Source organism: Oncorhynchus clarkii, chromosome 30 (genome assembly GCF_045791955.1).
Source record: "Oncorhynchus clarkii lewisi isolate Uvic-CL-2024 chromosome 30, UVic_Ocla_1.0, whole genome shotgun sequence".
NCBI lineage: Eukaryota > Metazoa > Chordata > Actinopteri > Salmoniformes > Salmonidae > Oncorhynchus > Oncorhynchus clarkii.
In genome coordinates, this window is record NC_092176.1 from 1308691 (window position 1) to 2263584 (window position 954894).

The 954894-nt window shown below is 42.8% G+C and overlaps 9 protein-coding genes and 1 pseudogene across 22 annotated transcripts; 9 read left to right on the plus strand and 1 right to left on the minus strand.

The window, feature by feature from the left end:
- Nucleotides 1–4566: 4566 nt before the first annotated feature.
- On the plus strand, nt 4567–11347 carry LOC139390195 (geranylgeranyl transferase type-1 subunit beta-like; annotated as a pseudogene).
- Nucleotides 11348–13697: 2350 nt separating this feature from the next.
- LOC139390059 (E3 ubiquitin-protein ligase TRIM36-like) lies at nt 13698–37315 on the plus strand. Of its 4 annotated transcripts, none has more exons than XM_071137173.1 (11): nt 13799–13996; nt 21094–21334; nt 25419–25451; nt 27624–27967; nt 28351–28497; nt 29072–29167; nt 29543–29796; nt 30454–30575; nt 32232–32540; nt 34174–34471; nt 34745–35181. In XM_071137173.1, the coding sequence occupies exons 1-11, from the start codon at nt 13910–13912 to the stop codon at nt 35100–35102; spliced, it is 2289 nt and encodes a 762-aa protein (XP_070993274.1). In that variant the 5' UTR covers nt 13799–13909; the 3' UTR covers nt 35103–35181. The 4 variants fall into 4 exon arrangements, with proteins under 4 accessions (XP_070993275.1, XP_070993274.1, XP_070993276.1 ...); XM_071137175.1 differs by lacking the exon at nt 13799–13996 and adding an exon at nt 15732–15951 and having other exon boundaries at nt 34745–37315; XM_071137174.1 differs by lacking the exon at nt 25419–25451 and having other exon boundaries at nt 13698–13996; nt 34745–37315.
- Nucleotides 37316–40312: 2997 nt separating this feature from the next.
- LOC139389857 (coiled-coil serine-rich protein 1) lies at nt 40313–148854 on the plus strand. 5 transcript variants are annotated; one of them, XR_011629440.1, is made up of 12 exons: nt 40333–40516; nt 48820–50086; nt 51678–51871; nt 57695–57785; nt 60847–60967; nt 77190–77346; nt 79643–79720; nt 82412–82489; nt 83419–83575; nt 84283–84360; nt 101780–101815; nt 144398–148854. XR_011629440.1 is itself a non-coding variant. In XM_071136846.1 (12 exons), the coding sequence occupies exons 2-11, from the start codon at nt 48841–48843 to the stop codon at nt 101794–101796; spliced, it is 2106 nt and encodes a 701-aa protein (XP_070992947.1). In that variant the 5' UTR covers nt 40333–40516; nt 48820–48840; the 3' UTR covers nt 101797–101815; nt 144398–148854. The 5 variants fall into 5 exon arrangements, 4 of the variants coding, with proteins under 4 accessions (XP_070992948.1, XP_070992947.1, XP_070992945.1 ...); XM_071136846.1 differs by lacking the exon at nt 83419–83575 and adding an exon at nt 90977–91022; XM_071136847.1 differs by lacking the exon at nt 83419–83575 and having other exon boundaries at nt 40313–40516.
- A 40408-nt stretch (nt 148855–189262) lies between these two features.
- LOC139390005 (glutamate receptor, ionotropic, delta 2) lies at nt 189263–755228 on the plus strand. 2 transcript variants are annotated; one of them, XM_071137092.1, is made up of 16 exons: nt 189263–190112; nt 264528–264683; nt 505361–505648; nt 515658–515863; nt 556282–556335; nt 559063–559236; nt 563541–563702; nt 568106–568225; nt 617383–617484; nt 622038–622235; nt 626232–626544; nt 669989–670127; nt 685439–685634; nt 727351–727517; nt 742230–742470; nt 749085–749194. In XM_071137092.1, the coding sequence occupies exons 1-16, from the start codon at nt 190025–190027 to the stop codon at nt 749118–749120; spliced, it is 2640 nt and encodes an 879-aa protein (XP_070993193.1). In that variant the 5' UTR covers nt 189263–190024; the 3' UTR covers nt 749121–749194. The 2 variants fall into 2 exon arrangements, with proteins under 2 accessions (XP_070993193.1, XP_070993191.1); XM_071137090.1 differs by lacking the exon at nt 749085–749194 and adding an exon at nt 752785–755228 and having other exon boundaries at nt 189672–190112.
- Nucleotides 755229–760130: 4902 nt separating this feature from the next.
- On the plus strand, nt 760131–761033 carry LOC139390111 (transcription factor ATOH1-like). The gene has a single exon (XM_071137269.1). The coding sequence runs from the start codon at nt 760131–760133 to the stop codon at nt 761031–761033; it is 903 nt and encodes a 300-aa protein (XP_070993370.1).
- Nucleotides 761034–797896: 36863 nt separating this feature from the next.
- On the plus strand, nt 797897–822555 carry LOC139389818 (SWI/SNF-related matrix-associated actin-dependent regulator of chromatin subfamily A containing DEAD/H box 1A-like). 3 transcript variants are annotated; one of them, XM_071136781.1, is made up of 23 exons: nt 797897–798149; nt 799391–799517; nt 799634–799781; nt 799897–799960; nt 800232–800323; nt 800494–800589; nt 800725–800803; nt 800911–801470; nt 814104–814300; nt 814846–814936; nt 816812–816911; nt 817161–817220; nt 817819–817894; nt 818517–818652; nt 818910–819041; nt 819197–819292; nt 819425–819542; nt 819888–820003; nt 820194–820382; nt 820718–820836; nt 821036–821218; nt 821517–821626; nt 821825–822555. In XM_071136781.1, exons 1-23 carry the CDS (start codon nt 798038–798040, stop codon nt 821884–821886), a joined length of 3063 nt encoding a protein of 1020 aa, XP_070992882.1. In that variant the 5' UTR covers nt 797897–798037; the 3' UTR covers nt 821887–822555. The 3 variants fall into 3 exon arrangements, with proteins under 3 accessions (XP_070992882.1, XP_070992883.1, XP_070992885.1); XM_071136782.1 differs by having other exon boundaries at nt 797901–798149; nt 800232–800374; XM_071136784.1 differs by lacking the exons at nt 797897–798149; nt 799391–799517; nt 799634–799781; nt 799897–799960 and having other exon boundaries at nt 800193–800374.
- Nucleotides 822556–833789: 11234 nt separating this feature from the next.
- On the plus strand, nt 833790–842174 carry LOC139390152 (tetraspanin 36). The gene is made up of 7 exons (XM_071137358.1): nt 833790–833984; nt 835962–836153; nt 836554–836628; nt 836771–836866; nt 838088–838237; nt 839958–840041; nt 840334–842174. Exons 1-7 carry the CDS (start codon nt 833925–833927, stop codon nt 840406–840408), a joined length of 732 nt encoding a protein of 243 aa, XP_070993459.1. The 5' UTR covers nt 833790–833924; the 3' UTR covers nt 840409–842174.
- Nucleotides 842175–852282: 10108 nt separating this feature from the next.
- LOC139390151 (mitogen-activated protein kinase 4) lies at nt 852283–875880 on the plus strand. The gene is made up of 5 exons (XM_071137357.1): nt 852283–852863; nt 869633–869777; nt 870731–870898; nt 871124–871337; nt 874971–875880. Exons 1-5 carry the CDS (start codon nt 852321–852323, stop codon nt 875878–875880), a joined length of 1980 nt encoding a protein of 659 aa, XP_070993458.1. The 5' UTR covers nt 852283–852320.
- Nucleotides 875881–886515: 10635 nt separating this feature from the next.
- LOC139390187 (G kinase-anchoring protein 1-like) lies at nt 886516–907606 on the minus strand. 3 transcript variants are annotated; one of them, XM_071137439.1, is made up of 12 exons: nt 907485–907606; nt 896126–896358; nt 895849–896007; nt 895578–895655; nt 893252–893396; nt 892090–892118; nt 891744–891890; nt 891508–891594; nt 891329–891392; nt 891152–891222; nt 890984–891064; nt 886516–886888 (listed from the first exon to the last, which is right to left on the minus strand). In XM_071137439.1, exons 2-12 carry the CDS (start codon nt 896348–896350, stop codon nt 886847–886849), a joined length of 1128 nt encoding a protein of 375 aa, XP_070993540.1. In that variant the 5' UTR covers nt 896351–896358; nt 907485–907606; the 3' UTR covers nt 886516–886846. The 3 variants fall into 3 exon arrangements, with proteins under 3 accessions (XP_070993540.1, XP_070993541.1, XP_070993543.1); XM_071137440.1 differs by having other exon boundaries at nt 907479–907554; XM_071137442.1 differs by lacking the exon at nt 907485–907606 and adding an exon at nt 906660–906797.
- A 6749-nt stretch (nt 907607–914355) lies between these two features.
- Nucleotides 914356–922669, plus strand: LOC139390188 (arrestin domain-containing protein 3). Of its 2 annotated transcripts, none has more exons than XM_071137444.1 (7): nt 914356–914901; nt 917288–917369; nt 917551–917698; nt 918443–918545; nt 918705–918961; nt 919434–919736; nt 919860–922669. In XM_071137444.1, exons 1-7 carry the CDS (start codon nt 914622–914624, stop codon nt 919926–919928), a joined length of 1242 nt encoding a protein of 413 aa, XP_070993545.1. In that variant the 5' UTR covers nt 914356–914621; the 3' UTR covers nt 919929–922669. The 2 variants fall into 2 exon arrangements, with proteins under 2 accessions (XP_070993545.1, XP_070993544.1); XM_071137443.1 differs by having other exon boundaries at nt 914372–914901; nt 917246–917369.
- Nucleotides 922670–954894: the final 32225 nt, after the last annotated feature.

Below are 954894 nucleotides of genomic sequence, written 5' to 3' on the forward strand. Positions count from 1 at the left end.
ATATTATACTTTAGTAATCCACACTTTACCTGCTGATGTAAAAGTCTAATCATGATGTATTCTTCCATAATTCTACGATACCTTGTAACGATTGCCTACAGTTAAGATGTAGGGCACTGCAAGGTTGGGTGAATAGGGCCACCTGGGACTGCCTCCTGGAGGAATTCAGGTGTGTGAAGGCTAACTGTGCTGTCCTGCATAACTTCATGAGAATGGACACGTGGACCAGGAGGGGATCTGCAGCTCGCCGCTGTGTGCCAGAGGAGATGTCTACTGCTCTGCAGGATGTTTCAAGGATGGGGTCCAACAACGCAGCAAGAGGCAATCCGTGTGCGGGAGATCTTCACCTCCTACTTCTTCGAAGAGGGTGCTGTTCCTTGGCAACACTATAGACTACACTATGCACAACCAAAGGCTCTTTTAAGAGCCATCCACATTACAATAAGAGTATTCTTCCATTTACTTAGCGATGTCAACTGCAGTTATTACATTCCCAGTTTCTCTCCCTTTGATTTCTACTTCTCAGGTGTGGATGCTGTTTAGGTAAGGGTGTAATGCCAAAACAAAAAAAAAGGCTATTTTAAGTCACCCATATTGAAAAAAATTAGAACAATTAGACACCCTATAACCCACACCTACACACTCATGTATCAATCTGATTGATGGATTGTGTTGTGCAGTAAGCAGGCTCAGGTGTATACCTGGCTCCTTCCACCTTCAAATAATAGGTAAGAGAGCCAACCATGGAGAATAGTAAGACACTTCCTTATTTCTATAACTACGCAATATTGTTTGTCCTCGTGTGTCTGTGTGTAACAGTATAGCTTCCCATCCCTCTCCTCGCCCCCAACCTGGGCTCAAACCAGGGACCCTCTGCACACATCAACAGTCACCCTCGAAGCATCGTTACCCATCGCTTCACAAAAGCCGCGGCCCTTGTAGAGCAAAGGGAACCACTACTTCAAGGTCTCAGAGCAAGTGATGTCACCGATTGAAACGCTATTAGCGCGCACCACCGCTAACTAGCTAGCCATTTCACATCGGTTACATGTGCATGTTTTTCAGCATAAAGTACTCTGCAGCCACTTAGTGTGGACACCTGGTGAGGCCTCACACACAGATTCCTGTTGAACGCTGTCTCTTTAACTACCTTATTTTCTCAATAAGTCTTTCCCCTTCACTTCATCCCTCTCTCCCCCTTCTCCCTAAATCCTCTAAGTGATATCAGCTGTGTCTGTGAACCCTTCCCGCATCTGAATTGGCTACACAGAAGGCACAGCATGATCAGAGTTGAGGTCACTTGGTCGGGTCAACAGGAACTATTATTAAAGAGATGCTTTACATTGAAATAGAGATGTAGTAGTCCCAGAATTAATGATCCAAGGTATGTTTTGCAATTCACCTCCAGATGATTATGATGACTGCCAGTAAGAATACATTTAAAAAACACAAGGCTTAAACATGCAAGCTGTCTGTCTCATCTGCAGTTATGTTTTGATGTGAAAGAGGATGCCAACCCCCAGTCCTGTCATCACTGCTGGCTTGCTTCTGAAGCTAAACAGCGTTGGGTCCTGGTCAGTTCCTGGATGGGAGACCAGATGCTGCTGGAAATGGTGTTCGAGGGCCAGTAGGAGGCACACTTTCCTCTGGTCTAAAGAATATCCCAATGCCCCAGGGTGCCATCTTTCGGATGGGAGCCCAAGGCTGGTTAGGAGACACCACTGGAGACACTATTGTGTAATTGTGATGAACTGGGAGAATATTAGGGTAGCACAGTGATTCATTAATCATATGCTGTCTTCTCTGTTCTTACCCCTTTCCCTTTCTGTCTTTTACACGTCTACGTCTAGACGTTTTTATTATTATACAATAGTTTCGTCCAGTGTAGGCCGTCATTGTAAATAAGAATTTGTTCTTAACTGACTTGCCTAGTCAAAAATAAATGGTTTCAGCTGCTGATTTTCAGTTCTGTTTAAGTAGTCAGGGACACTCCCATTCTGACAAAGCTAACCACTAGATGGCAGCATTGCAACCTGTTGAGTTGCCTGACAGCAATGGATAATGTCTTGGCTTGTGTTTATATAGGCTAGACCAGGGGTAGGCAACCCTGGGCCCAGATTCACAAAACACTTCTTACGCAAAAACTTAAGCTGCTTATTAAGAAAAGAAAAAAAGTTAATGAGTGCAATTCCTCAACAATATCTTAAGATTTTATGTCCTCAAATATCCATCTTCTCAAATCATCCTAAAATGTTTGTTGCTAGGCAATCGATTTAGATAGCTATCTAGCTAGCAATGGCAATCATGTTTGTATATTTCCTACTGAGATTACGGTTCTAAAACATGTTCTTGGGTTTAAAATAGTCAATACTTAAACATGTTCAATTGCTTCCATGAGCTTATTCTCTCACTGCCCAGAGTTTAATTTGTAAACTTGGAAAAGAGAGAACAACCTCATATAACCAAGTGTTGATTTTGCTGGCACGCACAACTCATTCAGTAGAGCAGCAATGATGGCCTATACACATACATGAGGGAACTGTTGAGGATATATGTATTTTTGACCAGTGTTTCCTACTCATTTCAAGTATACTTAATTGTCCTCTCTTTTGTAGCTATGTTCTTGTTTTTACTGGTCACACCTCTTAACTTTTTACCAAGTCTGTTGACTGAGAACACATTTTCATTTACAGCAACAACCTGGGGAGAGGGGGATGAATGAGTCAATTATAAACTGTGGATTATGGTATGAGTGACAGCTTGGGAATTTAGACAGGACACCAGGGTTAACACCCCTACAATAAGTGCCATGTGATCTGTAGTGACCACAGAGAGTTAGGACACACATTTAACATCCGATCGGGACAACAGCACCCTACACAGGGGTATTTTTTTTTAGACTTGAGGAAAGCGTGCCTCCTACTGGCCCACCAACACCACTTCCAGCAGCATCTAGCCTCCCATCCAGGGACCAACCCTGCTTAGCTTCAGAAGCAAGCCAGCAGTGGGATGCAGGGTGGTATGCTGCTGGCTATCAATCTCTGAAACCAGCACCTATATTTAAGCCTTGCAATTTTTATTTCATGGTACAGCATTTTTATAAATGTGTTACTGAACAAAAGTATAAATGTAACAATTTAATTTGATTTTACTGGAGTTCCAGTTCATTTTACTGAGTTACAGTTCATTCCTACCGGTGTGTGTATGACGTTGGTAGGATTGTTTGATAAATCAGACTATTACTATGCATACGACCATTCTAAATTCCGTTTGGAAGTAGTATTTTAAAATAATTTCTACTCAATATTTATAAATGAGGCCTCCGGTGATTAGAATTTAGGCAATCACTGAACTGATCAGTTGGTCTGGTGTGGTGCCTATTTGGAACAAAATCCTGCAGTACCTGCGGCACTCCAGGGACAGGGTGGCCTATCCCTGGGCTACACTCTTATTATATTATAGTCTCAAAGTAGTACTGATCTATGATCAGTTTTGTCACTTTAAATCATAATCAATAAGAGTAGGGATCTGATCCTAGATCAGCACGCCAACTGAGATGTTTTATGAATACGAGCCCTGAACTGAGGACTGTACACAGAGAACTACACTACATGACCAAAAGTATGTGGATGTCGAACATCTCATTCCAAAATCATCGGCATTAATATGGAATTGGCCCCCCCTTGCTGCGTTAACAGACTTTCCACTAGATGTTGGAACATTGCTGCGGGGACTTGCTTCCATTCAGTCACGAGCATTAGTGAGGTTGGGCTATTAGGCCTGAATGACAGTCGGTGTTCCAATTCATCCCAAAGGTTTTTGATGGAGTTGAGATCAGTGCTCTGTGCAGGCCAGTCAAGTTCTTCCACACATGTTCTTGATAAATCATTTTTTATGTCATGCTGAAACAGGAAAGGGCCTTCCCCAAACTTTTGCCACAAAGTTGGAAGCTCAGAATAGTCTAGAATTTCATTGTATGCTGTAGCATAAAGATTTTCCTTCACTGGAACTAATGGGCCCAGCCCAAACCACTTTCAAAGTCACAGAGCTCTTCAGTAAGGCCATTCTACTGCCATTGTTTGTCTATGGAGATTGCATGGCTGTGCTCGAGTTTTATACATCTGTCAGCAATAGCCAAATCCACTAATTTGAAGTGGTGTCCACATACTTTTGTATATATAGTGTATGTAAGCATTAAATGTGAATGTAAAGTTTTTAATTTCCTTCTACATATCCCTTTATGGCTGTGGCCATTACGTACATTTCACATACCAGCCTAGAATCCAATTTAGGACGTTGTGGGTTTCGCGGGCCATCACACATCGGACTTCCATACAACACTTTAAAGCTATTGACCTAATTTCATACCTCGACACATTGGATACACATCCTTGTTAAACATAATTATTAACTGCCTGCTTATAAGTGTCTATAAGCCAGCTGAATCAGTTGGGGATTTAAAAAAAAAAATAGTCATGGAGTCAGACGTCATATTGCAGTCCTATTCAGAATGCATTGGATTGCCTCCTCAGGACCTAGGAGTATCCCACCTGTATGACAGTGGCCATGTCGTACACTGGCCTGGCCTGCCTGGTCATACTGGGCGACGACCTGAGTCGTGTCAATAAGGAGGCCTGTCTAATGAGCCTGAAAGCCCTGCAGCTAGAGGACGGGAGGTGAACACCTAGTCACTCTCCACTGCAGTTCATTTACCAGCTGTACTTACAATCAGTTACTGTTACGTTCTATGGTAGTGCCTTGAGCAAAGCACTAAACCATCTACACTTGTTACTGGGCCGCTGCACTGCGGCTGACCCATTTGCTTCCAATCCCTCGGGGGAGTCGGGTTGTGAGCATAAAGACATGTTTCCGTTGTCTTTAGGTTGATGGACAATAAAGTATTATTTTCTTCTAATGTTAGTGTTTGGTACTTTATAGTTTTTTTGTGCTTTATGTGAAGGGAAACCTGTTTAACAATGTCAGCGTTGAGACCACTGTCAGAGATCACTGCGTCCTGATTTAACCAGTAAAACCCTTTGACACAGCAAACCTCGTCCTTACACGTACAAAAAAGGCCTTTAATGTCTGCTTTAAGTTTCTATGCCATGGCAAGCTGACAAGGTACAAATCTGTCGTTCTGTCCCTGAACAGGCAGTTAACCCACTGTTCCTAGGCCGTCATTGAAAATAATATTTTTTTCTTAACTGACTTGCCTAATTAAATAAAGGTAAAATAAATAAAAAATCCAATGCACCTTCAAAAGAAGGCCACCACTGACACAGATGCTTGATATAGGTCTATCTCTATGACGTGTTGACTACAACAGAAATAAACACTGGGTTAAACCAATGTTGGTTTAAACCCCAGTTTTACACTCTAGCAAGTAGTGGTTGAGGGCTGAACCCTTGTAGAAAAGACTGGAAGGGAAAATGACTTGAGGTTTGTGTACTGCGCAGCATGCATCTGCTACATGCTCGATGACTGGTCGGGCATGGACATCAAGAAGGCCATCGACTACATCAAGAGAAGTATGGTAAATTTGTTGTTTTACTTTGTCTCTTTCATTAAGCAGCCTGTTGCACTGAGCCTCCTCAGTCTTTTCTACAAGGGCCTTCAGAGAGAAACGGTTTACACAAGTCCTGAGTTTTATTACATTCTCACTTTATCCTCTCCTCCAAGTCACAAGGGGATGGTGAGATGGAGGTGAAGAGACCAGGCACCATTGTGTCCTGCTGGGCCTCATAATAGTGATTGTTTCCTCTGTGATATCCCCTGCTTTCCCATCTCTGTAATCTAACAAAAACATATATATAGTACAGTCTGGAGGACAGGCAGCGGTATTCCTGTCTGGATGGCTGTAATGGATTACATTGAGCTGTGTGTGTGTTTTGGGGCCATGCAGTTGGCTGGTGTGACATGGAGACACGGAGGCAGTCAAGAAGCCCATGCAGCGCTGGTCCTAAGCTCTGGGGATTTTCTCAGACGCCTATAAATCGAGGATATGATCCAGACGGGAGGGAAGGCCTCTAATCCTCTTGCTGCCAAATTTGGTGGGCTTTGAACCCCCTGGGGCGGGGCACTACAGTAAACATTACTACTTTCAACATTGTTACTTCTCATTGTTATTGTCGCCAATTTTGGTCTGCCTCATCAAGCGTGTGTATGAAGTGTGGTTTAGTATAGTTAGCAAGCAGCACTGCGGACACGTGGCCGTGGATTGCTCCACGTGGGCATTGATTGAGCAGCTTGTGTTCCGATCTCGCCTTTCCTCATAGATCACATATGTCACCCCATCTTCAAGTTATTATACGGTTTCAGTGATGGGTATCTATCCCTCACATGGTCCTATGTTTGCCTAATAATCTGAATGTTGTTTTTGCTTCCTCAGTCATATGACAATGGCATTGGCCAGGAGGCTGGATTGGAATCGCATGGCGAGTATGGCAGGCAGCACCCGGGATTGATTGATATTATGGGTCTAGAGCGGGATTAGCCATTAGCCCAAAACCTTACTAGAACAAATATCCTCTTAATTCCTTCCAATTAAGCCCTTATTATTCCAGGGAATCCCCCGGGGTTAGCTAAACTACTGCATAGAGAGATTTGTGTAATGAAACCATGGGACGTTACACAAAGCATTTATATTCAAGTTAAGATAAAAATGTGGAAATTATAACCTTTATTTAACCCTTGGGGGGGGGGGGGGGGCTTGATTATTAATATTATCTCAAATAGGTAGGTACATACACCTAACTATCTGCCGAGTGCAAGGTTCTCCCTCATTGTTAGCGGCCTCCACACAGAGCTGCTGCCGTGGCAGATTTATACGCCACCTCCTCATCTTCCCCCACAAGTACACCTCTGCAGTTGGGAAGTGATCCAAAAGCTCTGATGCTAATGTTGGGACAGTTGAAAAGGAAAACTGGTGATTGATAGTGGTGCTGTGCCGGTGGCTGATAACCCCTGTCATTAAGCAGTCTGTCTGTCTGTCTGTCTGTCTGTCTGTCTGTCTGTCTGTCTGTCAGGTGGGTCCACATTCTGTGCCGTCGCCGCCCTGTGTCTGATGGGCAAATTAGAGGAGATGTTCAGCAAGAGTGAGCTGAACAGGATATGCCGCTGGTGCATGAGACAGCAGAACGGCTTCCACGGCCGCCCCAACAAGCCCATCGACACGTGCTACTCCTTCTGGGTGGGCGCCACACTCTAGGTAACGGGAACTGGGCTGGAACCTCCGCGGATATTTCAGCGTACACTCACTTTATGGTTCATTAATGCTGCTTTATTTGCGAAAGGTCCAGTAAATGAATCAAATATGTTCGTAGTATGCATTGACTTTCATTTAGCAGGCCATACTTCCCCAGGCCGTACTTCAACCCATTACACTTATACCGAAGCCCAGCCCCCCAAAGAGCAAGCAATGCAAATGTAGTAGCAAAGTAGCTAGAAAATACTCTGTAGAAAGGCAGAAACCTAGGAAGAAACCTTGGTTCCTAGAGAGGAAGTTGTAAGTTGGCTTTTCATAGCCAAACATTCAGAGGTCGAGACAGCAGGTATGAGAGGGAGGGAGATGAAGACAGCGAAAGAGCAGGTCAGGGACAAGGTAGCACGTCCTGTGAACAGGTCAGAGAATGCGTGATCAGTGCGTTAACAGAGTGGGGACAGCCTGATTGGCTGAAGCTGGGAGTGATCGATAACTCTCACGTGAGGGGGAGAACTAGACTAGGTGGCGCCAGCCAGACATAAACAAACACACACTCTGGAAAATAGTCCTACAGCGCCTTCGGCAGGGAAATTCATAACACTGTGCATTTAATGGGACTGGGTGGCATGATCTTACGGTATAGGAGCTCTTACTAAAGGGGTTTGTAATCGAGATGGTAACCTTTGCTGCCTGACCACTCATGTTTAGCCAACTGCACAGCGGTCACTGTGCAATGGAGATTATGGAACCGGAGAATATACAGGAGTCTTGAGAATTGATCCCTAGATACACAAGTGGATATTGATAGCGTTATATGAACGAACGCTTCCAGACTGTCCATTGTAAAATTGTCTTTCTAGGTCCATGTGTTAGTGTAATGGTTAGTTACCACCTGTGCATCTGAAGATTGCGGGTTTGCCTCAGAGGACACATTTTGACATTTTTTGTTTGTTTATACTTTTGTCAGCCCCCTCGCAACAGACACTTATTTTCATTTATTAGGTGGTTTTTAAAATAGCCTTAGGGTTCGTGGAGAAGCAGGCAAGTGGCATTGAGTGTGGTGTGTAGCTCCTGTGTAGCTCAGTTGGTAGAGTATGGCACTTGCTAAGCCAGGGTTGTGGGTTCGATTCCCATGGGGGACAGTAGCAAAGTATGTATGTATGTAAATGTATGTCCTCACTACTGTAAGTTGCTCTGTAGAAGAGTGACTGCTAAATGACCCCAAAACATGTTACTACTGCGTGTGTTGCTAGAGGAGAGATTAGACACTCAAGGAAAGGGTTGTTGGTCTCATCTGTGAGATGCATGCCCTATGGTATTTTGGGCATGTTCCTGTCATGGAGAAATGCAAACAGCAGCTGGTTGACAGAGTGCTGGACCATGAAACATAAGCTTATGATGGTTTTTAACGATGCATCGTTTCTAAAACGGCTGAAGAATTCAGAGTGGTGTTTCCCAAAACACCACGTAGGGAGAGCTTTAAATAAGTGCTTCGTTAGAGCATGTGTCGATACTGATGGGATCGAAAGAACGGCATTAAAATCTTACCTTAACATTAGGTACTGACGACAAATCAGCTCCTAGAGAGACATTATCACCTATGGCTACAAATATTGAGGCGGCTTATTCTAATGCTTAGGCTATGTACATTTATATTTACATTTTAATGCAGTCATCTCGGTTTTCATTTGAAGCATATTTTTACCCTTTGCTTGTTTATAACGATGGCAAAGACATTGGCAACTTTGTATTGTAGTCAACTTTGTTCTGAATTTATCGGCGGTCACAGATGCAGATCAGCAACTTGATTCTATGTTTCGCTGAGATCTTCTGTGTATAAAGCGCAAAAAGCATTTAACGACCCAGTTAGCGTTCTACGAGGGGTCTGAGGCAGTCGGTGAATGACAAGTGTTTTCAAGTGTAACTGTAGTGACGATGGTTTTGGGAAACAGCTCAGAGATTAACGATGCGCCTATGAATGTTCTGACGATAAACTTTGCCTTAAGATCAGTGCTCAACTTGGGCCGGAGCTGTCCGGCGAGCCCTGTCCGGAGAGCCCACTTCAAATTTTCAAGGAACTGCATTGCAGCTCCTCCACAAAACAAAGTGACCTATTATCAGCCCGGATTCACACAGTGTCGAGAAAAGGTTGATCAAAGCGGAATGAAGGCGGGATTTGCATTCATAGGCTGTTTGAAAATGTTTGAATCCTAAGCATCCTGCATACACATTGTTTGAAGTACAATAGACCAACATAGCTGTAGTAGGTCAAAGCTGTGCGCTGGAAAACCTTGGTAGAGCATGGGTGGTGTAGGCATTGCGGCGCTCTTGAATTTCTTTATTTTTCGGTTTCAGACCAACCCCTCCTCCTCACTTAAAACTTTTTTTATTTAGTCAAAGCTGGTGTGCTCTAGCTCTAAGGTGTCACAGTGATTTCACCCCCTCCCCTCCCCTTCCTCCCTCCCTCCTGGCCTAATTCTAACCTCTCCTATTTTCAGCTCCTAGACGTCTTTCGGTATACTAATTTTGAGATGAACCTGGAACTACATCCTGTCCACTCAGGGCCATTTGGTGGGCGGCTTCACTAAATGACCAGACAGTCATCCAGGTAAAGTTACTCTGGCTCTGTACAGGTGTAGATGGGGTGGGAGGGAGTGTTGGCCTTTGTCAATGGAAAACGCCCAGTAAGCCAACAGCCAGGGGCAGGGATGTCTAATTTATGAGGACACAGGGGAAGGAACAGGCCTCACGTTAATGGAACTGTTTGGTTGAATTGGTTCTCAGGTCATTTAGATGGAGGGGAATGAGAATAAAGAAGGAACAATATGAGAGAACTATCACACAAAAGTATTGTTAGAGTGCATGCAGTGAAGTGTAATAGTTGTTTTAAAATTATTTTGTGTAATATTTCAGTTAAATATTGCAGTTAAAAGAATGTATGTCATCATGGAAGACATGCACTGAATGTACAAAACATTATGAACGACTGTTCTTTCCATGACAGACTGACCGGGTGAAAGCTATGATCCCTTATTGATGTCACTTGTGAAATCCACTTTAATCAGTGTCGATGAAGGAGAGGCGACAGGAAGGATTTTTAAGCCTTGAAACTGTGTGTGTGTGTGTGTGCCGTTCAGAGGGTGAATGGGCAAGACAAAAGATTTAACTGGCTCTGAACAGTGTATGGTAGTAGGTGTCAAGAACTGTAACGCAGCTGGGTTTTTCATACTCAACAGTTTTCTGTGTGTTTCAAGAATGGTCCACCACAGTCCATGCCTACAACAAATTGGGGGGGGGGGGGGGGAAGACAAGACAAAACAAATGGAAAGTGAAAGGTGGATCGGCGATGGCTAGAAGACCGGTGACGTCGACTTCCCAACCGGAACAAGGAGAGGGACCGACTTCGGTGGAAGTCGTGACATTTATTCATAACAAGTGGTCCATAGTGACAGTTATTGATGCATGCAATTTAATCCTGTTTTGGCAGCACCTTAGAGTTGCTCTCTCTTAAAACCATATCTTAGTTATTTCATTATATTTTTGGGGGAACTGTACAGCCATCAGGTGGAGCCACTAATTCATGTCGGGCAAATGTGAGGTTGTTAAAGGAGCTGTGAACCTTGTCTTCTATATGATTTTTAAAAGTCCCCTAGTCACATTTCAGTCTGACTACATTGCAGACACCTGCTAGATCTCACAAAGGTGTTAAAACTGACGAAGATCCGTTTGGGATCGAAGCATTGTCAAAGCGGTGAATTTGGAGCATAAACAGTGTGCGGGCCTTCCTGTTATTTACAAACATACAGCTAACCACATCTTATGCTATAGCAATCGGACGCCTGACTGCGCAGTTGATGACATAGCGTCCAACCATTAGTTGATTTAAAGCAACGTCAGCAATGCAATCGAACGTGGAATGTGACCGAAGCCACAGTGCCCTTTCAGTGTGGGTGCTGGGGCATGTCACTTGGCTGACCTACCTTCCTCTCTCTTCTGGTCCTCGTCTCTGTTCCAGACCCGCTGCACGCCTACTTTGGGATCTGCGGCCTGTCGTTGATAGGGGAGGCCAACCTGCAGCAAGTTCACACCGCCCTGAACGTGAGCGAGTATCTGCAGCATCTGCACCAGACGTGGAGAGACGCCTGAAGCTGACAGCAGCAGGCCTCCCACAACCACACCCGAGCCTCCAAGTACTGCCACCATACTCCCTAAGCCATGTGCAGCAGTTCTGTTACCTTAGAAATAGAAACGATAGTGGGTCTCACTGAAACAGGGGGGAAAGGTGAATAAATCATTTATTGGGCCCATCAATAATTGAGCGCAAACTGGCGGAGTAGATGCTCAGGCCGGGCGAGCGCTAATTCTGCTTAGTGTCTTTCGAGACAGATTCAGTGTTACAATGAAATGCTTTGTAGATACTGTATTTATTTCCGTTCCTCTGAGACACATGCTCTTTAAAAGACTGAAATTCTAGCTGCTAGAAACACTGTAGGTTCTCTGCTACATTCTCAAAAGATCTTTAAGACTTTTTGCCTTGTATTGGGTGTTGTTGTTTTTTGGTCAAAATGTTTTTGTCAGAAACCAACATGGTCACTACACCGATCAAGCCTCTTGTGTTTGTCCAGGATAAGTTGTTTTTTAGTATCTGTGTATTTTGTTAACCTGTGTAGCTGGCTCCAGTAATATTTTGGGGCTATGGCAGTTTTCTGTACTCCTAGGCTGACAAGTCATGAGACCACTCCCTCAAACTTCATTCCTTTCTCTGAAATGTTCTTCACACAGCAAAAACTGGGCTCTCTAACCTGAGGGGCCTTTACAGTATGGATTTGCCTGTCGCTGCAGATGTGTTATTGGGTCAAAAGACACATGAATGTTTGTCTTGACATGAACTATACAGAAAAAAGTTACATTGAAATAATTTTGTTTATACATTATAGAAATATTGAGTGTAGATATTATGTAAATGTCACCTTTATCATGCAAGTGCTCAATCATATCACTGCTATTTCAGTGAGGTAGGTGGATTTGATATGCAATGTTATGTGAAATAAATAATAGCATATTCTCTGTATCATGTCAAATCAACTAAACTTGTGCTAAAACTGTCTTGGAAGTGCATATTTATGTGAAACATGCCTGCCTTTTCATTTGTGCAGAGTGCGAGTTAGAAAGAAGCCTGTTTATGTTTCAGTTTAAAGAAACAGTAAATTGTCATCAGAGGTTGTTTAGTCTTGGATCTAATCAAGGAGATTGTCCTTGGGGTCTGCAGTTTGCTGGTTTGCCAGTCATCAGTTAGTTTATCCACTCACCACTTTAATCAGCATCTCATGAAATCCAGCATCCCTCCCCTATCTTGATTTTTACTGCAAAGTGAAGGTGTGCCAACAAAATCAGCACGATGACAGAGTATAAAACAGAAGTACTTTATCAGTAGTACAACATTGCCCTGGTCTCAGCTATGCACTCTTAATTAAGGCTGCAGTCCTTATGAAGACTAAGGAAAATGTCATTTTCTCTGATACAAATAAAAAGTATACAGCATCTGACCTTGCATGTGACATGACACGCCATCTCGAAGCCAAGGACGAATTTACCTAAAAGTTACATAATTGTACGAGTAACGCATTTCTTAAGCCCTTTTAAACCAGTAGGTAAATAATGACTCAATAATTGAATGACTCAATCACACAAGCCAGTGCCGCGTGGGGTCCATTATGTGGCTTTATATGGTGCACTGATATTGGTTGTAAGACGTGACATGGGCTTTCAAAGACCTCCGCTTGTTTTTTGTTGTTGTTTTTTGTTGTTGTTTTTTTTAACCATCCGCCTGAAGCAGCCATCTGGTGACGCCGTCGCGTTGCGTGGAACTAGTGGCATCGCAGCAGTTATGCCCAATTTAATCCTCTCAATCGCTGACCTATTCAAAATAATTAACAGGTTTATCATAAATTGCTGACCTATTCAATATAATTAACAGGTTTATCATAAAACGCTAGTCTTAAATTGTTGTTTTCGTTACAGCAGGAAATCATTTATTTGAAGGGATATGCTGGGAAGACCACAATAGGCTTTAGCCTCTAAAGACTATTGTTGCTAAAATTGTTAAACAAATTGAACAAAAGAACGCGTAAACCATTAGGCAAACAGGCTAGCCTATGTGTTTTCAGATTGTAATGAACTAACATGCCGGCTAAACAACTCTTTATAGGCCTATCATGCATACATGAACGCCCTGTTGAATGCATAATCAGGTGACTCCAATTTAATTCCTTTAATTTTATCTCAGTAAAATCCATTATATTCGCAAACATCATGATATTTATCTGTAATTTCAAAATAGCCATAGTCTTCATTTGTTGGGTGAAATACAAAGGGCTCAGTTGAAGACATCGCCGATGATGCTGCTGATGTCTAACTGTGCGGGTAAATGCACGCCTGAGATGTACAGTGAGGGCGGGGTTACGCGTCAAAGATTATTTCTCTTGATAAATCTTGCAAAATGTTCTCCTCAAGCAGCTGGGGAATGAATTGTATGCTACTTAGGCTGCTCGATGTATTGAGGATGAAGATACAACCATATTTCTCCGAATGTTACGTTCTCTCTTTGGGAAGCCAATCGATTTTTACAGTATTTGTTAGGCTATTTATTTGTTATTGACCAATTTTGTTAATTATAATCCCTGCATTTTGTCGACATTATACATCATTATGTCGGATACTGCGGATACCGAAGAAAATCAGGGTATGTTACCGAGTTTGGTCGACCAGATAGTCCAGCGAATAACAGCCGGAGAGGTAAGTGAATATGATTTATGGAAATGAAACATCTGTAGCCTATTGAAGCCACGCTGACATTTTCAGTATGGTATCAACTAGATCAAGGTGTGTAATCTAGGTGGAGAGGAAGGATGCTCAAGGTTTTGTGTCGTCCTTGGAACGGGATCAGGGACATAAAGATGTAAAATAAATGTTTTATCTACGCTATCTGAAAGTGTGATTTGAGCAGTTCGTGTGGGGAGATTCACAAATGTGTTTTTTTCTCTCCATGTAATCTTCATGAAGTCCTATATTTTAGTGTATCCCCTTTATAGGCTGCAAACAAATGCCCTGATCTCTTATAGTAAGATTATGTAACTCATAAATCAAGATATTGAATTTAAATATATTAATTAGGCTTTGCAGGATACCAAGGGGTTGCATAAAGAATAGAATGCAAAAGCATGCTAAATTGCAGTCATTACAAATATTGTAGCCTTTTGAACAAGATGAGTAGGGGAATAGACCAGGCCTATGAACATACATTATTAATGACTATAATTTATGTAAACAGCCTACTCCTACCCATGTAATATTTGCATTTGGGGAGAACTTTATTTGGATGCACCATCCATGTGCAAACATCTTGTGCAAACATGTTTCACTGCTAAACTGGTAGGGTAAGCTTTAGGCTATTTACACAAATTAGCTTATGCCTACTGTTCAAGCCACTCATAGTCCATGAAGTGCCATATTAATTCTCTAAAAATAGTAGTGCTATGACTGAATGCACAATCTACACAGATGTCTCAAGTTTTGAGGAAGTGTTCAATTGGCAATGTCCACCAGAGCTGTTGCTAAATAACTGAATGTTTATTTCTCTACCATAAGCCGTAAAACAACGTCGTTTTAGAGAATTTGGCAGTATGTCCAACTGGCCTCACCACCACGTGTATGGTGTCGTGTGGACAAGCTGTTTGCTGTTTTGAACAGAGTGGGAAGGCATAAGCTACTGAGAATGAACACAATTGAGTTTTTATCAATGTTAAATTTGAACGCACGGAGATACCGTAATGAGATCTTGATGCCCATTCATCCTCCACCATAACCTTCTGTTTCAACATGATCATGCATGTCGCAAGGATCTCTACACAATTCGTGGAAACTGAAAATGTCCCTACATACTCACCAGACATGTCACCCATTGAGCATGTTTAGAATGCTCTGGATTTGCGTATGACAGCGTGTTACAGTTCCAGCCAATATCCAGCAACTTTGCATAGTCATTGAAGGGGAGTAGGACAACATCCCACAGGCCACAACCAACAGCCTGATCAACTCTATGCAAAGTTGGCAAATAGTGGTCAATCCAGATACGGACAGGTTTTCTGATCCACGCCCCTACCTTTTTTTAAGATATCTGTGACCAACAGATGCATATCTGTATTCCCAGTCATGTGAAATCCATAGATTAGGGCCGATGAAATTATTTAAAATTGACCAATTTCCTTTTATATGAACTATAAACTCAGAAAAATCTTTGATAATGTTGCATGTATAATTTTGTTCAGTATACAAATAGTAGGCCTAACAGTAACAATTGTGGGAGTGCAATAATCTAACGACTCTCACTGCAAGCTTCGAGTTTTGGTCCAGTGAAACCTGATCCTGCTGCCCTCCCGGTCTTTTGAATACTCTGGGCTGCCGCATTGTTACTATGGTGATTTCAGTGTCTCCACCCCGCCCCACACAGTTTTGCTGTCCGTCAGTACTTGAAATGCAGCAGCCTTTAGACTGTTGCTGATTCACGACACTCGGTCCCATCCATAGCGTCTTTTCACGGTGTTAGAATTCATTGTCGACTCGACAACGTGATTGCAGGAGTCGGCAACTTCAACATACGCTGGATAAGTTCTAACAAGCTAAACGACGCTAAAAAATATATATATTAATTCATCATGTCTGCAGTCTCGCGACGTAACTCAATTTTGCCGGTAAGTGACAAGTCTGTGTACTAGTTTTAATAATACAAAAATATATGAAATGTCCTCGTGGAACGTTAATGATTCATCATTGCCTTTCCCATTTCAAATGGCGTTGTCGAAATTATATAGGCTAATTTTACAGTAATAATTAACTATAAAATAAGGCATTTGAAGTTTCTGTGCTGCCTATTTTTGAGGGAGAGGCTATACCGACTGGTGCACACATTGATGAAGTATGTCGCGCAGCAAAGAGTTGAGTGGAGACGAATGGATTCGTTTGTCATTCATCCTGATGAGCCCTTCCCAGCAAGCTAGTTTGGCCATGAGGCTGAGAATGTTTCTTTTGTTTTAAGCTAAAATATAGGTGTTGACTGTGATAAGGGCACTGGATTATGAGCTGTCTTGTTAAATCAAATCAATTTATATAGCCCTTCGTACATCAGCTGATATCTCAAAGTGCTGTACAGAAACCCAGCCTAAAACCCCAAACAGCAAGCAATGCAGGTGTCGAAGCACGGTGGCTAGGAAAAACTCCCTAGAAAGGCCAAAACCTAAATGACCAAATGAAGTAGGCAGTGGCATTGTACACATAGCCATAGAAGCACAGAGACATACAGTGCACTCGGAAAGTTTATGACCCCCTTCCCCTTTTCCACATTTTGTTAAGTTACAGCCTTATTCTAAAATTGCTTAAATATTTTAGTTTTTATCAATCTACACACAATACCCCATAATGACAAAGCGAAAAGAGGTTTTTTGAAATATTTTTGCCAAAAAAAAATTTAAACCAAAAATACCTTATTTACATAAGTATTCAGACCCTTTGCTGTGATACTCGAAGTTGAGCTCAAGTGCATCCTGTTTCTATTGATCATCCTTGAGATGTTTCTACAACTTGATTGGAGTTCACCTGTGGTAAATTCCATTGATTGGACATGATTTGGAAAGGCACACACCTGTGCCTAAGGTCCCACTGTTGACAGTGCATGTCAGAGCAAAAACCAAGCCATGAGGTCGAAGGAATTGTCCATAGAGCTCCAAGATTGTTTGGAATCACCAAGACTCTTCCTAGAGCTGGCTATCTGGCCAAACTTAGCAAAATGGGGGAGAAGGGCCAGGGTCAGGGAGGTGACCAAGAACCCAATGGTCACTCTGAAAGAGTTCCAGAGTTCCTCTTTGGAGGTGGAAGAACCTTCCAGAAGGAGCACTCCACCAATCAAGCCTTTCTGGTAGAGTGGCCAGACGGAGCATGTTGGTGGCAGCATCTTACTGTAGGGATGTTTTTCAGCGGCAGAGACTGTGAGACTAGTCCGGATCGAGGGAAAGATGAACGAAGCAAAGTACAGAGAGATCCTTGATGAAAACCTGCTCCAGAGTGCTCGGGACCTTAGACTGGGGTGACGGTTCACCTTCCAACAGGAAAACGACCCTAAACACACAGCCAAGACAATGCAGGAGTGGTTTCGGGACAAGTCTCTGAATGTCCTTGAGTGGCCCAGCCAGAGCGCGGACATGAACCCGATCGAACATCTCTGGAGAGACCTGAAAATAGCTGTGCAGCAACGCTCCCCATCCAACCTGACAAACTCCCCAAATACAGGTGTGCCAAGCTTGTCATACATAAAATGGCTTGAGGCTGTAAACGCTGCCAAAGGTGCATCAAGAAAGTACAGAGTAAAGGGTCTGAATACTTATGTAAATTATATTAAAGTTTGTATTTTAAAATAGATTTGCAAAAAAAAACAAACGTATTGCTTTGTCATTATGGGGTATTGTGTGTAGATTGAGGGGGGGGGCGACGACAATTGAATCCATTTTAGAAAAAGGCTGTTAACGAAATGTGGAAAAAGTCAAAGGGTCTGAATACTTTCCAAAGGGAGTGTGGCTTTCAAGTAGTTATTTTTGGCCACCCATCCCATGAGTGAATGTCATTCCACTTCAACTGAATGTCATTCCAGTGCACTGCTAGCTATGAATTGTATCTGGTGTTTGAGTGTTTAGGTAAAAAAAAACATTTATTAGGTAAATAGTGTCCCATTTGGAACACTGACAAGTAGAGCATTACTCTATATATATATATATATATATCTCTATATCTCAGCTAAAAAATAAACATATACCTTTCTCAGGACCTTGTCTTTCAAAGATAATTAATACAAATCCAAATAACTAAACAGATCTTCATTGTAAAGGGTTTAAACACTGTTTCCCATGCTTGTTCAATGAACCATAAACAATTAATGAACATGCACCTGTGGAAAGGTCGTTAAGACACTAACAGCTTACAGACAGTAGGCAATTAAGGTCACAGTTACCAAAACTTAGGACAAGAAAGAGGATGTTCTACTGACTCTGAAAAACACCAAAAGAAAGATGCCCAGGGTCCCTGCTCATCTGTGTGAATGTGCCTTAGGCATGCTGCAAGGAGGCATGAGGACTGCAGATGTGGCCAGGGCAATAAACTGCAATGTCCGTACTGTGAGACGCATAAGACAGCGCTACAAGTAGACAGGACGGACAGCTGATCGTCCTCGCAGTGGCAGACCACGTGTAACAACACCTGCACAGTGTCGGTACATCTGAACATCACACTTGCGGGACAGGTACAGGATGGCAACAACAACTGCCTGAGTTACACCAGGAGCGCACAATCCCTTCATCAGTGCTCAGACTGCCCGCAATAGGCTGAGAGAGGCTGGACTGAGGGCTTGTAGGCCTGTTGTAAGGCAGGTCCTCACCAGACATCACCAGCAACAATGTCGCCTATGGGCACAAACCCACTGTCGCTGGACCAGACAGGACTGGCAAAAAGTGCTCTTCACTGACGAGTCGCGGTTGTGTCTCTCCAGGGGTGATAGTCGGATTCGCGTTTATTGTCGAAGGAATGAGTGTTACACCGAGGCCTGTACTCTGGAGCGGGATCGATTTTGGAGGTGGAGGTTCCGTCATGGTCTGGGGCGGTGTGTCACAGCATAATTTGGACTGAGGCTTGTTGTCATTGCAGGCAATCTCAATGCTGTGCATTACAGGGAAGACATCCTCCTCCCTCATGTGGTACCCTTCCTGCAGACTCATCCTGACATGACCCTCCAGCATGACAATGCCACCAGCTATACTGCTCGTTCTGTGTGTGATTTCCTGCAAGACAGGAATGCCAATGTTATGCCATGGCCAGTGAGGAGCCCGGATCTCAATCTCATTCCCCCCAGAAATGTCTGGGAACTTGCAGGTGCCTTGGTGGAAGAGTGGGGTAACATCTTACAGCAACAACTGGCAAATCTGGTGTAGTCCATGAGGAGGAGATGCACTGCAGTACTTAATGCAGCTGGTGACCAGATACTTACTGACTTATGATTTGGACAAATTATTCCATTTGTTAGTCACATGTCTGTGGAACTTGTTCATTTTGTGTCTCAGTTGTTGAATTTTATGTTCATACATGCATGTTAAGTTTTCCGAAAACAAACGCTGTTGACAGTGAGAGGACGTTTATTTTTTTGCCTAGTTATATATATCTATAAATGTTTTGCTCATCCCACTTGATTTTTATTTAGAGAAGGATAACAGCCTACACAATAAATCACTTTTAATATTGGTATTTGGTACCAGTAACCATCTAGGTCCTCTACTAGTCTATGCTAGGTAAAGCTCTGCCTTATCTCAGCTCACTGGTCACGATAACAACACCCACCTGTAGTACGCGCTCCAGCAGGTATATCTCACTGGTCATCCCCAAAGCCAACACCTTTGGCTGCCTTTCCTTCCAGTTCTCTGCTGCCAGTGACTGGAATGAATTGCAAAAATCGCTGGATAATTACATTTCCCTCACAAACTTTAAACATCAGTTATCTGAGCAGCTAACGGATCGCTGCAGCTGTACATAGTCCATTTGTAAATAGCCCACCCAATCTACCTACCTCATCCCCATATTGTTTTTATTTACCTTGCTGCTCTTTTGCACACCAGTATCACTACTTATACACCATCATCTGCTCATCTATCAATCCAGTGTTAACCTGCTAAATTGCAATTACTTTGCTACTATGGCCTATTTATTGCCTACCTCATGCCATTTACACACACTGTATGTAGACTTTCTTTTTTTCTATTGTGTTATTGACTGTATGCTTGTTTATTCCATGTGTAACTCTTGTTTGTGTCACACTGCTTTGCTTTATCTTGGCCAGGTCGCAGTTGTAAATGAGAACTTGTTCTCAACTAGCCTACCTGGTTAAATAAAGGTGAAATAAAATGTAAAAAATAATTGTCACCGTGATACAGTTTACTGCTCAATGGAGGAGAGTTTGCGCTGCAAGCTGGCTTGCAACAGTAAAGTGAGGGAAGTAGCTTGATAGTGTAGCCAATATCAGGCCAGGAAGACATCTACAGCACATTTATTATAGTGATTTCCACCAAAAATATACAACTAATGTCCACATTTTTATTTAAAAAAAACAATAACTCCAATTTAAAATAATTTCTGAATATGCTCCCAAGGCCCAACTTCGTCAGACACGTTCCTAATTCTCTCGAAGTTTCTAGCCACATCTATAAACTAGATAGCTGGGAAGGGCTCATCAGGATGACCGAAACCGACTCCGTTCTTCTCCACTCAACTCTCGCTGCGCAACATACGTCATCATTTTGGGCACCAGATGTGTCCATATAGCTTTCCCCTTTAAGGAATTGCTTGCTCTAACCATTTTTGCCTCAGCTAACCAACAAGCTGATGCATGAACTTTAACTATGCGCATGGCCTACCAGGGTAGAGCTTACATTTACAAATGTTACGTGTATGCCCAGTCTCGGTATCAAAACTGGCCTCTTTCAAATGAAATGTTTAAAAAGTGTTTACCTAAGCCTAAGTATGTTACTGTTGACCAGCGTTTCCCAAACTCTGTCCCGGGGACACAAAGGGGTGCACATTTCAAATTTGTCCTTTAGCAATACACAGCTGACTCAAAAAAAATAAACTCCTCATCAAACCAAACTGTGTACCCCTTGGAGTCCCCAGGACCGAGTTTGGAAAACGCTGTTTTTGCTAGTCTCGTCTACCAGCTGGATCCATCTCTGTTGAACTGGTATGCGGAAGCAATTAGCCTGGGGATAAGTTTACTGTAGACCTAATATTAATGTTTGTGTCCACACCAGGTCCCTATCAAGAATATTGAGCGCGAACTAATTTGTCCGATCTGCAAGGAGCTGTTTACACACCCCCTCATCTTGCCCTGTCAGCACAGCGTTTGTCACAAGTGTGTCCGAGAGCTGCTGCTATTGAACCATGAGGATTCTTTCGATGCAGGCTCGGAGTGTTCCCTCCCTGGGAGCCCAGGGCCCCGATCCAGAGTGCCCTCGCCAAGCATGGAGAGGCTGGATAGGCTTGCAAGATCAGGTGCGTTTGGGTTTGGCCATTCTTCATCAAGCCTAAATTGTGACAAGTGAGGCAAATCTGGCAACATTACATGCAATTTGGAGTAAAGTTTTATGGACATGCCATACCCAGTTTAATCTGTATTTTCCTAGTTATTCTCTGGGTTGTAGAATGAAAGACGACACCACTGACCCCACCCTGTTTAAAATCATAATGTTGGCTGTTCATACTATTTCCTTTAATCTCATAAAGTTTTGAGATGGGTCTTAAGTTTCTTGAACAGAGTATAGAGACTCGACAAGCTTATTCAATTCATCACTTTTGTTCTGTCAAGTTCCATGCCCTTAAAGCATGCACTTCCCAAAAACGTTAAATGATAGGTGTATTGTGGCTATTTTGATTTTGTAATGCCAAGCAATTTCTTAACACGGAATGCCTATCATTTACACCACCTTGATAGGATGACAGGCTTGATTTATGAACACATGTCGAAACAAAGCACGACTGTCCCACTAAAGCATTTAAAACGCTTATGAAATAACTTGATGGTGGGAGGGGGGAGGTTGTCACATTCTTTATTTTGGGGGAAGCTAAGGGAAGCTGAGAGGTCAATGTCTAAATCCAAGGCGCAAACAGCATAGAGTGAGACAAGGCAGTCTTTTACTTAATCATGAACTAGTCCCTGGACACTCCAAAAACACAGCTGCGGAACCCACAGCCCAACCAATTCACATTTGCCCGAACCTGAATGTGGCCATTCTTCATATCCAGGTCCGCATCTATTAACACAGTGGAAACATTCAATGCTGTTTAGAAAAATATTTAGAACTGGTAATAAACTAATATATCCTTAGTCATCTTAAGCATCATGTACTTAATTTAAATCCCTTTGGCATTAGTAACCATGGTACTTTTGCAGCTGATTTAGTAAACAGTTTTCTTATAAGTACATTTGAAGAAATCTTAAAGGACATTATTAACATACTTTCAGTAAAAGTCTTAAATCTCTGACAGCATTTCACTAAAGGTTTCACCTCTGCTGAATGGATGTCAGACCAGTGGTGATCATGGTGACAACCTGCCTGCGGGGAATGAATGAGGGATTAAATGAACTGAGCCCAGGGCTATATTTATCAGTCAAGTGCTGTAAAAGCTAACAGGTTTTGTGGAAACTCCTCAATGTTTTCTTGTTTTATTAGGATTTGGACTAGACACATTTTTGTTGTTTTAGAATGTTATACTCTGTACAGTACCAGTCAAGTTTGGACACACTTACTAATTCAAGTGTTTTTCTTTATTTTTACTATGTTCTATGTTGTAGAATAATAGTGAAGACATCAAAACTATGAAATAACACTTATGGAATCATGTAGTAAGCAAAAAAGTGTTAAAGAAATCAAAATATAATTTATATTTGTGATTCTTCAAAGTAGCCACCCTTTGCCTTGATGACAGCTTTGCTCACTCTTGGCATTCCCTCAACCAGCTTCATGAGGAAATCCACTGGAAAGCATTTCACCTTTGAACAGGTGTGCCTTGTTCAAAGTAAATTTGTGGAATTTCTTTCCTTCTTAATGCGTTTGAACCAATCAGTTGTGTTGTGACAAGGTAGGGGTGGTATACAGAAGATAGCCCTCTTTGGTAAAAGACCATGTCCATATGATGGCAAGAACAGCTCAAATAAGCAAAGAGAAACAACAGTCCATCATTACTTTAAAACATGAAGGTCAGTCAATCTGGAAAATTTCAAGCACTTTGAAAGTTTCTTCAAGTGGAGTTGCAAAAACTAGGAACGCACAATATATCGGTGAGCATATCGGAATCGGCCAACATTAGCTACAAATGCCAGCATCGGCCCGATGTCTAGTTTAACGCAGATGTGCAAAACCGATGTCAAAGCTGACGTGCATACCTATATAACGTAAGTAGATGACATGATGAAGCCACGAAAAACACAGCGCTACACAGAACAAAAGCCGAAAAATACTAAACATGTAAAAGTCGAGCAGTCATTTTGAAAGAATAAGAACATTTCAGCGAGACAACTCAGCGAGACAACTCCAAGGCGAAATCTCTTAACGCCAAGATAATGGAATTCATTGCCCTTGACAATCAACTGTGCTCTGTCGTGGATGATGTTGGTTTTTGCCGACTGATCGAGCCCCGGTACACACGATTTTTCAGATGTTGCCCTACCGGAGTTACACAGTATTGTTGAAACTCACATCCATGAGCTTCACAACTGACATTTGGACCTGCAATGTCAGCCCCATAACCATTATGAGTGTGACAGCACAGTGGGTCGACAAGGATTTCGTACTAAGGAAAGCCATATTACATGCTCAAAAATGTAATGTCCTGACACATACCGCTGCTGCCATTTCAATGGCATTGGCATATGAAACAGGAACACTCCTAGCTCCATTCGAACAACTGACTCGGAAAAATAAGCTCAACTGCGTCTGCAGCAGACATGATACACTGTCATGGCAATGAAACGGCTGCTCAACAAAACTGCCGACCGATCGTGGGGTTAAAACTTACAAAAGTACTCAAGACTTTGAACAAGCACTACGGTGGCTTTCTCTCTGAGCCTCTTTACTGTGTCGCCACCATGCTTGATGCTAGGTACAAGGACCGCTACTTCGGCGCAGACAAACAGGGTTTACGTGGAATGTTACATGCATAGCTGGACAAGATGTAAACGGACACAGTGACCGTGCACACCGAGGAAGAGAGGCCACGGATAGACAGAGCTGAAACTTCACTGCTTGACATGCATAATGAAATCCTGGTTGAGAATGAAACGACTGAACGACTGAACAAATGAACAATGAAACAGCACAGGAAGTAAGTGTAAGAAATATAGGTTTTGATTATGTTTTACTGGTAATGGGGACATGCGTAAATGCCAACAAAATAGCTTTTTGGTCAGGTGTGTGTGTGTGTGTGAGAGACCTTTTTATTTAACTAGGCAAGTCAGTTAAGAACAAATTCTTCTTTACAATGACGGCCTACCCCGGCCAAACCCGGACGACACTGGGCCAATTGTGCGCTGCGCTATGGGACTCCCAGTCACGGCCTGATGTGATTACAGCCTGGATTCGAACCAGGGACTGTAGTGATGCCTCTTGCACTGAAATGCAGTGCCTTGGACCACTGTATCCGTGTGTGTGTGTAAACTATTTAACTGTACTAGAATGCTTAAAAGGCTGCTAAAATTTGAAATATTGTTATCAGGTTTTTTTTGGGCAAGGAAAATATTGGTATCGGACAAAAAATGTAATATCGGTAGAAACCATCAAGCACTATGATGAAACTGGCTCTCATGAGGACCAGAAATTGCAGCCCAAATAAATGCTTCAGAGTTCAAGTAACAGACACATCTCATCTCACTGTTCAAAGGAGACTGCATGAATCAGGCCTTCATTGTTGAATTACTGCAAAAAAAAACACTACTGAAGGACACCAATAAGAGACTTGCTTGGGCCAAGAAACATGAGCAATGGACATTAGACCGGTGGAAATTTGTCCTTTGATTTGATAAGTCCAAATTTGAGGTCTTTGGTTCCAACTGCCGTGTCTTTGTGAGACGCAGAGTAGGTGAACGGATGATCTCCACATGTGTAGTTCCCACCATGAAGCATGGAGGTGTGGTGCTGCTTTGCTTGTGACACTGTCTGTGATTTATTTTGAATTCAAGGCACACTTAGCCATGCTGGTTATCACAGTATTCTGCAGCATTTGTTTTCCACTGTTTTTGGTTACTACATGATTCCATATGTGTTATTTCTTAGTTGTGATGTCTTCACTAATTATACTACAATATAGAAAATAGTAATAAAAAAATAAAAAAACTCTTGAATGAGTAGGTGTGTCCAAACTTGACTGGTGCTGTACATATATACGTTTTGAAATCTGTGAATTCACATATGTTTCCACCAAAACCTTTTTCAAGAAGGCCATTTCTTTTAAGCGCCATGTTATTGTGTGTTAGCACTTGTCCACTGTAATTGGTTGTGCATCAGGTTTAACTCCACTTCTGTTAACATACTGTACATGTTAATTGTTGGTCTCACTTCACTTCTTTGTCCATTGCTTGCAGCCACACTGCAGAGAAGGTCGTTTGGGAGGAGAGGTAGACACTCGTTCCATTTTTTGAATAGCTGTAGTAGTGAGTACAGTGTTACTAGATCCCCGACTTAACTGTTACTCTACTGTATGTAACCACACAACTGACAATAGGCCCCTGTTGCCTTTATGTAGCCGATTTGGTAGACGTGGCATTCTAGCTTTTTAAAAAGTCTACTGAGCAAAGTCGCAAATGTATAGTATGTCCCACCAATTTATGTCTGCATTTGGTGTTTTGTTCCATTTTTCAAGCCTGGTGCTTTCAGGCTTTTGTGCTCTGCTTTCAACACGTGCATGTCTTACAAAGTAGGTTGGAGAATGAGTGTGTGAGCTACAGCTCTGGGCGGGATGTGAGTCAGAGAGTGGAGAGGAGAGAAATTAAATGGCTCAGGAAGTTACCTAGGAGTTGGGTTTAAAGTGGAATTTCTTAATGCCTGGACAAATGAATAGCCTCCCTGTAGCCTCGGAAATATCCAGTACCTTGTGGAGAAGTACCTTGTCGGGGCGGCAGGTAGCCTAGTTGGGCCAGTAAAAATCTGTCGTTCTGCCCCTGAACAAGGTAGTTAACCACTGTTCCTAGGCCATCATTGTAAATAAGAATTTGTTCTTTACTGACTTGCCTAGTTAAATAATAATAAAGAAATAAAAAATGTACTTTTAGAAGAGGCAGGGAACCTATTTCTATGTTACAAAACAAAATATTATATTTTGTTTAGACATTCCAAGATTGTCTAGACTATACTGCCTCAAACTTCAGTCTCACTCCTACTGACAGGCTTGCTCCAGAAACATTTTTTGCACCACATTTCAGTTATAGAAAATGCTTTAGACGCGCATGTGTTTGTAGAGAATGCTCATGGCGCACATGCCAATGTTCTTATCATTTGATGGGAGAAGACCATAGAGCACAATGCTTTAGCAGACATTTATTTATTTATTTATTTATTTTACATTGAAGTGCTCAGTAGATGTTTGAAAAAATGGTATGCCATGATAATTATGTATCTGAACAACTCCTTAAAATGGCACCAGAATTATTTAAGTCGGGATACAAAACAGTTGTGTCCCTTTCGTAGAGGTCAAGTCTTGCACCCTAAGGCTTTCAGTCTAAAAGCCATTAATCTTGACAGTATATTTTTCAAGTAAAAAGATAAAGGAGTTAAAAACGTGTTGGGAAGATTTAACTCCACTCTTTAAATGTATATTCTTACCTTGTACAGCATTTGGTTTATTCACATACTCCTGGCAAGATAGCCTGCATCCATTTTTTAATGCAGTCCTGGTTATGGCGATTGGGCTGTGTCGCATTGTGATGACTCAAACCATGTTGTTAATGATGTGGTTCTGTAGGAAGCGTACCCCCTGCCAGAATGGCCTTGCGATGACTTGTCAGTTTCTGCCCTGAGCTCTTTCCACTGCAGCAGCAGGCAACGTGCCTCAGCCTGCTACCGTACACCTTGCTGCAGACACGCTGCAACACCCACCTAGCCTAAGTACACTGTCCTTTTTAATCCCTGACCTCTCCCATCCGCTTCAGGCCTGGACACTTGGCCCCCACCTCATCAACTTCCATCCCAAGACCGTCCAAAACGCCAAGCCTGCTCACTCACTACTCCATCAGCACCCTCAGTCTCCCATCGCTATATGCCGTCACACACATTGACAGACATGTTTGTCACACACGCTTGCTTTGTGCCCACCGCATGTCTGTGTGCTTGCCATTTTCCTACATTCAGTGCACAATGTTCTGCTGCTTGCCTCCATCGTGTGTGTTTGTGAGAGTGTTAGGATATATTGAACTGGACAAATCATTAAAAAAAAATATTTCCTCTGCAGGTAGCCATTTTGCTGGAAATAGATATTACTCTCTCTTACCCTTAAGTTGATTTGAGTTGATATTTCGGTTCCATTAGTAGGTTTCCCACCTTTTACTTTGCACCTGATTTGAAATTAATTTAACGTGAATCTGTTATGTGTCCAGGTCACTGTAAACACGCTCTTCCTATCTCTTGTGTTATCCATCCATATTGTGTGAGAGACCAAGTAGTATGAGCTTTCCGAGAAGGACCCGTGATTTTTTCTGTAGGACACTGTGTGTGTGTGTGTGTGCTTGTCTGTGCAGGCCCACCCTTAGTTTGTGTGATTAGCACTCTAATGGCCGTTCTGTCTGTTGTATCAGGCTCTATGTCCTCACCAGGATGGAGGCGTGGCTCTGTGACCCCCCGCATCACCACTTTCCCATGCCCGGGTTGCCAACACGACGTGGACCTGGGCGAGCGGGGCATGAGCATGCTCTTCCGGAACTTCACCCTGGAGAGCATCGTGGAGCGCTACCGGCAGGCGGCCCGCGCTGCTGTTGCGATCATGTGCAACATGTGCAAGCCGCCCCAGCAGGAGGCTACCAAGAGCTGCATGGATTGCAAGGCCAGCTACTGCAATGAGTGCTTCAAGTTCCACCACCCCTGGGGCACCCCCAAAGCCCAGCACGAATACGTGGGTCCCACCATGAACTTTAGGCCCAAGGTAGACACAATTTACCACCTCGGGGGGGGGGGGGGGGGGGTTCATTGTGTTGTTGATCTCGACCATGTTGCTCTGCTGTTGATTTTAGATTGCAGGGATCAGCTCATGTCATTGATGGTGTTGATTGCGTTAATGATGCTGCCTTCAGAGATGTTGGTTTAATTACCTCTGCTTTTCTTTGTGCTTCTGCAATCCAGTGAAACTTGCTGGTTGTGGGAGATACCTGTTCAGTGCTAATAAATAGAAAGAGGATTGAAAGAGAGAGAATGTATTGACAAACTTTTTTTTGGGGCTACCCCTTTGTGACATTTTGCATATGTGGTGTGACGAGTTTGCGATTTTTAAAATGACCACTAATCCAATGTGTGCTCATGGCCATCCAGGTGCTGATGTGTCCGGAGCATGAGATGGAGAAGGTCAACATGTACTGCGAGGTGTGCCGGCGTCCAGTCTGTCACCTGTGCAAGCTGGGAGGCTCCCACGCCAACCACAAAGTCACAACCATGAGCAGCGCCTACAAGATCCTCAAGGTACTTTTTGACAATAACGATGTCTCCAACCATTCACTTGACCTGAGCAGAACAATCTGATGTATTTACCAGGAAGCAAACGGGGAGTGAACTACCTGAATTTGTCCCAAAAAATACATTTGTTTTTCCACTGCAAAATGTTTTCTGTTGCAAAATGTTTTGCTACGGTGTGTACTAATGAATACAACCCAGGACAAAAAGAGTGTTATAGTTTGGAAGTTGTTTACCCAACTGGCCAGTGACGCCGTTGTTTCTCAGCCCCCTAATGAAATATTGATCAGTTACCTGTACTAAGTGGCACGCGTCCACATGATCAGTTTTCCTTTGTGAGCAGTATAATCGACACGTGTGGTCATCCACAACAAGCGAACCTTGTCTACCCCGCCGAGACCGAGGTCAATCAGCCACTGAAAGCATAGGGACAGAGGACTCCGTGTCCTCTGGCTGTAATCTAACAGGCATGTGGACACAGGCACCGGGCCAGACTCATCCATATTTAATGCAATCATTTGTATCTTATGTTCTATCTATTGAGCATTTCTGCTAATCTTCTTTGTTGTTATTATACCAACAGGAGAAGCTATCAAAGGCTATCCATTACTTAATCAGCAAAGAGGACCAAGTGAAGACTCAGATTTCCCACCTGGAGGTGTTGATCAATGAAACCGAGGCAAGTAGCTGTGCTGACAGAGTTAAACTAGTCCTGTGTTGTCTGTTATGTCCAATAACAAAGGGACATTCTGTCTGCCCTGAGAAGGAAGGTCACTTATTCAAATGCATATAAAGGCATAAACAAAGGAACGTATACTAATTCACATGAATTCCACTGCAGAAGCGTTTGCTCATCTGTACTGTGTTATGTCTTTTGTCCCTGTCTTGTCTTCATTTAACTTGTCCCAGATCCGTTTGTGCTATTACAACTCCTTGTCATGTCAAACTCTTCGGCATGATGTGCCATGATTGCACAAACACTGGTCCATAGGCTACTTCTATGCAGTTGTAGGTTTCAATTAATTGTCGTGCAACATTTCTCTTACTTTTACAGGAGAAAGGCCAGTTGGCGGAGCGTCGGACCGACGAGAACTTTGAGCGACTGTTCGAGACCCTCCAGGAGAGGAAGTTTGAGATGCTGCGGTCCATCGAGCAGTCGAGGACGCGGCGTCTGGACCAGCTTCGGGGCCAGGTGGACGAGTACCAGGGCATGTTGGAGAACAGCGGCCTGGTGGGTTATGCCCAGGAGGTTCTCAAGGAGACGGACCAGTCCTGCTTTGTTCAGACTGCCAAGCAGCTGCACACCAGGTCAGCCTCTCTCCAGCTGTGTCTGCCACTCCCAGTCCCAGCACATTTCCCTCTTTTCTGGATAGTATACAGTAGACACTGTCACCCAAAGGTTCCCGTCATCAGTTGTGGGTAAAGGCTATTGTCTAATGGTGATATAATACCATTGTTTATAAAAGGGAAGTAATTCGATTGGCCTCCATTCTTAATAAACAAAGGGCCCATTTTCAACCTTTTTATTACAGGCCATAACGGCTATTTGATCATGGTGACTATTGCCATGGTCATTTCCCTGTGGCAACTCTGGACCTCTAGGTTTGTGATGGGGATTTGGCCCCTGTTATTTTAGTGCTGGAGAATTCAATCAGCTTATGTGGGTGTGGTGAGTGTGCCAGAGATCCGGTCAGCCATTGGTGTGGCTGGCCAGGTACCTTTTCCAAGTGAGAGATTGGAACGACAAAGCCTTGTTTACTTTCCCCATGTCCCGCTCTAGCTCTATAATCCTGCTTATTGATCTCCATTAGTCAAAAAGCAGCTTGAGGACTTTATTCACGCTTTTACTTTTAGGAACGCTGTTACATTAATACACACACATGTTTCCCACACTTGATTATCCATTCTGCTCTGATGGAATGGCTTCTTGGTAGTGTTCACCATTTTGTGTCCTTTCACTCCCAGGATTGCGAAATCCACCGAGTCTCTGAGGACATTCCACCCTGTGGCCGACCCCTCCTTTGATGAGTTTGTGCTGGACACTTCCAGAGAGGAGACCCTGCTGAAGGAGCTTTGTTTTGGTGGAGGTAAGACACCCCCCCATAACAATGTAATGAACTCCTAAAACTCAATTTGTTGACACAATCCTCATCTGTCCCACACTTAGTCACCTCAACCTGTTGGTCACATACACCTCCGTCTGAGCTCTGCTCTCTGTTTAGATGCCGGCCACCAGAAGCCCTTTAATTGAATAAGCCAGTTACACTCCTGATATACACGCAGGGATTTTGGCACTGAGAGCATTGCAGGGCTTTTTCTGGTCCACTGCTTTGCATACTCTCACGTCCCTTTGCCCCGATTTAAAGAAAAGGGCACTGTGAGGCGGGCTGGATGTAATTGTCTGCCATGAAAAGGAACTGATTTGATTTTCTGCATATTAAGTAGGAGTGTAACCCAGGAAGTAAGCAGAAGGGTATTCATAGACTGTCATCTACCTGTGGCTGTGTCCTTAGAATGAGCTCCAGCCATTCTCCCTCCTGCTAGAAGTATTACTGACCATAAAGGGCTCTGCTCTGTCGAGCCATAGTGGGTCATGAAAGGGTCATATGAAACAACTATGTTGCTTACATATTAGAAATGCGTCCAAGTAATACATTTTCCCTCTCTTGCGGGGAAAGCTGCTTGAAAGCCCTTGAAAGGAAGGCCATTGATTGATGTGGTTAATCTAAATGGCAGGGGAGGGACAGGAGGGTAATGATGCACTCTGTCTGAGAGGAGGAAGCTCTAAGAATTGATGCCCAGCAGTAATTGAATTGACGGTAGACATGAAAAGAGCAGAGGATGCAAAACTGTCTCCCATTTAACAAATGTCTGGCAGTCCTCATCAACAAGGTTCACAGTGCCTGTAGGGTGGGGATCTGAGGATGGGACAGTGACAACCAAGGACACCTCCCACAAATATCCCCCCAAGAGTCGATGTGTAATTTCAACCCTGCTCATCAAGTTGTCATTATAATGCATTCTGGAGTCTTCTACGCTCACAATGGCTCCATATTTGAATGTGTCCCACTAGTTGAACCATAAAGACATTGTGTTGTGTGCGTTCTCCCTTACTAAACCAGCCCCTCCAGAGACTGCAGTATGGTCTGAACTCACAGTTGACGTCTCTGTTTAGTCTGTCTCTCCCTCCCGTCCCGGCTGTAGCCTGAAAAATAGGTTGTTTCTCTGAGAATAGCTGCGCTCTCGGGCTGGGTTTGCAGGCTGCCCAGTTCCATCTGCGACACCCTCCTCAGCCCTGATCCGATTCTATGGGACCCTAGCTGGATCCGGCTGCTACTGTTTGTGACGGGAAGCTATCCGCAGTGAGCGAGGGGGAGAGCGAGCGAGAGAGGGTTTTGCAAAGTGCTTTTCCTGGCAATGTCTGTGCATTAATGAAATTTTTTTAAGAGCTTCTCTTATTCTTCCTATCCATTGTCTGTCTATATTCTGTACTGTCTGTCTATGAGTTCAGTCTCATCGCTGGTTGACTCCATGCCCTTAAATAAACTTATGCTATTACATAAACCAATGTGTTGAATCAAGTTTAGGGTTCTTATCATTTTATTTTTCTATATTTCCTGAATAACCAATACATAGTAGTTTGTCGATTAGAGAAAAACATATGAATTGGCTGCAGATAAATTACACTTTAAACTGACCCCGCCCTCTGCCATTTACCTTTTTCTCCTCCCCTCGCTCTCCAGTCCCTGACCCTCCCATCATCGATCTGTCCCGCAGTCGCGTCTACAACGAAGGCCTGGTGTGCTGGCAGTTGGCTGAGGATACCCTGGCCACAGACCACCAGGTGCTTGAGTACAGGAAGCTGGGTGTTGAGCAGGACGAGGAGGAGGGCGGCAGCCGCTGGCGCCCCACAGTCCCGGTGTACGGCCCCAGCACAGTAGTGTGCGACCTGGAGGCCAACAGCCTCTACTCGTTCAGAGTACGCAGCTGCCGCAACTCCGTCTACAGCCCCTACAGCCCAGAAGTCACCTTCCACACACCACCTGCTCCAGGTAGGCACCAGGCACTGATGTCATACACACACCAAACACTGATTATGATGATGTCATATGTGTATGGTTGGCACTGATGAAGAGAGAGGTGGCCCTAGGCCCTTAACCAAAACAGTGACAGACTAATCATTTCAAGCTCTACTGGAGTAAATTCTCTGCAATAATTTAACAATGATTCAATTCCATTTTTCAAATGTAGGAACTGGGAAAAACTAGTATACTGTACTGGGCTCTATAGCAATAATCTCTACTAGGCAGCCCTGAAAGTTGCATGCTAATTATCCTAATTACAAAGAAATACGTCTTATTTTCAGTCTTACGTTGGCATCCCGCCTGTGTTGGGCTTCGGGGCTGAAGTTAAGCTTCTTTTTTTTTCTGTCGGTATTTATCAGTCGGATCCACGGAAGATTACAAATTGACAGACGCTCGACTGTTTCAAAGTGAACTGTGTGGATAAAATACAGTTGACTCTTAGGAGGAGACGGTGGGTCGGTCAGTCATTTATCATTTCTGCGACCCATCTCCTTTTGTTGAATCGCAGAAACACTTGCCTTTTTGAAATCGTTTTTTTTTTTTTTCTTCAGACCGACTGGGCAGAGTTGAGATACAGCTGAGGTCCAGAGTTACAGTTCATCTGTTTACAATATTCAAAGCCTCTGTTTCTGACTCCGATGGTTCTAAGCACTCTGAATAGCAATCACATGCCATCTGTAGAGCACTCTAGGGGTCGATATCACTTTAATTCCTCAACAGTCTACTGAATTGGAGGAGCCCCCATGCATATAGACAATGGCTGATCCATTAGGATTTCATTGAGTGTTTATCCTCCCCTGGCTCATTAGTTTGCCGTAAACTGAGGCTGGGCCCACTGTAGATGGAAGTCCAGTGATGGGACTGGGAGCCCACATTCCTTTGCCCGGACTGTGGGCACATGTAGCAGTGGGATGCACAGTGCGTTAGTAATGAGATGGAATTCTGGGTCAACGCTGGCCTCAGACAGACATTACAGTAGCTTCAACACGCCTCCTATCACAACAACAGTCAGTGTAGGCGTAGACTTGAATCATTGCTGTATGACCATACATTTGTCATTTTTCTTATCCTTTTTAATTAAGCTTATCTTTAGGATGACTCCATTCAATTAAGTTTGTGCCGTTCACACAACAAAGGCTAAAGGGGTAAATCGGCTAGTATTTTTGCCCTTGTTTTTAAGGGATCGTCATGAATTAATGCAAATTAAGTCATCTCATACCATGGAGACAAAATGCAATGGTTCAATGCACAGGCATAATTATTTTACTTAAGTTTATAGTAATTATTGCCTTTGGCGTTGTAACTATTTTTGGAATATTTTTATGTTCAGCAGCAGATGTGGCCTAGAAAATAATTTATATAGACCTTATTTGAGAAATAAGAAACCAAGCATTGTGTATATCTTCACATCTGAAAATTTATCGTTTTGGAAATTTGTTAAATTCCTTAAGTTTGTTTCATTACTTGAACATCTTTATAATGGCGCCCCCATGTGACACTTTATGAAAGCCCACCTTTTCCCTGGCATCCAAAGATGATGTGAAATCCTATCTGCGGCTGATGCTGTTCCTTTTGTATCATTGCTCTCTCTCACCTGTAGTGTTTGGCTTCCTGTTCAATGACAAGTGCGGCTTCAGCTCGGAGCGGCTGACATTGAGTAAGCTGCGTGACTCGGTGGAGAGTGCGGCCGGCATGGCCTTCCTGCTGGCTGCTGAGCGCGTGCAGACAGGCAGCTACATGGGCCTGGACTACATCATCGGTGACACAGGCATCTCTCAGGGCAGACACTACTGGGCCTTCCGCGTGGAGCCCCACTCCTACTTAGTCAAGGTGGGCGTGGCCTCTGATTCCAAGCTGCTGGAGTGGATCCACAACCCCCGGGACACTAGTAGCCCCAGGTAAACCCCACTTCCTCAGTCTTACTCTATTACTCACTAAGGATCAGGCCTGAGTAACAAAGAAGCCTGTGCTGTAAAAAGCATTAACCTGTTAAGGGCTAACTCACGGACCAGGCCTTAGTTTTTCAACAATTCATAAAAATATTTATTACCTACTTTGTGGGTTTACTATTATGTATATTTTAACAGGCTTCCAGATAATGATGGTGCGTCAGAGTATAGTTGAATGTGTTGCAATTGTAGGCTGATTTCTCTTATCTCTTCCAACTCCAGGTACGACCATGACAGTGGGCACGACAGTGGCAGCGAGGACACGTGCTACGACCTGTCCCAGCCCTTCACCCTGCTCACCGTGGGCATGGGCAAAGTGTTCATCCCCAAAGCATCCATCTCCTCCGCCACCGCCGGCAATGACCACGGCAACCGGGTGCTGCCCATGCCCCAGCGCATTGGCGTGTACCTGGACTACGAGGCGGGCCGTGTCTACTTCTACGATGCAAACACCATGAGATGCCTTTACGAGCGGCAGGTGGACTGCACCGGTACCATGTATCCCGCGTTTGGCCTCATGGGTAGTGGCAAGGTCCAGCTAGAGGAGTTCATCGCAGCAAAGCGACTGTCGTATATGTGAGATGTTGGGCCTTCCACACACTAAAGTCTCTCTCGCACTCTCAACACTTGCCTTTGAGCTCATGTTTCTCTCTCTCTGCTTTCAGCCAGGTATATTTTTGTAGTGATTTTGTTTGTGTGTGTATGTACACACTATTTCAGTTGATTATCATCATGCCATTTCTTTGTTTTAATGAACAGCTATTTATATTGTACTACTAAGTCCAGTAAAATGTAGCCAAGTGAAACCCGAAGAGCCTTGCAGCTAGTCCCACTCCTGTGCCTTTCATGATAAATAGGTAATCTAGCAAATGCTGTAATTTGTCTAATAATAACTGTGCAAAACAGGCTAGGTTAGTCATCAGTTACAAAGGTGAGAGAGTGTATCTAAGTTGCAAGGACCCCTCGGTTGAGAAACATCCCTACCAAAAACTGAGACAAAACGTATACCTAATCTATGTCCTTTGACAAGACTCACGGTCAACACCAGTTGGGTAGACCGCATTTGAATTTGGACACATTCTCACAGGTGTTTATTTAAAAGACTACCGCACCGTTCACATATTCTCTCACAACCTACTGACTACTTCAAAGCAGAGCACATTTATCTGAATTGTAAACACTAGGCATTCACATGCAGGGTTGAATTCAAACTTGAGTTCTGCGTGTGCAACTCAGACTTCCCATGTAAATCATGGTGTTTACTTTTGGAATTGTGAGTTGACACAGGCCGATTTCAAGTTAAAATTACAGCCAGTTGTTACACAAGTTGTTGATTTGGTTCTTGAGAATCAAGAGGGTGCAGCGTTTCAGAACATTTAGATAGAAAATATATTATGCAAATGGACCAAATTCTCTGTCCTCTAGAAAAGGGTGTCATTTTGACTCTATACATTACTTTTATCTCGTTTCACCGTACTGAATACACCCCTGGTCAGCTCTGGCTTTCCTACATGGGTTTCTGGACAGGACTATCTGTAGATCGTCATGTTTGTGTTTTGTTGAGGGTAAGGGTAATCGGTTTGTGTTTTCTCAGGTTTGTGGCCTGTGGGCCTTATGCTACCTACCTCCTATCGGCCCTGGAAATCCCTTTAAAACTCTACCTTCCTACTCGGAACAGGACTAAACTTTCCTTTGCAGCTTCCATAAATACATTACAATTGTATTATACCGTAATATATCAGCCTTTAAGATTGTTCATATCCAATAATAAACTGGAATTAACATTTTTTTTCTTAATTTTAACATCCATGTACATATCTAGTGTGACATTTTCTGTCAAATAAAACCTAGATCTGCAATCTGTATCTGCTGTGACGTTTCTCAAGGCTTAATAGAAACTTGAGACATTTGGGCAGTTGGTGGAAAATTGTAATTGGACCGAGATGTAATCACGCCTGACTGAATTTGTGAAGTGAGCAATTTAAAACTGAACATACACATCCCCCTTTCTGTGTTTTGATGTGTTTAGGTCCATTTGAGTGTACCGTTTCCTAGAATATGTGGTGTTATTTTGTTGCTTATCTGAATCCTATAAGGTCATGTTGCGTAACAACATAATCTGTAGTTTTAAACTGAATTCCTATTTACTTTAGAATTGGTGTGCATCATTTAGAGTAATTCTCTACCATTCCTTTTAGGGCTGTTCCTTTTGGAATGACTGAAACACCTTTAAAAAGTCTATGCACTTAATTAACAGGTTCAGGGTTGTTTATTCATCACAGAATGCATTATTATATACAGAACAAACTGAATGTCTCTTAGATTAGGTGTTTGTTAATTTGCTTATCTTGAGTCAAGTCACTGGTGGCCACAGCAGCTGTGTCTTTCAGGGTTGATGTATGGTAGAAGTTTACTATATAGTGTGCATATTTTAGCGACATATCACGGCTAATTTTAGAAAAGGGAATCGTATGGCTTTCAGTAGTACGTTAGACCAAATATTCTGCAGACTCTCAATCAAATGGTTCAAGCTAGCACTTTAAACTGTCGCATGTATGCCTCGGCTGTGCAGGTCTGTATGAATTGGTGTGCAATATTACGTAGAATGCAGGAAATAGGCCTATTGTTTTCTCCTGTAAGTAATGGGATGTGATGTTTGCTTTCTGTGAGTATAATGCTTTAATGAACATGAAGCTTTGTTGGTCATCAAATTCTTGAAATACTACGCTTTTTTTAATTTTAAATTTGCTGTTTGTGGATTTGTATGAAATAAACTAGTGTGTTTTAAAACAATTGTTTTCTATTTGTAGGTGTGTGTGTGTGTGTGTGTGTGTGTGTGTGTGTGTATTTATACCTAATTGTTTTCACTTTGAATATGGTTTTGCAAACAGAAAATGCCAAATGCTGATAATCCATCACTACTGGGAATTGGGATAGCAGGGCATGGAAAACTGGAAAATTTTAAGAAATACATACACACAGACTCTTCCCAAAGCCATGTACCTTTTCTCCTCCCCTCAGACCACGATCCACCCATCATCATTAGACAGCAAGTGACGCTACTGCCTCTACAGATAAGGTAAGATTATCTACCCTTGCAAAAAAGTCCTAAAGACTTACACAGTTACTAAACAAAGGCAACAATTCCTGCAGGAATCCTGTATAATTGAATAAATTATTTGATAGGACACCTGCTTAATTGGCCTTATCCTGCAGGAATTTAAAAGATCCTGCACATCCTGGCCCCAAAAATTACATGATATTCCCACAGAATCAGCTTAATTCTTTCAGAATTGTACAAATGGAGATGTCTAACAGTGTTTTGAGTAATGTTGTCGTTGAAAACAGTAGTTGGTACCAGAAGACTGCAGCAGAGGACCCATTTCCCCAGACTGCAACAGAGGAGAGGACTGAGAAGGCGTCAACCCTTCATCTCTGTAAGGCAAGGGAAGATTCTCAATTGGGAAAAGTCAGTCCTCAACTCCTCCGTCGTCTTCTCCTCCATGACCCGGAAACGAGAAGTGGTCGAGTGCTCCAGGTGAGTATCAATTCGTTAGTAGATGAACAGAGGAGCCTGTTCACCACCTCCATTTCCTGATGATCAAGAGTATCCTTATGACATCTAGCACGGAAGTTTAAAAAAAATCCGCCACAGCTTTTTTCTCGAAGGAAAAAAACATGCACATATTTCAAAACAACATATTACTTTAGCGTTTTAGCTACTTATTATTTTATCTATAAAATGTCTTGCACAACTAGCTAAATGTAGTTTTTATCGCTTTGCACATTTTATTTTGGGATTCCACTGCTGTAAAAGTAATTTGCCTGGTGAGTGGGAATGGAGGAGTCTCATTTCATACAAGCATGTTTCCTCTATTACCTTTTTCAAAGCAGGAGAGAGGCGATATGAGTCGAGCAAAACCAATTGAGCTTCTCCCTAGGTCGCCTTGGTGAGGTGGCCTGATGTTGAAAGACCCGAAACACAGAATGACCCCAAGTTACATCACTGTGTCCAAGAGCATTGTCAGATGTATCCAATCAATAGTACAGATAATAGTAATGGTAGCAAACTAAACTTAATACAGCATGGGGAAAATGCAACACAGCAAAAAAAGCCTATGCAATTATACACAATGCGCACAGTAGGCTAATCATATTCTATGAATATGCTCTTCCATGAGAGCCTATGTTTGGTTTCCTGACAGGGCAACGGGGTGATTGAATGGCGGCACACCTGCAATTATGGTAAGCTACAGAACAGATGTCATTAAACAGCCTGTAACTTACTGTTCAACTGTTGTAGCTATGTTATTGCATTTTGATCAATACACAAGGTCAAATTCCATTTGACAAAGAAGTTGAATTTTTGTAAGTGGCCATACTGTTACTTGCCAGCATCATCAGGCCAGCAATTGGTCCAGCGCATCACCTGCTTCATGAGGATGCTGCTCAGTCGTCAGGGAAGAAGGGGTGCACGCCACGCATGCTCGTGGGCTGTGTAATGCGGAAGGGGGAAGCAAAGAGATTACATTAGCGTCAAGCGAGCAACATTAGCGTCCTGGCAGCAACATTAAGATTTCCGGTTTTTCGATTGTGGCTTCAAAGTAAAAGTGTGGTACAACGCTATGATATGAAATCAATAATTTTGCAGCTTTGCATAGTGACTAATGTTAAAATTAGGTTACAAAAGTATAACTACGTTGGTGAAAAAACTAAAAATAATTACTACTTTACATAAGATAAATAATATAAAGGGGAGCACATTGAGAAATGGTTGGATCTTCAATAAATTAATGTAAGAACATAATATTCTAACAACCTATTGATCTAGCACTAGAGTCTATATATGGTGTTATTTCCTGTCTACATTTCAAACAGCACTTTCTACTCCACATATTCCATTGGTCCCAATGCAATACAGTGTAGTGTAGGCCTATAAATTACATATTGGCTTATTAAGAAAAACTATTATGAGCTGATGCAAAAGTGTGGTGGGGAATACTCTAGGGTCTGTAGAATCTATATATGGTGTTATTTCACGAGGGACTGAGATCTTGCATTGGGACCAATTGAATGGGTGGAGTAGAAAGTGTTGCTGGATATTTAGACCTCAATCCCCCATGAAATAACACAATATATAGATTCTACCGACCCTAGTGAGTAATCCAAACTCTACTTTTACTTCGGCACCTAGAATAGTTTGCTCTATATAAGCCAATATGTATTTAAAGTGGCAATCAGTAGCTAATACAATAACAAAGCTGCACCCCACCATTGTTTAGGGAAAAAGCAGAGGTGTGGGCCTGGAGAAATTGAACTATTCTTAAATTCATAGACATGCATGGATTTGACTGTCAATGATATACAAAGTATAGTGTTAACCATGTTATAAAGCTACATTTACTTTGTTTATAAACATTTAGAGTAAAACAAGCTTATACGATGGGGTTTGATGGGGTACAACCATTGAACTAAACTCATGAGGCATTTATAAGTTAGTCTTCAATAATCAATGGGTACATATCAAGCATTTTTAAGTCCAAATATGGTTGCAGCAACTGCTTATTGCCTCTTTTATTATACAGTGTATTGCATTGGGGGCATTTATTTTACCTTGAATGTGTTTTAAAACCCACATTTAATGCACGTGTCATAAAATATGAGTCATTGTTAATGTTTAGACAATTATGTTTTTATATTTCATGAATCAATACAGGTTGACACTTTTCTACTATTACGTGGTGACTTTTATTTATTTTTTTATCCAAAATTCCGTGACCCGGAAGTACTAATTTAGTGTAGCTGGTAGAGATTATACGTCATTGAGGTGCATTTGTGCGATAGATTATTAAATTAACCATGCTATGCACCCACATGAAAATCTTACAGATATAGCAAAACTAGCAATATTCAATCAATAGAGGTTTAAATATATTCAGACGAGCTTCGTCTGTCATTGGAAGGAGCAGCGTGGACATTGGAATTCAGCTGAAGGTAACACATTTCTGCTATCTTGACTAGCTAACTGCGGCTTCTTCGCCGGGGCTCGCTCACACATGCATCTTTCTTTTCAGCCAAAAACAGCGAGATTTGAGTCGTCTGTAGTTTTCGTATTATGGCAGTATTTGGTCCAAATTACTTGCCCGGACCATGATTTCCCCGTTCCACAAATAACATTGAGATTATGTTTGGACATTGGCACTTACAGCGTTGACGTTTGACAGCTCAAGCTGCTGTCCTGCATTCAAATATGGAAGCTAGCGAATGTAAGGAGGTAAAATTAGTTTTATATTGGATATTCGGTTCACTGGTCAATGGCTATTAAATCAAGCATGCCATGACTATGAAGATGGTATATTCTGAATCAATTTAGATGTTCTTTTTTTTTTGGTAGGTGTCTTTCAATCTTCAGTAGCTCTTAGACAAAGCATGCCATGACTATGACAAATTATATATTCTAAATCACGGGAGGATGGACAAAAAATCACTTTATATTTATTTACATTGCTTAGTTTTTCTTGTTGTTTTTGGTAACATTGTCATAGTCATGGCATGATTTGTGTAAGGGCGATTGATGATTGAAAAATGTAAATTAAGAGATTTCCAAAATAAGAGCAGTTTTTTTTTCACATCCTCTCCTGATTCTGAATAGTCATGGCACACTTTGTCTAAGAGCTATTGATGAGCGAGAACCAAATATCCACTGAATATCCAATATATATATAGATTTTTTTACCTCTGTAGCTAATGTTAGCTAGCTGGCTAAATTCATAGCAAGGAGACAATTTACTAGCTACCTCATGATGTTACTCCAGATTACATCTAGTGAGTTATCAAGATACCCACGTTAACATTTTAATAGCAATGTAAACAGCAGCTGTAGTTTGCTACATCATGTACACCAGTGCAACAACTGTCAGTGTTTCTCAACAGTGAATTAGCTAGCTAGCTAGGCTAGTAGTCATATTGCTCCATGACCTTTTTTGGAAGGGATTTTTGTGGCATGATTGATAACATTACCTAGCTAGTGCATTGCATTCAACTTTAGACCTAGGTAGTCTTTTAAAGATAAAATAAGATGATTTGCCTATAGCCATGTTATAACTCCAACAACGATGAGGCTTTTTACACATTTTGAATTATTTATAAAGGCATTATAAAGAATACAAATTGGTAAAAAGCCATATTTTGAGTCATCATGGCTAATGTGCCTAGTGAGAAAATAGCATTTATAGTACAGAATCTGATTGTTTGTATTGTTACGTGTTTTTTTTTTTTTTTTTTTTTTTTTTTTTCACCTTTATTTAACCAGGTAGGCTAGTTGAGAACAAGTTCTCATTTGCAACTGCGACCTGGCCAAGATAAGGCATAGCAGTGTGAACAGACAACACAGAGTTACACATGGAGTAAACAATTAACAAGTCAATAACACAGTAGAAAAAAGGGGAGTCTATATATACATTGTGTGCAAAAGGCATGAGAAGGTAGGCAAATAATTACAATTATGCAGATTAACACTGGAGTGATAAATGATCAGATGGTTATGTAAAGGTAGAGATAGAGATATTGGTGTGCAAAAGAGCAGAAAAATAAATAAATAAAAACAGTATGGGGATGAGGTAGGTGAAAATGGGTGGGCTATTTACCAATAGACTATGTACAGCTGCAGCGATCGGTTAGCTGCTCAGATAGCAGATGTTTGAAGTTGGTGAGGGAGATAAAAGTCTCCAACTTCAGCGATTTTTGCAATTCGTTCCAATCACAGGCAGCAGAGAACTGGAACGAAAGGCGGCCAAATGAGGTGTTGGCTTTAGGGATGATCAGTGAGATACACCTGCTGGAGCGCGTGCTACGGATGGGTGTTGCCATCGTAACCAGTGAACTGAGATAAGGCGGAGCTTTACCTAGCATGGACTTGTAGATGACCTGGAGCCAGTGGGTCTGGCGACGAATATGTAGCGAGGGCCAGCCGACTAGAGCATACAAGTCGCAGTGGTGGGTGGTATAAGGTGCTTTAGTGACAAAACGGATGGCACTGTGATAAACTGCATCCAGTTTGCTGAGTAGAGTGTTGGAAGCAATTTTGTAGATGACATCGCCGAAGTCGAGGATCGGTAGGATAGTCAGTTTTACTAGGGTAAGTTTGGCGGCGTGAGTGAAGGAGGCTTTGTTGCGGAATAGAAAGCCGACTCTTGATTTGATTTTCGATTGGAGATGTTTGATATGGGTCTGGAAGGAGAGTTTAGAGTCTAGCCAGACACCTAGGTACTTATAGATGTCCACATATTCAAGGTCGGAACCATCCAGGGTGGTGATGCTGGTCAGGCGTGCGGGTGCAGGCAGCGAACGGTTGAAAAGCATGCATTTGGTTTTACTAGCGTTTAAGAGCAGTTGGAGGCCACGGAAGGAGTGCTGTATGGCATTGAAGCTCGTTTGGAGGTTAGATAGCACAGTGTCCAAGGACGGGCCGGAAGTATATAGAATGGTGTCGTCTGCGTAGAGGTGGATCAGGGAATCGCCCGCAGCATGAGAAACATCATTGATATATACAGAGAAAAGAGTCGGCCCGAGAATTGAACCCTGTGGCACCCCCATAGAGACTGCCAAAGGACCGGACAGCATGCCCTCCGATTTGACACACTGAACTCTGTCTGCAAAGTAATTGGTGAACCAGGCAAGGCAGTCATCCGAAAAACCGAGGCTACTGAGTCTGCCGATAAGAATACGGTGATTGACAGAGTCGAAAGCCTTGGCAAGGTCTATGAAGACGGCTGCACAGTACTGTCTTTTATCGATGGCGGTTATGATATCGTTTAGTACCTTGAGCGTGGCTGAGGTACACCCGTGACCGGCTCGGAAACCAGATTGCACAGCGGAGAAGGTACGGTGGGATTCAAGATGGTCAGTGATCTGTTTGTTGACTTGGCTTTCGAAGACCTTAGATAGGCAGGGCAGGATGGATATTGGTCTGTAACAGTTTGGGTCCAGGGTGTCGCCCCCTTTGAAGAGGGGGATGACTGCGGCAGCTTTCCAATCCTTGGGGATCTCAGACGATATGAAAGAGAGGTTGAACAGGCTGGTAATAGGGGTTGCGACAATGGCGGCGGATAGTTTCAGGAATAGAGGGTCCAGATTGTCAAGCCCAGCTGATTTGTACGGGTCCAGGTTTTGCAGCTCTTTCAGAACATCTGCTATCTGGATTTGGGTAAAGGAGAACCTGGAGAGGCTTGGGCGAGTAGCTGCGGGGGGGGGGGGAGCTGTTGGACGAGGTTGGAGTAGCCAGGCGGAAGGCATGGCCAGCCGTTGAGAAATGCTTGTTGAAGTTTTCGATAATCATGGATTTATCGGTGGTGACCGTGTTACCTAGCCTCAGTGCAGTGGGCAGCTGGGAGGAGGTGCTCTTGTTCTCCATGGACTTCACAGTGTCCCAGAACTTTTTGGAGTTGGAGCTACAGGATGCAAACTTCTGCCTGAAGAAGTTGGCTTTAGCTTTCCTGACTGACTGTGTGTATTGGTTCCTGACTTCCCTGAACAGTTGCATATCGCGGGGACTGTTCGATGTTAGTGCAGTCCGCCACAGGATGTTTTTGTGCTGGTCGAGGGCAGTCAGGTCTGGAGTGAACCAGGGGCTATATCTGTTCTTAGTTCTGCATTTTTTGAACGGAGCATGCTTATCTAAAATGGTGAGGAAGTTACTTTTAAAGAAAGACCAGGCATCCTCAACTGACGGGATGAGGTCAATGTCCTTCCAGGATACCCGGGCCAGGTCGATTAGAAAGGCCTGCTCACAGAAGTGTTTTAGGGAGCGTTTGACAGTGATGAGGGGTGGTCGTTTGACTGCGGCTCCATAGCGGATACAGGCAATGAGGCAGTGATCGCTGAGATCCTGGTTGAAGACAGCGGAGGTGTATTTGGAGGGCCAGTTGGTCAGGATGATGTCAATGAGGGTGCCCTTGTTTACAGAGTTAGGGTTGTACCTGGTGGGTTCCTTGATGATTTGAGTGAGATTGAGGGCATCTAGCTTAGATTGTAGGACTGCCGGGGTGTTAAGCATATCCCAGTTTAGGTCACCTAACAGAACAAACTCTGAAGCTAGATGGGGGGCAATCAATTCACAAATGGTGTCCAGGGCACAGCTGGGAGCTGAGGGGGGTCGGTAGCAGGCGGCAACAGTGAGAGACTTATTTCTGGAGAGAGTAATTTTCAAAATTAGTAGTTCGAACTGTTTGGGTATGGACCTGGAAAGTATGACATTACTTTGCAGGCTATCTCTGCAGTAGACTGCAACTCCTCCTCCTTTGGCAGTTCTATCTTGACGGAAGATGTTATAGTTGGGTATGGAAATCTCAGAATTTTTGGTGGCCTTCCTGAGCCAGGATTCAGACACGGCAAGGACATCAGGGTTAGCAGAGTGTGCTAGAGCAGTGAGTAAGACAAACTTAGGGAGGAGGCTTCTGATGTTGACATGCATGAAACCAAGGCTTTTTCGATCACAGAAGTCAACAAATGAGGGTGCCTGGGGACATGCAGGGCCTGGGTTTACCTCCACATCACCCGCGGAACAGAGAAGGAGTAGTATGAGGGTGCGGCTGAAGGCTATCAAAACTGGTCGCCTAGGGCGTTGGGGACAGAGAATAAGAGGAGCAGGTTTCTGGGCATGGTAGAATATATTCAGGGCATAATGCGCAAACAGGGGTATGGTGGGGTGCGGGTACAGCGGAGGTAAGCCCAGGCACTGGGTGATGATGAGAGAGGTTGTATCTCTGGACATGCTGGTTGTAATGGGTGAGGTCACCGCATGTGTGGGGGGTGGGACAAAGGAGGTAACAGGGGTATAAAGAGTGGAACTAGGGGCTCCATTGTAAACTAAAACAATGATAACTAACCTGCACAACAGTACGTGTTGTTACGTGTTACGTGTTTTAGTTTTATATTTAACTAGCAAGTCAGTCAGGTGAAAATGTGTATTTACAAACCTATCCGGCCAAACCTGGATGACGCTGGGGCAATTGTGCGCTGCCCTGTGGGACTCCCAATCACGGCCGGATGTGATACAGCCTGGATTCGAACCAGGGACTGTAGTGATGCCTCTTGCACTGAGATGCAGTGCCTTAGACCACTGCGCCACTCGGGAGACCGAGTGTTATCAGGAAACTCCTGTCACATTCGGGTTGTTCCATTTGAGTTCAACAAAGATTTTCTATTATATCAACAAGATAGTCAAGTACCCGCTCTAACAATGGAAATTAATGTCCTCAAAGATGGAAGGGAGGTGAGATCAGATGGGACTCTTCTAGGCAATGAGAGCAAAAATATTTTTTTTATGACCATGGTTCCACATATTCCCATGACAAGGGAAAACTATTATTTGTATTGTATTCTGTTATATTCCATTATAATGTTACTATAAAATACAGTGGGGCAAAAAAGTATTTAGTCAGCCACCAATTGTGCAAGTTCTCCCACTTAAAAAGATGAGAGGCCTGTAATTTTCATCATAGATACACTTCAACTATGACAGACAAAATGAGGGGGAAAAAATCCTGAAAATCACATTGTAGGATTTTTAATGAATTTATTTGCAAATTATGGTGGAAAATAAGTATTTGGTTAATAACAAAAGTTTATCTCAATACTTTGTTATATACCCTTTGTTGGCAATGACAGAGGTCAAACATTTTCTGAAAGTCTTCACAAGGTTTTCACACATTGTTGCTGGTATTTTGGCCCATTCCTCCATGCAGATCTCCTCTAGAGCAGTGATGGTTTGGGGCTGTTGCTGGGCAACACGGACTTTCAACTCCCTCCAAAGATTTTCTATGGGGTTGAGATCTGGAGACTGGCTAGGCCACTCCAGGACCTTGAAATGATTCTTATGAAGCCACTCCTTCGTTGCCCGGGCGGTGTGTTTGGGATCATTGTCATGCTGAAAGACCCAGCCACGTTTCATCTTCAATGCCCTTGCTGATGGAAGGAGGTTTACACTCAAAATCTCACGATACATGGCCCCATTCATTCTTTCCTTCACACGGATCAGTCGTCCTGGTCCCTTTGCAGAAAAACAGCCCCAAAGCATGATGTTTCCACACCCATGCTTCACAGTAGGTATGGTGTTCTTTGGATGCAACTCAGCATTCTTTGTCCTCCAAACACGACGAGTTGAGTTTTTACCAAAAGGTTCTCTTTTGGTTTCATCTGACCATATGACATTCTCCAAATCTTCTTCTGGATCATCCAAATGCTCTCTAGCAAACTTCAGATGGGCCTGGACATGTACTGGCTTAAGCAGGGGGACACGTCTGGCACTGCAGAATTTGAGTCCCTGGCGGCGTAGTGTGTTACTGATGGTAGGCTTTGTTACTTTGGTCCCAGCTCTCTGCAGGTCATTCACTAGGTCCCCCCGTGTGGTTATGGGATTTTTGCTCACCGTTCTTGTGATCATTTTGACCCCACGGGGTGAGATCTTGCGTGGAGCCCCAGATCGAGGGAGATTATCAGTGGTCTTGTATGTCTTCCATTTCCTAATAATTGCTCCCACAGTTGATTTCTTCAAACCAAGCTGCTTACCTATTGCAGATTCAGTCTTCCCAGCCTGGTGCAGGTCTACAATTTTGTTTCTGGTGTCCTTTGACAGCTCTTTGGTCTTAGCCATAGTGGAGTTTGGAGTGTGACTGTTTGAGGTTGTGGACAGGTGTCTTTTATACTGATAACAACTTCAAACAGGTGCCATTAATACAGGTAACGAGTGGAGGACAGAGGAGCCTCTTAAAGAAGAAGTTACAGGTCTGTGAGAGCCAGAAATCTTGCTTGTTTGTAGGTGACCAAATACTTATTTTCCACCATAATTTGCAAATAAATTTATTAAAAATCCTACAATGTGATTTTCTGGATTTTCTCATTTTGTCTGTCATAGTTGAAGTGTACCTATGATGAAAATTACAGGCCTCATCTTTTTAAGTGGGAGAACTTGCACAATTGGTGGCTGACTAAATAGTTTTTTGCCCCACTGTATGTGTGTTCCAATTTTGTTCCAATCAAAAGGGGTGCTGTCAAAGTGATTAAAATCAGATTGAACCACCCATCCTTTTGCACACCTTGGTTCTTCCATTAATTGAGAGCTGTCGAAAGATTTTTCATGCCAAGACATTACATTACTTGCCTAGTAGGACACGTGATACACAGTAGCATTAAAAGTAGAGCTCTATAAAGGGATTAGGGTTCCATTTGGGATGCTATCTATGGCATGTTTATGTTGGTTTAATTTTGGAATCAGAAATACCTCTGTCCAAAAAAAAAAAAAAAAAAACACTGGTTGTTATTCACCAGCACTGTCGAGTATGGGAATGACAGAGTATTAATTGCTTGTGTGATTTATTAACATTGTTTGCCAAGTAGCTTATTATAATAAAATGTATTTGAGATGTTACTAATGTCAGGCTGATAATATCGATGGCCTCCTAGTTCTAAGACTCTTCTGTAGCTTTTGTACTGTGTACGCAACCTTTCTAGTTACACTTAGCCTGACTTGTGTTGAAATTGACTAGGCTTATTAGACATTCATATTGAATCTACAACTCCAAGTGAAAATAGACCTAACTATCTCTGTTTTTTCTCTGTGGGACTTTGCTCCATCCATGCAATCAGTAACGCGTTGGAGGTAGCCTATCTCTGTATTTTTCATAGAACTTCTAAGTTTGATAAAACCCCCGTGGGCCATTTCTAGCCGGGATATGTAAAACATTCCATTTGAATGGTCCAAGATAAGGCTATAGTGAAGTTAGTAATTGTTTTATATGAGGTATTGTGTAGTTGTATAAATGTTGTGTGATCCATCACGTCTAATGGCTTATTCCAATGAATGTATAGCCTACTCTTAATTATAGGTTTCCGGGAAAATGTTTCCTCAGTTTTAAATTGAAATGTGTGACTGAGGACAATACTGTAGGCTGCTATATAGGCTAGATTTGTTGCATTGAAATGACTACTTGGCCTATTTCCTCTTTTGTCACTCTAGACAATACCATGTCTATCTATCTTACAGAGAGTATAAATGTTGTACACTATATTCACACAACCTTTTTTTTTGTAGATTACATTACAGTTGTAGCCTAATAGTTTCAGTAGTTTGTCAAATGGCACTTTTGCACACAAGGAAATGGACAGTGCATCTTCAGACTGATGGGTTGTGGTGTTGAGGTTGTGTGGTTCATCCCTTGATGGGACCTTTTTTAAACCAACCCGAAGCCCTGATTTCTTTCACTGTGCGTCTCTCTGACTGTGTCATGTCTGTTTTGCAGAGTGACTGCCGCTGAACCTTGATGTGCGAATCAGGGTCGCGCCGCTCCACGCTCGTCTCCAGGCTGCCCATCTTCAGGCGGAGCGTAAGTAAGAGGCAGGACTCGTTGCCCTCCTCCCCATCCTCGGCCGGCGTGGGCAATGGCGTTCACACCTCGTCCCCCTCCAGCACCAACTCCAGCAACAGCAGCACGGGCAAGCGCCGCAGCCTTTTCCGCACGCCCTCCATCAGCTTCAGCAGCAAGAGGAACAGTGAGCCGCCACGCATCCAGACCCCTCCTCTGGACCCAGCCCAGGACACCAACAGCAGCCAGAACAACCCTCCGCTGGGCTTCCAAGATGGCGCTGTGCTTCCACGGGCCAAGACGCGCCACTCCTTTGGCTTTGGGGGCCACCGGCAGAAAAAGCTCACCCGCTCGCAGACTGAAGACTTTGAGAAGGTGACCTCCACGGTCAATAGGAACGTGTTCATCAACTGCATCAGCTCAGGTACCAACGAGGGCGATGACTCGGGGTATCTGGATGACTTCAGCGGCGAAAGCAAGCGCTCGTACAGGCAGAAGAAATCGCTGCTGCCCAAGTCCTTCTCTGCCCACCACCGCTTCTCCAAGAACTCTGAGCAGTGCAAGCCCCCAGTGGTGAGTGTAGTGCCCCTGACGTCAGAGGGTACCCCGGGCTCGTGGCCAGGCGAGCTGTTGGGGGAGAGCTCCCTGCAGTCGCCCATGTTGTCTGAGGACCGCACCACGGCCCTCACCCCCTCTGAGTTTAATGTCCCCATCACAGAGGACTCTGTGTCCGAGGTGGATGTGCTGCTTGCCCCCAGCCTCGCCGCCACGCCAGATAACTTCAGCCACGTCGTCTCTACCTCCCAGGTGTTCTTCATGCCTGCCCAAGCTGCCACAGACAAGCCCCTTCTGCCAGACACCAGCACCGCAAACACCACAGAGTGTGAGACTGCAGTCCCTGTCACAGAACCAGCAACAGCTGCAACACCACCAATGTCACCGGAACAACAAACACAATCGCAGGAAGAGAAGGAAGAAGAGGAAGAGAAGAAGGAGGATGTTATGATGGTGGAGGAGGTCAGACCAGCGCAGACAGAGACTAGTGAAAGCGAGGCAGGCCCAGTGCGTAGTAAAGGCTACCATTCCAATCCAGAGCAGTCTGAGAGGAGGTCCAGGAACACAGTGTTCATCCAGGAACCAGGCAAGGGAGTGTGCTGCGGTAGACATGAACCCAGGTCATGCCACCTGAGGAAACCCCACACAGGTAAAAACTGAACAATTAATTGAATAACATGCGGAGTACTGATTGATCTCTATGTGATTGACTCATTGATAATAGAAAGGAGGTGCATTGCTCTTGTGAAAAGCTAATTGTAAATTACTGACAAGTATACTGAACAAAAATATAAACGCAACATGTAAGGTGTTGGTTCCAAATTTCAAGAGCTGAAATAAAAGATCCCAGAAATATTCCATATGCACAAAAAGCACACATTTGTTCACGTTCCTCTTAGTGAGCCTTTCTAATTTGCAAAGATGTGGCGTGGCATATCAAGAAACTGATTAAACAGCATGATAATTACACAGGTGCACCTTGTGCTGGGGGTAATAAAAGGCCACTCTAAAATGTGGACTTTTGTCACACAATGCCTATGCCCTCCAAGGCCCACCCATGGCTGCGCATCTGTCCAGTCATGTGAAATCCATAGATTAGAGCCTAATGAATTTATTTCAATTGACTGATTTCCTTATATGAACTGTAACTCGGTAAAATCGTAAAAATGATTGGGTTTTATATTTTTGTTCAGTACATTTTGGCCAAAGTGTTTGCACACAGTATTGCCTACCACCGTTTGAGACTGACTTTGTGTTTTCGATCACCGACAAATAGACATTTTCTGTTCAAAGTGGTTGAACTTTACACTGCTTTCACATTCAGAAGGCAGAGGTATGGTCTACAATGTAGGCTATATTTTATGTACCCTTTGGTTGGATGATGTTGAAAGTACCAAAATCAGAACGACAAGACTGATTAGGGGGTTGAGCAGCACTATTTTAGGCCCATGTGCCTGTTCTCAGTACAGTGGGAACTATTTCCTCTTAAAGGTATATTTATTAACCAATGGACAGCGGTTTCCTAAGACATTGTAGGCTGTAGTCACACCTGGATAACACCTCCTGTACAAATTCCTACCCTTTGGCTATGTCTTTCTGAAACGGCCCACTAGACTCCACCGTTCACCTACCAAACTTGAAACAGTGTGGCACTGCTTGTAACATCCTTATATCTGAATAGTTTTTGTAAGACAACTGTTTGTGAACTGCATTGGTTAGTCTACTGGTTTTGGGCAGTGTTAGGCTATCCATAATGATTAACACATCACTGTTATTGTTCATTTCTGATGTAAGCTTATTTCTTGTCTGTCTGTTGCTTAGGTTACTTTGTATTGGTGATAACACGTAAGTAGTTATACTTGCACCTAAAAAGTGTGCTCTGTGATGATGTAGATCTATAACCTAAATTCAATCAATTAGTAAAAGTAGCCTTATTCCCTCACTATATTGGAAAAGTGCCTTTACATTAGTGCAAAGGTTCACCTAAAATAATTTATTTCCATAAAATCACTGAAGCTGTTGTTGCAAAACACTGGATCGCTTCCAGCCCCAAGGCTTGCGATAGCCAATTGATTGTTTGCTTGTTTTTAAGTTTTCCCCCCCAACGTGTAGTCTGCAGTTGTTTGTCTGTGTCGCATTCGACAGTCTGTCTACTTGTCTGTTCGCCACTTTTTTGCCTAGCTTCCTGCCTCCACGTCAGCAAAAATATTATCATGTGTCTTGTGCTCTGCCCTCCACAGTGTCCATGTGCAGCAGCAGCGCCAGCCCCTACCACGAGGTGATGCGCATGGAGCGCCGGCTACGTTCCTCCTCGGAGGGTGCCGGGGGGCCACGGGGGCTCCACCTCAACCTCAAAGATCCCCATTGCACTGCCGAGGGGCGCGTGCTGCTGAAACAGAGGACCAACTCGTCGTCCTCCAAGCTTGGCAGCCTCGTACGTGTTTACACTACACTACACTTCAGTACAGCACAGTTACACTAGGATTACAGTAGAGGACAGTCCAGCAGGGGAGCTGGCAATGGTGCTAGCGGCTCCTCACTGTTGCTGCAGACTAAATAGCTTAGTCCATGGCCGCATCCTTCTCTGGATTACACTCTCACACGGGGATAACAGCCCGCCCTAAATTAAACAGACTAATCATCTAACTAACTGTGCTGCAGATCAGTGCAACAGGACAGCAACTTGTCACTCAAGGGATTGCCTGCATAAACCGCCACCGAGCAGAGCAAAATTCAGTTGGTGGTACAGTAACCAAAAAAGCTTGGGAACCACTGCTGTAGTGCACCACATTTTTCAGGCTTATACTTAGATCTATTTCATTTTCGAGGTGGCTCGACAACCCTCATCTTCCATACCTAGAAAGGAAAGCACATGTGAAATACATGTTGGGCTAAATCTGTGGTCGATAACACATCTAAGTGGCGGCCGACTCTACCGTCTTGTTTTTTTGCTCTGGTGGAGAATCACAAAGTGTGGCTGTAGGAGTGTATTACCAATTTAGTCTCTTTTTACCAGCTTCTTTTTTAACTTTGGGTGAAAAAAAGAAGGCAATCCAGTACGACGAGTAGAGCTTCAGTGAAACGCTAAAGTGTTTTCCATTGTCTGTTGAGTAGGTTTGTGGTTTCATGAGCAGTCAAGTGTGATGCAGAGGTGGACTAAAGTAGTTTTCTGGACAAGTACAAGGCAATACTGGGAAGATAATCCCTCCCTTCTCTGTCATAATTACAATACACTCAACAGCCAACAGGATATGCCTGCTCTGTCTTACACTTTGGGTACAAGATATACATACAATCATTCTAAACTGGCAAAAGTGCCTAAACTGTTTTTAAGTGAACTTGTATTATGTTCGGTACATGTATTCACGTCATAAGACGTGCTTAGAGAACCGTGTGGATGTTGAAGGAACTGGTATTTTTACCATCATACTGTACATCAAGAGATTGTTAACCAACCCATTTTTCAAAATATGTAGGAATTGTAGTCTCCCCTGGCCTGTAGTAGACTGGTAAGGAAAAGTTTGAGAACTTATTTGATTTGAGTGACACACTTTGACGCAAATCATTTGTGTGAAGGGTTACAAACTAAGTCCATTATTATCTATATGAATAGCCCCTCCTTAACTCTCAGGAGGGGTGTAATTCACTAGGCTCCAAATGGACCAGGGAGGGGACCTATTTGAATTTGTCCTGTAGGAAACGGTTGTTTTATTACTGTGCCAAATGTTTTGCTATGGTGTGCGCTAATTAGGACGGACCCTATTTAGTTGACTGGTCGATTGTTTGGTCGATAGGCTGTTGGTTGACAATATCTTTTTTTTCTTTTTCTTGAGCAGTGTAAAATATATTTAAAATCATGGCACTCGAGACACCTGTCAGATTCATGCCTGTCTGAGTGGACATTGCAAATGGCACACCAGTATCACCGGTAGTATATTTGCTGTTAATTACCATAATTTCTAATCGACGATATTTATTTGGTTATGGTAATTTCTGTTAATGCATTCAATATATTATTATTACTGTCTTGTCTTTGTAGGAGTGGACACGTTGTTTGCAGAGCGCACAACCTAGGCTATACTTATGATAAAAAAAGTTGTGGGTTATTTCATTCCATTATCCAGTTGTCAATTTATTCATTAAGGATGTGCACCTGATTACGCATAGAAGTAGGCCTAGGTGACCTGGCCTGTGTGCAAATGTAGGCCTATAAATGTGCCCATTTGGGGATCTGATACTATTTCTGATTGACTTAACTCACCATCACTGTGGAACTTCTCAAAGTAATGTTTTCTTCGCCTCAAACAGCGAGTCAACAAAGTCTGTTTTTACATCCATTGATAATGACAATAGTTCCTCAACATAGCCTATTTGAAAAGTCTTTAGAGCTCTCTCCCTTTCCATAACCACTCAGCATGAAAGGGGAAGAAAATGTCATGCTCTGATCTGGTGGAAACATCATAAAATAGGCCTACCTGATTACTTCTTATCCCTTGTGTAAATAGCTTACAGCTGTGTCTGTCCTGAGCTCACTGGCGTGGGAAACTCTAAGGGCCCGGGAATATTCTATACAATGTCGCAAGTTTGCTAGCACGAGCATCTGGCCGGACCAAGTTAATAGTTGACACAATGCCTCTCGGGTCAACCAATACACCCCTGGAGTCTGGACCTCTGCAACGGCACATTTTTCTCTATTGGTCCTCTTGAATTAACTCCACAGGCACAAAATGTATAATATCTACTGACCCAAAGTCTTTCTATGTGCAGAATAAGAGACACCTGCTTATTCTGAATGTTTTCCATATTACTGAGGTTGGCATTGATGAAATAGATCCTTGTTTTAACGAGCCACTGTTTTTTAATCTCTATTAGCATAAAGTTACTCACTCAAACATTATTGCACTGTAAAAAAGGTCAGAGCTTGCACAGTGAAGGAGTTTTAATACACATCTATTACTGGGGGATGACATTAACATGCTAATTTAGCTCCAAATGATGTATATAATAGATGTCATTTTACAACAGTGGGTGAGGACTGACACCCTGTTCCAATCACTATTACTTGAGGAACACCTTAGTTGAGCATTAAGGGCTATATTACCTCTTCATAAGTGGAGGCTAATCATTTCCTTCAAAAGGTATTATACTTTATGCAGATAACTCTTACACTTGACTTGAGCTTGACATTTAGGGTCAGTTTCCCAGGCACAGATTAAACCTTTAATTGATCATCTCTATTGAGGATGCTTCTTAGACCAATAATATTATTAAAGGAATACTGGCAATTAAGAACGGTGTGACAGTGGACAACAGGAGCTTTGTTTGGACACAATGACACTGCCTGGTTCTGATTCACATTGATGTACCCAACTTTAAAGGGATACTGTAGAGATTCTGGCAACCGTTTATTCTACTTACCCTAAGTCGGATGTACTCGTGGATACCAATTGTATGTCTGTGTGCAGTATGGTGATGACACCACTGATAAGTAATTACAAGATGAGTAAAATAGGTTTCCTTGCCCATGAACATATTTTGTTGGAAATGTGGTACACTACAGTGACATTTTTAGCTAGTTAGTAGTACACATCCATCTTATTGGAATTGTGTGATTCACCAATGAAAGCTGCATCACATTTACCTCTTAATGTTATCCAAATTATATGAAATCTTTTTTATTTTTTACCCAACCTTTAACCTTGTCCATAACAATCCCTTAGATGTTTTGTATGTAATTCATATTTTCTAGCTTCTGCATTTCCTGTGCACCTTCTGATATTTTCTTCAAATTTTTACCAACAGACCAGACGTGGTAACCATTTTTCTGTGTATCACCACAAGATGGCAGTGTATCCCTTTGAAACATGACAAAAGGAGAAGGGGTCATCATGTACATGATTCCTCAACCACTGCTTAGAAGTGGATGTCTTTGAAAGTGTCATCAAAGTTGACTGGGTCAATGGCTTCAAAATCTCAATGGATAAAATCATTGATTATGAGATTAAGAGATTGGATTTTAATAACCTTTGCTTTGGTGACCCGTTATGGATCCAGTACAGCCATGAATGAACCCTTAAAATACATACAGTACCAGTCAAAGTTTTGGACACACCTACTTATTCAAAGATGTTTTTATTTTAATTTTTTTACTGTTATCTACATTGAAGAAGAATAATAGTGAATACATCAAAACTATGAAATAACATGTAGTAACCAGAAAAGTGCTAAACAAATCTAAATATATTTGAGATTCTTCAAAGCCACCCTTTGCCTTGATGACAGCTTTGTACACTCTTGGCATTATCGCTACCAGCTTCATGAGGAATGTCCACAGTCTTGTTCCCATATATGCTGAGCACTTGTTGGCTGGTTTTCCTTCACTCTGCGGTCCAACTCATCCCAAACCATTTCAATCACTCTCCTTCTTGGTCAAATAGCCCTTACACAGCCTGGAGGTGTGTTTTGGGTCATTGTCCTGTTGAAAAACGAATGATAGTCCCAGTAAGTGCAAACCAGATGGGATGGCGTATTGCTGCAGAATGCTGTGGTAGCCATGCTGGTTAAGTGTGCCTTGAATTCTAAATAAATCACAGACAGCAACGCACCATCTCACCTCCACCTCCATGCTTCACTGTGGGAACCACACATGCAGAGATAATCCGTTCACCTACTCTGCGTCTCACAAAGACACTGCGGTTGGAACCAAAAATCAGACCAAAGGACAGATTTCCACCGATCTAATGTCCATTGCTCATGTTTCTTGGCCGAATCAAATTTCTTCTTCTTATTGGAGTCCTTTAGCAGCAATTTGACCATGAAGGCCTGATTCACACAGTGTTCCCTGAACAGTTAATGTTGTGATGTGTCTGTTACTTGAACTCTGTGAAGCATTTATTTGGTCAGCAATCTGAGGTGCAGTTAACTCTAATGAATGTATCCTCTGCAGTATTGGTAACTCAGTCTTCCTTTCCTGTGGTGGTCCTCATGAAAGCCAATTTCATCATAGCACTTGATGGTTTTTGCGACTGTACTTGAATAAATTTTCAAAGTTCTTGACATTTTTGAAATTGACTGACCTATATGTCTTAGTTTAGCTGTTCTTGCCATAATATGGACTTGGCCTTTTACCAAATAGGGCTATCTTCTGTATACCACCCCTACCTTGTCACAACACAACTGATTGGCTCAAACACATTAAGAAGGAATTAAGTTCCACAAATGTACTTTTAACAAGACACACTTGTTAATTGAAATGCATTTCAGGTCACTCCCTCATTAAGCTGGTTGAGAGAATGCCAAGAGTGTGCAAAGCTGTCATCAATGCAAAGGGTGTCTACTTTGAAATATATTTGGATTTGTTAAACACTGTTTTGGTTACAACATGATTCCATATGTGTTTCATAGTTTTGATGTCTTCACTATTATTCTACAATGTATAAAATAGTCAAAATAAAGAAAAAACCCTTGAATGAGTAGGTGTGTCAACTTTTGACTGGTACTGTACAACATGTCAATGCAAACAGTGACCTATAACGAAGCATTTAGGAAGTCCTCGTTATGTTTAAGTTGGTCTCTAAATCTCTAGTGAATCCATAGTCAACTGCCAAAATAATGGAAACACTTGAGTTAATGAGGGATACAAAGTATATTGAAAGCAGGTGCTTCCACACAGGTGTGGTTCCTGAGTTAATTAAGCAATTTAAAAATTCTGGGCAGGCCTTTATTTTGGCTACCATGGCTTTGCCCCCATCCACAGGGCACAAGTGGTCACTGAAGGGTTTGATGAGCATGAAAACGATGTAAACCATATGCCACGGCCGTCTGTCACAAGATCTCAACTCAATTTAACATTAATGGGAGATTCTAGAGCGGCGCCTGAGACAGTGTTTTACACCACCATCAACAAAACACCCAATTATGGAATTTCTCATGGAATAGTGTCGCATCCCTCCAATTGAGTTCCAGACACTTATAGAATCTATGCCAACGTGCATTTAAGCTGTTCTGGCTCGTGGTGGCCCATCGCCCTATTAAGACACTATGTTGGTGTTTCCTTTATTTTGGCAGTTACCTGTATATGTCTGTATAGTGCCAGATCCCCCCCCCCCCCCCCACCTAACCTTACAAGTAAACACACTGGGCTCTAGTTATAGTCAACTTCTGACCCTACTCCGAAAGTAAAGTGGCATGCATCAAGCTTGTTGTTAAACTGTGTCCAGCGCACCGAGTCATACAGATGTCTCCATTGTGTCCTCAGGATGTACTGAACAATCTGGGCTCGTCTGAGCTGGATGAGGATGACCTGATGTTGGACCTGGACCTCTCTGATGACCAACGCCAGCGTCACGGTATGGACACTCCCAATCCATTCAACAGCAAATCCACCGGCTTCGTTCCGAATGGCTCTCTATTCCTTACATTGCACTTATTTTTACCCATCGGGCTCTGGTCAGAAGTAGAGCACTATATAGGGTGTCGTTGGGGACGCAGCCACCCTCTCTGCTCCTCTACTTCAGCCACTTGTCCAAGGAAATTTGGAGATTCTAGAATGACCTCTAAACGTATCCAGGGACACACCCAAGTTTAAGCAGGACTAACTTGTTTGCTCAGATATTTAGGAAGTTTAGAATAGTTCTACTACATCTAAACCAAATACACTTGCTAGGACCTTTTTAAGCCAGTTCAGATGGTTTGTTCCCCCAGCGTTGCTATCATTAGTTCCTTGATATTCTCATAACACTTAGCAACAGAAATGGTTGATTCTCAATGCTTTTGATATTTTTTGAATCATTGTTTAAATCATATTTCCCAGCAGCAGAAGACTGATTAAAACAAGTTTTGAGTGCGTCATAGGGAAGTGTTTTTGTAAGGATTTGTTTTTATTTTCTTGCATTCACTAACTTTGTGACATAACCTCATTGGTTCTTATGTATCCTAAAGATATATTATGCATTACGTAAAGAATTGCAAAACCGAAATGACTGAGAAACAATTAATTGCCCTTGTATGAATGCAAGATGAACGCAAAGATGTAGCCTATTATTAGGAGCAGGATGTGTTTGGTGACTTGAGTGGAGACAACAGGCCAGATATGCCCCTTAGTCGACTCTTATCTAACGGGAGGTCTGAGTCAGTTCAACTAAACTTTCATATCTCTAGGCATGCAACATCTACGCAGGCTTGGATAATTACCTTCAATCTTAATTCTCTTAACACCCCTCTCTTTTTGGAGGTTGCATCAGAACACGCAAAAGTACCAGTAAACATGTACTGAGGGCAAAGCCTCTAGACAGAGATCTTCCCAGGATGTCATCGCTAATACACACAAAAAAATAATAATTTTGCATGGTACGTTTTTTTTCTTTATACAGTGCATTCGGAAAGTATTCGGACCCCTTGACTTGTTCTACATTTTGTTACGTTACAGCCTTTATTTTAAAATTGATGAAATAGTTTTTTTCCCTCATCAATCTACACACATCACCACAAAGCAAAAACGGTTCTTAGAAATGATTGCTAAATAAAGAAAAACTCTTCTTGGCTACAAGCTTGGCACAACTGTATTTGGGGAGTTTCTCTCATTCTTCTCTGCAGATCCTCTCAAGCTCTTTCAGGTTGGATGGGGAGTGTTGCTGCACAGCTTTTTTCAGATATCTCCAGAGATGTTTGATCGAGTTCAAGTAAGGGCTCTGACTGGGCCACTCAAGGACATTCAGAGATTTCTCCCAAAGCCACTCCTGCGTTATCTTGGCTGTGTGCTTAGGGTCGTTGTCCTGTTGGAAGGTGAACCGTCACCCAAGTCTGAGGTCCTGAGCGCTCTGGAGCAGGTTTTGATGAAGGATCTTGCTCTGTTCATCTTTCCCTCGATCCTAAATAGTCTCACAGTCGCTGCCGCTGAAAACATCCCCACAGCATGATGCTGCCACCACCATGCTTCACTGTAGGGATGGTGCCAGGTTTCCTCCAGACGTGACGCTTGGCATTCAGGCCAAAGAGCTCAAGCTTGGTATTATCAGACCAAGAGAGTCCTTTAGGTGCCTTTTGGCAAACTAAGCAGGCTGTCATGTGCCTTTTACTGTGGAGTGGCTTCCATCTGGCTACTCAACCATAAAGGCCTGATTTGGTGTAATGCTGCAGAGATGGTTGTCCTTCTGGAAGGTTCTCCCATCTCCACAGAGGAACTCTGGAGCTTTGTCAGAGTGACCATCGGGTTCTTGGTCACCTCCCAGACCAAGGCCCTTCTCCCCCGATTGCTCAGTTTGGCCGGGTGGCCATCTTAGGAAGAGTGTTGGTGCTTCCAAACTAATTCCATTTAAGAATGATGGAGGCCATTGTGTTCTTGGGGACCTTCAATGCTGCAGAATTGTTTTGCTACCTTTCCCCAGATCTGTGCCTTCGACACAATCCTGTCTCGGAGCTCCACGGACAATTCCTTCGACCTCATGGCTTCGTTTTTCACTCTGACATGCACTGTCAACTGTGGGACCTTTATTAGAGAGGTGTATGCCTTTCCAAATCATGTCCAATCAATTGACTCAATCAAGATGTAGAAACCTTTCAAGGATGATCAATGGAAACAGGATGCTCCTGAGCTCAATTTTGAGTCTTATAGCAAAGGGTCTGAATACTTACTGAATACTTATGTAAATACATTTTTTTTTTTAACTGTTTTCGCTTTGTCATTATGAGGTATTGTGTGTAGATTGAGAATTGTTTTAGAATTGTACATAAAAAAAAAAATAAATAAATGTTATAATAAGGCTGTAACCTAACAAAATATGGACAGTCTGAATACTTTAAGAATACACTGTATACTAGCCTAAATGGTTCAGACTGTGCTGTGAAATCCCTGCAAAGAATTGATAAATCGCACACTTAAACTGAAGTGACGATGTGACTTACTGAAGAAGAGAATTAAGTGGAAAGTCTCTCACACTAACTCAAATTAAGGCACACCAGACATGCCCACACACACACACACACACAAATGCATGGATGCTCCTGTTTTAGTGCTCTCAGGTGGCTGCTTGGCATTTTTATTAAGAACCAGGCAGTTTCACAGCAATTTATGGGCTGCTGAGCTGAGCCACATTCAGTTTTACCTTGAAACTGAGCCATCCACATCCCTTTTTTAAAGATCTGGTTATTTCTGATTGTCAAAACTGTTTTCTTAGTAGTTTCTGCATGAATGAAACGTTAAAACAGATGCCATTGTGTATTTTACTCTGCACTCAGAATGTAAAGGAAATATTTGATTTCTGTAGTATAGTGTTCGCTTTTAAATACTAACAACACTCTTTATAGCATATTGTCCAGGATGGACTACTCTAAGCATGTTGTCAACTCTGTAAACGCAAGCCTATTGTGCCACACGACATTGACTCAATGGTTTTGTTTGTGTGTGTGTAGTATTCCGAGAGGACTCCAGCCAGTCCCTAGCCTCCTGCCTGAACCTGATGCACTCCCCACTGGAGCCCAATGTCGACAGGATCCCTGGCAGGGAGCCCAGAGACACCACCACCATCCACAGGTGAGAGAGCCCTGCATCTATACCTAGTACATCATACTACAGCTCTCACTACACCTATAACGCTCACTACAGCTCTACACCTACATTACACTTAGACTTACACCGATAACACTCACTACAGCTATCACTCGTCCTTCACACATTCCCAACAGTGAGCAGTCACTGTATTTCCATGCAGAAAGGAAGGAAGGCTCATTACAACTCCTTAACAGAATTAACAGAAAGTCCCATTGCTCTTTATAGGAAGCCGTTATCACACAAAGCCATTAGCGCCAAACACTTCCTTCCAGGGGTGGAACTGATTAGGTAGAACAATGAGAGCCACGAACAGGCATGGATAAAATTCTCATTGCAACTAAAGCATTGCTATCTTAATTGTTTTTTATTAGAGAAGCCTTTTGATGTGGCCTAGCAGGAAACACTGATGGAGATTATTGCGATTAATGTGTAACACGTTTTATGTGTAACCCATGGAGATGAATGTAACGTTCTGACTATAACTATTGTTCCCTGAAGGAGGGAAACAAGGTACAACATACTATGGGGAGTTGCACTTTCACGTCTTCGGTTGTAATCATGCCTGACAAGGCCAATGAAATCCGTGTCTCACTGGAAGCCCCATCTTCCACAGGTGATAAGTGTGAGGCTTGGTTTCATTCCTTCAATTTAATACCGCTCTTCACAGAGCCCAGGAACTTGGGCCAAATGGGTGTTGTACAGTGTTTGCTCCACTAAAAGTTTTGTGATTATGCTGCAGGACTTAGAGGTAATTTGTGGTTTAGTACGGTACCCTGCGTCACAATTTCATTGCTCCAGACCAGCGCAAGGGGGAGTTAGAGCACTGATTATGCTTTTGGGTCCTACTGTGTTTCTGACAATGAATGTGCGACATACACAAATAAAATGACTAGTGTCATGCACAAAGTAGATTTCCTAACTGACTTGTCAAAACTATCATTTGTGTAGGTAAACTTCCGACTTCAACTGTATGTGCATACAGCCCTCGTGGAGGGCGCCCTTGCAGACTGAACGGTAGCGATGACATTCGGAGGTAAACCTCTAGCCATTAGATTGGCCCTCTCATGGACAGGCCCATAGGAACCAAATCTCTGGCCTCACATGCCAAACCTGCCTGTGAGCCCTGGGACAACAGGTTCGCTTTAAAGGTGAATGGTTTTCGTCAACCAAGGCTGCCTGGTCCAACGGGAAACCACAAGAATCAATGATAAACCCTCCCAGCCACAATAATGAATTATCAGCCCTCCCTATGAGATAGAAGATCTGCACCCGAGTTGAGGCAACCGGGAACATGCATCACCAAAAGTGACAGCAAATGCGCACTGCCCCACCTGTTGAGTATGCAACTGTCGTCATCTTGTTGGATCTGACCAGCACATGCCGGCCCAAAAAACATGGGAGGAGGTGCCTGAGCGCCATGTACATCATCAGAAGTTCCAGGTAATTGATATGCCGGGCACTCTGACACTGAAGTGAGTAACCCTTGCACAATTCTCCCCACCCTTGGTGTGATGTGTCGGTCGTGATCATATTGCAGAACAACGCCTGGCCCCTGAGAACCGCTTGTGACAGTAGCCAGGGATCCCTCCACTGGGCCAGTGCTGAAGGCATGTTGTGGGCAACTGAATCAACCGGTCTAGGTGGCGAGGTGCATCCAAGCGCATGGTTAACGTTCAGCACTGGAACAGCCACATCAATAGTAATCCCAGGGGAATGACCACTTTCATAGAAGCCATCATCCCCAGTAGGCACATGGACTGGCAAAAACATACTGTGCACCTCACCTGAATTTGGGCTATGCAGAGCAGGAACCTGGACACCCTCTCCGTGGATAGAAAAAAGCAAAGGGGTCGGGACTTTATGCCCCGTTCTAGACTTGTCCTCAGCAAGCATCTCAGAATTCGCACTTTCAAAATGCTCTCAAAACAGCGGCTGTCACAGTCTGTGCACTTCAGCAATTGGATTACCACCATCAACCTAAAGGATGCGTACTTTTATGTGCCCTTGTGCCCCAATCACAGACATTTTCTGTAGTTTCATTACAAGGCGATAGCCTACGAGTTTTTAGTCCTCCCATTCAGCTTGTCCCTCTCACCTCGCATCTTTTCAAAGGTGATGGAGCAGAGTCAAGGCTGATAGCAGCAGAGTCAAGGGAACAAGCAGTGTTGCACACATCCACACAGTGTTACACACACACTTGTTCCTGTACCCAAGAAAGGAAAGGTAACTGAACTAAATGACTATTGCCCTGTAGCACTCACATCAGTCATCATGAAGTGCTTTGAGAGACAAGGTAGAGGTGATATGATCCTTATCTGACACCCTAGACAGATAAGGATCGCCCCAGTAAATAGATACCGCCCCAATAGGTCTGATCCAGGCTGATGTCCCATTTTCAGTGTCTAGGTTTTACTTAAAAGAAAAAGAAACGCACACCTATTAAGACGAGGTGCTGGCTAGCGGAGTGGAAACTTGAAAATAAAATAAAAGAGAGCTGCACACTCTTGGAGCTCAGATGCAAAAATGTAATACCAACGTTTCGACAGCCAAGCTGTCTTCTTCAGGGTATAATCACAAACACTGCGGGATGACTCGTTTATATAGTGTCAAAAGACACAGGTGTCTGTAATCATGGCCAGGAGTGGCCTAATATCATTGGTTAATAATCAAATATTAAAATGTCATACAAAGAACAGCATACAAACAAATGGATAGCATACGATCATAGATTAATTTGACTATACAAGTTTACACACAATTACAATGGCAAGGTCACAATAATCACAAGAATAGGTTTTATTTAAACCAGAAAAAGAGCTGAACTAAGCACCTCATAGGGACTAGTGAGCTGCAGGCAGGAATTAGCAATGAATCCTAATAATGAGCCACCTATGCAGGAGTAGTGCCCTCTTGTGGACAGAGAGCGACTCACCCAACTTATTACTCTCAATCCTTGAACACCATTGAACGCGCTTCCAAACTAAGTTGTGCTTCCATGAGACCCTGGATGAAGCCCAGCCCCTTATGGACTCAAGGGGCTCCAGCAATGGTTGACATAGCACACCGTTTGGCCGTAACCAAACGTGGTGGCACTGTTTTTGTGGAGGGACTCACCGGTCGGAGGCTGTTTCCTCATCAGAAGTACCCACAAGCCCCTCTCCCTCGAACTCCAAAATTGGAAATAGGAATGTGATTGGCATAATGTTGGGTGAAATCTGGTAAGCTTCATTCACCTGAAGTTATGCATGCTAGCTGACGTTAGCCATGATGAAGCTTCTAGTCTAGCCTCTTTGACCACAGCACGGGACATTTTTTGAATAAACAAGAAAATTAAAGCTAGCTACATATACTAAACAAGACCACTACCCAAGCAAGTCCAACATTAGGAAGTCAGAATATCTTGTAGTAGCTAGCACACTATGCAGTGTTTGTTTAGTTAGCCTGGTCTCGATAGTCTACATAGGACCGGATCACCGAAGTGGGACCTGGACGCTTTTGGGAAGAGAGGCAGGAGGTGCCTAACCAAGGCAGACAGGAGGCGGGGGGATACCCACAGAACCTGGTCACCCTCTCTCTTTGAGTAGCCTCCCGTAACCGGCGACAGAGGGCACAGGAGCCGGTGAGACAATCGACCCGACCAACGACCCAATACATCTCTGCATCCCACATCGGAAACACCAAGCCACCTAGAGCAGGGGTCATCAACTTGATTCAGCCGCGGGCTGGCTGATTTATTCTTGAGGGAATGGTCGGGGGGCGGAACATAATTACAAATAATTAGTAGACTGCAAATAGACCGCAAGAAGCCCAAATGGATATAATATTTGATTAAAACATAATCGTTTCAAACCTTGCATACATTTGTATATGATCACGTAGTATGCGTGGGAATACTTGGGAACAGATTCCCGAAATTAAAATCACATGGAGCTGATATCATTGTGTTTTTACAGTCTTATGTTCAACAATAATAATTCAGAAAATGTAAAATGTGACAGAAGTGTGACTCCATGACTTCTAGCTTAAGCTAGAAGGGGCAATCGTTCTCCTAAAAGAGAAAACAGAATCACTTAAATTATCCCGTAAATTCAATGTGTGGGTTATAGGACATGAAATTGTCATGGAAGCGGGCAATCCCACTTCTTTCATGAGCAATCTTTTCTATGAACTGTTCGGGCAGGAGAAGCTGGGTCCCATGCTGCTAATTAACATTGAGCACGGCACGGGTCCTCTCCAGAATGTCTCTTGTTGTATGATTTATACAATTCCACAGTTGAAGTCAAACAGTGAATTGTTTGCCATGCAGTGGAATCGGGGGCTCTGATCTATGCATAGAATAGGATCAGCATCCTGAGTGCCTACACTAAAACAGAGGGGGTGACCTACAACGAGGTAAGATCCCAGCTACACAAGCTAAATCTGAGATGGGGCTTCATCCACCCGGCAAAACTCATCTTGACCTTCCAGAACACAACACACACATTCTCCACTGCCAAGGAAGCTCAAGACTTCAAGAATCACATCAAACCCAACACACAAGGGGATGAGTCAGATGGAACCCGATCATGACTGGCTCAACAGGAGAATATTAACCCAGTGACACTGCCAATTAATGAACAATGGACAATCTATTGATGTGCCACACGGACTGGGGCTGCTTCCCTCTGGGGCTTTTGGGGCATTTAATCCTTACATGGGCAAAATATGGCTATATACACTATGTGGCCAGTTTATTGGGTACACCGAGTACTGGGTCGTACCCCCCTTTGTCTCCAGAACAGCCTGAATTCTTAGGGGTATGGATTCTTCAAGGTGTAGCATTCAATCGTTGCTCAATTGCTATCAAGGGACCTAACCTGGTCCGGAAAAACATTTGCCACATCATTACACCACTGCCACCAGCCTGTACCGTTGACCCAAGGCAGGATGGGCCAGTGGATTCATGCTGCTTACGCCAAATCCTGACTCTGTCATCAGCATGACGCAACAGGAACCGGGATTCGTCGGATTAATTTGTCAGACTCCTCAATTGTCCGGTGTTGGTGATCGCGTGCACACTGTAGCTGATTCTTGTTTTTAGCTGATAGGAGTGGAACCCGGTGTGGCTGCAATAGCCCATCCGTGACAAGGACCTATGAATTATGCGTTCCAAGTGGCCGTTCTGCACACTACTGTTGTACTGTGCCGTTATTTGCCTGTTTGTGGCCCGCCTGTTAGCTTGCACGATTCTTGCCATTTTTTTATCGATCTTCTCTTGTCAATAAACTGTTTCCGCCCACAGGATTGCTGCTGACTGTTGTGCGTGAAAAGCCCAGGAGGACATCAGTTTCTGAGATACTGGAACAGGCATGCCTGACGCACTGACGATCATACCACGCTCAAAGTCGCTTAGGTCAAATGCTTTGCCTCAAACGTTCAATCGAACAGTGACTGAATGGCTGTCTGCCTGCTTTATATAGCAAGCCACAGCCATGTGACTCACTGTCTTTAGGAGCGAGCCATTTTTGTGAACGGGATGGTGTACCTAATAAACTGACCACCGAGTGTAAGTTGGAAATTATTCCCCTGAATTTTTTTTTGCTACTGCTAATGAGTCCCTCAATTTTTTTTAAATAAATATATTATTGGTGTCCCCATACATTTCGGGCAGGCCATGATGAATTATTGTTTAGACTGCATTTCTTGCACCCATATCCTCTTTTTACATAGTATGTAGCACTTAAATGCTTAATAAAAATGGAGGGCAAATATATGTTTGTCATATAAACCATATTGCTAATAATAGATGACAATGGATTAAGAACTATTGCTCCTACAGCCACTGTATCCTATTTGACGGTTTAGGCTTGCATATCTGTTATTTACTTTTCTTCATTACCCACCGTAACTTATGAAGTTTGCTAACGATACTGTAAAGGTCTGAAAATTGTTACCTATTTTGTTTTACTTTGTAAAAAATGTTTTATACCTAAAGACGAAAAAAGATGCTCCTAAGAGACTCCATGTGTAAGGCTGCCACTCTCTGTTATGCTACAGCCCTGTAATGATAGTGGGGGAGTGGAGGGGGCGGGGGAATGGTTTACAGGGAGGTTTTCTGGGTGGGGAAGAACCAATGGGTGAGTTTCCCTGTGGGTCCTGCTTTTTGTTACACATCGATTGGCTTATAACACTAATGATCACAATTATATCATCAATATAAGCTTCCAATGCTAGCTTTTCTCTTTTGGAATTTGGAAGGCCTAAATTGTCCTATCAACTGTTCCAGCTGTCTTGATATCCTAGCAAGAAACCATATTGATATAACAAGAAACACACCTGCTTCATAAAGACGCACATAGAGTGCAGAACCATTTCTACAATCTGGCTGCTTTTTCATCAGCCTCAAACAAACGGTGTAATCATAATGAAACTAAAAATCACCATCTTGGGTAAAGGCGAAGACCAAGAAGGCAGAATCAGTCCAAATTCATATGATCCAAAGTTTTTTGATTCTCTGAACAGCATATTGTTGGAATTAACTGAATTCCATTTGGTTGTTGGGACAGACATGAATGCCATTTTGGACATGGGGTACAAATATAATAAGACCAACTACAATCCATATGAAACCAAACACATAATCCAGAAGCAAACAAGTACACTTTCTACTTAAACAGGCGTAAAACATTTTCTAAAATAATATAAAATCTATCTACACTCCTATTTTCTAAAATCAGGAAAATAGAAACTAGACATAGTGTGGCAAAAAAGTATTTAGTCAGCCACCAATTGTGCAAGTTCTCCCACTTAAAAAGATGAGAGGCCTGTAATTTTCATCATAGGTACACTTCAACTATGACAGACAAAATGAGAAAAAAAATCCAGAAAATCACATTGTAGGATTTTAAAATGCATTTATTTGCAAATTGTGGTGGAAAATAAGTATTTACAAACAAGCAAGATTTCTGGCTCTCACAGACCTGTAACTTCTTCTTTAAGAGGCTCCTCTGTCCTCCACTCGTTACCTGTATTAATGGCACCTGTTTGAACTTGTTATCAGTATAAAAGACCCCTGTCCACAACCTCAAACAGTCACACTCCAAACTCCACTATGGCTAAGACCAAAGAGCTGTCAAAGGACACCAGAAACAAAATTGTAGACCTGCACCAGGCTGGGAAGACTGAATCTGCAAAAGGTAAGCAGCTTGGTTTGAAGAAATCAACTGTGGGAGCAAATATTAGGAAATGGAAGACATACAAGACCACTGATAATCTCCCTCGATCTGGGGCTCCACGCAAGATCTCACCCCGTGGGGTCAAAATGATCACAAGAACGGTGAGCAAAAATCCCAGAACCACACGGGGGGACCTAGTGAATGACCTGCAGAGAGCTGGGACCAAAGTAACAAAGCCTACCATCAGTAACACACTACGCCGCCAGGGACTCAAATTCTGCAGTGCCAGATGTGTCCCCCTGCTTAAGCCAGTACATGTCCAGGCCTATCTGAAGTTTGCTAGAGAGCATTTGGATGATCCAGAAGAAGATTTGGAGAATGTCATATGGTCAGATGAAACCAAAATATAACTTTTTGGTAAAAACTCAACTCGTCGTGTTTGGAGGACAAAGAATGCTGAGTTGCATCCAAAGAACACCATACCTACTGTGAAGCATGGGGGTGGAAACATCATGCTTTGGGGCTGTTTTTCTGCAAAGGGACCAGGACGACTGATCCGTGTAAAGGAAAGAATGAATGGGGCCATGTATCGTGAGATTTTGAGTGAAAACCAGAAAATGTTTGACCTCTGTCATTGCCAACAAAGGGTATATAACAAAGTATTGAGAAACTTTTGTTTATTTACCAAATACTTATTTTTTTTTCTCATTTTGTCTGTCATAGTTGAAGTGTACCTATGATGAAAATTACAGGCCTCTCATCTTTTTAAGTGGGAGAACTTGCACAATTGGTGGCTAACTAAATACTTTTTTGCCCCACTGAATGAGCTTGTCCAATTATCACGCCTACTACTGCCAATTACAAATGTCAGAATCTCCTAAAAGAACCACATGATGGCGTTTCAACGTTTCATTACTACATTCTGTCATCAATTTTAAATTGAACTCAATTAATTCATAATGATCCATATCATTTCAATCAATGACTCCTGGATTCTCTTGTATGCCACCAAATGTTTTATAAAAAATAATGCAACTGCATTTGTGTCTGGGTTGAATAAATCACAATTATGGAAGATATCAGAATTGGAAATATTAACAACAACAATTCAAACAGACCAAGTAATTATTACTCTTTCCAAAGTCAAGACCGAATTTAATTTATTGATAAGACAGAGAGCCGAATTTGCCATCCATTGAGTTGGACTCAACTATGGTAATCGTCCCAGTTGTTTACTGCCCAACAAGCTAAGCAGTAATGACCAATTAGCTGATATAGCAACTATTGAATCTGAAACAGGGGAATTACTATCAGAACCCAAATTAATCAAATATTCTCCTGCTTTTTATAATTCTCTGATTGTAAATCCGCAGAGCATGTGAGTGGAGTTGAGCGATCGACAATCCTGCTCATCGCTCACCACTCTAGCGCTTGTGCACTGCTCCGACGCTTCGTGTCCTTAACAACCATTCCACTAAAAACAGCTTCTCGCTCACAAGAAGAAGAAAAAAATGCTGATCCAAATTCGCTCCAAATTTGTTAAAATCACAATTTAACCAACACCCATGTATTTTTGTGACTATCTGGACCTACCATTTGGTTTCAATGTATTGATTTTGATTTTAAATTAAAGGTATTTTTAATAAACAACATGAAAAGGTGAAAGTAAAGTGCTCATCATTGCAAATAGGCAATCTAATAGGCTACCTATTAAACAGCATACAAATAGGTCAGGAGCCAGACATGTAGCCGAAGAAGGAATTAATTATTTAGGCTACTATTATTTATTTATGTCAAGGCTATATCTACAAATAAATACAATGTGAATAATTTGCAAGTGTGACACAGTAGGCTGGCATGAACATTAAGCGCTCCGCATTTAAACAACATTTTGTTGTATTCAATTATAATAGTCTATACATTGCATATACAGTGCCTTCGGAAAGTATTCAGACCCCTTGACTTTTTCCACATTTTGTTAGATTACAGCCTTACATCAATCTGCATATACTACCCCATAATGACAAAGCAAAAACAGGATTTTAGAAATGTTTGCTATTTAAATATAAAAAACGGAAATATAAAATGTACCTAAGTATTCAGACCCCTTACTCAGTACTTTGTTGAAGCACCCTTTGGCAGCGATTACAGCCTCAAGTCTTCTTGGGTATGACGCTACAAGCTTGGCCCACCTGTATTTGGGGAGTTTCTCCCATTCTTCTCTGTAGAGCCTCTCAAGCTATGTCAGGTTGGATGGGGAGCGTGCTGCACAGCTATTTTCAGGTCTCTCCAGAGATGTTCAATCGGGTTCAAGTCCGGGCTCTGGCTGGCCCACTCAAGGACATTCAGAGACTTGTCCCGAAGCCACTCCTGCGTTGTTGGCTATGTGCTTAGGGTCGTTGTCTTGTTGGAAGGTGAACCTTCGCCCCAGTCTGAGGTCCTGAGCGCTCTGGAGCAGGTTTTTATCAAGGATCTCTCTGTACTTTGCTCCGTTCATTTTTGCCTCGATCCTGACTAGTCTCCCAGTCCCTGCTGCTAAAAAACATCCCCACCGCATGATTCTGCCACCACAATGCTTCACCGTAGGGATGGTGCCAGGTTTCCTCCAGAAGTGACAACTTGGAGTTCAGACCAGAGAATCTTGAAATAATAGCCTTGAAATACTAGGCTAATAATAATTTAGCATAAATAATTCATTTTCATTCCTTCTTAGGCTACATGTCTGGCTCCTGAGTTATTTAGAGTGTTCTTGCTCACCTCCCTCACCAAGGCCCTTCTCCCCAGATTTCATCAGTCCAACAGAAAAAGAGAACCTGCCCCGCCGTCCCCTAGTCTCGCACACAAACCGATTCGAGCGAGGGCGGCCTGAGCATGCGCCGAGACATACAAGACAACAAACGGATCGTTTAATTCATTGGGGCATGTCTCAAACCCAAACCCGGCTTGTTAGCTTTCGTTGTTTTGTTCGCTTTAGACATTTTACTTAGTAGCATGAATCGTTCCTGTTCACACCGAGGTGAAGAGCAGAATAATTGAAGGAATGAATCTGAGCCTCACGCATATCACTTGTGGAAGGCGGGGCTAGTACCGAAGTTGACTGACTGAAAGGGAACCAGCATAACAGGGACATATTGATAGAATATATTTTGTGCACTTTTCCCTCTGTAGTAGATATCTGCTAAAACAACACCTGCCATTATTGTGTATATGTGCACCGTGGCAGATTTAGCAATATTATTGATTTGGCCGCACACTTGGAGGATAGGCTTATTTGAGCTTATGGAGTCTGCAATAAAGATTTGCAGTGTAGTTTGTTATTGCCCTCATTATTTTCTGCCTGACAAGTGTTGGATGCAGATTATTACTTTGTCTCGCTGTACTTTCATGTGGTTGACTTTTATTCGCAACTGCTGTGTTACCACATAGTTTCTGTGTTGGAGGTGTTGCCTCTTCCACGAAACGGGGATGTACAATCTGAAGTCCAATGAAAAATGATCGTCTTTGTTTTTGTTTCCAAAACGTTTTAAAACATGTGTGCCCTAATGAACGCAACCCTGGAGACGACCTGGAAAGAGAGACCTTTTTTTTCTTCCAATCAGAGCTTGGAATGATTTGGCACTGTGTACTGTCAGTGACAGGGACCTCAGAGCAAGGTCGCACAGCTCCAGAACTGGAGTGCCTCAGAAGCAGCAAAGTTCCCCTCATTTCAGACACATTTGTTTTACCCTCCTTTAGAATTTATGCTTACGAAAAAAGATTGCAGTCACAGTGAAGTATAACTGCAGTACACCGCGTCTAAAATACTTTTTTCTGCAATTGTTGCGTCCAAATTATTGCAATTATTCTGCAATTACTGCGTCCAAAATACCACAGTCGACTGCCATATTTGAAATCAAATTTCCACCCTTTCAATTTGCTTGTTGCCATGTGAACTCTCAGGCTTTTCGTTACGCTTTTTTACTATTCAGAAGACATATTGACCAAGTGAAGGGCTCGCAAACATTTGATGGTGTCCAGATCAATCCATAAGGCAAAACCAGTGGCTGTTTGACAGCAGCATAAGTATTCAGCCATATGTTAATTAAGTCCATTTGAAGGCTTATTTTAGTTGCTTGACAAAAAACTCTTGTTTAATTGCTTTATTTCTCTGATTTGTTCTTTACTCACGCTTACTCTATCACTTGAGACGATTGCACTGAGTTATGGCGGCATATGTGGCGATGATGTCCTGAACTGGTCGATCTTGCCAGATGTAGTGTTTTAAAGATGATGCCGGTGGTGGAATCCCAGGCGTACCCTGATGGCAAGCTCCTAATGTTGATGCCCTGTGACAGGGGAGAGTGGTGCCACACATGGGAGCATGCACATGTTTACACTGCAGTCTCGTGTGTAAGCAGCTAATTACTGTAGGAGGAGGAAGTCGTGGCCTGAAACCTGGCCTAGATACGAGATTCATCATCCTCTGTCCTTTCACCACCAACCAACCGGTGATACATAGACATGGTACATTTGTTGTGATGACCTTGGTCCTTTCTAAACAGCATTTATGTCTTCCATCAGTCTTCCACCACCTTGGTTTCTCATTGTTTGTATGCACACATTGCATTGTGACGGAGGCATGGAGAGGCGATAGTTGCAAGTTCTTTGGGTGACTCTGTACAGTGCATGTCAAGACTAGTAGGCAAATGCCCTCACTAATTTTACAAAGCTTTTGGTTTTGTAAATGGTTAACAGGCCCCAACATCTTAGAATAAACAAATCAACATAAATGGCTTGGAGCACAAACACATCAGGCCCTAATTCGGAGAGTTTTAAATCCTTGCAGTTCATCCCGTGCCAGGAGCTCATGTGTCCCAGCCATCACATGTTGCCCATCATACCCACAAGCACGCACATACACACAGTCCAAGTCCAATTAGGCCTATCAGGAAAATGTTCTGGTTTGTTCTGTGGGAGAATACTTTACAGCTGATTGGAGGACTTTACATGTAGCCCTAGTCAAAGATTTAGAAGAATACAAACATAACTACAATTAGGAAATACAACAACTACAAATACCACAAGTCTGTGAACTTTTCACAATCCTGGCTAGATGGAGGTACTACTGTATTTTAGGGTAATACTGGACAAAATCGATAATTGGTCATGACTACTTTCCCTTAAACCGTCTAACTGGGGCAACGACATTCATTTTTGGGGAAATGGCTAATTCCTGGAAAGCACAACAACATTATAGATGGTTTACCACCAATCCTGTGGAGCATTGAATTATGTGGCCTGCTGTGTTTCTGGCTGGGAGAATAGGCAATACAATCACCGTAGTGTTGGTACAGAATGCTTATGTTGAGAGACGAAAGCTACCTCTGAAAAGCAGCCCAGGACACTGCCTTTGGTCGACAGTCTCAATGTTAATTGACTCTGTGTTGTGAGGACAATGCAGCCTGGTGAGTGACAAGGATTTATTCATATTTATTGCAGTCCCAGCTAATGCTTTTTAGGCAGCCATAATTCATTTGACTACATGTAATTATTTGTCAGTTGGCCTTCTCTGGAAATGGAAAGCATTTACAAAGAGAGAAACGTGTTGCTCTGAGCACAATAAATCATTTTCTGCGGGAGTTCAGTCCAAAATATTTAAACTCATAAAGTTAATTGGATTTTTCAGAATAGTGAAATGGATCACGTTGAATGTTTCTGCAAAGAAAGCTTTGTATTGTAGCGTTGGTAAGTTGACAGCCAGTCACATCCTGTAGTAGTCCTAGTGTCTGCAGGTGCCTGGCTTGGTCTGCTCTATGCCTGCTCTGTTCATCCACTACAGGCCTACAGTACTGAGTAGAGTACAAGCATCCAGAGACAGACCAGAGGACACTGGCTATCAGCCCTAATCCACAGCATTGACGAAGTGACAAGATTGATCGTCCTAAGGAGAGAAATCACCCCTCCTGTAGGTTATTCATCATCTTGCTGAGTAGACTGTCTGCAGCCGCATACATACTTTTGTATATATAGTGTATGTGGACACCCCTTCAAATTAGTGGATTTGGCTATTTCAGCCACATCCGTTGCTGACAGGTATATTAAATTGAGCACACAGCCATGCAATCTCCATAAACAAACATTGGTAGTAGAATGGCCTTACTGAAGAGCTCAGTGACTTTCAACGTGGCACTGTCAGAAGATGCCACCTTTCCAACAAGTCTGTTTTTTAAATTTCTGCCCTGCTAGAGCTGCCCCGGTCAACTGTAAGTGCTGTTATTATGAAGTGGAAACGTTTAGGAGCAACAACGGCTCAACCGCAAGTTGGTAGGCCACACAAGCACACAGAACGGGACATCCGAATTCTGGTGTAAAAATCGTTGTAACACTCACTACCAAGTTCCAAACTGCCTCTGGAAGCAAAGCCAGCACAATAACTGTTCGTTGGGAGCTTCGTGAAAATGGGTTTCCATGGCCGGGCAGCCACACAAGCCTGATCGCAATGCTGGAGTGTTGTAAAGGTCGGCACCATTTGACTCTGGAGCAGTGTAAATGCGTTCTCGGACAGACAAATCTGGGTTTGGTAGATGCCAGGAGAAAGCTACCTGCTCAAATGCATAGTGCCAACTGTAAAGTTTGGTGGAGAAGGAATAACGGTCTGGGGCTGTTTTTCATGGTTCGGGCTAGGCCCCTTAGTTCCATTGAAGGGAAATATTAACGCTACAGCATACAATGACATTCTAGATGATTCTGTACTTCCAACTTTGTGGCAACAGTTTGGGGAAAGCCCTTTCCTGTTTTAGCATGACAATGCCCCCGTGCACAAAGCGAGGTTCATACAGAAATGGTTTATCGAGATCGGTGTGGAAGAACTTGACTGGCCTGCACAGAGCCTGACCTCAACTCCATCTCCACCTTTGGGATGAATTGGAACGCAGACTGCGAGCCAAGCCTAATCACCCAACATCAGTGCTGAGATGTGAGTCCTCCATGGCTCCAACACACATAGAACCAGCCACTGCACACTCACCTCATTAGAGCAAACCAATTAATCTGTGGCATCATGTAGAGTAAGCATTGATGACTGAAATATTTCAGACCACATTCACCCACCTCCGCATCCCCTTGAGCAATTTATGCTCAATGTTAATCTGTTAAAAGAAGACTTTCATCTTGACTTTCTTCTTTCTGAAATCTATAGTTTCTGTGTTTGTTTTGGCAGGGAGAGGCTCCATCTGGTCAGATTGGTCTACAGGCAGGAAATCAGAGGACGCCTGTGTGATGGATCATGTCTTTAGTCAGGTGCTCTGTGTAGACTCTCTCTCTCATCACTACCTTTAGAACACATGTCAATGCAAGTGCTTCAGGGGAACATTTGAACGCTTGACTATGTATTAATTGTTGCTACTTGCGAACGAGAGTATTATGACGAGATGTTTTTGCTACTAGTTTTCCCAACAAAACGCTCGTCTTGGATGGTCTTTTGTGCCAATAAAGCATTAGTGAAGCGAAGGCATCTCAATGTCAGTGCTAAAAGTCCCCCGGTCTAGGTGTTATGGATGCTGTTTATAATAAGCTAGAGCCTCCTGATTTTGTTTGTTTCTTGTTGCTTGCAGCCCGCTTGCTCTCTTTGTTGTCCTTAACATTTTTAGAAGACGCTTTGATATTTTTGTACTCAACTTTTGAAAATGTCATGAAGCAGTCTTGCAGTCGCACAACACAGTAGTGTAAAAAAATGTCAACAGTATGAAAAATAAATGTCAGTGTAAAGCTGATGTTATTTATTATCAAACTTCAGATTAATTGATCAAGGCATATTTTATTAGATGTCGATGACAAACAGAATTTATGCCATACTCTAAGGACTCAAGCCTTCCTTTCAATGACGGTATGTTCTGTATCGCTCAGATATCCAACTCACTCATGGTCTTCTTCCATACAATGGCCTGCGTAGGAAGAAAATCAACTGGAGCGAATTTGGGGCCGCAGTCAATTTTGTTTGCAATTAAAACATCCCAATCCCCACATCTCCATTTTGCGGAGGAGGGTAAGGAAGTGAAATGAAGTCTTCATCTGTTGATAAAGTTATCTGGACACCATTAATCTCTCATTGCTCAAACTCTGGTCAGGTGGAACTCTAATGCAATGTCTCGAACACAGTTGAGCATGTTTTACGAGGAACACTCAGATTCATTTTTACACCTAATATCTGCGATGGTAATCGCTCATATGAAATAATTCATCACGGCTCCTGTCCTCCTGGGAATGAAGTGTTATCTCAAACAAGGAAGTGGATCCAATTGATATTTGCGGACATGGTTCATTTTCTCGGCTGCCCATTTGGAGCAACTCTGAAGTGACACCTGGACCTTTTTGGCTGCATGATGAGGGGGGTTTTAGCATCAGACGGAGCAACTCTTTTAAGCGGAGTTCACACAGGCCATCAGAGAAAATCTAGACTCATCTCAACTGTTTTGATTTTCTGTGCGAACAGGTTCCAGTGTTCTACACTCTGAACACAACTGGCAAAATCTCAACCAGTCCATTTGAGATGAGTCTAGATTCTGTTTGAATTAGACACGTTTAGAGAATGACACGTTTAGAGAACGTGTCATTAAAGAAAGTGCCTTCTGTCTTTTAAAATGTTATCTTCAGCCCACAATACATTTAAGATGCTGTAGGCCTATTTGTAAAGGATGTTGTAAAGGGACTCTTTAGGTGAGTCCTAATCAACGAACAAACAGTGTAGGACATACTACTTTATTTTCAATGATTTGAATTGTGTATTTAAGCAAAAAGGAGTTGTGGTAAATGGCCAGTATACCACGGCTAAGGGAATATATATATATGTATGTGTGTATGTGTGTATGTGTGTGTGTGTGTGTACTATATATATATATATACCATGGCTTTCAGCCAATGGACTCAAACCACCCAGTTTATAATAGTGAATAAATAGGATATTTATTCTCCTTTGCAACTGTAGTATTTCAAATTAGGAGCTATCTGTGAATATGCCCCCCCCTTCTGTGCATGTTTGTTTCCGTGAAGGTGACTCTGTGCTTGTGTTCCAGGGAGCCTTGCCGGCCGACCACCCTGCTGCCGGCTGACTGGTGCCTGGGCCGAGAGGACGAGGCCCCGGGGCTGGAGGCACTACCCCTCAGGCTGATGCAGCAGGACTGCACTTCCGTCAAGACCCTGCTGCTGCGCCTCCGGAGGACCCTGCAGGAGGTAGACTGCAGTAGTACCACCTGTCACACCTTACACCAGGGGTATTCAAATCAGAGCCTGGATGTCCAGGGTACTGCTGGTTTGCTGTTCTACCTGATAATTAGTTGCACACACTTGGTTTCCCAGCCAGGTTTAAATCAGTCTTTGATTAGAGGGAAGAATGAAAATCAGCAGTGGAACTGGCTTTGAGGTCCAGATTTAAATTTACACTCTCCACAGTAAGCAAGCAAGCAAGGGAGGGGGGGGTGGAGGAATGGGGTAAACATGGCTCCTCCCCCTGCAAGTTAATTCATAACCACATAGTAGTCGATAGAAACTGTCATAGCCATGGATTACAAAGGTCCTAGATAATGTCATTGGTAACTCAATCATCCATTTGATAGCAACACATGATGTAGCCTACATCAGAATGGTGGTTGCCCCAGCAGCACAGCAGTCCCAATAGCAGCCAGTCTCTACCAGTATTCTGCTCTATCAGCTCTGAACATGGTATATTTCAACCTCAAAAACAAGTGCTGGAAGTAATTTCCATTTGTTCATTTAAATAGCTGTGTGCTTTTGGCGTTGTCACACAGTGAAGCCTGGAGCTTGTTAAAGCCTCAGCCTGACGCCGTGCACTCCGCAGCTTTCTAAATGCCTTTGTGTATTTAATGGGGGTTTTAATTCTGGGAATGGATAGTATCTGGAGTGGCTAGGGAAACGCAATCAAATTACATCCCACTATTATACATGTGATTAGCTATTTGTGTAATGGCTAATTAACTGAGAAATCACACAGCAGACTCCATGGTGTTTGGTTAACATTTAATTCTTGGAATCCATTCTACAATAACTGTGGACCAGAACCAGTCCTACAGTACCAAGCGTGGCTGCTCTGGTAGGAAAACAATGCCTCTAACAGTAGCAGCATGATTCTATTCCTTGGTGACAAGACATTAGGCACTGCTGGCCAAGCTGGAATTCACAACATCCTATGTTGCTTTGAAGGTCATCTCCCCCCTAGTAGCACCTGCCTGCTGCTGTGTTTAACCTGAGATCCAAGCCAACACAAAAAGATCACAATGCGAGTCGAATGATGCATTGTCTGATTCTCTCTGTTATTTGTTCATATTTTTGCGTTGTCTCAAAAAGACCCATCGGCCAGATAAAATAAGTCTACATGAACAATTAGAGGCTGTACAGGAGAAGGGCCAGAGAGGAGCACACAACAGAAGAACTTGAATATTAAAGAGGAAATAGTTTGCCCTCTCTGCTGACTCCGTACTCTCATTAACTTGCAAATGTGCTGCCCCACATCACCGTATGTAAACCGCTCAGTAACAAGAATAAGAATGACTTGTTTATTTGCTTTGCGTTTTATTTGCTTGACCTCGTGATATTGAGACCTGGCGGTGGTTCTTCTCCGCTCCCCCTCTGTGGTGGTTCTTCCCCTCCACATCCAGAATAAAACGCTCTAATATTGGATGAAACACAGCGGCGCGGGGCATCTCTGCTCAGCCAAAAGAGTCTTATTGCACCGCGTGCTTTTCAGAGGCTCCTAATACCTATGAAAGCCAAGTTTAAAGGGGGGGGGTAAAAAGCCTTTAGTTATTTGAAGCATTTACATTTCCTAATTTGAATATGATGATTAAATACTCTATCGAAGTGGGCTGAGGGCCATGTTATTAATATATAATCTCTGGTCACTGAGCTCTGGCACCTCAAATAAGGAGAAAAGCCATTACTATGAATGCTTTCAGGCAGTGCCATGCCGAAATTGAACCTTATTTAATTGTTCAGACATTTCCACGCAAGCCTGTAGAAAAATGTTGACCTTAAACCTGCATGTGGGATACACATTGATGAAAGTTGACACAATCGGGCCGGACTAGTCTGACTACATTGCACCTTTAAGTGTACATAGGACTGCTTCTCTGAAAGGGGGCATTCAAACGCATAAAATTATGAAGATTATTACCCAGATTGGACATTCTATGTATGGAGGTATGTTAATAGGTAAGTGTACAACTCAACCTACGTGTGTCAGAATAGTCACTGTACAATCATCTTGATGTCACTGTAAATGGCAAGAAGGCAGCAAAATGACAAGTTATTTTAAGAGCTCATGTTTCAACTACCCATTGCTGTATATTTAGTCACGTTCCTATCTCTGGTGACATATTTTATCCTCTCACCTCAAAATAATATGGTAACATTTCGAAATTGTGAATTTTTGTGTGACATACTAATGGTCTTATAATGATGTTTTTTTTTCTTCAGTTTCTATCTAAATCTCACCACCTCTCTCCCTCCTCAGAGCACTGACACAAGTCCTGCAGGCAGCCTTCATTCTCTCCCCATCAGCCCCTGTAGTGAGAAGACGCTGCCCCTAAAGGTAACTGTTTTTACAGCTAACAACTCACTTTTGCAAGGCTCAACCACGACTGGTACCTATCTATGCCATGCTGTATAATGTACCATTAGTGCTTTTTCGAGCCTCAACACATTTAGAAGTGTATTCTACCTCCTGCAGAGTTCTTTAAAAGGGGATTTGTTTGTGAGTTAGATCTTCTTTCATGCCTGCTTTCTCTCGGCATGCCCAGGAACATTTTCCAGTCCTTCTGCTTCTTAAAGTGCCACAGAAACTTGACGGGGCTGAGTCTTTCTCAGCCATAGCATCAGTGGAATTTGATCTCAATGAGATGATCTCATTAATCCCTTTGGGAAAGTCTTGGGGTGGCAGGGGAGGTTTATCAAATGGGCTTTTGTCAGGGTTTCTGAGGAAAGGGGATTTAGTTTGGTGGCGGGCGGCAGAGTTTTTGTTGCGCTTTTGGGGCGGAGAGCACAGGAGTGGAAAATAGGTCTGTGTGTGTGTGTCTATCTCTGTGTGTGTGTCCTCCTTACTGACCTACATGGAACTATGGCACCAAGCAAGAGCAGCAACACTGCACAGGCAGAGCGCTGTGTGACGCTCTGGTCCATTCCTACCTTCTCTTCGCATGGAGAGGGAGGGGAGGGAGCTGAGAATAGGAGCCCATGCATCTGACGTTGTGTTGGATGACAGGGGAGACGGATGGGTCTCGTCCTGACGTTCCAGAAAAATCTGAGTTTAAAAATAAAGCCCCGCAACCCACCTGAGACGAAACCATGTCACTGCTTGTCCTACTTTGAGCAAAAACTTCCTTTAGGGAACATTTGTTATCCCTGCCTTTTTATAATTAGCGCCCTCGGAAAGCGGCTCCCGTGGAGAGCACAGCTTTTTTTCACTGCTCCTCCTCGGGTGGAGGCGATCTCATTGAAATGCCAAGCTCATCAATTGCCTGATGTGTTTCCGCATAACCTTTTCCCCAAACACTACACTTTTATGTTGTTTCTGTACAAACAGGTGGCAGGACAGGCAGCCCTTTCTGACAGTCTGTCCAGAGGCCAGATGAGCCTGCAGATAAACCTGAACTTTTAGAAAACTTTGGCAGCCTGCCTGTCTCCTTGAGATGCTCCTAAGGTGTGTTTGTGTGTGTATGCCAACTGCTGTTTCTTGTCATGGCCCGGCCACATGTGCTGTAAACATTCAACCCTCCATGAGAAAAAGGATAGGGTCACTAAACAGACCATGGTTAGGTCAATTCTTGTTTAATTCAGTCAATTCAGGAAGTACATTGAAATGACAATTTTCCTCAATGGATCGCTGATGAAAATATTTCTAATTGGAATTGAGCCCAACCCTGATACAGACGTTGAGCCCAACTCTGTTAACCTTGGGTGGTCAGGATAATTGTGAGGATGGAGAGATGCTGCATACTTATTGTTCTGTTTATTCATAGGGGTGACGGAGGGTAGGGTGCTGCTGTGCTCCCCTGCGAGTCTGTGGACTGGGACCCACTCTCCCTCTCTCACCCACCCCCCAGAGGTCCTAGCTATGGTAATGTGGAGATAAAGTGCCTCTCATTGAACTTCTCTAATGGAGACAGAATTAAGGATTCCCCTCAGGCGAAGGTTTAGAGGATGTTTCATTTCCTTGTTTACTCTGTGACCTCCCCGGGACGTGACCCCACCGAAGGGGTACAAAAACACAGGCTTTCATGGCATTATCTGGCTAATAATATTGACATTTAGTTTGAATATGTCATAGCAAGGTCTATTTCAGAAAGAAACAAACTGTTAAGGAGGATATCACAGTAACAGTGGGCCAGCAAACAGTGACTGACAGAGACGTTTGAGGTTGTGTGAGAAACCCAAAGAAAATAAATAACAGGCATAAAGTAGCAGAAGGCACTAAGCCAATTCAAGTTTGCAACATGGGGTTACTTAGAACACATGGTATGATAGTTTGGTGACATACTAATGGTCTTATAATGTTGTTGCCCATCCACTGCCTTGAGCTTACCTTTCTTTTGAAGGGATCTGCCAGGGCTCTCATTATAGCAGAACATCAGTAAGGGCAACTCATCCAAAGTGCACATTGCGCAATCGGTACAGATTTCAGAAACAACATGGCCGTCTGAGAAAGTGCAGCAAGGGTCGAGGACCTTTCCACAAAGTATCTGCCGGAGGTTCTGGGCAAGAGATTGAATGGCTTCAACTTGCCTTATGTAACTCACAGCCATATTGTTCTAGTTTGTCTGCAGCCGTGCCATACGCCATTATCTTGGCTCCGTGTTGGTGGACTTTTGTTTCACTCGCTCTTGCTCGCTCTCTCTCGACCAGTACGTTTTGAAGTGGGCCATCTTGGTTGTGTGAGTGGGTGTATGGTTCCTCATTGCTGCCATGGTCTCTCCTGCCTAGGGCCTGCTCCATCCTCTCCTGTCTTTTGGAAGTGCCTCCCTCCCCTATCTATAATTGCTGCGGTCATAGTTTGCCTTAAGTTTACCAGAGGAGTCCTTGCATGTACTGTCCACACACTTTTCAGTCCTCTCTCCGCCTCCCTGTTCACTTGTAACATAATACAGTGGTCTGTGTTCTCAATCCACATTCTAGCCATCACCAACTCTACGGTAGTGCTGTGGTGGCTCAACGCTCAGTGTTCAGCTCCCCTAACTTATTCCCTTTCTGAAGTACTGTGTGTGACTTGGTTTGTACTCCTTTCCAGGAGCCGGGGAGGGAAGAGGCTCTGCTGCTGCAGCTGAGGGAGAAGGATGAGCTGATCTTCCGACTGCAGGCTGAACTGGTGAGAGACGTACCGTAGCACTACCACAATGTTTGAGAAGACGGTCTGAACATTTGAATTTGTGTGTCGTCTTCCATTAGAAATTCAGATCACTTCGATACAATAGAGTACAATTAAATACAAAATGGGATACGGGATGCAAAAAGGGCTGTCTTTTAAAAGTTGCCTGTGCAAAACAGAAACAACTTGGTTGCTTTTGGGTATGGAACACCTCAGCACGGTGCACACAGACAGCATCTCTGCTTGTAGGAGTTCCTCTTGAGTGTCCTGGACTGGCTGCTCTGAGAGACAAACACACAGACTGTGGATAATACATGGTTAGGAGCTAGATACAGGGAGAACAAACAAATATTAGCTACTCACCACTAGTGTGGAGGAGGATGATGATGACGAGCGAGTGAAGTGGGGGAGTCCATGACAACAGCAGAGGGCACTGAGGAGACTCTTCTAATAGTAGTACCCCCCCCCCCCCCACCCATTTTGTTTCCTTGTTTCTGACTTTCTCCAGCCTATCACATGCAGCATTGCTCTCTCCTCTCCCTGTCGTTAATATAAATTAAAGACAAATATGAAGGGAAAAGTACAGTGTTGTTGAATGCTAATTTTAATCCGCTTTGACCAAATTTAGAAAGCTAAACAAATAAATCATGTTTGGAATGTTGGAATCGGATCAAAACCCCAAATACTTTAAATGCAAGACTGGAATGTCAAGTATTTTGGGAGGGTTTGTAGCGCCGTTGTCAAGTTGATATATTGCACTGAGAGAGAATATAATTTGATACGTTGCTCCCGAGGCTTCATACATCGTCTCTTCTATGTCACATGCCTGGTGCCGACAGTATGCTCCATAGAGTCGGTTCCCATTTGACATCTGTGTATTTGCACATTCTGGTTCTAGGTACCGATTGCTCCTCTCTCCTTCTCCTCAGACTACCATATGGTCCATAGGAAAACACAGACTGTTCAATGTGTTGTTGGCCCAGCTCAGATAAGGATGGCCCAATCAATCAGGTTCCTCATGATTTGAGGATCTCAGCCAAAGACGAGGGATGTTGGAAGCCCCCGTACTGTTTGAAATCTGGCGCGGTTGGTGTGACGATACTCACTCTCCGGCAGATTGCATGCTGCACACACCAGCCATGTCTGCTGCGACAGCATACCTCACTTAAATTCATGACATATGCCTCAGATTTCTGAACCCTAATTGGTAGAATTGATATTAACAGAACGTAACACTCACCAGCAGCATTGCAGCGGAATCGTAAGCAGCCCCCCCCTCCCCCCCAAAAAAGGGCTGTAATTTACAAGGAAACGGCAGCTCTTAGCCAAACCTGCTGAAATCTGTCCGCTGAGAAGCGTTAATTTTGCCCGAGTAAGACCTTGCAGCACATTGGCCAGCACTCCCCTGTCAGTTGATATGACTTCTTTTTTTGGTGCACTTTGCGAGGTAACGTGGTTCAATATTTGCTGATGAAATCCTCCCTGCATGTCTTTCAACTTTCCTGCCCCAGTGATTTTAGGGGGGTTTTGTCGGCTGGAATGTAATATTTTCTGTGGCGCTTGTTTTGGCATGTGGTGTTCTTAAACCGCGTGCATTAAAAAGGTACTAATAATACTACTTGGTCCTGGGATTTTTCATAGTCAAGCCACACGGTCAGGACAAAACTCCTGGCCCTAACTATGACGTAATGTAGGCTGGGAGTTGTTCCTGACCGCAAGACCTGACCAGGAAGAACTCCGAGCCGCAGTATGAGTGACTGTCTCTGACGTTGGTCTGTGTGTTCTGCGTGCAGGAGTGTGCCAAAGCTGCCCTGAAGCCCACCTGCCAAAAACCTGACCGAACTACACAGACTGACCCTCCTGGACCAGAGGTGAGTCCACGGATCACTCTGCTACAACAGAGATCCAAATGGAACTGTCGAGGCACCCTTGCCGTTTTAGCATCTGTCTTTTTTTTCTCCAAATGGAATTATGGCCCTCCACTTAGATCTTCCCTTTTGGAGATGTCTTAGACATTCAGCAGCCTCTGTGTTATCTCACTGCCATTGTGAAGTGCTGTCTATTCTATGAGAGCTATGGGTCCGGCCCAGTGTTCTGTTCAGCTTGCTTGGCCGAGGGTGTTGGGACCGTTTGGGAACACGGGACTTGACAGATGACTGCCTAAAATGAAGCATCTCTGTAATAGCAACAAAAAAAGCATAGTGAGTTTACATCTCTCTTGTTGTCTCTGGAAACATTCCCCACTGCGCATGCACACAATGACAATGGATATGGTTCTTAACTAAGCTGCATACTCCTTTACACACACAGTGCACATCAACAGACAATAGCACATGTTGTGTTCACATTTTCCTCACGATATTAAGTATGGCTTACTTTTTGTAAATTTTCCAGAACACATCTGGAAACGACACGATGTGACTGACTAAATGTCCGTGGCTATGTGTGCTCCTGTGTTCTTTCATTTCATGTGCCTAACGATTAAGGTTAAATTTCAGAGTTACTCGTACAAAAAAGGTTTGTCTGTACAGTGTTGCGAAGCACATATGGACCGAAATGTTCACTTAATCATTTAGTTAAGCCTGTAATGGGCTAGTCTTGGTGGAGGGGTTCTGTTATCGCTCATTTATATGGCTGGCATCACACAATGTTTGCCTACAGCTAAGCAGTGGAAAAAGCACAGAGTGGGGTTCATCATCGCAATCATTAATTTTCTATCACTCCGACATGGGTTTTAGTGGGCGATGCATTCCTCTGCCCATACAAAGATAGGCTCGTGTATATATTTTTCTCATTAAATGTCTCTAGTCTTTGTTTGCTGTTCTTACTAATGTGCTTCCATAATGTACATTCAAATGGCCCCCTGTAATTGCCTCCACTGGTTCAGGGCCTAATGCAACACAAATGTGTCAGCACCCCATTATACTTGGCCTTGAGTGTCATCGCTGAAAGGAACACGGGCGAATTGGAGATTTGTGCCGATGAAGAAAGCTTGCATATATTATGTTATTGCGTAAGTCTTAAGGACTGCTTTTCTGAAGTTTTCCCTCTCTTTGCTTGGGGTAATGGAGTTGAGAAGTGGTGTATCATGAAGATACGTGTGTATCGTCTCATGTACTGTAGCGTTCCACATCACCACGTTCTTTACCTCTCCCAAGGTTTTACAGGTTATTTTACTCAGCAACAGCAGTAGTAGCAGCAGCAGATGAGTTGCCATCTTCAGGCTCCTGTGCGTATATACTGCAAACCTTTATCGGTTACAACATCGAGGACAGGCAGTTATCTAAAGTGTGTCTACAAGTGGGTCAGCTATTTCGAAGGCTGGTGTGACTTCAGGAGGACGTCTTATTTTTTTGGAGCACGTTCTCCCTCTCTCCATTGGAGCTAATTCGCTGACAGGGAGAGGCAGATCAAGCACTGTACTCTCTCTGTTCAGCCCCATACCACCACCAGAGACTTCCCTGTGTCCGCTCTGTTTTGGTCATCAGTCCTGTCCACCCACTCCAAAAGAACCAAGGCTCTGGAGCAAAGACTTCTCAAAGGCCTGGAAAAGTTGTTGGGCCAAGCACCCACGCGTCATGCAGCCGGAAGTGCATGTTCCTAGGTGAAGTGTATGTTCATAGGTGAACCAATGAAGAGAGGAAGAATTGAGTTTGAAAATACGCTCTACAAGTGTCGATAGCAAATGCATGAGCAAGGCAGTCGAATGACTCAACAGAATGAATAGATGCCGTGTGAAGCCTCTCACGTCTTCAGATAGTATTTTAAGGATTTCCAGCACTGAGAGAGAGGGAGAAATAAAAAATAGTAGAGCGAATGTGTTGCCAGAAGGAGAGGCTATTTGATGTCCTGCAGAGACTTAACAGCTCTAGGTACAGGGTATTTGAAAAAGTTTTTTCAGGGGCTTGAATCGATTGAGATTGCGCATTAAATTGGCTTGGAGAAGTAAGCATTCTTAAGAGGGACATTTTATAGGGAATCAAAAGTACTTGATGTGCAGCACTCTTCCCTCTCTCTTCCTTTTTCTCTGTGCCCCTCTCCAGTCTCCTTGTGGTCACTGTTGTTGCTACTTAAAAGGATGAAGGGAGCCGCTAAAAGCCCGGGAATTTATAGTGTTGCCTGTAAGCTGTTATAGACAGTCATTTAAATGGAAAAACACTTAAGCGAACATTTAGTCCCCCTCTAAAGGGGAGATAAGATGTTAAATGGATTGCCTTTCTTCCCGAAGATTCCTCTTGCAGTCATAAATCTGTTTTTAGTGGAATGACAGCACTTATTAAAGAGGCTCCATGAACATGGAGCAGACTGGCATCCCTGTGCCATGCGCCAGCCAGATGCCAGCAGGGATTCTGTGCTGGGAGCAGGCCACCAAGCCCTGGCAATGCAATCCTCCTGCTCTCCACTGCTCTGTAAACACCTGTGCAAAGGTACATGGCGACCATTTCAACTCGGGCATCAAACTTCACCCTGCTGGGCTCTCTCATCTCTCCTCGGCCCTGAACTCCATTCGCAACACTTTCAGCATTCCGAGAGGCGCCTGCGGAGCATTCTACGCTTTCCTAATCTCTGATCCCAGCAGGAAAGATGGGAGCGCACCAGGGGTATAAGAAGAGGCTTCCACTGCAAAGCACTTCCCACAACAAACCCCCCCTCCCCCCATTCAGTTTCTCGGTTTTGATTGTGTTTTTATCAGTTTCCGTTTTATTCTCGGTACAGTCATATTGTGTCTTTGAACAAGGAGCCAGGGTTGAGGACATGAGCTTCAGGGGGAGCTGTGAATGAGGGTCAGGAATGATCAATGATTGTGCTATTGACAGACACTGTGTTGACAACTAGATGCTAGTTGACAACTACACTGAATGAAAATATAAACTCAATCATTTTAATGTTTTTACTATGTTACAGTTCATAGAAGGAAATCAGTCAATTGAAATAAATTCATTATGCCCTAATCTATGGATTTCACACGACTGGTGCAGGTGCGCAGCCATGGGTGGGCCTGGGAGGGCATAGGCCCACCCACTTGCACGACAGGCCGACCCACTGTGGAGATAGACCCAGCCAATCAGAATTAGTTTTCCCCACAAAAGGTCCCGTTTCCTCAGCTGTCCGGGTGGCTGGTCTCAGTCTATCCCGCAGGTGAAGAAGCTGGATGTAGAGGTCCGGGGCTTGCGTGGTTACACGTGGTCTGTGGTTGTGATGCCAGTTCAACATACTTCCAAATTCTCTAAAACAACGTTGGAAGCAGCTTATGGTAGATAACTGAACATTTAATTCTCTGGCAGCAGCTCTGGTTGACATTCCTGCAATTGCATGCTCCCTCAACTTGAGATATCTGTGGTATTGTGTTGCGTGACAAAACTGCACATTTTAGTGGCCTTTTATTGTCCCCAGCACAAAGTGCACCTGTGTAATGATCATGCTGTTTAATCAGCTTCTTGATATGCCACACCTGTCAAGTGGATGGATTATCTAGGAAAAGGAGAAATACTCACTAACATGATGTAAACAAATTTGTACTCAAAATTTGAGAGAAATAAGCTTTTTGTGAGTTATGAAACATTTCTGGGATCTTTTATTTCAGCTCATAAAACACTCTACATGTTACGTTTATATTTTTGTTCAGTATAGATGGGCCTGGCTCTTTCTACGTGAGATGGATATGTACTGAGAGTTGAGATCGAAACTGAGGAAAAGTGGGGCGATGATGTCTACGGGAATTGTAAAGGAAGAGATTTCGAAGTGTTTTTAAGGCACAATTTGCCTGTTTAATATGTATTTAATCTTTATTTAACTTGGCAAGTCAGTTAAGAACAAATTCTTATTTACATTGATGGCCAAATGCTTGAATGGGACACATTTTTATCAAAGGTATATGAATCTAAACTCAGCAAGAAAGAAATGTCCCCTTTTCAGGACCCTGTCTTTCAAAGATAATTCGTAAAAATTCAAATAACTTCAGAGATCTTTATTATAAAGGTTTTAAACACTGTTTCCCATGCTTGTTCAATGAAACATAACATAAACAATTAATGAACGTGCACCTGTGGAACGGTCGTTAAGACATTAACAGCTTACAGACGTTAGGCAATTAAGGTCACAGTTATGAAAACTGAGGACACTAAAGAGGTCTTTCTACTGACTCTGAAAAACACCACAAGAAAGATGCCCAGGGTCCCTGCTCATCAGTGTAAATGTGCCTTAGGCATGCTGCAAGGAGGCATGAGGACTGCAGATGTGGCCAGGGCAATAAATTGCAATCTCTGTACTGTGAGACACCTAAGACAGCGCTACAGGGAGACAGGACAGACAGCTGATCGTCCTCGCACTGGCAGACCACGTATAACAACACCTGCACAGGATTGGTACATCCGAACATCACACCTGCCAGACAGGTACAGGATGGCAACAACAACTGCCTGAGTTACACCAGAAACGCACAATCCCTCCAGTGCTCAGACTGCCCGCAATAGGCTGAGAGAAGCTGGACTGAGAGCTTGTAGGCATGTTGTAAGGCAGATCCTCACCAGACATCACGCCTATGGGCACAAACCCACCGTTGCTGGACCAGACAGGACTGGCAAAAAGTGCTCTTCACTGACGAGTCGCGGTTTTGTCTCACTAGGGGTGATGGTCGGATTTGCGTTTATTGTCGAAGGAATGAGTGTTACACCGAGGCCTGTACTCTGGAGCGGGATCGATTTGGAGGTGGAGGGTCTATCATGGTCTGGGGCGGTGTGTCACAGCATCATCGGACTGAACTTGTTGTCATTGCAGGCAATCTCAACGCTGTGCGTTACAGGGAAGACATCCTCCTCCCTCATGTGGTACCCTTCCTGCAGGCTCATCCTGACATGACCCTCCAGCATGACAATGCCACCAGCCATACTGCTCGTTCTGTGTGTGATTTCCTGCAAGACAGGTATGTCAGTGTTCTGCCATATGCAATGAAGACCCCGGATCTCAATCCCTTTGAGCACAACTGGGACCTGTTGAAATGGAGGGTAAGGGCTAGGGCCACCCCCCCCCCCCAGAAATTTCCTGGAACTTCCAGGTGCCTTGGTGGAAGAGTGGGGTAACATCTCACAGCAAGAACAGGCAAATCTGGTGCATCTCGATCAGTTTCTCTCAGTTGTTATGTTATGTTCATACAAATATTGAAACTTTAAGTTTGCTGAAAATAAATGCAGTTGACAGTGAGAGGATGTTGGTTTTTGTTTTTTTGCAGAGTTTAGTAGAATTTATCAATATGGTCGGTATTTTTAGGCCTAGAAGTTTGCTTGAGGGACGCAATGTTTTGAGATTTAAGGTATGCAATTCAAGATTGAAAACTGCATACTCAACTCTCATGTTAAGCCACGATTGTTCCTTCTCTGTCCAGATCTACAACCAGCTAAATTAGGTCTCTGTCTCGTCCCCAATTCCAGATCTACCTCTACCTCTGACTAATGGTAAAGCACTGCAGAAAGTAATCTTTCTGCCCTACTTACTCTCCCCTCTTTTTAAATGTCTTCCTACTTCCTCCTCTTTCAGCTGTCCCTCCATCTGTATATCCTTCCTCATCTTTATGGTGCTGGCCTGTCCTCTTTAGACCTCCCTCCCCTTTCCCCTCTTTTTGTAATTTCTCCTCCCTTTTTTTATTTTCATTTTCCTCCCCGTTTCTTCTCCCTCCACCTCTTTCTGCTGTCCCTCCATCTGTATATCCCAGCTCAGCTTTATGGTTTTGGGTCTGTCCTACTTCTCCCAGAGTGTATGCGAAGGTGATAAAATGAGTTCTCGCCTGTGCCCAGACCACGGCTCCTTAACCGTAACTCCTTTTGGGCTCCTGACACTGAGTGGGGAGGGGACGAGGATCATACACACCATTAAGCCTGATGTAATGTGTGGGGTGGGCCCCTGTGGCGTCTGCCCGATCTGCATGTTCATGTGCGGTCTGGACGGAGGCAGGGTTATTAGGGCCCTGAAAAGGGAAATAGTGTTTTTACGGTGATTTTTACTATGACCATCAACTTTTACTGGCAGAGGTGTCCCTCTATCAGCCTGCTGTGGTGCTGCAGCAGCTGCCCCTTACTGCAGGAGGACCCTCCTCCAACGTCCAGGACCTTGTAAACACAGGAGGGCGCTAAGTATGGCAGGTGGAACTTAGAGGGAGACGTGCAGGCCTGCAGCCAGGGCATTGGTACTCATCCATACTGGATCAGATGAAGGTTATGTGAAGGAAGCCAGAACTTTCTTCTTGTCCTTGTCAACCGATCAGGAGGCCATCATGCTCAGGACTAACTCCTGGTCCTACATCAACAGGACTAACTCCTGGCCCTACATCAATAATATCTACCAGAAGGATGCACAGTTTTTAAAATATTTTTTAACATTTGGTATCTAGTGCACTATGCAGGTTGTTAAGCTGCCATGTTATCCACCCCTGATTCCCCCCTATTCCAGGTTTGCTGACATTGATCCCAAGATATTGGTGTGTTTTGTTTACAGGGCAGAGCTTGCGGGAGCACGGTCATGTTGTCACGCAGGCCTCTAAGTGAGTGGTGTTTGATCTGGACTTGTGTGTGTGTGTTGTTGTGTTTCCTGCTTTGTGGACTACTGGAGAATGCTCCCTGCATTATACTATACAGTACCGTACCGTAGAGAATGTCCCCTGCACCTGAAGCATGGCATGCCAGTTAGGCCCTGGCGTTAGGGCACTACTTAACCCCCCAGTCACTGCACCTCCTGAACCCTGCTTTTCACCCTTGACCCTGATCTGTCAGCCTTTGCCTCCCCCCTCCTTGTCCTGTCAGCTGAGCCACAGAGGTTATGCACTAGCTGACCTCTCCAGTCTGATCTAGGTGCACTATGCTCTAACAAAGCCACGTACATCTCTGCTAGTTGCACCGATTGCATTAGGAATGGTAGTATGAATCGCTCACTTTCCCTATGGTTCATATTGTGGCCCTTGTCTTCCATGATTGGTTTACCCAGGTTCTGCTATTGTTTCGCGTTGAGTTCTGCGATCGTGGTTTGTTACTAAACAGCCTCCTTGTGTCCACTAACAGCGCGTGCGTGCGTATACCAGGTGGAATTGTGAGAGGAATGAACAGACTGCCTTGTAGAGTGTACCCATAGGGCAGTAGCAGACAGGGATGGATGAAAGCTCCTGTTGGTATGTGCATATGCAGTGCTCCAACACCCTGGACCAGAGCTGTAATATGTCACTAGCTCTGGTCCAGGGCATAGCTAGTATATCTAGCTCTGGTCCACAATAGCTCTGGTCCAGGGTGTAGCTAGTAGCTATCTAGCTCTGTTCCGCACTAACTCTGCTCTAGGGTGTAGCTAGCTAGCTCTGGTCCGCACTAACTTCTAGCTACGCCCTGGATCAGAGCTAATTATTGCGGACCAGAGCTAGTGCGGACCAGAGCTAGCTAGCTAATAGGTACGCCCTGGAACAGAAGCAAGCACATGCTCTTTGAGGGTCACAGACCAGGTGGCCACCACGTGCATAATCTGGATGCTTTTCATTGTTTGTGGTTGGTTGGGGTACCTGTCTGGGGTGATTACTAGGACCGTATGTGTGTGGATATAATTCCTTGATCCTCATTGGTTTCCCACGAACGTACATCTTTTTGCCTGGTTCAGACTTGCAACCATACACAGGCAAGTACGGGGATACAAACAACCTCTGAAATACCCCCAAACCTTTGGAATACAAGCACTTCTGAGGTTGGTGAATTGTTGTATCTGAAAACATTGCTTTTCATATTGATGTCTCTAGGTTGTAGTATGTGCACACCAGGATTTCGTTAGGAAAATGTGGTGCTGAACAATTTGAGAAATTGACCGGACCCATGTGCATTGGGTGAGTAAACTGATTAAGGCGTCCATCCGCGGTGCTCAGAATGACAAATCACATTTAGATTACGGTAATCTTTTTTTTTTTAACAGCAAGTCGAGGATGCAAGGATTCTTACTGAATTCTGATGTGCACTTTGAAGATGCTGGAATAACTGTTCACATTTACTTTTCCTCGCCCAACAAGACGAGGAACGAACAGCAAAATCACTAGCCTATGTCACTCTACTATCCCCCATAGTAGAAAAGTTGACCTATTTTATTGGTCAGCTTGACAAGGAAGAAATACCCTATTTCAAACAGACTCTGGGACAGTTGTGGGACGATAGATCCCACATTTATGCAACCAGTAGGCCTAGGCAACATTTTAAAAAATTAAAAAGAAATGAGTCTGATGCAACAGATCAGAATAATTATATTAAAATGTTGATGAACTATTATTTCTTCACATTATAAGTGCAGCAACGCACTCAAGGCAGTAGGCTACGTGCAAATGTTTGTTCCATAATGCAATTAGTGGGAAAAAACAGTCTAAAGCACATGTGACAGAGAGGAAAATATCCTAGAAATTTAGAAAGAGGGGGAGATCTGATAGGCAACAAGTAGCATGGGCTGCTTATATGACTAGGATTGTGCCTTTGGCTAATACCCTCCGATTATGGGTCTGATTTTTGCTATGCTACTTTGAAGCAAGGTAAAGACATGCCTCCATAATATGTAATAAAACGTTCAGGTTTCAAACAATTAAGTAAACTGTATGTTTCCAAAATGCATACTGCCTCCAGCTCATTTCAAAGTGGTGTGTGACGTGTTGATGAAGCCTGCCTTCCGTTGTCTATGCATTTGCTGTTTGAGATGCCGTAGCAGCAGCTCTCGCACTGACAGATTTTCCGCTCAAAGGCTCCTGTATCTGTATGCTGTACGCTTGTGATGAATAAGATGCATGTTTTTTTGATGTATCCGTTTGTTTGTTTCTGGTTGTTGTGTGTGTCATGCGCATTAGCGTTTGTGCGTGTGTCCACATTTGTGTGTGCATGTGTGCATGCGCTTTTGTCTGTGTTGTGAGAGAAGAGTGCCTCTGCCCATAATTAAGAGGTGCTCTGTGCTGCATCATTGTGCAGGATTAGATCGAGATAAGTGCGCTGGCTCCTGGCCAGGCTGGCGTGGGACAACCTGAATGACTCGTGTGTTCCCCATTCAGCATAATGGCATGTCATCCTAAAGGAGGACGGCCTAGGCTCTCTTAGCATCTCTCTGCTCTTCTTCTGGTAGCCACTTCCTGTAGAGTCCAATAAGTATTAAACCCTTTTGTTATGTTAAGCCTAAATAAAATTGTGCTTAACAAGTCACAGTAAGTTGAATGGACTCACTCTGTGTGAATTTCAAGCACGGATTCAACCACAAAGACCAGGGAGCTTATCTAATGGTTCGCAAAGAAGGGAACAAATTGGTCTATGGGTTAAAAAAAGCAGACATTGAATATCCCTTAAGGCATGGTACATTACTAATTACACTTTGGATGGTGAGTCAATACACCCAGACACTACAAACATACAGGCACCCAACAATGTAGTAACTCCACAATACTAACCTAAATGACAGAGTGAAAAAAAGGAAGCCAGTACAGAATAAAATATTCCAAAACATGCATCCTGTTTGCAATAAGGCACTAAAGTAATACCGCCCCCCAAAAATGTTACCCCCTTTTTCTCCCCAATTTCGATTTTGTCTCATCGCTGCGTCCTCCGAAACATGACCCGTCAAACCGGGCTTAATAACATCCGCCCGCTTAACCCGGATGCCAGCTGCACCAATGTGTCGGAGGAAACCATGTTCAACTGATGACCGAGGTCAGCCTACAGCCGCCCGGCCTGCCACAAGGAATTGCTAGAGTGCGATGAGCCCAAGTAATGCTCCCCCGGCTAAACCCTCCGCTAACCCGGACAACGCTGGGCCAATTGTGCTCCGCCCTATGGGACTTCCGATCACGGCCGGTTGTGATACAGCCCGGGATCGAACTCTCATCTGTAGCGATGCTTCTAGCAGTGCAATGCAGTGACAGAACGCTGCACCACTCGGGAGGCCAGAAATTCACTTTTTGTCCTGAATACAAAGCGTTATATTTGGGGCAAACATAACACATCATTGAGTACCACTCTTCATATTTTAAAGCGTGGTGGTGGCTACATCATGTTGTGAGTATGCTTGTCATCATCAAGGACTAGGGAGTTTTTTTCAACAAAAATGTACGGAATAGAGCTGAACACAGGCAAAATTCAAGAGGAAAACTTAATTCTGCATTCCAACAGACACTGGGAGACAAATTCACCTTTCAGCGATACAATAACCTAAAAATCAAGGCCAAATACACTGGAGTTGCATTTTTTTTTAACTTAAATCAGCATGAAAATCGGTCAAGTCTTGAAAATGTCTGTCTAGCAATGATCAACTTGCCAGAGCTTGAATAATTGTTTAAAGAATATAATAGCCTAATATTGTACAATCCAGATGTGCAAAGCACTTAGAGACTCACCCAGACAGAATCACTGCTGTAATCGTGGCCAAAGGTGATTCTAGCATGTATTGACTCGGGGTTGAATACTTATCTAATCAGCATATACAGTACTAGTCAAAAGTTGTCACACCTACTCATTTCTGGGTTTTTCTTTATTTGTGCTTTTTTCTACATTGTAGAATAATAGTGAAGACATCACAACTATTAAATAACACATGGAATAATGTAGTAACCAAAAAAGTGTTACAATACAAATTAAAATATGATCCACCTTTTTGCCTTGATGACAGCTTTGCATATTCTTGGCATTCTCTCAACCAGCTTCATGAGGTAGTCACCTGGAATAAATTTAAATTAACAGGTGTGCCTTAAGTTAATTTGTGGAATTTCTCTCCTTATTAATGCGTTTGAGCCCATCAGTTGTGTTGTGACAAGGTAGGGTTGGTATACAGAAGATAGCCTTATTTGGTAAAAGACCAAGTCCATATTATGGCAAGAACAGCCCCAAATACGCAAAGAGAAATGGCAGTCCATCATTACTTTAAGACATGAAGGTCAGTCAATCTGGAAAATGTCAAGAACTTTGAGTGCAGTACAAAAACCATCAAGCGCTATGATGAAACTGGCTTTCATGAGGACCGCCACAGGAAAGGAAGACCCAAAGTTACCTCTGCTGCAGAGGATAAGTACATTTAGAGTTACCAGCCTCAGAAATTGCAGCCCAAATAAATGCTTCAGAGTTCAAGTAACAGACACATCTCAACATCAACTGTTCAGAGGAGAATCGCTGCAAAGAAACAACTACTAAAGGACACCAACAAGAAGAAGAGACTTGCTTGGTCCAATAAACACGAGAAATGGACATTAGACCGGTGGACATCTGACATCAACATTTTTGGTTCCACCCACTGTGTGTTTGTGAGACGCAGAGTAGGTGAACGGATGATCTGGCTCCCACCGTGAAACATGGAGGAGGAGATGTAGGGGTGATTTATTTAGAATTCAAGGCACAGTTAACCAGCATGGCTACCAAAACATTCTGCAGCAATACGCCATCCCATCTGCTTTGTGCTTAGTGGGACCATCATTCAGAGTGAAGGAAAAGCAGCCAACAAGTGTTCAGCATATGTAAGAACTCCTTCAAGAGTTGGGGCGAAGCTTCAGCTTCCAACAGGACAATGACCCTAAGCACACAGACAAGACAGCGCAGGAGGTGCTTCGGGACAAGTCTTTGAATGTCTTTGAGTGGCCCAGCCAGAGCCCAGACTGGAACTTGATCAAACATCTCTGGAGAGACCTGAAAAAAGCTGTGTAGCGACGCTGCCCATCCAACCTGACAGAGCTTGAGAGGATCTGCAGAGAAGAATGGGAGAAACTACAAGTGTGCCAAGCTTGTAGCGTCATACCCAAGAAGACTGAAGGCTGTAATCACTGCCAAACAAAGGTGCTTCAAAAAATTACTGAGTAAAGGGTCTGAATACTAATGTAAATGTGATATTTTTTTAACATCTTTTTTTTTTTTTTGCAAAAATGTCTTAACCTGTTTTTGGATTGTCATAATGGGTTATTGTTTGGGGAAAAGTAAAAATTTACTTATTGTGATACATGGTCGTCTCACCTTGATGACAGCTTTGCACGTTCTTGGCATTCTCTCAGCCAGCTTCACCTGGAATGCTTTTCCAACAATCTTGAAGGAGTTCCCACATATGCTGAGCACTTGTTGGCTGCTTTTCCTTCACTCTGCAGTCCAACTCATCCCAAACCATCTCAATTGGGTTTTGAGGTCAGGTGATTGTGGAGGCCAGGTCATCAGATGCAAAACTCCATCACACTCCTTCTTGGTAATGTACACTTTTTATCAGTGAATTCATCTCTGGGTAAGTAGAAAACTTCTTAATTGCCAGAGTCTCGCACTATCCCTTTAATGTAGCTTGGTGAGAGAACCACATATCACAGTCATAGTAAGTACATTTTTACTCAAAGTAGCAATCAGTAAAGTTGGTGCTAGTAAGAAAAGAAAAGTTTGAGTGTAACTGCAAGAAAAGCAAGGGTGTTAGTTAGTTAGTTAGTCATTAACTGGATACCACTGCTAAAGTAACAGCTAGGTGGGGATATAATGACAAACTCAACAAACAACCCTAATGTTATATCCAGATGACATGGACATATTTGGTCAGTCACTCCCTCTCAGGCAGTTCGTAGGCCTATGCAAGTTGTCTAAGTATAATTTTTGCGGCTCTCTATATCTATTGGTTATGACTTTGCACCAGTGAGCAGGCTGAACTTGGTGTCCGGGATAAGTTTGTCAAGGTAACCACAGCGGTCTAAAGTGCTGACAGAAGGCCCAGTGCCCGCTGAGCCGCTGCCCCTGTACCCGGTGCATGGTGCGCGGTTGGGGGTGGGTGGCCGTCAGCAGAAGGTGAATCGTACTCTAGCAGTCCCCTTCTCCCCTGCGGCCAGGGGAACAGAACGAGGAGGCAGCACCTCGCTGGGGACAGATGGCCCGACAGACAGCAACAGCTAGGCATAATGAACAACTTAATAAATAATTATCTCAACAATGACACTCGCTACAGGAGGAGGAGGACGACAAAACAGGCAAGCAAGCAGCCCACATAAACCATACACAGGAAGGCCAGTTAAATGCTGGAACCAGGCAGGCTTTTAGTAAAGGAGTGGGTGCACTGAGGACAACCCACACTAACCCTTTTATAGATGATCCTGGAGTCTTGTCACCTTGTTACTGGGAGAAAATTGTTCATTTACAAGAATACTCCCACACTGAGTTAATTAGTCATTTTTCTTACATGTACTGTATCAATCAGCTACACTACAGGTGCTATATATAACATGACAGGCAGGGCAATGTGTCTTGGGTGGGCTGTGAACTGTAGATGTTGAGTGGCCACAGCCCTGGCGTGTTTTTCTGGAACTGGCCTATTACTCTTCTTATCAGTAGAGTAGGATGTTATGCCTCTTGGCTCATGGCACTGAACTTCTTCCATCTGCCCCTAACGGCTCACTTCAAATGGTTCAGTGTAAATATTAATTGACTGGGGAAGCAGGTTAATCTAATTACTGTCATACCGCTGGATGCCAGTTGGGAAGACAGGGAGCGATATGATTCATAGTCTCACTCTCTCACACCAGCCACATTATTTTTTATTTTTTTGTATATTACCCCCTTTTTCTCGCCAATTGTGATCTTGTCTCATCGCTGCAACTCACCAACGGGCTCGGGAGGAGAAGGTCAAGTCATGCTCCGAAACATGACCCATCAAACCGCGCTTCTTAACACCCGCCTGCTTAACCCGGAAGCCAGCCTCACCAATGTGTCGGAGGAAACACTGTTCAACAACTGACAACTGAGGTCAGCCTGCAGGCGCCCGGCCTGCCACAAGGAGTCGCTAGAGCACGATGAGCCAAGTAAAGTCCCCCCGGCCAAACCCTGCCCTAACCCGGACGACACTATGGGACTCGGACGACCCTATGGGACTTCCGATCACGGCCAGTTGTGGTACTGCCCGGGATCAAACCCAGGTCTGTAGTGACGCCTCTAGCACTGCGATGCAGTGCCTTATACTGCTGCGCCTGATTACCATTTTTACAGAGCTGTCTAAATTCCCTTGATACTTCGTCTACTCCACTCTATCTACAGTGGTTCCTCTTTTAAAAGTTGTGAGCTTACACCGCGGGACTAAGAGGTACCCAGCTTCATGGCTTCATTGCTCCAGACCACCACAAGAGGGAGTTAGATCACTCATTATGCATTTGGGTCCCAAGGTTTTTATATGACCAATCATATCGTGTGGTTCCAATTACGAATTTGACGCGAGATACACGTCCCTGGTGAATTTCAACAGAAAAGATGGCTGACAAAACATTACGGGGAAGCCAATGTAAGTAATTATAACATAACGAGTCAAGCAAAAAATGTACAATTGAGAGGAATATGTTCGTTAATGTAGAGATTACCAATTGTGCATATTTTGTCATAAAGTTAATTTACGATAATCGCTATTTAGCAAGTTAGCTGACTAGCTAACATTAGCCAGCCAGTTAGCTGGTGTAATGACGTGAGTGTGACATTGTAATTTGTGTTGTTTAATGTATTAGGTACTCCTGAGAAAAGCAGCAAACCAGGCTGTCGTCTTAGGAAACAGTGGATGTAAAGAATCTAGTTAGGTAAAGCATTTACTGCAAATTGAATGTACAATTGTGTAAGCTTGCCTTGCTGTGCAATGCAGCTGAAGTAACATAGCTAGCTAACTATTTACTTGCTTATTGTGTAGAGGATAAAAATGACTGTATGCCTATGGATGTGTAGCTAGCTGCAGTATGTAGCCGATCTGTGTATGGACCCTAAAATGTTAGGTTCTGAACTAATATTAATACCAATCTATGAACCTCAGCTATCATAGTTGTTGTATCATCTTCAAGTCTGAATGGCATTAATGAAGCCTATGGATTGAGTAGAATATAATAACTTTATTGTGCCAAGGATAGAAAGCAAGGATGCTTTTGAGTTACCACGAAAGAAAGTTAGATTAAGTCAACTGAAAATGGCGAGAAAAGGCGTTCGTAGCTAAATGCGTTTGGTTAGCTTTAGAATAATAATTGCATGATTTATCATTTATCATTCATTTATCATTTATCATTCTATCATTCTATCTATGTAATATAGTACAATGTTATGGACCGACACTGAATCGCAGGAGCTATGTAAAAAGTTGTACGGAAGAAAGCACAGTGCTTCTTACCGGAGATGCCATCATCACGCAGTCATCCTTCCTTTGTGTCGGAAAGAAAGGCTGAACAGTATTGGTTGTAGCCAAACTGACACTCAAAAAATTGCCAAAATGGAGGGTGGTTGATAACAAAATGAAATTGAAATTTTGTTTTCAAATAAAAAATGTGGTTCTCAAAATATTTTTATGGAATAAAATGCATAAAGTTTTGCGCTCTATAACAAAATATTTGATTGCAATTTTTTTTTTTACTTTGAAGCCTCGTTTTTGCTTCCAGAACAATTATTTTTGATTGAAAATAAAGTTTTGCTCTCGACAAAAAGACATCCATTTGTTGCAAGTTTTTTACAAATCCTTTCCCAGAACACCACCACCAGTGTTTCCTCAATATTCATTTAGCAGCGCATCCCTGCCGAGATGCGCTTTCAAATTGATAGTCGTTAGCTCAATGGCTGGAAGTCTATGGGAACATCTAGCAATGCATGTCCCCTCTCTTTCTGACTATACAGGACTTTTCTGTTTCTTTTCTCTCTCTCACCATCACTCATTTATAACCCATTCTGCATCCCTTCTCTGTTCTTAGGCCTACATCCCTATCCCCCTCTTTATTTATTCCCCTTCTACTCCACGTTCTTCCTCTTTTCTTCATGTCCTTTGTCCCCTTTTCAGATTCCCCCCATTGCTTGCTCTTCTTTTACTCCCTCCTATTCTTTCCCTTGATCAAATTCTTCTCCTCCGATACCTTATTCTCCGGCTTCACTACCGTGGGTTGCATGTAGTTTCATTAGAATGCTAATTCCCACCATGATTCACTTTCCTTCTCCACATCTGTGGGACCAGGACCACAACATCATTTTATGTCCTCTCCATGTTACCGCCCAACAAACATCAAAAACATAATTCCAAGTGTCCAGTATTTTTTCATTTATAACTTTCTCCAAAAAACTATGTTGTCTGAATTAGGGACTTTATGGTGGGTGGTTTTATTTGTGACTATTTCAAGATTACTGCTCATATATACTGGAACGGATGTTTAAACTGTCCACGACCTCATTTCATTCTCATATGAAGAGCTGTGATAGTTGTCTCTTAAAATGTTCAGCTTTGCACACTCTTTGCATTCCCTCAACCAGCTTCATGAGGTCACCTGGAATGCATTTCAATTAACAGGTGTGGTGGTCAAGTAACAGACACATTTCAACATCAATTCTTCAGAGGAGACTGTGTGAATCAGGCCTTCACGGTCGAATTGCTGCAAAGAAACCACTACTAAAGGACACCAACAAGAAGAAGAGACTTGCTTGGGCCAAGAAACACGAGCAATGGACATTAGACCGGTGGAAATTTTGTCCAAATCTGAGATTTTTGGTTCCATCAGCCGTGTCTTTGTGAGATGCAATGTGGGTGAACGGATGATCTCCGCATGTGTATTTCCCACCGTAAAGCATGGAGGAGGAGGTGTTATGATGTGATGGTGCTTTGCAGGTGACACTCTGTGATTTATTTAGAATTCAAGGCACACTTAACGAGCATGGCTACCACAGCATTCTGCAGCGATATGCCAGTCCCACTAAGCCCAAACCAGATGGGATATCATTTGTTTTTCAACTGGACAATGACCCAACACACCTCCAGGTTGTGTAAGGGCTATTTGACCAAGGAGAGTGATGGAGTGCTGCATCAGATGACCTGGCCTCCGCATTCCCCCGACCTCAACCACATTGAGATGTTTTGGGGTGAGTCGGACTGCAGAGTGAAGGAAAAGCAGCCAACAAGTGCTCAGCATATGTGGGAACCCCTTCAAGGCTGTCGGAAAAGCATTCCAGGTGTGCAAAGCTGTCATCAATGGAAAGGGTGGCTATTCGAAGAATCTCCAATAAAAAATATATTTGGATATGTTTAACACTTTTTTGCTTACTACATGATTCCATATGTGTTATTTCATAGTTTTGATGTCTTTACTATTATTCTACAATGTAGAAAATTGTAAGAAATAGAGAAAATCCCTTGAATGAGTAGGTGTTCTGAAACTTTTGACCGTGTGTATGTGTGTGTGTGTATGTGAGAGAGAGGGCAGGGCTGGGCTACATGTTGTGTGTATTCATGTGTTTGTCTCTGCCATGCTCATCTCATCTCTCCATGTTGTTTTGTTCTTTTGTTTTCCCGTCCTCCACCTTGGCTTCGCAGTAACCAGCATCACATGACCGAGGAGGCACTGTGCAGGTAAGGGGTCCCTCTCTCTGTGCTGCATCCACCCAGCCTGCCTGCCTGTGCCATTATGTCTCTAATCAAGGCAGGTTGGCACTCCTGCCCCTACAAACCCTCTCTCTAAACACCAAACACAGGAAACATTGTAATAAGGTCATCCAAAATAAATCAAACTCAAATTCCAAATCTAGAAAATAACGTTTGGTGTTCCTAAAAAAACATATATCTTTGATTGGCATGCTCCCCGTCTTGATTGGTGGCAAATCACGTTAAACCACTGTCCCTATAGGTGGCCTGTCTTTCTTTTTGATCACTGTCTGTCGGTGAGCATTCACTCTCGTTTCCACCAGGTCATTGGTCATCCTATGGCCGATTTCTGCCCATTTGGATTTTTACCCGGTAACGGTAATACCGAGTAATAGCTTGAATATGAAAGTAGTATAGTGTTGTATATAGTATAGTGTATACATTGTCTTTGTTGTATCAGTCACTACTCTTGTGTGCGTACAGTTATTCAGTAGTGAAGTCTCTGCTCCTGGTAGAAAGCAAGGGGTTTGGTGATTATATTGTATAATGCGTCCTGCTTTAAATGACATTTAGCTTATAAAGCCTTCATAACCACTTTATAAATGTGTTACAAAGCATCTATGCCAGTTTGTCATACTTTATAAATGGTTCATACATGTGGCATATCCGTGTGACATAATCACTAATGTCAATGTGGCATAACCAATTTATGTGTAATATGATATAAACGTGCTTTATAAAGGGTGACATGTTGCGATAAAGGATGGAACACGCTCTAAAGTCTGTTAGTCACATTATACCTAATCTCATTCCCAGACACTTCTGCCCAAATGCGCAAAAGGTCTGGTGGACCAATGCATCAAACCTTTCCTTCGTTTATTTAGGATTAGGTTTAAAATCAAATTTTAACAGAAATTGTGGAAATGGGAAGGGTTTAGTCATAATTAGGACTTTGTAAATCAGACTTTTATAAATCAGCAGAATGTTAATAATATTGACACAAAAGTGTAAATATTAGTGTCCTGTAGTGTCCTGTAATACTTAGTTTGAAGTGAGATACCTTCGGTCATTCATAACACTTCCATAAAGACACTATATCGCATGACGCTGTACTTACATTAAAGTCAGACCCCTTTGTTCATTCATAACACACGCACACACACACACAGGTTTAATGATGCAAACACAAGTTAAGTGCATTCCTACCAAGTGTCTTGAAAGTAAGTGGAATATGTAGAAAAACATGCAGCATCTTCCCTTTGCTAACTGTAGCGCACAGTAATTACGTGTGTAAGAGAGGGAGTGGCTCATTTAGTGCATGTAAAGCATCTGTTTGCACTCTCTCACACTCTCTCTCGTCTCTTTCTCTCTTGCGTTCTCACTCTCGCTCTCTCCATTCTTTCATTAATTAATTCATTAATTCATTCATTACAACTCCAGACCTGGACTTATTAATGAAAGGACATCTGTTTCATTAATGCTGAAAGGGGCCCCGGAGTGCGGCGTGCAGGCTGGGCAGACCTCTCACTTAAGGTTGCCAAGATTCACCTTCCATTGATCCAGTGGAGGTGGCCCTTCTGTGCATGTCCAGCCAGCACAATGCCCAGCCCAGAGAATCAGTAATGACTGCTCTGAAGGGCACGAATAATGGAGTTTAATTAATCATAGCCCAGGCAGGGGTTTTGGTCTGTTGTGTTATAGAAAGGCATCATTGGGGCGGCAGGTAGCCTAGTGGTTAGAGCGTTGGACTACTAACCGAAACGTTGCAAGATCGAATCCCACAGCTGAGCTGACAAAGTAAAAATCTGCCCCTGAACAAGGCAGTTAACCCACTGTTCCTAGGCCATCATTGAAAATAAGAATTTGTTCTTAACTGACTTGCCTAGTTAAATAAGGGTAAAATAAAAAACTTACGCACTATGAAAATGGAGGCCTTGCTCTGGCTGGCGTCATGGACTAAAAAAGCAAGGGTAAAGCATCCTTACAAACAAACAGTGAGTCTCTTTCCTGTATGTGTGTGTGTCTCTGTGTCAGTGTGAGTGTGCGTGCATGTGGCTCCGTTTGACAGTTTGCGCTGTGCTCTTTGGTAAACAAGTAACTAATTGATGTGGCCATTGTAAACAGGGCCAGAGAGGAAGGGGGTGAGAGAGCTGCTGTCTGTCGATGTGCTGTGTCAAGAGAGAACTCTGCGGTGTGGGAACGTGTGGATCAGTTGCAGCTCTCTGGTGGATTGTCGTCAAGGTCAGGTGCTGCAAGGAGGGATCACAATTCCACCGGGGGTCAGGCTAATTGTGACCCAGCTAATTACGCTAATTAGCTGAACAAAATCCTCATCAGAATGGCAAATGTTCAGGCATAAATGCACGATTAAAGACTGTGGCACGGATTTAACTGAGGTTATCTGACCGTTATGATAACCGTTTGACTTTAAACGATGATACCGCACAGTGAATAGCGTTTTATTTTGTGGCTTTGTTTTTGTGTAAAGAGAGCCTTGTTTTGCAGAATTGGGGGAATAATAGGTTTGTAGTCAAAATAAGGAGAGAATTGTAACTAACTTGATTTGAAAATATAAAATATAATGGTTGATTATATCATGCATGAAGTCGAGTCCCATCACTCCATTCCTCCCCCAGTCTAGTCAGGTTCACCTTTAATTGATTGCTGATTAGAGGCTTTTACTGTTAAGTCAGGCCATTCAACCACTATTGGAGTGATGCAACGCTGCTAACATTCAAGTGACTCCTTGAATTAGGATGACATATACAGTGCCTTCTGAAAGTATTCAGACCCCTTGACTTTTGCCGCATATTTCATTTTTTCATATTTTTTTATAAATGAGATGTTTTTGCTTTGTCGTTATGGAGTATTGTGTGTAGATTGATGGGGGAAAACAAACGATTTAATACATTTTTGAAAAAGGTTGTAACCTAACAATGTGGGAAAAGGTCAAGGGGTCTGAATACTTACCGAAGGCACAGTATAGCTACCCCAAGGTTCAGTTTTATTGAAGTGCAAGAAACGGTGTGAACTTGAGAGGTTTAAAGACTACTTGAAGGGTGGTCTAGGTTGTAGAGAACTGAGATTGAGTTCAACAGAAAGACATAACCATGTTTTTATTGAAATTGGTTGAAATGGTCGCTGATAGGTGAGCAGCGATTCTATTTGTGTTATACTATCATGGTTATTATCCCCCAGCTTCATAGTAAATTGTCACATTCACGCCTAACCGGTCTCCAAACAATGTGATAGCCAAGATGGTGTTAACCAGAGCCATGTTTATTTTTATGCTCTGACATGACTCTACCAAATTCTATGTCAGCCATGTTCCCCATTAACATTACATGGGGAACATAAGCTGTATGTACCATTTTTTTTTCTCTTTCCATGACATAGACTAACCAGGTGAAAGCTACTCTTTCTGGGGTCCACACAAAACAGGACTTGCTTTTTAGAGCGTGGGATTATATTTTTATTACAGACCTCTCCCCATCTTTACAACCATTGAATCTATGTTTTTACAGTTTACATTCTAAGGTAACGCCAAATAATTGAGTCTCCTCAACTTGTTCAACAGCCACACCGTTCATTACCAGATTCAGCTGAGGTCTACAACTTATGGAATGATTTGTACCAAATACAATGCTCTTAGTTTTAGAGATGTTTAGGACCAGTTTATTACTGGCCACCCATTACAAAACAGACTGCAACCCTTTGTTAAGGGTTTCATTGACTTCATTAGCTGTGGTTGCTGATGCGTATACAATTGAATCATCAGCATACATGGACACACTTGCTTTGTTTAATGCCAGTGGCAGGTCATTGGTAAAAATAGAAAAGAGTAGATGGCCTAGAGAGCTGCCCTGCGGGACACCACACTTTACGTCCTTGACATTAGAGAAGCTTCCATTAAAGAAAACCCTTTGAGTTCTGATAGATATCTCTGAATCCACTATAGGGCGGAGGTTGAAAAGCCATAACACACACATTTTTTTAAACAACAGGTTATAGTCAATAATATTAAAGGCTGCACTGAGGTCTAACATATCTCCCACTATCTTCTTATCAATTTCTTTCAACCAATCATCAGTCATTTGTGTCAGTGCAGTACATGTTGAGTGCCCTTCTCTATAAGTGTGCTGAAAGTCTATTGTTAATTTGTTTACAGAGAAATAGCATTGTATTTGGTCAAACACATTTTTTTCCAAAAGTTTGCTAAGAGCTGGCAGCAAGCTGATAGGTCTGCTGTTAGAACCAGTAAAGGCCGCTTTACCACTCTTGGCTAGTGGAATTACTTTGGTTTCTCTCCAGGCCTGAGGCCAAATACTTTACTCTGCTCAGATGAAAGATATGCCCGATAGGAGTGGCTATAGTCAGCTACCATCCTCAGTAGCTTTCCATCTAAATTGTCAATGTCATTATTGATCGACAGCAATCATTTTCCCACCTCTCCGACACTAACTTTACAAAGTTCAAACTTGCAATGCTTTTCTTTCATTATGATTGTTATTTTTTCCATGAATACGATGGCATTTCCTGCCTAAGTTTGCCCACTTTGCCAATAAAGTAATCATCAAATGGTTTTGTGATGAATAAGCCATCTGAGTTGAATTTGCCCATAATTTATTTTAAAGTACTCCGTTTTTTCCATCATTCTTTATATCATTGATCTTGGCTTCATAATACAGCTTCTTCTTTTTGTTGAGTTTATTCACATAATTCTCAATTTGCAGAAAGATATGCAGCCAAACTTATTAGGCACTCCTTTTAACCCAGCTCTTTCAGTTTTACAGTTTTTCACCAATCCATGGAGCCTTAACAGTTCTAATAGTCAGTTTCTTAACAGGTGCATGTTTATCAATAATTGAAACAAGAAATTTCATAAATGCATCAAGTGCAGCATTTGGATGCTCCTTATTAATCACATCAGACCAATACATATTTTACATCATCCCAAATACAGTACCAGTCAAAAGTTTGGACACCTACTCATTCCAGGGCTTTTCTTTATTTGACTATTTTCTACATTGTAGAATAATGTAGTAACCCAAACAGTGTTAATCAAATCAAAATGTATTTTATATTTGAGATTCTTCAAAGTAGCCACCCTTTTCCTTGATGACAGCTTTGAACACTCTTGGCATTTTCTCAACCAGCTCCATGAGGTAGTCAGTCACCTGGAATGCATTTCAATTAACTGGTGTGCCTTGTTAACTTCTCTCGGGTAGGGGGCAGCATTTGGAATTTTGGATGAAAAGCATGCCCAAATTAAACTGCCTTCTACTCAGGCCCCATAAGATAGGATATGCATATAATTAGTCAATTTGGATAGAAAACACTCTAAAGTTTCCAAAACTGTTAAAATAATGTCTGTGCGTATAACAGAACTGATTTATCAGGCAAAAACCAGAGGAAAATCCATTCAAGAAGTAGGATTTTTTTTCCCCCTATTCAATGCCATTACAGTATCCATTGACTTAGGACTCAAACAACAGTCTTTAGAAACTGTTTCAAGCTTATATTCTGAAAAATGATGGAGTAAGAGCAGTCTGAATGAGTGGACCCTTCCATGTCACAGAGCTTTTTCATGCGCGAGAGAGTGCCTTTCTTGTTTACCTTTTATATTGTCCGGTTGAAATATTATCAATTATTTAGGCTAAAAACAACCTGAGGATTGAATATAAACATCGTTTGACATGTTTCTATGAACTTTACGGATACAATTTGGATTTTTCTGTCTGCCTTTTGTGACTGCGTTTGAGCCTGTGGAAAACGCGCAAACAAAACTGAGGTTTTCAGATGTAAAGAGAGACAAACAAAAGGAACATTTATTGAATAAATGAATGTCTGCTGAGTGCAAACATATGAAGATCATCAAAGGTAAGTGATTAATTTTATCTCTATTTCTGACTTGTGTAACTCTTTTACTTGGCTGGTTACTGTTTGTAATGATTTGTCTGCTGGGCTATGTTCTCAAATAATTGTAAGGAATGCTTTCACCGTAATTCAGAAGAATTTCACAAGAATTTCAAACCTATGTAAAATAGTTGTATCTTTTCTGAATTTTTATAATGAGTATTTCTGTATTTGAATTTGGCGCTCTGTAATCTCACTGGATGATAGCCAGGTGTGACGCTAGCGACCCGCATACCCTAGAGAAGTTAATTTCTGGTATTTAATTCCATTTTAACCTTTCTAGCGCAGGCGTTCCGCTAGCGGAACCCCTCGACAACAATTCCGCTGAAAAGGCAGCGTGCGAAATTCAAAAATATTTTTTAGAAATATGTAACTTTCACACATTAACAAGTCCAATTCAGCAAATGAAAGATAAACTTCATGTTAATCTACCCATCGTGTCCGATTTCAAAAATGCTTTAAAGCGAAAGCACAACATATTATTGTTAGATCCCTGCCAAGTCAAAAAAAACACACAGCCAAGATAGCAGTCACAAAATCAGAAATATAAATACAATTAACCACTAACCTTTAATGATCTTCATCAGATGACACTCATAGGACATCATGTTACACAATACATGTATGTTTTGTTCGATAATGTGCATATTTATATCCAAAAATCTCAGTTTACATTGGCGCATTACGTGCAGTAATGTTTTGATCCCAAAACATCTGGTGATTTTGCAGAAATACTCATAATAAACATTGATAAATGATACAAGGGTTATTCACAGAATTAAAGATAGACGTCTTCTTAATGCAACCGCAGTGTCAGATTTCAAAAGATCTTTACGGAAAAAGCATAATCTGAGAACGGGGCTCAGAGCCCGATCCAGCCAGAGAAATATCCGCCATTTTGAAGTCAACAGAAGTTAGAAATAACACTAAATATTCGCTTACTTTTGATTATCTTTATCAGAAGGCACTCCCAGGAATCCCAGTTCTACAATAAATGACTGATTTGTTCCATAAAGTCCATAATTTATGTCCAAATGTTCAGCCCAGTAATCCATCTTCAGTAATCCATCTTCCAACCGGAGAATTCCTATGTCTGAAGAAAAGCACTGGAACGAGAGCTAACTCTGTCGGGAGCGCGCGTCACAAGCCTGAGACCCTCTGCCAGACCACTGACTCAAACAGGTCTCATGAGCCCCTTTTTTATAGTTGAATCCTCATTCAAGTTTCTGAAGACGGTTGACATCTAGTGGAAGCCGTAGGAAGTGCATCTTGACTCCATAGACACCGTGTATTCGGTAGGCCAAGCTTTGAAAAACTACAAACTACAATCTTTCTCAGGTTTTCGCCCGCCATATGAGTTCTGTTATACTCACAGACATCATTCAAACAGTTTTAGAAACTTCAGAGTGTTTTCTATCCAATACTAATAATAATATGCATATGTTAGCATCTGGGACAGAGTAGGTGGCAGTTCACTCTGGGCACGCTATTCATCCAAAAGTGAAAATGCTGCCCCCTATCCCAAAAAGGTTAATGCTTTTGAGCCAATCAGTTGTGTTGTGACAAGGTAGGGGTGGTATACAGAAGATAACCCTATTTGGTAAAAGACCAAGTCCATATTATGGCAATAACAGCTCAAATAAGCAAAGAGAAATGACAGTCCGTCATTACTTTAAAACATGAAGGTCAGTTCAAGGACTTTGAAAGTTTCTTCAAGTGCAGTTGCAAAACCCGTCAAGCGCTATGATGAAACTGGCTCTCATGAGGACTGCCACAGGAAAGGAAGACCCAGAGCTACCTCTGCTGCAGAGAATAAGTTAATTTAGAGTTACCAGCCTCAGAAATTGCAGCCCAAATAAATGCTTCACAGAGGTCAAGTAACAGACACATTTCAACATGAACTGTTCAGAGGAGACTGTGAATCAGGCCTTCATGGTTGAATTGCTGCAAAGAAACCACTACTAAAGGACATCAATAATAATAAGAAAAGACTTGCTTGGGCCAAGAAACACGAGCAATGGACATTATACCGGTGGAAATCTATCCTTTGGTCTGATGAGTCCAATGTGAGATTTGTTGTTCCAACCGCCGTGTCTGTGAGACGCAGAGTAGGTGACTGGATGATCTCCGCATGTGTATTTTTCCACCGTGAAGCATGGAGGAGGATGTATTATGGTGTAGGGGTGCTTTGCTGGTGACACTGTCCGTGATTTATTTAGAATTCAAGGCACACTTAACCAGCATGGCTACCACAGCATTGTTACGCCATCCCATCTGGTTTGCGCGACTATCATTTGTTTTTCAACAGGACAATGAGCCAACACACCCCCAGGCTATGTAAGGGCTATTTGACCAAGGAGAGTGATGGAGTGCTGCATCAGATGACCTGGCCTCCCCTACACCCAACCTCAACCCAATTCAGATGGTTTGGGATGAGTTGGACCGCAGAGTGAAGGAAAAGCAGCCAACAAGTGCTCAGCATATGTAGGATCTCCTTCAAGACTGTTGGAAAAGCCTTCCTGGTGTAGCTGGTTGAGAGAATGCCAAGAGTGCAAAGCTGTCATCAAGGCAAAGGGTGGCTACTTTGAAGAAATCTCAAATATTAAATATATTTTATTTATTTAACACTTTTTTGCTTACTACATGATTCCGTATGTGTTATTTCATAGTTGTAATGTCTTCATTATTATTCTACAATGTAGAAAAACGTTTGACTGGTACTGTATTTTCATTCAGTAGTCCATTAAAACCTCTTACTTCTACCCCCTCCTTTTTTGAAAATTCTGTTAAAAATCGCGCAACTTTTCAGCGTCCTGCTACTCATGCCAGGAATATAGTATATGCATATGATTAGTATGTGTGGATAGAAAACACTCTGAAGTTTATAAAACTGGTTAAATCACGGCTGTGACTATAACAGATCGTGTGTTTCATTGAAAAACGCAAGAAAAACTGCTCTCTGAAAGCAAAAAATAATTTCCATAAGTCACTTCCACCAGTTGTTAAAAGAGAACAGAATTTAATGGGAATCTGCCTGCAATTCATACAAATGTACTAATTTGTACTAATTTTCAATTGAATTAATTGTTGGAAAATACATCTATCTGACCTCCATTTTCCCAGTCTTCACCCGGATGCAGTTGAGGGAGAGATCAGATGGCATTGTTTTTGAAGTGAGGACCTATTGAAGAGACATCGCCCTGTAATCATTTTGATAGATTATAAACGTTTACTAATACCTAAAGTTGGATTACAAAAGGATTTCGAAGTGTTTTGTGAAAGTTTATCGTCGACTTTTTTAATTTAAAAAAATGACGCAGCGTTTAAAAACGATGATTTTTTCTGAATGACACAACTTCCATACAAAGCTATTTTGGGTATATATGGACCGATTTAAACGAAAAAAAGACCCAATAGTGATGTTTATGGGGCATATAGGAGTGCCAAGAAAGAAGCTCGTCTAAGGTAATGAATGTTTTATATTTTATTTCTGCGTTTTGGGTAGCGCCGGCTATCGCAAAATCTGTTGTTTACGTGTCGAGCTGGCATTTTGGGGGGTGCATGCTATCAGATAATAGCTTCTGATGCTTTCGCCGAAAAGCATTTTAAAAATCTGACTTGCTGGCTAGGTTCACAACGAGTGTAGCTTTAATTCAATACCCTGCTTGTGAATTTTGATCAAAGATTGAGTTGTAACGAGTACATTTAGCATTTAGCGTAGCGCATTTGCATTTCCAGGGGCATACTTGGGACGTCTGCGTGTCAAGTATTCTCAAGAAGTTAATAAATTGGTGTGTCTGTGCAGTGGGGTTGAAGCAACGAAACCTATAGGCTTGAGGCTGCTCTGAGGGCAAAGGGGTTCATAATGTTTTGTACAATAAAGTCTAACATCTCAAATTAGCTTTATTATGCCTTTACATTACACTTCAAAATTATATGGCATCCATGTTAGTGCCCAATTAACATTACATGGAGAATATTTAATTACGTGATAATGCCCGAGAAGCCGGTGTTTGGAGGATATATTGGCACAGGTGTTGTTAACCGTGCCAATGTATCCCCCAAACACCGGCTTCGAGGGCATTTACTCCTTTATACAACAGGTTAACAATATATTCAAATAATGATTGACATATTTTCATAAATGTTATTTTAATTAATTTATTCATTCTATTCCATCTTTCAAACCATTTATGTATGGACCTCACTTTGTGCATGGGCGCATTGTCATGCTGAAACAGGAAAAGGCCTTCCCCAAACTGTTGCCACAAAGTTAGAACCACAGAATCATCTAGAATGTCACTGTGTGCTGTAGCATTAATATTTCCCTTCAATGGAACTAAGGGGCCTAGCCCGAACCATGAAAAACAGCCCCAGACCATTATTCCTTCTCCACCAAACTTTACAGTTGGCACTATGCATTTGGACAGGTAGCGTGCTCCTGGTGTCCGCCAAACCCAGATTTGTCCATCGGACTGCTAGATGGTGAAGTGTGATTCATCACTCCAGAGAACACGTTTCCACTGCTCCGGAGTCCAATGGCGGCACTCTTTACAACACTCCAGCCAACACTTGACATTGAAAACAGTGATCTCAGGCTAGTGTGCGGCTGCTCAGCCATGGAAACTAATTTCATGAAGCTCCCAACGAACTGTTCTTGTGCTGACGTTACTTCCAGAGGCATTTTGGAACTCGGTAGTCAGTGTTGCAACCAAGGACAGATTTTTACGAGCCTCAGCGGTCCCGTTCTGTGAGCTTGTGTGACCTACCACTTCGCGGCTCAGCCGTAGTTGCGCCTAGACGTTTCCACTTCACAATAACAGCACTTACCGTTGACCGGGGCAGCTCTAGCGAGGCAGAAATTTGACAAGCTGACTGAAAGATTGAAAGTCACTGAGCTTTTAAGTACGTTCCATTCTACTACCAATGTGTGTCTATGGAGATTGCTTTACTGTGTGCTCGATTTCATACATCTGTCAGCAATGGAAATATTGATACACCATCTAAAGTGTAATTAATAACTGCATCATGCTCAAAGGGGTATTCAATGTCTTTTTCATCTACCGATAGGCGTCCTTCTTTGCGAAGCATTGGAAGACCTCACTGGTCTTTGTGGTTGAATCTGTGCTTGAAATTCCCTGCTCGACTAAGGGACCTTACACATAATTGTGGGGTCAGAGATGGAGTAGTCATTTTAAAATAATTTTAAACACTTATTATTGCACACGGGGTGAGTCCATCCAACTTATGTGACTTGTTATGCAAATGTTTATTATCTTATTTTGGCTTTCCATAACAAAAGGGTTGAATACTTATTGAATACTTGGATATTATGGGGTATTGTGTGTAAATCAGTGACGCAAAATCTCAATTTAATCAATTTTAAATTCAGACTGTAACACTACAAAATATGGAATAAGTCAAGGGGTGTGAATACTTTCTGAAGGCACTGTATATGTGATTGTATACAAATCTAAGCAAGGTTTTAAATTATTTTTTTTGTCAAATGTTTGAACTCTTGCGGTCAATTTGAAATTATGTTTCGGCCCCCTGACTGACCATCCACTCAAGAAAAAAACGTCATGCAGCTGAATCTAGTTGACCATTTCTGGTGTAAATAATTCCCTATATAATGTAAAACACTAAGACCTTGTGGAAAGTGCTATTTATATTCAGGTAATTTCATGCCATTATAGTTTTTTTTCAGAGCTTTTCCAATATGTATGTACATCTAGTAGAAGGAACCATTTGAAAGCTAGCCTCCTGCACTTAATAGAGAAGTGTGTGTGTGTGTGTGTAAATTTCTCTCCATCACTCAGCCCTGCAGCGTTTTCATACCAGCCGATCCAGTCTCTGTTAACTTAATCCTACTGTATGAGTTTTCTTATTGTTGCTACAGGTGGGGGTGCTCTAGTTGAATAGAACCCTAAGTGACAGGCAGAGGGATGTATTATTAAGACTGCTTTAGGGCACGGTCTATTCCTGGAGCCTTTAGCTCAAACTTGTAACACTATGTCCTCTTAGTGAACAATGCAGACATACACAGCCATCCCTGTTGGACTGAAAATTGGGCATTTCAACACTGAACCCTGGAAAAAAGGCCTCCTTTTTTTCTTGTTTTTTTTTCTGTACCAGAGCAGGACATGAAAGTGGAGGCATTCATTATTCAACAGACACCCTTACAAGTCATTTATTTGATGTTGAGTTGGTTCCCATCACTCCTGCACAATCCAGTGAGAAAGGTGTGGAAAAGTCTTAGCTTTCAGTCATGACCTGGAGCATAAAAAGTAATCTGCTTATTTTGGGATCTTTCAGTCTCTGTTCCCCTGAAGGGTTCAGCCCAAAGGGTGATGGCAAGTCTAAGGCCAAACCGTTTTTAGCAAAGCCCTCCTCTCGACATTACCAGAATGATTGTTCCACAATGGCTGACATTCAGCCGTGATACTCATATCTTTTACAGGTGCCAGATATGGGCTATTTTGAAGCTGGCTATTGTGAAATGTTTTTTTCTAGTATTAAAATAGTATTACATTTAATTAGTGCAACTAACATGATTGGTTTTAATAGTTGTGTTAAAGGGCCCTGATTAATCAAGTGCTACTCAACTAAGCTACAATGGGTTTCTCATCCCTGATTAAACATTTAAAAAATACTGAACCTACTTTGTTTTGCATGTTGCTCTGTTTTATCCATTCAGTGTTTAGGGAGTCAATGTGTTATTGGCATCTGGACTGATACATCATTGACTCCCATTCAGACTTTGTGTTATGTTCTACTCTTTAATATCCCTCTATGGCTCGCCCATGAGCCTAGTTTGGTTGAAGTGTAGGTAATGAACACACACTGTGCTGGCTACCTGTGTCCATATGGGTCCCAGGAAAGACCCAGGAAAGACCGACTGTCTGTAGCTTCACTGCATTGGCCAGTGGCAAAATCTTTCGCCTCGGCTTCTTTCCTGATTGGCTAGTTTAATGGCTGCTTAATTCAATCTTTTTAATTCATCCTGAAGCTTTTGGGGTTTTCTCTTGAATCATCATGTAAACAAAACCAAAGTTCTAGCCAGGACCCAGTTGTAAGCTAAAAGGAGACTATATCAGAATGATAGTCCCCTGGTTAGCATGCAACCTAGTATTGTTTACCCCCGACTGGTCAAAGATTTTGTCTACACGAGTGAGTAAACAATGGTTTTTGTAGTGTTCTTCATACTGTATAAACGCATGACAAAAGCAGAGGTAAGAAAGCCAAAAAAGGCCTAGTTTTTTACTGGAAATTAAACTCATCTTGATCGTCCTCTTCTCTTTCAGTGTCGATCTAAGCATGTAACTGTGACAGTCATTTATCAAAAAGCAATTTTTCATGCTGAACAACCCAGGCAATATTAGTAGTCTAGTCAAACTGCGCAATGCTCTGCTTCGCGTTGGTTGGTCAGTGCTGTTGAAAATAGTTTTTTTTCTGGAATAAAGTACACTAAGCAATCGCCTGAGACATCACTCATCTGGCTATACAGTGCATTTGGAAAGTGTTCAGACCCCTTGACTTTTTCCACATTTTGTTATGTAACAACCTTATTCTAAAATTGATTAAAAAAGCATTTTCCCTCATCAATCTACACACAATACCCCATAATGACAAAGCAAAAACAGTGCCTTATTTACATAAGTATTTTGACCCTTTGCTATGAGACTCGAAATTGCAATGTAATGAAGTTACCTCACACGTTATGTTGGCTGACAATTTGTTTGCTAAGCTATCCTTAAGAACCGCATAGCTTATCATTACAGCAGTATGTACCAATGTTACCTAGCTACCTAACGTTAGTTGGCTACTAATACATCGAACTTGCCAGTATATTAACTATACAGTGAGGGGATAAAATATTTGATCCCCTGCTGATTTTGTACATTTGCCCACTGACAAAGAAATGATCAGTCTATAATTTTAATGGTAGGTTTATTTGAACAGTGAGAGACAGAATAACAACAAAGAAATCCAGAAAAACGCACTGCGTTGAGGGAAATATGTTTTGCAGAGGGGTCAAATACTTGACTTAGTACTTGGTGGCAAAACCCTTGTTGGCAATCAGAGGTCAGACGTTTTTCGTAGTTGGCCACCAGGTTTGCACACATCTCAGGAGGGATTTTGTCCCACTCCTCTTTGCAGATCTTCTCCAAGTCATTAAGGTTTCAAGGCTGACGTTTGGCAACTCGAACCTTCAGCTCCCTCCACACATTTTCTATGGGATTAAGTTCTGGAGACTGGCTAGGCCACTCCAGGACCTTAATGTGCTTCTTCTTGAGCCACTCCTTTGTTGCCTTGTTTTGGGACATTGTCATGCTGGAATACCCATCCACGACCCATTTCAATGCCCTGACTGAGGGAAGGGGGTTCTCACCCAAGATTTGACGGTACATGGCCCCGTCCATCGTCCCTTTGATGCGGTGAAGTTGTCCTGTCCCCTTAGCAGAAAAACACCCCCAAAGCATGATGTTTCCACCTCCATGTTTGACGGTGGGGATGGTGTTCTTGGGGTCATAGGCAGCATTCCTCTTCCTCCAAACACGGCGAGTTGAGTTGATGCCAAAGAGCTCCATTTTGGTCTCATCTGACCACAACACTTTCACCCAGTTGTCCTCTCAGATGTTCATTGGCAAACTTCAGACGGGCATGTATATGTGCTTTCTTGAGCAAGGGGACCTTGCGGGCGCTACAGGATTTCAGTCCTTCACGGCGTAGTGTGTTACCAATTGTTTTCTTGGTGACTATGGTCCCAGCTGCCTTGAGATCATTGACAAGATCCTCCCGTGTAGTTCTGAGCTGTTTCCTCACCTTTCTCATGATCATTGCAGCTCCACGAGGTATGATCTTGCATGGAGCCCCAGGCCGAGGGAGATTGACAGTAATTTTGTGTTTCTTCCATTTGCAAATAATCGCACCAACTGTTGTCACCTTCTCACCAAGCTGCTTGGCGATGGTCTTGTAGCCCATTCCAGCCTTGTGTAGGTCTACAATCTGACATCCTTGGAGAGCTCTTTGGTCTTGGCCATGGTGGAGAGTGGAATCTGATTGATTGATTGCGTCTGTGGACAGGTGTCTTTTATACAGGTAACAAACTGAGATTAGGAGCACTGTCTTTAAGAGTGTGCTCCTAATCTCAGCTTGTTACCTGTATAAAAGACACCTGGGAGCCAGAAATCTTTCTGATTGAGAGGTGGTCAAATACTTATTTCCCTCATTAAACTGCAAATCAATTTAGAACATTTTTGACATGCATTTTTCTGGATTTTGTTGTTGTTATTCTGTCTCTCACTGTTCAAATAAACCTACCATTAAAATTATAGACTGATCATTTCTTTGTCAGTGGGCAAACGTACAAAATCAGCAGGGGATCAAATACTTTTTTCCCTCACTGTATGCTATCTAACTAACTACCCAACGTTTATTCACTTAATTATTCCCGTCAAATTCACTCTGGCGATCTACTCAGATTTCAGATCACTCTCGTCTGAATGTACCTGAGCCAGAGCGCAGAATTACTGATTAATTTACGAACGCTCAACACCAGTTGAATATGGCTGGTGTCCGTAAGCGTAATTAAATTGTTGCAAGCTGCACAGTTACAGTCACCAATTCTCTGGATAACATGAAAATAGCCTAACCAGCTCTGCTAGGGCAAGTAAAATGACCGGAGTGAGGTGTTCTCTCATTTGTGTCTGGAAGTAGCTAACAAGCTAGCCAATGTTAGCCAGCTAGCTTGGGTGCTTGATTGCCGTTGTGAGGTCAGAACGTTCGACTCAACCCTACTCCTCGACCAGAGCATCCAGTGTGCGCTCTGCAAGATGGTCGCCAACAGAGATGTTCACCTCGTTTCACATCCTTAGGAAACTATGCAGTAATTTTTTTTTTACATATTACTTCCTACATTGTTAGCCCAGAAAATCTGAAGTTTTATTACATATAGCCGGGAAGAACTATTGGATATAAGAGCAACATCAACTTACCAACATTACGACTGGGAATATGACTTTCCCGAAGCAGATCCTTTGTTCGGACTTGACCCTTCACCCTGGACATTGGTTCTAATCCCAGAGCCCGCCCCAAACCAACGTTTTAGCCGCAGGAGAGGCAGACAGAGCGGCCTCCTGGTCAGACTTAGAAGGCGAGCACAACATCCACTGCTTCCGAGCATATTACTCGCCAATGTCCAGTCTCTGTTTCACGGAAACATGGCTCACTCGGGATATGTTGTCAGAGTCGGTACAGCCACCGGGTTTCTTCACGCGTCACGCCGACAGAAACAAACAGCTGTTTATATCCCCCCCCAAGCAGATACCTCGACGGCCGTGAAAGAACTTCAGTGGACTCAATGTAAACTGGAAACCATATATCCTGAGGCTGCATTTAGTGTAGCTGGGGATTTTAACAAAGCTAATTTGAGAACAAGGTTACCTAAATTCTACCAACACATTGATTGTTGCACCCGCTCGAGCAAAACACTGGACCACTGCTACTCTAACTTCCGCGATGCATACAAGGCCCTCCCCCATCCTCCCTTCAGCAAATCTGACCATGGCTTGTTGCTAAAACGTAAATAGGTCACGCCCGTGCTTAGGTCTATCCAACGCTGGTCAAACCAATCAGATTCCACGCTTCAAGATTGCTTCGATCATGTGGACTGAGATGTTCCCGTGTAGCCTCAGACGATAACATCGACATATACGCTGACTCTGTGAGTGAGTTTATTAGGAAGTGCATTGGAGATGTTTTACGCACTGTGACTATTAAAACCTTTCCTAACCAGAAACCACGGATTGATGGCAGCATTCGTGCAAAACTGAAAGCACGAACCATCGCATTTAATCATGGCAAGGCGACTGGAAACATGACAGAATACAAACAGTGTAGCTATTCCCTCCACAAGGCAATCAAACAAGTTCAACGACTCAAACGCGAGACGTATGTGGCAGGGTCTACAGACAGTCACGGATTACAAAAAGAAAACCAGCCCCGTTGCGGACATCATCGTCTCATTCCCAGACAAATTAAACAACTTCTTTGCACACTTTGAGGACAATACAGTGCCACCGACATGGACCCTCTACCAAAGACTGTGGGCTCTCCTTCAACATGGCCGACGTTTAACATTTAATTAAACGTGTTAACCTTCGCAAGGCTGCCAGCCCAGACGGCATCCCTAGCCGCATCCTCGGAGCCTGCACAAACCAGCTGGCTGGTGTGTTTACGGACATATTCAATCAATCCCAGTCTGCTGTCCCCACATGTTTTAAGACAGCCACCATTGTTCCTGTTCTCAAGAAAGCTAAGGTAACTGAACTAAATGACTATCGCCCCCGTAGCACTCACTTCTGTCATTATGAAGTGCTTTGAGAGACTAGTCAAAGATCATATCACCTCCAGCCTACCTGATACCTGAGAACCACTCCAATTGGCCTACTGCCCCAATAGGTCCACAGATAATACAATCGCCATCACACTGCACACTGCCCTATCCCATCTGAACAAGAGGAATACCAATGCAAGAATGCTGTTCATTGACTACAGCTCAGCATTCAACACCATAGTACCTTCCAAACTCATCATTAAGCTTCAGACCCTGGGTCTCGACCCCGTCCTGGACTTTTTTGACAGGCCGCCCCCAGGTGCTAGGAAACAACATCTCCACTCCGCTGATCCTCAACACTGGGGCCCCACAAGGGGGGGGGGGGGGGGGTTTCTCAGCCCTCTCCTGTAGTCCCTGTTCACCCATGACTGTGTGGCCATGCACGCCTCCAACTCAATCATCAAGTTTGCAGATGACACTACAATGGTAGGCTTGATTACCAACAACGACGAGACAGCCTACAGGGAGGAGGTGAGGGCCCTCAGAGTGTGGTGTCAAGAAAATAACCGCTCACTCAACGTCAACAAAACAAAAGAGATGATCGTGGACATTCAGGAAACAGCAGAAGGAGCACCCCCCCTATCCACATCGACGGGACAGTAATGGAGAAGGTTGAAAGCTTCAAGTTCCTTGGCGTACACATCACGGACAAACTGAAATGGTCCACCCACACAGACAGCGTGGTGAAGAAGGCGCAACAGCGCCTTTTCAACATTAGGAGGCTGAAGAAATTTGGCTAATCACCTAAAACCCTCACTAACTTCTATAGATGCACAATCGAGAGCATCCTGTCAGGTTGTATCACCGCCTGGTACAGCAACTGCACCGCCCTCAACCGCAAGGCTCACCAGAGGGTAGTGCGGTCTGCTCAATGCATCACCGGGGGCAAACTACCTGCCCTCCAGAACACATTCAGCACCCAATGTCACAGGAAGGCCAAAAAGATCATCAAGGACAACATCCACCCGAGCCACTGCCTGTTCACCCCTCTATCATCCAGAAGGAGTGGTCAGTACAGGTGCATCAAAGCTGGGATCGTGAGACTGAAAAACAGCTTCTATCTTAAGGCCATCAGGCTGTTAAACAGCCATCACTAACATAGAGAGGCTGCTGCCAACATACAGACTCAAATCACTGGCCACTTTAATAAATGGATTTAATAATGATATCACTAGTCACTTTAAATAATGCCACTTTAATAATGTTTACATATCCTACATTACTCATCTCATATGTATATAGTGTATTTTATACAATCTATTGCATCTTGCCTATGCCACATCCATATATTTATATGTGCATATTCTTTTTCCATCCCCTTACATTGTGTGTTTAAGGTAGTTGTTGTGACTGTTTGATTATTTGTTAGATATTACTGCACTGTCGGACTAGAAGCACAAGCATTTCGCTACACTTGCATTAACATCTAATAACAATGTTTATGCGTATAAAATACAATTTAATATGATTTGATTGAACTCTCTGAGAGCGAAACACAGAGTGCGCTCTTAACACACCTGAAGTCGTAAAATGTCTAGCTAGTAATTTGTTATGCTAAAAAGCTAGCAAGAGGTAGCATAGCAACAGCATCAACTTCTGGTAAACAGGCGAAGTGCTAGTACCCTCGAATGAAAGGGTACCATTTGTTTACAGTATACTAAAATAAACTAATATTATGTAATATATACTCAAGTATGTAGTATACCTTATGTTAGTATGGGTATTTGAAAATAGCTAGTGTCCTTTGCTCCCACTTACCAAACACCTTCCCTCACCGTTAACAGAACTGCCGGAAAAAAAGTGCCCGAAAGGTGTGGGCAAAGGACACTGTCTACCGGTGCCGCCTCCTGCTAGCTAGTAAGGAGGACTCCGGTACACAGCAGGCGGGGGGCAACACTGTCGCTCCACTTCAGCTTGCCGTGTACCGAGTTCTCCGTAAGACTAGCTAACTAGCACACAGTGTCCTTCGCTCCCGCCTGCCAAATACCTGCCCTCGCCGTTAACAGAACTGCGGGAAAACCATGCCCGACAGGCGAGGAACGAACACTTTCTACTGTTGTCGCCATTGCCTCTTCTGTATCGCTGGTTGGCATCCAACATTATGGTACTTACTGTACTGGAGCTCCCCCACCTCCCGCCTTTCCTAGCTTAAAAATGACAAATAATAGTATAAAGGGTTTCACTTGCAACACACAGTTAAATGCACTAAAGAGGAACTATGGGTACATATGGAAGATGCGCATGCTCATTCCCAAAATCTTTTAATGTTTATTTTCAAATGATAAAGCTAACAGTAACAACTTCATAGTTAAGAACACTATAACAATATGGAAGAAAATTAAATAGAATAACCAAGATCATGCCCTAAAACACAACTCTAAGCAACAATCCTTGGATAGCGTTTCAGAATTCATTGATTGATTGGCCCACATGGAAAACTAGAGGCAAATGTATATGTATTTCCATGACAGAATTAAAAATACATTTTGGACTGAAAATATAAATGCAACATTCAACAAGATGTTACTGAGTTGCAGTTCATATAAGGAGATCAGTCAATTGAAGTAAATTCATTAAGCCCTAATCTACAGGTTTCACATGACTGGGAATACAGATATGCATCTGTTACTCACAGATACCTTAAAAAATTAAAGGGTTGAGGCGTGGATCAGAAAACCAGTCAGTATCTGGTGTCATCGCTATTTGCCTCCAAGGTATCGTTGTGCATTCCAATTGCTATCTATAAAATGCAATTATGTCCGTAACTTGTGTTTCCTCATACCATGACGCCACCCCCACCATGGGGCACTCTGTTCACAACGTTGACATCAGTAAACCGCTCGCCCACACGACGCTGTCTGCCACCTTCCGATACAAACCGGGATTCATCCATGAAGAGCACATTTCTCCATCGTGCAGTGGCCATCGAAGGTGAGCATTTGCCCACTGAAGTCAGTTATGACACCAAACTGCAGTCAGCTCAAGACCCTGGTGAGGATGACGAGCACACAGATGAGCTGACAGTTTGTACAGAAATTATTCGCTTGTGCAAACCCACAGCTTCATCAGCTCTCCGGGTGGCTGGTCTCAAGACGATCCCACAGATGATGAAGCCGGTTGTTGGGGTCCTGGTCTGTGTGGTTACACGTTATGAGGCCAGTTGGACGTACTGCCAAATTCTCTGAAACGACGGAGGCTGCTTATGGTAGAGAAAATAACATACAATTCTCTGGCATCAGCTCTGGTGGACATTCCTGCAGTCAGCATGCCAATTGCACGCTCCCTCAATACTTTAGACATCTGTGGCATTGTGTTGTGAGACAAAACTGCACATTTTAGTGGCCTTTTATTGTCCCCAGCACAAGGTCCACCGGTGTAATGATCATGCTGTTTAATCAGCTTCAGCTCATGAAACATGGGATCAAAACTTTACATATTTTTGTTCACTATAGATATTTTCAAATACATGCAACTTAAATATTTTCTCATGTAATTTCGATTTGAAATCATCAGAGCAATCATGAGGGAATTCTAATTTAGTCTGAAACGGAAATTCATATGCTAGGTAAGATATACAAAACCTTGCAGAGATCCTATTCAACTGACAATCTCTTACAAAAAATATAAACTATTGGAACTTAAAAACAACTGATATTGGCACAAGATGGAATGTTGGAATGTAACTAACGAAATTAGGGTTAATGAAAATGTGCGCTTAACCCAGTTTAAACGAATGTATGGAATTTATTATACAGAAGACGAAATTCACAAATTGTAAAGCACAACGGCAGAGTCATGTCTTAAGTGTAAAACCAACAATGACTCAATAATCCATGCATATGAGGGTGCAGTGAGATCTGATGGGTTGGCGATACTTTTCTAGGCAATCATCTTGAAATAACATTATACTTAAAATTCTGGAAATCAACCAATCCTCCATCGTTAACACAATGCTTTATTATCTAAATGTTGAAAGTGTGTGGGCAACATAGACATGTTGCAGTTTGAGGCCATGTGACGGAGACATTCAGGCGGTGGAGATGGGGGTGTGAGCAGGTGGGTCTGGGCAGGTGTGATGTCGCTGGATGTTTGTAGACCCAGAGTCTCTTTTTCAAGGGAGGGAGATCTGGCCAAGAAGGCAGCAACAATCAATACATTACATAATTAAAACATACAACAACATGATGCAGCCTTAAAAAAGCATTCATTCTTTTAAAAAAATAATTCAGTGGTACTAACATATCTAGATGAAGCATGGACAATGTGCAATGGTGGGTGAGTAACTTGGCATTTGTAATAAAGCGCAAGGATGCAAAGTCCAGTTTCAAAGTCCAGTTTCTTTAAGACAGAGAAGGTTGCATGCATATACAAGTCCCCATAATCAATTGCAGAGAGAAAAGTGGCCTGAACAAGCTTCTTTCTAACCATACGCGGAAAGCAAGCCTTATTAGGAAAATAAAAAACCCAATTTCAATTTAAGCTTTGTCACAAGATTATCCACATGAGTTTACAGATGTCTTAGCCAGATTTCTTAGCCGTGTCTGAATCCTGATTTAGGAAGACCACCAATAACTTCTGAAATCTCCATCCCTAACTACAACATTATCAGGCAAGATAGAACGGCCAAAGGCGACGGTGTTGAGTTCTGTCCTACTATCCAGGTCTGTTCCCAAACAATTTGAACTTCTACTTTTAAAAATCCACCTCTCTAAATACAAGTCTCTCACAATTGCCGCCTACTATAGACCACCCTCTGCACCCAGTTGTGCTCTGGATACCATATGTGAACTGATTGCCCCCCATCTATCTTCAGAGCTCGTGCTGCTAGGTGACCTAAACTGTGACATGCTCAACACCCTGGCCATCCTACAATCTAAGCTTGATGCCCTCAATCTCACACAAATGATCAATGAACCTACCAGGTACAACCCCAAAGCCGTAAACACGGGCACCCTCATATCATCCTAACCAACTTGCCCTCTAAATACACCTCTGCTGTTTTCAACCAAGATCTCAGCGATCACTGCCCTATTGCCTGCATCCGTAATGGGTCAGTGGTCAAACGACGTCCACTCATCACTATCAAACGCTCCCTGAAACACTTCAGCAAGCAGGCCTTTCTAATCGACCTGGCCCGGGTATCCTGAAAGGATATCGACCTCATCCCGTCAGTAGAGGAAGCCTGGTTATTTTTTTTGAAATGCCTTCCTCACCATCTTAAATAAGCATGCCCCATTCAATAAATTTAGAACCAGGAACAGATATAGCCCTTGGATCTCTCCAGACCTGACTGCCCTTAAGCAACTCAAAAACATCCTGTGGCGTTCTGCTTTAGCATCGAACAGTCCCCGTGAAATTGAACTTTTTAGGGAAGTTAGAAACCAATATACACAGGCAGTTAAAAAAGCCAAGGCTAGCTTTTTCAAGCAGAAATGTGCTTCCTGCAACACAAACTCAAAAAAGTTCTGGGATGTTGTAAAGTCCAGAATAAGTGCACCTCCTCCCAGCTGCCCACTGCACTGAGGATAGGAAACTGTCACCACTGGTAAATCCACTATAATTGAGAATTTCAATAAGCATTTTTCGACGGCTGGCCATGCTTTCCAACTGGCCACCCCTAACCCGGTCAACAGCACTGCACCCCCCCACAGCAACTTGTCCAAGCCTTCCCCATTTCTCCTTCTCCCAAATCCAGTCAGCTGATGTTCTGAAAGAGCTGCAAAATCTGAACCCCCACAAATCAGCCGGGCTATACAATCTGGACCCTTTCTTTCTAAAAGGATCTGCCTAAATTGTTGCAACCCCTATTACTAGCCTGTTCAACCTCTCTTTCGTGTCGTCTGAGATTCCCAAAGATTGGAAATCAGCTGCGGTCATCCCCCTCTTCAAAGGGGGGGACACTCTTGACCCAAACTGCTACAGACCTATATCTATCCTACCCTGCCTTTCTAAGCTCTTCGAAAGCCAAGATAACAAACTGATCACCGACCATTTCAGATCCCACCGTACCTTCTCCGCTATGCAATCTGGTTTCAGAGCTGGTCATGGGTGCACCTCAGCCAAGGTTCTAAACGATATCTTAACCGCCATCGATAAGAAACAATGCTGTGCAGCCGTATTTATTGACCTGGCCAAGGCTTTCGACTCTGTCAATCACCACATCCTCATCGGCAGACTCAACAGCCTTGGTTTCTCAAATGATTGCCTCGCCTGGTTCACCAACTACTTCTCGGAGGGCCTGTTGTCCTGGCCTCTGGCAGTATCTATGGGGGTGCCACAGGGTTCAATTATTGGGCCGACTCTCTTCTCTGTATATATCAATGATGTCGCTCTTGCTGCTGGTGAGTCTCTGATCCACCTATACGCAGACGACACCATTCTGTATGCTTCTGGCCCTTCTTTGGACACTGTGTTAACAACCCTCCAGATGAGCTTCAATGCCATACAACTCTCCTTCCGTGGCCTCCAACTGCTCTTAAATACAAGTAAAACTAAATGCATGCTCTTCAACCGATCGCTGCCTGCACCGGCTCGCCCGTCCAGCATCACTACTCTGGACGGTTCTGACATAGAATATGTAGACAACTACAAATACCTAGGTGTCTGGTTAGACTGTAATACCCTCGTAAAACTGACCATCTTACCGATCCTCGACTTTGTCGATGTAATTTACAAAATAGCCTCCAACACCCTACTCAACAAATTGGATGCAGTCTATCACAGTGCCATTCGTTTTGTCACCAAAGCGACATATACTACCCACCACTGCGACCTGTATGCTCTTGTTGGCTGGCCCTCGCTTCATACTTGTCGCCAAACCCACTGGCTCCAGGTCATCTACAAGACCCTGCTAGGTAAAGTCCCGCCTTATCTCTGCTTGCTGGTCACCATAGCTGCACCCACCCGTAGCTCGCGTTCCAGCAGATATATCTCATTTGTCACCCCCAAAGCCAATTCCTCCTTTGGCTGCCTCTCCTTCCAGTTCTCTGCTGCCAATGACTGGAATGAACTACAAAAATCTCTGAAACTGGAAACACTTATCTCCCTCACTAGCTTTAAGCACCAGCTGTCAGAGCAGCTCACAGATCACTGCACCTGTACATAGCCCATCTATACATAGCCCAAACAGCTACCTTTTCCCCTAATGTATTTATTTATTTTGCTCCTTTTCACCCCAGTATTTCTACTTTGCACACTCATCTACTGTCAAATCTACCATTCCAGTGTTTAATTTGCTATATTGTATTTTCTTCGCCACCATGGCCTATTTAAAAAAAAAAAAAAAAAAAAAAGGTGAAATAAAATCAAATAAAAATCCACAAACAGCACAATGTTGCTTTTTATCAAGTCCATTAATCATGTCGTTTGCCACTGCCATAGCTGCAGTTGTAATGCTGTGCCCCCCATCTAAAGCCAGACTGAACCCCGCTCAATATGATATTTTCAATTAAGAAGTTTTTTGTGAATTCTCTAGGGATTTATAGACTTTGGCCAGGATAGGGAGTTTAGAGAGAGGACGATATTTATTAGCCTCTGAGGGATCTCCTCCCTCTAGCAGTGGGAGGACATAAGCTGATTTCCAAATGCTGGGTATGGTATAGGTCAAGAGACTCAAGTTGAAAATGTGAGCCACAGGTTCAGTAATACCAGCTGCTATCTTTAAGAGGTAGGGGTTCAGGTTGTTTGGACCTGCAGACATTTAGTGTCTATTGCCTTTAGTGCTTTATAGACCTCAGTATAAGTAACAGGCTCAAAGTTAAAATGGTTCACATGAGGTCCTATATCATAGTTGACTGTAACAGAGCTAGCATTAGAGGCCTGAGCCCCACCATTATCAAAAACTGAACCAGCAGATATGAAGTGCTTGTTAAAACCTGTACAATATGGGCTTTATCCTTCACTTCATTAGAATCCATCATTAAATGGTCAGAAAGGTCAGAGGATACATTAGAACCTGACACTGATTTGATTAGCTTCCAGAACTTGGAAGGGTTGTTTAGGTTCTCTGCGACTGCATTTAAATAGTAATCTGATTTGGACTTCCTGATCAATCCTGTGCATTTGTTTCTTAGCACTCTGAAGGAGGCCCAGTCAACAGGAGCATTTGTATGTCTAGCTTGAGCCCAAGAGATATTTATATTTTATTATGCTGATGAAGCTCATGAGCTGGGCCTTTCTGAGCTGGATCTGTCTGATTGCACACTACTCACACTGCATGTTCAATCAATCAAATTATTTCAATCAAATGTATTTGTAAAGCCCTTTTTACATATGCCGGTGTCACAAAGAGATATACAGAAACCCAGCCTAAAACCCCAAACAGCAAGCAATGCAGATGTGGGAGAAGTAGGGTGAAATCCAACGTTGTGCTATATATTCATTGGCTATGTCAAAGCCCATTTTTTAAAAGATAAATATTGATACATTACTAGCTCAAACACTTTGAATCTGCAAAAATGACATGAATTAATGGGTGATGGGGATTTCATATCAGAAGTTGGTGGATAAAAAGCAAACATTGCCTCCCTTATCTGATAGTAGGGTGGTAGATACACGGTTTCCATTATGGCTCAGCTCAGCTGCCTTCATCCACCATAGACATATACATGTACATCATTTACACACACACACACACACACTATCTTAAAATGTATTTCCATTTAAAATCCTATTTTTCCTTACCTTAACACGTAAACCAAACCATAACCATAACTTTAATTGAAACCCTAAACCTAACCCCTAAATGTCCCCACAAAATGTTTTTCTTGTTTTACTATCCTTGTGGGGATTTTAGGTCTCCACAAGGATAGAAAAGCCAACCTACGCACACATTCAGAGAGAGAGTAATCAGCTCAGACCGATCCAGCTCAGAAAGGCCCATCTCATGCGCCTCATCAGCATAATAATTGAATTTAGAATGGAAAATGAATGTGTTTATGCAACAAATAAACAGATCGATCCGTTCCTCTAATCAAACCGAATCTCTAACAAACTAAAAACAAACATATCAGAGCCCATGTATCTCCTTATATGAATTGTAATTAAGTCAAATTGTCTTGAAAGGGACATCCCTAATAAATAGTTATGGTTGACGCTTCTTTCTTTTTTTTACACCCCGTTTTCTCCCCAATTTCATGGTATCCAATTGTTGCTACAACTCCCCTACGGGCTCGGGAGAGACGAAGGTTGAAAGTCATGCGTCCGTCCTCCGATACACAACCCGACCAAGCCGCACTGCTTCTTAACACAGCACGCATCCAACCCGGAAGCCAGCCGCACCAATTTTTGGAGGAAACACCGTGCACCTGGCAACCTTGCGCCCGGCCCGCCACAGGAGTCGCTGGTGCGCGATGAGACAAGGATATCCCTACCGGCCAACCCCTCCCTAACCCGGACAACGCTAGGCCAATTGTGCGTCGCCCCACGGACCTCCAGGTCACGGCCGGTTACAACAGAGCCTGGGCGCGAACCCAGAGTCTTTGGTGGCACTGCAGTACAGCGCCCTTAACCACTGCGCCACCCGGGAGGCCAGTGACGCTTCTGCAAGGCTGCCTCTTGTGGCAGTGGAACAAGACAAACTCACTAGTTGTTGGTAAGTTCTTTTTGGCTAACGTAGATCTCTATTTCTCTTTCAGATGTGGATATTCTACAGATGGACTTAAGTATATTAATGAGTATTATTGTTCAATAATAGAGCATTTAAGATTTAAAAGGTGAGATTCATTGCGGTTATATTGGCATTGCCAAAAGAGGAATGTATTATGTACAGTTGAAGTCGGAAATTTACATACACCTTAGCCAAATACATTTAAACTCAGTTTTTCACAGTTCCTGACATTTAATCCTAGTAAAAATTCCCTGTCTTAGATCAGTTAGGATCACCACTTTATTTTAAGAATGTGAAATGTCAGAATATTAGTAGAAAGAATGATTTATTTCAGCTTTTATTTTTTTTTCATCACATTCCCAGTGGGTCAGAAGTTTACATACACTTAGTTAGTATTCAGTAGCATTGCCTTTAAATTGTTTAACTTGAGTCAAATGTTTATGGTAGCCTTCCACAAGCTCCCCACAATAAGTTGGGTGAATTTTGTCCCAATCCTCCTGAGAGCTGGTATAACTGAGTCAGGTTTGTAGGCCTCCTTGCTCGTTCACGCTTTTTCAGTTCTGCCCACAAATTTTCTATGGGATTGAGGTCAGGACTTTGTGATGGCCACTCCAATACCTTGACTTTGTTGTCCTTAAGCCATTTTGCAACAACTTTGGAAGTATGCTTGGGGTCATTGTCCATTTGGAAGACCCATTTGCGACCAAGCTTTAACTTCCTGACTGATATCTTGAGATGTAGCTTCAAGTATATCCACATAATTTTCCTACCTCATGATGCCATCTATTTTGTGAAGTGCACCAGTCCCTCCTGCAGCAAAGCACCCCCACAACATGATGCTGCCACCAACGTGCTTCACGGTTGGAATGGTGTTCTTCTGCTTGCAAGCCTCCCCCTTTTTCCTCCTCCGATGGTCATTATGGCCAAACAGTTCTATTTTTGCTTCATCAGACCAGAGGACATTTCTCCAAAAGGTACGATCTTTGTCCCCCATGTGCAGTTGCAAACCGTAGGCTGGCTTTTTAATGCGGTTTTGGAGCAGTAGCTTCTTCCTTGCTTAGCGGCCTTTCAGGTTATGTCGATATAGGACTTGTTTTACTGTGGATATAGATTATTTTGTACCTGTTTCCTCCAGCATCTTCACACGGTCGTTTGCTGTTGTTCTGGGATTGATTTGCACTTTTTCCACCAAAGTATCTTCATCTCTAGGAGACAGAACATGTCCCCTTCCTGAGCTGTATGATGGCTGCGTGGTCCCATGGTGTTTATACTTGCCTACTATTGTTTGTACAGATGAACGTGGTACCTTCAGGATTTTGCAAATTTCTCCCAAGGATGAACCAAACTTATGGAGGTCTACAATATTTTTTTCTGAAGACTTTGCTGATTTCCTTTGATTTGCCCATGATGTCAAGCAAAGAGGGACTGAGTTTGAAGGTAGGCCTTGAAATAAATCAAATCAAATCAAATCAAATTTTATTTGGTACACGAGTGTAGCTGCTTGTGCTTCTAACAATTAATAACCAACAAGTACTCAAATTATGTAACAGTTAGTCTATATATGAATGAGTGATGGTACAAAGGCTTCTAAAGCCATGACATAATTTTGTGGAATTTTGCAAGCTGTTTAAAGACACAGTCAACATAGTATATGTAAACTTTTGACCCACAGGAATTGTGATACAGTGATTTATAAGTGAAATAATCTGTCTGTAAACAATTGTTGGAAAAATTGCTTGTGTTATGCACAAAGTAGATACCCTAACCGACTTGCCAAAACTATAGTTTGTTAACTAGAAATTTGTGGAGTGGTTCAAAAACGAGTTTTAATGACTCCAACCTAAGTGTATGTAAACTTCCCACTTCAACTGTATGTGGTTTTGCCACATTATATTTGAATGTTTATTACTACAAAGTTCAAATTAACACTCCCTTTAATAATAAACACGCCCTTTAATAGAAAAAGTCCCTTTAATAGTTTTACATCATTAAAGAAATTCAATGCATTTTCAGCTATGGTTTTGCGCTAACCTTTCAATTGAACTTCTCTATTTATCAATGAAAGATGCACAACCAAGCTTTTCAGCAGTTTTTACAATGATACATCGCCGACCCAGAATACAATGGGTTTTTAACATCTTAATTGAAAACTAATGCAATCAGCATGTTCTTCAAAAGGGAAAATTAGGATGGTCATTTATGGGAATGGATTCTGAAATTAATTAGCTCTTCTAATTCTCTGGACAGCAGACGGCACAGTGTGAGTGGAACAAGGGGGGACAGCACCAGTGGATGAACCCATGTGAGCACGGGGAAGAGAGACTGGGAGAAACAGTTGCCATGGTCTCTCAGATAGCAACTCGGAGGCCTCTGTAGTGCAAGCGTTCTCGTTAAATTTTACAATGCACTTAACCTTATTGTCTCTAGATAGTACCAAGCTGTAGAAAATTATTTTAAATGAGATTGCGGCCAGCTAAGTGGTTTACAAATATATAAATTTTTCCAAGGCCTAAGGAATACAACAGCCTCAAAGGTCCTTCGCGTTGTAGGCAGCAAGGTCTTTTTTACGTGCAGAGAATGCAGGATTTTTTTGTCTTTGACGACCCTTTACCACAGAAAACGTGTGTCTTCTGCGTATGTGTGTGTGTTTGCATACGTGTGCAAGGATTGACGTGCGTCTTTAGTGGCCTGCTATTTTGGTCTGTTCTAGCCAGCCAGCCCCCTGCCTATCTTACTGTATGTGGGCCAGTCAACCATGGTGGTTCAAGGAGATGGAGAGACTGACAAGAGCGGTGACAGAGCAGCAAATTAAGAAAGGCACCATTGTGGCAGAGCTTTAAAAGCACATCATAAAATGATTGGGTGAAAAGCTGGACAGACTCCCCAGATAGCCTCTCTTAAGAAAGTGGAGCGGGTTGGAGAGAGAGAATAAAAGTAGCAGGAATCTATCATGTCTTGTCCAAATGTTAGTCTGCGCCGCCTGCCCGCTGCCTCCCATTGGACTGAGGAGAGGGGCAAGGTTATTTTTTGCAACTCCCTGAACTTGCCAGAACATATACAGCTTTGACTGTCTGTCTGTACCAAGAGAACGCCGTCTCTGAGGAATATTAGATTAATCTGTCACTGTATGCCTCTGCTCTGATTTAGATGACTTGGCTCACAGAGCGCATGAATTCCATGTCTCTCTATACTGTAGTAACAGACTCTTTGTACGTTTGTCTTATGCTAATATAATTCCTTACATGTGTAACAGGTAATCTTCATACATGATAATTACTAGCCAGACATTGCAAACAGAAAAATAAAGGGAGCGATCAAACACTTAGTTCAAAGCCAAACCTGTACAGGCAAGGTGTTACACAGTACTTAAAACTATCCAAAACTCAAAAGTATTACCTTCATTGAAACTAACCTCCAATACACCATTAGCGGTAATAACATCAGTATACAGTGCATTCGGAAAGTATCCAGATCCCTTGCCCTTTGCCACATATTGTTACATTACAGCCTTATTCTAAAATATACTAAATAAAAAAATCTTCACTTGACATACAATACCGCATAATGACAAAGCAAAATTATTCTAATTTAAAAACAGAACCTTATTTACATACGTATTCAGACCCTTGGCTATGAGACTCGAAAATTGAGCTCAGGTGTGTCCTGTTTCCATTGACCATCTTCCAGATGTTTCTACACCTTCATTGGAGTCAACCTGTGGTACATTAAATTGATTGGACATGATTTGGAAAGGCACACAACTGTCTATGTAATGTCCCACAGTTGACCGTGCATGTCAAAGCAAAAGCCAAGCCATGAGGTCGAAGCAATTATCCTTAGAGACACGATTGTGTCGATGCACAGATCTGGGGAAGGGTACCAAAAAAAAAAAAATGTCTGCAGCATTGAAGGTCCCCAAGAACACAGTGGCCTCCATCATTCTTAAATGGAAGCTTTGTAGACCCATCAAGAGTCTTCCTAGAGCTGGCCTCCCGGCCAAACTGAGCAATCGGGGGAGAAGGGCCTTGGTCGGGGTAGGGACCAAGAACCCGATGGTCACTCTGACAGAGCTCTAGAGTTCCTCTGTGAAGATGGGAGAACCTTCCAGATAGATGGTAGAGTGGCCATACGGAAGCCACGCCTCAAGTAAAAGGCACATGACAGCCTGCTTGGAGTTTGACAAAAAAACACCTAAAGACTCTGACCATGAGAAACAAGATTCTCTGATCTGATGAAACCTTGATTGAACTCTTTGGCCTGAATGCCTGGGAAGAAACCTGGCACCATCCCAACTGTGAAGCATGGTGGTGGCAGTATCATGCTGTGGGGATGTTTTTCAGCGGCAAGGACTTTGAGACTAGTCAGGATTGAGGGAAAGATGAACAAAGCAAAGTACAGAGAGATCCTTGATGAAAACCTGCTCCAGAGCACTCAGGACCTCCAGACTAGGGTGAAGGTTCACCTTCTAACAGGACAGCGACCCTAAGCACACAGCCAAGACAACTCAGGATTGGCCCAGCCAGAGCCCGGACTTGAATAGCTGTGCAGCAACACTCCCCATCAAACCTGACAGCTTGAGAGGATCTGCGGAGACGAGTGGGCAAAACTCCCCAAATACAGGTGTGCCACGCTTGTAGAGTCATACCCAAGAAGACTCAAGGCTGTAATCACTGTCAAAGTTGTAAAGGGTAAAGGGTCTGAATACTTATGTAAATGTGGTGGTGCTTTTTTAAAAACATTTGCAAACATTTCTAAAAACCTGTTTTTGCTTTGTCATTATGGGGTATTGTGTGTGTGTGTGTGTGTGTGTGTGTGTGTGTGTGTGTGTGTAGATTAATTAATTTAAAAAAAACAATTTTAATACATTTTAGAATAAGGCTGTAACGTAACAAACATTTTATGGAGTAAGTCAAGGGGTCTGAAATCTTTCCCAATGCACTGTATATGCAGCAACTAACACAGCTATAATTCAGGAACGTAACGTTACATTTGCTAGACCGTGATCTCAACAATTAAGAGTTTGAAGCAAACCCCGGATCAGCAAACGCCAGGGGAGTATCACATAAGGAGGGCTGAGAGAAACAAGGACAGAAGGCAGAAGAGTGAAGCTGTTAGAGAGATGAGAAATCAAACATAAGCCTAATTTACTTCTACTCTCTATATGTCTGCGTGCGTGCGCAGGAATACCTCCTAGGATGGGGGCAGCGAGAATAGAATAGATTGTGTGGACTAGATGTACTACACATGAAGAATTACAACGCAGAAGATTATATAAGACAAATATCCCCGTTATTGCTCCAGATTCAAAATGTTGGAAGATTGTCTTGTGTTCTCGTTTATCGGACTTGGAATTGCGGTCTACCGTAATTCAGAATGCTCTGGATCCTTAATCAGACTGGTAGCTGGTCAAGACCTGCTCCTTCAGGGACCATGTTTAACCCACACCGTAAATCTGTATCCTAAATGGCACCCTATTCCCTTTTATAGTGCACTACTAATTAAAACATCATAAATGATCTATAAATACATATTCTCTGGGATGGAACACAAGGGAGAAGTATGACTCTTATTGTAAGGCCATTTAAATGACTTCACATTCATATGTATGTGTATAGTATAGAGCTCATGAGAATAAAATGGATTCTTCTCATTTACTCTTTAAGCCGGAGTGTTTCATGCCAAGGGAGCCATGGGGAGACGTATTAGTCTACATGCTGTAGGAGGGGAGCTTAAGTTAAATAGGATCGTGAGAATTTGTGTAAATATGTACAGGATTAGGCTAACGCTCATGTTAGCATCAAAAACACACCAAGCATTACCTTGACTGAGAAGTAATTTAGAACTAACTTCCAAGACACCATTAGCGATAATAACAACATCACCGAACAGATATGCAACAATTAACAGGGCTATAATTCAGGAACGTGATGTTACATTAGTTAGACTACGATCTCGACCAAAGAGAAAATACATTTGTAGTCGTAGACTTGTAATGGTACCAGAAACATCTCTTTGCAGGGTCATGTAGCCTACATTGTTCTAACCTTCAACCAGACCACAATGCCTCAGTATGGTTGTTACTATGTATTTTTTCCCTTATGCAAAGTCTCACATCCCAAGATGGCTAATGTACGCCAATGCTATTTTTTGCTTTTTCCATCTGTAGCCTGAGGCAAGGACGCATTTCTCTCATCATTGGTCAGAGGATGATGAAGTGTTAATTGATGCATGGTCTCGCCATGCGGTACCTGGACCAGAGAGAGGGTGCCCACTGGCAGGGGCTGTCGTTCAGCACAGCACCAAGAGACATGCATCCCTCACACGTGCGCACGCACGTGTAATGCATACAATCAATCAATCACTCACACACACACGCATGTATGTAATGCGTACACTCTCTCACACACACCACACACACACACACGCCGCACACACACCCTCTGTTGTGGGGTGGGCCAACTCATGCCCCTGCAGCTGGACAGATTCAGGACACCTCCGGTTCATTAGTCAAAGCAAAGTAGGGTAGGTGCTGCATGAGAACAACTCCCTCCGCCTGGATCCTCTCCTCTGCCAGTGCAGAATCCCCGGGCCTATGCTCTCTAGCTACACTCCTCTCCTATCGGCCTGCTGTTCATGCTTCTCCAGTTAGACTGGGGAGAGCGACAGCAGATTGGCGTTTTCCATGTTACCACATGCACGTCTGGTTTAATATTCCAGTTTATGGATGCAGAGACGGAGCCTCTGAGTTTGATCTAAAACAATTTACTCCCAACATTAATGAAAGCAGAGAAACATGCATATTGATGAGGGTATTCTTTGGAATCTGCACATTCCGGATATCCTTGAGGCACATAGTACGAATATTCTGTCGACAAATATGGCAGATGAATATTCAGTGCTAACATGAAATCTGATAAGCATAAATTGGCTGTGTTCTTTCTTCATGTGGTCTTCTGAGCGAGGCGGGCCACCCACACACACACACACACACTCTTGTTTCGGTTGTATGTGCGTGCCAGACTCGAAGCAAAGAGACCTGAGCTTCTGTCTCAGAACAGCGCATGTTGTGTGAGATCTTGCTTCGTGCCCTTAAAGAAGCCGGTCAACCATGAGAATTGTTTTACTTGAATGTTCTCAGAAACTGGTCTTTTTTATTTGTCAAATAATATGACGTTAGCCTGGTCCCAGATCTGTTTGTACCTTAATGCCACTTCTCGTCACACCAAACATAATGGCACAAAAAGGCTGGTACCCAGGCCCATCAGTTGGCCTTCAGTGTGGTAGTATCTGTCAAACCTGAGGGTATATTCCACCCCTTGTGTCAGGCAGCACTCCCATGTCCAAACATCAACGGTGTTGTCTGTCAGTGCTATGATGACAATGTATCCGTTTCTGCCATGTTGTCCTCTCAGTATCAGTCACCAGAATGCCCTCGGAAAATGGCTGACAGAGATGGCCATTAAAGCTGTGTGTGTGCGTGCGTACCCTGAGAGACTGAGATGGGACTTTGGAACAGCCAGCCTCTCCCTCAGCCCCTGTGCAGGCTGTCAGAGGATACAATGGGAGTAATTAACGAGAGCCTCAGTCTCCTCCCTCATCCCTCGCCCCTCGCCCCTCTAGCCTTCAATGGGACTGACACAAGACTGGCAGTGCTGGCCCGAGCTGTCAAGGCCCCCAAGGTGAGGGAGACATGAGACAGGCAGGCATCTGTCCGTCGGGGCAGCAGCCCTCACTCCAACCACCGTTCCCAGAAGTGGCATGTGACAGCTCCACTCCAGAGGCCCATAAAGGACTTGACCACTTCTCCTCTCCTCCTCCTCTCTCTCTCTCTCTCCTTGAGCACATGGTGGACTCTCATCAAACATACATAATTACCAAAACATGGTGCAAGTTTTACCCTATCCATCTACAAAGACAGAGAGAAAGTTCTGGTCTGACTGAATCTTGCAATATAAAAATGTGACATCCAGAGAGAATGTATAGCGAGTGCTATGTTGTAAAATGTAGGCTAATAAAGTCTAACTTAGGCTTTTTTTTATACAAAAGATGAAATTATTCTGAATAAAATTACTTAAAACATTAGAGAAGCAACTTTTGCAAACTCATTTTTCTTAACACTCATTTGGAAAGCTTCTGGTTTAAGGGCTATATCTGAATTTATTTATTTTTTATTCCACCTTTATTTAACCAGGTAAGCTAGTTGAGAACAAGTTATCAATTACAACTGCGACCTGGCCAAGATAAAGCAAAGCAGTGCGACACAAACAACAACAGAGTTCCACATGGAATGAACAAGCGTAAAGTCAATAACACAATAGAAAAAATAAAGTCTATATACAGTGTGTGCAAATGGTATGAGGAGGTAGGCAATAAATAGGCCATTGTAGCGAAGTAATTACAGTTTAGCAAATTAACACTGGAGTGATAGATGAGCAGATGGTGATGTGCAAGTAGAAATATTGGTGTGCAAAAGAGCAGAAAAGTAAATAAAAAGAGTATGGGGATGAGGTAGGTAGATTGGGTGGGCTATTTACAGATGGGCTATGTACAGCTGCAGCGATCAGTTAGCAGCTCAGATAGCTGATGCTTAAAGTTAGTGAGGGAAATAAAACTCTCCAGCTTCAGTTATTTTTGCAATTTCGTTCCAGTCCAGAATTAGGTTCTGGAGGTGGTTGTTTTTTACCCTGGTACTTTTTGACCATGTACACAGGTACAAGATCTGCGTTTGCATGTCTGTACTCAAAGGTTCCGCAGGTGTGGTGAGCTTAGCTGTGTTTTATCCTACATACTCCACAACACCTGCACTTCTAGTGTTAACTGTTCCATTTTGTGGAGCTTGATGCTTGGGTCCATTGTGGACATGAACAACCCTTCCTGACAATATCAGGGTGTAGGGTGAAGTTGCCTCTAGACCCTGATCTTGGGTCTTTTTCATTTATTTTTATTTAACCTTTTATTTAACTAGACAAGTCAGTTAAGAACAAATTCTTATTTACAATGACGGCCTACTCCGGCAAACCCGGGCAACGTAGTGCCTATCACGGCCGGATGTGATACAGCCTGGATTCGAACCAGGTACTATAGTGACACCTCGGGAGCCCAACGTTTGTCATATTCCTCACTAATGGTTCAGGTTAGGATTGGGGAAGGGGAAGCAGTATGGTTGGTGTGATCATCGACTGAGGAGTTTGTCATTGTGCAGTTTCACACCTGCCAGAAAAACAACCAGCCAATGGGTTGAGTAGTAGGTCAATGCACTGATCTGGGTGCAGCCCTAAGCGAAGCACTGCCATGACACCAATAGGAAAATTACAGTTTGCTCAACAAGTCTAATAGCTCATAGCTCATAGCTCTTGTCCAGGGATTTAGCGTGTTTTCTTTACTAACCTCTACTTAGAGTAACATGCTAAGGCCCTGGACCAGAGCTACTGTTCTCACAAACCACCATCCTGTGGCTTTTTACAACTTTGTATTTTATTATCATCGGTGACCATTCTATTTATTTCTCAAAATGGTACAGCAAACTTGCCAACCTTTTGTCTGTCTTCTATCTAAAATGTATAGGCTATGTCTCACTGTTACAGGTTGTGTGTGTGTGTGTGTGTGTGTGTGGTACAATATATTCTGTTGGAACTCTTGTCAACACAGTGTCGTGTACATCCAGTCAGTCTTTTTTGACACATGAGTGGGTAGCTAGCTAGCTGCACTCCCTCTCTCCTCTCGCTGGCTGTTTTTGAACAGGAGTAAAGAGCAGTCAAGCATCGCAGCTGCTTTCTGGATGTGACACGTTGGCAGCTGCAACATTGTTATCAGACTCCAAAGACATCTGCCATACTATTTGATGGAAATTCCATTTATGAGTGGCTTTTCTTCTCCTCGCCTCCTTTTTTTTTTCTCCTCTTGATATTTTTCCTTATTGTTTATCCAGGTCCTGTGCTGTCGGGGAGAACAAGATGGGCCCAGTAAAGTATCTTATCGGCTGCAGAGCTGACAGCTGCGTGAGGGGTGCTGCAGTAGGTGCCGGGTAGCTTTGATGTACATGGAGCTTTGCCTCCCATCATCTTTGCGCTCCATCAGTCCTCATCATTGTGCTACCGGCTCCATGCACTCCTACTGCTCCAACTTCCAGACCTCTCTCTCTTTCTGCCTCACTTCTAAACACGTGATGTCACCAACTGGAGGAACCTTCCTCTTCTCGCTTCCTCTTGTAAACGCTGCTCTCCTTACAGTCCTAGGGCTCAATTAAATCAAGTCCGCATTACGTTACTGTATTCACGCAGTAGCTCTCCTCCATCCTTTAGTGTCCACCCTGAGATTGGAAGGTTGGGGTTTGATCGCCGGCAAAGTCATACCATAAACTCTTTAAATGGGACCCGAAGCCTCTCTTATTGGCAGGCAGCATTAAGGAAATGGACTAGGGTTAAGGCCCTGCGATAGACAAGCATCGTTGTACATCAACCTGCAAAGAAAATAAATAAACTTGGTACTGTAAAACTCTACTGCTACCATGTAGTCTCCTGTAGAAGTGACACTGCTGAAGACATGGTGGACCAGTGACGGACAGTGAGGTGGCATAGGGCAGGCTGCAAGCCGCCTCTGTCAGGACCAATGATCGTCTGTTTCTCCCCTGGCTGTCACACCTTATTCTACTCTGTCTACACTTGTGTCTGGGAACGCTTAGTTGCGTAATTACTACAGAGATCAAGGACACTGATTGTACCGCAGCTGGCTCAAGCCTCTGCACCGTGAGTTCTCTCTTCATTTGTTGTACAATACCGAGAGACAGGCACGACAAAAGCCAGAACTGTCGACAGTCCTTTAATACAATGTTTTCAGTTTGTTTTGCTAGTTCATTGTGTGTTGATCTGGAAAACTGCTTTTAGTTGTGGGTGGAAAGGGGGCAGTTCATGTCCATCCATTTTGCAGGGTTTTTCAAGCGAGAGGGGGGGGGGGGGGCGTCAAAAGTGACTCCTCATTTTTTTGAGCTTCTCACTGTCTTTTCTGCTCTTTGTCGCAGAGTGTCCCATGTGGTGTGTCCCAATGCACAAGCCTTAAGATATCTGGTTTTAGGGAACACATGAATGACTGCTGGGCCCAGCTGGTCTGTGGCATCAGTGTTTTCCACTTCATAAATTGCCTACACTTGTTTAAATTGAAAGAGTATGGAACATTAACAAATATTTCTCCAGAGGCGCACACGTTGAATATGCTAGAACTTACTCTTCCTCTGCCAACAAAATGAGTAACAAACAGAAAATCAGACAACCCCATAGTAGAATAGTTTACGTATTTACCTAGTCAGCTTGTTGTGCAAGATAAATATTCCTCTCGAGGCACATTCAAGTTACGAGTGCCAATAGGGGAGAAACGGTCATTCTGAAAAGTAGTCAATGCACACCCATTCTTAATGCAATCGTGGGGAAAACACTTTTGACAGCAGATTTGATGGCATTTGTTAAGAGGGGGATCCCAGCTTTCCAGTGCTACCGTGTTCATTTCAAGCATGGTTTGGGCGCAGCTGCGCAGCAGAGCTCTTAAAGGGGCGATGTTGTTTTTAAAGGGCAATGACTTACTTTTCTCGATCAAATAATTCCTAATTATCATTTTTTAATCATTATTAATACATAATTAAACAGATTGAAGGTTCTAAACTCTAATGATACTTATATGGTTTTATTACAGATACTTATATAGGCCTACTGATTTGATTGGAGTGTCGACAATGGAGTAATCAACTGCTGATTTACTGTGTAGCAAAGCCCATGTTTAACACCTGCTTCATTCTTCATGCCTAACTAAAGGGAGCTGGTGGAAGTTAGACTCTTGCAGGATTCTTCAAAAAGAAATCTGTAGGTCAGTTGCTAAACAAGTATTTTATAAATAAATGACACTGCAATTTACAACGAGTTGCAAACACTTGTTAAAATTTCCTTCAGTAATTTAATTGTCAACAATAATGTTTTCAAGTACACTGATCAAAAATATGAACGCATCATGTAAAGTGTTGGTTTCATGAGCTGAATTAAAAGATCCTAGAAATGTTCAATATGCTCAAAAAACGTATTTATCAAAAATGTTGTACACACTTTTGTTTACATACCTGTTAGTGAGCATTTCTCCTTTGCCCAGATAATCCATCTACCTGACAGGTGTGGCATATCAAGAAGCTGATTAAACTGCATGATCATTACACAGGTGTACTTTGTGCCGGGGACAATAAAAGGCCACTCTAAAATGTGCAATTTTGTCTCACAACACAATGCCAGAGATGTCTCAAGTTTTGAGGAAACATGCAATTGACATGCTGACTGCAGGGATGTCCACCAGAGCTTAGAGAATTTGGCAGTACGTCGAACTGGCCTCACAACCGCAGACCACGTGTAACCACACCAGCCCAAGTTCTCCACATCCGGCTTTTTCACCTGCGGGATCATCTGAGACCAGCCACCCAGAAAGCTGATGAAACTGTGGGTTTGCACAAACTAAGAATTTCTGCACAAACTGTCAGAAACCGTCTCAGGGAAGCTCATCTGCGTGCTCGTCATCCTCACCAGGGTCTTGACCTGACTGCAGTTTGGCAGTCAGTGGGCAAATGCTCACCTAAGATGGCCACTGACACGCTGCAGAAGTGTGCTCTTCACAGATGAATCCCGGTTTCAACTGTACCGGGCAGATTGCAGACAGCGTGTATGGCGTTGTGTGGGCTAGTGGTTTGCTGAGGTCAACATTGTGAACAGAGTGCCCCGTGGTGGTGGTGGGGTTATGGTATGGTGGCTGCATCATGTTTTGAGTATGCTTGTAATTTTTAAGGACTGGGGAGTTTTTCAGGATACAAAATAAACGGAATAGAGCTAAGCACAGGCAACACTCTAGAGGAAAACCCGGTTCAGTCTGCTTTACACCAGACACCGGGTGCCTCAGTCGAGTAGTGAATTTCAAGCACAGATTCAACCACAAAGACCTGGGAGACAAATTCACCTTTCAGCAGGACAATAACCCAAAACACAAGGTCAAATATACACTGGAGTTGCTTACCAAGACGACATTGAATATTCCTGAGTGGCCTAACTTGAAAATGGCTGTCTATCAATGATCAACAACCAACTTGACAGAGCTTGAAGAATTAAAAAAAATAATAATATGCAAATATTGTACAATCCAGGTGTGCAAAGCTCTTAGAGACTTACTCAGAAATACTTACAGCTGTAATCGCTGCCAAAGGTGATTCTAACATGTATTGACTCAGGGGTGTGAATACTCATGTACATGAGATATTTATGTATTTAGTTTTCAATAAATCTGCAAAAAAAATCTAAAAACATGTTTTTACTTGCCATTATGGTTTATTGTGTGTAAAATCTATTTAATCCGTTTTGACATCAGGCTGTAACACAGCAAAATGTAGATGGAATACGTCAAGGTGTATGAATACTTTCTGAACGCACAAGCATTTCGCTACACTCGCATTAACATCTGCTAACTATGTGTATGTGACAAATAAAATTTGATTTGATTTAGGTCTAGGCATAGACGATATCCTAAACAACAATACATTTAATTCATACATTTTCAGTCATTTTAATTGTAAAATCATGTCTTTATACTCAATACCACAACTAGTTTGGTGAAAATAGGTAAACCTATAGATTCGATGGTTGTAAAGATGGGGAGAGGTCTGGCCGTAATAAAGAGATGCGCTGCTTTTTTGACACCACACTTTAAAAAGCAAGTTCTGCAGGCTCTAGTTTTGTCTTCTGTTGATTAGTGTCCAGTCGTGTGGTCCAGTGCTGCAAAGAAAGTCCTAGTTAAGCTGCAGCTGGCCCAGATCAGAGCAGCATGTTCTGCTCTTCATTGTAATCAGAGGGCTGATATAAATACTATGCGTGCCAGTCTCTCTTAGCTAGGAGTTGAGGAAAGACTGACTGCATCACTTCTTTTTTATAAGAAACATTAATGTGTTGAAAATCCCAAATTGTTTGCATAGTCAACTTACATACAGCTCTGATACACACACTTACCCCACCAGACATGCCACCAGGGGTCTTTTCACAGTCCCCAAATCCAGAACAATTTTAAGAAAGCGTATAGTATTATATAGAGCCCTTATTGCATATTAATGTTCTGTATTGTGTCATTCTGTGTTATGTTTCATGTTCTGTGTGGACCCCAGGAAGAGTAGCTGCTGCTTTTGCAACAGCTAATGGGGATCCTAATTAAATGCCAAAATACCAAACTCATTAAAGTATTCAAGAATTTAGCTGTGTATTTTTTAGCTGTGTATTTATAGTGATGAAATTGTGTTGCGTCTCCACTTCTGCATATAATCAGCTGGAGAGATTTTAGCAACCCCCCCCCCCCCCCCCCCCGCCATTTGCAGGTTAGCGTTTTTCTGTCATGAATCTTGTTCTGGAGGCAGCTCTGCAGAGTGGTAACTAACTGGCACAGCCAGAAAGTCATCAAATCAGGCTTTAAACCTAACCTTAACCACACTGCAAACCCTAATGCCTAACCAAAACCTTAAAGTAAGACCAAAAAGGTCATTTTTGTTTTCCAAAATGTGTTCAATATAGCCAATCTTGACTTTGCAGCTGGCCTGTCAAAGAAGAAATCGCTCAGTTCTGCCTCCCGGACAAGACACATGACAAAAAACATCAACCTGCTCCACTCTTTGGCTACACCTGCACTCCTCTGCTCTCTACCATCCCTGTCCAAACAACATGCCTGGAGAAACACACAGTCACATACACACAACCCTTTTTACTCAACTGAATTTGTATTTTCAACATCAGTTCAAACATCTCACAATATCTGCAGGAATGATTGTACAAATTATTATTTTGTAAGTAGATGTAGCTGGCAATTTGAATGTCAGGATAAAGAAATGGTTATTTCGCCTCTTATTTTTGTGTCCATTTTATGTGGAGATGAAATGATACAGTGCTACTTCTGCCTAACTAATGATGTGAACAAACATGAAGCGTTAACGCTCCATTCCTCCATCCCGATAAGCCTGTTCTGTTTCCCTGGTATTACATTGTGCGATATTACACTGTGCGAGCGAGCATGTTGGATTCAATTTCCATTTGCACCTCGAAAGTTATTGCATTAGCTTTGCTCCTTGTAATTATATTGCCCTGCTCATAGATTTGTTTCAAACATTGCAAGTCATTTTCTTTACTTTTTGGCTGTCGACTCGGTTCATTTCCTATGTACCCTCCCGTCGACTCAGATTGGGTGTATTTAGTCAAACATTTTCCGGAGTGTCTGTTTTGGATTTGTCAATGCCAACCGCGTTCATGCGTTTCCTTGTTGCGTGGTTATAGTGTAGCGTTGTGTAGTGAAGTAACAGAGCCGGGTAGCATGAGAGGCTGTGTTGTGTGACCAGGAACAGGTGTCTTTCTCCTTGGTGCCATGCTTGAGTTGTGTGCCACCTCCCCACACTGTGCTGGAGAGACTGAGTTTGCTTCTTGTTCTCCTTCTTTACAGAGCAAGGTTCCAGTTGATCAAGAAACAATTAGACAAAGCTCCGGGAACAACGCCTTGTCAAAATGTCCCTGCAGTTCACCAGCTACGTTAGTGTTTGTATTTTGTTCACTTTTGTCTTTCTCTCTCTCTCCCTTTTTCTCTTGCTCTTTCTCTCATTTCGCAGACCATCCATCCAAGCCGAGCAACAAGCCAAAACAGTACCAGCACAAGAGACAGAAGGGTGGCCCGGTCTCTCAACGTGGACCAATATAGCCGTGAGGTGGCTGAGCGCTCAACTACCAGTGACGTGCGCCACTGCCCAACCCAAACCCCGCCCCCACCCCTTTCCTCCAGTGGGCCCGTGGGAGGCAGGGACCCTTCAGGGGCCCCCAGGAGACCAGAAGAGGCTCTGTCCTCATCATCAGAGGCAGGGGCTCTCAGGAAAAGTGAATACCCAAACAGCCAGATCCCCCGGGCGATGGGGGTGGGGGGCAGCAGCTCCAGCCTTCAGAGTCGAGACAGCCCCTGCCGAAGCTGCCTCTCCTCAGACAGCGAGAGAGCCCCCGTGCCGAGCCCCTGCCAGCCTCCTCCTCCCTCCTCCACCACCACCACCTCTTCCTCCTTCACGGGCCGCCTAGGCCAGCCCCCCAGAGGGCCCTTGTCCCTGCACATGTACAGCCGCAAGAACGTCTTCCTGCAGCACTCGCTCCACACTGCTGAACTGCAGGCCTTGGTCCAGCATAACGGCTGAGGCGCAGGCCGCACACACACAAACACACACACGCACCTTTCACTTTTCCCATATACCCTAAACATATCATTGAATGGACACATCACATCACCGTCTGTATCATGGAAGTGAAGGTAATCTCTGGAATTTATACAACAATCAGTGTCATAACTCCCAAGCATCTTCCCTTCACCTCAAATCCAACCCATTTATTTCATCTCATTCTCTCAAACCTAGCTCCTCCTGATCAGAGTTTGCTATGACAGACACTTTAAAACTATCTAGATCACATAATTGGGACATTTGCTTCTCTTCTTAAACACGTATTTTGTGTTACACTGTCATTCAACCAGACCTCCAAACAGTACCTCGGTAGGTACATGTCTATATGCGTTTCTTTGGTTCTGTGCATTTGACCATTTTTACATTTTATATTACTGTAGAAGGCTGATAGATGTGCTCACTTGAACACACACCAGTCAGTCAGCCTGCCTGCTAGCATTAACAAGGCACTCGTCCATCTATCACATTAGATTAGCACTGAATGTTGAGCGTTTGCTTAGAGGTGCTAATGTCCACACATGCGTGAAAACACACACGCGCGCCATAGGGAATTAACTAATGTGAGAGTTGTAGTTACATTAGCAAAGCTGAACATGACCAAACCATGCTGCTCATTGCACTGACAATGTGACCAACATAAACTACATGCCCAAAAGTATGTGGACACCTGCTAGTCGAATATCTAATTTCAAAATCATTGGCATCAATATGGAGTTGGTCCCCCTTTTGATGCTATAACAGCCTCCACTATTCTGGGAAGCTTTCCACTAGATGTTGGAACATTGCTGCGCAAACTTGCTTCCATTCAGCCGCGAGTATTAGTGAGGTCAGGCTCTGATTTTGGGCGATTAGGCCTGGCTCGCAGTCGTTGTTCCAATTTATCACAAAGGTGTTCGACTGGGTTTAGGTCGGGCTCTTTGCTGGCCTGTCAAGTTCTTCCACACCGATCTCGACATACCATTCTGTATGGACCTTGCGTTGTGCCCGAGGGCAATGGCTGAAACAGGAAATGGCCTTCCCAAAACTGCTGCCACAAAGTTGGAAGCACATAATCATTAAGATTTCCCTTCGCTTTAACCCTAGCCCGAAACATTAGAAGCAGCCCCAGAACATTATACCTCTTCCACCAAACTTTACAGTTGGCACTATGCTTTGGGGCAGGTAGCGTTCTCCTGGCATCCACCAAACACAGATTCGTCCATCGGACTTACAGAGGGTGAGGAGTTTATCCAACATTCATCACTCCAGAGAACAAGTTTCCACTGCTCCATCTAGCAACCTTTCGGTTACTGGTCCAACGCTCTAACCACTAGGCTCCCTGCCACCCCAACACTCCTGCCGGTGCTTGGCATTGCACATGGTGATTTTGTAGGCTTGTATGCGGCTGCTTGGCCATGGAAACCCATTTCACAAAGTTCCAGACGAAAAGGCCGTTTGGCACTCCGTAGTGAGTGTTGCAACCGAGTACAGACGATTTTTACGCACTACGCGCTTCAGCACTACTCCGGTCCCATTCTGTGAGCTTGTGTGCCATACCACTTCGCAGCTGAGCCGTTGTTGCTCTTAGACGTTTCCACTTCACAACAACAGCACTTACAGTTGACAGGGGCAGCTCTAGCAGGGCAGACATTTGACACACTGACTTGTTGGAAAGGTGGCGTCCTATTACGATGAAAGTCACAGAGCGTTGAAAGTCACTGAGCTCTTCAGTGAGGCCATTCTTCTGCCAAAGTTTGTCCACATACTTTTGTATATATCATGTAAGTGCATCCTCTTTGTATCGCCAAATCCTGCAGTCAAAGATCCCAACTCAGATTTTTACACACACAGACAAGACCATTTTAGGGAGTTTCATTCATTACAGGCCCAATGCAGCTGTTTTTATTTCAATATCAAATCATTTCTGGGTAACAATTAAGTACCTTGTTGTATGCAATTAAAATGGTCAAAATTAAACGAAAATGGCTTAGCAAAGAGCAATTTCTCAAGCTACGTCTGAGTTGGGAGGTGAAAACTAGCTGTTATTGGCAGAGATGTTTGTAACTTTTTTTTATTGGTCTATTAACTAATTTACCGCCTGGTGATGTCACCAGGTAGATCAAAACTCCATCCCACCCAAAACAGGCAGAAATTTCAGGCAGTGTTTTCAAACAGCTCTTACACTGAAAGGGCATTATCATCTTTTTCACTATTTCCCAGTATTATTCCAGCCTCGTAGTGTGGAAATGTATATAAAATACAGGAAAACACGTTTTTAACTTTCACGGGGCCTTTAACCTTTTAGTAATTGCATGCTTTTTATCATTGTAGACACATATTTTGTACAGTGAAATTGTGTGGGTCAAAAATGTATTTTACAGTCTTTAATAAGAACAGACATGTCTGTCTGCATTTGACACTTTTTATAAGTGGATATCAGAAACTGGTTGTTGCATCAGGGCCTGTATTCATAAAGTGTCTCAGAATAGGTCTGATCTAGGATTTGTTTTGTCTTTAAGAACCTCATGAATATGAAGACTTGGATAGGAGGTTCCGCATTTACAACGGAGTATTGTATGAGAATAGAACCCTATCCTTGTACTGTCACTAATTTAAGTTAATGGGTATTGTTCAAGGCACAGCATTTAATAAGTAAGTAATCATGTTTGTAGAACACCATCATGATAGCAATGTTGACGATACATGAGGATACTTGTCTTTCGAGATGCGTTTACAAAAACGGTGAGCTGTAATGGTAAAGTATATAGTAGTATACAGTTGTCAGTAGAGTCTTGCGGGAGAAAGCCTGTCTGTCGTCACTGTAAGCAACAGAAAGTGGTACAGAATGCGCCATTATAGTTGGAGTGGAAGCAAGGACTCGTAGAGGTGAAGGAAACCCTGAAGAAACGCAGCTTTACCCCCCGCGGTCCAGCTCTACTCCCTCAGGTCTACTGCTCCACTTTATTTCCCTCCTTTTCTCGCTCTCTGTTTCTTTCTCCTTCACTCTCGTCCTCTGCTCTCCCTCTCTCAGCCTACATACACGAGCCCTGAATTCTCACACCCAGAGAGCGCGGCATGGAGGAGGGCGTGTATTCAGTGTGCTATCTATCCGGTCATTAGCGGGGCTCGTTGTATCACATGACTACAACGAGGGCTAGTGGAAGAAGCCAGCTGCCCTTACCCATGATGACGTCTTGCCAAACAGCCAGCACACCAGCTTTTATCCCCCAAGCGTTTGACCCCCGATTCAACTGTATATGTTTGATACGGACCTTCTCACCTTCTTTATTGCAATTTTGCGATATATCAACATACTGTTCTTAGAACAAAGATTGGGATTAAAAAGGGGAATTCGTATTATAAGGGCATAGTTAAAAGAATAAAGTTGCGTGTTTGAGTTTTGAACAATCGTGTAAGCAATTGAACAAGGATGTATTCTTGTAGTGGACAGAACAAGAGTCTCATTAACTCACGATTCTTAACTGACCATACAGTAGAGGACACTTCGTTCACTTTTAGCTCACCTATTTGTTAGCTTTATTTGATGTTTTGTGAGATTGGATCACAAAGATTTATGTCACCATTTTTATGAAGAACATGACTGTGATTATGCACTGGTGATGTGACGTTATATACTGTATATTGTACATAGATACGACCTTTCAATATTAATTTAAGTCGATTTTAGGGTTATTTAAAATATATATATATACAGGGTTCACAATGTAGAGAAATTTGAGATTTAAAAAACTGTTAAGTGTTATAAAATCAAACTGGAATTTCTCTCAACCACAATCGTTATTTGATTACATGTTTTACCGACTAATTTTCATTGTATTATTTGCTCCTATTAAAACATAAGAAGTGTGCGGTGTTGTCTTTGGTGGTATTGAACCAACCTTCTTCAATTTGTTTCATTTGGGTGTTGGGTTATTACTAATTATGCTTGGATAACTTTGTTCCCGCATGGTTGACTGCTACTGTTTTCATTATTTTCATTCCATTATATTTCTCCATTAGCTCTGGAGATGTCTACCTGGCTATGACAGAGGAGTGGAGGAGAACGCCTTCATAAAACACCTCAACCAATCAATCTGTTGATTAACACTGTGTTCATACAGTGAATGTCGCAGAACTCCTTAAAAATAATTCCATGAAGAGCCAACGTGATTCCTGTAAGAGAGGCATGCTGGTTCTACATAGCACATTTCAATCTGAACGTTGAGAACGTTTCACCACTGAATGTGACCCAGGTTTGTCTGGTAGTTTATCAACATTTACATACAGTCGGGTCAAAAATAGTTGGCACCCATGATAAAGATGAGTAAAAAGATTCAAATAATACTTCTACTGAGCAATGTCATGTGTGTAGAATGACACAATTTCATGTGTATATCTAAAGACCTGCATCACTACACTGAGTGATTTGCTGTTTCGACAAGGATGTATTTAGGTGTTTTTGGAGCTTTTGTTTGTGTTTTTTCAGGGCCCCATACGACATAATGATGAGGATGTCATTTGCTGTTTGGGGTAAGTTTATAAAAAAGGTGTCTGGACCGTTATATAAAGTTCCATTTACATACAAAACTAAAAGATTTGCAACATAAAAATACTGTTACATTTACATTGTGTAATGTATTGACAGTCCAAAACTGTCTCCAGAGATAGGCTATCCAAAGTCAAAGCATCTTTGCCACGGTAGTGTACCAGCTGGCTGAAGCTAATTGGTGAAATAATTTGGCTGACGCTTCCCCCATGCGGACACCCGCATCAAACCACACCCTGAAACTCACGTTTGAATTCCGTCATGGCTTATAGCATTTCTTAATGAACCAAACCTGAAACGGGGCCAAGTGCAGTCACCCTTTACCAAAGGAAGCAAAACAGCCCCATAACATCAAAGACCAACAACCATAAATTACATCAGTTGAGGTTCATTTCTGCAAATGCATCCTCCTTTGACCCCAACCCCACCACTGTTGTGCGTGGCCAAAGATCTCTATTTTCATGTCACCAGACCATACCACCAGCTCCAATCCAAGTGCCTATGTCGTTTAGCAAACTCCAGGCTTTTACATTTCTTGGTTGCTCTCAATAAAGGCTTTATTTCTGGCAAACCTTTCAAAGAGCCTATTGACATGGTGGTGGCCTCTAATTGTAGAATTGGATACGATGCGGCCAAGTTCTGTAATTCTCAAGTTTTGTCCCTTGGATTTTACAGTGAACAAAAATATAAATGGAGCACGAGGTTGTACATATCGATCCAGAGCATCCCAACCATGCTCAATGGGTTACATGTCTGGTGAATATACAGGCCATTGAAGAACTGGGACATTTTCAGCTTCCAGGAATTGTGTACAGATCCTTGTGACATCGGGCTGTGCATTATCATGCTGAAACATGAGGTGATGGCGGCGAATGAATGTCACGACAATGGGCCTCAGGATCTCGCTACAGTTGAAACCTGGAGTTGAAACTAGGAGTCCTCTGTGAAGAGCACACTTCTCCAGCGTACCAGTGACCATCGACGGTGAGCCATTGTCCGTTACGATGCCAAACTGCAGTCAGTTCAAGACCCTGGTGAGGACGAGGAGCACACAGATCAGCTTTTCTAACAGTTTAAGCAGAAATTCTTCGGTTTTGCAAACCCAAAGTTTCATCAGCTGTCCGGGTGGCTGGCCTTGGACGATCCCGCAGGTGAAGAAGCCGGATGTGGGGGTCCTGGGCTGGGGTGATTACACTTGGTCTGCAGTTGTGAGGCTGGTTGGACATACTACAAAGTTCTCTAAAACAACGTTGGAAGCAGCTTATGTTAGAGAAATTAGCATTAAATTATCTGGCAACAGCTCTGGTGGACATTCCTGCAGTCAGCATACAAATTGCACTCTCCTTCAAAACTTGAGACATCTGTGGCATTATGTTGTGTGACAAAACTGCACAAGGTGCACCTGTGTCATGAGAATGCTTTTTAATCAACTTTTTGATATGTCACACTTGTCAGATAGATAGATTGTCTTGACAAAGGAGAAATTCTCACTAACAGGGATGTAAACAAATTTGTGCACAAAATTTGAGAGAAATAAGCTTTTTGTGCGTTATGGAACATTTTGGGGAGCTTTTATTTCAGCTCATGAAATATGGGATCAACACTTTACATGTTGGCGTTTTTATATTTTTGTTCACTGTACTTTGCCTCCCGAACTGTCTTCCTTACTGTGCGTGGGGACAACATTAATTTGCATTCCATAAAAGGCAAGTTTACCATTGTTCCAGTGGTAGTAAACTTCTTAATCTTAGGGATAGGGGGCAGTATTCGAGAAAGTTTGGATGACTGAGGTGCCAAAAGTAAACTACCTGTTACTCAGGCCCAGAAGTTAGGATATGGATATTTATGGAAATAATGTAGTATTGGATAGAAAACACTCTAAAGTTTCTAAAAACTGTTAAAATAATGTCTGTGAGTTTAACAGAACTGATATGGCAGGCTAAAATCCGAGGAGAATCCATCCAGATTGTTATGTTGTTGTTGAGGTCACCACTCATTGAAATGGCTGTCTATGGGAAAATCGAAGGCATACCTCCCAGATTGCAGTTCCTAGGGCTTCCACTAGTTGTCAACCGTCTTTATAAAGAATTTCAGGGTTGTTTTTTGATAAATGAGCTAGAATTTGTAGTTTTTCAAAGTGGCTCCCGTTTTGACCGTAGTATTGTGGCGCTTGGATGAGAGCGCGCACTTCGTTATTTATCTCCGGTAATGAACATACTATACTCCGTCTTAAATTCGATTGTTTATTTACATATTAGGGTTCCTGGGGATTGATTAGAAACATTGTTTGACTTGTTTAGACAAAGTTTATTGGTAACTTTTGGGATTCCTTTGTCTGCATGTTGAACAACTGGAACGGGTGGATGACTGAATGAAGCGCACCAACTAAACTGACTTTTTTGGGATCTAAAGAAGGACTTTATCGAACAAAACGGCCATTTGTTATGTAGCTGGGACTCTTGGGATTGCAAACAGAGGAAGATCGTCAAAGGTAAGTGATTTATTTTATCGCTATTTCTGACTTTTGTGACCCCTCTGCTTGTTTGGAAAATGTTTGTAATGCTTTTGTATGCGGGGCGTTGTCCTCAGATAATCACATGGTATGCTTTCGCATAAAGCCTTTTTGAAATCTGACAAAGCGGCCGGATCAACAAGAAGTTAAGCTTTTAAGCGATGTATGACACTTGTATTTTCATGAATGTTTAATATTACGTATTTTGAATTTTGCGCACTGCAATTTCACCCGATGTTGTCGAGGTAGGGCGCTAGCGGCACGCCTAGCCCAAATAGGTTTTTATTGTTGCCCTAATAGTGGTAAGTGGTCTATTTCATATTTCAGCTATTTTTTTGTACCCATTGCCTGATTTATGACGATCAACAATTTAAAATCAAATCAAACTTTATTTGTCACATGCGCCGAATACAACAAGTTTATGCTTACTTAGAAGCCCTTAACCAACAGTGCAGTTCAAGAAGAGTTAAGAAAATATTTACGAAATAAACTAAACTAAAAAATAATAAAAAGTAACACAATAACAATAACGAGGCTACATACAGGGGGTACCGGTACTGAGTCAGTGTGCAGGGGTACAGGTTAGTTGAGGTAATTTGTACATGTAGGTAGGGGTGAAGTGACTATGCATAGATAATAAACAGCAAGTAGCAGCAGTGTATTAAACAAATGGAGGGGTGGAATGTCAATGTAAATAGTCCGGTGGCCATTTGATTCATTGTTCAGCAGTCTTATGGCTTGGGGCTAGAAGCTGTTAAGGAGCCTTTTGGTCCTAGACTTGGCGCTTCGGTACCTCTTGCCATGCGGTAGCAGAGAAAACAGTCTTGGGTGACTGGAGTCTCTGACAATTTTATGGGCTTTCCTCTGACACCACCTATTATATAGGTCCTGGATGGCAGGAAGCTTGGCCCGATTTATGTAATGGAACGTAAACACTACCCTCTATATAGCGCCTTATGGTCAGACGCCGAGCAGTTTCCATACCAGGCGGTGATGCAACCGGTCAGGATGCTCTCGATTTTGTCTCTTTGATTGTGAGCTCTTTGAAAAAGACAATGTTTATGGATGACAAAGTGATTCTACTTGCGTGTTACCCCATTTTTATACCCCAGTGAAACAGGAAGCCATGGAAGGCATAATACAGTGACTTGCGAAAGTATTCACCCCCTTGGCATTTTTCCTATTTTATTGCCTTACAACCTAGAATTAAGATAGATTTTGGGGGGGTTTGTATCATTTGATTTACACAACATGCCTACCACTTTGAAGATGCAAAATATGTTTTATTGTGAAACAAACAAGAAGTAAGACAAAAAAAAATGAAAACTTGAGTGTGTGTAACTATTCACCCCCCCCCCCCCCCAATACTTTGTAGAGACACCTTTTGCAGCAATTACAGTTGCAAGTCTCTAAGGGGATGGCTCTATAAGCTTGGCACATCTAGCCACTGGGATTTTTGCCCATTCTTCAAGGCAAAACTGCTCCAGCTCCTTCAAGTTGGATGGGTTCCTCTGGTGTACAGCAATCTTTAAGTCATACCACAGATTCTCAATTGGATTGAGGTCTGGGATTTGACTAGGCCATTCCAAGACATTTAAATGTTTCCCCTTGAACCACTCGAGTGTTGCTTTAGCAGTATGCTTAGGGTCATTGTCCTGCTGGAAGGTGAACCTCCGTCCCAGTCTCACATTTCTGGAAGACTGAAACAGGTTTCCCTCAATTTCCCTGTGTTTGGCGCCATCATTCCTTCAATTCTGACCAGTTTCCCAGTCCCTGCCAATGAAAATGTCCCCACAGCATGTTCTTGGGGCGATGAGAGGTGTTGGATTTGCGCCAGACATAGTGTTTTCCTTGATGGACAAAAAGCTACATTTTAGTCTCATCTGACCAGAGTATCTTCTCCCATATGTTTGTGGAATCTCCCACATGCCTTTTGGCGAACATCAAATGTGTTGTCTTATTTTTTTCTTTAAGCAATGGATTTCTTTCTGGCCACTCTTCCATAAAGCCCAGCTCTGTGGAGTGTACAGCTTAAAGTGGTCCTATGGACAGATACTCCATTATTCACTGTGGAGCTTTGCAGTTCCTTCAGGGTTGTCTTTGGTCTCTTTGTTGCCGCTCTGATTAATGCCCTCCTTGCCTGGTCTGTAAGTTTTGGTGGGTGGCCCTCTCTTGGCAGGTTTGTTGTGGTGCCATGTTCTTTCAATTTTTTTATAATTGATTTAATGGTGCTCTGTGGGACGTTCAAAGTTTTGAATATTTTTTTTATAACCCAACCTTGGTCTGTACTTCTTCAGAGCTTTGTCCCTGACCTGTTTGGAGAGCTCCTTGGTCTTCATGGTGCCACTTGCTTGGCGCTGCCCCTTGCTTAGTGGTGTTGCAGGCTTTGGGGCCTTTCAGAACAGGTGTATACTAAGATCATGTAACAGATCATGTGACACTTAGGCTATGCAGTGGGCATTGCTATGAAAAAATGAAAATGGCGGACGGAAGACAAGGTGGTGCGGCAGGTGCCGCTTCTCATTCGAATGCTGTAATTTTATCTAAACCATCAGGTGTACACCGATCCCAGCTAAGTAACTCATGCAAAGAGTTAAAGCGCAATTATGTGTTTTATCTCCAGTACTCTGCCATGATTGTCAGTTATGTAGCTGCTCTACTGATAATCTCAGTGCGTCCTTGCTGGGATGACACAATCAGTCTACTACCGGAGAATATCAACACCAAACACATTGGTTCACCGTTCCACGGGAGCGGACAGTACACAGCATACCATAATGTTCTGAATAATGGCCAAGTCTACCTCGCTCCTTATTCTACTGAACCGCTTAGGCGTAACAAACACAAGTCCAACATTTATCGGAAACTGTTAAACTACCTGTTCACTACCCTCCTGCTTTCCGGGGATGTACAACTCAATCCTGGGCCCAATATCACCGAGCCAGTGATACGCACAGGAGTGGAGAGCGGTGGATGGCCAGGATAGATTTTGACTCTTCAAACATACCAGAGTCGCTATATGCGATCCCTGACTCTGTTTCTGGTACGCAAGCTATTTTAATTAGTTCCCCGCATCCAGTGCAGGCGGGAGGGATTGTTAATTGCACTACCGAACTGCCCCTAATCAAAACGAAACAAAACGGCCTAAACCCAGCCGTCAGAAAACACAGAAAATGTAACTTTTTTCAATGTGTCAATCACTCTCGAGTCATCTGGGACCCACGAGCTAAGCCCAAGGGACTACTAGGGGGGCACTTGAACATTCGTAGTGTCATTCCAAAAAGTGATCAAATTCAACATCTACTCACGGACTCCAACCTTGACTTTCTCTGCCTCTCAGAGACATGGCTCCATAAACACTCTCCATATGCTGCTTTGATTGTGCCTGGCTACAATGTTTTCAGGAGAGACAGGATTGAAGGAAGAGGAGGGGGTGTGATGATTTACATTAAAGAACATATCCGATGTAAACAAATTGAGTGGTCATGTGATAATGAACTAGAATGTATCGGCCTGAACGTTACACTGTCTCCCCAAATGTCTTTTACCCTCATTGGAATGTATAGGCCACCTTCCACCAAAAGTGTGTTTTTTGATCAGTTTAATACCATGCTTAGGGAATGTGATTTTGGGAAAGAGGTCATCTTAATGGGAGATTTTAACATTAATTATGAAGACAAATGTTGTAGGAAAACCCTCAAACGGATCACTAATACCTTTGACCTTACACAGCTAGTTAAAGGGCCAACCAGGGTGACTTGTTGCTCTAAAACACAGATTGATTTGGTGTTCAGTAATAAACCAGAGAGAGTGACTAAATCATTCAATATGGTTACTGGGCTGTCTGATCATAATCTGACACTTATAGCCAGAAAGCTGTCTAAGAGCAGGTTTAACCTCTCTACTGTTAGAAAGCCAGATCAACTCAGAATACCTAAGAGTGAATTAAACTATTTTGAAAAAGCAATTAAGGGAATAAACTGGAATGATCTCTTGTCCTATACAGACGTGGAAGCTGATAGTCAGGTTTTTCTATCCACAATCCAGACTACAATAAATAGCTTCCTAAAGAAAATCAAATCCAAACCTGGCCAAAAGAGCACTCTTCCTTGGCTAAATGGAGAAATCTGGAAATTGATGAAAGAACGAGATTATGCTCTAAAAATAGCCCTAAAATCTAAATTAGAGCATGACAGACGTAGGTTTACCATGTTGAGAAATAAGGTGATGAAAGAAATCAGACAGGCCAAGGCAAACTTTTTTATTAACATAATTGGTGAAGCAAAGGGAAATTCTAAATTGATATGGGAGAATCTAAAAAAGTTAACAGGGAAAGACCATAGTAACACTGCAAAAAGACTAGAAATCATGGTGAATAACAATCTAACACAGGATGCAGTCGAAATAGCAATAGCCTTCAATTCCTACTTTATTGACTCTGTCAGGGTACTGACACAGAACCCCTTCACTTGTTTTTTGGGCTCAGTGCTAGTGAATGACACTCAACCTGTCTTCATCATAAGGGAGGTTTCTGAGTCAAAGGTGAACAAGGTGATTAGCTCACTAAAGAACTCTAAAGCCAAAGATGTGTTTGGGATGGACTCTACCTTTCTTAAAAACTACAAAGAGTCACTCATTGGCCCCATTACTAAGGTCACCAACACATCTATTGGTCTCGGTGTGTTTCCAAGGGTATAGAAGTCGGCCATAATAACGGCCATCTTTAAATCAGGCGACCCTGCTGACGTGAGTAACTACAGGCCCATTAGTATACTACCTGTGGTGTCAAAGGTTGTTGAAAAGTGTGTAGCAGAACAACTGATTGCCCACCTCAACAACAGCCCCTTCACATTACACTCCATGCAGTTTGGCTTCAGAGCGAAACACTCCACAGAAACGGCCAACTGCTTTCTTCTGGAAAATGTGAAGTCCAAGATGGACAAAGGGGGTGCTGTTGGGGCTGTGTTTCTGGACCTAAGGAAGGCTTTTGATACTGTTAACCATGAGATTCTCATCACAAAATTGTCCAAGTTCAACTTTTCCCCTGATGCCTTGAGATGGATGAAATCATACCTTGAAGGCAGAACTCAGTGTGTCAGAGTGAGCAATGAGCTGTCGCCCACTCGTAGCTATGATGTGGGCGTGCCCCAAGGGTCAATACTGGGGCCCCTCCTGTTCAGCCTGTACATTAATGATCTGCCTTCTGTCTGTACTGGGTCTGAAGTTCAAATGTATGCAGATGATACAGTGATATATGTGCATGCAAAGAGCAAACAACAAGCTGCACAAGAACTCACTACTGTAATGGTCCAGGTTACAAAGTGGCTCAGTGACTCGTGTTTGCATCTCAATGTGAAAAAAACTGTTTGCATGTTCTTCACAAAGAGGGCAACAGATGCTACTGAGCCAGATGTCTATGTGTCAGGGGAGAAGCTCCAGGTGGTATCCGATTTTAAGTACCTTGGCATCATACTTGATTCCAACCTCTCTTTTAAAAAGCATGTGAAAAAGGTAATTCAAATAACCAAATTCAACCTAGCTAATTTCCGATTTATACGAAATTGTTTGACTACAGAGGTAGCAAAACTGTACTTCAAATCTATGATACTCCCCCACTTAACATACTGCTTGACTAGTTGGGCCCAAGCTTGCTGTACAACATTAAAACCTATTCAGTCTGTCTACAAACAGGCTCTCAAAGTGCTTGATAGGAAGCCCAATAGCCATCATCATTGTCACATCCTTAGAAAGCATGAGCTCTTGAGTTGGGAAAATCTTGTGCAATACACCGACGCATGTCTTGTATTCAAGATCCTTAATGGCCTGGCTCCCCCTCCACTCAATATTTTTGTTAAACAGAAAACCCAGACATATGGCAGCAGATCCACAAGGTCTGCCATGAGAGGTGACTGTATAGTTCCCCTAAGGAAAAGCACCTTTAGTAAATCTGCATTCTCTGTGAGAGCTTCCCATGTCTGGAATACACTGCCATCAGACACACATAACTGCACCACATATCACACTTTCACAAAATGCTTGAAGACATGGCTAATCAGATTTGTGAACATAGTCCCTAGCTGTGTGTTGCTGCTTTCCATGTTGTCTGTTGTCTGTAGCTTGTGAGGTGTGGAAACACTTTGTTGCTTTTATGAATTTTGTCTTGCTGCTTTTTGTTTTATGTTGCTCTGTCTGTATGCTACGTCTTGCTTGTCCTATGTTGCTCTGTCTGTATGCTATGTCTTGCTTGTCCTATGTTGCTATGTCTTGCTTGTTCTATGCTGCTATTGTCTATATTGTAATTGTTTTTAATAACCTGCCCAGGGACTGCGGTTGAAAATTAGCCGGCTGGCTAAAACCGGCACTTTTACTGAAACGTTGATTAATGTGCACTGTCCCTGTAAAAATAAAAATAAACATCAAACATCAAACATCAGATTGCACACAGGTGGACTTCTGAAGGTAATTGGTTTCCCAGATCATATTTAGGGGCTTCTTGGCAAAGGGGGTGAGTACATATTCGCGCACCACTTTTCCGTTTTTAGGTTTTTTGAAACAAGTAATTTTTTTCATTTCACTTCACCGATTTGGACTATTTGGTGTATGTCCATTACATTAAATCCAAATAAAAATTTAAATTACAGGTTGTAATGCAACAAAATAGGAAAAACGCCAAGGAGATAGATACTTTTGCAAGGCACTGTACACTTCCATAAACTGGGATTAACTTAAAAAGGTAGAATGTTAATGCAGGTTTAATTTTGTTTGATTTTATTTCTAAGAATCTTTAGGGTTGCCAATCATTTTGACACTTAGCTTTTTTAGAAATAGAAATATGACTTTGATCTTTCTCTGAGCAATTGTATTAGTGTAACAGTATAACTTTAGACCTTCCCCTCGCCCATACCCGAGCGCGAACCAGGGACCCTCTGCACATATCAACAACAGTCACCGACGAAGCATCGTTACCCATCGCTCCACAAAAGCCGAGCAAGAGCAAGAGGAACCACTACTTCAAGGTCTCAGTGCAAGTGACGTCACCGATTGAAACACTATTTAGCGAGCACCACCGCTAACTAGCTAGCCGTTTCACATCCGTTACACTCACCCCCCTTTTGACCTCCTCCTTTTGCGGAGCAACCAGTGATCCGGGTCAACAGCATCAATGTAACAGTATAACTTTAGACCGTCCCCTCCTCACCGATTGAAACGCTATTTAGCACGCACCACCGCTAACTAGCTAGCCGTTTCACATCCGTTACATTAGTATAAAATAAAACAATTCAATTGTTGCATACAATATTTCAATTTTAATTATTAAATTAATGTTATACATTTTTGCTTGTCTTTCGTCATCAAATCAAGCTTTATTTAAACAGCACATTTCAGACATGGACATGTCCGACATGTGCATCACTGGAAAAAACTAATTAAAACTATGAAAATAAAAACACAAATATACTACACAAATATACTACACAACAAACATAAAAGGACAAAAAGAATAATAAAAATTGAACGACTAAAATAAGTAAAAGCAAAGCTAAAAATATGTTTTATAATCTCTTCTAAATATGTCCACAGTTTCGGCCCCCCTCAAGTTATCTGGCAGGCAATTCCTGAGGCAGTGTTCATAATAACTCAAGGCTGCCTCTCCGTGCCTCTTGGTCCTAGGCTTTGGGATAGTTAAAAGGCCAGTGCCAGAGGACCTGAGGGACCTACTGGGTACATAACTTAAAAGCATGTCTGACATGTATTGGGGTGCACAATCATGGATTCATTTAAAAACCAATAGAATCATTTTAAAATAAATTTGAAAACTCACAGGCAGCCAGTGCAGAGACCTTAAAACCAGTGTAATGTGTGCTCTCCGTCTGGTCTTGGTCAGTACCCGTGCTGCAGCATTCTGTATGTTTTGCAGTTGACCAATGACTTTCTTGGGTAGACCAGACAGGAGCGTATTACAGTAGTCAAGCCTGCTTTTATAATCAAAGCATGGATGAAATTGAGTTCAGAATCTAAAATAACACCTAGGTATTTTTTTTAAGGGTGTCAATAATTGTGGACTTGTCAGTATAGATAAGGACAACAGTTGGGCTTTTGAGCTCCCTTTATCACTGTTGAGTGTCAGTACAGTGTACGGACCCTCCCTGGCTTACAGCCATTTCTGACCCATTGATCGATGTCACTAACATGTTTTGAAGCCCAGCCGCTGAATATCTCTGTCACGCTGTCGTTTGTCACAATCAGAGTGGACGTGGATCTATCTCTCTGCTCTATCCTGCCTGTCACCCCTTCTTATTGCATTGCCACTTGTTTATTACTAACAGCTCAGATGCCTGTAAGTGAACCACAGTGTCTTCCCTACTCTGTAAGCCTCTCAAAGTTATCTCTCTCTTTCTCTCTCTCTCTCTCTCAAGGCTCCCTGGCATGCTTTTCACTTCTCTCATCTCCTTTTCATCCTTAACTAGTTTTAGGCCTAAAAGGAGGCCAGGGCTAAACTTGAAAACGCCACACAGGGAATTAAGAGTTCCTTGTGAATAAAGGCAGCAAAGGCACCGCAAAGATAAATGGGAATGTTGACTTTGATGGAGGCGGCCATTGAAATAAAGAAACCTTTTGTTGATGCTCATCTCTGCCACTGTGAAATTGTATCTGTTATGTGTGACACTTTGGTATGTATCTCACCGACGCTCTGAAGTCTGGGTTTGGGTTGTGCTGTTTCTGGTAGGCGAATCTGTATGGTTCGTGCTGTCAGAGTAGCAGCTTTTTGATTGTATTTCAATGAAGCGCTGTCAACATTGAATCTGTCATCCTTCCTACGTCTTATTGGAAAAGGAACATAATAATTCAATCAAACCTGGTTGCATCCCAAGGTTCTCTCTGTAAGAAAATATATATTTATATATATATATGTTTAAGTATTCTATAATAATTTATTCTATAATCATTTGATCCAGTTATTCATCCTACATATCAACATAAATATTATATTCACCTGCTCAGTAGATGCCTTAACACAGGGTACCATACTGTTTTCAAATTACATTAAATTCATAGCATATCCCTCTTGTCATTACTGTGTTAGCAACCTGGGGTAGACGTAACATAGTAAATGTAAATCCGGGACACTCAAATTAGTATGATATGTTACTTTTGGTATGGTATTCTTTTTTTTTGTGGATCTCCATCATCCATTTCGTATGATGTTACAAATTGCAATTCGTACAATTTTTTTTAACATACAGTGCCTTGCGAAAGTATTCGGCCCCCTTGAACTTTGCGACCTTTTGCCACATTTCAGGTTTCAAACATAAAGATATAAAACTGTATTTTTTTGTGAAGAATCAACAACAAGTGGGACACAATCATGAAGTGGAACGACATTTATTGGATATTTCAAACTTTTTTAACAAATCAAAAACTGAAAAATTGGGCGTGCAAAATTATTCAGCCCCTTTACTTTCAGTGCAGCAAACTCTCTCTAGAAGTTCAGTGAGGATCTCTGAATGATCCAATGTTGACCTAAATGACTAATGATGATAAATACAATCCACCTGTGTGTAATCAAGTCTCCGTATAAATGCACCTGCACTGTGATAGTCTCAGAGGTCCGTTAAAAGCGCAGAGAGCATCATGAAGAACAAGGAACACACCAGGCAGGTCCGAGATACTGTTGTGAAGAAGTTTAAAGCCGGATTTGGATACAAAAATATTTCCCAAGCTTTAAACATCCCAAGGAGCACTGTGCAAGCGATAATATTAAAATGGAAGGAGTATCAGACCACTGCAAATCTACCAAGACCTGGTCGTCCCTCTAAACTTTCAGCTCATACAAGGAGAAGACTGATCAGAGATGCAGCCAAGAGGCCCATAATCACTCTGGATGAACTGCAGAGATCTACAGCTGAGGTGGGAGACTCTGTCCATAGGACAACAATCAGTCGTATATTGCACAAATCTGGCCTTTATGGACGAGTGGCAAGAAAGCCATTTCTTAAAGATATCCATAAAAAGTGTAGTTTAAAGTTTGCCACAAGCCACCTGGGAGACACACCAAACATGTGGAAGAAGGTGCTCTGGTCAGATGAAACCAAAATTGAACTTTTTGGCAACAATGCAAAACGTTATGTTTGGCGTAAAAGCAACACAGCTGAACACACCATCCCCACTGTCAAACATGGTGGTGGCAGCATCATGGTTTGGGCCTGCTTTTCTTCAGCAGGGACAGGGAAGATGGTTAAAATTGATGGGAAGATGGATGGAGCCAAATACAGGACCATTCTGGAAGAAAACCTGATGGAGTCTGCGAAAGACCTGAGACTGGGACGGAGATTTGTCTTCCAACAAGACAATGATCCAAAACATAAAGCAAAATCTACAATGGAATGGTTCAAAAATAAACATATCCAGGTGTTAGAATGGCCAAGTCAAAGTCCAGACCTGAATCCAATCGAGAATCTGTGGAAAGAACTGAAAACTGCTGTTCACAAATGCTCTCCATCCAACCTCACTGAGCTCGAGCTGTTTTGCAAGGAGGAATGGGAAAAAATGTGTCTCGATGTGAAAAACTGATAGAGACATACCCCAAGCAACTTACAGCTGTAATTGCAGCAAAAGGTGACGCTACAAAGTATTAACTTAAGGGGGCTGAATAATTTTGCACGCCCAATTTTTCAGTTTTTGATTTGTTAAAAAAGTTTGAAATATCCAATAAATGTCGTTCCACTTCATGATTGTGTCCCACTTGTTGTTGATTCTTCACAAAAAAATACAGTTTTATATCTTTATGTTTGAAGCCTGAAATGTGGCAAAAGGTCGCAAAGTTCAAGGGGGCCGAATACTTTCACAAGGCACTGTATATCTCACTACTTCCAATTTGTTAATGGCTAAGGTTAGCTAAGGGGCTAATGTTAGCTAGGTTAGGGGTTAAGGTTAAGGGAAGGGTTATCTAGCATGCTAAGTGGTTGCAAAGTAGCTAAAAGGCTAAAGTTGTCCGTAATGAGTTTCGAACACGCAACCTTTGGGTTGTTAGATGGTCTCAAAAAGTTGCTAATTAGCTAAATGGTAAAGGTGTCCGTGATTCGAACACACAACCTATCCCACCCATCCACCCCAACCATCTACCCTACTTTTGTTTTTGGCTTATTAAGTAACCTTCTGTCTTATGTAACCATACCAAACCTAACATATCATACTTATTTGACTGTCCCGGTTTTACTATGTTACGTCTAGTTAGAGGTTTCTGATATACAATAATCAGTGGAGAAGCCGCAGTTTTCAGAAGACAATCAGCCCTAGCCCATCCAGTGGTAGTGGTCCTCTGTGGCTCAGTTGGTAGAACATGGCGCTTGGATTGTGGGTTCGATTCTGGTTGGGTCCACGCATATGAAAAGTATATGTACACATGACTGATTGTAAGTCACTTTGGATAGAAGCATCTGTTAAGTGGCATACTGTATATTACATATATATTATATTAGATGTGGCAGTAGTTTCACATATCCATAAGAAGAGAGATGTGACACACTTTGAGAAGATGTCTTCCAGACACATGTAGCCTTAGCATTAGATCCTAGTTTTAATCTCACTATCCAGGAACCGTGCCCACTGGTGTGCTTTAGTATGAGCCACCCTCAGAGCTTCAGGCCACAGTTATCAGGGCGACAGGCTGTGCCAACGCCCCTCAAACCAAGGGACGGTCAGTGTGTGCCAAGTGACCATGGCCCGACACTCCCCTTGCCACCCTGTGGAGATGTCTGTCTCTCAGCTGGCCAACAGTGATGCCCTCTAGAGTCACCCCCAGAGAGACACGCTGGCACATGGAGATACCAGTGCCTGCCAAGGGGAGAGAGGCTTACACAGACTTAATGCAGACCACTGTGAAGGGAGAGGAAGAAGAAAGATAATTGGCAAACAAATGGGTAGGTGTCGTTTTACATAAAGCAGTATAATGGTTATAAACACTAGTGGTATAAACCAAGAGACTGCGTAATTGTGTACTGTCATATAACATAGTATGAATCGCTGCCCTAAAGGGCCGCCAGTGTCAGGGTTTGAGAATACTCCCAGCCTCTCTTCCCTGCTTTTATTATTATTGTCATCCAAAGGGACTTATACTGCAGTAGCCCTGGCCATTTTTACAGTGCTGTGTGTGTAGTGTGTTTGCATGGAGGAGGGCAAACAGTCTTGTTGATCTAACAACATCAGATTGGAGTATCTTATTCCTCTGAGGCAATTCCCCAGAGATGAGTTTTGTGCCTCATGCACACCGGTTGCGTCAAACTGCATGCGTTCCAGCAGAAGAACAAGATGAGTCACAGCAGTGCAGATTGCCTCCCAATGAAATTAACAGACTTCTGCCGGAACGCATACAGTTTGATGCAACCAGTGTGTGCAAGTCTTGAGGCTGCCTGCCGCAGCTCTCGGGTGTAATATCCTTATCTCCCAGACTTCCATTCACACAGCCCTCTGCTACAGCAAAAGAAAGGGCACTACTTGTAATCGCAAATGAATACCCTTGTTATTCAAAGAGAAGAGAGAGCGAAAGCCCATTACCCCTTACGATTCCTTAAGAAAACAAAGATGTTCATATACTCGATGCACAATAATAACGACGGCGGATCTTTATATGATAGCATGTTTCTGGAATTTAAATAAAATCCTAGCGATTGGGCGAGTGATGTGGATTGCAGCGCTGAGGCGGCTACAATTCCGTTAAGGGAGTACGTGGGTGACAGCAGGCTAATTTGCTCTGTGATTATTGTTGGGGTCTTTTTAGGGTGTGAGGGGAGGGGAAAGCCTGTTCCTGTCACCCTGCTCCTTGATTAAGCCAATTATACAGGCCAGAAGCATGGAGGCTGCTCTGTTTCAATCTGTCTTTGATATTGAATAATTCCCAAATGGCACCCTATTCCCTAAATAGTGCACTACTTTTGAACAGAGCGCTATGGGCCCTCCTCATTATCAAAACCAGACCTAAACACACTGGACATATTATATAACACATTACAGTATATTTTAATCTAACTAGATCAGTTAAGAACAAATTCTTATTTACAATGATGGCCTAGGAACAGTGGGTTAACTGCCTTGTTCAGGGGCAGAACAACAGATTTGTACCTTGTCAGCTTGGGGATTCGATCTAGCAACTTTTCAGTTACTGGCCCAATGCTCTAACCACAAGGCTACCTGCCGCCCTTATATGCACATGCCCTATCAACTGCATTGATAGGATGTTGCAGTCCCAGATTTTTACATCAAAACGTAATGCATTATACCTGCTGACTTCTGTGTTACATGTTTTTGGATGGGGGTGCCGTCGACAGGTAAGGGGTACTCCAGAGTATTTTTCTCTGCTGGTACAGGAGTCTTTTTTATTTTATTTATATTGTGGCAGGTGGCAGGGAGAGGTGATGGGAGTGGTGATTGAAGGAAGATATCTTGCAGCCTGCTGGCTCCACCCCCGAGCCTTATATGGACTTCCTGCCCCAACGAGCCAGTGGATTATTGAGCCATTGAGTACTTGGGGATAAAAGAGGAAGCGGGCTGCACAAAGAGGACCGAGAGGGAAACGCGTTTTATGGAGAGTGAGAGAAGCGGGATAATTATCTGCAGATTACCCGTTGTGAACTGGTTGCTGGAATCCCCCCCTTTCCCACTGTGTGCAAATATCCCTAATAAATTCCCCATTTGCATTCTAGTTGTGCTCCCTGTGCGTATTTGGTTATTGAACTTGGTGACGTGGAAACCCCACACCCTTGAGCCTGCTACATATGGTGGAGAATGCGGGCAAAGCAAACCAAGCTCAATAACTAAACAGACTTGGAGCATAATGGAAGCATTGGTGAAACAGCTGGTGGAGGCGAACATAGCAACAGGCTATGTATCGGGAGCTGCTGGAGGAACAGCGTCAGCAGACTGCTCTCCTGCGAGCTGAACTCAGCCAGCTGACAGCCGCCCATGCCGGCGTGGCTGCAGGCGCAGCAGTCTCTCGTCTCAAACCCAGTATGTTTATACTGAAACTGACAGAGGCTGACGACATCGAGGCTTACCTCCAAGCCTTCGAGAGGATGGCGGCTAGGGAGAAATGGCCCCATGAGCAATGAGCCAGCCTGCATTAAAAGGGGAAATTCTGCGCCGGTATGATTACACCCTGATTAGTAGGGCGCAAAGATTCCATGATTGGGCGTATGATGCCACAGCGCCCCCCTCCCCCCGGATGACAAATTCATGATCTGATTAGGCTGGCCAAGAGCTGGCTAACTGCTGAACCACTGACGATCACGCCCATCTAGAAAGTGGTCATAGATACATTTCTACGCTCTTTCCCATTCTAAGCTAAAAAGTTAGCAAGTCAAGCTAACCCGCAGAGCACGGATCAGCTGGTGGAACTGGTAGAAGGTCAGCAGGTGGCTTTGGAGGTCCTGCACAGTGGACAACCACGGAAGGCTGAACCCTCCACTCGCCCGAAGGAGTGAAAAAGGATGGAGGACCCTGCCTAGACCCCGGCCAAGGATGGAGGGACACCAAAAGCCAGCTCCCTGAGTAGACGCCCCGCCCCGTCCTGAACCTGAACAGCAAGATGTGCTACGAATGTGGCGAGACGGGACACATCGCCTGGAACTGTCCAAACTGTGATGTCCCGATGCCTTCGGCCTCAGCCAGGGGTAGCCACCGGGCATCCCTGTGGCTTGCTGGTGACATGCTGGGTTAAGGAGAGTGGTCCTTCCCCTGTCACCCCGATAAGAGCCAAAGGAAAGGACACCACAACACTTTTTGTCTCCGGGAGTATGGTGACCCTGATCCGATCTGACTTCACGCAGTCCCCAAACCTGACTGACACAGTGGCCATCATGTACATACACAGTGATACCAAGGACTACCCTACCACACTACTCCACCTACAGACCACAAAGGGACAACACAGGGGGCCAGTGGGAGTCGTCCCAAACCTGCCAGGGCCTGTCCTTATCTGGAGGGATTTCCCGATGTTCCGCCAATTGTGGACCAGTATGTCCGGAGCTGTGGGGAACCGAGGGAACCAGGAGGGAGGATGAAGCTGGAGAAGCGGAAGGGATGCCAGAAGGAGTGATGCCCGGATGTGTGGATTCCAGGAAGTGGACCCCCAGGCATCATTAGAACATCTCTCTTTATCCCCCACTTTGCCTCCCTAGCCAGCCCCCTGACAGATCTGACCAGGAGCGGATGGCAGGTAGAGGTGAGGGGAGTGGTGATTGAAGGAAGATATCTTTTAGCTCGCTGGCTCCACCCCCAAGTCTTATATGGACTTCCTGCCACAACGAGGCAAGCCTTTGGATTATTGAGCCTTTGAGAACTTGGGGATAAAAGAGGAAGCGGACTGCAAAAAGAGGGAGAGGACCGAGAGGGAGCATTTTATGGAGAGTGTGAGAATTATCTGTACGATTACCCGTTGTGAACTGGTTGCTGGATTCCCCTCCTTTCCCAGCGTGTGCAAATATCCCTTATAAATTCTCCATTTGCATTCTAGTTGTGCTCCCTGTGCGTGTTTGGTTATTGAACTTGGTGACGTGTAAAACCCACACCCTTGAGCCTGCTACAATATACAGTGGGGCAAAAAAATATTTAGTCAGGTTTGTAGGCCTCTTTGCTCTCACACGCTTTTTCAGTTCTGCTCACAAATTTTCTATGGGATTGAGGTCAGGGCTTTGTGATGGCCACTCCAATACCTTGACTTTGTTGTCCTTAAGCCATTATGCCACAACTTTGGAAGTATGCTTGGGGATGCAAATGGAAGACCCATTTGCGAACAAGCTTTAACTTCCTGACTGATGTTTCTTTACTATATCCACAACATTTTCCTGCCTCATGATGTCATCTATTTTGTGAAGTGCACCAGTCCCTCCTGCAGCAAAGCACCCCCCCAACATGATGCTGCCACCACTGTGCTTCACGGTTGGAATGGTGTTCTTAGGCTTGCAAGCCTCCACCTTTTTCTCCAAACACAATGATGGTCATTATGGCCAAACAGTTCCATTTTTGTTTCATCAGACCAGAGGACATTTCTTCAAAAAGTACAATCTTTGTCCCCATGTGCAGTTGCAAACCGTAGACTGGCTTTTTTATGGCGGTTTTTGAGCAGTGGCTTCTTCCTTGCTGAGCGGCCTTTCAGGTTACGTCAAAGTAGGACTCATTTTACTCTGGATATAGATACTTTTGTACCTGTTTCCTCCAGCATCTTCACAAGGTCCTTTGCTGTTGTTCTGAGATTGATTAGCACTTTTCACACCAAAGTACGTTCATCTCTAGGAGACAGAACGCGTCTCCTTTCTGAGCGGTGTGACGGCTGCGTGGTCCCATGGTGTTTATACTTGCGTACTATTGTTTGTACAGATGAACGTGGTCCCTTCAGCCATTTGGAAATTGCTCCCAATGATGAACAAGACTTGTGGAGGTCTGCACATTTTTTATGAGGTCTTTGCTGATTTCTTTTGATTTTCCCATGATGTCAAGCAAAGAGGCACTAGGTTTGAGGGTAGGCCTTGAAATACATCCACAGGTACACCTCCAATTGACTCAAATGATGTCAATTAGCCTATCAGACGCTTCTAAAGCCATGACACCATTATCTGGAATTCTACAAGCTGTTTAAAGGCACAGTCAACTTAGTGTATGTAAACTTCTGACCCACTGGAATTGTGATACTGTGAATTGTAAGTGAAATAATCTGTCTCTAAACAATTGTTGGAAAAATGACTTGTGTCATGCACAAAGTAGATGTCCTATCCAACTTGCCAAAACTATGGTTTTTTAACAATACACAGGGGCACCCTCAGCAGCCCTAACTCCCATGTCTATGCATGTACTTCTATTTTATTGTCCCTATGCAGCCTACATAAGTGTGTTTTATGAGCAATAGAGTTGTGGATATTTAGTGTGTATTTCAGGCCAGAGAGGAGCGTAAATCTATATGACAGAAAGTGGTGGTTCTCAGATGAAGGACTCACAAGACACAGCCTGGAGCTACAGTACAGTCGAACAATGATGGATGACAATCCTCAACATGTGCGCCACTTTAGCCTATTACATTCACACCAAACTTTAGTGACTGCAGGCCCTTCTATTTCTGTGAAATGGGTGCTCTCTACATTGTGTGCCCATCGTTGTTCCACATGCACATTAACAGCCCATTATCAACATCTATGCAGGCCCACACTTCCTGGAACTCGCCAGGATTTCCACTCTGAGAGAGACTATATATCCTGTTCCGTTTTGGATTCCACCACAGCTGCTCCCATACACTGATACACACCCCAGTTTAATTTCAACTGGAGTCTACACGTTCTACAGCCGAGGCTAGAGAATATTCATTTATCAGGCTTTACGGCACCCAAGATATATTGCAGCAGTGAGCAGTCATGCATCTTGGTGATAATGATGACCCACCGACTCTGTGATTGCATTAAATCTGTGTCGCTGCGACTGGAAGAGTAAATGCTGGCACGTGGGCTCTCACTTTGGTTCCTACCTGCTTCAATTAAGTTCCTGCTGTTCTTCATTTGGAGCATGTGGCTTCTTTAACCTCCTCCTCAACTTGTTTTCCTCTATTAAACAACCAAACAAAATCTACCTCCACTCCTGCTCTCGTCACGGGGCTGAAGGCCCGCAGAGAGACTCAGAGACTTCCTTCAATCTCAGCAGCGGTGAAAGAGGATGTTCTCATCTCACGGCTCGGCTCCTCTGCTACTCGCCTATATGTGTGAGTGGCCATTTTGTCCATGCAAATTTCTCTCATTTTCTCCTGGCAGTGTCTCAGGGTGGCCGCAGCCCAGACAGTCCACCTCATTTAATCTCAACTCGCTTTCTCCTGCTTTCAGGGTGTCAGCTACAAAGCCAATCAGACCATCCCTTTTAACACCTGTATGTGTACATGTGTGTGGGGCCATTGGTGATACAGAGGCAAACGTCTTCCTTTTGAGACCCTGAAAGTCCTTAATAGAGCACACCTAGTGAACAGCTGTTTTGAAGTGCACCTTTTGCCGAGGGTAATCAGACCAAACTAGACAAGTGCAAGGGCAAGTCATTTCCAGATGAAATACTGAAACTCAGATTGAGGCACTGAAACACAATTCCAAAAGTGCATGGTGTTCTATCGGAACAAATTGTAAATCATAAAATGAATGACCCAATTTCTCCCTCCACAAAATAATCCTGCTCTGCGCAGAAGAGCTCTTGTGCAAATAAAAGGAAACACAATGGCGGGCCACAATGCGACTACAAATTTAGAAAACAGATCACCAAAACACCAGCTTTCTCACAAATCGCGGTGCATGGAGGATCTTTGGAACTTATATCCATGCCTGAATTGACAATTATTCGGAAGATGAAATTGGAATTGGGTCGTAGATGTGCCAGAGATCTATTTCAATAAAGCAATGCAAATATTGAATAATTTACATCAGGAGTTGATGCACTGTCTGCCTCATATAGTTGGTGATTTAATAGGCTAGTTTGACTGTAATTCATAGGGGTGATGAGAGAGAGGGAGCAAGAAGGAGAGCTAGCTGTGGGTGATAGGCTACACTCCATCTCTGTTCCCCTGAAGTCCCTCCTCTTCCCTGCCTCTCCTCTCCCAATGCATCCCGCTACTTTAATGGTTAGGGTATTGGGCCAGTAACCCGAAAGGTTGCTGGATCGAATCCCCGAGCTGACAAGGTAATCTGTCGTTCTGCCCCTGAGCAAGGCAGTTAACCCACTGTTCCCCGGGCGCCGAAGACGTAAATGTCGATTAAGGCAGCCCCACGCACCTCTCTGATTCAGAGGGGTTGGGTTAAATGCGGAAGACACATATCAGTTGAAGGCATTCAGTTGTACAACTGACTAGGTATCTCCCTTTCCCTTTCCCTTACTTCAGGCTACAAGCAGCAGTAGATATTGTTACCAGTCTGCAAGGTGATCCATTAACCATGCAAAGCCAATGCAGAGACTAAGGAGATCACCCAAATGGCACCCTATTCCCTACATAGTACACTACTTTTGAAGGGAGCGCTTTGCGTCCTCTTAAAAGTGGTGCACTATATAGGGAATAGGATGTCATTTGGGAAGCAAACCTAAGGACATTTCCCAGGAAGTCCAACGCTTCCACTGCCCCCGTCAACATGTCTGCTTGTCTCCAGGGAGGCAACTCTGCACCTCTTCAACATTTATTACAACCAGTGGCGATTTTAGCATGTAAATCTTGGTGGGGCATGCAGGACGGACGTAGTCGATATAACTATTTGTTTAGCACTTTTGAAATGTACAGTGACAGAATTCAGAACAAGGGCCGTTCTTACAGTGTTCTCCCTGTCCACCAAGTCAGAACCGTAGGATAAATAAAGGGGGCATATAAGCAGACAATGAAAGCTACAATATTCAGAGACCATGTTTGTATGCGGCTTCATTAACTCAATAATATATTTTTTTTACATTGTTTGCAAACTGATATGTGACACGCATTAATGCCAAAATAACATGCAAAACAGGCAAGCCCCACCTGAATGATGGGTTGTCACTGATTACAACTGTCCATGTCCTTGAAAATATGGGCTGTATATGAGATAAGTCACCCCAAAACAACCTAATGCAGGCAAACATATACATTTTAGTTACCAGGGGGTAGGACTTTCACATATGAGTTAGAAACACATATTGCCTCCCCTGTGTGTGGATCTGTCAATATCCCTATGAAGTGAGCTGAGAACTGTGTGTGTCCATGCGTGCGTGCATTAATTTGTGTGTGTGTTTGTTTCTTGCCACCATGCACAGTGATATGTTGCAGGTGTGTGTTGTTTTGATGCTGTGTCCTTGTTCTTTGGACCGGTCTGTAGGTGATAGCTCCTCTCTAAGGACAGAGACCGATTGAGTTAAGCACTGTCCGATTCACCTGATACCCAACTGTAAATAATCTACAGCTCATCATTATTGAGTCTCTTCTGCAGGGATAGTGACCCTAGTACACACAGAGTCACACACACACACACACACACAGTTACAGTCACAGTCACACAGTCAAGATTGTGGAAACCCAGAAAGTTCACACACACACTAAAAGAGAGATGACTCCAAGGTTTACTCTGCATTAGCCTTAGATAGTAAAAAAAAGTAGGGAGTTGTGCCAGAGCCCAGGAACATCTCTTGGTTACATCAAAGGATACATTTATATGCACAAATATTCCAGATACTGATCTGTTACTTGCTGTAGTTTGTTTCTCTGTGAACTTAGCAAGCGGATAGATGATATATGGCATCTGTATCATCAAGCTGAAGTTTTGCATTTTGACATTTTTTTACCTGGTGTCAAATGTCTTGTGCATTCAACCTAATCTGCCAGGCAGTTCAAATGGAGGGGAGACCTCTGCTGTTTAGTTCTGGTACTCCAGACATCATGATTTGAAATAACAAAAAAAAACACTATTGAAAAAGGAACACAATGTTCGTGATTAATGATCGCCTGTATTTCGCAGTGTATTATATTCACTTTAGTTAGTACAGTCAAATATTGCTTTCGTGTGATTGATTATATACCATGTCCAGGTCAGCTCCAATGATGAGGATGGTGTTGAAGACGTTCAAGTGGGCGGCAGCTGTTTTATAGCAGGGCATACAGCCTGAGCAGACAGCTCTACACGGTGAATAGCTCCTTCTCCTAGCACTGAGAGACTGGCAGGGATTGTGTTGGAGCAGATCCTTGTTTTAGCACCGGCTTAGTGGACAGCTCCACTGTTCTAAGCTGGAGCGTGGGAAATGTCTTGTGCCTCATTTCCTCTTGACATTTCCAACAATCCTTGACTCTCACCTTATGTCGAGAGTTACTACTGTATCATTACCCCTGAGCCGCTCCTCTCCATGACTCAGTTCAATACCCCGCCTGAGGGGCTAGCTAGGGTTCTCTCAAGGTAGAGAGAGAAGAAAGAGGAAAAAGCATCTTGGACAGCACAGTTGAAACATTTGACAGCCGAGAGAATGTTGTGAAAGACAAGTCTATCATGTAGAGCTTGTTTGTTGAGGAGCGCATCAAGTACAACATGCTATTGATCAGGACAGCAGGAGTTCAACACTGTAAACACTGTTGCCACCAATCACACTCATACTCTGTTAATATACGGTCCTAGTTCAGTATCAATATGTCTTTACCTCCAGGGTCTTGGTTTATTCTTTGATCAGTTGTCACCCATATCTTTCCATCAAAATATAATATGCATATTTTGTTACACTCCGGGGTGAAGTTTCCGCTAGGTGCAGATCTAGGATCAGCCCCCCCCCCCCCTTATCCTAACCTTAACCATTAGTGAGAAAAATGATAAACTGACCCAAGATCAACTTTTCTAGTGGCAACTTCTCCCTACACCTCTCTGTACTCCTGAGAACCACACTTCAATCCCTTCAGACAACCCATTTATTACCCGTTACTCGATTTTATATAGTATACAGTATCTATCTACCATATGGGAATGAATCTTATAGCAGAGCAGTCTGATTGGTTACCAAAGAATCCTCTCAGGCTCGATTATCTAGGACGTGTCTGGAATGGCACCCTATTCCCTATAGAGGGCACTACTTTTGACCAGGGCCCATAGGGCTCTGCACCACCGATAGGGCTCTGGTCAAAAGTAGTGCCCTCTATAGAGAATAGGGGGGCATTTCAGATGCGCCTCTATGCAAAAAGATCTCTTACTGACTCTTACATAGACGCCATGATGTCAATCACTGCATGCACCACACAAGAAGTCTCGCCACTTCATAAAGCTTCTATTTACACGGGATAAAGTGGGAGACGCTGGTAACTCCTGAATCAACTCTATTGCTTTTTCCCGCTCCAATGTCGAGAAGGCAGCACTTTGATTGTGTTTGTTTGTTGCTATCAATTATTCACAGAGTGCAGATCACAATGTTTGGGTCTCTTAATTTCAGCTGCAGATTTAGTGCAAGAGAATAGGGAGTGATATAATGGTGCTTATAGTGGAGCGCTAACAAAACCATTATACAGTGAGCTCCAAAAGTACTTCAGGAGCTCACTGTATTTCTCTCTGTCTCATTAAGCGTTACTAAGTAGGAATTAAAAAAGGAGCATAGGCACATAGCACTTCAGAAATAACCTAGGGAGATAAACAAAAGACAAAACAAGGTAAGGAAGCTGGTATAGGAAACAGTGGTCATTCTTCAGGGCTGTGTGGAATCAATAGGATACCCAGGGAGAAGCCAACTCATGAACAGAGTGTCTTTGTCTGTGTTTGTACCTCTGAACTAAACCAACTTTACTCTAATGGCTTTTCAGCTATCTGAGTGTGGTTACGTGTCTTCCTCCCAGTGAAACAGAAAGGTTAATAAACGTCTGCCATTCGGTTAATGAAAGGAATCACGAGTTGAAATAATAACTGCAAGGCTTGTGGTCACCATCCACTTCAATGGTCTTCAGTCCAACAGACAGACATGCAGGCTGGCAGACAGACAGACAGACAGACAAGACAGACTCTGCTCTCTGGTCTAGTGATGTAGCAGCATCTCTCCAACACAGAAGTGTCCTTGAGGCAGCATACTATGTCACTCATCACACACCTGAATTGCTCTTTTTATCTCTGTGATGCTGGGTCTCACAAGCTGCTGTAAGCTAATCACAAACATTCATACACACCCCCTGATTAGATCTAAAGCCACACTCCACCCCCCTCACCAAGGTGACATTCTCCCAATGTGCTTTATACACAACCTGATGGTGAACCCGCACGTCTTGGAATAGAAACATCCCTGCTGTGCTTTAGTCAACATTATGTCTACAGTACACATGTACTGTTGCTGCCTCACACTTCGTTTCAGGGAATGGTGTCACATGTTTTTACTTGTTTAAGTTATGTGCCTGACTTTGCGATGTCCGTCTGCTTGTCTGTCTGTCTGCTTGCCTGCGGTAAAAAGGGCCCATGAGCACCAACGTGACGTTCACAGCAGCGTGTCAAATTGAGTGTGAAATTAAATCTGAGAGTCCAGTTGAAGTCGGAAGTTTACGTACACCTTAGCTGAATACATTTAAACTCAGTTTTTCACAGTTCCTGACATTTAATCCTAGTAAAAATTCCCTGTCTTATGTCAGTTAGGATCACCACTTTATTTTAAGAACGTGAAATGTCAGAATAATAGTAGAGAGAATGGTTTATTTCAGCTTTTATTTCTTTCATCACATTCCCAGTGGGTCAGAAGTTTACATACGCTCAATTAGTATTTGGTAGCATTGCCTTTAAATGGTTTAACTTGGGTCAAATGTTTCGGTTAGCCTTCCACAAGCTTCCCAGAATAAGTTGGGTGAATTTTGGCCCATTCCTCCTGACAGTGCTGGTGTAACTGAGTCAGGTTTGTAAGGCCTCCTTGCTCGCACACGCTTTTTCAATTCTGCCCACAAATGTTCTATATGACTGAGGTCAGGGCTTTGTGATGGCCACTCCAATACCTTGACTTTGTGGTCCTTAAGCCATTTTGCTTGGGGTCATTGTCCATTTGGAGGACCCATTTGCGACCAAGCTTTAACTTCCTGACTGATGTTGTGAGATGTTGCTTCAATTTTGCTTCAATATATCCACATAATTGTCTGCCTCATGATGCCATCTTTTTTGTGAAGTGCACCAGTCCCTCCTGCAGCAAAGCACCCCCACAACATGATGCTGCCACCCCTGTGCTTCACGGTTGGGATGGTGTTCTTCGGCTTGCAAGCCTCCCCCTTTTTCCTCCGAACATAACGATGGTCATTATGGCCAAACGATTCTATTTTTGTTTCATCAGACCAGAGGACATTTCTCCAAAATGTACGATCTTTGTCCCCATGTGCAGTTGCAAACCGTAGTCTGGCTTTTTTATGGGGGTTTTGGAGCAGTGGCTTCTTCCTTGCTGAGCGGCCTTTCAGGTTATGTCAATATAGGACTCGTTTTACTGTGGATATGTCACGTTCTGACCTTAGTTCCTTTATTATATATTTGTGTTAGTTTGGTCAGGGTGTGAGTTGGGGTGGGTAGTCTATGTTCTTTTTTCTATGTAGTATTTATGTGTTTGGCCTGATATGGTTCTCAATCAGAGTCAGGTGTCGTTCGTTGTCTCTGATTGAGAATCATACTTAGGTAGTCTGTTTTCCCCATTTTAGTTGTGGGTGATTGTTTTCTGTCTCTGTGTCTTCACCAGACAGAACTGTTTCGTTTTCGTTCATTCTCCTTGTTATTTTGTTTTTTTGTGTTCAGAGTTAATAAATATCAACATGGACACGTACCACGCTGCATATTGGTCCGATCCTTCATACTCCTCGTCAGAGGAAGACGAATCTCGTTACAGGATATAGATACTTTTGTACCTGTGTCCTTCAGCATCTTCACAAGGTTGATTTGAACTTTTCACACCAAAGTACGTTCATCTCTAGGAGACAGAACACGTCTCCTTCCTGAGTGTTATGACGGCTGCGTGGTCCCATGGTGTTTATACTTGCGTACTATTGTTTGTACAGATGAACGTGGTCCCTTCAGGCATTTGGAAATTGCTGCCAAGGATGAACCAGACTTGTGGAGGTCTACAATTTGTTTTCTGTCAAGCAAAGAGGCACAGAGTTTAAAGGTAGGCCTTGAAATACATCCACAGCTACACCTCCAATTAACTCAAATTATGTCAATTCGCCTATCAGAAGCTTCCACATCCATTACATAATTTTGTTGAGTTTTCCAAGCTGTTTAAAGGCACAGTCAACTTAGTGCATGTAAACCTCTGACCCACTGGAATTGTGATACAGTGAAATAATCTGTCTGTAAACAATTGTTAGAAAAAATACTTGTGTTATACTCAAAGTAGATGTCCTAACCGACTTGGCAAAACTATAGTTTGTTGACAAAAAATTTGTGGAGTGGTTGAAAAACGAGCTCTAATGACTCCAACCTAAGTGTATTTAAACTTCCGACTTCAACTGTAGATATTTTTTTAGGTATATACATTTGAACCATGTTCCATCCTAACAATTTGGAATGAGCAAAGTTTTTGATTTCTTAATGTAAAAGGAAATGGCCTCATAGAAGACATCTACCAGAAAAAGGTATTTGAAGGTATTAGAAATACATAAACACAATAATAATAATAATAAAGTAAAGACCCCTGCCAACTAATATTTTTTTCTTTCTTCTGTAAGTTTAAAAAAGATTACTTTGTGCCTTGAAATTCCATTACCAAAACCCCATATATTTTAGATATTTTCTCATTTCTCTCCTTCATGAGGGAGGATAATGAAAGTTCAGTTACAAGTAAAGGTAGACCTACCAATTAGTGTTTTTACTGATTGATCAATTTTGTTTATGAATGAAGTGATTAAAACTCGACATCCTGTTATTAAATCGGTAACAGACTTTCAGAACAAGCGGTAATGGAATTTCTGCAATTGATTTGGCTACAATAGGAAATCATAGTAGTCACAAACCACAGTTGGGTCCCTGCTACTGTCCTCCCTTCCACTGGCATACTGTAATGTTCAGCTGAGAACTGGTGGTCAAAGCAAGAGCGTGAAAAGTCTGGACAACCCATCTCTCTCTCTCTCTCTCTCTCTTTCCTCTCTCTCTCCAATTAATGTCACCTCTCCCGGCTCTTTCAACCCATTCTTTCTACAGACATCTTTGAATCTTAATTCGGAGCAGATATTTAAGAGTTTTTCTAAAACATGGTCACATAAAAACGGAGGGAAATTTTACCGAAATTCTGTTCTTCCAGTAAATGTGTTCTTGTACAATTTTCAGCGTAAATTGTTAAAAGTAGTTGCTGTGCATAGAATGGTATGGTTCGTTAACCTTTTGTAATCAATGTTTTTTATTTGGCATACATTTTAAGTGAAGCGTCTGAGTGGAATTTCCCCTGCCTGTCTGACTGCCCCCCTATCTATCTGCCCGTTAATCTGTCTGTCTGCCTCTGTCCCTCTGTCCACTCTTAAACAGCCGACCTGTCGTTATTAATGACCCCTGCATTATTAATCCCAGCATGCATTAACATGCTGCACCTTACCTTTTCTTTATCACACACCTCATCCAATCACTGTAGTTAATGGGGTCGCACTGGCTCATTCAGTCTTCTCAATACAGCGTGACAGCAGCTACTGTATTCTCCACTCCCATGAGCCTCTCTGGTTCCGCCGGGTCACTCTGCTCGCTCTTCAAATCTGGCCTATCCATAACAACCAAGGCATACGGACATAAAATTATACGTGTGCAAAACCCATATTGACAGTGTGAGTAGCCTACTACAGTAAATGTTTTTTTTTGAGATAGTGGTGATTTTAGCACATGCACAAACAATAGTGTTAAAAGACAATAGTGTCACAAGGTTGTAATCTCTTATTGATAGATGTGCTGGGTGTCTCGAGATTGCATAGGCTCTAATTACCTTCCTGTGAATGCACACTTCAACATTTCCACTCGCTGTTGATACTAGCACTTGCCCCCAAAAGGTGTACAATCTGGGTTACAGTGTGGCAAAAAAGTATTTAGTCAGCCACCAATTGTGCAAGTTCTCCCACTTAAGAAGATGAGAGGCCTGTAATTTTCATCATAGGTACACTTCAACTATGACAGACAAAATGAGAAAAAAAATCCAGAAAATCACATTGTATGATTTTTTTAATGAATTTATTTGCAAATGATGGTGGAAAATAAGTATTTGGTCAATAAGTTTATCTCAATACTTTGTTATATACCCTTTTTTGGCAATGACAGAGGTCAAACGTTTTCTGTATGTCTTCACAAGGTTTTCACACATTGTTGCTGGTATTTTGGCCCATTCCTCCATGCAGTTCTCCTCTAGAGCAGTGACGTTTTGGAGCGGTTGCTGGGCAACACAGACTTTCAACTCCCTCCAAAGATTTTCTATGGGGTTGAGATCTGGAGACTGGCTAGGCCACTCCAGGACCTTGAAATGCTTCTTATGAAGCCAGTCCTTCATTGCCCGGGAGTTGTGTTTGGGATCATTGTCATGCTGAAAGACCCAGCCAGGTTTCATCTTCAATGCCCTTGCTGATGGAAGGAGGTTTTCACTCAAAATCTCACGATACATGGCCCCATTCATTCTTTTCTTTACATGGATCAGTCGTCCTGGTCCCTTTGCAGAAAACAGCCCCAAATCATGATGTTTCCACCACCATGCTTCACAGTAGGTATGGTGTTCTTTTGGATGCAAGTCAGCATTCTTTGTCCTCCAAACACGACGAGTTGAGTTTTTACCCAAAAGTTATATTTTGGTTTCATCTGACTATATGACATTCTCCCAATCTTCTTCTGGATCATCCAAATGCTCTCTAGCAAACTTCAGATGGCCATGGACATGCACTGGCTTAAGCAGGGGGACACGTCTGGCACTGCAGGATTTGAGTCCCTGGCGGCGTAGTGTGTTACTGATGGTAGGCTTTGTTACTTTGGTCCCAGCTCTCTGCAGGTCATTCACTAGGTCCCCCCGTGTGGTTCTGGGATTTTTGCTCACCGTTCTTGTGATCATTTTGACCCCACTGGGTGAGATCTTGCGTGGAGCCCCAGATCGAGGGAGATTATCAGTGGTCTTGTATGTCTTCCATTTCCTAATAATTGCTCCCACAGTTGATTTCTTCAAACCAAGCTGCTTACCTATTGCAGATTCAGTCTTCCCAGCCTAGTGCAGGTCTATAATTTTGTTTCTGGTGTCCTTTGACAGCTCTTTGGTCTTGGCCATAGTGGAGTTTGGAGTGTGACTGTTTGAGGTTGTGGACAGGTGTCTTTTATACTGATAACAAGTTCAAACAGGTGCCATTAATACAGGTAACGAGTGGAGGACAGAGGAGCCTCTTAAAGAAGAAGTTACAGGTCTGTGAGAGCGAGAAATCTTGCTTGTTTGTAGGTGACCAAATACTTATTTTCCACCATAATTTGCAAATAAATTCATTAAAAATCTTACAATGTGATTTTCTGGATTTTCTCATTTTGTCTGTCATAGTTGAAGTGTACCTATGATGAAAATTACAGGTCTCATATTTTTAAGTGGGAGAACTTGCACAATTGGTGGCTGACTAAATACTTTTTAGCCCCACTGTAAGTTTACAAAAACAAATAAAGTGAGAGGATAAACCACGGAGAAAATGTAAATGTAATTAGGTGTTACACCAACACAATCTCACGCTCAATTCCTGCAAAATGTACAAAAAGTATTTCAGCATATTTCATGCGTTTTTGTGCATTTTCTGTGTGTAGCTTAAGTCATGTGAAAAGACACATTTGGGTGTGAGAAATGAAGGCTATTCCATGCGAGAAATTGCCAAGAAACTGAAGATCTCGTACAACGCTGTGTACTACTCCCTTCACAGAACAGCACAAACGGGCTCTAACCAGAATAGAAAGAGGAGTGAGAGCTAACTAAGTTAGCTAGTGTTTAGTTACATTGAAAAGGAACTAAGATCCTTCGATTGTCATAAAAAAATGTGACAGAGGAGGAATTTGTATACAAAACAAATGTGACTATGTGAATGAATGTTGCCGACAACTATCTAAAGGTGACTTCTGTCACAAACTGAATCATGACCCTCTCCTAGAATTTCAGCATAATATCACATCCACATTGGAAAGCTATTAGGAATCAGGACAAATCACCAAAACAGTATGTGCATTTCTATGTGTGAAATTTCATAAGATACCAACTTTTTATTTTCATGATGAAAATATCTCAAAAACCAAGAGAGGAATTGCAAAAAACTAAGAAAAACAACGCAACTGTGTTTTGCACTAAGTAGACCAAGTGTTCGGTGAAAATGAAGCAATCCTGAAAAAGCACTGGCATATTTTGCAATCAGACAAAAAAATTGCACACCTCTTCAAGAAACCCCCAATTGTGGTCTATAAGCGTGGTCGCAATATTGTGGATATAGTTAATCTATCTCATCACCTTTGCATGTGGAAAGCCTACTGGTTATCCTATCTAAAAACATTGACTTAGGGGTCTGAATATTGATCTCAGGCCCTTCTTATGACCAAATATATTTTCTGTGAACAGGTCTTGTAAACTAATGTATTATTTTTACAATTTATCAGTGTACACCCAATATGTCCCTCCTGTTAATGATGCTTATTATGCATTATAGTTTAACCAAAAGATTACATGTAATCATTTTTAAAATTCAATTGGAAATATTTAAATATATACAGTATCAGTCAAAGGTTTGGACACACCTACTCATTCCAGGGTTTTTCTTTATTTTTGACTTTTTTTCTACATTGTAGAATAATAGTGAAGACATCACAACTATGAAATAACACGATCTTTAAGTGATACCACAGATTCTCAAATGGATTGAGGTCTGGGATTTCACTAGGCCATTCCAAGACATTTAAATGTTTCCCCTTAAACCACTCAAGTGTTGCTTTAGCAGTATGCTTAGGGTCATTGTCCTGCTGGAAGGGGAACCTCCGTCTCAAATCAGTCTCAAGTCTCAAATCTCTGGAAGACTGAAACAGGTTTCCCTCAATGATTTTCCTGAATTTAGCGCCATCCATCTTGGTGCCATCCATTTAGCCCCATCCATCTTGGCAGGTATGTTGTGGTGCCATATTCTTTACATTTTTTAATAATGGATTTAATGGTGCTCTGGGGATGTTCAAAGTTTCGAATCTTTTTTTATAACCCAACCCTGATCTGTACTTCTCCACAACTTTGTCCCTGACCTGTTTGGAGAGCTCATTGGTCTTCATGGTGCCGCTTGCTTGGTGGTGCCCCTTGCTTAGTGGTGTTGCAGACTCTGGGGCCTTTCAGGACAGGTGTATATACTGAGATCATGTGACAGATCATGTGATTTTACACAGGTGGACTTTATTTAACTAATTGACTGCTGAAGGTAATATTTAGGGGCTTCATGGCAAAGGGGGTGAATATGTATGCACACACCACTTTTCAGTTTTTTTTTTAAATAATTATTTTAAACAAGTAAATTTTTTCATTTCACTTCACCAATTTGGACTATTTAGTGTATGTCCATGACATGAAATCCACATAAAAATCAATTTAAATTACAGTAAGGGGGATGAATACTTTTGCAAGGCACTGTATATTCAATATGCTGTGGGCTATTGTCTTTTAACAGTTTCGCTCAATTTATTCTGACCAACCTAGCAATTACGTCACACCCCTCACTATTGTCATTGGTTGCACTAATTGCACTGTTTGTCTACAATACCTGTTTCAAGCATTCATGACATAACCCAAACGTTGGTGTTTTTTACCCAATAAATTACAGGGAGGTTATACATAATGGAGTGTGAAACTCTTTGTTTTCATAGCTTACAGTTTATTTACCGTTTGTCAGCACTTCTACACTAAATCATTTTCTCAGGTGTGCGCAAGCTCATGCTTTTTATTAGACTCATATTGTGTTTACACAAGTAACTAGCTAGCTAACGTTAACATGCTGCGTGTGTCTCACGTAATACCCTGAGAACAAGGTTCAGGCAAGATAAGACCAAAAATGGAGCAATGAAACAGATATTTCACCGGATGTATAATTGTGAAGCATCCGGTTGGCGTTTCCACTTACTACCAAATATGGTGATGAAAGGAAGCCCAGCGGCCGGCAGTGGGAAAAGATGGAGCGAGATGGATTTTGGATGACATTCTGCTAATTTTGTCATCAATGAAACATTTGATCTCCATACAGTCTCCAAAGTTTCCAAAAATTGCGTTGTTTAGGAGGAGCGCAAGGGTGAATTGAGTTATTGCACACACGCACTTCACAGAGTAGGCGAAAATATGCAAATAAATGCTAGAACGCGCCAACAGGATCTCACTAGCTCGTGCTTGGCTCTACCCACCTCCTTGCTTGTTGAGTCCACTATGATTAATTTTCTCCCATTGGAAACAACAGGCTCTGGTCTATTTTGGGTTAGTTATATAAATTGTTGCTAAGACCATCAACCCCAGCTAATGTTAACTAGTTGGCCAGCAAGTAGCGACCATTGCATAGCTATTTGCCAGGTTTAGGTAGCTAGCTAGTAAAGGTGAGAAAATTAGCTAGCTCGACAGATTGCATGGCATGTCTATTCTGTAGATGCTAGCTAGTTAGTTGGTAGTCCTAACAAAAGCACCAGAGAAGCTAATGTTAGCTAGCTACAGTTAACTATACTAAATAATTAAATCATCCAGCAAAATTGATGTATACAAAAAAAGCTAAACAAATTGCATGGAAAAAGTACTTTCTATCTCCTGTGTTGACGTTATTGTCTTGTCTCCAACACTCCAACACAATTTCATGTCTGGATTTTCTTCTTCTTTGGTATCATGGCGTTCGCACATTTTGTTTGTGCTTGCCGCCACCTACTGTGCGGTAGTGTGTGTTCAATCACGTTCCATTTGTTACACAAAAAATAACAAGGAAAGGAGGAGAAAAAAAATGTCCACCACCAACCAACCCTACACCAATAAATCACTATGTCATAAAAGTTTAAATCTCTAATCAATTCAATTCAAGGGACTTTATTGGCGTGGAAAACATATGTTAACATTACCAAAGCAAGTGAAGTAGATAATATACAAAAGTGAAATAAACAATAAAAATTAACAGTAAACATTACACTCAGAGGTTCCAAAAGAATAAAGACATTACAAATGTCATTATGTGTATATATACAGTGTTGTAACAATGTACAAATGGTTAAAGTACAAAAGGAAAAATAAATAAGCATAAATATGGGTTGTATTTACAATGGTTTTTGTTCTTCACTGGTTGAACTTTTCTTGTGGCAACAGGTCACAAATCTTGCTACTGTGATGGCACACTGTGGTATTTCACCCAGTAGATATGGGAGTTTATCAAAATCGGGTTTGTTTTCGATTTCTTTGTGGATCTGTGTAATCTGAGGGAAATATGTGTCTCTAATATGGTCATACATTGGGCAGGAGGTTAGGAAGTGCAGCTCAGTTTCCACCTCATTTTGTGGGCAGTGTGCACATGGTCTGTCTTCTCTTGAGAGCCAGGTCTGCCTACGGCAGCCTTTCTCAATAGCAAGGCTATGCTCACTGAGTCTGTACATAGTCAAAGCTTTCCTTAAGTTTGGGTCAGTCACAGTGGTCAGGTATCCTGTTTAGGGCCAAATAGCAGTCTAGTTTGCTCTGTTTTTTGTAAATTTTTTCCAATGTGTCAAGTAATTATCTTTTTGTTTTCTCATGATTTGGTTGGGTCTAATTGTGTTGCTGTCCTGGGGCTCTGTGGGGTGTGTTTGTGTTTGTGAACAGAGCCCCAGGATTAAGTTGCTTAGAGGATAAGGGACTCTTCTTCAGCTTCATCTGTCTGTAGGTGATGGCTTTGTTATGGAAGGTTTGGGAATCGCTTCCTTTTAGGTGGTTGTAGAATTTAACGTCTCTTTTCTGGATTTTGATAATTAGCAGGTATCGGTTTAATTCTGCTCTGCATACATTATTTGGTGTTCTACGTTGTACACGGAGGATATAATTGTAGAATTCTGCATGCAGAGTCTCAATTTGGTGTTTGTCCAATTTTGTGAATTCTTGGTTGGTGAGCGGACCCCAGACCTCACAACCATAAAGGGCAGTGGGTTCTATAACTGATTCAAACATTTTTAGCCAGATCCTAATTGGTATGTTGAATTTTATGTTCCTTTTTTTTCCTGTTTCAAATATGTTTTATTAAACACACACAAGAATGGTGTATAGGTATACAAGACAGGTATACAATTCTTCTCTAAACATAAAAGAGCATACAGGAACAACAAGACCCAGAGTTCTGGGTGCAGAACAAATAATACAAAACACGACATACAAAACAAGGACACGTAGAAAGAAAGAGGGAAGATGTCCCCCCCCCTCCCAACTGCTCGGGTGGCAGGGCCAGCACATGCTGCCCAAAGGTAGATTAAAATATTACAGTTGAGAGTGCGTTAATAAGTACAAATTCACAGCGCCGACTCGTCCAAGTAGGAGAGGAAAGGCTGCCAGATTTGATCAAATATTGATAATTTATTGTTCAGAATATATCTAATTCTTTCTAAGTGTACCGTGTTTGCCAATTCACTGAGCCATAATTTGGTAGAGGGCGCTTCCCTCCTTTTCCAAAACAACAAGATTAGTTTTTTTGAATTTTATGTTCCTTTTGATGGCATAGAATGCCCTTCTTGCCTTGTCTCTCATATCATTCACAGTTTTGTGGAAGTTACCTGTCGCGCTGATGTTTAGGCCAAAGTATGTATAGTTTTTTGTGTGCTCTAGGGCAACGGTGTCTAGATGGAATTTGTATTTGTGGTCTGGCAACTGGACCTTTTTTGGAACACCATTATTTTGGTCTTACTGAGATTTACTGTCAGGGCCCAGGTCTTGCAGAATCTGTGCAGAAGTACTAGGTACTGCTGTAGGCCCTCCTTGGTTGGTGACAGAAGCAGCAGATCATCAGTAGACATTTGACTTCAGATTCTAGTAGGGTGAGGCTGGGTGCTGCAGACTTTTCTAGTGCCCTTGCCAATTCGTTGATATATATGTTGAAGAGGGTGGGGATTAAGCTGCATCCCTGTCTCACCCCACGGCCCTGGGGGAAGAAATGTATGTGTTTTTGCCTATTTTAACTGCACACTTGTTGTTTGTGTACATGGATTTTATAATATCATATGTTTTTCCCCCAACACAACTTTCAATCAATTTGTACAGCAGACCCTCATGCCAAATTGAGTTGAAGACTTTTTTGAAATCAACAAAGCATGATAAGACTTTGCTTTTGTTTTGTTTGTTTGTCAATTAGGGTGTGCAGGGTGAATATGTGGTCTGTTGTACGATAATTTGGTAAAAAGCCAATTTGACATTTGCTCAGTACATTGTTTCACTGAGGAAATGTATGAGTCGGCTGTTAATAATGATGCAGAGGATTTTCCCAAGGTTACTGTTGACACATCCCACGGTAGTTATTGGGGTCAAATTTGTCTCCACTTTTGTGGATTGGGGTGATCACTCCTTGGTTCCAAATATTGGGGAAGATTCCAGAGGTAAGGATGATGTTAAAGAGTTGTTGTCTGTATATTTGATCATTTCATTGAGGGTACCATCAACACCACAGGCCTTTTTGGTTTGGAGGGTTTTTATTTTGTCCTGTAGTTCATTCAAGGTAATTGGAGAATCCAGTGTGTTCTGGTAGTCTTTAATAGTTGATTCTAAGATTTGTATTTGATCATGTATATGTTTTTGTTGTTTGTTCTTTGTTATAGAGCCAAAAGGATTGGAGAAGTGTTTTACCCATACATCTCCATTTTGGATAGATCATTCTTCGTGGTGTTGTTTGTTTAGTGTTTTCCAATTTTCCCAGAAGTGGTTAGAGTCTATCGATTCTTCTATTACATTGAGCTGATTTCTGACGTGCTGTTCCTTATTTTTCCTTAGTGTATTTCTGTATTGTTTTTGTGATCCATAGTGAAGGCGTAGACTCAGGTTTTCCGGGTCTCTATGTTTTTGGTTGGACAAGTTTCTCAATTTCCTTCTTAGATTTTTGCATTCTTCATCAAACCATTTGCCATTGTTGTTCATTTTCATCAGTTTTCTATTAGAGATTTTTAGATTTGATAGGGAAGCTGAGAGGTCAAATATACTGTTAAGATTTTCTACTGCCAAGTTTACACCTTCACTATTACAGTGGAACGTTTTGTCCAGGAAGTTGTCTAAATGGAATGTAATTTGTTGTTGCCTAATTTTTTGGGGTAGGTTTTCGGACTACATTCCTTCCATCTATAGCATTTTTTAATATTAGTTCCTTGTGCTTTGATGCCTCATGATTGAGTATTGCTCTGTTCAAGTAGACTGTGATTTTGCTGTGGTCTGATAGGGGTGTCAGTGTGCTGACTGTGAACGCTCTGAGAGACTCTGGGTTGAGGTCAGTGACAAAGTAGTCTACAGTACTACTGCCAAGAGATGAGCTAATGTGGTACCTACCATAGGAGTCCCCTCAAAGCCTACCATACATACCCAGCGTGCGACAGAGCTGCAGGAGTTACCCGTTTTTGTTGGCTATGTTGTCATAGTTGTGCCTAGGGGGGCATATGGGGGTGTTTGTCCCCCTGTATGCTGAGGGTGTCAAGTTCTTATCCGGTTCTGGCATTTAGGTCACCACAGACTAGCACATGTCCCTGGGAATAAGGAATAAGAGTTTGTTTTATGAAAATGTCAAGTCCATTGATAAACCATTATTCAACCAAGCTTAATAGGCCTACAATTTGGCAAGCACAAATGACTAGCTCACAATTTTAACCATAACTGTTTTTATGTGTCTGAAATTGTTTGTTGCCATTTGGCCTGGGCATCAGACTCCAGAGGCCTTTATTGCAGAATTGTGTCAATTGGCTAACACTTATTACATGGTTTGTGCAGCCTGAAATATGGTGCTTTTGGATATATAGTTGGGATTCTATCAGCTACTTTAACATTTTTAACAAGCATGGTAACACGCATTCATTGTTACACCTCTGTAATTACAGACTGCAATTACCACCAGTTGCATGTTGGTATTGTAGTGTAACTATGTATAACTACAATCAATTACAATACTTGTTAGTGTAATTACATATGCAATTGCTCTCTAATAATTACCCCGTAAAATGAAGTGTTACTGACGTGTACTTTCATTGCTCTTGAGTTTAAAAATCCAACTTCGAATTTGACCTCACTTTCAATAACATAGGTAGATTAAGCTTTCAACTGCTCAAATTCTTATCGTGTTTTATAGTTTAAACATTTGAGTTTTAAAATTGTGCTCTATATGAAAATCTACAGATCAATGTTACAGAATATGATATTGCATTTTATTAATGTGATCCATGAATTGGTAATATTGAGCTCATCAAAGGTTTGCTTGAATAAGATTGTATGTATGTTGGAAATTTACACATATACAGAATTGTAGTTTAGTTGGAAGGTTGAATACTGTAGCCTATTTAAAAGGCATATACCATGGAACGAGTTGGATGTAGGATTCTCCAGTGACGGCTTCCTCTGGTGTATTAGGGTGGAGACGTATCAATTTGTGTGATTCCTTTTGTAATTGGTGTAGGCTATGTCCAGTGTCCACTCTACTGCACTCCCATTGGTCTTCTCTAGCTAATGACTACCCATGTTGTGTGAAAGTTCTGTGACAAGACAATATGAACAGTTTCCTTCACACAATCTGAAATGGTCCACCGACACAGACAGTGTGGTGAAGAAGGCGCAACGGCGCCTCTTTAAACTCAGGAGGCTGACGAAATTTGGCTTGGCCCCTAAGATCCTCAGAAACTTTTGCAGATGCATCGTTGAGAGGATCCTGTCGGGCTGTATCGCCGCCTGGTATGGCAACTGCACCGCCCGCAACCGCAGGGCTCTCCAGAGGGTGGTGCAGTCTGCCCAACGCTTCACCGGGGGCACACTGCCTGCCCTCCAGGACACCTACAGCACCCGATGTCACAGGAAGGCCAAAAAGATAATCGATGACATTAACCCCCCGAGCCATGGCCTGTTCACTCTGCTATCATCCAGAAGGTGAGGTCAGTACAGGTGCATCAAAGCTGGGGCCGAGAGACTGAAAAACAGCCTCTATCTCGAGGCCATCAGACTGTTAAATAACCATCAGTAGCCAGCTACCACCCGGTTAGTCAACGCTGCACCTTAGAGGCTGCTGCACTATACACATGGAATTACTGGCCACTTTAATAATGGAACACCAGTCATATTAATAATGTTTACATACTGCTTTACTCATCTCATGTATATACTGTATTCTAATGTATTTTTGTCAATGCCACTCCGACATTGCTCGTGCTCATATTTATATATTTCTTAATTCCATTATTGTACTTTTCAATTTGTGTATTGTTTACAATTGTTAGATAATACTGCACTGTTGGAGCTAGGAACACAAGCATTTCGCTACACCCGCAGTAACATCTAAGTATGTGACCAATACTATGTAATTTGATTGAAAATATGTATAAGTGGATCACTTGACACCTATCAAAAGTGATCCAAAGTGTTTTCCTACTGAGTCTTTAATAGACGATTGTCAACAGATTTAAGATTAGCCTATGCCCAGTGTCCCCCAGTCTATGAGGAGCATAGAGATGCCCACCGCTGAACCAGGGCGGAGCTAGAGCCTGGCCAGATTGCCTCTCTCGGTTCATGTGAGAAATCCCCGCCCTCTGTGCATATCATCCTCTCTCTGCCTCCGTCAGTCTCCCTTCCAGGTAATTCTGTTCCAGAAAATGCGCGGCTGGCAACTGCTGCTGCTGTCCCTGTAGTTGGCTCTCTCTACCGGGCCTCCTTCCACTCAGTATAGCTCACCCACCGACTGCTAGAGAGAATCCGCATGCGGAGCCTCATCGAGCGCACCGTGGTGAATTTACACTTGATTTTCTTTCGCAGAAGAGTGGTATCTAGCAGAAGAGTGGTACCTACGCTTGCCAGATTCTTGAATATGGAGGTCCTTGTGAAATATACATTTGATAGTTTTTTTTGTTTTATGTCTTAAATATCAGTGATGGATCCAGTCTTTGAAACCGCATGAAAATGCAAGTTTTGCAGTTTATTTTCATTCGTTCAAGCTGAGCAAATGCGTCGTGTCTGAGGCAGAATCTACGGTCTCCTCCAAATCAGCCCAGGATTTGCGTATGAGAAACGCAAACCACAGCGTTCCTATTGATCGAACATTGCGTTTGGCTTGCCTTTATCCCCAGTTTCGGATTGATCGGATGCACCGGCGTTGGATGCGACTGTGGAGAACTCCATAGCTTTCAGCATGATTTGATGTAAAGGGTTTTTCAATAGGGTAACTGGACGTCTACCTTTCTGAAAACAGCTACATTCAAGTCAAGTGCGAAAGCCATCGATAGATCATCCCTATATGGACTAAACCTTGGCTCCTTGGGATTTTAAAACTAGCAGGTCACACTCATCTTGGTTTTGGCGCTTCTTGGGAAAATTGCCTTAAACTGCGGGAGCCATGAAAGTTGTTTCAGCAGTGTTGTTCCTTGCCATATTTTGGAGTCAGGAGTGGGAGCCCGTGAATTCTGATTCAATCATACACATCGGTAAGTGCGCCTTCTCCCAAAATCAGTACGCTAATAAGGGTGCCATCCCTCTGCATGGATTTGCCTCGGCATATATTTGGGTAGCCTATCTGTAATTGGCAAATCATTTGTGCCACCACACACCTCTAACAATATGGACATTGTCAGTTCCGAAGCATGATATTGGTACGGGATACATTATTGTTCAATAATACAATTCATTTTTACCTCATACTGCAAAGAAATTTTTGATCTAACCTCTCATGCGCAATTATACATAATGACTATTGAAGTTGCATATAATTATGGTGTATGTTTTAGTTAGGGAATTGCATTAATCATAATGTTTTTATATTCAATAATCTAAAGATGGGAAATGTGAATACATGTTTTATACCATAGGCTAACATGTAATATTAACTTACTGTATAGAATGGGTCTCCTGTTCATTGCGTCAATTCTCCTGCTGCCTGAAAACAGGTGGTTTGAGAATTGCCTGGTGTCTGCGGATTAGGAAGGAATATGCTGATATTCTATTTCTTTAAACAATATCTCCACAATTACATGTTAGCTACATGCAATTCACCTGGAATAGCCTCAATAATATAGGAATGGGACCACTGTAGCAGAGGAGGCTGGTGGGAGGAGCTGTAGGAGGATGGGCTCATTGTAATGGCTGGAATGGAATATAGTCAAACATGTGGTTTCCATACGTTTGATGTGTTTGATTCTATTCCATTCTAGCCATTACAATGAGCCCATCCTCCTATAGCTCCTCCCACTAGCCTTCTCTGCACTATAGACAGTGAGGCAATGTTGAGTGTGCAGATTGAAATGGGGTGTAGGAAAAATGTGCTTAGATGTAGGCAATGAGAGGAGGGTCGGCTGAGAGATAGTGTATACGCTCATGCATGTCTTGCTTGTGTGCGCGATAGGTTAATATTTGAATGGACACACATTGTGACCTCATAGAGCTTGCCAACTCGTAGTCCTTAAAACCAGACATGAGTTACCTATGGTTCGTTCAGCCATTCCTGGGGAAAATGAATGGGGGAATCAAAAATAAGGTTGACACAGGCTTCAGCGATCTTATACATTTTGTTCTATGAGATAATATCAGTCAGTTAACATGACCTGTATGAAATATGAAGACTTGCCTAGTTAAAAAAAAATGTAAGCCTAAAAAAATGTGCTGTTATCTGCTTGTTTTGATTACATAAATGCTTAAATTCACAAAAAGTGACGTTAGCTGATGAAGATTACCTCATAGAACAAAACGTTTAAGATCTCCTAAGCCTGTGTTTATCCCAGCCCATATTTTCAGTGTTTATCCCCCCCAAAAAAACATGAATTTCCCAATAGGCTTTCCTTTGGTCAATGAGCCATGGTGGAGTTGGCCTCCGTTAGTGCCTAAAAAAATATGATCATTATTGCTCTCTATGGGGGATGGAGAGAAAAAGAGAGAGAGAGAGATGCACACCAATTTAGGCTCTCAACAATGGTACATCGCAACACACTGATGGATAAAATGTTATAAGCAAGATAAACCTGATAGTGTTAGGTGCACTTAACACAAAACGCTTTACCTCATCTTGAACCACCCTCTCTATATAGCTGTCAATCTGTCAAGTAAATTGGCCTTATTTTTCGGATCATTTCAATCCCCAATACTTTATGATAGCCTATTGTGAGGCCATTGTTCGTGCAATGCATTTTTTTTGTTTGTCGCACACCTGACAAAATGCATCAAAGTCAATTTAATGCATCAGACAAATTGTCAGTGTGAAACAAGGTAGGTGTAGGTGATTTTGTAGCCTGTTTGTAGCTGTAGCTATTTGGGAAGATCAGGGACTTGGTTTATGGATGGTCTTTGGACAAGCTGCTTCTCCAGTGAAAAACTGGGAATATTCAGCCTCCAGTATTAGTTATGTCCTATTATGTGTCTATTTCATTTTTCTCCATCCAGTTGTAATGTGATTTTAATGTCATTATTTTTTCTGATGAATGACAACAAGCCTCTGTTTGTTCATTTTTCCTCGATGAACAACCTTTGGTGGTGCTTTCGAGTCATTATTTTCTTCCCCACCCTCAATCGATAGCTCATTTCCCTTGCTAGACGTTCCTATTTTGAATCACCAGGCCTACATGAAAGGTTACCCTTACGATTCCCCTCCCTGGTGGAAATGGCAGATTAGGCCACTTATTGGTTGTGATATTTCCTCGCATGTCACTGTCAAGTGAGAAAAGGACAGCATAAAACAAAAGGACCGGCTTAGTTATAGGCCTAATTATTAAGGAACAAAATTGTGTTTCATCGGAAATAATTAGGCCTACGTTGTCTCCCAAAACAAGTGAGTGGTCAGAAGAATGAAAAGCTACGTTAAGCCTAACTTTGACGATGTCAGAAGGAATACCTTTCTAGTTTATTTGTTGCGGTTAAAGAAAGAAGGAAAGGGGAAAACCTGAAATCAACAGAGTGCTATAGCCTAGTTGGCCTAGCTTATAGCCTACTGCATCATCCTTTCCTGTGACGCTAGAATTTGAGGGAGGCATTTTCATATCACACGCATTACTTGATTGCCGAGGAGCCTTCTAATGATCTGCATGCTGAAGGGACAGGCTATGCGCCGTGCACGGCATCGCGATGGCGTGCCACTTTATGAGGCTATTCAGAAAGTCAATTTGATTTATGTTGCTGGAAAGCCCCAAAGTCCCTCGTATTATCCAAGCTGCCTGGCATCGTCCTCACACAGCACATCCACCCTCTCACCATACACTAATGTAGAGGAGCCAAACATTCCAACATGACAGTCCCACTTCAGGCTACTTTGTTCCTTCCGCAGAAGAACAAAGATTCCCTGTTTAAAGCAGATGCCCTCTGTTTATGTTTCGCACCTAGCCAATTGAAATACAAAGTGCCCAAATCGAAATGCAGGAGGATATGCTTATTATATACCCCGCCCCCCCTAGTGGTCGTATTCCCCGGCCCTTCTAGTGGCCCCACTAGTGGTCGAGTCTTTTAAAGCTTTTCAAGCTGTAATGTTGTATTAATTTTCAATACTCCTGAGGGGGGAAAATCTCATCTTTATCATGATTTTTTATTATGTAATTGTTACATGATGTATTATGGAAGTGACCTTAATAATACATCATCTTTAGCTGTAATATGACAGGAGAACACTTCTGTTTTTGTCTTTGCCATGGTAGTGGGATTCAAAATATATGGGTTTATACATTTGGGTGTTCCTGGTGTTTTGCTAACCCCTTTCGCAGCTGTCGAGGCTACGTCCTTTTAAACGAGGAGCTGCACGTTTGTAGGAAGTGCTTCCTATCTATCCACCCATCGAGTTATGTATCTACGAGCTCTGACAGATCTGCTGCTCCATATTTATTTCAGCAGATTATACGCCTCAGATTTCCCCTGTGTTTGGACATCTGACTGAGTACTGGAAGTGACATCGACATATAGTGTGCATGTTGGTGAGGCACTCATCCAGTAGCAAGGGTGTAACTTTGTGTTGGATATTGGGGGGGGGGTCAATGTGTTCCAGTGTGAAATGGGTAGCTGTGAAATGGTTGTTTCTGGTGAATTTTGAAGGGAAATATATTTTTTTCAATCCTGATCATTTGGGTGGTATTCCCCAATCACAACTGAAATATCAATATTTTTTCGATATTACTTTAAACTGTGTTCTTACTTTTAACAGTTAAGAAAGTCACCACCATGCCCCTTCTTTAACTACATTTAAATGTCAAAACACCTTTATTCTATTTGTGTACCCTTCACCAATCTTGGCTAGTACATGGTCTTGAATAACACATTTCTTATACCCACTTAAAAGGAGTTGAAGCAATTTGAGTCTATACCCTTCTTACTTGGTTACACAATTTAATTGTACTATTAATTAATTAAATTATTCAGTGACAGTGAGAATATACAGTAAATCTTCAATATACAATAAAAGGTCCTTTGCTGTTGTTCTGAGATTGATTTGCACTTTTCGAACCAAAGTACGTTCATCTCTAGGAGACAGCACATGTCTCCTTCCTGAGCGGTATGATGGCTGCGTGGTCCCATGGTGTTTATACTTGCGTACTATTGTTTGTACAGATGAACGTGGTACCTTCAAGCGTTTGCAAACTGCTCCCAGGGATGAACCAGACTTGTGGAGGTCTCCAATTTGATTTCTGTGGTCTTGGCTGATTTCTTTAGATTTCCCTATGATGTCAAGCAAAGAGGCACTGAGTTAGAAGGTAGGCCTTGAAATATATTCATAGATCCAGCTCCAATTGACTCAAACCTACGTGTATGTTAACATCCGACTTCAACTGTACATTTATGAAATGTTGATGAACTTTTACTCGGTTCAAACTTTCAAAACATTTATATATTGAAGTGTTCGTGGATATAGCTTAGAGAGAGAGAGGGAGAGAGAGAGAGAGATCTGCTACTGCAGACCAAAACAGTACATTGCATAAGGGAAAGAAATCATAACGCCAGTAGCTGCCTGGCACTTTACAGCTACGCCTGTTGGACCAGTTGTGTAGAGAGAGAGAGGGATTTAAAATGTATGCCAAACACAATTTACTAGAAGAACTGTGGCGACGCAAAGGTTGGTAACAGATTTACTGTAAAATCTCCCTTAGATTCAAAGATGTCTGCAGAAAAGAGGGCAGAAAAAAAATCTGTTTTGGTTATTGAACTACAGTAAGGAAAGGGATTTACACCCGGTAACAAAATTACATCATGGGTCCCTGATCTGTACTACATTGAAATGCATAATTCTGGATTTGAATGTCTTCCTCTTCATGGTGATGTATCCTGAATAGGTACACAAAGGTAGAAATATGCAATATCATCCTTTGCATATATAGTCATTATTCTACACACTGGCTATTATTCTAATGAATAATACATTTGGTTGGTTCGGACCAAATCTGAACCAATCATAGACGTCTGTTTCACAAGTTTGGACATCACAGTAGAGCACAGTACAGTAAAGTATAGTACGGTAGAGTAAAGTATAATTCAGTAGAGTACAATATACTGTACTCTACTTTAGTGTGCTCTACTGTACTGAACTGTATTGTACTGAACTGAACTATACTCTACTCTTCCTTACTGCTCTTTACTCTACTGTGCTTCACTGTGCTGTGCTGTCCAAACTTGTGAAACATAGACGTATATGGTTTTCCGTTAATTCTGTTACAGACTGGGTAACCAACTTTGAATCACTTGATAATTCATAAACAAAAATTGATATCAGTAAAAACACTAACTAAGTCTACCGTTACTTGTTACTTCTGTGAATCTTCATTATCCTCCCTCCTGATGAGGGTGTGAAATGAGAAAATACTGTATCTTAAAGATATGTGGGTTTTGGTAATGGAATTACAAGGCACAAGGAGATGTTTCTGAAACGTACAGAAGGCAAATCATTTATCCGAAACAAACTATATGTTGATATTAGTTGGCAGGGGTCTTTAATTCAACATTATTGTGTTTTGATGTATTTATAATACCTTTCAAGACTTTTTCTGGAAGATGTTTTCTAAGACCCATTTCCCATCTGCTTGACCAGAAATCAAAGCCATTACTGAATTTATAAGATAGACAATTGTCGAAAAATATGTATCTATGACTTAATTTCCAAAAAATATAAACTCTTTGCTTTCATTTTGACACCCAATTTGATATGTTCCTGTGAACTTCACATGTTGGTGCTCATGGGTCCTTTTACCGTATGAAAATAAGGCTACTGCAAAGAGGTTTTAAGATCTACGTGAAACAAGCTACGTATAAATGCAATTTATTACATGAATTCTCTCCTCTACTTTTTGTCTCCATCTTTATTATTACAACGTGTATGTTGGAATCTAAGGCCGACTAACATCCTTGTAAACAGTCAGCAGGTAGGGTAGGCCAGATGGACTGGACCATTTCAAACGTGCTATTTTTGGAGAACAACAGAGGCCCTTATCCCAGGAACATACTGATAATGAGGAGTGTGTGTGTGTGCATGAAGACTGACTGCCATGTAAAGGTTTTGGCTTAATCCCTTCCTAGCCCCCCGGGTATCCCCAGCAGGCCTCTGCCTCCAGATGTGGGTGTGTGTGTGTGAGTGAGTGGACGGAAGGCCAACATGCGCCAATAATCTCGCCAGGGCCGGAGTTATGAACGAACCTTAGGGGGCCTGGCCCGCCCTGCAGTACCTCCTTGCCCATCTAAATAAATAATTGAAAATGTATCATTTATTTGACCGAGACGCGCTCTGACGGAAAGACGCATTACTCACATTATTTTCAAAATTCTTCAAGCTCTGTCAAATATGTTGTTGATCATTGCTAGACAACCATGTTCAGGTCTTGCCATAGATTTACAAGATTTAAGTCAAAACTGTAACATTTACTATCTTTTTGGCAAGCAACCTCGTTGTAGATTCGGCGTTGTGTTGTCCTGCTGAAAAGTGAATTTATCTCCTAGACTAAGTACAGGATTTTGCCTGTGTTTAGCTCCATTCCATTTAGTTTTTATCCTGAAAAACTCCCCATTCCTTAACAATTACAAGCATACCCATAACATGATGCAGGCACCACTATGCTTGAAAATATGGAGAGTGGTACTCAGTTAATGTGTTGGATTTCCCCCAAACATAACAATTTGTATTCAGGACAAAAAGTGAATTGCTTTGCCACATCTTTTGCAGTATTACTTTAGAGCCTTGTTGCAAACAGGATGCATCTTTTCACACCGTCAAGTAGGTTAGTATTGTGGAGTAACTACAATGTTGTTGCTTCATCCTCAGATTTGTCCTATAACCGCCATTAAACTCTAACTATTTTAATCTCACCATTGGCCTCATGGTGAAACGCCTGAACGGTTTCCTTCCTCTCTGGCAACTTAGTTCTGAAGGACGCCTGTATCTTTGTAGTGATTGAGTTAAGGTTAGTCTAATGAATAACTTCACCATTCTCAAAGGGATATTCAATGTCTGCTTTTTTATTTTTACCCATCTACCAATAGGTTCCCCTTTTTGCGAAGCATTGGCAAACCTCCCTGGTCTTTGTGGTTGAGTCTGTGTTTGAAATTCACTGCTTGACTGAGGGTCCTTACAGATAATTGTATATGTGGGGTACAGAGATGAGGCAGTCATTCAAAAATCATGTTAAACACTATTATTGCACACAGAGTCCATGCAACTTATTAAGCAAATGTTTTACTCCTGAACGTATTTAGGCTTGCCATAACAAAGGGGTTGAATTTTTAGATTTTTCAGCTTTTCAATTTTATTTAAATTTGAAAAAAAATGAAAAACATAATTCCACTTTGACATTATGGGGTACTGTGTAGGACAGTGACAAAACAAATCTAAATTTAATCAATTTTAAATTCAGGCTTTAAAACAACAAAATGTGGAAAGAGTCAAGGGGTGTGAATACTTTCTGCAGGTACTTGTATCTGATGCTGTCTGGACAAAAATACTATGCCATTTCACACTATTTCTGTCCAGACAGCATCAGATACGTGGGTTACATATAGTAAGATGGAGGTACGCGTTTTCACTCACTCTGATGTTTTCTCCAGTGAGATAGTTTCAGCAGAGAGGAAGATTAGATTAGATTTTTATTTAGTCACATGCAGGTTGGTTACATTCATTTCTGTTAATGCATGTATTAATTACAGTCATTTACCGTTCTCATTCTCGGAGTGGAAACATTGTTTGCAGAGTTCACAACCTGCTTCTCTTGTGAGACATTTTTTTTTATTGTCTTTTGTTTAGAGTGTTCAATGTGAGCAATGAGCATGTCTCTGCCCATTTGTGGATGTCTGATTTCTGACTGTCTTAACTCACCACGTCCACCACTAATATGCTGAGCTTCTCAGTAATTTTTTCTTCGCTGTTGAGAATAATACGATTAAAAAAAAAATCTTTCCAACACTCTCCCATCCGTGATAATCATCGAGCTTGATTCATGCAAAATAGCATGATCTGATGATTCCATATATCCAGTAGAAGAAAAAATAACAGCCGTCTGTCCCCGAGCTCAATGGCACAGGAAGCTGAGGGCCTGGAATAGGCTAGTTGACACAACGTTGCAAGATTGCTAGCGATAGCTTCCGGACGGATCCAGTTGATTGATTTGATAGCCTACAATGTTGCACACCACTGGTGATATCTCAAGTCAAGACAGAAAGAAAGGGGGGCAGACAGGCGGAGTAGAGAGATTCATGCGATAGAAATAACCTGAACTTTCATCAGGATATTTTCTACTGTTTTTGTCAGCTTTAGGCCTATGTATTTTACTTAGTTGATGATGGCAGTTATAGGCCTACTGCTGCATTTGGCCTATAGGCTGTCTCTGAGTTCCATGTACTCAGTTATTTAGCTGCCAATGGATCACAGTATATTAATGTGTCCGTATGGCAGAGGCTGGTGATCTTGCATTCGTGGAATTTTTTCAGATTTGAATGATTAACCACATGAAAATGATTTTGATAAACGAAAACGTTATTATTGAAATGAAACTGTTCCACAAAAATGCTCATATAAAATAATAATCACTGTCACGCAGAGCGGTAGAAATGGTAGGAGAAATTGTGAGCTTCCACAAACTTGAAACTCAAGAGTTACTACCTAACACCTCCATTAGAGAGCAGTTATTCGTGTTTTCAGAGTGTAGAGAGTCGACAGGAAATTCACAGCACTATAAAACAGCCCTTATTATAAAGGCAAATGGCAACACCAATGCCATATATTTCTAATTGTCTGAACAAGTTGCCACGGCTGACCTGAGCTTCAGTCCACTAATGTCACGTCCTGACCTAAGTTCCTTTTTTATGTCTCTATTTGGTTTGGTCAGGGCGTGAGTTGGGGTGGGCATTCTATGTTTTGTATTTCTGTGTTTGGCCTGGAATGGTTCCCAATCAGAGGCAGCTGTCTATCCTTGTCTCTGATTGAGAACCATACTTAGGTAGCCTTTTCCCACCTGTGTGGTGTGGGTAGTTATTTTCTGTTTGGTGTGTTTTGCACCTGACGGAGTTGTTTTGGTTGTTCTCTTTTGTTGTTTTGGTTGTTCTCTTTTGTTGTTTTGTTAATCAGTGTTCAGTTCCATTAATAAAATGACGAACACGTACCACGCTGCGCTTTGGTCCTCACCTTCTTCCACCAACGTCCGTTACTACTGAGTTCACTGGACCCCTGCAACTGCAACTGCCCCTCACTGAAACTTCATCCAGAAATCTCTGTTCATTTTTTAGTAAGCCAGTCTCGGGACATGACAAAAAAAAGTGTTTAATGTGCCTATAAACTATCGAGCAAGCTGTATACAGATATAGCCAACCTAATTATTTTTTTTTAACAAGACTCACCACAGTCAAAGCGTTGAGTAGAGAAGGGTGTAAGATATATGATAGAGCAGAGAATTAAAGAACATGGAGAGAGGCAGAGAGAAAACGAAACCCTATCATGTGTTTTACCAGTCCTCTTACTTTAGACCTGCGGACTATGCTTTGTATGACATACAGTATGGTCCTGTATGTGTGGTCCTGTGCTCACTTGGCGCTTGCAACATCAGGGTTGTGGGTTCGAGTCCCACTGGGGCCACCCCTACGAAAATATACGCATGCACTACTGCATATTGCTTTGCATAAAAGCATTTGCTTATTGGTATATATGATAAATTATATTAGTATACTGTACATGGGTTAGCTGTACATATTTCTCAATTATTCACAGGGTGCATAACAGAGAACATTTCTCAGTTGCATTGTCTTTTCAAAGTCATGTTGAGAACAGGAGTAATGTTCTCTGTGTTTAGTGAACAAGGTCTCAGTTGACTGCAGCACCGCAGTATACTGAGCACGCCAATCAAGGCTCGCGCAGCAGGCATTATTTGCCTGGTACATGATTATGATTATAATACACCATCTTGAATGGAAAATGTCAAGCATCGTTAATTGTCCACCCGGGTTTTATTCACTCCTCGACTGACCGAATTGACTGTGGATAACAAAGGTTTCACCTAGTTTGTCTGATTCCTCCTCAGTTTCCGTTGGGCAGTAACAAAATCTATAGACCATTAAAAAAACATGTTGAAATATGAATAGAATTCATTTAAATCCCCAGGAAGACTTCTTCAATGGGAAGTAGATATTTGTTTTCATTTTGAAATAATTCATCATTTGCTTTTATGCACCAACTGAAGACACGGAGCCAACAAGTGAGCCTGGGTGGTATTCATTTAAAAGATTCCCAGTTTCCCCTAAAATGATTCATGTCAATTAGCTGAATAATGGTTGTTAACTGACCCTGTTTATTTAATAGTCAATAAATCAACCAGACATGGTTGCAAATGCTTGAACAACACTGTTGTATGATTCACCATGACTCTTTGTTGCTCAACTCATCTTTTCACGCCAGTGGTTACAGTTTACCTCAGCATTCATCTTGATCCTGGCTCTCTTACACATAGCACAGAACAACCAGGCTCACAGACGCAAGCATTCATTGTTGGTATGACAGTATTAAATACAGTATCAAAAAAGTTGGATTTTCAGCACGAATCGGGACTATACACAACTCAACCAGCGTACCTTTTTAATGGGTCTTTTTAATGTGGGTTTGTTTGTTTAATTGATATGCTGTTTATTAGTTGAATGTATCACTTGTAGTCAGGTCACTGTTATTGTGTCATTGCTGTTGGACTATTTAGCTCTGACTGGTGAGAAACAAAAAATGCTAAATAAGAGTCATTCTCGACATAACAGTGAGAGACAAATGTCTGGCATGACCAAGCGCTGCATTACCCTCTCCATTCCACTAACAACTGATGCTGGGAAGAGAGAGCTGGAGCTGAGCCTCCTCGGGAGAGGCTGTGTCGGTGGTCATCATTACCCTCTCTGCTTTAGAGAGCCCTTTTGCCCTCTGTTTTCTTCTGTTCTCTCCAACCCCCCCCCCACCCTCCCCCCCACCCCCCTTCTCTTGGGTTAAGAAGATCTTAGATCTAAAGTGCTGAAAAGTGCTCTCCTCTCTTTCTCCCCTTCTATATTTCTAACCCCATCTTCCCTCTTCTCTATAAGCGTAAGGAAATTAATTGTTTTTGTATGTGATTCCTCTTTTAGGTGCAATCTGAAATGGTTACTGCTGTGCAGTGTTCACGTTGAGCTCATTTGACCCCATTTACTTGTCATCCTCAATTCCAAGGAATTGATGGGAGGATGATAAGAATATATTTACAGAACATGCTTGATCATTATACCACCAAGGCTCACCTAATACCTTGTTTGCACTATTGGTTAGAGCCTGTAAGTAAGCATTTCACTGTAAGGTCTACACCTGTTGTATTCGGTGCACGTGTCAAATTAACTTTGATTTGATTTGTTGTAAAACAATGTCTAGATGTCTTTGTCGGGGAAAATGACCGAATTACCATCATCTCTACGTTCTGACCTTAGTTCTTTTGTTATGTCTTTGTTTTAGGTTGGTCAGGGCGTGAGTTGGGGTGGGTTGTCTATGTTCGTTTTTCTATGTTGTGTTTTGCATTTGGCCTGGTATGGTTCTCAATCAGAGGCAGGTGTCGTTAGTTGTCTCTGATTGAGAATCATACTTAGGTAGCCTTTTCCCACCTGTGTTTCGTGGGTGATTGTTTTCTGTCTTTGTGTATGTCACCAGAGAGGACTGTTTCGTTTCGTGTCTTTCTCTTTGTTATTTTTGTTTTAGTGTTCTGTGTTTAATAAATTCATCATGAACACTTACCACGCTGCGCATTGGTCCTCCGATCGTTCATACTCCTCAGACGAGGACGACGAACGTTACACATGTCAAAGCATGCAAGGTTGCCTATTTGGACAGTTTTACTTGACAGAAATATGTGTTTGTCGTATTAAATAAAACGAATTATAACTCATGCGATAATACTTGTGCAAATGCCTTATTCAATTACTGCCTGTCTTGAGCATAAGTCTTGTAAGTCTTAGAAAGTTAAGCTCTAAATCCTCTTTAGAAGAAGCCCAGTCTAATCGTGTGGATATTGTTGTTTTTGCCCCAGTAATTCATTTGATTTCATGTGACCCTGAAATGGGACATGACTCTGTGCTCTCAGGAAAGGTCAAACACTGACTCATGTCATGACTCGCCCTCCACCTCATCATTTAGACCCCCCGCTGTATCTGATACAAGTGGAGCAACACACTGTAGTGATAGAGCTTATAGGACCACACGTCATACAATAGCACATAGACATCATCATTGAGGAGAAGGAAAGTTGTAGGCGGGGTGGGGTGATTGAGGTGGATTTACAGTAACTCTAAGGCTAGCAGAGGAGGCTTGCTGACGTCCACAGAAGTACAGTGCCCATTTACTATTTACAGCATAGAGAAAATAAAACATTGTAAATGCTGTCTGCAGGGAGGAAACGTGTGAGAAACATAGGACATAGAACAGTGGAGAAGCTCAGCAGAATAAAAAATATCAAATTCATTTTTTGGCCTAGAGATACATTTGCCCAATGTGTGTGTGTGCGCTTCTGCGTGTATCTCGGTAGATTTTATTTTTATTTATTTTACCTTTATTTAACCAGGTAGGCAAGTTGAGAACAAGTTCTCATTTACAATTGCGACCTGGCCAAGATAAAGCAAAGCAGTTTGACAGATACAACGACACAGAGTTACACATGGAGTAAAACAAACATACAGTCAATAATACAGTATAAACAAGTCTATATACAATGTGAGCAAATGAGGTGAGAAGGGAGGTAAAGGCAAAAAAGGCCATGGTGGCAAAGTAAATACAATATAGCAAGTAAAACACTGGAATGGTAGTTTTGCAATGGAAGAATGTGCAAAGTAGAAATACAAATAATGGGGTGCAAAGGAGCAAAATAAATAAATAAATAAAATACAGTTGGGAAAGATGTAGTTGTTTGGGCTAAATTATAGGTGGGCTATGTAGATACATGTGTAGGTTGGAGGTGTGAAGCTCCCAGGTCAAGGAGAAGTAGATCCTGGTTGATGTTGGATAATAGGGCCTGGGTTGGTTCCCCAGGGGTAGCGCTGTGGCATACACATCAACGCACCCCGGGAGTTGTGATTAGGCACCTGGCCAAAGCAGTGCTACGTTAAGGCTGTCTGTTGGAGCTACTGTACCAGAGGGTGTATTGTCATACTAGGTGTGTAATCTCACAGGATGTGGGGTAAAAATAGGACATGACAGGAGTTCTGACATTACTGTAATTGGGATTCATCCTGTGAGCTGGAAACTTTGCTGGCCAATAGTGCTTGTTTACTCTGTGGCAGACATTACATATTATTCTCACATTTATGCTACTGTAGTGTAGATGCTTGGGTGTACAGTACCCATATGAGGATGATGATGGCTTTAGTTGTATCCACTAGTAAATTCTTTGTGTGTCATACGCCACGCCTGTATACAGATATTCACCTCGATAGATGCACAGTATCTCATTTCAGATGCCAAATGTTTTTCTCTTCCTGGGAGGTATTCCTTTGCTGGCTTTAGTTTGTGGAGTTAAACCGGCTCTTAAATCGTTCACACAATATGCTGTTACTACACCCATGCCACAGCACCACCCCCACCCCTCAGCTGCAGCTGTCCCCAAGGTACGGCCGAGTCAACACAATGATTTACTTGGTAAAGCCGTGCTCCCTGTTGAGGCACTAATACTGGTCACCACATTATACCTTTCCCGGCTGTGGTCATATCAAGCTGTTCTCTGGAGATTCCAAGCTGAGGGCTCACTTATCACTCCTTACCCTTAACCCCTGCTATCCACCACCTGTATGTGGTTTTTGTGTCCTCCCTGCGGTGGTCTAAATTCATAGCCACAAACCTCCCCTTTGACCCTTCTCATCATCCCTGGCTGTCGTGATTGTGATAGGCCTTGGCCAAGGCTCTCATTGACAGACTTAATGCAGCATAACCAAACAGGTGGAGAGGTTAGCAGACCTCAAAGCCTTCTGGCCCGGCTCCCTCTTAACCCTTCTTGACTCTGTGATGATGGGGTCACTTCAAGGGCTGTCGTCGGTCACCTGTACTTCCCTCAAAGCTGTGGCTGATCACACCTTACACCAGTGGCTTTGTTGTGGGTCAGCATCCTTATAAATCGATGCAACAGTACCGGCCCCTTTGACAGAAAGGTTTCTACGTGAAAGCAAAAGCTGAAAGACCTCAACGGTCCTCAAAATCTTGTCTTTAAGGCACCAGCATACTAGATTCGGCTTGCCCCTAGCAGAACTCGGCTAGGCGACATGAACGTCTGTGCCTCACATACTCCCTTAAAAAAACCTTCTCTTGAAAAAAGAGAAAAAAGCGGCAATATTACTGTTTGTCCATCTTGAGACACCATAGCAACGAGGGATGACTCCATTTAGTCAACTGGTCAATTGTTTGGTTGATAGGCTGTTGGTCGACCAAGAAATCTTTAGTCGAGCAGTAGCAACAAAAAGTATATATACATATATATATATTTATCATGGTGTACAAGACACCTGTCTGATTTGCACCTGTCTGAGTGGACCAATCCATCGTGGAGGCCGTGGGGATGGCACAGTCCATCACTAAGACATGTGCTACATAAATTGTATATGGCTATATTACAGTACGTAACAACAATGGTGCAACACTAATAAAAATTATATTATTTTATAACATGCGCTTTCTTCAGCGTTGGGATAGTGGTTGCTGTCCGTGGTTCTGAAACAGATCAGTGCACTTTTGAATTGGCACCTTTTCCTAGACCATGTTGCTATGTGCATAATAGCAAAGTTAACCAGCATGTTGGTGTTGAGAATAATGTGGTGGAAGTAGCAGTGGAGTTAGGAAACAGCCCTTGCCTTATTGTCTAAGAAAAGTGAGGAGAGCGGAAACCGCAACTTAAGATCTATAATCAATATCCTAACCATGAAATTTGTAATTCCACACATCTGAGCTCCCCTTTAACTCATGAGCAACCAGTAAACATTCCCCGTTTCGAGTTGATTTGTCACGTCCTCTGCATACATTTTGTTGTTATGGTGTTTGGAGTTTGTTCTAACACATTTTTTGACGCGATTATGATATCCTATAGGTTAGGCCCTATAGGTCACGTCCATGCGATGCATACGTGTCACGTAATGAGAGGAAGTGTTAAGGGAATAGGGAATGTTTTTCCTAAACAAATGAGGGATTTCGGTAACAGAATTTTTTGGGGGCTGTAATTATGTTTAGCTTGAGCAACATGGACAGCGCGATAAACAATTTTATGTTTTGCGCTGCAGCAGGGAGGAGAGAAATACAACGGGTGCTAGTCACACAGTCACTCGCTGTAATTTTTTTTAACACAACACACAAGTCTGAGCCCGGCCCGGCACAATCAAATCAATTGCTGGTCAGACTCCCTCAAGTAATTTGTGCGTCTTAATGTGTTTTAAAGCGTCAGACAAGCTCAGTGAATATAGCTGATTTGATTAAAACACATAAGATGTGTCTATACAGTGCCTTCGGAAAGTATTCAGACCCCTTGACTTTTTCCAAATGTTGTTTTACGTTAGTCTTATTCAAAAATAGATAAAATAAAATAAAAATCCTCAGCAATCTACACACGATACCCCATAATGACAAAGTGAAAACAGTTTAGCTCAGGTGCATCATGTTTCCATTGATCATCTTTGAGATGTTTCTACAACTTCATTGGAGTCCACCTGTGGTAAATTCAATTGATTGGACATGGTTTGATTGGACATGATTTGTCTATATAAGGTCTCACAGTTGACAGTGCATGTCAGAGCAAAAACCAAGCCATGAGGCCGAAGGATTGTCCATAGAGCGCCAAGACAGGATAGTGTTGAGGCACAGATCTGGGGAAGGGTACCAAAAAATGTCTGCAGCATTGAAGGTCCAAGAGCACAGTGGCCTCCATCATTCTTAAATGGAAGAAGTTTGGAACCACCAAGACTCTTCCTAGAGCTGGCCGCCCAGCCAAACTGAGCAATCCGGGGAGAAGGGCCTTGGTCAGGGTGGTGACCAAGAACCTGATGGCCACTCTGACAGAGCTCTAGAGTTCCTCTGTGGAGATGGGAGAACCTTCCAGAAAGACAACCATCTCTGCATCAGGCCTTATGGTAGAGTTGTCACGTCCGTCGTTAAATGAAGAACAAGGCGCAGGGTGCGTTGAGTTCCACATAATTTTAATAAACCGAAACTCACTGAACAAAACAACAAACAACCAACAAAACGAAATGTGAAGCTACTGTTGTGCACTAAGGCAACTTACTGTAGACAAGATCCCACGAATACCAATGGGGAAATGGCTACCTAAATATGATTCCCAATCAGAGACAACGATAAACAGCTTCCTCTGATTGGGAACCATATCAGGCCACCATAGAAATACAAAAACACCTAGATGACACACCCTAGTCACTATCACGCCCCAACCAACATGGAGAATAAACAGCTTTCTATGGTCAAGGCGTGACAAGAGTGAAGCCACACCTCAGTAAAAGGCACATGACAACCCACTTGGAGTTTACCAAAAGGCACTGAAAGACTCTTAGACCATGAGGAACAAGATTCTCTGGTCTGATGACACCAAGATTGAACTCTTTGGCCTGAATGCCAAGCGTCATATCTGGGGGAAACCTGACACCATGCCTATGGTGAAGCATGGTGGTGGCAGCATCATGTTGTGGGGATGTTTTCCAGCGGCAGAGATGAACAGAGCAAAATACAGAGAGATCCTTGATGAAAACCTTTCCCAGTGCGCTCAGGACCTCAGATTGGGGCAAAGGTTCACCTTCCAACAGGACAACGACCCTAATCACACAGCCAAGACAATGCAGTCTCTGAATGTCCTTGAGCGGCCCAGCCAGAGCCTGGACTTGAACCTGATCTAACATCTCTGGAAAGACCGGAACATACCTGTACAGCAACGCTCCCCATTCATCCTGACAAAGCTTGAGAGGATCTGCAGAGAAGAATGGGAGAAACTCCCCAAATACAGATGTTCCAAGCTTGTAGCGTCATACCCAAGATGACTCGAGGCTGTAATCGCTGCCAAAGGTGCTTCAAGAAAGTACTGAGTAAAGGGACTGAATAATTATGTAAATTTAGTTTGAATACATTTGCAAAAATGTCTAAACTGTTTTTGTTTTGTCATGATGGGGTATTGTGTGTAGAGTGATATTTTGTGTGAAACTATTTGATACATTTTAGAATAAGGCTGTAACATTATAAAATGTGGAAAAGGTCAAGGGGTCTGAATACTTTTCGAATGCACTGCATATGGAAAAATACACATTTGAAAATGTTGACCAAACAATTGGTCGAAAGAACAGACAAGTGATGTTACTCTGACCTGTGTTTGGTTGTTAACATTTTGTATTGCCAAAGGCCACAATGGGTCACTATCACTCCGATCAGTTTGCAAAGAGTTCCTAAAGGCCAGAGGGTCAGCTTCTGCGAAACTGATACAGGTCAAGAATTGGAACATATCATCACGTCTAACTTTAGATTATTCTGTCACAGCCGGCCACGACTGGGGCAGCGCACAATTGGCCTAGCGTCGTCTGGGTTAGGGGAGGGTTTGGCCGGCAGGGATGTCCTTGTCCCATCGTTCACTAGGGACTCCTGTGGCGGGCCGGGCGCAGTGCACGCTGACACGGTTGCCATGTGCAGTGTTTCCTCAGACACGTTTGTGTGACTGGCTTCCGGGTTAAGTTTGTATTGTGTCAAGAAGCAGTGCGGCTTGGTTGGGTTGTGTTTCTGAGGATGCACGGCTGTCGACCTTCGCCTCTCCCGAGTCCATACGGGAGTTGCAGCGATGAGACAAGACTGTAACTACCAATTGAACACAATGAAAAAAAGCGTAAAAGTAACAACAAAAAATAAATACAATTCTAAAATTCAAAGTCACCCTTGATATTGATGTTCCAGTTTTTCTGAGCTCGATTTGACCAGGAACATGTTTTTTTCTTTAGTTCTGTACTAACAGTGATAAGAAAAGGTATACTATATTTTAACTTTCAACTGCTACTTTTTTTTTATCCCACATGTGTACACATGCTCTAGAATGGCACATATTATCTGAAAAAATAGTGTGAAAAGGGGTTGAGAGGTTTACATTAAAGGTTGAGAGGGTTTTGTGGGAAAGGCTGAATGGGGAAAAGAATGCGAGACGAGAGATGGGTGGAGAGGAGAGGTTGGGCAGCCCTGCATTCGCTGTGTTTTGTCGTGTGTTTGATCTGCCAGTGCTGCCCTGTCAGCCTGTCACCCAGTCAATCCACTATGGAATTCAGCTCAGCGCTGAGAGCAGCCGTCTAGCCACATAGCTCATTTAGCCCGCTTCCCCATTTCATATGAGCCGAGTTGCACACATTCATGTTATCTGACGGGGAAATTGCCTTTCTTGTTATCGGATCTCGCTCTTTACACAAAGCCAGAATAGGTGCCGTTTCATTTTTTATTTATTTGCTAAAGCCCTTTCATTCCGCTCCAATGTGTTTATCATAACTGGCTGGGAGATTACACAGTGTGTATTAGACCTGTTTGTTATAATTAGAATGGCCAGAGGCTACGCGGAGCTCTCTCCCCCATCATGTTGTAAATGGCTTTGGGCTGCTGAGGGCGAGGAGTGGGAGATGCAGCTGCAGTGCTGCTGATGGCCATTTCATGTGGCAGTTTACGTTACTGTCATGAACACCGTCTAGAGCAAGAGCGAGATGATGATGATGTAAAAAGAAGTCCGCTCACCAATGAGATGCATTTTCAAGCATTTCAAAGAGCTGTTTTATGTTTACAGATGTGTAACGCCTTCGAGGCGGCTTACACCATATTACGTGGTTTGGAAATGAAATCACTTTTCGAGGTTTTAACCTGTCAACAGTAACACAAACCTCAGGTGTGTGTGTGTGTGTGTGTGTTGGAGAGAGCAAGTTGCAATGTGGAGATTTTACACAATGAGGGATCACAGGGAAACACCAGTAGCTGTGGTCACTGTTCCCCCTGGCCATTGTTGCCCTTTCCAAACCACTGGCATTTCTATGGTCAGCTCTGTCCCCGGCTTCATCTGCTCACTCCAATCTGTGTAGCGCTTGTTTGTATTTTAGGGTTTTGTCCCTGGACTAAACACGGCATGCAATTCCTCAAAGGCATGCTACTGTGTGTCCACCACACATTGAACTGTCCATGTTTAGCAACTGCCCGATCAGTCTTCAGCAGTACTGTATGATGGTTGGACTGGATAACATTGCAGTTATGCGTTACATTTGTGTTTCTCCCCAGTTATTCTTTGCTCATGTACGATAGATGTAAAGTCCCTTCCATCTTGCTCTTCAGATGCTCATATCTTGTAGATTCAGGCGGACTGGTGCTGTGCTTCATTTTGCATGATTGTGCAGCAGACCCACATCCAACTGAGCTGTTCGCTAGTTTAGCATAATTCCCCCTGTCCGTTTCCATCCACCACTCCTTCACATAAATGGACCTCTTTCCTTCCTCCACCCTTCCCCTGTCTCTTTCCCTCTCTCTTTCCTCCGCCTTCCTCTCCTTGGCCCACAGATAATTGGAGCCTGGACACATTCCAGAGATTTTCTGCTTAACATCGCTTGCTACATGGAGACATGGGATTTCAATCCTCTTCAATATTGAATTGCTACGGCTGTGCAAGGCCATTAAACATTTATACAATAAAATGTTTTTAATATGTCGAACTTTATATACGCATCGGAGCTGAAACAGAATCCATAACCGTGTCTGGAACTTCTCCAGTCTTATCTGAGCTCTGTCTTCACCGTGGGGTTTATTTAACGCAGCTATAGCACTTGCTGCTCCCAAGCTACCCGCCCTTTAGCTTTGGATCTTTGAGCTGTCAGTGATCCAGTTTTAGCCCTCATAAATACAGGATGACGTCTGAGGAGCGAGAGGAGAGCACAACACCGCTGCACACAGTGGGTCTGTGCTCATTTGAACTCTCCCTCAATGAAGCGCAGAACAAGTCAACTCATAAACCGCCCACACTTGTTTAAACACCGCCGACTGAAACAGGCATCTTGATACAAACATCGACGCGTTTTTATATTAACGGACTGGATCATCCGACAGCAACAAACCGTCAGCGTCCATAGGACCTTAGTCAGGTTGTGACCCTCAGGTGGTCCCGCTAGCACCGGCTTCACACATCGCTCATTAGTAGACCCCGTAGCACCTGACAATAATGTAATAGCTGCTAATAATGTAATAACTTTTGCATTTATAAAGTAATAAATGCTATAATGTAATACATTGCCAATAATGTAATAAAGTTATTATGGTTGACTGTTACATTGTGAAGTGGGTAACATTTCTTTCATCGATATGTAATAACCTAAAATCCCTCTCTTTCTTTAATGACATGCATATTAAGTGACACACACTTGAGGAAAACTTTGCATTTGCACCCATTGCCAAAACAGACTTTCATTCTGACCTTGCAACATCAACAAAAAAAACACTCCTCAATTTGAAGACACTACTTTGTCATGTGATAAGCCAACTTCTAGTTATCATAAAAATATTAAATCAATTTCACTCCCCCTTATCCCAGGATTGACCAGGCTATTTTGCGTACTGTGTACTGTGTACATCTGTGTACATCTTCCGTCTCCACACATTAGGGAGAAGTAGTTATTTGGCAGCCAAGGGGCACCCATTAGAGGGTGCACAAAGTACATGAGGATGGAGGGGGGGTGGTCCGGACAGGGGCTGCTTGCCCCTCCGAAAGTTGGAGAAGTTCACAATTTTCAAACACCTGAAATAGCTTTTTCCTTAAATCTAGAGTCATAAATCAAACATTGTGTATTTGCAAAATACCGCTGACAGATCTTTTATATATAATTGTGATAAAACGTGGGCTTAAAAAGGAAGTTTAGTAATTCATTTAACATCTGATTTTTAAAAAAAAGGACAAATCTGAGGGGGTACGTGCCTTTGTGCCCCCTATGGGCTTGATGCTACTGCGACCACACCAACACCACCCCAATGACCGTCAGAGAAGGGTATGTTTCAATTCACTCAGCAACTCGGTTATATCTATAAAAACATTGCCTATCTGTTGAGATTTTAGTAGTATTTTTTACATTATCACTAAGCTTACAGACCCCATTGGCACATCGTTGTCTACTTAAGGTTGCCAACCAGCCTTGTGGCACTCTCCTGGTCCCTACCTCCTACCTAGCCCCTTTTCTTTCTGGCCTCGCTTTGCAATGAACTGAGTGCTGCATGTGAGGAAAGCTGAGAAGAGACTCCAAAAACAATCTCTCGGCAGCAGGGGGATCCTATGATTGGCTCTTAAGGCCCCACTATGCCTATTCAGGTTTTCACGTCAACTCGTCACTCAACGATGGACTGTTTGGTCCATCTTTAGCTGGAGCTGATGTCCCATCTCTTGGACATGCTGTCCACGATAGCCATGTCATCCTGTCATGATCTCCCATTGTCACTTCTGTCACCATCCAAGAGCTACAAAGAGCCCGTCTGTCAGTGAGCTGATGTCATATCTACATTAACGTGATCTTGGAATCGATTGAACATGACTCCATTTGAACAAACCCCACCTACGAAGACCCTCACTGTCTTGAAGACCAGTAATGGAGCCTCCATAGATGATTTGTTTACTTAGACTGTCGTATTGTCTTACTATGTGTTACTCTCTGCTCAGTGTTTCCCAGTGCTATTAATGAAAGCCAGTCAGTCAGTCCCTTTACTGTCAGGCAAAGGGAAGATAGTTGGCAGCTTCTCCATCATATTATAGTGCTGCTTATCTCCCATTTACACTAAATGGGAGAGACGTTGTACAAATGTTTTGCAGACAAAAGCATATCAAATGCCAATGACGGCTAAATGGCATTATGACAAACTGCCTCAATCATCTGCTCTTCTTTGCTTCCAGAGTTTGCTTGTTTCCAGCAAAATAGGAGTTTTTGTGTATCAGAAAATTGTCAAAGACTCCAGTCACCCAAGTCATAGACTGTTCTCTCTGCTACCGCACGGCAAGCGGTACTGGAGCGCCAAGTCTAGGTCCAAAAGGTTCCTAAAACAGCTTCTATCCCCAAGCCATTACACTGCTGAACAATTAATCAAATGGCCACTTGGACTATTTACATTAACCCCTTTTGTTTTTACACTGCTGCTACTCACTGTTTATTATCTATGCATAGTCACTTTGCAAATTACCTCGACTAAGCTGCACATTGACTCGGTACCCCCTGTATATAGACTCGTTATTGTTATGTATTTTTCTCGTGTAACTTTTTTTAAATTCCATTTTTATTACTTTAGTTTATTTATTAAATATTTTCTTAACTCTATTTCTTGAACTGCAATGTTGGTGTAGGGCTTGTAAGTAAGCATTTCACTGTAAGGTTGTATTCGGCACGTGTGACAAATACAATTTGATTTGATTTGATTACCAGAACTCTATGACAAGCTTTCACATCAAGGCTGTGCTCGATGTTAATTAATGATTGTGCTGGGAGCTTTTAGGTTCCCAGCTATTTCAGAACAAAGATTATATTTTCCTTTTACAAATCGTTGCATTATCAATTGGAAGGGAGTGGGGAAATGATTCCTATACAAGCTTGCAAGTAGTTTCGGTTCGTTTATCCAATACACATATGCGTAATATAATTATTTGGAGAACTAGACATGCCTCTCTCAAGGTTCACGGCTGATGTTTATTTCAAAAGTATCGATTGAGTTGTAACTGCAGCGGCGAGGCATCCATTTTGCCTGTGTGAATTCCACAGCACGTCTTCAGCCGAGGAAGAGCGGGTCTTTCCTTCAGTCTCCAACCAGTATACAGGGATTGATCTCCTGTAGAGAAATGCTTAACCTGAGCCATACGGGAACACAAGTAAACCAGTGTCTTCCTGCTACATACCAATGTTTACCCAGGCCTGAGAATGAGAGGAGACCGAAAACAGAGTAGGGGTGGAAAGCCTGTGTGTCAGGAGAGAGATTGGCTAAGAGAGGAGCTTGGCTGTGTGGTGCGGTAGTGGTGGTAAGGAATCTGTGTGCAGTGTTTTTACCATCTCTTTGCCCAGAGAAACACACCCCTGTTGATTAAGCACACAGCTGTGGCCCCTGTGGCTCTCCTTCTCCCCTTCCTCGCGGAACAGGAAGTCCCAGCATGCACTGCTCTGATGTTGAGGGTCAGAGTTTAGCCTACGGTTGTGGGCTGTACATATGAGATGTAGGGCCAGGGGCTTTACCTGACCACGTGACCTGACCAGGACAAACATGGGGCCTAGTTTCTACAGCTTATAATGACAGGGTCCAACGCTTTTTCTGGTCAAGTCACATGGTGTCTCAGCGGTGACGCCATGAGTCACCCCACTGTCTTTGTCCCATCCTCTAGCAGTCATTTTAGTAGATTAGATTAGAAAAAATGTGATGTCCTCAATGAGGGAATACATTTTGCAGGATACACAATAAACACACAGACAAAATCACAGATTATATATATATATTTTTTTACAGATAAGCAAAGTATATTTACAAGCAAAATTAAGGCAGGTTAAAATGCAAACGCTAAATTGCCATTTAGGGGCGGCAGATAGCCTAGTGGTTAGAGCGTTGGACTAGTAACCGAAAGGTTTGAAGATCGAATCCCCGAGCTGACAAGGTAAAAATCTGTCGTTCTGCCCCTGAACAAGGCAGTTAACCCACTGCTCCTAAGCCGTCATTGAAAATAAGAATTTGTTCTTAACTGACTTGCCTAGTAAAATAATACACATTGGTCTATACTCAATTGTTTTGTGGTTAGGAAATGCTATACTGCACACACAATATATTTCTCATATTAATTTAACAGTGGTGTTGGCTGTGAGATCTGATCACTCTGTGCTGTAGGGACCTGAGGCAGACATTTGACAACTTTGGAAGTTGAAAGGGGAAACCACACTGTGCTATTATGGTAGATTACTCATTCATAAATCAAGTGTTACCATGTTAACCAGCCCAAATTAAATCCCGGGCCATTTTAATGCTGCATGATTTCCTCGGCTGATTGGGCTCCTCCGTGTAAGGGACATTGTGAGTAGGAACATTTTCTCAGGGTTTGTGTTGCATTGTACGGCTGCTGTTCCAGGGTATGAGGAAATTGTTCCATATTTAGGGGGTGATGTGTTGAGTGGGGATATAGCCGACGTTGAGACGACTCTGTTCAGCCCAAGGCTCCCTCAGGGTAGAACAGCAGCCCCTTTTTCTTTTTATTAATACACAGAGGACAATGCTACCGTCTATGTCTTTGTGATGTTAATGTTGTGTCGGTTTGGGGTCTGAAATACAGTGCCTTCGGAAAGTATTCAGACCCCATGACTTTTTCCACATTTTGTTATGTTACAGCCTTATTAAAGCATTTATTACATGTATTTTTTCTCATCAATCTACTCGCAATACCCCATAATGACAAAGCAGAAACAAGTTTTTTGATATTTTAGCAAATTTATATATATAAAAAAAGAAGAAATATCACATTTACAAGTATTCAGACCCTTTACTCAGTACTTTGTTAATGCACCTTGCAGCGATTACAGCCTCAAGTCTTCTTGTGGATGACACTACAAGCATGGCACACCTGTATTTGTGGAGTTTCTCCAATTCTTCTCTGCAGATCCTCTCATACTCTGTCAGGTTGGATGGGGAGCGTTGCTGCACAACTATTTTCAGGTCTCTCCAGAGATGTTTGATCGGGTTCATGTCTGGGCTCTGGCTGGGCCACTCAAGGACATTCAGAGACTTGTCCCGAAGCCACTCCAGTGTTGTCTTGGCTGTGTGCTTAGGGTCGTTGTCTTGTTGGAAGGTGAACCTTCGCCCCAGTCTGAGGTCCTGAGTGCTCTGGACCAGGTTTTCATCAAGGATCTCTCTGTACTTTGCTCCGTTCATCTTTGCCTCGATCCTGATTGGTGTCCCAGTCCCTGCCGCTGCAAAAGACGCCCCCAGCATGATGCTGCCACCACCATGCTTCACTATAGGGATGGTGCCAGGTTTCCTCCAGATGTGACTCTTGGCATTCAGGCCAAAGAGTTGAATCTTGGTGTCATCAGACCAGATAATCTTGTTTCTCATGGTCTGAGAGTCTCTTTAGATACCTTTTTGGCAAATTCCAAGTGGGCTGTCATGTGCTTTTTACAAAGGAGTGGCTTCTGTCTGGCCACTTTACCATAAAGGTCTGATTTGTGGAATGCTGCAGAGATGGTTGTCCTTCTGGAAGGTTCTCCCATCTCCACAGAGGAACTCTAGAGCTCTGTTGGAGTGACCATCGGGTTCTTGCTCACCTCCCTGACCAAGGCCCTTCTCCCCCAATTGCTCAGTTTGGCTGGGCGGCCAGCTCTAGGAAGAGTCTTGGTGGTTCCAAACTTCTTTCATTTAAGAATGATGGAGGCCACTGTGTTCTTGGACCTTCAATGCTGCAGAAATGTTTTGGTACCCTTCCCCAGATCTGTGCCTCGACACAATCCTGTCTCGGAGCTCTACAGACAATTCCTTTGACTGTGGGACCTTATATAGACAGGTGTGTGCCTTTCCAAATCATGTCCAGTCAATTGAAGTGGACTCTAATCAAGTTGTAGAAACATCTCAAGGATGATCAATGGAAACAGGATGCACCTGAGCTAAATTTAGAGTCTCATAGCAAAGGGTCTGAATACTTATTTATCAATTTACCTGTTTTTTTTCTTTGTTTTGTCATTATGGGGTATTGTGTGTAGATTGCTGAGGATGTTTTATTAATTTAATCCATTTTAGAATAATGCTGTAACGGAGCAAAATATGGAAAAGTCAAGGGGTCTGAATGCTTTCCGAAGGCACCGTATATGCAGTGTTCAAATGTCCTTCAGCGCCTTCAATGCGCACGAGACATCCATTATGAGCGAGCTTGTGCCTAGCATGAGTTCAATTTGAATGACTTTTGAAATGTCATTGTGTTTCCCAGATGCATCTTCTCATATGGTCACAAATGAGCTACCGTCCTGTAGGTCTTTCGCTCCAACCCTAATCTAGTGCACCTGATTCTAATAATTAGCTGGTTGACAAGCTGGATCAGGTTAGTTGAAACTTGGGTTGGAGAAAAACCTATAGAAGAGTAGCTCTCCAGGAACAGGGTTGGAGACGTACGGACACACCATACGAACTGGGGAGCAATGCCACTGCTGTATTGCGGGAGCAGTCACAAGACATCCTTCTCTGTCGGTAGGCCTATTTGCCGCCTTTCTGTTTTGGTTTGCGGTGCCATCACTGAATTATGGAATGATTATGATCTTTATTGGTTTTGAGCAGTATTGAGGTTAATAGCATTAATGCCCACTCATTTCCAATGTAGTTTTTCATTTAACCAGGAGTTGTAAAACTACAATCAGCTTCCCTGTGTTATAAATCTAATAACATAAATGGTTGACTACGGGCCCTTATTGGTTTGTCACTGTGGCACTTCAATTTGTAAGGCGTATTCCCTAATCACCTGCCAACATTTCACTGTAATTGCCCTGCTAGCACGATGAAGGGAATATTTACTGGTCTTATTCAGTGGTGTGGTATGAATGAGCCCTTACAAGCTTCAGCCAGTGTCCACCAACCATGCGGCAGTATATTAAGAGCATGAAACGTAGTTAAACACCAAGGGGCAGCTGTCGTAAAGTTTAATGTGTACTTTAAGAAGATGGCAAGGTCACAGGAAATGTTATGAAATATCTTGAGACTTTACAATGGGCAATATGAACTTATATTCGCCGTAGTCGATAAGCCTTTGTTCTGCTTCGAGCGCATTAAAGTAATGGGTTATTCATGTTAGCCTCTTAAAAGGTTTATCACTCAATTTGAAATATATGTTCTCAGTCTTTACACTGGGACTATGGATATGCCCTCTTGAGTCCCTCGGTGGAAAGGCTGACATGGTTCTGCCCTCATGAATATCAGTCGCTCGCTTCCTCCACCTAATTGCCAGTACAAGCTCAACATTTGCCAGCACTTTGAGGCCTCAAGTTGTGGAGGAGCAATGCCCCCTGAAAGTACAAGTCTGGAGCATTTTTTTCTGTCTTTCATGCGATCGATCGCATCAGGAACGGGTGACTCACACTGTGCAGACATTAAAGGGGGGAGGGGTATTCAAAGGCTACTAGTGTGTAAGGCTCTGTAGTTGAGAGAGCCATGGAGAGCAAAACTCATTGGACATGGGTGGGTGTGGAGACGCCACTGTGTCCCTGTGGAAGAGGGATACCCTGCCCACCCACCCTCGCCTCCACACAGCACACACTATCCCTGTTCCTCAGTCCACATGGTCAAGAGCCTATCCTTCATTTACATAGTGTTAGGTTGTAAACTCTGGTTTAATAATCCAGACCCAATACCAAAGATGTATTCACCACCCTGGGTGTTGTACTGTATCTTCCAAAACAAGATACAACATAACAAGCACATACTGTATACTTAGAACCTCCGACTGGAACCCCTTCCCAAACAGACCCCCTTTATGTGTCTATGGTGAACAATCAATCTCCGTGGTTGCAGTAGTATCTTCCTATTAAGAGTATATAATGGTGTAAAACAGTAAAGATATATATGACAATGTTATAGAACAGGAATTATTATTATCTATCAGCTCTAACTCCAGACACTTGGCTCCTATTGAGTTCTTATGGAGTCATTCTTTCCCTCAGAGACAGGGCCCCCTGGGTACTTTCCCTGGGCCCAAATACAATGTACATGGAATAATATCTATCTAACCATAGCAGAATGATTACTACTGCTAAGGCTACGAATAGAATGATATTAAAACCGGCTCAAATCAAAATGCATTGGTCACATAAACATATTTAGCAGGTGTAGCGAAATGCTTGTGTTCCTAGCTCCAACAGTGCAGTAATATCTGACAATACACACAAATCTAAGAATGGAATGAAGAAATATAGAAATATTAGGATGAGCCATGTCAGAGTTCGGAGTATAAATATATATATGTATGTATGTGATGGGCTGTATATCCAACAATAGCATGGCCAAGATTGGCTCCCCTTATAGAAAACATATAAAGAAGATTGAGTACTGAGTACTAAATCTCGTAAAGCAATCTCACAAGAGCAGATGAATGATAGAGGATGGGCTGGTGTTCAATGTTTGGAGTATTTAGGATGACAATAGCAACTCAATGCAAAGTATGAGTAGACTTAATCAATTAAACAGGTTCCATGTGAAGTGCAACCCCATTTCAAAGGTAGCAATTTAGTAGCTCACCCTTGAAATGTGCTTTTATCAAAAGGAGTCTCATAATCAAATGCACATGCTGTATAAGGTCGCCATTATGAATTGTTAAATTCATAATCAAATGTGATGTCACAGATTTCATGGTTTCAATGTTTTTTTTCATGGATTATCACTAGTAGCTTTGAGAACAGCAATGATCTTGGCTGTTACTGCACCTTAATTCCAGCAAATCCTGGACCTTTAATTGGTGCCAAAAACTGTTACAGCTATCCCATATAATTTGGCTTCGACACACTGTTATAAAAATGCCTACCTGAATTCTTAACTTGTTTTTTGATCATTTTGACCAAGATGACATAATTGTGTGCCAGAGTTCACACCACACAGTCTGCTAAAGACCTATCATTGATGCAGCCAGATGTTTTTTTTTATTATGCCCCCAGACCACAAAAGATAACCCTCATCTCAACCTAATTTCACCTCCAGTGGGCTTTGTTTAATCAGGCAGCCCAATTCTGATACTTTTTTTCACTAATTAGTCTTTTGATCAATAAGATCAGCTCTGAAAATGATCTGATGTGAAAAGATCTGATGTGAATGGTCAAATAACCAATTGGTGGGGAAAAGATCAGAATTGGTCTGGCTTTGTGAACGCAGACAACGAGATTGTTATATTTTTGCGGACCTTATTAAAGCTGCAATATGTAACTTTTGGGGCGACTTGACCAAATTCACATAGAAATGTGAGTTCTAGATCTGTCATTCTCATTGAAAGCATGTCTAAGAAGCGGTAGATCTGTTTTATGTGCACTATTTTTATCCTTCCCGTTTTTAAATTCAGCTTTTGCGTCTTTTACCTTCAGTTTTGTACATCAGCTGAAAATACAATATTTGTGGTTATTGAAAATATATTTCACCGTGGTTTACATGTTACAATGATTCTCTACACTATACATTACTTGTTTTGTCACATTAACTGAAATTAGGCAAACTATTCCATTTCTGCATATTGCACCTTTAACAGATTGTAATATCACCTACAAAAAAAGTAATCTGAAAACTTGGCTATGCATTACTTTTCCCTCAGGGACTATCTTGATATTGCATGTTTTCCCTACTCACATCTCACTGTGTTGGTTGTGCATCCCAAGCCATGATGAATGGAAGAAATCATTTAATGGCATCGCATCCAGTGCAGGTTGCTCTCCATGGCTCTGCCAGAGATGTGCAGGCGAGGTCAGAGAGGTGAGCTTTCCTGTTTCCCCCCTCATAAACAATCGGCCATGACAGTTGGCACAGCATGGCTTGTGCTCTAGACAGTAGGTGAACAACACCATAGAGAACAGTACACATTTTTTATCTTATGTTCTCTCTGTGTAAAACTAACATTAACAAAATATAGGGCACACTCTTGACTTCAGGCCTCAGAAGCCCTTACATGTTAAGGGTTTGAATTAGTGTCTCGTTTTGCATCTCATTGGTCTTTTGCTGACGCCAAAGAAAAGGCCACTTCTGATTTCCTCCTCTTCATTTCTGTCTAGTTCGGCACCTTGAAGCTTTCTGAGCAGCAATGTTTACATATAGTTTGACTTTAACCATTACGTACGAGAGAAACCTATGTCATAGGTAATTTACTTTCTAAACAGCAAGCCTGATAAAAAGACTAGGTTGTGGACGGCAGATTGGGTCAAAAGCAAGCTTGACCTGAGCTCGTTTGGAAGTCCACTGATTGAATGTAGATTTTAGTTAATTACTTTATTCTTCAGGTAGTGTATAGACAAGGGGGGGGGGGGGGGGCAATCATTTTGGCTCATGGGCGACATCGGGAATTATTCTGAAAATGTTTTTACTTAAAAATCCCCCTGGCCGAATTGAATGATTTTGAGCGTTGAAAAGGAGCAGTAGGGTGAGAGTTCTCCAGTGAAAGCGGAGCTGGTGGTTTCTAAGCATACATCTCCTCCTCTGAAGCTGGGCGAGTGAGGAGAGGAGAGGAAAAGGGAGACCGGGAACTCTCTCCTCATTTCTCGGCTTACATAATGCATGATGTGAGATTTTGCGAGTAAACGGTTGGTGAATTTTTCATAGGTTCAAGTTGACCAAGTTTTGTCATCTGAGGAGAAACAAAAGATGGTGAAAGTGGACATCTGAATAACAGAAAGAGATGTATTGTGGGGAAAAAAGGCTTGCTCTAAAGCTATATTATTTAAGGTATGTTTGAGCTCTAGGATGATATTGCTAAACTGTGTGTGGATGGCTGGATGCCGGTCCTGTTCTTGAAGCTTGTGTAGCCTACCACTTCGCTGCTGAGCCGTTGTTGCTCCTACATGTTTCCAATTCACAATAACAGCACTTACAGTTGACCGGGGCCGCTCTAGCAGGGCACACATTTTGAAGAACTGAGTTGTTAACAGTGCCATGTTGAAAGTCACTGAGCTCTTCAGTATGTGCCGTTCTACTGCCAATGTTTGTCTATGGAGATTGCGTGGCTTTGTGCTCAATTTGATACGCCTGTCAGCAACGGGTGTGGCTGAAATAGCCAAATCCACTCATTTGATGGGGTGTCCACATATTTTTGGCAATGTAGTGTGCCTTGTCCATATTGTAAAAGGTCTCTGGGATTTTCAATACTTTTGTAGCTTGCATTTGGAATTTGTTGTTAAAAATTATTACATAATCAAAATGTGTTGTAGACAAAATAACACAATGGGCTCTCTGGTATCCTCAGTAAATAGACAAAGATTTGTAGTTGAACAAGTCATTGCCTGTAGTCCCGTTCTACTTGGGATTCAAAACAAAATTTAGTTTGTATACAGGGGCGGCCTTTAGGGTGCCAGGTGAGAATTTGTCGGCGAGTGAGTAAACCACCCTCTGTATTACTGGCCATCGTGCCAATAATAAAAACAAACTGGACGATCTACGATTAAGAATATCCTACCAATGCAACATTAAAAACTGTAATATCTTATGTTTCATTGAGACTTGGCTGAATGGCGACACGGATTATATAGATCTGACTGGCTTCTCCGTTTTTCGGCAGGACAGAGCAGCTACGTCTGGTAAGACGAGGGGCGGGGGTGTGTGTCTATTTGTCAATAACTTGTGGTGCGCAATGTCTAATATTAAAGAAGTCTTGAGGTATTGCTCGCCTGAGGTAGAATACCTCATGATAAGATGTAGACCACACTATCTACCAAGAGAGTTCACATCTATATTATTCATATCCGTCTATTTACCCCCACAAACCTGCCATAAGCAAACAAGAAAATGCTCATCCAGAAGAGGTGCTCCTAGTGGCCGGGGACTTTAATGCAGGCAAACTTAAATCTGTTTTGCCTCATTTTTTACCAGCATGTCACCATGTGCAACCAGAGGGGAAAAAAACTCTAGACCACCTTCACACCACACACAGAGACGCATAGAAAGCTCTCCCTCGCCCTCCATTTTGCAATTCTGACCATAATTCAATCCTTCTGATTCCTGCTTACAAGCAAAAACTAAAGTAGGAAGTACCAGTGACTTGCTCAATGCAGAAGTGGTCAGATGACGCGGATGCTACGCTACAGGACTGTCGGATGTGGCAGGGCTTGAAAACTATTAAGGACTATAAACGGCTGCTAGTAACCCAGCCGTGAGCTGCCCAGTGACACAAGCCTACCAGACAAGCGAAATGCCTTTTATACTCGCTTTGAGGCAAGAAACACTGAAGCATGTATGAGAGCACCAGCTGTTCTGGACGACTGTGTGATCACGCTCTCGGTAACCGATATGAGCAATAACTTTAAACATTCATAATGCTGAGGGGTCAGACGGATTACTAGGACATGTAGTCAAAGCATGCGGACCAACTGGCAAGTGTCTTCACTGACATTTTAAACCTCTCCCTGGCCGAGCCTGTAATACATTTCAAACAGACCACCATAGTCCCTGTGCCCTAGATAGCGAAGGTAACCTGCATAAATTATTTATCGCCCCGTAGCACTCATGTCGGTAGCCATGAAGTGCTTTGAAAGGCTGGTCATGGCTCACATCAACTCCATCATGCCAGAAACCCTATACCCAATTTGCATACCACCCCAACAGATGCATAGAAGTCAAGGACCAAAAGTCTCCTAAACAGCTTCTACCCCCAAGCCATAAGACTCCTGAACAACTAAACTAATCAAATGGCCACCCGGACTACTAGCATTTGTTTTTACACTGCTGCCACTCGCTGTTTATTATCTATGCATAGTCACTTTACAAATGACCTCGATTAACCTGTATCCCCCGCACATCGACTCTGTACCAGTACTCCCTGTAAATAGCCTCATTATTGTTATGTACATTTCTTGTGTTACCTTGTGATTGATTACATTTGTTTAACTTCCATTTATTTAGTCAATATTTTATTAACTATTTTTTGATCTGCATTGTTGGTTAAGGGCTTGTAAGTAAGCGTTTCACGGTAAGGTTGATTTGACTCGACTTGGACCTTGCGACTTGAGACTTGCTTGACTCGAATAATAGTAACTTGGTTCTACCTCTGCATGACACCCTCTCATATTTAGGCAGTGTGATCTAAAATTAGGTCAAACGGAGGGGGGGAAATAGCATTATCACTATATAACTCAAATTTGATTCCTCTTCCCACTATTTTTTTCTCACTCGAATTTGCTGTAAAGTATTATCTCCCTACTGCAGTGAAGTAATCTAAGATTAAGTATGAGCGATCCTTCTAACTCCCTATTTGACTCTTTCTTGCTTAAATAAAGGCAAATAAATATCAATACATTGCATAGATTACAACATACAACAACATGCTGCATATTGATGTGTGTGGAATGTTAAAGCACTGCTTTGACGTGAACTATAAAAATAGCTAAAAGCCATGAAGTCTGTACTATATCGTATTATTTCACCAGCTTCACCAGGCTTCCATTTTACTGCCGTCAGATTTAATAACGTTCTCTTTGAAGTCGAGCTATTTGAAAATGAATATGAAAGGTTGATTGTCACCGGATTCACTCTCGACTCAATTACGTAACATTTTATTATGTAGAGTTGGGAACGTTTCATCTTTACTGGACAGAATAAAATGTTCGGCTCAGCCAGGCTTGCACCGTGGCATGGCGGGCTCGATAAAAGTTGTGCAAATATATAAGCCTACATGCTCGGATAATGTCAGGAAGTGAGTGGGCAGGCAGCACAGCACAGCATGCAGCCACTGAGACCACAATATAGTGTGCATGAAATTCTCCTTTAATAAGAAGAACCTTTTTTTTCGCTCACTGCCGATTTCCTATGCGGTGATGCAGTGCGGAGAGTTCAGAGTAAGATATTTGAGGGACAGGTGAAGTGAAGAGAGGAGCATGACCCCATGATGAAACATATCTTCTTCTCTAACCACAGCCACTCTAACCTGAACTCTTCTTTGCTCTAACTTTTTTTTCTCATTTGGCAAGGATCGACTAGAGGCCATGAGTAACTTGGTAAAAAAAAAAATTTGGCCTATAGGGGGAGCTTTTAGAAGCAATCTCACTTGGACCCTACTATCCGCCGCCCCGTTTGACCAAGAGACTTGAAACCTTCTATGTAGGTGACTTTCCTAATGCTGAGCACATTTGCCTCAAGGAGCCATAAGGTCTGACAGGATAGATTTTTCTCCATCTAAGCTAAGGGATTGGTTAAGTGGTGGCAGAGTTTTTGATAAATCAGAACATCTGATTGTACGTGTCCATTTAACACTAGAACCGGTAAAGCAGTCATTCTGCTCATGAATAAAAATAAAAAAATGTATTACTCTGACATTTTTTAAAGTCATGTCCCCCTCCATCCATGACTTTTCCTAAATAAGTCTATATACACACTGCCGTTGTTAGAATCTTAATATGAGGGCATGTCATTTTTTGATGGTTTTCCCCGTTGCCCCTCCTTTTTCCACAGTAGGACCTGCTCCACTCCTTCTCCCGACACTGGAATGTGCTGTGCCCAGTTGATAATCACCCTAATAATTGCCTCGCAACTGAACCTAAACTATACCGAAACAAATCTCACACATACAGTGCCTTTGGAAAGTATTCAGACCTCTTGCCTTTTTCCACATCTTGTTATGTTACAGCCTTATTCTAAAATTGATTAAATATATATTTTTTACACACAATACCACATAATGACAAAGCGAAAACAGGTTTTTAGAATTTTTTGCAAATGTATTAAAAATAAAAAACAACTTTTAACGTAAGTATTCAAACCCTTTGCTATGAGACGTTCCAACCTGACATAGCTTCATAGGATCTGAAGAGAAGAATGGGAGAAATTCCCCAAATACAGGTGTGCCAAACTTGTAGCGTCATACCCAAGAAGACCCAATGAGGTAATCGCTCAACAAAGTACTGAGTAAAGGGTCTGAAAATTGTAAATTAGCAAATATTTCTAAAAACCTATTTGCTTGGTCATTATGGTGTATTATGTGTAGATTGATGAGGATAAAAAACAATTTAATACATTTTAGAATAAGGTTGTAATGGAACAAAATGTGGAAAAAGTCAAGGGGTCTGAATACTTTCCGAAGGCACTGTATAAAAACTAATAATTGAAGTAAAGTACAGTAGGATGGGGGAGAATGGGTGAGTTGATGAACGATGCATAATTATGTCATCACCAATTTTGAATGAAGAGAAGACGGGCCATTCTATTGTATTGGTATATTCAAATTATAAACTGAACATGGTATGTACCCAGTATCACTCCACCAAATCCAAGCAGTTCTATCAGTCCACTCTGGCCTACTTGGAGTACACAGTGAAAGTGTGCGTAATTGACAAGGGCAAGAAGACAAAGAAGAATGGATGCTGTCACGTCCTGACCTTAGTTCCTTTTTTATGTCTCTATTTTAGTTTGGTCAGGGCGTGAGTTGGGGTGGGCATTCTATGTTTTGTGTTCTATGTTTTCTATCTCTATGTGTTTGGCCTGGTATGGTTCCCAATCAGAGGCAGCTGGCAATCGTTGTCTCTGATTGAGAACCATACTTAGGTAGCCTGTTTTCCAATTTTGAGTGGTGGGTGATTATTTTCTGTGTCTGTGTTTTCCATTCAGAACTATTTCGGTTTTTCATTTATTTCTCTTGTTCTTTTGTATTCTGTGTTCAGTTTATTAAATATATTATGGACACTTTCCACGCTGCGCATTGGTCCGATATTTCATACTCCTCGTCAGAGGAGGAAGAAAACCATTACAGATGCATCTGATTGTACGTGTCCATTTATACACATGAAATGTATTAATTATACTGTTAAATTGTTGCGTTAGTGCTGCTACAAGATCTGAACAAAAACGACTTAGATGTCACGGAAGAAGTTAATCATGACATATCTGATGATTATTCTTCTGATTCTGAGCCTCAGCCTGAATAACCTACACCCCCGAACCCTACGCGCAAAAAAGCAAGAACGGTGTACACTGAGCGCACCACTACCAAATTAAATGGTGAGACAGGAGAGCAGAAGGGAAGGCACCATTTAGATGGAACAAGCCAGGGACAATGCTACGGGCAGATTATCTGCACAAAATGTCATCACTGAGAAAGCAGGCCCTAGATCTCAAGCAAAAAACATCAGCAATGCTCTAACCAGCTTTCATTGTTTATGTGTCATGGACGTGCTACAACATTCAGGTACTGAGGCTAACATGCTGACCACTCAGCCCACGTAGCATGCACGAGAGTTGCAAAATAAATATACACATACATGTTATTCAATCATTGTACCCACACTGCTCGAGCAAGTCAACGTGCGTCTCTGTAGCCAGGCGCTAAAATATTACTTTTATTTGTGACGCTTATAAGTCCCGCCTCTCCCATCTCCTCATTGGATTTTAGGAGCATATACCACATGGGTGATTGAAAGATGAACTGAGGTCCACACTCCAGTCCAGTTGGTGGTTGTAATGCACCTTAAAGTTGGTTGCCAACCGCCATATAAAGTCCAAAGTAGAAGAAGAAGCCCAACGGAGGAGAGATTACTATCTGTGGATTAATTGTCAGAGTAGAGGACCTTGTGCATTTCAGGTAAAATAACAACACAATGTTTATATCCCAGGAGAAATTAGTTAGCAGCAGCAAGTTAGCTAGCTAAATTGCCATAAATGTTTAATGCTTTTCGATCTGTCCCCAAATTAATATAGTTGGTTCAGAGTTTGTTTTGATATTTCAACCTGCGTGTCCTGATCGAGTCTTCTGTGGGTGGACAAAATCAACATTCGTGGGAGCAGTGTGGTCAGCATGGAAGGCACACTCGTAGCAAGGAAACACTGCCTGGGATATGTCTGTTGATGAGCTGGAAGCCTTCATTTCAATCCTGTATGTTTGTGGAGCATTCAGTGGAAAGAGTGTGCATATGGAGAGCTTCTGGTCAGACATGGATGGGACACTTTTCTTTGGAGAAACCATGTAACGGGATCGCATTTGGATGACAAAGAAACAGAGAAATTCACCATGGTATCAGACGTATAAATAATTGACTATCCTTGACTGTCATATCGACACTTACAGTGCCTTGCGAAAGTATTCGGCCCCCTTGAACTTTGCGACCTGTTGCCACATTTCAGGCTTCAAACATAAAGATATAAAACTGTATTTTTTTGTGAAGAATCAACAACAAGTGGGACACAATCATGAAGTGGAACGACATTTATTGGATATTTAAAACTTTTTTAACAAATCAAAAACTGAAAAATTGGGCGTGCAAAATTATTCAGCCCCTTCACTTTCAGTGCAGCAAACTCTCTCCAGAAGTTCAGTGAGGATCTCTGAATGATCCAATGTTGACCTAAATGACTAATGATGATAATACTTTGTAGCGCCACCTTTTGCTGCGATTACAGCTGTAAGTCGCTTGGGGTATGTCTCTATCAGTTTTGCACATCGAGAGACTGACATTTTTTCCCATTCCTCCTTGCATAACAGCTCGAGCTCAGTGAGGTTGGATGGAGAGCATTTGTGAACAGCAGTTTTCAGTTCTTTCCACAGATTCTCGATTGGATTCAGGTCTGGACTTTGACTTGGCCATTCTAACACCTGGATATGTTTATTTTTGAACCATTCCATTGTAGATTTTGCTTTATGTTTTGGATGATTGTCTTGTTGGAAGACAAATCTCCGTCCCAGTCTCAGGTCTTTTGCAGACTCCATCAGGTTTTCTTCCAGAATGGTCCTGTATTTGGCTCCATCCATCTTCCCATCAATTTTAACCATCTTCCCTGTCCCTGCTGAAGAAAAGCAGGCCCAAACCATGATGTTGCCACCACCATGTTTGACAGTGGGTATGGTGTGTTCAGGGTGATGAGCTGTGTTGCTTTTACGCCAAACATAACGTTTTGCATTGTTGCCAAAAAGTTCAATTTTGGTTTCATCTGACCAGAGCACCTTCTTCCACATGTTTGGTGTGTCTCCCAGGTGGCTTGTGGCAAACTTTAAACGCCACTTTTTATGGATATCTTTAAGAAATGGCTTTCTTCTTGCCACTCTTCCATAAAGGCCAGATTTGTGCAATATACGACTGATTGTTGTCCTATGGACAGAGTCTCCCACCTCAGCTGTAGATCTCTGCAGTTCATCCAGAGTGATCATGGGCCTCTTGGCTGCATCTCTGATCAGTCTTCTCCTTGTATGAGCTGAAAGTTTAGAGGGACGGCCAGGTCTTGGTAGATTTGCAGTGGTCTGATACTCCTTCCATTTCAATATTATCGCTTGCACAGTGCTCCTTGGGATGTTTAAAGCTTGGGAAATCTTTTTGTATCCAAATCCGGCTTTAAACTTCTTCACAACAGTATCTCGGACCTGCCTGGTGTGTTCCATGTTCTTCATGATGCTCTCTGGGCTTTTAACGGACCTCTGAGACTATCACAGTGCAAGTGCATTTATACGGAGACTTGATTACACACAGGTGGATTGTATTTATCATCATTAGTCATTTAGGTCAACATTGGATCATTCAGAGATCCTCACTGAACTTCTGGAGAGAGTTTGCTGCACTGAAAGTAAAGGGGCTGAATAATTTTGCACGCCCAATTTTTCAGTTTTTGATTTGTTAAAAAAGCTTGAAATATCCAATAAATGTCGTTCCACTTCATGATTGTGTCCCACTTGTTGTTGATTCTTCACAAAAAAATACAGTTTTATATCTTTATGTTTGAAGCCTGAAATGTGGCAACAGGTCGAAAAGTTCAAGGGGGCCGAATACTTTCGCAAGGCACTGTATATTCATTATAATGCCATTATTACTTTTGTTGTGATTTTCACTATTTGTCACGCACACTTGGTGATTATAATGATATTTTGGCTACTGATGTTTTCATAATTTGACTGTGCGTCTTGTGTCTTGCATCATGGTGGTTGGGTTATTTTGGGCAATAGTTTAAATTTTGTTATAAAAAGATGCTGTTACCTTGTTCCACACATACACGTTCTGTTTAATAGTTGTAAAAAGGACACTCCGCGAATAAAATACACTTTTTTTTATTTATTATTCTTTAGTTTTTTTATATACATATAGCCTACAGCAACAAACTAATGAAAATGCTATTGTGTTAATAAAAAAAGTATTCTAATGTTATCTTAGACCTTGCTAAACACAACCAAGAGATTGTTTTATGATAGCATACATGAAATGTATTAATTAAACTGTTAAATTGTTGCAGTCAAAATAACTGCTCAATAGCTTGAAGGGGGGTCCCTCGAGGCCCAGCAGTTTTAGTGTTAAATCCTTTGTAAATACACTCCATAATGGACTATCAACTTCAAAAACGTTTGAGGGTCATCAAAGACATTACCATGATGTACCAAATTAAGCTCGGCATTGATATTTAAAAAAATGATTAAACTATTAACAATTCACTTTTTTGAATATGTAATGCTTAAAATAATCATAACAAATCTTCTTCTCAAAACTCAGATTCACAAAAATGGGGGGCCCATTTTACATGTCTTGACTTAGTTTGAGAAAAGTTAAGGGATTGGTCAAAGAGTTATTGATAAATCAAAAATCGGAATTCACATGTCCATTTAAGCCACTGTAAATCCACGCCACAGTGGCCTATCAACTTGAAACTGTTATATCAAATCAAATGTTATTTGTCACGTGCCAAATACAACAGGTGGAGGAGACCTTACAGTGAAATTCTTACTTGCAAGCACTTAATCAAGGATGCAGTTTAAAGAAAATGTAACTGTTAAGTAAAAAAATATATAGGAAAAAATAAATAAATAACAGTAACAAATAATTAAAGAGCAACAGTAAAATAACAATAGCGAGGCTATACACAATGGGGTATCGGTACAGAGTCGATGTGCAGGGTAATATGTACATGTAGGTAAAGGTAAAGTGACTATACATAGATAATAAAGAGAGTAGCAGCAGCGTAAGGGGGGGGGGGGGGACAATGCAAATAGTCTGGGTAGCCATTTGATTAGCTGTTCAGGAGTCTTATGGCTTGGGGTTAGAATCTTTTGAGAAGTCTTTTGGACCTAGACTTGGCGCTCCGGTACCGCTTGCCGTGCGGTAGCAGAGAGACGAGTCTATGACTAGGGTGGCTAGAGTCTTTTGACAATTTTTAGGTCCTTCCTCTGACACCGCCTGGTATAGAGGTACTGGAAGGCAGGAAGCTTGGCCCCAGTGATGTACTGTGCCATGCGCACTACCCTCTGTAGTGCCTTGCGGTCGGAGGCCGAGCAGTTGCCATGCAATGCCAGTCAGGATGCTCTCAATGGTGCAGCTGTAGAAGTGATTGAGGATCTGAGGACCCATGCCAAATCTTTTCAGTCTCCTGATGGGGAATAGGTTTTGTCGTGCCCTCTTCACGACTATCTTGGTGTGTTTTGGACCATGTTAGTTTGTTGGTGATGTGGACACCAAGGAACTTGAAGCTCTCAACCTGCTCCACTACAGCCCTGTTCATGAGAATGGGGGCTTGCTCAGTCTACCCTTTTCCTGTAGTCCACAATCATCTCCTTTGTCTTGATCACGTTGAGGGAGAAGTTGTTGTCCTGGCACCACATGGACAGGTCTCTGACCTCCCTATAGGCTATCTCATCGTTGTCGGTGTTGTGTCATCGGTAAACTTAATGATGGTGTTAGAGTCGTGCCTGGCCATGCAGTCATGAATGTACAGGGAGTACATAAGAAGACTGAGCACGCACCCCTGAGAGGCACCCGTGTTGAGGATCAGCGTGAAGGATGTGTTGGTACCTACCCTTACCACCTTGGGGCGGCCCGTCAGGAAGTCCAGGATCCAGTTGCAGAGGGAGGTGTTTAGTCCCAGGGTCCTTAGCTTATTGATGAGCTTTGAGGTTACTATGGTGTTGAACGCTGAGCTGTAGTCAATGAATAGCATTCTCATGTAGGTGTTCCTTTTGTCCAGGTGGGAAAGGGCAGTGTTGGGTGCAATAGAGATTGCATCATCTGTGGATCTGTTGGGGCGGTATGCAAATGTTTAGGGCCTAGGGTTTCTGGGATAATGGTGTTGATGTGAGCCATGACCAGCCTTTCACAGCCTTTTCACAGAGTGCTACGGGTCGGTAGTCATTTAGGCAGGTTACCTTAGTGCTCTTGGGCACAGGAACTGTGTTGGTCTGCTTGAAACATGTTGGTATTATAGACTCAGTCAAGGACAGGTTGAAAATGTCAGTGAAGACACTTGGTCCGCGCATGCTCGGAGTACACATCCTGGTAATCCATCTGGCCCTGCGGCCTGGTGAATGTTGACCTGTTACTTACTCAAGTCTTACTCACATCGGCAATGGAGAGTGTGATGACACAGTTGTCCAGAACAACTGATGCTCTCATGCATGTTTCAGTGTTATTTGCCTTGAAGCGAGCATAAAGTCATTTAACTCGTCTGGTAGGCTCGTGTCACTGGGCAGCTCGCAGATGTGCTTTCTTTTGTAATATGTAATAGTTTGCAAGCCCTGCCACATCTGACGCTCCTTGAAAGCGGCAGCTCTACCCTTTAGCTCAGTGTGGAGGTTGCCTGTAATCCATGGCTTCTGGTTGGGGTATGCACGTACGTTCACTGTGGGGACGACGTCATCGATGCACTTATTGATGAAGCCTGTGACTGATATGATGTACTCCTCAATGCCATCGGAAGAATCCCAGAACATATTCCAGTCTGTGCTAGCAAAACAGTCCTGTAGCTTAGCATCTGCTTCATCTGACCACTTTTTTATTGACTGAGTCACTGGTGCTTCCTGCTTTAGTTTTAGCTTGTAAACACGAATCAGGACGATATAATTATGGTCAGATTTGCCAAATGGAGGGCGAGGGAGAGTTTTGTACGCGTTTCTGTGTCAGGAGTAAAGGTAGTCTAGAGTTTTTTCCCCTCTGGTTTAGAGGTCGACCGATTAATCGGAATGGCCGATTTAATTAGGGCCGATTTCAAGTTTTCATAACAATCAGAAATCTGTATTTTTGGACCCCGATCTTTTTCTTCGTTTTTTTTACACCTTTATTTAATCTTTATTTAACTAGGCAAGTCAGTTAAGAACACATTCTTATATTTAATGACGGCCTAGGAAGGGTGGGTTAACTGCCTTGTTCGGTGGCAGAGCGACAGATTTTTACCTTGTCAGCTCGGGGGATCCAATCTTGCAACCTTACAGTTAACTAGTCCTTGTGCACTCCACAAATAGTGCACAAGGATGCGAATGCAGTAAGCCAAGGTAAGTTGCTAGCTAGCATTAAACTTATCTTATAAAAACAATCAGTCAATCATAATCACTACTTAAAACCTCTTCATCCTTTTTCGAACATTCTGTTAAAAATCGCGCAACATTTCAGCGTCCTGCTACTCATGCCAGGAATATAGTATATGCATATGATTAGTATGTGTGGATAGAAAACACTCTGAAGTTTCTAAAACTGGTTAAATCACGGCTGTGACTATAACAGAGTGTGTGTTTCATCGAAAAGCGCAAGAAAAACTGGTCACTGAAAGCTGAAAAAAGTATCCATGCGCCCCTTTCATGGATTGTTTAAAGGAAACCAAATTTAATATGGACACGGATGCAATTCCTACAGCTTCCACACGATGTCGCCAAAGAATTTCATTTTCATTGACAAAAATCCTTTGAGACATTACCAATAGATCCGTCATTCCATCCAGCCTACCTCAATCGATTTTGGAAGATTGAAAAATGGACATTGTTTTCTTGAGTAGCTGCTATTGAATACAGATCGCCCAGTGATCAATTTGATCGCTTATTAACGTTTACAAATACCTAAAGTTGGGTTACAAAAGTAGGTTGAAGTGTTTTGTCAAAGAATATAGGCAACTTATATCATTTTTAAAAATGACGTTGCGTGTTGGAAGAGAGCTTTTTTCCTGAAGCAGACAGGCTATACAAATGGATATTTTGGGCATTCATGGACGGATTTAATCGGGAAAAAGACCCATTTGTGATGTTTATGGGACATATAGGAGTGCCAACAAAGAATATCATCAAAGGTAATGAATGTTTTTATTTTATTTCTGCGTTTTTGTGTAGCGCCGGCTACGCTAATTCTTTTGTTTACGTCGCCTTCAGGCATTTTGGGGTGTTGCATGCTATCAGATAATAGCTTCTCATGCTTTCGCCGAAAAGCATTTTAAAAATCTGACTTGTTGGCTAGATTCACAACGAGTGTAGCTTTAATTCAATACCCTGCATGTGTATTTTAATGAACGTTTGAGTTTTAACGAGTACATTTAGCGTAGCGCATTTGCATTTCCAGGTGCCTACTTGAGACGTCTGCGTCTCAAGTAGGATCAAGAAGTTAACTACACATGGTTGATGATATTACCAGCTTTATCTAGCGTGTCCTGCATTGCATATAATCTGACTGAGCATACAAGCATACAAGTATCTAAGTATCTGACTGAGCGGTGGTGCGTAAACATTCATTCAAACAGCACTTTCATGCCTTTTGCCAGCAGCTCTTCATTGTGCGTCAAGCATTGCGCTGTTTATTACTGTATTATATTAAGTTAAAATAAGTGTTCATTCAGTATTGTTGTAATTGTCATTATTACAAATAAATAAAATAAATTGTCCGATTAATCGGCATCGGCTTTTTTGGTCCTCCAATAAATGGTATCGGTATCGGCGCTGAAAAATCATAATCGGTCGACCTCTACTCTGGTTGCACATGTGACATGTAGAAATTTGGTAAAACGGATTTAAGTTTACCTGCATTAATGTCCCCGATATAAACTCAATAATTAAATAAGGATTTTAAGAATGATTACCTACCTACAGCACTAGACTAAGCTTCATTTGCATAATTATTGTGGTATTGAAAGACATGGTAATGCTTTCACTGATTACAAAGGAAGATATCCTACGAGATATCCTACAATATATCCTACATGTCATTCTGTGAACCCCGTTCATTGCTGCTCGCAGCTATTTTTATCAATGTTTTTCACCTTTAAGGTGTTTGCTAAAAAAATATACTATTAGCCTGCCAATAAATATTCATAGCTTAGATAAATGAATAATAATTCACATATTTTGGGAGCTTGCAGTCTGTTTTTTACCATTAAAGCCTCCATTTTTGAGAGTTGTACCTTCAACTGTAGATTAATCTTGCTTAACAAAATCTTTACTCAACAAAAGTACCTATAGCTTTCAGAATATTTCAGAATATTTCTCCAGTATGTTGGTGTTTATTTAAAATGGTCTTGCTTGACCAGGCCAAGAATAACTCATAGACAGTGAAGCAACACATAAGGGCGATTCCACGCCAGCGAGAGCAGAATTATTTTTTTTGTGTCTCAGATTGTTTTAGCAATACTCACATAGAAACTTAATTGTTTGATTTGCCTTTTTAAGTTTGTGTTGGGGATGCTCATAAAATTAATCAGGAGCCAACTCTGGAAATTGGATGTACTTGTAGAGTATATTATTCCCAACAATATGTCTTGAAATGAACAAAATCAAAAATGAGTTTTGAGATATTCATATAAATGTTTATAATGTTGAATAAATGATATGTGTATTTCAGAATCTAGACATACTCCATATGTTAGTGCACACTATAAGGACTGTTATGACACCAATATGTTGTCTGTATTATGTACAGTTTCTCAAAAATGGTTTGTGATACAAATGTAAAAAGCATGTCAAACATCCTTCGTTCTATTGAAGTTCCTATGTGAGAATTGCTAAAACAATCTGAGTAACCAAAAAAATGTTCTGCTCCCGCTGGCGTGGAATCGCCCATAAAGAGAAGAGAAGTAATTATCTTAGAGGGGGCCGATGGGAACGGTAGGGAGCCTGTTGTGGCTGGTGCAAGCTGACCTTCACTCACAGTGTAGGAGTCAGGCTGCCAATGAGAAGAACACAATTTTGTGATGGAGGAAGAGGAGTAGGAGATGGAGGGAGGGAGTAATGGATGGAGTGAGGGAGGAGAGGGGGAGTTGAAGGGTTTTGCAGCGGGGTGCCATTGAGTTTGAGGTCTTGAATAAAGAATTGGTAAGAATCAGTGCTTCACTCAACAGGCAGTTCTAGAGAAATCCTGCTCCCTTTGTTACTCTGCAGACGGTCTGAAAAAAACAACCTTGCTCAGACCAATGGAAAGCCTTGGTGCTATCCTAGAGAGCTGACAAAAACACCTCTCTTTATCCCGTTTACAGTTCCCATGATGAAGCATGACAGTTTGGCATGCTATGCCCCATGAAGCCTCCATTAATGTGGGCTTCTGAGTGTCACCGTGATGTAGATCTGCCATGTGTGCCTTAACACCATACAGAGACAAGAACAGGGGATAAAATGCAGGTCCCAAGGACAACTGGTCACCAGAGACAATAAGTTATACCATTTAGTTAATGTACTCGTGTCAGGCTGCCTGCTTTGCTAACCTTTTACTGCAGGCTAAATCAGGGTCACACAGAGTGTTTCTTGGAAGTCTTTAAAAAAATCTACTTTGAAACAAAAGTATCCACCTCACAAACATGGGTACAGGCTTAAAAAAAGAAGACACCTGCACAATGTCAGACATAGAGTTGAAATGTATTACATTTTTAGTTTGCATCCCAATGTTACACTTTATATACTCTATAGTGCATTTGGAAAGTGTCCCTCATCAATCTACACTCCATAATGACAAAGCGAAAACAGTTTTTTCGACATTTTTGCAAATGTATTAAAAATAAAAACAGCCCACTTGGAGTTTGCCAAAAGGCACCTAAAGGACTCTTAGAACATGACAAACAAGATTCTCTGGTCTGATGGAACCAAGATTGAACTCTTTAACCTGAATGCCAAGTTCATGTCTGGAGGAAACCTGGCACCATCCCTACGGCGACGCATGGTGGTGGCAGCATCATGCTGTGGGAATGTTTTCTAGCGGCAGGGACGACTGGGAGACTAGTCAGGATCGAGGCAAAGATGAACGGAGCAAAGTACAGAGAGATCCTTGATGAAAACCTGCTCCAGAGCACTCAGGACCTCAGACTTCCAACAGGACAATGACCCTAAGCACACAGCCAAGACGACGCAGGAGTGGCTTTGGGACGAGTCTCTGAGATTCCTTGAGTGGCCCAGCCACAGCCCGGACTTGAACCCGATCAAACGTCTCTGGAGAGACCTGAAAATAGCTGTGCAACCTGACATAGCTTGAGAGGATCTGCAGAGAAGAATGGGAGAAACACACCAAATACCGCTGTGCCAAGCTTGTAGCATCATACCCAAGAAGACTCGAGGCTGTAATCGCTGCCAAAGGTGCTTCAACAAAGTCCTGAGTGAAGGGTCTGAATACATTTGTTAAAGTGATATTTCAGTTTTTTTATATATATTTGCAAAAATGTTTTAAAAAAACTGTTTTTGCTTTGTCATTATGGGTATTGTGTGTAGATTGATGAGGGGGAAAACTATTTAATCAATTTTAGAATAAGGCTATGATGTAACAAAATGTGGAAAAAGTCAAGGAGTCTGAATACTTTCCGAATGCACAGTGCATCACAGAAGACTAAAATATAACAAAACCGCTTGAAATAGAAGCAATTATGAGAAATATTAATAACATTCAACCCATGAGGCCACTAGGTCATTTGACTGCAGGCAAGGGTTATGAGACCTCTGATTAATACTTCTCAAGATAGCACATACTGTAGTAGTAGTAGTCAGTGACAAATATCGGAGCTAAGGGCTGGGCTTGGTTAAAACCCTGGATAGGAGACCAAATTAAAAGCTGTAGATTGATCAAATCAAATCAAATGTTATTTGTCACATACACATGGTTAGCAGATGTTAATGCGAGTGTAGCGAAATGCTTGTGCTTCTAGTTCCGACAATGCAGTAATAACCAACAACTCCAGTAGGAGGTATTGCCCAGTCTATAGTTTTTTCCTGATAATGAATATAACTATCAGATCTGACATTGTTTCCAAGGTACAAATTCAATATATTAGAAAATGTATCTATGTTGAAAATTGGTTTCAATGATTACATAATTCTGTGGTAAAAATGTTACAGTTAATTTGATTTATTTCTTTCAAATGTAATGTTTTTTCCGGTTTTGTTAGATTCTACGTCACAATACGTTGACAATTTACGTTGAAATAACATGGATACAACCAGTTTGTTCCCAGTGGATGTAACTTGCTTAATGGAGATCCCTCATACCTATTTAGGGGAGACTTGAAAGGAGGAATGAGCTGTGACTGTTCTGTAGAAGACAAGCCTTTGGTCTATAAATTATCCAAATGGTCATGTGTAAGAGGTTTCGATTCCCAAACATTCATCTTCCAATCACAGTGCCCCACGAGGGGAAAGACGATCCAAACTTTTTGGGGGGAGATCCTCTAGCGCTGTAACCCACATGTTAAAGATGTTTTAAAGAAGCCAATTCATTTTTAACCTATTGCACCATGGAGACTATGACCTAGTTAGGAAATGTAAATAGGGATTTGATTTGAAGGGGCATATTAATTGGAACAGATGCCTTCTCCATTATTAACATCTCTCACAGTGTACTTGCGTGAGCTGCATTTACCCCCCGTGTCTGTCCTCCCGCTGAATGCTTCAGCCGTGGTCTTAATCAGGGGCCAATAAAAACTTTCTGAGGAAGGTCCTTTCTGAAGATAGACTGAATAGAGATAGACTGGATGGCCACGGTCATGGCCATCCACGGGGGTCCTATAAATCAGTCACCAGGCTCCACTTCCTGGTCTAATGAACACACACTCTGACACTATCACCCAGGGGGCTTCAGACAAGTCATGCTGACCCTAGGGACAGCCTGTTTAAGAGACATACATTGACTTGCGAAAGTATTCACCCCCCTTGGCATTTTTCCCATTTTGTTGGCTTAAAAACCTGGAATTAAAATAGATTTTTTGGGGGGTTTGTATCATTTGATTTACACAACATGCCTACCACTTTGAAGATGCAAAATCTTTTTTGTGTGAAACAAACAAGAAATAACACAAATAAATAACTATTCAGCCCCCCAAAGTCAATACTTTGTAGAGACACCTTTTGCAGCAATTACAGCTGCATGTCTCTTTGGTTATGTCTCTATAAGCTTGGCACATCTAGCCACTGGGATTTTTGCCCATTCTTCAAGGCAAAACTGCTTAATCTCCTTCAAGTTGGATGGGTTCCGCTGGTGTACAGCAATCTTTAAGTCATACCACAGATTCTCAGTTGGATTGAGATCTGGGCTTTGACTTGGCCATTCCAAGACATTCAAATGTTTCGCCTTTAACCACTCAAGTGTTGCTTTAGCAGTATGCGTAGGGTCATTGTCCTGCTGGAAGGTGAACCTCTGTCCCAGTCTCAAATCTCTGGAAGACTGTAACAGGTTTCCCTCAAGAAATTCCCTGTATTTCGCGCCATCCATCATTCCTTCTCTTCTGACTAGTTTCCCAGTCCCTGCCGATGAAAAACATCCCTACAGCATGATGCTGCCACCACCATGCTTCACTGTGGGGATAGGATTCTCGGGGTGATGAGAGGTGTTGGGTTTGCGCCAGACATAAGGTTTTTCTTGATGGCCAAAAAGCTCAATTGTAGTCTCATCTGACCAGAATACCTTCTTCAATATGTTGGGGGAGTCTCCCAGATACCTTTTGGCAAATACCAAACGTTTGCTTATTTTTTCTTTAAGCAATGTCTTTTTTCTTTTTTCTGGACACACTTCCATAAAGCCCAGCCCTGTGGCGTGTACGGCTTAAAGTGGTCCTATGGACAGATACTCCAATCTCCGCTGTGGAGCTTTGCAGCTCCTTCAGGGTTATCTTTGGTCTCTTTGTTGCCTCTGATTAATGCCCTCCTTGCCTGGTCTGTGAGTTTTGGCGGGTGGCCCTGTCTTGACAGGTTTGTTGTGGTGCCATATTCTTAAACATTTTTAATAAGGGATTTAATGGTGCTCCATGGGATGTTCAAAGTTTCAGATTTTTTTTATAACCCAACCCTGATCTGTACTTCTCCACAACTTTGTCCCTGACCTGTTTGGAGAGCTCCTGTAACGATCGTCTGTGGTGGAAGAAGGTGAGGACCAAGGTGCAGCGTGGTAAGGGTTCATGATTTTTAATAATAATCAAAACTGAACACTGAATAACAAAACAACAAAGAAACAACCTAAACAGTTCTGTCTGGTGCAAACACACAAAGACTGAAAACAAACACCCACGAAACCCAGGTGGAAAAAGGCTACATAAGTATGATTCTCAATCAGAGACAACTAACGACACCTGCCTCTCATTGAGAACCATACCAGGCCAAACTCAAAACCCAACATAGAAAAACAAACAGACTTCCCACCCCAACTCACGCCCTGACCATACTAAAACAAAGACCAAACAAAGCAACTAAGGTCAGAACGAGACAGCTCCTTGGTCTTCATGTTGCAGACTCTGGGACTCTTTCAAAACAGGTGTATATATACTGAGACCATTTGACACTTAGATTGCACACAGGTGGACTTTATTTAACTAATTATGTGACTTCTGAAGGTAATTTATTGCACCAGATCTTATTTAGGGGCTTCATAGCAAAGGGGGTGAATAAATATGCGCACACCACTTTTCTGTTTTTTTATTTTGAAGAATGAAAAAAAATAGCAATTTTTTAAATTTCACTTCACCAATTTGGACTATTTTGTGTATGTCCATTTCATGAAATCCAATATAATAGGAAAAACGCCAGGGAGATGAATACTTTTGCAAGGCACTGTAGTCACGACACACTGAATTATATTTTATGAACTGCGTCAATGTATTTCTGCATCACGCCAAAGCCTTCAAAGTAGGGGTTGAGAGACAGGCTTTTATGGTCATTATTCCAATATTTTACTGATTAATTTGAGGAGAGTGCAAATTTTCTTTTAGGGATTAAAGATTATTCCACTATGCAGATTCCCCCTTTCATACTAATGATTGAAAGGTGACTTGTCCAAGCAGGTCCAAGTGTCTGTAATTTAATGGTAATTTATAATCAGTTCAGTCTGCAACGTTCATTACGAGCAACTTTTACCCTACCTGGGTTTGCTGCAAGCATATCAGTTTGTGCAACAGAAGCCACAAGCTGCCATCAGGGACCAGCACTGGCATTTACAGTCTATAGATCCACAACCAGATCAGTCCAGATCAAGCTACTTTGCAGCTTATCTGACTTCCCTCTTCTTGCTACCACAGCTTTGTTGCTTTACAGCATCTTCAATTCTCCCTGCGAAGGCAAAAAGCCTGTAAAATACACACCATCCAATTTACTAGACCGGAGTGGGAGTGTTATTTTTTATCAAATACTTTGTTCTCTGTGTTCTTGCTCCTCTGTATTTGCTATATCATATTTTCAAAGGTTTTTATTTTATCTTATTATTCCTATAAGCAATAGTATGTACTTTTCTTTATCTCAATTGTCTATTTGAAATTTTAAAAATTGCATTGATACAGTAGTTGGGGACTGTTTGTAAAGATATCATGTTTGAGACATTTTGATGCAAGAATGTAAGGGGAACAATATAAAATGACCTCCCAGCTCCAGGGACATAAATCAGCCATCAGGGAACACTGTCATGAGTAAATTGAATTCTGTGCCTTTATGATTTCATATTGTTTATCCATTAGATTTGATGTTCCAGGTTGAAACGGGGAACCTGGATGAAATGAAAGTCACTCACTCCAAGTACTGTATGCGGCAAGAGAGTTCTGCACAGTCCATGAAGCACCAAGCAGTCCAAAGCACAAGGTCGCAGAAATCTAGGGCTGTCCCTCCTCCGGCTCTCTCTGTCCACCACTTTACTATCACCTGGTTTTCTCCCCCTCAAGACCTTGACACTTCACCCTCCCCTGCTGTCCATTTCTTTCCCCCTCCCCCTCCCTGCTTGGCATGATGGATGTCCATGATCCCTTGCTTTTGGGTGGATTATTAACGCTCTGCAGCGGGTTGGACGGCGCGCCATAAATTTCCTTTATGTTGTCATTACTTACGCTGAAGTGCCCGACAATAATGGCTGCACCAGTTGCATGTGCCTTACAGCCTCAGATCAAACTCCATGACTTCTCTGCCGAAGGAAAATAGCAACATTAATGGCATGTTAATAACTGAATATATTCACTGTTGTTATCCAAATCATTCCAAAGGGTAGGTTTAACAAAGCAAATAAAATGTAACCATACCTTTTATAAGTCATATATCATATCATCAGTGATACTATTTAGGCCTATATATTATTTGCAAAGTCGTGAACAGTTATTGTTTCAATTCAACCCAGGGTTCAACTAAAAATAGGCAATACATATAGGACTAGGGTTTCAAGCTTTGGTTGATTTCACATGTAATCTTCAAGTTAAAGGTAGACTCAGCAAAATGACGTTGCCACGGCCAGCTCCGCAGATATGGAGATGAGCGAGATGTTCACAGGTTTTCTTCACTGCGTGGTAGCCAGGTCGTCAAAACAGCTGAGAAGTTGAGCCTCGCGATTTAGTCCAATTCTTTAACTTGTCATGCAACCAAATATTGACATTTGAAGGAGATGTATACTCTGCTTGGATAGTTCCATCTGTGCCACCGACTTAGTTAGTCTGGGTTTAAAGGGGAACTGCACCTGCTGATTTTGGCTTGCTCTTCAAGAAATGCTGGCGGCCATGACAGAAGTGAAATGTGAGTTGACTTGGGGGTGTGGCTTGATGTGGGTGTTTCTTGGGTGTGTCCTTGCCACCACCAAAATACACTCTTCTGTCAGAACCTTGCCCGCAGCTGTTTCCCCCCACTCAATCACAACAAATAAACCTCCTGCAGGTGGAGTTCAATAGCAAGAGGCAGAAGTATGCTCAGTAGCCTATAGAATATTATGAGAAGAATGCAATTGCTGAATTTAGGTGGATATTCTAAACTAAGTGTTTTGATAACTTTCAAATGTAGTAACATTGTCATTCCCAGCTGTGACAGATACTTTGCCTATCGGCGTCTTTGTCTGCTGGTTATGGGGCTACCTTGGCAAACATGTCAGAGTGGTCATACCTTCTTGTGTGGTGTCCCGTATACAACAGGAGTTCCCAGATCCTGGTGCAGAATACACAGGGTTTCTCCCTCCCCATACTGACTGATACCATTCAAGTCAATAATTTAAAAAAGACAATACAAGTAAAGGTTGTGGCTAGTAACATTTTAATGCCGAGTGCCAGGTCTCTCTCCATTCAGAGACATCAGTATTAAGCCTGTCGGGACTTCATCACATAATCTTGCAAGTGCTGGCACCATAGATGCATTTGTGAACCCTCACATGCTGACCAGACCGGACACGTCGCGTGTGCGAGCGTTGCAAAATACATTTAGAAATCCATGTTATTCAATTATTGCACCCACACTGTTCGCGTCCGCCAAGGAGCGTCTGCGTTGCCAAGGGTTAAAATAGAAGTCATTCCTATTTCTGACGCAGATCGCGCTGCAAGTCCTGCCTCTCCCATCTCCTCATTGGTTTATAGAAGCAGGTACCCACGTGCCATCTCCTCATTGGTTATACCCACGTGGGTGATTGAAAGACGAACTGTTTTGACGATCGTTGTGGTAATACTATGAAAGTTTAGCTGCCAATCACCATGTAAGTTCAAAGATGAAAAAGCCTGGAAGGAGGAGAGATGACTAGAAACGATTCGGTTGACCGTTTTATGTGTGGATTAATTGTCGGAGTAGAGGACCTTGTGCATTTCAGGTAAAATAACAACTCAATGTTTATATCCCAGGACAAATTAGCTAGCAACAGCAAGCTAGCTAAATAGGACACATTAACTAGCATGTGCAAGCTAGCTAGCTAAATTGCCATACATGTTTAATGCTTTTCGACATGTCCCCAAAGTAATGTAATTGGTTCAGAGTTTGTTTTGATATTTTAACTTACATGTCATGATCGCGTTTGGTGTGGGGGGACAAAATAAATGTATGCACGATGGCGCACGCGCGCAGCCGTTTTGGGTTCCGTGTTACACACTCACTGTTCTATTACCAATGGCAGTTAGTATATGTTTGTGGGTCAGATATCATCTATCCTATGTTGAAGTTTGAACCAGTCGGACTAAACCTACCTAATTCTGGTCTCCCTATCAATGACCATTGGTGAGCAGGCAAGAGGTGAAGCTGGAGGTAAGGTCTTTGCCAGCTCTCCATTGATGGGCATGGCAGCGTAGATCAGCTCCTGGCCTCTCATCAAAGATACTGGTTGATCACACACAACCACACACAGAGCACTGATTACGTCAATGGTAGTTATGATTAGCCTGGTGGAATCAAATCAAATTGTCACATGCGCCGAATACAACCTTACAGTGAAATGCTTACTTACGAGCCCCTAACCAACAATGCAGCTTCAAAAAAATATGTATTAGAATAAGAGATAAAAGTAACAAGTAATAAAAGAGCAGCAGTGAAATAACAATAGCGAGACTATATGCAGGGGGGTACCGATACAGAGTCAATGTGCAGGGGCACCAGTTAGTTGAGGTAGTATGTACAAGTAGGTAGAGTGATTAAAGTGACTATGCCAAGATGACAACAGAGTAGCAGAGTAGTAGTGTAAAGGGGGAGGGGGGGCAATGCAAATAGTCTAGATTGCCATTTGACTAGATGTTCAGGAGTCTTATGGCTTGGGGGTAGAAGCTATTAAGAACCCTCTTTGACCTAGACTTGGTGCTCCGGTACCGCTTGCCATGCAGTAGCAAAGATAATAGTCTATGACTAGGGTGACTGGAGTCTTTGACAATTTTTAGGGCCTTCCTCTGACACCACCTGGTATAGAGATTCTGGATGGCAGGAAGCTTGGCCCCAGTGATGTACTTGCGGTCTCAGGCCAAGCAGTTGCAATAACAGGCAGTGATCCAAACAGTCAGGACTTTTTGAGGATCTGAGGACTCATGCCAAATCTTTTCAGTTTCTTGAGGGGGAATAGATTTTGTCATGCCCTCTTCACGGCTGTCTTGGTGTGCAGGGACCATGTTAGTTTGTTGGTGATGTGGACACCAAGGAACTTGAAGCTCTCAACCTGCTCCACTGCAGCCCCGGGTGTGTGCTCGGTTCTCTTTTTCCTGTAGTCCACAATCATCTTCTTTGTCTTGATCATGTTGAGAGAGAGGTTGTTGTCCTGACACCACACTGCCAGGTCTCTGACCTCCTCCTTATAGGCTGTCTCGTCGTTGTCGGTAATCAGGCCTACCACTGTTGTGTCATCGACAAATGTAATTATGGTGTTGGAGTCATGCCTGGCTTTACAGTCATGAGTGAACAGGGAGTACAGGAAAGGACTGAGCACGCACCACTGAGGGGCCTCTTTGTTGAGGATCAGCGTGGCAGATGTGTTGGTACCTACCCTTACCACCTGGGGGCGGCCCGTCAGGAAGTCCAGGATCCAGTTGCAGAGGGAGGTGTTTAGTCCCAGGTTCCTTAGCTTATTTATGAGCTTTGAGGTTACTATGGTGTTGAACGCTGAGCTGTAGTCAATGAATAGCATTCTCATGTAGGTGTTCCTTTTGTCCAGGTGGGAAAGGGCAGTGTGGAGTGCAATAGAGATTGCATCATCTGTGGATCTGTTGGGGCGGTATGCAAATTGGAGTGGGTCTAGGGTTTCTGGGATCAGGGTGTTGATGTGAGCCATGACCAGCCTTTCAAAGCACTTCATGGCTACAGATGTGAGTGCTACGGGTTGGTAGTAATTTAGGCAGGTTACCTTAGTGTTCTTGGGCACAGGCACTATGGTGGTTTGCTTAAAACATGTTGGTATTACAGACTTTGACAGGGAGAGGTTGAAAATGTCAGTGAAGACACTTGCCAGTTGGTCAGCGCATGCTCCTAGTATACGTCCTGGTAATCCGTCTGGCCCTGCGGCCTTGTGAATGTTGACTTGTTTAAAGGTCTGCGGAGAGCGTGATCACACAGTCTTCCAGATCAGATGGTGCTCTCATGCATGTTTCAGTGTTATTTGCCTCGAAATGAGCATAGAAGTAGTTTAGCTCATTTGGTAGGATTGTGTCACTGGCTAGCGCTCGGCTGTGCTTCCCTTTGTGGTCTGTAATGGTTTGCAAGCCCTGCCACATCCGACGAGCGTCAGAGCTGCTGTTGTACGATTCGATCTTAGTCCTATATTGATGCTTTGCCTGTTTGATGGTTCATCAGAGGGCATAGCGGGATTTCTCATAAGCTTTCCGGTTTAGAGTCCCGTTCCTTGAAAGTGGCAGCTCTAGCCTTTAGCTCAGTGCGGATGCTGCCTGTAATCCATGGCTTTTGGTTTGGGTATGTACAGTGGCTTGCGAAAGTGTCCACCCCTTTATTTATTAATATTTTTCCTATTTTGTTGCCTTACAACCTGGGATTAAAATGGATTTTTGGGGGTTAATATCATTTGATTTACACTACATGCCTACCACTTTGAAGATGCAATATGTTTTTTATTGTGAAAGAAACAAGAAGTAAGACAAAAAAAACAGAACTTGAGCTTGCATAACTATTCACACCCCTAAAGTCAATACTTTGTAGAGACACCTTTTCAGCAATTACTGCTGCATGTCTCTATAAGCTTGGCACATCTAGCCACTGGAATTTTTGCCCATTCTTCAAGGCAAAACTGCTACAGCTCCTTCGAGTTGGATGGGTTCTGCTGGTGTACAGCAATCTTTATGTCATACCACAGAATCTTAATTGGATTGAGGTCTGGGCTTTGACTTGGCCATTCCAAGACATTCAAATGTTTCCCCTTTAACCACTTGCGTGTTGCTTTAGCAGTATGCTTAGGGTCATTGTCCTGCCGGAAGGTGAACCTCTGTCCCAGTCTCAAATTTCTGGAAGACTGAAACAGGTTTCCCTCAAGAAGTTCCCTGTATTTCGCGCCATCCATCATTCCTTCTATTCTGACTAGTTTCCCAGTCCTTGCCGATGAAAAAGATGCCCATAAATGACGCTGCCACGACCGGGCTTCACTGTCGGGATGTGTTCTCGGGGTGATGAGAGTTTTTCATAGGGTTTTCCTTGATGGCTAAAAAGCTCAATTTTAGTCTCATATGACCAGAGTACCTTTTTCAATATGTTTGGGGAGTCTCCCAGATGCCTTTTGGCAAACACCAAACGTGTTTGCTTATTTTCTTCTTGAAGCAATGTCTTTTTTTCTGGACACACTTCCATAAAGCCCAGCTCTGTGTACGGCTTAAAGTGGTCCTATGGACAGATACTCCAATCTCCGCTGTGGAGCTTTGCAGCTCCTTCAGGTTTATCTTTGGTCTCTTTGTTGCCTCTGATTAAAACCCTCCTTGCTTGGTCCATGAGTTTTGGTGGGCGGCCCTCTCTTGGCAGGTTTGTTGTGTTGCCATGCTCTTTCCATTTTTTATAATGGATTTAATGATGCTCCATGGGATGTTCAAAGTTTCAGATATTTTTTTAGAACCCAACCCTGACCTGTATCTTTCCACAACTTTGTCCCTGACCTGTTTGTAAAGCTCCTTGGTCTTAATTGTACCGCTTGCTTGGTGGTGCCCCTTTCTTAGTGGTGTTGCAGACACTGGGGCATTTCAGAACAGATGTATATATACATACAGTGCCTTGCGAAAGTATTCGGCCCCCTTGAACTTTGCGACCTTTTGCCACATTTCAGGCTTCAAACATAAAGATATAAAACTGTATTTTTTTGTGAAGAATCAACAACAAGTGGGACACAATCATGAAGTGGAACGACATTTATTGGATATTTCAAACTTTTTTAACAAATCAAAAACTGAAAAATTGGGCGTGCAAAATTATTCAGCCCCCTTAAGTTAATACTTTGTAGCGCCACCTTTTGCTGTGATTACAGCTGTAAGTCGCTTGGGGTATGTCTCTATCAGTTTTGCACATCGAGAGACTGACATTTTTTCCCATTCCTCCTTACAAAACAGCTCGAGCTCAGTGAGGTTGGATGGAGAGCATTTGTGAACAGCAGTTTTCAGTTCTTTCCACAGATTCTCGATTGGATTTAGGTCTGGACTTTGACTTGGCCATTCTAACACCTGGATATGTTTATTTTTGAACCATTCCATTGTAGATTTTGCTTTATGTTTTGGATCATTGTCTTGTTGGAAGACAAATCTCCGTCCCAGTCTCAGGTCTTTTGCAGACTCCATCAGGTTTTCTTCCAGAATGGTCCTGTATTTGGCTCCATCCATCTTCCCCTCAATTTTAACCATCTTCCCTGTCCCTGCTGAAGAAAAGCAGGCCCAAACCATGATGCTGCCACCACCATGTTTGACAGTGGGGATGGTGTGTTCAGCTGTGTTGCTTTTACGCCAAACATAACGTTTTGCATTGTTGCCAAAAAGTTCAATTTTGGTTTCATCTGACCAGAGCACCTTCTTCCACATGTTTGGTGTGTCTCCCAGGTGGCTTGTGGCAAACTTTAAACAACACTTTTTATGGATATCTTTAAGAAATGGCTTTCTTCTTGCCACTCTTCCATAAAGGCCAGATTTGTGCAATATACGACTGATTGTTGTCCTATGGACAGAGTCTCCCACCTCAGCTGTAGATCTCTGCAGTTCATCCAGAGTGATCATGGGCCTCTTGGCTGCATCTCTGATCAGTCTTCTCCTTGTATGAGCTGAAAGTTTAGAGGGACGGCCAGGTCTTGGTAGATTTGCAGTGGTCTGATACTCCTTCCATTTCAATATTATCGCTTGCACAGTGCTCCTTGGGATGTTTAAAGCTTGGGAAATCTTTTTGTATCCAAATCCGGCTTTAAACTTCTTCACAACAGTATCTCGGACCTGCCTGGTGTGTTCCTTGTTCTTCATGATGCTCTCTGCGCTTTTAACAGACCTCTGAGACTATCACAGTGCAGGTGCATTTATACAGAGACTTGATTACACACAGGTGGATTGTATTTATCATCATTAGTCATTTAGGTCAACATTGGATAATTCAGAGATCCTCACTGAACTTCTGGAGAGAGTTTGCTGCACTGAAAGTGAAGGGGCTGAATAATTTTGCACGCCCAATTTTTCAGTTTTTGATTTGTTAAAAAAGTTTGAAATATCCAATAAATGTCGTTCCACTTCATGATTGTGTCCCACTTGTTGTTGATTCTTCACAAAAAAATACAGTTTTATATCTTTATGTTTGAAGCCTGAAATGTGGCAAAAGGTCGCAAAGTTCAAGGGGGCCGAATACTTTCGCAAGGCACTGTATATATCATGTGACACTTTAACTACTTATGTGACTTCTGAAGGTAATTGATTGCACCAGATCTTATTTAGGGGCTTCATAGCAAAGAGGGTGAATAAATATGCACGCAGCCCTTTTCAGTTTTTTTAATATATATATTTTTAACAAGTAATTTTTTTCATTTCATTTCACCAATTTGGACTATTTTGTGTATGTCCATTTCATGAAATCCAAATAACAATACATTTAAATGACAGGTTGTAATGCAACAAAATAGGAAAAACACCAAGGGGGATGAATACTTTTGCAAGGCACTGTACGTATGGCCACTGTAGGGGCGACTTCATCGATGCACTTTTTGATGAAGCCAATGACTGATGTGGTGTACTCCTGAGTGCCATCGGAGGAATCCCGGAATATATTCCAGTCGGTGCTAGCAAAACAGTCCTGTAGCTTAGCATCTGCTTCATCTGACCACTTTTTTATTGATCTAGTTACTGGTGCTTCCTGCTTTAATTTTTGCTTGTAAGCAGGAGTCAGGAGGATGGAATTATGGTCAGATTTGCCAAAAGGAGGGTGAGAGAGAGCTTTGTATGCGTCTCTGTGTGTGAAGTATAGGTGGTCCAGAGTTATTTGTCCTCTGGTTGCACTTTTAACATACTGATAGAAATTTGGTAAAACGGATGTAAGTTTCCTTGCATTAAAGTCCCTGGTTGAGCGTTTTCCTGTTTGCTAATGGCGGAATACAGCTCATTCAATGCTGTCTTAGTGCCAGCCTCTGACTGTGGTGGTATGGCTGGGGCCACTTAAAACGTCTGCCTTCTTCTCCGGCGCGATCTTACCAAACCTGATCACCTGATTGCTCCACCAGGCTAGGTTATGAAGGTGAATTGGGACGAAACTCTAAACTTTTTTTTACCTTTGACCATGTCAAATGTCACCAACCTGACTCAAGTGTCCTCCCTGTTCCATTATTAGGAACGCTAACAACAAGTGCATGTCTGTGTGATGCTGAGGGTCCCCATGCTGGTGTTCTCTATGTTGCACATTCGGTTGCAAACTGGACATCTCTCAAACAACTGCAGAAGACAATTCTCATAAACAATGTACTTCCTCATCTTATGAGGTGGTGTTGACTGGGAGGGCATCTGACAGGGTTATACAATAGACAACCAAGTGGTACATTGCATTTTGTTATAAGGAAAGGACTTAGCTTTTTGATAATGCACTTCACAACCAAAATGACTACTACTTGTATCTGCTTGGCTGGGGAATTAACCTACTAGTTTATCAAACCGGATATTTTTTAATACAACTTTTCACATAAAACACATTACTGTTAGTGTTGAAGCCGTTTGTGTCAACAGGGTCTTGGGTCAAGCTAATTCTAGGTCGTCAGCCACAAAGTCATAAAGGCCCGAGTAACAGGCTTTTATTTTTTATATATTTTTTTAACCTTTATTTAACTAGGCAAGTCAGTTAAAAACAAATTCTTATTTTCAATGATGGCCTAGCGGGGAACAGTGGATTAATTGCCTTGTTCAGGGGCAGAATGACAGATGACAGACCTTGTCAGCTCAGGAATTCGATGCAGCAACCTTTCGGTTACTGGCCCAACACTAACCACTAGGCTACCTGCCATCTACATTTTACTGGCTACTCGTTTCAGTTTATTTCCCCATCTTTGGGATTGAACTGCAGAGGGTAAACAGTGTGGTATTTGGTGGGAGAGAATAGCTCTATGGCCCATGACATAGTGTTTCCAGGCTTGTGCTGCAAAAAGTCCTGACAGATAAATAGTGCACACTCGTCTCTCTCTTTCTATCCATCCTGGTATTCCATCATTCTGTATTCTCTCCTCTGGCCTATTTCCTCTCTATCGTCCTGAGAGAAAAAGCTCTTATTTCCTGTACGCAACCTTGAACCTGCCCACTGATTTGTTGTAACTAGCACGTAGGTACACATTTTCCATTCTCTGGCATCCTGCTTAAGTAAACCAGATGTGTGGGTGGGTGTATGTCTGTGTGTGTGTGTCTGTGTGAGTTTGTGCGTGTTTGAAGAACTGTCGAGTGTAAATCCCTTAAATCAGACAGATTAAAGTAGGGGCAGAATATGTATATCGTGTCGTGGCCTAGGGGTTGCAAGGTAAAACACACTACGAAAAGGAAAGAACACAGAAATAGTCACGTCAATGACAATGCAATTTAGTGCAGTAGTAACACACAGGAGATTGCTTTGTTTATGAAGGTCATATGGCTTAGGTATCGTTTGAATAGCTCGCCGTGGCTGAGTGATTTTTTAAATCATATTTTGAGAATAATCCAATATACAGTATGTTCCTTTGCTGAAAACACAGTTGAGAGATTACCACAGGGGAGGGAGAAAACTGCTCTACGTTCTACGGCATTGTTTTTCAGTCCTGGCCCTTGGGATCCACAGGGTGTGCAGGGTTTTGTACCAGCCCAGTCACACCGGATTCAACTTGTCAAAGACTTGACTAGTTACATAAGGTGTGTTAATTAATGATCGGCTGAAACAAAAGCCTGCACACCCCGTGGGGTCTGCAGGACCAGAACTGAAGGACATTGCTATAAGGGCTTTTTAGAATCTCTTCATAGAGAATCGTACTGGATTCGTCTTTCTCACTGCCATGTCAGATGGGTTGAGAAAGAAACACTCGGGTAATACGTTTCAAGGTATTCCATGTATGCTGTCGGTTTTGGAAAGAGTCTAGGCCAGGGGTGGGCCATCATTTTTTGCTTAAGGGCCGGCCACATCAGGATTTCAATTTCTTTTCGGAAAGATTTGTTCCTCAAATGCAATCTTCGGGGCAGAAAAAGGGCAGTTATTTGAAAAACGTATCGGTCCATTGTAATTTCTACATACTTTCTATCTAGTTTCAGACGTTCAATCGTGGCCTGGAGTGTTTTTTTAACCCAAAATGATGAAACACTTTTTTTTTTTTTACTGAAACCTCACGCGGGCCAGATTGAATGGGCTGTTATCTCTCTCCTGTCTTCCATACGAAATGATGGGATGGTACCATAGCTGGCATGAATAGATGATCTGTACAATGTGTTTTCCACAAATGTGCCTCTCAGTCATGTGATCCTTTGAGAAACATTTGAAGAGTTGCATTCATTAGGATATTTCAGAAATACTGCAGTTCAGTGTTCTCACTTGGAAGTCGATAAGACAAAGAAAAGGTTAACTATGTGGGCCTGTGTCTTCACGGGCACATGGCAGGGGTGTTTCATGACAGAACTAGCCCCCGTATGAAAGTGCGCTATGATCTGACTTGCAGCTCTGTAGTATCTCCAGACATCATAAGGTTTTGTTCTTAGATCCCCCCCACCCACCCTCAGATGTGATGGTCCAAATAGAGCACAGTGTCCTCAGTAAACCAGGGTGGCACAGAAGAGCTTGTGGGCCGCATGGCAAGGCTTTGAAAGCATCGCTAAGCCCAACACGCTCATTATAGCCCGTCTGATCACTGTTTTGAAGCCAAATATACACACATGCCGTCCTTTGCTGCTTTTGGTGAAGCTAGACTAAGCTAGACAAAGTCAGTGCTTGATCAATACAGTATCTACAGTGAAAACACTGGAACTATTGATATGGCAGGTCAGTTAGGACATCTACTTTGTGCATGACAAGTCATTTTTATTTTTATGTTTAACTTATAATTCACTGTATCACAATTCCAGTGGGTCAGAAGTTTACATACACTCAGTTGACTGTGCCTTTAAACAGCTTGGAAAATTCCATAAAAATTATGTCATGGTTTAGAAGCTTCTGATAGGCTAATTGACATAATTTGAGGCAATTGGAGGTGTACCTGTGGATGTATTTCAAGGCCTACCTTAAACTCTTTGCTTGACATCATGGGAAAATCAAAAGAAATCAGCCAAGACCTCAGAAAAGAAAATGTAGACCTCCACAAGTCTGGTTCATCCTCGGAAGCAATTTCCAAATGCCTGAAGGTACCATGTTCATCTGTACAAACAATAGTACGCAAGTATAAACACCATGGGACCACACAGCCGTCATACTGCTCAGGAAAGAGATGCGTTCTGTCTCCTAGAGATGAACGTACTTTGGTGCGAAAAGTGCAAATCAATCCCAGAACAACAGCAAAGGACCTTGTGAAGATGCTGGAGGAAACAGGTACAAGTATCTATATCCACAGTAAAACGAGTCCTATATCGACATAACCTGAAAGGCCGCTCAGCAAGGAAGAAGCCACTGCTCCAAAACCGCCATAAAATGCCATACTACGGTTTGCAACTGCACATGGGGTCAAAGATAGCACTTTTTGGAGAAATGTCCTCTGGTCTGATGAAACAAAAATAGAACTGTTTGGTCATAATGACCATCGTTATGTTTGGAGGAAAAAGGGGGAGGCTTGCAAGCAGATGAACACCATCCCAACCGTGAAGCACGGGGGTGGCAGCATCATGTTGTGGAGGTGCTTTGCTGCAAGAGGGACTGGTGCACTTCACAATAAAGATGGCATCATGAGGAGGGAAAATTATGTGGATATATTGAAGCTACATCTCAAGACATCAATCAGGAAGTTAAAGCTTGGTCACAAATGGGTCTTCCAAATGGACAATGACCAGAAGCATACTTCCAAAGTTGTGGCAAAATGGCTTAAGGACATCAAAGTCAAGGTATTGGAGTGGCCATCACAAAGCCCTGACCTCAATCCTATAGATAATTTGTGGGCAGAACTGAAAAAGCGTGTGTGAGCAAGGAGGCCTAAAAACCTGACTCAGTTACACCAGCTCTGTGTAACGGCTGATGGTGGAAGGAGATGAGGACCAAGGTGCAGCGTGCTACGTGTTCATATTATTTATTTGAAACTGAACACTAAATACAAAAATAACAAAAGGAATAACCGAAACAGTTCTGAAAGGTGAAACAAACACTAAGCAGAAATTAACTACCCACAAAACCCATGTGGGAAAAAGCTACCTAAGAATGGTTCTCAATCAGAGACAACGATAGACAGCTGCCTCTGATTGAGAACCACATCCGGCCAAACAAAGAAATACAAAACGTAGAACAATGAACATAGAATGCCCACCCTAGTCACACCTGGCCTAAAAACCAAAATAGAGAATAAAACCCTCTCTATGACCTGTGCGTGACACTCTGTCACGAATGGGCCAAAATTGGGCCAAAATGGGCCAATATTCACCCAACTTATTGTGGGAAGCTTGTGGAATGCCACCCAAAACGTTTGACCCAAGTTAAACAATTTAAAGGCAATGCTACCAAATACTAATGGAGTGTATGTAAACTTCTGACCCACTGGGAATGTGATGAAATAAATAAAAGCTGAAATAAATCATTCTCTCTACTATTATTCTGACCTTTCACATTCTTAAAATAAAGTGGTGATCCTAACTGACCTAAGAGAGGGAAGTTTTACTAGGATTAAATGTCAGGCATTGTGAAAAACTGAGTTTAAATGTATTTGGCTAAGGTGTATGTAAACTTCCGGCTTCAACTGTAATTGCTACAGGCAGATGGTCCATTAAAGGATTCTCAATGCAGATTTTCCTGTGTTTGAGCAAACTGCAGTCTTTTTGTGAGGTCCGGTGTGTCGGCTGAGGAACCTGTACAGGGAGAGCATCCAATTGTCTTGCAATGTCACTGCTCGAGATGAGAGTGGAGTACTTATCCAGGCTCTTACAATCGTTTCACCCCATTAATGTATTTCAAATGGAATACTCTCCACTGGATTTTAATCATTCAAGTATCATTCCCTCTTCAAAGGAAAAACATGTATACATTTGCACAAAAGTTATTCCGGATGTCTGATTGGTACACAAGATTTTCACAGCATCTTTTGTCTCACATCTCTGCATTAAGCTGCGTAACCAGCTGTATGAGCCAGAGTCATGGAACACAATTCTTGGTCATCATGGGATGTCCTTTGCTGTCCTTCATAAGACATTCAGACCATTTTTGTAATGAATAATTTAACACATTCGTAGTTGATGTGATTGGCCTGAAGCTTGAAGATGTTACCCTTTAGCATGACCTTTAATATTTGTTCTAGTAAACTGTTGCAAGTATTCAGCAATGCTTTAGTCTATAGAAAGGTAATATGTTCAACCCACAAGGCTTACAAGGCTTAGACAAGATGGATCAGTTTTGGCATTGCTAAGTAAGGACTCTTTAAAGATGACCAGTATGGGGAGAGACAGAAACAGTTTGTCCGAGAGACATGGCAGCGATCCTTGGTACTCCATCAGACAAAAGACTAGAGTATCCGTTTAGTTTTCTAATTAAATGTTTGATTTGAGCGGTTCAGTTTCCTTAATCCTCGTTAATTACCTAATTAGAGTGACTCTGTTTAGGGAGCCAAGAGAGCACAGAGAAAATTAATTTATGTTGTGATGTTTGTTCTCCTTCTCAAAAGGTATGCAAAAACAACGACAAGACCGAACAAGGAACCATTTGTTTTCCTTGGAGAACAGGGTTTTGGGAACTTGGCACCAAGTTCAGCAGGCTCTGGGGTCCTTTGCAATTGAGCAGAGAGGGACCAAGTCCTGAGGAAAGGAGATTCGTAGTGGACAGTACCCAGTGGGACCATGAGCGTGATGTGCTTTCTGCACAATTAGTGAAATGACTTCTGCTGTCCAATATTTGGGGAAAATGTTGGAAAATATAAATGTGTGTATCTTTCTCTCAGTAACAAATAGGCACAAGCGTGGACAGAGGAAGGATTGCTTGGGGATTTGTGAGTCATTTGTCTTTGAAGTGGAGAGGATATTCAGCCACTGTTGGAGGACAATGGAAGATGATAGAGAAGCATTTTTATAATCCAAGTTCCATTGTCCTCCAAGAGTGGCTGCGTCCTCTCCAAGATTCCCCTCAAGATTCTTGCAACAGGTGTAGGTTTGTGTGTTTGATAAAACTACAGAATTGAATGTACATTTGTAACACAATGACTTCACCCCACATCAAACTCTTCTCATTTAACTGAAAAGTGTTGGTTGGGGAATATCAAAGCGAACCAAAAAAGAGCTAACCGAAATGACAGTGAGGGCTGAACAGATTGCTAAAACAGATTGGAATTTTATATGCAATTTTCCAGCTCATATGTGTAGATGACTGCTCTTGAAATCCTCTGAAATGAGGAAATAAATACTGTATCTGGTTATTTTTATGTGTGCTTATCCACATCGTATCATTATCCCATAAATTATTAAAGGGGAATTTAAGAGAACACATTCCATTCTCCCCAATGTGGCTTTGTGTAATGCTTATTAATCTATATTAAGTTTTCTCTGGAAAATGATCTGAAGGCTGGCTTATGCTAGGAATGGTAATGCGAGGCTTCTGTGTGGTTTTTGTCACTGACTTGAAATGTCAGTGGGGGTTGGGGGTTATAATAGTCTAATAGTAGTTTAATTTCTGTGTCTGTATCTGTAGAATAGGTCCACTTACCGCACAACCTCTGTCTAAAAAAACGTCCTTAGGTCGTAGGGCACAGTAGGTCTGACATACAAAAATTGCTTAATTAAGTTAACCCACAAAGACACCATATACACAGTATTCTCTAAGCAAGCAAAGAGTGTATAATTGAGACTCATAGGCCTACATACAGTAGCGCTTGGCTCCGTCCTCCAGGCCACCAAGTTTGCTGCAGTGATGAATAAAACAACAGGCTTGGTTTGTTATGTTCTGCTGAGTCGCAGGGTTTTAAAGGAACTAGCTGCTAGCAGACATCTGGGTTGCCACCGCTCCAGACACTCCCAGCTCAGCTCTGTCTCGGCCTGGGTGGGAGCTAGCTAGTCCCCATCTCTGTAAGGTCAGACTGCTCTTGGACGGCCTGCTCCCTGAAAGGCCTCCAGTGCTGAGGGAGCACCCTGAGGAATAGATTGCCTGCCTGTGAGGAAATGGCTAGAGCTTGTCTACATCAGGTCAGAAAATGACCGGAGTACACCAAGTGGCTGTGTCTAAGTAGGTTTTGAGGCATGGATTTTTAAAATCTCTTACTTTACCCATGTTTTATTGACATGGAGTCGGCACCCTCTACTTGGTGTATGGAGGAATTGCTATTTGGGGTATGGGGTAGCATAAAAATACTACTAGAGGGATATGTTGACTACACTTTTGTAACCTAACCTTTGATTGTCATAGTGAGAGTTTGATATTAGCATAATCTTTCATTTAGACTGCATTGTGGTTATTATTACAGGCATTGTGCATCCTATCTGTGTACTGCTCTCTCTCTCTCCCATTCTCATGCTGTGTGACAACCCCCAGTGATGAGGGCCACGTTGTGTGTTAGCCTTCACAATTGGCTCAGCATTCCATTAGTGTCAAGCACCATAACACTCTGCACTAATTCCCTTCCCACACTCCACTCAGCCGGATGAGCGCGAAACATCTGGAAATATTGACATCGCCATTATCATTGGCGCTCATTAATGATGCTTTCTACACACACTGACCTCTGGAAAGGTGTTAATGGCTATTCAAATAGAGATATTAATTACAGAGTTATGGGTTTTCAACTGACTTCAAGCCCAGTGATTCTAACCCAGCTGACACATTTGGTTCCTTGAAAGTTGTGGGAACGTACATTTTTGGTTTCCCATTGGTTCTTGGAACAAAGCCATAAGTTTCCTGTCTGAGAACGGAATTGAAAATGTTCTGGGCTTGAAAGTTTTCCTGGGAGGTATTGTTAAGACTCTGAGAACAGAAATGATAGATTATTTAAGGTAATCAAATAACTTTCTGAGAGCATGTTTTAGTAACACTGCTAGCTTAGGTTAACTGTGTTCAACTCCAAGCACAGATAGGACACATGGAAATTAATTTGCTTAGGCATTAATCATGCAAACACATTTTGTTATTTCTTTATTGTAGCACAGCCTCAATGAGACTATGATCTTCTGCCTCTCTATCCATGGAATTAGTCCACTGCGCCACCAGGATGGAGATAGCATGTCATGTTTTTTTTAAAACTTATACAAAGCTGTTCATTTTAGTCTATTCAAACAGACCCCATTTCAAAGGAAACAAGCACTCATTAAGATCAGATGTGGCCAATTAGTGGATGTGGCCAACACACCTGAACACACTTAACAAGATAGAGGGATAGAGAGAGTTTTGTTGATGCTGAGAATGGAATGTATATGTTTTTTAACCTGTGGAATATATGATGCTGAAGGACTGAAATTCCCACAGAACAACATTGTTTCTTAAAGTTCTCTAAACAATTTGAGAAAATGACTTTTTTCTACAGGTTATGCTGAAGTACTGAAATTCCAACCTAAGAAACATATGGTTCTCAGACCGTTATGTGCCAGCTGGGTATCCTGCACCCCTTCCCAGTACTTTTAATTTTAATTTGATTTAACCTTTATTTAAGATTTGGGAAGGTTGTATGCAAAACAACCACAGGACAACCACGCTCTCACCAAGCTCTAAGAAACATGGTTCTCAAAATGTTATGTGCTAGCTTAAGTTATATATTAACTTTGAGCCTACTGTGCTGTTTTAGGCAGATTTTAACCAAACACCCCAACACCATCTGAAATGGCATGAAAGCGGTGTGTGTATATGTGTGTGCGTGTCCACGTTCGTGTGTGTGTGTGTGTGTGTGGCAAGGGGTACACTCCACATGACGCCTGTACCCACCCATATTGTAAAAATCCAGCAAAACCCCAAGCATCTGTGTCTTGATTGATGCTTTGATTGATGTGACATTATCTGTCATTTACTTATTTGATTTGTTGAAATGTGAAATTGTAAATTGATAGTGTCGTTTTGAGACTGATTATGTTGATTTATTGTTCCCAAGGGCACCTTGAAAATGAGAACCTGGACCCTGGGTTTTCCTGGTTAAATAAAGGTTAAATATTAAAGGAACCCAATCTAATGGGGAACTCGCCTTCCCAGGCCCCATACGTCTGAGGCATCCAGCAGCCCCATTTAAGCCCACTTTTATTACATGTCAGGGAGAAGGTGTCCCCACAGCCGGGGAAGGTGAGGAACAGCCATGGAGAGGCTTTAGATTGGCTCAGCAAAGGCAGTGAGCTGGCTGGCAGCTTTTCTGCCGCGTTAATGATGAAGCCATTTATTTCCATGATAATAATGAAAGTGTGTATTCAGCCAGCAGGAGAAGGGAAAATGGCACATGTGGATTTCACAGTACAAACCATGTCCTCGGGATCATTTCAATTTTACACAAAGGCGGTAATAGATTTCGCAGAAGCAGATTGCTGATACCCACGTACACGTGGATATTTTTGTCACTTAGTCCTACCGTAAGATTTAGTCTCCTTCCTGCTGTATGAGAATTGACATGCCTCCTCCTTAGTCTATTTCAGGAACACATAGTTCCCTACGACAGTGGCTGCTGTGAACTCACTCACCACTGCCCACACACCATTATATTCCTGCTAGCACAGAGTCACACATAGTGGAGCTCTGTGACAAGCTCTGTGACTCTGCCTGCCTGGTGCAGGGGTGGACACCTAGCCAGTCTCATCAGAGGTAGAAATGGAAGAGGGCTCTGTGTTTGTATGCGGCGGAGCAGTGATGATGAGAGGTGGCTGGGGCCCACCAATGAGACGTGGAGTTATTACTGTGCGTGGCCACGGCTGCCATACGGCGTGATAAACATGGCGGTGTGTTGCCGTTTTCTATCACATTATATCAAGACGATTACTGCTCTCCCCTGGGCCTCCCAGAGCCAATTAATCGCCCTTGTCTCCCAGGTGTCAGCTGCCACGTCCTTCTTCCAGACAAGGCATGGGCCGTAAATCTGACCGCCCTCACATGTGCACTCACAGGCCTCCCCTAAACACCACCCCTCCATCCACTCCATCCACTCCCCCCAGCAAAAGCATACTAATTCATCCTCATCATCACCCACGCCGTCTCAATCTTGCTTTCATCATAACAGATCATCATCATGATCCTTCAATTGCTATCAAGGTGGGCGGTTCCATCCCCTCTGTCACTGTCATTGTGATCAACGTGGAAAGGCTCTTCCATTATCATTATTATAGCCAGAACCGCCATGGGGCTGCTTCGTCACAATCAGCCCATACTAGGCTGTGGAGACCAGTGTTAGGGAGTGGTATTCCTCTGTATCTCAGTGGGGTATTGCAAGTTGGGTTCAGAGAGAAAGAGAGAGATTGATTCAGTATACAGGTATAGCCTATAAAGGAATGATGTGCAATTAGAGCTAATAACTCTCCTTCTTCTCTGCCACCACTTAAATAACCTTCTGAATCCTGCCTCTGCTTGGACAGCCTGAGAGACGTGTCTTTTCCTATCCAACTGCACAGCTGCCCTAGTAGTCATCTTCTAACTGGTCTGGACACTACAAGGCTGACAAGTCTGTTTCCAAGTCTAACCCTGTCAGGAGAGAACAAGCTTCCTTCACACTTCCTCAATTCTTATTGTAAGTGAAGTCATTCCCGTCCAGACAATTGCTCATTAATGCTAAATGATTTAGTCTAAACACACAGGCTAATTATGCGAGCTCTATTGACGTTGCGAAATAATAGTGCTGGAAATTGGAAAAAAGCCTCTATTCTGTTGGGTGATTTGCTGTAGTTAAAAGGGAACTCATGTTGATTCTCTCAGTGTGTATTTAACAATGTGTGCTTTTCATTCAACCGAATAAAGGCCAAACGATAAGTGTCGTTTCATAAAAGGGAAGTCAGCAGGAACCTCCTACTGGAGACGTTATAGGACTAACTGACAAACTGGATATTCTTCAGGAAACCATAGTAAACAGCAGCAATATCAGATACATTTTTAAAGCACCCAGGAGTCAATAGCATTTCTCAAATGAATGTATTCTGCCTCCAATCCAAATAGCTGTTGTGGAAATAGCAATGATCGCATATTGTGCATTTGAGCCCTGTTGCCCTTGGAGCATCGGTATAAAGCTAGATGCAATGCCTTTATCGTCTCCTCTGATATATGTTGTGACGTTTGCTTTTTCCTCACAATCCAGTTGTCCAAGAGCTGGAGGAGCCATGCTGGAGAAGAGTTTAGAGCAGGAGGAAGGCTGCTTGTAAATCAGCAGTGCTGCCATCCACATCATACCAGTGCAGTCCGCCAGGCCTGCGTCCACACACACACACACACACACACACACACACACACACACACACACACACACACACACACACACACACACACGTGCACACAAAAAAAAATTATAATCTTCACTTTTTCTCCACTAGAGAGAGCTTGGAGACATTAATCAATGTGACAATGGCCATAATGTGCACAGTGGGGCCTTGACCTTCTACTGTCTTTTGCTATGTGCTATGTGTGAGTTTGCAGCTGCTGGCAGGTGCCAGTGTGCACAGACTAGTATGGTCTACCATCCCTTGATAAAGTATCTGGTCTCAGCTCTGAGATCAGATGTAGAATCACTCATTATTTCCCAGCTGGGGAACATTAGGAGACAAATATCATCATTTAACAAGCTCAGTGATTTAAGTTGTGATTGAAGGTCAGTAGAAAGTAAACAAGTTGTTATTATTTCTTTCTTTTAAATTCAGTGGATTCCAATGCCGACCTTCAAAAGCACATTTGTATGTTTTTGAGACTCTGTCCGTTGATTACTCATACTATTTTGATGAATCATATTTGATGAATATATATGGATGAGCTCATTCCTAATTCATGTTTCTATGGGTATAAAGGCTCGATGCACTTAATCATCATCAATGGATCATGAATCACTCACCGAAATTAAAACGAATCACAGGTGGAAAGGCCTTAAAATCAACCTCCACCTGTAATTTATTTCCATTAAGATGTTTGAATTATTCTACCATTTAAATATCTGATGGTTTCAGTTAAGGGAATAAAACAGAGCGAGGCGGCCACTTTAGAGGGACATTGAGGGAAAATATTGTCCCCCCCTCTATAGCATTTCACACCGCCACGGGTGCGATATGCAGCTTTAAAGCGTGTTTTGAAGTCTCCACCTTGAGTTTTGTTTCTATGGCAACTCCATTCTGGGGCCCAGATAAAAGAGCTATTCTTTTTTTGCGGAGGATTGGAGACAAAGTGAGTACGTTGCTGCTGGTTGGGAGGGAGATTTGTCTTGTCTGACAGAGTTCTTGCAGGGCTTTGAAAGCATTGTCTTTACCAGGCGATTTCACAAGCGACCACCAGCTCACATTTGATAGTATATTTAATAGTATATTTACCATACTACTGTACAACCAGTCAGACATAACACCCCCATAACAGAGGGCTCAATCACATCCTGTAAGGTATCGGCCTATGCCCCACTCTCTCAAAGGGATAGGTATTCTATTCTTTGATCTGTTTCAATCAGACCTCTTTGTGGGCTATGTTTCTTTCCATTCACCCTGAACCACATTTGAGTCGCATCAATAATGCAGCTTAATTAAATAGATGAAGGAATGCGTCTTTTATTTGACCATTTATTCATGCGGCACTGTGTTTTTGTTAGTCTTTTCTCATTCACATTGCATGGCGTTTAAGACCAGGCAAGGAAAACAAGACAACACACCGAACAGTCATACAGTGGATGTATTTTTTTTTAGGACAGACTGTCGCTTGATGTTTGTAAGATAGTGGACTCTACGGTCTTTTCAGGGGTGCCAAGCGTCAGCAGTCAGGTGGACTTCAGGTGCAAAATGGTGGTATTTATTTACAGGTGCAGAGAAGGTCAATAAAGCTGGAATCATTCATATAATTGACATGATGCGTTGGCAAACATTTGACTGACAAAAGTATCAAACATAAACTAAATGGCTGATACACCGAAGCTGCTGGCTTCTAGCTACCGTTTTCAAACTAGTCAGACCTATAACTTTGTGTCAATATTTCCTCGCACAGCTGAGTTAGAGAGCCCTGGGACAACACTCACTCTAGCCCAATAAGCTCTCAGGAAATGGGCAATCTGAACAGGTTAAAAGCCCAACTTCTAACACTGGAATAATCCAAAATGCCCCATAACAGGTATTTCATCAATGAACATATATAATCAATAGTTCTGATTTAGGCCAATGGCCACTACACAATTCATTTCAACATATCAGGACACGATCTCATAACACTCAACAAATATTGGGAAAACACCCTTCAACATGGAGCATTACGATTACTGGGCACGTGAACCTGTTGGTTAACAACGCATGGGGTCGAAAGTTTTAGTACAGCTACTCATTGAAGGGTTTTTCTTTATTTGTACTATTTTCTACGTTGTAGAATAATAGGGAAGACATCAAAACTATGAAATAACACATATGGAATCATGTAGTAACCCAAAAGGTGTTCAACAAATCAAAATATATTTTATATTTGAGATTCTTCAAATAGCCTTGTTGACAGCTTTGCACACGTTTGGCATTCTCTCAACTTCATGAGGTGTGGAATGCATTTCAATTAGTAGGTGTGCCTTGTGGAATTTCTTTCCTTCTTAATGCGTTTGAGCCAATTGGTTGTGTTGTGACAAGGTAGGGGGTTATACAGAAGATAGCCCTATTTGGTAAAAGACCAAGTCCATATTATGGCAAGAACAGCTCAAATAAGCAAAGAGAAACACAAAGACATGAAGGTCAGTCAATACGGAACATTTCAAGAACTTTGAAAGTTTCTTCAAGTCCAGTCGCAAAAACCATCAAGCACTTTGATGAAACGGGCTCTCATGAGGACCACCACAGGAATGGAAGACCCTGAGTTACCTCTGCTGCAGAGGATAAGTTCATTAGAGATACCAGCCTCAGAAATTGCAGCTCAAATAAATGCTTCACAGAGTTCAAGTAACAGACACATCTCAACATCAACTGTTCAGAGGAGACTGAGTGAATCAGGCCTTCATGGTTGAATTGCTGCAAAGAAACCATTACAAAAGGACACCAATAAGAAGAAGAGACTTGCTTGGGCCGAGCAATGGACATTAGACCGGTGAAAATGTGTTATTTGTTCTGCAGCGAAATGCCATCTCATCTGGTTTGGGCTTAGTGGGACTGTCATTTGTTTTCAACAGGACAATGACCCAACACATGTCCAGGCTGTGTAAGGTCTATTTGACCAAGAATGAGAATGATGGAGTGCTGCATCAGATGACCTGGCCTCCACAATCACCCGACCTCAACCTAATTTAGATGGTTTGGGATGAGTTGGACCGCAGAGTGAAGGAAAAGCAGCCAACAAGTGCTCAGCGTATGTGGAAACTCCTTCAAGACTGTTGGAAAAGCATTCCAGGTGAAGCTGGTTGAGAAAATACCAAGAGTGTGCAAAGCTGTCATCAAGGCAAAGGGTGGCTATTTGAAGAATCTCCAATATAAAACATTTTTTGATTATTTCATGATTCCATATGTGTTATTTCCTAGTTTTGATATCTTCAATATTATTCTAGAATGTAGAAAATGGTAAAAATAAAGAAAAACCCTTGAATTAGTAGTAGATGTGTCTAAAAGTTTGACCGGTAGTGTATGTGGATGTCACAGGCGTGTTCGTTCTCCAAACTAGTCCACAAACATCATGCGGTTGTGAGTAGGCCTACAGGCTGGCGATACAATGTGCCTTCAATTCTAAATAACCAAAGTTAAAGGTCCAATGCAGTCATTTTTATCTCAATATCAAATCAATTCTGGGTAACAATTAAGTGGGCTACCTTACTGTGACTGGTTTAAATAAAAATGGTAAAAGGAAACAGAAATAGCTTCTTGGCAATTTCTCAAGCAAGAATTTTGCTAGGACAGTCTGGGAGTGGTCTGAGTGGAAAAACTGAGCGAGAAGTATGCAATTGAGATTCTTCCAATGTACTTCAAATGATAAATTAACAATCTTAACCTGCGTGTGATTGGACATATCTAGCAGTAGGACGCTTGAAAATGCCAGTAACAATGAACACACATGATGAAACGTTTACAAAGTGTTTTTTTTGCTAAATGAGGGGATGGCAATGGGAGTGGAATGTCTAACTTGACGGGTACTCTCCAGTGCACACGGTCCCAAGGACTGACTTTGTCACTTGACGTGGTTCATAGCATAGGCTACTACAATCCTCAGGATGTTACCTTGCTGTAATTTTTGTGAAGGTCTATGAAGAGGGTGACCAAAAATCACACTGCCCCGCAAATGGCCCCAAAATGTGAGTTTAGCTCCGAATTGGTGAGATTACTGTATGAATCACCAGTCTGCATCATACACACAATCTATTTCTAAATGATGACTATTTGCAGGTCAGCAAAATGCATTTAGCATTGCTTCAGTGAGCAGGTTTAAACAATTACTAGCTCATTTGCTGCAGGCAACAAGCAGAGAGGAAATGCAAGGCCAAAAGTAGAGATGCTGTCTCTATTTGGATTCCTGCAGGATGTAGGTGGAATGTTCCTGTATTGTATACACCCATTGACTGTGGCATACCTTACTTATTTCCCAGCAAATGGATTGTTGCTCTATTGATGTTTAGGCCCACGTACAGAATAAGGCCCAAGAGACTTTCCTTAGACACGATGATCACTTATCATTCCCCCCCCCCCTCCTCTTGCTCTCTCCTTTGCTCTCCCTCCCTTCTTTCTCTCTTTCCCGAAGGGGCCATCTTTGACGAGTCTGCCAGGAAGGATGACGAGGTGTTCCGCATGGCCGTGGCGGACCTCAACCTCAACAACGAGATCCTGGAGACGGAGAAGATCACCATCTCTGTGGAGTTTGTGGACGGGAACAACCCTTTCCAGGCGGTCCAGGAAGGTAAGGCCTTGCCCTGCCCTCACCCTGCAGTCACCACAACCACCACCAGCAGTCTACATCTCGCACTCAGCGAGGCCAGAGGAGTGGCTGACAAAGTCCTTTATCCCCCCCCCCCCGACCACTCTGCATGGTTTTTCTGTGGATATGCTTCAGCCATCCATCTGAAAATCCCTCAATTTTCAGACCGAAACCTTGATCAATGACACACTGAACTGAATAGCACTATATTAGGTTTTGAAGGTGTTCCCCAGAAAATGAAGAAAAGGTTTGGGTTTTGGAAATCTCTTTTACTGTTACAGTAGTTGCACCCTTCTGAAAATGGTGTCTGTTGGATTCCTGTACTTTACCAGTGATACTCTCGGTCACTGTTGATATGCACTCTAGGATTGGGAAGATTGTCATTTTTTATTAAAAGGCTCGTCATTTTTGGTTGATATTCTTCCAATATTTCTGAAATGTGTTTCAATACTGCCATTACCTGAAACGCTGCTAACAATTAATTAAGCTGGTAACGTCGATGGCATTTGTCTCCGGAGATATCTGATAAAAATGCAGAGACGTGTGGCACAAAATATAAATGAACTCCTCTAGCATAATTCCATGATTTAATTAACTGATAATTGATAACAAAAAATACAATTCAGACCAAAACCTGTGTTCGACTGAACAGAACTCAACTAAAAGAGTCATATTTCCCTGGGTTTTAAATAGGTCCTTTCGGTTCCTTCTGACATCAAAGAACCCCTACGATAACAAGCTCCTAGCATCATGTCATATTGTCGCTGGTAGCTACTCTGCCCTTTTAGATCCCTAGCCTGGGAAGTCTGAACACAAGGAGAAGTCTGGTTGGAACCTGTTTAGCTAATGGACACTGGTTATTTGTGGATGGTGGCAGATGTACAGTCTAGTGCAGTCTAAGAGCCTAATAGTTATTCCCACTGGTGCTTTTGTTAAGCCTCTCTGGAGCATCTATACCTGAGATGCTCTCTTGTCTTTGAAGTCTCATTGTGAGTAGTGCTATTAATGAATACATTACATGTGTTCTGGCTGAATGATGGTGGTGGGTCTGCTGGAAGCATCTTTTGTTACTTGTTTCGAAACACCTTTTAATCTGTTGCTCTTTGAACAACAACAATAAAATCCAATTGGCTTTTGTTAATTAAAAAGGGTTCTTAATTCATTCCTGAGTGATATATTATTATAGTGATTGTATTTAGTGATATATTATCAGAACACACTTTTTTGGGGTCGATGCATTGATGTGAAGAAAACATATTACAGGACTATGCTCGGTCTTAATTTAGAATAATTGTTCTCCACCTCTGCTCATTCATAAACAAATACCTGTGCCCAGAAAATAACAATGCATGATTCATGTTGGTGTTATAATACATAATATAGAATATAAACTCAGCAAAAAAAGAAACGTCCCTTTTTCAGGACCCTGTCTTTCAACGATAATTCGTGAAAATCCAAATAACTTCACAGATCTTCATTGTAAAGGGCTTAAACACTGTTTCCCATGCTTGTTCAATGAATCATAAACAATTAATAAACATGAACCTGTGGAACGGTCGTTAAGAAACTAACAGCTTACAGACTGTAGGCAATTAAGGTCACAGTTATGAAAACTTAGGACACTAAAGAGGACTTTCTACTGACTCTGCAGATGTGGCCAGGGCAATAAATTGCAATGTGTGTACTGTGAGACGCCTAAGACAGCGCTACAGGGAGACAGGACGGACAGCTGATCGTCCTCACAGTGGCAGACCACGTGTAACAACACATGCACAGGATCGGTACATCCGAACATCACACCTGCGGGACAGGTACAGGATGGTAACAACAACTGCCCGAGTTACACCAGGAACGCCAGAATCCCTCCATCAGTGCTCAGAATGTCCGCAGTAGGCTCAGAGAGGCTGCACTGAGGGCTTGTAGGCCTGTTGTAAGGCAGGTCCTCACCAGACATCACCGGCAACAACGTTGCCTATGGGCACAAACCCACCGTCGCTGGAACAGACAGTACTGGCAAAAAGTGCTCTTCACTGACGAGTCGTTGTTTTGTCTCACCAGAAGTGATGGTCGGATTCGCGTTTATCGTCGAAGGAATGAGCGTTACACCGAGGCCTGTACTCTGGAGCGGTATCGATTTGGAGGTGGGGGGGTCCATGATGGTCTGGGGCGGTGTGTCACAGCATCATCGGACTGAGCTTGTTGTCATCGCAGGAAATGTCAACACTGTGCGTTACAGGGAAGACATCCTCCTCCCTCATGTGGTACCCTTCCTGCAGGCTCATCCTGACATGACCCTCCAGCATAACAATGCCACCAGCTATACTGCTCGTTCTGTGCATGATTTCCTGCAAGACAGGAATGTCAGTGTTCTACCATGGCCAGCAAAGAGCCCCGATCTCAATCCCATTGAGCACGTCTGGGACCTGTTGGATCGGAGGGTGAGGGCTAGGGCCATTCCCCCCAGAAATGTCCGGGAACTTGCAGGTGCCTTGGTGGAAGAGTGGGGTAACATCTTACAGCAAGAACTGGCAAATCTGGTGGGGTCCACGAGGAGAAGATGGACTGCAGTACTTTATGCAGCTGATGGCCACACCAGATACTGCCTGTCACTTTTGAATTTGACCCCCCTTTGTTCAGGGACACATTATTCCATTTCTGTTAGTCACATGTCTGTGGAACTTGTTCAGTTTGTCTCAGTTGTTGAGTTATGTTCTTACAAATATTTACACATTTGCTGAAAATAAACGCAGTTGACAGTGAGGATGTTTATTTTTTTGCTGAGTTTGTAATACATATAGTATATGCATACATCCATGTAAACATAGGCACGTACACTACTTTGGTGAATCTGATACTATTTACACATAGGTCTTAGCATGGCTCTTAGCAGTGACTTACCGCTAATGCTCAGCACTTGCCTTTTTACACACCGGCAGAACTTGTTGCTAAACAATGGCATAACATTATGAAGGAGTGTTTATTCCAACCCTGGGACTTAGCCTCTCCCATCTGCCTTGGTTTACCCAGTGTCTCCACAACAATGCTCCCCGTACGTCTAACACGTCCTGTAATAGGCTTGGCGCTGGATTTGAATGGGATGGAAGAAAGGGAGCCCTGTCGCCTTGTTGTCATCTCAAACAGCAAAGACGGAACAAAGGCAACGAGACGCGCCTGTCCAAGTTTTCTCCATTTGGGGGGTGTTATGTCGTCACTGAGCATCTTTTTGTCTTACACACGTGGACACACACACACACACAAACCCCCCCCCACACACACACACACATATACATACACACACTGTGTCGGTGTTGGGTTGCCAGACGACATCCAATATGGTGGGCTTTTTCACCGTTTGTGTGTGTGTGTGTGTGTGTGTATGTGTGTGTGTGTGTGTGTGTGTGTGTGTGTGTGTGTGTGTGTGTGTGTGTGTGGTGAAAGCAGCTGGGTGTCTGCAAACTCAACAGGCCTGTTTGTATTTGTATTTATGATGGATGCCCATTAGCTGCTGCCAAGGTGTTTTTTTAATCTGTTTTTTTAAATTCGATTTTACTGCTTATGTGGAATAGAGTTCCATGTAGTCATGCCTCTATGTAGCACTGTGCGCCTCCCATAGTGTGTTCTGGACTTGGGGACTGTAAAAAGACCTCTGATGGCATGTCTTGTGGGGTATGCATGGGTGTCTGAGCTGTGTGCTAGTAGTTTAAACAGACAGCATGTCACTTCTCACAAATACAAGTAGTGAAGAAGTCAATCTATACTCTACTTTGAGCCAGGAGAGATTGACATGCATATTATTAATGTTAGCTCTCCATGTACATTTAAGGGCTAGCTGTTCTGCCCTGTCCTGGGCCATTTGTAATTTTCCTAAGTCCCTCTTTGTGGCACCTGACCACACGACTGGACAGCAGTCCAGGTACAAGCAACAAAAGCAGGGCCTGTAGGACCTGCCTTGTTGATAGCATTGTTAAGAAGGCAGAGCAGCGCTTTATTATGGATAGACATGTCTCCATCTTAGCTACTGTTGCATCAATATATTTTGACCATGACAGTTTACAATCCAGGGTTACACCAAGCAGTTTAGTTTCCTCAACTTGCTCAATTTCCACATTATTCAATATAATATTTAGTTGGGGTTTAGTGAATGATTTTTCCCAAATGCTTAGCTTTTTTGTTTTTGAAATATTTAGGACTAACTTATTTCTTGCCACCCATTCTGAAATTGACTGCAGCTCTTTGTTAAGTGTCACAGTGATTTAAGTTGTTGTGGTAGCTGACGTGTATAGTGTTGAGTCATCAGCATACATAGACACACAGGCTTTACTCAGAGCCAGTGGCAGGTTATTAGTAAAGATGGAAAAAAGTAAGGGGCCTAGACAACTTTCATGGGAATGCCTGACTCTACCTGGATTAGGTTGTAGAGGTTTCCGTTAAAGAACTCCCTCTGTGTTCTGTTAGACAGGTAACTCTCGATCCACAATATACCAGGGAATGTAAAGCCACAACACATATGTTTTTCCAGCAGCAAATGATGATCGATAATGTCAAAAGCTGCACGGAAGGCTAACAAAGCAGCTTTTTATTGTCAATTTCTCTCAGCCAATCATCAGTCATTTGTGTAAGTGCTGTACACGTTGAATGCCCTTCCCTATAAGCATGCTGAAATATTTTGTTCATTTTTTACTGTGAAAAAGCATTGTATCTGATCAAACACAATTTTTTCCAAAAGTTTACTACGGGTGGTAACATACTGATTGGTTGGCTGTTTGAGCCAGTAAAGGGTGCTTTGCTATTCTTGGCAAGTGGAATGACTTTTGCTTCCCTCCAGGCCTGAGTGCACACACTTTCCTGTAGGCTTAAATTGAAAATATGGCAAATAGGAGTGGCAATATCATCCACTATCATCCTCTGTAATTTTCTATCCAAGTTGTCAGACCCAGGTGACTTGTCATTGTTGATAGACAACAATCATTTTTTCAACTCTTCCACAATCACTCCAAGGAATTCAAAATGACAATGCTTGTCTTTCATAATTTGGTCAGTTATGCAAGGATGTGTAGGTTCAGAATTAGTTGTTGGCATATCACGTCTACGTTTTCTAATCTTGCCAGTGAAAAAAATCATTAAAGTAGTTGGCAATATCAGTGGGTTTTGTGTTGAATGAGCCATCTGATCCAATGAAGGATGGAGCCGATTTCAAACAAAGTTAGCCTGACCACGACAGGCCCCTGAACTCCAATCCCACCATGAACAAGGAATCTATAACGCTACGTATAAGCACACTTTGTTTTGTCCTCTACAAGGGGATTCTTGCAGGCACTACCCATTACTGTTCACATTAATAAGGACAAACACACAAGAGAGGACTTCTTTAAGCCAGATATGTATTATTATCTAGATTGCAGGGATGATTTGCCAGGATCGTACACAGGGATTTCAAGGCGATGTTCTCAACATCAACATCAGTCCTCTTTAAACCATCCCTGCTGCTGGAGCCCGAGCCGCCCGGGAGCTTGTAGAGATGTTCCTTCTCACCCATCTCTGTGTAGTACCGCTTCAGCTTTGGAAGTTGTTTTTTTTGAGCATTTTGCATCTGGTTCTAAACTTCTATGGAGAGCGGGTGTGTGCTAAAGTAACCAGGCACGGCCTGTTCTCATTGCTTTGCATGTGAAACACGGTTAATTGTGAAAGGTATAATGCTGCCACTTATGTTTAGACACTACGCTATATCTCATCATCACCCGCCATAACCAGATGAATTAGTGAACAGGTAGATGTGCGTGCGTTCACGGCTCATATTGATTAAAGCAGTAAAGGGGACTGTAATTGGATAACAGCGCAAGGGGTGTTTGGAAGGGGAGCTTTTCGCTCACGGAGGCTGCTTGTGAGTTCTAGTCTTCTTGTCTTCTGCTCTCAGATGTAGCGATAAGTAACGATTCCCACTCCGTGTCTCCACAGTAACACACCAAGCTGACAGCACACGGCGCTGTGGCTGAGACTGAGGTGGATAGGGCTTAGCAAGGCAAGTCTACAAAGTCTTCTTGGGACTTTTGAGGAAAAGAAGTGTGAAATGGTGTATGACTGACAGACAGGTAAAATAATCTAGTTTAATGACATGCTGCTCTGTAGCAAAGTTGTGAAAGTGTCAAGAATATTGAAAGACTGATGCAAAGGTGATAATGAGGCGAGAGTAGGGTTGCAAAGCTACCGGTAATTTACCAAAGTTACTGGAATCTTCGGTAATTTTTGTAACAGATAATCTATGGCAATCTGGTAATTTTGGTAATTTATGCTTGAATAACAAAACAAATCTGTATTCATTTATAGTATAATTTGTTTTATATCTGTGTCCATATATCGTCCATGCGTTTCTAGTGGATAGACCATATGGTTCAATAGAAAATAGCTTAATTAATGAAAAAGCACAATGGAATTATTTTCAATGAACTCTGCAAAACCTCCAACTATTGGCTTTTTACACGACAGCCACCAGTTTGGCGCCAAAACATTTACAACAAAGACATATTGACATAGTAAAATATTTTTATTTATTTTACTATGTCAAGGAAACCCTCATGTTAGCCCTTACACTCATGGGAATTGGCCTATATGGATAGAGCTACATTGAAATGTTTCTTACAGAAGAAATATGGAAAGCATATGCAGCAATCAAAAGGGAACAGTTTGGAGATTATGGGAAAATTATTAGACTGAATCCAAACATTACACAGTTGATTTTATGTGCATTTGATATTTACTGTACTTTTTGCCTTATTTGTTGATAACAAAATCTGACAATACTCAGTATTTGGGGAATGTGCAACATAAGACAAAAAAGGGTTTGAGTGAGAGGTATAACGTCTGCAAGTGGCCACAATTCCTACGCAATTTCAATGCATGTTTTTGACTCAAAGAAGAGTCTTCAACTTTAAGGTGCTATTTTGAGCTCTCCTAGATGTGCTGTTGAGGAACTAGATCAAGCAGACTTATAGTTGTTTTTGGAACACAGCCCTGCATCCCGCCCATCACATAATTACTGTTGTTGTTTACACTTTCCAAAAACGGCCCATTGACACAATCTGGTCAGGTGGGCATCATTGGAAAGCTTGTTCTGTTGCTGACATGGCTGGCTAAGTTACAAAATATGATCTTACAGTTTTAGGCTTTCACAAGTAAATTCAGAGAAGCAGATTGTAATTTTGGTGTGCATAGAATAGAGTCATGAGTGCATTCACAATACGACAAACATCCCAGCTAGCACAGTGGAGCTGAGCCGATTCCGGCTGAGAGTCGGAGCACTCGGCTGAGAGTCAAACTCGGCCGCCGTCAGTATTACTTATGGCTATGAAGCAGGGATTGAGCTCGGGCCGATTCCGGTGTGAGTTATCTAGCCCAAATGTTTTACTTGAGGCTCGGGCCGATTGGGGCCGATTGGGGCTACTCTCTGGCAGATGATAACACAGGCTGCTTTCTATAATTAAACTTTCATTATTTATTTATTTTTCCATATTTTCTCATTGTTTCTGTGATCAAAAAATAACATTAACAGTTAAATGAAATTATTTAAGAGTCTTGTTTAAGTATTATTTTAGTATTTTGATACTTTGTGCAAGGCAATTGATAAGCATTGATAATGCATTGATAAGCATTGGGGCGGCAGGGTAGCCTAGTGTTTAAAGCGTTGGACTAGTAACCGGAAGGTTGCCAGTTCAAACCCCTGAGCTGACAAGGTACAAAGCTGTCGTTCTGCCCCTGAACAGGCAGTTAACCCACTGTTCCTAGGCCGTCATTGAAAATAAGAATTTGTTCTTAACTGACTTGCCTGGTTAAATAAAGGTAAAAAATATATAAAAAATAAAAGGGCATTGATAAGCATTGATAAAACTTCTCCCAAGTGGTGCAGTGGTCTAAGTGTAAACTGTGTTGCTACATATACTGGTTCGATACCCGTGCTGGCCGCAACAAGGAGACCCATGAGGTGACGCACAATTGGCCCAGCGTCGTCTGGGTTAGGGGAGGGTTTGGCCGGCCGTGATGTCCTTGTCCCATCGCTCTGTGGCGGGCCAGGCGCATGCATGCTGACACGGTCACCAGGTGTACGGTGTTTCCTACAACACATTGGTGCTCTCGACCTTTACATCTCCTGAGGCCGTACGGGATTGCAGTGATGGGACAAGACAAAAGGGGGTAAAAAAAATGTGGATGGGTATAATTTGTTTGTATAAAATGTATAATAGTAATATTTAAAATTACTAAATCTGGAAATGTTGTATACATTTATTTAAAATTGCATCGGGACGCTTCTGGGGGGATTCTGGTAGGATGTTGGCTGAATTCCGGTAGACGGGTACTTGGGCCTATTCTGGGCAGTCATTCATTTTGATTCCGGGCCGAGTCCAACACCCGATTCCAGGCCAATTCAACCAGTTCCGGCCCCCCGGAAGAGGGACGCTTCTGGGCCGATTCCTCATTGCTAGCAGGGATAGGGTATGACACCATGTCATCTTGTACATCAAACATAGTGATCATAAACGTCAACACTGAATATTACAGGGGTGTTATGATTTGGAAATGTGAAGTAATGGGTGTTTGTCTTGCTTGTATGACATGAAAGCCGTAGTTATTATAATCCTCAACATCTCACCCTTCGAAATACATAGAGTCCACTTTATTTACAGGATTTCCCTCACTCAGACTAGAAAAAATGTAAACATGTTGCCCAGTTAGCGGGAGGCAACTTTTTTATCGCTCGCAGTGTTCAAGTTCAGAACCGCTGTCAGTCAAAGCCAATATTGCGCTGTGAAGCAGAGACTTTGAACTCTGACATCATGTATAGCATGTTACTGTACAGCCACTGCATTCCAATTTAGGCGTTTATCAGTGTCCAAATCTGCCATTTTGAACCCCTATATGGGTACGAGTGTAAAACCCTAAACACTAATGGTACTGACTAAATTGATGGTTTATATTTAGGATGTTTTACACTTTGTCATTACATTTTTTTCTTAAAAAATAATCTTTATTTTTATTTTTTATATATATATTTTACATGGGCCAGAGATAATTATAGACACCTATAGACAATCTCAAGTACCCAAAAGGGCTACGAGATGCCTTGTGATAAATTACATCAAATCCTTGTTACCAACATTCTGGTAGTTTACTGGAAAACTTTGAATGTTTCCCGTAATATACACTTGATTGCAACCCTAGGCGAGACAGACATCATAGAAATTAAATAAATGGAGTGAGATGAATATCTTCATGTTTGAGCTTTTTTTGTAGTGAACAGCCAGGATGGAGAGGATTGTGATTTTGATTGGAATACAATGGGACAGGAAGCAGCAGTATACACTTAGAGCAATCAATGAGTCTGTGTGTTCTCATATTTGGTTATACGATAAAAAGCCTCTGCAGATATCCACATGTCTCATTCTCCAGCCTCTCCTCTCGGATTCTCAGAAAACAACGAGTTTTTGACCAGTGCAGGCATATTTAATGACATCAATATTTTAGTGCTCGATGAAGCCACTCTGAGTTATGAAAGATACAGAGTTCACAGTTGGTTAGGATTGTGTTTTTGTTTGTTTTCGTGGCTGGGGGGGGGGATCACGGGAAGGGAACATGTCAGTGATTCATTCCCAGGTTAAGACAACAGATGTTTGCTCTATACAGCCCATTTATATAATTGACTAGGGACATGGGCTATACCCAACAGGGTTAGCTATCTGATGAGGTGAGGCACCATCAGGCTTCTCACCTGTTCCACGTATGCATGCAAACACACACACACACACAGTTCAGATCATTAAAATGCAAATGTTGTACCAGATGGTCAGTGATATTGTAACCTTTTTATTTAGTAATTATGTTGTGACCCCCTCAAAGGAATCTACAGTACAGTCTCAGCTTACTAAGCAATGTAATGCATAAGAGCATTTCATGTGAGTCATCTTTCTCCCATCCCTCCATCACCTATCCTCCCTCACATCCTCTGGCTGTGCCTCGGTCAGCCTGATATCCTAAAAGGATTCCTTCTAAATGCCAGCATTCAGCTTTATCGCCACAATCCAATTATCCAGACTCTAATCAATGGGGGGCATTTCCAGCGGTGAGGCTGTCATTTGTTATAAAGTGGCAATATGATAGCATTCTGCAGCTGACAGCTGGGTGAAACCCTTCTGCTGGGGCCCGTTGGCTCCTCAGAGGGACTTGGCCCCCAGAATGGCATATCTGGCAACCCCTCAATGTGAACCTGGCAAGTTTTCCCAGAAATGATGGACAAAAGCTCCTTTAGTTATGAATGTTTGCGAGGCAGCGTGCCGCAGTAGGCAACATCTCTATTGAGCGCAGTGGTTTCCTGCTCCCTCCGTGTGGTGTTATGGCTTCTACTGTGGTGTTGTCTGCAGGATTTAGCCTGGCAGATCTTCCCCCTAACCATAAAGACCCTCCTTTATTTGTTCCAGGCAAAGCTGCAGAGCCCAATATGATGACATAATCATAAACAAACATAATCATCAATGATGACAATACAAACATACAGTATACATTCAAATTATAAACATATGCCTCCGGAGTGGCGCAGTGGTCTAAGACACTGCATCGCAGTGCTAGCTGTGCCTGGTTCGAGTCCAGGCTCTGTCGCATCCGGCCGCCATGGGGTGGTGCACAATTGGCCCAGCAGGGATGTCCTTGTCCCATTGTGCACTAGTGACTCCTGTGGTGGGCTGGACGCAGTGCACCCTGGCATGGTCGCCAGGTGTACAGTGTTTCCTTTGACACATTGGTGCAGCTGGCTTCTCGGCATTGTATCAAGAAGCAATGCAGCTTGGTTGTGTTGTGTTTCGGAGGACGCACAGCTCTCGACCTTCGCCTCTCCTGAGTCCTTATGGGAGTTGCAGCGACGTGACAAAACTGTAACTACCAATTGGGGAGAAAAAGGGGCACATACACAGTAAGCAGATTTTGTTTGTTCACTTTCCCCATTAACCTCTACGGAATCGGTGTCCCTAAATCGGGATGGTTGTTGCTCATTATGTGATAATGTGACTAGAAAACGTTGTATACGACAGACAACTTTCCGGGACATTGACATGTTTTATATGGGCAGAAAGCTTAAATTCTTGTTAATCTAACTGCAGTACTCCGATTTACAGTAGCTATTACAGAAAAAAATACCATGCTATTGTTTGAGGATAGTGCAAACCACTTTTTTCACGGCAACTAGTTTGATACATTCACCACTGAAGATAAATAATGTAAACTCAGCAAAACAAGAAACATCGTCTCACTATCAACTGCGTTTATTTTCAGCAAATGTGTAAATATTTGTATGAACATAAGATTCAACAACTGAGACATAAACTGAACAAGTTCCCCAGACATGTGACTAACATAAATTGAATAATGTGTCCCTGAACAAAGGGGAGTCAGAATCAAAAGTAACAGTCACTATCTGGTGTGGCCAACAGCTGCATTAAGTACTGCAGTGCTTCTCCTCTTCATGGACTGCACCAGATTTGCCAGTTATTGCTGTGAGATGTTACCCCACTCTTCCACCAAGGCACCTGCAAGTTCCCAAACATTTCTGGGGGGAATGGCCTTAGCCCTCACCCTCCGATCAAACAGGTCCCAGACATGCTCAATGGGATTGAGATCCGGTGTCTTTCCTGGCCATGGCAGAACGCTGACATACCTGTCTTCCAGGAAATTACGCACAGAACGAGTATTATGGCTGGTGGCATTGTCATGCTGTGGAGGGTCATGTCAGGATGAGCCTGCAGGAAGGGTACCACATGAGGGAGGAGGATGTCTTCCCTGTAATGCACAGCCTTGAGATTGCCTGCAATGACAACAAGCTCAGTCCAATGATGCTGTGACACACCGCCCCAGACCATGACGGACCCTCCACCTCCAAATCGATCCCGCTCCAGAGTACAGGCCTCGGTGTAACGTTCATTCCTTCAACGATAAACGCGAATCCGACCATCACACCTGGTGAGACAAAACAACGACTCGTCAGTGAAAAGCACTTTTTGTCAGTACTGTCTGTTCCAGCGACGGTGGGTTTGTGCCCATATGCAACGTTGTTGCCGGTGTCTGGTGAGGACCTGCCTTACAACAGGCCTACAAGCCCTCAGTCCAGCCTCTGAGCACTGATGGAGGGATTGTGCGTTGCTGGTGTAACTCGGGCAGTTGTTGTTGCCATCTTGTACCTGTCCTGCAGGTGTTGTTACACGTGGCCTGCCTTTGCGAGGACGATCAGCTGTCCGTCCTGTCTCCCTATAGCGCTGTCTTAGGCGTCTCACAGTACGGACATTGCAATTTATTGCCCTGGCCACATCTGTAGTCCTCATGCCTCCTTGCAGCATGCCTAAGGCACTTTCAAGTAGATGAGCAGGGACCCTGGGCATCTTTCTTTTGGTGTTTTTCAGATTCAGTAGAAAGCCCTCGTTAGTGTCCTAAGGTTTCATAACTGTGACCTTAATTGCCTACCGTCTATAAGCTGTTAGTGTCTTAACGACCGTTCCACAGGTGCACATTCATGAATTGTTTGTGGTTCATTGAACAAGCATGGGAAACAGTGCTGAATTTACTTACATTCAGTAATCTTGCTCTGATTTGTCACCCTGAGGGTCCCAGAAAAAAATATATTGTATAGTTCTGTTTGAAAAAATCTATTTTTATATTCAAATGTAGGAACTGGGTTCTCCAGTTTGACCCCACTGTTGTCTCTAATTGCATAATAACACAAGGCTACAACAACAATAAATATACGTTTTCCAGCTCCAGGTAGGCTAAACAGGTGGCACAAGTTGATTTGCAATGACTCCATTGATATCATCATTTCAGCATATTTATTGTATAAAATAAAGAAAAACCCTTGAATGAGTAGGTGTGTCCAACCTTTTGACTGGTACTATATATTTAAGAAATTGCCATGGTGGCCGCGGTAGCCAAAACCTGCAACCCGGGACTAATACATTTTTACCTGCGACATTGAATTTTCAAAGTAGCCCAATTTGTCTATAAAACTATAGACACTGAAACTCTGGTAATGGGTCACATACAGAGTATATGGTCTACACTTGGCATGTAGGTTTTTCACTTACAGTGGCACAAATTGGGATATGGGGGAGGGGATTTATTTACTGTAGTGTTTTTGCGGACTGTTGTGTTTTTGCAGACATTTCTGTAGTATTTACTACAGTGGTTTTTAGGTGGGATAATACTGTAGTATTTACTATAGTATTCCACAGTGTACTACAAAATTCTATACTAATGTTAGCAGTTGATGTTACTCTTCAATAACACAGACTCAAATGCAAATCAGGGGGAGGAACATTTGTTTATTCAAAGAGGACAAATCATGCTTGGAAGTAGATGGTAGATGGTCATTTCTTCACTGTCCTCAGTGAATCTCTCCAGTGAATCTCTCCAGTGAATCTCTCCAGCGATTCTCTCCACAGAACAAAGTGACCCGGATGTAGTTTTATAACCCAGCCCCAGCCTGTGGTTGACAAATTAGAATTCCTTGCAATAAAACAGTATCCTATTTCAGGTTCAATGTATAAACAATTTGGACCAATGAGAACTTGCCATGTAGCTATGAGTACCGGACTGAAATTCCTCCCATGTCTCTGACCCATTGATATTGCAGAAAAAAACACTATTTCCATTGATCGTTAGTACTCTATTGCCCTCTCATCCTCTGCATTGTGTATTTATCTTTGAAATATTCTTACACTAAGTACTGCACATGTTCGAGCGTTTAGTATAATATTCTACGGTATACTACAGTTTACTACAGCATTCTATAGTAAGTACTGTAGTATTCTATAGTAAACTGTAGTATTTTTTTATGTGGGATGTCCAGGATTGATGTGTCTTACCAGCCACTTTAATGATTCATACTTTACACAGACTGCTGTTGTGACATTATGATCCTCTGCCAAGCACTGCAGCATCCCACCTCTCATTCATTAAAGAAATAAACTGCAAATAATCCACCCATCTAACTCTTTTGTTGGAAGAGGGAAATTTGACAGGCCAAATTGGTCAATAAATGAATAAGCTGCCCAGAAACAATGAGACCGAGGCAAGCTAAAAAAAAAAGCCAGTACTTTATTACTTGTGTTTTATAGTCTCTATATAATATGGTGCAAGGACTGGCCAAAAAAGCTTTCCCTGTTTTAATGTTTTGGTTGACATCAGAAACTCCCTTAACTGGTCCGTACAGCTCGGTAAGCATTCAGCATGCCAAGATGAAAAGACTTTAGAACACAGATTTTTTCTAAACTATATTTAAAGCCTGAACATTAATACATAATCTGATAATCAAACCACACTTTCTCTATCTCCCGTCTTTCCTGTCTTCGTGTGTGTGTGTGTGTGTGTGTGTGTGTGTGTGTGTGTGTGTGTGTGTGTGTGTGTGTGTGTGTGTGTGTGTGTGTGTGTGTGTGTGTGTGTGTGTGTGTGTGTGTGTGGTACTCTCTACCTCCTCTGTGGTAATTGTCCGAAGCACAGACACAGCTTTCAGTCCTCTGAAAGGAAGAGCTTGGCCTCTTGTCCTGAAAATGCCTTCCCACAATGCACAGCCAGAGTAGTAATAATCACTTTAATTTATTTAACATATTTCCTCTTTAACCTCAGTCTTGGTCTTTCAGAATCACCCCAATGCAACCTGTCACCATAATGACACTTTTCGGTCCTGATCTTCCCGAGCCGCTGTGAGCGGGAGAATGAGTTGCTCCTGACCAGCCAACCAGACCTTTTCCTCAGAGGGAACCTGATTGTGCTAAGCGGCACTGGGCCCCCACCTCCTCCGCGTAGACGCGGAATACAAATCAGCCTACTGCTACTCCCATCATATTGATTTCAATCACATTCAGGATGGTAATGTTTTCGGCCTTCCTCTTTTTGAAAAGTACCCTCACCGATTCTCACACAGACATATTTGTATGTATTTTCTTCAATGGCAGCGCCTGGGTGCGATGACTTCCTTTCTCCAGACATTGAGTGTGTTTGGAGCTGGCCCACACAGACAGCCACAGACAGGCTTTACTGGAGGTGTGAAAGCCCCTCTTCCCCAGGGCACCTGGCTGGGGAGGGGAGGATGCTACTTCCAGGTCCCATGTTGGCCTTGATCAGTCCAATCTGCACCGACCGCAGTGGTCGGAAGGGGCGGGTCCAGGAATGAGAACCTCAACAATGATCCACGCCAAACATTCTTCTTCTCCCTATTGATCATTGTGTAAAAAATATTCTAGGAGAGGTAGTGAGTGCAATGGTGGATTCTCAGTGCCAGACCACCCCTTCCTCCCCCAACACAGTTACCAATAGGTTGGAGAGTTGGACTCTATTCATTCGTGACCTCTGTTGAAGTGATTGGAAGGCCTCTTTGGTTATGTGAATGTTGATTCATGGTTAATATTTGAATTGTGTTATTCTGTCCTTGTGTCTATGGCAAACACCCACCGTTCTTCTTTGTTCTCTGTTGAATGGAGGACATGTCTCCCCACCTCCTCCCCTCATTTCCCCCCCCCCCCCTTTTCAGATCTCTCATCCCCTTAGTGACAACTAACTGGTGATCATCCATCACCATGGCAGCGATTAGAACCCCCAGGTGTTGACGTCTGGGACGGCCTGTCAGTCAGCGGCCTGAGTTAACGCTGTGATCTCACTGACACCGGGGCTGTAAATTACACCTGAATAGATGATAAAAAGAAGAATCCCTGTAAGTTTGCACTCGTTATCTGACATTCACTTCTCCTCTGTTCCTCTGGGCCCTGGGAGGGTCAGCGGGTGAGCAGGGAGAGAGGTGTGATGAGGTATAATGAAAACCTTCAACTGCCAAGTAATAGGAATGAAAGAAAAAAAAATGAAAAAAAGTAATAGGAATGAACCTCAGTTGCCCTTCATATGGCATGAGGTTTTCTGAGCAGGGAATATGTCAGACAAAGAGGGTTTGATCATTGAACTTGTACGAATAACACACTGTACTTGAGATGGCCTTAAAAAATGTGAATACCCCAGAGAGAATTTCACCCAGATTACGTCAAGCATGCTTGTTTTTGATGATCTGACCTTACACATGACGAGAGAAGAAGTATGAAACGTTTCCCTCTTCAATGATAAGTTTGACAGTTTCTTGCAACTAGAAAACCCTCTCCTCCCTCTGTCAATGTATATATTTTGCCCGAATAAAATAAATGGCTTGGTAATACATTTTTGAGTTGTTCAAACTTTTCACATGTCTCTGTTGTAGGGCGAAACCGCGCTAGAACAAAATGGCCCCATGTGCCCATGTTTTCGTATAACCCCGTCATCCCACTGGCGAACCACCATTAGGCCCTCGCCATCCGCCCAGTGAAGCGGCAACACTCCCGCTATTCCTGAAGAGTTTTCTTGTAACCAAAGATCTTGACAGGCCTTTTTTTTAAAACTCATTCTCCCGTCTAGCTTGGCATTGTTTTTGGACAGTACAGACCAATTTGCTCCCTTTTTACGGCTTTTAGCAGGAACCCTCAAGAGGGAGGTGGAGCGAGGTGAGAAGGGGATTGGGGTCAGGGATAAGGACCAGGGAGAGGAGGGTTGGATCAGAGAGGCAGAAGAGCAGCTTGGGAATGGCGTGTGGGACTATACTGCTTTCATTGAGAACCAGTAAAAGTGCTCTCTATTCCTCTGTTTGACACTCTTTTTGGAGATGTCGGCTGAAATAATATGTTCCTGTGAATAAAGTATAGTCTATACTATCTGTTGGGGATCTATAAAGGGTATTACAATAAAGTAGATGACAGACACTGAGTGTACAAAACATTAAAACAGACTGACCAGGTGAATCCAGGTGAAAGCTACGATCCTTTATTGAAGTCACTTGTTAAATCCACTTCAATCAGTATACATGAAGGGGAGGAGACCGGTTAAAGAAGGATTTTTTTAAGCCTTGAGACAATTGAGAAATGGCTTGTGAATGTGTGCCATTCAGAGGGTGAATGGGCAAGACAAAATATTTAAGTGCCTTTGAACTGGGTATGGTAGTAGGTGCCAGGCGCATCGGTTTCAAGAACTACTGCTGGATCATTTCCCATGTGTATCAAGAATGGTCCTCCACCCGAAGGACATCCAGCTAACTTGACACAAATGTGGGAAGCATTGGAGTCAACATGGGCCAGCATCCCTGTGAAACGCTTTCGACACCAAGTAAGGTCCATGCCCCGACGAACTGAGGATGTTCTGAGTGCAAAAGGGGAGGTGCAACTCAATATTAGGAAGGTGTTCCTAATGTTTGGTATACTCAGTGCCTTCAGAAAGTATTCTCACCCCTTGACTTTTTCCAAATGTTGTTGTGTTACGGCCTGAATTTAAAATGGATTACGTTTAGATTTTGTGTCTCTGATCTACACACCATACCCCATAATGTCAAAGTGGAATTATGTTTTTAGAAATGTCTATAAATTAATAAAAAAGCTGAAATCTCTTGGGTCAATAAGTTTTCAACCCTTTTGTTATGGCAAGCCTGAATAAGTTCAGGAGTAAAAATGTGCTTAACAAATCACATAAGTTGCATGGACTCATTCTGTGTGCAATAATAGTGTTTAACATGATTTTTAAATGACTCTGTACCCCACACATACAATGAGCTGTAAGGTCCCTCAGTCGAGCAGTACATTTCAAGCACAGAGTCAACCACTAAGACATGGGGGGTTTTCCAATGTCTCGCAAATAAGGGCACATATTGGTAGATGGGTAAAAACTAGCAATTACCTCAGCCAATCACGGCTAGTGGAAAGGTTGCCTCTTTTTCCATGGCTAAACCAACTAGGCTCATAATTTAACAATTTTATTCGTATTTACAGATAGCATACACGTTTGTTATTAAGGCACATGAAAGGTCACATGTTCCAGAAGGCATTTCTGTCAAAACAACGTTCAGATTTACTTTAAAATGGCTCTCCTGTGAAGTAGTGACGCGCGACATATGCCTAGTTTCCTGAAACGAGTCACATATTTTCAAAAATGGTGGTGGCTGCACCATGTTATGGGTATGCTCGTCATCAGCAAGGACTAGGGAGTTTTGGGGGGGATAAAAAGGAATGGAATAGAGCTAAGCACAGGCAAAATCCTAGAGAAAAACTTGGTTTAGTCTGCTTTCCAACAGACACTGGGAGACAAATTCACCTTTCAGCAGAACAATTAGCTAAAACACAAGGCTAAATATATTGTACACTGGAGTTGGTTACCAAGATGACATTGAATGTCCCTGAGTGGCCTAGTTACAGTTTTGACTTAAATCGTCTTGAAAATCAATGGCAAGACTTGAAAATGGCTGTGTAGCAATGATCAACAACCAAGTAATAGTAATGGACAAATATTAATGGACAAATATTGTACAATCCAGGTGTACAATCCAATTAGAGAGTTACCCAGAAAGACTCACAGACTCACATCGCTGCCAAAGGCGATTCTAACATGTATTGACAGGGGTTTGAATACTTATCTATTCAAGATTTATTTGTGTTTTATTTTCCATAAAATAAAAAAAATGGTGTTCCACTTCGACATTACAGAGAAGTTTGTGTAGAAGTCAAGAGGTGTGAATACTTTCTGAAGGAACTGTACCTTTGTGGTTGAATTACCTATTTACATTCTCACCGGTGTATTCCTACCATGCACTTTGAGTCTTCCAGCTGTACACTCTCACTGTAGAGAACCCGGTCTCTCTGGCCCAGGGGAGACAAACTTTGTATCCTGTACTGCTAAAGTAGGCTACCATCCCCCCGCCTCAGCCCTGACACCTTTGCCCAGCGGCATAGGGCACTTCACACCTCTTGTTGTAAGGATCCGGTTGCCAGGGTTACCTGACTTGGTCAGCCAATCAGTAGATTTAGCCTGGGGTTGGAGATTCCCACTCTTCAGTTGCATCCAGGGGCCCAGGTTAACCAGAGCTCTATAAACCCATGGGCTTCCTACCAACTCACCAGCTAGACCTTTGCACATTGACAAGCCTTCACCCTGGACTTTCTAACGTGTGTTAGTGTATGAATGACCAGAAAGTCACAATTAATTTTCTCTAGTCCACTGCCTGTCTTGAGCATTGTGATAAACATGCATTCTGAACACCTGTCTCCTACTGGTCATTTCCTTGGGACGTTGGGACAGTTTTATATTTGAGTCATTTAGCAGACGCTCTTATCCAGAGCAGCTTACAGGAGCAATTAGGGTTAAATGCCTTGTTCAAGGGCACATCAACCGATTGTTTACCTAGTCGTCTCAGGGATTCGAACCAGCAACCTTTTAGTTACTGGCCCAACGCACTTAACTGCTAGGCTACCTGCCGCCCATTTTACCTTTCTAAACCAGGGATGAGCAACTAGCCCTTTTGAAGGCCCTCGGATACATTTTAGGAACTCAGTCAGGGTCTCAACTTACTGTTGCAAGTTAGAATAGTAGAATACACAAGGTGCAATTCCAAAATGTGGTTGTGCATCAGCAGTTTTTCTCTTGTAATATCAGTCACTGACAGTCAGTCAATTTGCCATGTCAGCCTTTTATTTTTTTTAGCTACCGTAGAACATCAAATAATAGCCCAGGAGTTTATTGGCTTAAATCACTGGACGAGACAGGGTTTTGTTTGAGCCAGGTGTCTATTTCTTTAATGCACACAACTTTTTCTTATTTGCATAGTTAATTGTTTAATTCCAGCATTAACTTCCAGCATTCTAATCAATTTCTTAATTTCCGCACTAATATTATCATTTACACACTGTGTTCCGTTTCTTTTGTCTTAGTATGCCTCTATTTCGAAAAAATGACTTCCTTGACAGAATAATTATTCTCCTGTTAGACTGTGCATTTTCGGCAGTTCTTACATTTGCCAACAGAGGGCAATCAGCCAATTTCTTGGGGTCTGTACTCCTGAAGTTGTTGACTGTTTTTCCACTTGCCAGTTAGCTAGCAGTATTCAGCTGTTAGCAGCCAATGGCTAGCAGTTTCTTACTGCTGATAAAAATGGATGATTTCCATAATTACTGAATTATGTAATGTAACGAATCAAACCTTAAACCTTGTAAATAATTAATGGTAATTCATGGTAACCTCGTAAACAATTGTCACGTTCTGACCTCTATTTCCTTTGTTTTTGTATTTATTTAGTATGGTCAGGGCGTGAGTTGGGTGGGCAGTCTATGTTTGTTTTTCTATGTTTTGGGGCAGTTCTATGTTTTCGGCCTAGTATGGTTCTCAATCAGAGGCAGGTGTCATTAGTTGTCTCTGATTGAGAATCATACTTAGGTAGCCTGGGTTTCACTGTGTGTTTGTGGGTGATTGTTCCTGTTTTTGTGTTTGCACCAGACAGGGCTGTTTTGAGTTCTCACGTTTCTTGTTTTTTTTCGTTAGTTTGTTCATGTATAGTTTCGTAAATAAAATACAATGAACAACCACCACGCTGCGCTTTGGTCCGCCTCTACTTCACAAGAAGAGAATCGTTACAGAATCACCCACCACAACAGGACCAAGCGGTGTGGTAATGGGCAACGGAGAAAGCAGCAGCAGGAGCAGCGCGAGGAGGTATGGACATGGGAGGACGTTATGGACAGCAATGGCATGGGTTATACTACTTGGGAGGAGATCGACAGGTGGGCGGCGGACCCAGGGAGAGTGCCGGAGCCCGCCTGGGATTCGATGGAGCAGTGCGCTGAAGGCTATCAGAGAATGGAGTTGGCGAAGCAGGCACGGCGGCGCGGAAGGAAGCCCGAGAGGCAGCCCCAAAAATTTCTTGGGGGGGGGCTAACAGGGAGTATGGCTACGCCAGGTAGGAGACCTGGGCAGACTCCCTGTGCTTACCGGGGGGCTAGAGAGACCGGACAGGCACCGTGTTATGCAGTGGTGCGCACGGTGTCTCCAGTGCGGGTGCATAGCCCGGTGCGGTATATTCCAGCTCCGCGTGTCGGCCGGGCTAGATTGAGCGTCGAGCCTAATGCCATGAAGCCGGCTCTACGCAGCTGGTCCCCAGTGCGTCTCCTTGGGCCGGCTTACATGGCACCAGCCTTGCGCTCGGTGTCTCCGGTTCGCCTGCATAGCCCAGTGCGGGCTATTCCACCACGCCGCACTGGCAGGGCGACCGTGAGCATTCAACCAGGTAAGGTTGGGCAGGCTCGGTGCTCAAGAGCTCCAGTGCGCCTGCACGGTCCGGTCTTTCCAGTACCACCTCCACACCCCAGCCCTCCGGTAGCAGCTCCCCGCACAAGGCTTCCTGTGCGTGTCCTCGGCCCAGTACCACCAGTGCCAGCACCACGCATCAGGCCTACAGTGCGCCTCGCCTGTCCAGCACTACCAGAGCCTTCCTCCTCTCCAGCGCTGCCGGAGTCTCCCGCCTGTTCGGCGCTAGGAGAGCTACTCAGCCCAGCGCCGCCAGCGCCGCCCGTCTGCCCAGCGCCATCTGAGCCGCCCGTCTGCCCAGCGCCGCCAGTGCCGCCCGTCTACCCAGCGCCGCCAGTGCCGCCCGTCTGCCCAGCGCCGCCAGTGCCGCCCGTCTGCCCAGCGCCGCCAGTGCCGCCCGTCTGCCCAGCGCCGCCAGTGCCGCCCGTCTGCCCAGCGCCGCCAGTGCCGCCCGTCTGCCCAGCGCCGCCAGTGCCGCCCGTCTGCCAGGAGCCGCCAATGCCGCCCGTCAGCCAGGAGCCGCCAGTGCCGCCCGTCAGCCAGGGGCCGCCAGTGCCGCCCGTCAGCCAGGGGCCGCCAGTGCCGCCCGTCAGCCAGGGGCCGCCGGTGCCGCCAGTCAACCAGGGGCCGCCAGTGCCGCCCGTCAGCCAGGGGCCGCCAGTGCCGCCAGTCAGCCAGGGGCCGCCAGTGCCGCCAGTCAACCAGGGGCCGCCAGTGCCGCCAGTCAGCCAGGGGCCGCCAGTGCCGCCAGTCAGCCAGGGGCCGCTAGAGCCCCTCTGTCCCGAGCAGCTGTCCCTCTGTCCCGAGCAGCTGCCCCTTTGTCCCCAGCTGCTGCCGCCCCTCTGTCCCCAGCTGCTGCCGCCCCTCTGTCCCGAGCTGCTGCCGCCCCTCCGTCCTGAGCAGCTGCCCCTCTGTCCCGAGCTGCTGCCGCCCCTCTGTCCCGAGCTGCTGCCGCCCCTCTGTCCCGAGCAGCTGCCGCCCCTCTGTCCCGAGCAGCTGCTTCACCTCTGTCCCGAGCGGCCCCTCTGTCCCAAGCAGCCCCTCTGTCCAGTGGGGTCATTGAGAGGGGTGGGCATGGTGAGTAAGCCACGGAGGCGGACAATAAGGCGGACTGAGACAATGGCGAAGTGGGGTCCGCGTCCCGCGCCAGAGCCGCCACCGCGGACAGACGCCCACCCAGACCCTCCCCTATAGGTCAAGGTTTTGCGGCCGGAGTCCGCACCTTTGGGGGGGGGTACTGTCACGTTCTGACCTCTATTTCCTTTGTTTTTGTATTTATTTAGTATGGTCAGGGCGTGAGTTGGGTGGGCAGTCTATGTTTGTTTTTCTATGTTTTGGGGCAGTTCTATGTTTTCGGCCTAGTATGGTTCTCAATCAGAGGCAGGTGTCATTAGTTGTCTCTGATTGAGAATCATACTTAGGTAGCCTGGGTTTCACTGTGTGTTTGTGGGTGATTGTTCCTGTTTTTGTGTTTGCACCAGACAGGGCTGTTTTGAGTTCTCACGTTTCTTGTTTTTTTTCGTTAGTTTGTTCATGTATAGTTTCGTAAATAAAATACAATGAACAACCACCACGCTGCGCTTTGGTCCGCCTCTACTTCACAAGAAGAGAATCGTTACAACAATTCAATTAGTGTGCCGTTGCCCAGGTATTACAAGGGACAGGCAGCCATTTGAAACTGCGTTTAATTGAAGTTTTACGTTAAGTTAGTTTTATGGCCAGCTATTGTTAATATGGTCGAATTACCAGTGGTGCCTCCCCCATATAAACTGCAAACATTTCTCTCCACCCTATGGCAAAATGCATAGAATTGCATGAAATTAGCTATAAAATTGCAAAATCTTCTGGTATGTACGCAGACCCACATCCACATACATGACGAGCAAAGTTGCCTGTCCCTGTACTAATTTGTTATTTAGCCTATATTTAACCAGGTTACCTAGTTGAGTACAAGTTCTCATTTACAACTGTAACCTGGCCAAGATAAAGTAAAGCAGTGCGACACAAACAACTACACAGAGTTACACATGGAATAAACAAACATACAGTCAATAATGCAATATATGAAGTCTATATACAGTGTGTGCAAATGAGGTAGGATAAGGGAGGTAAAGGCAATAAATAGGCCATGGTGGCAAAATAATTACAATTTAGCAATTAAACACTGGAGTGATAGATGTGCAGAAGATGAGTGTGCAAGTGGAGATACTGGGGTGCAAAGGAGCAAAATAAATAACAGTATGGGGATGAGGTAGTTGGATAGGCAATTTACAGATGGGCTATGTACAGGTGCAGTGATCTGTGAGCTGCTCTGACAGGTGGTGCTTAAAGTTAGTGAGGGAGATATGAGTCTCCAGCTTCATTGACTTTTGCAGTTTGTTCCAATGATTGGCAGCAGAGAACTGTAAGGAAAGGCGGCCAAAGAGGAATTGGCTTTGGAGGTAACCAGTGAAATATACCTGCTGGAGCACGTGCTACGGGTGGGTGCCGCTATGATGACCAGTGAGCTGAGATAAGGCGGGGCTTTACCTATCAAATACTTATTAATGACCTGGAGCCAGTGGGTTTGGCGACGAATATGAAGCGAGGGCCAGCCAACGAGAGCGTACAGGTCACAGTGGTCGGTAATATATGGGGCTTTGGTGACAAAACGGATGGCACTGTGATAGACTGCATCCAATTTGCTGAGTAGAGTGTTGGAGGCTATTTTGTAAATGACATCGCCCAAGTCAAGGATCGGTACATACCCTCAGTTTTACGAGGGTATGTTTGGCAGCATGAGTGAAGGATGCTTTGTTGCGAAATCGGAAGCCGATTCTAGATTTAATTTTGTATTGGGGATGCTTAATGTGAGTCTGGAAGGAGAGTTTACAGACTAACCAGACACCTAGGTATTTGTAGTTGTCCACATATTCAAAGTCCGAACCGTCCAGAGTAGTGATGCTGGACGGGCGGGCAGGTGTGGGCAGCAATCGGTTGAAGAGCATGCATTTAGTTTTACTTGCATTTAAGAGCAGTTGGAGGCAACGGAAAGAGAGTTGTAATGGCATCTCAACCGTCACTCTACCTCTACTCTCAAACAGAAACAAAGCACCCCATCCGTTACAGTATCTTACTAAATGTGACTGATTTTACTTGCCAGGCAGTTACCGATGAGTAATGGCAGTCTTCACGTCGAGCTGAATCTCCCATATTTCTGGGCTTCTGATCTCTCCTGACTCTGTACTCCATCTCGCCCTCTTATTGTGGAACAATTCCCCCCTCTGTCTACTCAGCGCATACACACACGCGTGCACACATAAATACACAAACACACTTGTCACACTCACAGACACCTTCTGCCCAAAATAATAACACACACACACACAACCTCCTTCTGCCCCAAATAATGAGGTGACTTTTTTTAAACATAGCATACCAGTTTATGTAATTAAAACCAGCCGCACATTTTTCAAGCCACTGCCACAGAATGCTTTAAATGCCAATACACTTGTACTGTTTAGCGTGAAGGAGAGAGACCCACTCTGGAAGGAGCTGATTGCGTTGTGAGTTTTAATGTCAGGGAGCCTTTCATGTGGGACTTGTAGTTCAAACCCCTACCTACTTTAGTTGGAGGACGATGAAGGATTTCACTGCCGCACCATAACAACAGCCACAACTCCCCTCCTCGTAATTGAATGAAGTCCTCTGTATGGTATTTGTGACAGACAGGCTAATGATATCGCCGCAGAGTGAATATAGAAACAGCGGAATATGTGTGCTGGGATTTATCCAAGGGATTAGAGCCCTATACCTTGAGTGGAGGCGAGGCAAGCCTCAGGTACACAGACGAAAACAGCCGCCTTGTGGAAACAGAATTCCAAAGGTGGGAGGTTTTAACACAGCCTTTTGTCTCGTGTTTGGGGATGGATACCGTGGAGTAATCCAGCCCTGTTCACTTGGCAGCTGGCAACCATGCTGGAGTATTACTGGGCTGCCTTGGCTGTGCTGGCGGCTCCATAACACTGGGTATTAATCAGAAGGTTCATAATCACAGCTTTCACCGCATAGCAGTCAGTCCGTCAGTCCACCCTGAGACACACAAACACCAGAGCCATGTCACCATGGCAATGTCATCATCGTTGTGTCAGTGTCTCCCGGCAGGGACTGTTCTGTGCTCGCTGTGATTAGGGCCTCAGTTGATAGGTGTTGTATGTATTATACTTAGAAGCGGGAGAGTGTGGCTTGGTATAAGATACGCTTCTGGGTGGTTCCATGCCAGCGTGACTCAAATATTTTTGGTATCAGATTGTTTTGGTAATTTTTTACATAGGAACTTCATTGGTAGGAAGCATGTTTGATAGGCTTTTCACATTTGTATCATTTTTTGTTGTTGTTGAAAATGATGATGAAAGTGGCCATTTTAGGTCCTTTTTAGACGCTAAGATATGTGAACCGTACATGATACAGACAACATCTTGGTGTCATTAAACCCCTTATAGTTTGCTCTCAAATATGGAGTATATTTTAGATTCAGTAAAAAATAAATTAAAAAACATTAATTTATTCAACATTAAAACTGTTAATATGAATGTCTCAAAACGACCCTTTTTGATTTAGTTAATTTTAAACAATGTACGTACATCAAACATAGCCTTATACAGAAGTATGCCTGTTCTACGAAATATATTCCCAAATAAATGTATTTTCATTGTTAACACTGTGTGCACTGAAATGACATGCATAATTGTTGCTGACACTCCGGTTTTCAGATGAAGGGATATAAATAGTCTATAATGCCCACCACCGCAGCGCTCAACTCAAACAGTGGTGTGTAGCCTGCTGTAGCTGCTGGCAAAGTAATTCAAACAGTGCCGTTTAAGACGAGGGAGGACAAACAAACAAAAAATCCCATGAGCATGGCCTTATTTCTATTGCAGCTTTTGGATGACTCTCATTCATATTCCATTCACCCAGTTCAATGTAACAGCAATAGGTTTAGGCTACTACGTGATACTCAAATTCTCTCTACATTCAATACTGCCTTGCACACTATTGCCTGAATCTAGCTGATCTAGGGTATAATATTAGTCTAACAGTTGCAAATGAGAGTTTCTATTGGACAAATTCAGGTTTGTTAATCACTGTTTCGTTCTGTTTGCTTCCGTTTAAGAAACGTTTTTCAACAGAATTGGTGGAATGAATACACCCCTGATCACGCATAAACACAGTTCACTTTCATAACAGCGCTCTGCTCCTCTCACCTTTTCCCTTACCTTGTGGACTTCAATGCACAACACATCAGCTGTATGTGACAAGGCAAAAAAAACTTTCCAAGCCAAATATATCATAACCGCTGCACACACTGCCTACATCGTTGTCACCATATTATCTAAAGTAACGTCATAGTCAACATAGCTAATGTGACTAACGCATTAGTAAACCTGCTACAATCATGCAGTAATGTTACAGTGCACAGTCAGTAAGCAGTTTAGCACTTACATCGGCGGGCCCCGGTGTCAATAAATTATTAAAACCAAAAGCTTACCTTGATTTGGAAGACTTCCAGTGTTGTGTTGGATAGTCGTCATAGACAGCTAGCTAACATAACATCCCTCAGTTTGAGCAGGGTGTTTGAGTAGGCTAAACTAGTTAGCTGCATTTGCTAGCTAAGTAAGTGAAGCTGAAAGTGAAAAAAACAATGATTAAATCTCTCTCTATCGCTCTCTTGCTTCTCCTTCATTTTGGAATAATGAATTTGTTCAAAACTGTTCAACTATTGTCTTTCTCTCTCTTTGAGTCAACTACTCACCACATTTTATGTACTGCAGTGCTAGCTAGCTGTAGCTTATGCTTTCAGTACTAGATTCATTATTTGATCCTTTGATTGGGTGGCCAACATGTCAGTTCATGCTGCTAGAGCTCTGAAATGGTTGGAGGATGTCCTCCGGAAGTTGTCATAATTACTGTGTAAGTCTATGGAAAGGGGTGAGAACCATGAGCCTCCTAGGTTCTGTATTGAAGTCAATGTACCCAGAGGAGGGCGGAAGCTAGCTGTCCTCTGGCTACACCATGGTGCTACCCTACAGTTGAGGCTACTGTAGACCTTCATTGCGAAACAGTGTATTTTAATCATTTATTTGGTGACGTGAATATATTTAGTATAGTTTTATCTAAAAAGGCTCACTTTTGAAATGTTTTACAATTTGTATTTTTATGAAATTCACTGAGGAGGATGGTCCTCCCCTTCCTCGTCTGAGGAGCCTCCACTGAATTCAATGTCTATACTTTATCACTCAGTATAAAACGTTCTAGTGCTAATATTTTTTCCATGTAATGTTGTTATTATAACAAAATCAGACAACCCCAAAGTAGAATAGTTGACCTATTTTCCTAGTCAGCTTGTTGTGTGTTCTATGCCAGATAAATATTATCCTCGAGGTGCATTCAAGTTGCGAGAGCCAATGCACAACTGCTTCTTAATGCAATCGCGGAGAAACACTTTTGAAAACAGTTTAGGCCTTTGTTAAAAAAGAGGGGGATCCCAATTTTCCATTGCTACCATGTTTATTTCTCTACTCCCTCAATTGCGAGAGTGGCATCGTTTCACAAATTCAGTTACAACCGGAGTTTGAAGAATGGTCTAGGTGCAACAGTAGTGATGGGTCATTTGCAAACAAATGGCTCTTTTAGAGCGGCTCTATTTTGTGAACCTCGGGAAGGGAACGCATCTGTGAAAGAGCCATTCATTTGGCTCCCTGATTTGCATACTGTTACTACTGCTATTTGAGCTCCAGAGATCGATTATCTGCAGATAAATTATAAAACCATTATCATCTTAAGATGGTAATTCTTAAGTGCGGGAACAATAAAGTGAGGAGATAGCCTCATTCTGGTCATCACAAATGTTTTCAATGAGTCCAATGGGTTAAATGCAGATGGACAAATCCCAAGCCTATGTACATTTATAGCTACTATGCTGCATCAGTTGGGCTACAGATGGTAATGCTTATTGCTAATAGCACATCTGATAATACAGATCATCATGCATAGGCTATATGTATGATCCAAAATGTAAAAAATAATTTTACATCATTTTTACAAATACATTATTGGGCTCATTTCTGGAGGTGGAAATGATAAAAAGTCACCAGAACTGAGCTTCTCAGTCCTTAAAAATAAAAATGATCCCAGGGAGGACCCCGGGTTAACTTGGCCCCAGAAAATCGATCTGAGATTGACTCAAGTTTCAGTCATAGGATTTTGTTTTGCACTCTGGAAGTGTAATGTACCTGTGTCTAAAAATGAACAAAATCAAAAATAGTAGTTTTGAGATATTAATATTAATAGTTTTAATGTTTGAATAAATGAACGTGAAATATTTTATTTCAGAATCTGGACATACTCCATATTTAAGAGCACACTTTAAAGTATGATAACACAAATTCAGATATCTGTATCAGAACAGTTCACAGATCATAAGGTCTCACAGGAGGCATGTTTAGGTCTAAAAAAAGGCCTAAAATGGCCACTTTCATCATGAATAAAAAGAAAATGGTCTGAGATACAAATATAAAAAGCATATCAAACATCCTCCCAATGAAGTTTCAATGTGACCGATGCCAGAATAATCTGCAATGCTGGCGTGGATTGGCAGTCCTTTGTTTGGTATTGGTGTTTGTGTGTGCAGTTGTACTTGTTTATGGGGACCGTTAATGTTGCAGACATTTTTTGGTAGCCTTCCCCAGATCTGTGACTCGACACAATCCTATATCGTAGGACAATTCCTTCGACCTCATGGCTTGGTTTCTGCTCTGACATGCACTGTCAACTGTGGGACCTTATATAGATAGGTGTGTGCTTTTGCAAATCATGTCCAATCAATTGAATTTACCACAGGTAAACTTCAAGGATGATCAATGGAAACAGGATTGTACCTGAGCTCAATTTAGAGTCATAGCAAAGGGTCTGAATACTTACTGTATGTAAATAAGGTATTTCTGTTTTTTATATTACATTTACAAAAATGTCTAAAAACCTGTTTTCTCTTTCTCATCAAGGGTAGATTGATGGGGGAAAAAAAATATATAATTCTATCCATTTTAGAATAAGGCTGTAACGTAAGAAAATGTGGAAAAAGTCAAGATGTTCGAATACTTTCCGAATGCACTGTAAGTCGCCTTCTGGAGTGGGTCACGAATCAGCCTCTGCACGCTCTTCACTCACCCGCCATCTGTGGCCCCGGCCCCCCGACTCCCCAATGCCGTTACCTCTGCTCGAGTTTCTCCCTGTCTATCTGGCTCATTTCTCCACACCTTTGTGTCTACGATAGCTATAAATATTTCAAAGGCCAATTGCAGTTGAGAAAACAGTCCCAGCAGACTGAATAATAAGCCTAAATCAAATAAGAAAAGAATTTGATGAAATGTAAGTGGTGAGGTGTTATAAAAGGGACTGTTGCTGATCACATTACACAGCAATGCCACGCTCTCTCTTCTCCCTTTTGACTTTCCGTCTTTATTTCTCTCTCTACCCCACTCTCCTGTTTTTGATGGAGCCCACTTCCCCTCTCTCCCTCTCCCCCCCTTCTCTCCACTCCTCTCCCCCTGTTCCACCTCTCAGCTCCAAGAGTGCTGCCGCTTCGCACCATAATGAAAGAGACTCTGCTCTCCCAAGCCTCTGAAAACGGGGGCCATTAAAGTGTATTAAAACACAATAAGATTTGTGTCTTTGTATGCCAGGGAGGAAAAGTTGCTACTGCCTCTCAGGACTGAGGCTGATCTCTGTCAGTCGCCACACTGAACCTGCCTGACAAAAAAAAAAAAGATTAATATTCCGGGGATGTTGTTTTGATTTATGAATCATATCTTGTTTACCGTCACAAAAGAGGACAAAATAAATCAGTAAATCCCTGGATTACGAAGCATGACTTCCTATCTCAGCAATGTGCCTTTCAAACGTCGAGATCTGAAACCCTACAGACATACACACAAAGAAGGGAACTATAAGGAAATGACAACAGATGCTAGGGTTTACTATTTTGTTTTGTGTTTCTGACATATAGTTGTTTTATGACATACAGTGCTAGTCAAAAGATTAGACACCTACTCATTCCATGGTTTTCTTTATTTTTACTATTTTCTACATTGATGAATAATAGTGAAGACTTCACAACTATGAAATAACACATACCGTTGAAGTCAGAAGCTTACAGAAGCTTACATACACTTACATACATCTCTTTCTTCAACCACTCCACAAATTTCTTGTTAACACACTATAGTTTTGGCAAGTCAGTTAGGACATCTACTTTGTGCATGACACAAGTCATTTTTCCAGCAATTGTTTAGACAGATTATTTCACTTATAATTCACTGTATCACAATTCCAGTGGGTCAGACGTTTACATACACTCAGTTGACTGTGCCTTTAAACAGCTTGGAAAATTCCAGGAAATTATGTCATGGCTTTAGAAGCTAATTTATATAATTTGATTCAATTGGAGGTGTATCTGTGGATGTATTTCAAGGCCTACCTTCAAACTCAGTGCCTCTTTGTTTGACATCGTGGGAAAATCTAAAGAAATCAGCCAAGACCTCAGAAAAAAAAGTAGACCTCCACAAGTCTGGTTCATCCTTGGGAGCAATTTCCAAACACCTGAATGTACCACGTTCATCTGTACAAACAATAGCAGGCAAGTATAAACACCATGGGACCACACAGCCATCATACCGCTCAGGAAGAAGGCGCGTTCTGTCTCCTAGAGATGAACGTACTTTGGTGCGAAAAGTGCAAATCAATCCCAGAACAACAGTAAAGGACCTTGTGATGATACTGGACAAAACAGGTACAAAAGTATCTATATCCACAGTAAAACGAGTCCTATATCGACATAACCTGAAAGGTCGCTCAGCAAGGAAGAAGTCACTGCTCCAAAATCACCATAAAAAAGCCAGACTACGGTTTGCAACTGCACATGGGGACAAAGATCGTACTTTTTGGAGAAATGTCCTCTGGTCTGATGAAACAAAAATAGAACTGTTTGGTCATAATGACCATCGTTATGTTTGGAGGAAAAAGGGGGAGGCTTGCAAGCCGATGAATACCATCCCAACCGTGAAGCACGGGGGTGGCAGCATCATGTTGTGGGGTTGTTTTGCAGCAGGAGGGGCTGGTACACTTCACAAAATAGATAGCATCATGACAAAGGAAAATCATGTGGATATATTGAAGCAACATCTCAAGACATCAGTCAGGACGTTAAAGCTTGGTTGCAAATGGGTCTTCCAAATGGACAATGACCCCAAGCATACTTCCAAAGTTGTGGCAAAATGGCTTAAGGACAACAAAGTCAAGGTATTGGAGTGGCCATCACAAAGCCCTGACCTCAATCCTATAGAAAAGTTGTGGGCAGAACTGAAAAAGCGTGTGCAAGCAAGGAGGCCTACGAACCTGACTCAGTTACACCAGCTCTGTCAGGAGGAATGGGCCAAAATTCACCCAACTTATTGTGGGAAACTTGTGGAAGGCTACCCAAAATGTTTGACCCAAGTTAAACAATTTAAAGGCAATGGTACCAAATACTAATTGAGTGGATGTAAACTTCTGACCTACTAGGAATGTAATGAAAGAAATAAAATCCGAAATAAATCACTCTACTATTATTCTGACATTTCACATACTTAAAATAAAGTGGTGATCCTAACTGACCTAAAACACGGAATTTTTACTAGGATTAAATGTCAGGAATTGTGAAAAACTGAGTTTAAATGTATTTTGCTAAAGTGTATGTAAACTTCGGACTTCAACTGTATGGAATCATGTAGTAACCCAAAAAGTGTTCAACAAATCAAATATATTTTATATTTGAGATTCTTCAAAGTAGCCAACCTTTGCCTTGATGACAGCTTTGCATACTCTTGGCACTCTCTCGACCAGCTTCATGAGGTAGTTTCCTGGAATGCATTTCAATTAACAGGTGTGCCTTCTTAAAAGTTCATTTGTGGAATTTCTTTCCTTCTTAATGCGTTTGAGCCAAACAGTTATGTTGTGACAAGGTAGGGTTGGTATACAGAAGATAACCCTATTTGGTAAAATAAGTCCATATTATGGCAAGAACAGCTCAAAATAAGCAAAGAGAAACGACAGTCCATCATTACTTTAAAACATGAATGTCAGTCAATCCGGAAAATTTCAAGAACTTTGGAAGTTTCTTCAAGTGCAGTTGTAAAAACCATCAAGCTCTATGATGAAATTGGCTCTCATGAGGACCGCCACAGGAAAGGAAGACCCAGAGCTACCTCTGCTGCAGGGGATAAGTTCATTAGAGTTAACTGCACCTCAAATTGCAGCTCAAATAAATGATTCATGGAGTTCAAGTAACAGACACATCTCAACATCAACTTTTCAGAGAAGACTGCGTTGCGTGAATCAGGCCTTCATGGTCGGATTGCTGCAAAGAAACCACTAGTTAAGGACACCAATAATAAGAGACTTGCTTGGGCCAAGAAACACGAGCAATGGACATTAGACCGGTGGAAATTATTTAGAATTCAAGGCACACTTAATTAGCATGGCTACCACAGCATTCTGCAGCGAAACGCCATCCCATCTGGTTTGCGCTTAGTGGGACTATCATTTGTTTTTCAACAGGACAATGACCCAACACACCTCCAGGCTGTGTAAGGGCTATTTGACCAAGAAGGGGAGTGATGGAATGCTGCATCAGATAACCTGGTCTCCACAATCACCCGACCTGAACCCAATTGAGAGAGTTTGGAATGAGTTGGACCGCAGAGTGAAGGAAAAGCAGCCAACAAGTGCTCAGCATATGTGGGAACTCCTTCAAGACTGTTGGAAAAGCATTCCAGGTGAGCTGGTTGAGAGAATGCCAAGAGTGTGCAAAGCTGTCATCAAGGCAAAGTGTGGCTATTTGAAGAAATCTCAAATATATTTTGATTTGTTGAACACTTTTTTGTGTTACTACATTATTCCATATGTGTTATTTCATAGTTGTGATGTCTTCACTATTATTCTGCAATGTAGAAAATAGTAAACATAAAGAAAAACCCTTGAATGACTGTGTGTCCAAACTTGACTGGTAGTGTAGGTATTCATCAGTATTTATTTCTAAGCATTGAGATACAAGCGTTGCCTTTTCGTACTTGTGGTTAATGTCACAAACACTGTATGGAAATGTAAATGCTGCTTTGGTTTTTACGTTGTTGACATTGACACGTCGGGGGAATAAAATGTCACACCTCATTGCAAACATTTTTGTCACCTCGTTCACATAACATGTACATCAATTCCTCTTTAAATGCTTTTGCCTTCTGGAAGGTGAGCCTTAGCTAGTTTCTCTCATCTCGGGGCACTGTTGCTTTTCACTTCCAGGTGGCCTTCATGTCTTTGGGTGTGGTGAATTGAGTTGTAGTCGCATATCCTTTCTTATTGGCACCCAGAAGGGTGAGCTGCAGACATAATAACTGCACTTACTGTAGATATGGAGATAGAGACGTGTCTAGCTGGCTCCCAGACTGCAGGTGGAGCGTCTCTGAGCTCCTGGCGTGACGGATGGCAAACCGCTGACCTTCAGCTCCACGGGGGGCACCTTCTGAACATGGAGCAATCATCTCTAGCTTAGGGACCCTGGAGTCTTTTTCTCTAAGGCAATAACATATGTGACCTTCTCTCCCAACGTCACAATCAGAATCCCCCAATTCTCATAAGCTTAAGAGGTGAGAGAGGGGTTTGTGTGTGTGTGTGTGTGTGTGTGTGTGTGTGTGTGTGTGTGTGTGTGTTGGGAGATTTTGATGGGGGGGGTGTATTTAGATTTTGTATCAAGAACTGATACAAAATTCCCCCACCATTGTCCCTCCTGCCCTTCAAGATTCCAGCTTTATATTCCGGCAATCCCCCATCTCCCTGGTGATCGAGGGTCGAGGAAGAATTCTAAAGCAGGCTGAGAAAAAAAAACAGACAAAGAAAGAGAGGGAGATATGATGATTTGTTGTTCCATTGAAAATAGTTTTAAAGGTGACTTTTGAATACTGCAGTTTTTCAGTCTTTTGCTGCATGGCTGCCAGGAGATGCAGGGTTGGCAGGCGTAAGGGGACTTGGTTGAAGATGAGGACCCGTCAATGCATCAGCCACATTGTCCTCTCTCTGTTGACCCTGCTTTATTGATCTCTCACACACACACACACACACACACACACACACACACACACACACACACACACACACACACACACACACACACACACAGTGAAACTGGCTATTTTCTTATATCACCTAATTAGTGGAGAGATGTGTGTTTTCTCAGACTCTTTAGATTCCAACAGTATTGACCGCCGGCATCTTAGCTAGCCTCCTAACGGCACTATAATGTCCAGCAACAATTTCTCTTTCAACCATTGTTGGTGATGAGCCTGAGAATGAAGGCAAGGCTAACATTCAGCTCTGTTGATTGACACACGGAGCCACTTTAGAATGACCCCCGGAGGGACTCAATGGCCTCTCAGTTAAAACGGAAACGGTGGCTCTGCGAGGTGCGGGTTCTCAGCATTGAAACCGCAATGTCTTCTTGCTCGTCACCTCCACGTGGCTCATGGCAACTGCATGCATTCAGCAAGGCCTGGGAACATGACACGTGTTGCATTGGTGACAAGAGCCACTCCCATCAGTTATCCTTGATGGACTTCACATGTTCTCTTTGATCATGAGGCTGGAGTTTGCAGGGAGCTTTAGAAAGACCATGTGCATCATGCAGCCCTTAATGCAGCATGATGTTCAGGCCACATGAGGCTTCATCCACTCTATGCACTTCCCCTTTCATGGCCACATCCTCGCTCTCGCTCTCCTTCTCTCTCTTCCCCTCAGTTTGAAGGAAGGGGATAGAGAGTGAATGCTGATGTAATGGGGGACTCTGGTTACACGCAGTCAGTCACTCATCAGAGCAGTCTTGCTCAGACCAAAGTTGAAAGGATCAGATCATTAGAGCTCCTAAACCTCTCCCTGGTATTCCCAGATGCAGCGGGGCGAAGCCTCATTCCCTCTGTCTGCGTTCTTTCCCCCACGGGCAAACAATGTTCCTCTTCACTCCGAGTGCGCTGGGCCACTAGTGGCCAAGTCTCTGGGATATACAGCTGTTCTCATTATTTTGAGTCACTCTGACATTAGGGCCATGTGTCTCTTTGAAATATGATCCGATTATTCTCAACATTTTCATTTCCACTCAGAAGCTTCTTTTTTAGTGTCATAATTATAGGCTATTTCTTTGTCACCTTACTGCCTCCCCACATTGTCTTGGTGTGTGTTGCTGCTATATTGGAATACTGGCTCGTCATTATTAATTAATTGATTGCTTGTTTTCATCAGGGTGTCAGGTATGAACACAATGAACCTTAGTATTAATGAGCTCATGCCAGAATGAACTTTGCATTAATTTGTTTTCAGGGTTCGGTCGGTTTCAATGACAAAGCAACATTTTGAGTGCCAGGTGAGTTACCACAGTAACGGCAGTCGGAGGATCTGTGAGTGCTGTCTTGTTGGTATGCGGAATCCAGGAGATTTGTGAACGGTTTACGTGGGTGCCTAGTGGATGTAAGTGGATGTCCGTCCAGCTGCGGGAGGAGCACCTGGCGTCTGCTGCCTCTCCTGTCAGAGTAGAGAAGCCCCAGGAGAGGAGTGAAGAAAGAGGGGAGGAGATGTAGAGGAGAGGAGTGTAGAGGAGTAGGGAAGACATTGGGGAAGAGAGGAGAGGAAAGGGGAGGAGTGGGGAGAGCAGGAAAGGAAAGGTAGAGGAGGAGAGGAAGAGGAGAGTTGGGAGGCGTGGGTGGGAGCTGAGGACTGGGATGAGCCTGCAGTCGTCAGGTAGCAGCTACCTCCACTCCCTGGGATGATGTCACTGGTACAGGCAGGTAGGAATTCTGCCGAGTCAACTTTGCAACAGGACAAACAGGATTCCAGCCGGCTGGTCAGATCCTCGGGAAATGGGAACATTAGTGCCAGATAAGTGGGCGTCTTCAATCAGCACCGGCACCCACTCGGCTTGCAATTATTTACATCTCAGGAAACGGGCTGTATTTATCTAGATCTCTCTGCCATCACTGCTCTCCGTCCCCGGCCCGCCACTGGGCCCAAGCAGAATGGGACTCTGTCTCCCTCTCACCACCACCTCAATGATTGATGACACCCCACACAGCCATAAAACAGACATCACAATATCCAGAAATCTGAAAAGAAAAAAAATGTGATGCACACGCAGCCTCAAGCATTGTTTGTGGAGTCCTCAATTTATTTTTGTGAAGTTTCACAACAAAGTGACATTGATGCTGTCAAGGTCCAGGAGATGTTTGTGTGTGAATCCTTCTGGGGATACTTGGTGTGGTGTGTGTGTGTGTGTGTGTGTACGTGTACGTGTACGCATTTAACTATACTTGTGGGGATCAGAAGTCCCCAAAAGAACAGTCAACAGACAACGAACAGAAATGTGACTGGGGAGATTTTGTTAGTCCCCACAAGGTCAAATGCTTTTTCTAAGGGGTTTAGGGTTAAGGTTAGAATTAGTGTTATGGTTAGAATTAGGTTTAGGGTTAGGAGCTAGGGGTTATGGTTAAGGTTAAGTGTTGGGGTTAATGTTAGGTTTAGGATTGTGGTCAGATTTAGGGTTAGGGCAAATAAGATTTTGAATGGGACTGAATTGTGCCCCCCCCCGACAAGGTTAGTTATACAAGACTGTGTGTGTGTGTGTGTGTGTGTGTGTGTGTGTGTGTGTGTGTGTGTGTGTGCCTATGTGTTCATTGAATGATGCTTATATGATTCGGTGGGTTTACTGTACATAACTGTCAATGGTTAAAAATGGGTAACTCATAAAAAATGTAGAGTCTAACAGTCTGTGCAGATTGAAGCACAGTAGATGTCTAAACTTATCAAGTATTCCCATACTGTATGCCCTGCTAGGTCACATGCAGACTCAGAGGTCAAGCAGTGTAGTGCAGGAAGTGCATGTACGACAAGCACAGTGCCACACACCACTGATCTCATTGAATAAGCCACATTCTCTTTGGATTGTGTGCAGTAATGCACACGGTTTATCTCTGCTTGCAGAATCCAATGTAATGAACTCCTTGTTCAAAACTTCACAAAGATATATCACGGATTTTCTAAAGCAGTTTTTCACGTCAGAATCTTTCCTTATATTTTGCGGCTTACAATGCGTCTTGGAAACAATTATAGACTGCAGAGGCTGAAAGTATTGCACATTTTGAAGTTGAGTGCTCACAAACTAACTTGACATGCTAAACTGGAAGTGCACAGCCTTGTAGTGCTTTTTGAATTATAGGGTGTCATGAGCGTGAGGCTCATTCTAGCCCCAGGCTTGGTCCAGATCCACGCTGCCTGCCTCGGAGGGGCAATGGGCGTTTTTTTGACAAGGTTGAGGTTTTCAGAACCGTAACTTGTTTGTTTTCCATTATGAGTTGTGCAATTGGATCATTCACTTGCCTGGGGTCAGGATAGGGGAAAGTTTCTGAACCAAGAATACAAAGAGCACCTTAGTGGACCCAAGTGTCCTATTAGAGCAATCCATGGCTAGCCTGAACTACAACCTTTTCTCAGGTGGCGATTAGGCGGGAAACGGAATGAGAGGGAAACAAACAAACATATACAGTGGAGCAAAAAAGTATTGATTTCTTCAAACCAAGCTGCTTACCTATTGCAGATTCAGTCTTCCCAGCCTGGTGCAGGTCTACAATTTTGTTTCTGGTGTCCTTTGACAGCTCTTTGGTCTTAGCCATAGTGGAGTTTGGAGTGTGACTGTTTGAGGTTGTGGACAGGTGTCTTTTATACTGATAACAAGTTCAAACAGGTGCCATTAATACAGGTAACGAGTGGAGGACAGGGGAGCCTCTTAAAGAAGAAGTCACAGGTCTGTGAGAGCCAGAAATCTTGCTTGTTTGTAGGTGACCAAATACTTATTTTCCACCATAATTTGCAAATAAATTCATTAAAAATCCTACAATGTGATTTTCTGGATTTTTTTCTCATTTTGTCTGTCATAGTTGAAGTGTACCTATGATGAAAATTACAGGCCTCTCTCATCTTTTTAAGTGGGAGAACTTAAACAATTGGTGGCTGACTAAATACTTTTTTTGCCCCACTGTATGTACAGGTAACTGCCAAAATAAAGGAAACACCAACATAGTGTCTTAGTAGGGCGGTGGGCCACCGTAAGCTGCCAGAACAGTTTCAATGCACCGTAGCATAGATTCTACAAGTGTCTGGAACTATATTGGAGGGATGCAAGACCATTCTTCCACAATACTTTTTTTTCTGATGGTTTTTGTTGATGGTGGAGGAAAATGCTGTCAATCAGTGGAGGCTCCACAGAGGAGGAAGGGGAGGACCATACTCCTCAGTGAATTTCATAAAAATAGAAATTGTAAAACATTTAAAAATGTATATATTATTTTATAAAACTACTAAATATAATCAAATAATTGATTAAAAAACAGTAGGTCATGAAAAAAAAAACATCCTCCCTCATCTTAAACGGCACCTACCACTGTGTCAATTGGGTTGATAATATAATGAAGAAATAAGGCCTGAGAGGGTGTGGTATATGGCCAATATACCACGACTTGGCTAAATGTCCTTTGGGTAGTAGACCATTCTTGATACACATGGGAAACTGTTGAGCGTGAAAAACCCAGCAGCGTTGCAGTTCATGACACAAAGCGGTGCACCTGGCACTTTAACAAAAGACATCAATAAGGGATCATAGCTTTCACCTGGATTCACCTGGTCAGTCTATGTCATGGAAATAGCAGGTGTCCTTAATGTTTCGTACACTCATTGTGTGTGTGTGTGTGTGTGTGTGTATGTATATATAATAAAATACAGTATGTCATTAGCGCACACACACACACACACACACACACGCCCTTTAAACCCCCTATGCTGGACATTTTTATATATGACCTTAAGCACGATTGGGTTTTGATTGCTTAATTAACTCAGGAACCACTCCTGTGTGGAAGCACCTGCTTTCAATATCCTTTGTATCCCTTATTTACTCAAGTGTTTCCTTTATTTTGGAAGTTACCTGTATGTTTGTAAGGAACAGTTTTGGGACTATCCGGCAGAAAGCGATTCTTTGATCTAATAGACTCTCATATAGAAGTCTCCTTAAGATGATGAAGGTGGTCTTTGAATCCTACGTATCGATGTTTAAATTCAGATGCTGCCTAGAGTTTAGCTATTGTCTGGCCTTCAAGGCCTCTACCTCTCTAGGACTGGATGCAGAGATGAGATATCTCTTTCACATCAGAAACATCATGGTCGCTCCACTAGCTTGCTCTCTTACAGGCTGAAGACGGTCTGTTTTGGGATATTTCACACAAGTAATAATTGATCGTTTTATGATTTTGCCAGAGTAAATATCAACAAAATCCCTGTTGGTTCAGCATCAACTTACTGAATGAATAATATTAGACCGCTGTTCCCTTCGCTGCTTCCAAACTGATTCCAGCCTCATCAAACATGTCAGATGTGCTCTGCGTTGCCCTAGAGTATCAATGTATCAGTAAGCGATGTCACAGCGATGTGGCTGTCTGATGACTAAAGGCTACTGTTCTCCTTGATAATGAGGTTGGGTTAAGGTAGGATAGCATGGCCTGTATCCTCCTATGGGGCATGTGTGAGCCATATAATGAAATGGCCGGACAGAGAGCTTGGTTTGTTCAGCTCTCTCCTGGGGTAACACAGCAACCTGTCTGTCATTATGGCTGCCCCGGCCACATGCACGCTGACATGGTCGCCAGGTGTACAGTGTTTTCTCCGACACATTGGTGCGGCCGGGTTAAGTGGGCATTGTGTCAAGAAGCAGTGTGACTTCGCTGCACAGCTCTCGACCTTTGCATCTCCAGAGTCCGTACGGGAGTTGCAGCGATGGGACAAGACTAACTACCAATTGAATACCACGAAATTGGGGAGAAAAAGGGATTAAAAATATATAAAAATATATATTCCAAAACATGCATCCTGTTTGCAAAAAGGCACTTCCATAATACTGCAAAAAATGTATTAAAGCATTTAACTTTTTGTCCTGAATAGAAAATGTTATGTTTGGAGAAAATCCAATACAACACATTACTGAGTACCACACATATTTTCAAGAATAGTGGTGGCTGAGTCATTTTAGAATCGTTAAGGACTGGGGAGTTTTTCAGGATAAAAAAAATGAACATAATGGAGCTAAGCACAGGAAAAATCCTAGATGAAAACCTGGTTCATTCTGCTTCCCATCAGACATTGGGAGATGGATTCACCTTTCAGCAGGACAATAACCTAAAAAACAAGGCCAAATCTACACTGGAGTTTCTTACCAAGAAGTGTTCCTGCGTGGCAAAGTTACAGTTTTGACTTAAATCTACTTGAAAATCTATCGAAGACCTGAAAATGGTTGTCTAGCATTGATCAACAACTAATTTGACAGAGCTTGAAGAATTTTGAAAAGAATAATGGGCAAATGCTGCACAATCCAGATGTGGAAAGCTCTTAGAGACACCCAGAATGACTCAGTGGTCTCAGAAAGACTCAGCGGAGACAAAGTATTGACTCAGCGGTGGGAATACTTATGTAAATGAGATATTTCTGTATTTAATTTTTATTTTACCCCCTTTTCCCCCCCAATTTCGTGATATCCAATTGCAATCTAATTACGATCTTGTCTCATCGCTGCAACTCCCCAACGGGCTCGGGAGAGGCGAAGGTTGAGTCATGTGTCCTCCGAAACATGACCCGCCAAACCGTGCTTCTTAACACCCGCTCGCTTAACCTGGAAGCCAGCTGCACAAATGTGTTGGAGGAAACACTGTTCAACTGATGACCGAAGTCAGCCTGCAGGTGCCCGGCCCGCCACGAGGAGTAGCTAGAGCGCAATGAGCCAGGTAAAGCCTCTCCGGCCAAACCCTCCCCTAACCCAGACGACGCTGGGCCAATTGTGCACCACTCTATGGGACTCGCAGTCTATGGGACCCTGGATCGAACCCCAGGCTGTAGTGACGCCACAACGCTGTGATGCAGTCATTATGTGGTATTGTGTGTAAATGGATGAGAAAAAACATCTATTTAATCAATTTTGAATTCATGCTGTCAACACAACAAAATGTGGAATAAGTCGAGGGTTATGAATACTTTCTGAAGGCACTGTATTTACTAGGATTGATTGATGCCTGACAGCTACATTACCCTCTCTGATGGATTCTGCTGCGACTTGAAACGCATTAGCTAATTCAGAAATAAATGTCAATTAAAAGACCTCATTTTCACACTTCCCCCTTCGCTCCTCCCTGGTGACGCAACTCGGGGAGAGGGCGGAGCCTGATGAACCTGGGTGTCGATCATTATCCCACATTCAAAATGGACAACTTTCAAATCGCTTTGAAGTTATCCAAGTGTCCCCCCACCCTCTCTTTCATTTGCATATTTTAATGAGCTGAGGGCAGTGGAGCATGTTAGGATTAGGCCTGGTGGAGAAACAATACATCTGATAGTGATCCCCACAGCTTACCAAATGAACTTTTCTGACTGACCGCCAGTCACGTAACCAACCATAGCTCATAGCACACTGCACACAGCCAATGCATCCGTTTACACAGTAGAATGTCAAGCCATTTTGTCACAGATAGCCGAGTTGACAAAGACGCTTGTGGTAATTACCAACACATATGTGTCTCATCTCTAAGGTCACATGCATGATTGGGACATGGCTCGTAACACTGTGTCATCCAACTGCTTGTTAGCGCAGTGATCGCCCTCGTCCCATTATGACACATCACGTGATTGGCCTTCATGGCTGCTGTAGAAGAGGGTGAGGATGGGAGGGGTGAGGAGAGAAGCGGATAAGGAAGTGAGAAACCCTTACCAAAATTAATTTTTTGCTGGAAACGAAATAGTGTGCCACAAAATGCTGCTAGAAGTTTGCAAATGTTTGCCATTAGTGGTGAATTTGCAGCAAAACTTTGGCAACAATAATCACATTTATGTATTAATATTTGTAATTTATTTTCCTGGCAAACAATTCTCTCGAGATTCTATTTTAATCTGTGCCAACAATATTTATTGTCACTAGTAGCAAACAGTTTATCAGAAGTAGTTTTTGGTGAACACATGAGTTCCAAGAACAGTAACCATTGATGACCAGTCTGGGGGAGAAGTAAAATGTGTAGCAAATGAAAACCAAGCGATCTAGCTACCTATCCAAAGTTGTCCGGTGAGTGTCTAACCTATTACTTCAACTTCCTAATAAAGGTTCAAATGTGTTAGCTAATTGTTTAGCAATGTCATGTTTTATGGGATAGAGTGAAACACATGTTGTTGCTATATCAGTTTCAACCTGTCAGTGCCACTGACTGGCTAGCTAGTGACTAGCACATAGCACGCTATCATATTTTGCTAGCTTACTAATGATTTGCCTTATATTTTAAACACATATTTTTAGGTGAAGACTTTGCTGTCTTTTAATACCTATTTACATGTCAATATGCTAGTGTCACTGTTCAGTAGCATGTTAGCTAGCACAACAGCTAACGTAGCAACAATTTCAGCAAATTTGACATCAATGCGAAACATAACTTTTGCAGATGGATACTCTTCCCCTACCCAACATCAATCAGTCAAATCAATTTAGATTGGTCACATACATGTGATTAGCAGATGTTATTGTGGGTGTAGCGAAATGCTTGTGCTTCAAGCTCTGACTGTGCAGTCATATCTAACAAGTAATATCTAACAAATTACACAACATATACCCAATTCACACAAATCTAAGTAGGAATGAATTATGACTATATACATATATGGACGAGCGATGTCAGAGCGGAACGGACTAAGATACAGTAGAATAGTATAGAATACAGTATATACATATGAGATGAGTAATGCAAGATATGTTAACATTATTAGGTGACTAAGATACCGTAGAATAGTATAGAAAACAGTATATACATATGAGATGAGTAATGCAAGATAGGTAAACATTATTGACTAAGGTACCGTAGAAAAGCATAGAATACAGTATATACATATGAGATGAGTAATGCAAGATGTGTAAACATTATTAAGTGACTAAGATACCGTAGAATAGTATAGAAAACAGTATATACATATGAGATGAGTAATGCAAGATATGTAAATATTATTAAGTGACTAAGAAACCGTAGAATAGTATAGAAAACAGTATATACATATGAGATGAGTAATGCCAGATATGTAAACATTATTAAAGTGACTAGTGTTCCATCCGTTCCACACTAGTGTTCCATTCCTTAAAGTGGCCATACAGTGTATACATATGAGATGAGTAATGCAAGATATGTAAACATTATTGACTAAGGTACCGTAGAAAAGCATAGAATACAGTATATACATATGAGATGAGTAATGCAAGATGTGTAAACATTATTAAGTGACTAAGATACCGTAGAATAGTATAGAAAACAGTATATACATATGAGATGAGTAATGCAAGATATGTAAACATTATTGACTAAGGTACCGTAGAAAAGCATAGAATACAGTATATACATATGAGATGAGTAATGCAAGATGTGTAAACATTATTAAGTGACTAAGATACCGTAGAATAGTATAGAAAACAGTATATACATATGAGATGAGTAATGCAAGATATGTAAATATTATTATGTGACTAAGAAACCGTAGAATAGTATAGAAAACAGTATATACATATGAGATGAGTAATGCCAGAAATGTAAACATTATTAATGTGACTAGTGTTCCATTCCTTAAAGTGGCCAGTGACTCCTAGTCTATGCCTATAGGCAGCAGCCTCTAAAGTGCTAGTGATGGCTGTTTAACAGTCTGATGGCCTTGAGATAGAAGCTGTTTTTCAGTCTCTCGGTCCCAGCATTGATGCACCTGTACTGACCTCGCTTTCTGGGTGATAGCGGGGTGAACAGGCAGTGGCTCAGGGGGTTGATGTCCTTGCCTTCCTGTGACATCGGTGCTGTAGGTGTCCTGGAGGGTGGGTAGTTTTCCCCCGGGAATGCGGGGACACATCTGGAGAGCCTTACGGGAGCGGGCGGTGCAGTTGCCGTACCAGGCAGTGATACAGCCCGACAGGATGCGTTCAATTGTGCATCTGTAAAGGTTTGTGAGTGTTTTAGGTGACATTTCAAATTTCTTTAGCCTCCTGAAGTTGAAGAGGCTCTGTTGCGCCTTCTTCACCACACTGTCGGTGTTGGTGGTTCCCCCATTTCAGTTTGTCAGTGATGTGTATGCCAAGGAACTTGAAGCTTTCCACCTTCTCCACTGCAGTCCCATTTATGTAAATAGGGGGGTGCACCCTCTGCTGTTTCCTGAAGTCCACAATCATCTCCTTTGTTTTGTTGACGTTGAGAGTCAGAGGTTGTTTTCCAGGCACCACACTCCCAGAGCCCTCACCTCCCTGTAGGCTGTCTCTTCATCGTTGGTAAACAAGCCTACTGCTGTTGTGTCATCTGCAAACTTGATGATTGAGTTGGAGGTGTGCTTGGCCACGCAGTCATAGGTGAACAGGGAGTACAGGAGGGGGCTGAGCACACACCATTGTGGTGCCCCAGTGTTGAGGATCAGCGGAGTGGAGGTGATGTTTCCTACCTTCACCACCTGGGGGCGGCCCATCAGGAAGTCAAGGACCCAGTTACACAGGGCGGGTTTCAGACCCAGGGCCTCAAGCTTAATGATGAGCTTGGAAGGTACTATGGTGTTGAATGCTGAGCTGTAGTCAATAAACAGCATTCTTACATAGGTATTCATCTTGTCCAGATGGGAAAGGGAAGTGTGCAGAGTGATAGCGATTGCGTCATCTGTGGATCTATTGGGGAGGTAAGCAAATTTAAGTGAGTCTAGGGTGGCAGGTAAGGTAGAGGTGATATGATCCTTGACTAGTCTCTCAAAGCACTTCATGATGACAGAGGTGAGTGCTACGGGTGATAGTCATTAAGTTCAGGTATTTTTGCCTTACAGGAACACTGTGGTGGCCATCTTGAAGCATGTAGGGACAGCAGACTAGGATAGGGAGAGATTGAATATGTCCGTAAACACACCAGCCAGCTGGTCTGAGCATGCTCTGAGGACGCGGCTAGGGATGCCGTCTGGGCCGGCAGCCTAGCGAGGGTTAGCACGTTTAAATGTTTTACTCATGAGAACCCACAGTCCTTGGTAGCGGGCCACGTCAGTGGCACTATGTTATCCTCACAGCGTGCAATGAATGTGTTTAGCCTGTCCGGAAGCAAGACGTCAGTCTCGGCGACGTGGCTGGTTTTCCTTTTGTAGTCCGTGATTGTCTGTAGTCCCTGCCACATACGTCTCGTATCTGAGCCGTTGAGTTGCAACTCAACTTTATCTCTACTGACGTTTAGCTTGTTTGATTGCCTTGCAGAGTGAATAACTACACTCTTTATATTCTGCCATATTCCCAGTCACCTTGCCATGGTTAAATGCGGTGGTTTGCGTGGTGTTGGAAGAGGCTGCTTGGGGAAGAGGATGCGTCACCTTGGAAAGATGGAAAGATGTTTGTGTTGCACTCACTTATAACGCGTTCTTTTATTGATAAATTAGTGTGTCATCTTCAATCTTGATAAGGTCAGTACAGGGGCATCAAAGCTGGGACCAAGAGACTGTAAAACAGATTCTATCTCAAGGCCATCAGACTGTTAAATAGCCATCACGAGCTGGCCTCCACCCAGTACCATGCCCTGAACTTAGTCACTGTCACTAGCAGGCAACCAACCGGTTACTCAACCCTGCACCTTAGAGGCTCTTGCCCTACGTACATAGACATGGAATTACTGGTCACATTAATAATGTTTACAAACTGTTTTACTCAATTCATATGTATATACTGTATTCTAGTCAATACCATCCTTTTCAGCTATTGCTGTATATATACACTATTCTATCCTACGTATTCTACAGATATACTATATTCTATCCACATACTGTCCATAATGTCAATACATCCCATCACATGTACAGTACTAGTCAAAAGTTTGGACACACCTACTCATTCGAGGGTTTTTCTTAATTTTGACTATTTTATACATTGTAGAATAATAGTGGACATCACAACTATGAAATAACACATATGGAATCATGTAGTAACCAAAAAAGTGTTCAACAAATCTAAATATATTTTATATTTGAGATTCTTCAAAGTAGCCACCCTTTGCCTTGATGACAGCTTTGCACACTCTTGGCATTCTCTCAACCAGCTTCATCTGGAATGCTTTTCCAACAGTCTTGAAGGAGTTCCCACATATGCTGAGCACTTGTTGGCTGCTTTTACTTCACACTGTGGTCCAATTCATCCCAAACCATCTCAAATTGGGTTGAGGTTGGGTGATTGTGGAGGCCAGGTTATCTGATGCATCACTCCATCACTCCCCTTCTTGGTCAAATAGCCTGGAGGCGTGTTTGGTCATTGTTCTGTTGAAAAACAAATGATAGTCCCACCAAGCGCAAACCAGATGGGATGGGATATCGCTGCAGAATGCTGTGGTAGCCATTCTGGTTAAGTGTGCCTTGAATTCTAAATAAATCACAGACAGTGTCACCAACAAAGCACCATCACACCTCCTCTTCCTTGCTGTTGCCCCTTTAAACATCCTAAGGTTAACATCCCCATAGTGTTCACATTTTTCTTGTGGGAACCACACATGCGGAGATCATCCGTTTACTTACTCTGCATCTCACGAAGACAACGCTGTTGGAACCAAACATCTCCAATTTGGACTCATCAGACCAAAGGACAAATGTCCACAGGTGTAATGTCCATTGCTCGCAAGTAAGTCCCTTCTTCTTATTTGTGTCCTTTAGTAGTGGTTTCTTTGCAGCAATTCAAACACGAAGGCCTGATTACACGCAGTCTCCTCTGAACAGATGATGTTGATGGGTCTGCATTTATTTGGGCTGCAATTTCTGATGCTGGTAACTCTAATAAATTTATCCTCTGCAGCAGAGGTAACTCTGGGTCTTCCTTTCTTGTGGTGGTCCTCATAAGAGCCAGTTTCATCATAGCGCTTGTTAGTTTTTGAAACTGCAGTTGAAGAGACTTTCAAAGTTCTTGAACTTTTCCGGATTTACTGACCTTCATGTGTTAAAGTAATGATGGACTGTTGTTCTATTTGCTTATTTGAGCTGTTCTTGCCATAATATGGACTTGGCCTTTTACCAAATAGGGTTATCTTCTGTATACCAACCCTACCTTGTAACAACAATAACGTATTAAAAAGGAAAGACATTTCACTATTTAACTTTTAACAAGGCACACCTTTTAATTCAAATGCATTCCAGGTGACTACCTCATGAAGCTGGTTGAGTTAATGCTTAGAGTGTGCAAAGCTGTCATCTCGGCAAAGGGTGGCTATTTTGAAAATATAAAATACATTTGGGTTACTACATGATTCCATGTGTTATGTCATAGTTTTGATGTCTTCACTATTATTCTACAATGTAGAAAATAGTAAAAAAATAAAGAAAACCCCTGGAATGAGTAGGTGTGTCAACTTTTGACTGGTACTGTATATATACTCCGGGCTCCGACATTGCTCATCCTAATATTTATAGATTCTTTAATTCCATTATTTTACTTTTTAGATGTGTGTGTTGTGGTGAATTGTTAGATATTACTGCACTGTTGGAGCTAGGAACACAAGCATTTCGCTGCACCCGCAATAACATTTGCTGAATATGTGGACACCAAGCGTTTCGCTACACTCGCATTAACATCTGCTAACCATGTGTATGTGACAAATACATTTGATTTGATTTGAATATGTGGATGCGACCAATCAAATTTGATTTGAAGGTAAGCAAATGCATGTATAATTCTCATACATTTAGTCAATTCAATCATTATTTGTAACAATGAGATCTTTCATTGCTTTAAACTAATGGTTACTGTAGCTCAGTAAAAAGAGTGATTGAGGCCTTCAATCGAACTGAGGACATGTATGTGCACTTGATTAAGACTTCTTGCATGCATGGCCTTGAGGTGTAATTTAACAAGAAGTCATTTTGGAAATATAATATTAATTGCCATTATTAGGCATAACTCAACATAGTTTGATGTTGCTTTTCTTCCACCCAAGCCTTATACACCTGAGTCAGGAAGAAGAGACAACTAGTAGAAAACTGTTTCATAATGTTGAAGTCCCCAGTCTAGATTGAATATCATAATTAGTTGATTAGTTTGAATCAGTTGCGTTGAGGATTGGCTGGAGAAACATCTTGCATACAGTGGCTCTAGGTACAGTTGGCCTCCCATTTAAAGGTAGATTTAGTAGGCCTAAATCCCAGTTCATGCTAGCTACATTGTTTGTTTATATAGGATTTATACAGCTTTGTAACAGCCGACCCCGCTTTTCCAACGCCAAACCTTCCCATTAGCCGCCGTCTACCTTTTGAGATGCTAAAAAAAGAACATGTTTTCAGTTTTTGTGTTTTCTGATTGTTTCAGTGCATACGTTCAACAAGCTTTGGACGAAGGACTTCCACAGGGCCGCCATTTCCAAAGTTCACTCAAAAAGGCAATAGTTCTAAACTGGGTTTGATTTTGTTTTGTTGATTTATTATTTAAACGTTGTTCATTCTCTTTTAAATGTCCATTGGTTAAAAGCTCATTGCTCAGTTATTACTTGGCTCATGTAAATTATGTAGTTGCCCCTTTAAACATCCTAAGGTTAACATCCCTATAGTGTTCACATTTTTCTCATGTAAATGTTGTAGAAAAGAAGCTATTTATATTCGGTCTTGGCTCTTTTTTCCATTAGCATGCTGATGATTTCAAGATTACTATTGTGTTACTTACTTACTGACTTTATTGTCCCCATGGGGAAATTTTGTTGCAGTGTCATGCACACATTTAAAGTGGTGTTTTAAATAGAACGCCACACCAAACGTCACACGCTGCAGGTCGCAACAGAGCCGCGCCCCTGTTAGACAGCATATTAACACCGTGCTTGTGGCACTTGGCATAATGTTTTCAGTGTGATAAAGACAAGAAAGCTGTATTGGATTTATTTTGATCTGTTAAGACATTACAAACATGTTGTTTAGTATATTTTGTAAATGTAGTATGTTTTGTTTAGTTCTCTGTGAGATGCAAGTTCATTTAAAGTTACATGGGATTTGGTTTAAGTAGATAAGCCATTTCAATGTTGTTATACACAAAGTAACTTTAAGCCTGATCTAATTTGCATGTTCATAATGGTGAATGTTCGCCACAAGTTTCCCACAATTGTTTGCCAGAAGTTGCCGCAAATTTGCCAAAACCATTTGTCACAAAACTCATTTGCATGAGAAAATACAGTATAAGCCTACCGCAAATTTGCCAAAGATTTGCCACAACAGTTTGCCAGAAGCCTGTTTTTTTCGGTAAGGAAAGGCATGTTGCCAAGCACCGCGAGACACCTTGGCAACAACAACTGCCCAGTGGGTCTGATGTGGTGCCCTGCTAGTTGGAACGTGTCTGAACCCAAGGTTGCCATGGTGTACTGTTGGCGCTCAGTGTGGCCATTTCTGCTCTGTGAGGTGAATGGATACGGGGCCGTAGACATGTCTGGTGGTCTGGCCTGCTCTGTGAGAGACAGTTAGGCTCAACGACAGCAGGAAGAGAATAAGAGGGAGCAGAGGGAGAAGAGCAAAGGCACAAAGGACGTTCAGATGACTCATTCCATTCACCATATTTGACTCTCTCAGAACATAAAACAAAGAAACTTGGAAGAATATGCCATGGGAACTGTGAATTTTATAGAGGCTAGAGCCACTCGTCTAAAGAGTCTATCAACATGAAGATGACATCACCTTAAAAAAGATAAAAGGAAAACGTGTTCAGGATTTGCTGTTTAGAGTTGGATAAGCTCTATAATGGTTGATAGACAGCAAAGACAAAAGTTGCAGTCTATACAATAATGTTGTGAGAGAACTTTTAAAACCTTAATTTTCCTTTGTAAGAGCTCATTTTGTTGAGTTGCCAAATGGTGGAATGTGAGTAAAATGGAACTTATTTGTTGGTAAGATGGCACCGTAATTGATGGGTCAACCATGAGCAATCTTTGTTTGTTTGTCACCGCACACACACGCGCCCATAAACACCGGTCAAAGGTTTTAGGACATTCAAGGGTTTTTGTATATATATATGTACAGTGGGGCAAAAAAGTATTTAGTCAGCCACCAATTGTGCAAGTTCTCCTACATAAAAAGATGAGAGAGGCCTGTAATTTTCATCATAGGTACACTTAAACTTTGACAGACAAAATGAGAAACAAAAATCCAGAAAATAACATTGTAGGATTTTTTATTTATTTATTTGCAAATTATGGTGGAAAATAAGTACAGTGCCTTGCGAAAGTATTCGGCCCCCTTGAACTTTGCGACCTTTTGCCACATTTCAGGCTTCAAACATAGAGATATAAAACTGTATTTTTTTGTGAAGAATCAACAACAAGTGGGACACAATCATGAAGTGGAACGACATTTATTGGATATTTCAAACTTTTTTAACAAATCAAAAACTGAAAAATTGGGCGTGCAAAATTATTCAGCCCCCTTAAGTTAATACTTTGTAGCGCCACCTTTTGCTGCGATTACAGCTGTAAGTTGCTTGGGGTATGTCTCTATCAGTTTTGCACATCGAGAGACTGACATTTTTTCCCATTCCTCCTTGCAAAACAGCTCGAGCTCAGTGAGGTTGGATGGAGAGCATTTGTGAACAGCAGTTTTCAGTTCTTTCCACAGATTCTCGATTGGATTCAGGTCTGGACTTTGACTTGGCCATTCTAAAACCTGGATATGTTTATTTTTGAACCATTCCATTGTAGATTTTGCTTTATGTTTTGGATCATTGTCTTGTTGGAAGACAAATCTCCGTCCCAGTCTCAGGTCTTTTGCAGACTCCATCAGGTTTTCTTCCAGAATGGTCCTGTATTTGGCTCCATCCATCTTCCCATCAATTTGAACCATCTTCCCTGTCCCTGCTGAAGAAAAGCAGGCCCAAACCATGATGCTGCCACCACCATGTTTGACAGTGGGGATGGTGTGTTCAGCTGTGTTTCTTTTACGCCAAACATAACGTTTTGCATTGTTGCCAAAAAGTTCAATTTTGGTTTAATCTGACCAGAGCACCTTCTTCCACATGTTTGGTGTGTCTCCCAGGTGGCTTGTGGCAAACTTTAAACGACACTTTTTATGGATATCTTTAAGAAATGGCTTTCTTCTTGCCACTCTTCCATAAAGGCCAGATTTGTGCAATATACGACTGATTGTTGTCCTATGGACAGAGTCTCCCACCTCAGCTGTAGATCTCTGCAGTTCATCCAGAGTGATCATGGGCCTCTTGGCTGCATCTCTGATCAGTCTTCTCCTTGTATGAGCTGAAAGTTTAGAGGGACGGCCAGGTCTTGGTAGATTTGCAGTGGTCTGATACTCCTTCCATTTCAATATTATCGCTTGCACAGTGCTCCTTGGGATGTTTAAAGCTTGGGAAATATTTTTGTATCCAAATCCGGCTTTAAACTTCTTCACAACAGTATCTCAGACCTGCCTGGTGTGTTCCTTGTTCTTCATGATGCTCTCTGCGCTTTTAACAGACCTCTGAGACTATCACAGTGCAGGTGCATTTATACGGAGACTTGATTACACACAGGTGGATTGTATTTATCATCATTAGTCATTTAGGCCAACATTGGATCATTCAGAGATCCTCACTGAACTTCTGGAGAGAGTTTGCTGCACTGAAAGTAAAAGGGCTGAATAATTTTGCACGCCCAATTTTTCAGTTTTTGATTTGTTAAAAAAGTTTGAAATATCCAATAAATGTCGTTCCACTTCATGATTGTGTCCCACTTGTTGTTGATTCTTCACAAAAAAATACAGTTTTATATCTTTATGTTTGAAGCCTGAAATGTGGCAAAAGGTCGCAAAGTTCAAGGGGGCCGAATACTTTCGCAAGGCACTGTATTTGGTCAATAACAAAAGTTTATCTCAAATCAATACTTTGTTATATACCCTTTGTTGGCAATGCCAGAGGTCAAACGTTTTCTGTAAGTCTTCACAAGGTTTTCACACACTGTTGCTGGTATTTTGGCCCATTCCTCCATGCAGATCTCCTCTAGAGCAGTGATGTTTTGGGGCTGTTGCTGGGCAACACAGACTTTCAACTCCCTCCAAAGATTTTCTATGGGGTTGAGATCTGGAGACTGGCTAGGCCACTCCAGGACCTTGAAATGCTTCTTACGAAGCAAAAAACCCGGGCGGTGTGTTTGGGATCATTGTCATGCTGAAAGACCCAGCCACGTTCCATCTTCAATGCCCTTGCTGATGGAAGGAGGTTTTCACTCAAAATCTCACGATACATAGCCCCATTCATTCTTTCCTTTCCTTCAGTCGTCCTGGTCCCTTTGCAGAAAAACAGCCCCAAAGCATATTTCCACCCCCATGCTTCACAGTAGATATGGTGTTCTTTGGATGCAACTCAGCATTCTTTGTCCTCCAAACACGACGAGTTGAGTTTTTACCAAAAAGTTATATTTTGGTTTCATCTGACCATATGACATTCTCCCAATCTTCTTCTAGATCATCAAAATGCTCTCTAGCAAACTTCAGACGGGCCTGGACATGCACTGGCTTAAGCAGGGGGACACGTCTGGCACTGCAGGATTTTAGTCCCTGGCGGCGTAGTGTGTTACTGATGGTAGGCTTTGTTACTTTGGTCCCAGCTCTCTGCAGGTCATTCACTAGGTCCCCCCGTGTGGTTCTGGGATTTTTGCTCACCGTTCTTGTGATCATTTTGACCCCACGGGGTGAGATCTTGCGTGGAGCCCCAGATCGAGGGAGATTATCAGTGGTCTTGTATGTCTTCCATTTCCTAATAATTGCTCCCACAGTTGATTTCTTCAAACCAAGCTGCTTACCTATTGCAGATTCAGTCTTCCCAGCCTGGTGCAGGTCTACAATTTTGTTTCTGGTGTCCTTTGACAGCTCTTTGGTCTTGGTCATAGTAGAGTTTGACTGTTTGAGGTTGTGGACAGGAGTCTTTTATACTGATAAAAAGTTCAAACAGGTGCCATTAATACAGGTAACGAGTGGAGGACAGAGGAGCCTCTTAAAGAAGAAGTTACAGGTCTGTGAGAGCCAGAAATGTTGCTTGTTTGTAGGTGACTAAATACTTATTTTCTACCATAATTTGCAAATAAATTCATAAAAAATCCTACAATGTGATTTTTTTTTTCATTTTGTCTGTCATGGTTGAAGTGTACCTATGATGAAAATTACAGGCCTCTCTCATCTTTTTAAGTTGGAGAACCTCCACAATTGGTGGCTGACTAATTACCTTTTTACCCCACTGTATATATATATTTTTTTTGTGTATATGTGTGTGTATATATATATATATATATACACACACACACACACATACTACCGGTCAAAGGTTTTAGGTTTTATGACACCTACTCATTCAAGGGTTTTTCTTTTCTTTTTTTTTTACATTGTAGAATAATTGTGAAGCCATCAAAACTATTAAATAACACATATGGAATCATGTAGTAACCACAAACCAAAAAGTGTTCAACAAATCAAAAATAGATTTTATATTTGAGATTCTTCAAAAAGTTACCCTTTGCCTTGATTACAGATTTGCACACTCTTGGCATTTTCTCAACCAGCTTCATGAGGGCGGTGGAATGCGTTTCAATGTTTTTTTAAACTTTTTTTTTAGTTAACCTTTATTTAACTAGGCAAGTCAGTTAAGAACATATTCTTATTTATACCAATTCATACCAATTCTATATTATAGCAAGAACAGCTCAAATAAGCAAAGAGAAATGACAGTCCATCATTTAAGACAATATGATGAAACTGGCTCTCATGAGGACCATCATAGGAATGGAAGCCCCTGAGTTTCCTCTGCAGCAAAGGATAAGTTCATTAGAGTTACCAGTCTCAGAAATTGCAGCCCAAATAAATGCTTCAGAGTTCAAGTAACAGACACATCTCAACATCAACTGTTCAGAGAAGACTGCGTGAATCAGGCCTTTATGTTCGAATTGCTGCAAAGAAACCACTACTAAAGGACACCAATAAGAAGAAGAGACTTGCTTGGGCCAAGAAACAGGATGCAATGGACTTTAGACAGGTGGAAAGGTGTCCAAATTTGAGATTTTTGGTTCCAACCGCCGTATCTTTGTGTTACGCTGTGTGGCTGAACGGATGATCTCTCCATGTGTATTTCCCACCTTAAGCATGGAGGAGGTGGTGTTATGGTGTTGGGGTGCTTGGCTGGTAACGCTATCTGTGATTTATTTACAATTCAAGGCACACTTAACCAGCATGGCTACCACAGCATTCTGCATTGATACTCCATCCCATCTGGTTTGGGCTTAGTGGAACTATCATTTGTATTTCAACAGGACAATGACCCAATACACCAACAGGCTGTGTACGGGCTATTTGACCAATAAGGAAATTGATGGAGGGCTGCTTCAGATGACCTGGCCTCCACAATCCTCCGACCTCATCCAAACTGAGATGGTTTGGGATGAGTCGGACAGCTGAGTGAAGGAAAAGCAGCCAACAAGTGCTCAGCATATGTGGGAACTCCTTCAAGACTGTTGGAAAAGCATTCCAGGTGAAGCTGTATGCCAAGAGTGCGCAAAGCTGTCAACAAGGCAAAGGGTGGCTATTTGAAGAATCTCCAATATAAAATATATTTAGATTTGTTTAACACTTTTTTTGGTTACTACATGATTCCTTATGTGTTATTTCATAGTTCTGATATCTTCACTGTTATTCGACGATGTAGAAAATAGCAAAAATAAAGAAAAACCCTTGAATGATTAGGTGTTCTAAAACTTTTGTATACCTGTATAGCCTCGTTATTGTTATTTTATTGTTGCTCTTTTATTTAGTAAATATTTTTTTGTAAACTCTGATTTCTCTTGAAACAGCATTGTTTGTTAAGGGCTTGTAAGTAAGTATTTAGTTGTATTCGGCACATGTGACAAATAAAATTTGACTTTGATTCGATACGGGCTATTTTCTAATATCAATTAAATACTGGAGAGATGTGTGCTTGTGAAGTGTCAGAATGATGAAGTGCTTACATTCTTCCCTTCCACTGGAGTAAATGAAGGTCCATGTGAGTGACGACCATCACAGCTTATGCAGCTTTTTAAGTGAGGTAGTAGTGCATTGCGGAGTGGCTAGTGGCTATGGATGTTAAGGAAGCGGTCGACAGATGAGCCTGCTACTGTGCTATGCTCTGTTGTCTTTTAAGACAGCTGGAATTGATTGTTTGGCTGTCTTTAAGTCCAGCTGCTCTAACTGCTGTCACTGGAAGTTCCCTGGCTGCACTAGGGATGAGGGAGCGAAGCAACCAAGGCCATAAGGTGGCATTTTCATGCACTGTATGTCTTTGGCTGATGCAACTCCTCTGAGGCACTTTGTTGGAAAGAGACAAGCTTACTCAGGATGTAATGAATGATGCGATAATTGTCCGTCATAAGCTATGGCTTACTTCTTTTTTTTTGCCCCAATACTTTTTTGCATCTGTGTCTGAGCCTTGAGGCTCCACAGTGTGAGTCTGCTATGTTCCTCTTATTGATATGTTATTGGATCACCCATGACACCCTCATTTCATTGTCACTTTTTCTTAGATGTGGTTTATCTCTTGGAACCTCAATACAAGCGGACTCATTTAAAAAAATATATATTTTAGGCTATCATAGTGGAAGCAGCGAGGTGCTGATTGCTAGGTGCTGTGTGTCACAATCAATTCAAAGTTTCTTAACCCCCAAGCAAAAAAATGATTGAGTCAACATAGTGTCGTCCTCAGCCATTTTATCTTACTTAATCAACGTAATCACTTAGTAGCTTAGTTGGTTGAATTTGCAAAATGGCGTCAAAGTACACAGGTTTTGATCAAACAATGTTGAATTCACCTTTGTTTGCAACTCGGTCAACTATTAACCAAAACCAGTTGGACTGACGTCTTTGTCCAGCAGTGTGAATCCACTATTTTCCCTACAACCATGAACATGTTTTTTCTTTTTCATTTGACTTGTGACAATAACAAACAATCATGTGTTTGCCCAAACGTGTTTAATTCAAGACTAGTCATTGTGTTGTGCCTCATTACCTAGGAATACATTGGTGTTTTCAAAAGAATGCAGCAAAGTACTAGCAGGGGTCATCCAGCTTGGCCCAGGGCTAGCCTCCTTAGCGGTTACTTTAGTCTCAGGCCTGGCCTAGCCGAAATGCAGATGTTATTACCTGCGTTCTCCTACTCTGAAATGAATTGTCATCTTTCAATTGGTCTTTCAATTGGTGTTTCATTCAAGGAACTAAGAGTTTTTAGCGATGTCGTGAGGTGCTGGAAAAACCTTGATAGTTGTGCTTGAATTTTTCTATCTATTTTATGTAACCTTTTATTTAACTAGGCAAGCCAGTTAAGAACAAATTCTTATTTACAATGACGGCCTACCCCGGCCAAACTCTAACCCAGTGACACTGGGCCAATTGTGCGCCGCCCTATGGGACTCCCAACCACTGCCAGTTGTGAAACAGTCTGGAATCAAACCAGGGTCTGTAGTGACACCTCTAGCACTGAGATGCAGTGCCTTAGACCACTGCGCCACTCGGGAGCCCAATTCTGTAAAAAGTGTAAGAACCCTGATGTGTGTTATTATGTGTGATATCCTGTGTTTGGAGAACAATGGATCAAACTTGGCAGGCAGAGGTGGAGGTGGGGGTAGAGGTGGAGGTAGAGGTAGAAGTGGAGGAAGACCAAGAACAAGGAGAGTAATCTCTGATGAAATTCGGGAGACTGTGTGGTCAACCATGGTTTGACCTTGAGAGAGGCTGGGCAGAGGGTGCAGCCCAATCTGAGTCGCTTCACCATAGCATCCGTCATTCGGACGTTCAAAAATGAGAATAGGTATGTACTGCAGACATTGATATCTACTACTTCTACGACTTGACAATAGTACAACATGAAAGCACAATAAATACTGTTGATTCAAATACATACTGAAACAAAGTAAATGTTTAATGTATTACTGTATGTATGAAATTGGGAGCTATACTACTTTCAAACATGTTTATCTTGTATACACTGAATTACCGTAGTTTACTGTACTGTATGCTATTTTGTTTTTGTAATACTGGAAGGCGACCACCACGTGGTGTTAGAACGCGTTTATTTACAGACTAACAGGAGGCTGCCATTGCGCAAATGGTAGGTGAAAATAATGCCATAAGACTGCAGGAAATCCAACAACAGATGATTGAAAACCCTGCCATCTTCCATAATATCAGCGTGAGCTTATCAACCATAGCCCGCATCCTTAAGAAACACCATCCCCAGATTAAGGAAATCTACAAAGTCCCATTTGAAAGGAATTCCCAGAATGAAGGATAAACGGTATGAATATGTGCAACTAGGTCATTTACTCTTGAAACATTTGAGACTCACTGATGTCGCCAGTGACCTTTACTATACAGCAATTACAGTATTTACTGTCATTTCAGAGAATCATGGAGTTGGATGCAAGTCCCATCACCCAGGAACATATTCATAGATGATGCTGGATTAAATTTAGCGAAGATGAGGAGGAGAGGAAGGAACATCATTTGTCAACTTGCCATCATTGAGGTACCTGGCCCCGCGGGGGAAATGTCACCATATGCGCATCTATGAACCACAATGGGGTCTTCCACCGCCATGCCACCCTTGGACTACACAACACTGCCCATCTCCTTAATTTCCTGAACACCTTACATGAATATTTTTCAGCCAGAGCAGAGAGGGCCAGGTGGTCCTAAGCAGCAAATGTATGTTCTAATTTGGGACGTGAGTTTCCATCGGGCTGCTCAGGTCCGCAACTGGTCCCATGACCATCCCAGGTTTACAATTCTATATCTCCCACCATATTCCCCATTTCTCAACCACATTGATGAGTTGTTTTCAGCATGGCGGTTAAAGGTGTATGATCACAAACCCCATGAACATATGGCCCTTCTCCAGGCAAAAGAGGAGGCCTGTGGTGACATTCCAGCAGAGTCCTGTCGGGTGGATGTGTCATGCCAGAATATATTTCCCCCCCCTGTCTGGCCAAGGAGTATCGCCTGTGATGTTGATGAAAATCTGTGGCTGGACCATTTTGTCTTCGTAATAGAGTATTTGTTTCTTGATTTAGGATTTAGATTTTACTGTATTTTGACAGTGTTTCATGTATTCCGTACAATTGATCTAACGTACAGTAGTACAAATATTTCTTCCTTTGCATATGCTAAATATATTTACTGTATGTTTGTATTTTTACTTTGTGTGCTTACACTATTCTGTTTGGCATGTAGAGTCATGCTGAAATATAAAACTTACATCTTTGCATTTGTGTTACTTTCTTGTTTGAGTACACACAAACAATAGAGTATAACAAAATATACAATGAAATAGGTTCAGAAAGTAGTGTTTTGAATGTCACAGTGTTATCTCGGGTTGTCACTAGGTTAGATTTGTTTGTGTGTGTCTCATTTGCATGGAGAGTTTCATTTTTAGCAGGGAGTACATGCCTTTGATTGCTGTGTTTCATTTTGCAAGATGGCTGTGGGGTTTGGGGAAATCGGGTAACTGTTTTGAGTACCTGAGATGTAGTTTCAATAAACGTGTGTAACAATTGGGAAAAACTGTAATAATAACACAAATAATTTATTCATTAATTCCTTATTCACTGTAATGAATGAATGAGTTTAATAATTTGTGTTTTTAATATACTAGTGACAGCCACTAAGGCAAGCTAGCAATGACTACCATTAGCATTCAGTGTGGTGAATAAGAATGCGCAAAAGTGAGCAAGTGCACGGCCATTTAATGACAATTATGGAAGCAATGTGGGCGGACATGGACGGAGACATATTGCTACTGAGTGGATGGACGTTTCTGGTCATTTCTGGGGATTTTCTGAATTGTTTCCGGACATATACACGTCTGCGTACAAAAGTGGTCCATTTGAGATTTATGGGACATGTGCAGGGCCGAACACTGCTGGACACACACATTTCCAGAAATTGTGAATTTTCGGACTGGAGTGTTTGACTCGTAAATGTGCCTTTTCATGCAGTGAAAGGGAAAGGGGGTAGGGAGTCAACGACCAACTCGACACAACATACCATTCGGGAAGTAGAGTCGTGGAATTAAACTTTATTTGAAAGGAAATGAGAGGCGAGAGAGAGAGGGAGAGAAAGAGAGAAAAAAAATCTAATTCAATACACTTCATATTCAAGATGACCTCAACACTCACCTCTGCTTTTCACATGGGAGCCATTGAGAAGAGCTGGCAGAATAAAAGACCTTGCAAGGGTTGGAACGGTTCGGGGAACAAAACCAAAAACCGTAAAAGAACAAAATGATTTGAGGAACAAAACCCAAACCGGAAAAGTTCCGGAACAGAACCGTTATTTTAAAAGCATGGGAACCGGTTAATAACTGCAACAAAGCACCTACACAAACCTCTTACTCCATAACTCAGAATCTTATTCCAGTGTCTGCCTGCCAGCTGAAAAACTTTTCCAGTGGGTGTGTGTAGGCTACCTGCTCCTCCCCTCTGAAACATAGGTTACTGTAGCATACTGACAACGTTACAAGCATAAATCAGAAATTAGGGAGAGATGAACTTTTTCAATGCTAGTTAACGATACTAATGATAGTTATCAGGTTTCACATTAGATTTCTTAACGACAAAAAACACAAGACATGTTTTTAATGGCAGTGCTGCTCTGCACACACACACGTTTGTTAGCTAGCTAGCTAACGTTAGCTAACATTTACTCTGGTCCAATGTTAAGCCAACTCGGAAGTTCAAAGACATTCAAAGTTTATCCGTAGAAGACGCTCCTCCGTAGGTATAATTCTGTGGGCCTAATTCAGACAGTGCATGTCATCACGTGATGCCCAGCGCTTCAAGGCAAGCTTTCTCCTTCCTCTCTCGCCCTCACCGCACCTGCAAAATGTCAGTTGCATCTCCCACCCTACACTGTTACTGGCAGCACAATGTGTGTGTATGTCTTTCATTATGACTAAACCATGCTGTTATGGCAAAATACAATTTGATCTTAACAACTTTCCTATAAAAATTAAATCGCTTACCCACTCCACAGAAAGCTGCTCTATCCACACTGATTGGGGAAGTAATTAAATGTGGAGATAAATGTAAAAAAAATATATAATTATTTTAGAGGTTTAAAAAAGAACAAAAAGTAACGGTATAAACTGGTACTTTTTTTTGGTTCGAACCGGTTCAGAGCTTTATCTAGTGCCTACCCAGACTTTTGCATTGCCCCCACCCCCCACGCTGCTGCTACTCTGTTATTATCTATGCATAGCCACTTTAATAACTCTACCTACATGTACATAATTACCTCAATACCGGTGCCCCATCACATTGACACTCTACTGGTACCCCCTGTATACAGCCTCACTATAGTTATTTACTGATGCTCTTTAATGATTTGTTATTGGTTAAGGGCTTGGAAGTAAGCATTTCATTGTAATACACATGTTGTATTTGGCACATGTGACAAATACATTTTGATTTGTTCGTCGGAACGAAATTATGGTTCTGTTCAGAACAAAACGAGTGGAAAATAATTTTGGTTTAAATCCCTGGTTTGATTTTGAGCCTTTACCTCCGCTGTATTACTTTTCCTGAACTGTTCTAATGACTTACAGTTAAAACGCAATTACAGAGCCAGGCTGAAGGGGGGAATCAATGCCGCAAGGACTGACGACTCCTCCCAGAAACACAAAGGTATTATTAATAGTTTTTTCTTCTTGTTTGTCTACTAGTTTGGGAAGGTTCTATTGAAGTGAGGGTTTCTCTCGCTTCGGCTGAGTAGTCTTAATAAAGACAACTTTCTTTCTCAGATCTACTGTGTCTTTCTTTCCCTCGAATGATTCCATCATTGTGTCCATCATGATGGTTCCCTAACGGTTTGATCGGTTTCCATCTTGGCCTAGAACAGAGGATAACAGAGTATAACCGTCTCCCAATAAACCATTTTGGTAATACGGCTGGATCAGTATCTTTCACGAGGGTTTGGGACCTGGAGACTTACCTGGCACAGTTCACTTTGCATTACTACAATTTACAGTTTGAGGGGTTAGTAAAATTGATTAAAGAAATAGCTGTCATTTTTATGAAGTTATAAAAATCAATGAGGCAGTTACTCCTCAGTCGTGCAAAATGGCAAGGAAATTAATCCACTAGTGTATTCAAGGCTGTCTTGCCCTGGTGAGTTTTCTTTAAGGGAATTTTAGATTTCCATTACTCTTGTTTCTGCCAAATAACGAACCCATTTACTCACCCACGGGAGCAGGTTGTTTGATGTGCTTTTTCTTTTATTTGTTGTTTTCACATCGTTCATTTGAGAAATATTAAACATTCTCTCTATGAAACACTATCCCCATTACATTCACAAGCGTCATATCCAAGAAGACACAAGGCTGTAATTGCTGCTAAAGGTGCTTCAACAAAGTACTGAGTAAAGGGTCTGAATACTTATGTAAATCTGATATTTCATTTTTTTTAATGATACATTTGCTAAAATTTCTGCAAACCTGTTTTTGCTTTGCCATTATGGGGTATTGTGTGTAGATTGATGAGAAAAAAACAAGGGGTCTAAAGGGGTCTGAATACTTTCCGAATGCACTGAAAAGAAGGTATTTCTGTTTTTTCATTTGTCATTTAATTTGCAAACATTTCTAAAAACCTGTTTTTGCTTTGTCATTAAGGGGTATTGTGTGTAGATTGATGAGAATGTTTTATTTATTTAATCAATTTTAGAATAAGGCTGTAACATAACAAAATGTGGAAAATGGGAAGGGGTCTGAATACTTTCTGAATGCACTACATCTATTGACGACACTAACTTTGCTCATTACTTTCCTGTGTAAACTTTTCAGGTTTCGCCCATTTAACCAGATGACGCTACTTTAACATTGTGCCAAAACTGTAATACAATTAGGCCAATATCGCCAAGTATAGCCCAGTACTGCAGACTTTTTAAGGTAAAACCTAGGGGATAATATTACTTTGCCGTCTAAAACTTGGGTTTCCTTGTTTTTCAACCTTTCTTGGGCTCTATTCACATCGTATTCTGGCAAGATTTGTATTGATATGAATGACAGTATTTATAGTACATTCTCAGTACTATGACAATTAAAAGTCCTTGTTCCATGTGTCCTACCATCCTGTACTTTGAGTTGTCATGGCAACCACTGCCTGTCACATTCCATGCGAGTGGCACCTGTGACCTTAGTTACAGGGAAGCAGAGCACCCAAAGCTCTGAGAGTTGATAGACAAAATACGTCTCTGGAATTCAATAAAACCAGGCACGTCTCTTTTTTAAAGTCTTGACTAAAGGAGATTATTTTGATCTGTGTGCAATCTCTCCGGCTATTCCGATTGAGGTCAGAGCAGTTGCTGTCACCAACATGCTGTCAGAATGCTTATTTTCAAACAGCTGGACCAGGGCACTTGAGTGTATATGCATATTATTTAATATGGTGACATATTGCATGGAATTCTACCGGAATGTAGCGGTTAAGAAGCCACAGTGGCCCTAGGCTATCGCATGGGCTACGGTCACTGATGGGACTGATTTATCCCTCTAATATGGACATATATCCATTGGTCAAGACAGCAACCATGCAGTCAGCCAAGTGCAAAAGTTCTGGCTCCTGCTCGCTGTGAATTCTAGATCAGCTCGATAATAAGATTTGGTACACTGTGATATTTCAATCAAGTAATGCCCCCAGAGCTAGATGTGAACATGTCATGAATATGAACTGCTACTTATGACGCTTCAGAGTTCTGCTTTGAATTTAAAAGCACTATACCCACAGAGGCAGTCTCTCCTCAGAGCAGGTTTAGTAACTGTGTGATTCAACAGACAAGAAGGACGTGTGTAGCCAGATTGATGAATTTAATTGAATTCATCCCCTGTGTTGTGGAGTGTGTGAGTCAGGGGAACTTGGCCGCAGTCAGAGGAACTCTCCGTTTTACCTGTCAGTGTAGCAGGGCCTCAGTGCCTGGCTGTGAGTACAGCACATCGGCCATTTCACAGATCCTTAAGCATGATTTGTATTAAATTCGGCTTCATATCCTGGGTTTCCTCTAAGATCTGTGTCGGGAAAGAAAAGTCATATTCTTGTTTCAAAGTATCCGACAACTGACATTAAGACAAAATTATTTATGGGGGAGGAAAATATGGTAGCCGGGCAAACATTGTCTTCAGATAGCAGAGTGCTCTCACGGAGGTAAGTCACCAGATCAGATGTCATGGCCTACAGTCTTTCATCCTCAGGCAGGGAGGGAGGGCTGAGAGAGGGAGAGAAAAAACGGGATGCTGTTTTCCTTCTCATGTCAAATACCAGTGTGGGTATTGTCAGAATGCTAGTCTAGAATACTGAAAAAAGACAGATATTAATGTAATGTAAAGTTCACCATGTTCAGATCATGTACCAGTCCTGTCTGGATAACAGAACAAACTAGTCAATTACAGATCAACTAAACCACATAAGTTATACTGGCAGGATAGTGTGAATGTGCACATGAATCTACAGCTTCCTTGCCTGCCTGGCTGGTAGGTATGCTGCTTTTATTGTTGTGCTACTGATCCCTGGGGTCAGCCACACTGCTGGCTAGTGTCATTAAGAGGCTGTTGACCTTTGTGCGTTCCCCTGCCAGACTGCCACTCTGATCATTAAAAACTTCTTAGGGATAGGTGTCCCGTCAACGGAGCGCCGTGTGACACGATTGCAGATTTTAGGGAAACAACAAATGTCGGTACATATACAGTGTATCACAAAAGTGAGTACACCCCTCACATTTTTGTAAATATTTGAGTATATCTTTTCACGTGACAACACTGAAGAAATGACACTTTGCTACAATGTAAAGTAGTGAGTGTACAGCTTGAATAACAGTGTAAATTTGCTGTCCCCTCAAAATAAATCAACACACAGCCATTAATGTCTAAACCGCTGGCAGCAAAAGTGAGTACACCCCTAGGTGAAAATGTACAAATTGGGCCCAATTGGGCCCAAAGTCTCAGGTGTGAATGGGGAGCAGGTGTGTTAAATTTGGTGTCATCGCTCTCACACTCCCTCATGGTCACTGGTAGTTCAACATGGCACCTCATGGCAAATAACTCTGAGGATCTGAAAAAAAAATTGTTGCTCTACATAAAGATGGCCTGGGCTATAAGAAGATTGCCAAGACCCTGAAACTGAGCTGCAGCACGGTGGCCAAGACCATACAGCGGTTTAACTGGATAGGTTCCACTCAGAGCAGGCCTCGCCATGGTCGACCAAAGAAGTTGAGTGCATGTGCTCAGCGTCATATCCAGAGGTTGTCTTTGGGAAATAGATGTATGAGTGCTGCCAGCATTGCTGCAGAGGTTGAAGGGGTTGAAGTGGTGGGGGGTCAGCCTGTCAGTGCTCATACATTCCACAAACCTCAAAGTGTTTCCTTTTAATGGTACAAAGAATATGTATACCCTTGCTGAGCTACAGGCAGTTAGATTTGGGTATGTCATTTCAGGTGAAAATAGAAAGAAGAGGGCTAATACGTTTTTTAACTACTTCTGCCTGCTGCATTGGGCAGCACACAGCCTCTAACAGAGAGAAAATTAGTAAAATAGGTAGTGGTATATATGCTACACCCTGAATGATATCAATCGGGCCTTTCAACATACACCTTCTCAGAAAATGTCTCACTGTTTCCCCGAGGGGCAGAGAGATGCTCAAGTCAAGTCACATTGGATTTGTCACGTACACATGGTTAGCAGTTGTTAATGCGAGTGTAGCGAAATGCTTGTGCTTCTAGTTCCGACCGTGCAGTAATATCTAACAAGTAATCTAACCTAACAATTTCACAACAACTACCTTATACACACACAAGTGTAAAGGAATAAATAAGAATATGTACATACAAAAATATGAATGATGGCCGAACGGCATAGGCAAGATGCAGTAGATGTTATAGAGTACAGTATGTACATATGAGATGAGTAATGTAGGGTATGCTTACACTATATAAAGTGGTTTAAAGTAGTTAGTGATACATTTATTACATCAATTTTTCCATTATTAAAGTGACTAGAGTTGGGTCTGTGTGTTGGCAGCAGCCACTCAATGTTAGTGAAGGCTGTTTAACAGTCTGATGGCCTTGAGATAGAAGCTGTTTTTCAGTCTCTCGGTCCCCGCTTTGATGCACCTGTACTGACCTCGCTTTCTGGATGATAGCGGGGTGAACAGGCAGTGGCTCGGGTGGTTGTTGTCCTTGATGATCTTTTTGGCCTTCCTGTGACATCAGGTGTAGGTGTCCTGGAGGGCAGGTAGTTTGCCCCCGGTGATGCGTTGTGCAGACCTCACTACCCTTTAGAGCCTTATTGTTATGGGCGGAGCAGTTGCCATACCAAGCGGTGATACAGCCCGACAGGATGCTCTCAATTGTGCATCTGTAAAAGTTTGTGAGTGTTTTTGGTGACAAGCCAAATTTCTTCAGCCTCCTGAGGTTGAAGAGGCGCTGCTGCACCTTCTTCACCATGCAGTCTGTGTGGGTGGACCATTTCAGTTTGTCAGTGATGTGTACGCCGAGGAACTTAACACTTTCCACCCTTAATGACGAGTTTAGAGGGTACTATGGTGTTAAATGCTGAGCTGTAGTCGATGAACAGCATTCTTACATAGGATCGCATGTGTTGTTGTGTTTTACATATGCACAACAGTATCATGCAGATACACATTCAGGAAATCCTATTCAAGAGCACTGCACTGTTTAGATGTTGCTGCACTCAAAAGCTGTGCTGTGCTTCAGCTTTGAATGCATATTCATTTCATGACATGCTTATGCAGTCATTCCAAATTATAGGCGCAGAATGAGGTGAGGATCATTTTGAATACAGTCTTATTATAGTGGTATTTTAAATATTCAGGCTGATTTGCCAAGATTAGGAGGAGCAATTACTGCAATGATAAATCTTGGGTTATAATAGAAAGAATTGCTCTGCCAATTGTAAAATAAGCACTCAAGTACCCATGCAGGCAGTGGTCATATGACGCCATTTACAGTAGAGTGTACTGAAAACAGCATTATAGAAGCTATATAAACTAAACTAAAGCGGGAAGAACCAGTGACTCGCTCGATACGGAAGTGGTCAGATGACGCGGATGCTACACTACAGGACTGTTTTGCTAGCACAGACTGGAATGTGTTCCGGGATTCATCCAATGGCATTGAGGAGTACTCCACCTCAGTCAAAATCGAATAAAATCAAATTTCATTTGTCACATACACATGGTTAGCAGATGTTAATGTGAGTGTAGCGAAATGCTTGTGCTTCTAGTTCCGACAATGCAGTAATAACCAACGAGTAATCTAACCTAACATTTCCACAACTACTACCTTATGCACACAAGTGTAAAGGGATAAAGAATATGTACATAAAGATATAAGAATGAGTGATGGTACAGAACGGCATAGGCAAGATGCAGTAGATGGTATAGAGTACAGTATAAACATATGAGATGAGTAATGTAGGGTATATAAACATAAAGTGGCATAGTTTAACTTGTTATGGCTGCAATCCCGTTAACAGGATAATTGTCATCAACAACCGCTGAATAGCATAGCGCTACATTCAATGAATATTACTAAAAATATTTATATTCATGAAATCACAAGTGCAATATAGGAATACAGAGCTTAGCCTTTTGTTAATTCACCTGTCGTGTCAGATTTTGAAAATATGCTTTACAGGGAACGCAATCCAAGCGTTTGTGTAAGTTTATCAATCGCTCGACAAAACATCAAGTACACTTAGCATCAAGTAGCTTGGTCACGAAAATAAGAAAAGCAATCAAATTAATCATTTACCTTTGATGATCTTCGGATGTTTTCACTCACGAGACTCCCAGTTACACAATAAATGTTGTTTGGCGCGTTATGTTCAGAAATCCACAGGAAAGAGCGGTCACGACAACGCAGACAAATTCCAAATAGTTTCCGTAATGTCCACAGAAACATGTCAAACGTTTTTTATAATCAATCCTCAGGTTGTTTTTTAAATTATAAAATCGATAATATATCAACCGCAAATGTCTTTATCAGTAGGAGAGGGAAAAGCAATGGCTGTCCAAACTCTGTTGTGTGAGCAAAACATTGCGTCAAGTGGTCGCATGAGTTATCTTTCTTGACTAATTTTTCAAAATAAAAGCCTGAAACTATGTCTGAAGACTTGACACCTTGAGGAAGCAATAGGAAAAGGAATCTGGTTGATATCCCTTTAAATGGAGCAAAGGGAGGCTATGGAAAATTGAGTTTTCAAAATAGAAGCCACTTCCTGGTTGGATTTTCCTCAGGGTTTCGCCTGCAATCAAATCAAATCAAAAATCAAATCAAATTTTATTTGTCACATACACATGGTTAGCAGATGTTAATGCGAGTGTAGCGAAATGCTTGTGCTTCTAGTTCCGACAATGCAGTAATAACCAACGAGTAATCTAGCTAACAATTCCAAAACTACTACCTTATGCACACAAGTGTAAAGGGATAAAGAATATGTACATAAAGATATATGAATGAGTGATGGTACAGAGCGGCATAGGCAAGATGCAGTAGATGGTATCGAGTACAGTATATACATATGAGATGAGTATGTAAACAAAGTGGCATAGTTTAAAGTGGCTAGTGATACATGTATTACATAAAGATGCAGTAGATGATATAGAGTACAGTATATACGTATACATATGAGATAAATAATGTAGGGTATGTAAACATTATATTAAGTAGCGTTGTTTAAAGTGGCTAGTGATATATTTTACATCAATTCCCATCAATTCCCATTACTAAAGTGGCTGGAGTTGAGTCAGTGTGTTGGCAGCAGTCACTTAATGTTAGTGGTGGCTGTTTAACAGTCTGATGGCCTTGAGATAGAAGCTGTTTTTCAGTCTCTCGGTCCCAGCTTTGATGCACCTGTACTGACCTCACCTTCTGGATGATAGCGGGCAGGCAGTGGCTCAGGTGGTTGTTGTCCTTGATGATCTTTATGGCCTTCCTGTGACATCGGGTGGTGTAGGTGTCCTGGAGGGCAGGTAGTTTGCCCCCGGTGATGCGTTGTGCAGACCTCACTACCCTCTGGAGAGCCTTACGGTTGAGGGCGGTGCAGTTGCCATACCAGGCGGTGATACAGCCCGCAAGGATGCTCTCGATTGTGCATCTGTAGAAGTTTGTGAGTGCTTTTGGTGACAAGCCGAATTTCTTTAGCCTCCTGAGGTTGAAGAGGCGCTGCTGCGCCTTCTTCACGATGCTGTCTGTGTGGGTGGACCAATTCAGGTTGTCTGTGATGTGTACGCCGAGGAACTTAAAACTTACTACCCTCTCCACTACTGTTCCATCGATGTGGATAGGGGGGTGTTCCCTCTGCTGTTTCCTGAAGTCCACAATCATCTCCTTAGTTTTGTTGACATTGAGTGTGAGGTTATTTTCCTGACACCACACTCCGAGGGCCCTCACCTCCTCCCTGTAGGCCGTCTCATCGTTGTTGGTAATCAAGCCTACCACTGTTGTGTCGTCCGCAAACTTGATGATTGAATTGGAGGCGTGCGTGGCCACGCAGTCGTGGGTGAACAGGGAGTACAGGAGAGGGCTCAGAACGCACCCTTGTGGGGCCCCAGTGTTGAGGATCAGCGGGGTGGAGATGTTGTTACCTACCCTCACCACCTGAGGGCGGCCCGTCAGGAAGTCCAGTACCCAGTTGCACAGGACGGGGTCGAGACCCAGGGTCTCGAGCTTGATGACGAGTTTGGAGGGTTATACTCACAGACAATATTTTGACAGTTTTGGAAACTTTAGAGTGTTTTCTATCCAATACTAATAATAATATGCATATATTAGCAACTGAGACTGGCCGTTTACAATGGGCACCTTTTCATCCAAGCTACTCAATACTGCCCCTGCAACCATAAGAAGTTAAAGTGGCTAGTGATGCATGTATTACATAAAGATGGCAAGATGCAGTAGATGATATAGAGTACAGTATATACATATACATATGAGATGAGTAATGTAGGGTATGTAAACATATTAAGTGGTATTGTTTAAAGTGGCTAGTGATACATTTTTACATATATTTCCATAAATTTCCATTATTAAAGTAGCTAGAGTTGAGTCAGTATGTTGGCAGCAGCCACTCAATGTTAGTGGTGGCTGTTTAATAGTCTGATGGCCTTGAGATAGAAGCTGTTTTTCAGTCTCTCGGTCCCTGCTTTGATGCACCTGTACTGACCTCGCCTTCTGGATGATAGCGGGGTGAACAGGCAGTGGCTCGGGTGGTTGTTGTCCTTGATGAACTTTATGGCCTTCCTGTGACATCGGGTGGTGTAGGTGTCCTGGAGGGCAGGTAGTTTGCCGTTGGTGATGCGTTGTGCAGTCATCGGCTTCATCAATAAGTGCATCGTCAACGTCGTCCCCACAGTGACTGCGTACATATCCCAACCAGAAACCATGGATTACAGGCTACATCCGCATCGAGCTAAAGGCTAGTGCTGCCGCTTTCAAGGAGCGGGAGACTTATCCGGACGGTTATAATCAATCCCACTATGCCCTCAGACGAACCATCAAATAAGCAAAGTGTCAATACAGGATTAAGATTGAATTCTACTACACCGGCTCTGACGCTTGCCGGATGTGGCAGGGATTGAAAACTATTACGTATTACAAAGGGAAACCCAGATGCAAGCTGCCCAGTAACGCGAGCCTACCAGATGAGCTAAACGCCTTTTATGCTCGCTTCGAGGCAAGCAACACTGAAGCATGAACGAGAGCACCAGCTGTTCTGGATGACTGTGTGATAACTCTCTCGGTAGCCGATGTGAACAAAACCTTTAAACAGATCAACATTCACAAAGCCGCTGGGCCAGACGGATTACCAGGACGTGTACTCAAAGCATGCGCATTCACTGACATTTTCAACCTCTCCTTGACCGAGTCTGTAATACCTACATGTTTCAAGCAGACCGCCATAGTCCCTGTGCCCAATGAAGCGAAGGTAACCTGCCTAAATGTTTACCGCCCTAGGGCCATGAAGTACTTTGAAAGGCTGGTCATGGCTCTCATCAACAGCATCTTCCCGGACACCCTAGACCCACTCCAATTCGCATAACGCCCCAACAGATCCACAGATGATGCAATCGCACTCCACACTGCCCTTTCTCACCTTGACAAAAGGAACACCTATGTGAGAATGCTGTTCATTGACTACAGCTCAGCGTACAACACCATAGTGCCCATGAAGCTCATCACTAATCTAAGGACTATGGGACTAAACACCTACCTCCCCAACTGGATCCTGGGCTTCCTGACGGGCCGCCCACAGGTGGAAAGAGTAGATAACAACACGTCTGCCACACTGATCCTTAACACTGGGGCTCCTCAGCGGTGTGTACTCAGTACCCTCCTGTATCCGACTCCAACACGATCAATAAGTTTGCCGACGACAACAGTGGTAGGCCTGATCACCGACAACGATGAGACGGCCTATAGGGAGGTGGTCAGAGAACTGGCTGTGTGATGCCAGGAAAACAACCTCTCCCTCAATGTGAGCAAGACAAAGAAGCTGATAGTGGACTACAGGAAAAGGCAGGCTGAACAGGCCCCCATTAACATCGACAGGGCTGTAGTGGAGCGGGACGAGAGTTTCAAGTTCCTTGGTGTCCACATCACCAACGAACTGTCATGGTCCAAACATACCAAGACAGTCATGAAGAGGGCATATGACAAAACCTTTTCTCCCTCAGGAGACTTAAAAGATTTGGCATGGGTCCCCAGATCCTAAAAACCATAGAGAGCATTCTGACTGGGTTGCATCACCGCCTGGTATGGCAACTGCTCGGCATCTGACCATAAGGCGCTACAGAGGGTAGTGCGAACGGCCCGGTATATCACTGGCGACAGGATTCCTGCCATCCAGGACCTATACAATAGGCGGTGTCAGAGGAAAGCCCATAAAATTGTCAGAGACTCCAGTCACCCAAGTTATAGACTGTTCTCTCTGCTACCGCACTGCAAGCGGTACCGGAGCGCCAAGTCTAGAACCAAAAGGCTTCTCAACAGCTTTTACCCCCAAGCCATAAGACTGCTGAACAATTAATAAAATCGCCACCGGACAATTTACATTGACCCCTCCCTTTAGTAAACTGCTGCTACTCGCTGTTTATTATCTAGCCACTTCATGTACAAATTACCTCAACTAACCTGTACCCCCGCATACTGACTCGGTACCGGTGCCCCCTGTATGTCGCCTCATTATTGTTATTCTTATTGTGTAACTTTTTATTATAACTTTTTATTTTAGTCTACTTGGTAAATATTTTCTTAACTCTTCTTGAACTACACTGATGGTTAAGAGCTTGTAAGTAAGCGCTTCACGGTAAAGTCTACACTCGTATTCGGCGCATGTGACAAATAAAGTTTGATTTGATTTTGATATATGGTAAATGGCTTCTTTTTTATATGATAAAGCTTGTCATGCAGGGATATTAGTATAACTTACTGTCAGACTGTAGTAGACCATGATGGGTTGTGTCTCAAATAGCATTCTATTATCTTTATTGTTCCCTACTTTTGACTAGGGCTCTGGTCAAAAGTAGTGAAATACGTAGGGAATAGGGCACCATTTGGGACATGACCATGGTTTCCAAAGCTTAAGAGCAATACATGTAGGCTATCCAAAAGGTATAGTAGCTAAGAAAGGCAGAGCTACCCTCTGAAGCCTTGGTTGATGAACCACACCACAAATAATCACAGGCTTGACAGCGGGCTGCCCGAATCACTTATTGAGTGAGGCAGTCAAAATCACTCAGGTCGACATGAGCGGTAGGCCCCGAACAGTTGTTCTGCCAGTGAGCCCCTTTAACTACTGTAATAAATGTTTTGGGGCAGCAGGGGCAATTGAACTTAAAAGATTAAAGCAAATATTAAATTAGAAAATGTGCCGGTGGAATATGATTTAATGGCGAGGCAGCCAGGAGCCGAGAAGACTTGGATGGATGTGGGAGAGAGGGAGGGAGAGGGACAGAGTGGAGGAAAGAGGTCACCGCTACCACTGAGCACATCCATTTCACAGTGTTTTCCCTTCTCTCCCTCCGGACAGCAGCCTGCCTCCTCCTCCCTTCACATCCACCCACCATAGTATAAATATAGCAGAGAAACTGACTTTAGACATCTACAGTACCGCCAGCCAAAGGTTGTAGCCGAAATCGACGGAAGCGATATAATTTATGCCATTGAAATTGTATTAATACAATCGTCTATTTGTATTGTGAAATATGTGTAACTATCCTGATGGGTAACGATTTGGAATTTTTTCCAGACCAGAAACTTCCCGCCTCTCTTCCCCCCTGCACAGCCGGCCCAGCCACTCCGCAGGCAATATCGATTTGTCTCAAGTGACCAATCCATTTAAGGTCCAGCAGCTCATTAGACCTCCAAGCAACAACAAACTAATGATTAGTTTAACCCTGTGTGCTACTGCTTGGGGATACGATGAGTTACGCTATTATATGACGTGTGTGTGCGTGCATGAGTAAGTGAGTGAGTGAGGGTATGGAGCATCTTGGTAGGTGATCTCACCAGGGATCCCCCAACCTTTCTCCCCTCCAGTATGTGCAGGCTTGATGAAGGGAGGGAGGGAAGGAAAGACCAAGGTGAGTTCACTCAGACTCTCACTGAATAAAACATGACTTGCCCATGTGTGTTCTCAGGGGATGAGATTATCTCTTCAGCTTGTCTCCCTGGTCCTGGAAATGGGACTTGCTGTTTAGATGCCTGTGTTCACAAGCTGCAGAGATAACCAGCAGAATGACGTAGTGACCTGACTGTACAGTCCTTTAGAAAACTTTGAGATGTGTCCGCAGTAAGAGGACTATGTATTCTACTGTTATATATAAAAGTGTGAAGATGTTATGCAGCCTCAGACTTGTATTCGTAGAACACCTGGACAGAGAAAGAACACAGCAGTAGAGACCTTGCATAGCTTGGCACCGAGTTTATCCTTGCTGTATATCACTTGTTCAATAAACACATGAACAAACTAATAAAAACCAATAGTGATAAATAGTACTACAAGCCAGACTACAGTCAATCTGATGCCAAAGAGCATTCTGCATACCGATGTGAACACCGGGGAGGCAAATCAACCTAGCAGAAGGAACGATCAGCTGAAATAACTCCAGCACATGTCAGGAAGTCAAGAGTGTCAAGGGGCATGCATCTCAACTCCTCTGCTTCTCTCAACCCAGGCGGTGTAAACCAGCTTGTACCTCCTACATGGCCTGTCCGTCACGCACTGTAACCTATCGTCAGACGGCTTCTCCATATTCCGAATGGAGCGAATGGCAGCTTCTGGTAAGGGTCAAGGGGGAAGGGTATGCTTCCTCAAACAATTCCTGGTGTACTGAAGTTGAAAAAATTGAGCTCCTGTTCACCTGACCTGGAGTTTCTGATGCTAAAATGCCGACCCCACTATATGCCGAGGGAATTCACGTATTATCACACCGGTGTACATACCGCAAACACCAAAGCGGCACTCAACGAACTGTACAAGACCATTAGCCAGCAATAATCCTCTCACCCAGAAGCAGTCTTTATTGTTGTGGGTGACTATAACCGAGCCCGTCTATCACCAACATCTATTCTGCCCCACAAGAGGATCCAGCGTGCTTGACCATCTATACGCAAACATCTGTGTCATGTACAAAACCATCCCCCACCCCCATATCGGCCAATCAGATCACATACCTCTGTTCCTACTCCCCTGATTGGAATATGTTCAAAGGTTATTTCGCCCCATACTCATTCATCAACATTGAGGAATATACAGTACCTATCAAGGCACAAGGTGAGACCCAAATGCAGACACAGGAGGCAGATGGTTGGAGTCTTACAATGTTTATTAATCCAAAGGGGTAAGCAAGAGAATGGTGGTGGACAGGCAAAAAGGGTCCAGGAGGTACAGAGTGGCAGACAGGCACGTGGTCAAGGCAGGCAAAATGGTCAGGCAGGCGGGTACAAAGTCCAGAAACAGGCAAGGGTCAAAACCAGGAGGATTAGAAAAAGGAGAATACAAAAAGCAGGAGAACGGGAAAACCGCTGGTTGACTTGGAAATATGCATGACGAACTGACACAGAGAGACAGGAAACACAGGGATAAATACACTGGGGAAAGTAAGCGGCACCCGGAGGGGGTGGAGACAATCACAAGGGCAGGTGAAACTGATCAGGGCATGACAGTACCAGTCAAAAGTTTGGACACACCTACTCATTCAGAGAATAATAGAATAATAGTGAAGACATCAAACTATGAAATAACACATATGGAATCATGTAAATGGCACTGGAGAAGAAGGAAGATGTTTTACGTGCCCCCAACCGATTGGGTTTTTTGTTAGTTTATTTGCATTGTTTGTAACTTGTTTTTTAAACTTATTTTGTACATAATGTTGCCGCTACCGTCTCTTATGACCGAAAATAACTTTTGGACATCAGGACTGCGATTACTCACCACAGACTGGCAGAAGTGTGACGAGGCCGACGCGAACGATATACCACTTTCTCGGGAACAGGCCCAGATCCCTGTGATTTCGTAGGCGATCGAATAAACCCCCAATTCAATCCATTCTACTAGCAAACGTGCAATCTTTGGACAATAACATTGATGACCTACGCAGAAGATTAAACTACCAACGGGACATTCAAAACTGTAATATCTTAATTAAGCTTCACGGAGAAATGGCTGAACGACAACACTGTCAACATACGTTGCACCGGCAGGATAGAACAGCGTCGTCTGGTAAGACAAGGGGCGGCAGGCTATGTATTTTTGTAAATAACTGGTGGTGCACGACATCTAAGGAAGTCTCGAGCTATTGCTCGCCTGAGGTAGAGTATCTCATGATAAACTGTAGCCCACATTACCTACCTAGAGTTTTCATCTATATTTTTCGTAGCTGTTTACATACCAGTCAGAGGATGGCACTAAGACACCATTGAATATGCTGTGTTCTGCCATAAGCAAACAAGAAAACGCTCACCCAGAGGTGGCGCTCCTAGTAGCCAGGGACTTTAATGCAGGGAATCTTAAATCAGTTTCTGCCAAATTTCTATCAGCATGTTAAATGTGCAACCAGAGGGAAAAAGCTCTGGACCATATTTTCTCCACACACAGAGACGCATACAAAGCTCTCCCTCACCCTCCATTTAATTTGGCAAATCTGACCATAATTCTATCCTCCTGACTCCTGCTTACAAGCTAAAATTAAAGTAGGAAGCACCAATCACTAGATCAATAAAAAAAGTGGTCAGATGAAGCAGATGCTAAGCTCCAGAACTGTTTTGCTAGCACAGACTGGAATATGTTCCTGGATTCCTCTGACCACATCAGTCATTGGCTTCATCAATAAGTGCATCCATGATGTCATTCTCTCAACCAGCTTCACATGGGATGCTTTTCCAACAGTCTTGAAGGAGTTCCCATATATGCTGAGCACTTGTAGGTTGCTTTTCCTTCACTCTGCGGTCCAACTCATCCCAAACCATCTCAATTTAGATGAGGTCGGGGGATTGTGGAGGCCAGGTCATCTGATGCAGCACTCCATCACTCACACATCACTGGTCAAATAGCCCTTACACAGCCTGGAGGTGTGTTGGGTCATTGTCCTATTGAAAAACAAATTATAGTCCCACTAAGCCCAAACCTGATGCGATGGCGTATCGCTGCGGTATGCAGTGGTAGCCATGCTGGTTAAGTGTGGCTTGAATTATAAATAAATCACAGACAGCGTCACCAGCAAAGCAGCCCCACACCATCCCACATCTTCCTTCATGCTTCACGGTGGGAACCGCACATGCGGAGATCATCTGTTCACCTACTCTGCGTCTCACAAAGAAGCAGCGGTTTGAATCCAAAAATCGCACATTTTTACTCATCAGACCAAACGACAGATTTCCACCGGTCTAATGTCCATTGCTCATGCTTCTTGGCTCAAGCAAGTCTCTTCTTCTTATTGGTGTCCTTTAGTAGCGATGTGTCTATTACTTCAACTCTGCGAAGCATTTATTTGGCCTGCAAGTTCTGAGGCTGGTAACTCTAATGAACTTATCAGCAGAAATAACTCTGGGTCTTCCTTTCCCGTGGCGGTCCTCATGAGAGCCAGTTTCATCATATTGCTTGATGGTTTTTGCGACTGCACTTGAAGAAACGTTCACAGTTCTTCAAAATGTCTGTATTGACTGACCTCATGTCTTAAAGTAATGATGGACTGTCGTTTCTGTTTGCTTATTTGAGCTGTTCTTGCCATAATATGGACTTGATATTTTACCAAATAGGGATATCTTCTGTATACCACCCCTAACTTGTCACAACACAACTGATTGGCGCAAACGCATTAAGAAGGAAAGAAATTCCACAAATTAACTTTTAACAAGGCACACCTGTTAATTGAAATGCATTCCAGGTGACTACCTCATGAAGCTGGTTGAGAGAATGGCCAGAGTGGTATCCAATTGGTAGTTACAGTCATTGTCTCATCGCTGCAACTCCCGTTCAGACTTGGGAGAGGCAAAGGTCAAGAGCCTTGCGTCCTCCGAAATGCGAGCCAACCATGCCGCGCTGCTTCTTGACACAATGCCCGCTTAACCCGGAGGCCCGAGTTCCCGAGTTGGAATTCCGAGTTGGATGACCGTTCAAAACTATTTTTCTCAGTTGGACCTTGTTTGTTCTCAAGTTGCCAGAAGAAGGTGCAACAGCGCCTCTTCAAACTCAAGAAGCTAAATAAATTAAGCTTAACACCTAAAACACTCACAAACTTTTACAGATGCACAATTGAGAGCATCCTGTAAAGCTGTATCACCGCCTGGTACGGCAACTGCACCACCCACAACCGCAAAGCTCTCCAGAGGGTGGTGCGGTCTGGTCTGCCCAAGGCATCACCAGGGGCAACCTTCCTGCCCTCCTGGACACCTACAGCACCCAATGTCATAGGAAGGCCAAAAAGATCATCAAGGACATCAACCACCTGAGCCACTGCCTGTTCACCCCGCTATCATCCAGAAGGCGAGGTCAGTACAGAGGCATCAAAGCTGGGACCGAGAGACTGAAAAACAGCTTCTATCTCATGGCCATCAGACTGCTAAACAGCCATCACTAGCACATCAGAGGCGGCAGCCTATAGACATAGATTAGGAATCACTAGCCACTTTAATAATGTTTCCATATCTAGCATTACTCATATCATATGTATAAACTGCACTCCACACTATTCTATGATATCTTATTCACTAAATTGTGTTTACATATTGCATCACCAATTTCACATGCATGTACTGTATTGTATTCTATACTACACCACTGACTGTTAAACAGCCATCTCAAGCACATCAGAGGCTGCTGCCTATATGCATAGATTAGGAATCACTGGCCACTTTAAGTAAATTAAACAACAGCCCCTTTAATAATGTCTCCTCCGTACCTTGCATTGCTCATCTCATATGTATAAACTGTACTCAATATTATTCTACAATATCTTAGTCATTTTAATTGTGTGTAAATATTGCATCACCCATCTCATATGTATATACTGTATTCTATACTATGCCACTGTATCTTAGACCAATGCCGCTCTGACTATACAGTAGGGCAAAAAAGTATTTAGTCTGCCACCAATTGTGCAAGTTCTCCCACTTAAAAAGATGAGAGAGGCCTGTAATTTTCATCATAGGTACACTTCAACTATGACAGACAAAATGAGAAAATGTGATTTTTTATGAATTTATTTGCAAATTATGGTGGAAAATAAGTATTTGGTCACCTACAAACAAGCAAGATTTCTGGCTTTCACAGACCTGTGACTTCTTCTTTAAGAGGCTTCTCTGTCCTCCACTCGTTACCTGTATTAATGGCACCTGTTTGAACTTGTTATCAGTATAAAAGACACCTGTCCACAACCTCAAACAGTCACACTCCAAACTCCACTATGGCCAAGACCAAAGAGCTGTCAAAGGACACCAGAAACAAAATTGTAGACCTGCACCAGGCTGGGAAGACTGAATCTGCAATAGGTAAGCAGCTTGGTTTGAAGAAATCAACTGTGGGAGCAATTATTAGGAAATGGAAGACATACAAGACCACCATAATCTCCCTCGATCTGGGGCTCCACGCAAGATCTCACCCCGTGGGGTCAAAATGATCACAAGAACGGTGAGCAAAAATCCCAGAACCACACGGGGGGACCTAGTGAATAACCTGCAGAGAGCTGGGACCAAAGTAACAAAGCCTACCATCAGCAAGGGCATTGAAGATGAAACGTGGCTGGGTCTTTCAGCATGACAATGATCCCAAACACACCGCCCGGGCAACGAAGGAGTGGCTTTGTAAGAAGCATTTCAAGGTCCTGGAGTGGCCTAGTTAGTCTCCAGATCTCAACCCTATTGAAAATCTTTGGTGGGAGTTGAAAATCCGTGTTGCCCAGCAACAGCCCCAACACATCACTGCTCTAGAAGAGATCTGCATGGAGGAATGAGCCAAAATACCAGCAACAGTGTGTGAAAACCTTGTGAAGACTTACAGAAAACGTTTGACCTCTGTCATTGTCAACAAAGGGTATATAAAAAAGTATTGAGATAAACTTTTGTTATTGACCAAATACTTATTTTCCACCATAATTTGCAAATAAATTCATTAAAAATCCTACAATGTGATTTTCTGGATTTTTTTTCTAATTTTGTCTGTCATAGTTAAAGTGTACCTATGATGAAATTTACAGGCCTCTCTCATATTTTTAAGTGGGACAACTTGCACAATTGGTGGCTGACTAAATACTTTTTTGCCCCACTGTATATTCTTAATCCATTCCTTACTTAGATTTACGTGTATTTTGGGTATATGTTGTGAAACTGTTAGATATTACTTGTTAGATATTACTACACTGTCGGAGCTAGAAGCACAAGCATTTCGCTACATCCGCAATAACATCTGCTAAACACTTGTATGTGACCAATACATTTGATTAGATTTTAATCATGGTGAGTTGTGATTTTTAATGTATTTATTTCACCTTTATTTAACCAGGTAGGCTAGTTGAGAACAAGTTCTCATTTACAACTGCGACCTGGCCAAGATAAAGCAAAGCAGTGCGACAGAAACAACAACACAGAGTTACACATGGACTAAACAAGCGTACACTCAATAACACAATAGAAAAAAAGAAAGTCTATATACAGTGTGTGCAAAATAACAAATTAGCAAATTAACACTGGAGTGATAGATGATGGTGATGTGCAAGTAGAAATACTGGTGTGCAAAAGAGCAGAAAAGTAAATAAAAACATGGGGATGAGGTAGGTAGATTGGTTGGGTTATTAATAGATGGGCTATGTACAGCTGCAGCAATCGGTTAGCCGTTCAGATAGCTGATGTTTTAAGTTAGTGAGGGAAATATAAGTCTCCAGCTTGCAATTCGTTTCAGGCATTGGCAGCAGAGAACTGGACGGAAAGGCGGCCAAATGAGGTGTTGGCTTTGGGAATGACCAGTGAAATATACCTGCTGGAGCACGTGCTACGGGTGGGTGCTGTTATCGTGACCAGTGAGCTGAGATAAGGTGGAGCTTGGAGATATGAGTATGGAAGGAGAGTTTACAGTCTAGCCAGACACCTAGGTATTTGTAGTTGTCCACATATTCTATGTCAGTACCGTCCAGAGTAGTGATGCTAGTCGGGCGGGCGGGTGCGGGCAGCGAACGGTTGAAAAATATGCATTTGGTTTTGCTAGCGTTTAGGAGCAGTTGGAGGCCACGGAAGGAGTGTTGTATGGCATTGATGCTTGTTTGGAGGTTAAAGAAAGAAGGGTCAGATGTATACAGAATGGTGTCGTCTGCGTAGAGGTGGATCAGGGAATCACCCGCAGCAAGAGCGACCTCGTTGATATATACAGAGAAAAGAGTCGGCCCGAGAATTGAATCATGTGGTACCCACATAGAGACTGTCAGAGTTCTGGATAACAGGCCCTCCGATTTGACACACTGAACTCTATCTGAGAAGTAGTTGGTGAACCAGGCGAGGCAGTCATTTGAGAAGCCAAAGCTATTGAGTCTGCCAATAAGAATACGGTGATTGACAGAGTCTAAAGCCTTGGCCAGGTCGATGAAGACGGCTGCACAGTACTGTCTTTTATCGATGGCGGCTATGATATGGTTCAGTACCTTGAGCGTGCCTGAGGTACACCCGTGAACAGCTCTAAAAAACGGATTGCACAGCGGAGAAGGTACGGTGGGATTCGAAATGGTCAGTGATCTGTTTATTAACTTGGCTTTCGAAGACTTTAGAAAAGCAGGGCAGGATGGATATAGGTACTGTATAACAGTTTGAGTCTAGAGTGTCTCCCCCTTTGAATAGGGGGATGACCGCGGCAGCTTTCCAATCTTTGGGGATCTCGGCCGATTCGAAAGAGAGGTTGAACAGACTGGTAATAGGGGTTGCAACAATGCCGGTGGATCATTTTAGAAAGAGAGGGTCCAGATTGTCTAGCCCAGCTGATTAGTATGGGTCCAGGTTTTGCAGGTCTTTCAGAACATCTGCTACCTGGATTTGGGTGAAGGAGAAGCTGGGAAGGCTTGGGCAAGTAGCTGCGGGGGGTGCGGAGCTGTTGGCCGGGGTCGGGGTAGCCAGGAGGAAAGCATGGCCAGCCGTAGAGAAATGCTTGTTGAAATTCTCGATTATCGTGGATTTATCGGTGGTGACAGTGTTACCTAGCCTCAGTGCAGTGGGCTGCTGGGAGGTGGTGCTCTTATTCTCCATGGACTTTACAGTGTCCCAAAACTTTTTGGAATTAGTGCTACAGGATACAAATTTCTGTTTGAAAAAGATATTCTTTGCTTTCCTGACTGACTGCGTGTATTGGTTCCTGACTTCCCTGAAAAGTTGCATATCGCGGGAACTATTCGATGCTAGTGCTGGTCGAGGGCAGTCAGGTCTGGCATGAACCAAGGGCTATATCTGTTCTTAGTTCTCAATTTTTTGAAAGGGGCATGCTGTAATGCTCCGGGTGTCGTGGGTGTGGAGTCAGACGCAGGAAACAGAGAGTGCGATGCTGTGCTCTTTAATGCCCAAAAACGCAACAGAGGGTGCTCACAACCAAAATACACGACCAGGAACAAACACGTTCCTCTACTACAAAACAGAAGGCCACAATAATCAATCCCGCACAAAGAACCAGGCAGGCCGGCTGACTAATAAAGCCTCACTAATTATACCCAACTCAAAACAGGTGTACTCAATAAACACATAAGGAGGGGGAGGAAAGAATCAGTGGCAGCTAGTAGGCCAGCGACGACGACCGCCGAGCGCCACCCGAACGAGAAGGGGAGCCACCTTCGGTCGGAGTCGTGACTCGTGCTTTTTTAAGATGGTGAGGAAATTACTTATAAAGAACGACCAGGCCTCCTCTACTGACGGGATGAGGTCAATATCCTTCAAGGACACCAAAGGCCAGGTCTATTAGAAAGGCCTGCTTGCAGAAGTGTTTTAGGAAGTATTTGACAGTGACCCATAGCGGATGCAGGCAGTGATTGCTGAGATCCCGTTTGAAAACAGCAGATGTATTTGGAGGGCAAGTTGGTCAGGATAATATCTATGAGGGTGCTCATTTTTACGGATTTAGGGTTGTACCTGGTGGGTTCCTTGATAATTTGTGTCTAGCTTAGATTGCGTCTTATTTGTTTCTAGCTTAGATTGTAGGACTGCCGGGGTGTTAGGCATTTCCCTGTTTAGGTCACCTAACAGAACGAACTCTGAAGATAGATGGGGGGCAATCAATTCACATATGGTGTCCAGGGCACAGCTGGGAGTTGAGGGGGGTCTATAACAGGCGGCAACAGTGAGAGACTTATTTCTGGAGAGATTCATTTTCAAAATTAGAAGCTCAAACTGTTTGGTCATAGACCTGGAAAGTATGACAGAACTTTGCAGGCTAACTCCTTCCCCTTTGGCAGTTCTATCTTGACGAAAATGTTGTAGTTGGGTATGGAAATCTCAGAATTTCTGGTGGCCTTCCTAAGCTAGAATTCAGACACTGCAAGGATATCAGGGTTGGCGGAGTGTGCTAAAGCAGTGAGTAAAACAAACCTAGGGAGGAGGCTTCTGATGTTAAAATGCATGAAACCAAGGCTTTTTCGGTTACATAAGTCAACAAATGACAGTGCCTGGGGACATACAGGGCCTGGGTTAACCTCCACATCACCCAAGGAACAGAGAAGTAGGATGAGGGTAAGGCTAAAGGCTATCATAACTGGTTGTCTAGTGCGTTGGGGACAGAGAATAATAGGAGCAGATTTCTGGGCGTGGTAGAATAGATTCAGGGCATAATGTACAGGTATGGTATGGTGGGTATGGTGGGGTGCGTGTATAGTGTAGGTAAACCAAGGCGCGAGTAATGATAAGAGAGGTTGCATCTCTGGATGGGCTAGTTATGCTGGGTGAGGTCACCGCATGTGTGGGAGGTGGGACAAAGGAGGTGTCTGAGGCATGTTGAGTGGGACTAGGGGCTCCGCAGTAAACTAAAACAATGATAACTATCCTAAACAACAGTATACAAGGCATATTGACATTTGAGAGAGACATAAAGCGAGGCATAAAGCAATCACCGGTGTTGATTGGGAGAGCTATCTAAGACAACAGCTAATCAGCTAAGACAACAACAACAGGAAAAATGGCGATGAATGGGCAGAGAGGGTCGGTTAACTCCACACAGGGCCTGAGTTCGAGGCTGGGGCCAACAGATAAACAAATAATAAACTAAATGTAGTACTGTGATTAATGAACAGTCCAGCAGGCATCAGCTATGTAGACAAGTGATCATAGGGTCCAGTGAATAGCAATAGATGGAACAGGGAAGCCGTGGGGTAGCTAGCACGCAGGAGACACAGCGTTTAAAGTTACCAGGCCGGGGTAAGTAGAAGCGTCTGCTCCGATGTCCGGCAGAGGCTGGTTGAGGTCACAGTGGATGGAGTTACGCCGGAGGACCAGTCGTGGTGGTACGGCGGGGCGCCGTGTCGACAAAAGGCCCAGGCCAGATGGCTGTAGAGGTATTGTAGTTGTAGTAATTTGGTTTGCTATCCGGGAGATGCGCCTGGCTCGCGGCTAACTGGTGCTAGCTTCGGGGAAGGGGCGTTAGCCACTATAGCCACTCGGTAGCAGCTAGCTAGAAGCTATGAGCCGATGCAAAGGTCCAGAGCATACGGCAAGGATCCGGTGGAGTAGGGGATTCTAGCCATGTTGGGGTAGAGTCCGGGAGGCATCGGCTGAGTAGCCGAGTGATCACATGGTAGGCCGGGAGTTGGGCCTGGCTCAGGGCTAGCTTCGGGGCTGGGTCACTCGGTGGCAGCTAGCTAGCTGTGATGATCAGGAGTAGTGGTCCAGGGTTTACGGCAGGAATCCGGCATTGTAGTGTAGAAAACAGTCTGATACTGGCAGGCTGGCAAGTATCATCCAGGCAAAAAAAAAAATGTCTGGTGACTGTGCAGAAGGTAAAGGCCGCTAGCAGTGGCTGACAATGACTAAATGACTAGTAGCTAATTAGCTGTTTAGATTCTGATGGAGGTTCTGGCTATAAGGTCTAAAAAATAGCGGATCCATGTCACATTGGGTGAGGTGGGTTACAGGAAGGCATATTTAATAAAAAAATTGAAAAATGTCACCTTATTCCCTATATAAATGGCACCCTATACCCTATATGGTGCAATACCACCCAGTACAGGGCGTTGTTGGCTACTGGTAGTAAGCAGCATGCTGTATGATGCCTTCATTCATCATCATCATCACTTCTGTGAAATAAGGGTTATTTTTTTAAAGACGTGGGCTCTGAGCTCAGGAGATCTGAGCCATGAAGGGGAGCAGGCAGCAGTTCCTGGTCTTGGCTGCAGGATTGCATCTTTGGGATTTTTTTACAGTCACATATGGTATAGATTTATAGGAGCGGGAATGCATGGCAATGCTTTACAACCCTGTTTGATGTAACACTGTAAAAGATGCCATTTCAGCTTTATTAGCTAATGCCATTTGTAAAAACCCAGGGCTTTGGAACAAAGATTTCCCAGCGGAATACTGGAAATGCCGTTCCACTGAAATCCTTGGAGTAAAAAAAAAAGAAAGATGAATGTGTTTGGGTGCCATTAATCATATCAGTGAGTAATATGAAATTCTGATGTGACAAATAACTATTTCGCAAACCAAATCTCCCACACGGCCCAAGTCTACAGTATCTGTAAACAGACCAATATACTTGGGGGTTCGAGGTATATGGCCAATATACCACGGCTAAGGGCTGTATCCAGGCACTCCGCTTTGCGTCGTGCTTATGAACAGCCCTTAGCCGTGGTTTATTGGCCATATACCACACCCCCCTTGCCTTATTGCTTAAGTATACTATAGGTCAAAATTTGGAAAAAGTTGTACGGGACAAAATGGAAAGAGGTTGCATTAGCCGTGAGGGGGAAGTGAGAGAAGAGTTATGTAAGTATGAGTGAGGGATGAGTCAAACATCAGTAATGTGTGTGTAATCTCCCCACTCTTACAGCCCAGAATAATTAAAGACATTAATCATGTGGCATATTATATCTTCAGATGGACCCTGATTGGAGCTGGAGCTTAGCCACAGTATACGCATGAAAATAACAGTTACCTTACCCTGCTAGATAAATATAAGAGTGACAGGCCCTATTCCTATTCATGGGGAGATCTACCCATCTCTTAGTCAGTCTGTCTCTCTGTTTGTCTGTCTGTCCGTCGGTCGGTGACCGTCTGTCCCTCCTTTTCTTCAACCTTCTTTGCCTTATCTTCCCTTCAACTCTTGATTAAGGAGGATCTGAACAATTAGTCTCCTGATCCCCTCCCCTGACTAGGAGTCTCAGAGCTGGAGGGAGATGCCAAGTATGTGTGAATTCTTCCTCTCTTTATGTTCAATTTATTTAGAGAAGAATAGAGCCAATCCCATGTTGACCTTATAAATGAGCTCCATTTAAGGGTCATCTGGCTTACAGTTGACTTTCAACACATACGTACACGTATGCACACACACACACAAACACACAGATGTTGGGGGGAGAAGAGGCTGAAGCAAGACTAGCATCAATGCTGGAATCTGTCACTTTGCTTTTAGACAATCCATGTCACCTGTGTCACTAGGCCACTCCCAATCACTGTTTTCACACTGAGTCGCAGTGCACCACAAAAACAACTGCTTGGAGAGAGAGCAAGGATGTAGACATGAACAGCTAACCAAGATGGATAGCCAGTGTTAAAGCCAGATAATGTACATTTTAGCAGACACAGAACACACACTTGCTCAAGGGCACATTTCTCACCTAGTTGGCTCAGGGAATTGAACCAGTGACCTTTCAGCTTCTGGCCCAATGCCCCTTAACCGCTAGGCTACTTGCCAACACCAGACATAGACTGCGTCTCAAACATCCCAACATCAAGACATGGATTGCGTCTCAAATGGCACCCTATTCCCTATAAAGTGCACTCTTAGCACCCTTTTTTCTATCTAGAACCTAAAAAAAGTGTTATTCTGCTGTCCCGATAGGAGAACCATTTCAATAACTATTTTTGGTTCCAGGTGGAACGCTTTTGGCTTCCATGTAGAACCCTTTCCACAGAGGGTTCTACATGGAACCCAAAGGGTTCTACCTGGAACCAAAAATAGTTATTCTATGGGGACAGCCAAAGAACCCTTTTGGAACCCTTTTTTCTATAGAGTATGGACCCAGCTGGTCAAAAGCAGTGCACTAAGGGAATAGAGTGCCATTTGAGATGCAACCATGACATTTGGAAGGAGGTAGTCATTGGCAAACAGAGAGGGAATGTAAATTAATAACCAGCGTGTATGAGTGCTCGGGGAGTCTCCACAGATTAATCTGGCTGTAAATCAAATAATGTTGTTTTAAAAGGTCAACCAGTCTTGATCACTGAGGAGTCATAACATGCTATGTTCTGGGGTGATGATGGGGGTGGTGGGTCTCATTTTAATAGCCACATTAGTTCATGTGAACTCACCAGGTCATGAGGCCATTGTCGTGGATGGCAGACGGGGTCAAAGGTCAGAGCATGGTAAAGGTCAAGACTGCCAGACTAGCTCTCCCTTTTCGTTTCCCCACATTCTGTTATACTCAGAATTTGTTACCGCCCGAGATCAAAGGACTAGAATTGAAAAAACGGAACGATAATTCTAATATATAGTAATACTATCTCCATGGAGAAAACACTCAGCCAACATTAGAAAATTCCCTTCGTTCAACCCTGAAAACCTGTATATGGAGGCTACCTGACCTGATGATAATGGTGAACTAGTGTCATAGTCACGTCTCAAATGGCACTCTATTCACAATATAGTGCTGTACTTTTGACCAGATCACACAGGGCTCTCATTGTTATGTGCTGAAATATAAGGAACTCTATCTTTCAAAGACTGCATGTCTTTGGTGTGTTTCCTGCTCACTGACCATTTTAAAGATTTTTTCCCTGTGGCCATAGATGAGGTCAGCCCTACACAGTCCTGCCACACCATTCCCCAGAGATCAATAAAGACAAGAGTGGAAGCGACCCCATGTGCTGCTACTGCTGCTGCAACACAACCATCATAGAAAGAGAGGTTACTGTAGGCTGGTGCATTGCCAGCACTCTGTAATAGAGGTCATGGTTTGGCTGTGCAGGTTGATCAAAATACTGCTCCCTGATAGGAGAATGTAGTGGCGAGGTTCTCTGTCACTGTGCAGATTTGGTTTAGGGTACTTTTTTAGTGCAATGTTAGTTAATTCTCTTTCATTTTTAATGGCGAGGGAAAATGTTTTTGCATCTGAAAGCAGCTCGTCTTGGGGTCAAACGTAACGTCCTTCTAGAATAGTTCTGATCATGATGAAAAATGTAAATCTAGCTGGTATGAAACGTGACAAGTAATTGAACATGTGTGTTTCATTGCAGTGTTGTGTATTTTGTCGATGGTTGCTTGGTGATGAATTCAAAGGAAGTATCAATAATATGGATTATACTCCTACTCCTACTCCTACATTGTTGGTCCTGATCTCAGCAATTTTTGCTTAGAGAAAAAAATGTGTTCTACAACTACAGTATATTTTGATTGACCATTTTGTTCAAGAAAATCAGTATTGTATGTTTTTTTTTTACCCGTTTGAGCATGAAGCAACAACACATGCTACTACAAAAAAAATATGGTAAAACCTTACAAACATCGTCGCTCTTATGACGGTGCCGAACCTACATTTCACTATTTAGCCCTCCAGTGAAAACAAAAATTTAAATCTGTAGTTTCAGTTTGACTTTGACATCTCATTCCCTCGCGGAGGTTTTCTCTCGCTTTTCCCTCTTATCCTTCTCCCTTCAACCCCCCCCCCCCCCCCCCCCCCACTTCATCCCTGCTGCCCCATTTGGTGTCCACAAACACACACACACAAAAAGTCAGAATGTAATTCCAAATCTGTATCCATTCCCGACAGCTGATCATGTGATTTCAGAGCTGTCAGAGTATTAACTCCAACACACTATCAAACACATTGCTTATTACTAATCAGAGAATAACACGAGCCTCCGCTCACAAACACCTCTCCTCCTCTCCCTCTATTTCTCTCACCCTTTTCCCTCCCCCTCTCTTGATCTCCCCCACCCCTCTCTCTCTCTCTGTCAGTAATCCCTAATGGGCAGCTAGCGCTCTGGTTCTGGGCCTCTCTGTGTTGACACTGGGTGGCACCACTGTCAGCGAAAGGCACTGTAAATTATCCTCGTGATGTTAACCTTCCTGTGCTTTTAAACCTGCAAGTGCTGTTAACATGCCTGTTACTGATCTCAATTCAAGATACATTAAATGCAATTAACTAAGGCTAGATGTTTGGCATATGTAAGTACTTTGTATTGTAATAATTCCCCCATTTCATTTGATGAGTGAGAGCGCCTATCTGGCGCTATTGAAGGTCAGTGCTTGAATTGTCTCTGACATTAGCGCGGTGTTATGAGGGGGGCCCAGACGTAGTGCAATGCACTCCATAGGCAATGATCTGAATCATAAATAATGTGGAGATCAATCATATTCCTGCGTATATTACTGTACCACAAGCAGGAGATAGACAACACATACTCAGACAGGAGACACTGACAGCATATGTTAGATGTACAGACCATGCACAAATGTGTATTTTACAAGATTGTGATCGGTAATCCCAGATGAAAACATCTGTACTTTTCAATATATCATGGCAGTTGGTGAAGTCAGATTGTCTATGTATGACGCAGCGTTGACATATAGTCTCTCGCTCTAGCGTATCATGCTAGTGTTGTTTTGACTGACAGCTGAGCCAAGTAGACACAGATGTAGACACAGTGAGGGGTGGAGAAGGCAGGTGACTCCCAATGGCTCAGCTGTGTGTGTGTGTGTGTGTGTGTCTGTGTCTGTGTGTGTGTCTGTGTGTGTGTCCGGGTGCGCAAGTGTGCTCTCACGTCTCTGTGTGTGTGTGCACGCATGTGTGTACCTGTGAGTGTGTGACTGCTTTCCTGCGAGCATGCCTGTGCGTGTGGACAGTTACAGAGAAGAGGGGCCCCGTGGTAAACACCTAGCTCCATGTAGCCCTGTAGTTAAGAACACAGGTCCTTCCCAGAGTCAGATCAGCTGTTCTGATGCCACATTGGCTCCCGCTGAGTGGTGATTTAGAAGAGAGCCAGTAAACACAATGCCATACTATGCCCACGTTCTGCTTCTTCATCTGCCTGGAGAAAGAAGCAAGAATGGCCTCTAATTAGCAACGCATGTGTCCAAAATGGCACCCTATTCCCTATGTAGCACACTACATGTAAATAGGGAGTAGGGTGCCATTTGGGACATATCCAAAGGGATTACATTACTGTAACAGCCTACAGCAACACAGCTGGATCTAAACAGAGGAGTGCACTTTGAACATGACCAATCTCTTACTCACTGGCGTAACGCAGTTTCCCTGGACACCCCCGCAAGTTCGGGTTCACCACCCCAGACAGCCACTCCCAAAGTATAGACTACCGATTGTTGTCCATGGTGCTGAAATTGCCACATGTCTATGCGGCTGCATGCCTATTGAACCGATGATGGGCTTTCTGTGGTGCCAGGGCATATATGGCTTTGCTTTAGCTAATAGATAAATGTTTATTGGTAGGCCTATTTGGTCATTTAACATTTCACAAAGCTATACACGATGTTGCAATGCTGCCATTTTCTGACTGCTGGCTTGGTGGCAATAATGCAATTACTTGTTCAGTAATTCAAGTTGAAATTCAAAGTCATCATTTTTCGATGCAATAGCATACTAATCCACTACCAATGATTTTTTTTTTAAATACACAACTGTCCTGTATAGGCTACCTAAACCTGCATGACATGAGTAGGATAGAGTTGTTGTGTGTAAAACCAGTATTAATGCCAATCAGTCCACCCTCAAAACATTCGCTTACTAGGGATTGTTTCATTATGCAGTGTACTATCTATCTATGGAACATGTATATATACTGTATTTAAAGGGTATTGAGCTGCTATTCATACACTTAGGAAAATGACACATCAAATAGCCTAACAATGAGAAAAAATGTAGTCGGCTTGAGGACAAATTGAGACACTATTTATTGTTGAACTTAGTGGGTTTTGTCTGGCTAAGAGCCTACACAAATTGGCTGCAATAGTCAAGGAAATTCAATCAAATTAAATCCAACTTGAGAGACTCCCCTGGTCTCCTGAAGTCTTCCTTTTCTATGTGCAAATGTTTTCACCACAGCCTGTAGGCCCAGGTTGTGGGACCGACTGTTTTCTATACTGAGTTTTTCCAATCCAGTCACGCTTTCCCGAGACATTGTGCATTATATGTCCATTGCGCTGCACAGAATTTAAACGTAGTCTTGAATGATGCTTGCCAAAATATACCAGAGATAAGGGATTGTTGATATTGCAACCACACAACTCAAACGCTGGTTTACCAGTATGAACGACATTGCAAAGCACTTTTATTTGTTCAAGCCCTCAAGAACTGTTATCTGCTAAAGATGATAATCTGTTTGCATCTGACAATTTATTGGCTGTCCAGTATCCAGAAGACCTGTCCCCAGAGCTTCCTATATAGTTCATCTCTTTCTGTAAAGTGTTGTGGCCGGCAATAAAGAAGAATGAGAAGCTCAATTCAAAATGTTGCAGAACTGTTGTATTTTTAAGCACCCCTCCCTTCTGCCCAGTCTCCCTGATGTTGCTATGGCAATCACGCTGTTTTTACCATCCCTGTAACGGTCAGTTCTGCTGAGAGATCGTTTTCTCAACTAAAACCCAGAAAGAATTACCTAAGAAGCATCTCGGGTCTGATATTCCCTATTGAACACATGAGTAAGCTCCAGTCATTGCTCTGGCGCCGTCGCAGCCTTGACCACGGCATTTGTACACCGGTATACCCTGATGAATAACTTTTTTGGAGGGTTACTGTAAAAATTATTTATTCATTTATTTTATTTTTAAATAGACATCGATGACAGACAGATGGGCCCCCATTATTAGACTTAGCTTTGGTTCAAGAAACAACAGTCCTTAAAGGCAAGATTAGGTTGCTGTTAAATATTCTGATTTGTTTCATCCTTCCAACTAAAAGTACCAATAAGACATATCACTTAACATTTGTTTTTGGGGATTTTTATGTTGTTTTTGTTGCTGGAAGTCATGTCGGTAAAGCGCTCAGAAACGTGACATAAAAAGGAGCACTAAACGAGCACGAGTGAAGCTACTGTCCACATCAGACGGTGACCGTATTACCGCCACGTCGGCGGTCACAAGTCATGACTGCAGCCAAATTCCTCGTGACCGCTTAGTCACGGTAACTAGGCTCAAAGCTCTGATGCTGCTGATGGTCATTAGTAGCCTACCAAACTTGCTAACTGCATGGTACTCAGCACTATATTATCCCACTAATCACTCTGACATCAATGCAAATGTTTACAAAAATCCAATCAAACACTTCATGAGAGCCCATGAGCTCATGTTGCGTAGCATTTCTATATGTACGTTTGGAACATGTATTTATTGTACAGAAGGACAAGTTGATCAATAGAATAGGTCAATCTTTGTACTATGGGGGATAGTAGATTGACATAGGCTGTTGGCTGACGAAAAGTAGGCTAAATGTGGACAGTTCTTCTAACTTCAATATGCTCCTCGGAATTCAATATGAGGGACGCGTGCAGTTGCATCTCCAATGTATCTGTCTTCACTTGTAGCCTACTTCTTAGCTGAGATGCCTGTTTGAAGAACCCGGTCACGTGACGGGCATTGGCTAATAAGAATTGAGATATCTGAGAGAGCCAGGTGAGTGAGAGGTACTTCGGAGCACGGCAGCTGGGAGAAGAGAATAATTATTATTATATTTAACCCAAGAGCACAACGGCCACTTTTAGGGCCACAAAAGGGGATGCCACCTAGAAATTTGAGGCCTGGTGGGAACATTGTCAAGTGCTTGTCAAATTGTGAATGAGAGACTGATGCAGTGTGTGCAGCCTGCACAAGAAACAAATGAGAGCTCATGCCTTTCATGCAACTTTTCAAATCATCATTATACCGTACCCAAACAGGACACGCGCCTGCGCCATCGTGCACAAATAGATTTTGTGCCCCCACACAAACGCGATCACGACACGCAGGTTGAAATATCAAAACAAACTCTGAACCAATTAAATTAATTTGGTGTCAGGTAGAAAGGCATTAAACATTTATGGCAATTTAACTAGCTAGCTTGCAGTTGCCAGCTAATTTGTCCTGGGATATAAATGTTGAGTTGTTATTTTACCTGAAATGCACAAGGTCCTCTACCCCGACAATTAATCCACACATAAAACGGTCACCAAATAATTTCTAGTCATCTCTCCTCCTTCCAGGCTTTTTCTTCTTTGGACTTCATATGGTGATCGGCATCTAACTTTTATCGTATTACCACGACGACCGACATACTCAGTTCGTCTTTCAATCACCCACGTGGGTATAACCAATGAGGACATGGCACGTGGGTACCTGCTTCTATAAACTAATGAGGAGATGGGAGAGGCAGGACTTGCACCACATTCAGCGTTACAAATAGAACCGACTTCTATTTTAGCGCTAGGCAACGCAGACGCTCGTAGGCGCGCGCAAGCAGTGTGGGTGCAATGATTGAATAACATGCATGTGTACATTTATTTTGCAACGCTCGCTCACTCAAAGCGAGCGGTGTGGTCAGCATGTTAGAGTGGCATCATGCAGCAGACCATAATGACAAAGCAAAGACAGGTTTGTAGAAAGTGATGCCAAGTTATTACAAATAAAAACTGAAATATCACATTTACATAAGTATTTAGAACCGTTACTCAGTACTTTGTTGATGCACCTTTGACAGCGATTACAGCCTCGAGTCTTCTTGGGTATGACGCTACAAGCTTGGCACACCTGTATTTGGGAAGTTTCTCCCATTCTTCTCTGCAGATCCTCTCAAGCTCTGTCAGGTTGGATGGGGAGCGCTGCTGCACGGCTATTTTCAGTTCTCTCCAGAGATGTTCGATCGAGTTCAAGTCCAGGCTCTGGCTGGGCCACTCAAGGACATTCAAAGACGTGTCCCGAAGCCACTCCTGCGTTGTTTTGGCTGTGTACTTAGGGTCGTTGTCCTGTTGGAAGTTGAACCTTCATCCCAGTCTGAGGTCCTTAGCACTCTGTAGCAGGTTTTCATCAAGGATCTCTCTGTACTTTGCTCCATTCACATGACTAGCCTCCCAGTCCCTGCCACTGAAAACATCCCCACAGCATGATACTGCAACCACCATGCTTCACCATGGGGATGGTGCCATGCTTCCTCCAGACGTGACGCTTGGCATTCAGGCCAATCGTGGTTTCATCAGACCAGAGAATCTTGTTTCTCATGGTCTGAGAGACTTTAGGTGCCTTTTGGCAAACGCCAAGCGGGTTGTCATGTGCCTTTTACTGAGGAGTGGCTTCCATCTGGCCACGCTACCATAAAGGCCTGATTGGTGGAGTGCTGCAGAGATGGTTTTCCTTCTGGAAGGTTTTCCCATCTCCACAGAGGAACTCTGGAGCTCTGTCAGAGTGACCATCGGGTTCTTGGTCACCTCCCTGACCAAGGCCCTTCTCCCCATTGCTCAGTTTGGCCGGGCGGCTAGCTCTAGGAAGAGTCTTGGTGGTTCCAAACTTGGTCCATTTAAGAATTATGGAGGCCACTGTGTTCTTGGGGACCTTTAATGTTGCAGAAATGTTCTGGTACCCTTCACCAGATCTGTGCCTCGACACAGTCCTGTCTTGGAAGCTCTACGGACAATTCCTTTGAACTCATGAACTTTGACTCCAATCAAGTTGTAGAAACATCTCAAGGATGATCAATGGAAACAGGATGCAATGGAAACAGGATGCAAAGAGGAGCTAAACTTCACATCTCAAAGCAAAAGGTCTGAATACTTATGTAAACAAGGTATTTCTGTTTTGTATTTCTAATACATTTGCAAACATTTCTAAAAAACTGTTTTTGCATTGTCCTTATGGGGTATTGTGTGTAGACTGCTGAGGATGTTTTATTGATTTAATCCATTTTAGAATAAGTATATAATGTAACAAAATGTGGAAAAAGTCAAGGGGTCTGAAGGGGTACTTTCCGAAGGCACTGTAGGAGGACCCGTTTCTTTGTCATTTGGAGAAAATATCCTTTCTATTTTGTTCAGCTATGTTCAATTGCATTCTTCATACTATAAAATAATATAAAATAATGCCACGGAATTCAAAGCAAATCTTTGTCTGCTAAATGAACTAGTGTAGCCCACAGACATATGGCTTAGCCAGATGAGGACCTAACATAAGGACAACTCCTAGTATGCTATTCTGTTCTTCTGAAATAGACTACATTTTCTTCAAATCATGTTTCTTTAGATCTGTCTAAAATAAATCATGTATTTATTGTAATAGTGTAGACTATATTAAATTGCATCAATGGCTTGTGCGTGGAAGCCAGGAGATGCTAAACATGTTTATGTTCATTAACGCTCAATTACCGTGAGACTGGCAGTTATTGGCTTGACAATCACCAGCTGCAAAAAAATGTAATGACCGCCACAGCCCTAGACCAAGATCAGCATTTAAAAAAAACACTTATACAGCTTTTAGCGTAGCCTCTTTTACAAACCTGGCTTACTCCTACTAGCATTCTTGAAACATCACTTATTAGAAGTTTGCACATCAGTATTTATTGTATTGTTACACACAATCAAGATACTATAAACCTTTATCCTCATAGTAGACATTGAACTTTTATAACCAAATGTGCTAAAAATGTGTTGTTGGCCGATGGTAGCTATTAGCTAGCAGTTAATCCAAGTATAATTGCAAACAAACACTGACTGCCATGATATCCTGCAAGTTATATCGGCCAATAAAGGCATTTCAATATTAATAAAGCCATACCTTGACATTCTTCCCATCTTCTCACATTTCAGCCAAAAATGTATACCGGTAAACAGTGGTTGTAGTGCACTGTCGCATTCACCAGGGCATTCCCTTCTTGACGCCAAAGCCGCAATGTATTGTTGGTATATGGGTTTTCGATAAATGTAACTAAAATTTAGAAAATATAAGTGTATATATATAAGTGTTGTTTTTTGAAAACATTTGCATAGTCTACGTTGTTAGATTTGTGGAAATATATTGTGCAACCTGCCCTGTTATCTGGTTTCCATTGAATATATCTTTATGAAGAGTGGGACTGAAGCCTGGTTCTCATAGCAGAGTACAGTTTACCTGCTCATAGTTGGTTAAAATCACACGATGCACACCCTATGATGTCATCAGTGTCTCTGGATCATGTCATGGGAAAGTATTCAGACCCCTTCCCTTTCTACACATTTTGTTACCTTACAGTCTTATTCTAAAATGGATTAAACCTGTTTTTGACAAAGCAAAAACTGGTTTTTATACATTTTTGCAAATGTATAAAATTTATTTTTTTAAATGAAATATCACAAAATTAATTAAATCAATTTTAGAATAAGGCTGGAAAAAATTTGAAAAAGTGAAGGGTTTTTGAATACTTTCCGAATGCACTATACTTTCCCGGCGTTTTCACATATGTTGATGTTGGGGTGGTGCTCGAGATGTTGAAAAACTCTTTAGTTTATTTCAGGTGTATTTGATAAAAGCAGGAAACGTGATGTGCATGAATTTTAAAATGGCTTATTTTTGCACTACTTTGTGTCCACAGTCATGCTTCTTGAGTTCTCCTGGTATTTGTGTACCAGGGTCGGGCTCAATTCGAATTGAAGACAGTCAATTCAGGAAGTGATTTGAATTCCAAATTTAAAAACTTATGGAATAAATGGTTTCTACTTTTCAGTTTATTGAGAAGTCATTGAAAATAAATGCCCTGTTTACTTCCTGAATTGACTGCCTTCAATTCAAATTGAGCCCAATCCTGTTGTGTATGCTATTGCATGAAATCTTGAGAGCCCTCTCCCTATAAGTGATATAATTTAAGCATCAAATTCTGACAAGTTGGCCTTTTTTTCGCCGAGCTGCTGTCTTGCTTGTTTCAAACCACTTAAGCAGAAAACAGTTGGAGAGGACTATGGGGTCAGACAGCCTCTTGAGCGCTGCTCTGGCTACACAGACAAGCGATGCAGCAATCCACCCGTAATAAAGAGGTCCTCTCCATCTATCTTTCTCTCTCTATTTCTCTCTCTCTCTCTCAATTTCAATTCTCTCTCTTTTTCTCTCCGCACATCCTTTCTAACAGTACCACCCATCGACCTTTAAAACAGCTTGTTAGCTGCCCTTGTAATAATCACAGCAACAATGATGAATACTTTGATTAATCAGGACCAAGGCGGGAGATAGATGGGGTGTTGGTGGTAGGTAAATGTGAGATAAATAGACAGAGAAAGAGAGCCCCCCCCCCCTGGGCTTGTCTGTGGCTGTGGACCTCCTGCTGTTCTGTAGGTCAGATTTATTAAAGTCTATTACACACTCACTCAACTACTTCTTCGCTGGCCAGCACTCACCTCCATAGACTGTCACTGGATACAGGACATCTATAGTAGACTGCCCCACTAACCCCACTCAACATGTTGATGATGGGCTGGAGGAGATGGAAGTTCTGAATGTATATATATCGGGCTGGAGGAAATGCATGGACACAAACATGCACACACACCCATATAGACATACAGTATACTGTATGTACACAAACAAGCAAGCACACACATACACGACACACAAATCCAATAAAATCTCTTGGATAAATTATATGCTGAAAATAATTGTGAGTATCACATCTATAGAGCCACAGAGATATTTTGAGCCAGGAGCCTGGCTACGGAATTTAGTGCAGTTCTGGGCTGAGGCTTGGAATTCTGGAAGCCAAGGAGTCAGTTAGGATTTTCCACAGATAAGTGCCCTGGCTGCTCTGTACTAGAGTTTGGCCTCATATTCTAGTGGCATCTCCTACAGTATTGGTACTGGAAAGCTTACCCAACAATACATAGTGTTCAAACAAGCCCAAGCTCATGTCAAAATCGCCTTACATACTGAACATACAGTACTTTAATCAAAGTGGAAATCACTGACAATGTCCAATCCACAGCATTACCAGCTTTTGTAACTACAAAGCCATCTAACATGGTAATGATGAAACGTAGCTCAGCTTGAATGAACCGAAGATATATTTTTTATGTTAGCTTGAAAGCTAATACCGTATTTAGCATGCCAGTGTTAGATATGATTTATTTTTCTGTGAGAAGGCAATGGTGTCTCACTGTTTGGTCATTCTATGTGCTTTGATGCTGCTTCTGCTACTGCTTCTATTCCAGAGGAGATAAGCCTATTTCTGTCCACCTTCAGGGTACTGTTATTTCCTTCGACCAACCCCTTCGTTTTGGATGCCCCTTAACACAGCAAATAAAATTAGCAATGCTTTGGCTGGCCACTCTATTAACCTATGGTATATCTTCCATCACCTATATCTCCCTCCGCCTCACTACTCCCACTAAAAAGTATTTCCGAAGTCCAACATGGCTGCATTCTGCATCCTGTATTCTATTCACATCATGTAGCCTGGAAATGTATATAATTTCTGTCTAATCCGGCATTTAACCCTGATGAGCAGCAACTTTGTGTGATGCGCCTGCTAATTAGCTCAATGAGTATGCATTTATTTATGTATGCAAATCAAAACCATCTATACACCCACACGTGTGTGCAGAAACACCGCCACGCAGCAGCATGCTCATAAATGGATCAATCAAAAGCAGTCTTTATTTCCCTCCGGAAGGTCATAGATTGTCCCTTGTAGCACATGATCAGTGTAAACACGGGGCCTGCTATAGTCATGTTTAAATATAGACATGATGAGGAGGGACGCACACACTATATAGTAATTGATGTGTGTGCTGGGTTGGTCTCTCTCTCTCTCTCTCTCTCTCTCTCTCTCTCTCTCTCTCTCTCTCTCTCTACCAAGGTGTATGGTTCAACTTTGATGCACTGAGACACTCAGCACGGTTGTTAATTGAAGCGGCTCATCCATTATTAATGCCAGTCATGAATGTATGCTGGTGCATTGTGCTGCAGTGTTATAGGCTAAGTTCTATGACTGGCCCTGCTAGTGTGTTGTACTAAAAAGGGATATTGAGAGGTGTCAGGCCAGACTGTGTTTGAATATTTGGTGTGAATTGAGCCCTCTCCGACTTCTCCTGCTGGGGCCTCGTCCTCAGGTTCAGACACCCTTTACCTCACTACCTCAGGCAGCTTCTCTCTTTAAAATGCCACAAGGCGCGTGGCTTCTAAGGTCTTTGAAGAAAATGAAAACATGCCAAATGTTTCTGGTGTCTGGATGCTGTGGAACATGGTTATTGTGCCATTGTTACACTGGGACCAGGCTGCTGTAATATCATGGTGTTAGCAACAATTCACACTTTCGTGCCATACAGCTTTTTTGTATTTTTATATAACACGAGGGGAAATCTGAATATACATTGCGTTGCTGACTTATAGATGTTTGAATATACAGTGGTTACGGAAGTATTCAGACCCTTTGATATGAGGCTCGAAATTGAGCTTAGGTACATCCTGTTTCCATTGATCATCCTTGAGATGTTTCTACAACTTGATTGGAGTCCACCTGTGGGAAGTTCAATTGATTGGACATGATTTGGAAAGGCACACACCTGTCTATATAAGATGCCACAGTTGACGGTGTATGTCAGAGCAAAAACCAAGCCATGACATCAAAGGAATTGTCCGTAGAGCTCCGAGACAGGATTGTGTTGAGGCACAGATCTGGGGAAGGGTAGCAAAACATTTCTGCAGCATTGAAGGTCCCCAAGAACACAGTGGCCTCCATCATTCATAAATGGAATGAGCTGGCCGCCCGGCCAAACTGAGCAATCGGGGGAGAAGGGCCTTTGTCAGGGAGGTGACCAAGAACCCAGAGTTCCTCTGAGTTTCTCCTCTGGAGAAACTCAGCACTCTGCAGCACTCCACCAATCAGGCCTTTATGGTAGAATGGCCAAACAGAAGCCACTCTTCAGTAAAAGGCTATGAAAGCCTGCTTGGAGTTTGCCAAAAGACACCCAAAGGGCTCTCAGACAATGAGAAACAACATTCTCTGGTCTGATGAAACCAAGATTGAACTCTTTGGCCTGAATGCCAAGTGTCACGTCTGCAGGAAACCTGGCACCATCCCTACGATGATGCATGGTGGTGGCAGCATCATGCTGTGGGGATGTTTTCCAGCGGCAGAGACTGGGAAACTAATCAGGATCGAGGAAAAGATAAACGGAGCAAAGTACAGAGCGATACTTGATAACCTGCTCCAGAGCGCTCAGGACCTCAGACTGGGGCTTACAGCAGGACAACGACCCTAGGCACAAAACCAAGACAACGCAGGGGTGGCTTAGGGAATGTCCTTAAGTGGTCCAGCCAGAGCCCGGACTTGAACATCTCTGGAGAGACCTAAATATAGCCGTGCAGCAGCGCTCCCCATCCAACCTGACAGAGCTTGAGAGGATCTGCAGAGAAGAATGGGAGAAACTTCCCAAATACATGTGTTCCAAGCTTGTAGCGTCATACCCAAGAAGACTCGAGGCTGTAATTGCTGTCAAAGCTGCTTCAATAAAGGTTCTGAAATAAGGAAGTAAATGTGATATTTCCGCTTTTTTTTTATACGTTTGCAAATATTTCTAAAAACCTGTTTTTGCCCTGTCATTATGGGCTATTGTGTGTAGATTGATGAGGGGAAAAAAAACATTTTAATCAATTTTAGAATAAGGCTGTAACGTAACAAAATATGGAAGAAATCAAGGGATCTGAATACTTTTACGAATGCACGGTACAAGATCCTTAGGTTCAGAATGATGTAAGTCTTCTGATGGAATTAAGTGTGGCTTCTCTGAACTGCAGAGCAATTGCAGACTGTCGAGTTATTTTCAGCTTAGCTACGTCTTCTGTACCCTTGAGCAAGAGATTTTGCGCCAATCGTCAAAATGGAAGAGACCTCTTTTAAGCAACTAAATGAATAACCTCAATGTTCTCAACAAATATGAATTGGACTTTTTCGACGATAGGGATCCAGAAAAAGAGCTATCCCTGTCCAGAGAGCTGTGATCCAGCTGGAGCGAGGGACAGTAGTGGGATATATCTATTTTCTCCATTTCACGTCCAGTGAGATGTGTCAGTAATTCTGTTGAGCACGTCTTGGGAAGCTAAACAAATCAGCTATGCAGGGAGATGCATTCTGGGAGAAAATGTGCTCCTGCTCTACGGATTGTAATGTAGGTCATGTGTCCATTTGATTTAATTTTGAATGCTTGTGATTATAAATATCCGCCTGCAAGGAGAGAGATCAACCCAGCCCGGCTACAGATGGAAGCCGGATGTGGATTTGTGGATTTTCACCAACGAGTAATGAACATCAGATCAAATATAAAAAATATAAAAAAAATAAAACAAAAACAACGTTCAATGGTTCATGCAATGTCTACTGTTTCTTGTGGTCATTTTAAAATCATCAGTACATTCAGTTTGAACTGAAGTAAGATTCTGGTACATTTAATTTAAAAAAAAGATGAACTACATGGATACATTTGTGTGAATATACAACCGTACTGAACAGTGTGGTTACGTAACGGTTTCAGACTATCTGTGCAGCGGTTCATTGGATGAGGAACGGAAAATAAAAGCCAGCAGTGATGTAAAATATTTAAAAGTACAATAAAAGAAGAACTCACGAAGTAGAAGAAAAAGAAAGTATTTTGAATGTTAGTCTTGCAAGTGTTTTTAGAATGTAGTGTCCTCAAACAAAATCATGAAATGCCATCACTCCTACATCATTGTGACTTATCTTCCACGTTTGTCAACAGCACGAATAGCAATGAAATGCAAATGAAAAAAACACAACCCCGAGGTAAACTGACAATCTACCACCAGTCAAACAATTGATTTCCTATTCAAATATTTCACCAGTAATATTATGATAGACAATGCCTTTTTGGAGACGTGCGTGTTGGACAGATAACAGAGACGTGCCACAGTCCAGGTATATTCTAACTGGACCTTAAAGCCAGTTCCACTGCTGATTTACATTCTTCCCCTCTAAACAAGGACTGATTTAGACCTGGGACACCAAGTGAGTGCAATTAATTATCAGGTAGAACAGAAAACCAGCAGCACTCCGGACCTCCAGGCTTGGATTTGAATACCCCTGCCATAGCTCCTCCCAGTGTGGTCCAGAAGCAGACAGTTGCAGTGGTCAATCCTGAGACTGTCCTGTCTATATGCAAGCTGCACATGAATGCTCACCATCCCTGGCTCTGGCCCAGATGAGCTCTTTCCTAAAGCTGGTTTGGGTGGGAATCAGCCCTTAAGTGCCGGACGCAACATTAGCCCAAGGACAGGAGAGAGCCTGGTTCTAAACAGGGCTACCCTTCATTGCACCTAGACCCATGGCTACCATCAAGCAGCCCCCTGATCCCTAATCACAGCTCACCAGCCAGTGCTATCAATCAACATGATTGGATTTCAAAAAAGGAAACAGAGGTATCCTGTGAAGGTGAATATACACGGGTTCTGCTGTATAAAACCAGCAATTCCTAAATAACCAATCACTACGATCGATTCAAAGCGCAATGGTCATTAAAAACAATCGAAATATGGATCCATTTTATATGTCAAAATCAGGGGTGGAATTTAGTCGTGAGCTGGTGACAGTTCATTGTCAAGCATTTATGGCAGCTCCACACAATTGTAGTCTATTATCATCCTAGAGAACGCATGTCATGGTCTAAATCCTAATGATTGGCCCGAGAGAGGGATTCGCTTTTTAAAGCAGAGAATCTGCCTGGGTGTCACTCACCCCTTCCTCTTTAGTACTAAAGAGGGCGCTTGAGCTCGTCAGAGAGCACAAGGCTTCTAATGCCTTTGTGTTGGTAACACTTGGCCATTTCAATAACAGCTTTAATAATGGATGGTGTCATTGAAGGATAGATGGCTGAGGAATCTACTCTTAAGCCAATGCCCTGGGATTCTTCTGGAGTGATGTGAAGGGAGCGCTTTTTAAACTTAATTTCCAAACTGCCACTTTGTCGTCCATCAATGGGGCCTGCATTTTCTATTTGAGCTAAGCGATCACAGATCAGTTCGTATTTATTTATTTCAAAAGACGTTGTCCTTACGAACAGGGTCACATATCCTAAAGGGCTGTCAGTCAAGGCTCAAAGATATTTTTGACAATTTGTCAGCCTGCATCAGTGCCTGTCCAAACCCCAGAGTTTTGGTATCATGTCTGAACTAAACAAAAGTAATGGTGAACACACAAACTATGACATTATTTGGTTTACATCAATGGGTAATTATTTCTGTAAATAGTACAGTACCTTGCAAAAGTATTCATCCCCCTTGGTGTTTTTCCCATTTTGTTGCATTACAACCTGTAATTTAAATTTATTTTTATTTGTATTTCATGTAATGGACATAGACAAAATAGTCCAAATTGGTGAAGTGAAATGAAAAATATTACTTGTTTCAAAAACTTCTAAAATATAAAAAACGGAAAAGTGGTGCGTGCATATGAATCCCCTAAATAAGATCTGGTGCAACCAATTACCTTCAGAAGGCACATATTTAGTTTAATAAAGCCCACCAGTGTGCAATCTAAGTGTCACATAAACCTGTCACACGATCTCATTATATATACAGCTATTCTGAAAGGCTCCAGAGTCTGCACTGCCACTAAGCAAGGAGCACCACCAAGCAAGTGGCACCATGAAGACTAAGGAGCTCTACAAACAGGTCAGGGAAAAAGTTGTGGAGAAGTACAGATCAGGTTATAAAAAAATATCAGAAACTTTGAACATCCCACGGAGCGCCATTAAATCCATTATAAAAAAAATGGAAAGAACCACAACAAACCTGCCAAGAGAGGGCCACCCACCCGAAACTCGCGGACCAATCAAGGAGGGCATTAATCAGAGAGGCAACAAAGAGACCAAAGATAACCCTGAAGGAGCTGCATAACTCCACAGCGGAGATTGGAGTATCTGTCCATAGGACCACTTTAAGCCATACACTCCACAGAGCTGGGCTTTACGGAAGAGTGGCCAGAAAAAAAGACATTGCTAAAAGAAAAAAATAAGCAAACATGTTTGGTGTTCGCCAAAAGACGTGGGAGACTCCCTAAACATATGGAAGAATGTACTCTGGTCAGATAAGACTAAAACTGAGCTTTTTGGCCATCAGGGAAAACATTATGTCTGACGCAAACCCAACACCTCTCATCACCCCGAGAACACTATCCCCACAGTGAAGCATGGTGGTGGCAGCATCATGCTGTGGGGATGTTTTTCATTTGCAGGGACTGGGAAACTAATCCGAATTGAAGGAATGATGGATGGTGCTAAATACAGGGAAATTCTTGAGGGAAACCTGTTTCAGTCCAGCAGGACAATGACCCTAAGCATACTGCTAAAGCAACACGCGAGTGGTTTAAGAGGAAACGTTTAAATGTCTTGAATGTCCTAGTCAAAGCCCAGACCTCAATCCAATTGAGAATATGTGGTATGAATTAAAGGTTGCTGTATACCAGTGGAACCCATCCAACTTGAAGGAGCTGGAGCAGTTTTGCCTTGAAGAATGGGCAAAAATCCCAGTGGCTAGATGTGCCAAGCTTATAGAGATGCAGCAGTAATTGCTGTGAAAGGTGTCTCTACAAAGTGTTGACTTGGGGGGGGGGGGGGGGGTTGAATAGTTATGCACGCTTATTTCTTGTTTCTTTCATAATACATTTAAAAAATCATCTTCAAAGTGGTTGGCATGTTGTGTAAATCAAATTATACAAACCCCCCAAAAAATACATTTTATGTATTAGGCAACAAAATAGGAAAAATGCAGAGGGGGGTGAATACTTTCACAAGCCACTGTATTAGCTTATCAGCCTGGAGACCAGGGTAGAAAGACCACTAGCTGCCATGTTGACGGCAGTGGTGTCAGTTCAGCTGAAACTAGGGTATGACAAAGTGACGTGTGTAGAAATACCCCCACCAGTGGAAGCTCATTTAGCGTAGTTCTGCACAATTGCTATTTGTAGAACAGCAAAAACAAACAGAAATCACCACAATATTAGGTTTATATTAGGTTTAAATGTCTGTGGATTGGCGTGTACAATGTACTACTGAACCTCATCATACATACATTGACTCATTTACTTGTGGAAAAGTGCATACAGAGCAACATTAAATAAATCCATAATACATGCTATCAAGTGTCAAGGCCGACTTCAAATACCGACATCAATGTGAAAATAAATAAATGTAAATTGTAAATTGAAGCCAATGTCATTGTCTCGTGCACTTCCCACCAAAATTGTTGTTCTGCATTCAGAGATGGTCCTTATAATGTGTGTGCCCAGCTCATTTTTACATATGCCTGTCTGCGTCACTCAGGGAAGGGAAACATTCTGTGAATATTGAAGCATTGCATCAACAAGGTGGCTCTGAGAAAATGTAAACATTGTATCAATGGACGAGGTGTCTCTGAGAATATTGAAAGATTTTGTATCAAGAAGGTGACTCCAACAATATTAATATAACAACATAGTAGCCAACGAGGAGGCGGCACGCTCACATTTCCCCCCCAGAATAGCTTGTCTCTGTCTGATTATTGTGTTGCCTAGGTGCTAATATTTTTTGGGGTTGAAACGGCGCTACACCCACACTATATCTAAATAACTTAGCAATATTTAATGAAATTTTGCCAGCAAGATTGATCTGTTAGAATATCTAGTTTGAATTCAGGAAGATGGACAGGCAAGACTGATAGGGTGAGAGGTGAAAATGCATTATACCAGAGGCAGGTAGGCTACAGGTAGGGATCAGGGATGCAGGCAGAGGAAACGAAAGGGAAAAGGGGGGATACCTAGTCAGTTGTTACAACTGAATGCATTCAACTGAAATGTGTCTTCCGCATTTAATGAAGCAGGCCTACAGCAAGTTAAATAGTTACCCCAACTCGGTAATCGTTCATTATTTGCATGATCTCCATTATTATTCTGTGACTGCATGACAATGCACATTTGTTCTAGCCTAAAAATGTTATTGTCAACAAAAAAAAAGACATGTATTTTGGGGAATGTCTCTAAATAGCAAGTTGTTCTGTTATGTTCATTTTCATACCAATAGGCCGACATGAAATAAAAGTTGCACTAGCCCACTGGGCAAATAAATGAAAATACAACTAGGCTTACAACGCACAGGCTGACTGGCAAGGCAAATGGCACGGTCTCTGCCTTCTGCTTTCTAAAAGTGACAGAGAAGGCGCACAGGCTGGCTGCTCCGCATGGTCCTAAACCAGCCAATATGCTAACCAGCCATTGCATTTTAATCGGGATTGGAATGATTTTAGTCTACTTTTTGTTGTTGTTGCCTACTTCACATTTTTGGTCTTGAGCTAGAGTATGGTGACTGTCATCAAATCAAATCAAATGTATTTATAAAGCCCTTCTTACATCAGCTGATATCTCAAAGTGCTGTACAGAAACCCAGCCTAAAACCCCAAACAGCAAGCAATGCAGGTGTAGAAGCATGGTGGCTAGGAACAACTCCCTAGAAAGGCCAGAACCTAGGAAGAAACCTAGAGAGGAACCAGGCTATGTGGGATGGCCAGTCCTCTTCTGGCTGTGCTGGGTGGAGATTATAACAGAACATGGCCTAGATGTTCAAATGTTCATAAATGACCAGCATGGTCAAATAATAATAATCAAAGTGGTTGTCGAGGGTGCAACAGGTCAGCACCTCAGGAGGAAATGTCAGTTGGCTTTTCATAGCCGATCATTCAGCGTATCTCTACCGCTCCTGCTGTCTCTAGAGAGTTGAAAACAGCAGGTCTAGCAGGTCACAGACGCCCCTGGTTTTGTTTCTATAATTGTTCACTGTGAGAAAACACTCTGACACTGGTCACATGATCACAGTAGAGTGTGAGTAGCAGTAGACCTCAGAAGTAGGATCAGGCACGCGGTGTGTGTGTGCGCGCGTGCGCCTGTGTGTGTCTCTCTCTGTGTGTGTATGCCTCTGTGTTTGTGTGCAATATACGCGCTAATGATGTTTTCTGAGTCTAGATAGCCTACCGCTCTCAGTTTGTCTCCACTGATGGTCTACCCACAATTATCTGTATAAAACTACACTAGAGTATGACTCATGACCAACACAGGAACATGTGTCAAATTGATACTTGTTTAAACTCTCTGTCAACATTTGGGTTTTAACAGGCTACACAGCATGCCACCTAATTTACTCTGCTTTCTATGCCAAAATAAAGGTATCTTTATGCCAAAAGACAAACCAAACAAATGGAAATTAGTGCAGGAACGAAAGATACGTCAATTGCGAGAGAGAGAAAGAAGGCTGTAGGTTTATTTGATCCTCTTATCCTACTTGTCCTACTTGGGGATGCGTTATGCATACTTCATTTTGTGTTGTCTCTATACCCTGCATATTATTGTGGTGCACTACATGCTGGGTAATGGCTACAGGACATGATGAAGGGCTAGTGGTATTGCCTCACGGGGTGGCAGGTAGCCTAGTGGTTAGAGCGTTGGACTAGTAACCGAAAGGTTGCAAGATCGAATCTCTGAGCTGTCGTTCTACCCCTGAACAAGGCAGTTAACCCACTGTTCCTAGGCTGTCATTGTATTAAGGTCTAGCAAGCTCCCATAGACTCGTTGATTGTTTTCACAGTGCATCTCATAAACCCAGCATAATCTCATTCCCATTCACGCTCATCAGAACATTGTAAATATTGTAGGCATGACAATTTTGAGATTATATTCTCCTTGTCATTTTGCGTTTTTCCTCTGCCTGGCAACGTTTAATTTGATTTGTTTGAAATCAGACCACCTCTGTGTGAGCGACTCATTACTAAACATTCCTACATCTCGTCACCAGCTATAGCAGCCATAGTTACCTCTATACACTCACTCAGAATAACATCCAATTAACCTCATTTCTCTGTGTCTTTCACCACAGTGACAAAATAATCAAGTTCTTAAAAAAACGTTTGTGCTTTTGAGTGAAACTAGAGCTGAAAACCACAGCTTAATGAGGTTGAATAGCAAGAGGAAGGTTTCTGGAAGTCAGGTAAACTTGCGTGAAAAGAAAAAGCATGCCTTTTCTCTTTTCCTCTCCTCCCGCCTCATGTGCGTGATGTTTCCGCTCCATATTTTTGTCAGGGATGGGAGATAAGTGAAATGAGATTAAGGCATGGCCGGAGTAATAGGACATTTCTGACATCCCAGCTAAAGCGATCCTGTTAGCTCTTGTCTGAGGGCTGTATGCTGTGACTAATCCAATCGCTGGTGGAGGGCTGCTGGGAGCAGTGCCGAGACAAGTTCCTGTGTGCCTATACACCTCTGTCTTGTTGGAAATGTGCACAATAATGCAATTAAAGCCAATCAATAATATACTTATCAGTGGAGAGCAGAGGTGGAAGTGGGGGGAAGCACCAACCTCCGGGATCCCTGCTCACACCACCCCAGCCAGACCCCCATCTGTCTCCCATGGGCATGGATAGACAGAGCCTTTTTCTCTCTCTCTCTCTCTCTCTCTCTCTCTCTCTCTCTATCTCTCTCTCTCTCCACATCAAAGAGTTAGGCAGAGCACCTGAGCTCGGCCAAGGAGAGGGTGTTGTCAGTAATAGTTCAAATAGTTCCCAGGCTATGCTTAGCATGATCACTGTATTATTACGACGCCTCTGCCTCTCATATGCTCTCTGCCACAGTGAGAAGCTGTTTTCATAAGGACTCTCGGTGTGAGTCACACACATCCTCCTCGCCCACAGTCGTTCTATTCCCCCTGCTTTTCCCACCTCACAGAGCCCGCCCACTCACCTAGGCCCTTCACAACATCTGTCGCAAGTGCAATACATTACCTACAATATTTTCACAGAGCCACATGTAAATGCAGCGTACCATACACAAACACTTTCACCCGTTTAAACACAACCAGACACAGCTGCACACACAAACATCTCTCTCCCATTTGTGTATTTGTTTTGAAGACAGCAGTTTAGCGCCCTGAAGTACAATATTGATGGTAACTTTGATACTTCCATAACAGGTGATTTTTATGTTTTAAACACAGTAATATCCGTAATGCAACAATGCATTTACCTTCTGTCTTTATTGGGTTAAACATCTGCTGGCGGCTCACTTTAGCCACCATTATGGTGCAGTGGCCATTTTGTGGCAACAACAAGCAGTTGTTCTAACTTGAATACCTTTTTTCCTGGTGTTGTGTTTACAGGAAAGCAGATAGATGAGTCCAATGTGAGCTTTCCCTCCACAGCGTCTGTGTGCTAAACTCCATTGGCCGTTTAACTATAAATCCCCTGCAGGTCTCCCACTCTCCCTCAATGCTAATGAACCTTTATTGACTGCCTGCCGGGTATAAAATTCCAGCTTTATCTCCTGACATTTAAACGACTGATATAAAGTCAACCTGAAGTGTCGGGGCTGAAGCAACATGCTCAGTACACTATAGCCTTGTGTTCACATTGGCAGTTTGAAATGACCAAAATCAATTTTTTTTTTTTGCATATCTGATTTGAATGTGTTATTTGTCCTGCAGTCTGAACAGCCAAATCTAATTCCTGAAAATGTGATCTGTGTCTGAATGGTCACATTTTAGACTGTTATTTGGCATATCTTGTTGCTTACTAGCTACTCTGTTGACAGTTTGACAAGAACATGTGGTATTTAACTAGCTTGTTAATTTTATACAAACAAATTAGTGAAGGTGCTAGAGACCTAAACAGCTACCTATCTGTCTAGTTGACTGCTGTGGCTAGCCAAAAAGGACTTGTTTTGAGAGTTGGATCGTCTTATCCTTTGAGACTTTAACAGTGTTCTTACACTATGATTTTGAACATTCAAAGCAACTGGGAAACATCCATGCCAGGCATTGTCGTCATCTTAGCTTGCTACATAACCTCTGCGTGATAGGACGCAAGAGCATCACCACCAATCAGCTTACAACACTGTGCATACACCCGTCATTACTATGACAACTAGCGTAGCCATGTCTGAAGTGACTGCTGTCTGAACACACACAAATCTGATTTGGTTCCCTGTAACTTGCTGTTTGGACAGTCCGTTTTTCAAAACGGATTTGAAACAAAAAAAACAGATATGAGCATTAAGGCCTGCAGTGTGAACAAGGCTTTGTTCCTAACAACCTCACAGGAGGTTGGTGTCACCTTAATTGGGGAGGAAGAGCTCATTGTAATGGCTGCAGCGGAGTCAGTGGAATGGTATCAAATACATCAAACACATGATTTCCATGATGCCATTCCATTAGCTCCGTTCCTGACAATATTATGAGCCGTCCTCCCCTCAGCACCTCCACTGATCAACCTACTGTCAAGTGTTCCTACTTGGTCACATCCTGGCACTATAGAGCAACACCATTGATTGAGGTGACTAGTGGGCCCATTCTCTAAGGTCAGGGAGTGTGTGGAGGGGGGGGGGATATGTTCACTTTCCCAGGGAAATGGAAACCCATTTATAAACCTCACTGCAGAAAGCCATTGAGCGTTGATAGTTAGACTGTTTCTGAATTAGATAAATACCACCTATAGTCAGTGTTGAGAAGCTAATCTGAAGCTACCCCACGAAGCTCATCACTAAGCTAAGGACCCTGGGACTAAAGCCCTCCCTCTGCAACTGGATCCTGGACTTCCTGATGGGCTGCCCTCAGGTGGTAAGGGTAGGCAACAACACATCTGCCATGCTGATCCTCAACACTGGGGCCCCTCAGGGGTGTGTACTTAGTCCCCTCCTGTACTCCCTGTTCACCCACGACTGCGGGGCCAAGCACAACTCCAACACCATCATTAAGTTTGCTCACGATGCAACAGTGGTAGGCCTGATCACAGACAATGCATTCCAGGTGAAGCTGGTTGCTATAATGCCAAGAGTGTGCAAAGCTGTCATCAAGGCAAAGGGTGGCTACTTTGAAGAATCTCAAATATGTGCTTAGCAAGTCACATAAGTGTTTAACATGATTTTTGAATGACTACTTCATCTCTGTACCCCACACATACAATTATCTGTAAGATCCCTCAGTCAAGCAGTACATTTCAAGCAGAGATTGAACCACAAAAACCAGGGAGGTTTTCTCGCAAATAAGGGCACATATTGGTAGATGGGTAAGAATAAAAAAAGCAGACATTGAATATCCCTTTGATTATGGTGAAGTTATTATTTACACTTTGGATGGTGTATCAATACACCCAGTCACTACAAAGACACAGGCGTCCTTCAGTTGCCGGAGAGGAAGGAAACCACTCAGGTTTAAAGCCAATGGTGACTTAAAATCAATTACAGAGTTTAATGGCTGTGATAGGAGAATGGTGGTGGCTGCATAATGTTATGGGTATGCTTGTCAAAATCAAATCAAATCGTCTTGGTCACATATACATGTTTTGCAGATGTTCTTCGATTATAATCACAGCCGTATATATTCCCCCCCAAGCAGACACATCGATGGCTCTGAACAAACTTTATTTGACTTTTTGCAAACTGGAAACCACATATCCTGAGGCTGCATTCATTGTAGCTGGGGATTTTAACAAGGCTAATCTGAAAACAAGACTCCCTAAATTGTATCAGCATATCGATTGCGCAACCAGGGCTGGTAATACCTTGGATCATTGCTATTCTAACTTCCGCGACGCATATAAGGCCCTCCCCCGCCCTCCTTTCGGAAAAGCTGACCACGACTTAATTTTGTTTCTCCCTGCCTACAGACAGAAGCTAAAACAAGAAGCTCCCGCGCTGAGGTCTGTTCAACGCTGGTCCGACCAATCTGATTCCACGCTCCAAGACTGCTTCCATCACGTGGACTGGGATATGTTCCGCATTGCTGCGAACAACAACATTGACGTATACACTGATTCGGTGTGCGAGTTCATTAGAACGTGCATTGAAGATGTCGTTCCCATAGCAATGATTAAAACATTCCCAAACCAGAAGCCGTGGATTGATGGCAGCATTTGCGTGAAACTGAAAGCGCGAACCACTGCTTTTAATCAGGGCAAGGTGACCGGAAACATGACCGAATACAAACAGTTTAACTATTCCCTCCGCAAGGCAATCAAACAAGCTAAGCGTCAGTATAGAGACAAAGTAGAGTCGCAATTCAACGGCTCAGACACAAGAGGTATGTGGCAGGGTCTACAGTCAATCACGGATTACAAAAAGAAAACCAGTCCCGTCACGGACCAGGATGTCTTGCTCCCAGGCAGACTAAATTACTTTTTTGCCCGCTTTGAAGACAATACAGTGCCACTGACACGGCCCACAACCAAAACATGCGGACTCTCCTTCACTGCAGCCGACGTGAGTAAAACATGTTAAACATGTTAACCCTCGCAAGGCTGCAGGCCCAGACGGCATCCCCAGCCGCGCCCTCAGAGCATGCACAGACCAGCTGGCTGGTGTGTTTACGGACATATTCAATCAATCCTTATCCCAGTCTGCTATTCCCACATGCTTCAAGAGGGCCACCATTGTTCCTGTTCCCAAGAAAGCTAAGGTAACTGAGCTAAACGACTACTGCCCCGTAGCACTCACTTCTGTCATCATGAAGTGCTTTGAGAGACTAGTCAAGGACCATATCACCTCCACCCTACCTGACACCCTAGACCCACTCCAATTTGCTTACCGCCCAAATAGGTCCACAGACGATGCAATCTCAACCACACTGCACACTGCCCTAACCCATCTGGACAAGAGGAATACCTATGTGAGAATGCTGTTCATCGACTACAGCTCAGCATTTAACTCCATAGTACCCTCAAACTCGTCATCAAGCTCGAGACCCTGGGTCTCGACCCCGCCCTGTGCAACTGGGTACTGGACTTCCTGACGGGCTGCCCCCAGGGGGTGAGGGTAGGTAACAACATCTCCACCCCACTGATCCTCAACACTGGGGCCCCACAAGGGTGCATTCTGAGCCCTCTCCTGTACTCCCTGTTCACGCACGACTGCGTGGCCACGCACGCCTCCAACTCAATCATCAAGTTTGCGGACGACACTACAGTGGTAGGCTTGATTACCAACAACGACGAGACGGCCAACAGGGAGGAGGTGAGGGCCCTCGGAGTGTGGTGTCAGGAAAATAACCTCACACTCAACGTCAACAAAACTAAGAAGATGATTGTGGACTTCAGGAAACAGCAGAGGGAGCACCCCCCTATCCACACCGATGGGACAGTAGTGGAGAGGGTAGTAAGTTTTAAGATTCCTCAGCGCACACATCACAGACAAACTGAATTGGTCCACCCACACAGACAGAATCGTGAAGAAGGCGCAGCAGCACCTCTTCAACCTCAGGAGGCTGAAGAAATTTGGCTTGTCACCAAAAACACTCACAAACTTCTACAGATGCACAATCGAGAGCATCCTGTCGGGCTGTTTCACCGCCTGGTACGGCAACTGCTCCGCCCACATCCGTAAGGCTCTCCAGAGGGTAGTGAGGTCTGCACAATGCATCACTAGGGGCAAACTACCTGCCCTCCAGGACACCTACACCACCTGATGTCACAGGAAGGCCATAAAGATCATCAAGGACAACAACCACCCGAACCACTGCCTGTTCACCCCCATATCATCCAGAAGGCGAGGTCAGTACAGGTGCATCAAAGCTGGGACCGAGAGACTGAAAAACAGCTTCTGTCTCAAGGCCATCAGACTATTAAACAGCCACCACTAACATTGAGTGGCTGCTGCCAACACACTGACACTGACTCAACTCCAGCCACTTTAATAATGGGAATTGATGGGAAATGATGTAAAATATATCACTAGCCACTTTAAACAATGCTACTTAATATAATGTTTACATACCCTACATTATTCATCTCATATGTATATGTATATACTGTACTCGATACCATCTACTGCATCTTGCCTATGCTGTTCTGTACCATCACTCATTCATATATCTTTATGTACATATTCTTTATCCCTTTACACTTGTATGTATAAGGTAGTAGTTTTGGAATTGTTAGGTTAGATTACTCGTTGGTTATTTCTGCATTGTCGGAACTAGAAGCACAAGAATTTCGCTACAGTCGCATTAACATCTGCTAACCATGTGTATGTGACAAATACATTTTATTTTATTTTATTGCGGGTGTAACAAAATTCTTGTGTTTTTAGCTCCAACAGTGCAGTAATATCTAACAATTTCACAAAAATACACATAATACACACAAATCTAAGTAAATGAATGGAATTAAGAATATATAAATATATGGACGAGCAATGTCAGAGCGGCATAGACTAAGATACAGTAGAATGGAATACAGTATATACATATGAGATGAGTAATGCAAAATATGTACACATTATTAAAGTGACTACTGTTCCATTTATTAAAGTGGCCAGTGATTTCAAGTCTATGTATATAGGCAGCAGCCTCTAATGTGCTAGTGTTGGCTATTTAACAGTCCGATGGCCTTGAGACAGAAGCTGTTTTTCAGTCTCTCATCGCAGCTTTGATGTAACTGTACTGACCTCACCTTCTGGATGATGACGGGGTGTACAGGCAGTGGCTCGGCTGGTTGTTGCCCTTGATCATATTTTTTGTCCTTCCTGTGACATCGGGGGCTGTAGGTGTCCTGGAGGGCAGGTAGTTTGGGCAGACCGCACCAACCTCTGGAGATCCCTGCGGTTGCGGGCGGTGCAGTTGCCATACCAGACTGTGATACAACCCAACAGGATGCTCTCAATTGTGAACCTGTAAAAGTTTGTGAGGGTTTTAGGTGCCAAGTCAAATTTCTTCAGCCTCCTGAGGTTGTAGAGGCGCTGTTGGGCCTTCTTCACCACACGGTCTGTGTGGGTGGACCATTTGAGTTTGTCAGTGATATGTACGCTATCCACCTTCTCTAATGCGGACCCATCGATGTGGATAAGGGGATGCTTCCTCAGCTGTTTCCTGAAGTCCACGATCATCTCCTTTGTTTTGTTGACATTTAGTGAGAGGTTTTTTTCCAGGCACCACACTCCCAGAGCCCTCACCTCCTCCCTGTAGGCTGTCTCGCCATTGTTGGTAATCAAGCCTATTACTATTGTGTCATCTGCAAACTTGATGATTGAACTGGAGGCGTGCATGGCCACACAGTCATGGGTGAACGGGGAGTACAGGAGGAGGCTGAGCATGCACCCTTGTGGGGCCCCAGTGTTGAGGATCAGTGAAGTGGAGGTGTTGTCTTCTACCTTCACCTCCTGAGGGCGGCCCGTCAGGAAGTCCAGGACCCAGTTGCAAAGGTCAGGGTTCAGACCCAGGGCCTCCAGCTTAATGATGAGCTTGGAGGTTACTATGGTCTTGAATGCTGAGCTATTGTCAATGAACAGCATTCTTACGTAGGTATTCCTCTTGTCCAGATGGCATCGGGCAGTGTGCAGTGCGATGGCGATTGCATCGTCTGTGAATCTATTGGGGCGGTAAGCAAATTGAAGTGGGTCTAGGGTGTCAGGTAGAGGGGATATGATCCTTGACTAGTCTCTCAAAGTACTTCATGATGACAGAGGTGAATGCTACGGGGCGATAGTCATTTAGTTCAGTTACCTTTCTTGGGTACAGGAACAATGGTGGCCATCTTGAAGCATGTGGGGACAGCAGACTGGGATAGGCTGAGATTGAATATGTCGGTAAACACACCAGCCAGCTGGTCTGTGCATGCTCTGAGGACGCGCCTAGGGATGCCGTCTGGGCCGGTAGCGGGCCGGTAGCGGGCCGCGTCGTGGGCACTGTGTTATCCTCAAAGCGGGCGAAGAAGGTGTGATGTGTACGCCGAGGAACAGTGAATGTTTACACAGTGTGTTCAATAAAGACATGAAAACGTATAATTGTTTGTGTGTTATTAGTTTAAGCAGACCGTGTTTGTCTATTGTTGTGACCTAGATGAAGATCAGATCAAATTTGATGACCAATTTATGCAGAAATCCAGGTATTTCCAAAGGGTTCACATACTTTTTCTTGCCACTGTAACTTCACTGTTTGTATTCTGACATATTCCCAGTCACTTTACCATGGTTAAATGTGGTGGTTCGGGCTTTCAGTTTTGCGCAAATGCAGTCATCTATCCACGGTTTCTGGTTAGGGTAGGTTTTACTAGTCACAGTGGGTACAACATCTCCTATACACTTCCTGATAAACCGTATCAGGAATTGATCAACCGTCACCGTATCAGTATTTTTGTCAATGTTCTTTTCAGAGGCTACTCAGAACATATCCCAGTCCGCGTGATCAAAACAATCTTGAAGCGTGGCTTCCGATTGGTCAGACCAGCTTAGAATAGTTCTTAGCACAGGTACTTCCTATTTGAGTTTCTGCCTATAGGAAGGGAGGAGCAAAATGGAGTCGTGATCAGATTTGCCGAAGGGAGGCCGGGGGAGGCCCTTGTAGTCATCCCAGAAGTTGGATTAGCAGTGGTCGAGTGTTTTAGTACTGCAGTGCGAGTACTGCAGTCAATATGTTGATAGAACTTCGGTAGCTTTTTCCTAAAATTTGCTTAGTTAAATTCCCAATCTACAATAAATGCCGCCACGGGATATGTGGTTTCCAGTTTGCATAAAGTCCAGTGAAGTTCTTTGAGGGCCGTCATGGCATCGGCTTGAGGGGAAATATACATGGCTGTGACTATAACCGAAGATAATTATCTTGGGAGGTAAGACAGTCGGCATTTGATTGTGAGGTATTCTAGGTCGGGTGAACAAAAGGACTTGAGTTCCTGTATGTTATCACAACCACACCATGAGTAGTTAATCATGAAAGCTGATTATCTCTTTCCGTAGAGATATTTATTCCTGTCTGCGTGATGAACTGAGAACCCAACTGGCTGTACGGACTCAGACAGTATATCCCGAGAGACCCATGTTTCCGTGAAACAGACTATTTTACAATCCCCGATGTCTCTCTGGAAGGAAATCCTCTCCCTCAGCTCGTCAACTTTATTATCCAGAGACTAAACATTAGCGAGTAATATACTCGGAAGCGGTGGGGGGTGTGCGCGTCTCTTGAGTCGGACTAGAAGTCCACTCTGAGTACCTCTTCCCCTTCTGGTGATGTTTTGGGTCAGCCCCTGGAATCAGTTCGACTGCCCTGGATGGTACGAACGAAGGATCCGATTCGGGAAAGTCGTATTCCTGGTCGTAATGCTGGTAATGCCGGTGAGTTACCGCCGCTCTGATATCCAAAGTTATTCCCGGCTGTATGTAATAACACCAAAACATTTCTGGCCTAATAATGTAAGAAATAACACATAAAAAACAAAATACTGCAAAGTTGCATAGGGGCTAGAAGCTCTGCTGCCTCTCTTTCGACGCCATTACGAATGTCATTGGCAAGGACTATGGAGTTTTTTTTAGGATAAAAATAAACTGAATAGAGCTAAGCGCAGGCAAAATCCTAGAGGAAAACCTGGTTCGGTCAGCTTTCCACCAGACATTGGGAGACACATTCACCTTTCAGCAGGACAATAACCTAAAACACAAGGCTAAATATATACTGGAGTTGCTTACCAAAACGACATTGAATGTTTCTGAGTGGCCTAGCTACAGTTTTGACTTAAATATATGGCAAGATTTTTTAAATGCTGCCTAGCGATGATCAACAACCACCTTGACAGAGCTTGAAGTATTTTTAAAAGAATAATGTGTATTGTACAATCCAGGTGTGCAAAGCTCTTAGAGACTTACCCAGAAGGACTCACAGCTGTAATCGCTGCCAAAGGTGATTCTAACATGTATTGACTCAGGTGTGTGAATACTTATGTAAATGAGATATTTCTGTATTTAATTTTCAATAAATGTGTAGTTAAAGCATTAAGGTTAGGGTTAGGATTAGCCAATAGTTGCTAATTAGCTAAAATGCTAAAGTTGTCCATTACGTAATTTGAACGCCCATCAACTCAGACCAACCTCCCCTTCTATCATTTGTGTCTTAAGTAATCTACTGTCTTTATCTGTGATTGAAATGCACTGTATACAAAATCGTGAACTGCACTTTTTCGTGTGCCTGTCACAAATTTCCAATATTCACAAGAATCTATGATACTATGATTTGTGGTTCATAGTTGAAGCACTTGAGTGCAGGGTGGGCACCAGACCTCGGGGCTCTGTGTGCTTGTCCTCTGAATGAGAGTGCAGAGGGAGAGGGAGGGGTAGGAGAGAGAGAGAGTTTATATTGGTTATGCAGATCAGCCTAGAGAAGTGAGCGAGGGGATCAGAGCGGCCGCTGAGGCATTGACGGGGTAATTTGCTGCTGGAGCTCTGGGAGCGGTGTTGTTTAGCGGTAGGAGGCTGATGAGTAGTCCAGCTAGGAGGGGGTGGGGAGTGAGAGGGAGCGATATTGGACTGAAGACAACTCAGTGAAATCACCCCAACCCATCCCATCCCACACAGGGCAGATAGGAAGGAGGCCCACCAGTGGGACCCTGCCCCTCCGGCCTCCTGGCCCGACTGGAGCTCCCTGACTTCTCCTCCTCTTGGCAGGGGCTCGCTCCTCTCATCATCTGGCCCCTGGGACAGGGCCCTGGTGCTAATTGGCTAACGATAGCCTGTCTCCACCAGCCCCTCCTATTGGGCCCCGGTAGCTTGCCCCAATGATTGGCTCACTGCTCGGCTGACTTTTGTCTCTGGATCATGAGCCCAGCGAGCCGTGACAGTAAATGGAGACCAGAGGGGATTCTGGGTGGGGTCATAATCTGGCGCGCAAAATTATAGAGTCAGAATTCTGATCAAGTCATAATTACACAGATTTGGGGCTGTGATAGATGGGAGCTGCAGTAGTTTGAAGTCAAACAGTTTGAAAGTCTCTGTGTAGATGATAATAAGTGCAGGCTGCTTCATTATCTCAGTAAATCCCCATAATACAGGACAATGTGAACTAGGGAGGAACACTTCTCTTTTTGACTGAGCTTCAGTACAAAGGATTAAGGCACCTTTTTATTGACATTTTACTGAGCTTCTATACAGAGGATTACAGCAACTTTTGTTTAGCATTGAATGCATTGAATGATCTCTAATATTACTACGAGATGCTACACTACTCTGCATCCTTTCTGTTACTGCTGAATGATAGATAGCACTAGTCAAAATGACTGTTGTTGATATCAGAGACCCAGCCAAGTTAATATGAAAGCACTTTTCATGAATCCTGTTTTTTAAAAACATTATTTTTCATTTAGAATCAACTTGAGCAGAGAAACTATAGAATCACATATACGACTTAAAGACAAGGAAATAAAAGCAGACGCTGATTTAACAATGCTGAAAATAAACTTTGCGCTAGTCGTTAAAAGCAAATGTCTGTTTTTTCCCCTCACAGAACTTATTATTAATGCAGTTTAATGGAGCTTAAACAACAGAGGATTTGCACCAGGATTATAAAGCCATCAAATTGAGCAGGGAGGAAAGGAAATGAATACATTGGGAATCGGCACAGCATATGCATTTCTTACCATTCCGTATGCGTCCATCCCAACAAATGCTCTGAGTGCTTTCTGCATTGCTCATCCTTGAGCAAGTCTAAAAGCATTCTTTCAAAATGAGAGAGACAGTTCGGAGTTGACATGCAAATAAAAAAAGCCCAGAATAGATCACCTTCTCTCGTTCCTCATCTCCATAGCAGATGGGACTAGTAGTCATTTCCTCCTGTGTCTATGATATGGGTGTTGCATCCCAAATGGCAACCTATTCCCTACCTAAGTGCATTACTTCTCACTAGGGCCCATAGGGATAGGGTGCCATTTGGGATCCAGCCCTGTTCTGGCCTAATCAGAGATGTAGCTATTTATTTCTGTACCAGGGGTCCATTGAGATCCATTAACTCACCATGCAGGTTCCCATTCACTAGATACTCACAATTATTCTTGACAGGCACATAACCTCGCGTCTCCTCATAGAACCTCTTTCATCATTTCATTTGTCAGCCACTTTAAACCCACACCCCTCAAGACTCTCCCTCTTCCTCCAACACACTTCCTCTCTCACTCCTGCCTTTTTTTATTCCCTTTCATCATATACCCTCCCACATTGTATTTATGGTGATCAGATGATCTGTTGCATTTCTGTTGCATGGTCATTATTTGGTGCCTCCTACTAATTTGCCACCACACTTCACACACAGCCCTCTACTCAGTCCACAGCCCTCTACTCCTCACACCCCTTCTCACCTGTTCCCTCGACCTCCTTTTAGTCTCCATTCCCTCTGCTCTCCTGCTCTCTCTGGGTGCTATTCCATCCCCAAGACCTCTTCTGGGGCCGGCTCCCTACCATTGCCGGGCTGCCAGTTTGGTTGTCCCATTTGCTTGAAAGCAGTAATGCCCGGGAACAGGGTAAATGAGGCACATTCACACTCAATCTCCCAGCCGAGGCCCTGTAGAGGCCTGATTGGAGAAAAGTGGCGCTCTCCGTGGTTCTGAAAAAGAAATGTCCTGCACGTCTAGCACTGCAGCTCAGCCATTCACTCGTAAGAAAGCCTACTTCGTTTTTTTGGGAGGCAGGCAGGTTTTCATCGCCCACACTTTTGTTGCCGGTATCAGGGGTTCAGTTAAGACATAAATAACTGAATACGTACATGGAAAATGAATAGGTGATTAAGCGGTAGTCAGCCCTGATTCTCTCCTGTGGAGAGATGATAGAAGACAATGGGCCTCTCAGACACCACTGAGCAGGGGGAGGGACCTCACAGCGGCTCAGCACACAGATGAGACAGGCTGGAAAAGGACTGCTAAGTGCTGCAATACATTTGTTAACTCTTTAATAGCAGAGAATGTTAAGCACGTTTGGCACCCTTGCAGAGGAGGCCTGGTTTTTACTGCCTGGACCAGACCCCGGTGTATCCTGTTGACTGATCATAATTGTTCATTTAACTGATTAACACAAATCCATATCCCCCTGCAGCCTCTGACAATCAATAGCATAGCGAGACAGGGCCAAAGAGTGTTGATTGTACCTATCCCTAGACTGCTTTACCAATGTTTTGTGTTGCTGTGTTGTAGTAATGGTATCCCTAGGGCAGTGACCCGATGACTCTAACCCTTAGAAATATAATTAATATACTCTAACCCCCATTTCGCCATTGCGACTCATCTCCCTTCCTCCCTCCCTTCCCATGACAATTTCTCTCTGTCTTTGTTGTTTCCCTGGTGCTTGGATATCTACCCCGTTTCCAACGGCAACTTGTCCTACTGCAAAAGCCTACAGCACGACCCGTTGTCAATTTCATTATTCACACACGGCTATTTCCTTTTTTCTTTCTCTCCAAGCTCGCTTATTATTCACGAGTGAGACCAGACTGTCACAGAGACTGGCCTCCACTGATGACAGCATTGAGGAGGGCCCTACCCCCTTATCTTGCCTTGTCCACATCTCTCTCAGGGTCAGAGTTCAACTTGAGAGGCAATGGTGCCCATTACAGTAAATGCAGTGTTGAAACGGAACACTTTGATTCTTTCATTAAGTCTTTACTCACGTTTTGTATTATCATTGAGTCTATCTACCTCTGACAACTGATTCTTATTGAACCGTGCTATGCAACCTAAACCCCTTCGCCAGGGCTCATCTTGTAGACCGGGGTACAGCATGCCGAAGAGGGAGCTTCGGGTTGATTTCCACCCAAAATCCCCTTTCTGAAGCAAAACACACCTGCTTCTTATGTATGCCTGGCCTAGCTGTGTGTGTTTCTGCATGTTGCGCTCTTAATACCTCCTATTGTTCAGAACCGTTAATTATGCAGAACTCAGAACCCTCTCAGCTCCATGGACACAAAGACCAGCCCATGATTTATTTACAAGTTGATTTAATTATACAGTTTAGAATTAGCTGTTCCTCTAATGGGAAAAAAAACATAAGGTAAACACAGCACATTGTCTCTCTGTAAGAGGAGCACACGATCACAAGCTGTTTAGCGTTGATTGTGGATTGCGACTGCCTGTGTGTGTGTGTGTGTGTTCGTGTGTGTGTGTGTGTGTTGTGGCAGGTGTGGGTGTGAAATAAATGTTTGTCTTTACAGGCAGTATTGTATCAGCTCATGACTGACAAGCAGCTCAGTTGATCAATGTCTTCATTTATGTGCCTGTTATGCAACATTGATATCAGGTGTAATGGCACTTGAATATCTTACCTAGTTATTTTCAGATTATCTCATTTTGTTATTTTGTACCTTTGTCAACTATGAGTGGGTTTTCTGTACCTGTTCGCTTCTCTCCCTGTAGGCTTTACAGACCCCTTGGCTGAAACCCTTCTAATTTAGTGTACCCTGCGTGCACATCCCATTCTGGAATTCAGTGTTTGGAACTGCTGATCTGAGTTTAATTCTACTTCAGTCTCTAGACTTTTTGGCCCTGACGGAGACATGGATCACCCCAGAGAACACTGCTACTCCAGCTGCTCTCTTTTCATCTGACTACGTGTTCTCTCATAGTCTGAGAGCATCTGGTCGTCGCGGTGGTGGCACAGGGCTACTCATACTCAAGCGGAGATTTTATATTTTCTCCCTCACTCACCTGTTGTCACAACTTCCGCCGAAGTCGGTCCCTCTCCTTGTTCGGCGGACCTTCTAGCCATCACTGATCCATTTATCATTTTCCATTGGTTTTGTCTTGTCTTCCTTCACACCTGGTTCCAATCCCATCAATTAAATGTTTTGTATTTAACCCTCTGTTTCCTCTCATGTCCTTGTTGGAGATTGTTTTATTGTATGTTATGTGAAGGTCATGTGTCAGTGTGTGACAGGTTTTGTACACACATATTATTTTTTGTATATTTTGGTTTTTGGAGTTTTATGAGCACTTAAACGACTCTGTTCATACCAAGTTCGTTTTCCTGCGCCTGACTTCCCTGCCACCGACACGCACCCATTACACCTTTCTTTCTCCTCATTTGAATTCCATGCTGTCACTGTCACTTGTTCGCCTCCCTTCTCCAGACCAATATCTGGAGACGTCCTCTCATTCCTCACTTCCTTCATCAACTCATCCATGACCACTGGCTGCGTCCCCTCTGACATCAAAAATGACCGGTCCCCTCGTCAAGAAACCAACACTACCAGGTGACATGGAGAGGATCTGTTGCTGCATCACATGCTCTCATTACAGGTGTCACCCAGAGCTGCTCTTACTCCCGAGGAAGGCTTGCCCGTTCCAAGAATTTCAAGTGCATTTGCAAAAACAATCCAGCCCTATGATGAAACTGTTACCTCTGCTGCAAAGGATAAGTTCATTAGAGTTATCAGCCTCAGAAATTGCAGCCCATATAAATGCTTCATGGAGTTCAAGTAACAGACACATCTCAACAAATGAATCAATTAACTGTTCAGAAGACACTCTGTGAATCAGGCATTTTGTTGAGTTGTTGCAAAGAAACCACTACTAAAGGACACCAATAAGAAGAAAAGACTTGCTTGGGCCAAGAAACATGAGCAATGGACATTAGACTGGTGGAAATCTGACCTTTGGTCTGATGAGTCTAAATTTGAGATTTTTAGTTCCAACCGCCGTGTCATTTTGAGACGCAGAATAGGTGAATGGATGGTTCCCACCGTGAAGCATGGAGGAGGAAGTGTGATGGTGTGGGGATGCTTTGCTGGTGACACTGTCTGGGATTTATTTAGAATTCAAGACACACTTAACCAACATGGCTACCACAGCATTCCTCAGCGATACGCCATTCCATCTGGTTGGCGCTTAGTGGGACTATCATTTGTTTTTCAACAGGACAATGACCCAACACAGCCTGACAGGACGCTCTCAGTGGTGCATTTGTAAAGATTTGTAAGGGTCACAGGAGCCAAGCCAAATTTCTTAAGCCTCCTGAGGTTGAAGAGGTACTGTTCACGACATTGTCTGTGTGGGTTGACCATTTCAGATTGTCAGTAATGTGTACGCAGAGGAGCTTTTCACCTTCTCCACTGCGGCCTCGTCGATATGGATAGGGGCTTGTTCCCACTGCTGTCTCCCGAAGTACACAATCAGCTCCTTCTCTTTGTTGATGGAGAGGTTATTTTCCTGGCACTACTCCACCAGGGCCCTCACCTCCTCCTTGTAGACTGTCTAGTTGTTGTTGGTAATCAGGCCTACCACTGTTGTGTCATCTGCAATCTGGATGATTGAGTTGGAGATGTGCGTGGCCACTCAATGGGTGAACAGGGAGTCCAGGAGGGGGCTGAGCATGCACCCTTGGGGGATCCCTATGTTGAGGATCAGCATAGTGGTGGTGTTGTTGCCTACCTTCCCCACCATGGGGAGGCCCGTCAGGAAGTCAATGACCCATTTGCACAGGGTGGGGCTCAGACCCAGGGCCCCGAGCTTAATGATGAGCTTGGACGGTACTATGGTGTTGAAGTCTGAGCTGTAGTCAATTAACAGCATTTCTACATAGGTATTCCTCTTGTCCAGATGGCATAGGGCAGTGTGCTGTGCGATGGTGATTGCGTCATCCGTGTTGGGTAAGGTGGTGGTGAAATGATCCTTAACTAGCCTCTCATAGCATTTCATGATGACAGGAGTGAGTGCTACAGGGTGATAGTAATTTAGTCCAGTTACCTTCGCTTTCTTTGGTACAGGAACAATGGTGGACATCTTGAAGCAAGTGAGGACAGCAGACTGAGATAGGGAGATATTGAATATGTCTGTAAACACTCCAGCCAGCTGGTCTGTGTGTGCTTTGAGTAAGCGGCTAGGGATGCTATCTGGAAAGGCAGCCTTGCGAAGGTTAACACTCTTAAATGTCTTACTCACATCAGCCACAGAGAATGAGAGCTCACAGTCCTATGGAGTGGCAGTGGCCCACGTCGGTGGCACTGTGTTTTCCTCGAAGCTGTCAAAGAAAGTGTTTAGCTTGTTCGGTATTAAGACGTCGGTGTCCGCGACGTGTCTGAACCGTTGAATTGCGACTCCACTTTGTCTCTGTACTGACATTTTGCCTGTTTGATTGCCTAACAGAGGGCATATCTTGACTGTTTGTATACAACCATATTCCCAGTCACCTTGCCACGGTTATATGCGGTGGTTTGCGCTTTCAGTTTTGCAAAAATGCTGCCATCTATCCACTTTTTGGGGTTTGGATAGGTTTTGGTCATCACGGTGGGAACAACATTCCCTTTACACTTACTGATGAAATCAGTCACCGTGTCAGTGTATACGTCAACGTTATTCTCAGAGGCGACCCAGAACATATCCCAGTCCGCATGATTAAAGCAATCTTGAAGCATGGATTCCGATTGGTCAGATCAGTGAACAGTGTTTACCACTGGTACTTCCTGTTTGAGTTTCTGCCTATAGGAAGGGAGGAGCAGGATGGAGGTGGGATCTGATTTGCCTAAGGGAAGGCGGGAGAAGGTCTTGTAGCTGTCCCCGATGGGAGATTAGCAATGGTCGAGAGTTTTCGATGCGCAAGTAGTGCAGGCAATGTGTTGGTAAAACTTTGGTAGCGATTTCCTCTAACTCACGAGAAGAGTCTTGCACTGTGGAGGACAAGGACACTTGAAGAGTAGCACATGGCCCCTCAGAACACCACTCTTCAGAAATATGGCCTTAAAGGAACAGCATAATTTAACCCTGCAAATTCCTTAAACATCCTGCAACATGCCGCAGGAAGTAATGGACTGCCATGGGTGTTTATTTTTTTATTTGAATCCGAATTAGTAGGTGTGTTCAAGCTTGTTGAGAGAATGCCCAGAGTGTGCAAAGCTTTCATCAAAGCAAAAGGTTGCTACTTTGAAGAATCCTCAAATATAAAATATATTTTGATTGGTTTAACACTTGTGTGGTTACTACATGATTTCATGTGTTATTTCATAGTTTGGATGTCTAGACTATTATTATCCAATGTAGAAAATAGTAAAAAATAAGTATGTGTCCAAACTTTTTACTGGTACTGTATATATATATAGAAATAATAATATGTGTGTTAGTGTGTTTGTTTCTGTGTGTGTCCCCTCACATGTCCCCGCCGTTCCATGAAATGTTGTTTAATCTTTTAATTTTTGCTGTTTGATTGAGTAATTGGAGATGGAAGGGAGTTCCATGCAATCATGGCTCTGTGAAGAGACCCCTGGTGGTAAGTCTTGTGGGGTATGTGTGGGTGTCTGAGCTGAATGTTATTTGATTATGCAGACGATCTGAAGTTTTCAATACAGTAATGTTTCTCGTAAAACCCTGAACCAGGAAAGACTGGCATGCATGCTTTTGATGTTAGTTCTGTATGTGCAGTTAAGGGCAAGGCGTGCTGCTCTGTTTTGAGCCGGCTGCAGCTGTTTGCTGCACTTGGACCATATTACTGGACAGTTATCAAGATGGGACAACACCAGAGCCTGAACAACTAGTACAGTGGATTTTTTTTGTGTAAAAAAACTCAGAACATATTTTAATAACAGACATACCCCTCCCCATCATCACAATAACTTTGTCAATATGACTTGACCATGACAACTGACCATCCAATATTATACCTAGGAGTTTAGCTTCTGCAACTTGCTCAATTGTCACACCTTTTATACACAACTCCAGATGAGGTTTAGGTCTTAGAATGTCTTGAACCAAATACAATGCTTTTAGATGTAGATGTATTTAAGGCCCATACCCATTCTGATACTGATTTGTAACTTCTTATTTAGAATTTCAGTGAGTTCTCTGGCTTTGGGTGCTGACATGTACAGTGTGGAATCATCCACATAAATAGTATTTGTAGCTTTGTGTAAAACCAATGGCAAATCATTTGTAAAAATAGAGAAGAGTAACGGCCCAAGGCAGCTGCCCGAAGGGCCATATCTGACGTTAAGAGAAGCTTCCCTTGACAAACACTTTCTGGGTTCTATTTGATAAATAACTCTCAATCATCGGATGGCAGGTGATGTAAAGCCATAACAAGTGAGTTTCTTCAATAACAATTTATGATCAATAACATCAAAGGCTGAACTGAAATCTAACAATACAGCTCCAACTATCATTTTATTATCCATTTCTTTTAACCAATCGTCTGCCACATGAGTCAGTGCAGTACAAGTTGAGTGCCCTTATCTATATGCATGCGGAAAGTCAGTAGTTATATTGTTCTCTGAAAAACAGCGTTGCATTTGGTCAAACACAATTCTCTCCATCAGTTTACTAAGAACAGACAAAAAACTGATTGGGTGGCTTTTAGAGGCAGCAATGGGTGCTTTACTATTTTTAGGCAGTGGGATTACTTTAGATTCCTTCCACGCCTGTGGACACACATGCTCCTTTAAACTTTGGTTAAAGATATAGCAAATAGGGGTGGCAATACAGTCTGCTACTATTCTCAATAGTTTCCCATTATCACGTTTTAAAGAAGACCCAGATGCAGACAGTGTCAAAGTAACAAAAGTTTATAACTAGAACAGGGGGTTGGCAAAACGACAGGTCAAGGGGCAGGCAGAGGACAGCAATCCAGATAACTTAACCAAATTCAAAACAGCAATCCTGCTCTTTCTAAAGAAAAATGATGGTTCACTGTACAATGTTGTCATTTAACTCTTGAGTTTTTCCACTTTACCAGTGAAGTAGTCATTGAAATGATTGGCAATATCAAAAGGTTTCGTTATAAAGACCCATCCAACTTCAATGAATAATGGAGATGAATTGGATTTTCAATGTCTTTTTCCATTTTGTTTTATGTCATTTTTCTTGGTTTGGAAATAACATTTATTATTTTTGTTAAGTTTAGTCACCAAAGGTCTTAATTTACACCATGTCAACCAATCAGCTGAGCAACCTGATTTGTTTGCCACATCTTTTGCCTCATTTCTTTGAACCATGCCATTTTTCAATTTATCATCAATCCAGAAGGCTGTAACAGTTCTCACAGTTAATATATTAACAGGTGCATGCTTGTCAACAATTGTCAGGAACACTTTCACGAATACTTCCAGTGCTTCATTTGGATTCACTTTCTCATACACAGACTAGGGTTGCACAATAATCAAATTCAGATCAAAATTGTGAGATTGACGTTCAATAACCATATCGCAAGAGGCTGCGATTTTCTCCTTTCTTTGAAACTCCGTTAATACAACAAAAACTAACTACGGAGATGCGCTAGATACTGTTCATTCACTCCACAGTACATGCACAGAGGATGCTGACCAATCACAAGTGGGCCCTCTCACTCTCTGCATGGCATGAACATGCTGGCCAATCACAAGCAAAAAAGAATATGGAAGTATATTTTCTGGGTGATTTAAATATTGACATATTGAAACATAGATAAATTATATAAAAAATAAAAAGATTTGGAGCACCTTAAATGTAATTTTTGTAAAAAAAAAGCCAACTCGGCTCCATCATTCATTGAATCAGATGGCTCATTTATCACAAAACCCATTGATACTGCCACTGACTTTAATGACTTTTTCATTGGCAAGATAAGCAAACTTAGGGATGACATGCCAGCAACAAACGCTGACACTAGACATCCAAGTATATCTGATCAAATTATGTCAAGAATTGTACTTCTGAATTCCGTAAAGTCCGTGTGGAAGAGGTGAACAAATTATTGTTGTCTATCAACAATGACAAGACACCTGGTTCTGACAATCGGGATGGAAAATTACTGAGGATAATAGCGGACAATATTGATACTTCTATTTGCCATCTTCAATTTAAGCCTACTAGAAAGTGAGTGCCCTCAGGCCTGGAGGGAAGCTAAAGTCATTCTGCTACCCAAGAATAGTAAAAAACCCTTTACAAGCTCAAATAGCTGACCAATCAGCTTGTTACCAACCCTTAGTAAACTTCTGGAAAAAATAGTGTTTGACCAGATACAATGCTGTTTCACTGAAAACAAATTGACAACAGACTTTCGGCAGGCATATAGGGAAGGACACTCAACAAGCACAGCACTTACACAAATGACTGATGATTGGCTGAGAGACATTGATGATAAAATGATTGTGGGGGATGGTTAGACTTCATTGCAGCTTTTGACATTATCGATCATAGTCTGCTGCTGGAAAAAACGTATGTGTTATGGTTTTACACCCCCTGCTATAATGTGGATAAAGAGTTAATTGTCTAACAGAACACAGAAGGTGTTCTTTAATGGACGACATGTCCCTGGCTTTGAGTTAGGCCAGTGTGTCTATGTATGAGGATGACTCAACACTATACACGTCAGCTACTACAGCAACTGAAATGACTGCAACACTTAACAAAGAGCTGCAGTTCGTTTCGGAATGGGTAACAAGGAATAAGTTAGTCCTAAATATTTCCAAAACTAAAAGCATTGTATTTGGGACAAAACTAAACCCTAAACCTCAACTACATCTCATAATTAATAATGTGGTAATTGAGCAAGTTAGGTGACTAAACTGCTTGGAGTAACCCTGGATTGTAAACCGTCATGGTCAAAATATATTGATTCAACAGTAGCTAAGATGGGGAGAAATCTGTCCATAATAAAGCGCTGCTCTGCCTTCTTAACAACACTATCAACAAGGCGGGCCCTGGTTTTGTCGCACGTAGACTACTCTTCAGTAGTGTGGTCGGGTGCCACAAAGAGGAACCTGGGAAAATTGCAGTTGGCTCAGAACAGGGTAGCATGGCTGACCCTTAAAAGTACACGGAGAGCTAACGTTAATGACATGCATGTCAATTTCTCATGGCTCAAAGTGGAAGAGAGATTGCCTTCATCATTACTTGTTTTTGTAAGAGGTGTTGACAAGCTGAATGTACAGAGCTGTCTGTTTAAAATACTAGCACACAGCTCGGACACCCATGCATACCCCACAAGACATGCCACCAGAGGTCTCTTCACAGTCCCCAAGTCCAGAACAGACTATGGGAGGTGCACAGTACGACATAGAGCCATAACTACAGTGCTTTGCAAAAGTGTTCATCCCCTTTACCGTTTTTCCTATTTTGTTGCATTACAACCTGTAATTTAAATTGATTTTTGGGGGGATTTCATGTAATGGATATACATAAAAATAGTCAGAATTGGTGAAGTGAAATGAAAAAAATTACTTGTTTCAAAAAAAATTAAAAATAATAATACGTAAAAGTGGTGCGTGCATATGTATTCACCCACTTTGCTATGAATCCCCTAAATAAGATCCGGTGCAATCAATTACCTTCAGAAGTCACATAATTAGTTAGACTACACACAGTTGGACTTTATTTGTCCGGTCCTCTGGCAGTCTCTATGGGGGTGCCACAGGGTTCAATTCTCGGGCCGACTATTTTCTCTGTATATATCAATGATGTTGCTCTTGCTGCGGGCGATTCCCTGATCCACCTCTACGCAGACGACACCATTCTGTATACTTCTGGCCCTTCCTTGGACACTGTGCTATCTAACCTCCAAACAAGCTTCAATGCCATACAACACTCCTTCCGTGGCCTCCAACTGCTCTTAAACGCTAGTAAAACCAAATGCATGCTAAAGCTCCGCCTTATCTCAGTTCACTGGTCACGATGGCAACCCCCACCCGTAGCACGCGCTCCAGCAGGTGTATCTCACTGATCATCCCTAAAGCCAACACCTCATTTGGCCGCCTTTCCTTCCACTTCTCTGCTGCCTGTGACTGGAACGAATTGCAAAAATCGCTGAAGTTGGAGACTTTTATCTCCCTCGCCAACTTTAAACATCTGCTATCTGAGCAGCTAACCGATCGCTGCAGCTGTACATAGTCCATCGGTAAATAGCCCACCCAATTTACCTACCTCATCCCCATACTATTTTTATTTATTTACTTTTCTGCTCTTTTGCACACCAGTATCTCTACCTGCACATGACCATCTGATCATTTATCACTCCAGTGTTAATCTGCAAAATTTTAATTATTCGCCTACCTCCTCATGCCTTTTGCACACAATGTATATAGACTATTTTTTTCATTTTTTCTACTGTGTTATTGACTTGTTTATTGTTTACTCCATGTGTAACTCTGTGTTGTTGTCTGTTCACACTGCTATGCTTTATCTTGGCCAGGTCGCAGTTGTAAATGAGAACTTGTTCTCAACTAGCCTACCTGGTTAAATAAAGGTGAAATAAAAAAATAAAATAAAAAATGTATTTATCACATGATCTCAGTATATATACACCTGTTCTGAAAAGCCCCAGAGTCTGCAACACCACTAAGCAAGGGGCACCACCAAGCAAACGGCACCATGAAGACCAAGGAGCTCTCTAAGTAGGTCATGGACAAAGTTATAAAAAACTATCCGAAACTTTGAACATCCCTGGAGCACCATTAAATCCATTATTAAAAAATGTAAAGAATATGGCACCACATCAAACCTGCTAAGAGAGGACCGCCTACCAAAGAGGACCACCTACCTACTCACAGACCAGGCAAGGAAGGTATTAATCAGAGGCAACAAAGAGACCAAAGATAACCATGAAGGATCTGCAAAGCTCCACAGTGGAGATTGGAGTATCTGTCCATATGACCACTTCAAGCCGTACATTCCACAGAGCTGGGCTTTACGGAAAAGTGGCCAGAAAAAAAAGCAATTTCTTAAAGAAAAAAATAAGCAAACACTTTTGATGTTCGCCAAAAGGCATGCGGGAGACTCCCCAAACATTTGGAAGAAGGTACTCTGGTCAGATGAGACTAAAATGTAGCTTTTTGGCCATCAGGGAAAATGTTATGTCTGGCGCAAACCCAACACCTCTCATCACCCCGAGAACACCATCCATACAGTGACGCATGGTGGTGGCAGCATCATGCTGTGGGGATGTTTTTCATCAGCAGGGAATGGGAAACTGGTCAGAATTGAAGGAATGATGGATGGCGCTAAATACAGGGAGATTATTGAGGGAAACCTGTTTCAGTCTTCCAGAGTTTTGAGACTGGGACGGAGGTTCACCTTCCAGCAGGACAATGACCCTAAGCATACTGCTAAAGCAACACTTGAGTGGTTTAAGGGGAAACATTTAAATGTCTTGGAATGGCCTAGTCAAAGCCCAGACCTCAATACCCCAAGAGACCCAAGAGCTGTAATTGCTGCAAAAGGTGGCTCTACAAAGTATTGACTTTAGGGGGTGAATAGTTATGCACGCTCAAGATCTGTTTTTTTCTGTCTTATTTTTGTTTGTTTCACAATAAAAAATATTTTGCATCTTCAAAGTGGTAGGCATGTTGTGTAAATCAAATGATAAAACCCCCCCGAAAATCCATTTTAATTCGAGTTTGTAAATTAACAAAATAGAAACAATACCAAGGGGGGTGAATACTTTCGCAAGCCACTGTACATGGAACTCTATTCCACATCAGGTAACTGACGCAAGCAGTAGAATCAGATTTAAAAAGCAGGTCAAAATACAGCGGGGACTGTGAAGCAACACAAACATAGGCACAGACACATGCATCCACACAAGCACTATACATACACGTACACATACATACACGATACCATACGCACTATACACACACGTACACATGGATTTTGCATTGTAGATATGTGGTAGTGGAGTATGGACCTGAGGGCACACACTTGGTGTGTTGTAAATTCTGTAATGAATGGATTGTATGTTTTTTTTAATTTGTATAACTGCCATCCATGGCCAGCAGCTAATGGGGATCCATAATAAATACAAATACAAGCGCCTGTGCATCTTTAGTGGTGTGGCAGTATTTTGGCTACATGCAAACCGATGTCAACCAAATGCAAGTGTTGTGCAAAAAGGGCCTCAGAGTTGTCACAACAACAAGAGGCAGCACGACACATTTATTCAATCATTTGAACCATCCCCTACTTTACGATGATTGCATGGTGGATAAAGTGCCTGACAGCAGCAAAGCCCCTCAGACGCAGCCAGTCACCTATGTTAAGCAGGCACTGATTGCCTATGCGTTTTCAAGTGCCTCATGTCTACCAAATGCATCAGACTCTTTGCGTTCCGGCGGAAGTCATTAATTGTCAATGGAGCAGTCCGCAACAGCTAGGTTGGGGAAGCTGCACTAGGCTGCTGTGCTTTCTGTGTACCGTATGCGTTCAGTATGTTCAAATTGTGCGTCGCTTTACCGTGTGGTAGTACAAACGGAAGTACACACAGGCTCCAACAAGCTAGGTTTTAGTTAGTTGAAAAGTAAGGCACATGTCAGTTAAGTATGGACAATGCGGGCTAGACATCTGGCAAAACAAAACGAATATACATCTGGTGGACATCGGGCATAACACCCTATGACAAAACATGCCGCAGACACATAGAAGTCAGCGAGGCTATCACCTATCTATCGCATGATTCCTATTTATACAGTCAGCAAAGATGGCTTCAAGAAGATGATAATAAACAAGCTGGACAGATGCCTCCTCATGGACTGCACCAGACGTGCCAGTCCTTGCTGTGAGAGGTTACCCCACTCTTCCACCAAGGCACCTGCAAGTTCCCAGACATTTCTGGGGGGAATGGCCCTAGCCCTCACCCTCCCATCCAACAGGTCTCAGACATGCTCAATGGGATTGAGATCCGGGCTCTTCGCTGGCCATGGCAGAATACTGACATTCCTTTCTTGCAGGAAATCATGCACAGAACAAGCAGTATGGCTGGTGGCATTGTCATGCTGGAGGGTCATGTCAGGATGAGCCTACAGGAAGGGTACTACATGAGGGAGGAGGATGTCTTCCCATAATGCACAGCATTGAGATTGCCTGCAATGACAACAAGCTCAGTCCGATGATGCTGTGACACACCACCCCAGACCATGACGGACCCTCCACCTCCAAATCGATCCCGCTCCAGAGTACAGGCCTCGGAGCAACGCTCGTTCCTTCGACGATAAATGTGAATCCTACCATCACCCCTGGTGAGACAAAACCCTAAAACAGGCCTACTAGCCCTCAGTCCTGCCTCTCTCAGCCTATTGCGGACAGTCTGAGCACTGATGGAGAGAATGTGCATTCCTGGTGTAACTTGGGCAGTTGCGATGACGATCAGCTGTCCGTCCTGTCTCCCTGTAGCGCTGTCTTAGGCGTCTCACAGTACGGACATTGCAATTTATTGCCCTAGCCACATCTACAGTCCTCATGCCTCCTTGCAGCATGCCTAAGGCATGTTCACAGTGATGAGTAGGGACCCTGGGCATCTTTCTTTTGGTGTTTTTTTAGAGTCAGTAGAAAGGCCTCGTCAGTGTCCTAAGGTTTCATAACTGTGACCTTAATTGCCTACCGTCTGTAAGCTGTTAGTGTCTTAACAACCGTTCCACAGGTGCATGTTCATTAATTGTTAATGGTTCATTGAACAAGCATGGGAAACAGTGTTTAAACCCTTTACAATGAAGATCTGTGAAGTTATTTTTAATTTTTATGAATTATCTTTGAAAAACAGTAACCTGAAAAAGGGAAGCTTATTTTTTTGCTGAGTTTACATGTTGCCCTGTTACGCAACTACAACAGACCTTTGGTTAAGTAGAACAACTGAGCCCTACATTTGTTTGACAGTACACTTTATTGATGAGGAGTTTCAACTGAAAGGTCGGTGCTTGCAAAAATCATAGGTTACTTCCCCAGAGATCACACAGGAAGAAGAAAATGCTCTGGGGTTGAGAGAACCTTTAGCCATCTGGGTCCTGAATGAGGAGCAGCAACTTGCAAGTGTACATAACGAAATACTGCGTAAACGTGGTAAAGGCCATCGCGTTGAATAACTGGACCTGACTCCAATGTTTTGGGCAAAGGCTGCACCTTGCAATTGGTAGGCTGTGTTCCATGTTTTTAAGGCACTTAGACTTAATTGAGCCTACTTATACATAAATACATAATCATACGTTTCCTATTCCATCTGCAGCCCATGGCTGCCTGAATAAATCATTTATTTAAGAATTCATTCAAGAACTCATAATGATAAAATCGGAAATAGGAATTCATAATGCTATTAATGAATTAATGAATAAGTGCTGCGCTTATAGCACACTATATTTTGATGATCATGTTATTAGAATGTTATTATCATGTTATTCGTTTTTAGAAACATAGTTCCCCATGGAGTGGAATTTAGTCCACTGGTTAAAAATGAATGTTTGTTCGTATTTAGGTGTAATAATCCTGTCTATTATCATATGTATAACAATGTTATAAAAATTAAACATTAACAATGTTGTAAAAATTATTCATATGATCTCATTTTGGAAGCAATGTTCTCTACCCAGACACTTGTTTTAACCATGTCTGATGGAATTACCAACCTTTCACCAAGTGTTTGAAAATCGCATTTCATATTCGCAATTGCAATATCTGGCCCAAAAATAGCAATTCGGTATTTTTGTCCAAATCGTGTAGCCCTACATAAACACAATTTTCTTCAACATGATCTCTTAGGCATATGTCACTTTAGGCTCAACCTAAAGTTGATAGGAATCTATCAGGCAAGGTGTTGAGTCCTAACATGGATGGATTATTTGTGTTTGTGTACACATTTGTACGTGCCAGTTGGAGGCTCTTTGTGGTTTTCTTTGGAAACAATTGAAACCACCAAAGTCCATCGAATTTATTAATTGAAATAACAAGAAATTGATGACAACATGACCGAACATCATAGCACTTGTGCAACTTTTCCTGCATGACTCCATTGTGCATCTGATCTCCACATCAGCTCTCTATACAATCTTCTCCATCATCCTTTATGACCAGATGCGTCATCCTTTTCGATTTGAAAGAAAGTGACACGTTCATGCTAATTGCTTTTCAACGCACCCATGCTTTTCATGTCACTCCATCACACAGCCCTCGTCAGTGATGAATTATCAGTAGAAACTATAGATTTAAAAGCACAAGTCTGTGGAAAGAGAGCAAGAAGAAGCTCAGTGAGTCAAAGAAGAGGTAAGCATTCTTGGAGAGCTGTGTAAACCCATTTACTCTGTGGGATAACACAATACACTAAACCTTTCAGCTTTTTTTCACTACCACTACCACACTACCATCAGTTCCTCCCTATAGAAATCAACTTGAGTTTTCTGGTTGCAAGGTGGCTACGTGAAGTGAAACAACATTTAGACTTAAGACGGGGAGAAAAGTGCTTGGCATTTCTGCAGAGTGTTTTGGCTTCCGTGAGGAGAATATTTTTCTACCTGCCTTTGTTCCAGTTGTAGCTGGGTCATACATGTGATGCAGCGAATTGAACAAACAACAAGACAGAAACATAGAAACAAACGTATCAAACCAATGTATTCCATCAAAATTAATCAGGCTACTGTATGTATCCCTCTCTTTCTTCAACTAACAGAAAGCCGACCAAGGCACGTTATTAGAAATCTCAACAAGACTCATCCATTCTATACCAGAAAGAAGCATGGAGTTAAGTCTTCACAACTGTTGTCACGATACCATATTTGACTTACTAAATAAAATTAGGTAGTGGATGAAGTCCAAGTTTCTCCAGTTGTGTAGGTGGGTATGGGCTAGTGTGTGGTCGGGTGCAAGCATTGGTTTGGTTGACTCTACATCAACTCCAACTGGTGTGCTAACTCCAGCACGGTGGAAGTATCAACCCACTGTTCATCTGCCTTGGAATACCTGAGGGTCAAATGCTGATCATTCTACCTCCCAAGGGAGTTTTCAGCAGTTATGTGACTTTTGTAAAAATTCCACCTCAGGAAAAGAAAAATAACAAGCTGGCACTTAACAAACTGTACAAGGCTGTAAACAAGCAAGAACACCTACATCCAGAGGCTGTTTTTCTGAATGCCGTTGATTTTTAATTTCACTTCACTAAGACAAGGCCCTCCCTTGTCTGCCAGTCGGCAAATCAGATCAGGACTCCGTACTCCGTACTCCTGCTTCCCGTATTCAAACAGAAAATCAAACAGGAAGCACCCGTGACTCTCTCCGTTGAGAAATGGACACCAGAATCAGAGATTATGCTACAGGAATGATTTTCTTGCGCTAATTGGAATATGTTTCAAGACTCCGCCAATAACATAGAGGAGATAACCACCTCTGTCACCGGATTCATGAGAAAATGTATTGGCGACGTTGTCCCCACGGTTAGGGTTCCCCAATCAAAAGCCCTGGACTAACACAGAGGTTGGAGCTAAACGGACAGGGCTACCTCACACAGAGCTATTGTAGACAACTCTGAGGCTACGGCCAAGGACAGGAATAAGGACAATAAGTCCCGCTATGACCTCCGCAGAGTCATCAAACGAGCAAAAGGGCAATATAGGAATAAGGTTGAATCATACTGCACTGCCTGTGCAGGTGCTTAGTCCACTCCTGCACTCCTGCACTCCTGCACTCGACTGCATGGCCACGCACGACTCCAACACCATTATCACGTTTTGCTGACGTAACAAAGGTGGTAGGCCTGATCACTGGTGACGACGAGGCAGCCTACAGGGAAGAGGTCAGTGACCTGCCATTGTGGTCCCAGAACAACAACCAGTCCCTCAACTTTAGCAAGATCAAGGAGCTGATCGTGGACTACAGGAAATGGGGGGGCGATTACGTACCCATCCACATCGACAGGGCTGCAGTGGATTAGGCACACAGCCAAGACAAAGCAGGAATGGCTTCGGGCAAGTCTCTGAATGTCCTTGAGTAGCCCATTGTTATTGATAATTGCATTGTTGCATTTTGAGTTTGCAAGAAAGGCATTTCACTGTACTTGTGCATTTAAAAAAATATCACCTTTAATTTTCAAGATAGGTCAGTTGAGAACAAGTTCTCATTTACAACTGCGACCTGGCCAAGATAAAGCAAAGCAGAGCAACACAAAGTTACACATGGAATAAACAGTCAATAACACAATAGAAAAAAAATGTGACATTCAAACTTTTAAATATAGTACCCACGTCCGATTTGTACTAAATGTTTTCCAACCAATGAGTAACTGATTTGATTTCAAGGAGGACTGGCTTGAATTGTGAGGATGACCACACAACTTATTTTCATCATGAGCCAAATTGATTGGTTTTCTACCCGAAGTTGCAAAAGAAATGTTGTGATCCATTTAATAAACGCAAGAGTATAGCAGCAACAGTGGCATCTACTTGTCAAAAATGGGTACTTTCGCACAATTTATGGTAAATAATGCAAGCGACTTAAATTAATAATTTCTCTGAACAGGGGAAAAAAACAATCACCAGATTCACAGGGAATACATTACATATTATGGAGAAGCAATACTCCAAGCAACAGCTTCATACTACTTGTCAAACATAGAGAATTGATACTGTATACTGGTTGTTGGGGTGGGATTAGCCTGGTGTGTGGAGTCCGTTGGTGGCTTTTAACCCCCCAAAATTTTCCTCATGTCTTTCTCATTGATAGGAAGAAGTTTGGTGGAAATTGTATGTTGAGTACTACATTTATTGAACATTATCTGAAACTTATCAAATAAAATGGCCAATTTGGGTGCATTCAATTAGCTTAATTTTTTTGCCAAGATCAAATAAAATGTCAACAAAAGAATATTTCAGGAATTCCAATTGTACCTGTTTATAACTACAGAAAAAAATTCAGAACAATCTGACATGGTGGGTGTCATGGCTTGCAGAAATGACATGGAACAACTAATTTGCCTGCTGATTTGCCTGCTGCTGTTTCTTCTGTGACATTACTGATTATGCTATGAAGGTGAGGATAGTAGAGTTCTTGGAATGGTCTGTCAAAACACAGATGTCTAAAATTATCATAGTTATGCAAGTTGTGTGAACTTGTTACCTTATTAGTCCTTATTGGTTGAAAGCCGTATTTAGTTGACTTTTTTTAAACATATTTCGTGATTTATTGAAATACAGTGCCTTGCGAAAGTATTCGGCCCCCTTGAACTTTGCGACCTTTTGCCACATTTCAGGCTTCAAACATAAAGATATAAAACTGTATTTTTTTGTGAAGAATCAACAACAAGTGGGACACAATCATGAAGTGGAACGACATTTATTGGATATTTCAAACTTTTTTAACAAATCAAAAACTGAAAAATTGGGCGTGCAAAATGATTCAGCCCCCTTAAGTTAATACTTTGTAGCGCCACCTTTTGCTGCGATTACAGCTGTAAGTCGCTTGGGGTATGTCTCTATCAGTTTTGCACATCGAGAGACTGACATTTTTTTCCCATTCCTCCTTGCAAAACAGCTCGAGCTCAGTGAGGTTGGATGGAGAGCATTTGTGAACAGCAGTTTTCAGTTCTTTCCACAGATTCTCGATTGGATTCAGGTCTGGACTTTGACTTGGCCATTCTAACACCTGGATATGTTTATTATTGAACCATTCCATTGTAGATTTTGCTTTATGTTTTGGATCATTGTCTTGTTGGAAGACAAATCTCCATCCCAGTCTCAGGTCTTTTGCAGATTCCATCAGGTTTTCTTCCAGAATGGTCCTGTATTTGGCTCCATCCATCTTCCCATCAATTTTAACCATCTTCCCTGTCCCTGCTGAAGAAAAGCAGGCCCAAACCATGATGCTGCCACCACCATGTTTGACAGTGGGGATGGTGTGTTCAGGGTGATGAGCTGTGTTGCTTTTACGCCAAACATAACGTTTTGCATTGTTGCCAAAAAGTTCAATTTTGTTTTCATCTGACCAGAGCACCTTCTTCCACATGTTTGGTGTGTCTCCCAGGTGGCTTGTGGCAAACTTTAAACAACACTTTTTATGGATATCTTTAAGAAATGGCTTTCTTCTTGCCACTTGCCACATAAAGGCCAGATTTGTGCAATATACGACTGATTGTTGTCCTATGGACAGAGTCTCCCACCTCAGCTGTAGATCTCTGCAGTTCATCCAGAGTGATCATGGGCCTCTTGGCTGCATCTCTGATCAGTCTTCTCCTTGTATGAGCTGAAAGTTTAGAGGGACGGCCAGGTCTTGGTAGATTTGCAGTGGTCTGATACTCCTTCCATTTCAATATTATCGCTTGCACAGTGCTCCTTGGGATGTTTAAAGCTTGGGAAATCTTTTTGTATCCAAATCCGGCTTTAAACTTCTTCACAACAGTATCTCGGACCTGCCTGGTGTGTTCCTTGTTCTTCATGATGCTCTCTGCGCTTTTAACGGACCTCTGAGACTATCACAGTGCAGGTGCATTTATACGGAGACTTGATTACACACAGGTGGATTGTATTTATCATCATTAGTCATTTAGGTCAACATTGGATCATTCAGAGATCCTCACTGAACTTCTGGAGAGAGTTTGCTGCACTGAAAGTAAAGGGGCTGAATAATTTTGCACGCCCAATTTTTCAGTTTTTGATTTGTTAAAAAAGTTTGAAATATCCAATAAATGTCGTTCCACTTCATGATTGTGTCCCACTTGTTCTTGATTCTTCACAAAAAAATACAGTTTTAAATCTTTATGTTTGAAGCCTGAAATGTGGCAAAAGGTCGCAATGTTCAAGGGGGCCGAATACTTTCGCAAGGCACTGTATGTCTCTTGAATTTTGGATTGAAAACATCAAACACCTCTCAGCTTGGGCATATGCTGTGAATCATACCTTTTAAAGTCAGGCATACCACAAAAACATTCTAACCACTTCAACGTAATAATTGGTTTGACAAAAATAATAATGTAAATGACCATGTAATTTGGCCCCAGCCCCATCCCTGCTTGAGAATTCTCTGTCAGAACCACCAGCATGCTACAGCCCTAATTCAGAATCCAAGTCAGTCAGTTGGCCCGGTATTACAATACTTAAGTATTTAGCTCTGAGTGACCGGGTCATGGTTTTTAATTAGCGCCAATGGTTTCATCCTCGAATCAGAAAGCAGGACCATGACAGGTGTATTGTGACTGCAGCCCTTATCTCATGAATATTAATGAGGGATGCCATCGCAGCATCCGCAAATAGACCTCCGACTGGCTGTACAAATTGTACTGACGGAGTTGTCTGAAGTGATTTCACTGCATACAATCTGTCGCTGAAAATAGAAGACGAGGGGAGTGGGACATGCCTGTGGAATGTTGATGGCCGGGGGACGACTTTTGCAGGGTAATGAAAGGATGCTGATGTAAAGTGTGATTTTACTACTGCCTCCTCTGCCCTGCCTTAAAGAGCCACTGAACACGCCGATTGGCATGTGTTTTTCTGTTGCTCATTAGAAATACGAGATTTCAGTCCTGGAGGTGTGTTTCCTGACCGATTCTGTGTTTGGATAATGATGTTTGTTTATGATGAGACATTATAGATGCGGAAACCTACATTAGTTCCTCAAAATCACCAGAATGAATCTAACTCTGTAATAAATGTTGACATTTTTGATGAAGATGTTTTAGTGACGCAATTTTACATCTAACTAAAGTGTTTGGTGTAGTATTTCTTAAGTAAAAGATATGCACAATGTGTTGTCTCATGTAAACATAGTTGGAGCTGCTGGTTAAGTCTGTGTCACTGTCTATGCTATTGGATAGAGAGCAATCACAGCAGCCCATTTGCCCATGTTAGTGGACAAAAAAATACACCTTAATTTCCCTGTTGTGACGCATGGATGTCCAAATTCCGTTTTAGACGAGACTGACTTTGACTAAAATGATCCTATTACACTTTGTAGTCAATTTTGACACGAGAATAACTGTTTGACTCACATCAATGCCACATAGGCTGTTTTCAAAGGGATTTGTTGCTTTTTAAAGGCAGTCGCTTTTTAACTGGGAAGGGCTTACAGAGAATCCATGAACACACAGAGAATCCATAAACACACAGCATAATGAATGGATCCTAGAGAGCATCTGATTAAAGAAATCTGGGACTCCACCTTTGATTTTGATGACAAACGTTGCCGTTTTCAGTCACGTCCTCTAAGAAATGGGTTTAACTTATTTGGTAATTGACCATGAATTAACATAAACACGTTTAGCCTCTCCAGGCCTCCACGCATACAAGCCACTGATGCGCACCTTTGGAACGTCAACATTTTTTAAAAAAAACATTATTTATTTTAGGCAGGTCTAAAAAAACATGATTATGAAGAAAATGTATTTCTGAAGAACAGAATAGCATATTCTGCGTTGGCCTAATGTATGTTATCTGGCTATTGCCCATGCCCGTGGCAACCTTAGGCTGTAGCCTAGTTCATTTAGCATATGAGATATGATTATAAATCCCGTGCCATTATTTTATATTATATGATTTTATAGTAAGAAAAATATAATTGAACTTAGCAGAATAAACAAGAAATAATATTTGTCCCATTCCTGAGCGAATGTGCATATGCTTTATGTTGAGCATAAAAGTGACCATTTGACACAGGTCCTATACGCTAGATTTAGAGTTATTTGGCAACTTTATTTGTGAATGATACACACCTTAGAATGTCTTAGAAATCAAACATATGTGTGGTAGTCTAGGGACATGTTCTTATAGTTCTGAAAACTACAAACTGTCCCAAATGACAGATATGTTTTAATCACAGAGAATGCTTTATAAAGTAAACACGGACAAAACCGTATTCAAAGATTCCGTTACGTTTTTTTCTAATTCCATGGAGAGGCATGAGAGATAAAAACACTAAAGCTCAGCTTGATTGTTTTCTAAAGAGATTGTCAATATACTGGCAAGGGCGCCGGCAGGGATTTTGGGCCCCATGAAAAGATATCACATTGGGCCTCACCACCACAGGCCACACCAACCCTGCGCAATTGCTGTAACCACACACCTCCAGGTCCCAATCAACCCATTCAAAGCTTTAAGTAACTCTACCTTTGCAGGCTTGCAATTCTCTTGTAGTCCAATATTTACTGTATGATATTTACTGACAGTGAGCTGTGCAACATTCTGCATACAGTGGAATTCACTATTTGATGCAAGACTGATACCCTCTATAAGAAATGTGCTGAAGGCCATCTTTTACAGACTAAATGTAATTTGAATGGTAAAATTCTTAAATGGAAAATTCTCTCAACATTAATGAGTAATTAAAAATAAATACAACTTAAATATATGTTAACCTCTTCAATTAAATTAACATGATCATCTATAGAATAATATAAGAAACAAAACGATTCATTCAGCGGACGATTTTTGAACTAAGTATAGATACCAACTAGAAAATAAGCAGCTGTAAAAGTGGAAATGAGAAATGGAAAACAAAATGGAAATGGTAATGAAAAGGCCTGATGTTGGCGCTAGAAGAAATCAATAGGTTTCTTCCACTTGGGGCCTTGATTGTGCACAACCAATTTTATGGCAATCCAGCCATTACGTTGAGATATATCTTGTTCTCAGTCTGTTCTCACTCTTGTTCTCAGCCTGTGGGAATCATGCATGTCGTGATCCAATATCCATACCATTTAACAGTTATCACTGGGCCTTGCTCAGCCTTACTCACCAAGAGCCCAGTGCCGAGCCTTCTTGCTAGCAAAGTCACTGATCAAATCTTTGAAGTCCAGCTTTCTAGCTAACTGACTTTCAATGGACATCATGGCAAGACTGCAAAGCCTGTCCTGGGACATAGTGGACCTCAAATAGTTTTTTAATCAGTTTTAGCTTACTGGAAGCTCTCTCACCACCAGCAACAGTTCACAGGCAGTGTGTAAAATATACGTAAAGCAATACACACTTCTCCAAAAATGCTTTGCAGCTGCGTCTTACAGATTGCATTCAGGAGCCCAAGAAGGGACAAGTTAGGGGGGAAAGTGACAGCATATGTGTTCAGGTGCCTTACTTAATTTTGAAACTCAGGTGTAAGATCTCTGGAATACTTCATGATCAGAGGTTGGCACACAGAAGTGACTTTATCTTTACTAATCTGCCAAACTTTCAGAACAGCAGAAGATGATTCTATAATTTTTGCAGTGGTGTGGAACCTAGTGTCCAGGTCACTTATGATGTTGTCCATAGCAGTAAAAACACTGTGTTCCGAAACACCGTGGCTGCACTGTCCTGAGCTGTCTCCTCTTGAGAGGTCTCATCATGGAATCTCTTCCTTTTCCTCTGGCGGCTGTGTTCCTTGTTAAATTGAGGTGCAACATCCATTTGTGTAGCAATCAGTGTTGCCTCAGACAGGAGAGACTCCCATCCATCTCGAAGAGCCTGCATCTCTTCCTTTAAGGCTCTGATATTGGCTGCCTTTGTGTCATGTGAGATTTTTCCTGACTGGAGAATCACAATTCTGTCCTCAATGCATTGCAGTACCTGCAATTATGCCAACTGACATGTCATTCAACACAATGCCTCTTACCTACTCCTTCAGTTGGGAGTAGGGCTGGTTCAGGGGTATGGGGATGGGGAGACAGGGCTGCTGAGCCGGAAGCTGCATCTGTTGGGCCTGGCACCAGGCAGGGACAGGGACAACTGATTTAGTATGAATAGCTTGCTAAACGTTTGCCTGCAATGATTAAATGTCAGCTAAAAGAGGGGTGAAATGTAAACACTCAGACTTTTCTGTGAAGATATTAAATAACTAATGTTAGGGGAGCAAAAGTAGCCTATTTCACTATGGACTAAGCTAACAGGTTCATTTCCACCACTCACGGACTACACCCACCTTCCTTTGTGAAAAATTGAGTGACATACTGCCAACATCTATTTTTCTTTCTTTTTGTTTTTGGAAGCCAGATTGTTCTTTAGGAAGCTTGATGACATGATGCTCCACCGGCACTCCTCACTCGCAATTCACTGCTAGCATGTACAGTTCGTGTACATGCTAGGGGGCAGGACCGAACCGTTTCATGTTATTAGAGGGGGGGGGGGGGGGCAATACAGAGGCTGTCTGGATGTTTACTTTTTGCCAAAAAACAGAAAAGAAAAAGAAACCGTTATTAGTTTTATTAGTACATTGTAAATACAATATTATATTAATGATGATAGGACAATTTAAATAATAGTTTTTTAGGGCCCCTGTCAGTCACATGCCCTCAGAATCATCCTAACTTCCATACGGCGCTCCTGGGTACTGGAATGAGTTGCCAATGTCTCCATTGCCAGGAGGAACAATCTTCTGAGATTGAGAGATGAGATGAGGAGCAATCTTCTTCTGAGAGATGAGATGGAATTTGTTTGTCATATAGGCAAAGTAAAAACAATACAAATACTCACAACATTACAAGACAATCACACGAAACACAAATATAACTGTAGAGGGGCAAGTAAAATAGTACAGTACTAGTGTGCAAAAGCAAATACAGTGACTGGTTAGTGTCATGTGTTGACTGCGAACCTGGTGTAGTTGAAGGTCCGGATGGCAGTGGGCAAGAAGGATTTAATTCATATTAAAATGAATGCATTTGACTCTCTCTCTCTCTCTCTGACAAACAAACACAGAAATCTCTAACACACAAAAACACAAACTACTATGTCATCAATCTTACCTTAGCTGAGTGTTCTCCATGGTGGCGGCCACCTTAGATCCAGTGCTGGCCACCAGATCCATGAGCCTGCCCATTCCCTTCACCATCTTACCCTGATGGAAAAAACATGTTTCAATGCTTTATCAGTCTTATTTATTCGGATCCACAATAAAGTAAGTTGTCATGGAGACCCAAATGTAAAACACACACACACACTCAAAGAAGGGGCTCTCTTCCTCTTCAAAACATTTAGCCTAACGTTAGCTATATCAGCTTGTCTACAAACCTGTCTTCAATAGTAACGTCACTCCCAACAGCACTGGCTATAGTCTACCTTGAACAAATACAAAGTCAATGCAAGTAGTGAAGCCCTGACAGTTTAGAAAGTATAGCTAATGCATTGTGTACTTAACTAGCTAGCTTGCTTGCTCCTGGTTGAAGATGCTCTCTCATCTCTCAATCCATGATGTGACAGACTATCATTGGGACAACTCAAAAAGTAATCCTTTATTTACTTTTGATTACTGGTTATTCAGAGCATACTGTAAGCCTCGCTCAAAGTAATGACAATTAACTAGTTAAATCAAACAACACGCCAAGTCACTATTCATGGGGCGGCAGGTGGTTAGAGTGTTGGAGTAGTATCTGAAAGGTTGCAAGATCGAATCCCAGAGCTGACAAGAGAAATATCTGTCGTTCTGCCCCTGAACAAGGCAGTTAACCCACTGTTCCTAGGCCGTCATAGAAAATAAGAATATATTCTTAACTGACTTGCCTAGTTAAATAAAGAAAAAAGGAAAATGCATCTAAGTCAGCTGCCAGCTTAACCGGTGATTGGTGACTAACTCGAGTCCAATTCTCGTCTGTGTGGTCGTTCACACCAACTCAAAGATTAAAAATCAGTGTATTGGTGTAACTGTATTGGTAGAACATTCATCTACACCATGCTTTTGCATCTTTGAGGGGTGAAGGCGAGTGGCCACGGCTAGCAAGAAATGGGGTGCTGCTTTAAATGACATAGCTAATAAATGAGAGCAAGATGCCTCTCGCTTCCAACAGGTTTAGGATAGGATATTGATTGCTTTGCTACCTAAAATCTATATAATTCTGAACTGAAATTACTGCAACGCTGTTTATATATTTTGATCACTTTCCATGTCATTTTGGCCAGCTAATAGGCCTACCCGTTGATTAAGCAACATCAGCAACTTGTAGACAAAATGAAAATCACTGTGTTCATCACAATTACAACTTTATAGTATTACATTACTATATAAATAACTAGCTAATTATTCGGTGTCTAAACCAGCCTGATTTCATTGATCTGTAGCATGTTATCTTGAATGGACCAAGTCAGCTATGATACTCTCAGGTCAGGGATATTTGAGCTTACGTTAGCATTTGCACATTGGGCATGCTAGCTAATGTAAAAAAAAACAACTTGGAAATTAACTATTTTACTTAAGTAATGATACAATATTTTTAACCTTGCGATAAAGGATTTAAAGTATCCAAAACAACAAAACTCTCAATATCCACAAAAACGGATTTACGTTTTGTTGTGGCTTTTTCACAAAAAAAAGAGTTGACTCGTCATCCGACTGGTTCTCGTAGGCACCTCAAAAATATATAGGCTGCATGATGCGACTATATTGATGATTTAGAAAAAAGTTCTGCTCTGTTCCTTGCCATAGGCTATTCTGAATTGAATCGTGTCTTTACTAATATGTGACATTTGTTTCGATTTAGAATGGGCCTTTATCAAATGGACAGCAAAGAAGGGCATGGGAAAAACGTCTATTAATCATTAAAAAAAAAAATAATAATAATCCCTATTACTAATACAAACTCACTATAATTGTAGACTAACTATACTCTGTAAACCACTCTGCACAATCAATGAACCAACAGCATTGCCCAGGCCTATACATTATCTCGCAGACTCATGGATATAAAGTATGAATACTAATACAGTCCACACTCAAAGGTGATTACTAGAGTTTGTGTAATTTTGGAGTAGCTACAGGCCAAGCCAATGATGTCTTTGGTACATCTTAAAAAGTATATACTGTATATATAATTCTGCCATGCGTAATTTGCGGTAGGCTGTTATGCTATGTTGTCACGCCCTGACCTTAGAGATCCTTATTTTTTCTCTATGTTTGGTTAGGTCAGGGTGTGACTCGGGTGGGAAAGTCTATGTTTTCTATTTCTTTGTTTTTGGCCGTGTGTGTGTGTGTGTGTGTGTGTGTGTGTGTGTGTGTGTGTGTGTGTGTGTGTGTGTGTGTGTGTGTGTGTTGTGGTTCTCAATCAGAGGCAGCTGTCTATCCTTGTCTCTGATTGGGCATCACATATATGTTGTCATTTTCCTTTTGGGTTTTGTGGGATCTTGTTTTCTGTTTAGTGTCTGTACCTGACAGAACTGTGCGCGTTTGTTTGGGTTTTTTTTTTTCTTATTTTTTTTGGTTTTCAGTGTCATGAATAAAATTACGATGTTCGCCTACCATGCTGCGCCTTGGTCTCCTTCTCCCAACGAGAGCCGTTACATATGTATTGTATAACCGCGCAATCATTTTAATTCTGGCTTTTTTTTCGGGCTTGGGCTCATAGATAGGCCTATGTGCATAAGCTATAATATGCGCATGGGAGTTCTACATGCGACTTCTTAAATGTTTTTAATTAATCATCACCTTGGAAAGCGCTGTCCATTTCGCTTTGAAACAAGACCCACAACCATGTTTTCCAGAGTTTCAACCTGTTGTCGAACTTCTTCAAGTTGATCGATCACGGTGAGGTCAAACAATGTAGCCTAATAGGGTAGTCTTAAAAGCATTATACTGTTTGGATTATGTGTTTGATATTGAACTGGAATTACATTTGCATTGACGTCGGAGTGATTAGAGGGACAATAGAGGGCTGGGTACCAGGCTGTTCTTGGGTCAGCAACATTCATGTGCAGAGCGAATAGGAGGAGGTTACTGACTCAACCGTCATGTGGAATTTGACTGCAGCCATGACTCATGACTGCTGGTGTAGCCGTTAAATGGTCGCCGCAACTGCCCTACACCTGACAACTAACTGTTTGCACATGATACGTGTAGTACCTCCCATTAGGGTTGAGAAACACTAGTTCATTTGCCTAATTTCCAAAGAAAAGGGCACACTCAGCCTGTGTTAAAAAATAAAAAAAAAGATTTGCAAAGCAACACTATACGTGAGTCTAATACGAAGCAGGAAAGTGCTGTCTGGAGATGGAGCCTGAGGAATGAGAAGAGCAGGAGGGACGGGGGGAATGCGGGGGAGGCAGGGGTTGCTCTCAGATATATTCCTCTCCCATCCTCATCAATGGGGGGATTATCTCTCTCCATCATGTCCCAGTTCCATTAATACTGTCAGATCGGCAATGACACCCTCCCATTCCCTTGGTCAGCCCTAAATCCTCCTGTCTAACTCGGCAGCGTCTCTGTATGATAAGGTGCCTAATAGGGTCTTAGAGCCTAACTCCATGTTAAACATGCATTTAGTCAGGTCAGGAGCCTTCACAAAGGATGACAGCGAATGACACTTGGAATGACTGTGGTGGTTTGTTCCCGACCAGAGCATATCCTATGCTATTTCCCTCATCTCCGTCGGGGGGGATTTTATCATCTGATGGCCACATATCCCTGGTCCCGATAATGCTGTTTTGAAAATGGTAGAGGCATCCATCCTTGAACATTTTTTATGGCCTGGAACACGGGTTTGTACAAAACAGTGTATTTTATTTCCTTCTCCTTTGAAGATGTACAGGGTTCATCTGAAAGAATAAAATACGAGCAATATGGAGATCGTGTGTTGTGGGAAATGACAGCAAAGGCAACAAGAAAATAACATATGGAAGGAGGCTGCAGGCTACAGTTTGTATGGGAATGGTGACCCACTCTGCTATTCTGGACTAACAGGCGCATTTTCTCCTGACATGAACTCCGTAGTCCCACCGCCCCTTGGGACTGTGCTGTGCTGAGAGGCTTGCTTTGCAGCCCGCCTTCTCTATTCTACAACCATTGCTTAAGGTTTCCTATCATATTCAGTGGAGTTGATCTGATTCTTTACACTAAATATGACCCACCTTTTGCGGGATAATGCATTGAAAGTATAGGAGGCATGTTTTTCACTCACCGTGAAAGGGGATCAGCGTTTACCCACCTTCAGTGTCTTCAGGAAGTATTCATACCCTTTGACTTATTCCACATTTTGGTGTGTTACAGCCTGAATTTAAAACAGATAAAACATTTATTTATTTTCTCACCCATGGACACACAACACACCATAATGACAAAGTGAAAACAACATGTTTTTAAATGAAATATAGAAATATCTAATTTGCATAAGTATTCACACCCCTGAGTCAATACTTTGTAGAAGCACCTTAGGCAGCGAATACAGCTGTGAGTTTTTCTGGGTAAGTTTCTAACAGCCTTCCACACCTGGATTGTCCATTATTCTTTTCAAAATTCTTCAAGCTTTGTCAAGTTGGTTGTTGATCATTGCTTTTCAAGTCTTGCCATAGATTTTCAAGTAGATTTAAGTCAAAACTGTAACTCGACCACTCAGGAACATTCGCTGACTTCTTGGTAAGCAACCCCAGTGTAAATTTGGCCTTGGGTTTTAGGTTATTGTCCTGCTGAAAGGTAAATGAATCTCCCAGTGTCTGGGGGAAAGCAGACTGAACCAGGTTTTCCTCTAGGATTTTGCCTGTGCTGAGCTCCATTCCGTATCTTTTTTTATATTGAAGAAACCCTAGTCCTTATCGATTATAAGCATATCCATAACATGTTGCAGCCACCACTATGCTTGAAAATATGGAGAGTGATACTCGGTAATGTTTTGTATTGAATTTGCCCCAAAGATAATACTTTGTATTCAGGACAAAAGGTGAATTGCTTTGCCACATTTTTTGCAGTATTACTTTGGTGCCATATTGCTAACTATTCTGTAAAGGCTTCCTTTTCACTCAGTTAATTAGGTTAGTATTGTGGAGTAACTACAATGTTGTTGGTCCATCCTCAGTTTTCTCCCATCACAGCCATTATACTCTGTTTTAAAGTCACCATAGGCCTCATGGTGAAACCCCTGAGCAGCAACTGAGTTAGGAAGGATGCCTATGTCTTTATCTACCAATGGAAAACCTCGCTGGTCTTTGTGGTTGATTCTGTGTTTGAAATTCACTGCTCGACTGAGGGACTTTACAAATAATTGTATGTGTGGGGTACGGAGATGAGGTAGTCATTCAAAAACTATGTTAAACTGTATTATTGCACACAGAGTGAGTCTATGCAAATTATTATGTGACTTGTTATGCAAATGTTTACTCCTGGATGTATTTAGGCTTGCCATGATAAAGGGGTTGAATACTTCTTGACTAAAGACATTTCAGCTATTCATTTTAATTAGTAAAAATGCCTAAAAACATAATTCCGCTTTGACGTTATAGCTATTGTGTGTAGGGAAATGACAAGACCCATTTTAAATGCAGGCTGTAACACAACAAAATGTGGAAAAAGTCCAGGGTTGTGAATACTTTCAGAAGGCACTGAAAGTATTCACCCACTCCATCACTGAAGGCATTGCATTTGAAGGGAGAACAGGGCAGGTAATGGGGAGAAAATGACCTTTTAGGCAACCATGCGTTGGATGTTTAATTCCATTTATTCCATTCCAGCCATTACTATGAGCCCGTCCTCCAATTAAATGTGCCACCAGCCACCACTGCAAGTGCAACACAGTCACAACCAAACTCAGTCATGGCTAGAGGGGATAGCTTTTGCCAAATTGAAGTCAAAAGTTTATTTTTTGGGCATTTTAGCTAACCCTAAACCTTGCCTTTTTCCTAATTCTCCTTACCTGTTGCCTAAGTTATCCTAACCTGCTACAAAGAGTCAAATATGACCAAGCTGTATCCCCTCTAGTCAAAACCCCAAACTCCTGGACCACTTACTGTGCAGAAAGGTCAAGTTCATCGACTACTCTTCCTACCCGTAGATTTCTCTGCAGTTTCACCTCTCTGCACCCAACCCCCACCCCCAATAGTCTTTCACAACACTGCCTTTGAACAGTAGACCTTATTGATTGCGTCCAAACCACATGCGTTTAAATGGCAACAGAGGGAAAAGTGTAGGGGAATACATGATGCAAACTATGATTACAGAGGTCAAATGAGCATCCACATCATAAAAGCCTGAGCATGGTCTTCTCACGATAACGTCTGTAGCGTTCCAACTACTATGACCACTCTGTGGAAAGATGAGACATTCCCGAACACGTTGGGAGTTTGCTCTACGACCCCCACAAGCCCCGCAGTACTCGTCTGAATTTGGTACTGCCGATGTACCAACCTCTGTCTGTGGCGTCCGAACCGTTTGGGCTACAAACTACTATGATGTTCTCACAGGACTCATCTGAAGGTGCTGTTGTAAAAACATGTATGGAAGTACGGAGGTCGTGTTGTTGCCAAAAAGAAAAAGGGGATCAATATGTGACGACAAAAATCCCGAGCTTTCTTTTAACTCTTAGATATAAGACAGGCACTTCAAAACGTTATTCCTTCTGATTTATTTTTTGGACTGTCTGTTTTGCCATTTATGAATGTGTTATTCTTTGCTTTTCTATGGGCTATAGTGATAAAGGCCAGATTCAATATTTGATCAAATATGATTATAATTTAGTTGTTTTTATATCTACAGGGGTCCTAAAATTCAAAATCAAATAGCTGAATGATACATGAATGATCACAAAGGCTTAGACTTTTCAAGTTTTTTTTTAAGGATGTGCGCCGCCAAGGTATTGTGTAGTGAAATATGATTTATTTATTTTTTGCTCTAATTTGCGGTGGCCCAGTTATGTCAAGCCTCCCGACTATAGAAGCCACCCAGTGTATAATTAGCTTTTATACAAAGGGTCGGTCTAATCCTGAATGCTGATTGGTTGAAAGCGCTTTCCAGCCGGGGTCTATTCCACAAATTACCACAGGCTAAATCTATGACGTTAAAATGTATTTGTTCTGTTCCATCTGACTGCACAATCCACTGTCTCATTAGCCCAGGCAGGGAAGTTATAAACTTGATGTCCACACTAAAAAGAATCTTGACATCATCTCACATTTCTTTTAGACTAACATTTAGTTTTCAACAGCAGAGATTTGTATAAACTTTACTGTCTGTCTCTCTGACATTTGCAACATTGTTTCAATGGCTACCTCCTCTGAACAACGAGAGCTTATTTTCTATGCCAGGCGAAATTGTGCCTCATTAGCTCCAAATAAATGTCACTAGAAAACAGCTTAAACAAATGCATCTACTGTTGTTATTCAGTCTGCATTGTTTGACGTGACTGTAAGGTAGCCATAGTTGGCTAGCAAGCAAGGGATAAGAACCTCGGCAGCCAATACGGCAATGGCACATTTAGAACGAACGACTGGGTCATGTCCATAGATACAGAACAAAAGGACTGAATATGTTGGTGACCCGTTGTGTAAAAATATGTGTGTGTGTGTGTCTCTGTGTATGGTAATGGTGTTTAGAGGGATTGAGTGTAGGTCTGTGCTTCTTTAGAGAGAGTGCAAACGGTTGTGCTATCTTCTGAAGGGAACAATAAGGGTGAATGGAGGAGCCGAGCTCCTCAAGACTGATGAGAGAAATCTCCATGCCATAGTAACCTTCGGTTCCGATCCCCAGGGTAGCTCTGGATGATTGCGCTCCTCTTGTTACTAGGAAACACGTAAGCATGTTGTGGTGACAGTACCAAGGTACACAGTACTTACAATTATCCGCCATAGGGATGGACTGTTGTATAGTGGCCCATAATGTCTTGGCTTTGATGGTGTCGTAGCCACCAGGCACACTGCGTTGCATTGTGTGTGTGTGTGCCTATATGTTTCTGATTGATGCAGGGTTACAAGGTCTCAAATTGTATTATTAGTGGTGCAGTGGAGGGTAAACGAACGTTAATGCCGTTTACGCACCCGTTTATTATTTTGCATGAGCGTTTATCCCCTAATCGCAGAAAAATGCATTGGAAATGTTTTTAATTTACCCTGAACGCCGATCAGCGTTTACACACTTATTAATATACCATGACTGGATATTATGTGTCTTTTGACGGCTAATACCCCAGCAGTTTTTCTGGTAACCAGGGAGAGTATTAGAGTACAGCTACAGGGAGATAGGCAATATCAGTAGCGATATGTTCTACTGTGGCGTTAAGGGCGTTTGCACCCAAATAGGTGTTTTTTGTTACATCTAGGTCAGTTGATATTTGATTCACTGTTGAGGATGTTACAGTATTTGTCTTGTACAAACCACCTACACCACTGGCATTACTGGAGAAATAGTGAAAGACTAATGGGCGACATGCCTGTACTGTATTCATGGGCGCTACCCGGCATCTGTTGCTACGACACATAGCTGGGTTTTTAATTGTGTTGCCACTGGCATGCTTTTGAATTGCAAATATCTGCGCCAGAGCATTTCCTTAAATGTCCTTCCTTTCCATAATGAGCACTTATGACCCACTGACAGGAGAGACTAATGGTCGGAGCCAGCTGCTCAACATGTTCATTTGAGCTGCCATTATCCGTGCGCGCTAATGGCTGTTCGGATGGCCACTAATGAGAAGTGGAGTGGCGCTGCCACCTGTGTCTGACCTGATGCGACCCCATGCTCCCTGGAAAAGGCCTTGGGGGGTTCAAGGGTCATACTTCAGCCCTCCACTTTACAGGGTCAGGAAATCACAGAGAATGGTCCACTAATGGACTGTTGCACTTTCCCGGGTCAGTGCTTTGAACTCATTACTTTCCAATGAAACAAAAATTATTAGTCAGATAATGAAATGCAGAAATGGGCAAGGTAAACAAGTGGAATCGACAAAATCACATCCCTCTGTGGGGTGTTTCTCATGTGTTTATCCTGAATGACAGAGGGTAGGCATTTTAATTTGAATTAGGGTTGAAAAGATGGATGGAGCTGGATGGAGGCCTGTGTCTGCTGCAGCTTATGATTAATTCCCTTTGGTCCCAAACCACATCCTGTACCTTATGTCTCATTAACCTCCACTCGCCAAACTTAAAATGCAGACCGATGTCTCCTTTAGCAATTACATTATTGGCATTGGATCAATTAGCTTGCGTCTGGCCCCACTGGGCACACACTGGTTGACTGACTCTCTAAGGTTCTTGTCCAACCTTGTGCTGCATGGGAAACAGATACCTCCTCCAGATACATGGATGGGAAACAGATACCTCCAATAGAAATAGATGCAATTCAATTCAAATCCAATCAAATTGTATTCTTCACATGCTTCGTAAACAGCAAGTGTAGACTAACGGTGAAATGCCAACTTACGGCCCTTCCCAACAATGCAGAGAGAAAGAAATAACACGGAAGTGAAACACATAATAGTAAAAGTAAATACACAATGAGTAACAGTAACGGGGCTATATACACAGGGTACTAGTAACGAGCCGATGTGCAGGGGTACGAGATAATTGAGGTAGATATGTACATATAACTAGGAATAAGTGACAGATAATAAACAGTAGCAGCAGCATATGAGCCAAAGAAGTTAGTGCAAAACGGGTCAATGCAGATAGTATGGGTAGCTAACTATTTTACTAACAACTGTATTTAGCAGTCTATCTTCCAGACTTGCTGCATCGGTACCGCTTGCCATGCGGTAGCAGAGAAAACAGTCTATGACTTGGGTGGCTGGAGTCTGACCATTTTCTGGGCCTTCCTCTGACACCACCTGGTATAGAGGTCCTGGATGGCAGCGAGCTCGGCCCCAGTGATGTACTGGGCCGTACGCACTACCCTCTGTAGCGCCTTGTGGTCGGATGACAAGCAGTTGCCATACCAAGCAGTTTTCATTCCAAGTGGTGATGCAGCCAGTCAAGATGCTCTCAATGGTGCAGCTGTAGAACATTTGTGGATCTGAGGGCCCAAGCTAAATCGTTTCAGCCTCCTGAGAGGGAAGAGGCTTTTTGTGCCCTCTTTACGACTGTGTTGGTGTGTGTGGACCATGATAGATCCTTAGTGATGTGGACACCAAGGAACATGAAGCTTGCGACCCGTTCATTATAGCCCTGTTGATGTGAATGGGGGCATACTTGGCCCTCCATTTCCTGTAGTCTACGATCAGCTCCTTTGTCTTGCTGGCGATGAGGGAGAGGTTGTTGTCCCGGCAACACATTGCTAGTACTCTGACCTCCTTCCTATAGGCTGTCTCCGTGGTCGGTGATCAGGCATACCACCGCCATATTGTCTGCAAACTTAATGATGATGTTGGAGTTTTGGGTGAACAGGGAGTACAGGATGGGACAAAGCACTCACCCCTGAGGGGCCCCTGTGTTGAGGGTCAACATGGTGGATGTGTTGTTGCCTTACCTCACCACCTAGGGGCAGCCCGTCAGGAAGTCCAGGATCCAGTTGCAGAGGGAGGCGTTCATTCCCAGGATCCTTAGTTTATTGATAAGCTTGGAGGGCACTATGGTGTTGAAGACTTAGCTGTAGTCAATCAACAGCACATAGGTGTTCCTCTTAGGTGTTCTTATTGTCCAGGTGGGAAAGGGCAGTGTGGAGTGCCATAAAGATTGCGTCATCTGTGGATCTGTTGGGGCAGTATTTGAATTGGAGTGGGAATTCTATTGCTATGCATCTTCTTGTATTAGAATCTCAAAGGATTTTACAAGTACTTCAGTGGGTTAGAATAGCCTGTGGTACTCAAAGTAGGACATTGGCCCAGATTGACAATTACTCCTCTGATAAAAGATACCAGTGATGGCCTCCCAAGTGGCACAGTGGTCTAAGGCACTAAATCGCAGTGCTAGCTGTGCCACTTGAGCTACTGGTTTGAGTCCAGGCTCTGTCGCAGCCGGCTGCGACCGGGAGACCTATGGGTCGGCGTCGTCCAGGTTAGGGGAGTGTTTGGCCGGCAGGGATGTTCTTGTCCCATCGAGCACTAGTGACTCCTGTGGCGGGTCGGGTGCAGCGCTCGCTGACACGGTTGCCAGGTATATGGTGTTTCCTCTGACACATTGGTGCGGCTGACTTCCGGGCTTAAGCGGGCATTGTGTCGAGAAGCAGTGTGCCTTGGCTGGGTTGTGTTTCGGGAAGATGCACAGCTCTTGACCTTTGCCTCTCCCGAGTCCGTACGGGAGATGCCACGATGGGACAAAACTGTAACAACCAATTGGATACCACGAAATTGCGGGGAAAAGGGGGTAAAGAAACAAAAAAAAGACAACAAAAAGATACCCGTGGTCCTAAACATTCCAGATAATACACATCCCAGAAGTCTCTTAACCTGTGTCTCGATCCAGATTTTACTTACCTTGTACTGCATTGAGATTCTCAGCAGATGTTTGGAATAAATTGATTGGTATTTGGTATTTTATTAGGATCCTCATTAGCTATCGCTACAGAATTCTGTGTTAGCCATGCTGGTTAAGAGTGCCTTGAATTCTAAATAAATCACAGACAGTGTCAACAGCAAAGCACCCACACACCATCACCCCACCTCCTCCATACTTCATGGTGGGAACCACACACGCGGAGATCATCCGTTCACCTACTCTGCGTCTCACTAAGACACGGCGGTTAAAAAAAAAGCCCATTTTGACTCATCAGACCAAATGTAACCGATGTGAAATGGCTAGCTAGTTAGCGGTGGTGCGCGCTAATCATGTTTCAATCGGTGATGTCACTCGCTCAGAGACCTTGAAGTAGTTGTTCCCCTTACTCTGCAAGGGCCGTGGCTTTTGTGGAGCGATGGGTAACAATCCTTCGTGGCTGTCAGTTGTTGATGTGTGCAGAGGGTCCCTGGTTCGAGCCCAGGTAGGGGTGAGGAGAGAGACGGAAGATACACTGTTACACAAAGGACAGATTTCCACCAGTGTAATGTCCATTGCTTGTGTTTCTTGGCCCAAGCAAGTCTCTTCTTCTTATTGGTGTCCTTTAGTAGTGGTTTCTTTGCAGCAATTTGACAATGAAGGCCTGATTCACACAGTCTCCTCTGAACAGTTGATGTTGAGATGTATCTGTTACCTGAACTCTGAAGCATTTATTTGGGCTGCAATCTGAGGTGCAGTTAACTCTAATGAACTTATCCTCTGCAGCAGAGGTAACTCTGGGTCTTCATTTCCTGTGGCAGTCTCATGAGAGAGCCAGTTCTTGAAAAGTTCCATATCATGTCTTACAGTAATGTTTTATCTTTATTTAACTAGTCAAGTCAGTTAAGAACCAATTCTTATTTTCAATGATGCCGAGGAACAGTGGGTTAACTGCCTTGTTCAGGGAAATTTGTACCTTGTCAGCTCGGGGATTCGATCTTGCACCCTTTCGGTTACAAGTCCAACACTCTTATCACTAGGCTACCTGCCGCCCTGTAATGATGGACTGTCATTTCTCTTTGCTTATTTGAGCTGTTCTTGCCATAATATGGACTTGGTATTTTACCAAATAGGGCTATCTTCTGTTTACCCCCCTACCTTGTCACAACAAAACTGATTGGCTCAAACACATTAAGAAGGAAAGAAATTCCACAAATGAACTTTTAAGAAGGCACACCTGTTAATTGAAATGCATTCCAGGTCACTAACTCATGAAGCTGGTCGGGAGAATGCCAAGAGTGTGCAAAGCTGTCATCAAGGCAAAGGGTGGCTACTTTGACGAATCTCAAATCTCAAATATATTTTGATTTGTTTAACACTTTTTTGGTTACTACATGATTCCATATGTGTTTATTTCATAGTTTTGATGTCTTCACTATTATTCTACCATGTATAAAATAGTCAAAATTAAGAAAAACCCTTGAATGAGTAGGTGTGTCCAAACTTTTGACTGGTGTGGTATGTAGGTCAATTGCTCTCACAAAACGTGTTTGCTTTCTAAGTGTACATCCCAAATGGCAACTTATTCCCTATACACTACCGTTCAAAAGTTTGGGGTTACTTAGAAATGTCCTTGTTTATGAAAGATAAGCTCATTTAAATAACATAACATTGATCAGAAATACGGTGTCGACATTGTTAATGTTGAAAATGACTATTGTAGCTGGAAACCTGGAAACGGCTGATGTTTAATGGAATATCTACATAGGCGTACAGAGGCCCATTATCAGCAACCATCACTCCAGCAACCATCACACATTGTGTTAGCTAATCCAAGTTTATCATTTTAAAAGGCTAATTTATCATTAGAAAACCCTTTTGCAATTACGTTAGTACAGCTGAAAACGTGCTGATTAAAGAAGCAATAAAACTGGCCTTCTTTAGACTAGTTGAGTATCTGTAGCATCAGCATTTGTGGGTTCAATTACAGGCTCAAAATGGCCAGAAACAAAGGCTTTCTTCTGAAACTCGTCAGTCTATTCTTGTTCTGAGAAATGAAGGCTATTCCATGCGAGAAATTGCCAAGAAACTGAAGATCTCGTACAACGCTGTGTACTACTCCATTCACAGAACAGTGCAAACTGGCTCTACAAAGAATAGAAAGAGGAGTGGGAGGTCCCGGTGCACAACTGAGCAAGAGGACAAGTACATTAGTGTCTAGTTTGAGAAAGAGACGCCTCACAAGTCCTCAACTGGGAGCTTCATTAAATAGTACCCGCAAAACACTAGTCTCAACGTCAACAGTGAAGAGGCGTCTCCGGGATGCTGGCCTTCTAGGCAGAGTTCCTCTGTCCAGTGTCTGATCTTTTGCCCATCTTAATCTTTTCTTTTTATTGGCCAGTCTGAGATATGGCTTTTTCTTTTCAACTCTGCCTTGAAGACCAGCATCCCGGTGTTGCCTCTTCACTGTTGACGTTGAGACTGGTGTTTTGCGGGTACTCTTTAATGAAGCCGCCAGTTGAGGAATTGTGAGGCGTCTGTTTCTCAAACTAGACACTAATGTACTTGTCCTCTTGCTCAGTTGTGCACCGGGGCCTCCCACTCCTCTTTCTATTCTGGTGTATATATGCCTTCTTTTCTCTTTCACTTTGAGCGGAAAGGAGATGGGATGTTTTTTTTGCCTGGATTGATAAGACAAGCTGCTTACATCACTTTCTTATCTCTGTGCTCAAGGCAAATATTTTTTGTTGTTGCACATTGTCTTATTTGTTGATGTCGAGAACAGCTGTATGACTTATCGTCAATTCTTTTCTGTGAAGACACTGAGTGGCATCAGGCCAAAGATTTATACCTCTCAAGATGTGATATATTCCAGCAGAACATATTGCGTGATTCATCTTTGTTTGTATCTGATTTGAGTGCTGTGTGGGGATGTACTCACTGTTTCTTTTATATGGATACTTGTTATTTTGATTTCTCTCAAGTCGACCTTTTCTAAGAGAGTGAGTGGGTTTGGAGCAAGGCTCTGGCCTCTCCCTCGGAGGCAGAAGCTGTATCGGTTCATCACACTAGATTTCACTTTATTCCAATAAGATTTCCATACTGTTTGAAAACTGATGACTACTTCCTTCGTATGTATTGCCTTTCCCTATGTATTAACTGGAGAGTTAAAGTGATTTTTCTGGCACTGCATGGTGTGACTGCTCCCATACAAGACACACATACACATACGCGTACTGTGCCAGTCAAAAGTTTGGACACACCTACTCATTCAATGGTTTTTCTTAATTTGGACTATTTTATACATTGTAGAATAGTAGTGGACATCACAACTATGAAATAACACATATGGAATCATGTAGTAACCAAAAAAGTGTTAAACAAATCAAAATATATTTGAGATTTGAGATTCGTCAAAGTAGCCACCCTTTGCCTTGATGACAGCTTTGCACACTATTGGCATTCTCTCAACCAGCTTCATGAGGTAGTCACGTGGAATGCATTTCAATGAACAGATGTGCCTTATTAAAAGTTAATTTGTGGAATTTCTTTCCTTTTTAATGCATTTAATGCGCAATCAGTTGTGTTGTTACAAGGTAGGGGTGGTATACAGAAGATAGCCCTATTTGGTAAAAGACCAAGTCCATATTATGGCAAGAACAGCTCAAACAAGTAAATAGAACAATAGTCCCACGTTAATTTAAGACATGAAGGTCAGTCAATCTGGAAAATTTCAAGAACTTTGAAAGATTCTTCAAGTGCAGTCGCAAAAACCATCAAGCGCTGTGATGAAACTGCCTCTCACGAGGACCACCACAGTAATGGGAGACACAGAGTTTCCTCTGCTTCAGAGGATAAGTTCATTAGAGTTAACTGCACCTCAGATTGCAGCCCAAATAAATGCTTCACAGAGTTCAAGTAACAGACACATCTCAACATCAACTGCTCAGAGGAGACTGCGTGAATCAGGCCTTCATGGTCGAATTGCTGCAAAGAAACCGCTACTAAAGGACACCAATAAGAAGAAGAGACATGCTTGGGCCAAGAAACACGAGCAATGGACATTAGACCGGTGGAAATCTGTCCTTTTGGTCTGATGAGTCCGAATTTGAGATTTTTGTTCCAACCGCAAATGTGGGAACTCCTTCAAGACTTTTGGAAATGCATTCCAGGTAAAGCTGGTCGAGAGAATGTCAAGACTGTGCAAAGCTGTCATCAAGGCAAAGGGTGGCTACTTTGAAGAATATAAAATATATTTTCATTTGTTTAGCACTTTTTTTGGTTACTACATGATGCCGTAGGCGTTTGCCCTCTTACCCACACATAGTGTAAATGTCTCTGTAAATGCCCTCTTACCCACACATACTGTAAATGTCTCTGTAAATGCCCTCTTACCCACACATACTGTAAATGTCTCTGTAAATGCCCTCTTACCCGCACATACTGTAAATGTCTCTGTAAATGCCCTCTTACCCACACATACTGTAAATGTCTCTGTAAATGCCCTCTTACCAGCACATATTGTAAATGTGTCTGTAAATGCCCTCTTACCCACACATACTGTAAATGTCTCTGTAAATGCCCTCTTACCCGCACATACTGTAAATGTCTCTGTAAAAGCCCTCTTACCCGCACATACTGTAAATGTCTCTGTAAATGCCCTCTAACCCACACATACTGTAAATGTCTCTGTAAATGCCCTCTAACCCACACATACTGTAAATGTCTCTGTAAATGCCCTCTAACCCACACATACTGTAAATGTCTGTAAATGCCCTCTAACCCACACATACTGTAAATGTCTCTGTAAAAGCCCTCTTACCCGCACATACTGTAAATGTCTCTGTAAATGCCCTCTAACCCACACATACTGTAAATGTCTCTGTAAATGCCCTCTAACCCGCACATACTGTAAATGTCTCTGTAAATGCCCTCTTCCCCAGACTGTGTGCTTTGAATTCCAGCGCTGCCACAGCTGTCTGGGATGGAGCTGATACCAAACACTGTGTTCCTACTACTTTTGACCAGAGCCCTGTTTAGTGCACTACATAGGGAACAGAATGCTATTTGGGACGCAAGCCTCTGTTTGTGGGTCTCATGATTCAAGGCCAGTGTTAGGGGCCAGTGTAAGGTCTCAGGATATTGATATTTCCTAATATAACACATACTCACGGAGAACTTCTCCTAAGCAAGCACTTTGAGGCAGTATATGACAAGATTTATGTGGGAGGCGTGTAGGTATGACATTGAACACACCCACTGTTGTACAGTACACTTTTGTAAAGGATTTAAGCCCCTCAGTTCACCTTGATTGCAATATAATATTCCCATGGAATGCTCTCACTAAATCAGCCCTGTGATTCCATTTGCTGAAAAAGCACATTATTACTGAGGCTTGTATGTGTGTGGTGTGCATGTGTGTGTTATTTGCTATTTGCCTTTCTTTCTCACTAAATACCTGTACATGAAATCACCTGCTCAGACAAAATAATTTAATGGAAGCTTCTTTTGGATATTGAAAATGATGAAATTAGTGTTTTGTGTCTGTGAGTTTTTGAAATGATGAACCCAGCGAACTGTGGCATTTCCTTATTGTGGATGGTGTTTTGTCCATAACACAGCCCCTCCCTGTGGTTTGTCTAGTGTGCACCCCAAATGGCAACCTGTTTCCTACATATAGTACACTGCTTTGGCCAGGGACCAAAGGGCTGTGTGGAATAGGGGACTCAGCCCTACTTTACTTGCTCCAAGCCACACAGTGTGGGAGTGTTCAGTGTTAGTCCACTTAACTTTAATATTTTAAAGGGCTGTATGACTCGACACACCACATGGGGTAGAATCAATACCTAACGTGAAATGAGGACATGTAAATTGAAGATCAACGCTGAATTGTAAAAAGATCCCACCGCAGGTTTATTGGTTAGATGTTGTAGGAATGTTCGATACTGATGAGGGAATGAAGGAGTACTAATGAGTGGGGGGTTGGGGAAAGGGAAGGGCTGCGTCACTCCCTACCTTTGGGAAATCAGGATTGGAACGAGCGCATGCGGATGGAGTGCTACACTTTAAACGACCGTTATAAATGCATTTGGGACTTCGACAAACTAAGAAATACAATGCAGAGCACAGTGGAGAAAAAAAAATCAAGGACGTTCTTGCTCTGAGTTTAGGAACATGTTTCAGTTTGAATATAAACACACCTCGTACGAAACACATAAATTAATCTTTGTATTAGCATATTCCGTTTCTATTTCAGGAAAGCATTTTATTTCTTGCCTTTCAAGTTCCTTTTAGGAATATGCCGAAGTATGACATTATCTTGTTCTTTCTTTTTTCCCCCATGTTTCCTTACTCCCTGTGTGCCTGGTCCTCTCCAATTAAGGTAAGAGAATGCTCAATCAAAACCTTTCTGTTATTACTGTGCTTCCACTCAATGAACTTTGTCCCAGTGGTCAATTATGGGGCTTAATAATGTCACACATAGTCCAAATTCAAATACACCATTTAAATGACCGCCTTTACACAGCCAAGCAATCCTTGGAACTATTACACAGTTCAAACTAAATGGCAATCAGCTAGTTGTATGCATAGAAATGGAATGACTAGAATGGTCAATGTGGTAGTTATTTTGGTAATTGTATTTCTAATGGGGATTCTATTTTAATGGGGTGTTCCTTTGACCTTTTCTATCTTGTCTCTTGGGGTACAGCAGCCATTTTCTTTACATTGGTTGTTCCTCATTGGATTGTGCTGAGATAATCACTACCCAGCTGGAACCATGCTAATTTCTAACTGTACCTGCCAGCTGGACACAATGATCCATGGCTGATATTTATAAAAGCATTAGCTGGATGCGAAGCACAGTGTGGATGCTCACCACAGCGACTGTGAAAAACACTAGTTCCACCGTGCAACCTATTTTCCTCCTGCCAAGACCAATTTGCTACATATAAGAATAGACAGCACCTACTGGCTATTTAGGTAGCCCAAGTAACTCAATATATCTTGGTAAAATGCAATTCAATGTGCTGGGTCCTACTAGATGGTGAATTAATCACAGCGCTACTAGCAACTACTACTGATAGACTGTTAATAGGAGGGAGCTGCAGACAGGTTCCGATTTCAATACAGCACGTTCCAAAGTGTCATCCCAATTAACACTGAGGCACCCTGCTGAGCTTCCACTGTGATGTTGTAGCATTTTCTCTTCCTTCATTTGCCCCATATTTAATGGAGCAAGGATATGCTGGGAGGCTGGAGGATGGATTTAAAACCGTGAGAGATTACTGACTAAGATGCCTTTGTCACTCTTTTTTGTTTCCTGTGCGATTGGGGGGGTGGGTGGGGGGGGGTGCACAACTTGTATCCAGTTATGTTGGCAGCATTGATAGAGCGTGGTTATACTGTGTGGAATCCAAATAGGAAATGATGTCGTCAGGTGTTCTCGATCCTTTCGAACCGGTAGCATGTTCTAAAACAACACCACAGGACTATTTTGTTTGCATCAGAGTATAAAAAAACAACAAGAATGGAGTTAATGAACACACATCTTTAATTTGATGAGTCAGGATGAGACAATGACCTTTAGACAATTATTTCATCAACAGGCTTCTTACTGAGCATCAATCCAGACACTCTTGACTCAAAGAGGAAAATAAACACTTGGACCCAATAGGCAGGCACACCATAGCAAAAGTTTTGCAACAGAGAACGAAAACAATAGTTTCTTATTGGACAGATTCAGGTAGTCTCTCCCTCCTCGTTTTGGTCCGTTTGCTTATGGTGAATACACCTCTGATATGTAATCATTTTCAGAGACAAGTTGTTTCCGATACAACTCCATTATAGATATACGTTACATTTAATACATTCAATGTAATGTTCAATATAATGTTATGTTATATTCAGTAATGTTGTATCTTACCGGAGCACCAATACAAATGTCCTATAATCCAACCCCAGCCTCTCCTACCTAATCCACTGCTATTTAACATGCATGGGTACAGCCCAGCAACATGGCTCTGCCATTATATGTTGTCTGTAGACAGTCCTGGGCGTTCCATGCTTGGGAGCTGTGTCAAATCTGCCCTACAGCCCCTCTGGTGAGATGTGATTACTGGTTTTCTGTTGTGGCCCAGACCCAAATAGGAAATGCCTGCCCTGTATTTGCAATGTTCTTCCAAAGTCCATTTGTCATGTTCCAAGATTCTCAGGCCCATTGCCTTTACATTCACTCTCTACTGAAGCAGATAGGGACATGTTCGAAGAAAAATTGATTTTGAAATGGAGGTGATGCTTATCACAGGTTGTAAATGGGTTTATGCCAGTTAATGTACTCTGCAACAATGGGATTAGTGGATAACTTTGTCAATAATGTCTATGGTGTCCTTTTCACTTTGAAACCCCAGGAAATAGCATACAGCAAAATAGCATTCTGTGAGCATGTACATGTCTTGTTACGTGGTAAATCTAGCTAATCATGCTCTAACATCTTATGAAATGTGAAAGGATGCAAATGTATAATGCATATGTCTTTACATTTGGTCAGATGCTTTTATTACAGATCAACTTACAGTAAATGCATTCAACTTAATGTAGCTAGGTACGACAACCACATAGAGAGCTATTGCATATTAAACACGACACCTCATTCCAAAATCATGGGCATTAATATGGAGTTGGTCCCCCCCTTTGCTGCTATAACAGCCTCCACTCTTCTGGGAAGGCTTTCCACTAGATGTTGGAACATTGCTGCAGGGACTTTCTTCCATTCAGACACGAGCATTAGTGAGGTCGGGCACTGATGTTGGGCGAGTAGGCCTGGCTCGTAGTCTGCGTTCCAATTCATCCCAAAGGTGTTCGATGGGGTTGAGGTCAGGGCTCTGTGCAGGCCAGTCAAGTTCTTCCACACTGATCTCAACAAACCATTTCTGTATGGACCTCGCATTGTGCAAGGGGGCATTGTCATGCAGACAATTTCGCGATGTTTCCAATTCACAATAACAGCACTTACACTTGACTGGGGCAGCTCTAGCAGGGCAGACATTTGAGGAACTGACTTGTTGGAAAGGTGGCATCTTATGATGGTGCCGCGTTGAATGTCACTGAGCTCTTCAGTTCGGGCCATTCTACTGCCAATATTTGTCTATGGAGATTGCATGGCTGCTAGATTTTATACACCTGTCAGCAACGGTTGTGGCTGAAATAGTTGAATCCACTAATTTGAATGGGTGTTCACATTCTTTTGGCCATAGAGAGTACATATGTCCCCCCTCCACCCCCCACCCGGAGATTCTTCTCATGTTCATGGGCATTAATATGGAGTTGGTCCCCCCTTTGCTGCCATAACAGCCTACACTCTTCTGGGAAGAGTAGACACGTCTTCAAAAGTGTGATTTTTTTCATTTCTGGGAATTGTGCCGTTTGTGTACAAAGCCTCTCCCTGCTGGATGCTGCTGTTTGTCCCTGGCTCCGATGCTAGTTGTCAGGTTCAGACAGATGTGGGCCAGGTACACATGCCAGGTCCCCAGCTGGGCACTGGCAACATCTCTGATCGCTCATCAGCCAACAGTTACCCAGCAACGCTCTTGTTATGTCTCTCCCCCTCCCTCCTCTCCTCTCTCTCTCTCTCTCACTCTCTATGGGCTTTGGTGTGTTATTAATGGCTCAAGCCATCTTAACTGATGGAGCTTGGTTTTTCCTCGCTGCGGTACATTTTGCTATGCTGAGCAAGCCTCCTGTGGCCATGACTCATCGCCTGTGCCTAGCTCTCCACTTGTCCTGGGTAGCCTGGTACCCTAACACTGTCTGTCTTGGAATTCAGTGGCGGGGCAATGTCTCCTGTTCGAAAAGAGATACAAAGTGTCTGAAAGCTTTTCTGTTATACAGGGATACAACTGTAGTGGAGCCTTTCGGCCGTTTTCCCTGCCATGTCGCAGAGCTGCTGTGCTGAGGCGTAGCTATGTAGATGTGTACATTTCAAACAGCTTCACCAATGGAGTCACAGACTTAAGAGCACTTTGAGGGGCAGATATACGTTTATTGGACGATAAACTTCTAAAGTTATCTTTCTCTGGATCTCTTCTGGTGGGAAAATTACAGCCCTGAAATGCCCCCCAAAAACCTTATTTCAACTTCCTTTAATCAGTAGGAAGTTCACTGTCTTTCGATGTTTCTTCAAAAACATAGACAAACACTTTAAACAAATGTTACCACGGTATTCTGAGCTAAGAAGCTTCAGTCGATATATACAGTATATTATGAGTTCGAAATTCATGAAACATTTGTCTATGCATGAGTTGGACTTAGTCCTACAGTAGTTTCTCTCACTATATTAGTGTTTAATCACACACAAACAGTGGCGGAAAACCTCTTTACTTATTTTTGACAGTACTTTGTCAGCTTCCTTCTTTGAGTGCCGTCGAGAATCTCCTGTGGACAAACGCAGTAGGAGTTTCCGTGAGCTTTAAGACAAGCATGGAGAAAAGAGGAGCCCAATTATCTTTCCTTCATCCCAAAGTGTGCTCTTGTTCACTTCCCTTCCCTGATTTGATAGGAAATGACTAGTATAAGCAATATGGTGGAAACTCCCATTGACAATGCCTCCACCAATCCAATGCTTGTGGGAAGTAGTGAACGAGTGTACATTTCAGGAGAAAGGAGATATTTTTGGGACCCACCCCCAGTCGTTACATTACAGAACAAGTAGCTCATCTTTAAAGTGGTCATTCTGATTATTGCATAGTGCTGGGAGCCTGTGTCCTGGCCTACGTGGGTTGAGTCCAGATCTCTCCTGTCACTAGAATTACTGCATGGAGGCTAGGGGACCAGCAGTCAGGCGGTCTCTCTTACACAGACTAGGTCCTCACTAACACACGCACACACACGCACACACAAACACGCGCACACAGTAGCTGAGCTTATCTCCATTGCATGAGCAGTGCCAGAATTAGCAGAGCTGTCCTCTTCTCTTGAGCATGTTTGATATGCTGATTTAAATTCAAATCTCTTGTTCTTGGGCCTCGGTGGAATCCATGCTCAATCAGCCACAGTGGTGAGCTGAAGGCAGAGAGTATCTTAAAGTGAGATACTGCTGGCATTTCTGAATAGGGCAGGCACATGACAAAAGAGAATCCTTAACAATCCCCGAGACCTCTTTGCTAACTATTTGGTTTTAGAAGGATTTAAGGAGACAGGCTTGCTGTCGGCAATTGTAACTGTGTGTGTTGGAGAAAGGCACCATGGTCAGTGCTGTTGTTCCGGGCTTTGTCAACAAGCAGCCCTAATAACTGAGTCAAACTGGGTCGAGAGAGAGCGAGAGAGAGAGACTTGCCCACACTTGACCAGGGCTCGGGGGCATGGGCTGACATGGGGCCCTCTGTCTGTCACAGCCAATCAGTGTGGGCAGCTGCAGGCTGCCATTTAGCGCTGATTTGAGCTGAGCGGGGAGCCCACAGGGCCGACCCATAATAGGCCTCCACCTGTGTGATGAATCACCTGTGACACACATGGGCATGGAGGAGAGACATGGCCACAGGCACTGGGACACAACATCCAGACAGATCGGGAGATACGCAGGCCCACAGAGACACTAACCACCACAGGATCAGAGTTACTGTCTGTGACAGACAGACAGACAAAAAACACAGTATCCAAGATAATGGGGCAGACCACCGCAGACAGAGGTGGGACAGGTCTCAGTCATAGATTCAACGCTAGGAATACAGGGGTACAGGTTCATATTAAAGTATAAGGTAACTATAGGAATGACACTTGAGATAATAAAGCCAGACCGTGGTTGGATACACTGTAAGGGAAGAGTATACCACATCAGTAACAACTCGACTGTCATCAGACACAAATAGACATCAGACGTATAAAAAATTATGAAGTAAAATCTCATGCCATTGTTGTGTGTATCTCATAAAAAGTTGAATCCATAAGGATGACTTATAAAAAGGATGATGTCTGCTTGACTGTGTGCCTCTCAGAAGATATACACTTTACAGGCATGATGCCAGCTTCACAACAGATTCCCATAAGTTTGAGCCTTGTGGTTGCCGGTAGGAGGTGTTTCGGGGGTGGGGATAACATCAGTGACTGTTTCTCCTTTCCCTGGCTGCTGAAATGTGTGGATCTACATAGATCTGATACATTAACAACACCCGACTGAACCGTCAGTTTTATGACCCCAACAGTTTTTTCCCCATCTCTGTTAATAAGGCACGCTCATATTATATTGAGGAACCTGAGGTGGGAAATATCGAACATTTGCAAGATTTAATGAGGTAGTGTTTTAATTGCAATGACCGTGATATGTGGTTGTCTTGTCTGCCTTAGTTGAATGCACTGACTGTAAGCCGCTCTGGATAAGAGCATCTGCTAAACAACCACAGTTGAAACGGTCCACTGCAGCTCAATTGGTAGAGCATGAAGCTTAGCGGGTTTGAATCCCGGGACCACTTGTATGCAAAAAATGTATGCACGCATGACTCTAAATTGCTTTGGCTATAAAGCATAGAACAGAGCCAAAACATTAGGGGTGTTCATCTACATTGGATGTTCAGCAGATGTCTTCATTGAACTCATCGTGTCTAACCTCCTAATAGTTTTCACGGAATATAACTAAACCCCAGGAACCATTTAATATCACGCCTGTTTATGCAACCGGTGACGTCACTCGCTCTGAGACCTTGAAGTAGTTGTTTCCCCTTGTTCTGCAAGAGCTGTGGATTTTGTGGAGTGCTCTGGGGGTGACTGTCGTCAACGTGTTCAGATGGTCCCTGGTTCAAGCCCAGGCTTGGGCAAGGAGAGGGACGGAAGCAACACTCACATTTACATTGACAGTGAAATTCCCTCATGAATGTACGTTTGCAAAGCAGTGTAGAGAGAGGGAGGGAGAGCTGATGCAGATGAGGTCTGTCTGGATTTTTGGCTCTAGGCTTCGAGGCCAGGATGTGGCGGAGATCCGAACGAAGACCCGGAAAAGGTGGAGATGGACCTTTTTGTTCATTAACTCGCTTATCAAATTTTACTCTGCTTGCTATTAGTCTTCTTTTCTAAACTTCCTCCACGCTTTTAAAGAAGCAGCTCATTAATAATGAAGGGATAGAAGAAATAATTGATAGGAAACAATCTTCCTGCTCATTTCATAATGGAGGAGCAGGAACCACAGAGTTCCAACTATCCTCACCACAGAACGTGGTCTTAAATTTTACTGCACACGGCTCCATCTCACTGTCCCATCAGCCTTCCCTTTTATCCTTACCTCTCCCTTCCTTCTCTTCTTCCTCCAGTCTTTCTTTGCACGTCCTCTCTTTGCTCTCTCCTTCCAAGCACTCCTCTTCTCTCTGAGGGTTTCCATGCATGGCTTATAAACCACAGAACATGTTCACATTGAGAAAGGTGCAACTGCGACATGCAATTGTGCGCTCCAGTACAGTAGATGGTGTTAATGCACAATAATGTTGGAAGCCAGCCGCCGATAAACCCCATAAAAGAAGGCCGACCAGTGGGCGATAGCGATAGCTGTCTAGCGGTATTAGACCGCCTGCTGTGCTAGTGCGACCGGTAGACGGTGTCGGGCACTATTTTCCCACAGTTCTCTTAACGTTCTGTTAGGAAGGCGGGAGCGAAAGACACCTGTTTCGATCGCGCTAGCTAGCAACTCAGATAATACTTTTATTTCCCCTTTGATCCACATTCAAAGTCATACAAGCATGAAGATGTCGTGTTCATCCAGCAAACAATGGGATGCTCGAAGGGGGTGGGAATGCTCGCATGCAGGAATGCCCCGAATCAGGGGCTGCAGTTGCACACTATTGCTCATATTAAAGTAGGTGGTGGCTGCATTTGAATGTCACGCCATGTCCAGGCATGTCGTGCTACAGTACAGGCACTGTGTATGTTATTTCCTGAGAGGGACTTGGGATCTGTTAGTGACCCTGCTAAGGATTGGTAGGTGAAAGGAGAACGGTAGACAGTGGGTGTGTCCGAAATGGCACCCGATTCTCTACATAGTGCACTACTTTTGACCAATGCCTATAGGGTTATGGTCAAAAGTAGTGAACTAAATAAGGAATAGGCTCCCATTTGTGATATAGCCTCTACTGTGCTGCTTAAGAAGACCTGGCTGAGTGAAGATCCTCAACATTGTATATCATTGAGAATAGACACTGGGGCCAACCGTTCTACCCCTCTGAACTGTCTTGTAGATTTATTCATTTACATTTACATTTTAATCATTTAGTAGATGCTCTTATCCAGAGTGACACGCAGTTACTGCATAACTAGGTGGGCAGTGCTTAATTTATCAGGAGGTGCCAGAACAAAACGTGAGCATGAGAGGGGGTGACCTGGGGGGATCTGAGGTCTGAGATCAGTAAAGACGACCTTGTCTTGAAACCATCAACAACCTAGGCCTAGGAGTGTGGAGACATATTGTACAATGTGAGGAGGAAATTATACTCCTAAAAAAGCTTTACAGTTTTCCAATTTCACTGACTCACCCAATGATGCGCAGCTCAAGCACTGCAGTTGGCCGGATGTGCTCATGCCAAAAGCCTATCTATCTCGTTTTACTTTGTAAATAATTCTCTTCGCTCAATAGGCCTATTTGGAAGTTTATTTAATACCTTGGTAGCCTCTACAGACAGATTAGGGTCTTCTCTTTTCAGCAGGAGCCATTTGCTTTCCAACATGTGTTTTCCCACAATTGTATTTGAAATATTGCGAAAGGCTTGTTTTGGCTGCATGCTGTTCACTGATAGATTTGCTGCACATTCCGGACTGTAGTCTATGCCTCATGTCTGCACTACACACAATCCACAGCTAGGCAATAATACATGTTAAACTATTGATCCTCTGTGGTTAAATTATAGACTTCTCCTGGTGTAGTATTCTGAATTATTTCATTTCTTTCTGAACAGTAAATCTATAACGTTGGCATTATGTACACTACAGGTCAAAAGTTTTACAACACTTACTCATTCAAGGGTTTTTCTATATTTTTACTGTTTGCTACATTGTAGAATAATAGTGAATACATTAAACTATGAAATAACACACATGGAATTATGTAGTAACCAAAAAAGTGTTAAACAAATCAAAATATATTTTATATTTGAGATTCTTCAAATAGCCGCCCTTTGCCTTGATGACAGCGTTGCACATTCTTGGCATTCTCTCAGCCAGCTTCACCTGGAATGCTTTTCCAACAGTCTTAAAGGCGGAGCGCCTATGCTGAGCACATGTTGGCTGCTTTTCCTTCACTCTGCAGTCCGACTCAAACTAAGGATGGAAACGTGATTAGCATAAGTACATTTTTCCTCAATAAAATATATCAGCAAAGTCAATGCTAGTAAGGGGGATAAGGATAGTTCACAAAAGTATTTTTTTACTAGGGGAGGGGTGAGGAGGGTATGAGAGGGGTGCGGGGATTAGTTAAGATACTCTTCGAAGAGGTAGGGTTTGAGATGTTTTCGGAAGATGGGCAGGGACTATGCTGTACTAGCTTCAGGGGGGTTCCATTGGGGTGAGTGCCAAGAGGTGGCAGAACGGAGTACTTGGGTTGGGGAGTAGGGTTTGAGCATAGCCTGAAGGTAGGGAGGGGCAGTTCCTCTTGCTGCTCGTAGGCAAATACCATGGTCTTGTAGTGAATGCGAGCTTCAACTGGAAGCCAGTCAAGTGTGCGTAAGAGCGGGGTGACATGGGAAAACTTGGGAAGGTTGAGGTTGAACACCAGGTGGGCTGCCGCATTCTGGATAATTTTCCGGGGTTTGATGGAACAAGCGTGGAGTAGAGCCAACAGTGAGTTGCAGTAGGGTCGTACTCTACGGATGTTGTAGAGCATAAACCTGCAGGAGCTAGTCACTGCTTTGATGTTTGCAGAAAACGACAGGGTGCTGTCCAGGGTCATGCCAAGTCAGGCAATACGCTTGACCTCATCTTTACTAGAGGCCTTCCCTGGGAGGAAGAGCAGCTCCGTTTTGTCAAGATTGAGCTTGAGGTGGCGGGCCGACATCCAAGCTGAGATATTTGCCAGGCACGTAGCGATGCATGTCACCACCTGAGTTTCAGAAGGTGGGGGGGGGGAGAAAAGTAGTTGAGCCTTGGGGGACATGAATAGTGAGAGTATGTGATGCAGACACAGATCCTCTCCACGTCACCTGGTAGTGAGTGACCTGCCAGGTAGGATGCAATCCAAGACCTGACTTGAAGCATGACTGGTTAGGATCAAGAAGATTGTTCTGAGAGAGATACAGTGCCTTGCGAAAGTATTCGGCCCCCTTGAACTTTGCGACCTTTTGCCACATTTCAGGCTTCAAACATAAAGATATAAAACTGTATTTTTTTGTGAAGAATCAACAACAAGTGGGACACAATCATGAAGTGGAACGACATTTATTGGATATTTCAAACTTTTTTAACAAATCAAAAACTGAAAAATTGGGCGTGCAAAATTATTCAGCCCCTTTACTTTCAGTGCAGCAAACTCTCTCCAGAAGTTCAGTGAGGATCTCTGAATGATCCAATGTTGACCTAAATGACTAATGATGATAAATACAATCCACCTGTGTGTAATCAAGTCTCCGTATAAATGCACCTGCACTGTGATAGTCTCAGAGGTCCGTTAAAAGCGCAGAGAGCATCATGAAGAACAAGGAACACACCAGGCAGGTCCGAGATTCTGTTGTGAAGAAGTTTAAAGCCGGATTTGGATACAAAAAGATTTCCCAAGCTTTAAACATCCCAAGGAGCACTGTGCAAGCGATAATATTGAAATGGAAGGAGTATCAGACCACTGCAAATCTACCAAGACCTGGCCGTCCCTCTAAACTTTCAGCTCATACAAGGAGAAGACTGATCAGAGATGCAGCCAAGAGGCCCATGATCACTCTGGATGAACTGCAGAGATCTACAGCTGAGGTGGGAGACTCTGTCCATAGGACAACAATCAGTCGTATATTGCACAAATCTGGCCTTTATGGAAGAGTGGCAAGAAGAAAGCCATTTCTTAAAGATATCCATAAAAAGTGTTGTTTAAAGTTTGCCACAAGCCACCTGGGAGACACACCAAACATGTGGAAGAAGGTGCTCTGGTCAGATGAAACCAAAATTGAACTTTTTGGCAACAATGCAAAACGTTATGTTTGGCGTAAAAGCAACACAGCTGAACACACCATCCCCACTGTCAAACATGGTGGTGGCAGCATCATGGTTTGGGCCTGCTTTTCTTCAGCAGGGACAGGGAAGATGGTTAAATTTGATGGGATGGAGCCAAATACAGGACCATTCTGGAAGAAAACCTGATGGAGTCTGCAAAAGACCTGAGACTGGGATGGAGATTTGTCTTCCAACAAGACAATGATCCAAAACATAAAGCAAAATCTACAATGGAATGGTTCAAAAATAAACATATCCAGGTGTTAGAATGGCCAAGTCAAAGTCCAGACCTGAATACAATCGAGAATCTGTGGAAAGACCTGAAAACTGCTGTTCACAAATGCTCTCAATCCAACCTCACTGAGCTCGATCTGTTTTGCAAGGAGGAATGGGAAAAAATTTCAGTCTCTCGATGTGCAAAACTGATAGAGACATACCCCAAGCGACTTACAGCTGTAATCGCAGAAAAAGGTGGCGCTACAAAGTATTAACTTAAGGGGGCTGAATAATTTTGCACGCCCAATTTTTCAGTTTTTGATTTGTTAAAAAAGTTTGAAATATCCAATAAATGTCGTTCCACTTCATGATTGTGTCCCACTTGTTGTTGATTCTTCACAAAAAAATAAAGATATAAAACTGTATGTTTGAAGCCTGAAATGTGGCAAAAGGTCGCAAAGTTCAAGGGGGCCGAATACTTTCGCAAGGCACTGTAGCAGGAGAGTTGTTAAGAGACAGCACACTCAAGTGTTCTGGAAAGAAAATAAAGAAAGGATACCAGTCTATAGTCAGAGGGGTCGAGTGTTTTTTTTTTGAGGAGGAGGGGAATGACTCTGGCCATTTTGAATTCAGGGGGGACACAGCCAGTGAGTTCATGAGAGAAGTGAGGAATGGGATAAGGTCTCCAGATATGGTCTGGAGAAGGGAGGATGGATGGGTTCGAGGGGGCAGGTTGTCGGGCGGACGCAATTCACTTGTCGCAGGATTTCATATGGAGCGAGAGAGAGAGCGAGAAAGAGGTCAAGGCGTAGGGTAGTTCTGTGGGATTAAGGAGGGAGGAGAAGGTGGAAAAGAGTATCTTAGGGTTAGAGACAGAAGCTTTAAATTGAGAGTGATAAAAAGTGGCTTTTGCAGAGGATACAGAGGAAGAGTAAGTAGAGAGAGTTCTCAATGAGCCACTCAGCCGCGGAGCAGGAGAGGAGGGCCGAGCTGGCCGGGAGGAAAGGGCACAGTGCGAGTCATAGGATGCGGAAAGGGAGGAGAGTAGGGTCGAAGAGGGAGAATCAGGAGACAGAGTGGGAGAAGGATTTAGCAGAAGGAAGATATGATAGGATAGAAGAGGAGAAGAGTAATGGGAGAAAGAGAGCGAAGATTACGATGGCGCATGACCATCTGGGTAGGGGCTGAGTCGGTAGGGTTGGAGGAGAGGGAGACAGAAAAGGGGGGTTGCAATGAGATTAGTAGGTGAACAGACTAGTAAAGATGAGGTCAAGCATATGGAGTGGGAGGGGGCTGGGAAAGGTCAAAAGAAGCAAGGAGGTAGAAAGAAATTATTCGAAGACAGACGTCGGGAGGTCGCCCAGTACGAAGAGTGGTAAGCTATCATCAGGAAATGAGTTTATCAAGGTGTCAAACTCATTGAGGAACTCTCTAAGGGCACCTGATGGGCAATAGATGATAGCAATGTTAAGCTTGAGTGGACAAGTGACATCATGGAATTCAAATTAGGAGATGGACAAGTGAGTGAGGGAGACAAGAGAAAATGTCCAAGTTGGAGAAATGAGTAGCCCTGTGCCACCAATACGACGACCAGATACTCTCTGACTATTTCTTTATTTATTTCACCTTTGTTTAACCAGGTAGGCTAGTTGAGAACAAGTTCTCATTTGCAACTGCGACCTGGCCAAGATAAAGCAAAGCAGTTTGACACACACAACAGTTACACACATGGAATAAACAAACATACAATCAATAATACAGTAGAAAAATCTATAAACAGCATGTGCAAATGAGGTAGGATAAGGGAGGTAAGGTAATAAACAGGCCATGGTGGCGAAGTAATTACATTATAGCAATTAAACACTGGAATGGTAGAATGTGCAGAAGATGAATGTGCAAGCAAAGATACTGGGGTGCAAAGCAGCAAGATAAATAAATAAATACCATATGGGGATGAGGTAGATTGGATGGGATATTTACAGATGAGCTATGTACAGGTGCAGTGCTCTGACAGCTGGTGCTTAAAGCTAGTGAAGTAGGTAAGAGTCTCCAGATTCAGAGATTTTTTTGCAGTTCATTCCAGTCATTGGCAGCAGAGAACTGGAAGGAGAGGCGGCCAAAGGAAGAATTGGCTTTGAGGGTGACCAGTGAGATATACCTTCTGGAGCGCGTGCTACGGGTGGGTGCTGCTATGGTGACCAGTGAGCTGAGATAAGGCAGGGCTTTACCTAGCAGAGACTTGTAGATGACCTGGAGCCAGTGGGTTTGGCGACGAGTATGAAGCAAGGGCAGTGGTGAGTAGTATATGGGGCTTTGGTGGAAAAACGGATGGCACTGTGATAGACTGCTTCCAATTTGTTGAGTGGAGTGTTGTAGGCTATTTTGTAAATGACATCGCCGAAGTCAAGGATCGGTTTTACGAAGGTATATTTGGCAGCGAAGGATGCTTTGAAGGATGCTTTGTTGCAAAATAGGAAGCTGATTCTAGATTTAATTTTGGATTGGAGATGTTTAATGTGAGTCTGGAAGGAGAGTTTACAGTCTAACTAGACACCTAGGTATTTGTAGTTGTCCACATATTCTAATTCAGAGCCGTCCAGAGTAGTGATGCTGGACGGGCAGGCAGGTGCGGGCAGCGAACGTTTGAAGAGCACGCCTTTAGTTTTACTTGCATTTAAGAGCAGTTGGAGGCCACGGAAGGGGAGTTGTATGGCATTGAAGCTCATCTGGAGGTTAGTTAACACAGTGTCCAAAGAAGGGCCAGAAGTATACAGAATGGTGTTGTCTGCGTAGAGGTGGATCAAAGAATCACCAGCAGCGAGAGCGATATCATTGATCTATACAGAGAAGAGAGTCGGCCCGAGAATTGAACCCTGTGGCAACCCCATAGAGACTGCCAGAGGTCCAGACAACAGGCCCTCCGATTTGACATACTGAACTCTATCAGAGAAGTAGTTGGTGAACCAAGTGAGCCAATCATTTGAGAAACCAATGCTGTTGAGTCTGCCAATAAGAATGTTGTGATTGACAGAGACGAAAGCCTTAGCCAGTCGGTGAATACGGCTGCACAGTAATGCCTCTTATTGATGGCCGTTATGATATCGTTTAGAACCTTGAGCGTGGCTGAGGTGCACCCATGACCAGCTCTGAAACCAGATTGCATAGCAGAGAAGGTACGGACGGTGTGATTCAAAATGGTCAGTAATCTGTTAGTTAACTTGGCTTTCAAAGACCTTAGAAAGACCGGGTAGAATAGATATATATCTGTAGCAGTTTGGGTCTAGAGTGTCTCCCCCTTTGAAGAGGGGGATGACCATGGCAGCTTTCCAATCTATGGGAATCTCAGACGATACGAAAGAGAGGTTGAACAGGCTAGTAATAGTGGTTGTAACAATTTCGGCAGATCATTTTAGAAAGAGAGGGTCCAGATTGTCTAGCCCTGCTGATTTGTAAGGGTCCAGATTTTGCAGCTCTTTCAGAACATCAGCTATCTTGATTTGGGTGAAAGAGAAGAGGGGGAAGTTTGGGCGAGTTGCTATGGGGAGCGCAGGGCTGTTGACCGGGGTAGGGGTAGCCAGGTGGAAAGCATGGCCAGCCGTAGAAAAATGCTTATTGAAATGAATCGGTAGTGACAGTGTTTCCTAGCCTCAGTGCAGTGGGCAGCTGGGAGGAGGTGCTCTTATTCTCCATGGACTTTACAGTGTCCCAGAACTTTTTTGAGTTTGTACTACAGGATGCACATTTCTGTTTGATAAAGCTAGCCTTAACTTTCCTAACTGCCTGTGTATATTGGTTCCTAACTTCCCTGAAAATGTCCATATCACAGGGGCTATTCGACGTTAATGCAGAATGCCACAGGATGATTTTGTGCTGGTCAATGGCAGGCAGGTCTGGAGTGAACCAAGGGCTATATCTATTCCTGGTTCTAAATATTTTGAATGGAGCATGCCTATTTAAGATGGTGAGGAAGGCATTTTTAAAGAATAACCAGGCATCCTCTACTGACGGGATGAGGTCAATGTCATTCCAGATACCCCGGCCAGGTCGATTAGAAAGGCCTGTTCGCTGAAGTGTTTTAGGGAGCATTTGAAAGTGATGAGGGGTAGTCGTTTGACCGCAGACCCATTACGGATGCAGGTAATGAGGCAGTGATCGCTGAGATCTTGGTTGAAAACAGCAGAGGTGTATTTGGAGGCCGAGTTAGTTAGGGTGTCTATGAGGGTGCCTGTGTTTACAGATTTGGGGATGTATCTGGTAGGTTCATTGATAATTTGTGTGAGATTGAGGGCATCAAGCATAGATTGTAGGACTGCCGGGGTGTTAAGCATGTCCCAGTTTAGTTCACCTAGCAGCACGAGCTCAGAAGATAGATGGGGGGCAATCAATTCACATATGGTGTTCAGGGCACAGCTGGGGGCAGAGGGTGGTCTATAGCAAGTGGCAACGGTGAGAGACTTGTTTCTGGAAAGGTGAATTTTTAGAAGTAGAAGCTCGAATTGTTTTGGTGCAGACCTGGATAGTAAGACAGAACACTGCATGCTATCTCTGAGGTAGATTGCAACACCACCCCCTTTAGCAGTTCTATCTTGGCGGAAATGTGATAGTTAGGGATGGACATTTCCTGGTTTTGGGTGGTTTTCCTAAGCCAGGATTCAGACACGGCTAAGACATCCGGGTTGGCAGAATGTGCTAAAGCAGTGAATAAAGCAAACTTAGGGAGTAGGCTTCTAATGTTAACATGCATGAAACCAAGGTTTTTACGGTTACAGAGGTCAACAAATGAGAGCACCTGGTAGGAGTGGAGCTAGGCACTGCAGGTCCTGGATTACATCACCAGAGGAACAGAGGAGAAGTAGGATAAGGGTATGGCTAAAGACTATAAGAACTGGTCGTCTAGCACGTTCGGAACAGAGAGTAAAATGAGCAGGTTTCTGGGCACGATAGCATAGATTCAAGGCATAATGTACAGACAAAGGTATGGTAGGAAGAGAGTACATTGGAGGTAAACCTAGGCATCGAGTAATGTTGAGAGAGATGTAGTCCCTAGAGATGTTTTAACCAGGTGATGTCATCTCATATGTGGGAGATGGAGCAACATGTTTGGTTAAGTGATATTGAACAGGGTTAGAGGCTCTACAGTGAAATAAGACAGTAATCAGGACAGTAATGGACAAGGCATATTGATATTAGGGAGAGGCATGCGCAGCCAAGTGAATCGTATGGGTCCAGTGAGTGGTTGGGCTGGCTGGGGACACGGCGATTCAGACAGTTAGCAGGCCGGAGCTAGTAAGCTAGCAGTTAGCAGGCCGGGGCTAGCAAGTTAGCAGAAGGGTCTTAGAGGGACGTCGCGATGGGGGAAAGTCTGTTTTTGCCTCCTCGTGTGGTGACGTCGATAGATCAGTCGTGGAATTAGTAGGGTTCCAAGTAGCAGAGGGGTCCAAGTCCAATTGGCCAAATGGGTATAGTGTTCCAAGAAACTGGTCGATGGATCAGCTAACAGTCCAATATGCTCTAGATAGCTAGCAGAATGGGCCTTCAGGGGACGTCGCGCCTGAGGGGCCTGTTGGAATCCTCGGGCAGATTATGACGGTATTCCAGTCGTGAAGGATTGGTGGGGTTGTGTGCCCCGTACCGGCAGTAGAAGGGGTCCGGATATTGTAGCCGAGGAGTGGGCTTCAGGAGTAGCCCAGGACCCCTCGCCGGGAGATGGGCATAGCATGGGCTAGCTCCAGGCTAATTGGTGCTGTCTCCGGGACGGAAACGTTAGTCAGGAGTAGTCAACCTGGTTTGCGGTTAGCTAGCTGCAATGGTCCAGATGAAAAGGTTCAGAGTTTGCGGTAGGAATCCGGGGATATGGAGAGAAAAATAGGTCCGGTATGGTCTGGTTTGAAATGCGTTGTACGAACTGGCGAGAGCTTTCCGAGCTAAAGGTTAGCTGATGACCGCTAGCAGTGGATAGCTGACTGATAGCTGGTAGCTAGTTAGCTCGTTAGCTAGCTAGCTTCAGTTGAGGAATTCCAGTTCTGATGTAAGTAGAAATATTTTAGAAAAAAAACAGATTCACACCACATTGGGTGACTATGAGAGAACACATAAGTCAGATGAAGAGAAAGCAGATGTAGTAGCTTTCTCCTTCAGTGCCAAAAAGTCTATGGACTGAAGGGCAGCATAGAATGAGATTAACTTGTTGTTTTTGACCGCAGATCGGCAGTTCCAAACACTGCCGGAGACCAGGAATTCCACATGGGTTGTGCACGCAGGGTACACTAAATTATAAGGGTTTCATCCAAGGGGTGGGGAAGGAGTGAACAGGTATAGAAAACACACACATTGTTGACAAAGGTACGAAAGAGCAAAATTAGATCATCTTAAAATAACTAGTTAAAATATTCAAGTGAGAGAGTGGTGTGGTGCCGTCCTCTCTTTCCTCTCTCAAAATAACTCTGCAGAAGAACTCAGCAGAACCGTCTTTGTTTCAGCGATGAGATCGCCGCTGACACTTCCATCGCTGAGAAAACAGGGGAGACTGAAGTACTAACAGTAATTACTAAATGCCTAGCAGAGGTGAAGAGCACACTTCCCGGTACTAATTGCTGATTGTCCAGGAGAGGAGAAACCACTCCCCCTCCAATACAGCCACTGATGACGAAAACAACAGTCACAAATGTACCCTAATCCTGGTTGATGTGCCAACAATCAATTGCAAGTTATGAGCACTCAGCAGTTCGCACACCAAGTAAACTCCTGGGAAGACAGACAACACTTGAAGTAGATGGCCCTAGCTAGCAAAAAGACAGTACAAGACAAAAACAGATTAAGACAACAATTTTAATGATCACCCCTGGAGATATCAGGAGCCCTCTAGCTTATAGACTGAAGCACATTTAAACCTTTAGAATCTACTGAAAACAACAGCCAATCCCATCAGTCTAATAAAGCAGACACCTGGTTATAAAGAAATCAGAGGGATCATGCATTCTATTCTATTCTATTATATTGGATGTTATCTTAATGGTTGCATATGTGGAGGGGTGTGTGTACTACATATCAGTGTCCATTAGGGTATACGTTGGATAATATATAATATCATATATAACATGAACATATAATACAATAATAATATATGCCATTTAACAGTCACTTTTATCCAGATTGACATTATTCAGCTTGTTGACTGTATGTGTTTCATACGGGTAATGGATTTCCCCTGTATTACTGTGGATTTCACTCTGTGCCTCTCCTCCGGTGTTTCACTAGGCGGGTCACTCCTAGGCAGATTTTGAGTTCTCATGTGGGCTTTAGAGCAGCATAATTTGTGCCATAGCAGTGACTATCCAGTGCTCGTTTACTATTGGTGTCGTGGTCCCTCTGCTCCCGAGGTCATTTGAGATATGCTCATATATTATCATCCTACTTAGTTTTTTTCTCCCAAAGTTGACACATACACACACACACTTGAGTAAAGCACAGTCACAGTGCATCCTACAGTGAAGACCTAAATGTATTCCCAGCTGTATTCTGTTGACTGTGACTAAGGCCCATACAGAGCTGGGTAAACAAGTGTTCCAGTTCTCTCCCCCTTCCACTTGGAACAAGCTACAAAAGGACATTAAACAACGGGAGCTTGTTTATTTGAATGAGTTTGAAGCGAGGGTATAAACTATGGTGGACAACGAAGTGGGGAGCTGTCAATGTTTTGACCCCAAGATGCACCACACCTCCCCAAAACATCTTGCCTGCTTAATGTGTAAATGTATGTTTTTAAATTGTAGTGCTTTGTGTTTTATGTCGTAAATGTGTCTGAAGCTTTCATGCTGCTATTTTGGTCAGGTCTCTCTCGTAAAATATAGTTTTAATCTCAATGAGACTAACCTGGTAATAATAATGTAAAAAACTGCTTAGTGGGTGCAGAGAAGTCCCTGATTAGCGCCTGTTTGATCCAAACTTCCTGGGCATGCAGGTTTTTATTTTTTCATGACCGCAGTCTTTTGAATGCTCGGTGGCTGTGGGCTATTAAAGCTGCCGTGACGGAGGCTGGTGAGTGAGGTGCTCGTTAGCGAACCCACGGGGGGCTGTTGTGTGTGGGCCCGGACCCCCTGAGGAGAGATAATCACCCCGTTATTAATGACACACGCTGCAGGGCCAGGGGGGTGGTGGGGGAAGTCGAACTTTCTTCTCTTCGCGTGTTGTTGATGTCTGATGTAACACATTCTCAGGCAGTTCTCTGTTTCTTACCAGATGACATACTCAACCATGTAAGGACACACACATAATTACAAAGACTTCAAAGATATTACATTGAAAAGAACATCTTACAGGATGTTAGCAAAATGAATACTCTTATTTAGGCAAATTTAGGTTAAGAACGATCTCAAAACTAGGCCCTGGAATCTTTTAAATTGATTTCTATTTCTAGGCAAGTCAGTTAAGAACAATCAATGACGGCCTACCAAACCCGGACGACGCTGGGCCAATTGTGCGCCGCCCTATGGGACTCCCAATCATGGCCAGATGTGATTCAGCCTGGATTCGAACCAGGTACTACAGTGACGCCTTTTGCACTGAGATGCAGTGTCTTAGACCACTGCGCCGGTCTGGAAAATGTGTCCCATTTATATGGAAAGCCTTGCCAAGTAGATGTATACCTCTTCAAATGTTATATGAATAATTCCAATGAGAAAAATAGGCGCTGGGTTAAAATAACTAATCTAATTCAGAACAGAAAGCCATATTGATTAAGAGGCAAGGCAAGGTAACAAAGACTAGACAAAGGGTTGAAACGCTCAGACAAGTTTTTAAGATAAACCTGCATTTGTTGGGAACATAAGACGCTGGTAATATGCCGCATAACAATTCCAATGCCAAAATACTCGTACCCTTGATGTCGTTCTCATGTCCTCTTAATTTGAGCTATTTTGTATTTCAGTATTCAAAATAAAACACATTGCAAAATATAAAATATACAGTACCAGTCAAAAGTTTGGACACACCTACTCATAACATTCAACAAGTATTGGGAAAACACTCTTCCACATGCCGATTACTGGGCACATGAACCTGTTGGTTAACCACACTATCGGTCAAAAGTTCAAGGGTTTTTCTTTATTTTTACTATTTTCTACATTGCCGAATAATAGTGAAGACATCAAACTATGAAATAACACATATGGAACCATGCACTGTAGTAACAAACTTTTTTTTTTTTTTAAGATTCTTCAAAGTTGCCACCCTTTGCATTGATAACCAACGCACAGCACACTCTTGGCATTCTCTCAACCAGCTTCAATTGGAATGCTTGAAGGAGTTCCCACATATGCTGAGCACTTGTTGGTTGCTTTTCCTGCAGCACTCCATCACTCTCCTTCTTGGTCAAATAGCCCATACACAGCCTGGAGGTGTGTTGGGTGTTTGTATGCCTTGAATTATAAATAAATCACAGACAGTGTCACCAGAAAATCACCCGCAAACCATCACACCTCCTCCTCCATGCTTCACTGTGGAAACCACATATGCAGAGATCTTCCATTTACTTTGCGTCTCACAAAGACACGGCAGTTGGAACCAAAAATCTCAAATTTGGACTCATCAGACCAAGGGACAGATTTCCACCGGTCTAATGTCCATTGCTCGTGTTTCTTGACCCAAGCAAGTCTCTTCTTATTATTGGTGTCCTTTAGTAGTGGTTTCTTTTCAGCAATTTGACCATGAGTCTCCTCTGAACAGTTGATTTTGAGATGTGTCTGTTACTCGAACTCTGTGAAGCATTTATTTGGGATGCAATCTGAGGTGCAGTTAACTCTATTGAACTTATCCTTTGAAGCAGAGGTACAGTGCCTTGCGAAAGTATTCGGCCCACTTGAACTTTGCGACCTTTTGCCACATTTCAGGCTTCAAACATAAAGATATAAAACTGTATTTTTTTGTGAAGAATCAACAACAAGTGGGACACAATCATGAAGTGGAACGACATTTATTGGATATTTCAAACTTTTTTAACAAATCAAAAACTGAAAAATTGGGCGTGCAAAATTATTCAGCCCCTTTACTTTCAGTGCAGCAAACTCTCTCCAGAAGTTCAGTGAGGATCTCTGAATGATCCAATGTTGACCTAAATGTCTAATGATGATAAATACAATCCACCTGTGTGTAATCAAGTCTCCGTATAAATGCACCTGCACTGTGATAGTCTCAGAGGTCCGTTAAAAGCGCAGAGAGCATCATGAAGAACAAGGAACACACCAGGCAGGTCCGAGATACTGTTGTGAAGAAGTTTAAAGCCGGATTTGGATACAAAAAGATTTCCCAAGCTTTAAACATCCCAAGGAGCACTGTGCAAGAGATAATATTGAAATGGAAGGAGTATCAGACCACTGCAAATCTACCAAGACCTGGCCGTCCTTCTAAACTTTCAGCTCATACAAGGAGAAGACTGATCAGAGATGCAGCCAAGAGGCCCATGATCACTCTGGATGAACTGCAGAGATCTACAGCTGAGGTGGGAGACTCTGTCCATAGGACAACAATCAGTCGTATATTGCACAAATCTGGCCTATTTGGAAGAGTGGCAAGAAGAAAGCCATTTCTTAAAGATATCCATAAAAAGTGTTGTTTAAAGTTTGCCACGAGCCACCTGGGAGACACACCAAACATGTGGAAGAAGGTGCTCTGGTCAGATGAAACCAAAATTGAACTTTTTGGCAACAATGCAAAACGTTATGTTTGGCGTAAAAGCAACACAGCTCATCACCCTGAACACACCATCCCCACTGTCAAACATGGTGGTGGCAGCATCATGGTTTGGGCCTGCTTTTCTTCAGCAGGGACAGGGAAGATGGTTAAATTGATGGGAAGATGGATGGAGCCAAATACAGGACCATTCTGCAAGAAAACCTGATGGAGTCTGCAAAAGACCTGAGACTGGGACAGAGATTTGTCTTCCAACAAGACAATGATCCAAAACATAAAGCAAAATCTACAATGGAATGGTTCAAAAATAAACATATCCAGGTGTTAGAATGGCCAAGTCAAAATCCAATCGAGAATCTGTGGAAAGAACTGAAAACTGCTGTTCACAAATGCTCTCCATCCAACCTCACTGAGCTCGAGCTGTTTTGCAAGGAGGAATGGGAAAAAATTTCAGTCTCTCGATGTGCAAAACTGATAGAGACATACCCCAAGCGACTTACAGCTGTAATCGCAGCAAAAGGTGGCGCTACAAAGTATTAACTTAAGGGGGCTGAATAATTTTGCACGCCCAATTTTTCAGTTTTTGATTTGTTAAAAAAGTTTGAAATATCCAATAAATGTCGTTCCACTTCATGATTGTGTCCCATTTGTTGTTGATTCTTCACAAAAAAATACAGTTTTATATCTTTATGTTTGAAGCCTTAAATGTGGCAAAAGGTCGCAACGTTCAAGGGGGCCGAATACTTTCCCAAGGCACTGTAACTCTGGGTCTTCCTTTCTTGTGGTGGTCCTCATGAGAGGCAGTTTCGTCCTAGCGCTTGATGGTTTTTGCGACTGCACTTGAAGAAACGTTCAAAGTTCTTGAAATGTTCCAAATTGACTGACCGTCATGTCTTAAAGTAACGATGGACTGAATCTAAAATATAAAACATATTTTGATTTGTTTAACACTTTTTTGGTTGCTACGTGATTCCATATGGGTTATTTCATAGTTGTGATGTCTTCACTATTATTCTACCATGTAGAAAATAGTAAAAAATAAAGAAAAATCCTGGAATGAGTAGGTGTGTCCAAACTTTTAACCCCACTGTGTAATGTACGAATGCTTCCCAAATGGCACCCTATTTCCTATTTAGTACACTACTTTTGACCTGTGCCTATAGGGAGAGGCACAGAGAGGCACTTTCATCATACTTTCCTCTGAAGATGCCACTTCTTTTTCCTCAGACTACTCGTTCCCAGTGCCAGCTCATTAATTTAATGAAGTAATTAGTGGTGTATGTGGCATGTTAACTGGCATCGCCTCAAAGACTGATTGTTGTGGAGCCGCAGTATATCTGAGGGGCCTGGCATGGATGACCGTTGTTCAGACCGTTGTTTTTTTTCTTCAGATGTGTGTGATGAGAAGCACTGTAGCTTTGATTAAACATTGGCGTTTGAGTGTTAACGCGACACGAAGCCCTCTCACCCCAAAAGGAACACGTGATTAAACGGAACAGAGACACAGATGGTGGGTGCAACAGGGAGGTAGCCTGAGAAAGCCATTGAAGAGAGTTGTGCAAATCAGGCCCCTTCCCGAAATGTTGCCTTAAGGTCATGTACTAATTGCTGTGTACATGTTGAGGTAATCCTGCTTAAAGGCTGAACCCCAAGGAGTAGAAGTAGGTAGCCTATCCACAGAGTGAAGGCTCATTGAGGTGAGGGAGATGAGGTAGGCTGTTCACAGAATGAAGGCTCGTTGAGGTTAGGGGAGATTAAGTAGCCTGTCCACAGAGTGCAGGCTCAAAGAGGTTAGGGGAGAGGAAATAGCCTGTCTACAGTGGGCAAGCTCAGTGAGGTTAGGAGAGAGGAAATAGCCTGTCCACAGAGTGCAGGCTCATTGAGGTTAGGGGAGAGGAAGTAGCCTGTCTACAGAGTGCAGGCTCATTGAGGTTAGGGGAGAGGAAGTAGCCTGTCCACAGAGTACCCGCTAACTGATCTCAGGAAAGATGAGCTGGTACAGGCTAACTGATCATAGCGAATAGAGTTGGGATACACAGCACAACAACACGGTGAGGTAGTGATAAACGATACAAGCAGAAACACACTGTGTCTGGGGTTTGAATGGTAATGATGACAGTCATAAGCAGAAGAGTAAAAGTGCAGTTACACGTCAGCCTGGTGATTTATGGCGCCTGGATAGCAGGTGGAGGGAGAGGAGAGCATCTGCAGATTTGGGGGATGAGAGAGTCGTGGATCACACACACACACACAAACACACACACACACATACACACACACACACACACACACACACACTGTCTCTCTCTCTCTCTCTTTTCTCTCTCTTTTTCTTTTTCTCTCTCTCTCTCTCTTTCTCTCTCTCTCTCTCTCTTTTCTCTCTCTCTCTCTCTCTCTCTCTCTCTTTCTCTCTTTCTCTCTTTCTCTCTCTCTTTCTCTCTTTCTCTCTCTTTTTCTCTTTCTCTCTCTCTCTCTCTTTTTCTCTCTCTCTCTCTCTCTTTTTCTCTCTCTCTCTCTCTCTCTCTCTCTCTTTCTCTCTCTCTCTCTCTCTCTCTCTCTCTTTCTCTCTCTCTCTCTTTCTCTCTCTCTCTCTCTTTCTCTCTCTCTCTTTCTCTCTCTCTCTCTCTCTCTCTCTTTTTCTCTCTCTCTCAAAGTTAAGTGCATGGGGCCACACTTACATAAAGAATAGACGTTTAAGTCATAAGAAGATTGAACTTAACTTGCCATGAAGAAGATCAGACGTTATTTACATACATATCCATTAGAACAAATCCATCAAAAAGACATTGCTATTCAATGGGGCTACACATACAAATGTATTCATCCTTTCTAAATGATTATCAATACTATTCTGACTTGTTAAACATTGCACTAAAAGTTACAGTAGCTGAATGAGCAGTAGAATAAATCATTTCAATTTAGGTAGCTATTCAAATGGTGGCAGCAGCAGCTGTTGATTCTAGAAGTACTGGTAATGGTAAATTGCATGAATTGTTTGGTAGTTTTGGCGCTATTGGAGTAGCATTGCATTGCTATTAGAAGAAGTAGGTCTGTTTTAAAGTAAAGGCCGTTTTTATAGAAGCGCTGTACTGTAGTAGCCTATTCATGCTCAAATTAGTGTTAGCGCCACTGTGTCATCATCATCTTTTGCTTATTTCCCCTTTCTTATTGAACCCCTCTGGATTCTTGTTTGTGTTATCTCTTCCTGTGCTCTCTCCTTCTCTGCACAGAGTCTTGCTGGATTTTCAGTCATCCGCCTCTGTTAACGACAATGTGTGGCCGAGCATGTTTGAGTAAGCTGCACAGGAACTGTTTTGCTTTGAGACAGTGTCCTCTGGGGAGCGCTAAGTAGAGCGCTTCATTATGGTGCATCACCTTCCTGGATAATTATGAATTAGATGTATAACCCCGCTACAATAGCTTACAACACAACTGTCTGCACAGTGGTAATGTAGCTAGTGGCACTCCATAAGATACAAGTGGAACATGGAGGGCAGGGAACTCATAGGGAATACACCGGGGCTGGAATTCAATCGAACCCGCCGTAACAATGTTAACCTACGTAGGGGACGTTTCCCAGACACCGATTTAGCCCAGTCTTGGACTAAAAAGCCATTTTCAATAAAGAAACCTACTGTCTGCTCATATAAATCTTCTTATTCTGAAAACGGTTGGTGTCTGTCTACCTGTGAGAGCAATCTGCCTGGCTGTAGTAGTAATAGTAGGTTTTCACAGTGCTCAGAAACCATTCTGTGAATGTATTGGACCATGGGACAAGGAGGTAATGCAATAATGCAATGCTGATTCAATCGAGTTCAGCCTTAAGACCCAAGGCAGTCCAGGCAGATAAACATTGTGTGTTTTTAGCTGTTGTTTCAGCTAGCGCCCCATGCTTAGCTAGCTAATGAGTGCGCCATCGAGCATGAGCCTCGAAGCCACTGATCCACATTAGATGTTGTCCCTTAGTCCTGTCCCATTGTGTCACGCTACACAGCACTGTGCCCTCGCTGCAAATGTGTGCCCCCACCTAGGGCTGTTACGGTGACCGTATTACTGCCACACAGTCGGTCACAAGTCATGACCTCAGTCAAATTCCACGTGACCGTATAGTCACGGTAACTAGGCTTCTCCAAGCTCTGATGGTGCTGATGGTCATTAGTAGCCTACCAAACTTGCTAACTGATACTCAGCACTCTATTGCCTCTCTAATCACCCTGACATCAATGTAAATCTTTTCGAAAATCAAATCAAACACTTCACGAGTGCCCATGACCTCATGTTGCGCAACATTTCTGAAGGCTATGCAATTGCATGAGAAAACAGCTTTCTGTAAGCTAGGCCTACTATATTTATGTCTCAACTTTCCTAATATTAAGCACATTGCTTCGCTTTAACACAGGAACACCTGGCATGAAAATTATCCACGGGAAAAGTGTCCTCCATTCGCTATTTAAATGCATAGATGACATGTATTGTTTGTTGATGTTCTGAGACAGGTGCATGATAATGGTCTATTCTAAATAAAAACTAATTTCACACATATATATTATTTAGTATATGTAAAGACAATATAAGCCTATCACTTGTGAATTATGTATTATCACTTGTGAATGATGCCCACCCAGCATGTGCAGTAAGGGAAGAAACAGCACATGCTATTTTTGGGGCGACTTTGTCAAATAATAGTCGCACACCTCATGTAGCCAAGCCCATAGGCCTATATGTTTTGGGAAGGTTTGTATCACAACTAAAGTGACCAAATAACTTCTTAAAATGAAGCACATTAATCCACTTTACAACCGGTGTAGAGCCTAACTGGCGTACATAGGTGGTGGGTGAGTTTACATACACTCAATTAGTGTTTGGTAGCATTGCCTTTAAATTGTTTAACATTTGTCAAACGTTTCGGGTAGCCTTCCACAAGCTTCCCACAATAAGTTGGGTGAATTTTGGCCCATTCCTCCAGACAGAGCTGGTGTAACTGAGTCAGATTTGTAGGCCTCCTTGCTCGAACACGCTTTTTCATTTCTGCCCACAAATGTCCTATTGGATATAGGTCAGTGCTTTGTGATGGCCACTCCAATGCCTTGACTTTGTTGTCCTGAAGCCATTTTACCACAACTTTGGAAGTATGCTTGGTGTCATTGTCCATTTGGAAGACCCATTTGCAACCAAGCTTTAACTTCCTGATTGATGTCTTGAGATGTTGCTTCCACATATCCACATAATTTTCCTTCCTCGTGAAGCCATCTACTTTGTGAAGTGCACCAGTCCCTCCTGCAGCAAAGCACTCCCACAACATGATGCTGCCACCCCGTGCTTCACAGTTGGGATGGTGTTCTTCGGCTTGCAAGCCTACCCCTTTTTCTTACAAACATAACGATGGTCATTATGGCCAAAATGTTCTATTTTTGTTTCATCAGACCAGAGGAAATGTTTTCAAAAAGTACGATCTTTGTCCCCATGTGCAGTTGCAAACCGTAGTCTGGCTTTTTTTATGGCGGTTTTGGAGCAGTAGCTTCTTCCTTGCTGAGCGGTCTTTCAGGTACCTTTGTACTTGTTTCCTCCAACATCTTCACAAGGTCCTTTGCTGTTCTTCTGCGATTGATTTGCACTTTTCACACCAAAGTACGTTCATCTCTAGGAGACAGAATGCGTCTCCTACCTGAGCGTATGCCGGCTGCGTGGTCCCATGGTGTTTATAGTTGCGTACTATTGTTTGTACAGATGAACGTGGTACCTTCAGATGTCTGGAAATTGCTCCCATGGATGAACCAGACTTGTGGAGGTCTACAATTTTTTTTCTGAGTTCTTGTGTGTTTCCTTTAGATTTTTCCATGATGTCAAGCAAAGAGGCAGTGAGTTTGAAGGTTGGCCTTGAAATACATCTGCAGGTACACCCCCAATTGACTCAAATGATGTAAATTAGCCTATCAGAAGCTTCTAAAGCCATGACATCATTTTCTGGAATTTTCCAAGCTGTTTAAAGACACAGACAACTGAGTGTATATAAACCTCTGACCCACTGGAATTGTGATCCAGTGAATTTTAAGGGAAATAATCTGTTTGTAAACAATTGTTGGAAAAATGTATTGTGTCATGCACAAAGTAGATGTACTAAACGACTTGCCAAAAAAAAAGTTTGTTAATAAGGAATTCGTGGCGTGGTTGAAAAACGAGTTTTAATGACTAAGTGTATGTAAACTTCTGACTTCAACTATATATATGTGTATGTATGCATATATATATATATATATTTATATTTACAAAAAATATCAGGTTGATTGGAAATGATGCAGACAATTCAGTTAATGGAAGCTACAATCTGTTTGCAATATGACAGCTGACCTACTCCCTATTTTTTTTTTAAAAGAATTAAGATCAACAACCAACTTGATAGAGCTTCAAGAAGTTTTAACAGAATAGTGGGTTTGTAAAGCTCTTAGAGACTTACTAATTTCCAAATGTGTTTCTTTTTTTAAATTTTTTTTAAATTTTTTTTATTTTTCTCCCCAATTTCGTAGTATCCAATTGTTGTAGTAGCTACTATCTTGTCTCATCGCTACAACTCCCGTACGGGCTCGGGAGAGACGAAGGTTGAAAGTCATGCGTCCTCCGATACACAACCAACCAAGCCGCTGCTTCTTTAACACAGCGCACATCCAACCCGGAAGCCAGCCGCACCAATGCGCCGGAGGAAACACCGTGCACCTGGCCACCTTGGTTAGCGTACACTGCGCCCAGCCCGCCACAGGAGTCGCTGGTGCGCGATGAGACAAGGACACCCCTACCAAATGACCCCAGTTGGTAATCCACATATGTAAAATATGTTGGTACTAAGAGGGTTAATCAATTTTCCTATATACTCTACACAACATCATAGAGATATTTGGCTAAGCACTGTTTGTGCCTCTTCCGCGTTGTTCAATGAGAGCCTTTCTGTGTAAGCATATCACTGCCCCATTAACTGCATTTGCTGGCATGGACCTGAGCAATGCCTTCACTGTTGTCTCTGCTTTGGTTTATTCAAATGGAAGAGAACTGCGTGATGCCAAACAGCTGGATTAACCATACTGTGACACACAGTAGCGATGTCTGTTCGCTTTCCTCTTCCATTATCTGCTGTCAGTTTGCTTAGCCCCCTTTTAATCGTTGGAAATCTTCATAAGCCACACACTCTTGTTTTTTTTAGAGAGTGTTTGTGTCTCTGTGCCTGTGTGCTTGTGTGTGCCTGTATGTGTGTGTGTGCTTGTGTGTGCCTGTATGTGTGTGTGTGCTTGCACAGCTGATGTGATGTGATGCCTCTACCGTGCTGGTGGTTTGAAGCACACTCATATATGCAATTTATGAGATGTAATTGGAAGTTGTGCGGAACAGAACATGTCCTTCTTTTTGATTGGGCAAGGTGAACTCAGTGGACGGTTAATTTGGATGATTCTGTTTGATGTTTTCAGATGGCAGGGTTACGAGAAGGAGTACAGCAATCAAGGGCCAGCAGCATACCACCCTGCATCCCACTACTGGCTTGCCCCTCAAGCGAAGTAGGGTTGGTTGTGGTCAGACCCTGGATGGGAGACCAGATGCTGCTGGATGTGGTGTTGGAGGGCCACTACACTACTCTTTCATTTGGTTTAAAAAAATATATAACTCAATGCCCCAGGGCAGTGATTAGGGACCTTGCCCTGTGTATGGCACTGCCTTTTGGATAGGATGTTAAACAGGTGTCCTGACTCTCTGTGGCCCCTAAAGACCCCATAGCACTTATTGTAAGAGAAGGTGTGTTAACCCTGGTGTCCTGGCTAAATTCCCAATCTGGCTTTCTTACCTTCATGGTTACCTAATCTTCCCCAGCTTCCAATTACCTAATTCCTCTTTTCCCCATGTAACTATTCCCCAGGTTGTTATTGTAAATGAGAATGTGTTCTCTGTCAATTTACCTGGTAAAATAAGGGTAAAATAAATGAATGAAGTAAAACACATGTGGAAAACAACACTTGGTTTCTTGAGGTTTTGCTCATTGCTATTCTGCCTTTTGTGGGCTAGTTAGTTGTCCATCTTTCCTACAGTTGAAGTCGGAAGTTTACATACTGTTGATGATTAACTTACAGGAGAGTGAGACCAAATCATGGACGCTGGACAGAGTGGATTTCAGTTGTAACAAAAAGGCAGTTTATTGAGTCAAAAGATATCTTGTCCTGCAGTTTTAACGTGCACGGACCTGATTCATATAACTCAAAATGGAGTTAGCTGAAAAAGGGCTTAGACAAAGGTTACAACAGTTTTTATACATAGAATGATGTAGGTGGAGTCTTGTTGTGTCGCCTTCTGAATGGTCCCGAAGGGTTGGAGGTGGACCTGCTCCAGCCAGAGCAGGAGCCCCAATGGTGCACAGCAGAATCTTCTGCTCTGGGCACCCGACCAGTAGAGGGGGATGGAGTGTGTGTGTTTATGCAAGAAGGTATTTGTGTGTCAGGGGATCGTGAGGTAGGGAGAACTGAGAGGGGCAGTTTAAGGTTGGGGGTAGGGTGCTTCCTGTTTGGACAGGGGTGCGTGCAATGACTTGAGTCAAGCGGATAAGTTTGCCGCTGTATAATATATGAGCTATGTGTATGAATATATGTATATATGACAATACACCTTAACATTTAAACTCAGTTTTTCACAATTCCTGACATTTAATCCTGGTAAAAATTCCCTGTCTTAGGTCAGTTAGGATCACCAGTTTGTTTTAAGAATGTGAAATGTCAGAATAATAGTAGAGAGAATGATTTATTTCAGCTTTTATTTCTTTCATCACATTCCTAGTGTGTTGGAAGTTTACATACTCAATTAGTATTTGGTAGCATTGTGTTTAAATTTTTTAACTTGGGTCAAACGTTTCGGGTAGTCTTCCACAAACTTCCCACAATGTTGGGTGAATTTGGCCCATTCCTCCTGACAGAACTCGCTTTTTCAGTTTTGCCCACACATTTTCTATGGGATTGAGGTCAGGGCTTTGTGATGGCCACTCCAATACCTTGACTTTGTTGTCTTTAAGCAATTTTGCCACAACTTTGGAAGTATGCTTGGTGTCATTGTCCATTTAGAAGACCCATTTGTGACCAAGCTTTAACTTCCTAACTGATGTCTTGAGATGTTGCTTCAATATATCACATAATTTTCCCCCCTCATGATGCCATCTATTTTGTGAAGTGCACCAGTCCCTCCTGCAGCTAAGCAACCCTATAACATGATGCTGCCACCCCCGTGCTTCACGGTTGGGATGGTATTCTTCGGCTTGCAAGCCTCCCCCTTTTGCCTCCAAACATTAGATCGTCATTATGGCCAAACAGTTCTATTTTTGTTTCATCAGACCAGAGGACATTTCTCCAAAAAGTACGATATTTGTCCCCATTTGCAGTTGCAAACCATAGTCTGGCTTTTTGATGGCGGTTTTGGTGCAGTCACTTCTTCCTTGCTGAGCGGCCTTTCAGGTCATGTCGGTATGGGACTTGTTTTACTGTGAATATAGATACTTTTATGCCTGTTTCCTCCAGTATCTTCACAAGATCCATTGCTGTTGTTCTGGGATTGATTTGCACTTTCACACCAAAGTACGTTCATCTCTAGCAGATAGAACGCGTCTCCTTCCTGAGCGGTATGGCGGCTGCATGGTCCCATGGTGTTTATACTTGCGTGCTATTGATTGTAAAGATGAACGTGGTACCTTCAGGCATTTGGAAATTGCTCCCAAGGATGAACCAGACTTGTGGAGGTCTTAAAAAAAAATCTGAGGTCTTTTGATTTTCCTATGATGTCAAGCAAAGAAGCACTGCGTTTGAAGGTAGGCCTTGAAATACATCCACAGGTACACCTCCAATTGACTCAAATTATGTCAATTAACATATCAGAAGCTTCTAAAGCCATGACGACATAATTTTCTGGAATTTTTCAAGCTGTTTAAAGGGACAGGCAACTTAGCGTATGTAAACTTCTGAGCCACTGGAATTGTGATACAGTGAATTAATTATAAGTGAAATAATCTGTCTGTAAACAATTGTTGGAAAAATTACTTGTGTCATGCACAAAGTAGATGTCCTAACCGACTTGCCAAAACTATAGTTTGTTAACAAGAAATTTGTGGAGTGGTTGAAAAACGAGTTTTAATGACTCCAACGACTTCAACTGTACATATAGTAGGTGAAGTGATAGATAATAGACAGTAGCAGCAGCGTATGTGGTGAGTGAAAGCATGTGTGCACGTGTTACTGTATGTGCGTGTGGGTGTTTGTAGTGTGTGTGTGTGTGTTGGGGTGTCAGTGAAAGCATGTGTGCACGTGTTACTGTATGTGCGTGTGGGTGTTTGTAGTGTGTGTGTGTGTTGGGGTGTCAGTGAAAGCATGTGTGCACATGTTACTGTATGTGCGTGTGGGTGTTTGTAGTGTGTGTGTGTGTTGGGGTGTCAGTGTTAGTATGTGTGAGTGTGGGTAGAGTCCAATGTGAGTGCATAGAGTCTGTGCAAAAGAGTTTGTGCAAAAAAGGGTCAATGCAGGTAGTCCGGGTAGCTAATTTGATGAGCTATTTAGCTGCCATGTTTAGATGTCTTATGGCTTGGGGGTAGAAGCTGTTCAGGGTCCTGTTGGTTCCAGACTTGGTACACTGGTACTGCTGGCAATGCAGTAGCAGAGAGAACAGTCTATGGCTTGGGTGGCTGGAGTCAGACACCGTCTGGTATAGAGGTCCTGGATGGCAGGGAGCTCAGCCCCACTGATGTAATGGGCGGTACTCACTACCTTCTATAGCGCCTTGCAGTCAGGTGCCTTGCTGTTGCTGTACCAAACAGTGATGCAGCCAGTCAAGATGCTCTCAATGGTGCAGCTGTAGAACGTCGAGGATATGAGGGCCCATGCCAAATCTTTTCAGCCTCTTGAGGAGTGAAGAGGTGCTTTCGGGCCCTTTTCACAACTGCGGGTGTGTGTGGACCATGTTAATTCCTTAGTGATGTGGACACTGAGGAACTTTGCAGGTGATTGTCTGTGGTCTAATTGCACATTCAGATGTTCTGGGTCGGGCTGCGGTGGATGTGGACGGTTGCTCTTGTTTTTGTCCTGAGGGAGCCATTAACACCCTAGGCCCTTCTCCGGTCTGCGGACGCAATCAGGTCCTCAAACACAGGCGAGTGCCAGGGTGGGGAGGTTATTCAAAATGCATCAGGGCCCTTTGGGTCTGTCTTCAGCAGAGAGTTATTTTGACCGACTGGCCAGAGCCTGTGAAATCACGGGAGACAATAAGTTACTCTGCTCAATAAAGAAAAGGTCTTGAACACTGAAAAAAAATGAAGCTTAAGACACACGCTCACTAAAAGCTGTGGAACAAGTCTAAACTTTTCAAAATGCAGTACTGCATTCAAAATGTATGGATTGGTTTACATTTATAAACTAACCTGTCTCTGACGACACCACCTTTGCTTTTTGATGTGCCATTCATTTCATTTGTATTGGGCATCAAAATAACTTATGCTGCTCTATCAGTTCAACACAAATTTGCAGCTGCATCTGAGGAGTCAGTGTGGTGTATTAGCAATGGTTATATACATAAACATCCTTGAAAGAATTGTACGATGTAGAATTATGTTATTTATGAGACTACTCATGTTCAAAATCTGCTATGCTCCACTCTTCATCTGTGTACCTTAGCAGACCCAGTACACGGGTGTTGTGTGGAGTGTTCTTCCTGAGACATAAAATTAAGCTTATGCATGTTATTTGCACCTCTGTTTCATGTAACATATTTGAGAATGCTAAAATAACCATCATACAACTTACAGATAGCTCATTCGGTCTTGCTCATTTGGTCTTGCTCGATGAACGCCCATCGCCCGTTCCAGGCGCTGGAGGAGTGCTCTGCTGTAGCTGCTGCTGTTGTTGGAATAGTTGAGCTACTTGTGTCAAACTGCCGTTCATATCGGCCACCGTGTTGTAGTCCTGCATCTGATTCAGCCTGGCCATGAGTTGTTGGAAATCCACGCTCTCATTTAGTGATGCATCATTCCCTCACACAAAGAGGCTCATGGTGGGCCCCACAAACTAATTGTATCAATAAAAAAAAAAACATTCAATAGCCACTTGTCTCCTTCACTGTATTTTACTAGGCTTGTAACATGCTGACCAGACCGCAAGCGCGCGTGCGTCTGCGTGAGCCATCCTGCGTATGTTAATTTTGTCCACCCACACCAGACGTGATTAGGACTCTGAACCAACTATATTTATTTGGGGACAGGTCGAAAAGCAATAAACATGTATGGCAATTTAGCTAGCTAGCTTGCTGTTGCTAGCTAATTTGTCCTGGGATATAAATAAAAATTGGGTTGTTATTTTACCTGAAATGCACAAGGTCCTCTACTTCAACAATTAATCCACAGATAAAAGGGTAAACCGAGTTTATTCCTAGTAATCTCTCCTCCTTCAGGCTTCTTAACATTCTTTGGACTTTATATGGCAATGTTATGGTGCATTATCACTACCAACTGGACTGGAGTGTGGACCTCAGTTTATCTTTTAATCACCCACGTGGGTATATGCTCCTAAAAACCAATGGGGAGATGGCACGTCAGCGTATGCTCCTAAAAACCAATGAGGAGATGGGAGAGGTGGGACAAGCAGCGGGACAAGTAGCGCGTCATGCATCACAAATAGAACCAAGTAAAATCTTAGCGCCTGGCTACGCAGACGCTCGTTGACGCGCATGAGCAGTGTGAATGCAATGATTGAATAACATGTATGTGTAACTTTATTTAGCAAAGCTCGTACATGCGACACGAGCGGAGTGGTCAGCATGTAAGAATAGCTAGCTACCAAGCTATCTGTTCTTCCACCAATGTTGGGTAGCTAACGTTAGTTGCCAACAATTTGTTGCCAGTTAACATTTAGTCAAAACAGTTTTAGTCAAAACAGCAACGTTAAATGTCGTACTCCTACAACTAAAATCCATGTAGCATGATCATGTTAGCTACAACGTTTGTTAACTAGCTAGCAACTAGTTAGTAATGTTAGTTGTTGACAATATTGGCTGTAGTAATTTCATTTGGCTACCTAATATTAGCTAGATAGCTACTTCTGCTAACGTTACAGCTGCTAATTTACAGTGTTAACTAGCTATGTTTATCTAGCCACCTAGCTCGATTGCTTTGTTGACAAATAATAGGGCCGCTTCTTACCTTGTTGCGGCGTCACATTCGGAAGGCTGTGGCCGTGGGGTGTAGAGAAATTACGGTAATCCTACTGAAATCTCCTTAACACAGAATGCCACAACCCCTAACGTGTGTTGTCTTAGAAACAGAGAGTTTGACATCTGGCCCAATCTGTCCCTCCATGTCCTGATCCTTACTATTGGATCAACAGATGCTAAGAATCCTTTGGCTACGAATAAAGGCTGCTAAATCTGACAGGCGCGCTCAGATGTTCTAATTGGCAGAGTAACAGATTTCAGAAGTGATCAAACTCTCATTGTTCCTCTTTGTGTGTTGCCACTGACTCTTGAATTATTAAGCGGAAGAGTTTTCCCACTCATTTATTTAAATTTGTCTGCTTATTGACTTTCAGGTACATCCTAAATAAAGTCAGATTTATTATGGATTAACTTGAGCCGTGTTTCCATCTTTCCTCTGCTTCTCTAGCAAGTGTCTGCACACAGAGACGAGACCGAAATCCACAGACGGGGAGAAGCAGCATGGTGGACTTAGTGTGTTGTGATAGGACGCCTAGAGTTAGGCCGACTTTGTCTTTAATCTGCTCTGTGATTGGCTGGCTGGTTTGTCATCAAATCAGCAACAGCGATGGCAGCAATGCTCTGCATGGATCCATGGGGTATTAAGCTCCTGTGTTCTCTGTTGACAGGTTTCATAACCCTGTTATTTGCTGCTCTGAGTTTTTGCAAAGTCACTCAAGCTTCCCCAGACAATATCAATGCTTTATCAATGCTTTCCTCCTGAAAGGACTGCAAAGGCTGCAAATCAAGGCTGCATTAGACGTCAGTAAGCACAAAATTGTTGAACCAATGACCACTGTTGTTAGGGGGACATGGATGCTGGATCCAGTCAAACATGAATGTCCTTTAATCATTGATCTTCTGCTTCTCTGCCTTAGTGCTCCCTGAAGAGCGGGCCGAGGCTTTTTCACTGTGGAGAACACACACACACACACACACACACACACACACACACACACACACTGCAATGTAGCCACCACAACTTTAGAGATCAAATCAGATTGGTCAGCACCTAGTTAGCACACATTTAGCATATTCAGGGATAGAGATCGAGGTCTCGACAAATCAAATCAAATTGTATTTGTCACATGCGCCGAATACAGGTGTAGACCTTACCGTGAAATGCTTACCTACCAGCACTTAAAACTCTTAAGGATTAGCCCCTTTTTTAAATTTTCGCTTAAAATGACACACCCAAATCTAACTGCCTGTAGCTCAGGACATGAAGCAAGGATATGCATATTCTTGGTACCATTTGAAAGGAAACACTTTGAAGTTTATGGTAATGTGAAAGGAATGTAGTAGAATATTACACAATTGATCTTGTAAAAGATAATACGAAGAAAAAATACAACTGTTCTTTTGTATTTTTTTGTACCATCATCTTTGAAATGCAAGAGAAAGGCCATAATGTATTATTCCAGGCCAGCCAATTTAGATTTTGTATGTGCAAAGTGCCTAATTTGTTTATTAATAACTTTTCATGTTCAAAATTCTGCACTCTACTCAAACAATTGCATGGTATTATTTCACTGTAATAGCTACTGTAAATTGGACAGTGCAGTTAGATTATCAAAAATGTAAGCTTTCTGCCAATATCAGATATGTCTATGTCCTGGGAAATTTTGTTATGACTTACAACCTCATGCTAATCGCATTAGCCTATGTTAGCTCAACCGTCCCGTGGAAGGGACACCGATTCCCAACAATGCAGTTCAAGAAATAGAGTTAAGAAAATATTTACTAAATAAACTAAAGTAAAAAATAAAATAAAAAGTAACACAATCAAATAACAATAACGAGGCTATATACTGGCGGTACCTGTACCGAGTACAGGTAAGTCGGTGGTACTGCTGGGGTTCGTACAATTAATGTCCATTAACTACTGGAACTAGATAACTTCTGATATTGATTGCTTTAGGTAAAGCCCGTCTCCAACACCCAATGTAGACTCTGTGAGACTATAGATACATTTGCATCTAATTTGATACAGTAGAGTAGATATTGAACTTAATTTAATGAAAGTAACAATCCAAGACCTTGCTGTTGTGGATCATTGAAAACATTGAGTGAGAGTGATTGCTCTTGGAAAACACAACACTTATCAGTGAACCTCATTACTAAAGTGCACAGGACGACCGTTTGCCAACGTGGTACTCAAAAGGTCATTGGATGAACTTAGGCTGCAGGTATTGGCCTTACCCTTAAGAGGATTGGAGATACTTTGCCATCACATCAGCCATGATGAAAGATAGACAGACAGGATATTTGGCAGACCTGGGTTTAAATACTTTTTGAAATATTTCAAATACATTTACCGTTTGCTTTAGCCTGCCTGGAGTGCACGGTGGGCAGAGTTATTCTATTGGTTCCATGTTCTCAATCAAGCTTAATGACATCAAGTAGTGTTTGAATCCAGGTCTGGTATTGGGTCAGAAGAAATGGGATGGGGCCCATCTCTGTGGCTGTGTGCAGTGTTATTCTCTACTGGGAGACACAGAGAGATGAGAATACCATTGTCTGTCTGACCTGTGCCTGCCTGTCTGGCCCTACTATACCCAAGTGAGATTATTATTATTATTTAAAAAAATATATATATTACAAATTAATATACTTCAAATATGAGATGTACTTTTCTAGTACAGCTTCAGTGTATTATATATACACACTATCATTACACGTATTAAAAGTGTCCTTTAAATGAATTGTTTTTCAATCTTTAAGTATACTACAGTGGCAAGAAAAAGTATTTTCACACTTTGGAAATACCTGGATTTCTGCATAAATTGGTCATAAAATTTTATCTGATCTTCATCTAGGTCACAACAATAGACAAACACAGTCTGCTTAAACTAATAACACGCAAACAATTATACGTTTTCATGTCTTTATTGAACACAGCGTGTAAACATTCACAGTGCAGGGTGGGAAAAGTATGTGAACCCTTGGATTTAATAACTGGTTGACCCTCCTTTGGCAGCAATAACCTCAACCAAAAGGTTTCTGTAGTTGCAAATCAGACCTGCACAATGGTCAGCAGAATATTGGACCATTCCTCTTTACAAAGCTGTTTCAGTTCAGTAATATTGTTGGGATGTCTGCTGTGAACTGCTCTCTTGAGGTCATGCCACAGCATCTCAATCGGGTTGAGGACTCTGACTGGGCCACTCCTGAAGGCGTATTTTCTTCTGTTGAAGCCATTCTGTTGTTTATTTACTTCTGTGTTTTGGGTCGTTGTCCTGCTGCATCACATCAACTTCTGTTGAGCTTCAATTGGTGGACAGATAGCCTAAACGTTCTCCTACAAAATGTCTTGATAAATTGTGAATACATTTTTCCGTAGATGATAGCAAGCTGTCCAGGCCCAAAGCAGCCCCAAAACCATGATGCTCCCTCCACCATACTTTACAGCTGGGATGAGGTTTTGATGTTGGTGTGCTGTGCCTTTTCTTCTCCACACATGGTGTTGTGTGTTCCTTCCAAGCAACCCAACTGTAGTTTCATCTGTCCACAGAATATTTTGCCAGTAGCGCTGTGGAACATCCAGGTGCACTTTTGCAAACTTCAGATGTGCAGCAATGGTTTTTTTGGGCAGCAGTGCCTTCTTCCGTGTTGTCCTCCCATGTACACCATTCTTGTTTAGTGTTTTATGTTTTGTAGACTCGTCAACAGAGATGTTAGCATGTTCCAGAGATTTCTGTAAGTCTTTAGCTGACATTCTTAACCTCATTGAGCATTCTGCGCTGTGCTCTTGCAGTCATCTTTACAGGACGGCCACTCACAGGGAGAGTAGCAACACAATAAGTGTAGTTTCAGTGCCAATAATGAGTTGAGGTACTTTCTGACTTCCTGTTCCAAAGACTGCAGAGAAAGAAACAGTTAACTTAAAATGTCCACAAAATATATTTAAGTATACTTTCTAAAAAGTATATGCCAAAACAATACATATAAAACCAAAATTCATCCTCATATTTAGCTTATTCATATGTTTCAAATGTCATTTTCCAACTGAATAGTGTTGTACTTTTATTTACACGTTGCACATTACGCATTTTTTTTAATATTAATTTATCACCGTAATGTGAAGAACTAAAGTGTGAAACGCCACTGCTGCACAGTTATCAAAAATGTTGCTCGTAAGTTGTTGCTCGAGCCACAACTGCTTTGTAAATACTGAATGACCAAAAGTATGTGAACACCTGCTCGTCGAATATCTCAATACAACATCATGGGCATTAATATGGAGTTGGTCCCTTCTTTGCTGCTATAACAGCCTCCATTCTTCTATGAAGGCATTTCACTAGATTTAGGAACATTGCTGCTGGGACTTGCTTCCATTCAGCCACAAAACCGTTAGTGAGGTCGGGCACTGATGTTGGGCGATTAGGCCTGGCTCGCAGACGGCGTTCCAATTCATCCCAAAGGTGTTTGATGGGGTTGAGGTCCGGGCACTGTGTAGACCAGTCAAGTTCTTCCACACTGATCTCAACAAACCATTTCTGTATGAACCTCGCTTTGTGCACAGGGTTTTCATGCTGAAACGGGAAAGGGCTTTCCCCAAACTGTTGCTACAAAGTTGGAAGCACAGAATCATCTAGAATGTCATGTATGCTGTAGCATTACAATTTCCCTTCACTGCAACTAAGGGGCCTAGCCTGAACCATGAAAAGCAGTCCCGGACCATTATTCCTCAGTCAAACTTTACATTTGGCACTATGCATTGGGGCAGGTAGCGTTCTTCTGGCATCCGCCAAACACAGATTTGTCTGTCGGACTGACAGATGGTGAAGCGTGATTCATCACGCCAGAGATCACATTTCCACTGCTCCAGAGTCCAATGGGGGCGAGCTTTACACCACTCCAGCCGACGCTTGGCATTGCGAATGGTGATCTTAGGCTTGTGTGCCACAAACAATTATTGTGCTGACGTTGCTTCCAGAGGCAGTTTGGGAATTGGTATGAGTGTTGCAACCGAGGACAGACGATTTTACTCGCTATGTGCTTCAGCACTCTACAGTCCTGTTCTGTGAGCCTGTGTGGCCTACCGCTCCGCGGCTGAGCCGTTGATGCTCCTAGACGTTTCCACTTCAAAATAACAGCACTTATAGTTGACCGGGGAAGCTCTAGCAGGCCAGAAATTTTACAAACTGACATGTTGGAAAAGTGGCATCTTATGACACTGCCACGTTGAAAGTCACTGAGCTATTCAGTAAGGCCATTATACTGCCAATGTTTGTCTACGGAGAATGCATGGCTATGTGCTCGATTTTATACACCTGTTAGCAATGGGTGTGGCTGAAATAGCCGAATCCACTAATTTGAAGGGTGTCCACATACCTCTCTGTATAAAGTGCATTCGGAAAGTATTCAGACCCATTGACTTTGTCCAGATTTTGTGACATTACAGCCTTATTCTAAAATGGATTAAATCGTTTCCCCCCCCCCTCATCAATCTACACACAATGTTCAATAATGAAAAAAGCGTAAACAGCTTTTTAGACATTTTTGCAAATGTTTAAAAAATAATTTTATTTTATACATTTGAAAACATTTCTAAAAACCAGTTTTTTGCTCTGTCATTATTGGGTATTGTGTGTAGATTGATGAAGGGGAAAAAACTATTTAATCCGTTTTAGAATAAGGTGGTAGAGTATAATAAATATAATAAAGTATATGTATCATGGACATACTTAAATATATCAATGAATTATGATTTAAGTATGTTTAAATATTTACATTTTTCACGCTTGGGTATATGGCTAGATTCTGTATGTCAATAAACAGCCCAGCCTGTTTCTTCATGTAATACCCATACAGCACAATACCGAGCCCCCGTGTCTATCTCTCACACTGCAGGAAAAATTTGAATCTACTTGTTGATTGATTGAGTGAAATGTGATAATAAATCTGGGGAATTGTGTGTGGCTCTGCACTTGTAGAGTTCTATCTGGGAGGATCTCAGTGGGTTGTCACCTTTCTGACTGATGCAGCCTGAAAGAGAGAGATTGATATCGGCCGAGCCCATTAAGGCAGCCGTTAGAGGGGGATTGCAAGCGCTTGGCTGGGACGAGAGTCAGCATCCAACAACAGGGAGACTATCAATAACATCACCCTAGCCCGCTGTGTCTCCAGGAGGATGGATGGAGGGACAGGGGCAGTATTGTCACTTGTGAAAATACAAGGCGAGGCTTCATGTGACACTTTTTACTTGAGGCACACAACTCGAGCAGCAACTCCTTTATTTAAACATGTCCGTTGTCAATGTTTTATCAGCTCGCGACACATTTTATCAGTAGACTGATAGACTCACTGACCCGCCACCTATGCATCCATTAAGCGCTAGGCTATTAGCAGGTGCATTGCCCCGAAAGCCACATTTAGTAGTGTGCACAGTGCACTACCCGTGGGGATTTTAACCATCAACCTCTGTTTACCCCGTCTTATCCCTCCATTGTCAATGCATATCTTACTCCTATCTTTAATTATTCTGTAATATGTGTACAACACGTGTGAGGCTGTCCCGGTGGGAGAGGATCAAGATGGGGGCAGCAGCGAGAGACAGTGACAGCCAGCTCATGTTTGATGAGTCCTCTGATGATTTGAATCTGCGCTCCATCACACGAGTCCCGTGAAAGCCGGTGGAGCCGGTGCCGTAGCATTTAGAGGACTCATCAGGGATTCCATCCGTAGTCCGCCGGAGATAAGGCTCTGTTTGTAATATTCCATATATTCCCAATCGCACCCTATTCACTGTCTAGTGCACTACTTTTGACCAGGGTCCATAGGGCTCTGGTCAAAAGTAGTGCACTTGCATACGGAATATGGTGCCATTTGGGACACTACCTCTGAGTCTCTGTCTTTTGCGGAATGGCTCTACAGCACACAGATTTTTGATTATGCTGTATAATGTGAATACACTCGAGTACAAAACTCCCTATGTAATCTCCAATGAATTCTGCCACCATCAGAGCTAGACCTACTGTTTCGGATTTAGCTCATTTAATTTGATAGAAACATCAATAGAAATACTGTGGTAATACCACTACGGGTATCACCACATCAAACTGTTGGTCGACCTACAGCTGAGTACGATCGTCTGCTTCTTCCTCGTACACTCCTCATCTTTCCTTTTCTTATATTCCCCCCATTCTCTCCGTCTCAATTTCTTTGCCTCCTATCTCCCTACTGTTTGCTCTGCCGGTAGACTTTCTATTTAATGGTTCGCGAAATCAGATCCCTGCAGCTTCTTCCCTCACACCCATCTTCCCATAAAAATGCCATTTGAACCACTCGCTCTTCCTCACCTTTGCCTCTTATTGTCCTTCCTTATAAAAGGTCTGCCTGCCCAAGTGGTTGTTACACACTAAAACCCTCAATTTGGTGTTGTTGAGTGATAAAGAAATAATAATACAGGTGAAGATAAATGAATAGGGGGATATAAAGTCTCTATTGGGGTTTAGAGATGGCTGGGGTGTGTTTGTACATTTGGTGGGGAGGGAGGAGAGTGTGCCACGAGACCTAGTACTGTAGACATGATAGGACTGAGCCCGGACACGATGTACTAAGTCTGTTTTTTTAATGCACAAAGGAGATCACTGTGTTTTGTTCAAATTACAGAGCTTTCATTAAGCACTCTGACAGAGAGACATGGTAATTAGTCAACCATGTTCCATAAATGACATCATTAATAAACCAGAGAAGTACAGACAGACACACACACACACACACACACACACACACACACACACACACACACACACACAGCACCAGTTGTGTACAGTACGATAAGCAGCAGCACATTATCAATGTATGCCTTGTTTCATTACCTTGAGCATACATTGATTTATCCGATAGAGGCTATTTCCTCCCACGGTGAAGATGGAACTGTGAGGGACAGCAGCCATTTTCTCAAGTGAGGGGAATGAATGTGTAAGATGACGGGAATGAGCGAGATGTGTTCAAATGAGTCTGGTGACTGCTCAGTACTTCTCTGTAGCCGAGATGACGCCGGTGGATTTGTGGTGTGCCTCTTTGAATAATTCAAAGGCGAGTGTCTCTCTTCCAATAATCAAACAACACTAAACTACACTCAACGTCGGTATTCTTCTCAACCCTGCTTCAGCAGCTGTTTATAAATTCTGCCATGGCGAGCAGTGGTCACATTTGCATGAAATTGACTTGTTTAAATACCCATAAAACATTCGTATGTGCCGTGATGCCACTGTCGCCGGCTCGCTGTCTCGAGTCCATAAAAATAAAAAAAACATTATTTCTGTATCGCGTTGGAGAGCCATGTTCACTACTGTTATGAGAGCCCTATAGATTTATCACAGTGGGATAGTAAGACGTGGGAAGAGTTAAGTTATTTCATTTGCACGTGTTCTTCTCTGAGACATACTTCAATCCCCTTTTTAATTATCTTCGTTGAACCATTTTTATTTCACTCACTTTGGGAGAAGTGACCATGTTGTCTGCTCCCAGTGGAGCTGTATGTGTGGAAGAGAAGGAGACGGAGAGATGAGGAAGGCCTGTCGGTTCCCGCAGAGTAAGCGCTAGCATGCCCCAGAGAGGGAGAAACTACACAGCAGTGCCAGAGTTTAAGGTGTTATTGAAAAAGAGAAAACCGACTTTTGTCCTCTCAACCATCAATCTGGTTACAATGAATGACCCCGGCACTGCACGAGACACACACACACACACACACACACACACACACACACACACACACACACACACACAATGTTATCAATTATTTCAAAGCGAGAGCATTGCTTTTGTCATCATGGCAGTAAATGTTTCACAAACTCATCTCCTTTCTTTGAGAGGTGCTCCAGAGTGACCTTTACTCATTAAGGAGGTTTTCATGTTTTACAGGAGCCTGCTGTTCATGGAGAAATGCTTTGTGTACATTATGCATGAGCAAAACGCTCTGCTACACCGGTGATTGTGTAAAGGACACACACAATGTGTGGAGTGCTGTGTTCCTGCCTGTTTAACCATGTGTATGGCACCAGTCTTTTTATCTGAGGAACAACGTGGGTTAAATTCAAACCTACTGTAATGGATGGGAGTTTCAGTGAGCACTCCTAGCGTCTCCAGATCATCTAAGAGATGGGCTACGGTTCCGCTGCTAGTGCCTGTCTCCTAGCCAACTCCTCTGTGGATAGATTGGAGGAAGAGAGAGGAGGAGGAGGAGGGAAGCACACGGGACCCCATCACAGCTGAGCACGTTTAAAAAGCTCCACTTGAAATATCACAGCTTCCACTGACAGAAGCAGGGCAAACCTTGCTCCCAAAAAAGAAAAGAGAGTCAGAGAGGTCTGTAAAAATCTGATTTCATTATGACACAGAAGTCAAACAGCGGCAACTCTGAAGTCTTTTGAAATATGTCACAGCACCGGGCTGCCTCTGTGTTTTGTCTCCACAGGCAGTCTTTGAAGTGTAATTCACATTAGTGGATGTGATGGAGCCTGGTTGGGATGAGCCCCAACAGGCGGTAGGGCTGAGCAGCAGGTGCAGTCGACAGGAAACTCCAGAGAGAGGGAGGGGGCGGCAGAGTGGAGGAGAGGAGAAGGAGAGGAGAAAATGAGAGAAGGAGACGCTGTACTGTAGGACTGCGAGGTCTCAGGTGACCGCCATCCGTTAAGTGGGCTAAAATGGAGCGACAGCCCATGTGGGTAATAGCAATAGCAATAGCCACTCTCTCCTTGGAAAGGGAGTGGTTCAAAAATAGCCAAAGCCACTTACTGTATTAGCTTAGCGTAGCTAGCTTTCCCCCTAAAAGGCATGAGAGAAGAGAGTGTTTTCCCTGTTATTGTTTCCCTATCAACCGAGTCTGCTATTATGATATCGCTAATGGCATTTTCAAAGCAATGTTAGATAAATGACTGCGCTTTGGAAAATTGCCTCCATGAATTCTTTTGGACCACAGCTCGTAATGACTCATAGTGTTTGATGAGTTCTCAGAGAGGTCCCCTGTGACAAGAAGTACATCTCTGAAGGCTTTACTGTATGTACACAGGCTAATTTGTTGATATTTCTCGTCCCTCTGATTGTGTATTTTCTTTCTAATAATACCTATGTTTGTTCGACTGGAACGTTCTGTTCAGGGTTCAACGTCGATGACAGACAACTGTGGGGAGGCGGGCTCACATATTTCAATTCTCACGGGGGGGTGATTTGTTATCACCCCCCCCCCGTTATTCAAAATCTGATCCTGACCTGTACATGGCAAGAGTAAACGCCATCCAAATGTCTTAAGAATCGGGGGGGGGGGGGAGCATTGCTGATGTTCTATTATCCATAGTGGAAAGAAGGGATACTCAAGGACTTACTTGTCAATCTAAACAACCAACCATCACTGTTCCATCTGGGTTTTTTTGGAGCTCGAGGCAGTATGACTGTGCTGCTCCCTTCATTCTCTCCTTTAGGGGAGGCCCGGCGTCCGGACCTCTTACCAACTGTATGCAAAAGGTTTTATTGTCTTCTCAGGAATGCTGAATTATCTGTGCTGTTCTCTCCACATCTCCCGTTCTGTCACACCTATGCGGTGCAGAGGAGCAGTTGTCATCACATCCTGTAAATCTGATGCTGTGATTGGAAGTTCCGTTTTTCGGTACGCCATGGGTCAACTCAGATTTGTTATCCAAACAAATGTTTATGAAAGGGTCTTAGCTTCATTGTGTCTTTTCTCTTTTGTTCCTGACCTGCTCTGGTGAGATACAGTACATACACTGCATTCAGAAAGTATTCAGACCACTTCATTTTTTCCACATTTTTGTTACGTTACAGCCTTATTCTAAAATGGATTACATTAATAAATGTCCTCATCAATGTACACACAATACCCCATAATGACTAAGTAAAAACAGGTTTTTATAAATGTTTGCAAATATATAAAAATACCTTATTTACATACAGTACCATTCAAAAGTTTGGACACACCTACTCGTTCAAGGGTTTTTCTGTATTTTTCCTAAATTTTACATTGTAGAATATTAGTAAAGACATCTAAACTATGAAATAACACATATAGAATCATGTAGTAAAAAAAATAAGGTTATATTTTAGATTCTTCAATGTAGCTACCTTAATGACAGCTTTGCACACTCTTGCTATTCTCTCAACCAGCTTCATGAGGAATGATTTTCCAACTGTCTTGAAGGAGTATGTTGAGCACTTGTTGGCTGCTTTTCCTTCACTCTGCGGTCCAACTCATCCCAAATCATCTCAATTGGTTTGAGGTCAGGTGATTGTGGAGGCCAGGTCATCTGAATTCAGCACTCAATATTAGGAAGGTGTTATCAATGTTTTGTACACTCTGTGTATAATATGCATATGTAAGAATATTACCCACTACACTCCCCCCAACAATCAAGCCTGGGTGGAGGATTTGTCTGTCGTGTAGGCAGTCGAAGACCCATATTTCCTCCAGATGCAGCCAGTAGTATAATATACATACATATCCTCATCCTCCCCTCATAGTAAGAGCCAAGGCCGATCAGTGCACAGCCGCTGACCAGTGAGAGAAGGGAAGGCATCTGTATCGTGGCCAATGGAAAAGGGGGTATTTTATCAGTGTGATTTGATGCGCACTGTGAGATATGGGCACTGTGGCTTCTCTTTAACTGCGCTATTACTCAACGCGCGGCGCCACCGCTGCACTTATCCCCCAAAACAAGTAGCCTGATGGATCATGACAGAAATGGGGGAATAAATACTTTTTCCTTCAGGGGAGATAACTTAGAAGTTTGTAGTGTGGTGCAGTGTTTCTCCGATGGACACTGTATAGGTACTACAGTATAAAATCAAAGTGTATTTGTCTTATACGCAGATTAGCAGATGTTAACGGAGGTGCAGCAACATGCTTGTGTTTCTAGCTGCAGCAGTGCAGTTAATGTCTTACAGTACGATACTAATACACAAATCATTAGAAAAGAAGAAGAAGAAATATCGGAACGAGTCCAGATTATAAGTATAAATACGTGGTGTGTATAGACAGTAAGAAAAAGGTATGTCCGGTCAGTAGTTATATGGATGAGCTATGTCGATATTGCAGCATTTACATGTAAAGCGAGTAAACAATACCACAGCCATATCCCATTTTCAATGTTCTCTAAAACCATTTTATGTTTCCTTTTGTCATCTCATTTTCTGATTTCATGTTTCGAGAGTCACATGTCATTCAGATCAAGTACGGGGAGATAAGGAAGTGAATGGGATCTGAGTTGCAGATCTAGCTCATTCCAACAGAGAGAGAGGGCCTCTGTGAGGTCTCTGTGATTTAATTTGACTTGTATGCTAGAGTATCTCTCTCGTGGCACACAGCCTCTGCAGATATGTCTCTGTCTCCTTTCTAAAACACTCATCTTAAAGGGATAGTCAACCCAAATTACAAATTCCATTTGGAGACAGTGGCCAAGTGAACAAAACCAAAACACGGAACACGGACTGTGGTCTTGTCCATTGACTGCTTACAGGGTAAGGTAACCAATATGTCATTTTGCAATTTGGGTGAATTATACCTTTAAGCATCAACTAGATTTCATGTGTCCTGCCTTAAAAAAACAAAGGACCTTATCTTATGGAATTGTGTTCACATATAGGCGAAAGTTGTTTGCAATTTAGAAAATGGTTTAATGGCAAGCATGGCCATTTATAATGTGCCAAGTCATCTGTCAGCAATAAATGGTTTACCACCAGATTTAATGCCTCGCCAAAACAGTAACCTTGAATGTTGAAATTAAAACTGTACGCATGTGAAAAATGATGACGCTGTTGTCAGCGAAGTAAAGTCATTATAATTTGTGTAATAATAATTAAACTACTACTGACACTATTGATGCCTCCTCTTAAACCACAGTGATTACAATTCTGCCCTTTACCCATCTCTGTGCATTGAAGTGCGATATATTTGTATTTTTAATTAAACATATGTTCCCAGTTGACAATGTGTAATCCAGTGAATGTCAAGATGATATTCAGCAGCTCAACCCAAGAGCTGATATGTTAAAAAAAAAAGTTTTTTATTTTATTTTTTACTTAACCTTTATTTAACTAAGCAAGTCAGTTAAGAACAAATTCATATTTTACAATGACGGCCTAACCCGGCTGACGCTGGGCCAATTGTGCGCCCTCCTTATGGGACTGCCAATCACAGCCGGTTGTGATACAGCCTGGAATTGAACCAGGCTCTGTAGTGACGTCTCTGGCACTGAGAAGCAGTGCCTTAGACTGATGCGCCACTCAGGAGCCCAAATGTAGAAAACCTATATTGAGACACAGGTAGAGAGAAGATCAGGTAGAGAGAAGTTCCATATTATTATTTTTCCATGTCTGGGGGAGAAAAAACAAGGCATGGTGTGATAATTCAAGTTATGAGGCATTTGATAAGGCCATAAAATGGGCAACTGTTGTCTTTGACTGGTTAACATCAACCAGCAAACAATTAGGACTCATTATAGAGAATGAGGTACTGGAATGTCCTTCCAAAGCTATTGTTTAATTATGCAGTTTAAGTGTGGATTTGCAAATCTCTGGTTATGATTTGTGCGTGTGTGTGCGTGTGTGTGTGTGTGCGTGTGTGTGTGCGTGTGTGTGTGTGTGTGTGCGTGCGTGCGTGGGACAGGAATAAGCCACAGCTCACCTGACCTTTATGTTCCAGCGGATGGTGTTGCAATAGGTCAATGAGACCTTTGCGGAAGCTGTCTTAATGACAAGAGGCTGTTTAACAGGCTTTACACAGGCCAGTCACTTCTGAAAAAACAAAGGATCCGCCAGTCTCTCTGTGAGGCTCTGCCCAAGCCTTCTACTCTCTTTGTGTGTGTTCTCTACCCTGCCCTTCCCTCTCGCTCTCTACTCTCTCTCTCTCTCTCTTTCTCCCTCTCTCTCGCTCTCTCACACATGCTCTCTCTTTCTCTCCCTCTACTCTCTCTGCCTCCTTGCACTCCTTCCTCCCCTATAACCTCTCATTTCTCCACTCTTTTCCACCACTGTGACCATTTCTTATTTTCTGTCAAAATTCTCAGTCCCTGAAATCAAATGTTTTTTTTTTTTTATGTCCCAAATGAAAAATATGTGAGACTCCCCTTGCTGCCACACTCGTAACTTGCTATCGCTGAGGACGACAAGTCTCTGAACATGACGTTTACGTCTAGTACCGTATGTGGTTTCACTTCATCCATGATTTTTTATTTAAATGACGTTTCAATGAGCTTTTCATATGTGAATTTTTTTCATTGTTGCACAACACAGCTGAATGGTGCAGTACATGCAGTTTCTTTGCTGTACAGGTCACAGAATCACACACGCATTGTTGAAACACGCGCACACATACACACACAGTTTGGCAGACTGATTGTAAAGACTCAATGTAATTGCACATCTGTAAAGCTCTAAAAACACAGGCAATTAGTGAGAGGGTAAAAAAAATATAAAATAAACAGAAATGAGATGTTTAATCCAATGTACTTCTCACTTTAACTGTTCTACAACACATCTGTTGGTGTAGAGACAAGATAAGTCCACAGTCATCATAATTCAGACTTTCTTACTTTTTTCTTTCCGAGGCTGGCCTCAGAACTGAATGAGTGTTGTCATGGCAACTGAAGCCTCCATATTCCCCTCTGTCGCCCTCTCTCTTCTTCCTGTTCTTCCTGTCCACTCTTTCTCTTTCTCATTGATGTGAATGTATTCAAATGTGTTCTATTTTGTGCCCAGTGTGTTTGGACAGCATTTGTGACATTCTGCACAACTGCAGAAAAACGCAGCCAGGCTGCTTTGGAAATGCATCTCTCTATTCTATTTGGCAAGAATATTTGGCTAGAAATAGAATATTATTGTCTTCAGGGCGTGTGTTGTGTGAATAGATTTTTGTTGTGTGTGTGTGTGTGTGACCGTCTTTTGTTGTGAGGGTAAAGAGGGAATGGGAGTCTATGGGAGAAAATGCAGCAACTAGCTTTGAGTCAGACACAAACAACATGCATGATGAAAAATACATTATGAATCTGTTTTTTTTGTGATGCTACTGTAAATAGCACCAGAAATGATTCCCAACGCAGGGAGTTGGCAGCACTACATCTCCCTCCTTTAGACTTAGAGCTAACTAGGATTTCTAGAATGCGAACACATTCGGACTGTTCTGTTTGGTCCCAGAAACCAATGGGTTGGGCCAGAGCCAGCCTACATGATGACGTTACCAACTTTGATACTCTGATTGGTTAGAGACGAGGAATTTGTTTTGTACAACTCCCCTCATTTTGAAATCACAAAAACGACTTCTAGAAGGGCATATTCCGACTGAATGTATGTAGCAATCAATAAAGCAGTGGAATATAGTTAAAGGTGAGTCGTCAGGCAATCTCTTTGTTGCCTCTACAGCAGTTCATATTACACTACATGACCAAAAAGTATGTGGACACCTGCTTGTCTCGTTCCAGAATCATGGGGTAAAAATGAAGTTGGTCCACCCTCTGCTGCTGTAACACCCTCCACTCTTCTGGGAAGGCTTTCCACTAGATGTTCAAACATTGCTGCATGGACTTACTTCCATTTCAGCCACCTGAGCATTGGTGAGCTCGGGCACTGATATTGGGCGATTAGGCCTGGCTCACAGTCAGCGTTCCAATTCATCCCAAAGGTGTTCGATGAGCTTGAGGTCAGGGCTCTGTGCAAGCCAGTCAAGTTCTTCCACACCGATCTTGACAAACCATTTCTGTATGGACCTCGCTTTGTGTATGGGGGCATTGTCATGCTGAAACAGGAATGGGCCTTCCTCCAACTGTTGCCAGAAAGTTGGAAGCACTTGATTGTCTAGAATGTAATTTGTATGCTGTAGTGTTAAGATGACCCTTCACTGAAACTAAGGAGACTATCCCGATCCATGAAAAATAGCCCCAGACCATTATTCCTCCTCCACCAAACTTTACAGTTTACACTATGCATTGGGGCAGGTAGCGTTCTCCTGGCATCCGTCAAACCCAGATTCGTCAGATGGCGAAGCATGATTTATCACTTCAGAGAACGCGTTCCCATAGCTCCCGAGTACAATGGCGGCAATCTTTACACCACTCCATCCAACGCTTGACATTGCACTTGCTGATCTTAGACCTGCGTGCAGCTACTCGGCCATGGAAAACCATTTCATGAAGCTCCAGACGAACAGTTCTTGTGCTGACGTTGCTTCCAGATGCAGTTTGGAACTCGGCAGTGAGTGTTTGCAACCGGGGGCCGAGGATTTTTATGCGCTACACGCTTCAGCACTCGGCGGTCCCATTCTGTGAGCTTGTGTGGCCTACCACCTGTCAGCAATGGGTGTGGCAGAAATAGCTGAATCCACTAATTTGAAGGAGTGTCTATATACTTTTGTATATATAGTGTGTAGTGTACATCAGCAACACAATGGCTACATCCACTATCCATTTTGTTTTGGGAGGTTGAGGTAGTGTGTAAGTCAGACTGTATTTGACAGCAGTGTTTCTTAAATCCGGTCCTCGAGTCCCCCCTACCAGTACATAGTTTTGTAAACCGGATTCTGCTTGTCAAGTAATCATCAAGTCCTTGACAAGTCGAATCAAGTGTTTTTGTTGTTGTTCGGGGCTTCGACAAAAAATGTATGCTATTGGTACTCAAAAAAAATAGAGCTGGGAAACAATGTTTTACAGTACAGTATCCTTCACGTTGCGTTTTTTTCTATAAACAGCCATCATCGTCATCCCTCCTCCTCATTCTCAGCCATGACCCTGAACATCACCCTCCCACATCCACACTCACACTCTAGTCAGAGAGAGAGACATACAACCTACATCCTCCAGGGGAATAGTCCTTCCTTAACAAGTGACTCACCAGCAGCATGGAAGTGCACCGAGGTGTTTGGTCTGTATTTATAAACCTGGTGTCAAATATAGTACATTCCATTCCATCCGCAAGGAATTCAATTCACGTGTCCCCACAATCCCTCTTGTACAAAATAGCTACAAATAGAGCTTTGATTTCTGACGGCAATGCCGTTGCCAGTACAATACAACAGCCCTGTTGTCCCTCCAGTCTTAAGCCTTCTGCTACTATTCCTTCCTTGTGTAATAAATTGGTCTTAAATACTTTTTCCAGGGTAATGCTGATTGGGCACATGTCCCCGAGTGAGGCCGGAGGAGAGGAAAACAGAGGAGAGGCAAACAAATAATGAGCGCTCCAGAGATCTGTATACCTCCTTCCATCCTTCCCTCCTACTGAGTGCCTGAATAGTGGCACTGTATTCCATTTCTCCGGACCTAATTGCTACTTAATTAAACACCTCTCTGTGTGTGTGTGTGTACCCTTGGAGCCATGTGCGGTAGGCTCCCTCGCACACAACTGCTTGGCGAGAACCTGCCAGCTCCCCCAAATTGGACCACAGTCTCTTAAATTGGAATCGGTGTTGAAGTATCGAAGAGATTGGAAGGCTGTCAGGGAGCAGAATTAAGGCATTAAACATAGCATCTGTGCAGGTCCAGACCAGGCCTTCCCTATGGTAACAAAAAAGAAAGAGGGAGGACAGTGGGAAGAAGAAGAGACAGGAGGAGAGGAGGATGATGTGAGGCTAGGGGCACGTATGCCCATTGCACACCATATGTGTGTGTGAGAGAGAACTAGAAAGAGCGAGAACTAGAGAGAGAGAGAAGCTTTCCCTCCCTCATCTCTCTCTCTTTCTCTTAGTTTTGTGTACAGCTCTGTGCTATGTTGCACACTTGTACAGCTCTGTGACTTCCTGTGGCACACTTGCCTTGTTGTCTTCAGTGAAATTGGTTTGATGATGCCAATATTATCTTCAAGTGGGCTCCCTACCCTCCAGATGGGGAAATGCTGGGGAAATCAGTAGACATCCCACGCATCATTGAAGCCCTGCTCTGCTGTTGTCAACACAGATACAAAATCTGAGTCATACATAGAAATGCTAAATAAACCCAAATCAGATTACAGGCCCAAATCATTATATTCCCCCTTTACATAATCGTCACAACGTATTGCACAGTAAAAAAAAAAGCGGTGGTTCAAGGGGAACACAAATGTTCTGTGGTTTGATCTGGAATGAAACAAGGTATTGACATGAGGAACAGTGACACGTTTACTGTACTGCCTGCCTGTCTGATGAGGATAGGTGCATTGAGCTGTAGGGGATTCTTCAACCCGAGTTCCACCGTTGATGTGGTTTGCCAACACACCAACCTGCGTTGCTGCTCCACACAGAGACATGGGATTACCAGGGCCTATTATGCAATTACATATTATGTGGGCTGAGCATACGTACAGATAGAGTCAGAGGCCTCGCATACGAGTCGTCCCTGCGCATCTCATCCTCCTCATTTCTCTACCTTCCTTTTCTCTCAGTCACTTCTCTCTTTCACTCGGTCACTCATGCTCCCTACATTTTGTTTATCCTGTCATATCTACACTCATCCACCCCTATGTACCCAGCCTCTTGTTTGCCTCCTCCCACCCTGCCTCACTATGTCACCTTACATCCTATCTGTCACTCACCTGTCTCTCACAAGTCATAGCTCTCCATTGGCTTTGGTACAGTGTCCTGGGTTCTATGTTTTAGGCCACAGCAGAGGGGGGTGGGGTGACTATATTAAGCAGGTACATACTGCACTTCCATGGATGACCCTCCACAGTAGTTCTTCGTGTGTGTGTGTGTGTGTGTGTGTGTGTGTGTGTGTGTGTGTGTGTGTGTGTGTGTGTGTGTGTGTGTGTGTGTGTGTGTGTGTGTGTGTGTGTGTGTGCGTGCTGCTACTGCTGCCGTTGCTCTGTGTTTAGTTACCTGGCGTTACCGTTCACGGCGCAGCGAGGAGAGAGGGTAGCCCTTTGAAGGCACATAGCCCCCCCCCCCGCTGAGCAAGATTTGTTTACTTAGTTCAAATATCACGCCAAATTCCCAAAACAAACCTTCAAACACAGGTCCCCTCCAAAAGTGCTCCTAGTACTGTGGCATTGACTCAGGACACATGGTTAAGGGGCTGCGAAATCTCTCTCTCTCTCTCTCTCCTACTCTCCACCACTCTCTCTCTCTTCCTCTCCTCATCTCTCTCTCGCTTTCTCTCTCTCTCTCGCTCTGTGGCTGCTGTTGGGGGAAAGGCCCAGTGAAGAGCAGAGCGGGGGGGGGGGGGGGGGGTCTAGTTTGATTAGGCAGGATGATGCAGACTACAAGGCTCTCAGCGAACCCAGCTGTCAGTCTGCCGTCTGTCTAAAGCCCTGATGACCCGGACTCTGTCTAGTCTGTCTCCTTATTCAGCATCCGATGAGTGAAGAGCGTTACCGGGAGCGTTGGTCCCATGGTTGCTCTATACTTAGCTACTTAAGAAGAGAGGAAATAAACAAGCTAACAGAGCAGGATGAGGAGAATAGGTTTGCTATGGAGGAGGAGAGGGGAGCCAGGGGGGAGACCGTTTCCAACACGGTCGAGTCTTTGCTGGTTAATTGCGTGTGTCGTCGGCAATTATTGGAAAGTCATTAATGTCAAGATGAACAGTGTGTCTGTACTTTATTCACCCTGGAGCATCGTGTAGAAGGGCTGTGTCAAAAGAGAAGACAGAGTAATCTACTGCATCGATCCAGCAGCACCGCTATGCTACGAACACTGATTTGGGAAAGTTAAATGTGATGGGAGTCCCACAGATCATTTTCAAACAAACGAACATGTTACAATCTCGGAATCTATCTTTGTTGACGGCAGGGAAAAATATTGAGAAGAAGGAACATACACCTACGTTTTAAGAATGTACAATTTCAAAGATGACCTTTTTTGGGGAGGAATATGTAGTCAATCGTCATCAATAAGGCCATTGGTTTTTCTTAAGGCTATATGGAAAATAGAGAAAACATTGTCGTGGAAACAAATTTTTAAAGCAATTGAACTTTTTGTGCTCTAAGGTATCTTTCCTACTCTTACTGAGAGGAAAAATGTTTGTTTAATGCGCTTTTACAGTATAGTGTGTTTGAGTCTACTATCTTAATGAGATTGAACTGCTCGCCGAAACTCATCAGCCGCTCTCCGTTATCTCTTCCCTTCCTTCATTTCTCTTCCCTTCTGCCCAACTTCCCTCCTTCTGCAGCTGTTCCTGTTTCTGTCGGGTTTTTTAATGCTCCAGTATGGTTCCGGCTCACCTCTGGCTTCCTCGAGTCTGGGGTCAGAGTGGTTGTTGATCTCGGAGATGCAACGTACAGTGTCTGTTGTGATGCTATGACGTGCTGTTCTTCCTCAAGCACGTCTCAACAGTGTGTCCTCATTTGTAATGTTGATTTTGGGAGTAGGAGAGACAAAAAAGAGACAGAGTCGGCGCTACGGCTGTGTAAGCAATCGTCTCTCACATCAGGGGAAGAGGTGCGGCGACGATGACAGTTGCAAGCTGTGCACTCCTCTTCCAGGGTCGGAGGTTATCTGCTGCATTCTGGGTACTCTGAGACAGGTACTGCTGGTGCTTTCCATTGTGAAAACGCCACCTATTTCCCCCGTGTGGCGAGATGTCAGTTTGATATTTGTTCTGGATGGAAGAGCAGGCACACACAAATAATCACAAACACATGCTTGTACGTGCACACACAGATGCCAAGATATGGTAGACATTCACTTATTCATGTGCAGACATTCAAAACTTACATCCCTTTATTCCACACGCACATACACTATATATACAAATTTATGTGGACACCTCTTCAAATTTGTGGACTCTGTTTTTTCAGCCTCACCCTTTGCTGACCATTGAGCACACAGCCATTCAATCTCCATAGACAAACATTGGCAGTAGAATGGCCTTACTGAAGAGACTTTCAACGTATTGCAACACGTTTCCAGTTTGTTAAATATCTGCCCTGCTAGAGCTTCTTGGGCAAATGTAAATGTTGTTATTGTGAAGTGGAAACGTCTAGGAGCAACAATGGCTCAGCCGTGAAGTGGCAGGTCACACAAACTCACAGAAAGGGACCGCCAAGTGCTGAAGCGCATAGTGAGTAAAAATCGTCTGTCCTCGGTTGCAACACTCACTACCGAGTTCCAAACTGCCTCTGGAAGCAGCGTTAGCACAAGAAGTGTTCGTCAGGAGCTTCATGAAATGTTTGTCTATGGCCGAGCAGCCGCTCCCGAGCCTATGATCACCATGAGCAATCCAAGCGTTGGCTGAAGTGGTGTAAAGCTTGCCGCCATTGGACTCTGGAGCAGTGGAAAGACAGAGTGATGAATCGCGCTTCACCATCTGGCAGTCCAACTGACGAATCTGTGTTTGGCGGATGCTAGGAGAACGCTACCTGCATAGTGCCAACTGTAAAGTTTGGTGGATGAGGAATAATGGTCTGGGGCTGTTTTTCATGGTTCGGGCTAGTGAAGGGAAATCTTAACGCCACAACATATGTTGACATTCTAGACGATTCTGTGCTTCCAACTTTGTGGCAGCAGTATGGGGAAGGCCCTTTCCTGTTTCAGCATGACAATGCCCCACGTGCACAAAGCGAGGTCCATACAGAAATGGTTTGTCGAGATCGGTGTGGAAGAACTTGACTTGAACATCAGTTCCCAAACTCACTGATGCTCTTGTCGCTGAATGGAAGCAAGTTCCAGCAGCAATGTTTCAACATTTAGTGGAAAGTCTTCCCCCGAAGAGCGGGGGCTGGTAAAGGAGGAAAAGGAGGGACCAACTCTGTTAATGCCATCATTTTGGAATGAGATGTTCGACGAGCATACTTTTGGTCATTTTATCAGATCTCAGGATAAAACCCAGATGCAGACAGCTGGAGTCACAGTTTATTGACCCAAACGGGGACAGACAAAAGACAGGTCAAAGGCAGGCAGAGATCCGTAATCCAGGGCAGAGCCAATAAGGTACAGAACAGCAGGCAGGCTCGGGGTCAGGACAGGCAGAGGTTTGTAAACTGGTCAAAGTCAGGCAGGTACAGAACGGCAGGCAGGCTCGGGGTCAAGGAAGGCAGAATGGTCAGACGCGGGGAAACTAGGAAACAGAACTTGAGAAAGCAGGGAGATGGGAAAACCCGCTGGTAAGACCTGACAAGTCGAACTGGCAACAGACAAACGGAGAACACTTACAGTGCATTGCGAAAGTATTCGGCCCCCTTGAACTTTGCGACCTTTTGCCACATTTCAGGCTTCAAACATAAAGATATAAAACTGTATTTTTTTGTGAAGAATCAACAACAAGTGGGACACAATCATGAAGTGGAACGACATTTTATTGGATATTTCAAACTTTTTTAACAAATCAAAAACTGAAAAATTGGGCGTGCAAAATTATTCAGCCCCTTTACTTTCAGTGCAGCAAACTCTCTCCAGAAGTTCAGTGAGGATCTCTGAATGATCCAATGTTGACCTAAATGACTAATGATGATAAATACAATCCACCTGTGTGTAATCAAGTCTCCGTATAAATGCACCTGCACTGTGATAGTCTCAGAGGTCCGTTAAAAGCGCAGAGAGCATCATGAAGAACAAGGAACACACCAGGCAGGTCCGAGATACTGTTGTGAAGAAGTTTAAAGCCGGATTTGGATACAAAAAGATTTCCCAAGCTTTAAACATCCCAAGGAGCACTGTGCAAGCGATAATATTGAAATGGAAGGAGTATCAGACCACTGCAAATCTACCAAGACCTGGCCGTCCCTCTAAACTTTCAGCTCATACAAGGAGAAGACTGATCAGAAATGCAGCCAAGAGGCCCATGATCACTCTGGATGAACTGCAGAGACCTACAGCTGAGGTGGGAGACTCTGTCCATTAGACAACAATCAGTCGTATATTGCACAAATCTGGCCTTTATGGAAGAGTGGCAAGAAGAAAGCCATTTCTTAAAGATATCCATAAAAAGTGTCGTTTGAAGTTTGCCACAAGCCACCTGGGAGACACACCAAACATGTGGAAGAAGGTGCTCTGGTCAGATGAAACCAAAATTTAACTTTTTGGCAACAATGCAAAACGTTATGTTTGGCGTAAAAGCAACACAGCTGAACACACCATCCCCACTGTCAAACATGGTGGTGGCAGCATCATGGTTTGGGCCTGCTTTTCTTCAGCAGGGACAGGGAAGATGGTTAAAATTGATGGGAAGATGGATGGAGCCAAATACAGGACCATTCCGGAAGAAAACCTGATGGGGTCTGCAAAAGACCTGAGACTGGGACGGAGATTTGTCTTCCAACAAGACAATGATCCAAAACATAAAGCAAAATCTACAATGGAATGGTTCAAAAATAAACATATCCAGGTGTTAGAATGGCCAAGTCAAAGTCCAGACCTGAATCCAATCGAGAATCTGTGGAAAGAACTGAAAACTGCTGTTCACAAATGCTCTCCATCCAACCTCACTGAGCTCGAGCTGTTTTGCAAGGAGGAATGGGAAAAAATGTCAGTCTCTCGATGTGCAAAACTGATAGAGACATACCCCAAGCGACTTACAGCTGTAATCACAGCAAAAGGTGGCGCTACAAAGTATTAACTTAAGGGGGCTGAATAATTTTGCACGCCCAATTTTTCAGTTTTTGATTTGTTAAAAAAGTTTTAAATATCCAATAAATGTCGTTCCACTTCATGATTGTGTCCCACTTGTTGTTGATTCTTCACAAAAAAATACAGTTTTATATCTTTATGTTTGAAGCCTGAAATGTGGCAAAAGGTCGCAAAGTTCAAGGGGGCCAAATACTTTCGCAAGGCACTGTATATAAATACACTGGGGATAATGAGGAAGATGGGGGACACCTGGAGGGGGTGAAACAGATCAGGTGGTGTCACATTTAGTGTAATTGCATAATATTTGCATTTATGACAGACACATGAACGTAAACATATACACATGCAAATAAACACACAAAAACACTCACGTGCATGCATGTACACATATATGCAACACACACACCTACACACACACACAGAACCACACATTGACAAACACACGCACACACAAAGCCCCCCCTCCACACACACAGCCTGCACAAGAGCAAGCGCCATCACACACACACACAGGCTCAGGATCACCCTTTATTTCCGAAGGAAGCAGTCAGAGACTAAATGCAATGTGTCACTGAGGCGCACAATAAGCCAAAGCTCCTTCCCCTCCAGAAAACATTGCTTTCACAGAGAGGAGAGAGTGAGAAGAAGACACCACAGCAAGGCATCCAGCCAGCTCCCATCAACACCATGTGTCACTGATCATGGCAGAGAAGAAGGTGCTATATCTTCATAGAAATCCCAATAGTCACAGACATCAATGCACGCCAATGTGATTGATTGTTTTTGAAAGCCACAAGGTTTTTAAGGTATGTTCAATTCGGAAGACATTCTTACGAATTTGAGCAATAATATTCAAGGCTTTTTGGAGCGAAACGTTGAATAATGATGTTTTTTTTTTTTTTTTAGTTTTTAAGTCAATTAAAGCTGTGTGTTGCTAGAGATTTGTTTGGGAAACACTGTGTGATTACGGAACGAAAACATTTGCTCATTCAATTATGTATAAACGGCGTTGCTGCCGAGTTGTGGAGTAGTTTGAACAGATTTTTTGTTGTAGCTTTCAACTAGAAGCAGACAGGGAAGCATCGGTATCCTGCTCATCCTCGGTTTCTTTTGAGGGCGCAACCATCTGTCAAACACACCACTCTGTTCTCCTCTGTTACTCCAAATGTTCTCCTTCATCTTTCCTCTTCTTCTCTCTGAAAAGCTACCATATCAAATGCTCTCTTTCCTTCACTTTCTCCCTCTCCCGAGCTCACCCACGTTCACTCGCTCTCTCTCCCTCCTCTTTTTCTACCCTTCTGTTTCTGTCATCTATCCTTGTTGTTCCTCTTGCCCTCTCGCCCCCTGCTGCTCTCCTTCCTCTCCTTTTCTCTCTCTGTCTCCCTCATTTCTTCTCTGTCAATCCCTCTTGCCTCCCTCTGTGCTCATGTGTGGTAAGGGCAAGGTATTACCATGGTGAGAGTCAAGCATTTCATCAAACACCTGTGTTTTCCACTGAGAGGCATTGGTTTGGCTGCATCTCAGCTCCAGTGCATGTACCTCCTTCAGTAGGCGTTTCTTGTTATTCATGAGATTCAGTGCAGGTTGCCTGTGTTTTTCGCCCAGGAGAACAATCCAATACCTATCTTAAGGATATAATGTAATGGCAAACAAATAAGAGTAGGGGAGAATGGGGTAAGTTGAGCCACCCTTGTTTCAAGGAAAGCATACACAAAATTCATAATTTGACCAAATATTTAGGAAGAAATCATAATTTCATGAAGTCCGTGAAGGAAGAAACCACATGGTAAAAACAGATCTTCACCAAGTGAAATTCATTTATTGCGTTAGAGGTTTCACAAGGCTTGTATCTAAACAAATTAAGATGATTTTAAGATTGTTCTATACATCAATTGTGGTCTCTATAAGCTTCAATGTGAGGTCCTAAACCTAGCATGACATTACATCTTTGTAGCTGTGTGGGGTAGGTTGAGCCGATGGTTGAGCCAATGGCAAGTAGAGCAAATTGAAATGTTTTTTCCCCCCAAGGCCTAACGCAAGGCATTCATTCTGGGATATGAGGTAACACGGGATCTGGCCTGTGTTTGTTAGGTGTTAAGTCTGTGTTACAATATGCTGACAGTTATTATTGTGATTGTGTTGAATTGTGTTTGGGAAATAAAGATAGAAATGGTTTTAAAAAGGTGGTGGTAATATTTCTGCAAAATCTTCCCAACAATGCAGTAATTGATATCGGTAGTACTATAAAACAAAGTAGAGTAGAACAAAAACACACAATTAATAGAAATATGAAGACCATGAGAAAGTACTGTAAGTACTATATACACACAGGGTCAGTTCCAGGGTCAGTGGCAATACCATATTTACAATGTGCATGGATACTGGAGTGGTAGGGGAGGATATGTACAGTGCCTTGCGAAAGTATTCGGCCCCCTTGAACTTTGCGAACTTTTGCCACATTTCAGGCTTCAAACATAAAGATATAAAACTGTATTTTTTTGTGAAGAATCAACAACAAGTGGGACACAATCATGAAGTGGAACGACATTTATTGGATATTTCAAACTTTTTTAACAAATCAAAAACTGAAAAATTGGGCGTGCAAAATTATTCAGCCCCCTTAAGTTAATACTTTGTAGCGCCACCTTTTGCTGTGATTACAGCTGTAAGTCGCTTGGGGTATGTCTCTATCAGTTTTGCACATCGAGAGACTGACATTTTTTCCCATTCCTACTTGCAAAACAGCTCGAGCTCAGTGAGGTTGGATGGAGAGCATTTGTGAACAGCAGTTTTCAGTTCTTTCCACAGATTCTCGATTGGATTCAGGTCTGGACTTTGACTTGGCCATTCTAACACCTGGATATGTTTATTTTTGAACCATTCCATTGTAGATTTTGCTTTATGTTTTGCATCATTGTCTTGTTGAAAGACAAATCTCCGTCCCAGTCTCAGGTCTTTTGCAGACTCCATCAGGTTTTCTTCCAGAATGGTCCTGTATTTGGCTCCATCCATCTTCCCATCAATTTTAACCATCTTCCCTGTCCCTGCTGAAGAAAAGCAGGCCCAAACCATGATGCTGCCACCACCATGTTTGACAGTGGGGATGGTGTGTTGCTTTTACGCCAAACATAACGTTTTGCATTGTTGCCAAAAAGTTCAATTTTGGTTTCATCTGACCAGAGCACCTTCTTCCACATGTTTGGTGTGTCTCCCAGGTGGCTTGTGGCAAACTTCAAACGACACTTTTTATGGATATCTTTAAGAAATGGCTTTCTTCTTGCCACTCTTCCATAAAGGCCAGATTTGTGCAATATACGACTGATTGTTGTCCTATGGACAGAGTCTCCCACCTCAGCTGTAGATCTCTGCAGTTCATCCAGAGTGATCATGGGCCTCTTGGCTGCATCTCTGATCAGTCTTCTCCTTGTATGAGCTGAAAGTTTAGAGGGACGGCCAGGTCTTGGTAGATTTGCAGTGGTCTGATACTCCTTCCATTTCAATATTATCGCTTGCACAGTGCTCCTTGGGGTGTTTAAAGCTTGGGAAATCTTTTGTATCCAAATCCGGCTTTAAACTTCTTCACAACAGTATCTCGGACCTGCCTGGTGTGTTCCTTGTTCTTCATGATGCTCTCTGCGCTTTTAACGGACCTCTGAGACTATCACAGTGCAGGTGCATTTATACGGAGACTTGATTACACACAGGTGGATTGTATTTATCATCATTAGTCATTTAGGTCAACATTTGATCATTCAGAGATCCTCACTGAACTTCTGGAGAGAGTTTGCTGCACTGAAAGTAAAGGTGCTGAATAATTTTGCACGCCCAATTTTTCAGTTTTTGATTTGTTAAAAAAGTTTGAAATATCCAATAAATGTCGTTCCACTTCATGATTGTGTCCCACTTGTTGTTGATTCTTCACAAAAAAATACAGTTTTATATCTTTATGTTTGAAGCCTGAAATGTGGTAAAAGGTCGCAAAGTTCAAGGGGGCCGAATACTTTCGCAAGGCACTGTATATGGGTAAGGTGACTGGTCATCAGGGTATATGAATAACGGAGTGGCGACATATATGAAGATTGTATGTGAGTGTGTGTGTAGAGTCAGTGTGAATGTGTGTGCGTGTTACGTGTGTGTGAGCCAATGAAGTGTGTGTTGGAGTGTCAGTGTGAGTGAGCGTGTAGAGTCCTGTGAGTGTGCATAGAGTCCGTGCAAAAATGTAAATGCAGATAGTCTGTGTAGCGATTTTGTTCGCTATTTAGCAGTCTTATGGCTTGGGGATAGAAGCTATTCAGGAGGATGTTGATGTCAGACATATTGCTCCAGTACCGCTTGCCGTGAGGAAGCAGAGAGAAGTCTGTCCAAATACAGATCATTTTTGAGAAAGATATTTTTGGTTTTATTTTAATTTAGAAAGTGTTATTTGCTGTAAAAAATTGAAATCTAACGATTTTAAGGGTGTGTCTTTAGATTTGCAGTGGGGTCGCACGAAATTCTTGCAAGGAAAAAAATGGGGTCCCCAGAAATTCTGGTGGAAAAAATGGGGTCCCTGCTGAAAAAGTTTGAATAGAACCATCAAAGCCTAGAATGCAAGAGGCCAGTAGATTTACATACGATCATTTTTTTTTTTATCGCTGTCGGATCTGCAGGGAACGATGATGTCACTTTGTGTTTTCAGTGATGCTGAGATTGACACTGCCAGTTGACTGACAGGATGATTCCTCATACATAATTAGCACAGGAGTCCAGGCCTCCCCCTCCTCCCTCCTCTTCTTCTCCCTACTCTTCATCCCTCCACCCTTCTCCTCCTCCCTCTCTTTTCTGCTTCCCTGACCATGTTTCACATTAGTGTGCAAATATGTCCCTTGGAAATGCTGCTTCTGTTTGAAGTGGTTTTTCTCTCTCTTTCTCTCTCTCCCCCTCTTTTTTCCAAAAATAATTCAGCCTTTAGCCAAAAGCTCATCAAAGCTGTCTTTATTCTCTTCCTGTTCCTGGAAAGGTGAAGTTTTCATAGCCGTGCCCTAGTGAGTCATGCTCTCCTGTCTTGTGTGTCATCCCTGTCTGCTTGGGCGATAGCCATTTTGTGATTCAGATCTCTGCTCCCTTCGCATGGTAGCCGTACGTGAGACTGGAAGTTACTGAAGGTAGAGATTGATGAGGAACGATGGTGGCTTCTTCTCCAGCTATTAACTTGGACAGGAAGAGGCTGGAGTGACACAGGGGGAACAGGCCCACTGACACGCCTTAACATCCCTGTCATCAGCAGGTGTATAAGTCAGTGCCATTGTACGGAGGGTGGTAAGGTGTGCTGATTTCAGGGCTGTTGTGTGAAACCGCAACATGTTGGCAGTGGCCATTTTTCAGATGGATTATCTCTTAGCCACACATTTATCAAATCTAATTGAAAAAAACTATACAAATGATAAGTTATAATCTTTTGTCAAAATTGAAAAACCTCACAGAAGGAGAATGAGAGCACAAGAGCACGAAAGAGCTGGGGTGGTGGCTGAAGAAGATGAATGGAGGAGAGAGAGGGACAAGGAGGAGGAAGAGGAAAAATGCTCTGGAGCCCAGGTCTCTAATGACTCATGGGTAGATTCAGCCCACGGAGGAACACTAGAAATTCACAGTGATAAATGACTCTGCTTCCATTAGAAAGGAAACTTTGCATGCTGATTTAGTGGAGAACTGGGAAATCACACAAAACACAACCAGAGGGAAAGACACAAAAAAGAGAGGCCTCACCTCCAGAGCAGTGGTTCCCTAATTGTTGGGAATGTTTGAGTCATTCATATCACATGAACACACATAAGACATGGCAGAATACTGTATGTAGAATTGCAGGAAATTAGCTTTAAAACGGCAAAATGCTGCCTTCACCACACAACAAAATGCAAGGGGGGGGGGGGGGGGGGTGTTGGATGAGTGAAAATGTAATAGAGAGGGTTGGCTGAAAGTTTAAAACCTTGAGAAAAACAATAGCTCCAGGGTGAAGTGTCCACTAGGTACAGATCTAGGATCAGCTTCCCTTCCCCCAATCCTGATCTTAACCAGTATTGGGGAAAAAGCTAAATACAATATCAGAGTCTAGAGGCAAGTTCACCCTCCACCAATTCAACACAGCAGCTCCACGAGATTCAGCTCAGGGGTCCAAACATATTCAAACTTGACATACAGTTGAAGTCGGAAGTTTACATACACCATAGCCAAATACATTTAAACTTGGTTTTTCACAATTCCTGACATTTAATCCTAGTAAAAATTCCCTGTTTTAGGCCAGTTAGTATCACCACTTTGTTTTAAGAATGTGAAATGTCAGAATAATAGTAGAGAGAATTATTTATTTCAGCTTTTATTTCTTTCATCACATTCCCAGGGGGTCAGAAGTTTACATACACTCAATTAGTATTTGGTAGCATTGCCTTTAAATTGTTTAACTTGGGTCAAACATTTTGGGTAGCCTTCCACAAGCTTCCCACAATAAGTAGGGTGAGTATTGGCCCATTCCTCTTGACAGAGCTGGTGTAACCGAGTCAGGTTTGTTGGCCTCTTTGCTCTTACACGCTTTTTCAGTTCTGCTCACAAATGTTCTATAGGATTGAGGTCAGGGCTTTGTGATGGCCACTCCAATACCTTGACTTTGTTGTCCTTAAGCCATTTTGCCACAACTTTGGAAGTATGCATTGTCCATTTGGAAGACCCATTTGTGACCAAGCTGTAACTTCCTGACTGATGTCTTGAGATGTTGCTTCCATATATCACATTATTTTCCGTCCTCATGATGCCATCTATTTTGTGAAGTGCACCAGTCCCGCCTGCAGCAAAGCACCCCCACAACATGATGCTGCCACCCCGTGCTTCACGGTTGGGATGGTGTTCTTCGACTTGCAAGCCCTTTTTCCTCCAAAACATAACGATGGTCATTTTGGCCAAACATCTCTATTTTTGTTTCATCAGACCAGAAGACATTTCTCCAAAAAGTATGATCTTTGTCCCCATGTGCAGTTGCAAACCAGTCTGGCTTTTTTATGGTGGTTTTGGAGCAGTGGCTTCTTCCTCGCTGAGGGGCCTTTCAGGTCCTGTCGATATACGACTCGTTTTACTGTGGATATAGATACTTTTGTACTTTTGTTTCCTCCAGCACAAGGTCCTTTACTGTTGTTCTGGGATTGATTTGCACTTTTCGGCACCAAAGTACTTCCTCTCTAGTAGACAGAACGCGTCTCCTTCCTGAGCGGTATGACAGCTGCGTGGTCCCATGGTGTTTATACTATTGTTTGTACAGATGAATGTGGTACCGTCAGGCATTTGGAAATTACTCCCAAGGATGAGCCAGACTTGTGGAGGTCTCCAATGTTTTTTCTGAGGTCTTGGCTGATTTCTTTTGATTTTCTTATGATGTCAAGCAAAGAGGCACTGAGTTTGAAGGTAGGCCTTGAAGTACATCCACAGGTACTAAAATTATGTTAAGAAGAAGCATCTAAAGCCATGACATAATTTTCTGGAATTTTCCAAGCTGTTTAAAGCCACAGTCAACTTAGTGTATGTAAACGTCTGACCCACAGGAATTGTGATACAGTGATTTATAAGTGAAATAATCTGTCTGTAAACAATTGTTGGAAAAATGACTCGTGTCATGCACAAAGTAGATGTCCTTACTGACTTGCCAAAACTATAGTTTGTTAACAAGACATTTGTGGAGTGGTTGAAAAACAAGTTTTAATGACTCCAACATAAGTGTATGTAAACTTCTGACTTCAAAGTACTCATTTCAATGAACTCATTCATACATACTCTACATTCATACATACCTGCCGCTGATTCTGCAACATGAACATTCACTGTGAATGTGTCAGTAAGTATTCCTCTTACCTATCCTAGTCTCTCCCCTCATACATCCCCGTCACTCTCAAAGTCTGACACTTATCATCCCCAACCCCCTGGAGATGTGTTAGCTACTACAACTAGTGTTTCTGCTTGTTATACATGACACTATTCTGCCCTGGGCATGTGTTGCCGCTATGCCACGCACCACACACTGCCTTCATTAAGTCACCGACTGTACAACTGCTTCTCAAACATTTCAAGTATTTCGGCTGATTTCTCTAACAGTTAGATCCTACCACCTACGGGAGACCCATGTTCCCTTTATGAACTTTCTTGCATTACATGTTCGGGCAGTTATCTCATATCTTGCATGGCCCCAGTTCGCCCCTCCCCTGCCAGATATTGATTAGGCATTGACTCCCAATCTGCAGAGAAGTAGATTGGGCTGAGGGAAAAGTCGTGGCGAGGAGAGGACTCCGCAGCCGCTCCTCTCCTTTTCATTTTGTCGAATTGAATCAATAGGGAGGCCAGCTGGATGTCACAACTATCGTCAACAGTCATTTATCAACACAGTAATTGATACCTCAATTTGAAACACCAGACACATAAGAAATGTGAAATAGAGCCTGTGAGATGGAATTCTAGTAATTTCGAGACGGCGTGCCAGGCCAAAGTGACAACGATCTTGTGCGTGAGCAATTAAATCAGAGTGACTCCAAGCATTTAGATGGCAAATTGCACCCAATCCATTTTCTAAATATGATTGAACAATTGATGAATAGGTCATTGTGACGCGTGACAATGGAATGGGGGAGAAAGAGGAAGAGTGTGTTTGCTCATTCAGACTCTTGGCTGCCCATTCCAAGCGCTTCCCTGCTTGTCTTGGTGGCAAAGTGAATCACTTCTCCAGCAGCAGCGCACAAGGCCAGGGTGTTTCCGACTCTCCAAGCAAGTAGCGAAAAAGGAAAGAATGAGTTGCAGATTCCTCTCATAAAAGTGACAGCAACTAAAGCCTCAGCTATAAAAAATATTTGAAAAAGCTCTGGAAGCTCCAGGGAGACATTTATCTTGTGTGCTCAACAGCGGCAGGTTTCACGATGGAGAGCGCGAGAGCAAGGGAGGGAAGAGGGAGGGAAAGGGGGATTGGATCCATCTTCCAATAGGCTTCCTCGTGACCATTATTCAAGGGTTAATTCCCTATTGGACATATAGTTCAGCTGGCATACAGCTCAAAATGTATGTAAGGTACAGTTTTTGTCAAATAATGATGGATGCAAATGCTTTATAATGAGAAGAATCCACAAAACAAACACACTCACTTACGGGTTACGCACAGACACTTGCATACTCACAGAGAGACGAGCAACAATAAAATAGAAAACGCATGCACACAGAGATAATCATCCTTATACGTAAACTCAGCAAAAAAAGACCCTGTCTTTCAAAGATAATTTGTAGAAAATCTAAATAACTTCACAGATTTTTTTTGTAAAGGGTTTAAACACTGTTTCCCATGCTTGTTTAATGAGCCATAAACGATTGATGAACATGCACTTGTGGAACGGTCGTTAAGACACTAACAGCTTACAGACGTTAGGCAATAAAGGTCACAGTTATGAAACCTTAGGACACTAAAGATGCCTTTCTACTGACTCTGAAAAACACCAAAAGAAAGATGCCCAGGGTCCCTGCTCATCTGTGTGAACGTGCCTTAGGCATGCTGCAAGGAGGCATGAGGACTGCAGATGTGGCCAGGGCAATAAATTGCAATGTCCGTACTGTGAGACGCCTAAGACAGCGCTACAGGGAGACAAGACGGACAGCTGATTGTCCTCACAGTGGCAGACCACGTGTAACACCTGCACAGGATCGGTACATCCGAACATCACACCTGCAGGACAGGTACAGGATGGCAAAAACAACTGCCCGAGTTACACCAGGAATGCACAATCCCTACATCAGTGCTCAGACTGTCCGCAATAGGCTGAGAGAGGCTGGACGGAGGGCTTGTAGGCCTGTTGTAAGGCAGGTCCTCACCAGACATCACCGGCAACAACGTCGCCTATGGGCACAAATCCACCGTTGCTGGACCAGACAGGATTGGCAAAAAGTGCTCTTCACTGACGAGTCGTGGTTTTGTCTCACCAGGGGTGATGGTCAGATTCACGTTTATCGTCGAAGGAATAAGCGTTACACCGAGGCCTGTACTCTGGAGCAGGATCGATTTGGAGGTGGAGGGTCCGTCATGGTCTGGGGCGGTGTGTCATAGCATCATTGGACTGAGGCTTGTTGTCATTGCAGGTAATCACAATTATGTGCGTTACAGGGAAGACATCCTCCTCCCTCATGTAGTACCCTTCCTCCAGGCTCATCCCGACATGACCCTCCAGCATGACAATGCCACCAGCCATACTGCTCATTCTGTGTGTGATTTCCTGCAAGACAGGAATACCAGTGTTCTGCCATGGCCAGCGAAGAGCCCGGATCTCAATTGAGCACGTCTGGGACCTGTTGGATCGGATGGTGAGGGCTAGGGCCATACCCCCCCCCCCCCCCACAGAATTGTCCGGGAACTTGCAGATGCCTTGGTAGAAGAGTGGGGTAACATCTCACAGCAAGAACTGGCAAATATGGTGCAGTCCATGAGTAGGAGATGCATTGCAGTACTAATGCAGCTGGTGGCCACACCAGATACTGACAGTCACTTTTGATTTTGACCCCCAATTTGTTCAGGGACACATTATTCCATTTCTGTTAGTCACATGTCTGTGGAACTTGTTCAGTTTATGTCTCAGTTGTTGAATCTTGTTATGCTCATACAAATATTTACACATGTTAAGTTTGCTGAAAATATACGCAGTTGACAGTGAGAGGACGTTTTTTTGTTGTCGCTGAGTTCATGTGCACACACTCACACATACACACAAACACACATCCACAGGTGTACACATACACATACACATGCACACCGCACACACACACCCCTCCTCACTTCACATACTGTACAGTAGTAATAGATGTATTGGGTAGATGAGTTGATAGTGAGCGAGATGGAATGCTCTGTCTGCAGCAGAGCATGTTATTGAGCTCTCTCATGTTCCCCTTGTCTGGAGTAAACGGGGCCTTTCTGTAGAATAGTCTGCAGTCACTTCACTCTCACTCAGGTGTGACTGTGCACACACACACGGCTACAAAGGGGCACACACACAAGCACGCACGCACGTATACATGCAAGCTCGCACACACACACAATCTGTAAATTACAGTAGATTATACAGTTTTCACATGAGGTAGTACTTCCATTACCCAACTAAATGTACAGAAAATCGAAAATGTCCATAATATCTATCCTGTAACGGTTTTCTTCTTCCTCTGATGAGGAGTATGAAACATCGGATCAATGGGCTGCGTGGTAAGTGTCCATAATGTATTTATTAAACTGAACACAGAATACAAAAAAAACACAAGAGAAATAAATGAAAACCGACACAGTTCTGTATGGAAGACACAGAAAACAACTACCCACAAATCATAGTGGGAAAACTGCCTAAGTATGGTTCTCAATCAGAGACAACGATAAACAGCTGCCTCTGATTGGGAACCATACCAGGCCAAACACAGAAATACAAAAACATAGAATGCCCACCCCAACTCACGCCCTGACCAAAACTAAAATAGAGACATAAAAAAGGAACTAAGGTCAGGACGTGACATATCCAATGTGTAATCAAAGGCGACAATCATTCATGCAACAAACAAAAAAAGAAATCAGGTAAGAGTTGCAAGATGCAAAATGTTTTGTACGCATTCATTTGCCTCAAGCCTGTCTTGAGCATTTGGCCATACATTGAATATCACAGTGAATGTCCTTTTGGCATGGCAAATCCAAGCTTGACATTGTTCTACATTGATGTCGTCGCATGCTTCATCAATGGCCAGATAGTGTGGCATTTTCATGGGGATGGCGATTGTACATCTTCCACCTCTATGCTTAAAATAATTCCTCAATAGGGTTGAAGAAAGGAGAGTATGGGGGCAGGTATAGGTTCACAAATCGAGAATGGGCCTGAAACCATGTCTGAACCACCTCTGCATGGTGGAACCTGACATTGTCCCACATAATGACATAGGTGACCCCTTCACCTTGACAGGCCTGCTCAATTTCATTGAGAAACACAATGAGGTGTCCAAGTGATGGCCTATGTCCTACCACACCATCTTCAGGCACTAGGACGGTTGCCTGACCTGCTTCATCAGCAATGATATCCTTGTGATGGTTCACAGCAGCATCAAGAACCATCCCCCTCTAAAAATAAAATGTGGTTAGTTATTTTTACGGTATATTCCAATATGATATTGTGAAGTAGCATGCATCAAATAGTAACAGTAATACAGTATATAGTGCTGTACCTGAACATACTCGTCCCGGAGTAGTTTCACCCGGTCGTTGTTTCAGCCGGTCGTTGTTTCTCTCAAAATGTGTTTCATAGATACCTTGTTGCTAGGCTGATGGATGCCACATTGGCAAAGGTGTACTCGCTCTCCTCAATGGCCTGCTTTATTTCGGACAGCTGTATATGTCACCATTTCCACCACTGCCCACTCCTGCAGGTCGGTCATTACACGGATATGGCCACCGCCATGTTTTTCTTTGTCAATTCAGAGGGTAGAACAGAGTATACTGTCAATAGATCATACTGTAAAAATCCTGTAACATGTTTTGTGAATTTACATGCATTACAATCATATGTAATTTTCTGTAATAGTAAAGCATAGTCCATGTCCTGCAGACTTACCGATTTTCTTGGTGAAATGTTCTCATGATCGAATTGACAGTTGAGGTTTTCAAACTGGGGTGAACTAATCTGGCAGCCTCTGCCAAGGTAAGGCCACTGTTTTCCACATGGTCAACGACGCTGGCCCTGACGTCATGAGACACAACAGTTCCCTGCCATCTGCCTCCCTCTCTCTGGTGTCCACCTCTTTGACGTGCCCATGCCCACCTCTTTCTCCTCTTTGACAGGGCCCATGCCCACCTCTTTAACCTCTTTGACAGGGCCCATGCCCACCTGTTTAACCTCTTTGACAGGGCCCATGCCCACCTCTTTAACCTCTTTGACAGGGCCCATGCCCACCTGTTTAACCTCTTTGACAGGGCCCATGCCCACCTCTTTAACCTCTTTGACAGGGCCCATGCCCACCTGTTTGACCTCTTTGACATGTTGCATTCCCAACTCTGTGACCTCTTTGATGGGGCCCATGCCCATCTCTGTGACCTCTTTAATGGGGCCCATGCCCACCTCTCTGACCTCTTTGAAGGGGCCCATGCCCACCTCTCTGACCTATTTAATGGGCCCATGCCCACCTCTCTGACCTCTTTAATAGGGCCCATGCCCTACTCTTTAACCTCTTTGATGGGGCCCATGCCCTACTCTCTGACCTCTTTGATGAGGCCCATGCCCACCTCTTTAACCTCTTTAATGGGGCCCATGCCCACCTCTCTGACCTCTTTGATGGAGCCCATGCCCACCTCTCTGACCTCTTTGATGGAGCCCATGCCCACCTCTCTGACCTCTTTGATGGAGCCCATGCCCACCTCTCTGACCTCTTTGATGGAGCCCATGCCCACCTCTCTGACCTCTTTGATGGAGCCCATGCCCACCTCTCTGACCTCTTTGATGGAGCCCATGCCCACCTCTCTGACCTCTTTGATGGAGCCCATGCCCACCTCTCTGACCTCTTTGATGGAGCCCATGCCCACCTCTCTGACCTCTTTGATGGAGCCCATGCCCACCTCTCTGACCTCTTTGATGGAGCCCATGCCCACCTCTCTGACCTCTTTGATGGAGCCCATACCCACCTCTCTGACCTCTTTGATGGAGCCCATACCCACCTCTCTGACCTCTTTGATGGAGCCCATGCCCACCTCTCTGACCTCTTTGATGGAGCCCATACCCACCTCTCTGACCTCTTTGATGGAGCCCATGCCCACCTCTCTGACCTCTTTGATGGAGCCCATGCCCACCTCTCTGACCTCTTTGATGGAGCCCATGCCCACCTCTCTGACCTCTTTGATGGAGCCCATACCCACCTCTCTGACCTCTTTGATGGAGCCCATGCCCACCTCTCTGACCTCTTTGATGGAGCCCATACCCACCTCTCTGACCTCTTTGATGGAGCCCATACCCACCTCTCTGACCTCTTTGATGGAGCCCATGCCCACCTCTCTGACCTCTTTGATGGAGCCCATGCCCACCTCTCTGACCTCTTTGATGGAGCCCATGCCCACCTCTCTGACCTCTTTGATGGAGCCCATACCCACCTCTCTGACCTCTTTGATGGAGCCCATACCCACCTCTCTGACCTCTTTGATGGAGCCCATGCCCACCTCTCTGACCTCTTTGATGGAGCCCATGCCCACCTCTCTGACCTCTTTGATGGAGCCCATACCCACCTCTCTGATCTCTTTGATGGAGCCCATGCCCACCTCTCTGACCTCTTTGATGGAGCCCATACCCACCTCTCTGACCTCTTTGATGGAGCCCATGCCCACCTCTCTGACCTCTTTGATGGAGCCCATGCCCACCTCTCTGACCTCTTTGATGGAGCCCATGCCCACCTCTCTGACCTCTTTGATGGAGCCCATACCCAACTCTCTGATGGGCCCCTTGTTCACAAGCACTTTGATTTCTTCCTCTCCCTTGCTGTCTATCCCGCATCATGCTGAAAGAAATTGCAAGTGTTCACATACCCCAATTGTGGTTACCACTATGTGAAGTCAATAAGCAATAACGAGTAGGCATTATGTCTCAAAATCCACGTATAGTAGACAAACCAGTTTAAAATCTATAGGTTTACTAAACGGTTAGTTAAGTGATTAACCATTAAGCGCAGTTGGATTAAGTGAAGGTCAAACAAATGAGAAGATAAACATTATGAAAAGTATTGTGAGCGTTGCATTGTGAAAGGACATTATTTTATATGAAAGGTATTTCTAGATTAAACACTGTTTTAGGAATTAGGTTTGGTGAAAAAGTTACTGTGCTTACAGTTTAGAAAAAAAACTGCCTTTTTTAATCTGTTTTGAGTTTTGTACTAAGAGTTGTGAAACTGTTTCCACATACTGTTATAGTACCAAAGCAATAAAAACAACTGTAACAGGCAATGATACTCCTGGGACTCAACTGAACTATGGAGTCACGATCTAAAGTGGTTGTGTGTTGTGCAAAGCAAACATAAAGATGCACTCTCAAACTTTTGTATCATTCCAGCCAGTAGTTTTGAAAGTGGTGCTCACGAGCCAAAACGTGGCCCCCGTTTTTTTTTGTACTACGTCATCCAATTGTGAACTACGGCATCCGTTTCCTGTGAAATGTGCCTCGTTTTGCACTTCATATGATATCATATGAAGTTTGCAATTTATGTGATGTTTTACAAATAAATAATACCTCTAAATACAATACAATATGCAATGAAGTGGTTGCGCCAAGCTACGGTTAAAGAAAAAAATCCACTCAAAAACTATATTTTGGTATTTTGTCAGTAGTCCACTGTTGGTACAGTCCAAAAATGTTTTGCGTGTCAGCAGTCAAGTTTTTAAGACATTGGACTTTCAAGAAGCAAAGTGTTACTTGCCACATCATCATGATGGACAGCTCTTGTGGACATTCATGCAAGTAGCCTGGTGGTTAGAGCTTTCGGCCAGTAAGCAAAATATTGCTGGATCGAATCCCAGAGCTGATAAGGTAAAACTCTGTCGCTCTGCCCCTGAGCAAGGCAGTTAACCCACTGTTCCCCAGGTCCTGAAGACGTGGATGTTGATTATGGCAGCCCCCCCCCCCCCCCCCCCGCACCTCTCTTATTCAGAGGGGTTGGGTTAAATGCGGAAGACACATTTCAGCTGAATGCATACAGTTGTACAACTGACTAGATATCCCCATGCCAATTGCACAATCCCTCAACATTTGAGACATCTGTGGCATTGTGCTGTGTGACAAAATTGCACATTTTAGAGTGGCTTTTTTATTGTCCCCAGCATTATTATCTTGGTAAAGGAGAAATGCCCACTAATAGGGATGTAAACTATACAACATTTGAGAGAAATAAGCTTTTTGTGTGTGTGGAACATTTCTGGGATCTTTTATTTCAGCTCATGAAACATGGGACCAACACTTTACATGTTGTGTTAATATTTTTGTTCAGTGTAATTCTCCAAAGTGCCTTAATATTTGGGAATTAGGCTGGCTAACCATAAGAATCCTCCGCCAAAGTCATCATGATGCTAAACGAGGGCAGTTGCATGACCATCCTACACGTTGAATGGAATCTTGTTAGCTAACTCGGTTAGCCAGGCTTATTCAGCTTAAAACTAGACTGCGTTTTATTCATTAAAGACATACTCTTTAAAGCATTAATGGTAATTTTCTAGCCATTATATAATTTATTTAAAATGTAAAAAAAACGGATGTTCTCCAGATTGCCCCTTTAAATTAGAAAATGATGTGCCATTGATGTCATTACTAATTTAGTAACGAAAAAGCCACATAGTCTGTTTGATATATAATTATATATTGCAAGATTGATTCATTATTCAAAAGCTGAATTTATAAAGTGCAGCCTTCAACTTAAGTTTAATAATAAAAATATATATGTTTTGACCACCTCAGATAGAGAGGGAACTAGAGAGAGACAGGAGTAGAGATAATTAGAGAGAAAGGAAGAGAGGGAATTAGAGAGAGAGAGAAATGAGTAGAGAGAGAATTGAGAGAGAGGAAGAGAGGGAACTAGAGAGAGAGAGACAGGAGTAGAGAGAGAATTGAGAGAGAGGAAGAGACGGAACTAGAGAGAGAGACAGGAGTAGAGAGAATTAGAGAGAAAGGAAGACGGGGAACTAGAGAGAGAGATGGAACTAGAGAGAGAGGAAGAGGGAACTAGAGAGAGAGACAGGAATAGAGAGAATTGAGAGAGAGGAAGAGAGGGAACTAGAGAGAGAGACAGAAGTAAAGAGAGAATTGAGAGAGAGAGGAAGAGAGGGAACTAGAGAGAGAGAGACAGGAGTAGAGAAAGAATTAGAGAGAGGAAGAGAGGGAACTAGAGAGAGAGACATGAGTAGAGAGAGAATTAGAGAGAGAGGAAGAGAGGGAATTAGAGAGAGAGAGAAAGGAGTAGAGAGAGAATTAGAGAGAGAGCAAGAGAGGGAATTAGAGAGAGACAGAGAGAGAGGAAGACAGGGAACTAGAGAGAGAGACAGGAGTAGAGAGAGAATTAGAGAGAGAGGAAGAGAGGGAACTAGAGAGAGACAGGAGTACAGAGAGAATTAGAGAGAAAGGAAGAGGGAACTAGAGAGAGAGACAGGAGTAGAGAGAGAATTGGAGAGAGAGGAAGAGAGGGAACTAGAGAGAGAGACAGGAGTAGAGAGAGAATTGGAGAGAGAGGAAGAGAGGGAACTGAGAGAGAGAGACAGGAGTAGAGAGAGGCAGATGTGTGTGTTCATATCTGGTGTGTGTGTTGTAGTGGTAGTGATGATATTGAAGAGCCCAGTAAACTCTTGTGGCACCACTGCTCTCCCATTGGCAGAGCTGCTGTTTGGAGTTTTTGTTCTTTCTTTCTCTCTCTCTCTCTCTCTCTCTTCGCCTTACTCCCGTTTTCATTATGCCTTTCTCAGCAGCATTGTTCCTGCCTCCTCTATTCCAACACACCCTTACTTGACACTTACATTACTCTGGCAAATGACTCTGCATCACAGCTCTGCTTGCCACTCCATGTTTCACCTTCCCAACTTTGTGACAAGAAATCCAGCGGTGTGAGCCAGTGCAAGGCACGAGGGGGCAGACAGGCAGGCAGTGGGTGAAGGGGGTGGGGGGTTGTTGGCCAGCGTGCAATCACTGGAAAATAAAATGTGTGATCTACGATTTAAGAATATCCTACCAATGGGACATTAAAAACTTTAGTATCTTTTATGTTTCACCGATTTGTGGCTGAACGACGACACGGACACTATAGAGCTGGCTGGGTATTCCGTGCATCGGCAGGACAGAGAAGCTACGTCTGGTAAGACAAGGGGTGGGCATGTGTGTCTATTTGTAAATAACCGCTGGTGCACGATTTCTTATATTAAAGAAGTCTCAAGGTATTGATCACCTGAGGTAGAGTACCTCATGATAAGCTGTAGACCACACCATCTACCAAGAGAGTTCTCATTTATATTATTCGCAGCTGTCTATTTACCACCACAAACCGATGCTGGCACTAAGACCGCACTCAACGAGCTGTATAAGGCCATAAGCAAACAAGAAAATGCTGATCCAGAAGTGGCGCTCCTGGGACTTTAATGCAGGCAAACTTAAATCCATTTTACCAAATTTCTACCAGCATGTCACATGTGCAACCAGAGGGAAAAACTTGAGACCACCTTTACTCCACACACAGAAACGCATACAAAGCTTTCCCTCGCCCTCCATTTGGCAAATCAGACCATAATTCTATCCTCCTGAATCCTGGTTACAAGCAAAAATGAAAGCAGGAAGTACTCACTCAATACAGAAGTGGTCAGATGACAAGGATGCTACTCTACATGACTGTTTTGCTAGCACAGACTGGAATATGTTCCGGGATTCATCCAATGGCATTGAGGAGTATACCACCTCAGTCACCAGCTTCATCCATAAGTGCATCGACAACGTCATCCCCACAGTGACCGTACGTACATATCCCAACCAGAAGCCATGAATTACAGGGAACATCCTCACCGAGCTAAAGGCTAGAGCTGTCGCTTTCAAAGAGTGGGACATTAATTGTGAGAATTGTGTTCATTGACTACAGCTCAACGTTCAACACCATAGTGGGCCACAAAGCTCATCACTAAGCTAAGGACCATGGGACTAAACAGTTCCCTCTGCAACTGGGTCCTGGATTTCCTGAAGGACCTCCCCCAGGTGGTAAGGATAGGCAACAACATGTCTGCCACACTAATCCTCAACACTGGGGCCCCTCAGGGGTGCGTGCTTAGTCCCCTCCTGTACTCCCTGTTCACCCATTACTGCATGGCCAAACACGACTCCAACGCCATCATTAAGTTTGCTGATGATACAACACCGACAACGATGAGACAGCCTATAGGAAGGAGGTCAGAGATCTGGCAGTGTGGTGCCAGGACAACAACCTCTCCCTAAATGTGAGCAGACAAAGGAGCTGATCGTGGACTACAGGAAAAGGCGGTCCAAACAGAACCGCATTAACATCAACAGGGCTTTATTGGAGCAGGTCGAGAGTTTCAAGTTCCTTGGTGTCCACATCATCAAAAACTATTATGGTCCAAACACACCAAGGCAGTCGTGAAGAGGGCACGACAACACCTTTTCCCCCTCAGGAGATTTTATAAGATTTGGCATGGGTCCCCAGATCCTCAAAGTTCTACAGCTACACCATCATGATCATCCTGACCGGTTGCTTCACCGCCTGGTATGGCAACTGCTCGGCATCTGACCGTAAGGCGCTACAGAGGGTGGTGTGTACGGACCAGTACGTCACTGGGGCCAAGCTTCCTACCATCCAGGACCTATATACTAGGCGGTGTCAGAGGAGGGCCCCAAAAAATTGTAAAAGATTCCAGTATTTCAGTATTACTTTAGTGCCTTGCTGCAAACAATGTTATTGAGCCATCCTCAGTTTCTCCCATCATTGCCATTGAACTTTGTAGCTGTTTTAAAATCCCAAATGGCCTCCCTGAGCAGGGAGGCCACATCCCTGAGCAGTTTCCTTCCTGTCCTGCAGCTCTGTTCAGAAGGACGACTGTATCTTTGATGCGTCTGGGTGGTTTAACACATCATCCACAGCACATTTATTAACTGTACTATGCTTAAAGAGATATTCAATGTGTACATTTTGTTATTGTTGCACATTTACAAATCACTGCCATTATTTATGAGACTTTCAAAAAGTTCCCTGGTCTTTTGAAAGTTGCATCTGTGCTTGAAATTCAATACTTGACTGAGGGACCTGTATGTGTATATGTATGTGTGTATGTATGTGTGTGTGGGGGGGGGGGGACACAGAGGAAGGGGTAGTCATTCAAAAATCAGGTCAACCCCTATTAATTCACATGGAATGAGTCCATGTAGCTTATTATTTAATTTGTTATGCCAAATTTGAATCCTGAACAAACGTATGCTCGCCTCCACAAAGGGGATGAATAATTATGCAACAACTATATATTTGTTATTTAATTGTATAAATTTGTAAAAATCTATTTGTTAATACTCAAATGTTCTTTTCAATTTTCACTTTGTGTAGCTCAATGACAAAAAACATCCCAATTAGATATATTTCAATCCCACTTTAATGCTTTTGCTACTGGCTCCTGATTATAGCCAACAACCATATTACAACAACTTTATTACACCAGAATGGTAATGTATGTCATTACTGTATGTCCTCTTTTCCTCAGTTTGAAAACTTTAAATAACTCTCTTTTTCTCTCTCTCTCTATCCCCTTCTCCCTTTCCCTCCCTCCCTGTCCCCCCTCCTTCTCTCACCCTCTGTGCAGCCTGTGAGTTGATGAACAGGGGGATCTTGGCGCTGGTCAGCTCTATCGGCTGTATGTCGGCGGGCTCCCTTCAGTCTCTGGCGGACGCGATGCACATCCCGCACCTCTTCATCCAGCGTGCCACTGCCGGGACCCCTCGCTCCAGCTGCCCCCTCATCACCACCCGCACCCGCCAGGATGACTACACCCTCTTCGTGCGCCCGCCCGTCTACCTCAATGACGTCATCCTCCAAGTGGTCAGCGAGTACAGCTGGCAGAAGTTCATCATCTTCTACGACCAGGAATACGGTAAGTCTTCATGGGCGGCCGTGTTAGGGGAAGTGGGGCGAAGCAGACTTGGGTTCAAATACTGTTTGAATCATATCAAATACTAGATCTGAGCTTTAAGGAAGTCGCCTTTTGCAAAAAAAACAATAGAACGGTCCCAAAAGTTTAAACCACGACCACTTGGCACTCCTGGCAGGCTAAAGCGAACGTTCCAGATGTTAAATATTTTGAATAGTATGTGAACCCAGGTATGATGCGAAGTGGTGTTCAGAGAGTACGGAGTGGGGAATGGGGGGGGGGGGGGGGGTACTGTAGTTGACGTCCATAGGGAGGCATTCAATGATGTATGAAGATATGGGTTGGAGATCTGGTAGACTCGCAGCATGGCAGACATTAGCAAGCTAATGGATAGAGGCCTGAACTCTGCAACCCTGCATTCAGGAGGCCGATAGGTAATGCATGGACATAGTAAATGTTTCCCACCATCTCCATCAACCTTCGTTATACTGGATTGTTTGTGTACTGTATGTGAGAGAAAGAGAGAGAGAGAGAGAGAGCCTTTGTATGTGTTTGTGCATGAGAGAAAGGGTCAGGCAGACAGAGATTATGTTCATCACTGAATGTGTATGGGTGTGTGTAAGTCTGTCCTGTGTCTGGCATTGTCTCCACTCCCCGTGTATGTCCCTATGGATCCCATGTTCCATAATTCACTGCAGCATGTTAAAAGTATCAGGGATGGCTAAATAAGTGTGGCTCCCAGCAGACCAGCCAATGGAGGCATTTTGGGTGTCACTGCCAGTTGCACTGTGGTGTAGTGTAGTGCTATAATGAAGCTCTGCGGCTGCCAAGCCCACTCACCATCCTTAAGCCCCAACATGGTTCTGAATCAGAAGATGGGCCTGCCAGGTATTAACCATACCAGTCTCTAAGCCCGAGCTCTTTGAGATGTAACAGTGTTCTCTCATACATCGCTTTGTCTTCTGAAAAACGGCTTTGAGGACAATAGAGTGTGTATGTGTAAATTGAATTGGGTTGCCCACTTTCCTCAATTTTCAGGTCTAGTGGTGCAGTCGGAAGACTGAAAACTGGGGGAGTTCAGTGTGTCTGTATGCAGCTGGATTCAAGAGTTCCCAGAGCTGTCGCTCCTATCAGCCTATCTAGCCTGGGTTCCAGTCTGTTACTCCTCTTTTGCCAACTCCTTGTTGAATTATCATGCCAAATAAACGGGATCTGTGGGACAAAAAAAAAAAAGATACAATTCCCAGATTTGCATGAACCCGGTGATTGGATGGTAACTGTAGGTGTTATCGAATCAGGAACATTATCCTCTGTCCTACTGGGCTCAAGACTTAATCTGGTTGGATAGCATATATCGAACATTCCCCAGTAAATGGATTGTATTTGGCTACGACGCTGGCTGCAGATACTGACTCTCATCTGGGGAAAAAGGTGAAATCAACACTGGCTTGTTCCCCTGCTTGTGTAATGAGAACTCTTCATTTCGAGGACACGTAAGCTGATGGTTTCTTATTAAGAACACGCAGGTGAAATCCCAGTTGAATGCCGGAGCCGCTGTGGGACACACTTCGAGATCCTAGAACCGAGACCATGTGCAGATAACATAGCTACACCGGAGCCGATTAAGTAGGCCCATTGTTGTTGATGGTGGGGAAACAGAGAGGAAGCACAAAGTTTGCATCCCAAATGGTACCCTATTCCCTATACTTTTGACCAGAGTTCTATTGGGCTCCTTATGGCCCCTGGATGAAAGCAGTGCGTAGCCAGAGTCTCTTTTTACCACCGTAGGAATTCAAAGGATCCTTCCTATTTGTTTAGCATTGACCCTACTTTTGACCAATCTCTAGTCCCCTTTCCAAAACAGGAATTCCTGTGGATTTTGAAAGTCAGAGCTTCTGCTGTACATGTATCACTCCCAATCGAGTTTGTCCACTAATATGAACATATTAGGCAGAACATATATTGATTTTTAGCCCTCTCTTTATTATTTGGATAATATTTCCATAGTTATTTGAATTTATCAAAGATAGTGTCTGCTTTTTTATATAGTTTATTATGTATACGGCGGTACATTATTTATTTTTATTTTACCTTTATTTAACTAGGCAAGTCAGTTAAGAACAAATTCTTATTTTCAATGACGGCCTAGGAACAGTGGGTTATAACTGCCTGTTCAGGGGCAGAACGACAGATTGGTACCTTGTCAGCTCGGGGGTTTGAACTTGCAACCTTCCAGTTACTAGTCCAACGCTCTAACCACTAGGCTACCCTGCCGCCCGAAGTTCATCCCATCCTATAATTGTTGTAAGCGTCTCAGTCAATGTTGACAGAGAACATATACCGAAAGAGAAACAGTATGTTCATCAAAACATCTGGTGGCATGTGTAGGGGGCCAGTTTGACAACCCAAACCTATGGATTGTAGAACATTAAAAACATGCTAAACATACACGATCTGATGAAATCAAACGATTTATTACCGTATTACATTTGAAATCGCAACATACTTACAATTGAAGACATACATAAAATAACATAAAACAAACGGTCGGATTGTAAATATGACTCTTTGGGAAGGGGGCAACGGTTAGTTCCTGGTGAGCAGCCGTGCTCCTCAGGGTAGTAAAATAATAATATATGCCATCTAGCATACACTTTTATCCATGCTTCAACTAGATATGTTAGTGCCACTGAATTAAATTAGAATATTGATGGGAGACTGTTACAGAGGAGTGTAAATGCTTTTTTTTTTAGGCTGGATCATGTTGTTGTATTGTATGTTTTAATTATGTCATGTATTGATTGTTACTGCCGCCTTGGCCAGTTCTCCCTCGAAAAAGAGACTCGGTCTCATTGGGCTTTTCCTGGTTAAATACAGGTTATATTTTAAAAAAATGAACTCTTACATCCGTGCGTGCATACGTTTTCGTGCGGGTGGCCTCAGCGGTAATCGAATCCAAGGCTGTTGGAGTTGCGAGCACCATGCTCTAGCAACTGAGCCACACAGAACCGCATTCTCAAGGTGGCTGTGATCCGAGCCTCAAATGTGAGTCTCCATATTTCCTCGTCTTAGTCTTTCATATTTACAGGGAGCCCTTTCTCTTCCAAGGTGATGGGGAGAGATTTATGGTGCCATGTAGCCAGGTTTGTTTTTGAGCTCTTTGTAGTGCAGGTGTGTTGTGAAGCGTAGTAAAAGCATTAGGCACAGAAGAGATGCTGCAGCTACTCTGGGATTGATGGAGGCAGCCCGAGACCTACACCTCACTCAATCAGCATAAAGGCATATAGCACAGACACACACATAGACACACACACACGCTTGTGATTTGAGACACACACATAGGGGGCGGGCATGAGAGTAGTAAGGCTAATGCAGATAAATCAAGGAATGTAATTGAATTTGGTTTGGCACCATTGGCTATGAATTGTAACAGCTCCCTTGATAAAGAAAGATTAAGATAGTTAGAATAGGGAGACAAGGTTTACTGTTATGGGTGCACAACTCACTTGAAGTTGTTGTATTGTGCGGGGGATATGGTTAAGGGACCGAATATAATATGTGAGAGGCTGAGACATAAACAGTATCTTATTACAGTCTGCTGAATATTGATTGATGTAGTGTTACAACCACAGGCCTGACCCAGAGAGTCCAGGGACCACATGTAATCAAGCATCTCAGAGTATTAGTGCTGATCTAGGATCATGTTCATGTGATATTATTTATTATGTTCTAAAAGGCAAAACTGATCCTAGATCAGCATTCTTACTCTGAGACCTATCATGAATATGGGCCTAGGAATTTGAACTGTCATATTCTACGTAGACTAATAGTCAAGACATTAAACTATGAAATAGCACATTTCTGAGGGTGGTAACTAATGAACTTATCCTCTGCAGCAGAGGTAACTCTGGGTCTTCCTTTCTTGTGGTGGTCCTCATGAGATTGTTTCATCATAGCGCTTGATGGCTTTTGTGACTGCACTTTAATAAACTTCAAAAGTTCTTGAAATTTTCCAGATTGACTGACCTTCATGTCTTAAAGTAATGTCTTAAAGTTCTCTTTGCTTATTTGAGCTGTTCTTGCCATAATATGGACCAAATACGGCTATCTTCTTGGTACCACCCCTACCTTGTCACAACACAACTGATTGTCTCAAACATATTCATAAGGAAATAAATTCCACAAATGAACTTATAACAAGACACACCTGTTAATTGAAATGCATTCCAGGTGACTACCTCATGAAGCTGGTTGAGAGAATGTCAAGAGTGTGCAAAGCTGTCATCAAGGCAATGGGTGGCTATTTTGAAGAATCTCAACAATAGAATATATTTTAATTTGTTCAACACTTTTTTGGTTACTACATGATTCCACATGTGTTATTTCATAGTTTGATGTCTTCACTATTATTCTACAATGTAGAAAATAGTAAAAATAAAGAAATACCCTTGAATGAGTAGGTGTGTCAACGACCGATACAGTACTCAACTATCTGGATGAGAGGATGTTATGTCACTTTACACACACACACACACGCACACACACACACACACACACACACACACACACACACACACACACACACACACACACACACACACACACACACACACACACACACACACACACACACACACACACACACAATGATCAAATTAGCCAGCACCAATGTTCAGTGGATGAACCACATACTTTTAGCTTTGACTCACAGCTAGAGTGTATAGACCTAGACTAGCATCCCCTCAGGTCAGCAGGAAGTCTCAATTTATAGGCCCCTGTGTTGCTACGGGGCGGGGCTTGGACTCTACTCACCAGCTTTTGTTTTAATTTCGGGACGCATTTTGGGAAACATGGAGGGAGGAATACCCAGAGGTAGAGCTGTGACCTAGACTGTCAAATCTCCTCTCTTCATGCTAACGATAATAGAGAGGCTAATGCTGATTGTGAAAACGCCTGTGTTTTCTTACAGATTGAAAGTGCCTCATAGTCCAATCTATTCGCCCATACCAACATGTCTGTTTGTTCGTTTCCCCAGGCAGTTTTCCACTGTGGTCTGATACATGTAGGTGTGGGTGACATCAACCCTGCACACATCAACCCTCATGACTGTAAATGTAACGGTAGTGAAGAACTCACATTAGCAACACAGTTTTCTTCCTCACTGTTTGATCTCTCTCTCTCTCTCTCACACTGAGATGCACCTACACAGTCCCGTTGTAAACAGCAGTCTAGCTGCCGACCTTGTGATGTTTGCAGCAACAGGGACCTCTGGGTATTCTTTGATCCATATGTTCCAATATGTGTCCCGAAATTAAAACACAAGCTGGTGTGTGGAGTCCAAGACTCCAAGTTGTTTAAAATATGATCATCATTGTTTTAAAAACCGTACTTAATGGACAACTTTTAACATTTAAGATTTTTCTTCCTAGTAAACTCTGTCTGTCAGTCGTTTGTCCCTTCCCTCCCTCCCTTCTCCAGCGCACCACTGGACAATTATCACCATGCTGCTCTCCCCCCTCCTCCTCCCCCTTCCCTTCGCCCTCCACATGGGTATCCTCTCCAGGCCAAATCTCCCCCTCTGATCTTTAGACCCTGGCAGATGATGTCATCCACAGCTGGATTGTTGAGTCGTCTTTACTGTGCACTATTTCTCTGTCCCTCGGTGTTGGTTGGAGCTATGGATTACGTTTCTTGCACCATCGCATCGGCCCCGCACATAATGAGGTGCAATCAATATGATTAATTGTTTAATGATGACAATGACAATTAAGGCATTGCCATCATTTGTCCACATCGACGACATCATAAGTTAACTACTGTATAGTGTGTACAATGGAGCCCGAAATGATTGACCCTCTTGATAAAGATGAGGAAAAAATGACCGTATAAAATAATTCATATACTGAGCTATACTGCATGCTCAAAGGATTTTTGAAATGCAAATGAATTACTTAAAAATCATACAATGTGATTTTCTGGATTTTTGTTTTAGATTCCGTCTCTCACAGTTGAAGTGTACCTATAATAACAACTACAGACCTCTACATGCTTTGTAAGTAGGAAAACCTGCAAAATTGGCAGTGTATCAAATACTTGTTCTCCCCACTGTATAATACTTGTTGAAAAACATCTCTTTCTCTGAGCAATTGTATTAGTATAAATAATATAAATTCCCATTTTTTTTAGCATACAATAAAGCTCAGTATTTGAATCATTTATTTTATGCTCATCTTTATCAAGGGTGTCAACTATATGCTGTGTATATATATATATATATATATATATATATATATATATATATATATATATATATATATATACAGTTGAAGTCTGAAGTTTACATACACATTTAAACTCAATTTTTCACAATTCCTGACATTTAATCCTAGTAAGAATTCCCTGTCTTAGGTAATTTAGGATCACCACTTTATTGTGAAATGTCAGAATAATAGTAGAGCTAATTATTTATTTCAGCTTTTATTTATTTCATCACATTCCCAGTGGGTCAGAAGTTTACATACACTCAATTAGTATTTGGTAGCATTGCCTTTAAATTGTTTAACTTGGGTCAAACGTTTCGGGTAGCGGGTTTTGGGTAGCGTTCCACAAGCTTCCCACAATACGTTGGGCCCATTCCTTCTGACAGAGCTGGTGTAACCGAGTCAGGTTTGTAGGCCTCCTTGCTCGCACACGCTTTTTCAGTTCTGCCCACAAATTTTCTATGGGATTGAGGTCAGGTCTTTGAGATGGCCACTCCAGTACCTTGACTTTGTTGTCCTTAAGCCATTTTGCCACAACTCTGGAAGTATGCTTGGGGTCATTGTCCATATGGAAGACCATTTGCAACCAAGCTTTAACTTCCTGACTGATGTCTTGAGCTGTTGCTTCAATATATCCACATAATTTTTCTTCCTCATGAAGCCATCTATTTTGTGAAGTGCACCAGTCCCTCCTGCAGCAAAGCACCCCCACAACATGATACTGACACCCCCGTGCTTCATGTTTAGGATGGTGTTCTTCTGCTTGCAAGCCAAACATAACGATGGACATTATGGCCAAACAGTTCTATTTTTGTTTCATCAGACCAGAGGACATTTCTCCAAAATGTTCCAAACTGTTTAAAGGCACAGTCAACTTAGTGTATGTAAACGTATGTCCCACTGGAATTGTGATACAGTGAATAATAAGTGAAATAATCTGTCTGTAAACAATTCTTGGAAAAATTACTTGTGTCATGCACAAAGTAGATGTCCTAACCGACTTGCCAAAATAATAGTTTGTTAACAAGTAATTTGTGGAGTGTTTGAAAAACTAGTTTTAATGACTCCAACCTAAGAGTATGTAAACTTCAGACTTCAACTGTATATATATAGTATATATCTCAACACTATAGGACTAGGATTTAATTGAAAAAGTTGTACTGTGTATTTCTTGACATAGAAATCTAAAAGAAAGACAGCCTGAGTTAGTGTACCACGAAACCAATTCATTCAGAGCACAAAGCACAACATTTGCAAATTATTGCTTTGCCCGCACATCTGAATCAGTAGCACATTTTTGAAGCCACCTTTGCACTCGTCTTTGGTAGGAGTTGGATTGTGCATTCAGCCAGTGACGCAGCTACGTAATGGATTTGATAAGGCCTGCCCTTGTAGCTGAGAGAGAGCGGGGGAGAGACAGGGTGGAGAGAGACAGGGTGGAGAGAGAGAGAGATAATGTGAGAGGGAGAGAGAGAGCGAGATAGTGATAATGTGAGAAAGATATTAGTGAGAATGTGAGAGAGAGAATGTGAGAGAGATAAAGTGAGAATGTGAGAGAGGGAGAGAGAGCGAGAGAAAGATAATGTGAGAGAGGGAGAGAGGGAGAGAGAGAGAGAAAGTGGGAATGTGAGAGAGGGAGAGAGATAAAGTGAGAATGTGAGAGAGCGAGAGAGAGCTCAGCAAACATGTCCCCATTGGCACGATGTAGATCCAATGCTGGCTAAAATATTGGCCCCACGTAGGCTGCCCACATTGGGCCCAAGGCAGGTGGCCCTGAGGGCAGCCCTCACTTCCCCTGAAATAAGCCGACCCCTTTGGATCACATGCCTGCTACAATGGATCAGAAAGACAGTTAAGTTCTTACTATCATATATATTTTTACCAGAATAATGTCACATTTACTTATCAAAGTCTTTTAATATTGGGGATAGGTGTTCCGCTCACTGACCAACAGCCAGTGAAATTGCAGAGCGCCAAATTCAAACAACAGAAATCTCATACTAAAAATGTCTAAAACATACAAGTGTTATACATCGGCTTAAAGATATACAGTGGGGCAAAAAAGTATTTAGTCAGCCACCAATTGTGCAAGTTCTCCCACTCAAAAAGATGAGAGAGGCCTGTAATTTTCATCATAGGTACACTTCAACTATGACAGACAAAATGAGAAAAAAAATCCAGATAATCACATTGTAGGATTTTTAATGAATTTATTTGCAAATTATGGTGGAAAATAAATAAGTATGTGGTCACCTACAAACAAGCAAGATTTCTGGCTCTCACAGACCTGTAACTTCTTCTTTAAGAGGCTCCTCTGTCCTCCACTCGTTACCTATATTAATGGCACCTGTTTGAACTTGTTATCAGTATAAAAGACACCTGTCCACACCTCAAACAGTCACACTCCAAACTCCACTATGGCCAAGACCAAAGAGCTGTCAAAGGACACCAGAAACAAAATTGTAGACCTGCACCAGGCTGGGAAGACTGAATCTGCAATAGGTAAGCAGCTTGGTTTGAAGAAATCAACTGTGGGAGCAATTATTAGGAAATGGAAGACATACAAGACCACTCCCGGTCACGGCGCACTCCCGGTCACGCGCAGGAAACATCTCCGGAAATTTCCACTGTCCTCTCATTGAAAGTGGTGTTTCTCCCTCATTTTTCAGAGTAAAAGCCTGAAACAATGCGTAAAGACTGACCATATGTAGTGGAAGCCATAGGGATCGTGAACTGGGTCATAAGTCTTTGTATGGTGGATAGGCTTTCAATGGTAAAACAGCCATTTCAAAATATTTCCTGGATGGATTTTCCTCAGGTTTTTGCCTGGTATATCAGTTCTGTTATACTCACAGACATTATTGTAACAGTTTTGGAAACTTTAGTGTTTTCTATCCAATACTACCGCGCATATGCATATCCTAGCTTCTGGGCCTGAGTAACAGGCAGTGTACATGGGGCATCTTTACAAATAAACTACGCCCCCCAAATATTCTAACGAGCCCTCGACTCTACATTATGATGTAGCTGTGCTTTTGTGGACTAGACCTTGCTGGGCTTGGTGTGGGCTGGCCCATGTTGGGCTAGCCTGTGTTGGGCTGGTGTAGGCTTGGTGCAGGCTTGCCTGTGTTGGGCTGATGTGGGATTGGTGTGGGCTAGCCTGTGTTGGGCTTGTTGTGGGCTACCCCGTGTCAGGCTGGTGTGGGACATGGGGCCATTTTTGCTAGGAGATGAGTAGCCAGTCAGCTCTCTGGCTATGATCCATGTTTTATTTACATCCTCTGTGAGACATCAGCCTCATCACTGCAGTGACAAATGTACTACACAGGTCTCACTCCAGCACACTGAAAAAGAAATGCTAATGGTCCATGTATTCCAACCTTTTTCTACAAGAGCAAATGTGATAAAGTGAATGGATAATACTGTGATTTTATAGTACCGGTATCCAAATACATGTTAAGGGGGAACAGTGAAAGCTGATCTCCAATAACCTGTTTTATAGTTTGTGGAAAGATGGTCAGTGAGTTTATTGACATGTCTTTAACTCGACAATAGCGGCTCGGATGTTTTATCTGGCTACTTGTTCACCAAACTGTGACTGACAGGTGTCCGCATAATGAATGTGATGCAAATCCCTCTCCTTTTCTCCATCTCGTCCCCATTTATCCCCCTCTCCCTCCCCACCTCCCCTGCCCCTATCGCTCTACCCCCATTCTCCCTCTCCACCCATCCCTCCCTCTTTTTCCATATAGATATCCGTGGGATCCAGGACTTCCTGGACAAGACGTCTCAGCAAGGCATGGACGTGTCGCTTCAGAAGGTGGAGTCCAACATCAACATGATGATTACCAGCATGTTCCGGACCATGAGGGTGGAGGAGCTCCACCGCTACCGGGACACGCTGCGCCGGGCCGTGCTCTTCATGAGCCCCGCCACCGCCAAGGCCTTCATCACTGAGGTACACACACACACGTGGGTGCACTAGCACGCCCAATGCCTGCACACACTCTCACACATTCTCACACACACTCTCTCTCACACACACAGACACACACACACACACACTCACTTAACAGAGTTAGATTCATAACCCCAGCGTGACTTGTCTCACGCTATCCAATCGCTTGTTTTTATGTAGCGTAATTGGCTAAAACAGGTGCTCACGTGTATTTGCAAGGCAGAGGATCAAAGATCGGGGTCCAGTCCGGGATCATGACGAAGGAAGCTATACCGTTAAGGAGGCACAATGACGCCTGTTGCACATAGGACCTAAACTTTTCCACACTACTACAACTTACATTCTCTCTTCCACATTCCCACTCATATACCTCATGGAGACAATCACTGCTTAAAACACCGGGTCTAATAATTCCTAATAGTGTATTATCCCCAAATTAGCTATGTTTACATATGATCAATAAGTGCTAAGAAGCTGCTAATACATGACTAATTGTCAATTGATAAGTACTTAGGAAGCCCAATCCACAGTGTCAAATGGTTCTCTGTGGTGGTTCCCTATTCCCTTTATTCGTACTCGTAAGATATTAGAGATAAAGGCCCAGTGCAGTCAAAAACGGGATATTCCTATGTTTTATTAGGTACACCCATCTAGTACCGAGTCGGACCCACATTTGTCTCCAGGACAGCCTGAATTCTTCAGGGCATGGAAACGTTGCTCAATTGCTATCAAGGGACCTCATGTTTGCCAGGAAAACATTCCCCATACCATTACACCACCGCCACCAGCCTATACCGATGACACCAGGCAGGATAGGGCGATGGACTAGTGCTACTTACGCCAAATCCTGACTCTACCATCAGCATGACGCATCAGGAGCCGGAATTCATCGACCCAGGCAGTGTTTTTCTGCTCCTTAATTGTCCAGTGTTGGTGATCGCGTGCCCACTAGTCGCTTCTTCTTGTTTTTAGCTGATAGGAGGGGAACGCAGTGTGGTTGTCTGCTGCAATAGCCCATCTGTGACAAGGACTGATGAGTTGTGTGTTACGAGATGCCGTTCTGCACAACACTGTTCAACTGCTCCATTATTTGCTTGCCTGTTAGCTTGCACCTTTCATCAACAAGCTGTTTTTGTCCACAGGACTGCCACTGACTGGATGTTTTTTGTTTGTTGCCCAATCTCGGTAAACCCTTTTCTGAGATACTGGAACCGGCGAGCCTGGCACCTGCGAGCCTGGCACCGACGATCATACCACGCTCAAAGTTGCTTAGGTCACTCGTTTTGCCCATTCGAACGTTCAATCGAGCTATAAACTGGATGCCTCGATGCCTGCTTTATATAGCAAGCCACGGCTATGTGACTCACTGTCTGTAGGAGCAAACCATTTTCATGAACGGGGTGGTGTAAACTGGCCACTGTGTGTATACTTCCATGGGATGAGGTTGGAATGATACTGTGAAATTCTGAAAATGATGATAATGCCCTTTAAGTGTAAGAGCTATTTGAAAAGACTACCTGAAATCAAATCAAATGTTATTTGTCACATGCTTTGTAAAACGACAAGTGTAGACTAAAAGCCAAATCAAAACGAAAGGGTTTTGACTTGCATGAACGAGCGTGTACATGCTGGAATTAGAATGCCTGGTAGTGAATGAGAGTAAAGAGACGACGTCATGCGCTTCAAATTAGAAAACAAGTATTTTTTTCCCTTGGGTCTACATGAAGCAATGCTGGTAAAGTGAGCAGATACATTTCCAGAAAATAGACTGTTTATGCATTGTTACGTCTGGAATTGTGAATAGTTAAAAAGTGTTTTATTATTATTAATATATATTAATATTATAATACATATTATTATTATAATACATATTTGAAAAAAAGCAACATGTTTGTTTATTTCCAGCACAGGCATATAGATTAGGCAGGATACAGCTGGGGAACTCTAGGAACTCTGTTCAAGAGAGAACACTTATGTGTAAAGAATGAGACTAGCTAAACTCTTTATAAACTGCTAGGGTCTATTAGCTACAATTCTCTCACGTTAGTGAGCCAACATAACAGGAGGAAGGTACGGTGGCTCATATAAGGTGAGTCAAAAGGAGCACACAACAATAATTCACAAGGGCTACATAGTGAACATAACTGTTTATTATGGAATCTCATGGCAATAAAGTTGACATACACTATGCAGTGTATGTTAGTGGGTGCTCTCTACTCTGTCTCTCTGTGTGGTTTCGGCTTAATAGTGAAATGCTTACATACTAGTCCTTTTATAACAATACAGTTGAAGGTAGAAAATATGAATAAATTCAGTCAATGAGGAATAACAATAAACAGTCAAAATAACAATGGCTATATACAGTGAGTACCAGTACCGAGCCCATGTGTAGGTGTACGAGATAAATGATGTAGCTAGGTACATATAGGTAGGGGTGAAGTGGCTAGGCAACAGGATAGATAATAGACAGTAGCAGCAGAATGTGGTGAGTGTGAAAGTAGGTGTGTGTAAGTGTGTGTGTGGCATCAGTATCCATGTGTATGGATATTGTGTGTGTTTGGGCATATGTAGTGTGTGTGTGTGTATGTACACTACCGTTCAAAAGTTTGGGGTCACTTAGAAATGTCCTTATTTTTGAAAGAAAAGCAACAAAAAAATTGTCCATTAAAATAACATCAAATTGATCCGAAATAAAGTGTAGACATTGTTAATGTTGTAAATGACTATTGTAGCTGGAAAAGGCAGATTTTCTAAACAAAATAACTTTCTTCTGAAACTCGTCAGTCTATTCTTGTTCTGAGAAAGGAAGGCTATTCCATGTGAGAAATTGCCCAGAAACTGAAGATCTCGTACAACACTGTGTACTACTCCCTTCTCAGAACAGTGCAAACTGTCTCTAACATACTGAGTTAGTAGGGCTATTAACGCACAGTGAGACCAAATTCTGCTTGGGTAACCAGGGAAGTGTCACCAATGGGTGCAATCGGAAAGTATTCAGACCCGTTTTTGTTACGTTACCGCCTTATTCTAAAATTGATTAAATTCATTGTTTTCCTCATCAATCTACACACAATAACCCATAATAACAAAGCGAAAATAGGTTATTAAAATATTTAAGTATTCAGACCTTTGCTATGAGACTCGAAATTGACCTCAGTCGCATCCTGTTTCCATTGATCATCCTTGAGATGTTTCTACAACTTGGTTGGAGTCCACCTATGGTAAATTCAATTGATTGGACATGATTTGGAAAGGCACACACCTGTTTATATATGGTCCTACAGTTGACAGTGCATGTCAGAGTAAGAACCAAGGCATGAGGTCAAAGGAATTGTCCTTTGAGCTCAAACAGAATTGTGTCGAGGCACAGACCTGGGGAAGGGTACCGATATTTCTGCAGCCATAACTCGGACATGAACCCGACCGAACATCTCTGGAGAGACCTGAAAATAGCTCTGCAGCGACGCTCCCCGTCCAACACGAGCTTGAGGGGATCTGCAGCGAAGAATCTCAGAAACTCCCCAAATACAGGTGTCGTGGTGTTGGCTATGCCGGATTAAGTGATATGACATGCTATTCTATAAAATAATTTCTCCGTAATTAATATTACCTGATTGAGCTAATCATGTAAATGTAACTAACTAGTGAGTCGGGACCACAAAGGAATATTTATAGAGCTGTTATCTTCCGAATACACCTAGTAATATTTTACATCAATAGCAGTCAATATTAATCCTCACCTTAATTCAGTCTCATCTGAAAGTTGTAAATTATTCACGAACCCTGGCTAACAAGTTGAATCAGCAATACAAAATTGGGTTTAATTATTTATTTACTAAATACCTAACTAATCACACAGAATTACATATACACATAATTAATCATAACTTGATTACAAATTACGTCATAAAGGAAAACGTCCCTAGCGTCGGAACAGATATGACAGCTGGTTACACCAAAGAAAAGGGGCTGGGTTTGAGTGAAAGAGCGGGAAGACTGAGGAACAAAGGGGAAAAGCTGTGCTATCGTAAATACAGTATATTATGCATTCTAAATTACCGCCCATTTGGAAAAGGAAAATGCAATAAATATTTACTCTGAGCTGCGCTTCGGTAGGTTGGTGGTAGATGGAAGGCCGTGTTGACAAACCGAGTCCTTTGCCCTTTGAAGAATGTCTCTGGTGGTCAATTGGATACGTTGTAGTAACGTCGTTGTGTGGTAGACGGGATACTCTGTCTGTTCCTTCCTAACCTGCGTTTGCAGCTGCTGTTGCTAACTCAATGGCTAGGAGGTATCACTTCTGTAGTGAATAAGAGTTCAAAGTTCATACCATTCGCAACCAAAGCTCATGCTGATGTTGGCTTCGTTCTGTAGTTATTTTCTGAACCATTCTGACATCGGACCGTCGTCCTCCCATCCTTTCGGAACAGGAGGTTATATTCTCGTCAAGGCTTTATATAGGAAGGGAGAGGAGGGCGTGTTTGAAAAGTTTTATGGCCCATGTCCCTTCACAGGGGCGGGCCACTGATTGAGCAGAGCCCTAACCTTATAAAAACCCAATTCTCACATTTTAGAAGCTAAAATCACATTTCATCCCATTACAAATAATTTCATATTCAAACATTTTAAATTGAACAACAATTCCATGTGAATCCGATAACTCTGTGTAGACTTTCCACTGTAGAGTTTGTCATCTTATCATTGATGAGAATGTCTCAGATGACAAACGAACTGATATCATATTCATTAAGTACCACCGCATATGTTCAATTGGTCGGATTACCAGAATATAGTTAATTTCCCCCACACCTTCTGATGTTCCCAGAATCTCTGTTAACCAAGGTGTTTGCAAATGTAACATCAGTAGGGTAGAGAGAGGAAAAAGGGGGGGAGAGGTATTTATGACATAAATCTACCCCCAGGCCAACGTCATGACACAGGTGTGCCAAGCTTGTAGCGTCATACTCAAGAAGACTGTAATCACTGCCAAAGGTTCTTCAACAAAGTAAAGCGTCTGAATACTTATGTAAATGTGATATTTATATGTGTATGTGTGTGTGTATTTTTTTCCATTCATTTGCACCTGTTTTTGCTTTGTCATGGGGTATTGTGTGTAGATTGATGAGGAAAAAAAACAACAATTTAATCTGTTTTAGAATAAGGCTGTAACATAACAAAATGTGGAAAAAGGCAAGAGGTCTGAATACTTTCCGAATGCACTGTATATGACAGTGGGAAGATACCTTTAAGGTTGAGTAAGTACGAATTTTGTCCACAAATGTACCCAGATTTGTATTGTATGTAAATAGTTTAATGCCATAATAGAGTTATTTTGTTAGATACTTCTCCCTAATCTTTTTTGTTGTTGTGCTAGCTGTTTTGTTCGAACAGATTCTCAAGTCATGGGGATTTGTTGCTCAATGAAGATGCACTTTCCTGGGCAGGCCTGCTCTCTCCTTGGCTAAAGCCAGCGTGAGAAACATGTTAACAAACATTTGTGTTATGAAACAAAATAAATACTGCACTCTGACCCACAAAACATATTTTTTGTTAGATGAAGCAAGGAAAGTGAACTTCAAAATGTGATGTTGTATTATTGGAATTTGCAGCTGTTGTTTGTACAGTAAGTAATGAATCTGCTAGCTTCTGACGTGACTTACTGCATCTTTAATTAAAGCAGTTGATGCAGTTACTAAAACAGCTGTACCGTTTGATTGGTAGAATAAGTGTATGTTCTGGTTTCTGATTTGAATAGCAGAGAAGTAAGGGACGATATACCTAACCTTTTGTATAGATTTTTTGGGGAAAGTGGTCAAAGTAGCTGATTTGTAAAAAAAAAAAAAATTAATTATTAAAAAAAAATCTTATTATATTTATAGTGTGGCTGCTGTTGGAAGCCCCATTAATAATAAGGAATTCAAACCAGAAGGGGGTTACTGGTTTGTTAATCCCACGTGGGATTATGACCTTGACCTCACTGAAAACATTCAGATTCCAATTGGAGCAGTAGAGGAGTGGAGAGTAGGGTTGGATATCAGTGGACTGCACAGGTCGCATAGGGTGTGGTAATAACGGGTCAGGATATGGTCTGCTTACGAGCTTCATAAGACTTCATAAGATTTCAAGACTTCCACCACAGGGAGCACTTGACATTTCCATGGCTGGAGACTCAGAAAGCTGGAACTCAAGAGAGTTCCAGCTTTTGAAAAGTATTCAGACCCCTTGACTTTTTCCACATTTTGTTAAGTTAAAGCCTTATTCTAAAATTGATTAAATCAAATCAAAAAACATCTCATCAATCTACACACAGCACCCCATTATGACAAAGCGAAAACTGGCTTCTAGACTTTTCTGCAAAAACAAAAATACTGAAATACCTTATTTCAGACTCTTTGCTATGATACTTGAAATTGAGCTCAGGTGCATTGATCATTCTTGAGATGTTTCTACAACTTGAATGGAGTCCATCTGTGGTAAATTAAAATTATTTGACATTATTTAGAAAGGCACACACCTGTCTAGGTCCCACAGTTGACAGTGCGTGTCAGAGAAAAAAACCAAGCCATGAAGTTGAAGGAATTGTCCGTAGAGCTCCGAGACAGGATTGTGTCTAGGCACAGATCTGGGGAAGGGTACAGAAAAATGTATGCAGCACTGAATGTCCCCAACAACACAGTGGCCTTCATCATTCTTAAATGGAAAAAGTTTCGAACCACAAAGACTCTTCCTAGAACTGGCCGCCAAGCCAAAATGAGCAATCAGGGGAGAAGGGCCTTGGTCAGGGAGGTGACCAAGAACTCAATGGTCACTCTGACAGAGCCTGAGGGTTCCTCTGTGGAGATGGGAGAACCTTCCAGAAGGACAACCATCTCTGCAGCAGTCCACCAATCAGGCCTTTATGGTAGAGTGGCCAGACGGAAGACACTCCTCAGTAAAAGGCACATGACCAGCCCACTTAGAACTTCCCAAAAAGGCACAAAAATACTCTCAGACCATGAGAAACAAGATTCTCTGGTCTGATGAAACCAAGATTGAAGTCTTTGGCCTGAATGCCAAGCTTCACATCTGGAGGAAATCTGGCACGATCCCTACAGTGAAGTTTGATTTAATCAATTTTAGAATAAGGCTGTAACGTAACAAAATGTGGAAAAAGTCACGGGGTCTGAATACTTTCCGAATGCACTGTATATGGGACCAAGGTTGAATTTATAAAACTAAAATAAATTACCTCTGAAAGGATGTTCTGTTCTACGGTTAGAGAGTGTAAAATGGATACCGATTTGGGGATAAAATTGATGACAAGATTTCTCTAGCTTGGAGAGGATGCCCGAGAATGTTTTAACTTAATCAAGTTTATTTGTGAAGTCATTCGTCACAGGAGGGCCTCGTGAAATGTATTAGGCTCTTCTGCCAGATGGGAACTGATTGTAGCAAGGGCTGCTACGGCACACTACCCCTCGCTTCCTGTGTGTGTGTGTGTGTGTGTGTGTGTGTGTGTGTGTATTTGTGTGTGTGCCTGCATGTGTGTGTGTGTGTATAGCAGTGTGTGTGTGTGTGTGTGCGCATGTACAGTATGTGTATATGTGTAGTTTGTAGTGTGCCTGTGTGTGTGAATTGTGTGTGTGTGTGTTGCTCTAACACAGCAGGAAGGACTGTTAAACATCTGTTAGCTCCACACGTTGGCGTGGGCATGTTTTTCAACCTAAGCAGTTCTCCGCTCTCCAAACACACTTTGTAGACAAACACACATTCAACCCATTTTCCTGCGTTATTTAATCCTTTGGTTAGCTCTGTTTGGTTCGCTTTATGTCCAAGACATGGACCAGTATCTATAAATGACTAGACTACTTGCTCTCCTCCTCCATCGTATCTGCATGGTGGAATAGGATTGCTACATAGGAATCCACTTACACTAAGAACATATTTTAAGAACATAGAGTGCCCTTCAGAAAGTTTTCACACCCTTGACTTTTTCCACATTTTGTTCTGTTACAGCCTGAATTTAAAATTGATTATTTTGAGATCAGTGGCGGTCAGTGCCGTTTCAGATGAGGGAGGATGATTTGTTTTCCCATGATCATGGCCTTACTTCTATTACAGCCTTTTGGATGACTATCATTCATATTTCGTTCACCCAGTTAAATGTAACAGCGATAGGTTTAGGCTACTACATGATACTCACATTTTACCTACAGTATACCCATCATGAGGTTGCTACAACTTAGCCTCTGAATGAAAGTTTACAACGTAGGTGCACACAGGTCGAGAGACAAATTTGATGTGACAGACTGTCACACCCTGACCATAGTTTGCTTTGTATGTGTCTATGTTAGTTGCTTGTGTCAGCACAGTTCTCATTATAGCTTCACGGTCGTTATTCGTTTATTGTTTTGTATAGTTTGTATTCAGTGTTCAGTGCTTTCTTTAATTAAATAATCATCATGAACACATACCACGCTGCATTTTGGTCCATTCCTTACGACGATCGTGACAGAATCACCCACCACAACAGGACCAAGCGGCGTGGTGACAGGCAGCGACAGCAGGAGCAGCGCAAGGAGGACTGGACATGGGAGGATGAGTTGGACGGTAATGGACCCTGGGCACAGCCAGGAGAATATCGCCGCCCCAAAGAAGAGCTGGAGGCGGCGAAGGCGGAGAGGCACTGGCATGAGGAGGCAGCACGGCGGCGTGGTTGGAAGCCCGAGAGTCAGCCCCAAAAATGTATTGGGGGGAGCACACAGGAAGTGTGGCGAAGCCAGGTAGGAGACCTGCGCCAACTTCCTGCGCTTACCGGAAGGCGAGAGAGACCGGGCAGGCACCGTGTTATGCTGTGGAGCGCACGGTGTCCCCAGTGCGGGAGCATAGCCCGGTGCGGTACATACCAGCTCCGCGTATCGGCCGGGCTAGAGTGGGCATCGAGCCAGGTGCCATGAAGCCGGCTCTACGCATCTGGTCTCCAGTGCGTCTCCTTGGGCCGGCATACATGGCGCCAGCCTTACGCATGGTGTCTCCGGTTTGCCTGCATAGCCCAGTGCGGGCTATTCCACCTCGCCGTACTGGCAGGGCGACCGGGAGCATTCAACCAGGTAAGATTGGGCAAGCTCGGTGCTTAAGAGCTCCAGTGCGCCTGCACGGTCCGGTCTATCCAGTACCACCTCCACGCACCAGCCCTCCGGTGGCAGCTCTCTGCACCAGGCTTCCTGTGCGTGTGAGTTTGGAGCTGTACCAGAGGAGCAGCTGAGGGACCAGCTAGTTTATGGAGTTACCAGTTAGGAGCTGCGGGGCAAGATGCTAAGCGCGGCATATGGGGAGAATTTAACATGGGAAAATGTATTGGACATTGTCAACAACTTCGAGTGCACAGCCCAGAGTATGCAGAAATTCCAGCAGACACCGGTTCAGTTCAGAACCGATCAGTTGACCACAAAACGGGAGGGACATCAATCCGGATCTTCCAGGGAGAAGCAGTGGATGTCAGACCAGAGGGGGGAGACGTCAAAGCCCTGTTTTCTCTGTTTGGTGACAGAACAGACCTGCCACTACAAGGAGTTCCAAGGACATCTTGAAAGGGCTTGGAGAGTGTCTGCGGGGAACAGCAAGTTTTCTAAGCAATGCTCTCAAACAGCACACTCTAATCCAGTGACAGGGACACTCTACTTGACAACAGATCAAGTTGAGGAGGCCGAACTGATATTGCCTGCAGGCTCCAGCACAGTCAGAAATCACCAGTCAGAAAAGGACTTGGGACTTTTTACTGATCGTGAGTGTGTGAAACTGTACGTGGTCATGGTGAGATGTAACGGGGGAAAAGATAAAGATGGAGGTAGATACTGGGCCTGCCATGTCTATTCTCTGAGAAGCTGTACAACAGCAGATTTAAGAAGCATCAACTGCAACCATGTGATGTTGTTTTGAGAACATACTCCGCTCAGCCAATTCAGTTAATGGTACAGCTGGATGTTAAAGTGAAATGTGGTGCTCAGCTGTTACCACTACCTCTAGTGTCAAAAAGGGAAGGGTCCTACGCTAATGGGGAGAAAATGGATTTAGCACCTCAAATTAGATTGGTTAAGAGTGAACAATGTGTCAGACCCAGTTGCGCAGCTGTGTGATAAATATGCTGAGGTGTTTAGTGATGAACTGGGTGTGGTAAAAGGAGTTATAACCACCATTCAAGTTTCAGAGAAAGCTGTTCCAAAGGTTTGTAAGGCTAGACCTGTGCCTCATGCACTCAGATAGGCAGTAGACAAACAGCTTACAGAGCTAGAAAAACAAGGTGTGATCACACCCATAGAATAGTGAATGGGCAGCACCTATAGTTTGCGTTCCAAAGACAAACGGGGGTGTCAGAATGTCATGATTACAAGGTGACTGTAAATGCATGGGTGGATGTGGACCACTACCCCTTACCAAAGACCCAGGACTTGTTTGCTACTCTAGCCGGGGGTAAACAGTTCACAATGTTAGACCTTACACAAGGCCTACCAGCAAGTGGAGGTAGATCAAGAGTCAAAGCATTTTCTGACTATAAACACGTTGAAGGGTTTCTACCAGATGAATAGACTGCCTTATGGAGTATCAAACGCTCCAGCTATATTCCAATGTATTATGGACCAGGTCTTACAGGGTTTACCTAGGGTTGTGTGCTTTCTGGATTACATTCTTATCACAGGTAAATCGACAGGCACCACTTACAGAACGTAGAAGCTCAGAGCCTATCTGGCTTTACTTACCTACAGGTGAAGTCGGAAGTTTACAGGTTGGAGTCATTAAAACTCGTTTTTCAACCACTTCACACATTTCTTGTTAACAAACTATAGTTTTGGCAAGTCGGTTAGGACATCTACTTTGTGCATGACATAAGTAATTTTCCCGACAATGTCTACATGAGAATCCACCTGTAGAATGGAGGTCATCGTGAACTTGCATCTCCAAGGGGATGTTGCATCTGTTTATGCTCTATCAATGTGAAGTGCTTGTGACAATGCATATGATAAGATGCTCGTTAGAAAAGGGTCCCGGAAAGATAGCTGTAAGTATAACGGAGTTCTGAATCCTTATTCTCGCTAGCTCTCATGTACTCCTTTGATATCTAGAGAACATGCATTTTGCCATTTGATGCCCTTACCTTGAAATATTCAAATGATCTCAGCATGAGAGTTTCTCATATCCAAAGTGAAATCCTAAAATTACATGCCCTCTTCGTTCCAGAGTAACCTGCAAAATTGTCAGGATTTCCTCAAAAGAGGAAAGGTGAAGATGCGCTTTGATGTAGAAATATAATGGGCGTAGTGGAGATATGGTTAACCAGGAGATGCGGAATTAGCTAATATGAACAAAATGTTTTTTTAGCGGACTAGTTACTAGTTTCCCTGGTTGTTGACATGGGGTACTGTATGTGTAAAAGGGCCCTATGCCCTATGTAGTGAACTAATAGGACAGGCAAATTCTAATTTGAAACTTCAACTGCTGATTTTCTTTCTTCCCCTCTAATCAGGGACTGATTTTGACCTGATACATAAGGTGGGTGCAGTTAATTATCAGTTAGAACAGAAAACCAGAAGTACTAGGCTCGCATTTGAATACCCCTGGTACAGTATAGGGGACAGAACAGTATGCCATTTGGGACACAGAATGTTCTATAACTGTCACGTTCTGACCTTAGTTCCTTTGATTTGTCTTTGTTTTAGTATGGTCGGGGAGTGAGTTGGGGTGGGCATTCTATGTTCCTTTTTCTATAATTTGGGATTTTTGTGTTTGGCCAGGTATGGTTCTCAATCAGAGGCAGCTGTCAATCGTTGTCCCCGATTTGAGAACCATACTTAGGTAGCCTGGTTTCACTTTTGAGTTGTGGTTGATTATTTTCTGTTCTGTGTTTTATTTCACCGTTCAGGACTGTTCGTTTGTCGTTTTATTGTTTTTGTGTCAGTGTTCACTATTCTTATTAAAAACCAAGATGAACACTTACCACGCTGCGCTTTGGTCCTCTCCTTCATACGACGACCGTTACAATAACAGAGATGAATGGGAGATGGAAACTGTCTCTAATGAAGAATAGGAGACTATTTTCAATTAAACCAACAGGAAGGTGATTTATAACATGCTCCCAATGCCTTGAGGAAAACAGTCAATGACCCTATGAATTACTAACGCTGCCACTCTAAATTAACATTGCATGAGCACATTTTGAAATTATAATTATCTCGTAATAAGCAACATTCAAATTAAAAGTGTGGCACAGATTTGATTTGTATCATGGGTCCTGATGACTAAACAACTACACAGTATTTTGGTCATACTAATTTAATTTGTTGTAAAGCACTCCACGAGCAGACAGATCCACCACTGTTTCTTTTACTAATTTGATTGATCTTATCATCAAGAAGTCACACGCAAGGGAGCGCATCAACAACGCAGACACAGACCGTGGCGTCTGTGTTCGTTAATGGTTTTGACGTTTTTGCTATCACAAGATTATTCTCAACTGAAAATGGAAAATGCTTTCTTTTTTTATCGCCACGTTGCAGTATGATCTATCGAGTTCCCAAATAGTGATTGTAGCCATTCAAGATGAATACTAACCGTCTAGAAATCATTTAACATTCCCTTTCTCGTTTCAAAATCAGATTTACAGAAGACAGCACTGGCTGGCATGCTTGTAATCACTTATCTTCCATCGTAGGTCAGAGAAGTGCCACCAAATTATTCGTACTTAAGAAGCTGTCTGAAGCGATTTTAAGTAATCAAGTTGTAACATTGACAAATGATTTGTGACAGAAATCCAAAGCTGGTCCTGGGGAACCACCCAGTGTGCTATATTAGGCTTGTTTTGGGCTGTGGAAGAGGAGACCTATCACAAAAGTCGTCAGGGACATGACCAGACCAAGGTGCAGCGTGGTGGGCGTACATTTTCCTTTATTTAGAATGTCGCCAACAAAACAAGAAACACCAAAAACGACCGTGCAGCTTTCCAGGGCTATACAGGCCACTAACACAGACAACTACCCACAACTAAGGTGGCAAAACAGGCTGCCTAAGTATGATTCCCAATCGGAGACAACGATAGACAGCTGCCTCTGATTGGGAACCACACTCGTTCAAACACACAGAAATACAAAACATAGAATGCCCGCCCCACATCACACCCTGACCTAACCGAATAGAGAAATAAAACGTCTATCTGAGGTCAGGGCGTGACGAGACCGTTGGCAACACTGAGTGTGTGTGTGTGTGTGTGTGTGTGTGTGTGTGTGTGCGCGTATGTACATACAGCATATGTTTTGGATGTAATGTGTGACGCTGACAAATGAGGGGACTAACGCCACTGATCATACTAGTCTGGTGTAGTCACTCTACTGTGAGAGGTCACCCAGACAGACAGAGGTACAGACTATCAGTCTGACACACTGACAGTCGTTGGGACATGGAGGGAGGTGTTGGGGAGGGAGGAGAAGCGAGGGAGGCCGTGTCCTTAGCCAGCGCCTCTCAGTCGTCACTCCCAGTGAGATGTGTGTCTGACAGTGTCAGGGACAGATGTCCATTACCCTGATGGTGACAGTCTGACATCTGGGCGGGGAGTGTTAGAAACAAAGCTTCTCTGGAGATAACATTGAGCTCACACGGCTGACAACCATCACAACAACAACAGACAGATAGCAACAGCAGGTGGTGATGTAATAGAGGCTTCAATTATAGTGTGTTTCTCCCACGCTATATTACAGTGATAAGAAGTTCTGTGTCTCTGTTTGGATAAGATATGTCAGTATCGTTGTTAAGATGTATTCTAGAGAGTCAGCCTCTCAGGGCTATCAGGGCAGACGAGCTGCTGTTTCCTAGCACACGCACGCACTCACACTTACCTTTCTGACTGCATGCAATGGTTTGGATTAGGTACATCTAGCTCAGTGTGGGGCTGTGTGACTGGTCACTTCAGCTCAAGGTAACAGTTAGACGGATGGCCCTTGTCAGACGTGCCCCCCTCTCTCCCTCTTTCCCTTTTTCTGCTAACTCCATCTCTCTTCACTCGCTCTCTCTCCCCCATCAATCAGACAGACAGTCGGACCCCTGTTCCCACCACTCAAGGTCGGCGTCTGAGCAGCAGACAAACACAGTAGGTGTCACGCCTCTCTTACACAAGGTGGGCCACAGAGAGAGCTCTGATTAGTTCATGCTGAGAGAGTGAGACAGTGTTGGTCGGGTGACACATGCACCACAAACAGAAGGAGAGTGAGTGAGTTGAAGTGGAAAAAAGTGAGAGAAAGAAAAAGATTGAGATGGGGCAAGATCGAACTGGACGGCGGGACGGGTCAAAACGTCTGACCAATGAAAGTCAAGGTCAAAGTCAGTCAAACCAATTATGTTCTCCGAGAACCCAGAATACGTTTGATCCATAAGAGACATAGGCTTTTGTAAGACCAGGCTTGTGAGAGCAAGTTGACAAATGAAGAATGATGCTGACCTAGAGACCCTCAGTGGTCATGCTGACAGGGTTTATCATGGGGTGATAACCCAAAGAGACAGCCAGGGAAGAAGAAGATGGGAAGAAGAAGAAGTCACCATAGTGTGCCTTCTCTCCTTCCCTCCCTCTCTCTGCTGAATGACACTTAGGAAACTTTTCTGCTGTTCCAACACTTTCTCTCTGCCAAGGAAAGGAAGGAGACGTTTGAAATGCATTATTTAAATGGGAAAGGGCCGAGGCTGAGATTATGATTTGCTTGGGATTCATCGTGTGTCGTGTGTCGCGTCTCTCTCTACCGTCAACTCTGCGCCATCGGTGCCACTGCCGTAGCGACAGACTGTGGGAAGAGTCACCCGTCACAGAGGTGCTATTACTCAGTGGTGGAAAAAGTACCCAATACTTGAGTAAAAGTAAAGATACCTTTTATAGAAAATGTCTCAATTAAAAGTGAAAGCCACCCAGTAAAATATTACTTGAGTAAAAGTCTAAAAGTATTTGGTTTTAAATATACTTTAAGAATCAAAAATGTAATGTAATTGCTAAAATATACTGAAGTATCAAAAGTAAAAGTATAAATCATTTCAAATTCCTTATATGAAGCAAACCAGACCAGATTTGTGTTCAGTGAGTCCGCCAGATCAGAGGCAGTAGGGATGACCAGGGATGTTCTCTTGATAAGTGTGTGAATTGGACAATTTTCCTGTCCTGTTAAGCATTAAAAATGCAACCAGTACACTTGGTTGTCTTTGAAAATGTATGGAGTAAAAAGTACATTATTTATTTTAGGAATGTAGTGGAGTATTAATAAAAGTTGCAAAAAATATAAACAAGTAAAGTACAGATACCCCAAAAACTACTTAAGTGGATTTTTTTGTACTTCACACCACTCCTATTATTATTATTGGGGTGGAAGAACAGGGGGAGGCGAAACTGGAACGCTTTTGTCCTTACCCTGATGAAGGAGAGAATTGGGGGGGGGGGGGTGGTATACTCTTACTACCACCAGTATTTATCTGGTATTTAATGTGAAATGACTCAGTAACACATTGGTATTTTCTAGTAATTCTTTGAAGTCATTTTTTCTTGGTTATTTATTGGTGACATTATTGGCACTGTCAAGTTAGCTACAATGAATCGCAAAATAACCGAGAGTCAATTATCTATAAATAATTATATGATTTCCCTGTCACCATGTTAGTACCATGCAGTGGTGGAAAAAGTACCCAATAGTCATACTTGAGTAAAAGTAAAGATACCTTTATAGAAAATTACTCAAGTAACAGTGAAAGTTACCCAGTAAAATACTACTAAAAGTCTAAAAGTATTTGGTTTTAAATATACTTAAGTATCAAAAGTAAAAGTATAAATCATTTCAAATTCCTTATATTAAGCAAACCAGACGGCACAATGTTTGTGTTTTTTCAATTTACGGATAGCCAGGGACCCAGTCTAACACTCAGACATATAATTTACAAACAAAGCATGTGTTTAGTGAGTCCGCCAGATCAGAGGCAGTAGAGGATGTTCTAGGATGACCAGGGATGTTATCCTTAAGTGTGTGAATTGGACCATTTTCCTGTCCTGTTAAGCATTCAAAATGTAACCAGTACTTTTGCTTGTCAGAGAAAATGCATGGAATAAAAAGTACATTCATTTTCTTTAGGAATGTAGTGAAGTAAAAGTAAAAGTTGTCAAAAATATAAAGGTAAAGATATCCCAAAAAAGTACTTAAGTACTTAAGTTAAAATACTTTATAGTACTACTTAAGTACTTTATACCATTGGCACCATGTAATGCACAATAACGTATTACCTGGAAATTGTATTCTTATTCTACCACAGTGGTAGGGTACTGTTCATGCTGACATTTAAAGGGTCATCATTACTGCTGTCGATGGATGTGTCACTTCAGTCCTCCACCCAGAGCCTCCTCTCCACAGATAGCACTCGCGGGCTTCGTCCCAAATGGCACCCTGTTACCTATGTAGTGCACAACTTTTCACTACAGAGGCAGTAGGGTGCTATTTGGGATGCATCCCTATACTGCACAAGGCCACAGGATGTTCAGCGGGACTTCTTTAACCTTGAACTTTATCACTGTAATAGACGGCCATGACATTAAAGTCCAATCTCAAACACACATGACTAGAATTGAGGGTATGATGGTGGAGCATTAAGGGTACAGAAGGAAGCTCTTAGGTTAGTCCTATTGACTTGCATTACGACCAATGACTCTCTCTGCGAACATTGGTCATTGTGTATTGGTTTACAATAGGTTCTGTATTGACGTGTGTGTACAAATACAGTATGCCATACGCGGGCACGCATGTGTGTACCATGTATGTGCATGTGCACGTGTGCAAGTGTTTAAGAGACAGTATACCGCCTCTCGTCTCTGAAGAATAGTGCATCAGATCTGTCTCAGGTGCCTGTACTCGCATTCAGTGATTATTTACAGCCGTTAGCCTGCCTATCCCCCCCAAGCCCCGCCCCTTTCCTCTGTCACTATGTCCATTACGCGGCCAATTAAATCTCACTGGCCATTCTCCCATCTCAGGCCATTTCTTCTCTTTCTGTTTCTAATTTAATTGGGGACGGCATGACCATTTCTTACTCGCAAACCAGAGCCGGGCCTCCAAGGTGGAGAGGGAGGGCCATAAAATCATAAACTACTCTTCAGTTAAATAGATAACCGTACACAGTGGCATTTTTAGATTGGTTCGGGATGAAGAATGAAATGACATGGTAATGTTTGTGCTGTGTCTTTTCTAATTCATGCACTTGGCTTTAATGGAAGTCCCGCTAGTAAGACGTATCAAATGTGAAATTGACATTGTCTGTGGAAAGAGAGAGAATGAGAGCGAGGGCGAGAGAGTTAGAGCCTCATGGGTAGTTGCCAAATTAATTCTGGCTTCCTTCGCGTTGCTTGGATGCGTAGGCTTTTCTGTCGTCGGATGATGAAGTGGATGGCATTTCTGGTCCTGATGACAGGACTGGCAGGTAGAATATTTGTGGAAATGGCGCTGTTGAAAAGGCGACGCTAGATTAACACCTTGGTGTTCTAAAATGTCAACTCATCAATTATCATTTGAATTTGTCAAATCTTTGTGTTGAAACTCCGTGTTCTGTAGGCCTACTTTGTAGTTTCCTTTTAGATAATATAGATATGTTTTACAGATATACATCCTATTCTTGTCATCTCTATGTTCTGTATTGTTTCGACTGGTGAAAACAAATCTGACACTGGCATTACAAACTTTCCATCACAAATGTCACCAATTTGCAAATATCTGGCCCTAGGAAGCTCTGCAGCACTCTGCACTTTATATTTTACCAAATCAGAAAGTCCCATTGAATGTGGCTGCCTGCTGAGGCTGCAATACAGTATCTATTTTAGAAGGCAAGCTTTGTTTTGTGTATTTCCCCCTCGCTTATTATTTAGTGATTCTCCCTATCGTATGTGATGAATGGTGACAGAGCCATGGCAGTAGGATGATAAAACTACAGTGGTTGGGTTAGGCCTCTAATCCTCTCCCTCCACACTTCGCTATTACACATGCAGACAGACTTAGGCAGGGGTCAACCGTGGGGTCAAACTGATATGGTGATACTGTCACCAGCCATAGTCCAACTGGGAATCACAACACCATGGGTCTGTCCCAAATGGCACCCCATTCCATTTATAGTGCACTACTTTTCACCGGGGCCCATAGGGCCTGGGCCCAGTTTCCCAATAGTGATGTAATTTAGGCTTACGAGTGTTTTTTAACAATGAATCGTTCCTACAAGTCCGAATGTAACATGCATTTCCCCAAACACCACGCAGAGAGAACATTCACTAAGTGTGCCCGTTAAAGCATGCGTGGATACTGACCGAAAGAAAAGCAGTGCTGCTCTCAGATCAGCTATGTCCTAAATCGAACCTTTACGTTCTAATATTACACAATACTGATGACTAATCAGATTCTAGATGGATATTATCGTTGCAACCCACTCTCTACAAATATTGAGGCGGATTATTCTAATGTGTGCAAGCATTACCCTATGACAATATCAGGATTTGCCACATCATTGTGCACATGTTGTGACACACCATGAAATATATTGAGGTAGACTTTTCAGACTGTAGCTGTCACGTTCTGACCATAGTTCTTGTGTGTTTCCTGTGTCAGTGTTTGTGCCACACGGGACTGTTTCGGGTTTTCACGTTTCTTGTTTTGTGGTTGAGTTTTCCTATTAAAACCATGGACACTTACCACGCTGCGTTTTGGTCCGCCTCTCCTTCGACAGAAGAAAGCCGTTACAGTAGCCTAGAATTAGACAAACTAGAACTAAATTGAAATGACATGAAATTGATTTCAATTTGATTGAAATACGATGACTGTACAAAAAATTAGGAACATGTTCCTACTATTGAGTTGCACACCCTTTTGCCCTCAGAACACCCTCAATTTGTTGGGGCATGGACTCTACAAGGTGTCGAAAGCGCTCCACAGGGATGCTGGCCCATGTTGACTCCAATGCTTCCCACTGTTGTGTCAAGTTGGCTGGATGTCCTTTGGGTGGTGGACCATTCTTGATACACACGGGAAACTGTTGAGCGTGAAAACCCAACAGTGTTGCAGATCGTGACACACTCAAAACAGTGCGCCTGGCACATGCTACCATACCCCATTCAAAGGTACTTAAAACCTTTTGTCTTGTCCATTCACCCTCTGAATGGAACACATACACAATCCATGTCTGAATAGTCTCAAAGCTTAAAAATCCTTCTGTAACCTGTCTCCTCCCACTTCCTTTACACTGATTGGAGTGGATTTTTTAAAATCTTTGATTTGTACCAATTTTGAAGACATTGGCAACTTCTTTCTGATTTTATCAGCGGTCACAGAGGGACGGATAAACATCTTGATTCTGTGTTTATCTTCTATGTATAAAGTGACGACGCATTCAGCTGTTCTGGGTGTGGTCTGAGGCAGTCGGTAAATCATGTGCGTTTTCAAGTGGAACTGAAGTAACAATGGTTTTGGGAAACCGTGTCCTGATCAAAGGTAGTGGACTTTATAGGGAATAGCAGCCTATGCAGTTAGAGTTGGACAGACAGCACCAGGGGAGAAACAGCTGTTCTATCCGGGATTACTGTAATGTGCTCTTGAGGCAGGCGTTAACTCGACATAGAGGGACAAGTCGAGCCATGTGTGTTAGTCATGTGGAAAGGGTTAACCCCATAGGGAACATGTGGGTGAAGAGAGGAAGGATGGAGGGGAGAGCTTACACTGTATCTTACACTGTGTTACGTGGGTGAATGATTGACAGGCGAGATATCGCGTCTGAGCCAACTCATCATGCGGTTCAGAAACTCACGCCTTCTTCTATCGCAATGCAAAGCCATGAGTTGCCACAGCCAGTAGATGGTTTTGGTTGTAGTGGTTTTAATGGTTTTGATGTAGTATACTAGACACATAACTGAGTTGACTAGCAGACAGAATAGAATGCAAAACAATATGCGTATTTCATTTTATGTTGGAAATGAATGAAGAATAGGAAAAGACTACATACACACACACATCCATTGCCTATGAGCAGGTGCTGGATATTGTAACACATTCATAGTAGGTGAAACGAGACTGCACAACACATTCTATGCTCCCATTTCATTTATTTGGTTTCGACCACTCAGGTCTTCGTCAGGTCAGGATTATGAAAGACAACCCAAATAGACTTTTCACAGGCTGCATCCCAAATGGTGCCCCATGGGAGGCAGAAATAGGGTGCCATTTGGGACGCAGGCACACTGCATTGAGCAGTGGAGACGGAGAAAAGACCTGGCATGGTGTTTGTAACTGAGTGGAAGGTGATGAGGAGAAGGATGCAGAGGAATAGCTTTAGCCTGGTCAAGGGTCACTCACACACACAGACATACACGCAGAAACACACACACACGCACACACACACAGATACACACACATACAACAGAGAAGTTGACATGGCTGTATCAAGGCTATATCATGGTGTGGGTGCAAAATTCAAGATTCACTTGCAACAATAAAACATTCTAAATGTACAAGTGGTAACACGGCAATCACTAAATTGCATCTAAATTGTCTTTTCTTTGACCTTTTATTTAACTCGGCAAGTCAGTTAAGAACAAATTCTTATTTACAATGACAGCCTGCCCCAGCCAAACCTGGCCGACGTTGGGCCAATTGTGCGCCACCCTATGGGACTCCCAATCACAGCCGGTTGTGATACAGCCTGGAATCAAATCAGGGTCTGTAGTGACGCCTCTAGCACTGAGATGCAGTGCCTTAGACCGCTGCGCCACTCGGGAGCCCATCTTGATTAATTGCAATCATTGAATCTCTATGGACATTTTCAACTTCTCCCTAACCCAGTCTGTAGTACCTATACGTTTCAAGCAGACCACCTTAGTCCCTGTGCCCAAGAATGCCAAGGTAACCTCTCTAAATGACTATCGCCCCATAGCACTCATATCTGTAGCCATGAAATGCTTTGAAAGGCTGGTCATGGCCCACATTAACACTATCATCCTAGACACCCTGGACCCCCTCCAATTCGCATACCGCCCCAACAGATCCAAAGATGACACAATCTCTATTGTACTCCACACTGCCCTCTCAAACCTGGACAAGAGTAACACCTATGCTGTTCATTGATTACAACTCAGCGTTCAATACTATAGTGCTCTCCAATCTCATCCCTAAGCTAAGGACCCTGGGACTGAACAACTCCCTCTGCAACTAGATCCTGGACTTCCTGACGGGCCGCCCACCAGGTGGTGAGGGTAGGCAACAGCACATCTGCCACCCTGACCCTCAACTCTGGGGCCCCTCAGTCCCCTCCTGTACTCCCTGTTCACCTACGACTGTGTGGCTGTGTGGCTGTGCACAACTCAAACACCATCATTAAGTTTGCTTATGACACGACGGTTGTAGGCCTGATCAGAGACCGGGCAGAGTGGTGTCAGGACTACAACCTCTCCCTCAACGTCGGCATGACAAAGTTGCTAATTGTGGAGTACGGGAAACGGAGGGCTGAGCACGCCCTCATTCACATCGACAGGGGTGTAGTGGAGCGGGTCGAGAGTTCCTCGGTGTCGACATCACTAAGGATCTATCATGGTCCACACACACGAACACAGTGGTAAAGAGGGCACAACAATGCCTCTTTTCCCTCAGGAGGCTGAAAAGATTTGGCACGGGCCCTCAGATCCTCAAAGAGTTGAACATCTTGGCTGGCTGCATCAGCGCTTAGAACGGTAACTGCAAGGCACCCGACCGCAAGGCGCTACAGAGGGTAGTGCGTACGGCCCAGTAAATCACTGGAGCCGAGCTCCCTGCCGTCCAGGATCTCTACACGAGGCTATGTCAGAGGAAGGCCCTAAAAATGGTCAAAGACTCAGTCATACAGTCAGCCAAGTCATGCACTGTTCTCTCTACTACTGCATGGCAAGCGGTACAGATGTAACACGTATGGAACCAACAGGACCCTGAACAGCTTCTGCCACCAAACCACAAGACTGTTAAATAGTTAGTCCGGTGAGCTATTTGGTTAACTATGTAACTATCTGCATTGATCCTTTTTAATGAGCAAACCTTTATTTTATTAATCATCACATACGCTGCTGCTACTGTTTACTATCTATCCTGTTGCCTAGTCTCTTTATTCCTCCTTATATGTTTAGTGTCTTTGGAAAGTATTCATACCCCTTGACTTACTCCATGTTTTATTGTGTGTTACAGCCTGGATTCAAAATGGATTAAATAATTGTTTTTCCTCATCCATCTACACACAATATCCCATAATGACAAAGGGAAAACATTTTTTTTTTAATGTTTAGAAATTTATTGAAAATGAAATATCTAATTTACATAAGTATTCAAACCCCTGAGTCAATACATGTTATAATCTCACCTTTTGGTAGTGATTACAGCCGTTAGTCTTTCTGGGACCTGGATTGTACAATATTTGCACATTATTATTTTCAAAATTCTTCAAGCTCTGTCAAGTTGGTTGTTGATCATTGATAGACAGCCATTTTGAAGTATTTTTTTTATATACACTACATTTCAAAAGTTTGGGGTCACTTAGAAATGTCCTTGTTTTTGAAAGGAAAGCTATTTTTGTCTATTAAAATCATCGAATTAATCATAAATACAGTGTCAACATTGTTAATGTTGTAAATTACTATTGTAGCTGGAAACTGACCATTTTTTATGGAATATTTACATAGGCGTACAGAGGCCCATTATCAGCAACTATCACTCCTGTGTTCCAATGGCAAGTGGTGTGAACTAATCCAAGTTTATCGTTTTAAAAGGCTAATTGATCAATAGAAAACCCTTTTGCAATTTTGTTTGTACAATTGAAAACTGTTGTCCTGATTTAAAGAAGCAATAAAACTGGCCTTCTTTAGACTAGTTGAGTATCTGGAGCGTCAGCATTTGTGGGTTTGATTACATGCTCAAAATGGCCAGAAAAAAATAACTTTCTTCTGAAACTTGTCAGTCTATTCTTGTTCTGAGAAATGAAGGCTATTCCATGTGAGAAATTGCCAAGAAACTGAAGATCTCGTACAACGTTGTGTACTACTCCCTTCTCAGAACAGTGCAAACTGTCTCTAATCAGAATAGAAAGAGGAGTGGGAGGCCTCGGTGCACAACTGAGCAAGAGGACAAGTACATTAGAGTGTCTAGTTTGAGAAACAGACGCCTCACAAGTCCTCAACTGGCAGCTTCATTAATTAATAACCGCAAAACACCAGTCTCAACGTCAACAGTGAAGAGGCGGCTCCGGGATGCTGGCCTTCTAGGCAGAGTTGCAAAGAAAAAGCCATATCTCAGATTGGCCAATAAAAATAAAAGATTAGATTGGGCAAAAGAACACAGACACTGGACAGAGGAACTCTGTCTAGAAGGTCAGCATCCTGCCTTCACTGTTAACGTTGAGACCAGTCCCCATGCTTGTCTCAGAGCAGCGAGAAACAGTGCTGAAGTAGTTGACCACACGCGAGTAGGCTATTGCTTCAAATCCTATTGCTTCTGACTTCAATATGCCTTTTAAATAAATAAGACCTTCACCACTTTTAACAGCACATTCCTCAACACTAGTGAGACTCATGTTGCCTACGGTAGGCCTACAAATATTTTTTTCAATGACGTGACTCTCCTCCAATAATTACATTTACAGTATTGGAGGATTCTAAATTAATATCTAAGGGCCCTTTTTTTGTTAGGGCAAATCTGATCTGTGAGAATATCTAAGGGGCTTTTATATAATTCTAAATTCATAATAATAATAATCGCTTTGTTTAAAAAACAACGATATGTTGGACATTATTTTTGTTTTCAAATAACCAAAAGTGAGCGAGAAAAAGGTCATTCTTGAACATGGGAGGAGACATTCTTACTAATTTGTAAATGAAGCCAGTTTGTTATTTAGAATGATTTATTTCTATTTTTAGAGGGAGAGAAATCAAAAAACCTACCGTCTCTTCATGGTCATGGCCACCAAACCAGTGTCTGTAGCAACGTAGTTACACTGCGATGCAGTGTCTTAAACCGCTATGCAACTCTGCTGTACTTTGAGCCCAGGCCATGAATGAGTGAGTCACTCAGCCTTATGTAGGTGCCGAGGCTCTATGACCGCGCCACCAACTTGATGATTTAGCAGACATCACCCGCCTATATTCAGTCAACATATGTATCTTAAGAATATCATGGAATATAATTGAACATTTCTCCTTTCTCTTAGAATAAAAGCCTTAGTGTAGCAACAGTTTTATTCAGTAATACTGACGAGGAGTAACAAAAAAAGAAGTGCATTTTTTTCCGGGTTGTGCACGTGCAGGACAGAGGAATAGCAATTATTACACTATTGTTCTGCATTCAATCACCTTCTTCATCGTCATCATTCCTTTCATTGAAATTCAATTTTGATGTTGTGCACAATTATCAATTTCTATTTGGTTTATGGCACCTATTCATTGAGACACATTAGCGCCTTGGGACCCGATAGCATAATCATTGCTCTAACTCCCCCTTGTGCTGGTCTGGAGCAATGAAGTAGGGACGCAGGGTACCGTACTAAACCACAAGTTACCTCTAAATCCCGCAGTATAATGTCAAAACGTTTAGTTGAGCAACCACTGTACATATCTATCTCAATTAGCTCGTACCCCTGCACATCGACGCGATACTGGTACCCTGTGTATATAGCCGCGTTATTGTTACTCATTGTGTATTTATCATTACTTTTATTATTATTATTTGTTATAACTTTTTTAAAATTATTTCTCTATTTTCTTTCTCTCTGCATTGTTGGGAAGGGCCCGTAAGTAGGCCGTTCACTGTTAGTCTACACCAGTTTACGAACCATGTGACAAATCTTCTCTGTATACATCAATGATGTCGCTCTTGCTGCTGGTGAGTCTCTGATCCACCTCTACGCAGACGACACCATTCTGTATACTTCTGGCCCTTCTTTGGACACTGTGTTAACAACCCTCCAGGCAAGCTTCAATGCCATACAACTCTCCTTCCGTGGCCTCCAATTGCTCTTAAATACAAGTAAAACTAAATGCATGCTCTTCAACCGATCGCTGCCTGCACCTGCCCGCCTGTCCAACATCACTACTCTGGACGGCTCTGACTTAGAATACGTGGACAACTACAAATACCTAGGTGTCTGGTTAGACTGTAAACTCTCCTTCCAGACCCACATCAAACATCTCCAATCCAAAGTTAAATCTAGAATTGGCTTCCTATTTTGCAACAAAGCATCCTTCACTCATGCTGCCAAACATACCCTTGTAAAACTGACCATCCTACAAATCCTCGACTTCGGCGATGTCATTTACAAAATAGCCTCCAATACCCTACTCAACAAATTGGATGCAGTCTATCACAGTGCAATCCGTTTTGTCACCAAAGCCCCATATACTACCCACCATTGCGACCTGTACACTCTCGTTGGCTGGCCCTCGCTTCATACTCGTCGTCAAACCCACTGGCTCCACGTCATCTACTTTACCCTGCTAGGTAAAGTCCCCCCTTATCTCAGCTCGCTGGTCACCATAGCATCACCCACCTGTAGCACGCGCTCCAGCAGGTATATCTCTCTGGTCACCCCCAAAACCAATTCTTTCTTTGGTCGCCTCTCCTTCCAGTTCTCTGCTGCCAATGACTGGAACGAACTACAAAAATCTCTGAAACTGGAAACACTTATCTCTCTCACTAGCTTTAAGCACCAACTGTCAGAGCAGCTCACAGATTACTGCACATGTACATAGCCCACCTATAATTTAGCCCAAACAACTACCTCTTTCCCTACTGTATTTATTTAATTTATTTATTTATTTAGCTCCTTTGCACCCCATTATTTGTATTTCTACTTTGCACATTCTTTCACTGCAAATCTACCATTCCAGTGTTTTACTTGCTATATTGTATTTACTTTGTCACCATGGCCTTTTTTTGCCTTTACCTCCCTTATCTCACCTCATTTGCTCACATCGTATATAGACTTGTTTATACTGTATTATTGACTGTATGTTTGTTTTACTCCATGTGTAACTCTGTGTCGTTGTATGTGTCGAACTGCTTTGCTTTATCTTGGCCAGGTCGCAATTGTAAATGAGAACATGTTCTCAACTTGCCTACCTGGTTAAATAAAGGTGAAATAAAAAATAAAAAAAATAACATTTGATTTGACCTTTAAATACCTTTAAATAATGCGCGTGTGGACACAACTTTATTCATATGTGTAGATGAAGGAACACCCCTTTCCATACACTCCATTTGATTTTGTCCAACAATTAATCCATTGCTATCCAAATGTCAAATGACATGTCATCGTATAAAATAAGGTTGGCGGTGAATTATTGCCCCGTGTGACATACATTGGAAATTGATCTATATTCACCATCATCTCCTCCATGGCTTTTGCCAGGGTTCAGGACCTTAATTCACTACTGGGAAGACAAATGACTGATATATTGACCCTGATAATCCCTGAGCCTCCCCTCCCCATCACAGCACATGAAAGCCACTCACTATGAAAGCCACTCACTTGGAATTCACTGTCATCATTTCTCTGTGGAGTAGAAAGCAAAGAGAGTGGAGAGGGGAGAGGAACCCATCATGGCAGACTGGTAGTGTATAGGCCAGCATCTCCGTGGGTCAGTCGCTGAACAATCCCAGTATAGCCACACTCAACACGGATGGTTCCGGTTGCACAGCTTGGGGTGAAGCTTCCCCTCCCCCAATCATAACCTTAACCATTAGTGGAGGAAATGCTAAACTGACCCAAGATCAGCATCTATGGGGAACATAGAACTATACACCAGTTGCGTACGGTACTCTGTGGAGGGAAAAAGGGAATGACTTTGCTTTGGCTTTCATCTATCAGAATGGTGGAGGAGGATTAATAGGATGTTTGGTTTGAGCTTAGGCCCTGGCAGAGTCAGACAGGACTGGGCATGTCCTTGGAGCGACTGGGGCTGAATGGCTGGAGCTGAATTGATGGCCTGTGTAAATCAGTGTTGTATGATCAGGCCTGCATTGGCCTAATTAAGCAGGCGGTAATATGGTAATTTAGAGTCATTAAGAAGCCGGGGGAGGGATCCACATCAAATCCCCTCTGGCCCCCCCAAGAGCTTGCAGGCCAACCCACACGTGTCTTATGCCTTCCCCTCAGCTCAGATTGGACTGGCAGAAAGAATATAGCACCAGCGTCGTATTCATTTGTGCACACAGTAGCGAAACGTTTCACAACGGAATACCAAAATGAGAACTTCTTAATCAAGGTAATCCATGTTTCTTCTTCCATTTGGTGTATAATGAATATAACCCTGTGTGCGTGCGTGTGCGTGCGTGTGTGTGCGTGTGTGTGCGTGTGTGTGTGTTTTTCTCAGATGACAGTGGATCAACAGGAGGGCCCGGCTCTGCAACCCTCTCTCTCGCTGTGTGTGCTAAGTGTGTGTGGGCCCCCATGTGTGTGGCTCCCAAGCTCACCTAGGAGTCAGTGCCGTACTGCAACAGACACTGTGTGACAGTATGGCCTCCTGACAGTCGCACACAGAGCATGAATTATAGATGACTGATGCCGCACTGTGAGTGAGGTGGCTGACATTAAACCAAAATGGCAAATGTGTCACATAATGGTTATGATGTATGAAGGAGCGTACGCCTGAGTAAGTGTGAGCTAAACGCTTAAAATGGAGGACTCTCACGCTCCAAAGAGAAGACATTTCACAACTCCATAAACCTGCTTGTTCTAAACAGTGCTAACAGTTCTAAATACAGTACTTAGTGAAAGAGCATGTGTTTTTCTGTGAGTTGAGTGACGCAGGGATGTAGTGGTACTTCAACCTTATATAGCCCGTGGATAGAAGTGCCAGGGCTTAGCCCGTTGCACCAAATTGCTGTTTATTTGTTGGATATTATTCACCTACTCTCGTTGAAAGTAGTAATATCCTCAATGTTTGATAAGATGTTGTGATGGTTATGATGTTTAGTGATGACATAAAGTAGGCAGGCGTCTTTGACCTGAAGAGAAAAGAGTCACATTTGCTCCTATTTCATGATCTTAACAGATCTCTTGCGATTTATTTTTTGGGATATATCTGTTGTATGGTGGTTCTTGTTGTTCTACCCAGACTGCACAACACATTTCCTGATTGGGACAATAAATGGGTATTCTACATGCCAAAGCCTTCTAGAAGTGGCTTTGATTATCTCCAGGAGTCTAGCTAGATTTAGCACCATTTCCTTGGGTATGTGTCAGAGAGCATGGTGTAATTTACATTTGAATCATTTTGCAGACACAATTATCCAGAGCAACTTACAGTAGTGAGTATATCCATTTTTGTGCTTTTTCCCCATAATGGTCCCCCATGGGAATCAAACCCACAACTCTGGCGTTGCAAGCACCATGCTCTACCAATTGAGCCACACGGGACCGCTGATCAGCTCCATCTCCAGTCTGCTAGATGAGTACTGGCTCTCAACTTTCTCCATTCTCTCACTGCCAGAGAGCAGACAGGTGGAACATATGAGATAATAACAATTATCAGAGCCATGCGAAAGCAGCTATTCCCAGGGACCCCACCCCCCCCCATGTAAATTCCCTCTGTGTTGAGTGTCTTTTCCAGTAGCCTATACTCATGGCATACAGCATGACTAATGGCAGAAGGATTCTCCTCTCACGCAAATTACATTGATCTGATGAATGGAAAAATAATAGAGAATAATCAGGTCGTTTTTGCGTGTGTGTCGTCGCTGTTGGCCTGATTGGAAGTGCACAGCACATTTTCCATGTGGGGACCAACTTGGTTGATAACCATCACATTAGGGCTTTGGCCTTAACAGATCACCACTGCTCAACTTCTGCCAAGGGGAATTCTTTATTTGGTGGAGGAGAACTTGTGTGCAATTTCTCAACCGAGAGTCCAGGTTCCCATGGTCGGAAAGGATTTAGCACTGTGCGTCTTATTTCAGAGCGACGGGATGGTGGATGAGGAGCTCTCCCATTGCTCTTACAGTGTAATCACAGCGTTTTAATCTACAAGACACAGCGCCTTACCTGCAGCTAGCTGCCAGTCACATAAAAGAAACATCCCAGTGACTCAGTCACTCACTAAATCCCTTTGCTTTCCCAGCCAGAGCAAGACAAAGCAAGGCAAGGAAAACATCACTAGGTTCTTAATGAGAGCCCTACTTCATGCCTTCTAACCAGAGATAATCCTAAACATCTAAACCACCCATCGCCCCATAAAACAAGACGCGATGTGCTAACGTTGCGCTAGTTACTACCTGGCCGAGGTAATAAATCAGCTTAATTTTGCTTGGTTTCTTCCGACCAGAACGTTTTTTTGGATGCCGCTCTGCTGTACCAACGTGTTGTTGTTCACTGCACCCAGGCTTTTTCTAGACCCTGCGCACAGCTCCAAGCCTGCAAGCATCAGAAGGAGTGTCTCTGTGTCAACTCTGATGCCGCTGCCAGAATCAATAGCTCTCTCATTGGCCGGGGGGTTGAATCTGGTCTTCAATAGAATGTCCCAGCCCTTGTTGGAGGTGCTTGTTGGGGGCTTACTGTTGGTCCAGATTTCTTGTCGGTCATCAGTTGTGTGTTTACAACCTTGAACTGGCGTGTTTGTCGGCGGCAGTAGTGCCTACTCCCAGAGGACTGCATCTTTCACTAGAATTCTGCCATTTCTCTAATGAGGCAAAAATATCTGCCCTTGGACAAGCTGGGGAGAGTAATAATGGTTGTGTTTGAATGCACAGAGCCCGACAGGCCATAGGCTGGCACATACTCCTGCTCGCGCACACACACACATACTGATGCACGCACGCACACCACACATACTCCTTCTCTCCCCGAGTCAGTGAAGCATAGCCCCATCTGTGCACTGTGTGGGGAGCATGTTTCCTATACCACTTCACACAAACACTTTGCTGGAAGTCAGAAGTATCTTATGAAAACATAGCAGGCAGTAAATGTGAAATTCATGAGAGAGAGAGAGAGAGAGAGAGCGAGAGAGAGAGGGAGACTTTTTTTTTCTTAAAACTGCATTGTTTTTTAAGGGCTTGTAAGTAAGCATTTGACTGTAAGGTCTACAACTGTTCTGAGAGTGAGAGAGAGGAAGGGGGGGGGGGAGAGGGATGTGAGGGGGTGAAATAGATCATTTAGAAATAAGAGAGAGTTCAGTAAGTCACAGCCAGGGCTGCAAATAGTTCCCATCATGTCTGACACAGGCATGGGCCTCCAGTGTCATCATGGCACTCACCATGATGACACTGACTTGGTTGTCACGGTTACCTTCTGGCAGAGTGACTCATAGACAAGGTGGAGAGAGGGAGATAGCGAGAGCATGAACAAGAAGTGGGAGTAAGAGAAATACTTTATGTTAATATTGTAAATTAATAATTTCATTTCGAAGGTGCGCTTTGGTTATATGAACATTGTTACATCATGCCAATAAAGCTATTTGGATTGAATTAAAGGAGGGGGGAGACACAGAGCGAGACATAGAGAGGGAGGTAGAGGAATATTGTTAGAGGATATTTTTAGAAGAATTGTATTAGCGGAATATATAGAGAGACTTTTATTGGAGACTTTTATTTCCCTCACCAACTTTAAACATCAACTATCTGAGCTGCTAACCGATCGCTGCAGCTGTACATAGTCCATCTGTAAATAGCCCACCCAATCTATCTACCTCATCCCCATAATGTTTTTTATTTTATTTACTTTTCTGCTCTTTTGCACAGCAGAATCTCTACTTGCACATCATCATCTGCTCATTTATCCCTCCAGTGTTAATCTGCTAAATTGTAACTATTCGCTCCTATGGCCTATTTATTGCCTACCTCCTCATGCCTTTTGCACACACTGTATATAGACTTTATGTTTTCTACTGTGTCATTGATTTGTTTATTGTGTTATTGGCTTGTTTATTGTTTACTCCATGTGTAACTCTGTTGTTGTCTGTGTCACACTGCTTTGCTTTATCTTGGCCAGGTCGCAGTTGCAAATGAGAACTTGTTCTCAACTAGCCTACTTGGTTAAATGAAGGTGAAACAAAATAAAAATACAAATACAGAGAGAGGGGGTGACAGAGAGAGGGGGTGACAGAGAGAGGGGGTGACAGAGAGAGGGGGTGACAGAGAGAGGGGGGGTGACAGAGAGAGGGGGGGTGACAGAGAGAGGGGGGGTGACAGAGAGAGGGGGGGTGACAGAGAGAGGGGGGGTGACAGAGAGAGGGGGGGTGACAGAGAGAGAGGGGGTGACAGAGAGAGGGGGGGTGACAGAGAGAGGGGGGGTGACGGAGAGAGGGGGGGTGACGGAGAGAGGGGGAGAGAACAAATAGAGCGAGAGGAAGTTTGAGAGAGGGAGGGAGAAAGTGAAAGAAAGTGAAGAAGAGAGAGGGGACAGACCAAGAGAGAGTGGAAATCTCTCTGTCACTCTGTTGGCCTTAACCCACTGTCTCCGACATGTTCCAATTGACAGGTTGTTTTATGGGACTTGTCTCCAGTGTAATTATTAAGTTTTCCTCGGTCTTTGGGGAGATTAAAACACTATTAGCGCTCCACCGTCATACTCTCCAGCTGTTGCATTTGTTTATGACCAAAGTGTTTTATGACACCTCCGCTGTAGTCACCTACACAATTAGGTTTAATGAACTACAGTGCTGGCACGTTGAGCAGGAGAAACATGGGGTGCTGGTTATGCTGGAGACTTGTTGAAGAGAGGAAGAAGGAGTGTCACCTTTAGAGAGCAGTGCAAAGAGAGAGAGAGAAAGAGAGAGAGAGAGAGATTTTTGAGTGAGCAGACTCACTCATACATCATTGAAAGGTTGGTCATGGCCACATCAACACCATCATCCCAGAAAACCATGTACATATTACCTTAATTACCTCGACTAACCGGTGCCTCCGCACATTGACTGTGTACCAGTACCCCCTGTATGTAGCCTCGCTACTATTATTTTATTGTTGCTCCTTAATTATTTTCTTTCAATTATATATATACTGTACATACATATTATTTTTTACTTCATTTTATTTGAGTAAATACTTTCTTAAAACCTCTTACTTCTACCCCCTCCTTTTTCGAACATTCTGTTAAAAATCGTGCAACTTTTCAGCGTCCTGCTACTCATGCCAGGAATATAGTATATGCATATGATTAGTATGTGTGGATAGAAAACACTCTGAAGTTTCTAAAACTGGTTAAATCACGGTTGTGACTATAACAGATTGTGTGTTTCATTGAAAAACGCAAGAAAAACTGCTCTCTGAAAGCTAAAAATAATTTCCATAAGTCACTTTCATGGGTTGTTAAAAGAGGACAAAATGTAATATCGACCTGCATGCAATTCATACAAATTCCACACGATGTCGCCATTGTCGTCATTTTCAATTGAATTTTTTGTTGGAAAATCCAAGTATCTGGCTTCCGTTTCTTCCAGTCTCCACCAGGACGCTGTAAATGTGGACAATGGCAGCCATTGATTTGCAGACGAGGAGCTATTGAATATACATCGCCCTGTAATCATTTTGATAGATTATAAACGTTTACTAATACCTAAAGTTGGATTACAAAAGGATTTCGAAGTGTTTTGTGAAAGTTTATCGTCGACTTTTTTAATTTTAAAAAATGATGCAGCGTTAAAAAACGATGTTTTTTTCTGAATGACACAGCTTCCATAGAAAGCTATTTTGGGTATATATGGACCGATTTAAACGAAAAAAAGACCCAATAGTGATGTTTATGGGGCATATAGGAGTGCCAAGAAAGAAGCTCGTCAAAGGTAATGAATGTTTTATATTTTATTTCTGCGTTTTGTGCCGCGTCGGATAAGCAGAGTCTTTGTTTACGTCGCATTCAGGCATTTTCAGGTGGTGCATGCTATCAGATAATACCTTCTCATGCTTTCGCCGAAAAGCATTTTAAAAATCTGACTTGTTGGCTAGGTTCACAACGAGTGTAGCTTTAATTCAATACCCTGCTTGTGAATTTTGATCAAGGTTTGAGTTTTAACGAGTACATTTAGCATTTAGCGTAGCGCATTTGCATTTCCAGGTGTCTACTTGAGACATATGCGTCTCAAGTAGAATCAAGAAGTTAACACTTTTTTTCTTAACTGCATTGTTGGTTAAGGGCTTGAAAGTAAGCATTTCACTGCAAGGTCTACACTTGTTCTATTCAGCATTTCACTGTGAGGTCTACACCTGTTCTATTCAGCATTTCACTGTGAGGTCTACACCTGTTCTATTCGGCACATTTGACAAATAACATTTGATTTGAGCACACAATGTTTGTGTGTGTGGAATTGTGTGTGTGGAATTGTGTGTGTGTGTGTGTGTGTGTGTTTAAGTGCTCTCCCACCGCCGTCCACCCAAATTGCCGCCGCCCTGATCTTGCGCTGCAGCAGCTGCAATTTCCGTTCCCTAGAATTACAAATGTTAGTGTTCACCCTTCACACTGTAACATTAGCTGCTCCACTATGCCGAAATATTAACGTTAAGAGTTGGCATGTTTAAATATTTATGCATGTTTGCATAAAGTATTCATGGATTTTTTTTTTGCTACCCAAAGAGTACTCCGTTTTTGATGAGAGACAAGAGCATTTCCATATTGCAAGGTAATCCCAGCAGCACAGTATTTGTGGCTAAATCCCATGATGTACATAGGCTCTGGAAATTATGGAAACTAGACGGTAGAGGACTGTTTGTTGAATAGCTTGACAGCTTTCAGTTAGAGTCATCAGAAAGGGAACACGCACTGCGTAACAGTGTCATTCACTTCAAAGATTCCTATTTCAGAAGTGTCTTTCATTACACAGGTTGGTCCTGTGTGGCTCAGTTGGCAAGAGCATGGCACTTGCAATGCCAAAGGTTGTGGGTTAGATTCCTGCTGGGTCCACACATACGAACATATTTGCACACATGACTGTAAATTGCATTGAATAAATGTGTCTGCTAAATGCCATAAATTAGTTTTAGGTTATCGTCAGATAATTTCAAAATGAAAGTGGGATTTACAGTGCCTTCAGAAAGTATTCACACGGTGTGAATCACAACCCTCGACTTTTTCCAAATGGTGTTGTGTTACAGGAATGAACAAAACACTTGTTAAATCGAGATGTTGTGTCAATGACCTACACACAATACCCCAAAATGTCAAAGTGGAATAAAAAAAAATATATTTTTAAATTTAAAAAAATAATAATGAAAAGCTGAAATGTCAGTAAGTATTCAAACCCTTTGTTATGCCAAGCCTAAATATGTTCAGGAGTAAAACATTTGATTAACAAGTCACCTAACAAGTTGCATGGTCTCTGTGCAATAATAGTGTTTAACATGATTTTTTCAGAGAAGTATCTCTGAAACACATACAAACATCTGTAAGGTCCCTCAGTTGAGCAGTGGATTCCAAGCACAGATTATATGGCAAAGACCAGGGAGGTTTTCCAATGCCTCATAAAGAAGGGATACCCTGGGGCGGCAGGCTACCCTGGGGCGGCAGGGTAGCCTAGTGGTTAGAGCGTTGGACTAGTAACCGGAAGGTTGCAAGTTCAAATCCCCAAGCTGACAGGGTACAAATCTGTCGTTCTGCCCCTGAACAGGCAGTTCCTAGGCTGTCATTGAAAATAAGAATTTGTTCTTAACTGACTTGTTAAAATAAAGTTAAATAAAGATGAAAAAAAAGGGCACCTATTGGTAGATGGGTGAAAATAAAATAAATCTGTGAATATCGCTTTGAGCATGGTGAAGTTATTAATCACACTTTGGATGCTGTATCAATACACCCAGTCACTACAAATATACAGGTATCCTTACTAACCTAGTTGCTGGTTGTCAACTTCCGGCGCCGACAGAGATGGCCGCCTCGCTTCGCGTTCCTAGGAAACTATGCAGTTTTTTGTTTTTTTACGTGTTATTTCTTACATTAGTACCCCAGGTCATCTTAGGTTTCATCACATACAGTCGAGAAGAACTACTGAATATAAGATCAGCGTCAACTCACCATCAGTACGACCAAGAATACACTTTTCGCGACGCGGATCCTGTGCTCTGCCTTACAAACAGGACAACGGAGTGGATCCCATGCAGCGACCCAAAAAAACGACTCCGAAAAAGAGGGAAACGAGGCGGTCTTCTGGTCAGACTCCGGAGACGGGCACATCGTGCACCATTCCCTAGCATTCTTCTTGCCAATGTCCAGTCTCTTGACAACAAGGTTGATGAAATCCGAGCAAGGGTAGCATTCCAGAGGGACATCAGAGACTGTAACGTTCTTTGCTTCACGGAAACGTGGCTTACTGGAGAGACGCTATCCGAAGCGGTGCAGCCAACAGGTTTCTCCACGCATCGCGCAGACAGGAAAAAACATCTTTCTGGTAAAAAGAGGGGCGGGGGCGTATGCCTTATGACTAACGTGACATGGTGTGATGAAAGAAACATACAGGAACTCAAATCCTTCCGTTCACCTGATTTAGAATTCCTCACAATCAAATGTAGACCGCATTATCTACCAAGAGAATTCTCTTCGATTATAATCACAGCCGTATATATCCCCCCCCAAGCAGACACATCGTTGGCTCTGAATGAACTTTATTTGACTCTTTGCAAACTGGAAACCATTTATCCGGAGGCTGCATTCATTGTAGCTGGGGATTTTAACAAGGCTAATCTGAAAACAAGACTCCCCAAATTTTATCAGCATATCGATTGCGCAACCAGGGGTGGAAAGACCTTGGATCATTGTTACTCTAACTTCCGCGACGCATATAAGGCCCTGCCCCGCCCCCCTTTCGGAAAAGCTGACCACGACTCCATTTTGTTGATCCCTGCCTACAGACAGAAACTAAAACAAGAGGCTCCCACGCTGAGGTCTGTCCAACGCTGGTCCGACCAAGCTGACTCCACACTCCAAGACTGCTTCCATCACGTGGACTGGGACATGTTTCGTATTGCGTCAGACAACAACATTGACGAATACGCTGATTCGGTGTGCGAGTTCATTAGAACGTGCGTTGAAGATGTCGTTCCCATAGCAACGATTAAAACATTCCCTAACCAGAAACCGTGGATTGATGGCAGCATTCGTGTGAAACTGAAAGCGCGAACCACTGCTTTTAATCAGGGCAAGGTGTCTGGTAACATGACCGAATACAAACAGTGCAGCTATTCCCTCCGCAAGGCTATCAAACAAGCTAAGCGTCAGTACAGAGACAAAGTAGAATCTCAATTCAACGGCTCAGACACAAGAGGCATGTGGCAGGGTCTACAGTCAATCACGGACTACAGGAAGAAATCCAGCCCAGTCACGGACCAGGATGTCCTGCTCCCAGGCAGACTAAATAACTTTTTTGCCCGCTTTGAGGACAATACAGTGCCACTGACACGGCCTGCAACGAAAACTTGCGGTCTCTCCTTCACTGCAGCCGAGGTGAGTAAGACATTTAAACGTGTTAACCCTCGCAAGGCTGCAGGCCCAGACGGCATCCCCAGCCGCGCCCTCAGAGCATGCGCAGACCAGCTGGCCGGTGTGTTTACGGACATATTCAATCAATCCCTATACCAGTCTGCTGTTCCCACATGCTTCAAGAGGGCCACCATTGTTCCTGTTCCCAAGAAAGCTAAGGTAACTGAGCTAAACGACTACCGCCCCGTAGCACTCACTTCCGTCATCATGAAGTGCTTTGAGAGACTAGTCAAGGACCATATCACCTCCACCCTACCTGACACCCTAGACCCACTCCAATTTGCTTACCGCCCAAATAGGTCCACAGACGATGCAATCTCAACCACACTGCACACTGCCCTAACCCATCTGGACAAGAGGAATACCTATGTGAGAATGCTGTTCATTGACTACAGCTCGGCATTCAACACCATAGTACCCTCCAAGCTCGTCATCAAGCTCGAGACCCTGGGTCTCGACCCCGCCCTGTGCAACTGGGTACTGGACTTCCTGACGGGCCGCCCCCAGGTGGTGAGGGTAGGCAACAACATCTCCTCCCCGCTGATCCTCAACACTGGGGCCCCACAAGGGTGCGTTCTGAGCCCTCTCCTGTACTCCCTGTTCACCCACGACTGCGTGGCCACGCACGCCTCCAACTCAATCATCAAGTTTGCGGACGACACAACAGTGGTAGGCTTGATTACCAACAACGACGAGACGGCCTACAGGGAGGAGGTGAGGGCCCTCGGAGTGTGGTGTCAGGAAAATAACCTCACACTCAACGTCAACAAAACTAAGGAGATGATTGTGGGCTTCAGGAAACAGCAGAGGGAACACCCCCCTATCCACATCGATGGAACAGTAGTGGAGAGGGTAGCAAGTTTTAAGTTCCTCGGCATACACATCACAGACAAACTGAATTGGTCCACTCACACAGACAGCATTGTGAAGAAGGCGCAGCAGCGCCTCTTCAACCTCAGGAGGCTGAAGAAATTCGGCTTGTCACCAAAAGCACTCACAAACTTCTACAGATGCACAATCGAGAGCATCCTGGCGGGCTGTATCACCGCCTGGTACGGCAACTGCTCCGCCCTCAACCGTAAGGCTCTCCAGAGGGTAGTGAGGTCTGCACAACGCATCACCGGGGGCAAACTACCTGCCCTCCAGGACACCTACACCACCCGATGTCACAGGAAGGCCATAAAGATCATCAAGGACATCAACCACCCGAGCCACTGCCTGTTCACCCCGCTATCATCCAGAAGGCGAGGTCAGTACAGGTGCATCAAAGCTGGGACCGAGAGACTGAAAAACAGCTTCTATCTCAAGGCTATCAGACTGTTAAACAGCCACCACTAACATTGAGTGGCTGCTGCCAACACACTGACACTGACTCAACTCCAGCCACTTTAATAATGGGAATTGATGGGAAATGATGTAAATATATCACTAGCCAATTTAAACAATGCTACCTTATATAATGTTACTTACCCTACATTATTCATCTCATAGGCATACGTATATACTGTACTCTATATCATCGACTGTATCCTTATGTAATACATGTATCACTAGCCACTTTAACTATGCCACTTTGTTTACATACTCATCTCATATGTATATACTGTACTCGATACAATCTACTGTATCTGCCTATGCTGCTCTGTACCATCACTCATTCATATATCCTTATGTACATATTCTTTATCCCCTCACACTGTGTACAAGACAGTAGTTTTGGAATTGTTAGTTAGATTACTTGTTGGTTATTACTGCATTGTCGGAACTAGAAGCACAAGCATTTCGCTACACTCGCATTAACATCTGCTAACCATGTGTATGTGACAAATAAAATTTGATTTGATTTGAGAGGAAGGAAACCACTCAGGGATTTCAGCATGAGGTTAAAGGTAACTTTACAACAGTTACCGTACCTTCAGAAAGTATTCATGCCCCTTGACTTATTCCACATTTTGTTGTGTTACAGTCTGAATTCAAAAACATTTATTCTTATTCATCTACACATAATAACCCATAATGACCAAGTGAAAACATGTTTTTAGAAGTGTTTGCAAATATTTGCCCATTATTCTTTTCAAAATCCAAACATCTTGCCATAGATTTCAAGCAGATTTAAGTCAAAACTGTAACTCGGCCACTCAGGAACGTCCACTGTCTTTTTGGTAAGCAACTCCAGTGATGAAAGGTGAATTCATCTCCCAAAAGCTGATTTTGCCTGTGCTTAGCTCCATTCCGTTTCTTTTCTATACTGAAAAACGTAATTATTACAAGCATACCCATGCAATGATGCAGCCACCGCTATACTTGAAAAAATATGGAGAATGAGACTCAGTAATGTGTTGTTGGATTTTTCCCCAAACATAACACCTTTTCTTATCCAGGACAAAAATTGAATTTGCTTTGCCACATTATGTGCAGTTTTACTTTAGTGCCTTGTTGCAAACAGGCTGCATGCGTTGGAATAATTTTTCATTCTGTACAGGCTTCCTTCTTTTCACTCTGTCAATTAGATTCCTATTGTGGAGTAACTACAATGTCGTTGATCCATCCTCAGTTCCTCCGTCACGCTGTATCCCTTTAATCAAAGACTTGTACTGTGGGTTACAGGGATCACGTAACCTCGGTATTTCCAAAAACACCCTTTAATCAAAGACTTGTACTGTGGGTTACAGGGATCACGTAACCTCGGTATTTCCAAAAACACCCTTTAATCAAAGACTTGTACTGTGGGTTACAGGGATCACGTAACCTTGGTATTTCCAAAAACACCCTTTAATCAAAGACTTGTACTGTGGGTTACAGGGATCACGTAACCTCGGTATTTCCAAAAACACCCTTTAATCAAAGACTTGTACTGTGGGTTACAGGGATCACGTAACCTCGGTATTTCCAAAAACACCCTTTAATCAAAGACTTGTACTGTGGGTTACAGGGATCACGTAACCTCGGTATTTCCAAAAACACCCTTTAATCAAAGACTTGTACTGTGGGTTACAGGGATCACGTAACCTCGGTATTTCCAAAAACACCCTTTAATCAAAGACTTGTACTGTGGGTTACAGGGATCACGTAACCTCGGTATTTCCAAAAACACCCTTTAATCAAAGACTTGTACTGTGGGTTACAGGGATCACGTAACCTCGGTATTTCCAAAAACACCCTTTAATCAAAGACTTGTACTGTGGGTTACAGGGATCACGTAACCTCGGTATTTCCAAAAACACCCTTTAATCAAAGACTTGTACTGTGGGTTACAGGGATCACGTAACCTCGGTATTTCCAAAAACACCCTTTAATCAAAGACTTGTACTGTGGGTTACAGGGATCACGTAACCTCGGTATTTCCAAAAACACCCTTTAATCAAAGACTTGTACTGTGGGTTACAGGGATCACGTAACCTCGGTATTTCCAAAAACACCCTTTAATCAAAGACTTGTACTGTGGGTTACAGGGATCACGTAACCTCGGTATTTCCAAAAACACCCTTTAATCAAAGACTTGTACTGTGGGTTACAGGGATCACGTAACCTCGGTATTTCCAAAAACACCCTTTAATCAAAGACTTGTACTGTGGGTTACAGGGATCACGTAACCTCGGTATTTCCAAAAACACCCTTTAATCAAAGACTTGTACTGTGGGTTACAGGGATCACGTAACCTCGGTATTTCCAAAAACACCCTTTTAGATATTTACTTTCTTTGTTTCTACCGCGGCACGTAAGTCCTTTGATAACAAATTAGAGGTAGGGTACTTCTTAATCACTAAGAAGTACCTTCCAGAATCACCTTTACCGGGAATTTGACCTGGTAAAGTGGCGCTGGCATCGCCTTACAATAAACAGACACACAGACAGAGACACAAATACTGTAGACCAAGAATATGTCTTTGAATTCCTGAACATGTACTGACACATGTTATCTCTGTTGTTGTGCTGTGCAGGTTGTGGAGACGAACCTCGTGGCATTCGACTGCCACTGGATCATCATCAATGAGGTCAGTGCGGAGGCAGCCACGTTGTCTGCCACGGTAACACAGTAGGGGTACTGCAGAACACTGAGAGAGGGGAGGGTGGGGGGGGGGAGAATGCATACAAACATGCTCACAATCCAAATACTCAAATGCTCACAAACATACATGCTTTTACTGGTTTTCACATGTTACTGCTGGAACATCGTTTGAATCCCACTTCTAGAAAAACATTTGTTTCGTGTTGAAAGGACAGCAAGGGCCAGGTTTTCTCTGACTTAAATATGGATGATGGCTTATGGTTGTAATAATTCTCCTTTATCTACAACTTACCACACTGACGTTTTTCGGAGGGAAAAGCGGAAGCATTCATAATTGATCGTTCCCCTTCTATATACTGTATGCATGTGGGGACGTGGGGTATGGCATGAAAACGAGCGTCTGGAACGCTCTGCCCTCTCTTCTCTTCCTCCATCCCTTTCTCCCTCTCTCCCTTGCTCCCCTGCTGTTTGGCTTGTTTCACGTGGTGGGGGCGAATGAGGACAAACGCCAACGCACTGATCCAGACTAATACTGACAAGTGTGAAAAAAAATAATCCCACTTAAAGAGGAATTAAAATGGGGTCTGCCGATGACGGAGGGACATTTTTTCCTCTGATAAAGTTGAGGCAGGAGGGATTTAGGCTGCTGGGGGATGGGGAATGGTTTGGAGGGAACTAGAGGGTGCGGCCCAATACTATCCTTTCTCCTGAAATGTGCACTCATTCACAACTTCCCACAAACAGTGGATTGGTGGAGGCATGGGCTTGTGGGAGATTCCTATACCAGTCATTTCCTTTTGAATCAGTAAAGGGAAGTGAACAAGTGCACACTCTGGTAGGAAGGACAGATAACACGTTGTTTTCAGTGAAACATCACAATACTTTCGATTTGGCTGCTGCGGGGCAAGAAGACTCCCAGCTCCGCTACAACCATTGACAACTACGTGCCGTTTTCAAGAGATCGTTAAATAAATGTTAGAACTGTTTGGTTTTAATATCATCACCTATTGGGCATAGTCGTAAATCAAATTATGTTTACCGGCCATGAAAGCAAGCAGTTACGTTCTGTAGCACGCTGATGATCGAGCTAAATGTGCGCAATTGTTTTGCATGGAATAACCGCAAATATGTAGGTCTGACTATGATATTACAACCAAATTTATTGAACAATCCCTTGAACACAGCACACGGTTGTCAATGGTTTTAAGCGGAGCTGTGGGTCTCCTTGCCCCCAGCAGCCAAATTGAACGCTCTAACCTTATTGTTTTTATTGAAAACAACCTATTGAGCCATAGCCAGAGAGTCACATGTTACATGGAAGGCCGGATCTTACCTTTCTAGGATAGCACTCTTGGTGTCAAAAGAGCCCAAATGTTTTTTACACCAACCTGAATCCTTGGATAGGGTAGGGATTCAAAACTAAAGAACATGTCAGTAATACCAAACTATAACAGATTGATAGCATTTACTTCAACAGACCGTACACTACCGTGTAGGTAGTGGCATCAACTTGTTATGAAACATACTAGGTGACAATACAGTCCTGGACCTCCTGTGGATGTAATATTGCTGGTCTATGTAGAGATGAACCCGCTCACCTATTTAACATGTGGAATTGTTAGGTTAGATCGCTCGTTGGTTATTACCGCACGGTCGGAACTAGAAGCACAAGCATTTCGCTACACTCGCATGAACATCTGCTGACCGTGTGTGCGTGACCAATAGAATTTGATTTGATTTGATTTTGCAATCGCCTTAGCATTTTGTCCGCAGGTATTAGATGTCAAGTTAGATGACGTTCTACTTGCAATATGGACTCCTCGGCACGGCTGATATGTCATGTAACCTAGATAGGGTAATTGTGAGGAAAGGAGCCTGGACCAATTCAGAACTGTCATTAAGCCCAGTCATGTCCCAATCATTTACACGCACTGACATTCCGAGAGCTTTTAGTCCACCTGTCCACTGAAAGTCAAAGTAGTTGACGTTTTGTCAGTTAATGAGTTCCAGCACTTCCGAGGAGTGTGTGCTCTTGTTAATACCTCCCCGACAATGTTTATTTCCTTGCACGCTCGGGGCATGTCAATGCTTTTTTGGTGGCAAGTTCTGCATTTGAGAACTTTTCAGAGCTTTGTGAGATAATCGCTTCTTACATTTTCCTTGGTGGAATATTTTGGGCTGGCAGGTGTATAGTTGCGGTCTGTTTGGATGTGGAGAATGGCCACCAGAGCAATGATATGAGCGGTGTGTGTTCCTAGGATGTGGTCACCATCGCCAATGTCATGCAACTTGGTTGGATTTTGGAGCTACCTTCTGCTCTCATCAACTCATCAGACCCTGCTCCCCGTGCTCTGCGTGCCCAGAGCAAAACAGGGAGAGATGTTTTTGGGGCAAAACGTCGGCCTGCAGTACGTCTGCCTGTATGTGTGTGTTTGTGTGTGTGTGTGTGTGCGGTGGTTGAAGAAGTGCAAATCTGCTAGGTTGTACAAATTCAAGGCTTGACACAGTAAAGCCTATTCTGTATCATAATGTATTGTACAATTGTACTTTATTAATGGTGTCATTGTTACTTTTTTCCTTTGTCTGGTCTCATATACAGTATAATGCAATACAGGATGCCTTTTAGCATGGATGTTTATGTGACTTCTCTGGCAGGCTTAATTTATTTTGTGTGTCTGTCTGTGTTCATGTGTCTTCTTTTGTGCTTCTGCAGGAGATCTCAGACCAGGACGTCCAGGAGCTGGTTATGAAGTCTATCGGGCGTCTGACTCTGATCAGGCAGACATTCCCCCTGCCCCAGAACACCAGCCAGCGCTGTGTCAAGCACAACCACCGCATCAACACCTCCCTCTGTGACCCCAAAGACCCCAAGGCTCAGACACTGGAGGTAACACACACACCAAAGCTGTGTACCAAATGGAACCATAGTCCTTATATAGTGCACTACCTTTGACCGAAGTGACCCCCCCCCCCACACACCCCATTTCCACCTCCCCTTCCCCCAATCACACAACTTTGAATTATCTTATAGTTGTTGATGGCACCAACATTGTTGCCACGTGCCCCAGGTTTGTGTTCTCCCCCCGACATCCTAATACATTTTTGGGAAAGTGGGCCCACATTTTGTCTGTATCAAACATCATAACTCATTGCAATATTATCATGGAAATGTGGCATGTAATTTCTCTGTTGTTATTTTTATTTTATTTTAATTTTTTACATTTGTCCCGGGGCAGCAATATGTGTATACAATTATTGTTGTACATCAAGCCCTCAAATACAGCAAAGGAAGGGAGGAAAAATAATTTGTTTCCCATTATCTTATTGTATGGCTAGTGTCAAATATGTATTTGTCATTAATATACCATTGATTTGTGTGTGTATGTAGAGAAGCCTAGAGGGATAGATCTTGTGAAACGTAAATGGAACAACCAAAGGCTTTGAGTAATGTATCTTGCGTTGACAGGTCAGTGAAGGTGAATGGTAGTGTCCCGGTGATGGAGATGTACAGCTTGTATGAAATGTTGAGAGACACTGTTCTTAGTCCAGTGAATGACTCCGGAAGGTACACATTGTACCCACTGCTTCAGGTTATATCAGTGACACGTAGAGACTGTGCTTAGTAAGAGGCATGGAAGTAAGAGGTATATTATTATTTTTTTCAGTTAAAGACTGACACATCAGACAGACCGATCAACCTTTCAAACAGAAAGGCATGCAGGAAGGCAGGCTGGCTTGCTGTCTGACACAGACAAACAGGCAGACTTACAGACAGACAGTGTTGAGTGTGTTGTGAAGTGCTGAGGGGACAGACAGGGACAGACAGAGAGCAGGGGCAGTCAGTGGAGGACAGTGTGTGCCCGGTGCAGTGGTGAGTGGTGCATTTAGGCCTGTTTTGTCTGTCAATGTGGAGCTGGAGCAGCTCAGCGGTCAGGAGAGTGGCCCAGAAGAAGCCCAATTTCACACTGCGCTGGAGCGCATCATCTGGGTCTGCCTGACCACTCTTTCTCCCCCTTCACACACACACACACACACACACACACACACACACACACACACACACACACACACACACAGTCTTGTATAACTAACCTTGTGGGGACACACAATTCAGTCCCATTCAAAATCTTATTTTCAAAATACTAACCCTAAACCTAACCCTTATCCTAACCTTAACCTGAAAACCTAACCTAACTTTAACCCTAACCCTAGCTCCTAACCCTAAACCTGATTCTAACCCTAACACTAATTTTAACCTTAACCTTAAACCCCTAGAAATAGCATTTTACATTGTGGGAACTAACAAAATTCTAGTCGGTCAAATTATTATTATTATTTTTTATTCTGGGTTCTGGTGCACTCACGCACACACACACTCCTTGCCCCCTTCTGGATTGCAGCCACTGCCGCTCCTCACGCTCCCAGAATTTACATGACCACCAGATGTTGGCCTTTAACTCAGCTTTGTCCCCCCCCCACCCCTAACTAGATACCTCCCCAGCACACACACACACACAATAGTTGTTTAGCTCCAGTGCATCCACTCTGGCATTCTAGCTACCCAGGCCAAACTAACCCTCCCTCGCCCCCCTCCCTCGACCCACCATTAATTTCACACAAGTCAAATGCTTATTTTTCCCGCTGTGGCTGAAAACACAGACGGCCAGGAATAACAATAGTGTTTCTTCAGAGTCAAGAGGATTCACTGTCATGCTTTTTTCCCTCTCTCTTCGGGTTGTTGCTCTTTTTATTCTGTCTGTGGACCAGTCCCTATGGAGCAGTTAGGGCACTGGGAGCTTTGTCATTTTTCTGAATACATACATCAGGCAGTTCATATTGGCCATTTTCTAGAGCATTTACCTTGAAGCTGCAGAGTAAGAATCCTTTGTCGCAACCCAGTACAAACACATCCTGATCCCTCATTACTAGTGTTTTTTGCTTTGGAATGGAGAGAACAGCAAAGAAAAATACACGCTTACAAAGTTCCAGTCATTTTGTACGAGTCATTTTGTGTGTTTTCATCCAGCGCCCCACTCAATGTAATTGGTATTGTCTGTTCCGTGTGTGTGTGTGCGCAAGTGCAGTTGTCTGTGTGTGCATGTGCGTATGTGCACAATTGTGCCTACGTGTGTGTGATGAATGGAACTAAAGCGCCATCCACCCACCATGCATAGGTTTAAATTATCGGAACATTTTCTCTGCGAATATCCGCAGCATTTAAACCATTATTCTTAATCATTATTATTATTAATGATGTGGTTGGAAGCAACAGTACAATCACCCAGCATACTAAAACAGGAGTTGTGTTTTGAATGGGAGCCTGGCTGCATCCCAAATTGCACAATTTTACCTATAAAGTGCACTACTTTTGACCTTTCCCCATAGGGGAACCCTTTTGGCTCTGGTCAAAAGGACAGATAACTGCCAAAATAAAGGAAACAGCAACATAAAGTGTCTTCATTTGGCTTTGGGTCACCACAAGCCAGAACAGCTTCTATGCATAGATTGCCATAGATTCTACTAGTGTCTGGAACTCTATTGGAGGGATGCGAGACCGTTCTTCCACAAGAAATGAGTTGTTGATGTTGGTGGAAAACATGTGCCGCTCAGGTGCTGCTCCAGAATCTCCCATAAGTGTTTCATTGAGTTGAGACCAGAATGCCATGACATATGGTTTACATCATTTACACGCTCATGAAACCATTCAGTAACCACTTGTCCCTTGTGGATGGGGCCATTGTTATCCTATGAGGACATAGCCATGGTAGCTAAAATAATGGATTTTTATACATGACCCTAAGCATGATGCGATGGGAATTGCTTAATTAACTCCGGCACCACACCTGTGTGGAAGCACCTGCTTTCAATATACTTTATATCCCTCATTTACTCAAGTGTTTCCGTTACCTGTAGTGCACTATGTAGTGAATAGGATGCCATTTGGGTTGCAAAACCTGTCATAGCACTGATGCATTGTTGACCTTTCTCTGCTGTAAAAGCCTATGTCAGGGAGATGCCACGCTCGTTCCTCATCCCCAGTGGGCGCTGGAACGCGGGGGCACTCAATATTGTGTCAAGTGTGCCGGAGCGTTGCAGGCTAATAAACAACGGCAAATCTAATGGCCACTCTCTACTCTATTTATTACATTCTCATTAAAATGGAGACAACACTCCTGCTAAATCACAGCGCAATCAATCAGGGCCCGAATTTACTCTCCTCTCTCTCTCTCTCTCCCCATGCGTCTTTGTGTGCGCCAAATAGCATCCTATTCCCTAGTGCACTGCTTTTGTGTGGGGCCCTCGAAAGTAGTGCACTATATAGGGAATAAGGTGTCATCATTCTTAACCTTTAAAAGGATGCATGTGGCACGATTTGCGTTGTGGAGATTTTAAAGGCTGAGTTTAGACAAAGCCAACGAGATATGTTAAAGCTGCTTGAATCATTCTGGGGCCTTTTCCATTTACCTGGAAACGGGAGCAGTCTGGATGTGTAACTCAAACAGTAGTTAGAGGGGACGTTTTCCGAGGACATCAGAGATGTAGCTACAAATGACAGGTGTTAGGTGTTGTTTCTTTACAGATGATCAAAGAACTGTTGAAATGATCCGAGCGCACCCATCAATTTTCTTTCAAATGATGCCAGCCGAGGCTGCCTGCTCCTTATGATCACTGCATGTTTCACTGCCAGCCGTCACAGCAGCTTTCAGAAGGGTGCGGAGCTTACTTAGGCTGCATCCGAAATTGCACTCTATTCCCTGTATAGTGCACTACTTTTGACCAAGGCTCATAGGGCTCTGGTCAAAGGTAATGCACTTTACAGGGAATAGGGTTTCATTTGAATCATAGCCTTTGGGTTTCTACGCCGAGGAACATGAATATACACATCATCTTGGTTTCACTTACTGCAATACCACTAGATAAGTCTGCTGTGAATTTCTCTTTCCAGTTCCCATTTTTCTTCCCTCACCGCTCTGACTACCACTTTTCTTTTGTTCCACTGGTAATAACTTCTAATAATAAGTTATTATTAACAACTCCTTTTCCTGTCGTTTTTTTCCCCTTTCTCCCTCTTTCTGTCTTTCATGTTTTGTCTCACCCTGCTCTTCGTCTGCGTCTTAATCTTCCCTTCTCTTCCCTTATTTTGTCTCACTTCCTCTTCCTCTGTCCTCCCTCCCTCTCTTTTGTTGCAAGATAACCAACCGCTACATCTACGACACGGTGCTGCTATTGGCCAACACCTTCCACAGGAAACTGGAGGACAGGAAGTGGCACAGCATGGCCAGCCTCACCTGCATCCGCAAGAACTCCAAGCCCTGGCAAGGCGGGCGCCCCATGCTAGACAACGTCAAAAAGGTACTGGTCCATATAGGGCAGGTCAATTCAAAACCTGGACCTCAAAGCCAGTTCCACTGCTGATTTTCATTCTTCCCCTCTAATCAAGGACTGATTTATCCCTGGGAATCAAGGTGGGTGCATTTACTTATCAGGTAGAGCAGAAAAACAGCAGGACTCCGGACCTTCTTAGGTTATTCTTAGGGACAGGTATTTTTCTTGAATACAACAAAGGCCGTCAGGTCACGATGAGGTCATGACAAACTCCTAGTTCTGACTTATTCCGTATACTGTACATCATATTATGTACATCCATAGGATACATTAAATATATGCATGAGATTGTATTTCCATGTCCTGTATAATGCTTGGAGTGAGGGATGGAAAATGTTGTTACCGAAGTTCTACCAACACATTGACTGTAGTACTCACTCTGGAAAAACATTAGACCACTGCTACTCAACATTTCGAAATGCCTACAAGCCCCCCCCCCCCCCCCCCCGCCCTCCCTTCGGCAAATCTGATCATGGCTCCATTTTGCTTCTCCCTTCCTATAGACAGAAACTCAAACAGGAAGTACCAGTGCTAAGGTCTATTCAATGCTGGTCTGACCAAGCTCGCAATCCATGCTTCAAGATTGTTTTGATCACACGGACTGGGATATGTTCCAGGGAGCCTCTGAGAATAACATTGATGAATGCACGGATACGGTGACTAAGTTCATCAGGAGGTGTATAGGAGATGTTGTACCCACTGTGACTATTAAAACCTACCCAAACCAGAAACTGTGGATAGATGGAAACATCCGCACAAAACTGAAAGCGCGAGCCACTGCATTGAACCATGGCAAGGTGACTGGAAATATGGTTGAATACAAACAGTGTAGTTATTCCCTCCGTAAGGCAATCAAACAGGCATAAATTCAGCGGCTCAGACACAAGACGTATGTGGCAGGGTCTATAGACAATCACGGACTATAAAGGGAAAACCAGCCACGTCGCGGACACCGACGTCTTGCTTCCGGACAAGCACAGAGCCACCGACGCGACCCGCTACCAAGGACTGTGGGCTCTCCTTCTCCGTGGCAGATGTGAGTAAGACATTTAAGCATGTTAACCCTCACAAGGCTGCCCGCCAAGACGTCATCCCTAGCTGCGTCCTCAAAGCATGCGCAGACCAGATGGCTGGAGTGTTTACAGACATATTCAATATCTCCCCATCTCCTCAGTCTGCTGTCCCCACTTGCTTCAAGATGTCCACCATTGTTCCTGTACCCAAGAAAGCAAAGGTAACTGAACTAAATCACCCCGTAGCACTCACTTCTGTCATTGTAAAGTGTTTTGAGTGGCTAGTTAATCATATCACCTCTACCTTATCTGACACCCTAGACCAGGGGTGGGCAATTCCAGTCCTTGAGGGTTTTGCCTCAGCCCCAGCTAACACACCTGACTCCAATAATCACCTAATCATGATCTTTAGTTTGGAATGCAATTTGGTTAATCAGCTGTGTTTGCTAGGGATGGAGAAAAGTGTGACACCAATCAGGCCCTCGAGGACTGGAGTTGCCCACCCCTGCCCTAGACCCACTTCAATTTGCTTACCTTCCCAATAGATCCACAGACAATATAATCGCCATTGCACTGCACACTACCCTATCCCATCTGGACAAGAGGAATACCTATGTAAGAATGCTGTTCATTGACTATAGCTCAGCATTCAACCCCATAGTCCACTCTAAGCTCATCATTAAGCTCGGAGCCCTGAGTCTGAGCCACGCCCTATGCAACTTCCTGACTGGCCTCCCCCAAGGTGGTGAAGGTAGGAAACAACACCTCCACTTTGCTGATCCTTAACACAGGGGCCCCACAAGGGTGCGTGCTCAGCCCTCTCCTGTACTCCCTGTTCACCCATGACTGCGTGGCCCACAACCACAGGGCTCTCCAGATGGTGGTGTTGCCTGCCCAACGCATCACTGGGGGCAAACTACCTGCCCTCCAGGACACCTACAGCACCTGGTGTCACAGGAAGGCCAAAAAGATCATCAAGGACATCAACCACCCGAGCCACGTCCTGTTCACCCCGCTATAATCCAGAAGACTAGGTCAGTACAGGTGCATCAAAACTGGGACCGAGTGACTGAAAAACATCTTCTAACTCAAGGCCATCAGACTGTTAAATCGCCATCACTAGCCGGCTTCCACAAGGTTACGCAACCCTGCACCTTAGAGGCTGCTGCCCTATATACATAGACATGAAATCACTGGCCACTTTAATAATGGAACACTAGTCACTTTAATAATGTTTGCATACTGCTTTACTCATCTCATATGTTTATACTGTATTTTATATTGTAGTCAATGCCACACCCACATTGCTCAAGCTAATATTTATATATTTCTTAATTCCATTTATTTACTTTAGATGTGTGTGCATTGTTGTGAATTGTTAGATACTACTGCACTGGAGCTAGGAACACAAGCATTTCGCTACACCCACAATATCATCTTCTAAATATGTGTATGGGACCAATACAATTTTATATAATTTGATTGGACATTATGATAGGAATGTTGATAAATCTGTGTAAAGAATATGTCAAGCAAGAGTGGCATGGACCTTGTCCCAAATGACACCCTATTCCCTATGTAGCCCTATGGGTCACGGTCAAAAGAAGTGCACTACTTAGGGAATAGGGTGCCATTTGGAACAGGTTCAGCAGTGTTCTGTCTTTGCGCTACCTGACAAGGTGCAATGCTGCTGTAGATCATATGCACACTACATTATGTGAAAGACAATTGACAGACAAGGGATAGCCCTTCAATGTTGGAACTCATCTCTTCTTCCTCCACTTTTCTCTCAGAGGAGACCTTTGAAATGGATAGGGAGACACTGTAGGGGCGCTGTCTTGGACATTGAATAAAACCCTGTTGGGGTTGTTGTTGCCGTGTTGAGGTGACATTGTGCTCTCCAGAGCTGCTGTGTTGGTGCAGGAGGCTAGGATGGGATGTTATCACCTTCTCCATCCCTGTGGCCTTTGCTCCTGGGGGGTGTACTGTACCTGTCGACATGTGTCTGCACAAACAAATGGGCATGCACGTGCCCACACACACACAGTACACTCTCTCACACAAACACACACACACACACCAACAGTGGCGTCCTCACACCCTGCCCTCTGCCATGAGCTGCGTGAGCATTCAGTGAAAGTGACACCGGCCCTGCTATAGGGATGGTGAGCCTGCAAAAGCCAAGTCCCATTGATTCAGTCCCTCTCCAACCAGCCCTGGGACTCTGTTTGTGTGAGGTGTTCTCTCCTCCAGTTTTTAATTGTAATAACTGTGTATAGGTGATGTTAATGTGGCGTGAACCTTGTTATTGTACTGTAAGCCAGCGATGTAATGGACCCATTTTTCATTCCCTAGGGTGTCCTCACTGGATCACTGTTCTACAGCTTTATTAGGGGAACTGGCTGTTTATTGGCTTTTCAATGCCTGCGTTAAGGTGAACTCGTCTGGATACTGCTCATCAGCTCTCATAATTGGCCAGCTAATTATTCCTGTCAGGTCGGTATTGGTGCAATACATTCACAACAATTATCTTTGTGGTAATTGCACCTGCTGTGTAATTGCACCTGCTGTAGAGGACGATGTGCCAGACAGGCGGTAAAGAGAGAGTGGAGGGAGTGGGGGGGTGTGTTGAGGAGGGTCTCTGCACTCGTTTGTGATGTTGGAGAGATGAAAGGCTAGGCATGGTGTTGCGCTTTGTTTGTGGCAGCCAAGGCCCTCTCTGGCGAAAAGGGGTTTGTAAGCCTGCTCTCGTTTTGCAAATGAGACCCCAATAAGAGTAGACTACCAACAGGCGATTATTATCATTATGATAATGTAATGGGCTGCATGAAGATGAATAAATCTGTTTCCCAACGTGGGCGGATTCGTTGTGGCTCGGGGCAGTCGCGTTCTCAAACACAGCGCCGCAGAATGCCTTCAGTGCAGGTGCACTGCAGGCTGAATGATGAAAGGGGAGCGAGGCAGAGAATTTGTTGATTCATGACCTCTGCACACATCAATCGAAGACATCAAAGCGAGAGGGATTGTCTTCAGAAAACCCCACGCTTTCCAACCAGGTGATCTAGGCTGGAGGATTGATGATGTCTTGCTACTTACTATATATCACCTTCTTCTCCCATTGGGCTTGTGAAATAACAGATAGAAGTATCCAGTCTGACAAGAGATCTTTTATATGGTCCATTTGAAATGTTTTCTAACTTTCTCAGGGACTACATTCATTGTAGTGTCTTTGATAATCATGTGTACGGTGTCCATATTAGGTTAGACTCTGTCTCATCAGGACTTGTTTCGATCTCAACAGGACTATGTGCTTTGTCCATTTTGACAGCACTCTGACTTTGTGTCTTTCCCGTACAGTCTGGAGTGAGTGGTCTGACCGGCTTCCTGGAGTTTACTGACAACGGAACCAACCCCAACATCTACTTTGAGATCCTGGGGACCAATTATGGCGAGGACAGGGGGAGGGGTGTCATCAAGGTAAGATAACAAAATATTGTTGTTCTTTTTGTTGTGGTTGGCTATTCGACACAGCGTGGTACTTGATGTGCACTTGTTGTTTCTGCTGGGGCCAGCCATACAGAAATGTATACATACATTTAGATAAAAGTGTCTGCCAAATGGCATATATTATTATATTATATCATTATGTTTATGTGGTGCTCTTCAGCTCCGTGTATTGTCATTGAGGCTCATTATCATTTAAAAAGCAGACTGTACATCTATCTATACAGTAGAGTCAAATTCATGAATATTAGGAAAGGTTTTGGTGAATATTAGGAAAGGTTTTGGTCACTTTGCCAGGATGCACAAAAAGAGTAATTTTTAAAAGCAAATGTATATGATCAAATCAAACTTGATTTGTCACATGCACCGAATTCAAATAAAATGTATTTATATAGCCCTTCTTACATCAGCTGATATCTCAAAGTGCTGTACAGAAACCCAGCCTAAAACCCCAAAACAGCAAGCAATGCAGGTGTATAAGTACGGTGGCTAGGAGAAACTCCCTAGAAAGGCCAAAACCTAGGAAGAAACCTAGAGAGGAACCAGGCTATGAGGGGTGGCCAGTCCTCTTCTGGCTGTGCCGGGTGGAGATTATAACAGAACACGGCCAAGATGCTCAAATGTTCATAAATGACCAGCATGGTCAAATAATAATAATCACAGTAGTTGTCGAGGGTGCAACAGGTCAGCACCTCAGGAGGAAATGTCAGTTGGCTTTTCATAGCCGAACATTAAGAGTATCTCAACACGTGTAGACTTTACCTTGAAATGCTTACTTACAAGCCCTTAACCAACAGAAGAGTTAAGAAAAGATTTACCCACTGGACTAAAATAAAAAGTAACAAAAAAGTAAGTCTATTATCCCTGTTCTTCTCATATATGTATAGTGCCAGGTTACACCTTAGCTCATTAAACCTCACCTCTCTCCTTCAGGTGTGGACACTAATTATGTTAATTTACCGAATGATCAAGTTTTAATAGATAATCATAGCTGCTCAATGGAATTTCAAACAGCCGCCCTCAGAGAATGATGCACCGCTGTTTATCTTCCACTGTGCTGTTTATTTATCTAATGTTGGTTCTAGTGCATCAGCCCAGCCGCGGTTGAAGAATAGTAGCACAAGACCCGATTCCCTGAGCGCCACCATGCGCGATAATTCGTCTGTTCTTTCCCCTCATTTTCTCTTAATTACTGTATTCATACATTCCCGTATTTACTCACTCAAATATCAGTTGCTATCGTTCTGTTCCATCTGTTGTCCAAATACAGATCAATTACCGGTAACCATGGTGGCAAAGACGTCGTAGAGATGTCCGGGAGATGGATTGGTTACGGCAGTTTCAGGGAACATAGAGAGACAATGTGTTCCTCTCAGATAAACAAAGGTGTTGACTCACCCTGGTCGTTCCCATAACTCCCGGTGAGTGAGCGAGGAACACAAACACAACCGATATCCTGACCCAAAGTCTTAATCTGCCACTACCACTCACCTAAATAGTAAACACCGCCATGCCGTGGCAGATCAGGTGACTTCATGTCACGTTATGCAGTCAGTGCCTCAGATGTAAATCACAGAAGAGATGTATTATTTTTATTTGTATTATTGAAATCACATTCTATTGAGAGAGAAAGTCACAAGTGAGAGGGGTAGACAGATGGGTAGAGATAGAAAGTCACAAGTGAGAGGGGTAGACAGATGGGTAGAGATAGAAAGTCACAAGTGAGAGGGGTAGACAGATGGGTAGAGATAGAAAGTCACAAGTGAGAGGGGTAGACAGATGGGTAGAGATAGAAAGTCACAAGTGAGAGGGGTAGACAGATGGGTAGAGATAGAAAGTCACAAGTGAGAGGGGTAGACAGATGGGTAGAGACAGAAAGTCACAAGTGAGAGGGGTAGACAGATGGGTAGAGACAGAAAGTCACAAGTGAGAGGGGTAGACAGATGGGTAGAGATAGAAAGTCACAAGTGAGAGGGGTAGACAGATGGGTAGAGACAGAAAGTCACAAGTGAGAGGGGTAGACAGATGGGTAGAGATAGAAAGTCACAAGTGAGAGGGGTAGACAGATGGGTAGAGATAGAAAGTCACAAGTGAGAGGGGTAGACAGATGGGTAGAGATAGAAAGTCACAAGTGAGAGGGGTAGACAGATGGGTAGAGATAGAAAGTCACAAGTGAGAGGGGTAGACAGATGGGTAGAGATAGAAAGTCACAAGTGAGAGGGGTAGACAGATGTGTTGAGGAACAGAGATATGAAGGTACAGGCGGGGTTTAACCTAATCCCACAAGGGGGAATGTATGATCCAGAGTCGGCAGCGCTACTACTAGACCAGACTCCAGCACACAAAAGAGAAGTGTTTTTATCATTGCAGGTGGGTGGAGTGGTGGTAGTTGTAGTCGCACTGCATTTGTGCGGAGATACTGAGTGAACAGCTCAGATATATATGAAAACGTGAAATGACCCTGGGAATTGATAGAACATCACTCAGAGATGCACAAACACAATATATATATTTTTTTAAATGGATGAATCTTTCCTTTAAGAGTTGCATACCAAATGGCGCATCCTAGATGTGGACCTCCCTGAGTACCTTGGCTCAGACTTGTTGTCACACTGCAGACAAATGGTCTGATTGGATGAACACTAGGGGTCACTGTCCTTGAGGCTTCATGCGGGAAAGAGTTGTGTGGCTTTTCTCTCACCAACTACAGTACATATTCATTCAAACACAACATACTAAATGGGCCCACACACACACACACCCCTGACGAATCCCAAACTCTACTTCCAGAGGGGCCACTGTAGGTTACGAATGAGATTGTCAGATCTCATTAGAGATAATGGCCTGAGACACAAACATAGCGCAACACGCTTCCAAAGATGAAATTCATCTTTAAGTAAAAAGTAATTACATTAACTCTGATTCCTTAATCAGAGAATATAATTACTTTTGGGGGAATTGAATACACTGAACAAAAATATAAACGCAACATGCAATCATTTCAAAGGTTTTACTGAGTTACAGTTCATATAACGAAATCAGTCAATTGAAAAAATATATAATTAGGCCCTAATCTATGGATTTCACATGGCTAGGAATACAGATATGCATCTGTGGGTCTAAGATACCTTAAAATAAGGGTAGGGGCGTGGATCAGAAAACCAGTTAGTATCTGGTGTGACCACCCATTTGTCTCATGCCGTGCGACACATCTCCTTTGCATAGAGATCATTATGTTGATTGTGGCCTGTGGACTATTGTCCCACTCCTTTTCAATGGCTTTGTGAAGTTGCTGGATAGTGTGGGGAACTGGAACGCTCTGTCGTACAAGTCGATCCAGAGCATCCCAAACATGCTAAATGCGGGACAGGCCATGGGAGTACTGGGACATTTTCAGCTTTCAGGAATTGTGTACAGACCCTTGCGACATGGGGCCGTGTATTATCACACTGAAACATGAGGTGATGGCGGCAGATGAATGGCACAACAATGGGCCTCGTCATGATATCTCTATGCATTCAAATTGCCATCGATAAAATGCAATTGTGTTTTATGTCCATAGCTTATGCCTGCCCAAACCATTACCCCACCGCCACCATGGGGCACCATTCTGTTCACAACGTTGACATCAACAAACCACTCACCCACACGACGCCATCCACAATGTCTGCCATCTGCCCGGTACAGTTGAAACCGGGATTCATCTGTGAAGAGCACACTTCTGCAGCGTGTCAGTGGCCATCGAAGGTGAGCATTTGTCCACTAAAGTCGGTTATGACACCGAACTGCAGTCAGATCAAGACTCTGGTGAGGACGACGAGCATGCAGATGAGCTTCCCTGAGACGATTTTTGCAGAATTCTTCGGTTGTGCAAACCTACAGTTTCATCAGCTGTCCTGGTGGCTGGTCTCAGGCAAACACGCAGGTGCAGAAGCCGGATGTGCAGGTCCTGGGCTGGCGTGGTTACACATGGTCTGCAGTTGTGAGGCCGGTTGGACGTACTGCCAAATACTCTAAAACTACGTTGGAGGCAGTTTATGGTAGAGAAATTAACATTCAATTCTCTGGTAACAGCTTTGGTGGACATTCCTCCAGTCAGCATGCCAATTGCACACTCCCTTAAAGCTCGCGACATCTGTGGCATTGTTTCATGACAAAACTGCACATTTTAGAGTGGCCTTCTATTGTCCTCAGCACAAGCTGCACCTGTGTAATGATGATGCTGTTTAATCAGCTTTTGTTTGCCACAACTGTCAGGTGGATGGATGATCTTGGCAAAGGAGAAAGGCTCACTAACAGGAATGTAAACCAATTCTTGTGCATATGAAAAATCTCTGGGATCTTTTATTTCAGCTCATGAAACATGGGACCAACACTTTACATGTTGCGTTTATATTTCTGTTCAGTATACTTGTTACATTGCTTATGAGGTTATAGTAGCAATATATGTACCAAACCATCTGATGAGGGAATGCAGGAGTTGTTGCGTCGTCTACTGAATAGTTGACATTTTGCCTCTGTGAAGGATCAGTTGAAAAGAGCAGAGAATAAGAGTTGCAGGTCATCGTACTGCACTCTGATGCTTCAATTAAAGGACAAACGTAAACAACTCAATACACTGATTTAAAAGGGCAATCTGCAGTTCAAACAACAACAAAGCGGACACTGCACCACTGTGTTGGTAAACAGCTGAGGGATGAGAAATGTAACCAGATCAAAATTATGTTTAGAGGCTATCACAGATTGCCCATTTAACCTAGCTATGCGCCATATTCAAAAACACTCAGCTAACCCATTCTTCGAAAAAACCACGAAGTGCAGTTATTCATGTATTGGCTCCATAACTCATTACATGTGGTCATTTTTATATATAAAGCTGTCATGTACTGTACTGTATGTGGTTGAATGTAACCAACACCTGAATCATTTTGGTACATTCATTTTTTTAGTCATGGAACTGTCTTTTTTAAAATATTTTTGACATTTAAACCTCCAATGCTTTATTGAAGTTGCTTTAAGTCACAGGTGACACAGGTGACACAGGTGACAACGTGTTTTGCCTGTTTGACGAAAGGCTTACTCACAAAGTAAGATACACAGCAAACAACAAATAGACATCAATTAATACAAGTAATAAATACGCATTCATAAAATAAGGACGGTTAAGTACTGTATGTGTGAAAATCCAATGTAAGGCTTACCCGCAAACGACTTCACAATAAGATAAGCTACACGACAAACAGCAAATGACACATCTGGAAATACACATAATACGCGTTATTATTAGCACAGCACTCCACGCTGTATCCTAGGGAAAAGCCGATCGAGCAACTTCATTTCCCCCACACAATATCATCATGGACCCTGAATGTTGTTGTCTTTCATATTTGTTCATCTCCACTGATAGAATTCTAGTCGGGCCTTGTTATTAAACTATGCTCAGGCACAGAACGGCTTATTCCAGTAATTGACACAGAGGTGACCCCGGACCTGGGACGGCTATAAGCTGCTGCTCGCCTTTCTTTCAATTCATTATCCGCACTGAGCCACACACTTACTGTATGCATGTTATTATCACTCTCTCTTTCTATATTCCCCCGCTCTCTCGTCTTCTCCTTCCCCTCTCTCTCTCTCTCTCTCTCTCTCTCTCTCTCTCTCTCTCTCTCTCTCTCTCTCTCTCTCTCTCTCTCTCTCTCTCTCTCTCTCTCACACACATACAGTTGTCTCTATATTGATAATAGCGGGTCATAGGCAATCTATCATAATTATTATTACCTCCGTGCAAGAATTTGTTTTCCACTCCATTAATTCGGGTGGCTACATGCAGCTTACAACTTTATACATCAATAATCTCAAAGCTCCAATGGCCAGCAGCATAGAGGACAGCAACGCTGCCTACTGGGTAATTGCTTCGTTAGCCATCATGGGACCTTAAGTAATTTCTGCTGGCAAAGAAATAGATTTATATTTTCAATGTGTGGCTCTTAAAGAGGGTCACAATTTGATCTAATAGAATTCCCACTGAGCCAGAAAGCGAGAGAAGGGGAGAGAGTGAGATGGGGAGGGGTGATGTAGATTACCTATTCTTTAGATAAAGGGAGGGACAGAGGCTTGGGTCAAAGCAAGAGAGGCAGGCCGGGAAAGGATATGAAGTGAGTGTCGGCGGAATGTTAACCCACTAATTGAATAGCATTTCATTCATACTACAATGTTTGCCAGAGCGGGGTCACCCTGCCTATTCTGGCACAGCCATTATACTATCAGGATAATAGATATACAGTAGTACCTTCAGTGATATGTTTGGACTCATAGAAAGTATTTCTTTAACATGAAAGCTGGTGTTATTCTATTAGCCTTGACACTGTAAAAAGAAACATGTTTGGCCATGTACTCCTGCATGACAATTGAATGTCAGTTTGCATGAGTGTCCGGTTGTATGTCTTCCTGCAAGTACCTGTTAGTCAAAGAGCATTTGCGCTTTTCACATTTATGCCCAAAGCCGTACCAAGACATATAGTAGAGTGGCTTGTATGTATGCTGACACCTGCTCTCAAAAGAACATTCCTGTCATTAATGTAAAATAACATAAAAGGAACTTGAATTGTCAGTATGTTGATAGATGATGGTGATAGAACATTGGTTCAATGTATTTTTGCCCGGTGGTAGGGGACTTACGTTACCGGAAATGAACATGTTAAAAACATTTTGGAAATACAATAATTACACAATGTTATTGTAACACAAATGCAATTGTAATTCTGGGACCATGCAACATATATTTTGGACTACAAAATAGCTTATCAAAAGCAGGTACAATTGTCCGTTCGTGGTACAAGATATGAAAGCAACACCTTTTGGAAGGAAGGAATTCATTCCTTCAATGTAAAATATATTCCTGTAAGAATGTGTGTTAAATATGTGGGGAGGCTTTACAGTGGAACAGAAGAGATCCCCCTGGGGTAGAGATCCCCATTTCCCCCAATTTTCCGTTCCATTAGGTAGATTCAGATGTTGCTTTATAGAAGCTGTCTCTGCCTTTAGGAGAGGCAGGGGAGAGAGAATCATTGATTTGTCCTGCTTCAGAGATTCTCTCTTTGCACTTCTCCTGGACAAGTCCCAGTAGATAGAAGACGTGTTACATGTCAGCCGTTGGCCTACATCAAGTTACCCTGGGTCAGGCAGACCTTGACTGCGTCCCACTGGACCCCTGTTCCCTATATAGTGCAGTACTTTTGACCAGGGAAGCCCGTAAGCCTCGTTTCCAAAGTAGTCCACTATGTAGGGAATAGGGTGCCATTTGGGATGGCAAACATTTTCTTTATGCACATTGTGCTATGGATGTTATTGGAACATTGTTAAAGAGTGGAGGAGGAGGAGACGAAGGACAAAGTACACCTTTTAGGCTTAAAAGAAAGTCAATATCAGTGTCTTTGTGTTCTTTCCCATCCACATATTCTCTCCTTTTTTTTGTGTCTCATCACACACTGCATTCTGTTCTCTATTTCTCTCTTTTCGTGTAAGATCTGTAAGAGTAGCAGTCAAGGAAAGGGTCAATTTCAGTTCTTTGTGCCTGTTAGCACTATTATCAAATGTGAAATGCAAATGTATAAAAAATATGTAGGGGAAAGCTTTACAGTTTCAAGCGTCAGAGGACTTTATTATTAAAGTTTGAAGTCATATGTCTGAATTCATAGCCTGTCACGATGTTACTCCTGTTTTGAGACAACCGTTTAAAATGGAGTGTCACAAAATTGCATTGCTCTCTCCTGACATGTTGCAGAATAATCGGAAGCCCTCGTTCCCCAAATTAATTTTGCATGACTCGTCTTTATGCTGCATTATGCTGCTGTGTTGAGACGGGTTCGTGGATAGGTCAATTGTGTGCATCTGTAAGGGTTTTCCTGTGGTGAAGTAGAGGCGGACCAAAACGCAGCGTGGTTATATTGATTCATGTTTAATGAAAAACGATAAACACGAACACTACAAAACAATAAACGTGGAAAACCAAAAACAGCCCTATCTGGTGCAAAACACAGAGACAGGAACAATCACCCACAAACACACAGTGAAACCCAGGCTACCTAAGTATGATTCTCAATCAGAGACAACTACTGACACCTGCCTCTGATTGAGAACCATACTAGGCCGAAACATAGAAATACCCCAAACCTAGAAAAACAAACAGACTGCCCACCCAGCTCACGCCCTGACCATACTAAATAAATACAAAACAAAGGAAATAAAGGTCAGAACGTGACCAAAGGTGCGGACTCCGGCCGCAAAACCTTGACCTATAGGGGAGGGTCTGGGTGGGCGTCTGTCCGCGGTGGCGGCTCTGGCGCGGGTCGCGGACCCCACTTCACTATTGTCTTAGTCCGCCTCATTGTCCGCCTCCGTGGCTCTCTAACCATGGCAACCCCTCTCAATGACCCCACTGGACAGAGGGGCAGCTCGGGACAGAGTGGCGGCAGCTTGGGACAGAGTGGCGGCAGCTCGGGACAGAGGGGCTCTGGCTGCTCGGGACAGAGGGGCTCTGGCTGCTCGGGACAGAGGGGCTCTGGCTGCTCGGGACAGAGGGGCTCTGGCTGCTCGGGACAGAGGGGCTCTGGCTGCTCGGGACAGAGGGGCTCTGGCGGCTCGGGACAGAGGGGCTCTGGCGGCTCGGGACAGAGGGGCTCTGGCGGCTCGGGACAGAGGGGCTCTGGCGGCTCGGGGACAGAGGGGCTCTGGCGGCTCTGGGACAGAGGGGCTCTGGCGGCTCTGGGACAGAGGGGCTCTGGCGCCTCTGGGACAGAGGGGCTCTGGCGCCTCTGGGCTGAGGGGCTCTGGCGCCTCTGGGCTGAGGGGCTCTGGCGCCTCTGGGCTGAGGGGCTCTGGCGCCTCTGGGCTGAGGGGCTCTGGCGCCTCTGGGCTGAGGGGCTCTGGCGCCTCTGGGCTGAGGGGCTCTGGAGCCTCTGGGCTGAGGGGCTCTGGCGGCCCCTGGCGGCACTGGCGGCCCCTGGCGGCCCCTGGCGGCACTGGCGGCCCCTGGCGGCCCCTGGCGGCACTGGCGGCCCCTGGCGGCACTGGCGGCCCCTGGCTGACTGGCGGCACTGGCGGCCCCTGGCTGACTGGCGGCACTGGGCAGACGGGAAGCTCCGGCAACGCTGGAGAGGAAGGCTCCGGCAGCGCTGGACTAAGGAGCTCTGGCGCCTCTGGAATGAGGGGCTCTGGCGCCTCCTGGCTGAGGGGTGGGAGCAACGGCAGCGCCGAACAGGCGGGAGACTCCGGCTGCGCCGGAGAGGAGGAAGGCAGCGCTGGACAGGCCGGAGCACCTGTAAGGATGAGACGGCGAGACAGCCTGGTGCGGGGGGCTGCCACCGGAGGGCTGGTGTGTGGAGGTGGTACCGGATAGACCGGACCGTGCAGGCGCACTGGAGCTCTTGAGCACCGAGCCTGCCCAACCTTACCCGGTTGAATAGTCCCGGTCGCCCTGCCAGTGTGGCGAGGTGGAATAGCCCGCGCTGGGCTATGCAGGCGAACCGGGGACACCGTGCACAAGGCTGGTGCCATGTAAGCCGGCCCAAGGAGACGCACTGGAGACCAGATGCGTAGAGCCGGCTTCATGGCACTTGGCTCGATGCCCACTCTAGCCCGGCCGATACGCGGAGCTGGTATGTACCGCACCGGGCTATGCACCCGCACTGGGGACACCGTGCGCTCCACAGCATAACACGGTGCCTGCCCGGTCTCTCTCGCCCCCCCGGTAAGCACAGGAAGTTGGCGCAGGTCTCCTACCTGGCTTCGCCACACTTCCTGTGTGCCACCCCCCATGAAATGTTTGGGGCTGCCTCTCGGGCTTCCTTGCCAGCTGTGTTCCCTCATATCGCCGGCTCCTCTCTCCGGCTGCCTCTGCTCTCCTAGCTGCCTCCACCTGTTCCCATGGAAGGCGATCCTTTCCCGCCAGGATCTCCTCCCAGGTGTAGCAACCCTTGCCGTCCAATACATCGTCCCAAGTCCATTCCTCTTTGCGCCGCTGTTGCTGTTGCCCGTTACCACGCCGCTTGGTCCTGTTGTGGTGGGTGATTCTGTAACGGTTCTCTTGAGGTGAAGGAGAGGCGGACCAAAAAGCAGCGTGGTTAGTTTTGTACATCTTTAATAAAGATGAAAATACAACAATCTACAAAACAAGAAACGTGAAAAAAACAAAACAGTCCTATCTGGTGCCACAAACACAAAGACAGGAACAATCACCCACAAACACACAGTGAAACACAGTGAAACCCAGGCGGTTCTTTCTCAATCAGAGGCAGGTGTCATTAGTTGTCTCTGATTGAGAATCATACTTAGGTAGCCTGGGTTTCACTGTGTTTGTGGGTGATTGTTCCTGTCTTTGTGTTTGTGGCACAGCCCATAGGATTCTGGTCAAGCCTAATACCCTTGAAAGGGAATAGGGTGCCGTCTCTGTTATTTAACGCAAATCCCGGTGCTTACATTAATATTGATACAGTACTAAGAGGCTTGCTATTCTGAACCATGTCAGTCCATCCGTTTGTAGTAGAGCCCCAAACCAAAACCACCAGCTAGCTGGCTATTATGAAATCTTCAACAATTTATTGTATTTAAAGAGCAACCCTCTAAATAAACAACTACTCATTTGGAAAACAGCCTATGTGGCATCGATATGAGTCAGAAACATTTATTCTAAAAAAGGTGCATGATCTGACAAATGGTGATCCTTACCCAGTGGACAAAACTGCTTGTACAGTAAATGACTTCATTGCAACCAGATTAAAATCAGTGCTGGCTCTAAACGGGTTGTAAATGTCCCCATAATGTTGCCATTTGAACCAGCTTTGATGATAGGTTTACTGACAGGTGTAAGAGTCTTGATGGAGGGTCATTGTCTCTGTGAGGTAGGCTACTCTGCCGTGTGGTAGGATACTGCTGTGCTAGGCTAACGTTGCTGACTACAGGGCCACTGGCCATAGAGTACAGCGACAGTGGACACAGGTCAGTTGGGACACGGTCGGTGACCCTCCCTCTCATCCTCAGGTTACCTTTGGGTCAAAAGGAGATGATGGGATGCCCTTGTTGCCCCGACGTCGCCCTGATGTCGATCTTATCTTCATTCGGTCACCTGGTTTCAAACAAACGAGCCAATCCCCCACCAGGGACTGGTAACGTGGCATCACAGACCACTGACTGTACCAAACAAAAAACAAATACCATGAATAGAAACACACGCTTCCGTCAAACGGTTTGGGAGCAACCGCTTGAAATGATAATCCCTATGTACTGTACTACGGTCTAATTTCAGTACTTGTGGAACTGAAAGGAAGTCGCTGTTTTTACAGTCTCGCCAAACGATGGCTAGGCATTTCATTGTACTATCACGCATACCATTAAGGCATAATGAAAACCATAGTGTGAAATGTTTCAATCATATCTAACGTGCAGGAACAGTAAATGAAAAACCCTTTGGGATGTTGTTTGCACGTGGGAGTTCAGTTTCTGCAGTTGAAGATAATTTGCTGACAAGGGTAGGGCAAGCAAGCCCTGGGCTTGGAAATAGATGGAGTTGTGGTTGATACACTGAAGGCAGACTGCTGATCAGTTGATCAATCTCACACTCAACTTATCTTCTCTGTCAGAGAGATAGAATAGACTGCACTAGAATTCCTCTGTTTTAAAATAGACACAAACAGTATTTCAGCTTGTGGACTCATGGCAACTCATAGAAAGAGGCCAATCTCACCACCTACAGTGCATTTTGAAAGTATTCGGACCACTTGACTTTTACCACATTTTGTTATGTTACAGCCTTACATTTTTTTGATAAAAATAGTTTTTTTTGTCATCAATCTACTCACAATACCCCATAATGACAAAGCAAAAACTGTTTTAGAATTTTTTGCAAATGTATTTTTCCAAAAACCTGTTTTTCGCTTTGTCATTATGGGGTATTGTGCGTAGATTGATGAGGATTTTTAAAAATCAATTGTAGAGTAAGGCTGAAACATAACAAAATGTGGAAAAAGTCAAGGGGTCTGAATACTTTTCCGAGTGCACTATATATGCACAAGTAGGATTTACGGCTCTCAATCATTTATCTATGACTGTTTTCCAAATGGCACCCTATTCACTATATAGTGTACTACTTTTGACCAGAGCCCTAAGGGAATAGGGTGCCATTTGACATACAGGCATATGTCCCTGCGCGGCCAGGCACGACTCGAACACCATTAAGTTTGCAGATGACACAACAGTGGTAGGCCTGATCACCGACAACGACGAGACAGCCTATAGGGAGGAGGTCAGAAACTTGGCCGTGTGGTGCCAGGACATCAACCTCTCCCTCCAAGTAATCAAGACAAAGGAGGTGATTAAGGACTACAGGAAAAAGAGGACCTAGCATGCCCCCATTCTCATTGACGGGGATGCAGCGGAGCAGGTTGAGAGCTTCAAGTTCCTTGGTGTCCACATCACCAACAAACTAACATGGTCCAAGCACACCAAGACGGTCGTAAAAAAGGGGCACGACAAAACCTATTTTTAAACTGCATTGTTGGTTAAGGGTTCATCAGTAAGCATTTCACTGTTGTATTCGGCGCATGTGACTAATACGATTTGATTTTGATTTTCACGGGTGTTTAGACCATGTCAGAATTCATTTTAGCAACTGGATTTTTTAAATCATTGTGCAATAGAAATCTCCTCTTGTATCTGGCAGAGGCCTTCCAGTAAATGGATGACGCCAAGCGTCTGTTTATTATTTTATTAATGCTGTTATTTTGGTCCTGGGTGGGTGTGGAATGAGAGTAGCCTTATCGGTGTTCTGGGTTTAAACATAGCAGTCTGGAGAGAGAGAGCGAGAGAGACAGAGGAGGCTCAGTTCCCACGCTGGCTCTGTGCATCATGACTTATTGATGTCTCTCTAATGATGGTTCCTCCTCTGGTCCTCTCAGAGCACTTGGCCATTTCCCACCTTTTGTTGCCAGTTCCCAGTCTGGTGTGTGGTGAGAAATCTCAACTGGATGTTGAGTGGAGGTTTGGTCCTTTGTGGGTTATTTGGAAGAACATGGCACTTGCAACCACAGGATCGTGGGCACGCATTACTGCAAGTAGCTTTGGATAAAATGTCGCTTTTGCTAAATGGCATATAATGTTATATGCACTGAGTGTACAAAACATTAGGATCTTGCTTTTTTCATGACATAGACTCACCAGGTGAATCAAATCAAATCAAATTGTATTAGTCACATGCGCCCCTAACCAACAATGCAGTTTCACAAAAAATGGATAAGAATAAGAGATAAAAGTAACAAGTAATTAAAGAGCAGCAGTAAAATAACAATAGCAAGACTATATACAGGGGGGTACCGATACACAGTCGATGTGCGGGGGCACCGGTTAGTCGAGGTAGTATGTACACGTAGGCAGAGTTTTTAAAGTGACTATGCATAGATGACAACAGAGAGTAGCAGTGGTTTAAAGAGGGAGTAGTGGTGCAATGCAAATAGTCTGGGTAGCCATTTGATGAGGTGTTCAGGAGTCTTTTGGTTTGGGGGTAGAAGCTGTTTAGAAGCCTCTTGGACCTAGATTTGGTGCTCTGGTACCGCTTGCCGCGCGGTAGCAGTGAGAACAGTCTATGACTAGGGTGGCTGGAGTCTTTGACAATTTTTAGGGCCTTCCTCTGTCACTGCCTGGGATAGAGGTCCTGGATGGCAGTGAGCTTGGCCCCAGTGATGTACTGGGCCCTTCGCCCTTCCCTCTGTAGTGCCTTGGGGTCAGAGGCCGAGCAGTTGCCACACCAGGCAGTGATGCAACCAGTTGAGTGGATGCCAATATGACACGTGTTACACAAAATGGGGATTTCAAAAGAGAGAGAAAGCATGCACGGGAGAAAAGCACACTTCTGTACATTTGTAAACTATGCTTAGTTTAACCCTAACCTTGCCCCGAACTGCCGCTCTTATGGGTCAGAATATAATGATGTAATTACGTGTCGAATGTCTCCAATGTCTCTTCGTGGACCGGGTTCGCCTTCTCTGATGATGACACGTCTTCGGTTACCGTGTGTAACTCTCTGTTTGTCCTCACAATGTCAGTGTCCTTTCTCCTAGTACTCTGTTTCCCCACCCTTGTTCTGAAAGAGGGGTCTTCTGAGGATGGCTAATCAGCCATATAGGTGGTTCCAGCGTGGGAATGAAAGCAGTGTACACACGCGATTCCTTGGAGAGAATAACCGGGTGGTCCTGCTTGAATTCACCCTCTTAGACACAGCTACTCATCCGTGGCATAGATTGTTAAAAGGTTCCTTTTGTCTTTTTCAACCTCGTGTTGCATTCTGGGGAGACCTTGCAGACCTTGGCTGCAGCTCGTGGTCCCTAGTCATAATTTCAATTCTTAAAATAATAAGAACTTAATAATTCTTAACTCTTAACTGACCCTCTGGTCAGAAATGGGCATTTCCGCCTTTAGGGAATGTTCTCTGGGCGTAACTAGTTACAAGGCAAGGTCTGGAATTTACTCAGATCCAATTTAGGCAACAAACTTCACATTTCATCTTTACAAAAATGTTATCTTTGATCTGGACATTTACCACACCACTACAGTATTCAAAAATCAAGTACATATTGTGAAAACTCTTCAAGTTACAATGTTTTCGTTATAACGTCATCATTTAACTTTTAATAACATAACAAAAACGACATTCATTTTCATATTCCATCTATCGTCATTACTACCATTTTGACTGACGAAACATATTGTCCCAAAGTCCATTTATTGCATGTTACTGTTCAGAGGTAGGTTCTTCGTAGGCCCATCATACATTCAATTCCTCCACAGGGAGAGGACACCCTGAGATTTTGTCTGCTGCCTTAAGATTTACAATGGGCGGGAGGTGTCATAAAAAAAAAAACACCTCCAAACCTCTCGACCTCTCCCCCGCTGGTGGGTGTGAGAGATATCCCTGTTGGATTATGGTCCATGGTAACCTGACCCGAACAGGCCAGGCATGACACTACCCATGCATGAATCTGCAGGTAGCTAACCAACCAGGATCAATGTTAGCCAGCTGACATTAGGCTATAACTAGCAATGCGAATGGCCCTGAGATACAAATAATATTACTACCCAGATCATACATGTAACGTTAGCTAGCCAGCCAGCCAGCTAGCATTAGCTAGCTAGCTAACAGTACACTTTAACTTGTAATGAAAATGACTCTCTGACAAAATTAGAAAGGTGTAATATCTGAAAATGTAGCTAGCTAGACTCTCGTACCCATATACATGGATGGACACTTCTCCCTCTCTGTCATAAATGCCATGGTTGCCCTTAGTTTGAAGATCTAATCTGGAGCCTTCGATGTTCTCTTTTCGACTCCGTCTGCATATTTGCAATCAAACTGATTTCAAAACTCGGTCCTCCAGAAAGTGGAGAGCAACACTTATGCAGTTCTACTACATGATATCTTTCAAAAAAGCTGTGTTAGAAAGGATTACCGACACATACTGACTACCTCATATTATAAATAGACCAATCCGAAAACAATCTCTCGGCATGTCCAGCCCACTCATTATCTCAGCCAATCATGGCTAGTGGGAAGGTTGCTGACTTTTTCCATGGCAAACCAACTAGGCTCATAATTGTATTCGTATTTACAGTAGATATACAAGTATTTTAGTAAGGCACATGAAAGTTCACATCTTCCAGAAGGCATTTCTTCCAAAAAAATGCCTTTTGATTAAAAAAACAAGTTTGTGTTCAAACGGCGCTCCTATGAAGTAGTTGATGTGCAAAATACATCTAGTTTTCTGAAACAAGTCACATATAGGCTTTGGGCTTTAAAGGGATAGTTCAGCAATTTTACACATATGTTGTTGGTTTTTGTGTGTGTTGTTTTTAGGGTAGATCAGCTTTATTTATTTATATTTATTTATTTATTGCAGATAGATTGTGGCTTCATCAATGTCGTTGTCTGCATCATTTCCAATCCCCCATATATATTTTTGTAAATATATGCACCACCAATCAAAAGTTTGGACACACCTACCATTCAAGGGTTTTTCTTTATTTTTACCATTTTATACATTGTAGAATAATAGTGAAGACATCAAAACTATGAAATAACACATATGGAATCATATAGTAACCAAAAAAGTGTTAAATAAATCTAAATATATTTTATATTTGAGATTCTTCAAAGTAGCCACCCGTTGCCTTGGTGACAGCTTTGCACACTCTTGGCATTCTCTTAACCAGCTTTATGAGGTAGTCACCTGGAATGCAAGTTGTTTTTTGACAACTTTATACTTTCACTACATTCCTAATGAATATTATGTACTTTTTACTCCATACATTTCCCCTGGCACCCAAAGGTACTCGCTAAATTTTGAATACTTAGCAGGACAGGACAATTGTCTAATTCATCCCTACTGCCTCTGATCTGGCAGACTCACACATGCTTTGTTTGTAAATTATGTCTGAGGGTGAGGGCGTAAATAAAAAATAAAAAATAAAATGGTGCTGTCTGGTTTGATTAATATAAGGAATTTTAAATTACTTTTGATACTATGTATGCGGATGATTTGTCACCCTACATTCCAGCACCTAAATAATGAGTTACAGACAGTATTAGAATTGGTGATTAAGGATAAACGGGTCTTACATACATCTAAAACTAAAAACATTGTGTTTGGTCCAAAATGTTCTCTGACTTAAACCTCAGCTGGAGTTGTGTATAAAGGTATAACATTGGATGGTCCATTATCATGGTCAAGTTATATTTGCAAAGTTGAGAAGATGTTCTGCGTTTTTGACACAAATCAACTGAACCTGTTGTTCAGGCTCTGGTCTTGTACCATTTGGATTACTGTACGGTAATATGTTCAAGTGCAGCAAAGAAAGACCTAGCAAAGCTGCAGCTGGCTCAAAACAGAGCGGCACACCTTGCCGTTAACTGCATCAACAACATGCATGCCAGTCTTTCGTGGTAGAGGGTTAACGCGAGACTAACTTCTTCTTTTCTAGTTTTTAAGAGAAATATTACAGTGAGGGAAAATTCAAGATTGTCTGCATAATTAAATAACATTCAGCTCAAACACCCATACAGACACCACAAGACGTGCCACCAGGGGTCTCTTCAGAGTCCCAAGTCCAAAGCAAATTCATGACAATGCACACAATATTATACAGAGCCATGAACTCCCTTCCATCTCCAATTACTCAAGCAAACAGCAAAATGACCTTTTAAAAATGGATTAAACAGCTCATGGAATGGTGAGGACTGTGAGTGGACATACACACGCACACACAGACAAACTCTATCACAGTCTTAATTGTTGTTGTTGTATTGTTTGTGTTATTTGTAGTTGTATTGTTTGTATACCATTGTATTTAAAAAGTATGTGACTGTCCTTGACTATCAGTGTTTTGTTACTTGTCATGTTTTGTGTTTTTTTTTGTGGACCCCAGTTGAGCGTAGTTGCTGCTTCTGCAAAAGCTAATGGGGACCCAAGTAAACAATTAAACCTTCTATTTAGAGTGTTTCTATATTATGCATTTAAGACTGTTTCTTGCCTCAGACTGTCAAAAATGTACCATCATAGCCTTCTATAACAGCTATACAGGCTTCGGAGATGGACACAGAATAGTTAAATATCTTATATGCAAACCTAACCAGACAAATAAACTCATACATTTCTCAACAATCATATTATGGAATAGACTTTTAGAGTAGATTTCCTGATACAGTAATCTGGGAGAGATGGGTAATTTTTGTTCATTGCTCCAGTTATGCCGCTGTGTGGTTGGAGTCACACATACTACGGTGATTACAGCCGGGAAACCGATCTTATTGGTCCACGATTCCACTAGCCCTCCTTAGCTGTGATATCGCTGCAGGGCCCTCCCCTACCCTGGGCGGCCAAACCCCTCCACCCTCTCTCCTCCTGCTCCCCTGCCTCCATCCAACCCTAGCCCTACAGGTATGAGCTGCATTACAACATGTAAACCCAGGATTACAGCAGGCAGCTCCGCACCTCTCGCTATGCCTCGCCAGCACCATGGTGCAGTGCTCCACACCACCAGATTATAATTTCCAATGTGTGTCCCCCCCCCCCCCCCCCCCCCCCCGCTGTGTACTACTCGATCCATCTGCCACACCTCAGTAACTGGACACATCAGCTCACAGCATGTACAGTAGGATTCCCCGCTCACCCCCAGTAGAAGGGTTGATATCTCCTGCTATCACTGATCTTGCAGTCGGATCATGGTCTGTCTGTGCATCTGCGAAGCAGTACCACGCAGCGCTCTATTTTTGGCAATTTCTACCGTGCCTTCAAAAGGTATTCACACCCCTCGAGTTTTTCCAAATGTTCTTCTGTTACAGCCAGAATATAAATGGCTTACATTTACAGTAGATTGTGTGTCACTGATCTACACACAATACCCCATAATGTCAAAGTGGAATTATGTTTTTACAAATTAATAGAAAATGTAAAGCTGAAATGTCTTGAGTCGATAAGTGTTCAACCCGTTTGTTATGGCAAGCCTAAATAACTTCAGGAGTAAAAATGTGCTTAACAAGTCAGATAATAAATTGCATGGACTAACTCTGTGCGATAATGGTGTTGAACATGATTTTTTAAGCACTACCCCATCTCTGTACCCCACACGTACAATTATCTGTAAGGTCCCTCAGTCGAGCAGTGAATTTCAAGCACAGGTTCAACGACAAAGACCAGGGTAGATGGGTAAAAGAAAAAGCAGACATTGAATATCCCTTTGAGCATGGTGAAGCTAATAATCAGACTTTGGATGATGTATCAATATACCCAGTCTCTACAAATATACCGGCGTCCTTCCTAACTAGGTTGACGGAGAGGAAGGAAACCGCTCAGGGATTTCACCATTTAAGTTTTAAAACAGATAAAGAGTTAAATGGCTGTGATAGGAGAAGACTGAGGATGGATCAACAATGTTGTAGTTACTTCACAATACTAACCTAAATGCCAGAGTGAAAAGATCGAAGCCTGTACAGAATAAAAGTATTCCAAAACATGCATCCTGTTTGCAATAAAGTAATACTACAAAAATTGTCCTGAATACAAAGCATTATGTTTGGGGCAAATTCAACACAACACGTCACTGAATACCACTATTCATATTTCCAAGCATGGTGATGGCAGCACCATGTTATGGTTATGCTTGTCATCCACAATGACTAGGGAGTTTTTTAGGATAAAAAGAAAAGGAATAGAGCCAAGCACAGGAAAAGTCCTAGAGGAAAACCTGGTTGCAGTACATCATTTCCTGAATGACATTGAAGTGATTCAAACTAATATTGTCTGCTTTATTTACAGTAGGTTCTAGTAAGATAGCATCAACGTAATGAGTTCAGGTTTTCATATGTTTCTTTGCATCGGATTGGGCCCCTAGTCCACTGTGCGCAATTGTGTATAGGCTATTGGTCAACACCCAACAGTATTTTCTTGTCCATTATTCAGGACATTTAGAATGACAACAAATTAGTTGTTTAGTCGGCTTATAAACAAAATGACCTGGAAATCAGGTTATTAAATTTCATGACAAGTAAATATGAAATTAGAGTCCTATATGTATGTTGTTGTTTGTCCAAATGTGTCTCTCCTCACTGATGTCAATGAATGAATGGTGGGTGATCAAATTGTGAATCTTGACTTAATTGTGTGAATAGCCTAATGATGATAATAATGATGATGGTGTGAGACCAGTAATAGATTGACTGCAGTCCCTTCAATCATAGGCTATTGTTACGTTGTGTCTCTAAAACCACAGCGTTTCCATTTCTACAGTCACATGAAAAATGGTAATGTCAGCCTTTCACCAGATCCGTATATTTTCACATGAACTGTATATTTCCATAACTGATCACATTTCTGGAGGCTATAGGCCTAAAGGTAAGCCTTTTTATTCTGCCCATATAAACACATTTATTTTAGGCCATCGCCTAAAAATCTGCCATTCATAATTTAATGAAAAGTAGCAAACAGACACATTGTTTCACATTCTTTAGTAGCAGACTCGGATACAAACATGCAATATGCTACAGCTCCTTCACAGCTGTTTCCCGACCAACTACAGGGAAACTCAACGTCTGCGTTGTACCTTCGCTATCGCGTTTTGCTCGACGAAAAGACATGCAAGTGTCCATATGTCTGTTTTGCCTGTTTGCATTGAGGCAAAACGGCAGACGTAGATGATTTACCTGTCTTCCAGGTTTGTATGGTCTTGGGTGTCAGTTTGAAAGGTCACAAGAGGTGTCAATGTGACAAATAGGAGTGTTTTGGACTGAGGGAGCGTAAAGACTATGCCGCGGGCCAGAACATTGAGAGTTGCAAAAGTGAAGGGTTGTGAATTGTATCTCCCAGCCTGATCGTCATCCAAGAGACATCACTGTCCTTCTTCTCTCAAACACTGTGACACCAGGCCCAAGGGTCAGTCATCAGCAAGATTGAACGAACCCCATCGATTTAAAAAAACAACTCTAAAACTGAGAACTATGTCCACAATAAACAAGATACAGTAAAAGCAGCAGAATTACGTAAATGTGCTTTGCTCAGCTATACTAAATACTTGAATACTGCACATTCTATTAACAGTCCTACATTCTTGTTGAATCATTTATAGTTCATGCTGATTTAGCACGTTCAAATATTTTCTTAAATTGTGATTATATAAGTCCCTGTTGGGTTAATTATGATGCAGTGCAATTTCAAGGTCGCTGGCCTTTTATAAGACATTATGTGTCCTATGGGTACGGAACAGATATGCTGACAGACAACTTACATCCTTGAGAAAGAGCACTTAACCCTCAGTTTAAAATATTAAATGGGAACCCGGCTCTACAAGCCAGCGTTCCAGTGGTCCCCCCTCCACTCCACATGTTACTACCCCCCACAACCCCCCGGTCTTGTCCCAGACATTCTTGTCCCCCCATCTGACCCTCTTTCATTCTGTCTTCACGAGGGAAGAACATGGGCAAAGATTGAGGCCAATTCTCTCTCTCTTTCTCTCTCTCTCTTTTTCCTTGTTTCTGCTCCTTGTTTCACTGCCGAGATTGACAGAGCTCTTTAAGCTTGAACCCTCTTTGTTTTAGATATGAAACAGGGCCTGCGTTTGAAGCTGGTTTCTCTCTCATTTTGCTGCGAGGCGTGTAGTAGTGGAGAGGGTCTGAGAGGGAGAGAAGGAAGCCTTTTCCTTGTCAGTGCTGGAGCAGATAGATGGAGGCCCAAGAGGCCAGCAGGGAGCTGTTGAGTTCCAGAGCTGCAGACTAGTGGCCCTGTGCAGTGCCCTGTGGGATGCTGTGTAAGCCAGGGAAGGCTCTCTAATCACAGACACATATTCATCTCTAAATGTCTGCTTTCAGACAGAATTAGAGCCACTGATGATTGGATGAAGTGCCCCACGTATGACACATGTCTCTTTAATCGATGTCCACTCAGACATCAGCATGATTGGTCTGTTCTGAGCAAAGAGGATACAGTGCATGGATCCATTGGGAAGAGCGTAGCATCGACACTGTACAGCGTGCACACTGCAGCTTCTCTTAAAAGAGAGATTACACGGCCTGACATACCATAGAAATATAATTAATTATGTGACATACACACTATGCATGTGGAAGGCCATTCATGCACTCATGCATGTACACGTACACACATACTCACACACATACACACACACACACACACACACACATAAATGCATACATTCACACTCACTGTCATTAATTTCAGATTTTTTTTTTCATTAAAAGTGTAGCTGATGGAACACATATTTTATAGAATGCTTTATTTATTTACAAAGTTATTTTCATTTGAACTCTTGTTTTAATTTATACACACTGTTAATTGAATAGGAAGGGAATATTATCTGTATTATTTTGATTAAATGCATAATTGACAATTTTTCACACCATTCAATAACATCCCAGTATACTGCAATCGAATTCAATTAGCATTCAATCTCAAATTGAAACAAAACGTGTCCACAGCTGGTGCAACTACCACATTGTTCCTATACTGTATATTAAACGGCAGTTTTTTTTTCATTCTATTCAGAAAAGGACTAGCCAAATGCCAGATGGGCTGGTCAATTTTTTTGCCCAGTGGACAGATTTGCATTTTTTGGTGCAGAATTATCATGATTTGTTTTATAATAGGGTCCGGGATGATAGAAATGTCTGGACTAATGTCTGGTCCCAGTCCTTCCTTGATTACATTTTTTTTTTTTACTCTGATGAAGGCCAAGAGTCCGACAAGTAAGCTTTAATAAGAAAAAGGGATACGAGCAAGAGCAGTGTGCTGGTTTCTCTTTTCTTTGACGATATTCCAACATTTTAAAAACAGCCATACAGACCAAGTTTTTAGTCTCTAAATATGCATCAACTACAGTATGTGGGAAATTTTACAATTGGAGCAGGCAATCAAAAACAACTTGGTACACAGGTGGGGAATCAGAGAGTGAAAACAGCATCTCCTCCATGCCCTGGACCACCTGTGCACTGTCTGCTGTGCTCTGCTGTGGTCAGCCTCCACCTCCCAATAGAAATTAATGGCCTCCTCTGGGATTTGCGGTCTCTGTGGGAATCAAGTAGAGGATCACCTTAAGTTTTTCTTCTTTCTCAACACCCACACAATAAGGCAGGGATACACAAAGCAAGGTTACCACATTTCAGAGGTACTGTAGCTGGTTCTATTGTGTTGACTGTAGAGACCCTGTTTCATGTTCCATTTAATCAGTCAGTACTGTGATTCCAATTAAATAAGCTCTTGGTTGTCCCGTGTGAGTGATTCTTAAGTGCTTGTTGGTCGAAATAATAGGGGAAAACAAGACTCAGGAGCATATATGCTCAGTCAAATTTGACGATAAAACAATGTCCAATGTGTTAGATACATCTGATTATATTGGTATACTGGATGAAAACAATCCAGTCATATTCACGAGCTGTGCTGACTGGTGGGCTGCTAAAGATAAGAGAATCGTTGTTAAAGGTTGACCGTTCACTCTCTGTCCACCAATTCAACCGTTGTAATGTTAATGAAGTAATTTGTGGAGTTGTGTGAGTAGAAATTATTAGGGTGTTCTGGCCAATGAGGTAGCCCACCATCCCAACCCCCAATCCCACGGTAGATTGGGGTCAAACAAAAAATGTTTCCATTAACAAGATAAGGCAATGTCACGTCGAGTGGTCCAATTGAATCTTGTTGCGTTAGCAACAGCAGTTCATCAGCAATTTCGCATAATTTCTCATCGCTTACTCACCCTGCAATTACTTTCCTTGACGCAACAATTCTAACACATCAATGGCCGTGTAACTTGGCCAATCGTTTTTTTTAGGTTGCAATTCCATCAGAAACAATCTGTCGTAATTGCAATATGTAGGCCTACCTACCTGCGAGTTAGTTTCCCAAATCTTTTTAACAGTATGACATTCAGAAAATGACAGAAGGGCCATTATTGCTATGAGATAATGAGTATGTTGAAAGTGCCTCGCTACTTTCCCACTTGAACAGCTTGATCTTCTTTCAGAGAGGAGAGCTGTCTGACGGGAGAACTAGTTTCCAGTAGATGTAGGCAGAGGAAGTGACAGGCAGTCACAGGGTAGTTGGACTGGGCCACTGATTTAGCTCACTGGCCTGTCCAACGGGTCTAACGGGGAGAGACATGTCGCTCTCTCGGAGGCCCGATGAGCGCACAAAGCTGTCATCAAGGCAAAGGATGGCTACTTTGAAGAATCTCAAATATAAAATATATTTTGATTGCAGGGTGAGTGACAACCAAGAGCTTATATAAAATATATTTTGATTTGTTAAACACTATTTTTTGGGTTACTACCATAGTGTTATTTCATATTTTATAGAATAATAGTCTTCACTATTATTCTACAATGTAGAAAATAGTAAAAATAAAGAAAAACCCTTGAATGAGTAGGTGTGTCCAAACTTTTGACTGGTACTGTATATATATATATATATATAATATATATATATATATATATATATATCATTCATTCATTCATTTACTTTTTAGATTTGTGTGTATTGTTGTGTATTGTTAGATATTACTGCACTGTTGGAGCTAGGAACGCAAGCATTTCGATACACCCGTAGTATCTGCTAAATATGTGTATGCAACCAATACAATTTTATTTGATTTTGTTTGCAATATACTGCAGCACCGAGCTCAGAGAGTAGTAGTCCGAACGGGAAGGTGAACCTTCAACCTGCCTGGCTGAGGCAAATACGCTATCCATCCACAGTGACTCGCTTACCAAGGTTAGGCATTATTTCAATGAGCTAATATACAGACGGTCCTTTGTACTCGAGGGACAAAAATGGAGTGCATGCACTCTTTCCATCTTCCGTCCAAAATGCTCTTGTTAGGTGTTGTCACATAGATAAACAAGGCTTGTTAGGTGAGGTGTCTCCTGAAAGAGCCTGCCCGATGTACCGTATACAGTAGATGAACATTTTGGCCTATGAAGCTTGTTGGGCCATGTTCCAATTACTTTGAATGTTTATGCTTAGGTGTCCCTGGAGGGCCTGTGCAGAAAGTGAAAGTGGTCCTGTTCCAGTGTTTATGGTAATCCCCCTCTGCGTGTGAGCACGTTGGCAAACACTGCAGGCAGCACACAGGCCCATACCAGAACCGTTGGCCCCGACACCGTCAGCATCACCTGAGTGTCGATTGAACCACGGCACCACATTGACTTTCGACTCAGTGTTTACAGTATTATATTGACGTGAACCCACAACCCTGCCTGGAGTAAAATACTACAGTGAGAGTTCCCTGAGCGTTCCCTCGTCGAGTAACAAGGCTAGGTTTATGTAAACACAGAGAAGTGTAAATATAACAGGAGGAGACAATTCACACAACTACTCCTGAAAACATAATAAGAGCTGGGTTTTAAGAATCTCACATCAATTTTTTTACTAAACTGGCACCGCAGAATATAAATGATTCAACAGTTTAACCGCAATGTACCGGCGCAGCACGTCTCCTGATATTATGCAGGGCTTTCATCACTGTTCATAGATAGTTCTAGAGGTCTATGAGGTGAGAGGAAAGAGCAGATATCACACTCCAATGCCCAACATTGTGAAGGGCACTGGACAGCTTGAGTGAGTAGCCTCTGGAAACATTCCCCCCAACCACCAACCACTTGGGCTTGTCCTATTGTGTTGCCTCTGATTTAACAAGTGTGGAACGGGGTGTGTTACTGTTGCTGGTCACTGGGGTGTTGGAGAGTTGCTGGAGTAGAGTGAACCAGTACACCAGACTTCACAGAGAGAGGGTATGTAATCCCAAATAGCACCCTATTCCCTACATAGTGCACTACTTTTTGCCCTTGCCTATTGGGCTCTGCTCAAAAGTAGTGCTCTATAGAAGGAATAGGGTACAATTTGGAACATATACAAGGGGTTAGACAGGGAAGGGCTGAGTGGAGGTGTGACTACTAGCTCATCGATACAGTGGCGCGGAACTGACAGCAGGACCACATTAACTCACTGGTCTCACTATGTGGCTCTGGTTCAACTTCACCTGGCTCAGCACTGAGCATGGCCAGACTCCAGGACCACCCTAATTCTGTCCCCTCCCTTTCCCTGTACCCCCTGCCCAGTCTGCCCAGCTCTCCCAAGTTAGGAGACAGTTAGTCTGATCCAAAAGTCTGTCTGGGTGTACTCTCGATCCGATGAAGGAGATGAGATTTGGCAAGACTTTTTACCAATGTAGAAATGTCAGGAAGAGACGTCGATACGCAAGGAGCCAAAGGGAGTGTCTCAATGTGGCGTACAAGACATTATGGGATGGTAATAGTGCCATTCTTTAGCCTCTGACTGCAGCGCAGGAGAAGCGAGCCCTTATCTGTCCCTCTGAAGATAAGGAGATGCACAAGCTCTCTCTCTCTCTCTCCCTCTGTCTCTCTTGCTCTCTGACTCAGCTGCCATTTTACTGTACCAAGTTCACCTTACCTGTTCAGGGGTAGAGCAACAATGAGCCATTTGAAATTCAGCTTGCATAACTAGTGATTTCTTCTCTGTGTCATGTACTGACAGACAGTGTTGTTATAAAGGTTATGAATCAAACAGCTCCTTCTCGGGGTGAAACGTTTGTCTTCTACAGAATGAGTGAAGAAAGTGTGTCCTCCTGATTGACAATTCTGACCGACGCTGATTTTTATTGAGCTTTTCCTCATAATAATAAGCACAGTTTAAAATGTTTTTGGCGAGGTGTTCTCCACTGATGTGTGTTCTCAGTGTTCTCCACTGATGTCTGGGTGAAGGTAGAGGACAGAGAGGGTCACAGGGTGATGGAGAGATGTGTTGATGCAGTCGGCCCTGGTCTTATTGGCTCCAGATAATATTTTATCAATTAGACATGCTCAAAATGTTACAAGCACTTAGAACAGCCATTACGCCATATATTCTGGTTTTATGAGTCTCTCGTACCTGTGTACGGGTTGAAAATGGCAGATTTGGACACTGATAAATGCCTTAATTGGAACGCAATGGCTATACAGTATCATGCTATACATGACGTCACAGCTCAGGGCCTCCGCTTCACAGCTCTGTAGGGGTTTTGACTGACAGCCGCACATGACAAGAAGTTGCCCCCATCCCTTCCGTTAATTGGGCAACTTTTGCAACAACAAAAAAATGTTGAGTGGGGGAAATGCTGTAAATTACAAGGACTCTATATGTATTTTTGAAAGGTGAGAAGTTGAGGATTATAATAAATACTGCTTTGATGTCATACAAGCAAGCCAAACACCCACGAGTTAAATTGTGCTTTTCACATTTCTATATCATAAAACTCATGTATACTGAACAGAAATATAAACGCAACATGTAAAGTGTTGGTCCCATGTTCCACGAGTTGAAAAAAACAAGCCCAGAAATTTTCCATACGCACAAAAAGCTTATTTCTTTAAAATTCTGCGCACATATTTGTTTACATACCTGTTACAATTTCTCCTTTGCCAAGACAATCCATCCACCTGACAGATGTGGCATATCAAGAAGCTGATTAAAAATTATATGATCGTTACACAGGTGAACCTTGTACTGGGGACAATAAAAGGCCAATCTGAAATGTGCAATTTTGTCACACAACACAATGCCACATATTTTTTTTGGTTTTTTTGAGGCAGTGTGCAATTGGCAGCATGACTTCAGGAATGTCCACCAGAGCTGTTGCCAGAGAATTTAATTTCTCTACCATAAGCCTCCTCCAACTTCGTTTAAGAGAATTTGGCAGTATGTCCAACCAGCCTCACAACCGCAGACCACGTGTAACTACGCCAGCCCAGGACCTCCACATCCGACTTCTGCACCTGCGGGATCGTCTGACACCAGCCACCCGGACAGCTGATGAAACTGGGGGTTTGCATAAGTGAAGAATTTCTGCACAAACTGTCAGAAATTTTCTCCGGGAAGCTCATCTGCGTGCTCGTCGTCCTCAACAGGGTCTTGGTCTGACTGCAGTTCGGCGTCGTAACCGACTTCGGTTGGAAGATGCTCACCTTCAATGGCCACTGACACGTTTGAGAAGTGTGCTCTTCATGGACGTATAGTTTCAACTGTACCGCAGTTGTACCGCAGATGGCAAACAGCATATATGGCATCGTGTGGGTGAGCGGTTTCCTGATGTCAACGAGTGCCCCATGGTGGCGTGGGGTTATGGTATGGGCACGCAAAAGCTACGGACAACAAACACAATTGCATTTTATCCATGGCAATTTGAAGCTGATAATGTCCCAGTTTTTCCATGGCCTGCATACTCACCAGACATGTCACCCATTGAGCATGTTTGGGATGCTCTGGATTGATGTGTGCGACAGCGTGTTCCGGGTCCCGCCAATATCCAGCAACTTGGCACAGCCATTGGAAAGAAGTGAGACAACATTCCACAGGCCACGTCCTGCCTGGTCAACTCAATGCGAAGGAGCTGTCGCGCTTCATGAGGCAAATGATGGTAACACCAGATACTGAATGTTTTCCTGATCCACACCCCTACCTTTTTTTTTTAGGTACCTGGAAACAACATATGCATATCAGTATTCCCAGTCATGTATTAAGGCCAAATTAATTGATTTCAATTGACTGATTTCCTTCTATGAACTGTAAGTCAGTAAAATCTTTTAAATTAGAGCGTTTATATTTTTGTCCAATGTAATACACAGTGTCAACGTTCGTGATCACTGTGTTTAAGATGACATGGCGCTATAACCTGGGTTGTCCTGAACAGAATGAGCCTATGTTTGTTGTGTTGTGAAGAAAATTTGCTGCGGAACACACATCTGAATGAACTCATGACTCTTTTAAGATCTGCTTCTCTGAATTGCCTTGTGAAAGCCTAATACTGTAAGATCATATTTTATAATTTAGCAAGTCATTTTGACAAGCTTTCAAATTATGCCCATCTGACACTAATTGTGATTTATAATGGACCATTTTCAGACTGCATAAACTTCACAGTAATTGTGTAAAGGCGGAGATGCAGGGCTGTGTTCCAGACAAAACAACTACAAGTGTTCTTGCTCTAGTTCCTCTACGGCACAGCTAGGAGTCCACGTTATAGTTGAGTACTCTTTTCTTTGAGTCAAAAGAGCTTTGAAATAACTTAGAAACTGTGGAGAGGAGTGTGGATACTTGGAAACAACAGTTTGACCACTCACTCAAACCTTTATCCTTATTTGGTATATTGTTGCCCCTACCCCAAATTTTCCAAGAATGTTCATATCAGTATTATCAGATTTTGTTAACAAATGCTGCAAAAAGTACAGTAAATGTAAAACACTAATAAAATCAACAGTGTAATGTTTGAATTCAGTCTTGAGTCAGGTGAACTGTTGTCTTCACATTTAGACAAATAATTTTCCCCAAATCTACAACTGTTTTCTTTGAATTGCTACCATGCATGTGCTTTCCATATTTCTTCTCTAATTAAGATACATTATATTTTTGCCCTATATATATATATATATATATATATATATATATATTACATACATATTTATATGTACATACATACAGTTGAAGTCTGAAGTTTACATACACCTTAGCCAAATACATTTAAACTCGCTTTTTCACAATTCCTGACATTTAATCCTAGTAAAAAGTCCCTGTCTTAGGTCAGTTAGGATCACCACTTTATTTTAAGAATGTGAAATGTTAGAATAATAGAGAGAATTATTTATTTCAGCTTCTATTTCTTTCATCACATTCCCAGTGGGTCAGAAGTTTACATACACTCAATTAGTATTTGGAAGCATTGCCGTTAAAATTGTTTAACTTGGGTCAAATGTTTTGGGTATCCTTTCACAAGCTTCCCATAATAAGTTGGGTGAATTTTTGCCCATTCCTCCTGACAGAGCTGGTGTAACTGAGTAAGGTTTGTAGGCCCCCTTGCTCGTACACTCTATTTCAGTTCTGCCCACAATGTTCTATAGTGTTGAGGTCAGAGCTTTTTGATGGCCACTCCAATACCTTGACTTTGTTGTCCTTAAGCCATTTTGCCACAACTTTGGAAGTATGCTTGGGGTCATTGTTCATTTGGAAGATCCATTTGTGACCATTCTTAGCTTCCTGACTGATGTCTTGATGTTGCTTCAATATGTCCACATCATTTTCCTTTCTCATGAAGCCATCTATTTTGTGAAGTGCACCCGTCCCTCCTGGAGCAAAGCACCCCCACAACATGATGCTGCCACCCCCGTGCTTCATGGTTGGGATGATGTTCTTCGGCTTGCAAGCCTCCTCCTTTTTCCTCCAAACATAATAATGGTCATTATGGCCAAAGAGTTCTATTTTTGTTTCATCAGACAAGAGGACATTTCTCCAAAAAGTATATTTGTCCCCATGTGCAGTTGCAAACCGTAGTCTGGCATGTATATGGCGTTTTTGGAGCAGTGGCTTCTTCCTTGCTGAGCGATCTTTCAGGTTATGTCGGTATAGGACTTGTTTTACTGTGGATATAGATCATTTTGTACCTGTTTCCAGCATGTTCACAAGGTCCTTTGCTGTTGTTCTGGGATTGATTTGTACTTTTCACACCAAAGTACGTTCATCTCTAGGAGACAGAACGCGTCTCCTTCCTGAGCGGTATGACGGCTGCATGGTCCCATGGTGTTTATACTTGCATACTATTGTTTGTACAGATGCATGTGGTACCTTCAGCAAGGATGAGCCAAACTTGTGGAGGTCTACAATTTATTTTCTGAGGTCTTGTCGGATTTCTTTTGATTTTCCCATGATGTCAAGCAAAGAGGTACTGAGTTTGAAAGTAGGCCTTGAAATACATCCACAGGTACACCTCCAATTGACTCAAAGTATGTCAATTAGCCTATCAAAAGCTTCTAAAATGACATTTTCTGGAATGTTCCAAGCTGTTTAAAGGCACAGTCAACTTAGTGTATGTAAACGTCTGACTGGAATTGTGATGCAGTGCATTATAAGGGAAATAATCTGTCTGTAAGCAATTGTTGGAAAAATGACTTGTGTCATGCACAAAGTAGATATCCTAACCGACTTGTCAAAACTATAGTTTGTTAGCAAGAAATTTGTGGAGTGGTTGAAAAACAAGTTTTAATGACTCCAACCTGGTGTATGTAAACTTCCGACTTCAACTGTATATAGGCCAATTCCCATGAATGTAAGGGGTTAAAGGCCCTCACTTGCAGGGCGTGAGATTTCTGTTTTGGCTTTAGTCAGATGTGCCAGGGTTGTATTAATACAATGGGGCCATGTACAGCTCTAATTACAGGTTTGGATGAACGAATGAATGATCTCCACGCCCATTAGTTGTTTGTCTTTTTTCCCCGAGCTAGCTCCTTCAAAAAGAACAGATTATTTGAAATCAATGCGGGAGAATTTAAAGGCTTGTTGGTCTTTTTTTTATCAATTTGAATGAACAATCTTCTCTGGATTGATCTGTCAGATGGCAAAACCGCTAGCCAGCAGCTTCGCATAATGGATGGATTGATAGAGCTGCGTTAAGATACTGTGGAGAAGAGTGCAGTGCTGGACTGATTTACATTTTGAAAGGTAACGTTTGTTCTCTATAGCTTCCCTTACAGCATGTCAATCAATATTTTGAGGAATCTATTAAAGGGGCCAAAAATCCAAACAGTTAGCAGGGATTTATTTAGAGGGAAAGTGGAATACCTGTTGTAGTATATAGCAAGAGACTTGGCTATGTATGATATTAGCACTACAGCACCTGCAGGCACAATATGAATAATGGAAGGCAAAAAGGGAACAAGACTCAAAGCAAAGTTCAAAGTTCCATAAATAAGCTCAGTTAAATTCCAACAGACTTTCACACACAAACTGTACACGGACGCATACACACACACATTAACACTCACACACACCCTTTCAGTATACGTATTTTACTTCATGGGAATGTTATGTTGGGGAAAAACTCATCGGACACAAGTGGAATGCATTTGCAACATGATGTAAAAAAGTGGTGGAGACTGCTGGCTCTGAGAGGGAGAAGATGAACTGGAGAGAGTGAAGGGGACTAGTAGCAATATGTGTAAGGGAACACCCCCCTGAAATGGACAAAAATGAATGGGAAGTCATTGGCACTGGACAAACCAATACCACTCAATTCGGTGTCGTTTCGTTCAAAGTTGATTGCAAATGCCATATGGCAAATGCCAGGTGTAACACTTTAAAAATCCAACAGGTGGCGAGCGCACTCCACCATGGTTTTTCATATTGCAAATGCAACACAAGTCAACATCCAAAAGCAAAATTTTGAAAAAGTGAAAAAAAAATCAAAAACTTCACACCCTTAAAAAAGTGCTTTCTGGACCGTTTTTCGAAATTCTTTAAATTTTTGTGTCAATTAAACATGTATAAGAACTGTATCAACATACTTTAGTCATATTTTATTCTCATAATTTTTTACATTTATTTTTTACTTGTGCATAAGGTATATGTTTTGTCCATTTGCAATATGATTTCATAGGAAGTCAAAAGTCGAAAATGTGAACTGTTTTTCAAAAACGTCATCAAAAACGCCCCGTAAAAAAGTGCTTTCTGGACCGTTTTTTGAAATTCTTTCTATTTTTTGTCATTTAATCATGTGTAAGAACTGTATGAATATACTTTTGTAAAACTTTATTATCATTTTTTATTTTATTTTTACTTTGCATAAGGAATAGGTTTCATAGGAAGTCAAAAGTCGAAGTCAAAAGTCACTTTTTTGGGGGTCCAAATGCCATAAGAAATTTGACATGCTCAAAAATCCTGCAGAAATGCAAAATTGACTGGCCTGATGAACACAGGATGGCCGGGCAGTGATAGTTGTTCCTTTCCATCGCTCGTTGTGTTGACTTCATCATGTCCATTTGGTGATGTTTTTTCACTGTTGAATCATATTGCAAGTGCACATGCATTTGCAATATGTTTCAATTGGCATTTACCATCACGAATTTGGAATGCTCAAAAGTCAAACTATACTTTGCTCAAACTATACTTTTGTCAACTTTTATTATCATATTTCTTTTTTTTTTACTTGTGCACAAGGCATATGTTTTGTCCATTTGCAATATGATTTCATAGGAAGTCAAAAGTCACTTTTTTTGGCCAAATGCCATATGAAATTTGACATAATCAAAAATACTGCAGAAATGCAAAATTGACTGGCCTGATGAACACAGGATGGCCGGGCAGTGATAGTTGCTCCTTTCCATCGCTCGTTGTGTTGATTTCATCATGTCCATTTGGTGATGTTTTTTTCACTATTGAATCATATTGCAAATGCACGTGCATTTGCAATATGGTTCAATGGACATGTACCATCACGAATTTGGCATGCTCAAAAATCCTGCAGGAAAGCGAAATTGACTGGCCCGATGAACTCGGGATGGCTGGGCAGTGATAGTTGTTCCTTTCCATCGCTCGTTAGGGTTGATTTCAGAATGTCACTTTGGTGATGGTACCTCACTGTTTAAACATATTGCAAATGGACAAGAGTCACCAGCAAGTCACCGTCCATCAGTCAATTAGATATCATTCTGACACCAAACTGATACAAACTGACACCAAACCCACTTTTTCCAACTCGTTTAGTAGCCAACTATCACATACTTCAGAGCTGGCCCAAAATTCACAATGCCTTCTGTTCAAACCATAATAAAAACGTAAAACACGTAGTTACGTTCTAGCTGCGGGTCCAGTCCTGACATTATGTGTAGGCCTATGTGAGGCAACCCCGAATCCCAAGTTTCGGCTCGATAGGTCATTTGGTGCCCGAGCAAGACCCTAATTGGTGCTGAAAATCCACTTTTTTCCATGCCTTGCTACGGGGTCCTTGAATGAGCAATCGGACAGAAACGTTGGGGTCCATCTATATGGGCCAAGGTGGTCGTAATGCACCTAGTCTTGTGACTCTGGGACATTTCTAAATGTCGTGATTTTCATGATGCAAAAATTAATTTAAGTTATTGCAAATGTACGAGGCTGTTTCTCAGTCCGAGAACCTTCTAGAGCCACGTAACTCACCACGCACTATCGACCTGAGGTCTAGAACAGGTTTCTAAAGTTTCGTAACTCTAGGCCTGACGGTTCTTTAAAAGTTCCAACAAGGTTAACTAATGTAGGCAGTGTATGTCTCTACGCACCCCAATGTGTCCCTCCTTCCAAGCTGTGTGTGTGTGTGTGTGTGTGATTTAGTTTTTCTTTGAAATTTTATGGAAAAATGACTGATTTACAGTTCGTGGGGGTTGCCTAATCACACATATAAAGTTTTGGAAAGATCTGACTTTTTTAATCCTTCAAAACAGCCACTGTGACACTAATTATGGCACAGGAAGCTATAATTAAACACATATCCTCATTGGGGTATGCTTTTACAGAATCCTTAGTTTTAAGTCTTTACGTTAAGAACTGACTGGTTTACACAGGGTTGAATGCACTATTTCTATCAAACTGGAGGTAGGGTATGGATATACACTTTTAGGGTGATTTTAACCACCTCCGGTTGGTCCAGGAAGCTTAGAATCGAGGTAGGTAGACAGGTAGACCTCATAGTGGCCTGATGAACTATCATCAAAGACAGGTTCATAAGGAATTCATAACCTACATAGGCTTCAGGTTGAATTTAGGGGAGCAGGCAATGTATTCCTATGGGGATAGAAGTCAATGCAAACTGTTTGATGTAAACACCTTATTTTAACTATTAAGGTTTAATGCCACACGGTCAAGGTTAGGCTTGCCCGGAACGAATTGTGCTTCTCACCCTAACGGTTCTCTCACTGTCACCCAAAAGCAAATGACATTTGTGGGGCAGGCTTCATTTTGGGCCTACTATTCTAATGGTCGCTGCGCTTAGACCGAGCGAGCTACGGTCAAGCGGGATATCTCGTTGAACTTGGCACGGCCTAGGGATTATGGTAATGCCATTACCCGCTCTCTGTGTCTTTAAGCACCGCACTTTGTCACTCCATCCTTGCTGTGTGTGTGTGTGTGAGAGCTTTTCTTTGACATCTGTTGGGAGAAATGACTGATTTACAGTTCAGGAGGGTTACCTAGTCACACATATGAAGTTTTGGAGAGATGTGTTTTCTCTCACTGTCACCCAAAAGCAAATGACATTTAGGGCCAGGCTTCATTTTGGGCCTACTTTTTTTCACGGTTGCTGCACTCAGAGCGAGCTACGGTCAAGCGGGGCATCTCGTTGAACTCGGCACGGCCTAAAGAATATGGAAATGCCATTGCAGGCTCTGTGTGTCTTTAAGCACCGCACTTTGTCACTCCATCCTTGCTGTGTGTGTGTGTGTGTGTGTGTGTGTGTGTGTGTGTGTGTGTGTGAGAGAGAGCTTTTCTTTGACATCTGTTGGGAGAAATGACTGACTTACAGTTCATGGGGGTTGCCTAATCATACATATGAAGTTTTGAAAAGATCTGACCTTTTTAACCCTTGGAAACAGCACCTATGACACCATTTTAAGGCACTTCCGGTTTACACAGGAAGCTGAAAGTGAACACGGGGTAGGCAATTATAGAATTTTGAGTTTTCAGTCTTTATGTTAAGAACTGACTTATTTAGTGTTTAGTGAGTGTGTGTTATTTCAGAAAATCACAGAAATCTCGCAGAGCTCCGAAGCACACTTTAAAAAGATTCGTATGAACACGCTGCAACTGGATCTGTAACTGTTTTAAAAAAAAATATGTATATATTTTTTAACATCACCAATTTGACATTGTACGATTTCTCTTAAATGACAATAGATAAATGTCTGGTTCTTTTTTTATTGAAACTGGAGGGTCCTTGACTTTGACGTGAAGCGGAAAAATTATTGCTCTATTTTCATTTTGGACCTTTAATCCCAGAAAAATGGCCATAACTCAAAAACCGTTGAGGCCTAGACGCCATCTTGTTCGGGGCCAACTGCCCATTATGCCAAACCTACGCTCAGTTTAGTCTTTGAAGTTTAGTCTTTGAAGTCTTTTCCGTTTTGGAGATAAGGCCACGTCGTGAATCGTGATGTTTTGTACATTTGCAATATGATTCCATTCGCCCTCTTGTGGGATTTATCGGGACAGCGAAAAAATGACCAAAATTTGATTATTTTATAAAACGGAAACCGAATGTCCGAGAGAGTTTGTTTGATGACTTCCCGGTAGATCCGGCCCTGCCGCACGGCCCGACGCCGTCCGCAAATTTTACAAACGTTTTCGGACGTCTGGTAAGGGACCGTACATTTGTAATATGGACTTTCTCACTAACCATATGGCGAATGTCAAAATGTTCCCTTTTTTTGTTGTGTCACAGCCTGACTTTAAAAATTATTTAAATTGAGTTGTCATTCACTGGCCTACACATAAAACGCCATAATGTCAAAGTGTAATCATGTTTTTCGAAATTGTTACAAGTTAATTAAAAATGAAATGCTGAAATGTCTTGCGTTAGTAAGTATTCAATCTCTTTGTTATGGCAAGTTTAAATAAGTTCAGGAGTAAAAATGTACTTAACAAGTCACATAATTAGTTGCATGGACTGTTGTATGGAGTCTGTGTGTAATAATAGGGTTTATGATGATTTTTGAATGACTACTTCATCTCTGTACAGTACCACACACACGCAATTATGTGTAAGGTGCCTCAATCGAGCAGTGAATTTTAAACAACAATTCAACCAAAGACCAGGGAGGTTTTCCAATGCCTCGCAAAGAAGGGCACCTATTGGTAGATGGGTAAAATAAAAAAAACTAACATTGAATATCCCTTTGAGCATGATGAAGTTATTAATTACACTTTGGATGGTCTATCAATACACCAAGTCAATCAATACACCAAGCCACAATCAAGTACCCCTGACTGCAGTGTGCAGTTCGGGGCTGGGCTCGATGTGGGCGGAGTCAAACATTTGACTCCGCCCATGTTTGACCCCGCCCACCGTTTTTTTTTTTTGTCCATCTGAGGTTTGACAGTCACACACTGAATACAAACACACACGTTTGTGTAAGGCACACGTTGAATACAAACGTATTTCATTTTTGAAGAAATATTATATAAAGTGGTACCAGCACATGTGTTGAGGCACTTTTTGCTTCATGCTACATTTGAGACAAGCTACTGATATTGTTGCAGTGAACAACAGACTTGTTACGTATGTCATGTACTGTTAAAATTGTGTTGATAAATGTTATAACTTTGTAATTAGATTATTTCATTGAGCATATATATACAGTTACTACCTATCCTGATTTATAATGCTATTTACTTTCCTCATGAGAATGGAGACAGGCCATACCATATAGACATACTGACAAGGGTGAATGTCCTTTGTACACTAAGTTATACCAGCTCCAGTAAAGAGATCAGATACTCGGGTGACTTCTACATCATCTTTACTGAACAACATAACACAATTAACAGTTGAAACAATTAACCCAGCAGAGAAAAACAAGGTTTGACCACTCCTCAAAAATGGCTTCACTCCTGCTCATCAAAAGAGGCAGACAGTCATTTTCTTGTTGTCAACTGCCCCCACATAGAACATCTCATCATCTCTCTGTAACTGGAACGAGAACATGAATGGTTCCTTGAGGATAATATGTTCCTCTTCATCCAGGCCATCATACAACCGTAGTTCTTTAAGGGTTGTAATGCGGTCTTCCCCGTCCATACCAATTACACTAGGGAGGGAAACGGTGCCTTTAAATGTTTGGCGTTCGCACCGCACCTTGCTGCCTCTAAGGTGTCCCTTAGAAGAGCATCTGCTTCCTTGACGAAAAAGGAAGAATAAATATTAAGAGTAGTACCTCATTGGGTGATAAAGACAAATTACACCCCACTTTCACAATACCACCATGCAGACAAAAGCCACTACTAAAGGGGTTTTCAGAATTATCTAAAGCTACTCAACAAGTCCTATGAACTATTATATCGTGCCATGCATCAAGCCTTCAGCATTACACACAGTAGACTACATACCCAGTTCACAGCTCCCAGTTCGACCGTGCATTTTGTTTTCAGTATCGTCTAGAAAGAAAACAGATTGTGGTCATTAAGTAATGTAGTGGAACCTCTAGGGATATGTGTACAAGAATGCACCTTACTTTAGCTAATAGTCTATACAGTACCTGATGCTGCAGAGCTGGATGCTGATGTGACATGCTGTGTGTGACTTCTTGGGGGGGGGGGGCTGCGTCTTCTACATCATCCTGAAATATTTTGGAGGGGAGGGGGGTGGTTTGAGTCTTTTAACATTGGTTTAAGACTATACCACTCATCATATGAGAAGGAGGAGGAGGGGGGGGTTTAAGACTATACCACTCATCATATGAGAAGGAGGAGGGGGGGTTAAGACTATACCACTCATCATATGAGAAGGAGGGGGATGGGAGGTGGTTTAAGACTATACCACTCATCATATGACACCTCTTACCTGTAGTGTGTTTTGTTTTCGCTGCATTTTTCGATCTTTCTTCTTCAGACCTTAGTGAGTGAATGACATATGAAAATATTTTCAGGTCAGTCTGGCTACAGCGAAACAAGGATGCAAATGAAATGTTTTTATAATGTTTAAGACTTACAGCATGGGAAAGTTCTGCAGGAGAACTAGGCACCACCATCGCCTAATTTCCTGCATGTTTTCCTTTGAAAAAGAAAATCACACAATCGGATGGGTATCCCAAAAAAACTTATATCAACTAGTAATGAGAATTTCAGAATGTATACATACCTCAGTGAAATCACACTGTGCTTCCATTGCAGTGCACAGAGCGTTGTCATGACGTTGCCCTGTTGGTGAGATTGATGACCCCCTGTAAGGCGTCTAGGTGTAGCAGGTAAGGCGGAGTCAGGCGCAGGACACAGATGAGTAATAAATGTAACTTTACTCATAACAACAAATATTCCAAGAAGGAATATAATCAAGCTCACAAAATGAGACCAAAAGGTGTATCGGTGGCGGCTAGAAAACCGGTGACGTCGACTGCCGAACGTCGCCCGAACAAGGAAAGGGACCAACTTCGGCGGAAGTCGTGACACCCCCATAAATACCTTGCTCCCTTTTCTCTTTCTGCTCTCGAGATTGGACTCTTGGAAGGCCTTTTGTTAACACAGAGGGAGTATGGTGACATCTAAAGGTTGGGAACGTAACCATATTTCGGTAATCCAACCAGTTGAAAATATCTGTTGGTACTTAACGAATATGATGTCAGATCAGTTGTCATCTGACACATTATTACTGATGATAGGCCGACATAAAGTGTATCTTGGGAAGTCTACACAGTATAGTTATAAGATTCGCATGGAATAGTTGTGCGATTTAAATGTTTAAATATGAAACTATTTGTGAAAAGTTTAAATGTAATTTTACCTTCTAAATGAGATAATTGTTTTCATAAGTGAACCATGCTCACTCAGTGGCCCCGCCCAAGTGAACAGGCATTGGTTGTGAACGATGAAACACGCCCTTCTCTCCCCCACTACAAAAGCTCATTGACGAAAGTCAACCTTTTGTATTCCCGATGAAGTGAGGACTGCAGTCCATTCGTGAAGATAACCAAGAATTTTATGAAGTTCAGATGAGACTGAATAAGGTGACGATTAATAATTGACTGCTATTGATATAAAAGAATACCAGGTCTTTAAGAGTTTATTCGGAAGACAACAGCTCTATAAACATTCTTCCGTGGTGCCCCGACTTCCTAGCTTTGATAACAACAATAATAAATGATAATAATAATATTAATACCACCCCACCCAGGAATATATTTCACCCATCTACACACAATACACCATAATGACAAAGTGAAAACATGTTTTTAGACATTTTTGGAAATGCATTGAACATTAAATACAGAAATATCTAATTTACATAAATATTCTATGTTAGAATCACCTTTGTCAGCAATTAGAGCTGTGAGTCTTTCTGGGTAAGTATCTAAGAGCTTTGCACACCTGGATTGTACAATATTTGACCATTATTCTATTAAAATGTATTCAAGCTCTGACAAATTGGTTGTTGATCATTGCTAGAGAACCATTTTCAAGTCTTGCCATATTTTGTCAAGCAAATTTATGTTAAAAAATTCCCTCGGCCACTCAGGAACATTCACTGTCTTCTTGGTAAGAAACTCCAGTGTATACTTTGCCTTCTGTTTTAGTTATTGTCCTGTTGAAAGGTGAATTAATCTCCCACTGTCTGGTGGAAAGCAGACTGAACCAGGTTTCTTTCTGGGATTTTGCCTGTGCTTAGCTTCATTCGGTTTCTTTTTTTTATCCCAAATACTCCCCAGTCCCGATTACAAGTGTTAGGTTCTAAATATCAGAGTAAGAACTCGACAGACTCTATGTCAGAGTCTATCTAAAAGATAGCGAAGGAGTCAGGCGCAGGACACAGGTAAGAGTAACAAACACTTATTTACTCAATTCAAAACGTAACAAAATCCCGTTCCAAACAAGGACAAAACAGGACTCAAAATATAACACACCGGAATACACAAAAGACAATCACGCACAAAACAGAAAGGGAAACCAGAGGGTTAAATAAGGAACATAATTATGAGATGAGAACCAGGTGTGTAAACAGACAAAACTAAAGGAAAAATTAAACATGGATCGGTGGCGGCTAGAAAGCCAGTGACGTCGACCGACGAACGCCGCCCGAACAAGGTGAGGGAACAACTTCGGTGGAAGTCGTGACACTCTATGATAGCATAAACCAAGTTTATTAACCCCAAAGGGTCAACAGCAGAACAAACCTATTCACACAAGCTCTGATATTTAACCCTTTCTCCTATGCTAAGTCTCCTCCTTCACATCGGAACAGCCAATGCATCTCTGTTGCTAGACAGAACCTTAGTGATATCTGTTCTTCCTCACTTCACCTGATCTGACCTCTGCCCCAAAGTGTTCACTCCTCCCCAACTCACGATTGTCATGGTGACTGGTACCAGACTGTGTCTCTTCTCCTCCCATAGGATCCCTGATGGCTAACAATAACATATCCTGACACAATGTAAGTGTTATATATTACCCTCCAGAACCCAACACAAGCGTACCCATAACATGATGCAGCCACCACTATGCTTGGAAATATGGAGAGTGGTACTCAGTAATGTGTTAATATTGGATTTGCCCCAAACATAACACTTTGTATTCAGGACATGGAAGTTAATTGCTTTTCCACATTTCTTGCAGTATTACCTTAATGGCTATTTTTTATGAAAATGGCGCCGGAAGAAATGCCACCAATTGTGCTATAATGTGTTTTTTTTTCTCGTTATGTGTAACTTATTTTGTACATAATGTTTCTGCAACCGTATCTTACGGCAAAAAAATAGCTTCTGGATATCAGGACAGTGATCACTCACCTCGGATTAGACAAATATATTTTCTACAACAAGGAGGACACACAGGACATTCTCCAAACACCCGACAGGGCCGACATCCCTGTTATTTGCAAGAGGAAAAGACGCAGGTACAGAGGACAAAGAGCCGGATGCCTCGTCAGGACCCGGAGAAGGCGAGTGAGAAAGCTGCCGTTACCGTCAATACTACTCGCCAACGTGCAATCACTGGACAATAAACTAGACGAGGTACTATCACTAATATCCTACCAACGGGACATCAAAAGCTGTAATATCCTATCTTTCACAGAACCGTGGCTGAATGACAACATGGATATATTCGGCTTGTCACCAAAAGCACTCACAAACTTTTACAGATGCACAATCGAGAGCATCCTGTTGGGCTGTATCACTGCCTGGTACGGAAACTGCTCCGCCCACAACCGTAAGGCTCTCCAGAGGGTAGTGAGGTTTGCACAACGCATCACCGGGGGAAAACTACCTGCCCTCCAGGACACCTACACAACCCGATGTCACAGGAAGGCCATAAAGAACAACCACCCGAGCCACTGCCTGTACACCCCATTATCATCCAGAAGGCGAGGTCAGTACAGGTGCATCAAAGCAGGGACCGAGAGACTGAAAAACAGCTTCTATCTCAAAACCATCCGACAAACAGCCACCACTAACATTGAGTAGCTGCTGCCATACATGTAAAAAAAGGTATCACTAGCCACTTTAAACAATGCCACTTAATATAATGTTTACATACCCTACATTACTCATCTCATATGTATATACTGTACTCGATACCATCTACTGCATCTTGCCTATGCCGTTCTGTACCATCACTCATTCATATATCTTTATGCACATATTCTTCATCCCTTTACACTTGCGTGTATAAGGTAGCTGTTGTGAAATTGTTAGGTTAGATTTCTCATTGGTTATTACTGCATTGTTGGAACTAGAAGCACAAGCATTTCGCTACACTCAAATTAACATCTGCTAACCATGTGTATTATCCCAGAAACCCTAGACCGACTCCAATTTGCATACCGCCCATACAGATCAACAGATGATGCAATCTCTATTGCACTCCACACTGCCCTTTCCCATCTGGACAAAAGGAACACTTATGTGAGGATGCTGTTCATTGACTACAGCTCAGTGTTCAACACCATAGTACCCTCAAAGCTCATCACTAAGCTAAGAATCCTGGGACTAAAAACCTCCCTCTGCAACTGGGTCCTGGACTTCCTGACAGACCACCCCCAGGTGGTGAGGGTAGGTAGCAGCACATCTGCCACGCTGATCCGCAACACTGGAGCACCCCAGGGGTGCGTGCTCAGTCCCCTACTGTACTCCCTGTTCTCCCACGACTGCATGGCCAGGCACGACTCCAACACCATTATTAAGTTTGCAGATGACACAACAGTGGTAGGCCTGATCACCGACAACGATGAGACAGCCTATAGGGAGGTCGTCAGAGACCTGGCCTGGTGGTTCCAGAATAACAACCTCTCCCTCAACGTAACCAAGACTAAGGAGATGATTGTTGACTACAGGAAAAGGAGGACCGAGCACGCCCCCATTCTCATCAATGGGGCTGTAGTGGAGCAGGTTGAGAGCTTCAAGTTCCTTGGTGTCCACATCACCAACTAACATGTTCCAAGCACACCAAGACAGTCATGAAGAGGGCACGATAAAACCTATTCCCCCTCTAGAGACTGGGTTCTCAGATCCTTAAAAGGTTCTACAGCTGCACCATCAAGAGCATCCTGACTGGTTGCATCACTGTCTAGTATGGCAACTGCTCGGTCTCTGACCGCAAGGCACTACAGAGGGTAGTCCAGGACCTCGACCAGGTGGTGTCAGGGGAAGGCCTTAAAAATTGTTAAAGACCCTAGCCACCCCAGTCATAGACTGTTTTCTCTACTCCAGCATGGCAAGCGGTACCGGAGTTCCAAGTCTAGGACAAAAAGGTTTCTCAACAGTTTTTACCCCCAAGCCATAAGACTTCTGAACAGGTAATCAATTGGCTACCCGGACTATTTGCATTGTGTGCCCCCACCAACCCCTCTTTTACGGTGCTACTACTCTCTGTTTATCATATATGCAAAGTCACTTTAACTATACATTCATGTACATACTACCTCACCTAATACCTTTTTTGCACTATTGGTTAGAGCCTGTAATTAAGCATTTCACTGTAATACCTGTTGTATTCGGCGCACATGACAAATAAACTTTGATTTGATTATTCTGTGCGGGCTTCCTTCTTTTCACTCTGTCAGTTATGATAGTTTTGTGGAGTAACTACAATGTTGTTGATCCATCCTCAGTTCTCTCCTATCACAGCCATTAAACTCTGTAACTGTTTTAATGTCACCATTGGCCTCATGTTGAAATCCCTGAGTGGTTTCCATCCTCTTCAGCAACTGAGTTAGGAAGGACGAGTGTATCTTTGTAATGACTGCATGTATTGATACACCATTCAAAGTGTAATTAATAACATGCTCAAAGGGATATTCAATGTCTGCTTTTTTTTTACCCATCTACTAATAGGTGCCCTTCTTTGCGACGCATTGGAAAACCTCCCTGGTCTATGTGGTTGAATCTTTGTTTGAAATTCACTGCTCGCCTGAGGGACCTTACTGATAATTGTATGTTTGGGTACAGAGATGAGGTAGCCATACAAAAATAATATTCAACACTATTATTGCACACAGAGTTTGTCCATGCGACTTATTATGTGACTTGTTAAGCAACATTTTTAATCCTGAACATATTTAGACTTCCCATAACAAAGGAGTTGAATACTTATTGACTCAAGACATTTAAATGTTTTATTCATTTGTAAAAATTTCTAAAGACACGATTCCACTTTGACATTATGGGGGATTGTGTTTGGACTAGCGACAAAAAATCTTGGAAAGTGATCCTTCGCCCCATTCTGAGATCTGACTCTACTTTGCTCTGTTCATCTTTCCATCAATCCTGACAAGTCTCCCAGTCCCTGCTGCTGAAATCATTCCCACAGCATGATGCTGCTACCACCATGCCTTACCTTAGAAATGGTGCCAGGTTTCCTCCAGATGTGACGCTTGGCATTCAGGCCAAATAATTAAATCTTGGTTTCATCAGACCAGATTATCTTGTATGTCATGGTCTGAGAGTCCTTTAGGTGCCTTTTGGCAAACTACAAACAGTCTGTCATGTGCCTTTTACTGAGGAGTGGCTTCTGTCTGGCCGCTGTACCTGGCCGCTGTAAGGCCTTATTGGTGGAGTGCTGCAGAGGTGGTTGTCCTTCTGGCTTTTACTCTCAGGACAAAGTATACCAGCAGTCTCCACCATACACTCTTTCACAAACTCACCTTCAGCAAAAGTCTTGCTATGCTTTGCAATTTTATGTGCCACTGCGTAGCTTGCCTTAGTTACGGAGTCTTGAGTAGAACACAGTTTAGTAAACATATTTTGTTGGGATTTTAAGTTTGTGGCAAGATTTGAGGCCTTCTTTGCCTTTTCCTGAGAGGACAGATTGCTAACAGTGGCTATTACAGTGAAAAAATACCATGCTATTGTTTGAGGAGAGTGCACAACAACAAAACACTTTTATCACGGCAACTGGTTTGATAAATTCACCACTGAAGGTAAATAATATACTTACATTAGGTAATCTTGCTTTGATTTGTCATCCTGACACGGAACCCAAACCACCTGCGCGCGTGCGCCATCGTGCATAAATGTATTTTGTCCCTCTACACCAAATGCGATCACGACACGCAGGTTAAAATAGAAAAACTAACTCTGAACCAATGACATTAATTTGGGGACAGGTCAAAAATAATTAAACATGTATGGCAATTTAGCTAGTTAGCTTGCACTTGCTACCTAATTTGTCCTATTTAGCTAGCTTGCTGCTGCTAGCTAATATGTCCTGGGATATAAACATTGTTGTTATTTTACCTGAAATGCACAAGCTCCTCTACTCCGCCAATAAATCCACACATATAACGGCCAACCGAATCGTTTCTAGTCATCTCTCCTCCTTCCAGGCTCTTTCATCTTTGAACTTATATGGTGATTGGCATCTAAACTTTCATAGTATTACCATGACTACCGGCAAAACAGTTTGTATTTCAATCACCCACGTGGGTATAACCAATGAGGAGATGGCACGTGGGTACCTGCTTCTATAAACTAATGAGGAGATTGGAGAGGCAGGACTTTCAGCACGATCTGCGTCAGAAATAGGAATGAGTTCTATTTTAGCCCTTGGCATCGCAGACGCTCGTTGGCGCGCGCAATAATTTAATAACATGTATTTCTACATTTATTTTGCGACGCTAGCGCACGCGACGTTTCCGGTCTGGTCAGCATGTGAGGGTCCCAGGGATAAAATGTAGCATAGTTTTGTTTGAAAAAATCTATTTTTATGTTCAAATGAGGGAACTCAAATCAAATCAAATCTTATTGTCACATGCAAATAGTTAGCATGCTTGCTTGAAATATGACTATTGAGATTATATTCCTTAAAATTGGCAACAGCCCACGCTACCTTCTCTGGGTGCAAGTCCTGGTACAGGAGAAGGGAATCAGGGGTGTGGACATAATGTGATAATAGTGTCCACCAGTCGTCCCAGGACGCTAAGGAAACCCTGGTTGACAATGCGCCTCTCCTCTTTCTATTTAGCCCATGCTGCCATCTTTGCAGACCTTTCTTTTTTTGCTGTGGATGCTATGAACCACTCATGAAGGCTGGTGGTGACTCCACGTGTCCACAAAATAAATAAAAAAACATTGGCAAAGTACAGGTGCAAAACTTACCAAAGGTTTTTGGTTGGTAGCGAACTGGTGAGGGAAAGGCCTGGATGGGCTGGTGAGCTGGCAAGGGTGGTACGAAAATGTATGCACTTACTACTTTAAGTAGCGCTGGATAAGCGTTAGCTAGCTCGCTCTTTTGTCCAAACCAGTTACTGCTAATGCTAAGCATCTAGCTAACAGCTTGCCAGCTTGTTTGTAATAAAAACATTATTAACCACTTACCAGAGTCTTGCATCTCCTCCAGCAAATCCTGGACCCGTACAAAACAGCTTGGCTAGACAATCTGGAACCTCTCTTTCTAAAACTATCCGCCGCCATTGTTGCAACCCCTATTACCAGTCTGTTCAACCTCTCTTTCATATCGTCCGAGATCCCTAAAGATTGGAAAGCTGCCACTCTAGACCCAAACTGTTATAGACCTATGTCCATCCTGCCCTGCCTCTCTAAAGTCTTTGAAAGCCAAATTAATAAACAGATCACTGACCATTTCGAATCCCACCGTACCTTCTCCGCTGAGCAATCCGATTTCCGAGCTGGTCACGGGTGCACCTCAGCCACGCTCAAGGTACTAAACGATATCATAACCGCCATCGATAAAAAACAGTACTGTGCATCCGTCTTCATTGACCTGGCCAAGGCTTTCGACTCTGTCAGTCACCGTATTCTTATCGGCAGACTCAATAGCCTGGGTTTCTCAAATGACTGCCTTGCCTGGTTCATCAACTACTTTGCAGACAGAGTTCAGTGTGTCAAATCGGAAGGTCTGTTGTCCGGACCTCTGGCAGTCTCTTTGGGGGTACCACAGTGTTCAATTCTTGGGCCGACTCTCTTCTCTGTATATATCAATGATGTCGCTCTTGCTGCGGGTGATTCCTTGACTCACAACTACGCAGACGACACCATTCTGTATACATCTGGCCCTTCTTTGGACACTGTGTTAACTAACCTCCAAACGAGCTTCAATGCCATACAAAACTCCTTCCATGGCCTCCAACTCTTCTTAAACACTAGTAAAACCAAATGCATACTTTTCAACCTTTCGCTGCCCGCACCCGCCCGCCCGACTAGCATCACTACTCTGGACGGTTCTGACCTAGAATATGTGGACAACTACAAATACCTAGGTGTCTGGCTAGACTGTAAACTCTCCTTCCAGACTCATATTAAACATCTCCAATACAAAATCAAATCTAGAATTGGCTTTCTATTTCGCAACAAAGCCTCCTTCACTCACGGCGCCAAACATACCCTCGTAAAACTGACTATCCTACCGATCCTCGACTTCGGCGATGTCATCTACAAAATAGCTTCCAATACTCTACTCATCAAACTGGATGCAGTCTATCACAGTACCATCCGTTTTGTTACCAAAGCCCCTTATACCACACCACTGCGACCTGTATGCTCTAGTTGGCTGGCCCTCGCTACATATTCGTCGCCAGACCCACTGGCTCCATGTCATCTATAAGTATATGCTAGGTAAAGCTCTGCCTTATCTCAGCTCCCTGGTCACGATAACACCCACCCTTAGCACAGGTATATCTCACTGGTCATCCCCAACGCCAACACTTACTTTGGCCGCCTTTCCTCCCAGTTCTCTGCTGCCAGTGACTGGAAATAATTGCAAAAATCGCTGGAGACTTAGATTTCCCTCACTAACTTTAAACATCAGCTATCTGAGCAGCTAACCGATCGCTGCAGCTGTTCATAGTCCATCTGTAAATAGCCCACCCAATCTACCTACCTCATCCCCATATTGTTTTTATTTACTTGTCTGCTCTTTTGCACACCAGTATCTCTACACATCATCATCTGCTCATTTATCACTCCAGTGTTAATCTGCTAAATTTTACTTCGCTACTATGGCCTATTTATTGCCTACCTCCTCACGCCATTTACACACACTGTATGTAGACTTTATTTTTTTCTATTGTGTTATTGACTGTACGCTTGCTTATTCCATGTGTAACTCTGTGTTGTTGTTTGTGTCGCACTGCTTTGCTTTATCTTGGCCAGGTTGAAGTTGTAAATGAGAACTTGTTCTCAACTAGCTTACCTGGTTAAATAAAGGTGGGAAAAAAACTAAATCAGACAGTCTGAAAAATGCTTGCAATTTCCTCATAGAGAATGATGTCATCCTGCCTCATTGGCTAATTTGGCCAATCAGCAGTCTACACACATTAATATTTTTAATGACCTGTATATGCTGACACCATTCTGTTGTTGGGGTACACCCACAAATGCTAATGGTCCTTATACAAATACTAAATACCCCTTACCAACACAGATAAGCTGCTTTTTAACACACTTACTTTTCCTTCCAATTTATTTTAATTATTTCACTCATATTGGAATTAATTATAGGTCATATTTCATACAAATCTGGAAATACTGTACAGTTACTTTAACCTCTATGTGATGGGTGTCCCTAAACCGGGACGGTTGCTGCTAACCTGTGCTAATATTACTTGAATGACGTTGTATACAACAGCCAACTTTCTGGGACATAGACATGTCTTATATGTGCAGAAAGCTTAAATTATTGTTAATCTAACTGCAGTATCCAATTAACAGTAGCTATTACAGTGAAAAAAATGCCATGCTATTGATTGAGGAGAGTGCACAACAACAAAACACTTTTTTCATGGCAACTGGTTTGATACATTCACCTCTGACGGTAAATAATGTACTTACTACTTACATTCAGTAATCCTTCTCTGATTTGTCATCCTGAGGGTTCCAGGGATAAAATGTAGCATAGTTTTGTTTGATAAAATCAATTTTCTTATGTTCAAATGTAGGAACTGGGGTCTACAGTTTGACCCCACTGCTATCTCTGGCTCCACACCCACCCCACCTGGCCATCTAGATGTGTAAAAGTTAGTGTATAAGCTAACATACCTGGGAGTGTGTAAACTTAAATGTTTTATTACCATAGCATTTTTGTATGTTCTTTATAGTTATGTACTTGAAAATGTATCAATTGACCAATTCAGCACATTTGGGCAAACTCCTGACAGACTTGATACAAAATATTGTGCAGTAATGTAATTATTCACTGGATCAGTCTGAAACTTTGCACAAACACTGCTGCCATCTGATTGCCAAACTCTAAATTACACCTAGACTCCTATCTGAAAGTATGGCCTTTCTCTTGCATGTCAAAGATGTTGTTTTTTTTTGTTTTTTTTAACATCTTTTTTTTTTGTATTATCTTTTACCAGATCTAATGTGTTATATTTTCCTACATTAATTTCATATTTTCACAAACTGCAGTGTTTCCTTTGAAATGGTATCAAGAATATGCATATCCTTGTTTCAGGTCCTGAACTACAGGTTGTTAAATTTGGGTACGTCATTTCAGGCGAAAATTGAATAAAAGGGTATGATCCTTTTAACATTTTACTTGTCACATGTCACTTATAAACTGTACTTCCTGCTTGTCTTCCAGCTGGCCACCTGGGATCCAGTGCATGGCCTCAATGGAACACTAACTGACAGGAAGTTGGAGAACAACATGAGAGGTGTGGTTCTGCGCGTGGTCACTGTGCTGGTGAGTACTGTACTGTTGTCTGTATCGGAGTTGGGTAAGGTTGCCCCTAGACACTGATCGTAGGTCAGTCTTGCATTTTCCTCAATCAGAATTAAGGTTAGGATTCGGAATGGGAAGCTGATCCTAGGTCTGTACCTAGGAAAAATGCATAGAGATTGAGGGCATCCACTCATTTTATGTAGTTAACTGAGTGGGACTTCCAACTTCATTGGCTAATCCCTCCTGGTGACCCTGTTGGAGTCATGTCTAACCCGGGTCATCAGGAGGAATCAGCTAATCATGAAGAAGAAAATTTAAATTGTGGCACTGACCATGCTGTCATAGATGCTACAATGGCACAGATACAAAGATGACTCCTCTATCTATCTCTATGGGAAATGTCACCAAGTCTGTATACGCCATTAACCTGTATAGTGCTGTTTGATAGACCTGGCATAATGAAGATATCACTTGTAAATCCTGCTCAACACTCCCAGATTTAAGTCAGGGTGTCTGTCTGTTCACAAGCCATAAGTGAACGGGCACTTCATTAAAAGCGATTTCAGGAGAATGAATTGACACCATGGAGCTCCATTATATTGAGATTTGAGTTTCGCTATCTCGCCTCCAGCACTGATTTGAGTCTCTTGAGTGCTTTAAAGATTCAGAACTTTAAATTCTTCATAATCCAGCTTTGAAGTCTGGGGAGAAGAAAGAGATGATGCTACGACTTTGTGGCTCTCTGTCTTTTTTTCCCTTCCAGATTTTCATCCCTTTCAAAGAGAACATGGAGTACGTTTCTGAACATGATCTATTTTCTCAGAAACGGTGTGGAGGAAAAGGGTGGAATGGGGTGGCGTGTGTGTGTGTGCTCGTGTGTGTTTTCCCAGAGGCACAAGGGAAAGGCTGCAGTACTCACACTGACAAGCCACAGATGGTGGTGGAGACCACTAGAGTATTTATTCTACTCCCTCTTTCTTGCTCCCTCTCCCCTTCTCCTCGGTCTCAATCCTTCTGTGTGTGTGAATGTGTCTGTGTGTGCATGTCTTTGTGTGTGTGTGTCTCACAGACACACTCCCTCTCTCTCTCTTGGTCCCTCTCATTCCCTAGACCTCTATGACTGACATCCTTTATGAAGTGCCGCCAGTGAGAATTAGTGTGAAATGTCTAGAGAAGTGTGGACGGACTACCGCTGTATATATGAGAGGTAGTGTATGAAAGATAGGCTACCTTTTGAAGGGTGTGTGGCTACAGTATGTTAGGGCTTTCTGATCTGTAGACCGAGCTCTATGAAGCAGACTGAGCATTGCGGTCATGCCTTAAGGCTTTCTTATGTACTCTGTTTTCTGTGCTTTGTGATGCCCTGAGAGCCATCCGGACAAAAACCTAAAGTAACATAAAGTGTATATTTGGTTGATATTTAGTTGAGTTGTCAAAAACTATTTTTGTAATAAGCCAAACCTTGAGTCCTGTCCTTAATTTGTGGTTGAAATCTGGTTAAATGTTTATGTTGACCTTTTAAAAAATGATCCATTGATGTTCAATGTCAGTATGTTATACCAAATGACCGGTGGGATTAAACCCAATGACCCTCCCCCCCTTCCCCGCCACTGCGATCTGTAAATATATGTTTTTATTTTAACCAATCAACTTATCATGTTCAATCGATCTGCTCATTGGCTAATTAAGTGCCAATTAGATCCCATTAGCAACACTCCCAATAAATCCTGTTGGTGACCAATTGATTTGATGAGGACTGTATTGACTGTTTACGTGCAAGGGGGAGAGTGGGGTAACCTGAAAGGGAGCCTCCACTATTCCATGAGGCCCTGTGCTCTCCTAAAATCCATACTATGTGGCTATAAACTGTTCTCCATGGTAGTGAACCACAGGGATTAACAGTGCATTGTGAATGGCACGGATCGAGTGGCACCTAACGGCCCATCAACCCAGGCAAACTGTATCCCTCCCTGGCCTGACATAATCTCCAGCTCTGCTTTCTCTGCTCAGAGACTGTGGAATAATAACACCAGTAACAACCTGTAAAGTGTTATTTAAAGCACAGGGCCACACCAGTCACCCATTGATTTACTGCCTTCGCATAGAGGCCTTTTTAGTGATGATCTATTTGAGTGGAAAATTGCCATTTCCAGCTCAAATGTTACGTAAAATATGAGGGTGTATGTCTATAGAAAGGGGTATGGGGAGTGGGGGGGCGCCAGCAGAATTGTTGACGAGGGCTGGGTTGCAAACAAGGCATATGTTAGGGGAGACGGACTTCAGTCAATAAAACCTGCAGGCTGAGAGGATGCCTCCCTCTCTCCTGGTGGCTAATGGGCAATGGAGTCCCCAGGCCTTACTCGGGAGCTGTAGTGCAGAGAGAGAGTATTCCACACCCTCATGGCCCCCATCAGGCAGAGCAGAAGCCGCAGTGCAGTGAGTACAGGCCAGGGTCAGGGGATGTGGGCTGTCTAGACGATTTTGCTGAGCCCCTCGGGTCTGAATGGGGGACTTTGCTGGTGTCATTAATATGTGCACTGTGTGGCTGATGGCAGTCTGATGGCAGTGAGACTGTTGTGGCTGTAGAGATTCTATAGAGATGCAAGATCTGATAGGCCCCAAGCTGGACAACCAGTGTCAAAGTGAAGAACTGTGGCCTTATGGCTGTGTCCCAAATGTCACCCTATTCTCTATGGAGTGCGCTGTGGTCTAGTCAAAAGTAGTGCACTAAATAGGGAATAGGATGCCATTTGGAACGCAAATATGTGTTATGGACACTTAGTGTGCAAAGACCTTCCCTCCAGTCCAGAGCCACACACATCATGCACTTTGACTGTGTACACACATGTACCCACCAGAGTTGGGGTCATTCCATTCCAATTCCAAATTTTCCTCATTGTCCTGGCACACCAATGGTGGAACCAGCTTCTGAAAAAGTATTTGAAAATATAATAATCCCACAGCATCCACCCCCCCCCCCCCCCCCCCCCCAAAAAAAAACATTTTGTAAACTAACACTTGCACACCCCCTTACTAGCTCTGACTTTTCTGATAGCTACTTTATTGAGAAAAACATGTACTTACTCTGACTGTGATATGCAGTTGTCCCACCTAGGTATCTTAAAATGAGTGCACTAACTGTGTCACTCTGGATACGAGCGTCTGCTAAATTACTCAAATGTCAATTGGAGAGAATTGGAATTTCACTTCCTGAATCAAATGTAATTGGTACCCACACAACAATACTGTCCAAACAAGTCCTATATATATTGTAGACACACAAGCATGTATGCACACATGCACACACACACACACACACACACACACACTGCTTCCCGCTGGGATACATACACTCGGCTAGGGAACTAAACAGTCTCACATTCATGTAGTGCACATCCTACTGTAATAATGTAGAAAACATGCTGTCACAGAGGTACATGTGTAATGTTTCACACTTATTACAGAATTATTTTCTCACTGCCGAGAAAGTTCCTCTGCGACAAGGTGATCAAATTAAGATCCTACATCTGCATGTTAACAGAATTTGTAATTTAGCCTATTAAACACAAACACTGTTTGAAGTGTGAATTAGGCAGGCCTGATGCCGAAAAAGAAAGCAAATGATTGCCTACTTTACCCATATTTTATTTTTGCACTGTGCAGTTCCAGTAGTTAGCTACACCGCTTCATAGCAAAAAAGTAATTAACTAATGAAAACACTACCTAGATTTGAATTTAGTTAAACTACCACCAAGCTACTGCAAAATGAAGTTACATTACTAGTTGAACTACATGTAGTTCACTACTCCCCAACACTGCATACACACGTCAGGTTGTGGTTGGGGCTATAGAGCGTACAGAGTAGTGCGGTAGGCAGGTAAGAGTCGTGGTGTGGGGGGTCACTCTCTGATTGATGGTGCCTCATGGCTACAGTGGGAGTTGGCATGCACGTCCACGCTCCCGCTAATAGCTTATTGAGCGACGGGGGCCAGTGAGGATTCAAAAACACTGGCTTAATGTGCAGACCATGTGTAGTCAATAACACCACCTAGGTAATACATCTGCCTGACATATTCCCAGAAATATTTTAGTTATCAATAGGGATTTATTAAAGAGAATGGAAGACAGGAAGAGAAAGGGCTACTGCTTCTGCGTTTCGGCAGATAGTCGAGACACTGTGCAGGATGACAATTAAGGTGGAAAGTGGAGTGTGGTCATATTTCTCTCTCTCTTTATTTCTCACCTCTCTCTCTCTCTCTCTCTCTCTCTCTCTCTCTCTCTCTCTCTCTCTCTCTGTTCTCTCTCCCTGACTCTCTTTCTCGCTCTCTTTTGCTATCTCTCGGTAATGTTACTGTCTGTTTGGTGTGTGTAAAACAATGCCGTTGACCTCTAGTATTATTACACCAACTTAGTGACATTGCGGGAAAACACAGCAGGATTTAATAAGTTAACTAAAGAATCATAGATACATTGTGATAAAGGACAGATGTGGTGGATACACAGGAAAACCTGTGGTACAGTAGTGGCAGATGGAAGTGTGACAATTATACATTCTTTGACTTTGTCAACTGCAGGAGGAGCCCTTTGTGATGGTGTCAGAGAATGTCCTTGGGAAGCCAAAGAAGTACCAAGGCTATTCCATCGACGTGCTGGATGCTCTCTCCAACTACCTGGGCTTCAAGTACGAGATCTACGTGGCCCCTGACCATAAGTATGGGAGCCAACAGGCTGACGGGGTCTGGAACGGACTAATCGGAGAGTTGGTTGCCAAGGTGAGAGACTGTGGCTCTGTCCCAAATGGCAGCCTACTCCCTATATAGTGCACTACTTTTGACCAGAGCCCTATGTGCTTCAATGCTATGTCCAAATGGAATGAATTAACAATAACACGTAGAATAATCCCAGTTCATTGGGATGAATATGATTTCAGAGCTATTTAAAAGCATTGTCTGTGTTCATCAATGTACAAAACCTTCCTTGCAGGAAACCCTCCTCCATCAATCCATCTATCCATCTATCCACCTTCATCACCTCAGCCAAAATCGGTCTACTTTACGAGGAGGAGGAGCAGTGTATATAAGACGTAATAAACTCTCATCCGTACACAATGCTCTATAATCTCTTATCAGAGGAAAGTAATTACAAACATGCAGCGATTAGGAATGACTGGCTTGGTAAACTGGCTTATTTTTTTAGAGTTGACATAGTTTCTATCCACAGTGTTGTTAGCTATTTACCCTGCCAGTGCAAATAGTGGAATAAGAGTCTGTCCAACAGCCAGACAAACGAAAAGGCAAAGCTGTAAACACCTGGAGGTCAGCAGACCATTTTCAGGACCATTACCCATCACCTCTTGCTGTTTTCCCTTTTTCCGACTCTTTTTGATTCCTAATGCAATTCTACACTGATTCCAACACTGCCGCTTCCAATATTCTTCCTTAATTAAATGAGCGCTTCTGGAAATATGCCTGTGCGTAAGACTACAAACACAGGCCAAAGGGAAAAATGTTAATATCATTTTTGTCGTATTACCTTTGCCTCTATTCCTTTAGGCATATTCTGATTTTTATTGGGCTCCCGAGTGGTGCAGCGGTCTAAGGCACTGCATCTCTCGGCGAGAGGCGTCACTACAGTCCCCAGTTCGAATCCAGGCTGTATCACATCTGGCTGTGATTGGGAGTTCCATAGGGAGGCGCACAATTGGCCCAGCATCGTCTGGGTTTGGCCAGGGTAGGCGGTCATTGTAAATAATAATTTGACTAACTTGCCTAATTAAATGAAGGTTCAAAAAGAGTGTCTGGAATGATACAGAGGATACAGGTACATTGTTATTCATTCTTCAAGGATATTATTATTATAATCATTTTTTATATGTTTTTTTAGGGGGTAGATCAGCTTCAATATTGCAGAAAGTTTGACGTGTACTGCATAATTTCCAATCCCCCAAATATATATATATATATATATTTGTAAATATATACAAAATATATATTTTATATACAGTAGCAGTCAAAGGTTTGGACACACCTACTCATTCAAGGGTTTTTCTTTCTTTATACTATTTTCTATATGGTAGAATAATAGTGAAGACATCAACATTGTGAAATAACACATATGGAATCATGTAGTAACAAATCAAATGGAATCATGTAGTGTTAAACAAATCAAAATATATTTTTCAAATTTTGTATTCTTCAAAGTAGCCACCCGTTGCCTTGATGACAGCTTTGCACACTCTTGACATTCTCTCAACCAGCTTCACCTGGAATGCTCCAACAGTCTTGATAGAGTTCCCACATATGCTAAGCACTTGTTGGTTGCTTTTCCTTCACTCTGCTGTCCAACTCATCCCATACCATCTCAATTAGGTTGAGGTTGGGTGATTGTGGAGGCCAGGTCATCTGATGCATCACTCCATCTCTCTCCTTCTTGATCAACTAGCCCTTACACAGCCTGGAGGTGTGTTGGGTCATTGTCCTGTTGAAAAACAATAGTCCCATTAAGTGCAAACCAGATGGGATAGCGTATCGCTGCGGAAGGCTGTGGTTGCCATGCTGGTTAAGTGTGCCTTGAATTTTTTTTAAAGTCACTGACAGTGTCACCAGTAAAGCACCCACACACCATCACACCTCCTCCTCCATGCAGTCTCCTCTGAACAGTTGATGTTGAGATGTGTCTGTTATTTGAACTCTGTGAAGCATTAATTTTCGCCTGCAATTTCTGAGGCTCGTAACTCTAATGAACTTATCCTCTGCAGTAGAAGTAACTCTGGGTCTTCCTTTCTTGTGGCGGTCCTCATGAGAGCCAGTTTCATCATAGCGTTTGATGGTTTTTGCGACATGTGTACAGTAAATGACCATTTCTGCCTGTTTAAGCATGTTGTTTCCTTACCAGACCGTGAAATGAGCTAATTAAGTCAACAGTGATTAATTGTGTGTGTGTGTGTGTGTGTGTGTGTGTGTGGTAAAATAACATCAGCTCTTCCTACCCCATGTGGGAACTATCACTAGTTTTTTCCTCATTAAACTAATCTGCTAGTGCTAGTTCTGGAGCTATAACTAGGAGGGCATTCCAAATGGCACCCTATTCCCTTTATCCTGCACTACCTTTCATTTAAAGTAGTCTACTATAAAGAGAATAGGTTGCAATTTGGGGTGCAAATCAGATGTGTGAACAGTGCTAGTTCGGTTCAGAATAACCCACACTGAAACTCGTCGACACCATTTAGATGTGGAGTCATTCATATTCTCACACAGTTGTATGTTATTCACTTGATGTCAGCTGGTAGGAGCTATTTCACCCCTGGTATTGAATAAAAACAGAGCGAAGGGGAAGTAGTACTCTGTTCTTATGTTATTCATAGGGTGTGTCCCAGGTGGCACCCAATTCCCTATTTAGTGCTTTATTTTTGACCAGAATCCTATGGTTCTTGGTCAAAAGTAGTGCACTATATAGGACAAACCTTACTAATATTGAGTTGCACCTCCTTTTGCCCTCAGAACCTTTTGCCCTCAGAATAGCCTCATGTGTCGGCCCATGTTGACTCCAATGCGTCACACTATTGTGTCAAGTTGGCTGGATGTCCTTTGGGTGGTGGACCATTCCAGCAGCGTTGCAGTTCTTGACACAGTCAAACTGGTGCGTCTGGCACATACTACCATACTCCGTTCAAAGGCACTTAACTATTTTGTCTTGCCCATTCACCCTCTGAATGGCACGCATACCTAATCAAAGTCTCAATAGTCTCAAGGCTTAAAAATCCAATTTTAACCCGTCTCCTCCCCTTCATCTACACTGATTGAAGTAGATTTAATAAGTGACATCAATAAGGGATCATATTTTTCACTTGGATTCACCTGGTTAGTCTATGTAATGGAAAGAGCCGGTGCTCCTTATGTTTTGTACACGCAGTGTATATAGTATTTGCACACAGCGTCTTATAATAATGAGACACAACATGTGGGAGGAAATTAAATTAGCCTTAGTGGGTTTAGAGCTGACCCTGGCCTGCATAACCCCCCCCCCCCCCCCCCCACACACACACACACACACACACACACACACACACACGAATATCGTGAGGTTATCAGTTATAGTAGGACCGTGGCATTCTAATTCAGGCTCTCTGATTGGCTTAGTGGCTTAATGATCTATCGAGGTACCCTCATCCTCCGGTTTCTTCCTAAAAACAATTTCTTGAAGATGACTGAACTCCTCCTACGCTCACACTATGACTCCCAGCCATATTCATCTCCATAACCTCTGCTTCGCATCAATACAATAGACGGTCACACAGAAAATGGCAATCCCTCAATTTACTGATGCGGTCTCTAGGTAATTAACATGGTATTGTCTTTTCCCCTATCCGTCTCGTCTGAGAAGTGGGTGAGTATTAAGTGTGTCAGATAGCGAGTGTGCAGTCGATACGTGTCTGTTTTGACAAAAGAAAGGAGAGGAGGACTGTGATCATCAGCAGCGACAGAATAGCCATGGCAGAAAGCAGATGTGATTCTATTGATGTACGCATGAATTAAATGAACGTCTAAAATCAGAACTCCGAGCAAAGTTACATTTCTCATACCCCTCCTCCTTACCTCCTCCTTACCACGGAACCTGTTGGATGCAGTGATTTCTGATGTGTGTGTTCACAGGATCCCCTAATTCTCTTGAATTCCATACACCTTGAATCTTGGCATTAATGAATCTGTGTTTGTGTGTGCGTGCGTGCGTCTGCGTGTGTGTGTCCATGCGTGTGTTTTTTTTTCCAGCGTGCTGACATGGGTCTCTCGGCTCTCACCATCACACCAGAGCGGGAGAGTGTGGTGGACTTTACCACGCGCTACATGGACTACTCGGTGGGCGTGCTGCTCAGGAAGGCTGAACGCACCGTGGACATGTTCGCCTGCCTGGCGCCCTTTGACCTGTCGCTATGGGCATGCATCGCGGGCACGGTGCTACTGGTGGGCATACTGGTCTACCTGCTCAATTGGCTCAACCCGCCGCGCCTGCCCATGGGCTCCGTCTCCTCCACCACCCTCTACAACTCCATGTGGTTTGTCTACGGATCATTCGTCCAGCAGGGTGAGTTCACTTTTGTTAGTATACTTTTTTTTTCTTTAGAAATGTATTTTCATCACCTGGTGTGCATTGTGTACCCTTTACTATCCCTGTTTTTAATAGATTTCATTGTTGTTTTAAAAAAAATGTGAGTATTGCAAGGGGATGGGTTTAGGTTGAAGAGAAATAGAGAGAAAGTGAAACAGGTGGGAGAAGAGAGAGAGAAGTGTTTGTCAGAGTCGTGTGTATCGGTGGCAGGGAAGTCAGGCGCAGGGGAATCAAACTGAGTGTAATGGAGTATTTAATAACAGCTAAACGAAACATACTCCAAACACTAAATGTAACAATAAACAAAGTGGGTACGAGGACCCGCCGCGCACCAATACAAAAACCAACACAACACTGAATAACAAACAATCTCTGACAAAGACATGAGGGGAAACAGAGGGTTAAATACACAACAGGTAATGAATGGGATTGAAACCAGGGGCCTGTTGCACAAAACTAGGATAAGGGATTAAGCCAGGATATCTTGGTGATCCTGGCTCAATTGATCCGTAATCCGGTTGCACTAAAGATGGATAGGGGGCAGGAGGATATGTTATGGTATAAATTACCATGGAGATTTATTCTGTGGAGCTAGCCTGCTCCAGACCAGGCTAAATTCCAGGATCTATTTAATCTCATCCCTAATGTCAGTCAGCAGTCACCACAAATGGAAACCAATAGTTATTTCACTGCTCACTATACATTGTTATCACATATAACTAGACCCACTGTTATTTAAACGTTTGTGATCATTAATTTCAATGATTTTGGATAAAAAATGATTTTTAGATGATGTTGCTATCATTAGATAATTTACAGTTTCCCATAGACTATAAGGCTATATATAAAATGCTAGAATATTAGGGCCACAGAGGGGAAAAAAACACAAGTCATAATATTGTAACCAGTTGTTTTAAAGGAGGACAGTTGTTAAAATGACAGATGTAGGGCATTTCGTGAAATTGTACTTCAGTATGGTTTCATAAACAAAGACATGCTGATGTGCCAGAATATTAAGTATCACATTGTCATAAGTATCAAAACTGTAAAAACAATATGTAGCTTTTCTGCAGAAAGAACCAGCCTCATAAATTTATGACTTTATCCTTTTTCTTCAGTGTGGCCCTAGTACTCTGTCATATAAACAAATACACATTCCATATGAATATAAAAACACAATGTGTAACATTATGTTCCTTTATTGAATAAGGACAAAACAAAGCAGGTAAACCATCAGCTCCTTTCAAAACTGAAGTCACAGTGACTCTACAAGATGGAAAGCACAGAATCTAAGCATATTATACAAAATGATACATATACAGACCTTTGAATGTGTATAACACACCCTGCATGTCTGCACACTAAAATAAATGCAGGACAAATCCATACACATCAACTGAACAGACAAATGAATGGATGCAGTAGCCTCCCTGCAGCCTTGTATTACACACAGTATACCGCACAAACATCATAAGAGGCCAAATTCGTCAAAAAACGAACCCAAAAAAACCCAAATTCCTCTGCCACCGCAGGACATATTTAACCAAAATTGAAAGCACACATACTAACTAAAATAATTCAACACATATTGGTCCCTCAGCAGCCGACCACTGTCGTCATCAGGGAAGATTGCCGGATTGTCCCAGTCCATGGCTGGTGGCACTCTGGGGGCCCTCTCCTTCCTCAGGCAGGCCACATTGTGAAGGACAGCACAAGCCACAGTAATATCACATGCCCTAACAGGGCTGACCCTTAATTTGTGAAGGCAGTGAAAGCGTGCCTTCAGGAGGCCAAAGGTCATTTCAACTCTGGCCCTGGTCCTGGCATGGGCATGGTTGTAGGCCTGCTGTGCTTCCTGGGGGTCTGTGAAAGGTGTCAGGAGAAAAGGCTGGCAGCCATACCCCCTGTCTCCCAGCAACACACCAGAGAATTCACCTGTCAACACAAAATCTCATCATTACTACCTCATAAACACAGTGATATTCTTGACACAGCCATGATGGTTATAAATAGGGGTTGTGTGGCTTACCTTGTGATAGGCACTGATAGATTTCAGAGGCCCGAAAGATTCTGGAGTCATGGACTGAGCCAGGCCATTTTGCCACAACATTGCTGATCACACAGTCAGCATTGCAGACCATCTGAAATCATAAGATGAGGAATATTACACCAATCAATGCACATCACTGGCAATGCAGAGTGTTCGTCAATGGACAATATCAAAAAGTTATGTTCACCTGAACATTAATGCTGTGAAAGGATTTCCTAATCACAAAATCGGCCTCATGGGCACCTGAGGGGGCTTTTATCCTTATGTGTGTGCAGTCCACTGCACCAATGACATTGGGGAAACCTGTCACACAAAGTAATGAGTATCCTACTATGTGTTAACAGTTGTCCTGTAATTTGTAGATCCTCTTACCTGCAATCCTATAGAACTCCTCTTTGATGTCACAGAGTCTTCTGTGGCCAGGGAAGGAGATGAAGACATCTGCTAATGCTTTGATAGCCAGACACACACTCCTTATTGTGCGGCAAATTGTGGCCTTGTTCAGCTGTTCTGCATCCCCCACTGAGTACAGGAAGGCTCCACTAGCAAAAAAGCGCAAGGCCACACAAACCATTTGCTCCACACTCAGTGCATGGCTCCGTGCAGTGCGGTGCTTAATCCTGGGACCCAGTAGTCTGCATAGATACCTGATGCCATCTGCAGAAAACCTGTATCTTTCATATAGATGGTCATCAGGGAAGGCCAGTGGGTCCAACCGGTCCCTGAAGACCCTTTCTCACCTGAAGGCTCTCCTCAGCACAAGTGCTTCTTCATCCACCACATCTCGCACGAATGGGCATGCCATTGTCAGAGCAGAAAGGAACACACAATTTTGGGCCTTCATATAGGCTAGTGGCCACACCTGGTGCTGGGGGGGGTGGGCAAAAGAGGGCGATGCCTTATAACGATGACTTGGTTGTACTGATTGCTGGGAAAATAAAAAAAACCTTAGAAAGATGCCACCGTCCTGTGTGCTCACAATAAGAGCTCATATGTCATGGCTCACTTGACTTTACGAGAATATACCTAATTTTTATTTTGAGCTGTGTCATCTTCTTGGAGCTGGGGGAGGAAAGAAAAATAATGATTAATACATTTGTGTTACAGTTAGCATACAGTGTACATTGAAGGCATATCTCACCTCCCTCTCAAGTTTTTTTATTTCAAGGTCCAGTTTCCTAATTGTCCTCTTTTTTATTTCGAACTCCAGTGCAAGATTTTCCATCTTTTTCTTCTTGTACTGAATGTCTATGTCTGCCAGTTCTATTTGGCACCGGAGGTGGTTGCCATACAACTTTCTGATAGCTTGTGAGCTCTGTGAACACAATACAATTAGCGCAGCTGGAATTTGGCAGGATGTGGTGTCCTTTTATTAATACGCACTATGTTGCCAGGCTGGTTTTCCCACTGTATAGCATCTGGGTCCTGTAAAAGAAATTAGATTTTTTGATTTTGATGAGGACTCCTCACCATTGTAGAGTAAATAGTACTTTCACAGTCTTAACATGATACCTCATGCCTTCTGGAATCCAGAGAGATGGTCTCCTCCTCATCATCGGCTCCATCATGTGCTGTTGCTGCTGCACTGGGGCCTTCACCCTATCACATTTAATCGGATTCATATTGAAGCTAGTAGACAAGACATGCCAGGCCTACAGTATGCCTTTGATGGAGTACTCACTGGATCAGCATCGTCTGGTGCTTGTGCTGGTGGCTCTAACAGGAACACAGTGCTGCCAGACACTGCAAGGCAATAGGTAAACCAAAGTCAGACAGTCCAAATTGATTCAATATGAATGTGGTTGTATCCCATGTAGAGATGGAAGGACATACCTTGAATGAAGCGGGTGGCATCTTGGGAGGAACCTATGCTCGTCTCTTTCCCCCCAGGGATCCCCTCTAAGACGGGCCTGCCTTTATTTAGCTCCAAGGCCATGTCCTCTGCTGGGGTAAGGTCAGCCTTTGGTGACCCACCACCCGTGCCTTGTCTGTGGGTATTCTTTTTCACTGCTAAAACAGTACAGACAATGTGTGAGCAGGCACCTTCTGGGTACAATATATGCTTGTGCTTTGTTAAATATTAGTCAGGGACCATACCATTCTGCAGAATGTTCTTGTATTTGATTTTGACCTGCTGCCATGTCCGTTTTGGCCCGTTCATGTTTAATCTACACACACACACACACACACACACACACACACTTAATGGAGTCACACTGCAAAAAATTACTTGGTATTTTTGTCTTGTTTTCAGTAAAAATATCAAAAATTTTATCATAGCTTTATACAGTGTGATGGAGTTACTTTACACAATTTCACTCATATCTGCAGTGCATTTCAATAAAAAAAATTAACCGTTTCATAATTACAGTACAACTGCATTTTTGGAGATGTGAATTAAATATTTGAATTGTAATTGTGATGTTTCAGCGGAGCGGTGAGTGTGTAATTGTGCACTACTTACGCATTCAGGCGGTCTGCAATACTTTGCCACGCTTTTTCTCTTTGCTTTATCACTGTGGCGGTGTTGCCTTTCTTCTTAATTATATCTTTTACCTCCTCGTATGCCTCCATGAGGATTTGTGCTTCCGACGGGGAAAAGTACGCGGCTCTAGTTGCCATGGTAAATCAGTTAATCTGTGATCTGTGGCGGGGTCTATTTGAGTGAGCCGTGAGCGCGCACCTATCCAGGATTGGTTTCACCTGGCTTAATGAATCCGTGTCTGCTCATCCTGGCTTGGTCTTTGTGCAACCAATTAAGCCTGGACGCACATGTTTTGGCTTCATTGAGCTCAGCTGAGTCATTTATCCCGGATGTCTTAATTCTACTTTTGTGCAACAGGCCCCAGGTGTGTAGGAAGACAAGACAATACCAATGGAAAATGAAAAATGGATCAATGATGGCTAGAAGACCGGTGACGTCGACCACCGAGCACCGCCCGAACAAGGGGAGGCTTCGACTTCGGTAGAAGTCGTGACAGTGTTGGATGTGTAGAGGGAACGAGAGACAAAAACATGGTGACAGTTGTCTTTCAGCGTTCTTTCAAAGGTCAGGCTGAAATCCATTTCTCTGGATTTGAGTAAAAGAGGTGAGCTTAGGGAAAATAGCAGAAAGCAAAGAAAAAGCAGAGCGTGATAATGGCATTGACTAAGTTTTTTTTTCAGAGTGCGATTAGTATTTGTTATTATATATGCTCAAGGACTCAGATTAGTACATTTTGGGCCACATTAATTATGCAAATTCTGGGAATGATTTTAGAGTTGGTGGAATATTTTATTTTGAATGAGCCGCCGATGAGCTCACAGCAAAACAAGCAAATTCTCAATCTACATTTTACTAATGCCGGTAATTATGATCATGATAAATGCTAATTGTTCCCTTTTATTCACAATCGATCTTCTTTTAGTTGTAATTACACTTAAGTCATCTAGTCATTATCAAATTATTAGTAAACCAATTCTCACCTCAGTATCAACAACGAGGCAATCTACAAGAGCTTGATGCAGGAGAGCCTTGGTCAATTGTGGCTCATTATGCGTTGAATAGACATCAACATCCCAAGGCTCAGTTCATGTGGAAATACACACATAGGCTGCGTTTACACAGGCAGTACAACTCTGATATTTTTTTCCCCTATTGACAAATCAGATCATCTCCGATAAAAATTTGATGTGAAAAGATCTGATGTGATTGGTCAAAAGATCAACAAGTGGAAAAAAATGTTATTTAAATACTCCCAAACCTCTTCAGTATCCTGACACATCCCAAATAACACCCTATTCCCTATATACAGTATTTAGTGCACTACTAATGACCAGGGCTCATGGGGATCTGGTCAAAATGTGTGCTGTATATAGGGAATAGGGTGCCATTTGGGTCTCAGTCATTGTCCTCAGGGGTGAATTGATTTGGAGGTCCTCAGTACACAACAACATCCCAGATAGAGTCTGAAGATGGGCGATTCCACACAAGCAGAAGCGGAAATTATTTTAAGTATCTCTGATTGTCCTGGCAATTTTCTCATATACACTTAATTGAGAGAAAGGATGCTTTTGACCTTTTTAGACCTACAGTATCAAATCAAAGTTTATTTGTCACGTGCGCCGAATACAACAGGTGTAGGTAGACCTTACAGTGAAATTCTTACTTACAGGCTCTAACCAACAGTGCAAAAAATGTATTAGGTGAACAATAGGTAAGTAAAGAAATAAAAACAACAGTAAAAAGACGGTGAAAAATAACAGTAGCGAGGCTATAACAGTAGCAAGACTATATACAGTAGTGAGGCTATAACAGTAGTGAGGCTATATACAGTAGACAGGCTATATACAGTAGCGAGGCTATATACAGTAGCGAGGCTATATACAGTAGCGAGGCTATATACAGTAGCGAGGCTACATACAGGCAACGGTTAGTCGGGCTGATTGAGGTAGTATGTACATGTAGATATAGTTAAAGTGACTATGCATATACAGTATGATGAACAGAGAGTAGCAGTAGCGTAAAAGAGGGGTTGGCGGGTGGTACCGCTTACCATGCAGTAGTAGAGAGAACAGTCTATGACTGGGGTGGCTTGCCAATTTTTAGGGCAGACAGCGTTGGCCCAGTGATGTACTGGGCCATACGAACTACCTTCCGTAGTGCCCTGCGGTTGACTAGTTGCCGTACCAGGGAGTGATGCAACCAGATGCTCTCGATGTTGCAGCTGTAGAACCTTTTGAGGATCTGAGGACCCATGCCAAATATTTTTAGTTTCCTGCAGGGGAATAGGCTTTGTCGTGCCCTCTTCACGACTGTCTTGGTGTGTTTGGACCATTCTAGTTTGTTGTTGATGTGGACACCAAGGAACTTGAAGCTCTCAACCTGCTCCACTACAGCCCCGTCGATGAGAATGGGGACGTGCTTGGTCCTCCTTTTCCTGTAGTCACAATCATCTCCTTAGTCTTTGTTACGTTGAGGGTTAGGTTGTTATTCTGGCACCACCGGGCCAGGTCTCTGACCTCGTCCCTATAGGAGTAGTATACATGCCTCCTGTAAGACTCTATTATCTGTGAACCGTACATGATACAGACAACATATTGGTGTCATTATAGTCCTTTTAGTGTGCACTAACATATGGAGTATTTCTAGATTCTGAAAAATAATGTTTCACATGAACATTAAAAATATTAATATGAATATCTCAAAACTACCCTTTTTGATTGTTTAAATGTTAAGACATATTGTTTGGGAACAATATACTCGACAAGTACATCCAATTTCAAGAGTGGGCTCTCTGCTAATTCTGAAGTTCTGATTCATTTTATGAGCACCACCAACACACTGAATGCTAAATGTATTCAATGGGAACTCCCTCTGCTGGTGATTTGCTGGTTGTGCAATCCTAAAGGAGGAATGTGATTGGTTAATGACATTTAATGCCAGTCAGTGGAGGCTCCTCAGAGGAAGATAAGGAGGACAATCCTCCTCAGTGAATTTATTTTTAACGTGAAACATTTTTTTTAAATTCCTTTTTAGAAAAAACTTTACTAAATATATTCACGTTACCAAATCATTGATTTAAATACACTGTTTCGCAATGAAGGTCTACAGTAGCCTCAACAGCACTCTGTAGGGTTGCACCATGGTCTAGCTGAAGGACAGCTATTTTCTGTCCTCCTCTGGGTACATGGACTTCAATACAAAACCTATGGCTCTCACCCTCTTCCATAGACTTACGCAGTAATTATGACAACTCCCCGAGGACGTCCTCCAACCTATCAGAGCTCTTGCAGCATGAACTGAGATGTTGTCCACCCATTCAAAGGATCAGAGAATTAATCTAGAACTGAAAGCAAAATCTACAGCTAGCTAGCATTGCAGTTAATAAAATGTGGTGACTGGTTGACTCAAATAGAGAGAAAGACAATAGTTGAACAGTTTTGAACAATATCCATTTCTTTAAAAAAAAATCTTTCACTTAGCTAGCGAATGCAGCTAGCTAGTTTAGAATACACAAACACCCGGCTCAAACAAAGAGGGATGCTAGCTGAAGATGCGAGAAGTAATTATACAATGAACCAAATGATAATGCTTGTATGTGGCTACTATGAAAGTGACTGTGTTTGCGTGTAATCAGGGGCAATGTTCCCTCCCTTGAATGTTGTGAAAATGTCATGCAACTTCCCGCACTTGTTTACTGTGAACACTGAAGCTGTACGTGTTTTAATTGACTGTTTAAACAGTGGCCATGTAGGCTACTGTGGATATTCGATCATAATGTAGTCCTACCAGACTGGCCTACCATGGAAATAGGGGTTCTATCATTCAGCCTACAGTAGCAGCCAATGTGTGGTGTTTACACTTTTGAAGAAAAAAAAACATGCTGGGCTTGACATTAACCTGTTTATCCACTTGTCCTCCAGACAAGGATGTGACTGGACATTTTGTACTGTTGATTGATGCAAGAAACGACTTATTCCCATACTATAATTGTTATGCGAAGCGACACAGGAGAACCCAAAAGAGCAGACTCAGATGAGGAAACAGGGATGAATGAACCAAAATATGTATTGTTGCACAGAGAGATATGGAGTGCAGGTCCGGGGTAGCTCGGATGAGTTGCAGAAAAAATAGATGTGGAGATTGGCTGAGTAGAACAGGGTAAAAAGGGCCTGAGGGGAATCCAAGGTAGTGGTAGTGAGTAAAATCCAGAGCAAGGTAGTTGGGTGGTGAGATGTGGAACAGGAGACAGGAGCCAGAGACAGAGCAGTAACTGCAATAAGCGGATAAACGGTGTCAGGCAGGGAAACAGGCACAGCAGAGTAACAGGATCTTGAGTACTAATAAATGGCTAGAATCATGAACTGACTGAGCAGAGATTACGATCTGGCAGGAAGTGGCAGGACATGTAGAGTATTTGTAGAGGTCTTGATTATGGAACGAGTTGCAGCTGGTAGGGATCTGCTCTGACTCCAGCATACCTGTCTCCAACCACACAATCACAAAGAGAGGGAGAGGGAGAGAGAGAGAGAGAGTGTACAGGGGGAGTAACTGTAGATCAAGAAGACACCGGATGAACACCAGAGGGCGTAGCAGGAGCAGATGTGACAATTATTGCAGAGAATCCGGCAAATTATGCTACCCTCTGCCTATTGGCTACTAAGCTTATTCAAGCCTGTCTCAAAATACAACACTTCCCCTTTAAGACATAGAACAAAGCCCTTTTCCTGACTTGCTTTTCAAAGATGGCTAGAAACGTACACATTTTGTGCTCTTGTGGGAACTCAAGTAAAAGTGATTCACCCAGTAAAATACTACTTGAGTAAAAGTCTAAAAGTATTTGCTTTTAAATATACTTAAGTATCAAAAGTAAATATAATTGCTAACACACAGTGCATTCAGAAAGTATTCAGACCCCTTAACTTTTTTCACATTTTGTTATGTAAATGTGATATTTACGTTTTTATTTTTAATACATTTGCAAACATTTCTAAAAATCTGTTTTGCTTTGTTATCATCGAGTATTGTGTGTAGATTGTTGAGGGGGAAAAAACTATTTCATCAATTTTAGAATAAGGCTGTAATGTAACAAAATGTGGAAAAATCTGAATTTGAATACTTTCTGAATGCACTGTATACTTAAGTATCAAAAGTTAAAGTATAAATCATTTCAAATTCCTTAAATTAGACAAACCAGACGGCACTGTTTTATTTAATTATATTTATTTACGGATAGCCAACACAGCCTACACTCAAGACATAATTTACAAACTAAGCATTTGTGTTTAGTGAGTCCGACAGATCAGATGCAGTAGGGATGACCATGAATTTTCACTTGATAAGTGTGTGAATTGGACCAGTTTCCTGTCCTGTTTCAAAATGTAATGAGTTCTTCTGGCTGTCAAGGAAAAAGTATGGAGTAGAAAGTATATTCTTTTCTTTAGGAATGTAGTGCAGTAAAAGTAAAAGTTGTCCAAATTATGAATAGTAAAGTACAGATATATAGTACTTGAAAGTATTTTTACTTAAATACTTCACTCCACTGATAAATGGGCTAATAACTTACTAACTAACAAAGAATATGAACAAATGAACATATGTGGCTACATGCAAATCTCGCTTTGATCTCAAAACAAAGACATAATAATCATGACCACTCATGCTGTAAAGCAGTCCAGTTCAAAGTGAATGGCACAAATCCATATATGGCAATAGTCTATTTGCATGTAGGCCTACTTCAACTCTGATTGGTTATGGCACACCAGTCTGTGTAGAGTACAGGCCAGTCGTGCCTGTCAATGCAATAGAATCATACTCCGATGCGCTCTGCCTATAACAGAATACCTTGCATAGCTAGTTTTGCATAGTAAGTCTTGCATAGTTAGTTTTGTTTCGGTATGTTGCATTGAAAGTGGCTAGTATTGCGTTGATTCGATCACATTTCCCACAGTATAGGGAATTTATAGTGTTGATAGTGTTAACTGATGGGGAAATCTCTAGAAAGTTGAGAGAAATTCAATCTCCTGCTTCTCTGCAGCTAGAGGGAAGATTGATCAGAATCATTCTGCCGATTCTGTTGAAAAACATTTCTTAAACGGAAGCAAACAGGACGGGTCACAACTGTTGTACTAATGATTACACCCTAGATCGGCTAGATGCAGGCAAGAGTGTGCAAGGCGGTATTGAATGTGCCACAGTCTGTCACCTTAATTACTCAAATGTTTCTCTCGACCTGTGCACCTACGTTTTAAACGTTCAATCATTGGCTAGGTTGTAGCAACCTCATGATGGGTACAGGGAAAGTTAGAGTATCATGTAGTAGCCTAAGCCTATCGATGTAACATTCAGCTGGGTGAATGGAATATGAATGACAGTCATCCAATATGCTGTAATAGAAATAAGACCATGCTCATTTAAAAAAAAGAAGTGTCCTCCCTCATCTTAAACATCATTGACCGCAACTGATTTGTAAGAATAAAATGCAGGCCCTCAATGTCCGGTCTGGAGTGTGAAGTCATGAGCTCTGATGGTCGGTTACTGCGTGGCAACCTAGCGGTGCCAAAAGCCCTGGTCTGCCCTAGAAAGCCTATGTAAATTACGATCAGCAGAACAGCCTAGCAAAAAAAATGTTGACGATTGTTTTGTTCGCTAAAATGAGTTTATTATGATCAAGTTAGATCCCCACTGTGAATTATTTTAAAGTTCGCTACAAATCGAGACATTTAATTAAATAGTGATCCATTCTGACTACTATATTTGTCCTGACACAGACCAATCATGGGCCGGCAGTCCCAGTTGACTCTCTCAGGCAGGATGAAAGCGACTACATTGACCCTGATCCTTTGCTAGTTACGGCCACTTTCACCATGATCCTTAGCGATTTTTTTGGGTGCCATTCAGCCCCATTCAGCAATATGGCATGCTTCAAATTAAAATACTTCATGCGGCATCCATAGGAAAACGTCAACGCTACCACTATCTACTGATTTTAATGTCTATGATATAATGGTTCATATCGCTATGGAAATGTGTTATGTTTGAAGAGTATATTGTTCCAAACAACATGTCTAAACATCAAAGTACTCGTTATATTTCAGAATGTAGACATACTCCATATGTTAGTGCGCACTGTAATGACTATAATGACACCAAGATGTCTGTATCACGTACGGTTCACCGATCGTAGGGTCTTACAGGAGGCATGTATTGGTCTGAAACGGGCCTGAAAGGCCCACTGTCATCATGATTTGTGATACAAATGTAAAAAAGTATTTCAAACATTCTTCCTCCCAATTACGTTTCTATGTGAGAATTGACAGAAGAAAAAATATATATTTCACTGCTGGCGTAGAACCATCCAGATATAGCTGAATGAGCGAACATGACGATGCAGCACCAGCTTTGGCTCTTTGTCATCTAATAGAGAATACACACCGGGTGTACAAAACATTAAGGACACCTGCTCTTTCCATGACAGATTCCCCAGGGGAATCCAGGCGAAAGCGTGTAAATGAAGGGGAGTATAGGGCTGTAGGGCTGTTACGGTGACTGTCTTAGTGCCAGACCGGCGGTCACGGGTCATAACCGCAGTCAAATTCCATAATTCCGTAATTAGGCTTCTCCAAGCTCTGATGCTGCTGATGGTCATTAGTGTAAGGATCGACGCGGGTAGAGACGAGAAGCAGGTACAGGGAGTGAACATTTAATTATCAACTCTAGCGCCAGAGAGGGAGAGCGGGACCAGACGTGACAATTAGTAGCCTACCAAACTTGCTAACTGCCTGGTACTCAGCACTCGATTGTCCCTCCAATCAGACTGACATCAATGCAAATGTATTCAAAAATCAAGTACTTCATGAAAGCCCATGAGCTCATGTTGCGCAACATTTCTCTAGGCTATGCAATTGCATGAGAAAACAGAGCTCATGCCTTTCATGCAACTTTTTTCAAATCTTAATTAGAGTTGCATCATGCAGCCTTAGAATGTTACAAAAATCCAAACATATTTTGTATCACAACTTTTATTTTATTTAACCTTCGTTTAACTAAAGTTACATAACTCGAAATTAGCATATAGAAGGACCTGTTTTTTTGTTAAACGCTCAATGCAGAATAGCGGCAATATGCGCACCAGCTCAAATCGTTTGGAGAAAATATAATTTCTATTTTATTCACCTATGTTCAATTGTATTCTTCATATGATGAATGGCCCCAGCGTCTGAAACACCACTAAGCAATGGCCACCACCAAGCAAGCGGCACATGAAGACCAAGGAGCTCTCCATACAGGTGGAGAAGTTGTGGAGAAGTACAGATCAGGGTTGGGTTATAAAAAAATATCCAAAACTTTGACCATCCAATGCAGCGCCATTAAATCCATTCTTAAAAAAATGGAAAGAATATGACCACAACAAAAACAATATGACCACAACAAAACTGCCAAGAGAAGGCCGCCCACCAAAACTCATGGACCAGACAAGGCGGGCATTAATCCGAGATAACCCTGAAGGAGCTAGAGAGCTCCACAGCTGAGATTGTTGTATCTGTCCATAGGACCACTTTAAGCCCTACACTCCACAGAGCTGAGCTTTATGGAATAGTGGCCAGAAAAAACCCATTGTTTAAAGAAAGAAATAGCAAACACGTTTGGTGTTCGCCAAAAGGCATGTGGGAGACTCCCCAAACATATGGAAGGTATTCTGGTCAGATGAGACTAAAATTGAGCTTTTTGGCCATTAAGGAAAATGCTATGTCTGGCACAAACCCAACAGCTCTCATAACCCCGAGATCATCATCCAGGTTTTTCATCGTCAGGGATTGGGAAACTGGTCAGAATTGAAGGAATGATGGATGGCGCTAAACACAGGGAAATTCTTGAGGGAAACCTGTTTCTGTCTTCCAGAGATTTTAGACTGGGACGGAGGTTCACCTTCCAGCAGGACAATGACCCTAAGCATACTGCTAAAGCAACACTCGAGTGGGTTAAGGGGAAACATTAAAATAATTTGGAATGGCCTAGTCAAAGCCCAGACCTCAATCCAATTGAAAATCTGTCGTAAGATTTAAATATTGCTATACACCAGCGGAACCCAGTGGCTAGATGTGGCTAAATCCCAGTGGCTAGATGTGCCAAGCTTATAGAGACATACCCCAAGATACTTGCAGCTGTAAGGTGGCTCTACAAAGTATTGACTCATCTCTGTACCCCACACATACAATTATCTGTAAGGTCTCATTCGAGCAGTGCATTTCAAACACAGATTCAAACCACAAAGACCAGGGAGGTTTTCCAATGACTGGGTGTATTGATACACCATCGAAAGTGGAATTAATAACTTCACCATGCTGAAAGCTTTGCGAGGCTTTGGAAAACTTCCCTGGTCTTTGTGGTTGAATCTAAATTTGAAATTCACTGCTGAGTCCATGTGTATGTGACTTATGTGTATCCTGAACTTATTTAGAGTTGAATACTTATTGAAAGATTTTTTTTAAATAAAAATACATGTTTATATATTTGAAAAACATAAATCCATTTTGACATGATGGGGTATTGTGTGTGTAGGCCACTGACACAACATCTCAATTTAATCAATTTTAAATGCAGGCTGTAATACAACAACATGTGGAAAAGTCAAGGGGTGTGATTACTTTCTGAAGGCACTAGTCAATAGGGCAGGGGTCCCCAATACATTCAGCCGTAGGCTGATTTGTCCATGAGCGGATGGTCAGGGGGCGGCAACATAGTTATAAATAATTTGTACACTGAAAATTTACCACAAGAATCCCAAACAGATATAGTATTTGACAAAAACAGAATAATATCAAACCTTTATTACATTGGGATATGATCACATATGCCTATCCATTTATTTTATTTATTTATTTCCTAAATTAAAATCGCTTTCAGCTGATTTCCTGGGGATTTTACAGTCTTTTATGTCCAACAACAAAAATGACAAAAATTATATCATAAAACATTTTTTCACAGGAAACTTGGGGTTCCTAATAAAATCCCACATTGGCCGAACTTGGTCCTCGGGCCGCCTATTGGGGATCCCTGCAATACGGTAATAGCTCCACCTTGCGCTCTAATAGTCTAGGTGGATATTCCACCATTTTGCTTACACCTATCCCACTGTATCAGATCTACAGTGCATCTAAATCATCTACTCTATCTTTGGGGACTATTCAGAATGGGGAAAATACCTGTGTCAGCTGTGTCTGGCTTTAGTTGTTTAAAAGTGATCTCTCAGAGCTACAGAACGCCTTTCAGACCCAAGTTATTTCAGAGTCTTTTGTTTAGTACAGAGTTTTGAAGTAAAACGAAACAGATTAGCAGCGCCCCTGAGGTCTAATCTCTCTTTCAGACCAGCTCCAATTAACCAGCAGAAATACTGAGTCATATCGAAGTCTCCTTCCTCCATTTGGTCCCATGACTGAGGTCCAGCAGCACATTCATGCACATTCACAAGAGGAATTCTCCCTCGTGGGGACATTTCCCACATCCCCATGAGGACAAAGGCTATTTAAATTTTAGGGGTTATGTTAAGGGGTTAGGGGTTACATTTAGGATTAGTGTTAGGAGTAGGTGGCGTCCCGCAGAGTGTGTTCTAATTAACTTCTTATGGCTGCAGGGGAAGTATTGAGTAGCTTGGATGAAAGGTGCCAGGGGTGCCCAGAGTAAAAGGCCTGCTCCCCAGTCTCAGTTGCTAATATATTCATATTATTATTAGTATTGGATAAACACTCTGAAGTTTCTAAAACTGTTTGAATGATGTCTGTGACTATAACAGAACTCATATGGCAGGCAAAAACCTGGGAAGAAATCCAAACAGGAAGTTAGAAATCTGAGATTGGTCGATATTCAACCCAGGCCCTTTTGAATTCACAGTGGGATATGGATGAAGTTGCACTTCCTAGGGTTTCCACTAGATGTCAACCGTCTTTAGAAACTTGAATGAGGCTTCTACTGTGTTGTGGGACTGAATAAGAGCTGAATGAGTCAGGTTACTGGCAGAGAGCCATTTCCTGCGTTCCGGTGCTCCTCTAGACACAAAGGAATTCTCCGGTTGGAACTTTATTGAAGATTTATGATAAAACATCCTAATGACTGATTCTATACTTAGTTTGAAATGTTTCTTCGAGCTGTAATATTACTTTTTGAAGTTTTTGTCCGAAGTAATGCTCGACCTGCACGGGCGTTTGGATTTGTATACCTAACGCGCTAACAAAAGTAGCTACTTGGACATAAATAACGGACATTATCGAACAAATCAAGCATTTATTGTGGAACTAGGATTCCTGGGAGTGCATTCTGATGAAGATCATCAAAGGTAAGGGAATATTTATCATGTAATTTCTGGTTTCTGTTGACTCCAACATGGCGGCTAATTTGATTATTTTTCGGAGCTCCGTCTCAGATTATTGCATGGTTTGCTTTTTCTGTAAAGTTTTTAAAAAAATCTGACACAGTGGTTGCATTAAGGAGGTATATCTATAATTTCATGTGTATAACTTACTTGTATTATCATCTACATTTATGATGAGTATTTCTGTTGAATCGATGTGGCTATGCAAAATCACTGGATGTTTTCGAACTAGTGAATGTAACGTGCCAATGTAAACTCATATTTTGATATCAAACAAAACATACATGTATTGTGTAACATGAAGTCCTATGAGTGTCATCTGATGAAGATCATCAAAGGTTAGTGATTCATTTTATCTCTATTTGTACTTTTTGTGATCCTCTCTTTGGCTGGGAAAATGGCTGTATTTATTGTGATTTGGTGGTCACCTAACATAATCGTTTGTGGTGCTTTCGCCGTAAAGCCTATTTGAAATCGGACACTGTGATGGGATTAACAACAAGACTACTTTTAAAATGGTATAAGATACATGTATGTTTGAGGAATTTTAATTATGAGATTTTTGATGTTTTGAATTTGGCGCCCTGCACTATCACTGGCTGTTGTCATATCGATCCCGTTAATCGGAATTCAGCCCTAAGAAGTTAAGAGATGCCTGCAGCGAGAGTGCTACGCTGACAGCTCCACCCCCGCACTGAGCCACACACACACACACACACACACACACATACACACACACAGCTACAGTACTGTACAAATCGCTGTGTTCACTCACTCTGCAGTGGAACTACAGACCTCAGGCTCTGCTCTAAAACCCAGGGCCATAGGCCACCATCATGCCCTTTCATATGCAATTCCCAACACCTCCTCCCTTTCATCCTTCTCCTCCAGGCAGCAACCCCATCACTCTCCCTCGCCACGTCTGGAATCTATAAGACCCACAACACTCTGTCATCATCCCCTCCTTTCCCTCGCCTTAGTCCGGAAGATTGCTGCTGTGGAAGGACTTTTATAAACAGCTTTGAGGGGCCTCATTGTGGGGACCCTTACTGTACAGAGAGAGACATGCTGCTTTCCTCCTGGCCTCTCCCCTTATCGCTGACACACAGGGCCAGGGCCAGTCCGCCTCTCAGCAAGCCCAGGATTTATCCAGGCTGCTATTAGCTTCCTAATCTGAGAAGCCACGGGCAGACGAAACGACACGCTGGAGCCCTGGAACTCTCCACCTCCCTTTTCCCAGTGTCTGGTGTTGGATAGGCCAGCGGAGGCTGGCTGCAAAAGGCAATGTCACACCAAATAGGACAGCTCAGCCACAGCCTCATCCTCCAAGCCAAGACAAAAAGAGAATGCGAGCCAAGAAGGAAATCCAAAGAAACAGAAGAAGCCCAAAACAGACTGATTCCAGACTGTGCGGATGTGACTTAGCTGTGACTCCAAACAGAGTTCATCAGTGCAACCCCCCATGAAAATAGACCATGTCCTTCTTTCCATTGCCTTGTTAGAGAAATGGATAGCGCAAGCTTGTTTCATGCTATGTTTGTTCAATAATGGATGGGTGGGTTGGCCTAATACATATGGACAGACATTGTCTATGGCTGTTGCCTATATGTGCATCCCAAATGGCACCCTATTCCCTTAAATATGCCCTAGTCAAAAGTGGTACACTATAGGAAATAGGGTGCCATTTGGGATGCACATATAGGCAATAGCCATAGACAATGTCTGTTTGAACACTTGCAGCAGGATCGTCGATGCGAAGATGAATCATGCGGCAGGTCCCTCTCAGTGCTGCAGAATTTAATATTTATTCATTCCCCTCTCTGATTCACTTCTTGGAGCGTCACTCCAGCTGCTCTTTACTGCAAATGTCACACCCAGTTGGTGTTATAGTGTGAGGAAAAGGAGAGAGGAGGGATTGGAGGAGTTCCAGGCCCTAGGGAACAGTGACTGATTTGAGAACAGAATCTGCAGTTGAAGAAACTCTGTTTCTGTCTTTGTATTGTACTACCTCTTCACAGGTACACACACACACACACACACACACACAGCCTAGTATCTCTCTGCGTCTCTCCCACGTACATTCTCTCTGACTCTCATCTTAATGGATAGCTCTGACAGTGCCAAGTCTTCCCTCGGTAATGGAGAGAGAGAGAGAACGAGAGAGAGAGAGAGAGAGAGAGGGGGCAGTGTGTGTTTTGGTCTGTGTGTGTGTGTGTGTGTGCTCAGTTAGCCTCACTAAGGGGGGGCTACAGACTAAGTCCAGGCCGAGATAGGCTAATTTCCCTTCCACCTCAGCCCTTTCTCTTCTGATTATTCTGATGTGAGAGACAACAGTGAAGCTGGAGCAAAGCTGGACGCCCTGCTAGCATGCAGCACCTCCCAGCCCCTAGCTGCTACCAGTAATTACAGCTGACACATCACCCGCTCTCGCCCTAATCCCATCTCCCAGCATGCTCTCTGAGCACTGCTGACCTCACTGCTCAGCTCCCTGAGAATGTGTGCGTCAGACGTTGTTTGGCGGTGTGGGTGACACACGGCAGCGTCGGAATGGCGTTCCGCCACACCTGTCACATCCTGTGGAACACGACCAGTGTCAGAGCTGACATCACATTTGTTTCACCTAATGGGACCAAGGCTTGAGCTCACATGAGACAGGTCCTGTGGGGAGGCATCTTGATCACTTCCTGTTTTGACACCACAGACAGACAGCTGCAAACCCCAGGGTCAATACTCATTTGTTAAGGTGTCAGGACCCATTTATGTTTTTTCCCCCTTCTAACTTTGGGATTTGAGGATTTTGTCACAGAATTTTGTCTAAGGGTGAATTCTAAAAGTAAAACCTGGTTAGTGTGAATTTGTGGTCATATTGAGATTCACTTTCACTCAGACTGTAGAAAAAGAGCAGTGTTTTAGGCAAGGCTGTTACACTTTGCCTTTAATCTCGTACGGTGACTGAGAGATTCAACACTATTAAATCAAATAAAAATGAGATTCCTGCAAGTGTGATTCTAATGAATCAAAATGTAATTGAATCTGCACGACAAATTGAATTGGAAGGATCAGGTGTCAATTTAATTCTATATCCATGTTTCAATCGGCAGCAGTATTTAAGTACCTCTCTGTCCTTTTCCCAAGCAAGAGAGAGATATTATATTGGAGGAGCATAGAGTTACCTTCAGATATTTCCTACTTTTTTTTATTCTTCTCAGTCAAAGTGGGTTTGGAGATGGAGCAGAGGAGTGCATTACCAAACAAATGAATAATACATTCTGTAGCCCTATCCCCCCAACAATAGCAGGCTGAACCGCTGATGATTGTCAACCCCTCTCAGGGCGATACTAACAGACAGACAGCGATTCTACTGTAGGTTGACATTATATATGTCTGATTAAGTGTGCCAGTCCTGACTGAGAATGGTAGTCCATCTTCCATTTCGTATGATATGCTACGAATTACAATTAGTATGATATGATTACAATTCGTATGATATGTTACGAATTCCAATTTGTTGTGGCTAACGTTAACTAGGTGTCTAGGTGGCTAACATTAGCTAGTCTAGGGGTTGGGGGTTAGGGTTAGCGGTTAAGGTTAGGGTGGTTAGGGGTTAAGGTTAGGGTTAAGAGTTAGGATTTGGGGTTAAAGTTAGCTAACAAATAGTTGCAAAGTAGTAAAACAATTGTAAGTAGTTGCAAAGATTAGCTAAAATTAGCTAAGTTGTTCGCAATGTGATTTGAACACACAACCCCTTGCGTTGCTACTCGTTTGAATTAAACACCCACCCATCCTCTCCGACCAACCTTCTTCTTTCATTTTTTGGGCTACTGACTTATCTAACCATACCAAACATAACATATCATAGTAATTTAAGCATCACAGCTATTCATTTACTATGTAACGTCTAAGCTTTGAGGCCAGGCTGGAACAATAATGAGTAGCGCCATGTCTGAGAGCGGGGCGGCTCTGTCATACCGGTACAGTATTTGTGTGTGAATGGGCGGTGGGACTTTGACATGGGGGGGAATTCAACATGGGCAGGATTTCATCATGGGCGGGATTTCATCATGGGCGGGATTTCATCATGGGCGGGATTTCATCATGGGCGTGTTTTCATCATAGGCGTGTTTTCATCATGGGCGTGTTTTCATCATGGGCGTGTTTTCATCATGGGCGTGTTTTCATCATGGCCGTGTTTTCATCATGGGCGTGTTTTCATCATGGCCGTATTTTCATCATGGGCGTGTTTTCATCATGGGCGTGTTTTCATCATGGGCGTGTTTTCATCATGGCCGTGTTTTCATCATGGCCGTGTTTTCATCATGGCCGTGTTTTCATCATGGCCGTGTTTTCATCATGGGCGTGTTTTCATCATGGGTGTGTTTTCATCATGGGCGGGATTTCATCATGCCACACAATACAGCATATGTTTCCATCCATCTTATTTCTAACCATTAAGAACCACTGTCCTTCATGACTACTACTTCAGGACAAGAACTCAAGAACTCATCCTGAAACGATGATAAAAAAAAACTCAGCTAGCCTCTGTCTCCATCGAGGGATGAAGCCTCAGTACTAAAGTAAAAGTTAAATATTGACAGTGACACAACTTCAATTGAATATGAGCATCTCAAAATTGCCGTCAGACTATGAGCTGAAAGAGCTGAAAGAGCGTGACGAGTCACAGGAGATCTGCTGAGGCAAGACAGACTTCAAATGTTCAAGTCCAAAAGTCCAAATCCTTGATAAGGATCCTATCTTTATTGTGGCAGCAGACTCCAGGTCCCAAGTGTCAACTCATCTCATGTCAAAACTAGCATAAAGGGTTTTTGACAATATCAAAGTCTCAACCATTTACGTGATTGTTTGAAGTAGTCAGGTCTGTCTGCACTGATGTACTGTAGTCATGTTTTAACCCTGTGAGATGGCATATTTCAAGGTAAGGACATCATTAAGGCCTCAAAGAGGTGCACTCAACCTCAAGGAGCACATCCACAACCCCTGTTCACTGCCAGGCAGAACCACGTTGTTTACACACACTACTACCACCACCAGTGCCAAGTCATATCCATTGAAATAGTGCTTTTACTTCTTTTTGCGATTCAATGTTTCAAACCTATTGCTCACCATGTCTCTGCTGCAGAGGGAAAAGAGAGGGGCCATGAGAAAACCAGTTTTGGTCAGTCATGGAGACGTGCTCAAAAAAATTGGCTTCCTATTTAAACATAGAACAAGCTGCGAAGGAAACATACTTGCGCAAAAATAATATTGTGATATTGTCAAAGTGAAATGATGTATTGTGAAAACTAATATCTTGACATGTAACTGTGTCAATTTTTTCCCCCCATCACGACCCATTATGGCATCATTGACTTGAGTGAAGAACCCATTCTTATTCTGTGGTCACATTAAACCATTTGCCTTCAAAAACTTCAACCAAAGTGCTTTGCTTGGTATTTGTTGTCTGTTTCAAATATGGGTCCGCTTGCTACATACTGTATCGGCTACTGTACTGTGTACAGTGTCATCTATATTCATGCAAGCAGCCGTGTTAACAGTGGCAAAACTGGCTCTGAATTTCCCTATTGTTATACTGTAAAACCTGAAATTCTAAACATATTTTCATTGATTCTGAGATGGGGGGAGGGGGGGGGGGGGGACAAACCAAGTAAATAAGCTGAAAGGATTAGCTGACTCTGTTATTTCCCTTTTCAACATCAGAGGGATTTTGCTGATGTGGTTCAAAAGGAAATTTGTGTTTTCCATAGAATTGTGATGTCAGGCTTGGGAGTTTATCTTCCACCACCACATGTGGCAGCTAGACAGGGCTGGATTCACACCGGATCCCTTATATACAATACAATACAATTTCTCTACCCCCCCCCCACTGGCGTTCAACTGATTGTGGACTATTGATGACACAGCAACCTGCTCCTATAGGCAGACGTAGGTGCAACCAGTTCAATAAGGCTTCGTTCCGATTTCTACATTGCACCTCCACTTAAATGGTGCAGATGTGGGTCTGAAAGTGCTTCGTCGCACACTTCCACGTTGCCTCATCAACATCTGTAAATGTAAATGGCAATCATTTTTGATTCATGACAAATATACCTATCCCCTCTGGGCAAAGGTATGTTGAATCAAAAAAACATGTTCTTTCAACATACTGCCGTTTGATTGTGAATTGATATTTTCAAATCAAATCAAATCAAATTTTATTTGTCACATACACATGGTTAGCAGATGTTAATGCGAGTGTAGCGAAATGCTTGTGCTTCTAGTTCCGACAATGCAGTAATAACAAGTAATCTAACTAACAATTCCAAAACTACTGTCTTGTACACAGTGTAAGGGGATAAAGAATATGTACATAAGGATATATGAATGAGTGATGGTACAGAGCAGCATAGGCAAGATACAGTAGATGGTATCGGGTACAGTATGTACAAATGAGATGAGTATGTAAACAAAGTGGCATAGTATAGTATAAAGTGGCTAGTGATACATGTATTACATAAGGATACCGTCGATGATGTAGAGTACAGTATATACGTATGCGTATGAGATGAATAATGTAGGGTAAGTAACATTTATATAAGGTAGCATTGTTTAAAGTGGCTAGTGATATATTTACATCATTTCCCATCAATTCCCATTATTAAAGTGGCTGGAGTTGAGTCAGTGTCAGTGTGTTGGCAGCAGCCACTCAGTGTTAGTGGTGGCTGTTTAACAGTCTGATGGCCTTGAGATAGAAGCTGTTTTTCAGTCTCTCGGTCCCAGCTTTGATGCACCTGTACTGACCTCGCCTTCTGGATGATAGCGGGGTGAACAGGCAGTGGCTCGGGTGGTTGATGTCCTTGATGATCTTTATGGCCTTCCTGTGACATCGGGTGGTGTAGGTGTCCTGGAGGGCAGGTAGTTTGCCCCCGGTGATGCGTTGTGCAGACCTCACTACCCTCTGGAGAGCCTTACGGTTGAGGGCGGTGCAGTTGCCATACCAGGCGGTGATACAGCCCGCCAGGATGCTCTCGATTGTGCATCTGTAGAAGTTTGTGAGTGCTTTTGGTGACAAGCCGAATTTCTTCAGCCTCCTGAGGTTGAAGAGGCGCTGCTGCGCCTTCTTCACGATGCTGTCTGTGTGAGTGGACCAATTCAGTTTGTCTGTGATGTGTATGCCGAGGAACTTAAAACTTGCTACCCTCTCCACTACTGTTCCATCGATGTGGATAGGGGGGTGTTCCCTCTGCTGTTTCCTGAAGTCCACAATCATCTCCTTAGTTTTGTTGACGTTGAGTGTGAGGTTGTTTTCCTGACACCACACTCCGAGGGCCCTCACCTCCTCCCTGTAGGCCGTCTCATCGTTGTTGGTAATCAAGCCTACCACTGTTGTGTCGTCCGCAAACTTGATGATTGAGTTGGAGGCGTGCGTGGCCACGCAGTCGTGGGTGAACAGGGAGTACAGGAGAGGGCTCAGAACGCAACCTTGTGGGGCCCCAGTGTTGAGGATCAGCGGGGAGGAGATGTTGTTGCCTACCCTCACCACCTGGGGGCGGCCCGTCAGGAAGTCCAGTACCCAGTTGCACAGGGCGGGGTCGAGACCCAGGGTCTCGAGCTTGATGACGAGCTTGGAGGGTACTATGGTGTTGAATGCCGAGCTGTAGTCGATGAACAGCATTCTCACATAGGTATTCCTCTTGTCCAGATGGGTTAGGGCAGTGTGCAGTGTGGTTGAGATTGCATCGTCTGTGGACCTATTTGGGCGGTAAGCAAATTGGAGTGGGTCTAGGGTGTCAGGTAGGGTGGAGGTGATATGGTCCTTGACTAGTCTCTCAAAGCACTTCATGATGACGGATGTGAGTGCTACGGGGCGGTAGTCATTTAGCTCAGTTACCTTAGCTTTCTTGGGAACAGGAACAATGGTGGCCCTCTTGAAGCATGTGGGAACAGCAGACTGGTATAGGGATTGATTGAATATGTCCGTAAACACACCGGCCAGCTGGTCTGCGCATGCTCTGAGGGCGCGGCTGGGGATGCCATCTGGGCCTGCAGCCTTGCGAGGGTTAACACGTTTAAATGTCTTACTCACCTCGGCTGCAGTGAAGGAGAGACCGCATGTTTTCGTTGCAGGCCGTGTCGGTGGCACTGTATTGTCCTCAAAGCGGGCAAAAAAGTTATTTAGTCTGCCTGGGAGCAAGACATCCTGGTCCGTGACTGGGCTGGGTTTCTTCCTGTAGTCCGTGATTGACTGTAGACCCTGCCACATGCCTCTTGTGTCTGAGCCGTTGAATTGAGATTCTACTTTGTCTCTGTACTGGCGCTTAGCTTGTTTGATAGCCTTGCGGAGGGAATAGCTGCACTGTTTGTATTCGGTCATGTTACCAGACACCTTGCCCTGATTAAAAGCAGTGGTTCGCGCTTTCAGTTTCACACGAATGCTGCCATCAATCCACGGTTTCTGGTTAGGGAATGTTTTAATCGTTGCTATGGGAACGACATCTTCAACGCACGTTCTAATGAACTCGCACACCGAATCAGCGTATTCGTCAATGTTGTTATCTGACGCAATACGAAACATCTCCCAGTCCACGTGATGGAAGCAGTCTTGGAGTGTGGAGTCAGCTTGGTCGGACCAGCGTTGGACAGACCTCAGCGTGGGAGCCTCTTGTTTTAGTTTCTGTCTGTAGGCAGGGATCAACAAAATGGAGTCGTGGTCAGCTTTTCCGAAAGGGGGGCGGGGCAGGGCCTTATATGCGTCGCGGAAGTTAGAGTAACAATGGTCCAAGGTCTTTCCTCCCCTGGTTGCGCAATCGATATGCTGATAAAATTTGGGGAGTCTTGTTTTCAGATTAGCCTTGTTAAAATCCCCAGCTACAATGAATGCAGCCTCCGGATAAATTGTTTCCAGTTTGCAGAGAGTTAAATAAAGTTCGTTCAGAGCCATCGATGTGTCTGCTTGGGGGGGGATATATACGGCTGTGATTATAATCGAAGAGAATTCTCTTGGTAGATAATGCGGTCTACATTTGATTGTGAGGAATTCTAAATCAGGTGAACAGAAGGATTTGAGTTCCTGTATGTTTCTTTCATCGCACCATGTCACGTTAGTCATAAGGCATACGCCCCCGCCCCTCTTTTTACCAGAAAGATGTTTTTTCCTGTCTGCGCGATGCGTGGAGAAACCTGTTGGCTGCACCGCTTCGGATTGCGTCTCTCCAGTAAGCCACGTTTCCGTGAAGCAAAGAACGTTACAGTCTCTGATGTCCCTCTGGAATGCTACCCTTGCTCGGATTTCATCAACCTTGTTGTCAAGAGACTGGACATTGGCAAGAAGAATGCTAGGGAGTGGTGTGCGCTGTGCCCGTCTCCGGAGTCTGACCAGAAGACCGCCTCGTTTCCCTCTCTTTCGGAGTCGTTTTTTTGGGTCGCTGCATAGGATCCACTCCGTTGTCCTGTTTGTAAGGCAGAACACAGGATCCGCGTCGCGAAAAACATATTCTTGGTCGTACTGATGGTGAGTTGATGCTGATCTTATATTCAGTAGTTCTTCTCGACTGTATGTAATGAAACCTAAGATGACCTGGGGTACTAATGTAAGAAATAACACGTAAAAAAACAAAAAACTGCATAGTTTCCTAGGAACGCGAAGCGAGGCGGCCATCTCTGTCGGCGCCGGAACTCGCAAGAATGTGTCAATGTACAATCATTCTAACTAGATTTCGACCACAAATCAACAACAGGATGACAAGGGTTGGTTTGTTCCATGATGAGCTAATTAAAATGGCCACCAATATCTGCCCGGGCGGTTTCCTCTCTGTTCTCCCGACATACTGTAGTGCGACGCCATGTCCTCTAATATGTTCTTGGAATCAAACACTCACTTTAGCATCAGATTCATGACAAATATAACTTTTTCCTGTCTGTTCCAGGAAATAGTGTGACGTCTTGTTCTCTGATATTCTTGGAATCAAACATTCAAACAGATGTGAAAATGCAAGGAAGTGTAATAGACAATTATACAGCGAGCTCTGCAGGTATAATACAGGGTATGATCTTTTCTGGGGCTCCAGGAGCCATACAGGGGAATCAATAATACAGTAGGTGGGAATATCAGGCATGGCCTTCCTCCTACCGTCCTACTGGCCATCAACTGTTCCAGGAACTGTTTCATTAGCTAAAGGTTAGGACATACAGTATGAGAGACCGTAAGTTAAAAAATCTATTTATAAGTAGTTCCTGTTCCAATTATGTTCCTATCTTGGGAAGGCTTAAGACCTTTTCAGTGGTGAAACATTAACTCTGTGAAATGAGTCCAATATCTCTCCAGACTTCATTGCAGGGACTAACTCAAGAAGAAATGCCTCAACTCGAAACCCAACTATTGAATAATTAGAATTTCAATCATTTCATTTCTTTTCAATGACAAATTGCATTGACTTTCACATATGAGACCAATTAAATGCAGAGCTCCCCTGGATGAAAAAGGACCATTTGAAAATATTTTTACTTTTTTTTTTATTTCACATTTATTTAACCAGGTAGGCCAGTTAAGAACAAGTTCTCATTTACAACTGCGACCTGGCCAAGATAAAGCATAGTGGTGCGACGAAAACAACAACACAGAGTTACACATGGGATAAACAAACGTACAGTCAATAACACAATAGAAAATCTGTGTGTGCAAATGAAGTAAGGAGGTAAGGCAAAAAATAGGCCATAGTGGTGAAGTAATTACAATTTAGCAGTTGACACTGGAGTGATAGATGTGCAGATGAGGATGTGTAAGTAGAAATGCTGGTGTGAGGGATGAGGGATATAGGGATGAGGTAGGTAGTTGGTTGGATGGGCTATTTACAGATGGGCTGTGTACAGCTGCAGCGATCGGTAAACTGTTCTGACAGCCGATGCTTGAAGTTAGTGAGGGAGATATACGTCTCCAATTCGTTCCAGTCATTGGCAGCAAAGAACTGGAAGGATAGGCGGCCAAAGAGGTGTTGGCTTTGGGGATGACCAGTGAGATATACTTGCTGGAGTGCTTGCTACGGGTGGGTGTTGCTATGGTGACCAGTGAGCTGAGATAAGGCGGAGCTTTACCTAGCAAAGACTTATAGATGACCTGGAGCCAGTGGGTTTGGCGACAAATATGTAGCAAGGACCAGCCAACAAGAGAATACAGATCGCAATGGTGGGTAGTATATGGGGCTTTGGCGATAAAACGGATGGTGCTGTGGTAAACTGCATCCAATTTGCTGAGTAGAGTGTTGGAGGCTATTTTGTAAATTACATCACCGATGTCAAGGATCGGCAGGACAGTCAGTTTTACGAGGGTATGTTTGGCAGCATAAGTGAAGGAGGCTTTGTTGCGAAATAGGAAGCCGATTCTAGATTTACTTTTGGATTGGAGATGCTTAATATGAGTCTGGAAGGAGAGTTTACAGTCTAACCAGACACCTAGGTATTTGTAGTTGTCCATATATTTTAAGTCAGAACCGTCCAGAGTAGTGATGCTAGGCGGGCGGGTGCGGGCAGCGATCAGTTTAAGATCATGCATTTAGTTTGATTAGCGTTTAAGAGCAGTTGGAGGCCGCGGAAGGAGTTTTGTATGGAATTGAAGCTCGTTTGGAGGTTTGTTAGCACAGTGTCCAAAGAAAGGCCAGATGTATACAGAATGGTGTCGTCTGCATAGAGGTAGATCAGAGAATCACCCTCAGCAAGAGCGACATCATTGATATATATACATGGAAAAGAGTCGGCCCAAGAATTGAACTCTGTGGCACCCCCAGAGACTGCCAGAGTTCCAGACAACAGGCCCTCCGATTTGACACACTGAACTCTATCTGAGAAGTAGTTGGTGAACCAGGCGAGGCAGTCATTAGAGAAACCAAGGTTGTTGAGTCCGCCGATAAGAATATGGTGACTGACAGAGTCGAAAGCCCAGTACTGTTTTTTATCGATGGAGGTACACCCGTGGCCAGCTCGGAAACCAGATTGCATAGCGGAGAAGGTATTCGAGATGGTCGGTGATCTGTTTGTTCACTTGGCTTTCGAAGACTTTAGAGGGGCAGGGCAGGATGGATATAGGTCTGCAACCGTTTGGGTCTAGAGTGTCTCCCCCTTTGAAGAGGGGGATGACCGCAGCCGCTTTCCAATCTTTAGGAATCTCAGACGATATGAAAGAGAGGTTGAACAGACTTGTAATAGGGGTTGTGACAATGGCGGCGGATAATTTTAGGAAGAGAGGTATCCAGATTGTCTAGCCCAGCTGGTTTGTAGGGATCCAGATTCTGCAGCTCTTTCAGGACGTCAGCTATCTGGATTTAGGTGAAAGAGAAGTGGGGGGGGGCTTCGGCTAGATGCTGCGGGGGGTGCAGTTGGCCAAGGTTGGCGAAGCTAGGTGGAAAGCGTGGCCAGCCGTAGAGAAATGCTTATTGAAATTCTCGATTATCGTGGCTTTATCGGTGGTGACAGTGTTTCCTAGCCTCAGTGCAGTGGGCAGCTGAGAGAGGTGCTCTTATTCTCCATGGACTTTACAGTGTCCCAAAACTTTTTGGAATTAGCGCTGCAGGATGCAAATTTCTGTTTGATAAAGCTAGCCTTAGCTATCCCAAATGACTGTGTATATTGGTTCCTGACTTCCCTGAAAAGTTGCATGTTGCGGGGACAATTCAAAGCTAGTGCAGTGCGCCACAGGATGTTTTTGTGCTGGTCAAGGGCAGTCAAGTCTGGAGAGAACCAAGAGCTATATCTGTTTTTAGTTCTACATTTTTTGAAAGGGGCATGCTTATTTAAGATGGTGAAGAAGGCACTTTTGAAAATCAACCAGGCATCCTCTACTGTCGGAATGAGGTCAATATTCTTCCAGGTTACCCGGGCCAGGTCGATTAGAAAGGCCTGCTCGCTGAAGTGTTTTAGGGAGCGTTTGACAGTGATGAGGGGTGGCCGTTTGACCGTGGACCCATAACGGACGCAGGCAGTGATCGCTGAGATCCTGGTTGAAAACAGCAGAGGTGTATTTAGAGGGCAAGTTGGTCAGGATGATATCTAAGAGGATGCCCATGTTTACGGATTTGGGGTTGTACCTGGTAAATCCCTTGATAATTCGTGTGAGATTGAGGGCATCTAGTTTAGATTGTAGGACGGTCGGGGTGTTAAGCATATCCCAGTTTAGGTCACCTAACAGTACGATCTCTGACAATAGATGGGGGTTAATCAATTCACATATGGCTTCCATGGCACAGCTGGGAGCTGAGGGAGGTCTATAACAAGTGGCAACAGTGAGAGACTTATTTCTGGAGAGATGGATTTAAAAAAAATAGTAGCTTGAACTGTTTGGGCATAAACCTGGATAGTAGGACAGAACTCTGCAGGCTATCTCAATAGTAGATTGCATCTCCGCCCCCCTTTAGCAGTTCTATCTTTATGGAAAATGTTGTAATTGTAATTCCTAAGCCAGGATTCAGACACGGCTAGGACATCAGGTTTGGTGGAGTGTGCTAAAGCAGTGAATAAATCAAATTTAGGGAGGAGGCTTCTAATGTTAACATGCATGAAACCAAGGCTTTTCCTGTTACAGCAGTCAACAAATGAGAGCGCCTGGGGACACACACGGTCTGGGTTAACCTCTACATCACCAGAGGAACAGAGGAGGAGTAGGATAAGGGTATGGCTAAAGGCTATAAGAACTGGTCATCTAGTGCGTTCGTAACAGAGAGTAAAAGAAGCAGACTTCTGGGCGTGGTAGGATAGATTCAGGGCATATTGCACAGACAAGGGCATGGTAGGGTGTGAGTACAGTGGCGGTATACCTAGGCATTGAGTGACGATGAGAGAGGCTACATCTCTGGAAGCGCCAGTTAAGCTAGGTGCGGTCTCCGCATGTGTGGGGGTTGGGGCAAGGGAGCTAACCGAGGCATGTAGAGTGGGACTAGGGGCTCCGCAGTAAAACAAAACAACGAGAGCTACCCTAAACAACAGTATACAAGGCATGTTGACATTAGAGTGAGGCATAAAGCAATCACAGATGTTGATTGGGAGGGCCAAGACAACAACGGGTAAATGGCGATGAATCGGCAGAGAGGGTCAGTTAGCTACACACAGGGCCTGAGTTCAAGGCCGGGGGCGACAAATAAACAAAATGAAGTACCGTGTTAATGAACAGTTTAGTAGGCATCAGCTGTGTAGCCGAGTGATCATAGAATCCAATCAGCAGCAATGTACGTCAGTTTGAATATGTCTGTTGTAGATGTCAGTGTGTCTGTTTCTCTGGCTGTCTGTCGATCGGAACTGTTGAGTCAGTCATGTTGTGAACATAGCACATTATGAAAGTAGGGGTTGCATCCCAATTGATAACCTATTACTATTATTGTGCACTACTTTTAACCAGAGCCCTATTTGCCCTGGTCAAAAGTAGTGCACTTTAAAGGGAATAAGGCGGTCCATTTGGGACGCAGGCTAGCTCTGTCTGAGAGATACATGAATGTGTATGATGAGTCAGTTTTAATGCAATCACACAATTTACCCCTGTTGTATGTGTCTGTGTAGGCATTGTATGTGTTTAGTTGTGTGACAGCAAAAAAAATTGCGTGTGTGTGTTGTGCGTGTGCGGTTGTATCAGTTTGTATGTGTGTGAGTTTGCCTTTGGGGAGCTCTTAGCCATGTGTGTCTGGAAGAATGTACATCTCCTCCATTATAATGAGACTTGCTTCTTCATTCACCTCCAGTCATTTTAGGTGTCAGTGTTTAGACATGACCTGAATCACAGAGCAGCGCCAGGAAGTCATTGGATGGCTTTGAAATGGGTTTGCCCCTGATACAATCTCTGAGGCAGGTTAACTTTTTTTTTTTAAAGGTGCCTTACAGGGTGCTAAAATGGCTTCTCAGTGAATGAGACAAGAAAGCAGCAGCTTCTCACCTTGCCGTCACGATATGGTGTGAATTGAACAAGCAGATATTACAACACAACATTAATTTCCTTTCTTCTGCACATTACTTCCTGAGGATGGTGAATCTGATGAAAGTAATAACTCTTGGGACCTAGCCATGCTCTGACACGTTTATCGAGGAATAGATTGCCTCACATTCAAACAGGCTCATTCCACAACATTCACCCACCTCCTCCCCCCACCCCCCTCCTTCACTAAGGAAAATGATGCAGCCAGAGCCCAACAGCAATGCTTATTGCTATTTGTTTGGATCAAAGGTGAAACCGTACATTATCATAATGTGAACAAGTACTACAGCTTGTTTAGTAGTATAATGATTAAAGATTGTATTTGTGTCTGTCCTTGGTAATACATGTAATACATCGTACTCAATCTTAGACACACAGAGACCTACACACAGCGAACAACTAAACCCACTAGACAATAATCCGGCGCCATGGCAACTATGTAATCCTGTTTATTTTGAAGTAGCGCTCAGGGCGAGATAATGCTTCCACAGTAGATGATACATATTCAATAGCTCTCTTTGGCGACCGTGCACCCGTGGGATGTGTCCCGTCATTATTGGCGCTCTCACTTCGCGTGCCAGTAACCCCTTGCGCTTCTCTCCCGGCAGCTGCAACTAAAGAGATCTCCTCTGACTCGTCATTTTTTTTACACTTTGAGAGCGACGACCGGGCATCGAAGCGTAAACTTTATGCAAATTGATGGCATTATTTGCCAGCTAGCCTCATAATGGGATACTTGATGGGTTGAATAATTTGTAGTCACCCGGAACCTGCCAGTTTGGCTTGGTGCCAGGAAAATGATGGTGACATGCGGAGGAAGCTGTACTCTCCTCCCGGTATGTTTTCCTTAAGTTAGTTATCATCAGGGAGCTCTTGGAAAGAAAATAAAGAAATAAATGAAATAAAAACTAACAGCACTCATCAAGAACTACAATCTCTTCTTCTCAAGGTGCCTCCGAGATTTAACGCTTTACAAGGTAGCTACTTATAAACCTTTGGATGTTCTGCACCGGTAGCTTCAAAGCACGTATTTGAAGTTTTCTTTAACTACTGAGTGTCAGAGTTGGAGTGGGAAGATATTTGGTGTATGTCAAAGCAACCAGTGCTTCCATATTTTATTAATGTCCTGTTATTTTTTTTGCTCTGTTCCTGCTAATTTTGCTCACAGCAGAAAATGCAAAAGGAAAAGCAAAAAGCACAGTGAGAGAATAGTTTTTTGACTTGCAAAAAAAACGTTTCACTTTTGGATGAAAGGGTAACTTTTCTCTTGAAGATCGATCCATAACATGTAACAACATCGGTGATGTAGTGAAGGTAGTGTTGATGTAGTATTGTCGCATAAATAAGTCAAATCAAAAAAATTGTATTTATCACTTGCGCCGAATACACGTTTACAGGGAAATGCTTGCTTATGAACCTTTCCCAAAGATGTAGAGTTAAAAAAGAATAATAACAAATAAAATAGTAACTAACACAGGAAGAATAAAATGGAGCAATGGAGCTATATACAGGCAGTACCAGTACCAGATCAATATGCAGATGTACGAGGTATTTGAGGTAAATATGTACATGAAGGCAGGGTCCAGATAGGCATCCAGATAGATTATAATGAGTAAAATAAAGAACAGAGTGGCAGGAGCAAATTGTGTGTGTGTGTGTGTTGTGTTGTGTCTGTATGCACTTCTGCGTATGTAGTGTATGTGAATGTGTGAGGGTTTTGTGTGTGAGTGACTGTGTATACTGTATGGAATGTAAATAAAGTCTAGTGAATGTGGGTAGGGTCAGTGCAAGATAGAGTCAGTGCAGATAGTTTGGGAACCATTCATTTACTATTTAGCAGTCTGGCTATTTAGCAGTCTTATGTCTTGGGGGTAGAAACTGTCTCGGAGCCTGTTGGTCCGAGAGCCAATGCTCCGGTACCGTTTGCCGGACGGTAGCAGAGTGAACAGTCTATGGCTTGGGTGACTGGAGTCTTTTTTTCTGACCTTCTTCTGACACCGCCTGATATCGTCATCATGGCGGAGGTGTTGTTGCCTACCCTCACCACCTGGGGCCGACCCGCCAGGAAGTCCAGGACCAGTTGCAGAGGGAGGGGTTCAGTCCGAGGGTCCTTAACTTGGTGATTAGCTTGGAGGGAACTATGGTGTTCAACACTTAGCTGTAGTCTATGAACAGCATTCTGGCATAGTTATATCCCCTCTTTCCTATACTTTTCATGGCTCTTTATTTACCACCACAGACAGATGCTAGCACTAAGACCGCACTCAGTCAGCTGTATAAGGAAATAAGCAAACAGGAAACCACTCACCCAGAGGCGGCGCTCCTAGTGGCCGGAGACTTAAATGCAGGGAAACTTAAACAGTTCTACCAAATCTCTATCAATGTTAAATGTGCAACCAGAGGGAAAAAAATTCTAGATCACCTGTACTCCACACACAGAGACGCGTACAAAGCTCTCCCGCGCCCTCCATTTGGTAAATCCGACCACAACTCTATCCTCCTGATTCCTGCTTACAAGCAAAAATTAAAGCAGGAAGCACCAGTGACTCTGTAAAAAAAGTGGTCAGGTGAAGCAGATGCTAAACTACAGGACTGTTTTCATATCACAGACTGGAACATGTTCCGGGATTCTTCCGATGGCATTGAGGAGTACACCACATCAGTCACTGGCTTTATCAATAAGTGCATCGAGGACGTCGTCCCCACAGTGACTGTACGTACTTACCCCAACCAAAAGCCATGGATTACAGGCAACATTCGCACTGAGCTAAAGGGTAGAGGTGCCGCTTTCAAGGTGCGGGACTCTAACCCGGACGCTAACAATAAATCCCGCTATGCCCTGCAACGAACCATCAAACAGGCAAAGCGTCAATACAGTGCTAAGATTGAATCATACTACACCGGCTCCGACGCTCGTCGGTTGTGGCAGGGCTTGCAAACTATTACAGACTACAAAGGGAAGCACAGCCGCGAGGTGACCATTGACACGAGCCTACTAGATGAGCTAAATTACTTCTATGCTCGCTTCGAGGCAAGCAACACGGAGGCATGCATGAGAGCCTCAGCTGTTCCAGACGACTTTTTCGATCACGCTCTCTCCGTAGCCGACGTGAGTAAGACTTTTAAACAACTTTTAAACAACATACACAAGACTGCGGGGCCAGACGGATTACCAGGATGTGTGCTCCGGGCATGTGCTGACCAACTGGCAGGTGTCTTCACTGACATTTTCAAAATGTCCCTGATTGAGTCTGCAATACCAACATGCTTCAAGCAGACCACCACTGTCCCTGTGCCCAAGAACACAAAGGCAACCTGCCTAAATGACTACAGACCCGTAGCAAGTGCTTTGAAAGGCTGGTAATGGCTCACATCAACACCATTATCCCAGAAACCCTAGACCCACTCCAATTTGCATACCGCCCAAACAGATCCACAGATGATGCAATCTCCATTGCACTCCAAACTGCCCTTTCCCTCCTGGACAAAAGGAACACCTATGTGAGAATGCTGTTCATTGACTACAGCTCAGCGTTCAACACCCTCAAAGCTCATCACCAAGCTAAGGACCCTGGAACTAAACACCTCCCTCTGCAACTGGATCCTGGACTTCCTGACAGGCCGCCCCCAGGTGGCGAGGGTAGGTAGCAACACATCTGCCACGCTGATCCTCAACACTGGAGCTCCCCAGGGGTGCGTGCTCAGTCCCCTCCTGTACTCCCTGTTCACCCACGACTGCATGGACAGGCACGACTCCAACACCATCATTAAGTTTGCTGATGAAACAACAGTGATAGGCCTGATCACCGACAACGACGAGACAGCATATAGGGAGGTGGTCAGAGACCTGGCCGGGTGGTGCCAGAATAACAACCTATCCCTCAACATAACCAAGACTAAGGAGATGATTGTGGACTACAAGAAAAGGAGTACCGAGCACGTCCCCATTCTCATCGGCTGGGCTGTAGTGGAGCAGGTTGAGAGCTTCAAATTCCTTGGTGTCCACATCAACAACAAACTAGATTGGTCCAAACACACCAAGACATTCGTGAAGAGGGCACAACAAAGCCTATTCCCCCTCAGGAAATTAAAAAGATTTGGCATGGGTCCTGAGATCCTCAAAAGGTTCTACAGCTGCAACATCGAGACATAAGTGGGCATAAGTGCTGCATGACACCTGCCACTCATCTTGTTTTCCAATAATGTTAGTCACTTGTATAACAATGGTCATGTTAGATATTTAACAGCAGCTTACGTAAAAGTGTACTTGTGTTATCATGTTCTGCTTATTTATACAAAAACTAGAGATGTTTGATGCATCACTGCCTGGTACGTCAATTGCTCGGCCTCCGACCGCAAGGCACTTCAGAGGGTAGTGTGTATGGCCCAGTACATCACTGGGGCAAAGCTGCCTGCCATCCAGGACCTCTACACCAGGCGGTGTCAGAGGAAAGCCCTAAAAATGGTCAAAGACCCCAGCCACCCCAGTCATAGACTGTTCTCTCTACTACTGCATGGCAAGCGGTACCGGAGTGCCAAGTCTAGGACAAAAAGGCTTTTCAACAGTTTTTACCCCCAAGCCATAAGACTCCTGAACAAGTAACTAAATGGTTACCCGGACTATTTGCATTGTGTGCCCCCCCAACCCCTCTTTTACGCTGCTGCTACTCTCTCTTTATCTTACATGCATAGTCACTTTAACTATACATTCATGTACGTACTACCTAAATTGGCCTGACCGACCAGTGCTCCTGCCCATTGGCTAATCAGGCTATCTGCATTGTGTCCCACCACCCGCCCACCCCTCTTTTTACAGTTCTGCTACTCTCTGTTCATCATATATGCATAGTCACTTTAATGATACCTACAGTACATGTACATACTACCTCAATAAGTCTGACTAACAGGTGTCTGTATATAGCCTTGCTACTCTTCTTTCAAATGTCTTTTTACTGTTGTTTTATTTCTTTACTTACCTACACACACACACATACCTTTTTTTCCCACACCATTGGTTAGACCCTGTAAGTAAGCGTTTCACTGTACGGTCTACACCTGTTGTATTCAGCGCACATGAGAAATAAACTTTGATTTGACTTGATTTGATTTGCAGGCACCTAGCACTGTTGTTTGGTTAGCTGTTTCTGTAGCACATGAGATTAAGTTTGCAAAACAAATGGCTACAGGATTGATGCAAATAATCATGATGTCATTCTGCCATGTAGGTAAGCATAGGCTACTTTGTAGCTAGTTAACATTTAATTGAGAAGATTATCATTAGCATCGCTAAGCCTGTTGCCAAAATCAGATGACGCAATGTATTTTGCACTCTACACTGCCCTAAGGAAAGCCCTAAAAATTGCCAAAGAGTGCAGTCACCCTAGTCATAGACTGTTCTCTTTGCTACCGCATGGCAAGCGGTTAGCGGAGCGCCAAGTCTAGGTTCAAAAGGCTTCTTAACAGCTTCTATCCTTAAGCCATAAGACTCCTGAACAGCCAACCAAATGGCTACCTGGCCTATTTGCACTGACCCCCCCACACGCACATTTTTACGCTGCTGCTACTCTCTGTTTATTATCTATGCATAGTCACTTTAACTCCATGTACATATTACATTAATTACCTCAATTAACCTGTGCCCCCACACATTGACTCTGTACCGGTACCCCCTGTATATAGCCTTGTTACTGTTATTTTATTGTTGCTCTTTAATTATTTGTTATTTTTCTCTCTTGTTTTTTTTATTTTAATTTGTATTTCTTTTTTCAGTTTATTTAGTAAATACTTTCTTAACACACATTTTTTCTTAAAACTGCATTGTTGTTTAAGAGCTTGTAAGTAAGCATTTCATTGTATTCTGCGCATGTGACAAATATAATTTGATTTGATTTGCTTAAGGTGGTCTGTGGTCCTGAGCGCTCTGGGGCAGGTTATCATCAAGGATCTCACTGTACTTTGCTCCGTTTATCTTTCCCTCAATCCTGACTAGTCTCCCAGTCCCTGCCGCTGAAAAATATCCCCAAGGCATGAACCTGCCACCACCATGTTTCACCGTAGGGATGGTGCCAGGTTTCCTCCAGACTTCACGCTTGCCATTCAGGCCAACGAGTTCTATTTTGGTTTCATCAGATGAGAGAATCTTGTTTCTCATGGTGTCTTTTAGCATCTCCCATCTCTGGGAAGAGTCTTGGTGGTTCCAAACTTCTTCCATTTAAAAATGATAGATGCCACTGTGTTCTTAAGGACCTTCAATGCTGCAGAAATGTTTTGGTACCCTTCCCCAGATCTGTGGCTAGACACAATCCTGTCTTGGAGCTCTACGGACAATTCCTCATGGCATGGCTTGGGACCTTTTTTAAACAGGTGTGTGTGTGCCTTTTCAAATCATGTCCAATCAATTGAATTTTCCACAGTTGGTTTCCAACTCAAAGATGATCAATGGAAACAGGATGCGCCTGAGCTCAATTTTGAGTCTCTTTACCAAATGGTGTGAGTAAGTAAGTAAGGTATTCCTGTTTTTTAAATGTAAATATATATTAGCAAACATTTCTAAAAAACAGTTTATTTTATCCATTTTAGAATAAGGCTGTAATGTAACAAAATTAGAAAAAGGGAAGTAGTGTGAATACCTTCCGAATGCACTGTATGTACTGTATATGATGGTTTGTATAGACATTATGGACAGTATATGAATAGAAAAGGTGTGTACAGCAATAGTTATATTGACTAAAATTGTCACTACTCCCGCTCTCCCTCCCTAGCGCTCGAATGCACCAGGCTCCCAAACATTCCGCACCCCTGCCACCATCATTACGCACACCTGCCTTCCCTCGTCACGCGCATCTGCAAATTATTGGACTCACCTAGACTCAGTCACCTGTTTATTACCTCCCATATATTTGTCAGTTCCCCAGCTGTGTTCCCCGCTGTTGCACTGATTGTCGTTTGTCATTGTGTACCCATGTGCTGACTCTGTTCCTGATTTGTTCTTTGTCTGTCCCTCATTAAATAAATTTTCTACTCCCCGTACCTGCTTCTCGACTCCAGCATCGTTCCTTACAGAATGCAGCAGCCATTAAATGATGACAGCTCGTCTGGCTGTCACACCCTAGCTGGCTCGAGAGGTTTCTTGTCCCAGGTTGGCTCGGAAGGCGCCCATCCCATGTCAGGCATCAGCCGGATCGTCAGGTTTTTACGCCCAGCCGGCTTGTCAGGCTGCTATGCCTCAGCCAGATCATAGGGCTCCCACGCCTCAGCGGGATCGACAGGCTTTCACGCCACAGCCGGAGAGACAGGCTGCTATGCCTCAGCCGGGTTGCCAGGCTCCCACGCCTCGGCCGGCCCGTCAGGCTTGCCCAGGTTGGGACGCCGAGTGGCACCCCTAGAGGGTGGTTGGGGAGTACTGTCACGTCTGCTTCCGCTCTCCCTCCCTGGCGCTCAAAGTCGCCAGGCTCCCCAGCATTCCGCACCCCTGCCACCATCATTACGCACACCTGCCTTCCCTCGTCACGCGCATCAGCAAATTATTGGACTCACCTGTACTCAATCACCTGTTTAGTACCTCCCCTATATTTGTCAGTTTCCCAGCTCTGTTCCCCGCTGCTGTACTGATTGTCATTTGTCATTGTGTACCCGTGTTCTGATGCTGTTCGTGGCTTGTTCTTTGTCTGTCCCTCATTAAATGTTCCACTCAACATACCTGCTTCTCGATTCCAGTGTCGGTCCTTACAAGAATACAGTATACACAGTACTGGTGAAAAGTTTGGACACAGCTACTCGGTCAAGGGCTTTTCTTTATTGTTTACTATGTTCTACATTGTAGAATGATAGTGAAGAAACCAAAACAATGAAATAACACACATGGAATCATGTCATAACCAAAAAAGTGTTAAACAAATCAAAATCAAAATATATTTTATATTCTTCAAAGTAGCCACCCTTTGCCTTTATGACAGCTTTGCACACTCTTGGCATTTTCTCAACAAGCTTCATGAGGAATACTTTTCCAGTCTTGAAGGTATTCCCACAAATGCTGAGCTCTTGTTAGCTGCTTTTCTTTCTCGCTGCTGTCCATCTCATCCCAAACCATTTCAATTGGGTTGAGGTCGGGGGATTGTGGAGGCCGGGTCATCTGATCCAGCACGCCATCACTCTCCTTCTTGGTCAAATAGCCCTTACAGAGCCTGGAGGTGTGTTTTGTGTCATTGTCCTGTTGAAAAACAAATTATATTCCCACTAAGCGCAAACCAGATGTGATGGCGTCTCGCTGCAGAATGCTGTGGTAGCCATGCTGGTTAAGTGTGCCTTGAATTCTAAATAAATCACTGACTGTGTCACCAGTAAAGCACCCCCACACCATCACACCTCCTCCTCCATGCTTCACGGTGGGAACCATAATGCATTTGATTGGCTCCCATGCATTAAGAAGGAAATAAATTCCACAAATTAACTTCTAACAAGGCACACCTGTTAATTGAAATGCATTCCAGGTCACTACCTCATGAAGCTGGTGGAGAGAATTCCAAGCATGTGCAAAGCTGTCATCAAGGCAAAGGGTGGCTAGTTTGAAGAATCTTAATTATATAATATATTTTGATTTGTTTAACACTTTTTTGGTTACCACATGATTCCATATATGTTATTTCGTAGTTTTGATGTCTTCACGTTTATTTTTACAATTTAGAAAATAGCCGAATGAGTAGGTGTGTCCAAACCTTTGACAGGTACTGTACAGTACATATGAAGTAGGTTAAATACTATGTAAACGTTATTAAAGTGACCAGTGTTCAATGACTATGTTCATAGGGCAGGAGTCCGATGCACGGTTGAGTACCTGGTGGTAGCCGGCTAGTAAAAGGGACTAAATTTCAGGGCAGGGTACTGGGCGGGGGCCGGTTAGTGGTGACCATTTAACAGGAGAAAGAGTAGTTTATCAATCTCTCGGTCTCATCTTTGATGCACCTCTACTGTCTCTACGCCTTCTAGATGGTAGCGGGCTGAACAGGCCATGACTCGGGGGGCCAAGCCAAATTTCTTCAGCCTCCTGAGTTTGAAGAGGCCCTGTTGCGTCTTCTTCACCACACTGTCTGTGTTGACCATTTGTCAGTGATGTGTACGCCGACAAACTTGAAGCTTTTCACCCTCTCCACTGCGGCCCCGTCGATGTGGATGGGGGTGTGCTCCCTCTGCTGTCTCCTGAAGTCCACAATCAGCTCTTTTGTTTTGTTGACGTTGAGGGAGAGGTTATTTTCCTGGCACAACTCTTCCAGGGCCCTCATCTCTTCCCTGTATGCTGTCTCGTCGTTTTTGGTAATCAGGCCTACCACTGTTGTGTCATCTGAAAACTTGAGTTGGAGATGTGCGTGGCCACTCAGTCAAGGGAGAACAGGGAGTACAGGAGGGGGCTGAGCATGCACCAATGTTGAAGGGGGCAGGGTTCTAAAGTAGTGTCCCAAAGAGTATAACTACTAAGGTAGTGTTAGTTTGGTGTTTCAGATAACATGACTACTGAGGTAGTGTTAGTCTGGTGTTTCAGACAGCATGACTACTGAGGTAGTGTTAGTCTGGTGTTTCAGATAACATGACTACTAAGGTAGTGTTAGTCTGGTGTTTCAGACAACATGACTACTGAGGGAGTGTTAGTCTGGTGTTTCAGATAACATGACTACTGGGGTAGTGTTAGTCTGGTGTTTCAGACAGCATTACTACTGAGGTAGTGTTAGTCTGGTGTTTCAGACAACATGACTACTGAGGTAGTGTTAGTTTGTTCCAGTCCCAGACAACATGACTACTAAGGTAACAGTAGCGGTAGCGGTGTTGAGAGGCCGTGCTCAGCCAGTTAGGCAGCAGCTCACTGACCTTGGACTGATTGGCATTTTCTTCCCCTCCCTGAGAGAGTTAGGAGCAGAATAGCCTCTCCGGTTGCCCTTAGAGAAATGTACAAGTATTCCAACAGCCGTGAAGGGTTCTTGACAGTGTTTCATGGCTTTTTCTCTTTGATTGGAAATCCACTTTGGACTGAGTGTCCTGCCTGCACTGGCAGGACTGCCTGGCGGAACTTTAAGGGCCCTTTTTAGTGGGATGCGGACTCCTTGACTGGCAGACTGATCAGCTGACAGTCAAAAACAGCCATTCTCCGACCTTGGACTCACTTGTGGCTGTGGGGAAATATTTTCAAAGCTAGCCCTGTGGACCGAGGTTGCCTGAAAACAAACTCACTCTGGGCAAACATTTTGAAGCCTTGGGGGCATGACTTTGATCACTGCCTTCACTGTGTATTAGGTTTGGAGCTGAGTTTAACAAATCAATCCATGTGTTCTTGCTATTTTCCTAGATGGACCTGCAGCAGTCTCTCTTTCTCACTCATTCTCTCTCTCACCCCATCCTCCCTCTTTATCTCTCTTCTTATCTTCCACCCACACTCTCCTTGTCTAAATGTATTTGTGGATTAGAAACGTGGTGCTGCTTACAGAATTATTTGTGTGAATGTATGTGCATGTACAGTATAAGTATGTTTGCAAAGGAATGAAACAAAGGAGGGTGGAATGGAGAGAGAGAGAAAGAGTGAGCTGGGTGGAGTAGCAGTATGTTGCCCCTAGCCTGGCTGGAAATCAAAGGCAGGCAAGGAGAACCTGGTCAAAATGGTAAAGCTGATTCGATGTGCATAGCAGGGTGGCTTTGAACCAAGTCGCAGGACTCCCTAATAAAAGTTGCATTACACTCTGGCTCATTCTCTAAAGATCAACATCCTACAGCCGAGAAAATGGGATTTGCAATCAGCTTCAACTACATCCTCCCGTAGCAATCTCTCTCTCTCCATGGCCTTAACTTCAGGTGGAGAGCTTTTCTCACTCACGCTGAGATTCCACCAAATAGTCTCCCTCTCTCTTGTGCTGTCCGTCTGAATCGTCTCGGTGTTATTCAAATGTAATGGACAAGCATATCTGCACTCTTTGACCATGTGATCATAAAGGGCTTTCACGTGAGACCGTTATGATCCAGAGGGATTACATTCACATTAATTCTCTAAGTAGAACACCGTCCTTTCTACTGTCACATTTGGACCCAACAGCCCGGCTAGGTCAACTGTACAGCAACAGGCACTTTGTTTACAAAACTCAACATGGCAATCAATGTTCTAGTCGAAATTGTATTTTGGACAATATTACATCCATCACACATTGTTATGTATAAATTTGAGCAGCAGAAACCACCTATTCTGAAGTTCTGTCGGATGACGTCCCAGGTCAGGACCACTCAGAATACTTTCACAATCAAAAAGGTGTCTCTAGCAGATCTATTTACATCCCTTTTTCCTAATGTGACTGCCCCTACCGGATGTCTTAAAACTATATGTTACTGTCTAGATGGTTCACGATTCCTTTATTTTATGTCAGAAATGATGGATGGGGTCCATAATATGTATCATGTTGTGTCCCTCCAAAATGTTTTTTTTTTTTTACTGATATTCACATGGCAGACAATGAAACTGAAATACATGGATATCACAATACATTAACAATAATACATTCACGTTGAAATCACAAGTGAAATTCATGACAATGTGTAAGTTCAGAGGACTCTGAGAGGCCATACTTGTGAACACTAGAAAAAGCTCAAGGTCAAGTTCAAGCATCAACCAATCAGACAAGCATCAGAATCATGTAGTAACCAAAAAAAGTGTTCAACAAATCAACATATATTTTATATTTGAGATTCTTCAAAGTAGTCACAACCAGCTTCACCTGGAATGCTTTTCCAACAGTCTTGAAAGAGTTCCCACATACGCTGAGCGGAAGCACTTAGTGTTTCCAATATTTTGGCAGTTACCTGTACAACATTATAGCCTACTTATCATATGTGTTTTATGAAAGCCTAGCATACAGTCAAAGCACATAAGAATATTCAAACTGCTCTACAATAGCAACAACATGTTAACAGAACACAAATAGCATTCAGGCCATATGAGCTCATGTCAATTGGAAATTTAATTCATAAGACAGATTAACCCAGAGGGCAGCACTGGATAGAATGGGTGTCAGATATTTTATTGAGTCTTTGCTGAAGAGATTGAAATGACTGGCACTTATTCCACATGCGAGCACAATGATCTGCGAGCTACAAGGATAAATTAGGCACATTTGTAACAGGCTTCAATGAAGGTGAGGCTGAAGCTCTACAGATCCATCATGGAGCTATGGTTGTCTTTCCCAGGAAGAGGCTCCCCTCTCCCTCCCCTCTGCAGTGCAAAGTAAAGGTTATGCATTAATACAGAGAACAAACAGATGTGCCTTAGTCCTGACTGGCCTGTCAGGGGAAATACACTCTACTCTACATAGAGCATACATTTATCTCTTTATGAAAATGCAAAACAAATGGAATAAAACAACATCATATTGTCGAGTTGCACTGGAAAGCCTGCCTTTGTGGGTCGTAATATGTTGTCGTGTGTGGAAATTTGTATACCTGACATCACAAATTAGGTTTCCTCTGAGAAATGATTTTATTTTCTCATGCACAACCATACCTGCCATTTGACTGACATTTTTATTCTGTCTCTCGTCCTGGTCTTGTTATCAGGTGGTGAGGTTCCGTATACCACCCTGGCCACGAGGATGATGATGGGGGTATGGTGGCTCTTTGCTTTGATCGTCCTCTCCTCCTACACGGCCAACCTGGCTGCCTTCCTCACCATCAGCCGTATCGAGAACTCCATCCAGTAAGTAACTGACACACACCACCGCTCAGGGTGAAGTTTCCCCTCGGTACACATCTAGGATCAGCTTTCCCTCTCCCAATCCTAACAATTTAAAACGGACCCAAGATCAGCTTCTAGGGGCAACTTCATCCTTCACCCACAAAAACCTCTGTTTTCGTGTTTTAGTGAAACCTGTCAGACTGTACCAGGAACAGTTTACAGGCCCAGGTTGAGAAAATGAAGTGGGGGAAATACTTTACATTTGAATTGGGACTAGACTATTGGTTCCAAATTAGTGTGGTTTATTCAATCCACTTGCTAGAAAGACATTGTGTTATGAATTTGCGGTACAGTACATTCGTACATGTTTGTGAAATTGACATTCAACTGAGGACATTATGTCAAGGCTTTCAGACAGTAAGTGTGTGCATTGTGTCTTCTAGCTAGTTCTCATTGTAGCAACTATTATGGAAGAACATACTGATGCACAAGACAGACACACGTACAGTAGGTTTACCTGTACCCAGACACATACAGTGCCTTGCGAAAGTATTCGGCCCCCTTGAACTTTGCGACCTTTTGCCACATTTCAGGCTTCAAACATAAATATATAAAACCTGTATTTTTTTGTGAAGAATCAACAACAAGTGGGACACAATCATGAAGTGGAACGACATTTTTGGATATTTAAAACTTTTTTAACAAATCAAAAACTGAAAAATTGGGCGTGCAAAATTATTCAGCCCCTTTACTTTCAGTGCAGCAAACTCTCTCCAGAAGTTCAGTGAGGATCTCTGAATGATCCAATGTTGACCTAAATGACTAATGATGATAAATACAATCCACCTGTGTGTAATCAAGTCTCCGTATAAATGCACCTGCACTGTGATAGTCTCAGAGGTCCGTTAAAAGCGCAGAGAGCATCATGAAGAACAAGGAACACACCAGGCAGGTCCGAGATACTTTTGTGAAGAAGTTTAAAGCCGGATTTGGATACAAAAAGATTTCCCAAGCTTTAAACATCCCAAGGAGCACTGTGTAAGCGATAATATTGAAATGGAAGGAGTATCAGACCACTGCAAATCTACCAAGACCTGGCCGTCCCTCTAAACTTTCAGCTCATACAAGGAGAAGACTGATCAGAGATGCAGCCAAGAGGCCCATGATCACTCTGTATGAACTGCAGAGATCTACAGCTGAGGTGGGAGACTCTGTCCATAGGACAACAATCAGTCGTATATTGCACAAATCTGGCCTTTATGGAAGAGTGGCAAGAAGAAAGCCATTTCTTAAAGATATCCATAAAAAGTGTCGTTTAAAGTTTGCCACAAGCCACCTGGGAGACACACCAAACATGTGGAAGAAGGTGCTCTGGTCAGATGAAACCAAAATTGAACTTTTTGGCAACAATGCAAAACGTTATGTTTGGCGTAAAAGCAACACAGCTGAACACACCATCCCCACTGTCAAACATGGTGGTGGCAGCATCATGATTTGGGCCTGCTTTTCTTCAGCAGAGACAGGGAAGATGGTTAAAATTGATGGGAAGATGGATGGAGCCAAATACAGGACCATTCTGGAAGAAAACCTGATGGAGTCTGCAAAAGACCTGAGACTGGGACGGAGATTTGTCTTCCAACAAGACAATTATCCAAAACATAAAGCAAAATCTACAATGGAATGGTTCAAAAAGAAACATATCCAGGTGTTAGAATGGCCAAGTCAAAGTCCAGATCTGAATCCAATCGAGAATCTGTGGAAAGAACTGAAAACTGCTGTTCACAAATGCTCTCCATCCAACCTCACTGAGCTCGAGCTGTTTTGCAAGGAGGAATGGGAAAAAATGTCAGTCTCTCGATGTGCAAAACTGATAGAGACATACCCCAAGCGACTTACAGCTGTAATCGCAGCAAAAGGTGGCGCTACAAAGTATTAACTTAAGGGGGCTGAATAATTTTGCACGCCCAATTTTCAGTTTTTGATTTGTTAAAAAAGTTTGAAATATCCAATAAATGTCGTTCCACTTCATGATTGTGTCCCACTTGTTGTTGATTCTTCACAAAAAAATACAGTTTTATATCTTTATGTTTGAAGCCTGAAATGTGGCAAAAGGTCGCAAAGTTCAAGGGGGCCGAATACTTTCGCAAGGCACTGTACATTTAAGATTAGGGAGGATAATAATTGTTTTATGAGCATGGTTAAGCATATAACAATGCTTAAACCACATCAGGAGACCACTTTGGAGGTCTGGAAAAAATTGGAGAAATGTCGATTTTTGATTGTAGTAATCATTTAATTAAAGTGTGCAGGCACCGAGCACTGTTGTTTGGTTAGCTGTTGAGATAAAGATAAAGAGATAAAGTTTGCAAAGCAAATGGCTATAGGATTTTTTTTGTTTTGTTTTTTATTTCACCTTTATTTAACCAAGTAAGCTAGTTGAGAACAAGTTCTCTCATTTACAACTGCAACCTGGCAGTGCGACAAAAACAACAAAACAGAGTTACACATAAACAAATGTATAGTCAATTACATAATAGAAAAATCTATGTACAGTGTGTGCAAATGTAGAAGATTAGGGAGGTAAAGCAATAAATAGGCCATAGAGGCAAAATAATTACAATTTAGCATTAACACTGGCGTGATAGATGTGCAGATGATGATGTGCAAGTAGAGATACTGGGGTGCAATAGAGCAAGGATAAATAACAATATGGGGATGAGGTAGTTGGGTGTGCTATTTACAGATTTGCTGTGTACAGGTACAGTGATTGGTAAGCTGCTCTGACAGCTGATGCTTAAAGTTAGAGAAGGAGATATAAGACTCCACCTTCAGTGATTTTTGCAATTCGTTCCAGTCATTGGCAGCAGAGAACTGGAAGGAAAGGTGGCCAAAGGAAGTGTTGGCTTTTGGGATGACCAGTGAAATTTACCTGCTGGAGCGCGTGCTACGGGTGGGTGCTGCTATGGTGACCAGTGAGCTGAGGTAAGGCGGGGCTTTACCTAGCATAGACTTATAGATGTGGACCTGGAGCCAGTGGGTTTGGCGACGAATATGTAGTGAGGGCCAGCCAACGAGAGCATACAGGTCGCAGTGGTGGGTAGTGTATGGGGCTTTGGTGACAAAATGGTTGGCACTGTGATAGACTACATCCAGTTTGCTAAGTAGAGTGTTGGAGGCTATTTTGTAAATGACACCACAGAAGTTAAGGATCGGTAGGATAGTCAGTTTTACGAGGGTATGTTTGGCAGGATGAGTGAAGGAGGCTTTGTTGCGAAATAGGCGATTCTAGATTTACTTTTGGATTGGAGATGCTTAATATGAGTCTGGAAGGAGAGTTTACAGTCAAACCAGACACCTAGGTATTTGTAGTTGTCCACATATTCTAAGTGAGAACCATCCAGAGTAGTGATGCTAGTCGGGCGGGAGGGTGCAGGCAGCAATTGGTTGAAGAGCATGCACTAGTTTTACTTGCATTTAAGAAGCCTCGGAAGAAGTGTTGTATGGCATTGAAGCTCGTTTGGAGGTTTGTTAGCAAAGTGTCCAAAGGGCCAGATGTATACAGAATGGTGTCGTCTGCGAAGAGGTGTATCAGAGAATCACCAGAAGCATCATTGATACAGTCGAAGTCGGAAGTTTACATACACTTAGGTTGGAGTCATTAAAACTCCTTTTTCAACTTTAAATTTCTTGTTAACAAACTATAGTTTTGTCAAGTCGGTTAGGAAATCTATTTTTCCAACAATTGTTTACAGACAGAATATTTCACTTATAATTCACTGTATCACAATTCCAGTGAGTCAGGGGTTTACATACACTAAATTGACTGTCTTTAAACAGCTTGGAAAATTACAGAAAATTATGTCATGGCTTTAGAAGCTTCTGATAGGCTACTTGACATAATTGGAGTGAATTGGAGGTGTACCTGTGGATGTACTTCAAGGCCTACCTTCAAATTCAGTGCCTCTTTGCTTGACATCATGGGAAAATAAAAATAAATCAGCCAAGACCTCAGAAAAATAATTCTGGTTCATTCTTGGGAGCAATTTCCAAACTCCTGAAGGTACCACGTTCATCTGTACAAACAATAGTGCACAAGCATAAACACCATGGGACCATGCAGCCGTCATACCGCACAGGAAGGAGACGCGTTCTGTCTCCTAGAGATGAACGTAGTTTGGTGCGAAAAGTGCAAATCAATCACAGAACAACAGCAAAGGACGTGAAGATGCTGGAGGAAACAGATACAAAAGTATCTATATCCACAGTAAAACAAGTCCTATATCGACATAACCTGAAAGGCCGCTCAGCAAGGAAGAAGCCACTGCTCCAAAACTGCCATAAAAAAAGACAGACTATGGTTTTCAACTGCACATGGGGACAAAGATCGTACTTTTTGGAGAAATGTCCTCTGGTCTGATGAAACAAAAATAGAACCGTTTGGCCATAATGACCATCGCTATGTTTGGAGGAAAAAAGGGAATGCTTGCAAGCCGAAGAACACCATCCAAACCGTGAAGCACTAGGGTGGCAGCATCATGTTTTGGGGGTGCTTTGCTGCATGAGGGACTGGTGCACTTCACAAAATAGATGACATCACGAGGTAGGAAAAGGATCTGGATATATTGAAGCAACATCTCAAGACATCAGTCAGGAAGTTAAAGCTTGGTTGCAAATGAGTCTTCCAAATGGACAATGACTCCAAGCATACTTCCAAAGTTGTGGAAAAATGGCTTAAGGACAACAAAGTCAAGCTATTGGAGTGGCCATCACAAAGCCCTGACCTCAATCCCATAGAAAAGGACGTCTACAAACTTGACTCAGTTACACCAGCTCTGTCATGAGGAATGGGCCAAAATTCACCCAAATTATTGTGGGAAGCTTGTGGAAAGCTACCTGAAATGTTTGATCCAAGTTTAACAGTTTAAAGGCAATGCTACAAAATACTTATTGAGCATATGTAAACTTCTGACCCACTGGGAATGTGATGAAAGAAATAAAAGCTGAAATAAATCATTCTCTCTACGATTATTCAAACATTTTACATTCTTAAAATAAAGTGGTGATCCTAACTGACCTAAAACAGGGCAATTTTACTTGGATTAAATGTCATGAATTGTGAAAAACTGAGTTTAAATGTATTTGGCTAATGTGTATGTAAATGGCTGCACAGTACTGTCTTTTATCGATGGCGGTTATGATATCGTTTAGGACCTTGATTATGGCTAAGGTGCACCCATGACCAGCTCGGAAACCAGATTGCATAGTGGAGAAGGTACAGTGGGTTTCGAAATGGTCTGTGAATTGTTTGTTCACTTGGCTTTCAAAGATTTTTAGAAAGGCAGGGCAGGATGGTCCATAACAGTTTGGGGCTAGAGTGGCACCCCCTTTGAAGAGGGGGATGGGCAGCTTTCCAATCTTTTGGGATCTCAGACGATACGAAAGAGGGGTTGAACATGCTAGTAATAGGGGTTGCAACCATTTCAGCTGCCAATTTTAGAAAGAGAGGGTCCAGATTGTCTAGCCCACTGATTTGTAGGGATCCAAATTTTGCAGCTCTTTCAGAACATCAGCTATCTGGATTTGGGTGAAGGAGAAGTGGTGGGGGCTTGGGCATGTTGCTACAGGGATTGCTGAGATGTTGAAGGCCAGCCGTAGAAAAATACTTATTGAAATTATCGATAATCTTAGATTTATCGGTGGTGACAGTGTTTCCTATCCTCGGTGTAGTGAATAGCTGGGAGGAGGTGCTCTTTTTCTCCAAGGAATTTACCGTGTCCGAAAACCTTTTGGAATTAGTGCTACAGGATGCAAATTTCTGTTTGAAAAAGCTATCCTTAGCTTTCTTAACTGACTGAGTATATTGGTTCCTGACTTCCCTGAAAAGTTGCCTATCGCGGGGACTATTCAATGCTAATGCAGAACGCCACAGGGTGTTTTTTACGCTGGTCAAGGGCAGTCAAGTCTGGAGTGAACCAAGGGTTCTTAGTTCTATATTTTTTGAAAGGGGCATGCTTATTTAAGACGGTGAGGAAAGCACTTTTAAAGAGCAACCAGGCATCCTCTACTGACGTGATGAGGTCAATATCCTTCCAGGATACCCGGGCCATTTCGATTAGAAAGGTCTGCTCGCTGAAGTGTTTTAGGGAGCGTTTGACAGTGATGAGGGGTGGTCGTTTGACCGCGGACCCATTACGCACGCAGGCAATGAGGAAATGATCACTGCAACGTTTACTTCCGGCGCCGACAGAGATGGCCGCCTCGCTTCGCGTTCCTAGGAAACTATGCAGTTTTTTGTTTTTTTACGTGTTATATCTTACATTAGTACCCCAGGTCATCTTAGGTTTCATTACATACAGTCGAGAAGAACTACTGAATATAAGATCAGCGTCAACTCACCATCAGTACGACCAAGAATATGTTTTTCACGACGCGGATCCTGTGTTCTGCCTTACAAACAGGACAACGGAGTGGATCCCATGCAGCGACCCAAAAAAACGACTCTGAAAAAGAGGGAAACGAGGCGGTCTTCTGGTCAGACTCCGGAGACGGGCACACCGTGCACCACTCCCTAGCATTCTTCTTGCCAATGTCCAGTCTCTTGACAACAAGGTTGATGAAATCCGAGCAAGGGTAGCATTCCAGAGGGACATCAGAGACTGTAACGTTCTTTGCTTCACGGAAACGTGGCTCACTGGAGAGACGCTATCCGAGGCGGTGCAGCCAACGGGTTTCTCCACGCATCGCGCAGACAGAAACAAACATCTTTCTGGTAAGAAGAGGGGCGGGGGCGTATGCCTTATGACTAACGCGACATGGTGTGATGAAAGAAACATACAGGAACTCAAATCCTTCTGTTCACCTGATTTAGAATTCCTCACAATCAAATGTAGACCACATTATCTACCAAGATAATTCTCTTCGATTATAATCACAGCCGTATATATCCCCCCCCAAGCAGACACATCGATGGCTCTGAATGAACTTTATTTGACTCTTTGCAAACTGGAAACCATTTATCCGGAGGCTGCATTCATTGTAGCTGGGGATTTTAACAAGGCTAATCTGAAAACAAGACTCCCTAAATTTTATCAGCATATCGATTGCGCAACCAGGGGTGGAAAGACCTTGGATCATTGTTACTCTAACTTCCGCGACGCATATAAGGCCCTGCCCCGCCCCCCTTTCGGAAAAGCTGACCACGACTCCATTTTGTTGATACCTGCCTACAGACATAAACTAAAACAAGAGGCTCCCACGCTGAGGTCTGTCCAACGCTGGTCCGACCAAGCTGACTCCACACTCCAAGACTGCTTCCATCACATGGACTGGGACATGTTTCGTATTGCGTCAGACAACAACATTGACGAATACGCTGATTCGGTGTGCGAGTTCATTAGAACGTGCGTTGAAGATGTCGTTCCCATAGCAACGATTAAAACATTCCCTAACCAGAAACCGTGGATTGATGGCAGCATTCGCGTGAAACTGAAAGCGCGAACCACTGCTTTTAATCAGGGCAAGGTGTCTGGTAACATGACCGAATACAAACAGTGCAGCTATTCCCTCCGCAAGGCTATCAAACAAGCTAAGCGTCAGTACAGAGACAAAGTAGAATCTCAATTCAACGGCTCAGACACAAAAGGCATGTGGCAGGGTCTACAGTCAATCACGGACTACAGGAAGAAATCCAGCCCAGTCACGGACCAGGATGTCCTGCTCCCAGGCAGACTAAATAACTTTTTTGCCTGCTTTGAGGACAATACAGTGCCACTGACACGGCCTGCAACGAAAACATGCGGTCTCTCCTTCACTGCAGCCGAGGTGAGTAAGACATTTAAACGTGTTAACCCTCGCAAGGCTGCAGGCCCAGACGGCATCCCCAGCCGCGCCCTCAGAGCATGCGCAGACCAGCTGGCCGGTGTGTTTACGGACATATTCAATCAATCCCTATACCAGTCTGCTGTTCCCACATGCTTCAAGAGGGCCACCATTGTTCCTGTTCCCAAGAAAGCTAAGGTAACTGAGCTAAACGACTACCGCCCCGTAGCACTCACTTCCGTCATCATGAAGTGCTTTGAGAGACTAGTCAAGGACCATATCACCTCCACCCTACCTGACACCCTAGACCCACTCCAATTTGCTTACCGCCCAAATAGGTCCACAGACGATGCAATCTCAACCACACTGCACACTGCCTTAACCCATCTGGACAAGAGGAATACCTATGTGAGAATGCTGTTCATTGACTACAGCTCGGCATTCAACACCATAGTACCCTCCAAGCTCGTCATCAAGCTCGAGACCCTGGGTCTCGACCCCGCCCTGTGCAACTGGGTACTGGACTTCCTGACGGGCCGCCCCCAGGTGGTGAGGGTAGGCAACAACATCTCCTCCCCGCTGATCCTCAACACTGGGGCCCCACAAGGGTGCGTTCTGAGCCCTCTCCTGTACTCCCTGTTCACCCACGACTACGTGGCCACGCACGCCTCAATCATCAAGTTTGCGGACGACACAACAGTGGTAGGCTTGATTACCAACAACGACGAGATGGCCTACAGGGAGGAGGTGAGGGCCCTCGGAGTGTGGTGTCAGGAAAATAACCTCACACTCAACGTCAACAAAACTAAGGAGATGATTGTGGACTTCAGGAAACAGTAGAGGGAACACCCCCCTATCCACATCGATGGAACAGTAGTGGAGAGGGTAGCAAGTTTTAAGTTCCTCGGCATACACATCACAGACAAACTGAATTGGTCCACTCACACAGACAGCATTGTGAAGAAGGCACAGCAACGCCTCTTCAACCTCAGGAGGCTGAAGAAATTCGGCTTGTCACCAAAAGCACTCACAAACTTCTACAGATGCACAATCGAGAGCATCCTGGCGGGCTGTATCACCGCCTGGTACGGCAACTGCTCCGCCCTCAACCGTAACGCTCTCCAGAGGGTAGTGAGGTCTGCACAACGCATCACCGGGGGCAAACTACCTGCCCTCCAGGACACCTACACCACCCGATGTCACAGGAAGGCCATAAAGATCATCAAGGACATCAACCACCCGAGCCACTGCCTGTTCACCCCGCTATCATCCAGAAGGCGAGGTCAGTACAGGTGCATCAAAGCTGGGACCGAGAGACTGAAAAACAGCTTCTATCTCAAGGCCATCAGACTGTTAAACAGCCACCACTAACATTGAGTGGCTGCTGCCAACACACTGACACTGACTCAACTCCAGCCACTTTAATAATGGGAATTGATGGTAAATGATGTAAATATATCACTAGCCACTTTAAACAATGCTACCTTATATAATGTTACTTACCCTACATTATTCATCTCATATGCATACGTATATACTGTACTCTATATCACCGACTGTATCCTTATGTAATACATGTATCACTAGCCACTTTAACTATGCCACTTTGTTTACATACTCATCTCATATGTATATACTGTACTCGATACCATCTACTGTATCTTGCCTATGCTGCTCTGTACCATCACTCATTCATATATCCTTATGTACATATTCTTTATCCCCTTACACTGTGTACAAGACAGTAGTTTTGGAATTGTTAGTTAGATTACTTGTTGGTTATTACTGCATTGTCGGAACTAGAAGCACAAGCATTTCGCTACACTCGCATTAACATCTGCTAACCATGTGTATGTGACAAATAACATTTGATTTGATTTGATTTGATTTGAGATCCTGGATGAAGACAGCAGAGCTGTATTTAGAGGGCAAGTTGGTCAGGATGATATCTAAGAAGGTGCCCATGGCTACGGATTTGGTGTTATACCTGGTAGGTTTGTTGATAGTTTGTGTGAGATTGAGGGAATATAGTTTAGATTGTAGGACGGCCGGGGTGTTAAGCATGTCCCAGTTTAGGTCACCTAACAGTACGAACTCTGAATATAGATGGGGGGCAATCAATTAACATATGGCGTCCAGGGCACAGCTGGGGACTGAAGGGGGTCTATAACAAGCAGCAACAGTGAGAGACTTGTTTCTGGAAGATTGATTTTTAAAAGTAGATGCTCAAATTGTTTGGGCACAGACCTGGATAGTATGACAGAACTCTGCAGGCTATTTCTGCAGTAGATTGCAACTCAGTCCCTTTGGCAGTTCTGTCTTGTCAATGTTATAGTTAGGGATGGACATTTCAGGATTTTTGTTGGCCTTCCTAAGCCAGGATTCATACACGGCTAGGACATCCAGGTTGGCGGAGTGTGCTAAAGCAGTGAGTAAAACAAACTTAGGGAGGAGGCTTCTAACGTTAACATGCATGAAACCAAGGCTTTTACGGTTACAGAAGTCTACAAATGAGAGCACCTGGGATTGGGAGTGGAGCTAGTGTCAGCAGGCCCTGGGTTAACCTCTACCTCACCAGAGGAACAGAGGAGTAGTAGGATAAGGGTACGACTAAAGGCTATACACTGTAGGTACTAGTGAGTTCGGAACAGAGAGTAAAAGGATCAGATTTCTGGGTGCGGAAGAATAGATTCAATGCATAATGTACAGACAAGGGTATGGTAGGATGTGAATACAGTGGAGGTAAACTATGAGAGTGGAGGTAAACATTGAGTTACTATGAGAGAGGTTTTGTTTCTAGAGGCACCATTTAAGCCTAATGAGGTCACCACATGTGTGGGGGGTGGAACAAAAGGGCTAGCTAAGGCATATTGAGCAGGGCTGGAGGCCCTACAGTGAAAGGTTCCAGGCCAATTGGCAAAATAGTATTGTAGTCCAAGAATTGGCTGATGGACCTCTTCAGCTAGCCGGGAGATGGGCCTAGCTCGAGGCTAGCTCCAGGCTAACTGGTGCTTGCTTCGGGACAGAGACGTTAGCCAGGAGTAGCCACTCGGATAGCAGCGAACTAGCTGTGGTGATCCGGTGCAAAGGTTCAGAGCTTGCGGTAGGAATCCGGAGGGAAGGTAGAGAAAAAGCAGTCCGATATGCTCTGGGTTGATATCGCGCTGTGCAGACTGGCAGGAATTGACCGGACTGAGGCTGGCTGATGTCCGAGTTAATGGTGTTGACCGCTAGCAGTAGCTAACTGACTACTAGCTAGTAGCTAGTTAGCTGGCTAGTTTCTGATGGGGGTTCGGGTTTAAAGTGTAAAAAAATAGCAGATCCGTACCACATTTGGTGTGGAGGGTTGCAGGAGAGTATGTTCAGTCCGTAGATGGAAATTGAGATTTAAAAAAATATATATATACATATATACGTAGAAAAAAATATATACATGGGACTGGACAAGACAAACAGACATCCTACTGCTACACCATCTTGGAATAAAATGATATATATGCAGGCCTCAACCACTACCCTGAGAGCACTTGATTCAGTATATCATGCTGCCCTCAGGTTCATTACAAATCAAAAACATCTAACACATCATTGTGATCTCTACAGTGTTGTTAACTGGTCGTCATTGACCTTGCGTAGGCATTAACACTGGTATACACTGATTTATAAGGCCATACTGGGTCAAATGTCATTTTAGCTCTGTTCTTTTTTAATCATGTCGGTAAATAAATATAAATTAAGGTCCCATTCTCATTTGCTTTTAACAGTACCAAGGATTAGAACAGGTCATTGTAGAAATAGCTCCATGGTCCTGGAATTCTCTCCTGAACATTTAAAAATGTTATGAGTTTAAACACTTGATCGATGTAAATATCATAGAAGAGTGTAATTGTCTTTAGGACAACTGTTTTTTAGTCAAGACATTTGTTTTTTTTTTACTTAATATGTACTTGATGTACTGTATGTATGTCTACAGTTTTGTTTAATGTTGTGTTAGTGTATGTAAGTTTTTTTGTCTGAAACTTTGTTCCCCCTGCTGCTATTTGACCAGGTCTCTCTGAAAAAGAGATGTTATCTGAATGAGAAAAACCTGTATAAATAAAGGTGAAATAAAATAAAAAATGAAGTTACACTGGTGGGCCCCAGTGGTATACATTTATAAAACCAAAAGCTTACCTTAACTTGGAAGAGTTCCAGTCTTTGATAGCCATAACCATCTAACTAACATAGCATCCCTCTCTGTTTGAGCCGGTTGTTTGAGTAGGCTAAACTAGCTAGCTACAGTGTTTTTATCAATTATTTGGTGACGTGAATATACAGTATATCGTTTTTATCGAGAACTGATATCTTTTTTAATGTTTCACTGTTTATATGAAATTTACTGAGGAGGATGGTCCACACCCTTCCTGCTGTGAGGAGCCTCCATTGCCTCACACTGCAGTTGACGGAGTGTGTATAAATGAATCCACATGGGAATATACATTCGTAGCACTGCTCTCTCTGCTCACTGCTCTCTCTCGCACTCTCTGTATCAATCAGGCAGTCTGCTGTTTCTGGAGAGATGGAGTGTCTGTCTGGGAAGAAGCCACATGGGCACATCCCCTCTCTAGGGGCCAGTGAGGGCCCTCTGTTTTTAATTTCCTGTGTGGCACACATCAGATCTATCATCCTGCGGGTGACGTCACTCTCCCGGGCACAACGGGTAACTGGTTTACGAGGACTCCACGGTGGACTCTATGATGTTTTAGGAGGATGAAACTCTGTGCACTGTGCCCACGCTGAAGGGGGACTAGAGCAGATCTGAGGGAGTGTGGTGTGAGTTGTGGCAGGTAGAGGGGCCCAGAGTCCGTTAGGAACCTTCTTCAACACCACGTCAATGTCTTCAACACCACATCCCACACCACGTCGATGTAAATTGCATGTCTTTACTAAACCTTGTCTCTGTTTATCGTCTCGTCGTCATCATTTGTTTGCTCCCCTCACAGTGCCACGCCTAAATCCCCACCGCTCATTTGGCAAATCAGATTCCGGAATGCCTAGCAGTAAGAAGTTAATTGTGCTGTAGCGAGAATATCTCATCTCCCTGCTCCATCTTGCTGAAGAAGGTTAGGGAAATAAAGCAAGAGAGAGGGAGAGAGTGTGGGAACGCCCCCCCCTTTCCCTTTTTGGTTTTGTTTTTGCATGAGATGTCATTAATGAGTCCTTCTCAAATTGCTCCGTTCTACTTCTTATGCAGCTAATTATGATTTCCATACATTTCAATGTATTATCTTTAATGTGTAGACTCTGGGATCATTACTGCAATAATTAGAGCCTAAACTTTACACCCAGGGGCCTGTTGTTTTAAAGAGGAGGGATGTGCTACCTCAGACAGGAAACCCTCAAGATTTATGGAATGTGAATTGAGATGGGAGGGGGAAAAGGGAAACAAACTCTGATCTTGTAATTAGATGGTCTGTAATCTGATAATAGTTTGATTACCATTCTTGCACTGAGTTTGGAAAGTGGATCTCTTGGATCTCTACCCTCTTCAGTCCTTATACACATTTGAATCTGTTTCTATCTACAGATAAGGAGGGAGTCATATAGATAGCATTTTAATAGTGCTCTGCTACGGTGTCATTGAGCCAGTAAAGCTGAATGGCTTGACACAGTGACAAGAAAAAGAGACCGATTTTTTTTGTATTAATACTCCAAGGTTGAGTTTTGCGGAGGATTTTTTTTGTTAGATAGTGTTGCGAATCCTTTAGGGGGAGATTGGAGGAGAGTGGAGCTGAAGCAGCAGAGCTGGTAAGAACAGAATGTGTGAACAGTGAAAAGATAGGAGTCAGCAGACATTGTGGGCGGATTGATCGAAGAGGAGAGATGGAGGACTGAGGATTGAGTTCAGAAAAAAGAAAGAGAGGAGAGGAGAGGGCACCCGTTTAGAGCGAGAGGACATGGAGTGGAAGGATGAGTATAAGGATGGAGGGGTGGATTGACGGAGGGTGTGTGTGTTTGCGTATTTGTGTGTGCGCGCGCGTGTGTGTGCCTGCGTGTGTGTGTTGGGGAATTGGGCAAACACCTGCTTTGTCAGGGACAACATTAGACATTTAAAGGGCTGTCATTGTGTCTTTGAGTGTCATGAAAAGCGCTACACAAATTCCAATGTATTCTTAGTAAACACCAATAAACCTACAGTGGACACATCACACATGGTGGCTTCACAAGGTGAGGGCCATGTTTGAGAGAGGCGTGTATTCATTAGTGCACGCTGTAGCAAAACGTGTTGCAATGGAAAGCATTTTGCAATTAAATGTGTGTAACAAACAAGTCCCGGCTCATCCTTCTCTGTTTCTCCCCTTTTTCTTTTCTGTTTGATTTCTACACCCCTGCTGAACAGGTAGTTAGTTGTTTTGGCCCTTTTCAAAAGTGGTGCACTACATAGGGTATAGGTTGCCATTTGGGACACAAGCCTAGTCTACCTTAGTCTACGACTCCTCCACCCACCCCGCCATCACTCTCCCTATATCCCCATGTGCCCACACATTATTTAAGGAGAATTTCCCCCTTCAAAGAGAATGCAAATGATAGACACGGGCACGCCGAAACGTGGAAGAGGGAAGTGGGAAGATTAAGGGCAAGGATTAATTGACAGCAATAAAAGATTAACATTTGGCAGCCAGGTTCATTAAAACCTCAAAGAGGGTTGAAAGTAGCTGCAGAGAGCAGGGGGGAGTAGTGCGGGGGGGGTGACAGTATGCTGATGTAACGATATTCAATTAATGAATTCTCCGGTAAACTCGTCGTGTGATTGTACTTAGAATAATTGAAACGGAAGGGCATAACACGATGGAGTTCTCTTTCTACGGACTAGATCTGTCCGTAAACAGAAGTGTAACAATACTGACGGCGATGGAATTGTTGTTCTCCTAGTCACATCGGCAGCTTGTGTTAAAGCAATTTGACAAACAAACAGTAATTAGTCCCAGGAATGGTTTTCTATTACAGTTATAAATGGTGAGTGTTTGAAAACTTATCAAACCGTAGCATTGCAATTAAAATACCTTCATTTCCCTGGAGGTGGTGATGGTATGAGAGTGATTTTATTTCAGTCCTCTATTATTCCCCTTTTAGTTGAACTACATGGAGCTTCTTGCCAGTTGATTGGCTGGCTAACCCTTAACTATATTCATGTTATTAACTTATTAACGCTGACAGAACAACTCTTTGTTTAACTAATGTATGTGTGTGTGTGTGTGTGTGTGTGTGTGTGTGTGTGTGTGTGTGTGTGTGTGTGTGTGTGTGTGTGTGTGTGTGTGTGTGTGTGTGTGTGTGTGTGTGTGTGTGTGCGTCCGTCCGTCCGTCCGTCCGTCCGTCCGTCCGTCCGTCCCTCTATGCGTACTGTAGGTGAATGGGTTTGGAGTGTGATTATTTGCACGTGTATCTAACTATCATTCCACATCCTCGTCATGTTGTGTCTTTGTACATGTTGAACTACATTTCCCCTAACCTCCCCCTACTGTCTTTGTCTATAGGTCTCTCCAGGACCTGTCCAAGCAGACAGAGCTGCCCTACGGGACGGTGTTGGACTCGGCTGTGTACGAGCAGGTGCGCAGTAAGGCCATGAACCCCTTTGAAAGGGACCCCATGTACTCCCAGATGTGGCGTATGATCAACCGCACCGGAGGGGCCGACAACAACGTGGAGGAGTCCAAGGAGGGCATCCGCAAGGTAGGTGGCCATCCTACACTAAACGAAACACCCCCATTATCATGCAATATTGGGCGAGTCCAAGGAGGGCATCCTCAGACTTCACATAGCCTATGCCATTTCGCAGATACTTTTATCCAAAACAACGTACATTACAGTGAGCTCATACATTTTAGTATGTGTGAACCTGGGGAAATCTGGCTAACTAATGCAGTATGTGAACCCATGACCCTGGCATTGCAGGCATCATGCTCTTACCAACTGAGGCTCACAAGATCATGTGTGTTCTAACATTATTTACAGATTTTCTCAATTGCTAAAACACTAAAACCCATTGGCTGAACAAAGTTCTCAGTTGCCTGGACTCATTTAGCTAATTATGCAGTCGGTTGTCAATACCTTAAACCATTTCACATGGTAAAACACAATTTGCAGATCTCACTTAGACTTTTCAGCAAAACTCTAAACACATTCTCATTCTCAAAACACATTCTGCACTCTAATGCACATGTCATCCATACTGGTAAACACAAGTGGCAACAATCAATTACAAATAGAGAACATATGTCATTGATTGAACACAACCACTCAAAATTGATTTAACCTGTTTCAAATGATGCGACACAACCAATATAAGCCAGTTCAGAGAGCAAACAGGTTGTTGAAGGTGGGAAGGAGAAAGTCTGAGAATGGATACTGTAGTACAGTGCATTGTAGGCTGTATACTGTACAATGGACAAATTGTATTGCCTGAACATCGTGCTTTCCATTTATTACCAGTACTGACTGCTCAATAGATTTTGACTGGTTGCTGGTTCATATCAACAAAGAACAAGAATTATAGTATCACAGAGACAAATGACAAGTTTGTGAGATGCAGGGCAGGGTACAGTACTGTAAAAATAGGGGTACAAGGAGGAGGAAGAACAAAAAACAAAATTGCAAAGAGCAAAGCAGAGTAGTAATTTCTGATCAATTTTGAGCTACTATGATAGAACATGTTTTCGTTCATCAAAAGACAATGACGGAAAAATATGAATATTTTTTTAGATTAAAAATGTTCTTCTCTCCGAGAATTGTATGTTTTGAACAATGTGTTTTCAATTTTTTTGGTGTATTGTTTACTGACTGCTTGAGAGTGTATATCATTTTGATCACTTTATTTATGATTTGAGAGCCGTGTTTGATTTTGAACACAGGTAAAACTGCTTTGAGGTGAATGTTTCATTTTGCAAGAGGAGTCAGAGGTTATGTAAATAGTGCTTGAAGATGAGGTTTTGTGTTTAATGTTTTCAGGAAATGGAGCAAGGTTTCAGAAATTGTGCTTTAGCAATTGAGAAAAACTGTAATATGCTATGTTCTAGACCTCTTACTAGTCATTGAATGTTTCATAGGGTTTCATATACCGCACTTCTGGCTGGGTGACACATGTGGCGTGTTTTACATGTGTTCCTTATTGTCAGTAGTTTGTTAAGCATTCATTTCTAAACAACAACTATAGACTGAAAACTAGCATGCGAGTCACAGAGAGAGTGAGAGGGAGGGAGAGAGAAAGACACAGAGAGAGAGAGAGAGAGAGAGAAGGCTGTACTCTAGCTCTCTAAATGTTTCTTGTGAGATACATGTATGCATGGTTTAGTGCTCATTCCCCTAGATATTTACTTACTACCATAAGTGCCTAGTACTGGTACGTAAATGCATCATTTGTAAGCCTCAATACATGTACAGTATATCCTCCCTGATGTTTTAATTCCTGAATTAGAGCTGACATAGGCTTTGTGTCCCAAATGGTACCCTAGTCCCTATTTAATGCACTACTTTTGATGGGCCATGGTCTAAAGTAGTACACTATACAGTATGGGGAGTAGGGTGCCATTTGGGACATACGCGTGGTAACAGCAATTAAAGCAATGGTAAATGAGTGAAGTATGACTTCAAGTCTTCATCTCCTTGCCTTGAGGATTATTAGGGCTGAATATCTCATTAGTGGGTTTGGTTTCATGAATTAGTCAGCATTTTGTTGAGGTGATCAGCACTCCCAGGTGCTCAGATAAATATTGCATGACAGGGGTGTCACCCCCAGAGTAGCAGACAAGTACAACAACTGTGAAGCTTAATGCAGGCCACCACACCCACTGCGCTCTCTCTACCTGCCTCCCCTTTTCTCCCTTATTCCCCCACCCTCCCCCTCACTGGGCTGTAGGCTCAACGTCTCCCTCTAGTGGGATACTGGTGTCCCTGACTCTCTCCCTTGCAATGACAAGTTTCTCTCTCCTAACCTAGAATCGTTTTTTTCCCCTTTCTTTTTTAAAAATATATATATATTTACATTTTGAAGCAGTATCTCTGAAAAGTAGTATCTTTTGTCTGAAGGGCCAGTGACTCCGGCAGCCATACCTTCCCGCCATAACACAGCCATAATACCCGGCAGCCATACCTTGTATTTTATGCCTCTCTCTCCTGCTCCATGTTTTGTTGGCCGGGTGTTGACAGTTGTATATTCCACACACTGTCAATACACCCCTCCGAATCACAGTCCCAGGCAGTATGGATTTTCTCCCCCACACTTTTCAGATTGCAATCATTGTAGCAGAATCATATGATCTGTCAGAGCCCCTGCGTTTCTTTTATCAGGAACATATAGCATAACCCTGATGGACAATGTTAGGGGTACCAATCGCTGCCACTTCAGTCAAAGCTCAGAACGATCAATACTTTTTTAGGTTCCCCTCAAGCAGCATACCACCCTGCATCCAGCTGCTGGCTTACCTCAAGCTAAGCAGCGTTGGTCCTGGTCAGTCCCTAGATGGGAGACCAGATGCTGCTGGAAGTGGTGTTGCAGGGTATGTAGGGGACACTCTTTCCTCTTAAGATAATGTCCCAGGGCACTGCAGGGGACATTGGCCAGCATATGGTGCCATCTTTCAGATGGGATGTTAATTGTGGTCATTTAAAATCCCATGGCACTTATCACAAGAGTAGGGGTGTTAACACGGTTATCCTGGTTAAATTCTCAACCTGACCCCATTCTATCATGGCCATCTAATCATCTCCTTCATTCTCACCTCTCCACCAATCATGCCAGCTGATGTGTAGTGAGCGTTCTGGCACAAAATGGTTGGCGTGCATCACCCAAGTGGGTGCCACACATTGGTGGTGGATAAGGTCAGTTTCCCCCTTACTATGTAAAGCGCTTTTTGTAGGTAGAAAGGTGCTATACACGGTGTATTCGGAAAATATTCAGACCTCTTCCCCTTTTCCACATTTTGTTACGTTACAGCCTTATTAAATAAATACCCCATAATGACAAAGCGAAAATCGTTTTTTAGGAATGTTTCCAAATTTAAAAAAATAAAATAAAAAAAATACCTTCTTTACATAAGTATTCAGACCCTTTGCTATGAGAATCAAAATTGAGCTCAGGTGCATCCTGTTTCCATTGATCACGCTTGAGATGTTTCTACAACTTGATTGGAGTCCACCTGTGGGAAATTCAAATGATTGGACATGATTTGGAAAGACACACCTGTCTACATATGGTCCCACAATTGACAATGCATGTCAAAGCAAAAACCAAGCTATGAGGTCGAACGAATTTCCGTAGAACCTCGAGACAGGATTGTGTTGAGCCAGAGATCTGGGAAAGGGTACCAAAAAATGTCTGCAGCATTGAAAGTCCCCAAGAACACAGTTGCCTCCATCAATCTTAAATGGAAGTTTGGAACCACCAAGACCCTTCCTAGAGCTGGCCGCCCGGCCAAACTGAGCAAACGGGGGAGAAAGGCCTTGGTCAGGTAGGTGACCAAGAATCCGATGGTCATTTTGACAGAGCTCCAGAGTTTCTCTGTGGAGATGGGAGAACCTTCCAGAAGGATAACCAGCCCTCCGCCAATCAGGCCTTTATGGTACAGTGACCAGACAGATACCACTCCTCAGTAAAAGGCACATGACAGCCCACTCGGAGTTTGACAAAAGGTACCTAAAGGACTCTCAGACCATGAGAATTCTCTGGTCTGATGAAACCAAGATTAAACTCTTTTAGCCTGAATGCCAAGCGTCACGTCTGGACGAAACCTGGCACCATCCCTATGGTGAAGCATGGTGGTGGCAGCATCATGCTGTGGGGATGTATTTCTGCAGAAGGGACTGGGAGACTAGTCAGGATCAAGGGAAAGATGAATGGAGCAAAGTACATAGAGATCTTTGATGAAAACCTGCTCCAGAGCACTCAGGACCTCAGACTGGGGCGAAGGTTCACATTCCAACGGGACAATGACCCTAAGCACACAGCCAAGACAATGTAGGAGTGGGTTCAGGACAAGTCTCTGAATGTCCTTGAGTGACCCAGCCAGAGCCCAGACTTGAAACTGATTGAAAATCTCTGGAGAGACCTGAAAATAGCTGTGCAACGACACTCCCCATCCAATCTGACAGAGCTTGAGAGGATCTGCAGAGGATAATGGAAGAAACTCCCCACATACATATGTTCCAAGCTTGTAGCGTTATACCCAAGAAGACTCGAGGCTGTAATTGCTGCCAAAGGTGCTTCAACAAAGTACTGAGTAAAGGGCCTGAATCCTTGTGTAAATGTGAAATTTCAGTTGCTTATTTATTTATACATTTACAACATAAAAATTACAACCTGTTTTTGCTTTGTCATTGTGGGGTATTTAGTGAAATTTGTTAAGGGGGGGAAAAAACAATTTAATATATTTTAGAGTAAGGCTCTTGTCACGCCCTGACCTTAGAGATCCTTTATATTCTCTATTTGGTAGGTCAGGGTGTGACTAGGGTGGGAAATCTATGTTTATATTTCTTTGTTGGCCGAGTATGGTTCCCAATCAGAGGCAGCTGTCTATCGTTGTCTCTGATTGAGGATCATACTTAGGCAGCCCTTTTTCCCACCTTCTGTTGTGGGATCTTGTCTTTGTTTGTTGCATGGGTTGCACTCCTAAGCTTTTCGTTCGTTGAGTTGCTTATTGGTTTTTTTGGTGGAACATTTTAATAAAGAAAATGTACGCCTAGCGCGCTGCACCTTGGTCTTCATTTAACGACGGACGTTACAGCTCTAACATAACAAAATGTGGAAAAAGTCAAGAAGTCTGGATACTTTCCGAATGTGCTGTAAATCCAATCCAAAACCTATTCTTGGAATTTTAGCAATATATTATTATTACATTTTTCACATATTGTTCATATCATAGCCATTTGACTATCAATCTTAAAATCCTTAACCTCTTATGGCTGCAATCCCGCTAACGGAAGCGATATGACAACAACCAGTGAAAGTACAGGGCGCCAAATTCAAAAGAACAGAAGAGTCAAAGTTGGGGGTTCTACTAAGTTCTGCTAAGTTAACATATGGAATTGTTTTTAGATGGTCATACCAAGGATCACTTAGCTATTTCATTTAGAATTGAAGGACCCCATTGAAGGACACCTTTAGGTATAACAAAAACTACTTCCATGTATACTTCCATAAAAATGTTTAACTGGTACCGTGGTGCCTTCAGACGAGTTTTGTGAGGCTTGTGGGCGTCTGACAAAAACGCCTCCTGCTGGCGGGAGACAGAGTTGGGCCTCGTTCTTTACGTCTTCCACTCTGGCGGGAGTAAGCCATCTAGTGCAAGAGACTCATTGGAATGAAGACTAGAGCAGACACAGAAGTTTTTATCGAATCATCTCAAAAGTAAAATGTACACAAAGCACTTTTTTGGTTACTACATGATTCCCTATGTGCTATTTCATAGTTTTGATGTCTTGACTATTATTCTACAATGTAGAAAATAGTAAAATGAAAGAAAAACCCTTGAATGAGTGGGTGTGTCCAAACTTTTGACTGGTACTGTATATAAAAGTCAAAAGTTTGGACCCACCTACTCATTTCAGGGGCGCTCAAATGTTCAAAGTATCCACCCTTTACCTTGATGACAGCTTTGCACTCTCTTGGCATTATCTCAACCAGCTTCATGACGTAGTCACCTGGAATGCATTTCAATTAATAGGTGTTCATAGTTCATTTGTGGAATTTCTTTCATTGATGCGTTTGTTGTGATGCCAATCAGTTGTGTTGTGACACAAGATAGCCCTATTAAGTCCATATTATGGCAAGAACAGCTCAAATAAGCAAAGAGAAATTACAATCCATCATTACTTTAAGACATGAAGGTTAGACAATCTGGAAAATTTTAAGAACATTAAAAGTTTCTTCAAGCGCAGTCACAAAAACCATGAAGCGCTATGATGAAACTGCCTCTCATGAGGACTGCCACAGGAAAGGAAGAGCCAGAGTTACTTCTGCTGCAGAGGATAAGTTCATTAGTTACCAGCCTCAGAAATTGCAGCCCAAATAAATGTTTCACAGAGTTCAGAGGACACTGTGTAAATCAGGCCTTCATGGTCGAATTGCTGCAAAGAAACCACTACTAAGAAGAAGAGACTAACTTAGTCCAAGAAATACTAGCAATGGACATTAGACCGGTAGAAATCTGTCCTTTGGTCTGATGAGTCCAAATGTGAGATTTTTGGTTCCAACCGCCATGTCTTTATGAGACGCAGAGTAGGTGGTTCCCACCATGAAGCATGGAGGATGTGTGATGGTGTGGGGGTGCTTTGCTGGTGACACTGTGTAATTTATTTAGAATTCAAGGCACACTTAACCAGCATGGCTCCCACAGCATTCTGCAGCGATACGCCATCCCATCTGATTTGCACTTAGTGGGACTATAATTTGTTTTTCAACACGACAATGACCCAACACACCTCTTGGCTATTTGACCAAGAAGGAGAGTGATGGAGTGCTGCATCAGATGACCTGGCCTACACATTCACCTGACCTCAACCCAATTGAGATAGTTTGGGATGAGTTGGACCACAGAGTGAAGGAAAAGCAGCCAACAAGTGTTCAGCATATGTAGGAACTCCTTCAAGACTTTTGTAAAAGCATTCCATGTGAAGCTGGTTGAGAGAATGCCAAGAGTGTACAAAGCTGTCATCAAGGCAAAGGGTGGCTGCTTTTAAAGAATCTCAAATATAAAATATATTTTGATTTGTTAAACACTTTTTTTGTTACTACATGATTCCATATTTGTTATTTCATAGTTTTGATGTCTTCACTATTATTCTACAATGTAGAAGAAGAAGATTTTACTGTTTATTATATACTTTTGGGCTTTCAAGTATATCCTGACATAGTACTTTAATAGCATGGCGCCCATCACTGCTCATTGTCATGTGGCTGGAGGCCGAGGCTGTACATTTTCTCTTTCACTACATCAGTGTCCTCTAGAGAACTAAAATTGCAGTCGATTCCGCATATGCATGCTGCTCTGTCTGGAATAACGAGAGTAGCTATGAAGATTATGCTAATAACCCAGGTAATGGTGAATCATCCTTCTGCTAGTTGGTTCTTTCTGGATGCAGGAGAAAATGGTCATGGCTCGTCTCTGGAGAGATATAGAGGGTGAGGGAGGGAGGGATGGAGGGGGAGATGGGAGGTGTCTGACTACAAATGAGGTTGTCCTTCACACTGCAGTGCTAAAAGTGATCTCAGTCATTTTTCTCATTGTGCCGACTTCATTACCAAGTGCTTATATTGCAAACATGTCCCTCACACTTAAGAGAGAGGGAGGGGGTAGATGGAGATAGAGAGGGGATGATAGATGGATAGACTACATGACCAAAAGTATGTGGACAACTGCTCTTCGAACATGTCATTAAAAAATATAATGGGCATCATGGAGTTTTATACCACTCCAGCCGACGCTTAGCATTGTGCGTGGTGATTTTAGGCTTGGGTGGGGCCTCTCTGCCATGGAAACCCATTTCATGAAGCTCCCGACGAACAGTTATTGTGCTGACATTGCTTCCAGAGGCATTTTGGAACTCGGTAGTGAGTGTTGCAACCGAGGACAGGCGATTTTTACACACTATACACTTCAGCATTTGTTCAGTGAGCTTGTGTGGCCTACCATTTCACGGCTGAGCCGTTGTTGCTCCTAGACGTTTCCACTTCACATTAATAGCACTTACAGTTGACCGGGGCAGCTCTAGCAGGGCAGAAATTTGACGAACTGACTTGTTAGAAAGGTGGCATCCTATCATGGTGCCACATTGAAAGTCACTGTGCTCTTTCAGTAAGACAATTCTACTCCCAATGCATGTCTATGGAGATTCATGGCTGTGTGCTCAATTTTATACAGCTGTCAGCAACGGGTGTGGCTGAAATAGCCGAATCCACTAATTTGAAGGTGTGTCCATGTACTTTTGTATATATATAGTATAGGATACGATACGATAGGATAAGGTAGGTAGGTAGGTAGGTAGGTAGGTAGGTAGGTAGGTAGGTAGGTAGGTTGGTAGGTTGGTTGGTTGGTTGGTTGGTAGATAGAGTGATAGATAGAGTGATAGATAGAGTGATAGAGGGAAAGGAAGAGAGAGCATGGGAGAGTAATATCAACAGTGGTGGAGTCCAGAGTGTGAATTACACCATGATATTCGAGTGCGGGTCTCTGTAATGAGATGAGATTTATTTATATGGGCTTAATAATAAACTGTAAAAATGAATTACCTTAATGTGGCATGAACACAACCATTCATGATTACAAATTACTTCAAAATAATTCCAGCATCCAAACTGCATGTATACTTGTGCTATTTGATGAATGGAAATAGACATCTGTTACAAAACACCAAAATGTGTGCCTATTGTATTACCTCAACTAGCCTGTATCCCTGCACACTGCCTCTGTACCGGTGCCCCCTGTATATAGCCTAGTTATTGTTATTCTTATTGTGTTACTTTTTATTATGACTTTTTATTTTAGCCTGCTTGGTAATATGTTTTTCTTCTTGAACTGCACTGTTGGTTAAGGGCTTGTAAGTAAGCATTTCATGGTAAAGTCTACACTTGTTGTATTCGGCGCATGTGGCAAATAGTTTGATTTGACATTCAGCGATTGCCATTGATTAGGCCTATATTAACTGATGCATCTTGCTGACAAATGTACCTTTTTTTTGTGGCCTGAAACGTCGGGTTAACTGAAAGGGGCTGAAACTATCCCGGGGAAAAACAGGATGGTCACTCTAACACACATGGTCAATTTACTAGACTAGGCTACAAAGTGTATTACCCTGAACTTCAAATAGCCTTTCCGTTAGCCAGTGATGTCGTTTTTTTTATTTTTTAAATAGGTCATAAACTCCGATTGCTGGTCACGGTGAAAAAAGTTACGCTCCTTATATTTTTCAGCACATTTTTTGGAACAAGGTTACACAGCGTTTACTTGCATTTACCCTCCACTAGGTCTACACCTCTGCTAGTAGCCTACCCTCTCAGCCAAGGCGATTTTAAACGCATGAACACACACAAAATAGGTAGTCTACATTCACTATAATAGATGAGTTGAATCAAAACATGTTTTACACCCTAGTTCATGAGTTGTCCATAATTCATGAGTTAATGCTCGTAGTCGTCACAGATCGTGTGACATTAAGCACAACCTTTTATTTCTTTACATTAATGACAGTATTATTTTTCATTACTAAGCATTTAACAATTTAATTAACATGGAACTTTAACCTTGTACGAATCATGGATCTTGGAGATCTTGGAAAAATTTGCTATGCCTACATAATATTTCATTACATTTCACTGTGAAAACAGTGAAAATAATGTAGGCCTATGCCATTGCAAAATCGAATGCTTCTAACTGAAAGAGTCAACTATAGGCCTACTGTTATTAACGTGTACTTGTTGGATGGATTGGATGCGCATTGGTGTCCAGCTGTAGACTAGTTCTCTTGTGCTATTGTCAACCATCATCAGCTGATCCAGGAAAGAAAACAAATATTGATTGAAAATAATAAAGCTAAATGAATGGTCTACTACTTCCGGCCATGGATGGCACGGAGAACACCGGTACCCGTGCCCACTTGAAAAACAAAGCAATAAGCGCTCTAACAGCTGACTGACAAAAGTAAATCAATGGATAAATCTAATGCATTGGAATAGAGGCTATTTTTTTTTAATCAAGGACGCGTCGCAAACAAATGGCGAAAATGAGGAAGTACCACGGAAAATGCATACGTAAAGGAGCTCAGCTGAGGCCTGAAATTCAGCACTACTGGATGGACAGTGCCTCCACATAGGAATAAATGGTTTAATCCATGGTTTCATTGTAATATTTTATTTTCATATTTATCACTGTAAAACACATTAACCACTTCTTCATTTTAAACAAATAGGAAAATAGTTCAATCAGCATTATTTTGTTGCATTTAGGGGCGATAACATCTCATTATGGCTCCTCTGTAATTTGCACCATGGCTGAGACTCTCTCCAGTGCCGCTGCGTAATTAAAGAAAAGAGAAGCTAGAAGAAAAGATGCAAACAAAAGAGTTTAGTCTTCACATTGTAAAAGCTCTTATTTACTTTATCTTTCTCAGCCCCCCCACCCCCCACCCCAGTATGTATGCTCATTAGTTTCTTGTCATATTGAAATATGTTAAACGTGGTGCAGTGAGAATGAGAGACATTGTTTACACAGAGCATATCAATGAGCTGTTCTGCTCCTCTCTGCCTGTCTGTCTGTCTGTCTTCCACTGTGTGTGCTCTCTGTGTGGAGTGGCTCAGTGCTCTGAGAGCCTCTCCAACACCTGTTTCACTGCCGGATGGCTCTCTTAAATCGCACTGTGTGTGTGTGAGGGACTTGTAGCCCTGTTGTGTGTGTGTGTGTGTGTGTGTGTGTGTGTGCGCGCACAGTATGGCCGACGAGTGTCAACCCCTTCTTTAACCCCACATGCTAGTCGTCAAGGGGAAGAGCTTGACAGTTGCCAGGGTTACGGGCAATAGCGGAGCAGCAGTGGTGGTTGGAAAGTTCAGCTTGCAGTGCAGCTTTGCTAACATCGGATCATCTGTGTACAGTCATGGATTCTGACGACGATAATACGTAGCCAGAAGTAAATCATGGATTATTGGGGATTCTGTCACCATGGGCCTTCCTGCACAACTCAAGGTAAGGGTAATTTGACACAAATATATATTTTGCATGAACTATCCCTTTAACCAAACTGAGTATGCGTTACAGTGTACTTTACTTTTGTAGGGGTTGAGTTCATCGCTAAAAAGTCTTTAAGTCTTAAAAGTCGCATTTCACGGTGATATGTAATTAGATTTCAATTAGATTTCAAAACCACATACAAAATCTGTTCCATCCTTTGATGCAGGTAACAGTGTGCCTTTGTTATCCTGTCCCTCAGAATACTAAGAGAGAGGATGGGAGAGAGGGAGGGAAGGGTCAGGGAGAATTTAGACTCAACATTAAAGGAGGAGTAGAGGGACAAATAAAAGACAAGATGGGCCCGAGAGAGTGTGCAGCTGTAGAGGGAGGGAAAGACAGAGGGAGAAAGAGACTGGCCTGCCTGCACTGATCTCACTCTCTGCTGATTGATTTAGTTCTGGGATGGTTGCTAGGCATCTGAATGACTGGCTGTAAGTGAAAGAGAGAAAGAGCAAGAAAACAAGGGGGATGATATGGGGACAGGGTTAAGATAGTGAAATAATAAAGTGTGTGTGTGTGTGATTGAGTGAGAGTAAGATTGGGCTATGGCTGCATCGCCGTGGCCCCTAGGTCTGTTAAATAGCCTGATCTGTCATGACTGAACCGCATCCAGCCCTCGTCGCAGGAGTTTGTAATTATAGAAATGTGTAATAAGAAAATCAATGAAAGAGCAGGGATGGAAATGGCAATTAGGGGTGGGGGTTTGGTAGGGGTGTTGGGGGGGGGAGGTTGTATAATCTCCTGCAGCGAAGAAGAGGAGGCTGAGGGACAGAGGGAGGAGTGATGTTAAATGATGGTGTATCGGGCTGACTTTTCATCTTCTTCCCTCTCTCCTCAGCTCCCCAGCCATCCCCTGTGTATACACTTGTCCTGGAGGAGACCTAACTATCATGGAGGGGGTGGTGGTGGTGGTGGTGGTGGAGGGGGATGCGCCGTCAGTCATGGATCCCAGTAATCTAAGATAACTTGAGCTTCAGCCCTTTTTTCTAAAATAATGTGTTTCCACTGCAGAATACTGGGAGTACTGTGTCTATTGGGACAGCTAATATGGATGCTGTATTTGAGAGTATTTTTGCATGTGGAAATATTGAGATGCTACCGTGGTAAAAATGACGTGCAATGGATGTGTAAAACTATGTGCAGTTATTGTTCTCTTTACTCGGCACCCTTCAAGCAACAGTGTTAATGTTTGCAGTTTGAGCTAATGTTTATTGGACTCTCATCCTGTTCATTTGGCATTCTTTTCCCCTTCACAAAGGACGTTTGTATGGTTAGATCGTTTTGACACTCTCCCTTAACGAGACGCTTGAGATAAATACAGATCATTACCAGATTAAAGGAGTACAGGGAAAGGCAATCACACCACAAAGGAGGTTAAATGTTGCAAAGGCTTGACTGCATAAATTGAGAGGGAAACATCAATGCAAAAAACGAAAAAGAAAAACTACCTTCTAAAGACAAGCTTAATCTTGACCCACCCAGATCTGTGTTTGCCAGCAAGATGACCCCAATCGAATCAATCAATTTCACATTGGTATTCCCCCAGAAGAGAAGGAAAAGAGAATGAATCGCACCCTCCTCGCTTTGTTTTGTGCCGCAAGGTCAATGATTGGATTGTAAATAAATTACAAAGAGGCCGTGGATCTGATGGAGGATACAGCGCCTGTATATATTGTGCAGGTGGAGACTTCCCTGACCCTCTCTCTGTCTTGCCTCCTCCCCGATGCTCATCTCATCTCATTCTCATTCTGTTTGCTCTCACAACCTCCACACGTCTTTATCTCTGTATGCCTGAGACAAGATGGCGCCAGGCCAAGACCTAATGGACTTTTGGAACAGGGAGACAAAATGACATCTCGGTCCAGAACCAGGGAGGGAGCCAACCCAGCGCTCTCCTCATCCCTCCTCCCACCCACGTGGGGGTGTGGGGGTAACCTCAGGCATAGGCCAGATCAGATAACAGACAGAGTTTCTATAGCAGGCTGAGGACTGGAGATTCTCCACAGAGCCATCAAACAGGCAAAAGGACAATATAGGAACAAGGTGGATTACAAAGGTAGACCTAGCCCTGATCTATCCAACGATGCCTCTCTACCAGACGAACTCAATCTATTTTATGCATGTTTCAACATCCGACATAAGTAAGGTTTTTAACCTGCTCACCACTCGAATTACCGTGAGGCCGGTATTCCAGGGCATGCCAGACCAGCTGGCAGGCATATTCACGGTCAATTTCAACCCCTGCTTGTCCAAGTCTGTAATCCCCACGTCTCAAGGTGACCACCATCATTCTTGTTCCCAAGAACTCTTAAAACTACCTGCCACAATGACTACTGATCTGTAGCACTAACATCTGTAATGATTTTGTGTTTGGTCTTTATTAGGATCCCGATTAGCCGCTGAAAAAGCATCAGCTACTCTTCCTGGGATCCACATGAAACATGACATGGTACATACAGTACCAGTCAAAAGTTTGGACACACCTACTCATTCCATGTATTTTTACTATTGTCTACATTGTAGAATAATAGTGAAGTCATCAAAACTATGAAATAACACAAATGGAATCATGTAGTAACCAAATAAGTGTTTAACAAATCAGAATATATTTTATATTTGAGATTCTTCAAAGTACAGTAGCCACCCTTTGCCTTGTTGACACCGATGCATACTCTTGGCATTCTCGCAACCATCTTCATGAGGTAGTCACCTGGAATGCATTTCAATTAACGGATGTGCCTTTTAAAAAGTTCATTTGTGGAATTTCTATCCTTCTTAGTGCTTTTGAGACAGACAATCAGTTCTGTTGTGACAAGGTAGGGGTGATATACAGAAGATAGCCCTATTTGGTAATAGACCATATTATGGCAAGAACAGATCATATAAGCAAAGAGAAATTACAATCCACCATTACTTTAAGACATGAAGGTCAGTCAATCTGGAAAATGTCAAGAACTTTGAAAGTCTCTTCAAGTGCAGTCGCAAAAACCAGCAAGCACTATGATGAAACTGGTTCTCATGAGGACTGCCACAGGAAAGGAAGAACCGGAGTTACTTCTGCTGCAGAGGATACATTCATTAGAGTTACCAGCCTCATAAATTGCAGCCCAAATAAATGTTTCACAGAGTTCAAGTAACAGACACATCTCAACATGAACTGTTCTTTTGGAGACTGTGTGAATCAGACCTTCATGGTCGAATTGCTGCAAAGAAACCATTACTAAAGGACACCAATAATAAGAAGAGACTTGCTTGGGCCAAGAAACACGAGCAATGGACATTAGACTGGTGTAAATCTGTCCTTTGGTCTGATGAGTCCAAATGAGATTTTTGGTTACAACCACCGTGTCCTTTGTGAGTATGTGAACGGATGATCTCTGCATGTGTGCTTCCCACCGTGAAGCATGGAGGAAGAGGTGTGATGTTGCAGGGGTGCTTTGCTGGTGGCACTGTCTGTGTGTGATTTATTTAGAATTCAATGCACACATAAGCAGCATTCTGCAGCGATACGCCATCCCATCTGGTTTGCGCTTAGTGGGACTGTCATTTGTTTTTCAACAAGAAAATAACCCCAAAAAACTCCTGGCTGTGTAAGGGCTATTTGACCAAGAGGAAGAGTGGTGGAGTGCTGCATCAGATAACCTGGCCTACACAATCCCCTGACCTCAACCCAATTGAGATGGTTTGGGATGAGTTGGAACGCAGATTGAAGGAAAAGCAGCCAACAAGTGCTCAGCATATGTGAGAACTCCTTCAAGAGTTCCCACAAAAGCATTCCAGGTGAAGCTGGTTGAGAAAATGCCAAGAGAGTGTACAAAGATGTCATCAATGCAAAGGGGGTCTTCTTTGAAGAATCACAAATGTAAAAACAGTTTTTTGGTTACTACATGAATCTATATGTATTATTTCATAGTTTTGATGTCTTCACTACTTTTCTACAATGTATAAAATAGTAAAAATCAACAAAAAAAACTTGAACGAGTAGGAGTGTCCACAAACTTTTGACTGGTACTGTAGTACAGAACATTATTAGTCAACTGAAATACATAAATTAAAAACGTCACACACAGCCTACATATCAGTACATACACAATATCTAGGTCTAATATATAGTACAATGCAAATTACAATACAATATATATAAAATGGCTGTGTCTCTCTCCACAGTCCCCTGTGCAGTAAGGTGTTCTTTTATCTGTTTTTTAACTGGTTTTATTGCAAGCTTGTTACCTGGGGTGGCAGAGAGTTCCATGTAGTCATGGTTCTATTTAATGCTGTGCTTTTCCCTGCCTCTGTTTTGGACCTGGCAACCGTGAAGAGACCTCTGGTTGCATGTCTTGTGTTGTACTGATGAGTGTCTAAACTGTGTGCCAACTGCTTGAACAGACCGTTCGGTACCTTCAACACATCAATACCACGGACAAAGACCAATAGTGATGCAGTCAATCTGTTCTCAACTTTGAGCCAGGAGAGACTGACATGCATGTTACTGACACTTTTCCTCTGTGTACATCTAAGTGCGATTACGTGCAGCTTTAGGACCTGTCTGGTTGACTGAGATGTCAAGAAGGCAGAAGAACGCCTTATCATGGATAGACCTCTTCCCATTTTAGTAACCATTGAGTCTATATATTTTGACCATGACAGCTTGCTATCTAGGGTTACATCCAGTAGTTTAGTCTCCTCAACTTGCTCATTAGCCACATTATTCAATAATAGATCTAAACGAGGTTTAGCGTTGAGCGAGTGATTTGTCCCAAAAAGTATGCTTTTAGTTTTTGAGATATTTAGCACCAGCCTAAAACTGACAGAAGCTCTATGTTAAATGTCTCAGTTATTTATTTTACTGTTGCAGCTGTTGAGTCATCAGCGTACATAGACGCACAGGCTTTATTCAAGGTCAATGGAAAGTAATTTGTAAAAACAGAAAACAATAATGGCCCAAGCTGGCTGCCCTGCAGTACACCACACTCAATGGAATTTGCATGAGAGAGGCTTCCATTAACAAAAACCCTCGGTGTTCTATTAGATAGGTAACTCTCAATCATAATAAGGCAGAGGATGCAAATACACAACACCTACTTTTTTCAGCAATAGGTTATGATCAATGACATCAAAAGCTGCACTGAAGTCTAACAAAACAGTTCCCACAATCTTCTTAAAATGAATTTCTTTCAGCCAATCATCAGTCATTTGTGTCAGTGCCGAGCATGTTGAGTCGCCTGTTTGAACCATTGAAGGTTGCTCTGCTATTCTTGGGTAGCGGAATGACCTTTGCCTCCCTCCTTGTCTGAGGGCACACACCGTCTTCAGAGGCTTAAATTGAAAATGTGTCAAAAAGGAGTCACAATGTATTCCACTACCAACCTAAGCAATTTACCATCGGTACTAGGTGATTTGTCCTTATTTAAAGATAGCAACCATTTTTTCACCTCTTCCACACTCACTTTGTGGAACTCAAAACTACAGTGCTTGTCTTTCATTATTTGGTACATTATGCATGAATATGAAGGCTCAGCATTTGTTGTTTGCATGTCATACCTAAGTTTGCTAATCTTGTCAACAAAAAACAAAAAAGTTAAAGTGGTTAGCAGTATCAAAAGGTTTTGTTATGAACAAGCCATCTGCCTCAAGGAAGGATGGAGCTGACTTTGCTTTCTTGCCTATAATTTCATTTAAAGTACTCCAGAGCTTTTACTGTCACTCTTTATATAATTTATCTTTCTTCAATAGTATAGTTTCTTTTTTTTGTTTGGTTTAGTTATGTGATTTCTCAATTTACACAATGTTTGCTGTTGTTGTCAGACTTATTTGCTATTCCCTTTGCCTCATCCCTCTCAACCATACAGTTTTCAAATTCATCATTTATCCATGGGGATTTGGCAGTTCTAACATTACATTTCTTGATGAGTGCAAGCTTATCAGTAACCGGAGGAAGCAGTCTCTTACATGCTGACCACACCACTCGCGTAGCGTGCGCTCACGTTGCAAAATAAATGTACACATACATGTTATTCAATCATTGCACCCACACTGCTCGCGCTCGCCAACATGTGTCTGCATTGTCAAACACTAAAATATAAGTCAGTTCTATTTGTGGCGCTGAACACCGTGCAAGTCCTGCCTCTCCCATCTCCTCATTGGTTTATAGAAGCAGATACCCATGTGCCATCTCCACATTAGTTATACCCACGTGGGTGATTGAAAGATTAACTGAGGTCGGTCAGTCATGGTAATACACCTTATTATGAAAGTTAGATGCCAATTGCCATATAAAGTCCAAAGAAGAAAAAGCCTGGAAGGAGGAGAGATTACTAGAAACGATTTGGTTGACCGTTTTATGTGTGGATTAATTGTCGGAGTAGAGGACCTTGTGCATTTCAGGTAAAATAACAACACAAAGTTAATATCCCAGGACAAATTAGCTGGCAGACAGCAAGCTAGCTAAATAGGACAAATTAGCTAGCAACTGCAAATGTTTTGACCCCAAATTAATATATTTGGTTCAGAGTTTGTTTGGATATTTCAACCTGCCGTGAGGGTGAGGGTGACAAAATCAATTGCGCACATAAATGGATTATGGGTATGGTGTTACAAAATAACTTGTTTGTGAAACATGTTGCATTTAAAGTGGAACTGACAGCATTTTAGTAACTTGAAATCTTATTAAAATATGTTCATATACGCCCCCAGGAAGAACATACATTTTCTGACAAGCACCCACTTAGTTATGGTCATTTTCACGTTTTCATAAATTCATATAATGTTTGGGAATTACCTATACTAAGGCATTTGTAAAAATTCTGTAGCAATATAGAATGGGAAAGTGGCCGTGTGTTTGGACAATTAGTAGACAACACAATAAATAAAACCGAATAAAAACATCTGTCTTGTCCAGGATCGGAGTCGACACCGACCGGTGCGCTATAGCCAATCAGAGCTACAGTAGACCATGATACAAACAAGCCATTTGCCACATGGGCCTGCCATCATTCACTTTGAACTGGACTGTGTGTTTACAGGCAGTTGCAACAGCGCGACTTTAAATCATTAGAACACATTCGCCAAAAGCCACAAAATACACCTGAATTGATTTCTGAAAATATGTGACCAACCGCCTCGATTCGGTCATAATGTAGCAAAATTTGAAACTGTGTTTTTTACATTAGATAAAATTAGAGACTCTGAGCTAGAAAATGGTATGTCATACACTGAGGTTGAGGAACAATGGGAAAGTCCTTCTGCTTTGAAAGTTGATAAACTTGAAACCCCACTTGTGAAAATGGTCCTTGAATATTTTGGTACACCTACTGGAGAGCTCTTCTTTGTCTATGCCCATTCAGCATCGTTCACACTCTCTTAAGCCTTAGCCCCACCCATCTCTTTAAGGTTTTCACATGTGTGTCCATGTGGTAAACACACGCTATATCAAATAACATTTGATTTTAAATTATTAAAGTGTATTTGTACTGTACTAACCTGTCACTCACTGAAGGCCTATAGGTTCACCACTGTACTAACCTGTCACACACTGAAGGCCTATAGGTTCACCACTGTACTAACCTGTCACTCACTGAAGGCCTATAGGTTTGTCACTGTACTAACCTGTCACACACTGAAGGCCTATAGGTTCACCACTGTACTAACCTGTCACTCACTGAAGACCTATAGGTTAACCACTGTACTAACCTGTCACACACTGAAGGCCTATAGGTGCACCACTGCGCAAACATGTCCGTAATAGATATAAAGGCTGGTAAGATTCAAGAAAGAAGTGTATATATTTGGCCTGGCGAAGCAGTTTTATGCGCTGACTGAATGGAAGCTGATAATTATGAGCTTTTTTACACCACTGGTCTTTGCTGGTCTCGGGAAGAAAATTATGAGCCCTCATTGTCTTAGACTGAGTAAAGACGAGTACAAATGTCTACAACACTGAGACAAAACCAAGATATTAAATACCGCATCAGACTATTCTCAATTTAATCTTGTCTTTACTAATATGTACAATTAGTTTATATTTGAATGGCCGATTATGAAATGGGCAGGAACAGGGGCAGGGGGAAAAATACTTCATCTGTATGCACTCAAATAGCGAGTGGAGGCAGTGAGCTTTCCGACAGGTCCGTTTTGTAGGCTACTTCAGGTTTATAGTGGAGCAGGTGCTTAATATGAGCAGCTGAGAAATAAATATAAGAACACTTAGGGTACTAGGGGGTAACTAGCCCCACCCCCAAGAACAATGTCTAATTCCTGACACATAAAAAGCAATGTTTCGAGAGAGAAAAAATTGTGTGTGGATGAAGGTCATGCTTAGGCAAATAAACTATAAAGGGAAATAAATGACTGCAGTTTACACTTTAGTTATTTCATGAAATGTTGTTTTTAGAAAAGGGGAGTTTTTCAGTTTTTTTTTAACTGCCCCCAGAGGTGCAAGTTACCCCAGTAGAAGATTATGCCATAGGGTTTCACACAAGTGATACTAATTCTTTAGTAATTAATACTTAAAAGCTAAGTATAGTTGTCTTATTTTAATTATTTAAATAAAATATGGGGGGGGGATTGGTTTTACACATGTCACCGTTAATATGTGCACTATGAGGAGATTTGATGTGAAGCTGCATATTCATTTTCTTTGTTGTTCCTTTTCAATACAATCCATTATGTACAAATACACTAAATATTATTTGGATAGGTTTATAAAGGTTTTCAATAGTTGTTTTTAATTCATTAAAACATATAACATTTAATAACAACACCTTAACTAATTAATTCAGTATAACATTGATTTGGAAACTCTCTTATGGTCTGCTTTTGCACGATTGTACATCATATCAAATCAAATTGTATTTGTCACATGTGCCAAATACAACCGGTGTAGACCTTACAGTGAAACGCTTACTTACAAGCCCTACACCAACAATATTAAGACAATATTTACTAAATAAACTAAAGTTAAAAAATATTTTGTAAAAAAAAGTAACATAATAAAATAACAATGATGAGGCTATACACAGGGGGTACCGGTACCGAGTCAATGTGCGGGGTTACAAGTTAGTCGAGGTAATTTGTAGGCAGGGAAGTCATTTGTAAATTGGGAGGTGCCGGAAGAAAAAGTGAGCCCGAGAGGGTGGTGACCTGGGGGGCTCTGAGTTACTGGAATGCATGAAAGGAAAAATCACTTTTATAATAAAGCATTGCATGTATTATCATCACTTCTGCATACTGGTGTAGAGCAGTAGAGTAGAGAGAGGCGCTTTCAGGAGTTGCACACATGGGGAAATTTTGTGCGGCCTTTATAAACACAAATTGGCCTTTATAAACGCATTTCATACAATTCTACAGGATTTCAGATGATTATAGACATTAGCAGAATATTTGTTAATACCTCACAAATTATCTAAATGACAGGCTTTACTTTGACATGGACAATCTGAGAATCTGAGCTCAATGAAAATGACTTTGTCTTGAATCCATTAATAGCCCAGGCCTAAGTATGTGGAGACACACATATTGTACAAAATGAGGAGGACATTTTTTGTTCTAAAAAAGCTTTCGTTTCACTGACTCACTCAATGATGCGCACCTCAATCACCGGCAATAACCGATTTGCTCGTGCCAAAAGCTTACCTCTCTTTTGTTTTACTTTGTAAAACAATGCTGTTCGCTCAGTAGGTCTTTTGGAAGTTGATAACTTCGTAGCCTACAGACAGATTAGTCTACTCTTTTCAGCAGGATCTGAGTTTTCCCGCGATTGTATTTGAAATATTGCAAAGGGCCTGTATTGCCTGACAGCAGTAATTCTATAACTTTGGCAAATGTATTTAAATGTGTCAGGGGTTCTGTGATACCTCCAGCACCCTTCCCGTGGCTATGATTCAATAAGGAAATAAATGATTAAGTGCAGGGCTGGAGAGATGAGAGTTGCATGCTCATGTCTATCAGAGCAGAGAGGTCATAGATCGTATGCTTTTGTTATAATTTTTACATTACAAACAGTGAAAATAATGTTTAATGTCAAGAGAGGTAACGGATCCTGGCAAATGGGTTCTGCAACAAAACAGTCCAAAACTGAGCACCGAGGTAGGGGTAAAGTGTCTATGCGTACATAATAAACAGTGAGTAGCAGCAGTGTAAAAACAAAGGGAGTAGTGGGGGGGTCGATGCAAAAAGTCTGAGTGGCCATTTTATTCATTGTTCAGCAGTCTTATGGCTTGCGGGTAGAAGCTGTTAAGGAGCCTTTTAGACCTAGACTTGGCACTCCGGTACCGCTTGCCGTGCGGTAGCAGAGAGAACAGTCTATGACTTGGGTGACTGGAGTCTTTGACAATTTTTGGGGCCTTCCTCTGACACCACCTAGTATATAGGTCCTGGATGTCAGGAAGCTTGGCTCCAGTGATGTACTGGGCAGTATACCCTCTGTGGCTCCTTATGGTCGGATGCCGAGCAGTTGCCAAACCAGGCGGTGATGTAACCGGTCAGGATGCTCTCGATGGTGCAGCTGTAGAACTTTTTGAGGATCTGGGCACCCATGTCAAATCTTTTCAGCCTCTTGAGTGGGAAAAGGCGTTGTCGTGCCCTCTTCACAACATTCTTGGTATGTTTGGACCATGATGGTTTGTTGGTAATTTGGACACCCAGGAACTTGAAACTCTCGACCTGCTCTAGTACAGCCCCGCCGATGTAAAATTGGAGCACAACTCATGAGCCCACCTCCTGCACTGCTCACACCTAATCCAGTCCCCACCTGTCACTGAAAGCAGGGGGAAAGTTGCCAATTGAAAAGCTCTCTCTTAAAAACGTAACTAGCTATCCAGAAATATTATATAAAATGCAGTGTTAAATATTTAAAAGGCTATAAAGTAACATTAACTGTAAAGCTATCAGTCAGCAGTGGAAACATTTACAACTGCCATTAAGTCATGTTATATTTTTTATGTATTTTACCTCAGACAATCTGGTAGTAAGGTTGCTAGCTAGCATTCATTGCAGCTTATGCTAACTAGCTATCTGGCTAGCATTTACTGCTAGTGAAGTTGCTAACTAGCATGTTAGCATAAACTAGCACTAACTGGGCTAGTCATTGTCTAAATGACAGGTAGAAACACATTCATAACCATAAAGAGGTAACTAGCCCCCAGGGGCCAGGGAGGCGGGTTGCCTCCAGCACACTCATCCAACATATTACTGCTTTACTCAAATGATCTACATTTTTCTCTAAATGTATTTTAAGGCTTTCCTACTTGTATATTTAAAAAACTATTCTAGATCTAACTTCATTGAAATACATCTACAACTTTCTCAAAATGTAAAAAAAAATGTAATACATTTACCACAACTTTTGAAGTATCTCCAAAAGTAGTGGTGACACAGGACATTTTTTGTTGAGCAAGTGCAGTGGCAGCCAGGGAAAGTATTGGGGAAATAATTTGGTGACATCTTGTGGTCTTTATGTGAATTACAGGGGGTGGCAGTTACCCCAGGGGGCTAGTTACCTCCTAGGACCCTACTTCACTTCAAGCATCAACCACTGTTTGAGGAGCAAGCTCTTGCTGCCCAACAAGTGATATTCCGCCCAAACTGTATGCCATGGACTCTCAAACCTTGTTCCTGCAGCTACCCAGTGCTTCATTTTGAAATCTGTTCAGGAACATCGATAGTAACATGTTTTCGCAGTGAAACATATTTCACTAAACTGTTGACAGCCTTTCTGCGCGCTCGAGAAAGGAATAAAGGAGAGAGAGGAGGAGATGGAAACGCATGGTGGTGAGATATTCTGTAGAGCTAAAAGTCATGTGTCACCCAGTAATTATGAAAATATAAAAATGACTGGGCTCATAAGCCTATTAAAATATTACTAGGCTATAGAAAATCAAATACAAATTTCCTAGGTGGCAAAGGTCCGGATGGATAATGTAATTTATCAGCGTAGTGACAAACCCCCACCACACAACTCATGCGACCCCAAACTGTTCACACCCCTCTTGTTGGCGGAGAGAAAATGTAGCAGTTATTTTTTTTTAATGTAACCTCTTTTTATCTAGGCAAGTCAGTTAAGAACAATGTCTTATTTACAATGACAGTCTATCCCAACAACACTGAGACAATTGTGCACCACCCTGTGGGACTCCCAATCACAGCTGGATGTGATACAGCCTGGATTTGAACCAGAGACTGTAGTGACACCTCTTGTACTGAACTGCAGTGACTTAGACCGCTCCGCCGCTTGGGAGCCCAGGTGTCTTAAAGCTCATTTCCTGCAATTCTATGCATTCTTCCATGTCTTATGTGTGTTTATATGATACCAGGGGTCGAAGCCCGATCTGCGGTCCGTATGGATCCTGTTCTGTGTCCGGATCCAGTCCGCAATACGCCAGTTGAGTATGGAGGGCCTTGGCTATATGTTCTCTCCCAGGCTAATGGATATCATTTTTGGAGCATAGCATAAGGTAATCAGTCCATCCAGTATGCATAATAATACAGTCCACACTCAAAGGCGATTACTAAAATGTGTTTAATTTTGGAGTATAGGCTAGAGCAATTATGTACCAAAGACATTAAATCAGTTTTGTTTGATGTTTTTCTGCCATGCGTAATATGCGGTAGGCTATGTATTGTATATAAGCACAATCATCACTTTAATTCAGGTTGTTTTTGGGGGCTTGGGCTCATAAGCCTATGCATAAGCTCTAATATGTCTATGGGAGTTTTGAATGAATCATCCCCCTAGAAAGCACTGTCCATTTCGTTGTGTTAGGCTCTGAAACAACATCCACAACAACCATGTTTTACATTGTTTCAACCTGCTGTTCATCTTATTTCTTCAAATTTATCATCACAGTGAGGTGAGTTTTTAAAGTATGATAGGCCTACTGTTTTAGTGAGCGTTTGATGTGATTTCCAATTGCGTTTGCATTGATGTCAGAGTGGTTAGGGACAATAGAGCCTGAGTATCAGGCCATTAGGACCTGATGGAGGGACAATAGAGTCTGAGTATCAGGCCATTAGGACCTGATGGAGGGACAATAGAGCCTGAGTATCAGGCCATTAGGACCTGATGAAGGGACAACAGAGCCTGAGTATCAGGCCATTAGGACCTGATGGTAGTTAGCAAGTTGGGTACTACAAAAGCATGTCCAGAGTGTTTTAAAGGAGATTACCGTGGAATTTGACTGCAGTCACGACTCATCACTGCCGGTGTGGCGGTTGTTACCCACGCCTCTATGAAGAGGGAACGCAACCCCCTGCTACAACTAAACTCTCTGTGAAGCGAAAGAGGTATGGACTGTAGGTGCGAGTAAGAATGACAACAGGCAGAATGTGGTACCGTTTTACAAGGACTTTATTCCTGTACACGGTAATATGGGGAAAAGGGGCTGGACGGAACCAAAGCAAAGAAAGTAAATCTCAAAGCCCCCCCCCTCTCCTATCTTACCTGCCTACCCACTCTCAGCAATGAACTCCCATCAAAATCAAACTCTAGCAAAAACTCTCTATCACAAACAATCGCTCAGCAATGACCTCAGCAAAATCTCTCTAGCAAAATATCTCTCAGCAATCCCTACCAGCAAAATATCTCTCAGCAATCCCTACCTCCAAAATCTCTCTCAGTAATCCCTACCTCCAAAAATCTCTCTCTCCTGAACAGAACACTGGCTTTTATATAGCTTCAGAATGAATGTATAATTGGAGAGAGCTGTGTCTTGACGAGGGGGCGGGGTCAACTCTCCAATTAGCCCTGGAGTCGACCAATCAGCTGCTTGAGGGATTTCAGGAAGCCATTGCTGAAATAAACACATGCAAATACACAAACTACAACACAAACTGGGGAACGTAACACGGTAATAAGGTCACCACAACAGCCCTAGTAGCAGCATCATGTTATGGGCATGCTTTTCATTGTCAGGAACTGTGAAACTGGTCAAGATTGAGGGCAAAATTGATGGAGCTAAATACATTTCAGTCGGCAAGAGACGTGGGACTGGGCCGGAGGTTCACCTTGCAGCAGGACAATGACCCTAAGCACACAAGCAAAGCTACACTGGAGTGGTTTAAAAACAAGAATATAAATGTCTTAGAATAGCCAAGTCAAAGCCCAGACCTCAATCTGATTGAGAATCTGTCACAATACTTGAAAATTGCTGTTCACCAATGGTCCCCAACCAACTTAACCTAGCTTGAGCAATTTTGCCAAAAAGAATGGGCAAAAATTACAGGATCCAGATGTGCAAAGCTGGTAGAGACTTAACCAACAATACTCACAGCTGCAATTGCCGCCACAAGATGCTTCGATCAAGTATTGACTCAGGGGGGTGAATTTTTGGGGACGATTTTTGTTTTTGTTTAATTAACTTTTGTGTAACCCCCCAAAATATTTTGCACCTTCAAAGTGTTAAGTATGTTGTGTAAATCACAATTAAATACATTTTAATTCCAGGTTGTAACACAACAAAATGTGAAAAAGTCCAAGGGGTGTGAATACTTATGCAAGGCACTGCATGTGAGAATGCTTTTCATCGACTACAGCTCAGTGTTCAACAACATAGTGCCCTCAAAGCTTGTCATCAAGCTCAGGATCCTGGGACTGAACACTTCCCTCTGCAAGTGGATCCTGGACCTCCTGATGGGATGACCCCAGGTGGTGAGAGTAGGCAACCACACCGACACCCTCAATCACGGGGGCCCCCAGGGGTGTATGACTCCAACTCCAAATCAAATCAAATCAAATCAAATTTTATTTGTCACATACACATGGTTAGCAGATGTTAATGCGAGTGTAGCGAAATGCTTGTGCTTCTAGTTCCGACAATGCAGTAATAACAAGTAATCTAACTAACAATTCCAAAACTACTGTCTTGTACACAGTGTAAGGGGATAAAGAATATGTACATAAGGATATATGAATGAGTGATGGTACAGAGCAGCATAGGCAAGATACAGTAGATGGTATCGAGTACAGTATGTACAAATGAGATGAGTATGTAAACAAAGTGGCATAGTTTAAAGTGTCTAGTGATACATGTATTACATAAGGATACAGTCGATGATATAGAGTACAGTATATACGTATGCATATGAGATGAATAATGTAGGGTAAGTAACATTATATAAGGTAGCATTGTTTAAAGTGGCTAGTGATATATTTACATCATTTCCCATCAATTCCCATTATTAAAGTGGCTGGAGTTGAGTCAGTGTCAGTGTGTTGGCAGCAGCCACTCAGTGTTAGTGGTGGCTGTTTAACAGTCTGATGGCCTTGAGATAGAAGCTGTTTTTCAGTCTCTCGGTCCCAGCTTTGATGCACCTGTACTGACCTCGCCTTCTGGATGATAGCGGGGTGAACAGGCAGTGGCTCGGGTGGTTGATGTCCTTGATGATCTTTATGGCCTTCCTGTGACATCGGGTGGTGTAGGTGTCCTGGAGGGCAGGTAGTTTGCCCCCGGTGATGCGTTGTGCAGACCTCACTACCCTCTGGAGAGCCTTACGGTTGAGAGCGGTGCAGTTGCCATACCAGGCGGTGATACAGCCCGCCAGGATGCTCTCGATTGTGCATCTGTAGAAGTTTGTGAGTGCTTTTGGTGACAAGCCGAATTTCTTCAGCCTCCTGAGGTTGAAGAGGCGCTGCTGCGCCTTCTTCACGATGCTGTCTGTGTGAGTGGACCAATTCAGTTTGTCTGTGATGTGTATGCCGAGGAACTTAAAACTTGCTACCCTCTCCACTACTGTTCCATCGATGTGGATAGGGGGGTGTTCCCTCTGCTGTTTCCTGAAGTCCACAATCATCTCCTTAGTTTTGTTGACGTTGAGTGTGAGGTTATTTTCCTGACACCACACTCCGAGGGCCCTCACCTCCTCCCTGTAGGCCGTCTCGTCGTTGTTGGTAATCAAGCCTACCACTGTTGTGTCGTCCGCAAACTTGATGATTGAGTTGGAGGCGTGCGTGGCCACGCAGTCGTGGGTGAACAGGGAGTACAGGAGAGGGCTCAGAACGCACCCTTGTGGGGCCCCAGTGTTGAGGATCAGCGGGGAGGAGATGTTGTTGCCTACCCTCACCACCTGGGGGCGGCCCGTCAGGAAGTCCAGTACCCAGTTGCACAGGGCGGGGTCGAGACCCAGGGTCTCGAGCTTGATGACGAGCTTGGAGGGTACTATGGTGTTGAATGCCGAGCTGTAGTCGATGAACAGCATTCTCACATAGGTATTCCTCTTGTCCAGATGGGTTAGGGCAGTGTGCAGTGTGGTTGAGATTGCATCGTCTGTGGACCTATTTGGGCGGTAAGCAAATTGGAGTGGGTCTAGGGTGTCAGGTAGGGTGGAGGTGATATGGTCCTTGACTAGTCTCTCAAAGCACTTCATGATGACGGATGTGAGTGCTACGGGGCGGTAGTCGTTTAGCTCAGTTACCTTAGCTTTCTTGGGAACAGGAACAATGGTGGCCCTCTTGAAGCATGTGGGAACAGCAGACTGGTATAGGGATTGATTGAATATGTCCGTAAACACACCGGCCAGCTGGTCTGCGCATGCTCTGAGGGCGCGGCTGGGGATGCCGTCTGGGCCTGCAGCCTTGCGAGGGTTAACACGTTTAAATGTCTTACTCACCTCGGCTGCAGTGAAGGAGAGACCGCATGTTTTCGTTGCAGGCCGTGTCAGTGGCACTGTATTGTCCTCAAAGCGGGCAAAAAAGTTATTTAGTCTGCCTGGGAGCAAGACATCCTGGTCCGTGACTGGGCTGGATTTCTTCCTGTAGTCCGTGATTGACTGTAGACCCTGCCACATGCCTCTTGTGTCTGAGCCGTTGAATTGAGATTCTACTTTGTCTCTGTACTGGCGCTTAGCTTGTTTGATAGCCTTGCGGAGGGAATAGCTGCACTATTTGTATTCGGTCATGTTACCAGACACCTTGCCCTGATTAAAAGCAGTGGTTCGCGCTTTCAGTTTCACACGAATGCTGCCATCAATCCACGGTTTCTGGTTAGGGAATGTTTTAATCGTTGCTATCCATCATTAAGTTTGCTGGTGACACAATCACCAACGGCGATCAGACAGCCTACAGTTAGGAGGTCAGAGAAATGGCAGTGTGGTGCCAGGACAACAACCTCTCCTTCAATGTCAGCAAGAACAAGGAGCTGATTGCGGACTACAGGGAACAGGGGGGTGCACACCCCCATCCACATCGACGGCCCACTGCTGAGAAGGTCAAGAGCTTGAAGTTAGTTCCTCTGTGTCCACAGCACTGAGAACTTAACATGGTCCTCTCCCACCAGAACATCATGAAGAAGGCACGACAGCGCCGCTTCTGCTTCAGAACAGCGTGAAGAAGGCATGGCAACGCCGCTTCACTGAGCTCTTCAGTAAGGCCATTCTACTGCAAATGTTTGTCTATGGAGATTGCATGGCGGTGTACTCATTTTTATACACCAGTCAGCAACTGAAATAGCCAAATCCACTAATTTGAAGGGGTGTCCACATACTTTTGTATATATAGTGTACTTGCATTCCCGTTTTTCAAGTTATTTTCTATTTTTTTCTATTATTATCTATATTATTATTATCGCTGCATTGTTGGAAAGAAAGGAGAAAGGGGGATACCTAGTCAGTTGTACAACTGTATGCATTCAACTGAAATGTGTCTTCCGCATTTTACCCAACCCCTCTGAATCAGAGAGGTGCGGGGGGCTGCCTTAATCGACATCCATGACTTCGGTGCCGGGGAACAGTGGGTTAACTGCCTTGCTCAAGGCCAGAACGACGAGCTCTCAAGGTAAGAATTTCACTGTCCTGTTTTACACCTGTTATATAATCTGCACATGGCTAATGAACTTTGAAACTTGAGATTCACCTGGTATTGTCACATCCTGCCCATGTTGTCGGTGTCCTGACCCCTCTTGTCAGGAAGTGAAGTCACAGCTGTGTAGGGAGCAAACACTGTCACAACACCAGATAATACAGAGAGAGAGAGATAGAGAGATGGGGGGCGCTGATTCACTGTCAGACGGCCACCGGCTGCTATGTTCTATGGCTGTGCCCCCTATTCCCAATCGGCCCTGGTCAAAAGTAGTGCACTATATAGGGAATAGGCTGCCATTTTGGATGAAATCCATGAGTCTCAAGTCTCATTATAAAATCCTAGTGGTGGTTCAACAGACGCTGGTTCAATTCCAGGCTGTATCAGAACCGGCTGTGACTGGAAGTCCCATAGGGTGGCGCACAATTGGCACAGCGTCGTCTGGGTTAGGGTGTGGCTGGGGTAGGCGGTCATTGTAAATAATAACTTGTTCTAAACTGACTTGCCTAGTTAACAAATAAAAAGTCATGCTACATGTTTCCATTACCTGTGCTGGTAAACGACGAGAGCAGCTCAACAGTACCAAGTGTGTGGTGTGGTGCCGGATCCACTGGTGTGAGCCTATTTGAAAGGTCATGACTCATTTGTGGTGAGCTGTGTTGGGGAGAGCTGCAGGAGGGAGAGAGCATGAACATTTGAATCACTGTTAATGTCGATGAATAGGCGGCCCCACTGAAGCCACAGTGTCTGGGCGAGGCACCTCACTCACTGCATGTCGACCGACTAAAGTTGCCATCTGTGTGCCAGGGTACTGTCATTCTTTTGGAGAGAGGGAGCCCTAAGAATAGTCTCAGACATTAAAGAGTGATACTGGGGAGAGAGGGAAAGAGGGAGAGAAGGAGAAGATGCTACGCCTCTGGCCCATTCAACTGACTCATGGCTTTAACAAGGGTAAGTCATACTACCAAAAGTTCCTAACAAAGGATAGGGGGCTCTGTATTTCTTTCCTCGTGTTGATTTGTTTTGTTCAGCACAAGTCAAATATTATGTAATTAACTCTGCAGCAGAGAGACGATGACAAATGGTGTTTGTGGCTAAGAAACCCTCTTTGAGGAACTAGCAGCAATGCAATTTCATGCGGCTTGTGCCAAATAGTGTGTGTTCAAAGTCGACAATGTTTTAATTATGTCACTTTTGCAACGTCTCAGTGGTTTAAGTAATAAAAAAAACATAACGGGTTTATGCAGCGGTTAAACCCTGCTTCCTTTGTCAAATCAATAACCAAATCCTCTTAGGTAAAACTCATTGTTGCTCTGCTGTTTGGCTCAGATTATGTGCTCCTGTTCTTTGTTGGGTATTAGAGAGACGATTCAGATCCCTCCCCCACTGTTTAGTGAGATTACTTTTACCTACGTGTTAGCTGTAAAGATCAAAGAAACAACGTAGCGTAAATGCTAAATACATGTCAAGCGTGATTAGATGGTGGTGTTAACCTTTTATTCCGAAATACATAGATTAAAATCGAGGGGAAGATCATTCCTCGATCACGGGGTCCAGGGATTGGGAAGAGGAATTTGGAGGTTAGATGATTGTGCAGTTGGATGTAGAGTAGCTACCGGACCCTATTTTGAAATTCAGCAGGCTTTGACACACCGGGCTATTGTCCCAATGTTGTCCCTGAAAATAACAGATAAAGACTTTTCCCATCCATCTTCACAATCACAAATGTTCATATCCTCACACACACACCTGTTTCTTAGAGGGAGCTTGATCAAAATAGTGCAGTCCAAATCATTGGATATAAAGTTTTTGGAAACTGTTTCTTTCAGTTAAGAAGTGTCTAACCTCGATGAATAAAACATTCTGGTAAATTCAAATTAACCCAATATTTTCCCCTGACATAAGTGTTTCCCTCTGAAAGGCAGGAGGTGACTACCCTGCCAAAAGGAGGTGGGTGGCTCAGGCTGCCATGTTACATTAGCCTTGTGAGGTTCCTGCTCCAGGCCCCTTATGTTCCTCTGTCAAATAACTCTGTAAGGGAGAAGAGGCAGAAAGGCATGTTCACCAATCCAGTAATTATGTTTACTCCGCTCTCCCCAGCATGCACCATACTGTAGCTGCTGTATAGCTAGCCTATTTCATATGAACCCATCCATTGTAACATGATTTAATTTGTAACATGATTTAAGTTGTAACATGATTTAAGTTGTAACACGATTTAATTTGAAACGAGCACAATTACATATTTCAAAAGACAAAAGTACATACTTTTGAAACAACTGAGCAGGAAAGAAAGAAAAAATGTAAATATATTTTTTTCATGCCAGATCCTATTAGCAAAAGCATTTTAGTTCTAGCCCAGTGAGCTGTCCTGGACTGTTTCTCTAACATCTGTTTCTAATTATTCTGGGTTTTGTTATCAGATCCCCGTCTTTGGAAATTGCTTTGCAGATTTGCATATGGTTGGCGATAGACTGTTAATTGCTTTTTATATTTTCCTAAGGAAACAAAGAGAATTAATGACAGCTCAAGGCCAATTAAGGCAAAAAAGAAGTGCAGGAGGAGAAGTTGTCACACACAGCATCGGTCTGTCGCCGCTGTCACCGTCGAGCGCGTATGCGGTGGGTGGGAATGCCACCTGTGTGCCAACTGGTGCCCACTACCGCGAGAGAGGTACTGCTGGGAAAGACTATCTCCACTGAGCCCAGACCAACCATAGTGGAGAATGATCAGAGTAAAAACTCAGTGGTTTTACCACACAATGCTTCCTGATTCCTTGAAAACAAACACATGCATAGATGGAGAGAGTGAGAGAGAGAAAGAGAGAGGAAGGGAGGGAGTATGAGGCATCTCAGCAGATGCAGAGAGAGCCTGGAGAGGGAGCTGGAAGGCGGTGAGGGACAGTTGTGAGCTGGCATGTTGAGAGAGGCTTTTAGAGATGAAGCTCCAGCACAAACAGAGGGTTGAGCCAGCTGGGAGGGAGGAAGGGAGGGAGGTTGGGATAGAGATTGTTGGCTCATAAAGGTCAGACTGTACCTGAAGAAACCTCTGTCTCAGGTAGCCAGACCTTTCTCTGAACTGAGAAGGCGCTTGAAAACACTACCGTAGAAAAAAGTTGTTGCTTGCACCCACATTGTTTAAATCTGCCCTTAAATCTGCCACAGTAGATTTAGAAAATACCACTTTATATACAGTATGTGTGAGTTGCAGTCAGTTTTGGAATGGGTGGCTAGTGTAACGGATAGCTGCTAGCTGTTTCACATCCGTTACACTAGTCATGAACTAGTCCTGAACATGTCTATAACTAAAATCATTGTATTTGGTACAAATCATTTCCTAAGTTCTAGACCTCAGCTGAATCTGGCAATGAATGATGTGGCTGTTGAGCAAGTTGAGGAAACTAAACTTCTCGGTGTCACCTTAGACTGTAAATTGTCATGGTCAAGGCTTATTGATGTAATTGTTGTAACGATGGGGAGCATTTTGTCTGTGATAAAGAGATGCTCGGCATTTTTAACACCACAGTCAACCAAACAGTCTCTAGTTGTATCTAATTTGATCTAATCTTGACTATTTCCCAGTGATATGGTCAAGTGCTGCAAAGAAGGAGCTAGAGCAGCACGTCTTGCATTTCAATGTACACCGAGGGCGAATGTCAACAGTATGCATGTCAGTCTCTCTTGGCTCAAAGTAGAGGAGAGATTGACTGCATCAATTCTTGTTTTTGTGAGAAATATGAATGTGTAGAAAATCCCAAATTGTCTGTGTAATGAACTTACATATAGCTCATACAAACATACTTACCCCACCAGACATGTCACCAGGGGTCTCTTCACAGTCCCCAGGTCCAGAACAAATTCAAGGAAATGTACAGTATTATGTCGAGCCATGATTGCATGGAACTCCCATCTTATATAGCGCAAACCTGCTTTCAAAAAACAAATAAAGTAACATCTCACAGCACCACGCCTCTCCCCATGCGACCTCATTTTTGTGTGTATGTACTGACATTGATGTGTAACTGGTAGATGCACACACACACACTATAAAACACATTCTATGCACACCCACACATTATTATTCTTTAGTTGTATTGCTTATTTTCTTTGTGTGTCATTTGTGTGTTTTTGGTTGTATTTTTTTTTTAAATATACATGTAAATATATAGGTCTGTAATGTCTATGTTCATGTTTTTTTATATATATATATGTAAATTGTAACGTCTTTATGTCCATGATGTTTTTTGTTATGTATTGGACCCCAGGAAGACGAGCTGTCACCATTGGCGTCGGCTAATGGGGATCCTGATCAAATAAAATACAAAATAAAAAAAAGTGTAAGGAAGCAAGATTAAGTGCCCCTGTTTGTGTGTGGTTAGTCGTTGAATCTCCTCCCCTTGGTGAACATGTCGTTAAGCGTTTCAGTCTTTTGATGTCTGCTACAGAACATGAGCTGAACAAGCCACAGAGAAGTCTGTGTCAGAAATGGAACCCTGCTCCTTATATAATGAAATGCTTTTAACCGGAGCCCTTTGGGCCCTGGTTAAAAATAATGTGCCATATTGGGAATGGGGTTCCATTTGGGATGCATAGGCCTGCTATAGCTCCAGCCTGTTCTCCCAATGTCTCTGGTAGTTGGCAACATGGTAGTTCTTATAAATGAGCAAAATGTTGAAAAAAAAGATTATTAACTCAAAATAATTTACTGTATGGTAAACACACAGTTAGCAATCTAAAGCAGTATAGTATGTTCCCGAAAGGGAGAGTTCGACCTTTAGAAAATTTGATTGCTTATGTGTTGGAGTTGATTGTGATTTACATTATTTAATAACTCCAAACTTGAATTTTATTTAGTTTATTGTGCTTTTAATGTTCTTTATTTACTTTTTATCTATGTATCAGTGTTGGCTACAGTATCTTGTGTTTAAATTCCCACACCAGTAGAAATCCACTTTTTCAAGCTGAAAGATGATGGCCAAAGCTTACCCATGATGTTGCACAACAGTCATCACTTTAGTCAAAGTATGATTATATATGGGCTTGAAAAGACAAATCCGAACTGCCTACTTCGTGCAAATCCGTGTGAATGCGGTGTCTTTTCCTATGGTATGACATATATTTTCAGCCTACGTTTCGTTTCAGGGCTAGGTTTTATTTGAATGTCACCACCCACCAGCATGGCATTGTTTATTCATCAGAAACCGCTGCAAAGTTCTTCCTCTTTGTGACTGAGATGAGCCAAACAGCCTTGTGTCCACTTTTTACCTGAAAATTATCATAATTCATTGCATCATTTGTCAATTTTCACATATTTTTGAGCTAGTCTGTATTCAAATATATATATATATATATATATATATATATATCTCCCCCCGTTGCCCCAAGATGAATGGTTTTGGCCACTTAAGTTTTGCTTCACTTCACACACCACTGCTTTGATTGGGGTAACGTTAGCTGGCAACCACAAGTGTCTATCCAGATAATGAAAAGGCACCCGCAAAAGAAAATGTAAGGAACTTATAGTGTCATTTGTGGCATGCATGATCACTAGAAAAGTCATTGTAGCCTATCTTTTCACTTCTCCTGTGAGAACCATGAGCATGGGCTGGCTTGGAAGCCAGCAACCTACAAAGGTTGCACCATGTCCATTACAATGTCGAAAAACACATATCAGCTATCTTTCAATAGTTATCCATATTACCTTCTTATTCGTTCTAACTATTTCTATGTCAGAGATAACAATAGATTGCCACATCAAAGATAGGCCAGTGGTTTCCATCTGTGGCAAAGTTTTCCCTAAATCAATGCTTATGACAAATCCAGCTGACTAATCTTTTGAATACGGTGTAAAAGAAAACCAGCAAAAACAGATATATTTAGCTAGCTAGATGAGGTTAGCAAGATAATTAGCTAGCTAGATAAGGTTAGCAAGATAATTAGCTAGCTAGATAGCTGGCTAAGGTTAACATGCCTGCTAGCTACACTGACAACTATCAGTGCCCTATTTGTTGATGTTAACTCCACGTGGAAAGTCCCATTCCCAATCCTTGAATATATATAAATAGCCTTTATCATTCGTTGGAGGTGGAACCTAAACATGCATTTCATGTCTAGGACAGGAAATTGAAATAGTGGCGGCAACTTCCTCCTTGAAAGTCGCAAAACCAAGGGGATTCATAAAACGTTAGCATTAAACGTTCTGTACACTCATGTTGCAGTAGTTACAAATCAGTTGAGTGGCCATCACCTCCTTTTAAATGACGCAACAACAAAAAAAACGCTCTACAACCAATAACAAAATAACAACAAGCATGTGTCACGTAAACAACATTAAGCTACTCCAGTGTTTTTCTCTGAGCATAGAGGGAGGGAGGCGGAGAGGGGAACAGATGGACGGCTTTCATTTTGTGATTATGAATCTAGTGGGTTATTTAGTCATGTTTCCGGGAATAAACAATGCTGTGATTAGGATTCACCAGACGCCCCGTGTTTGACGAAAACGGCTTTTAATAATTATCTTGGCACAATTAGAGTCACTGGGCCCTTCTGATTACCATGGCTCCTCCAGGCAGGCTGCACTCCTCATGTTCCCTCTTTTTTTTTCAATGTCTCTACTAGTCTATTTATAGTATTTTTTTTTTCTTGGAATCACAACAATAAGGCGAAGACTTTGTGGTACCTGCATGTAGAGTTGCAAAAAACCTGGGATTTTGCAACCCTACGTTTCCCCCCCTTTTTCCTGTTCTCCTCTGAAATGGATTAGGAATCAATAGGAATCACAACACTTTCTTCCCTTCCTTTGTGCAATAGATGTTGTGCATTATTAGAGATAAAAATGGCAATACACACATTTTAAAGTGCATTAATTGTTCATAAAAGGAATGAAATGCATAGAAATCAAAATAAATTGAATAGGAGTCCCCATTCAAGTCAATGATCAGTCTGTTCTATTCATTCTATTTATATATTTCGTATTGCGTCAGATAACAACATTGACGAATACGCTGATTCGGTGTGCGAGTTCATTAGAACGTGCGTTGAAGATGTCGTTCCCATAGCAACGATTAAAACATTCCCTAACCAGAAACCGTGGATTGATGGCAGCATTCGTGTGAAACTGAAAGCGCGAACCACTGCTTTTAATCAGGGCAAGGTGTCTGGTAACATGACCGAATACAAACAGTGCAGCTATTCCCTCCGCAAGGCTATCAAACAAGCTAAGCGCCAGTACAGAGACAAAGTAGAATCTCAATTCAACGGCTCAGACACAAGAGGCATGTGGCAGGGTCTACAGTCAATCACGGACTACAGGAAGAAATCCAGCCCAGTCACGGACCAGGATGTCTTGCTCCCAGGCAGACTAAATAACTTTTTTGCCCGCTTTGAGGACAATACAGTGCCACTGACACGGCCTGCAACGAAAACATGCGGTCTCTCCTTCACTGCAGCCGAGGTGAGTAAGACATTTAAACGTGTTAACCCTCGCAAGGCTGCAGGCCCAGACGGCATCCCCAGCCGCGCCCTCAGAGCATGCGCAGACCAGCTGGCCGGTGTGTTTACGGACATATTCAATCAATCCCTATACCAGTCTGCTGTTCCCACATGCTTCAAGAGGGCCACCATTGTTCCTGTTCCCAAGAAAGCTAAGGTAACTGAGCTAAACGACTACCGCCCCGTAGCACTCACATCCGTCATCATGAAGTGCTTTGAGAGACTAGTCAAGGACCATATCACCTCCACCCTACCTGACACCCTAGACCCACTCCAATTTGCTTACCGCCCAAATAGGTCCACAGACGATGCAATCTCAACCACACTGCACACTGCTCTAACCCATCTGGACAAGAGGAATACCTATGTGAGAATGCTGTTCATCGACTACAGCTCGGCATTCAACACCATAGTACCCTCCAAGCTCGTCATCAAGCTCGAGACCCTGGGTCTCGACCCCGCCCTGTGCAACTGGGTACTGGACTTCCTGACGGGCCGCCCCCAGGTGGTGAGGGTAGGCAACAACATCTCCTCCCCGCTGATCCTCAACACTGGGGCCCCACAAGGGTGCGTTCTGAGCCCTCTCCTGTACTCCCTGTTCACCCACGACTGCGTGGCCACGCACGCCTCCAACTCAATCATCAAGTTTGCGGACGACACAACAGTGGTAGGCTTGATTACCAACAACGACGAGACGGCCTACAGGGAGGAGGTGAGGGCCCTCGGAGTGTGGTGTCAGGAAAATAACCTCACACTCAACGTCAACAAAACTAAGGAGATGATTGTGGACTTCAGGAAACAGCAGAGGGAACACCCCCCTATCCACATCGATGGAACAGTAGTGGAGAGGGTAGCAAGTTTTAAGTTCCTCGGCATACACATCACAGACAAACTGAATTGGTCCACTCACACAGACAGCATCGTGAAGAAGGCGCAGCAGCGCCTCTTCAACCTCAGGAGGCTGAAGAAATTCGGCTTGTCACCAAAAGCACTCACAAACTTCTACAGATGCACAATCGAGAGCATCCTTGCGGGCTGTATCACCGCCTGGTATGGCAACTGCACCGCCCTCAACCGTAAGGCTCTCCAGAGGGTAGTGAGGTCTGCACAACGCATCACCGGGGGCAAACTACCTGCCCTCCAGGACACCTACACCACCCGATGTCACAGGAAGGCCATAAAGATCATCAAGGACATCAACCACCCGAGCCACTGCCTGTTCACCCCGCTATCATCCAGAAGGCGAGGTCAGTACAGGTGCATCAAAGCTGGGACCGAGAGACTGAAAAACAGCTTCTATCTCAAGGCCATCAGACTGTTAAACAGCCACACTGAGTGGCTGCTGCCAACACACTGACACTGACTCAACTCCAGCCACTTTAATAATGGGAATTGATGGGAAATGATGTAAATATATCACTAGCCACTTTAAACAATGCTACCTTATATAATGTTACTTACCCTACATTATTCATCTCATATGCATACGTATATACTGTACTCTATATCATCGACTGTATCCTTATGTAATACATGTATCACTAGCCACTTTAAACTATGCCACTTTGTTTACATACTCATCTCATTTGTACATACTGTACTCGATACCATCTACTGTATCTTGCCTATGCTGCTCTGTACCATCACTCATTCATATATCCTTATGTACATATTCTTTATCCCCTTACACTGTGTACAAGACAGTAGTTTTGGAATTGTTAGTTAGATTACTTGTTATTACTGCATTGTCGGAACTAGTAGCACAAGCATTTCGCTACACTCGCATTAACATCTGCTAACCTTGTGTATGTGAAAAATAAAAAAAAATTGATTTGATTTGATTGATATATTTAATCCTACCCAATAGTCAAAATCCAGTTAGATAACCTTTGAAAAATTGGGCCCTGATGTGATTCCAACTTCCAAGCTTGTAGAATTGAAATAGCCAAAAACATTTTTCTGGAAGCAAAACTGTAAGACCCTGTGATATACAGTGCATTCGGAAAGTATTCAGACCCTTGACTTTTCCCACATTTTGTTACATTACAGCCTTACTCTAAAATAGATTTTTTTTAAATGATCATCAATCTACACACAATACCCCATAATGAAAAAGCAGGGGGGAAATTTTTTTAAAATTAAAAATAAAAAACAGAAATACCTTCTTTACATAAGTATTCAGACCCTTTGCTATGAGACACAAAATTGAGCTGAGGTGCATTCTGTTTCCATTGATCCTCCTTTGAAATGTTTCTACAAATTGATTGGAGTCTACCTGTGGTAAACTCAATTGATTGGACATGATTTGGAAAGGCATATACCTGTCTATATTGGGTCCCACAGTTGACAGTGCATGTCAGACAAAAACCAAGCCATGAGGTCAAAGGAATTGTCCGTAGAGCTCCGAGCCAAGATGGTGTCGAGGCACAGATCTGGGGAAAGGTACCAAAACATTTCTGCAGCATTGAAAGTCCCCAGCAACACAGTGGCCTCCCTAGAGCTAGCTGCCTGGCCAAACTGAGCAATCGGGGAAGAAGGACCTTGGTCAGGGAGGTGACCAAGAACCCAATGGTCTCTTTGACAGTGCTCCAGAGTTCCTCTGTGGAGATTGGACAACCATCCAGAAGGACAACCATCTCTGCAGCACTCCACCAATCAGGCCTTTATGGTAGAGTGGCCAGACAGAAGCCACTCCTCTGTAAAAGGCACATGACAGCCTCTTGGAGTTTGCCTAAAGGCACCTAAAGGACTCTCAGACCATGAGAAACAACATTCTCTGGTCTGATGAAACCAAGATTGAACTCTTTGGCCTGAATGCCAAGCGTCAAGTCTGGAGGAAACCTGGCACCATCTCTACGATGAAGCATGGTGGTGGCAGCATCATGCTGTGGAGATGTTTTTCAGCGGCAGGGACTGGGAGACTAGTCAGAATCGAGTGAAAGATGAACGGAGGGAAGCGCAGCGAGATCATTGAGGAAATTTGGAGAAACTCCCCAAATACAGGTGTGTCAAGCTTGTAGCTTCATACCCAAGAAGACTTGAGGCTGTAATCGCTGCCAACGGTGCTTCAACAAAGCACGGCGGTTTGGCAAAGGAACCCAGATCCTCAAAAAGTTATACAGCCGCACCATCGAGAGCTTCCTGGCCGGTTGCATCACCGCCTGGTATGGCAACTGCTCGGTATCCGACCGTAAGGCGCCACAGATGGTAGTGTGTACAGCCCAGTTCATCAATGGGGCCAAGTTTCCTGCCATCCAGGACCTATATTAAATTAGGCGGCGTCAGAGGAAAGCCCAAAAAACACGCCAGTCATCCAAGTCATAGACTGTTCTCTCTGCTACCGAATGGCAAACGGTACCGGAGTGCCAAGTCTAGGTCCAAAAGGCTGCTTAACAGCTTCTACCCCCAAGCCATAACACTCCTTAACAATTAATCACCCAGACTATTTGCATTGACACTCCCCCCCAGCTGTTTATTATCTATGCATAATTACTTTACCCCTACCTACATGTACAAATTACCTCGACTAACCTGTGCCCCCACACATTGACATATTTTCTTAACTGCATTGTTGGTTAAGGGCTTGTAAGTAAGCATTTCTCGGTATTTGGCGCATGTGACAACTACAATTTGATTTGATTTGAGTAAAAAGGTCTGAATGCTTATGTAAATGTGATATTTCAATTTTCAAAAATTTCTAAAAACCTGTTTTTGCTTTGGGGTATTATGGGGGTATTATATTAAATTATGGGGTATTGTGTGTACATGATGAGGGGGAAAAAAAACATTTTCATCCCTTTTAGAATAAGGCTGTAACTTAACAAAATGTGGAAAAAGTCAAGGGGTCTGAATACTTTCCGAATACACTACAAAAGCGATCCAGGGGCCTCCCGGATGGCGCAGTGGTTAAGGGCGCTGTACTGCAGCGCCAGCTGTGCCATCAGAGTCCTGGGTTCGCGCCCAGGCTCTGTCGTAACCGGCCGCGACCGGGAGGTCCGTGGGGCGACGCACAATTGGCCTAGCGTCGCCCGGGTTAGGGAGGGCTTGGTCGGTAGGGTTGTCCTTGTCTCATCGCGCACCAGCGACTCCTGTGGCGGGCTGGGCGCAGTGTACGCTAGCCAAGGTGGCCAGATGCACAGTGTTTCCTCCGGCGCATTGGTGCGGCTGGCTTCCGGGTTGGATGTGCGCTGTGTTAAAGAAGCAGCGGCTTGGTTGGTTGTGTATCGGAGGACGCATGACTTTCAACCTTCGTCTCTCCCGAGCCCGTACGGGAGTTGTAGCGATGAGACAAGATAGTAGCTACTACAACAATTGGATACTACGAAATTGGGGAGAAAAAGGGGTAAAATGTAAAAAAAATAAAAATAAATAAATAAGCGATCCAGGAGAAGGAAGAGGATGCGTTACAAATGGGCCCCTATTCCCTATATATTTAAGGAATAGGTTGCCCTTCAGGACACCCATCCATAGTGCTGTTTGAACCAAATCACAAAATAAGAGGATTTCTTATTCAGACAAGAGTCATGCTGCAGAGGGCTATCATCCTGAACCCTGTCCAGACGCAGACTGGGGTGAGGTGACTGAAAATGTCATAAAGTACCATTACAGTTAATGAGACGTCAGAGTCCAAATGCATGTAGAGGGCCAGGCAGGCAGCCCTGGTGCGTCTCTTACAGGGCTAATAACAATGGATCCTCAAAAGATTCACAGAATCAAAAAGGAAGCGGCCATGTCTCAAAAGAGGGCCAAATGTGAATGTCCTCACACCTTGGTATTTTTCTTTGAAAAGTGAGTTGGTGTGGATGGTATGTGTCCCATTAAAAGGAGCTGTAGAGCTGCAGTAAAATGGGTGATGATTTGGTTACCTCTGACCATATTAACCTTGACTTCCACTCTGCAAGCACACACTCCCATCTAAGCAAACTAAAGAAAAAAGGAATGACATAGTGGTGATGAATGTAAAGCTAGAACGTGCACTCGCTACATATTCAAATGAAAATAACATATTATATTCCAATTGCAGGGTAGGCTAATCACGTATGTCTTTTTGTTTATCATTTATTCTGTTCAATTGTCAGGGACCATGTGCAATCATGACACTGACTATTACTGGGTAAAATACAAAACTGAGCAAAGATCAGTGTCGAGGTGCGACACTTTACCCTACTCCACAATGCAAGCAACAAAATTGTCATGGTTAGTGTTCATGTTCAATCATGTTACCATCTCTCGACTGGAGTGTCAAATAATAGCTTGTATAGTGTTATGCGTTTCTATAACTGTTTCTACCTCTAGAAATAGAATTACAGTAAAGGGCGTAGCCCATCAGACCACAACAATTTGACTGTACCCTCATGGATACACTCAGTAATTATAATTCTATGTTTCTACTTTTCTCTCAGGTGAAGTACGGCCATTTTGCCTTTGTGTGGGATGTGGCAGTGCTGGAGTATGTGGGCATCAACGATGAGGACTGCTCCTTCTACACTGTGGGGAACAAGGCACCAGACCGGGGATACGGCATCGCCCTGCAGCACGGCAGTCCATACAGGGACATCTTCTCCCAGAGGTACGTTGAACATTTAAGGCTTTATTATAAGTGCTAATATATGCTTAGAACAAGTAATATAATACATGCTATTTATTCAACAGGTTTATCCAAAGCGACTTACAGTAATGCATGCATATATTTTTTTGTATGGGTGGCCCCAGAGGGAATCGAACCAACAAACCATGCTGTAAACAGTGCCATGCTCTACCGACTGAGCCACACAGAGCTGCAAAAAGTGTTAATACAGTACACTATTCAGTGTACAAGCAGCAGTGTGCAAACATACAGGCTACCCTAACTACACGATTGCCTCATCTACAATGTGAGAATGATTTAGTCGTTTCTGTTTTTTGAAGTCAACTGCTGTAATGGCCTTTCAGTGAAATGTCACCTTTTGTTCAGTGGACTGGAGTTTGTCCAAGTCATTTTGTGAAAGGACATTTGTGAAAGGACATCAAATGTTGTGATGGAATTATTGGTGGTTGATAGTTTGACAAAGTACAGCAAGACAAAATGCTAAATCACTTGTCCATTAGAAATTACCTTGAAGATGACTGACAAGGGCATGTAGTAAAGCTCAATCATTATGACATGCTCAAGTCCCCCGTGCACCTGTAATGATGTGCTACTGCACTTGTTTTGATTTCTATACACACTAAGAGAGGATCCTTCATGCCATCAAGAGGCAGATGCAAGCTGAATTTGTATTTAGAATGAACAAGTGTATATATGTGTGTGCGTGTGTGTGTGTGTGTGTGTGCGTGCGTTTGTGTGCATGTGTATATCCGTGCGTGTGTGTGGGCGTCTGGTGCTCCTGTTTGTGCGTGTGTGTGAATGAGCCCCAGCGTGTGATTCAGTATTTATTTTTATTCTATTTGCACCTCTTTGTCTACTGATGCACACAACTGCAGAATATTGCCACTAATGGTGGTTGTGAAAGTAAACAAGTTATTAATTGACAGTCCTATTTAATTCCTTGTCATTATTTCCAGGACTTTGTCAGGCTCTTGGGGAGCGCTTTCCAAGCTCATTTTAAAATAAAACAGTTTACTAAAAGTGTTCCCTATGGTTCCCAAACAATGCAAGGGAAATTACTGAGACAAAATTGTTTTGGAAACATGACTTCCTCTGACTTTTTGGATTACACAAGTCAATGAAGCACAACAATGAAATGATGGAGAAATTGTATTTGTCTCCCAGCAGTGGCTGGGAGACAAATACACTCTCCATGGTGTTCCCCACTATCATCACAGAGTTGGAGAGTAACTGATTACATGTAGTCTGTAACTGTAATCCATTACGCCACCAGCTAAAACAAACATACAGTCAATAATACAGTAGAAAAATAAGTCTATATACAATGTGAGCAAATGAGGTGAGATAAGGGAGGTAAAGGCAAAAAAGCCATGGTGGCGAAGTAAATACAATATAGCAAGTTAAAAATATATATATACATATTTTAAATACATAAAAAAAAATAAACACTGGAATGGTAGATTTGCAGTGGAAGAATGTGCAAAGTAAAGATAATAATGGGGTGCAAAGGAGCAAAATAAATAAATAAATACAGTAGGGGGAGAGGTAGTTGTTTGGGCTAAATTATAGATGGGCTATGTACAGGTGCAGTAATCTGTGAGCTGCTCTGATGACACACCAGATGTGTTTGATGGATCCGTTGTGTCTTCTAATGCCTCTTAAGTGGAAAGTCATCTAAAAGTAAGTCATACAAGATTTGGGTAATCCTAAAATTACGTTACTGATTAGGGATATACTGATCATCAGTATTTATTATCAAACTGTGCCAACACTCCCTCAACTATTGCTATTTGAAGACATGGAATAGCTTGGAGTTGATATTGCGTTTGAATAAAAAACATGGATATCTCCAAGGGTTTTGTTGGCCTTGTCAATCAGAATTTCATGTCCTGAAAGACAATGGAGACAAAACATTGCCAAGCTATCAATAGTCAGTCAAATAGCCAGTGATTTTGTGTGTAATTAGAGTGGGAGCCTGTGCAAGTGCACAGGGTATTGTTTTGGTCTCCAGTCTACTCATAAAATATTTCACCGTTTACAGTTCCCAGTGTATTAAGATTAAAAATAATTGATCTGCTTAACATTGTGGAAAGAGAGAGGGTGTATGTGTGTGCGTGTGTAGGTGTGGGGCACTACTCTGACAGTGAGGGTTCTATCCACTTCCCCTAATAGCACCTTGCTCTCCGCTGTCCTTCTGGAGAAGGGGGGAGGGGGTGTCGTTGATAGAGTACTGCCATTACATTACTCATCACAAATACAACTTGTTGTTCACCGTGATAGAATCAAACAACCCAGAAGAAACAGGTCCCAGAGAGAAGTCATGTTTGCCACTTACCGGAGAGAGTGTGAGTCACTGTGCCACCATACATTGATGTGTATATATAGTGTGCTGGTAATGATGTGTGGTACCCAGACTGAGTTGATCATCCAGATATAGTGTAGACAGAGTCAGAATGTTGCAGTTTTCAGGAATTCGATGAAAACTACGGATTTCAGGTGAGAACCCTATGAGCCTTGCACTTAAATAGCAGCAGCATGCACACACAGCCACACAATCATGCATACAGTGCATTCGGAAAGTATTCAGACCCCTTGACTTTTTCCACTTTTTGTTACATTATAGCCTTGTTCTAAAATTGATTAATTCATTTTTTTCCTCATCATTCTACACACAATACCCCATAATGATAAAACAAAACATGTTTTTAGAAATTTTTGCTAATTTATAAACGTTTTAAAACTGAAATATGACATTTACATAAGTATTCACACCCTTTACTCAGTACTTTGTTGAAGCACCTTTGGCAATGATTACAGCATCAAGTCTTCTTAGGTATTACACTACAAGCTTGGCACACCTGTATTTTGGGAGTTTCTCCCATTCTTCTCTGCAGATCCTCTCAAGCTCTGTCAGGTTGGATGGAGAGCGTCGCTGTACAGCTATTTTCAGGTCTCTCCCGAGATGTTCGATCGGTTTCAAGTCTGGGCTCTGGCTGGGCCACTCAAGGACATTCAGAGACTTGTCCCGAAGCCACTCCTGCGTTGTCGTGGCTGTGTGCTTAGGGTCGTTGTCCTGTTGGAAGGTGAATCTTTGCCCCAGTCTGAGGTCCTAAACACTCTGGAGCAGGTTTTCATCAAGGATCTCTGTGTACTTTACTCTGTTCATCTTTGTCTCGATCCTGACTAGTCTCCCAGTCCCTGCCGCTGAAAAACATCCCCACAGCATGATGCTGCCACCACCATACTTCACTGTAGGGATGGTGCCAGGTTTCGTCCAGACATGACGCTTGGCATTCAGGAAAAAGTGTTAAATCTTGTTTTCATCAGACCAGAGAATCTTGCTTCTCATGGTCTGACAGTCCTTTAGGTGCCTTTTGGCAAACTCCAAGCGGGCTGTCATGTGCCTTTTACAGAGGAGTGGCTTCCGTCTGGCCGCTCTACAATAAAGGCCTGATATGTGGAGTGCTGCAGAGATGGTTGTCCTTCTGGAAGGTTCTCCCATCTCCACAGAGGTACTCTAGAGCTCTGTTAGTGACCATTGGGTTATTTGTCTCCAAGGCCCTTCTACCCCGACTGCTCAGTTTGGCCGGGCGGCCAGCTCTAGGAAGAGTCTTTGTGGTTCGAAACTTCTTCCATTTAAGAATGATGGAGGCCACTGTGTTCTTGGGAACTTTCAATGCTACAGAAATGTTTTGGTACCTTTCCCCAGATCGGAGTTCTACAGACAATTCCTTCGAGCACATGATTTGGTTCACTGTCAACTGTGGGACCTTTTTATATAGACCGGTGTGTGCCTTTCCAAATCATGTCCAATCAATTGAATTTACCACAGGTGGATTCCAATCAATTGGTAGAAACATCTCAAGGAGGATCAATGGAAACAGGATGCACCTGAGCTCAATTTCGAGTCTCATAGCAAAGGGTCTGAATACTTACATAAATAAGGTATTTCTGTTTTTGCAAAAATGTCTAAAAACCTGTTTTCACTTTGTCATTATGGGGTATTGTGTGTAGATTGCTGAGGATAATTTTTTTTAAATCCATTTTAGAATAAGGCTGTAACGTAACAAAATGTGTAAAAAGCAAAAGGGTCTGAACAATACAGGTATCGACCACATTCCTCTTTTTTTCAATGTTTGCCTAAAATGACATAAAACCCAAATCTAACTGCCTGGAGCTCAGGACGTGAAGCAAGGATATCCATATTCTTGATACCATTTGAAAAGAAATACTTTGAAGTTTGTGGAAATGTGAAATTAATAGAATATAACACATTAGATCTGGTAAAAGATAATACAAACAAAAAAACATGCTTTTTTTCAATTTATTTTTTTGTTCCATCATCTTTGAAATGCAAGAGAAACAGCAGGGGTTCAACCTTTAGAGCCCTGTTCCTATATTTGAATATAAAAATAGATTTTATCAAACAAAACTATGCTACATTTTATCTCTGGGACCCCCAGGATGACAAATCAGAGCAAGATTACTGAATGTAAGTACAATATTTACCTTCAGAGGTGAATGTATCAAACCAGTTGCCGTGATACATTTTTGTTGTTGTTGTTATGCACTCTCCTCAAACATTTTCATAATGTTTTTTTCACTGTAATAGCTACTGTAAATTGGACAGTGCAGTGGAGTGGAGGGACAACGATCCCTCCGGTGGAGGGACACCGATCCTGTAGAGGTTAAATTGCCTAAAAGAGATGGGAATGCTTTGCCAGGAAACTATTACTTGAATTGTATTGTGTTTCTGGAATCAGTGTCGGTTCAGCCCTCCCAAAGTGGTGAGGATATTGACCCTAGTAATGGGATTTAGCCACCAATGGCACAGTGAGTGACAGTGTTCTTCTTAGATCTTGAGGGTCCATGGCGCTCTGTGCATGTGCGCGTCTTTCGGAGTCGATTTCCAGTTTGTGGAAATTACTTGATTTTGTGGAGGCTCCACTGTGGCAGCGGTGAGAATGAGATCGACACCTGACATTGTCAACCTCTCGTCATCTGGAACAACGACAGAACTGTCACTTACAGTCCCCGTCCATCAACATTAGACAAACTCACGCCCCCTGAAACTCTCATTAAAACCCATAAGTGGGATTTAATGAATGAGTAGTTGACATTTCTGCTATCTTATCAGAGATTCCCTCAGTTGTTTGCTTCGTCCCCATAAATGGGTCGCTACACTGTCAAAATACATTTGCAAGTACGGTTTGTGACCTAAGATTGCTTGTATGTTATATAGGGATTTGTTCAAAGTTCTAGAAATCATATTCTTGTAGCTGACTGAGATTTGATCAGCTAGATACAAATATATTGCAAATGTAGTGGAGATATGTATTCATCACCAAACATGCTATGCAGTTAGGTAGTTAGCCATTTGCTTTCTGTTCGTATTCTTATTTTGTACTATTTCTTATTGTTCTTGCGTTTGGGAGGCAGGTAGCCTAGTGGTTAGTGTGTTGGGCCACCAACCAAAAGGTTGCTTGAACAAAACCCCAAGCTGACAAGGTAAGAATCTGTTGTTCTGCTTCTGAACCAGGCAGTCAACCCACTGTTCCGAGGCCGTCATTGTAAATAAGATTTTTTTCTTAACTGACTTGACTAGTTAAATAAAGGTAAAAATGTAAGTGTTGAGAAGGAAGCATTTCATTGGACTAGGTACACCGTATACCATGCTTATCCCGTACATACGGCTAATAAAACCTGAAGCTCTCTGGACTCTTTTCCCCCTCTCATACCGCTTTGTGTGATTCGATTGTTGTAGTGGCCTAATTGTACCACTAATTATGATGATTTGTGACTGTGAATCTGGAATGGGCATGAGTGGCATTGTGAAGACAAGCTCTTTGGAGGTAGCAGTCAGACAGTGAGAACACGGTTTGGCTGGCTGTGTGGGATTAGTACCATGCCTCCCTTGTCCTAAGGAGTTGCTACTCAGAGTTCACTTTCTGCAAGGAGCTCATTTTAGAACAGTTTCTCTCCTGTGCTTTTTTTGACATTGTGTAACCATGTTGTCAGAAATTCCCCCAGATGGAACATACTGGAACGTCCCCTGTTTTTGCTATTTCTTTGTCAGATTGAATTGTTTCTTCTAAAGTTTGGATGCAGTGGAACAAGGTTGCACCCTCTTGCATAGGTTATAGCTAGAGATAAGATAAGAGCAGAATACGATAAGATAATGAATTTATTTATTTTCCACATGGGGACATTTTTTGTGCGGCTCTGTGCATACATTAAACACATGCATATCAAGCATAGACAAAAGACAATAAACAATTATTACAAACAATAAATACAACCAGTGAGGGTAGACAAAGTGCAGTTCATGTGGGCATCCTAATTATTCTGAACACAATACACATTTGTACACTATCGACTACAGCAGTGTTTCTCAACTCCAGTCCTTGAGTACCCCAACGGTACACACTTTTTGTAGTCTTGGACAAGCACACTTGCCAACTAATCATCAAGCCCTCGATGAGTTGAATCAGGTGTGTTTGTCCACCCACAACAGCACAAACATTTGTGCTGTTGGGGGTACTCGAGGACTGGAGTTGGGAAACATTGGACTACAGTATCAACTAAAGGCCTGCCTGCTGGACCTACTCGTGTTTGTCATTTAGAAGCCTTATTGCCTCTGGGATAAACAATTGTTTGGCTCTATTATTTTTATGCCCTGGTGCCAAGTATTGTCAACCTGAGGGGAGTAGCTCAATCTCCTGATATTGAAGATGTCTGGGGCCCTAGAGTACGTTAATTTAATGATCTGTCTCCTTGAGAAGCAATTTGCCTATGGATACGAACCTGAGACACAATTCTGGTTTAAAGACTCTGGACCCCAGATTTATCACTGTGTGTGTGTTATCACTGTGTGTGTGTGTGTGTGTGTGTGTGTGTGTGTGTGTGTGTGTGTGTGTGTGTGTGTGTGTGTGTGTGTGTGTGTGTGTGTGTGTGTGTGTGTCTTTGAATGTGGGTTGTAATCTGCCTTTGTCTGTGTTCAACTGAAATGTAGCATCTCAGATGTTATAATTTGTTTGCATCACTGTGGAGTTTCTGCTTTTCCTTTTTTCTTTTCTTTTCTTTTTTTCTTGTCTTCCCTTTAGTCCTATCAAGTACGGTAGTTTGTCTGCCTCCGTCAAAACCATCTAATAACGTATGATCATTTCTGCAGCAGCTGGTTGCCTTGGAAACAGCTCCAGTAGTCCACACTAATCGCCATGCAGAGCCCAGGAGGCAGAGAGGCTGGTTGGTACAGCAGCCAGGTTACCCGTGATACAAGTCAGTATTGGACGTCTATCCAGGTCTGAGGACATCGGGAGATGACGTGGAAACGGCCACTAGGGGCAACAGTGTTACCTTCAAGTATGTTTCGGTTTTGCTAGGGTGTTGTGGACAGGGATGGGTGTAAGTATCTGCCTCTGATTCCAAGTTCGAATCCAGCGATAGAAAGTAGTTTTTTTATATTTTGATTTTAAGCCTATCCCAAACCTTTGGTACATCTTCGAAATTTGACATTTGAGAAACATGGATGGACGTCTAATTCTGACGTGAGATAGAAAAATGTCAATAGACATTACATGTGTGACATTAGATCATTTTCCTGGAATGAGAGCTTGGCCTAACAACACGGAACTCCTCTGCAACACTGTGATGTCATGAAGTGATGTCATGAAGTGTGTGTGCGCGTGCGTGTGTGTGCATGTGTTGTCACCAGAGAGCATGAGTAAGGGTGATCAGCCCTTTACAAATCAGTTATGGACTAGAGCTAGGTCACTATTCAGAGTTCTCTACAGCCCAGGTCATGCAGAGCCTGAAAGATGAAAATACCAACCAACCTACTGCGCACACACACAGGCACACATTTTATAACTAACCCCAAGTGACACATTGGTGAACCCCTGATCCAGTCACTAGAATGACACGGTGGTTGAGAGGGACAAGGCTGTTCTTATTGTGTACGGGCCCAGATCAGTCACCTTGGAGGTGACATTTCTCTAGCCCCAGTTGGAGCTCATCTGTTGGGACGATACCTCCTGTCACCACTGCACAGGGCCAGGGGGAATGCAAGCCCTCCATTGCTCCGTTCCCGCTCCATCACTCCATCTTACCGTGCGGTGACATATACAGTATAATTGGGGTGAGGAGGGGGCGCCTCTTTTGTATTGCCTGTGTGGCTCATGGTAGCTAATGGAAACACATAGTGGAAAAATAACTTGTATTCTATTTGGAAGTCACAGTGTGCTGTGAGTACACCAGATGCATAGGAGACAGATCTTAATACTAGTTGCAATAGAATAAATCATTTTTTATGTAAATAGAAACATGTCTTTTTCTGTATATACTACATGAGGTGAACATAGGGTGGCAGTTAAGAGTGTTGGGCCAGTAACCGAAAGGTCATTGGTTCGAATCCCCTAGCCGACTAGGGGAAAAATCTGTCAATGTGCTCTTGAGCAAGGCGCTTAACCCTAGTCGGTCTGGATAAGAGCGTGTGCTAAATTACTAAAATGTAAATGAACAACTTGATGTGATATGTCTGTTTTGGAGCAAAACATGGCAATAAAAGAGCAACATTTCCACAGAGATAAAACATACAGAAAAATGTTATCATATTACTCCACTTAGTGCATGAAAGCAGTGATAAACGACTAAGCTCTTAGGGTAGCTTTCCACATTGACCAATCTTCTTTGGCCACGATCTCAAGTATTTTGTTTACTCTAAAGTATAATCACTTTTTTTCCAGTTCTTTTCTTTTAAGCTACTAAAATGCATCTATCGTATGTGTCTGTGTGCGTGCGTGTGACGGGGGGTTGGGTTAAAGAGCAAAACACACATTTCTGTGCACTGTAAGGGAAATAGAGGACAATGAAGTATTCTGAAATATTGAAAAGCAAGCAAAAACCCATACTGGAAAATCTGAGCACTTGGATGACTTCCGAGATTGATGGAATTGAATAAGTTTGACGGAATTGCTGTCTGCATTTTGATAACCGAGGTATCTCCCTCATTCCATTCCATTAGATTGAGTGCAATCCCTCTTTCCATTGTTTTCCTTTTCGGACCTGTCTTTGTCGGCGGAATAACAACTACAGTATCAATCGTCGAAGCTCAAATCTCGGACCGACTTTGATTAATCAAGATGACATTTCTTCCAATAACAAATCAAAAATCAAATCAAATTCTATTTGTCACATGAGCCGAATACAACAGGTGTAGAGCTTACTTATGCTTACTTACAAGCCCTTAACAAACAATGCTGTTTTAAGAAAAATACCAGCAGTAAAATAAAAATAGCGAGGCAATATACAAGGGGTACCGGTACAGAGTCAATGTGCGGGGGTCACCGGTTAGTCGAGATAATTGAGGTAATATTTACACGTGGGTAGAGTTATTAAAGTACTGCTTGCCATGTGGTAGCAGAGAGAACAGTCTATGACTAGGGTGGCTGGAGTCTTTGACAATTTTTTGGGCCTTCCTCTGACACCGCCTGGTATAGAGGTCCTGTATGGCAGGAAGCGTGGCATCAGTGATGTACTGAGTCGTACACACTACCCTCTGTAGTGCCTTGCGGACGGAGGCCAAGCAGTTGCCATACCAGGCAGTGATGTAACCAGTCAGGATGCTCTCGATGGAACAGATGTAGAACCTTTTGAGGATCTGAGGACCAATGTCAAATCTTTTCAGTCTCCTGAGGGGGAATAGGTTTTGTTGTGCCCTCTTCACGACTGTCTTGGTGGGCTTGGGCCATGTTAGTTTGTTGGTGATTTGGACACCAAGAAACTTGAAGCTTTCAATCATCTCCTTAGTCTTGATCACATTGAGGGAGAGGTTGTTGTCCTAACACCACACGGCCAGGTCTTTGACAACCTCCCTGTAGGCTGTCTTGTCGTTGTTGGTGATCAGGAACACCACTGTTGTGTCATCGGCAAACTTAATGATGGTGTTGCAGTCGTGCCTGGCTGTGCAGTCATGAGTGAACGGGGAGTACAGGAGGGGACTGAGCACACACCCCTGAGGGGGGATCAGCGTGGTGGATGTGTTGTCACCTACCTTACCACCTGGGGGCGGCCCGTCAGTTGCAGAGGGAGGTGTTTAGTCTCAGGGTCCTAGCTTAGTGTTGAGCTTTGAGGGCACTATGGTGTTGAACGCTGAGTTGTAGTCAATGAATATTGTTTTCACATAGGTGTTCATTTTCTTCAGGTGTGAAAGGACAGTGTGGAGTGCAATATAGATTGCATCATCTGTGAATCTGTTTTGGCGGTATGCAAATTGGAGTGGGTATAGGGTTTTTGGGATAATGTGAGTGCTACGGGTCGGAAGTAAGGCAGGTTACCTTAGTGTTCTTGGGCACAGGGACTATGGTGGTCTGCTTGAAACATGTTGGTATTACAGATTCAGATAGGGAGAGGTTGAAAATGTCATTGAAGATACTTGCCAGTTTGTCAGTTCATGCTCGGAGTACATGTCCTGGTAATCCGTCTGGCCCTGCGGCCCTGTGAATGTTGACCCGCTTAAAGGTCTTACTCACATCGGCTGCGGAGAGCGTGATCACGCAGTCATCTGGAACAGCTGGTGTTCTCTTGCATGTTTCTGTGTTACTTGCCTCAAAGTTAGCATAGAAGTCATTTAGCTCGTCTGGTAGGCTCGTGTCACTGGGCAGCTCTCGGCTGTGCTTCCCTTTGTAGTACAGTAATAGTTTGCAAGCCCTGCCTCATCCGACGAGTGTTGGAGCCGGTGTAGTATGATTCGATCTTAGTCCTGTATTGACGCTTTGCCTGTTTGATGGGGAATAGCGGGATTTCTTGTAAGCTTCTGAGTTAGAGACCCAATTCTTGAAAGCGGCAGCTCTACCCTTTAGCTCAGAACGGATGTTTCCTGTAATCCATAGCTTCTGGTTGAGATTATGTACGTACAGTCACTGTGGGGACGACGTCATCGATGCACTTATTGATGAAGCCATCAATGCCATCGGAAGAATCCCGGAACATATTCCAGTCTGTGCTAGCAAACAGTCCTGTAGCTTACCATCTGCTTCATTTGATCTGTTTTTTTAATTGACCGAGTCACTGGTGCTTCCTGCTTTTGCTTGTAAGCGGGAATCAGGAGGATAGAATTATGGTCAGATTTACCAAATGGAGGGTGAGGGAGAGTTGTACGTGTCTCTGTGTGTGGCGCAAAGGTGGTCTATAGTTTTTTTTCCCCCTCTGGTTACACATTTAACATGCTGATAGAAATGAGGTCAAACAGATTTCAGTTTCCCTGCATTAACGTCCCCGGCCACTAGGAGCACTGCCTCTGGATGAGCATTTTGCTGTTTTCTTATGGCGGTGTACAGCTCATTGAGTGCGGTCTTAGTGCCTGCATTCGTCTGTGGTGGTATGTAGACAGCTACGAAAAATACAGATGAAAACTCTCTAGGTAGATAGTATGGTCTACAGCTTATCAAGTCTCTGTTTCTGATTGGACGTTTCACTAGCATGTATTCCTCTTTTTCATTCCATCTGAGCCAACATCTGAGTCATCTGTTATGTGGGCCTTATCTAAATAAGATCCCTTAGTCTCCCAACAGTAATCCCAAAATCAGACCGTGCAGTTCTATGTGCCTATGTAGCAGAGGTTAAAGAGGTTAAAATAATGTCTATAATATAGTATTATATGTTATTGAAATAAGATATGCTCCTCTGCTATTATTCATTTTCTAATTGTGTAAACTACCGTTGTACTACATTTGCATTTGAGATACTTTGGCAACATTTTTATTTGTTATACTTTGTAGAGGCACAGTCAAAGATAAGTGTTGTCATTCAAGTCACTCGTGTGTCTTTGTCCGTGTGTGTGTGTGTGTGTGTGCTGTTAATTTTGTTTCCTGCGATACCGCAAGCCAGACCTCTGAAATATAGTTCTGTAAATTAACAGAAGGCTCTAAATAAACCTTTGAGGGTTTTTATTGGATGTCATTGTTAATTTGTTTAGCTGGACAGCATAACGTCGTTAGAGAAAAGTAGTAACACTCTGCTACAAAACATATTCATATTTCTTATAATTATTTTGACAGGTTAATACAGCTGTCAGTCTGTGGCATCATTATTTGTCCAATATTGCCCTCTAGTGTTTGAGGACCATTCAAACAACTGCAGGGAATCAGGGGGAATCTCATGTATTTTCTTGAGTCCTAGTGTCCTCCCTCGCATTGGAGGAGAAGAGTCAAGGTTCCTTCTCTGACCTCTAATGTGTTTTGAGAATGAGGTGAGGAGAGAGGATGCGAGGAATCCAGGAAATACAATTGAGATTCAACCCTCAGATCATCATACAATGTGAATGACATGAGTCATACTCAGTGCTTGCCTTTGAATACAAAACCTTCTTTTAGTCTAGCCAGAGTCATAGATATGGCATGGACTCTACAAGGTGTCGAAAGTGTTCCACGGGGATGCTGGCCCATGTTGACTCCAATTCTTCCCACAGTTGTGTCAAATTGGCTGGGTGTCCTTTGGGTGGTGAACCATTTTTGATACACACGGGAAACTGTTGAGTGTGAAAAACCCAGCACTGTTGCAGATCTTGACACACTCAAACTGGTGCCCCTGGCACCTACTTCCATACCCCGTTCAAAGTTACTTAAATATTTGGTCTTGCCCATTCACCCTCTGAATGGCACACACACAGTCCATGTCTCAATTGTCTGAAGGTTTAAAAATCCTTCTTTAACCCTGTCTCCTTGCCTTCATCTCCACTGATTGAAGTGGATTTAAGTGACAAGAGTAAGGGATCATAGCTTTCACCTGGTCAGTCTATGTCAGTCTATGTTTTGTGACTCTCAGTTTATATGCCTCTGTCTAGACGAAAACAAGGTTGTTGTATTCCTGGCACCACTCTGCCAGGGCCCTCACCACCCTCTAGGCTGTTTTGTTGCTGTTGGTAATCAGGCCCACCACTGTTGTGTCGTTTGCAAACTTGATGATTGAGTTGGAGACGTGCATGGCCTAGCAGTCATGGGTGAACAGGGAGCACAGGAGGGGGCTGAGCATGCAACCATGTGGGGCTCCTGTGTTGAGGATCAGCGTAGCGGAGGTGTGGTTGCCATACTTCACCACCTGGGGGTGGCCCGTCAGGAAGTCCAGGACCTAGTTGCACAGGGCCGGGTTCAGACCCAGGGCCCCAAGCTTAGTGATGAGCTTGGAGGGCATTATGGTGTTGAAAGCTGAGCTGTAGTCAATGAACATCATTCTTACATAGGTATTCCTCTTGTCCAGATGGAATACGACAGTGTGCAGGGCGATGGCACCATCAGTGGATCTGCTGTATGCAAATTGTAGTGGGTCTAGGGTGTCTGGTAAGGTGGAGGTTAGATGATCCTTAACTAGCCCCTTAAAGCACTTAATGATGACAGAAGTGAGTGCTATGGGGAAATAGTCATTTAGTTCAGTTACCTTTGCTTTCTTGGGTACAGGAACAATTGTGGACATCTTGACGCAAGTTGGGAAAACAGACTGGGAAAGGGAGAGATGGAATATGTCCGTTAACAGTCCAGCCAGCTGGTCTGCACATGCTCTGAATTACTATGCAATTTAACGTTAGAATGTTGCAAAACGAGTTACCTAAGCAACTTTGAGCGTATTATGATCGTCGGTGCCAGGCGTATCTCAGAAATGTCTGGCCTCCTGGGCTTTAAACGCACGACAGTGTCTAGGGTTTACAGAGAATGGTGCAATTAACAAAAAACATCCAGTCAGCGGCAGTCCTGTGGGCAAAAACAGCTCGTTGATGAGAATGGTCAAAGGAGAATGTGAAAAATTGTGCAAGCTAACAGGTGGGCCACAAACAGGCAAATATATATTTTTTAATTTAACTAGGCAAGTCAGTTAAGAACAAATTCTTATTTACAATGACAGCCTACCGGGGAACAGTGGGTTAACTGCCTTGTTCAGAACAGATTTTGACTTTGTCAGCTCAGGAATTTGATCCTGCAACCATTCAGTTACTGACCCAACGCTCTAACCACTAGGCTACCTAGCGGCGCAGTACAGCAGTGGTGTGCAGAATGGCATCTTGGAAAAGCACAACCTTGTCAGTCCTTATTATGGATGGGCTTTTGCAGCAGACGACCACACTGGGTTCTACTCCTATCAGCTAAAAACAAGAAGAAGCTGCTCTTGTGGGCACGGGATCACCATCACTTGACAATTGAGGAGTGGAAAAACATTGCCTGCTCGCATGAATCCCGGTTCCTGTTGCGTCATGCTGATGGTAGAGTCAGGATTTGGCATAAGCAGCATGAGTCCATGGCCCCATCCTGTACCGGGTGGTGGTGGTGGTGTAATGGTGTGGGAAATGTTTTCCTGTCACACGTTAGTTCCCTTGATACCAATTGAGCAGCATTTGAATGTCACACCTTGTGTCCCGAAGGGGGGTTCGACCTAGTACTAGATGGGTGTACCTAATAAATATGGCACGGAGTCTAAGCTACTTACTCTTCAGGGCAAGTAGATTATAACCTACATCCTGAAGAAAATGTGATGCAGTCCAATCTGAATGAAATGTAGATTTTGCCCTATCCCTGTATACACCTGCAGACAATAACACATCTGTACTCAATTTGTTTGTTTGTGTGTATATCTGTGTGCGCGCATCCGTATGTCTGTCCATGCGTGCATGTGCGCGTGTGTGTGCATCTATCTGTGTGTGTGTGTCAGGATCCTGGAGCTGCAGCAGAACGGGGACATGGACATCCTGAAGCTGAAGTGGTGGCCCCGGGACAGCCCGTGTGACCTGTACTCTGCGGTGCACACCAAACACCGCGGCAGCGCCCTGGACATCCACAGCTTTGCCGGCGTGTTCTGCGTGCTGGCGGCGGGTGTGGTGCTCTCCTGTCTCATCGCCATGGTGGAGACCTGGTGGACAAGGAGGAAGGGCTCACGAGTCCCCTCCAAAGAGGTGAGGAGCTGGGGGAGGCCAGGGTGGTTGTGGGGGTCTGTGTCTGGGGGTCTCGGTAACACTTGACTTGAACATTCTGTTTTCCGGATACATGTCATGGTTGTCATGTCTACTGTACATGTTGTCAGTGTCATAATGTAACAGATGTTTGTACGTAGTGAGGAGAGCAGTCGTTAACCTGTTAGTCAAGTGGTCTGTCCCTTGCTGTGGTGTCAAAGCTGCCCCTGGCTAGCTGGTTAGGACGGACAATAAACAAACATTTGGCGTTTGATAAGATGAACACAGTGAAACTCCGGCTCACTCCAGGGTTTTCCATCTATGACACTGGAACTACATAAGGCGTGGGAACAAACCTCTTTTTAGAAAGATTTAACTGACATCTGTTACTGTGACTGCACATGACATAGAATGCGTTCCAAATGGCACCCTGTTCTCTATATAGTGCACTACTTTTGACAAGGACAACCAGGGTCCACATGACTCTGGTTAAAAGTAGTACACTAAATAGGGAATAGGGTGCCATTTGGGACGCACACATGCTGTAGTATATGAGGGGGTTTGGGTAAAATGTCACCAGTTTCGAGTGTATTTGTAAAATTCATAAAACGAAAGGGTCCGGAAGCTCACACAAGCTACACTGACTAGGTCATGGTTTCAGGGCTTAAACCACCATGAGCATCATCAATTGCAGCAACTGTTACTCACTCAAAAGACAAACAGTTCTCTTTAAACTGCATTTGGAATGTGGCTATCTAAATATTTCCTTGAAAGTCTGATTCCTCAAAGATAAGGTATTTTATGCCACATATTTATGGCCGCATAAAGACAGCCTATGGGATTGCTCCAGCATGCTCTAACCCAGACAGAGGCAGGGACAGACAGGGACCAGAAATCAGTGCAGGCATTTCTAACAAACTGGTTATTTTTCTTCCTCGTGGCCCTCAAATAAGGACCATTCTGCCAAAACCCCCATTTAGACAGGCCCACTAGGCTAAAGATGGACCAGTCCATCTGGCATTTGTGTCTCTGTCCAGTCCATTTCGGGCCAGAGACATAAATGCAGACTCTTATGTTAACAACACCATAGAGTCATAGAGAAGAAGGCGCACCAGCTTGAAACAGAAACGTATCCCATGTTAAAGGGCTGTATTGAATTTTGATGTCCCCTGTACATTTGATTGCTAACACAAGGTACAGCCATGCATAGCACAATAATTTATCTTTCCTATGTTTCTTTCTGTCATATCTCTTCTTCCACTCGTCCACCTAATGAGCAGGTAGGCACAGCCAAGGCGTTTTCATCACTTCCAGACCCAAGCACAGTGGTTATGGAAATGATTGTCCCTGAGACTCGAGGACTGTGAAATCCTACTCAGCAAAGCTGATGTGAAATGCAAATGTACTAACGAGCAGAGAGTAATGCAATTATGGAAAATAAATATTGTCATGCCCAATTTAGTGTTCATTAGTCATGTATAAATTAGAATCACAAATTAAATCAAGCCATGGAGTGGCACTAATTTAGGATAATTTTTTTGAAAATGCATTTTGTAATAAAGCAAAGTAAATCTTAGAATGAGGGTCAGTTTACCACTAAAATAATAGTTTACTCCATTAACATTATAATTTTTTTTATTTCACATTTAATTTCCTATGTTGCCGAGATCCCTCTCAACCCACCTATCAAGACACAACCAACCATGCACACACCCTCATCAATAACCCCTCTGCCATGCTCTCCTCTCCTTCCCTTCCCTTCCCACCTCTCCTATCCCCTCCTATTCTGTCCTCTCAGCTGGTGTCTGTGTGTTGTTGACTGGGTCACGACATCATAGCCACGCCACAGGAAGCCGGGTGCTCAACAGAATGCCTGTTTCATCTCTTCAGCTCGACAATAATGAAAGCTTTTGATCAAGGCAGCGAGGCCTGTGTCGTCTCAAGTCTGTTCCCCATCATAGCACCCCACCCCAGCTTTCTATCCCCCTCTACCCCCTACCCATGACCCCCTGCACTTACAACAGCTTTCATGTGTCAGGTTAACTAGTGAGCCTGTCTGGCCAGTGGTCATATACAAAGAAGCCCAGTAGCCCCCTGCCATCTTTATTAACCTTCAATACAGGGACCCTGACTGACCAGTGTGTCGGTGCCTGGGGTTCAAGGTCTTTGTAATGAAGAGCATTGAGAAATCAATGTGATTATCACATCACTTAATTTAGCACTCAAATAGTCCTATCAAAATTGCCCTTTACTTTGTTTAGGTACTGCATGGATATTGGTTGCATTGTTAAAAAAAAAAATATTTGCATGGTATTGATTTTAAAGAGTGAGTTTTGTAAAAAGCTGGGTAGTAGTGATCTGTTGCGAGCCCTCATCCTCTTTGAATATTGAACTGATTTGGCTAATTCACATAAAACTGGATATAGAGTGCTGCATTATAAACTTTGAACTTCATACCATTTACGGAATCCAAGAGTTGTAGTGGTAGCCTAAAGCTGCCATGGTGAAAGTAGTGGTGTCTTAGCCATGTTGTTTAGTTGAGCCCTACACTTCACCCTGCCCATGGCCCACAGTGACGCTGGGGACTGTGCTTATGGACCGTGGTTACGGTCGGCAGGGTGATGGTGGTGAGGTCACATCCTGCTGGGCCCGGTGCAGTGTGTCAGAGTGACCCAGTGTGTCTGCAGTCAAGAGGCTTTCACTAGGAGCCATCAGCTTCCTCAATATACTGCACTACTGCCCTTTCTCATTAGGAATATCCCTTCCCTCCGGTCCTCAATATAGGCTTCGTCCCAAATGGAACCCTATTTCCTTTATAGTGCACTACTTTCGACCAGGGCTTGAAACCATATGGTCAAAAGTAGTGCACTATGTACTGTAAGGACTGCTACCTAGCTCGCTCACACACAGACAGACATACAACAAGCTTATAACGTGCATACAAGCATACACAGACCAACAAACACTGAGTAATGACACAGCTGCTCAATCGCATTAGGCTTGTCGCAATTAAGCTGGTGTTCCTCTTTGAATGAAACCTGTACTTTGCACCTGTACTGACCTCACCTTCTGGATGACAGCGGGATGAACAGGCAGTGGCTCGGGTGGTTGATGTCCTTGATGATCTTTTTGGCCTTCCTGTGACAACCGGTGCTGTAGGTGTCCTGGACGGCGGGTAGTTTGCCCCCGGTAATGCATTCAGTAGACCACACCACCCTCTGGAGAGCCTTGCGGTTGCGGGCGGTGCAGTTGCCATACCAGGCGGTGATACAGCCCGACAGGATGCTTTCAATTGTGCACCTGTACAATTTTGTGAGGGTTTTAGGTGACAAGCCAAATTCTTTAGCCTCCTGAGGTTGAAGAGGCTCTGTTGTGCCTTTTTCACCACACTGTCTGTGTGGGTGGTCCATTTCAGTTTCTTAGTGATGTACAGTCGTGACCAAAAGTTTTGAGAATTACACAAATATTAATTTTCACAAAGTCTGCTGCCTCAGTGTCTTTAGATATTTTTGTCAGATGTTATTATGGAATACTGAAGTATCAAAGGCTTTTACTGACAATTACATGAAGTTGATGCAAAGAGTCAATATGTGCAATGTTGTGCCTTCTCTTTCAAGGACTCCGCCCTGGTATGCTGTCAATTAACTTCTGGGCCACATCCTGACTGATGGCAGCCCATTCTTGCATAATCAATGCTTGGATTTTGTCAGAATTTGTGGGTTTTTGTTTGTACACTCGCCTCTTGAGGATTGACCACAAGTTCTCAATGGGATTAAGGTCTGGGGAGTTTCCTGGCCATGGACCCAAAATATCGATGTTTTGTTCCCCGAGCCACTTAGTTATCACTTTTGCCTTATGGCAAGGTGCTCCATCATGCTGGAAAAGGCATTGTTCATCACCAAACTTTTCCTGGATATTTGGGAGAAGTTGCTCTTGGAGGATGTGTTGGTACCTTTCTTTATTCATGGCTGTGTTCTTAGGCAAAATTGTGAGTGAGCCCACTCCCTTGGCTGAGAAGCAATCCCACACATGAATGGTCTCAGGATGCTTTACTGTTGGCATGACATAGGACTGATGGTAGCGCTCGCCTTGTCTTCTCCGGACAAGCTTTTTTTCGGATGCCCCAAACAATTGGAAAGGGGATTCATCAGAGAAAATGACTTCCTCAGTCCTCAGCAGTCCAATCCCTGTACCTTTTGCAGAATATCAGTCTGTCCCTGATGTTCTTCCTTCCTGCCCTTCTTGACACCAGGCCATCCTCCAAAAGTCTTCGCCTCACTGTGCATGCAGATGCAATCACTCCTTCCTGCTGCCATTCCTGAGCAAGCTCTGTACTGGTGGTGCCCTGATCCCGCAGCTGAATCAACTTTAGGATACTTTTCTGGTGCTTGCTGGACTTTCTTGGGAGCCCTGAAGCCTTCTTCACAACAATTGAACCGCTCTCCTTGAAGTTCTTGATGATCTGATAAATGGATTGATTTAGGTGCAATCTTACTGGCAGCAATATCCTTGCCTGTGAAGCCATTTTTGTGCAAAGAAATGATGACAGCACGTGTTTCCTTGCAGGTAACCATGGATGACAGAGGAAGAACAATGATTCCAAGCACCACCCTCCGTTTGAAGCTTAGAGTCTGTTATTCGAACTCAATCAGCATGACAGAGTGATTTCCAGCCTTGTCCTCGTCAACACTCACACCTGTGTTAATGAGAGAATCACTGACATGATGTCAGCTGGTCCTTTTGTGGCAGGGCTGAAATGCAGTGGAAATGTTTTTGGGGGATTGAGTTCATTTGCATGGCAAAGAGGGACTTTGCAATTAATTGCAATTCATCTGATCACTCTTCATAACATTCTGGAGTATATGCAAATTGCCATCATACAAACAGAGCAAGCAGACTTTGTGAAAATTAATATTTGTGTCATTCTCAAAACTTTTAGCCACGATTGTATATGCCAAGGAACTTGAAGCTTTCCACCTACTCCGCTGCGGTCCCGTCGATGTAGATAGGGGGGTGCACCCTCTGCTGTCTCCTGAAGTCCACGACCATCTTCTTTGTTATGGTGACGTTGAGTGAGAGGTTGTTTTCCAGGCACCCCACTCCCAGAGCCCTCACCTCCTCACTGTAAGCTGTCCCATTTGTTGTCCGTTTTGCATAACGCCTCGATGATTTCCAGTACTTCCATTCTCCTTTTCCTTCATCAGTTGCAATCAGAAAAAATGTGTCACCTAAAGATTCAACAATAGAAATAATCATAATAATGTATTATTACTCTATGGGAACAAACACACACACACACACACTCACGGTCCACAAACACACAGCTCCCACTGAGCTCCAACCCAAAGCCACGTTAGCTGCCTGGGGACGAGCTGCGTTTGTATCTCTGTTTTCCTCCTGGTACATGAATGCTGCATTCTGTTCATCCCAATGTTTTAGAGGCCTGTCCCTGTTCAGGCCTCTGCTTCTATGTGATCACTGTTAGTGTTTCTGTGTTGCGTCTCTGTGTTGTGTTTTGTTGTGTTGTGGGATGTGTTGTGTAATGATTAACACGGTGATGAGGCATCCATGTGATGAATAGAGTTCAGTAGAGTTAGTCCTCTACTACTGGTCACAAACTCCAATGAGGCTTTGCTAAACTCTACCCTCCAAGCAGATATAGGATTGTGGTGTTGGGGGTCTCTTAAATGAAAGCATTTCAATCCTTCAGTGTTGCAGGATTCATTTCCAATACAAACAGATTGCCAGATGCATTTTGAAATATCTAGCACATACATTAGTTCATGTTAGTGTTGGGATAGGTCCCTTGTTCATAGGCACAACAGTAATATAGGCTACACACAGTATGGCCCACTGTGTCTTTTAACCAGTTTAGTTAAGTTTATTGGGATCCCTATTAGCTGTTAGTCATTCAGCAGGTACTCTTCCTGGGGTCCACACAAAACGTAAAATACATGGCACAGTACAGGGCAGTTATACAATAGCACAAAGGCAATACTACCATAAATCCTTATCCTCTGTTCACCAATGTATCTCCTTTGCTGCTATATGGTATGACTGTGCTTCTGTGGCTATATACATGTACCACAGATGTTGATGTTACTTGGAGTCGTTTGGGTGGTGGGTGGTGGATCTGTCTTGCTATATACCGTGTGTAATGATAAAGGAAGAGAGGGTGGCTAAGTAGTATTGGACACTACACACAATGAACGGCCACTTTGTTCACAATGTTGAGCACAAAATGTTTGATCATGTCTGATTTACTGTCCCTGCTGGCTGAAGCTCTCATTCCCTTTTGGTTTTGTTTTGTAGATAAGTACACTGTGTTGAGGGTAAAGCGGGCGAGGGAGAGCAATACAAAATGCCATTTTTCACCCTTCCAGGTATATCTTCGAAGGCTCCTCCTCGGACGTAAAAAAAAAACCCACAGAGCGTTTGTGTGTGTGTTTGTATGGGCTGACTGTGCTGTCTTTTCTACTCACCCCCGCCTCTCCTCCGACAAAATCCCTCCTTCATCCTCCCATTTGCCTGCTCTCATCCTTTCTCTGTCCTTGTGTACGTCTGTCTGCCACTGTCTCTCTGTCCTTGCACAAACACCCACAAACACACATACACAGACACAGGCTGATGGCACTTCCGCCAGGCAAGCTTAACCGTGCCACCACCAACATGACACCCATCACGACATCCCCCTCACCACTCTCAGGACTGCCCCCTCCCCCCATTATCCCCAGTCACCCGCATGCTGTGACATCCCGTGTGCCTTGATCGTCCAGCACAGGGTTGAACCCAACGACGATCCCTCCCAACTCGTCCCTAAAATAAGAATGACCTCTTTCGCTGCCTCTCCTCCCACCTCCAGGTTATACCTATGACAGAAGCTTTAAATAGGAGCGGATGCTGTGAGATTCTTGTTAGAGCTAACTCAAACCATTCGGTTGTGGAATTACAACCCAGATTGTCATATTTATTGCTTTTCTGCTGACAACAACAAAACTATCGCATTGATGATATTTCTAGTCACTGGCACCGCCTGCCAACATGTGAGCTATGATGCCTTTCCTCCACTAGAGGGCTTGCAGCATGCTCTCGCCGACCAAGCGTGATACGGTTAGGTGTGCAGTCATGTAATGGGTTAACAGGTGCATCTTATGCTCTATAGACATGTATGTTTAGCTAAGGTCTGCAGTGTAAATCTGTACATTTCAATTCATATGAATGAAAGTGAGCCCCTCAAACGTGAATGAATTCCCCCCCCAAAATGGAAGCCTACACATCTGATTGAAACAGAGGCCAATCGCTTAGAACACTTTTTAACTCTGTCTTATATTTTGCTTTGTGTGTTAGCAAAATGCTACTACACGTAACACTCTTCAGTTGATCCAACAGGCCGGTCCTCTCGTCGTACGGTAGTTACCCATAAGGTGACCTGGCTCTAGCAGTCAACTGACTGGTCCTCTGTCACTCACTGTTTTTCTCTCACCTCCTCGTTCCTTTACTTTCAACCACCCCTCCTTCCTCAATCCCCCCCCCACTCCTGGGTGTGTGGCATGACCAGATCACCACAAACAGTACCCCCTCCTGCCCCCTCCCCCTCTGAGATGGAGAGGGTAACCCGGGGCAAGACCCCCCTCCACTCCACATGGTCAGTAGCTCTGTCAGTGACTCTGTGTTTGTACCCACCACCGGGGATGCCCTCTCCCAAAATGGAGTAAGCGCTATGTGTTCCTCCACCTCCATCCAACGGTACCCCACTCCCTGTTCCCCCACAAGGGACACAATCATCTTGCATCTTTCCTCTCAGCACAAGCATGAAACTCCTCTCTGAGTGTGACCATCACAAAGATGTGAACCAATCATTTTATGTGGATGTAGTAGTGCTATTTATGTGTCTGTATCACATGTGGGAAAGATGGGTAAACCCCTTTCCCCTCCAACTGTATTCACAAAACCAGTCATTAAATACATGTAGCTACCTTGCACTTTAACTAGTGTGTAAATGTAAGCATCTGCACACATTTAATGCCTACGCGACAACGTTGCAACATGTTGCAAAAAAAAATGACTGAATCCTAATCTGACCGTTGTGTCGCATTTGTAATCTATTTTCTCGCCGACTTGCTCCACAAGGAGCGGTCAGTAATTAATAAGACCATATTAATGCTTGATTGGTTGTCCGGCATGGCATGCTCAAATCTAACAGCACGTTGCCTTTAGCGGTGTGTGTGTTTGGATTCCAGAGGAGCTGCAACCCCCTGTAGACCCTGGAGATATACAGTGGGGAGAACAAGTATTTGATACACTGCCGATGTTGCAGGTTTTCCTACTTCCAAAGCATGTAGAGGTCTGTAATTGTTTATCATGGGTACACTTCAACTGTGAGAGACGGAATCTAAAGCAAAAATCCAGAAAATCACTTTGTGTGATTTTTAAGTAATAAATTTGCATTTTATTGCATGACATAAGTATTTGATCACCTACCAACCAGTAAGAATTCGGGCTCTCACAGACCTGTTCTCCACTCATTACCTGTATTAACTGCACCTGTTTGAACTCGTTAGCTGTATAAAAGACACCTGTCCACACACTCAATCAAACAGACCAACCTCTCCACAATGGCCAAGACTAGAGAGCTGTGTAAGGACATCAGGGATAAAATTGTAGACCTGCACAAGGCTGGGATGGGCTACAGGACAGCAGCTTGGTGAGAAGGCAACAACTGTTGGCACAATTATTAGAAAATGGAAGAAGTTCAAGATGATGGTCAATCACCCTCGGTCTGGGGCTCCATGCAAGATCTCACCTCGTGGGGCATCAATGATCATGAGGAAGGTGAGGGATCAGCCCAGAACTACACGGCAGGACCTTGTCAATGACCTGAAGAGAGCTGTGACCACAGTCTCAAAGAAAACCATTAGTAACACACTACGCCGTCATGGATTAAAATCCTGCAGCGCACGCAAGATCCCCCTGCTCAAGCCAGCGCATGTCCAGGCCCGTCTGAAATTTGCCAATGACCATCTGGATGATCCAGAGGAGGAATGGGAGAAGGTTATGTGGTCTGATGAGACAAAAATATAGCTTTTTGGTCTAAACTCCACTTGCCGTGTTTGGAGGAAGAAGAAGGATGAGTACAACCCCAAGAACACCATCCCAACCGTGAAGCATGGAGGTGGAAACATCATTCTTTGGGGATGCTTTTCTGCAAAGGGGACAGGACAACTGCACCGTATTGAGGGGAGAAGGGATGGGGCCATGTATCGCGAGATCTTGGCCAACAACCTCCTTCCCTCAGTAAGAGCATTAAAGATGGGTTGTGGCTGGGTCTTCCAGCATGACAACGACCCGAAACACATAGCCAGGGCAACTAAGGAGTGGCTCCGTAAGAAGCATCTCAAGGTCCTGGAGTGGCCTAGCCAGTCTCCAGACCTGAACCCAATAGAAAATCTTTGGAGGGAGCTGAAAGTCCGTATTGCCCAGCGACAGCCCCGAAACCTGAAGGATCTGGAGAAGGTCTGTCTGGAGGAGTGGGCCAAAATCCCTGCTGCAGTGTGTGCAAACCTGGTCAAGAACTACAGGAAACGTGTGGTCTCTGTAATTGCAAACAAAGGCTTCTGTACCAAATATTAAGGTCTGCATTTCTGATGTATCAAATACTTTTGTCATGCAATAAAATGCTAATTAATTAATTAAAAATCATACAAAGTGATTTTCTGGATATTTGTTTTAGATTCCGTCTCTCACAGTACCTATGATAAAAAAAAAATTACAGACCTCTACATGCTTTGTAAATAGGAAAACCTGCAAAATCGGCAGTGTATCAAATACTTGTTCTCCCCACTGTATGTCTGTTTGTGTGTTCTCCTTACTGCAGCTCAGACTTCTCTGTCCCTACCTACCTCTCCTTACCTTACCTCCTTACCTTACCCCACCTATCCCTTTCGGCCCATCACTTCAATCCCATCTCACTCTTACTTCATCTCACTGTCACTCCATCTTTGTCTATTTTCCTCTGTGTTTATCAATCTCTATTGGTCTCTTCTCCTCCTCGCTCATCAATCCTCGTTTCCTCCTTCTCTCCTCTGACTTTTTTCCCTGATCTCCCTCAATGGATGTCCTCACTACTCCTCAATCGACAACCATACTCATGCATCCCTCTTCAATCACCTCACTACTTTTCTCCTTTAACAACCTTCACTCATTTTCCTCTCCCTCCTCCTTCTCCCCCTTTTATCCTCACTCTCCTTTGACCCTGTCCTCCGCCACCTCTCTCTCTCCCCTCGCCCCCTTTCCTGCGCACACTGTCCCCCCCTGCAGGATGATAAGGAGATCGACCTGGAGCACCTTCACCGCCGGGTTAACAGCCTGTGCACAGAGGACGACAGCCCCCACAAACAGTTCTCCACCTCCTCCATTGACCTGACGCCACTGGACATGGACTCTATGCCGGCCAACCGGCAGGCCCTGGAGCAGATCAGCGACTTCCGAAACACGCACATCACCACTACCACCTTCATCCCCGAGCAGATCCAGACCCTCAGCCGCAGCCTGTCTGCCAAGGCCCAACAGGGCTTTGCCTTTGGTCCCGTGCAGGACCACCGGACTGGGGGGCCCTTCAGGCAGAGAGCCCCCAACGGAGGCTTCTTCCGCAGCCCCATCAAGACTATGTCCTCCATACCCTACCAGCCCACTCCCCAGCCCAACTTCGGCTACGGCAACGACCCAGACCGGGGCACGTCCATATGAGGCGAGAAGGAGTGCACAGCGAGAGAAAGATGAAATTAAACGCACTCAAAAAAATCTATGTACATAGGAATCTTTTTCAGTTCTGATTTTTTGAGGGGCTTTGCTTTTGTTTGGTGGGGGTTTTCCTGCTGAAACCTGGTGGTGAGAGGTCGGGGACTTTAATATTTGCTTTATTGTCATCTTTCTCATGGTTGTCTAGGGATCTTTTGGGTGTGACGGGGCTCTGTTTTCTCTTTTTCGTTTCATTGCATTTGAGGACTGCCTTTCTGAAGAAGCTTTTGGACCCAACAAGGAGGATATGTATTTGTTTTTTACAACAGAAAACACTTTTCTGTTCTTGAGGATCTATAAATCGGCAACAACCCTATGCTCATTTGAAGGATGTTCTTGTCTTTGCCTTTCACCATATGGGACTCCATCCCACTCAGTTCTCTGGTGTTGATCATCAATGCCTGTACTCCAAATCTGAAATCTGCACCAAAATAGGTGTCCATTGGCTCCACTGCCCTGCAGACTGAGACCTCACTGTCTGAGCTTTGGGCACGCTTCGTCATTTTTGTGCACATAAGGCTCCATCAATTCCACTGCACTGTACCAGTGCCCATTGACCTGTATTTGATTGTATGTAGTTTGGATATTTTTTTTCTCACCTGTACTGTGCTGTCTATTTCAAGGTGAGCGCCTCAGCCTCTAAACAAACACTTGAGAGATGCATAGAGGGACAAAAAGGAACTGAAAATATAAGATAAAAGACAACAGAAAAAGGACTTTAAAAAGCAGCTGAGGCTATTGTATGTATTTTATTGAATTTGCTTTGAAAATCTATTTCAATCCGTGGAATGTGTTTGGTGAGAAAGTCACACAAAAAAAATGTTTGGAGCTGTTGGTTTTTTTTCTACCAATTTTGAAAAGCGCTAAATGACTGCTATAGTCTTACTCTGGTTTGCATCATTAATCATATTCAAAAACGTTTTTTTTTAAACCTAATTTGTAGTTCTACCAGGGCTCAGTCAGAAAAAAAGTCACATTTCATTCTCCAGTCCACTAACAGACTGTTGTGTACCTGTAAGGGAGTGAGACAGAGTGAGGAGAACCCCTTTCAGATAACATCCACAGTACAAGCCATATCATTGCAGGCTGGCTTCACCTTGCCCGTTTCTTGCTTCAACAGGATTTCTTGCCATTGGAACTGTAGAGCTGATGGCATTCATTTTGAAAGATCTTTCTTCATTTCTTAAATGTTAAGGGTACTGTTTATCTAACTTTTTTTAAAGTGCCAATTGTTTAAATGAGGCCATTTAGGTGCAGTTTGGGGGGAGGGGGTCAAAAAAAACAATATTTTGTGAAGGGAAAAGTGGAACCTAACCTTTTCACTAACACTGTATTAATATTTAATAATGTTTGTTGTTTAGAATGAGCTTTCAGTTTGTTATCTTAAGACTAAACCGCAAATGTTGTGCGTAGAGAACCGAAGCAGTGTTTGATGCAAGCATTCTAGATGTCCTTTTCTTAAGCTACAGTATGGCTATTGAATGACAATAGGACACAGACAATGTTTAAAGACATTTTATTTACTATTAATGACAGACACATTATGAAATATGTATATTTTACATGTTGATGCTATATTTGTTTAAAAAAGAATAATAATATATCATATGAGCATCGAGTTAGCAGTCACCCTATACATTTGGTTTCCCTCAGTTCCAGCCCACACATAAGCTTTCTCATGTCATCTTGAGTTCATTTTGATTTGCTGGTTAATAACAGAGGAGGCAAGTTCTTAAAAAGAAGCATGCACAACTTGCTATGCCCGTGACATGTTTTATTTCATACATAGAACGTACAGGATTACTTGATCAATTTTCAACTGATTATAATGTGCAGTATTTAATATAGGCCTATTTTGTTGTATATGTGTTGCATATTATTCAAACGGAACAATCTGAGGCCTCTGTTACAAGTGGCAAAGCTTTCTGTGTATAATTTGTCTAATAAACTTGTTTTCTACAGCGGTATGGTTTTTGTAGTCTTTGCTGTGACTGCGTAGGCCTTGCCAGTCAAGATGTTTCAGTTTTCCGATTTCTATGTATGCACAATTTACGATCAAATCTGTGAATGTTTTATAAATGAGGTTCCCCAGGTTCTAGGTTATGTTAATCTTCCTCCCAGTGTGGTCTTCACATCACTTTCAATGACACATCATAAGAAGGATACTGCCTCTTGGAACAGCTGGGCCCATTACTGGGTTGGGAGAGCACATCAGATACCAAGCAAGTCAAAGTCTGTCTGTTTGTGCCGTCATGCCACCACTTGTCATGTTTGGCGTGACAATGAGTGATAAGGTGTAGGCGAGAGCACAACTTATCTGGGACCAGATTTGCTGGTTTATGTGTAAAGGGGGTGCTTTTGTTAACTCAGAAGACATTATTCTTTACCTTTTATGAAACTCTGGGAGTATTGAAATGGTATCTGTGAAAGACCATCCAATAGATTTTGAAACTACAGTTTTGTAAAAGTCATTTTTGTCCGTTCTTCACAATATGGTGAAGAATCTAATCAAGGGGATGTCAGCGTTTGAAAATAGTGGTATCTTATGGTAGGCTAACTATCATTACTCAAGCAATTGTGTTGTTTCATTTTTAAGCAGGATGTGGCGCTGTTTCACTGGAAACCATTTTGTAGACAATGTTGTGCTATCTGATCTGAAGAGAGAGAGAGAGAAAGAGAGAGCCCTTTGAATGGAATTGCGAGCGCGAGGGCGAGAGTGCGTGCACGTGTGTACAGCATTTTATTTATAATAGAGCCTTTATTAAACAAAATGGAATATGAAACTAAAACATGAAGGTTATTTTCATGTTATCCACTTGCCATTGCCTAAAGTTGTGCCTAAAAACAAAAGGCACCTAATCATCCAAATTCTGGCTGTTCCACGAAGGTCGTAGGAATTCCAAAGTAAATAAATACCAATGGTACACAGATACGTTATTTTTATTAGGCTATTATTATGATTATTGTTGTTATCGTTATTATTATTGTTATTGATAGTAGTAGTAGTAGTAGTGTTCTTATTATCAGCCTATTTCTGCATCCCTCCAGTGCACCTCGTTTCCCCGGAGACAGGAATGGGGTGAGCAGCATGCAGACTGCATCACGCTGGAAGCCCCCAATGGTTCACATTTTGAGCCCATTTTCCAAAGAGTCCCCCAAGCGTGTCGAATGGAACATAGAGTCGCCATTGTGCATGCGACATTTTAATAATCGACAGCTACAATATCCAACCTGTTGTTTGCTTTAGGAGCCATTCCATGCTCACTGGACGGCCACTTGTAGGTGGAGAGACGGACCTAGGCGCCAGTCCTCAAGCCTCGACGCCTTATGAATACATGAATAAAAAGTGAAAAGATTGATGTAATTTAATCTCAGAAATTGTAGGATGTTGCCCGCTGTCCTGCATGGACGGGCTGGACTCACATGTTTGATATTGCTAAGCTTTCAGTAGGCTATAGTCTTTTACAGGCTACAATTATTTCAGTTTTTCCTTAGGCCTACCTCATATGGCCATTCGAATAAGATAATATCTAAAGACGTTACAACTTTTTCAATCATTCCTGCTATGTGTTTATTTGTATGACTTCATTTTCTCAATAATTATTGTCATTATTATTTATATTGTTATTCAGTAGCCTAGTCTATTTTCCTTTTAATAACTGAGTGTTCAGAAAGTGACATTGCGGCTGGTTTTACGTATAGGCTATCTGGTTGCCTTTACGGCTATTCTTTTATTTGATCATAGTTTCTAGCCTATAATATTTTCTCATATTCTTAGAGATATCCATATGATTTGTATATTTAATTCGTTTAGATATATAATGTTATTTTCATTCTATAAGAAGGGGGGGGGGCTGCGGGTGTCACTGTCCCAGCACTGTTCAACGCACACACTACTTCCTCCTCGCTTGCTTATGACAGTAAAAGCGCTGTCGAGCCCCCTGCTCATCTTTCCGATCCCTGTGAAGCTCTTTTACCAACAGGGCGTTCCGTAAACCGGATCAAAAGGTTTTGAACCTGTACAAAAGAAAATGAAACTCGAGATGGCCTTAACATTCATAGAATGGAGGAGCGGATCGGTGAATTGACAATGAGCACGAACCCCATGAGCCGAGTTCTTTGGTCAAACTGTTTTCAGTTCCTAGAACCAGGATGGAATATTCTTTGCTTAGTTGGCGCCCTTTTCGTGGAGTAAATTAATTTCTGAATTTCTATGAGTCTGGAAATGTTACCTTAAATTCACGCATAGGCAGATTTTTGGACATGGGAGCTACAGATCTTGAAGTATTCACACCCCTTGATTTTTTTCCAGATTTTGTTGTGTTACAGCCTGCATTTTAAATAGATTAAATTAAGATTTGTTTTGTCACTGGCCAAAACACAATACCCCATAATATCAAAGTGAAATTAGGTTTTTCGAAATTTGTACAAATTAATTAAAAATGAAAAGCTGAAATGTCTTGAGCATATAAATATTCAACCACTTTGTTATAGCAATCCTAAATAAATTCAGAAGTAAAAAATAAGCTTAACAAGTCACATAATAAGTTGCATGGACTCACTCAGTGTGCAATAATAGCGTTTAACATGACTTTTGAATAACTACCTAATCTCTGTACCCCACACATACAATGTAACATCCCACAGAGACCAGGGAGCTTTTCCAATGCCTCGCAAGGAATGGCACCTATTGGTAGATGGGTAAAAATATAAAAGCAGACATTGAATATCCCTTAGAGCATGGTGAAGTTATTAATTACACTTTGGATGGTGTATCAATACAACCAGTCACTTCAAAGATACAGGGGTCCTTCCTAATGTAGTTGCCAGAGAGCAAAGACACCGCTCAGGGATTTCACCAAGAGGCCAATGGTGACTTTAAAACATTTACAGAGTTTAATAGCTGTGATAGGCAAAAACTGAGGATGGATCAACAACATTGTAATTACTCCACAATACTAACCTAATTGACAGAGTGAAAAGGAAGAAGGCTGTACAGAAGAAAAAATATTCCAAAACATTCATCCTGTTGGCAACAAAGACATATTGCTAAAACAAAAAAAAGCTATCCCGTTTTTGTCCTGAATACAAAGTGTTATATTTGTGGCAAGTCCAATATTACTGAGTACCACTCTCCATTTGTCAAGCATAGTGATGGTTGCATCATGTTATGGGTATGCTTCTAATCGTTAAGGACTGGGGAGTTTTTCAGGATACAAAATAAACGGAATGGAGCAAAGAACAGGCAAAATCTTAGAGGAAAACCTGATTCAGTCTGCTTTCCCCCAGCCACTGTGAGATAAATTCATCTTTCAGCAGGACAATAACCTAAAACATAAGGCCAAATCTACACTGGAGTTGCTTACCAAGAAGCCAGTGAATGTTCCTGAGTTGCCGAGTTACAGTTTTGAATTAAATCTGCTTGAAAATCTATGGCAACTTTGGCAAGACATGAAAATGGTTGTCTAGCAATGATCAACAACCAATTTGACAGAGCTTTAATATTTTTTTAAGAATAATAGGAAAATATTGTACAATCCAGGTCTGCAAGCTCTTGGAGACTTCCACAGAAAGTCTCACAGCTATAATCTCTGCCAAAGGTGATTCTAGCATATATTGACTCAGGGGTGTGAATACTTATGTAAATGAGATATTTGATGTTCAAATGTGCTAAAATGTCTATAAACATGTTTTTACTCTATCATTATTTTAATATTGTGTGTAGATGGGTGAGAGAGAAAAAAATATATTTAAACCATTTTGAATTCAAGCTGTAACAACAAAATATGGAATAAGTCAAGGGGCATGAATACTTTCTGAAGGTACTGTTTATGCAAAATATTGTCAGCATTTCAAAAGTTTTGCCTTATACCTAATTATATTTCATTGTTGACCAACTTACAACCGGGACAAAATGTAGGAAAGGCCCTATAGCCACAAGGAACTTGATGATGATGATTATGACACGGCTTTATGATCATCCATTTTCGTTGGACAAATTTAGGTTTTAATGGCACTATTCTGCATTTTAGTCCTATAGTCCTTTAGTCCTATCCCTTATAAGAGATGCATACAACTGGGCGCAGACCTCAGTTCAACATCTAATTTACATTTGGTTGAGTAGTGAACTAAAGTGAACTCATCGTGAAATCAACAAAAATGTCAACACTTCATTGGATTTAGGTTAGGTGAGGTTGGGTGAAAATAAATAAGAAATTACCTTAAATTGATAACTTTTTGCAAATCCAATTAGTTTTTCACGTTGATTGAACTGTCATCAATTTTATTTTTTGAGGTGGACGTGCTACGACGTTGATTCAAGCAGTTTTTATCCGGTGGGATAGGCCTACATTGTCAATTTCGAAATGACTGTCTTTACTATTGAAGATGTTTTTCAGGAGCCAAAGAAGTTATTGACATGCCTGCGGTATTGGACAGGTGCATGGACATCCTCAAACAGTCCACGAGCTGAAGCTCGCGCTGTCCACACTCCTAACCATATAGCTATATCCCTGCGTGTGACCTGAGGGACTGCCCTTTGTGCGGTTAAACAGTTAAACCGAGGCATTATCATAAACAGTCTTGGCATAATAACCTCTCTCGGGTTTTCCGAGACTTCTCATTGGTCGCCAACACGCGCCTGCCCCAAGTGATCTTATTGGTCAAAGCGCCACGCGACCAGTTGAGAAAGGGGGCTCCCAGGCGCGTGCCGCTTTTTAAAGCGATGCCGCGCCTTGAGACACTAGAGAAGGAGTCCTGCACGCGACATAGTGCGAGCACAGTGTGCAAAATAAACGTTCTTCACAGCATTTTATATTTTGCTAAGTTTTTAGTCCAAGCCACCTGATTTATAGTTTTTAAAAAAAATGGATGTTATCAGTGTTGAGGAATGGAGCAAAGGCGCAAAGATGTGCGAGGTGCAGCACTCAAAAATGGAGAGGGGGGAGCAGAGCGAGTACCCATCAAGTCTGGCACTCATGGACAGCAGTGACCCACGCGCCTGGCTGGCTCCCATGCAGTCTGGCACCTGTGCGGCACACGCCGACTACCTGCTGCACTCGCCCAGCTCCAGCTTGGAAGGCGGGTTCCCCACATCCGGCCACAGCCCAAATTTTAGAAAGAGTTCCAATAGTCCGCTCAAAGTGCGGGACTTGTGTCGGCTAAAGGGATCGGTAAGCGCCGAGGAGGGCAGACAGAGAGCTCCATCCAATCCCGGTAACGTTGTGCAGAAGGTGAGGCGCCAGGCAGCCAACGCGCGGGAGAGGAGACGGATGCATGGCTTGAACCATGCCTTTGACGAGCTGCGCAGTGTCATCCCTGCTTTCGACAATGACAAAAAGCTTTCCAAATACGATACCCTGCAGATGGCCCAGATCTACATCAACGCGTTGGCGGACCTGCTCCAGGGTCCCGGTGTGGACTCGCCAAAGTGTGACCTGTTGTCCGCCACGGAGAGTCCCCGGGGATCCTCCGCCTCCGCCTCCACCTGCCAAAGGGACGCAGGCACTGGGCTACCGGTCCAGCTTAACGGGATCCCATTCCCAGTCGAAGACTGCTCGTTCTCTACTTTGATGGAGCAAGAAATGCGGTCTCCCTCGGGGACACCCAGTTCCAGCTCTGAGAGCAGAAAGGACTCCCTCCAGTCGAACCGCAGTGACGGCGAGTTCTCCCCGCACTCCCATTTCAGTGACTCGGATGAGATGCAGATGGAGCTCCTGAGCGAAGATGAGCTCTCTGAACTTAAGCTTTCCAGCCTTCACAAATATTGAGACTTTCAAAACGTGTCAATCATATCTGCTGGCATATGCCTACATTTTATACGATAATAGATTGCTTTCCAAAATCATTTTGTTTGGTTTGAGAGTTATATTTGATCAACTGTTAGATAAAGATGATTTTATGTCAGATAATTTGGTTCTGCCAATTACATTTACCGTCTCCTCGGGACCAGGGAAAGACCCCTTTGCCATGTCGACTGTCGCGCGCAGCATTGCCACGGGCTTTCCCAATCCCACGGGACAAAACGTAGTCTTCCAAGAATTTGCCTGATATTATTTATGTACAGACCTTTGTAATTATATTTTCCATATAGCACACTGCTCATGATTTAATTGTTTATTTGTTTGTAAATGTCCCTGTATTCATTTGTTTGCGACTTCTAAAGTTAACAATGCGCACTTTAAAACACGAGTCAGAGGCTTGGAGCAACATGACTTTGTTATTGAACAACAGTTTTTTTTGTAGTAGTAGTAGGCCTAATGCCAATTTAATATTTCATTTAGCCATTTTTTGTTCTTTTTGGCTATTCACTTTAAATTAATTTATGTGTCTGTGCTTTCATTGGATGATTTAAGTTGATTTATTCCCAATTGTGTTCTATTGTTTTTCCAATTGAATGTGTCATTTCAAATGTTTCTAAAACCTAGTGATTTACCATTAACTGGTTAATTTTCTTTTGATTTTGAGAATAAAATAAGCAAACTGAAAACCATAATTTTCTGTTGTTTCGTGTTTCAATATGTTGATACTAGCCTAATCGAGGAAAATACATATCCTACACTTCAAAATCACAACTGTCATACAACTATTCCATGAAGGACCATGTTAACGAATCTTTTTCCAATGCATGACATGCAGAACCACTTGCGGGAATGAGGGGAATATTAACTCTAATTTATAGCCTGCTTTGCTGATATTAATTATGAAACCTAGTGTAAAGATATAATAACACAGATATAAAATGTTTCTTTGTGATGATGAAGCTATTATTATTATTCTTATCTCAAATGCATTTAGAAATATGCTGTCTCTAGATGAGTCATTTTTTTAACATATTTTTTTAAATATTACTCTATCCACCATAATCGAATTCAGGTTGACTTCCTTATTTATAAACAAAATCCAATTATGTGACCTTGTGGATATTCACGTTAATTCGGTTTATCTTGTGTATAAGGCTAATATATTTTTATTTTCTTGTGGTTTTGTCTCACCTTTTCCTGCATATTCTATGCATATTAAGTAGGATATTGATTGTTGGCTTGAAATATGTTAAATGGTGTCAAATCCTTAATCATTCCTAATTGAAATAGTTTGCAAATACAATATATCCTTTGAAGGCTCAGAAAACCAACCACTAAGGCCAAAGACACTTGGGTGAAAGCTAATTCCATCGTTAAAGTACATTGTTAAGACATTGATGTGGTGAAGCAGAAGGTAAAAAATATATATACTTATTTATTCTCTTCATGTAAATATCTCAAATCAATCAAAGGCATGGACACTCAATTATTCCGATAATTTAAGTAAGTGAACGATGTTTTGAACAGCGTGTCCTTAAAGCGCTCGCTCTCCATGTTTGGGTGTCTGGTCCAGCAATTATACATTCTAACTTGAGTGTTTAGAGCAACAGTGGCACTTCTCTCAAAATGATTAGGCTAGTATTAAAATCATGAGTTTTGGTGACATTTATACAATTAATTGTAATCGGAGTATGCATTAATTTCAGGCTATTGTTGGCAGGCCCGTGGTCCAAGGTGTTGTATAGCCTCATCAAAACACGCGCTGTCAGCTGGTGAGCGCTCGGGTCTCCTCCATACACTGTGATCTATGTCCCTCAGGACTTGACTCACTCTCTAACCCCGCCATGCACACTTCTGCTTGCTTTCCCGCAAGAAAGCCACACACAAACTCTCTCTCTCTCTCTCTCTCTCTCTCTCTCTCTCTCTCTCTCTCTCTCTCTCGCTCTCTCCCTCTCTCTCTTCAAATAATTGATGTACACTCTTTTACCCTCATTTGATGCATTCATTTTCGGCTTAGACTAAGCGACAGTGCAGACATTTTCATGTATAGCCAGCCTGGTCTCTTAGACTAGACGTAACATAATACATGTACATTTGCTACACTCAAATTAGTATGATATGCAGTGGTGACCAGTCATTCAGCCCCAACTGAAGAAAAAATATATAAAAAGAAAATTGGTGTGCTTGCATGTTATTATTATTATTGCAAACAATGTAAAAATACATCTATATAATTGAGTAAAGAAAGCTGCATACCAACATGGTCTCTTTTTTTTTTTTTTTTTTAGTAAGGCAGCTCCAAAATACAGGTGTTTCAGCCTAGCTCAGTGCTTTTTGTGGTGCCTGGGCTGGCCAGCAAAAAAATGGAGCATTGCACCATGATTGGCTCAGTATTCTGTCACTCATGAAGACCTTGCGCAATCGTCTTTAGTAAGGGAAGACATCCAAAATTTCAGCCCTTTGGATCCTACCATAGAGTTATATTACAAATGCCCTTCCAAGAAGGCTCAAGGTCATTGGCCACAGAAATTATGTCAAATCACATTATATGTACAGTAGCTTTGATTGGCTTGATCATGTCAACATCTTACTTTCACCATCTTAGCTAGCAGTCATCATCGTGAATCAAGTCTAATGGTGGCAAATCCTTTTAAATTCTCATCAAATTAAAATAAATAATGAAGAGAAAATATAGATAAAATGTATCGGTGTTCATCGGCCATTGGATGTAAACATTACACAACAAGTTGGAAATTGCAAATTCAACAATAACTGGTTTGTAAGGAATCAGTGGCTAACTGTGAGTTCAAGACAACTGCGAACTCGGGAAAAACGAGCTACGACTGGGAAAATACGTTATGAACTGTCAATCAAATCAGAATTGTAAATTCGGCATCTTTCTCTTTGATGAAAAAATTTGCCCACGAAGGACCACTTTCCTGTTCAAGCACATCGCAACAACGTGAGTCCAAAAATGTCTTCTGTTGCTTCATAAATTATGTAGGATGCCAGAGAGATATGTACACTGTAGCTAAGAAAGTAATACTAAGTGTATGTTGTGTAGTAAGCTGTTAGTTGCCCATGTGCCTCACCCTAATAATTTTGTCTATTTTCAACAACGCGGTATTGTAAACACATCGTTCATGACCGGTGTGTGCTTATTTGTCTATAACCTGTTTTGGAGAAATGTAATCATTGAATATTTTAAGAGCTTTCATTGTCTGTTTATATGCCCCCTTTATTTATGCTACGGTTCTGACTTGTTGTACAGGGAGTACACTGTAAGAACGGCCCATGTTCTGAATTCTGTCGCTGTACATTTCAAAAGTGCTCGACATCAGTCATCGCTCACTCATTAACTTCGTCATCGAAATTACGGATTGTCTCTTATCCATTCGTTGTCCCCTTATGCCATAGTCTGTACATCTCAATTGTCAGTAGAAACCACATTTGTTTAAGCAAGTCAGTCATATCCACTATGTTTTTTTAAAAAGACAGTAAATGAGACTGAATTAACTGTTTCGCTGCCAGACAAGGCTCCTTTGAAAGCTAGGTGTAGCAGTGGTAAGGTGTTGGGACTGCTTTTGGTCCACTGCTGTTGGGACAGCTTTATGTAGGCCCTAACGGTTTGTGGGCACCGTTTGTCACCGTTATAGTTTAATTAATGTATTGTTTAGTGTTGTGTTGTGGCTTTGCTGGCATGCATCCCACATTTTTTGTTTGTTTGCCCCATCAATATTTATATGCTAAAATCGCCACTGATGATATGTTAGCTTTGGTACGGTTACATAAGACAGAAGGTATGAAGTGAGTGTCTAGCAGCCAAAAAGTTGCATGTTTGAATCTCATTACAGACAACTTTAGCATTTTAGCTAATTAGCAACTTTGCAACATAGCATGTTAGCTAACCTTTCCCCTTCCCCTAACCTTAACCCTTTAACCTAACTCCTAAACTTAACCCTGACCTTAAACTCTAACTCCTAGCCTAGCTAATGTTTGCCACCTAGCTAACATTAGCACTTGCCAACTATGACTTATCAATATATTCGGCTCTATTTATGCTCATATTTGAAACTGCTAATTAGCATCAAAGTAGACATTATGCAGGACTTCAAATCAATGCAATCTCCTGCATGTCATCTCTAGCTGAAACCTTTGATAAACATGTATTGTGTCAATTTACAACTTGCACAAGACAGTTCAGGGAATTGTCGATTTAAAGAAATATAGCCAATTTATTAATTACTACATTTAGCTAACATTAGATAGTTAATCCAGAGATTCTTACCTTTGCCTCAAATCGGCAGTCTCGTCCAGATCACCATGGTATTTATATTTGTTTATGATAGCCACATTAGCAGCTAATTAGCATTTCCTTTTACAGGTGAATATACAGGCGAGTATATTGATACAAATCATCTTGTCCTAGAGAGATTCACACAATTATCAAACCGTCACGCCAGGGTAAGACTACAGAAAACACTGCCCTTATTAAGTGTTACTATAATCCCCTTTGGGAAAAATGAATAGTGGAAAAACGCTTGGAACCATTTCCGTTTGACTGTTAGGTTTTATGGGTATTATGACTCATACTGTGGTACTCTATAGCAGGTATTCACAAACTAGGTACATGTGCAATGCCGTTGGGGGTACCCCAAATAAAAATGTGATTCACATTTTTTTTAAATGTTGATAGTACTGCTACTACCAGCAGTACTACACCTGCACCTGTCGACGACACAAGTGGTTCTGCTTCCACTAGCATATCCATTGCTAGCGTCAGTAATTCTACATTTGTTGTTAGCCCAGCTAGCATGGACACTTTTTGTGAATCTGATGCAGCAGAAGAGCTACTGCCCCCTTACCCGGGAAAGCACCAAACAACAGACAGGGATGTTGGTCCATCGAAGAGGTGCAAATATTATGAGAACTATATTGATTTGGGGTTCACTTATATTGGGAGTAGTGCCTTTCCTCAGCCAGTGTGTTATATGGGCAAGAGTACTATCTCACAACTCGATGAAACCTTCACTCTTGCGCAGACATTTAGAAACAAAACATGCCAATTTGAAAAATAAACCACGGGAGTTTTTTGAAAGAGAATTAAGATGTCTTTTGAGTAGTAAAACATGTATAAAAGCAACAGATACCATTAATAAGAAGGGTCTAGAAGCTTCTTATATTGTGAGATACTGAGTGGCTAGGAAAGGCAAGCCCCATACTATTGTGGATATGGCTGGGACAATGCAGGGGGAAAAGGCCCCAAAAATTATACAGACAATGACTTCACGATGCATCAGTGGCATGACAGATGTTTTGAAACAATTACTGCTTTGCATACAAGCCAGTGAATTCAATGCTTTACAGCTGGATGAATTAACCAGACGTGGCGTGCTTGGCACAGCTCCTGGTATATATCCATTACATTTATGGGGGGTCATTAAAGGTAGACATCCTCTTCTGCAAACCACTGGAAAATGGAGAGCATATTTTTAAAGTACTGGACAGCTTTGTGACATCAAATGGACTTTGGTGGTCAAGATGTGCTGGTATCTGTACTGATGGCGCAAAAGCCATGACAAGGAGACAGTGGAGTGGTAACGCGTGTGCAAGCAGTTGCTCCCGACGCCACTTGGGTACACTGCAGCATCCACCAAGAGGCTCTTGCTGCCAAGGGAATGCCTGACAGCTTGAAAGACGTTTTGGTGGCGGGCCGGGTGTGTGCGCGCTAGTGCGCGCTAGCCAAGGTTGCCAGGTGCACGGTGTAGCCTCAGACACATTGGTGTGGCTGGCTTCCGGGTTGGAGGCGCGCTGTGTTAAGAAGCAGTACGGCTGGTTGGGTTGTGTATCGGAGGACGCATGACATTCAGCCTTCGTCTCTCCCGAGCCCGTACGGGAGTTGTAGCAATGAGACAAGATAGTAGCTACTACAACAATTGGATACCACGAAATTGGGGAGAAAAAGGGGTAAAAAAAAAAAGAAAGATGTTTTGGACACTACAGTAAAAATGTTTAACTTTGTTAAAGCAAGGCCACTGAACTCTCGTATATTTTCTGCACTATGCAATGATATGGGCAGCGACCATGTAACGCTTTTACAAAATACAAAAGTCCGCTGGTTATCAAGGGGCAAAGTATTGACACTTTTTTTGGAATTGAGCGAGGAGCTTAAAGTTTTCTTTACTGACCATAATTTTCACTTGTCTGACCGCTTGCATGATGACGAGTTTCTCACATGACTGGCCTATCTGGATGATATTTTTTCTTGCCTGAATGATCTGAATCTAAGATTACAGGGACTCTCCTCAACCATATTCAATGTGCGGGACAAAATTGAGGCTATGATTAAGAAGTTGGGAAACTTCTCTGTCTGCATTAACAAGGACAACACACAGCCATTTCCATCATTGTATGATTTTTTGTGTGTGCAAATGAACCCAAGTTTACAGACAATGTCAAATGTGATATAGCGAAACACCTGAGTGAGTTGGGTGCGCAATTACGCAGGTACTTTCCCCGAAACGGACGACACAAACAATTGGATTCGTTATCCTTTTCATGCCCTGCCTAGAGTCCACTTATCGATATTTGAACAAGAGAGCCTCATTGAAATTGCAACAAGCGGTTCTGTGAAAATCGATTTTTAATCATAAGCAATTGCCAGGTTTCTGGATTGGGCTGTGCTCAGAGGATCCTGCCTTGGCAAATCACACTGTTAAGACACTGATGCCCTTTGCAACCACATACCTATGTGAAGGTAGATTCTCAGCCCTCACTAGCATGAAAACTAAATACAGGCACAGACTGTGTGTGGAAAATTATCTAAGACTGAGACTCTCTCTAATACAAGCAGACATTGCAGAGGTATGAGCATCCTTTCAAGCACACCCTTCTCATTAACCTGTGGTGAGTTATTCACAATTTTCGATGAACAGATAAGGTTTTATATGTAAGATGGTTAAATAAAGAGCAAAATTATTGATTATTATTATATTATTATTTGTGCCCAGGTCCTTTAAGAGCTCTTTGTCAATTCCCACGAACCGGGTTGTGACAAAACTCTAATTCTTATGTTTAATGTTTAATAAATGGATCGTATAGTGTGTGTGGCAGGCTTACAATGATGGCAAAAAAACAACATTTGAGAGTGCGCTGACCCTGGTGCTATAGAGGGGGTTCGCAGCTGGAGGTTGAATGTTTGAAGGGGTTACGGGACTATAAAAAGTTTGCGAACCACTGCTCTATACGATCATATGTAGGCAACATGTTTAGAGGATTAGCACACTCTGTGGAAAGGAGTTTATCGAAAAGTGTTGAAAAATGTTTGTTTTTGTAAAATACCTTCCGCTTCTGCTGCCTCCCTCTGGTTTTAACCAATCGCACAGTGTGCCCCGTGATTCAGATTAACGTGGAGAATAATAGACAATAATGGGGTGTTCAATTATTTAGAGAATTTATCCATACACCTTTATCTGGTTTTGAACAAAGCAGCCATCTGTACTTGCTCGACTCTTGTGACCCGCTAAAACTGTTAAATTATCGGATTTCCAGCGGTGCTCAGGTCTATCATATAGCCATAGTAGCGTACTGATGTCTGCGTTCCGAACCTATAGACTACTTATATCTGTAGCCGATATCAGCAAATGTTTTCTACTTCCTTCTTTTTATTCGTCCACAATACATTTAAACACCACTCTTTTTAAGAACAAACCAAATTCAAAAGTTGTTAAAGTGAAATGCCTATTTCATGAAATCTCACAAATAACCTTGCTCATTTAATGGGGTAGAAAAGCATTGGCAGTGGCAACCGTGTTGGAAGTTAGTGTTTTCAAGTTGTATGGCCAATAAAGTTACCTATTACCAATACTTTTTTCACAGCTATTGATTTAGTTAAAAACGTATTTCATTGAGTCAAAGTCCAGACTGACAGTAACGTGTGTCTCGGGAAATCCTGAAAAATAACACTGAAATGCAAGTTATGCTATGTGCAGACCACCTCATTTCAATGTTGATAATTGGGTAATATTTGGTTCAGACGTTGATCAATGCGATCACAACCTATATTCACCCACTTAAAGAGACAGACAAAGAAGTTAGTTGAATTTCCAATGTGCTATCACTAGGATTTCAACCATCTAAAAGCACAACCAAATTCCAATGGAAAAACAATGTCTGGTTTTTAGTTTAGTTGTCACCCAAATGTCTATCACGGATATTTCAACCATTTAAAAGTACAGCAAAGTTAAAATGGGAATACATTGTCAGATATTTTGTTTATTTATACAACATATTAATGTGTTATTACTGTGCTTCATCTAATAGCATAACCAAATGACCTGGATTGGAGTTGAGATTACTTAAAAGTAAGTGCAAGTGATCAATGTCATTCAGAAAGTCTATGTAGAAGCAATTGTGAAGATCTGCACAGACCTGCAAGAACCTATGCATGCAATCTTCAACCTGCGCACTTTAGATGATTACAAAATAACACACTTATAGTTATAGTAACCTCAAAATGTGGCCATGGATGTGTTACCAATTAAGGTTGAATGTTACATGGTTTGTAAGATAGCCTTAACTTTAATCTATTCACTGTGTTACAAAAGTAATATTGAATTGTGTTTGGTTGACAAAGCAACCAAATACCAACATTTACAGGATGTGTATCTACTGCTTGGATAGTTCTATCTGAGCCACTGGCTTAATCCCATTCTTTAACTTTTATTTTTGGTTGAGTTGAATCCAACATAATTTGTTAACATGTCTACAAGTAAATAGCCCATTTATTGTATTTCAGCCTAGATAGTTCCATCTGTGCCACTGACTCAATTCTGGTTTGTCTACAAATGAATAATTGATATGTTGGATTTGCATCTTCCTCTCAACCAAAAATCTAAGTGAAAGAATAGGACTAAATCAAATCAAACTTTAAATCCACTTTAAATAAAGTTTAATTTGATTCACTTATTATTTAACTTAGATTTTTGGTTGAGATTGGGACCCGAATCCAACGTATCAATTATTCACTTGTAGACAAACTGGAATTAAAGACAGGCTAAATCAGTGGAACAATCCAAGCAGAAGGCACATCTCCTTCAAATGTTGATATTTGGTTGAGTTGACCACCAAACACAATTCGATATCACTAAATGTCATCTGAAATCAACCAAAGCTTGAAACCCTATGCCTATTGTACTGTCTATTTTTAGTTGCATTCTGGGTTGAATTGAAACAATAGCTGTTGATGACTTTGCAAATGCAATATAGGCCTAAATAGCATCATTGATGATATATAACTTGTAAAGTATGGTCACGTTTAATTTGCTCTGTTAAACCTACCGTTTGGAATGACTTCAATAGCACCAGTGAATCTATTTAGATTTTTAGTGGAGATCTCCCAGAAATCTTTCTCACTATGGCACGTTGGTAATAGTGACAAATAGCATGTCTGGACTTGGTTAAAACCCTGAATGGGAGACCAAAGGGTAGCTGTAGATAGATTAGTTCTCCAGTAGGAGGGGCTGCCCAGCCTAGTGATAGTGGATACAATGTTGAAGATCTGACATTGTTTTAAAGGTACAAATTCAACGTATTTTATACAAGTTTTGTCTATGTTCAATTTTTGTTACGATGATGACATAATCCTTTGTTGGAATTTTCACATGTATTCCACGTCACAATACGTTAATCAATGACCTTGAAACAACGTTGATTCAAGTGTGTGCCCGGTGGTTGCCCACCTCCATTTATGTCCCGGTGTAGGCTACCTAATCCTTATGCATCTCCACTCATGGTATCATAGGGCCGGCTCCAGGCATAAGCGACATGAGCGGTCTACCAAAAAAATAACAAATAAACATACATTTTTGTCTTTTTTAGGAACTCAGTCAGGGAGTTGAGAGTTAGAATTGTTTAACAAACAAGGTGCAAGTTCGACATCTGGTTATTTGTGCAGTTTTTTTAAATATATATTTGTAAGTTAGTCTAGCCAGCAGTAGCGGTGAGTGGGTAAGATCACCAGAGAAGCCAAGCCAGGAAAAAAAAAACTTATTACAAACTATGTGTTGTGATAATTGCATCGTTTGCTCTATATCCTGCTAGTTCACATGCCTTGAGATCGTGATATATAGACCTAAGGCCGAGACAATAAGAAGATACAGTGGCAGAATAAATTCAACCATACCTTTTTTTCATCACAAAACCGGAGATCAACAATTGTCTATTGAAGTCCACATTGAAGTCCACAAAACATATAGCATGTAACTAACAGTTAAATGACCTACAGTATGGTAAAGCAAGTTAAAGCAAGTTAACTTTTCGGACTACTAAACCACTATTTATTTAGATCCACGGAGAGTTACCCCAAGTCGCAAAGAAAACAGGTGCTGCCTCTACTATTCCAGCACCATTTCATCTTCAACATTTCAACACCATCTAATCACCTCTGCTAAGTCTAATACAGTGACAACTAAAAGATACAAACAACTTTTTAGTCCAATCAACGTAAGCTAAATATTATGTGGCTGTCCATGGTACAAATTTGTGTGTATGTGTGTGTGTGTGTGTGTGTGTGTGTGTGTGTGTGTGTGCATGCGTGCGTGCGTGCAAGTAAAAATAACATGTTGACTCACCCTACTTGTAGTGAAACGCCAATGCCATCCTCCTCTTTCATGTTGCCTAAATGTTATATGACTCTTTCATACAGTACATGCTTTTCGTTTTTGTTGTCCTAGGCTACCTGGCTAAAATGCTCGTTCACTAGCCTCTTACTTTCATGGGCAATGATGAGACAGGCCAGCTAGTTAACATTAGCCTACTACATCTAGCTACATGTTGAACTTCCATCCTCTCAGGTCAGGGGCACAATGTATGAATTTATGGTTGGATCAGAATCACTGTTATAATCATTGGCCTGTACGGAGAATTAGGCCTAAGTAAAACCACATGTCCAAATCCCTATCTCCGTCCATGCTAATTTAGGAAATAGACAATTTTAGCTAGTTAGCTAGCCACCGGAGGCCAACGATGAGATGCAACAATTCAATTTTTTTTTTGCTTTTGATGTGATTGGTGTGAAGACAAATCCAAACTGGCTTTTTTGGATGTGCCAGGATTATTCACAACTGTTTAGCTCAATGCTGATTGGCAATTTTTTTTTTTTAGTGGAGGCCAAATACTCGCTGGCTTCCCTTGCATAAATGATTTAGTATGTTTTTATTATTTTTCTCTTGGTAAATATTTTTGGCATCCATTGTAGTAATCATGGGCGAATACCGACCAGGCACGCAGGGCACGCGGGGCACGCCCCCATTGATTTTCTTAATCACTCTCAGTCAGATATAATTAACATGACATAAGTCATGGCAAAATGTGTAGAATTGCAGGAAATGTGCTTTAAAATCCCCCCAAATTCTCTTCATCCCATGGCAAAATGTGTAGAATTGTAGAAAATTTGCTTTAAAACTGCAAGCATTCTCTCTTCCTCTTGGGAAAATTATAATTGCATGAAATATGAAATAAAATTGCAACATTTTCTCTCCGCCCCATGGCAAAATGTGTAGAGCGTGACCCCGCAAGAGGGTATTTGTTTTTGACCCCCCCCCAACCAAATTTCGCTTAAGGCCCCAAAAAAGTGAAAGATAGCACTGGGTATCATGCCAATTCAAATACAAATGTCTCCAAAACAGCTGGGAGACAAGATGGTTTTAGGTTTCACTCATAAAAAATGTAGATGTGGGTGTTATGAAAAATAAAAACAGCCATTCCATACCCTTCTTGCGTAACAGTGGGGCAAGGAGAGAACCTGAGACGCAACACTCGTGCAAGTATCCTATGGCTTCACGTGCACCATCATGTTTCAACAACATCCTTTCACTTTTTTGCATGCTTTCAGTCACACTCTCTATCAGTCTGTCTATAGCATACATGAATGGCAACAAAGTTGATGGGTGATTTTGGGTGGCTACAATACTTGAACATTATTAGTCCTTTTTTTAAAACTTTTTTTTGTAAAAGTGATTACAGTTATAGTGGTAAAAAAGGCAGCGAAATTACAATAAACTCTTGTTGCACTTGCCACCCACACAAATTGGTCTGTGTAATGGCGTAATGAAAAAGATCCTCAACTTTTATTATGCCAATCATAACATTGCATTGGCATTGTTTCTCTTACTCCAGCTTGGTAGCTAATGTTCTTTGTGGACTCCAAAACATCTCATTTTTGGAAGTTTCCAATTAATTAATATTGTCTTTGGAAGAATAAAAATACTAATATGTAATCATATTCTCTCCATCAGCATTGAGGAGTGATATCATGTGCAATTATACTGTCCCATAAGAGTCCAAGCAACTAGCCAAAATGTAATTCAAACGGATTCAGAAGCAAGTGCATTCCATGGATTTCTAAAATGAAAAGAGAGGCCCTTGAATATTGTTCGAGATATGGAGTTCAGCAGTCCAAAAAGCTCGTACTCTCTGGGGACTCCAAAACAAAGGGTAGAACTGGGCTGTACTCCCCATCTGCTGAAGGAGAAAGGAGAGCAATGGGTTAAAAGAAAGAGCAACAAAACACAGGACCTAGGAGAGAGAGAGAGTGAGGGGGTTGGAAAATGACAAAGCTACAGCAACATGCAGAGGGACAAGACACATATGAAAAATATGATATTGTGATGATATTCTTTCCATCACTATGCTATGCCCATCAGAACTGTTGCTAAACTGCTGCAGTGCAGAGCGGCAGAGCAGCATCAAGTGTCTATGGTCCCTGTATTAGCCTTAGCCTAGCCCACACTCAGGTCCACATAAGGCAGCTGGCCACGCAGAGAGCACCTGTCACACAGCCACCTTGGTCCAGCTCACCTGTAAGGGCTGCTATTGAAATATTAATGGCCGCCATGCTAAGTGTGGGCGAGTGTGGAGTGTTTGTGTGGAGCCACTCACACACCTGCAAGCATATCTAGATATGGGGACTGCTTTGTGTCCTTTTTAAAAGATTGTTATCTAAGCAGGGTGGGGTAATAATAGAGATGGTCACATGAGCCAATGAGTAAGAGGCGTGAATAATGCATTCACTTCCGAAGAACACCAGGTCTGTTGTCTGTTATCAACACAAACTCCATGTTTCCCAAAAATCTTGAGGCAGCTCTTCAAAAGTTTGCAGGTGATAGATCATGGAAATGCCTTCATGTTTGTCTAAGATGTGCAAAATATCAAGAGAGAGGTGACCAGAGGGTCGTGAAGCCAAGGCATTGCCAGTCCTAAAATAGATTGCGGATTACTTCTTCAAATATACACTGAGTATCCAAAACATTAAGAACACCTGCTATTTCCATGACATAGACTGACCAGGTGAATCCAGGTGGAAGCTATGATCCCTTATTGGTGTCACCTGTTAAATCCACTTCAATCAGTGTAGATGAAGGGGAGGAGAAGGATTTTTTAAGAAACATTTTTAAGCCTTGAGACAATTAAGACATGGATTGTGTATGTGTGCCATTCAGAGGGTGGAAAAATTGAAGTGCCTTTGAACGGGGTATGGTGGTAGGTGCCAGGCGCACCGGTTCGTGTCGGGGGGGGGGCTGCAACTCAACATTAGGAAGGTGTTCCTAATGTTTGGGATGAGCCATTTTGGTAGATATTGATGAATGATGCCCATGCTGTAGTTCCCATTGTGTGGAGCCTAGCTCAAACACACTTCTTGACGTTTCTGGATGGGGATGTAGCGGATGTCCATTTGTCTCTGTGCATTAAAGACTCTAGTGGTTGAATACTCTAGTGGTCTACCAGGCATTGTTCTTACTGGGGTTGTCATTTTTTGTCTGCCACCTTCAAAGCAAATGTACATGGACTAACATGAGTCTTCTTGGGTAACCGTCCTATTCAAAAGCACACAATGGTAAGCCCATTATCCTCATTCTCAATGCTCGGTAAGCATCAGTTACATGCTGTGTGTGTGTGTGTGTGTGTGTGTGTGTGTGTGTGTGTGTGTGTGTGTGTGTGTGTGCGTGCATGCGTATGTGCGTGCGTGCGTGCGTGTGTATCCGATCCATATAGGAAACACCTCAACTGTATAGCTATTTCCTCTTTTGACACATTATGACCTCCACAGGGGTTGGCTTACTTTGAGCGTGCAGCCCCCCTTCAGAGATGTAATGGAGTGCAGTTTGACTGGGGGGGACGTGAAAAAGAAGCCCATCATTTTGGAAGTGATTGCGCTAGAGGCACTTTTCCACTCTCACACCTTTGAACATGAGGGAACTCCTTCTGAGCAGGAAGTCAAAAGGTCTGACCTGGGTGAGGACTGGGGGGTCGTGTGTTGCCAAACGGGACACCCACACACTTGACACCAAAGGCTAGCAATGTTCTCCACACCTAACCTTTAATAGCTGCCAAGTAGACCCATGTACAAAGCATACATGCACATGCAAACCTGGGTAGTAATAGATGACACATAGCTAGCTACGCTGCAGGAATGTCCATCACCGTATTTAGTATTTTATTAGGATCCCCATTAGGTACTGCTAAAGCAGCAGTTACACTTCCTGGGGTCCACACAAAACATAAAACATAACATAAAACATCATATTAATAGACAAGTACATCACAAGGACATAACTACATACTGTACATGTAACATAAGTATACACCCTTTCATACATGTATGCCTTAATAATCATGTGGTTCATAGACGCTACTGAATGTAAGTGCAACACATGTAAATGCAATTGTCAAATGCCATATCAATCCCAAAAGTCTGATAAACTGTCTGAAAATGTTGAACGATGACATAACATTATTGTCCTTGAATTACATCAATGAGACCACCTACACAGTCAGATGACCTAGAAATGGTTTGGGAACATATACTTTTTTATGTATCCTGTCTGTGTAAATGCTCCCACCTTCCAAAATTGCAATCAGAGGACAGAAATTGTTCGCTGTACAAAAGTATACAGAGAATGATCCGAAGAGAGAAGGCAGCTGAATGACCCTGTAGTAAATCTGTTGGAGATTTTGTTGTAACACTGGAGTGTCTTTAAAGTCCCAAGAAGATCCTCCTGATTCCCTGGATACAATAGCTTGAACTCATTACAGTGATAAGGTTGGGAGCAGAGCAGTGCCTGTCCCTCGCACTCACTCTGTCCTTCCCTATTGTACAGTGGCTGTACAGATAATATTTCAGCTGGTCGCCCTGCTCTGGGGAGGGATACTGTATATTGTAGGAGTTTTCTTGTATTTGATTCCACTCCCTTTCATTGCCAGTGAAAGCCTCCCCCTAGTCCATTTCCCAGGAGAGCCCCCACTCTCAGGTATCCACAGGGTGGAGCAGGCCGGAGTGGGGCAGGCTAGAACAGACAAGGGTATCACTTTCAGCTCCGTGCACAGACAACCCGCCCTCCTCTTTCCCTCCCATTTCCAATTAGAGATGCATGTCCTAGCCCTTTTATTTTTCTTTCCAAGATCTCCCATTCACCTCCAAATGAAAAAGGCCACCCCACAATAGGAGGGAGTTGGGGAAAGCGATTTATTTCATATTGAAGATTGGCAACGAACTAGGGGCGGCAGGTAGTCTAGCGGTTAAGAGCTTTGGGCTCTTGACTTTAATGTAAAATGTTACTAAGCAGTTGCATAAACTGCAGCGGCCCGCCCATTAGGGAGTTAGGGGCGCCACACTTGTGAGTTCTTTGTTTGTTCATATTTTTATTTAAAAACATATATTATATAATTAATGGATTATGTTTTAAATGCTCATAAAAGTGTGGTAATTGTGTAAATGTTCCTGTTTCAAAAATATATTGTTTAAAAGAAGTTCAGTTACTTATGACTCTGCCTCAGTGACTGCTAGCAGCAGCTGCTCCGCCTCCGTAAGCACATAGGCCATGCGAACATTGCTTGGATTGATTTGCCAGCTATTTGCTATGAGGGAGAACTGCCCCAATGAAATTGTAGGATTTCATAGCATAAATAATAACAGCACAAAGGAAATGGACTGTCCTGGGGCGCTCAAATGTGCGACCGTTCAGTCAGAACTTCTGGGTCTGGTCTAGTCTTCCTCCCAATGATGAGTCTTTCACTTCCCTCATCAACTCATCCCTGACCACTGGCTGTGTCTCCTTTTACTTCAAAATGGCTCTAGTCGCTCCTCTCCTCAAGAAAACAACACTAGAGTCCTCTGACATCAAAAACTACAGACCGGAATCCCTTCTTTCTTTCTTTTTCCAAAACACTTGAGGGTGCTGTCTCTGACCAACCCTCTAGCTGACCAACCCTCTCTCTCAGAACAATCTTCTTGACCCTAACCAAGACTGACTGCTCTTCTCTGTTTCACGAAGGCTCTCCTCAAGGCCAAAGGCCAAAGCTAAATCTCTATCCTCTGTTCTCATCCTCCACTGCCTTCGACACTGTGAACCATCAGATCCTCCTCTCCACCTTCCCAGGGCTGGGCATCTCAGGCTCTGCACAGTCGTGGCCAAAAGTTTTGAGAATGACACAAATATTAATTTTCACAAAGTCTGCTGCCTCAGTTTGTATGATGGCAATTTGCATATACTTCAGAATGTTATGAAGAGTGATCAGATGAATTGCAATTAATTGCAAAGTCCCTTTTTGCCATGCAAATGAACTGAATCCCCCAAAAACATTTCCACTGCATTTCAGCCCTGCCACAAAAGGACCAGCTGACATCATGTCAGTGATTCTCTCATTAACACAGGTGTGAGTGTTGACGAGGACAAGGCTGGAGATCACTCTGTCATGCTGATTGAGTTCGAATAACAGACTAGAAGCTTCAAACGAAGGGTGGTACTTGGAATCATTGTTCTTCCTCTATCAAACATGGTTACCTGCAAGGAAACACGTTCCGTCATCATTGCTTTGAATAAAAAAGGCTTCACAGGAAAGGATATTGCTGCCAGTAAGATTGCACCTAAATCAACCATTTTTCGGATCATCAAGAACTTCAAGGAGAGCGGTTCAATATTTGTGAAGAAGGCTTCAGGGTGCCCAAGAAAGTCCAGCAAGCGCCAGGACCGTCTCCTAAAGTTGATTCAGCTGCGGGATCGGGCACCACCAGTACAGAGCTTGCTCAGGAATGGCAGCAGGCAGGTGTGAGTTCATTCTGCACGCACAGTGAGGCGAAGACTTTTGGGGGATGGCCTGGTGTCAAGAAGGGCAGCAAAGAAGCCACTTCTCTCAAGGAAAAACATCAGGGACAGACTGATATTCAGCAAAAGGTACAGGGATTAGACTGCTGAGGACTGGGGTAAAGTCATTTTCTCTGATGAATCCCCTTTCCAATTGTTTGGGGCATCCTGAAAAAAGCTTGTCCGGAGAAGACAAGGTGAGCGCTACCATGTGTCATGGCAACAGTAAAGCATCCTGAGACCATTCATGTGTGGGGTTGCTTCTCAGCCAAGGGAGTGGGCTCACTCACAATTTTGCCTAAGAACACAGCCATGAATAAAGAATGGTACCAACACATCCTCCACAAGCAACTTCTCCCAACCATCCAGGAACAGTTTTGTGATGAACAATGCCTTTTTCAGCATGATGGAGCACCTTGCCATAAGGAAAAAGTGATAACTAAGTGGCTCGGTGAACAAAACATCGATTTTTTGGGGTCCATGGCCAGGAAACTCCCCAGGCCTTAATCCCATTGAGAACTTGTGGTCAATCCTCAAGAAGCAGGTGGACAAACAAAAACCCACAAATTATGACAAACTCCAAGCATTGATTATGCAAGAATGGGCTTCCATCAGTCAGGATGTGGCCCAGAAGTTAACTGACAGCATGCCAGGGCGGATTGCAGAGGTCTTGAAAAAGATGGATCAAAACAAATATTGACTTTTTGCATCAACTTCATGTAATTGTCAATAAAAGCCTTTGACACTTATGAAATGCTTTTAATTATACTTCAGTTTTCCACAGTAAAATCTGACAAAAATATCTACACAGTGAAAGAGCAAACTTTGTGGAAATTAATATTTGTGTCATTCTCAAAACTTTTGGCCACGACTGTACACTCTTGGATTACATCCTACCTGGCAGGCCGCTCCTACCAGGTGACGTGGAGAGGATCTGTGTCTGCACCATGTACTCTCCCTACTGGTATACCTCAGAGCTCGGTTCTAGGCCCTCTTCTCTCTATACTCCAAGTCACTCGGATCTGTTTTATCCTCACATGGTCTCTCCTATCATTGCTATGTGGATGACACTCAAATACTTTCTCCTTCCCCCTTCTGATATCCAGGTGGAGACACTCATCTCTGCGTGCCTGGCAGATACTGTATTTCAGCTTGGATGTCAGCCCACCACCTCAAGCTCAATCTCAACAAGACGGAGCTGCTCTTCCTCATGGGGATGGCCTGCCTGCTCAAAGAGCTCTCCGTCATGGTTGACAACTCCACGGTATCACCCTCCTAAAGTGCAAAGAATCTTGTCGTGACCCTGGACAACACCCTGTCATTCCCTGCAAACATCAAAGCAGTGACTCACTCCTGCAGGTTCATGGTCTACAACATCCGCAGAGTACGACCCTACCTCACAGAGGAAGCACCGCAGATCCTAATCCAGCCACCTGTCATCTCCAGTCTGTACACCTGCACACTCCAGTCGAAGTTCGCATCCTCTAAAAGACCATGGTACTTGCCTACAGAGCAGCAAGAGGAACTGCCCCTCCCTACCTTCAGGCTACGCTACAACCCTACGCCCCATCCCGAGCACTCCATTCTGCCACCTCCCACTCCTATGGGAGTGCAGCTCCCGCTCAGTCCAAGCTCTTCTCTGTCCTGGCACCCCAATGGAGGATCTAACACTCGCACACAGCCATGCAATCTCCATAGGGAAACATTGCCAGTAGAATGGCTTTCCGACGGATGAATCTGGGTGTGGTGGACGCCAGGAAAACACTACCTGACCCAATGCGTACTGCCAACTGTAAAGTTTGGTGGAGGAGGAATAGTGGTCTGGTGCTGTTTTTCATGGTATGGGCGCTAGACCCCTTCGTTTCAGTGAAGGGAAATCTAAACGCTAATGCATGCAATGACATTCTAGACAATTTTGTGCTTCCAACTTTGTGGCAACAGTGTGGGGAAGGCCCTTTCCTGTTTCAACATTACAATGCCCTCGTTCACAAAGCTAGGTCCATACAGAAATGGTTTGTCGAGATCAGTGTGGAAGAACTTGACTGACCTGCACAGAGCCCTGACCTCAACCCCATTGAACACCTTTGGGATGAACTGGAACGCCGACTGTGAGCCAGGCCTAATCGCCCAACATCGATGCCCGACCTCACTAATGCTCTTGTGGCTGAATGGAAGCAAGTCCCTGCATCAATATTCCAACATCTAGTGGAAAGCCTGGGCTGAAGTGTGTTTGGGTACACTTTATTTCCATTAATGTCACCCATACAGAAATGTGACACGGAAGGACAGCCCAGTGATGGTCTGTATCTGTTGACATTGCCTGTATTGCGTTCTTAAACTTCATGTCCCCCCCTACTCAGACACAAGGTCAATAATATAGCAGTATCTACACCAAGTCACCTCCTCATGGTATTAGATCAAGCATGGCCCTCAGGAATATATATAGTGAAAGGAAAACTCATCTAATTAGTTTTAGGCTACTTGGTGGGAGTATTCTCTGATTCCTGCAGTTAACTCAATTCTATGAAGAAACAATGCTGTGACGGTAATACTATTTCATCAATGATTAAAAAATGATTGGATATACACTCACCCGTTCTCGAAATTGTATCATTCCTACAGACAGTGTGTCACATTACGTGGCCATGGCTTGGTATGAAAAGCAGGCAAACAGGCATCAAGGCATTCAGTTACTGTTCAATTGAACGTTAAAATGGGCAAAACGAGTGACCTAAGCAACTTTGAGCGTGGTATGATTGTCGGTGCCAGGCGCAGCAGATCCAGTATCTCAGAAACAGATGACCTCCTGGGCTTTTCACGCACGACAGTGTCTAGAGTTTATTGAAAATGGTTCTACAAACAAAAAACAACCAGTCAGTGTCAGTCCTGTGGGCAAAAACAGCTCTTTGATGTTGAAGGAGAATGACAAGATATGTGCAAGATAACAGGAGGGCCACAAACAGACAAATAACGGCGCAGTACAACAGTGGTGTGCAGAACGGCATCTCGGGAACACACAACTCGTTGATCCTTGTCACAGATCGGCTATTCCAGCAGACGACCACACCGGGTTCAACTCCTATCAGCTAAAAACAAGAAGAAGTGGGCACGCGGTCACCAACACTGGACAATTGAGGAGTGGAAAAACATTGCCTGGAACATAATAGCGAGTTCAGTTTACTTGAGTGGCCTGCGCAGTCCCCAGACCTCAACCCAATCGAGCATCTTTGGGAATAGATGGAAGGGGCTGTCCTCAGCAAGAATGAACCGCTGTCCAATCTGTAGCAACTGCGGGATGCCATCGCGTCAGCATGGACCAACATCCATGTGGAATGTTTCCGACACCTTGTGGAATGCCCCCCAAAATTCAGTATGTTCTGGAAGCAAAGGAGGGTCCGACTCTAGATGAGGGTACCTAATAAACTGTCTGGTGAGTGTATATTTATTAAACATTTTTCGAAAAGGTTGAGTCTTGTCCGTAACAATTATAATTTTCTATCCCTCCTAAAAGTTTACGCGAGACAGATTTCAAAATGGTTATTTTAGTAATTGTCGACTTGATGGAGATCCCTTGATAAAGAGTCTACCTTTTCAATGTGAGAAATTTCAAAGCATTGATTTTCTCGCTTGGAGTACATTACCCTTTCTTATCTCCCCCCCCCTCCCAGATTAGTGCTATAGCTATGGTCATTCCGTTTTCACACATCAGGCCAATCCACATCCTGCATCTCCAGGGGGAGCTCCTGTCGAGATCATTATCACCTCAATGCTCATGTCAAACAATCATTCTCCGAAGAACTCCTTCTATTTGTCTGTCTGTCTACCTCGCCCTTTCATATTGCTCTCATCCCATGGTCCCCCACATACATTCACTTGTTATAAAGACCACTATTTTAATCGGCACCTTCTCTGATATTACACGTTTGTGTCGGTAGGAAAGTGGGATGATATTGGGAAATTTGTGAAATGTGAACGGTGACAGAGGTACCCGTCCACTCATAGCGGTTAAACAGTATGTGTAGTATACCAGGTCAAGGAATGTAACATCATTGATATAATGGTGTCACAATGAAGTCATTGGGGGGTCAAGGACCCGGAGTCAGATGTGAAGCTCTACAGCTCCTATGCAATCCTAGACTTCTTCACTTAACCAAGACTACCCATTTTGAGGACATTGATTTATTGGGATGTTATTAGCTGATATTGAGTATTCAACATCATATATTAATACTGTATGTGTAGTGTCCCCTTATGAATGAAATAAAATGGTGGAGTGTTAGCTTATAACGGGAAAGAGGAATAAAGAACACGAAAACCAACCGCTCCAAAGACTGTCTTTGTTAAAGAATTTACCTAGCATAACTATTGTGAATGGTCATTTTCTCCCAACAACTACATTTTTTACTTAATTTAATAGATCCTCTAACGCCAGACAAATCAGTATAATATTAATTTGTCTTTGTCACGCCCTGACCATAGAGATCCTTATTATTCTCTATGTTTGGTTAGGTCAGGGTGTGACTCGGGTGGGAAAGTCTATGTTTTCTTTTTCTTTGTTTTGGCCGAGCGTGGTTCCCAATCAGAGGCAGCTGTCTATCGTTGTCTCTGATTGGGGATCACATATAAGTTGTCATTTTCCGTTTGGGTTTTGTGGGATCTTGTTTTCTGTTTAGTGTCTGACAGAACTGTGCGCCTTCGTTTTCACTTTTGTTATTTTGTTTGAGTGTTTAAAAAACAAAAACAATCATGAACACTTTCCACGCTGCGCTCTGGTCCACTCCTTTCGACGAGAGCCGTTACAGAAGATCCCACCAAAAACGGACCAAGCAGCGTGGCCAGGAGGACTGGACATGGGAGGACATCTTAAAGGGTAAAGGATCCTGGACGTGGGAGGAGATCCATGTCGGAATCTATCGCCTTCCATGGGAGCAGACGGAGGCAGCGAGGGAGGAACAACGTCGACACCGGGGTTCGCGACCTCGAAGCAACATCCATCAAGGGAAGGCGACAGGTGAAAAGCCATAGGCTCCAAGGTGCGACAATGGGAAATGGTTGACCACGGGGTTAGGTCATTAACCCATGCGCCAAGGGCAGTAGAAAAAAGGAGAAATATGACATCTCCGTGCTTTTCAGCGGCTAAAAGTTTGTAAGTACAATAGTCACATCCCAGGATGACCTAAAGCTTAGAGACTGGGCGAAAGCAATGTGCCCCCTTAGAGACTGCACCACAGTTGGGGATAAAACTGTATCACCGACGATCCTTGGCGGGTCAAGAAAATGGACCGTGAAAACAGAATGTAGGGAGGAACAATCTGAATACACAACACTTTTCCAATACAAAATGCATCAACTGTAATAACAGAGTGTGCATAAATGTCTGGCACTCTTTTCCCGGAGTCACAGACCTGTCCTTTTCCTTTCTCTTTTTTTTCTTTATTCCCTCACCAGATGCCCCGAATGGTAAGGCATCTGGTGAAGGTGGAGAATTGCTTCTTTCGCAAGGGTATAACGATGCATGATGACATCTCTGAGGATCCTGAAAAAGGGGCTGAGTAGGTTTCCCAGGGAACCCTGGAAAGCTGTCCTCCCGTAGAGGATCCAGGGTTCCCCTGCCATGTACAGAGTAGGAGGGCCCTCTGGCTGGAAACCGGAGTGGCGCATACTCCAACTGGCTTAACTGGGATATCTTGCGCCATTGCAATCAGAGGTTAAAAAAAAGGCCATAGGCACGGGGAAAACAGGGCCACAGTGGCTCCGTGTATGTCGGTGAAACCAGAGAGACGGCTGACATGCTGACTTCAGCCTTGTCTTAACCCAGCCCTGACTTCTGTGAAGATTCAGAGCGGGGCAGGAATAGCAACTGTTAAACCCAAAGTGAGAGGGTAGGGCAGAGAGTCGTTGGTCTTGCACAATACCCTCCTCAGCCGCAAGGGCTGCGCCCTAGGTTGGGCCTGCCCTTCTTTGCATTCCTTGGAGGGATAGAAGGGCGGATCCTTAAAGGTTTGACCTGGTCCATCGGCCTAGCCTGAGTCTTAGAAAACTGCTGCTTCGCCGGGGACCTCACTCCCCCAAAGCCATCATTTTTCTCCCTCTCAGCTGTGTGGCTAGGGCAAAATGAGGGAACCAATGGGATGCCACTGGTCCCGGGTCTGTGCGGCAGGTAGAAGCCATAGCCTTCTCCTTCCTTTTTGCACGTCACACTTCTGCCGCATGGAGGCGACATTGGACCCGAACAACTCCCTATCTGTCACATAGGCATCCAGTAGGTCCACTATCTCTTTGTCTGTTCTGCTAGGCTCATGGTATGACCACAGCCTTGGATGGTACTATGGGAGGAATGGAGGCTCAGGTCTGTAATCATACAGATCTCCTCCTAAGCATCTGGGTTTCGGGTCTCCTTCTCCGGTTGATTTCCTACCTACTCCAGTAACTCAGCCTGATGAGCCAACAATAATGAGGTAATGGCTCTAATTTCTTGGGCTGAGGCTTTGTGCGTTTTCTGATATACGGAAGCCGCAAAGTGTTCCAACTTTCCAAGGAGAGAAGTGCTGGTGTCGTTACTGAAATGGCGCAAAGGGGCTGAGACGGTGAACTAGTGACAGCTCCACCGTGGGAGGGTTACCAAATCAGTAATCATCCATATTGTGCATGTCCAGGTTCAAAGTACCCTTAGCAAGAATCCTGGTAGTATGGGGTTTATCCCACAAGCTCTTGTCTTCCCTTGGTACTGCGGGGAGTTCCTGTATTGGGGCTGTGTGGGACTGGAGTCTCTTCCCGTCATACAGGTTACTTGACGGGCCCTGAGCCCGAACAGAAGAGAGCCACTCGATGTTGAGTCTGGCTGTGGCCCCCTTGCAGACATGAAGGAGCACAAACTCCACTAGAGGAATGGCAGCTCCACTGCTCTGGGGCCATCAGGTCTGTGGGCCTGAAAGGGCGGGAGAATGGGCTCGTCGGTCCCCAACTCTTGCACTCAAGGATTTCTGTGAGATTGATCCCATCATCATCCTCGTCATTCCCAAACGTGCCTTCCTCTGACACTACATCGTCAGACAGTGAGGGGAGGGATTTGAGGCTATCCAAGACCCCGCCCCAACTGGGCTCATTTGCGGAGAGCTGAGACTCAGCTATCGCTGTTGGCTCGAAGGCAAGAGGAGCTAACTAGACAGAAGCATGTTTCAGCCTACTCTTCAGACCTGCTCTAGTAAGCAGTCTCCAGTGCTCACATGACTCAGGGTCCTCGAGTGCCTCCTGGACATGAACATAGGTTAACTAGACTAGAGAAGGGAGCTAGCAATACTACCGTGTTGCAGGTCTGGCATGCTGGTGAATTTAGCTTGCCTCTCTGAAAGCTAGCCAAGTTAGCCTAAGCCTTGCAGCATGGGCTAATTGCGTCTCAATAGCTAGCAGTGACGCTAGCTACCAACAGAGACTGAGAAGTAGAATTTCTACTCGAAAACAAAAACCTTCCGATTAGTACTCAACCTGTAAACAGGGTCTGAAGACCTACGCTCAGCAGCGATATCCTTTACGATTCGCTTGTGAGCACGTAAGTAGGCAATAGGTATCCAGTCGATATAAGGAGAGCTAGAAAAGTGTCAGTCTTCTGGTAAGGAACAGAAGTGAGAATCACCAGAGGGTGGAAGAGTGGCTCCTTTTATGGAAGTGAGGGTCTCACCTCATTCGCCACTCTACCTGTCTGTCTCCAACATACGTTTTTGATTGGTACTTCCGAGAGTAGGCGGTCCTTAGCGAACCCCACATGTGATACATTGAAACGAGTATTTCAAAGAGAACCAACATGTCTAAAAGTACCCAGACTCCTCATACTGGTGCATTCCCCCATGCATGCATTCAGACAGAACACCCAGTCTGTGTCCCTCCCCTGCTGTCCCATGCCATCCCCTGCTGTCCCCCTGCCCGTCACCCTGCCACTCCAGTGAGCGGGCTAAGTGTGCACTTTGGGGATGAGCATGTGATGTGAGGGCCTTTAGCTGCCAGAGAAACAGGGAAATAAATGGCCCCCTTAACAAAGGTCCTGTATCCAGGCCGAGGCTGGCCATTGTCCTGCCCAGGGCCTGTCGCCGAACGTGAGACGGCCATGTCCCCCCTCCACGCAAGGAACCTAATAGGAAATCAAAGTTCTCTGGGAGAATGGGCCAGGCTCAGAGTTACCCTCCCTTGGGTCCCGCTGAAAGAGGAGTGCAGAAAGGCTCTGGCAGTGGTGGGGAAGGTTAATGTAGCGGATTGGCTTTCCCTGCCTGCACCCCTGGTCCCTTTTCGTCTGTGTACCCAGACCACGTATCCCCCCTGCTCCCCGATGCACGGCCTATGTGCCCACTCTTGATATCCTGGCCCTTATAGCGCTTGTGTGCTGGTGTGTTGTCAACCATACAGCCCATGATTATTCAACCTCTCTATCTACACAGTACAGTGCAGAATTTGTGGGTTGTGTGCACCTGTGGATCAGTGGGTCAGTGTAGTTGTTGATACATGTCAGAGGTCAAGGGACCTACTGAGTGGAACATTGGAAAGCCCAGGGTTTAGCCCAGGATTAGGTGGTGCTGATGTGGCTCGCCCTGCTGTGTTAAGCTGCTTAAGCTCCAGGATCCATACCTGCCCTGGAGGGAGGAGGATCACAAAGGGGAAGTTAGCTAGGTCTGATGCTGCTGCTGATGCAGTGCCTTAGGCCTCCGCTCCCTCCACAGCTCCTTTCTGGGTTACCTGCAGGAGAGAACAAGAGCTTTTTACAGTTCAGATTCTTGGAAGGTGTTGGATGTCTGCAGTGTCACAACTAACAAAACCATTTGAAAACAAAGTGGCCCGGTGAATGCGCCTGCGCAATCTGATCCGCCGGTCTTTGTGCTGCTAGAGAAAACGGCCCTTGGAATCAAGGAGAGACACACCATTTAAATCCACAGATTTCCCCCTTTTAAGTGCATTCTTCAAAGGTGAACATGCTATCTGAAACAGAGCTGTGTTACTGCCGAGTATCAGATCCTCTCTCCAATTCTCATTGAAATCGGTATAGAATGATTTGCAGTGTTCCAACTGTAAAATCAATCAAGAGAATTGCTGAAAATGAGTTGCACCAAGAAGAGCAAGATTCCAGGTAGACTTGTAAGTGGAAATGTGCATTGTGTTAGAATTCTGGGATTCAGCACAACCCTATTTAGAGATGACTGAAGAAAAAAAAAAGAAATCTGTGAAAAAGTGTTTAACAAAAGAAACGAGTGGGAGAAACAGGGACAATAACCATGAGTCAGTGACAAAATTGGACATTTATGTCATAGTAGAGTCTATCTCATTAGTCATTAGTCATAGGTCTACTCCTGCTTTCAGTTATCATACAGTACACAGGCCTACAACCAGATCAAACCTTAACTGGTGATAGCTGACACCTGCATAGCTGGTGTTTTGGCGGTGTCGGAGAAGAAACTGTGTTAGAACTGTCAAATCGGTGAGCGGCCCGTCGTGTGGTCATTGTCACAAAGCCATAGCCATTCCACCCGCGTTAGAAGTTCGGAACACTCAAATTGAATATCATTAAACATAATAATAAGTATTTATATTAGCGAAATCGAGGTGAAGTATTTAGTAATTTATTAGGATCCCCATTAGCTACTGCCAAGACAGCCGTTACTCTTCCTGGAGTCCAACCAGATAACACGCATTCCAGTGTTCAAACTTGTAACAAGGCTGCATGGGATTATTACTAATGTGACTCAGTGCATCCAATAGCAATGTCCGCGATAAATATAACACCAGGAGACGTTTGCTGATTTGACAGCTCTAATGCAGTTCTATCTCTGACACCACCAAAACAACCTACTGCATATTGGATAGCTCAGATCTGATCGCGGATCTGATAGAATCTAGCCCTTACTACACAAACATGTGGAGAGGCTTCTGCCTCTAAAACAATACACAAGCTATTTACTGGGGTAGATGAAGACTATTATATTGTGGCATAGCAAACAATAATATCCAATCAACTAATTTACAAATCAACCCTATTTTGATTTGTCACTTCCGGTGATTAACATTTAAACTCATTCCATGCTTAGTAAAACTACATCCCAGTCACAGCCTTAAGACTTGACTCCCTGAAGAATCCATGGTCTTACGAGACAGACAGCTCCTTCCCCTCTCCTCTGAGAGATGAACTGGCTGTCAATCAGGCCCCCAGTTAATTATCACCGAGTGTGAGACAGTGTCAGGAACTCTGACCCGGGGGGCGTGCCCCTCATTCCTCTCCCAGGAGGCCACTGGGGTCCACCCTGCCTGGCCTGGCCTGACACAGAGGATGCCTGCCTGCCTTCCTGCCCCATCGGCCACCTGACAGAACATACTGACCAGGCCCACCTCTCTTTGTGCACTGGACTGATGAGTCAGAGAACGATGACACCTAAGTGGGAATGAGAGAACACACTACACTATGTAGGTTGGTGTGGGAGAATTAAGGCACACCATGGAGGTATATACGTGTTTTAGTTTAGTGTTTTGGTGTGTGAGTGGAGAATGAGAATGTGTGCGTGTGCATGCATGTACCTAATTGTGCTAGCAGACTGTGTATATGTGCTTGACGGTGTGATCGAGTGTTTGTGTGCATGCTTGACTGTGTAATCTGAGTGTGTGTGTGTGCGCGCGTGTGCGTGTGTGTGTGTGTGTGCTTGACTGTGTGTGAGGAGTGTGAGGACCATGTCTGAGGAGACAGTGATGGATGGAGACAGCGAGGAGCAGGACCCCTGGGACTTCGACTAATCCAGTGGGCCAACAATGGACCCTGGTGGCAGGGGGCCTTTTACTGGGGCTGGCTGAGACAGGGGGGCGTAAAATAATACAGTGACATGTTTCATTAGCTTGTTAAGGCTGTGTCTGCCCCTGTCTCTGTGTCTGCCCCCAGTAGAGCACTGGTCCCATCACCTCTCCTGTCTCCACTCACCATACCACTGAGAATAAGGGTCTATCATCTGTTGTTCACGTTTTCTATTCTCCTTCCTTAATTAACAATATCAACTCTTTGAATCTGCTACAGTTACTCTGTAAGGGTTTCTTGAGTCCAAACGTGTTAGACTTCAGACACTTGGTTTGTTAGATGTTTAATATAGCATTTAGTCCTAGATATACAAATGTCGTCTTGTCACACTATAATGATTTTGTTGTACCTTTTAACTTTACCTTATTTTTCTAAGTTATTAAAAGTAATTATTAAAAACGTTTCTATTTATGGAACATCCAAATACTATACCTTTGATTTTGCTGTATATTTTAAGTAAAATCTCAGACTGAGATGTTACAGCCCACAGCAACCCAAAAATACTTTACCATTGACCATCAATAAAAAAGTCAATGACTGCACTGATATGAATAAATGTAGTTGCTTTCATCATCAGGGATCACCACATGACAAAATAGACCACAAATATTACTCCATCAGCATGGCAACAACAAATGAACCATAGTGATGGGTTCCCTTATCAAATCTGAATCCCAACCGCAGCCCTTAGAATTCCTAGGAGAGAAATGAAGCCAATTTCAATGACCAATACCTACATGTGTCTCAGTTCATAAAGACCAAAAGAAGGGTTGGATAAATAAATCAAGAGAAATACAAGAATGAAAATGAAAATGCCATCACCTTGTTGTAAGATGAAAGATAGAGAATAAAAGAAAAGCTTTTGGAAACCTATTGAGTTAGGGCCAGCGAAATCACATCACTAAAGATTTGCCTCCCCACAGCAAATGTTATATTGAACAATAACCCGTCGATTAGGAGCTGAGTCGGGCAGGTCTGAATAACATGTCTGGTCCTGGGTGAAGCTGCGCTGGAGCTGTTGGTATTGGATTAGAGCTAATGTGAGAAGCCCATCGGTGGGGGAGAATACTGATCAGGGTAGGTGTGGGGACTGGAGAAACCACACACCACAAACACAAGTCCGTGGTGGTGAGTTTCTGTGACCCCTCTGTCAAAGGAACTCACCAGAACCAACTGTTAACACAAATGTACAAATACATATTTACATTGAGCTATTTGTGAACTTTTTGTGATGCGGTACTTAAAAGGCTTGGATTCAAAAAAAGAAAGAGTTAGCAGCCAGGCTTTTTATGTGATTTATATAACATGGTCTCATACAGTATTAAACCTTTAATAAAGTGGTCATCCATTTTTCTTCCTCCTTTACAGCTAATTCTGAACCATTAAACCCAGGACAATTATATTAGCAAGCAGCAAGCAAGCTTAAGAGAAGCAATGGAGACCATTCAACCATTCTCTGAAGAAGATTGAAGTTACTGGCGGTAGCTTCAAGGTTAGAGAAGATTAGAGAAGTGGACCGGCCACCGGAGGCCAGCAGAAAACACGTCTGTGTCGTATCAATCAATAAAGTATTCTTGTTCTTCTTCAGTACACATAAAAATATAACTGCCCCCCCCCCCCCCCCGGCCCCCCCGACGGAGTCAGAGCCTAGAGAGCTGCAGCCTCACAGGATCTCAACTAACCCAGTAACTTCAATCACCTCAGGTTACCTGCCTCCTACCAGGGAACTCGGATTGCCACAGCACCTCTCTGATTTCTCCTGACAAATTGTCTTATCAGACTGCAGCCGATTGGGCGAATAAAAACATGACCTTTGCCTGGGCTCCCTGACATTCCTTCCGGCAGCCATCTTTGAGTACACTGATGGGGGAGATAAGGAGGATCAGTACAGCCACTGAAGTGGCTAACAAGGACCATTAGAGTCTTTTTCATGCATTCTGCTGGGGCTGGGGGCTGCTGGGTGGTGCTAACCTTTCAGATCGGCGGCGTCATTGTCCGGCATTAAAAGCAGGCGGCCATTGTGCTGGAAAGGTTCTCTGAGAGGAGGGTTAGGTAGGAGGAGGAGGAGGAGGAGGAGGAGGGGAGGTAGAGATAAGTGGCTCCTCCTTTCGGCCTCACGCTCGGCTGCTCCAAGAGGAACCGAGGACAGGCCAGGGACACAGTGGGGGCTTTGTGGCGACTTATCAGGAGTGACGGCCCAGTGCAGGGAGGAGTGAGAACCAGTGAATAGGGAAGGAGTGAGGGAAGGAGAGAGGGATGGAGGGTGGAAGGGAGGGTGGCGGTGGACTACGGACATAATGAGAAAAGAGAGGGGTGCGGAGAGGAGACTGGTAAGCCTGCTGGGCAAGCATGAGAAGAAGAAAAATGCTCCCCAAGATCACATTCCTATCCTGAGTGCACAGTCATGAGACAGAGAGGAAGAGGGAAGGAGGGAGAGAGGAGTAGACGTGGTAGAGAAAGAGAAACAGGGAGATGGTCAAGAGGAGATACACAATATGGAGGTGGGGTGACTATGGGAGCTTTGGTTACACTAGAGAACTTCCGACATGCCTGTTAAGCTTCTTTTTTTTTGAGAGGGACAGTGATAACAGGGTGAATGTGTCTGTGCCACTTCCTCTCTGTGGTCTACTGGCAGGACACAATCACACCCAGGAACACGGACAATATCATGGAGCTTTCACATCCGCGTACACCAAAGACCAGTGTACGTTCACATGAACTTCACATGAACTTCACATGACTCAGGCTGAGGTTCAGTCCAATCGAGGGTGGCAGACACTGCAGCTTATAGAGCAATGTTTCCGCATTCGCAATTTGCTTTCACTGTAAACACTGTATATGACGACTCAATTGGAAATTATCTTTCAAAACTGCAATGTTGGCTATTCTGCGTGCTGCCTTAGGGATAGAATCCTGGCCTCAGTGTCTTTCACAATGACCATTTTATTTGTCTATATTTTCTCAACCACAAAACTCCTTAATTAACAAGATGTAGAGTTTGGTAGTTAAGACTTGCCCAGGAAGAAAATTAACAACAACTTTATAGTTTTTACGAATGTTACAACAGCATATTGTCGCAGAATTACTTTTGATCAAACCCTATGCCTAATCATGGCAAACATACAATGCTGTGACAGACTGTGTTGTTTTTAGTAATGTTTTTGATGTACAAAAAATGTGAAACAAACCTTTTTTTTGTGCACATACAGAGGGGAATCACCTTAATATTAAATCGTACTCATATTCAAGCAAGTTAGTGAGTTTGTATCCAGTCCTTCAGACAGACAGAGACAGTGGGACTGGGGAGAGACTGCTCCATGGCAACTGACCTGGCCTGGGTATGGCGATAGCCTCCCAGTGGCCTGCTGGGGCCATGCTGAGCGGGGTCATGTCAGACATCGGCCCCCGTGGCGTCAGCCCCTCTCTCCCACATATCCTCTGCCACTGCCTGTTGCTGCTGTCACCACCCCACCCCACCCCACCCATCCCCAACCCACGTCCCACCCATCCCCCGCTGGCTTGTCCCAACGCAGACACAAGCCCACCAGCCTACGCCAGTAAGGGGTTGCTCCCATCTTCATATTCCCATCTCAGCCATTTCACAGTCTGCAATCCGTAAAGCAAAGAGGGCAAGGGACCCCACTAACGACTTTTTCATTCTCTCCCTGTCTGTCTGTGTGCCCCGGTGCCCCTCTCTCATGTTTCCTTTCCCAATAACATAAAAGAAGGAAAATATCATATTTTTTTATTTCCTCTCATTAAGATGTAACACTGAGGCGTAAGCCTGGGTTTATTTTACATTTGAGCTGTATAATAAAGAAGGCGATAGTATAGGTTGCTAATATAAGAGCGGTCGACAAGAACGTGTAGCACAAATCGTATGTACATCCCCAATGTGTCTATAACAGTCTAAAACTTATGTGCATACTCTCTGACATCGGGCAAATATTAGACATAGTTAATACATAGGGGGAGGACATACTCAGAAGAATTTGTAGAACACATCAAATCTGAATTGACAACAGGATATTGTTTGCTTTGGGGCATTTACTAGGGTAAGCATATAGAAAAATGCAACGCTATTAAAGTACTATACTGGGCATGTCTATGTAAGCGGGACTAAGCTTTGAGTTATATGTTGTAAGTCAAGCCAGGGGATCAGTCATTCTGCCTCAGTGGATTGTGTTGGGTGCTCAGCACTACTCTGACAATCTAGGGAATTTGCTCATGCTGTTCTTTTCCACTGAGCAACATCAATGAATGATGACTAAACAAAACTGACCTCCTGGACTTGAGCTAAAAATGTAGCGTAGATGGGCTAAATTTAGAGAGCATCCCTTCTAGGAATAAAGATGTAGGCAGAGAGATTCCGTTGATCTAACTGTTGAGAGCCACAATTATGCGTGTAGTACATGTAAGTAATTCCGATTAGTTATGAGATAGTTGTGGTAGTTATAATGGTGACAGGTTGGGGGAAAGAGCATGATATCTCCTGGCAGTCCTTTCAAGATCATACCCAATTACAGATGATTGAACAATCACAGACACTAATGCACAATTCCACTAACACACTAATGGACGTTTTCAATATGCACTTTGCAGTTTGACTGGCACCTTTTCCTACGTGTGTGCATGCATATCCACGTTTGTTATGATTAGTTAATAAACCTAAGGTGTTTCCCCAAAACACCCACCCATTACACCCACCCGCCCTCCTCTCTCCCCCCTGGGAATTCTCATAGTATATTAGCAGCAGAGCGACAACAAAGAGGAGACATGGTGAGGAGCGTCACATTCTCTTCCCACACTGCCTTTACCCTGGAGATGGGTTGATTCCATCTCCCCTCACTGGCTGCCACAGTGACCCAGTAGTACCCAGTGCCCCCTCCACTCAATGCACTCCCACCCCACCGTTTTAAATAAAGTCCCCAGGCTGTGCCACCCGGACCCGGCCTCACCGGGGTTTGACCCTAGCCTGCCACGGAGAGACACAGGGAACTCACCTCCCTTTCCCACATCTACTGGGTACGGAGGCAGAGAGAGAGATAGAGCGAAATTCACAGGACAGTTACCGTCCCTGTTGATAACAGCTGGGTTTTACCCTTTATATTCTTACTTAATCCTACCTTTCTAACTTTCATATTTTCATAAAGCACTTTTGAGGCCCTTCCAAGTCCATACCAGTATTCCATGTTGACATTCCACTAGGCACAGACGTAATTTCAATGTCAGGTTTTGATTTACATTTGTTTCAGTTGTTTCAGTCAACTAATGTGAATTCAACATGAAATCAACAAAACATTTCACCATGTCATTGGATTTAGGTTAAAAGTTGGGTAAAAAAAATGTTGATGACTTTTTGCAAATCCAATCAGTTTTCCACATTGATTGAACATCATCACATACATTTTGGGGGTTTGAAATGATGTGGAAGCAACATTCATTCAACCAGTTTTTGCCCAGTGGGATGACAACTCTAATAGAAGATTATAATAAAAAATATATAATAGGTACAGAGGTATGTTTACTTCGCATGCGTGTGTTTTATCCATCACATGATGAATATATACGAAACTGTTGATGGAAATTATATACTGATATATACCATTACCATAATTAGTATTATGATCAATCCCATCATGAATATCATCACTCTGTCAGCTCTTGGGTTTTGGATGTAATAGTCAGAGGCAATGGTTACTTAGTGTTCTGATTATTTTTTTCTTTCCCAGTAAGGGGTTCGAAAGGGTGATATGCATTCTCAGAAGGGCGGTGGGTCAAATCCCAGACGTGTTGCCACGGAGATAAGGTGTTCCCTGCCGTCGTCGGGTCTCGGCCAAGTTGGGCGTCATGGCGACCGTATAGTGACAGACACAGTGACAAGTCCACTGGGATATATTGAGTCGACCTTGAAAAGTGCTTTCCCAACGGGATCCCCAATCTCAATGTGTACTCCATCTTTAGATGGGGTCTTATCATGTACACAATCACTGATCCAAACACTCTCTTCAAACCCCCATATTCATCTTCATCAACCACCTCCATGCTGACTCCCTGGCTACTCTTATCTCTGATCTGCATCTCTGTCCATCTCTACTGAAAAGCATTGGTGACTAGGAGGTAAAAGGTAAAACCATAAAGGATTCATACCTGCTAACAAGCAGTGGCTGCCAGCTCATGTAAATTTGTTGTTGTGCTTTCCCAGCTATTGTTTGAGGTGACAGTGGGAGCAATGAGGCATTCATCTATTTTTAAAGAGCCAGACTTGAGTAGTGTTACTTAAAGTAAAAGCTGTAAACACAGAGAGAGAGACATGGTGAGCGACTGTGAGTTCCTATGTGAGCCGAGAAACTGCAGGAAAACTTGAGCCATGGTTTGGCGTCCCACTGTGCGGGGTCAAGGCCCTGATCAGACTCCATGTCAGTGTGCCCATTGTCTTCATGGCAGTAGTGTAAAGTTATAGGGTCTCCATAGTGATGGGGAGAGGAGACAGGGTGGCGGCAGAATGGCGCTGCTGTGCTGACACAAGCCAAGACTGTACATTGTAATGCATCCAGTCAATGTTATGCTATAAGGGTATGTGCTTTTTCAACACATGAAACACCAATGTCCCTTAAACAGCATTGAATGGCCATAAAAGCAGGTTAGTATTTATTTACATCTAATCCTTGTGAACCATCAACCTGGTTAAAATAGTATGGTAAGTTGATGTTGAAAAGCAGTACATACAGTATGTTTTTTCTCCCAATGTTGGTGGATTGCAGTCGGCAGCATTTCAACCCATCAAGGTCTAAGAGTTGGAAAAACAACCGAATTGAATACAGGTGAATAGTTGCATCTCATGCAATGAACAGAGAGTGAACCTAAATAAATGTAGGCCTATACGTTGAGGTCTGTTCCATAGTGACGTCTTTTTGTGAGTAATCTTGATGATATTAATAAGAGTGGTTCACACCTGTAGATGTATGAGCCAAGAGAGTATCCACCCCAGCCCAAGGTAAGAGTATTTGTATGTGTTGCCCTCCTGTGGACACTACTGACATGAGGGTGGAGAAAAAAGTAACTCTGTTATTACAGGGAGTGAGACCGTTATTATAGCTGTCACCGAGTGGACAGGCACAAATCTTTAGGGTTGGGCTGTATAACAATCCTTGTTAAATAATCTGTAATTATTGTATTATTTTAGCTAGCCAGTGATATAGTTAATTCCTTATTGAAAACCTATGTTAAAATTGTTAGCAAATATTGAAACATGACAGATTAACATCAGCATTAAAAAAGTTTGACTATTTTTTAATCTCTGATGTGTTGGGATACATAGCGGCAGATAGCCAGGTAAAAAAATGTTTTTGTCGATGTGCCCTTGAGCAAGGCACTTAACTCGAATTTGCTTCAGGAGTGCTGTACTACCAACGATATCTATAACTAACCAAAGAAAGACCACAGTCTGTCGTTTCCAATGGAAACAAATTAGTCATAGCGGACAGAACAAGCAAGGAGGGGGGCAGAACCAACCTATGGGAGCATTTTAGCATGTATTTAGTCCCTGTGCCCAAGAACACTAAGGTAACCTGCCTAATTGACTACCGACCCGTAGCACTCACGTCTGTAGCCATGAAGTGCTTTGAAAGGCTGGTCATGGCTCACATCAACACCATTATCCCAGAAACCCTAGGCCCTAAAAATTTGCAAAGACTCCAGCCACCCTAGTCATAGACTGTTCTCTCTGCTACCTCAAGTGATACCGGAGCGCAAGTCTAGGTCCAAAAGGCTTCTTAACAGCTACCCCCAAGCCATACGACTCCTGAACAGCTAATCATTGCTCAGTCCACTCTGTTCATAAAATATTCTAGTTTTGGGAACAGAAACATTTATTGAGATCAAACTTTTCGTTGATGAGAAAATGTGCAAAATGTCAGCTAAAATCCATCTTCTCTCACTGCCATATTTGGTAGTGAGAAGAAACACAAACCTGAGGCTTCACATTTATACATCCGGTGAAATATCTGTCTCATTGTTCTATCTGTGATAACGCATTTTTCTATTTGTGGATAGTTAACAAGAAGTAACATCCAATATTTAGATAGACTACAGTCTTTAGTTTCCAATGGGAACAAATGAGTCATGGGGGGCAGAACAAGTGAGGAGGGAGGCAGAGCCAAGTGCGAGCTAGCGAGATCCTATTGGCGCGTTCTCTAAATTTCTGAATATTTTCGTTAGGGAACGCCTACTCTGTGAAGTGCGCCTGTGCAATAACTCAAACCTTCTTTGCACTCCTTCTAAACAACTCAATTTTTTAAAACTTTTGCAAAGGTTAAAGTTTACAAACCTTAGTCCACTCTGATTAAAACATATTCTAGTTTTGGAATGAGAAAACAGTATTGAGATCAAATGTTTCATCGATGAGAAAATTTGCAGAATATCGGCCAAAATCGATCTCGTTCCATCTTCTCCTACTGCCCGCCAGTGGGCTTCCTCTCACTACCATATTTGTCAGTGAGTGGAAACACCAAGCGGATGCTTCATATTGAAACATCCAGCGAAATATCTGTCTCATTGTTCTATCTGTGGTAACATGGTGCCGGAAGTGTAAAGCCGGTTTCGGCTTTAGTATCTTTTTTTTCTTACTATTGGTCCATTCCTGAGTTATCTTGTCCAATAGATAGCTTTTTTATAGTCTTTCGCCGCAGTGTGAGTTCGCGGGGGAAATAAGATGATCTTTTGTAGCTACAGTTTTAACTTGTATATCTAAATTAATAAACGCATTTTGAAATGTGTTATTGGTGAGTTTATCGTTAGATATTTTGAGTACTGACATACTTAAACTGTTGAGATCGGCTTTCAAACGAGTAACACGTGACTGGCTTGCTAGTTAACGGTATTCATACAATTCATGGTAATCGTAGCTAGCCAGCTTTCGATAGCCAGAATAAGGAATATTTTGTACCGAGACAAAGAGCTCACCTCTCTTGCGTGCTAGCTGTGTAACGTTTAATACTTGCCGTTTGAAAATGAGTCTCTTTAATTTAGAGCGGTTTCGTTTTGACAAGAATAAACCGACATCAAACCAGGACAAATACAGCGGTTCCGTATGTCCAGAGTCGGGAAAGGAGAATAAACCAGGTATGATTTGCTCGATGACAGTAGCCACTAGCCAGCCATAATTAATGTAACGTTAGCTAACATCCACCCCTGTAACAAAGGTTTTTATAACGCATAGTTATATCCGTGGGGATAATCTTTGCTGATACTGACTGTTGACATCTAGCTAGCTAACGTTGGCTGTTTGACAGGTGACAGCTACTGACTTGCTTGGTCGCCTTAATAGCCAACAACACTAACTAGACAGCTAGCTAGCTAGCGTTATCAGTGGCTTTCTCTGGGCGTCAGTTAACAGTCACGTTAGCTAGATATATGGCTACCGTTAGCTAATTAAACGATGTTTTTGGTGGGGAACGGGTAGCTAACAACAACAGCATACCTAGGCTACGGGCCTCGCTTTAAATCAGTCCCGAGATCCCAGCGAAAATCCGCTTTTCATTTATCTTACTTCCATGTATCTGCATATCCAGCCTTAGATGTATCCTCACAGTGAAGTGTATTTTTTATTTATTTTTTTACCGTTCTCTTTTCAGGACAACGAAGGCTACAATTAGAACACAAAACCATTGTACATAAACGGTTGCATTCATGAGTTTCATTGACAAATGTCAATAATTGTATAAAAAAAAAAGGTCTGCCAAAGCAAAAATCTGAAAGAATTTATATGAATGCTGTAAGTACAGACATTTTTGCTCACTGGGAAATGAATGTCCAACTAGTCAGTGACAACTGTTTTGAGTTTGTGACCTCAACTATGAGCTTTTTATAGATATTATAGACCTGGCATTTTCTGTGATACAGACATGTATGTTTTTAAATTCCCGACCCCGGGCCCCTTCAGTATCCGCCCCGTCTCAGATACTGCTCCAGCGCAGCCCCCAAGCGTAGCTTAGTGGTTAGAGCATTGGACTAGTAACCGAAAGGTTGCAAGATTGAATCCCCGAGCTGACAAGGTACAAATCTGTAGTTTTCCCCCTGAACAAGGCAGTTAACCCACTGTTCCTAGGCCGTCATCGAAAATAAAAATTTGTTCTTAACTGACTTGCCTAGTTAAATAAAGGTAAAATAAAATAATTTAAAAAATCTGACTATTGGTTGGTATCTACAGATGCTGGAGAAAAACAAATCCAATGGTACGGCCCAGAAATCTGTAGCTCAAACACACAGTGCTTTTAAAAGGGGTTAGAATTCCAAAACACACTCACTGGGGTAATAAAATGATTGCTAAACTGTCTTTGCCTATATGTCTGTGGCACATACAGCCCGAGTAACAACACCTGTATCCAACCTTGGAAAACCTGGGCGAGGAGTAGTATTTGAAGATGTCATCAGTGACTCTGACGATTTGGCAAGTGACTCGAGAAGTGATAAATTAACACAAAGGGTGACGTAAGTAGCGCTGAAATATCTAGATTTATATATTCCCCTTGACTTCCTTCAAGGTATAGCGAATTCCATAAAGTGTAGCCTATGCCAGTCTAATTTTGTAGTTCTTTCTATTTCAGGGAACCTGTAAAGGAATCACTGAAGCGAGAGGTAAGAGAGATGACAGAGACATCTGATAAGGAAGACAAAATGGACAAGGATCTGGAAGAGAGACTGGCCAAACTGCAGGAAATCTTCCCTCAAAGAGACGGGAAGGAGCTGCTGGAGGTAATGTCATAGTCTCTTGTGTCACAAGCTATAGTATAGTCTCTCAAAGATGGCTGCTGCTCAGTTTCTGTGGATAACATAGCTAGCTATATGTTTAACTTTGCGTTATTTTCAGGTGATTAAAAGCACAAGCACTTTGGATGGTGCCGTAGCCTCATGCCTGATGTTTGGTGACAAAGGTATCTTTCATTTACTAACATCATAGACAGCTGGTTGCAGCCTGTCCCTACCGCACCCCCAAACACAGCTTGACCAGTGGTTTCCATGGTTATGCCATGTTTTCTTCCGCTCATGACAACATAGCCTGGACCTCATTGTAATGATGGTTATAGGGCTTTGCCTGCCATTGGTAAAACATGAAGAAAGAAGGAAAAAAAGGACCAAACCAGAAGTTGGCTTGGTCATCTGGCATGTGTATCTCCCCACACATTGACACAATTGTTTGTCCAGACTCAACGCGAAAGAGGAAACAGGATGGCTCCAGCAGTTCCCAAGACAGCGACGTGGTTCCGCAGCCCAGTAAGAAGAGGAGATCGTCTCTGGTAAGACTGGGACTAGCAACCAAACAGGCCTGAACTTGACCATTAAGAAAGGTGTGTTTTTGTTTCAAAACATTTTGCTACAGTGTGCACTAATAAAAACACCCCAGGCAGTCACTGTGCTGTTGCATCTTCTTGGCAATATTAACCTTCACTGCGGTCTGATCTTCCAGCCTGAAGACTCTGAAGAGGGAGCAGAGCCCAGCTGGGAGAGGCGGGAGGCCATGGTCAGGAAACTGCAGAGGAAGTTCCCCGACCAGGATAAGGAGGTGAGAAGGACTGTTGTCAGACATTGACAGGGCAGCCACATACACCTCGGTAGAGACATGATCATGACACTCCAAGTGAGAGAATCCACATCTTAATGAAGAGTGTTTTATTCTACCCCGTCTGTCACTCTCTAGGAACTGAGGTCCGTGCTCCAGGAACATGAGTGGAACGTGGATGACGCCCTGGAGGTGCTGCGCATGTTCTCGGACACAGGTGAGATGACACTGTCCTCACCCAGTTGAAACATCACATCATATTTATTTGTACTGTACTCGTTATATTCCTCACTGTGCCCTTTTTTACTGATTCTTCTGCTGAAGATGAAGACTCTAGTGCACCTGAAGTATCCAGCTCCCCTGAAGTCAAGCAAAAGGAACTGAATGCCAAGAGTAATGCCAAACCAAGCAAAGCAAAGAGTGATGCCAAGCCAAGCAGAGACCGTTGGGAGTCTAAGGATAGCAAGGAGGAGGCCAGGCGAAGCAATGCTTCCGCTCTGAAATGGCTGTTCAAGAAACCTGCACCTGAATCTAGGCCTAACTCCTCGTCCTCCTCTTCGACTTCTACCAGCCAGAAGCTCTCCAACGGGACCAGCGTGGCTAAGAAGGAGGCGTCGGAGAGGAAGAGGAAGGTTCGCGCCTCCTACGAAAGGGCCAGCAGCTCGGAGGATGAGGACACAGAAGGGGCCAGCAGTGAGTTTGAGGGCGAGGACGACGAGCTAGATTTTGTGGCGGAGGACGCGGGCACATCCACGCTCAAAGGCCAGATCCTGAGCTTCTTCCAGGAGGCCTCGCTGGATGAGCTGTCCCTCATCGCCGGCTGCTCGTTGAAGAAGGCCCAGAAGATTGTGGAGCTACGGCCCTTTGCTGTTTGGCAGGACCTGGTGAGTAATAGAAACCTACCCATACGAAAAATGTAAGCATGCATGACTAAGTCACTTTGTATAAAAGCGTCTGTTAAATGGCATATTATGTAAGAGAGCAATCTCGGTTGTGTCACTGCCAGCTGTATTGCACAGTGGGTCTGCTCCTCCACAAGGTAAACCCAGCAGGTTAGAACAAGATGAGGTTCTTTTAAACATGGAAACTGCAGGGAGGAATGGAGGAATGAAGGCACAACCGGTGTTAGTTGATTTTGATTTTGTGTCGGTGCCTTGAATGGTACATTCAGAGAGCGTATGTACAGTGCCTTGCAAAAGTATTCGGCCCCCTTGAACTTTGCGACCTTTTGCCACATTTCAGGCTTCAAACATATAGATATAAAACTGTATTTTTTTGTGAAGAATCAACAACAAGTGGGACACAATCATGAAGTGGAACGACATTTATTGGATATTTCAAACTTTTTTAACAAATCAAAAACTGAAAAATTGGGCGTGCAAAATTATTCAGCCCCTTTACTTTCAGTGCAGCAAACTCTCTCCAGAAGTTCAGTGAGGATCTCTGAATGATCCAATGTTGACCTAAATGACTAATGATGATAAATACAATCCACCTGTGTGTAATCAAGTCTCCGTATAAATGCACCTGCACTGTGATAGTCTCAGAGGTCCGTTAAAAGCGCAGAGAGCATCATGAAGAACAAGGAACACACCAGGCAGGTCCGAGATACTGTTGTGAAGAAGTTTAAAGCCGGATTTGTATACAAAAATATTTCCCAAGCTTTAAACATCCCAAGGAGCACTGTGCAAGCGATAATATTGAAATGGAAGGAGTATCAGACCACTGCAAATCTACCAAGACCTGGCCGTCCCTCTAAACTTTCAGCTCATACAAGGAGAAGACTGATCAGAGATGCAGCCAAGAGGCCCATGATCACTCTGGATGAACTGCAGAGATCTACAGCTGAGGTGGGAGACTCTGTCCATAGGACAACAATCAGTCGTATATTGCACAAATCTGGCCTTTATGGAAGAGTGGCAAGAAGAAAGCCATTTCTTAAAGATATCCATAAAAAGTGTTGTTTAAAGTTTGCCACAAGCCACCTGGGAGACACACCAAACATGTGGAAGAAGGTGCTCTGGTCAGATGAAACCAAAATTGAACTTTTTGGCAACAATGCAAAACGTTATGTTTGGCGTAAAAGCAACACAGCTCATCACCCTGAACACACCATCCCCACTGTCAAACATGGTGGTGGCAGCATCATGGTTTGGGCCTGCTTTTCTTCAGCAGGGACAGGGAAGATGGTTAAAATTGATGGGAAGATGGATGGAGCCAAATACAGGACCATTCTGGAAGAACCTGACGGAGTCTGCAAAAGACCTGAGACTGGGACGGAGATTTGTCTTCCAACAAGACAATGATCCAAAACATAAAGCAAAATCTACAATGGAATGGTTCAAAAATAAACATATCCAGGTGTTAGAATGGCCAAGTCAAAGTCCAGACCTGAATCCAATCGAGAATCTGTGGAAAGAACTGAAAACTGCTGTTCACAAATGCTCTCCATACAACCTCACTGAGCTTGAGCTGTTTTGCAAGGAGGAATGGGAAAAAATGTCAGTCTCTCGATGTGCAAAACTGATAGACATACCCCAAGCGACTTACAGCTGTAATCGCAGCAAAAGGTGGCGCTACAAAGTATTAACTTAAGGGGGCTGAATAATTTTGCACGCCCAATTTTTCAGTTTTTGATTTGTTAAAAAAGTTTGAAATATCCAATAAATGTCGTTCCACTTCATGATTGTGTCACACTTGTTGTTGATTCTTCACAAAAAATACAGTTTTATATCTTTATGTTTGAAGCATGAAATGTGGCAAAAGGTCGCAAAGTTCAAGGGGGCCGAATACTTTCGCAAGGCACTATATGTGTGTGTGTGTGTTACTTTCACTGCTGCTGGGATGCGTTACATCCTCAGTTTTTTTAAAGGGAATGTATGAGAACTTCAATTATAGAGATGCTAGAGATAGTCTATCAAATTTAAAGTGTTGAGTGACCACAGATCCACCCCCCCCCCCCCCCCCCTCTCTGAGATATTTTTTCCTCTCCATTAACATTATCACTGAAAATAACTGTAGTCTATATCTTCTCAATCTAGATGTGTTAATAAAATATCACAGCTTGGTATTTTTCTGGTCACGCTCCCCTGTGAAAATAAAAGCGTGGTAGAAATGTTACCTACTGGAACAAAGAACTAGTTAGATTTTTGGTCCAAAACACCCCAGCAGCCATCTGGAGTCGCATGGCCTGTCGTGAGCAGAACTCTTTGGCTTGCGTCCCCAAAAGGCACCCTTTTCCTTATATAGTGCACTACTTTTGACCAGGACCCATATGGTTCAAGGGAAAAATCTTGCACTATATTTTTTATTTAACCTTTATTTCACTAGGCAAGTCAGTTAAGAACAAATTCTTATTTACAATGACGGCATACTCCGGCCAAACCCGGACAACGCTGAGCCAATTGTGCCTCACCCTATGGGACTCCCAATCACGGCCGGATGTGACGCAGCCTGGATTTGAACCAGGGGCTGCAGTGACGCCTGTTGCACTGAGATGCAGTGCCTTAGACCGCTGTGTCACTCAGAGCCTATATAGGGAATAGTATGCCATTTTCCACCGCTTATCCATTGCAAGAGTGTCATTACAGAGTAAACAACACTCTCATTCCTTCAAGTGCTGAATACAGCCGACGGCTTACTAATGTGTATTGATTTCATGTTGAAGTGTATTTATCCTATGCCAGTGGTTCCCAAACTTTTTATAGTTCTGTATCCCTTCAAACATTCAACTTCCAGCCGCGTACCCCCTCTAGCACCAGGGTCAGCGCACTCTCAAATGTTGTTTTTTGCCGTCATTGTAAGCCTGCCACACACGCACTATACAATACATTTATTAAACATAAGAATGAGTGTGAGATTGTTAGATATTACTGCATGGTCGGAACTAGAAGCACAAGCATTTTGCTACACTCGCATTAACGTCTGCTAACCTGCTAACATCTGTGACCAATAACATTTGATTTGAGATATAAATTATCTAGAAAATATAATGGACCTATATTTTGTCATCCTAATTTTGTCCATTCCACAAGTGTACAAACTCTAACGTTTGAACAGATTATGATAGACTTGAGGTTTGGACCATTGACTTTCTTTAGATGATTGTCTACACAATTAACATTATTTTACCCACGGCAACCTGCCTAAATTATTACCGCCCTGTAGCACTCAGGTCGGTAGCCATGAAATGCTTTGATAGGCTGGTCATGGCGCACATAAACAGCATCCTCCCGGATACCCGAGACACACTCCAATTCGCATACCGCCCCAAAAGATCCACAGATGACGCAATCTTAATCGTACTCCACACTGCCCTTTCCCACCTGGACAAAAGGAACACCTACAGTGGTTCCTCCTTTAAAAGTTGCATCATACTGCAATACACCTTGCATGCAATGTTCTGTGGCACGTAAATTAATTCTCAGCCATTTTTTTTCTTTTACTGCAAGTTATTGCTAGTTTGACCATCAGAGGGCACCTTTGAGAAGCATTTGATAGTATTCCATATTGGCATTACCAGAGAAGTTAAAACCTTTTTTGTAATAACATGGGATTGATTTTAAGAAATTTGGCTCAATCAAATTAATTAATATTATGGTGTTTCTATTCAGAGAAAAACGAAACCCTCGGGGTTTCCATTAGGATGGAATGGAAAATATGGCGCTGTACAACGTAATTCTCGGGAGTAGGCTACAGGATTGGCACATTCTAAATTGTTTGCCTTCATAACACAACATTGTTCCAATATTTCTGTAAATCAGTGATAATTATTCCCATAGTAATTAGTTATGGATCCATAACTAAATCAACATCTGCATTTTGAAAGTGTTTTTTTTTTCTCCATTATTTTATTAATTAAATGTGTTTATTTGTTTATTAGGCCACTGTGCAGTCTACAATACATAAACATGGGAAAGTGCCTAATTCCTTACATAAGGGAGAGCAGGCCATGTCTGTACTACAGAATGCGGGGCACGCTGGAGACCGGTGTTATATCATAGTTCTGATGTCTTCACTATTATTCTCCAAATCCTGGAATGAGTAGGTGTGTCCAAACTTTTGGCTGGTACTTGCTTAAGTAATTTGATTAATGGTGTTTCTATTCCATGAAAAATGAAAAACCTTCTGAGTTTCCGTTAGGATGGAACAGAAAATATGTCACTCTACAACGTGACGCTCATAAATTCAGAGCATTGTCAGTTTGTAAATTCAGACCGTTTCGCTCTCGGAGCACGCACTGGACTTTCGGGCCGACAAGAACGGTTGATTTGAGCGTTCTGGCCTTACAACGGCAGTCAAGCACCCAAGACAACGCTGGCCAGCTTACTAGCTATTTCCAGACACAAATGAGACCACTCAGACCATTTTACTCGCCCTAGCTGAGCTGGTAAGGCAGTTTTCGTGTTATCCAGAGCGTTGGTAACTGTGCTGGAAACAATTTAATTATGTTTTTTTCCCCGACGTTTACTGACACCGGCCATATTCAACGGGTGTTGAGCGCTCAAATGTATTATTCTGCGCTCTGGTACACTCAGACGAGAGTGCTCTGAAATCCATGTAGATAGTAGGCTGGACACATGATATCCATGTCGATAGTAGGCTGGACCAGTTTCAGAATTTGACCATATTTCCCAGCTGCTTGCCGTCGTTTTGAAGTAATCGTGAAAAAACAGGCCTTATTTTAGTGCATTTTTCACCCTGCCAGCTCCTGTTAGTTCTATTGAGCACCGTGGCACCAACTCACCTTCCGAACGTTCTATTCCCAGCTTATTGTTCATTGTCACAATGCCTGCTTCGCTAATGTTGGCAATGAGACCTGCTCACGTTGTTTTATAGTTAAAATGTAAACCACAACAAAATAATATTGGAACTCTGCGGTCTTCCCATTGTTGCCTATGGGGGAAATATAGGCATGTCTGTCTATTTGGGCAAATATCTCACAATGTGTTTTTAGATTTTTTTTCAAGTCGGGCACCATTTTAATCAGGAGAATCTCCTCTTTGTAAGTCTGGGCAGTGAGCTCGTTTGTCATCGATCGCTAAACCAGAAATAGTAAAGTTTTTATTTTTCCCTACTTTCTTATTACGCAGACATAAGCACAGTTGACACCATCGAGGTGCGGATATTTACTTTCTACACAAGTAGTTTTTTTTTCCAGTTTCGTCCGACGAATAGATTGTAGTGGTAAAATAAAAAGGGGATACATTTTTTTGGTGCCATTTAGGCGAAATAGAATTCTAAGCATCACTCCAGTCAAAACAGGCTCTGCGAATGTTCAATTCCATTCATTTGCTATGGGCTCGAGCTAGTGTTCCAGCTTAGCCAACGTTCTTAAGCCGTTCTTCAGCCTCGGGTGAATTTTGACTTGTTCTATTGTCCAGCCTATAGATAGCCAGAGCGAATTTATGAAAGCATCCGAATGTCCATTGAGAAAGCACAACGACTATACCATTTAGCCAAGCTAAGAATGACTGGAATAATCAAGTCAATAAATGTTGGGTAGTTTTGCCTATAGTTAATATACTGCCAAGTTTGTTGTATAACTACTAACGTTAGGTAGCTAGCTAACATACCGGTACATACTGTTGTAATGATATGCTATGTAGTTCGTAAGGACAGCGTAGCTATCAAATATAACGTGTAAGGTAACTTATTTGAACAGTCATTACTTTATGACATTGAGTAGCAAGCTACCCCTTGGTCATTAGGGCAAATCTGGTCTGTGATAGTAAAGGTTGAATAGTCTCTATTGTTCAGCTATTAGCCCTCCTCCCCAACTTGCAACAAATTGTTGTTGTTCCCATTCTCGTTCCTTTCCCTCTCCCACACGTCATCATTCTGCGCCTGAGTGGCTTGCTTGTGGGCGTGCTGGCAGAATATGGCAGGAGCATCGGTTGTGCGTCAAGAATTCTGCATACAGTAGCACGTTTGAATGAAGGTGTGGTTATTCACAGGCAAATTGTTATATGCTATGGAGGTACATTTGTGCCTTTTTGTTGAGAGAGAACTCTTCTTTAAAAAAAAATTCAATCAAAAATAATTGTTCTGAAAGCAACTTTTTCCCGACACAAAGGAAGTCATAGCGGACATCTACGAAGAAGGACTGTGTTATGATGGCATCTCAGGTAAGCAGCACTGGGCATTTTTCAGTCCAAATTTTAAATAGCTAGTAGTTAGCTCCTACGATTCAGTGTAGGTTTATAAAATTCTACTATATTATATAAATCCATACCGTAGAGTGATAAGTCATGCAATTATTATTCTCAAGCTAACCAAAAGCGATTAGCGTTCTCGCCATTTTCAGTTGAATTAATCTAACTTTCTTTCATGGCAACTCATAAGCAGGCCATGTCATATTTGTTTCATAGTCGATATATAATCATACTTCATGACAGTGTAACGGTTAGCTTTTTACAGAAGGATGAAAGAACACTATGTCTGTCACAAAGAGTTAGGGAGGCTTTAGGCAGCTTGTAGATGATGCAGGTATCATTGCATATTTCCCATCACCTAATGAACAACCACAATATCAGTCTGGTGTTAAGCTTTCTGTGCTGTATTGACGTATCCTGAAAATGACATCTGCTGCTTTAGATTGATATCTACAAAAAATAAGCTATTTTCTTTACTTTCAGAGAGCGAGCTGATCAAGGGGTCGAAAATGTAGATATTGCCAGATGTTCACTGTCCGAGGAACAGGCCGCGGAAGCTATGGCAAAAGTTTCCATAACCAGAGGTAATTAAACAGTTCTGTGTTCTTTTTCTCTCTTCATCTCTGCCTGTCTTGTTGTACATGGAACCTGTCTCACATGCATTAATTAAAAACCCCTAAGATGTCAGCTGCTAATTTTAAGATTTACACCACATAAACACAGCCAGTTTCAGGGGACTGGGGATCTGTTGCTATCTGTTGCTGCCAAGTCATGATTTCCCTGGGGGTTAGCCTTGCAATTACCAAGTGGTGAGACACATAGCCCTCTATATTTAATTTTTTTTCAAGTACACTCCGATAGGTGTCTGCATCACATACAGTATCTTCTATTGACATTATCTTCTATTGTTTGCCCTAATGTCTGTTTTTCAGCATAAAGTACTCTGTAGCCACTTAGGTTGGACACCTGGTGAGACCACACACACACAATAATAGTCTCTCTTCTTCACTTCATCCCTCTCCCCCTTCTCCCTAAATCCTCTAAGTTATCAGCTGTGTTGGTGAACCCCTCCCGGATTTGAACTGGCTGACACAGAGGGCACAGCATGATCATAGGTCACTTAGTTGGGTCAACAGGAAGTATTATTAAAGAGATGCTTTACATTGAAATACAGACAGAGATCTAGTTGTCCCAGAGTTAATGATCCAGGGTCAGTTTTGCGTTTCACCTCCTGATGATTATGATGACTGACCGTGTTAGAATAAAAAAACAAGGCTTAATCATGCACTCTCTCTATCCATCTGTCTCTCATCTGCAGGTATGTTTTGATGTGAGAGAGGATGCCGGTCCCGTCATCGTCACTTCACCCACTCTTAAGATAACCTACGGGCCAACTTGGGGCCCAAGGCTGGTTAGGAGACACCGCAATTGTGATGAACTGAGAGAATATTAGGGAAGCACTGTAATTCATTAATCATATGCTGTCTGCTGCTGTTCTTACCTCGTTCCCTTTCTGTCTTCTACACCTCTCTCCCCACCTCTTCTTTCTTCCTCGTTTTATAATGCACACCATATGTGCATTGAAGTACAGATTGAATTTGTATTTATAATATTATAATTATCATAATTATAATGCATGTTTTATGTATTTATAACACCTGGGTAATGAACTTCTTTCAATAAAGCGTTTCACATTCTCCCCTGGTTGAAATTAAGTACTGTATCTCATTGAAATACTATATGCATAGTTTTTTTGCTGTGTATATGAATTACAAATCAGCCTTTACTTAAATCATGTTTCTAGTCTATTGCATAGTTACAATGTGTAATCATTGATGTCCCAGGAGCAGGTGTGGTAAACACTGTTGAAGTGTATAATTGTAATGCATACATGCAGACACAGCATCATTCAAATAATGGAGTTTGATATGACTGAAAAATAATGTCTCAGAGAGAAATACCTGAACCGTACCGTAATTTGCCAAGGAAGAGTACATGATCAGTGAATATATTCAATGTACAGGTTACAATGTGGGAATCTCATGCGTGGTAATAACTACATTACATGTATATACAGTTGATGTCGGAAGTTTACATCCACCTTAGCCAAATACATTTAAACTCAGTTTTTCACAATTCCTGATATTTAATCCTAGTAAAAAATCCCTGTCTTAGGTCAGTTAGGATCACCACTTTATTTTAAGAATGCGAAATGTCAGAATAATAGTAGTGATTTATTTCCGCTTTTATTTCTTTCATCACATTCCCCGTGGGTCAGAAGTTTACATACACTCAATTAGTATTTGGTAGCGTTGCCTTTTAAATTGTTTAACTTGGGTCAAATGTTTTGGGTAGCCTTCCACAAGCTTCCCACAATAAGTTGGTTGAATTTTGTCCCATTCCTCCTGACAGAGCTGGTGTAACTGGGTCAGGGTTGTAGGCCGCCTTGCTCCCAAGCGCTTTTTCAGTTCTGCCTACAAAATTTCTATAGGGATTGATGTCAGGGCTTTGTGATGGTCACTCCAATACCTTGACTTTGTTGTCCTTAAGCCATTTTGCCACAACTTTGAAAGTATGCTTGGGGACATTGTCCATTTGGAAGACCCATTTGCGACCAAGCTTTAACTTCCTGACTGATGTCTTTAGATGTTGCTTCAATATATCCACATAATTGTCCTACCTCATGATGCCATCTAGTTTGTGAAGTGCACCAGACCCTCCTGCAGCAAAGCACCCCCCACAACATGATGTTGCCACCCCCGTGCTTCACGGTTGGGATGGTGTTCTTCAGCTTGCAAGCCTCCCCCTCTTTCCTCCAAACATAATGATGGTCATTATGGCCAAACAGTTATATTTTTGTTTCATCAGACCAGAGGACATTTTTCCAATAATTACGATCTTTGTCCCCATGTGCAGTTGCAAACCGTAGTCTGGCTTTTTTATGGCGGTTTTGGAGCAGTGGCTTCTTCCTTGCTGAGCGGCCTTTCAGGTTATGTTGATATAGGACTCGTTTTACTGTGGATATAGATACTTTTGTACCTGTTTCCTCCATCTTCACATGGTCCTTTGCTGCTGTTCTGGGATTGATTTGCACTTTTTGCACCAAAGTACGTTCATCTCTAGGAGAAAAAATGTGTCTCCTTCCTGAGCGGTATGATGGCTCTGTTGTCTCATGGTGTTTATACTTGTGTACTATTGTTTGTACAGATGAATGCGGTACCTTCAGGCATTTGGAAATTGCTCACAAGGATGAACCAGACTTGTGGAGGTCAACAACTTTTTTTTCTGAGGTCTTGGCTGATTTCTTTTGATTTTCCCATGAAGTCAAGCAAAGAGGCACTGAGTTTGAAGGTAGGCCTTGAAATACATCCACAGATACACCTACAATTGACTCAAATGATGTCAATTAGCCTATCAGAAGCTTCTAAAGCCATGACATAATTGTCTGGAATGTTCTAAGCTGTTTAAAGACAGTCAACTTAGTGCATGTAAACTTCTGACCCACTGGAATTGTGATACAGTGAATTATAAGTGAAATAATCTGTCTGTAAACAATTGTTGGAAAAACTACTTGTGTCATGCACAAAGTAGATGTCCTAACTGACTTGCCGAAACTATAGTTTGTTAACAACAAATTTGTGGAGTGGTTGAAAAACGAGTTTTAATGACTCCCAACATAAGTGTATGTAAACTTCCGACTTCAACTGTTGGACTTGCTTCCTTGGCACAGTAAAGTTATTATATTCTATGCTATCCATAGGCTTAATTATTGCCATTCAGACTTGAAATTGATACAACAACTATGGTAGCTGAGGTTCATAGATAGGTTCTGATCTAATATTCATACCAAATGTCTTAGGGTCCATACATAGATTGGCTACATACTGTAGCTAGCTACACATCCATAGGCATACATTTATTTTTATCCTCTACACAATAAGCAAGTAAATAGTTAGCTAGCAATGTTACTTCAGCTGCATTGCAAGGCAAGCTTCCACAATTGTACATTCAATTTGCAGTAAATGCTTTAGCTAGCTAGATTCTTTACATCCACTGTTTCACAAGACGACAGCCTGGTTTGCTGGTTTTCTCACGAGTCCCTAAAATATTAAACACACAAATTACAAATTCGTTATCCTGTCATAACATTAGCTAGCTGGCTAATGTTAGCTTGTCAGATAATTTACGAAAATTGCTATTTAGCAAGTTAACTTCGTGACACAAAAAAGATGCGCAAACGTTTGTCTCTACATTAACTTATTCGTCTCAATTGTACATATTTTGCTTGATGTTATAACTACTTACATTTGGTTCCACGGTAATATATTTTCAGACATCTTTGTTGAAGAACGCCACCAGGGACAGGTAGCTTGCGTAAAAATGTGTCATTAGAACCACTCTATGATTGGTCATATAAAAACCTTAGGACCCAAATGCATAATGAGTGCTCTAACTCCCCCTTGTGGTGGTCTGGAGCAATGAAGCTGTGACGCTGGGTACCTCTCAGTCCCGTGGTGCGAGTTCGCTACTTTTAAATTATTATTACAAAATATTTGATCTTTTTTTGCTTTGAAGCCTCGTTTTTGCTTTCAGAACAATTATTTTTGATTGAAAATAAAGTTTTGCTCTCGACAAAAAGACATCCATTTGTTGCAAGTTGGGGAGGCGGGCTAATAGCTGAACAGTAGACTATTCAACCTTTACTAAAGAATAGTCTAATATCCGAGCTAGGTGTGAAAACCCCCTGTCCTATCGCAGACCAGATTTGCCCTAACGATCAAGGGGGAGTTAGAGCTATGGTTATGCTACCAGTCAAAAGTTTGGACACACCTACTCATTCCAGGATTTTTCTTTATTTTGACTATTTTCTACATTATAGAATAATAGTGAAGACATCACAACTATGAAATAACACATATGGAGTCAGTTAAGAACAAATTCTTATTTACAAGGACAGCCTACTCATTCCTCCCCATCAGGGAATTGAACCCCGGTCTCCCACGTGCCCTCCCCGTCTCTGGTAATGCTAATATGGAAGACTATCAAACGCTTCTCAAAGTGGTGGTCAAACTATCACTAACTTGCAGTAACAGAAAAAATGGCTGGCAATTAAATGACGTGCCACAGAATGCTGCGGCAGCACGCAAGGTGTGCCGCAGTATGACACAACTTTTAAAGGAGGAACCACTGTTGGCCTGATCACCGACAACGATGAGACAGCCTATAGTGAGGAGGTCAGAGACTGCCAGGCCAACAGTCTCCCTCAGTGTGAGCAAGGAAAAGGAGCTGATCGTGGACTACAGGAAAAGGCAGGCCGAACAGGCCCCCTTAACATCGACGGGGCTGTAGTGAAGCGGTTCGAGAGTTTTAAGTACCTTGGTGTCCACATCACCAACGACCTATCATGGTCCAAACACACCAAGACAGTCGTGAAGAGGGCACGACAACACCTTTTCCCCCTCAGGAGATATTTGGCATGGGTCCCCAGATCCTCAGCTGCACAATCGAGAGCAAACTGACCGGTTGCATCACCGCCTGGTATGGCAACTGCTCGGCATCTAACCATAAGGTGCTACAGAGGGTAGTGCGTACGGTCCAGTACATCACTGGGGCCAAGCTTCCTGCCGTCCAGGACCTATATACTAGGCGGTGTCAGAGGAAAGCCCAAAAAATTGTCATAGACTGTGTTCTCTGCTACCGCACGGCAAGCGCATCGGAGCGCCAAGTCTAGGACCAAAAGGCTCCTTAACAGCTTCTACCCCCAAGCCGTAAGACTGCTGAACAATGAATCAAATGGCCACTGGACTATTTACACTATTTACCTACATGTACAAATGATCTTGACTAAACTGTAGCCCTGCACATGACTCGTTATTGTTATTTTATTGTGGTTTTATTATTTTTTTGTTTAATTTATTTGGTAAATATAATAATAACTTTCTTGAACCGCATTGTTGGTTAAGGGCTTGTAAGTAAGCATTTCACGGTTAGGTCTACACTTGTTGTATTTGGCGTGACAAATAAAGTTTGATTTGATTGGTCAAAATATGCTTTTTCAATTGGACACCGTTTGGACACTTATGAAGTGAAAAGCCACAAAGCCCTTTTTAACTTGGAAAGGCTCCACCACCAGCAGGTTGGAGATGTTATGATTGTGGCCTGAATTCAGTTGGCCCACTGTACTATCGTCCTCAATCATGACATAGCCACTTATCTGTTAATCATGGTTTTTACTTTGTTGTAGAACAATACAATTGCCTGACTATCATGTCAGAAGAAAAAGACGAGCGATTGGACTGGTTGTCGACACCTCTTTGTTTGTCTCTGCCTCTCTTGTCTGTCTCGCTGTGTGTCGTTTCTCAGGAGGAGGTGTTCCACAAAGAGAACGGCCTGTCTGCAGAGCTGCTGCTGGGCTGCAGGGTGGTGCTGAGGGAGAGAGCCGTGGTCCAGGGCCTCATGTCCAAGTGCCAGACCATCTCGGGCAAGATGGTAAAGGGAGTCACCCATGTCATAGACAAGGACATGGGCTCCATGACCCAGCCCTCAGTCCTCAACAGAAAGTAAGTGAGCTCAACTTCCACTGCTGTCCTGATTTCATAAACGATTACATCTAATCTACTATAGGCTGTCCCAAATGGCATCCTCTTCCCTATATCGTGCACTACTTTTGACCAGAGCCCTACTTTTGACCAGAGCCCTATGGGTCCTGGTCAAAAGTAGTGCCCTAAAGAGACTAGGATATGATTCCATTTGGAACATATACTTTTATATTCAAACTGGGAGAACAATACCTCATTGTTGTAACTAATAGATAAATCCAAATGCTAAGTAAATGCCATGGTAATCCAGTTATCCATTTACCATGGCATAATGGATGTATTCTCAAAACGGTCTGATATGATTTGTCTAAAAGGAATAAAATAATAAACCTTTTGTTAACCCCATTAAACAACTATCACATCACAGTTACATAGGTTGTTATGCCACAATTCTCAATATACTTTTTTTTTTGCCTCTAAATGTTTTGTTTGGTTTGTCGTTGAAGATCTTGTATTATGATTGGTTTGTCTGTAAATGTCTTGCATTGTGATTGGTTGCTATGCAGGTTGCAGTTGAAACCCTACCAGATGATTGGGCTGAAGTGGCTTCTCCTGCTGCACCAACACAAGCTGAATGGAATCCTGGCTGACGAGATGGTGAGATGGTTTACCTCTTAAGCCGCCTTCACACTGCAGGTCTTAATGCTCAAATATAGATATATTTTTTAAAATTATTTTTATGTCTACTGACATAAAGTGACAAGTGACCAAATCGATTTTGTGTATTCAGACAGCAGTGATTTTCTGACAAGGCTACACTAGTTGTCATAGTAACGACGGGTGTGTGTGCCGTGGTGTAGGCTGATTGGTGGTGTTCGTGCTTCCTGTCACTCAGAAGTTAGTGAACACTGCTTTTTGCAAATGTGACAACAATGCCTGCCATGGACGTTTCCCAGTTGCTTTGAATGTTCAAAATTATAGGATAAGAACACTTTTATCGTCTCAAAGGATAAGCCGATCCAACTTTCAAAATAAGTCCTTTTTGGCTAGCAACAGCAGTCAACTAGACAGCTAGTCAGCTGTTTATCTCTCTAACACATGCAAACATTTGTTTGTAGCAATTAACAAGTTAGATAGATTTTTTTATTTCGCCTTTATTTAACTAGACAAGTCAGTTAAGAACAAATTCTTATTTTACAATGACGGCCTGTCCCCCTTTGAATTGGATATGCAAATCAATAGGATTTTAGTCACTTCAAATTGCCAATGTGAACACTGCTTTTGAGAATACATTAGATGTGTCCCAAATGGCACTCTATTCCTTATACACTTGAGTGTACAAATCATTAGGAACACCTGTTCTTTCCATGACATAGATGACACTATGATCCCTTATTGATGTAATTTGTTAAATCCACTTCAATCAGTGTAGATGAAGGGGAGGAGACAGGTTAAAGAAGGATTTTTAAGCCTTGAGACAATTGAGACCTGCATTGTGTATTTGTGCCATTCAGAGGGTGAATGGGCAAGACTAAAATCATATTGAATTGCCGTTGAACAGGGTATGGTAGTAGGTGCTAGGCGCAACGGTTTGTGTCAAGAACTGCAATGCTGCTGGGTTTTTCACGCTCAACCGTTTCCCGTGTGTTTCAAGAATTTTCCACCACCCAAAGGACATCCAGCCAACTTGACACAACTGTGGGAAGAATTGGAGTCAACATGGGCCAGCATCCCTGTGGAAAGCTTTCGACATCTTGTATAGTCCGTGCCCTGACGAATTGAGGCGGTTTTGAGGACAAAATGGGGTGCAACTCAATATTAGGAAGGTGTTCCTAATGTTTTTCACACTCGGTGTATAGTGCACTACTTTTGACCAGAGCCCTTAGCGAATAGGGTGCCATTTGGGTCTTAACCACATAGTATGATTTTTTTTTATTCTGTGAATTTCCCCCTCCCTGTGTTCTAGAACTGTTACCAACAGAAAACATAATATACTGTGGCAAGATGGTGTAGAAATGCCTCAACAGGGGTGTATTCACTAGAAAGCAAACCGTCTGAAACAGGGCGGGACTAACCTGAACTTGTCCAATCAGAAACTATTGTTTTTGTTGCAAGACATTTTCCGTTGCCAAACGGTTTGCTACAGTCTACATTTATGAATACGTAACAGATTTAGATAAGTGAGCATTTGAGTAATATTGTGTGTGGGTGTAGCACCTGCAGGGTGCTACACACAGACAGAGAGAACTAAAGGAATGGGTGAGAAATATTTATTTTAACATTCAAAAGGGAAAGGGTTTGTTTGGTTTAAATCAGAGTTTGGAACTTTTTCGGTTCTGTTTCCTGAAACAGTTGCAACCCCTGGTTAAATACTGTTAGATTGCCAGTGTGGGATTGAAGTCCTTATATGAAACCTGGGGCTTCGTGATGCTGTTTTAGACTGATACTTTGAAGTGCAGATGTGGATCTCTATCACTCTTTCTCTCGCTCGCGGTCTCTCTTAAATCGTCTTTCTTTCTTCTACCAAATCAGGGTTTGGGAAAGACCATCCAAGCCATAGCCTTCCTGGGCAGACTGCACCAGGACGGTATTGACGGCCCCCACCTCATCACTGTGCCCTCCTCCACCCTTGGTAAGGGCTCTACTCACATCATGCCAATCACTTTATAACCACTTTAAGCCTGTTTATAACCACTAATAGAACACATGACCTAAGCAAAGGATTAGTGTATTATTGGCATGTTTCTGTTTTGTGAAAAACCTGTGACCATTTCACATCAAACGACCGTTGCCCTTTACTCAGCCGAAACAAAACATTATGCCAAACATGACAGATATTATCAATTGGACTGGATTGAATTGACCTGTATTTTCTCTACAGATAACTGGGTTCGTGAGCTAAAGCTGTGGTGCCCTATTCTCAAGGTGTTAGTCTACTACGGTGAGTCGTTTTCTCCCTTATCATCCATAGCTGTAAGTCTAAGCCGGGTTGTATTCCCTAGGAGCCAAGTGGAAGAAGATGGGCCGAAGCGGGGAGGGACTAACCTGAACTTGTCCAAACAGAAACACTCTTTTCATGATGAATACTAGGGCTGGGAATTGCCAGGGACCTCACAATATGATATTATCACAGCACTTAGGTGCTGATATGATAAGTATTGCGATTCTCGCGATTCTATGTGTATTGTGATTCGATACGGTGATTTTAGTTTTTTGCGATTCCGTGTTCCAAACATATTGCTCACCATATGTCTGCTGCAGAGGGACAAGAGAGCCATGAGAAAATGAGTTTTGGTCAGTCATGGAAATCAAATGGCTGAAAACAAATTGACTCCCTATTTTAAAGAAGATGGAGATCAAGCTGTAAAGGAGAAATACAGGCGTTTTGGTGCAGGTGCAACCAACTAGCACCAAAATAATATTGTGATATTGTCAAGATGATACGATACAATATATCGTAAACAATAATATCCCTATATATAAGTGTACAGATGTCTTGCCCCCATCGCTAATGAATACACCCCCTGTTGTATGTTCAGGCTCTGTGGAGGACCGACGGTACCTGCGACATGACATCCTCAGCAATCAGGTGGACTTCAACGTCATCGTGTCCACGTGAGTACACATACACGTACGCACAATATTGTCGAATAGGTTTCAGTCTATTGGTGGAACCACAATGAGCTCTAGTGGAAGGGAAGAGCATTGCGTCCTCTGTACTTGACATTGTGACTATCAGCTGCTCCGGGTTGATGTTTCTACTAGGTGCAGATCTAGGATCAGCTTCCCCTCCCCCGATCCTAACCTTAACCATTGGGTGGGGAAATGCAGTTGCCCCAGATCAGCGTCTTGGGGCAACTTCACCCCAGAACCTTGCAGGGGTGTTTTAATGGGCTACGTACGTGTCTGTCTGAACCAGAAAAACACTTTGTAATGCTTTAATGATTGATATTAATGAGCATTACACGCTGTTTGAGGCAGCCATATGGGAAATGAAGAGACTGCTGAATCTCCCGGGCTACGTTTCCAAACCTGTGTGTTGACAACACAATGAGTCAATTAGATACATACCGGGAATTCACTGGAACTAAAAGGCCTTGCTTCTTAAATGTGCTGAAGCATTCCCTTGTGTGTGTGTGTGTGTGTGTGTGTGTGCGTGCGTGCGACATAGGTCTACATACAGAATGTAAGTTCAACTACAAATGCTCATGTTTGGGTGTAATTTCTCTCTGCGCAGCTACAATCTGGCCATCGGCAACGACAGCGACCGCAGTCTCTTCCGCAAGCTCAGACTGAAGTATGCCGTGTTCGACGAGGGCCACATGCTGAAAAACATGAACTCCCTCCGTTACCGCCACCTCATGGCCATCAACGTTAGTTCACGGCACAACACCTCACACTTCCCCATTGACAAGTAGTAGAAGCAGTTGTCGTGTGCAATAGAGTTGATGTCTCTCTGTCTAGTGTTTTTCTGAATCTCTCTGACATTCCTGACTGTCTGCCTGGCTCTTTCTCGCTGTCTGTGTTTCTCACTCCCTGTCTCCGTCTGTCCCCGTGTGTCTGTCTGTCTGTTTGTCCCTGCGTGTCTCCCTGATTCCCTGTCTGACCACCTGTCTCTGTGTGTCCCCAGGCGGAGCACCGGCTGCTCCTGACCGGCACCCCTCTGCAGAACAACCTGCTGGAGCTGATGTCGCTGCTCAACTTCATCATGCCCTCCATGTTTTCCAGCAGCACCACGCAGATAGTCAAGATGTTCTCCATGGTAAGGTCAAGGGTCAAGTTTGGCATAGAAATATTCTGATCCTAGATCAGCAGTCCGTCTCTGAGACACTTTGTGAGTACAGACCCTGGTCCCACTCCCCTCGTGTTAAGTGGGACTCTCACAGCAGGATGTGTGTCTTGATTTATGTGTGGTAGAAATCCCACGAGGAACAGAGTCGTTTTGAGAGGGACCGCATCGCCCAGGCTAAACTCATCATGAAACCTTTCATCCTCAGACGAGTTAAGAGCGAGGTAAGGACACTCCCAAAGTGCCTTACACTGAGAAATACTGTTCACAATGTGATATTTAAAGATGTGTGTGGTGGGGGGTTGTGCGTGCGCTCGTGTGCGTATTGCACTCGTTTGTGTGTGTGTGTCTCTCAGGTTCTTAAGCAGCTGCCAGCGAAGGAGGAGAGGCTGGAATTCTGCACCATGAGCGAGAAGCAGCAGCTGCTTTACCAGAACATGGTGGGCAAGCTCAAGAAGTCTGCCATCGGAGAGAGTATGTACTGCACTGAACTGTAGTGTAGGTCTAGGGTGAAGTTTCTCCTAAATGCACATCTAGGATCAGATTTTACTCTCCCAATCCTAATCTTATCCATTAGTGGGGGAAAGTGCTACACTGACCCAAGATCAGGGTCTAGGGAAATCTTTACCATACTCAGTGTAGTGTTACAGCAGTGGCGTGAGAGACGGGTGGTGCGTAGCTGGCACAATAAGCGTGTTTGTGTGATCGGCATCTTACATCCTGTGCCCTAATTTCAACTAAACTGTTTTCTCTCTCCTTCGCTCTTGCTCTCTCTCGCATGCTCAACCACTCGCTCACATCATCTCCATCTCTGTGTAGAGAAAGTGCTGTGCAACGTGATGATGCAGTTGAGGAAGATGGCCAACCACCCTCTGCTCCACCGGCAGTACTACACCACAGAGCGACTCGAGGCCATGAGTCACCTCATGCTCAAGGTTGCTGCTTTATTGGCCATTTTGTGTTTGTGTCCTAGTTTTTTTTTCTGTCGATTTATATAAATCAAGTAAGTTAATCTCCTAAGAAACTACGTTACCACCCTTCTCTTCTGTCTTTCTGTCAACCCTCTCTCCCTTTTTTGTCTGTCTTTCTCAATGTGTATATTTTTATTCATCCCCCTCCCCCTAGGAGCCGACCCATTTGGACGCGGACCCGGTGCTGATCCAGGAGGACATGGCGGTGATGTCGGACTTTGAGCTTCACCGGCTGTGCCAGCAGTACTCGTCGCTGCACAAATACCAGCTGGAGAAAGACCTACTGCTGGACTCCGGGAAGTTCCACCTGCTCCAGACGCTACTGGCCACACTTAAGACCAAGGTAAGGAGAGAGACTAGTTATTTTATTACTCTGTTTTGAGTGTTTTTCCCGACTCTTTCTTGAGTTTTGCCTCGTGCCTCCTCGGGCCCGTTCTGGAGGATGTACATTGTAGTATGGTGTGGAATCAGGGTTATCTCTAGTCATTATATTTCTATCTGCCGTGTTCAGATCGTTTCACGGGGTGTGTTCATTAGTGCACACAGTAGCAAAACATTTTGGATTGAAAACAAGTGTATCTTATTTCAGGTTAGTCCCACTTGTTTTGTCCCGTTTTGGTTCCTCGTGAATACACCCGATATGTGATGTGGCTGTGCTGTGCTCTGCTCTCTCGGCAGGGAGACCGGGTGGTACTCTTCAGTCAGTTCACCATGATGCTGGACATTGTGGAGATTCTGCTTAAACACCTGGGCCACCGCTACGTCCGACTGGATGGCTCCACACCCATAGCAGACAGGTGAGCTGGGTTGGGTGGGTTCTTTCTAATATAATTGTGTGCAGTATTTTTTCCATAGGCTATGTAACTGGGGACATAGTGCATATAACATTTAAATGAAAAGCTGTTCACTGGCAAATCTCTGAGATTGTTGGTAGTATTGTATCTCAATGCACGGAGCCACTGTAATCCCTAGACCCACCTCTGTTTTTTGGTGCAGGATCGTGCTGATTGACGACTACAATATGGACCCGGAGATCTTTGTGTTCCTGCTGTCGACGCGGGCGGGCGGCCTGGGCATCAACCTGACCTCGGCCAACGTGGTCATCATGCACGACATCGATTGTAACCCCTACAACGACAAGCAGGCAGAGGACCGCTGCCACAGATTGGGCCAGACTAGGTGAGACCGACAGGGAGGGGCCAGACCAGGTAAGACAGAGGAGGGGGGCCAGACCAGGTGAGACCAGGGGTGTGGTATGGGCTGGGCTAGGCTAAATTTGGGCGTTAAGGAGATCTGTAGCGAGAGCTTACAGAGAAGTCTTTATTAGTAGTGACGAGGTGCCATGTGGTCAGGAAAACCCCTCTGGCCCTAGAGAAGGTACTGTGAGGACAAAATAGGGGGATCTAGTGATGCTGAGGGAATGGATGAATGACTGATGAATGACTGAAGGTCAGTGTCTGTCCATCTCCTGCTACAGGACTGTCCAGGTGATCAAACTGATCCATAAGGACACCATAGAGGGTGGCATGCTACAGCTGGGCCAGAAGAAGCTCAAACTGGAGCAGGACATGACCGCTGCCGAGGAGGGTAAGGACCTGGGGGGGACACAGTCGAGCTTGCCCACATACACACACACACAGACATTTCAACGTCTTTAATTGTGAGAAAGAGGTGCTCAACCCAAAGCTCAGTGTCCATGGCCCCTCTCTTTTTCATGTAATGCATCAGTAACACACATTGAGAACAGGAGTCACATTATCATATGTTTTTTTTCTTCATGCCCAGGTGATGAGGGCACCATGTCTGAGGACATGGCCGTCCTCCTCAAGGCATCGCTGGGCCTGTGAGGGTCCGGGAGCTCCCTCCCTGGAGTTTCATTGGGACTCAGCCTGGAGCATCCCACCCCTGACTGACCTGACCTGACTCACTGACTGACTGAATCCTGCCATAGGTGGGTCTTTCCCTGCTACTCACTCTGCCCTTGAGACCTGAGACGCAGCTGTGCACTTCTGACAGTCTGCACTGGAGATGATATGGTTGTGTTGATGGGATTATTGGCCTTTGCTGTCAGTAGCAGAGATGGCGGGTGTCGTTGAAGGTCAGTGGTGACTCTGCTCTGTGCAGCACCTGGGGTGTATTCATTAGGAAGCAAAAGTGCCAAAACGGGGAGGGACTAACCTCAACTTGTCCAATCAATTATCGTTTTCAGTGCAAGCGGTTTTCTGTTGCAAATTGTTTTGCTATGGATTGCACTAATGAACACACCCCATACTCTGCTCTGAAACAATGCCAGGGAACAGTTTGTCAAAGCAACTCTGTCTGTGCTGCCTTATAGTGATACAATGAAGTCCTGCAGGGGACTGACTACCAGGTGGTGACAGAGCTGCTCTGTTTATGTATCATTGTGATGTGACGTACTGTTGTCAAAACTGTTACTCGTCCGTTTGTAATTTTGATGTCCTTGTTGCAACATCAACAGGGTTTGTCGAATCATGAAATAAAGATTTCAATATTTATTTTCTTTTGTTTCAATGGTTTATTTTGAAAGTACATTTGTCTCCTTTATTGTCAGATCTGGACCCATATCCACAGTGTCTGAGTTGAAAATTGGTCATTAGTGCCGAGAATAGAGATTTTACTACTACTCTTATGGGCAAAAATAAAAGCTATGCATTAGTCATAAGCCATACCTAGTAGGCAGATATTTAGGACACCTCATGAGCTGAGTTAACCCGTTAAGAGTTATGAGCAGGTGTCTTGATAATAAAATAAATGCAGCAAGTCAGTGGTTCCTGCACCACATGCTATTACTTTGTAGTAGTTGAAATGTTTTGCTATTTCTATATGATCAATCCTTAAATGATGTAGACCTCCATGCAGCAGTATCTCCTGTGTCTTTGACAGTGATTTCACTAGATGCCTATTTCACACGATCCGCTTAAATACTTAGACTAGGCTAATAAATAAACATGTTTTTCTTTAATATTATTTAACTATCTACGTTATCTTACTTCCAAGTTATCCCTTTGTAGTGCAATATCACATTTGTAAAAAAAGAAAGAATAAAAAGCCTAAATTGGGTATGCCTGTAAGTAGGACAATTGAATGCATCTAGGGCTTATGTTAACTTTGAGTTTGATTTAAAAAAAAATGATAGACCTTTTAAACGTTGTATGTGTCATTATCCGCAACTCACCTGCGGCCTACTGTTGCCAAAGCGATTTAGATTTGTTAGACGGGAGTGATGATATAAAGCTAATATTGTAAAAATTCTGCTTTTAACAACCATCAGAATTGATTAAAAAAAATAATAATTGCATGCCAACATAGTAGGTGATAATTAAGAGAAGGCAAAGTGATTATATAAAATTATATCAAACATTTGACCATTGTCACATTCACCACAGCTTGCAACGCCTCATTGCGATTGGTTATTCCCCATCATTTGCAACAATGTCAATAAGCGTCATCACTATCTTTCCTTTGCTGTTCAAACCCGGGATTACCAGGTAAGAAACATCAACATAGAAATGCTACCAAAAATTATTTACAGAAACAGTCATCCATGATTCACCAAATTATATTTTGAAAGAGGAAGCATAATATTTTAAGCATATTGTCTATCTCCACTGAATGATATTAACTGTAAGGATTTCTTTCCTAATAATAATCTAAAATTAACAAATGTACTGAAAGACCTGTGGGAAAGCCAATTTACAGAGGAGGAACTTCTCTGATTCAGAGGGGTTGAGTTAAAAACGGAAGACCTATTTCAATTGAATGTATTCAGTTGTACAACTGACTAGGTATCCCCCTTTCCCCTTTGTGAGGCAATTAAGTCCTTTCAGTCTGGAAAAACACCAGGGTTTAATGGTATACCAATAGAGGTACACGTCTATTCAAAAGTTTGAGGTCACTTAGAAATGTCCTTGTTTTTGAAAGAAAATCTTAATTTTTTTGTCCATTAAATAACATCAAATTGTTCAGAAATACAGTGTAGACATTGTTAATGTTGTAAATGAATATTGTAGCTGGCAGCAGCTGATATTTAATGGAATGTCTACATCGGCGTACAGAGGCCCATTATCAGCAACCATCACTCCTGTGTTCCAATGGCACGTTGTGTTAGCTAATCCAAGTTTATCATTTTAAAAGGCTAATTGATCATTAGAAAACCCTTTTGCAATTATGTTAGCACAGCTGAAAACTGTTGTCCTGATAAAAGAAGCAATAAAACTGGCCTTTAGACTAGTTGAGTATCTGGAGCATCAGCATTTGTGGGTTCGATAACGGGCTCAAAATGGCCAGAAACAAAGGCTTTCTTCTGAAACTCGTCAGTCTGTTCTTGTTCTGAGAAATGAAGGCTATTCCATGCGAGAAATTGCCAAGAAACTGAAGATCTCGTACAACGCTGTGTTCTACACCCTTCACAGAACAGGTCAAACTGGCCCTAACCAGAATAGAAAGAGTGGGAGGCCCAGATGCACAACTAAGCAAGAGGACAAGTGCATTAAAGTGTCTAGTTTGAGAAAGACGCCTCACAAGTTCTCAACTGGCAGCTTCATTAAATAGTACCTGCAAAACACCAGTCTCAACGTCAACAGTGAAGAGGCAACTCATATCGCAGCCTCAAGACACATACCTCTCCACCTTGATACAACACAAGATAATTCAGAAAGTAGTAACTTGTTACAAAGAAGTCTTCCAGCCTATGCTTGATGATATCAGGCTGTTGGAGACACCAGGTGTTTCTTTGGAGTGCAACAGAGAAAGAAATCTATTTTGTGGCACCATTGCCACAATCTCCAATGGCAACCTCTCTGCCCATGATGTTGCTGGTTCATCTAAAACTTCAATTCAGGAAGGACCTGTCGCTTTTGCACAGCAACCAAGGAAGGGATCTGTTTGAAGTTTACAGAGGGGGAGTTCACCAAGCGTGACTCAACAAATTACAACTACCAACTGCAGGCAGCCCCCCAAAAAAACAGAATTGGCCGTAGTCTATGGTGTCAGAAGTCCATGCTGCTTCTCTGAGATGTCATATGCACCTTCACCCATTGTGTACTTATTTCCCCTTGATGTGATGCATGACTTCCTTGAGGGCGTCATACCTGCAGTGCTGAGGTTGGTGTTACAGGAACAAGAAAAGACATCACTGTGGCCCAGCTAAATTATGGAATCAACAACTTCCCCTATGGCAACCATGGCAGATCATCCAGACCACCACCACTCTCGGAGCATGCTTTGTGGACCAATGGGCATCTGGGTGGAAGTGCATCTGAGAAATCCACCATCTTCAGGTTACTTCCCCAAATCATTGGGACCCAAATAACCACCTGCGATGCATGGGACGTGTACCTATTACTGAGAGAAATCGAGGACATTATCATGGCATCTACCATCAGGACTTGGGTACCTTACCTGGAGGAGGAAATGGTGGCATTTCATGCTATTTTTCAAGGTCTTCCCAGACAAGCAAATACCAAAGATTCACTTTCTGATCCATTATCCCCGACTGCTGATAGCATATGGCCCACTTATTTATCTGTTGTGTATGTGCATTGAAGCAAAGCATCAGTATTTCAAGATAATTTTTACGTTATCTCCAATTACAAGAACATTGCATAGACACTGGCCAAAAAACACCAGATGAGGCAATGCTGGGAGCAGTCAAACAACACATGCTTATGAAGCACAGAGCCACAATGCGAAGACACAAGAGACGTCCCAATACATGCCATCCCAGTCTCTGACACTTGTGCTTTGCAGGCTAGATTTATGGAGGATCTGATGCCTGACTGTCCATCACTGTAGATACCGTGTCAGACAAAATTGGTGACTTTGAAGAACACTGGAATGCAATGGAGGCTCCTCAGAGGAGGAAGGGGAGGACCAGCCTCCTCGGTGAATTTCATAAAAATGGTAAAACATTTTAAAAGTTAGAATTTTTAGGTAAAACTATACTAAATATAATCACCTCACCAAATAATTGATTAAAACACACTATTTTGCAAAGAAGGTCTACAGCAGCCTCAACAGCACTTTGTAGTGTAGCATCATGGTGTAGCCGGAGGACAGCTAGCTTCCGTCCTCCTCTGGGTACATTGACTTCAATTCAAAACCTAGGAGACTCATGGTTCTCACCCCCTTCCATAAACTTACACAATAATTATGACAACTTCCGGAGGATGTCCTCCAACCTAACAGAGCTCTTGCAGTGTGAACTGACATGTTGTCCGCCCAATCAAAGGATCAGATAATGAATATAGTACTGAAGGCATAAGCTCCAGCTAGCTAGCACTGCAGCACATGTGGTTAGTAGTTGACTAAATATTTATAGAGAGAGATTGTCAGTTTTTTTCAGTTTCAATTTCTTAGTGCACTTGCTAGCTATGACTATCCAACACAAACTGGAACTTCCAACTCAAGGTAATTTATTGCCACCGGGGCCCACCGGTGTAACTGCTTACTGACTGTACATTGTAAAGTTACTGCATGATTGTAGCAGGTTTACTAACGCATTAGATCTATTAGCTATGCTGACTATGACGTTACTTTAGCTATTATGGTGACAACATGTAGGGTGTGTGTAGTGGTTTTGCTTGGAAAGGTTTTTTCTCCAGGTCACATACAGCTGATGTGTTGTGCATTGAAGTCCATAAGCGAAGGGAAGAGGTGAGAGGAGGAGAGCGCATGGAGGCTAGAAGGAATAAAACGTGGCTGATTGTTTACTCGTGATCTGGGGTGTATTCATTCCACCGATTCTGTTGAAAAACATTTCTTAAACGGAAGATAAACATACTTGAATTTGTCCAATAGACACTCTCGTTTGCAACTGTTGGACTAATGATTACATCCTAAATCAGCTAGATGCAGGCAAGAGTGTGCAAAGCGGTATTGAATGCCACTGCCTGTCCATGTGTCACTGTCTGTCACCTCATATTTGTCTCTCGACCTGTGTGCACCTACATTGTAAACTTTCATTCATGGGCTAGGTTTAGAAACCTCATAATGGGTATAGAGAAAATTCTAGTATCATGTAGTAGCCTTAACCTATCACTGTTACATTCAACTGGGTGAATGGAATATGAATGACAGTCATCCAATATGCTGTAATAGAAATAAGGCCATGCTCAATAATTTTTTTAATCCTCCTTCATCTTAAATGGCACTGACCGCCACTACTGGAATGTTATTCAAACGTTGTGATGTGCACACGGGCAGAGATTCCAGTGTTCTTCAAAGTAAACCACATTTACGGAATCTTGAGCAGCTGGTATTTGTGTGGAAAGGTCAAGACTCCAGTTTCAACAGCCATTCACATGCCTATGTGGGTGAGGACAATCTCCAGTGCACAGCAGTGGTGCCTGGGGGAGAAATGACATCCCATGGTCTGTACAGCTACCTTGGATCCCGAGAGTACGCTCACAATCCCTCTCCAGCATTGGATTTGCAGGTTATTGTCAACAAATGATATGGAGTCTTAGTCTGGATACCCTGGGTCTGGGTTTAAAGAGGTCTTGGTCTGGGTTTCAAAGGGTCTAGTCCTGCTTTCAGTCTTGACTCCATCTCTACTAAATTAAATATATACTGTAAAGTTTGTTAGACATTAGAGCACTTTTTGTACATAATCCCCCATTTTAGGGGACCAAAAGTATTGGGACAAATCCACTTATGTGTACTAAAGAAGTAAAAAGTTAAGTGTTTGATTCAATATTCGTAGCGCGCAGTGACTACACATTTTTGGGATGAATTTTCTGTTTGTTTTGGTTGCGTTTAAGATTATTTTGTGCCCAATAGAAATGAATGGTAAATAATGTATTGTGTCATTTTGGAGTGACTTTTATTGTAAATAAGAATAGAATGTTTCGAAACAATTATACATGAATGTGGATGCTACCACGATCACGGATAATCATGAATTAATTGTGAATAATGATGAGTGAGAAAGTTACAGACACACAAATATCATACCTCCAAGACATGCATCTTGAGATTACAATAACCTCTCACCATTACAATAACAGGGGAGGTTAGCATTTTTGGGGGGGTATGATATTTGTGATATTTCATCATTATCCACGATTCATTCAGGATTATCCATAATCATGGTAGCATCCACATTAATGTAGATGTGTTTAGAAACATATTCTATTCTTATGGGACCAAATACTTAACTTTTTACTACCTTAATACACATATAAGTGTATTCGTCCCAATACTTTTGGTCCCCTAAAATGGTTGGACTATGTACAAAAAGTACTGTAATTTATAAACGGTTCACCCAGTATAGATGAAAATACACTCAAATTAAAGCTGACAGTCTACACTTTAACTTCAGTTATTGTGTGTAAAAATCATTGCTGGTTTGGTATAGGTGTTTTCGCCTCTGGCTGTCCGTCAGACCGCAAAAAAAGAATATGTTTTAAAACTGAAGTAAAAGTGTTGTTTTTTGGATGCAGATATTGCAGAATTGAACTGCAGTTTTACTGCACTGTAACTGCAGTTACACTGCAAAATTACTGTAGTAAAAAAAGAGTGTTATTTGGACACAGTATTTGCAGCCTACTGCAGATGTAATGCACTACTGCAGTTATACTGTATTGTACTGTGGTTAAACTGCACTCTGACGGCAATCTTTTTTCAAAAGGGCATTGATGGGAAGACAGACACAGTGAACGGTTGACTTGTAGTTTACTTGAAAAGATAGACAGTATATAACAGCACAGTATGAAGGCAGCACAGCATTACAGAGCAATGGCTTGACACTGAGAAGGCTACTGCTTGTACAAGGCACACTTGGGTGTGAAGGTGTGTGTGGATGTGGTGTGTTTTTCCTATAGGAGGAAGCAGATAACAAAAGTGGAATCAATATCAGGAAAAATATACAGCTATTATACAATTATATTGCGTGACACACTGACAATATAAGCTAAGGGCAGCACTATATCACATGATTATACATATACCTGTACCCCCGCACATTGACTGTATATAGCCTTGTTATTTTATTGTTACTTATTTTTCTTTAGTTTATTTAGTAAATATCTTCTTAACTCTATTTCTTGAACTGGATTTTTCGTTAAGGGCTTGTAAGTAAGCATTTCACGGTATGGGGGGCGATCTGTGCATATTTGTAAACAACAGCTGGTGCACGAAATCTAAGGAAGTCTCTAGATTTTGCTCACCTGCAGAAGAGTATATTGTGATAAATTACAGGCCACAGTACCTGCCTTGATCATTTTCAGGTATACTTTTAGTGGCTGTTTATTTACCACCACAGACAGATGCTGGCACTAAGACCACACTCAGTCAGCTGTATAAGGAAATAAGCAAACAGGAAACCGTTCACCCAGAGGCGGCGCTCCTAGTGGCCGGAGACTTTAATGCAGGGAAACTTAAATCAGTTCTACCAAATTTCTATTAACATGTTAAATGTGCATCCAGAGGGAAAAAAATCTAGACCACCTTTACTCCACACACAGAGACGCATATAAAGCTCTCCTTCGCCCTCCATTTGGTAAATCCGACCACAACTCTATCCTCCTGATTCCAAGCAAAAATGAAAGCGGGAAGCACCAGTGACTCGGTCTATAAAAAAGTGGTCAGATGAAGCAGATGCCAAACTACAGGACTGTTTTGCTATCACAGACTGGAACATGTTCCGAGATTCTTCCGATGGCATTGAGGAGTACAACACATTAGTCGCTGGCTTAAACAATAAGTGCACCGAGGACGTCGTCCCCACAGTGACTGTACGTACATACCCCAACCAGAAGCCATGGATTACAGTCAAAATTCGCACTGAACTAAAGGGTAGAGCTATCGCTTTCAACGTGCGGACTCTAACCCGGAAGGTTACAAGAAATCCTACTCTGTCCTGCGACGAACCATCAACCAGGAAAAGTGTCAATACAGGGCTAAGATTGAATCATACTACACCGGCTCCGACACTCGTCTTATGTGGCAGGGCTTGCAAACTATTACAGACTACAAAGGGAAACACAGCCGCGAAATGCCCAGTGACACGAGCCTACCAGACGAGCTAAACCACTTCTATGCTCCCTTCGAGGCAAGCAACACTGAGGCATACATGAGAGCATCAGCTGTACCGGACGACTGTGTGATCACGCTCTCCGTAGCCGACGTGAGTAAGACCTTTAAACAGGTCAACATACACAAGACTGCGGGGCCAGACGGATTACCAGGACATGTGCTCCAGGCATGTGCTGACCAACTGACAGGTGTCTTCACTGACATTTTCAATGTCCCTGATTGAGTCTGTAATAGCAACATGTTTCAAGCAGACCACTATATTCCCTGTGCACAAGAACACAAAGGCAACCTGCCTAAATGACTACAGACCCGTAGCACTCACGTCCGTAGCCATGAAGTGCTTTGAAAGGTTGGTAATGGCTCACATCAACACCATTATCCCAGAAACCCTAGACCCACTCCAATTTGCATAATGCCCAAACAGATCCACAGATGATGTAATCTCCATTGCACTCCACACTGCCCTTTCCCACCTGCACAAAATGAACACTTATGTGAGAATGCTATTCATTGACTACAGCTCAGCGTTCAACACCATAGTGCCCTCCAAGCTCATCACCAAGCTAAGGATCCTGGGACTAAACACCTCCCTCTGCAACTGGATCCTGGACTGGCCGCCCCCAGGATGATGTAATCTCCATTGCACTCCACACTGCCCTTTCCCACCTGCACAAAATTAACACTTATGTGAGAATGCTATTCATTGACTACAGCTCAGCGTTCAACACCATAGTGCCCTCCAAGCTCATCACCAAGCTAAGGATCCTGGGACTAAACACCTCCCTCTGCAACTGGATCCTGGACTGGCCGCCCCCAGGTGGTAAGGGAAGGTAACAACACAGCCGCCACACTGATCCTCAAGACGGGGGCCCCTCAGGGGTGCGTGCTCAGTCCCCTCCTGCATGGCCAGGCACGACTCCAACACCATCATTAAGTTTGCAGACTACACAACGGTGGTAGGCCTGATCACCGACAACGATGAGACAGCCTATAGGGAGGAAGTCATAGACCTGGCCGGGTGGTGCCAGAATAACAACCTATCCCTCAACGTACCCAAGACTAAGGAGATGATTGTGGACTACAGGAAAAGGAAAACTGAGCACGCCCCCATTCTCATCGATGGGGCTGTAGTGGAGCAAGTTGAGAGCTTGAAGTTCCTTGATGTCCACATCAACAACAAACTATAATGGTCCAAACACACCAAGACAGTCGTGAAGAGGGCACGACAAAGCCTATTCCCCCTCAGGAAACTAAAAAGATTTGGCATGGGTCCTGAGATCCTCAAAAGGTTCTACAGCTGCAACATCGAGAGCACTGGTTGCATCACTGGTACGGCAATTGCTCGGCCTCTGACCGCAAGGCACTACAAAGGGCAGTACGTACGGGGCACTGCGTATGGGGCTAAGCAGCCTGCCGTTCAGGACCTCTACACCAGGCGGTGTCAGAGGAAGGCCCTAAAAATGGTCAAAGACCCCAGTCATAGACTGTTCTCTCTACTACCGCATGGCAAGCTTAATATTGCAGAAAGAATGTTGCTTCCATCAATGTAATTGTCTGCATCATTTCCCAATCCCCCATATATTTTTGGGGTAAATATATATTTCCATACACGCATGCATACATATACACATATATACATACACATACCTATATAGACATACATACTTTTTTAAAGAATATACCTTTATTATTATTCCCCGCAAAACCTACCACGATCCCCCAATTGGAGTAAACTAATAAACACTTCGGCTTTTACCTTCAATTTATACATCTGATACACATTTTAAAGACACAGTCTGTTTTACAATAGTTATTTTTTGTTTGTTTTTAGTCCTTCCTCTATTTCTGATGTCCATCCAGGTTGATTACTATTTGTAACTGTGCTCTTTCACAAAAGTTCTGAACCTACATACATTTTACCCCGTATGTTTTACATGGTTTATCTTGTTATTAGTCCCACCCTTCAGCTTCATTCAACCTCTCCCATCTATCTCTCAACATCATCCATTTTGGATTTCTATTTGCAATATATTTTTCAACTGTGCTGTGATGCTTCACAAAATAATTGAACCTTTCTATTCTCATAGCTTCTACTGATTGTATATTAAAAATAAACATTTTTGCTAAAATAATAATTATATTATTGATTGATTGACTATGGCTTTTCAAATCACCCAGTATTGCTATCTGCAGCGTTAGTTCTAGGCAAATGTTGCAATTCTTCAGCCATTCCTGGACCTGTGACCAAAAACGAGCTACATATGGACAATACCAAAATAAATGATCTAATGACTCTGCCTCCTCACAGCAGAATATGCAGAGCTGGTAAGATATATATAACATTCTATTAGTTGCAAGAATTTTGTATAGTAATCTAAATTGAAAAATTCGAAGTTTTGCATCCGGCGTTGTTTTGCATATCAATTCATAAACCATGTGCCATGGAATGGGTACTCAGTAATTATTTGACTTTCTGTCTACGGTACCTGCTGTCTCTAACTCTGAATGCTCTGCCATGAAAAGCCAATTGACATTTACTCCTGAGGTGCTGACCTGTTGCCTCCTCTACAACCACTGTGATTATTATTATTTGACCCTGATGGTCGTCTATGAACGGTTGAACATCTTGGCCATGTACTGTTATAATCTCCACCTGGCATAGCCAGAAGAGGACTGGCCACCCCTCAACCAGGTTCCTCTCTAGGTTTCTCCCAAGGTTCCTGCGTTTAGGGAGTTTGTCCTAGCCACCGTGCTTCTACATCTGCATTGCTTGCTGTTTGTTTGTTTTTTTGGCTGGGTTTCTGTATAGCACTTTGTGACATTGGCTGATGTAAAAAGGGCTTTACAAATACATTTCATTGATTGACTGAGAACTGGTCCGGTCATACACAATTGTTTTGAACGCACTGGAGTCGGAAGTCGGAGATTTTGAACGCGGAATAAGAACAGGTCGAGAGAGGCACCCTTTCGTAAATGCATACTAATAATTCAATATTACACTGATTCATAGGCCGAGTATGGCATTATGCACCTAAACAGTTAATCATTGTTTTTATCTTAATCGGCATAATGTCGTAAACGACGTATGTATACACCGATTAAATCACATGGTTGTCTGCCCAATCTTTCGAAGTATTAGGACACGTAAACGCCTTAATCAGAGTCACATAGGTATATTTGATCTGTGGATGTGCTTGCACTAGCAGCGCGCTTCTTTTGCGGAGTGAAGTGAGTTCGGGAAAAACTGAAAGTATGCATTTTAGAAATAGTTTTCATATAGAAACTTTATACGTCCGAACTCAAATCGTCTTCACAAAAATAACATGGTCACTTTGGTAGAATGTGTCTTTTGTTTGGCGACTTTCTGCATATCAGATATGTCCATGTGAACAGAATTATTAGGGAAGTCGTTGCAAAGGATGTATTCGAACCATAATCTGGACCACAAACAATCATGTGCATGGAATATATGTTTGATTTTAGATGATCAAAATGAAATTAATGCAAATAACTACAGTTCAAATAAAATACAACTGACTGAAATGACTGTCTTTTGACCATTTAGATCAGCTCTGGAAAAGATCTGATGTGATAAAATACAAATTAGTCGAAAAAAAAAGAATAGAATTGGGGCTGCCTTTCTAAACGTAGCCATGGAGCAATACAATTGTAATAGATCGGCATTAGGACCCCTACATGAACTGTGCGCGTACCGCTCTTCTACACGCATGTGATCATGTGTCAGCAAGCCACTCATGCTCAAAGCAGTCAGAACCCCCTTAAAATCAGAACAGAGACCAGCTGAAAGGCTCCCCACCACAATATCAACATGGATTGCGGAATTGTTACATCGAAAATAGTCATTTTGCTTCTAAGTTTAATATTTTGGGTAAGTGTTTGGTCGACTTTCTGTTGCTCCTTTGATTTCTGTGTCGACTTCTTTCCACTGATCTAAATAGCACTGATCTAAATTCCTCTATGGTGAGCAGTTTTTGGTGAAACGAAACCTCTGGTTGGGCAATGGACATGGTAGGTTGTTGAATGTTATGGCCTGTACTGTATCTAATATCGATTTCAAATCGTGATTAAATAATGTGCATGACTTATTGAACATTACCAACAGGTTAGAGGAAGGAATTATTCTTCTTGGTTTGTATTTATGCTAAATTTCAACATCTCCTTACTCGCAGTATACTCATTCTCAAAAGTCTCTGAAGTGGACCTACTTCCAGGTGCATATCAACACAGCCTGGTCTCATAAACGAGATATAGTAAACGTAAATCCGGGACATCCACATTTGTATGATATGTTACCTTTGGTATGGTTACATAAGGCAAAAACGAAAGTAGGGTGGTTAGTTGGCGGGAAGGGTGGGTACGAACTTCTAGCAACCCAAAGGCATGAGTTCTGATCTCATCACGGCCAATTGTAGCTAATTAGCCATTTTTCCACTATTTACAACTACTTAGCATGTTAGCTAACCCTAACCTTTAACCTAGAATTCATAACACATAATCTGTTTTGCAAATTCGTAGCATATTGTACCTTTTGCAAATGTGTAACATAATACGAATTGTAATTCAGGAAGTCATACGAAATGAGTGATGGACTTCCACAAATTAATACATACTATACCAAACTTAAGATTTCATACTAAATGTAGTGTCTTGATTTACGTACATAAAGTTATGAAATCCTCTGAGATGAGGTTGATCGACACTGCACATAAGTGACACCAACCACACCACAATTGTCAATTGGAGATTAATCCAGGGACAGACTAGCTAGGTGAGTTCTGGCAAATGTCAGATGGGTAGGTCCATCTTTAGCCAAGTGGGCCTGTCTAAATAGTTTGTTATTTTAATGCAGAATTACCATTTCTGGGCCGGTATGGGGGCCTCAAGGGTAAAAAAATGGGCCTGTGTGTTAGAAAAAATGCCCAGGATGTTTTCCGGTCCTTGTGCCCCCCCCCCTGTGCGGCCAATGCAGAAGGTAATCTGGTCGAATGCTAGTTAGACGTTCACGATTTTACAAAATAACAAGAAATTGAAACCTACAGTCTGTGGTTATTTTTCTTTTTTCCACTCATCTGAGGCACATGTTCCTGGAAGGATTAGGGGGGGGGGGGGGGTGGAGTGTGTGCATTCTACTCGGGGTGGGCTGGTGGTGGATCTCATGACTGAGGACTCATTGTGAGTGAAAACGGGTCATGTGCCCTGGAGCTTTGAATCTAAAGGAATATTAGGCAATGAGCAGCTCACCACCTGATCACAAAAATGTGGAGACAGTGGTCAGGTGAACAAAACCAAAGCATGGATTCCTGTCTTACCTTGTCCCTAGACTGCTTACAGGGTAAGGAATGTGGATATGTAATGTGGATGAAATGTTCATTAAAACTCTGAATAAACCTCCAGTGGGTTTGAGAGAAAGAAAGCTAAAGAGAACTGCTAAAGGCAGTCACCAAGGGCATTCTGAATCCCTTGTTTTTGACAAATCTATCTCTTTAGATACCTTGTGCAATAACCAAGTATTCAATGATTTTTTTAGAGAGATGACTTCTATATGACCTGAGAGTTGACTATATACACTGCAATTCGTAGGACAATTCTGCAGCTGTATGAGTTGGCCTCACCCATGTTGCGTCCCAATTGTCCACCCTTCTCCTGAAGAGTGCGCTTTCATACTTTGTGAAATGGATTTAACAATGGTGGAAACTCCCTTCAGCCAATGCTTACACCAATCCTATGCTTTTAAATCCATGATTGGGAGTGTGCACGTGCACAATTCTGGCGACGTATGGAAAATAGGCAACACTACCTTGATTAGCTGTATAAAGTGCTCATGTTGTTGTGTTCTTCACTCTAGGCTGCAGGGGGTGCCCTTGTCTATGTAGGCTCTTATGTGATCAAGAGCTACAGCAACTTTGACAACTTCCTGCAGGATAAGTACACGTTCATCTCGGCAGGCATCATCATACCTGTGGGAGTGGTGATGTTCATCATCGGGACTGTGGGCTGCTACGCCACCCTGAGAGAATCCAAAGTGGGCCTTAGCTTTGTGAGTACAAGCCTCAGACACCTTGGTGATGGTGAAAGGAGAGACTGGTGGTGCCGCCAGCCAGGCCTTTCGTAATAACACTGGTGTGTGTGTGTCCCAAATGGCACCCTATGTCCTACATATGGAATAGGGTGCCATTTGGGAGGCATACACTGCAGGTTGGGGTCAATTCTATTAGAATTGCGGTCAATTCAGGACGTACACTGTAATTCCAAGTCTCTTCAATGCTTTTCAATTCATTTTTTTTATTGTAATTTTGTTTACTTTTGGAATTGAAATCGAATTGACCCCAACCCTGATACATTGTACGCTCTTTGTGGATCTTTGTGTTGAAGTCCTGCTGCTGCGCCCCTTGTTCTCGTTCTCCTTGCTGATTTATTGTCTCTCCCTCTCCTTCCAGTTCCTGCTGGTTATCCTGGCTATCTTTGCAGCAGAGGTCGCTGCTCTAGTGTATGGGATCATCTACCAAAGAAGGGTGAGTGAATTCCACATTTGTCTCATAGGTTACAATAAAATAATACACTACGTATTCAATTTGTGTAGGTGTATTACGTGTGGAGTATCAGCGCAGTATTTGAATAGACATAGATTTAGGTTTGTATACCTCATCTTTACAGATAAAAGGGGACTTGGAGCGGTCAATGAGTGATGTGTTCCTGAAGTATGATGGTGAGAACTCTGACACCCAGGCTGTGGATTACTTGCAGTCTCAGGTCAGTATCATGCCATCTCTGGGAGAGCAGGGGCTTGCTAGGATTGAAACCGAGATTCTCAATGTGCGACTACTTCCTGTAAATAGGCCGACCTCGTGGAGAAATTTGCCACTCTCCCGTTGATGGTGGTCTGAGTCTTTGTTGCGGGCGTTACAAGAAGAAATCGCATGTTCAGTCTCCCGATTTTTAAACCTCTCTGGTGCTAGCAAGCACCGTTTGGCACCAATAATGTATACACTAGATTGCTGATGCTGTCTATGTATTGGCTAATGAGAGGTTTTGAAGACACCGGTCAACCGTGTTGGTACTCCTCAGAAGGGGCAGTCCCCCATAGGTATAAGCAGGTAGGCATTTATTGAGATGACTCGTGTACTGGAGGCAGCTCTGCAGAGTGGTCACTAGCTGGCAGAGCCACAGTCATAAAATCTGATTTGAACTGTAACCCTAAACTTAACCACACTGCTAACCCTAATGCCTTAAATTAAGATCAAAAAGTTAATTTTTGTTTTCATACATTTTTATGATATGGCCAATTTTGACTTTGCAGCTGGCCTATCTAGTGGAAACTGCTCTGTTCTGCATCCAGGGCAAGACTCATGACAAATGTCAACCTGCTAGGAATGAATGGAATTCTACTGTATTTCAATGAAATGTCTCAAGGACAGAATTACATGCATTTAAGTATTTTTTTGTTTGTTGACGGTAACTTTAGTACTCTCTAAAAATGATACATTAAGGAAAATGCTTTAAAAATACATGTTTTTAGCTCTCATAATAAAATAGAAAATGATGCATTAAGGTGTCTAATATAATAAATGTGTCAAAAACGAATGTAGACATTAAATGCATTTTTGTAGCTTTTTTACAATGGTGGGGGAGCACTAAAATGGAAGTTGAGTGGCTTTAAATCTGTGCCTAGTTTGTGTGTGTGTGTGTGTGTGTGTGTGTGTGTGTGTGTGTGTGTGTGTGTGTGTGTGTGTGTGTGTGTGTGTGTGTGTGTGTGTGTGTGTGTGTGTGTGTGTGTGTGTGTGTGTGTGTGTGTGTGTGTGTGTGTGTGTATACTGTATAAATAATTGGCTTGCACAAAGATTACATGATACAGTAAACTAGGCTTTTGCCAGCTTGGAGCTGGTTTAGGACCTATAAATAAGTCTACACATGAACCACATTAAGTCGCTATGATATGAAACTACCAAGCATTCTTCTTCTCTCTGTATACAGTTGCAGTGCTGTGGAGTGCAGACCTACCTGAACTGGACCACCAACCCCTGGTTCAGCAGCATTAACAACGCTGTGCCCGTCTCCTGTTGTAAAGGGAACAACACTGAGTGTACAGGCAAACTGGACCAGCTAGACCTGCTCAATACCCGGGTATGGATCAATTCAGTAAACGTCTAACTAATGCTACCTCTTAAGCTAACTTAACTCGCTGGGGAGACGTAGCCTTTAGGCAGAGATCTAGGATCAGTTTGCCCTCCCCAAAACCTTACTTTACAAAAATGAAAAGCATGACTTGCCTTTGATCAATTTTTGATAGTCTGTCTTTTTCATATCAAATCAAGTTGTATTTGTCACATGTGCTGAATACAACAGGTGTAGACCTTAAAGTGAAATGCTTACTTTACAAACCCTTAACCAACAATGCAGTTAAAAATTAAAAATACCTTAATAAAAACAAACATTATAAAAGTAACAAATAATTAAAGAGCAGCAGTAAAATAACAATAGCAAGGTTATATACAGGGGGTACCGGTACAGATTCAATGTGTGGGGGCACCGGTGTCAAGGTAATTGAGGTAATATGTACATGTAGGTAGTTATTAAAGTGACTATGCATAGATAATAAGAGTAGCAGCAGTATAAAAGGGATTGGGGGGGAGGGGGGGGGTTCGCCATTTGTTTAGATGTTCAGGAGTCTTATGGCTTGGGGGTAGTAGTTGTTTGGAAGCCTCTTGGACCTAGACTTGGTGCTCCGGTTACCTCTTGCCATGCGGTAGCAGAGAGAACCAACCGTCTATGACTAGGGTGGCTGGAGTCGTTGACAATTTTAAGGCCCTTCCTATGACACTGCCTGGTATAGAGGTCCTGGATGGCTGGAAGCTTGGCCCCAGTGATGTACTGGGCCATACGCACTACCCTCTGTAGTGCCTTGAGAATGGGGATGTGCTTGGTCCTCCTTTTCCTGTAATCCACAATCATTTCCTTAGTCTTGATCACATTGAGGGAGAGGTTGTTGTCCTGGCACCACACGGCCAGGTCTCTGACCTCTTCTCTATATGCTGTCTCGTCGTTGTTGGTGATCAGGCCTACCACTGTTGTGTCATTGGCAAACTTAATGATGGTGTTGAAATTGTGCCTGGCCTTGCAGTCATGAGTGAACAGGGAGTACAGGAGGGGACTGAGCACGCACCCCTGAGGGGCTCCCGTGTTGAGGATCAGTGTGGCGGATGTGTTGTTACCTCCCTTTACCATCTGGGGGCGGCCCGTCAGGAAGTCCAGGATCCAGTTGCAGAGGGAGGTGTTTAGTTCCAGGGTCCTTAGCTTAGTGATGAGCTTTGAGGGCACTATGGTGTTGAACGCTGAGCTGTAGTCAATGAATATCATTCTCACATAGGTGTTCCTTTTGTCCAGGTGGGAAAGGGCAGTGTGGAGTGAAATAGAGATTGCATCACCTGTGGATCTGTTAGAACATTGTGCAAATTGGAGTGGGTCTAGGGTTTCTGGGATAATGGTGTTGATGTGAGCCATGACCAGCCTTTCAAAGCACCTCGTGAGTGCTAATGGTCGATAGTCAATTAGGCAGGTTACCTTAGTGTTCTTGGGTGGTCTGCTTGGAACATGTTGGTATTACAGACTTAGACAGGGAGATATTGAAAATGTCAGTGAAGACACTTGCCAGTTGGTCAGCGCATGCTCAAAGTATGTGTCGTAATTCATCTGGCCCTGCGGCCTTGTGAATGTTGACCTGTTTAAAGGTCTTGCTCACATCGGCTGAGGAGAGCGTGATCATTTCTTCCATTTTTCTGTATTTATATTTGTTAGTCCTTACTCTCTGACGTGTGTGTGTGTGTGTGTGTGTGTGTAACTCTAGGGTTGTGAGGGTATGCTGGAACAGCTCCTTCAGGATGTGATGAGTTATGCCTTGCTGGTCATCCTTGGATTTGCCATCTTCAAGGTACTGTACCTTACTTAACATTTCATTTATTATGTTGCATTTCCAATATCAGGCTTTGCACCGGTGTTTGGCTTGAAGCTACATGCTTTTGTGTTTCCACCTCTTGAGGCCAGGCACAACCCCCCCCCCCTTTCCACCCCAAAATTCTTGGGCTGTGAAAGTCTTGGGGACAGAATTGGGATAGTGGGACTTTTCTGAGATGTGTGAATCTACTTTAATCTTTGGTGCCAGACAATTTACTCTGTACTGAATGTACTGAATTTTACAGCATTTCTTTGTCCTTTCCTTTCAGATTTTCGGGACGCTCAGTGTGTGTGTGATCACGTGTAAAGTCAGGCGAGGTGGCTACCAGTCCCTGGATGCCTGATCCTGTTGGCTTGAAGTATACTTCTGAGGCTTGTCTTGCACTCTCTCCTGGCCCATGACTCCTCTCCCCTTTCTCCAGCACTGAGACTATAGAGCCTTAGGACTTATGTTCCCCACTCCAAGATTTTAGCAACCTTTCAGGAACATTCTTACAGTTTTCATTCAGCTTTCCTATGTAGTTGTCAGCCCACCAAACGTTGGGCAAACCACTGTCAACATTTGAAGCATTGGAAACCACAAGATGCCATTTTTTTTAAAGATAGTTGCAAATTGGAATTACCACTCAAACTTTTAAACAATGGAAGTTGGTTTTGTAATTTCCTGCTGTGCATACTGAAAAAATAAGAACGGGTTTGCTCAGTGACATATCAGTCAGTATATGGGGTACACTCCATTTTAAAGAGGCAATCTGGGACTCTACCAAAACAATTGCATGGTTAGCCATTTTGTTATTGTTTAACAGCTGATGGATGGTGCTGGAGAAATGTAACCATTCTCAAATTCATAGACGGATCTATAGATACAAAGACTAACCATATATTAGATCCAAATGAATGTTTTCCTTAACAAAAAAGTGGTACAGTTTGTTTACAATCACATTGTTTACAAACAATGGAGTAAAAAGGCTTTTATTTTGGGTTCTGATGGGGTAAGATGGTTTAACTAAGCTCATGAGGCTTTTAAGTAATATTTTTCAATAATCAATTGCTATATATCATTAATTTGTTGACCAAAAATCTATGTGCCACTCCCAGATTGCCCCTTTTTTTTAAGGCTTGAAATGTTATGTTGAAACGGCCAAGGACGTTTTTAAGACTTCAACACATCAGGGTAGTAGGCTCTGTTTAATCAAGACTGGATTGTCTTGGATATACAGTATTATTACGTTACGGAAGGACTGTCAAGATTATTTGGGAAATTATTTGATAAAACTAAGGGACAGTTTGAAATGTACTAGAGGGTGGAGTGGTGTCATAAAGAAAATGCACCCCCCTCCACAAAGTAAAAATATTTTCAAATGACCTTCCTCTTGTACTGTAAAAAAAAAAAAAGACATTGCACACTCTGCTCACTCATAGAGTTAACTCAAAATAATGTTAATGACCACAAATAATAACTGTAGTGACCCTGTGTTTATAAGCGTGGATATTGACTTTGTCACATCAGCATGCTTTTGTGGCACTGTCGATGCCACACAGGGCTACAGGCCTTGAAGGTTGAGTGTTTGTCGACCACCACGGACTAGCTCCCTTGCCTGTTTCATTAGGTCTTACACTATGATCGGAGCCGGCTGCAGACAATGATCAACAAGAGGAATCTGATTTTTTTTAACATTTTGATGCCATATTTCTCATTATATTAAAATATATGGAATGAATTTTCCACCGACAGATTTCTGTGCCAATGCTCCAACAAACCAATAAACAAAACATACTGACTTTGGGCGTTTCAGCATCATGGTTTGCATTTTCAACACCGCAATAAATACTGTCAATCTCGTACTTTTAAGTACAATTCTTAAAAGGTTGTTTGCCACTGGTCTAGTGCACTTGCCAGTCTAGGGTGTCAATTCCATCCAATTGGGGAAAGATTTTCATGCGAATATTCCATAATCTGCATAAAAACAATATGCGCATTTTCCCATCAGAGTTGTTTTTCTATGTAATTGACTTGTTGCCGATAAGTCTTTGCGTAAATACGTAGTGCACATAACATAAATGTTGCGGTTAAATTCCCATGTACCAAAATAAAAAACTACAAGTTAAATGGGTTTCCATTGCATTTTTAACTCTAGGCCTTGTTTTGTCACATTTTTCTGCATAGGTATAGCGAATGTGCCTACTCTGGTATCGCAGATACATTGAGGGTATGGGCTACGTGATTATTATGGACGAAAGTGTGAGAATTGTTATTTGTCAAATGGCAGTTAAGCATCGATCATCATATTGTCACCAGAGAAAGACCTTTGATATTTATTGAAAGGAGCATCAAACTCATCACCTTGCACTTTCACCACCACCCGGTGACGTCCATTATCATTTATTTAAGCTGTAGCCTAATAAACTCCATGCTTTCCCGAGTCGTACTGGGAGACGACACAACATATCATGTGACTACAGGTTTATTTCAATATGATGGTTATTATTATATCAGTATTTGCGCATAAGAGTTTCTACCGCCATTTTTCGCATAATACATTTTACACACACAAACAGATCCCACCTTGTTAAGTGTATTTTATTTTGTCTACATTTTTATCCAACATGTATTTTACTTGCATAAAAAAGGTTTGTTGAAAACCTGGTTAATGTTGAGGAGGCTGGAATTCTATTTTCCTACAGGATACTTTTGAAGTAGCCTAATCAGATTAATGCATTGTGACTGGTTGTGTTTATGCCACATATAAAAAAAAGGTCATACATTTTAAAAGTTCAATGACAAATATTTTGACTATAATGAAGCTTTAGGTTCGAGGTGAGCGAGGAATAGCCGCATTAAGCTTGCGTTAAGCGTTCCTGAATAACTGGGCCTCCCAGGAGCCCTGAGATATGAAACATTCAAATCTCAGGGCTTTTGCAACGTTATTCAAATGACATTTCCACTGCAGCCTAGAGTTTAATTTTGTACTCACCTGAAAACAATAATGCCATTGCTCATTGCATTGTAGTGTTGTTGGCTAGTCTAGGTAGGATAATTGTATTGTCCCCAAACAAGATCAGTAGGGGAATTCTTTCATGTCCAATGATGCAGCTGGCCTCCCCGCTGCCGTCAGCTATTCCTGTTTGTCCTGAAAATTGATGCAGCGTTGAATGCTTATATGTGTGGTATGATTGCTAGTTAGACTATTAAAATCTGGACAAACGATCCACCTACCACTAGTGCCACTGAATGGTGGCTAGAGGGCAGGATAAACAGTTAGACTAACTATATTGACCTGTGGTATAGTAAAAGTTAGCACCTGGAAAAGCGTAGTGCATAAGGGAAGTACCAAAACACCTTGATATAGGTTAGGCGCATGCAAGCAGATGAGGACATTTGGCTGAGATGGAAGAAATTGTATAGGCTAGTAAAACCTGCAAAATAGTGAATGGAAAAAATGCTTTCTAATTTCTGTCTAATAAAGCCTTTTTGTGGGGGGAAAATATTCTGATTGGCTGCGCCCCTGCCCAGTTATGTGAAATCTATAGATTAGGGCCGAATGAATTTATTTCAGTTGACTGATTTCCTTATCTGAACTGTAACTGAAATTGTTTCATGTTGTTTTTATATTTTTGTTCCATATAGTTTATTATTGCCACACACCTAGTTCTTAGGTCCAAACTGATAGGAACCCAGGTCATTCAGAAAAGAGGGCTACACTTGTTTAGGAACATATTTGAAAAAGACGCATGCAAATCAGTGGAGGCTGTTGAAGGGAGGACAGCTCATAATAATGACTGGAACAGAGCAAATGGAATGGTATCACACACATGGAAACCATTTGTTTAATATTTGATACCATTCCACTGATTCCACTCCAGCCATTACCACGAGCCCGTCCTCCCCAATTAAGTGCCTCCTGTGGTGTAAATGCTCAAGATAGGATGTTAATATTTGACAATAATTCCCTATGCACTTCTGAGTATATACAAAGATAGGGCCCCATGCATCATTCTGTAAGTTACAATGTTTTATGTATTTATTTAACCTTTATTTAACCACGAAAGACCCTTGAGGTTATATTGCATTCATAACCAAATGGGGAGGTGGTATTTACTGTACAACAACTTGTCTATCATCCCTGAGCTCCAACTTTTCCAACATGCTGACTTCGGACGTCACCTACTAAGGAAATTACCTCTAACAGTATTTCCGGCAGTTAATTGTAACAAAACATTTGTAAAAAGCAATCTATTAAGATTTGAAAACGCCATCATTTGTTTACAAGCATGATAGCTGTACTTTCAGTTTATGGTTGACACAACTTGTTATCCATTAGCCAATCTGCATTTCTCAAAAGGTTCAAAGCACATGAACGCATCCAACTGGTTTTTACGAGGGGGTCCAGGGGTCCATGTCTCAATCTATGTCTCAATTGTCTCTAGGCTTGAAAATCATTCTTTAACCTGTCGCTTTCCCTTCATCGACAAATGATTCAAGTGGATTTTAACAGTTTACATCAATAAGGGATTATTTCACCTGGATTCACCTAGTCAAGTCTATGTCATGGAAAGGGCTGGTGTTCCTATATATATATGCACATCGAGAGACTGACATTTTTTCCCATTCCTCCTTGCAAAACAGCTCGAGCTCAGTGAGGTTGGATGGAGAGCATTTGTGAACAGCAGTTTTCAGTTCTTTCCACAGATTCTCGATTGGATTCAGGTCTGGACTTTGACTTGGCCATTCTAACACCTGGATATGTTTATTTTTGAACCATTCCATTGTAGATTTTGCTTTATGTTTTGGATCATTGTCTTGTTGGAAGACAAATCTCCGTCCTAGTCTCAGGTCTTTTGCAGACTCCATCAGGTTTTCTTCCAGAATGGTCCTGTATTTGGCTCCATCCATCTTCCCATCAATTTTAACCATCTTCCCTGTCCCTGCTGAAGAAAAGCTGCCACCACCATGTTTGACAGTGGGGATGGTGTGTTCAGGGTGATGAGCTGTGTTGCTTTTACGCCAAACATAACGTCTTGCATTGTTGCCAAAAAGTTCAATTTTGGTTTCATCTGACCAGAGCACCTTCTTCCACATGTTTGGTGTGTCTCCCAGGTGGCTTGTGGCAAACTTTAAACGACACTTTTTATGGATATCTTTAAGAAATGGCTTTCTTCTTGCCACTCTTCCATAAAGGCCAGATTTGTGCAATATACGACTGATTGTTGTCCTATGGACAGAGTCTCCCACCTCAGCTGTAGATCTCTGCAGTTCATCCAGAGTGATCATGGGCCTCTTGGCTGCATCTCTGATCAGTCTTCTCCTTGTATGAGCTGAAAGTTTAGAGGGACGGCCAGGTCTTGGTAGATTTGCAGTGGTCTGATACTCCTTCCATTTCAATATTATCGCTTGCACAGTGCTCCTTGGGATGTTTAAAGCTTGGGAAATCTTTTTGTATCCAAATCCGGCTTTAAACTTCTTCACAACAGTATCTCGGACCTGCCTGGTGTGTTCCTTGTTCTTCATGATGCTCTCTGCGCTTTTAACGGACCTCTGGCTCATTCCAGTTTGAAGCCCTTTGACTCTCTCTGCCAGGTGCAGTTATTAAAAAAAGAGTGCAGTTATTACAACAGACGTCACTTATGACAAGTACTCCGCAAGGGATTTTCAACAACCTTGCGAAGGACAAGTTGTTTACCTTCGCGATGCAAAAGTGCTGAAGTGAACCGACCGGCGTAGGACAGGAGAAAGAGCACGCCCAATTTTTCAGTTTTTGATTTGTTAAAAAAGTTTGAAATATCCAATAAATGTCGTTCCACTTCATGATTGTGTCCCACTTGTTGTTGATTCTTCACAACAAAATACAGTTTTATATCTTTATGTTTGAAGCCTGAAATGTGGCAAAAGGTCGCAAAGTTCAAGGGGGCCGAATACTTTCGCAAGGCACTGTATACACAGAGAAGGCAAAAAGTCATGCACACGGCTTGTTTTTGACCCCCGCTTCAAAAGGAGCTTTTTAGATGGGCCAGAGGCTTCAAAAATTGACACTGACAGCTGTGTCCAGGAGGCCTTGAAGCTGGCAGCTGCACAAGTCAGGGAAGAACCACAAAGCACCAGCAGGACCTATAACACCCTCACAGCGGCATTGTGGGGAATTGGGAGGGGAAAGGCCTGGCTGGGTTGCTGAGGGAGATTACCTCAACAAAGCAGCAGAGGCGAAGAGGGTCAGATTCTGACCACCCCAGAAGACAGAGTGGAAGAAGAGATCAAGGTCTATCTGTCTCTGCCACCCATTCCAGCAGAAGAGGATCCACTGGTGTGATGGAGGGGCCATGTATCAGAGCTGCCTCACGTTGCCAGGAAGCTTTTGTGCATCCCAGAAACCAGTGTGCCATCAAAGAGAGTGTTCAGTGCCAGCAGGCACATTGTCTCGCCTCGCAGGTTACTACTTAAACCGGACAAAGTAAATATGCTGACAGTTTTACATTTCAATCTCAAGGGAACAAAAATGCAGACATACAGGATGTTAGGCCAGCAGCACCTTATTTCTTTATGAAGGAGAGAACGCATATACAATCAGTGCTGTTCATTTGATTTGTTTACATATTTTGTGTTGTTCATGTCAACACCTGCACATTGGATTTGTTTACGTATCAAATCAAACTCAAAAGTAACACAATAACAATAACGATGCTATATACAGGGGGTACCGAGTCAGTGTGCGGGGTACAGGCTCACCGTCGCTGGGGGTACAAACTCACCGTCGCTGGACCAGACAGGACTGGCAAAAAGTGCTCTTCACTGACAAGTCGCGATTTTGTCTCACCAGGGATGATGGTCGGATTCGCGTTTATCATCGAAGGAATGAGCGTTACACCGAGGCCTGTACTCTGGAGCGGGATCGATTTGGAGGTGGAGGGTCCGTCATGGTCTGGGGCGGTGTGTCACAGCATCATTGGACTGAGCTTGTTGTCATTGCAGGCAATCTCAACGTTGTGCGTTACAGGGAAGACATCCTCCTCCCTCATGTGGTACCCTTCCTGCATGACAATGCCACCAGCCATACCGCTCATTCTGTGCGTGATTTCCTGGAAGACAGGAATGTCTGTTGAATCAGTGACGGTAACTGTCGTGGACATGTGATATTTGTTTCTTCTGACCTGAGGGAGCAGGCGTCACGTAACTTGGAGTGATGTCTAGGGTAGTGTGGAGGTGGAGTAATTGAAATGTAAAATTCCTGGTGTTTGTGACGCCCGTCGTTTGGTGCGACGCAGACCCGGGGTGGTGAAACAGAGGTGTCACTGTTTTGTCTGGTAGGTTCTCTGACTCAAAAGGACTATGTCATGTTAGCACATATCAGTTATCCTGTTAGAGCTTTTGTGCAGACTCCACTGTTCTGTTTCGGGTGCAATGTTTATGGTCATGTTGCCGTTTATGGTCATGTTATTGTCATGTTGCCATTGCAAAGCAATGGTCATCAACTATACCGCAGAAATGAGAATGTGTAATATAAAAAGCTATACTGGATGAAATGTTGGGAACCATCAATTGTGCATGCACAATCCTACTTTTGTCTATATGCTCATGAGCAGTTGGACATTTATTTTTGTGATTCAGTTGGAGCAAGTGATTTCTCAGCCCCTTTTAGGCTCATACACACACCAGAAACAAACAGTAATTGGACATCATTAGGAAGAGGAACCTGCTCAGAGACCAGGAGTGAGAAAGAGAGAGAGAGAGAGAGCGCGACATGAAAATGTTTCACTTTAATTTGTTGTAAATGCAAAAGACCTCAACAAAGGCACACCTCACTGGGAGAATGATGTTGTACAACAGGATCTGTGTATGTTTGGCAAAACTTAACATTGCATAGGCATTACTCCAAGGTAGGGGAATAAGGTAAGTAGAAAAAGTATGTTTCCTGAAGAAAATGTGTACTTGCTTTAGCTGTCTTAAAGAAATGTTATTGCCTTTAGAAAGCACACTAATTACAACATTGTAACATATGTAGCTATATAAAATGTTAAAGTTCTTACCAGTGTTTTCCAAGGAAAGTGGTAAGTACTTTAAAGGTAATTGCACTTTTGAAAAAATAAAAATCTTAAGCAAGGTAATTAACAAGGTAACTCTTGTAGGCATAGTCTGGGTGCCCCTACAATCTAATAAGGAGTGTATCCTACAGGCCTATAACATATTATTAATATTTCCCTATATGACATATACGTTTTAAGGGGAGCGAGATGTTCAGTGTCCGTGAAAACGTGGTTAATAGTGCACTGACTGCTCTCAGGATTCCCCTACACTGAGATTGGATGGCACCTCACCTCCATGAATGACGACTCCTTCCATGAGAGCTCCTCCCCACCCCATTGATAATCTGGGCTCCCAACGTCCACTGTGAGGCAGCTGTTGAGGGGTTTCGGCAGCCCAAAGAACGGGTGTAGGGTGAAGTTGTCTCTTGACACCGATCTTGGGTCAGTTAAGTGTTTTCTTGACTAATGTTTAGAGTAGGATTGGGGAGGGGAAGCTGATTCTAAATCTGTACCTAGGGAAAACTCCCCCCTCTCCCTTGACAGAGTGGATGGGGCTAGGGCCTCTATTTATTGTCCTTATGAGACCAGTAGGTCACTCTAGATGCTCAACTCATGATGTCCTTAAGATGAAATCCAGTATACAAAACATTAGGAACACCTGCTCTTTAAATGAGACTGACCAGGTGAAAGCTATGATCCCACATTGATGTCACCTGTTAAATCCACTTCAATCAGTGTAAATGAAGAGGAGGCCGGTTAAAAGAAGGATTTTTGAGCCTTGATACTTGGATTGTGTGTTGCCATTTAGAGGGTTAAGGTGCAAGACAAAAGATGTAGGTGCCACGCGCACAGGCTTAAGTGGGTCAAGAACTGCAACGCTGATGGTTTTTCAAACTCAACAGTTTCCCATTTAAACTGTGGTAAGCGTTGGAGTCAGCATGGGCCAGCATCCCTGTGAAATGCTTTCAACACTTTGTAGAGTCCATGCCCCAACGAATTGAGGCTGTTCTGGGAGCAAAAGGGGTTGCAACTCAATATTAGGAAAGTTATTCAGTTACATTCTGGACTTGTGTTCCTTCCTGGTATAACTGAATGGTGGACTGAAGGGCTGTGATCTAAGTGAGATCATATGAGAACCAAGAGTGACACTTCTGTTCTTGGTGGAATTGGGTTTGGATTAAGGATATGCATAGCGGGCAAACATAAACCATTTCGTAATTATATTTTGTTAGATATAGCTAGGCTATATCAGAGAAGAGGTTTTTCTGCTAGGGCTGTGGGATGGCGCTTCAGCAGGTGTCAGAGACAGTGATTGACAGCTGCTAACGTGACGTCATATCGGGGGGCGCCGTGGTGGAGTTTGTCTTTTAGAAGAGGTTGCAACGCTCGGTGTGGGAAGTATCGAAAGGAAGAGAGCAGCACTCAATAATTCATAGTGTAGCCTTCACCAGCCTGTGCGCAGACTACCGGAACAGATATCCTCGTATCCTATTCCTAAATAAATACTTTTATGCAATTAGCGGATAACTACAGTAACCACAATCTTGGGCACAGTCCCGCTGACCGATTCCATACTTTCTTTTTGACAGTCAAATAGACTAGGATTATTGTCGAAAACACGCATAGATTATTTTTTTCTCCCCTTCCCATCTCTTGCGACAGTCTGCGATGTTCATCCTAGCATATGCTGTGTGGTGAGTGCTCTCGCTGTGTTGTGATATCTTGCTTGTGCCTTTCTAGTTTTCAATGGATGGGCCGATAGATAAAGATAACGCTACGCTCGCTGAGCAAAAGGCTGGCCACTGGCCATGTTCAGAGGTTTTCACGTCCCAAGACATTTGGGAATGACACTTTACTGAATCTTTTCTTTTCACCTTTCGAGGTTTTGAATGTTTCTTGTTGCGATAAGGGCGTTTACAATGTAGCCGCCACCACCACACACAATGATGCATTGTGCTACAGTAGCCTAGCCTATAACCACCGAAAATACACTACATGACCAAAAGTATGTGGACACCTTCTCGTCGAACATCTCATTCCAAAATGGGCATTGATAGGCAGTTGGTCTCCCATTTGCTGCCAACAGCTTCCACTCTTCTGGGAAGGCTTTCCACTAAATGTTGGATCATTGCTGCGGGGACTTGCTTCCGTTCAGCCACAAGAGCATTAGTGAGGTCGGGCACTGATGTTGGGCAATTAGGCCTGGCTCACAGTCGGTTCCAATTCATCCCAAAAGGTGTTCGATGGAGTTGAGGTCATTTCTGTATGGACCTGGCATTGTGCACGGGGGCGTTGTCATACTGAAACAGTAAAGGGGCTTCCCCAAACTGTTGCCATAAAGTTCGTAGCACAGAATCGTCTAGAATGAACTAAGGGGCTTAGCCCAAACCATGAAAAACAGCCCCAGACCATTATTCCTCGCCCATCAAACTTTATAGTTGGCGCTATGCATTGGGGCAGGTAGCGTTCTTCTGGCATCCGCCAAACCAGATTTGTCCATCTGACTGCCAGATGGTGAAGCATGATTCATCACTCCAGAGAATGCGTTTCCACTGCTCCAGAGACCAATGGCTGCAAGCTTTCTACCACTCCAGCCGATGCTTGGCATTGCGGCATGGTGATCTTAGGCTTGTGTGCGGCTGCTCGGCCATGGAAACATATTTCATGAAGCTCCCGATGAACAGTTCTTGTGCCGATGTTGCTTCCAGAGGGAAATTTGGAACTCGGTAGTGAGTGTTGCAACCGGGGACAGACAATTTTTTTAAAGTGCTTCAGCACTTGACGGTCCCGTTCTGTGAGCTTGTGTGGCCTACCACTTTGCGGCTGAGCCGTTGTTGCTCCTAGATGTTTCCACTTCACAATAACAGCACTTACAGTTGACCGGGGCAGCTCTAGCAGGGCAGAAATTTGACAAACTGACTAGTTGGTAAGGTGGCATCCTATGACGGTGCCACGTTGAAAGTCACTGAGCTCTTCAGTAAAGCCATTCTACAGCCAATGTTTGTCTGTGGAGATTGCATGGCTGTATGCTTTATACACCTGTCAGCAACAGGTGTGGCGGAAATAGCTGAATCCACTAATTTGAAGGGGTGTCCACATACTTTTGTGTGTGTGTCTGTTATTGTGCTGTGATATTTGTACCCCAGTAATTGCCTAGTACACCTTGTTATAATTATATATCTAACCATTAAGTCATTTTAATGTTAAAAATAGTCATTAGAATGTGGTGATGTCTAGATTGTTCTTCCACTAGACTATGGTATGCAATAGAGGGGCTCTGACATCCCATATAAGCATCAGGTAGGCCTATATATAAGCTATGCTATCTGTTCCTTGCATCTATTATATTAGGTAGGGATAACATGACACCAAGTAGGAGTTTTGTGTGAATGAGAGGCAAAAAAAGTGAATTGTGTGTTATCACCATGCAGTCCACATTAAAATGCAGCAGGTAGGATATCATATTTGTATTTCATGCATAACTTGCTTCATCTCCCCCCTCTGTCGCAGAAGCAGCAGGTGGCAATGGTGGCAAACGGCAGTATCCAGAGTCCAGGGGGAGGCAGGGCCAGGCTACAGCTCTAGCCACAGGCTGAGGGATTCCATGGACACTCATTAACTCAATGCCACAAAACCGGGATTGAGTGGGAAGTTTGGGAATATCAGCCAGGGGAGGACTGAATGGGCGGGTCACTAACCGACTGATAGACTGCTATGGAAGGAGCGAGATCCACTAGAATCTCTGTGAATGTAACTCTCGGCTCATTTCCCCAGGGGGAGTTGAGCTGGGATTGCTCAGCTAGGATTAGAAACCAGTGCCGAGTGTCTGCCTCTGCCATCCCATGCTTCTATCTGTAGCAGGCACAGTTGGGGCGTTGCTATGGCAACACTTGCCCTGCACCGGGGTGTAGAGTTGGCTCATCACTTGCTCTACTATCTCTGATACCTGAGGTAGATGGAACAAGCTTGACTACTGTACACGTTGTTATATTCACTTTGTTGAAGAGTGATACACTTGAAATTCTATGGAGCCTATTCCAGGAAAAGCAATCAAATCCATGCATGTTGATCTCTGCTATTATAAAACACATTTCTATTTAAAATAATGACAATTTTACAGATGGGATGTTTATGTATGACTCTAGTTCCTTTTATTTGCCTTGTCTCATCATGTACCATCCTTTCAGATTTTACCAGATTTTACCTCGTCATGCAATAACTGGTGGAGGTCACAGGAGCCATGGCCAAACAGGACTCCCCACTGTTCCTCCACGGCTTTGACCTGGGGGATATCTTCACAGACCCCCAGCCCCTGGGCAGCGGGACCACTGGTCTGGTTCTGTCCGCTGTGGACAAGCGCAGCGGCCAACGGGTGGCTGTGAAGAAGCTGGTGATGCGTGACGTGGTCAGCGTGAAGCACGCCCTGCGGGAGGTCAAGATCACGCGGCGCCTGCAGCACGAGAACGTGGTGCGCGTGCACGAGGTGTTGGGCCCCTATGGCCGCCCGCTTCATCGCGACCCAGCCCAGCTGAGCGCCCTGTACATCGTCCAGGAGTGCATGGAGATGGACCTAGCTCACCTGCTGGAGCAGGGGCCACTTCCTAGCGGGCACACCACTCTGCTCTTCTACCAGCTCCTTCGAGGACTTAAGTTCATCCACTCAGCTAACGTGCTGCACCGCGACCTCAAACCAGCCAACATCTTCCTCAACACAGACCAGTTACTGCTCAAGATCGGCGACTTTGGCCTGGCCAGAATCGTTGACCCACACTACTCCCATAAGGTGAGACTATAGTTAAAGTGGGCTGCAGTTAGAAGGGAACAGCTAGCTCGGGATCAGGATTCATGAAGCATCAGAGTAGGAGTTCTGGTCTAGGATCAGGTCCCAGCTGTCCGTGTTGTATTCATTATCTGAAATGCAAAATGTATCCTAGATCAGCACTCTTAAGACGCTTCATGAGTCAGGGCCCAGGATTTTTTCCTGACCATGTGACCTGACCAGAAAAAGCTTAGTCCTTAGTGCTAGGGAAAAACTCCTGTCCTACATGTAAGGCGGAGACATAAAAAAACGACAATTGTACTGCATTTCCAAACGATACAGCATTCTACCCATATTAAGATGCCTCTTTGTGCATGCTTCTGTGTGGTCGTGGTGCGTGTATGAATATATCCTTGCACCAAGTCACATGCATCAACTCTGTTGCCTTGTGTAGACTTTGATTCTCTGCTTTGCATAAATGGAAATTACTGCATTATCGTCCGTCTATAGCTAGTGCTAGAGACGCGCTTTCATAACCTAACCCGATCTAAGTTACCCAGTAATCAAATTGAATGATTTCCCTGTCTGTTTTTTGGGGGGGATAAGCATTCTGGGAGATTCATGTGACAATGGACTGATTTATTGTACTGCTTTATTATTGTGGTGGAACACTGTAACACTAGTAGCCCAGCGAGGGCCCAGTGGAAGGGGAGCTTTGTCCTGGCCGGGCCCAGACCCAGAGATCTGATCTCGGGGCAGCACGGTGTAGACAGGGGAAAGAGATGGCTCAGGCTGTGAGCAGGAGTGTAGCCAAAATACCAATGGGCAGTGCTGTGCTCTGCGTGAAGTCGAGAGAGAAAAAAAGCATCTATGCTGCTCTTACGCAGTGGATTGTGCATAGTTGGGCTGAGACAGGCCAGCTATAGAGTATTCTGTGTGTCAACTACACATCTGGCCTCCCTTACCCATCATCAGAGTATGGATGAAATGTGTTAGTTGCAACAGCTGACTTGGACATCAAATCTTTGCACCTTTGTCAGGATAAAAATCAGGTTGTATGGATGCTAGAGTGAAAAGAAGGAATAACCTGGGACGATTCCTTTTAGGAAGCAGGAAAAAAACCTTGTATGTCTCTCCTCTGAATCAACACAGGCCTGTCAGAGGAGTTCAGAGTAGCTATGTGAATAGATGTTGTTCGGACATGAGGGAACGAGGGGAGGCTGAATGGAACAGGAAGAGCAAGGTTGTGTTCCAAATGGCACCCCAATACCTACATTGTGCCCTTTGGATCCTGGTCGAAAGTAATGCACTGTATAGGGAATGGGGTGTCATTTGGGACACAACTTTGTTCTCCCTGTTCCATTCAGCCTGCACTCGTTCCCTCATGTCCAAACGTCTATTCACACACAGTGCATTCGGAAAGTATTCAGACCATTTGCTTTGAGACTCGAAATTGAGCTCAGGTGCATCCTGTTTCCTTTGATCATCCTTGAGATGTTTCTACAACTTGACTGGAGTCCACCTGTGGCAAATTCAATTGATTGGACATGATTTGGAAAGGCGCACGCCTGTCTATACGGTGCCTCGCGAAAGTATTCACCCCCCTTGGCATTTTTCCTATTTTGTTGCCTTACAACCTGGAATTAAAATATATTTTGGGGGGGTTTGTATCATTTGATTTACACAACATGCCTACCACTTTGAAGATGCTAAACATTTGTTCTTGTGAAACAAACAAATAAGACAAAAAAAGTGAATACTTTGTAGAGCCAACTTTTGCAGCAATTACAGCTCTTGGAATATGTCTCTATAAGCTTGACACATCTAGCCACTGGGATTTTTGATGGATGGGTTCATGCTGGTGTACAGCAATATTTAAGTCATACCACAGATTTTCAAATGGATTGAGGTCTGGGCTTTGACTAGACCATTCCAAGACATTTAAATGTTTCCCCTTAAACCACTTGAGTGTTGCTTTAGCAGTATGCTTAGGCACAGATTTGGGGAAGGGTACCAAAACATTTCTGCAGCATTGAAGGTCCCAAAAACACAGTGGCCTCAATAATTCTTAAATTTAAGCAGTTTGGAACCTGCAAGACTCTTCCTAGAGCTGGCAGCCTGCCCAAAATACGTAATTGGGGGAGAAGGGCCTTGGTCAGGTAGGTGACCAAAAACACAATTGGCACTCTGACAAAGATCCAGAATTCTTCTGTGAAGTTGGGAAACCCTTCCAGAAGGACAAGCATCTCTGCAGCACTCCACCAATCATGCCGTTATGATAGAGAAGCCAGACAGAAGCTACTCCTCAGTAATTGGCACATGACAGCCCACTTGGAATTTTCCAAAAGGCACAAAGACTCTCAGACCATGAGAAACAAGATTCTCTGGTCTATTGAAACCAAGATTGAACTCTTTGGCCTGAATGCCAAGCATCACGTCTGGAGGAAACCTGGCACCATCCCTACTGTGAAGCGTGGTGGTGGTAACATCATGCTGTGGGGATGTTTTTCAGCGGCAGGGACTGGGAGACTAGTCAGGATCGAGGGACAGATGAACGGAGCAAAGTACAGAGAGATCCTTGATTACAACCTGCTCCAGAGCACTCAGGACCTCAGACTAGAGGTCGACTGATTATGATTTTTCAACACCGATACCGATTATTGGAGGACCAAAATAGCTGATACCGATTAATCGGCCAATTTTTATATATTTTTTTATTTATTTGTAATAATGACAATCACAACAATACTGAATGAACACTTATTTTAACTTAATATAATACAGTACATCAATAAAATCAATTTAGCCTCAAGTAAATAATGAAACATCTTCAATTTGGTTTAAATAATGCAAAAACAAAGTGTTGGAGAAGAAAGTAAAAGTGCAATATGTGCTATGTAAGAAAGCTAACGTTTCAGTTCCTTGCTCAGGACATAAGAACAAATCAAATTAATTTAAATAGCCCTTCGTACATCAGCTGATATCTCAAAGTGCTGTACAGAAACCCAGCCTAAAACCCCAAACAGCAAGCAATGCAGGTGAAGAAGCACGGTGTCTAGGAAAAACTACCTAGAAAGGCCAAAACCTAGGAAGAAACCTAGAGAGGAACCAGGATATGTGGGGTGGCCAGTCCTCTTCTGGCTGTGCCGGGTGGAGATTATAACAGAACATGGCCAAAATGTTCAAATTTTCATATGACCAGCATGGTCCAATAATAATAAGGCAAAACAGTTGAAACTGGAGCAGCAGCACGGCCAGGTGGACTGGGGACAGCAAGGAGTCATCATGTCAGGTAGTCCTGAGGCATGGTCCTAGGGCTCAGGTCCTCTGAGAGAGAGAAAGAAAGAGAGAATTGGAGAGAGCACACTTAAATTCACACAGGACACCGAATAGGACAGGAGAAGTACTCCAGATATAACAAACTGACCCTAGCCCCCCGACACATAAACTACTGCAGCATAAATACTGGAGGCTGAGACAGGAGGGCTCAGGAGACACTGTGGCCCCATCCGAGGTCACCCCTGGACAGGGCCAAACAGGAAGGATTATAACCCCACCCACTAAATCTTTCGGATAGCCCTTACCTGTTTCCCAACTCCTACCAGGTTTTCTAGCCACCACCATCTCCAATGACATCCAATGTTCTGCTACAGTCGGTATCTGTGAATAATACCTCTACACATCTCTCATCCCAAGGCCGGTCTACACCCTCGTTACGGTGTAGACTTTGGGTTCCAACGGTTGATAAGCAGCAACCTTCTAACACTTCCCTGTTACCGTCACTCGGGTCCCACTGCTGGCGGTTAGGAATGGTGGAGAGATTAGTTGGCATATAAAAAAATAAAAAATAAATGTTTTACCCCTTTATCTCCCCAATTTTGTGGTATTCAATTGTCTCATTGCTGCAACTCCCGCACGGACTCGGGAGAGGCAAAGGTCGAGAGCCGTGCGTCCTCCGAAAAACAACCCAACCAAGCAGCACTGCTTCTTGACACAATGCCCACTTAACCCAGAAGCCAGCCGCACCAATGTGTCGGAGGAAACCCCGTGCACCTGGCGACCGTGTTAGCGTGCACTGCACCCGGCCCGCCACAGGAATCGCTAGTGCGTGATGGACATCCCTGCTGGCCAAACTCTCCCCTAACCCGCACGACGCTCGGCCAATTGTGTGCCGCCCCATGGGTCTCCCGGTCATGGCCGGCTGCGACATAGCCTGGACTCGAAACCATGATTCACATGTTTCTTAATCGCACTGCTCGAGACGCTTATATCACAGCGAAACTCCCTTCTGGTTAGGTGGCTTCCTGTATACAGGGAACTGTACCTAATCTTTCAAGAGTTGTACCCTCCATGAACCCCTCACTAAAAGTTGACAATAGAGTCTGAATACCATTATCTCTGCTACTCCCACCATGATCTGGGTATGTTCAACTTGTCTTCAGTAGTCTCTAAATTGTGCACAGTTAGATTTCCTTTCATCTACTACAAGCTATCCCCTGTATCACTATACACAGAGGAGTGGTATCGTTACCCAGAGTTACCCACTTCCTTAATTTATGAGCCTCCGGCCACAAATACATTTGTAATAATGAAAATTACAACAATACTGAATGAACAATGAACACTTTTATTTTAACTTAATATACATAAAATCAATTTAGTCTCAAATAAATAATGAAACATGTTCAATTTGGTTTAAATAATACAAAAATACAGTGTTGGAGAAGAAAGTAAAAGTGCCCCAGTCATATTCAATTCTGCTTTCCCAATTCCCTATAATGTTAACGCCTTGGTTTTTGGGACTTTGATTTTTGCACTGATATCGGTCCTGCCAGAATCTGAAACTTAAACCCTTATGGAAACATTCTCTATGTACAGTATCAGTGAAAACTTTGGACACACCCACTCATTCAAATGTTTTTCTTTATTTGTACTATTTTCTACATTGTAGAACAGTAGTGAAGATATCAAAAATATGAAATAACACATGGAATCACATAGTAACCAAAAAAAGTGTTAAACAAATCAAAATATATTTTAGATTCTTCAAAGTAGCCACCCTTTGCCTTGATGACAGCTTTGCACTCTCTTGGCATTCTCTCAACCAGCTTCATGAGGAATGCTTTTCCAACAGTCTTGAAAGCGTTCCCACATATGCTGAGCACTTGTTGGCTGCTTTTCCTTCACTCCCAACTTATCCCAAACCATCTCAATTGGTTTGAGGTCGGGTGATTGTGAAGGCCAGGTCATCCGCTGCAGAACTCCATCACTCTCCTTCTTGGTCAAATAGCCCTTACACAGCCTGGAGGTGTGTTTTGGGTCATTGTCCTGTTGAAAAACAAATGATAGTCCCACTAAGCGCAACCTAGATGGGATCAAACATCGCTGCAGAATGCTGTGTGCCTTGAATTCTAAATAAATCACTGACAGTGTCACCAGCAAAGCACCATCACACCACCTCCTCCATGCTTCGCGGTGGGAACCACACATGCGGAGATAATCCGTTCACCTACTCTGCGTCACAAAGACAGCGGTTGGAACCAAAAATCTCAAATTTGGACTCATCAGACAAAGGACAGATTTCCACCCGTCTAATGTCCATTGCTCGTGTTTCTTGGCCCACGCAAGTCTCTTCTTATTTTTGGTGTCCTTTAGTAGTGGTTTCTTTGCAGCAATTCAACAATGAAGGCCTGATTCACGCAGTGTCCTCTGAAAAGTTGATGTTGAGATGTGTCTGTTACTTGAACTCTGAAGCATTTATTTTGGCTGCAATCTGAGGTGCAGTTAACTCAAATGAACTTCTCCTCTGCAGGAGGGAACTTGAGTCTTCGATTCCTGTGGCGGTCCTCATGAGAGCCAGTTTCATCATAGCGCTTGATGGTTTTTGCGTCTGCACTTGAAGATCCTTTCAAAGTTCTTTCTAGATTTTCCGCATTGACACTTTAATTTCTTAAAGTAAGGGAAGGACTGTCGTTTCTCTTTGCTTATTTGAGCTGTTCTTGCCATAATAGGGCTGTCTTCTGGATACCACCCCTACCTTGTCACAACACAACTGATTTTGCTCAAATGCATTAAGAAGAAATTCCACAAATGAACTTTTAACAAGCCACAACTGTTAATTGAAATGCATTCCAGGTGACTACCTCATGAAGCTGGTTGAGAGAATGCCAAGAGTGTGCAAAGCTGTTATCAAGACAAAGGGTGGCTACTTTGAAGAATTTCAAATATAAAACAAATGTTGATTTGTAAAATAAATAAATAATTGGTTACTACATGATTCCATATGTTATTTCATAGTTTGAATGTCTTCACTATTATTCTACAATGTAGAAAATAGTAAAAATAAAGAAAAACCCTTGAATGAGTAGGTGTGTCCAAACTTTTGACTGGTACTGTACTTTTCCTACGGCCACAAATACATTTGCACATAGCACATTCCATCTAACCAATACACGTTAATAACTACTGCCAGTCCACTTATAAACATACTAAAACGGGCTGAAGTCAATTAGTCCATTTCCAACAATCCCTTATCTGGAACAATGATCACTCACATGTTCCGCGCCACCTAGAAAACATATTGACTTGAACAGTGAAGAGAGAGTATACGTGTTTATTACTTTCACACCATCCTTGATGAGATTGGGGCAAGGACCTTTAATCCGTTCTGTTCTATGCCAATGGATGTTGGATCTTCACTGGGCCCCAATGAAAATGAGTTCCCTGTTGGTTATCCCGCTCCCTTTTACCCAGTCGTCTTCATCCTCATCCTTGGGTGTCACAGCAAGACAGACTATGTATGAGCCTTGTACGTAATTAGGTGTACTGTATCATCCAAAAAGCCATATGTACTGATGGCATGGTAAAACACAAACCCTACTATCAATGTACCTATTACGGTTAGCCCAAGGTCAAATCTAGTGCGTTCTTTCATAAAATCTCTCTTGGAGAGATATACCCTGGGTCTTCTTGCACTGAACGCAAGAGAAGTGACACAATTTCCCTAGTTAATATTGCCTGCTAACATGAATTTATTTTAAATACATATGCAGGTTTAAAACATTATACTTGTGTATTGATTTTATGGTTGGGTACATTTGTGCAACAAATGTGTTTTTTTCTTCGAATGCGCTTTTGTTAAATCATCACCCGTTTGGAAAAGTTGAAGAAGGCTGTGATTTGATGATAAATTAACAGGCACTGCATTGATTATATGCAACGCAGGACTAGCTAGTTAACCTAGTAATATCATCAATCATCACATGGTTATGTGTAGTTAACTAGTGATTTTGTGAAGATGTATTGTTTTTTATACGATAAGTTTAATGCCAGCTTGCAACTTACCTCGGCTCATTGCAGCCACAAGTTCCTTTTGACACTGCACTTGCGTAACCGGTGGTCAGCTTGCCACACAGTTTCCTCCTGGATTGCAATGTAATCGCCATCCAAAAAGGCAGATTACCGATTTGTTATGAAAACTTTAAATCGGCCCTAATTAATCGGCCAGGCCGATTAATCGGTCGACCTCTAGTTAAACCACTGTTAGTGACTTCCACTGTGGCTGTATTAACCGCACGCAGGCACGGCTGCTAAGTGAGTGGAATTAGATTCCACATTCAAACCTCCTGCACTATTTCAACCTAGGGAAAATGTTGGTCCACTAACCCCGCAATAGCCGTTTTGATAAATGGGTTTCATAACTGCCATGAAAGCAGACATTCTATTATTGTACTCACAAACCCAGTCTTTTTAATTCAGTCTGAGCACATCTAATTTTGGTTTTATCGGTTTTGCTTTTCTGTTGATAGAACGCCTACATCACAACGCTGGTGTATTGATCTATTGAATGTTTAATTTATGTCATTGTGTCAACGACACAATAGCATCTCTGAACTCTTTATTAGATTGGAATTTTCCATCAGCAGGGAAATGCTGACCAATTTTGTCCAGTTTGCTAAATTACTACAATGCTCGTGCACTTCTTTCAGCGCGTCCATGGCTTTGCTGTAGTTTTCCTCTTCCATTCCCCTTTTACGGGAGTGTCAGTGACCACGGATGCCATTTCAAGGGTGGTTATGTCTGCGTCTCTCTCGACGGTGTCCAGGGTGTTTAGATTTCCTCACTCACTGCTCTAATACACGCCCTCTATTAACAATTATCCAGGGTTGTGATACCCATATCCCCGGAGAGTAGTTATGGTATTTGTGCCTATTAATTGGTCACGGCTCATGATACCTTGTGATAGAACTAATATCGAAGCGTCTGCTAATTTACTACTGGAAAATACAGGAGACCTAATGTCTTATACCAGTGTCACAATTCCAGTGGGTCAGAAGTTGACTGTGCCTTTAAACAGCTTGTACAATTCCAGAAAATGATGTCATGGCTTTAGAAGCTTCTGATAATTGACATCATTTGAGTCAATTGGAGGTGTACCTGTGGATATATTTCAGTGCCTCTATGCTTAACATCATGGGAAAATCAAAAGAAATCAGCCAAGACCTCAGAAAAACATTGCGGACCTCCACAAGTCTGGTTCATCATTGGGAGAAATGTCCCAAGTGCCTGAAGGTACCACGTTCATCTGTACAAACAATAGTATGCAAGTTTAAACACCATGGGACCACGCAGCCATCACACCGCTCAGGAAGGAGAGGCATTCTGTCTCTAAGAGATTAATGTACTTTGCATCCTGTAGCTCTAACTCCAAAAAGTTCTGGGACACTGTGAAGTCCATGGAGAACAAGAGCATCTCCTCCTAGCTGCCCACTGCACTGAGGCTAGGTAACACGGTCACCACCGATAAATCCATGATTATCGAAAACAACAAGCATTTCTCAACGGCTGGCCATGCCTTCCTCCTGGCTACTCCAACCTCGGCCAACAGATCCGCCCCCCCGTAGCTACTCGCCCAAGCCTCTCCAGGTTCTCCTTTACCCAAATCCAGATAGCAGATGTTCTGAAAGAGCTGCAAATCCTGGACCCGTACAAATCAGCTGGGCTTGACAATCTGGACCCTCTATTTCTGAAACTATCCGCCGCCATTGTCGCAACCCCTATTACCAGCCTGTTCAGCCTCTTTTTCATATCGTCTGAGATCCCCAAGGATTGGAAAGCTGCCGCAGTCATCCCCCTCTTCAAAGGGGGAGACACCCTGGACCCAAACTGTTACAGACCTATATCCATCCTCTCCTGCCTATCTAAGGTCTTCGAAAGCCAAGTCAACAAACAGGTCACTGACCATCTCGAATCCCACCGTACCTTCTCCGCTGTGCAATCTGGTTTCCCAGCCGGTCACGGGTGCACCTCAGCCACTCTCAAGGTACTAAACGATATCATAACCGCCATCGATAAAAGACAGTACTGTGCAGCCGTCTTCATCGACCTTGCCAAGGCTTTTGACTCTGTCAATCACCATATTCTTATCGGCAGACTCAGTAGCCTCGGTTTTTCTGATGACTGCCTTGCCTGGTTCACCAACTACTTTGCAGACAGAGTTCAGTGTGTCAAATCGGAGGGCATGCTGTCCGGTCCTCTGGCAGTCTCTATGGGGGTGCCACAGGGTTCAATTCTCTGGCCGACTCTTTTCTCTGTATATATCAATGATGTTGCTCTTGCTGCGGGTGATTCCCTGATCCACCTCTACGCAGACGACACCATTCTGTATACTTCCGGCCCGTCCTTGGACACTGTGCTATCTAACCACCAAACGAGCTTCAATGCCATACAACACTCCTTCGTGGCCTCCAACTGCTCTTAAATGCTAGTAAAACCAAATGCATGCTTTTCAACCGTTCGCTGCCTGCACCCGCACGCCCGACTAGCATCACCACCCCGGATGGTTCCGACCTAGAATATGTGGACATCTATAAGTACCTAGGTGTCTGGCTAGACTGTAAACTCTCCTTCCAGACTCATATCAAACATCTCCAATCTAAAATCGGCTTTCTATTCCGCAACAAAGCCTCCTTCACTCACGCCGCCAAACTTACCCTAGTTAAACTGACTATCCTACCGATCCTCGACTTCGGCGATGTCATCTACAAAATAGCTTCCAATACTCGACTCAGCAAACTGGATGCAGTTTATCACAGTGCCATCCGTTTTGTTACTAAAGCACCTTATACCACCCACCACTGCGACCTGTATGCTCTAGTCGGCTGGCCCTCGCTACATATTCGTTGCCAGACCCACTGGCTCCAGGTCATCTACAAGTCCATGCTAGGTAAAGCTCCGCCTTATCTCAGTTCACTGGTTACGATGGCAACACCCACCTGTAGCACGCGCTCCAGCAGGTGTATCTCGCGCATTATCCCTAAAGCCAACACCTCATTTGGCTGCCTTTCGTTCCAGTTCTCTGCTGCCTGTGACTGGAACGAATTGCAAAAATCGTTGAAGTTGGAGACTTTTATCTCCCTCACCAACTTCAAACATCTGCTATCTGAGCAGCTAACCGATCGCTGCGGCCCTATATAGTCTATCGGTAAATAGCCCACCCAATTTTACCTACCTCATCCCCATACTGTTTATATTTATTTACTTTTCTGCTCTTTTGCACACCAGTATCTCTACCTGTACATGACCATCTGATCATTTATCACTCCAGTGTTAACCTCTCTGATCTACCCATCCCGGATCCGGTATCAGGAATACAGACTCAAGCTCATTACCATAACGCAACGTTAACTATTCATGAAAATCGCAAATGAAATGAAATAAATATGCCATCTCTCAAGCTTAGCCTTTTGTAAACAACACTGTCATCTCAGATTTTCAAAATATGCTTCTCAACCATAGGAAAACAATAATTTGTGTAAAAGTAGCTAGCTAGCGTAGCATTTAGCGTTAGCATTAGCATCCAGCACGCAACATTTCAACAAAAACATAAAAGCCTTCAAATAAAATCATTTACCTTTGAAGAACTTCTGATGTTTTCAATGAGGATACTCTCAGTTAGATAGCAGATGCTCAGTTTTTCCAAAAAGATTCTTTGTGTATTAGAAATAGCTCCGTTTTATACATCACATTTGGCTACCAAAAAAAAACGAAAATTCAGTCCTCAAAACGCGAACTTTTTTCCAAATTAACTCCATAATATCGACTGAAAACATGGCAAACGTTGTTTAGAATCAATCCTCAAGGTGTTTTTCACATATCTCTTCAATGATATATCGTTCCTGGAAGCATGGTTTCTCCCCTCAATCAAATGGAAAAATACTTGCACCTGGCTTTGCGCACCAGTTTTGACGCAGGACACCAGGCGGACACTTGGAAAATGTAGTCTCTTATGGTCAATCTTCCAATGATATGCCTACAAATACGTCACAATGCTGCCGACATCTTGGGGAAACGGCAGAAGGTCTAAGCTTATTCCTGTCGCATTCACAGCCATATAAGGAGACATTAGAAAACAGAGCTTCAGAAATTCTGCTCATTTCCTGGTTGACGTATCATCTTGGTTTCGCCTGTAGAATGAGTTCTGGGGCACTTACAGACAAAATCTTTGCAGATTCTGAAACTTCAGAGTGTTTTCTTTCCAAAACTGTCAATAGCGCCCCTAGAGATGCAACAGGTTAATCTGCAAAATTGTAATTATTCGCCTACCTCCTCATGCCTTTTGCACACAATGTATATAGACTCTCTTTTTTTCTACTGTGTTATTGACTTGTTAATTGTTTACTCCATGTGTAACTCTGTTGTCTGTTCCCACTGCTATGCTTTATCTTGGCCAGGTCGCAGTTGCAAATGAGAACTTGTTCTCAACTAGCCTACCTGGTTAAATAAAGGTGAAATAAAAAAATAAAAAAAACTTTGGTGCGAATCAATCCCAGAACTACAGCAAAGGACCTTGTGAAGATGCTGGAGGAAATAGGTACAAAAGTATCTATATCCACAGTAAAACGAGTGCTATATCGACATAACCTGAAAAGGCCGCTCAGCAAGGAAGAAGCCACTGTTCCAAAACTGCCATAAAAAAGCCAGACTATGGTTTGCAACTGCTCATGGGGACAAAGATTGTACTTTTTTGAGAAATGTCCTCTGGTCTGATGAAACAAAAATAGAACTGTTTGGCCACAATGACCATCGTTATGTTTGGAGGAAAAAAGGGGGAGGCTCGCAAGCCGAAGAGCACCATCCCAACCGTGAAGCACGGGGGTGGCAGCATCATGTTGTGGGGGTCCTTTGCTGCAGGAGGGACTGGTGCACTTCACAAAATAGATGGCATCATGAGGGAGGAAAATTATCTGGATATATTCACTTCTTAAGGTATAGGGGGCAGCATTTTCACTTTTGGATAAATAGCGTGCCCAATTTCAACTTCCTGCTACTCATGCCAAGAATATAAGATAGGCATATTATTAGTAGATTTGGATAGAAAACACTGACGTTTCTAAAACTGTTTGAATCATGTCTGTGAGTATAACAGATCTTGTGTAGCAGGCAAAACCCTGAGGACTAACCGTTCAGATTCTTTTTTTTAGGTCTCTGTCTGTTCAGTGAATTCTCATTGGGAAACAATATTTCTTCGGCACTTGTTTTCAGTTCCTACCGCTTCCACTGGATGTCACCAGTCTTTGGAATTTGGTTGAGGTTATAACTTTGTGCAATGAAGAAGTACGGCCATCTAGGAAATGGGTAACACTGTTGAGAGTTGCGCAAGACTTGAAAAGTAGCGTTAGTTTCCTCTCGTCCTCTATTGAAAACAGATAGACCTGTATTAACGTTTAAAAATACCTAAAGTTCTATTACAAAATTAGTTTGAAATGTTTTGGCAAAGTTTACAGGCAACTTTTGAGATATTATGTAGTGACGTTGCGCAATTTGGAAGCTGTTTTTTCCTGGATCAAACGCGCCAAATAAATGGACATTTTGGATATATATGGACGGAATTAATTCGAACAAAAGGACCAATTGTGATGTTTATGCGACATATTGGAGTGCCAACAAAAGAAGCTTGTCAAAGGTAAGGCATGTTTTATATTTTATTTCTGCGTTTTGTGTAGCGCCTGCAGGATTGAAATATGCTACTCTCTTGAAATATGCTACTCTTTACTGTTGTGCTCTCATCAGATAATAGCTTCTTATGCTTTCGCCGAAAAGCCTTTTTAAAATCTGACATGTTGGCTGGATTCACAACGAGTGTAGCTTTAATTTAGTATCTTACATGTGTGATTTAATGAAAGTTAGATTTTTATATCATTTTATTTGAATTTGCCGCACTGCATTTTCCCTGGCTTTTGGCCAAGGTGGAACGCAAGTGTCCCCTATACCATAAGCAACATCTCAAGACGTCAGTCAGGAAGTTAAAGCTCGGTCGCAAATGGGTCTTCCAAATGGACAATGACCCCAAGCATACTTCCAAAGTTGTGGCAAAATGGCTTAACTTCTAGCGTCCCACCTCGCCAACAGCCAGTGAAATTGCAGGGCGCCAAATTCAAAACAACATAAATCCCATAATTCCAATTCCTCAAACATACAGGTATTTTACACCATTTTAAAGATAAACTTTGTGTAAATCCAGCCACAGTGTCCGTTTTCAAATAGGCTTTACGGCGAAAGGCACACCAAACGATTATGTTAGGTCCGCACCTAGTCACAGAACTACACAGCCATTTTCCAGCCAAGGAGAGGGCTCACAAAAGTCAGAAATAGCGATTTTAAATTCATCACTAACCTTTGATGATCAGGACTTCGTTACACAATAAATGTGTGTTTTGTTCGATAAAGTTCATCTTTATGTCCACAAACTTTGTCTTTATGTTAATCTTTATGTCCAAAACCTCATTTGAAATTGGTGTGTTATGTTCAGAAATGCATTGTCTCAAACAAACATCCGGTGAAAGTACAGAGAGCCACATCAAATTACAGAAATACTCATAATAAACATTGATAAAAGATACAAGGGTTATGCATGGAAATATAGATAAACTTCTCCTTAATGCAACCGCTGTGTCAGATAAATGTTTGTTTTGTTCGATAAAGTCCATTTATGTCCAAATACCTCCTTTTTGTTTGCGCGTTTAGTTCACAAATCCAAACTCACGAGGCGCGGGCAAGTCCAGGTGAAAGTTCAGACGAGTCCAAAAAGTTATATTACAGTTTGTAGAAACATGTCAAATGATGTATAGAATCAATCTTTAGGATGTTTTTATCATAAATCTTCAATGATGTTTCAACCGGACAATTCCTGTCTTTAGAAATTAAAAGGAACCCAGCTACCTATCACAGCCACGCGCATGATTTAGCTCATGGCACTCTGCCAGACACCTGACTCAAACAGCTCTCATTCTCTCCCCCTTCACAGTAGAAGCCTGAAACAAGGTTCTAAAGACTGTTGACATCTAGTGGAAGCCTTAGGAAGTGCAATATGACCCCATAGACACTGTATATTCAATAGGCATTGACTTGAAAAACTAAGAACCTCAGACATCATTCTAACAGTTTTAGATACTTCAGAGTGTTTTCCATCCAAATCTACTAATTATATGCATATAGGCAGATTGGGCACCTTTTTATCCAAGCTACTCAATACTGCCCCCCAGTCCCAAAGAAGTTAAGGACAACAAAGGCAAGGTATTTGAGTGGCCATCACAAAGCCCTGACCTCAATCCTATATAAAATTTGTGGGCAAAACTGAAAAAGCGTGTGTGAGCAAGGAGGCCTATAAACCTGACTCAGTTACAGCAGCTCTGTCAGGAGGAATGGGCCATTTACCCAACTTAATTGTGGGAAGCTTGTGGAATGCTATCCGAAACATTTGACCCAAGTTAAACAATTTAAAGGCAATGCTACCAGACACTAGTTGAGTATGTAAACTTCTGACCCACTGGGAATGTGAACTAAGAAATAAAAGCTGAAATAAATCACTACTATTTTTCTGACATTTCACATTCTTAGAATAAAGTGATGATTCTAACTGACCTAAGACAAATACATTTTACTAGGATTAAATGTCAGGAATTGTGAAAAAATGAGTTTAAAAGTATTTGGCTGAGGTGTATGTAAACTTCTGACTTCAACTGTACATTCATTATACATGTAAATGAATCAATACGTTATATTATGTTAACATGAATAAGTGTATTTCAAGCTAGACTTCAACACCTTTATAGCACAACTATTCCCTGTAGTGCATTACTTAGGCTCTAGTCATATGTGGCTTCCCTATCGGGAATAGGGTGTCATTTTCGCAACCGTACCGTCTCCGGTTCTTCCTATGCCATGCTTACTTAGAGAGAGGCTAACAGGCCAACAGGCCAACAGCTGCTGGGATAGTCCTTGCTTGGTAAATGTAGAGGATTCATGACATTTCATCCTAAATGTAAAGTTAAAGGCCTTAGCAGCAGACACAACAACGAGAAGACGTCAGGGATTTTGTCGTCAGCTGAGAGGCTGTTTGCATTGTTCATATCGTTTCAATTGACCTGTGAGTGTGCCGCTGCGCTCGTCAAAGTAAGCATGTCAGCCTGTGACAGAGTGTTGGCAGGTTTCCTTGAGCATTGCGTCGGTTTTCATTATCAGTGCCAATCTCTCCTCAATGGCGCTATACCAATTTTTTTTTTGTGCCAAATTTGTCATAATGACGGATGCTTTGATTTGAAGTGCTAACAACGCCAAACAACATTTCGTTACTGATAGACACAGGATGTGTCCCAAATGGCATCGTATTCCCTATTAAGTGGACTACTTTTGACCAGGGCCCATAGTAACGCAACAATGCACCTGTAATTGTAAATCTGACTCTTAGAACCATCAGTGACTGACTCAACCGTGCTTTTGGACAATAAGCAGAGATTTGACAGGTTGCTTAGTCACGGAAGAGGGGCTGCAGCAAAGGTGACAGGAGGAGGCCTAACTGAATCTCTCCGGCTGCTGAGCTAACCCTATTCAATTATTAATCACCTGGAGAGTGGGAGAGGGAATGAAATGAAGGACAGTTGAAGAGAGAGGGGGAGGTTGTGTGGTCCTAAGGCTGTCTCAGCTGCTTCTCATCAATCATTGAACAGTGCTCCGTTATCCATTGGCAGAGAGTGGAGGGGAGGGACAGAGAGGACAGGGGATGCTTGCCTTGCACTGGGGGTTGTGTAATGCAATCATTGAATTCAATTCAAGATCCTGCAGAAGTTGGTCGCAGTGGATGTTGGTCTCAGTCCAGTGGCTGTGTGTTTCATAATCTTCATCTCTCTACATCTATCAGGTGTGGGTGGGTACCGGAAAAGTCCCCACAAGGATGGTAAAACAAGGAAAATTCTCCCTCATGGGGACATTTCCCTGGTCGCCATGAAGACGAAGGCTATTTTATGGTTAGGGGTTAGCGAAGATAGGATTTTGAATGGAAATCAATTTTAAGTCCCCACAATGATAGTAAAGCATAGGCTTTGTGTGGGTGTAAAGGATGTTCTAAATAAAAAAAAGAGGAGATGAAGTGGTCAAGTCGTGCTATTCTAACGAGATGAAGCCGGTGTGTCATTAGGCAGAATAGTGAAAGATGACCACTTCCAAAGGAGGAAGGTGCAGGAATACATTTTCACAAACGCTTTTTCTCTGACATTCTGTTCCACCATACTTAGATATATTTCTCAACATTGTAACTGACATGAAGAAGAATACTGTCTTCTATAAGCCTACCTGTAAAGTGTGAGCGTAAAGAATTTGGGGGCAGCTGTAAAAATGCCCTCAAAATATCTTAGCGAAAGAGCCATTAAAAATGTACAAAGTTAGAGAACCTTCTACGTATTAATTTACTTGTTATGCTTACCCTGTGTGTGCTGTCGTCTGTGTGTATTGGCCAGGGCTACCTGTCAGAGGGCTTGGTGACTAAATGGTATCGGTCTCCACGCCTGTTGCTCTCTCCCAACAACTACACCAAGGCCATTGATATGTGGTCAGCTGGCTGCATCCTCGCAGAGATGCTAACAGGACGCATGCTCTTTGCAGGTAAGAGGTCTATTGAGGTGGAGAGGTGTGGGTATGAATATGATATGAGAGATATGGATTTAATGATTCAGATAAACTGGGTTGTGCCCATTTTGTTTTTATGCTGTTGGGCAGTACAGTCTATTTGTCTGTCCAGGATCTTTTTGATGTAGTGAAGAGATAGTATACTTTGTTTACCGGGATGCATAATACAGAAATGTCCATTTGCCTGTCTGTTCTCTATCTGACATGCTTAACAGTGTCAATAAGTAATTATTAGAAGCAAAATGATATGGGGTGTCTTCCAAATGGCACCCTACTTCCTATGTAGTGCACACATTATTTTACCAGGGCCCATAGGGCTTTGGTTAAAAGTAGTGCACTATAGGAAATAGGGTGCCAGTTGGGACAGAGCTGAGCTTTTATGTTGTCTCGCAGTGACAGTGTCATTATAACTCCCACTGTTGTTACGATTACACTGGCTGAAGTAAAAAAACAAAAAACAGATCATTTGGAGACTTGAACAGAAACAAAACAGAAAGAAATGCTTTTTGTGCTCACATTATATAAGCATTTTTATATTATATATATATTATATATTTTTCTTTAGGATTTTGGTGTCATTGTTTAATATCACATTTTATACTTTTATCCAGACCTAATTTATTCAGTATGTGGTCCATGACCTTGTCATTAGTCATGAGGGCGCAGCTTTTCTTTTCCCAGTAGCCTGCTCCAACCATCTTAATACCAGTCTTTAAAAATACTTCTAAGTTAACCTCAAAATTTCAACACTAGCCTTTAACAATTTCTTAACTTCTACCACAGAAATACTTTTGGACAGTTAAACAAGGCACCTCATTTTTTCTTCATGAAAATGGCCTTTTCTAGTTTTGGAATCATGATTTGATTGATATGCTTCTTTACTCCTGGTACTCTGTCTTCCTGGCTGGTTCCTCCTGGCTGCTCTGCAGGAGCCCATGAACTGGAACAGATGCAGCTGATCCTGGACACGGTGCCTGTGTTGAGGGAAGAGGACCGCCTGGACCTTCTGCAGGTCATGCCCACTTATGTCAGCCATGGCTGGAAGGTCAAGAGGTCATTTAGGGAGCTGATCCCTGAGGTGGAGGTGGAGGCGGATGGTGAGCGGGATGGAGGGTGGAGAATTAGATGGAGCCTTTGTTCTCTCTTAAACAATAACTGTTTTATGCTAAAAATCATGAACACACGTGTCTAATTAACTTGTTGCCTACTATTCCCAGATAAAAAATATTTATTCCTGATTCGATATGGCATTACTTGCAGCCACGTATGCACATCATTTGAAACCATTTTCTATTCTCCGTTCACGTCTCTTTCTCCACTAGCCATTGATTTTCTGGAGCGTATCTTGACCTTTAACCCCATGGACCGGCTGACGGCAGAAGCGGCCCTGTCCCATCCCTTCCTGCAGCAGTACTCATTTCCTCAGGACGAGCCCATGTCGCCCCAGCCCTTCCGCATAGAGGACGAGCTGGATGATAGCCTAATCACGGAGCCTGGCCACAGTCACAGCCAGGCCTTTAGCTCTCATTGGGACAGGTGTGTGTCTAGCCTGGTCCCAGATCTGTTTGTGCTGTCATGTCAACTAGCGACAAGGAGTTGACATGATAGCACAAACAGATCTGGGACCAGGCTAGTGTGTGTCAGCCATAGAGATTCATCTAAACTCAGCAACAAAAAAAAACATCCCTTTTTCAGGACCCTGTCTTTCAAAGATAATTCATAAAAATCCAAATAACTTCACAGATCTTCATTGTAAAGGGTTTAAACACTGTTTCCCATGCTTGTTCAATGAACCATAAACAATTAATGAACATGCACCTGTGGAACGGTTGTTAAGACACTAACAGCTTACAGACGGTAGGCAATTAAGGTCACAGTTATGAAACCTTAGGACACTAAAGAGGCCTTTCTACTGACTCTGAAAAACAGCAAAAGAAAGATGCCCAGGGTCCCCACTCATCTGCGTGAACGTGCCTTAGGCATGCTGCAAGGAGGCATGAGGACTGCAGATGTGGCCAGGGCAATAAATTGCAATGTTCGTACTGTGAGACGCCTAAGACAGCGCTACAGGGAGCCAGGACCATCAGCTGATCGTCCTGGCAGTGACAGACCACGTGTAACAACACTTGCACAGGATCGGTACAGCCGAACATCACACCTGCGGGACAGGTACAGGATGGCAACAAAAACTGCCAGAGTTACACCAGGAACGCACAATCCCTGCATCAGTGCTCAGACTGTCCGCAATAGGCTGCGAGAAGCTGGACTGAGGGCTTGTAGGCCTGTTGTAGGTCCTCACAGAGATCACTGGCAACAACGTCGCCTATAGGCACAAACCCACCGTTGCTGGACCAGACAGGACTGGCAAAAAGTGCTCTTCACTGACGAGTCACGGTTTTGTCTCACCAGGGGTGATAGTCAGATTTGCGTTTATCGTCGAAGGAATGAGCGTTACACCGAGGCCTGAGCGTTACACGAGGCCTATTCTGGAGCGGGATCGATTTGGAGGTGGAGGGTCCGTCATGGTCTGGAGCGATGTGTCACAGCATCATTGGACTGAGCTTGTTGTCATTGCAGGCAATCTAAATGCTGTGCATTACAGGGAAGAAGACCTCCTCCCTCATGTGGTACCCTTCCTGCAGGCTCATCCTGACATGACACTCCAGCATGACAATGCCACCTGCTTGTTTTGTGCGTGATTTCCTGCAAGACAGGAATGTCAGCCATGGCCAGCGAAGTGCCCGGATCTCAATCCCATTTAGCACGTCTGGGACCTGTTGGATCGGGCTAGGGCCAGGGCTAGGGCCATTCCCCCCAGAAATGTCCTGGAATTGCAGGTGCCTTGAAGGAAGAGTGGGGTAACATCTCACAGCAAAAACTGGCAAATCTGGTGCAGTCCATGAGGAGGAGATGCACTGCAGTACTTAATGCAGCTGGTGGCCACACCAGATACTGACTGTTACTTTTGACTTTAGATTTTTTATTATTTTTACCCCATTTTCTCCCCAATTTTGTGGTATCCAATTGTTTTTTAGTAGCTACTATCTCGTCTCATCGCTACAACTCCCATACGGGCTCGGGAGACGAAGGTTGAAAGTCATGCGTCCTCCGATACACAACCCAACCAAGCCGCACTGCTTCTTAACACAGCGAGCATCCAACCCGGTAGCCAGCCGTACCAATGTGTCGGAGGAATCACCGTGCACCTGGCAACCTTGGTTAGCGCGCACTGTGCCCGGCCCGCCACAGGAGTCGCTGGTGAGCGATGAGACAAGGACATCCCTACCGGCCAAGCCCTCCCTAACCTGGACGATGCTAGGCCAATTGTGCGTCGCCCCACGGACCTCACGTCGCGGCCGGTTACGACAGAGCCTGGGCGCAAGTCTCTGATGGCACAGCAGACGCTGCAGTACAGCGCCCTTAACCACTGCGCCACCCGGGAGGCCCTGTTACTTTTGATTTTGACCTCGCCTTTGTTCAAGGACACATTATTCAATTTCTGTTAGTGACAAGTCTGTGGTGTCAGCTAAAGTTCACACAGAGACACATAGCAGCAAACAGACTTAGTGAAAAATAACACAGCAAAGCAACAGAAAGAGATTATGAAAGGAACTGTGAAATGCTGTGCACAATAAATACACCAAAGAAAAGTAGAAATAAAGTTGAGTAAGATGAAGACGAATAAAATGTTGCATGGATGTTATATATAGAAGCTAATTCATTCTACTCTTAATCAAATCTCCTGGCAGACACTTCACCTGCATGCCGCTGTTGCCCTCTTAAAAGCCAAGTTGTTTATTCTGTCATAGTACATTAAACAAAAAGAGAAACGCAACCTGCAACAATTTCACTGATTTTACGCAGTTACAGTTCATGTAAGGAAATCAGTCAATTTAAATAAATAAATTAGGCCCTAATCTATGGATTTCACATGACTGTGAATACAGATATGCATCTGTTGGATACATTAAAAAGAACAAATCTGATCCACGCCCCTGTCAGTATCTGGTGTGACCACCATTGCCTCTTGCAGTGCGACATCTCCTTTGCATAGAGTTGATCAGGCTGTTGATTTTGGCCTGTGGAATGTCCCACTCCTCTTCAAGTTGCTGGATATTAGCGGGAACTGCAGCACGCTGTCGTCCACGTTGATCCTAAGCATCCCAAACATGCTCAATGGGTGAAATGTCTGAGTATGCAGGCCATGGAACTGCTCGCCCACACGACGCCATGCACGGTCTGCCATCTGCCCAGTACAGTTGAATCTGGGATTCAGCCGTGAAGAGCACACTTATCCAACATGCCAATGGCCATCGAAGGTGCGCATTTGCTGACAGAAGGCGGTTACGACGCAGAACTGCAGCCAGGTCAACACCCTGGTGAGGACGACAAGCATGCAGATGAGTTTCCCTGAGACGGTTTCTGGCCATTTGTGCAGAAAGTCTTCAGTTGTGCAAACCCACAGTTTCATCAGCTGTCCGGGTGGCTGGTCTCAGACAAGAAACCAGGTGTGGAGGTCCTGGGCTGGCGTGGTTACATGTGGTCTGTGGTTGAGTCCAGTTGGACGCACTGCCAAATTCTCTAAAACGATGGAGGCAGCTCATGAAAGAGAAATGAAAATTTGATTATCTTGCAACAGCTCTGGTAGACATTCCTGCAGTCAGCATGCCAATTGCACGTCTGTGGCATTGTGTTGTGTGACAAAACTGCACATTTTAGAGTGGCCTTTTATTGTCCCCAGGACAAGGTGCACCTTTGTAATGATCATGCTGTTTAATCCGCTTCTTGAAATGCCACACCTGTCAAGTGGATGGATTATCTTGGCAAAGGAGAAATGCTCACTAAAAGGGATGTAAACAAAATTGTGCACAAAATTAGAGAAATAAGCTTTTTGGAACATTTCTGTGATATTTTATTTCAGCTCATGAAACATGGGACCAGCACTTTACATGTTGAGTTTTATATTTTTGTTCAATATAAGATGTAGTGTCTACCAGGTGGTTTCAGTTTCGAACTCATTTATCTTTCATTGTTTGTGTGTGTGTGTGCACGAGTATGTAGACAAATTAGGAGCAAATATAACGGGTATAAAGACAACAAATATTTACTTCACAACAATAGATCGATATGGCAACTTTCATTGACAAGCACTTTGTTTCCACTGTGCAGGTATGAGACCAGCCTGTCATCAGACTTGTGCTGGCAGCAGCAGGGTGGGTGTCAGTGCTTGCCTGGGGTCTCGGAGGTGGTTGACCCAGAGGAGGAGGAGGTCCTGAGGGATCCCAAGGCAGGCTCTAAACCCTTGTTGGAGGAGGCCCAGGTGGACCCTCGCAAGTATTCCCACAGCAGCTCTGCCGAGCGCTTCCTGGACCACTCCCACTCCTCTCTGGAGCGTGCTTGTGGGGGCGGGGCCTATACTGAGCTGGACTGTGACCGTTCCTGTGACTACAAAGTAGGCTCTCCTTCCTATCTCGATAAGATTGCGTGGAGGGAAGACAAACCGCAGCACTACTCCGAGCCCAAACTGATCCTGGACCTGTCTCACTGGAAGAGGAACAGACAGCTGCCGGTGCCTGAGCCTAGAGGGGCCAGTTTGGAGGAGCTGCCTGTCGAGGAGCCGTCTGGGGACCTGTTCCAGGAGATATCTCGGTGGGTGGAGAGCACTCAGTCTCTCCTCCACTCTCCCAGCCTGCCCCAGGAACCCCTGCCCTACTCCAGTTCACCCCTGCTGCCCCTCTCTCCCACTTCCCTCTTCCACTGCTGTTCGCCGGCCATACGGCCCTCAGCTGGACTGGACGAGGACGACACACTCAGCCCACCTGCCTCATACCGCTCCCCTCCCTCTCTGTTGCCCTCTTCTCCTCAGATTCCTTCGCCAATCCATGACCGCCTCCAGATGCCTCCCTCCAGGGGGCAAGGGGGCCCGTTTGACCTGGATGTGTTCATCACAGCCCTGAAGCGGTGTGGTCAGAGTGAGGACCTCGGTGGAAACCCAGACGGGGCCAAACAGGCCAACATCAATGGCGTATCCAGGCTTCCAGAGCGCAGACCGCCCCCACGTCAGACTCCCAACTCCTGAAAGGAGCTGGGGTCCAAGGCTAACGCAGAGAGCACTGGTAGACTGAATAGTGAACGCACGTAGAAGGGGGGAAAAAGGAAGTTGCACATGTTTTAATGGGTACAGTTCTTTTTTTATTTACCCATAAATCATTGGGGTGTGCGACTTTCTTTCACAAGTAAGCGTTGCCTTGACACTAACCCTGCTCACTTAAACTAGCGATGCTGATCCTTTGTTCAGAGCTGCTTTTACTGTATGTTACAAGAATAAGAGGAGAGTGAGGTGTGGATCAAGTTCCATTTGGTACTGTATGAACAACGTAAGCTTCTGGTGGTTTTGCTACTGCATACAGTATGTCAGCGTGGTCACTGCTGTAAATGAATGTACGTTGTACAGTATCTAACCGAAAGGCCTATGTTGCATCAAAGCAGCGACGTGTACTCATTACAAGAATGCCTGCAAAATGATCAACATTTGGTTGGAGAGAGGAACTCCTGGGTATTCCATAGCAGAATAGGTTGAAGAGAAAGCAAATCAGCTATTTTTGTTGAAATTACTCTTAAACATAACAACCAAAAGGGTTAAGATATCTTCCGAATGCGAGTAGCTATACAGTAGGTCTCCCTGCAGCAAATGGCTATTTAGAATTATACGAGTATCTTCCATTTAGTGGGAAGTATTTTCTATAAAGAAAAGGGGTCTGAATGTATTTATAGATCCACGTCTTAGCATAAGAACAGATATCTCTGGTCCAGGGAGTTGTGTTCCTCCAATAAGGAAAGTGTTATTGGAGGAACACTCATTAATGACCTGGACCGGAGCTGAAGAACAGATAAAGGGAGACGGCCCCTGGGGATCCTAGAATGATGTCGATACATTTGAACGTTTTTACTGCTAACAATTGTACACATTGAACTACTGATTCTTACAGCATCTTCCAGATGCCTGTAATTGTTTGTTGACAGTTTTACGGTGCAGTTTTTGTGTGTTGTTATTTATCTGAGAAGGGAGTGCTCTCACAGTACCACAGTAAGATATCTGTCTAGCTTTTGCACACCCATGTTCTCATGGCAGGGAGATATAAACAGAACAGTGACAACACTGTAGTCAGCCTGTAGCTGATTATCATCACCAAGCTGACATCAGAAAGCCTTCGGAATAGTCATGCACAGGGAGCAACAGCTAAAAGGTCACACACTCATCAAGCACTCTAAACTCATGGCAGGGTCCCAAACTACACCCTATTATTCCCTTTTGACCAAAGCCCTTTGGGGATTAAAGACTCAGTATGGTGAAAAATGGGAATTGCCTGTGTTTTATATATATTTCTGCAATATGAGGTTGGAATAATACTGTGTAATTGTGAACATAGGGTAAGAGCAGTTTGAAAAGACCACCTGAAAGAGTTCCAAACCTCTGCCAACAACAGCTAGTTTCTAGTTTTCCCCTCCCCACTACCAGACAGTCTAGCACAATTATTGCTAAGAAGCTACCTTTGTTTGTTTTCAATTAAAAATGGTCAAAAAATAAATCACAGTAAGGACCTTAATTGTTACCCATAAATTATTTGATATTGAGGTAAACATGGCTGCATAGGACCTTTTTAAGGTTCCGTTTGGGACATAGCCCTCGTCTCCTGCTTTTTACTATTGTTCCTACTAGTCAATGATGGCGAACGTTCCAAAATGTCACAATGATGTTATACTCTTGAGTCATGAGCAATTAATCTCATTGCACAATATCACCTGGCATTCTAAAGGGGGCACAATAAGCGAGCATAGTCAAGTCTGGAAATTGCAGGGTGCAAACTGTTTTCAGAGCAGTGCTTGTCATTTTAACATACAAAAAAAGCACATTGGACAGACACTGCCATGGACCAGGTTCTTAAAGGCCAACTAGGCTTCATGTGCAGTGTCAGATGCTATCTGGGCAAGTCCATGTTATTTTATTGGTAAAATAGGAGTCCGCAATAATATCAGAAATATCTTATTAGATCCGATGTGCTTGTTGAGACGGAATTATGTTCCTTTTAGTCTGGGAGTCGGGTTATGAATGTGCCTCAGAATAGGCCTACAGGCTTTTGCACACCCAAATAGGCCTAGGCTTCCAGCTCGCTGAATGTAAATAGTTTTGCATGGCTTGATTCTTGATGAAAACTATCAAATGATTTTAACTATATAAAGTGTGGATCATCTTTATTTGAGGATGTCCTGGTGGTAGAATCTGCAGCTTTCACAGCTGAAATCAATTTACACGATCCCTTTTGCAGTTCCTCTTTTGCTGATCAACTAAAAATAAAAGTTTACTAAACATTTTGTGTAGGGTGTTTTTTTAATTCCCGTTTCCTTTGACTGCTGATATCAACATAAATCCTCTGTTATGTGCTCCGGCACACCTGGGGATGCAAATATTGGACTGTGACTCAAAGTCAAACATCAACTCTGACTGTGTCCATAAATTACAGTTTCGCAGTATTTCATCAGCTCTGGACTGAAGGTTCCCCTACTTGACTTCCCCTCTCCCCCAATCATAGTGGGTGAAATGCAAAACTGACCCAAGGTCCTCATTTAGGGGTAACTTTATACACGACACGCAGGTTGAAATATGAAAACAAACTCTGAACCAACTATATTTATTTGGGGACAGGTCGAAAAGCATTAAACATTTATGGCAATTTAGCTAGCTAGCTTGCAGTTGCTAGCTAATTTGTCCTATTTAGCTAGCTTGCTGTTAACGTTTATATCCCAGGACAAATTAGCTGAGTTATTTTACCTGAAATGCACAAGGTCCTCTACTCTGACAATCAATCCACACATATTTCTAGTCATCTCTCCTCCAGGCTTTTTCTTTTTTGGACTTTATATGGCGATTGGCATATAACTTTCATAGTTAACACGACGACCGACCGAACTCAGTTCATCTTTCAATCACCCACGTGGGTAGACCAATGAGGAGATGTCACGTGGGTATCTGCTTCTATAAACCAATGAGGAGATGGGAGGGGCAGGACTTGCACCGCGTTCAGCGTCACAAACTATTTTAGTGCTTGGCAACGCAGACGCTCGTTGGCGCGCGCGAGCAGTGTGGGTGCAATAATTGAATAACATGTATGTTTAAATGTATTTTGCAACGCTCACGCACGCAATGCGAGCGGTGTAGTCAGCATGTAAGGGAGGACACAGAGAGGGAATGAACACTCCAAGGCTCATGACTCTCTCATACACAAACATCCTCCTCAAGTAACACCTAATCTGATACAAAACAAGTGCTTTCCTGACTAGGGTTGGATTTATTCCATAACGCAGAAGATCAGTGTTGTGGCGTGATTGAAATTTAAAAGCAATGTTTCTGTGCTTTACCGCATTCACGGTAAATGCTGCAAAGGCTATGTCGGCTCAATCTAAAATTACCTTTACATTTCAACCACTCTACAACGCTGATCTTAGGCTTTACTGATTGAATCTGAACTTCAGCATTACGGATTTAACCGAGCCCTGAGATCCCTGCTCCAGTTTCACATGTACTTCAATGGCTCCTGAATTTTCAATTTTCTCTCTAGGCAGAAGAGAGTTTAGTCAACAGTTCCCCCCCCTCCAGTGGTGGACAGAGCACATTGTTTTTGTCACAGGCCAGGTGCACTCTTGGCAGTTTCAGCGATACACACAATTAATAGCCTTAATCTCAATTCAATATTGATATGGAAAGATGAAACATTTGATGGGGTTTGGAAAGAAAACACTTCATCTTCCCATATTTAGGCCTAACCTACCTAAACCCTGTTCACTTGTGAAATAGGGTGCGGTTGCCCAGGACCATGGCTATGAGAGTCAGCCACCTCCCATTGTATTTATGCCATATACATATTAGTCTTAACAAGCTCTTTTGGTAGAAAGCTAAGCTTTCAAACTAAATCTACAGAAAAAGCATGCAAAGGCTTTATCTGAAAAACACAAGCATAATTACAACCCTGGTTCATTTATGCAACAGCTATATCAAAACTTGAATACTTTATTGAAATACATTATCATACAGATTTGATTCCAATTACAAAGTTAAAAGTGCATACAGTGCCTTGCAAAAGTATTCATCCCCCTTGGTGTTTTTCCTATTTTGTTGCATTATAACCTGTAATTTAAATATATTTTTATTTGGATGTCATGTATTGGACATACACAAAATAGTCCAAATTGGTGAGGTGAAAAAAAAGAAGAAAAAAAACTGAAATTACAATTAAAAACGGAAAAGTGGTGCGTGCATAAATATTCACCCCCTTTACTATGAAGCCCCTAAATAAGATTTGCTGCAACCAATTACCTTCAGAAGTCACATAATTAGTTAAATAAAGTCCACATGTGTGCAATCTAAGTGTCACATGATCTGTCACATGATCTCAGTATATATACACCTGTTCTGAAAAGCCACAGAGTCTGCAACACCACTAAGCAAGGGGTACCACCAAGAAACGGCACCATGAAGACCAAGGAGCTGTGGAGAAGTACAGATCAGGATTGTGTTGTAAAACGGTGCACCATTAAATCCATTATTAAAAAATGTAAAGAATATGGCACCACAACAAACCTGCCAAGAGTGGGCTGCCCACCAAAACTCACGGACCAGGCAAGGAGGGTATTAATCAGAGAGGCAACAAAGAGACCAAAGATAACACTGAAGGAGCTGCAAAGCTCCACAGTGGAGATTGAAGTATCTGTCCATAGGACCACTTTAAGCTGTACACTCCAAAGAGATGGGCTTTATGGAAGAGTGGCCAGAAAAAAAGCCATTGCTTAAAGAAAAAAATAAGCAAATACGTTTGGTGTTCACCAAAAGGCATGTGGAAGACTCCCCAAACATATGGAAGAAGGTCAGATGAGACTAAAATGTAGCTTTTTGGCCATAATGGAAAACTCTATGTCTGGTGCAAATCCAACACCTCCCGTCACCCCAAGAACCTCATCCCCACAGTGAAGCATGGTGGTGGCAACATCATGCTGTGGGGATGTTTTTCATTGTCAGGGACTGGGAAACTGGTCAGAATTGAAGGAATAAATCTAAATATAGGAAAATTCTTGGGGGAAACCTGTTTCTGTCTTCCAGAGATTTGAGACTGGGACGGAGTTTCACCTTCCAGCAGGACAATGACCCTAAGCATACTGCTAAAGCAACACCTGAGTGGTTTAAGGGGAAACATTTAAATGTCTTATTGGCCTATTCAAAGCCCAGACCTCAATCCAATTGATAATATGTGGTATGACTTAAAGATTGCTGTACACCAGCGGAATCCATCCAACTTGAAGGAGCTGGAGCAGTTTTGCATTGAAGATTGGGCAAAAATCCCAGTGGCTAGATGTGCCAAGTTTATGGAGACATACCCCGAGAGACTTGCATCTGTAATTGCTACAAAAGGTGGCTCTACAAAGTATTGACTCTGGGGGGGTGAATAGTTATGCACCCTCAAGTTCTGTCTTATTTCTTGTTTGTTTCACAAAAAAAAGTATACTTCATCTTCAAAGTGCTAAATGCCATGTTGTGTTAATCTTGAGGGTGCTAAATGCCATGTTGTGTTAATATTGAGGGTGCTAAATGCCATGTTGTGTTAATCTTGAGGGTGCTAAAGGATGCAACCCCCCCCCCCCCAAAATAAATCAAATTTAATTCCAGGTTGTAAGGCAACCAAATAGGAAAAATGCCAAGGGGGTGAATACTTTCGCTAGCCACTGTACCTTTACAGTTGGTAAGCCATACTATTTTCTGGCCTACACAACTATCATATGGCATCAATGCAGTCTCCGACAGCATTGAACGCCTCTCCCAAACTGCATAATACACGTCACTGAAACACAAATCATTGTCTTACATGGCTGTTGTTTACACGAGTAAGGGTTAAAACATTCACAGAGAATGACACAGAAGTTAGCTTACCAAAAGTTTGACAGAGTTTGAGCAACACAGCCAACGGCAATGACAGGGATGTGCACCGTTCCATGTCTTCCAGGGAGGAGCCAAAACTCTCGCATGAAAGGTTCTGCTCAAGTATTTACGACATTGCTCACCTTGATTTCACGATGGCGTAGCAGTTCAGACGTCTTTGTCTTCGTCTTGTCGTGTATATCATTTTTGTTCCCCTTCGTATATATTCTTTCATATTTTTAACCTCAGTTTCAACATTCTCTCCTGCAACCCACCTCACCCAATGTGGTATGGATCTGCTATTTTCTATACTTTAGAACCGGAACCCCCAACAGAAGCTAGCCAGCTAACTAGCTAATAGTCAGTTAGCGATCATCAGCTAACCATAGCTCGGTCAAGTCCTGCCAGTCTGCACAGCGCGATTCAACCAAGAGCATACCAGATTGCTTCTTCTCCACATCTCCGGTTTCCTACCTCAAACTCTGATCCTTTTCACCTGGATCCTCGCAGCTAGCTAGCTGCTATCCGAGTGGCTACCCCCTGGCTAATGTCTCTGTCCGAAGCAAGCACCAGTGAGCCTGGAAGTAGCCTTGTGCTAGGCCCATCTCCCAGCTAGCTGAAGAGGTCCATCAGCCACTCTTTGGGCTACAATACATATTTTGCCAATTCGCCTGGACCCCTTCCACTGCCGACATGGAGCCCCGCCAATTACGTTTGTCTACCAACGTAACCCGCCCAAGGGGTTTCAACAGGCTCCTCCATTGCGACGTCCCCTGAAGGCCCATCCGCTAGCCTGCTAGCCACGGCCCGCTAGCTGTCTAGAGCATATCGGACTGTTAGCTGAAGAAGACCATCAGCCAATTTCTTGGGCTACAATAACTATTTTGCCAATTGGCCTGTGTAACAGTACTCTTCTTGCGTTGTGTACAATCAATCATCGACACGAGCTCCAACTTGTAGCACCAGCCATGGAGATTTATTCTGACAGAAACAGCACAAAATTGCACGTCATGCAATGCACGGCTCACCATCCAACTCTGCACTCACGCACGCTGGTTTGGTGCTTGTTCACTGGCACGATTCTAACTGAAACATCCTCCCTCGTAAGCAAGCTACGCAAACCAGCCAATAAGATGCCATGTTGAGTAGGTGAAGGCAAGACAAAACCCATTGGCTTAACAAAGTGGCAAGGGGAATCACCAATATTAATCAGGACCCTTTTACTGCCTACACGGAGCCCTGCCAATCCAACACTACTGGTCTGCCGACATAACCTTCAGAGGGGGCTACAACAGACTCTTCCGTCGCGACATCCCCCTAAGGCCCTTCTGCTAGCACCGGCCCGCGAGCTATCTGATTCGCTTTGTCTCCAAGCTCGCCTACCCTCCCACTGGTCCCCATAATCACTCGGCTACGTATGCCTCTCCCTAATGTCAATATGTCTTGTCCATTGCTGTTTGTGATTGTCTTATTTCACTGTAGACTCCAGCCCTGCTCAATATACCTTAGCTAGGCCTTTTGTTTCACCTCCCACATATGAGGTGACCTCACCTGGTCTAAATGATGTCTCTAGAGACAAAACCTCTTATCATTACTAAATGCCTAGGTTGTATTCCTCCACTGTATTCACATCCTACCATACCCTTGTCTGTACATCAAGGTCTGTACCCTTAAATCTATTCTTCTGCGCCTAGAAACCTGTTCCTTTTACTCTCTGTTCCGAACGCACTAGACGACCAGTTCTTATAGCCTTTAGCTGTACCCTTATCCTACTCCTCCTCTGTTCCTCTGGTGATGTAGAGGTTAATCCTGGCCCTGCAGTGCCAACTCCACACCCAATACATTGGCCATGCTGTCAATCCAGCATAATCTCTGCTGCGTTCAAGATAACTGGGAACTCGGGCTGGGAAAATAGGTTTCGAACAGTCATCCAACTCGGAATTCCAAGTCCGGAACTCTGGCTGCTTTCCAGAGCTCCGACCTGAAGTTCACTGACGCCATGATTCGACCTTGTTTTTTTTTTTAGTTCCCAGTTGTCTTGAAAGCACCAGAAATCCAGAAAATGTCAGACTGATGTCAAAGGTTAATACCAAAGTTTGCCCTCAAGAAGAACTGCCGCGCCACATTCAAGTGAGCACAGCACAACTGAGTCTAGGAATATGTCTTGTATACGGCTGCATAAATGATGTAATATGCCAGGGAGATATGTATACAGTAGCTAAGTACTACTAAGTGTATGTTGTGGAGTAAGCTGTTAGTAGTCCACGTGTCTCACTCTAAGAAATATAGCCTGTTTTGGTGAAACGTCATCGAATATTGCAAGAGCAATATTTCATTGTCTGCTTATTTCCCCTCGTTACTTATCCTACATTTCTGACTTGGTGCACAGGGAGAATACTGTAAGAACAGCCCATGTTCTGAATTCGTTCTCTGTACATTTATAAAGTGCTGAACAAATAGTGAACTACTCACTCATTGTCTTAATTGAAATTATGGCTTGCCTCTTATCCGCTCATCGTTCCCTTATGCCGTAGTTTGTACATCTCAATTGTTATATAGGTCTACCTCATTAGTATCTTAGTCATCATCATTGTAGGCAATGTTGAAATTATTTCTGTCACACCCCGATGTTTCACCTGTCTTTATTCTTGTCTCCACCCCCCCACCAGATGTCTCCCATCATTATCCCCTGTGTATTTATACCTGAGTTTTGTTGCCAGTTTGTCTTGTCCGTCAACTCCTACCAGCGTGTTCCCTGTGCTCTAGTTTTTCTTCGTCTTCCCAGTTCTGACCTTACTGCTTGTCCTGATCCCGCCTGCGATCCTGTACCTGCCTGACTCCGATTTGGATTATGACCCTTTGCCTGCCTCTTATTTTTTATTAACCCATCCCCCTCTTCGGAGGACAAATATACATTTATTAATTATTTTTTTTACAGCTTTTGTTACATATATACATTTTGCATACATGGTACTTTTTATATAAAGCAGTTGTAACAATAATACATTACCAAACAAACTCTTCAATCCCAAACCTCAGCCAATCTCAGCCCATCCCACCTATCACCATAGACCACCCGTTTAGTTTCCATGTGCCATATAATTTTACATACACTTAGGTTGGAGTCATTAGAGTCGTTGGAGTCGTTTTTCAACCACTCCACAAATGTCTTGTCGACAAACTATAGTTTTGGCAAGTCGGTTAGGACATCTACTTTGTGCATGACACAAGTAACTTGTCCAACAATTGTTTACAGACAGATTATTTCCCTTATAATTCACTGTATCACAATTCCAGTGGGTCAGAAGTTTACATACACTAAGTTTACTGTGCCTTTAAACAGCTAGGAAAATTGCAGAAAATGTCATGGCTTTAGAAGCTTCTGATAGGCTAATTGACATCATTTGAGTCAATTGGAGGTGTACCTGTGGATGAATTTCAAGCCTTACCTTCAAACTCAGTGCCTCTTTGCTTGACTTCATGGGAAAATCAAAAGAAATCAGACAATTTTGACCTCCACAAGTCTGGTTCATTCTTGGGAGCAATTTCCAAACGCCTGAAGTATTCACGTTCATCTGTACAAACAATAGTACGCAAGTATAAACAGCATGCGAAAACTGCAAATCAATCCCAGAACAACAGCAAAGGACCTTGTGAAGCTGCTGGAGGAAACGGGTACAAATGTATCTATATCCACAGTAAAACGAGTCCTATATCGACATAACCTGAAACGCTGCTCAGCAAGGAAGAAGCCACTGCTCCAAAACAGCCACAAAAAAGCCAGACTACGGTTTGCAACTGCACATGGGGACAAAGATCGTACGTTTTGGAGAAATGTCCTCTGGTCTGATGAAACAAAAATAGAACTGTTTGGTCCATAATGACCATTATGTTTGGAGGTAAAAGGGGGAGGCTGCTTCCAAGCCGAAGAACACCATCCCAATCGTGAAGCACGGGGGTGGCAGCATCATGTTGTGGGGGTGCTTTGCTGCAGGCGGGACTGGTGCACTTCACAAAATAGATGGCATCATGAGGTAGGAAAATTATCTGGATATATTGAAGCAACATCTCAAGACATCAGTCAGGAAGTTACAGCTTGGTCGCAATTGGGTCTTCCAAATGGACAATGACCCCAAGCATAAATCCAAAATGGCTTAAGGACAACAAATTCAAGGTATTGGAGTGGCCATCACAAAGCCCTGACCTCAATCCTATAGAAAAGGTATGGGCAGAACTGAAAAAGCATGTGCGAGCATGGAGGCCTACAAACCTAACGCGGTTACACCAGCTGTCAGGACAAATGGGCCTAAATTCACCCAGCTTAGTGTGGGAAGCTTGTGGAAGGCTACCCGCAACGTTTGACCCAAGTTAAACAATTTAAAGGCAATGCTACCGAATACTAATTGAGTGTTTGTAAACTTCTGACCCACTGGGAATGTGATGAAAGAAATAAAAGCTGAAATAAATCATCATTCTCTACTATTATTCGGACTTTTCACATTGTTAAAATAAAATGGTGATCCTACCTGACCTAAGACATGGGAATTTATACTAGGATTAAACGTCAGGAATTGTGAAAAACTGAGTTTAAATGTATTTGGCTAAGGTGTATGTAAACTTCGACTTCAATTGTATATGATTTGTCTTGAAGAGGCTCCGCTAAAAGATGCTAAAGTCTCATCAGCACCAAAAACAGTTTTACATATTTTGTGTACCATTAGCACATAGTAATATCAAAAGGAGACATGATTTTACACTGAAAAAGTAGTTTATTTAACTTGCAGTGAAAAAAAAAAAAATCACACCTGTCATTTGGCATCACCCCAGAGAAGGCAGGGAGCAGACCAGAACAAAAAGAGCTGCGATGTCAGTCAACAGAAAACATACAGCCTTCATTTACAAGCCTTTTAATAACTTCTGCAGTGCGTTACATCCAGGAGTTGGTGTGTGTGGTATACAAGGCATGCGTAGTGCATGAAGACAGAGAGTAGAGAGTAACCATACAAACAAATAGACCCTGAAGAATAGGAGTGCTTTGCTTTGTTGTATTTTGCAGTCAATGTTCTTCCCTCTGCAGTCTTCATAGATCAGACTCTGAACCCTTTTTCCCCTTCCTGTTTCCCTGCCAATCAGAGGAGACCAGGAAGTATGGAGTGAGTACAGAAAGTTTTACATTGTTAGTTTGTTGGTCTGCTTGTCTGGGGCTTGACTGTCTCCAAGGGCTTAAGACAGCTCAGGAGATTCGACATTTCATGATAAGTTGTTACCAAACCCAATATCCTTCAACTGAAATACACTAACAGTTCAGCATATTTGAGAAGTAATTAATCAAAGTTGGTATATTTATGACATTTTGGCATTACCCAGGCCTCCTTTAAGACTCTATAATATTTAATCTGTAGGTGTTACAAAGCAAAAATTGGTGTTATATGAAGCTTTACCGCTTACTTGGTAATATGAGTAGTATTTTGAGTTCAAAAACAACAAAGAAGAATATTGACAAATAAACACGAATAGCGTTAAAGCCCTAATAACATGTTAAGGCGTGACCTGTTTATGGGCATAATTTTTTAAAATGCCGTTATAATCACTTCTCTATTTCATCACCGCATGGAACCTTTCAAGAACACATGTTATCCGTACAGCCCTTTTTAACACCAACACGGAACACATCTAGGCTACAGTCCAAACACTTAAAAGACACACCCTATCCCCCTCAGCCCACCAAGTAAGTAGACCCTTCTGATGAGGTATCATGACAAGTATACACTTGCAGGGAAAAGGGGCGAGGGAGGAAGGAATGGTTTTTAAAATGGACCGCCCTTGCCCGGAAATTCATCACTCGTTCATCCCGCGATGATTGTGTTTTTTAAATGCACTACAGTCAATTATGAGTGCATGTCTACTTATTTTAAAATGCATAATGAATAATATACACCTACTGTATGAAAGCTAGCAAATTAATTAGCTAACATTAGCCTACCTAGCTGGAAATTCTGTAGAAGGAAAATGCTTTATTTCTACAATTTCCAAAAGATGTTGCAGCAGGGAGAGAGTACAGCTATATTGACTTTTTATGAGACGTGTTTGTGCCGTCATGTACATTATTTGCACAATTTCTAACTTATTTGCATTGGTTTTTACTTACACTTGTTGTTGACTTCTCCATTGATGTTGTTTTTAAGTTTTCGCTGACTTCTTAGCGGATGTACAATCGTCGCTATTTGAAATAAGGGGAGTTTCAGGCCTCGGAGTGAACATAATTGTACACTCGCAAACGCGACTAAAAACGAGGGTTGAGGGGCTTACGTTCCAAACTTCCCTTGCTTGGCTTATCAGTAGGACCGCCCGCCAAGATGGCGATGGGGATTCCCCCAAGGGCATAAGGCGAGGGTAAGTGGACGAGGGTGTGTCTTTTATGAGTTTGGACAGCAGCCCTACCAGTCAATGCTTGCGCCTTTAACATCACTAAAGACCATGTGCCATTCTACAAAATAATTGTAAAAATTATGCCCAATATTCCCAAAGCTATTTTCTATTTTTTTTTGCCTAGGATTCGTGTGCATGTCGCAGGTCGTTTTAAACTATTCTGGAGTCAGTATGTTTTGGTTTTATAACAAACTACATTGTTTAGCTAGTCATGTTACCCAGCAACATGATAACTTGACCATTGACTATGCACACATTCTGATTGCAAGAACTGAAAAGGAATAGGCTACTGCTTCAAAGTACTGTAGGCTGCATATGTAAGAGTGGGGTGTGTATGATTGTGTGTGTTAGAGCAGTGATTCTCAACTGGGGGGGTTTAAAAAGGTAACCTTTTTTTTTTTTTAAACGATACCGCTGCACCACTTATTGTTGCTGACTTTACAAGGCCAAACACTAAGATTATCATGATAATTGATGATTAAGAATTCCTAATGATTGGAGAAAAAAACAACAATTTTAAACACTGGTACATGTTACTGTTCATTAATATTATTGGACTGGTGTTGATGTTATGTTCTGAGTCTGATAATTTATTACACCCCACTCCTGAACTGGTCTCCTAATTAAAATGGCTTATTCTCCTGAATTGATAACAAGTGTTTTCTCAGTTAACATGGCTGTGTTTAATACCATAATTGAGTCTATTTTGCAAGTGAAATCTGCCCAAGAAGGCAGCTGCAACACAACATTATAAAAAGTAACAGTCCATAATATTGGGTCGCGACTCAATAGTCATGGTCAAATTTGGGTCTCCAGGCAAAACTAGTTGAGAACCACTGTGTTAAAGGATGCATGTGAGAGCAGGTGTAAAGCGGCAGTAAAACTCCAATAGCGTGCAGCCCGCAAAATTCCAGCCCCCCTACTAACGTTGAAGTTCCTGCCTCTTCTTCTGTGGGGTTTATTGGCGGTTGGCATCCAACGTTATGGTGCATTACTACCATCTACTGTAGTAGATCGCCCATGCCTCACACATATGTACTGGAGTCATAGCTTAAAAATTGACCAATGGAAGTATAAAGAAGGGTTTATGCAGATGCAGGAATGTCCACATACAGGAACGCCCCGAATTGTGGGCTGCAGTTGCACCCTTCTCAAAAACGAACCATAAGTGTTGTGCGGCGCATGAAGAGTGAGGCGGGTGGAAAAGACGGGACAGGCAGAACAGTGACTGTATGCTAGCAGGATAGTCCATATCTCCAATCTTTTGCAAATAGCGATGTTGTTTCCATTAGTGGATGAATTGGTCTAATTTAGCATGTGTGGTAAAGCCTCAACCCTTCCCTACCTTTCCAATTCAAATGAGCTTGAAAATGACGACATTTTTATTGTTGTGTGTGACTACAGCGACAAAACGCAAAAAAATAGACATGTTCTAATTGAGGCATCAAAGCTGACAACCGGCCCACCCAGCTTCGGTTGGAACATTATAATTCAAAACAAAACAATGCATTGAGTGAGTTTAGGTCATAAGTGAGAGAGAGTGGGTGTGAGGAGGGAGGGAGAGAGTGTAGGCCTGTGTGTAAAGTTCTCTGAACCGTACAGATGGTTTAATAGCTCTTTGTATCCATAGAGCCAGTCCTTTTTTTCCCTGTAGTCACACTCATTTAGAATGCCTGAAGATTTAACAGAACTTAAAGCTGTGTGTGTGTGAGCAAGTGTTAACCTTCAAGAACATTGATAAGCGGGAGTAGGCCTACTTAAACATTGGGAGCATTAATAGCTAACTGTATGTTACAGTGACTTGTGTTGTTTATGGTGAAAATGCTATTAAAACATTCTGATGTAGCCTAGATAATTCAGTGTTTCCATCCCTTACAATCAAATCAAAGTATGCCTGTAACTCAATGCATTACTTTTTAAATTTAAAAATCTTTCTTTAGGGCCACATTTGAGCAAATTAACTTATGCCATTAGCACGATTAATTATTTGAATCGTTTGACAGCCCTAAACATAATATACTATACAGGTATATCAACATTCCAGAGTGGGAAATCTGCTACTTTTAAAGATTTGGCCAATACTTCACAGCGAAATTGGTAGGCAATCACAGTCCTTTAATAGCTTGTATAGCTTGTATAATTGCACATCCTGCAAATCACCAGCAGAGGGCGACCATTTTAAATCTATTTTCACATTCACTCGGTTGGTAACACTTACAAATTGGATCATAACTCTAAAAGTAGCAGAGATCCCACTCTGTAACTTTGATATGATCATAGAGTATATTATGTTCAACAATATATAGAAAACATTTCCAAATCTAAAATGGTGGTTTGTTTTCAATATTCATGATTAGATTTGTCAATATTCATACATTAAGTAAAAAAACAAAATGTTCAATCACTCATATAATAATGAGCTGGATAGAGTGAATGGTTCCGTTTTGTGAACTATTCTGGAGAGTGAGGACTACTGCTGCTGCACTGTTAACTTGGTAATCTTCCTAGAGGTGACTTCCTGCCTGATCTAAGAGTGGAACACACACACGCACGCACACACACCTTATATTTAAAAAGACATCCCATTCGACTCACAGCTTTACACAGGTTGAACAGCACAACAAACAAACTGGGGTCATTCTTCTACACTGCAGCCTTTACCCCTCTCTCTGAACCAGGCGTGAGCTGTTGGTTTGATTTTAGACAGGGACACTTTATGAGATACACTAAATGTGTGTTGTATTGAGTTTTACTTGCAAGTGCGAGGAGTATCTATGTGACTTCTTACCTGATGGTGTTTTGGCTGATCTGTTTGCAAACCTTTCACTTTCGACTTCTCCTGTTCAAGTGAGGCATGTAGTGATGTCACCTGGAGAGAGAAATAAATGTCATTCAACCAGGACGACAGCTTTGCACACGATTAATGGTTTGAGACACACGCACAGCACACACACACCTGTGAAGACAGCTCCTCTTTGATATTTAGAAGCTCTTCCACCTGCAATAGGATCTCTGCTTTATCTTTCACTGTGGAGAGAGGAAGAGAATGAATGAGAACAAGTAGGCCTACCTAATGCATCAGTAATGGATTACTGTATCGTCTCAGATTGAATTAAGAGTGCAGTAGCTGTACTCTCTCCCTGCTGCAACATCTTCAGGAGCTGGGAGTTTCTGGCTTTCACTTCTTTGTACTTCATCTGAGGATCGAGAACAATAACACGTTCACACCAACTGTAAATGCCAGATGGCGCTGTTCTGTCTTCTTGACATGCTCCATCCAAAGCCGAGTACAGTATCCATCCAACGACTCACCTCCCATTGTGAAATGACCTTCTTTAACTTCTCGATTTCTTGGTCTTTCTTCTCCAAGTCGTCCTTTAGCTGCTCAGTTCGGGGGTCCTGGGAGGTGTGATGGGAGGCACAGTTAGGCTCTGAGAGATAGAGTTACCCTGTCCTCCATGGTCTCATCAGCAGTCACTCAATGGTCGAATATAATTTGAACATAAAGCCATTATACTTGGAATGAACTGATTTGCAGTCCGTCTCACCGGTTCATGCTCTGTTGAAGTTGTGACCTCGGCGTCAGTGCTGTTAGAAAACTGCTCCCGTCTTTTTTCCTGCTGTACGATTTTGCTAACGTCATCCTCAAGCTTGTTGAAGAACTTGTCTTCTGGAGGTGTGGGCAGTTTGGTCTCCTGGAGAGTGGATTCAGCATTTGAATTATTAAAAATCACACACACACACACACACACACACACACAACGTACACAATTTGCGCTAGTTCACGTCATATGGACCTGTCCATTACATTCATCCTTACATTACAGGGTTTAAAACCCTCGACCGAAGCACTGCAAGCCAAACACCGAATACAACAATGATGCCATACCTCACCTCTTTCTCCTGCTTCTTACTAAGCTGATCTGTAACGGAGAATCGTGGTTTTTAAGGAGAATTCAACAAGTCAAGTGAAGGTTGTTAAAAAACAGAATAATAACATGAGTGAGGCCACTGAGAAAACAGACAATTATAGCACATTATACGCAGCACCTGCTCAAAGTTGACTGTTAAACAAGTAGTCCTAGTATTAATGCTATGCTGGTATTGTATTGATGAAATGGGGCAGTGCTCAATGTTAAAGACCCAATGCAGCCTTTTTTCCCCTGAATATCAAATCCTTTCTGGGTAACAATTTAGTACCTTACTGTGATGGTTTTCAATTAAAATGGTAAAAAAAAGAAACAAAAATAGCTTTTTTCAAGTGTAATTTCTTAAGCAAAAATGTAGGTAGGACTGTCTGGTACTGGTCTGAGAGGGGAGTGGAAAACTGAAAACTAGCGGTTATTGGTGTGGCAGGTAGCCTAGCAGTTAGCGCGTAGGGCCATGAACCGAAGGTGAAAAAACAGTGCCCTTGAGCAAGGCACTTAACCCTAATTGCTCCAAAGTCGCCATTGATAATGACAGACCCTAGCCGTGACCCCACTCTCCAAAGGCTGTCTCAGGGAGAGTTGTGGTATGTAAAAAAATAAAAATAAAAAATAAAAAAAAATCAAATTCACACTTGTACATGTCTGAAATAGGACAAATATAAGCACTCACCTAATGATTTCTTACTAGAATGTATTATTATTATTGGCAGAGGTTTGGAACTCTTTCTTATTGGTCTTGTTGGGTTCTAACTTCAATTATACTTATTACTGTCACTATATAATCATTTATTGATTAAGGGGAACAGGAAATATGTGTATGGAAAGTTACTGAGAGACGAGGGGGTACAGAAAGTTCACTGTTCAAACACGTTATTGTTATATAACAAATTTACCACCTGATGTCACCAGGCAGGCCAAAACTCCATCCCACCAAAACATGCTGAAATTTCAAGCAGTCTTTTCAAACAGCTCTTACACTAAGATGGCATTATTAGAATTTTCACAATTTCACAGTATTATTCCAACCTCATAGTGTGGAAATATATATAAAACACAGGAAAATCAGTACTTTTTTGACTGCACTGGGCCTTTAACATAAGTGTAGCTCTAGCCACTGCTGGTCTCACCCCCCTCTGCCTGGAAGTCCTTCAGAGACACCGTCATCTTCTTGTCTTTTCCCTGCTGGCTCTTCTTCTTGTCTTTCTTCCCTGCCGCTGCTCCTCCTCCTCCTCCTCTGGACTTGGGAGAGGGAGTATCTGTTCCGTCATCATCCTGACAGGAGGCAATTTAAAAGAACAGCATCTGCTTTAATGGAACATTCATTTCCTCATCAAAAAATAAACATTTTGGTCCGAGCCATGTGTGTGTAGTTCTCTCTCTATGGTTCTGATTTCTGTTAATCGTTTAATGACAGATGTTTTGTGACAGGGTGCTGTATACTCATGCCTGATTGCTACTGACACATTTAAGGACCGGCCCTGGCCGAACCCAGAAATAACTTCCTCTGTTAGTATCCATTAGCTGCTCATCTGTCTGTCCCTTGCTTCCTCCACTGCATGCGCTCTGTGCATATCTCTGATGGTGTGAGTATCTATAGAAACGCCTCTGCTTGCTGTTCTACTCAATGATGAGACAGAGAACAGTTACTGATAAAACTAGTTACTTTTCATCACTCTAAACCAACAAAACTCAAGGAACATCACTATTTTCATTAAAATAATCTCTCCTGTGGAATCTGACAATGTTCTGGTCTTATATTTGACAAGGTTGAAGTTCTGACATGTACTGCGCAGCACAGCACAAACAAATGGCTAGGCTTCAAAATGTTAATGATCATTTTAGTGATACCAGTAACCTAGTTATTGATGAAAAAACAGGCACTACCCCGGCCCTAACACGATGTACAGTCGTGGCCAAAGGTTTTGAGAATGACACAAATATAAATTTTCAGAGTTTGCTGCTTCAGTGTCTTTAGATATTTTTGTCAGATGTTACTATGGAATACTGAAGTAGAATTACAAGCATTTCATAAGTGTCAAAGGCTTTTATTGACAATTACATGAAGTTGATGCAAAGAGTCAATATTTTCAGTGTTGACCCTTCTTTTTCAAGACCTCTGCAATCTGCCCTGGCATGCTGTGAATTAACTTCTGGGTCACATCCTGACTGATGGCAGCCCATTCTTGCATAATCAATGCTTGGAGTTTGTCAGAATTTGTGTTTTTTTTTGTCCACCTGCCTTTTGAGGATTGACCACAGGTTCTCAATGGGATTAAGGTCTGGGGAGTTTCCTGGCCATGGACCCAAAATATCGAGGTTTTGTTCCCCGAGTCACTTAGTTATCACTTTTGCTTTATGGCAAGGTGCTCCATCATGCTGGAAAAGGCATTGTTCGTCACCAAACTGTTCCTGGATGGTTGGGAGAAGTTGCTCTCGGAGGATGTGTTGTACCATTCTATATTCATGGCTGTGTTCTTAGGCAAAATTGTGAGTGAGCCCACTCACTTGGCTGAGAAGCAACCCCACACATGAATGGTCTCAGGATGCTTTACTAAGGCATGACACAGGACTGATGGTAGCGCTCACCTTGTCTTCTCCGGACAAGCTTTTTTCCAGATGCCCCAAACAATCGAAAAAGGGGATTCTAAGAAAATGACTTTACCCCAGTCCTCAGCAGTCCAATCCCTGTACCTTTTGCAGAATATCAGTATGTCCCTGATGTTTTTCCTGGAGAGAAGTGGCTTCTTTGCTGCCCTTCTTGACACCAGGCCATCCTCCAAAAGTCTTCACCTCACTGTGCATGCATATTCACTCACACCTGCCTGCTGACATTCCTGAGCAAGCTCTGTACTGGTGGCGGCCTGAAGCCTTCTTCACAAAAATTGAACCACTCTCCTTGAAGTTCTTGATGATCCGATAAATGGTTGATTTAGGTGCAATCTTACTAGCAGCAATATCCTTCCTGTGAAGCCCTTTTTTGTTCAAAGCAATGATGACGGCACGTGTTTCCTTGCTTGACAGAGGAAGAACAATGATTCCAAGCACCACCCTCCTTTTGAAGCATCCAGTCTGTTATTCGAACTCAAATCAGCATGACAGAGTGATCTCCAGCCTTGTCCTCATCAACACTCACACCTGTGTTAACAAGAGAATCACTGACATGATGTCAGCTGGTCCTTTTGTGGCAGGGCTGAAATGCAGTGGAAATGTTTTTGCGGGATTCAGTTCATTTGCATAGCAAAGAGGGACTTTGCAATTAATTGCAATTCATCTGACCACTCTCCATAACATTCTGGAGTATATGCAAATTGCCATCATACAAACTGAGGCAGCAGACTTTGTGAAAATTAATATTTGTGTCATTCTCAAAACCTTTGGCCACGACTGTATAATGTCTGGGTCCATCGGGCTCGGGTAGCAGAGCTCTAGTGCTGCATTGGGGCAGTATGGTACCTGTTTGTGCTCCTCAAACTCCAGTTTACTCATAATCAGTGCCTTCTCCAGGTCTGCCTCATACAGCTCACTCGTTAACTGCATTGGTCAGAAACAAAGACGAAGATTAAGGATGGGATTAGCTGGGGGATATCAGGTAAGAAATTATAATGCCCATTCATGCCCACCATGTCAGGTGTTACCATGAGCCCTGTTCAGAAACAACACCTAAGCAATCATGTAGATATGAAGAAAATAAATGTAGTTGTAGGACCAATCTGTCAGGTTCTACCTGGTAGTCCCTCTGTTTCCATTGCTGCCAGCCTTCCGGGGGCATGGATTGGTCCCCTGCTGTGGGATGGAGTAGCTCATTGGCCACACCCTGCAGAGACAGGGAGGGGGGCGGGGCAGAGGACTTCTGAGGGAGCTTCTTAAAGGCAAGACTCCTTAACTGGGGACAAGAGACAGGAGTCATCATCAGTCCACAAGGTCAGGTGAAATAGTAAAACTGAAACCTTTGAGACCTGATGTTGGGTTCAGCGAGGAGGTTAAATGCCCCTGCCAGTCACCTCATTGGCCTCGCTCTGTTGCTGCTCTCGCTTCTTCTTCCTCTTCTCCTTCTTGCCGTTGCTCGCGGTGGATTTCCCCTCGGTTGCCTTCCCAGGCCGACCCTTTCCAGAGTCCCGGCCACCTCTGGTCTTTCCTGACTCCAAATCGGAGTCCGAATCAGAGTCAACCTGAAGCAGGGCAAAGCGAGAAGCTGTGGTGTGGACGGAGATCATTGCTGATGCCATCTGCTGACCTATACACAACAAACAAGATACACGCAGAAAGAATACACGTCAAATTAGGCAATGCATAACAAAACCTTTCTAATCTGAACCTCTCCAGTGCAACCCTAACAATAAACAAAAATAAAGCCATAAAAACAGACTCAATACCATAGAGATCCTATTAAATTACTAGAGGACTACGTAATGAAGCCTCAAACTTCCAGAATGGGATGAAAATTGCAGCCATATTGGTCAGGAAGAAATCCAAACCAGTCTAATTGGAAAGAATGACAGTAGAGGCATAATCCTGATTTTACCGATGTAGGAAAATAAAAGGCAGGCATGTGATGTAACACATATTGTGTATTACAATTATTGTCAACCTATAATATTGTCAAATAGAGCGTTCAGAAAGTATTTATATCCCTCAACTTAATCTACATTGTGTTGTAGCCCGAATACAATACCCCATAATGACAAAGCCAAAACATGTTTTTAGAAATTGTTGCCCTTTTTTTTAAAAATAAAATAAACATAGGAATACCTAATTTACATAAGTATTTACACCCCTGAGTCAGAATCACCTTTGGCAGCGATTACAGCTGCGAGTCTTTCTGGGTAAGTCTCTTAAGTGCTTTGCACAGCTGGACTGTACAATATTTGCACATTCTTCAAGCTGTCAAGTTGATTGTTGATCCTTGCTAAACAGCCATTCAAGTCTTGCCATAGATTTTCAAGCCGATTTAAATAAAAACTGTAACTAGGCCACTCAGGAACATTCAATGTTGTCTTGGTAAACAACTCCAGCATATATGTGAATTTGTCTCCCAAATGTGAATTTGTCTCCCAATGTCTGTTGGAAAGCAGACTGATTTTACCTGCGCTTAGCTCTATTCCATTTATTTTTATCTTAAAAAACTTCCTAGTACTTGCCGATGACAAACATACCCATAACATGTGCAGCCACCACCATGCCTGAAAATATGAAGTGTGGTACTCAAGTGATGTGTAGTGTTTGCCACAAACATAACACTTTGTGTTCAGGACATAAAGTTAATTTCCTTGACACTTTTTTTAGCAGTTTTGGAATATTTTTAGTCTGTACAGGCTTCCTTCTTTTCACTTCGTCATTTAGGTTAGTATTGTGGAGTAACTACAATGTTGTTGGTCCATCCTCAGTTTTTTGTCCAGTTTTAGTCACCCGTGGCCTCGTGGTGAAATCCCTGAGCAGTTTACATCCTCTCCGGCAACTGAGTTAGGAAGGACGCCTGTATCTTTGTAGTGACTGGGTGTGCTGATACACCACCCAAAGTGTAATTAATAACTTAAACATGCTCAAAGGGATATTCAATGTCTGCTTTTATATTTTTACCCATGTACCAATAGGTGCCCTTATTTGCGAGGCATTGGAAAAGCTCCCTGGTCTTTGGTTGAAATTCACTGCTAGACTGAGGGACCGTACAGATAATTGTATGTGTGGGGTACAGAGATGGGGTACTCATTCAAAGATCATGTTAAACACTATTATTGCACACAGAGTGCATGCAACTTGAACTAATTTTTTACTACTGAACATATTGAGGCTTACCATAAAAGGAGTTGGATACTATACTTATTGACTCCAGACATTTCAGCTTTTCATTTTAAAATTAATTTGTAAAAATATCTAACAACATAATTCCACTGACATTATGGATTATTGTGTAGGCCAGTGACAATCAATTTCAAATTCAGACTAACACAAAATGTAAAGAGGTGTGAATACTTTGAAGGCACTGTACTTATAAATACAGATTATACAAGGGGGTATTCTGTGTAAATAGCCTCTAAAATATATCTTAACAGACCAGAAATGTCTACATTTTGGTTCTTAGAAAGCTGTGAATACGATGATAAAATGTCAGTTCTTGTTGCATTTACAACTTGTCTAAGTCCTATCATCAACTGAATGCATTGTTTGAATGGATTGTTTGGCATACAGTGCATTCGGAAAGTATTCAGACCCATTGACTTTTTCCACATTTTGTTATGTAACATGCTGACCATACCGGACACCGTACGTGAGCGTTGCAAAATAAATTTAGAAATCCATGTTATTCAATTATTGTGCGTCAATGAGCGTCTGCGACGCCAAGGGCTAAAATTGAAGTCATTCCTATTTCTGACGCAGATCGTGGTGAAAGTCCTGCCTCTCCCATCTCCTCATTGGTTTATAGAAGCAGGTACCCACGTGCCATCTCCTCATTGGTTATACCCACGTGGGTGATTGAAAGACGAACTTTGTTGCCGGTTGTCATGGTAATACTATGAAAGTTTAGATGCGATCACCACATAAGTTCAAAGATGAAAAAGCCTGGAAGGAGGAGCGATGACTAGAAACGATTCGGGTTGGCCGTTTTACGTGTGGATTAATTGTCGAAGTAGAGGTCCTTGTGCAATTCAGGTAAAACAACAACTCAATGTTTATATCCCAGGACAAATTAGCTAGCAACAGCAAGCTAGCTAAATAGGACAAATTAACGTTAGCTAGCAAGTGCAAGCTAACTAGCTAAATTGCCATACATGTTCAATGCTTTTCGACCTGTCCCCAAATTAATGTAATTGGTTCAGTTTGTTTTGATATTTTAACCTGCGTGTCGTGATCGTGTTTGGTGTGGGGGGGAAAAATAAATGTATGCACTATGGCGCACGCGCGCAGCTGGTTTGGGTTGCGTATTACAGCCTTATTCTAAAACTGATATTTACTTTTTCCTCAATCGACACACAATACCCCATAATGACAAACACAAAAAACTGAAATATCACATTGACATAAGTATTCAGACCCGTTACTCAGTACTTTGTTGAAGCGCCTTTGGCAGCGATTAGAATCTCTCTCCCTCTCTCATTGTCCTGTTGGAAGGTGAACCTTCACACCAGTCTCATCATTCCCTCGATCTGGACTAGTCTTCCAGTCCCTGCCACTGAAAAACATCCCCACAGCATAATGCTACCACCACTATGCTTCACCGTAGGGATGGTGCCAGATTTCCTCCAGATGTGACGGTTGGCATTCAGGCCAAAGAGTTCAATCTTGGTTCCATCAGACCAGAGAATCTTGTTTCTCATGGCCTGAGAGTCCCTTAGGTGTCTTTTGGCAAACTCCAAATGGGTTGTCATGTGCCTTTTACTGAGGAGTGGCTTCCGTTTGGCCACTCTATCATAAAGGTCTGATTGGAGGTGTGCTGCAGAGATGGTTGTCCTTCTGTAAGTCTCTTCCATCTCCAGTGAGAAATTCTGGAGCTCTGTCAATGTGACCACCAGGTTCTTGGTCGTCTCCCAGACCAAGGCCATTCTCCCCCGATTGCTCAGTTTGGCTGAGCGGCCAGCTCTAGGAAGAGTCTTGGTGGTTCCAAACTTCTTCCATTAAAGAATGGAGGCAACTGTGTTCTCGGGGACCTTCAATACTGCCAAAATGTATTAGTACCCTTCCCCAGATCTATGCCTCAACACAATCCTGTCTCGGAGCTCTACGGACAATTCCTTCGACCTCATGGCTTGGTTTTTACTCTGACATGGACTGTCAACTGTGGGACCTTATATAGACAGGTGTGGGCGTTGTCCAATCAAATTGTAGAAACATCCCAAGGATGATCAATGGAAACAGGATGCACCGGAGCTCAATTTCGAATCTCATAGCAAAGGGTCTGAATTAGGGTTGCAAAATTCTGAGAATTTTCAATACTTCCTGAAATCCCGGTTGGTGGATTCCTAGAATAAGAAGGGAATAAGCAGGAAATCCAGAAATCTCCAACCCTAGTCTGAATACTTGTGTAAATAAGGTCTCTGTTTTCATTTTTAATACATTTGCAAACATTTCTAAAAACCTGTTGTTTTTGGTTTGTCATTATGGTGTATTGTTTGTAGATTGATGGGTATTTTTTTATTTCATCCATTTTAGAATAAGGCTGTAACTAGGAATGCACAATATATCGGTGAACATATCAGAATTGGCCAATATTAGCGAAAAATGCCAAGATCGGCATCGGCCCAATGTCTAGTTCAACGCCGATGTGAAAAACTGATGTCAAAGCTGACGTGCATACCTATATAACGTAAGTACATGATGTAATGACGCGTAAAATTTGGCACTACACCTGCGACATGGCATTCCTAACCTAGCCACAATGTCTGCTGTGTGGATCGAGCAAACAAGTCAAGCAGTCATTTGAATGAGCAAGAATTTCTGCGAGATAACTCAATTGCAAAATCCATTAACGCCAAGATAATGGAATTCATTGCCCTTGACAATCAACCGTTCTCTGTCGTGGGTTATGTTGGCAACTGATCGAGCGCAAGTACATACTAACGTTACCAAGTGCGCTATTGTTAAGATGTTGCCCTACCGGAGTTACACAGTAATAGCGTCACTGCATATGCTTTTCATTTGACACGTTAAATAACACAGTTCTATTTTTGCATGTTGTGTGTTCTGAATTTGCACGTGCAAACCAAGTGCCACCACTACTATCAGTAGCCCTGTCAAAGCTGTACAAAAAAAAGTCTGCAAACAAGCAAACACCGGCAACAAACGATGTGTTTACAATACCGCGTTGGTAATAAAGCATTATTTGTTCGACCGCAACTTCTGGGGTAGCTAGCTAGCTTTAGCTTGGTATCTAGCTAGCACCAATACAACAAGCCTGAAAACAATGACCAGTAGAAACTGCAGGCATTTTCACTATTCTTAGCAATGATTTAGGAATGCTTGTGAGTAAGTATTAGCTAGGCAGCCACTTGTTGTTCGCCTATTGAAATTGAACAGCTAGCCAGCTACTTAACCCTGTTGCTCAAAGCTAACGTTATAAGCAGCCAGCTAGTTTCTTCTGGCTAGTGAGGCTCGACCTGACCGGCTTGTGTTGTAAAGTTAGCCACAATAAGGATTAGGCACAATAGTGGAATTTGCTGTTTGCCTTCAAAATAATTGTACCTATTTGAAAATGATGCAGAAAGTTTCAATTGGTGGAATGCCATATTTAGACTAGATAATGTTAAACAAGGTTGGAATGTGAAGCAATGAAATGGGGTATCAGTCGACTCAGTGACACCCACAGAACACAACTGTTTAGAGTTTATGCAAATATTAGCGAAGTAGCTCTTATCGCGAGACTGCGACTGTGTGAAATCAACTCCCCAGACAGCCTATTGTGTGTATTGACAATCATATTGCACTGTACAGCTTTACGTAAGGATTGGTGATCAATGAAATGGAGTAACAGTCTACTCAATACCCAAGATATTCAGAGTTATCAGACTCCAAAACATCCTCGCTAGAGGATTCTGGTCCTTGGATTATGATTTTAACGCCGATACCGATTATTGGAGGACCAAAAAAAGCAGATCTGTGTATATATACACACACACAGTTTAAGTTAACATACACCTTAGCCAAATACATTAAAACTCGGTTTTTCACAATTCCTGACATTTAATAATAGTAAAACTTCCATGTCTAAGGTCAGTTAGGATCAATACTTTATTTTAAGAATGTGAAATGTCAGAATAATAGTAGAGAGTGATTTATTTCAGCTTTTATTTATTTCACTACGTTCCCAGTGGGGAACAACTTTTGCCACAACTTTGGAAGTATGCTTGGGGTCATTGTCCATTTGGAAGACCCATTTACTGCCAAGCTGTAACTTCCTGACGTGCACCAGTCCCGCCTGCAGCAAAGCACCCCCACAACATGATGCTGCCACCCCCACAACATGATGCTGCCACCCCCATGCTTCACGGTTGGGATGGTGTTCTTTGGCTTGCAAGCCTCCCCCTTTTCCCTCCAAACATAATGATGGTCATTATGGCCAAACAGTTCTATTTTTGTTTCATCAGACCAGAGGACATTTCTCCAAAAAGTATGATCTTTGTCCCCATGTGCAGTTGCAAACCGTAGTCTGGCTTTTATATGGTGGTTTTGGAGCAGTGACTTCTTCCTTGCCGAGCGGCCTTTCAGGTTATGTCGATATAGGACTCGTTTTACTGTGGATATAGATACTTCTGTACCCGTTTCCTCCAACATCTTCACAAGGTTCTTTGCTGTTGTTCTGGGATTGTTTTTCACTTTTCGCACCAAACTATGTTCATCTCTAGGAGAAAGAACACGTCTCCTTCCTGAGTGGTATGACGTCTGCGTGGTCCCATGGTGTTTATACTTGCGTACTATTTTTGTACAGATGAACGTGGTACCTTCAGGCATTTGGAAATTGCTCCCAAGGATGAACCAGACCATTTTTTTCTGAGGTCTTGGCTGATTTCTTTTAATTTTCCCATGATGTCAAGCAAAGAGTCACTGAGTTTGAAGGCAGACCTTGAAATACATCCACAGGTCTACCTCCAATTGACTCAAATTATGCCAATTAGCCTATCAAAAGTTCCTAAAGCCATGACATCATTTTCTGGAATTTTCCAAGCTGTTTAAAGGCACAGTCATCTTAGTGTTTGTAAACTTCTGACCCACTGGAATTGTGATACAGTGAATAAGTGAAATAATCTGTCTGTAAACAATTGTTGGAAAAATTACTTGTGTCATGCACAAAGTAGATGTCCTAATCGACTTGCCAAAAATATAGTTTCTTAACAAGAAATTTGTGGAGTGGAGTGTATGTAAACTTCCGACTTCAACTGTATTTGTAATAATGACAATTACAACAATACTGAATGAACAATGAACACTTATTTTAACTTAATATAATACATAAAGAAAATTTGTCTCAAATAAATAATGAAACATGTTAAATTTGGTTTGAATAATGCAAAACAATGTTGGAGAAGAAAGTAAAAGTGCAATATGTGCCATGTAAAAAAGCTAGAGTTTAGGTTCCATGCTCAGAACATGAGAACATATGAAAGCTGGTGGTTCCTTTTAATATGAGTCTTCAATATTCCCAGTTAAAAAGTTTTAGGTTGTAGTTATTATAGGAATTATAGGACTATTTCTCTCTATACCATTTGTATTTCATATACCTTTGACTATTGGATGTTCTTATATGCACTTCAGTATTGCCAGCCTAATCTCGGGAGTTGATAGGCTTGAAGTCATAAACAGCGCTGTGCTTCAAGCATTGCTAAGAGATGCTGGCAAATGCAGTACAGTGCTGTTTGAATGAATGCTTATGATCCTGCTAATGCCTACCACTGCTCAGTCAGACTGCTCTATCAAATCATATACTTAATTATAACATAATAAACACACAGAAATACGAACCTTAGGTCATTAATATGGTCAAATCCGGGAAACAATCAATTCGAAAACAAAACGTTTATTCTTTCAGTGAAATATGGAACCGTTCCATAGTCTAAATATTGCTGTTACATTGCACAACCTTTAATGTTACGTCATCATTATGTAAAATTCTGGTGTTTGTCATTCTTTATTCAGTTCGCAATGAGCCAGGCGGCCCAAACTGCTGCAAAAACCCTGACTCTGCTTGCAATGAACGCAAGATTTTCCATAGTTTCCCTAGTTAATATTGCCTGCTAACATTAATTTATTTTAACAACACATGCAGGTTTAAAACATTATACTTGTGTATTGATTTTAAGAAAGGCATTGATGTTTATGGTTAGGTACATTTCGGCATTGCCGATTAATCGGTCGACCTCTAATCCACGCAGTATTGTTTTCCCTCTGAAATAGTGTTCAATACACATAGGTTGACAATAAATATGGCTCAATTCACAATTGTTTCAGAGTCCTGCAATAAGAGCAACGATGCTAATGTTCTCTGGGTGTCACTGAGTAGACCCCATGTCATTGATCCACAATCCATAGGTAAGGCTGTACACAAAAATAAGTATCCCCCAATACAATTCTAAAGTATAATACATCCACTGTGATTTCAACAGATTTGTCAAATTAACAAATGATTGTCTTTTGTTGACGCTATACAATAACAATCCAACCTCGTTTAGCATGATCTATTCAATTATGGAATAATTCTACTATTTGTATGCATTTGCATCACTGTCAATGACATTTTTATTTTGAAGGCTAACTGCAAAGTCCACTATTGTGGCAAGCTTCACAGATGGGTCCAACCACCATTTTGGGGCAGCAGGGTAGCCTAGTGGTTAGAGCGTTTGACTAGTAACCGGAAGGTTGCAAGTTCAATCCCCCGTGTTGACAAGGTACAATTTGTTAACTGACTTGCCTAGTTAAATAAAGGTAAAATAAAAAATTTAAAATTTGTCAAATAAGAACTGTCTTATAAATTAGGGTTATTTTAGATGACACCTAGCTATATAGTTAGCTAGCTAACTATAGCTACTGAAACCTGATTGTCGTTTTGCTATGTTTTTGGGGAAGAATATTGTTTGCATCCATGAGCTAGCTAGCTTTTTTTCTATGACCAGCACTGTAGGTGCGCGAGACAACTTTACCAGCATCATAGCATATGTATCGATGAATCGTTGTGACATATAACATACGAGTGATCCAAGTGTAATCAATGTGTAATAACTACGTAAAAAATTATTTGACACGTCAAATAGTGTTATTTGACCTGTATCTTTTTTGACATGCAATGAACCAAACGCTGTTCCTTAGAAATCCTGGTTGAGAATGAAATGACTGAACAAATGAACAACGTAACAGTAAATAAGTGAAAGAAATAGGTTTTGATTATGTTTTACTGGTTATGGGGACATACGTAAATGCCAACAAAAATAATTTTTGGTCTGTGTGGTGTGTGTGTGTAACCTTTATTTTACTAGGCAAATCAGTTAAGAACATTTTTTTATTTACAATGACGCCCTACCCCGGCTAAACCCAGACGATGCTGGGCCAATTGTGAGCCGCCCTATGGGACTCCCAAACATGGCTGGATCTTACACTTAGATGCAGTGCCTTAGACCGTTGCATCCATGTGTGTGTGTGTGTGTGTGTTAACTATTTAACTGTACTAGAATGCTTAAAAGGCCGCTAAAAACGTAAATATCGGTATCGTTATTTTTGTCACGGAAAATATTGGATATTGGTATCTGCCAAAAATGTAATATCGGTGCATCACTAGTTGTAACGTAACAAAATGTGGAAAAATGGAAGTGGTCTGAATACTTTCCGAATGCACTGTATTTGCAGGTAATACAAATGTAAAAAGAAAATTAATCATTATTCTAAAACTGGCTAGCTAGCTAACATACAGTGCAGATAAATTGCTTAAATTCATTAGAAATAAGCTTTGTGTGTGTATGGAACATTTCTGAGATCTTACTTCAGCTCATGAAACACAGGACCAACACTTTACATGTTGCATTTATTGTTTTGATCAGTATAGTATTCTAATTCCTAATGATATGCCCAATACAATGTGAATGCCTGGTTCTACAATTAGTTAGCCTGCCTACTTCTGATCTTCAACTAAAAGACAACTTTTGTTATGTAGCCTATGAGCCTACATTATAGCGAGCAATCAAAGTAGTAAAACACTTGCTGGCTAGCTAGCTAGCTGGATGGAGATTCGTTTTACATATCACTTGATGCTGCTGCACTTGCCCAATTGGACTAAAGGTCCAAGGACTTTACATATTCTGTCTGAAGGTGAATTGGCTCTAGAAGCCAAAACAGACAAATACTTCATCTAAACTTGAATCAATGCTGTAATAAAAACCAAAAGATCACATCAGAATAATTTCACAAATGCTAAATACCCACTTATGTACACAGTTATGTCCGTTTTAACACAGTGGAAGTCGACAGAAGTAATTTTGTGTCATCTGTCTTCAGTTAACACACAGGTATTCGGAGCAACCTGGTCTCAGAGCATTTTGAATTTTTCTGTATGAAAATCTGTGTCACTCCATTTAGTATCATATGTTACCAACACTTTAAATGTATGTAAATGTATGATATGGTATGTATTACATTTGGGGATGTCTATCACCATTTCGTATAATAAATTACAAAATTACAATTCTTCTATGTTACGAATTTGAAAAATGTATGTTTGCTATATTGTTGTGGCTAATGCTAACATACGTTAGCTTAACATCAGCTAGCCTAGGGGTTAGGGCTAAGTTTGGGAATTAGGTTAAAGTGTTAGCTAAACGAGTTAAGGTTAGCTAACATGCTAAGTAGTTGCTAGAAGTTCACGTTAGGGTAGGGTTAGCTAAAAATGATAAGATTAGGGTTAACTAACATGCTAAGTAGTTGCAAAGTATCTAAAAAGTAGGTAAGCAGTTGAAAATGTGTTAATTTGATCATATTGTCCATGATGAGATTCGAACGTTTGCGTTATACGCCCGACCAACCACCGCCCTTTCGCCTTAAGTAACCATACCAAACATAACATACCTATTTGATTACACCGGATTTACGTTGACCACGTTACGTCTAGTCTATGAGAGCAGGCTGTTCGGGGAGACAGGTAGCTAATTAGCACAGGTAGTCAGTCCACTGTCGTCTGCTTTCCGTAAACATGCGCTGTAACATGGAAATAAAACCGTGTGGGAACCCTAACCCGATTAAGGTGTGTAACGTTTTTTTTATTTTTATTATTTCTCGCTGATATTAAATAAGGTCCTTATGCTTCCAAAAACCGTACCGCAAATGGTGTTCAGACAGAGCTTCGGGGCGATAAAAAAAACTCCCCCGTACAGACGACGACTTCGTCCAATGATTTAGCTATGTGGAATGGAACTGAGATTCACGATGAAGGGCTACTACTGGTCTACCTGTCCCGTAATGGCATGTCACTTATTTAGCTAACTGGCTTGCCTTTATAGTCGGTTGACACTTTCAAACTAAATGTATAACTCGGCGCAGAGGGGAGTGGTCATTCTGTAATTGGATAACTAAACGTTACTTTAGCTAGATAAGTTAACTTATGCCACTGAAAGAAACCGTGTCGTCCGATTAGCTTGGTTCAAAGAAAGCATCAAGCATCGTTGCCTAGCTAGCTAAGTCAGATAAAACAGCTCTAGCTACATATATTGCAGCCATATCCATATGCAGCTGTAAACTAACGCCGCTAAGTAGCTAGCTCGTATTATGGTTCGTTTACATGAAACTCATGCTTTTATAATTTGGAAATCAAATCAGTTCATTAAATATTGCATTGGGAATGTTTGAGGGGAAAATATTAATAAATAAAAAATGTAATTCAAAACATACTTTCACCTGTTCAAGTAGTTAGCTAGCTAGATACCACACGTTCACCACTTTCCGTCGGCAAAGTAACTACGGTGGCCCAGTTGCCTAAAAAGTATTCTACAAGACAAAACGCGCCCGTGATGGCGAACTCTGGTCCCAGGAAGGTATATGCAAATGGATTCACGTCAGTAGAGGGAGACAAAGGTCTACTTTTGCAACACTGTATTAATGACTGCCTTTCCAGACCAAACTGACTCAACTTTTATTTATTTATTTTATTTAACTAGGCAAGTCAGTTAAGAACAAATTATTATTTACAATGATTGCCTACCCTGACCAAACCCGGTCAACGCTGGGCCAATTGTGTGCCACACTATGGGACTCCCAATCACGGCCGGTTGTGATACAGCCTGGAATCGAACCAGGGTCTGTAGTGACGCCTCTAGCACTGAGATACCGTGCCTTAGACCTATGCACTATGGATCTATCTCCATACATTCTTAAGTTAGTCACACGCAATATTTCAGACAACACTGCCCCGATTTTGCACAAACGTGGTTGAATGAAGCGTATTTACACAATTACACTTGTTGGCCCAAGGGTGGCGCTATAGTAATCAACTGCAATTCCAAAATTTGAACAAGCATATATCCTGTCCCATTTGAGCTACAGTCATGAGATTCTGTGCAGTTATGCAGCTCCTCATGTGCAGTATGTTTCCCATAAGAACCTATTACATTTTCTGCAAATTAGACTGAATAATTGTTACTAATTAGCACAGGGGGAGCTGCATCGCTCGTGCGAGGTGACATGTTTACTGTTGCCTTTGTTGTTTTACTTTTTATGCGCTTTGAGATTCTTTGAAAAGGGCTATACAAGTAACAATGTATGTATGACTGCTGGTCAGACCAATCGGAATCCACACTTTAGGATTGTTTTGATCACGCGGACTGGGAAATGTTCCGGGCAGCCTCAGAGAATAACATCGATCTATACGCTGACTCGGTGAGTGAGTTTATAAGGAAGTGCATTGGAGATGTTGTACCCACTGTGACTATTAAAACCTACCCTAACCAGAAACCATGGATGGATGGCGGCATTAGCGCAAAACTGAAAGCGCGAATCACTGCATTTAACCATGGAAAGAGGACTGGGAATATGGCTGAATATAAACACTGTAGTTATTCATTCCGCAAGGTAATCAAACAAGCCAAATGTCGGTATAGGGGCAAAGTGGAGTCGCAATTCAACAGCTCAGACACAACGTATGTGGCAGGGTCTACAGGCAATTACTACAAAAAAAACTACAAAAAGAAAACCAGCCACGTCACAGACACTGACGTATTGCATCCTGTCGGGCTGTATCACCGCCTGGTACTGCAACTGTACCGCCCAACAGCAAGGCTCTCCAGAGGGTGGTCTCACCAGGGCACCTACAGCATCCACACTAAGGCCAAAAAGATCAAGGACAACAGCCACCTGAGCCACTGCCTGTTCACCCTGTTACCATCCAGAAAGCGAGGTCAGTACAGGTGCATCAAAGCTGGGATCGAGAGATCGAAGCTGTTTTTCAATCTCAAGGCCATCAGACTGCTAAACAGCAATCACTAATTCAGAGAGGCTGCTGCCTACATAGAAACTCACTAGTCACTTTAAACAATAGCACTTTAATCACGTTTACATATCTTACATTACTCATATCATATGTAAAGTATATACTGTATCTTATGCCATCTATTGCATCTTGCCTATGGCGCTCGGCTGTCACTCATCCATATGTACATATTCTTATTCCATCCCTTTAGATTTGTGTGTATTAGGTAGTTGTTGAGGAATTGTTAGATATTATTGCACTGTCGGAACATTTCGCAACACTTGCATTAACATCTGCCATGTGTATGGTTAACAAACCATGTGTATGTGACCAATGAGATTAGATGTGCAACATTGTATCATGAATCATGATCATCAGTGGTGGTGAGTATAGGGGAGTCCATTTTACGTCTGTCACTTTCGGTTGAATTGTAAACGACTGGTATGTCCTAGAAACATTGTTACAGTGTGTAACGGTGGCTAAGATGTGCATGTTTGTATAAAAATATTTTCAATCTACCTCAATCTCCTCAATTTTTTCTAAAATTGTTACTTTGTGCACCGATCTCCCCTACGGCGCCCTGTTTTCCCATACATTTTTTTATGACTTTTCCCATATTTTTTCAGGTTTTCACTCTGAAAACCACGCCTTTTCTTTTATAGAAAGACCCCAAAAATTATGTTCTAAGCACACAACTATATTTAAACCACGTAACAGTGTGTAGTTGGCCTTTAATTCAATCGCACACCTAGCAAGAGACCATTTAGCTAGCATTACTTCTGTAGGGTGAATTCGGAATAAGTAGGGCAATTATTGCATTTCTGTCTTCTGTGATCTCTTTCAACATCTGTCCAACATATTAGCCCAACACAATACATTTCTGAAATCCTCAAGATGTTTCATAATCAAACACAAAATATATATATATTTTTTTATCATATTCACAGCAGTCATGACTCAACCATAATTTCAGTTTGCATTTTGTAGACTGGGACAGCAGGTTAGATAAACTGGGACACCATTATTATAGTCCCAATGACAATTCAACTTTGTGTGATTTAGGAAACATCGGAGAATTTCATAAATGTATCATGTGTTGGGCTAATATGTGGGACAGGATGTCTGAAAAGGTTACAGAAGACAGAAATGCAATAAGTGTCCCACTTCCTGTGCAAGTGTTGTAGGCGTCTCACAGTACGAACATTGCAATTTATTGCCCTGGCCACATCTGCAGTCCTCATGCCTCCTTGCAGCATGCCAAAGGCATGTTCACGCAGATGAGCAGGGACCCTGGGCATCTTTCTTTTGTGGTGTTTTTCAGAGTCAGTAGAAAGGCCTCTTTAGTGTCCTAAGGTTTCATAACTGTGACCTAAATTGCCTACCGTCTGTAAGCTGTTAGTATCTTAACGACCGTTCCACAGGTGCATGTTCATTAATTGTTTATGGTTCATTGAACAAGCATGGGAAACAGTGTTTAAAACCTTTACAATGAAGATCTGTGAAGTTATTTCGATTTTTACGAATTATCTTTGAAAGACAGGGTCCTGAAAAAGGGACATTTCATTTTTTGCCGAGTTTACATGACATCAAAGAGGGCCAATCAACTTTCTGGTAGAGAATTCAGTGATGAGTACTAAAACTATCTCCGTATCATAGCGCACTGCGCTTTATTAAACTACATCTAATGGCTTTAATGAAGTGGCAACTTCATTCATATAGATGATGCCACTTCATTTAATGCCACTTCATATAATGTTTACATACACCTACATTACTCATGTCATATGTATATACTGTACTCTATACCATCTACTGCATCTTGCCATAGTACATGAATCACTAGCCACTTTAAACAATGCCACTTTTATATGTTTACATAACCTACATTACTCATCTCATATGTATATACTGTACTCGATACCATCTACTGCATCTTGCCTATGCCGTTCTCTACCATCACTCATTCATATATTTTTATGTACATATTCTTCATTCCTTTACACTTGTGTGTATAAGTTGGTTGTGAAATTGTTAGGTTAGATTACTCGTTGGTTATTACTGCATTGTCGGAACTAGAAGCACAAGCATTTCGCTACACTCGCATTAACATCTGCTACCCATGTGTATGTGACAAATAAAATTTGATTTGATTTTGATTTGATGTCGCCATAGTCTAAGACCGAAAGTTACGTTGACTGAATAATCTGCTTTCTACCATTTAGCGAGAGGCAGGGACTATTTCCATAGAAGAAGCCTATTTTATTCTCAGATTTTCATCTATCCAGATGCCCAAATATTTGTAAGCAGGGACATGATCAATATGGACACCATCCAAAGTACATAAGCTTAAATCATCAGACTTATTTGTATGCGCTCTAGAAAACAACATATACTTTGTTTCACCTGCATTCAGTACTAATTTCAGGTCAGTAAAGTTGTTCTGTAATACAATGAAGGCAGAGTGTAGTTCAGATAGAGCCTGGTCAACTGTGGGGGCATGCATACACAACAGTATCATCAGCATACAAGTGTAGGTTACATTTTTTTTACAGACAAGTCGATATTGTTAATGTAAAAGTACAGGACCCAGAATTGACCCCTGCGAGACACCTTTAGTAACATCCAGGAAACCTGATTTTAACACCATCAGTAGATATACATTGAGTACTATCTAAACCAGTTACATGCAGCCAGGTCTAGGCCAATTGAGGAAAGCCTCTGAATTAGCAGTGAGTGATCAACAGTATTGAAAGCATTTGATAGGTCATTGAAGAGGGCAGCACAATGTTGCCTCTTATCCATACAGTTAACTAGGGATGCAGCAGAGATAGTGCTATGGACCCGGTCTAAACCTCGACGGATGTACATTTAGAATACATTTCAAAGACAAGAAAGATCTTAGCTGAGAATTCATCAAGGATTCTAATATTTTAGCTAGGCAAGAAGGCTGATTTATTATTCAAATCAAATGTATTTATATAGCCCTTCAGCTGATATATCAAAGTGCTGTACAGAAACCCAGCCTAAAACCCCAAACAGCAAGCAATGCAGGTGTAGAAGCACGGACAGCTGATTATTAAGGTCCCAAGAGTTACCACCCCTGTGAAGGGGAGTACATGGACCGCCTTCCAAACCTTGGGGATAGTACCAGAGATAATCAGGTAAGAAAAAATGGGTTAATGATTCAGCAGTCAGGGGGGCAGAGAGCTGCAGCAAAAAAGGCTCAAGTGTGTGTGTATGTATATATATATATATATATGTGTGTGTGTGTATATATATATATGTGTGTGTGTGTGTGTATATATATATATATATATATATATATATATATATATATATATATATATATATATATATATATATATATATATATATATATATATATTTTTTTTTTTTTTTTTACATGCATTTAGTACAGACAGTAAAATGATACGGCGTATACCTCCAGTATACTACTTTGATACACATCAGTGAGGATTAAGAAGTGAGTATAGCCTACATAATGCCCACTAAAGAAAAAGTGGGTTTACGGCATATACCAGCAAATAGCTCCCACTACACCACTGATCATATGTTGTATCGGGATTGAAGTATTTACAAGAAGTCTAATCGTACATTGCTTTGTGGAAGTATAATGTTTGCCGCCTCCATCAGTTGGCATTTTACTTAAATGATCCATTATCTCATTTATTAATTAGGGATTTTAAAAATATGCCTTGTGCCACTTCTATCTCTTCTTGAAATTGGTGTGAAGTCTAAATGCAACAGGTGTCATGCTCACTTGCACCCATTGACAACAATATCCAAGATAGCCACGAGATGGCGACCCAAGCCTCAAAGTCTGCGATGCCAGATCACAATTGTTTGACTCAAACCAAGCATCTATGGCTGTATTCACACAGGCAGCCCAATTCTGATATCTTTTTCACTAATTGGTATTTTGACCAATCAGATCAGCTGTGAACAAGATATGACGTTAAAATACCAATTAGTGGGGAAAAATGATCGGAATTGGGCAACCTTTGTAAACACAGCCTTTGTGTATTATTTAGATTTGAATCAGGATTATATGTCCACCAGCATTGGGTTTAGGCCTATTCTTAGTTGTGCACAGGTGTGTAGGCCCTACTATAGCCATAAATACATAATAGCGTAAATTTAACAGTGGATTTTCACAGGAGACGACGAGAGGCGATTACATTTCAGAAGACATTCATTTTCATTAGAGGGAAGCGAGGTGGGCCTGGTTCATTCGGCAATGCTATAGCATTGGCGAGGGAACGTGAACGGGGAGGGACCAAAGTTGTGGAAACCGAATTTATCCAAAAGCACTGCGATATCGCGGCGTTATTGACCAATCGAAGCCCACTATAGCTTCCAACGGTGGAAAAAGTACCCAATTGTCAAATTGAGTAAAAGTAAAGATACCTTTTAATAGAAAATGACTCCAGTAACAGTAATCCAGTAAAATACTAATTAAGTCTAAAACAATTTAGTTTCGAATATGCTTGAGTATCACAAGTAAGTGTACTTGCAAAAAATACGTAAGTATCAAAAGTAAAAGTATAAATCATTTCAAATTCCTTATATTGAGCAAACCAGGCGGCACTTTTTTTTCTTTACGGATAGCCAGAGGCATGCTCCAACACTCAGACATAATTTACAAACTAAGCATTTGTGTTTAGTGAGTCCGCCAGATCAGAGGCAGTAGGGATGACCAGGGATCATCTCTGGACGAGTGCAGGAAATGGACCATTTTACTGCCCTGCTAAGCATTCAACATGTAACAAGTACTTTTGGCCGCCAGAGAAAATGTACTGAGTAAAATGTACATTATTTTCTTTAAGAATGTAGTGGGAGTAAAAGTAAACGTTGTAAAAAAAATAATAATAAAAAATAGTAAAGTACAAAAAACAATTTAAATAAAATATTTTTTAAGTACGAGTGGGTTCGCTGTTGATACCTAGCATGCTGTCTGGGCGAAGTCAGTGTGGCTATGTGATGCATAATCCCCTGTGGAAATCTCCTGTAAAATGTAGGCTACACTGAATGCCTACCAACATAATATAGGCCTGTAGTGACAGGTTTGTTTTACTTATTTGACTTTGACTATTTTTTTTTGGAGGGAACATTAAACTCTAATTGTTTACGGTGGATGCACGCCTGCTTTTGTAATACCATCAGCTGTTTAACCAAACTTGTTATTTGGCTGACTGCCACTCTCTACCTTGTTCCATAAGGCGGAAGGAGGGGGCTGATAAAGTTCTGCGCATGCTCTATAGGTTGTTTTTCCACAAAATCATCGCTTAAAGTGAGCTGAGCGACGAAAGTTCCTTGTCTTTGACCAGAGACCAACGCGCAGACGGGCGGACGATAACAGCATCCACTGCTGTTATTAAGCCTTTACATCTAAATGAACTTTTGTCAAAGAAAGCCCTGATCATGCCCACTGCTTTTGCAGGGCAAAGATATTGATCGGCGTTTCAAATACATATTTTCTTTCTTCTTATGAGATTATTTTTTCATATACTTTCATTTTTCGGTAGGCTACCTGTGTTTTTTTTTACACCATGGTGCTAGGAAAGGTGAAGAGCTTCACAGTCAGCTACGACTGTCTCAATGACAGCAATGTCCCCGTTTTCGCAAGTGGGGACTCGGTCTCAGGGAGGGTGATCATCGAAGTCACTGGAGAAATCCGTGTGAAATCTCTTAAAATTCATGCAAAAGGATTTGCGAAAGTTCGTTGGACTGAATCGCGAAATGCTGGCTCCAACACTGCCTATACGCAAAATTACACTGAAGAAGTAGAATATCTAAACCATAGAGACATCCTAATTGGACATGAAAGAGGTAAGAATATACGACCTTATCTGTAAAGAAATAACTTTGTTATTGACGTGCTCGGTGTAGTCTAGTCATGGTGGCTCTTGAGGTTCCATACAGAGATTGCTGTTGTGTTGTCAACCTATACTATAGGCTAACAATGAACACAATTGAATGTATAACAGAGAACGATTTGGGGACGATCTATGAAGCAGCTTACAACGATACCTTTTATTTGGTTTACTACTGGCTATACAGCCGTCTATAACACATTTTGTAGGCTATGTCTTGAGACATGTCAACTACAGTATTCTTCAATGAATTTTTATATTTGACATATGGGAATGTATTTAAGCACGATACTTCATAATAATGTAGGCATATAGACTACATAATTCTAAAGTGTATCTTTAGCCTATCAAGTTGGCTGTCGGCTGCATATCCTGAATGGGAGTCTTCTCTATCCTTCCTTCATTTTAGCCTATTATATGAATTACACTATTTTCTCAAAACGCAGTACATGAAGGTGCATAGCAGTCTGTTTACATGTGTGCAGTTTGATCCAAAAAATAGTTATCGAGCGATCATGTAAAGTTGAACGTTGTAGCTATTCTTAAGTTTCCACCATTGTTCGAAGCTGGTTCAATCCTGTTCAGAAACTGGTTGTGTGGGGTGAAGGGACTGGGCTTTCTCTCCGTTGATTGGCTGAAGTGCTCATGCGTCTTCAAATGACCTCATGCTTTTACAGAAAATGACAGAAAAAAAAGTCGGCAACTTTGTATCCGACCTGTCAGCACAATGTTACAAAGTCGCATGAAAAGAAATGCCATTCGTTCCATTTAGCCTATTCTATTATGTTTTTATCTAGTGATTTAGTGATCGCCTACTGTGTGTAGCCTAATGAATGGTGCATAACAAGGCCTGCAATTGGCTATGAACTAGATATTGGAATATGATTATCTGAAGGCATAACAATTTAGCCTATTTGCGGATAATAAATGTAGGCTACTACTTTTTGTTCACATCAGAATTACACATTACTGAAACTTGGTAGTCCTAGTCGCTAGAACAGGTTTTTTAGCTTGTTCCTGAGGTAGTTGATCGTTCAGCTGATTGGATAGAAAGGTCAGTCCGAGAATTGAAGTAGCTTAATTTAATGTGGGGTGGTAATTTATGCCATCAACTATTTTGTACCTTAGTTACCTTTTCCTTGTTACTGGCTGTAATTTGAATGTTTCTTGATGGTGAAAATAATGTATTTGATCTGTCTATGTATGGGGAATTAATGTTTGCATGTTGCTCATGTTTTTATATAAATTGTTGAATAGTTTTAAGTTTCTTGAAATGGTCAAAGCCTTACTATGTGTCTCTATTGCAATCATGTATGCAGTTTTTAAGGGTATCCGTGGCATTTAATAAAGGTTTAAGTAATATAATTTACTTCTTTGTCTGTCCTCTTTTTCAATAACTGTGTGTTTTCCTCTATTCTATCCGTTACAATATTTTCTGACGTGTAATATTGAGTGGGTGAAGTCTCTCTGGGACGCGGTGCAGTACACGCGTCAGGTCTTGAGAGGGCTGTGCCTGATAGTGAGCAAGTTGGGTTGAGCCATGGACTGAATGCAGCACACAGTGAATGCGTGATGAGAGAGCCGGCTTGGGGAAGCTGCTCGCTCCGGTTTAGGCCGGTCCTCTCCTGCTCCAGTCTGCTTTTGAGTGACAGTTCGGCAGTTGTTTACCGCGACTCTGCTGCTGCTTAAGGCTGGGTGGGAGCGCTGAGCTGGCAGAAACGGAGCTCCCGCTCCATAACGCGTAACTTTTAAATAATACACAGCAGGGTAGAGTTTATGTAAAGAAAAAAAATAATAAACATTTTCTTACAGATCACATAATGCTCAATAACGCAACGCCCCCCCCCCCCCCCCTCCGCCTATTACACAAGAATAATACATAATGTGAGAAATAATTATTAGATTCTCTATTTTACAGTTAATCATTGATTGGGACAGATTATATCACTTTTATGTGCTTTAAAAAAACTATATTTTAATTTCAATACTGATTTAAACAATGTGTCAAATTATTCTTGTTCAAGGCTTAAAAGTTTTTTTTATTTTTTTATACATGGTTAAATATGTGTTTCCAAAAGGGTCAAAAGGATCTTTAATCACAGAGATCATAATTTCACATTTTCATTTTTTTCTTCTTCTCATCATTGTCATTACAAGCTGTGCCTTCCTGGTGTCCAAAAATGAAAATGAAAATAGTTATGACATGAAGTTCTATTGTGCTCTGTTCCCCTCTGTTGTGGCGGTATTGTTTTATGTCTGTGTTCTGAAACGTAGGTGACATTGTACTGTATATTTTCCAGGTATGGCATACGTGTTGGAATATTGTCCCTCTCTTGTTTCAGATGATGACAACTCAGAAGAAGGACTCACCACTATCCATTCAGGAAGACATGAGTATGCATTCAGCCTTGAGCTTCCACAGATGTAAGTATCTCCTCTTTACCTATCAAAATGCATCTTTTTTTTAAGGACAAATACTTATATTAAATATCCGTATGTCTGTCCTTAGAGATTGAAATAGCGTCTGGCTTTGTTCTCCTGAAATGACCTGTTTGACCTGAAATGACCCCCCCCTTGTCTCTTTCCCCTCTCTTATTCCTCTCAGACCACTGGCTACCTCGTTCGAAGGGAAACATGGCAGTGTGCGCTACTGGGTGAAGGCTGAGCTACACAGGCCATGGCTTCTGCCCATGAAGACCAAGAAAGAATTCACAGTCTTCGAACACATCGACATCAACACTCCCTTACTGCTGGTGAGCTTAAGGATCTTTCTCCTGTACAGTGTTTGTATGTGTAGTAGACTATAGGCACTTCCTTGGTTACCCCTAATCTCTTCAGGGTCTTTAGAATTGTTCAAGGGTTCATTTGGTAACGGCGATCGAGTTTCATTGGCAGCCAAGAGAGTGACTTAAAGGCAGAAGTATGACTAATTTCTAGCCGCAATTGTTGCCTGTATATAGAAAGAATTAGCCAGTACCAGCACTCAGGCCCCTTACTTTTCATCCGTTGTAATCAGATTTGGTGTAGTGGCTGCCAGTGCCTATTATTGTGGTCGCAGAATGTGCTTGTCCCACATGTTGTTGATGTTGTTGTACCTACTGACACAAAGCACAGAGAACACCAGTGGACATTGGTTGTGAAAAACACGGTTTCCCCATACCTAACAGATTATTTCCGGATCAGTTGGTATAGTAGAAAAATGATGACATACAGCACATGGTTAAAATGAAGCGATGATGTTGATTTATGTGTGTGTGAAATTACTGCTGAGTGGGAAATTATTGTAAGTATTGGGTTGTCTGTGAGAGCCACTTGCTGTCTAAACATGCCTTCTGGGTATATGGAAAGAGAAACTGGTATCTCCCTGTATTTGAATGACAGGTCTGAGGCGCTGTATGTCATTATGCTAGCTGCACAAGGGTGCAGTTTCTGCCAGTGGGCCAATAACAAGTTTTTTCCAAACACTTACGTTTCCTTGTTTTCGCTCTCTGTTTCAGTCGCCCCAGGCAGGCACAAAAGACAAGACTTTATGCTGCTGGTTCTGCACCTCAGGTCCAATCTCCTTAAGTGCCAAAATCGAAAGGAAGGGATATACCCCAGGTAAGAGGAACACCGCGACTCTGTCACTCGTATTGATTAGTCATTTGGCACTCTTGTAGATTAATGACTGTAGATGACTGCCGTATTATGTTTGATGCCATCTCAATCAAAGGATCATTTAACTGATTTAACTGAACCCCTTCTTACTTGTCCTTGCAGGAGAGTCTATTCAGATCTTCGCTGAGATTGAGAATTGCTCGTCTCGCATGGTCGTGCCAAAGGCAGCCATTTACCAAACACAGACCTTCTACGCCAAAGGGAAAATGAAGGAGGTAAAACAGCTGGTGGCCAACCTCAGAGGAGAGTCGTTGTCCTCGGGCAAGACGGAGACGTGGAATGGCAAAATGCTGAAGATCCCCCCCATCTCTCCCTCCATCTTGGACTGCAGCATCATCCGAGTGGAGTATTCTCTCATGGTTAGTACAGCTACTGCCCTGAAGAGACCATCTCTTTCTCGCTCTGACATTTGTAAACCAATTCAAACGGGTTGAGAGAAATCTGTAGCTATCATCCATATAAATATGGAGTATAGTGTGCTGTAAAATGAGAATATGCGTCATTAGGATCCACATGGTTACTAGGCACATTTTAATAGGTTTTTTGAGTGGTTCCTAGAAAGCTCTCGATGGTTCCCATAAAAGCCTGTGACCTAGGCAGTCATGGCAAAGACACTCCCATCATACCTTGTGTTCTCTCCATACGCAGTTAAGAGGATCAGTCTAGAATATTAGTGGCGACGCCTGTCTTAGAGGTGCTAATGACCTCTTTACCCTGTCATCGGACTGCCCCTTGCCCAAGTCTTAACACTGTTGAACACACAGGTTTGTTGTTCAATGAAGGTGGACCTTCAGTTCTAACCCTCTGTTGTGTGCTGCTCACCCTCTCCAGGTGTACGTGGACATCCCCGGAGCTATGAACCTGTCTCTGAACCTGCCACTGGTCATCGGCACTATCCCGCTGCACCCCTTCGGCAGCCGCACCTCCAGTGTCAGCAGCCAGTGCAGCATGACCATGAGCTGGCTAGGCATGGCCCTGCCAGAGCGCCCTGAAGCCCCACCAAGCTATTCGGAGATCGTGACAGAGGAGCAGAGACGGAGCCTGGAGGTGACCTCAGCCAGGGATGAGTTCGAGGGACCACTCTTTGCCTACATCCAGGAGTTCCGCTTCCAGCCTCCTCCGCTCTACTCTGAGGTATGCATCAGCACAGCGTACACCCTCGGCTTTTACACACTGCAGTAAGTGATCACACTAAAGCCTGGTAGCCAAGAGGTCTTGGTCTTTTCGTTAAAGCAGTGTTTCCTCCTCTTCCTCTAGATTGATCCCAATCCCGATCAAGCCAGCCGGACGGAGGAGCGGAGACCTGACACTTGTCCATCACGTTGAAGGAAACACAGAGCCCCCGCCCGGAGACGTTTTGGGCGTTTCTAAGTCAACTCTGTTTTTGTATTTTTCTTCCCCCCGGTGACAGCGTTCGCACTCCGCCCGCGACGTCGAGAGGAGAGAAAAAACAAACAAACAAATACCACAGGGGAACAAAGCCCTGCCCCCTCCCACAGAGAAAGGCACAGGAAGTCTGCCTTCCTGCCTGGCCCGGGGAAAGGCCGGTCGAACATCCACCTAACCTGTGAGGGGGGAGAAGAAAAAAAATCTTAAGTGGAGACAGCCTTGGTGGAGTGAGTGATGACACGCCAGGGCCATCTCTGCCTATGGCTCTTAATCGACCTCATCTTTTCTGTTACCACTGCACATGCGGACATGGCTTTCACATAGAGCAGAACTATGATGTCGAGACCTGAGCAGGAAAAAAAGAAAAACAGGAAGAAGAGAATACAATATAACCACCACTGTCTGAAGCGCTCAGCGGCAGTCGGCAACGGAGCAAAGACTGGCCTCCTGCCTCATTTGGGATTTTTGCACATGTTATTCTTTGCTTGAGTTGTGTGGCTCCATTTTAAGAAGAAGAAAATCAGCACTAATTGTTTTTCTTCTGCCTAGTAACAATGCTGGACTAAAGAGACTGCAGGCTTAACTCATAAACTCCTTATCCGCACAACTTCGAACAACGCAGAGAACATATTTGGACAAAAACAATGCACTGACCTTGTTTAAGCTGTTTTAAGATGTTACTTTTCCTTATTACATTTCCTTAATGACTTGTAGACTGGACTTGAATGCAGCAGAACACTCTCCATCCAAAAGCTCTTTTTCGATATTGCCTCCTCAGTTTGGTTCAAAGTGTGGCATCATTTTTTCTGGTTCTGTACTATGTTATGTCCTTTGATTTAGTTCCAAACTTAGAATGCCTTTTATGCCAAGCATTGTTTGCTTCGTGTTTATGTTGTGCTTGTTCTCGAGTAGAGGAGCCGCAGGCTAGAGCTTGCCACTCAAGTATAGCATGAAACGCAGAGAATTGTGTGTGTGTGTGTGTGTGACGGAAAGAGTGGGACATATCAGAATTCGCACACTCTGTGTCTGCAGCCCCTCTACTCATAACACAGAGGCTTACATACTGCCTATAAAAAAGCACTGTCTCAGGTGATCTTCTCACTTGCCAAACGGTTGAAAAAGAAAATGTTTTGTTTTAATTGTACTGTTTGAAATAGTGAAAGGAGGATTTAAAAAAAAAAAAAAGTATATTACCATAACAAGAGAGAAGAGACATACATACACACAGAGCAGCAAGGCAGCTTTCCAAAATGAACGACATTCCCTTTTTGCCATCGCTGCACTTGCCGACTTCATTCACCAACTGTTTTATTTTCCAGACCAGTGAAGCCTGAAATGCTAGAATTATATATCATTTAAAAAAAAAAGTAAGACCACATGGTATGATATGCTTCAAATAATGGGGCAGACACAAACCCAGCCTAGCTAAATGCTGGGGAAGAATTGGACGTTGCTAAAGCTCCGCTCAAACTGGCCAGAACAAGTAGTGGTAGGTTGAAATGAGTAATACATTGGTTTTCAAACTCATTCAACACCTAGACCAGTAAAATAGTGGAGATTTGGCATCGTCTTAAACATGAGGCACTTTTTTGATAAGGAAAACATTTTAAAATTGCATCGACAGTGAAGGTCTGTAAAAAGTTGGGCATCCACATCATTTCTTGATGAGACATTTAGTCAAGCAGTGTTTGTGTTGGACATAAATGCATTATTTCATCTTCTAAGACGTTTTTTGAAAGTTTACAGTTATAATTAGTTGACAAGTTTGTATGTGTGTGTATGTGTGTGCTCTGTTTAGATCTAGCTAGCAACTATAAGAATATTGCTTACAGTGACAGAAAAAACTACAAATTAAAGTGATCTTATCTTAGTGGCCTTGACACAGAACTGACATAATTATGATGCTTCGTTATCAAGTGTCTATAATTTACAACCTTACTCTTTTAGCTATTTTCTTTTCTTTGTATGTGTGATTAGTCCTTTCATGCTTTTCAAAGGGACAAAAAGGGAGAAAAAAAATGTTCCTTTTAAAGAAATTGATTAAAAAATATATTTTTTTTAATGACGATCCCTGGACAAGCCTCTTTGTGTGTTTTTCTGAATGCGTTTAGTGATGACTGGGCTAGTTTATGTACTTGGGCATTTATGGTTTGTTATCCTGTCAGACAACCCCATTTCTACTCACCTTTCAGCTTCAGGGAACAGCTGTGGATCAGCAACCCTCCCTTCCCACAGAGAACGAATTAGCTTACAAATGGAATAGACCGCTAATTCTAAGATAAAATCACTTTTGTTTGTTTTGATTTTTATCTTGGGGAATATGTATCAAGCTAAAGTACAAATGAATAAGCCTAAATCTGTTTCAGGTTGGTCAATTCTATAGTCCATTGTTCGGGCCTCAGTGTAGTCCAGTTTTTAAAAGCTAAATTCCTGACTTACTAAAGTGAGGAATTAAAACATTAGAAATGGGAGAGTGCATCTGAAATGTTTTAGAAACAAAGTGCAATATTACTAATTTGAATTAGTTTCATTCACTATTTGTATGTCTAATTTCTCCTTTTGTCTTTTTATAGTTTCTTAATCACGATCATATATAGATATTGTATGAATGTCCTGAATGATTGTAACATTCTGTCTAGTATTTCTTTTGAGTTTAATAAACTTTTGTTAAAAATGTACATTGTTGTGAGAATCAGTAATTTCTTCTTGATGAGACCTAATTCAAATTTCAGCATATGGGTTTTTAAAAAAATCTGAAAACTTACCTGATCTAAGTTATCTGAAATCAATTTAGTTAGGCTCATCCAACCATAGATTATATAAAGATGAAGGGCTCAATATCAGTACAGCAGGCCCACATTTTGAATGAAGGCATCACTAGCATGGTCACTACACACACAGCCCAAGCTTCCATAAACTAGTGCAACAGCGCCTCTGCTGGTTGTTCCTAAAAACATGGACTTCACTACACTGCATCCACTATTCCAATTTTAGTGTGAGCCTGACACAAGACTTGGGGCTCGATTCAATCCATATGTTGAAGATTGAAATGTAAAGGCAATTTCCGATTGAGCCGACATATGCAACGTTTACCGTGAATGCAGTTTCTGCCAATGCGGGAACATTGCCTTTCGCTGTTCAGCGCTACGGATTGAATAGAGCCCTTGGTAGTGGTTTCCTAGAAAGAAATGTCAAGGAAGTAGCTATAAACAATCAAAATCAATAAGGAATGCCAATGCAGGCATGACGGTTATATCCATATGTACATGGTTTTACTTATTTTGGTCAAAGTTGTGTATGTTACTGTAAAGTGAGCTTGTTGTAAGGCCTCCCAACCCAAAACAGAAGTTTATATCCACCCAACTTATCGCCACGTTATAGAGCTGAACAGCTGTCAAGGCGCCTTTTAATGGCATTTTTCTTGATGTTCTCATTCACTGTAAATGCTGCAAGTGTAAATTACCTTTAAGTCAAATTTGAAGCGTGGCTTTATAATGTGCCTTGGATTGAATCCCGGCCTTACTCTAGTCTAATACAATGTGTTTACTTATAGGGATGTGAAATGCTGACGTGGGCTGTATCTTCTAGAGAGACCATGGATGTGTTCCTCTGGCAGGGTATTAGGGTTCAGGGGTCATGCCAAAGCTGATATCTGAGGTGCTGGACATACAGACACCAGGGACACTGACTCCAGTTACTCAATGACCTTTCCTCTCAGGGAGCTCCAGGGGTCATGACCTATGTGAAGGTCATAGGTCACACACAGTGGTTTGAGTACAGAAATTGGACAGGTACAATAGGACTGCGAAGTCACGGTGACCCCCCTCTCCAGGAACAGCCGCTGACACCCAACACGGCTACAGCAGCATGGAAACACAGAAGAACATACAGTGCCTTCAGAAAGTATTCAAACCCCTTGGCTTATTCCACGTTTTGTTGTGTTACAGCCTGAATTCAAATTGGAGTAAATCTCCCCAAAATTCTCACCAATTGACAACACCACATAATGACAAAGTGAAAACATGTTTTTAGAATTTTTTGCACATTTACTGAAAAGAAAATACAGAAATCTCTCATTTACATACACTACCATTCAAAAGTTTGGGGTCACTTACAGTGGATATTTCCTTGTTTTTTTTAAAGAAAAGCACATTTTTCGTCCATTAAAATAACATCAAAATGATCTGAAAAACAGGGTAGTACACAACGTTGTACGGGATCTTCAGTTTCTTGGCAATTTCTCGCATGGAATAGCCTTCGTTTCTCAGAAAAAAGAATAGTCACCACCACGCTTGAAAATATGAGTGATACTCTGTGATGTGTTATGTTGAATTTGCAACAAATGCTTTGTATTCAGGACACAAAGTTCATTTCTTTGCCACATTTGTTTTGCGGTTTTACTTTAGTGCCTTGTTGCAAACAGGATGCATGTTTTGGAATATTTGTATTCTGTACAGGCTTCCTTCTTTTCACTCTGTCATTTAGGTTAGTTTTAAACTCTGTAAATATTTTAAAGTCACCATTGGGCTCATGTTGAAATCTCTGAGCGGTTTCCTTCCTCTCCGGCAAGTGAGTTAGGAAGGACGCCTGTATCTTTGTAGTGACTGGATGTATTGATACACTCAAAGGGATATTCAATGTTTGCTTTTTTCTTTTTTTACCCTTCTACCAATGCGAGGCATTGGAAAACCTCCCTGGTCTTTGTGGTTGAATCTGTTTGAAATGCACTGCTCGACTGAGAGACCTTACAGATAATTGTATATGTGGGTTACAGAGATGAGGTAGTCATTCAAAAATCATGTTAAACACTATCATTGCACGCAGAGTGAGTTCATGCAACTTATGTGATTTGTTAAGTACATTTTTACTCCTGAACTTATTCAGGTTTGCCATAACAAACGGGTTAAATACATTTCAGCTTTTAATTTCGAATAAATTTGTAGAAATGTCAAACATATTTTATACTTTGACATTATGGGGTATTGTGTGACAAAAAACATCTAAATTTAATCCATTTTAAATTCAGGTTGTAACACAACAAAAAGTCAATGGGTGTGAATACTTTCTGAAGGCACTGTCCAATGCCACGCACGATACAGTATATTGATTCACACTGAATGCTGGACCATTGCTAACTTTCCTCATCAAGGGGATAGGATGTTAGGTTGAGATTCCCCTGGTTGTCTATGACCATGTTTGGTCAGAACAAACTGGGTTGTAATTGTGCTTTGAGCAGGATTTCTTCCAATCAGGCATTGATATCAAAGGATGGCCATAAGAGGAAATACAATGGAGGGGGGTTTCTATTCCAATAGCCATTGTACTAACTAACTGTACACATTGTTCATTTCATTCAAACTGTCTTGTACTGAGCAAAATGAAGAAAGACAAATCGATACATTTATTTTGTAATAGTTCGGAAGAAACAAAGCAAGTTTGGATCAATTCATTAGTATTTTCAATTTGAAGTTGTGTTTGAAATGCCTTTCATGGTTGGCATTGGTGAGAGATACATGACCTGTGAGGTAACAAAACGATCAATGCAATACGTAGACAATCCATTGCGTTACATCAGCTGTGTTTTGTAATAATTGATTACAAAGCAAGAAGAGGAGTGTAGAATATTACGCACAATGACGGGATCATTCTGAGCAATGAAAAATGCACTATTCTCAAGCAAGGCTATTGGCTCTACTCGAGCCTGAGTGAAGTTAACTGATTATGGCAGTATTTTTTATTACACCCAGCTGCACATAAATCTGGCCTCCAGCAGAACCTTTCAAATGATTTTCTGCTCTTCAAAGTATGGATGCTAACCATATTTGACGCATCACTGTCATAGAAGTGCCAGGTAATCGTTCCACGCACATTTCTTTTCCATGATGAGTCAGCGGCCTGCTCAGCTTTGACCTAGCACTTTTGTGTCCCTTTGTGTGTCCCCCCCGGTCCCCGCTCCCCCGGGCCCCGCTCCCCCTGGCCTGGTCTCTTTGACACTTGTGGGTCTGGCCCTTTGTGCCTGGCTGACCCCTGGGACAGGGATAAAGGAGGGTGGGATTATTGGGGGGAGCAGCACGCTGATTAGCTAGTGCTGACGCTACGCAGGCCTCAGCTGTTTCCTCTCACAGGCTAATTCAGACACCGCAACCACTGCTCCAGTCAGTCAGTCAGCCCATAGAGACCTGTGACCAAGCACGTCCAAGGCCTCAATGGGAGAGACTTAGCTGCCTCATCATCACTGTGACAGTGACATCACTGTCACTGTCACAGTTAGATGCACATATACATTTCTGCACAGAACCAGAGTGAAGAACCCACTGGCCCCAGAATTCTAGCCTGGTCCCAAATCATGGAACAAGGAGTTGACATGACAAACAGATGTGGGATCAGGTTACCAGCATTCCCCTCCCCAGGTGTACATAGCGGTTTTATAGTGTGAAACTTGAACTACGGGACTTGCGAATGTAATGTTTAGCCAATAGAACAATTGAGGTGATAAAAGCTCATGCAAATGGAGGCAATGAAGGTATTGCATTTCTTACTTGATTGGCTGTATAATCCAAAAAAATGTCAGCCAATTCTCATACGGATGTCTGCAGCCCACATGGAGAGATAAGTGTTAAGATCGTGAATAAAGTCTAATAGCTTAGTTGCCATAATAGAAGCACAATACACATTTATATTATACTGATTTGTCTGGCATTAGAGGATAATGAAGCCATTAAATGAAGTTTAAAAATGTAGTTGTTTGGAGAAAATGACCATTCACAATAGTTATGCTAGGTCAATCCTTTGACAAAAACTGTCTGAATATCTTAAGTGCCTGTCTGCCCTTATGGGAATGCTCAATGGAACAGAGCAAAAAACAGCAAGAAAGTTGACTCCTCAAATCAAATCAAATCAAATTTTATTTATATATATCTCTTACCCTACTGACTGCTCACTACTGGTTTCAATGACTAGTTTTCAAAGTCTGGGTTTACATGTCTCTCTCTGTAAATTACTTTCATGTCTATTGGCTTCTCTTGTTTCAGCCAGCTTGCATGTGAGACATAACTAAGTGAATCACGTTTCAGACGGAAAAGTCAACATTATTGTTGAAAGTCTATCACAGTCGAATAGAAACAAGAAGAAAGTTAACATTGGCAAGAGGTTTTGTTATGATTTTAATAGGCAGACTGCCATGAGGTTACAGTTCCCATGCCCACTTTGTTCTTTTTAATCCTGTTTTCTAGTGAAATTATGTTGTCATTGTCACATCCTGACCTTAGTTCCTTTTTTATGTCTCTATTTTGGTTTGGTCAGGGCGTGAGTTGGGGTGGGCATTCTATGTTTTGTACTTCCATGTGTTTGGCCAATCAGAGGCAGCTATCAATCGTTGTCTCTGATTGAGAACCATACTTAGGTAGCCTGCTCCCACCTGTGTTTGTGGGTAGTTGTTTTCTGTCTCTGTGTCTGCACCAGACAGAACTGTTTCGTGTTGGTCTATTTTTGTTATTTTGTCTTAGTGTTCTGAGTTAAATAAATATTAACATGGACACTTACCACTCTGCGTTTTGGTCCGATCTTGACTACTCTTCATCAGACGAAGAGGATCGTTACAGTCACTGTGATTGTAGCATGCTGCTCCTTGTAAAGTTAATAGTAAAGGTCACTATCAAATGGTTATTTCTTCTTGAGCCTTGACCTATTGGCCTCAAGCTCTAAGTCGTCTGTCATCAGGCCTATTGGGCCTAACGACTGGATTCAATCGGTAGGGTGGAAGTATCGCGGAAGATCCACATAGACATTTAAAAGTCATTTCTGATTGAGCCGACATATGGAACTTAGTCCGTGAATACAGGCTTCGCGAACATGGGAACATTGCCTTAAAATTTCAATAGAGCTACAACGCGGCTCTTCTGCGATACCTCCGGGACAGGGATTGAATCCAACCCTTAACATCATATTACTCCAATAACCAGTGGCATGTTCCTATTGAAAACTATAGGGAACATTGAGTAACCAAATTTTTGTTGTCAACCTAGAGAAAACACAAAGTGCTTTATAAATTAAATTCCCCCAAGTATTTATTTCCATCAAATACATTGCTTGCACAATATAGCTTCTCAGAGCCTGATGGACTAGGAGCATAGGGACCACAAGGCAACAATATGACAAAGATATGGATGCCTGATGAAGACCTAAGGGTCGAAACCTAGCAGCATGAGCAGCAGTGCAGCGTTTTCCTTTCTGTTTTAACATTATGACAAGGGCCAGGAGTTTTTCCTGCTTAGGTCACATGCCCCTAGTTACGACGGATAAATCCAGTCTGATCAAGTCTCTCCTTGTTAGAAGGCTGCAGGCATAGTCTATTACAAGGAGTCATTGTGTTTAGATGTATTTTAGCAGAGCTGTTATTTTCTGCCATCCGTACTGCACACACCTCAGCTCAAACACTCTCCTTCAAAAACCATGCTTAGCAGTCTGCTATTCATATCTGACATAAATACACGTTTTTCTGCTCTGTTTTGTTTGTTAGACAGCGAGGCCATAATGTTCCCAAACCTTTTAGAGAGTAAGAGCTCTTCATCATCTTCCACAACAAAGAGAAGACTGGCTCATTCCAGTTTGAAGCCCTTTGACTCTCTCTGCCAGGTGCAGTTATTAAAAAAAAGAGTGCAGTTATTACAACAGACGTCACTTGTGACAAGTACTCTGCAAGGGATTTTCAACAACCTTGCGAAGGACAAGTTGTTTACCTTCGCGATGCAATATGCTGAAGTGAACCGACCGGCGTAGGACAGGAGAAAGAGCAGAAGCCTAGTGCACCTTGTCAGCTTTGATGTGGCGTAGGCATTGAGGAAGAACAGGCGCAGGAAAACAGACAAACACTGAAACAGTGTTGCACCTTGGTGAGACACTCCTCCTCTGCTGCCACATCGTCAACACCTGTCACCATGGCAATGCGTGAGAAAAACACATTAAGGAAGAGGTGACAGCTGCAAGCGGGAGAAATGGACACCTGCTGATGCCTGCCCTGACCACACTGGGCCTGTGTGTGCTATGGAGGAACCTGATAGCCCGAGTCACAAAGCCATGTTCCCATGCTGGGGGCTCTATACTCTACAGTCAAGACCAGCATGTTCAGCATTCCTTCACACATATAGACCTGTCGGCACCACTGCCAAAGCAGTACAAGTTCAAGTCCCTTCTCACTAACACAGGCAATAGGCATAGTATTAGGGTTGTGTGTGTTTGCACCTCACTGCCCCCCCCCCCCCCTCAAAAGAAAAAATAACAAGCTCAAAGGCAAGCATAAAACTGTGCAAGCCCAGCAACCTGGTCTCAGAGCATTTCGTATTAGTCTCTACGTAAATCTGAGCTACGCCATTTATGATGTGTTACATTTTGTATGGTATGTATTAATCTGTGGATGTCCATCACCCATTTCATATGACATGTTACGAATTACAATTCATATGAAATGTTATGAAATTGCAAAACGTACCATATGTTAAGAATTTTCTAAACTTACATTATGTTATGAATTTGCTGAATGTATGATTTGTTAAGAAGTCTAGCTAGGTGGCTAGGTAGCTAAGGTTAGCTACCTGGCTAACATTAGCTAGGCCAGGGTTTAGGGTTAGGGGTTAGGGATAAGGTTGGGTTTAAGATTAGGAGTTAGGTTAAAGGGTTGGGGGAAGGGGAAGAGATGGCTAAAGGGTTAGGGGAAGGGTTAGCTAAAGGGTTAAGGTTAGGGTTAGGGGAAGGGTTAGCTGAAAGAGTTAAGGTTAGGGTTAGGGGACAGGTTAGCTAACATGCTAAGAACTTGCAAAGTAGCAAAACATGTGTAATTACTTAACTTGCCAATTAGAAAGTTGCCCATGATTAGATTTGAACTCGCAACCTTTGGGTTGCTAGACATTCATGTTATACATCCATCCGTCCACCCAGCTTTTGGTTTTGCCATTTGGTAACCATAACAAACTTAGCATATCATATTAATTTGAGTGTCCAACATTTACTTTACTATGTTACGTATTGTCTATGAGACCAGGCAGGCTGAGCCAAGTGGAGGAAGGCATAGCCTACTGATCTTACTATCTTACTTCTCAATGTCAACTGCATTTACTTTCAGCAAACTTAACATGTGTAAATATTTGGATGAACATAAGATTCAACAACTGAGACATAAACTGAACAAGTTCCACAAACATGTGACTAACAGAAATGTAATAATGTGTTCCTGAACAAAGGGATCAAAATCAAAAGTAACAGTCCATATCTGGTGTGGCCACCAGCTGCATTAAGTACTGCAGTGCATCTCCTCCTCGTGGACTGCACCAGATTTGCCAGTTCTTGCTGTGAGATGTTACCCCACTCTTCCACCAAGACACCTGCAAGTTCCCGGACATTTCTGGGGGCCATGGCCCTAGCCCTCCGATCCAAGAGGTTCCAGACGTGCTGAATTGGATTGAGATCCGGGCTGGCCATGGCAGAACACTGACATTCCTGTCTTGCAGGAAATCACGCACAGAACGAGCAGTATGGCTGTTGGCATTGTCATGCTGGAGGGTCATGTCAGGATGAGCCTGCAGGAAGGGTACCACATGAGGGAGTAGGATGTCTTCCCTGTAACGCACAGCGTTGAGTTTGCCTTCAATGACAACAAGCTCAGTCTGATGATGCTGTGACACATCGCACCAGACCATGACGGACCCTCCACCTCCAAATCGATCCCGCTCCAGAGTACAGGCCTCGATGTAACGCTCATTCCATTGACGGTAAACGCGAATCCGACAATCACCCCTGGTGAGACAAAACCGCGACTCGTCAGAGAAGAGCACCTTTTTCCAGTCCTGTCTGATCCAGCGACGGCGGATTTGTGCCCATAGGCGACATTGTTAACAGTGATCTCTGGTGAGGACCTGCCTTACAACAGGCCTACAAGCCCTCAGTCAAGACTCTTTCAGCCTATTTGCGGACAGTCTGAGCACTGATGGAGAGATTGTACGTACCTGGTGTAACTCGGGAAGCTGTTGTTGCCATCCTGTACTTGTCCCGCAGGTGTGATGTTTGGATGTACCAATACTGTGCAGGTGTTGTTACACATGGTCTGCCGCTGCGAGGACGATCAGCTGTCTGTCCTGTCTCCCTGTAGCGCTGTCTTAGGCATCTCACAGTACAAACATTGCAATTTATTGCCCTGGCCACATCTGCAGTCCTCACGCCTCATTGAAGCATGCCTAAGGCACGTTCACGCAGATGAGCAGGGACCCTGGGCATCTTTCTTTTGATGTGTTTCAGAGTCAGTAGAAAGGCCTCTTTAGTGTCCTACGTTTTCATAACTGTGACCTTAATTGCCTACCGTCTGTAAGCTGTAAGTGTCTTAATGACCGTTCCACAGGTGCATGTTCATTCACTGTTTATGGTTCATTGAACAAGCATGGGAAACAGTGTTTAACTTCTTGGTGACAGGGGGCAGTATTTTTACGTCCGGATGAAATGCATGCCCAAATTCAACTGCCTGCTACTCATCCCCAGAAGAGAAGATATGCATATTATTAGTAGATTTGGAGAGAAAACACTCTGAAGTTTCTAAAACTGTTTGAAACATGTCTGTGAGTATAACAGAACTTATTAAGCAGGCGAAACCCCAAGGACAAACCATTCAATTTTTTTGGGGGGGTCACTCTCTTTTCAATGGAATTTCATTGGGAATCCAGATTTCTAAGGGACCTTCTTGCAGTTCATATCACTTCCACTGGATGTCACCAGTCTTTAGAAATTGGTTGAGGTTTTTCGTTTGTGCAATGAAGAAGTACGGCCATCTTGAACGAGGGTCACTTGAAGTGTACTGTTAGATAGAGACGCGTGACCAGAAAGCTAGCTACAGATTGTTTTCCTCCTGTATTAAACACAGATAATCTCGTCTTCAATTTTATCGATTATTTACGTAAAAAAATACCTAAAGTTGTATTACAAAAGTAGTTTGAAATGTTTTGGCGAAGTTTACAGGTAACTTTTGAGATATTTTGTAGTCACGTTGCGCAAGTTGGAACCGGTGTTTTTCTGGATCAAACGCGCCAAATAAATTGACATTTTGGATAGATATCGACGGAATTAATCGAACAAAAGAACCATTTGTGATGTTTATGGGACATATTGGAGTGCCAATAAAAGAAGCTCGTCAAAGGTAAGGCATGAATTATATTGTTATTTCTGCGTTTTGTGTCTCGCCTGCAGGATTGAAATATGCTTTTCTCTCTTTGTTTACGGAGGTGCTATCCTCAGATATTAACATTGTTTGCTTTTGCCGAAAAGCCTTTTTGAAATCTGACATGCAGGCTGGATTCATAACAAGTGTAGCTTTAATTTGCTATCTTGCATGTGTGATTTAATGAAAGTTAGATTTTTATAGTAATTTATTTGAATTTGGCGCTCTGCATTTTCCCTGGCTTTTGGCCAGGTGGGACGTCCCACATATCCCAGAGAGGATAAACCCTTTACAATGAAGATCTGTGAAGTTATTTGGAATTTTACAAATTATCTTTGAAAGACAGGGTCCTGAAAAAAGGACGATGCAGAATGGTTTCGCTGAATATCTGGTTTAGTTTATCAAAATGTTCCAGTCTGAAATGCATTTAGTGAATCTTTTCTCCTCCTTGGTTCACTGTGACAACTCACTACAACAACTGTCATGATGTTTCTTTACATAACAGCTCTAACAACAATTCCTCCGTTCCTGTCTGTAGTTTCGTAATCATGCCCTCAGACTTTCACAAGTATATGTTCATGCACACAAACTCGTGCACGCACACACACACACACACACACACACACACACACACACACACACACACACACACACACACACACACACACACACACACACACACACACACACACACACACACACACACACTATAATGTAGCAGAGATTAATATGGTATGACGTTTGTTGTTGGTGGATTAGCCGTGTGTTGATTTCAGTAGTTTTGTAGGCAGGGATTATAAGTGTGGGTTGTCAGTGGCGGGTGTAGGATGGCTTGGAGGTAAACAAAAGGCTTTGTCAGGCCTGATTAAATATCCCTAATGGGAGGCCACCATTACAGTTTTTTTCGATTGCTAAACGACAGTGGACACAACTGGAGTCACATGTGCAAAACTCTAACTACAGTCTGCACAGCAGCAGTTCATGTGGACCAAACTCTAGTTAGTTTTTCATTGCTTGAACACAGTTTTCAAAACTCTACACACTTATCCCATGACTTTAACCACAACCTGCACAACACTGTGGATTTACAGCACTTTGTTCAAATGCTAACACACTGCTGTCAAAACTGTGAACCACACATTCAAAACGGAATAGATTTCAGCCTTGTGCCTTTCAAACACTGCTGATTGCAATTTCAGCTGAAAGGCTAAGTAGGTGTCTTGTTTTAGACTTGTTAGTGAACACACACACATATTACAGTATATATAGGTAGAGCTCAGAAAGACTCATTTTGGAAATGGAACAAGGAAGATGGGTTCGTGGAGGGAGAAGGGTGGCAGGGAGAGGGCGGATGCGTGGAGGAAGACAAAGAAGTTATTTCAGATTAAATAAGGGCTACACTTATATACCATGTCGTGAACCATGGTCTCTCATTGAGAGAGGCAGGGTTGAGGGTGCAACCCAATCTGCAAAGATCCACAGTGGCATCTGTAATGCGAATTTTCCATCATGCAAACAGGTGAGAGTTACATCCTTACAGTAAATGAAAACATTACAGGAATCTATTTTGTATTGCAATTATAGAATATTTACACAGATATATATTACAGTAAGTTTGACCGTAAAATATATTTTTACAACAGGACCCAAAGGCTGCCCCCAACAGGGGGAAGAGGAAAAATATTTTCAGATGCGCAGGAAAATGCTATTGTTGACATGGTTGTTGTCAACAATGCAATAAAACTGCGGGAGATTCAAGATAGAGTGCTGGCTGATAATGATATATTTGAAAATGTTAATTCTGTCAGCACAACAACTATTGCTCGAGTCCTAAAGAAACACCAAGTTACAATGAAACAGTTATACACTGTACCGTTCGAGAGAAACAGTGAACGGGTAAAAGAGCAAAGATACCAATATGTCCAGGTAAGACGTCTGAGGTTACGTACACAGCTATACAAAATATTTACAGTAAAAAAAAAACACTAGCATTTCTACAGTAAATCTGTGCACTTACTGTTTTTCAGAGAGTAATGGAGGTGGAAGCACTGGAAAGACCACATTCATTTGTATTTATCGATGAAGCTGGATTTAACCTTGCCAAAACACGGCGCAGAGGAAGGAATGTTATAGGTCAAAGGGCCACTGTGGAGGTTCCAGGCCAAAGGGGGGGAAATATCATCATGTGTGCTGCAATGGCCAATGATGGTTTGCTTCTCAACACACCACTCATTGGCCCATACAACACAGAAAGGCTTATAGCTTTCCTATAACAGCTCTATGCTCAGCTAGTGCCAGCAGAACAGGGGGAGCCAGTAAGAAACCCCCAAGTTTTTGTCATAGTTTGCGATAACGTTGCTTTTCACCACTCTGCAGCTGTCACAGATTGGTTTGCAGCACATCACAGATTTATGGTTTTGTACCTGCCTGCATATTCACCCTTCCTCAACCCAATAGAGGAGTTTTTCTCTGCCTGGAGGTGGAAAGTGTTTGGTCACCACCCACATGACCAAATGTCTCTTTTGGAAGCCATGCGTGCCAGATGTGAGGACACGAGTCCAGAGGACTGCCAGGGATGGATAAGGCACTCCAGAAGGTTCTTCCCCAGGTGCATGGCAAGAGAAAACATTAGATGTGATGTTGAAGAAAACCTGTGGCCTGATGCTAGAGAGAGGCAGGATTAGCCCCTCAATTATTTGTTTGAATTACAGTATGTACTTTTAGTTTCTACCTTTTTTTTCTCATTACTGTAATTCCGTAAATTACTACAGACTATTGAAGCAAACTGCTAATTTTCATTTACCTTAAAGAATTGTTATGTTCTAAAAATTTTAATAAATCATGTGATAGAATGTCACTCTTTTCTTTGAAGAAAATATTACTTTGTATGAAGTCACTGAAATTGTTCAAACTGTAAAGATGAAAAGTTTGTATTTTCTGTATTGGTGTTTGATGCTAGTGTTTTTACTCTCAGTGTGTTCTGAGTGACAGTGTGTGTTATCTCAGTGAGGGTTGTGCATAGTGTTTGGCTGCACTGAGCGTGTTTTGAGCCATGTGTTAAGAGTTGTGTTGCTTGGAATGAGTTTTGCAGGTGATGTGAACTGTTTAGCTCAGGTGACTGTTGGTAGTGCAGACTGTAGTTAGAGTTTTGCACATTGGACTCCAGTTGTGCCCACTGTCGTTTAGCAATCGAAAAAAACTGTAAAAGTCACCCAGAATTCATTTTTGACTTGAACAGATTGCATTTTGGACAGATGCCTCCCCTTACTTTGCACCTTGTGCGTTACCTTCTCTTAGGGGTTTCTCTTTTAACATTCCTTCCAGAGCAGATGTGTTCCACACTGGTCCATTGAGGACTTTGATGTCTACAGAAACAACTGTTCCTAGGTAGAGTGGTGTTCTTCAACATAACGGAGTTAAACAGAGAGAGTTATTAACAGAGTAAATATGAGAGGGACAGGCAGACCCAGCACTCTCTGATTTTGGTTAAGAGAGCAAAACAAAGTCAGTGTCAGTGTGACATGAAGCTGACATAGCTGCTGTATGTGGGAATATATGGTGCAACACGCTGTACCCTTTCAGTCTGCCCGATTCATGTTTTAGTGTACCCTTGCTTCTCCACGGTGGGTCAAGTCTATTCTGATCCGGATTTTGAGTGGGATATGTTGCTCTGTTTCAAATCTGTGCACTTTGGGATGGATGACACACAAACAATTACATAGGGCAGGCATTAAGTTGCTCATGCTGTGCTTTCATTAGGCCCTAAATGTTAGTATGGTGTCACTTAACACTGACAACTGCTCAAAGAGTCTAAGGTAGGGAGACTGGGGAGTACTTCACTTCTTTTTTTAACTTCCTCCCTCCGGGGGAGTGAGCTTCCTTTTTTAGACATGGCTGACTCAGTGCCCAGCCTCCCCTCTGGGCTCGTGCCCTCTCTACCCGATCATTTCTCCTGAGTCACAATGAACCATGACCCCCCACCACCCCCACCCGTGGCTGAGTACAGCAAAACAGCAGGTGCAGCAGGACCTGAGTGCTCTGCCTGCCAGTCCCAGACAAGAACATCCCCCCCATTTCTCACTCCTCACCCCACCGCACAGGCATTCGGCAGCACAAATGTTTTTCTCCCTTAGTCACAAAGACCCTGCCCCCCTCCCCCTCTATCTGATTGCAGCCTGTGAAAAATTAGCACGAACAGCACATATGCTGAAAGAAAGCACTCACTAGCATGCCTGCTTTATGGATCTGAGAGCGTGTGGCAGATGCTTAGCCAAAGCAAGGCCCCACGTGGACCACTAACCAATTCCCTCTTTCTGTCCCACTGGAGATTCATGGCACATCGCAGCGTTCTCCATTCGAGTGCCTTTACAGTCCGTCTAGCCATCAGTTACTTTTCTATCTTATCATTCTCTGTTAGCTATCCTCACATAAAATAAGGCATTTGTAAATGCATCTGTGTGTGACAATCTGGTATCTGGTATTGAACACCACTTGCGCAATGTGAACTTGAACAAGCTCTAGGTCGGGGTCAGGGTGTTGTGTATGGAGACCACTACCACATGCCTCCACATCTCTATTCCAGATCTCTGTACAACACAGTCTTAGAAGAGCTGACAGTCTAAAATAGCAGGGTGACCCACTGCAAATGGGTCACGGCACACTATTCCCACATGCTGACAATTATGTCTTTTAAGATTTCCTCTGCCCAGGAATTTGTCAGGAAATGCATCTTTTATGGACACTGCTCAGGAAAACCCTCAATAACAAACCCATTAAAATCAATCCCTGTCTATAGCAGCGCACAGCCTTAAAAGCTGCGGGATAAATGGACCAAAGGCTAGGGGTGTGTATCGGCCATATTTTCTCCTGCCACTTGCTCTCAGTTTGTACACACACCGCCGTAAATCTCCCCTGTTCTGCCAGGCATTTAGCAACCTTTATGGTGCGGTAAAACCAGCTCTCTGGCCTCGCCCGAAATAGGACAGGGACACTGCCTGTTGACATCCTGAATAAAGGCTGATGGAACCAGAGAGACAATTTCAAAGTTGTGCAGGCATTGTTTGGTCGCTTACCCAGCTAGTACATCTGAACCCCATCTGAACCCCAATCATTCCAGTCCCTTCATTGCATTAATGTAGCCTGGGTGCCAGTCTGTTTCTGCTCTCTCACCAACTTGACAAATAGGCAATGACAATGGAGTTGACCAAACAGATCTGGGACTAGGCTAGCATTAATGCTGGCGACATGCAAAAGCTAAAAAAAAAAAAAGCTTTGTGGAGGAGTGTGTCCACTGGCCAATGGGTGAGGTTGAGGAGTGTGTCCACTGGCCAATGGGGTTTCATTGAGGCACTGTGGCAAGACTGAAACTGAATGAACCTTAGCGAAAGGCAAACACTCCTAAGTGTGGTACCACAGCTTATCAGCTGATCATAAAGGGCCTGTACATGACCTGCTCTTTGTCTCTGTACTGAATGGCCTGGGAACAATATGCAAGTAAAATGCCTTAAAGAAACAACAAGGGACACAATTGTTTCTGGGAATCAGCATCATGGATCATTTACTCGTTGCACTAAAATAATTAGAGTACTCACCATATCACCTTACTAAACAGATGGGTCAGATCCACAATAGGAAAACACCCAAGACACACCGCATCAAAATAAAAATGTATAAATACGTCTTCAGCATGGATATTGCAATGCGCTGCTCACATGAATATATGAATGCATTCATGATATCTTGCCCTCATTGTGATGCACAGTAAACTCCCAGGACCGTGCCTACTATGCAAATCCGTGGCTTGTGTTTCCCATAATCTCTTAGCAACAACCTTGGTTTTGGTTAAATTACAATTTGATGAAAGCCACCAAGGGGATCAGAATCCTAAACAAAATTTGTGTTTGAGATGGTGATCGGATGGGAGATGTCTTCAAACTCAAAAGGCCAATGTTATACAACTGTTTCAGCTAAATGTTTATCTCCAGAACCTTTGATTCAGCTATGATTTATGCACACCATTTAAAAAAAATATATCTTCTTGCCCATGTGTTGAATCCTAACAGCAAGCATGGTACTTCCATTTTCTGTATTCCCTTGTTCTATAATTGAGTCAATAGGGGAGAAAAAGATAGGGAGGCGGAGGAAATTGGGGCAAACTGCAGCTCTTCTTGTACTTGGCTGTACTTGCCAGGCTCTTGGGCTCTTGCTGTCACACTCACTGATTAAACAAGGATCTGGGGATGATTAGAATGGTGTTTGCAGTGAAGAAAGTGAGAGCTACCTCACATAGAGAAAAGGGGCGAGTTAGGGAGAGAGAAATGGGAGTTTTGACTGCCAGCTTTGCTGTACTGAAGCCACCGACTCCCACTCTCTCTCTTTCCATCTTTTCTTCTCACAGCCCTGCCTTTTACTTTCTCTCTTAAGCTTCTCTCTTTTCTGTCCCCCTCGTTCCCTCCCTCCCTCCCTCTCTCTTATCGTGCTCCCGAGTGGCGCAGCAGTCTAAGGCACTGAATCTCAATGCTAGTGGTGTCACTACTGACACCCTGGTTGAAATCTAGGCTGTATCACAACTGGCCATGATTGGAAGTCCCATAGGGTGGTGTGCAGTTTGGCCGGTGTAGGCTGTCACTATAAATAAGAATTTACGCTTAACTGACTTGCCTAGTTAAATGTCCTCTTTATGACCCTCTCATGTTTCCACTCCCTCTCTCTTCTGTGCAATGATTAGGCCCTGACTCATGAAATCTCCATTGCGGGGGGGGGGTACCAAATTACTTTAGCTGATTCAGCCAAGCCAGTGACCAGCGAGAGGCTTGGCCACACACACCTTTACAGCTCCACCCCTCTGCATACTCACACATGTACATGTCCCCTAACGACACACACACACACTGTTCCTTTGCGTTATCTATTCATTCAGACATTCTACTCTGTACTGTTCCAGTCCACATGGTCTTATTTGACATACATTCAGTCATTTTGTCGCTCTTTTGTTTTCTCAGTCGCTGAAACTCCATTGTACCCTCTCTCAATTCAATTCAATTTGCTTTATCGGCATGACCTAGCAATGTACATATTGCCAAAGGGAATAACATAATTAAAATAATAATTATCAATATTGCCAACAGGACAACAGTACCAACAATAGGGGCCTCCCGGGTGGCGCAGTGGTTAAGGGCGCTGTACTGCAGCGCCAGCTGTGCCATCAGAGACTCTGGGTTCGCGCCCAGGCGTAACCGGCCGCGACCGGGAGGTCTATGGTGGCGACGCACAATTGGCCTAGTGTCGTCTGGGTTAGGGAGGGCTTGGTCGGTAGGGATGTCCTTGTCTCATTGTGCACCAGTGACTCCTGTGGCGGGCCGGGCACAGTGCGCACTAGCCAAGGTTGCCAGGTGCACGGTGTTTCCTCCTGCACATTGGTGCGGCTGGCTTCCGGGTTGGATGCGCGCTGTGCGGCTAGGTTGGGTTGTGTATCGGAGGACGCATGACTTTCAACCTTCGTCTATCCCGAGCCCGTACGGGAGTTGTAGCGATGAGACAGGATAGTAGCTACTAACAATTGGACACCACGAAATATGGGAGAAAAAGGGGTAAAATAAATAAAATAAAACAGTACCAACAATAATCAAAGGTCAAAATACCATACATTGCATGATAAAAATAACAATAGCATAGAGGACATTTGTCCCTTTTTTTGTATGGCACTATTGTAGTGCGCTGCCAACCCACAGATCTCTGCTTCCTCCCCCAACAGTAGCCTATTTGGGGAATTTGGGGAAATGACACTCTCTAATGGTTTTGTATTTTTAACATTTTGCTAGGAAATCTCTCTCTCTCAACTATTTGCAGCCCCTTTCTTGTCACAAATCTTGCTTCTGTTGTAGCACTGTGGCATTACAGCACTGTGGCATAATAGATATGTGAGTTTATCAACATTGGATTTGTTTTCCAATTCTTTGTGGATCTGTGTAATCTGAGGGAAATATGTGTCTCTAATATGGTCATACATTTGGCAGGAGGTTAGGAAGTGCAGCTTCTCTTGAGAGCCAGGTCTGCATATGGTGGCCTCTCTTGATAGCAAGGCCATGCTCACTGAGTCTATACATAGTCAAAGCTTTTCTTAATCTAAGTGCAGAGGATATTCCCAAGGTTGCTGTTGACGCATATCCCATGGTATTTATTAGGGTCGAATTTGTCTCCAATTTTGTGGATCGGGGTGATCCACTTGGTTCCAAGTATTGGAGAAGATGCCAGAGTTGAGGATGATGTTAAAGAGTTTAAGTATAGCCAATTGGAATTTGTGGTCTGAATATTTTATTATTGCATTTAGGATACCATAAATACCACAGCCCTTTTTGGGTTGAAGGGTTTGTATTTTGTCCTGTAGTTCATTCAATGTAATTGGAGAATTCAGTGGGTTCTGGAACTCTTTAACAGCGGACTTTACGATTTTTAATTGATCATGTATAGGTTTTTGCTGTTTGTTCTAGCTTCTTGTTATAGAGCCAGAAACCAATGGTGTAACGGTTTTCTTTGGGTGAAGTAGAGTCGGACCAAAATGCAGCGTGGCTATTGCGATCCATGTTTATTTAATAATGAAGAAACACGAACTGTACAAAAACAATAAACGTAATGTGAAAACCGAAACAGCCTAAACTGGTGCAAACTAACACAGACAGGAACAAGGACACTAAGGACAATCACCCACAAAACCCAACACCAAACAGGCTACCTAAATATGGTTCCCAATCAGAGACAATGACGAACACCTGCCTCTGATTGAGAACCATATCAGGCCAAACATAGAACTAGACAAACTAGACAAGTAACATTGAATGCCCACTCAGCTCACACCCTGACCAACCAAAACATAGAAACATACAAAGCAAAACATGGTCAGGGTGTGACAAATGGAGAAGTGGTTTATCCATACATCTCCATTTTGGATTGATAGCTCTTCATGTTGTTGTTTGTTTAGTGTGTTCCAATTTTCCCAGAAGTGGTTAGATTCCGTGGATTCTTAAATGACATTGAGCTGATTTCTGATGTGCTGTTCTTTCTTTCCGTAGTGTATTTCTGTACTGTTTTAGTGTTTCACCATAGTGAAGGCATAGGCTGCGGTTTTCTGTGTCTTTGGTTGGATAGGTTCCTCAATTTCTTTCTTAAGTTTTTGCATTCTTCATCAAACCATTTTTCATTGTTGTAAATTTTTTTCAGGTTGAAATGTTTAGATTTGATAGGGAAGCTGAGAGGTATACTGTTTAGGCTTTCTACTGCCAGGTTTACACCATCACTATTGCAGTGAAACGTTTTGTCCAGGAAGTTGTCTAAAAGGGATTGAATTTGTTGTTGGCTAATTTTTTTCTGTTAGGTTTCTACACTACCCTCCAGAAGGGGCATAGGCCTGATCTGGGCTATATAGGGTGTGGCTAGGGTTTGTTTGGGGGGGGCGTCAACTGGTTGGGGTGGGGATGTGGCTGGTGGTGCTGTGGTCTGGGTGTAGGTACTCTTGGTGTGGATCCACTTGGTGCAGGTCCTCTGGGAGGGTGTCTTGCTGGTGTTGGCGGGGTGTCCATTTCTCTGTTGCTCCTGTGTGAGGTGCTGGGGCGCCAGTTGAGGCTGATGTCCTTCAGGGTCCTGGCAAAGGTGGGGACTGTTGCCTTGTATAGGTGTGACTGGTTGTAGAGGCAGTTCAAGTCCAGGGTGGGGTGATGGGCCAGGCAGGGTGAATGTATTTTCGTGGTAGCAGGGTGGAGATGACTACACAAGGAGGAAGAAACTTTTTCAATCACTTCCTTGAGCGCTGTGGCCACCCTTTCCTGCTGGGCTGTCTAGTCGTTTGTGCTTGTGTGAATTACGATGTGGCTGGGGAACTCTAAGTCTGTCTTCTGACAGAAGCTCCATGGCGCGCCATCGAGACCAGAGTTTAGCCTCTAACTCTCTCCCTCTCTCTCTCAGGGCCCCCCTCTATGTAATACGTCTTTGTTGTTACGTACGTCTCTTGGAGGGAACGCAACACCCCGCTGCATCTCAACTCCCCGTGGAGTGAAAAAAGTATGTGAATGACAGAGGCAGAGAAAAATACCATTTACAGGGAATTTATTATTCCTTAACACGGTAATGTGGGGGAAAGGGTCTGGACGGAACCAAAGCAAGTAAAAGTAACAGTTAATAATGAGTCCCCTCTCCTACCTTACCTGCCTTCCCACTTCTTACCTAACTTTAACATGGCATACACATACCTCCGAAGGAGCGGCTACAAAATAGTATTCACAAAACCTTTACTGACCACCACAACAATCAACACAGGACATAAAAAGAAGCTCTCCCCTGACGAAGGAACACAGGCTTTTATCAAGCTGGAGAAGGAGTTGCTAATGAAGAGACAGCTGAATCCCTGACGAGAGGGAGGTGTCAGAGCTCCAATCAGCGATGGGGCCGACCAATCAGCCGCTTTAGGATTCCAGGAAGCCATTTCCTGAAATACACACACATACAAACCCACAACAACACAGAAACTGGAGGACGTAACATTTGTCCATCTGTTGAACCCATCTGTCTCTCTGTCTCCTATGGTCCTTATCCATCCCCACACGCAGTGAGAAGTGAAAGTTGGAGTCACTTTGGGACAAGAGCAGTCCAGTTTACTCCAGTTCTGTGACTCACTGTGAGCACTGGGACGAAGTGCCAAATAAAAAAAGCCTCTCATCTGACTCAGTTTTTGGCAGCCAGTTTCAGGAGACCACAATAGATAGACAAAAGACTTTGGCAGGCTTGCTCAAACATCATCGCTTGCTGAGTTGCTTGTGAGGAATGTATTACACATACCAGTGCAATCCTCTCCAGACACCTTCAATCTGTCCATGTGCCAGTCCAGACCACGTTTCACGCCACTGACTGAGTGCACTCAGGCTAGTGTGGGTGGGTGAACTGTGAATGACTGTACTGGGGATTCTGAGAAAAGCGTTTCTCATCCTACCCATTTACTTAACACAGTTAAATCAGATGGGTGATGATGTGTGAAACTATTTGCTGTGTCAAGAACTGTATATGGATAATACGTGGATTGATGCACGTTATAGTCAGTGTAATATACTTCTACAAGTTTTCTGGCTTATATAGAGCAGGTTATTTAATAATGGCTGGCCTGGTAGATTTACATGGTGTCCCAAAAGGCACGCTATTCCTTATATAGTGCACCACGTTTGACCAGAGCCCTATGGCTCTGATCAAAAGTAAGAAATATTTTTCCATTTTGGACTCGCCCATGTCTTAGTTACACTCTAGAGGGGAGGATTTCCCTGAAAAGGATGATGTGGTTCTACAAGAGGCAGGGTGGGACTTTGAAATCCATTTCAAGGCCATTCGTTCTAGTGCAGCAGCACCAAAGCAGAACAATCCAGTTGAAACCTAAACGTATTCTGTTCAGAATGTGAATATGTCATAGAGAGTACAACAGGACACCATACTGGTCCTCAGAGCCAGCATGACGGGAAGGCCTAGTGGACTACTAGAAGTAGGCCACTGCAGAATCTGGGTTTACTCAAGCCTACCCTAAAGTTCTGTGTCCCGGTTATTTGCGCATTTCCTCTGCCACGTTTCTAGCTGAGCTTTGAGGCCTTTCATGATTCCTTTCAGATTTACTGCAGTAATCCTGCAGGTCAGTGCGTGATTGCTTGTGGAGACAATAACAACAACCTAAGTCAATGCTGAGACAGCTTTCAAATCACCATGTGTTAAGGAGACTGATCCTTAGGCTATTGGCTTGGACCCTGAGCCATGAACACCTTTTTCTGAAAAGGATCTCAGACATCATCAGAATAGCCAGATAGCTAACTGCTAACTATCTCAAAGCTAAAGCATGTCCCACTGGGCAAAGACGTTAATTCAGTCTATTCCAAGTTGGTTCAAAGTCATTTAATTGAAATGACGTGTAAAACAGCGATTCAACCAGTGGGTGCCCAGTGGGGTAGCTGTTCCCTTTCTTTTCCCACCGCTGCTGGAATGTCACTACGGGTGGTGCGTTACAAACAGTTTGACCTAAGAAGTATGTAGAGTATAAAAAGGTCACATTAGCATAGAAAAACACTTCCTGGTAAATACCTCTGTGGTGCTCAAGTCAAGCTGAGCAACAGTAACAAGGAGTGATGTGCAATGAAACAAGATGTCTTTAGGGATGCCGGGAAGTAGACAAAAAAAACTACTTTAACACATTAGCGCTCTAGCCACGTCCCATGAAATGTGACTAGAACATGAATAACTTCTATTCAGAGGATATGGCAATCATGTTCTGCGTTTGTTTGGTGTCACATTGATGGGAAATTCTCCTAACCCTCAGGAAGACTGGACACTGGAATATTCTTGCAACATTCCAATGAAACATGTCTAGAACCTTAACATGGAATATTCTGAGAACATGGTAACCACGTTCTGGGTAAGTTCTGTTTGACATTGAGGGAATTGTTTCTTGGAAACAGTCCTTGGATATCACTGGAGCATTCCTATGGTAATGACCTAATGAGACTCTTAAAAGAACATTCTCTCATTCTTTCGTTGTTAGCTTCGTTGTTAGCTGGATTGCTATTGGAGAAGCAGGGTTATGTTCATTGCGCAAAACGTTCTTTTTCAACAGGCAGTTAAGGATGACCAATATTGACCTGATATGCAAACTCAATAATAAGGCCTAGTGTTTGAGACTTGTGAAACAAAGATTATGCAAACCAGCACCGTTACCCTGGATAAACTGTACTAAACTTGTCTATAGTATGACCTGGATGTGATTGTGTGCACTCCTTAAACTATTTAGGTGACTCTCAGGAGCCTGGCATTGCAGCTCTGATGTCAGGAGGCCTCTAACTCCGAACTTCATGTCACTTCTCCTTGTTAACTTCACATTGGCTTCTTTGTTCTCAGTCAACAATCCACCCTAAGGCCCTAGATGGGATATGCTTTTTGTGTTTAAAAGAAATGTTGTGGGCCAACTTGCAGAAAAAAAACGTGTCTGGCACACAGCGGAACCATTGTGACCGTGGCTCTTTGATGTGTCACATCCTGTTGCACATGGCCTCTCACTGTGGTCACTGCTGATTTTTTCCCACTATCATGCTAACCACTACTGTCTGTTCCTTTCACCCAGAGGAAGAGCAATACTGACTCTACCTAGAAGTCCAACCAAGCAGCAAACTAGATATGTGAAAGATATTCAGCCCCTGCGCTCACCTATTTACAGTGGATCAGGGTGTGCAAACCCAGTGCAGTCTGCTCAGGGTCTCTCCTCCTCCATATCAATAGCTCTGTTCCTTAAGGCGTGTCTCTCCTTGTCGCGGGCAGCAGAAGTGGCGAATGATAAACCAAACTGGTTGAGACCGGCTCGATGACAACGCTTAGAGACCACTTTGTGACTCAGTGTTCTCCTTGGCACAGATAGCTGTTGGGGTTGGAATGCTTTATCAGGGCCCTGCATGTCATCTGCTACTATGCGACTGCACACGCACGCACGCACGCACGCACGCACGCACTCACACACACACACACACACACACACACACACACACACACACACACACACCCCCTGTGTCACATGGAGACGAGCAGGACACAATTATACAAGAGGGCCAGGGGTAAAAGCCAGTTCAGTCCTCTATGATAGCAGTGAGACATGCATACACTGTACTGCCACATTGAAAATATCTATTCATTATGAGATCTCATAATCTAAAGCAGTGCCGGATTAAACACAACTGCTTATAGACTGAGCCATGTGTGGTAGTAGTAAGTTGAACCGCTTCAGGTGAAGAGCTAAGGTCAACAGCTATAGCAATACAACTCATACTGTAGGCCAAACCTAGTATCTATTCCCAGCCCGCGGACGGGTTAAACATAAAAGCCAAGCTGTCCATGTAGGACCCTGGCTTCCTGTGTGAGAAAGGGTTAACCAGTCCCTGTCACACACCGCTGTGGGTTTCTGCCAACCAGACGGTGGGTTTCGCACGCCATATGTTCCAGTGACTTCAGCTAGATTCCGACCCCCCCACCCCCTCCAATTAGGCCAATGTCGGAGAGGGTTGTGTTTCAACATGGCTCAAGACGTTCACGGGCGTCTGTGGCGTTTTGGCCCTCACCAAGGCATGTCAATCAAAAAGCCCTTTGACATTTGATGGGGTGGTACGTAAAGTGCCTAAAGGTCACGTTATCGGACTGAGGTACATACATACATACTATATGGTATTGTCTGACTGTAAATACATTGGCCACTACACACCTCATAAAAATGCAGATGCCTGTACTGAACCATCTAAATCATAGCCTGATCTATATCCTATCCTATATCCTCTGTCACCTGTTTTATTCTCTCCTCATCCAACCTGCTATCAAACCTACCCCCTCCAATACTGCACCCCCCTCTCTTTGAAAGCACTGGATAACAGTCCCCCCCCCCCCCCATTATGGCCAACATTACTATTACTGCCCCCCCCCACCCCCCCACCATTCTGGGCATGACTATGTTGACTTGTTGACCAGGCTAACCTGGTATCTAGTTAATAGGACCTAGTGTATCACTGTGACAACCATAGTCCTTGAGGGCCAATGAGATCGACAACAGGACCAGAACTAGACGACATGCAAGAGAAAAGACTCTAGTGATGATGTCAGTGTACGAGACATCATGATAGAACAGTACTCTACACAGCACAGTCCTTTCACATTTGTGTGCTCTTCATTTTGACGTGCATTTGGACTAATGCTTCCCCCTCACATCCTCCACCGCCCCTCTAACCTGCTCTTTCAACTGCTTTCAAAGCCATTGGCATGTGACTGTGAGGTAAGGAATGCATTGGTAGTACAGCCTGTGATCGTATAGCCTTAATGAGGCCCTGCTTGCTTTCAGAACACATCAATCACCTAGGGAGAGCAGACACACAGGCACGTCGCAGACGTAGAGAGCCACTCGTCTCCTACCAACCTGTGGGTTCTCATCCTGCGCCGGTCCCTTCCCGTCACAGTGGGGTTGTAAAAGCTCTAAGTTGACATAAATTCACACAGCACTGACTCTTTGACCCCAGCGAAGTTTGCTTTTGGGGGTCCCTTTTCTGAGAAAGATGTTCCGAGACACAGGAATCCTTTAGCTGTCAAAGGGCTCGTTTGTAATATGAAGGGGTGACACAAGCTTTACAGAAGCACAAATCATAGACGTTTTACAGACTACTTTCTTAAGAGCAGAGCATGTTGTAAACTTAAGTGCTTATCCAATAATTTCTCTGAAATTCTACAGTATGTGCTGGTTGTATTGTCATCAAGATACTATGAAATGAGCTCTGGTCTGTGCTGGATTAGAGCTAATGTGACATGTGCCTTGGCAACTGAACTTCCATGCCTCTATAGTTTTTCCTGTACCGTTTCAATACGATATAACATTTATTAACTGTTAACCTCAGAAATCAGGTGCAGGCAGTGGCAATAGAATCCTCAATGGAAATGTGAAAGGATTAAGGAGTACGGTAACACTGTACATGTTCAGTCTTTAGATTCCGGTTAATTTAATCAAGTGATGGATGCTAAACCTTGCTCTCTGTCTGTTGCATCTGCTTCTTCAGTCAGAAGAGCACCCATGAACTGCGAATGAGCCTAAACAAGCCATTGGCTGTTCAACAAACATCAGCAGAAGGTGATTTGTTAGGGAATTGACTTATGCCAATGCCTATGTAGAGTAGTAACACAGGAGTAATTGTGAGTTAAGGGAACACTTTTTGCACAAGCCCAGACATGCCAAATAGCCTACAGAGCCATATACATCTAACTGTGTAAACTATTAACCCATTTAGCTCATAGTCAATTCATTGCCATGTAGTCAAGAATTTCTAGGGTATGAACATCTTTAAAGATCAGGCAAATTGTGGCATAGAAAAACACAAAGTCCTTTATGAGTTACCGTAATGACAGTAGAATCCATGACCTTCTAATGTCTTGTCTGGTCACATCGATGTGGTTGACAAAGAGTGTTTTCAGACACATTATTTGAAACCAGGTCACACTATTGTGATGAATGAGAGGCGGTGTGTGTTCACCAAAGAAAGCCCTGAATAGCCCATGCCCGCACATTCAAACACAGTTGTCTTGAAGAATGCTACCTGGACTGAATAGGTCTTACAGGTGCGGTGCTGAAAAAGATCTGGAGAAAGGAAAGGCAACACAAAATGGTGAAACGCTGACATTATCACATTTCATACGATTACCGCTCCACTGCCAAGCAAAAAAGAACATGTCAACCATGTAAAGACATTGTCATAAGATGATCCAATCCATCGAGTCAGGTGAACTAAAAAGCTATTTAATTAACAAATATTGAAACATTGGTAATACATTTTACAGTCCTATTCACCTGGTATGCATTGTGAATTTATACTGAACAAAAATATAAACGCAACATGCAACAATTTCATAGGTTTGACTAGTTACAGTTCATATAAGGAAATCAGTCTATTGAAATAAATTAATTAGGCCCTAATCTATGGATTTCACATGACTGTGAATACAGACATGCATCTGTTGGTCACAGACATCTTTAAAAAAGGTAGAGGCGTGGATCAGAAAACCAGTCAGTATCTGGTGTTACCACCATTTGCCTCATGCAGCGTGACACATCTCCTTCACATAGAGTTGATCAGGAAAGGCAACACAAAATGGTGGCCTGTGAACTGGTGTCCCACTCCTCTTCTGTGCGAAGTTGATGGATATTAGTGCGAACTGGAACACGCTGTCGTACATGTCGATCCAGAAAATCCCAAAAATACTCAATGGGTGACATGTCTGGTGAGTATGCAGGCCAGGGAAGAACTGGGACATTTTCAGCTTCCAGGAATTGTGTACAGATCCCTGTGACATGGGGCCGTGCATTATCATGCTGAAACATGAGATGATGGCGGCGGATGAATGGCACGATCAGGATCTCGTCACTGTACTCTGCGCATTCAAATTGCCATTGATAAAATGCAATTGTGTTCGTAGTCCGTAACTTATGCCTGCCCATACCATATCCCCACCACCCCCATCGGGCACTGTTCAACGTTGACATCAGCAAACTATTCTCCCACACGATGCCATACATGTGGTCTGCGGTTGTGAGGCCAGTTGGGCGTTGGAGGCGGCTTATGGTAGAGAAATGAACATTAAAATATCTGTCAACAGCTCTGGTGAACATTCCTGCAGTCAGCATGCCAATTGCACAGTCCCCTCAAAACTTGAGACATCTGTGGCATTGTGTTGTGTGACAAAACTGTACATTTTCAAGTGGCCCTTTTGTTGTCCCCAGCACAAGGCGCACTTGTGTAATGATCATGCTGTTAAATCAGCTTCTTGTTCTGCCACACCTGTCGGGTGGATGGATTATCTTGGCAAAGGAGAAATGCTCACTAACAGGAATGTAAACAAATTTGTGCACAACATTTGAGAGTAATAAGCTTTTATCAGATATTTTATTTCAGCTCATGAAACATGAGACCAACACTTTACATGTTGTGCTTATATTTCTGTTCAGTGCATATATGGTAACTGTCTGGTATAGAATAATAGTGCTTGTTTCAGTTCATCCCAAAGAAACCAGAACATAATTATTATAAGTCCACTGTGTGTTGTTTACAAATCAAGCCTGAGGCTGTGCACATGGATCCTGTATATTTGTGTGTGCATTTTGTGAAAAAGGCTTAAAAAAGAACAGGGGATTTTTCCCAGAGAGAGAGTGCAAAAGTGTTCTGGTGGGAAAGTGCTGAATCACTGAGAGGAGGGCTGGTGACTGGGAGACAGGATGAGTCACCAGGCACCAGGCGCTAGACATTGGGGGAGAGATCTGAGTTATAGGTCTGTCACACTCAAGACCTGGGACAGGAACTGTCCCATTGCCCTTACAGCCTGTCGTTTCAAACTTGTTTACACTTGAGACAATACATTAACCTCATAAAAACGTTCCTTCTAAATGCATGATACAAACTATACATTTCCCTAAACGCATGCCTCATTCACTCACAGCCTTATCAGATGAGCCTTGTCAGAGCCAATGGTAAACATATTTCCACACAGCGAAGGACTTTTTGAGAATGGAAAGAGTCCAAAGATCTATTTCTGCTGCAGTTCCCCTCATAACTCCTGACCCAAGTGGCTGATGACAAGTGTTTGCTGGTGGTTGTGCTACGCTACTGGACACTGGCCAGGACCCACAGACCACAAACAGTCAAATCTGTGGTAGGACCCCCCTGCATAAATTACATCAGGCCACAGAGTGACAACAATTACAGTATGTCACCCAAACCCAAAATAAATGCTGCACATTTCAATGTTCAAATCAAAGTATTGAGTCTGGATCAAAAGAGTTTGGATGGTTAACCAGGTTACTTCCTCAAGAGGGAGAGAGCAAACTGTGGCTTTTGAAAGTTTAAAAGGACAAAGTTGATCTGAAACCTTATGTTGGATGAACAAAACATATTGTTACAGTATAAGGGCTGCATAATTTAAGAGACAAAACAACATCCTGTCATGACATTGGCCTGGGGGTTGGTTTATGACAGTCATAAATACCTCTTCCCCCCTTTTTCCTCTCTCTACCCTACTAAGGTTACATTTGCAAAACCCCTTGGTTAAAAACTCTTGGCACTATTTTTATGTTTGGAAAAATAACGTTCCCAATATAAACAGCCTATTTCTCAGGACCAGATGCTAGAATATGCATATAATTGACAGCTTAGGATAGAAAACACTCTAAAGTTTCCAAAACTGTAAAAATATTGTCTGTGAGTATAACAGAACTGATATTGTAGGCGAAAGCCTGAGAAAAATCCAATCAGGAAGTGACTCTTATTTTGAAACCTATGTGTTCCTATGCATCCCTATTGACCATTGAAAGGGATATCAACCAGATTCCTTTTTCTATGGCTTCCTTAAGGTGTCTACAGCCGTTAGACATAGTTTCAGGCCTTTATTTTGAAGAATGAGCGTGAAGGACCACATTACGTAAGTGGTCAGGTGGGGCTTCTCAGAGTGATTTTTGCATAAAAGAGAGAGGCGGCCATTGTTCCTCCCGGTCCTAGTGAAAAGCCAACTGTCCCGGTTGATATATTATCGAATAGATATTTGAAAAACACCTTGAGGATTGATTATAAAAAACGTTTGCCATGTTTCTGTCGACATTATGGATATAATTTGGAATTTTTGTCTGCGTTGTCGTGACCGCTATTTCCGGTGGATTCCAGGGCATAACGCACCAAACTAACGGAGGTATTTGGATAGAAAAAATATCTTTATGGAACAAAAAGAACATTTGCTGTCTAACTGGGAGTCTCGTGAGTGAAAACATCCGAAGATCATCAAAGGTAAACGGTTAATTTGATTGCTTTTCTGATTTTCGTGACCAAACTTCCTGATGCTAAGTGTACATAATGCTATGCTAGGCTATCGATAAACTTACACAAATGCTTGTACTGCTTTCGCTGTAAAGCATAATTTCAAAATCTGAGACGACAGGGTGATTAACAAAAGGCTAAGGTGTGTTTCGCTATATTTCACTTGTGATTTCATGAATATGAATATTTTCTAGTAATATTTTTTGACTGTTGTGCTATGCTATTCAGTGGTTGCTGATGGCAAATATACCGGAACCGGGATGGGTAGTTCTAAGAGTTAACATAGAGATTCTGGGAACGTCAGAATGTGGGGGGGAATGAACTATATTCTGGTAATCCGAACAATTGAACATATACAGTGGTACTTAATGAATATGATGTCAGTTCGGTTGTCATCTGAGACATTCTCATCAATGATAAGATGACATAAACTCCACAGTGGAAAGTCTATACATCAGAGTTATCAGATTCACATGGAATTGTTGTTCAATTTAAATGTTTGAATTTGAAATTATTTGTGATGGGATGAAATGTGATTTTACTTGTGAGATGTGAGATTTGGATTTTCATAAGATAGGGCTGCTCAATCAGTGGCCCTCCCCTGTGAAGGGACAAAGGCGATAAAACTTTTCAAACACACCCTCCTCTTCCTTCCTATATAAGCTCTTGACTACAACATAACTTTCTGTTCCCATGAGGTAGGATGACGATTCTATGTCAGAATGGTTCAGATAAAACTACAAGAACGAAGCCAACATCAGCATGAGCTTTGGTTGGAATGGTATGAACTTTGGGATCTTATTCATGACAGAAGTGATACCTCCTAGCCGTTGAGTTAATGACCGCAGCTGCAAACGCAGGTTAGGAAGGAACAGACAGAGTATCCCATCTACCACACAACGACATTACTACAACTTATCCAAGTGAACACCAGAGACATTCTTCAAAGGACAGAGGACTAAGTTTGGCAACACGGTCTCCCATCTACCACCAACCTACTGAAGCGCAGCTCATAGTAAATATTTATTGCATTTTCCTTTTCCAAATGGGCGGTAATTTAGAATGCATAAGATACTGTATTTACGATAGCACAGCTTCACCTCTGTTCCAGTCTCCCGCTCTTTCAAATCAAATCAAATCAAATGTATTTATATAGCCCTTCGTACATCAGCTGATATCTCAAAGTGCTGTACAGAAACCCAGCCTAAAACCCCAAACAGCAAGCAATGCAGGTGTAGAAGCACGGTGGCTAGGAAAAACTCCCTAGAAAGGCCAAAACCTAGGAAGAAACCTAGAGAGGAACCAGGCTATGTGGGGTGGCCAGTCCTCTTCTGGCTGTGCCGGGTGGAGATTATAACAAAACATGGTCAAGATGTTCAAATGTTCATGAATGACCAGCGTGGTCGAATAATAATAAGGCAGAACAGTTGAAACTGGAGCAGCAGCACAGTCAGGTGGACTGGGGACAGCAAGGAGTCATCATGTCAGGTATTCCTGGGGCATGGTCCTAGGGCTCAGGTCCTCAGAGAGAGAGAAAGAAAGAGAGAATTAGAGAGAGCATATGTGGGATGGCCAGTCCTCTTCTGGCTGTGCCGGGTGGAGATTATAACAGAACATGGCCAAGATGTTCAAATGTTCATAAATGACCAGCATGGTCAAATAATATTAAGGCAGAACAGTTGAAACTGGAGCAGCAGCACAGCCAGGTGGACTGGGGACAGCAAGGAGTCATCATGTCAGGTAGTCCTGGGGCATGGTCCTAGGGCTCAGGTCCTCCGAGAGAGAGAAAGAGAGAAGGAGAGAATTAGAGAACGCACACCTAGATTCACACAGGACACCGAATAGGACAGGAGAAGTACTCCAGATATAACAAACTGACCCTAGCCCCCCGACACATAAACTACTACTGCAGCATAAATACTGGAGGCTGAGACAGGAGGGGTCAGGAGACACTGTGGCCCATTCCGAGGACACCCCCGGACAGGGCCAAACAGGAAGGATATAACCCCACCCACTTTGCCAAAGCACAGCCCCCACACCACTAGAGGGATATCTTCAACCACCAACTTACCATCCTGAGACAAGGCTGAGTATAGCCCACAAAGACCTCCGCCATGGCACAACCCAAGGGGGGAGGGGCGCCAACCCAGACAGGATGACCACATCAGTGACTCAACCCACTCAGGTGACGCACCCCCTCCAGGGACGGCATGAGAGAGCCCCAGTAAGCCAGTGACTCAGCCCCTGTAATAGGGTTAGAGGCAGAGAATCCCAGTGGAAAGAGGGGAACCGGCCAGGCAGAGACAGCAAGGGCGGTTTGTTGCTCCAGAGCCTTTCCGTTCACCCTCCCACTCCTGGGCCAGACTACACTCAATCATATGACCCACTGAAGAGATGAGTCTTCAGTAGAGACTTAAAGGTTGAGACCGAGTTTGCGTCTCTGACATGGGTAGGCAGACCGTTCCATAAAAATGGAGCTCTATAGGAGAAAGCCCTGCCTCCAGCTGTTTGCTTAGAAATTCTAGGGACAATTAGGAGGCCTGCGTCTTGTGACCGTAGCGTACGTGTAGGTATGTACGGCAGGACCAAATCAGAGAGATAGGTAGGAGCAAGCCCATGTAATGCTTTGTAGGTTAGCAGTAAAACCTTGAAAATCAGCCCTTGCTTTGACAGGAAGCCAGTGTAGAGAGGCTAGCACTGGAGTAATATGATCAAATTTTTTGGTTCTAGTCAGGGTTCTAGCAGCCGTATTTAGCACTAACTGAAGTTTATTTAGTGCTTTATCCGGGTAGCCGGAAAGAAGAGCATTGCAGTAGTCTAACCTAGAAGTGACAAAAGCATGGATTAATTTTTCTGCATAATTTTTGGACAGAAAGTTTCTGATTTTTGCAATGTTACGTAGATGGAAAAAAGCTGTCCTTGAAATTGTCTTGATATGTTCTTCAAAAGAGAGATCAGGGTCCAGAGTAACGCCGAGGTCCTTCACAGTTTTATTTGAGACGACTGTACAACCATTAAGATTAATTGTCAGATTCAACAGAAGATCTCTTTGTTTCTTGGGACCTAGAACAAGCATCTCTGTTTTGTCCGAGTTTAAAAGTAGAAAGTTTGCAGCCATCCACTTCCTAATGTCTGAAACACATTCTTCTAGCAAGGGCAATTTTGGGGCTTCACCATGTTTAATTGAAATGTACAGCTGTGTGTCATCCGCATAGCAGTGAAAGTTAACATTATGTTTTCGAATAACATCCCCAAGAGGTAAAATATATAGTGAAAACAATAGTGGTCCTAAAACGGAACCTTGAGGAACACCGAAATT

What these genes read in the sequence shown, in the direction of transcription:
- LOC139390187 (XM_071137439.1), bottom strand. Translation starts at nt 896,350, where the DNA reads ATGGCATCAGCAATGATCTCCGTCCACACCACAGCTTCTCGCTTTGCC. An exon ending in GGAAACAGAGGGACTACCAG is followed by an intron (nt 895,656 to 895,848) that starts GTAGAACCTGAC and finishes TGACCAATGCAG; the next exon opens with TTAACGAGTGAGCTGTATGA. An exon ending in AGTTTGAGGAGCACAAACAG is followed by an intron (nt 893,397 to 895,577) that starts GTACCATACTGC and finishes GCCTCCTGTCAG; the next exon opens with GATGATGACGGAACAGATAC.
- LOC139390005 (XM_071137090.1), top strand. Translation starts at nt 190,025, where the DNA reads ATGAAAGTTGTTTCAGCAGTGTTGTTCCTTGCCATATTTTGGAGTCAG. An exon ending in ACTGGATCATCATCAATGAG is followed by an intron (nt 556,336 to 559,062) that starts GTCAGTGCGGAG and finishes GTGCTTCTGCAG; the next exon opens with GAGATCTCAGACCAGGACGT. An exon ending in TGCGCGTGGTCACTGTGCTG is followed by an intron (nt 617,485 to 622,037) that starts GTGAGTACTGTA and finishes TGTCAACTGCAG; the next exon opens with GAGGAGCCCTTTGTGATGGT.
- LOC139390111 (XM_071137269.1), top strand. Translation starts at nt 760,131, where the DNA reads ATGGATGTTATCAGTGTTGAGGAATGGAGCAAAGGCGCAAAGATGTGC.
- LOC139390059 (XM_071137173.1), top strand. Translation starts at nt 13,910, where the DNA reads ATGTCGGATACTGCGGATACCGAAGAAAATCAGGGTATGTTACCGAGT. An exon ending in AGCGAATAACAGCCGGAGAG is followed by an intron (nt 13,997 to 21,093) that starts GTAAGTGAATAT and finishes TGTCCACACCAG; the next exon opens with GTCCCTATCAAGAATATTGA. An exon ending in GGAGCTTTGTTTTGGTGGAG is followed by an intron (nt 30,576 to 32,231) that starts GTAAGACACCCC and finishes CTCGCTCTCCAG; the next exon opens with TCCCTGACCCTCCCATCATC.
- LOC139390152 (XM_071137358.1), top strand. Translation starts at nt 833,925, where the DNA reads ATGGATTGCGGAATTGTTACATCGAAAATAGTCATTTTGCTTCTAAGT. An exon ending in TAGACCTGCTCAATACCCGG is followed by an intron (nt 838,238 to 839,957) that starts GTATGGATCAAT and finishes GTGTAACTCTAG; the next exon opens with GGTTGTGAGGGTATGCTGGA. An exon ending in TTGGATTTGCCATCTTCAAG is followed by an intron (nt 840,042 to 840,333) that starts GTACTGTACCTT and finishes CTTTCCTTTCAG; the next exon opens with ATTTTCGGGACGCTCAGTGT.
- LOC139390188 (XM_071137443.1), top strand. Translation starts at nt 914,622, where the DNA reads ATGGTGCTAGGAAAGGTGAAGAGCTTCACAGTCAGCTACGACTGTCTC. An exon ending in AGCCTTGAGCTTCCACAGAT is followed by an intron (nt 917,370 to 917,550) that starts GTAAGTATCTCC and finishes TATTCCTCTCAG; the next exon opens with ACCACTGGCTACCTCGTTCG. An exon ending in GAGTGGAGTATTCTCTCATG is followed by an intron (nt 918,962 to 919,433) that starts GTTAGTACAGCT and finishes CACCCTCTCCAG; the next exon opens with GTGTACGTGGACATCCCCGG.
- LOC139389857 (XM_071136844.1), top strand. Translation starts at nt 48,841, where the DNA reads ATGTGCGAATCAGGGTCGCGCCGCTCCACGCTCGTCTCCAGGCTGCCC. An exon ending in GACACCACCACCATCCACAG is followed by an intron (nt 60,968 to 77,189) that starts GTGAGAGAGCCC and finishes CTTGTGTTCCAG; the next exon opens with GGAGCCTTGCCGGCCGACCA. An exon ending in AGAAGACGCTGCCCCTAAAG is followed by an intron (nt 79,721 to 82,411) that starts GTAACTGTTTTT and finishes ACTCCTTTCCAG; the next exon opens with GAGCCGGGGAGGGAAGAGGC.
- LOC139390151 (XM_071137357.1), top strand. Translation starts at nt 852,321, where the DNA reads ATGGCCAAACAGGACTCCCCACTGTTCCTCCACGGCTTTGACCTGGGG. An exon ending in ACCCACACTACTCCCATAAG is followed by an intron (nt 852,864 to 869,632) that starts GTGAGACTATAG and finishes TGTATTGGCCAG; the next exon opens with GGCTACCTGTCAGAGGGCTT. An exon ending in AGGACGCATGCTCTTTGCAG is followed by an intron (nt 869,778 to 870,730) that starts GTAAGAGGTCTA and finishes GCTGCTCTGCAG; the next exon opens with GAGCCCATGAACTGGAACAG.
- LOC139389818 (XM_071136781.1), top strand. Translation starts at nt 798,038, where the DNA reads ATGAGTCTCTTTAATTTAGAGCGGTTTCGTTTTGACAAGAATAAACCG. An exon ending in AGAAGAGGAGATCGTCTCTG is followed by an intron (nt 800,324 to 800,493) that starts GTAAGACTGGGA and finishes CTGATCTTCCAG; the next exon opens with CCTGAAGACTCTGAAGAGGG. An exon ending in TAGTCAAGATGTTCTCCATG is followed by an intron (nt 819,042 to 819,196) that starts GTAAGGTCAAGG and finishes TATGTGTGGTAG; the next exon opens with AAATCCCACGAGGAACAGAG.